This window comes from Jaculus jaculus, chromosome 18 (genome assembly GCF_020740685.1).
Source record: "Jaculus jaculus isolate mJacJac1 chromosome 18, mJacJac1.mat.Y.cur, whole genome shotgun sequence".
Classification (NCBI taxonomy): Eukaryota; Metazoa; Chordata; class Mammalia; order Rodentia; family Dipodidae; genus Jaculus; species Jaculus jaculus.
In genome coordinates, this window is record NC_059119.1 from 49,081,628 (window position 1) to 50,231,333 (window position 1,149,706).

Here is a 1,149,706-nt window from a genome sequence, read left to right on the forward strand (position 1 = left end):
TAGTTGGAAAGAAGGGGTTCACTGGAGGGGGGTCATGGGAATGGAGACAAAGGAGGGTGCTAGGAGGGAATTATGATCAGGATACATTCTTCATCTACATGAGGTTATCAATACAAAGATTTTAAAACTATTTAAGTACAGAAACTTCAAGTACCGGTGTCCAGAGGTGTTTGACAATAGACTAATGTCCTCATTCTAAAATGGATCAAGACCATGGCTCCGTGACAAGACTCTACTGGTTGTCCCTAAAATCTCTGGACAGTTCTTGTCCATCTAGTGTTAAATATGAGAGGTTATTTTGGGTTCCATAACAGGCCTTTTTTTTTTTCATTTCAGGCCAAAAGAACACCTGATAAACATTGAAAAACTGGGGCGGGGGCCCACAAACATCCTTTCCTTTTTCTTTGGAAGACTCAGTCACTTGGGGTCTGTGTTTCCATGGCACTTTACCAAAGTAAGTAGAAACGACTGCCTTTTAAAGAAATATACCTAAGGAGATTATGATTTTGATACATCGTCTGTATTTATGGACATTGTCAATAAAAAGTTTAAAAAAAAAAAGAAGCCGGGCGTGGTGGCGCACACCTTTAATCCCAGCACTCGTGAGGCAGAGGTAGGAGGATTGCCGTGAGTTCGAGGCCACTCTGAGACTACATAGTGAATTCCAGGTCAGCCTGAGCCAGAGTGAGACCCTACCTCGAAAAACCAAAAAAAAAAAAAGAAAAAAAAAAGTTTAAAAAAAAAAGAAAGAAATATACCTTCACCAGTTGACCTAAGTCAAGAGCACAAATTTATGTCATGTTTAGCCAAAAGAAAACTGTCCTGGACAAACAATCTAAATGAACTGAAGAAATCACAAACAGGTGCTTTACAAAAACAGAGCCTCAGAACTAAATGTAAGAGACGCTCTTCTACATCACTAGCAATTCCATAATTATTAGTTGGACAGTGCTAATTAGATGAAGATAAAATTAAGGCCTTAATGTGATATTATCTTCTGTTCACCTGAATAGGAAAAACTAGAAAGCCTGGCCAATATCAAGAACTAATGAAAATATGTGCTTTTTGTAACTGCAGGTGGGGATATAAACTAGCCCAACCACTTCAACAATCAATTTAACATTGCCGTGTAGAACTGCACATAGAGGATGCTGTATAGCACTTTTCCTCCTGTTACTCAACTTAAAGTGCCCCTTTGCTCATGTGTCTCAAAACGGCTTAGTAAGAATGTTTATTGGGCTGTAGAGATGGCTTAGCGGGTAAACGCTTGCCTGGGAAGCCTAAGGACCCTGGTTCGAGGCTCGGTTCCCCAGGACCCACGTTAGCCAGATGCACAAGAGGGCACATGTGTCTGGAGTTTGTTTGCAGTGGCTGGAAGCCCTTGCACACCCATTCTCTCTCTCTCTCTCTCTCCCTTTGCCTCTTTCTCTCTCTGTCTGTCGCTCTCAAATAAGTCAATAAATAAAAATTTTTTAAAAAGAGAATGTTTATGACTTACTGATGACAAAATTAGAAACAGTCCTACTACCTCTTCTCTGCAGAGTAAACCACAGGATATGTACATGATACGACATGTGAGCTAAGGCTAGCCCAAACTACGTGATTAGACTTTTTCAAAAACCGAGATACAGAAGCTTGTTACAGAAGGCTACGTGTAGCATGATGCTTCTCATAACATTCAAAACTAAGGAAACAAAAAAGTGCAATACATACTGCATACGTGGTATGCAGATTTAGAAAACCCCAAAACTCAAGGCTGGGGTTGTCTTTAAGAAGAGGCACAGTGGGGCTGGAGAGATGGCTTAGCGGTTAAGCGCTTGCCTGTGATGCCTAAGGATCCCGGTTCGAGGCTCGATTCCCCAGGTCCCACGTTAGCCAGATGCACAAGGGGGCGCATGCGTCTGGAGTTCGTTTGCAGAGGCTGGAGGCCCTGGCATGCCCATTCTCTCTCTTCTCTCTCTCTGCCTCTTCCTCTCTCTGTCTGTCGCTCTCAAATAAATAAATAAAAATTTTTAAAAAAATTAAAAGAAGAGGCATGGAGAACAGACAGAAAAACACAGTGTTGGTCATGTTCAAGTTCTCAGTGTGTTTGTGTTGGGGGGCAGGGGAGGGCTCATTTATACTCATAATATCGTCTTCTCAGCTTAGATCTATATTTATTTATTTCTTGGTGTTTCAAGCGAGGGTCTTGTTTTAGCTTAGACTGACCTGGAATTCACTATTCAGGCTGGCCTTGGATTCACATTGAACCTCCTACCTTAGCCTCTCAAGTGCTGAGAATAAAGGCATGTGCCATCATGCCCAGCAGATCTATGTTATCCATAGCGATACACAGCTTCAGTCAGTTATAACTGAGCGTAAAAGACTGCACAAATTCAAAGTACATACTTTGATCCGTTTTGACATAGAAACACTTGTGAGACCATAACCACCATCAAACTAGTGGACATATACATCCTCAGCCTTTTATACCCCTTCCCTCATCTTCCTCTGTATCTTCTCTATCTCTAAATAACATTTGATTAGCTCCCTGATGCTATGGGTTAGCTTGCATTATTGAGAATCCCCATGTTGCAGTCCGGTTCTCATTGCTGTTAGAAATTACCCAACCAAGAGCAGCTTCTGGAAAAAAGAGATTTATTTTGGCTTACAGGCTCGAGGGGAAGCTCCACGATGACAGGGGAAAACGATGGCATGAGCAGAGGGTGGACATCACCCCCTGGCCAACAGAAGGTGGACCACAGCAACAGGAGGGTGTGCCAAACACTGGCATGGGGAACCTGGCTATAAAGCCCTTAAGCCCGCCCCCAACAATACACTCCCTCCAGGAGGCATTAATTCCCAAATATCCATCAGCTGGGAACCTAGCATTCACAACACCTAAGTTTATGGGGGACACCTGAATCAAACCACCACACCCCATGTGTTTGGGATGATAATACACCATGTGCTTTCTGTGCCTTTCACTCTGCAGAGCTATTCTGAGATCCATCCGTGTGGTTTGTGTGCTTAGAGCTCACTGCTGAGCAGTACTCCATCATATAAATAATCAATCTGGGCGTGGTGGAGTGTGCCTTTGATCCCAGCACTGGGGAGGCAGAGGTAGGAGGATCACCATGAGTTCAAGGCCAGCGTGAGACTATGTAGTGAATTCCAAGTCAGCCTGGGCTAGAGTGAGACCCTGCCTTGAAAAAAAAAAAAATCACAAAGCTTTTATCCATCTATACGTGTTAACTTTTACATTAGAAAATGCAACCTTGACTACAAGTCACACTGATGGAAGTATGGAAAATGCACCTTCATATAGTCAAGACATGATATGGTTTGAGGTGTGGGTGGCAATGTTGAAAAGCAGACTGCAGGGCTGGAGAGATGGTTTAGTGGTTAAGGCGCTTGCCTGCGAGGCCTAAGGACCCATGTTCAACTCTCCAGATCCCACATAAGCCAGACGCACAAAGGTGAGGCAAGCGCAAGGTCGCACATGCTCACTAGGTGGCACAAGCGTCTGGAGTTTGATTTCAGTGGCTGAGGTCCTGACACACCCATTCTCTCTCTCAAAACACAAAACCACAACAACAACAAAAAACCAGATCGATGCACTGCCTATATCCAGTCCTTAACTGTGCAGCCTCATTGCCTATCTGCAAAGCAGGAATGAAAGCCTAATCCATGGGATTGAAGGGTAGATTAAGTGGATTAATGAGTATGAGACACTTGACAATCTGGCGCACATTGTGTGTTTAGTAAATGTTTGCTACTCACCCTGGCATTTTAGCCAGTGGGCGGGTTGGAGGGGGGAAAAATGCAAGCAGCAAAACTGACTTGCTGTTGACCCCAGGAGGTTGTAAGGAGATCACATGGGGTCCTTGGGTCATTTGAAGTTGGGGTCTAGAAGCCAGCATGTTGACGTGAAAACGCTTACAGAGAAGGTTAGGATGGGAAGAGGAGGGAGTGGAGTGGGGAGGAGCACCCGAGGAAAAGTCCTGGAAGAACGTAGGAAAGGAAGCCCACATGGCCCGAGACAGCCACAGGGCTACCCTTGGGAGCACGGACTGCCAGACAAACCCAGATGTCAGGAGACAGCCCAGGGCGTCCCCCTCCAGTCACTCCTCAGCATCTGTGGGAGACTGGTTCCAGGGTCCCCTCCTATGGCAAAATCAGCAGAGGTCCAGATCTCATACAAAAATGGTGCCATGTTTTCACATGACCCACGTATGTATATACGTGTATACTTCTATCACCTCCAGATTACTTACACAACCTAATGCAATCCAAGCACTAACTAAGTAGTTGTACTGTATTTTCAGGATATAAGAATCAAATCAAAGCTTGTCATTCATTCTGTACGGATTCATTTTTGTCCAAATATTTATTCACAAGTGGTGGAATCTGCAGATACAGAACCCACAGATATGGAACAGATAACTGGGGCCTGTGAAGTAATTTATTTACTAAAAAATTATTGGCCAATTTTCTACTTTTAATTAATTTATTGGTTTTGGTTTCTTGAGGTAGGGTCTCACTCTGGCCCAGGCTGACCTGGAATTCACTAAGTAGTCTCACGGAGATCCTCCTGCCTCTGCCTCCTGAGTGCTGGGATTAAAGACGTATGCCACCAAGCCCGGCCCTTTTTATTTATTTTTATATTTTTAATTTTTTTGGTTTTTCAAGGTAGGGTCTCACTCTAGTCCAGGCTAACCTGGAATTCACTATGTAGTCTCAGAATGGCCTCAAACTTATGGTGATTCACCTACCTCTGCCTCCCTAGTGCTGGCATTAAAGGTGTGCACCACCACGCCTGGCTTTAATTTTCTATTTTTTATTTGTGTGTGTGAGAGAGAATTGGTGCTCTAGGGCCTCGTCCCTTGCAATCAAACTTCAGACACATGCGCCCCCTTGTGCACATGTGCAACCTTGCATGCTTGTATCACTGTGTGTCTGGCTTATGTGGGACCTAGAGAGTCAAACATGAGTTCTTAGGCTCCACAGGAAAGCGCCTTAACCACTAACCAGCCCTGTTTACTATTTTTCTAGATCTGAGATTTAACTGCACACCCTGTATTCTTATGTGCCACATCTGGAAGGACAGGCACAGCCTCTTGTTTCAGAAGTAGCAAACAGAAAGAAGGCAGGTGGGCTGGAGAGATGGCTTAGCGGTTAAGCGCTTGCCTGTGAAGCCTAAGGACCCCGGTTCGAGGCTTGGTTCCCCAGGTCCCACGTTAGCCAGATGCACAAGGGGGTGCACGCGTCTGGAGTTCGTTTACAGTGGCTGGAAGCCCTGGCGTGCCCATTCTCTCTCTCCCTCTATCTGTCTTTCTCTCTGTGTCTGTCACTCTCAAATAAATAAATTAAAAAAAAAAGAAAGAAAGACGGCAGGGATGGGACAGACAGATATGAGAACGTCTCTTCTCTGTGGACTTTGCTACTGAGAACGATAATGCGGCAAAGAGGAAGTCTGAACAGAGGGGCATGTCAATTAGCTAGAGTAGACAGCTTCTCAAGAGGATTTAGTGGCTCAGTTCAGGCAGGAACGGTGATTGTAGGATGGAACTAGAGGCTTAGCCTCCAGGGTTTAGGAAAAGAGAAAGTAGGTGATTGTGTTTGTTTATGGCTAGGATTTTGCCCAGCAAAGGAGTCAAAAGGTCAAAAAAGGGGCTGGAGAGATGGCTTAGTGGTTAAGTGCTTGCCTGTAAGCCTAAAGACCCAGGTTCTAGGCTCAATTCCCCAGGATCCAAGTTAGCCAGATGCACAAGGGGGCACACACATCTGGAGTTCATTTGCAGTGGCTGGAAGCCCTGGCGCGCCCATTCTCTCTCTTGTTCTCTGCTTCTTTCTCTCTCTCTCTCTCTCTTTCTGCCTCCTCTCTGTCGCTCTCAAATAAATAAATAAAAATGGGGCTGGAGAGATGGCTTAGTGGTTAAGCACTTGCCTGTGAAGCCTAAGGACCCCGGTTCGAGGCTCGGTTCCCCAGGTCCCACGTTAGCCAGATGCACAAGGGGGCGCACGCGTCTGGAGTTCGTTTGCAGAGGCTGGAGGCCCTGGCGTGCCCATTCTCTCTTTCTCTCTCTCTCTCTCTGCCTCTTTCTCTGTCTGTTGCTCTCAAATAAATAATTAATAATAAATTTTAAAAAATTAAAAATAAAGGTCAAGAAAGAAAAGGATCTAGATAATAGCAAAAGATACAGTAGGCTGGGAGATGGCTCAGCAGTTAAAGGTGTTTGTTCCCCAAGCCTGGCAGCTGTATGTAAAGCAGAACACATTTGTAATTCCAACATGTCTGCAGCAATGACAGGCAGAGCCAGGAGCATCCCGAAGCTAGGCAGCCAGCTAGACTGGATTCCTCAGCAGCAAACTAACAAGAGAGACCCTGCCTCAAAAAAGATGGAAGGATAGAACACATACCCTGAGGTTGTCCTCTGACCTCCACATGCACACTGTGACACACAGTGCACACTCACGTGTGCATATGTGCACACACACACACACACAAATTTATATATATATATATATATATATATATATATATATATATATATATATATATTTTTTTTTTTTGGTTTTTTGAGTTAGGGTCTCACTCTGGTCCAGGCTGACCTGGAATTAACTCTGTCATCTCAGGGTGGCCTTGAACTCACGGTGATCCTCCTACCTCTGCCTCCCGAGTGCTGGGATTAAAGGCGTGCGCCACCACGCCCGGCAAATTTATATTTTAAGAAAAGCAAACTTAGGGCCCTGGTGTGCCCATTCTCATTCCTTCTCTCTCTTTTCACAATTAAATAAAGATATTTTTACTCAAAACTTATTTTTATTATTTATTTATATATTTGAGAGAAAGAGAAAGAGGCAGATAGAAAGAGAGAGAGAATGGGCTCTCTAGGGCCTCCAGCCACTGCAAACAAACTCCAGATGCATGAGCTACCTTGTACATCTGACATTACGTGGGTACTGGCGGATCAAGCTCAGGTCCTTAGGCTTTGTAGGCAAGTGTCTACAACACTGAGCAATCTCTCCACCCCAAAATATTATTTAAATAAAACTTATTTTCCAGTTCTTTCAGGAGCCATGCAATCCAAACTGAATAGAGTAGGAAGTGAGAGAAGGAGAGACTGATAGTGACCGTAGGTTTTAGTTTACCAGAACAATCAAATCAGAAACCTAAGTGACTTTTGGAAAACTTTATTTTTTAAACGATATCCTATGATTTGTTTTTTCCTTAATAGAGTTTCATAAATCTGCAGTTCAGTCACCGGAGATCTGCCCACTTTCCATTGGCAAGCTAGGCAGGCAGATACTTACCCAGTTGTTGGGAGGTATAGTGATGCCATTTTCTTGAGTGCAATTATGCCAGATGTAATAGTCCGTATATTTCCCAGTCCGCGTTCTACTCAACTGAAACCAAGTATGTTTATCACTTGTGTGATTTGGTATGAAATCGATTATTAATTTTAAACCTGATGAATGAAAACATTTCAAATGTCAGGCAAAGATGATACTAGAACAAGACATGACAGGCAAGGGGAAATGGTTTAAGTGAGCTTGGAAGCATGCTGTTTTAAACCCTCATTCCCATCCCCACGCCTCCCATTCAATATACCTTTATCATGTATGGCTGCAACCAAATCCTCAAAATCTTTCATCGTTCCAAAAATAGGATCAACTTCTTGAAAATCTTCAACAGCATATCTGAAATCTTTTAGGGATGACTTATAAAAGGAAGTAATCCAGACAGTCTTTACATTTAAAGTAGTGATGTAGTCCAGTTTCTCTTGAATACCTGAAGATAAAAGGCCAAGGCCATGGATAAATGCTAGTACTTTTTTATTTGAAAGATTGAAAATAAAAACAAATATATCCAAGATCAAGCTACTTATTGTGAAGACCAAAGTATTTGGAATTTTGTTGAATTTGAGGAAAATTCAAACAGCCAGATCCAGCTCTATGAATGACAGAAAATCAGCCTTCTGGCAATAACTTTTCAAATGTGTTCAAGTTACATATTGGCGTGTGTATATAAATACAAAGTTTGTGCTGGAGAAATGGATTAGTGATTAAGGTGATTGACTGCAAGGCCAAAGGATCCAGGTTTAATTCCCCAGGACCTGTGTGAGCCAGATGTACAAGGTGGAACATGCTTCTGGAGTTTGTTTCCAATGGCTGAAGGCCCTTGGCATGCCCATTCTCTCTCTCTCTCTCCTGCTCAAATAAATAAAACAAATAAAAATAAAAACTTCTATTAAAGACAAGGTTTTAGATAGTCCTAGCTGGCCTCAAACTTACTGCAGCCAAGGATGACCTTGAACTTCTGATTGTTTGCAACCTGCCAAGTGTGAGGATTACGGATCTGTGCCACCACACCTAGTTTATGTGGCAAACACACTGCCAGTTGAGCTACATCCTCAGGCCTCAAATTTAAATTAAAAAAAAATATTTTTACTCATTAATTTGAGAGTGGGAGAGGGGTATGAGTGTGCCCGATGCACAATGTGGCACATGAATCTAGAGTTCGTTTGCAGCAGCAAGAGGGTTTGCAGGTAAAGGAAGGAAAGGTGTGGCCATAGAAGGCTTGTTGAAAACAGGGTGAGGCCTGGGTTTCGGCACAATAAATACATGAACAAATAGTGGGGAAAGTTATGTGGAATAGAGGGACCAGGCAAAGACCATAACGATGAGGTAGAAAATAAGTGTGCACCAATATCTGAAAGGTTTCCCATTTCACTCCTCAGACTTTCTTCACCTCAGCTTAATTTAGATGTGTTTTCTTGATTGGTTACATAGGAAGTCAAGAAGTTATATGGGGCTGGAGAGATGGCTTAGCAGTTAAGATGGCATGCCTGCGAAGCCTAAGGACCCAGGTTCGATTCTCCAGGTCCCACATAAGCCAGATGCACATGGTGGCGCATGTGTCTGGAGTTTGTTTGCAGTGGCTAGAGGCCCTGGCATGTCCATTCTCTCTCTCTCTCTGTCTCTAATAAATAAATAATAAATACCTTTAAAAGATTTTAAAAAGGGCTGGAGAAGCACTCGGGAGGCAGAGGTAGGAGGATTGCCATGAGTTCAAGGCCACCCTGAGATGACAGAGTTAATTCCAGGTCAGCCTGGACCAGAGTGAGACTCTACCTCGAAAAACAAAACAAAACAAAACAAAACAAAACAAAACAAAACAAAAGGGCTGGAGAGATGGCTTAGTGGTTAAGCGCTTGCCTGTGAAGCCTACAGACCCCGGCTCGAGGCTTGATTCCCCAGGACCCACGTTAGCCAGATGCACAAGGGGGCACACGCGTCTGGAGTTCATTTGCAGTTGCTGGAGGCCCTGGTGTGCCCATTCTCTCTCTATCTGCCTCTTTCTCTGTCTGTTGCTCTCCAATAAATCAAAAAAAAAAAAAAGATTTTAAAAAAAAGGAAGTTATACAAAAGAGGATTCCAGTCCAGGTGAGGAGAGCCTAGAAAGAAAAGGTGTGTGTGCATGCATGCGTGTGTGTGTGTGTGTGGGTGTTGGGGGGGAGCCTTGGAGGAGGGTCTGCTTTAAGCTCAGAGTTCTGAATGCAAAGTCAGAGACCTAAGTCTGGGATCCAATTAGCAGTAACTTTTTGCGTTTTCGCTGTAGCTATCTGAAGCCTATTAGAGGCCAGCCACTCCTCAGCAGTTAATGAGACCAAAGCACAAAGTCACCTAACCCCTGGTGTACCATCCTGGCAGGAGCGGAATATCCCAGAGACATTTGTGCCTCTCCCTTTGGCTATTAGATAATTAAAACAATGGTCCCGAGAAATTGGAATTCCCTCCAGGAAGCTCATGCTGGGAAAAGGAAAAAGGCTGAAGCTCGCCTGGTGCTTTCTGGAGGAGGAATTTGTCCCCCAGCTCTATAGCGACTTCACATCAGCTGACTGGTCTGACCACCTTACAGGAGAGACTGGACCAGGGCCAACGAAGGTGGCTGCGTCACATCGTGACCGGGACTGCCAAGCTATGCATACCTCCAGCCCTTGTTTACACCTAAACTTCATGTCAAGACCTCAAAGATGGACACAGTGAGGGCAGGGCTCCAGGGCCTCATCATTTGTTCCATTTCTCAATGTGGCCATATTGTATATATGTCCTTTTTTGTTTTTGTTTTTCGCTTTTTTGTTGTTTGTTTTTGTCTTTTGAGATAGGGTCTCACTGTAGCCCAGGCTGACCTGGAATTCACTATGTAGTCTCGGGGTGGCCTCGAACTCATGGTGATCCTCCTACCTCTGCCTCCTGAGTGCTGGGATTAAAGGTGTGCGCCACCACGCCCGGCTGGTTTTTCTTTAATTCATCTATTGAAGACCATGGCCTGAGCCTGGCTTGTTACGGATACCAGGGCCCAGGCTGTGACCTTAACAATTGGATTTGGGCTGTTTCACCATAACAGGGTGACTGAGAGATGTCAGAGGGTCAGCAGACAAGAAAAAAATCTTTGCTTTTATACAGAAACAATGTATTATAGATTAAACAGTAAGCAGGCTGGGGGCGGTGTTTAGCTCAGTGGTGGAGTGTGCAGAGTGAGCCAGGTCAGCACAATGGGGCGGAGGGACCGAGCGCAAGAAGCCAGCGTAAGGATGGAAATAGAACTGGACAGACACAGAGTAAACAAGAAATTCCAGCCCCGTGCTCCAGGGGACAGAAGACAACCATCACAACACACCTGGAATGGCTTGTCATAATAATAGAACATTCCTGAACCTCAAGGAACCTATGTGATAACTGAAAGCAAACATTCCCTCAAGGAAAAGTTACCAGGGCGGTAACTGGTGAGAAAATGTCGTATCTGTGGGAATGCGGTGGGGGGGGGGGGGCTCTGTCTAGAAGGAGATTAGGAAGGGTCAGCAAGTGGGGAGCGTGATTTCGGTTGTAACTAGTCAAAGTGCCGCTTTTGGTAGGAGACGGTAGCAGATGCTGGGGTCACGAGGTGTGTGAAACTCAGTTATCAAGGGGTTCATAAACACAGTCCAAAGCACTCCAGGAATCTGGGGAGAGGGAGCGTCATACTCTGAGGAGGGAAGTGATACAGACTGCTGGAGAGATTGCTCAGTGGTTAAAGGTTCCTCCTTCCAAGGCCTGTCAGCTTGGGTTCAATGTCCCAGCACCCACATAAAGGCAGAAACACAGAGAGGCACAGGTATCTTCTGGAGTTCTCTCTCAAATTAAGGGGGGGGGGACACTAGTGAAGGCCATGGGTTTCAGACACACCTCAAAAATAGATACACTGTTCTCCACATAGTGATGATACAGGAAGATTCTTTAAAGAGAGAAATGGGCTGGAAATGTAGCTCAGTGGTAGGGTGTGTGCCACTGCCTGTACCAAGCCCTGGGTTCATCCCTGGGCAAAAGGGGAGAGAGGGTGAGGAATGGGAGGAAATGCTATGAGTGTGCATGTTTGATGTGGCTGGGAGCTTCTGAACAAATAAATTTTAAGTAATGTTTTACAAACGAATTAAGTGATGTGTTTAAAAGGGAAAGGGCTGTCTTCAACTTTAAATCCTGAGAAACAAGACTGGGGAGGAAAGATTCTTTCAAACATCTGAGAGCCACTCCAAGCTGCCGCTGAGACAATGGCTATGAAGTGCATATAGAAAGCATCAGGAAACTGGAGAGACGGCTTAGCACCCATGGCGCTTGCCTGCAAAGCCGAAGGACCAACGTTCGATTCCCTAGGACCCACGTTAGCCAGATGCACAAGGGGCCGCACGCATCTGGAGTTTGATTGCAGTGGCTGGAGGCCCTGGCGTGCCCGTTCCTCCCCCCGCCTCTCAAATAAATAAATAAAAATAAAATATTTAAAGAAAGCAAGCAGGAAACCATTAAGGGGGCCAGCCCGTGTTGTAGAAGCGAGGGTTGTTGCGCAAAGAAGCGTACAGACACCGGGTTGGTGGGCAATGAGCAAAACAGGACTTGACTCAAAGTCTTTCAGTTCAGGAAGAAGCCTTCCATGCCCTGGAAGAGCAGTTGGCATTAAAAAATTTTTATTTAATATTATTTTTATTTATTTATTTGAAAATGACAGAGAGAAAGAGGCAGACAGAGATAGAAAGAGGCAGATAGATAGATAGAGAGAGAGAGAGAATGGGCGTGCCAGGGCTTCCAGCCTCTGCAAACGAACTCCAGACGCGTGCGCCCCCTTGTGCATCTGGCTAACGTGGGACCTGGGGAACCGAGCCTCGAACTGGGGTCCTTGGACTTCACAGCAAGTGCTTAACCGCTAAGCCATCTCTCCAGCCCCCACCCCCCCCAAGTTGGCATTTTTAGAGGTGAAACGAGATGCAAGCAGACTGGTCCCTCTACAGCGTGCTTATGGGGGAGGAGGGGAACCCGGGCCCCAAACCCCACGCTACCCCCCTCCCCCCTTGGCCCGCCTGTCCCTGCACTGACCTTTCAGGTCTCCGTTCCCATCCTTGTCGCTGTCCTTGAAAGACCTCGGGTAGATCTGGTACATGGCGCCCGCCTGCCACCAGTCCAGGCACTTGGGGGAGACGGCGATGATGGTCACGGTGGCGGCGACCAGCAGGCACACGGCCACCACGACGAGCCAGAAGAGGAGCTCGCGGGGCACGCGGTAGCGCGCGCGCCCCGAGAAGCGGAACAGCACCTCCTTGGGCATGCCCGCGTAGGGCTCCTGCGCGCCGGGCTCGGGGCTCGCGGTGACGCTCACGGCCGCGGCGGCGTTAGGCTGCGGAGGGTCCCGGGAGCTGCCCGGCTCGCACGGGTCCGGCTCCGCGATGTCCTCATTGAGCACGAAGCCGTTGTTCGTCCGGCATCCCTCCATCCGCATCCCCACCGAGTCCCGCTTGCGTTGCTCTGCAGCCATGTCTCTTCCCCGGCAGGACCCGGGCGCGACTGTAGCTTTTCGCGGAGGGCTTTTGCCTTGACAGTTAAGCTTAGCACGGTTTATAAATAAACCTGGCGGGGCAAAGTCCAGTCCGCGAAGAAAGAGTGAAGGTAAAGGGTGGTGGTGGTGGTGGTGGTGGTGGTGTGTGTGTGTGTGTGTGTGTGTGTGGGTGTGTGTGGCGCGGGGTGGGGGGATGTTTAGAAATTTCTCTTTACACCAGGGAGGCTGCCAGAGCTTCATGGACAGTCCACCCAGAGGCGGGGTTCCTTCCATCACCGCTCACAGCAGCGAGGGTCACCGAAATCACAGTGCACACAGCTCAAATGAACCCTCAGCATAGAGGGACAAAACGTGGAGGAGACAAAAAATAAAATAAAATAAACGTGGAGGAGACATAACAAGGGAATTTTACCCAGCCTGAGTAAAATTCACAAAGTGTGTAAACCTTGCGGGTATTACTCTAAATGAAGGAACACAAATGCTTCATGCTTCCAATTTTCATGGGAAATCTACAGGAGCCTGATCCATGGAGCCAGCAAATAGGACTGGTGATTGTCAGGGGCTGAGGGTGCGGTGGGCTGGGGAAGGGGGAATGATGGAGTTAAGCTTCCCTGGGAACAGAAGCTCGGCTGGGGATGAAGAGGAGAGAAGTTCTGGCCTCCTGACGCTGCCAATGGACCTCATCTCTGAGCTGTGTAAATTTGTAAGCAGCTCAAGTGGCAAATATTAAGTCCGCTTGGCAACACTATTTAAAGACTGTAGTTTCCCTTTTTAGCTAGGTATAAAACGAATCCTCAATTGTGAGAAAGAGGCTGCTCTTCTTCTAGTGGGGAAGGTCTCCTCTCTTCTTACAAGTCCAGATTCTTTCTTTTCATTGTGAAGGTCACTTCTCTTCCAAAAATCCACGTAGAAGATGTGCAGGGACTGGAGAGATGGCTTAGCAGTTAAGCGCTTGCCTGTGAAGCCTAAGGACCCTGGTTCGAGGCTCGTTTCCCCAGGACCCACGTGAGCCAGATGCACAAGGGGGCGCACGCGTCTGGAGTTCGTTTGCAGTGGCTGGAAGCCCTGGCGCGCCCATTCTCTCTCTCTCTCTCTCTCTCTCTATCTCTATCTCTCTCTCCCTCTCTCTCTGTCACTTTCAAATAAATAAATAAATAATGAACAAAACAGACTATTAAAAAAAGAAAAAGATGAGCAGGACGCTCTGGAGCACAGAGCCTCACCACTTTGTCACTGAAGCTAATTTTTTCTCAGTCTGCCTTGATCCTGGACACGCCCACAAGTGTGCTAAGCTCCCTGTCTGAGCTCAGCTCCGTGTCCTGTCCTGTTCTGAACAGGGTGTGGCTGTCCATTCTTGTAAGGACTTCCCAAAGGTGATTTGGGGGGGGGTAGGGAGGGGAGGTCGGAGGAGGAGGAGGATTTCCTATCCAACAAGTTCAAGTGCTTTGCTTGAGGCAAATAAATAGTCCTTAATACTAGCACAAACATCTGCTTAATCATTGACAAGTGAACGATGCGTTTGCAAGGCTGAGGAACTTACTACAAGGCTGAAGAGCTTGCCTAGGAGACTGGGCAAGCCTCAAAAGAATGTGATGACTCATGATTTTCAAGGAATCATGGCACTTAATCCAACTTTGTGAGTCATCCGTGCAGATAGGAGACTGCAACCCCATTCCCACAAAGGGGAGCGAAGACTTGGAAATCATCTCTGATTTCATTAAGAGACTATAGTTCACATAAGAATTGATAGAGCCTGATGTGGTGGTACATGCCTTTAATCCCAGCACTTGGGAGGCAGAGGTAGGAGGATCGCCATGAATTTGGGGCCAGCCAGAGACTACATAGTGAATTCCAGGTCAGCCTTGGTCAGCCTCCAAAAAACAAACAAATAAAAATCGAGCAGATCGGGCTGGAGAGATGGCTTAGTGGTTAAGGCGTTTGCCTGTAAAACCAAAGGATCCCGGTTTGATTCTCCAGGACCCACGTAAGCCAGATACACAAAGGGACACATGCAGACTGGAGTTGGTCTGTAGTAGTTAGAGGTCCTGGCGCGCCCATTCTCTCCCCCCTCCTCTCTCTGCCTCTTTCTCTCTCACAAATAAATAAATAAAACATATTTTAAAAAATAGAACAGATGGTCTGGAGAGATGGCTTAGTGGTTAAGCGCTTGCCTGTGAAACCTAAGGACCCAGGTCCAAGGCTTGATTCTCCAGGACCCACGTTAGCTAGATTTATAAGGGGCGCACGCGTCTGGAGTTCGTTTGCCACCATACCTGTCTTTATTCATATCTTTTATTTCAATAATTCCACTTACAGAACCTGAGGAAATAATCTGACCATGGAACAAAAGAAGTGTCTAGCCGGGCGTGGTGGCGCATGCCTTTAATCCCAGCACTGGGGAGGCAGAGGTAGGAGGATTGCTGTGAGTTCGAGGTCACCCTGAGACTACAGAGTGAATTCCAGGTCAGCCTGGGCTAGATAGAACGAGACCCTGCCTCGAAAAAAAAAAAAAAAAAAAAAAAAAAAAGTGTCTAAAACGACAGTAACTTTGGTGTTATTTATAATAGTAAATATTTAAAACATCCAAATGTTCAATGATACAAGATTAAAGTAATTATTGCATATTCATGTTATAGAATATTGCCATTGAACATATTTTCAGAGCTGTTTGTGTTGAGTGAAAAAATACAATATATAAACACATTGTCTTGATTATGTTAAAAAATCACATTTACCTATAAAATTCTATTGAAAAATAGGCTAAGAGTGGTTATTCCTGGATATTCAGGTTCCAAGAAACATCAGTTTGTTCTTTAATCTTTTGCTACTTTCTAATTTACAAGTAATAATTTATAAATAGTAATGTCTCTTGGGCTAGAGAGAAGGCTTACTGGTTAAGGCGTTTGCCTGCAAAGCCAAAGGACTCAGGTTTGATTCCTCAGGACCTAAGTAGGCCAGATGCACAAGGTGGCACATGTCATCTAGAGTTCATTTACAGTGGCTGGAGGCCCTGGTATGCCCATTCTCTCTCTCTTTCTCTCTGCCTCTCTCTCAAATAAAGAAGCAAAGAAAAAGTTTTAAGAAGTTTTTTTAAAATTTTTGTTTATTTTGATTTATTTATTTGAGAGTGATAGAGAGGAAGAGGCAGAGAGAGAGAGAGAGAGAGAGAGAATGGGCATGCCAGGGCCTCCAGCCACTGCAAACGAACTCCAGATGCGTGCACCCCTTTATGCATCTGGCTAGAGTGAGACCCTACCTTGAAAAACCAAAAAGGGAAAAAAAAAAAAAAAAGAAAGAAAATGTAGATTATAGGCTAGAGAGATTGCTCAGTGGAGAAGGCACTTGCCCTGCCAAGAGTAAGGACTGGTGTTTGGATCCTCAGAACCCAAACAGGGCCACGTGAATCCCAGTGCTCCTTACAACGGGATGAGAGGTCGAGACAGGAGTACCTCCCAGAAATTCGCAGGCCAGAGACCCTGGGGAAGTCAGTGATGAGCATGGAGAGACCCTGCCTCAAACAAGGTCGAAGGGGAGGGCCGAGCTCTCTGATATGCCAGTGTGTGCATGTGTACCCCACCAGCCTGCGCTCACACATGACGCAGGAGAGGATGGACTTCTGACCTCGTGAGTACTTCACATGCCTGAACTCACACATGCACAAAGAAAGAAAATACTGAATACCAGAAAATGGAACACAGTACTACAAAATTTGGAACTTGGATAATCTGAATAATGAATCAGAGCTTTGAAGAGAAACCAGCTCATATGAATTATGCAATCTGTATATATATATTTAAGCAAAAAGATGGATGTGGTGGCACACACCTTTAATCCCAGCACTCGGGAGGCAGAGGTAGGAGGATCACTGTGAGTTTGAGGCCACCCTGAGACTACACAGTGGATTCCAGGTCAGCCTGGGCTACAGTGAAACCCTACCTTGAAAAACCAAAATAATAATAATAGTAATAATAAATAAAAATCAAGCAAGGGATGACATGTCTAGGAAGCAGATGGTTGAATAATAGAGGGTGCCACAGGCACCAGAAATACCTTGTAATTAAACAGAGAAACACACATATAGAAAGCAATGTTCATTAATTTAACATATTTCAAAGTCATTAATCATAAAGAGCTTCACGCAATACAAACCCAGCAAAGTATATGTGGCATATAAAATGTCCGATTTTAGATATTTTAAGTTTAAGGAAAAAAAGTGTTTCCCTACCTGTATTACCTGTTTACCAAACAGGCAGAGACATGAGGGTGGGATACGTTTGCTGTCTAAACATTTTGAAGTCCGCAGCATTTATGTCAATGCCTTGCATGGTATTCAATGAAAGAAATGAAAGAATAATGTGAAAGTACATTCCGTGCAACATGTAGATATGTATCGTTTCTCTCATCTGTGTGCTGTATACATGGTGCCGTTTAAGGAGTGAAAACTTGAGGTGAGAGAGGAAGGGAAGGCAGATCCAGCCCTGCCACGTCACAAAACTGCCAACTTCCCGGAGCGTCTCCTCCGTCAGCTGTCAGGTTTAGTTTGGTCCTAGGTTACTAGGATGAATCAACACAGGACAGAATACAGAGTGTGTATTTGTTTATTTGTTTATTTGAGAGAGGGAAAGAGACAGAGAGAGAGAGAATGGGTGCACCAGGGCCTTCATCCACTGTAAACGAAAAACAAGTGCATATGCCACCCTGTGCATCTGTCTTATGTGGGTCCTGGGGTATCAAACCTGGGTCCTCCAATCAATGTCCTTCTAGAATCCATGCTGTCTGCTTATGACTTCATGGTCCAGTCACACACTGACTGAGATTACCCATGCAATGTGTTTTGGCCAATGGGACACAACCCAAACATGGGATTTTAAAAAAATTGCTCCCATATATCTCCCCTTCTTTTTACATGTCTGCTGTCACTATGATCATATGCCCAGGCCAGCCTGCAGGAGATGTGGGAGGGGAAATTGGAGACCTCCTAGACCAGCCAAAATTCCAGTGACTTTAGATACATGAGTAAGCCCCACCCACATCAGCAAACCTGCCCTAACAGCAACTGTTGTCATGAAAATTAACAAATGGTTGGGTTACTTTTTGTTTTGGTATTCCAGAAATGGTGAAATTAAAGGATAAATGACAAATACTAAATTGTAGCAACTAACATTTCTATCACCCACGAAAAAAATTCCCCTCTGGCCCCTGCACCACATTCCTCCTGAGCCCCAGGCACTAATCTGCTGTTCGTTTCAGTTTTTATTTCAAGAACTTTGTATCAATAGAAGCATACATATGGCATAAGGTCTTCTGCAGCCTGTTTTCTCTTCCTCAGCACAACCATTACACCACTTATCCATCTTAGGGTGTATCGATATTTATTATTTCATTAATTTTTGGAGAAAGGGTCTCTATCTCGTTATGTAACCCTAGCTTGGAATTCTTTCTCTAGATCAGGCTGGTGTCCAAAGTGTGGCAATCTTCTAGCCTCAGCCTCTTGAATGCAAGGGTTACAGATATATGTCGCCATGCTCAGCTAGTAGTTATTTCTTAATTACACTGATGGAGATCAAACCCAGAGCTTCACCAATGCTAGGCAAGTGCTCTACCCCTGAGTACTTAAAAATATATTTAAGAGCCGGGCGTGGTGGTGCACGCCTTTAATCCCAGCACTTGGGAGGCAGAGGTAGGAGGATTGCCAGGAGTTCAAGGCCATCCTGAGACTACAGAGTTAATTCCAGGTCAGCCTGGACCAGAGTGAGACCCTACCTCGAAAAACCAAAAAAAAAAAAAAAAAAAAAAAATTTAAAATAAACTAATAAGATTTTTTTTTTTTTTGAGGCAGGGTCTTGCTCTAGCTCAGGCTGACCTGGAATTCACTATGTAGTCTCAGGGTGGCCTCAAACTCTCAGCAATCCTCTTACCTCTGCCTCCCAAGAGCCAAGTACTGGGATTAAAGGCATGCTCCACCATGCCCGGCTCACTAATAAGCTTTTTAAAAAGCAGTTTTAGGGCTGGAGAGATGGCTTAGCAGTTAAGGTACTTCCCTGGGAAGCCTAAGGGCCAATGTTCTACTCTCCAGATCCCATGTAAGCCAGATGCACAGGCGCAAGGTCGCACATGTCCACTAGGTGGCGCAAGCATCTGGCATTCAATTGCAGTGGCTGAGGCCCTGGTGGTGCCAATTTTCTCTCTCTCTGTTTCTTACTTTCTAAAATTATATATTTAAAAGTAGTTTTAGGGCTACAGAAAAAAAAAATGGGCAGAAAATATCATTCCCAAATACTTGCTGTCTTCAAACACCTACAAGGTCTACCTTATTGTTAGCATGTGCATTTGTGTGGCACATTAGAGGTACAACTGATGAACGGAGACAGACAAAGCACTCTCGACTGAGGCCTATCCTTTGTGCGGCTTCCCTCTTTGTGCTGTGTATTCTGACTTTTTGACAACACACTGTGGTGGGTGACCACCATCACGATCTCACAGATTCCACTACCCCCAAAGTCCTCTTCTTCACTATGGTGATTCGAACTCGGTGTTCCCCCATACACTCATGGGTTTGTTTGGAATACAAGCCAACCGAAGAGTACAAGTGCATTTACTGTTTAATCTACCGACCATGCATCTATCCCCTACCTTCTTGTTCGAATTTCTATATACACCCGACACTCCTGCTACTAGAGGCTCTTGTACAGACTCACTGCGTTGGTGAAGTCAAAAGTCCGAGCTTAAGCCCGAAATAAAAGCTCCTTGCCTTTGCACACGTGTCTGGTTCTCCTTGGTGGTCACTGGGGGTGCTGAGAGCTGGGCAGAACGTGTGTGTGTATGTGTGTATAAAATGTATTTTCCTGAGGTAGGGTCTTGCTCTACCTCAGACTGGCCTGGAATTCACTATGTATTCTCAGGGTGGCTTTGAACTCTCGGCATTCCTCTTACCTCTGCCTCCCAAATGCTTGGGATTAAAGGCGTGTGCCATCACGCCTGGCTTGAATACATAATTTAATTTCTCAGAGGTAATCCCAGCACTCAGGAGGATGAATGGGAGTATCACCATGAGTTCAAGACCAGCCTGGGGCTATAATGTGAGTTCCTGGTTAGACTTGGTTAGAGTGAGACCCTACCTTGAAAAAAAAAAAAAAAAAAGCAAAAACAAAAAAAAAATAGAGAAACTCAGAAACTCAGTATCAGGGGTGGGATAACCTTTCAATGAGATGCTGGCCAGGTCCCTAAATCCCTCCCAAAACATTACAGGCTATTGCCAAGGTTTTTGGTTGCCCACCAGAACGACATGGTAAGACCCTGTTGGTGAAGACTCCACATGCCTGGACGGCAGGTCACTGAGGAATCAAGCTGGAGCTGAGCTGGAAGCCTCCGCCCTATTGACTAGCTGTGAGGATGCTGGAAGGAGCTATACAGCCAGTTGGGGGAGAACAACCATCAACGGTGACTTTTTCAACCAGCAGTGGACCCTGAAAGCTTTATGGCTGGCTGGACAGTCCAAATACATCAACTGGTCCAATGCCCATGGTTTGGGAGGTTGGCAGCTTTAGAGGAGAGATTACACCTGTTGCCTGGACAAATTATGCCTATCAAACTGTCCTCTGTACTTACAGTTATGCCCATATATTAATGCTACTCTCATATTTGCTTACAGAAGCTTCATTTTTTAGATGGTGGTGACCACTGGGTGACTCAGAACTCACTAAAGTGTTGAGAAGCGACAGTGGAGTGCTCAGTACTAAATGAGACATCTCTGTTGCACCTCCCAAGGCTCGGGGACCATGCAAGAAAGGTGGAAGAATGTAAGATCCAAAGAAGTACGGACTGCCTACAACGCTGTCACCCAGACCCAGCGGTCACTGCGCTCACGACCTCACAGTGGGTGGTGCTCCCTACACAAAACTGGCATAATAGGAGGAAAAAGTGGTGACATCAAAATAGGAGAGAAGAATTGGAAAGAAGGGATTTCGTGGAGGGGGGATTTGGGAGGGGAAGTGGGAAGGAGATGAGAGGGAATTATGATCATGTTATATTGTTTATTTGTGGAATATAACATGTTATATGGTTATTTGTGGGAGTTTAAAAGGGGGCTGGAGAGATAGCTCAGTGGTTAAAGGCATGGGCTTGCAAAGCTTGGTGGCCTGGGTTTGATTTACCCATGTAAAGCCAGATGCATCTGGAGGTTGTTTGCAGTGGCAGGAGGCCCTGATGTACCCATTCTCTCTCTCTCTGATAAACAAATAAATACTGTTTATTTGAGAGAGAGGGAATGGGCAAGCCAGAGCCTTCAGCCATTGCAAATGAACTCGACGTATACACCCCCTTGTGTACATGTGTGACATCGCGTGCGTCACTGTGCTTCTTGCTTAAGTGGGTCCTGGAGATTTGAACGCAAGTTTAGGCTTCACAGGTAAGCGCTTAACAACTAAGCCATCTCGCCAGCCGTAAGTGTTTTTAAAGTTAAATAATCTAGTTGGTTAGCTCAGTTGGTTAGAGCATGGTGTCAACCAAAAATTTAAAAAGAAATAAGAGAAACTTCCCAACTTTTCCCATAGTGGTTCCACAATTTACACTGCTACTAGTGATGTTCTTAGTGACTTGTGACACATCTTCACATGATGTTGTCAGCTGTTTTTTGTTTTTGTTTTTCAAGGAAAAATCTTGCTCTAGTGCAGGCTGACCTGGAATTCAGGGTGGACTTGAACTCACGCTCATCCTCCTACCTATGCCTCCTGAGTGCTGGGATTAAAGGCTTGTGCCACCACGTCTGGCTGTCAGCCATTTAAAATCTTCTGGCTTGTGCATGGGGGCATCTTGTTTGTGAAGCTTGTGTTTGAATCATTAGCCTTGTCTGTCCAAAGTGCCTTAATATGTTGCATCTCCCCCAACCAGTGCAACCTGTTTATCCCGCCCTAGAAAATGTTTGCCAGGGCAGGAATGGCCTGTTCTCCTCAAATGTGGCTCCCTGCCTTCTACAGTAATTGAGTGTAGCTGAGCTACTTAGCCAGGAAAAACAATTTGTCAGACTCACAGCTTGCACTTAGATAAATGTAGCGACAAGGCTACAAGGTGCGGGCTGGAGAGATGGCTTAGCGGTTAAGGCACTTGCCTGTGAAGCCAAAGGACCCAGGTTCGATTCCCCAGGACCCACATAAGCCAGATGCACAAGGGGCACATGCATCTGGAGTTCATTTGCAGTGGTTACAGGCCCTGAGGTGCCCACTCTCTCTCTCTGCTTGCAAATAAAGAAAATAAAAATAAATTATTAAAAAAAACAAAACAAAACAGAAGGTGCACCACCATCTGAGGCTTTAAGAAGCAGGGCACCTTTCCTTCCCAGTCTTCCGGTCGGATATGGGCGACCACGCGGGCATAAGAAGGACAAGGCTTAGACTAGAGATACCATGTGGAAGACACACGTCTACTTATTCTCGTAGTTACCGCGGCGTTGCTGGAACAAAGTAACTGACCAAAAGGAGCTGATGGGAGGAAAGGGTTTCTTTTGTTTTTGTTGGTTTGTTTTGGCTTACATTCTCATGGAAACGCTTTGTGGTGGCAGGAGAAAGCATGGCACGAGCAGAGGCTGGACACCTCTGCTGAAGCAGGTGGAAAACAGCAGCAGGAGAGTGAGCGGAGCTCGGAAAAGGGCTGCGTCGCTCCTAAACCCACTCCCGACAGCAAGCGGCCAGGTTCCGCCTCCCAAATTACCATCAGTTGGGGGAGGGATAAGCATTCACAACACATGAGTTTATGGGGGACATCTTATTCAAACCACCACATTCCACCCCTGACCCCCATAAACTGACTATCCATGATATAAAATACAATTCATTCAGTCTAGCTTTTTTTAAAAATTTATTTGAGAGCGACAGACACAGAGAGAAAGACAACTAGAGGGAGAGAGAGAGAATGGGCGCGCCAGGGCCTCCAGCCACTGCAAACGAACTCCAGACGCATGCGCCCCCTTGTGCATCTGGCTAACGTGGGACCTGGGGAACCGAGCCTCGAACCGGGGTCCTTAGGCTTCACAGGCAAGCGCTTAACCGCTAAGCCATCTCTCCAGCCCCAGTCTAGCTTTAAAAAAAATCCCTATATATTTTATCAGTCCCAATGCTGTCCCAACACTCCTATAGCCCAAGGTCTTTAAATTATTTTATTTTTATTTTACCTATTTATTTGCAAGCACAGAAAGAGATAGAGAAGAGAGAGACAGACAGAAGGAGAATAGGCACACCAGGGCCTCCAGCCACAGCAAACAAACTCCAGATGCATGCCCCTTTGTGCATCTGGCTTACATGGGTGCTGGGGAATTGAACCTGGGCCCTTAGGCTTCACAGGCAAGCATCTCTAGTGCTGGAATTAAAGACATGCACCACCATGCCTGGCCTTGAATTTCTTCCTTTTCAAAGAAAACTGTATATATAGCCAACTTTTCAGCATTTGACCATTGGCTTTGTTGATATGACTTAGATTTTTTTTTTTCCCTAGCTATTCTAAAACACAAGGAAAGCAGCTAATTTCAACCAATTCTAATTTTGTCTTAAGATATGTCTGGACTGGGGCTAGGGAAGCACAAGGCCCTGGGATCGGCCTGAAGCACCTAGAAATAAACACACATATCTGGGTACACTAATGCTTCAGAGTTGAAATGTCAACACACGTATTTTTGTTTGAGAAAAACAGAGAAAGAGGCAGAGAGAATGGGTGCACCAGGGCCTCCAGCCACTGCAAATAAACTCCAGACGCATGCGGCCACTTGTCCATCTGGCTTATGTGGGTCCTGGGGAATGGAGCCTCGAACTGGGCTCCTTAGGCTTCACAGGCAAGTGCTTAACCGCTAAGCCATCTCTCCAGCCCTCAACACACGTATTTTAACATTCACACTCAGATGGACTGATTAAGCAGGAAGAATAAGTCTATCCAAGAGTTTGCTATTCCACACAACTTCGAAACATAATTATTCACATGTCCAAAAGAGATGAAACTTTTGTATTGGTTTCCCTGAAAGAGATTTACCTATTATCTTGCAAAATGCTGTCTACATCATTGCCTGGAATAGTTGTATCAATTTTCCTTGGAAAAGCATTAACATTAATTGGTGTATCTTTGTATTTATATACAAAGCATCAAATATGTGGCTTTTTTCTTGCCATACATTCTTGTACTTTTTTTTAACCACTAAATTTATCTCCATTCTTTTCTTTTCCAGTCAATACTAGTACAAAAAAAAAATTATAGTTCACAATGTGGTAATTTATTTTAGAGCCTATTCCGCTGGGGGAAAAATGCAAGCAGGAATTGCTTTAAAGCTTCAATCCATTTTAAAGTGATAGAAATTTTTTTAAAAATGCATAAAGGTGATTACTGTTTCCTTTAAAATGTTTCAAGAAATGCAGAAGAAACCATAGAATTTTAAATGAAAATAAAAGTGCTCTCAGAGGCTCTGAGAAAACAGCACCAAATATATTGTTTTAAAAATCAAATACCCGGGCATGGTGGCACAGCCTTTGATCTCAGTACTTCGGAGGCAGAGGTAGGACTCCTGTGAATTTGAGACCTTCCTGAGACTACATTAGTGAATTCCAGGTCAGCTTGGGTTAGACTGAGACCCTACCTCAAAAAAAAAAAAAAAAAAAGTATTTACAAAAGTATATTTACATTCTTGCACTTTTCAATCTCAGAAAAGGAATACACAGTTATTTCAAGGGCACAGCTGATTATTAATTATAAACTAATTATAAAAGCACAGCAACAAATAGAATTGTAATAAAAATACAAGAGGGTAAAAAGAGAAGTACAAGAGGAATGGAGCTGTGGGTCATTGGTAGAGCACTTTCCCCGGGACCCTGGGTATGACCCCAAATGTGGGGGGGCGGGGAGAGCACAGGAGGGACGGTTGGCCAGGCATGGTGGAGCACGCCTTTAATCCCAGCACTCAGGAGGCAGTAGTAGGAGGATCAGCATGAGTTTGAGGCCATCCTGAAACGACAAAGTGAATTCCAGGTCAGCCTGGGCTAGAGAGACCCTACCTCAGCCGGGGGGTGGGGGGGAAGGAGGGAAAAAGGTTGCCTAGGTGATGCATTATTCCAAAGTAGTATTTTTTGGCTATCTAGAGGAGTACCTATGATAGAACATTTGAGCAAATATCTTGCCTGACCAAGTAAATCACTATTTCTTATATATCCTCAATATAGTTCCTAAAAGTCATCTATGTTAAACTGAAAACAAAGATTCAGTTACCCAGCAGTTGTGGCTCCAACTCCTTTCACATTAAGAATAAACAATGCAGCCTTTCAAGAGACCCAGGAATGATAAAAACCAGTCACAAGATGCTTTTTCAAAAACATTTAGAAGTCGGGAAACTTCTGATTTAAACGATGCTTTGGGGGAAAGGAAACAATGACAGATTAAAGCTGGCCCTTAACCATGAGAGGCCCTGAAATAAAACCACAATTGCTACCAAGAAGCCACAAGTGTTTATTGTATCAACGAGGGAAAACATGTTTTGAGGACACAAGAGGCATCATCAATTCTCTGCCTCCTCCAATAGGGCTGTAAGAGTAAAGGTTGATAGCAATATAAATACTATAATTATGTAATGATGGACTCATTTTTCTTTCAGGTTTACAAAAGACAAAAACTCTTTTTGTCCTTATACTTCTGGGCTCTTGGTAGGTCGACCAGCCACTCAACTGCCTTGTCTCCAGATTTCAGCCAAGTTTACAAATGCACGTGCCCAACACTGCCATCTGGTGGAAACGATAGAAATTGAAATGATTTGTAAGTGAATAAAGCCGTTTGCCTAAACTAGGAATTAAATTGAAGGTTGGGAGACAGTTCATTCATAATAGCACTAATGAATATAAAATAAGGAAATATTTTAATATACCATAAAACTATGAAGCTGTGCTGGGACATTATAAATATTTCCTTAATGAGAAAGATGTAGTACCTTCCTATAATTGAACGTAACCCTGCTGAAGTTATCAACAGCCAGAAAATTAATCTATACACATAATAGCAGAATCAACATTTACCAGGATTTTTATTTGGCAGAGAACTCTTGACCATATTATTCAAAAGTTCATCTTGAGGAACAAGCCTATTTTTTGTTTTATGTAAAAGTTGAATGAGGATGAGGGGCACTTTATCTACCAGATAATCAAGGGAGTAACAAAACTGACAAGATGGAATGGTTTGGATAGAAAATCAAGAGCAATGATGCAAAATACGTAAAATGCAGCCATATGCAATAATATATAGCATTTCCAAAGAATGAGAAAAGATTGGCTGACATAATAGTTGGAGTCATGGGATAATGAAAGAGTTATGGAAAGATGTTATCTAAGATTCTTGATTCATAGGTTTTAGTTATATTAAATATATTTATTAAAGGCTAAAGTCATAAAAGAGAAAAAAATCTATATGTATTTACTTACTCATAATAAGAAAACATTGTCAGTATATGCAACTGAAGGTTGATGAAACTGTTAAAGAAAATGATAAAAATTCTAAAATTCTTCAATGTAAGACTCCTACAATGCATCAAATTTTAACATGTAAATCTTTGCAGTTTGTTAATTTTACTTAAATTTTTTTTAAGTAAAACACAAAGAAACCCCACCATCTTCGATTTAGAATGGTACATGCCATTTGGAAAGGAAGGATTTGATCAAGCACTCGAATCTGAGCATCCCACCCGTCTTCAGTACCTCTCCAATCACAGTTGAGTTGAAAGCCCTTGTTCAGCCCAAGGAAAACCTCAACAGAGGCACATATTATTATGTCAGAAAAAAATCACAGCCACAGCAGCGCGACACAAGAGTTAGGGGTAAAATACTATGAGGTTGAGCTTGTGCTTTCTTAGGATTTTAATCATTCCAGTACGGATTGGTAACTGGTTCTTAGGCTCATCCTCAAGAGCCTTCATTAACAAGCAGCGATTGCAAAGCCTAACTAAAACACAGATTTGGGAGAGCTTGTGAAATCACTTGGGACATACGGGACAGAATAATGGCTAACTGCTTAAATGTAAAGAGCTCTTACAAACCAACAAGAAAAATGGTAAATGTATCAACAGAAAAATAATATACATGAGCAAATTTGATTAAAGGTATATAGTCAGATGAGAATGAAAGTTCACCCACTAATAATCAGATATTTGGGAACTAAGCCAGTGAATTTAGTCAGATATTTAGTCAGATGGACAATATGCAACATTGGTGAGAAAGTTCTTTATATTTTTAATTTTTTAAATTTTTGTTGATTAATTTGAGAGAAACAAAAATAGGCAGGTAGAGAGAATGGGCACACCAGGGCTTCTAGCAACTGCAAACGAACTTCAGATGTGTGTGCCCCCTTGTGCATCTGGCTTACGTGGGTCCTAGGGAGTTGAACCTGGGTCCCTTGCAGGCAAGCACCTTAACTGCTAAGCCATCTCTCCAGTCCCCAGAAAGTTCTTGTAGTAAGACGGATTGTAAGTTATCACCTTCAAGGAAGAAAACTCCTAACTACTGAATTGATTTTTGTTTCTACATTTTTTTTCAATTAAAAAGTTAATTAAAAATATAAACAGAAAATTACAGAAAAGAATGGTATTCACTCTTACTGTCCAATTTCACTGATGTTAACATTTTGGTGTCTGTTTTTCTTTTCTTTTTGCTTTTTGAAGTTAGGTGCTGCTGTAGCCCAGGCTGACCTGGAACTCATTACGTACTCGCAGGCTGGCTTTGAACTCAGAGATCCTCCTACCTCTGCCTCCTGAGTTCTGGGATTAAAGGCCACCATGCCCAGCAACATCTCTATCAGTTTGTGAGAAAAATCCTTCACTTTTCCCAATGCCTCTCAAGGAGTAAGCACTCGTCTAGCCTGAAGTGGTGCCTGCTTATCATCCCAGTACTCAAGTTGAGGCACAAGTTCAAGGTCAGCCTGTCAACAAAACAAAAAACTACTTTTCTAAAGTTACCGTGCTCTATGTTTCATGTTTTATACGTTCACAGGAGTACGACACATCAACCCTAAGATTGCATTCTCTTATGTATCCTAAATGCCTTCAATTTAACTATGAAAACAATGCTCTTATCAAAACAGCGATTGTTTCATAATTACTGTAAGCAAATTGGAAATACTTTCATATGCTAAATCACAGGAGTCAATCTGAATGCACTGTAATCTAGTAGACGTAGTCCTGACACTGTACAGCAGCCAACTGTGAAGGGAAATGTGACGAGGTATGACCAACTTGGCAACTGCTTTGTCAACAGCAGTTGTCCACCACCACCGAGAAAGAAACCTCCGGAACTCAGACATACTAAACAATCACACAACAGACATCCTTCTTTAACTTTTCTCTCAGACAAAAAAAAAAATTAGCATTTTTATTTGAGACAGAGAGGGGAGGGGAGGGGAGGGGAGGGGAGGGGAGGGGAGGGGAGGGGAGGGGAGGGGAGGGGAGGGGAGGGGAGGGGAGGGGAGGGGAGGGGAGGGGAGAGGAGAGGAGAGGGAGGAGGAGGAGGAGGAGGAGGAGGAGGAGGAAAGAATGCTCCAGGACCTCACAAGCACTGCAAACAAGCTCCAGACATATGCACCACCTTGTGCATCTGGCCTACATGGGACCTGGAGAATCGAACCAGGATCCTCAGAGTTCATGGGCAAGCACCTTAACTGCTAAGCCATCTTTCCAACCCTATTTCCCCCCGCCCCCCAGGTAGGTTCTCACTCTAGGCAAGGCTAACCTGAAACTATGTAGCCCCAGGTGGGCTGTAAACTCATAGCACTTCTTCTATCTCTGCCACCGAGTGTTGGGATTAAAGGCATATGCCACCTCGCCTGGCCTTTTTAATTTTTTTTTAAATTTATTTGCAAAGCAGAGAGGGAAACATGGACGTGCCAGGACCTCCTGTCACTGGCAACAAACTCCAGATGCATGAGCCACTTTGTGCATCTGGCTTTGCCTGGGTACTGGGGAACCGAATCCAGGCTGTTGGGCTTTGCAAGCAAATGCCTTTGATCACTGAGCCATCTCTCCAATTCTTATTTTTCAATGCATTGCAAAGTGGCTCACTGCCTAAGAAAGCAAAGCCTCAGGATGGTCTTAGCGCAGCTTTTCCTCTAGTTCATCAGGCGGCCACAGATCCCATAATACAGGATGCTAGCAGACTAGTTATTCTGAGTAACATCTGCTTAAATTAGTAGCCCAGAAAGAGTTACTTCAAAGGCCAAAGAATTCACACACTTATCAGCCTAAGATTAGAGTGAGACACTTGTCCTGAGGACAATTAAGAGGTGACAATTAAAATTAAATATTTTAATGGAACGTTAAAATATGCAGAACCATGTAGGTTTTTGCAAAACCGTGTGGAATATACAAACTTACTTTGGTTTTCTGAGGTAGGGTCTCACTCTAGCTCAGGCTGACCTGGAATTCACTACGTAGTCTCAGGCCGGCCTTGAACTCAGGGTGATTCTCCTACCTCTGCCTCCCGAATGGTGGGATTAAAGGCGTGCACCACCATGCCTGGTGAATATACAAACTTTTAAGTAACTATGAACACTGAGTTTTCCTTTTGCCCAGGCTGAAACACAGCCCGACACAGCTCTGTTACTGATCCTACTTTACTGGGGAACAAAGCTCAGGTAGTAAGTGGGCTCGCCTAGCATGCATCAAGGCTTGGGTCCAATCCCCAGCACCACATAAACCAGGTATGCTGGCACATGCCAGTTATCCATCACTTTGGTAGAGACAGCAGGAAACTAGAGTTTCAGGCCAGTCTGGCTCTATGAATGTTTCAAAACTAAGCAAGATTTGGGCTGGGGAGATGGCTGTGCAGGTAAGAGCATTTGCTAAGTGTGAAGACCCGGGCTTAATTCCCCACACACCCAGGTAAAAAGTTGGGCATGGTTATGCACACCTGTATACACACATGTGCACACTATACATTACCACACACATACCACATACACACCAAAAAACAAAACGGACTTGCCATAGAAATTTAATGGACATTTCAGGTTGTTTTCAATGACAGAAGCTGAAAATACAGAGAACATATATATATATTCTGCATTTTTATGAGACATTTGCTTTCTGTGTAATAGTCTGAAAACAAAATCTAGACTCCTGAGTCAGAACACTCACCCGGTCTCATTCCCACCAGTGCTTTAGGGAGTGTAAGTGGTGAGGTCCTTTCAAATTTCTAGCTCAAATGATGGTTATCACCACAAAACACTTTCCACAAACTTGTTATTAACAAGACACATTTTGAAGTCTGAATAGAAAAACAGCCCGCAAAGGAGCACGACAGCACCATCGTTTCCATGTAGGAATTTTAGGTCATGAAATTGGTCTTGGTGTGAGCACTGCTCCCAAGGAATCTGTACCTTGGACAGTAAGCCTTACTCTGGTACATAAATTATAGTGGAAAAGCTTGGGAGCATTTTCTGCTGTGATTATCCCCCCCCCGTTTCCTTAACACTCCCCCCAAAAATATACAACTGGGTGGTTCTGTATCTACTCCATCAAATACAAGGAGCCGAAATTCAGCCAGATGGCATCTCACTTCCTATTGTTGTTTTAAACCATAAGTGTTTCTTATGACGAAGCTGATCCAGAGAGGCTGACTGTAGTATGAAAAGGAACCAAAACCCAATGAATCTCACCCATCTGAAACTAAAACTGGTAAGACTTAAGGAAAAGCCTGAGTTATCACCACTTTTGCTTTGTGAAAACTCTGGGTGAACAATCTTTTTTTTTTTTTTTGCCTGAGTGAAGTACGGGTGTGTGTGTGTGTAGGTACCCCACTGCACATTCACACAGAGGCCAAAGAACACCGAGTGTCCTCCGTTATTGCTCTTCTGCTGTATTTTCTCGAGATGGAGTCTGGCCAGGTCCTGCCCTGCTTAGCTCCCAAGACAGAGAGATCAGGTACATTCAGGGTGGTATGGCTGTCGACAAGATGGAGTCTCTCACTGAAAGAACAGCCACTGTTTCTGGTCAGAGTCTGACCAGCAAGCCCCAGCAGTTTTCCTGTCTCTGGTCCCCACAGAGTTAAAGGTGGGTATGCTCACACCCGGCTTTTTATGCGGGTGCCGGGGACTGAACTCAGGCCAGCATGTGTGCACAGGTGCTTGTATCCAATGAGCCGTTGCCCCCAGCTCCCAATATGAGAACAATTTTAAGGACAGATTTATCGCGACAAGAGACAACTGTGTGTCACAGAAACTCTGCCATCATTTTTTTTTTTTTTTTTTTTTTTTAGGGGTAGGGTCTCACTCTGGTCCAGGCTGACCTGGGATTCACTCTGTAGTCTCAGGGTGGCCTCGAACTCATGGTGATTCTCCTACCTCTGTCTCCTGAGTGCTGGGGATTAAAGGCATACGCCACCACCCCCCGGCATATGTATCAATTTTTAAAGAATTACATCTCTATGGAAACTTCAACACTGAATTTTCATTATGAAAGTTAAACTACTTAAAAAAATATTTCGGCAAATCTGATCAACTTGACCTGGTCACTTAGGAACAAAAGTCAAAGTCCTGCCGGGCGTGGTGGCGCACGCCTTTAATCCCAGCACTCAGGAGGCACAGGTAGGAGGATCGACTTGAGTTCAAGGCCGGCCTGAGACTCCATAGTGAATTCCAGGTCAGCCTGGGCTAGAAAGAGACCCTACCTTGAGAAAAAAAGTCAAACAAGTCCTGTCTTTAACCAATGTGCTATGACGTCTCAGCCATAGGAAGTGAATAAAGGTTCAATGACTAAAAATCTTCCTAAATAGTAACACACATCTATAGACCATTAATTGGAGAGAACTTAAAACTACTTAAAATGTTCTGAATATATTTGCCATATGAAAATTAGCTGGGCGTGGTGGCGCACACCTTTAATCCCAGCACTCGGGAGGCAGAGGTAGGAGGACCGCCGTGAGTTCGAGGCCACCCTGAGACTACATAGTGAATTCCAGGAGAGCCTGAGCTAGAGTGAAACCCTACCTCGAAAAAAAAAAAAAAAAAAGAAAAGAAAATTAAATTTAAGTTTAATCTTTAATCAGTTTCACAAATTTGAACAATCAAAAAAATTTCTGGAAAAATTTAATCTTTCATATAATAAAAGATTTCATCCTATCTTGTGTTCAAAGTTCAAGTACTACATCATTTTCCAGTTTGTTTATTCCCTTCCCCACCTTCTTTACTGAAGGATTGCTGAACGAGCACTCTGCCGCTGGCTACATCCCCAGTACTTTTGTTTTTCAAGGTAGGGTTTCACTCTAGCCCAGGCTGACTTGTAATTCATTATGTAGTCTCAGGGTGGCCTGGAACTCACAGCGATCCTCCAATCAAAGGTGTGTGCCACTGGGGCTTCCAGTACATTTTTAATCAGACCTGTGTGTGTTAAAGACACACAGACTATCATACTGTGATACCTGATACACTAGCAAGCTGGCCCAAAAAGACTAGAGCAGTTAGTTGTGAAATTCTGGGAGTCACAAAGAATCTTTCAAGGAAATTCATGAAGCCAAAATGACTTTCATTCTGATTCTAACAAGTCATTTCTCAACATAGTAACATTTGCACCGATTTTGCAAAAGAAACAGTGGCGAAAACTTTGGTAATTTACCACAAAGTAACTTGTCATTGTTACACGTAGGGAAAAAAGGCAACTTTCAGTTGACAATGTTCATGAGCGATCAGGTGATTTCATTATACCTCTATCTCAGGCAAGCACAGCAGGGCCTGTAGCCCTGGCCCTCAACAGGGGCAGAACAGGGAGTCGTGGTGACATGTGAGGAGGACCCTCAGTTTGAGGTCAATGTAGGCTTCACAACAAGGCAATACACCACATTTTAAAAATGAATAAAATTAACATCTGTCCTTAGGCTCCCAACTTTTTAAAATTCCCTACACAATGCAATGCTTAATTTTGGTTCTAAAACATACCTAAGTATGCATTATTTGGGCTGCACGCAACTAGCCACTTTTCATGAAAAAAAAAAAAACCTATTGTTAACTTGAAAGAATGACTGACAGACTATGATTATTCAGAAGACATTTCCTCCAAAATAAATGAAGTATGCCTGTCACTTAAGGAAAACAACTGACAAATTTGTAGACAATGATAAAATTTCACTTTTCAAAAGAAAATCAGAATTCTAGATCTCTATCATCATAAGCTTGACAGCTCCCCAATACTTGAAATTATTTTTGAAATCAGTTATATTAGCAAAGTTGTTTTTATTTTTTTAAATTTTCAAGGTAGGGTCTCACTCTAGCCCAGGCTGACCTGGAATTCACTATGTAGTCTCAGGGTGGCCTTGAACTTACAGTGATCCTCCTACCTCTGCCTCCCAAGTGCTGGGATTAAAGGCATGTGCTACCACACCTGGTTAGCAAGAACATTTTAATCACTGCAGAATAATGGGTCAACACTGAAAAGAATTGCAGAATTCCGCAAACCAGTATGTTCAAGATGGCCTACTCATGATTATAACATCATGCATAGGTAAAAAAAAATCCAATCAATATGCAAGCGAGATCTAATGGATGTTCATGTTAACGTGGTATACAAAACCCTTTGACAGATAAGGCTTTGAAGCGAACATTCCAACTAACATTCAAGAAATATTGTTGAGTTCTGATATCTAAAATCACAAGAAGCTATTAAATACGAAATTCTCTTTTCTAACTACGTTTCGGTGTAAGGCAGATTTCTATATATACTTCGACAAACTGACCACACACTCAAACTTCTTACCAGAGCAGACATAAGAACCCAGCACAACTCTGAAAGGGTGTACAAAATTGAGGAGCAGTGCCGCTTTCTACACAGTATCTTTAGATTTGGAAAATTATTTTTTATAAAACAAAGTTACCTATAGCAACATAAAACAGGCTTTAATTTTAATAGAGTGAATACCAACAAACTCCACAGAAGCAAAAAGGTCTTTGGCGTAATTCAACTTCGAAGAGTAGGTCCCGAGGCCAGAATGTCTGCAAATAGCTGGACTACAGGAGTCAGAGGCGTGAACAAGAACCTGGATTTCTCTTTTGCCAAGTCATGGTATTGGTACTTCAAAGGCCACTGGCCCCCTGAAAAACCTTTATTTTTCCCTGGCAGAGAAGAGGTTGACTGCTATTGCCATATATAGCTTGGTCAGTGCCTCTTTGAAGCTCACATTCATCTACATGGCTTTCTATAAAGTCTTCACAAGCAGGCTAACTATATGTATGTTTAAAATCACGACCAAAGCTGCATTTTATTTTTGAAAATCACACCAAAGAGTAATATGTCACACTGCTTTTTAAAATCAAGACTTTATTTAAGTGACAAGTTGGTTACGCTCACTGCATTGTATGAAACATCGCAATATCATATTGGAAAGGGACTATCGGTACAGGGTTGGATTGGAGTGGACAGTTTCAACAATAAACCACTTTGCATTCTTCATTCCCTATCTTTGAACAACACCCAGTAATGGGACAAATAACTTTTAACACCATCATGTGAAGCTCTTTAACTTACGAGCCTAACATCTAAAGAATAAATAAAATGTATGGTGGCAGTAACTACTTTTAGATCAAAAAAATCTGGTGCGCAGTAAACCTAGAGATCAGGAAAGCTGATGTGTTCAAATGTGTGGCTCCCTAGAAACAGCTCCAGAAAATCAATACAGAAAATACCTTGAATTCCATTCCACATAGGACCAGATGAAGACTCACTTGAGCTACACACAAGGGCAATTACAACCTGCTGAAACATAACCGAAACGTATGGGAAATGTATATACAAAGCATTCACAAGTAGGAAACCATGTACAAATGGATACACCCATTACTTCTCCTATTCCAGAAACTTTTCAATAAACACTTGACTCATCATGTTCAGCACTAAATTTTTTAATACATGCAAAATTCAAAAGGATCCAAGAATTCCAAGTTTTTGTAAAAATAGAGTTAAACTAAATAAATTTCAAGTACCTTATGTGACAGCCACTCTGTACCGTGCCCAATGTTATAAAATGAAAGGTTACTGAACCCATGAAAATATCTCTGTAGTATTTCCTTAGATCTAAAATAGATAATTTTAAATGTGTTTATAGTATTTCAATGTGATATTCTGAGCTTTTAAAATAACAGTTAAAAATTCTAACAAATTACATGAAAACCTGTATTTTAAAAGCTGAAAAATTAAAATTATAGACACCCACATGTAAAACAAGAATCACAATTTACATTATAAAGGCAAATCTCAACATTTAAAAGAATTCTAAGCAGTGAGATGACAACGTAAAGTATAAATATCCATAAATTAATCCATTTGGTTTCCAAGATTTTCTAGTAAAAACTGAAGGATGTAGTAGACACATGCGTAAGATTTTTAAGGGTTGATAACATTATTGCCAAACACTGCATCTTGAAGCAAGGCAACAGTACAATATGGACATTACTGAAAAAGCCATGTTGGTAATATAGGTGAAATTGGAAAGAAATTAAATAACAATTATTAATAAATACATATCCTATAGTAAATTGCTCAAATAAAATTCCAAGCCACAGAATAGCAAAAGGCTTCCTTCCAACTTGGCGAACTGAGAGCAGAAACTTCTCACAAGTCTTTATTCCTACATGCTTATATGTTGCGGGTTTTTTTGTTTTTGTTTTCGTTTTCTTAAAAATCATAACGTATCCTCAGAGTATAGCTAACTATATTCCCATGCACCTCGGGCACATTTGTAAAATAACTCCACCAGTTTCTATGGCCAGTAATTGGATACAGATGTAACTAGTATGCTGAAGGCTGGTAAAAATACTGTAGCGTACAGGCAATGCTATGAGTGGCAATTATCAGAAAACACAAGTATGAACAAGTGATGGGAAGTGCTAATGATTTTCTGCTCATATCACAAAACATTGGGAATCCACAAGAGTATTTCCCCTTGTATTGAAGTAAACTGTGATTAAAAGATTTTTCCCCAATTTTCAGAATCAAAAACATTTTAGAAGGTTTATAAGGCTACCATGAGTCTTCTAGATCTCCAGCACCCTACAGGAAGAGAAAAGGAAGAATATTATTATTTACCTATACCACTTCCAGGTTGGACTGAATCTCAAGAGAAAACAAAATCAGATGGACAAATCGCCTCCCTTTAATAGGAGAAGGGACTGTTAATAGAGCGTGTACTGTGTATGAGAGCATGTATCTGTCTAGCAAAAAAGGGATAGCAGAATTAAATTTGAGAAAGCAAGATTTGTGTGTTTTTATATTAAAATATTTTTGCTTTTTGGTTAATGAAAACAAATCTATGACAAAAGTGTGCTAAATTTAATATAAATACGTATGAATGTTGAATGACTAGTTTTCCAGTATCCCAAACTTGATTGTTAAATAAAAAAATTAAAAAATAAGTACAACATGCATTGATTATTCCATATCACATGCTTTATTTGAACTGAAACACTGATAAATTCATTCTAAACACTTGGTTGACATACATTATTACGTGTGTAGTAAGCCATACAGAATATATAAACCAAAGATGTAGAATACACAGGTTGTTTTTTAAAAAAGTATGATTTGTAAAGAATACAGAGAAAGGAAAAATAACCACACATCCATTATCTCACAACTTCTAAAAAATAAAACTACAGAGATGTAAAAATATAAACAAATCAAACAACACACAAATTATTAACTCTGAAAGAAAAATTATAGGCCAGTACCAGCCAATTCTTTGAAGAACTAAAATTATTAAACACAAGTTTATTACAAAGCTAACTACACATATTCTAACATAAAAGAAGCAGCAGTATAATTCTACATTAACAAGTTTTTCCACAATGTACAGTAATCTCTCTAAGCAGTAACCTCTAATCCCATCTATTATGAATTTATGGACTTTAGGAACTAGCAGTTGAATTTCTGGCATACAATGTGAGATGACATATTAAATTCATTAAATCCAAAGTACTATAAATAGTTTATTTAAAACTATTATAATGATGTATGCAAAGGCCTTTTTAAAAAACACGGCTTTACGAATTTAAGAAAAGTAGTTTTCTAAGATTCAAATAACAAAATGGTTATATTAAATGAACACATCATACCTAAGTAAAAACCATCAAATCAAGATCACAAAAATATTACCAAAAGAGGTCATATTTTCTCAGCACTCATTTTTGTCCCTGCATCTTCATTAGAGCTGTCTAAGTCAGCAAGAGCACTTTCTGATTCAGTCTGTCTTTCCTGCATTGCCTCAGGGCTTCCGGCATCGCTGTCCGAGGGCGGAGCGGCGGCAGCTGCGTCAGCCGGGCTTTCTTCTCCCTCTACTTTAGCTAGCCTGTAACTAGTCAGCATCTCCTCCAGAAGTTGTCGGTAGTTGCCCCTATGATTAATTCTCATTTGCCTGAGGGCTTCCACCAATTTTCCCTGTGATCCACCTTCCTCTGCTTCCTCGGAGGCCTTTTTTTAAGATTCAAGACCCCAGTGTCAGTAGACAAACTAGGATATCACACGTATTTCACAACACATCACACAAAACACTGGTTGCTCTACCATATCATTTAAGCATGAGAACATTGTATTAAATACCAGTTCTTACCTGTGCACATTAACAGAAACATCTAATATAACAACAAATTATTTTTATCAAATTGTCATTAACTCGGTTTGGTCTTATTTCAGTTGCCATTGTGAAATTCAATCTGAAATTTACTCTGCCTTTAGGATTTAGCAGGAACAAAAAAGCACGTCCTAAAAGCGACTTAACGTAAAATTACTGTCTAGAATGACTAGGTGCAAAAGGAAATTGGTCTTTAAAGTGAAGAAAAGGACAGAAAAGCAAGCTATCAGAATGCCAGTTTCTTCACTTCTGCTAGATGGTAAATAACAAAGAAGATATAAAATGTAAAACTACAAAAATTTAAACTGAATTTCTGGGAAATTTAAAAGTTTTTGCACATAAAAAAATTAATTTTTGCCTTTAAATGCAGCATCTTAAAATCATTTCTAGATAAAACACACTAATTCTTTTAAACATTGACTACTGAAAACTATAGGTTTTTTAGAATTTTTGCATCTTTCTGCCAAGCTGATCATAGTTAAGGCGATTAAAATCAAGACCACCTTACATTATATTATGTGTGGCACTTTCAAGTACAGTCACATCTTGCATTGCCCAAAAATATTTAATATGAAAAGCTGATTCCTCTTTTTTTTTGGGGGGGGGTGTTTCTGAGGTAGGGTTTTACTCTAGTCCAGGTTGACCAGGCATTCACTATGTAATCTCAGGCTGGCCTTGAACTCTGGGCAATCCTCCTACCTTTGCCTCCCGGGTGCTGGGATTAAAGGCGTGCGCCACCACAGCCAGCCCTGATTCCCTTTTGACAGCAAACACTCAGTTCAAGGACACCTTAACAAAACAGTAATCTAAATCCAGAACTATGCAGCTGGGGAGGTGGGTCAGTGGTCAAAGGCACTTGCTTGCAAAGCCTACCACAGGCCAGGTGCAATTTCCCAATCCCCACATAGAGCCAGATACATGAAGTAGCATGTGCATCTGAAGGCTTTGCAGTGCCCATACTCCCTTCTTCTCTCACAAATAAATTTGAAAATCTGTAAGGTAAGGCATACTGTAGAAAAACTGGCCCAAGCTCAAAGCCACATTAAAGTCATGTTGAATGTGCTTGACTGAAGGCCTAACCTGATCAGAGTATGTTTCATGACTGTAATCACCATTCTAGACTAGAGAAATGAGAACTCAATATTAAATGGCATTATGAAATCTTCTTACTAATCTTTCTACAAATAATAACATCATTCTCATTCTACAGAAGTTACATTCTGAGAATTACTGTGATGTCTATAACTTCCTTTCAAAGGTTCAGCCAAAAACGAAATCTTAAAAAAAATAGGATATATATGCACACACATATAGAGACATAAAACAACAATGAAAAAATGTAAACAACTGTGGAATCTAGGTAGAAGGTAGGCAGGTGTTCAAGAGCACTGCAACATTTCTACCTACTTGGAACTTTTTATCACCAAACTTTGGAGGCTTATTTTATAGTTCTGAAAAAAGGTAAGACTAATAAAAACCACACAGTCAGCTGTAATGGTTAGTAGAAAAATAAAAGCAGCTGAATGCTTTAGAAAATAGTGTTCTCATGACGAAATGCAAAAGCCAATTCTGTGGATGGTTTATATACTTTTACATCTGCCCGCACATCTGTTCATTCTTGTACGTTGAATGTGCCTCAAAAGAAAGGGAACGTCCTAATATAATGACACATAGTGGAGTTACATACGCTTTACTTTCTTTGAATCTTCCTATTTTCTGTAAGAATATTTACTGTCAAATTAACTTTTTTGTCTGCAAAATTATTATGTAGAGTGAATACAATAAAATGGATTTGAGTATGTTCAGAAGAGGTTATGATGGGATAAGACAAGATTCAACTAACAAACATCGTCAGTCTCTTTCATCACATCTTCCAAAAAAGTATTATGTCTCCAAGATCCCAAGGAAGGCCTAAGATAACCCCACAAAAAAAAAAAAAAAAAAAAAGCTTTACTTCTGTTTTATATGTATATAAATAATTACTATGGGCTGGAGAGATGGCTTAGTGGTTAAGTGATTGCCTGTGAAGCCTAAGGACCCTAGTTCGAGGCTCAATTCCCCAGGACCCACATTAGCCAGATGCACAATTCGTTTGCAGTGGCTGGAGGCCCTGGCATGCCCATTCTCTCTCTCTCCCTCACTCTTTCTCTGTCTGTTGCTCTCAAATAAATGAACAAAAAAAATTTTTTTAAATACTATAAGGAGATGGTTCAGTCAGTAAAGTACTCGCCTGAAAAGCATAAGGATCTGAGCTTGAACCCCAGAACCCACGAAGAAAGTCAGTGTAATGTATGCTTGTAATCTCAGCGAGTTCTGGGGAAATGAAGGCAGGAGGATCCCTGGGGTCCACTCGTCTGCCAGCCTAGTCTACTTGGTGACCTTTAGGCCAATAAGAGACTTTGTCTCAAAAAAGTTGGATAAAACCTGATGAACAACTGAGGTTGTCCTTTGGCCTCCATTCACATACACTCATATGTGCAAGTGCATCCAACAGACACGAATATGCACACACATATACATACAAAAATAAAAATAGGGGCTGGAGAGAGAGCTTGGCAGTTAACGTGCTTGCCTGCAAGGCCGAAGGAACCAGGTTTGATTCCCCAGGACCCACGTAAGCTGGATCCACATGCTTCTGGAGTTCATTTATGGTCACTGGAGGCCTTGGCACACAATGTTCTCTCTCTCTCTCTGCCTCTTTCTCTCTCAAATAAATAAATAAATACAAAACAACTGTAGAATGTCACAACATAACCTGCTTCGGATGAGCAGCTGACTTACATGTAGAAGTGCCAGCCCTCATTTCTTACCTGAACTACTTGTAGGGCACTTACAACTGCCTAGGTGCCCAAGCTGCAGCTCACGATCTACAGGTCCAGAGGATGTGGCCTTTCATTACACCACACACACACACACACACACACACACACACACACACACACACACACACACACACACACACACAGAGCCATGACGGAGAATCCATGACATCACATAAACCCTACTTGTAGTAGTAATGCAGTAAGTCTGGACCAAAGGTTGTTTTGGTGGGTCCAAAAGTAAAGCACCTTTCTCATTCTAGAGCTGAGATCTCTACTACAGGAGCTGTATTTCTATGAACTGTTCTGGTTGTGGTTTGGGAAGAGTACTTGTTTTCTTAAAAAATTCTCTAAATCAAACCAGTAAATCAAGAACAGGAGAGTATACACCGGCTGCCTTCAGAATACCACTGAATTGAAATGAGCTTAGCAAATGACCACATTTAAAAATCACTTCACCTTTTGGGAAATTCTATTTTCCTACCACTCTGAACAGATGAAGAACAGCTGAAACGTCTTCCTGAGCAGATACATTTTTTACAACCAGTGCATAGTTCTCTCCTGGGCATCACTGCTACCACGAGCAGCAGCCATGATCTAAGGGTCTCGTGCTTTCTTTACCTGAACTGACAAAGTTCATGTGGCACACCTGTTTTTCTACTAGAGCAACTGACTCCACCTTGCCAATGTTCCAAATCTTCCCAACTAGAATGTAAACTGAGTAAAAGAAAGCTCATTTTCCTGTCTACAGCCTCCTCACCAAGAAAAATCCCCAGCATCAGTGCTTTAGTCCTTTAGATATACACAAAATCTCACCGAATGCTCACAAGTACAGCTGTGAGCTACACACTACCACCGTGACTTTACGAGAAACTCAGGCAGAGAGAGATGGGTCCTGTGTGCACGGGTATGTCTCATCAACACTCACCCAGTGGCTCTTCTATGGGACGCGCTGTGGGGAGCTGAGGTTTTGCGTATGAGGTGCTCCGTATGTCCAGACACTTGTGAGTGTGCGCACGCAACACACGTGTACCACTTCAAGATGTCTGCACTCCACCTTCTTTGAGATGGAGTCTCTGGCTTTGGGTGGGTGCTAGAGAAGTGAACCCAGAGCAGCCAGCTTTGCAGGCAAGTACTTTTAACCACGGAGTCATCTCCTCAGCCCTGTCTACATACTTTCTAAAGAAATATTGTTAAAAATTATTGTACAACTATACCACAGCTTGCTTAATATCAAAGCTTACAACATAGTTCACTGTAATGTACCGGTAAATAAAAATTACAGGAAAAGTAGTTCTGCTCAATTAGAAGGGATGTTTAAAACTGTCCTATAAGATACTTTTAAAATGAACACTGAGATGAGAATTGACTTTCCCTCTACTCTTTTGAAAAATTATTTATGTTTTATTTATTAGGGAAAGGGAGGTAAAGAAAGCAGCAGCCACTGCAAACTCCAAACACATGTGCCACCTTGTGCATGTTGCTTACATGGGTACTGGGGAATCGAACCTGGGTCCTTAGGCTTCACAGGCAAGTGCTGTAACCACTAAGCCATCTCTCCAGCCCACACTTTCTCTCTACTTTTGTGGTTCTAATCTTTTAGCAGTTGGACTAGCACAGCTCAAGAACCCACTCTTAGCCAGGCATGGTGGCACACACCTTTAATCCCAGCACTCAGGAGGCAGAGGTAGGAGGATCACTGTGAGTTCGAGGCCACTCTGAGACTGCATAGTGAATTCCAGGTCAGCCTGAGCCAGAGTGACAGCCTACGTTGAACAACAACAAAAAGAACCCACTCTTATATTACAGAAACATCCTTTTACATCAAGTAAGACCTGAGAATATAGATTAACCCAACAGACAGCAAATGGAGAGAAGGGCGCTTAAGCCTATTAAAACCTAACCAGCGAATACATGTACGCATTACATATGTCTGTGTGCTTGTTAGGGCGCAGGGTCTCGCTGAAGCCCAGGAGAGCCTCAACTCACGCCACTACTCCTACCTCAGCTTCTACAGTGCTGGGATCACAGGCGTGAGCTGCCATGCCCGTCTACTTAGATTTTTTAAACGGATCATATCAACAAAGTTATCTAATGATTAAGCAGTGGAAAAAAATCAGGAGTGCTACTACAAGTGTACTGGTGGAGTACTACACATGGCTTGCCAGATGACAAAAGTATTTTCGGGCTCTGGGAAGACAGTTCAAAGAAAAAGTGCTTACTTACAAAGCCTGTCAGCCCAGGTTTGATTCCCTGGCCACCCATGTAAACTGCAAAGTGCGAAAGCATTTGGTGTGTGTTTGCAATGGTGAGACTCTGACGTGCACGTGCGCACACACACACGCACGCAAATAAAACCAAATTAAAAGATTACAATTTTTTAAACTGTAGAACTAAAACTCTCAAGCAGGTAAAAGCACCTATGTCTGTTTTATGTATGCACTTGAAGTTTAGCAGAGAAGATTCGATATAAAACTAATAATGAGAAGACAGAAGAGAGCTTAAAAGTCTTATCCATACTGTGTCTCTGCCTTCTGAAAGACCCAAAAGCTTTCAAAACTTTTTGTGTTTTGGACTAGCATATATTACAATGTGTGGGTTCTTTTTTTAATTTTTAAAATTATTTATTTATGAGAGAGAGGGAAAGAGAGGAAGAGGCAGAGTGAGAGAATGGGCATGTCAGGGCCACCAGCCAGGGCAAACTAACTCCATCTTGTACATCTGGCTTAGGTTGGTTCTAGGGAATCGAACCTAGGTCCTTAGGCTTCACAGGTAAGCAACTCATCTCTCCCAGCCCTGCTTGTTTGTAGGTAGGGTCTCATGGTATCCCAGGATGGCCTCACACTGGCTATGTAGGCAAAGCTATGTGCTTGCTAGGCAAGCGTTATCATCATCTGAGCTATGCCCCTAGCCCCTTAAAATATGGATCTAAATAATGAATGACTGAGAAGGAACTGGGCTTGAATGGTTAACTTCACAAGTTTATAAAAGAGTCCTGGCTTTCTTGCTGCTCAGATGCATGCAGCACCCCGATTCCTCTCCTTATTCCCTCTTTCCCTAATAGGGCACACACCTCCCTTTCTTTCTCCATCAGTCTTTCTCTTCCTATTTCCCCTCTCTGTTAAAATAAAGCCTTAAAAAACAAAACTTTATAAAATATTCCTCATTAAAAAAGGTATCTCCAGCCAGACATGGTGGTACACCCCTTTAATCCTAGCAACCAGGTGGTGAGGTAGGAGGATCGTTGTGAGTTTGAGGCCAATCTTGGACTACAGAGTAAGTTCTAGGTCAGCCTGGGCTCCAGTGAGACCCTACCATGAAAACAAACAAACAAACAACAAAAAAAAGAAAGAAATGCAAAATCTAAAGACAATCAAAATTTTCTAAAAAAATGAAAAGTTTTTTTTTCATGTACGGCACAAAACTGGGGTTTTCAGGCAGCCATGTTTGTAAACATCTGGAATGAGTAGCAAGGAATATATATATGGATTGAGTTTTCAAGGTAGGGTCTCACTCTGGAATTCACTATGTAGTCTCGGGGTGGCCTCGAACTCATGGTGTTTCTCCTATCTCTGCTGGGATTAGATGCATGCACCACCATGTCCAGCATAGGAATAGATTTTTAGAAACAAGTTCCTTTGTCCTGTGATCCTATCTACAGGGCAGGGAGATGACCTCACACGTGGGTGCGAGCACGCACACACACATACACACACACACACACACACATGCTACTATGAATTGAACAAATTCAAATTGACCCTTTACCCTTGGAAAACCCATGAACTTACAGTTATTTTGACCAGTGGTATAATGATATGCCATCTCTGGAGAATATTTATTTTGCATTGAAAAATACGAAGTTCCACAAAAATATAGACTTTAGGGCTGGCAGATGGCTCAATGGCATGACCTGAGTTCAATCCCTAACACCCACATAAGGAGCCGGACGTGGCTTTTACCTAAGTACTGACGGCAACAGGACTGAAGGATTATTGGGGCTCATGATCAGCTGGTGTAACCAAAAATGGCAAGTTTCAGGTTCAGTGAGAGACTGTCTTAGAAATAAGGCGGAAGAGCCACAGAGGAGAACACGTGACAACTTCCTCTGGCCTGTGCTCATGCACATGGGGCATGCATGCACAAGGGGGCACACGCACACACACACGTGCATACACCATATATGTTACACCCACACCTCTAACATAAAAAAACCGAAGATTTGCATGTTAATTTGCAATCTTGCTATTTTTCAAATTTTTTAAATCTATTAAACTATTGGAAGTGAATAATTAGTTCTGTTCAATAAAGTATTTGTGTTGTTCTTTTTGATTATTTTGCAATGATGGGATTGAACCTAGGACCGAACAAGTATTTATTGGATTCTCATTATACACTCGAATTGTTGCAGGTGATAGGACTACAAGCAAAATAAATCAGATGAGTCCCAGATCTCACTCTTAGAATTTTAGAAAACTCCTTGACTGACAATCCCTGTTAAGATTCTTCCACAAAATTTTACTTTAGAAGTCAGGAACTTAACAGAATTGTGTACATTAATTAAGACTGAATATGAGTAAGACTTTAAAGAGCTGAATTAAAAAATAATGGGGGCAACAACTTAAGATTTCTCAAAGCCTTCCTTTAAGCTTTCTAAACATTTGAAATTATTAAATTTATGGCTTATATTCAACTGGGATTTTCGGAATATACCCTTATTATCCAATAGGTTTTGTTTTAAATGTTTTTAAAACAATGTGTCAGGTATGGTGAGTGCACGCCTGCAGTCTCAGCCCTTGGGAGGCAGGGGTAGGAGAATGAAGAGTTTACGGCTGGCCCTGTGTGACGCCTTAAAAACAAAACAAAACAAGAACCCTAAATATAAAAAAATCAATGGGCTCTTATTTTTAATGTTACTACTTACACATATTTATAGCAGGAACAATATATCAAAAAAGGCAAATTTTTTTTTTTTTTTCGAGGTAGGGTTTGACTCTAGCCCAGGCTGACCTGGCATTCACTATGGAGTCTCAGGGTGGCCTCGAACTCATGGCGATACTCCACCTCTGCCTCCCAAGTGCTAGGATTAAAGGCGTGTGCCATCACGCCTGGCTAGACTAATTTTTTAAAAATATATTTTATGTATTTGAGAGAGAGAAGGGGGGAGAGAATGGGCGCGCCAGGGCCTCTAGCCACTACAAAGGAACTCCAGATGCATGTGCCCCATGTGCATCTGCTCTATGTGGGTCCTGGAGAGTCATTAAGCCATCTCTCCAGCCCTAGACTAATTACTTGATGTGCACAATTATGTAGCAACTACTTGACTTCTAGCATCTCTAATCTACTACTGCAAATGTCGGGAACAGACAAAATCCCACAGATGGACTGGGGATATGCTCAGAGGTCAGAGCACTTGCCTAGCATGGACAAGGACTGGTTCAGTCCCCAGCACCCAAAGCAAAGGAGAAAAAAAAGTCACAGGTATTGACTTTAGATGCAATCTTTTTGCATGTCTGTGGCATGTGTGTGTGGACACGTGTGTGTGTAGACCAGGTGAGTGTCTCCCTTCGCTGCACTCCTCTTTATTTTACTAAGGCAGGGTCTTGCAGTTGAGCCCAGAGGTCACCAATTCAGCTGAGCCTAGCAAGCCAGCTTGCCCGGGGACTTGCTGTCTCCACCTCTTTTTGGGGACCCAAGCTCTAGTCCTCGCGCTCACATGGCAAGCGCCTCACTGCCTGAGCCCTCTCAGCCCATCCTTCTCAGGCAGGGCTCCTTCCTATCAAGCTCACGAGGCCTGCACTCAGCAAAGAGCTCTGTAACCACTTCCACTGCTATTTTTCACCACAACAGTTCTCTGCTCTAGTCAAGAAGATGCCCCCCTTCCTCCCAAGGTAGAGTCTTGCTCTGGCCCAGGCTGACCTGGAAGTCACTCTGTAGTCTCAGGGTGGGCTTGAACTCATGGCGATCCTCCTACCTCTGCCTCCCAAGTGCTGGGATTAAAAGCATGTGCCACCACGGCTGGCTAATAAAATGGCTTTTCTTTCAAAGATACCTTGTGGACTAGAGAGATGGCTCAGCAGTTAAGCCACTTACTTGCAAAGTCTAATGACCCAGGTTCAATTTCCCAGATGCACAAAGTGGTGCATGTATCTGGAATTCTTTTGCGATGGCGGCCCTGGTGTGCTCATTCTCTCTCTCTCCCTCCTTCCCTCCCCCTCTTTCCTTTTCTCTCACCTCCTCCCCCCTTGCAAATAAAGAGATATATGTTTTTTAAAAGATACCTTATAGTTGGCTCTTCCTTTGAGATACCATCATCCTCATCTCATTTCTGCCATTCTTATCCTTTCTCTCCTTAAGCAAACCATCACAGCAAAAGCTGCAGCACTCACATGGCAATTCAACACATCCACACCCCATTTCTCTTCTAGTGCCAGGAACTGAAGCCAGGGTCTCATGCATGCTAGGTAATATCTCCACTACTGGGCTATAGCTCTAGCCATCAAATTCTGTATCATTCCATTCTTTTATTCCTTACTAAACCCCACAAAATGCTTCTCTTATTTAACTGCATGGCAAGTAGCATGAACATATGAACGGGAGCATGCCTCATAGTTTACAGTCGACTCCTTTCATGAGTTCACTCCATAAGAGACTGTGTGTTGAATTTGTTCAAATCAACAGAGCATATACGTAAAGACAATTAAGCATACAATCCTAAGTTTACACAGCCATATATAATTTGATTTGACACAAGTTTTACATCTAAGGCATTTACCCTTAATTTCAAGGGTGTTTTCTAGTCACTGTTGAAGTAGCTATCATGTGTAATTGTTTTCTCTTTAAAAATTCAAAAGTCATCTTTGGGGGCTGGTAAGATAGCTTCTCAACCACTAAGCTAAGGACCCAGGTTCAGCTCCTCTGATCCCACGTAAGCCAGGTGCCCAAGGTGACGCATGCACACAAGGTGGCACACCAAATTTTATTTTCTCTCTCTCTCTCTGTCATAAAAAAGAATTCTGAGTCCCAGCACTCAGGAGGCAGAGGTAGGAGGATCACCATGAGTTCAAGGCCACCCTGAGACTACATAGTTAATTCCAGGTCAGCCTGGGCTAGAGCGAGACCTTGCCTGGAACCCCCCCCCAAAAAAAGAATTCTGTAGGGTATCCTAATTATCTTTAAGATCACTCATAAGAGTTGCATCTTGAAGCAGCTGAGGATGAGGGAGTCCATCCAGGGCTGGTAACCAGCCAGGAACTGCTTTGTGAAAGTTTACTGGCTTTGGTGGTGGTTCCATTCATATGGAATCTACCTTCTAATTGAAAGAGAGGGAGGGCCATCTTTTACTTCTTGGATGTACCACCACCTTATAGCTGTCAACAGTTTATCATGACACAGCTTTATTGTTCAATTAGTGTAGGGCTGGAGAGATGGCTTAGCAGTTAAGGCGCTTGCCTGCAAAGCCAAAGAACCAAGGACCGATTGCCCAGGACCCACATAAGCCAGATACACAAGGTGACAAATGTGTCTGGAGTTTGTTTGCAGTGGCTCAAGGCTCATTCTCTTTCATTCAAATAAGGAAAATAAAATAAACATATAATTCTTAACTCTCTGAGGTAGTAGCCACAAAAGACAAAATCAGAATCATAGCAACACACTAGTAATCTAGGAATAAGTTCTATAAATTTATAAATAATATCTATTTTATTCAGTTCACCAAAACTGTACTAACAGTGAAGCACTTTAATTGGTAAGGAAACGTAATTATATTTATTGTTATGCAATAATGAATCCTGGAAAGCAATGAAGCAACAAATAATTTCTACATGAAATCCACGGTCCTTCTCAAGATCCGTCACAAGAATGGGGAAGGTACACTTTTCTTTTCAAGGAATTTCAAGATTCATCTCAAGAATCTATATTAAAAATTAAGTCATTTCAGCCAGGCATGGTGGCGCACGCCTTTAATCCCAGCAGTCAGAAGGCAGAGGTAGGAGGGTTGCTGTTGAGCTCGAGGCCACCCTGAGACTACAGAGTTAATTCCAGGACAGCCTGGACCAGAGTGAGACCCTACCTCGAAAAACAAACAAAAAAACCCAAAAAACAAAAAAATTAGGCCATTTATTCTTGGATACCCCTAAATGTAAAAATCCTATCAGAAAATATTTATATTTCAATTATTAACTTTGAAATTGAGTCCAACTTAAAATAAAAAGGGCAGATGTTTTATTTTCTGGTGTGAGTTCTGGCTAAGTATTCAAAACTATCGAGCAGCTGCGGCTCGCCTGTCCTTCCAGGGCAGCCCCGTGGGAGGTGGAGGCAGGAGCTCTGCTCTGGTGGGCGCAGCAGAGCTCTCAGCTCACCTGCCTGCAGCCAGGACTGTTCACAGTGGAAACACACGGCACTAAAGGGACTGGAGGTCAAAATTACTTACTAACCTCTGGGCCAGCAGAAGCTTGCTGGAGAATAAGATTATTTTACTCAAAATTAAAGTATAATAAGGGAGAAGGAAAAAGCAGACGTACAGGGTAGAGACAAGAGACAGCTCAAACAGAAACAGACATCTGATACCCAGGTAAAACAACAACAAAGCGATCTACAAAACAGAATTTTATCTCGATTTTCATGTAATACATTTCCTAACACTTTAAATAAATTCTTAAAATGAAAAGCAGTAATAATTTATTAATATAGACCTTACTGTATAAATTCATTTTTATCTAATATTTATATTGTAAAATTACTCCAAATGCTTAGGAAATAAACTAAAACTTACCCCATCACTTTCTCTGTGTGGATTCAATCTACTATAAACAGCTTCAATAACATTGCGCCTGAAAAAATACATTTTTGTTTTATTACACATAATTTAAGCTTGTATTTTAAAAACAATTATCTTGACTACAATATTATCCCACTAAATAAGTTTCTGCATTTCATTTATAATTTGACATTACACAATACATGTCTTCATTTAGCAAAAGACCTTATCAAACACACACACACATATATATGTGTATATGTATATACACATATATATGTATGTGTGTATGTGTGTATGTGTGTGTATGTATGTATATATATTTATGTGGACTGAAGAGATTGCTTACTGGTTAAGGCACCTGTTCGTAAAGCCAAAGGACCCAGGTTCAATACCTCAGCCCCTACATAAAGCCAGATGCACAAGGTGGTGCATGTATCTGAAGTTTGTTTGTAGTGGCTGGAGGGCCTGACACGCCCATTCTCTACCTACCTACCTGCCTCCTCTCTCTCTCTCTCCCCCCAAAAATTAAAAAAAAATATATATGCATTTAAATCCTTTAAAATAACTTTTCGTAGTTCTTCTCTAATATAAAAAAAAAGCACCAAACTGGGGCTGGAGAGATGGCTTGGTAGTAAGGCATTTGCCTGCAAAGCCAAAAGACCCCCACTTAGATTCTCCAGGATCCACGTAAGTCAGATGCACAAGGGATGCATGCACCTGGAGTTCATTTGAAGTAGCTGGAGGCCTTAGCACACCCATTCTCTCTCTCTCTCTAAAATAATAAAATATATTTCAAAAAAATCAAATTATTTCACCTCCAGTTAAATGATACTTCTAAGGTTTTTTTTTATTTAAAATGAATTACTAATTATAAATGAACTCTAAATTAGATTTTCTTGTTCTACTTACTTGCCAGCAAGACCTCCCCCAGGAGGTAAATCTGGGATAGTTTCTGCAGATAAAATGCGCATGACATGGGCAAGATCAGGCATTCCTTCATCACCAGATTTCTCCATAATTTCTGTGTATTAAAAAAAATTCCTTAATTAATATTGACAGATACTTCAGTATGCATGAAGAAGTAAAACAGTAAGAGGCAATATGTGGTAACATTGGGTTTAAACATTTAAAAAACACACACACAAAAAACCCCAAAATCACAAGAAAGCACAATGTAAAATGTTCTTTACTAGGTGCTTGCCAGGGAGTGAGTTCAACTCCCCAACACGCATGTAAAAGCTGGCCATTCCAGCAAGCGTCTGCCATCTCAGCACCAGGGAAGCAAACGGGCAAAGCCATAAGGCTTTTTGGTTAAGTTCCAGCCTCAGTGAGTGACTGTCTCAAAAAAATAAGGTGCACAGCAAATGAGGAAGACACTGACATGGACCTCTGGCCTCCACAGGCTCGTGCACACGTGTGTGCCCACACACATATAAACAGAGGCACACATGCAAAAAGAAAAAAGTCATTTGGATATCTATGTTCATTTCCATATTATCTTCATAAATAACATAAACTAGAAGGAGTAAATGTCCAATCATAAGGGTGGGGGTAAGGAAAACTGTCAGTGGCATGGCCACTGATGAAATGGTTTATAACCACAAAAGAATGACTCCATGAATAAAGTGACAGCACATGAAGAAAACATTTATCTAACTTTATGCAAAATAATGCAAGTTGAGTGTGATAGTCCGCGCTGGTAATCCCAACACCTAAGACATGCAGACAAGAGAATCAAGAGTTTAAGGCTGGCCTGGGTACACAATGAGCTCAAGGCCAGCCTGAGCTACCCCAGGGAGTCCCTAGCTCACAAAAGCTATCAATGCATAATCACAGGAAAATAAAAACAATGGCTAGGTAAGTATCTTAAGTAGAAAGAGAGAAATTAAAAATCATTTTATTAGTTTTTTTTTTGTATCTAACTACTTAGGTTTTGCAACAATTTAAGATAAAACACATGCCAGGTGTGGTGGCGCACACCTTTAATCCCAACACTCGGGAGGCAGAGGTAGGAGGATCACCATGAGTTGCAGGCCATCCTGAGATGACACAGTGAATTCCAGGTCAGCTGGGCTAGTAGAGTGAGACCCTACCTTAAACCAAAAAATAAACAGATAAAACACAGTATGTGTAAATTAAAACAAAAGTTACATCATTCATGTCTATATATGTTATAGAATACATTAAATGCATGATTAACACTGGAAAGAAATTCTCTTGAAAATTAAAAAAATCAAAAAACTGGCAATTTATCTTTTGGGGGAAGACAGTTTGATATGTAGATTCAGGCTAGCCTCAAACCTAAAATCCTCCTATTTCGATCTTCCAAGTGCTGGGATTACAGGTATGTTGCCCACACAAATGTGTGGCAACTCCCCCTCCCGCCTCCCACCCCATCGGGGAGTCCAGCCCAGGGCTATCCAAATGTATAGAAAGCACTCTTATCACTGAGCCACATCCCTAGTTCCAGCAATTCACTTTTGTAAGAGATGCTTTAAGTTTTAAATATTTTTATTTATAAGCAGAGGCAGGGGAAGAGAGAATGAGAGTGAGCACACCAGGGCCTCCAGCTGCTACAAAGCTACAAACGAGCTCCAGACACATGTGCCACTTTGTGCATCTAGCTTTACATGGGTACTGGGGAATCCCCCAGCTGCAATTCACTTTTGTTTTGTTTTATTTTTCAAGGTAGGCTCTTACTTGCTCAGGCTGACCTAGAATTCACTATGTAGTCTCAGGGTGGCCTCAAACTCACAGTGATCCACCTACCTTTGCCTCCAGAATGTTGGGTCAGACACAATTCATTTTTTAAATTAAAATTATTATTATTATTAACATATTTTATATGGATACATCATGTGTTGGTTCCTTCCTTTCCATCATCCCTGCCCCCCACAATTCACTTCTAATATAACAACAACAAAAAAAAAAGCAGGGTCCCAGGCTGGAGAGATGACTTAGCAGTTAAGGCGCTTGCCTGCAAAGCCTAAGGACACATGTTCGACTCTCCAAATCCTACATTAGCCAGACACACAAACGTGAGGCAAGCACAAGGCTGCACGTGCCCACTAGGTGGTGCAAGCACCTAGAGTTCAACTGTAGTGGCTGAGGCCCTGGGGTGCCAATTCTCTCCCACCCCATCAAAAAGAAAACAAAAAAGCAGAGTCCTAGGTAGCCTTTCAAGATAGATACAAGCACAAACTTCTTACTATCCCTCACAACAATCCTAACTTTGACCTTAAAATTCAGCACTCTTTTTAACTCTATCCCTGAGTCTCTTTATTTCCAAAGGTTTTAATCAATGAAGACCAATCTGTAACTAGCTCTTCTTGAGTAAGTGCCCTTCCTTGAGGTTGGAACACTTTTCACACCAAGTCAATTAGCTGCTCATATGGTTAATTCCTATTCATCGTTCAGTGTCAACTTCAATGCTACTGTCTCACATCCCAAACCCCTCTGATTCCAACCTAGAGCAGGTAGGGACTGCTCTATATGCCTATCTATGACAGGTTACCTGTATCATAGACTGTGTTGGAAGCTTGCTCCCAAGCCGGTGGCCCCATTAAAGGTGACTGATCATGAGGATCCACCAGGTTCATAAAGGAGTGGACTGCTGGGAGGTGAGGCCTAATTAGGGGAAGTAGGTCACATGAATGGTGTGTCCAGCCCCGGCTGTGGCCCACCTCTGCTTTCTGGCCACCAAGCAGAAGCAGCCCTCCACTACAGGCTCCAGTGTCCTTGACCTCCTTCCTGCCTTACTTGAGGCCCAAAGAAAAGGAGTCAGCTGATCATGCACCAAACTTTCTGAAACCGTGAGTCAAAATACCTATTTTCTCCTTTAACCTGTTCCTCTAGGTATCTTCAGTGACAAAAACAAACAAACAAAAAACCTAGCAGATGTAGGTTCATGAAATCAAGACTATAATTTTTCTTAGTCTGTGTTCCTACAGCATAAGACTTCCTAACTTTAGCCCTGGGGACATTCTGACCAGGCAATGTTTTTCTTGTGGGGACAGCCCTTACGCTGTAAGAAGCACGGCAGCACCCTGCTCACTACTCACCAGGGACCAGCAAAACTCTTAGCTACAATACCAAAGATACCCCAGTACTGCCACACGCCACTAAACGCCCCACACGAGAACCACTGCCACCTCGCACATTCTCCCCCACTTCTCACTCTCTACCACCCCTGCCAGCTCAGCTCTCCACCACCTGCCAGGGGCACTTATGCATGGTTTGTAATTGGCACGGTAGCTCCCTTTCGTGCCTCTTATCCACAGAGCACGTTAAGACAGATCCTTTGAAACCAGTTAAATCAGTCTTGTGTTCAATATCCAACGCATCTCTGAAAGTTCAAAGTCCTCATTTTATTTTACCAAACCCTTCACGATGATCGCAAGCCAACTCTTAAACCTTCCACATTCCCGTCTTTGTGGCACATTCCCTCCTCAGTCACACTTTCCTAAGCTACACTGCTTGTTTGGTTTCTTCCCTGATGGCACTGGGTAAGGCTGTGGATACATGTACGTTTTTGTTTTGCAGTGGTAAGAATCCAACCCCAGGGCCTCACACATACTAGGCAAGTACTTTACTTTGAATTAGCATTCCCAGCTCTGTGTATATTTATGGGTTTTTTTTTTTTTTGTATATATGGGTGGGAGAAGTATAGTGTTAAACAGGGAATCAAAATTAACCTACATATATTGGGGATGGACTGATAGCTTAGCGGTTAAGTGCTTGCCTATGAAGCCTAAGTACCCCGGTTGGAGGTTCAATTCCCCAGGACCCACGTAAGCCAGATACACAAGGGGGCACACATATCTGGAGTTCGTTTGCAGTGGCTGGAGTACCTGGTGCGCCCATTCTTTCTCTCTGCCTCTTTCTGTCAGTCTGAAATAAATAAATAAAAATAAACAAAAAATCTTAACCTATATTAGATAGGTAGTGAGTGCTTTCTACACATACTTGCTTGTTCAGTGTTTGCTGGCAGTCTTGTAGAGAACAGGACTTAAGGAAGGGGGAGAGAGACTCTTACCTTCAACTCGTGATTCCAAGTACTTATCCAACCGGGAATCCTTTTTCACTGCTTCATCTGAGACCTTGGGGGCATTTGAAAAGCAAACTAGTACAATACTCATGTTATCTCGACTTCCCTGTACATTCAAGAGAAAAAGGAAAAAAAAATTTCTATAGTCTAACAAGTTTCTATTGTTCAGTTCCAAAGTTATTTAAATAATTAAAGATTACCCAAAATTTATACATAAAACTTTCATATTTCAAATAGCTACTTAAAACACAACCTATATAATCAATAATTCTGTCTACTTTTACCCATCATTTCACAGCCTGAGAAATGAAGAGTAGCTTACACCCAAAATGCATTCTTTTAAACATATAGAAAATTTCCCAGCAAATTAACATGTATCACAGCAATGTTACAACTCTATGAAATTTTACTGCTGAAATTATTAGTTAGCAGGATACCCAAAAAGCTACACTGAATAAATAGATGTAAAAAAGAAATCATTTGTCACATTGGCTCAAAACAGGTATTATTTTAAAGCTATTAAACTGCTGTATAGAAAAACTAATAGAAAAACAACAGCAGCAGCAACAGTAACAAAAGAAACACAAATAGTTTCAAGATCTTTAGAGGGCAGCAAAAACAGCTAAGGATAAATTTTACTTCTGCCTTACAGATAAATTCTATTAAAAAGGAAGTACAAAGCTGGGAGATGCTTCAGTTGAAAAGTGCTTGCCATATATGAGGACCTGATTTTGGATTCCCAGCACCCACATGAAAGTCAGACACAGGGAGCCGGGTGGGGTGGCGCACACCTTTAATCCCTGTACTTGGGAGGCAGAGGTAGGAGGATCGCCATGAGCTGGAGGCCACCCTAAGACTCCATAGTGAATTCCAGGTCAGCCTGAGCTAGAGTGAAACCCCACTTCAATTTAAAAAAAAAAAGTCAGAGCCAGGCGTGGTGGCGCACGTCTTTAATCCCAGCACTCGGGAGGCAGAGGTAGGAGGAATGTCATGAGTTCAAGGCCACCCTGAGATCACAGTGTTAATTCCAGGTCAGCCTGGACCAGAGTGAGACCCTACCTCGAAAAACCAAAAAAAAAAAAAAAAAAAAAGTCAGGAACAGGGATGCGCAGGCATAACCCCAGTGCTGGGGAGGAGGACACAGGAGGAGCCCAGGACTGGCCAGCCTAGCCTGCTAGCGAGCTTCAGGTTCAGTGAGAGAGCGTATCTCGACACATCAGAAGCAGAAGAGTGACTGAGGAAGACATTTGATGTCAAGTTTTGGCCTGTCTCTACATACACACCAACACACAAACATGCAAAAATAAAACAAAAAGGAAATGCAGAATACACATGCTCCTTGTACCACAACTGAGCAATAAATGAAACATCTCTTGTTTTTTTTCTACAGGTATATAAAATAAAACATAAGAAACTGTTGCTGGAATATTTTTCCATTGATGACAGAGGTGAGATTGCTTAGGAATGGCCTCGCTACATAGCCCAGGCTGCTCTCAAAACACAACCTCCTGCCCCTGTCCCTCCTTCCCAAGCACTGCGATCACAAGCATTGCTACTGATGCCCCCCCCCTTTCTATTCACCATTCTAAAAGACTAAAACAATGAAAATGATAAGGGATTTTTTGTTGTTGTTTTTGTTTTTTGAGGTAGGGTCTTGCTCTAGCCCAGGCTGACCTGGAACTCACTATGTAGTCTCAGGGTGGCCTTGAACTCACAGCAATCCTCCTACCCCTGCCTCCCAAGTGCTAGGATTAAAGGTGCATGCCACTACGCCCGGCAAGGATAAGCAATTTTTATAGGACACACTGTCCACCCAGGAGATCGTGTCCACTGTACACTCTTCGGTCCTTATGGCCAGAATCAAGCCTCAGTTTACTTGGCTTGGATTTGCCATCTTTCCAGAGTCTACACGACATGGCCAACAAGGACCTTAAGAATTTGTTTCCCTTTCAAACTTCATGGGGACAAAGTTTGAAGGCAGTAAAAGGACTTCAGAAAACTTCAAAAACGTGATTCTCCACAGATCCTTAAGCTTTGTCAGGAAGACCGTTCGGGAGTATAAAACTAGATTGTCAGAATCTGAAAATTGGGATTTCGAAAGTGGCCATCATTCCATCCTTTAATAAACCCAACAAAACACTCATGACGGGCTGGAGAGATGGCTTAGTGGTTAAGCGCTTGCCTGTGAAGCCTAAAGGACCCCGGTTTGAGGCTCGACTCCCCAGGACCCACGTTAGCCAGATGCACAAGGGGGCGCACGCGTCTGGAGTTCGTTTGCAGTGTCTGGAAGCCCTGGCGCGCCCATTCCCTCTCTATCTGTCTCTGTCTCTCCCTCTCTCTGTCACTCTCAAATAAAGAAATAAAAATGAAAAAAAAAAAACATTTAAAAAAAAACACTCATGACAATATCAGAAACACTGCACTTGGTTATAGGAATACACAAATGAATATAGCTATAGCCAACATTTAAAAATCTACAAAATTTTAAACTTTTCAACTACTCAAAGAAAACTGAAATTTGAACTGTCATGATTTTTTAAGCAATTTTAAATGGAGAAAAGAGCAGTTTTAGAAATCTAGCTTCCTCTAACCATTTCCTATAAAGATGTATGTAAAAGTTCCACTTGATTTTTTTTTTTTTTTTTTGAAGGCAAGGTCTCCAGCTAACCTAGAACTAACTCAGGAGCTTAGGGAGCCTCAAACTCACAGCAATCCCATCTCAATTTTCCCCAGTGCTGGTTAAAGGGTGTTAGCTACCACACCTGGCTTGTACTTAAGAATTTTAAATTATAAAATGTAAATCCTATCATTGGAACAATTAATTGAAAGAGTGTTTCAAGATGTTCATGGCCTTCCAAAGATATTTAAGGAATATAATTTACCTCTAGACCTCAGTTGTATGAGAGCTTAATGACTGCTTGTTTTTATGTAAAGATGATTTTCCCCTAAACTCAAAACATAAATACTTCAGTAATTTCTTATGTATTTATATTTACATTATTTGAGAGCGACAGAGAGAGAAAGAGACAGAGAAAGAGAGAGAGAGAATGGGCATGCCAGGGCCATCAGCCACTGCAAATGAATGCCAGATGCATGCGCCCCCTTGTGCATCTGGCTTACATGGGTCCTGGGGAATCGAGCCTCGAACCGGGGTCCTTAGGCTTCTCAGGCAAGCGCTTAACTGCTAAGCCATCTCTCCAGCCCTCAGTAATTTTTTTTACAGCAACTAAAAAAGGAAAATCTTTTCCTTTCAAACTTTTCAGTTTTGAGAGACAAATCATTTTTGCATAATCAATACAAACTTTTCATTAAGCCAAGTTGAAACCCATTTTTAAAGAATTCCAGCTTGGGGCTGGAGAGACGGCTTAGTGGTTAAGCACTTGCCTGAGAAGCCTAAGGACCCCCGTTCGAGGCTCGACTCCCCAGGACCCGTTAGCCAGATGCACAAGGGGGTGGGGGGCCCATGCATCTGGAGTTCGTTTACAGTGACTGATGACCCTGGCATGCCCATTCTCTCTCTTTCTGTCTTTCTCTCTGTCGCTCTCAAATAAATAAAAATAAACAAAAATTAAAATAAATAAATAAATAATTCCAGCTTGACCTATTGCAGTAGTTTTTTTTGTTTTGGTTTTTCAAGGTAGAGTCTCACTCTGGCCAGGCTGACCTAGGCCTTGAACTCAGAGACCCTTCTACCTCTGCCTCCCTAATGCTGGGATTAAAGGCGTATGCCACCACACCCAGCTTGTCGTAGCTATTTTTATTGTCTCAACAGATAATAGTTATACCCTCTGTAATTTTTTGGTGTGTGTGGTCTGTGTGTGCACGTGATGGTGAAGATGTGCTCTCCCTGTGTACCTGCCTATGGAGGGCCAGAAGACATGGGGTCGTCTCACTCACCATGCGCTCTTCCCGCTTTATCTCCCTGTTACGGGTACGGTCTCTCAGTGAATCTGGACCTCACCAGTTCTCAGTGAGACTGGCTGACCATGGAGGCCCACCCTCTCCCCTCGCCCTAGTCGGTGCTGGGGTTACAGGCATGTGCAGCCATGCCTGGCCTCTTACGTGGGTGCTGGGGATGGAGCACAGGTCCTCATGCTTGCTTAGCAAGCACTGTCAGCAACTGAGCCTAAAGAATTTGCGCATTACCAATAAGTCAAGGAAACCAGTGCTTGCCACAAATGACGCTGTCTACATGGACACAACTGACACTTTAAAGACATTTAAGGGAACAGCCAAAGATCTGTACTCTAGACTTTTTGCCATTGTTGCATCAAATTATATTTATAAAATTGTAAGAAATCCATAGGAATTCTTCACAGTAATAAAAACGTATATGAAAACCATTTCGATTATCTTCTATGTAAATAACACACTGCCCAAGTCACATACTGCTTACATAGTCATATGTAAATTCATTTTAGATTTTAATTGATAAGAAAAAGACTCTTTCACTAGACAATGAGAGATCATACAACTTATTCTTTTCAGTTTTTGTCTCAGCTTCTTCGAGACTCAAATTTTACTTGGGCTGAGCTTTTGTTGTGCCTTCCAGTATTTTCTGTTAGCTCTTGAAATGTTAGTGTGTGTAGTACAGAATTCTACTACATACTTATTTATCACACGCTTCAAAGTTAGGTGCAAGATAGCTACTGTGAATATTTAGAATTTGAATCAAATGTCATAGTTCTTCATCAATGCCTCTGAAATAGCAACAAGCCGTAAGTACTCAAATGGTAACCAATGTCTCAAATTTATTAAATTTAATTTTCATATTGGAAATCTACGTGGTTGGGCTAGAGAGATGGCGTAGCAGTTAAGCACCTGTGAAGCCTAAGGACCCCGGTTCAAGGCTCGATTCCCCAGGACCCACGTTAGCCAGATGGACAAGGGGGTGCACACGCCTGGAGTTCGTTTGCAATGGCTGGAGGCCCTGGTGTGTCCATTCTCCCTCTCTTTCTGCCTCTTTCTCTCTCTGTCACTCTCAAATAAGACAAAAACAAACCAAAAAAAAAAAAAAAGAAATCTAGGTGGTCAAAAAAGTTGTTTCATTTTTGGTGAAGAAAGTATTTTATACAGGTCTTCTACAAAGAAAATATTAAAAATGTAAACTTTTAAGTTTGCTTAAGTCTTCTCTAAAGAAAATACTAAATTTTAAAATTTAAGGTTTCTTAAGTTTACTTACCATGTCTTTTCAAAATTGACATAGTATTTTAGTTAGAACAAAAAACGCTTACATACCTTATGTAAACAAGTATCCACTACCCAATTGCACACATTTTCCAGGTCATCAGATACCTCAAGCCTAGACTTTACATATTGACAGAGCTCCTCATTACTCATGACATCCCAGATCCCATCACAAGCCAAGACGATAAATTCATCCTCTTCTGCCCTTAGAACTTCATAGACCTCAGGCTCTGGAGAAACAAGCTGTTCTGTTGGGCCCTTGCCGTCCACACACTTGTAATCATAGTCACCCAGAGCACGAGACACGGCTAAGGAACCATTAACACGCTGGATCATCACGCTCCCTCCTGCATTTTGGATTCGCTCCTTTTCCCCTGGATTACAAGGTTTGTGATCCTGGGTAGAAAAGAAGACATGTCCATTCCTACACAGAACAGCGCGCGAGTCACCACAGTTGATAAAGTAGATGTGTTTGGGTGAGATCAAAACTCCCACTGCCGTTGAACCGCTCCTGTCCATCCCATTTCTGAGGTCTGAAAAGTTACGCATGTATTCATCGATTTTCAAAAAGCCAGTTCGGATACCGGTCTTGACATTTTCCACAGAAGGCTCGGGAGGCGATCCCGACTTGCCAGCTGCCCTGAAGTCTTCATTAGTAGTGATGTGTTCTAATAAATGTGCTGAGCAGTAATTTGCTACTCGGGAACCAGCGTGACCATCATAAACAGCAAAAAAGGACCAGTCTTCTAAGCCGTGGGGGATGCTTACAACAGCCGTGTGTGCATCTTCCATTTCCACTCTCCATCCTTGCATGCTGCTCAGGCCATAGCGTAAACCATTCCCAGCACCATGTGCATTATGTTTTTCAGTTTTGGGTTTATCCAAAAATGCACCCATATTTAGTAATGAATCTGAAAAGGGAAAAAAATTAGAGGTGTTAAGTGTTTTAAATTGATAGAAAATGCATTTACATTACCCCAGTCATTCATAGAGACATGCTACACAAATATGTATTCCCAAAGGTAAGACGTCATTCATAAACAACCTTTTCACCCTGGGCTAGAGTGTGATCCTACCTCAAAAACGAAACAAGACAAGACCAAATTCTGTGGAAGAGCCCTGGGTTTGACCCCTAGCCCTACATAAACCAGCTGTGGTAGAGCACACCTGCCTGTGACCAAGCCAGGTAAAGAGGTGGAGGAAAACAGGGTCAGCAGTTCAAGGTCATTCTGGGCTAATATGTCTTGGTTCAAAAGGAAAAAGTCCTTTTTATTGAAATGTAACTAAGCAAATAATTAGGACGGGCATGTTAGAATTACTTTTCACAATTCCATTTATTTACCTATTTATTTATTTATTTGCAAGCAGAGAGAGATAGAGATGAGACAAGACAGAGAGAATGGGCACACCAGGGCCTCTAGCCACTGCAAACGAACTCCAGATGCGTGCAACACATTTTGTATCTGACTTTACCTGAGTGCTGGGGAATCAAACCTGGGGCGTTAGGCTTTGCAGGCAAGTGCCTTAACCACTTAGCCATCTCCCCAGCCCCGTCTTTCACAATTTTAACCTGTCCAGATACTTATAACTTCTCATCAGTAATGCACCATGCATATTTCAAAAGTGCATTTCAATTTTTTGCCATACAGTCAAGTTCAGTCACTTTGAACAAGGCAGGAAAAACAAGTGTTTCTCCACAGGTATCTTCTATTATTCAAGGAAGAAATGAATTTATACTTGGTAAAGAAGGAAAACGGTTAATTTGCTGCTATACAAAAAAACAAACAAACAAACAAAAACATGAGAAAAATCAGAATCAAAGGATGAAATCCCCCACTGTTCCTGAAAAACATTAATAGCACACCTGGTTAATCATTTATTTTGATGGTGAACTCTCTGACAATGAACAAGAAAAACTACTTGAAAAACTGCTGTTTAAAAAAAAAAAAATTGAATGTAAGGCAAGCACAGTGTTGCTAACCTTTAATCCCTGCATTCAAGAGACTGGCAGGAGGATGGCCATGAGTTCGAAGCCAGTCTGGGGCTACTGAATGACTTCCAGGTCAGTCTAGGGTTGGGAGACTGAATGCAAAGCTGAGGTCCCCGCCTCTGTGGGAAGATTGTGGCTGCTTTGTTCTCCTCAGTCACTGTCACAGGAGCAAATTTCACTGAGGCCCTCAGTTTACAATCAAGCTCAATTATGTTTCATGCTTATACATAAAACTGACAGCGTCCTAGGAAGTACTCAATAGGACATCAAACAAAGACCAGGTGGATTTGAAAAATAAAGAAAAAACTTGTTGTACCAAGCATTTCTGTAGAATCATTAAATCAAAATTAAGAGCATGATTATTTTTGTGTATTTTTTTTTTTTTTTTTTTTTGGCCTTACCCTCTAGCTCTGTAAAGTTCTATCTTCCCCCCGAAAAAAAAAGCCATAATAAAGTCTTCTGGAAATTCTTCCCCCAACATGCTCTACTACACATCATTAAAACTTTACCACAGGGCTGGAGAAATGGCTTAGCAGTTAGGCATTTGCCTGCAAAGCCAAAGGAGTTTGGTTTGATTCCCCAGTATCCACCTACTGCTTTTTTTTTGTTGTTTGTTTGTTTTTTCGAGGTAGGGTCTCACTCTAGCCCAGGCTGACCTGGAAATTCACTCTGTATTCTCAGGGTGGTCTCGAATTCATGGCAATCCTACTACCTCTGCCTCCCGAGTGCTGGGATTAAAAGTGTGCACTACCATGCCTAGCTCTGTTTTTTTTACAGGCGTGAGCCACTATGCCTGGCTTCAAATTCCAGATGAAAGTTAGAGAAGTTCGTAGGCTTATTGGCTAAAGTTTCCAAAATGATGGCAAACCATCATCCTCTTCATCACTTATAAAACTTAAATTTTAAAATTCAAGTATGGGGCTGGAGAGATGGCTTAGTGGTTAAGGCACTTGCCTGCGAAGCCTAGGGACCCAGGTTTGATTCCTCAGGACCCACATACACCAGATGTGCAAGGTACTGCATGCATCTGGAGTTCATTTGCAGTGGCCGGAGACCCTGGTACGCCCACTTTCTCCCTTTCTCCCTGCCTATCTTTCTCCAATAAATAAATAAATAAATAAAAATATTTTTAAAAAGGCACAGATGGGGCTGGAGAGATGGGTTAGCAGACTTGCCTGTGAAGCCTAAGGACCCCGGTTCAAGGGTTGATTCCCCAGGACCCATGTAAGCCAGATGTACAAGGTGGCACATGCATATGGAGTTCATTTGCAGTGGCTGGAGGCCCTGGTGCACCCATTCTCGCTCTATGTACCTGCCTCTTTCAAATAAATAAAATAAAAACAAAAAAAATGTTTAAATCAGGTGTGTCTTCCTATATGAAATCTTACAAGTCATTCCAACGAAAGCTACTTATCTGCCTGTACTCCTGCAGTTAGTTTTTCTCAATTAACTATTTATTGCTTGACAGAACATTAATGTTTATATACTTAATTCATATACTTAAATACAGTATGTGCAAATGTCATATGGAACCAAATTTTAATTTCACTCTTTTATTCAAACCAAAAAGCAATGTTCTTACTGAATCTACTTTTAAGCAGAACTAAATTAGCTCATTATTTTTAATTACTTATCAAACTTGAGGTTTATATTTTTTTGTCTATTTTAAAGGAAGAGTGACCTATTTGACTTTTGAGAAAATGTATTTATTTTCGACTGTTTTCAGACAGGATCTTGCCACATAGCACAGGATGGTCTCAATTTCATGATCCTCCTGCCTCAGCCTCTGAGTGCTGAGAATACAGATGCGTTCCAACACGTCTGACTTTTTACAATATTCTACGAAACTGAATTTTATAGATTCTCTCCATGTTAATAGGTGCCATATGTGAACCTCAAAGAATAATGACAAAACACACGTGTGATCCCAGCACTTGGGGAAGAGGAGGGGAGGGAAGAGGCAGGAGGATCACTCCAAACTCGAGGCCAGCCTGGTTTCCATAGCTAGTTCCAGATCAGCCAAGGCCACAGAGTGAGATACTGCCTCAAACCACATCCCAGCTCACTGCTACAGAGGTGAACATGTGAGCTAGGTACACATGACACAGCTTCTCAAGCTACGACGTCACCTGTGTGTAGGCGACACTGGCGGAGATGGCTTGGGGGATAAGGCGCTCACCACCCACCCTGGAGGCCAGGAGTTTGGTCGCCAGCAAGCAGTAACTGCTGAGGGGGCAGGACAGCTGGCCCGTAATCTTGGACCAGAGGAGGCGGAGCAGGCATTCCGAGGGCAAGCTGGCTAGCTAGATCAGCTCAATCTGCGAGCTCTGGGGTCAGGTGAGAGACCACGTCTCTGTAAAGCAAGGTGGAGAGAAATCTAGGAGGAGGCCTGGCAGCAACCTCTAGTCTCCACATGTGTGTGTATGCGCGCACATACACACACACACGCCAATACATGTTCAAAAATAAAGGTACTATGTTTATATATTTTTTCCTCAGGAAGCTTGAAATGTTCTTCAGATTCTTTTCTTGCTTCACCTTATTATTATGTTCTCCCCCAAAATGTTTCTTTGATGTTATTTTGTCATTTCTTACTAGCACAGAAAGAATTAGATTTCATTATGGCATTTGTCTTCAGATTCTTAAAAACTTTTTTTTTGTTGTTCTTTTTTTCTGGGGTTTTTGTTTTGTCTAAGTAGTCCAAACTGACCTCAAAAGTGCAATCCTTCTGCCTCAGCTTCTGGAGTGCTGGAATTTGAAGAATGTACTACCACACCTGGCTTAAAAAAACCTTTTGACAGCAAAAGCAGATGAAAAGTATAACTGCCCCTCGCCAGGGCTAGAGAGATGGCTTAGCAGTTAAGGTGCTTGCCTGGGAAGCCTAAGGACCCAGGTTTGATTCCCCAGGACCCATGTAAGCCAAAGATGCACAAGTGATGCACGTGCCTGGAGTTTGTTTACAGTGGCTAGAGGCCCTGGTACACCCCTTCCTCTCTCTCCCACCCTCTCTCTCTCAATAAATAATAGCCCCAAATGCTAAGAATTGTTTCACTTGGTCCAAGCTTACCTCTCTGAGTAATCTATAATACTTACAAGACTCAACTAATGGAATTTCAGATTAAAGGAAGTTTCTGATGCCCAAACCTGGGTTAAAGGATCTCTAAACCTACATGATAGTGTCACTGGGAACAGAACTGTCAATGTGAAGCCTAGGAAGAATAGGATGAAATGATCTGGCAGAAGAGCTGGGTCACTATCTCGAGTGAGTTGTGAAGGCAGCAGAAACCACCACAATAGAGGATAGGCTTGAATGATCTCTGGAAGTGGCAGGAGACTCGGACAAAGAGAGGAGGAACCCAAGCACTCGGGAGGCTAGGTGGAGAGGGCCACAGCACTTAGGGCCCACCCTGGGAACACCATGCCCAACAGAAAGGAATCCATACTAAGCAAAATCCCTCAGACAGGCACAGAGCTTCTCATCAGTGCCCACTATCAAATATAAGTACAAAGTCAAAAGCAAACACAAAAGAATTTTCCTGCCTTGTGTGGTGGCGCATGTCTTTCGTCCCAGCACTCGGGAGGCAGAGGTAGGAGTATCACTATGGGTTCAAGGCCACTCTGAGCCTACATAGTAAATTCCAGGCCAGCCTGGTCTAGAGCAAGACCCTACCTCAAAAAACCAACAACAACAACCAAAAAAGAATTTTACTACCCCGAGACCACAACAAGCAGAAAAGAGTATACTTGGAGAGACCTATGCTGGAAAAAGAAAATGAACAGAAGGAAAGCTGGGAAAAAAGAACCAAACAGGCAAACTCCTTCCAGAAAGACAGAACATTTTCAATCCGTGAAGAAAGAGGAGGTTTTAAGTAGAAAAGAACATACAGAAGGACTAAAGAATCCCTGGAAGGTAAAAACAATCTGTAAAAGAGACAATGCTGGTAAGATAAAAGTTAAAGAAAACTCAAACATTAGAGCCTAAGATAGAGAGTGAGGCATCAAGAGCACCACCCTCCCAGAGTAAGAAAACAGCAATCATCGACACTGACATACTAAGTAGGTCAGTACGAACCTGCAGATACATTCTGCTTTTCAAAACTACTGAGAGGGGCTGGAGAGGTGGCTTAGCGGTGAAGGCATTTGCTTGCAAAGCCAAAGGACCCAGGTTGGTTCCTCAGGACCCACATAAGCCAGTTGCACAAGGTGGTGCATGCGTCTGGAGTCCATCTGCTGAGGCTGAAGGCCCTGGCATGCCCAATCTCTCTGCCTCTTTCTCTTTCAAATAAAATAAATAAATATATATATAAACCTCTGAGGGGCTGGGACAGTGACTCAGCGGTTAAAGGGGTTGCCTATAAAGCCTGATGGCCCGAGTTAGATACCCTAGTACCCACGTAAAGCCAGATACACAGAGTGGCACGTGCATCTGGAATTCATTTGAATCAGTATTAGACCTTGACATGCCTATGCTTTCTCTATCTATCTATCTAATAAGTAAATATTTAAATAGGAATACTGTCCTTTCCTTTTTTTTTTTTTTTTTTTGGTTTTTCGAGGTAAGGTTTCACTCTAGCCCAGGCTGACTTGGAATTCACTATGGAGTCTCAGGGTGGCCTCGAACTCATGGCGATCCTCCTACCTCTGCCTCCCAAGTGCTAGGATTAAAGGCGTGCGCCACCACACCCGGCTGTCCTTTCCTTGAAAGAAGTAAATTCGCTGGTGAACAGGATTCTTGGAAAAGATAATTAAGAGGAACAGAGATAGCGGTTACTGCTCAAGCCCGAGTACGCAAGTTTGGATCGCCAGGTCTCATGTAGAAAGCTGGAAGCTCTGTCTGGCTTCTGTGACCTCCTTCAGTGAGAGAAAGACGGGAGGAGACAGGAGCACTCCCAGGAGCTCACGGCGGGCACAGCAAAGAACAGGAGCACAGGGGATCTGGAGTGGGAAACCCCGCCTCCAGTGAGGTGGACAGTGAGGATGGACCTGAAAGTTGTCCTCTGACCTCCACACACACCATGGCATTGCCCACACATGCATTCACCCATGTAACTCACGTACATACAAGAAAAGAAAAAGATAATTCAGTCAGGCCTAGTGGCAGAGCCTGTAATCCCAGCTACTTGGAAACATGAGGCAAGAGGACAGATTACATATTCAAGGCCTGTCTGGGACTACCCTGTGCATTTAAGGCCAGTCTGAGTAACTTATTAACCTGGTTTCAAAATAAGTTTAAGGGTTGGAACTGTAATTCAATGGTACAGTGTTTGCCTAGCATGTGCAAGGACCTGGATTCACTTCCCAGCTCACAAAGAAAAAAAAAAGTGTAATTCTACATTAAATGCAAAGTAAAAATATGGCAGAAATGATCTCTACAAGGCAGCAATAAATTAAACTATAGCACAAAACTATTTAGTATCATTTAATGCTGTCTGGTCACATTAGCCCTCTTTTGGTTTCCCCATTACGCCAAGCTTGGTTCCCCATTTGGACTTTTTGCTGTTTATTCTCCCTAATTACTCTCTTACCCTTCATCCCCAATATCTGCATGGCTGGCTGCTTCTTAATATTAGATCTCAGCTCTAATATCATCGCAGACAAACTTTCTAGTCTTAAGCATTCCCCAGACACCAGGACATCTCATTTTTCTGTTTATTTTACTCATAGCTTGCTGAAAGTGTTTCTCCTTCAATTCTTTATTGTTTGACTCGAATACAAGCTCCGTCTGTCTTATCCACTGCCCAGACGACTCACAGTCGACACTCCGTGAGCATTTGCAGAATGAATGAACGAGCACGTGAACACTACATCAACTAGCTGGTCTCCTATAAAAACATGCATTTGAAAATGCTCACACTAAGATGTACTAGAGGTGAAAATGGGTGGCCCAACACTCCCAACTCAAGCTCAGTAAGGGTGGAAAGTAAATGCAAGAGTGCTAATGCAAGTTCAGTGTCCTGACCTGCCAAACAAATGTCTGAAGCCGGCACTCAGTTCAGAGCGCCACATTTAACGGAGACAGCAATGGAGGTGAGACATACCCCACCCAAGCAGGAGACAGACAGAAGAGGCAAACCAGAGAACACCCTTCATGGGAGGGAGCGGAGAACCCGAGACTGGTAAGAATAGAAGAGGTATTAAGTCCTAACAGAACTGATGGTAAACACTGAAATCTTTTAAAAGAAGAAAAGGCTTATTCATGTGTTCCAGAAAGCAGATCCAGCATCAATGGAATTAAAAAAGAAAAAAATGAGTCTGGCTAAGAGCAAGACTTTTTTTTTTACTGCCCCACCCCCCACCACGTGCTGGGGATCAAACACAAGGCCTCACACAGGCTAGACTATGGCTCTACTACTGCCCCCCAAGATATTCTTTCAAAGATTATTTTATTAGGGATGATGAAGGAAGGAATGCAGTCAAGTTGAAAAGAGAAGTCAAGCAGTCTCTCGCTCACTCAGTTAACATTTAAACCCTTACATGCTGAGTCCTCACCCCTCCCCCACGCACACACAGGGCTGTAGAACAGGAGCACGGAAGCAGCTCGGGGCACAGCAAACGCTCAGCACATGAGACCTTCGTTACGTCCCCTGTATGCAAGAACTGGCAGGACACACTGGAGCGCACGCACTGTTTCAAAGCATCATCTGTTGCCTGTCACTATCCTTTTCAAGCTAAAGCCAAACTAGAATCTGAGAAAGAAAACAACAGACACAGAGAGGTTTGTCTGAAGAGCATGAGTAGAAACTGTGGTGCTCCACTAAGATGAAGTACTAAAAATACTTTAAGAACCCACACGTGATAACGCAAAGACAAACAAAACCAAAAATACACTCAAATACAAGATGTGTACATAGAATACGTGCAAATGGTGAAATGGCTGCGGTGAGACTATGAAGTTGGAGGAGTTTACAGACTCAAAACAACTATGACAGTCATTGTTGGAGTTCGGTGACAGGTTAATGTATGTCTTTATGTACTTTTATGTCTGTCTAAAATTTCCATAAAAAGAACTTAATGTTGTTTTACAACCAATCTGGCAGAAGGAAGATATTCTAAAGAGACACATTCTAAGCTTGCTTTTCGTTATCACTTTTTAAAACATTGGTCCCCACGGAATTGGAATTTCCGTGGAAAAAACAACAGAAGCCTGGTATCGCCAGAAGAAGAGCCTGTCTTCCAGAAAGAGATCTCACACAGTCTGCACAAGACACTGGAGCACAGATGATGGAGGACAGGAACACCTGGACCAGACCTGCTTACTTACGTGTACCTCTTGCCCAATTCTTGAACTTAAACCTCATGCCAGGATCACGAAGACGGATGGGGGGGGGGGTACTGTTTCTCTATATTTGTCCAGGCTGAATAAATCTTTGTTGTTTTTACTATTTCGTATTTTTTGAAAGATTTTATTTTTACTTATTTATTAGAGTCAGAAAGAAAGGGGTGAGGAGAGAGAATGAGAATCAGGGCTTCCAGCCACTGCAAATGAACTCCAGACACATGTGCCACCATGTGCACCTGGTTTCTATGGGACCAGGAGAACGGAACCTGGGTTCTTAGGCTTCACAGGCATGCGCCTTAACTGCTAAGCCATCTCTCCAGCTCCACCATTTCATATTTTTAATTGGCCTACTGGGAAAGGTGGTTGAGCTAAGCTTCTTAGGACTGTCAGGCCCAGACTTTGAGTTAACAACTCAGGCAACAGTGTTTTCAGGTTTAGAGAAAGCAGGACCACCTAATCTTGAATAACCAAACTTGGCTAATGTGAATCACAAGGAAATTTAAATTGCAAGTCATAAAAAAAAGCTGCCTTAACACTTTCAATCTTTATGTACCTAATAATTACCAGTGAGAGCTATTAGTTCCACTTTGACCAGTCAACCCCAAGGTGAGAATCTTCAGCTTTTTTTCCCCCATTTGAGTTTTCAAGGTAGGGTCTCACTCTAGCTCCGGCTGGTCTTGAGAGATCCTCCTACCTCAGCTCCTGAGAGCTGGGATTACAGGCATGAGCCAGCTCATCTAGCGTGGGCCAGAAAGAAGAGAGGTCTGGTTTAAAACCAAGCTTCTGTACAGTAAGCAGAGCACTCCTGTGAAGGGCTAACTGTCCTCCTCCATCCTGATGCTGTGTCAGAGGCTCATTAAAACAAGGTGTCGCCGGGCGTGGTGGCGCACGCCTTTAATCCCTGCACTCGGGAGGCAGAGGTAGGAGGACTGCCATGAGTTTGAGGCCACCCTGAGACTTCATAGTGAATTCCAGGTCAGCCTGGGCTAGAGTGAGACCCTACCTCGAAAAACAAAAAACAAAAACAAACAAACAAAAAAAAACAACAAGGTGTCACACCGTTTTTACCTTATTTGAAGCACCAAGGAATAAACAAACACCTCTATAAAACTTACTGTAGGACAAACACTTTAACCCCTATTCTTTACAATGAAAGGTACGTATATGTGTGTGTGTATACACACACATTAAAAGAAGCAAATAATCCTCATGGTAACCTTAAACTAGAAGTCTTTAGGCCATGTGAATCACAGCGTTTCATCACAGGACATCCAGATACCGCAAAGTTCCCCTCCCTGCAGTTGGCGCGCTTTCAGGCTGAGGGGCACGTGGTCATTAGCAAGGCTTGCTTAAAGAACGACACAATCTGTCAACCCCATCTGTCTCCTGTCAGCGAAAGGACGTGCTGTCAGGGAGGCCTCGGGCTCCTGGAAAAGACTTCTGTAAAGGGTTTATGAAGACTAGCATAATCTGTCCTTTTGACTAGAAAAGTAATATAAATAGCAATAATAATGCTTCTCTTCAATGAATTTTATATGCCAGACATTATTATCAAGTTATTACACTATTCCATTTAATCCTAGTAACAAACCAGTAAGGTTAGCACTTGAAACTCTCATTTTACAATAAAAAACTAAAATTCGAAAGGGATTACTAGGAAAACTAGATCTGGAGTTCAGTTAATCGAGTAATAACGTAGGGTTTTTTGTCTTGACAAATGGACTACAATAACATAAAAGTTAACATTAGCGGAAGCTGGTTAAAAAGGCACAAAGGGATTCTCTGTACTACCTTCCTAACTTCTATAACCCTCAAATCATCTCAACCGTCACTGGGCAGAGCGCTTGCCTGGATGCACAAAACCCTGCACCCAGCCCCCAGCACTACATAAACCAGCTGTGGCAGCCTCTGCTGGTCTGCTCAAGATCATTTTCGACTACATGGCAAGTTCGAGGCTAGCCTGGTCTCCAGGAGACCTTTTCTTAGACAGATGGATTGGGTGGATTGGTGGACAGACGGATGAAACTGGAAAGTAAAAGGCAAACCTCAGTTAAGTCAGTTCAGCCAATGTACTGGGTAAAGGAAGAGCTAAGGTAACTTGGAAAAGCATCTGATTTTGCCAACAACGCTAGGGTTACACATGTATCCTAACATCAAGATTATATATTGATTAGAAATTCTGACCCAGTAATTGTATTTGCAAAGTTATAAGCATTCAGATTTTTTTTAATGGACAAACTGAGAAACAGAAGTAGAGCTGAATTATAACCAAAAGGATAAACAACTATCCATAAATTCATACTAATAAAGTAATAAATGGAAATGGATAACCTCAATACAGAAAAATTCCAAATTTACACACACACACACACCCCAAACTCAAAGAATGGGACATTACTTCCCAACCCTTTAAATATAAGCTGGGCTCAGTGGCTGCCTTTTCAAAGAATACAAATGAAAGTGTGTGTGTGTGTGTGTGTGTGTGTGTGTGTGTGTGTCTTCAAAGTGGAGAAAAGTGACTAGTAATTGCTCAGCCAAGTGGTCAAGGCCAACAAAGTCATAAAACGTGCTTATATCAAGTTCTTTATCAGATGATACTAGTGAAAATGCAACACTGCTTATGATCTTCCTCCCCTCAAGCAAACCCATAATCCCTATCTAATAATAAGATAAATATTACACAAATTCCAACAATGGAATATCTTACAGTGTGTGTGAGTAGTACGCCTCACTGTCAAGGCCATAAAAAAGAAGGAAAAGTTTGAGAAATTATCACTAAGGGTTGTGACAAAACATGATGACTAAGAGGTAATGTGGCACACTTATGTAACTTGGTACATTTACATTACATGATATTTACATATTAAGTTACAGGCTTCAGCTAATAACGTACTAATGTCTGCTCATTAATTTTAAGTGCTTAACTGTGCAGCACTCACTTGAATTTTCTCATCTGACTGCAGCCAGGGAGAAAGTCACCTGAAAGCACATTTACATGACCAGCCCAAAACAGGAACGCTGGGCTAGAACGCACATGGGACTGCCTGCCCGCGGAGCGCCTACACACGGCCTTCCCTGTTGATGACGGCAGAACCACAGTGTGATCGAGGGACCTCTCAGACAGAAGTTACCAGGCCTCCCTGACCCGTCTTCAGAAGTCACAGTGCCATTTGTGCTGCACTCTGTTAGCTACATGTGTCACTAAGCCCAACCAGGTTCAAGGGAAGGGACATAAATCCTATTTCACAAAGAGTAACAGGGCCAGCATTTGGGAAGGCAAAGGCAGAGGATCAGGAGGAGATCATTAAGGTTTAGCTACAGAGCAAGTTTCATGGCTATCCTGGGTTACATGAGACTGTCTCAGAAAATAAACTACAAGTTTCATAAAGAATATTTAACACTCAGACTTGTTTTATAACCCAACTTAAAAAAAAAAAAAATCAAAAGCCTGAGGGAGACAAAGAGTTCTGTTACTCAACTGCTCTCTGAAGGCATTAATAATACCAATTTATCTAGGGAAAGTTTATACAAAGGAACACAAAGATTTTACATCTTCACAATCACCTTACATTGTGGCAAGGCCTACCAAATGACATTCATGCCCATCCACAAAGGGAGAGCAAATGTTCACTTAAATCTGGATAGAAAACCAACGATTACCACATATTATCATGAAAGCATCCAACCTGGAAAAAGAACAAATAAAGAAGCAAAAAGGGTTCAGAAAACAAAACAAAACATCCCATACACTGAGAAGGAAAAACCCTCAGGAGAAATAAAGTATTGTATTTTTGAACCAAGAAAAAGGTATTATTTAAAAATTGGAATAAGGCTGGAGAGATGGCTTAGCGGTTAAGGCGTTTGCCTGCAAGGCTTAAGGATCCAGATCCAATTCCCCAGGACTCATGTAAGCTAGATGCACAAGGTGGCGCATGCATCCAGTTTGTTTGAGGTAGCCAGAGGCCCTGGTGGGCTCATTCATACTCTCTCTCTCTCTCTCTCTTTCTCTCTCTCTCCATCTGCCTTTCTTTCTCTCCCCTGCTCAAATAAAAGTCAACAATCAGTATTAACCATCACAATATATCAAAAATATGTCCAATTATAATATGTCAATTAAAAAAACTTAAGAAAGTTAAAATGACAGAAATTTTCTAAAAGGTAAGAAAAACAAGTTGAAAAAACCATCCCAAAAATATAATTCCCTGTAACCTCTCCCCTGGAGAAAAAAAGAGGGCGAGAGATACTATAAATATGGACAGACTAAAGAAAACTGGAGTATCAGTTCAGGGTACAATATTCAACCACTGCTAAAAGGGCAGCCAAAGGAGAGTTGTTCATTAATGAAACTGTTCGGGCAAGTTGCTCAGAGATAACCAATGCTGAATATAAAAACTGCCGGACATACAATAACAACAAGAAGTAACAGTATTTCAGAACATGGTGCTGAAGATGGAATCTAAAAATTCTCAGAAAAACAGGTCATAGTAGAGAATAAGAAACCAAACGTGCATCCATGACCTACAGACCACTACCTGGCAGAGTAGACATGCACAGCATTTCCCGTGGGTCTGCTGGCTGGAACAGACACTCAGAGGTGTTCCCACGTACACAGGGAAAGCAGACAGGCAGTCACCGCGATGTAATACTCCACAGAAGTTAAAAGTACATGTGACACTCACACGTAGCGCTATAAATCAACCTCAAAAACAAAACTAGCAGGCAAAGAATACAGCGTAGGGCCACTTATTAAAAACTTACAAAATTTCTAATAGATTAGAAACAAGAATATGTAGCAAAAGGCCTTATAGCATGTCTGAATAAAGATTATCTTGATGGTAGTTACTTTTAGAGAGGAAAAGTGATGGAGTGATAATATTTAAATAAAGTTGGTGACATTCTCTTTCCCTTTGGGAGAAGTCTGGAGCACAGAGCAAAATGTTATCTTGTGTTAACTCCTGGGGATGGAAACACACACACATCTTTAAGAAGTCACACTGAGAGCTATTCGAACAGCCTGAAACAGACATAAATGTCTTGGTGCATTTGTGACAATAATTCTATACCAATTTCTTTCACTTACCAAGTGGTCACTAATACCCATATTTTTGACAGATACTGCACCACATCCCTCTCCCTAAAAAAAGGGTACTTATTCTGTTCAATTATGGAGTGTGAAAATGCTCTGTAAACATGAATGTAGAACAGAAAATGTTTGTTGAAAATAAATGTCCCTTCTGTTTTAACAGATGTCTGGTCTAACACAAATAAAAGATCAACTTATTTAAATTTATCTGCTCACTACATTTTCCAAAAGTTCTTTAAAATTCTTTCAAAGGAAATAGGAAGTGCCAGACTGATGACATATGCCTCTAATCCCAGCAAGTAGGAGACTACGGGACAGGGGCTCTGGGCCAGCCTTCTCAAGAGGGCGGGGGCAGTTACTCACAGACTGCGGGGCCTGCCTGCTTTTCTGAGTGCAAACTCGACAGCCTACCTTCTGACTACCCACCCCTCTCTTCCTTGGATGCCAGCCGAAATCCCAAGCGTGTTTGCTGTGACAACTGCGAGGCTTTTCCACCTTTTTCTCAGTAAATCTCTGCCTTACTCACAAAAGGAAAAAAAAAGGGGGGGGGGGAAATGAATACTGTAAAAGTAGGAAAAGCCAGAGATGAAACAAGACATAGTAAACAAGAAACAGCAATTGAAGTTTCAGTGTTTCCCAAAAATGAATTATACTTATCTTACACAAAATGCCTATTGTAGCTTAGTCTATTATTAGTATTTTTGAAATGAAAATAATCATTCACATTGGCATATCCCATGTGATAAGAGGGCTCCTATTTCAAGAAAGATGAAACTCAACTATTTATCCCAATTCCAGTATGTGATGGTTTAAAACAGGGGCTCCCCCACAATGCATGTATCTTGGATGCTTACTCCCCAGGTGATGCCATTGAGGGGCAGCTTTGCTGGAGGTGGACGTTGAGGTTTATTAGTCCCTGGCCTGCCAGTATTAGCAAGACTCACTCTCTTGCTGCCATTTTCCATCTGCGGTGGCAGAGGAGATACCCAGTCCTGCTCATGCCATGCTTTCCCTGCTGCCATGAAGCTTCCTCTTGAGACTGTGAGCCAAAATAAATCCCTTCCTCCCATGAGCGGCTTTTGGGCAGATGTTTTGTTCCAGCAATGTGAAGGTCACTACAACACAACTTCCATCAAGATGTTCATGAAGGAAAGTACAAAGCAAACTGAAACACTTGGAAGAAAGGAAAGGCAAAAAGGATGCAATCAATGAACACAAACATCAAAACTCTTTGGTAAACTGGGCTTGGTGATGCACGCCTTTAATCCCAGCACTCAGGAGGATTGCTGTGAGTTCAAGGCCAGTTTGGGACTACAGAGTTTTTCAGGTCAGCCTGGACTAGAGTGAGATCTTACATGGGTGGGGGGGGGGGGGGTAGAGAACAACAACAACAAAAAAAAAAACACCACTTCTTTGGGTAGATGTAAAAAAGATGGAACAGTATCCAGCTAATAGAAGGAAGTAACTGTTATCACATGCTACAACATATGTAAGTGAAAAAAAACAGTCATAATGATTCCCTTTATAGCTATAATAATCAAACTCACAAAAACAGCCAAAGTAGAACTCTGGTTATGAGTAAATTGGTCAGGAAAAGAGTTGTCTAATGGGCAAAGACCTTTAGTTTTTAAGATGAAAAAGACCTGAAACGTGGTGCACAACAAGGAGAAAATAATACAAGTCAACTAATTCCACTTAAAAACAGCTACCAGGGACTGGGTGGGACAGGGATGGAACGGGGTTGAGTGTGAACTTAGGTAGCATGGCCTGGGTTCCACGCTTAGCATCAACAGAAGAAAATGAGAGGTGATGCTTTCAATCACAATTTAACTTTTTTGAAAGCTGTTGAGGGTAAGAATGGGGCTAGAAAGTTTTCTACCCAGCAGGCAGAATGCACACTGCACGGCGACTCCCAGCTGGTGGGCAGCCACACAGCCCGGGAGATCTGGCGGCGGCGTCTACATGCTGGGCCATCAGCAAATTTACTGGCCTTCCTTGCGCTTAAGTTTCTAGAAGGCAGGGGAAATACTTACGCTTGGGGAGCTGTCATGAGAATCTTAAAGGTTCATACAAACAAAAAGTTCACAACAGTACCTCTTTCTAGTTTTGAAATCTAACTGAGCCCACACACTGTCTGAAGGGTTATCAAGAAACAAGTCTAGGATCCAGCCAGGGTCTCTTTGCTCGCCAGCCTATTGCTAGGCACAGCGCCTGGACGGACAGCTACTGCTACTTACTAAAAGAAATGACAGTAGTGATAAAACTTACCACATCCTACCAAGGAAGGGGCCCAGGCCTGAGGGAACGCACCTGTTCGCGATGCCGGCATCACCCCGAGCTCTAGTGCCGGCGCCAAGCCCCCCCCCCATCCGTGAGCTCAGAGCAACACAACGGTTGTTCCCATCCGTTTTTCTAATTTCTTTTTTGAGATGGGATTTTCATGTCTTAAAGGTTTGCCTCTGACCTCCTGATCCTCTAATGCAAGTGGCTAGGATTCCAGGTGTAACACCGCCACGCCTGCCTTCTAATTCTGAACTTTTCAGCCTTATTAAGTCTTCTTCTAAATTAGCGGTAGCATTAAGTTTTTTGAAATAATATGAAAGTTCAAAAGTATACAGAAATTGTTAAGCAATTGCTAAATTGGTATTGACTGTTCTCAAGACTAACTAGACAGCTGGTTACTGACTACACCTAGCTCTGGTAGCCAAGAGAGGTGGCTATAGACTTGCAAGTTTTAAGAATTCTTCAAAATGCAAATTTGAAAACAAATCAACTCAGTCACAAATTTTGTGAAATTTGTATGTGTAAGATATCAAATGAAAATTATTTAGATTTTTTCCCCTTTTTCTCTTTTGATTTTTTTTCTTGATTCAAAACCAAAACTAGATTCTCTTCCCACCCCCGCCGCCCAAGCTGGGACTTGAACTCATGGCTTCACAAATGCTAAGTAAGTACTAAGCTATACTACCAGCCCATGAATTTCAAATCAGGACAGTGGCATCACTTTCCCAGCGTTTTCAATACAGACAAGCTCAGGTAAGTTATAAAACAAAAGCAAGTTCTGCTGATAGCGGCATGTTGCCTTTGTTGGAAATTCTATCTGTGCTCAATATGAATCATGTTGTTATAAAACCCAGATTTGCAAAGACCATTCAGGCTACAACAAAAACATAAAACTCAGGAGGCAGAGGTAGGAGGATCACCGAGTTTGAGGCCAGCCTGAGACTGCGTCCAGATCAGCCTGGACTACAGTGAGACCCTACCTGGAAAAGCCAAAAAACAAACAACAACCACCTACATACAACTGCCATTTAGTAAACTTTAAATTAGGACTTCTCAACACAGACCAACGAAGTATATAAAAGAAGAATAAAACTAGGATTAAGTTAAATGTGCTGGCTCACGCCTGCAAGTCCAGCACAGGAGGGTGGGAGGGGAGAAAAGGAGGGAGGGGGGAGAAAGGGAGAAAGAGAGCAATTAATTAAACATCACCTGTGGCACTTTTTCAAATTTTATGCCCCTAAGCTCTTTATTATAGGCATTTAATTTTAAAACTACAAGGTCTAACTACAGGCAAGAATACAGATGACTGATTTCACAACATTGAAAGAAAATAGACTTCAAAAGTACATACTGGGGCTGGAGAGATGGCTTAGCGGTTAAGTGCTTGCCTGTGAAGCCTAAGGACCCCGGTTCGAGGCTCGGTTCCCCAGGTCCCACGTTAGCCAGATGCACAAGGGGGCGCACGCGTCTGGAGTTCATTTGCAGTGGCTGGAAGCCCTGGCGCGCCCATTCTCTCTCTCTCCCTCTATCTGTCTTTCTCTCTGTGTCTGTCGCTCTCAAATAAATAAATAATTTTTAAAAAAAGTACATACTGTGTGATTTGACTTGAATGAAACATAAGAACAGGCAAGATTAATACACGGGATTAAAGTTAGGAAACCATAAAAATGCATGTACAGGATTACTTTCAAACCAGACAAACTCATGTGGTCTTCATTAACAGCAACACGATCTAGGGGCAGATATAATGAAAGTGATGATGAATTTGGCAATATCTTGAGATGACACAGAAATGTTTCCTACAGGAGCCAAAAAAAAAAAAAAATCCCTGTACAAGTGTGACAGTACGCCACATTGGTCACTGCAGAAAATATGAAATGTCAGGTAGCTATCAGTAACAAGGAACACTATCCCTCTTTATCTAGGACCCGTGGGAAGGTCTGTAGGCTGCAGTTAACCAAGCCCTGATTCAGTCTTTGACAAGGGCAACCTGAGGGGGGTGGCATCATATGTAGTTTATCAAGTGGTCAGTTCTGAGCATGCTCATTCAAAGGTGCCTCATGCACCCAAGTGGAGAAGCCACAGGCAGCTGGCTTAGACTGTGATGAGCAGGAAAAGCACGGGGCTGGAAGCCATAAGGCTGGAAGCACTCAGAAGATGGTGAAATCTCCGAGACCACGGCGAGCGAGCGTAATTTAAGAGAAGGGACTGAGAAGGCGAGCCCCAGAGCACTGCAGCATTTTAAGGTCAGAGATGAACAGGCTCTGGAGAGTCAGTAATCGGGAGAAGTGAGGGAGCAAAGCCAAGAGGGTGGCACCCCTGAAGGCAGAAGGAAAATGTGTTTACAGACAGGAAGTGACCAACTGTGTCAAATGCTATTGTGCTTGATCCTAGGGAACAGCAACAGACATCTGTGGAGCTTACTACATACTAAAAATTGCTCTAGCATCTAAAGGCAGAACCACTCAATCCTAAGTGGAGGTATCATTACCAACACATCAGACATGAGGAAAGACACACAGAGCAGCTAAGAAACTTACCTAGGATACACAACTGTCAAGTGGTAAAACCTGGATACCAACTCGTACCGTCCAATTTCAAAAAGTCAGATGTCTAAACTATAACCTCTCAGGTTTCTAACTGGGACAAAGCAGCAGCGGTTCGCAACGTGCCAAGCGCAGCACTATGGTGGCCGAAGCAGGAGGACCCCAAGTTGGAGGTCAGCGTGGCTATGTACAGCCAGCCCATCTCACAGGCAAGTGGCAGATTCTGGGACGTCAGTGGGTGGTGAGAAAAACTTATGGCTTCTTTTGGTGCTAGTCATTCAAGTCTATCTAACTGTGTAAAACCCGTTCCCAGCATGTAGTTGCAGCAACGGCTCTGCAGACCAAATCTGTGAGTAATTACTACTATCAGTGTGTGCCCCCTTGTGCATCTGGCTTATGTGGGTCCTGGGGAAATCGAACCTGGGTCCTTCAGCTTTCCGAGCAAGTGCCTTATCCACTAAGCCATCCTCCCTGCCAGAGAATATACATATATTCTTAACATCTAAGGAAGAATGAGGATATTCTTCCCTGCACTGCTACCTTGGAGTACCGTACAGTAGACAAGGCCATGGACAGGAAGCCAGGCCATCCCACCTCTCCGAGGGTTGAAGGGCTCTAGCAGAAAACAGATTTGAATTTAAATATCAGCTTTACCACTTACTATGACTCTCACCAAATTATTTAAATGCTCGAAGACTTGATACGTCACCCTGAAAGACAGGAGTGAAAAAAAGTACCCACAAGCACAGTGACCCAGGCATGTAATTCTGGCACTTGAGCGACTGAGGCAAGAGGATTGCTATGGGCTCCACCTATATCGTAAAGCTGGTATAAGCTGAGAGATGAAGGAGATAACCACTTAGATCAGTACCTTGAATAAAATGCCTTAAAATTCTTAGTTCTCACCGGGCATGGTGGCACATCCCTTTAATCCCAGCACTTGGGAGGCAGAGGCAGGAGGATCGCCAAGAATTCAAGGCCACCCCGAGACTACACAGTGAATTCCATGTCAGCTGAGCTAGGAGACCCTACCTCAAAAAACCAAAATAAGGGCTGGAGAGATGGCTTAGCGGTTAAGCGCTTCCTGTGAAGCCTACGGACCCCGGTTCGAGGCTCGGTTCCCCAGGTCCCACGTTAGCCAGATGCACAAGGGGGCGCACGCGTCTGGAGTTCGTTTGCAGAGGCTAGAAGCCCTGGCGCGCCCATTCTCTATCTCTCCCTCTATCTGTCTTTCTCTCTGTGTCTGTCTCTCTCAAATAAATAAATAAATATTTAAAAAAAACAAAATAAATAAATGAATTTTAAAAATAAAATTAGCTCTCATTACCATTATAACTTATAAATCATAGCTGTCAGTCAAAACCAATGAAGAACTTAAGATCAGACATAAACAGGGGGAAAAAAGAAAATTACAATTTATGTCCCAAATCAACTTTCCACATAAATTGACAAGTAAGAAAATATCCAATGTTTAAAATTATTATTCCGGGCTGGAGAGATGGCTTAGCGGTTAAGCGCTTGCCTGTGAAGCCTAAGGACCCTGGTTTGAGGCTCGATTCCCCAGGACCCACGTTAGCCAGATGCCCAAGGGGGCGCACACATCTGGAATTCGTCTGCAGTGGCTGGAAGCCCTGGCATGCCAATTCTCTCTCTCTCTGTCTGTCACTCTCAAATAAATAAATAAAAATGAACCCAAAAAAATAGAAAAATAAATAAAATAATTATTCCTATGCATAATAACATCTTAAAATCCTTGGGTTTCTCCACAAAGGCTCAACTGTTTTAAATTATTTTATTTCTGAAATCTTTTCAATGACCATTGAAACCATCAAATCTGGAAAAAGAAAACAAAACACTTTTAAAGCAAACTTTATCAGAATATTTTGGTGTTTGTGTATGCATGTAATTGCATTTATCTGACTTACTTTCTCTTAATATTTTACTTTATTTATTTATTTATTTGACAGAGAAAGAGAGAGGGAGGGGGCACACTAAGGCCTCAAGCCACTACAAACCAATTCCAGATGCATCTGGCTAATGTTGTGGGTCCTGGAGAATTGAACCGGGGTCCTTTGCCTTTGCAGGCAAACACCTTAATTGCTAAGCCATCCCTCCAGCCCTGATTTCCTTTCTTTCTCTTACCTATAGCTCACACATAAACGAGTTAATAACATGATACAGGTTTACTGTCAAAAAAGGTTAATTGGGGCTAGGAAGATAGAGCCAGGAGGAGCCCTGGGGCTCACTGGCCAACCAGTCTGGCTAAGTGGTGAACTCCACGCCAAGAGAGAACCTGTCTCAGGGATGGTGGACAGCATATCTGAGGTTATCCTCTGGCTGCCACCAACACACACACACACACACACACACACACACACACACACACAGATTAAAACATACACATATGCATATGAATAAAAAGATTACTTTAAAACTAATAAAAAAGAGGTTAATTTACTATGAAAACCTCCAGTTATTAAATGTGAATCCAATCCATAGAGTTCCATTCTGCTATCTAGCTTATCTCTGTGATATAAAAAAATGCCATATATATATATATATATATATATATACACACACACACACACACACACACACACACACACATACACACACACATACATACATACATACGGGGGGGAGAGGGGGGGAAAGGGAGGGAGGGAAAGAGATAGACAGACTAAGAGCTCTTTAAGCTGTATGCCTTGTGGAACGACCACCAAACCCAGTCTCAGTATTCGCACCGCTCCACAGCGCCTGCCTACCCCTGAAGTCGTGCCCGCGCAGGCGAAGCCGCCCCTGACCTGCTGTCAGCAGCACTCTTGCCTTTGCTAGAATTTCATGTGATGAAATCCCGTTACTCGTTCTCCTCTGTGCCTTCTTTCCTTCACTTCACATCACGTGTCTGAGAGCTATGCATGCTGTGCTATCATGAATTTGTCTGCGTGCTAGTTTCTTTTCTTTTTAATGCTTTCATGGTGCTAGGTTTTTTTTTTTAATTTTTATTTATTTTTATTTGAGACCGAGAGAATAGGCACGCCATTGTAAGCGAACTCCAGACACATGTGCTACCTTGTGCATCTGGCTTAGGTGGGTCCTGGGAAATCGCACCTGGGTCCTTAGGCTTCGCAGGCAAGAGCCGTAACTACTAAGCCATCCCTCCATCCCCTGGTGCTAGGTTTTAAAGAGACTTAAACAAGGCACAAAAACAGGTGAGGCCTACAGAATGGATCAGCTACCTACCTAGACATGAACATGGTAAATATTTTGGTATTTCAAAGCAGAATTTTTTCCCTTGCCAATTTCAACCAGTGCTGCTAAAACTGGACAAAGGTCATGTTTATATCTGTGCCTGACTAAATGAATGGTAGAACAAACAGAGCCACGTTGGACTTTAGCTTCAGTTTATGCTTGGTCATTTTTCTTACAGGATTGATTTCAAACACAACGGCAGAGACTGCATTTTAATTTTAGCAGGAAAAAAAAAGGCCCAGGGATAAATAAATGCTTTTGATTCTCACAATACCCATTTTAGTGCTCTGTTCATAAGCCACTGGTAAAGTGGGACAGAATATGCACTTAATATATAGACACAGTCCTAAAATTAGCCTGCAGTGTGTCCAGACTATCTCATATAGGGGTTTCTCTTGACAGAGTCTAGAGCCATTTCCTCATCCAAATCACCAGTGCTACTAGGAACAGACAACAGTGTCCTGCTTGGTGGAACTAGACCATTGATCAGAAGGCACAGCACTTCACACTAAGGAAAACTCCCTTCTCGACATTTACATGTCTTTCGAAACACTTGTAAATCTTCGTTTATTCATTTGTCTAATCTTAAGAGTGAGATGGACTCCCAAAAATCAATAATTAACCCTTTAGCCCAAAACACAGTACTTGCCTTCTGTACCTCACTGCTTTGGCCATCACTTCTATACTGACCTCAGATGAAGTTTGTTTCAATTTTAAGCGTTACATTCAACTACGCTACATCGCCCCAGATACAAGAGAACCAACAATGTCATCATCTCTACACCCACAGCAGTCACCTGTGCGTATGCATAAGAGCATTCATCTTCCTGTGAGCTGGAGCAGCAATCCTAGCTTTTCTGATACAAGCCCAGCCACATGCCCTGAGTCTGGCTTGCTACTTACTTTAGTCTCGCCATCCGAAGCTTTAGTATCACCCATCAGGCACTCTCCCCCAATTTCCTAAATGATACCCCAAATACCCCAAAGAGAGGCAACGGTTTCCCACACCTCAAAAACACTAACTATCCAGACAGTGTTCATCTGAAGCCTCCGCTCAGCACAGCTTGAGAACACTGCTTCTTCCTACCTCATAGTCAACTTGACCTCCTCAACTTTTATTTAGCTAATCAAATTCTTGGGGGGGGGCTATTAAATAATACACTCTCCTTGATACCACCCCAACCCTTTATCCTACCTTCTCACTGCGTCTATATCATCCATATTCTTTCAAACACTGTGTGTCCTCCTGCTCCAACCTGTGACTTTGCCATCTAGCATATCCCAGGATATCCTTGGTTAACCCAACATTCTCAGGAATAATAAATGGGGAGAGATCTTCTATGTATTGGAACAATGATTAACCTCATCATCTACTGTAACATCTATTAGGTAACAAGCAGGCCTTCATCACCAGCAACTTTATTTTTGGTGATTCACATTGAAGGCACTCAGCCAGTTACACTCACTCACTGCAGACAGAGGGCACAGCAATAAATGCAGGTCACTTGGTGTGATTCCTGATGCACAGAGAGCAGTCCTCCTTCCTAGCTAGCCAGACACCCTGTACTGGAGACCATCTTTGGCTCTAGACCATAATCTATTCAGCCTAGCCCTTATAAAAAGCTTCTTGCATTTGTAAGGCTGAAGAAAGACCAGCACAATTAAGCAGAACAAATTAAGGAACACATCAAAGAAATATACATATGCATATAACTATTTAAGTATAATGCATTCATCTTGGCCCCCACCCAAACACACACCAAATTACCATGTCAACACTACCATTCCAAGCATTCACTTCAAGGTGAATATTTGTAGATTGTTTTAGAAATACCTTTGAAGGTAAAAATCGTTTTAAAATATTTGCGAGAGAGAGCAAGAGCACACAGGTACACACCAAGACCTCCTGCCTCTGCAAATAAACTCCAGATACACGCGACAACCTGCGCATCTAGGTTCATGTGAGGACTGGGGAAGTGAGCCCAGGGGTCAGGCTTTGCAGGCAAGCACTTTCAACAGCTGAGCCATCTCTTCCAAGTCTAGGCTAGAAATCTTTAATTAGCATCATCATAGTATAGACATACCATATAATTAACCCCTAAAATTCACAAACGTTAATATTTTATTTTTAAAAATATATTTTATTTATTTGAGAGAGAAAATGGGCACACGAGGGCCTCTAGCCACTGCAAATAAACACCAGATACATGTGCCACTTTGTACATTTGGATTTAGGTGGGTGCTGGGGAAGCAAACCCAGGTCCTTAGGCTTTGCAGGCCTTAACTGTTTATCCATTTCTCCAGGTCCTTATAACTAACGATAATCAACACCTGCATTCTGCAAAGTAATTCCACATTTATGCCTACATATGTGTGTGTATTTTGCATGTGTATGCACGGGAGGGCCAGTGGGTGACATTAGGTGTCTTTTTGGGCGGATCTCTACCTTACCTCCTGAGGCAGAATCTCACTTGAGCCCAGAGCTCCCTGACTGAGCTGGCCTAGCTAGCCAGCATGGCCAGGATCAAGTCCCTGTCTCCATGGCCCAGCACGGAATCACAGGCAGCCCCACACCTGCCAAGCGTTCATGGGGGTGGTGTCCCGACTCTGGTCTTCATGTTTGCACAGCAAACACTTCATCTCACTGACTCAAACTGTTCAACATCTAATTTCTACAATATTTAGATCTTCTAAATCTATTATTTGATTTTCTGTTCATTTTAGAGTCTTACCACAAATATTCACATTCTTTTATAGCAGTTTTACATTGTATAATAATTCTCACACTTGTTTTCCTTCCTCCCTCTTAACCAGATGACAATGTCAAAATAGTCTTTTTTTCTTTTTTACCAAGTGCCTAATGCTGATAGACAGTATCTACTGAACTTACTGAATAAATAAAATGAACGGGGGGGGGGGGAGGGAAGGGGTAAATTCATGTTCTTATCTTTAGCAAGGAACAAATCCTCAAAAAAGAATGTAACCCTCTTTCTTTCCTATTCCTACCCAGTATTCCTTTCCTCTCCCTAAAAGATATTATTTCTACAGGAAATTTTCTTCAGTAAAAATTTTAATACACTATCTAGGTACATAGATAAATCAGTGTACAAAACAAAGTACTGTGGTAGAAAATGACACTTGGAGCTGGAAAGATGACGAAATGGTTAAGTTGCTTGCCCATAAAGCCTAACGACCCAAGTTCAATTCCCCAGCACCCACATAAAGCCAAGATGTACAAAGTGGTACATGCGTCTGGAGCACATTTGCAGCAGCTAGAGGCCCTAGTATGCCCATTTTCTCTCTCTGCCAGGCATGGTGGTGCATGTCCCAGCCCTCAAGAGGCTGAGCTAGTAGGGTCATTGTGAGTTTGAGACCAGCAAAAGACTACATGGTGAATTTCAAGTCAGCCTGGGCTAGAGTAAGAAGCCCCCTGCCTCGAAAAACCAAACTGAGTGAGTGAGAGACAGACAGAGAGAGAGAGAGAGAGAGAGAGAGAGAGAGAGAGGGAGAGAATGAATGAATGAATGAATGAATGAATGTATCTACAGACAGAACTCTTCTTTTAGACAAAGGAACCTGAAGATATAAACTGCCAGCCCTATGTCTTAACTCAGGTAGGTTAAAGCTTCTAAATTTCGGAAACCAAAAAGAACTATCAAGTCACTGAATCATTAGAAGGTTGAGTGGGAACCTCAAAGAGGTTCTTCTGCTCGGCAGCTAACAATAATACTTATAGTAATAACAGCAATAAAAGTGAGAAATTACTCATCAAACAACTTTATATGGGGTTAGCGCAACCCAACAATAATATGCCATATACTATGACAATCCTCACTTTACAAGTAAGAAAACTACAGTAGAGAAACAGTGTATAACGTGCTTATATGGGATGGGAAAGCAAGGATTCAAATGTGTCAACTCTGGAATCTATCCTCCTTGTCAGCACCCTCCTTAAAAGGATGCTTGCTCGCTCTCGCTCTCGTTTCTGCTTATTATTTATTAAGAGAGAGAGAATTGGCACGCCAGGGCCTCAGCCACTATAATTGAACTCCAGATGCTTGCACCACCTAGAGGGCATGTGCGACCTTGAGCTTGCCTCACTTTTGTGCATCTCCCTCACATGGGATCGAGAGAATGGGACATGAGTTCATAGGCTGTGCAAGCAAGCACCTTAATCTCTAAGCCATCTCTCCAGCCCAAGGATGCTTTTCCTAAAAATATAATCCACTCCAGATACAAGGTCTTTTTACAAAACTGGCGGTGGTGGCTCAGGTCTGTAATCCCAGCTGGAGAGGTGGGAACAGGAGGAGGAGTTCCAGGTAACACTTACAGATTCTGTCAAGCAAAATACAGCATTGCCTGTTAAACAGATGTGCACTCATGACGCAGTACCAACATCACTGGCACTTGGTTGGACAACCCTTCTAACCATCTTTCAAGTATATTCCTAAAACGATTGCTATTTGGAATCTCCCAAACTTTGTTATCAAAATATCTGTTAACCGGGCTGGAGAGATGGCTTAGCGGTTAAGCGCTTGCCTGTGAAGCCTAAGGACTCCGGTTCGAGGCTCGGTTCCCCGGGTCCCACGTTAGCCAGATGCACAAGGGGGCGCACGCATCTGGAGTTCGTTTGCAGAGGCTGGAGGCCCTGGCGCGCCCATTCTCTCTCTCTCCATCTATCTGTCTTTCTCTCTGTGTCTGTCTCTCTCAAATAAATAAATAAATTTAAAAAAAATATATATCTGTTAACCATTTACTTGATCACATTAACTTTTACCTTACGAGATCATTTTTATTCTCCTCAAAAATGCCTGGGGAGAGCTGGAGAGATGGCTTAGTGGTTATGGTGCATCCTGTGAAGCCTAAGAAACCAGTTTCGACTGCCCAGTACCCGTGGAAGCCAGATCACAAGGTGGCACATACATCTTGAATTCATTTGCAGTGGCTAAAGACCCTTGGTGCAACCATTTTATTTGGCTCTTCCTCTCTTTCTATTTTTATTTATTTATTTGACAGAGAGAAAGAGGAAAAGAGAGACAAACACAGAGAGAATGGGCACACCCCCAACCACTGCAAACAAACTCCAGATGCATGTGCCACCTTGTGCATCTGGGTTATATGGGTCCTGGGGAATCAAACCTGGGTCCTTTGGCTTAGCAGGCAAGTGCCTTAACCGCTAAACCATTCCTCCAGCCCATCTCTATCAAATAAACAAATAAATATATACATATATATATTTGCTTTATTATTATTATTTTTTTTGGTTTTTCAAGGTAGGGTCTCAATTAGCCCAGGCTGACCTGCAATTCACTACTCAGTCTCAGTCAGGGTGGCCTCGAACTCCCAGCAATCCTCCTAACTCTGCCTCCTGAGTGCTGGGATTAAAGGCGTGTACCACCACACCTGGCACAAATAAATATTTTTAATTTTAAAAAATGCCTTGGGAGATGGATCAGCAGTTAAAGGTACTTTCTTGCAAAGCCCGCTGACCTGGGTTCAATTCCCCAGCACCCATGTAAAGTCAGATGGAAAGTGGTGGTGCATGCTTCAGTGATTCCAATATGCCTACAACAATGGGAAACCAAACCAAAGCTCACAAACCAGCTAGCCTGATGTTCCTTCTTGACTGGCAGTTTGTTTGAGGAGGAAAGAGACTCTGTCTTATACTTCCAAGTTGTCCTTTGAACTCCACACACATGCCATAGCATGAGTATCCATACATACACATACACACATACACACACACACACACACACACACACACACACACACAGACAAATAAACAAAATTTTAAAATGCAGGGTAAGATTCCAGTCAGTGCTTCATAACTACTCATCTCCAACCCTTTATGTCCAAAATATGCCTTGTATGTGACTCCAGAATTTGTCCATGCAACATAAACCTGGACAAAGATACAAAGATCCAATCATACTAATCTCTCTCTATAGACTGACCACAATGTTTGAAAATACACATATTTTAACATGTTCTGAATAACTCAATAAACTATTGTAGATCCATCTGTATGCCCAAATATGGTAACCATCCTGTGCTTAAAATCAAGTAAGCAAAAGACAGAAGCAGAAAGGCAAGAATATGAAGAAGAGGCGCAAAGAGCTACACGTAAGAAGGAGCCCATTAACGGGGAGATTTAACCACACAAACACTGACCTTCCTTCACCACCCTCCTAACTAGACCTCACCAACAAACAGAAACTAAAAATCATTATCTATCAAGCTAAAGATTATTTCACTGTTTTCAATTTGATTCAAAACACTTGGTAACAGTTGAAAATATATTAAAAACTCCCTTTCTATAAGCTTAAGACCATTAACCATCAAGGCTGAAGTGTTAACTTTTGTTAACCAAGTTAACTGTAAAGGGCTTGGTTTATAGCTCAGTGCTAGAGTGTATGCTAAAGGCTGAGTTAAATAATGAGCAGCCCTACACCCCCCCCCCACCAACAAAAAGTAATCTGAAGGCTTGGATAAAATTAATGTGGTCTCTTAGGCCATGAGTATATTGTAGCATTAAAATAAATACAAATCCATCTGTTTCAAACTTTAAAGTGGAAAAAAGTGAATTGTGATTCACTGTTGCAGTGGAAATCATATTGAAGTATGACTCACAAATGAAAGCAAGAGATCATCAAGAATTCAAGTAAAAACAGAAGGTCAGAGATTTCTTAAGTTCATCAAGGGCAAGGTTGGTATGCCCTGGGGAAGAGAGCTCCAGCTCTGCAAACAGAGCAGACACAGCGCCTGCTTAGCAAGTACATAAACTGGGCTCTTATGCAGAAATCCAGTGTGGGGGACCAAAAAAAAAAAGGCACCTCAGGTAATACGCCACAGTTATGGAATTAAGAAAGCAGTGATAAATATACATTCAATATGACCTCAATAAGCTAAAACACAAATTGTCTTTATCAGCCATCATTTAGCCTAACTGTCAAACAGCCAGAGAACAAAAGTAGCAGTCACAAGTCAGTGACAGTATTGCCAGACACTACTTGCCAGTCATTAATCAGCTATGTTCAAAAAAGAACAGAAACAGAAAGGATCCTTTGACAACACAAATGACAACATATATTATTCATATATATATATATATTTTTTTTAAGCTCATTTTTTGTACTGCTGAGGATTAAGGGCTTGTAAATGCTCTACCACTAAGCTACATCCCTTAGTAACATCCCCAAGTTATTTAAGCCAGACTTAATAATGTCCTGTTCTGCCTCCTTCCTATAATCCTACCTTTTCTCCTGTCCCCTCTTCCAAAAACTCTTTCCCAAACACCCTTTCCATGCCTTCCGACTATTAAGGATGGCTTTTCTCTTAAGCAAAATAATTTCTCCTTTCTTCCTAACATATTTCAGTTTTTTCCCAATTATAGGAAAACTCTCTTCCTTTCTTTTTGTTAAAACTAGTAACATTCAGGGCTGGAGAAATGGCTCAGCAGTTAAGGTGCTTGCCTGCGAAGCCTAAGAACCCATGTTAGACTCTCCAGGTCCCGTGTAAGCCAGATGCACAGGTGATGTAAGTGCGCAAGGTCTCTCAAGTTCAAATACAGTGACTGGAGGCCCTGATGTGCCAATTCTCTCCCTGTCTCTCTCTCGTTTTCTCACATAAAAAAAAGAAACCAGTCTGTTGGGCTTGCCTCAAAAAAACCCATAAAACTAGTAACATTCAGTAAGACATGGTGGTTCATACCTATAGTCCCCGCTACTGGGGAGCCCAAGGCAGAAGAATCACAGGAACTTGGGAGTTCCAAAGTAGCCTAGGCAACACAGTAGAACAACAAACAAAAACAACTAGAAAAGTCATCAGAGTTAAGCTTTTTTAAAGATATATATTATTATTACTTTGGCTTGTTTTTTCAAGGTAGGGTCTTATTCTAGCCCAGGCTAACCTGGAGTTCACTATGGAGTCTCAGGATGGCCTTGAACTTACACGATCCTCCTACCTCTGCCGCCTGGGTGCTGGGGCTAAGATATATGCCATGCCCAGCTTTAATGAGATTTTTAAAGTCAGTTTTATACCCCTTAAACCACAACAAATTAGCATGGAAATTAAATATTTATATGCAAACTTTTATCCAATAGTTAAAACCTTGATGAATAGAAGAACCTAATTTACTCATTTTTGTTTTTTGAGGTAGGGTCTCACTCTAGCCCAGGCTGGCCTGGTTTGTTTATTTTATTTTATTTATTTATTTATTTGAGAGGGAAAGAGGCAGAGAGAGAAGGAGAAAGAGTAGGCACGCCAGAGCATCCAGCCACTGCACATGAACTCCATGTCCATGTGCCACCTTGTGCATCGAGCTTACGTGGGTTCTGGGGAATTGAACCTGAGTCCTTTGGTTTTTCAGGCAAACATCTTAACCACTAAACCATCTCTCCAGCCCTATAGGGTTTTTGTTTTTGTTTTTCAAGGCAGGGTTTCACTCTAGCCCAGGCTGACCTAGAATTCACTATGGATTCTCAGGGTGTCCTCAAACTCACAGCGATCCTCCTACCTCTGCCTCCCGAGTGCTGGGATTAAAGGCATGTGCCACCACACCTGGCTTCAGCCCTAGAGGTTTTTTTTTTTTTTTTTTAATTTTATTTTTTTTTTATTTATTTGAGAGAGACAGACACAGAGAGAAAGACAGAGGGAGAGAGAGAGAATGGGCGCGCCAGGGCTTCCAGCCTCTGCAAACGAACTCCAGACGTGTGCGCCCCCTTGTGCATCTGGCTAACGTGGGACCTGGGGAACCGAGCCTCGAACCGGGGTCCTTAGGCTTCACAGGCAAGCGCTTAACCGCTAAGCCATCTCTCCAGCCCAGCCCTAGAGTTTTTAAGCTTTTATGAAATGCATACATCCCGAATGTTCTTAAGGCAGCTGCTAAAAAGGGAGCACAGGTATAATGTGAAGAGTCCTTGGCTATCAGAATCTAAGGTCTATGAGGGCAGAAATTTTGTCTGTTTTGTTCATATTGCAGCCTAAAATGCTGACTTGCATATAGAAGACATGATGACCCCGAGAGTAATGAATTAATAAAGAATTAAATATTATATTTTACCAGGCTGATAGCCTGGAGTAAATGAAGCTAACAGAAAGCATAAAAAATATGAACTTGATTTCCTATACAGTGAGTTAGATTTCTTTTTCTGTAGGGAACTAAAAAGGGTCAGCTGTGTTCAAGAGATTTAGGGAGGATAACATCTATCTCTTGGGATTATCAGGGCCTTACCTCAGAGTTGAATGTTTTAGTCATAAGTGGGAGGGGGCACTGCCCAGAGAGGCTAGGCACCCACATAAGTAACACAGATGTTCCTATGTTCTCTTACGCATAAGAACATCTACCAACCTCCCCTTTTCAGTGTTTGGAGTGCTCTTAAAACCTACATTAAGATAATAAAATGCAATTAAATTTAAGAGCCGCTGATATTGCTCAAGCTTAAAAGTGGCTTGAGAGCCTCAGACTTTCAATTAGCCCATGTATTTAGTCAAACCTGCCTCTCGTCAGCATGTGCTACCTGCAAACACAACCTCCTGTCTTGTTTCCTTTTTCATTACAGGTTTGACTTTACCTGAGACTCTAACCACATTAATACACTTTTCGTGAAAAAGGATGGTTTTCCACATTTCTATTATATGACGTACTTTTATCTTACAACCTACTCTGAAGTGAAAGACATTCTACAGACAAAAATCACAACGATCCTGGAGAAAGATGTTATCCTTCCTAAATCTTTCTCAGTAATTAGTCTCATCCCTAAGAGTAGGAAAAGCTCCTTTAATAGAAGATAGCCTCCAAGAATCAGACCATATGCGACTAGACTCTGTTTAGTGCACAAAAATACAAGTTTTCCAAGTACTGATGTTTCTAAAATTTAAGAGTTCTAACCTTCAGGAAATAAATTAATGAAAAAAGTCAAAAATATAATCTTGATATTTCAATTTTTGTTGTTTTAAATATTTGAGAGAGAAAGGAGGGGACAGAGAGACAGTATGGGTGTGCCTGGGCCTCCTGTTGAACATGAACTCAACTACCACTTTGTGCATCTGGTTTTATATGGGTGCTAGGGAATCAAATTCTGGCCATCAGGCTGGGCAAGCAAGTGTCTCTAGCAATCTATCCAGCCCCAGTATTCATTTCTTTGAGACAGTGTCTTACTATATAGTCCAGGCTAACCTCGAAATTGCCCACAGAGTGCCTATGACATTTCAAAACCCTCCAAAAAAAAAGTGTTGAATTGCTGTGGTGGCACATGCCTTTGTACCCAGCACTTGGGAGGCCAAGGTAAGAGGACTGCTGAGTTTGAGACCAGCCTGGGACTATACAGTGAATTCCAGGTCAGCCTGGGCTACTGCAAGACCCTACCTCAAAACAAAACAAAACAAAACAAAACAAAACAAAACAAAACAAAACAAAACACAGAAAGAAAGCCCTGAATCCATTTTAATTTTACCAAGTTAAACTATTTAGTAATCAAGCTGAGGGTTTAGCTCAGAGGTAAAATTCACAGACACAAAGCTAAGTCTAAAGTACCACATACACAGAAATAAAAATCTATTTCTTAAGAGGTAAAAGTTTTAAAAGTAATAAGCAATGTTTTTAAATGTCAACAAAGCATGTTAAATTAAGTCTAATAAATGAATTACAAATAATCAAGCTACTGGGTTCTTGAAGTTAAAAACATGTATGTTGCATCAAGCAAAAACAAAATATTATAGAGGAAGCCACATATTAACTAATAAAAATAATAAAAGGAACAATTCTTGAGAATTGCTCTGTGCCATGATTAGAAAGTGTTTCTACCTGCTATTAAATATGAGAAATAAAGCACTCAGAAATATGAAAAGATGGGATGGAGGGATGGCTTAGTGGTTAAGGCATTTGCCTGTAAAGCCAAAGAACCCAGGTTTGATTCCCCAGGACCCAAGTAAGCCAGATGCACAAGGGGTGCCTGCATCTGGAGTTCGTTGACAGTGGCTGGAGGGCCTGACATGCCCATTCTCTCGCTCTATCTCCTCTATCTCTCCCTCTCTGCTTAAAATGAAAAAAAATATTTTAAAAAAATATGAAAACTTGTGCAGCAGGAATACAGCTCAGTGGTAGAGGGCCTGGCTGACAAGCTTGTAAGGCCCTGGGTTTGATCCCTAGCAACACATGTATGTCACTGATCATATTTATGCTTCATGAGACTTACTAACTCTGCAAATCTTTTAACAGTCCGAGAAATAAATACGTATGGCATATAGAGTACATTTCTAGAAAATATAACTGTACCATGAATTTAGGAAAGATTTTTTACCCTAATCCCCTGATTCAACTACCTCACTAAAGTTACTCTAAATGGTGTTCTTTATGGGGAGAAATACAGATGGAATGTTGAAAAGCAACAATCTTCTGCAGAGAGCCATAACACTGCACTGGAGAGGTTTCATGTGCAAAGACACTTGAAGAGAGGCTGGGCTGTAGCTCAGTGGTAGAGCACCACCTGTCTAGCATCCATGAGGGCCTATAAAGAACGGAAAGACTCCAAAATGACTACTGAAAGAATTAACATGACTAGCTAAAAATAGAGCTCAGGGCTGGGGGTGTGGCTCGGTGGGAAGAGCACTTAACTAGCATGCACAAAGCCCTGGGTTTGGTGCCCGGCACCGCATAAATTGAACACTGGTGTATGCCCAGAATCGTGGCACTCAGGAGGTAAAGAAAGGAGGATCAGAAATTCAAAGTCATCCGCGGTGACACAGCAAATTCCAGGCTAGCCTGAGAGATAGACTGTCTCAGAAAAACAAAAAAGGGTTAAAAAACAGATGAAGCCTTAACTTTCTCATCTGTACTCAATAAATTAAGTGCTAAAAGCTGATAAGTCTTTTCAACCCTGTTTTATATTCAAGCATATACAACAAAACTCCAAAATCATCTGCATACAAAACAGCAAGATGGGACACCACTGAGATTACATACCTGGGGTCTGCCCAGCGTTCCAAGACCTTTATCTCATATTCTCAACTAATTAGTTCTCTTAATCAATATAATGATGTTGACATGCTGTCTTAGATACATTCTATAAGAAAACTTTTCTTGGTATGTGTGCACACAGTGTGCATGCACGTGGAGGACAGAGGACAATCTCAGGCATTCTCCTCTGGAATGCCAACCACCTCTTTTTGAGACTGTCTCTCTCATTAGGCTTGTGCTCACCATCAGGCTGGATTGGCTGGTCAGGGCGCCCCAAAGATTCTCCTGTGTCCACCTCCCCAGCACGCCACCACACGCAGTACTTAAAATGGACACTGGGGATTGAACTCTGGTCCTCATGCTATGGTGCAAGCACTTACTCACTAGCTATCTCTCCAGCCCAATGAAACCTTAATAGCAGTGCTCAATGTCATTCCAACCCTACCTAAAATTAGTTCAATGAAGAAAATCTAGTTCAAAGAATCACTGAAAAATTCCGAAGTATCAGATTCTCCTGAATTCTCTTGTCACTGATTGTAACTTAAAACTACCTGAATATTGAACTTTTGGAATTAAAAAAAAAAAAAAAAAAAGACTTGGGCTGGAGAGATGCCTTAGCAATTAAGGCACTTACCTTCAAAGCCAAAGGACCCAGGTTTGATTCCCCAGGATCCACACAAGCCAGATGCACAAGGGGGCGCATGCGCTGGAGTGCATTTGCAGTGGCTGGAGGCCCTGGCACACCCATTTTCTCCCTCTCTCTCAATAAATAAATTTTAAAAATAGTATACTAAAAAATAAATAGTTACACATAACACAAAAATATTCTTAACTTAGGTGTAACTAACATCAGTAAGGGTAAAAACACACTATTCATTCCCAGTATCATATATATTAAAAGTAATTACCAAGCCATGTGCAAGGGCATGGACTGTCCCTATTGGCTGGGCCTGTTTTTTACATGACTGTTATCACTAAGTCATACATGGCAAACTATACCTGTAAGAGTGCCAAGAGACAATCAGCTACAGATGAATTCAAAAGTTTTTTTTTTTTTCTCTTAAAAAAAAGATTCCTATAACTTTTATGGGCAGCTATTTCTCTTTACTATCAACTAGTGAATCCACAGTTCTTGGAAGCATAGTTATTGAGAATGCCATTCCTCAGACGATATAAACTTTGGGATTTAGTGACTGAATGACTGACATAAAACAGTGTTTATGGACATGACCATTACAAAAATGAAAAGCCTATTCCTGGAGTCTTCATAGAAATCAGACACCCAATGTTAGAATACAGCTGTTGGTCGCTCTCCTTGTTACTTTTAAGAGAATAATCTCCACAGTAAGTCCAAAGGATATGTATATGTAAGAGACTGAGAAATACTAACTGAAAGGGCATGAACGTTCAAATACAAATACACTACCCCACGCTAACACAACAAAGTGCCACAGAAAAACTGTTCTAAGACTTTGTAGAGTCAAAATAAATTAAGGGAAAAACACACACACATACTTAAAAATTTTTTTTGAAAAGAAATCATGGTAGCTCAAGCCTATAATGCTAGCACTTGGGAGTGCTGAGGCAGGAGGATTGCTGCAAGCTCAGCCTGTGTTACACAATGAATTCAAGGGCAGCTTGGCATACACTTCAAGACACTATTTCATTAAAAAATAATAATAATAAAGGAAGGTAAGGGAAAAGAAGAGAAGGAGGAAAGGGAATTCCTGAAAAAGAGTGTGCACTAAATAGTAAATTTGAGAAGTTTGTTATCACAACACACTGTCTATTTGGGAGGTCTACCAAAACTTTTTGTAGGGTCTCACTCTGGTCCAGGCTGACCTGGAATTTAACTCTGTAGTCTCAGGGTGGCCTTGAACTCACGACGATCCTACCTCTGCCTCCTGAGTGCTGGGATTAAAGGCGTGCGCCACCACACCCGGCCAAAACTTTTTTTTTTAATTTACCATTTTATTTCAACTATGTATTTTTAGGTCTATTCTTGAAACAGTCTATTATAGTCAGAATAAGTAGCCTCGCTATTCATTTAGAAATGCTGTGTTTAAAAGTAGGCCAACAATGGGAACTTTGCTGTTGCACAACAGAGAAACTAAGTGAAATAATATCTATTAACATTCAGTGTCGATGGCATGTTTCTCCCATCTCCTAGAACATACTGTGACTTACTTGTGTCTTCCTTGAACAATTCGCTATTTCTCCATCCATGCAGTAGCTCAACTAAAGAGTTCCTGTGTTAATCTCACAATAAACCTCAGTAATTCTAGCATCACAGTAGTTGTAAACGTTTGTTAACAGAAAAAGAATGTTTTTCCCAAAATAGCTACACAACACTAAGACAACTCAAATTCCCTAATAATCCTTTTACAAGACTCCAGCCAACTTTATTTTGATACATTAAACATGTGGACACTATTTTAAAAGTTCTTTAACTGTGACCTATCAAAACAGCTTCATACTTGTTCATATGCCTTTTTTTAAAAAGGTTTTCAAGTTGTTTTTATAAGTGCCTGAATACTGATGAATTTTGGGCTACTGTCAAATACGTAAGGGGCAATTTTTTGCCAAATAAGATGGGCAAACTTCCTAGAGCAGCTAAAAATTGACATCAGAGGTCATACTAGCTTTAACAAAAAAAAAAAAAAAAAAAAAGAGAAATCACTCCAACATTCACCAAGCCTATTTGAAATAACATAGTGTGTTGTTTTCCCTCTATGCTTAATGATAGTTGTTTTCTTTTTTTAATTTTGTAATGGATTGTAAACTTAAGAGTATAAACACCTGATCTACCACATAAAGTCGATCTGCTCTTGATTGGGCCGGTAGATGTGAGGTTGGTGAGAGACCCAGAGCAGTCAGCTTCAATTAAGAACTTCGCTGGGTGAGACTTGACATCCGAAACGGTGCCGGGGAAAGGCATCGGAGGGAGTGTGGTTAAGAGAAGAAAAGAAGATTAAAAAGAAGAAGAAGAAGGCGGCACTCCGGAGGAAGGAGATGGTGGGTCGCAGAGGCAGAAAAGCGAGAAAGATAATTTTTTTTTTTTTTCCCCATAAGGAAGTGAAGCAGAAGAGAGGGCAAAAAGTGACGAGCAAACTGCCCGGGAAGGGTGTGTATTTCAAACACTGGGACCACCCGGAGGGCGGGGGGGGAGGAGGAGAGAGGCTCGGGGCCTGGGGTGCTCCCCCCGGGGGTGGGATGAAGGGGTTCTCGAGGCAGAGGGGGAGATGCTTTGCAGACCGTGGCTGACTTCCACCGGCGACGGGAGCAAAGCCGATCGATTCTCTCCCCGCGCTTCCACGGCGGCGCCCGGGGAAGGGGAAGGGAGGGGTGTCAAGACCCGGGAGGCAAGCGTCCCCCGCCCCGTGGGACCGCGGACCACCCCTCCCCGTTGTCCGTAAACGGTCCGGGGGTGATGATGGTGGTGGTTTGGGGGGGGGGAGTACCCGACGGCGCGTCGGGACGGCCTTACCTGAGACGGACCGAGGGACGTTTTGCGATCTCGGGGTGTCGAGCCTCCCGCGGCACTGGGCCCACGCTTCCTCCGGAGGGGCGACCTCCTCGTGGGGTGGGGGGGGGTGGAGGAGGTCCCGACCACCTCCCTGTTTGTTTACACCGCCCGGTCTCTCCCGCCGCCGCCGCCGCCGCCGCCGCCTTCTCTCCACCCGAGCGTCGCTGCCGACTCGGCCGCCGCCGCCGCCGCCACCACCACCTCCGCCGCAGCCTCGTCTCTCTGGAGCATCTTCCAACCACACAACGCTGAGAAACACACAGTCCGGCCGCGCCGGCACGAAACTCCCCCGCAACTGCCCCGGGAGAGTAGGGGGAGCCGGGGGAGCGGGGGTTGGGGGGGGGGGTGTCGGCTCACAGAACCGGGGGCTCTTCCGCCATTGAGCAGCCGCCGCTCGGTTCCTTCTGCCACCCACACCCGTCCCTGTCCGCACCTCAGTCGTCTTTACCCCCGCCCACTCCCACAGCCCCGCCTACTCGCCCCAAGAGCCCTCCCACCTAGGCCTTCTACGGGCTCTGGTTTGCTGACGGACCTGTCGATCCCCGCGCTCTCCCCGCCCACACGGCCCAGCCTCCGAGTCTCTAGTTTCCCATTGGCCGTCGACGGACGCCTTCGATTGGCTAAGTCAACGATCCATCAAACATCGCCCCGCCTTCCCAAGGCAATGCCTTCCAGCCATAAGTAGGACCCGCTGTCAATCAAACCTGCGCTCCGCCCAAGTCCTGGCGCTTTCCTGGTCTCATTGGTCCAAAGGTTGGCCGGAACCTTCCATCATTGGCTCCCGGCGTGTCCGTCACTTATTACCCAATTTCCAAGTCCGTCACACCGGCTTTCTTTTTTTTTTTTTTCCCCCTCCTTTTTAAATAGACGGGGGAAGTGTCGGGAAAGTGATTGGCTAGTCCTAGAAGACAACGGTCCCGCCGTGGTGCCTGCACTCTGTTCTTCCGGTGTCTGACCTCGCGTTAAAAACGAGCCCCGGCAAAAAGGAGTCCCGCCCTCCCGAGGAAGCGCGGTGGCTGATTGGCTAACCCAAGTCTCTTCAGGCTCTCATTGGAGGACGCGGACGCCTCTCTGCGGCGTGAGGCGCGGAGAGATGGTGCCCGGCCGGGAAGCTGGCTGGGGTGAGAGACGGTTTGTTTTGTGCACCGGCCGCGGCTGGGGCGTCCGCGCCAGTAGGAAACTGGGCAGGCAAGGGGGGGGTGCTCCGGAGAGATGTGGGGAGAAAGAAAAGGCCCGGATGTTCCCTAACAATGAACTCATCGCCGACCAATCAGAGCCCCTGCGCTGAGCTGCTAGCTACCTGCCGGACCTGTCTCCCCGCACGAGAGAGAGTGGGCGGGAAATTCGGGGTGTCCCTCCGGAGAGGGTGAACAGCGACTTGAGAGAGTGGGACCAGGTAATCCCTTCAGGAGGATTTTTTTGTGATGTTACGGATAATTTTTATTATTATTATTATTTTCCTCCTTGTCCTCCACTGCCTTGCGTTCAGCCCGTGGCCCTCGTGTGTTTTGTTTCTCAGCACTGACTTTTTGAATGGCCCCAGTGCAGGCCCTTGACATGAATGGGCTCCTGCTGTTTGCCAGGCAGTGTATGTGGAGCTGGAGGGTTAAAGCAAAAAAGTAAACTGGGGTGCGGGAGGGGCGGGAGGCTGGCTTAGTTAAAAGGCGCTTGTCTGCCAAGACGAAGGATCAGCACTCCATTCCCCCCCTTCGCCCCCCCCCCCCGTACCCACATAAAGCCACATGCACAAGGTGGTGCGTGCGTCTGGAGTTCGTTTGCACTGGCTAGATATTGCAATGGATGGTGAGGACTTAAGGGATTCCCTGTTGGAAAGTTTACCAAAGAAGGTCTCACAAAGACACGTGGTGATTCCAGAATAAATTACAGGCGTCCAATCACCAAAAGAAAAAGAAGAAGAAGAAGAAGAGGAGGGGAGAACAAAATAATGAGTAATGTTTAGGTTGAGAAGAATACAACAAACTAAAGACCAAAACACATAGACTCCTTTGTTGTGTGAATTATTTGATTAAAACTCTAAGCCACTAAAGGAGGCTCAACAAGGTTTACACTTGGAGGGCTGGACAGATGGCTTAGCGATTAAGGGGCTTGCCTGCAAAGCCAAAGGACCCAAGTTCGATTCCCCAGGACCCGCGTAGCTGGATGCACAAGGTGGCACATGGCGTCTGGAGTTCATTTGCAGTGGCTGGAGGCCCTGGCGTGCCCATTCTCTGTCTCCCTCACTCACCGTCTCTCTGCCTCTTTCTCTTTCTCAAATAAATAAAAATAAAAAATAAAAAAAAACTTTGACCAGGAAAAAAACATTGCGCACTTACTTTTGCTAAACTCTACCTAGAACTCATCTTTCAACTATGAATGCATCAACAAACCAGACTGTTAATAGCACCTCTGACACTGTCGCCACGAGAAATAACTGATGTTTCCATGTCCCGGTAGAGTTGTTACAGGATTTTAGAATTATTGCTTGCACTCATTACTAATGTTGACATAAGGCACAGCTGTCTCCTCCAAGGGAAGTGGAGATGATTTCTTCTGTGTCAAATGTGAGTGCTGGTGGCCAAGGAACATGGATGGAGTGCGGTTGCCACATATGTTCCAGTGTGGAAGCAGTTAGATGAACAAAAGTCCTAAGGCAGGGCATTTCCCAGATTCCCACGTTGGCGGGGATATGAGGTATTAGGTACGAGGGTTATATATGGCAACGCAGGAAAATGTCTGCCATGGGTCTCAGATTGTATCTGATAACATCCTTTGCCTTTGGGTTATAGAAGCTGCTATCCTGTTAACACATTGCTGATAGTTGACAGGATGTGAGATCAGACACGGGTAGGCAGTGAATGGCTGCTAGGGCGATTTTATCAAGATCACCTGAGATAATTTGGCCCTGGCTCTTCAGCATTCCAACTTTCCATAATCACTAAGTTCTGATCTATCAGCCTTATGGACTTCTTGACCTACGTGTGGGTTTTTATGCTTTTTATATTTCTTTTCTAGGAACTTCACACTGATTTGAAATTATAGGATTTCTTGGGTCCTCCTAGTGTACTTATAAAGAAGAATAGAGCTGGGGTTGTATTTCAGTGATAGAGAATGTCTAAGGCCTTTGGGGTCCCTTCCCAACACTGCAATAAAAAATTTTTTTTAATACTTTAAAGCATATATATTGTGTCATGGGCTTTGTTTAATGTATAGCAATTGGTTTCCCTGGTGATTTTACAACTTTGTTTACAAACATAATGCCAAGGCCAGGTGTGGTGGTGCACGCCTTTTATCCCAGCACGCAGGCAGAGGTAGGAGGATCACCAGGAGTCTGGGCCAACCTGGGCCAGAGTGAGACCCTACCTCAAGGGAAAAAGAAAAAAAAAAAAAAAGTTAGCCAAGTGGTGCATGCCAGCCTGAGGCTACAGAGTGAGTTGGAGGGCAAGTGAGCTAGAGTGAGACCCCCCCACCTTACAAAACAAAAACAGGGTTGGAGAGATGGCTTAGCGGTTAAGGCACTTGCCTGGGAAGCCTAAGGCCTCAGGTTCGCCTCCCCAGAACCCACGCAATCCACATAAAGCACAAGATCATAAATTGCATACAAGTAAGGGGCTCAGCATGAGTTTGACTGTTAATGGCTGGAGGCCCTGGCATGCCAATTCTTTCTCTCTTTCTCTCAATAATAAATAAAGAAAACCCAAACCAACATAATTCTGAGAAGAAATCCACAGGATTTACCCATGGGCCCTTATGCAAAAATAATACAAAAAGTCATGAATGGGGATAGTTCTTTTAGGTACAGTGACCTGAAGAAAGGCAGTTTCTTTCATTGTGCGGTGCATACAGGAGGTGATCGATATATGTCTACTGGACTGCGTCTGGAAGATTTCAAGGAGCTTACTTGCATGGTTTCTCTTTCTTGTATGCCACCAACCGAAGCTGAGTCTTCCCACTCCACAACCCCACTTCCCCCAAAGACAGCAAGTCGATCAGACAACCTCCAACCTGAGTGGAGTCCTCACAGCCGGGGAGGCCAACACTGGTTGCCCCAGAGTCAGACCCTCCCTTGCGTTTTGAAGTGCCCAACTGTAAAAGGCTACAGCCTACAACATGTTTAAATAGGCTTGGCAGTGGAAAATCCCAACAGCAGCCATTTATATAAACGGTGTAGCGCTGGTGCCCAAGTTCACTTACGTTATTCATTCACTTTGCTGTGTTTTGTTTTTCTTTCCCAACAAACGATTCGTTTATGCCAACGCGTCATCCTTTGAGTTATGTGTCATTTGTCAAACCCTTTTCCCATCTGCATCCACCCTGCCTGATGACTTTGAGCTCTTTTTCTCCAGCCGCTGCAGCTGGACTTTAGCGCTGACGGCAAGAATGGAAGCAGCCTGTGAGGACTATGCAGGTGTCAGGAGATGAGCAGAGTGAAGTCACAGGTGGATTATTCTAAGAACAAGCACGCCGGAAAATGGCTTTAACAACACTCGCCAATGAAAAATTCATGGTGAAAGAAATGCAGAACTGAAGTGCTATTAGTTTCAACAGTTTCTTATTTATTTATTTGAGAGGGAGAAAGAGAGAGAGAAAGAGGGGGCATGCCAGACCCTCCAGCCACTATAAACGAACTCCAGATGCAAATGCCCCTTGTGCATCGGGCTTTGCAGGCAAATATCTTAAACGCTAAGCCATCTCTCCAGCAGCCCCCTCAAAGGTTTCTTAATAAGCTCCACATGTCATGTTGTTTAGCCGAAAGCCTAATGTTTCTGGCAAATAGCAGAGACCTAGCAGTTAAATAATAGTCTGGGAGGCAGGTGTCTTACCAGCACCTGGCTACAGTTGACTCTGAGAGGAAGTAGAAATGGTGCAGCCAGGAGAAACCAGAGACTCTCAGCACAAGAACTAGAGAAGATCAGCAGAAGAAATGGCTGGAAAATAAGGCCAATAATAGCTAAAACTTCTGATGGCCTCTCCGCTATGGACCAGAATTTGTCCCCACTTACGGGGTTGGGAAGATGGATTCAAGGGCTGTGTAGGGCTTGGTATCAAACACAGGGAGGCCCTTCTCCATGAGAGTGTCTCAAGGTTCTTTGGTTGGTATGTGTGTGTGCGTGTTTTGTTGTTTGTTTTATTTTTCAAGGTAGGGTTTCACTCTAGGCCAAGACTGACCTGGAATTCACTATGTAATCTCAGGGTGGCCTCAAACTCATAATGATCCTCCTACTTCTGCCTCTCGAGTGCTGGGATTAAAGGCGTGTGCCACCACACCCAGTTCCAGTAAAGTGGTTTTCTTTGTTTCTTTCTTTTTTAAAATTAATTTATTTATTTAAGAGCAACAGACAGAAGAGAGAAAGGCAGAGAGAGAGAATGAGTACACCAGGGCCTCCAGCCACTGCAAATAAACTCCAGATGCACGCGCCCCTTGTGCATCTAGCTAATGTGGGTCCTGAGGAATCAAGTCTCGAACTGAGGTCCTTAGGCTCCACAGGCAAGCGCTTAATTGCTACGCCATCTCTCCAGCCCTAAAGTATTTTTATTTACTTGTTTGACACACAGAGAGAAAGGCAGATAGAGAATGGGCACTCCAGGGCCTTTGACTGCTGCAAACCAACTCCAAAAGCATGCGCCACCTTGTGCATCTGGCTTACGTGAGGCCTGGGGAATCGAACCTGGGTCCTCTGGCTTTGCAGCCAAGTGCCTTAACCACTAAGCCATCCCTTCAGCCCACTTCTCAGCATGTTGGCTACCTTACTCCAACCCTCCTTCCTACCAGTGTTTTCAAAGTTTCATGTCTAGACCTCTGGTTTGCTTGCCATCTTCCTCAGAAATGTGCGCCCATTCTCATGATTCCACCTGCTGCCTCCACGCAGCTGAGCTCATGTGGACACAAGTCCCATCTTCTGTGCGTCCTTAGCTGCCTGTGGGAAGACCACTTCAAGGACACAGGACCCAAGAGTCTGAAGCAGCACCGTGGGCCACCCTACCTCAAGTTTTAATTCTTGCAGTAGAACTGTTAAAGTGAGGCATGGAAGGACGTGCTTGGGTGGAGGCTGATGTGATATCAAATAAAAATGGCCCCGGGGGGGGGGGGGAGAAAGCACTGGGAATTCACAGGATAACAAATGGGGTTCCAGCAATCCTGGGGTACACTTGAGCAAGTCATTTACCTGCTGTGAGGGTATTGTCTGCTATAGAAGTAGACCATACTCAGGAACTATATTGCACAGAAAGAAGAAAATTAATAAATGATTTCTTTACTTGAGGCCCTGATTTGTGTGTGTGTGTCTAAGAAAGGGTACTTTCCAGATTGGTAAAAACCCCAAATTTTATTCCTTCTTTAAATGCTTTGTTGCCAAGTCAATTTTGAAACATTATAGTCAACTTAAAGTTCTAGTTTTATGGGCTGGGGAAATGGCTTAGCAGTTAATGCACTTGCCTGCAAAGCCAAAGGACCTCAGTGCAATTCCCCAGGACCCATGTTAGCCAGATGTACAAGGTGGCACATGCATCTGGAGTTCCTTTGCAGTGGCTGGAAGCCCAATTGCATCCATTCTCTCTCTCCCTCTCTCCCTCTCTCTGCCTCTTTCTCTCTCAAATAAATAAAAAATAAATAATAGTTTTTAAGAGACCTTAAGGAATTCTAGTTTTATGTGACATTTTTACCTTGTGCTTTGAAAGTTCCTTTATGTTTCCATTTTGAATTTATCATGTTAATTTTTCTGTTTGCATTTTTAAAGCTATATTTTATTTTATTTATTTATTTGAAAGAGACTAAGAGGCAGGTAGAAAGAGAAAGAATGGGAGCCGGGTGTGATGGCACATGCCTTTAATCCCAGCATTTGGAAAGCAGAGGTAGGAGGATCACCATGAATTTGAGGCCACCCTGAGACTACATAGTGAATTCTAGGTCAGCCTGAGTTAGAGTGAGACCCAACCTTGAAAAAAGAAGAGCGGGGGGCGGGGGAGAAGGAGGAGGGAATGGGGTGCACCAGGGCCTTCAACCACTACAAACTGCGGTTGCTTGTGCCACCTTGTGCATCTGGCTTACATGGGTTCTGGGGAGTCAAACCTGGGTCCTTTGGCTTTACAGGCAATGTAACCCAGGCTGGCCTCCAAGTGGCAATCTTACCTCAGCTTCCCTGGGTGTTGTGATTATCGTATTGTGCAGCTGAGGACACACAGCAGGAGGGTTGGACTAAGTTAAAAACCATGACCTGTTTTATGTAATTTTTAAAAAAAGTTTTAATATTTGTTTTACACACACATGTGCAGGCACATACACACTATGGGCATACTGAGGCCTCTTGCCACTGCAGATAAACTCCAGATGCATGTGCTGCTTTGTGTGTCTGGTTTTACGTAGGTAGTGGAGCACTGAACCCGGGAAGGCTTTGCAAGCAAGCATCTTTAACCACTGAGCAATGTCTCCACCCACATACCCAGTTTTATAGGGCCAAGGGTTTAGCTCAGTAGTAGAGTGTGTACCCAGCACCTCCCACCAAATCATTAATGAAATTACTAATATTTTAAATTAATGTTTAATTGAAATATTCTGATTTCTCTGGGTTCATATCAGTCAGGTTCTTGTTTGTTTTGTTGGAGCTGAAACTTGAACCTAGGAGCTTGTTCACACTAAGTGCCAGTAGGATTAAGTCCTCAAAATATGACATTTTTAAAAGTAGTGAACAGGGCTGCAGAGATTGCTTAGTGGTTAAGGCAATTGCTTGCAAAGCCAAAGGACCCAGGTTTGATTCCCCAGGATCCACATAAGCCAGATACACAAGGTGGTACATGTGTCTGGAGTTTGCAGTGGCTGGAGGCCGTGGTGTGCCCATTCTCTCCCTCTCTTTCTCAAATTCAGATCACATTAAGATATATGTGCACACAGTTCTAAGAGTTTTATCTACTTGCTTGCTAACTTTTGTGGGGCTGGAATTAAACCCAGGACCTTGCATGTGATAGGCAAGTGCTTTACCACTGAGCTGTACCTCCAGCCTTAATAACCCTCCTTAAAATAAATAAAGATAAAATTCAGGCATGGTGGTGCATGCCCTTAATCCCAGCACTTGGGAGGTTAAGGTATTAGGTGGTGGTGGGTTTGAGGCTAGCCTGGCACTACAAAGTGTACTCTAGGTCAACGTGGGCTACAGTGAAATCTTACCTCAGAAAAAAGAGCTAAAGAGATAAGCAATGAGTGGTATCATATGTTTGTAAACCCAGCACTGGGGAGGCATGATGACTACCATAAGTTCAAAGCCTAGGATACGTAGTGAGACCCTATCTCAAAAATAAATAAGAGCCAGGCATGGTGGCGCACACCTTTAATCCCAACCCTCGGGAGGCAGAGGTAAGATCGCCATGAGTTCAAGGCCACCCTGAGATTACACAGTGAATTCCAGGTCAGCCTGAGCTAAAGTGAGACCCTACCTCAAAAAAAAACCAAAATAAATAAATAAATAAGACAGATAAGTATTAAAGATATGACTTTGCACAGGCTTTATTATCTTGCTTATTCTCTCATAAATGAATGAATGGTAGGCTGTAAGTCTAAAAATAAAGAGATACATAGCACATAACATTCTAATTTTTTGAAAATATAATTAAAAATTATCATTCAAGTGAAAGATCAAAGACACTAAAGATTAAAAGAAAATTATCAATTTCAGAGCACTATTTTAAAAGGCATGCAAAATTGAAGAAGAAAGATTTCTCTTTTCATTTTTTATACCTTAAGGGTAAATTTGGCACAGGAAATAGCTATAGAGTTGGGGGAGAATAGCCAGTTTTAAAATTACTTAGTGCATGCATGCATGTGTGTGTGTGCATGGGTGCACCAGGGCCTCTTGCTGCTGCGAACAAACACCAGATGCTTGTACCACTTTTTGCATCTGACTTATGTGGATGGTTTGGGAATTGAATCTAGACGAGCAGGCTTTGGAAGCAAGTACCTTTGACCAATAAGTCATGTTCCCAGCTCCATGCAGCAGCCATTATGTAAAGTATAATTTTCATTGTACTTTTATTTTTGGAACACAATTGGTTATCACACAGTATCTTGACTGTGTAGTCATCTATCCACCAAGGACAATCTCTTTGGGAATTTTAAGCAAGCCCCTTTAACCTCTGAGCTTTTTTTTAAGCTTTACTTTTTATTTTTTGTTCATTTTTATTTCTTTATTTGAGAGTGACAGACAGAGAGAGAAAGAGGCAGATAGAGAGAGAGAATGGGCGCGCCAGGGCTTCCAGCCACTGCAAACGAACTCCAGACGCGTGCGCCCCCTCGTGCATCTGGCTAACGTGGGACCTGGGGAACCGAGCCTCGAACCGGGGTCCTTAGGCTTCACAGGCAAGCGCTTAACCGCTACGCCATCTCTCCAGCCCACCTCTGAGCTTTTTTTCCAGCCCCACTGTAACATTTTATTTTTTCTTGAGAGAGAGAGAGATACCACATAGGCATTCCATGGCAAATGAAGTCCGGATGTATGAGCCTCTTTGTGTATCTGGCTTGATAAGGATATTAGGGAATTGAACCCAGGCTGGCAGACTTTGCGAACAAGTGCCTTTGACCACTGAACTACCTCCCTCCGCCTCCCCCCATACACTGTAACTTTTAATGTAAGTTCAGGGCTAGAGAGATGGCTTAGCAGCTAAGGCTCTTGTCTGCAAAGCCAAAAGACCCAGGTTCAATTTCCCAGGACCCACATAAGCCAGATGCACAAGGTAGCACACGTGACAGGTGGATTTGCATTGGCTAGAGGCCCTGATATGCCTATTCTCATTCTTTCTCTCTCTGCCTCCTTCTTGCTCTCTCTTTTAAATAAATAAAAATAAAATATAAGTTCATAGCGTCCATCGCAAGGTAACTCCAACTGAAAGCCATTGTTAATAATTACATACGTTAATTCTAGAATCATAATAATTAAATAATAAGTCATAAAAGAGTGCATATTTTGTTGTTTCTTTCTGAATGCATTTTTGTATGTTTTAGAGGATTATGTACAACTACTGTGATAATTTTCTTTTATTGTACTTTTTAAGTTTACTTTTATTTACTGAGTCTAAGGTGATTATATAATAAACTTAAGCACATTTGTGAATTTCAATTGTTAACATGAATAAGCACACACGTTCATACTTAAGTGACTATATTATGGTTTATTTGCTATTATTCACCGTCACACAGGAAACCATAGAATAATCAACATGAGGTATTAGACCTGATTGTTAGTGTTTGTTTCAAAATACTTCTTCAAGTAGGACAAATGGCTCCTTGACCCCAGGACACCCTAATCGCCCAACCTCAGGCTGACACTTGTGAATGTAGACTGTTCTGGAAACACTCTAAGATTATAGGGAAGAGCAGCTTCACTGAAAGCGGCGAGCTTTCATTATTTCTCACCATCACAATAGGACTCAGCCCTAACTAGGAGAGTAATCAGAGATGAAAGAACCAGTTTTAAGCAAATTTCCTACCAATTACCACCTGAATGTCTCCATTCTCCCTGGTTTGCAGGCATGGGGGAACCCCTTCCTCTTCTCTCAGGTGTGGCCACTGCACGCTCAAGGGTCTCTCTCTCTCTTCTGTCAACATGCTTTATTTCTGTGCTGTGACTTAATCTTTACTGTATGTTGTTTAATGCTAGCTTTCAGTTATTTTGGGGATGTATGTTATATATTCTCTTCTCAATTATGTTGTAGTCCCAGAGGCTAGGACTATGTGTTATATACCTGGTATTAACTTCTTTCTTTTTTTGAAGCAAACCCAACAGACTGGCCTTTTCTTTCTTTCTTTCCTTTTTTTTTTTTTTTTTTTTCATAAGAGAGAGAATTGGCCCGCCAGGGCTTCCAGCCACTGTAATTGAACTCCAGACTCATGCACCACCTTGTGTGCATGTGAGACCCTGTGTGTGCATCACTTTGTGCATCTGGCTTACGTGGGATCTGGGGAGTCAGACATGGGTCCTTAGGCTTCACAGGCAAGCTCCTTAACTGCTGAGCCATCTCTCCAGCCCATGGTGTTACTTTTATGCTAAACATGGTGGGCACCATTATGTGTTGTTGGTTATGTATAGGAAAAGCCAAAAGAGCAGTTGATTTTGTACAACTGTGGCCAGAACTCAGAGCCAGTGACTTCCTGTCTGTGTCGGGGGGGACAGGACTCTCACTGTGTTTTCAAGTTCATTCCAATCCTCTGGTCACAGTGAACACAAATCCACTTAAATCGGTTTAGCTAGATAGGCATCTATAATAAGCAGGCAGGAGGATTCTGTGGAACCCAACTGCAGGTTGGTGATTCAGACCACATGGGGCTAAAATTGGGAACCAGAAGGTTAGAAGCCAGCCACTGTCTTTTTCTCTAAAAGCAGGCATGCTCTCTTTTTTTCAGTTTTTCCGTCCAATGCTCCTGCCTTGCCATGTGAGTGCCGGTGAGTTTCCCGCGTCTCTGTGTGCATTCTCATGGCCGTTCCAGCATCAGGCTTCATCAACCTAGGACTCACTCTTTCTGGAAACTCACCCAGCCTTCACCTCCTGCTTCCAAATGTCTGTCTAATAGAAGAATGTTTGCTCCAGGTTAGCCATTGTGGTGGTTTGATCCAGCTGTCCCCCATAAACTTAGGTGTTCTGAATGTTAGGTTCTCAGCTGATAGTGATTTGGGAATTAACGCCTCCTGGAGGCAGTGTATTGTTGGGCGCGGGCTTAGGGGTATTATAGCCAGTGTCCCCTTGCCAGTGTTTGGCACACTCCCCTGTGCCTGTTGTCCACCTGATGTTGGCCAGGAGGTGATGTCCATCCTCTGCTCATGCCATCGTTTTCCCATGTCATCATGGGGCATCCCCTCGAGCCTATAAGCCAAAATAAACCCTCTTTCTTTCCCCTACAAGCTGCTCTTTGTCAGGTGACTTCTGCCAGCAATGCGAATCTGATTGCAACAGCCACGAATCCCTGGCACACTTGGCTATCATGTCAATAGCAAAGGTCATATGTGTTGCCACCATTCTGAGCAAGGTTGTGGAAACAACTCTCAAAAAGACACAGGAGCAAGCAACTTGATTGATGCACTTAAAAGTCTATAATGGGCCTGGAGAGATGGCTTAGCAGTTAAAGTACTTGCCTGTGAAGTCTAAGGACCCATGTTTAACTTCCCAGTTCTTCCGTAAGCCAGATGCACAAGGTGGCACATGCATCTGGAGTTCAATTGCAGGGGCTGGAGGCCCTGGCATGCCATTTCTCTCTTTATCTCTCTTGCTCTCATTCTCTCTTGCTCTCTTTCATTAAAAAAAAAATCTATAATAGTAAGGTAGGTGCACTGGTATATGCCTGTAATTCCAGCTCTGGGAAGCAGGATGATCAATGCAAACTGTAGGCTAGCCTGGTCTACACAGTGAGTAGCAGGCCCAGCCAGGGCTGCAGAGTGAGATTCTGCCTTACCATCAGCACCTGCAAATAAAAATAAAGCAAATAGCAAAAAGACTGTTGTGGTGATAGAACCAGTGACTTAGGAGGCTCACATAGAAAGATCGATTGATTCCAAGAGTTCCGGGCCAGCGCAGCATTCACAGGGAGACCATCTCAGGAAAGGGTGGCAGGGATGGAGAGATTGCTTAGTGGTTAGGGCACTTGCCTACAAAGCTTACGGACCCATGTTGTACTCTCCATGTCCTATGTAAGCCAGACACACAAGGTGATACAAACGCATACAAGATATGCACACATCTGGACTTCAATTGCAGTCATGCACCTGGAGTTTGATTGCAGTGGCTGGAGGCCCTGGCGTGACAATTCTCAATCTCTCGCTCACTCATAAAAAAAGCAAAATAAAAATAAGGATGATGGTGGGGGGGGGGCACAGCTTAATTGATAGTGTTTGCACAGCATGCACAAAGCCCTGGGTAGGATTCCCAGCACACCATACAACCTGTGAGGCAGCACCTGTCTGTAATCCCCTCACTGAAGGGGTAGGAAGAGGAGAATCAATGGTCTAAATCCATCCTTGGCTACATAGCAAGTTCAAGACCAGCTTTGATTATAAGATACATAAAACAGTGACCCATCCCCATCTCAGAAGAAAAGAAAAAGGAAAAAGAAAGGAAAGGATAAAGAAAGAAAACACAGATAAAAAAAAAGGAAGGATGGGGCTGGAGAGATGGCTTAGCGGTAAAGCGCTTGCCTGTGAAGCCTAAGGACACTGGTTCAAGGCTCAATTCTCCAAGACCCATGTTAGCCATGCACAAGGGGGTGCACATGTCTGGAGTTCATTTGCAGTGGCTGGCAGCCCTGGTGCACTCATTCTCTCACTCTCTCTCTCCCTCTCTGCTTCTTTCTATCTCTATGTCACTCTCAAATAAATAAATAAATAAATAAATTAATTAATTAATTAAAATGAACAAAAAAATATTTAAAAAGGAAGGATGGAAGAAGGAAGGGAGGAAGGGAAGAAAATTAAAGATAAAGGGGTAGAGATATAACTCAGTGATAGAGTGCTTAAATAGTATGCATAAGGCCCTGGGTTCGAATCCCAGCACAACCCCAAGAAATCTGAAGTTAAAATGTGTGTGTGTGTGTGTGTGTGTGTGTGTGTGTATGTAACTGAAATAATAGATTTTGTGATTATCTTCCCAGCTTATAACCCACCTATTTACTTACATATTTTTCCCATACTGGGGGATTGAATCTATCATAGCTCACTTTTTTTTTCTTTCTTCCTGAGAAATTCATTCCTTACCTAGTGGAAAACACCTCCAATAAACATGTGACTAAATGATACTATACTCCTGACCACTTGAGTAGGCCAGGGTAGGCACTCTTCCCAAGCTTGGCCAAGCTGTTTCTCTCCTGTGACATTTTAATTGAGACCAAGAAAATACCCATCAGACTAGGCTGGCCTCCAGAGGAAAGCCTGTGACTCAAAATTGTTTCAAGGAGCCGGGTGTGGTGGTGCATGCCTTTAATCCTAGCACTAGGGAGGAAGAGGAAGGAGGATCACCATGAGTTCGAGACTACATAGTGAATTCCGGGTCAGCCTGAGCTAGAGTGAGACCCTAACTTGAAACCTGCCCCTCCCAAAAAATTGTTCCAGGGCCTGGTTCCCCATGTTGTGCCCAGGGAAGAAGAGAACCAATCAGCACAAAGGAAAAGGATGCAGACATCCTGAAAGAAATAGGAAGGGCTGTAGACCTGCTGATAGGATGCTGGAAAAAGCTACACTGCATGCAGCCCCATGGGAGAGAGAAGTCGTCAGTAATTACAACAGTGGACACTGCCAGCATTAAGTCTGGCCAGCCAGGCCAAATGACCCAACGGGTGCAATAGTGGCATGTCTGTTACATAGGAAACCAACTGCTCTCTGATTGGCCTGGAGGCCCATTCCATGGGAGGGAATACATGCCTGGTACTGAAAACCTAGTCAAAATCCTGTGGCGGAGCGAGGTCATGAGTCCTAAGAATATAATGCCTGCTCTTGTCTGACTAAATGCATATATTATGGTCACCAAACTTCCCTGTAAGCACTTTTCTTAACAACCATACCCACATATTAATGCTACTCTCTCTTTTGGTTAGAGAAGTTTCTCTTTTCAGGTGGTGGTAACCACTGACTCAGGAGGCACCATGGTGTTGAGAAGAAGTGACAGAGGAGTGTTCAGCACTGAAACATCTCTATCTCACCTTCCAATGCTCAGTTTCCATTGTGGAAGATGTGGTGGAAAGAATGTAAGAGCCAAAAGAAGGGTAGGACTGCTTACAATGCGCTCATCCAGACACACATTTGCCTCAAGACCCATGATCTCATAGTGCCTAGCACTACCTACACAAGACCGTCATCACAGGAAGAAAAGACTAGGGCTGGGTAAATGGCTTAGCAGTTAAGGCATTTGCCTTTGGAGCTTAAGGACCCCAGTTTGATTCTCCAGGACCCACGTAAGCCAGATGCACCAGGGGCGCATGCATCTGGAGTTAATTTGCAGTGGCTGGAGGCCCTGGCATGCCCATTCTCTTTCTCTGTCTGTCTCTCTCTCTCTCTCTCTTAAATAAATAAATAAATAAAATATTTTAAAAAATTTAAAAAAAATAAAAGACTAATTGAGAAGGGAGGAGATATGGTAGAGTAGATCTCTGAAGGGGAAAGTGAGGGAGGGGAGGAAATTATCATTGTTTATTGTCTGTAATTATGGACGTTGTGAATAAAAATCAAGCTCTAGAATCTTCTATGCTGAGCTGCTTCTGATTCCTGGAACCCAACTACTTGATTGCCTTGAATTCTATGAGACATCTCCAGTCTTTTTTTTGGCTTAAATTAGCTTGTGTTGGTTTCTATTTGCATCCAAAACAGTTGTGACCAAGACATCCAGATTAAAAGAAGAGCTTTCCTCTACTTGTCCATTGAGACATGACAGTTGTATTAAGACACCAGTATTTCATTGCCATGAAAAGCTTCTAAATTTATCTTGTAGACTCATATATCTTTGTGGCTATACTGTGCATCTGTTGGTGACTCACGAGGATTAAATAGTATGAGAGGCTTCTGTTTCCTCATTGTCACTGGAGGGTAGATGGCTGCCTTTTTCTTTTTTCCTAGTACTGGGGATTGAACCCAGGGTATTGCTGCCTTGCCCATGCTAAGTAAGAATTGTACCACTGAGCTGCATCCCCACCTAGATGGTTCTCTTAAAGAGAATAATTTATTAAGTAAAACTGGCCTTGATTTTTTTTTGTCATTTAGTGTATTTATTATTGCAATTTTTTTTTCTTTTTCTAAATTTTATTTATTTATTTATTTGAGAGCGACAGACACAGAGAGAAAGACAGATAGAGGGAGAGAGAGAGAATGGGCGTGCCAGGGCATCCAGCCTCTGCAAACGAACTCCAGATGCGTGCGCCCCCTTGTGCATCTGGCTAATGTGGGACCTGGGGAACCAAGCCTCGAACCGGGGTCCTTAGGCTTCACAGGCAAGCCCTTAACCGCTAAGCCATCTCTCCAGCCCTGCAATTATTTTTTGAAAATATTTAAACAGGTTCACTTGTTTGACTGTAATAATAATCTTCTAAGGAAGTCTTATTGCACATTTTCTATTTCATATATGAAGAAACTGGGACTCAGAAAGACTAAGTGATTTATTCAGTGTCATTTCCTCCCCTTTCCCTTTCTTTAGAAATCACTTCCTTTGTTTGCTTATTTATTTATTTATTCACTTGCAAGCAGAGAGAGGGAGGGAGGGAGAGAGAAGGATGGAGAGAGGGCAAGTATGGGTGTGCCACTGCAAATGAACTCCAGGTATGTGTGTCGTTTTGTGCATATGGCTTCATGTGGGTACTGAGGAATTGAATCCTTGACTAAGCAAGTCCCTTTAATCTCTAAGTCAGCTTCCCAGCCCAGAAATCACTTTTTAACTTAAATTAATTAATTTAAATTTTTTTTGTTTATTTTTATTTATTTATTTATTTATTTGAGAATTACAGACAAAGAGAAAGGGGCAGAGAGAGAGAATGAGAGAGAAAGATTGAGAGAGAGATAATGGGCGCGCCAGGGCCTCCAGCCACTGCAAACGAACTCCAGACATGTGCGCCCCCTTGTGTTTCTGGCTAACGTGAGTCCTGGGGAATCGAGCCTCGAACTGGGGTCCTTAGGCTTCACAGGCAAGCGCTTAACCGCTAAGCCATCTCTCCAGCCTTAATTTCTTTTTGAGGTAAAGTCTTTCTCTAGCCCACACTAGCCCTGAACTCATAGCTATCTTCCCACTTGGGATTAAAGGCCACATGCCACCATGCCCTGGACTTTGTTGACTTATATTACCTACTCTTAACCTTTATGGACATAGAACCATTATTACAGACGTGTCTGTGTTCAGTGTATTTTGCTTCCATGAGAATCACCCATTCCCGTAACACTAGTGTATCCATTCCTCTTTGTGAATTCTGTTGTCTTTCATGCATATACTATACTGTGTGCACTCTATTCCTATCTATGGACATTTGGATTGATTTTGATTTGGTACCACAGTGACTGACGCTGCTGTGAGTGTTCATGGATGTATCATTCGGGTGCAGCACGTGCTCTGCTGAGTAAATATCTAGGAATGGCATTGCTGGGTCAAAAGTTAAGTGCTTGTTTTTCTTTGTTGGTTAGTGTACGTGGGTTGTTTATGTTCTGTTTTTCTTTTCCCCTGATCTTCTTTTCCTTGGCACACAGACATGTCAGAATAGGTGGTCCACAAATGGGGGGGGGGGGACAGTGGGAGGAGAAGAGCAGCTGACATTCCTCCAGGCTTCTGGACCCTAGCAGGGGAATTGTGAAACTGGAGTTTTATGATTAGATCCCTGCACTGAACTCAATTCTTTCCTCAACTCTTTCTGTTCTAATGCTTGATCCATTTATGTATTTATTTATTTACTGTGTTTTTGGTTTTACGAGGTAGGGTCTCACTCTAGCCCAGGTTGACCTGGAATTCACTATGTAGTCTCAGGGTGGCCTCGAACTCACAGCGATCCTCCTACCTCTGCCTCCCGAGTGCTGGGATTAAAGGTGTGCGCCACCACACCTGGCTCTGTATTTTTTTTTTTTAATATTTTTTTTGTTCATTTTTTATTTATTTATTTGAGAGCGACAGACACAGAGAGAAAGACAGATAGAGGGAGAGAGAGAGAATGGGCGCGCCAGGGCTTCCAGCCTCTGCAAACGAACTCCAGACGCGTGCGCCCCCTTGTGCATCTGGCTAACGTGGGACCTGGGGAACCGAGCCTCGAACCGGGGTCCTTAGGCTTCACAGGCAAGCGCTTAACCGCTAAGCCATCTCTCCAGCCCTCTGTATTTTTTTTTAATGGATTCTTTTTATTTTTATTTATTTCTTAGAGTCAGAGAGAAGGAGAGAGAGACAGAGAAAGAGACAGAGAGAATGGGCATGTCAGGGCCTCTAGCCACTGCAAACGAACTCCAGATACATTCACCACCATGTGCATCTGGCTTATGTTGGCCCTGGGGAATCGAACCTGGGTCCTGAGGTTTCGCAGGCAAGGGCCTTAACCACTAAGCTATCCCTCCAGCCCAGGTTGTAGTTTTTTTGAGACAGGGTCCCCTCTGACAAAACTTAGGTAGTTTTTGGTAGATAGAGGATACAGCTATAGGCAGATTTTGTGTGTTTGTGTGTGGTGCTGGGGAGTGAACCATAGCACATTCTAAGCAAATGTTTGACCATGAAGCACAAATTTACAACGAAATTTTTGTTTTGTTTTGGTTTTTTGAGGTAGGGTCTTGCTCTAGCCCAGGCTGACCTAGAACTCACTATGTAATCCCAGGATGGTCTTGAACTCGCAGTGATCCTCCTACCTCTACCTCCCAAGTGCTGGGATTAAAGGCATGCGCCACTACACCCGGCTTTAAAACAAACCGTCTAATTGAGAGAGAGAGAATCACCAAAGGTCCCACGGCTTACAAGTGGCAGAGCTGGGATAAAAACACTCAGGCATACACTACTTTCTTCTGTGGAAAGGGAGAGCAAAACAGCCACAGGCTTACTGTGCTCTGGAATCTAATAACCTACTTCCTGATTTTGCAGAGGGCTGACCTTGACAATCATTTCAATAGAATTCTGAAATGCCAAAGCTAGTCACAGAAAAAAAGGGGGGGAAATATGCTTTAGAAATTGGGTCCTGTGCAGTCAAGTTTGAGAGTATGTTAGGGATCTGTAAGAGGATTTGAGGATTTAATCAAACAGTGATTTAAAAACAAGAGAACAAAGAGACTCATTGATATGGATTTAACAAGAATTTAAGCCAGTTAGGAAAGGCTCGCTTGCAGGTGGCCTAATTAATGGATTTGTGGAGAAAATTAATGGCGGAAGTGTAGAGATATGCTGGAAAATAATATGCGTTTACAAAATTTATACAAGTCTCTATCTTTCAGCCTTTCAAAATTCTGTTCTCTTGCTCACTGCTCTCATCTGCTTCTCTGCCTTCCTTTAACCAATAACTGGGTGCAAGAGTCTCCTGAAATCTTTACGTTCAGCTGAGATCTTTCTGTTGCCAGCCTCCACAAGTGTGGTTTTTGAGACATGGTCTTGCTACACAGCTCAGAATCCAGCTCGGGATCCTCTCTGTTCAGACTACAGATTACAGGCGTGGGTCCCCGCCCACATCTCCAAATACACCTTCACCTACCACGCTGGTCCTGGCCTGAGTTATCATCAGCTGACATCTCAAACTCAGACCTAAGTCAGCACCCGCCCCCACCCTGACTTCTCTGTTCCTTCTTCTGACCCCACTGTGGTGTTTACCGCCACTTTATCCTTTGTGTGCCTGTTTTTATAATCCCCATGTGTTCTACGTCCTCAGTGCTGAGATCCGCCCCCTTTTTTAGTTTTGTTAAATTTTTATTTATTTGAGAGAGAGAGAGAGAGAGAAAGAGAAAGAAAGAGAATGGGTGCGCTAGGGCTCCAGCCACTGCAAATGAACTCCAGACACATGCGTCCCCTTGTGCGGTTGGCTTACGAGGGTCCTGGGGAATCGAACAGGGGTCCTTTGGCTTTGCAGAAAAATGCCTTAATCTCTAAACCAGCTCTCCAGCCCTGACATCTGCCCTTTCTTTCTCTCTCTCTCTCTCTCTCTCTCTCTTTTTTAAAACTTTATCTTATTTTACTTATTTATTTATTTGTATGAGAGAGAGAGAGTGAGAGAATGGACACACCAGGGCCTCCAGCCACTGCAAACGAACTCCTGACGTGTGTGCTGCCTTGTGCATCTGGATTACATGGGTCCTGGAGAGTCGAACCTGGGTCCTTAGGCTTCGCAGGCAAGTGCCTTAACTGCTAAGCCATCTCTCCAGCCCCTCCTCTTTCTCTCTTGTGATCTGCTCTCATTACTTCTAACCCAGGGTTGCTCAGTCAGGGGATGCAGCTAGTTTGCCCAGGATAATTCTTTATGATAATTCTTTGTGCTGACATCTAGCAGAATTTTTAGCTTCTATCCACTATTTAATTGCACCCTGCATTAGTTCTGTTTTTAATATTTTTTTGACTTTTTTTTTTTTTTTTTTTTGGTTTTTCAATGTAGAGTTTCACTCTAGCCTAGGCTGACCTGGAACTCACTTTGTAGTCTCAGGGTGGCCTCAAATGCATGGCGATCCTCCTGCCTCTGCCTCCCAAATGCTGGGATTAAAGGTGTGCACCACTATGCCTGGCTTTTGACATTTTCTTTTTTAAAAAAATATTATTTGCAAGCAGAGAGGCAGAAAGAAAGAGAGAGAGAGAGAGAGAGAGAGAGAGAGAATGGGCATGCCAGGGCCGCTAACCATTGCAGAGGGGCTCCAGAAAGATTGACCACTTTATGCATCAGGCTGGCTTTATGTGGGTAGTGGGGAATCCAACCCCAGATGGTTACGCCTTGCAGGCAGGCACCTTAACCACTGAGCCATTTCTCCAGCCCCAGATTTTTTTTTTTTCCCATCACTGTGACCAAATACCAGATAGAGGCAATGTCAAGGAGGAAGCATTTATTTTTGGCTCGTGGTTTGAGAGGGTTCATGATGGTGAGGAAGGCCAGGCGGAGTTCACAGTGATGGGAGCGTATGGCTAAAACACCTCACATCTTGGAGGACCTGGAAGCAGACAGAGTGGAACCACAAGTGGGGCTGAGCTAAAGCCTCAAGGCCCCCCTTCCTCAGCTAGCCCTAACTTCCTAAAAGTTCAACAACCTCCCAACATGGCATGACCAACTAAGGACCAAGTTCAGACATATGAGCCACAACCCATGAAACTATCACATCCTCAGTTATGAAAATCAAATATGTCCAGAAAGTTCCAAATGTTCCATGGTGGGCAAATCATCTTTAGTTGAGAACATCTGCTTTATCTCTCTCTCTTTCCTTTTCTTTTAAAAAATATTTTATGTTAGCTGGGCGTGGTGGCACACACCTTTAATTCCAGCACTCGGGAGGCAGAGGTAGGAGGATCGCCATGAGTTCAAGGTCGCCCTAAGAATACAGAGTGAATTCCAGGTCAGACTGGGCTAGAGTGAAACCCTACCTCGAAATCCCTCCCCCCCCAAAAAATATATTTATTTATTTTAATTAATTAATTTATTTCACAGAGAAAGGGGGGAGAGAGACAGGGAGAATGGAGCGCCAGGGCTGCCAGCTACTGCCGAAGAACTCCAGACGCATGCAGCCCCTTGTGCATCTGGCTAACGTGGGTCCCCGGGAATTGAACCAGGGTCCTTTGGTTTTGCAGGCAAGCACCTTAACCACTAAGCCATCCCTCCAGCCCTCTTTTTCTTTTCTTTTTCCATAGTAGGGAATAGGGGGGTTCACCCGCGCTAAGTAAGTATTCTACCATTGAGCCATGTCACCAGCTGTGACAAGACCCTGGAATCCCAGCATTCTGACTTTGAGAATGAGAGGAAAGAAAAACAGGATGAGTTTCTTTGAAGCTCAGAAGCTCACAAGCCAGACAGCTGGGTGAGCGCAGCAGGGCACAGCAACCATGAGCACAGCGGCCAACGAGAAAGACCTGTCTCAACCTGAAAGTCGTCCTCTGACCTCCACATACTCATGGCATGCCCATGCACGCGCACACACACACACACACACACACACATACACACGCATACACACATACACACACATGCACACACACGCACGGCTCCTCCTGCTTAAGCCTCCTGATAAGTAATGTTTGAGGGTTACTGTGTGCCAGGCACTATGTTAGACACAAAAATACCTTTGACAACCCATTTTATTTCATATTGCTTTTATTTTTGAGGTCAGGTCTCACTGTAGCCCAGGCTGACATGGAACTCACTCTGTAGTCCCAGGCTGGCCTTGAACTCACAGTGATCCTCCAACCTAAGCCTCCTGAGGGCTGGGACTAAAGATATGTGCCACCATGCCTTGCTATGACAACCCATTTTAGTGATGAGGAAACTGAGGCTCAGGAAAAGGTGTTGAGAATATTTTTTCAGGGAAGTTCACTGTCATTTCCTATTGACTGACACAGGTCACACTGCTGACACGTCATAGCCAGAACTCAGAGGCAGGGATTTTAACTTAGAGCCTACTTGCTTAACCACTCATGGAACATAGCCTGTATTATTACTTTTATAAAGCAGAGGGTTCATGCTGAAGGGATGGCTTAGCAGTTAAGGTGTTTGCCTGCACAGCCTAAGGACCCAGGTTCGATTCCCCAGGACCCACGTACACCAGATGCACAAGGGGGGGCACACATGTCTGGAGTTCGTTTGCTGTGGCTGGAGGCCCTGGCACGCCCATTCTCATTCTCTGTCTATCTGACTGTCTGTCTGTCTGTCTGTCTATCTATCTATCTATCTATCTATCTACCTACCTACCTACCTACCTACCTATCTATCTATCTATCATCTATCTCCCTCTTTCTCTGTCAAATAAATAGAAAAAAAAAAAAGCAATAGAAAAAAATAAAAAGCAGAGGGTTGGCCTTCTTCACTATTGGTGGGAATGAAATCTGGTCCAGCCATTGTGGAAGTCAGTGTGGAGGTTCCTGAGACAGCTAAAAATAGATTTACCATATGACCCAGCTATAGCACTCCTAGGCATATCTCCTAAGGACTCATCTCACTACCTTAGAGATACTTGCTCAACCATGTTCATTGCTGTTCTATTCACAATACCTGGGAAATGGAACCAGTCTAGATGTCCCTCAACCGATGAGTGGAGAATGAAGATGTGGCAATTTATACAATGGAGTTCTACTCAGCAGTAAAAAAAAAAAAAAAATTCAGGAAAATGGATATATCTGGAAAAGATTATACTTAGTGAGGTAACCCAGGTCCACAAAGCCAAACGTTGCATGTTCTCTCTCATATGTGGATCCTAGCTCTACAGATGACTGGACTTCTATGTGAGTAGGAATAAAACTCAGTAGCAGCGGCCAATAAGTTAGAAAGGGCATATAAAGGAAATAGAAAGGGAGGGAGGGGGAACTTAATAGGATGGTATTGTATATATATAAGTAGAACAGATTAATGGCGGTAAAAAGGCCTAAGTGAGGTCAGGTGAAGAGATTGAGTAAAGGAAAGGTGGAGGGAGGGCTAATCAAAATCTGAGAGGACATAAATAACTCATATAGAAGCCTACTTTTTTTGGAAAATGGAACACTCAGAAGCCATACATTATTACTAGAAAATTTTCAGTGCCAGGGATGGGATACCTTCCAGTGAGTTGTTGGCCAGGGAAGTCACTAATACCCCCAAAACATTACAGACCATTGCCAGGGCTCTTGGCTTCCTACCAGGAATAGATGGTAAGACCTTATTGCTGAAGACTCCACATACTTGGGCTGTAAGTTCACTGAGAACTAAAAATGGCCTAGATATCCATGACCTCACCATTCCTGACACTACCTTCACAAGACCATCATAATAGGAGGAAAAGATGGTGACATCAAAATAAAAGAGAGACTAATTGGGAGGGGGAGGGGATATGATGGAGAGTGGAGTTTCAAAGGTGAAAGTGGGGGGTGGAAAGGAATTACCATGGGTTAGTGTCTACAGTTATGGAAGTTGTCAATAAAAAAACTAAATTTAAAAAAAGCAGAGGGTTGGGCTGGGGAGATGGCTTAGTGGTTAAGGCACTTGCCTGCGAACCCTAAGGACCCATGTTCCACTCTCCAGATCTCACTAAGCCAGGTGCACAAAGGTGAGGCAAGCGCAAGGTCGCACCTGCCCACTAGGTGGCACAGGCGTCTGGAGTTTGTTTGCAGTGGCTGAGGCCCTGGTGTGTCAATTTCTCTCTCTCTCCCTCCCTCCCTCTCTCTCTCTCTCTCTCTCTCTCTCTCTCTCTCTCTAAAATAAAATAAATAAAAGAAGAAAAGAAGAAGGTTGATGGCATGATTAGAACATTGCTTGGCATAAATGTCTTAGCTTCCAGAAAAAGCTCAGCTCATAGTGATAATGGGGAAAATATAATTAAAAAAAAAAAAAAAAACCCTCTCAACCGGAAAGTCTCTCCCTGAAGGAGTAAGAGAAAGAAAAGAATTCCACTACTGAATCAAGCTGAGACCAGAATTTATGACAACAAAGGCAACTCGCTAAGAGTTTTAAAGACCGGAATTTAGTGGTTTTTAATAGCTAGGTGAATCCAGCCCAACAACCCATTTTTAAACAGCTTTGCAGGTTAAAGTGGGGTGACAAAGCAGGGAGACCTAGGCTTCCCCCAGGATCAGGAGAGGGGGGTGGTAGGTGAAGAGTAAAGAGTCACCCTCTTTGGTGGCTTCATTTCAGAAAGGGCTTCGAGGTCCTCAAGAAAACATTCCTTAACTGTGAGACTGGCCAAAGGCTTATGTAGCCATTAAAAAGATTTATGTCCTTCTGAAAAGGACAAAAAAGGAAATCCTGAAGGAAAAAAAAAAAAAAATAGCAGCAAAGGGAGATTCTCTTCTCTTATTTGCTTCTGTTAAAAAAAATTATTTATTGCCGGGTGTGGTGGTGCACGCCTTTAATCCCAGCACTCGGGAGGCAGAGGTAGGAGGATCGCCATGAGTTCAAGGCCACCCTGAGACTACAGAGTTAATTTCAGGTCAGCCTGGACCAGAGTGAGACCCTACCTCAAAAAAAAAAAACCAAAAAAAAAATTATTTATTGTGCACGTGTGCATGTGTCCCACAGCCTCTTATTGCAAACGAACTCCAGATGCTTGTGCTACTTTTTATTATTATTATTTATTTGAGAGCGACAGAGAGAGAGAAAGAGGCAGATAGAGAATGGCCACACCAGGGCCTCCAGACACTGCAAACGAACTCCAGATGCGTGTGCCCCCTTGTGCATCTGGCTGACGTGGGTCCTGGGGAATCGAGCCTCAAACCAGGGTCCTCAGGCTTCATAGGCAAGCGCTTAACCGCTAAGCCATCTCTCCAGCCCTTATGCTACTTTAAAAAATATTTTTTTTTTATTTATTTGCAAGCAGAGAGAGAGAGAGAGAGAGATAGAATGGGCATGCCAGAGCCTCTAGCCACTGCAAACAAACTCCAGATGCATCTGTGCATCTGACTTTACGTGAGTCCTGGGGAATCAAACCTGAGTCCTTAGGCTTTACAGGCAAGTGCCTTAACCACTGAGTTTTGTGCTATTTCTTTTTCCTTTCCTTTTTTTTTTTTTTTTCCATCTGGCTTACCTGAGTGGCTTGGGAATTGAACCAGGACCAGCAGTCTGAAAACAAGCACATTTAACCACTGAGCCATCTTCCCAGCTCCATCTTCTCGTATTTTCAACAGATAGAAAATTCATCTTTGCTCTCCCACTACTTTCAGTATTCTTGGATTTACATCATCCATGCCTTTTTCCTCTCCACTCATTTATATTTAATGTTAGAGCTGAGGGTGTAGTTTATTAGTAGAGTGCTTGCTTGGCAAGGGTGAGGCACTGGGCTTAATATCTCTCTTCTACACACGTATATACTGTGTACATCTATTTAATAATCTGTATTTGCATATTATTAATGTTGATACTGTGGGTTTAGGTTTTTTTTTTGTTTATTTTTATTTATTTGAGAGCGACAGACAGACAGAGAAAGAGGCAGGTAGATAGAGAATGGGCGCGCCAGGGCCTCCAGCCACTGCGAATGAACTCCAGATCCATGCGCCCCCTTGTGCATCTGGCTTAGGTGGATCCTGGGGAATCAAGCCTTAAACTGGGGTCCTTAGGCTTCACAGGCAAGCTCTTAGTCACTAAGCCATCTCTCCAGCCCAGATACTGTGGTAATGTGTCCCCCAAAGTTTATTTTGTTGGAAGCTTAGTGCCGATGCAACAGTATTGAAATGAGAGACCCTTCTTTCTTGAGGGAGGATCTCACTACGTAGCCCTTGAACTTGAGATCCTTCTGCACCGGCTCCTCCCCTACAAAGTGCTGCTTTTACAGCTATGCCCACCACAGCCAGCCCAGAGGTTGTACCTTTAAGAGATTACTAGGCCAGGGCTGGAGAGATGGCTTAGCGGTTAAGCACTTGCCTTTGAAGCCTAAGGATCCCCGTTCGAGGCTCGATTCCCCAGGACCCACGTAAGCCAGATGCACAAGGGGACACATGCATATGGAGTTCCTTTGCAGTGGCTGGAGGCCCTGGCGCACCTATTTCCCCCTCCCTCCATCTGACGCTGTCAAGTAAATAAAAATAAACAACAACAAAAAGGAGGTTACTAGGCCATGAGGTCTCTGCACCAGGCTGTACCTCTTAAAGCCCCCCCCCCCACATTCCAACATTGCCACATTGGGGATCAAGCCCCCCGACACAAGAATCCTTGGAAGACAAACTCAAAGCACACCCAGTCCAGAGTAGAGGGCCAAGACAAAGTCTTAAGGTTAAAAAGTATAATTTAATAAGTCGGCTTCACAGGTTGGCTTAAGGTTGCAATCGTACTGGTCTCGCTTGAACAAACGTCCCATGGTTTCATGTCAAAAATACAAGTATTATTAACTGATGAGGTGGGTGGGCTGGATAGGAGAGGAGAGGGGAAAATGAGGCAAACGGTAAGGGACCTAGAGGCTGACACAACTGAAGAATTATATTCTAGCAGGACGTCATGTGACCAAACACTCCAACCACAAGGACAGATAAATGCCCCTTGCTTGTGCAGCATCTTCTCTCATTAGCCTTGCAGGCTTGCCTGGCTCTACCTTGCATCTGACACCATGGTCATCTGGGAATGAAACCAAGTTATGACAGAATGCAGGAATGAGCTCTATTTTAAAGAAATTCCTGACCCATTCCTGGAACTCCCTGCCTTCTGCTCCCCATCCTTCACTCATGAATAGTCCTCCTCTCATTAAAGTTTGCCCACAACATAAGCTACGCAAGGGCTGGAGAGATGTTTTCACTTATTTTTTTATTTAATTTAATTTATTTATTTGAGAGCAACACACACAGAGAGAAAGAGGCAGATAGAGAGAGAGAGAGAAAGAGAGAGAGAGAATGGGCGTGCCAGGGCCTCCAGCCACTGCAAACGAATTCCAGACACATGCGCCCCCTTGTGCATCTGGCTAATGTGGGTTCTGGGGAATCGAGCCTCGAACCGGGGTCCTCAGGCTTCACAGGCAAGCGCTTAACCACTAAGCCATCTCTCCAGCCCCTTAACTTATTATTATTATTTTTTTTTTAGGAGAGAAGGAGAGAGAGAATTGGTGCAACAGGGCCTCCAGCCATTGCCATCGAACTCCAGACATGTGCACCACCTTGTGTGGATGTGTGACCTTGTGCATGTGTCGCCCTGTGTGTCTGGCCTATGTGGGATCTGGAGAGTCAAACGTGGGTTCTTAGGCTTTGCAAGCAAGCGCCTTAACTGCTAAGCCATCTGTCCAGCCTTGTTTTAACTTTTTTATTGACAGCTTCCATACACACAGTAGCTTTTTGCTGTCTACTGATGAGAATTCTCAACATGACAGGCATTGGGGCAGGGGGAGTTGTTGTGACTCCAAAAGCTCTGGAGGGAAAGCAGCCCCCATAAATGAATGCCTGCCAAAGATAACTTTCAACTACTTCTGTGTGGTTGAAGGCTCGGCCTAACAGGCAGTATGTCTGGGCTCACTGTAGGGCAAGTTCTGTGAGGATGGGACGTGTTTTCCACACTTGTCAGAGCCTTGTGTTGATTTCCCCCTCTCCTCAAAGCCTGGGTTTTCCTCCTTCCAGCTGCTGCTTCTTCCAGGCCACCTACCCTGGCTCACTCATGCCGGCTGTCTGCTGCAGATAGTGTAAGAACTGCCTTTTCCCACTTAAAAAAAAAAAAAAATTATTTAGTTGGGCGTGGTGGCGCACTCCTTTAATCCCAGCACTTGGGAGGCAGAGGTAGGAGGATCGCCATGAGTTCGAGGCCACTGTGAGACTACATAGTGAATTTCAGATCAGCCTGGGCTAGAGTGAGACCCTTCCTTGAAAAAACAAACAAACTAACTAACTAACTAACTAACTAACTAACTAACTAACTAACTAACTATATATTTTATTTGTGTGTGTGTATGAGAAAGAGAGAGAGAATGAGCATGCCAGGGCCTCTAGCCACTGCAAACTAACTCCAGATGCATACACCACCTTGTGCATCAGGCTTACGCAGGTACTGGGGAACTGAACCTAGGTCTTTAGGCTTTTCAGTCAAGCGCCTTAACCACTGATCCATCTCTCCATTCCCTTCTCCCACTTTCTGCTTTGCTTTTTCCTTAGATCACAAGTTGTGCCCTGTTGGCTCAGGGATCTGATACGTCAGGGGCAAATGAAACTCTTAGAGGGACAAGAACAAAGTTCACTCATCTTTGGATCTTTAGAACCTAACATGTAGAGGCCATAAGAGGGCGAATGTTAAGTGGATGCTGGTGTGCCAATATATTAATGTGAGGTGGTAGCTTAAAGTTATTTCCCTATCAATAGCCTATAACACGGAGGGACATGCTTTGGAAGAAAAGTGAGCCTTCTGTCTTGGCCTGTTCCATGTCGTTATCATAGACTATCACAGACTGAAGAGTTTAGAAAGAAAAAAAATACACTTTGCTCTCCGTTTGTGACATGAGCCATGTGACTGCATCTGGCCAGGACTTTCTGGATGCAGGAAGGTGGCAAGGCGTGAGGGCGAGACAATGCATGAAAGGACCAAACTTACTCCTGAAACAATCCCACTCTTGCAATGCCAAGGATGCTTTCATGATAACACTAATCGATTTATGAGGGCAGATATTTGTGATGATTATTATTAATTTTACAACCCCCAACACCATTACATGGAGGATTAAGCTTCCAACATAGGACCTTTGGGGCCACACATCCCAACACAGCACCTTATATTTCTCATGTCTCCTTTCAGGAGAATTAAAAATTCCTCCTATGTGTAAGTCTCTGCTAATTGTACTGATGTTTTTCCTTGGCCACTGCCTGAATGTCCATATAGTGGGGAAAAAGCTATTTTTTTTTCCTACAGGCTGACCTGGAATTCACTATGTAGCCTCAGGTGGCCTCGAACTCACGGTGATCCTCCTACCTCTGTCTCCTGAGTGCTGGGGTTAAAGGCGTGCGCCACCATGCACAGCTTCTACACTGTTCTTTTACTTAGGATGTGCAAACTAAATGATGAAAGACAGATCAACAGGAGAAAAAGGCATACAGAGAAAGGGGCTTTATAGGAAAGAAGTCACACTCTAGAGGACTGATTAGACATGGCACTTTATATATCATCTTATCAAAGGGTTATAGGGCTGGAGAGATGGCTTAGTCGTTAAGGCAAAGCCAAAGGACCCAGATTCGATTCCCCATGACCCACGTAAGCCAAATGCACAAGGGGGCGCATGCATTTGGAGTTTGTTTGCAGTGGCTGGAGGCCCTGGTGTGTCCATTCTCTGTCTGTCTCTTTCTCTCTTTGTTTATGAAATAAATAAAATGAAGTTTTTTAAAAAGGTGATAAATTTTGGATAAGTAACTAGATGAAATAGGGCTATAGGGAGGTAAACTGTGGAAAGACAACTAGGAAATGTACAATAGATATGGGTTTTTTATGTTTAAAAAATGTATTTTATTTACTTATTTGCAAGCAGAAAGACATAGAGAGAAGAGAGACAGATAGAGAAAATGGGCATGCCAGGGCCCAGCTACTGCAGATATGCCCCAGATACATGTGCTACTTTGTGTATCTGGCCTTATGTGGGTGCTGGGGAATCAAACCCGGGGTGCTGGGCTTTGCAGTCAAGCACCTTAACCACTGAGCAATTTCTCCGGCCCTTAAGTAGATTTTTTTTTTTTTTTTAAGTAAGGTTTGCTTTGCAGACTCAAGTCTCTGGTGTCATTCTCCTCCCCCTGGTATGGGGGAATGGGACCCTTTTGCAAATAGAAAATGAGCTTTTTCATATAACAAGGGAAGGCTGGGCATGATAGTGCACGCTTTTAATCCCAGCATTAGGGAGGCAGAGGTAGGAGGTGAATTCGAGGCCACCCTGAGAGTACATAGTGAATTCCAGGTTGGCCTGGGCTAGAGCGAAACCCTACCTTGAAAAACAACAAAAAAATAAAATAAAATAAAATAAAACATATAACAAGGGAAGTCAGGAAAAATAACAAAAAAAAAAAAAAAGAGCATTGCTCTAGAAATCTGAGCTTAGTCCAGTATTCTCTGTAACCTGATTCCACTGTCCACTTCCAATATAATCCTATTAGCATTATAAATTTATTAAAAGGAGTAAATTATTATTTTAAATATGGGCTTGCTTACACTTAAACTAAAATTTGACCCAGAATACTCTCAGGGAAAGGAATTTAAATAGGTATGCTGAATACGTGCTTCTGTCTACTTAACTAGAATTTGACCTGCAATAATCTCAGCGACGTTGTCTCTCACAGAATGTCCTAGATATCTGTGATCTTATTTCTAATAGCTAAATAAGCTAATCCCCACAAAGCCACACGAGTAGTCTACTGATGCAGCACATGGAAGAATTAGGATGTTCTTGATAGGCAACTGCAAGAAGCTACCTGCTGAGTCACTGAGCTGATCTATTTTTAATCCAATGAGCAAACCTTCTATTTGATGTGACCTTATCTGAATGATGTCTTCCTCAGAGCTTATAAAATAAACTACACCCCTCCAAAAAAATGGAGGAATCACTCGTTCTGATCACCATAGCAAAATAATTATGCTACTTCTTCAATCAGACATAAATCTTTTCTTTTCACTAGAGAGCAAATAATTACTGACTTAACAAGGACAAACAGGTAACTAAATTGTAAGAACAGTTTAGCAAAACTAAATTTCTATTTTATTTGAGGATTTATCTTTATAGTAGTAATGCTGGAAAACATTACTTATGGTGAGAATTGTATCATCTTACATGTGGTACTTTATTACTGGTGAAAAAAGTGAAGTAGATGAAGGTCACCACGTGGTGCTGCTTAAACTGAATGAACAAGAGGTTTTGCTTTTGCTGGAAAAAGTACCATCAAAGTTGTGACATTTATGCTGATTTAACTAGAAAAGGAGAGCAGTAGCGAGTATAAAACCACCTTATTAAACAACAACAACAAAAAGAAATCTTCTAATTGGGTGCCATGTATTAATGACTTCTTTTAAATTTCCATAAGAAAATAAATAATTTGGTGTTAATTGTTTGAAAAGATTGAGAGAAATGCTGTTGTCTTGGGTTAGCTAATTGTCTGTTGGTAATAAAATCACAAACATAATTCTTTCACATTAGGGACAAAGCCACATTTTAAAGTTCTGTTGGAGCCGAGCACACCTTTAATCCCAGCACTCGGGAGGCAGAGGTTTGAGGATCGCTGTGAGTTCGAGGCCACCTTGAGACTACCTAGTGAATTCTAGGTCAGCCTGACCTAGAGTGCGAGACTACCTCAAAAAACCTCCAAATAAATAAATAAAGTTCTGTTGGATAAGTGGACTTGAGTTTACCAGGTCTGTGAGCTCTTGTTTATGGAAGTGAGAATCACATTAAGTGATATTTTAGATTCATTTTTTTCACAAATTTCAGTAATTTAACGTAGTCATGTATCTTTCGAGTGAGAGACGTCTTCCTGACAAAGACCTTTGCCTTACAGTTCTCGGGACGTCATCTCTACGTTTTAGTTATATCTTCCCCCAAAGTCTTTAGAGTTCCCCATAAGTTTTCCAGAGTCAAGGATGTCTTTAAAACAGTGGGCAATGATATCTCAGGAAGTTAAGTGGCCTTAAGGTAGTTAACACTAAAAATGAAAATTTCTCTCTTTTGGCTTTTTTCCACCTTCCTATTTCCCAGTGCATATTTGTATAGGTAATGAAAACTTCAAGAGGAACTTTAAAAATTACATTTCTTGGGCTGGAGAGGTGGCTTAGCAGTTTAAGGCACTTACCTACAAAGCCAAAGGACCCAAGTTTGATTCCCTAGGACCCATGTAAGCCAGATACACAAGGTGATGCATACATCTGGAGTTCATATGCAGCAGCTAAAGGCCCTAGCATGCCCATTCTCTCTCTCTCTCTCCCTCTCCCTCTTTCTCTGTCTCAAATAAATCAATTTTGATTTAAAAAAAGAAAATTACATTTCCTTTGTTGCAGATGCTATAAATTGCCTGCCTCATGTCTACTTTTCTTCATTCTTTTTTGTAAGAATTTATTTAGAAACCAGGCATGGTGGTGCACGCCTTTAATCCCAGCACTGGGGAGTCAGAGGTAGGAGGATCGCCGTGAGTTCGAGGCCACCCTGAGACTACATAGTGAATTCCATCCAGGTCAAGCCTGAGCTGGAGTGAGATCCTACCTTGAAAAACAAAAACATAATAACAGCAACAACAACAAAAAAGAATTTATTTCAAGAGAGGGAGAGAGAGAAAGAATGGACACACCAGGGCTTCTAGCCACTGCAAACAAACTTCAGATGCATGTGCCACTTTGTGCACCTGGCTTATGTGGGTCCTGGGCAGTTGAATCTGGGTCATTAGGCTTCACAGGTCTTAACTACTAAGCCATCTCCCCTGCCCTACTTTTCTTCATTCTTTTTCAAAAAATATTTTATTTATTTATTTGATGGGCGGGGGGGGGGTGAGAGAGAGAGAGAAGAAGATGAGGCAGATAGAGAGAGAGAATGGGCACTCCAGAGCCTCAAGCCATTGCAAACAAACTCCAAACACATATGCCACTTTGCGCATCTGTCTTATGTGGGTCCTGGGGAATTGAACCTGGGTCCTTAGACTTCGCAGACAAGTGCCTCAATCGCTAATCAATCTCTCCAGCCCCTTTCTCTTTATTCTTTTTTGTTGTTGTTGTTTTTGTTTTGTTTTTGGTTTTTTGAGGTAGGGTCTCACTCTGATCCAGGCTGACTTGGAATTAACTCTGTAGTCTCAGGGTGGCCTTGAACTCATGGCGATCCTTCTACCTCTGCCTCCCAACTTTCTCTTTATTCTTGATGAAAACCCAATTTGTTCAGAATGGCAGAGTACCCAATTAAAAAATTCACTTCCCTGATCTCTGGTCACCTTTGTACATAGGTATGTCAGTACAATTCAGTTGTGACAGGTAAAACATAGTTGGAAACCTGCTGTATGGAATTTCCAGAGGAGCTACTGGGTCAGATGAATCTGGTCTAGGAAGACTGCCCTTCCCATTTTTCTTTCCCACTCATCCCTCCTAAAACATGTGATGTCTAGAGACAGAGTACCCATTCTTCCAACCACGTGGACAAAAGTCATGAAATGCTAGTAGATCAGTCATAAGAAGACGTTCACAAAGATCCTAGAGCAGTTCTATAACCAGGTACTTCTGTGATTGACAGATACAGTGCAGATTGCCCAGTTAACTTTGTGCCTAGAACATACTTAAAATATGATTCATTGCTTATCTCAAGTTGAAATTTAACTGAGTACCTTGAATTTTCGTTTGCCAGATCTGGCCACCCTATATGGTTTCTAGGCTTCTTGATTTTTTAAAAACATTTTATTTATTTATTTGAGACTGAGAGAGAGAGAGAGAGAGAGAGAATGGGTGTGCCAGGGTCTCCAGCCACTGCAGATGAACTCCAGATGCATGTGCCACTTTGGGGATCTGGCTCATTTGGGTCCTGGGGAATTGAACCTAAGTCCTTTGGGTAGGCAAGTGCCTTAATCACTAAGCTATCTCTCCAGCCCTCTTGATTTTTTTTAAAATTTATTTATTTGAGAATGACAGACACAGAGAGAAAGACAGGTAGAGGAACAGAGAGAGAGAATGGGCCTGCCAGGGCTTCCAGCCTCTGCAAACGAACTCCAGACGCGTGCGCCCCCTTGTGCATCTGGCTAACGTGGGTCCTGGGGAACCGAGCCTCGAACCGGGGTCCTTAGGCTTCACAGGCAAGCGCTTAACCGCTAAGCCATCTCTCCAGCCCGCCCTCTTGATTTTTAAGAACATTAAAAAACCTATGTTGAATATAAACATGGTGGCGACACCCGAAATCCCAGCACTCGAGAGGCTGTCAGGAGGGTTATGAGTTCAACACCAACCTGGGCTACGCATTAAGACCCTGTCACAAAAATAAATAAAGAAAGAAATAAATAAAACATCCCCATCTGATTAAACTATTACTGTACTCAAATTTCTATGTATGACACTCTTTCTCAAAATGTTTTATTTATTTATTTATGAAAGAGAAAGTCAGAGGGAGAAAAAGAGAGAGGAGAGAGGATGAGAATGGGTGCGCCAGGCCCTCTAGCCACTGGAAACAACTCCAAACACATGCGCCACCTTGGACATCTGACTTTATGTGGGTACTGGGGAATCAAACCCAGGACCTAAGGTTTTGTAGGTAAGTGCCTTAACTGCTCAGTCATCTCTCCAGCCCTCCCTTCCCACCCAGGACACTCTTTTTTGTTTTTTCCGATGTGGCTCTTTCATTGGAATTTTTTTCAAAAATTTTTTATTAACAACTTCTATGATTATAAAAAATATCCCACAGTAATGTCCTCCCTCCCTCCACTTTCCCCTTTGAAACTCCATTCTCCATCATATTCCCTCTCCCTCTCAATCTCTTATTTTGGTGCCATGACACTCTTTTTAAAAAAAATAGTTGTTTTAAATTTACTTAGATTTTCCCCTAGAGCCCTAACTTTTAGACAATCTATTTATATTGGGCTGGAGAGACAGCTAGCTTAGCAGTTAAGGCGCTTGCCTGCAAAACCAAAGGACCCAGGTTTGATTCTCCAGGACCCACTGAAGACAGATGCCTAAGTGGATGCTCGTGTCTGGAGTTAGTTTGCAGCTGCCACAGGCCCTGTCATACCCATTCTCTCTCTCTCTCTATCTCTCTCTTCACCTGCCTATTTCTCTCTAAAATAAATAAAAATAAAAAATTAAAAAATATCTTTGTAGATTATCTAGTTATAAGCTACACAATACTGTCTGTTTTTGAAACAGCATTCGGATGTATCTTGGTCTGACTTCTCTTAAATTCAGCTCTTAGGGCTGGAGAGATGGCTTAGCAGTTAAGCGCTTGCCTGTGAAGCCTAAGGACCCCGGTTCGAGGCTCGGTTCCCCAGGTCCCACGTTAGCCAGATGCACAAGGGGGCGCACGCGTCTGGAGTTCGTTTGCAGAGGCTGGAAGCCCTGGCGCGCCCATTCTCTCTCTCTCCCTCTATCTGTCTTTCTCTCTGTGTCTGTCGCTCTCAAATAAATAAATAAATAAAATATTTAAAAAAAAAATTCAGCTCTTAAATCTCTATAGCACCAATAAGGATACAAAGGTTTAAGGAAATAATCTGGACTCTAAAACGCTATATATATGAATTATAAATAAATCAGTAAATTCAAAGGAAAATATTTTTTCACAAAATAACAAAAATATTTCTAGATTTACTTATGTTTTTTATACTTCTACTAAATGACTCTGATTGTTGAAAGCAAACTAAAATTGAATTTTAGCTACTGCACTTAATGTTATGCATCAGAAAGTATGAAGTATGAGGTGGGAAAGTACTGTTTCTATTTCTCAAGTTACAATCTTTTCAAGGAGTAAAACATCAAGGGCCAAAACTTGAAGGTGAAAGGGAAGAACAGTATAGAGAGATTAAATTATAAAGCCACGCATGTTGGTACATGCCTGTAATTTCAGCACTTAGGTGGGCTGAGGCAGGGGGATAGCTGCAAGCTCAAGGTCAGCAAGACTGTCTAAAAATAGATTAAATTATAGTTCAATGTAATGTAAACAAATATGAAAATATACGACGCACAGAGAGGGCGAACAGGACGGGCAGAATTGCTGGCTGCGATTGCCGCTTACGTGGAAGAGCTGGAACTTGAGCGAGAGCCCGAGATTTATGTGGTTCCTGGCTGCAGCATCTACGTAGCATCTCTTGATTCAGTGTCAAGACTCTGTCAGCTCCAAGGAACACCTGCCGCTCATGACCAGTGCTACGGGGATGGCGTCACCTCCATGTGAATGGTGTTGCCTGGAGTTGTGCAAGGGACAGCCTTGTCAGTCATCCCCTTAGCATAGCAAGGCTTAGAGGTCCAGTGTTTGATCTGCCTAAAATGTGGCCATAAGCCTGTCATTTCCACGGGCCTTCCTCTCTGCTCTCTTGTTCCCCAGTTTAAACAGGTCCCCAAATCTCACGTCCCATCTACAAGCTTACATTCTCTCCCATGGCTATTTATAGCACGCTGCTTGTTGTAAAATAAGTCTCCTCATTCATAAAATGAGGGTGGGAATGATACCTTGTCCTACTTACCTAAAAATAGTTTCCGATCCGCAAGACGGGGCTAATAATACCCGCCCTATTGATTTCACAGAGCTGTTTTGAACATCCTACATGACACTCTATAAAGTCCGGTTGACACACAAGTATGACGCAAATCAAAGGCGTTACTACAGTCCTGTCTAGCCAACGCTGGAACCAAAGCTTTTGTGAGGAAAATAACACACTGTCCACTACACTATCTTTGACCATGAATAGATGTGGCATTCACTAGCTTTCTAGACCTATGAAGATGTTTGTGCCATATTATGTCTGCTATTTTAAATAAACAGCTATCTTTAAAGGAGTTGGCAAACCCCTATGCGCTGGTGTGATTCACGTTTTATGAGCCTGCCCCGAAATGGTGCCATGGTTAAAGTTAAAAGGTGATCCTATTTCCACTCTGTCATTTCCACCCAGCTTTTTCTTCAGTTTCCCGTTTCTTCCCACAAAGGGTGACATTGTTCAGAGCAGAATTGTAGATAGGAGTCCTTTTCTTCTAGAACCTTTGTTTATACCTCTTAGGCGACTCCAGTTTGAAAACTTCTTAGAAGTGAAAGGGACATTGTGTTGCCCTTCTGAAGGACGGACGTACTCTACGGCAGGACCTAGAGGCCGGGGTAACTTGTCCCCAGCTTGGTGTGGCTTTAAGATAGACCCCTCATATCTCTGGGGCTTCAGCCTCCATAAAATTCAAGCCTTTTTCAGTTGCAATTTGCTGAAGTCAAGAGCTCCATCAAAAAGACGGACATCAGGCTTCCTCCATTCCCGTCACTTCCCACCCCAGTGCTCCTGGGAGAGTCTCTAACTCGTCTATGTCTCACTCTTCCCAGCTGTAAAATGGACATTAATAATGCCCACGTGGTAGTAGGATTACTTTGAGGGTGCAATGAGTTAGCGTGTATAACTCATTTAGGGTTTTATGTGTTAAACCAGTGTAGTTTTTTTTTTTTTTTTTTTGTTTCTTTGTTCGAGGTAGAGTCTCACTCTAGCCCAGACTGACCTGCAATTTACTCTGTCATCTCAGGGGTGGCCTCGAACTCATGGCGATCCTGCTACCTCTGCCTCTCGAGTACAGCATCACACCCAGCCAGCATAGGTTTTTATGCTTAGCTAGCTAGCTAATTAGTTTGCTTGCTTTTTTGTCTGTTATGAGACACGGTCTCTCTATGTAGCTCAGGTTGGTCTTGAACCTGTGGCCCGACCTCAGCCTCCCAAATCTTGGGATTACAGGTGTGCACTACCATGTCTGGTTCTCAGTGTTGTATTTATAGCATTACTTAGCACTAATCAATTTTCCCTATATTCTATAAGATGGAGAAGATTCATTTTATATATATGTATATACAGTAAATCACATAGGATATATGCATATTATATATACAGGATATACATGTACATAATATACACAGATATATATGTGTGTGTTTGTGTGAGTGTGTGTGTGTGTGTGTGTGTGTGTGTGTGTGTTTCATATATATGGTACAAAATTATTCATAGTCTCAATGCCCTGGCCTCACAACAATGGATACTTGGAGGACAGGGAAGCAGATGGAATATTCTACTGTCTGTCACAAAAGTGAACAGCTTTTAGATCTGATTAAAACAAATGCTTGCAGCTCCATACTTATCCACTTTGTCTCCTAATAAGGATAGTAACAGATCAGTTCATTCCTTTGTGGAAAGCAGGGCTTCATTAGTATTTACTTCAAAACAAAAGGGGGCTGGAGTGATGGCTTACCCGTTAAGGCGCTTGCCTGCAAAGCCAAAGAACCCTAGCTCAATTCCCCAGGACCCATGTAGGCCAGATGCACAAGGGGGCTCACGCATCTGGAGTTCATTTGCAGTGGCTGGAGGCGCTGGTGCGCCCATTCTCTCTTTCTCTGCCTCTCTCTCTCTTCCTCTTTCTCTCTCTCAAATAAATAAACAAAATATATTAAAATAAAACAAATGGGAATTTCTTCCATGGTGAAAAAAGTATACAGGCTGCTTCCTTTCCTAGGATTACTTTTTGGTCTCTTGAAATCTCTCTGATGATTGTAATTACAACATTGACCATGTATGACTTCATAGCCTCTTGAAATATAATCTTCAATAGAAACAAACCCTTGACCATCCTGAGGGGAACATTATAACAGGCTGGAAAACTTGTTCCTTGAGTTTATGTGTTTTTCCAGAACACTTCCAACTATTCAGATTACTGCTCAAGATAATTATAATTGTCTTACACACACACCAGACATACAGAGAGAGAGAAATAGAAGAGGGAGGAGGGAGGGAAAAAGAGAGCCATCCAGTCTAGCCTATGATTTTTTTTAGACAGGGTCTTGCTATGTAGCCCTAGCTGACCTTAAACTTGGGATCCTTCTGCCTCCAGTTTGTTATGATCTTACTCCTCTGCAAACCAATATTTTTTATTTCCTCCCACTAGAACTTTTTTTTTTTTTTTTTTTTTTTTTTTACTTAAAGCAACCCACTAAATGTTTATTGGAACACTATCCCATTGTTTGTTTGTTTTTCCTTTTTTTTGTTTTTCAAGGTAGGATTTCACACTAGCCCAGGCTGACCTGGAATTCGCTATGTAATCTCAGGATGGCCTCAAACTCACGGTGATCCTCCTACCTCTGCCTCCCAAGTGCTGGGATTAAAGGCATGCACCACCACGCCCGGCTCCCCTTTTTTTTTTTTCTGAAGTAGGGTCTTGCTCTAGCCCAGGCTGACCTAGCATTGGTTTTTGACTGTTCGTTAATGTTGAGAATGTTTCAGATTTTCTTTTTTTTTTTTTTGTTCATTTTTTATTTATTTATTTGAGAGTGACAGACATAGAGAGAAAGACAGATAGAGGGAGAGAGAGAGAATGGGCACACCAGGGCCTCCAGCCACTGCAAACGAACTCCAGATGCGTGCGCCCCCTTGTGCATCTGGCTAACGTGGGACCTGGGGAACCGAGCCTCGAACCGGGGTCCTTAGGCTTCACAGGCAAGCGCTTAACCACTAAGCCATCTCTCCAGCCCTGTTTCAGATTTTCTGAAACTATCCTGATACTAAGTGCTGGTGTTTCTAATTGTCAGATCACAGGTGATCACTGTTGCGTTTATTTGTGACTCTCCTACTTGGGAGAGCCTTTTCTCTTGGATAACTTTGGCGTCTGTGTCATCTACCAATGGGAAAAGAAGAAGATGAAAACAGCATACATTTCTAGCAGCAAGAGAAAGCTACAAAACACTGACGTTGTGGGGTTAATGAAAATGGCAGCAAGTCAATGCTAACCACACAGCGAAGTAACAGGAACGTTATGCGGTCCTCGCTGACTGCCTATGATGTACACAATACCAAGTGGCTTTCTATGTCTATTATATCACTTAACTCAGAACATAATCCTAAGAAATTAGCAAAATGATCATGGCCAGTTTTCAGATGGAGAGACTAGAGTATAGAGAAGCAAACAGCCAGAAAGCAACAGGGTGGGCTGACTCATTTATCATGCACTGATCTCCTACAGACACAGGAAATAATGTAAAGTTTTCAGAACCGGATAAGAGAAGCTCTAGATTTGGACAGTGGCTACTGCCCTTTGAGCACAAAAGGATGGAAAGGGACTGGGGCTGTGCCTCAGTTGCCAGAGTGCTTGCCCAGCGCTCATGAAGGCCCCAACACCGCATAAAACCATGCCTGTAATCCTAGCGCTCAGGAGGTGGAGGTAGGATCATCAGAGGTTCAAGGTCATCAACATAGCAAGTTCAAGGTCAGTCTGGAATACATGGGATCCTGTCTCAAAATAAATAAATAAATAAACAAGAAACAAACAGGGCTGGGGAGATGACTCAATAGTTAAAGGTGCCTGTTCGCAAAGTCTGCCAGTCCAGGTTCAATTCCCAAGATGGGCAAAGTGGTGCGTGCATCCAGATAGAGCACATTTGCAGGAACAAGAGCCCATGCTCTGGCATGCTCTCTTTTCTCTCTCCTGACAAATAGATAAATAGAATTTTTTTTTTTGGGGGGGGGGGTTTTGAGGTAGGGTTTCCCTCTAACCCAGGCTGACCTGCAATTCACTATGTAGTCTCAGGGTGGCCTTGAACTCACGGCGATCCTCCTACCTCTGCCTTCCCCCCACCCCCCGTGCTGGGAATAAAAGTGTAAGCCACCACACCCAGCTAGAAATATATTTTTGAAAGATTTATAAAGTGCCAAATTTTTCACGAAACTATTGGGAAGAAATAAATAAACCCAAGTGAAAAAATCTCCCAACCTCTCTGACTCTTCCATCCTAAACTAACAAGGTTAATACTTTGGATGTTTCTTTCCTATATATCTTCAGAGTTGTTTTCCACACACAATTTTCATCTCCTGCATTGTTTCCACCTCTTATAACATCTGCCTCCTCTCCATTACAAACTCCAAGATAGGGCTGGAGAGATGGCTTAGCAGTTAGGGCACATGCCTGCAAAGCCTAAGGACCCTGGTTCGATTCTCCAGGTACCACACAAACCAGATGCACAAGATGGTGCATGCGTGTGAAGTTGGTTTGCAGTGGCTAAAGGCTGTGGAGTGCCCACTCTCTTCCTTTCTGTCTGTCTCTAATAATAAATAAATAAAAATAAAAATTTAAAAGAAACCAAACTTGGGCTAGGGAAATGGCTTAGTGGTTAAGGCGCTTGATGGCAAAACCAAAGGACCTAGGTTTGATTCTCCAGGACCCACATAAGCCAGATGCACAAGGGGGCGCATGCGTCTGGAGTTTGTTTGCAGTGGCTGGAGGTCCTGGCACGCCCATTCTCTATCTGCCTCTCTCTCTCTCTCAAATAAATAAATAAAAATATTTTTTTAAAAACCCTTCAAGATAGCTGGGAGTTTTGTAAGGGTGTATTAGTGGTTAGGATTAACTTCAGCTCTGGATGATCGCAAGGCCCCAGCAACAGAAGACTAAAGTTTACTTGTCTCTCAAATAAACATTACTAATTTAGGGTTCCTATGAGGGAGTTGTGGGATCACCAGGGACAATCTCCTTGGATTTTGCTGCTTCAGTATCCTCAGTGTAAGGTTCGGCAGTGACCAAGACCACAGGAACCACTCTGAGGCAAAGATGGAAACTTTTATTGGGGGGGGTGGGGGGGGAAAGGGGAGACGGGGGAACAAAGCTGCCAGGTCAAGAGCAGAGCACAGCCAACTTGAGACTCCACAGATAGCGCGTTTTGCAGAGCTCTTCAGTTGGGGGAAGGTGAGGAAGGGAAAAGTTGGAAAAAAAAAAAAAAGTTTCTTTAGAGGAGATCTCAGATAGCCAGGGTGGGACACCAGGACAGTAGTGACCACATGATTTACTGGAAATCATAACCTGGGGGGTGGGTGTTAGGGGGCATTGTTAGGCAAAGAAGAGATCATGTCTGTGTGGTTCCTGGAAGAATGTGGATAACCTACTTCCTTGTGTCTCTGTCACCACATGGTGACTCCATTTTGGGAGCCTGTCCCAACCTGACACTCAGCACCCAACTTCTAACACGGTGTCACCAAATTCCTTTTCTGACTATAGCAATCAGCGCTACAGTTCAGCAGCAGGAAGAAAAGACTCACGTCAAGGGTGCTCCCTGCAGTTTTCTCCCATCTCTTCACATCCCATTAGAGCTAAAGAGCTTGGCGACATGGACCTGTGAAGGACAGTAAACATTATCTACGTAGCAGTGGAGTTGCCTTAAAATCAGGGCTTCTATTACCAGAGAATAAGGGGAAGTGGCTTCAGGAGGCTAAATAGCAGTTTTCTTTTAATTTTTGTTCTTGTTTTGAAGACAGGGTCTTGCTACGTTGTCAAACTGCTTTCCAACTACTGAGCTGAAGGGATGGATACTCCTGCCTCAGCCTCCCAAATTCTGGGATTCTAGGTATACACCACCTCTGCAATTTTTAAAATTTATTTACTTAAGAGAGAGATATACAGAAATAGGGAGAGAGAGAGAGGGAAAGCGAGAGAGAGAGAATGAGTGTGTCAGGACCTCCATCCACTGGAAATGAACTCCAGACGCACACACCTCCTTGTGCATCTGGCTTACATGGGTCCTGGGGAGTCAAATCTGGGTCCTTTGGCTTTGCAGGCAAGCGCCTTAACCCCTAAGCCATCTCTCTAGCCCTATTTATTTTGAGGCAGACTCTCATATAGCCTAGGCTGACTTCAAATTTGCTATGTAACTGAGAATGACTTTGAATTTCTGACCATTCTGCCTCCACCTCTCCAGTGATGGAATTATAGGCATGCACCCCACCCAGTTTTGTGATCAACCTAGGGCTTTTTGAATGTTAGGCATACATTCTGCCAACTGAGCTACATCTTCAGGCCCATAATGACTTTCCTATTCCATACTACCTGAGGGCTGAGGACATCATTACAAAGGAATGAGACGTAGAAATCTTTATCTATGAAAGTGGAATGAACAGTCATAGCTGTTGGAATCTTTGATGCTGAGTCATCACCAACCATTGTCAGCAAAAGAAAAGCTAAATTCCCTGAATTCAAGATCTCTTGTTTTTAGCCAGGCATGGTGGTGCACACCTTTAATCCCAGCACTTGGGAGGCAGAGGTAGGAGGATCGCCATGAGTTCAAGGCCACCCTGAGACTACATAGTGAATTCCAGGTCAGCCTGAGCTAGAGTGAGACTGTACCTCAAAACAACAAATAATAATAATAATGATAATAATAAAAGGCCTCTTATTTTTAGTTTATTTGTTTGTTTGTTTGTTTATTTATTTATTTATTTATTTATTTATTTATTTATTTAATGTTGCTTGAGAATCATCCAAAACCATGTTAATGATACAGATTAACTCCTGCCCCCATGTTTTTAAAAACTTTGTCTGGACAACTTCTGTAATTACAGACAATACACCGTGATCATAATCCCCTCCCGCCACCCTCTCTTTTCCCCAATCCCAATCCTCCCTTCGCTAAATCCCTTCTTTCCCACTAATCTCTCTTCTATTTTGGTGGACCATTTTTCCCTCCAGGAATGCAGCTCTAGGGTAGGCACAGCCAGCCGCTGGGAGGTCATGGTTATGAAGGCCACTTTGTATCTAGAAGACAGCACTGTAAGCCCTTGTTCCCTTCCTTGGGCTCTTACATTCTTTCTGCCATCTCTTCCACAATGGTCTCCGAGTCTTAGATTGAGCAATAAAGACGCCTCAGTGATGGACACACCACTGTCACTTCTCAGGATTTTGGAGAGTTTTGTCTCACCCCAGCGGACACCGCCATCTGGAAAGAGAAGCTTCTCTAGCTGAAAGGGAAAGTAGCATTACTATGTAGGCAGAAAAATAAGTACTTACGGGGCAGTTTAGTGGGTATAATATATTCATTTAGCCAGATAACAGTGGTAGTTTCCCTTCTGGGCCTTATGACCTTCCCAGCCATAGGCTTTTATTAGGTTTTCAGTATCAGGTAGGAATTCCCACCCCTGAGCAGGCCCAAAGTCCAGTCAGAGAGCAGTTGGTTTCTCCCATAACATACATGATGCCATTGCACCAGTTGGTACATTTGACCTGGCTGGCCGGCCTTAAAGTTTGCAGCGTCCACTGGCTGGTTAAGATGGTTGATGACTTTCTTCCCCGGTAGATTGCATAGGTCTTTCCAACATCCTGACAGCTAGTCAACACTATAAACTGTTCCATAGCCATCCATTTCCCTGTATGCCTCCATATTTTGATCCTTTGAACTTTAAACAGTTCAACAGAATCTGTAACATTAAAAAAAAAATACTACAGAGTGAATTCCATGCCAGCCTGGGCTAGAGTGAGACCTTACCTTGAAAAATGAAAAAAAAGTAAATAAATAAACACACACACACATATATATGTATATATGTTGTTTATGCATTTGAGAGAGAGTGAAAGAGAGAGAGAAGCAGATAGACAGAGAATGGACTTGCCAGGGCCTCTAGCTAGTTAACAAACTAGTAAACAAATTCCAGACAATGTGTCACCTTGTGCATCTGGCTTTACGTGGGTACTGGGGAATCGAAGTTGGGTCCTTAGGTTTTGCAGGCAAGTACCTTAACCACTGAACCATCTCTCCAGCACCATGATCTGTAACCTTAATAAATGGTGATTCTTTTGGGGAAGGTCCAAGAACTACACTTGATAAAAAGCTAAAGAAGTAAGAGAAGGCAGAGGGCAGGTTATAGTAGGAAGGTCCCAGCCAGTCTGTTCAGGAGTTCGAAGTACTGTGTATCTGATGGGCAATGATAGGAAAAGAGAAGTTTCTTTCTTTCTTTTCTTTTTGTTTTTTGTTTTGTTTTTGTTTTCTCGAGGTAGGGTCTCGCTCTAGCCCAGGCTGACCTGGAAAGCACTCTGTAGTCTCAGGGTAGTCTTGAACTCATGGTGATCTTCCTACCTCTGCCTCCCAAGTGCTGGGATTAAAGGTTTGTGCCACCATACCTGGCAGAAGTTTCTTTCTTTCTTTCTTTCTTTCTTTTCCAAAACAGTTTTTCATGTACTTATTAATGAACTAACTTACTATTTACTGCAAAGCATAGAAAGAAAGAGAAAAATAATATTCTCAATAAAACATATCCAACTTTCTAGACAGTGGTGACATTTTTAGCTTGATATGATAAGATGCTAGTGACTAAACCCCTCCTTTTTTTCTTTTTAAAGATGAGGTCCAAGGTTGGTCTTACATGGTCACTGGGTAACTGAAGATAGTCTTAAACTCCTGATCCTCTTTCCTCCACCTTCCGAGAACTGGAATTGCAGGTGTATGCCACCATGTCTAGCTTTCGTGGTCTTGATACTGCATCATATGAGGTTCAGTTCCTTAGAGGTGAGCTTAATTTTTCTCCACTCTCTTCTCTTAGAGTTGTACGTGATTCTGTTACCAGTTTTCATTCAAATCCATTAGGGAAGGGGACAATTTTTTGCTTTTGTGCCTTTGCTAAAAATTGTTAGGTTTGGGCTGGAGAGATGGCTTAGCGGTTAAGCGCTAGCCTGTGAAGCCTAAGGACCCCGGTTCGAGGCTCGGTTCCCCAGGTCCCACGTTAGCCAGATGCACAAGGGGGCACATGTGTCTGGAGTTCGTTTGCAGAGGCTGGAAGCCCTGGTGCGCCCATTCTCTCTCTCTCTCCCTCTATCTGTCTTTCTCTCTGTCTCTGTCGCTCTTAAATAAATAAATAAATAAATAAATTGTTAGGTTCTGTGCAAAGTCACTGAGAAATCCTGTTGGAGCTGAGCTGAAAACCTTCTTCATGTAGACCAGCTGACAGAAAGCTGAAAAAAGCTATGCTGCATGCTGTTCAATGGGGGAGAGAGAAATCACCAGTGGAGATACTCAACAGTGGACACTGCAAGCCTTAAAGTTATCCATTCAGGCCAAATGAGCCAACGGGTGCAGTAGTGGCATGTCTGTTATTGGAGAAACCAACTGCTCTCTAATTGGACTGGAGGCCCACTCCATGGGAGGGAATACATCCTTGATACTGGAAACTTACAACAGGGGTAGTCATGAGCCCTAGAGGTGTAATGTCTGCTGGTATCTGGCTAAATGTATATACTATGCTCACCAAACTGCCCAGTAAGCACTTTTCTTTATGTTCATACCCATATATTAATGCTACTCTCACTTTTGGTTAGAGAAGCTTCTCTTTTCAGATGGCAGTGACCTTGGGATGACTCAGAAGGCACCATGGTGCTGAGAAGAAGTGACAGAGGAGTGCTCAGTACTGCAGTATCTCTATCACACCTTCCAAGGCTCAGGGTCTAATGCAAAAGAGGTGGCGGAAAGAATGTAAGAGCTAAAGGAAGGGTAGGACTCCTTACAACGTGCCCCTGCAGACATAAAATGGCCTGGATATCCATGACCTCACAGTGCCTGACACTACCTACACAAGACCCTCATAAGAGGAGGAAAAGATCATGACATCAAAATAAAAGAGAGACTGATTGAGAGGGGGAGGGGAATGATGGAGAATGGAGTTTCAAAGGGGAAAGTCGGAGCGGGGGGGAGGAGAGAATTACCATGGGTTATTGCCTACGATTAAGAAAGTTATCAAAGCCGGGCGTGGTGGCGCACGCCTTTAATCCCAGCACTTAGGAGGCAGAGGTAGGAGGATCGCTGTGAGTTCGAGGCCACCCTGAGACTCCATAGTGAATTCCAGGTCAGCCTGGGCTAGAGTGAAACCTTACCTCGAAAAACCAATAATAAAAAAAAGAAAGTTATCAATAAAAATAAACAAATAAATAAATAAAAATTGTTACGTTCTGAAAGATTTTAAAGACATGGCAAAAAACAGTCAGGTGCACTCACCATGATGATGGTGAAAGAAGAGAATGGTAGAGAGGGTTTTAAGCCAATCAGTGAAATGAGAGAGTAGGAAGATATTTCAGAAAAATTATTTTAGCCTGAGTTTGCAGTGGAGGAAGGCCGTGAGACAAGAGGACTTCAACCAAGGTAATAAGGATAGAAATGGAGGCATGAGAATGGTTTTGATTCTTTTAAAAATTAACTTATTTAAGCTGGGCGTGGTGGCACACGCCTTTAATCCTAGCACTTGGGAAGCAGAGGTAGGAACTTCGCCGTGAGTTTGAGGCCACCCTGAGACTCCATAGTGAATTCCAGGTCAGCCTGGGCCAGAGTGAGACCCTACCTCGAAAAACCAATAATAAAAAAAATTATTTATTCACTGGGGGGGTGGGGTGGGCAGGGAGAGAATGGGCATACCGGATCTTCTAACCACTGAGAATGAACTCCAGATGTATGCAACACCATGTGCACCTGGCTTATGTGGGCTCTGGGTTGTTGTACCTGGGTCCTTGGGCTTTGCAGGCAAGTGCCTTAATGGCTAAGCGCTCTCTCCAGCCTTGGTTTTGATACTCTGGAGACCCTCTGGAGAGGGCTGGGGATGTAGCTCAGTTGGAAGAGTGCTTTCCCAGCATGCATGAGGCCCTGGCTCCCATCCCCCAGCTCTGTATAAAACCAGGAATGTCTCACCAGATCCCAGAAGGTGGAAAGAGGAAGATCAGAAGTTCAATGTCATCTCCAGCCTCATAATGAGTTTGAGGCTAGCCAGACCTTGTCGTTCCCCTCTCCACCAAAACAAAACAAACAAACAAACAAAAAACCTTGAGAAAGAACCTGTTGGGTCTGTTGTACAGTTTGTACAGTTGAATGTGGTGGTATTAGGTAGACTTGAGCAGAAGGCTCCGAGATACTTCATAAGTTACGGTCTAGCTAAGGAAATGGTGGGTAAAACCGTCTTAAAATGAACGACAGTCAATGAGTCTGAGAAGACCTACTAAAAATACTATTATTAAAATTAAAATTAATTTTTTTTTTTGTTTTTTTGAAATACGGTCTCACTCTAGCTCAGGCTGACCTGGAATTCACTATGGAGTCTCAGGGTAGACTGGAACTCACAGTGATCCTCCTATTTCTGCCTCCCAGGTGCTGGGATGAAAGGTGTGCGCCACCACACCCAGCTTGAAATTAAATTTTTTTTAAATTTTTATTTATTTATTTGAGAGCAACAGACACAGAGAGAAAGACAGATAGAGGGAGAGAGAGAGAGAATGGGCGCGCCAGGGCTTCCAGCCACTGCAAACAAACTCCAGACGCGTGCGCCCCCTTGTGCATCTGGCTAACGTGGGACCTGGGGAACCGAGCCTCAAATCGGGGTCCTTAGGCTTCACAGGCAAGCACTAACCGCTAAGCCATCTCTCCAGCCCGAAATTAAAATTTTTAATTGAAATAAAAATAAAAATACATTTCACTTAGATTCTGAAACTTACCAGGTCAGGTCACTAGGAACGTCAGAATGATGTCCTAAAACCAAGCATTCTAACCTCCTGTTAGACATTGGTTCCCACACAAAACTTCTTTTGTCTCAGGCATTGTCCAATCATTCCTTCAAGCATAGCGAGAGAAAATTCTTCCTTTGCCTCCTGAAAAAGAAGCAATGGCCGGGCGTGGTTTGCAGTGTCCACTGTTGGGTATCTTCACTGGTGATTTCTCTCTCTTCCAATGAACTGCATGCAGAATGGCTTCCTTCAGCTTTCTGTCAGCTGGTCCACATGGAGGCGGTTATCAGCTCAGTTCTAGCAGGATTTCTCAGTGGCCTTGCAGCCCAAGTATGTGGAGACTTCAGCAATAGGGTCTTACCATCTATTCCTGGTGATACCCAATAAATTTTTAACTTTAACTTTCTGTGACTATCCATCTTACCTGTATTTTCTCAGTTTTTGCAATGAAGATGCTAGCTGCTCAGTGAACTCTCGTCCACAGTGACAGCATTGTCACTAGCAGCATTTGCCCAACCTGTAACTAGATTTCACAGCAGACCCTGAAACCATATGGGTTTATGCACCTAAGGAGAGGAAGGCTGTAGAGATGGCTTAGCAGTTAAAGCCAAGGGCCCCAGTTTCGATTCCCTAGTACCCACGTAAAGCCAGATGTGCAAGGTGGCACATGCGTCTGGAGTTCCTTTGCAGTGGCTGGAGGCCCTGGTGTGCCCTGTCCATTCTTTCTTTATCTGCTTCTCTCTCAATCAATTAAATAAATCAAATAAATCTCTCAATCAAATGAATCAAAAATATTTTATTGATTTATTTATTTGAGAACAATAGACAGAGAAAGAGGGAGGGAGGGAGAGAGAGAGAGAGAATGGGCATGCTAGGGCCTCCAGCCACTGCAAATGAACTCCAGACGTGTGCGCTCCCTTGTGCATCTGGCTTACGTGGGTGCTGGGGAATCAAGCCTCAAACCGGGGTCCTTAGGCTTCACAGGCAAGTGCTTAACCACTAAGCCATCTCTCCAGCCCAAATAAAATATTAAAAAGAAACATGAGAGGAAATGGTATGAGCCAGTGCTGAAGGTAGCCTTTTAGGAAAGAGACCACACTGTCTTCACTCTCTTTGCTCTAAAGGAGCACAGAGACATCAAATCTGGGGAGACGTAACCAAAGTTGGAGTAACCTGGCACCCTGGGTTCCCATGTAGGGAAAAAAAAAATACTGTTGACTAGAATATTCACTATGGTTCATGAGCAATAATATTCATTTGGGCTTGAGCCATTGTTCTTTAGAGCCCATTTCTTTAAGCAGTCTAGTTTCCTGTAATGAGGGAATTTAATTTTCATATTCTTTCAAGCATCCAGCAGATACGTAGCGTGGCTAACCATCTACCCTTCCTTAGAGGTCGTCCAAAGGAGGCGAGTTCTAAGTCATCAAGCCGCCACTGAGCTCCAGTTCTGAAGAAGAGCCATTTTCATCTCTGCGAGAAGTAACCTTGAGAAACTATTTATAGTCATTAAAAACAGAACTTCTAGTTAGCAGTGGCCCTGAGGCGATGTGCTTTGGGTTTTAATCAGTTTGTGGCTTATGGACAGGCCATTTTGCTGAATAGGCCATCTCTGCCTCATCCCCCCCAAAAAGTGAAAAGAAAAAGAATGGGGTTACTTGCCTCTGTAACTCTCCCATAGTCTTGAATTCACTCAGGTGTTAATGTCTACCAGGGCTTCCTGACCTTCTGCTACCCCACCAGGGACAGGGTGAGTGAGATGGCCTCTCGCTAAGAACCCAGGACTCTGTAAGTTTCCCTCACTACTCCCTCCATGACACTTTGTGAACCCCCCCTAGGACAGGGGCTTTTTAAATCTTATGTATGTTAGGGTCTCTCTGCCTAGGATAGTGCCAGGCATACCGTAGGTGTCGAGAAAGAATGAATGGGACTTCCAGGATAATGTATCTCTACTTATTCCCATAACAGACAACTTCATCTTATCAGCTTTGCTATCATTTCCAAGCCCCCTCAAAAAGATGGGGCTGGAGAGATGGCTTGGTGGTTAAGGCACTTGCCTGCAAAGCCAGAGGATCCCAGTTCGATCCTTCAGGACCCAAGTAAGCTAGATGCACAAGGGTGGTTCATGTGTCTGGAGTTCATTTACAGTGGCTAGAGGCCCTGGCATGCCCATTCCCTCTCTCTCTCTCTCTCTCTCTCTCTCTGTCTCTCTCTTTGTCTCTCTCTCTCTCTTTCTCTTTCCCTCTCAAATAAACAAATAAGTATTTTTTATATTTTTAATTTATTTATTTACTTGAGAGCGACAGACACAGAGAGAAAGACAGATAGAGGGAGAGAGAGAGAATGGGCACGCCAGGGCTTCCAGCCTCTGCAAACGAACTCCAGATGCGTGCGCCCCCTTGTGCATCTGGCTAACGTGGGTCCTGGGGAACCGAGCCTTGAACCGGGGTCCTTAGGCTTCACAGGCAAGCACTTAACCACTAAGCCATCTCTCCAGCCCACAAATAAGTATTTTTAAAAATAATAATAATAATCTCATTTTCTAGCCAGGCATGGGGTGCATGCCTGTAATCCCAGCACACAGAAGGCAGAGGTAGGAGGATCCTGAGTCTGAAGCTAGCCTGTGTTCTATACTGAATCTTTGTCTCAAGGAACCAAAAAACACAGTCTTTTTTTTTTTTCTTTCTTGTGTATTATTCCTCATTTTCAACTGGCTGAAATGTCTACTGCCTTTGTGTTTTGCCTTCCTAAGATATTTGTTTGAAAGGTCCCTCTTGATTATTGGCATTTAATATTTATCCTTTCTTCCCCCCCTTCTTTATTTATTTTTATTTGAGGGAGGGAGAGGCAGATTGAGAGAGAGAGAGATAGAATGCCTACACCAGGGCCTTTACCCACTGCAAACAAATTGCAGGCACATGCGCCACCTTGTGCATCTGGCTTATGTGGGTCCTGGGGAATCGAAACTAGGTCCTTTGGCGTTGCAGGCTAGTACCTTAACCCCTAAGCCATCTCTTCAGCCCTAATATTTACCCTTTCTTATGTTGGAGAAATCATGCCAAAACATAGGACTAAAGAGAAGTCTAGATCTAAAGTCAGGAGGCCTTGAATTTCTCACTGGAAGCTTCTAAAATGCCACAAAAGCAGAGCCACTATAGGCAAGTAAGGGAATTAGAAAGGACATTCTGCACACAAAATGCTACCTAGAAACAAAAATAAAGGCTAACACAACTTGAAGCAGAGCTTGGTGCGGGGCATTTGAGTTTGAAAGGCTGGGTTGTCTGCAATGCCCCTTTCCCTGTGAACGACTGTGGTTCTGCGTAAACCTGTATAAACCAATTTTCACATGCTTTTTTTTTTTTTTTTTAAATCTGTAAATGGCACAGTCTTTGGTACATTCTGACGTACTGAATAATGGATGGTACAGTGCATTAGCTGTGAGTCTAATGACATCCTCTTCTGTGGACATAGCATTTACAGGACCACTTACAGCAGCTGTAGGATGCTATAAGGACAGCCACCTCCACGAACCGGCTGTGTGACCTGAACAAGGTATGCACCCCTGAGCCCGGTCCCTCACTGTGAATGGGGATGGCACCACCTGCCTTGATGGCTGTGATGGAACCGGGGTATCGTGCAGAAAGCAGGAAGCAGGACGCCTGCATGGGTTGCCCTCTTCATAAAAAGAGCTGTGAGGGCTGGAGGGATGGCTTGGTGGTTAAGGCGCTTGCCTGCAAAGCCAAAGGACCCAGGTTCTATTCCCCAGGACCCACGTTAGCCAGATGCACAAGGGGGCGCACGCATCTGGAGTTCGCTTGCAGAGGCAGGAGGCCCTGGAACACCCATTCTCTCCCTCTCGCTCGCTCCCTCTTTCTCTCTGTCAAATAAATAAATGAATGAATGAATGTATAAGTAACAGAGCTATGAGTTTCACATTTGTTATTTCACTGAGTCCTCACAAGGGTCATTACTATCGTTTCGGGCCACTTGCAGTCTACGGCAGGGAGCCACTGCTGGTTTGCTAGTGTCAGGGTTTACAGAGAAGTGTTAACTGCACATCTGCTTCTCTCTGGATTTTCTCCATGATTTGGAAGGCTTCCCGTCCTTAAAATGACAAGGAATAAAGGACATTGTTTCTTCCTCCCTCAAAACGAGGGGCTGGAGTGATGGCTTAGTGGTTAAGGCGCTTGCCTGCAAAGCTTAAGGACCCAGGTTCGATTCCCCAGGACCCACATAAAACCAGATGATGCACAAGGTGGCGCATGCGCCTCTGCAGTGGCTAGAAGCCCTGGTGCTCCCATTCTCACTCTTTATCTGCCTCTTCTTCTCTCTCTCTCTCTCAAATAAATAAAATATTTTAAAAAAAGTGAGACGGGGCTGGAGAGATGGCTTAGCAGTAAGGCACTTGCCTGTGAAGCCTAAGGACCCCGGTTCGAGGCTCGGTTCCCCAGGACCCACGTTAGCCAGACGCACAAGGGGGCGCACGCGTCTGGAGTTTATTTGCAGTGGCTGGATGTCTTGGCGCGCTCATTCTCCCTCTCTCTCTGCCTCTTTCTCTGTCTGTCGCTCTCAAATAAATAAATGAAAATAAACAAAAAAAAAATGAGACAAAGAATCCTCATATAAAGAAACTGATCGATCCCAGCCTAATTAGGCCACCGTCACAATTTCTACTCGCAGCAAGCTAAAACAGAGTCAGAGGTTCTAGAAGGAAAACAAAGGAATGTCTTCTCCCCTCCCCAACTCCCTGCCCAGCCACTGGCTTCTCCTCCCAGTGGCCTGGGCACTGAGGTTCGGGAGCACACTGTGACTTCCCAGGCCAACATGCCCTTGTTGGTAGAGCAGATTTCAACACGGGGACATAGGTTTGTTGTTGGTTCTGTGGCTGTGCACTTGTCTTGACAGGGCTGGGAGGTTGAATTTAGGGCCTCGTACACCATAGGCAAGCACTTTACCACGGAACCACACACCCATGTCTTTAAATTCAGTAGCTGCTCTCCCTGCCTCCAGCAATGTCCTCCCTGTATTAGGTTGTTATCATTCATAGAAAGCTCCAGAAACAGAAGACCAGCAGGGGCAAACCATCACAAAACAGCCTGTCCTCATTACTTGTGTGAAACCCACACCGTCTCACAGGGATAGTTCGTGAGATCAATCCAGACTCGAACTGTGAATTTCCAAGGAAGAGATGATTGAATTAAAATAGTCACTGGCACTTCTCGGTCCACAGGGAATGGAGACCCGTTCAGTTGTTTCAGGTCTTTTTACAATTAGGTAATTTCCAGGAAGATTGTGAACCGCTTTATAAAATTTTCTAGTGTAGGGGACAGAACGCGCTCTGTTGACATAAAGCTCTCATTTCAGTAAAGAAACGTTTTTATCAGAAGATGGGGGTCGGGCAGAGGGAGACTGGTATGGGTATGTAAAAGGGATACGTAAAGGCCAGGAGCATGTGAACCCTTTTTCTGGCCTTTTGTTAGTTTTTCTTATATAATCTATCAGCCCTCTGCACTGAGAGTTGATGGGCAGAGATATCCTTTATACAGATATCATTTATACTTTTTACTGACTCATGGCCATCCTTTTTTTTCAAAGTCCATTCCTCCTCTGAGGCTAAGAAATGTGATGCATAGATTCAATATCAATAACTTTTCATGATCAAATATCTGCAGGACCCTAGTGGCACCAGGGTGATAGAATGCAGAATAGATTTTTATTAAAAACTGTGTCTTAAAGTCACCTTAAAAAAACTTTATTTTGGGCTGGAGAGATGGCCTAGTGGTTAAGCGCTTGCCTGTGAAGCCTAAGGACCCCGGTTCGAGGCTCGGTTCCCCAGGACCCACGTTAGCCAGATGCACAAGGGGGCGCACGCGTCTGGAGTTCGTTTGCAGAGGCTGGAAGCCCTGGCGCGCCCATTCTCTCTCTCTCCCTCTATCTGTCTTTCTCTCTGTGTCTGTCATTCTCAAATAAATAAATAAATAAAAGTTAAAAAAAAACCTTTATTTTATTATATATTTGTTTGAGAGAAAGAAAGAGACACAGAGAGAGAGAGAGAGAGAGAGAGAAAGGGAGGGAGGGAGAGAATGGGTGTACCAGGGCTTTCAGCCGCTGCAAACGAACTCCAGATGTATGTGCCACCTTGTGCATCTGGCTTAGGTGAGTCCTGGGGAATTGAACCTGGATCCCTTGGCTTTGTAGGCAAGCACCTTAACCACTAGGCAATCTCTCCAGCCCATCTCTCCAGCCTTTAAAGTCACTTCTTGATGGGAACTATTCCATGTAAAATGAACTACCATGGCCTAATTCTGATTACTTGTTTTTGTATGTGTGGTTTTTCGAGATTAGGGTCTCGCTCTAGTTTGACCTGGAATTCACTGTGTAGTCTCAGGCTGGCCTCAAACTCCCAGGCATTCTCCTGCCTCAGCCTCACAAGTGCTGGGTAATGCCTTTAATAAGACATGTGCCACCATGCCCGGCCTGATTACTGTTTTAAAGAAATCCAGAGTAGGTGGAATAGGTACAAGAAAGAGTAGTGGAGGGGGTGAAAATAGTCAAAGTGCATTTAGAAGCATGTATAGAAATGTCATAATAAGACCTCGTCCTACAATAAATATAGACTCATAAAATTCTTTTTTGTTGATGTTGTGTTTTGAGGTAGGGTCTCACTCTAGCCCAGGCTGACCTGCAATTCAGTATGTAGTCTCTGGGTGGCCTTGAACCCATGGAGATCCTCCTATCTCTGCCTCCCAAGGGCTGGGTATGTGCTTTTAAAATTCTTTTAAAAAAAAAAAAGAAATCCTCAGAGTTGTAAAAAACCAGGCATTTTTCAAATTAGTATAAACCGATTCTGTATGCCCTTGACCTTGGGATGGAACCCAAGTTCTCACACATGCTAAGCAAGTGCTCTACCACTGAGGTATATCTGGGGAGAATCGAACCTGGGTCCTCAGGCTTAAGCAGTGAGTAGAGTATTTTATCCACTGAGCCATCTCCCCAGTCCATATGTGTTTTGACTGTGACCTATCATACTAAATCCATTGTAGAATTTCCCATCATTGTATACTAATGTGCAGAAACTTTCAGAATTCAAATTTTTGGATTGGAGATGCTCAACCTGAGGCCTGTGAGGTGTATTTTAAAAATATTGCATTTATTTATTTATTTAAGAAAGAGTAAAAGAGGCAGAGAGAGAGAGAGAGAGAGAGAGAGAATGGGTGCACCAGGGCCTCCAGCCAACAGCAGGTACATGTGCCAACTTGTGCATCTGGCTTACGTGGGTACTGGGGAATCAAACCTGGGTCCTTAGGCTTCACAAGCAAGCACTTTAACCACTAAGCAATCTCTCCAGCCCAGGTGTGATGGTTTTTCCATACCTCAATGTTGAATTGCCTTCAACACTACGTAATGATTCTCAATTCGCACGGTGCTAGAATTCTCTGGAGAGCTTGATGTAACCCTGGGTCTACATCAGAGCACCTGAAACTCAGGCCCTGTAGATGTTTCCACAGCGACAGTGAGAATGTGCTTCCTGGTGGCCAATCCCAGCTTAGAGCACTTGGCAAGCCTGTTCTCTGCCAGGGCATGAACCTTCAGAAGGTCCCGGGTACAGCCAGATGCTGGGCACAGTCACACCAAGATCATGTCCAGTCCCTTGTTTTTGCTCTTCATTAGTCCTGATTGTTGCCTGGTTGCTGCTGAGAAGGAACATTTCTGCTCTAGACCAACAATTTGACCTTGACTCCACCCAGCTCTGCCATCCCTCAGCCAAGGCCACGGTGACCCACGTGGGCCCCTCTCGTGACTGACCTATGAGCCTATAAGCCCACCTGGAGCTCTTCTTCTGGCTTTGTCTTCATCCAACAATATCGTGCATCTGGAAAATGTCAGCTTCAGTGCAAAATGCTTGGCACTGATTTTATAGTTGATGAGACACTCAACCCTAGATGCTGAACTTACCCGGCCGTCTCATCCCGGGTTTGGTTTTCAGACACAGGTTTGATGAATCCAAAGCCTGTGGACGGTCTCCTCATTGTAGGGCTTCGCTTCAGTGAGAGAATGATCTGGTTGCTGTCTGGAGGCATACGTGAGGTCAGAGAGAGACTCAGTGGCCAGAGGAGCAGCTGGGAGGGTTACCTACCTACCCATGAAGGACTCTGAGGGAAGATAACTTTCAAATGAACCTTACAAGATGGGAAATCACTCTGATGCAGCAAGTGAGAACCTTGTGTATGGAGCTGCAGAGTCCAAGGTAAAACAAGGATCTTATTTATTTATTTATTTATTTATTTTGCAGCCTGCAATAAGTTCAACGTGGCTGGAGGCTCTATGAACGTCCACTCTGCTGTCTCTAATTGTGACATCGCTCCCACTCCCTGTAGACCTGTCTCTGCTATAAGCCACCATCCAAAATAGCCTATCTGGTATCACTGGGCCAGGCTTTCTTGTCCCTGAATAGTGTGTCCCAAGTAAGTGGAGCTTACATGTGGGGACAGCCTCTGGAATTGGGTTAGCTCCTTCCAGACCAGCTCCTTCTCCCTCCTGGAGCAGGGTCCTGTCGATTTACCATCGCCCCCTCTTCCCCCCATGGCAGTGGCTGCTAATAGTGCACCTGACTTCACAGCTTCTAGCCCAGGTAGAGGTGAAGGTCCAAGCTGCTACCCGATGGAGCTGTGGGCCCATAGGAGGCGGACGTCCTCTCCGCCTCACCAGCTGCACGGACCAGGGAAGGGAAGAGGAGAAACAGCAGCGACAGACGGAATGGAAAAGTGCAACACCCAGAATTCATTTCCCAGGGAGACTGGCGATGGGATACCTTAAATTAGCAGTCTTAGGAGGGGTGGCAGGGATCCCTACCGTTTGGGGTGTGGTGCCTTACAAGCTGGCCCTGTAATTCCACTTGTGCAGAGGTAGCATTAAGGCTGAAATGTGAGTTCATAAATTGCCTAGTTGGTGAATAATCGAGTTTAAATCTCCTCCAGAATAAAAAAAAAAGTTTAAATATGAAATCACATTAAAATTCATAGCCATCTGCCTAACGACGGTCTAATCTGAAAATTGAGCGCAATTAATTTTTAATCCTAGGCCGGCTTTCCCGGTGCCACCCGGCCGTCCCGTCAGCACACCCCTCCTTAGACGGTCCGCGGACTCGGAGAACCTGAGACCATTTTAAATATTAACATGAGCCACACGTTCCTGGGAACACAGATCCACACCCATACCTTATCTCCGTCCTCCTACGGTTCCCAGGACAGTTGCTCATGTATTTCTGAACGTGCTTCTGGCTCAGACTGAATTGTGTTCACTAAAGAGTGTCGCGTGTGTCTGTTACATGTAACTGATTTGTTCCATCTTGAGATGCCGAAGCCAAAAGCCCAGACTGCACTTAAGGAGATGGCTTGCGGCATCGGTGGGTGCCTCTGTTTATCTGCGAGGAGTAGGAATCAGTGGTTTTGGGGAACGCTCTCTATGCTCCAGGATTTTATAGGGCTGACTGCTTAACTTCCATCCTCAATGCCTCGATTTTGGATGGGAAGAGTTCCTAGAAAAAGAGGTACAGGAGGGCTGGGGAGATGGCTCAGTGGTTAAGGCGGTTGCCTGCAAAGCCTGACGGCCCCGGGTTTGATTTCCCAGTACCCACATAAAGCCAGATGCACAAAGTGGCATATGCATCTGGAGTTAGTTTGCAGTGGCACCATGCCCCTGGCATTCCCATTGTCTCTCTCTCTCTCTGTCTTTCTTTTTCTGTCTCTCTCTGCTTGCAGATAAATAAATATTTTTCTATTTTGATTTTATTTATTTACTTATTGAAGAGAGAGGGAGAAAGAGAGGGGAGAGAATGGGTGCGCCAGGGCCTCCAGCCACTGCAGATGAACTCCAGAACACATGTGCCACCTTGAGCAGCTGGCTTAGGTGGGCCCTGGGAAACTGAACCTGGATCCTTTGGCTTTGCAGGCCAGTGTCTTAACCACTAAGCCATCTCTCCAGCCCTATTTATTTATTTATTTTTATCATGGGTTCTGGAGCTCAAACTCAGTTCCTCATGCTTGCAAGGCAAGCACTTTACTACCTAAGCTATTTTCCCGGCCCTGTATATTTATTTTGGTGTATGTACATGCCATGACCCACATGTAGAGATCAAACGACTTCGGCATGCCTGAGCACCACCTCCTTGGAAATAAGGTCTCTTGTGCTACAATCAAGCTGCTAGACCATGAAAGGCCATTGGACTGCCTGGCCCTAGGGCTTCAAACTCTCCTGGCTCTGCCTCCCACAGGCCTCCACTGGGATTACAGATGCACGCACTGCTTTGTAACTGGCCTGATATGAGTGTCAGGGAAACTGAACCCAAGCCGGTAGGCTTTGCACACAAGCACCTTTAACCACTGGGCAATATCTTCAGGCTCTTGTTTATTTATTTATTATTTTTAGAGACAGTGAGTGAGCAAGAGAGACAGAAACAGAGAGAGAGAGAGAACTTGACAGACAGACACTTGCACCACCTAGTGGGCATGTGCGACCTTGCGCTTATCTCACCTTGTGCACCTGGCTTATGTGGGATCTGGAGAGTCTCCAGCCCCTTGTTTATTTTTTTTTTAAGAGTCAGAGTTTTGCTATGTTGCCCAGGTTGGATCTGACATCCCGGGCTCAAGCAATCCCCCTGCCTCAGCTTCTAAGCAGTTGAGACTTACAAGCGCATGCCATTACATCTGACTCGAGTTGTCTTTCAGTGAGATAAGACCTCTGATGGAAGAGTGACCCAATTTTAGAAAATAAAACTGCTCATGGGAAATGGGCTATGCCTCTAGGCTACAGTCTCTTCATCGAGTAGCAAGGTGGATGGCATTCAGGGGCTCCAATCTCAGAATGTCAGCTAAATTTGGTCTCTGCAAAGAGAAATTGGGTCACAAGTACAGTATTTTTGGCCAAAGGTGACTGCAAAGGAAGAAATTTAAAGCAGCCATTAACGAGAAACAAGGCAGTTATTAATTAGAAGGTAAACGAGAAGTAGCAAGCTTAATCATAGTACATTCCAAATGCTCCACAATTTATCAACACCAAATACCCATTTAAGAAAATATTATAAATTATGCAGAAAGAGTTATAGCGAAAAACAAGAAGTGTGGTTGGACAGAGCTAAGTTCTCACTTACTGTAGTAGGAAAACAATCCACCTGAAATTTTTGGTTTGTTTGTTTTCTGGGACAAAGTCTCATTCTTTAGCTCGGGCTGTCCTAGAATTCACCATGTGCTTCAGTCAGGTCGGAACTCTTGGCAATCCTCCTACCTCAGACTCCCAAGTGCTGGGATAACTAACAGACATGAATCTCAATGCCTGGTTTACATCTAAATTCTTAAACCAAAAGAGCGCAACTCTGGTAGGGAATTTAGCTGAAAGGTAGAGCACTTGCCTAGCATGAGCAAGGTCCTCTGTTTGATCTCTAGTATGAGAGAGAGAGAGAGAGAGAGAGAGAGAGAAAATAACATGTGAATATTATTTAAATTGTAACAATGAGTAAATAACACAAGAAACCAAAGAACTGGGGAGGAAGGTACTAAGAAGGAATAAGACTGTTGAATTTATTTCATTATTCTAAACATAGGGTCTCCCTTTTTTTTTTTTAAGTAAGCCCAACAGGCTGGCCTTTTTATTTTCTTTTATGCAAGACAGTGAGAGCAAGAGAGGGAGAGCAGGAGAGAAGCAGAGAGAGGGAGAGAGAGAATTGGCATGCTGAACCCCAGACACATGCACCCCCTTGTGTGTTCCCTGGTGCACAGGTGCCACATTGCACAAGACAGGGTCTCTCTCTCTCTCTTTCTCTTGTTTTTGGTTTTCCCAGGTAGGGTTTCACTCTAGCTCAGGCTGACCTGGAATTCACTATGTAGTCTCAGGGTGGCCTCAAACTCATGGTGATCCTCCTACCTCTGCCTCCCGAGCATTGGGATTAAAGGAGTGCGCCACCACGCCCGGCAAGACAGGGTCTCTTGATGTGACCCAAATTAACCTCAAACTCGGTCCTCCTGTGTTGGCTTCCCATGCTGATAAATGGAATTTGAGTTTCCATTCACTGCCTCTGGCTTCACTGGTCTTTAAAACAATTTTTAATTAATTATTTATTTATTTACTTATTTGAGAAAGAGGCATAGAGACAGAGAAAGAGAGAGAGGCGGGGAGAGAATGGGGGGGGGGGGAGAATGGGTGCTCCAGGGCCTCCAGCTGCTGAAAACAAACTCCAGATGCATACACCACCTTTTGCATCTGGCTTATGTGGGTCCTAGGGAATTGAACTTGGGTTCTTAGGTTTGCAAGCAAGCACCTTAACCACTAAGCCATCTTTCCAGCCCCTCACTAGTCTTTTAATACTATTACTGTACTTTAAAATTATGTGCATGTATTCAACAAAACATTTTTTTATGCCAGGCGTGGTGGCGCACACCTTTAATCCCAGCACTCAGGAGGCAGAAGTAGGAGGAGCGCCATGAGTTCGAGGCCAACCTAAGACTCCATAGTGAATTCCAGGTCAGCATGAGCTAGAGTGAGATCCTCCCTTGAAACAAACAAACAAAAAAATTATGACAGAGAGGAGGAGAATTGGAGCACCAGGGCCTCCAGGCACTGCAATAGAACTCCAGACATGTGCACCACTTTATGCACATGTGTGACCTTACATTTGTGGGACCCTGTGTGTCTAGCTTATGTGGGATCTGGGGAGTCAAACAAGCATCCTTGGGCTTCCCAGACAAGCCCTTGAACCACTAAGCCATCTCTCCAGCCATATTAAAACATTTTTAAAGGGCAAGATGGAACAGAAAACCTTTACAGTTGAGTCTTGAAAAGACAAAAGTAACTTCAAAGCCCAGATACATCGGATAATATCAAGAGGAGTTAGAACCAAGAATAAAGCCTAAGTAATTTTTTACTTTTCTTTTTATTAATTGATTTGCCAGTGGAGGGGGGAGAGAAGATGAATGAGCATGGGCATGCCAGGGACTAGCCACTGCAAATGAACTCTAGACACATGTGCCACTTTGTGCATCTGGCTTTACTTGGGTACTGGGGAATTGAACCTATACCATCAGGGTTTTGCAACCAAGTGCCTTTAGCTGCTGAGCCATCTCTCCAAGCCAAGACCAAAAGATTTTATAGTTGACTTAAGTACAGTTTGATAAGTTTAATAATAAGAGCACTTAACTTGTATTTAGGTATTCCATGATTTAAGACTTCCTTATTGCTGTATATTAAATGTATAGTAGAAATTAGGGGCTGAGGATGTTGCTCAGCAGTAAAGGACTTGCCTAGCATGTAAAAGGTACTAGGTTCAATACCTAGCACACACACAAAAAAGAATTATTCTAGCTGGTCATGGTGGCACATAACTGTAGTTCTAGCAGTTGGAAGGTACAACAGGAGAGTCAGGAGTTCAAGACACACCTCAACTACAATAGCAAGTTCATACTCATTCTGAACTACAATGAGATTCTGTCTCAAAAACAAAAATGCGGGCCGGAGAGATGGCTTAGTGGTTAAGCTCTTGCCTGTGAAGCCTAAGGACCCCGGTTCGAGGCTCGACTCCCCAGGTCCCACATTAGCCAGATGCACAAGGGGGCACATGCGTCTGGAGTTCGTTTGCAGTGGCTGGAGGCCCTGGCATGCTCATTCTCTCTCCCTCTCTCTATCTGCCTCTTTCTGTCCCTCTGTCTCTCTCAAATAAATAAAAACAAAAATAACAAAAAAAAAATGCGGGTGAAAAAACACAAAAATTAATTAAAATTTATTCAATAAGTCTGGGGAACAAAACCATGTCAAGTCAATTCTGTTCTACATACCCACTTTAATAGTCTGCAGGTACAATGCGTCACCAGTGAGTCCATGTGTCCCTAGTCAGAAGTCATTGTGTTCACTCAGTGCCACGTACCTAAAAAGCAAAACGCAAGCATATTGAGGGGGAAGATTTAACCATCTCCCATAAGACTTGTAACTTGTAACTATGATTTGTCATGTGTTCAATCCATTTCTGCATTTCTATTTGGCTTTCAGAAATGTTGAGTATAGTATACTCATTCTGAACTACAATGAGATTCTGTCTCAAAAACAAAAACGCAGGCTGCAGAGATGGCTTAGTGGTTAAGCACTTGCCTGTGAAGCCTAAGGACCCCAGTTCGAGGCTCGTTTCCCCAGGACCCACGCTTAACCGCTAAGCCATCTCTCCAGCCCAATGAGTGCTTTCTTGAAAGAATGAATGAATGAGTGTTTTCTTGAAAGAGCTGCCTTGTACGTAGAGTTCACCAATCCTAACTCATCTCAGATTTAGGCTTAGTCTATATTACTAACTCTGTAACAAAGAACATCGAAACAGTGATTAAAATTTATTATACCACTCTGCATCTGCTAAGTGAGACATGCTAAGTGAGAAGTTTCCCCCTAAAGTATAATTAGGCTATGTAAATTACCTGAATATTTGAAAATCTGGAACAAAATTGAAAATGAGAAGAATCCCATTCTGACATCCTGACATGCTGGTGGGGTAATTTCCTCAGGGAGGGGGAATCTTGCTGCCGACATCATCATCTTTGCCTCCACAGAGCTTGCCTAAGCCTTCAAGAAACTCAAACGGCGTCCATAAGGAATCTGAGTGGGCAACAGGCACCCCATCAAGGAATCCTGGGCCAGAATGAGGATGAGTGGATCTGGGACATAAATAGCTGCTATATCATCAAAGCCTCCTGCCCAAGAAAAGGCTTTCATGAGAACTCAACCCATTGTGTGAAAATTCAGGCGACTGAACTGTAATTAGCTCGATTAGTCAACGTTTTAATTCACAGGGTGCTGGCTTTGATGTGTTCCTTTCTCACAGAAGCATAGCTAATACTTCTGGAATCGTAACTGGGGGCTCAGTGCCAGCACAAAACATGGGGAGCTCTTCACCCGCTTCTAAGCCTGCTGCTGCTGCCTGACCAATAAATGCTCTAGAACTGGGCCGAGGCACCTTCGACAACTTGCTCCAGAGGGCATTTCCTGGGCATCTTTTCTCTGTGAGTCAAGATCACCAGTGTTTGTGGTTCTAAATGGTTAGTGTCTGCCATTCAACCACGACTACCTCCTAAGCTGGAGCACAGAATAGGTGCTAAACAAGTGTTTTTGTTTTGGTTTGTTTTGCACGTTCTTAACATCGGTCGGAAGCCAATTCAGTACCCATCCTTCCTGATTCAGAAATGAGGCCTGATTGAAACAGCGATTGCCTTTTTATTTATTTATTTATTTATTTGAGAGCGACAGACACAGAGAGAAAGACAGATAGAGGGAGAGGCTTCCCAGGCAAGCACTTAACCGCTAAGCCATCTCTCCAGCCCAGCAGCAATTGCCTTTTTAGTGCTTGTGCGTCTGTTGCTCAAACAGAGGCACGTGAGATAATTCTGGTTAAAGAGGTAAGACAGGAAGGCTGCCGGGGGAATCCTTGGAAAGATTCCTTGCTTACAAAGGCAGACATGGGCTGGAGAGACGGCTAAGAGGGTAAGGCTCTTGCCTGCGAAGCCTAAGGACTCATGTTCTACTCTCCAGGTCCCACGTAAGCCAGACGCACAGTGACACAAAGTCAAACATGCGCACAAGGGGCGCACATGTCTGGAGTTCAGTTGCAGTGGCTGGAGGCCCTGGTGTGCTCTCACATTAAAAAAAAAAAAAGGTCAGTTTGTTGGGCTTGCCTCAAAAAAACAAGGCAGACATAAAAACAGCCTTATGCCACTGGCTGATGTCACGTTTCCCCATGACATTGGAACTGCGCCCAACATCTTGAAATTAGGGCTGTGTAGGGACTCAGCACACAGACTGCAAATGTAGAACAGAAAGCTAAGAGAACGTGTGGCTTACGTGACATCGGTAAGTGTGGATCAGCACTCCCGTAGCTGCTTCCAGATTTCTTGCTAAACAGGTGGTACATGTCCAGGGGCAGGGGCGCAAGGGGTTCACCCATGCCGCACTGGACGCGTGGAAGTCAGAGGGTAACTTTCATACATTGGTCCTTACCCTCTTCCTTGTTTGGAGTAGGGTCTGTTTGTTATCAACCACTGCTATGTTCCCCAGGGTTACCCAGGGTAGATGGCCCACAAGCTTCCAGTTCTCCTCTCTCTGTCTGATCTCATATATCTGGGATTACAGGTACACACTACCACATCCAGCTCTTACATAGATTCTAGGATCCAAATTCTAGTACTTATGGCTACACAGCAAGTGCTTTACCCACTGAGCCATTTCTTTGGCACCAGATGCATACTTCCTATGGCTAAGCCATCCTCAGCTGGATTTTCTTATTTAGTTTAGTTACTTTGAGACATATAGGATCCCACTATCTAGCTCAGGCTGCCCTCGAATTTGTGATTCTCCTACCTCAGCCTCTGGAGTGCTGAGATTACAGGAACATGCTGCCACATCTGGCTGGATTTTCTCTTCTTGTAGTTGAAAGCTTTCTACATGATGAAAGTGATTAATAAGATCTTTTTGTACAGGAGGGATTTGTGTGAAAGCCCTTCCTACTGGGAACTGTATTATAGCAATTACTGATCTTAACTCTCAAAAGAACTTCACAAAGCGATATATTATTTTTAATTTTAGAGAGAGCGAGAATGAGAGAGAGAGAGAGAGAGAATTGGTGCACCAGGGCCTCAGCCACTGAAATCGAATGCCAGACATTTATACCACCTAGTGGGCACATACAATCTTGCATTTGCCTCATCTTTATGTGTCTGGCTTATGTGGGATCTGGAGAGTTGAGCATGGGTCCTTAGGCTTTGCAGGTAAGCACCTTAACTGCTAAGAGCTGTCTCTCCAGTCTGCAAAGTGATATTTTTATTTATATTCATAGAACCAAAAAATAAAAAAGAAAGAAAAGAAGTTGGAACGGAGGTTTTACCAGCTCTGCAAAACCTGTGATCTAAATTCTCCCAAAACCTAAACTTCCCAGAAAAACCCTTAGTTGTTTTACAATCTGATGGAGGAAGTAAGCTAAAATCCACTGGATCTGTTCAGGATTTAAACTGTATTTTTCACCCTCTAATATCATCCCTAGATAAGTAACCTGAGATTGAGCTTTTTCCCTCGAGACCTTGTACCCCTGCGAAGCCAGGAAGTTGAGAAGGGCCTCCGTTTCTCAAGAGACTTCTTTCTCAGAAGCCCCACGAAGCAAAAGATATCTATATACTGTAGCAGGGTGGTCTTAGGAATCTTCTAGACTAAGAGGTCAATTGTTCTGCTCTATGAGTTGCATCTTCAAAGTCAACAGAGACTGACTATCTGGATGTAGAGGGATACAAGGAAAAAAAAAAAAGCAAGCTTCATGTCCAAGACTTAATAATGAGTACTTCCTGAAGGAATCTAGGTTAAGAATGTATAAGGATTGGGTACCACAGGATGAAAGGGGACCCCCATATTGTTAATTAATCGGGGGTCCTGAACTTGCCTCCATGTGCTACGGTCCTTTTGTACTACAAGAACAGGAGAATTATATGAACTACAACACTCATTTAGGAGTCTCCATTTCTCTTCTTTCCCCCCCAAATATGTTTTTATTTATTTATTTATTTGAGAGAGAGAAAGAGAGAGAGGGAATGGGTGCTCCAGAGCCCCCAGCCACTGCAAAAGAACTCCAGATGCATGCGCCCCCTTGGGCATTTGGTTTACGTGGGTCCCGGAGAGTCGAACCCAGCCAGGACCCTTTGGCTTTGCCCGCAGACGCCTTAACTGCTAAACCATCTCTCCAGCCCTGGAGTCTCCTTTTCTTTTTTATTTATTTATTTTTTATTTTTATTTTTTGAGTCGTCTCCTTTTCTTTAAGGCCACAACTGTGGGCCTAAGTCCTTCAATTGTTTATGACTTCAGGGAATACTTTTTTGGTGAGGAAAGTAAGTGGGGTCCTTAAGATGTATTTAGACAGAATTGGGGGTGACAGCAGACCTGTAGTTTCACCCTCTGTCCAAACTGGCAGAGCTACATTTTCCTCTATTGAATGAAGACATAGGTTTTTCTCCTGGACATAAAATCATTTTTACCTGACATTTAAATTTTTTGTTTATTTTTATTTATTTATTTGACAGCAACAGACAGAGAGAGGAAGAGGCAGAGAGAGAAAGAGAGAATGGGTGCGCCAGGGCCTCCAGCCACTGCAAATGAACTCCAGTTATATGAGCCCCTTGTGCATCTGGCTAAGGTGGGTCCTGGAGAATCGAGCCTCGAACCGGGGTCCTTAGGCTTCACAGGCAAGCGCTTAACCACTAAGCCATCTCTCCAGCCCTTACCTGACATTTGGAAAGGAGATCTCTGCCTGGAGAGATGGCTCAGAGGTTAAGGCAGCTGCCCGCAAACCCAAAGGACCCAGGTTCAATTCTCCAGGACCCACATAAGTCAGATGCACAAGGGGACTCATATATCTGGAGTTCATTTGCAGTGGCTGGAGGCCCTGGCAAACCCATTCTCTTTCTCTTTCTCTATCTGCCTCTTTCTCTCTCAAGTAAATAGAAAGGAGATCTCTCCCAGCCAAGGGGTTGGGGTCTCAGGCTATAAGGAAGGAATGAGGGAAGAGATATAGTCTCCCCAGGAACAAGCCAAAGTCTCTGTAAAGAACCTTCTTTGAACTTGACCTGACATGACCCTAAAAGCAGCTGTCTGCTTAGACCGAGCCCCAGGACAAAACTCAAGCACTGAGCGCCTCAGTCAGTGAGGAGGTTTATGGTACATTGGGCAACCTGGGGCTCCTCAAGGTGGACTGGAATTACAGGAGCCTGTGTGGGAAGCCCTGGGGCCCAGCAATAACCCGTTGAGAGTAACGAACCCCTGCGTCTCTTTGACTCCAAGCGCACTGTCCGCTGCACTTAGGACAGGGTCCCAGCAGGGACCTGACACAGAGCTTTCTTAGGGCAGTTTTTTACAAATGTGACCTCTCTGTCCACAGAGAAAGCAGACCCTAGAGGTGCCTCTTTTTTTTATTTTTATTTTTTGTTCATTTTTATTTATTTGACAGTGACAGAGAAAGAGACAGATATATAGAGAGAATGAGTGCACCAGGGCCTCCAGCCACTGCAAAAGAACTCCAGACGCGTGCGCCCCCTTGTGCATCTGGCTAACGTGGGTCCTGTGGAATCAAGCCTCGAACTGGGGTCCTTAGGCTTCACAGGCAAGAGCTTAACTGCTAAATCCTAGAGGTGCCTCTTGAAGGAGCCTTTCTTTGAGCAAACTTCATCACCACTTTGGTCTCTTGGTGGTATTTATCCTTATGGTTTTTCTTTTTATTTCTCTTTCTGTCTCACTTTTTTTCTTTTTCTGCTTCCCTTCTTCTTTCTCTCTAAGCTTCACAATTATAATAAACAGAAGTGGCAGCTGGAGCAACTATTTTAAGCTCTTAACTGGTTCAGTTACCAATTTTTGTAATTTTTTTTTTTTTTTTTACAAATATCAGGTGCTAACTGATTTAAAAATTTCTCTTTAAGAAAGCATTTTCTCCTCCATGGTATCTAGATTACATTAGTAAATTTTCTAATTATCTCTTTAAATCTCTGGAGAAAGGTGCTGGAGGGATGGCTTAGCGGTTAAGGCATAAACCTGCAAAAGCCAAAGGAATCAGGTTCAATTCTCCAGGACCCACGTTAGCCAGATGCACAAAGTGGCGCATGTGTCTGGAGTTTGTTTGCAGTGGCTGGAGGCCCTGGCACGCCCATTCTCTCCCTCCCTCCCCCTCCCTCCCTCCCTCTCTCTCTCTCTCTCTCTCTCTCTGCCAAATAAATAAATAAAAATAAAATATTTTTTAAAAATCTCTGGAGAAAGGCAATGGACAGCTCCTGTTCTCCCTGTGTTAAAGTTAAGAGTAAGTTATAGTTCCGAGGCTTGATTTTGGCTCTACAAATCCCCTGTAATTTACAGTGAACAAAGTGGTAATGGCTGCATGCCCTTGGTTTCTTCTCCTCATCCCATTTGGGATTATGGGTGGGCAACGCCTCTGCCCCTGTGGGAATCCTGGTGTCATCGGAGTCAGGAACTTCAGAATGGGCTTGGACCCTCTGCCTTTCAACAAAAGTTAAGGTCTGATCTAACATTAATGTAACATCTCTCCAAGTCAGTTCATATTGTTTTGTAAATTGTCACACAAGACTTCATGATAGTGGCCAAGGTCCTCAGAGGAACTGCCCTGATTTCTGTTGTATCTGTTTCATCTCATTGACAGAAAAAGGTTGGTAGATGTAAGAGATGCCAAATTCTCACGGGGTTTCTTGTACAGGATGTAGCCCAGGTGTGTGTGTGTGTGGGGGGAGCAGTGGGTATCTTCCTTAGTAACACCTTTGGTCTCTGAAAGTTAGATAATTCTGGATATGGAGGAAAGGGCTCAGGGAGCATTGGTGAGGAAAGGTTTGGATATGGCACCCGAGGAGGCTCAGTGGCCTCCCAGTGAGGAGCCTTAAGATCAATAGTTAATGGGGGAGGGGGCTCTAGGTTTGGTCCCTTAGCAGGCTCGGAAGTCTCTTTAGGAGACTTGGGAGTCTGTGTAGGGGTCTCCCTAAGAGGCTCAGTGGTCACCCTGGGAAGTCTGAGGGTCTCCTTGGGAAACTCTGAAGTCTCTTTCGGAGCTGTGGGGTTAACATCTACTGAGGTGGAAGGTCAAGGGCTATTGGGCTACCAACAGCAGCTGGGGTGACCAGGCCCAGTGGGTGGTCAGTGGCCCACCCAGGATGGTCACAGAGGTGAAGGAATAATTGTACGTATGATGCCTCTGCCCATTTTCCCTTTTTGCTGCAAAAATAATCCAGTTGGAATATCGTACTGTACTTAAAACTGCCCTGTGGTGGCCATTTCTCTCCACTTTCTAGGGGGTTCTTTGGCCATGCCTTTGGACAATAAAAAAAATTAAAGCCTCTTTCCTGAAACTTAGTGGACCTAAGTGAGCCCAGTTCTCAAAGAGGCAGGTTAGTGGAGACTTTGGGGGTATTTTGGAAACCAATTGTCCCATCTGACATAGAATTCCAAATGAAAGCTTGATAAACTTATTGAACAAACTCTTCAAATCCCATGTAAGCCAGATGCACAAGGTTATGCATGTATCTGGAGTTCAATTACAGTGGCCCTGGTGTACCAATTCCCTCTCTCTCTCTCTCTCTCTCTCTCTCTCCCGCTTGCTCTCACCTGCATAAAACAAAAAGCCAGTCTGTTAGGCTTGCCTAAAAAAAAAAAAAGGACTTGAAATTGAAACTCAATAATGACACTGATATGGTGCATAAATGCAACAGAGGCCGGGCGTGGTGGCGCACACCTTTAATCCCAGCACTCAGGAGGCAGATGTAGGAGGATCGCCATGAATTTCAGGCCACCCTGAGGCTGCTTAGTGAATTCCAGGTCAGACTAGACCAGAGTGAGACCCTACCTCAAAAAAAAAAAGCAACAGAAACCAAATAGAGCCATCAAAAGCCTCCCTACAAGCCAGGTGTGGTGGCACACGCCTTTAGTTCCAGCACTCAGGAGGCAGAGATAGGAGGATCGCTGTGAATTCAAGACCATCCTGAGATTACATAGTGAATTCCAGGTAAGCCTGGACTAGAAGAAAAAATAAAAAAAGCTTCCCTAGAAACCGTCACTAACAGAGTAAGTAGATTATGAGAAGGACTGAACCTCAAACTCAAAAACAAGACAGAGGAAACTGACTGGAAGTCCAAACACTATGATACTAATATCGTCAAAAAAATCATATGAACAGAATATAAGAGACTGTAGTATACTCTAAGAAGACCAAATATCCAGATCATGAATATACAAGAAGGGAAAGAAATACAGGACAAAGACATAGGCAACATTCAACAAAATTATTGAAGAAAATTTTCTTACTCTCACAAGAGAGACCCATCCAGACAAAAGAAGCCCATAGGACACACAGCAGATAGGACCAAAGAGGAAACTCTCCACAGCACATCGTAGTTAACACTCTAAACAATGGAGACTAGAGAGTGCTAAAAACAGCAAACAAGAAAACAGTTTATTACATACAAAGGCAAGCCCATCAGAATTACCTCTGGTTTTTCGATGGAAACTCTAAAAGCCAAGAGGGCTTGGACGGTTAACTGGATGGATCAGAAAAATGGATCCATCCGCTGTCCTTAAGAAACCCACCTCGGGCTGGAGAGATGGCTTAGCGGTTAAGCGCTTGCCTGTGAAGCCTAAGGACCCCGGTTCGAGGCTCGGTTCCCCAGGTCCCACGTTAGCCAGATGCACAAAGGGGCGCATGCGTCTGGAGTTCGTTTGCAGAGGCTGGAAGCCCTGGTGCGCCCATTCTCTCTCTCTCCCTCTATCTGTCTTTCTCTCTGTGTCTGTCGCTCTCAAATAAGTAAATAAGTAAATAATTTTTTAGAAAAAAGAAACCCACCTCACCATTAAGGATGTACACATCCTCATGGTGAAAGGTTGGACAATGATTTTCCAAATAAATGGAAAGAAGAAAAAAGTGGGTGTGACTATATTAATATCTGACGAAATAGGCTTCAAATCAAAAACAATCAAAAAAGACAAAGGCTGCCACATGTTACTCATCAAGGGAAATATCCAACAAGAGGACATCACAATTACAATTTTTTTTAAAGACAGGAATGGTGGCTCATGCCTTTATTTTATTTATTTATTTAAGATAAAGGTGGGGAGAGGCAGAGAGAAAGAGAAAATGGGCATACCAGGGCCTCCAGCCACTGCAAGCGAACTCCAGACACATGTGCCTCCTTGTGCATTTGGCTTACGTGGGTCCTGGGGAATCGAACTGGGGTCCTTAGGCTTCACAAATGCCTTAAGCACTAAGCCATTTCCCCAGCCCACAATTACAAATTGTGTGCTAAACACAGATGCACAACATTATATAAAGCAAAACCTACTTGGTAGCAGCGCAGAAATAAATCCCAATACCATCACAGTAGGGGACTTTAATACCTCACTATCATCAATATCAATATAATATATCATCAATATACAGATCACCCAAGCAGAAAGTTAACGGGGACATAATAAAACTTAACAACATCATAGACCAATTAGACCTAACAGACATCTTTAGAACATTCCACCCTAATTCCATAAAATACATACTCTTCTCAGTAGCTCATGGAACCTTGTTTAAAATTGATCATAGGTTAGAGCATAAAGCATGCCTCCACAAGTTCAGGAAAATTGACATGATTCCTTGCATCATATCTGACCACATGCATTGAAGGTAGAAATTAACAAAAAGAAAAAAAGTAGAAAACACATGAGCTCATGAAGACTGAACAACATACTATTAAACAATGAATGGGTCATGAAAAAAAATCAAAAATGAAATTGTAAGCCAGGTGTGGTGGCTCATGCCTTTAATCTTAGCACTCGGGAGGCAAAGGTAGAAGGATCACTGTGAGTTCAAGGCCACCCTGAGACTACATAGTGAATTCCAGGTCAGCCTGGGCTAGAGTGAGACCTTACCTCAGAAAACCAAAAAAAAAAGAAGAAGAAGAAAGAAGTTGTAAGCCAGGCGTGGTGGCGCATGTCTTTAATTCCAGCACTCGGGAGGCAGAGGTAGGAGGATCACCATGAGTTCGAGGCCATCCTGAGACGACATCGTGAATTCCAGGTCAGCCTGAGCTACAGTGAGACCCTACCTCAAAAAATCAAAAAAAATTCTCTCTGTGTCTATCGCTCTCAAATAAATAAATAAAAAATTTAAAAAAAAATCAAAAAACCTGGGCTGGAGAGATGGCTTAGCAGTTAAGCGCTTGCCTGTGAAGCCAAAGAACCCCAATTCAAGGCTCGATTCCCCAGGACCCACGTTAGCCAGATGCACATGGGGCGCACGCGTCTGGAGTTCATTTGCAGTGGCTGGAGGCCCTGGTGCGCCCATTCTCCCTCTCTCTCTCTCTGTTGCTCTCAACTAAATAAATGAAAAAAATGAACAAAAAAAAATTTTTTTTAATAAAAAAAAACTGTAAAATTTCTAGAATTGAATGATGATGAAAACACATTATAAGAGAAGTTATGAGACACAATGAAGGCAGTCCTGAGGGTACAATTTATAGAAGTAAATGACTTCAGAACAAAGACAGAGAGCTCTCAAATTAATAGCTTAACCAACTACCTAAAGGCATTGGAGAAACAACAGTCCAATCATAAGAGCTCCAAATGGAAAGAAATAATTAAGACCAGAGCAGAAAATGAATAAATTGGAAACTAAGAAAATTTAAAAATTGATAAAACAAAGAGCTGGTTCTTTGAAAAATAATAAAAAAGATTGATAAACCCTAGCCAATCTGGTCAAAATAAAAAAAGGTAAGTTTTTTTGTTTGTTTGTTTGTGTTGAGATAATGGAAAGACCCCCTCCACACTCATGGATTGGTAGAATTAATATTGTCAAAATGGCCATTCTAAAAACAAATAAATAAGGCCATTCTACCAAAAGCACAATAAATTCAACACAATACCAATAGAAATCCCAGTTTCATTCTTCACAGTGATAGAAAAAAAATAGTTTCAAAATTCATATGGAGCTACACAGAAGGCCTTTGATATCCAAAACTATTCTCAGGAAAAAAAACACACACACATCTAGAGGTATCACCACACCTGATTTCAAGTTACACTGAAAAGCCACAGTAAGAAACGCAGCGTGGTACTGGCATGAGGTCATATGGAACAGACTAGAAGATCCAGGCCTTTAGTTCAAGCAGCTATTCCTACCTGGTATTTGACAAACGAGTCAACAGTATACACTGGATAAAAGGCAGCATTTTCATCATGTAGTGCTGGAGACATTAAATAACCATATGTAGAGAAATGAATCTAGATCCACTTCTCTCACTCTGCACAAAAATCAACTCCAGGGCTAGAGGGATGGCTTGGTGGTTAAGGCGTTTGCCTGCAAAGCCAAAGGACCCAGGTTCGATTCCCCAGGACCCATGTTAGCCAGATGCACGAGGGGCACACGTGTCTGGAGTTTGTCTTCAGTGGCTGGAGGCCCTGGCACGCCCATCTCTCTCTCTCTTTCTTTCTCTCCCTCTTTCTCAGTCAAATGAATAAATAAAAATGAAATATCTTGGGCTGGAGAGATGGCTTAGTGGTTAAGCGCTTGCCTGTGAAGCCTATGGACCCCGGTTCGAGGCTAGGTTCCCCAGGTCCCACGTTAGCCAGATGCACAAGGGGGCGCACGCGTCTGGAGTTCGTTTGCAGAGGCTGGAAGCCCTGGCGCGCCCATTCTCTCTCTCTCCTTCTACCTGTCTTTCTCTCTGTGTCTGTCTCTCTCAAATAAATAAATAAAAAATGAACAAAAAATATTTAAAAAAAATGAAATATCTTAAAAAACAACTCCAAATGGATTAAGGACCTTACAATAATACTGAAAACTCAAAAACAACTGGGAAAAAAAACAACAGAGAGAACACTCCAAGATACAGGAGTGGGGAAAGACTTCTTAAGTAAGAACCCAATAGCCCAGGAAACTGAACAACCAACCAGCGGGATCTCATGAAACTAAAAAGCTATTGTATAGACAGGCATACCATTATTACAGTCAACAGACAACCCACAGAATGGGAGACAATCTTTCCTGGCTATACTTTGACAGAGACCTAATATCTAGTATCTACAAAGAATTCAAAAACCTAAGCAATAACAACAAACAAACAAATAAAAATCAAGCAATCCACTCTTCTGACTTCCTCTGCCATCGTGGTTTGTTGCCCTTGCCAGACATCTCACTAGGTCTTCTCACAAGACTTTCAGAATCAAGCGATTCCTTGCCAAGAAACAAAAGCAAAACCATCCCAATTGCCCAGTGGATTTAGATGGAAACTGGTGATGAAATCAGGTATAACTCTAAGAGAAGACACTGGGTCTGTAAGGATTTGCAGACTACACAATTGATTCTACCAAAATGTCAGCACTGTAGAGGTTTCTGCATGTTCAATTGAAATCATGTTTTACTTTCTATCGATCTATATGGATGTGTTGGTCCAAAAATAAATGTAAATCCTTTTGAAAAAAAAAAGTGGCGCAGAGAACTGAACAGAGAATTCTCACAGGAAGAAACACAAATGGCCACTGCTCACTTATGAAAATGTTCAGCATCCTTAGCCATCAGGGAAATGCAAATTAAAACAACTTTGATATACTGCTTGACTCCAGCCTGGATGGCAACCATCAAAAAAATCAAATGACAACTGTTGGTGAGGATGTGGGGAAGAGGAACCCTTATTCACCCACCGGTAAGAGTGAAAACTTGTACAATCGCTATGGAAATCAGTATGGAGACTCCTGGAAAAAAGATGAAAACGGATCTACCATCTGACCCAGCCATTCCACAATACTTGCTCAACCATGCTTATTGCCATTCTGTTCACAATAGCTAGGAATTAGAGTCAGCACAGATGCCCGCTGACAGATGAATGGATGATGAAGATGTGGTACATAGATGCAATGGAATTCTACTCAGCAGTAAGGAAAATGGACGAACTTGGAAAATCTCATCCTGAGCGAAGTCACACAGTCTCTAAGGAAGTCAAACGCCCCAGGTTTTCTCTCATATGTGGCACCTAAAATGGAATTTAACGTAAGAGGGCTGGAGAGATGGCTTAGTGGTTACAGCAAAGTTAAGGTGCTTGGCTGCAGAGCCAAAGGACCCAGGTTCCATTCCCCAGTACCCACATAAAGCCACATGCATCTGGGGTTTATTTGCAGTGGCTAGAGGCCCTGATGCACCCATTCTCTCCCTCTCTATCTGTCTCTCTCTCAAATAAATGATTAAAATTTAAAAAGAATTTAACATGAGAGATGCTGAGGGGTTGAGGAGATGCACTGGTTGGCAAAAGCACTTGTACAAGTGAGACAATTGGAGTTCAGATTCCATATGAGCCAGATGCCACAGCTCTATAATCCTAGCTGTCCTACATTGAAATGGGAGGCAAAGACAGGAGAATTCCAGAAGCCCGTGGGACAACCAGCCTTGTATAAACAGCTCTGAGCAATAAAGAAACCCTGTCTCAGGCTGGAGAGGTGGCTTAGTTGTTAAGGCACCTGCCTGCAAAGCCCAAGGACCCAGGTTTGATTCCCCAGGTCCCACATTAGCCAGATGCACACGGGGGTGCACGCATCTGGAGTTCATTTGCAGTGGCTGGAGGCCCTGGCACGCCCATTCTCTCTCTCCCTTCCTTCCTCCCCCTCCCTCTGACTCTTAATAAGTAAAAATAAATAATAGCCGGACATGGTGGCGCATGCCTTTAACCCCAGCCAGAGGTAGGAGGATCACCATGAGTTCGAGGCCACCCTGAGACTCCATAGTGAATTCCAGGTCAGCCTTGGCTCTAGTGAAACCCTACCTTGAAAAAACCAAAAACAAACAAAAAATAAAAATATATAAATAAAAACTTTAAAACCAAGAAGCCCTGTTTCAAACAAAGTGGAAGATAAGGACTGGCACCAAAGATCCCCTTGTGACCTCCACATGCACACCATGACATGCATTCCCCCCTCCATCTCTCTCTCTCTCTCACACACACACACACACACACACACGATGTCAGAACTCATAAGAATATTTCTTAGAGAGGGAGAAATTGACAATGTCAGGGACAGAAACAATTGTCTGTAAAAGGTAAACCTTTAGGAAGGCACGGGGACTTGTTTCGTGTGTGTGCTGGGGAATCACACCCAAGGCCTTGTGCGTGGGAGCCAAAGTGCTCTGTAACTGAACTGCCCCCAGCCCTCGGTGTGAACGCTTTACAATGTTAGTCACCCTGGTCTATCTCATGCGCTACCAGGGGTGCCCCATCCAGGACCTGACCAAGACAAGACAGAGCAGTCCTGGAAAGATTCCTTCCTTCCGTGGTCTGAACGTCCCTCAGCTTTCCATGCAGGTCTCAGGACCCAAAGCTGTGACACGGTGCCCCAGGACGGGTATTCTGACTTCTCAAGGACTCCTTGATGCCCCAAGGTTCCTTTGCCCCTCAGTCAAACAATCAAAACTTTTATGTTGAGGTTTTATGGAGAGATGGCTTAGTGGTTAAGGTGCTTGCCTACAAAGCCAAAGGACCCAGGTTCAATTCCCCAAGACTCACGTAAACCAGATGCACAAGGTGGCACATGTGTCTGGAGTTTGTTTGCAGTGGCTGGAGGCTCTGGTTCACCCATTCTCTCTCTCCCTCTCTCTCATAAATAAATAAAATTTAAATATCTATATATATATGTTGGAGCTCCCTCAGTAATACAGCCATCAATGCTGGCCAGGTATTGTGTCTACTAGCATTGTCCCTCCTGATAAGCCAGAAAACCAAGACATGAAAATGTTAAATGGGGGCCTGGGGAAATGGCTTAGCGGGTAAGGCATTTGCCTGCAAAGACTAAGGACCCGGTTCGATTCCCCAGGACCTACGTAAGCCAGATACACAAGGGGGCACATGTGTCTGGAGTTCGTTTGCAGTGGCTAGAGGCCCTGGCGTGCCCATCTCTCTATCTGCCTCTTTCTCTCTCTCAAATAAATAAATAAGATATATATTTTTTAAATTTTTTAATTTTATTTATTTATTTGAGAGTGACAGAGAGAGAAAGAAGCAGAGAGAAAGAGAGAAAGAGAATAGGCATGCCAGGGCCTCCAGCCACTGCAAATGAACTCCAGACGCATGCGCCCCCTTGTGCATCTGGCTAACGTGGGTCCTGGGGAATCGAGCCTCGAACCGGGGTCCTTAGGCTTCACAGGCAAGCGCTTAACCGCTAAACTATCTCTCTCCCATAGCACATGGAAGTAAGCCTTCCATAAGACTGTGCATGGACTGGGATTTGAATCCAGGCACTGGGACTTTGCAGCAGCCTTCTTTAATTTCCCCCAACTGTTCTTGTTCCTTGCTGCTTGCCTTGTCTTAGAGAAGGCCTGGGATCTTTAACCCAATAGAAGCACTTGGGGTCTATCTTAACTCTGAACACCTGAAGTTCTAGGGGTAACCTCATCCTGCAGACACACACACACACACACACACACACACACACACACACACACACACACACATACATCTTGAAACCCTTCAAACGAAAGGTCATCTTGATCCACCTGTGACTAATTCTGTCCCCACAAGGAATGCTGCCCACACAGGGAGCCAGACCTCTGTGTTCCAGTTTTCCTGACTTCCTATTTATATCAAGCCAGACCTGGGCAGGAAACAGATGGCACACTCAAATTGGGTAATTTGAGGAGAGTTGAATAAAGAGGGCCATTTACAAAGGTGTGGGCAGGATGTGGGGAAACCACAGGAGTAATGCAATCATAAGAGCTACTTGGCCACCCCCAGGCCTGGAGGGGTGAGGGGAAGCGCCGTCAGCAGAACCTAGAGTGTCTCCTGCATGTTTGGGGCCATCTCATAAGAGCTGTGACCATGAGTCACAGAGGCAGCCAGCATAGAGGTGACATCTCGGGTCTCCTTTGAACTGTCTCTTCTGATCTCTTGCCTAGGATTCCCACTACGTAATCAGAAGCCAGGGTTATGGAACCCATTGGTTCAGTCTGTGGCCTACGGCGGGATGGTAAAGAAAAAGGAGAATATTTAGAAGGGCAGGTAAGAAGCAGCCAACAGACCAGCCAATGCCTCAAAGTCATTATATAGGTGAAGGTAACCTAAACTGCTGATCATCCTTCTTGCCTCCACCTCACAAGTGCTGGACTGTAGCATGCTTGTGTGACCACATGAGGCTCAGTTTGCTATATCTGGTATTGGAAAAACCTGGGGATCTCAAGCCAGACTGCCTGGGTTCAAATGCTCTGCCTCTTTAAAAAAAAAAAAAAGTTATTTATTTATTGGTGCTGGAGGGATGGCTTAGCAGTTAAGGCGTTTGCCTGCAAAGCCAAAGGACCCAGGTCCAATTCCCCAGGACCCACGCTAGCCAGATGCACAAGGGGCCGCACATGTCTGGGGTTCGTTTACAGTGGTTGGAGGCCCTGGCACACCCATTCTCTCTTCATCTGTCAAATAAATAAATAAAAATAAAATATTTAAAATATTTATTTATATGCAAGGAGAGAAAGAGAGAGAGAAAATGGGCACACCAAAGCTCTTGCCACTGCAAGCAGATACATGAACCACTTTATGCATCTGGCTTTATGTGGGTTCTGGGGCATTGAACCCAGGGCCATCAGGCTTTGCAAGCTAGCGCCTTTAACCGCTGAGCCACCTCTCCAGGCCTGCTCTGTCTCCTACTTGCCTTGTGACTCTGGGCAACTTACTTGCCCCCCCAATGTATTCATTTTCTCATCTGTAAAGTGGGGATGTGACCCAGTGGTACAGATCTTGCCTAGCCTACACAAAGACCAGGCCTCAATCCTCAGCTCTGCAAAAATAAACAAATGCATAAATAAAAGTGGGGATCGGGCTGGAGAGATGGCTTAGCGGTTAAGGCGCTTGCCTGCAAAGCCTAAGGACCCATGTTCAATCTCTCCAGATCCCACGTAAGCCAGATGCACAAAGGTGAGGCAAGAGCAAGGTCGCACATGCCCACTAGGTGGCACAAGCATCTGGAGTTCGATTGCACTGACGGTGGCCCTGGCACGCCAATTCTCCCACTCTCTTAAAAACAAAAAAATTCGAGGGGACTGGAGAGATAGCTTAGCAGTTAAGGCGTTTGTTTGCCTGCAAAGCCACAGGACCTTGGTTTGATTCCCCAGGACCCAAGTAAGCCAGATGCACAAGGTGGCACATGTGTCTGGAGTTCGTTTGCAGTGGCTGGGGACCCTGGCACACCCATTCTCTCTCTGCCTCTTCCTCTCTCACCCTATTAAATAAATAAATAAATAAAAATTTTAGGGCTGGAGAGATGGCTTAGCAGTTAAGCGCTTGCCTGTGAAGCCCAAGGACCCCGGTTCGAGGCTCGGTTCCCCAGGACCCACGTTAGTCAGATGCACAAGGGGGCGCACGCATCTGGAGTTCGTTTGCAGAGGCTGGAAGCCCTGGCGCACCCATTCTCTCTCTCTCCCTCTATCTGTCTTTCTCTGTGTCTGTCGCTCTCAAATAAATAAAAATTTAAAAAAAAATTTTTTTTTAAATGTGAGTCTAATACTGCCATCCTTGGAGTGGTCATGAGTGTTTATTTTTGTAGATAGCGTAGGGAGCATATAGTAGGAACTCAGTAAATGCTCGATCCTTTCTTGTCCTTGCCTATAGATTTGGGGTAGATGTCTGGAGGTGGGGGTCCTACACTTGTGTGTCTGCGGCACTGTTTACCGCTCAGTGACTAGTGTGTCGCTGGTTGGTGAGGCGCCTTTCCCTCGGGAGCCTCAGGACATCTGTGAAGTGATCCCCAGGCCCTCCTCTCGGGCTGCAGAGGGTGCCAGCTTTTCCAAGAAGTTCTCGCTAAGGCTGCGGGCGTTGGTCGTGTCTGCATGTGAGATCATTAGAGGATTTGCCTCGAGCTTTGTCTTACATTGGTTTCATGTTGTTGCTTGTATCTGTTTGACGTTTAACAATTTTAAAGTTTTTCATTCTTCTTTTCTCATGGCCCCCCGGGGTTCAAATGAAGGGCCTTGCAATAGCTAAGCACACACTAATACCACAAAGTCCCAATGAAACAGGTTTTGGGGTTTTTTTTTTGTTTGTTTGTTTTTTGTTTTTCGAGGTAGGGTCTCACTCTATCCCAGGCTGACCTTGAATTCACTATGGAGTCTCAGGGTGGCCTTGAACTCATGGCGCCCCTCCTACCTCTGCCTCCCGAGTGCTGGGATTAAAGGCGTGTGCCACCATGCCTGGCTTAAATAGGTTTTTAAAAACATTTTTATTTATTTATTTGAGGGGGGAAGGATGGAGGGAGAGAGAGGGAGGGAGAGAGAGGAAAATATCACACTCTCTTACCATTGCAAACAAACTCCAGATACCTGAGCCACCTTGTGTACCTGGACCTTTGTGAATACTGGGTATGTGAAGCTGACCAGCAGGCTTTGCAAGCAAACATCTTTAACAGTTGACCCATCTCCCCGGGCCTAAGCGGGTTTTAACAAAGTTTTGTTTTGTTTTGTTTTGTTTTCCCTGAGGCAGGGTTTCAATTCTAGCCCAGGCTGGCCTGGAACTTATTCTGTTGCCCATGTTGGCTTCAGATTCACAGTGAACCTCATACTTCAGCCTTCCAAATGCTAGAATTAGAGGCGTAAGCCATCACACCCAGCTTAAAAAAAAAAGAATATCTATCTATCTATCTATCTATCTATCTATCTATCTATAATGTAAATAGCCCTAAAAAGTAAAAGCTTTTCATTGTTTGCGTTCTACCCATTTGTCTTTCCTGCACTTTGGATAAATTTGAAAAATTTAAAAAATATTTTATTTTTATTTATTTATTTGAGAGAGAGAAAGAGGAAGAGAGAGAATGGGCACTCCAGGGCCTCCAGCTACTGCAAACAAACTCCAGATGCAGGCGTCCCCTTGTGCAGCTGGCTAACGTGGGTCCTGGGGAATCGAACCTGGGTCCTTTGGTTTTGCAGGCAAACGCCTTAACCGCTAAGTCATCTCTCCAGCCCTAAATCTGAAGTTTTCCCAGTAGGCATGTGGAAAGATGATGTGGATCTGAGGCCCCTTACTCCCATTCAAGTTGAGCCTAAAGGCTTTTCTGAGCGAGCAGCCGGGGCAGTTAAAGGGGACGTGCTGGGTTCCTGCGCTTTCTTTGCAGAATTCTGTGGTTCCTGCTGACGCCTTTCAAACCCGGCCTTTCAGTGGACAGCTGGGCCTCTGAGCGTAAGGCTTCCTCTCTCCCCTCTGGGCCTCCTTCCAGGCCCAAGTGCCTGCAGCCAGAGGCTCTGCCATTGTTTCCAGGGTCTGTCCCCCGACAGCACCCAAGCCGACAGCAAAGAATACCCCAATGCCCCTAATACAATGTCTCTCTCAACCATTCTTTCATTCTGTACATACAAAAGGAATTAAAAAAAAACCAAACTACCCGTGCCTACAAACTCCTCTAGGCTCAAGGTTCCACAGTGCCAGGACTCTTGTCTTCTTGAATTTTGATAAGTTACACAGCCTATCATAAATTGGACTTGCTTTCTCCTCGGCCCGCAGGAAAACCATCCATTTCTTCAGGCCAGTGGAAGCGAGAGGGACTTAGGCCTTCCTGGGAGGTGGCCTTCACATGGCCACCACCGCCCTCACAGAAGCACCAGCTTGTCAGATGATGAGAGGAGTGGAGAGGAAGACAGCGCTTAAAAACTTCATCTTGGGCTGGAGAGATGGCTTAGCGGCTAAGCGCTTGCCTGTGAAGCCCAAGGACCCCGGTTCGAGGCTCGGTTCCCCAGGTCCCACGTTAGCCAGATGCACAAGGGGGCGCACGCGTCTGGAGTTTGTTTGCAGAGGCTGGAAGCCCTGGCAGGCCCATTCTCTCTCTCTCCCTCTATCTGTCTTTCTCTCTGTGTCTGTCACTCTCAAATAAATAAATAAATAAATTTTTTTTAAAAATTAAAAAAAACAAAAAACTTCATCTCATTTATATTTTTAAATTTAATTTGTTTATTTGCAAGCAGAGAGAGAGAGAGAGAGAGAGAGAGAGAAAATGGGTGCACCAGGGCCTCTAGCCACTGCAAACAAACTCCAGACGCATGTGCCCCTTGTGCATCTGGCTTACGTGGGTACTGGGGAATCGAACCTGGATCCTTAACCACTAAACCATCTCTCCAACTCATCTCATTCATTTACTACTTATTATTTATTTATTTGGTTTTTCAAGGTAGGGTTTCACTCTAGCCCAGGCTGACCTGGAATTCACCATGTAGTCTCAGGGTGGCCTCGAACTCACGGCGATCCTCCTACCTCTGCCTCCCGAGTGCTGGGATTAAAGGCGTGCGCCACCACGCCCGGCTCATCTCATTCATTTTTAACACTGAAGCTTTTTCTTTTTAGCCTAGGATGTTTCTACCTTCTTGTAAAGGATTGCACAGCTGAGGAAGGCTTGTTGACTGCGATTACTTCATTTATTTATGTCTTTACTTTGAAAGCATTGATTAATGCTGTGGGAGCCAGGCAAGAGTGCGTGTGTCGACTGCGCACAGGTGAAGGTCAGAGGACAACCTCAGAGCGTTGGCTCCACCTTGTTTGACACAACACTCTGTTGTTGTTTCTGCCACTGGGAAAGCCACACCAGCTGGTCCTTGGACTTTGGCAATTCTCCTGGCTTTGCCTCCCACTGCCGTGGTCATGCTGGGATTACAGACGCGCGCCAGTTTTGCTTGCCAGCTTGACATGGGTGCTGGGGACTCAAACTCCATTGGGCAAGCTTGTGAAACGAGCATCTTTAACCACTGAACCATCTCCCCAGCCCCATATTTATCTTTTTATTTTTATTTTAGAGACACACACACACACACACACACACACACGCACGCACGCACGCACACACACAGAGGAAGAGAGAATTGGCATGCCAGGGCCTCAGCTACTGTAATCTAACTCCAGACATTGGCGCCACCTAGTGGGCATGTGCAACCTTATGCTTGCCTTGCCTTGGTGTGTCTGGCTTATGCAGGCTCTGGAGAGTCAAACATGGGTCCTTAGGCTTCGCAGGCAAGCACCTTAATGGCTAAACCATCTCTCCGGCCCTGTCTATTTACTTTTGAGAAAGGGTTACATATAGCCCAGGCTGGTTTCAAACACATTATGTAGTTGAGGATGACTTTGAACTTCTGTCCCTCCTTGCCTCCACCTCCCAAGGTCTGGGGTTACCGGTCTGGATAAACTTCCAGGCTGGTCTTGAACTCACTCAGTAGCTCAGGCAGACCTTAAATTTACCACCCTCCTACCTTAGCCTCCCGAGTAGCTGGGATTACAGCACCATCAGACCCAGCAGTACAATCAGACAAATTTCCATCCCCCAGTCTCTCTTGCACCAATTGGCACTGAAAGAGGGAGGGGGAAAACAAAAACCTTCTGTTTTCACTGTTTACAGATTTTATTTATTTGTTTGTTTGTGCGAGCGTCTGTGTCTGGCCATGCCAGAGTCTCTCGCCATTGCAAAGGAATGCCAGGCCCTATGTACTACTTTGCATCTGACTTTAGCTGGCTGCTGGGGAGTTATCTTGAGTCACTGAATATCTCCCAGCAAGGGGTTTTGTTTTCCTTCCTTCCTTTGTTTTCACTTTGTTACACCTTCGGAGCTGTGTAAGAGGGAGTCAGGCCAGTTAGCAAATTCTGGCATCTTTCCTCCTCCGCAGCTGAGGAGCTCATAAGTAATAAATAAGGAGGTGCTTGCTGCTGTCAGGGGGCAAGGTTCCAGTGTGCGACACAGGAGGTTCGTGTCTCCTGGGGAAAGGCATGACAGGCAGGGGCCTCCAAGTCCCTAAATTCCAATCTGTCTTCCCCACATAGCTAGACTAAATCAACTCCTGCCCTTCTCTCTCCAACTGCCCAAACTGAATAGAAATAAAGGGGAGGAAGAAACAAACAAACAAAAACCAGGCAAAGTCTTAGCTTTTTCCTCTCTCCCCAATTAGCCCCACCATCCAAAAGTAAAGTCACCCCCAAAACACACACACACACACACACACAGAGCTCCTAAAGATGAGATTCCAAGTGTTTGCAAATAAATACTCCCTTAGAGCAGAATCTCTTTGTCAAGAAGGACATGTCATAGTTGTCCCGGATGCCCATTGGGAGGGCCTTTGGCCAAACGAATGGGAAATCATTGGCCCAATTAACATCCTGTGATCTTAGATCTAAAAGAAAGAAAGAAAGAAAAAGAAAGAAAGAAAGAAAGAAAGAAAGGACCTGGAGCTGGGTAAACAAGGTGACGTCAGCGGGCCGGGCAGGGAGCGGCTCTCTACCGCCACCTGGAGGACGGTGTCCGCGGTGGCGCGCGAGGCTGCAGTGCTGGGGAGAAGTCGGAGGAGCCTGGGAAGCCGGGCTCTGAGTCCTGCAGGCCATCGCACGTGATGGCCTTGTCCCTGCTGGCTGCCTCTGGGGGACATTCCTTGTATAAGCGGAGTCGTGAACTCTTGCTAAGAAAATATTTCCGCCGGGTGTGGTTGGCGCACGCCTGTCAAACCCCAGCACTTGGGAAGCAGAGGTAGGGGGATGGCCATGGCCGTGAGTTCGAGGCCACCTTGAGGATACATGGTGAATTCCAGGTCAGCCTGGGCTAGAGTGAGACCCTACCTAAAGAAAGGAAGGAAGAAAGGGAGGGAGGAGGGAGGGAAGGAAGGAAGGAAGGAAGGAAGAAAAATATTTTGGCTAGAATATGTAAGGATAGGGCTTTGAAGGCTGGATACCCTTGATTTAAAAAAAAAAATTGCTTAGTGGTTAAGGTGTTTGCCTGCAAAGCCTAAGGACCCCGGTTCAATTCCCCAGGACCCACATAAGCTAGATGCACAAGGGGGCACAATGCGCCTGGAGTTCGTTTGCAGTGGCTAAAGGCTGTGGCACACCCATTCTCTCTTTTGTTTCTATCTGCCTCTCTCTCTCTCTCTCAAATAAATGAATAAATAAAATATTTTTTTAAATGTATTTTCAACTGGGTGTGGTGGCGCACACCTTTAATCCCAGTACTGGGAGACAGAGATAGGAGGATCGCTGTGAGTTCAAGGCCACCCTGAGACTCCATAGTGAGTTCCAAGTCATCCTGGGCTAGAGTGAGACCCTACCTCGAACAAACAAAACGAAACAAAAAAAAATTACATTTTCAGATTCTGAAGGGAGAATAGCAGCAGCCTGGATTGTCTCTTGATAAAGGCCATCATATTTTCTCTTTAGCTTTAAGCGTCCCTGGGACTTGGGCGGGGGCGGGGGAGGGAGTGTCAAGGTCCTAATTTACTTTCCCATCAGGCTGATGTGAGAACGAGGCTGCACAGCTTTCTGGATTATACAACCGGCATGCTGGGAGATGCCCCAGAAATGTGCTTGGGGTAGAGGAAGGTCAAGTAAGCATTATTGTCTCCTCTGCCCCAGCCCAGCCACGGAAAGAAAACAAAGAGTGAATTTTAAGTTAGTGGAAACAAAAACAAGACCCACTTTGCTTTTGATTTTAGCCAGTTTTTGAAGCACTATAAACTGCCTCATCATCTGTGACAGGACAGCAAGCAAACATTTTTTCCCCCCTTTTTTTTGCTAGTAGGTCTGCAAGTCAGTCTTGACCTGACCTCGGCAGGGCTCAGCTGGGCTGTGTTAGGCGGAACTGCAGGTTCAAGGTGCCTACACACAGGTCTGCTTGAAGCGCTCCCATCCAGCAAAGGAGCCAGAAAGGCTTTGGGGTTCCTAGGGCAACAGTGCTCTTACCTCAGAGGGTAGAAGGTTGAAGGCCTGAGTCAATCCAGCTAAGCACATTTGAAGCCTATAGAAGTCATGTCACCTGGATCACTGTGGGTTGGGGGGGGACGGATATATATTGCCTACTCAAGAGTCCCGTGGCAGTACAGACTTGTGCGGTTCTGTAGCGGGGGGTGGGGGTGGGGGGAAGCAGGGACCACTTTTACTTGTCAAAATGGTCCTGTACATATGGAATTTGACCTCAGTGGCAGGAGACCCTGGCATACTTGAACTTTCTCAGTCCTCCTCTCTGTGTCTCTCTGTCCTTGTTGATAAATAAATAAAAATTTAAAGTGATGTGCTGATTGAATTTTAGGGTCTTTGGTGTCATCACTGTAAGACGCTGGAGCCCAGGTATAAAGAATTGGGAGAAGGGCCGGAGAGATGGCTTAGCGGTTAAGCGCTTGCCTGGGAAGCCTAAGGACCCCGGTTCGAGGCTCAATTCCCCAGGACCCACGTTAGCTAGATGCACAAGGGGGCACATGCATCTGGAGTTCCTTTGCAGTGGCTGGAGGCCCTGGCTCGCCCATTCTCTGTATCTGCCTGCTCTGTCTCTCTCTGCCTCTGTCTGTCACTCTCAAAAAAAAAATCTTAAAAAAAAAAAAAAAGAATTGGGAGAAAAAAAATGCTGAGCATGGTGGTGCACAACTTTAATCCCAGCACTGGGGAGGCAGAGGTAGAAGGATCTCCATGAGTTCAAGGCCATCCTGAGACTACACAGTAAATTCCAAGTCAGCCTGGACTAGAGTGAAACTGTACCTCAGAAAACAAAAACAAACAAAAAAAATAGGGCTGGAGAGATGGCTTAGCGGTTAAGCACTTGCCTGTGAAGCCTAAGGACCCCAGGTTGGGGCTCGATTCCCCAGGACCCACATTAGCCAGATGCACAAGGGGGCGCACGTGTCTGGAGTTCCTTTGCAGTGGCTGAGGCCCTGGAGCACCCATTCTCTCTCTCTCTCTTTCTCTGTGTCGGTTGCTTTCAAATAAATAAATAAAAATCAAATAAAAGATTACCCTTTTAAAACAAAACTGGGGAGAAAAAGCACAGCTAAGACCAAAACTCTATCATAGCCAAGAGGTGCCTTCAGCATTTGAAGTCGAGGGGTTTCTACCATCCACTCACCAACCAACAAGAAGCTAAGTCCATAGAAGTTTGAAGGCGGCTGTGAACTAAGTGATTTTATTAGCCATCTATCCCTGCCCCGTAATTCGAGAAAACCAAGAAGGAAGAGGAGAGAAGGAAGGATCTCTAAGGCAGCAGCAAAATGTAGCACTTTGTAAAGGTCTCTTATAGCAGAGGTGGGGAAAAACATGGGTGAGATGACAGAATGGATACAATCTGACCCTTGTTAAATTTTCCCTAGACTGTTTCTTAGCTGCACTGTTTAGGGAAATACCAGGAGCAGCTTATGTTTGCAGGTTGGTGGGGACAGGGAATTACTTGATCTGGAGAGACTGTGGTGATGGGTGTTGTGAAGTTGTTTTCTCCTATTTTTTTTTTAAATGTTTATTTATTTATTTGAGAGAGACAGACACAGAGAGAAAGACAGATAGAGGGAGAGAGAGAGAATGGGCGCGCCAGGGCTTCCAGCCTCTGCAAACGAACTCCAGACGCGTGCGCCCCTTGTGCATCTGGCTAACGTGGGTCCTGGGGAACCGAGCCTCGAACCGGGGTCCGTAGGCTTCACAGGCAAGCGCTTAACCACTAAGCCATCTCTCCAGCCCTTCTCCTATTTTTGTACATATGAACATTGATAACAAGTAAAAAAAAAAAAGAAAGTCATGGGCTGGAGAGATGGCTCAGCAATTAAAAGGGCTTACAAAGCCTAGTGGCCTGGATTTGACCCCCCAGTGCTCATATAAAGCCAGATGCACAAACGGGTGCATGCGTCTAGAGTTTGTTGAAAGTGCCAGGAGACTCTGTCAAGCCCCTCCCCCCCCCCCACGTTCTCTTGCTCTCTGTCCTTGCAAATAAATAAGTAAAAAGTTTAAAAAAATAGTCACATATCAATATGGAGCAAGAGCTTTTTTTAAGGTTATGTACACAATATATAAAGTCATGTTGATACCATTGTTAGCCTCCCCCCACCGCAGGAACCCTCCTCAATGGGGAATATGGGCCGTGCATTGTGGGGTCAAGGGCTTTTTAAAAACTATTTTATTTTTATTTATTTATTTATTTAACAGAGAAGGGGGGGGGGAGAGAGAGAGAGAGAGAGAGAGAGAGAGAGAGAGAGAGGGAGAATGGGTGTGCCAGGCCCTCCAGCCACTGAAAACAAACTAGAAGCATGCACCCCCTTGTGCATCTGGCTAACATGGGACCTAGGGAATGAAACCTGGGTCCTTTGACTTTGCAGGCAAACGCCTTAATCACTAAGCCATCCCTCCAGCCCAAGACTTTTTGTTTTAAGATAGAGTCTTACTCTGTAGCAGCTGACCTGGAACTTACTATGTCACCCAGGTTGAGATATATATATATACACACACATATATACATACACACACATATATACACACACACATATATAAATACGTCTGTCACCAAGTGCTGAGATTCAAGGCATAAGCCACCATGAAAACTTGTGTGTTTGCTTTATTTATTTATTTATTTATTTATGTATTTATTTGCTTTTTTTCAAGGTAGGGTCTCACTCTAGCCCAGGCTGACCTAGAATTCATTAGGTAACCTCAGGGTGGTCTTGAACTCATGGCAATCCTCCTACGTCTGCCTCCTGAGTGCTGGTATTAAAGGTGTGCAATCTCAGAACTTAATTTCTTTTTTTTGAGGTAGGGTCTCACTCTAGCTCAAGTTGACCTGGAATTCACTCTGTAGTCTCAGGGTGGCCTCGATCTCTCAGCCGTCCTCCTACCTCTGCTTCCCAAGTGCTGGGAATAAAGGCGTGCGTCACCACGCCCGGCCCAGAAGTTAATTTCCATTCACACTAAAATGTCCCACATGGGGCTTATGCTCTTCTCAGTGACAGGGGCTATGGCAGACAGAGAACGCTCCCTTGTGGGTATCCCGCCAGATCTTATGTATGTATTGCAGCCGGGGAGTGGTTGGTGGGCTGAAGAGCTCAAATGACACGCATGTTGGCCTTTCAGAGCTACTTGGCTGCCAGCAGACTAGCAAAGTTAGGGGAGCAACCGGGGAATTTAGCAGATCTTGCTACTACACCACACTTCCTATGATAGCAGAAAGGGTTGGTAATTGGCAATACGCCTGGGTGTGGTGTTGCAATGCCTGCCATCCTTAGCACTCAGGAGTGTGAAGTAGGACGATTGTGGAGTTGAAGAGCATTAAGGGCTAATGGAAAAACTCTATCTCCAGGCTGGAGAGATGGCTTAGCGGTTAAGGTGCTTGCCTGGGAAGCCTAAGGACCCAGGTTCGATTCCCTATCCCCATGTAAGCCAGATGCACATGGCGGCACATGTGTGTGGAGTCTGTTTGTAGTGTCTAGAGGCCCTGGTGCACCCATTTTATCTCTTTAATCTCTCTTTTTCTCAAATACATAAGTAAATTAAAAAAAAAAAAACAACTATCTCAGGCTAGCAGGATGGCTTGATGGCTAAGGCACTTGCCTGCAAGGCCAAAGGACCCAGGTTCGATTTCCCAGTAACCACATAAGCCAGATAGATGCACAAGGTGGCACATGCATCTGGAGTTCGTTTGCAGCAGCTGAAGGCCCTGATGTGCCCATTCTCTCTGTCTCTATCTGCCTCTTTCTCTCCCCCTCTTTCTCTCAAATAAATTTAAAAAAGACTACCAATTCTTATATTAAAGTAAACAAAACTATCTCTGTAAAGAAAACCAAACAAAAGATAAATGGCAATGCTCTAAAGTGTTTGCCAGATTTTTGCCTTTTTTTCCCCCTACTTCACTGAAAGTCTCAAGGTCATGGGTGGAGGATGGAGGACCTGATGGTCAAGTATGGGCCACAGAAAAGTTCAATTTACAAAGCCCGGGAAAATCTTTTCCTTCTTAAAACTCTTCAGTGACTTCTTATGGTCCTCAAAACACCTCTTTAACACCAACTGCCTCTCTAGCCTATCTCTCAAAGCGCAGATCCTCTACTCAAATAAAGTCAGAATAAGGCTGGGCGTGGTGGCACATGTCTTTAATCCCAGCACTCGGGAGGCAGAGGTAGGTGGATTGCAGAGAGTTGGAGGCCAGCCTGGGACTGCGTAGTGAATTCCAGGTCAGCCTGGGCTAGAGTGAGGCCCTACCTCAAAAACCAAAGCAAAACAAAAAAGCAAATAAATTAATAAATAATAAAGTCAGAATAGATTTAGGATTCTCTCTTGTTCACGCACTTAGCTATTAAAGGGATGGTCCATATGCCAGGTCCTAGGCCAGACGTGGGACAGTGGTGAGAGCAAACCCACATCTTCCCTTACCTCCGGGAGCAGTGTTTGACGAGGAACTCAGATGGGAAGACAGAAGTTAATCAAAAACCCCAAAATACGGGCTGGAGAGATGGCTTAGCAGTTAAGGTACTTTCTTGCAAAGCCTAAGGACCCAGGTTCAATTCCCCAGGTCCCATGTAAGCCGATACACAAGGTGGTGCATGCGTCTGGAGTTTGTTTGCAGTGGCTGGAGGCCCTGGCATGCCATTCTCCCTCCCTCCCTCTCTCTGTCTCTAATAAATAAATAAATAAAAATCTTGAATGTATTATTTATTTATTTTTTCAAATTTTTATTAACAACTTCCATGATTATAAAAAATATCCCATGGTAATAATCCTCCCCCCACCCCACTTTCCCCTTTGAAACTCCACTCTCCATTATATCCCTTCCCCATCTCAATCAGTCTCTCTTTTATTTTGATGTCATGATCTTTTCCTCCTATTATGATGGTCTTGTGTAGGTAGTGTCAAGCACTGTGAGGTCATGGGTATCCAGACCATTTTGTGTCTGGGGGGAGCACATTATAAGGAGTCCTACCCTTCCTTTGGCTCTTACATTCTTTCTGCCACCTCTTCCGCAATAGGCCCTGAGCCTTGGAAGGTGTGATTGAGATATTACACTACTGAGCACTCTGGTCATTCTTTCTAGCACCATGATACTTTCTGAGTCATCCCAAGGTCACTGCCATCTGAAAAGAGAAGATTCTTTACCCAAAATGAGAGTAGCATTAATATAAGGGTATGAACATTAAGAGAAGTCCTTACTGGGCAGTTTGATGAGCATAGTATATACATTTAGCCAGACAGCAGCAGACTTTACACCCCTAGGGCTCATGACTACCCATTTTAAGTTTTCAGTATCAGGGATGTATTCCCTCCCATGGAGCGGACTTATAGTCCAATTAGAGAGCGGTTGGTTTCCACCATGACAGACGTACCACTATTTTACCTGTTGGCTCGCTTGGCTTGGTGGCCAAATTTAAGGCTTGCAGTGTCCACTGTTGAGTATCTTCACTGGTGATTTCTCTCTCTCCCATTGAACTGCATGCAAATGGCTTCTTCCAGCTTTCTGTCAGCTGATCTACATGGAGGGGGTTATCAGCTCAATTCTAGCAGGATTTCTCAGTGGCCTTGCAGCCCAATTTATTGTATTTTTTAAAAACCACCTAAATAAGGTCGGAATGTAGCTGCGTTACTGCCTAGCATGCAGTCAATCCTGAATTTGATCCCCAGCACCACATAGACTGGTTGGGGTGGCAGACTCCTATAATCCCAGCACTTCGGAAAGAAAGGCAGGAGGGTCGGGAGTTTAAAGTCATCCTTGGCCAGGCGACCCTAAACTACGGAGACTCAATCTCAAAAAAGAAACGATTAAAATTATGAAGCAGGCATACATTTTATTCCATACGTTGGAACTTCTAAGACACTTTCTAAAAACTGGGGGGTTTTTTGCTTGTTTTTCTAGAGAGAGAGAATTGGTGCACCAGGGCCTCAGCCACTGAAATGGAACTTCAGATGCTTGCGCCACCTAGTGGGCACATGCAACCTTGAGCTTGCCTCACCTTTGTGTATCTGGCTAACGTGGGATCTGGAGAGTCGAACATGGGTCCTTAGGCTTGGCAGACAACCGCCTTAACCACTAAGCTGTCTCTCCATTCCCCTGAGACACTTTTTTAAAACCACCCCCCTTTCAGTGTCACAAATAAAATCAGTAGCCTTCGTATATGCTAACAACAAACACACAGAGGATGAAATCAGAGAATCACTGCCATTCACAATTGCATTAAAAAAAAAATAAAGTACCTTGGAATAAACCTAACCAAGGAAGTAAAGAATCTCTACAATGAGAACTTTAAAACACTCATGCGAGAAATTGCAGAAGACGCTAGAAAGTGGAGAAACATCCTTTGTTCCTGTATTGGAAGAATCAATATTGTGGAAATGGCAATCTTACCTAAAGCAATCTACACATTTAATGCAATCCCTATCAAAATTCCAAAGGCTTTCTTCATGGAAATAGAGAAAACAATTCAAAAATTCATTTGGAATCACAAAAAACCTCGAATATCTAAAATAATACTGAGCAACAAAAATAAGGCTGGTGGTATCACCATCCCTGATTTTAACCTATACTACAGAGCCATAGTAACAAAAACAGCGTGGTACTGGCACAAAAACAGACATGTAGATCAGTGGAACAGAATAGAGGACCCAGATGTAAGCCCAAGTAGCTATAGCCACCTGATATTCGATAAAAATGCCAAAAATACTCATTGGAGAAAAGACAGCCTCTTCAGCAAATGGTGTTGGGAAAACTGGATATATATCTGCAGAAGGATGAAAATAGATTCTTCTCTCTCGCCATGCACAAGAATTAAGTCCAAATGGATTAAAGACCTTAACATCAGACCGGAAACTCTGAAACTGCTAGAGGAAAAAGTAGGGGAAACCCTTCAACATATTGGTCTTGGCAAAGACTTTCTGAATATAACCCCAATTGCTCAGGCAATAAAACCACAGATTAATCACTGGGACCTCATGAAATTACAAAGATTTTGCACTGCAAAGGACACAGTGAAAAAAGCAAAGAGGCAACCTACAGAATGGGAAAAAAATCTTCGCCAGCTATATATCTGATAGAGGATTAATATCTAGGATATACAAAGAACTCAAAAAGTTAAATAATAAGGAATCAAACACGCCAGTCAAAAAATGGGCTATGGAGCTAAATAGAGCATTCTCAAAGGAAGAAATACGAATGGCATATAAGCATCTAAAAAAATGTTCTACGTCACTAGTCATCAGGGAAATGCAGATTAAAACTACATTGAGATTCCATCTCACTCCTGTCAGATTGGCCACCATCATGAAAACAAATGATCATAAATGTTGGCAGGGATGTGGAAAAAAAGGAACCCTTCTACACTGCTGGTGGGAATGCAATCTGGTCCAGCCATTGTGGAAAACAGTGTGGAGGTTCCTAAAACAGCTAAAGATTGATCTACCATATGACCCAGCTATAGCACTCCTAGGCATATATCCAAAGGACTCATCTCATTTCCTTAGAAGTACATGCTCAACCATGTTTATTGCTGCTCAATTTATAATAGCTGGGAAATGGAACCAGCCTAGATGTCCCTCAACAGATGAGTGGATAATGAAGATGTGGCACATTTATACAATGGAGTTCTACTCAGCGGTAAAGAAAAATGAAGTTATGAAATTTGCAGAAAAATGGATGGACCTGGAAAGTATTATACTAAGTGAGGTAACCCAGACCCAGAAAGCCAAGCGCCACATGTTCTCTCTCATATGTGGATCCTAGCTACAGATGATTGGGCTTCTGCATGAGAATGAAAATACTTAGTAGCAGAGGCCAGTAAGGTAAAAAGGAGACATAAAGGGTAGAGAAAGGAAGGGAGGAGGATACTTAATAGGTTGATATTGTATATATGCAATTACAAGGATTGTAATGGGGAGGTAATATGATGGAGAATGGAATATCAAATGGGAAAGTGTGGGGGTGGGGAGGGAGGGAATTACCATGGGATATATTTTATAATCATGGAAAATGTTAATAAAAATTTTAAAAAAGGGCTGGAGAGATGGCTTAGCAGTTAAGTGCTTGCCTGTGAAGCCTAAGGACCCCGGTTCTAGGCTCGATTCCCCAGGACCCATGTTAGCCAGATGCACAAGGGGGCGCACGCGTCTGGAGTTCGTTTGCAGTGGCTGGAGGCCCTGGTGCGCCCATTCTCCCTCTCTCTCTGTATTTGCCTCTTTCTCTCTCTCTCTGTCTGTTGCTCTCAAATAAATAAAATTAAAAAAAAATTTTTTTTAAATGAGCAAAAAAAATTAAAATAAAGATGAGATCTAGGAAGACCAGAGCAGAGCCATAAGCGTGTGGGAAGTAGGAAACACCCACTCATGTGGAAAACACTGCATAGTTCATAAGGTTCGTTTAATAGAAATTGAAGTTTTATTCCCCCCTCAGGTTTTTTTTTTTTTTTTAGCTTTCTTTATATTTGTTTATTTGCAAGCAGAGAGAGAGAGAGAGAGAAATACAGAGAAGAGAGACAGAGAGAGAGAATGGACATGCCAGGGCCTCTAGCCACTGCACATGAACTCCAGATATGTGTGCCACTTTGTGCATCTCGCTTATGTGGGTCCTGGGGAGTAGAACCTGGGTCCTTAAGCTTCACAGGCAAGAGTCTTAGCTGCTAAGCCATTTCTCCAGCCCACCCTCAGGTATTTTAAATTTTTAAATATTTTATTTTTTAAAATTTATTTGACAGAAAGAAATGGAGAGAGAGAGAGAAGAAGAGAGAGAGACAATGGGCACTCCAGGGCCTCCAGCCACTGCAAACGAACTTCAAATGTGTGTGTCCCTTTGTGCATCTGGCTAACGTGGGTCCTGGGGAATTGAACCTGGGTCCTTTGGTTTTGCAGGCAAATGCCTAAACTGCTAAGCCATCCCTCCAGCCCACCCTCAGGTATTTTTGATTAAGCTTCTTATTTAATCTTCAGTAGGTAGAGCCATGATGGAGGAGGTGTGTCCCTGGTGGGGGGCAGGTCTTGAGTCCAGCCCTAAGGTTTTGGGGTCAGCTGGCTGTTGTCTTTCTGCCATGGATATATGGAAACGTGCCAGCTTCTTCCGCCATGATGGAGCTTCCCCTGGAATCTGTCAGCTTGACATAAACACTTTTCTCCCATCAGCTGGCTGGGTGGTTGTCTCAGAAATAAGAAGGTAACCGTAACAATTAGCAAAAAATCAATCCCAAATCAAACACATAATGAGTCCAAGATGTTTCTGGCAGTGCTCATCCATGTTTCATGGCACATAGCTTTGTTTTTGAACACACAACATAAACCCTTTGCACTGGTAGGTTGTCATGTTATACAGAGACAGTGAACGCTGCTTCAGACATAATTTGAGACTATTGGGTGTTATGAGTTGCAGTGTTTTTACTGCTCAGTCAGAGCTTTCTGCTCTTATAGAAATATAACAGGGCCGGAGAGATGGCTCAGCTGTTAAGGCGCTTGCCTGCAAAACCAAAGGACCCAGGTTCAACTCTCCAGAGCCCACCTAAAAAGCCAGATGTGCAAGGTGGCACATGTGTCCGGAATGTCTATTGCAGTGGCTAGAGGCTCTGGCACGCCCATTCTCTGTCTGTCTCTCTTCTCTCTCTCTCAAATAAATAAATAAAATATTTTAAAAAAGAAATATAATAGATCGATTATAGAAAATATTCTTAATATTTTCCTTCAATCATTCCATGCAAGTATAGTATTATGTGTATTATAACTATTGTAAGCATGTAAGTATTATATTAAAATGCTTGATTTTAAAAAAATTGCTATTTGAGTTGTTAACTTGTATTTCATAAATCATTATATGACATTTGGCCTGAAATTAGGACAGGATTTTCAACAATCCCTGAATTTGCCCTAAACCTGCTTTTGTTTGTTTGTTTGTTTATTTGTTTTTTTGGAGGTAGGGTCTCACTCTAGCTCAGGCTGACCTGGAATTCACTATGGAGTCTCAGGGAGCCATGAATTCATGGCAATCCTCCTTCCTCTGCTTCCTGAGTGCTGGGATTAAAGGCGTGTGTCACCATGCCTGGTATCTTTTCCTTATTTATTTTGTTTATTTGAGAGAGAGAGAGAGGCAGATAGAGAGAGAATGGGTGCACCAGGGCTCCAGCCACTGCAAACAAACTCCAGGTACATGCACCACCTTGTGCATCTGGCATATGTGAGTCCTGTGGAATCAAACCTAGGTCCTTTGGCTTTACAGGTAAGCACCTTAACTGCTAAGCCATTCCTCCAGCCCCCTAAACCTACTTCTATAATTTTATAGTACATATTGATGTGAAGGAACATTTTCAACATTGACAATTACAAAATCAAAATATCAATCAACTCTGAAAAATGTTGAAGATGATTTATGTCCTACATTATCAAATAGTCAGGCAAGATTTAATTCTTTATGTGAAAAAAAATCATATCCATTCTATTAGTAGAAAAATTGCTTTTGTTGTCAATAAAGGGCAAAAGTATATGTGCACCAAAGAACTTTTTAAATAAATTTATTTTTGATTTATTATTAGCAACTGTTTGATTATCTATTTCATAACCCTGGGGTAATGTAAAAATTTCTCAGGTGAAAAAGAACTGTGGCTCATGAACTCATAGCAGCTTTGATTATCTGCACAAAACCTACACAAGATTGGGCCTGACAGACTGTCATTGGTACGGGTGTGTCATGACGTCCCACCCTTCCTTGAGTTTGACAGACAGTTAGAGTGAGCCGAAGCAGGAACGGCTCAAGAGGATTCACCCTTCCCTGAGAACCTACTGGTAGCTAATAGTTGCTTAGGGAAGGAGAGACATTTTCTTTTTTATTAACTTTTAAAAAATTTATTTATTTGAGAGAGCATGAGAGAGAAAGAGGCAGACACACATGCATAGGGAGAGAGAGAGAAAGAGAGAGGGAGAGAATGAGCACGCCAGGGACTCTAGCCACAAAAACGAACTTCAGACACATGTGCCACCTTGTGCATCTGGCTTAAGTGGGTCCTGGGGAATTGAACCAAGGTCCTTTGGCTTTGTAGGCAAACACCTTAGCCGCTAAGCCATCTGTCCAGTGCAGGAGGGACATTTTCTTCAGTGGTTTAGCCAAGCTGTCCAATCTCCTATAAATAACCCCTCACCTATGATCCTATAAGCAACCCTAGTTAAACTCACTGGGAAACGCGTGAGGCGGGGAGGAGGGGGGAAGAGGATAGAAGAGAGACTACTTGCAAAAAGAAAAAAGATCAAGAGCGGATAGGAGGGAAGGGGGACAAGAGGGTAATGAGGGTGAATATGATCAAAATACATTTTTTGTTGTTGTTATTGTTTTTTGAGGTAGGATCTTGTTCTTGCCCAGTATTCACTTGGTAGTCTCAGAGTGGCCTCAAACTCATGACGATCCTCCTACCTCTGCCTCCTGAGTGCTGGGATTAAAGGCGTGTATGCCACCACGCCCGGCTCAATCAAAACATATTCTATACATGTATTAAAATGTCATAAAACTCACTACTGTGTATAATTAATATACGCTGATAAAAAAAAAAGAGAGTGCAGAGTGGTTCTCAAATCCCCTCTTGCTTCTTTGGGCAAGAGCTCTGCATTTCTTTCTTCTCTTAAGTTCTGGGTTCCCCTATTTCTGGGAACCCAGCTTATGTCCCCTTTGGACATGAGCTCTGTCTTCTTTCCTTCTCTTAAAGTTTTTCATTTAATCTAATGAAATCTATAAACTTGGGAAAGAGAGAGAGAGAGAGAGTTAGCAGAAAAGGGGAGGTTGTGAGTGGAAAAACCTTTAAGACGCCCTGCTCTGAAGGAACAGAACCAACAGAATGCATGTGTGGTGATAACAAGATAGGATGTGTTAGATTGGCTTGCATTAACCGGCAGCTGGATAGTCCCCCAGTGGCTGCAGGGAAACCCACAGCTGTTGGCAACTGCTGCCCATGAAGCTTGAAACTTCCAAACAAGAGGGACCAATTGTGCAGCCACGGACCAAGGCTGAGGCCTGGAAGCTTCCTGAGAGTCACTGATGTAAGTCAATGTTCAAAGGCTAAAGAAGCTGCAGTCCGATGTCCACTAAGGGTTAAAAACAAAATTAAAAAATCACATCTACTCAAGAAAAGTAGAATTTCCACCCACAGAAGGACTTCCCCCCTTTTTGTCCCATTCAGGCCTCCAGGCTACTGTGTGCTGCGCCCGCCCCCCAAAAAGATTTACGGCAGATCTTCCCCCTGTTTTTTGACCCACTGTCGGTTATCTCTAGAAACACCCTCACAAACCAACCCAGAAGTGTGCTTTGCTAATTTTCTAGGTGACTCTCAATTCAATCAAGTTTGTAGCCAAGATTAACCATCACGCTACTTTCTTAAGCTCCTTGAAGGCAGTGTACAAATCTTCTTAGCCCCTGTTACCAATACAAAGACATCCTGTTCAGGGATGTGCAAGTTGCAGCTACAGAGCCAAGGTATGTGGACGAACCGACTGAAACATTCAGTCGAAAATTTGCCTCTGAGCTGCTGGCACTGGATCCCTCAGGGAGGATGTTTTCTTTTTCTTCCTCTGCACTGACTCTTGCCTTACCATCCCATGGCATAAAAACAGAGATGGGAGCCAGGCATGGTGGCGCACCCCCTCAATCCCAGCACTCGGAAGGCAGAGGTAGGAGGATCGCCATGAGTTCGAGGCCACCCTGAGACGACGTAGTGAATTCCAGGTCAGCTTGGGCTAGAGTGAGACCCTACCTCAGAAAAAGAGATGGGGCTAGAGAGATGGCTTATCGGTTAAGGTGCTTGCCTGATAAACCTAAGGACCCAGGTTCAACTCCCCAGAACCCATGTAAGCCAGATGCACAAAGTAACGCATGCATCTGGAATTCTCCCCCACTCCTCCTTAAAACAAACAAACAAACAAACAAACAAACAAACAGAGATGAAGCAGGTATTGGCACTGAACTGAATGTTCATTGTGGCCTTTCTTCACTCTGTAATCCTTTCTCACTAAAACAGTGATCACATCGTAACCGTCACCCAGGTGTGCGTGTCTGCCCCTCCCCAGTGGGTGTGAAAACCAGGGACAACAGTATCACATTAGAAAGCACTGAACAACACAAATATACAAAGATGCTAATGAAAGGGATTTTTTTTTTTTTTTAAGGTAGGAGATGGAAGCTAACAGCTAGAGAAATAAAAGGAGCCAAAATGGGTAGCCCCAGCAACAGTAGAGAGACAAAAGGAGACTAAGTAAGGTCTGGGCCCCGGGTGGCTCATGTTTTTCCAGTTCCTATGTGACAGCCCCTGACTAACTTAGCCAGATCTAATGCAACCCCCTAGGAAACAGAACATGTTTCTGCTTTCAATTTTCCTCTTTATAATCTTTGCCCCCAGGAGGCATGACAAAATTCAAGCAAAGCCCACACATCAAGGCACTGTCTTGCGACAGGAAACATCAAACGCCAACCCATTCTTCTGCCCTTTGGACTTTGATCTGCAATCAAACTTTCCACTAGGAACTAATATCGATTTCTTATCCCCTCCAGGTCAACATGCCTTTATAAAATCTAGTTGAGACTTCCTTTTTCTCTGCTCCATTTATTCCACCCTGCCCAGCCACATGTAGGCAAAGGAGTCTGTATTCAGCCCCTTTCTCCTGTTTCATTAGAGTGGTTTCTTCTTAGCCTTTGAGACTCATAGGTAGCGTTCAAATGACAATCTGGGGGCTGTTTCTTACCTGAGGTCTACTTTCGGGAGTCCTAGGGGCATTTGGCAGAAGCTTCTCGGTTGTTTCCGTTGGAGGGACATCATGAACATGTGCTTTGCTATTCTGCTGGGGAACAGAACCTCTGGCCCTGCCGATCACCAGGAAGCCACCAGGTAAATCTACATGTGCTGATCTCACACGCTGAGCTCTTCCCTCCCACGATTCCCAAAGTGGAACAAGCCCGTGTTATCTCATCCTATTCACTCACCCTGACAGGAACTCTTGCAATAATCCCTGTAACTGACAAGACACCCAGACTTGCAGATGTTAAGTAATTTACCCAAACCCGCAGACACTTGTGAAGTGTCACCTTAAACCAGTTCTGCCTGACCCCAGATCATTGCCTGGACGTCTGTAACAGGGGCTGTGTTGTTCATCGTGTTAACTGAGTTTTATTCATCTTAGTTTAAAAAAAAAATTGAGGTAAAGACAGGCATAGTGGCGCACGCCTTTAATCCCGGCGCTCGGGAGCATTGGTAGGAGGATCACTGTGAGTTCAAGGCCAGCCTGAGACTAAATAGTGAATTCCAGGTCAGCCTAGGCTATAAGGAGACCCTACCTTGAAAAAAAATAAAAATAAAAAAGCAGGGCTGGTGAGATGGCTTAGCGGTTAAGGCGCCTGCCTGTAAAGCCTAAGGACCCATGTTCCACTCTCCAAATCCCATGTAAGCCAGATGCACAAAGGTGAGGCAAGCATGAGGTTGCACATGCCCACTACATGGCGCAAGTGTCTGGAGTTCCATTGCAATGGCTGAGGAGCTGGCATGCCAATTCTCTCTCTGTGTCTAAAAAAATAAGAATAAAATTTTTTTAAAAAATAAAATAAAACAAACAAACCTGATGAGAGCTAAAACTCTGAGAAGGTTATTAACTTACCTAGGTTCACCCAACCAATGGAAAGGACAGTAGAATTCAAAGTGTGTTCCAGGGCTGGAGAAATGGCTTAGCAGCTAAGGTGCTTCCCTGCGAAGCCTAAGAATGCATGTTGTATTTGTTTTTCTGCTTCCCCTTTAGCCCAGGATATACCTGAAAGCCAAGGCTTTTTTCATCTTTGTGCGCCCAGAGCTGTTAAATGGCACACAGCATGAACTCAATACATGCATGGTACCAAATAAATGAAGTGAACAAATTAAACAGAACTGAATGTAAAAAGTTCATTTTGGGGAGCAGAAGCAAGCAACTTTCAATTGATTCAGGAAGGGGGGGGAGCCAAAGTGATTTAGAAGAGGAAAAGGAAAGCCATGAGTTTGAGCGTGGCTGGAGGCTGAGGTCTGTGGAAAGCTCTGCTCTGCGCCTCAGCTCCGGAGGGCTGGACGGAACCACCAGCGTGGATGGCTGCTTCCTGGAGGGCTCCTTGTGATGCCATCACCGTGCTGGCAGGAGCAAAGACACTCTAAAGAGAGATACTTATGTCCCTATTGAATCTCTGGTACCCAAGGGTGCAGAATTTCCCCAGGAATCTTGTGCTAAGGGAAGGGTGCCAGAGGGATGGAGGAACTTTTCTCCCAGGAAGAGATTTCAAATGGTTTTGACAATTAATCAGACCACTTTTTTAAAAAAATCAGACCATTTTTTAATTTAATCTATTTTTTTTATTGACCACTTCCATAATTGTAGACAATAACCCATGGTAATTCCCTCCCTTCCCCCTCCCTCCACTTTCCCCTTTGAAACGCCACCATATCCCCTCCCCCTCTCAATCAGTCTCTCTTTTATTTTGGTGTCATCATCTTTTCCTCTTATTATGAGGGCCTTCTGTAGGTAGTGACAGGCACTGTGAGGTCATGGATATCCAGGCCATTTTGTGTCTGGAGGAGCACACTGTAAGGAGTCCTACCCTTCCTTTGGCTCTTACATTCTTTCCACCACCTCTTCCGCAATGGAACCTGAGCCTTAGATATTGCAGTGCTGAGTACCCCTCTGTCACTTCTTAGCACCATGGTGCCTTGTGAGCCATCCCAAGGTCACTGCCAGTGGTTAAGTTCTAATCATTCACTCAGTTTGTAGAATTTTTAACACAAGGATGGCTTACCCTCTCCCCACCCCACCCCAACTTTAGTTTACTACTGAACTACATCCCCAGCCCTGAAATGTAAAAATCCAGACTAAGGGCTGGAGAGATGGTTTAGTGGTTAAGCACTTGCCTGTGGAGCCTAAGGACCCCAGTTTGAGGCCCGATTCCCCCAGGACCCACGTAAGCCAGATGCACAAGGGGGTGCACACGTCTGGAGTTCATTTGCAGTGGCTGGAGGCCCTGGTGCGTCCATTCTCTCTTTCTCTCTCTCTCTCTCTCTCTCTCTCTCTGCCTCTTTCTCTCTCTGTTGCTCTCAAATAAATAAATAAAAATAAACACAAAAATTTTAATACAGGTTAAGACAAAACAAAATGCAAAAGAAAAACCTTAAATACTTGACAAATAAATATTCGTTAAATACATTATGATGTTCCCATTCAATGGTCTAGTTTGCATTCCTGAAAAGTGACACGCAAAGATATCTGAGACATAGTAACTGAAGATATATACGTATAAAAAGTTAGAAACTAGCACAAACATATGTGAAATATGTGAAAGAAACAAGCCTGGGGAGTTGGACATAGCGAAGCTCAGGGTTGGTTATTTCTAAGCCTAATCCTCACAGGCAATTTGATTTCCTCTCTCTTAATTCACATACAATGAGCAATCAACAGTGAGTAATCAACAAGTAATCATGGGAGGTCTGCCCGTTTCAAGTCTCTTGAATGATTTTAAAAGCAAATGGCCTGACCCTGCCGTTTCACCACCTACTCCCCACCTTGAGAACCATCTGACGGGTCCAAAGTTGATCTGCAGCGAGTAATAAGGCCCTTGTGGTCACAGGTGGCTCATTGGAAGGTTGAGGGGCAAGAAGCTGCCAACTGCGGTAAAATTTGCACTTGGTGAGTTTTGAGTCCTGGTTGTTGGCCAGGGAAACCCCTTCCCGCCCTACCCTCGGGACTCTGCGCAGGAGATTAGCCGCTCTGTCTGCAGCTCTCCCAGATGGAGATGGTCCAGTCACTTAATGGTTTGGATCTGAATGTTCCCGAAAAAGCTCCCGTGTTGTAGGCTTGGTCCCCCAGTACAGCGGTCAGAGGCCTTTGGGAGGTGGTTGGGTCATGATGAGTGGGCTCATATATGGCTTCCATTCATAGTTACTGGGTTGGAAGTGGGGGAGGGAGGGGTGGCTCTGTGGTAACCGCCAGGAATCTCTTTCTGCTTTCTGGCTACCGTCTCAGTCCCTGAAGCAATAGAACTTCAGGCTACTCAGCAAGATCAGGGTTCTTGTTTCTGATCTGAGCACCTCTGATAGTCCGAGTGGCTCCCTTGAAGGGCGCAGGCGAGGGGGTGCAGAGGTGGCTTAGCAGTTATGGTGCTTGCCTGCAAAGCCTAAGGACCCAGGTTCGATTCCTCAGGACCCACCTAAGCCAGATGCACAAGTTGGCTCATGCATCTGGACTTCCTTTGCAGTGGCTGGAGGCCCTGGCGTACCCATTCTCTCTCTTTCTCAATCTCGCTCTCTCTTTTTTCTTTTTCTCTCGCTCTCTCAAATAAATAAATGATTTTTTTAAAAGAAAGTCTGTCTCCAAGCACATTGTTTATTTATTTATTTGAGAGAAGATGTAAAGATAGAAAGAAGGAGGGAGGGGGAGAGACAAAGAGAGAGAGGAGAGAGAAAAAATGGGCGCACCAGGGCCTCCAGACACATATACCACCTTATGCATATGGCTTAGTTGGGTCTAACCTGGGTCCTTTGGCTTTGCAAGCAAGTGCCTTAACCACTAAGCCATCTCCCCAACCCAAATAAAAATAATAAAAAAAATTTTAAAAGAAAGGCACAGGGGAGTTCTTCTCCACTCGGCCCTTGCTTTAATCATACATGCCTCCAAGCACACTCATGCACAGAAATGTACGTCACCCACAAAGACATGTGCACAGGCATGGAACTCAGTAGCAGGACCCCACGACACACGCAGACACACATCTGAGGCAGCCACACATCTAAGTAAGTGCATGTGAATAGACAGCATGCACGCACTTAAGTCCATTCCCGCCACGCAGGTATTCACGTATTTCACCACACAGCCATGAGCCCGCACACATCTACTACAGGCAAGAAGACAGCTGACGGGTCATGCGTCCCCCACACCCCGGACACCTCCAGGATGCCTTTGCTCCCTAGGAAGTCAGTGTAGAAAAGTTGCCCGTGTCTTTGACAATGAGTTCATCCCTCTTCTGCTTTCTCTTCCATTCCCCCTGTAGCCCCATTCTTTCACCCATAGCTGCGCCTGCCCAAGGGGAATGCTAATCGCCATGACAGGAACTGTTTCCACCTGTTTACATGCCCACTCACCTCCCCCTAATGCCATTTCAGACTCTGCCAAGCGGGTGGCGGGCGGCGGAGGCCTGCTGTGCGGTGGGGGGGGGGGGTGCCCAGTTGTGCGAGGAGAAAAGGAATGAATGAGAGGACAGTTGGGGTGTGAAAAGGACCCGTCACTAAGTGACTCCCTATTCCAACAGCCACACACAAGATGCACATAATTGCTTTTAGCACAGTGGGATGGATAGAGATACAAAAGGTCAAATCAAGGATTTGTCCCATAATATCTTTGCTAAGCAGCGGCGTCAGACCGTCGCAAAAGCATATTCATGAACCGAGCTGCCAAAGTGCGGGGCAGGCTTTTCAGAGGCGGCCGTGTGTTCCTTCTCGGAGGTGTGCCTGCCGTCGGGGATTGGATTCACACGGAGCCAGTGACTTCTCAATGCTCAACAAAGCTCTGCCTGTGAATTGGACTAAATAGGCTGCTTGGCAGGCAGCTGGGATAACTATGCTAAGTGAATTTCAGACTTGCTCCCACTCTCCCCTCCACCCCACCCACCCCTCTTATGCCCCAGCCTCCTGGAAAAAAAAAAATGCTGGATAAAGACCAGAGAGTCGTGGGTATACCGTATGCACGAGCCTCCACCATCTGACCCTCACCCGGCTTTCCAAGTGGTCTCCGATGGGGAGCTGCCTGCCTCCACTGGATTCCCATCACGAGCCTTGCTGGTTTGGAGACTCTCGGCCTGTGGAATTTCCCCGGGGTGTGGTGCTTTGTCTTGCCCATTCAAATCCTACCTGTTAATCGTGGTTTGGATGGAGGCCTAATTCCACCAGCTCCTTCTTTGGCCCCTGCCCTCATCTAGAGGGGAACATGCCCTTCTTAGAAGGAAGGAGCTGTGCTTAGCAAGAACCTGGTCATTTGCTGGCAGTGGGGAAGAAGGTAGCCAACAGCCTACACAGCAGTGGTGTTTTTGGTGTGCACGTGTGTGGGGGTGCCCATGCTCACGTGTGTGTAGGCGGAAGCCAAAAGCCAATGTCTGGTGCCCTCCTCAGTCACTCTCTACCTTATTATTACCATTATTTATTTTATTTTATTTATTTTATTTTTTTGGTTTTTTTTGAGGTAGGGTCTCACTCTAGCCCAGGGTGACCTGGAATTCACTATGGAGTCTCAGGGTGACCTCAAACTCACGGCGATCCTCCTACCTCTGCCTCCCAAGTGCTGGGATTAAAGGCGTGCGCCACCACGCCCGGCCCATTAATTATTTTAGAGAGAGAGAGAGAACCGGCATATCAGGGCCTCAGCCACTACAATTAAATGCCAGACACTTGCACCACCTAGTGGGCATGTGTGGCCTTACATTTGCCTCACCTTGGTGCCTCTGGTTGACGTGGAGGAGAGTGGTACCTGGGTCCTCTCTCCAGCCCCGTCTTTTTTTTCTTTTTATATTTTAAAAAATATTTTATTATTTATTTATTTGCGAGAGAGACAGGGATACACACACACACACACACACACACACACACACACACACACATATATATATATAGAGAGAGAGAGAGAGAATATGGGCACACCAGGGTCTCCAGCCACTGCAAACAAACTCCAGACGCGTGCGCCCCCTTGTGCATCTGACTTACGTGGGTCCTGGGGAATCGAACCGAGGTCCTTTGGCTTTGCAGGCAACCGTCTTAACCGCTAATCCCATCTCTCCGGCCTGTTATTTTTTGAGACAGGGTCTCTTACTGAGCCTAGAACGCACCAATTTGAATAGATTAGCTGGCCAGCGAACTTTAGGGCTCCACCTGTCTCCACCTCCTCAACACTGGGATTACAGACATGCAGGGCAAGTATTCATGGGAGCTGGAGGGGTCCAAACTAAGGTGCTCAGGCTTGCACAGCATCTACTGTGTGTGCACAGAACCGTCTCCTCCAGCCCCACCCGCCAAGGTTGCTCTGTGACTACGGAAACACACAGCTGGCCCATGGCAGTGGCAGAACGCGCCCAGAGAATGTGGAAGACTGCACAGGAATGGATGAAAGAGCAGGTTTGGAGTCTGAATGACAAAACAGTGGCTTGCATTTCAACCTGCGGCTGCCATCTCTCCTCCACCTACAGGTGCGATGGACCCCATCCCCCTCAGTCCCCAACCCCGGGGTCCTCCTTGCCCTGCTGTGGATGGATGATGTCACCCCACGGGGGAGGCCCTCCCATGATGATCCCAAGATGGGGCCTCCTCCTTCTGGGATAATAACGTCTGCGGGACCTGCTCCTGGAATGAGGCCTCCCATGGACTCCACCGGAGAAATAAGGATCAAGGGCCGGCCTCTTGAAATCAGGATCCTATTTTAATGTTGTGTTTCATTAGTGACTATGGCGCTGTGACCCTGTGTTCTAACAGCATGATAAGGACTTTGCTCCTCTTTCCTATCAAAGAGAATAGTTGTGGAGGGGAGGAGTGCCCCCCTCCCTCGGAAAAGGTGCAGTTTTCATTTGTAGGGTGAAAATGAAATCAGCTCTTTCACTTAGGGGGGAGAAAAAAAGAAGGACCCACAGTTTGGATGCTACGATGTGACTTAACTCGTTAACACACACACACTCTGGCTGGTGAGCAGAGAACAGTCTGGAGCTTAGGGAACAGAGAGGGGGCAGAAGAAGCCTGTTGTAATCATCCATGGCAGGGGTTTGGGTGGTTTCGACTACAGTCATAGCTGAGGAGGTCCTGAGCAAAGATTAAGTTCTGATATTAGATTTTCTTTGGCGGTGTGTGTGGGGGGGTGGTAGGGTTCGAGGTAGGGTCTTGCTCTAGTCCAGGTTGACCTGGAATTCCCTATGTAGTCTCAGGGTGGCCTTGAACTCACGGCGATCCTCCTACCTCTGCCTCCTTCCTGAGTGCAGGGGTTAAAGGCATGCGCCACCACGCCTGGCTAGATTTGTTTTGTTTTGTTTTAAGTAGATCTGAAAAGGATTTGCCTCAGAATCGGTCATGTGTGGGGAAACGTTACAGATGACTGAAAGCTTGGATGCTGAGTGTCGGACTTGGGACAGAGTTAAGTGCCTGGTAGGGTAGCTATGCAAGCTGAGCGCACAGCACCGAGATGAACCAGACACCAGAAGCGTAGGGGAGCTCGGTGCCCTGTGGGAAAATATTCTGGGGACGGCATGACTGTGGGCCCAATAAAGTTGATAGATCTTGGCGTGTGTGCATCTCCACACACAACATACCACATACGACATACCACATCCACTATGCCTACGAAGGCATGCAAAAAAGAAAAACAAAACCAAAACCAAAATTTTTTAAAATGTAATTTTCTCCACAGGAGAAAAATGCATGACTTATCAACTGCAGAGATGTTAAGTGCATTTCCAGTTTTCATTAAACATACTATATAGGGGGCACATAATTTCATTAGCCTGATGTGGTGTGGTGAGCTGTTGTGGGGGTGGGGGGCGCGGGGGGTACTTTCTTGTTGCTGGAACAGAATAGCCGACCATAAACGGTTTAGGGAAGGAAAGGGGTTCAGTTCCTCTTGCACTTGCAGGTTATGGGCCATCATGGCTCAGCCAGCTTTCTCCTTTTTATTTATTTATTTATTTACTCGAGAGAGGGAAGCAGATAGAGAGAATGGCCACACCAGGGCCTCCAGCCACTGCAAACGAACTCCAAACGCGTGCGCCCCCTTGTGCGTCTAGGGGTGGTTACACCCAGTTGGGGTGGATTCTCCCTCAACTAATCTAATCTAGAAAACCCCACAAAGATATGACCAGAGATTTGTTTCCATGGTGACTCTAAATCCTGTCAGGTTGACAACCCGAGATTAACCATCACAGGGGATCTGTCCTGTTTCTATTATTCCCAAGCCCCATTGAGATTTAATCATATTCAGGGCCATTTACAACTATGGTTTCTCATTGCAAATCACATTAGACTAAAATTAGGCTGAGAGCTTATACTTTGGGATGCAAATGCATAGTATTTCCCATCAGCGTATTATACTGGCTAATTTGTTTCTGAGTGATGTAAAGGAAAAATAAAACAAAAAGATCAAGTGTGAGAATTTGAGAACTGAAGCGATCTCCCTGAAAGCCGGGTCCCACTGGAGAAGTAATTTCTTCTCTTCTGTCCGCTGTGCCTTTGGATCCATGCCAATCCCATACCAGTGCTTGGGAAAAGATTACTTGCTCCTCTCAAGGTAACAGGTCCTTTGAGGATTTGGGGTTAGTTCCTGGTTGCCTAGGTTTTCTGCTGTTGCTGGTGGAAGTTGCCCAGCCAAGAGCAACTTGTGGGAGGAAAGGGTTTATTTGGCTTACAGACTCAAAGGGAAGCTCCATGATAGCAGGGGAAAACAATGGCATGAGCAGAGGGTGGACATCACCTCCTGACCAACATCAGGTGGGCAACAGCAGCAGGAGAGGGTGCCAAACACTGGCACAATAGGCCCGCCCCCAGCAATGCACTGCCCCCAGGAGGCTCCAATTCCCAAATTGCCACCAGCTGGGGACTTAGCACTCAGGATACTTAAGTTCATGGAGGGCACCTGAATCAAACCGCCACACCTGCCTTCATGTGGGACTCTTCGTTACAAATGCCTAAGTTGGGGCTTGAAAGATGGCTTTGCGGTTAAGCGCTTGCCTTGGAAGCCTAAGGATCCCGGTTCAAGGCTCGATTCCCCAGAACCCACATCAGCCAGATGCATAAGGGGGCACACACGTCTGGAGTTTGTTTGCAGCGGCTGGAGGCCCAGGAGCGCCCATTCTCTCTCTCTATCTGCCTCTTCCTCTCTCTGTCCGTTACTCTCAAATAAATAAAAATAGCAAAAAAAAAAAAGAAAGAAAGAAATGCCTAAATTGTAAATGATGCCTCTGGAAGTGGTGGCTCACACAACTACATGGCCACATACAGCTGCCCTGCTTCGAGGAATGTCGCCTGAGTAAAGAGAACAGCAGAGAGCTGGAGAGAAGGCTTAGGGATTTAAGGTGTTTGCCTGTGAAGTATGCATCTGGAGTTCATTTGCAGCAGCTGGAGGCCCTGGTGTGCCCAATCTCTCTCTCTCTCTCAAATAAATAAATGAAAATAAAATATTTTAAAAAGAGGGCTGGAGAGATGGCTTAGCGGTTAAGTGCTTGCCTGTGAAGCCTAAGGACCCCGGTTCGAGGCTCGGTTCCCCAGGACCCACGTCAGCCAGATGCACAAGGGGGCGCACGTGTCTGGAGTTCGTTTGCACTGGCTGGAGGCCCTGGCGCGCCCATTCTCTCTCCCTCTCTCTATCTTCCTCTTTCTCACTCTCAAATAAATAAATAGGAATAACAAAAAAACATATTTAAAAATATTTTAAAAAGAGAGAACAGCAGAGTGCAAAGACCTGGTGTTTCTTCACTAAATGTGGCCCTCCCTTTACTGCCAATGACTCCCTCCTCTTTCTCTCTCTACTCTACTTTAAAGGGCTGTAATGACTCGTACCATCACCATCAGCCTGTTCATGGGGGGCTAGGGGAGACCCCAGAGGTAGAGTATTCGTCTAGCATGTGTGAAGCCCTGTGTTCAATCCCCAACTACACACACACACACACACACACACACACACACACATTCTTTATGGTGTTCAAAGCCATCATCTTATGTGTGATAGCCACTGCTGTGTGTACCACTGAAAAGCACACAGGAAACCAGATGACAACCATGGGTCTTCCTCCCATGTACCTGGCAAAATGGTTCCCCCATGCCCGCACAGGAAGCAGTGTGAGTTCTCAGGCACAGAGAACCCACCTCCTGCCCACCACCCGCTGAGGCTGAACAGCCAGCTACGGCTCCGGTCCCGAGGGCTCTCGTCCTTCCCCTGTTCCTCCATCTCCCTCTCTGCCCTATGCAATATGGCCAGCACTCAGCCCAGGAGGGACTCCCCTAGGACACTGCCTCTGATGATTACCAGTCGTTTCTTTTTTTTTTTTTCAAGTTCTATATTTTATTTTTATTTGTTAATTTGAGAGAGAGAGGTATACAGAAATAGGCAGGTAGAAAAAGAGAATGGGCACACCAGGGCCTCCAGCCACTGCAAATGAACTCCAGATGTCTGCACCCCCTTGTGCATCTGGCTTATGTGGGTGCTGGGGAATTAAACCTGGGTCCTTTGCCTTTGCAGGAAAATGCCTTAACCACTAAGCCATCTCTCCAGGCCCAGTTGTTTCTTTATACATTTAAGATTTTTATTTTTATTTACTTATTTATTTAGAGACAGAGAGAGAGGGAGAAAATGGGTGTGCCAGGCCCCCCCATGTGTGTATATATATATATATATATATATATATATATATATATATATATATACACATATATATATATGTACATATATATATACACATACACCATATATATATGGTGTATGTGTGTGTGTGCCTGTTGGTATATGTGTGGGGACACACATACGTGTGTGTGTTCATATGGAGGCCAAAGGTCAACATCAGGTATCTTCCTCAGGCACTCCTCACCTAAAGTTTAAAAAAAACAATTAAGGGCTAGAGAAATGGCTTAGCAGTTAAGACATTTGCCTGCAAAGCCAAAGGACCCTAGTTTGATTCCCCAGGACCCATGTACGCCAGATGCACAAGAGGGTGCACAGGGCTGGAGTTCATTTGCAGTGGCTGGAAGCCTTGGCACACCCATTCTCTCTCCCTCTCTCAATCTCTCTGACTCTTTCTTTCTCTCAAATAAATAAATAAGTAAATAAAAATTTAAAAAAGAAAAATGTACAAATATTTTATTACTTATTTGAGAGAGAGAAAGAGAAAAAGCAGAGAGAGAGAGAGGAGAGAGAATGGGCATGCCAGGACCTCCAGCCACTGCAAATGAACCCCAAACACATGCACCACCCTGTGCATCTGGCTTAAATGGGTCCTGGGTAATTGAACCTGGGTCCTTAGGCTTCACACGCAAACGCCTTAACCGCTAAGCCATCTCTCCAGCCCAATTTGCTCTTATTTCTAACACTAAAGGGAAACCACTTAACTCCATGACCCATAGGAACAGGGTTGGAGCTCATAACCCTTACCTTCTTGTTGCTGGGACAAAATACCTCACCAGACGTAGCTGATAAAAGGAAAGGACTTATTTCAGCTTACAGTTTGGAGCATAAGTTTCATTATGGAGGGCAAAGTATGGCAGAGCAGACAGCTGGGCGTCACATCTTGTCACAGCAACTGGGAGGGAACAGTCGGAATGAGCTGGCTTGGAACACCCAGTGGAAAACTAGTGACCCACCTCCTGCAGCAAGACCCCACCTCTCAAAGGCTCCATGACTCTCTGAAACTGCCACCAGCTGGGGGCCAAATATTCAACACACGTAAGGTTAAAGGGGACATTTTACATTTGAACCACCACAGAGCAACAAGACTATGACCCCTTCCATCTATAACCTGGATGAGGAACTGGGTGAGACTGGGGAAGGGTCTCTGAGTCCAGACTAAGAGACATCAAGAGAGCCAAGACCAGCTGGGCGTGGTGGTATACACCTTTAATCCCAGCACTTGGGAGGCAGAGATAGGAGGATCACCATGAGTTCAAGGTCACCCTAAGACTACATAGTAAAGTCTAGGTCAAAACGGAACCAGACAAAACAAAGAAAGATCCATTCTTAGTTCTCTCACCTGAGCCAAAGTAAAGTTAGAAACAAGGGATGGTACAGAAAGGATTGAGAAAGCAGGGATTGTTAACTGTGTCCTCTTCCCCCGGCTCCTTTGTGTGTGCCTGTGCCAAAGTGGGAGACTTTTTTTTAATTTAAAATTTTTTGTTGCTAATTTCCATAATTATAGATAATAAGCAATGATAATTCCCCTCCTCCACTTTCCCCTTTGCAATTCCACTCTCCGTTGTACCCCCTCCCCCTTTCAAGTCTTTCTTTATTTTGATATCAATCATCTTTTCCTCCTACTATGAGGGTCTTGTGTAGGTAGTGTCAGGCACTGTGAGGTTGTGGATATCCAGGCCATTTTGTGTCTGGAAGAGTGAATTGTAAGGAGTCCTACCCTTCCTTTGGCTCTTACATTCTTTCTGCCACCTCTTCTGCAATGGACCCCGAGCCTTGGAAGGTGTGATAGAGATGTTGCAGTGCTGAGCACTCCTCTGTCACATCTTCTCAGCACTATGGTGCCTTTTGAGCCATCCCAGAGGTCACTGCCATTTGAAAAGAGAAGCTTCTCTAACCAAAAGTGAGACTCATATTAATATATGGGTATGAACATCAAGAGGAGTGCTTACTGGCAGTTTGGTGAGCATAACGTATGCACTGAGCCAGACACCAGCAGGCGTTCCATCCTAGGGCTCGTAATCTCCCACATCACAGGTTGCCAGTACGTGTCCCATGGAATGAGCCTGTAGTCAAACTGGGAGACATTTTTATGGGGGGTGGCCTCCCTACTACATGGACTCCTGTGGGGGGAATTCTTTCCTTCCCCTTAATGGCATCTCTTTACAATGGCATTAGGAGAAATGAGAAAAGTCCACTAGCAGTATGAAGAGGGTCTGAGTTGCCCACAAAAAGGCCCTGCAATCACATGTCCAGGAGATCTAAGTCTCTTTTATTTTCCTCCATCCACTGTGGTTCCTCTATCCCCAGTACGATTCAGACGTAGTAAGCAGACACATTGTCTTGTCACAGCATCTGCTCAACGGTCCCTGGCTCTTTCCTTCAAACTTTCAGCTCCTCCGTCTGCGGCCCCCTCACCCGCCCGACTTTCCCTCAGCGCTGTCCATTCCCAGGTTCCACGGCTCTAACATGCTCATCCTGAGTGGAGTCTCATCTCTAGCAAGCAGTCTCTTCTGCAGCGCCCTCTCTGTGACAAGCCTGATTCATGGTGATGGGCTGACCTTTGCGATTGCTGAGGCCCCCCGCTGACCTCGCTGGGGAGCCTGGCTTTTGTAGCACGCCAAAACCCTGTCCACTGGCGGCTGTTTCAACCTATTCCTCGCATTTGCACTTGTTTTCCTAACAGGGACCTCACGCCAACAACTAAAGCTGTAAACATGTCTCCTTTCTTTCTTGTTTTTTTTTAAGATCTTATTTTTATTTATTTATTAGAGACACAGAAAGGGAGAGAGATAGAGTGAGAATGGGCATGCCAGGGCGTGTCTAGCCACTGCGGACAAACTCCAGATACATATGCCACCATGCGCATCTGGCTTAAGTGGGACCTGGAGAATCCAGCCTGGGTTCTTAGGCTTGGCAGACATGCACTTAACCATTAAGCCATCTCTCCAGCCCAGTATGCCTCCTTTCTATGAGGCCTTTCTTTCTTCTGCCCACTTGGAAGGGCAGGGGGTAGAGGCAGGGTCATGAACCTCTATTACCATCACAGCAGTTAAAGAGTAATCCTTGTTGGACTGGAGAGATGGCTTAGTGGTTACGGTGTATGCCTGCGAAGCCTAAGGACCCCAGTTTGATTCTTTAGGTCCCATGTAAGTCAGATGCACGTAGTGGTGCATGCATCTGGACTTTTATTTATTTATTTATTTCAGAGAGAGAAAGAGGCAGAGAGAAAGAGAGAGAATGGCTGCACCAGGGCCTCCAGTCACTGCAAACAAACTCCAGCTGCATGTGCCCCCTTGTGCATCTGGCTTATGTGGGTCTTGGAGAATCGAACCAGGATCCTTTGGTTTTGCAGGCAAATGCCTTAACTGCTAAGCCATCTCTCCAGCCCCCTCTCTCTGTCTTACATAAATAAATAAAAATTACATCTTTTTATTAAAAAAAAAGAATAGTCCTAGTTAATAAAAAAAAAGCAAACTTAATATAAAACAATAGTCCTAGAGACACTGGACATGCCCATTAAAGGGGCAAAACACTATAATGTATCACAGTTACTGCAAGCATATATCACATATCATTCACAATCATTTGCTAGTTGGGGACGCCACAGACAGAGCAGCTTAAGCGACAGAAATTTGTCAGGCGTGGTAGCACACAGCTGTAATCTCAGCACTCGGGAGGCTGACATAGGAGGAACACTGTGAGTTCCAGGCCAGCCGGAGACTATAGAGTGAATTCCAGGTCAGCCTGGGCTAGAGGGAGACCCTATCTCAAAAAATAAAAACAAACCATAAATTTACTTTCTTACAGTTCTGGAGGCTAGAAGAATGAGATCAAGTTGTCAGCAGATTTGATTTCTTCTGAGTCCTCTCTTCTTTTTTTAAATTTTATTATTTTGATTATTTTTATTTATTTATTTGAGAGCGACAGACAGAGAGAAAGAGGCAGAGAGAGAGAGAGAGAATGGGCACGGGCACACCAACGCCACCAGCCACTGCAAACGAACTACAAATGCATGCGCCCCCTTGTGCATCTAGCTAACGTGGGTCCTGGGGAATCGAGTCTCAAACTGGGGTCCTTAGGTTTCACAGGCAAGCGCTTAACCACTAAGCCATCTCCAGCCCTGAGGCCTCTCTTCTTGATTTGCAGATGGCTGATTGTGGCAGACAGCTCCACATTGCTGGGATGAATATTCAAACCAGGCTTAGTTTAGGGGTGGAAGGGATTTAAAAAAATATTTTATTTATCTCTTTAATTAAAAAAATTTTATTGACAACTTCCATGATTGTAAACAATATCCCATAGTAATTCCCTCCCTCCCCCCACCCCACTTTCCCCTTTGAAACTCCATTCTCCTTCATATCCCCTCCCCTTCTCAATTAGTCTTGCATTTATTTTGATGTCATGATCTTTTCCTCCTATTATGATGGTCTTGTGTAGGTAGTGTCAGGCACTGTGAAGTCATGGATATACAGGCGATTTTGTGTTGTTTATTTATTTGAGAGAGAGGGAGAGGGAGAGAAGGAGAGAGAGAGAGAGAGAGAGAGAGAGAGAGAGAGAGAGAGAGAGGGAGAGAGAATGAGCCCGCAAGAGCCTCCAGTCCAGATGCATGCACCACTTTGTGCATCTGGCTTACATGGGTCCTGGGGAATTGAACCTGGGTTCTTAGGCTTCCCAGGCAAGCACCTTAACCGCTAAGCCATTCCTCCAACCCAGGGATTTGTTTTAAGCTTACCAACCCAGGGGGGAAGTTCCATCAATGGCAAAGGGAGCTGCTTTCTACAGAGAAAACAACCAAATGACCAGTAAAAGCCAAGAGCAGCAAGTGCCAAGGGGCAGCAAGCAGCAGGGATCTCCCAGAGCTCAGCCTGCTCTGCACACCTTTGGGCTGGAAATCAGGTCTATTCCCCAAACACACCATAGGGCTGGACCCCAGGATCTGCCCCCAGCTGACACACTCCTCCAGCTTGGTGGCTGGAAACTCAAGTTGGAAGCTTTAATAAAACACCTAAGTCTATGGGGGGGGGGCGGCGGGGGCGACGTACATTCAAGCTGCCACACCAGCTGCATTCCATGTCACATGATCAGTTTGTGTATCTCCAGTGTCTTTTTGTAAGGGCACATTTGCAGGCACATTGGATTAGGACCACCCTACTGGCCCCTCTTTAATTAAAAGTTCCACCTTCATGGACTGCAGAGATGGCTTAGCAGCCTGCAAAACCAAAGGACATAGGTTCGATTCCCCAGGACAGATGTAAGCCAGATGCACAAGGTGGCGCATGCATCTGGAGTTTGTTTGCAGTGGCTGAAGGCCCTGGTGTGCCCATTCTCATTCTCCCTCTTTCTATCTCTCTCTCTCTCAAATAAATCAAATCAAATTTACAAAGGAAATAGAGGGGCTGGAGAGATGGCTTAGCAGTTAAGATGTTAGCCTGCAAAGCCAAAGGACCTCGGTTTGATTCCCAGGACCCACATAAGCCAGATGCTCAAGGGGGTTCATGCATCTGGAGTTTGTCTGCAGTGGCTGGAGGCCCTGGCACACCCATTCTCTCTCTCTCTCTCTGTCCTCCCTTTCTCAATAAATAAATAAAATATATTTTTTTTAAAAAAAAAGGAAATAGGTAATGCACACAACACATCATGGGGGGGGGAAAAAAGCTCTACCTTCAAATGCAGTCACATTCCAATCATATTTGAGCATCTTGAATTTCCCAGTATGAACTTTGGGGGACAATTTAACAAGATCAGCTCCAACAAGACTAGGTCCTAATCCTACAATGGTCGGGTTGCACTGAGGTCAGAGCAAAGAAGATCTGCCTGTCTCATGCTCTAGTAGCTGGGTGGACAAACAGCTGGATTTCATGAACTCCCAAACTGAGATCCTGATGTGGAACATCACAGGGGGATGGGGAAGAAGGATAAAGATGAAGGCAGGTAACCTCCTGGCCAGGCGTAGTGGCACATACCTTTAATCTCAGCACTTGGGAGGCATAGGTAGGAGGATCGCTGTGAGTTCAAGGGTAGCCTGAGACTACATGGTGAATTCCAGGTCAGCCTAGACTACAGCAAGACCCTACCTCGAAAAACCAAACCAAAATAAACATATATAACTCACATTCACTTGGAACCCTTTCTAGCTACAACAAGAACGCTGAAATGGTATGTCTCAATGTCAATTCATCTGCTCGCACCTTCATTTCCCAAGCATTCACTGAGCTCTAAGTGTGAGCCAGGCACCAGGAATTCCAAGCAAACCTGTTAAAGGTCTAACCTTCGAGAAGAATTTACACAGATTGATAGCTAAATCTGGAGGAGACAGGATGGTAGGAACATAGGAGCTGCCAAAAGAAGGGGTAAGAAAGCCGGGCATGGTGGCGCACTCCTTTAATCCCAGCGCTCAGGAGGCAGAGGTAGGAGGATCGCTGTGAGTTCGAGGCCACTCTGAGACTACATAGTGAATTCCAGGTTAGCCTGAGCTACAGTGAGACCCTACCTTTAAAAATCAAACCAAAACAAAAAAAACAAAAAAAAAAAGGAGGGGGAGGGTAAGAGGGGGAGCCGGGCGTGGTGGCGCACACCTTTAATCCCAGCGCTCAGGAGGCAGAAGTAGGAGGATCGCCATGAGTTCGAGGCCACTCTGAGACTACCGAATTCCAGGTCAGCCTGAGCTAGAGACTCTACCTCGAAAAAAAAAAAAAAAAAGAGTGCTACAGGATTTGAACATGAACTAATCTAATCCACAGATCCTAGCTGGTGGTCAGTATAGGTTTATACTGTTTATATGTTCTTTTTGGCACTCAGCAAGCTCCAACCCCAGGACATAATTTTATAGTCCCACATTAAAAAAAATATTTTTTATTCCATTTATCCATTTTTGAGGTGTGTGTTGGGGTGGGGGGAGACCGAATGGGCATGCCAGGGCATCCAGCCACTACAAATGAACTCCAGACGCATGCGCCTCTTGCGTAGCTGGTTTACATGGGTACTGGGGAATCGAACCTGTGTCCTTAGGCTTCGCAAGCACACGCCTTAACCGCTAAACCATCTCTTCCGCACCCTCCTTTCTATATTTGATAGAAGCCTGCATAAAGTGTCAACTCCCCTGGGCAAGTCGCCCTTAAGATCTTACAACTTGAGCCAACCCAGGAGAAGCTAAAGATATTTCTAAAGGGGCACTGGGACGGGCAGGTGGCAACCGGGTAGCCATGAGGTTTGGGGGGCTGGGGTGGGTCCTAACCTTGATTTCTGCTGTAGCTGCAAACGACGGGGAAGTGTGCGCGAAAAAGACACTTCTGGGCCCCCCCCCCCCACTACCAAGAGTTCATCTCGCGGTAGTTGATCTTGGTACCTGGGACACTGAAAGCCTAGACAGCGATGTTGTGCCAGGGTACTTCTGGCAAAGAAAAGGTACCACACTGCTATCTAGAAGGCAAGCCTGCCATCTAGCGGCCAAGCCTATGTCACACCGACGCGAACAAGCTTTTCATTATGGGCTCCACGCAACCTCCAGCGTGTTCTTTGGTCTGACTAGTCTGACTTCAAGGTAGGTTTTGTTTTTTTTTTTTTTTAATTTGTTTAAACGTATGTTTATTTATTTATTTTCAAGTACACAGACAGAGAGAGAGAGAGAGAGATACAGAGGGAGGGTGCAAGCCAGGGCTTCCAGCTGCTGCAAGCAAACTCCAGAAGCATGAGCCACTTTGTGCATCTGGCTGTACGTGGGTCCTGAGGAATCGAACCTGGGCTGTTCAGCTTTGCAAGCAAGCACCTTAACCGCAGAGCCATGCCTCAAGCCCCTACGTTTGATTTTTAGAAACTCCTAAAGGTCATTGCCAGTCAAATGATTATTGGCAGGAAAGAAAACAAAATCAAGAAATAGCCACAGCTTTTTTGTTGTTGTTGTTGACTTGTTTTGTTTTTCCTTCTGCAGCTCCTAAACCATCTAAAGGCAGATGACTAGTTTGAAGAGGATAAACAGATGATAGACACAGATATAGTGAATCTGCTTTATTGACTTAGGAGGTATTTAAAATCTCCTTTTTTTAAAAAAAAAAGATTTTATTTTTATTTATTTATTTATTAAACAGAGAGAGAAAGAGAGAAATAAAGAAATGGCACACCAGGGCCTCTAGCCACTGCAAATGAACTCCAGACACATGTGCCACCATTTGCATCTGGTTTACGTGGGACCTGGAGAATCACACCTGGGTCCTTAGGCTTCACAGGCAAGTGGCTTAACTGCCAAGTCGTCCCTCCAACCCAAAATCTCATTGTTTTTATTCCAACAGTGAGCACCGGTGGAACCCTGGGAGAGCTGCTGAATGGCTGTGCTTGTCCAAACCAGCAGGCCAGTCCCTGAGAAGCCATTACCTCCCTGTGGTGGTTGGATCCAGGTGTGCCCCATAAACTTAGGTGTTTTGAACGCTAGGTTCCCAGGTGATGGAGATTTGGGAATTAACACCTGTTGGAGGCAGGGTATTGTTGGGGGTGGGTTTATAGGTGTTACAGCCAGTGCCCCTTGCCAGTGTGGCACAACTCTCCTGTTGCTATTGCCCACCTTATGTGGGCCAGGAGGTGATGTCCACCCTCTGCTCATGCCATCCTTTTCCCTGCCATCCTGGAGCTTCCCCTCGGGCCTGTAAGCCAAAATAAACCTCTTTTTCCCCACAAGCTGCTCTTGGTTGGGTGATTTCTAGCAGCAATGCGAACCTGACTGCAACATTCCCTTTCCAGGACGTCTTCTCTGGAGCCAAAGACAAACCCCTTTCCCCACATACTTGCTGCCTTCCACGTTATCGTGGTTAAGTCTGCAAAGCCAAAGGACTCAGGTTCGATTCCTCAGGACCCACGTAAGCCAGATGCACAAGGTGGTGCATGCATCCGGCGTTCACGTGCAGTGGCTGAAGGCCCCGGGGCACCCATTCTCTTTCTCTCTCCCTCTTTCTATCTGCTTCTTTCTCTCTCAGGTAAATATATATACTCCTCTCTCCTTGCAAATAAATAAATCACAAAAAAAAAAAAAACAGGAGAAAGATGCCATTGAGATAATCAGGTCACTTGAATATGGATTGAGGCTAGATGATATTTAGTAATTCCTAGTTTTGTTACATAAACACTGATACTGTGGAATGCAAAAACACCTTACCAGTAAGCGAAAAAACAAAATGAACTATCTCAGGGCTGAGGATGTAGCTCAGCTGGGAGAGTGCTTGCCGAGCATGCGCTCTGGGGTTTGATAACCAGCACCCCATAAAGCAGGCATGCTGATGCATGCCTGTGATGGCAGCACCCTGGAGGTGGAGAAGTTCAGGGTCATCCTCGGCTACATGGCAAGTTCAGGGCCAGCCTGGGATAATGACGCTCTGCCTAAAAAAAAAAAAAAAAAAAAAAAAACTGTTTACAATGAAATTAACTAATGTCAGCTTTAAAATATATGAGCAGGGAAAAAAATAGAGATAGGTAAATTAAACAAGACTGGGAAAATGTTGATAATTCATTAAAGGCAGGTGAGGGATATTCTGATGATGTTTAGAAATTTCCACCATGAACACACTCTCTTCTTTCCTCTCCTCTGCTCTCCTCTCCTCTCTTCTCTTTCTCTCTCCCCCTTCCTCCCTCTCTGTGGTACCCTTGACTGTCAGGAGATCACTGTTCATCTCCTATTATGTAAAATTCCACCTCAAACTACTGACTGGAGAACATAGACTAACCTAGAAGAGACAAGGCAAAACCATAGGGAGTTTGGAGACTATCTTTCTTCAAATATTTTCAATTTGAAAAGATAACTAAAATGGTCTTTTAAAAAAAAATAACAGTCTTCAAAATGAACTGAGATGTCTATGTGAGAGATGTTGAAAAGATTATTTCTTGTCAATGCTGGGGACTAGCTATTAATTAAGATTTTTTTCTGGAGAGATGGCTTAGCGGGTAAGCAGTTGCCTGTGAAGCCTAAGGACCCCGCTTTGAGGCTCGATTCCCCAGGACCCACGTTAGCCAGATGCACAAGGGGGCGCACACACCTGGAGATTGTTTGCGATGACTGGAAGCCCTGGCATGGCCATTCTCTCTCTCTCTCTCTCTCTCTCTTTCTGCCTCTTTCTCTCTGTGTGTCTGTCACTCTCAAATAAGTAAAAATAAAATGAAATAAAATAAAATTGGGCTGGAGAAATGGTTCCGTGGTGAAGGTGCTTGTCCGCAAAGCTTAATGGCCCAAGTTTGATTTCCCAGTACCCATGTAAGGCCAGATGCACAAAGTAATGCATGCATCTGGATTTCATTTGCAGTGGCAAGAGACCCTGGTATGCCCATTCTTGATCTCTCTCTTTATCTTTCTCTCTCTCTGCTTGCAAATAAATAATATAAACTTGCTCTCTCTTTTAAAAAATTAATGTTGTCTACAACACACGTGCAAAGATGCACACCAACAGGGCAGAACCCTGAAAATAGATGCACACGCATGCTGACACACCCACGAAACATACAAAGTCACACATGTATAAAGTGACCCTTAGCATAGCCTGAACCTGTACTGATGTTCAAATACCCCCCCACACACACACAGAGTGACAGAGAGAGAGAGAAAAAAAAATGAGCGCACCAAGGCATCCAGCCACTGCAAATGAACTCCAGACACATGTGCCACCTTGTACATCTGGCTTACGTGGGTCCTAGGGAGTGTGGAACCTGGGTCCTTTGGCTTTGCAGGTGAATGTCTTAACTGCTAAACCATCTCTCCAGTCCCCACTTTGCCCTGTTCTTTTTTTTTTTTTTTTTCGAGGTAGAGTCTCACTGTAGCCCAGGCTGACCTGGAATTCACCATGGAGTCTCAGGGTGGCCTCAAACTCACGGTGATCCTCCTACCTCTGCCTCCCGAGTGCTGGGATTAAAGGCATGAGCCACCACGTCCGGCTATTTGCCCAATTCTTAATGACCTCCCAAGTCTTATGGATTCTTTCTGTTTGTCCCCAGCTCCATTTATACCTTCCCTCTATCTATCTATCTATCTATCTATCTATCTATCTATCTATCTATCACCTACCTACCTACCTACCTACCTATCTATCCGTCCATCCATCCATCTCTCCCTCTGTTTCCCCTCCCCCTCCCCCTCTCCCTCCCCCCCCTCTTTCCTGTAATGGCCTATGTTGACCTATACCCAGCCTTGCCCATTCTAATTCACCCTGCTCATGGCAGACATGCTGGTCTTTCTAAAGAGCAAATCTCACTACATACCTTCTCCCTGCGCAGAATCTTGCCCACCGCTTCCCATGGCTTTTAAGTTAGGTTGTTAAAGCCCTCAGTCATTTGTCTTCTGTCTCTTCCTACTTCTCAAGCCCCAGCTGGCCCCGGCCCTCGGGCATATATACCCCACTCACCTAGTCTATAGCTCTGTGGATGGCATGTCTCTTCCATAGAGTGAGTTTCTCATTGCCACCACTCTGCCCGTTCTCCTTGCCCTGCTCCTCTGCCGGATAAATCCCACACATTCTGAAAATCCAGTTTACATGTCACTTCGGCTGAAAAGCCTCCGTAACTTATCATTTTAAGGACAGCCCTTGGCAGTGTATTGTCAAATGGACTCATCTGCATGTTTTCCCAATTACATTTTAAGTTGCTGCAGGGCAAGGACCATGGCTTCTCTTAATACGCTGAGCCACTGATACAGCAACCGGCACTAGTGAACAGTAAGTGCTTATGGGATGAATGATCGCTGGTTTGGCTAATCATCCTTTGGTCCCGGGCTGGTCCAGCCTGTCTTCACTGAAAGCTACTCTCCATTTCCAGATAGGGACTTTTCTACACTGGTCCTAAGCCTGCTGGATCTTGATCCTTGCTAAAATCCTGGGCTTTGATTCCCGTGTCTCAGCCGCAACGAAAAGCTGCTTGTCTACTCCATTACGTTCCCAAGTAACAAACACTGAAATGAACGACTGACTCCTGACTGATGGAGGACTCAGCCGGCTCCCCTCCCGAGCTGTTTCAGATCATGATGCCAGCCGACATCGGACAGCTGTTAGAAGAGAGGTTCCTGCTTGCTCTTCCAACCCCCAAGATTTGTTCCCAGCCCTCTCTCATCCCCTGTGGGAACAGTAGAACATTTCTCACTCTCTCTCTCTCTCTCTTCTCTCTCTCTTACTCACTATCTGGCCCTCTCTTATTTCCTTTCTCTCTTCCTTCTTTCCTTTCCCCTCCTTCCTCCTTCCCTTCCTCACTTCCTTCCTTCCTTCCCTCCTCTCTTCCAAACAAAAACAAGAGTTTTTGTTTCTCTTTTTATTTATTTATTTTTGTTTCTGGTCCCAACAGTGTCTTGCAGGAGCAACCAGCCATGCTTTGTTGGAGCTGTGATCTAACATCAGCTGACAGGTGGGTTTCGGGGGAGGGGGGTGTCTCTGGGGCCATGGCCTGTTTAGTGGATTTACCACTCTAAACTCAATTACAGAAGACTTTCACGCTCCATGGGCAACTCCCGGCCCTTTTTGATAAAAAAAAAAAATAAAAAAATAAAAAAACTCTGGTGAGTAAATAAGTCATGATGGTGATAGGGGCCTGCCTTTTAATATTCATTGAAGTACACATGTTCTGAAATTGGAAGCAGAATTTAATCCATTTTCATATTTATATCAACATGCAGCTTTAAAAAGGGTCACGCCTTTTCCCCAGCAACCTTGTCAATTTCTCCTTCGGAAAGATAAAGGTAAAATGGACCCGTATATTACTTTTTAAAATTAGAACTATCTAAGGGTATACTTATTAAAACATGAGTTCCAGGTCTCTTTCCTTTTCACTGAAGAACTAATTTTTTTTTTTTTTTTTTCCATTTCAGTTGAACTCATGAGAGGTAAGTAACAGGCAGATCAAAGTCCTCGCTGTTTCTCCTGGGTTGACTTTGAAATGGGAGCTCATGACAGCGGAGCTCAGGGAATGTAGAGACCTTGATCCCAAGCTCTGACAATGGAGGGGAACGTTTCATTGCCATCCAGAGTCATGCGCCCCTCTCCCTTTCTGAATAAAGGCGATCCATAAAATAACAAGGGCTCCTGATTCCCAACAAAAGCCACAGAACTCTTCAGAAAGTAAAACATCACACCCGAAGGGAAAGTTAAAGAGATGGAAGGGTTGGAACGCCGTTCTGTTCTCTCTCCCCAACCTTTCCGCCTTCTTAATTCTTAAATGTAGATGAATGTTTAAGTACAGTGCTGTGGCGGAAAGCAGCCTGTTTAATAATGCAAAGGATGGCTTCCTGAGGGGACAGCAATTGATTTGGAAACTGAATATGGTGCACTCTAAATTCTTGTCCCTGAGGAAGGCTGACTAACTGATGAGTGCCACAAGCTAGCAAGGGGACTCATTCTGTCAAATCAACTTGCTGGAAAGACCCCATGCGGAACCTTCTCCAGTCTCTGGGAGCTAATGTGAGCAGACACTTGTAACATTAGCCAGGGCAACAGGCCGGGCAGGACGGAAAAGTTCGCCATTCACCAACAAGGTAGTCTTTAGATGACAAGGATAAAGAAACCAGTGCAAATTTGTTAATGTAACAACTTGGAAAAGTATGCTTTAAAAAAAAAAAAAAAAAAGTGCCACTCTGCAGGGAGAGAGAGGATCAAAAGGGAAAGCGGGTGACATACTTGAAAGCATTCCCTCAGGCCATTGCTTTTCTTCCTGTCCTCATAGGCTGCTATTATCTGTTATTTTGTTTGTTTGTTTGTTTTGTTTTTCTAAGTAGGGTCTCACTCTAGCCCAACCTGACCTGGAATTCACTATTTTAGGGTGGCCTCGAACTCACGACAATCCTCTTACCTCTGCCTCCCAAGTTCTGGGATTAAAGGCGTGCACCACCACGCCTGGCTTAGATTGCTATCTTAAAAAAAAAAAAAAAAACCTTAAAAATATTTATTTGCTTATTTATTCATTTAAGAGCGACAGAGAAAGAGACAGATAAAGAGAGAGAGAGAGAGAGAATGGGTGCTCCAGGGCCTCCAGCCACTGTAAATGAACCCCAGACGCGTGTGCCCCATTGTGTATCTGGCTAGCGTGGGTCCTGGGGAATTGAGCCTCGAACCAGGGTCCTTAGTCTTCACAGGCAAGCGTTTTAACCGCTAAGCCATCTCTCCAGCCTCAAAAAAGCTTTTTTAAAAATATTTTTATTTATTTATTTGCCAGGAGAGAGAGAGAATGAATATGGGTGTTCCAGAGCCTTCAGCCTCTGCAAAAGAACTCTACTTTGTGCAGCTGGCTTTATGTGGGTACTGGGGAATTGAACCCAGGTCGCTGAGCTCTGCAGGCAAGCACTTGATTTTTGGTTAAATGAATGAGGTCCACGCTTTGGTATCTCACAAACCATGACTCCACCCAAAGCGAAATAGCAGGGAAGAAAGGAAAAGTGATGAAGAGAAAAGTGTCCCACCTTTTGCTTTACCCAAAGAGAGTATCTCTCTCCTCTTTCAGATGGTTCATGACCTGATTCTGGGTGAGATTTTGTAGTTGTTTGTTTGTTTGCTTGTTTTAAGGCAGGGTCTTATTTTAGCCCAGGCTGGCCTTGAACTCATAATTGACTTTGTGCCTCAGCCTGCGAAGCGCTGGGATTCAAGGCAAGAACCATCACACATGCCTCTGAGTGGGAATTCTTGTTTGTCTGAATCTGGTCTATGTAGCCTCAGGGGACAACCAGGTGATTATTTCTCTAGAAGAGGTATGGTGTTCAGAGGTTGTGTTATCTCTGTGTCCATTTTCTGTTGCTATAACAGAATGCTTGGGACTGGGCCGCCTTTGTGTAGGAGGTATTTGAGCTGATGGGTCTAGAGGCTAGTCTGTGGGAATGGCACCAGCGCCTTCTCAGGTTTTGGTAAGGGCCTTATCCTTCTTGAGCTCATGGTGGAAAGTGGAAGGGCAAAGTGGCATCATTCGCAAGAGAGAAAAGGGGGCAGGGGCTGACGTGGAATTCACTATGTAATCTGAGGTTGGCCTCGAACTCACTGTGGTCCTCCTACCTCTGCCTCCTGAATGCTGGGGTTAAAGGTGTGAGCCACCACCACGCCAGGCTCCTGACTAGTTTTTACACTCAGTGGTTCATCTTTAAAATTTTTTTTTTTTTTTTTGGGCTGGAGAGGTGGCTTAGCGGTTAAGCGCTTGCCTGTGAAGCCTAAGGACCCCCGGTTCGAGGCTCGGTTCCCCAGATCCCACGTTAGCCAGATGCACAAGGGGCGCACGCGTCTGGAGTTCGTTTACAGAGGCTAGAAGCCCTGGCGCACCCATTCTCTCTCTTTCTCTGCCTCTTACTCTCTCTCTCTCTCTCTGTCACTCTCAAATAAATAAATAAAAATGAACAAAAAAAAATTAAAATTTTTTTTTTGTTTAGTTTTTATTTATTTGATAGCAACAGATAGAGACAGAAAGACACAGAGAGAGAGGGAGACAGAGAATGGGCGCGCCAGGGCTTCCAGCCTCTGCAAACGAACTCCAGACGCGTGCGCCCCCTTGTGCATCTGGCTAACGTGGGTCCTGGGGAATCGAGCCTCAAACTGGGGCTCTTAGACTTCACAGGCAAGCGTTTCACCACTAAGCCATCTCTCCAGCCCTCAGTGGTTCATTTAAATCCTGACTGTAAGGAGGGTAGTACCTACCTCTTACAGATGAAGAGCTAAAACTCAAGGTTTTAAAACTGCAAGCTCCCCACAGTGTCTCATAGCTAACAAGTGGAAAGGCCAAGAATGGACTCCACATCTGCCTGACCCCTTAGCTCTCTGAACCATTGTGATTTAAATAACAATATTATAGCATGGCTCTTCAAACACCTCTCTGATGCAGACACCCCTTAGCTTGGACAGTTAAAGATTAAAGTATGAAGGTGCAGCCTTATGTGGAAAGAGAATTAAATGAACAACATGGATCCAGACTCTTAGTTGGGTGATTGCTTGTGGACACTGGCTAATTGATTAACTTTCCCTGTGACCCACGTATTTGTGTTATGATTGTTATTGTGACTATGACATGAGTGAGGACACCAATTGTAGAAAGTCCAGTCGCCGGTATTAAGTGCTTTCTACCACCTGGTGTTTCTGGATGGGAAATTGACTACGCAGCAAGAAGCTCCATGGACTGAACTAGAACAAGTTCTGTCAGAAAGAGAGAAAATCCATATTAATGATATGCTATAAAACACTTTTTGTTAGTTACATATATTCCTTTACTTTCATTTCCCAAGAATAGCTCAGCTGTCAAAGCATTTCTAAGATTTCCATGGATTCGGCAAATACTGCGCGATCGAATTATTGCTCTGAGAGAAGCTACAATTAAAACACATTAATCATTGTAACAAAAGATCCTTATTGAGGCTGACAAAGATGGTGAAATCTGATGAATAATTAGTCTGGTTAATCTTTTTTAAAAGTGAATTAAACTGCTAACAAGTTAAATCACTGTGAGTTTTTCAAAATAAGTCTCTTGGGTGAGCAGAGATTGGGGATATTATCATTTTAAATGATATTTTCTCTCGTTCTCATCTCGGATGCGCGGAAGGCCCTGTGGTGAGAACAGCGGACTCCGAGAACGAGTTGGGAGAATGTGGCCAGTCAAGGTGTGCAGAGTTCTTGCCATTCCCCACCATCATTTCTCAGAACGTCGACCAAAATTATACAGGCCCTCAGGAAGGAACTAGCAGTGACTTTTAAATCTGACCTAGAATTAATATAATAACCTCTTGCCAGCCATTTCAATTACCCCAAATTGACCTACCGTGGGGTTCTGATTTCTTCCACAATCAACCGTTAACAATGGGGCCAATCTTGTCTAATTTCCCTTTATTTTTACCCTTCTACCAGTTAGGTGGTGTTCCTATTCCACACCTCTCCCCATTGCCCGTCAACCGCTACGGAAGAGTAAAATGAGATTCACAAGCTGTTGTCGTGGAAGCGGATAGGACAGGGACAGCAGTCACTCACACTGAAGTTTTGACTTCAGCTGGACCCCCACAACTTTTGGAAATTGTAGCCAATGCTGTGATGGGCTCTCCAAGAGTGAAGGGATGGGACCAGGGAGATGGCTCAATCAGTATAGTGCTGGCCATGAGCCTGGCGTGGTGGCACATGCCTTTAGTCCCAGCGCTTGGGAGGCAGAGGTGAGAGGATCCTCAGGGCTTACTGGATAGCTACTCTCACCTGATTTGGTTAGATTTGTGAGCTCAGGGTTCAGTGAGAGACTGCATCAAAAACATGAGATAGAAAGACATTGATGAAGGTACCTGATATGTTTGTGTGTGTGTGTGTGTGTGTGTGTGTGTATACCAGTGAGTTTGTTGGGGTTAGTTTACACAGTGTGGGGGGGGGGTTGCTTATAAGAGCAACAGACAATTCAGCAGCGGCAGCAACTAAAAGTCCATAAATAACAAGCCCACCCTCCACAGTATAAGTGATCATTCATGGAAGCTGCGTCTCTGGATCACAGAGGATGACCCACAGGCAGTTTGTTTGGTCAGGGCCTCTACCTAAGTGGCTGTTTTCCCTTTCTATAGCCTTCAGTAGGGGGTCTTGATACCCTTTCCCCAGAGTTGTTGACTTCCTGCATCTTCTGTGCTTCCTTCTTCTCGCTCTAGCCCAGGCTGTCCTGGAATTCACTGTCGTCTCAGGGTGGCCTCGAACTCACGACGATCCTCCTACCTCTCGAGCACCTCCCGACTGCTGGGATTAACGGAGTGCGCCACCACGCCTGGCCCCCTCAATAATTTTTACCCTTCCTTTAACTTTGGGGGATGGTCATGTTTAAGTTTCAGCTTTTCCAGACGAAGGTACCTGATATTAACATCTGCCTTCTTCCCCACACACCTGTGCTCACACACACATGAGTAACTGCACACACAGATGCGCCCGTGCACATATGAACACATGCACGCATAGGAACATGCAAGCATGTGTGCACACATACCACATACATGCATGAGTGTTAAAAAAAAAGGGGGGGGGAGAATGAAGGGCTTATTCCCTTAACAGTTCAGGGTAGTGTTACTCAGTAAGGGGACTGCCTTGAGTGAAGGAAAACGCCTCCCCTAAGGTCACATGTCCTTCACAGGTGGCTAGCATCCAGTAATGTTACCATGAGACACTCAGGTGGAAACATCCAGCAGACACGAGAAATGGCCAAGACCTCAGAGAGAGTGTACCAACCAGAGGAACATTACTTATTTTTGCATTCATTATATGATAAACCACCCACACGTAGTCTTAATAACAATACCATAGTGAACAAAACCAATTTCTTTGAAAAATATCTTTTAATATTTTTATTTATATTTATTTATTTATTGGAGAGAAAGAGAGAGGCAAATCGAGATAGAAAGAATGAGAGAATGGGCGCGCCAGGGCCTCCAGCCACTGCAAACGAGCTCGAAATACATACGCCGCCTTGTGCATCTGGCTTGCATGGGTCCTGGGGAATCGAACCGTGGTCCTTTGACTTTGCAGGCAGGCGCCTCAACTGCTAAGCCATTTCTCCAGCCCAAAACCAATTTTTTGTTTGTTTGTTTGTTTTCAGAGGTAGGGTTTCACTCTAGTCCAGGCTGACCTGGAATTCACTATGTAGTCTCAGGCTGGCCTCGAACTCATGGTGATCCTCTTATCTCTGCCTCCTGAGTGCTGGGATTAAAAGTGTGCCCCACCACACCTGGCTAAAACCAAAATTTTTATCGCCACTAATAAATAAGCAAATTATGCCAGATAATGACAGGAAAATAAAGCAGATAAGACAGAGGGTGATAGTAGGAGCCAGTTCTGACACAAGTTTAGATTGAGTTGCTTGGCCGCTGGACCTGGGGAGAAATGTAGCATCTTAGGCCCTTTAAAAAATATCAGGGACTCTCTCTCTCTCTCTCTCTCTCCATATATATATATCAGGGTCTCAAGCTGGATGTGGTGGTGCACATCTTTCATGCCAGCACTCGGGAGGCAGAGGTAGGAGGATCGCCGTGAGTTCAAGGCCACCCTGAGACTCCATAATAAATTCCAGGTCAGCCTGGGTTGGAGTGAGACCCTACCTTGGAAAACTAAACTAAACTAAAATAAAATAAAGTAAAATAAAATAAAATAAATCAGGGTCTCTATCACTGAAGACACCACATGCTGCAGACACAAGAACATCAATAGCTCTAGCTGAATCTGGAAGGAAGCCAGTTCCCCAGTGGTTAGCCTGCATAGTGTTGGGAAGCACTACACGTGATTCTGGGAGAAAAATGGCCAACAATGTTGGGAGCAAGCAGGAGACATGGCTATACAAAAGCAACCAGCCTGACAAGATGTACACACCCATGCAATAGTGGCACACAGTCTATCTAGGTGGGTAACCAATGGCTCTCTGATTCGCTAAGGAATCCACTCAGTGGAAAGGAACCCGTAGCTAGAACTGGGAACCAAGTCAGAATCCTGTAGAGACCAAGATTATGGACTCCAGTGAGAAACTCCCACTAGTCTCTGGCCCAAAGTGAGGCTGCACCCATCAAAATATTTCTAAATTAACAATGCTAAGCCCCTTTAACCTGTGCTCTTCTCACTCTTTTTAAAAGATCATTTATTTTTATTTTGTTTTATTTATTTGAGAGAGAGGGAGAGACGGAGGCAGATAGAGAGAGAATGGGCATGCCAGGGCCTCCAGCCACTGCAAACGAACCCCAGACACATGTGCAACCTTGTACATCTGGCTTACATGGGTCCTAGGGAATTGAACCTGGGTCCTTTGACTTTATAGACAAGTGTCTTAACCACTAAGCAAGCCTTCCAACCCTCATTTCACTCTTCCTTCTTTTTTTTTGGCTTTGTTTTAACATTTTATTCATTTATTTATTTATTTTACAGAGAGAGAGAGAATGGGCACACCAGGAGCCTCCAGCCACTGCCAACGAACTCCATATGTGTGTGCCCCCCCCTTGTGCATATGGCTAACGTGGGTCCTGGGGAATCGAACCTGGGTCCTTTGGCTTTGCAGGCAAACGCCTTAACTCCTAAGCCATCCCTCCAGCCCCTCATTTCCCTTTTAATTGGAGAATCTGCTTTTCTTTTTTCAAAAAGCAATGGGACCCAAGAACAACCAAAATCTATCAACAAGGCAAGAACAGAGGGCTGACTCCCTGGCAGGAGATGAACCACCTCTAGCATTGCAGCCAGCGCCCGGGGGAAACAGCAGGGAAATTGGTTAGATGGGCAAGAGCGCTGCTTCCACGGGGAGCCTGACAACCCGCACCAGGGTGATACAGACAGACACTGAGGGGACTCAAAATGCACCAAAGCAGAAGAAATCCAGAAACGGCTGAGAGCACAACACCAAAGTAGACTTACAATGTACCTGTCAAGGCTCAGAGAAGTGTGCCGAAGAGGGGGCGGAAAGGATGCAAGAGCCACAGGGTGGGAGGGAATAGCCAGAGGCATTGCCCCCTCCACAATGACTGACCACTGCTCACACAACTCATAGCCCACAACTCCATGGTGAATAGCAACAATCGCACTAATGAGGACACTCAGTGGTGTGTGGGCGGGGAGGAGGGAAATGATGGTACCAACACATGATGTATCCATACCAAGTTTTTACTTAATTTAAAAGAAAATAAAACAGCCGGTTGTGGTGGCCCACACCTTTAATCCCAGCACTCAGGAGGCAGAGGTCGGAGGACTGCTGTGAGTTCAAGGCCACCCTGAGACTCCATAGTGAGTTCCAGGTCAGCCTGAGCTAGAGTGAGAACCTACCTCAAAAAAAACAAAACAAACAAACAAACAAAAAAACAGGGCTGGGGAGATGGCTTAGCCGTTAGGGCACTTGCCTGTGAAGCCAAAGGACCCAGGTTCAATTCCTCAGGACCCACATAAGCCAGATGCACAAGGGGCACATGCATCTGGAATTTGTTTGCAGTGGATAGACACCCTGGTGCACCCATTTTTTCTCCCTCTCCCTCTTTCTCTGTCATTCATAAATAAATAAATAAAATATAAATAAATAAATGAAATATATATTTTTAAAATCAGGGTCTGGGTTGGGGATAGAACTCTGTTGGTAGACTGTTCACCTAGCAAGCTTCAAGCCCTGGGTTCCATCCCCTGCTCTACATAAAACTGGGTATGGTGGTACATACCTATAGTCCCGGCAACTTGGGACATAGAGGTAGGCATATCAGAAGTTCAAGGTCATCATTTGCTATGGGCTAGCCTGGTGTACATGAGACTCTGTCTCAAAAGCAACCAAACAAAACCCAAGCAAAGAAAAGGGAAATTCCTGGATCCAGCTTCTCGTGGTACGGTTCCACTTCTTATATCCATGTGTCCACTCCACTGCCTGCCAAACTCCCAAACCCTAAGAATCACAGGGGCCTTAAATATATATATATATATTTAATATATATTTAAATATGTATATATATCTATCCTTGGCTCCTCCCTCAGCCCACTAAATCATAGTCTTTGGGGAGGAAGCTGGCCTTTGATTTTAGTATGTGTCTTATGGGATTCTTGTCACTAAGGAAGTTCAAGAAAACACTGATTCCTTTCTTTTCTTTAAAAGGTCAGCTTAAGCCAGGTGTGGTGGCGCATGCCTTTAATCCCAGCACTTGGGAGACAGAGGTAGGAGTATCGTCTTGAGTACGAGGCCACCCTGAGACTACAGAGTGAATTCCAGGTCAGACTGGGCTACAGTGAGACCCTATCTTGAAAAACCACCAAAAATGTAAGAAGAAGGAGGAGGAGGAGGAGAAGGAGAAGAAGCTCAAAGACTGAACAAATACTGAAGGCTTTCTCTTAGAAACTAGTCTTGTCAGAATGGTGTCCATGTCTCTGATGCCGGCAAAGCTGATATTGCCCCCAGCGAAAAACTACCACCATCTGCCATCAAGGACATGTGCCACACCTTTTTCTTACACTTTTGAAATCCAGTAACTCTCCTCTTTCCATCCTTTGCTTTACTCCTTTCAACAAAGGACACTGCTCCACCCTGCTCTGGCCCTAAAATGTTATTTAGCCTGAAACATGAGCTAAACACTTAATTTTTTTTTAAATTTATTTACTTGAGAGAGAAAGAAAGAGTGATAGAGTATGGATATGCCAGGGCTTCCTGCCACTGCAAACAAATTCCAGATGCGTGTGCCACTTTGTGCGCTTTGGTTTTACATGGGCACTGGGGAATCGAACCCAGGCATTAAGGTTTTGAAACGAAGCACGTTTAACTATTAAGCCATCTCTCCAGCCTGAGCCAAACCCCTTTAAAGATGTTTGCAAATGAGAAATAACAAACAAGCAATGGCAGCCCCCCAAGCTCAACAAGACCTCCAAAATACACTCTTAGAAGCTGGCTGTCAAATCTCTGAAGTTTTTGTTCTATCTTTGGCCTCAGCAGTAAACAAGATGAGGGAGAACTGGCAGGCCTTACAATTCCCAACATCATAGTCAACTTGGTTCTTTGTTTTTGTGCCTCCTCATGGAAGCCTGAATCCACAAAGGGGAAAGTGACACCTTAAAACTCCCACGTTTTCTTTCTCCAACATCGTGAAATTCTGCACGTTCCGTGGTTTTCATTTTCTAAAATTTCAGGATTGTTGCTATATACGTACATGTATGTGCATGCATGTAGTTGTACAGTAAGACCCCAGGAGAGGGGCTGGAGAGATGGCTTAGTGGTTAAGCGCTTGCCTGTGAAGCCTAAGGACCCCAGTTCGAGGCTCGATTCCCCAGGACCCACATTTGCCAGATGCACAAGGGGACGCACGTGTCTGGAGTTCGTTTGCAGTGGCTGGAGGCCCTGGCGTGCCCATTCTCTCTCTTTCTCTATCTGCCTCTTTCTCTGTCTGTCGCTCTCAAATAAATAAATAAATAAAAATGAACAAAAAAATTTTTAAAGACCCCAGGAGAACACAGGTGGAGTCTCCTCCAATAGTGGGAGTCCAAAAGAAGGGGGAGCTTGGAAGAAAGATTAGCCTTTAAAATTCACGGAAACATTCCGTTCCTCTGGGTTGGCTGGGCTAACCTACTAGCTGGCCTGGAAACAGAGCAGAGGCAGTGTGAGCTCTGTCCATGGTCCTGAAGAGTCACTGCCCTACAGACCAGCTCTAATTCTCTAACTCTGGGATACCTTGATAGTGGACTGAAAAGACCAGTCCATTACTTATAAGAAAATGGTCACAGTTGCATATAGTATTTTTTAAATTTTTTTGTTCATTTTTATTTATTTATCTGAGAGTGACAGAGAGAGAGAGAGAGAGACAGAGTGAGAGAGAGAGGCAGGCAGATAGACAGAGAGAGAGAGAATGGGTGTGCCAGGGCCTCCAGCCACTGCAAACAAACTCCAGATGCGTGCGCCCCTTGTGCATCTGGCTAATGTGGGTCCTGGGGAATCGAGCCTCGAACCAGGGACCTTAGGCTTCACAGGCAAGCGCTTAACTGCTATGCCATATCTCCAGACAAATAGTTTATTTTTTTATAGTAATACTAACATTACTTTTATTTCAGAACAAAACAAAATTGTGATTTGTGCATTCCAGCATATGTAGAAGGTCCACATATACTGAGAATTCTGTCACATTTCAGATAACATTTCCCCAGGGACAGGCACGCATACCTCATGCATCTAGGTGTCTTGGGATGCTGTAACAATGTACCACAGACTGGATAGTTGATGAATATTGTAATTCGCTATTTTTCTTCCTTTCTTCCCTCCTTTTCTTTCTTTCTTGGACGTCGCTAAGTAACCCAGGCTGGCTTCAAACTTGCCATCTTCCCACCTCAGCCTCCTAAGTGTTGGGATTACAGACATGTGAGTGAGAATGTTCTTTTATCACAGATCTGGATGCCAGAGGGTAGGAAGTCCTTCCTCTGAGTTGTAGGACCCTGAGTCTCTTAATATTCTCACATGGAGGTAAGGAGGGCAAGACAGATCTCTGACCTCTTGTTGTAAGAGTGTTACTCTCATTTATTTGGGCTCTACCTTCAGGACTTAATCATCTCCCTCTACACTCTATCTCCAAATACCATCAAAATGAGACTTAAATGGCAACCCAAGTTGGAGGGCACATTCATTCCATTGTGAACCCTCCACCACACTTCTTTTATTTAAATTTATTTATTTATTTGAGAGAGAGAGAGAGAGAGGCAGAGAAAGAGAGAGAATGGGTGCACCAAGGCCTCCAGTCACTGCAAACAAATTCCAGGTGCATTTGCTACCTTGTGTATCCAGCTACCCCATGGGTCCTAGAGAATTAAACCTGGGTCCCTTGGCTTTGCAAGTAAGTGCCTTAACTGCTAAGCCACATCTTCAGCTCTCCACCACACTTCTTTTTTTTAAATTTTTCATTTTTATTTATTTATTTGAGAGTGACAGACAGAGAGAGAGAGAGAGGCAGAGAGAGAGAGAGAGAGAGAGAGAGAGAGAGAGAGAGAGAGAGAGAGAGGGAGGGAGAGAATGGGCGCGCCAGGGCCTCCAGCCACTGCAAACGAACTCCAGAGGCATGCGCCCCCTCGTGCATCTGGCTAACGTGGATCCTGGGGAATCAGGCCTTGAACTGGGGTCCTTAGGCTTCACAGGGAAGCGCTTAACTGCTACGCCATCTCTCCAGCCCTCCACCACACTTCTTTATAGCTCTGTATGACTGTGACAGTGATAGACCATCTGATCCTAATACCAAATTCCTTCAAAATTCATCAGTCACACTTAACAGATCTGATGTTTCCTTTGATCATGAACATTTGAAATGGAATTTCAACTCTAATTTTGTGCCAAGGAAGGAAAATGGTTTAATATCTAATAGTTCTTGATTTAAATTGTAGCTCTGCTTAGCTTTCCAATGAGTGAATTACCTAAAATTTCAAAGCCTTGTTTACTGTCTATCCATAAAGAACAACATTTACTCTATAGATTATGAGTCATATATATCGTGTAACTTATTTGGCACATGATAGCCTTTCACTAATGTCTTTTTAAAAAAAATATTTTTTATTTATTTATTTGAGAGTGACAGACACAGAGAGAAAGACAGATAGAGGGAGAGAGAGAGAATGGGCGCACCAGGGCTTCCAGCCTCTGCACACAAACTCCAGACATGTGCGCCCCCTTGTGCATCTCGCTAACGTGGGACCTGGGGAACCGAGCCTCGAACCAGGGTTTTTAGGCTTCACAGGCAAGTGCTTAACCGCTAAGCCATCTCTCCATCCCACTAATGTCTTTTTTGTTTTCTTCCTCTTCCCCACTGTAACCTGCATGCCACGTAACACAATGCTGAACACATAGTAAATGTGGCTTTACTGAAATGCATACAAAATTCAGCTTGTCTATTTAAGATTACCCAATAAACCACCTCAAGAGAAACACCTCTGGTCAAATACATCTTGGGAAGTAAAGTATTTAAAAAACCTCAGAGAGAAAACATGAGGAACCAGTTGGAGAAGATGTTGAAAGAATTGACTTTTGTAGTGGTTTTGGATCAAGTGTTGTTACTGCTGTGTATCTCTGCCCGGCCTGGTACTTCCTTTGTAAATTTTTCTTTTTAAAAGAAAATATGTATTTTCAAACAGCATGTGTGTGTGTGTGTGAGAGAGAGAGAGAGAGAGAGAGAGAGAGGGAGGGAGAGAGAGAGAGAGAGAGGGAGAGGGAGAGAGAGAGAGAGAATGGGTACACCAGGGCCTCTAGCCACTGCAAACAAACTCCAGACACATGCACCCCTTTGTGCATCTGACTTTATGTGGTTCCTGGGGAATCAAACGCTGGGTCATTAGGCTTTGCAGGCAAGAACCTTAACCTCTCAGCATCTCTTCAACCCCTAGCCCTTGAATTTGTGCCAATCCTCCTGCCTCAGACTCCTGAGTGCTGGGGATCTAGGTTTGCATCATCATGCCCTACTCCCCAGTGGATAAGTGGGTGCGAAACATCAGGCACCATTGGTGGACATGACACTGACAAAGGACACACGTGGAAGGGGAAACCTGACTCTTGCAGCCCGCGCCGCAAACCTTTTACAGTTCCAAGGGCCGCGCAGGAGGAAATTTCCTCTCTTCACAGCATGCCAAATCTTGACACATCTTCCTTGACGTTCTTTTATTTCCTATTAGAAAGGGCAGAATTTCTTCTCAAAAAGACAAGAAAAAGACGATACACAGAATATCAGTTTTAAGTGTTATTTTTGTTCTTGAAAAGGCTTCTTGTAGTCTTTCAAAGAAAGCTTCCCCCCCACTTCAGAGATTTATTTTGATAGAATTAGCTGAGCCTTGTCAGAGAGAACAAAATTTTTGTGAGCTTACCGTACCAGTAAAATGCCAAATTATATGCTGTAAGTTTTTTGTTTTATTATATCTGGGTCCAGTCAAAGGCAGAAAAGATTTTGAATCCAGAACTATTAACATGTAGAGACAAAAGAGAGCCTTTACCATAGCAGTTTGCCAGGGACTCAGTTTGCTCAGACCCACAGGCCCCATCGCTTGGGTGGAAAGGGGCTGGGATACTCTTCTGAACTGGGGAGTTCCACACAGGATCACCTTCCTCTGCACCAGGGCATTAGCCTGGTATCCTGTCCCTAACCCCCTAACACACAAAGAAGAAAAGTTTTGACTGGAAGCAGTAAGCCAGCACTGGTCACAAAGAGGCAGTACAATGCAATCGAATTTACATTTAAAATCATAAACTCCTGGTATGAATCCAACTTGTACTATCTTCTAGCTCTGCTACTTTGGACAAATTACCTAAACTCCACTAAACTTCAGTGTCCTCATCTGTAAGGAGGAGATAGTTAGCCTGGAGAGATGGCTTAGCGGTTAAGGCGCTTGCCTGCAAAGCCAAAGGACCCGGGCACAATTCCCCAGGACCCACGGGAGCCAGATGCACAAGGGGGCACATGTGTTTGGAGGTCGTTTTGCATCAGCCGGAGGCTCTGACATACCCATTCTCTCTCTCTCTCTCTCTCTCTCTCTCTCTCTCTCTCTCTCTCTCTCCTCTCCATCTGCCTCTCTGTCTCTCTCAAATAAATAATAAATATTTTTTTAAAAGAAGAAGTAGTCGTATCTAGACAGTATCTAGTCTGTCACAAATAAATAAATAAATAGTAATACATATTTAAAAAAAGAAGAGGTAGGAGCCGGGTGTGGTGGCGCACGCCTTTAATCCCAGCACTCGGGAGGCAGAGGTAGGAGGATCGCCATGAGTTCGAGGCCACCCTGAGACTACATACTGAATTCCAGGTCAGCCTGAGCCAGAGTGAGACCCTACCTTGAAAACTCAGAAAAAAAAAAAAAAAAAGGAAAACAGAAGAGGTAGTCATAACTGTGAAGACTAAAAGTTTTCTGTGTCAAGTGCCAAATGTACCGTATCACACATAAGCAAAAGCTAAGTAAATAGTATGCCATTAGTAACTAGAAGGAGCGCATTCAGAGCAGGTTGTTGGGGGTGGCAAGACGCACAAGAACTACATCATCCAACATCTCACATAGCCCAGTAACCAAAGAGTTTTGTTCTAAGTGGACATGCCATTAACAAGTTTATTTATTTTAAGTTTATTTATTTTAAGACAGAGAGTGAGAGAGACTGGAAGAGAGAGAGAGAATGGCATGCCAGGGCCTCCAGCCACTACAAATGAACTCCAGACACAAGTGCCACCTTGTGTATCTGGCTTTGCATGGGTACTGTGGAATCGACCCTGGGACCTTCGGCTTTGCTGGTGAGCACCTTAACGGCTAAGCCACCTCTCCAGTCCTGTAACAAGTTCAGACCAGGGGAAAACCATAGTAAGAGTTACGCTTTGAAAGCATGACTTTGGAAGCCTATAATCCAAGCACGCAGGAAATGGAGGTGGGGGTAAGAGGAATTTAAGGTCATCCTCAGCTGCATGATAACCATGAAACCAGTCTGGGCTCCATGAGACCCTATCTCAACACTCCACCCAAAGTGACTTCAATTTCTGAGCAGAAAACAGACTGCAGGGAAGCAAACAGGAGTCTCTTGCAGTCGTCCAGGTGAGACCTGACTATGGTGAGTGATGATGGGGAGGTGAGAAATGTTTTGCATATAATGTACCCTCATGGCGGAGTTGCAAAGTTGACATACTGGATGCGTTGTGTGTGTGTGTTGGGGGGTGAAGCTTAGACTTCGGATCAGAGCAGTTGGGGGGCTTGAATGAGCCCTAAAAGACAGGGAAGACTACAGGAACAGCGGCTTGCATCAGAAAGGGAGTAGTCTGCTCTAGATCTGTGAGGTGTTCAACAGGTTATTAACCATCCAGGTAATGACTGGGGATTGGATTTCCAGGGAGAAGCAAGGTGGGAATTTCAGTGTCTTCATTACATGGTGCATGTGACCTCAAGACTAGAGGTAATTAGCAAGGGAGGCAGTGTATACACAGCAAAGCAACCCCAAGATGGAAGCCTAGGGGGAACGCAATGCGTAGAGGTTGGAAAAAGTAGAAAATCCAGATACAGGAGTTGTATTCACTCCTGGATTTGGCTACGAGTAAGTAAAATGCTGATTAGAGTAAGTTCAAGAGTGAACCAGAAACTTAGAAAGTTTTTTTTTTTTTTTCAAAAAAACAATTGCACTGTAAAGCTTGGATAAGTGAGTTTACTTGAAGGACAAGTGGAGTCCAGAGAGCCAGCGGTTTTGTTTTTGTTTCTCAAGCTAGAAAACACAATGCATGCTGATGGGCTTGATTAGCAGAGATCAGAAAAGGGAAACTTATGCACGAGAAAGATGAGTGGATTTCCATCCTGGAGCAGACAAGAGAAAGAGGTGAGGTGTGAATATAAATGAAAAGGTTGGCCTTAGACACAATATATTATTAGAAGAAAGAAGGCCAAGCTCAGGGGCACAGGTACAAGACAGTGGGCAAATAATCATTTCGCACCTCCCAGGGCCCTTTGCTGGAGAGTGTTCCATATCAGGAGGGAGACATTCTATGAGCGTGAGATTTCATAACACAGAATAGGGAAGTTGGGTTATTTTTGTTCCGTTCCCGTCCCACCGACTCCTCTAGCCTCTGTGGTTTCTCCGACCAGGATGCTGTATGGGTATTGCATACTAACGAGACTATGCTTGGTCCAATCTCAAGCGCTTGTTTCTGAATAATTAATTTGGCAATTTACCAGTAGTCACGAGCCTCGCTTTTTCTGACGATTAAATTAAAAAAAAAAAAAAAGAAGGCCAAGGCTGCCGGGCGTGGTGGCACACGCCTTTAATCCCAGCACTTGGGAGGCAGAGGTAGATGGATCACCGTGAGTTTGAGGCCACCCTGAGACTACATAGTGAATTCCAGGACAGCCTGGACTAGAGTGACACCCTGCTTCAAAGAACAAAACAAACAAACAAAAGGCCAAGGCTTTTGACAATTGTCCACGAGCTGTTCTGTTTGGTTTGGCTTCATGTCATGGTAACAAATGGGAAAGGGTCGGGAGCCTGCAAAGATCTGATGAAAGAATGCCTCCCCCTCCCACTGTGTGCCCTCCCCACCCTGGAGAGATGGCTTAGTGGTTAAGCACTTGCCTGTGAAGCCTAAGGACCCCGGTTCGAGGCTCGCTTCCCCAGTACCCATGTATGCCACATGCCCAAAGTGGCACATGCATCTGGAGTTCGTTTGCAGTGGCTGGAGGCCCTGGTGCACCCATTTCTCCCTCGATCTCTCTCTTTCTCTCTCTCTCTCTGCCTCTAGGTCTGTCTGTCAAATAAATAAACATAAACAAAAAAAATGAGGGAGGGATAGGTTATTTTGACAATTCCCACTGCTCACAGACACTTATTTAAGACAATTTTTTTTTTTTTTTTTGTAGTACTAGGGTTGAGGCCAGGGCCTTGCACTTGGCAAGTGCTCTACCCCAGACCCCTTACATCCATTTCAAGTGTCACTGGACCCTTCTCTACCCATTGCAACCATCTATATGACGTGTGTGTGTGTGTGTGTAAAGTGCACGTGCAGGCATGCACACGTAGTGAGTGTCCATCTTTGCTTCCTACCTTGTTTGAGGCAAGGTGTCTTGTTTATTACTGCATGTACCAGGCTAGCTGCCCCGCAAGCTTTCGGCTTTATCCCTACCTCCCTTCTCACTGTAGGCATATACTGTGACGATGACACTCGCCCCATGTGGTTCTGGGTATCAGACCTTTGGGTTGTATAGCAAGCTCTTAACTCACGGAGCCATCTCCCTCCATGACTTGGCTTTTGTTTGCTTTCTAGTAATCTCGAACACACTTCTTCTAATGTTTATGCTGCTTAACATGATCACCATCAGTTTAAGTTCCTCATACTATGCTACCCAAGCCTTAAATTCAGGATATGAGAGTTTCCTTTGTAGTAACTAAAAAAAAAAAAAAAAATAGGGCTGGAGAGATGGCTTAGTGGCTAAGCGCTTGCCTGTGAAGCCTAAGGACCCTGGTTCGAGGCTCGGTTCCCCAGGACCCACGTAAGCCAGATGCACAAGGGGGCGCATGCATCTGCAGTTCGTTTGCAGTGGCTGGAGGCCCTAGTGCACCCATTCTCTCTCTCCCTCTCTCTTTCTGCCTCTTTCTCTCTCTGTCTGTCGCTCTCAAATAAATAAATAAAAATGAACAACAACAACTACAAAAAACCAATAGATTTGTCTTAATGCCAATGTGAACATGCCAAACAAAAGCTCCACTTTCAAGCTTCAGGGCTTGGGCTGACTCTGAAAGATGGCACAGGAAGAAGACCCGGGTCTGTCATGCATTTCTGTGACATTCCAGAATTCACAGGGGACATCAGAGGCACTGAGATGACGGAGATTGTTGTGGCAGAAGCAACTGGAAAATGTCCTGAGACTGATACACAGACAGAGAAACATCACCCTGGTGGACACTAATGACTTGCACTTCAAAGTGCCAGAGGCTCAGGCTGCCAGTCAAGACCCGGGAAAACACATTTCTGGTCTCCCAAGACCTTAGATCTTTCCAAGTCTGCGGGCAAGTGCAGCCCGTGGGTTTCTGCAGTGGGGCTGGGCAGCCTCTTCGTGCCGTGAGGGGGGATGCTTGCCAGAGTTGCCAGGGGCAGCCTTGTCAGTGAGGCTGAATAAAACAATCACCGAAAACCTCCCAGAGGTTAAGTTGGTAATGACTCAATTTATAATTCAATGCAATCAAGCCGCCAGCATTTCCAAACACACCTGGCTTATTTTAGCAGTGCCACGGGAATGGCTCTTTCCTCTGAATGCTCGGGAGCTCAACAAATGGGTTTTCAAACAAGTTTCCTGATTTACTGTCAACAGATAATTAGAATGTCGTTTCAATCATTGGCATCGGGATAAAGTCGTTTTGTCCCAGCATGGGCATTTCTAGGAAGCAAACAAAAGTCAAGCAGGAATACAGCTGGGAAGCTGTCTCAGAAGGAAAGCCTTTCAAGACCTGTTCTGCTCTGCAGCCAAGGGCCTTGACCATTCCCATGCCAGTGTGATTAGCAAAATAAATACAGATTTTAGAATCATGCAGCTCCACAGATACCTGTTGTGACTGAAGGATCTGGTGAAACATCCGAAATGCAAACAGGTAGATCACATGTGATGTAAATTCAGTCCTATAGGAATCTGGTCAATAAGGAATGTGGCAATGGTCTAGGTGCTATAACCAAAAGGAGATATAAAATTGGACCTGAGAGCTTGCTAAGTCCTGACTGATAAGCTGAGAAGATGGGATGAATAGAATGAAAAGGGAGATAAGGAGCTGGAGAGATGGCTCAGCAGTTAAGGCGCTTGCCTGCAAAGCCTAAAGACCTGAGTTCAGTTCCTCAGTATTTATATAAAGCCAGATGCACAAAGTGACCCATGCATATGGGGTTTGTTTGCAATGGCTAGAGATTCTGGCACACCCATTTTTTCTCTCTCCTTATAAATAAATAAAATAATTTTTAAAGAAAAGGGAAACAATTGAATGTAAAATTGTGCAATATTGACTTTCAGTGAGTAAAAGGAGTTTGGAACTTAGGGAAATCAGTGCTAGCTAAAAGGGTAAAAAAGACCTCCAAAGATTCAAAGTACTTTGTCTACTGGCCTGCCTGCAATTGTCACCATTATTGCTTTGTTTTTTATAATTATTTATTTGTTAAAGACATAGAGAGGGAGACAGGGAGAGGGAGAAGAAGAGAGAGAGAGAGCGTGCCAGGGCCTCTAGCCACTGCAAATGAACTCCAGACACACACACACACCACCATGTGCATCTGGCTTATGTCAGACCGGGAGACTAGAGCCTGGGTCCTTAAGCTTTGCAGGCAAGTGCCTTAACCACTAAGCCATTTTTCTCCAGCCCCATTGCTGTGTTTTCTGTATGAAGATCACACTTTCCAACCACAGGGAGTAGTGGTTAAATACATTGGCTTTAGAACCAGCTTACGTGGATTTCAAACCCGGCTCAACCACTTACTAGACATATGATCTTCAGTAACCTTTCATTTCTGTGACCCAGGCTCCTTCACACTTATAAAAATGCAGATAACGGGCTGGAGAGATGGCTTAGCGGTTAAGCGCTTGCCTGAGAAGCCTAAGGACCCCGGTTCGAGGCTCAATTCTCCAGGACCCACGTTAGCCAGATGCACAAGTGGGCTCATGTGTCTGGAGTTCGTTTGCAGTGGCTGGAGGCCCTGGCGCGCCCATTCTCTGTCTCTATCTGCGTCTTTCTCTCTCTGTCACTCTCAAATAAACAAAAAAAATAAATAAAGATATAAAAAGTATTTAAAAAATGCAGATAACGAAAGAGTCTATAATGTTCTTACAAAAGCTAAGTAAGTTAACTCGTGTGATGTGCCCAGTAAACTGTTGACTTGGTATGCGACTCTGCCTCCTGGGGAACTGATGCCAACTGCACGTCATGGGTTCTGCACCGGCTGAAGACGGAGAACCCTTGCAACAGGCAATTGCATCTGGAGAGAGGGCAGCGTGCAGTGGGCAGTTTAGATGAGACTTCTTTGAAAGTCTCATTTCTGAGGCACTTGGTCGGCAGGACATAGTATTTTGCCTTCTAGTGTATTTTTTCCCCCTTTTGCACAACTTTGCCATGAGATATTTTTGTTGTATTAATTTCAATTTATTATTTAAAAAAAAATACCATGTACTATCTTTCACTCTTCTGCTGAAACTTTTTTATTTTGAAACAGGCTTCAAACTCATGATGGCTCTGAGCCTAATCTTGAACTTCTGATCTTTCTGCTTCCTAGTCCCAAGTGCTGGGGTTACAGGCATGTGCCACCACACATGGCATTGTTGAAACTTTGGAAGATATCTTGGTTATATTTTAATCCTTTACTGTTTTCAGTGTATCATGTTAAAACATAATGAGATTGTTTTTTAAATGTTTTATTTATTTAAAACAGGGGTAGTCATGAGCGCTAGGGCTGTAACGTCTGCTGCTGCCTGGCTAAATGTATATACTATGCTTATCACACTACCCAGCAAGCACTTCTCTTAATGTTCATACCCTTATATTAATGCTACTCTCGCTTTTGGTAGAGAACCTTCTCTTTTCAGATGGCAGTGATCTTGGGATGACTCAGAAGGCATCATGGTGCTGGAAAGAAGTGACAGGAGTGCTCAACACTGCAATATCTCTATCACACCTTCCAAGGCTCAAGGTCTATTGTGGAAGAGGTGGCAGAAAGAATGTAAGAGCCAAAGAAAGGGTAGGACTCCTTACAACATGCTCCCCCAGACAGAAAATGGTCTGGATATCCATGACCTCACAATGCCTGACACTACCTACACAAGACCATCATAATAGGAGGAAAAGATCATGACATCAAAATAAAAGAGAGACTGATTGAGAGGGGATATGATGGAGAATGGAGTATCAAAGGGGAAAGTGGGGGAGGGAGGGCATTATTACCATGGGATGCTATTTACAATCATGGAAGTTGTTAATAATAAAATATATATAAATTATTTATTTGTGACAGAGAGAAAAAAATGGGTGTGCCAGGACTCTAGCTACTGCAAACGAACTCCAGACACACGTACCACCTTGTGTACCTGGCTTTACGTGAGGACTGGGGAATCAAACCTGGGTCCTTAGGCTTTATAGGAAAGTGCCTCAACCTCAGAGCCATCTCTTCAGCCCCCATAATGAAGTTGTAATCAACAAAGTGATAAAAGATTTAGGAGGGGCTGGAGAGATGACTTAGCAGTTAAGTGCTTGCCTGTGAAGCCTTAGGACCCTGGTTCGAGGCTCAATTCCCCAGGACCCACGTAAGCCAGATGCACAAGGGGGCGCATGCATCTGGAGTTCATTTGCAGTGGCTGGAGACCCTGGAGCACCCATTCTCTCTCTCTCACTCTTTGTCTCTCTCTATCGGCCTCTTTCTCTCTTTGTCTGCCTTTCACTCTCAAATAAATAAATAAAAATAAACAAAAAAATAAAAGAGTTAGGAGAACATAGAGGACTTAATAACACTGAACAAACCCTTATTCATGCTTAGCAGTATACTGTTAAAGGAAGAAACCTAAAACTACAACAAGCAATTGTTCTATCCAAAACTCAACTGGCATTGTGTTAAGTCAGTCTTTTTTTTTCCTAGTACAAACAGCGAGGCATTTAGAAGGCGAGTTCTTATAACTGGGATGACGTCATCTGCTCTGTCCTCATTGGTGGGCTCTGACTCAACTTTTTGAATTTATTCTCCTGACACACAGAGGTTTGAGGGAAGGGAGGGAGGGAGGCAGGGAGAGTGGCCTCTAGCAATTATTGATTTATATTTTCATGCCTTAGGAACCAACGATTAGATATCTTTCCTACCAGCTGTAGGTAGTATAATCAGATGAACTTTTCTAGTCGGCTTGTTTTGGGTTGCCCAAACAATGGCTCTAGGATGAGATTGTCCCATCGACTAGGCCTGTGTCACACAAGCTGATCTCTGGGACCAAGAGTGTGTGTGTGTGTGTGTGTGTGTGTGTGGCAGAGGAGGGATGTGACACTGGAAATCAGACATGTACCTGTAGGGAAATCACTGCAAAGCAGCAACTCCAAAATGCTAGCCCGCTGTTTCTTTGACTTCAAATATGCAGCAAGGGCTATGCCTTTCTTCCATAATGAATTCCAAAAGGGCTTTAATTGAACATAATTCAGTTCAATCACACGCAGTACCACTCCCTGTCTGGGTGGGAGACAGCGTAAAGATACACGCGGCTTCTCCATCTTGCTCTGCACCGCAAGATCTCACTCCCTCCATTCGGGCTTGGCTGCGGCAAGTCACAACTAACCAGTCCATGTCAAATTACAGATTGTCCCAATCCAATGTACTCAAGGCACTGTGGGTAAAGAAAATCAGACAATCACAGTGAAGAATGACAACGAGGGAAAGAAACCAACAGGGTCACAGTCCCAAGCATACACCATTTCCTGTTGGGCAGGGATTATAAAGACGCCTTTCTCTGACGCCTTTCTATGATTTCCTTTTATTTATCTATTTTTCATGAGAGAGAGAGAGAACTGACACCAGGATCTCCAGCCACTTCACTGCACTGCAATCACACTCCAGATGTGTATGCCCCCTTTGCACATGTGTGACCTTGTGGGTCTGGCTTACATGGGATCTGGGGAGTCGAACATGGGTACTTAGGCTTCTCAGGCAAGCGCCTTAACTGCTAAGCCTTCTCTCCAGCCTGATTTGTTTCTTCCTTTTTTTGTTTTTGGATAGTTTCTATTGATAATTTTTTAAGCCTGCTCATAATGTATTTTGACCCTAATGCCCTCCCATTATTTTGTATTGTCCTTCTTCCCCCGTGCCTCTTCCACACCACCCGTTCTTCTTTTCCAACTAGGGCATGACTTTCTTGATCTGCAAACTGGCTGTAACAGTTTTACTTGATAGAATAATTTTCTTGTCCTTCATTCTCCACGGTTGTATCTGAAATTATTAATGGAAAGAATTTTTATTCATGCATCCGGAAGGCCTGAGGATCGTGAGTCTTTGAACAATCCCAAGTCCAGACTTACAAAGGTTATGGCTTCTCTGTGGTACATTTTCCTTAAAACTCTAGCCGACTGGCCATCTGATTTTAGGGTTTATAGAAGGTAGCAACATGCCAAAATCTTCTCAAGTTATACCATCTGAATCTGTGCCCCTGCCTGTATAATTTCTTTTCTTTTTTTTCCTCTCCTTCTTTCTTTCTCCCTCTATTCCTTGTTTCTCTTTCTCTTTTATACCTCTTTTTCTTCCTTGTTTCTTTTCTTTTTGTGAGGCGGGATCTCACTCTAGCCCAAGATGACCTGGAATTCATCTGTAGCCCAGGCCGGTCTCAATCTCACAGTGATCCTCCTGTCTCAGCCTCCTGAGTGCTGGGATTGCAGGAGTACATCACCACCAGGCTTTGACTTTGCAATTTCGATCCCTTTGTCTTGCTAGCTTTCATATAACTTCTCCCGGAGTGAAGTGACACCTTTCAGGACTGAGGTACCCTTTTTCTCCACTGCTGGTCGCGTTGCAAGCTGATGGCTTTCAGCTTACATTCCCTGCTGGAAAACCCCCTCAGCCTTCATAAGCCTGGTCTATGGTCATACTTCTTCCCTGAGGCGTCTTCAGCTAAAAATGCCTCCATGGGGTTATATAAAGGCCCAGGTATTTTAGCTAAGAGCAGGATAACTTGGGTCTTCTCATATCCAAAGCTCTCTGTGGGATGTGAGGCCTCAGTTACCAGTGAATTGTAATTTGATTGCTCCCTTCACCCAGTCACAATTCTAGCAAGCCTTCTGTTTCCCTCAGAAGGCAATCTATGAACCACTAAGAGGTGACAAGCTGGACCTGTCACTTGCTTCCAGACTGATTTATATAACACGGTGCTAGACAGAGGTGGAAGACATCAATACTCTTATCAGGGGGTGGAGCACTGAAAAAGAGGGTTTTGCTGCTGGGACAAAACACCTGAACAGGGCTGGAGAGATGGCTCAGCAGTCAAGGTGCTTGCTTGAAAAGCCTGATGACGTGGGTTTGATTCCCCAGTACCCACATAAAGCCAGATGCACAAAGTGGGGCATGCATCTGGAGTTTATTTACAGTGGCAAGAAGCCCTGACACACCCAGTCTTTCTCACTCTCTCTTTGCAAATAAATATATAAATTTTAAAAAATATTTTATTTTTATTCATTTATTTCAGAGAGGGAGAGAGAGACAGAGAATTGGTATGCTAGGGCTTCCAGTCACTGCAAATAAACTCCAAATTCATGCGCCCCTTTGTGCACGGGGCTTATGTGGGTCCCAGGGAATCTAACCTGGGTCCTTTGGCTTTGCAGGCAAACGCCTTAACCACTAAGCAATCTCTCCAGCCTTATAAAATATTTTTAAAAATTAAACAGACACATGGGCTGGAGAGATGGCTTAGCAGTTAAATGCTTGCTTGTGAAGCCTAAGGACCCCAATTTGAGGCTTGACTCCCCAGGACCCACGTTAGCCAGATGCACAACGGGGCACATGCATCTGGAGTTCATTTGCAGTGGCCGGAGGCTCTGGTGCACCCATTCTCCCTCTCTTTCCCTCTATTTGCCTCTTTCTCTCTCTCTGTGTCACTAGATAAATAAAAATAAACAAAAATTAAAAATTAAAAAAACACTCCACCAGAAGCAGTTTATGGGCGCAAAGGGTTTATTTCAGCTTACAGGGTAGAGGGGAGTTTTCACCATGGCGTGAAAGCATGGCCCAAGCAAGATGGCAGGACATCACATCTTGTTACATCAGCTGGGAGGGAGCAGCCAAAACGAGCTCCTAGCTACCTCTGGCAGGTGGGCTGGGCTACAATGCTTCAAGACCTGGTCCCTGGGACACATCTCCCCAAGGCTCCACCTCCCCAAGGCTCCACCTTAAACCCAAGAGGCTACGGGGGACATTTCACATTCAGTCCATCACATGAGCAATCTGAATCTTAAGGCTTCTCATTTGCATTTCTCTTGGATCCCAGTCAAACCATCTTGTGACATCTGTTTCCCCAACTTTACTCACACCAATTTAAAGCTGAGGCCGAGGACCCACCTTGGCACCTCTTCAAGGCCCTACATCATGTGACTGTCAGTGGTCTGAGATGGAAGGAAAGGAGAGGGAGGGTTTTCAGATGACTCAGCACGGAGATAAGCTTGTTTCTTTTTCTTTTTAATCAACTTTCATAAATATAGGCTATATACCATGATCATAATTGCCCCCACCATCCTCCCTTTTCCCCCTGCCAAATCCTCCCTCCACTGAATCCCTTACTTCTTTCCAACTAGTCTCTCTTCTATTTAGTTATTTATTTTATTTTATTTTGGTTTTGCGAGGTAGGGTCTCACTCTAGCTCAGGCTGACCTGGAGTTCACTATGTAGTCTCAGGGTGGCCTCGAACTCATGGTGATCCTCCTACCTCTGCCTCCAAAGTACTGGGATTAAAGGCGTGCGCCACCTATTTTTTACATCATCATTATTTTTCTCCTATTATACAGGTCTTGCGTAGGTATGGTCACCCACTTGAGGTCATGAATATCAAGTCTACTTTGTGTCTGGAAGACAGTATTATAAGCACACCTCCCCTTCCTTTGGCTCTTACACTTATTTTAAATTTACTTTTATATATTTGAGAGAGTCAGAGAAAGAAAGAGGGAGAGAGAGAGAATGGGCACACCAGGGCCTTCAGCCACTGTAAGCAAATTCCAGATGTGTGTGCCACCTTGTGCACCTGGCTTATGTGGGTCCTGAGGAATCAAACCTGGGTCCTTTGGTTTTGCAGGCAAGTGCCTTAACCGCTAAGCCATCTCTCCAGCTTGGCTCTTATGTTCTTTTCACCACCTCTTCTGCAATGGTCCCTGAGCCTTGGAAGGTGTGATAGAAATGTCTCACTTAGTGCTAAACACTCTAACTATCACTTCTTCTCAGCGCCTTAGTGAGTTTTGAGTTACACCAGAGGTCACCACCCTCTGAAATAGAAGCTTCTCTAACCAAAAGTGAGAGTAGCATTTGTATGTGGTCATAACAGATCCATTTAGCCAGACAACAGTAGTAGTTTCCCCTCTAGGGTTTATGACCTCTCCAGATACAGACTGTTTTTTTTTTTTTTTTTTTTAATGCAGGCTTTTCTTCCTTTTTTTATTTTGTTTATTTTTTTTATTTATTTCAGAGCAACAGAGAGAGAGAGAGAGAGAGAGAGAGAGAGAGAGAGAGAGTGAGAGAGAAAGAGAAAGAATGGGTGCGCAAGGGCCTCCAGCCACTGCAAACAAACTCCAGACACGTGCGCCCCTTTGTGCATCTGGTTAACGTGGGTGCTTAGACTTTGCAGGCTAAGGCCTTAATCACTAAGGCATCTCCCCGGCCCCAACTATGTCATTTTATTGAGACTGAAATAATGAAATTCAGGTAGGGCTGGATTCCGAGAATCAAAACAGGTCATCAGAATCTCCATTTCTCTCTCTCTCTCTCTCTCTCTTTCACTCTCTCTTCTTCTACCTCCCTCCATCCTCCTGCATGTTGATCTTATTACCTCCAGTTGAAAACGGATTCTTTGCATAGTGCACAAGAGGTTGTCTATAGGCAGATCTTTATATCCTTCAAGCACTTAAAAATTAAAACACTGTGCGCTGGAAGATGGCTTAGCGGCTAAGGTGCTTGCCTGTGAAATCCAAGGACTCATGTTTGACTCTCCAGATCCTATGTCAGCCAACTGCAGAAGGTGATGCAAGCAGGTAAGGTCACACATGCGCACAAGGTGGCAATTGCATCTGGAGTTCGATTGCAGTGGCCACAGGCCCCGGCATGCCAATTCTCATTCTCTCTCTCTTTCTCTCATAAACAAGAAATTTAAAAAGAATTAAAACACCCAGTCTGGAGGGGATGGCTTAGCAGTTAAGGCGTTTGCCTGCAAAGCCAAAGGACCCAGGTTCGATTCCCCAGGACCCACATTAGCCAGATGCACAAGGGGGTACACGCGTCTGGAGTTCTTTTGCAGTGGCTGGAGGCGCTGGCTCACCCATTCTCTCCCTCCCTCTCTCTCATAAATAAATAAAATTCAAAAAATTATGTTGGAGTGGGTGCATGCATCTGGAGTTCATTTGCAGGGGCCCTGGCATGCCCATTCTCTCTCTCCCCCCTTTTTCTGTCAAATCAACCAATCAATAAATAAAAATATATAAAAAAAATTAAACACTCTTGCTACTAGCTTGTATAGGAAAACAGTTTTGACTAGGCCAGACCACGCAGAGATCACAGAATCATCACTTTGACCAGAATAATACTCCAGGGCTAGTTACGGTCATGTACCAGTCTCCTGAAACTCAATGCAATGGAGTATTCCTGCTTTATTTTCTTTCTAACAATTTTAACCCAGGGCCCCACACAGGCTAGCTACATACTCTACAACTGAGCTACATCTCCCAGCCTTTCATATCCTCTTGACCATGCCCAAGCACTGTATTTTTATCTTCATTCTCCCAACTGAAGTGAAATGATCAGAAAGCAGTGCATATAAAAACGACCAAGGAAAACCATTTTTAAATCCTTAGAAAGAAAAAGCAGAAATATCACATTATACATGCTTACATAATTAAATATATTTTCTTGCTCCTTAAAAGCACAACAGAGGGCTGGAGAAATGGCTTAGCTCTCTGTTGGCTGGAGAAATGGCTTAGCTGTTAAGGCGCTTGCTTGCAAATCCTAAGGACCCCGGTTCGACTCTCCAAGTCCCACGTAAGTCAGATGCACGTGTGGCACATGCATCTGGAGTTTGTTTGCAGTGGCTAGAGGCCCTGGCGTACCCGTTTTTTCTCTCTCTCTCTAATAAGCAAATAAATAAAATAAAATTATTTTTTTAAAAAGCACAACAGAAAAAAAATCCAGAAGCACCAATTAACCAGATTTAAGAAACTCATGTCACATCTTTTTGTCATTAGCAATGACTGTTTAATAAAGACATCCTAAAGTTTATTTTCCACTGTTATAAGGATTATATCCACTTTCTGTCTCGAAGGGAGTCAGTTGTTTAGTACATTGAAGTGCCAAATATGTTTGGCTACCATTCTATATTGATTTATCTGGACACTCTCTGCCCTATGGGAAACACATCAACTTGCCTTCCTTCACACGTAGTAACACTGGAAAAATATCAGCAACAACACTTGGTTGCCAGCATGGGTTATTTTCTTATAGTAAATGACCCTACATCTGTCTTCCTGGTTGTTGGGCTTAGGAAAGTGTCGCTGTTTGACAGAAGCCTTGCTGAGGGGCAGAATGACGCACATCAGGCTCCCACTTACGACGAGAATCTCGGGGCTGTATACAAACAAGAATCCGAGCCGAATAGTTTTTTGAATAATTTGGAATTACATACATGAATAAATTTGGACATGAAAAATGTAGTCACAGATGGGAGAAGCCTTAAGAGAAAACACAGTCAGAGAAAAACATTAAATCTGCTGCTTAAAATATGTTAAGGCTTTGACGCAAAATAGGCTTTTAAGCTCCAGGCAACCACTTGGTGCTTGGCTCACAGTATTTTGAATGTGTTTGTGCGAACACTAAAAGACATTCCAAAAGGGCCAACAAAGAGTTATAAATGATCGCTTTTACTTTTTGATTCTTTTTTAAAAATAAATTTATTTATTTATTTACTTGCAAAGAGAGACAGACAGAGAGAATGGGTGCACATCCAGATGCATGTGTCTCCTTGTGCATCTGGCTTATGTGGGTCCTGGGGAATCAAACCTGGGTCCTTAGGCTTCACAGGCAAGCGCCTTAACCACTAAGCCATCTTTCCAGCCCCTATTTTGTGATTCTTGCAAGCTATTATAAATCAATGCCTGCCCCCGCCCCGCCCAAGTTTATTGGAGTGGAAATGTAGCTCCTTAGTACAGAGCTTGCCTAGAATGCCCAAAACTCTGGCTGTAATTCCACAGCCCCCCACAAACCAGGGGAGGAATCACATGCCTGTAATCCCAGCACTCTGGAAGTGGAGGCAGGAGGATTTAGAAGTTAAAAGTCATCCTTTGCTACACAGTGGGTTTGTGGCCATCCTGAGCTCTATGAGCACCTGTCTCAAAAGAAAAAAAAAGTTTATTGACCAAAACAAAATAAGATTAATAGCCACTGCTCTGTAAACTTCCAATAGAGTATCTGAGCACCATCATTTGAGCTCAGAATTTTAAAAAAATAATTTATTTATTTGAGAGGGAGAGAGAGAGTGTGTGTGTGTGTGTGTGTGTGTGAGCCAGGACCTCTAGCAACTGCAAACAGACTCCATATGCATGGGTCACCTTGTGCATCTGACTTACATGATTACCAGGGAATCAAACCTGGGTCCTTAGGCTTCACAGGCAAGGGCCTTAACCACTAAGCCATCTCTCCAGCCCAAATATTTTTATTTATTTACAAGGAGAGAGAGAGAATGGGCATACCAGGACCTCCAGCCTCTGAAAATAAGCTTCAGATGCATGTGCCATTGTGTATCTGGTTTTACGTGGGTACTGGGGAATCGAACCCAGATCATTAGACATTGCAGGCAAGGGCCTTAACTGCTGAGCCATCTCTCCAGCCTGTGCTCAGAAGTTTAAAGGTGTTTTTGGTCTTTAGTGCACCATAAAAAGTTTGTACCAGGGGCTGGAGGGCTGGCTTAGTCAGTAAGGAATTTGCCTGTGGAGCCTAAGCACCCAGGTTTGATTCTCCAGTACCCACATAAGCCAGATGCACAAGGTGGCTCATGTGTCTGGAGTTTATTTGCAGTGACTTGAGGCCCTAGTGTGCCCATTCTCTCCCTCCCTCCTTTCATTCCTCTCTCTGTCTCTCTTTCTCTGTCTCATAACTAACTAACTATTTAACAAAAAGAAGGTTTGTCCCAGAAAATTGAATTTGTGGCTGTGACCACCTGACAGTACTGTTTGGAAGACCATTGAATGGGTTTGTGGGAGGAATTTGTAGACGTTTGGAGGAGTGGGCCAGGAAGAGCTTAGAACGCCTTAATCCTTGGCCTCATCTCTTGTCTATGCAAGTTTTCTTCTTGGATGTTTTCATGCACTTCTGCAGCTGTCAATCATAGACAGGCTGTAGATTCCCAAAGGTATCCATGGCTCCAACTTGCCCCCTGATCTCCACACTTGATGTCATATCAACACTTCCTACTCAAACTTGACATTTGGACGTCCTAGAGGCACAAGCTTAATGTTCTTGAAGGTCATTTTTAAAAAATATTTTTATTTATTTATTTGAGAGAGTAAGTAGAGAGAGGGAGGGGGAGGGGAAGAATGGCCTCCAGCCACTGCAAACAAACTCCAGATGCATGCATCACCTTGTGCAGCTGGCTTACATGGGTCCTGGGGAGTCAAATCGCGGTCCTTTGGCTTTGCAGGCAAGCCCCTTAACTACTGAGCCATCTTTCCAGTGTTGAAGGTCATTTTTTAAATTTCCCCTTTAAAAACTTATTTATTTATTTATTTGCAAGCAAAGAGACAGAAAGGAGACAGAAAGAGAGATGGGGGCAGGAAGTGTGTGTGTGTGTGCATGCGCGCATTAACATGCTCCACTTTGTGCATCTGGCTTTACGTGGGTACGGGAGAATCAAACCCGGGTCTTTAGGCTTTGCAGGCAAGTGCCTTAACTGCTGAGCCATCTCTCCAGCCCTGTTTTGCCTTTTAAGTATGATTCTCCCACCATCTTTGCCATGTAGTGGTTCAGGCCCAAAACTTTGGATCACTTTTGACTTATACCAACAGCCAAACTTTGAGTAAATTATTTGGGCTTTACTACTTTAAACCGGTGAGAAGCACACCCTTTCTATCATCTCACACTGCCTACTTCATATCACTGCCGTCACTATTCTAGATCCGTGCAAGAGCCTTTTCTCTCATCTTCCTACTTGTTAGTTTTATTTTTTTTTAATTTTTATTTATTTATTTGAGAGGGACAGACACAGAGAGAAAGACAGATAGAGGCAGAGAGAGAGAAAGGGCGCGCCAGGGCTTCCAGCCTCTGCCAACGAACTCCAGACGCGTGCGCCCCCTTGTGCATCTGGCTAACGTGGGACCTGGGGAACCGAGCCTCGAACCAGGGTCCTTAGGCTTCACAGGCAAGCACTTAACCGCTAAGCCATCTCTCCAGCCCCCTTGTTAGTTTTATTTAGTGTGTATGTGCATGTGTACACGCATGCTCGCCATGGCATATGTGTGGTGATCAGAGGACACATGGTTTCAGGTCAATTCCCATGTTCTACCTTTTTTTTTTTTAAGGTAGGGTCTCTTGTTGCTGGTTTGAGAGCATCCAGAAAATTCTCTGCCTCCTCCTTGCCATAGGCACACTATGATTATTAAAGCCCACAACAGCTACAGCTTCTGGCTTTTATGTGAGGCCTGGGGGTCTGAACTCAGCCAGGCAGAGTTGTGTGCCAGCTCCATGGTCTTACCACTTTTATTTGCTCCTTGCCCTACAACTTACGTCCAAACAGTAGCTAGAGTGACCCTTTAACAATTCAAGTAAGGGGGCTGGAGAGATGGCTTAGCGGTTAAGCGATTGCCCGTGAAGCCTAAGGACCCCGGTTCGAGGCTCGATTCCCCAGGTCCCACGTGAGCCAGATGCACAAGGGGGCGCACGCGTCTGGAGTTCGTTTGCAGTGGCTGGAGGCCCTGGACCGCCCATTCCCTCTCTCTGTCGCTCTCACTCTCTCTGTTGCTCTCAATTAAATAAATTAAAAAAAAAATTCAAGTAAGGGGCTGGAGATGGCTTAGTAATTAAAGCGCTTGCCTGAGAACATTAAGCACCCAGGTTCGATTCCCCAGAACCTACCCAAGACAGAGGCACAGGGTGGCGCACACATCTGGAGTTCATTTGCAATGGCTTGAGGCCCTGGTGCGCCCCTCCACCCCTCCCTTTTCTCTTAAAGAACACACGAGCTAGGTAATTTCCACATACACAATAAATGTTGATGCAATTTAGTGCGTGTCTGCACTTTGGTTACAAAAAGAGGTCACAGTTCTTGCTCTCAGAAGTTCCTTGTCTAGCAGGGTAAAGACACATGAAAAATCGCCATAGGATAGCTTCCAGAGGGAGAGTATGGGAGTTCCCTTGGTGAATAGCTAGATGAAGAAAGAGTGGGAGCCCTTGTAGGTGCACAGGGAGCCTTTTCCAGTCAGCAAACCCTTCAAAGGCAGGATTGTGTTTCTCTTTCTTCAGACTTGAGGGTAGACGGGTAATTTCAACATTATCTTGCTTTTTAAAAAATTTTTATTAGTATTTTCCATGATTATAAAAATATATCCCATGTTAATTCCCCCCCCACTTTCTCCTTTGAAATTCCATTCTCCATCATATTACCTCCCCATCACAATCATTGTACTTACATATATACAATATCAACCTATTAAGTACCCTCCTCCCTTCCTTTCCCTTGCTTCTTTTATAGGTGCATTTACCAAGGAAAGGGCGGGATAGAGCTCGAGAGGGCGGCAAAGTCCAAGTCCAGCTTTTAAAAGTCTACGATCTTAGGAGGTTGAAGAGTTGCTTTAACGGTTAAAGCACTTGCCTGCAAAGCCAAACGACCCAGGTTTGAATCCCCAGTAACCACATAAGCCAGATGCACAAGTTAGTGCATGCATCTGGAGTCCATCTGCAGTGTCTGGTGCACCCATTTTTCTCTCTCTCTTTCTGTCAAATAAATAAAAACTTTTAAAAAAAAAACTATGATTTTAGAACTTATCTATGGCAAAAAGTGCGGTACTGCGCATGCACACAGGGTTAGATCTACGCATTCATTTACACCGTCCCTAGCCCGAATCATACAAATCACATTATTTTTTTAACCTTGGCACAGGCCAAAGTTCGTCAACGTTTCCCGCGATCCGGCGTTTCTGAAAGCCACGGCCAGCTCCGGCAGGGTTGAGCAAGAACTGGGAAAGAGACCGCTGCAAACGCAGGGTCTGGTCATAGTCGGCCTTCCCGGGCGTCCTCGGGGCTGCTATTGGTCGGCCCCTGGCGGAGTCGACCTCTTGAGACTCTACCAACTGAGAACTGCAGGGGTGAACAGACTGAACGTGCCGATGATTCACGGGTTAAAAAAAAACTTTTCAGAGAATCAATAAAGAAACAATTACGAATGAGACAAAGGATGAAGGTTCAGCTGGGATTTTTCTCCCCCTAGCAGTTCGGTTTTGTTCCACTTTTCACATAGACATGTCTTGGATCCCCCTACGGTGCACGCACTTTTGGACTTGCCCTCGCCGGGTGACCCCGGCGTCACGTGCTCCTCCTGTCCTTCTGCAGGAACGTGCATCCCACGGTCGCGGGGGGAACACACGGCCGAGCCATGGCAGCCCTCCTGAGACCTGCCCGCTGGTTCCTCGGGGCCGGGGCCACCCTGCGCCTCCCGCTCTCCCTGCGCCTCCCCTCGGGCGGCCCGGGACGGACGGCCGCTCGCTCCCGGCCCGTGGCGGGGTGAGTGCCCGGCTCCTTCCTCCTGCCGGGCCCGGCGCTCGCCAGCTATGTCTCCGCGCTGCAGGGCCGAGTTCTCCCCCCTCACCCGGGCCTTTGCACCGTGCACTGGTGCCAGGGCCTTTGCACCGTGCAATGGTGCCAGGGGCTTTGCGGGTGACAGGGTTGCGCATCTGCAGAAGGTCATGGCCGCGGGCATGGCCTGCTTCCGGCCTGATAACTAACTGCCCTCCTCCTCACCTCTTAACCCCACGCTTCACCCCGGGACTGGGGTCTTCCTGCCCTTGGGGTTTGTGGAGGACCTGAGACGCTGAGGTTGAGCTGGGGTGGGGAGGAGGGATGTGTCGCCTTTCCTAAGAGTGGGCTGCTCTGTGTGCTTGTCCCACGTGGGATCTTGCCATTGATAGTTCTTCACGCTTCCAAACAGGGAGGTTGTCGTGTAGAGCTGGTCCGGTCATTCGATGATGACCAGTTTGGGATTTTTTTATTTTATTTTATTTTTTGCCTGCGTGATTGGAATCTTCCATTGGTATTTACAAAGGTGCTGTACGACTTGGACATGGTTTCGGTAGGAAGTGTCTTTTGGATGAGTAAGCGGACATCTGGGTATGTAAAGGCAGGATAAACTCGCAGAGGGGGTCAGATATTTAGGAATAACCGTCATCGTGAATGGAGGGTGTAGGGAAATAAGGTCTGTTGCCGACTATTGGGAGAAATAAGGAAGGTTGATGAGTTTATTTTGAACAGTGGTCTAAGTCACCAGAAAAGGGAAGGTTGGTTTTAGCACCAGGGAGAACCTGATATTGAGCTGCTCAGAGTGTTACTGTCTATGGGCTGTAGCATGAAGGCTTACGAGCTAATAATGATTTGGAATGAGGGCACAGATGGACAGTAAGTGTCTCACTTTATGTGCATTATACCATTGGACAAATCACTGGGAGATCTCTACATAAAGCATTTATATAAGGCTTCATAGGCACAAGGTGCTTTTTTTTTTTCCCCCTTTTTTGAGGTAGGGTCTCACTCTAGCCCAGGCTGATCTGGAATTCACAATGTAGTGTCACTGTGATCCTCCTACCTCTGCCTCCCAAGTGCTGGGATTAAAGGCGTGGGCCACCACGCCTGGCTCAGCCTTATCATTTCTTAACAGTTATAAATCTTTGGAATGTAACTTACTTGTAATTTAGGGTTTGGGGCTGTGTTTCAGGGTTAGGCCTGAACAGTCAACTTTAAGAAATCATGTACTTTTATAGAACCACTGCTTCTGTCCCTTAACTTTTCTTTTGAGAAAATTGTGCCTGTCACTCTTAACTTTAATGTATTCCTTACCACGAGGGCTGAGGCCAACATTGCTATGTTGCATTTGGGGAAAACTGAGCAGGGAAAAGTTTGGGTGTCCATCAGACCTGACTTCCATGCCCTTGTTGCCTAATCTGAGACCTCTTACCAAGGCCTTTCTTTGTGAACTGGTCTCTTTTCATTCAAGAGTTAGTTGTCTCTAGTGAAGCCTTATCTCACTTCTCAGTCTGAAAAGGAACCTTCCCCTATTGAAATCTTATGGATGGCACAACTCTCTTGTCTGATGACTGCCTCAGATTGCAAACCTTTCCCAGAACTTCCTCTAGATTCAGCTTCCTAGTCTCTTCCTGTCTGTCCCTGTCCTCCTGTCCCCTTTGCTTCCTCACTTTTCTTCCACGTTCCTCCCCACTGCAATCACATCCCTTGCTGAGGCTATCATTATTTTACTAATTTTTGTTATGTACTTAAAAAATTATTTTTGTTTTATTTGTATTTATTTACTTGAAAGTGACACAGAGAGAAAGGCAGATAGAGAGACAGAATGGGCACACCAGGGCCTCCAGCCACTGCAGACGAACTCCAGACGCATGCGCCCCCTTGTGCATCTGGCTAACGTGAGTCCTGGGGAATCGAGCCTCGAATTAGGGTCCTTCACAGGCAAGCGCTTAACTGCGAAGCCATCTTTCCAGCCCTATATTTTTTTCTAAATCATAAAACTTATGTCCCTCGAGAAATAATTGCAAAGTATAGAGTGGGGGAAAAACCCAAAACTATTCCTTAACTATCACCCAGAGGGAGTCATTCATACATCCTTTCAGTTGCTTATGAATAGGTGAGCTATAGATTGGCTTCTTTTCTTTTTGCAAAGGGTGTCTTTGGTTTTTCAAAGAAGGGTCTTGCTCTACAGGCTGACCTGGAATTCACTATGTAGTCTCTGGTTGCCCTTAAACTCATAGCAGTCCTCCTCCAGTCTCCCGAGTGCTGGGATTAAAGGCATGTGCCATCATGGCCAGCTCTGATGTCTTTTTTTTTCCCCCTAATAAATACAGGGTCTTATGTTTGATCTTGATTTGCTGTGTATCTGGATGACTTTAAACTCCTAGTCCTGCAGCCTTTGCCGGAATTACAGACACATCACTGTTCCTGGTTTATGTATTGCTGGAGAATCGAGATCAGGGGTTCCTGTATGTTAGGCAGGCAGGCTACCAAGTGAGCTACATCCCCAGCCCTCCCCCATGCAAAGGATGTTTCATCCCACCTGTGTTTTTATGGAGTATTGCCTCCTGATTTCCTCTTTGTGATCATCTTTTTCTGGTGCTGCTGATGATACTGTTGATTCTTTATTTGTTTACTTATTTTCATTTATTAGAGACAGAGAGAGGGAGAGAGAATGGGCATTTCAGGACCTCCAGCCACTGCAAATGAACTCCAGATGCAAGCGTCACCATGTGCATCTGGCTTACGTGGGACCTGGAGAATTGAACCTGGGTCTTTGGGCTTCACAGGCATGCGCCTTAACCGCTAAGTCATCTCTCCAGCTTGATACTGTTGATTCTTTTACACTTTCTGAGAGTGTCTATGGTGCGTGTGTGCATGCACACATTTGGGTGTTGTGTGCGCCTGTGCATTGTCAAGAGGACAACCTCAGGTGTTGGTCCTCACCTTACACCTTGTTTGAGGCAGGGTATCTCTGTCTTTAAAATTTAATGTATAAATATTTTTATTTATTTGCAAGCAGAGAGAGATAGAAGAGAGACAGAGAAAATGGGAGCACCAGGGCCTCCAGCCACTGCAAACGAACTCCCGATGCATGTGCCACCTTGTGCATCTGGCTAGTGTGGGTCCTGAGGAATCGAACCTGGGTCCTTTGGCTTTGTAGGCCAACGCCTTAACCGCTAAGCCATCCCTCCAGCCCTGTGCTCACTTCCTTGCTGCTCTCTTCCCATGTCTGTATGAAATACTCATGTACCGGGGGGTTCTGCTGTTGGTCATTTATGGTTTTTGACTTTTCTCATTCTCCTTGGGTGACCTTTTTCATTTTTCAGTGCCTCAATGCATATTCAATGCATATTCAGCATTGTCAACTGGGTGCATTCACCTGGCTGAACATACAGGAACGTCAAACCCAGCACATCTCAAATGGCCCTGAGCTTTTCTCACGAGCGTTACTCAGGAGGAGCCCGGACGCCCTCATGCTTGGTTATTTTCATTCCCGTCTCACTGGCCCCTTCACTGGTAAATGCAGTTGTGTGAGGTCTGCTTCCACAGACCGGACCTCTCCCTCCTCCTGCCCCCACTGCCATCACCTGCGCAGCCTCCCTTGCAGTCTCTGAATGTAGGGGCCTGGGTTCTGGTCACACCACACTACCACCCCGAGGACGTCTAAAGCAGGGCTTCGCAAGCCCATGAGCGTGTGCGCTGGGAATCTTGTGAAGATACGCATTCTGATTTTGAAAGTCTAGTGTGGGCGGGGGGGGGGGGGGCTGATATGCAACATGTCCTAAGCTCTCAGAGGCAAAGGTGCTGGTAATGTGAAGTAAGGAAGACCCTACTGGGCCGCAACACCTAGCTCTGCCTTTGCATGTGACGCTTGCTCTTTCCCATGTCACGTGTCTGCTTTCCCCGGGAGCCTTCTCTTGACTACTTCCACTTGACCAGTCACTCCATTCTTAGACTGCCTCCTTTTAGGTAGCACGGGTACCGCCCCATTCACCCTGTTACATGTATAGACCAGCAGACGCTGTGACTTGTGACTCCAGACCCGGCTCTCAGGATTTTGTCTTCCTCTTTGTGCCTCCATTGATGCCTCACTTTGTGGCATGGGGTAGGGATCAAGTGTTTGTTGAAGTAGTCAGTGATCATCTTAGGCATATTATGAGAAATAAAGATGATTAAAGAGCACTGAGTCCATTTAGGTGCTGAAATGTGACTTTGTACATCTTCCTTATTTCAAGGTGTGTTTTGCCTATGACCTAAAGTAAGTGAAATTACTAGAATTTGTTAATCTGTTTTCAAAATCAAAGCACCAAAAAATGTGCACTTCTGAATCCTTGGCTTTCACTCTTCATTTCCCTATCTTTGTACTTTTCTCTGTTTTTGAACAAAGGCTTTCTCCCGGCTCTTACTCTTCCTTGGGGAGGGTGGTGGGGCTTTCTCATGGTTTTTCAGAAGCTGCTTACATATTTCTTGAGAGACTTCAGAATAATCCTCGTGAACTTCGGAGGTGAAATAAGTTCTGAGGTACAGTTGAGTGCTCCGAGGTTAGAGAAGAGTTGGAGTCCATATTTGTGTCTCATGCTTCGGTGGAAACCGATGCTGCAGAGGCGAGTGGATTCCTTGAAGCTCTCATGGTTGACGGGGAGGCTGGGTGCTGGGAGCCTGTGAGCAGATTGTGAGATGTCTCGACAACTTCTGTTGACCATGGAAGAGATAGTGACAGCAAATCTGTCATGCCCCTTTGTGTACATCGCATGGGTCTTGCGTCTCCTGTTGATTGACGGCAGAAGCTAGGAAACGGAGGCTTGGAAGGATCAGGAGGCCAGGCTTTGATGGTGGGGTTCAGCTGCAGGTGCTGTAGTTTCCAGTTCTGAGGCATTTAGAATAGGTTTTGTGTTAGACGTTGAAGGAATTGCAGCGCCATAAAATCTTCCTTAAGCAACAGTACATGATACATTATGAATTTAGGAATTAAAGACTGTCACAAGTAACTCAGAATGTAAAGTCTGGCTGAAGTCTTTAGAATGTAGTCCATGCTATTCTCACAGTGTAGGTTCTAAAAAAAAAACGCCTAGCTTCAAATCACACCATGGTCCAAACTGAGTTAACTCGTTTTCTAGCACTTCTGTCATAGACAAGAGGAAGGAGACCACTGGAGCCTGCGCAGAGCAGCATCTGGATAGGTGGAATGGGTTACTGTTTCAAGCCACATGGTTGCTACCAAGTGTCCTAGGACTGCTAGTGGCTTTTCTAGTCATAACTGCATGGCTTATCATAGGACATAAACCGTGTTTGAGAAGAGCTTAACTTGGTAAAGCCTTTTGGGGAATCAAGGTGTTAGAATTCTTAAGGAGAAGGCTCATTGCAGACTTAATTTTACAGAAGATTGTAAAAATGCCAAACAAATTGACTGAGCACCTGCTCAGAGCTTCTCTTTTTTTGTTGAACTTTTTTTTTTAAATTTCCATGTAATTTTCCCAAGGTAGCCCCACCCCACACATGCTGTGTGTGTGTGTGTGTGTGTGTGTGTGAGAGAGAGAGAGAGAGAGAGAGAGAGAGAGATTCTGGGGAGCAAATCCAGAGCTTTTGCATGTTTGTATGCTAGGCCAGCACTCTCCCCTTGAGCTGCACTCCCAGGACACCCCCTTTTTGTTCAGATGAATCTAATGCTCAGACTCATTACTGTTCTTCCCCTGAGCAACATTGCTGTTATAAAAAGCACAGCTTAGATTTGAAAACGTGAAGATTTGGCCTTGTGACTTCTGCTGAGAGAAGAACGGGTGTTAGCAAAGGCTTAGTTAATATTTAAGCTTGCTTTGCCAGGTCCCTTAGGTACCCTTCTTCACTATCGCCTAAACTTTGGGCGCTTGTTTACGGTGTGCAGGTTTTTATTGTTATTTAGTTTTGAGGTTTTGGGGGATTCTCCCGTTTCTGCCCCCCACCCCCTTGCCATAGACATGCTGGAGTTACAGACACCAGCCGCAGCATCTGCCTTTTACATGGCTCTGGGCAATTTGAATGAGTGCTCAGGCCTGCCCAGCAGCAATTTGTCTCCCAAACTTATGAGAGTTAATTTTATTTTTATAAAAAAATCTCCTGACATGGAAACATCTTTGTTTAAATGCAATCTTAAAAGAAAAAATCAGGCTAGGGCTGGGCGATGCCTCAGTAGTTAAAGGTGTTTGCTTGCACAGCCTGCCAGCTTGGGTTCAGTTCCTCAGAACCCATGAAAAGCCAGATGCACAATGAGGTGCGTGCAGCCCCGGAGTTCATTTGCAGTACAAAGTGGCTCTGGTGCGCCCATGATCATATTCATTCCCTCTCTCTGCTTGCATATAAAAACTATTTTTTGTTAATGTGACTGGGGAAATGGTTCCATTTCTCCAAAACAGGGACATGTAAGCATGAGGATTGGAGTTCAGCCATCCACCAGAATGCTGGGTGTTCATGGCAGCTGCCTGTCATCCCAGGCTGCAGAGGCAGAGCTACTATTGCTGACAGCCTTTTTTTTTTTTTTTTAATAGAGTCACTCATACTTTAGTTACATGTTACCTTATAAGGTTGTAATAGTTTGGGTTTTTAAAAAATTATTTGCTTTTATTTATTTGATAGTGACAGACAGAGAAAGAGGCAGAGAGAGAGAGAGAGAATGGGTGCACTAGGGCCTCTAGCCACTGCAAACAAACTCCAGACATGTGCACCCCTTTGTTCATTTGGCTAACATGGGTCCTGGGGAATTGAGCCTTGAATCAGGGTCCTTAGGTTTCACAGGCAAGTGCTTAACTGCTAAGCCACCTCTCCAGCCCTGACAGCCCTTTTTAAAACAAAATTAATTTTTTCCAAATTTTTATTAACAACTTCCACGATTATAAAAAATACCCCATGGTAATACCCTCCCTCTCCCCAGTTTCCCCTTTGAAACTCCATTCTCCATCACATCCGCTCCCCATCTCCATCAGTCTCTCTTTTAATTTTGATGTCACGATCTTTTCCTCCTCTTATGATGGTCTTGTGCAGGTAGTGCCTGACAGCCTTTTCAAAAGACTTTAAAGTCACCCAGAAATCTTGGGGTTGAGGGCAGTGTGCAGTGTGCAGCAGTGGGGAAATGCAAAGGGCGTACCCGTGACTTTTGGGAGATAATGTTATGTCTGCAAAGTTTTGACATGTTCAATAAAATGAACGTAGACCCAGCGATGTATAGAATTACACATTGGGAGCAAGAGGTCAAGAATGCAGACTGGCCCAACATTTGAAAATTGGTCTGTAATTCACCATACTAGCAGTCTAATGGAAACGCAAGTGAAATAGTTCAATTAAGGATTGTAGGGGATATAAGAGAAGTATTAGAGTTCTCATTGTCTGTAAAATAATGCAACAAGATGAGCTGAGAGGGCAGCTCAACGGCAATGACTTACATTTCCATCAAGAAAACTTACTATGTATTTACTGTTGGAGACGCCCATATGTAATTCTACCCTCTATCTAGGCTTAATTTTTTTTTGTTGTTGTTGTTTTTTGGAGCAGAGAACCCTTTAAACAGCATTCTCTCTCTCTCTCTCTCTCTCTCTCTCTCTCTCTCTCTCTGTGTGTGTGTGTGTGTGTGTGTGTGAGAGAGAGAGAGAGAGAGAGAGAGTGTGAGAGCGAGAGAGGGAGGGAGAGAATTGGCACACCAGGGCCTTCAGCCACCGCAGTCAAACTCCAGACACATGCACTGCCTTGTGTGCATGTACAACTTTGCACTGGGGAATTGAACATGGGTCTTTAGGCTTTGCAGGCAAGTGCCTTAGCACTGAGCCATCTCTCCAGCCCAGTTTAGACTTAATTTTGACGATTCTCCTCTCCATTGCAGCCACATGGTATCCTTGTGCTACAGTGGGCTCATTTTATGTGAAACTACCCAAGTATAGATATTGACCCTGTCACCCTCTCATTAACTAGCTTTTACTGTGGTTTTGGGCAAGTTTCTCATCTGTAAAGTGGGGGCTGCAGTCACAGTTTTCTAGTACCTGGAATGTTTTAACATTTAGCTAATAATGCCTCCTCTGTCCTGTAGTCCTGCCTCTCTTAAACAGCAGTAGCTCCAGAGTGACTTTACCCTGGGTCACAACACCCGTGAGATGAGAAAAACAAAGCAAACGGAGGCCTAAGAATGTGTGTGGTTAGCTTGGTATACATTCAAAGTTAAAAGGAATAAATGACACATTTAAAAGTCATTCTTAATGGGCTGGAGAGATGGCTTAGTGGTTAAGTGCTTGCCTGTGAAGCCTAAGGACCTGGGTTCAAGGTCCGATTCCCCAGGACCCACGTTAGCCAGATGCACATGGGGGCGCACGTGTCTGGAGTTCATTTGCAGTGGCTGGAAGTCCTGCCGTGCCCTTTCTCTCTCTCTCTGCTTCTTTCTCTGTCTTTTGCTCTTAAATAAAAAAAAAATTAAAAAAATTTTTTAAAAGTCATTCTTAGGCTGGAGAGATGGCTTTAGTGGTTAAGGTGTTTGCCTGGGAAGGCAAAGGACCTAGGTTCAATTCCCCAGGACCACGTAAACCAGATGCACAAGGGGCACATGTGTGTGGAGTTTGTTTGCAGTAGCTGGAGGCCCTGGCGTGCTCATTCATTCTCTCTCTCTGTCTCAAATAAATAAATAACAAACTTTTTTTTTTAAACGTCATTCTTTTCATGCTTATCAATTTTTAAGTTAAATGGTTCAGATATATATGTATGAAATTTGCACGCTGCCACGTCATCATTTTAAGGTCCTTTAAAATGCCAGGTTTTATCAGGGGAATCTTATGGGGTAACTTGATTATTAGTACTGAGTACCAGTCTCAGGAGGTAATCTAAGGTGTTGATCTCAGAATCATTGAAGGAGCCTTTCCCAGTGATCGCTGGGTGGCGTGAGGTTTCTTTATGGGATGGCATCAATTTGGTCACGAGAGTTGGGAGGCAGTGTGCTTTTGCTTGGGCAAGCCTGATACGTAGATGCCTTCCTTGCATGGACCCACCTTGATTAACCACCGAGCTTGTCCCTTTCCTTTCTGTCATAACTTGCCCATTGCCTGTGATTGAAGTTCTTGTTCCCCTCAAAACATAGCAGGGTGGGTATAAAAATAAAATCTGCCTGGCTGCTTAACACAGTGGCCCAGCACTTAGTTTGCACGTGTGAGGCCCTAGGTCCAGTCTCTGGTGCTGCGGAAGTAAATACAGGGACAAAAAACGAGCTCGGGACTGTGTGGTATGTAGTATGGTACGCTGGAGCTCCCTTTGTGGGAATATATAGCTGTCTAGACCACTTTGTTTTCAGTGCCTTCACGCCTGTACTTAAGCCAAGCACGCCTGCGCGGGGGCGGGGGGGGGGGGGGGGGGGGGGCTTGGCGGCGCGCAGCACTGATTAGCCTGGGAACGCTCAGCCTGCTAGGCTGCTCTGGTCTTGCCATGATTTTGTGCGTCTCTGTAGAACTATCTTCTAGCAAGCCTCACGTTCCTGCTCTTTTAGCCGTTGTCGGGTTCCGGTTGTGTAAAAAGTTGGCAGGTTTGTTTCCACCAGTTTGAAGTACCCGTACTGACCAGCTTCTGTGGAGTAGTGTTCTTGCACACTTCTGAGCGGCACACGTTGTTCCGAGTTACTAAACACTGCTGCTCTCTGTCTGCCTGGCTCGAACAAGGGCCGGGTTCCTGACAGCTGACACCGTTACAAGTAAATGACTGGGCAGACCTTTCAGGAATAGGAATAACTGCGCATCCCCTGAGGTTTGTGCACGATGACCCAGCACCTGATCAATTCAGCTCACCTAATAAGCTCGTCAGCTACCTGCACTGTGCTGAAGATTAGGTTCATGAAGATAGCGACTTCGTGGGTTCTCTCCCCAGCACACACACAGCCCGCACAGGAGAGGCTTATTTGAAAATGTCCCAGTTTTCCCCAGTGTTTCCAGTTCACTTATATAGGTGGATCCGTTGACGGTCCAAGGGGTTGTGATCTGTCTCTGGTTACTGTGGATTTGTAGTCTAGTATCAGTTACAGACTCTGGTTTACATTACCTTGTGGTAAAGCCTTTAACATCATTTCACATGTGTCATTAATCAGTTTGTGACTGATTTTCCAGGCAGGTGGTTTCTTTGGGGGAGCTGAAATCAACTCTGGGGACTTCTAAGCCCATGTTCTACCATTGAGCTGTTGCCTCAGTCCTTATAGTTTTGTTTCTAAACTAGCCATTGGCTGTGGGAAAATGTGCACATCCATGTTGAGCCCATGAGCGTTTTGACCCAGAGGACAGGAGGACAAGAATGAGTCATCAAAGCAGGAGGGCTGCTTGGAAGGAGAAAGGCGCTTGGTGGAACAGGGGTCAGGAGGGGAGACCAAAATGGGGGTGGGGCCAAGTCACAGAATGCTCATATCTTCAAATTCACAAAAGACGTACACATGCTGAAAAATCTGGTTATCATCCTGAAGTTTACTTGGTTGTTATACACTTAGTATACAATATTTAGTAAGTAATACTTAGTCACTGCTAAAATTAAGATATATGGGGTAAATCTCCAAGAATTAGAAATGCTTAAAGTGATAAATATTTGAATTCATTGAAAGCCTTTAAAATTCAGTTCAGAGATTGATAGCAGTGTTTTCTTTATACATAAGGGTTAGCTTTTAGTTCTATCTTTTATACATCAGGTACTTTTTTTATAGTTTCAGTACCTCTGTACACATTTTCGAGAATTTGATAATCTGTTCGCTTGTGTCATTAAAATACTCTTGTAATGATTGCTTGTTCTGTAGCTCAGTGTGTAGAGTGATTGCCCAGCATGCATGAAGGCCTTTTTTGATGCCCAGCACCGCCTGAACCGGGTGTGGTCATGTACAAATGTAGTCCCAGAGCTAGGGAGGTGTAGGCAGGCAGGGTCAGAAGCACGAGGTTATGCTTGGATGCAAGTTCAAGGCCACTATGGATACATAAACTTTAATCCCAGCACTTGGGAGGCAGAAGTAGGAGGATCACTGGGAGTTTGAGGCCACCCTGCAAGTACAGAGTGAATTCCAGGTCAGCCTGAACTAAAGTGAAACCCTACCTCAAAACAAACAAACAAACAAACAAAAAAAGCAAAAACAAAAAGTTTGTCTCAGAAAAAGAGCTATTCTTTAGAAACAGGAATGTAGTATTTTGTCCTTGTCTAATGTCCATAGTGACTTCTTTAAAGGTAATAATGGTTAAAACCAGGAATGTGGTTTTATTTTTTATGGTTACAGTTAAACAATAAGGGAAGTATTCAAATAGCATGTGACAGATGCAAAGGAGATAAGAATTCAGATGCTTCAAATTTATTTAGGTTGGGAATTATTTTGGCTGGAATGATCCTATAAAGTAAATGGTTTTAACTGGTAGTGAAACTTATTATTTTAAGTAGCACTTAAAATTTAAATTCCTAACATGCTTATACTTAGAAAAAAATTGAAGGTAGTTTTCAGAACTTTGAACATACTTTAAGCCTCTGGCCTCATAGAAATGAGAAGAGCCTTATAGCATAAACTGCTTTGTTTTCCTTTGTTAGCCTGGCTGTGGCTAAGGGTGATGTAAACCATCATTTTAACTTGGCTTGAAATGATTCCATAGTAAAGATTGTTAAGATACTCTCAGTTATACAGAGATTTGTCTGTGTATGTGTTTAAAGCAGAAGTCAAAATTTACTTTGTTGTCAGTTTATTCTTCTGAATAATTTTGGTTTTGCATTGTGATTTTAGATATTTGATAACTAATAAAAATATAGATTTTGCCCAAAGGCTGCCCTGTGGAGATAGTAGCCACTTAATTTATTACTAAATGTGTTTCATTTTATAGAGAGCTCCTAAGCCAAGCCAGGCTGTACGCCATTGCTGCTGAGAGAAAGAAGGATCTTCAGGAGGAGCTTGTGTCTCCTAGAAGGAGCAGCAGTCAGTTTGATTGGGCTCTGATGAGACTGGAGAACTCTGTCCGCAGAACCGGCCGCATTACAAAGGGGCTCCTGCAAAAAGTCTTTGAGAGCACGTGTCACTCAGGTATTTAAATTCTGTTTAGAAAGTTGAACTTTTAAATGACATTTGAGGACAAAGCTCATTATAGAAAACATTATTTCATACTTTAAATTTTGTTAAGTATGATTATGATCTTTCCAACTGATTTGGGAAAAGTTTGGAGTAACAAAACAGTTTAGATGAAAGCCAGGTGTGGTGGCGCACACCTTTAATCTGAGCCCTTGGGAGGCAGAGGTAGCAGGATCACCGTGAGTTCGAGGCCACCCTGAATTCACTATGGTGAAGTCCAGGTCAACATGGGCTGAAGTGAGACCCTACCTAGGGGGGAAAAAAAAAGTTTAGATGATTATTCAGAATTAGTAAGTCATTTGCTTTCCATAGTTTATAGAAAGAGTTGCTTTCAGTTTTAGGGAAGATAATAATTTTTCTTCTGTTATATAATATCAGTTTTCTCTATGGTGATTGCTTACAAATAGACTTCCAGAGAGACTGATACTCATTTTCAGTAGGCTGCTAGAATTGGTTTGGATCACTTATATTTTTGATAATCTTTTTTAATTAAAAAACTTTATTTAAGAGAGAATATGCATGACAGGGACTCTTGCCACTGCATATGAACTCTAGACATATGTGCCATTTTGTGTGTCTGGCTGTATGTAGGTACTGGGGAATTGAACTTAGGTTCTTAGGCTTTGTGGGCAAGCATCTTAACCACTAAGCCTCCAGCCCTCATATTATGATTTTAATATGCATATGTGCCCTGTTTTTGATAATCTTGATAGAAAGCGATATGTCTTCACACCTTAGCCTCCTTTCCCACAAAAGGCAAACACATAATTTTGCATGCAGCTGAAGAGTATTCACCAAGATTATTGAAGTCCATTTATAAATATATAAGTAGAGCTATATAAATTGGATAGTGATGTATACCAAAGAAATATCTATAACAGTCATAATCTTGTTCATTTAGGGACTCATTCTTATAACTTTCTCTCTGATTTGTTCAATTTGTAATTTTTAGTAATATGGATTAAAGTGATTTATGGATAGTCTCCTGTTGTGTACGGTGAGCCAGAAGACTTATGGGTAATTTAATAGTTTTATTTTTTTCCTGACCTCTTTAGAAAGCTATAAAGTTTTCAGATATTTACAGATTTTTAGATTCACTTTTGAAATTTGTCTATGTGCCATCAGTTCTGTCCATAGAAGCCATCAGTCTTTGTTTTCTTTGTTTCCATAGGAAGCCCGAGTGGCAGTCAGGCCTTGCTTCTCTTGCGTAGCTGTGGTTCTCTGTTGCCTGAGCTGAGCCTTGCAGAGAGAACAGAATTCGCTCACAAGATCTGGGACAAACTTCAGAAGTTAGGTATGATTGTTTCAGCATGTGATGTATCTAGAAGGTGTATTTCTGTACCTACAAGTGCTTCTTTACATAAATACTATATTCAGTTTTATGAAACGACTATTAGATTCATAAATTTTTGGTAATATGGTGAGTTAGAGTGACATCTAGGGGCATCAAAGAAGTTTTTTTTTTTTTTTTTTTTTTTTTTTAATAACAAGTATTAGAACTTTGATAAGAGGAGAAAAACAAACAACAAAGTAGACCAAGCAGTTCCACTTTAAGAATTTGGGAGCCGGGCGTGGTGGCGCACGCCTTTAATCCCAGCACTCGGGAGGCAGAGGTAGGAGGATTGCCAAGAGTTCGAGGCCACCCTGAGATTACATAGTAAATTCCAGGTCAGCCTGAGCCAGAGTGAGACCCTACCTCGAAAAACCAAAAAAAAAAAAAAAAGAATTTGGATGTGGATATTCTCACATGTAAAAGAATGTTCTTCCTTGTAACTTGTGCGTAGTAACATTAAATTGGGATTAACCGCAGCATCCTTCTTAGGGTTAGGATTAGGTAAATAAATTGTGGAGATTCTACACAATTCTTTTTTGTTTGTTTGTTTGTTTATTTATTTGAGAGAAAGAGGCAGAGAGAGAGAGAGAGAGAAAGAGAATGGGTACACTAGGGCCTCCAGCCACTGCAAATGAACTCCAGATGCATGCACCTCCTTGTGCATCTGGCTAACGTGGTCCTGGGGAATCAAGCCTGAACGGGGGTCCTTAGGCTTCACAAGCAAGCGCTTAACCACTAAGCCCCCAGTCTAGCCCTTACACAAATCTTAAGAGCGGAATAATTTCTTCACGTACTGATAGAGGAGGTATTCCCTAAAATACAAATAAAAATTAAAGTGGTGAACAGTGTGTATTGTATACTCCCATTTTGAAACTGTTTTATTATTATATGCATGTAATGATAACATATTTCTGAATACAGTTAGATAATATGCTCAGTAGAGTTTTTACTCTGTACCTTTCTATATCTTAATTTTTAAAAACTTTTTAACTGACTTCCATAAATGTAGACAATAAAACCATGATAATTTACTTCCATTCCCATTCCCCCCCTCATTTCTACTCTTGATCAAATCCCCTCCCCCTTGCAACTAGTCTCTTTCATTTTGTTTATTTATTTGAGATAGAGACAGAGAAATAAAGAAGCAGATACAGAACCTGGGTCCTTTGGCTTTGCAAGCAAGCACCTCAACTGCTAAGCCAGCTCTCCAGCTTCGTCTCTATATTTTGATGTCATGTATTCCTCTTATTATGAACGTCTGGTGTGGGTAGTGTCAGGCACTGTGGGGTCATGGATATCGAGGCCATTTTGTGTCTGGAAGATTGCATTGAAAGGGGTCCTACCCTTCCTTTGGCTCTTACTTTATTCCCGCCACCTCTTCCACAATGGACCCTGAGCCTTGGAGGGTGTGATAGAGATGTTTCAGTGCTGAGCACTCCACTGTCACTTCTCAGCACGATGGTGACTTTTGAGTCACCCCAGTTGTCAGTGCCATTTGAAAAGAAGCTTCTCTAACCAAAAGTGAGAGTAGCATTAATGTATACAGACATTTCAAAAAGTGCTTACAGGGCAATTTGGTGGGCATAATATATATATTCATTTAGCTAGACAACAGCAAGAGTTATTTCCCTAGGGCTCACGACCTCCCCAGCCATAGGCTTTTGACCTGGCATGTATTCTCTCCTGTGGAGCGATACCTTAAATTTTGAATTATGTAATGCTGTACCTATTTTTTTAAGTAAACTTAAAAGAGCATTTGAAAGCCAGGCATGGTGGCACACACGTTTAACCCCAGTACTCGGGAAGCAGAGGCAGGAGGATCACCGTGAGTTTGAGGCTACCCTGAGACTACATAGTGAATTCCAGTTAGCCTGGGCCAGAGTGAGACCCTACCTTGAAAAACCAAAAAAAAAAAAAAGACCATTTGATAAAACTAAATATTCCTGTTTTACAAGAGCCTTAACGAGTAGATGGCTGCTGTTTTAGCATAACTATAGAAAAAAACTTTGAATCTTTGCATTGATAGAAAGGTGTAAGTGGATGTCATTGGGAGCAAACACACACTGGCACAGGGGAGAGGATGAATATCTGAATTGTGCAGTGAGCGGATAAGCTCTGAAACCTGGCTCTTATCCACAGAAAGAATAGTTTAGAACCTTACTCCATGTCTAACCAAAATTAGTCTTGCAAAATAAGTGTCAGTGGAGGATAGTTTAGAAGATAAGCATATATAGAAGTTACAGAGTACAGGGGACATTAACAGTGTTGACAGCAGGACCGGAGTGACGACGTAGTCAGCTGTAACAACACCAGAAGTAAGACCAGAGAGGTACATAGAAAGACCCTGTTTCAAACCAGTGAGCAAACCAGTCCCCAACCACACCAGAAGTAAGACCAGAGAGGTACATAGAACGACCCTGTTTCAAACAGTGAGCAAACCAGTCCCCAACAACACCAGAAGTAAGACCAGAGAGGTACATAGAAAGACCCTGTTTCAAACCAGTGAGCAAACCGGTCCCCAACCACACCAGAAGTAAGACCAGAGAGGTACATAGAAAGACCCTGTTTCAAACCAGTGAGCAAACCAGTCCCCAACCACACCAGAAGTAAGACCAGAGAGGTACATAGAACGACCCTGTTTCAAACAGTGAGCAAACCAGTCCCCAACAACACCAGAAGTAAGACCAGAGAGGTACATAGAAAGACCCTGTTTCAAACCAGTGAGCAAACCGGTCCCCAACCACACCAGAAGTAAGACCAGAGAGGTACATAGAAAGACCCTGTTTCAAACCAGTGAGCAAACCAGTCCCCAACCACACCAGAAGTAAGACCAGAGAGGTACATAGAACGACCCTGTTTCAAACAGTGAGCAAACCAGTCCCCAACCACACCAGAAGTAAGACCAGAGAGGTACATAGAAAGACCCTGTTTCAAACCAGTGAACAAACCAGTCCCCAACAACACCAGAAGTAAGACCAGAGAGGTACATAGAAAGACCCTGTTTCAAACCAGTGAGCAAACCAGTCCCCAACAACACCAGAAGTAAGACCAGAGAGGTACATAGAAAGACCCTGTTTCAAACCAGTGAGCAAACCAGTCCCCAACAACACCAGAAGTAAGACCAGAGAGGTACATAGGAAGACCCTGTTTCAAACCAGTGAGCAAACCAGTCCCCAACAACACCAGAAGTAAGACCAGAGAGGTACATAGGAAGAACCTGTTTCAAACCAGTGAGCAAACCAGTCCCCAACAACACCAGAAGTAAGACCAGAGAGGTACATAGGAAGACCCTGTTTCAAACCAGTGAGCAAACCTGACCCCAACAACAACAGAAGTAAGCCCCTGAGGTTCACATCTCTCCTCACTTCTTTTTGTGGCCTTTGACAATTGTAAGGTGCAGTTTTCCTCATCTAAATGTGGATAATGTCACCTGCCTGACAACTGGAGAATAACAGCCTTTGTGAACCACTTGGTCCAGTGTCTGAAATATGGTCACTGTTTTGTATATTTGTTGAGATGAAAAGAAGGGCAAATTTAATAGAATAGGCCTGGTTGTCTAGCTAGAATCCCAATTGACAGCAGATGAAGCTACATGGCCACATATAATTGATAAGGATATGAAATTCAGTTCATGAGACGTTAGTGGAACATGTTTTTCTAGATGATAGGATGACCGTGATATCATGAGTGCGTAGACCAAGGCTGAGTGAGAGTCCTTGCTGGTGGGCCCAGTAGTATGCAAGCAGGAAGAAGACAGATGTTGGTGGAATATGAGTAAATAATGGTAGCAGACCAGAAATGGTGCTAGTAACCAAACGGGTCCTTCAGGCAAAGGCTGTGATGGTATGGTAAGTAAGGGTAAGCAAAAATTACCACACTGTCCTGTTTCATAAAAGAACCGTGGGCTGGAGAGATGGCTTAGCGGTTAAGCGCTTGCCTATGAAGCTTAAGGACCCCGGTTCGAGGCTCGGTTCCCCAGGTCCCACGTTAGCCAGATGCACAAGGGGGCGCACGCATCTGGAGTTCGTTTGCAGAGGCTGGAAGCCCTGGCGCACCCATTCTCTCTCTCTCCCTCTATCTGTCTTTCTGTGTCTGTCACTCTCAAATAAATAAATAAATAATTAAAAGTGAAAAAAAAAAGAATCGTAATCACAGCCCATCTGTAACATTGTGAAGACTGTTTTACATGGGGAAATTATCACTTTTTTTAAAATATTTTTTTTTGTTCATTTTTTTAAATTTATTTATTTGAGAGCGACAGACAGAGAGAAAGACAGAGGGAGAGAGAGAGAATGGGCGAGCCAGGGCTTCCAGCCACTGCAAACGAACTCCAGACGCGTACACCCCCTTGTGCATCTGGCTAACGTGGGACCTGGGGAACCGAGCCTCGAACCGGGGTTCTTAGGCTTCACAGGCAAGCGCTTAACCGCTAAGCCATCTCTCCAGCCCAAATTATCACTTTTAAATGTAGAGATAGAGCTGGAGAGATGGCTTAGCAGTTAAGGTACTTGCCTGAGAAGCCTAAGGATCTAGGTTCAATTCCCCAGGACCCACGTTAGCCAGATGCACAAGGGGGCGCATGCGTCTGGAGTTCATTTGCAGTGGCTGAAGGCCCTGGCACACCTGTTCTGTTTCTGCCTCTTTCTCTCTGTCTGTCCCTTTCTCTCTCAAATAATCAAAAATATTTTTAGAATATTTACATACAGAAAGATTGGCTTTTTCTCTAACAGGATAATACTGTGTTTCATAAATAAGGGATCTTTTAATATTTGTACATAATTCCATTGTGATGAAGGATACGATTTTTAAATGTTCCAATTACATTTGTAGGTGCTGTGTATGATGTCAGTCACTATAATGCTTTACTTAAAGTCTACCTTCAAAATGAACATAAATTCTCACCTACTGATTTCCTGGCAAAAATGGAGGAAGCAAACATTCAACCAAATCGAGTAGGTATTCACTGTTGTGATTATTCATCAACAATGCCCACTTTGTTTTGTTACACCAGCAAAAATGTTTGTATAGAATAAAAAAATGAACGAGCTCATTTCATTGCCAGGTGACATACCAGAGGCTGATTGCTGCTTATTGTGACTCAGGAGACATCGAAGGTGCCAGGTATGCATTTCTGAGAATGTGCATTTATGAAAACACGTTTGCAGATCTTGTCATCGGAAAACACATTTAACCCTGTCCTGAATGCTCTTCATAAGGGAAATCATTTCACATGTATTTTAATGTAGCACCTTTGGTAATATGATTTAGAGTAAAATATAAAATTATATAAGAAGGGAAGAAAAGTAAAAGCTGCCATCTTAATTTAAATGTTTTATCAGAATAGAGGTATACAGTGGTGGAGATGTAAAGCCGGGCTTCCATTCTCAAAACTGCTTCCTAGTGGACATGTTCTTAGCTGCTAAACTGTGTATTTATAAAGCCGGGAGTGTCTCCCTTACCCTGCTGATTCATGTGAAATTGTGTGCACCATTTACGTTCACATAAAAGTCATTGCCACTTTTGGACATAAGGCTTGGGAAACCAGAGACAAAGTTGAAATATGAAATTGTATTTTAAAGTTAATGTCTTATTAAACCTTACACTTTATCAAGGTTAATAATGTAGAATAATCAGATGTTTAAAAACTACTTAGTATTTTTAACAAGAGTAATTCAAGATCATTAGTACTTCAGGCATTAAGATTTTATGAGAATTGGTTTTTACTTTGCAGTTTTTAAAACAAGCATGTGTCACTGTTAAGCCAGTGACTCGAGGCCTAATTCATACATGTAGAGAGCGTCTTTACTTCTAGTGACTGTCTTCACTTCTTGTTTATTGCAGCAAAATTCTTGGCTTTATGAAAGCCAAAGACCTTCCAGTCACAGAGGCGGTGTTCAGTGCTCTTGTCACAGGGCATGCCAGAGCTGGGTAATATTACACCTAAGGTTTTGGTTCTTTTTTTATATATAACTTTTATTGGGAACTTTAATATATATTTTGCAGATTGGTCATTCACATCAGCTTATCCTCCTTAGTTCCCTTTTCCCTGCCTCCATTCCTTTGAGGGCCCTCCTCAGTGGGGTTATTGGTAATCCCTGTGGGCTCATGAGTGCACCAGTCAGTTCCTGTGGAGGGGACGAGGCCTCAGACTACACCTTCCCACCCCATGGCTCTTACATTCTTTCTTCCCCCTCTTCTGCTTGTGTGTGTGCGTGTGTGTGTGTGTATGTGTTTAATATTTTATGTATTTATTTATTTGAGAGAGAGAGAATGGGTGCACACCAGGGCCTCTACTGCAAATAAATTCCACATACATGCATGACCTTGTGCATCTGGCTTACTTGTTCCTGGGGATTGAAGCTGGTTCCTTTGCCTTTGCAGGCAAGTGCCTTAACTAAGCCATCTCTCCAGCCCTCATAGATTATTTTTTTATTTGAAATTATTCAATTTAAAAAATAGGGCTTTATCTGAAGTAATTAAATTTCTAAGTTTATGGCCTTAGTAAATATTTTCCTCATGAAATTTTACCTGCTGTTTTTTAAATAAACCTATCATAGAATACTTACTGTGAGGAGATATTATTTATGAAGAGATGTTACCTATATACATTTTAGATATTTACGATTTTTAGTATTTTAGAAATGATATCACCAGTTTTAGGCCTAGGGATATGGCTCAGTGGGTAAAGGCGCTTGTTTGCAAAGCCTGTTAGTTTGGGTTTGATTCCCCAGTACCAGTGTCAAGCCAGATGCACAAAGTGCCGCATGTGTCTGGAGTATATTTGCAGTGGCAAGAGGTGTTGGAATATCCATTCTCTCTCACACTCTCTCTCTGCTTGGAAATAAATTGAATAAAAATATTTTTTAAAAAAGAAATATATCACCAGTTTTATAGGTAATTGTCCTTTTGGACATAATTTCAAGTAGTTTAAATTGTTGATTTTAATAAGCATAGGTAATGTATTTTATGTATTTAATGTATTTTATGTTACATTGGCAACATTATAGTTGTGTTTTATTTTCTTTGAATTGATTTTAGAGATATGGAGAATGCAGAAAATATTCTCACAGTGATGAAAGAGGCTGGAATTGACCCTGGCTCAGACACATACTTAGCATTATTGAAGGCATATGCTGAGAAGGGTGACATTGACCATGTTAAGCAGGTATGACTTACACTGTAAATAAGCATTAAAATCACTTTTATAGTTGTGTTATGTGTTACCTGATGCATAGAAGTGTACCTTATATCAATTTTATTGATGTCTCCTTGCAGGAGGCAGTATTTAAGGACAATTCTTAGTTTTGTACCTTGGCATTGAAATGAAACAGTTACTGTTAGAGTAGAATATATTTCCTGTTCTCTAAACAGTTTCTAAATACTCATGTGGTATTTGTTCCTAATTTTTTGAATCTTGATATTTTAACTTTGATGTATCTAATTTCTTGTTCTAATTTCTGGAACTGTCTGTAGACTTTGGAGAAGGTGGAGAAGTCTGATCATTACCTTATGGACCGTGATTTATTACAAATTATTGTCAGCTTTAGTAAAGCTGGATATCCTCAGTATGTCTCTGAAATTTTGGAAAAGATTACCTATGAGAGAAGATATATTCCAGGTAGTTTTAAAATTTGTATCTTCATGACTTTCAGGAAAAGTTGAGTCACCCTTTCTTTTTTTTTTTTTAATATTTTTTGTTCATTTTTTATTTATTTATTTGAGAGTGACAGACACAGAGAGAAAGACAGATAGAGGGAGAGAGAGAGAATGGGCGCGCCAGGGCTTCCAGCCTCTGCAAACAAACTCCAGACGCGTGCGCCCCCTTGTGCATCAGGCTAACGTGGGACCTGGGGAACCGAGCCTCGAACCGGGGTCCTTGGGCTTCACAGGCAAGCGCTTAACCGCCAAGCCATCTCTCCAGCCCGAGTCACCCTTTCTTACAAGGGAAAAGGCATTCCCTTAATAAGAGGAGACTGTGGAAGAAGAACCATAGGACTTAAAGTCAGTGTGATAAGATAAAATATGCTGAGTTCCTTTGTACGTGGGAATGATGGTATTTGGAAGTGTACTGTTGTTCTATAGGCAGACATAACTTTTATTTTATTATATTTTTATTTATTTATTAGAGAGAGGGAGAAGGACAGAGAGAGAATGGGTGTGCCAGGGCCTCTAGCCACTGCAAACATACTCCAGACGCATGTGCCGCCTTGTGCATCTGGCTTACATGGGTCCTGGGGAATTGAACCTAGGTCCTTTGGCTTTGCAGGCAAGTGCCTTAACCACTAAGCCATCTCTCCAGCCCATAACTTTTTTAACGAGAGAGAGGTAATTGGTGTGACATCTTGTGCACTCATGCCACCTTACGCGCTCGCGACCCCTTGTGCATCTGGTTTACATGGGACTTGGAGGGTCGAACATGGGTCTTTGGGGTTTGTAGGCAAGCGCTTTAACCACTAAGCCATCTCTCCAGCCCGGACATGACATTTTGGTGTTTGTATTTCTTAATATTTTCTTTAGTATCAGTTGTGATATAAAAAAGATGCTCAGTTTACTAACAAAAAGTTTTTTGTTTTCTTCCCAGATGCAATGAACCTCATTTTGCTTTTAGTTACTGAGAAACTGGAAGACATAGCATTGCAGATTTTATTAGCATGTCCTGTGTCAAAGGAAGAGAATGAGAACAACTTTGGCGGCTTCTTTTTACAGCACTGCATCTCCATGGGCACGGTATTCTGTCCACTTTTATTTTGTAGATACAAGATTTGTGAGATGAGACCAATTATAAATAATATAAAAACTTAGTTTAAAATTTTTTTTAATTAATTAATTTATTTGAGAGAAAGGCAGAATGAGAATGAGAATGGGCACACCAGGGCCTCTAGCCTCTGCAGATGAACTCCATATGCATGTGCCACCTTGTGCAGCTGGCTTATGTGGGTCCTGGGGAATTGAACCTGTGGCCTTGCAGGCACGCGCCTTAATCGTTAAGACATCACTCTAGCCCCAAAATCTTGTTTTGTTTTGTTTTTTGTTTTTTCAAGGTAGGGTCTCACTCTAGTGCAGGCTGACCTGGAATTCACTGTGTCGTCCCAGGGTGGCCTTGAACTCATGAACTCACAGCGATCCTCCTTTCTCTGCTACCCGAGTGCTGGGATTAAAAGCATGTGCCACCACACCCAGCTCAAAATCTTGTTTTAAATGTTGAAGATTTTCAGGCGAAACAAGGATGAGAAAGCCACATTTTCCATTTCCAGAGTGGCTGACCATGTGCAGATCAGGTGGTAGAGCGTTTGCGCAAGTGGCTAACACTGCGTCTTTCCCCAGCCCGCGGACAAGCTGATTGGCTAACACTGCATCTCTCTCCAGCCCGCGGACAAGCTGATTGGCTAACACTGCGTCTCTCCGCAGCCCGCGGACAAGCTGATTGGCTACTGTAAGCAGCTGAAGGAGGTGAAGATGCACTGCGCTCCCCTGCAGTCGGCGCTCCACTCTGCTTTGCTGGCCCACAGAACCGGTACCACCGCTTTGCTTTAACTGCCCTCGGCATTTGCAGGTTTTGCAGAGGTAGCGTGGTGATATTTTGTGGTGTCTCTTTCAGATTTGGCGAAAGCTCTAATGGAGGCTTTAAAAGAAGAAGGTTTTCCTGTCAGAACTCACTATTTCTGGCCATTGTTAGTCCAACATCAGAAGGAGAAAAATGTTCAAGGTTAGGTTTTGTCTTTTTACCAACTTCCTAATTGGTTAGTCAATGTGAGTGGACACTGTTTAGATTCTTTGGAAAAGCATATTTCTAGGTGTTAGATCTTGTGAGAGAGTGAAGCTGCATTATTATGATACTGAAAGCATCATTTATGTAAGCATTTTTGAAAGAAAAGATTTCCTTCATCATAATTTCATTTCTTAGTTCATCTCTAAATCTTGATATTCAGGCTTGTGAGAAATATAAATAGTTCAGAAAACCCCTTGAGCATTTGTCATGAGCTTACCTTGGGCTACGGAGGTGGCTCCACCAAGAAAGTGCCTGCCTGGTATGAACAAAGTCCTGGGTTGGATGTCCATTGCCTCCTAAACCAGGAATGGGGGTGCAGGCCTGAGATCCTAGCACCTGGAAGGTAAAGGCGGGGTGATTAGAAGTTTAAGGTCATCCTTGGCTGTATAGCAAATTCCAGGCCGGTCTAGAATTTGAGAGAGACAAAGAGAGAAGAAAAGGAAAATTAGTTTGTCTAGCCTTAGTAAAGTTAAAGTCAAGTTCATGAATACAAAGGTGTGGCCATTTCTTTTGAGGACCAGTCTTACCTGAGCTTAGTTACAACAATAGGAAAGACAAAATTTTCATTGCAGAACGAGTGTTCCTGACCTGACAGCCTGCTGATTGAAGGACAGAAATGTTCAATCTTCCAGCTTCTTAAGTACATTTACGCATTTAGCATACTTTTCCCCTGTACACATGGGATGTCTATAGGATATGAATAAGAATTGAAGAAATATCAAATTTTAGAGTACAGTATCTAATTCTTTGGTTTGCATTATTGGTAATTCAGAAAGAGTAGTCTCATCAAAAGATGCTTTTAAGAGAACTACTTTCCCCTTGGGGAAACAAAAAATGGTCTTTTTCATTTTATCTCACAGTATAATGTGCTTAGGAATGAGATGCAGAGTTGTTAGTGTGACATTGGGTGACAAACAAAATGCACAAACAACAAAAAAAGTGCTTTTAGCAGACTTTCATATTGCAATTTTATTTTAAATATACAGCAGTCTTATGGTTTAAAGGAAATAGTGAAACAAGTATTCCCTAATTGTTTCTGGCTATAAAAGTCTAAATCCTTTTTAGAAAAGTCTTTGTGAAAACAATATGCTAGTTGATTAACTCTTTGTGTATCCTCACATTGTGAAAGCAAGCGGTCCCCTCTAATCCACTATTGAATCACAGAAAGTTTATATCATCTTATCACACCGTATCATATGCTAGTAGTATTTACATTTACACGGGTAGAAAATGCTTCGGGTATCCTTGGAAATGTTTGTGTGTCAGCTGAATTTGGTTTTCTGAGCCATATCTTTGCATCTATAGATGAATTGGTTGCTACATTATTGCTGCTTGGTAAACATAAAATAATGTGGCAGTTTCTCTTCTGTTATAGTGAGTTGAGCTCGAAAAAAATGGCTTTTTGTTGAATCTATCTTCTCTTGGAACCTCAGAGTTTAGATGGCGGAACTGCCACTTTGAAAGCTGTCCTTAAGTTCATGAAAGACCTGAGAGCCCCAAGGGACTCTCTGACTGACCTCCGGTTCCACCTGGAGCAGCCCCAGGTGTTGGGGTGACCGTGGGATAGTTTCTGTCCTCATATTCATACCATAACTCCCCCACATCAGAAGTATGCAGCGGTTACACTACAGTTGTTTTATGAATGTTATTCTTTAGACATCAAGTTCTATATGAAGGACATTTTAAAAGGAGGCCCCACTTTTTCTTTTTTATTTCTTTTAGTCAATGAAGGTTTTATCTGGAAAAAATAGAGAAGTTTACGGTTTATTGATAAATACTGACCTGAGAGTACAGGAGAGTGTCAGTTGTTTTTTGGTTTTTAAAAACCACATGTTCTCCTTTGGACCTCCACCTTTGGAGGCCCTCAAAGATCATACAGTATATAGTGTACAGTCTTCTCTCATGTTTGCATGTAACAGGGAAATAGCTCAAAGTATTGTGTATAGCTGCTGCCAGTGTAAGGTTGGAAAGTAACATTTTCTTTAAAAATATTTATACTTGCAAGCAGAGAGAGAGAGAGAGAGAGAGGTAGAAGAGAGACAGACAGAGGAAGTGGGTGCTAAGGCCTCCAGTCTCTGCAAATGAACTCCAGATGTATGTGCCACTTTGTACATCTGGCTTTACTTGGGTACTGAGGAAATCAAACTTGTCTTTTGGCTCTTTAGGCAGGCACCTTGACCACTGAGCCATCTCTCCAGCTTTAAGGTACTGTTCTTGGGCTGGACAGATGGCTCAGCACTTGAGGCGCTTGTCTGCGAAGCCTACGGACCCACATAAGCCAGGTGCACAAGGTGGTGCGTTTGTCTGGAGGCCCGGGTGTGCCCATTCTGTCCCTCTCTTTCTCTCACCATCTGCCTGCCTCTTTCTTCTCTCTCTCTCTCTCAAATAAAAAGTGCTATTCCTACTAATGAAATGAACTTGTTCTTTGTCTAGTGTCTTATCTAAGCTGGTAGAAATATTAGAAGGCAAAGCCTGCTGTGGTGGATAATATGCAGGAGTGTTTAATAATAATAATAATAATAAAAGAACCTTTTAGGATATTATAAAAACAGATTTGGAGGTCAGATAAAACTGAACCTTGGCACTTTGAATGATGGGTCATCATATTTCTGTGGAATTTTTATGGCAGTAATTTAGCCATCACCAGCTTTGAAACAGAATCCTCAGGAATCATCTTACTTCCATTTTTTTCTCATGCACATGTAGAAAAGTCCACCTTTTAGAATATAACATTTGCAGCAAGCTGGTCTCAGTTAGGGGGAGCTCAGAATGAGTAGAGATCTGTCTATCCTCTGGTATGGTATCATTAGAAAACACACCTGGCTATCATAAGTTAACTTTTAAAAATAGGAATATAAGCCTGTAATCCCAGTTACTGAAGAAGCTAAGACAAGCGGATCATGGATTATAAGTTTGAGGCCAGCTTGGGCATTTTAGCAAGACTTTGTCTCAAAATTAAAAAAAAAAAGTGGTGAAAATGTAGCTCAGTGGTAAAATAATTGCTTTGCATGTGCCTTGGTTTAGTCAGTAGTATGACCCCCCCAAAAAAGTTTTTTTTTTTTTTTTTGTCAGAAAATTTATATAGTCCTACCAGGTCATTTACCTCTGCCCTTCTTCCTAACAAGTTGCTTCTCTCTTGTCTGGTGCTGCTTACTAAAGGGTGTCTGGTGGAATGAATGACCTCATCAAGCAGAGGTTGGGATCCCAGGCTTTCTTGAGCCTGTTGTAAGTTTCAGGGGGAAATTTATATACTAAAAATGCCCCCCACAAAAAAAAATTAATTAAAGGCTGGTAGCATGCATCATCTGAATAGATAGGCACACTTGCTTTCGTAAGCCTTATTGGGAAAAGAAGGAATTAAGAGAACACGGTATATTTGAGGCATAGAGAGCAGGGTCAAGTGTTTGGTATAGTAATACCTGCAATCAGTGTGGCCTGCTTCCAAATATTAGGAAGCCTGTCACCCAAGGGACTTGGTAACATTTCACAAATGCAGTCCAGTGACACCTGTTGGCACTATGCTGCACGCTAAGTCTATAGCAGTTATTCTTCATGTAACTGAAAGCTGTTCTTTAACTGGAGTCTCTTTTCTCCCCTAGCACGCAGTCCCTAGTAACTACCATTCCCTTCCTTCCAACGGAGCTCCTCTGACTAGGACTTCAACTTCTTTCTTTTTACTATTCTTAGTTATTTAGTTGAGAGATAAAGACACAGATACAGAGAGAGAATGAGGATGGGCATGCCAGGGCTTCTTGCCACTGCAATCAACCTGGACAAAAGCACCACTTTGTGCATCTTGCTGTACATGGTACTAGGGACTCAAACCCGGGCTGTCAGACATTATAAGCAAGTGCCTTAGACCATTGAGCCATCTCTCCAGCACCTGCATTTATTTCCACACTATTTTATTTATTTGAGAGGGAGGGACACACACCGGTACACAGGTACATGCAGAGCTCAGCTGCTTGTTAGAGTCTACATGTAAGTTAGACATTAGTAACATAAGACTTTATTTTATTTTTACTTATTTACTTGAGGTGGGGGGAGAGGGAGAGAGAGAGGGAGAGAATGGGTGTGCCAGGGCCTCCAGTCTCTGCAAACGAAGTCCAGATGCATGTGCCACCTTTTGCATCTGGCTTACATGGGCACTGGGGAATCAAACCTGGGTCCTTTGGCTTTGCAAGCAAGCACCTTAACTACTAAGCCATCTCTCCAGCCCCATAAAACTTTTTCTTACTCACATGCGTAATGTAAACTTCTTTGTGAGACTGGTCTCATCTTGGCTAGATGTTGTATTCTACTCCCACAGTGCCCTCCGTTGCAGCAGTTATTCTTGCGAGGTTTCATTGTGAAGTTTACCTTTGCAGTTTACCTCCGTAGAACTCACAAGTGCAGAAGTAGAGCGAAACGGAAGAATTAATGGGTTTTTAAATAATTTGTTATTAGAGAGAGGGAGGGAGGGAGGATGGGTGCACCAGGGCCTTCAGCCACTGTAGACGAACTCCAGATGCATGTGCCACCATATGCATCTGGCTTATGTGGGTCCTGAGGAACCGAATCTGGGTTCTTTGACTTCACAGGCAAATGCCTTAATCACTAAGTCATTTCTCCAGCCCAAATATGGTTTTTATCTGTCATTGTCACCCAGTCCTCTTGCTAACTAAATGTCCTATCTGATGATTCAGAAAGTAATTGAACTCAACTTTCTGACCAATTTATCCCAAGTTCTTATCTCTACTTCTGTGTTGTATTGTATAGGCATAATTGACCTTCTCAAAGTAATGCATGAAATGGGAGTGGATCCTGATCAGGAGACGTATGTAAATTATGTGTTTCCATGCTTTGATAACGTGAAGTCAGTACGTGGCATTTTGCAGGTAAGTGCAAGTGTGGTTTGATTGCATGAATGAAAACAGTATCTTCTCTCCCTAATGTTTGATAGCTTTCAAAAAAAAGGAAAGGAATTATTACACTAAGGACTCAAAATGTATGTACAGCTTTCTAAAGTTGTATAAGATTTTGGGTAGTATAACATATATAATAGTTTAACTTAACAAAAAACGGCAAGACAACATTTTTCTTGTGTGTTGAAAAGACCATATGGCAGTATCAGAAAATTTCTAACAATATTTTCTCTTTAATCCTTGAAATAACTTCATAATTACAACCATCTTAATGTTACAGTTGAAGGTCTTTACTACTTTTCCTAAGTCATACATATTTTATTGGTAGAAATTATAATTTTTTGTTTTGTTTCTCGAGGTAGGGTTTCGCTCCAGCCTGGGCTGACCTGGAATTCACTATGTAGCCTCAGGGTGGCCTCGAACTCAGCGATTCTCCCAGCTGTACCACCTGAGTACTGGGATTAGAGGCATGCACCACTATGGCTGGCACAAATTATTTCCATTATCATCGTTGTTATTATTATTATTAATTATTTATGAACATATTTGTGTGGCTATATCATGTGTTGGTACCATCTTTTCCCTGCCTCCACTCCTCAGGGGCCCTCTTTAGTGGGGTTGCTGGTATTCCCAATGGGGTTGTAAGTTATGCATTGTAGGAACAGCAGTCGGTTATTGGGGGGAGTCAGTGCCTCTGGGCATGGCATCCTAACCTGTGACTCTTTGTGCCCCCTCTTCTGCAAAATATCCTGAGCCATGGTGAGCGTGAAGTCTATTCAGTGATGAGCTCTCAGGAGCCTCTGGCTTTGTGCTTTGGAAGGTGTAAAGTGTCCGGCGTCTGTCTCCGCCCTGGCACTGCTCGTCAGGCTCGGCCCGGAAGCAGCGCTCTTGCTCGTCTCCCCATTCCCCTGAGGTTTCTCCTGGGCCTTGACTGAGATGCAAGGGTGGTTTATCTTCTCAGATCCCGCTACCTTTCTGCCCGCACACTTACTTTTTTTGGTTTGTCAAGGTAAGGTCTCACTCTAGCTCAGGCTGACCTGGTATTCAGTATGTAGTCTCGGCTGGCTTTGAACACAGTGATTCTCCTACCTCTGCCTCCAGAGTGTTGGGCTTAAAGGCGTGCGCCAGCACACCCAGCTCCAAAATTGTTTTTTAAATACTTTGGGGCTGGAGAGATGGCTCAGAGATTAAAGGTATTTGCTTGCAAAACCTGATGGCCTGGGACTCAAATAAGCCAGATGTCCAAAGTGGCACATGCACCTGGAGTTCGTTTGCAGTGGCTAGAGGCCTTAGCCTATCCATTCCATCTCTCTCTCTGTCTACTTCTCTCTTTCTCTCTGTGTTTGCATTTAAACTAATAAATAAAAAATACTTTAAAAAGTTACCTTCTTGCATACTTTTTATTTTTTAAAGATATTTTTATTTATTTGCAAGCAGAAAGAGAGATGGGTATGCCACGGCATGGTGCCACTGCAAACGAACTCCAGGTGCATGTACCACTTTGTGCATCTGGCCTTACGTGGGGGCTGAATGATCAAACCTGGGTCATTGGGCTTTGTAGGCAAGTACCTTAACCGCTGAGCCATCTCCCCATCTCTGCTTTCTTACAGATCCTTATTAGCCCACGTTTTCTTTCTTTGCAGAAATATAGTGAAGGATGCCAATGTTGTCTTGTTATTACTTTTGCTTCTCTTAGAAAGAACCAGACCTAATTTGTAAATGTCCTAAATTTGATTGTACTCATTCTCATTTCAATTATCTTTTTTCTACATTATTAATTATTGTTGACTTAGAAATAACCATACCATTAAATGGCCAGTAGAGCTGGTAGTGTTGCTATACTTCATAATCTTTAGCTATGTATTAACTCGTTTTCATCACTTAAAAATTATATATTGTGCTGGGCGTGGTGGCACACGCCTTTGGTCAGCCTGGGCTAGAGTGAGACCCTACCTCGAGCCCCCCCCAAAGGTATGTATTTATTGATAAATTCATGAAAATGATGGTTTTAAGTGATAAGAGTATAAGATTTGTCAATAATTCTTTGAGATACTCTACTATTTATTAAATTTTTTCGGATACAAGTATGTTTAAGAAAAGTTGTTTATATTATTCAGCAACATACTGCCTTCATTTGTTAGTCTTTTTTATTTATTTTTTTAAATCTTTTTAAAAAATGTTATTTATTCATTTATTTAAGAGAGAGTGAGAGAAAGAGGCAGAGAGATCTCCTGCCACTGCATACAAATTCCAGATGCATATGCTATGTTGTTCATTTTTCTTGACGTGGGTCCTGGGGAATTGATCCCCGGCAGACAGGTTTTGCAAGGAAGCTCCTTTAACCGCTGAGTCATCTCTCCAGCCCCACTTACTATCTTTCTGTAGTTGTATGTAGTATCACTATATCGTAATATAGTAATATGTCATATCACTTGTTTGTTGGTGTATGGATATCATAGTTATTTTTATTCATCACCTTTTCTTTATTATCTGGGTGATTTTAAATATCATGCTATTATGAAAAGATATAAACATTTGACCCAAATTCTGGCTCATATACTTAAATGATTTACTGCTGGGACAAGTGAAGAATCATTTGTAGTTGACTAAGTTTAATGCTTATCTTGCCACATGTCTGTAGGTACCTACCATGTTAAGTCTATGCTAAGAAGTTTTATGGGTAACAGGTTATTATTTTGAAGATAGCATTTAATTTGGAATGTTTGCAAATTATCTTATATGAAGATTTTGCCATTAAAATTAACTTACTCAGTTACGTAAAGTTTTAGAAGATAAATTTTTTTGCTATTTACTTATTTATTTAAAGAGAGAAAAAGAATATGGGTGTATCAGGGCCTCTTGCCATTGCAAACAAACTGGAAACCCATGTGCTATTTAGTGCATCTGGCTGGCTTTACATGGATACTGGGAAATCAAACCCAGGCTGTCAGGCTTTGCAGGTCAGTGCCTTGAACCACAGAGCCATTTCTCCAGCCCCTGGATGTGGTTTTTTATTTTTATTTTTATTTTTATTTTTATTTTTATTTATTTATTTGAAAGTGACAGACAGAGAGAAAGAGAGAGAGAGAATGGGTGTGCCAGGGCCTCCAGCCACTGCAAACAAACTCCAGACACGTGCTTCCCCTTGTGCATCTGGCTAACGTGGGTCCTCTGGGATTGAGCCTCAAACTGGGTTCCTTAGGCTTCACAGACAAGCGCTTAACTGCTAAGCCATCTCTCCAGCCCTAGATGTTTTTTAAATGGTAGGTTATCATGGAATATGGTGACAAAAATATTTAGAAGGTATGAAATCGAACGCATATAAAAATCCTGTTATTTGAGGTATATTATTGCCATATGCTTTATCCTTAGGAAAATGGGTGTCTACCCGAGAGTAATACATTTTCTCAAGCGGAAGTGAGAATTGAGGCTCTTAATGGGAACTTGGACTCCATTTTGTCATTCTGTAAGTCTTTAGTACTAGACATCAACTTGATAAGTGTTCATTTCAGCTTCTGCTGTGGGTAAACAGGGCAGTTCACGAAGTCCGCGTTAGGAAGGTTTTAGGCTTTGTTTAGGTCAGACTTGAAACCCAGGTCATGAGCCATGGTTGGGCTCCTTTGGAAGTAGTTTCAAAGTTGGAAGGTGTTGAGTGGGCTTGGACTAGGCAGGCGTTCTGAACACTGAGCGTCTAGTTGTAATTCAGCTACTGCAAGGTGGCTAACTTCTCTTCGCTTCAGTTTGCTTAAGTTGAAATGCTACTCCCTATATCATGGGGTTATTGTGGAAATCAGGTGAGACGTTTTTGAATGTTCTCTAAAGGTGCATCTGTTTTCACATAAGTTATGTGAAGCTGTCTCCTAGACTTTGCTAACAAAACTACAGTAAACATAGAACTAAACATTTAAGATGCCAGGGTGCTTTGCAGTGCCATCACGTGTGCATAAACTCATGTCCATGGACGGACAAGGAGAGCACAGTGAGGTTAAATGATTTACTCATGGCACCCTTTGAGCCCTAGCAATAAGACCTTCCGACCGTCAATAAACGAGATGTTCCTTAAAGTCTTCACTGTTTTTTAAAGACCTTCATGATGTTACTTGATAGATTTTCAGATTTTGTGGAAAATATATCATTGAAAACCAAAACACCCAGCATTTTTTAATTTCCTAAAATGTTTTTTAAAAAAGTTAACGCCAGGCGTGGTGGCACACGCCTTTTATCCCAGCACTCGGGAGGCAGAGGTAGGAGGATCGCTGTGAGATCGAGGCCACCCTGAGACTACATAGTGAATTCCAGATCTGCCTGGGCTAGAGTGAGAACCTACCTCAAGAAATAAACAAAAAACAAAAGTGAAGTTTTGATTTATTATCAATTTGTAAAAACCAGATAATTTATTATATACTCCCTATATCATTTAAGCTAGTTCATTTAGTAAAAGTAGCTACTACTGTAGTAGAAAGACAGAGTGCCCACGGTGAGTGTTGATGTGAGCGGTGTAGTCATTTGTCTGCTGATGCTGGCTGCGGGCTGAGTAGGTTGATTTTACCGTGCACGCTAGGCTTTTCCATACTGACAAGATGAAACCAGAAACATTAGTCAGGGAGTCCGGGCTCATAAGCTGCGTGTACACTTGCTGCCTCTTCCTCTTAGCATACCATCTATTCTTCTTGATTCTCCTCTTTATTTATTTATTTTTTTCAGACTTGTTTGTTGCTAAGGAAACTAGATGCTATTTGTTCTCAGCCTTCTGGCTTGTTTCTCGCTACCATTTTAATGGGGGAAAAAAGATTGGCAATATTCTGTAAAATACTATTTTGAGAAGTATGAAGATACATTTTTAAGAGGTCGTTCATTAGTTTTTAGAGGAAAAATGCTGGGGACTGTAAGACTAAAGAACATGAGCTCCTTGTCAGCTCCCCTCCCTTTGGATGTGCAGGTTTGGAAGGGTTGCTAGTGTTCTAGACGGCTCTCAGGCACGCAGAGGTGTTCGCTATGCCAAAGAAAATGGCAGGGGTGGGCAGGGGTAGATTATCTTTTTTTAATTTTGGGGGGCTTATTTTTATTTATTTATTTGAGAGTGACAGAGATAGAAAGAGGCAGAGAGGGAGAAAGAGGGAATGGGCATGCCAGGGCCTCCAGCCACTGCAGACGAACTCCAGACGCGTGCGCCCCCTTGTGCATCTGGCTAACGTGGGTCCTGGGGAATCGAGCCTCGAACTGGGGTCCTTAGGCTTCACAGGCAAGTGCTTAACCACTAAGCCATCTCTCCAGCCCCAGATAAACTATCGTTTTTGTGAGGTACTAGGATACAATCTTTCATGATTAAACAAAACTCAAGGTTGCTGAGAAGCATGTGGTTGTATCTACTTTCAAATTCCTTGAGTGACTCTCAGGTTAATTTATAATTTTATATTTCTAAATACTGAGAACTTTAAGCCCCTTGTATAAGGGTCTCAGTAATCTAAAACATTTAATACATATTTAAGTAAGCCAAAAAGTCTTTACGATAACTTTCACAATGTGCTCTTTAAAAATTTGGTCAGATATCTTAAGCTCAATTTAGTGTCTTTGTAATTTCATTCTACTATGAATTCCTTTCATTTCATTTGTGTCATCAGAAGCCATATTGCATATAATAAATAGATTAATGCTAACAACGTTATATTATAGTGGTAGGGAAAGATTAATTCAGGAAGTGCCTTCAGCAGCTCTGCTCGTCCCTTACTAATTTTGGCAAGGGGTACATGAAAAATCAACAGTAAATATGATATTACTTGATAAAATGCCTTAATGATATATTGCAAATATTTATTACCTCATTACTTAATTTTGTATGAATTGTCTTGTGGTTTTTAAATTTTAAAAAGTACTAGTAAAATGTGTTAGCAAGTAAATTAGTGACCCAGTGTTTTTTGTTTTGTTTGAATTTTTTGGTCAATAATTTTTCTTTTGCAGTGGAATCGAATACAGTTCCTTTCTCATTTAATTCCCTAAGAGGCAGCCTAATTTTAGGCTTCAAGAGGTAAGGTGATCAATCTTAATGTTCTTTGCCAATTACTGATTTCTCCTATCCTTGGGCTCTATTGAATAATGAAAGGCAGTTGTTTTTTGTTTGTTTGTTTTGTTTTAAATTTGGGAGAGAGAAAGAGGCAGAGAGAGAGAATGGGCACGCCAAGGTCTCTACCCATTGCACATGAACTCCAGATGCATGCACCCCCTTTGTGCATCTGGCTCATGTGGGTCCTGACAAAGTGAACCAGGGTCCTTATGCTTTGCAGGCAAACGCCTTCACCTTAACTGCTAAGCCATTTTCCCCAGGTTTGTTTTTGTTCTTTTGTAATGTAACCCTGGCTGGCCTCAAATTCCTGGACATCTTCCTGCCTCATCTTTCCATGTGCTGGAGTTGCAGGAATGAGCCACCATGCTCAGCAGATAGGTACTGTCACCTTCCAGCATACTGATAACTGAGATAACCTTATCTGTTTCTTCTTTTTATATGGTTGAATGGCCTGAGCATTGCATATCATCCTCCCAGTATCTGGCCGATGAAATAATTATGTGTTCTATATATAAGTTCATTATGATCTCCATTGAGCTTTCAGAACACGTTCATAGGTGAACTGCCATTCCCAGTATAGGGCATGAAGCAGGAATGAAATATTTTACCAGTACTTGGTGAAAAAGCCAAATAACCTAACATTGATACCCTAGATTTAAAAAATAGCTAAGAGTGGGCTGGAGGGATGGGTCAGCGGTTAAGGCGTTTGCTTGTAAAGCCAAAGGACCCAGGTTTGATTCCCCAGGACCTATGTTAACTAGATGTACAAAAGGACACACTCATTTGAAGTTCGTTTGCAGTGGCTGGAGGTCCTGGCATGCCCATTCTCTCTTCCTCTTTCTCTGTCAAATAAATAAATAAAATTAAAATATATATTAAAAAAATAGCTAAGAGGCACACGGGTGATGGTTGGTCACAGTCCCAGTGGTTGGCTGCTGTACCCTAAGTTACCTGTTTCTTCTCCTGGCCCCCTTCATTTTCATCCACAAGGTTCTCTTTGTTCTTCTAGTCCAAGGTCAATGTCTATTCTTTGGTATTTGTATTTTCTGGTTTTGTTTCTTCCTGCATAGTGGAGAACAGCTTTGGTTCTTGAGATAAGCATGGATATAGTAAATTTTTTGAACTTTAATGCCTATATTGTACCCTTAGGCCTGATTGATAATTTGCCTGAGTTTAAAATTTTAGGTTTGAACTAATTTGTATTTAGAATTTTAAAGGCATCGTTCCACTATGTTAATCCTTTACAGCGTTGCTGTAAGGATTAAACCATTCTGAGTTTTGAACTTTTATGCGACTTGTTTTTGTATAACTTTTTTTTTCTAGAAGTTTATAGAGTGTACCTTTTAGTTGTAGTTTTTCATTTGACAGTGAATCAACTTACATATGATTTTTCTTAAATCTCTGGATATTTAAGGAATATTTGTTTTCTTTTTAGTTATCTAGAAGTTTCTAGGAGCTTATGGAATTTAGGAAGGCTTTCTTTTCTAATACCATTATTGTTCTGATATTTTTCCCTTTGGAACAAAAGAGTTCCTCCCTCCCTCCTCTCTCTTTTTTCTTTTGCTTATTACAGTGCTGTGTGCCCAGTGGTTTCTTTTAATCTGGCCATTTATGTTAGGAAATTAAATAGCTTCCCTTTCTCATCTTGGACTAGTGTTGTTTTGTTTTTATGATCTATATACTATGGTATTCTTTCAAGTTTATCATGATTATTATTGAACCTTTCATTTCTGTCACTTTTTTGTTTTTGATTTGAAACAGGGTCTTGGTATGTAGCTGATGCTGGCTTGGGGCTCAGTATGTAGCCGAGGCTGGCTTGGGGCTCAGTATGTAGCTGAGGCTGGCTTGGGGCTCAGTATGTAACTCAGGCTGGCTTGGGGCTCAGTATGTAGCTGAGGCTGGCTTGGGGCTCAGTATGTAGCTGATGCTGGCTTGGGGCTCAGTATGTAGCTGAGGCTGGCTTGGGGCTCAGTATGTAACTCAGGCTGGCTTGGGGCTCAGTATGTAGATGAGGCTTGAACTTAACATCTTCTGGGGGCGGAGCTTGTAGCCCACCGCTAAGGCGTGTTCAGAGCAGGTTGAGCTGTGGCTCTTTGTGTTTGCTGGCTGCTTGATGGTCTGATCTGTGGAGGTGAGCCAGCTTCTTCTGCCATAGATGTTGTTTCCCTTGGATTATGTAAGACTGAAAGAAACCCTTTGCTCCCATAAGCTGCTTCTGGTCAGTGGTTTATCTGGCAATAGTCAAATTGGTACCAGGAAGTGGGACTGTTGCTGTGATGGATCTGACCATACGGCTTTGGTCTTCTGGAACGTGTTTGTGAGAGGAATGTGGAAAGATTTGGTACTTTGGGTTGGAAAAGTCTTGCTGTGCCGTGAACAGAGCTTGATGTCCTAATCTGGTGAGATTGAAAATTCTAAGTGCAGAGAGAATTGTGGACTATGCAGGCTTTCATGAACTTTGAAAGGGTAATTAGGAAATTTTTATTAGAGCTGGGCTACTGATGTAAAGGCTGGCTGCATTCTTCTGCCTGTGCCCAGAGTTTGATCAAGGTTTAATTTAAAAATAATGGACTGGTATGCTTGCCTGAAGGTATAGAGCAGAAAGATTTGAGAAATGTATGGTTCATCATAGGAAAAATCCAAGCAGGTTTAAAGTTCCTGGCACATAGACTGGTTTGAGGTTACTGAAGCTGCAGTTAAGCAGATTACCACTTTTTAAGGGTGTGCCAATTGCTTTTCATTGAAACAATGCAAATGATGCCCTAAAGGTGAAATCCTCACATTGATGCCTCAATTGAGTCAGAATACACACTCTTTTGGAAGGAGTTGGTTTGGAGGAAGACTGATGACCGAGTAATTTGCTTTTCACAGTCAAGATTTATATTGGCTATATCACTTATCTGATATTAGAAACACTAAAAAATGCAGGGAGGGGCCTTTAATCGCAGCACTTGGGAGGCAGAGGTAGGAGGATTGCTGAGAGTTTGAGGCCACCCTGAGACTACATAGTGAATTCCAGGTCAGCCTGAACCAGAGTGGGACCCTACTTTGAAAAAAAAAAAAAAATGCAGGGAGAAGGATCCTGGATATACAACACTGTTTTGGAAATGGCCTCTGAGCAGTATATAGCAGGGTTGAAATCCCCATGGGTAGACCCAATAAAGCCATTATAGGAGATTGAACCAATTCCAGTTACATCTGTGGCATGGGAAATAATTGAAATCCCTGTGTGGTGCCCAAACAAGGCTACCGTATGAAGTTATGAAGATGAATTGTGGTGTGTGGTGTCGACCTGAAGATTCTTGGCTATACCAGGATTCTAGAACAGCTACCGTGGAGAGCTGTTGGCTCAGGCAGAACTCTCCCCAGGCTGCTGACCCCAGCTGGAGGGGCAGAATTGGAATCCAGAGATGTTCATTACTGTTGTATTGGATTTGTACTGCAGATGTTTGATGTTTACCTGCAGTCTCTCCTAATGATGCCTTTTTACAGTGGAAATGGTTACTGTCTGCCATTTTGTTTTGGAAGTGTGTAACCTTGTTTTGATCTTGTGGGGCCCACAGTTGGGACAGTCATTTCAATCTCAGATGAGACCTTTGAAACTGGTCTGATTGCAGTGACTGGGGTGAAATCTGGTGGTTTGAATGTGTGTCCTTCGTAGTCTGAGGTATTTGTGATTAAGCTTACAACTTGAGTCTCCAGCACAGCGGAGGAGGGTTACTGGGGGATAGATCGTGTATTCCGGCCTTAAAGGTGGGTTCAGAGCCCTTTGAGTTCTGCCAGTTAATGCTTGCTGTGGTTTGATGGCACACCTCTGTTGCGATCTATGAGCAAACTTCTATCGCTGATGGTGTTCCCCTGTGTTCTGTGAGCCTGGAATAATCTCTTCCCTTCCATAAGCTGTTTCTGGGTGAGGGCTTGTCCAGGAGGCAGAGGTGGCTGCAAGAGTACGTATGGGGTGCGCGTGCCGTAGTGCACGGGTGGCAATCTGAGGACAACCAAAGGTCCTCATCCTCTCCCTCTGCCCCGCCTGAGACAGGGTCTCCCTTGTTATTATTATTATTATTATTATTTTATTTGAGAGCAACAGACACAGAGAGAAAGACAGATAGAGGGAGAGAGAGAGAGAATGGGCGCGCCAGGGCTTTCAGCCTCTGCAAACGAACTCCAGACGCGTGCGCCCCCTTGTGCATCTGGCTAACGTGGGTCCTGGGGAATTGAGCCTCGAACCGGGGTCCTTAGGCTTCACAGGCAAGCGCTTAACCGCTAAGCCATCTCTCCAGCCCTTATTTTTTTTATATGTATGTAAGTTTTTGTTTTTAATTTGTCATTTTTTGCAGGTTGAGAGAGAGAGAGAGAGCAAAGAGAGACAGACAGAGAATGGGCGCTCCAGGGCCTCTAGTCATTGCAGACAAACTCTAGATGCAACGGCCACTTTGTGCATCTGGCTTTTTGTGGGTACTAGGGAATCGAACCCAGGTCATTAGGCTTTGCAGGCAAGTGCCTTAACTGCTGAGCCAGGTCTCCACCCCGTAGTCTTGGTTTTGCTGTTTCGCTTCCCGAGTGTAGTTTACTGGCCTGCGAGCTCCCTGGCTCTCCTTGCCGTGCCTCTCATTGCCGTAGGTGCGCGGCCACTTTGTGTGAGCGCTGGGCGTGAGGGATTGAGCTCGAGCTGAGCCATCTCCCCTGTTGCTAGGATGTTTTCAACAGCATAGTTCACATTCTGATTTTGTCACTGAAGTCCTTTCTAGTATTTCCTCCCCTTCTATTTAGAATCCACTTCAAGGATGGGCGTTAATTATCATTTGTCATAAAGTTCTCTAATCTAGAATAATCTTACCTCACTGAGGTTATACATCTCTAGCTGGAATATCTCTTTCCAGGGAATGGAATGTCAAGGCAGCGTGTCCATCAGCGTCTCAGTGACGTAGCTCTTGAGCGGGCACTGCCATCGTTCCGTTTCTCCATTATAAGTGCTGCTTTTCTCTTTACAAACGACAGTTTGTGAGCAGATCTTTTCAGACCATGTAAACGATGCTGCTTTTTCAGACTTGGGCCTCAGCACGTAGGGATAATGGCTCTTCAGTGATTCCCACCCAAACCAATCTTTATTTTGAAGTTTCCATGTGGTTTTCTAAATTACTTTGTCCGGATGATTCAACTTGACTTTGTAAATATTTATTTACTTTTAATTTAGAGGCTTGGACTATGCAGATTATGTAATGTAATTGCTGGTACATTTTAACTTCGATTTTTTTTATTAACTGGTCTTATTTTTAATCCTTTGCTGCCCTCTGCAGGTCTATGAATATAGATCTTTGGAGCAAAGTAAGTTATTCCTAGTAATGCATATCATAATATGATATATCTTAAAGGTCATTAAGAGCAAAGATTTTAATAGCTTCTCACATTTATGATGTATTCTATGATAACTTGATGGATTTAGAATCTTGAAATGATAGTTTTAAGCAGCAGGAAAATTGTAATGCAGATAGTCTTTGATTTAGTTCTAAGTTCTTATTAAAAGTTTTAACTTTTCTAAAAGAACACTGACATGACCTTATAGGTTTCATATTTTATTTTTGTGCCTGTGTTGGGATTCAAACCTAGGGCTTCAGACATGTTAGGCATGCATGTTACCACTAAATACCCCAGCCCAATTTTCCTGCTATATACATGTAAATATGTTTGAGTTCTTACATGTGGATGATATGCAAACCAACCTAATACTGTTAATCTTTAAAAAGTTAACTGATTTTATCAGAAAGAGCAATTAGAATGATTGCATAAAACTTTTAACTTAGTAAAATCAGGGTGCATACAGTTTTGTTTTTAAGATTCTTAATGTATTTATTTATTTATTTATTTATTTGAGAGAGTGACAGAGTGAAAGGCAGATAGAGGGAAGCAGAATGGGCACACCAGGGCTTCCAGTTGCTGCAAATGAACTCTAGGCACATGCACCATCTTGTTGTGCATCTGGCTTACGTGGGTCCTAGGGAATTAAATCAGGGTCCTTTGGCTTTGCAGGCATGCAGCTTAACTGTTATGCCATCTCTACACCACATTTTTATTTATTTATTTATTTTGAGATAGATAGGGTCTAACTCTACTCCAAGCTGACCTGGAATTCCCTATGTAGTCTCAGACTGGCCTTGAGCCCAGCAATCCTCTTACATCTGTTGCCTGAGTGCTAGGATTAAAGGCACGCACCACCACACCAAGCATCACAATTTAAACTTCGTATGTTTTGCGATGCTGGATATTGAACACAGGGGATTGAATGTGTGCTAGACACGTGCTGTACCGATGAGCATCCTGGGCTAGAGCGAGGCCCTACCTTAAAAAAAAAAAAACAAAAAGAAAAGAAAAGGAAGATTCCATGAATCTAAACAAATTTGAAATTTTATTGTTTTTCTTTTAGTGACATTTTAATGAGTGGGAAAATGCCATTAACATGAAAAATTATTTACTGGTCTAGCACATTTTACTTCATTATTTCTATAGATCTTCATATATAAAAGATGGCACTAATTCAGTGTCAGTAAAACCAAAAATTATATGATAAGAAATATTGGTTCATAACTCAATAAGCTATTTCCTGTTCATATGAATTAATGTTGAATGATAAACCAATCACTAGATCTTTTCTTCTGATATTCCATAAAGTACTACAGTTTTCCTTCAGCATGGGCTTGTTTTTATTTAGAGAAGACAAACCTATTATTTAAAAAACAAACAATTTCTTTGGTGGGTGGGGGTGGTGCTGGATTACTGTGATGTAGAATGATACCTTACTAGGGGGAGGTTTTATTATTGCAAGAATTCAATTTCAGGTTGCATTTGTCCTGTCTGGTTCTCTTGCTGTAATGCATGAATCTTATGTCTCACCAGATAACAGAGTTGTTGTACAAGGATGGACGTTATTGCCAGGAGCCTCCAGGACCAACGGGTAGTGTTTCAATTTCGATGATTGTAACTTATCCACAAATCCATTCTTCTGTGTAATGATGGGCTACAAGGATTACAGCAGTAAACACTTTCTTTTTGAAAGTGAAATTTGAAAACATTTGGTTATAAATCTTTATATTGATAGCAATATTTTGAGATCTGAAAGGTGTTGGGTTTTACTAGTTTTTGTGGTTGTTCAGACCGTAGTAGGAGACATTTTCTTTTCAAGTATTGAGACAGTGTATCTGATAGCATCTGTGGAAATAGGCTTAAATGTCAGTGACTCTTAGTGTTCACACAACTTTAATATTTTTTTGCAGGTATGGTTAATTTTAAGCATAAAAAGCAGGAAAGGGGGTCTTAATAAATGTTCCCACTTCCACTTTCCAAATGAACATAATTTGTTACCTAAAAGCCCATTTAGTGGTTTTGATTTCTTATATAATGAAGACCGGGCTACACTGTTTTGTTTTTTCTACGAAGGCACCTTTCTTGTAAGCTCAGCTCTCCTAGCTAGTCAGCAACACTTGGCCCTCCGCATTTTACGCTTGAACGCATGAGAAAATTACTGTTGTTACAAAACATCTTTGCTAATCTTGGTGTTTCATTGGCTAATAGGCAGCTCTCCATGGGATTACTAGATCTGCTTATTAAAATTATTTTAACTTTCTATACTCAGTATTTAACAATCTTTTCTGATTTTTTTTTTTTTTGTTGTTGTTGTTTCCCTGAGTATGCCCACAGAAGAATTAGTGCAGAAATACATAAAGACATTTATTTATTCTCACTACTTGTGCTTTGGACAGGAGACGAGTAAGGCCTTGGGCAGGACCATTTCTGTCACAGAGTGGTAGAAAAAAAATAGATTGAAGTAAGATTCAGTACTGAAAAGCTGTCACTTGGTCTGAAAATAATTAATATTCCTTTCACTCACCAGTTAGATATGTGCTCCCAAACCACATAATCTCTATGCCTCAGTGATCATTGTTGCCATTTCAGAGCCTCTCATCAGGGTGACATCTCACACCAAAATGATTTCTTATAAATTAATCTTGATAACATGACAGTCTCAGTAATTTTAGTGGAATGCTTTCTTGTGTGTGTGTGTGTGTGTGTGTGTGTGTGTGTGTGTGTGTGTATGTTTTTTTCTTCCCCCCTACAGAAGCTGTTGGCTATTTTCTTTATAACTTGATTGACAGCATGAGTGACTCAGAGGTACAGGCCAAGGAAGAGCATTTGAGACAATACTTCCATCAGCTGAAGGAGATGGTACCGTTTCATTTTTTGCTATATAATGCTTGTCCTGCCTGACATGTATCTATTAGATTTGAAATTGCTGCTTTTAAGTACAACCAGACCACTTCTCAATGACATGCAAGAGTTGGAGACTTAAATTATGTCCCAGATAATTTCTGATAGACAAATTTCAGTTTAGTTGTCTAAAACTCGGGGCTTTCTTCTCTCCCTCCCTTTTGCTTCGTGCAGAATGTTAAAATTCCTGAAAACATCTACAGAGGCATTCGTAATCTGCTGGATAGCTACCAAGTTCCTGAATTGATTAAGGTGTGTGGAATGTAATCAACTTTTGGAAACGCTAAATTCATATATAAGAGCTTTTTAAATTTTTGCTAAAATTGATGCTCTGGGGCCCCAATTCCTTATTTCAATGATAGCCATTAAAACGAAATTTTCATTGATTGATCAGAAAACCGTTTGCATATTAAAGGATCCATTTGCAGCTAATTGCAGTGGTTAAGGCACTGTGAACAGAATGTCTGCAAACTTTAGAAAGGTGGCAGTACATTGAGATGGGCTTCTCATGTTTCCTTTTGGCATTTTCTAATGGATTTGCCTTGTGTTTTCTAATTGTGTGCTAATTTAAATCCCGATTTTAGGATGTTAATGTACTGGTTGAAAGAGGGAAGATAGACTCTCGAAAAGTAAGTGGCTTTTTTCAGCGGATCCTGCATGTTATAATATTTGCATTTCATGGAAATTCTAGTGGTTCCTAGCATTTCAGTTACCTTTTATACCTCTGCTTTAACAAAACCTGTTCCCTATCAGGAAATCCAACAGATCTAGGAAATTTACTGATAATCTTGGGATAGTCATTTATCTCTGGAGTTCCATCCATGGGTCCCAACACTAATATCCCAAGTAGCATTCACGAGAGGAAAGTCATTTTAAAGGTGAGAGTGACTAGGGCTTTATTTTCTTTATGTAGTAATTTTTTTTTTTCCATTTCTGTAGACTTCGCAACTTATGTCATCTGATTTGGAATCTACACTTGAAAACCTAAAAGCTGAAAATCAACCTGTAGGAGATACCCTGAAGCAACTCATTCTAGTGCTTTGTTCAGAAGAGGTAACATTAAAACAATTTCATATATGCTATTAGTATGTTCTTCTATATAGATCCCAGTAAGCAAAACCAGCTATACTATATGATTTTTTTTCAATTAATTGTTTATGTCATGCTTGGGAACAATGCAATTAAATGAAAGGTTAACTAATTTCAGCTACACCTTGAATGGCATGTTTTCGGGTTGCTGTAGTTTGTTTACAATCATCTGGGAAGTGAATGATAGTCACAGCCGTGATAGGTTTATCATACATGCCAAATGTCCTTTCAAGCCATGGCTCCGGTCTCTTATATCTAGATTGTCAAGCAACTGATACATGCAGTAGTCATTTGCAAGTCAAATATAACTAGGTTGTTAATGCAGGGATTGAAATTCCATTTTCCTGCTAGGAAAAAAACCTCTTTCCGAGATAAAGGGTCTCTTGCCTTTTTTTTTCCCCAGCAGGCGTCCAGCTGTACTTGGTGTTCGTTTTAGTGTGTGTCCACAATTTGTAGGGTGTCACTGGACTTTTGTCAGTTTCTGGTTCAATATAATTTAGCCAGAGCCTGTGATTTTAGGAAAAGAAAATGCTGTAGCTAACGTTGAAATTGTAACATGATACAATTATATTCTAAAACAGATTTCTTCATATTACGTACATGCTACACTAGACCAGGATCTTTTCACTCATTTCAATTTCTGTGTGAGGAAATTATACTGTATGTCAGAGTACACATAGGAAATAATTAAATCTCATGATACATAGAACTAAAGCCTCAAATTTGATATAAATAGACTTTCACATTACAAAAAAGAAACCTTTTAAATCACACACACACACATATGGCTAGTCAGCTTTTTAGAAGTATCAAGGTGATAATATAAACTATTGATTTTTTAAAATTACTATTATCTTTTCCTAAACTCTGAGCAGTAAAATCCATGACATTTTTATCTTTATGTTAATTTCATCTTCCTTTTCCATTATAACCTTTTCATTTTAGAATATGCAAAAGGCCCTTGAAGTGAAAGCAAAATATGAATCAGACATGGTTATTGGAGGCTATGCAGCTTTGATAAATTTGTGCTGTCGACATGATAATGCAGAAGATGCACTGAACTTGAAACAGGAATTGTAAGTGCCCCGGCATGGAAACAGGTCATTGGTACTCTGCTCTTGATGCGTTGTCTAGATTATTACTGTCATCTAATGCTTAGTAATTTTTTTGTTGTCAATAGTATTTAAATTTTATCATATAAGGTTCTCCATTGGTTATAGAACTGCATATCAAAGCAGCAATGATGGTTATTATTTTATAAGCTTTGATAATGTTTTTCTTTTTAAAATATTTTTTATTTTCTATTTATTTATTTGAGGGAGGAAGAGCGTGAGATAGGGAGAAAAAGAATGGGTGCACAAGGGCCTCCAGCTACTGCAGACTCCAGACTCCAGACGCGTGCGCCCCCTTGTGCATCTGCCTTACGTGGGTCCTGGGGAATTAAACCTGGGTCCTTTGGCTTTGCAGGCAAGCGCCTTAACTGCTAAGCCATCACTCCAGTCTGTGTTTCTCTTATAATATAATGCAAGCATAATTATGACCAGTTCCTGGGCATTTTTGTTTCCCATTATCAGATTTGTAAGATAAAAAAATGGGATGTTCTGTATGTTTCAGTGTTTATGAAGAAAGCACTGGAAAGCCAAAGCCTTTCTTGCTGTCTGTAAGTGCAGTGACGTAGCATGTGCGCGACATTGTATTTTTACTTTTGCAACCACTGAATATAATTGCATAAGAATTGATAGGAGGTTTCAAATATATTAACGTAGAGTCTGGTATTAATTGTTCATATCTTCTGATAAGGTTTTGACAAGTAATAAAATGAATATTGGCACCTTTGCTATAGTTAGTGGATTTCATGTAACTATGGTGTTATGTTACAGTGACCGTTTGGATCCATCTGCTGTCCTTGACACGAACAAGTACTTGGGCCTTGTGAAAGTGTTGGGGAAGCATGGCAAGCTCCCAGGTAAGGCGCAGGGCATAAAGGAAGCGAGCCACGCAAGCGCCTGCCGCCGGCCCCACACGTGAATCAGTAGTAATGGTGTATCATGTCCTGCAAAGTGCTTGAACACTTTGCATACAAATTTGCATGTGAATCCAACCAGAGCTGCATGGACAGTGTAGGCCATTAGTTTTAATGGATTGGCAAGCTTGTCATCTACATTTGCACAGCTCAGTGCCTTTTGCATTTCTGCAGCTAGTTTTTATTAGCATTGCTGTTTGGATTGAGTTTGAAGATCATGACTTATGGCACAATTTGCTTATATGCCTGCACTAATGGCTTTGTTTTTGCTTAAGAAGATCTGAAGGCAGAACATTAAACCTATAAACATAACCTGATATAAATAAAAGCCTCTGAATTTCTAGTCTCCGCTCATAGTAACATTAACAAACTACATATTTTAGTTCAGGTTTTTCATTAGCCATTCATGAGAAAAGCACAGGTGATTGTTTAGCTGACTTGTATATTTATAAATTTTCTCATTGTTGATAACATTAACCCTGATGTAGTTAATTGCTTGATAGTTTCTTACAGTTGCTTATTTCTTACACTGTAGGACTTGGCTGCATTCAACACTCCTCTTTAGTCCTGCTCTCGTCTTCCTTCCCTTTCTAGGAGAGACTGCTACAGGGAAAAATGTATGGGGATAATATTTGATTTGAATATTTTAATTTTTCTTAGGAAGCTTTTCTAGTACAGAAAATGCTTTATAAAAGATTAGCCTGTGGTTTTAAAAATCACTTTTTGTAAAGTGGTCAAAACATTTTGCCTGTGTGATAATTGAGAACAGCATTATAAGCGCACTTAGTCCATATCCTAACATGTTTGTTTCTGCCTTCCTAATGAAGCTTAATGAATCTAATGTATTAACATGCAGTCTTTTGGAAAGCTTTCATTGGCTCTGCTTGGCTAATTAGTATCGACATAGCAAACAGGCCCTATCGGTATCAGACCATTAGTCTGGCTCTATATACAGTGTAAACACATCTTTATTATCTGGCCTCCTGACAAGCCATCTGCTAAAGAAACAATGGTGTGATTTAGCAGATGTTAGCTCTGAACGATAAAAGCATCCATTTAGGAGGATCTCACAGCTATAGGGCAGATCGCACAGGGTTATGCGGTGCAGAGTGGGCACACAGTCCCTATCTATAATTTGTAGTCAAAGTTGCAGGGAAATGATAAAACCATGCTATTGTGGATTTATAATTGTAGTCTCGTTTAGAAATGCAAGTAGTAATTAACTTGAAATCGGCATTATACACTAGAATTTACATTCCTGCTGGGCTTGAAATGCTGTTTTAATAGCAGTTTGTTTTCCCTACATGAAATTACCTAAGGGTCTTTTGTGTTACTTCATTGTAGATGCTATTAACATTCTAAAGGAGATGAAAGAGAAGGATGTTCTTATCAAAGATACAACAGTCTTGTCCTTTTTCCACATCCTAAATGGTGCTGCTTTAAGAGGTGACACTGAAGCTGTCAAACAGCTGCACGAAGCCATCGTCAACCTGGGGTTAGCAAAGCCATCCATCCACATAAGCGTCCCACTGGTCACCGTGCACCTGGAAAAGTAAGTGAAATGAATTTTGAATGTCAGACATTGGGCTCAAAAAGCGAGCCTAATCTTTTTGGAGTTACGCTCTGTGAATGTCCTGCTATGGTGGAAGGTTTCGGGGTTGCTCACCAAAGAAGATGCCGGGGCCAGCTGCTTTTGAACCACCAGCAGCGCCGTGGTGTCTCGTTACTTCTCAGTGCAGTGGTCTCTGCAGGTCATTTTTGTAGGGCACGTGATATGACATGAAATTACATTTAGGGCTGGATGTGGTGGCTCAGGCCTGTAACCTAAGCGTTTAGGAGGTTGAGACCTGAGGATTACAGTGAGTTCTAGGCCCGCCTGAAATACATTGAGATCCTGTCTCAAAACAAAACAGAAATTGCATCTTACTTTTGAGCCTAATAAGTACTCATTATTAGTCAATACAAGAAATAAAGATCCTATAGTGCTGTTTATTCATTGTGGTTATTGTTCAGGTGATAAATGAACAGTCATATTTCTCTGATGTTTCTTATCTACAATTTGGTATTTCGGTCACATATCCTGATACAGTTACGCTAGGTTTGAGTGATGTTGGTAGTGTCTTTCCCTTATGAAAAGATAAATTTTATTAACAAGGTAAGATTTACTGAGTTTGGAAATTCTTTGGTTAAAATGTTCTTGTTGGTACTGCATGTAAGATATTATTGAAAATTAAGGCAAATCATAAAATCAGTATATTCTTTTGTAATGAGTAAACCATTATTCTAAGATGATTAATCACCCTTTGTCATCTTTGTCATGGCTTAATACAGCTTTTATTTTGTGATGAGGGGTTTTGGATTTTAGTGTGGGTGTCATTCTATCAATTCCAGGAAAAAAACTCAAAAGTTTATGCTTTAATAGTTCTTATTTCCTCCTTAAACTTTTGGTATTTTTCATTATACAGTTTGGAGCATAATGACTATACATGATGAATAATTTAGTTTTGAATTTAAAATATAAAATTAAAGCCATCTCTTTTTAAAATTTTTTTATAATTAACAACTTCTATGATTGTAAACAATATCCCATGGTACTTCCCTAAAGCCATCTCTTACTTTAATTAGTTTTCTGTTATGGAATTTGTAAAATCAGATATTCCAATGTGCAACCCCCCCCCCCAAATAAAAAAGGTCCTTTGCCATCCAATCAGAAATAGTTACCAGTTAGCCAGGTGTGGTGGCGCACTTGATCCCAGCACTTGGGAGGCAAAGGTAGGAGGACCGCCACCCTGAGACTCCATAGTGAATTCCAGGTCAGCCTGGACTAGAGTGAAACCCTGCCTTGGAAAACCAAAAAAAAAAAAAAAAAAAAAAAGTTACCAAGTTAGATGGCTGGCCAAATCTTATCTCCCCACCCCAAATCTCAGCATTACATTCTTTTAAAGAAATAATGATTCAGACAATTACTGTGTTATTGAGTTCTCATATTCACAGGCAACTTTATATAGAAATCCTATAATTAATATGCTTCCTACTAGAATTTTTTTTTTGATTGTTTAAAAGACCCATTTCTGCAAATTGCATGTGGAACTGTGCACAGGGATTTGAAAGAAATGGGCGCAGTGCCCAGAAGAATTAGGCCCTCCTACACTACTGGGCAAAACCAAAATAATTAACAAAGAAAATGAGGCCATGGCAGAAAAGTATCTTACAAACAGAAATACTTTGAAGACAGAGGAGACGTGAAAGTTTTCCGAAGGAGGTCTGCAGATGGGGCTTATGACCCAAGCAGAGTTTAACTGAAAGGAAGATGAAAACAAGGTCAATTGAAGTGCCAGTGTGGAGCATGCTCGATGCTTCTGACTTTGAGAACAGTCACATGTGTGCGTGTCTCAGATGTGGCTGTGTTTGTCAATTGTGGTAAAGAAATCTAAATTACTGTCTTTTCTTTATGGTGTCTTACTGCTTCAGATACTTACGGAAATTTTTCCCTTTTATTTTTATTTGTGTGAAGTTTTTCTTTGTTTTTATGTTATTTTACATTTTTATCCCCAGCTATTTTACTTGGCAGAGACAGTCTCCATGACAGTCTTTCTATTCCTTTATCCATCATCATCATCATCATCATCATCATCATCATCATCATCAAAGTAATTAACTTTGAGTCATGAGAATAATAAAAATGGAGTAAAGAAAACTTCATTTTTACCAAGCTATAGAAAACTGGTAGCAGTTAATCAGGAAAAATTGAAGTAACATGCTGACTGAAACTTGCATTTAGTTTTGTTTTGTTAGCTGATAGTTAGCTAATTAATTTAACATCATGGCAAGCACTTGGACTAACTACAGCAGCCTCCCTAAAGCCCATGTGTGTTTGGTTTTGATTTAATATGTCCAGTCTTCAATAATGAGTGTTGGCTCCAACAGGTATAAGCTTATTTGTGGAATGAGCCTTAGTTGCTCAATTGGGATAAATTTATGAATAACATTTAAAAATGTTATAAAAGAATCTTCAATGTTTCATTTAACAGCAAGCATCATTTTGACATGTCATTGTAAAAGTATATCATTTTCATATTATAATTCTGAAGAAAATCTATGAGGTTGAATTCCTTAAAAAATAATCTTGAGGGCCGGAGAGATGGCTTAGTGGTTAAGCGCTTGCCTGTGAAGCCTAAGGACCCCAGTTTGAAGCTTCACTTCCTAGTACCCACGTAAACCAGATGCACAAGGTGGCGCATGCGTCTGGAGTTCGTTTGCACTGGAGGCCCTGGTGTGCCTATTCCCTCCCTCCCTCTCTCTCTCTCTCTCTCTCTCTCTCTCTCTCTCTCTCTCTCTCTGTCTCTGTCTCTCTCTCTCTCTCTCTGCCTCTTTCTCTGTCTGTTGCTGTCAAATAAATAAATAAGAACAAGCAATTAAAATAATAACCTTGAGAGTGTGTGTGTGTGCGTGCGTGCGTGCGTGCGTGCATGTGTGGTGTGGCTTATGTGCCATGGGGTGCGTGTGGAGGTCAGAGCACTGCTTGGCAGCGCGGGGTTCTACCTTCTTCAAGACAGTCCTTGCGTCTGCAGACCAGCCGCCACCCTGCCAGGGCGCCTCCAGCCAGCTGGCCCTTCAGCTTCGGATTCTCCCGGCTCTGCTTCCCATCGTCATAAGCATGCTGGGATCCCAGACGCATGCCGCACTTTGCATTTGTTCGTACATGGGTGCTAGGGAAATAAGCCCAGGCCAGCAGGCTTTGTAAGCATGTGCTTTTTAAATTAGTGAACCATCACCCCAGCCCTTGGACCTTAATTTTGAAATTACTTTTCCAGTATTGGGTAAAACACAAGAAAGTATACTGTGTCAGTTTGTGTTACTTGGATAATATTAAAAATGCTTTGTGGTTTTGAAATAACACATTTTTTTTAATTTAAAAAAAATTTTTTTGTTGTTCATTTTTATTTATTGAGAGTGACAGAGAGAGAGAGGGAGAGAGGTAGAGAGAGAGAGAATGGGCACGCCAGGGCTTCTAGCCACTGCAAACGAACTCCAGATGCGTGCGCCCCCTTGTGCATCTGGCTAACGTGGGTCCTGGGGAATCGAGCCTTGAACCGGGGTCCTTAGGCTTCACAGGCAAGCGCTTAACCGCTAAGCCATCTCTCCAGCCCTGAAATAACACATTTTTAAATCTTCATTTGCCAAGGGAAATCTAAGACACCAAAAGGCTTAAAACATTATAAATAAATTGGTAACCTAGCCTGTTTGTATATTATGAAAATGATAATACTTGCATTGAACAGGAAGGAAATGTGCAGAATTAAGTTTTTGTTTACATTATATCACAATCTTTAGCCCATTTATCTGCATGAAGTTCAAATGAATATTCTGTTAAACATTTTACAACTTATTTTAAAATTTATTTTATTAAAATCATACCTGAGTCAGGGAGATGATGAAGATCTTTATTAAGGAAGAAAGAAATGCTTTAACATGGGTTAAAAGAGATTTTGATTAGCCTTCATGTTATAGTAAAGGAAATCAAATTAATGAAATCTGAGCCATTAGATTGGAAATCATAAATATTTGTATGATGAAGTTTTAGACTTCTTTGATAGCTGGTCCATTTGGCTTCATTGCATTTGAACAATATCTGATGCTACTTATCTGGGTTATATTGTACAAATGATCAAGCAGCATTAATTTCGGCTTTCTATTAAGGATTTGTTTCATGCTGATTTGTGCTGTGGTCTGTATGTGCACATATGCATTTTATTTAAGTGCATCATGGACTTTGTAATCTTCCCAGAACCCTTGCAATATTAATCTTCAGTATTTCATAAATAATCCAAATTTCTCTGAGATGAACTTATACCAGTATAAGTTTTGAAACTCAGTATAGTACTGTAAATATGTTGCATACGTGATAAGCACACTGTCCGTACAAACAAAAATAAAATTAAAAGGGATTTTTGTTTGTGCCAGATAACTTTTATTATTTATGGGAATGCCTAGTTTCTATAATAAAATTCCTTATATGCTAGAAGGAAATTAAGGAGGTTTGGCTCCTTTACTCCATTATTGCAATTAAGAATTTAGCATCATCAGTGCCAAAGGACAAAAAGTGTTTGATTTGCCCTAGGGGGACAGGACAGTGATAAGATGATTTTTCGTCAAGGATCATTGGGTCGTAATTAAGTTACATTCATGGCTATTGCTTTTTGAAGGATGATTGGTAAATGACAGGCTTCATGTGCTTACTACGGACAGTGTGCAGTAAGGTTTTTTTCTCCCTCTGTCAGAAAATCCTGTTGAGCCTGATAATGTAAATGTGGCATTTTATTCTGAACAAAAGGGTAGGGAAATGAGCTATCTTGTCTAATCATTCAGTTGTTTAACACCGACTTCTAGTTTAGACTCAATTGGCTGGAAAGCACTTGACATGTGAAGTTAGTGCCGTTCCGAACGCGTGTTTGAGTAAATTTTAAAGTAAGTGACAGCTAAATTGTACCTAGGGAAATTACAAAGCCTTCAACACAGTTAATTTTTTGGGGAGGATTAGTTGTAATTGCAACACCAGTCTCCTTGAAGATTCCTCATTTATAGATGATGAACAAAAAAAAAAAAAAAATGTACACACACACATAAAAACATTTGGCTTTTCAAGGGCTGGTTCTCTTAACAGAATAATTTCTGTGATGATGGATTCTCCTGAATTACTTTCTCCCCATACTAAACATACAGTTGGTTTTTAAGGTGTTGAGTTTGGGGTTTTTTGTGTGACTTTTTAGCCTCCCTCCTGCCTCCTGCCATACATAGATGTACTATACCTTGCTCTAGTAATTTCAAACTTGAGAGCTTTTCAATCAGTAAGTTCTTTAGGTAAATTTATCACTTTGCTAACACTATAAGCACTTCATTCTAATCAAAACCTGATATTTGTCATCTTTTTCTGTTTAAATTAAGAAGCTGCCCTGGATTGGAAAGTTATTTCCTACAAATGTGTAAGACCTAAGTTGAAAGAAAGCTACAGATAGCTTAATAGACCATTGTAACTGGTCGCTCTCATTTAGTAATTAAAGACTGTATGGAACACATTTATGACATTCCCAGCTACTTATATTAAGGGATTTGCATTAGGACTGCTTCATTTTTAATATCTTCAGGGAGGTATTTTTGTAATGGGTGGATATTTCTTTTTATGTGCATATCCAGTGAGCTTGCACCTAGCTGAGTGTTTTTGTTTCTTTCATTGATCTTATAGCTCATTTAATTTCATATTAATGACTAAAGTAGTAGGCCACATCACATTTGCCATGTGAGAACTTTTTTGATGTTCTTCTAAATAATAATGAAAAATTGCATTCTGTAAGTATTTATTATATAATACTCATATTTCCTTAAAAGTGAATTGTAGGTTCTAAAGTGAATTTTGGCAGGGGCCAAGTGAATCCACTCCAGTTAATAACTATAACTCTTATCTGGGTTTTCAGATTATCTAATGGATTCACCTAGTAAATATATATGTGCATATATGTGTGCGCTTAACCACAATCACTTTTCCCAGTTTTATTTTTATTTCATAGAACTTATGTGACACTTATTGTAAATTTATATATTTTTTTAAATTGTTGCTTTTTAAGATGATAGTTTTTAATTAGTGTGGGATTTTTTTCATGAAAATTACTTCATATAGTCCATCAGAATTTTTCACGGGGTTCTTCTGGTCTTTAAAGATAGCACAATGAATTTTGTTTTAAAGATAATAGTATGTTGTTGATTTGTGAAAGCAGTGGCTAGGTTTTTTTCAGGAATGGATTTGAAAATTAAAATTGTGCACAAAGCTTTAGGGATTATACAGATATATATATTGAAATAACAGCTTGAAAGTTGAATACAGTATTAATGTATTAAAAGACTTTTTCAAAGGATTATTGTTATTTTCAAATATGTTTCAATCACTTTGGCAGACAAAGCACACAAGGGAAATTGTGGAGCACTTGAGGTCACAGAGCTGCAAGTGTTCTGATGGGCAGTGTGTTGTCCCACATTGTGCCTGAAAGGAAAGCATTTTCTTTCTTTTTCCTCGTGATATTTGCTGCTCTTGGTGATTTCATCCTGCCTCCTCTCAGCAGGGCTTTTATCTGCTGCTGTGACGTGTGTGGGTAGACGCACCTACTCCGCAGTCTTAGAGTGGGGAAGGAACCCAAAGGACCAAGTGCAGCCGTTTCTGGGAGTCTGAGTTGGGTGTAGTACTCAGCAGTCAGGCCCGAAACCCAGAGTCCTGTGTGTCTGTTAGCTGTTTTGTATTTCTGTCACATAGGTTTTGAAGCTTTAACAGGAATGATTAAGCATAACATGCATTTTGTGAAGAATGTAAATGTTCATATTTCAAAGTGACACCATCTACCCACAAGACTAAATGTAGAAATTCAATAGAGCCTTCGAAGAACTGAGCAGGCATTTGCTTCTGTTCTGTTTTCACTACACTCATAGGAAGCGTTTCATTGTAGATTTTATTCATTCTTATAGCAACTGTAAGAGCAGGAACATTGGTATTTAAAATTACTAGCAAACATATGAATTAATTCCATCTTTCTGTTCTTGTCTTTTCTGTTGTTGTTCTAAGCATGTATAATCTTCAAAAGCATATATTTGGAGCCCAAGGACTATTAACATGTCGCTTTGATTGACACAGCAATTATTCATTCATTTATTGATAGCTTTGACCTAATGTAGGGGAAAGACAATTGAGACAGTCCTATTCCAATTTGGGAATTGATCTGAAAAAGTAGGTCTTGCCAGTTTAGGAAAAAAAACAGCAAGTGTTAGTTTTACTCTTAAAAATGCTCCATAGTTTTCCATTAAGTGGAATTGTGGAAAGGGAATACTGAATCTTTGTCTAAAGCAAGGCAAAATACTGATTATATAAAGCTTTATATCGTATGTGGTAGCTCCTATAGCATTTCTCTTCTATGACAGTAATCTAGCCTGCAACATCTACTTGCGGTTTTGAAATTAACCTGTAATTTACTCTTCACCCCAAATGACAAAAATTCAAATGACTCTGTGGGGTGCCAGAAGAGGCACTGTAAACAGGACTTAGTAAGGGGGCGAGGTAGAGCTCTGCTGGTAGAGGACCCCTTTTCAGTGTGTCAGTGTTACTGCAATGAAATTCATACTCCTGTGTGTTGTCCTTGCTTCGTACAGCTTAAAATCTTAATCCAGATAAAATAGTCATCTACTCTAGAGCAACAAAACATTTATACAATGAACAAAAATGTAAGACTTTAACAGGAAGTTTTAAACAGGCTTTCTTTCTTCCTTTGAAAACCGTTGGTATATATACGAGAAGTTTATGTTCTCCAGAAAGATTATCTGTAATTGTCACTAATTGTACTTTGGATCTGTCTTAATCATTGCCTCTTTTTTTTTCCAGCATATTTCATATTGTCTTCAAAAGTCTGGTTTCTTATAGCAAATTATACCACTTAGTAGGTTATACAAATAGTGATTTTCATAAAATATAATATATGGTGAGATGCTCTGAAACTGGGAGGTCCTGGGGTCCCCTGCCAGAGCCGCCCTCTGTGTGCTTAGTAACATGAGGCAAAGGAACAATTCTCTGGGTTCCGCATCTCCCCTTCTCTACCAACAAAGGGAAGTAGCAAGGAGAATCGGATTGCATAACCTCATGCTTCCATGGTCATATATTTCTCACATTTTTCCTTTCAAAGGAAAAAAAGTAATTTTGAGACCCACGAAAATATTTTTTTTTAATTATTTGTTTATTTTAGAGCAACAGGCAGAGAGAGAGAAAATGGGTGCGCCAGGGTCTCCAGCCACTGCAAACGAACTCCAGACGCGTGCACCCCCTTCTGCATCTGGTTAACGTGGGTCCTGGAGAATCGAGCCTCCAACCGGGGTCCTTAGGCTTCACAGGCAAGCGCTTAACCGCTAAGCCATCTCTCCAGCCCTCCACAAAAATATCTTTTCATACTCTTATTTAGGAAACTTAAGTTAATGAAAGTGTCATTTTCTTTTACCCCCCACTTAAACAATATCCTTACTCTGGGGCTGGAGAGATGGCTTAGTGGTTAAGGCACTTGTCTGCAAAGCCAAAGGACCTCGGCTTGATTCCCTAGTACCCACTTTAGCCAGATGCACAAGGGGGCGCACACGTCTGGAGTTCATTTGCAGTGGCTGGAAGCCCTGGCATGCCCATTCTCTCTCTTTCCCTCCTTCCCTCTCTCAAATAAATAAATAAAAATTAAATATTAAAAGATAGCCATAATTCCTCTAATGAAAAAAATGCTTAGAATTGTCCTGAAGTTCATTGACCCACAAGAATGCTATTGGTGGGTATTTAATTTAGTTCTCCGGGTCTGAAATTGTGGGTTGTCAAAGAAGTACTTATGCAGTTGTGGGGGGAAATTGTTGTTAGAAATTGTAACCTTATGCCAACTTTGTAACAACCTTATGACTTACACAAAGTCAGATTTTATGTTTAGTACAGTTAGAGAAAAACTTTGATGTATTTTGACTTCTTTTCCCCTGAGTACTATATAGAGAGGAAAATTATGAAAGATGAAGCAAGAAAAATGTAAACGGCAAGGATTTGTATATTCTGACATATATATATAAAAGGATTGTTTATTTTTCCACTTTCATTTTGGCTTTGTGGTTTTTCTAGGTTAAGTAAAACTCAGTTGTTCAATTTAAAGTTTCTCTGATCACTATGTATCAATTCTTTCTGGTAGCCAAAACTGAATTTAAATATATTTTATTCATTGTTGTTGTTTTTCCCCAAGGGACGATTTACCTGCTGCTCTTGAAGCCAGTCTTGACTGCTATAAAAAGTATAAAGTACTACCTAGGATGCATGATGTCTTATGTAAGCTGATAGAGAAAGGCGAGACTGACCTAATCCAGAAAGGTTAGTAACTGTCAGGTATCTTAGTGTACCTGGGGTTTTTCCCTTCTGCATGTTTAATCTGAATGTGTGAAGGTGAACAGAAAATTTAACAGAAGGCATATCCATATCCAGAGAAACTTTGCTATGCTATTGTAAATGTCTGAGTTTTAATAACTCTTCCTTTGGAAAAATTACCCTTCTTATTTTTTGTGTTCTACTTGACTTTATGAGGATCTTTGTAAACCTTATCCTCAGTAGTTCTTTTTAAAGCTAGTTTTCAATACTTAATGTTATCTACGTATGCTGTCAGATGAAGAATATGACAAAAATGTAGCTAAATCTATAATTTAAGTTATTTGTTCTTCAGATGATTTTTTTTTGGTTTATCCAGATGTTATATACTTTCTTTTTTTTTTCTTCTAATACATTATTTTTCTTTCTCTCCTTTCTAGCAATGGACTTTGTGAGCCAAGAACAAGGTGAAATGACAATGCTATACGATCTCTTCTTTGCTTTCCTACAAACAGGAAATTACAAAGAGGCTAGGAAGATCATTGAGGTATGATTTTTAACTATAGTGTTCTAATTGTGCTGCTGTTTAGACTCTTAATTAGAATACGTTTAAAAATTTCACCCTTTAATTATACTTGTTCTGATTCATGTTAATAGAACTCAGTCCCAGTCATAAGGGGGCGGGGGGCTTGGCCACTTTCTTTATTGTGTGTAATTACAGTTCAGAAAAGGCAGTCTAGTTGTATATTGAATTTGTTTCCTCACTTTGTTAAATTCACTATTAAATATCAAAATGATATTTGCATATTAAATCTTGGATTGTAGAACAATTAAATTAAACTGGCGTTCCTGGGTGTAAAGTTGCTAATCCTCTTTGCCAACGAATTCTTTGTTCTTAAAAGCAAAAGAATTTAATTTGCTGCAAACCATGCTCAGATTTATTTGTAATGCTTGTCTACAAGTTAATCAGCCAAACAAGTGCTATCTGCAACTGTTTGGCATTTAATTTAAATTTTCGTTCCCTTTTTGGGGGGGCACGCTATGGTAAGCAGCTTATGGGGAATGGTAGGTGACAAACCTGGCCTGTTTAGGATTAGTGTATTTTATCTAGTCTCTACTGAAATTTTTCTTGTTAGAATTGATAAGGCAAAGGGCACCTATGAAGTCTGTCCAGCTTGTGATTAATTTCATTATTAAACTGTTCTTGGCCCATAAGGAAATAGACCCAGTGACTTTAGAACAATTACCTCATGTTACTAAAACTGCTCGTCTTTAAGTACATAAGTAACCATGCTTCCCTCAGATCATTCTTTGCTTTTACTCCATGTCTTTTTCTAGAAATGTCCATCATGCCCTGGTGGTTGTTGGCCTTCTCATTTTTCATATAGGTGACTCCAAATGATAAAACTGAAAATGTAGACTTATAACCCAGAAAATTATTAACTATACTTTGTAGTATTTTTAAGGATGAGAAAAAAAAACCTAGTATAGAAAAAGAAGACTGTGAAGTTAGTTCAGAACTTTCTTCAATTTTTCTGTCTTGTGACTCAGTCTGCCCACTTGTCAATGTCTTAGACTGGTGCTTCCGTAGTTTCAGGAGTCAATTTGTATTTTCTAGAAAATGGTGTGTATTCTGCCATTGAGAGTACACATTGACTCCGAAAATAAGAAGAGCTGCCTGCCTGATGGCTCCTCTGCCTTGAACACATGGTATCAGTGTAGTCAGGTTACTGATCAGAATAGCAAAAGCCAGAGGCAGAAGATGAGCTTCCTTTTGCAAGCTACTTGCCTGTGTGATAATGCACAAGTTGCTAACCCTTTCCTATGCTGGTGCTTCTCTAAGAGGGAATGTAATATGTCTTTAAGATTCAATCATGTAATGTATGTAAAGCAGCTTGCACTTTTTCCTGGATTAAGGTAAACGGTCAATAATATTAATTCTCTTTGCCCCTTAAAGGTAGGGATTGTATTTTTTTTATCCCACACAATTTTCTGTATGATGCTTAGTATAAGGTACAAGCTTGTCACATGAATAAGCAAGAGAAGACTAGCTCTTACTATGTTAGAGCCTTGCCACTATTGGGCACATCTGCTGATGACAATATTTTCAAAATTGATGTTTGCACAATTGCTTAGAGAATAAAGAACAGCTGCACAGAGCCGTTGCAGCAACCAAGGACAGGAGGGGACGGCAGGCTGTGTGACACCTGAGACCAGTCTGAAGAGCATTTCATTTGTAGGAGTTTGATTTTGGTTTTTTAATTGTTTTATGGCTAATTGAGGATTAATCAAGACGGGAACTTTTTGCCATTAAACTTCAAGGATTATTGGGGCTGGAGCGATGGCTTAGCAGTTAAGGCATTTGCCTGCGAAGCCTAAAGACCCAGGTTTGATTTCCCAGGACCCTTGTAAGCCAAATGCACAAGGTGGCGCATGTGTCTGGAGGTCGTTTGCAGTGACGGGAGGCTCTGGCACGCCCATTCTCTCTGGCTCACTAGCTCTCCCTGCCTCTTTCTCGCAAATAAATAAACATTTTTAATTCAAGGGCTATTAATAACATAAAAGGGATGAAAATTAATGTTAGATATGTGTCAAAGAACTGTGCAAGTATCAAGCATCATTTTTATTCCTCCAATAAACAGTCTTGGCATTGGGTAGACTCATTCTAGTCAAATTTCCAAAGTTGCTATGTATTTGAAGCCCTGAAGAGCTAAGATAAATTGATCATAATAGTGCATTAACATGACCTGTTTTGTTTTTAAAATGATTATCACATAATACATTTAGCATAGACTTTATTTTTTATGCATATTGTTACAGGAAATTATAGCTAGTTTTTAAAATATTTTATTTTATTAATTTGAGAGTGAAAGAGAGAGAGAGAATGGGCACACCAACGCCTCTAGCTACTGCAAACAAACTCCAGACGCATGGGCCACCTTGGGCATCTGACTTTATGTGGGTCCTCAGGAACTGAACCTGGGTCTTTTGGCTTTGCAGGCAAGTGCCTTAAAACCGCTAAGCCCTCTCCCCAGTCATATATAGCTAGTTTAAAATATCTTTCGGAGGGCTGGGGAAATTTTAAATTTTAAATATCTTCTGGAGCCCGATGAGATGGCTCAGTAGTTAAGGGCACTTGCTTGCAAAGCCTACCAGTCCAGGTTCTGTTTCCTAGCCACCCACGGAAAGCCAGGCCGGCATTCAGTTGTAGATACTCCTCATGTGCACATCAGTAACTTTTTTAAATGTTCTGTACTTTTTGAGTTTTCTGCAGTGGACACATAATAGTGTTATACTTAGAAAAAGTATTGTTTTCTTCCAAAGGAAAGAGTAAGAAAAAAATAAATCAAATTAGATTGGATCACCCTTTAAGAAGCTTATGATACAAGATTCCTTGAACGTGAGATTAGTATGTAAGGGTAATTGCTATCTACAAGTGAAAAAGGTTGGCTGCTTACGAAACATTTTTAAAGAGTTCTGAGCATTTAGGAGAGGATCCTGACTCGCGTGTAGAAACAAGGGAAGATTTTCTGGAGACCACTGGTGTGATGGGCATGGTCGCACTTTAATGTCACAGAGTTTGTGGAGCTGGGCAGTACATTAGAGGGACACAAAAGAAGTAGAGAGGTGAGATGTCTGGTTCGTTCATTCTTAAAATGAGACTCAAATTCATTGTAAAGAGTAGTTTTTTTTTTTTTCCTAGACGTTAAGACACTCAGAATATGGAAGTTGAAGTTAATTCACAGAAAAACAGACTGAATACAAGCCAAAGGATGCAGGGTGGTGGATTGAGGAAGTTGGGTGGGTCTTGAGACAGTAAAATTAACGCGGATCTCAATTACTGTAGACATGGGAACCTTAAAGGGCCTTGAGTCAGTTGCCTGAAGTGATAAATAGTGATTGCAGGAAAGTGACTGTAGTTAACCGAAGGTCAAGTAGATTAAACTAAAGTCTGACTTGTGTCTCAAACACAGCCCCTCCTCATGAACCTCAGACATGACATAGATTTCATCTGAAACCTCATCTGAGGCTTTTTACTAAGGTGGCTAATGGCATTTGAGTGGCTTCCCAGTTTGACCAATGTTTCCCTCCTTCCTTTTTCTTCTTCCTCCCTTCCTTACCAAATATTGATCATGTCTTATAGTCTAGTCAAAGAGAGAGATCTTGTAAGCCATTATTAAATGAAATAATTGCTATAAGAGAAAATTTCATAGAGCAAGGAACCTACTTGAGGTTAGGTATTTGTATGGTAGTAGTGTTTGTGAAAAGAAGTTCAGGATAAATTGGGAGCTGACCTTGGCAAAGCGTGGGGACAAAAGCATTCCAGACCAAGGAAGCAGATTGGGTGCAAGGGTACTGAGGAGGAAGAGTTTTCTTTCCTGTTTCACCTTAGGGGCTGAGGAGGCGCACTGGCAGCGGCCATCGGGCGCCTGGTGCGCTGCTGACCACGCTGTTAGCTTGCTGCCCGCCTTCCACCGTGGCGTTCTTTGAAGGCAGCCCGAGCTCTTTTCTGCTGACGTATCTCTGTAGACTGCCTCTCCTTCTTTCCAATATTCCGATGGCATGTTGTGGAATATACTGTGCCATTGAGAAAATATTCACAAACTTTTACAAATTTATTTGATTATATCTGGGAGATAAAATTTAGTAAATAAAGGCTATATCTTGCCAGTAATGATGATTAGTCTTGATTTTCCACCCCTTCTTATAGAACCAAGTAAAGTACACATGTTTACTTAAAATATGTTAAATTTTAAAGACTCACTAACCTCTAAGGCATGTGCCATCACCTGGGTTCTGAGACTCAAACTCAGGTCTTGAGACTTGAGAGGCAAGTAATGACTACTGAGCCATCTCCCCAGCTCCCATAGTTCAGATATTTATACATAAATAGCCATATTTGGTTTTCATACTCTTTCCTAGTTCTTGGCAGTGGTGAGTCAAGATTGAAAAATGTCTTATCTTTATAGTGGAGACTTCCTTTTTTGTTGATCATGGCAGAGTTGGCTAAAATCCTTCTGAGTTTTAATTCAACATTTTTTTTTCAAGGTAGGGTCTCACTCTGGCCCAGGCTGACCTGGAATTCACTGTGTAATCTCAGGCTGGCCTCGTACTCACGGCGATCCTCCTACCTCTGCCTCCCGAGTGCTGGGATTAACGGCATGTGCCACCATGCCCGGCTTTAATCCAACACTTTTTGGTAGAAATGGTGGTAAAGTAAAATGGAGTTTCTCTGTGAAGAAACAAACAAAATTACTTCACTCATTTAGCTACTTGTATGCTAAGGTGCTTTAGTCACCTCCCGGGAATAGCAAGCTGCAGATTATAAAATGAAGTAACACTTTTTGAATAATTTGTTCTATTTCAAGAATCAATATTGATGTACGTGAAACAAAGCAGATGTGAGTGCAATCTGTAACTCTTTGCTTTGTTATTTACTAGATGAACTTCAGGATAAAATCCTGATTTTCCTTCCTTAATAGGGTCAGGATGACTTCTGCATATGACAACATGGATTTTAGAACTGCTATCCTCACCAGTGTCCAAATAGTATTTATTTACTATTTATCTTTACTAGTGTGCATGGTGTATTACGCAGACCACAGATTTACATGAGGGTAATAAAATACAATGAGAGTAATGACAGGTTTTTTTTGGTTTTGTTGGCTTTTTACTTCTTATTGCCTGTACAGTTGAACCCAGTATTGACTTGTAAATGTAGAAAGGTTGTTTTGAAGCACAGTAATTCAGGTAGAAACAAACATGCTACTTTCTCTATTACACTACTCATTTGGTCTCATTATCTATTAAATAAATGGTATGTTGCAAGAGTCAAAACTAGAAGTGAGTTTTTTTTTTTTTTTTAGTATTAAGTAGTTTTTTTTATGTTATAGTTAACATTCCAATTAGAATTCAGTTCTTCTCCATGTTTTTATTAAAATTCAGTAAGATGTTAAGAGATAAGCCAGGAACATGGACTGTTCCGGCGGCCGAGGGGATTTAGTTAATCTGACCTAGATGTTCTTTTGATGATTTGAGATTTACATGTGCAAACAGTTCTCAGTTTCAAAGTGAAACATAGGAAGATGTACAGAATAAGTCAGCCGTCCTGTCGGCGACGGGCCGATTAATCAGCCACAAACACGAAGCGTTTGCCTTCAGAGTTGTGCTCTTTGGATCTTTTGGGATTTGGATCAGCAGCAATATTGAAAGTTGTAAGTGAATGTAGCCCTTGCATTTCGCTGTGTTCTAAAGAGGATTATTTGCTCTTTTTTTCAAGGGCTTTTCATATACATTGATTCTAATTTCATTTTCAGTGTGGTGTATTTGAAAACAAAGCAGATGTGAATGAATTCTTGAAATTATATCTGAATATAGGTGTTAATATTTGAAAATATGTTTTAACATTTAATGTGTTCACCATCTAGTTCTCATCCCCAAATTGAGGATGTATGTGCACAGTTAAAATGAGAGCATTCATAAAATCTGTGGTGTACAATTTTTCTCCCGCTACCCACGCTGCAAGCTTGCTTCTGCTTCAGTCCATTTTGTTTAAATTTAATGAATTTATTTGCATGGGGGAGGTGGCAGCAGAGACGGCGTGCTGCGGGGCGATGCTGAGACGTACGTACTACTGTATGTCCAACTTTGTTGGTGCTGGGGAATTGAACCTGGGTTGGCAGGCTTTGTGAGCAAGCAGCCACTGAGCCATCTCCGCAGCCCTGCTGCGATTCCTTCTCTTTCTTAATTAGAAATCATGGGGCAGCCAGGTGTGGAGGTATTCTCTTGTAGTCTTAGCTATTTGGGAGTCTTGCAGTCTTAGCTACTTGAGACTGGGAGTTGGAGGCCAAACAAGGCAACATGATTACATTAAAGGTCAGGTCTAGGGGAAACTCGATTTTGTCAACAGAGCAGAGTGGAAAAAGCGGAAAAGTTACATTTTGCACCCTGAAACACAGCCAGTGTGGATGAGTATGTGGCTGTCTTATCACAGTGTTGTGATTGGAATGTAGTGTTCAGTGGTGAAACCCCCCGACAGGTGATGCAAATGCTATCATTGGAAGGACAAATCCTTGGAATTATGTTGAAATGGTTTGTCTTTTATTCCAGCGTCCAACATTGTGAAACAGGTGCTTGAAGCCAGAGCTACTGACTAAACCTTGGGAATTTCTAACTGAGGATATAACTAACATATGCCTCAATTGTTAAAATTAAGTGAGATTGAATTAATTTTAAGTACTTGGCTTGTTTTACTCGGAAAACACAGTTCTAGGTGCAAGGCAGCATGCCTAATAATTGTTAGCATTCTCTTTTTTATTATGAAGTTTTGTAAAGCATATTCCTTCTAAAAATGAAAAACACTGGTTTATTAAGTTGTTGATAGTTCTGTATCACAAGCTAATAGGTTTTTGTCTCCTAAATCTGTTGGGATCTCTGTAGTGTTGGGGGTGGTGGAGGGAACATAAGGGACATGGGCTTGTGTGGGTAAGCAAGACACGGATATGCTATGTTTAATTGGATGCATTTGGAATTGGTTTGTTACTTCTTTTTGAGCTAATAGAAATATAATTCATTAAAGTCGCATTGAATGGGATTGTAGAGATGGCTCAGAGGTTATAGGTCCTTGCTTGCAAAGCCTAACAGCCTGTGTTAAGTTCCCCAGTACTCACGTAAAGTCTGGGGTTTGTTCAGTGGCAGGAAGCCCTGGCGTATCCATCCTTACTGTTTAATCTGTTTGTATGTCTTTTTTTTTTTCCTCTCAAATAAAATAAATAGAATTATTTAAATTTAAATTTTAAAAAGATTTCTTAAAAGGTGACAAGGCCCTAGGTCCAGTCCCCCCCCACCCCAACCCCTCGCAAATAAAATTAGGCAAGAGAGAAAAGAAAATAAAAAAACTTTATGGAATGTACATTGACCTGCAAAGCAATAGCCTTTTCAGTTAAATATGGCTTGCTTTTTTTTTTTTTTGAAGTAGGGTCTCACGCTAGCCCAGGTTGGCCTGGAATTCACTCCGTAGTCTCAGGATGGCCTCAAACTCACAGATCCTCCTACCTCTGCTTCTGGAGTGCTGGGATTAAAGACATGAGCCACCATGCCTGGCATAAATACGGCTTTTATTTTGTGTTTGGTGTTAATTCAAATGTCAAAGTCTGAACTGGGAGAGTAAGTTACAGGTTTCTTTTAATATATATTTGGGGCTGGAGAGATGGCTCAGTGGTTAAGGTGCTTACCTACAAAGCTTAATGACCTGAATTTGATAACCCAGATGCACATGTGTCTGGAGTTCATTTGCAATTGTCTCTCTGGTGGGTGTGGTGACACATACCTTTAATCCTAGCACTCAAGAGGCAGAAGTTGGAGGATCACGGTGAGTTTGAGGCCAGTCTGAGACTACGTAGTAAATTCCAGATCAGCCTGGGCTAGATCAAAACCCTAACTCAAAGAAAAAATGTGTGTGTCTTTGAGGAATAATGAAGCCAGTGCCTTACATGTATGCCACGTGATTCTTCCACAGACCCCAGGCATAAGAGCTCGACCTACAAGACTTCAGTGGTTTTGTGACAGGTGTATCACCAGTAATCAGGTTTGTATCTTATGTCTGGTGTCACTCAAAACTAAATAGAAAGCATGTCCTGTGACCACTTGAGTATATTTTTTAAAATATATTTTTATTTATTTATTTAAGAGAAAGAGGCAGAGAGAGAATGGGTGTGCCAGGGCCTCCAGCTACTGCAAATGAACTCCTGATGCATGTGCCCCCTATGCATTTGGCTTACGTGGGTCCTGGAGAGTCGAACCGGGGTCCTCTCACTTTGCAGGCAAGCGCCTTAACTGCTAAGCCGTCTCTCCAGCCCCACTGGAGTGTATTTCAAGAGATACAGAACTTTGTGGAAGTAGTGATATCTTGGTTCTCCAAATAAATGACAGTATATGTCTTACTCTGCTGTGCAGCAGAAGTCCTAAAAATGCTGATGTGGGCCCAGAAGACTTCTTGTTGGTCAGAGCAAGCCATCTTTGTGGAGAACCAAAAAAGACTGATAGAGCCCAGTGAGGTACTGCCTTCCCTTTCCCAGCTCAGCCTCCATCTGTTGTGCCAAGGAGGAGCTGGGGAATGAGGGGCCTACATTAGGTGGAGGGGTGTAAGCGCCCCTCTAGCTCTCCCCACCATGTTCTCCGCCTCCGGCTCTTAGGACGCTCCTTTCTTGTGGTCAAGTGCACACGGCGTCAAAGTGCGCATTTTGACCATTTCCAAGTGCGTGGCTCCGTGATGTTTAAGTGTGCGTATTCACGTTGCTGTGCCTGACCTTACGTCTTCTGGTGAAGGTCATCTGCCCTGTGGATGACCCTCATTTGAAGGGTTATTCACCTGCTATGTGTAGCTATGAAATAGGGGTGTTTGTTCCCCCCCACACACGCACACAGAGTACAAATCTGTTCATCTTATTTTTAAGGTTGAAACTCTTGAAAAATTAGTGGAACTAACACAGAAGCTATTTGAGTGTGACAGAGACCAGATGTACTACAGCCTGCTCAGACTGCACAGTAAGTGAGGGGACTGTTCGCGTGCTCGTTACTTAGTCTTTCAAAGGCTGGGTCGCAGGGTAGTATTGAATATCGCAGAGATTGTCAAATGTGGAGTCTTCTGCAGAAGCCACAGTGGGCGCCTACAGTGAACTTTTGGCTTTTTCGAAGTAGAGTCTCACTCTAGTCCGCGCTGAGCTAGAACTCTATAGTCCCAGGCTCCCTCGAACTCACAGCTCTCCCACCTCTGCCTCCTGGGTGCTGGGATTAAGTGTGCGCCACCACGCCCAGCTAGATTGAACTCTATCAAGGAAGGTTCTACTGTGTCACGGGCACTGGGTGATGGCCAGAATTCCTGGCTTTCTTGCTATAGCAGGAAGGAGCTGAGATCACCCCCATGCTCAGTGGCCTCCTCCAGTGCTCCTGGAGCCCAGAGAGCTACAGGTGGCACATCGACGTGACCTAAGACCTCTGTGCTCCCCACATCCAGTGCTGCCTGTATGGAAAGAGGGAGGGGATGGCGTAAAAAGAAAGAGGGTTTCTTTTTGATGTTTGTCATAGTTGAACATGAGAGTGTCCTGAAAATCAGAGAGGACCCAGGGCCTGTGATACTGGCACGACAGCGTCCAGGAGTGTGGGAAGGTGCTTCGTGCACAGAGTGGAGTGGCAGCTTGATTGTGAATGCACTCCACTTGCACACTTGCTGTGCCGTCTCTTCGGTGTCCCTCCCCGGTGGGCGGCCACTTGCTTGCACCGAGCTTCGGTATAGACCAGCCGACCAGCCAACTGCAGTCTTGCGCTGATGGGCTGTGCTGCCATGCCAAAGCGGAATTCCTTTAGTGTGTGTGTGTGTGTGTGTGTGTGTGTGTGTGTGTGTGTGTGTGTGTTTTATTTTACTTACTTATTTGAAAGCAGAGAGAGAGAGAGGAAAAAGAGAAAGAGAGAATGGGCAAGGCAGGGCTTCCAGCCACTTCAGGTGAACTTCAGATGCAGGTACCATTTTGTGCATCTGACTTTACATGGGTACTAAGCCATCAAACCCAAGTTGTTGGGCTTTGCAGGCAAGTGCCTTCACTGCTGAGCCATCTCCCCAGCCCCCAAAGTTGAATTATTTAGCTAACCTTTCAAGCAAACAGAAAGGCTAGAGAGATGGCTTATCAGTGAAGGCACTTGCCAGCAAAGCCAAAGGACCGAGGTTGAATTCCCCAGGACCCACATAAGCCAGATGCACAAAAATGGTACATGCGTCTGGAGTTCCTTTGCAGTGGCCGAAGGCCCTGGTGTGCGCATTCTCTCTGTCTCTCTCTCTCTGATCTGCCTCTTTCTCTCAAATAAGTAAATACAGGTAAAATATTTTTTAAAAGAAATGAGAAAGGAGAAAGAGGAAGAGAAAGAAAAAAAAAATGTGGATTTGAAGCCAGCCTGGGAGTACAGGGTGAGTTCCAGGTTAGCCCAAGTTAGAGTGAGAGCCTACCTTGACGAGAAAGAAAAAAAAAAAAGCTTAGTTTTTACATCCAAGAGTGCCTTGGTATTGAAAGTGGTCTTCCTAGAGGGCTATGTCAACTTTGGGGAACACAAACTTTGAAGCCGTTGGGGTGCTTGGTATTGCAGCAGGCACTGCAGATCTCAGGTGATAACTGCAGATCCAGGTTACGAATGTACTGAGCACATGAGATACGGCGTGGTGGTAGACAGGTGACCAACCATAGATACTTCCCCACTTAGAAGAGCTTCTTACTAATTCTTTTTTGTTTCATTGTTTATGAAGCAAAGAGAAAACTTGCATTTCATCACAGTTTCTTCATGGACATGCACACAAAGAACCTCTGACAAATAAAACAGTTTTTTCTCCTTCCCCTCGATTCGCTCTGTGGAGGTCATGCCACCAATGCTGTCTTTCTCTGTGTTTGAGGAACTCAGAGGATTTGTGTCCGTTTAGGACTGTGGAGGCCCGCGTGGTCCATAAGGAAAGGTATTCTTCTTGACCCCAGTTGTACCTCTGCTTGTAGTGCTATGAAAGAAGATCTGCCTCTTCACCGCCCCACTCACTTTCTTTGTGAAGGAGAAGCCAGGTGTCCCTGTCGGCAGCCCCTTTCCACCGCGCCTTCCGACTTAAACCGCTATTTAAACATTGTCACACGGGCACACGTTATTTGAGAAGCTTCATAATGTGTGCGATGTATGAAATATAGTCCTGTTAATACTTGAAAAAATATACACATTTTAGGGGCTGGAGGGAGAGTTGAGCAGTGAAGTTACTTGCTTGCTAAGCCTGCCTGGGTTCCATTCCCCAGTACCCACAAAAACCCAGATGCACAAAGTGGTGCATTCGTCTGTAGTTAGTTCGCAGAGGCAGGAGGCCATGGCATGCCTATCTGATCTCTCTGGCTCACTTACCCATTTCCTCTCTTTCTCTCATAAATCAATAAATAATTTTTTAAAAAAGAACTACATCTATAATTGGAAAGTAGAAAATTTCAAGAGCTGTTCTTATCGTAGTGGTATAATAGCCCTTGAAAGGGTCGAATTTTTTTTTTTTTTTTTTTTTTTTTTAGGTAGGGTTTCTCTCCAGCCCTGGCTGACCTGGTATTTAATATATAGTCTCAGGCTGGCCTTGAATTTACATCGATCCTCCCACCCACGCCTCCCAAGTGCTGCAATGAAGGGAGTGCACCACTGTGCCAGCATGGAGTAGTTATTGTCAGATTATCTGTTGAAAAGCATCTGGCCTTGGCTTATTTTAAAGTAGAGCCCTTCAATAGGCCTTAGGGTGCACGCATCTGAGGCCAGCCTCAGCCTACACAGTTAGCTCCAGGTCAGCCTGGGCTAAAGTTAGATCTTCCTCAAAAAAAGGAGAAGGAAAGAAAAAACATACCATAAAATAGTGCCTCTTTTTTTTAAATTATTTTTTATTTGAGAGAGAGAGAGAGAGAATGGGCGTGCCAGGGCATCTAGCCACTGCAAACAAACTCCAGACGCATGTACCCCCTTCTGCATCTGGCTAACGTGGGTCCTGGAGAATCGAGCCTTGAACCGGGATCCTTAGGCTTCACAGGCAAGCGCTTAACCGCTAAGCCATCTCTCCAGCCCAAATAGTGCCTCTTGTAAACTAAAATACCTTGTTTTGTGGTAAAGTACAGCATATAGCAAAAACATTCACAAAACAAAGATGCATAGCTCAAAAACTTGGAGGCATGCATGTGCCCAGCAGAGCAGATAGAGGGCACTGAAGAGAAGAAAAATGGTTTTATTTCTCGGTGATAAACAGCTGTGGTCACAGCCAACAATCTGCATAGCGACATCATACGTCTCAAGCAGCTTTCTCTGTCATTGGCTATGAATTCAGTATGGTAGATTCACACATGACCGCTAAAAGGATCTGTTGGAATTCAAACTTTAGTTCTGTTCTTTCCAATGTATTTGACCTTTCCTGTCTTGCAAAATTACCTCTTTGAAGCCACAACAAGCATGACATGAATGGAATTACTCGCTTATATAAGGAATGTCCTGTTATTATTTCTCAATGTTAATATTGTCACTTCCTTAATCAAACATCTTACTTTCAGTGCTTTTCAGTTTCTTTTTAACCCATATAAAAAGTAAATGTCTATCATTTGTGTACTTAGAGTACTATGTCCAAAAATAGATCTGTCTTACATTTGTAATTTTGCATTAAAAATACTTGGATTGGTTTGTAAAATTTCATATCCTCGGCATTTTATTTCGTCAGTACATATAACCATTGCTTTTGTTTTCACACTATGTAGTGTTTTTTTTTTAACTTGTCCATTATTACACTACTAAAACAAGCATATTCTAAACACTGATGAATCAAATAATGTAATAGTTTGTTATCTAAATGAGAAAGTGGCATTGTGTCCACTCCTGCCTCCACACTCCCAACCTTCTGATTCTTTCTCCACATTTATATCCATATGTTATTTTGGCAATTTTGTGTGCACATGTGCACATTCCACAGCCTACCTGTGGGTCATGGGTTCTGGTGCTCTCCTCCTACCTTGTTTGAGATAAGGTCTCTTGCTGTTTTGCCACTGGGAAAGCCAGGTATGCTGGGTATCGAAGCTCTGTAGTCAGCAGCTTTGCAAGGCAACTGCCTTTAACCGCTGCTCTTGTTTTCTCGGTCCCTGTATTCTATGTGAATTATTTTATGCTCTGCATGTTTTGTTTCCTACTTGGTGTTCTGTGCCTTTAAAAAAAAAAACTTGACTAATGAAAGCTGGGCATAGTGGCACATGCCTTTAATGCCAGCACAAGGAAGACAGAGGCAGGAGGATGGCTGTGAGTTCAAGGTCACCCCAAGACTATATAGCAAATTCCAGGTCAGCCTGGGCTAGAGTGAGACCCTACCTCAGGGGGAAAAAAAAAAAAATAAACACTGTATTTTTATATTGTTTTGTTTCAGTCATTTTTTTTTTTATATTCAAATTATCTCCTCCTTTTGGCTCCCATATCGTCTGACATATCCCGCTAGTCTGACAGCTCCTTGTTTTTAGTCCAGGCTTATATTATGTAATATCTGGATTCCTTACCTTGTGGGGGAATGATGCATATGTAGATACCATGTCGGGTGTTTGACAAATAGGGAATTTGGAACCCACACCGTCCTGTCAGTAATATTAACCATCAGCCTTATAATGCAAACGCTCTACTAGAAATCTTCATCTCTTAGTTCCGTAGAGAACATGCGATGTGCCAACTGTTGCACCCTCATTAGATAGCCAGAAATGTAGCCCCACACTTGGTGTGTCTCATGAACTTCACTAATGATGTCAAAAATCTTTGTATATTGGTGAGCTGTCAGAGATCATTTAGCGCCATCCGCCTTGTTCTTTAAACAAGAACCTGTGAGATCTAAGAACAAGGAGTGCTTTCCGAGGCCGGAGTTCTTCCCTGGTCCCAGCCAAGTGTGAGAGGCTTGCTTCTTTAAATAACAGATACCACTGCTGTCTCAGCAGAAGGATTTTTTTGCTTGTTTATTTTTATTTATTTGAGAGCAACAGACAGAGAAAGAGGCAGAGAGAGAGAGAGAATGGGTGCGCCAGGGCCTCCAGCCACTGCAGACGACCTCCAGAAGTGTGCGCCCCCTTGTGCATCTGGCTTTACATGGGTCGTGTGGAATTGAACCTGGGTCCTTAGGCTTCACAAGCAAGCACTTAACCGTTAAGCCATCTCTCCAGCCCTCAGCAGAAGGATTTTTAATACCACATGGGATATTATGCAAGAAAGGCCTGGCCCTTCTGCACTTTCCTAAAGTTTTATAGTGGTAGGTTTGATTGCCTAACATTTTTGTTTTATATTTCATGATCTAGATGCATTGCCAGTTTTTTTTCCCCCCTTTAAAAAATATTTACAGAGTTGTTCTGAGCTATATAATAACAATTTTGAAATAGTTCCTTTTATATGTCAAGTCCTAACAGGTTCATATATAATGTCTATTTTCCCAGAGTGGAGGCTTTTTGTGTCCTTTTGTGCTTTTTTTTAAAAAAAGAAAGAAAGATGATCTTGTCAGAGCTTAGACCTGGGTGGCATAGAAGGGACAGCCTACCTTCCTCCTCTTTGCGACCTGGCACAGTGTGGCTTAGAAATGGGTCCAGGTCTCCGAGCAGCACTGCTACCGGCTTTTGGAACCCTCCTTTGTCTGTCACACTGTCCACAGGTACTCTTTCCATTGCCTGCCTTCTCAGGAAAAAAGATGCTTGGGCTTAGAAACTTCTTAATCAAGCAAAAGTAAATACTTTTACATATTTATAACATTTGGGTTTTTACACTGAGTGAAAACATTTTAATGAAGGAAGAGCCTAACTAATTTGGATCTGAAAATTAGTTTTTAATGTAAGAATTATTTTACTTGGGCTTATTATCAAGAATGTATAAAATTACTCTGAACTTTGGGCTAAATTCCACTATTTAGAAGCGGAGATCTCATTTTTTGATCTCTTTTTTTCCTTTTTTCTTCCAAACCACGGTCTCACTCTATCTAGCCTAGGCTGACCTGGACTTACTATGTAGTCCCAGACTGGCCTCGAATTCAACAGCAATCCTTCCCTCTGCCTCCCAAGAGCTGGGATTAAAGGCGTGTGCCACCACACCTGGCTTCTCTTTTTCTTTATTGCTGATTTCTGGTGGAGTATATGTTCACTTTTTGTTGTATAATGCTTTTACTTCTAAAAGTCATTAGTTATCCAAAAGAATTTTTTTTGGTGTTTCTTTGTTTTTGTTTTTGGGTTTGGTTTGTGGGCAAGATCTGGGGCAGGCCTACTTGTTTTATTTAGTATTGATCTTTGCTCCAAATGTGGAGCGGCAGATGCGTTTTCGTGTGTTCTGTAATGCTTCTGTTTTAAGGCAGGCCCCTGCAATGCTCCTGATGTCCATTGTCTCAAATTTAAAACAGAATGTCTAAAGTGGAGGGGGTTTTGTCTTTTTTTTTTAGTTTTGTGATTTGTGAAAAACTGTTACAATATAGAAAGAACTGGGTTTTTCAATATGAAGAAATCTTCCTGTTTCCTTTGCAACAGACTTCTTGCCTCTGTTAATACTTACAGCATTATCTGTTGCCTTAAGAAATCTGAGAAACATTTTATCCCACAGATTCTCCAAGCCAGCAGAGGGCATACAAACAATGATCTCTTCTCAGCTACGTTAAAGTGTTTGGATTTGTTGCTGTTTTTCTTAAAGTCAGAGAATGAGACAGAGAGGACCGGTGCCCTAGGGCTCCTTCCACCACAGCTGAACTCTGGATATGGGCGCCATCTCGTGTGCATGTGTAACCTTGTGCATCCGGCTTATATGGGTTCTAGGGAGCCAAATGTGGGTCCTTAGGCTTCACAGGCAAGTGCCTTAACCACTGAGATGTCTCTCCAGCCCGATCTGATGCTTTTAAAGAAAAACATTGATTACAACATCTTCAGTCATTTAAAACCCACTGATGTGCAGTGGGCAGTGCACATGTATTCATTATGCAAACATGTTCCTGTTTCTTATTTTGATTTTGGTATTGGACAGTTTCTCAGTTACTATAAAAACAAAGCTTTTTACAATTTATATTAAATGCCTCGCCTCTGAGTTACAAGCAAAGTTTGAAATAAAGCTTCATTCAGCATTGAATAGTTCTAAACATCTTCCAAATTCTGCGTGTGTGTTCAGTACCTTCTGCTTATTCAAATCCTACAGAATTGAACAATGACTGGCAAAGAGCTGATGCTGTCTGGAATAAGATGCAAGAAGAAAATATTATTCCTCGTGAGAAGACATTAAGGTTGTTAGCAGAAATCCTTAGAAACGGCAATCAGGAAGTACCATTTGATGTTCCTGAGGTAATTTGTTTTTAGCATAAGCCTGCAGGTTTTTCTTGTCATATTTTTAGTCCTAGATTCACTCAGTTTTATACCCCAAAAGATGCTATGCTTACCAATGTTGTTGAACTGAAAAATTTTGTTTTGAAGTTGTGGTATGAAGATGAGAAACTTTCCCTGAGCCCCGCCCCCTCAGCAGAAGAGACTGATATGGAGAAGAGCGTGCTGAAGGCCTGCAGACTGAGGAGGAGCAAAGGTAGCCCGCAGCCTGGTTTCTAACCCGAGCCAGCCTGAGGCCAGCAGGCTGCGGGTAGGGGAGCACACACTCACGTTACACGTCTACACGGATGCACACTGTGTGTGCAAAGCTGCAGGCAGGGGAGCACACACTCGTGCACGTCTACACGGGAGCACACACTCGCGTTGCACGTCTACACGGATGCACACTGTGTGTGCAAAGCTGCAGGCGGGGGAACACACACTCACGTTGCACGTCTACACGGAGGCACACTGAATAAAGGCCGGTTGGCACAACTGGGAGGGTTTAAGTTTTAGCTAAATACTAGGTAAATAAAAGAATTATTCTTATTTTTATTACTTAATGACAATGGCATTATGGTTTATAGAACGTTACCCTTAAATTTTTAGAGCTATATAAAATATTTAGGAAAGAAAAATGTCAGGATTTCTATAATTCATCTTTCAATCCTTAAGCAATAAGAACAAAAACAGCAAAGCTGGCCCCGAGTTAGTAACACTTGTGAGATGTAGGTAGTGCTGGGTGGGGTGTACGCTGCCCCCGTGTGCTTGTTTCTCTGAGGCAAGGGCGCCCTGTGAAGCCCGGCCAAGACTCACGATGCTCCCCCCTCCACCAGGGGCAGGACCAGGATGTCAGGCGTGCGCCTCTGCATCCAGCTCTTACTCCTGTTTCAAAATTGTCTTTATGTCAGCCACAACTTTTAAGTAATTAAATATAGTATGATTGTCTATCATGTTAACTCAAGGTTCTTATTTGCTGTTTTTATATTTAAATATTCATATGTTGTAAAAATTAAATGCTTGTGTTAATATCTTTTCTGATGGTTATTAGAGGTCTTGTGATCTTCATATCAGAAAAAAAAAAACAAACCCTGTGGTCAGTGGTTCTGCACTGCTGACTTAAAAAAAAACAGAGCCAGGTATGGTGGCGCATGCGTTTAATCCCAGCACTTGGGAGGCAGAGGTAGGAGGATTGCCATGAGTTCGAGGCCACCCTGAGACTACATAGTGAATTCCAGGCCAGCCTGAGCTAGAGTGAAAACCTACCTCGAAAATCAAGGAAAAAAAAAAAAAAAAAAAAGTTGGAGAATAATGAACACAGCTACCAAAATTTGAGAAAACAGCAAAGAAGATTTTCTAGATTTATGACCTTAATTTTACTTATTCACATAATACATGTCCTCATTCACCAACAAATGGGCTATTATCATATGTGGTTATTAGAAAATGGACAATAATAATATAGTATCTTAGCCTCCCTTGGAAAAGAAAATAATTGCATTGTATGCTAAATAGCAGGTTCTTTGGCAGTCTTGTTCTTGTCCCATGGTACTTTAAATTGTACCATGATTTTAAAGTAGCTGGCTAAAAACTTAATAAAGCTTTGTTTTTAAGTTTCTGACAGGTTGATTCTGGCAGTAGAAAGATCAAGATCACTTCACTCTTTAGAAAGTAAAACATATGATAAAATAATCATTAAATAATATAATATGTATGATGGTGGTGGCAGCAGTGTTTTTTCAAGGTAGGGGTCTCAAGGCTGACCTGGATTTCAGGGTGGTCTCAAGTTCACAGCGATCCTTCTACCTCTGCCTTCCCAGTGCTGGATTCAATGCATGTGCCAGCATGCCCTGCTCTCATGTGTTTTTATATTTGACTTTTCCCCAGTGCTGGGAACATGCAGGAACAAGCAAAAACCTAGGGCAAGGCTGGTTTTGTGAATTAAGTTTGGATATTACCGCTTCAATTTTGTTGAGGGTAGAATACAACTCCTCTATCTTATATATAATGATAACAATTTTTGTTTGTTCAGAAACCTCTAGAATCTTCTGGATAGTAACACCATATCCATTCCTATCTAAATATACTGCTCTTCTTTGAGCATTATGTTTATAGGGGGCTGTACGTGATGGTTCAGTTTGGCTTGATCTCTGTTTTGACGTGTTTATATACACAGAAGAGGGGATTGTAGTCTCAGTTGGCTGTTTATAGCCAGGCAATTTTATTTCAGAAAAGTAAGTGACTGAAAAGTATAGTTACTTCTCTTTTGGTAACATCTTTTCATTCACTGACAGTTATTGTGAACAAGTGAAATAAAACTGTTAATCAGTCAAACAAATGTTGCCTAGTTTACTTGTTAGGTATCTGTATATTTGAAAATTGTATGTTTTTGTATAAGTCTTGTCGTAGCCAAATAATTTGATCTCCTAATTTTAGAATTATAGGCTATATTCGCTTTAATGCTATTGTGTTGAAATGTTAACCATTGTAACCACCCACTTATAGATTAAAGATAGCTTTAAAGGGAATCTTTTGCTCCCCTCAATCTAAATTATACCTCTGGTTTATTTGGACTTTAACACTCATTCTGCAATTTATCTTGGTATCATCTTTTGATGAATTCAGAAAGGCTGTTTCTCATTTCTATTACCATGAACATAATTTATTGATTTAAAGCTAGTATGAAAAATAATTTCAAAGGCAAGCTGTTCAGGTACCGTCCATTTTGATGGAATAGTAGTTTCCACAACTATAATTTTTCTTTAAATGGTTTGAAGAATGTGTTTGCTTGGCCAGTGCCTTTCTCTTCAGAGTGGTAATAGTGAGTGGGTATTTGTAAAAGTCAGAAATACGTGCCTTATGGTATTGGGGTTGTGTTTCTGTTTTACTGCTTCTGAATAATGTCTTGTTTTTTATTGTCTCCCCCCCCCCACCCTCTCATAGATGCATATAATAGCTTCCTGAATGCAAAAAGGCAAAACATTGTATTTAATAGTGAGACTTACAGCACCCTTATAAAATTACTGTTGGCAAAGGACGATCTTACACAAGCAATGCAAGTGAAGGATTTGTAAGTATTCTTTCATTTGTTCAAAGCATCCGCCTTTTAAAGACATTGGCTACTGCTAGGGTTCTTTTAACATGTGTCGTCAGAGTGGCACTTGTCTCTGCTACTCACAGAAATAACAAAAGATTTCATTTGTGACTTGTTGGATACAGAGACTCACTGCGAAGCCCAGCTGGCTTCATTTCGCAGCACTGCTTTAGCCTCCCAAGTGATGGGATTATAGACATGCCCCTGGGCCCAGCTTGATTTGGGATATTTCAAAAATTCTCCCTTTTGGAGTTGGTAGTGGTGGTTTTGTCTCTTAGGCTATTTCTATAGATTAAAATACTTTGCTAATCAAAATAAAGTTTTTTTTTTTTCTTTTTAAAAAACATTATTAGAGAGACAGACATAGAGAGAGTGACTCTGGGTGTGCCATGGACTCCTGCCATGACAAACGAACTCCAGATGCATGAACCACTTATTGCGATGGGCTTTACATGGGTTCTGGGGAATTGAACTTGTATCTTCAGGCTTTGCAAGCAAACACCTTTAACCATTGAGCCATCTCTCCAGCCCCTTTACTTGAAAACCTCCATACATAGCACACCATGATTATAATCTCCCACCATTCTCTAAAGGTATCGGGTTGATGTTTCAGTTCCCTTCAGTTGTTGTCTTGAAACTTCAATAATGGATCAAAGAGTCTAGAAAGGAAGGGTGTAAGTCACCTAAGCTGATTTTCAATGGAAATAGTCACCCTTTCCCTAATAAGCTGTCAACTCTGAAATAACCTCTCCCAGCTAATTTTTAGCCTAATAGACTAATTACAGCATATTGGGAAAATAAAAATACTGAATAAAAAATAGATGCTTGTTACCTTTTCAAGTTAGTACACAACCTGGCATTGATAGTTAAAGTTATGTGCTATAGAGCTATATTTACTGTTTGCAAACCCTATTTATACTGACCTTAGTATCCTTTCAAAATGTCATGAAAAGCCAGATGTGGTGGTGTGTACCTTTAATTTCAGCACTCAGGAGGCAGAGGTAGGTGCTAGGTCACCACAAGACTAAAATAGTGAATTCCAGGTCAGCCAGGATTAAAGTCAGTCAGTCTCTACCTTACAAACCTAAAACCAAAAAAACAAACATAAAAATGTCATGAGGAAACAGGAGATGATTATAATCAAAATACACTACATATATGTATGAAAATTGTCAATAAAAAGATTTCTAGAGTTTGGGGGAAACATAGTTTTCTGGGTTTTTGTTTGTTTGTTTGTTTGGTTTTTTGAGGTAGGGTCTCTCCAGCCCAGGTTGACCTGGAATTCACTATGGAGTCTCAGGGTGGCCTCAAACTCCTGGCAATCCTGCTACCTCTGCCTCCTGAGTGCTGGGGTTAAAGGCGTGTGCCACCACGCCCGGCTTAAAGATACATCTTATATATTTATTTGAGAGAGAAAGAGGCAGAAAGGGAAAGTACTAGGGCCTCCTTCAACTGCAGACAAACCCCAGATGCATGTACCAACACACCCTGCTGCTTTGATTTTTAGCTTCCTTACATTAAAGTAAAATGTTACTTGTAGTAAATTATTCAAAGGATACAAAGTGCTTTGTCAAAAAATAGGAAGGGCTGGGCGTGGTGGCGCACGCCTTTAATCCCAGCACGGGGGAGGCAGAGGAAGGAGGATTACCATGAGTTCGAGAGTCCTGAGACTCCATAGTGAATTCCAGGTCAGCCTGGACCAGAGTGAGACCCTACCTCGAAAAAAAAAAAAAATAGGAAGGGGGCTGGAGAGACGGCTTAGCACTTGCCTGTGAAGTCTGGGGACCCAGGTTCAATTCTCCAGGACCAGTGTCAGCCAGATGCACAGGGCGGCTCACGCATCGAGTTTGTTTGCAATGGCTGGAGGCCTGGCACATTCTCTCTCTCTCATAGAGTGTGTGTGTGTGTGTGTGTGTGTGTGTATCTCAAATAAATTAATAAAATAAAATATAAAAAAGAATAAGGGAGCCAGGTGTGATGGCACACACCTTTAATCCCAGAACTCGGGAGGCAAAGGTAGGAGGATCGCCATGAGTTCGAGGCCACCCTGAGACTCCATAGTGAATTCCAGGTCAGCCCAGGGCCAGAGTGAGATCTTACCTCGAAGAAAAAAAAAAAAGAATAAGGGAGGTACATTACTATTTTAAGTCTCTGATAGTATTCTTGGGAAACTTAAGAATTGTGTATGTAACAACAACCCTGCTTTTTTTGCTGAGAGGAGCACTCACTTTTCCTTGTCCTGGCTAAGCTTCCTGTTTCATTCTGTCTAAAAATTATGCTAAGTCCATCGCTGATCATGTTTCCTAGATTGGCCAGTTTTTGTTATTCAAAGCATTACAAGTTACAATGACTAATATTTTATTTATTTGTTATCTTAGTACAGCTATGTAATTTTGGGACTTCCTATGTAGTGCGGTCTTATTTAGTTAAAAAAGATTAATTTTTATAGTTATGGTAAGTAGAAAGATTGGTACCCTTCCCACCCCCCTAATTTTTTTATTTTTATTTTGGCAGTTTGTTATAAAGTCTGAAATTGTGGGCCATCAATTTTGTGACTGTTTTTAACTGTTTACAATTAAATGGAGTTAGATTATTTTATGTGGCACAGATAAAGAATATTCCCTTTATCAGAGAAAGTTGGGTTTGATAAATTAAAAAAAAAAAAACTAACTAAAATTAGGCCTAGTTCAATTCCCCAGCACTAAATTAAATAGGTGGGTTGGCTCTTGCCCATAGTCCCTTTCTGGATGTAGAGGAAGGAGGATCAGAAGTTCAAGGTCATGTTTTGCTGCATAGCAAGTTCAAAGCCAGCCTGGGATATATGAGACCTTATCAATCTGTCAGCCACCATACAAAAACTAGGAGTCGAAAGTAAATTTCTTTTATTGTGTTGTATGAATGATTTCGGTGCAAAGATTTTTCACAGTCTTTTTTAAAAAAATTTTTTCTTCTCTACTTTGGGCTATATCTTTATTGTAATTGATCATTTTCTACATGCACAATAAAGGAATTTTTGTTTCTGACGTGGATGTTGACCTCCACTTTCATATTTGTGAGGAATAGGCAGTTTTTTTGAAGAGATCATTCAAAAATAATGTCACATGTTTCAAGGTTTTCAAAAGGTTTGTTGGTTACACTTGTCAGTTAAGAGACAGGATTTGTTACCTTGTGGTTTCAATTTTTAGGCAGTAATTGTAAATGAATATTGTATACAACCTTTAGTAATAGTGGCATGAGACGTGAGCTGCTAATAGCATCTAATTTTATTTGATCATACTACATATTGGGAAGCAAATGTTTTATGTAACTTATGGTCTCATTGTTTGATACGTGGGACTGAGCAGGGGTACTCTGGCGGGATTAAAGAGGGCTGGTCAGAGTAAAAAAGACGAACTGAGACTGGGGTGAGCCGTAGAGGCTGAAAAGACTGAGGATGGGCAGGTGTGGTGTCTTGGGAGGATTGTCTCGGGGTTGAAGGAAATGATTCAGGAGTGGCCCTGCTTCTCCTGGAGTCTGCTCAGTTCGTAGGCTCATGTCAGTAGGTCATGAAGGTTGACAGCAAGGTCACTGCTGAAATCCATGTGGCAAGTGGAGCAGTTGCTTGTGCTCCTATGACCTGTCAAGATTTCCTAATTTGTAGGAAAGCACTGGGCATTTTGGCTGCTAAAATGTCATCACTGGACATGTATAAATACTGTAGCAAACAAACCATTTTGGGTTAGATTTTAAGGGCTTTGGTTGTTATTATTATTATTATTATTGCTCCTGAGTTTTTGAAAGTTGGAAGTTTTTTTTTTTTTCCAATTTAAGTCTGGGACCCGATTGTTACGTGAAATTTTAAATTTTTAATGTAACAGCAGTTTTAGTTCTGTACTGTGTTTAAAATGTATCTAGATGACAGAAATTTGAAAATTAATCAACCAAATGATATGGTGCTGGTTAGTAATAGGCTTTAGTTTATATTTAAAGTATACAGTGCTGAAAATAAATGTTCATTTTTGTTGCTGGAAGAATAGTTTTACGTTTTATAATTATGGTGAATGTAGAAAAAAGAGGAAAAAGTATCCAGCTTAGGATACAGGCGAACAATGCGGGGCATGCAGTTATTTTAGTCATCTAATATGTCAGCATCGAAGAAGCCGAACCGATTGTTTAAAAAAAAATCTTGTACTTTGTTTCTTTTGTTGCTCATTTCCAACTTTGTCATCTGTCAGAATGCAAAAAAAAAATTATCCTTCTATAACCATTGACAGGATAACACAAAAGCTGTCTCCAGGTCGATATTTTGCAGCAATATTTTTAACATACGAACAGTAGTTTTTATAATTTCACCTTGGTGCTCAACCATTTATTATCGTATCAGAAGCATGTCAGTAATTCCTTTCTAAATGTCTGCTTCTTTTAGTGCTGAGACCCACATCAAGGGCTTCACACTGAACGATGCTGCCAACAGCCTCCTCATCATCACGCAAGTTAGGCGGGATTATTTGAAAGGTATGTCACAATGCTTGACCTTTACGTCACATTAATGCCTCTGCAGATTTTTCTTGTAACGCCCTTCGAATACTTGGATAAAGGAGTCCATTTAGCAAATTACCTGCTTATCAAGAGCCTTTTGTGGTAGCTGAGAGACGTAAATTACTGTACATGCATTTATAATACGGCTTGAATATGAATGTACTTGTCATTTGACCACTTAGTCCAGTTTCCATTCCATTTAACACAAGATGGGTTTTCTTAAGATGAATCACAGCTCTTCAGACATGCAAAATTTGTGTGCCAGAATGAGAGAAAGTACAGGCTTTCAAGTGCGTTAAAATGCACAGCACAAGTCACTCTGCTCTGGAAATTAACACACTTTGGAGCATCTGACACAATTCCCAGCAGTTGTTTCTTGCATATTGTGTTGGTTGTGTGTGAGATAGCAAATGAGTTAAATTGAGTGTTAAATGTGTGGGATTATGCACCAAATGATTATTATATTGATTTTTAAAACTTAATCTAATACTTTCTTAATAGTTCATAATACTAACAGCAGTGAAGCCCAGTGTTTGAAGTTCAGTTTTAGATGGATGTCAGGGTGACAGATGTAGAAGTGACTTTGCACAGGACTGGGGAGTGGGGACCAGTGGTTTCCTGGCGGCGATGGGTTCATGTGAATTTGGAGGTTTTAGGAGTGAACTAGCTCTCAAGGACGATGATGACTGTCAAATTTAGCTAACTAGTTTTTCCCACTGGGTTTCACATATGAATTTTGGTTATCACAATACCAGCTTTTGCTAATTCAACAGAACTCAGGTCTTTAAAGTTAGAAACCTAGCTCTTTGACTGACTGTTAGCTGTGATACTCAGTTTCTTCCCCATCTGCAACCATAGTGTTACTCGTCACCTACGTATTTATCAAAAACTTTCCCATGTCTTGAGAGAAGGTTGCTATAATTGGTTGGTGTTGCTTATGAAACGTGCTGGTCGCTGATGGTGTCCTTTGATTGGGATTGACTATGTGAGTGGTAACTTCTCCCTGGGCAGCTTCCACGTGTCCTCTACAGGCAGGGCCTGCCCATGCACTCCTTTTAGAGCGCCTTGAGCTGTAATTGAGTGGTGTAGCGGGCTTGTTTTTAAGACTTTATTTCCAGTAGGAAATACTTTCTATTTTTCATGTAGCAGTGATAAATGCTTTTAAGCCTTTGAAAGTTCAAAGCAGACGTGGTAGTGCACACCTGTAATCCCAGCACGTGGGAGGCTGAGGAAGTGGGATTGCTGCAAGTTTGAGGCCAGTCTGGCTACCTAGTGAGTTCAGGACAGCCTGGGTGCATGGTAAGACCCTGTCTCAAAGAAGGGAGGGAGAATAAAACTTGCTGTTTCTAAAAATGTTAAGTTCGTTGTCAGTAGCTTGCATTACTGTAGACGGGAAGAATAAAGCTGGTGTTTTAATGTGGGGGGGTCATTTTTGTTCCGAATCTGACCTACTTCTGTTTACTTACTGCTAGCCTTTGCTTGTATGTTGGGTGACCCATGAAGACTACGAGGAAGTACGTGTCATCATTTCTCATTCACTGTCAGCCGTTCCGCAGAAACGTAGCTTCCATGAGGCTTGTTTGTTCCATGGCCAAAGAGGGCACCTAGTTTTTCTTAAATCTTCTGCCTTCTCTTTTTTTTTTTTTTTTTCCTTTGGTTTTTTGAGGTAGGGTCTCACTCTGGTCCAGGCTGACCTGGAATTAGCTCTGTAGTCTCAGGGTGGCCTTGAACTCACGGCGATCCTCCTACCTCTGCCTCCCAAGTGCTGGGATTAAAGGCGTGCGCCACCACGCCCGGCTGCCTTCTCTTTTTAATCAACTACCTTTCATGTGGCAAATAATACCTCTTTAGAAGCATATTAAAGCTCAGAGTAGGGCTGGAGTGATCAGTGGTTAAGATGGTTGCCTGCAAAGCCTAAAAATCCAGGCTCAGTTCCCCAGTACCCATGTAAGACAGATGCACAGGGTGGCATATGCATCTAGAGTGTGTTTGCAGTGGCTAAAGGCCCTGGCATGCCCATTTTCTCTTTCTTTATTTGCCTGTTTCTCTTTCTCAAATAAATAACTAATTTTTAAAGCTTAGAATAATTTTATAACCCAGTACTGTTGCGGAACATTATAGCTGATACATGGCAGGAAACACAGTCTCACTAGGGAGAAACTGAGGAAAATGTTGGACGTGAGTAGCGGTAGGAAAAGACTTAAGGAGACATATTGATATGAATACCACCCCTAGCGTCCTTGAAGTCATTAACTGCGAAGATGGCAGGCTCCGTTTGAGAATATGAAGCATAGAATCTCATAATCCCTTTTGAGGGACACGCAATAACCTATTCTGCCTTCCCCTACGCTCTCATTAAACCCCTCTATGTAACCCTGGAATAAATAGACCCAGGTTGGTAGCTAGCACTACAGCGTTGGTCCTGGGAAAGCAGTCTCAGTCGCTCATCTCTACAGTGGGCTCTCCTGTTCAGATTCTTATTCTGTGCCTTGTGTGTGCATGTTCAGCAAGCAGAGTAAATGCTTAGGAAATTCAGGTTATTACCATTCATCTTATTTTTATTATTGTAATCCACTAGTGGGAAGAACTTCAGTAACAAAATTCTTAGATACTATTCGAGCTTAATTATCCATTACTGACCACCATCTGTCATATAGATTTGTAAAATTCTATTGAGTATGCTTCTCAACTATTTTCTATTTTCTATAATTGATAATCAGTGGTCTGGATTGTATAGATTTGAAATTATAATAATTTATTCAGTAATGAAGACTAAATTGATCGTGTCTTACTGTATTGTTTTTTAATAGGCTGCTTAATTATTACCCTTTTCCATTCTTCTGTGAAAGATAAGCTGTTCTTCCTGAGAGCCGCTGTGAGAGTCTTAGTTTTGTCTAGCTTACATGGCTGTAATTACTATTAAACCATAGAGTTTTCTTCACTAGTGTTAATAGTGATTGTTATGCTAAGTATTATTGCACCCCCTCCTAGCTACCACTTTGTTAAATATCAAGATTTCACTCCACTTCCACAGGAGTCATTGCCATCGAAGGGCATTCCACGTTTCTTCATTATCAAGTATTTAGAATTGTGAGCCTTTAAGCAAACAAAACACCCTTGACCATAGCCATAGAAATTGAATAAAAGTGAATGCCAGGAAATAGCTTCAAGGAACATGTGTGTAATCATGTCAATCTTCTAGTGTGAAAGGCTAGGCTGCTCCTATGTTTGGCATTCTGTTTGAACCATTTTCAAGAAAGAATCTTTACAGTGTTTATGATATAAAAAGTGTTTTGATAATCATGTGGTCTTTGAGTTAGTAAGTTCTAGGAAACTGTGAATGTGAAGGGAAGTTACACATTTTTGTAAGTTGTTTAAAAAAATACGTAAAAACTACCTTATTTGTAACTCTCTGAACTTAAACTTCCTTGAAAATAATCAAGTAATATTACCCTGAATGGAATTCATGTTGTCAGTAACATTTGTTACTCTCTGACATGCAGGAATTTTGTGCCGGGCATGGTGGCACACGTCTTTAATCCCAGCATTTGGGAGGCAGAGGTAGGAGGATTGCCATGAGTTGGAGGCCACCCTAAGACTGCATACTGAATACTAGGTCAGCCTGAGCTAGAGTGAGACCCTACCTCAGGAAAAGAAAAAAAGAGAAAAGAAAAGAAGGCAATGAAGGGAGGGAAGGAAGGAATTTTGCTGTTTTCCAATACCTGACAGTCAAATAAGTCATTTTTAGGTTTCTTGTGGAGTATTAATATTTTCTGTAATCTACAATCAATTACTCACAGCTTTTCCCATATAGCTATTCAATGCTTATATTTAAAAGCTGGTTTCAAGATGCATTAAAGTCAATATGAGTCAATAAGAGAAGCTCTACCCTTTGCTCTTCTATTTCAGTGGCTTTAACAACTCTGAAAAGAGTTTTGGATCTAGAGCAGATCCCTTCAAGACTATCTGTGACGCGCCTCATCCAGGCATTTGCCATGAAGGGCGACGTGCAAAGCATAGAAGCCATTCAGAAGATGGTGAATGGACTGGACTCCATCGGGCTCTCCCATATGGTGTTCATCAACAACCTCGCTTTGGCACAAATGAAGAAGTGAGTGTTTGCAAGTCCTCTTGACTGCGCACTATCTCAGATATCACCCTGAAAATTCTTTTTTGTCTCTGGAAATGATGTCAACTACAGGGAAATTTTCAGTACTGGTAATTGGTGATTACTCATTAACAGAAAGAATTACATAATAAAATGGATTTTATCTTTAAGTTTTGATCGTTCATAAAACTGATCGCACAGTTAGTAGCTCTCCCTGTTTATGTGTATACTGTATGTTATGCACAAGTGCACATGTACAGACTTAGTGTGAAATATACACGCATGTGTACATGTTACCCTTACTGCCCAAATGTTTCTGCACATAATACTTGAGAGTCTTAACACTGTCCCAGCATATCTTGAAACAAAGGGCCTAGCTAGCTTGTTAAAAATCTGCATTTCTAGGGTTGTAGCATATAGCTCATTGGTACAAGACCTGCTCAGCATGCCCTGGATTATATTCTTAGCATTAAAAAATAAAAAGGCTGGGGAAATGGCTTAGCAGTTAAGGAAGGCATTTGCCGGTGAAGCCTAATGACCCTAGTTTGATTCCCCAGAACCCACATAAGCTAGATGCACAAGGGGGCTCATGCATCTGGAGTTCGTTTGTAGTGGCTGGAGGCCCTGGCATGCCCATTCTCTCTCTATCTGCCTCTCTTTCTATCTGCCTCTCTCTTTCTCAAATAAATAATTTTTTTTTTTTTTTTTTGAGAGAGACACAGACACAGAGAGAAAGACAGATAGAGGGTGAGAGAGAGAATGGGCACGCCAGGGCTTCCAGCCTCTGCAAACAAACTCCAGACACATGCGCCCCCTTGTGCATCTGGCTAACATGGGACCTGGGGAACCGAGCCTCGAACTGGGGTCCTTTGGCTTCACAGGCAAGCACTTAACTGCTAAGCCATCTCTCCAGCCCAAATATTTTTTTTAAAAAAAGCATTTCCTATTCCTCAGCCAATCATAGCCAGAAGAATAGAAGGTATTCAGTCTTGATTTTTTTCCCCCACCACCTCTGGGGTCTTTGTCGCCATTCACTACTCTAGAAGAATGTGCAGACTTCACTTCTTTTTTTTTCTTTTTTTTTTATTTGAGAGCGACAGACACAGAGAGAAAGACAGATAGAGGGAGAGAGAGAGAGAATGGGCGCGCCAGGGCTTCCAGCCTCTGCAAACGAACTCCAGACGTGTGCGCCCTCTTGTGCATCTGGTTAACGTGGGACCTGGGGAACCGAGCCTCGAACCGGGGTCCTTAGGCTTCACAGGCAAGCGCTTAACCACTAAGCCATCTCTCCAGCCCGAGACTTCTTACTAACCTCACTAGCAAAGTACTTTGCTCAGGTTAAAGATTCATGGACTTGATGTCAGCACTCGCAGGCTGATCACAAGTTTAAGGCTGAGCTGTCCTTCATAGTGAGCCTTTGCCTCCATAAAAGGATCATAGGGATAATTATGGAGTTGGTCTTCTTGATGCCTTTGGAGGAGCAAGTTCTGTAGTAGTTACCCTAACTACATTGAGTGTGACCTGATATTAAAAGACTTTTGCAGGGACCTGGGAAGATGGCTCAGTGGTTAAAGGCAATCGCTTATAAAGCCTGACAGCAGACTTTTAAACTATTTCTTCAAAATAGAACTTCAGATTTTCCCTTTAGTAACAAAATGTGATTGCCTTGTTAGAACCAAGTAAGAACTAGATGAATTTTTAATTACAAAATAAATAGTTGTATATGATGAAGAAAGCGTGGTTTTATTCACTATTAAGTAATTTTAACTGACACCTATAATAATGGACTATAACAGTTTTATTTATTTTTATTTATTCATTTGAGAGAGAGAGATAGAAATAGGCAGGTAGAGAGAATGGGCGTGCCAGGGCCTCCAGCCATTGCAAACAAGCTCCAGATGCATGTACCCACTTGTACATCTGGCTTACAAGGGTCCTGGGGAATCAAACCTGGGTCCTTTGGTTTTGCAGGCAAACGTCTTAAATGCTAAGCCACCTCTCCAGCCCAAGAGCTCTTATTTTTAATATAATTATTTCAACATAAAATTGACTTTTGGATTTGAAGTATATCATAACTGCAAAGTATCATTTATAGATTAGCTTAATCAAAAATATAGTCATGGGAGCCAGGTGGGGTCATGCATGCATTTAATGCCATCACTCAAGAGGCTGAGGTAAGAGGGTCGCACAGTCGGAGGCCAGCCTGGGGCTACAGAATGAGCTCCAGGTCAGATCAGGTTAGACCCTGCCTCAAAGAAAAAAGTCATTGAAATAAGTTCATTTCACATGTAAGGAGCTGACAAATCAAATATTCAAGTTACTGCAATTAATTTTTATCAATGTGGTTTGATCGTGTCTCTAAAACTTAAAGTACCCACTTTCAACCATTATGAAGCAAAATGAGCAACTGCTGTGACAACTAAATGTGACTGGATCTATTTTACTTGGCCATTTTTAAAATCTGGTTAATCATAAATGCATTTCCTTTTTCTCCTCAAATATTTACATGAATATTTGCACAAGTGGGTCTCAAAGTATTTAACTAAAACTGGCTTCAATGTCATAAAAGCAAATACTTCCTTATGGTTTATTTCACTTTCTTTTACAGCAATAACATTGATGCTGCCATAGAAAATATTGAAAGTATGCTTACTTCAGAGACTCAACCCGTAGAATCTCAGTACTTTGGCTTGACTTACCTATTCAGAAAAGTAATAGAAGAGCAGATAGAACCAGCACTTGAAAAGTGTAAGTTGGTAGTTTCTGTTAAGGAACATGGAACTCTTTTTTTTTTTTTTCTTTGCTTTTTATGAACTGGCCCAGATTTCTTCAGCAGGTGAGTCATACCCCAGTGTTAATGAGCGGTGTCCCTTATGCTTTGTTTTGGCAGTAAGCATCATGGCAGAGAGATTGGCCAATCAGTTTGCCGTTTACAAACCTGTCACGGATCTCTTCCTTCAGCTTTTGGACTCAGGCAGGGCAGGTGATGCCAGGGCTCTCCTACAGGTAAGCGCCCGGGAGCGGGGGCTTGCGAGACGCAGACTGAGAGTCCGGGAACAGGACGCTGGAGTTCAGTGGGCACCACGGGTGCCCGAGGAGCTCGTCTGCAGGCCACAGGGTTTTAAAGGTACCAAATAGGACTTCAAATACCCTTGTAATTAATGAGGGCTTAGGGGGAAACAAGTTGTCAGAGGTGATTTAAAGACAAATGTTTCTTGCAGATAGGTAATGCAGAACCACCATTCCTTTGATTTCATTTTAATTTCTTTAATGCTCTAAAGACTGTGCGTCACCATGGCAACACAGTTTGCAAACAAAAAGTAGGAAATGTTTGCTTTTCAAGTACAGCTTCTCACTTGAATACTCAAACAGTCTTAGCACTTTATTCAAGGTTTATTAAGAGTTGAATTTGCTTTCTATTCGCTTATGTATCTCAGACACATTAAATGACAAATACAGGTCTCTGTGGCCCACACTCTCAGTTAAATTAGCAATCTTCGGGGAAGGAGACAACTGCATTCATGCCATTTTTAACGGCACTAAATAGAAGGCCTTGCCAAGTGCCACAGAGCGGAGCTGATGGAGCCGCCGCTGGCAGCGTACACAAACAGGCGCCGCCGGGAGCCCCTTCCCAGCAGGCGGCAGTCAAACAGTCCCCGGGATCCCGCGCACGGCTGTGTTTGTGTAGACTCCCTGTGTCAGGTTGAGGGCTGGGGCCAATTTCTGGCAGTAAATACTATTAAACTCACTTAAATTCCTACCAGCAGTGCCTTATCTGAAGTAGGAGATAGGAAAGTGACGATATACCTCTTCACCAGAGCTCCGACACGGATCCTTCAAGTCTGTCTAGCTGGATTGCAAATTCCAAGGCACTCTTTCTTAAAAGGAATTCCTGAACATTTTTCTTTGGGTTAACAGATAATATATGTTTGTATATATGATGGAAATTGAGTCTGCTGCTAAGGCTTTTACTGTTGGGCTCATTTACTCTCTGCCTCATATAAAAAGGCCTCTTTATTTTTTTTTATTTAAAAAAATTTTTTTAATTTATTTATTTGAGAGCGACAGACACAGAGAGAAAGACAGATAGAGGGAGAGAGAGAGAATGGGCGCGCCAGGGCTTCCACCCTCTGCAGACGAACTCCAGACACGTGCACCCCCTCCCTTATGCATCTGGCTAACGTGGGACCTGGGGAACTGAGCCTCGAACCAGGGTCCTTAGGCTTCACAGGCAAGCGCTTAACCGCTAAGCCATCTCTCCAGCCCAAAAAGGCCTCTTTATGTTGGGAATTCCAGGAATGTTTTTATTGTTTTACATTGTTTCCTGTGGTATTAAAAGTTTCGTCTTGAAAGGACCGGACTCTGGCATGTTCTTCACATGTACATACCTGGGCACCTGCAGGGATGCAGGCACACAATTGCCTAGTTGCTCACTTGACCACACTCTTCTCTTTTTTTTTTAAATTTTTTGTTACTTTTTATTTATTTATTTGAGAGCGAGAGAGAGAGAGAGAGAATGTGCGCGCCAGGGCCTCCAGCCACTGCAAAGGAACTCCAGACACGTACGCTCCCTTGTGCATCTGGCTAACATGAGTCCTGGGGAATCGAGCCTCGAACCGGGGTCCTTAGGCTTCACAGGCAAGAGCTTAACCACCAAGCCATCTCCCCAGCCCTTGACCACACTCTTGATAGTTAGTTCCCTAAAAAGGGGCGCTTGGTTCTTCCTGTGCCAGCTTGTCCTGGGACACAGTCTTCATGGTCCCATATAGAAAGCAAGTTCACCAGTACTTGGGCAGGAGACAGGCCGGCCCGCTGCCTCCACTGCTGCCGTGTTGACCGACAACATCCCATATGCCAAACCTTTACCGTCCGTCCTTCACCTGCCTGTCAGAGAGTCAGGGATGCTTCTTGCCTTCATGAAGAGCACTTTCTGCCCAGATGTCGAAAACAGTGGTTTGTAATGCAAATGTTCTGTAAGTCACCAGAAGTTCTGTACTACCCGTTTTAACATTGACAGTGTTTTAAAGCTTTGAAAGAACAATGTGCTTTTAGGAACTTGCGAGAGTGACATCTATGATGAGCGTAAACTAAAATATTGTCTTGCCATATTTGATTTGACTAAAGCATCTGAGGTTGGATAGACACTTGATTTATCTGGTCTGTCATATAAACTTTTCTTTTTACTTTAACTTTTGTCTCTTTCTCAAGCACTGGCTGTCTGTTGCAATGAAAGCCTTTTATAAAATAGAGAGATTGAAATCAGTCCTTTTGTATGCATAAGTGTAGGTAATTATACTTTAAAGAGAACTTGCTTTGTACATTTTAATTTTTATAAAGAAACGAGCAGTTATCTCCCTGACACCTTATTAAATGTATAATTAACCTTATGATCCCTAGCTCACTTGTGAATGCTTGGCAGTATAATTGGAGAGGAATCGTGTTTCTTTTTTTCCTCTTTCTGTGCAGTCCTAAACCTTGTTCTGTGGTTGTGGAAGCATTAGTTTAATTTTCTCTGTTCTTTTTAAACAAACTTCATACCTGCAATGCCAAGGCCACACTCACCAGCCCTTGGCATAGCTTGCACTTGTTTTCCTTTGCGCGCCCTAAAAAAAATAGTCGACTCTTGGGCCCTCCTGGTGGTAATGATACACTCGTGTGTTATTGTGAACTTTCTTAATTGGAAATGCTCACCTTGATCTGCGTGTTTACCAGAAACCCTCATTGACTGAATAATGTTTTAATTTTTAGCGATGTGGTGCCATTGCCGAGCAAACCTCCATTTTGTTGGTGTTCTGTCTGAGGACTTCACAGCAGCCAAACAAGGTACTTCGCTTTGCTTGCTAGCAGGTTCTAGAAGGCTTCGGCAGTAGGGTTTAGCAAGAGCTTCTCACCTAAGAACACCGGAGACTGAAGTCCGGGCCCGCCCGTGCCGGCTGCTTTGTCGGGCTGGCGCGGTTCTCTGGCTGAGAGCCTCCAGCGGGGCGGTGGGACTGGAGGGTGAATTCTGTCGCTGAAGTCACCGCAGCGCACTAAGCAGCGCAGAGGCACCACCAAGGGAGGCTAGCCCTGCCCTGGCTCCGGCCTGCTGCCTGCTCCTGAGCCAGAGCAGAGGAGCGCCAGGTGGACGAGCTCTGGCTCTAAACTTGGAGTGTTCTCCCGAATTAATGTCCTCATTCATACACTTGCCTTAAGTGTTAAAGGAGGGGGAGTGAGAGCATATGAATATGTGTATAAAACACAACCAAGTCCTATTCTTTAAAATGTTTTAGTTATTATTTGTAAGAGAAAGAGAAAGAATGGGTGTGCCAGGGCCTCTAGCCTTAACTGCTAAACCATCTCTCCAGCCCCCAAGTCCTGCTTTTTTATTTATTTGAGAAAGAGAGAGGGAGAGAACGGGCACGCCAGGGCCTCCAGCCACCACAAACAAGCTCTAGATGCTTGTGCTCCCTTGTGCATCTATCTAACATGGGTCCTGGGGAATTGAACCTGGGTCCTTTGACTTTGCAGGCAAATGCCTTAAATGCTAAGCCATCCCTCCAGCCCCAGTCCCTATTTTTGAGGTTTAATGAAAAGAATAAAAGCTTAGTCCAAATTTTTGTTCAGCTCTGGTTTTTATTTATTTGTTTGGGGGGGGGGGGGCAGACAGAGTAGTCACTCCACGGCCTCTAGCCACTACAAACGAACTGAGGACACATACACCACCTTGTGCATCTGGCTTACGTGGGTCCTGGGTCCTTTGGCTTTGCAGGCCAACGCCTCTCTCCAGCCCTAGCTCTGACTTTATCTGGTGAGTACCAGGAACTCAATGAAACTTCGGACAGCGCCAGTTGTGATGCTTGTTCTAGACAAAACCACAGGAGGTCTCATCTTCACACTGTTCCCTACCTGAATACTTAACTTTTTCCTAACCTATGTAACTGTGCTTTGTAATGAGTCAATACATGTGCGCACGACAAACAACTTTTAGAAATTAGTTTGTCTTTCCCTTTCAAATATATTCCTGTCGAGTGCTTTATAAACTGTGATCATTAATCCCAGCACTTGGCACAGGTAAGGATTTGGGCTGTGTAATCCCAGTGCTGGGAAGGGAGAAACAGAATTGTTGGGATTCAGTGGCCAGCCTAGCCTAGTTGCTGAGCTCCTCTCCCGTGAGAGACCCTGTCTCAAAGAGGTAGAGCAGTTTCCTTTAGGAACGACATCCACTGCCGTCTGCCGGCCTGCATACATGTGCACACAAAGGAGTGCACGTACTAAGAAGAATCTGGGCTGGAAGTCTAACATGTGCTTAGTGTACATCTTGGGTTCAGTCCCCAGTCCTTTGGGAAAGATGGAAAGAATTTTAAAAGTACTTGTCAGTCTACATATGCCAGATTCCTCCTGCTTTGCTTAGAGAGTGGGATAAGAAGTGTACACTAACTACCTGCTTAGAGCATTTCTCCCAGAAGACTTTCAACATGCACGTTCAGGAAGGTGTAGTTTGACTAAATAAATATGCTAAAAAAAAAAAAAAAAAAGAAAGAAAGAAAAGTAGCCAGGATTTTTAAAGTGTCAGCTACAATGCCCTTTTAGTTGACAGTAGAATAGTTCGTTAAACCAGTTTTTGCTTCTGGTGACATGAGAACAGACATAAATAATTAAAAATGAATCGCCGCTTTATTTGGTATTGTTGGGGGGGGGTTGTTCCTAGAATATTCCTTGGGTATTCATCAGGGTAGCTTCTCAATTCTCTATAAGGAAATAAGACCATAACTGCATGTACAATGATCCTCCAAGCAATTAAGTGAAAAATCCATTGACATCTTGGGAATACTGTCTTTATGTGACAAACAGAAAAATTTTTTTTTTTTTTTTGAGAAAATTTTTTAGAACGTTTGAATTCTTCACATTTTGTTAAAATGATGTGTTTTAGGGCTGGAGAGATGGCTTAGCAGTTAAGGCACTTGCCTGTAAAGCCTAAGGACCCAGGTTTGATTCCCCAGTACCCATGTAAGCCAGATGCACAAAGTGGTGTATGTGTCTGGAGTTCATTTGCAGTGGGCACCTATCCTAGCTGCCTCTTCTCCCCTGCCTCTCTCTCTCTCTCAAATAAATAAATTAAATATTTTTAGAGTATTATACTAAGACATATTTAGATATTTTAGAAAATCCTCATAGAAATGTAAAAGGAATGTCATTAATTTCTGAAAAGTACTGGTTTGTCTTGGCTGTAATTTATTGAATCCGTATGAAGTGATGAGATACACAGGACATGAAAATTAAATTGAATGGGCGGTTTTGGCATAACTATTGTGATATGGTCTAGGTCATTGTTCCTTTGACTTGATAGCAATGTTACCTGTATTTAATTCTCCAGGCCCCAGTTCTGAAGTCTCTGTTAGAACTGATTCCCGAGTTAAAGGAACAGGAACAAGCATATGGTTGTGCCATGAAGAGCTACGGTAATGAACATGCTGTATCGTTCAAGGGACTTAAATGTGTTTGCCATAGTCAACTGTGTTTTCAACTCTCATTCTAAATCTCAGATAGAAATCAGTCAGCTCTAATGTGTTTTCAGACTATAAGAAAAATGTAAAATTACTCAGAACTTTAACACCGGAAAATAACATCAGGTGCCTTCTGAGCAGTCCAGGTATTCGAGGTAGAATCCCACGCTCCTAGAAAGACGTCACATTCACTTGGGCCCATATCAGATCCCCAGTGAGTCTCCCCAGGGCCCTGCACCCGAAAGGCAACATGAAGTAGGCACCTGCTTGCATCTCTGCCTCCTTTCTTTTCCTTCCCCTGCCTTAACTAGACAGTGTCCAAGAATTACCTCAGATCCAGCTGAAATTACAGTCTTTGAACCATTTGGTCCCCTCATTGCCGGACAGTCACTTATGAAAGAGAGGCAGTCTGAAAATTCCTTCATCAAGACAAATCTTAGTGGTCACTTTTCTAACTGCTACCCACTGATTTGCTTGCAATAAATGTGGAATAAATAGCTACTTTGTTGATTTCTTAAATATTTTATTTATTTATTTACTTGAGAGAGAAAGAGACAGGTAGAGAGAGTGAGCAGTAGAGAGAATGGGCGCATCAGGGCCTCCAGCCACACTACAAACGAACCCTAGACACATGCACCACTTTGTGCATCTGGCTTTACCTGGGTACTGGGGAATCAAACCTGGGTCCTTTGGCTTTGCAGGCAAACGCCTTAACTGCCAGCCCATCTCTCCAGCCCCTGCTCTTCTGATTTTATTTTTGGCAGAGCAAATGACTAGGCAGTCAGAGTGAACTGGTTCTTTGTGTTTCCACTCTCATGAGGGCGTCGCTGCATTATAAACACAGCTGTGATCACAGACCTCCTAAGTAACCAACATAAGACCTTATTAGGTGGAAAAAACACCTCAGCAGAAAAAGAGACAATGGTAGAGTTTTCCAGCAGCTTTCTAGAAGGTAGACTGAGGCCTTGATAGGAGTAGACAAAGGATTTGGGAGAAGAGCAGAAGGTTTTCACAGGGGAAACTGACTTTGGGCAAACTTTGCCAGTTGGCCAACTCCACTAAACATCACTCTCGCTGTCTTTCGAGGGTACCATGGTCTGATCCCTGATCATCTCATAGTTTATTCCCTTATCATTGAGAACGCATAGTCTTTTTAACTACCATGTATAACCTGAAAATCCTGTAAGTGGCTGTCACGTTTGTCGTCTTCCTTCCCCCTTGGGGAGTGGTGCTGAACAAGGAGGGGCAGGGTGGGCAGGTGGGGCTCTGGGCGGCCTCTTGCTGGAGGAATCAGGAGCCCTGAGCAGCAGGTTGTGGCGGCGAGCTGGTTGTCTTGTATGCAGCTAATACGTTTCTTCTCTCACTTGCTCAGTCCTAGACAAAGATGTCACATCTGCTAAAGCACTGTTTGAACATTTGTCATCAAAGAACAGGAAACTGGATGACCTGTTTCTAAAGCGCTATGCAGTTTTGCTCAAGAGTGCCGGAGAGCCTGTGCCTTTCACTGAGCCCCCTGTGAGTGTGTCTTTAATAAGGGGAGAAGATACCTCCTCGGATTTGGGTCTGCCTCGTGAGCACGTCACCCGTGGGGGCTGAGTACTTAATTACACGGGGTTAGAGCTCTGCAAAGAAGGCCTCAGTCCTGAGCAGTAGAGTGGCCTTCTTGTGACTGAAGAACAGAGCCTTCCGGGCCCTGGGTTTCAGTGCAGGGTGCCCAATGACCTGGGGCATTTCCCTGGTTACTTCCACTTGAGGTAGGATTTAATGGCCCAATATTTTAACATTATCAGTTAGTTACGTGTTCGTTTAAAATAAGTTGGGTTTTATTTCTTTATCTAGGAAATGTGGTTGTCTTTTTTGGTGTTTTGAGGAAGAGTCTCGCTCTAGCCCAAGCTATATAGTCTCAGGGTGGCCTTGAACTCAGAGTAATCTTTTACCTCTGCCTCCCAAGCTGGGATTAAAGGTGTGTGCTGCCATACCTGACTAAATATTTTTATTTATAAGCAGAAAGAGGGAGAGAGAATATGGGAGTGGGTGTGCCAGGGCCTCTGGCTGCTGCACACAAACTCCAGATGCTGTCCCCACTTTGTTTTTGTTTTTGTTTTTTGTTTTTTTTGTTTGTTTTTTGGTTTTTTGGTTTTTCGAGGTAGGGTCTCACTCTAGCCCAGGCTGACCTGGAATTCACTATGGAGTCTCAGGGTGGCCTCGAACTCACGGCGATCCTCCTACCTCTGCCTCCTGAGTGCTGGGATCAAAGGCGTGCGCCACCACGCCCGGCCTGGCACCACTTTGTGCGCCTGGTTTTATGTGGGTACTGAGGAATCAAACCCGGGCTGTTAGGCATTGTAGGCAAGTGTTTTAACCACAGAGCCATTTGAAACATCCGATGCCTTCCATACCCAGCTGAGAATGCTGTACCAACATGGCCCTGCACACAGAGTTCCTCGGTGCTAACTGCAGCTCCACACTGGGGCTTTAGAGCTCACCGCTGGACAAAACTGGAGGGAATGTCGCGCGTTGGGGCCGTATCAGTCTTGGTGCTCACTTTGTGCTGCTTTGTGATCTTCAAGTTTAGTACTTCTTCCTGGTAACGTTCCCTTTTTTTCTCCTGAACAGGAAAGCTTTGAATTTTATGCAAAGCAGTTGAAGGAAGCAAAGGAGAGCTCTTCGTGAAATGAGCGAGCGCTGCTGTGTTCTTTGTGCATTTGTGGACCTGTGTCTAAATGTTTCTAAGGTGTATTTGAGAAGAAAAAATAAACACATAAAAATTACCCTGTTTATATATTTGGCATTTGTAAAATACACTGTTCAACACCTTCATGATGTCTACGCTGTGACCTGTGTCACCTTCTTTCAGGCCCACGGCGTGTGAGCTTCAGGCGCTCCTCCTTTATATCAGTCTGGGGTTTTTGCATCATCTTTAAATGGTTAGAGATAATAAATGGGTGTGGCAGTCCCTCGTATAGGGCAGCCCCTCTTTCTAGTTTTGGAATGTGCTGCACCCACCAAGAGCCATCAGACACAGCACTCTTCATTTGCCAGTGAGAAGCTCACCACCCGCCCTCAGCCTGGGCACGCTTCCCTCCGCCCTCCTGCCGCCATGGTCTCCGTGAGGTTCCGTGCAGAGAAGCCTCTCGAACTGAGTCTTCGATTTTCCATGACTTTGGTTATGGTTTTAGGACTTTGTTTGCACAAGTTACACCCTATACCAGGCCCGTAACTCTAACTCAAGTCGGAAGTCCGTGAGTTCTCACAGGAACAAGTCAAATACACTTTGTAATCAAATTACAAACTGGAAGGTAGCCCATGTTGGTTCCCGTGTTGTTAGAACCTATATATTATATTTTACAAAAATACTTTTTTAAGGAGCCTGGGGATGTAGTGTTGGATAGAACTCATTGGTCGATGGCTTGCATGAAACACTGGCAAGGCCTAGGCAGTTCCAGTGTCACCCTCAGCCACCTAATGATTTCAAGGCCAGCTTGGGATAGTCGAGACCTCGCCTCAAAAAACAATTTCTTAATAGTTGAGACAGTTGATCATTGCTAGGTTGTCTTTTTTTTTTTTTTTAATTTTTTTTGTTGTTCATTTTTTATTTATTTATTTGAGAGCGACAGACATAGAGAGAAAGAGAGAGAGAATGGGCGCGCCAGGGCTTCCAGCCACTGCAAACGAACTCCAGACGCATGCACCCCCTTGTGCATCTGGCTAACGTGGGACCTGGGGAACCGAGCCTCGAACCGGGGTCCTTAGGCTTCACAGGCAAGCGCTTAACCAACCGCTAAGCCATCTCTCCAGCCCTAGGTTGTCTTAATATGGAATGTTTCCCTATTTGAGGATGAGGTGATGAATTTCCAAACAAAATTGAGGCTTTTATTTGAGAATTATCCCCACTTTGTGTTCCTGGTCCATTTGAACTTGGTGACTAACGGCTGCTGCTCAGTTGCCGTGCTGACTCGGTCCCCGTGGGGCAGGATTCGCTGTGTTTCCTGGAACCCATCCAGCGCCCAGGGGCCTGCCTGCCAAAGGCATGAGAGACAAGGTTGGTGGAGGGAACCAAGAAGTGTGGCACGTCTGGGGTGAGGCGTTACTAAAAAGGCCCTGGCTAGCGTTCTAAATATGAGAACTGTGCAGTCCAATATCCTTACTTACCGTCGTCATACTTGTCACCTGTTGGATGTTAACATTTAAATTGTAATAATTGCATATACGAGATGGGCTTACAAATGCTTTCTAAATCAACTATGAACACATTGCACTCAAATGATAAGCAAACCGGGAATTCTAAAGCATGTACTTGCGACCTTTAGGAAACCACATTAGGATTACATACGTACTGAAATCCAACATAATTTTGATGTGAGTTTCTCAGAATAAAGTAAACTTCATATATCTCAGCTGCTGCCTTTTATTTTATTTTATTTATTTTATTTTTTTGAGTTGGGGTCTCACTCTAGCCCAGGCTGACCTGGAATTCACTATGGAGTCTCAGGGTGGCCTCGAACTCACTGTGATCCTCCTACCTCTGCCTCCCGAGTGCTGGGATTTAAAGGCGTGCACCACCACACCCGGATTCATTTTTATGTTACAAATATTTGCATGGTGACTTCAAACCATCTCCAAGAAAGTCAGTCTTAAATGTGTTGTGTGGCAACTTCCATCAGAGCCGATGTTTCCTTGTTAAATATCTTTTTAATTGTGGAGGACCAGGGAAGCCATTTGAGGTCTCTGAAGGGACAAGGATGGTAAATACCAGAAAATAGAGCTTGGATGTATGGTCAGATGCCACTGAATATGAATGGGAGTTTACCCTCTGCTAAGGGCCACAGGGGGCCATGGTAGAACCCCACAGATAACCAGGAATTCACACACATTAGCATTTGTGCCCTCTTCAGGAATACTCACCAACCCCACCATCATCACAATTAGTCACTGGACCCAGAGCTCCCTGTTTTCCAGACTGGCTGGCCAGTGAGCCCCAGTTAAGGACTGGGGTTACCTGCCTCTGGGTGGATGCTTACAAAGCTAGTGCCCTTACCTGCTGAGCCGTGTCCCCAGCCCCAGGCCTGGCTCTTGGCTTCAGTTTGTATCCCCCGACCTGTAAAAGGCCAGCAACGCACTTACCTTAGGTTGGATTGACTATAGTGAGTTCCATCTCTTCATGTCGTCAGCACCAAGGCCTGGGAACCCAAGATTACAACAGTCACCCGTCCTGCCTGATTGTTACGATAAGAAAACCTGGAAGTGAGTTGCTCCAGGTTCACAGCAGTAAGTCACATCTAGGACTAAGAATACGAAAAATGAGGGCTGCAGAGGTGGCCCAGTGGTTAAGACACTTGCCTACAAAGCCTAAGGACCCCGGTTCGATTCCCAAGTACCCATGTAAAGCCAGATGCACAAGGTGGTGCATGTTTTCTGGAGTTGGCTTGCAGTAGCTGGAGCCCATGGCATGCCCATTCATTCATATTCTCTCTCTGTCTCTCTCTTTCTCTCTCTCAAGTGTTTTTTTTTTCCAGAAAAATACAAAAATGAGTTAATTTGCTTAAAGTCAGTTAAAAGTCAAGTTGTGCCGGGTGTGGTGACGCACGCCTTTAATCCCAGCACTCGGGAGGCAGAGGTAGGAGGATCTCCGTGAGTTCCAGACCACCCTGAGACTCCATAGTGAATTCCAGATTAGCCTGGGCTAGAGTGAGACCTTACCTCAAAACAACAACAACAAAAACACAACCAAAAACAAAAAAAAAGTCAAATTGTACTCTTAAATTGTTCCAGAAATGAAACACATTAATACAAGTGTTCTCAGTTTCTGGACATTTACACTGTAAGAATATTTTCTTCCATTTAATCCAGTACCAACTGCTTGGGATAATCACGGAGCATATGAGTTTCTGTAAATTATAAGTGAGCTTTATGTTGCGAATTACTCTTAGCGGTATAATTTTATTTCTCAAGTTTGCGTTGTGTGTATTCTGCGTGCGTTTCTCATGTCTTTGTGCACAATTCTCAGTTAATATTTGCCTTTCTGAAAAACCAATGTTTGTCGAATTTCTAAGTGCAAGCAGCATTCCTCAAGTGTGGTGGCGCTGATAACAGCAGGCGGTACAAAATCACGGTAATTTGTCGCTTTGCTATTGTACAGTCTTGCGTGGGAGTGTTTCCATTAGAAATGTATCCTGCTTTCAGGCCTGCGGACTTTACAAAGCCCACATTATGCAGCCTTAATACAAATAAAGAAAATGGCTGCATTAGCAAGTCCAAAACAGGCACTTTTCTTTTTCTTTTTTTTTTTTTTTTTTTTTTTGCACGAAGGAAGGAAACACATCCAGGTAAAGGCATTTCACCAACTATAGACTTTCTGCTGCCACTGGACTGTTGTGTGGGCGAAGGCTGGGGGCCGAGACCCATCCATCTCTCGCGTCTTCACCAGGCCAGCCCCGGGCTTTTCAATTTTTCATTTGTTTCTGCCCTCTCCAAGGACAGTACTCTGCAGACCTATCAGGTGGGCACTTACAAGCCTTATCGAATAAGTCAGTGGGTTCAGGCCATGTGTTCCTCTTGCCAGTCATGTTATGTCGGAGTTATTTGTGTGCATGGAGGGTTTCAGAAACGACATCGTCCTGCTCTATAGTCCTGAGTGGCTCAGCCCCCATCAGTGTGCTTACTTTGCCCATGCCCACTGGCGCTGCCTTGGGTGACAGGATCACAGATGTCGCTTTATACCATGGCCATAATTTTTTTTGAGGTAGGGTATTGCTCCAGCCCAGGCTGACCTATATATATAGTCACTATGTAGTCTCAGGTTGGCCTTGAACTCATAGCGACTCTCCTACTTTAGCCACTATGCCTAGCATGGACATAGTTGTTGTTTAGTTTGTTTATTTATTTATTGTGAGGTATGGTTTCACTCTAGCCCAAACTGACCTAGAATTCACTATATAGCCTCAGGGTGGCCTTGAACTCACGCAATCCTCCTACCTCTGCCTCCTGAGTGCTGGCATTAAAGGCATGCACCACCACCACATCCAGCATATTTTTTTTTTATTTATTTGTAAGAGAGAAAGAATGGATATGCCAGGGCCTCTAGCCACTGCAGAGGAACTCTAGATGCATGTACCACCATGTACCTCTGACTTACATGGATTCTGGGAAGTCAAACTAGGTCCTTGGGCTTCACAGGCAAGTGCCTTAACCACTAAGCCAACTCTCTAGTCCCATGGGTTTTTTTTTGTTTGTTTGTTTTGTTTGTTTTGGAGTGTTTTTGTTGTTGTTGTTTTTGTGGTAGGGTCTCACTCTAGCCCAGGCTGACCTGGAATTCACCCTGGCCTTGAATTCACAGCAATCCTCCTACCTCTGATTCCCGAGTGCTGGGATTAAAGTTAGGCACTACAATGCCTGGCCCACAGATTTTATTATTATTATTTACTTTGGCTTTTGTTTTCTATTGTTGTTGTTGTTGGGTCTTGAAACAAACCTCTAACTTGCTGAGCATTTGTTCTGCCACTAATTAACACAGCCAGCCATACCCAGGCCACTATAGGTGGAAAACCAATCAGTTTATCAAACACACATTGTAGGTAAATTGAGATTAGTTCAGACTACTTACAAATATGGATAGGCATGAGAACTGGATAATATTGGCACAGGTCAACAAGCAAAATGCCCGTGGTTTGCTACACCTCACTCACTGGCTCAGAGGCTGGCTTCTGCCCTAGGCCTCATGGTGAATCCACCCAAAGGTAGCTAGTTCCCCATGGTGTGCTAAGCTACTCTGTTGGTGACAGACCAATTTGAGTTTGGGAGAACCCCTGGACCTAAGTCTATTAACAGTTGGATTCGACATAGATTTCAATATTTTGCTGTGAACTGTTTAATCCGAGATCAAGAGGTTTGAAAGAAAAAAATGTAAGAAAAAGCAAAAGCAAATACAAGATCTGTAGGCTGGCTCAATGGACAGCAAGATTATGCCTTAAATAATCCTTACAGGAACAAGAGTAGCTTCCTGTTTTGTTTTTATGAGAGAGAATGAGAACTGGCACGCCAGGGCTTCCAGCCACTGCAATCGAATTCCAGGCGTGTGTGTGCCACCTGGTGCTCATAGGTGCGTGCTTTTGTCACCTAGTGCATGTGGCTTACATGGGATCCAGAGAATTGAACATGGGTCTAAGTGCTAAGCCATCTCTCCAGCCCAAGAGCACATTTTAGAAATAAAAAATTAATTTCATAGGTTTTGGGGAAAAAAAAAAACAAACAAACACTAGACCCGGGGCTGGAGAGATGGCTTAGAGGTTAAGGCATTTGTCTGCCAAAGCTAAAGGATCATGGTTTGATTCTCCAGCACCCATGTAAGCCAGATGCACAAGGGGGTGCATGCATCTGGAGTTTGTTTGCAGTGACTGGTATGCCCATTCTCTCCCTCTCCTTCTCTGTCTGCCTCTTTCTCTCAAACCATATGTGTGTGTGTACGTATGTATGTATGTATGTATGTATATATATATATACTGGACCCACTGAATCAGAGTCTTGGGATGTGATTGTGTGTGTGGTCTTTGTATGGGCAGCCAGTATACAGAGCCTCTGCTCCAGAAATAGTACCCACTTCCCATGCCAAGGCTCAGGCCTGGCCTTTCTGCTGTCTAGCTCGTAAAAAAAAAAAAAAAAAAAGTGAAAAGAAAAGAAAGTAGGGGCTGGAGAGATGGCTTTGTGGTTAGGGTGCTTGCCTGCAAAGCCAAAGGATCCCAGTTTGATTCCCCAGGACCCACGTAAGCCAGATGCACAAGGTGGCGCATGTTTCTAGAGTTCATTTGCAGTGGCTGGAGTCCCTGACATGCCAATTCTCTCTCCCACTATCTGCCTTTTCTTCCTCTCTCTCTCTCTCAAATAAATAGTAAATTTCCTTTAAAAATGAATGTAGGATCCTAGCTACAGATGATTGGGCTTCTGCGTGAGAATGAAAATACTTAGTAGCAGAGGCCAGTAAGTTAAAAAGGAGACATAAAGGGAAGAGAAAATGAAAGTAGGGGCTGGAGAGATGGCTTAGCGGTTAAACGCTCGCCTATGAAGCCTAAGGACCCCAGTTCGAGGCTCAACTCCCCAGGACCCACGTTAGCCAGATGCACAAAGGGGCGCATGCATCTGGAGTTCCTGTGCAGTGGCTGGAGGCCCTGGTGCGCCCATTCTTTCTCTCTATCTGCCTCTTTCTCTCTCTGTCTGTCGCTCTTAAATAAATAAAAATAACAAAAGAAAATTTAAAAAAAATGAAAGTAGGGGAGCTGGAGAGATGGCTTAGCCATTAAGGCATTTGCCTGCAAAGCCAAAGCATCCCAGTTTGATTCCCCAGGACCCACATAAGCCAGGTGCACCGGGGGGGGGGGGGGCGCATGAATCTAGAGTTCATTTACAGTGTCTGGAAACCCTGGTGGGCCCATTCTCTCTCTCTCTCTCTCTCTTTCTCTCTCTCAAATAAGTAAATAAATAGAATATATTTTTAAAAAATGAAAGTAGTATTCTACCAGTGTGTATTAATGGCAGTAACAAAATGAATAAATGCAAAATTTGGTGAGAGATGGGCTATTCACAGTTTCCAAGTACCTGCCTCCAAAAGTTTACTCTTGGAGAGAGGAGGAGAGAAAAGAGTGCCTGACGGTGGAGAAGTCTGGCCGACAGCCCTTCAACCAAGGAGACAAAGTGGATGTCATCAGCGTGGGAGGAGTAGAAAGCATGAGCTACTTCATGAGAAGAAGACGCACTGGGGAAACCAGCGTGTGCTTTCTCGATATTCCTGCCGAAGACGCCTGGCCTGCATTTAATCATGGAAATACATCAGACAAACCCAAACTTGGAGGCAGCCTGCAGAGTCGGGAGAGTTGCGGAAACTTGAACAGCTGCTCCAAACTGAAGGACTCCGAAGAGACGTGACAGACAGATGTCACAATCAAGTCCCCTCTGGCTGAAGGACCCTGTCAGAACACTGCGTCTCAAACTGGCTCTGCGTATTGGATGTAAATCTCTGAGTGCGGGGTTGGGAAGGTTGCCCAGTGGTTAAAGGTACTTGCTTGCAAAGTCTGCCCGACCTGGGTTCAAATCCCCAGTGCCCACGCAGGGCCAGATGCACATAGTGGTACATGCATATGGAGTTGGCTGGCAAGGCCCCAGTATACCCATTCTCTCCTTGCAAATAAGAAAAAAAAAGAAAAAAATATATATAAATTCTCTGATATTTTATATATATAAATTCTCTGAGTGTGGGCTTGAGGAATGGTTTAGTGGTTAAGGTGCTAGCCTGCAAAGCCAAAGGACCCAGGTTCAATTACCCAGGACCTACATAAACCAGATGCACAAGGTAGTGCATGATTCTGGAGTTCATTTGTAACGGCTGAAGGTCCTGGCAAGCCAATTCTCTCTCTCTCTCTCTCTCTCTCTCTCTCTCTCTCTCTCTCTCTTTCTCTCTCTCTCTCTCAAATAAATAAAATCCTCTGAGTGTGATGGGGGTGTTGTGAAAGGACAGTGTACTAGAAATTGATTCTCCCATGGGGACTTGCAGCCAGATCCCCAGGAGAATCTTCTGGAAGTGCAGGTTGTTTAAGTTTGGTGAGTCTGTGGGGTTGGGGCTGCTATTCTGCCCATCAAACTCCCCACTGATGTTATTCTTCTGGCCCCTGCTGGATGCAGCAAGGGCCTGGGGAACAGGAACTCTTGGCCTCTAAACACCCATCTCCTTGCTTCTTTGGGTCCCACACCCTTATTTTCCTTTGGCAATGATCCCCTCCGGTCGCAGTGTACCTGTTTTGGGTCAGGTGGCTCTCAACACAAGCAGGAAGCATGCAACTCCCACACCAACGCAACCCCTGGCCACTGTGAACAGTTCAAGGAAGGGGCTGAGACCCAGTCAGGACCAGCGTGTTCAACTCTGAGGCCTGGCTGAGCGGACGATCCCTGGAGGCTTTCTGGACTTGGAAGCCTTACACGTGGCTCAGGCCTGGCCTTTTTGCTGTCTAGCTCGTAAAGGCTTCAGTGTCTCTTCTGACCCCACTGCAATGCTGCTATGTCACTAGAGAATTTGGGACTGGAGAGATGGCTTAGTGGTTAAGGCATTTGCCTGCGAGGCCAAAGGATCCGGGTTCAATTCCCCAGGACCCGCATAAGCCAGATGCACAAGGGGGTGCATGCATCTGGAGTTTGTTTGCAGTGACCGAAAGCCCTGGCAGCCCATCCTCTCTCAAATAAATAATTAAATATATATATATATATATATATATTTTTTTTTTTTTAAAAAAGAGAGAAAATGGAATTTGGGACTGGAGAGATGGCTTAGCAGTTAAGGCGTTTGCCTGCGAGGCCAAAGGATCCAGGTTCGATTCTCCAGGACCCACGTAAGCCAGCTGCACAAGGGGGCGCATGCATCTAGAGTTCGTTTACAGTGGCTGGAGGCCCTGGCATGTCCATTCTCTCCCTCCCTCCTCTCTCTCTCTCTCTCTCTCTCTTTTCCTTTGTCTCTCTCTCAAATAAATAAATAAAATATATTTAAAAAAAAAAGAAAATGGAATTTGTCTGGGCCTCAATGTTCTCACCTATAAAACAGGCTGCTGTTCACCTCAATGGGTTGTTCTGAGAACAAATGCGACAGCCCACACGTACAATATTTCACACCACGTCTACGTAGAGCAGACGCTCATTGAATTTGAATTTTTAATTGTTCACTTCGACTTTTGGACTCCGTGACTACACACAGAAAGAGGAGATAACTGCGCACCCAGTATGTTTTTGGCCACTTTTCATGTTGAGAGAGGAGAACACTGGAAGTTAAACATTTCTGAGTCCCAGGAACTCCCGCCTAAGTCCACCTACCTATATTGTTTCCATTCCTAGGCTGGGTTGACTACGTAAAGGCGTAGCCAAGGAAATAAGTTAGCAACGCGGTAGGTGCCACCAAGCAAGGGTTTCCTTCCAACTGATCACAAGCCCCCCAGCCAGCGAGCAGAAATCCCTTTTAACTGTCTTTATATTCTACTGCCATCCTGTGGCTGACCCGTGCCACTGCAGCACCCTGGGGCGGCTGTCGAGCAATCACCGTCCTCGAGAAGGCAGGGCCAGGCAAAGGGGTCTGCCGAGGCCCCGCAGCGGGCAGAGCCTGGGCTTGCATCACCAGTCTTGACTTGACTTCTGTTTGATGAACCTTAAGAACAGATAGTCCAGGAACAGGAAACCACAGCTGATGCCGATGACAATGAGGTAGACTGCGTAGAGCGGGTAGGAATTCAGGTGCATGGAGTCGAGGATCTGAAGACACAGGCCCGCGGGGAAGCTCAGTGAGGGACGCTGGCCCCACTTGGTCGTTCTCCCTTAGAATCCGGGCTCTCCACTACTTACTTCATCTGCCGAGACGGAGATGGTGATGTTGCCCAGCTGCACGATGTAAGGACGCCCGCTGAACTGGATCTGCATGAGCCCCGAGAAACACCACCGGAGGAAGGACAGCTTGGCAATCCACGCAGGCACTGGGGGGTGACGGGGGGACAGCAAGAGCCTCGTGATCCACCGGCATCGTGACCACTGCCCTTTTTTTTTTTTTGGTTTTTCAAGGTAGGGTTTCACTCTGGTCCAGGCTGACCTGGAATTCACTATATAGTCTCAGGGTGGCCTCGAACTCACGGCGATCCTCCTACCTCTGCCTCCTGAGTGCTGGGATTAAAGGTGTGTGCCACCATGCCCGGCATGACCACTGCCTTTTCTATGTCCGAGTCCTGCACCCCGGGTGCTCCCTTAGAGGGAAGGGCCGTGGTGGCTCTGGCTCAGGGAAGGTGACTTCTCTGAGGAGCAAGAAAGGGAGAAAGGACCAAGGGGCAAGGGTGGCAGCTGAACATGGGGACTGAGACTGAGGGAGGGCTGAAGGGCTGCGGGGTTGGCAGCCTGAGCAGCTCTCGAATGTCACCTCACTAGGTTTTCTGCCCACCTGTGCTGGGTCTCACTGAACCGTCAGCAGCGCCCGCCACCTGCTAGGGATTCTTGGCCCTGCAGGACACTGAACTGGGAGGCAATGAGCCTGCCCAGATGTGGGGCAAGGCCAACCCCGGGGGGATGGCATGGAGCGTGGGCAATGGTGTGCCCAGAGACAGGGTCTGGGTGAAAGGATGGAGTGTGCTGGAAAGTTTACGGCCAATCAGGAGGCGGCGGCAGCCGAGACAGGCTCTGAGCAGAGCTGGGGTGGGAACTTGGCCCTTCAAGACTCAACCCTCATTGGTGAACACTGGGAAAGGCTCACATTACAGAGACTAGACTATTGTGATGGGGGTCAGCGCTGCCCGGAGGACGGTGTGGGGGGTGGACATTTCAGAAACACTTTAGGAGACAGGATTGGTTTGGCTCACTGGTGAATGTGTTGAGGGAGGAAGTCTGTGTGACTTCTGGGTACGCGAGAGAGGAAGTGTCAAAAATAGCCCGCAAGGGCTGGAGAGATGGCTTAGCGGTTAAGGTGCATGCCCACGAAGCCTCAGGACCCAGATTTGATTCCCCAGGTCCCACGTAAGCCAGATGCACATGGCAGTGCACACATCTGGAGATCGTTTCAGTGGCTAGAGGCTCTGGTGCGCCCATTTCTCTCTCTCTCTCTCTCTCTCTCTCTCTCTCTCTTCCTCTCTGACTCTAATAAATAAATATAAATCTTTTTTAAAAATGCTAGCCTGCAGCTAGGCGTGGTGGTGCACTCCTTTAATCCCAGCACTCGGGAGGCAGAGGTAAGAGGATCACCGTGAGTTCGAGGCCAGCCTGAGACTACTCCATAGTGAGTTTCAGGTCAGCTCTGAGCTAGAGTAAGACCCTACCTCCAAAAAAACAAAAAAAATAAAAAACTAGCCTGCAAGACAGCTGGCAAAGGCATCTGCTTGCCAGCCTTGGAACCTGCTCGTTTTGCACATCGGGACCTAACTGGCCCGCCCCAGACCCTCCAGATGAATGACCAGGTCAGGTGGAACAGGCCTCACCGATCCAGAGGTTGTTGAGATTGATCATGAAGCCCCCAGTGAGGTAGAAGGAGTTGTAGAGAGCGTTGCAGAAGAAGGAGGACATGTGGAAGGTGGGCAGCAAGGCAGCAGCGGCCAGGGCCATTGTCCTGCAGCAAAAGACCACCAGCCACAGGAGCGTGAAGTGCAACAGGAAGGGATCCAGGCCCGGCTGCAGGTTGGTCAGCCAGTAGATGGGCATCCCATAGATGGCGACGTAGGCACAGTGCTCAGGGAGCTCCCCTAGGATCTGCAAAGCACAGCCCTCGCTGGGACACAGAGCCAACGCTTTCGTTTGCCATTGTCTGAAAACGTTTAAATGGTTTGCGACCCCACAAGACCACTATTTCTCCCCTGCCCCCCCACCACACCCCCCCGACCCCGCCACCCCAAGTGGGCCTTTCTTCCGCTGCCCCTGTGGGGACAGTTAAGAATCGTTGCCCTGGTGAGGCAGCCAGCAAGCTCCTGCTCTCTGAGGACATACCTCAAGTCCCCCTGCCTAGGCTTATAACCTCTCTGAGCTCCCTGTTTTCTAGAAACACCTGGCTGGCCTGCTCTAGGCCTCTGGACAAGAGGTACTGTTGGCTTTTGCTATCGCCCGCTTCTTCCTCGTTAGGTTGCTGCCGTCCGCCAGGAAAGTGTCACTCTTGACTGTGATTCACAGTCCTGGCCTTCTGGTGACTATTAAATAAATACCAAGTCTCTGAAACTTTTGAGACCGTGGTGGCTACAGTCTGCGACTATGCAGCCTGAGTCCACGCTTCTTCTGCAGCGTCCTTCCGCTCTCTTCACACTACAGAAGGTCCTCGGCCCCGAATAGTCACCTTGGCAAAGAAATACGGACCAGAGGTGTACAGCCCGTCTTCCAGCTCATAGTACAGCATTGCCCTCTCCGAGTGACCTAAAAGTGGGAGGAGAAAGGAACGGATGAATGAAAATTCTCTACAGTGTTGTATCTCTTTTTTGTTGTTGTTGTTTTTGTTTGTTTTGCAAGGTAGGGTCTCACTCTAGCTCAGGCTGACCTGGAATTCACTATGGAGTCTCAGGGTGGCCTCGAACTCATGGCGATCCTCCTACCTCTGCCTCCCGAGTGCTGGGATTAAAGGTGTGTGCCACCACACCCGGCAAAATATATATATATATATTTACCTTTTTTTGTTTGTTTTTTTAAAACTTTTTTTGTTTCGTTTTTTTTTTTTTTTTTTTTTGAGGTAGGGTCTCATTCTACCACAGGCTGACCTGGAATTCACTAAGTAGTCTCAGGGTGGCCTTGAACTCATGGCGATCCTCCTACCTCTGCCTCCTGAGTGCTGGGATTAAAGGCGTACGCCACCATGCCTGGCTTTTTTTTTTTTTTTTGTGAAGTAGGGTCTCACTCTAGCTCAGGCTGACCTGGAATTCACTCTGTAGTCTCGGCGTGGCCTTGAACTCGCGGTGATCCTCCTACCTCTGCCTCCCGCGTGCTAGGATTAAAGGCGTGTCCCACCATACCCAGCTGCATCTCTTAATAAATTGATATTACACTAAACAGTCATATGAGGTTGCCCACAAAGCACAGGCCATAGGTTCAATCCCGAGCACAGGCAGGGGTAGGGAGTGAAGGAGAAGTGGTTCTATTTTTACTTTATAAACAGACCCAGAGAAACCATCAAAACTGAGTATTTGGGGAGTTCTCCAGGTGTTGCAGTTCATCGCTTTAAAAGTACAAATCCTGCTCAGGCAGAAACAGCTAAGAGGCTATAATTTGCTTCTATCTGCCTACTAATGTTCACGTGCAGACTTTGAAAACCAGTATCCTTTATCTCCCAGCCATGGTGCAATTATCTGCAAAGCCCTGGTCCCGGGGGCTCAGAGGAGGACTGAAGCCGGCCTCGCAAGGGGAAGCGGGAACTCACATTTGGAGACCACGTCTAGAATCACGTTGAAAGGGATCAGGGCTCCGATCATGAACAACAGGGCGGCCGTGTCCACAAACGAGTGGCTCTTGGAATCGTGGCCGTAGAAGAGGAAGCCAATGATGAGGGACATCAGGAAGGCCTCTGCCCCATGGATGAGCAGGGTTGGCAGGTCCCGAAAGTCATTGGAAATGTGGCGACTTAAAAAAAAAAGAGAGAGAGAGAGAGAGCAAAAGAAAGCATAGCATAGCCAGTACTATGACCTTAGGAATGTCATGTCATCCCTAGGAGCCTCATTTTTTCTCATCTGTAAAATGGGGACAAGTAACACCCAACTAAACAGTATAATGATGAAACACTAAAACTGGCAAAATTATCTCTCCTGCAGCAGGTACCGAATGCCTCATTATTAATTTTTTTTTGACTTTTTGTTTTGTTTTGTTTTTGTTTTTGTTTTTTTCAAGGTAGGATCTCGGTCTAGCACAGACTGGCCTGGAACTCACTCTGTAGTCCCAGGCTGTCCTTGAACAGTGGTCCTCCTACCTCTGCCCTCCCAAGTGCTGGATTTAAGCTACGAGCTGCCACACCCAGCCTTTTGATTTTTGCCTTGAGTCAGGGTCTGGCTGTGTAACCTTGGCTAGCCTTGAACCTGCCTCACTTTCCTCCCCAGTGCTGAGACGCCAGGCACGCACCGCCCCATCCAGCAATGATTTATTATCATTATCTTCATTTTTTTTTTTTTGGTTTTTCGAGGTAGGGTCTCACTCTGGTCCAGGCTGACCTGGAATTAACTCTGTCATCTCAGGGTGGCCTTGAACTCATGGCGATCCTCCTACCTCTGCCTCCCAAGTGCTGGGATTAAAGGCGTGCGCCACCACGCCCGGCCCTATTATCGTTATCTTCAAAAGCACTTTCACTTACAGAAATTATACTAATGGAAAAATCAATCCGACTGTAAAGCTGTGCGGGGCGACGGTGTTCGTCACAGCGAGGCTTATAATAGCAACAGCCCACAGGTAAGGCGGCTATTCAGATGGACTGGACTCAATGAAGTATTTTGCTACACTGAGTGTAGAGAGGGTGGCGGGGCATGACTCTAAATCGCCGAAGCTGGCTACTAAGCAGCATGACCCCGCTTGGCTACTGGAATGACCCTGCCTACCACTAGAGGGGGCATCGCAGATCAGGGTCCCCGCTCTCTTTAGCCTGGTGCAACAGACTGTCCCCATTTCCAGTTTACATTCTCTTACGTTGTTGGAGTCCCTCACAAAGAACCCTATGCCATTTCCTCGATCAGCGCCAGTTAGCCAAGTTCATGTTTTATTTATTTACTTATTTGACAGACAAAGATGGGGGGTGGTGAGAGAGAGAGAGAGAGAGAGAGAGAGAGAGAGAGAGAGAGAGAGAGAGAATGGGCGCGCCAGGGCCTCCAGCCACTGCAAACGAACTCCAGACGCGTGCGCCCCCTTGTGCATCTGGCTAACGTGGGTCCTGGGGAATCGAACCTGGGTCCTTTGACTTTGCAGGCAAAGGCCTTAACCACTAAGCCATCTCTCTAACCCTCGTGGGTTTTTTTTTTTTTTTTTTGACACTGAGAGTAGTGGGATGCTCTGTGTCACGCAAGGGCTATGCTAGTTTGGAGGATGCTGGTTTTCAAACAATTATACCTCCACGCCCTCTTCAAATTCACTTTGGAGAGGAGTGGCTTAATACCATTGAGGCTTCAGGGAGTTAGGCGTGAACGAGAGCTAATTACCGGATCAGAGTGGCAAACTGCTGCGTGGCCCCGGGCAGCTCAGCCGACGTCCCGTAGTCAGTGTCCTTTGGGAGGGTCGGGCTGTTGGAAGGCGGTATGCAGTCAGGTTGGTGGGGTACCTGCTATGGGGGCTTCCCACCCTCCAGCCAGGGCCCCACTGTACCTGGTTGCACAGCCACCCACATCGGGGGTCTTCTCCTCTGTTTTCCACAGGTGGTCATCAAAATCCCGCACTTTTTCTAGAAACAGGGCCGCAAGTGACCGTGCCTTCTCCATAGTGGCCGCTTCCTGTTCTTTGGTGCGCCTGTCGATGCTGGTCAGGTCCACTGTAAGCAGAGGGGACGGGGCCGTAGGTGATCTGGTACCTGTCAGCTTTCGGGGACTCTGAGACACTGATGCCTCAGAGGAGGCCCATGGGTCAGGAAGTGGTCAATAACAGAGGCCATGGTCCCAGTCACCACCCCCCCTGCCAATCTCAGTTTCAGGGGCGTCCCAACACAGAGCACAAGTGTTTGAAGCCTGAGGCCTCATCACAGTTCCGCCATGGGCTCTGACTCCAGCTACACGGATGGATATGCCTGTCACAGGGAATTCATCACGTGGTCTCAGAAGCAGCCAGCCGGGGGGGGGGGGGGACAAGGGATCCTCCCCGCCCTTGCTCACAAACACTACCCCAGGGGAAGTGTGTAGGCAGTCCAGCTTGCCAGAGAGCCAAGGCTACTGGGCGAACCACCTCCTGAATCTCAGGGGATGCCACTCTGCAGCAGGGCAGCCCCCCTCCCCATGGTCCTCCTCTTCCTGGGCTCTGCCCGCCCTCGAGGGTCTTTGTAATGTCTGCAAAGGCCAACCCCACCCCCTTCCTAAACGCAGCTGGCTCCAGGTCCCTGCATGGCCGAGGGTCTCTTTCCCTTCTTCCATTTTCATTGCATAGTTCAAGACAGGATCGTGTGTGAGAAGGACATTAAAAAGCCACGGGTGTTCCCTCTGTGCAAGGCTATAGCTGTAATGCCACATTTTTTCTGGCCACCTCCAGGACCTGTACGAAGAGAAGTAGTCCTTATCCGTGGTTGGTGAGGGTCAAGGCCGGTAGGCAAGACCCCTACTACTACTTCTCCTGACTAATAATACAAAGAAAGAAAGAAAGAAAGAAAGAAAGAAAGAAAGAAAGAAAGAAAGAAGGAAGGAAGGAAGGAAGGAAGGAAGGAAGGAAGGAAGGAAGGAAGGAAGGAAGGAAAGAAAGAAAGAAAGAAAGAAAGAAAGAAAGAAAGGAAAAAGAAAAAGAAAGAAAGAAAGTTCATGTCTGTCATGGTCATTTAGCTTTGAGCTCCAGCTTTACTTCAATTATTCCCCGCTGGCCAGGTTGGAAGGTGTCCTCTGGCCCCTGATCTGAGGACATTGGCCAGCGCATGACATACCCGGCAGGAAGCCAGGAGACCGGGGAGGAAGAGAGTGACCTTCTCGTGAGTTCACTGAGGGTGTGTGTGAGTGCACGGGGCAGGGCGGAGGCCGTCCTCCTGCGGGGAGCTGAGGATTCCCGGAGGACAACCTGAGCAGCATGGGCAGCAGTCAAGGCCAGCGGCTGCGCCCAGACGCGGGGAATCCCGGTTCTGTTGTCCCGCAGCTGTGGCTCTACCACAGAAGGCCAAGTGTTTAACCTTCCTAGCTCCGTCGTCCCTCTGTGAAAAGATGGAGAGCGAGCGAGCGAGCGAGCCGGGCACGGTGGCGCACGCCTTTAATCCCAGCACTCAGGAGGCAGAGGTAGGAGGATCGCCGTGAGTTCGAGGCCACCCTGAGACTCCATAGTGAATTCCAGGTCAGCCTGGGCTCGAGTGAAACCTTACCTTGAAAAACCAAAAATAAATAAGTAAATAAATAATAATAATAATTAGCCAAGCCAACATAAGCCTGGAGCTGTGGTCCGCTCCTCTGGACCCCTCTACCCCACGCCTATGCATGCTCCCTGCCACTGTGGGGCACCAGGGCACAGTCTTAAGACCCGCTGGTGGCTTGCTGACTCTAGAAATCCACTTTCCCATCGTCTGGGGAAAGACCACGGCTGCAGAAATGGATCGAGGCCCCCTGGCTTAGGGCCCCGCCTCCTGCAGAGCGCCCACCGTTCCTAACTTGTCCGGCCCGGAAGCACAACACTGATGGAAACTGCTTCATTTGGGTCCTCATCTCCAGCACTGCGCCTGTGTAGATGGACCAGTTCAGATCTCCCCCCTGCTGGGCTGCCTCTCCTGGTTCCTCACAATAGGCCAGACAGTTTCTCTCCTGAATTTTTTTTGTTTGTTCATTTATTTGACATTTATTTATTATTTATTTATTTGACAGCTACAGACACAGAGAGAAAGACAGATAGAGGGAGAGAGAGAGAATGGGCGCGCCAGGGCTTCCAGCCACTGCAAACGAACTCCAGACGCGTGCGCCCCCTTGTGCATCTGGCTAACGTGGGACCTGGGGAACTGAGCCTCGAACCGGGGTCCTTAGGCTTCACAGGCAAGTGCTTAACCGCTAAGCCATCTCTCCAGCCCTATTTGACATTTATTGTGTTTATTATTTATTTATGCTTATTTATTATGTTTATTATTTATTTGACAGAGAAAGAGGCAGAGAGAGAGAGAATGGGCGTGCCAGGGCCTCCAGCCACTGCAAACGAACTCGATGCGTGCGCCCCCTTGTGCATCTGGCTAACGTGGGTCCTGGGGAACCGAACCTGGGTCCTTTGGCTTTGCAGGCAAATGCCTTAACTGTTAAGCCATCTCTCCAGCCCTGTTTTTTTTTTTTTTTGTTTTGTTTTTTTTGGGTAGGGTCTCACTCTAGCCCAGGCTGACCTGGAATTCACTATGGAGTCTCAGAGTGGCCTCGGACTCAAGGCGATCCTCCTACCTCTGCCTCCCCAGTGCCGGGATTAGAGGCGTGCGCCACCACACCTGGCTGTCTCCTGGACCTTTCCAACAAGTGGTTTTGTTTTGTTTTGTTCTATTTTTGTCTGGCGGGTGCTTTGGTTTGCTCTTGTGGGGACTGCGCACCAGTCGCTGGCCCCGCTCGCTCACCGTAGAAGTCGGCTGGGTTGCTGTATCGGGGACACGGGTGGCCGATCTCGGTGAAGTACTGGACCATGTGCTGCGCGGGCCCCAGGTAGACGGTGGTGCCAGATGTCATCAGGAGGACCAGGTCAAACAGCCTAAAGATGTCCGAGCGAGGTTGGTGGAGGGAGATGAGAACCAGCCTGTTGCCTTTAGCGAGCCGGGATAAGGTTCTCACCAGATTGTGGGCCGTGAAGCTGTCCAGGCCGGAGGTGGGTTCATCCAGAATGAGGATCCCTGCCAGGATGGCCCAAAGAACCCGATGACCACTAGCCAGCCAGGCGGAGAGCTGCCCTGGGCCCCTTGGGCTCCCCGACCTCACCTGGGTTCCATAGCAGCTGCACCCCGATGCTGACCCTCCGGCGTTCACCTCCAGACACCCCACGCACATACGTATTGCCCACGCGGGTGTCGGCACACGGTCGCAGCCGCAGCTCGGCGATCACGTCCTCCACCTGGGGACAGCAAGTCCAGGCGTGAGGGCCCCACCAGCTGCATAGGTTGGGACCACATTATACAGAGTCTTTGGCCCCCTGCTGGGGGGGTGTCTTCAAACAAAAGACTAGCCAGGGGCTGGAGAGATGGCTTAGCGGTTAAGCGCTTGCCTGTGAAGCCTAAGGACCCCGGTTCGAGGCTCGATTCCCCTCAATTCTCTCTGTCTGTCGCTCTCAAATAAAGAAGAGTAAACAAAAAATATATTAAAAAAAAAAAAAAAAAAGGCTAGCCAGGCATGGTGGTGCATGCCTTTAATCTCAGAGGTAGAGGATTGCCCTGAGTTCGAGGCCACCCTGAGACTACATAGTGAATTCCAGGTCAGCCTGGGCTAGAGTGAGACCCTACCTTGAAAAAACAAAAAAATGAAAAAAAGCTGCCTAGGCTCTTTTTTTAAAAAAAAAAAAAATTATGTATTTGAAAGCAACAGAGAGAGAGAGAGATAGAGAGAGGCTGAGAGCAAGAATGGGCTTGCCAGGGCTTCCAGCCACTGCAAACGAACTCCAGACGCGTGCACCCCCTTGTGCATCTGGCTGACGTGGGTCCTGGGGAACCGAGCCTCGAACTGGGGTCCTTAGGCTTCACAGGCAAGCGCTTAACCGCTAAGCCACCTATCTCTCCAGCCCTGGCTTGGCTCTTCATCTATTGCCCCTAGGGGTTCCTGTCCCACCTTCTGCACAAATTCACCTTGCACATCCCAGGCCATGGATGGGGAACAGGGCCCAGTGCTAAGGACCAGACGATTGGCTCTTGCCCACGTGTAATACCAGAAAATACGTAAGACAACTATAAACTCAGACTCATCACATGCCTGGCAACTGCCCTGCAGGCAAACGGTGAGAGCTGGGGTGCTACAATTCCCACTGGGCTGTCTGTGTCTTGAACCCCCGAGGAGGGAAAGACTAAGAGAGGAAGGTACTGGCTTCTCAGACCCCAGGAGCCGGTGACCTAGCCAGTTAATTACCCTTTTGTCACGCTGGGCCTGAGAGAAGGTTTTAGGCAGGCGCAACTGAGCCACAAAGGCCAGGGTCTCCCGGACAGTCAGGTTGGGTAGTAGCTGCTCCTGCTGGCGCACGTGGGCCACGCATTTCCTCACCAGCTGAGGCGTGCTGGGTTGCCCGTTGATCCAGATCTGACCGGACTTCATCTTGCCACCGTGGTCCCTACCGGTGATCACATCTAGCAATGAGTCTCTCCCACAGCCTGCAAAAGCCACCGGAGATGTCGCTGAGGACGCAGCCTTGGCAGGACCAACCGCCTGCCCACACACACACACACTCGCCAGCACCCACGGTGCTCTGTCCTTGCCCACGTGACCAAGGTTCAGGGAATGTGGCACCGCTCCTAGATCTGGAAGGGGCAACCCAACACTCCACTCTCAGGACTTCTCTTCTGTAGCCAATTTGTGAGTGATCGGGAGAGGGGAAATACACGGATTGTGGGGAATCTCAGGTCATGGCCACATGACAAGAAAAGACTGGAGTCCCCACTGCCGCATGTCTGGAGCATTTTTTCCCCCTCCCACTGCTAACCCCAAGCAAGGCTTGGGTTAATAGCATTGTGAAGTATAGCTTTTCTTTTTTTGTGTGTGTGTGTGGGGGGGGGGTGGCAAACAAGCCATCATCATGTTTGGCTCAGAAGCTGGCTTTGTGGGAACAACTGAGTTGGAATATTTATTCATAGGTTACCTTTAAAAAAATACAACCAATTCTGAGAAACAAGAGAGAAAAAAGAAAACAGGAACTGATTCTAAAGATTGTGTATACCTAGGTTTTGTATTGACATTCTTCTCTCATTGTTCAACAATCGTTTCCCCACCCTCTTTAAAAAAAAATCAAAAGGGGGCCGGAGAGATGGCTTAGCAGTTAAGGCATTTGCCTGCGAAGCGTAAGGACCCTGGTTCGATTCTCCAGGTCCCACGTAAGCCAGATGCACAAGGGGGCGCACGTGTCTGGAGTTCCTTTGCAGTGTCTAGAGGCCCTGGTGCGCCCATTCTCACTCTCTCTCTCTGTCTCTAATAAATAAATTTTTTAAAAAAAATCAAAAGGAAGGGCCAGGTGTGGCAGCACATGACTTTAATCCTAGCACTTTGGAAGCAGAGGTAGGAGGACTGCCATGAGTTTAAGGCCACCCTGACCTGAATTCCAGGTCAGCCTGGGCTAGAGTGAGACCCTACCTTGAAAACCCACAAAAGAAAGAAAGAAAAGTGCCAATAGACAGTATAAAGACTGGGTATGCTGCCAGGCGTGGTGGCGCACACCTTTAATCCCAGCACTCGGGAGGCAGAGGTAGGAGGATCGCCGTGAGTTCAAGGCCACCCTGAGACTCCATAGTGAATTCCAGATCAACTTGAGCTTGAGTGAGACCCTACCTCGAAAAACTAAAAAAGAAAAAAAGAAAAAGACTGGATATGCCAAAACCTCCTTGCCACATGTCACATGCTGTGTGTAGGCAGTCCCATAGCACCCCGTGCAAAATCCAAAAGGCTTTTTGCATGTGGTCTTCTTGCACACCACCCATAGGCTCCGAATAAAAGCAGCTTGCAAGCTGCTTGCTGAATATGTCTCACCTAGGAGTGAGAAGCTGGGCTGGCATCCTTGAGCGAAATCAAAGGGCAGGATGCTCAGCCCTGATCCCTGCTCAGTCTCAGACACTGGCGTACAGGCAACTTTGCCAACGTTCACACGGACCAGGAGACTGCCCAGTCAGTGGCCGAGAAGACACATTCCCAAAGCAGAACTTTGTGGCAAAAAAAAAAAAAAAAAAAGTGGGCAGTTTTTCCAATGGAGTGTGTCTCCTACATTTGGGGAGACTATCTCTAAACTAGAGGGGAAAATATATGGGAACTCAAGACCTTTGTAAAGAGGGTGCTATCTGCCCACCAGGAACTTCATGAATTGGAGATTTTTTTTTTTTTTTTTGACATCATTGACTCTATAGAGGAAGTTCACTGCTTGACGCTGGTTTTATCTGCCATCAGTGTGTATATGTGTGTGTAACATCTCAGGAAAATAACAATAACCATTTAAAAAAAAATCATGTCGGGCTGGAGAGATGGCTTAGCGGGTAAGCGCTTGCCTATGAAACCTAAGGACCCCAGTTCGAGGCTCGATTCCCCAGGACCCACATACACTAGATGCACAAGGGGGCATGTGCAGTGGCTGGAGGCCCTGGCGCACCCATTCTCTCTGTCTCTCTGCCTCCTTCTCTCTGTCTGTCACTCTCAAATAAATAAATAAAAATAAACAAACAAAATTTTTAAAAAATCATGTTAATAATTTCAGCTGAGCAAAACTGAAGCCAAGCATCACTGAATCTGGATAATATTCAACACTTGCTTCTCCACCTCTGAACTTCACCTATCAGCAATGCTGTCAGCTAGAGGATCACAATGGACAAAAATCTTCCCCATGATGACTCTAAGTCATGGCCCATCTGCCCTGTAGATGCCCAATTCAGGAGGAAGAGCTAGCAGATATTATAAATCAAAACAGATTTTTGTTTTTCTCTCCGGGCACATGCCTTCAGTCCCAGAGCTCAGGAGGCTAAGACAGAATGATCATCGTGAGTTCAGGGCCAGCCTGGTGCTAGAATGAGACCTTGCCTCAAAAAAAAAAAAAAAAAAAAAAATCAAAAACAAAATACTTTTCTTACTTAGGCCAGAATGGGAGGACCAGGGTCAAAGTAGGAGGGACTGAATGAGTGTGCATGTTGTTTCAGTTACGAAGTGTGTTTACACACCATAGCTCATTTGATCTTTGGTTAGACAATAAACAATTTCCCTATCAGGAGAGTGTAAAAAGTTTGGAACAAATGTTCAAAACGTTGAGCAATCTCTTCCTCTGGAAATGATTAATTGAAAGGAATCAAGTGCTCTGGTTAACACTGTCCCAGGGAGACATAGCAAGTTGAAGATCTAGTTCTACTTTAAATGCGTGTCCTCAGGAGATTCTCTCAGCTTTTCTAGATTGGAATCTTTGTGTATCAAATAAAAGTGGGTAGGCGGGTGTGTGTGTGTTCTGTGTGTGTGTGTGTGTGTGTGTGTGTGTGTGTGCACATGCACAAAAGGACACTTTAGAAGAATGAGAATTTGAAAATCTCCCTCTACAAATGCTTTCCATCCTGGTAGGGAGTAAGGCGAGCACAAAAAAAAAAAAAAAAAAAAAGAAGCGAAAAAACTATATTCTCCAAGCTCAGCTGCGATGAATGTGTCCCACAGAAGTGACTGACTGCCTGAGATACTCCAAGAATCTGGCTCTCAGACGGGCGTGGTGGCGCACGCCTTTAATCCCCGCACTCGGGAGGCAGAGGTAGGAGGATCGCCGTGAGTTCGAGGCCACCCTGAGACTCCATAGTGAATTCCAGGTCAGCCTGGGCTAGGGTGAGACCCTACCTCGAAAAACAAACAACAAAAAAAGAATGTGGCTCTTTGCAGGGGCTGAAGGTTGCCCTAGGACTGCGGAGGGGGAGAAGGGGCAGAGGGCTGTGCGGAGTCATTGTTTGGCCATGACCCGAATTTCACTGTGGAGGGAGCGACCTGAGCAAGAACCCTGTGGTTGGAAGAACCCCTGAAAAAAAAAAAGAACATTATGTTCTGAAGCCACCTGGGATCCTGCAGCTCAAGTGTCAACTAAAGGCAGGAGTGCTGCACGTTCACGGTTCCCAGCAGTGACAGCCACCGGCTAGTGAGTGGAGGGGGCTGTCACGCGAGGCCAGGGCTGTCTGACCTGGGACCTGTCCTCTCGGCCGCTGGGCCGCGTCGCTGTCCCGGTCAGCAGAGTTCCGCGGGCAGCACCCACGGCTCAAGGAAATCCTGCATCCCAGGGAGAGAGGCCAGCGGCCCGTGGCTCTACCTGAGCTCCCAATGATGGCCAGCATCTGCCCGCTCCTCACTTTGAAGCTCAGGTTCTGGATGCCCAGCTCACTGGAGTCCTTGGTGTCGCGGGACAACCAAGGTATCTTGAACTGAGCCAGCTGCTCAAACCAAGGCACCTGCGAGGCCAAGTCCACCTGGGGGAAGATGGCGGGAGAGCTGAATGCTTTGAGAAGGCCTCCGCTGCTTCTGTTTCAGAGCTCCTGTTTCCTAAGGGACACACCCTTGCTGAAAACACTCAAGGCACCCCGTGGGCCCCCATGGGTCCTGCCAAACATAGAAGGGGGCCCCCACCATCTTGCTGGAGTTTACAGATAAGGCGATTGGAAAGTGTGTGCTAGGGCTGGAGAGATGGCTTAGCTCTTAAGGCGCATGCCTGTGAAGCCTCAGGACCCAGGTCCCACGTAAGCCAGATGCACATGGTGGCGCATGCATCTGGAGATCGTTTATAGTGGCTAGAGGCCCTGGTGTGCCCATTCTCACTCCCCCTCTCTGTCTCTGTCTCTAGTAAGTGAATAAATAAAAAATAAAATCACCCTGAGACTCCATAGTGAATTACAGGTCAGCCTGGGCTAGAGTGAGACCCTACCTTGAAAAACAAAAAAATAAAAAAATAAAAAATAAAATCTTTAAAAAAAAAGAGGGCTGGAGGGATAGCTTAGTGGTTAAAGCAATTGCCTACAAAGGTAAAGGGACCCAGGTTTGATTCCCTATGACCCCGTTAGCCAGATGCACAAGGGGGAGCACGTTTCTGGAATTTGTTTGCAGTGGCTGGAGGCCCTGGTATACCCATTTCTCTCTCTCTCTCCCTCTTTTTCTGTCAAATAAATAAATAAATAAATAAAAACAAGATATTACAAAAAAAGAGGATCAAACTCAAGTTAAAAAAACATGTGTGCAATAGCAGAAGAGAAACTAGTTATTGATGCTTACCATATACACGCATTATGTTAATCACTTTATACCATTAATCTTTATTCCATTCAATCTTCATTATAAATATAGTATGGGTGTTACTATAATCTTTAAAAAATATTTATTTATTTTATTTTGGTTTTGCAAAGTAGGGTGTCAGCCCAGGCTGACCTGAAATTCACTATGTAGTCTCAGGCTGGCCTCGAACGCACACAATCCTCTTACCTCTGGCTCCCAAGCGCTGGGATTAAAGGCATGCACCACCACACCCAGCAATATTTATCTATTCATTCATTTATTTGAGAAAGACTCAGCTCGAGGGAATGGGCATGCCAGGGCCTTTAGGAACCACAAATGAACTCCAGATGCATGCGCCCCCTTGTGCATCTGGCTTTATGTAGGCACTGGGGGATTCAATCCGGGTCCTCTGGCTTTGCTGGCAAGGGCCTTACTGCTAAGCCATCTCTCCAGGCCCTATACTCTGTTTTATGGGTGAGGTTCAGAACGGTTAAGTAACTTATTCAACGTCACCTGGCTACTAAGCGGCAGAGCAGAGAAAGTTCAGGGTGGGGCTCATGACTTGGTTCTAGCGCACACCCACGGGAAGTCAGACTTGGGCCTCTGAAGTTCACCATTCCAGGCCCTATCATGCTGCACTTGGGTCTCCCCCGCCCCACCCTGGGAAGATGAGGCACAGGGGTTCTTGAGAAGGGCTTTCCTGAGAATCTCTGCCTTATATTCTGGATGTTTTGTTTTGTTTTGTTGTTTTGAGGAAGGGCCTTACTCTAACATAGGCTGACCTGGAATGCACTCTGTAGCCCAAGCTGGCCTTGAAGGTCTGATTTTCCTACTACCTCAGCCTCCCAAGTGCTAGGATTATAGATGTGAGCCACCACATCTGGTTTCTTGCATTCTTTTTTTAAAAATTAAAAAAAATTTTTTGTTTATTTTTATTTATTTGAGAGCAACAGAGAGAGAGAGAAAGAGGCAGAGAGCGAGAGAGAGAATGGGCACACCAGGGCCTCCAGCCACTGCAAACAAACTACAGACGTGTGCGCCCCCTTGTGCATCTGGCTAACGTGGGTCCTGGGGAATCGAGCCTTGAACCGGAGTCCTTAGGCTTCACAGGCAAGTGCTTAACCGCTAAGCCATCTCTCCAGCCCATGGACTTTTTTTTTTAAGCAACGGGGACAATACATTTTACAAAGATGATAGGTAGGTAGGTAGATAGATGGATGAAATCTCAAGGAAGTCTATAACTTCATTAATAACCTTGTTAATTTCTTGGTTTTGATGATTATACTATGGTTTAAAATATATTAACCTTAGGGGAAATTGAACAAAGGATATGTGAAACACCGTATTCTGTTACTTTTTAAAAAATAATATATATATTTATTTATTTGAGAGAGAGAGAGAGATAGAAACAGAGAGGGAGAGAATGGGCACACCAGGGCCTCCAGCCACTGCAAACAAACACCAGATGCGTGCGCCCCCTTGTGCATCTGTCTTATGTGGATCCTGGGGAATTGAACCTGGGTCCTTTAGCTTTGCAGATAAGCACCTAACCACTAAGCAATCTCTCCAGCCCTCTGTTACTTTTTTTGCATGTGTATGTGTATTCATGTGCATGTGGGTACACGTGTGTGGGTGTGTGCACTTGTGTGCATAGATAGGCCTTAGGTCAACACTGGGTGGTTTCCTCAATCCTCTTCACCTTGTTTTTTTTTAAGGGGGGGTTCAAGGTAGGGTCTCACTCTAGCCCAGGCTGACCTGGAATTCACTATATAATATAGTCTTGGCGGGGGAGGGGGCTCAAACTAACAGTGATCCTCCTACCCCTGCCTCCTGAGTGCTGGCATTAAAGGCAGGTGCCACCACACTGGGCTCCACCTTATGTATATATTTTATTTGTTTATTTATTTATTTATTTGAGAGAGCAAGAGAGGGAAAGAGGGAGAGAGAGAGAGAGAGAGAGAGAGGGAGAGGGAGGGAGGGAGGGAGGGAGAGAGAGAGAGAGAATGGGCATGCCAGGGCCTCCAGCCATTGCAAACGAACTCCAGACGCATGTGTCAACTTGTGCATCTGGCTTACATGGGTCATGGGGAATCGAATCAAGGTCCTTTGGCTTTGCAGGCAAATGCCTTAACTGCTAATCCCTCTTTCCAACCCTCCACCTTATTTTTATTTTTTTTTTATTTATTTTTTGTTTATTTATTTATTTATTTGTTTTGGTTTTTCTAGGTAGTGTCTCACTGTAGCCCAGACTGACCTGGAATTCACTATGTGGTCTCAGGCTGGTCTCAAACTCATGGTGATCCTCCTACCTCTGCCTCCCAAGTACTGGGATTAAAGGCGTTCGCCACCACGCCCAGCTTCCACCTTATTTTTTAAACAAGGTCTCTCACTGAACCCAGAGCTCACTGCTCATCTAGACTGCCTAGCCAGCAAACCCCAAGATCCCTGTCTCTGTCTCCCCTAATACTGGGATTATAGATATATAATATAATATAATATAATATAATATAATATAATATAATATAATATATAATATAGATATATAGCACCATGTCCAGCTCTTTTTTTACATGAGTGTTGGGGCTCTGAATTCAGGTCCTGGCACAGCTCAAGATACCTCGAGGCAGGAGAGATGGTTTAGTGGTTAAGGTGCTTGCCTGCAAAGCCAAAGGACCCCAGGTTGATTCCCCAGGACCCATGTAAGACAGATGCACAAGGGGGCACATGCATATGGAGTTTGTTTTCACTGGCTGGAGGTCTTGGTGAACCCATTCCCTCTCTCTCTTTCTCTCACTCAAATAAGTAAATAATACCTTGGGTATCAGCAAGGACTCCATGCAAGAACTTTACCTACTGAACCACCTTCCCAGCCTCCTAGTTACTTTTTAGATTATATGTAATAATTATATTAATATATTTTATAACAAATATATACATATACATTTATAACAAACATATATATGTAATAGATGTATATGTATATACATATATATGTATATATATTTTTGGGTCTTTTTTTTGAGATAGGGTCACCACACCATTCCAGGCAGCTTCTGACAGAAGAAGAAGAGATTGAGTAAAGGAAAGGTGGAGGGAGGGCTAATCAAAATCTAAGAGGATATAAATAAATCATACAGAAACCTACTTTTTTGGACAATGGAACACTCAGGAGCCATAGATTGTTGCTAGAAAATTTTCAGTGCCAGGGATGGGATACCTTCCAGTGAGTTATTGGCCAAGGAGGTCCCTGATGCCCCCAAAACATTACAGGCCATTGCCAAGACCTTTGTTTTCCTACCAGAAATAGATGGTAAGACCCTATTGCTGAAGACTCCACATACTTGGGCTGCAAGGCCACTGAGAAATCCTGCTGGAACTGAGCTGATAACCTCCTCCCTGTAGACCAGCTGACAGAAAGCTGGAAGAAGCCATTCTGTATGCAGTTGAATGGGAGAGAGAAAAATCACCAGTGAAGATACTCAACAGTGGACACTGCAAGCCTTATACCAGGCCAAATGAGCCAATAGGTGCAATAGTGGCACGTCTGTCATGGTGGAAACCAATTGCCCTCTAATTGGACTGGAGGCCACTCCATGGGAGGGAATATATCCCTGATACTGAAAACCTACAACAAGGGTAGTCATGAGCCCTAGGGGTGTAACGTCTGCTGCTGTCTGGCTAAATGTATATACTATGCTCATCAAACTGCCCGGTAAGAACTTCTCTTAATGTTCATACCTATATATTAATGCTACTTCATTTTTGGTAGAGAACCTTCTCTTTTAAGATGGCAGTGACCTTGGGATGACTCAGAAGACATCATAGTGCTGGGGAGAAGTGACAGAGGAGTGCTCAGCACTACAATATCTCTATCACACCTTCGAAAGGTTCAGGGTCTATTGCGGAAGAGGTGGCAGAAAGAATGTAAGAGGCAAAGGAAGGGCAGGACTCCTTACAATGTGCTCCCCCCAGACAAAAAAAGGCCTGGATATCCATGATCTCATAGTGCCTGACACTACCTACACAAGACCATCATAATAGTAGGAAAAGATCATGACATGAAAATAAAAGAGATGGCCGGGCATGGTGGCGCACACCTTTAATCCCAGCACTCGGGTGGCAGAGGTAGGAGGATTGCCAAGAGTTTGAGGCCACCCTGAAACTACATAGTGAATTCCAGGTCAGCCTGGACCAATGTGAGACCCTATCATCTTGAAAAACCAAATAAATAAATAAATAAATAAATGAGAGACTGATTGAGAGGGGGAGGGGATGTGATGGAGAATGGAGTTTCAAAGGGGAAAGTGGGGGGAGGGAGGGCATTACCATGGAATATTGTTTACAATCATGGAAGTTGTTAATAAAAAAATAAATTAAAAAATATTATTTGTTTATTTGCAAGCAGATAGAGACAGAGAGAGAATGGGCATGCCAGGGCCTCCAGCCACTGCAAACGAACCTCAGACACATGGGCTCCTTGTGCATCTGGCTTATGTGGGTCCTTTGGAACTGAACCTGGGTCCTTGGGCTTCACAGGCAAATGGCTTAACTGCTAAGCCATCTCTCCAGCCCTATATGCATGTGTCACTGTACATGTGGCTTTACGTGGGTACTGGGGAATTGAACCTGGGCCAGTAGGCTTTGCAAGCAAGTGCCTTTCACCACTGAACCATCTTCCAACCTCCGTTACTTTTTTTAAACTTTATTTTTATTTATTTATTTGAGAGAGAGAGAGAGAGAGAAAGAGGCAGAGAGAGGAAGAGAGAGAGAGAGAGAGAGAGAATGGGTGCACCAGGACCTCCAGTCACTGCAAATGAACTCCAGACACATACACCCCCTTATGCATCTGGCTTATGTGGGTCCTGGGGAATCCAGCCTCAAACCGGAATCCTTAAGCTTCACAGGCAAGCGCTTAACCGCTAAGCCATCTCTCCAGCCCTGATTTTTTATTTTTGTTTGTAATTTATTCATGAGACAGAGAGAGAGAGAAATATATAGAATACCAGGGCCTCCAACCACTGCAAATGAACTCCAGATGCATGCGCCCTATTGCACATCTGGCTTACGTGGGTCCTGGAGAATTGCACAGGGATCCTTCGGCTGTGCAGGCCAACACCTTAACTGCTAAGCCATCTTTCCAGCCCTCCCCGCTACTTTCTTAAAGGTCTAAAATTATTTTATCACTTAAAGTTAAGAATCCCAGAGACTTTTCTCAGGAGCTCTCGCATCCTCAGAGGAGCGCCAGCCCTCCCCATGCCTCTCACGTCCAGCTGCCCAACGGGGTTCATACCCAGAGTGACAGGGCTCCATCCACGGGGCCGGGGGGTAGTGGTGGAGGCAGAAGGCCTATAGAATGACCCATCTTCCCACTGGACTCTATTGTCTGCCTGTCCCCTGCCCCTTCCACTCCTTGAGTCACCGGCTCCTACCTGGTAGGTGAGGTCTCTGACCTCCAGCGTGTTCGACTGGCCGCTGTAGGTGAAATACAGGCTGTTGTCACTTTCAGAGGAGAATAAGCTGTCCTGGAGGCCCTGCTGGGGGACATGACAGGTTGAGGGGCTTCCTCAGAGGATGTAGGGACCCAAGAGGCGGGGACAGCTGCTGACAGTGAGCCCGAGACCCCACATCTGCGGGAGGTGGGCTTATGCAGGCGGTGCCCCAGGGCTTGGAGAACACGGGATCGTGGAGGAGGGCACAGCTCTTCCGTCTCTCAGCCTCAGACTGGCGGGCCTGAGCCCGAGCCAAGTCGGGCGTGGTGGTGCAAGCCTTTAATCCCAGCACTCGGCAGGCAGAGGTAGGAGGATCGCCGTGAGTTCGAGGCCACCCTGAGACTCCATAGTGAATTCCAGGTCAGCCTGAGCTAGAGTGAGACCCTACCTCAAAAAAGTAAAAAAAAAAAAGAATCCAGACTGAGTGCCATTTGACCTTCCCTGGCCTGTATCTGGCTTCATAGTGCCTGTGACACTTTACACAGAGAATTGTGAGGGAACCAGCCAGCAGCAAGAGAACGTTTGGGGGCCTGGAGAGGTGGCTTAGTGGTTAAGGCATTTGCCTACAAAGCCAAAGGACCCAGGTTTGATTCCCCAGGACCCATGCTAGCCAGATACACAAGGGGGCATCTGGAGTTCATTGGCAGTGGCTGAAGACCCTGGTGTGCCCATTCTGTCCCTCATTCCCTATCTGCTTCTCTCTCTCTTTCTCTCAAATAAAATAAATAAATATAATTTTTTTTTAAAAAAAAAAGAGGGCTGGAGGGAAGGCGTAATGGTTAAGGCCCTGCAAAGCCAAAGGACCCAGGTTCAATTCCCCAGGACCCACGTTAGCCAGATGCGCAAGGGGACGGACACGTCTGGAGTTCATTTGCAGTGGCTAGAGGCCCTGGCGCGCCCATTCTCTCTCTGCCTCTCTCTCTCTCTGTCTGTTGCTCTCAAATAAATGAATAAACCATAAAAAACCAAAACAAACAAACAAACAAACAAACCCTTTAGAGAGCAATATGCCATCTCTAGAGGTGAAAAAGGGTACAGCAAGTGGGCCTGGGGGAAGGCCAGCTACTGAGCACCAAAACACAGGTGGGACAAGTAAGTTATAGAATTCTCCAGCACAGTACAATAAACACAGTTCATAATCACTGATTGTACAGTTATGAGGGCCTGGAGAGATGGCTTTGCGGTTCATGCGCTTGCCTGCGAAGCCCAAGGATCCAGGTTCGATTCTCCACATCCCACGTAAGCCAGAGGCACATGACGGTGCATGAATCTGGAGTTCATTTGCAGTGGCCAGAGGCCTTGGCGTGCCCATTCTCTCTCCCTCTTTCCTTCTTTCTCCAATAACTTAATAAAAATAAAATAATTTTTTTAAAAATGGGAGGAGAAAACCTCCAATTCAGGTGAGGGGCTAGATCTAGGAAACAGGTGAGAAATAGGGGAGACGCTTTTGCAGAGTGGGGTGAGCGGATTACAGAGCTATTGGGATTGGATGTTAGGTGCGTACTCCCTGTGTAAATGGACTGTGTTGGGAATATTTCACAGTATGTTTTCAAATTGAGAGCGCAAGCCCATGAATAGCATTCCTGAATCCGCTCCCACCTTGACCCCTCCCCCCCCCCCAAGCTGCTGAGTTTCCAAGCAGGAGGGAGAGGTGAGGGCAGAAGAGGAGAGAGGTCCTTGCCCTGGAGAGCTCCCGGGGAGATCAAGGCTTGGGCAGCTGCTGGGCTCCCGCTTACCCTTGCCCGACGCTCCCTTTATCAACCACCACCTGCTGGACCTAGATTTTCCATTTCCTTGTTCAATCAGGAATTTCTATTGGTTGCTCAGGGACTCAGGCCAATGCGTGGACGCCCTGTTGTATCGTTTCTCAAGCAAATATCTATAGGAGGGAACTATTAGCCAGTTGCTTTCAGATATCAATTACCCCAGGGAGGCTGGAGAGATGGCTCAAAGGTTATGGCACCTGCCTGAAAAACCTAAGGACCTGGATTCAGTCCCCCAAATACACACAGAAAGCCAGATGCTCAAGGTGGTACATGTGCCTAGAGTTCCTTTGCAGTGGCTAGAAACCCTGGCTCTCCCATTCTCTTTCTCTCTCTCTCTCTTTTTAACATATTTTTTGATCATTTTTATTTATTTATTTGAGACCGACACACAGACAGAGAGAGAAAGAGGCAGAGAGACAGAGAGAGGAGAGGATGGGTGCCCCAGGGTCTCCAGCCACTGCAAATGAACTCCAAGTGCATGCGCCACCTTGTGCATCTGGCTTATGTGGGTCCTGGGGAATCGAGCCTCGAACCGGGCTCCTTAGGCTTCACAGGCAAGCACTTAACCGCTAAGCCATCTCTCCAGCCCTCTCTCTCTCTCTTATAAATAAAAAATAAAATGAATATTATCCCAGAAACAGCTTCTGCTGGCCCACAGATGCCCACATTTGATTTAGGGCTGGGGATGGAAGGACAGATACTCAGACTCTGGAAACAATGTGGGGAGGTGTCTCAAGGCACTGTACTGTGATTGAGAGGGGCGGGGGCTCTGGTGCTCAGGGGGACAGAGGGGACAAAGCGGAAGACAGGTTGAGCACTGCCTGGTTCTTTGCTCTGAGTCCCATTGACCTCAACCTCTATGAACAGGCCGACCTTCCAAGAGCTACACGGAATGGCCCAGTTCTCGGGAGAAGAAATTTCACGTCTGGGTTGGGGAACGACTTCTGTTCCATTTTAAAATATTTTCCTCGGCACCCAGGAAGGATCGGATCGAATCTTCCCGAGGTTGTGACAAATTCTCTGTATTTTTCCAACACTTAAACATCTATTCGGCTGACATTTTAATCAGCGTGACTGTCAGAACATCATTTGAATTTCTGACAGCTGACACCCCAAAAAAGCACAAGCAGGTTTATTTGTAGGTATCCAGCTCAGCTCCTGCTGCGCCACAGTGTAATTTCTCCTTGCGTTAGCTTCTGATTAAATTCAGGAGACAAGAAGGAAAACTCGAGAGCACAGAGAATAGATAGGTGGGCTTCTTGGAGGAAGTGACTGAGGACGGTGGCTCACAGGATGCAAAGGATTTGCCCCCAGTCTCGGAAGCACTCCTGAAGATCACACCTCACCCAGCTCTGTTGCGGCCCAGCCTTTTTTTGGGGGGGGGTGGTTCTGCTTTTGTCTGCAATGTGAAGAATGTATAGACCGCACACACAGACATTTCTGCCACTCAAAGCCAGAATACCCTGTGCAGCTCGTTCCAATCCCATCCTTCCTCCCAGGCTATCCTCTGGAATGCGGATAGTACCACTCAAGTGGGCACCCTCCCCCCAATGCCATGGGCGGCATCTGTCTGTGGGAGGTATGTCTGCAATGTGCACTGGGCACAATGAGTGACCACTGTCTGAGCTCCTTGTAGAGCGAGACAGAGCTGAGTGGGTAGAGAAGGAGCCAGGTTATGGCATGGACTAAATCCAGCTCCTTCATGTCACCACAGTCGCCTGCCACTCCAAGAGGCCCTAGAACCTCCTAGAAAAGCCCTCGCTTTTCTGAATGTACGCCTCACCCTCCCGGGGTTGCAAGGAAGGCATGCCAAGGTGAGAAGACAGGAGAGATTTTCTTTAAGCAGTTCTTAGCTTGATTGACAGGCTTTTGAATATCCAGACATAAGGCACATGACTCCCATTGTTATCTTCCAAGCCCCACAGACAGATCTAGGGGCAGATCATCCTGAGGCAACCCAGAGTGATGAAAATGAAGAAAAGGAATGTGTAAGTTGCCAGGCCTGTGTGCAGTTTTGGATGTTAGGGTCTGAAAGCTCATTGCCTCTCATGTTGCGGTGGTGACCTGCAGGACAAAAAAAAAAAAAAGCCCCCAAGGTCACCACTGACTTTATAAGCCTGTGAGCATTGCAGTTGCAGATGGCACCGGTCACTTCCCCAGAGGAGTCAGCCGCGTCAAGTAGCAGAGCTGTTCATTGCTGCGGGGGGCAGAATTAACCAGAAGTGGTGGATTCCCAGGCATGGCTAAATCAATCCCAAAGAGCTCTATCTGGGCCAGAGTTGGGGGGGGGGGGGAGCTGTGGCTTCCCTATTAGAAGTGCGAATCTCATTCTTGTCTCTCTTTCCTTCTCCATCTCCCCAACAGGCAGAAAGAAAGTTGGTTGGGTTGAAGGGGATGGAGATGGGCTTGCCTTCTGGTTCAAGCCCCAGCCACACTCCCCCCGGTCAAAGGCCATTTATCACGGAAACATTTCTCTGGTTAAATGAAGGAGAAAAACCTCCCACCCCCTCCTCCTGGACACCTGGTTTCTGCCTGTTCCTTCCAGCTGTCCCGCACGGCTGCTCCATGCCCCGCGTTCTTTCAAAAGCCATCTGCTACCCTGTCACACCTCTCACGTTACCGCCACAGAGATTCTTGGCCTGGCAGCCACATGGGCAGAGGAGGCACCGGAAGAGACCCTGTGATGTGTGAGCAGGCCTCGGTGAAGGAATCTCAACCGGAAAACTCTAAATCAGGACTGGAGAGATGGCCCGGCAGTTAAGTCGCTTTCCTGCAATGCCTAAGGACTGGGGTTCCATTTCCCCAGCACCCATGGGAAAAAGCCAGGTGCGCAAGGGGGCGCACACATCTGGAGTTCATCTGTAGCAGGTGGAGGCCCTGGAGTGCCCATTCTCTCTCTCTCTCTCTGCTTGCAAATAAATAAAAAATATTTTAAAGAAAACTCAAAATTAGTTGACATCATACACAAGAACATGATCTCCCTTTAAGAGCAAACTATATGGCAGGAAGTGATACCAGAGGCCTCCTGGGCCCTGTGGCCAATTCTTGCTCTTGCTTGTGGGCCAGGTAATAAATTAGGACCATCGCTTCCAAGGGAGGAAAGAAAAGACCAGTTTGCACGCCTCGGGACCAAAGAACTAGGGGTTACTTACTGAGTCATCCTGGGGTGCAGTTTCTTTCCACAGCTGGGTCTCCTCTGGAGCCTTCTCAGCCATGGGGCCTCTGAGGTCTGCACCCCACTGTGAGGTTCCTGGTAAGACCTTGGCTGCTGCCTGCCAGGCCAGCGTTCGGTCTCTGTCTCCTAAAGCTAAGCCACCTGGGCCTCCCTTCTCTGCGCCAGCCTCTCTCCCAGCATTCCAATCTGGCAAACCCTTCTACCAATACACTGTGTGTTCTGCCCACTGTCAAGATAAGGACACACTGGTTAAAGGTACATCAGATAATGTCATCAGCGTCCAAATCATTATCCTGCTGCTTCACGAGGCACTCCAGGGCTGGGCAAGAGCAGGCAGGGAACTGCTGCTCCAAGGAGTCCCCTCGATTTTCTGAATTTCCCCCTTCCAGGTTGTAACTCCGCCACTGGCTCCCCCAGCCGAAGCCATTCTGGAGAGGGGCAGACCACTCCAAGTCTACCTGCCTTCGCTGCCCGCCAGCCATGAGCGAGCTTCCCTTTCTGACCCCAGACGGGGCTGGAAGTTTACAACCGAACAGAAGTTCCCACAGTTCCTTCGAGGAGGCTTCTGCTGCTGCCTTGGAGCCCCGGCACAGCCTGGGGGTCCTCCACGTCTCCTATAGCGTCAGGTAAGTCGCTGCCCCCCCCCCCGCCCCCGCTGGAAGCTGAGGTTCCCATCCCCCTTCCTGCTGTCTTTAAGTGGGTGGGTGCCCTGGGGACATCTTTAGCAGATGTGGGGGGGCAGGACTGTTGGTGAGAGATGAGAAGCAACAGCCCCCCTTCCTGGCCATCTACCACCTCCCTGTGTACAAGGGGAGGGAATGGAAAGTGAGGGTGCTGGGCTACAAGGTGGGTTGAAGCCTGTTGAAGGAGAGCTGTGTCCATCTAGAAAAGTGTTTTTATCTATCTATTTATTTATTTATTTACTTTGAGCTAGGGTCTTGCTCTAGCCCAGGCTTACCTGGAATTCACTATGTAGTCCCAGGGTGGCCTCGAACTCACAGCGATCCTCCTTACCTCTGCCTCCCGAGTGCTGGGATTACAGGCGTGTGCCACCATGCCCGGCACAAACAACGTTTTAGTTACCATCCCACTGTCCGGCTGAGAGACCTGGCATGCAGATAAGCTGCTGGGTGACACTTTCCATAGTAGGTGGCCAACCTGTAATCATTACTCTACCAGGGACTTCAGAGCAGGTCACAGAGACTGAAAGACAGTTGAGAGCCTGTCCAGTGGTGTGGGGAGATTACTGGGTTCTGGGCTGGGGAACAAGGGTTTGTCTGGTCCCTTCCAGGACCCCACATTGCCTTAGCCTTTGTGGGGTTTCCTTTAAAGCAATCGTGTCGGGCCCTGGTGGGACATCAAGTCTTGGCGGCAGCGATGGAACAGGCAGATCCTCAAAGATGTCTCCTTGTACATGGAGAGCGGGCAGGTGATGTGCATCTTAGGGAGTTCAGGTAAGCGTCAGGTGGACTTCCGGCTTCCCTTCCAGTAAGGTTCTGGAGAAGTTTTTTTTGGCTTTATTTAAGCATGACCTTGAAGAAATAAATTTAAGTTGTAGTAAGAAGGCCGCAGGTTTCGATTTCAAAGTTGTAATTTTAATTAATTAATTTGCGTGTGTATGGCCATGCTGGGGTGTCTTTGCTGCTGCAAATGAACACCTCCCAGCTTTCTGTGGGTGGCTGAGGTATTGAATGTGGGCTGGTGGGCTTTGCAAGAAAGCACCTTTAACCACCGAGCTGCCCCCCTCAGCCCCAGCAAGTTTGATTTTAGAATGAAATCTAACGGCATGTCTGATTGTGAGGTGTTGAGACAGACCCTTGTAAAAGTGGGAAAGCCTACCTACATGTAAGTGAACGTTTGTTTGCTTGTTTCTGGTCTTGAGGATCAATCCCCAGAGCCTTGGATATGCCGGGTAAGCACTCTACCACTGAGCACTTGCTGCTGCCTTGTATATGAGTCCATATTTCTAAGTATAGAAAATCCCGGGCTGGAGAGATGGCTTAGCGGTTAAGCGCTTGCCTGTGAAGCCTAAGGACCCCGCTTCGAGGCTCGGTTCCCCAGGTCCCATGTTAGCCAGATGCACAAGGGGGCGCACGTGTCTGGAGTTCGTTTGCAGAGGCTGGAGGCCCTGGCGCGCCCATTCCCTCTCTCTCCCTCTATCTGTCTTTCTCTCTGTGTCTGTCACTCTCAAATAAATAAATAAATAAAATTAAAAAAAAAAAAAAGAAAATCACTGATGGTATAACTAACATCTAAAGGTATTCAGCAAAAACTTCCTCTATCTGTACCCTGCCTAGAGATAAGTAAAGGAATTAAATAAGCACAAAATGTCCATTTAACCCCAATATTTGATCCCACAGATACTTTTTTTTTTCATGATGATGCATTTCAGACATGCAGTTGAGAATGAAGAATAATACTGAAGAGGTCATGTATTAATATCAAGCCTTATTAGCATGCTATATTTGCTTGAGGTTCCTTCCTTAAGGAATGGAGCATTTCAGATTAAGTTGAGGACGTCTATGTGTTTATTCCCATTCTCGTCCTCTTTGCAGAGGTAACTCCGACATTTGAGTCTGACTTCCTTGCTTGTCACCCTCAAATCAGCTAGTCGTGGTCCTGGAAGGACTTGCCTTGTGCCCAGGAGCTGACAGCTGTCCATCCTCAAACCCGAGCCAACATTTGCAGCAGCTCGGGGGATGGGTGTCCTGGCCCGGAGGGACTCTATGTGGCACGCCCCCGTGTCTACCACACCGAGTTATCCTGCATATCTTCATTTAAGGATTCTGGGAAATCGGCTCCATAGAAGCCTCATGATTACTTCCACTGTCCACGTGTACTCCCCTCTCTCCTGGAGACAGGCAATGCAGAGTTAGGCATGGCACGCATTTGGACACAGTCTGATGGTTTCTCCCAAGACTGGGCTGGAAGCTTATTTCACATTGTGGAAATGTCGAGAGACACTGAGATTCCTTTTCTTTTCTTTCTCTGTCTCTTTTATTTATTTATTTATTTGTTTTGTTTTGTTTTGTTTTTTGAGGTAGGGTCTTGCTCTAGCTCACGCTGACCTGGAATTCACTATGTGGTCTCAGGGTGGCCCCGAACTCACGGCAATCCTCCTACCTCTGCCTCCCGAGTGCTGGGATTAAAGGCGTGCGCTGCCATGCCCAGCTTGACAGTGGGATTTCTAAAAGGTGGGGCCTAGTGGAAGATCGTTTTAAGTTTGCCATGTTAGCATACAGCCAGAAGGCTGTCCTCAGAGCTGAGCAGATGGGGACACTCAATGTTGAACTTCAAGTCTCCAGAACGGAGCTAAAAAAAAAAAAAAACTTTTTCTTGGGCTGGAGGGATGGCTTAGTGGTTAAGGCATTTGCCTGCAAAGCCAAAGGACCTCGGTTTGATTCCCCAGGACCCACGTAAGCCAGATGCACAAGGGGGCACATGCGTCTGGAGTTCATTTGCAGTGGCTGGAGGCTCTGGCACACCTGTTCTCTATCTCTCTCTCTCAAATAAATAAAAAAATGATTTTTAAAAATACTTTTTCTTGGGGCTGGGGAGGTAGCTTGGTCTTTAGAAGCAGTTGTCACGGCAGCATGAGGACCTGAGTTTCCCCAGCACCCATGTAGTTGCTGGGTGCGCTGCCTTGTGCCTGTCATCCCAGAGCTCAGGAATCAGAGACCCGCTGGGTCCCCGGGACAAGACGGCTACTTGGGTTACCTGAACCAGTGAGCTCTAGGTTCAGTGAATGATGGTGCCTCAGTAAAGAGGCAGAGAGCAATTGAAGAAGACACCCACTGTCAACCTCGGGCCTTCACACACACACACACACACACACATATACACATGCGACGTGCACACATACTTGAACATGCACACACATACACACGTACACACAGAGATGCATACAATGCTCATGCAAAACATGTTTTTCCTCCTGGACATGACACGGCTGTTACATTCATGAACTCACGACAGCTGCAGTTACCAACACCAGAGTGAGCCTGTCAATACTTCACTCTTGGTGGGGGAAGGCTACATGAGACCCCCAGACCTTCCAGAGCAGCTGACAGTTGCTGGGAGAGGGACAGTCACTTTCAACAGTGGAATAGCCAATGCTAAGTTGCCCAGTCCAGGGTAAATAACCTTCCACTCATGATCATGCAAGCAACCATAATTTAACTCAATTGTGGGTGTTTTATTTTTGTTTATTTTTATTTATTTGAGAGTGACAGACACAGAGAGAGAAAGAGACAGATAGAGAGGGAGAGAGAGAGAGAAAGAGAGAACGGGTGCCCCAGGGCCTCCAGCCACTGCAAACGAACTCCAGATGCGTGCGCCCCCTTGTGCATCTGGCTAACGTGGGTCCTGGAGAATCAAGCCTCAAACCAAGGTCCTTATGCTTCACAGGCAAGCGCTTAACCTCTAAGCCATCTCTCCAGCCCCTCAATTTTTTAAAAGTTTTATTTATTTATTTTGAGAAAGAGAGAGAGAAAATGGGCATACCAGGGCCTCTAGCCACTGCAAATGAACTCCAGACACATGCACCACAGCTTACACGGGTACTGGGGAATCAAATGTGGGTTCTTTGGCTTTGCCAGCAACCATTTCTCCAGCTCCCCAGTGGTTTCTTTAAATATATATTTTATTTTTATTTACTTATGAGGTGGGGGGAGAGAGAATGGGCATGCCAGGGCCTCCAACACTGCAAATGAACTCCAGATGCGTGCGCCCCCCTGTGCATCTGGCTAACGTGGGTCCTGGGGAATCGAACCAAAGTCCTTTGGCTTTGCAGGCAAATGCCTTAACCGCTAAGCCATCCCTCCAGCCTGCAAGTGCTTTTATTGTTGAGTCATCTTCCCCATGTCCCCATTGGATTTTTTAAAAATTTATTTGAGAGAGAAAGGGAAAAAGAGGGAGGGAGAGAGAGAGAATGGGTGCATCCAGCCACTGCAAACGAACCCCAGACAGATGCACTCCCTTGTGCATGTGGCTTACGTGGGTCCTGCAGAATCGAACCTGGATCCTTTGGTTTTGCAGGCAAACGCCTTAACCGCTAAGCCATCTTCCAGCCCCTGGATTCTTATCCTAAAAGTCTCACTTAAAGTCTAGCCTTGGGAAACCCCAAACGGAAACCAGGGGAGCTGTGCTAGTTCAGTCACCTCAAGCATGATGCAGTCACTTCTTTAGCACAATGCTGCAGGAATGGTGTGCGTGCGTGCATGTGTGTGTGTGTGTGAGTGTGCGTGCACACATGTGTTCATGTGTGTGAGTGGATGTGTGTCAGGGCACATGTGTGGAGGTCAGTGGGCAATTTGGGGTATCAAAACTAGTCTTTTGGGTTGAGACAGCTCAGCCATTAAGGTTTTTTCCTGCAAAGCCTAACAACTTGGGTTAGATTCCTCAGTACCCTCCTAAAGCCAGATGCACAAAGGAGATGCATCTGGAGTTGATGTGCACCAGCCAGAGGTCCTGGTGTGCCCATTCTCTCTCTCTCTCTCTCCCCTTGCAAATAAATAAATAATATTTTAAGGCGTGATGGTGCATACCTTTAATTCCAGGGCCTGGAAGGCAGAGGTAGGAGGATCATTGTGAGTTTGAGGCCAGCCTGGGACCACTGAGTGAGTGTCAGGTCATCCTGGGCTAGAGTGAGATCCTATCTTGGAAAAAAAAAAAAACAACAATTTTTTTTTTTTTTAAATAGCCATTTAGCTGGGCGTGGTGGCGCACGCCTTTAATCCCAGCACTCGGGAGGCAGAGGTAGGAGGATCACCGTGAGTTCGAGGCCACCCTGAGACTACATAGTGAATCCCAGGTCGGCCTGAACTAGAGTGAGGCCCTACCTGGAAAAACCAAAACTAAAAATAAAAAAATAAACTTGCCTTTTGTCTCATTTTGAGACAGGATCTCTTGTTATTAGTATCCACTGCTACACTAGCCTGGCTAGCTGGTCTGTGAGTTTCTGGGAATTCCTCCTGTCTCCTCCTTCCATCTTGCCATCCACATGCTGGGATTGCAGAAGTCCACCATAGCTTCAGGTCTATGTGGGATCTGAAGTCTGGCCCTCAAGCTTGAGCGACAAGTGGATGCTCTTAGAGACAGCTAACTAGGCACCAGCTTCTTTCCCCCCGAGGACTAAGCTAGTAATACCTGCGGGAAGCCTCCAGGCATTTTACTGAGCGCCCAGCCCAGTAGTCTACGCTTCCAACAAGCTCTTCCAGGGATGGCCATGCGCCTGGCTGTCAGAACACGTGGTCAGAAGGCTTTCTCCGCAATACAACCGGACAGTCCCCCCTGGTACCACAAAATGAAATGCAGATGTCCTGGGAAAGGGGGGGAGAGAGTAGTGAGTGGGTAGTCAAATATTTTCCAAGAGTCCCGGCTTTCCCCTTTTCACCCCGAAGCAATTGTGAGCGCCAAGTACGCACACCTGGATTCCAGCTCCACCGCTGTACCAAGGGCATCGGGGCCAACTTTCTTGTGGCCATTACTCGGTGGACACTTCTGGGGAGGGTGTGTGTCTGTCCCCCTTAGCAGTCCACTCCAGGGCCCTCTCTTGTCGCCCTCCCCAGGCTCCGGGAAAACCACGCTGCTGGATGCCATATCCGGGAGGCTGAGACGCACGGGGACTCTGGTCGGGGAGGTGTGCGTGAACGGATGCGCGCTGCGCGGGGAACATTTCCGGGACTGCATCTCCTACGTCCTGCAGGTGGGTGCACGCCACCCCACCATCACCCTGCCTCGCTGAACCCCCTCCCCCCGCGGAGGAGACCCTTCACGTCCCCTTTGTCCGTCCCGGCAGAGCGACGTCTTTCTGAGCAGCCTCACGGTGCGGGAGACACTGCGCTACACGGCGATGCTGGCCATCAGGCACGGCTCTGCTGACTTCTTCAACAAGAAGGTGGGTGATATACTTTCCTTTTTTCTTTTTTTTTTTTTTTAATTTATTTATTTGAGAGCGACAGACACAGAGAGAAAGACAGATAGAGGGAGAGAGAGAGAATGGGCGCGCCAGGGCTTCCAGCCTCTGCAAACGAACTCCAGACGCGTGCGCCCCCTTGTGCATCTGGCTAACGTGGGACCTGGGGAACCGAGCCTCGAACTGGGGTCTTTAGGCTTCACAGGCAAGCGCTTAACCGCTAAGCCATCTCTCCAGCCCTTCTTTTTTCTATTTTAAGGAGGGGATGGGGAGGCTGGAGAGATGGCTGAGCCCTTAAGGCGCTTGCCTGCAAAGCCAAAGGACCAGGGTTCGATTCCCCAGGACCCACATAAAGCCAGATGCACAAGGTGGCCCGGGCTTCTGGAGTTCATTTGCAGTGGTTAAGGGCCCTGCTGCGCACATTCTCCCTCTCTGTGTGTCTCTGCCTCTTTTTCTCTCTCAAGTACATAAATGATTTTTTAAAAATATCTTATTTTTATTTGTTTACTTGAGAGAGGGAAAGAGGCAGAATGAGAGAGAGAGAGAGAATGGGTACATCAGGGCTTCCAGCCACTGCAAATGAACTCTGGACACATGCGCCACCTTGTGCATCTGGCAGATGTGGGTCCTGGGGAATAGAACCTGGGTCATTTGGCTTTGCAGGCCAGCCCCTTAACCGCTAAGCCATCTCTCCAGCCCTGATTTTATTTTATTTTTTTTTAATTATTTTTGTTTATTTTTAATTTATTTATTTATTTGAGGGCGACAGACAGAAAGAGAAAGAGGCAGAGAGAGAGAGAGAGAGAGAATGGGGGCAAACGAACTCCAGATGCGTGCGCACCCTTGTGCTCTTGTGCTTCTGGCTAAAGTGGGTCCTGGGGAATTGAGCCTCGAACTGGGGTCTGCAGTTGTCCCAGGCAAGCGTTTAAGGGCTAAGCCATCTCTCCAGCCCTTATTTTATTTTTTAAAAGAAGGTGGATGACCTGAGGTTGGGCAGCAGTGTGGGGGACCACATCTTCCATCACCCCTGTCTCGCCCGTTCTCTTTGCTTTCACCCCTTCACTTTGCTCAGTCACACGTACCTGTTGGTCACAAAATGTGCTCTAAGTTTTAAGATACATGACTGGACTTCAGGTACTCAGTGTAAAAACAAAACAACAAAAAAAGTGAAGTAAAAGTTAAAAACATTAATGACAGGTTGGAAGGATATTTTGTCTACTAATAATATTAAAATTCATTATTTCACTTGTTTCTTTTTACTTACTAAAATTTTGGGTGCCAGAGTAGTCCATTTCTCTGTGTGACTTGCATGGTCTTTCATTTGGACCTTGCTGTTCTGCAAAAAAAAAAAAAAAAAAAGGCTTTTGAAGGTTATGACATCATCTCTTCTTATCCTTGAATAGGCTTCAGCCAAACTGGTTGAAGTTCCCAAAGGAAGAGTCTATGGAGTTGTCAACTCCCTCTAGATTCCAGTCTGTATTATTATTATTATCATTTATTTATTTGACACACACACACAGAGCTGAGTGCAGGTAGAGAGAGAATAAGCATGCCTCCAGCCGTTGCAAATGAACTCCAGGTAAATGTGCCACCTTATGCATCTGGCTTTACATGGGTCCTAGGGGAATTGAACCTGGGTCCTTTGGCTTTGCAGGCAAGCGCCTTAAACTGGTAAGCCATCTCTCCAGCCCTGGAGTCTGCTTTTTTTTTTTTTTTTTTTTTTAATGTTCCCAGTTTTGGAAGTAGTGCCAGGTAAACCCTCTGTGTCCTTTTCTGGAAACTGCTCAGAACCAACCTGGACTGTGATGCCCCAGGAGACCCCAGGGAATAAGGGCAGGTTGAGCTGCCATCTGTGGAAAGGCACGGTGCCTAGGATAGGGAGAGGGCGCAGCTGGTCAAGAGCTTGCCCCACAAGCATTGAAGACCCAAGTTTGATCTTTAGCACCCTTGTCAAAGCTAGGTGTGGTGCCAGGCCTATAATCCCAGTGAGCTGGAGAGGAGATGGCGGAGGGGGTGGGGTTGCTGACCAGCTAGTTAGCTAGTTAAGTTTTGTGAAAGACCCTGCTACAAAAAAAAACAAAGGTGGAGAGTGATCAGGAAGACCTCTGGCCTCCACCCACACATGGGCACACCAAAAACAAAAACAAAACCAAAACCGCACAGCTTCCTGGGAAACCTATTTGTTATTATGCCTTAGCTTATAATAAAGCCTTCTGTTTGAGAATTCTGGGGGACAGATTTCCGCGCAGGGCTGCCTTTGCAGGGTAGCTGCTCCTCACACAGAGATCACTCGCCCTTTCTTCTCTGGAGGTCGCCTCCAGTGCTCAGAGGTACTGCGGGGTTCCTGTCGCCCCACGCGACGCTCTGCCCTCGCTGGCACGGCAGGGAGGATTCGCTCGCAGTATCACTTCTCCTTCTGACATCAGCCCTAAAAGGGGACATTACGTTCATCTTGCAGGACAAGAAGCAGACCCTGGGGTGGGAGCCCAAGTTCTCTCTCTGTCTTGCTCATGGGAGTTCAGTCCATGGTGGGGTTGTGGAGGGGGGGGTCTTAGTATTCACAGGCTTGGTGTTCTCTGCTTGCTTGAACATTTCTCTCTCTACAATGGGTAGGGTGGGAACAAACAACCTTACATTAAGAATAATCTTGGGGGGCTGGAGAGATGGCTTAGTGGTTAAGGCGCTTGCCTGCAAAGCCAAGGGATTCAGGTTCAATTCCCCAGGAAGAACATAAGCCAGATGCACATGGTGGCTCATGCATCTGGAGTTTGTTTGAAGGTCCTGACACACCCCCCCTCAAATAAAATAAAATAAAATAATTTAAAAGAATATATATTTTTTTTGTAGTACTGGTGATTGAGCCTATGTTTTTGCACATCATGGCCAAATACTCTACCAATGAGCTTACCCCCAGTCTCCTGAATTAGTAGTTAGATAGCAGAAAAACAAAAAAGTCATGAACAGACTCTTCAGTCCTAGGGTGCTATCGCGAGCATCTGAAAAGGCCGCATGTGTAAATATTCAGCCATAGGTGTGCTGGAATTGGCTGATGGGAAATTTGCCCTCCAGTGGACAGTTCTGCCTGGCACAGGGAAGCTCTAACTGTCCTGTGAAGGTTGGTACAACACACTCGACCCTGCTTGGGGTTTTTTCCTAAACAAATCCAGTCCAGCACGTCTGGAATCTTTTATTTTTTTATATTTTTGCTTATTTTATTTATTTATTTGAGAGTGACAGAGAGAGAAAGAGGTAGATAGAGAGAGAATGGGTGCCCCAGGGCCTCCAGCCACTGCAAACGAACTTCAGACGCGTGTGCCCCCTTATGCATCTGGCTAACGTGGGTCCTGGGGAACCGAGCCTCGAACCGGGGTCCTTAGGCTTCACAGGCAAGCGCTTAACCGCTAAGCCATCTCTCCAGCCCACATCTGAAATCTTGATGAGGCAATGTAAAAAAGAGTGGCGCACTGGTTGCAAATGGAGACAGCTCTGTCCTCAGAGGACCTGAGAATACAGTGAGGCTTGATGTGAACGGGCCGCAGGCTGGTAGCTGCTTTCAGACTCAGCTCTGCTAAGGGCAGGACCTGGGCCAAATTAGGAAGCTTTCTGAAAGTCCGTCGTTTCCTCACTAATAAGTATAATAATGCATCTCTCCTAAGGTTGACGGGAGGAAGAAATCAGATTATGTGAGAGCAAGTGCATAGCTAGGCTGCAGAATTCCCTCTCCAATAATAGACGCGAAGGCAAGCAAGTTTTGGGCTGGAATATGAAACAAGGGAGAGACTTCAGCTGGTGTCTCCTGGGCACCCAGGAGGGGAGATCACTGTTTTTTTTGTTTGTTTTTTTTTTCTGGTGTCACAAAGATTAAAGGAGGCTCAGGAATCTGCCCTGGCTTGTGAGCACCCAAACCCAGTCATATCAGGGAAACCTCAGTTCTAGGGTCCTCGTAGCAAGAGGAGACCCTTTCTCTCTTTCAGGTCATATTAGACTAGCTTACTTGTGCATTTTACCTTCTCATCGCCCCTTTGCATCTGTTGCAGAAATGCCCTTATTGTGGCCAAAGCTTCATTTATGCCCCCTAGCCCATCCCTTCTCTGGAATTTTGCTCCATAAATATTCTCCTCTTTTCTTATCACCTAGTGTGCTGTGCTTAGCTTTTGATACAATGCATTGGTTTTTTTCTTTCTTCTTTTTTTTTTTTTCCCGTTTATAACAGAGGCATGATCTCATTAGAGGTGATGGGAACAGATTCTTTGCCATGCACGTATTTTTGCCTCCTTCTGTCTGTGTCCTCCAGGGCTTCCTACAGATGGAGGGAGCCAGGAAGAGAGGAGTAGAGGTAGAGATTTTTCCAACAGGTCTCTGGGGATGAGATGATCCAAGAAAGGGAAGAGGGAGAGGGAGGGAAAGGCAAGTCTTTTTGAAAGGAAAGCCAGAAAAAAAAACAAAAAACCAAAAACTTTTGGTTGTTATGGGTATGGGAGCTGCAAAAAAGGAGAGGGGCTACAGTGAGCTGCAGGATATATGTACAGTGAAGAGGATTGGAGAGGAAATTTGAAAAAGTATGGTTGTGTATTATACACTGAGTCCCCTTTGAAGTCCTTGAAGAGATTCAAGTAAAGATTGGAATTGTTTTTAATTGCTTTTGGTGGCAGGATTATATTCCTTTGAAGCAAAACCATACTCAAATCAGACCACACGAGGCTCCAGGACTTACCTGAGTAATAAAGGCGAAAATGGGTTCACTTCAAACCAAATTGGATTTTTTTTAAAAAACACATGAAACATTTATGATAATAAAGTTTCAAAACCAAAGAGCACTTAACAACAACAACAAAAAGCTGTATTATAATTATGTTTGGGTTGGAATGAAAATAAGACACTTCCTGGTGAATTTCCTTGAAGCAAGTCTAAGCATTTTTAGACACTCCAGGGATTTTAAAACATATTTATTTAAATTTGACCCATGTATTATACATTAAGCCAAGTTGTTTTTTTTGGCTTTTTAAGGTTTATTTATTTTTAAAATTCTTTTTTATTTATTTGCTAGCATAGAGAGACAGAGGAAAGAGAAACAAAGAGAGGAGAAAGAGAGAGGGAGGGAGAGGGAGATGAGGGAGAGACATTGGGCATGCTGGGCCTCTAGCCACTACAAGTGAACTCCAGATGCATGTGCCACTTTGTGCATCTGGCTTTATGTGGGTACTGGGGAATTGAACCTGGGTCATTAGGCTTTGCAGGAAAATGCCTTAACCACTAAACCATGTCTCCAGACCTTTTTTTTTTGAAGTAGGGTCTCACTCTAGCCCAGGCTAACCTGGAATTCACTCTGTAGTCCCAGGCTGGACTCAAACTCAGGTGATCCTCTTACCTCTGTCTCCCAAAGGCTGAGATTAAAAGTGTGCACCTGCCGGGCGTGATGGTGCATGTCTTTAATCCTAGCACTCGGGAGGCAGGGGTAGGAGGATCACCATGAGTTCGAGGCCACCCTGAGAATTCAGAGTGAATTCCAGGTTCGCCTAGACTAGAGTGAAATCCTACCTTGAAACCCCCACCTGCCCCCAAAAAAGTGTGCACCACCATGCCCGGCTTAAGTTAAATTGTTTAAAAAAATATATATTATTTATTTATTTGCAAGGAGAGAATCCCGGGAGTACTGGGGATAGGACCTGGGCCAACAGGCTTTGTGATCAAGTACTGCTAACCGCTGAGCAATCTCTCCAGTCCCCACTTCAAATTTTACTCTGATAGGCTTGATCTCTCCAGAGTGTGGCAAGCCTAAAGGTGGTCCCTGAACTCAAGGGAGGCCCTGCCTCTCACCAATCACCTATAGCCGTGGACTAAAAATAGCCTCCACAACAACAGGCAGCCGTCCAGGGCTTTGTGTCTCCTGCAGGTGGATGCAGTCATGGCAGAGCTGAGCCTGAGCCACGTGGCTGACCAGCTGATTGGCAATTCTAAGTTTGGAGGCATTTCCAGTGGTGAGCGGCGCCGGGTCTCCATCGCAGCCCAGCTTCTCCAGGACCCCAGTAAGTGGGATGCCATACCTGTGACAAGCTGGGGTACACACCGTGTGTCTTCAGATACTTGATGCCCTTTCTTCACAGCCTCCATGTGTGGAGAGCTGAAATCACAGAGACAGTCATTTATTTTACTTTTCATCCTTTTGGTTGATAATTTTTATGCATATACAAAATGTATTTTGATCATAATCCCCTTTCATTATTTTCTTTTTTAAAATTAAATTTATTTTATTTTTATTTATTTATTAGACAGAGAAACAGAGAGAGAGAGAGACAGAGAGACAGAGAGAGAATGAATGGGTGCACCAGGGCTTTCAGCTACTGCACGGCTAAAAAAAGATTTTTATTTATTTATTTGTGGAGAGAGAGAGAGAGGAGAGAGAGAATAAAGCCCTCATTCATTTCCTGATGTTCCCTTATTTAGCAATCACCAGTTCTTAACTTAATGACTCAAGCTAATGATGAAGGGAAAATAGAAGCACATTCCAGGGTACTTCGATTTTTTTTTTTTTTTTTTGGTGAGGTAAGGTCTTGCTCTAGGCCAGGCTGACCTGGAGTTCACTATGGAGTCTCAGGGTGGCCTCAAACTCATGGAGATCTTCCTGCTTCTGCCTCCCAAGTGCTGGGATTAAAGGCGTGCGCTACCACGCCCAGCGGTACTTTGAATTTTGAAGCTTTAAAAATATTTTTTAAATTTTTATTTATTTATTTGAGAGAGAGAAAGAGGGAGACAGAGAGAATGGGCGCGCCAGGGCCTCCAGCCACTGTAAGCGAACTCCAGACGCATGTGCCGCCTTTTGCGTCTGGCTAACGTAGGTTCCTGGGGAATCGAACCTGGGTCCTTTGGCTTTTCAGGCAAATGCCTTAACCACTAAGCCATCCCTCCAGCCTTGGTTTTTGAATTTAGACCTTTTCCTGGCCTAGCAATAAGTGGTGCTACATTCTCTCATGATGCTGGGTAGCAGCAGCAAAGCCTCACTCCTGGTTGGCTCCCTGGTCACGGGAGGAGACCGCTGACACTGCAGAGTGCTGTGTTGCCACGCTGTGATATCCTGCAGGCGAAGGGTATGCAGTGCTTCTTCATTTCACAGGAGCTTTTCACTTCACCACGGGGCCATCAGTGCAGAGACCCAGGACAAGTCAGGGATCATTTGCATAAAACATGAATGCGGAAGCCTACCCTACCCATCCTTACTTTTTAAAAACTTTATTTTATTTTATTTATTTGGGTGCGTGTGTGTGTGTGTGTGTGTGAGAGAGAGAGAGAGAGAGAGAGAGAGAGAGAATGGGCATGACAGGGCCTTCAACCACTATAAACGAACTCCAGATGCATGCGCCACCTTGTGCATCTGGCTTACATGGGTCTTGGGGAATTGAACCAGGGTCCTTTGGCTTTGCAGGCAAGCACCTCAACAGCTAAGCCATCTCTTTAGTCCTATCCTTAATATATATATATATATATATATTATATATATATATATATATTATATATATATACATATATTATATATATAATATATATTATATATATATGTAATCTATTTATTTTATATATATATATATATGTATATATATATATGTAATCTATTTATCTGGGAGAGAGCGAAAAAAAGGTGGGGGAAGAGAATGGGCACATCAGGACCTTCAGCCACTGCAAACTCCAGATATATGCACCACCTATGTATCTGGCTTTTGTGGGTACTGGGGAATTGAACCTGGATCCTTAGGCTTCACAGGCAAGTACACTAACCACTAAGCCATCTCTCCAGCCCCATCCTTACTTTTTACTAGAGCAATGCCACTATGCGTGTCCTCTGGGGAAAGCCAATGACTTGCAGGTGTAACTAGAAGTGTTTATGAAATGGCAGGAATTAAAGCAACAATTTAAGTGATGTGCTAAAAAAAGTGGATATGCCATGGGGAAAGGGCACGAGGTGGTGCATACATCTGGAGTTTGTTTGCAGTGGCTAGAGGGCCCAGAGCCCCCATTCTCTATCTGCCTCTCTCTCAAATAAATCGACAACATTTAAAAAAAAACATGAAAGTGGGGCGTGGTGGCGCACACCTTTAATCCCAGCACTCGGGAGGCAGAGGTGGGAGGATCGCCATGAGTTCGAGGCCACCCTGAGACTACATAGTGAATTCCAGGTCAGCCTGAGCTAGAGTGAGACCGAACTTCAAAAAAAAAAAAAAAAAGAGGTAGCTAGCTTCCTGCCTCCTCCAGGCTGGTCTGGCCATTCTGTCCATCTGTCCCTGGATCCTGGATAGAGCCCCAACAATCATAGTACAAACAGGCCTGATCCAAGGTCAGGTTTTCTCTCCTGGGCTCAGGCTGGAAGCCAGTTTCCCTGCAGCTACTGCTCGGCACTACTTGGGTGGGCTATAAGAGCTCCTGAAGGCCTGGTCAGAATCCTGCTGGAAGCACGGAGCACTATACAGTGACTCAGACGCCCGACCCTTCTTTGCCGGCAGAGGTCATGATGTTTGATGAGCCAACCACGGGCCTGGACTGCATGACTGCGAACCAGATTGTCGTCCTCCTGGAAGAGCTGGCCCGCAGAGACCGCATCGTGATCCTCACCATCCACCAGCCTCGCTCCGAGCTCTTCCAAGTAAGGGGCACAACGCTGGTTCTCGGCGCTGTGCGGTGTTGAGCTGGGGGCGGTGAGGCACGGGGAAGACGCGTACTTAACTCCAGCAGAGGATGCGACTCATCCGCCAGTGCCTACTACTGCCAAGTGCATTTACTCATTCAGCCCACATGGCAATCATGAGGCTGGCATCAGCATACCCACTTGGCAGATGAAAAGAATAAAACTGAGAAATGGATCAAAAAAAAAAAAAAAACAAAACACCAATATCACAGGAAGAAGCAAGCAATGACGTTAATGGTCCAGTTGGATGCAAGTGATGTTTTTCCCACAAAAATAACAGATTTCCTTTAAAAATTTTTTTGTTTATTTTTATTTATTTATTTGAGAGTCACAGATAAAGAGGCAGATAGAGAGGGAGAGAGAATGAGTGCACCAGGGCCTCCAGCCGCTGCAAACGAACTCCAGACGTGTGCGCCCCCTTGTGCATCTGGCTAACGTGGGTCCTGGGGAATGGAGCCTTGAACCAGGGTCCTTAGGCTTCACAGGCAAGCACTTAACCACTAAGCCATCTCTCCAGCCCACAGATTTCCTTTAAAAACAAAAACAAAAACAAAAAACCCATGTCATTTGATCTTCTCAAATTCCTTTTAGTTATCTATTATTTGCTTTTGAAAATTAAAATTATTTATTTATTTATTTGAGAGAGTCAGGGTGCAGGAGAGAGAGAATGGGTATGCCAGGGCTTCTAGCCACTGCAAATAAACTCCAGATGCATGCATCACCTTGTTCATCTGGCTTTAGGTGGGTACTGGGAAATCGAACCTGGGTCATTTGGCTTTGCAGGCAAGTGCCTTAATCATGAAGCAATCTTTCCAGCCCGATTATTTACTTTTTAAAAATTAAAATATTTATTTATTTGTGTATGTGTGAGAGAGAGAGGAAGAGAGAGAGAAAATGTGCACACCAGGGCCTCTAGGCACTGCAAATAAACTCCAGATGCATGCACCACCTTGTACATCTGGCTTACCTGGTTACTGGAGAATCAAACCTGGGTCCTTAGACTTTGCAGGGAAGTGCTGTAACTGCTAAGCCATCTTTCTAGCCCTTCTTTGCTTTTTATAGTTGATAATCTGAGATTTAAAACACATCGGATTGGTCAAGGTCATTTCCTCAGTGATATGGCTGAAACTTAAACCCATGCTTAGTAGCTTTTCTCTCCCCCAGATATGTTGTTGGGATTCAGGATAGGATACAGCATGATGCACCCAGGTCATTCAGGCTGCTAAGTACAGGGATGCACTCCAGGGTCTCCAGCGGACCCACAAGAAAATCCTGATCCATGGCTGAGGCCACCCAGGATGGAATGACTGCTTGAACGTGTGTCTTCTACAAGGACATGGTGACCTGACCTCACACTAACACCTGTCTGTTGTCTGACCAGCACTTTGACAAAATTGCCATCATGACCTACGGGGAGTTGGTCTTCTGCGGCACGCCCGTGGAAATGCTTGAATTCTTCAATAGCTGTGGTTACCCGTGTCCTGAACATTCCAACCCTTTTGACTTCTATAGTAAGTGTTCTCTTCCACAGTCTTTGTCACTGCTTATTCCTCTCTCCTCTCTGATTTCTGCCTGGGTGGTACTACCACTTGTAGGTTGCAGGTGAAAACTTTTCCTTGCTTTTCAAGGAATTAATTTTGCCGGCTAACTAACTCACCATTGATGAGCTACCGGAATGAGATGGGAGTTCTTTCAGATTGGCACACTTTGACTTTCTTAGAGACAAATGAGCTGAGCTTCTGAATTCTCCCAGACAATTCCAGTGGGATTCTCATGGTCCTATTTGGTAGCTTGAATACATTCTGATTTATTCCTTTTTAAAAAATATTTATTTATTTATTTATTTATTTATTTATTTGAGAAAGAGTGTGCAAGTAAGCACACCAGGACCTCCAGCCACTGCAAAAGAACTCCAGACGCATGCACCACCTTGTGCATCTGGCTAACGTGGGTCCTGGGAAATTGAACCTGGGTCCTTTGGCTTTGCAGGCAAACGCCTTAACCGCTAAGCCATCCCTTCAGCCCATGATTTATTCTTTTTAAAAAATATTTATTTTTATTTGTTTATTAGAGACAGAGAGAAGGGGAGAGAGAGAGAGAACGGGCAGGTCAGGGCCTCTAGCCACTGCAAACGAACTCCAGACACCTGTGCCACTCTGTGCATCTGGTTTATGTGGGACCTGGAGAATCAAACGTGGGTCTTTAGACTTCGCAGGCATGTTCCTTAACCACTAAGTCATCTCTCCAGCCCCCATTCTGATTTATTCCATGGTCGCTTAATAACAGGCATTTCTCTGATGGGATGAGGTGTTATGGGTGCTACTCCTGAATCAATAATGAATCAATGTTGTCATCCATCATATATGTACCTATATGCATATGTGTGAATATGTGGGGGTGCATTTAAAAACACATGAGTTACATCTTTTGGGGGGGGGAATTTTAGTGGACTTAACATCAGTGGATACTCAAAGCAAAGAACGAGAACTAGAAACCTACAAGCGAGTCCAGATGCTCGAATCTGCCTTCAAAAAATCAGCAATCTATCACAAAACCTTGGAGAATATTGAGAGAAGAAAACACCTGAAAAGCTTACCCATGTTTCCTTTCAAGACCAAAGACCCTCCGGGAACTCTCTGTAAACTGGGTGTTCTCTTGAGGTAAGAATCTCAGAGGTGCCAGGCAAGGCCCATTTGAGGTCTGTAAACACCTATGAGGTATCGAACGAGAAAGAGATTAAAGCGGGCTTGTTTGGTTTTTCCAGGAGGGTGACCAGAAACTTGTTGAGAAACAAGCAGGCAGTGACCATGCGTCTAGCCCAGAACCTGATCATGGGTTTGTTTGTCATCTTCTACCTTCTCCGTGTCCAGAACGACATTCTAAAGGGTGCTATGCAGGACCGTGTGGGAATGCTGTACCAGTTTGTGGGCGCCACCCCGTACACAGGCATGCTCAACGCTGTGAATCTGTGTAAGTGCTGTGTGTGGCACACTTATCTCTCTCTCTCTCTGTCTGTCTCCATTTGCAGTCTTGCAGAAGTCCACCAGCTTACAGGCTCTGTCTGAGCTAAACTTGGCAGAGTGGTCATTGAGTTAGGAACACCTTGATGGGAACGAACAGCTTGCCAACGTGATGCCATTGACACAGGAAGAGGGATGTTGGAGGGATTCCCAAAATGGTACCAGTAACTTCAAGGTCAAGTTGGACTTAGGTGAACATGAGGGTCACCAGTGTCTGCACCAACCAGGCTTTTCTTTTTTTTTTTTTAAATTTTTTTATTTTATTTTAAAATTATTTATTTATTTATTTGAGAGCGACAGACACAGAGAGAAAGACAGATAGAGGGAGAGAGAGAGAATGGGCACGCCAGGGCCTCCAGCCTCTGCAAACGAACTCCAGACGCGTGCGCCCCCTTGTGCATCTGGCTAACGTGGGACCTGGGGAACCGAGCCTCGAACCGGGGTCCTTAGGCTTCACAGGCAAGCGCTTAACCGCTAAGCCATCTCTCCAGTCCCAACCAGGCTTTTCTGCCCCCCCCCCCCCCCCCGCCGAGCAAATATCAAGTGCAGGCTGCTGTCCTCCAAAAGAGGACAAAAGCCTCAAGTCACTCATTCACCCCTGCTTTAGCGGACGGCCTCCCAAGTTAGAGAAAAAGAGACAAGAGTTGTTGGATCTTTTGCAACCTCTTTGCAGCCCAGGTAGAGTGCAGGTTTCTGGGGTAGGGGGAATTGGCGATCCTTTCATGGCTGGAGAGCCGATCCAGCTGGCCCTCCCCATGCAGCCCAGGCCGATGTGAAGCCCAGCAGTCCTGCCTTCCTCAGCTGTATGGTAACCAACTGCTCTGGGTCTTGGCTTCCATGCAGTTCCCGTGCTGCGTGCTGTCAGTGACCGCGAGAGTCAGGACGGCCTGTACCAGAGGTGGCACATGCTGCTGGCCTACGCGCTCCACGTGCTTCCCTTCAGCGTCATCGCCACGGTGATCTTCAGCAGTGTGTGCTACTGGTAAGAGGCTGTGGCGGTCAGCCAACCTGGCCCCGGGTGGGAAGATTGCTCCTGGGCGACAGATCCCATGTCCTCTGCCCCGGGGGATCTGCAGTGTGCCCAGTCATGTCTCTGCAATGGACATAAGGTCTTATTCCAAGTCAAACCACCCAGCCATGGGTTGCATGGGATCCGAGAGTGAACCAGCAAGACTACCTGTGCCAGAGAATAGTCCGCCATTCCCCAAGGCCCTAGAGAAGAGAAGAGAGTTCGCAAGGAACCGGGGGAGGTGTAAGGACCCAGGCAGCCCCCGCCCCCCAAGCTGTTGCAAGCTGGAGCAGAGCAGCCCGTTGCCCTGAGATTTCACTGATGGATCCGCACATCATGGTTTGGGTGGGTTGAAGGAAGCTTGAGGTATCAGAGTAACTATAGAAAGCCCGCATCCAATGATTGATGGGATTTTCTTTTTCATTATAAGACTATAAACCCAAGAATGTGCAAAGTTAATGTAGTTGCATGCTTCGTTGTAATGGAGAAATCAGATCTCTTTTTTAAAAATTTTTTTTTTTAAATTTATTTGAGAGCGACAGACACAGAGAGAAAGACAGATAGAGGGAGAGAGAGAATGGGCGCGCCAGGGCTTCCAGCCTCTGCAAACGAACTCCAGATGCGTGCGCCCGCTTGTGCATCTGGCTAACGTGGGACCTGGGGAACCGAGCCTCGAACCGGGGTCCTTAGGCTTCACAGGCAAGCGCTTAACCGCTAAGCCATCTCTCCAGCCCAGATCTCTTAATCACTGTGGCCGTGCCTTAGGCAAGATGGAGGGAATGAGGCATCTTTCTCCCTGACTCCACTGGTTTTAGTAAGCTGCTCAGCTCACTCACTGTTCCGAGAGAACCTCAGGCAGTTCTAGGGATATCATCCCTCTTAGCTGCCTGAATTGCTGTGCAGTGCTCCTAACCATGAGCATCACAGAATCCCATGACACAACCAGTTATAAACTATATGACATGGAAGCATGAGGTGAATGAGGGCCTGTTAGTGTATGCTCCAAGATTAAGGGTTTGAAGGTCTTGGTGCAGGCTCTAAGATGATTCACGTGGAGAATGGCAGAGGTGAGGCCGCTACTTTCAACCGAGGGCGGTGGCAGGGGCCACCCGGCCTTTCTTGCTGGTCCTGATGAAGCCCCCTCATTCTCTGACTCTCGGGATCATGCTGAAACTCTGACCACTGGCAGGAACCACAGGCCTGTCTGGAGAAGCCTGAGTGAAGTTAGGGAAGAGCATTTCCCACAGGCTTTAGGGGAATTTTAGAAACGTCAGTATTAATGAGCAAAATAAAGCTGTTGAAAAAGTGAGGATTTGGAGCCCGGCGTGGTGGCGCACGCCTTTAGTCCCAGCACTCAGGAGGCAGAGGTAGGAGGATCACTGTGAGTTCGAGGCCACCCTGAGACTACATAGTGAATTCCAGGTCAGCGTGGGCTAGAGTGAGACCCTACCTCGAAAAACAAAACAAAACAAAAAAAGACAGCTCAGAAAGCTGAGTGTTAGGGCAACGTTCTCTCTCTCTCTCTCTTTTTCTTTTTTAATGAGAAAGACAGAGAGAGAGAATTGGCACTCCAGGGCCCTTAGCTAGTACAACTGAACTCCAGGTGCGTGTGGCATCCTGTGTGCATGTGCGACCTTGCAAGCTTGTGTCACCTTGTGCGCCAGGCTTATGTGGGATCTGGAGAGTAGCATGTGGCTCGTTAGGTTCCACAGGCAAGTGCCTTAACCACCAAGCTGCCTCTCCAGCCCAGGGCAACCAAGGCGAGGCTTTTCATGCTTGCCCCACACGAGCATTCCGTCTGCTGGGGATATTTACTGTGTTTGACTGAGAGTCACAGTTCCCACTCTAATGAGTATGGGCTACCTTTCCCAAACTGATGTTTCCACATTCAAAATTTCATCTGATCCTAAAACATTTTGGACACTAGATTGTGGCCACGAACCAACCTCAGGTGACTTTACTCCAAGGAACACCAGGAGGAGGGCTGGGCGGCAGCTCACACACAAGGACCGCTTGTGGGATTCGCTGCCTCAGTCTCTGTGACCCCTGCCACATTCTATGAAATGCTATGAAATCATCCTCCTTTTTTTAAATTTATTTATTTATTTATTTGAGAGCGACAGACATAGAGAGAAAGACAGATGGAGGGAGAGAGTGAGAGAATGGGCGCGCCAGGGCTTCCAGCCTCTGCAAACGAACTCCAGATGCGTGCGCCCCCTTGTGCATCTGGCTAACGTGGGACCTGGGGAACCGAGCCTCGAACCGGGGTCCTTCGGCTTCACAGGCAAGCGCTTAACCGCTAAGCCATCTCTCCAGCCCCATCCTCCTTTTTTTAAAAGAAAAACATTTTTAGGATTTTTATTTATTTATTAGACAGAGAGAGAGACTGAGTGAGAATGGGCACTCCAGGGCCTCTAGCCACTGCAAGCAAACTCCAGACACATGCGCCACCATGTGCATCTGGGTTATGTGGGACCTGGAGAATCGAACCTGGGTCCTTAGGCTTTGCAGGCAAGCGCCTTAACGGCTAAGCCTTCTCTCCAGCCCGAAATCATCCTCCTTTATAGACGAGGAAACTGAGGCACAGGTGGGTGTGCCTCACAGTCATTCATTCAGCTGGTTATAGAGGAGGTCATCCAGCTGAGTGGAGAGAGCCTTTCGAGGAGGGCACTCTTGGAGATGGGGAGTAGTTCAACAGAGGAAAGGGGTCCAGGGGCAAGCAGGAAAGACACCAAGGACACAGGTTCGGATCTCTGCAGAGGAAATGTCCGGTTTATGCTGAGGGTAATGAGGGACTGGGCGGCGGAGCAGAAACTGGTGGGAAGCCTTGGAGTCTGGTCAGGGAGACACTGACTGCCAGACTGCAGAGCTGAGCGGATGTCCTAATACGACACAGAGTGTTTTGAACCAAGCCGCGTCTCCTCTGTGTTGGGTACTGGAGAGTGAGCCTCGCCTCTCCTTGGCAGCAGACTGGGCTTAGGGTTGAGATATTAGACGGCCCAGGGAAGAGCCTCGGCAGCTGTCTGTGGAAGAGGCAGAGGACCCGAGATGAAGAGAGGATGTGGTGTCAACAGAAAGGGGGGCTGGAGAGATGGCTTAGCGGTTAAGCGCTTGCCTGTGAAGCCTAAGGACCCCAGTTCGAGGCTCGATTCCCCAGGACCCACGTTAGCCAGATGCACAAGGGGGCGCACGCGTCTGGAGTTTGTTTGCAGTGGCTGGAAGCCCTGGCGTGCCCATTCTTTCTCTTTCTCTGCCTCCTTCCGTCTCTCTCTATTGCTCTCAAATAAATAAAAATTAAATTAATTAAAAAAGCTAAAGACGCAAGGAAGAGCGAGAAAGCAGTATGAGTATAAATCCTTAAGATGGGCTGTGGTCAGAGCTGTGGTGGGAAGCTGACCCAGGAGCAGAGGAGTGGCCATGGGGGAGGGGAAGGGGAACAGCATGCGAGTTTCCAGTTGCTTTGTTCAGATCAGTACAGGTTAGAGGAGGTGAGGCGTACAGCCAGGTCATGGCAGAGGGAAACCTTCCAGAAAAGAGCTTCATAAGAGTGGTGGGGTGTGAGCTGGGTTTACAGGGGGGCGGTGGAGGGAGCAGACGCTATTCTGGATGAAGAGGGTACGTGCTTAAGTGATTATCAGGCTCAAAGAACGGTAGTCTTAGGATGTTGTAAAGATCACCAAAGACTGTGTCGGTAGTTGGGGCGCAGCTCGGTGACACATGCTTTTCTTGTGTGTCTAAGACAGAGTTACATTCCCAGCACTGAAAAAAAGAAAAAAAAAAAAAAAAACCAACAACCCAAACACAACAATTCTGACACCACCACCCCAAACTGACTGGTTTCATAGTAAACTAAGAGACAGGGACTCTGATAACACGGCACCATGTGTACCAGAGGATAAAGTCACACCTGGAAAAGATGGGGAGGAGAGAGAGGGGAACTATAGGCAGAGATAGGAGGATAACCAGAAACTCCTAAAATGGGACTCGAATTCACTTTCTGAGCATTGGGAAAGAGTGAAATTGGGAAGAACTTATAATTAAAAAAAAAATACTTTATTTGAGAGAGATGGGGGGGGGGAGAGAATGGGTGTGCCAGGGCTTCTAGCCACTGCAGAGAAACTCCAGATGCGTGTACCACCTTGTGCATCTGGCTTACGTGGGTCCTGGGGAGTCGAGCCTGGGTCCTTAGGCTTTGCAGGCAAGCGCCTTAACCGCTAAGCCCTCTCTCCAGCCCGAGAACAGGTAATTTAAAGTACAGGTTTATATCAGCCATGATGAGACCTGACATCGGAACCCCGGATGTCAAGTGGAAACTTGAGGGGACCCTAGGGTCTGCTGAGGCAAACTGGCAAAGCGGGTGGATCCAATTAGTTTTAGCGACAGTGAACCTCCAGTGGGTGAAGGGAGCTGGATGCGCAAAAGGTTGGTGGGGGTCCAAGAAAATGGGAGGCAAAGGGGCATGCGTGCAGAGGGTGATTTCAGAAGTGAGGTACTTGGAAGTAAGGTAGCTCCGAGTACTGCATTCAGTGTGTAAGGCACACTGAATGATCAAGATTCGGGAGGGCCAGCTGAATGGAGACCAGCCACTTAGGCGACATTGATGTTGATGGCCCCGGAAAGGTTAAAGGCCTTAAGGAGAATGCTATGAATCTGAATAGAAAGAATAGTCCTTGTTTCTGTGCTGAAACACCGTCGAAGGCGAGAGACCATTAGGCAAAAGGGAATAGTTTAGACAAATGTTATGATTTGGGCAAGAGGGTAAGGAAGCCTGAGAGTGGCGGAGAGCGTGGGTTTGAGACAGGTCCATTTATTTTCCTTACTCTTCCAAGTGGACTGAAGGGCAGCCAAGCCTAATGCGTATTAAGTCATTCTATCCCTAGAGGACCCAGTGTGATGAAAGGAACCCTCAAGGGAGGTACTCGGAGGATCAGGGAAGGGTGGCAGGTGAGCCCTTAGGGTGGAGGCGGGAAGGCAGGACAACCATGGCTCTTTATGGAGGCTCTGGAGAGTTCCACAGCCCTACTTCAACGTGGGCCACCATTGGCCAAGTAATTTAATATTTAGCTGTGAGAGCTTAAGGAGTTATAACAGGCATTTGCACTGAGTTAAAGCCAATGGAAACAATGTGGTAAGAGGTAGTCTCAAATGTAGACCTTGGTCCAAACAGGCCTCACAAAGGGGGATCTGGCTGGTACCGCTGACTCTCCCCACCCCTAGTTACCAAGGATTGATTCACAGAAGGCAAGCGTGGCGTTTTTCCTCAGTGACAGCTCCTGGAGAGGAAACTGAAGGCCTTGTGTTTTTCTAGGACTCTGGGCTTATACCCCGAGGTTGCCAGATTTGGGTACTTCTCTGCTGCTCTCTTGGCCCCCCACTTAATCGGTGAATTTCTAACTCTCGTGCTGCTCAGTATGGTCCAAAACCCAAACATCGTCAACAGTATAGTGGCTCTGCTGAGCATTGCTGGCCTGCTTGTGGGATCCGGGTTTATCAGGTAAGATCAAACGAGCCAAAGGACTCGGGCTGATGTGACTTGTGGCCAACGTTCACCTGATGATGGTTGTTATAAAGCAGATCCAGACGGAGCTGGGTGACGCTGGCTCACATTATCACCTTACCGTCTGAAGTGTTTCTAGTGCTTGCTAATCTTTATCACCTTAGACCTTGAACTGTTCACCATTTGCCTATGTCTTGTGACTGGGGATCAGGGTATGACAAGGTAAGCGTATTATTGATATGATTCACATATATTAAGCCATTAAAAGAGAACTAATCTTAAACCGGGTGTGGTGGCGCACTCCCTTAATCCCAGCACTCAGGAGGCAGAGGTAGGAGGATGGCCGTGAGTTTGAGACCACCTGAGACTACATAGTGAATTCCAGGTCAGCCTGGGCTAGAGTGAGACCCTACCTCAAAAGACAGAGAGAGAGAGAGAGAGAGAGAGAGAGAGAGAGAGAGAGAGAGAGAGAGAGAGAGAAAGAGAGAGACAAAGAGAGAAGAGAGAGAGGAGAGAGAGAACTAACCTTAATCCAGATGCTATAGAAAAACCTGCATTATGGTCAAACAGTCTGCATATTAGTTCGTGCCTAACTGGTACAATGAAGTCTGTATTCCCATTCTCCACTCTCAGTTCAATTTTGGAATTAAAACTAGCCAAAATAAGGAAAGAACCTGCAGAATAAGGTTCTGCTCAAGACAGAATTAGGGATTAAGGGGCATGTGCCAAACATTAACACTAATTGAGTAACATTTTTATGCAGATTTTATTTTATTTTTTAAAATTATTTGAGCAGGGCATGGTGGCGTATGCCTTTAATCCCAGTACTCAGGAGGCAGAGGTAGGAGGATCACCAAGAGTTCGAGGCCACTCTGAGACTACATAGTGAATTCCAGGTCAGCCTGAGCTAGAGTGAGACCCTACCTTAAAAAAACAACAACAAAAAAATTATTTGAGAGAGAGAGAGAGGGAGAAAGGGAGAAAGAGGCAGGCACAGGGAGTGCCCACGACCTCTAGGTGCATGTTCCACTTAGTATCTCTGGCTTAACATGGACACTGAAGAATCAAACCTGAGCTGTCAGACTTTACAAGCCAGTGTCTTCAACTGCTGAGCCAGCTCTCTAGCCCAGAAAGGGTCAGAACTTTTACAAGGAGCACTGGAGAAATGGCTCAGCAGTTCAGTGTGCTTTCTGCCCATGCATGAGGGCCTCAGGGGGCCTGAAACTACTCAAGTTCAAGTCTCCAGAACCCATGTAAACATTTGGGTATGGCCACACATTACATTGCCCGTAACCCAGGTCCTGCAAAGGGTGGTAGACCAGCCTGGGCTTGTGAAAGATAGCAAGTTCAGCTCTCAGTAAGAGACTCCAGCTCAAATAAGAATGGGTGGAAGTGGGCTGGAGAGATGGCTTAGCAGTTAGGGCGCTTGCCTGCAAAGCCAAAGGACCCAGGTTCGATTCCCCAGGACCCATGTAAGCCGGATGCACAAGGTGGTGCGTGTGTCTGGAGTTAGTTTGCAGTGGCTGGAGGCCCTTGCATGCTCTCTCTCTGTCTCACTCTCTCTCTCAAATAAATAAATAATTTTTTAAAAAAAGAATTGGTGGAAAAGCAATACAGCAGGACACCTGACATTCTGCCCTGGCTCTCATGGGCAAGTGAGTGCCCCTGCCTTGTGGCTTCAAGGGCATAATATCCACACCACACACACACACACACACATCACACATAAACACAGGCAAACAAAAAAGCTAAAAAATATTTAAAGGGTAAACATGACTGCAGGTAGATAACATATGTGTAGGCTCCTGTAAATAAACTATAGATCCCTAAGAGAATCTGAAGAAAGCTGTTTCCTTCATTTCAAAATCAAGTAGGACACAAAACGTATAGTTGACGTGCACTTTGACGTAATTATATTTAGGAATCAGAGCAAGTCATTTGCAGGTAAGAAAACTAGGCTGAGACTCGGCTGTGCTTAAGACCCATCCATGCGGGTACTCACGATGCATACGCTTCCTGGATGGAGCGCTGACCTTGGAGCTGTCACATGACCATGAGCAAGCCACTCTTCTATCTGAATTAGTTTCCTCGCTTATAAAATGGAGGCTTTTCTCTTTGGATAAGAATTTACCTGATGGAAAAATTCAATCCCAGGCTGGAGAGATGGCTTAAAGGTTATGGCGCTTGCCTACAAAGCCTAAGGACCCATGTTCGACTCTCCAGGTCTCACATAAACCTGACGCACAGTGATGAGAGTGTGCAAAGTCACACATGTACACAGGGAGCGGGGGCATGCGTCTGGAGTTTGGCTGTAGTGGCTGGAGGCTTTGGCATGCCAGCTCTCTCTCTTAAATAATAATAATAATAATAATAATAATAATAATAATAATGGGCCAGTCTGTTGGGCTTGCCTCAAAAAAACAAAAGCTTGATCTTAACAGGAGTAAATGAGAGAATCAATATGGAAACACATTATGAACTAGATATACTGGAACATATAAAGGTGATCTGTTACAGAGGAAAATGAGGGCTACCTTTCTTTTCATTTAGTAAAATGACTGACCAGAGCCTACTGAATTTTATCTTTTTTTTTTCTTTTTAAGAAAAATAGAAGAAATGCCTATTCCTTTTAAAATCTTCAGTTATTTTACATTCCAAAAATATTGTTGTGAGATTCTTATAGTCAATGAGTTCTATGGGCTGAATTTCACTTGTGGTAAGTATTTTACTTTGCAATATTTTTACATATTACTCTGAGCAAGCAATTTCCTAAGGGAAATGTACTTTTTAGAAGAAATGCTATATATATATATACACACACATACATACATATATATGTATATATATACATATATATATAATTTTTAAATTATATATATATATATATATATATAATTTTTAAAATAAAACTTAGCTTTGAAATAAAGCCCAACATTTCTCCAATTTTTAAAACAAAATATCCAGTGGCTGTTACGACTCTGGTCAAAGGTCAACAGCTTAAGGTCACTTTGATGTAATCAAGAAAATGATGGACCTAGGTACACTGAGGTAAATACCAGTATATTCTAGAAAGACTATGTTCCTGTACCTACTGAACAAAGCAAGGGTACTATCGTGGGCTCGTATTCCTCAAAGTGTGTATAGACATAGCTGAGTGGCTGTGTCCTGTGTCCCTGACTCCACCCTCGGTTTTTCCCTGTGTGAGTGAGGTCAGAGGACAGCCTTGGGTGTGACACCCAGGAACACATTCCACTTCTTGTTTTTTGAGGCAGGGTATCTCACTGTCTAGGAGCTCACCAATTAGGCTAGATTGGCCAGTGAGCTCCAGGGAGCCTACCTCCCCCCAACACTGGAGATACAGGTAGGCTCTGCCACACACAAAACTTTACATAGGTTCTGGGATAGAACTCAGGTCCTCATGTTTCTGAAGCAAACACTTTACCAACGGAACCATCTCCCCAGCCCACGATATCCCACGTTTGATGGCAGGTCTATCCCCAGCCCCATAATAGGGTAGTCAGAACATGAAAAGGGCACCCACAGAAAATTCCAGAACAATTATGTACTCTGAAGACAACTAAAGAGCATGGTAGAATTTAGTGGCTGTTTTACATAACTTTGGGATATTTGGTGAGAAGGGAGGATTGGGAATATGGCAGTGACTCTATTCTCGACACAGAAACAAGCCCTTTTCCATCTCCAAAGGAAGTCAAGGCCCCAAGTTCACTCTTGCTTCATCTAAATAGAACTCGGGGTTCTCCACAATATCATGTATCAAGAAGTATGTTTGGTAGAACAATAAATACCTTGGGGGTATTTGGTAAATACTTATTAAATACCCAGCAGGGCCGGGCGAGGTGGCACACGCCTTTAATCCCAGCACTCGGGAAGCAGAGGTAGGAGGATCGCCATGAGTTCGAGGCCACCTTGAGACTACATAGTGAGTTCCAGGTCAGCCTGGACTAGTGTGAGACCCTATCTCAAAAAAAAAAAACAAAACAAAACTCAATAAATAAACAAATAAAAAATAAATACCCAGCAGGTACCATAACTGACAATGTCAATCTTTTTCTTGGCAGGTAGCTCAAACAACTCTATACCCAAACATCCACTGTGTTCCATCACTCAAGGCATTCAGTATATCGAGTCAACCTGCCCTGGTGCAACATCCAGATTCACAGCAAACTTTCTGATTTTATATGCGTTCATTCCAGTTCTTGTTGTTCTGGGAATAGTTGTTTTTAAAATACGGGATCATCTCATTAGCAGATAGTTAAAGGGCACTGCTGGGAAAAGGGAACTTCAGCTGTAAAGACATGTGTGGCTGCTGCAGATGTCTGACCTAAGAGTGGCCCGCATTTCTTTTCTGCTGGGGCATTTTAAGTCTTTCAACCTTAAGATTCCATTCGGGACCCACGGATCTACTCAGGCCTTGAGCGCAGTGGAAACAGTTTGTGATCCCTTGCTGGCCCCGCTCGTGGGGACACATGGTGTTTGGAAATCGTGACTGTGCTGGCCCAAGAAGGTAAATAATAGTCCATAGACCTACGGAAGATAGCTGTGACATCTTGTTTTCCTTATTCTACACTTGCTCTCAGCCAAAGGACAGAAGTGATGTTTCCCTTGTTCTAGATACAAAAAAAAAAACCCAAACACATACTAAACTTAATAAATTATGTTTATATTCAATAAAGAATTTGGTACAAAGAAAACATTTGAGTGATTACTGACTGAAAGTGGCATCAGGAAGGTTTTGGGCTTGACAGAAGCAAAGCACCATGCAGACTTGGGGGAGAACCTTTAAGCTGGCATTCCACGCTCACGGCTCTGTGTGCTCACGGGGACCTTTAGCTGCCGTTCCACACGCAACGGCTCCGAGTGTTCAAGGTGGGTGGGGGGAGCTTTCACAGCTCCGTGTGCTCACAGGGACAAGCTGGATTGCATCAGGCGGATGCGGGGCAGATACTGGATGGTGAACGCCTGAAACATGGAAACTGAAGATTTAGCTGAGGGTTAAAATGAAAGACTGCAGGAAGGGTCTGGGGAGATGACTCTGGATAAAGTGCTTGCCATGCAACTCTGACTTCCTGAGTTAGGTATCCAGCCTGCATGTAAAAGCCAGCTGTGGCCAGCCTCTGCAATCCCAGTGTGTTCACCAAGGGGACACAGGAGCTGTAGCTGGCCTCTGCAACCCCAGCGCATTCACCAAGGGGACACAGGAGCTGTGGCCAGCCTCTGCAACCCCAGCGCATTCACCAAGGGGACACAGGAGCTGTAGCCGGCCTCTGCAACCCCAGCGCATTCACCAAGGGGACACAGGAGCTGTGGCCGGCCTCTGCAATCCCAGCGCATTTACTGTGAGAAGGAAGATGAGGACAGATCTGCCTGAAAGTTGACCTCTGACCTCCACATGAGTATCATGGTCCCCACACAGACACACGTGCACGTACACGCATACACTAAAATAAATGGATTTTCTTTTTTTTTTGGTTTTTCGAGGTAGGGTCTCACTCTGGTCCAGGCTGACCTGGAATTAACTCTGTAGTCTCAGGGTGGCCTTGAACTCACGGCGATCCTCCTACCTCTGCCTCCCGAGTGCTGGGATTAAAGGCATGCACCACCACGCCCGGCAATAAATGGATTTTTAAAAACAACTGCATGAAGTGTGTATGTTAATGTTAGGTAATTTTTTCACTTTTAGATTAGTTCACTTATAAAATTTAAAATAAATGTTACTAGACCACACGTATGCTCTTGAGAAATGACCTCTGTAAGTTTGGAGAACAGCTGCTATTTGAAATCTATATAGAAAAAATACTCTGCCGACACAACATTTCCCGCATGAAGAACAGGGTTACACCCTGGAAGCTCACTCTCTTGAACTGTGAAGAGAAAGCGTGTTATCAGTGCAAATGCAGATGTGGACAGTACTTGTTTCTAGGGATGCAATGATATGGGCTATTAAAAACAGATTCTCTGCCAAATGGCTGATTATCTTTCTAATTGATCTTCAAATAACAAACAAGTCTGGAATGAATTTCTCTCAATGTTGCCATGGTAACTTCGAGTAAGAAGATCACAGACAGCACATGAACTTGTTCGGTTACTGTGACCTAAGTTGTAAAGACTGACAAATTACAGCACTTGAAATGTCTCCTGTTATAGTAGGGAAGATCATTTCATTAACGAAGCCACAGTGAGGCGGTTGCTTAGAAGAGTATTTAAGGATCTGGAGACACTGGTAAATTCCTAGAATAGTGCTGTCAATTTTCAGAACAGGGCTATGACACTGATATTACGGTATCATAGTCACATAATGCCTTACAGATTATATATGTCACATCAGTTATAGACAGTTCCAGAGGTGGTAATCTATTAAGGCAGTTCAAAGGGAGTCTCACAGGAACCTCCTTTGAAATCACTAATTTCACCTTACTAAAAGATTTGGGTTATAAGGTAAGTGCAAACATCTAGTGCCATTCACAGGCAGATGAATTTCACTTTACCACAGAAGCATTTGGGAAATGTATACAACCCGTGTGACTTCAAAGGACTAAACGCTAGGGACGGCATCTTAGGAAAACACCATGGCTTTTAACCCGTGACAGTTTGTATCTCAAGTCAAAAGTGGACGGTGATGCGAAGATCAAATCGAAGAATAAAAATTCCTTTGACTACTGTGGGATAGGCTCTTCCTACCAAGTGTCTTCACTAGCGGGAGCCCACTCTCCGCAGCACAGAGTCAGGGGCGCTGTTCTCAGGACTGGGCTTGCTCACCGACATGCTGCGGTCAGTGTGGAGCGCAGGCAAAGCGAACCGCGGGCGGGGTCCCTTTCCTCACCGCCGTCACTGGACGGCTTGCTCTCCACTCACACGCCACTCACCAGTTGTGGCATTCTTGGTGTACTTGAAGCTGTGTGCCTGACGGGTTAAGAGTCAATGTCGGGCTGGAGAGATGGCTTAGCGGTTAAGCGCTTGCCTGTGAAGCCTAAGGACCCCGGTTCGAGGCTCAGTTCCCCAGGTCCCACGTTAGCCAGATGCACAAGGGGGCGCACGCGTCTGGAGTTCGTTTGCAGAGGCTGGAAGCCCTGGCGCGCCCATTCTCTCTCTCTCCCTCTATGTCTTTCTCTCTGTGTCTGTCGCTCTCAAATAAATAAATAAAAATTAAAAACATATATATATATGTATATAAAAAAAAGAGTCAATGTCTTCTATGCGAGGGATGGAGGAAAAGCTTTTGTGATGAATAAAAGCAGTCACTTAGTCAGAATTGAATTTGGTTGGCGGCACACAAATCCTCAGTGTACGGAAGGCTCCTTACAGGTTAGAAAAGGTCTTGATTATCTCCAACTCATGACGTTTTGGCCAGCTTATTTCTTTTTAAATATTTTATTTTTATTTATTTATTTGAGAGAGAGAAGGAGAGAAAGAGAGAATGGGCACACCAGTGCCTCTAGCCACTGCAAACAAACTCCATACCTTGTGCATCTGGCTTACATAGGTCCTGGGGAATTGAACCAAGGTCCTTTGGCTTTGCAGGCAAGTACCTTAACCACTAAGCCATCTCTCCAGCCCCTTGGCCAGCTTATTAACAGGCTCTCTTCTTAGACTTGCCTGTTCTTGAGAACAGGCATGTAAGACAAATGTATCTCTTATGAGGAGTGAGTGGGAGAAGGTGCTGCTTAAAGACATTCCACTCTAGACACCAATTCGGAATATGTGGAGCGAGGATCAGAAGTGTTCATTTTGTACCCAGGTTCTGTCTCTGTTGAGAAAGAGATTGTGACACTTGTGACCTCAGACCTGGTTTCTCACCAGCTACAACTGAGCACACCTTCTAGAAGGAATGTGTCCAATATAGGCACTTCACATCATAAAGTTGCTCAAGTACTCCTGCTTTAATATTCCTAAAAAATAAAAGCAAAAACACACATGCTGAACTGAAGTTACACTACTTAAATGTTAGGGGAAAGTGAGACACTTGTTTTATTTTAAAAATATTACATGTAGTTACATATTTTTCCTTCTAAAAGACTTCAGAATGTTCATAGAGTTATACCAGAATAAGAAATTACTCTTCTAACAAGTTACAAGTCTTAACTATCTTCATATAGTGCCACTATAGTTAATAAAATAACCCTACTTGGATTTAGGAAAGAAGAAATAAATAGACAATAATCAAGCTAGGTTCAGGTGTCCAGTTCAATTTGTTTCCAGGTCTTAGAAGAACTTCTCTTGTACTGCTCCAGTTCCTAAAACAAAAATATACATTAGTGTAAGAAAAAAATATTACAAATTCAAGTAGCCATCTTAAAGCTACCAGAACATTGGTTATAAATAGGAATGCACCCTTTATAGCCTTGTCATTTTTAAAACTTCTTGAAAATTATTTGGAGTGATTATACTACCAACTTATTTTCTAGAAAGTCTCCAAAGAGTCTAAGCAAGACTTAAGAGATGAATTTATTAAAGTTTTAGACAAAATTATTATATGTAGAGCCAGGCGTGGTGGTGCACACCTTTAATCCCAGCACTTTGGAGGCAGAGGTAGGTGGATCACTGAAAGTTCGAGGCCAGCCTGAGACAACATAGTAAATTCCAGGCCAGTCTGGGCAAGAGTGAGACCCTACCTTGAAAAACAAAAACAAACTAAAAAATATTGTATGTGGAGCATTCAAATTCTCTTTTAATTAATAAAACAGCATTTTCATACATCAAATATATATTTAAAATTATTTTTATTTTATTTATTCATCTGGGAGATAGAGAAAGAGGCAGATAGAGAGGGAGAGAATGGGTGTGCCAGGGCCTCCAGCCACTGCAAACAAACTCTAGACACATGTGCCAACTTGTGCATGTGGCTTACGTGGGTCCTGGGGAGTCAAACCTGAGTCCTTAGGCTTTGCAGGGAAGCGCCACCTCTGCAGCCCTCACATATTTTTAAGTGACATTTTAAATTTTATCTGCAAGCAGAGAGATGGAGGAGAGGCAGACAGACCGGGTGCACCAGGGTTGCCAGACACGTGCCACTTTGTGCATCTGGCCTGACATGGGCGCTGCGGGATCAAGCCCACGTCATCAGGCTTTGCACGTCAGCGCCTTAACTGCTGAGCCATCTCTCCAGCCTCTAAATGATCATGTTTTATTTGTCATAAGGGAGATTGATCAGTGGTTAACGACACTTGTTTGCACAGCCTGTGGCCTGGGTTTGCTTTCCTAGGACTCATGCTAAAGCCAAATGCACAGAGTGGCACATGCATCTGGAGTTCATCTGCAGCAGCAGGAGGCCCTTGGATTCCAATTCATTCTCATTCTCCCCCTGTATCTCTCAAATAAATAAATAAATATATACATATATTTTAAATTGGCTGGTCTTAAAAAATATCAATATTGAAGATGTGTATGCCTTTAGTACCAAGGTTCTGCTTTCAGAAATGTATTATACTGAGCCAGCCATGGTGGTGCAGGCCTGCAATTCCAGCACTGGGGAGACAGGCAGGAGGGTCACGAGACTGAGGCTGGCCTGCGCTGCACAGGGAGAGCTGAGGGCTAGGATGGGGCTCAGGAGTAGAGCGCTTGCCCGCAGTGTGCAAGGCCCTGACCTTGGTCTCCAGCACTACAAAGCAACGTCACAGCAAGTACAGGGGTGGAAACGAAGACACTCTCGCACTGCACATCTCACTAACAACCAGAAACTTGGTTGTCCACAGACAGGAAAGATTAAGTACGTCAGTGTCCATCCACATCTGTCCTCCTGGGCTGCCAAGCAAGAACTGACGGTGGACTTACGTGCCACTTGAGAACAGCAACTAGCTAAGGAGCAGGCAGGGGAGCGTCCATTTTCTCCATACACATGTCCACACCGTCCCTCTTCCCCTCCCTCCCTCCCTTCTTTCCTTCCTTCTTTCTTTCTTCTTTCTCTCTTTCTTTCTTTCAGTTTTTTGAGGTAGGGTTTCATCTTTTCAATTTTTTCACAATGTGTATGTATGTTAGTTATAATGCTATAATTACAATTAAAAAAATAAGTTTTAGTGGTTGTGGAAGTCTTTGTTTCAGTGTTTGTGTGAATGCGGGCACATCTTTGCCATGGTGGGCACGTGGAGGTCAGAGGACAACACCAGGTGTTGGTCCTCGCCTGTCACCTTGTTTGAGGCCAGGTCTCTTGCTTACTGCTGCGCCCACTAGGGTGGCTGGCCCCTGGGCTTCCGGTACTCGCCTGTCTCTGCGTCGCTTCTTGCGGTAGGCACGTCGCGATAACAGATGCTTACTCTACGGCATCTGCCTGGACGTGGATTCTGATCCAAACTCCAGTATCCATGCCTCTGAGGCAAGTGCTCTAGCCACCTCCCCAGCCCAGAAATCTTGTGTGAGACAACTGGCACTCAGAATGAATTGATTGCCTCCTGGCTCCTCTTATGTTGTTTAATGGCTAGGAAACTGTGCCGAGCATATTACCACTTTAGATAAACAAAAAGGAACTCCTCGGCAGGACGTCATCACTGCCCTTTGGTTAAGGTAACTGAAGTTCACAGCTGCTGGAAAAGAATCCCATTCTTAGCCTCAGAAAAATTACTGATGATTTTTCATGCCTATACTGTGATTAAAATTAAACTATTAAAAGTTTTAAAACTGTCCACATACTTTAAAAACACCTATTTCAGTTAAAGTATACAGGCACATAGTATACAATCTAAACTTCTTTAAGTATCTATGTGCAGGTCACTTTTAAGCAAGGACATACTTTTCTCTAAGTACTGAAAACTCTGAGTGAAAACTGAAAGTGTAGAAGCAGCCAAAATCTTCTTTAAAATGAATGTTATTATTGTCCCAATGTCAAGTGAACTCTAAAGATTATAATGCTACTTTACTGAACAATACTACATAGCAATCAATAATCATATTAAAAGATAAAGACAGACAATATGAAAGATAGACAGGCAAAGGGTTAGACTTTCACCCAATACAGATGAGTTTTTCTCTCTCTCTCTTCCTATTTATGTATCTATCTAGCTATGTATCTATCATCCGTATAGCTAGCTTTTGAGACTGAATCTTATTAGGTGGCCCTAGCTGGCCTTAAATTCACAACCCTGAGCTTCCAGAGTAAATATTTCTTGTTTTAATTGTTTGAGGTAGGGTCTTATCCTACTCCAGGCTGACCTGGAATTCACTATGTAGTTTCAAGCTGCCCTCAAACTCACAGCAATCCTCCTACCATTGCCTCCAAAGTGCTGGGATTAAAGGCGTGTGCCACCATACCCAGCTAGAATAAATTATTTTTTATGGACTGTGTCAATAAAAACTGGCAGTTACTGTCTTGCTCATATACAGTGAAAGTATATATTTAAGTTTTTAGAGGAAAATTGTTAAGAACCCTCAAAAGTAATTTAGAGAAAATTTCCTCATATCTAAGTTAACTGTGTATATTGGCACATAACTGGAAATAACTTTAAGTCCTGAATACCTTTGAGGAAGTGTGAAACACTATTAAAATTAAAATTGTTTTATAATATAATGTCAAATTTTGAAATCAGATACCAACAAGATAATTAAAAATCACATATAATCATTACGGCATCTTCAAAGCAAAGTATAAATTTATGTTAAGATTTTATGCATACAGTCTGAAATCAACCCAATTTATCTATCAGAACATTAAAAATAAAAGCAAAATTAGGACAAGTAAGTAAGTAAAAACAAAATCTGTCAGCTAAGAGATGACAACCTTTCATGATCAGCTAACCGTGGATACACAAGTGGGGTGAAGAGTGGTTCAGACACTGTGGGGGTCATCTTTCAATTCCACTCAAAGGTAAGCACAGGAGATAGAGAACACTTCACAGTAAAACCAGTGCTCAGATTACCTTAGACCTGTAATAATTCCTGTGCATGTAGGCTTAATCACATGATCACTATGTAATATAAAAAGATATTCTTATCAATAATGGCAGTTAATCATTGACTCCTAAATATTAATCCAGGATGACTTCCCATAACCTCTACAGCCAAGGTTCAAATATAATAAAGGTTACATGAGGTCATTTCACTGTCTCTACAACATGCTTTTTATTTTGTTATAAAAGAACTTTCTAACTATTCGTGGCATAGTTTTCAAAAGTCTTATGTTGAAGGATACCATTTTGCTTACTTATGCTAGACCTTCTTCATGTGAAAGGTGAGTGCTACTGTCAATGTTTCCAGAAGACAGCTGTCTCCAAGTAACCTTTCAACAACACAACTGCCCAAGTTCCACAACTCTGCAAATCCCATCGCACAGGTTGTCAGGACATTCAGTTTATATTGTTTGCTACTTACTAGTGTCCTCATACAAGGACAGACTGCAATGTCTCATTTTATCACAGTAAAAGGAGATCCGAGAAATCTATGTGCGGTATTTGAGTCACAGTGAATTTACCAACAATTACATTTCTGCCAAATTTGTATATTGAAAGGAGGGCATCTTGGCATATGTGGAGTGGCTATCCACACTTCTAATTGCTTTCATGAGAGAGCCTAGATTCTGTCATGTGTCTATGTGCTTTCCTTTGAAAGGGAAGTTCTCATTTGGACATAAAATATTTTTCTTACAAGAAAAGCCAATAAAAAGTGAAACCTTCCTCGGTGTCTCCTGAACAGGAGTATAATAATGGTGCCTCTCTAGCAGCAAGGTCAGAACCTTGACTCATCCTTAACATTAGATGGAAAAGGGAAAAATGGGCTTGTGACTATTGAGTTACCTCTGGGTGATGGAATGGCAGGTAATATTTTAAATTCCTTCTTTGTGTACATCAGAATATTTTCTATACAGAAGATGTAATATTTGATTAATTTCAAAGTAAAAGAAACACACAGCCAGGCGTGGTGGCGCACGCCTTTAATCCCAGCACTTGGGAGGCAGAGGTAGGAGGATTGCCATGAGTTCGAGGCCACCCTGAGACTCCATAGTGAATTCCAGGTCAGCCTGAGCTAGAGTGAAACCCTATCTCAAAAAGCCAGAAAAACAAAAAACAAACAAAAAAAACCACTGGGCAATGATTCAAGGAAAAATGTAAAACTGTATGGAATTCACAAGGCGCTCCAGATTTTGTAATAAACTCAAGGTGAACGAAGTGCGTGTTTTGGACAATACCTGATCTTTCTGAGCCCGCATCTCATCCACTTCACTTTCAGCATGCTGAGGATCGCGGGCAGGGTCCTGGGTGGCTTTCAGTGGATTGATACTCTGAAATTACAATTCCCCAAGTCATTTCATGCCCATAATCCCCAACTTTCAGTGGTTACCATCTACCTAACAAACACTGTTATCTGCCTGGAATCCAATGCTTTCTGAAGTTGACCCAGCTTTCATCAGACTCTTGAGGCCTGTCTGGGGCTCTCCCAGGTCCTCTTGCCTCCTTCCCTTGTCATGTGCTCTCTCTCTTCTCCAATAGTCTGTCAGCACAGGATTAGAAACAACTTAAGCTTCTGAAATCCCACTGAGAAAGCAGGAAACACTCCTTGTATGAAAAGGGTACAGGACCTGTACCTTACTCATCTTTGTTTTCTTTTAAAAAATATTTTATTTGTTTGAGAAAGAGAGAGAGAGAAAGGCAAATAGAAAGAGAATGGGCATGGCAGGAACTCTAGCCACTGCAAAACGAACAGATGCATGCACCACCTTGTGCATCTGGCTTTACATGGGTACTGGGGAATCGAACTTGGATCCTTAGCCTTCATAGGCAAGCATCTTAACTGCTGAGTCATCTTTCCAGCCCCTTACCCATCCTTTAACCTCCATACCACTTTGTCTAAAATAGAGTCTCGGCAACTGTTTAGTTGATTTTTGGAGCCTGATAGGTAAAAATGAAGTTATCACTTATCCTTCCTGTAAGTGTTGAACAGTGCTTTTATAAAGCTTATATTAGGGAACTGGAGAGATGGCTCAGCTGTTAAAGGTTCTTGCTTCAAAGCCTGCTGGCCCAGGTTCAATTCTCCAGCCATACACATACAGCCATAAAGGCATTTGCAGCAGTAAGAGATCCTGGCACATGTGGTACACACACGTGCAAATAAAAGTTTTTAATCACCTTAGGGAGAATGTTGTACAAGAATCAGAAACACTTACCTTTGGTGGAAATAGCTTTTCATACACTTTTTTCCACAACTCCATTGGTGAATGGGCTTGAAGCTTTCCAATGTCATTGTCAGGAACAGGAGGAGACCCTAAAATTGGAAGTTTTAGTCCAAATGACTACATCAATTAAAACATTACAAATTACCATTAAGTAAGTAACATTTATAAAAGTACAAATCTTAGGTCATGCATTTTCCATCTCCTTAGAAGTGACATCATTAAAATTTCCCCTATCCAACACAGCAAGGCACTCAAAAGACTGTAGAAAGAGGAGGAGGAGGTAAGGAGTCATGAATGGGTAAGCTATAATTCCTACTTTCCATTGCCTATTCCTATGTTCTATTAACAGTTTTTCCAGATTTTGGTATTTACCCTAGAAATGTGTGTGTATATATAGATAAACATACACACACACACACACACACACACACACACACACACACACATACACACACACACACACATACATATATATGGAATTTACTATGTAGTCTCAGGATGGCCTTGAACTCATGGTGATCCTCCTACCTCTGCCTCCCGAGTGCTGAGATTAAAGGCTTGCACCACCACATCTGGCTAAAAAGTCCATTTTGATAAGGACTAAGTGCCGTGATTTTTAAATTTAGTAATTAGCAATCTTTTTTTGATGTCAATCAGGTAAGAATTCACCTGCACTATCTATCGGTACACACAGTGACTCCAGTGCTACTGATGTTACGCTGGCACTAATGACAAGTCAGTCCTCATGACTGCCCACTAGGCAGAACCACTCCTAAGCCTTCTATTACAGCCCAACCCTAATCTCATTACTGAGGCCTCTGAAGTCAAGTCACCTTTAGCGACTCAGAGTAACAGAGGATGGGAAATACAAAAGAAAACAAGCCCCAGTTACCAGGTTATAATCAAATCATACCAAGGTCCAAGACTGTCCACAAAGAAAGCCATTTTGGTAGAAAGATAAGGGGCTTGATAAATAAACCAAGACAATGGAAGCTGTGAGCCCAGGAAATAGACTCCATTAGATAAGGCAAACTATCTTTCCTTTCCTTCCCTTTCCCTTCCCCTTTCCCTTTTCTTCTTTTTAAAAATTGAGGTAGGGCTAGGTGTGGTGGCACACGCCTTTAATCCCAGCACTCCGGAGGCAGAGGTAGGAGGATTGCCATGAGTTCAAGGCCACCCTGAGATGACGGTGTTAATTCCAGGTCAGCCTGGCCCAGAGTGAGACCCTACCTCGACAAAAAAAAAAATTGAGGTAGGGTCTTGCTATGTAGCAAAGCCTGGTCTGAAGATCATGGCAATTCTTGCCTTGGCCTCCTGAATGCCAGGATTATAGGAATGTGCCACCATGCTACCTGGGGACCTGGTCTTTAGAATGAAAATCTAAAGCATACCATTTGTTTTTTAACCCTATCACTTTAACTCCCTATATTTGGTCATTACTCCTAACATGTAGCTTTGAAGTTCTACTTGTGATTTCTTCTAAAACCAAGAAACCAAAATTTAAATGTGCATTTTTTAAGGACACAGAGATCAGAAATTAGTCTGTTGTGCACTGACATCCCTTCTACACAAACATGTCAATGTGTTGCATGCTATGTCAATACTGGGCATACAGTTGAATACACATAAAAATAATCACCTGATAATGAAACCAGAAATGGTGGCACACTGGAGATGAGGTAAACATGGAGTAGGACACAATCAATAAGTAATTTAAAAAGATGGAGCAATCTTAATAAGTCCACCCACCTATGTGACATAAAGAATCCAATCCTGCTGTGATAAACAGTGGCTTATTCTGATCCACACATATTGATTTGCTACACAGTGAGGAAGAAAAGATTCTAATTTAGTTCAGCAATCGAATATGCTGCCACACTCTACTGCACACATAAGGGCCAAGTTTTACATCTAACCCACAGAGAGCACTGCCTCAAATGAACCAGTAAATATCAATTTGGATGATTTCAAAAACTAAAACACAGGAGAAAACAGTGGTAGACGATAGGAGCTTAAATCCAAACCAAGAGAAACAATAAACTTAAGAATGACGCATACTGAAATTTCCAATTCCACCTAAAATTAATATCAGAAACAATAATAACAAAAGGAAAGCTGCTAAAATGGAAGGGAAGAGAAATAAATCAACAAGTACAATAGCATTGTTTTATCCTGTTCTCATACTAGTATTACATGGTCTTCGAGTTGTACAATTTAAGAAATTTTAAATAATGTAAGAAGCAAGAGTTTTGTGTCCCCCACTCTCCTTCACCACAGCCCCCCCTTCCCCCTGCATCCTGTCCCTCCTCTCACCCCTCCCTGCTTCTCCTCTTCCTAGCCTCATTTTAGTTTCTTTGCTAATACTACTGAGGCTTACTACAAGTTAAACACAATCACACTGTTCCCTGTTAGGAGCTGCACATGAGGAAGAACATGCAGCGTTTTGTCTTTCTCAGCTGTGTGACCTCACTTAGTAGTTATGTTTTCCAAGTCCATCCATTTTCCTGCAATTTTCATTACTTCATTTTCCTTATAACTGAGTAGAGCTCCATTGTGTATATGTACCACATCTTCATTATCCATTCAATAGAAACCTTCTTCTTGGAAAACTAATTAAAAGATACCACTCAATACAGGAAGTGGATGGGGGCATATTCCGGGCAGAAGAACCCTGTACGGGTGAAGGAAAAGCAAGCTGGCTGCCTAGTCATCTCTGTCACATCTTCCGGGGCCCAGGAGACATTACCGGGACGTGGCAGGTGACACATGAGTGCTGCTCTCCCTGCTAGCCTGAGATGACGGCAGACACCAACAGAGGCTGACTGGAGCACGCAGGATCTCACACAAATACCAATGACCCCACTGTGGTGCTTTGATCCAGGCGTCCCCCATACACGGTGTTCTGAATGCCAGCTTCCAGCTGGAGGTTTGGGAACTAACACCTGCTGGAGGAGTGTATTGCTGGGGACAGACGTATTGGTGTGATAGCCAGCTTCCCGTTGCCAGTGTTTGGCACACTCTCCTGTTGCTGTTGTCCACCTGATGTTGGCCAAGAGGTGATGTCCACCCTCTGCTCGTGCCGTCGTTTTCCCCTGCCATCATGGAACTTCCCATTGAGTCTACGCGCCAAAATAAACCTTTTTGTTCCACAAGCTCCTCTTGATTGGGTGATTTCTGCCAGCAATGCGAACCTGACAGCGATACCCACTAAGGAGGGCCCTGAGTGGAATGGGGGCGTGGGGAGCGGGAACGTAAGAATATGACCAATATACAATATGTTCATACAGTAGAGTCCACAATTAGCAATTTGAAAAAAATAAGCAGGAAGTTGGCATGGTGTCTCACATTTATAATCCCAGCTCCCAGGAAGCTGAGGTAGGAGGATTCCTAAGGTAGGAGGATTGCTGAGTTTGAGGCCAGCCTGGGCTGAATAAATTCTAGGTCAGCCCCTCTAAACATCCCAAAAATGTAGGAGATGGCCTGGGGCACTTTCAGTCAAGCAGCAAGACACACGAAAAAAGTTCACATAAGCCACAATGGCAAAGAAAATTCATAAATATAAAATATCTAATCATACCTTTTGTCAATGCCAAAGGCCAACTGGTTGATAACACCACGGATTTTTAGCAAAAGAGCTTCTGATTTACTGGCAAACTTTATATAAAAACAAACAAACATGAGATTAAATTACGTTCTGGTTTCCAATCGCAGAAACAGGCACAGAGACTATGGTTTTGAACAAGTACATATGGCAGAGAGAATTGTAATTTATCTGCCTAACAAATGCATCAAACAGACTAACCAAACAGGGATAAAGAAATCTTGATAAGCCTAACTCATTCTCCAAAGTTCATGCATGCATGAAATAGAAAGGACTTGTGTTGATATGTTAACATATCATTTCTGCTATTGAAAAATTATTAAAGTTATCATAAATTTTTAAAAAATTGGCATAATTATGTATGTTGCTATTGTTTGAAGTGAGTGTATGTGTGGACTCATTCTTATTATGGTCTAAAAAACTCCTCAAATACAATTGGGTTCATTAAATAATAAAGAGGCACATATCACAATAACTTGTATAACCAAGGCAAACAGTGTGGCAGCTGTACACCAGAAAAATGGTGCTGACACTCACTCACTGAAGTGACTTTTGACTTTTCTTTTGAATCGCCTACAGGATGTGAGAAGCAAGTGACTGGGTGTTCTCACTGTGGGACACAACAAGGGAATCCAAGCCGGATGCTTTTGGAAAAGGAGAAGAAATGGTTGCTACTGGTAAGTAAGCTCTGACACCGGGCGACAACCAGGACCCGTGGTTACGCTACAAGTTACCTTAAGTCAAGATTTGTTTTCTTTTTTGAAAAAAATTTTTGTTTAGTTATTTGCAAGCAGAGAGAGAGAGGAGGGAGGAGAGAGGCAGACAGAATGGGCATGCCAGGGCCTCCAGATGCATGGGCCACTTTGTGCATCTGCTTTTACCTGGGTACTAGGGAACTGACCTGGGGTGCCAGGCTTTGCAGGCACTTAACCACTGAGGCATCTCCCCAGCCCATGAAAAGGAATAATTTTGTTTTTGTTTTTGAGGTAGGGTCTCACTCTAGCCCAGGCTAACAAGGAATTCACTATGTAGTCTCAGGGTGGCCTCAAACTCATGGTGATCCTCCTACCTCTGACTCCGGAGTATTGGGATTAAAGGTGTGTGCTACCACGCCTGGCTAAGAGGAATAATTTTAAGAAATACATAACAAAATATAGTTGGGGTGCTCTAAAAAGTATACAACTTGAAAATGTGGTATATGGAGCACTTCAGTTCTAATATTCTAGCCATGCTAACCAAGGGCCAGGCCACAATGTCTCTCAGTGTCTCTGAGTGCTCTGATTTGGAGGGAAAAGACTGTTGAATAATTAGTCAAATGTTAAGGTAGTATTTTTCACAGAATGCTTTTATAGTTTATCTTTTATGTAAAGGACAGCAGCAATGTGGACATCTATTGATAATGGAATTATAATTATCAGCAATTTGTGTCTTGAGACAGGGTCTCACTGCAAAGCCCACACTGGCCACGTATTCGAGATCCTCCTGCTTCAGACTCCCGAGTGTGCCCGGCTATAACGGCTTCCATCTACTGACTCATTCTTTGTTCTTGGCCCTCTGCTAAGCATCTCAAATGCACCCTCTATTACTCTTCACAAGAAGCCTGGAAAGAGAGCGAGGCTTCAGTGACCTGCCTAAATCACATGTCTGGTAAGTGCTCACCCTGACGTGTGAACTCAGTATGACTTCAAAGTTCATCTTTGCTGACCTGGAATTCACTCTGGAGTCTCAGGGTGGCCTCGAACTTACAGTGGTCCTCCTACCCCTGCCAACTGAGTGCTGGGATGAAAGGCGTGCACCACCACACCTGGCTAAAGATTCTAAGTTTTAAAAACTATTTTATTTATTTATTTGAGAGAGAGGCAGATAAAGAGAGAATGGGTATACCAGGGCCTTTAGCTACTGCAAATGAACTCCACATGCAAGCGCCCCCTTGTGCATCTGGCTTACATGTGTCCTGGGGAATTGAACCAGGGCTCTTAGGCTCCGCAGGCAAATGCCTTAATCACTAAGCCATCTCACCAGCCCAAGATTCTAGTTTTTAAGAGAAAAATGAAGATGAAGGAGCACAGATTTATCTCCGTACGCTTGTCAAGGGCTACGGATACAAGCAGTTTCAAGAGGGAGGCCATCTGGCAGCGTGTGTTCCACTGATACAGCACCTAACAGGATCTACGAGGTCTCAGGCAGTAGAGGAGGACAGGAGGGGACAAAACGCATTATTTAAAGCATTTACTAAACACAGCTGGGGCTCAATTTGCTCATTTTTTTTTCCCCAAATTTTCCACTTTCCATTCCAGCCCAAGGAGAGGAAATCAACAAACCATCAAGGAGGCCCCATAGTAGTGAGCGACGAACCGCAGAGTCTTGCATATCACCTTTCTCTTCTCAGGGTCGAAGTCCTGGGGAAGGCCATGTAAAGAAAAAATGCCGAACTTGTGGCAGGAAGAAGCACATCACTTCTTACTTTCACCCACCCACCCTGAGGACGGAACAGGAGTCTATCACCTCAATATTTGTTTCTATCAGACTGAATAAGCTGCAGCCTCCTGGAGCCACAGCTATCAGATCTTTTCTCGTTTAAACACTCAGCTTAAGAGAATTCAGATATAAGAACACATTCTGCAGTGTAGAAAACCCTAAGGATTCTTTGACAAGCAAAGATAAGAAGAAACTAATTTTCTACCTTCTTCAATTTAAAGTTGAGAATTAAGTCTTATCCCTCAGTGAGTAAAGATTTGTTTTCTAATCTGGTTCACTCCCACTCTAAGTGCTTTTTTGTCCCTATCTTATCTTTTTTTCAAACATTTTTTTTTTCCTGAGGTAGGGTCTCACCCTAGCCTAGGCTGATCTGGAATTCACTCTGTAGTCCCAGGCTGGCATCAAACTCACAGTGATCCTCCTACATCTGCCTCTTGAGTGCTGGGATTAAAAGTGTGTGTCACTACACCTGGCTTCCAACATTTTTTGCATAATATGTGTGTGTGTTGTGTATGCATGAGTCATGTGTATGTGCATGTAGAGGCCAGAGGCTAATGTGAATGTCTTCCTCAGTCACTCTCCACTTTATTTACTGAAGCTGGGTATTATCTATTTGGGCACAGAGCTCCCTGATCGGGCTAGTCTAGCTTCCTGGCGTGCCCCCGGGATCCTCTGTCTCTGCCTCTGGAGTGCTGGGATTACAGGCACCTGCCATGCCCACCCAGCATCCTGTGAGTACTGGTGGTCTGAAGTTGGCTCTTTATGCTTGTGTGGCAAGCCTTTACCCAGCGAGCCATCTCCCCAGCCCCTTTCCCAACACTGTTAATAGAGACAACGCTTTAATCTGTTCCTCCCAGAGCTATTTTGTGTGGGAGATTGCATGAGTGAACGAAGGTACATGCGTGCCACAGTAAGTGGGCAGTCAAAGGACAACCTCAGGCGCCAGTCCTCACCTTCTACCTTGTCTGAGGCAGGGCTCTTGGAGGTCAGTGCTATATTAGCCGGGTTAGCTGGGCTGTAAGCTTCCAGGAGGGTCTGTCCTAGCTACAGGTGCACTGGAGTTACAGAAGCCACTACGCCGGGGCTGTGGAGATCCAAACTGAGTTCCTCACACGTGCATGGCAAGTTTCTTCCACTGAGCCATCTCCCAACCCCAGCACTACCATCCTTAGACCTCCGTGTATGTCCAACGTATAACAGACGTAGAAGAGCTTACCTGAAAAATATCATATTTACTTCCAATTATGACCAGAGGTATTGGAAAGGGATCAATTAATTCACGATCCTGTTAACAGATGGATTGGATGGATTTATTATAATTGCTTATTGCTGTTCTCAGTAATTCCTATTTCCTCCCCAAAATATATTACTTTTAGTCTCTTCATAGATGTTGAGCCTTTGGCTTATCACAGAATTTGTTCCAATATTTTCATTTATTATGCTACATTCCTTAAGCATAAAACTAGAAATGGCCTCTCCCTAAACAACTATGGGATTTATTTTTTCCTGTTCTGCTATTCTATTTTCTTACACTGAACTTATGCTTCTGGGGTTTGGCTCTACTTTGTGTTGACTGCTTGTTGTAACAGCATCGACATCACTTTGATTAGTCTTGCTGTGACACTGTCAATGTAAAGTGCATGCATGTACACTTTGGGCGTTATCAAACACTGTACTTAGTTTTGTAGATGAGGATATTCATGACTATATTCCATCATAGCAACTTTATAATTGAAAGGTACTGAATGAGTGGCAGACAGTAAATGAGTCAAACGTACATGCTGAGAAACTTGACTCCTTGCCTAAGTTTGTGGCTTCATCTACTCTTTGCCAGGTAACTTCTGTATAACCTGGATTTTTATTTCAATTTTATGGATATTATAAAATCAGTATTCAATTTCTATTCTAAACTATGTTTGAGTGATGTAATATGCCACAGCAATGACAGTAGATTCTAACAGGAAGACATAGAAATTTTCCTCCTTGTTTTGCTCTTTCTGAGGTTTTAGTAATTGTTATAATTTTCCAGTGAACAGGTAGATGTACATCACACGAATTTGAAGTCAAGCATAATAATGTCAGAGTCTTCGTGATGTCCTCTCCCCCAGCGTGGGCTAAGGATTCCAGGAATAAACCAACGGCTACTCACCGGATGGTCCTTTGGCATAGTACTCCACATCTTCTGTCTCATTTCAGAAGCTGCTTTAGAATTCGTCTTTCCTAGTTTCATTATCACTTTATCTACATGGTTCTTTGTGGCTTGCAACAGATTTTCCATGGTGGGCCAAAGGTCATTAGGTTTTGAAAGATCCAAAACAAGAACAATAGAGAAAGTCCTACAGAAATGAAAGCATCTTTCAGGAAAATTCTCCAAGCATTTTGAAACTCTAGTGGGAAGTTTATCTAACAGCACCAGTTTAATAAAAACAACATATTAATTTCAGAGAGAGAGAGAGAGAGAGAGAGAGAGAGAGAGAGAGAGCGAGAGCGCACACACATATAGCTCTATATACTCCAGTGCTTTTCCCTGGTGATATTTCATTGTCATAATGGGAAACAGCCCAGCTCAACTGAGAGGCGGTGAGCAGCTGGGCCCAGCACTGTGCCTAGACTTCCTCCCTCCTCCCACTGTGTGCTCCCAAGAAAGGATGCAGATACGGTGAGAAGCAGTGACGCTTCACAATCACTGAAGGAGAAGGAAAAAGAGTCGCTGACGGGCCTGACTAGGGAACCAAATAGTCTAACTTTCCAACCCATCCAAGAAGATACTGATATCCATGTTATCCTTGACGTCTGAAGCACAGCTTTAGATCCTTAGTAAACTGCAAAGCTGGTATCTAGGCCAAAGTCACATGTCATCCTGCTAGGCCATTCTGCCTCTTTGAAAGCAATCCTTTCAGTTGGGCGTGGTGGTGCACACCTTTAATTCCAGCACTTGGGAGGCAGAGGTAGGAGGATCACTGAATTCGAGGCCACCCTGAGACTACATAGTAGTGCACTCCAGAAAATTCCAGGAATATGAACCTTGAAGAAATTATGCTAATGAACTCCAGGTGCATGTGCCACTTTATGTAACTGGCTTTACATGTGTATTGGGGAACCGAAACTGGGATGGCAGGCTTTGCAAACAAACACTTTTAACTGTTGAGCCATCTCCTCAGCCCTTTATAGCCATATACACACACACACACACACACACACACACACACACACATATATATATGTATGTATGTATGTATGTATGTATGTAAATAGCTATAGTTTACTTTTTATTGTGGTAACATATATATATCTATAATTATTAATGAAAAATAAGCTAAAGATAAATGGATTAGTCAATTTTTTAAGATTAAATTTTTGTTTCCAGCATTTTTTGCCTATTTCATAGTAAATGTTAGCTATAAAATAAAAAAAATACTCTTAAAATGGGATCAGATCACAGTAAATGATTTATTACAAATTATCTAAAGTCTGTGGAAATAGTCAATGCATTTATAATTATATGAACAATTATTTCAAAGGTAAGCAGTATCTAATAATATTTGGCAATATATTATTTTCTCAGCTTGCTAGGCAACTATGTGTGGAACGAACTGTAGTGCTCTCAGAAGCAGGGCATGGTGGCGCACGCCTCTAGTGCCAGCACTGGGGAGGCAGGGGTGGATCACTGTGAGTGTAAGGCCAGCCTGGGACTACACAGCAAATACAAAATAAGCCTGGGCTACAGTAAGACCCTACCTAGAAACAAAACAAAACAAATATTCTCGGATGAGTAACTACATTAAGAGTGAAATCTTTTCCAGCAATTCTTTGACCGCTCAGCAATGGACTGGACCCAGATCCAGCCCTATGGCTCCCTTTCCCCACATTCATCCTAACTCTGACCCTTCCTCTCTCCCAAACTAGGTTTCAAATGCCATGGTGTCCAGGGATAGGAATCCCAGACCTAACCCAATGGGGTATTAAAGAAAGTGGGAAGATTTCATTTCCCATCTTCCTGCAGCGCCCAAAATGTCCACCGGCCCATAAAGTCAAGTCTAAGATCAGGTGAAGAGCAATCTTTGAGGCCAGGGCCAGAACAGACAGAGCTAACTCACGATAATGGTAAGTGCAGGCTTTGTCCTTCCTGCCTGTGGAGGTCCTTTTGTTCCTCCATATCTTCTAGAATGCTTTGTTTGTCTCTAGTGAAGAGAGTCCAATGAAAAACTATGCACCTATGAAGTTCCATTTTTTTCTGAAAAGTGATGTCACGGGGAAAAGGCAATAGGAGGTTAAAAAAAAAAAAAAAAGGCCTAAATGTACAGGGAAACCATACTGAATCTGAAACACTGAGAAGCCCAGAGGACACATCAACATGACTGTGGGAGTTAGTTTATATGTGATTTGGGGAACTCTTATTTTCTTTGTATCTTTCACCATTTTTCCACGTTTTCTACATCAGCATACATTACTTTTATAATAAGTAAGAGAAAGTAAATGACATTTCACTAAAAGAAAGACCTACTGGATAAGAAAGCCACAGTGATCTGTATCTAGCCAGCTCTGGAAAAACATTTGTCCTCTGAACCAAAAAGAATCCCATACTCTAAGGTCTTCATGCCTGAAATGTCACCAATAACTGCCAAGCCTTTTGTATTGGATCCAGGCAACAGCAATGGTTTGTGTTAATCTCAGACAAGAATAAGATATATCAGATTTAAATTTTTTTTTTTTTGTGGTTGTTTTTCTTGGCTAAGATTGGTTACCAGCAACACTGTAAGAAATGTCACAATTTTCCACATCTGGTTTGGCCAACATGTGGGACTCATTGTCAGAAAAATACCACCAAGCGTTTTGAGGTTTTCCCCTTGGTGGCAGTTCTTTAATGTCAGCAGGGACACTTTCCTCTCCTCTAACACAACCTTCCTTTGGATGCAGCTCAGTAATACCAACCTACCACACCAGCGAGCTGAGGAAAATCTGAGCCGAGTTCACTCATACACAGTGGACAATAGAAAGAATTAATCTTTTCAGATTTATTTTTGCAAATGAATTCATCACCCAAATATTATTTGGCCTTTTTTTCATATTAACAGGCTTGCAAAATATGGTACTAGTAGGAAATGCCAGATTTCTCACTTCAGTGTAAGGCCAGAACCCTGGCTCTTTGAGGACCTCTTCAGAAGCGTATTACTGTTAGGTTAGAGAAAGGAAGTGGCTGCAAGCCTTCAGGCTATATAAAACTGTCCCCTAAAATTATGAATCACATCATCTTGTGGACGCTCATGAGTAGTCACAGCTCCTCCTGAGGTTGGCTCACTTACTGTAAGTCACAGCTCCTCCTGAGGCTCGCTCGCTTACCGTAAGGTATCACTGGTAATTGGTACGCTGATTAAATCCAACAAAGATGTTCCTCCACCCAGTTCCCAAAAATGAGCAATGTCTTTTGGCTGAAAAAAAAAAGTATTTTAAAAATATATACAGTTTAAGTTTAAATTTTTATTTTAAGTTCTTCTTGTACTTCATTAACACGTGCCAGTAATAATTATAGATTAAAAATTATAGCTTGTTATAAAAAAAAATCCAGCATCAGAAGTTGGAATACCTGTACTGGGTTATTGATCAAGAAGGCCCCTGTGGGGCTGGGGGGATGGCTTAGCAGGTAAGGTGTTTGTCTGCAAAGCCAGAGGACCCAGGTTCAATTCTCCAGGATCCACATTAGCAAGGTGCACAAGGGGATGCATGCATCTGGAGTTTGTTTGCAGTGACTAGAGGCCCTGGCACACCCATTCTCTCTCTTCCTCCCTCTTTCTCTGTCAAATAAGTAAATAAATAAAAAAAAGAAGGCCCTGGTGGTACCCAAACCAGTACAGGCTATTGCCCATGCTCTTAGTTTCCCACCAGAAGTATATGGTAAGACCCTATTGCTAAGGACACCACATGACTGGGTTGCGGGACACTGAGAAACCAAGCAGACACTGAGGTGGAGATCTCCTCCGAGCTAGCTGTCATAGTGCTGGAAAGCGCTATGAACCCTACTGGGAGAGAAAAGTCGTCAACAGTCCTAACCAGCACTGGACCCTGCGAACTACATGACTGACAAGCTAGGCAAGATATGCTCACTAGTGCAATAGTGGCATGTCTGCTACGGAGGTAACAACTGCTCTCTGGCAGGAACCGAGGACCACTGCATGAGAGGGAATTCATGCCTGACATGGAAACCCTAGTCAAAAGCCTGTGGCTGAGAAGGCCACAAGGCCCAGTGGAGAAGGTACTACTGTTACTTGGCTAAATGAATATATTATGCTCACCAAAATGCCCTCTGAACATTTATGTTTATGCCCATATACTGATGCTACTCTCAGTTTTGGTTAGAGAAGCTTCTTTTTTCAGATGGCAGTGATCACTGGGGAGACTCAAAACTTATCAAAGTGCTGAGAAGTGACAATGAAGTGCTCAGCAGTAAATGAGCCATCTCTATCGCACCACCAGGGGTCACTGCAGAAGTGGCAGAAAGAGTGTCAAGGATGGGAGGAGTGCCGTGGAACAGTCCATGACCTCACAGCAGCTATCAGTACCTGCCTAATATGGGGCCCATCAACATGTTGTCATGGAGGGTGGGACAGGGTAAAAAAGAAGGTGTCAATGTAGAGGAGGGACTAGTTGGGAAGAAGGGAGGTTCAGTGGAGGGGTGTGGAAAAGGGGGACAAAGGAGGGTAGTAAGAGGGGGTATACGGTATATATGTACAGAGGTGGGCCGATAAAAGGAATAGGGCTGCAGAGATGGTTCACCGGTTGACACTTGCCTGCAAAACCAAAGGATCCCGCTTTGACTCTCCAGGACCCACATAAGCCAGATGCACAAGGGGGCGCACGCATCTGGAGTTCGTTTGCAGTGGCTGGAGGCCCTGGTGTGCCCATTCTCTGTCCCTCTGCCTCTTTCTACCAAATAAATAAATAAATTTTTAAAAAAGGAAAAAATAAGAAGGGGTAGGATGGATTTAAATTTGCTCCTTTAATGCCTACATGGAGGACAGACTCTATTTGGTAAAATTAAAAAAAAAGTAAGATGTGTGAGTGTTTCCATCAACACCATGACTTCCATGAAAGACAGACAGACAGACAGACGTGGTTAGAAGAAAGAATGGCGATCAGCAGGGCCACGGATGAAGCTACTTGCTGATGGTGGAAACAGGTCTACGATGGCCATGGAAAGCGATGGATCACATGAAGGGAGGAGGATGCTGGTTAGAATACCCCCAGACTGTCTACGCTCCTGTCCTAAGTAACCTTCACAGGAAAGCGGCTCTAGAGCAAGCCACCACAGGGCCACTATGTGAGCAGGCAGGAGGTCGGAGGAACTGAGTAAAGGGGAGAAAGTAGCTGTGATGGGGTGGGGCTGGAAGAGGCAAAATGGAGTGGCGAAAGAGCAAAGGGGCTTCCCTGGGAGTGATGGATCTGAATTACACGCGGAAACCAGCAACTCGGGAAAACGGAATCGGGTCTAAGGAGGTCGATGGGGGCCTCAGACAGGGGAGGCCTGTGCACGCCGAACATCCTGGACACCGAGGCACTTGTAGGTCTCAGTGGTCGGCTCCCCATGGAAATGCTGATGGAAGTGCTTTTTGGGTGTGGAGTCTTGGAGTCTGGGCACATGTGAGTGGACGTGCATGTGTGGCGACTGACTACCTGCCAGTATCACTTACGTATCACATCAGCACTAATAAAGACACGTCTCTCTTTTTTTTTTTGATGAGGTTTTTTAAATCTTTTTTTTTAATATTTTTTTTGTTCTTTCTTTCTTTCTTTATTTGAGAGTGACAGACACAGAGAGAAAGACAGATAGAGGCAGAAAGAGAGAGAGAATGGGCACACCAGGGTTTCTAGCCACTGCAAACGAACTCCAGACGCATGTGCCCCCTTGAAGACATGTCTCTTTTATGGACAGTGGAGTTGTCTAGCTACTGGTATCATTTATGTATCACATCAGTACTAATAAAGACACGTCTCTTTTACGGAGAGTGGGGTTGTGAAGGGGAGAGTGAGGGAGGGGAGGGAATTATTGTGGTTTGTTGTAAGTATAGATGTTGTCAATAAAAATTTTTTGAAAAAAGAATATTTACTTTCACCCCTTCTACAACACTGAAAGTTATATCTAGTAAGTAAGCTGAAAAATAAAAGGCAACCAGATTGGAAAGAATTATATATATATATAGTTATAATCTTTTAAAAATATAACAGTCCTCAGTCAACCCTTTCTTGGCAGTTGAAACTTTCTCTTCCCTCCACTCCATCCCTCAAAGCATTTATTCCAAGAACAAAGCGAGCCACTGGGGCTCCATTGTCCCTGTCAGTAAATAAATACCAATTCTGGTCACTCCCTCATAAAGACAAACAGAGCGCCTTTAATTTTATAATACCACATTTAAACAATCTATAAATACCATTAACTGGACTAACACATTTGGGGTTCTAGATAGAAGTAAAACCACTGGATAGGGCAGCCTCCTGATTTAGAAAGAAAGCAGCTCACATTGTGAGTCTGGTGTTCAGATAAGGCCTGAGCAAAGAGGGCAAAACAGGGCGCAGCCTTAGCACGTTCATGACCATCTGAGCAGAAGTGTTCCGCTCAGGAACTTGATGGGCTACTCCCCAAGATCACAAGTATGGGGCGGGGGCTAACACAAGGCTAACCCACTGCTTTTCTGTTAACAGGACTGTCCAGCTACCCTGACTGACAGAGCAAGGCGGCCCTGTAACTAGGAAGCAGGACCTGGCATCCCCTGAGCATCTTCCTGGACTTTACCCCAGGGCATCTCGGCTTCTGCCCTGATATTGAGAAGTCTTCTGCTGACAAGGTGTATCCATCTAGAATTTTAATGGAACGCTAAATCTAAGATGCAAAGCTTCCAAAACAAACACAGAAAAGCCCCACTTTATGATATGAAGCTTAGAGAAAAAAAAAAAAAAAACAGGTGAAAGAGAGTCATGTGGGTCTTTATCTGTTTGCTTTCATGAACTGGAAAGGATGAATGGCCATTCAAGCAAGTTTTAAATGAATATATATTGTTTTCCATTTTTGACAAATTCTCATTTCATAATCTCTAAGACTGTTTCACTATTATTGCTACTTGAATCATTAATGTTTGTGAGATGAATCATTTTTCACTGGAAAATCACCCTCAATGCACAATTTGATTAAGGAAGCTTTTATAGACCTTCTCAAAAGTTAACCTATGACTTTCTCACAGTTTCCAGTGAAAGGCATAATTTTACATGTCCAGTCTTGTCACTCATGTTGAAACTCATGTGAGTCACAAAAACAAAATTTCCTGCATCCCAATGCTACCTTTTTCTTTTTAAATTTCACACTTTTAATAATCAAATTTCGTTGGAGGATCCAGGAAGCAACAACAACTTTAATTTTTTAAGACAATTTATATATTTTTTCATTTCCAATGCAATTATGTTATAATTCTGCCATACACTGTTTAACGAGCAAACATTTAGATTAGATTAATCTATTCAAATTTACCTTTGCTATGGTAGTAGGACCATTTGATATAAGCTACGCTTACATTGGCCTCACTTTAAGAAATTTAAGAAATGACTCAAAGCTGGAGAGAGAGCTTAGCAGTTAAGAGGCTTGCCAGCGAAGCCTAAGGATTCAGGTTCGATTCCACAGTACCCACATAAGACAAATGCACTAGGTGGCACATTTGCAGTGACTAGAGACCCTGGAGTGCCCATTCTCCCTCTCGCTTTTTCTCTTTCTTCCTCTTTCTCTCAAATAAATTTAAAAAAGAGAAAATGACTCCTGTGAATGCGACTTCAAAGGGAATTCTACTTGGGAATTTCTGCACTGCTACCACATACTATCATAAGCCCTTCCTCTATAATGAGCAGTTTCTAACATCCTCTGAAGAAACACTGAAACAGGTGGAAAAAAATCTTTATAATCAGTTATGGACTGAGCTCTCAACTTTAACATACAGCCCACCGAGTGTCAAGGATCACCGAACCTAGGGACTTAAGCATGCTGTTCTAGGAATACTTTAACACTGAGCTGGCTCCACTTCCGTAGTTTTAAAAATACTACTAATTTATATTTTAAGCAGTGTATTTTAACAAGGTCTTTACAGGTGGACAACCCATATTCTCAGGAGATTTTTTTTTAGAGAAGCAGGACGTAACTCATAACATGGGTGTGGTGACACCCCGCAGTCCCAGCATTCAGGATGACACGTTAAGACCGGGAGTTTAGGCTGGCCTGGAATACATAGAGACAACGTAACAGTACTCTTCTTATTAAAAACAGGAAGAGTTGGCTTAGCAGTTAAGGTACATGCCTGTGAAGCCTAAGGACCCAGGTTTGATTCTCCAGGTCCCATGCAAGCCAGATGCACAAGGTGGCACATGCATCTGGGCTTCATTTGCAGTGGCTGGAGGCCTTGGCCCACCCATTCTCACTTTCTCTTTCTTTCTCTCTCTGTCGCAAATAAATAAAGAAAATGAAGAAATAAAATGTTTAAAAAAATAGGAAAAGTCACATTTATCCAAGTTGGCCAAAGAACTGTACAATACATTCACAAAGACTTTTTTGTCACTTTAACACTTAATAAAGAGAAGGCTGACAGATTTTCACAGTTTGAATGGACTTTATATCTGCTGAATTGCATTTAAAGATGAACAATACATTTCATGTACTGTAATGTATGAAATGTACCATTGGTAATGATTACTGTTTGTAGATAAGGCAGAAAAAAACAATGCCAACATCATGGCTTCCTTAGCCATGGCATGTGATATCACTTAAAAAGACACTCATACCAGGCATGGTGGTGCACACCTTTAATCCCAGCACTTGGGAGGCAGAGGCAGGAGGATTGCTCTGAGTCTGAGACTACATAGTGAATTCCGGGTCAGTCTGGGCTAGAGGGAGACCCTACCTCAAAAAGTCCAGAAAAAAAGACACTCACTGTGTTATGTCCTTTTGCTCTCCTTCCGTACGTGTATTCCAGAGCTAACGTTGGTTTCGCTGGCTCGTCCCTGTACAAGGAAGGCAGACAGTGTCACCACAGTGATGGCGCTGGTTTCTTAGATCCAACGCAACGGACTTGTGTGGGCTTCTTCTTAAATGCATTATTAGTACAGAAGCCTGGGCGATGCTCAGACGGTAAAGTGCTTGCTGTGCAGTGTGAGGCCCCCACTTAGGATTCCCAGCACCCACCTGAAATCTGAGCATGGTGTTACACACCTTTAATCCCAGCGCGGGGGAAGGGAAAGATGGAGCTCTAGGGCTCACTGACTAGCTATTGTGCCTAATCAGGGAGCTCCTGGTTCAGTGAGAGACTTTGCTTCCAAGAATAAGGTCGGAGTGACTGAAGACACCCAAGTCAACCACTGACTGGCCTTGACACACTTGTGCACATACACGTACGTACCTGCTCACACACGTATGCCCACACACACTTAGACGTGCATATGCAGCATGCACACATTCCACACACATATGCCAAAAGAACACGCTTCCTTGAGTACTAGTATTGAGGTAGAATCTATGGAGCTTTTTATTGTGGTAAGAAACACGTAAGATAAGACACACTATGGGAACCGCTCTGAGTGTGCACTGTGCGTGCGTGCAGCGCCACTTCCTCGGGAGCTCTACCTCGCACACTGAAATGCCATGCAGTGACCCAGTTCCCGTTTTCCCTCTGCAGCCCTGCCAACCACCGCCGTGCTTCCTATGACGTTGGCTGCCCACATACGGGGAATCAGACGATGCTTGGCGTTCTGCTACAGGTTTCTATCACTTGTACAATGTTCTCGAGGCTCGTTGGCACCGCAGCACGGGCCAGGACGACTTTCCCTTTTGAAGCCAAATGCTACCTTATATATTTGTTTTTAAATTGGAGACTAAAACCCATAATTTTTCAATTTGTGATATATATACATATATACATATACATACATACATTTATATTTTAAATGTATACAGTTGCTAAATATTTTAATATATATGTTAAATGTATACAGTTGTTAAATATTTCAAATTTAAAAATTGCCTTGACAGTTATCTTTCTTGATACATATACCAAGACCTGTCTGACTAAATGTCTTTATAAAATCCAGTATTTAACCTAGAATTGGAAAACTTCCTATTTCTTTTTTTCTTTTTCTTTCTTTTTTTTTTCGAGGTACGGTCTCACTCTAGCCCAGGCTGACCTGGAATTCATTATGGAGTCTCCGGGTGGCCTTGAACTCACGGCAATCCTCCTACCTCTGCTTCCCGAGTGCTGAGATTAAAGGTGTGTGCCACCACGCACAGACTTAAACTTCCTATTTCTGAGTGTACAACTGAAGAACTAAAATTACTAATTTTAACTCAATGTAGCAACTTATAGCATTTCATCTTAATCTAATGTTGCATCAGATCATTTATTGTAGGAAACATCTACATGTAGCCTCAAAGAACCATGATTCTTAGAGATGGAGATGTGAAAAAGGTGTAACTTTAAAGTATACTTTTATAAATTTTAATATTTCTGGAGAAGTTACAAAAATATACATTAAGATAAACAGAATACGGATATGTCTTCTGAAACTGACTGAAGGCTTTCCTTATCAACTTCTGTAGCATCTATCAATCATAACCCAAATTATACTTTGGTGGGATGTCTCTTATAGTATGAAAGGCTAGACGTATTTAAAACGAATGGTAGGATGTTCAGTTGGAGGACCAGCATTGTGTTTCAAAAAATGTACCCCCTGGGACTAGGTAATGGTGGAGTCAGTAACACGCTTGCTGCACAAACACAAGGACCAGAGTTGAGACCCCAGTACCCACAGACAGGCTGCATAGGTGTGCTTGTGATTCTAGCACTGAGGAAGTGGAGACAAGATCCCCAGGGCAGGCTGCCTGTCTAGACAAGCCAGAACACAGGGCTCTGGCTTCAACTGAGAGACTCCATCTCAGTAAGTAAAGTGGAGACTGATAGAGGAAGATATCCAATACACATTCACACATGTGCACACGCATCCACACACATGCAGTCACATACATAGGGACATGCATCTCCATACACATGCATATATACCACATACCACACATACATATATCCGCCAAAAAAAAAAAAAGAAGAAGAGGGATGGAGAGATGGCTCAGCAGTTAAGGTGCTTGCCTTCTGAGCCTAATGACCAGAATTCAATTCTCAGTACTCACGTAAAGCCAGATGCACCCAGTGATGCATGCATCTGGAGTCTGCAGTGGCTGGAGGCTCTGACATACCCATTCTCTCTGTCTACCTTCTATCTCTTTCTCTGCTTGCAAATCAATAAATAAAACTTCAGGAATAAGTAATCCTGAAAGCCTGGTGTTACAGGGCTGTAATTCCCAGTTACTTAGCAGGCTGACATAGGAGGATGTTAAATTCAAGGTCTACCTTGGATACTGAGTGAGTTCCAGGCTAATGTGGATAACTCAGAGAGACTCTCTTGACATAAGAAGTAGAAATAGAGCCGAGGCTGTATAACACTAGCATGTGCAGGCCTGTGGGTTTAACCCTTAGTTAAAAAAAGCACTTCCGAGTAATTTAGAGATCACAGTTATTGTTCTAATAATCATATATGAGGTAGAATAAAAATGTAAATACCAGCCAGGTGTGGTGGCACATACCTTTAATCCCAGCACTTGGGAGGTAGAGGTAGGAGGATCGCTGTGAGTTCGAGGCCAGCTGGAAACTACACAGTGAATTCCAGGTCAGCCTGGGCTAGAGCGAGACCCTATCCTGAAAAACAAACACACACAAAAGATGTAAATACCAAAGTAACATGGCCAAAAAGAATGGAAAAATGTAAGTTAGGTAATTATGGTGACTTTTCTCCTTCAAATAGGAAAATCAAGCATCAACTCATATTTTTTGGCTTTTCCTCACTCTTATCTTTAAAGTAGCTCTTAATGGTTATACTAAAGATTCATTGGGAATTAAATATTTTGAGTGTGAAAATTATTTTCTTCCCATCTGTCTTTTAGAATTGAGCTTGCCCTGTATAAGTAGAACAAGCCCAAGTGTATCTCATAGTTGACACAATACTTACCTATCAAGGCATCTTAGAATAATAGTAGTCTTCCCCTAGAAATAAAAAAAATACTGATAATGCCATCCATATGTAAAATTTTATTAGTGTTCATAATTGTGGCCCAAAATAGCTTTTTAAGTCATTTGAATGATAAATAACCTGGAAACTGAAAACTAGAAACTTTCAGAACCATTCTCAAGTTTGATAAGTGGAAAAAGTTACCCGTCAACTTTCCATCACAATGTAACTACACCGCTATTATTATAATTATAAAGTACCATACATGACAAATATTAGCAAATCATACCTTACTTTAGTGGTCAACTTGGCAGCTGTCTTAAAGTTTCTCTTTACTCAACAACCCTAATTACTGGTTAAGCTGATGATTGGTGTCTTCTAAAATGTTTTCATCACAATTATTGAAGTGGAAAGAAAGAAAAAAGATAATATACAAATAAAGGACATGTTGTAAATATGCTCAAAGTAGGCAACTCAGACACCAGGCTAGAAAACTTCATTTTAATTCCAGAGAATGCATCGAATCCAAGTTTCTTTTTAGAAGTCAAGACATATAGGTTCTGGTTCTGGCCCTATCTCAGTCACTAACCATGAAACTTAACCAACATCCTACCACAAGACTAGCTCAGTGAGTGAATAGTTGGTTTTTTGTTTGTTTGTTTTGTTTTGTTTTGGAGTAGGGTCTCACTCTAGTTCAGGCTGACCTAGGAATTCACTATGTAGTCTCAGGGTGGCCTCAAACTCACAGCAATCCTCCTACCTCTGCTTCCCGAGTGCTGGGATTAAAGGCGTGCGCCACCATGCCTGGCTGAACAGTAGTGGTTTTAAAAAATGTTAATGGGGCTGGAGAGATGGCTTAGTGGTTGAGGCGCATGCCTGCAAAGCTAAAGGACTGGGTGCTGCAAACAAACTCCAGATGTGCACACCACCTTGTGCATCTGGCTAACGTGGGTCTTGGGGAATTGAACCTGGGTCCTTTGGCTTTGCGAGGCAAGTGCCTTAACCACTAAGCCATCTCTCCAGGCCCCAGGCAGGAATTTTGAATGTCAAAATGAAGCATTTGTTCATGCCCTGTGTAGCCACTTCCCAAAATTTTCAATTATTTTTTGGCTAAGACAGAACCATAGAGAGTGTGGAGTGCTGCCTTATTTTCCCCGTATTTTTCAAAACAACTACAAATGATAAATGCCATTGACATGATTCAGCTATTCCTTCACAGAGGTTCCTATAAGTGAAGCCGCTGCGTCTGAAACGTGCAGAGTGTAGATACTGACTTGTGATTTAGATATGGACTTCTGTTAAATGGACGCTGGCTTTTATCTCGACCACAGAAATGCATGTGGAACTATGAAACTAAAACAACAGCTACAGCTTTTTCAAGGATTCTATCTACTGTTACAGCTTTTCTTAGATCAACGGTAAGTCCTTCTTAACTCATGATGAATCAGATTGGCCACCTGGTTAAAGAGCTGAAAATACATACCTTTTTTGTTTAAGTTTAGAGAGACTTTTGTGCATTTAAGAGAATCAGGAGATTGTATGAAGAGCTCCTGTCTATGAGAAGGCAAGAGTGGGTAAAGCTCACAGATATATAAATTTTTATCAGAGTATTACAATAAAATTTGCCATTGATTGCTAAACCATCTCAACAATTAAAAACAATTTTTTTGAAGCCGGGTGTGGTGGTGCATGCCTTTAATCCCAGCACTCGGGAGGCAGAGGTAGGAGCATCGCCGTGAGTTTGAGACCACCCTGAGACTAGAGTTAATTCCAGGTCAGCCTGGACCAGAGTGAGACCCTACCTCGAAAAACAAAAAAACAAAAAAAAATTTTTTTTTTTTTGAAGCATTACCCCATTTTTACTGCCAATGAAGAAAACGGATTTTTCTGCAATTTCAATTCCATTGCCTTCATTTCCATGACTTCTTTTTTTGTCCACTTCAACTTTTGCAATTTCCCAGAGAGTTTCACTAGAGGAAAAGTAGAAAAATAAAATCAAGAGAAATAAAATACTTCCAGCAGATAATTTTTTTAAATATTATTTTAGGGTTGGAGAGATGACTTAGCACTTAAGGTGCTTGCCTGCAAAGCCAAAGGACCCAGATTCAATTCCCCAGGACCCATATAAGCCAGATGCACAAGATGGCACATGCATCTGGAGTTCATTTGCAGTGGCTGAAAGCCCAATCTCATTCTCCTCTCTCTCTTTCTCTCTCTCAAGTAAATAAATAAATATTTAAAAAATATTATTTTATTTATTTATTTATTTTAGAGAGAGGAAGACAGAGATAATGGGGGTGCAGGGCCTCTAAATGCATGGACCATATGCATCTGGCTTATGTGGGCTCTGGGGAATCAAACCTGGGTCCTTAGGCTTCGCAAGCAAGCAACTTAACCACTCAGCAAGCTCTCCAGTCCCAGCAGATAAATTTTATTTATAAATGAAACATTATTATCTGGAGTTCAATAGGCTAGTAAAGAATCAAGAGGTTAGTCATTTTATAATTTCTTTCTTAAAATTTTTGTTTATTTATTTGAGAGAGAGAGGCAGAAGGAGAATGGGTGCACCAGGGCATTTAGCCATTGCAAACAAAAATGTGCCACCTTGTGCTTCTGGCTTACATGAGTATTGGGGAATAGAGCCTGGGTAGGCAAGCACCTTTACTGCTAAGCCATGTCTCCAAACCCCCTCCCACGTACATTTTTTGTTGTTGTTGTTTTTGAGGTAGTCTTGGTTTAGCCCAGAATGACCTGGATTTCACTATTTAGTCTCAGGCTGGCCTTGAACTCACTGCAATACTCTTACCTCTGTCCCCAATGCTGGGATTAAACGTGTGCGCCACCATGCCCAACAAAATTTTTTTAAATAATTTTTTTCTGGTTTATCTATTTTTTATTTACTAGAGACAGAGAGAAGGAGAGAGAATGGACATGCCAGGGCCTTTAGCCATTGCAAACAAACTCCAGATGCATGTGCTACCATGTGCATGTGGTTTACATGGCTTCTGGGGAACTGAACCCCCATCATTAGGCTTTGGACTAGTTCATACAGGGTCTCTATCCCCAGGGCTGCTGTTGTATTTTGGGGCTTCTTCTTAAGGTTCAAAACTCTATGTTAAGTGTTTCAGACATACATGAAAGTATGGGAACTTTTTGAAATATACAACATGGTAGGACCTAACATTTAAATCAGCTAGCAAGATGGGAAACACAAAAAATACAGTTTAGTGAATTATGTTTGCCACATGAAGCGCTTCTAGCTGGCTCCGTGGTGGGGAAACCCCTACCTCGGGGGCCCTTTCTGGATGTCTTTGAAGCCTGAGGTTTCAGTATTGTCCTGAATGTCTGTTGTTTAAGTGGACCTTACCCAGATGAAGAGCTCGGATGTATTTTACAGGCCATCACCCACCCATCCCCCAATCGTGATATACTTCCCACCGAACATTCCCATTGCTTCTGATGCGGTCGGTGTGAGCCAAGGAAAACACCGGACTGGATCTCGACAGACAGAGACTGTTTATTGAAGCACAGAGCTAGGCTGGGGTTCAAGCTTATAAGGAGGATCCTAAGGGGGGGGGGTTCCCAGACTGGGCCAGGTGCAGGTCCATGTAGATAAGGAGCTACAGCCACGTGTGTCCTTGCTCAGAATAAGCTTTTTTTTCAGCAAGATTGTCTAGGGAGGATGCCCCAGACGGCTTCTGATCCTTCCAGGCCTTCTGAGTTAAGGGGAGTTGATCAGCCAGGGGGGGAAGGTGTCAGGCTTGTCTGGGACTGAATGCCCCTGGTGTTTCTTCAAGGCCTTAGAGTCTGGGGGACAGTCATTAACCCTTCGGCCCTCTCTGGTTTTCTGGGAGAGTCGTTATTAACCCGAGTTGGGACCACCCGCAGCAGGAGCAGGCTTCCCCGGACAGCACGCATCCCCGGGCCTGGACCAGTAAACCTGCACTTCGGGGAAACTTTTATGCAATCACAGACTGGATGGCTGGACTTGAAGGTCTTTGCAAATCTCTTCCTTTATCTTACGCGTGAGCCGCACAAGCTTCAGGCTCCCGAGGGGGACGGGGCGGGGGGCGGGGGTTGGGGCTGGCCTGCAAGTGCCCGGATGCTAGCAGGCCAGACCCACGCCCTCTCCTTCCCCCACCCCGACCCCAACCCACTTCCACGCGGTCCCCTGCTTCTTCCAGGTCCGGGTGGGGAGGAGGGAAAGTTCCCGAGCTGCGGGAATACCTGAGCATGGTGGCTGGGCCGCCGCGCACGCCGTGGACTCCGCGCGAGTACGTGCGTGCAGATCCCCCCCTGGGCCGCCAGCGCCCCGCCGAGCCTGGGAACGCAAGCTCCGGGGTTGCCATGGCAGTGACGTCGCGGGCCCAATGGCGTGCGGAAGAAGTGCATTATGGGAAGTGTAGTTCTCGGGGTTGTTTTTTTTTTTTTTCCTGGTCTCTTTCAGCATCACTCCCCTGGTTGCTGGGCAAGGAGGTGGACACCATCACTTTTTACAAATCTGATATCTAGCTCGGAGTGGTGGCGCACGCCTTTAGTCCCAGCACTCGGGAGGCAGAGGTAGGAGGATCGCCGTGAGTTCGAAGCCACTTTGAGACTGCATAGTGAATTCCGGGTCAGCCTAGACTACAGTGAGACCCTACCTTGAATAAACAAAAAAAAAGGACATATCTAGGATCTAAAGGCAACTGCTTCCGGGACTGAAACTTTTTTGGGGCGGTGGGGGTGGGGGAGTGGTTTCGAGGTAGGGTCTCACTCTAGCTCAGGCTGACCTGGAATTCACTATGTAGTCCCAGGATGGTCTTGAACTCACGGTGATCTTCCTACCTCTTCCTCTCGAGTGCTGGGATTAAAGGCGTGTGCCACCACGCCTGGCTGTGAAGTCTTAATTTATTTAAAGGGAAAAAAAAAAAACCAAACTGCTGAGTGCAGACTATTTCAAAGGTCTCAGTTCTTCCACATTTTATTGGGATTACAAGTACTCGGCCCACCATTATTTTATGTGCGCCAAGGGGGTCGAACTCAAATCCTCCTGTTTGCAAGTCAAACACTTTACCTACTGAGTTATCTTTTCAGCCACCAAGTTAATGTGATAACTGCATTTAAATGTATGTTTTTAAAATTATTTAATTATTTATTTATTTGCAAGCAGAGAGAGATAGAAGAGAAAGAGAGAAAGTGAGAGAGACAGATTGAGAGAGAGTGAGAGAGAATCGGTGCGCCAGAGTATCCAGCTGCTGCAAATGAACTCCAGATGTGTGCAGCACCTGGTGTATTTGGCTTTATGTGGGTCCTGGGGAATCAAACTCCGGTGGTTAGAATTTCCACACAAGCGTCTTAACTGCAGAGCAGCCACTGCTCCATCCCTACATGTATGTTTTAAATGAGATAAATGTATGTAAAACGCAACATACATGTGTGACACTTAAAAGGTGATTTGTTCTGATTATTCACAGTGGTAAGCTGCTGGCTGGAAACTTTCTTTCAGTGCAGAAAACTGAACCCAGGGTCTTTGCAAGCTAGGCAGGTGCTCTATCTTGTCAGTTATATTCTCAGCCCCAGTGGCAACTTCTTCTTTCCTTGCCTTCTTTCCTTCCCGTCCGCCCTCCCTCCCTTCTTTCTTCTCTTCTTTCCTAATTAGAGGTAGAGTCTCTCTCTTGCCCAGGCTGACCAGACACTTCCTCTGTAGTCCCAAACCGACCTTGAACTCACAGTGAGCCTCCTACCTCTGCCTGCTTAGTGCTGGGATTAAAGGTGTGCACCACCACATCAGGTAATTTATAGAGAACAAAAGCCTCCCAACATCTTGGTGAATTTTGTTAACAAAAAAAAAAACCCTGCATTTTGCACAGAGAAAGTGAGGTAATGAGAGTGGAGTTCAGGAGAGTGAACTTGCTTTCCAGGAGGGATCATACATCACGCACTGATTCCGGATCTGTCGTCTGGTAGTGCCAGTCTATGAGCTCATGAACTAGGGAGCAGATTGTAATGACCTGGGTTCTAAGCTTCAGAACGCTGTGTTGTGTGAGTCAGGAAGTCCTGTAGACGTTGTTAACAATAATGACTGCTGACACTTTTTTTTTTTTTTTTTGAGGTAGGGTCTCACTCTAGCCCAGGCTGACCTGGAATTCACTATGCAGTCTCAGGTGGCCTCGAACCCATGTACTTGGCTCAGTGCTAGCACTTTAAGAGTGTAATTGTTTGTTGGGGGCTGAAGCACTTAAAGCGTTTGCCTGCAAAGCCAAAGTACCCAGGTTCAATTCTCTGGGACCCACGTTAGCCAGATGCACGAGAGGCGCACGGGTCTGGAGTTCCTTTGTAGTGGCTGGAGGCCCTGGCATGCCCCCTCCCCCTTCTCTCTCTCCCTCCCTCCCTCCGTCTTTCTCTGCCAAATAAGTAAATGAGTGTAATTGTTTGTTAGTTGAAGGGAGGAGCCTGGTAACTGGAAAAGTATGGGTGATCCACCTGGATCCTGAGGACCACATTGACTCAAGGCAGATTCAATTAATCTAATTGGGCACATGAGTTCTCCTTCCTGTCTTCCTCCTGAGGCTTGGTACTTGCATGAAGAACGTGCCCTTCCTGCACAGGTGAAAATTGTTCCAAAGAGTATATAAGGGGGAGCTGGGAAGATTGCTCAGCTGCTACAAGTGCCTCCTTTGTAAATACTGTTGACTTAAGTTTGAGCCTTCCCAGCGCCCAAGTAAAGATGGAAACAAAATGGTACAAAAGTCTGTGATCAGGCTGGAGAGATGGCTTGGCGGTTAAGCGCTTGCCTGTGAAGCCTAAGGACCCCGGTTCGAGGCTCGGTTCCCCAGGTCCCACATTAGCCAGATGCACAAAGGGGCGCACGCGTCTGGAGTTCGTTTGCAGAGGCTGGGAGCCCTGGCGCGCCCATTCTCTCTCTCTCCCTCTATCTGTCTTTCTCTCTGTCTGTCGCTCTCAAATAAATAAATTAATTAATTAAAAATAAAAAGTCTATGATCCCAACTCCCCTTACACAATGGGAGGCAGAGTTAGGAGAATCCAAAGGTGGCAAGGCCAGCTAGTCTGGCATCCGTTTGCAGTAGTAAGTGAGCCTGTCTCAAGGCATGTGGAAGAAGAGCAGAGACATCTGGAGATTGTCCCTTGACCGCCACATGTGTGCCATGGCACTTGTGGGCAGACGCACACACAAATTAAAAAGAGCGTAAGGAAGACCTGAGGTCTCTGACCAGGTCATCCCAAGAAGCCTCCAGGGTTTCAAAGCCAGTAATGGAAGAGGACAGAATTTCATGCTGTTTGCTGCAGGGCATAAGCAACAGTGCGGGAAATATTTGGAGAGCTGTGAATGGTTTGGGAGAATAGAAAGTGTCTGAGGGACCTGAGATGGGACAGCAAACTGGGCAGGCAGATTGGGCTACCAAAAAGGATTTGAAGTCTGGATCTTGCTTTGTTGTTTGTGAGGAGCCAAACAACATTTTAAAATGGGAGTGTTCCTTGACTGGCTCAAAGTTTCAGAGAGATAATTTTTTGCAGCTGCATGAAAGATGTTTTTGTTTTCTAGAACCTAGAAGGCCATATGGAAGCTATTAACAATAGCCAGGAAAGTAACAGTCAAAGCTTTTATATTTTCCTCTTTGTTTTAAGTTATATAAGCTTCTTGTAGTTAAAAAAAAATAGTATGGAGAAAAAAAATGAGGGGAGAGATGGCTTAGTGGTTAAGGTGTTTGCCTATAAAGCCAAAGGAGCCAGATTCAATTCCCCAGGACCCACATTAGCCAGATGCACAAGGGGGTGCATGCGTTTGAAGTTTGTTTGTAGTGGCTGGAGGCCCTGGCGCGCCCATTCTCTCTCTCTCTGTCTGTCAAATAAATAAAAATAAAATATTTTTAAAATGAGGGGAGAGAATGTGGTTTAGTGGTACAGTACTTGCCTGCTATGTGCAAGACCATGGGTTCAAGCCCTGGAACTAGAAAAAAAAAAAAAAAAGACAATAGTGAAATGCTTATCTAGAAGTGATAAATATTAAGCACTGTGTGTACGTGTGTGTATGTGTGTACGCTCGTGTATGCAGCTGCCTGCATGCCATAGCTTGTGTGTGGAGGTCAGAGGACAACTTTGGGTGTCAATCCTCACTTCCACCTTGTCTGAGGCAGGCTCTCTCATTGTTCACTGCGGCCTTCACCAAGCTCGCTGGCCCACCAGCTTCCAGAGGACTCTCCTGTCTCCGCCCATGTAGCTGGAGCTACGCTGAGATTAGCCGCTCACACTGTGGAGTCCAGCTTTTACGTGGGTTCTTGGAATCCAACCTCAGATACTCACATTTGCATGGCAAGCACTCTATCCACAGAGCCATTTCCCCAGCCCAGATATTCTCCCCCTTTTTTTTTTAATTTTAGGGGTAGTTTTTACAAGGTAGGGTCTTGCTCTAGCCCATGCTAGACCTGGAATTCACTCTGTAGTCTCAGGGTGGCCTCAAACTCACACTGATCCTCTTATCTCTGCCTCTCTCAAGTGCTGGGATCAAAAACATGTGCCACCACCCATGACCTTTTAATTTAAAATAGTTGTTTAATTATTTATCTATTTTGTGTGTGTGTGTGTGTGTGTGTGTGTGTGTGTGCGCGCGCGCGTGGTGTGGCGAAGCACCGCATACATATTTGCCGGTGTGTGGAGTCACCTATGGTGGCCCAAGCTTCATGAAGGCCATGTATCTCACACCATTGCTGTTCTGCCAGTCTTTTTTTGAGCCTGAGTCTCTCTAGTCCAGTTTATGAAGCCCTGCCGGGCTGGAGTTATGGGGGGTGTGGTCAAGTTCACCTGTTTAGGTGGGGTCCTGGACTATTTCAGGCTCCCCTCAGGCCTTCTTGCTTGCACAAGAAACACAATCATTGAGCCATCTCTCTCCACCCCATATTAAACATTTTGATGTGCTTCATCTAATTGTTTTTCTTAGGATTAAGACTATAGTTAATATTCACTCTAGCCCGGGCTGATCTGGAACTCAATAGCCCTAGGCTGGCCTCAAACTCACAGTACTCCTTCAAACTCAGCGTCCCAAGGGCTGGGATTAAAGGCATGCAATCACTATCCTGTTTTCTTTCTTTTTTTTAAAAATTTTTTTTTTAATTTTATTTATTTATTTGAGAGCGACAGACACAGAGAGAAAGACAGGTAGAGGGAGAGAGAGAGAATGGGCGCGCCAGGGCTTCCAGCCTCTGCAAACGAACTCCAGATGCATGCGCCCCCTTGTGCATCTGGCTAACGTGGGACCTGGGGAACCGAGCCTCGAACCGGGGTCCTTAGGCTTCACAGGCAAGCGCTTAACCGCTACGCCATCTCTCCAGCCCCTGTTTTCTTTTTACAAGTATTTTCTCATATTGATTAAAAGTGCATAATAAACAGAACTTTGATGTGTATTATTCTACTGTGTAGATTTTTTTCATCATTTATTCAGGAGTTCTTCCAATGTTGAGTGTTTGAGTCGGAGTAAACATTAAATATGAATTCAGGGTTCACCAGAATTCTGAGACTTTCAATTTGGGATTGGAAAAAGCAAGTCATCCCTCTTAGGAATAAATTAGGATATGTTCCTCTAAATGTGGAGACCATAAGTAGACACATCATTTATAAGAAAGTCTTGGTGTATGTCTTATGGCTCTGGTTATCCCTCAGGCTTATCTATGTCCTCATCTTTTTTATAATTTCATCCTATTATTTCAGAAATCCTAGTTATTCTTATAATAAAAATAAAAACAAGTTGTCCCATTTGTTTTTAAGTTAGTTCAAATTGAATTTGGGAATTTACCTAAAAAAAAATTAGGGGGGGGCTGGAGAGATGGCTTAGCGGTTAAGCGCTTGCCTGTGAAGCCTAAGGACCCCGGTTCGAGGCTCGGTTCCCCAGGTCCCACGTTAGCCAGATGCACAAGGGGGCGCACGCGTCTGGAGTTCGTTTGCAGAGGCTGGAAGCCCTGGCGCGCCCATTCTCTCTCTCTCCCTCTATCTGTCTTTCTCTCTGTGTCTGTCGTTCTCAAATAAATAAATAAATAATTAAAAAAAAAATTAGGGGGCTGGAGAGATGGCTTAGCAGTAAAGCGCTTGCCTGTGAAGCCTAAGGACCCCGGTTCAAGGCTCGATTCCCCAGGACCCACATTAGCCAGATGCACAAGGGGGCACACATGTCTGGAGTTCGTTTGCAGTGGCTGGAAGCCCTGGCACGCCCATTCTCTCTGTCTCTCCCTCTGTCTGTCGGTCTCTAATAAATAAATAAAAATAAACAAATTTTAAAAAATTAGGAACCAGGTGTGGTGGCACATGCCTTTAATCTCAGCCCTTGGGAGGCAGAGGTAGGAGGATTGCTGTGAGTTCAATGCCACCTTGAAACTATATAGTGAATTCCTGGTCAGCCTGGGCAAGAGCAAGACCCTACCTCGAAAGAAAAAAAAAAGGAACAAGGAAAAAATAAAAACCTTATGTATAGGGCTGGAGAGATGGCTTAGCGGTTAAGGCACTTGCCTGCAAAGCCAAAGGACCTCAGTTCAATTCCCCAGGACCCACATAAGACAGATGTACAAGGTAGCACATGTGTCTGGAGTTTATTTGTAATGGCTGGATACTCTGGCATGCCCTCTCTCTCTCTCCCCCTCTTTCTCTTTCAAATAAATAAATAAACAAAAATAAAAAGTTTTACAAAACCTTGGTGTAGTTACTAGACAGTCAAAAGTCAAGTCTTGGGAAAGGGGAGAAATGTTGGTGCTTCTCTCTTGGCAACAAGTAAGTGGGTGATTCTGTTAACCAGCTGTAGGAGGCACAAGGAGGAGAAAGGTTAAGAGGACATTGTGACTTTGGGATGGCATCCAGAACACAGCTGGACCATCAGAGCCCATTGGACGTGTGGCTATCAGGTCAGTAGTAACCCTGCAGTGATGTTTCTGTCCAGCCGTGACGTACAGCAGTGAGGACGTCAGTATTGCCACGCACCCCTCCTTGGAAGTGGGCTAAAGGAATGTATTAGCTACTTCTCCTCTTGCTGCGACAAAATACCTGACGAGAAATCACTTGCGGAAGGAAAGGTTTATTTTGGCTCACAGTTTCAGGGTACAGTACATCATGTCCCAGAAGGCATGTAGCCACAGGAGCAGGAAGCAGCTGGTCACACTGTGATCAGTTAGTAAGCAGAAAGGGATGAATAGCTGGTGCTCACCTCACCTTCTCCTTTTTATCCAAGTCCAGGACTCCAAGCCTGTGGAATGGTGTTACCTACAGTTCGGGAGGGTCTTCCCGCTTCAATTAACCTAGCTAGAAATTCCCTCACTTACCTTCCCTGAGGGGCATCTGACCTATGTAGGTACTGGGGAATCAAACCTCGGTCCATAGGCCTCACAGACCAGTACCTTAACCACTAAGTCATCTCTCCAGCCTGATTACACTTTTGATCACTGTGACTATTCAATTTGGGTAGAATTACAATCAGCACACAAGTCACAGTTAAGCAGTTAAGAGCAGGTGTGAATCTCATTTCCTTAACCCCATCCTCCTTGTCTGGGCCCATCATTGTAGTCCTGGCCCTTTTCAGATAAAAGACCAAGGACTGCCTGCTTCTTGTGCCTACTGAATATTGCACAAATTTCACATCATCTAGGTGTGGACTTACTTTCAGTTAAAAGAAGCAAAGAAAAAAAGAGTTATTGTGGCAGAGAGTGGAAGAGAATGTGAGAAGATCTGATTTCTGCTCCAAGCTGTAACAGAGCAGACCTTCACAGCTCCCTCCGGGCCTCATGCCTCCCCCAGACCCCAGGCCGCAGCCCCTTTCCCCCCAGAGACCAGCCCGATGTTTGTTTGGGGCTGATGCTGCCAGGGCAGAGGCCAAGCGGGAGGCAGGCACTTGGGGAAACATGCTCATGGCATCCAAGGGACACAAAAAGCCTTCACTGGGACGGTGTGGGGAGTCATGATGGCTCTTTCTTCAGAATTACACTTTAACTCGCTTGGGAGGTAAAGCGTATGGGTCTAAGAACCTGGTCACCATATTTATTTATTTTTCCAATGGGGAAAAAAAATTAAACAGCCAACTAACAGACACATTTTTAGAACAAAAACTACAAATTGTGGTTAACTGCTCTTGTAAGTTGAGAGCAATGGCAGTATTTGTCTTTAAGGGATCTCTCTTTCTCTCTCCTCTCTCTCTCAAAATCCAGAACATTGGGCTGGAGAGATGGCTTAGCGGTTAAGTGCTTGCCTGTGAAGCCTAAGGACCCCGGTTCAAGGCTCCGTTCCCCAGGTCCCACGTTAGCCAGATGCACAAGGGGGCGCACGCGTCTGGAGTTCGTTTGCAGTGGCTGGAGGCCCTGGCGCGCCCATTCTCTCTCTCTCCCTCTATCTGTCTTTCTCTCTGTCTCTGTCGCTCTCAAATAAAAAAAATAAAAAAATCCAGAACATTTAAAATGAATATTTAGGGCAAAATCTATTAAACTCATCTAAGTGGAATTAGCTCCTTTAAGGAATTTACTAGGAATTACTATAAAATTGTGGGGAAATCCAAGTTCTATTTACCTTATAGCATATTTATCAATATGCACACATATTTATTAACATTTGCCTAAATAGCTTCTGTTTCTATGAACACAACAAAGCACCACTGAGGACAGAAACCCTGACTGCACGGGAGCTGACAACCTTCCATTTCACCACACCACAGCGCACCTCAGCCTTGACAACGAAAACATCAAGTATTTCTGGAATAATATTCAAAAGATGTTGTTCAAAATGGGTTTTGTAAATCATTTATTGTGACTGAAATGGAGGAAAAGGATGGGAAACAAATATAACCATTCAACAGGAATCATTATTCTCTTTTAACAAATTGTAAAAAACATACTTTGAATTATTCAAATGGCTATATATGTCATTTCTTACAAAATAAGGTTTTCACATCACAAGAAAATTGACTTCTCGGAGCCGGGCATGGGGGCACATGCCTTTAATCCCAGCATTCGGGAGGCAGAGGTAGGAGGATCGCCGTGAGTTCGAGGCCACCCTGAGACTACATAGTGAATTCCAGGTCAGCCTGGGCCAGGGTGAGACCCTACCTCAGGGGGAAAAATAGTTGACTTCTTTCCATCAAAATATTTTATGTCTGCTCTATCAAAAAATAACCGCCAAATGGAAGGCACTGCAGTTTTAAGATATTCTTTCATGACTTAGTTTTAAATTAGAAGAGCTGGAAGGATGTGACCATTTACTAGACAATGAACCAGTGCCTGAGGAAAAAGCTCTCACACACACGTAACCGCTCTGCAAAACCTCTGGCTCACCAACTAATGATTAGTGAGTGGTTTTTCTGGGATAAAGATCCCAGCCAAAAGACGCCTGAGAGTCACCCCAAATTGGTAATGAGTTTCTTTTCAAAAATGAAGTTGTTTACTCAGTGAGTGGTTGTGGTTCAAAAGATGTAGGGTAAATAGGCAATGGAAACCCACTTCTATGGGGTTTAAACAATTTCTGTCATTACCAGTGAAGAACAGGATAACTTGAGCAATGTGTTCGTGACTGTACTCCTTTCTAGGTGGGACATTTATTTCTAAGAGGCTTAGTGTGAGAACAGTACATTGCCACAGTAAGAAAGCAGCAAAGATGGAAAAGCAAAGGCTCTGCCAACAAATTCATTCAGCAGCTAACGTCTTTCTCAAATTGATTTAAAAAAAATATGATATACAAAGTGATAAATACATGTCAAAAATAAATACAAATATTCTACACATAAATAAAATTAAGTATACTCATGGGTACCATTACAGTTAAACATCTTATAATAATTTTCATATCTTATCACAGTTTCATTTTTATCATGAATATTAATTATATTGTGTTGACACGTGCTGGAAAGTATTGATCACTTAAGTAACTGTTATGCTTTGAAGTTCCATATAGGCTCATGTGTTGAATTTTGGCTTCCAGATGGTGGTGCTGAGTTTGAGAGGTGGAGGGAATTTAGGGAGTTTGGGGGTCTAGCTGGAGGGAGTAAGTCACTGAGGGCATGCCTTTGAAGTTGTGCTTGACCTCCAGCCCCTTCCTTTCTGTCTGCTTCCTGTCCACCGAGCGATGAAGACATCTCTGGCATCACTCACTCCTGCCGCCATGATGTTCTGCCCAAAGTGTATGTGGGCCAAGCAACCATGGACTCTGAAATGGTTACCAAACTAAATCCTTTCCCCCTCAGGTTGTTTCTGTCAAGTACTTTGTCACAACAATGAGAAAGGTACTGCAATGACTGCGTAAGATAACACACTTCAAGACTCTTTCAAACTAAAATTGTACCTCCTTTGACCTAAGTATTCTCTAAAAGTATTATTATTATTTTTTTGGAATTTATTTTAAACTATCATTACAAAGGACTTATGGGGACGAAACTTTTAAGGATTGCCTTTGTTTCTAATGGTAATAATAAGGCAGGGTCCTTATTATTACCATTAAGAGCAGGTGTGAATCAGGTCAGTAGTAACCCCGCAGTGATGTTTCTGCCCAGCCGTGACGTTCAGCAAATGTAACAGTGACATGTGGGACAGCATACATTCCTGCGAACTTGCTGGGCCAAGAGCCAAGGAACGCCAGGGTGATCGCCGTCTCATTTTAAACACCACACTCCAGTGATCTGCAAAGGTGGCGGGACATCCACGTTCTGTTTAGTGCCCAGAGGAGGTCTGGTTAGTTGCCTCCCATTTTCCCAGGTAATCATTCATAGGTCCAGATGAGTGCTTGCTTTCGATGTTTACCCCACAGGGTTTCTCACACTGTACCACCCCCCCCCATTCCTTTCTAAATACCGCCTTACTTAAAGGCACATTTAATTACAGTACTTATATATTTGCCAGTCAGCTTTTCCAAAAAGTCAACTGGTTTACCAAAGAGAGTTTGGAATTTCCCTTTTTAAAGATTGCCAGGATATTTAAAAGCAAAAATTAAAAAAGAAAAAAAAAAAAAGCCCACAAAGCTGTATTCCATGGTGCCTTTCGGCCATGAAGAAGGAAGATGAACATGGCAAGCGTTAGCCTATTGTAGCTAAGAGAAAATGAGCATGTTGGTAAATTGCATGTTCATGTTTTATTGTCATTTGAATTTTTAAGTCAGATAGGAGAGGTAAGCTCATTACTGCTAAAGCCTGGAGCGCTGGGCGAGGGGGAGCGAGAGCCGCGGGGGACGATCTTGTCCCCAGTGCGCAGTGTTTGGCCCTTGGAGCGTTCAGAGCAGGGTGGGCCCCTTGGTGGGCCTGCTGTTGGACAGAAGGGGCTGGCTTCCCGACGGCCTGGCGTGGGGTCCCTGGGTCTGGGTTGAGAGCAGAGCTGGAGCAGAGAGATGGTGAAATGCTGCCTTTTGCTGATGGAAGTTGTTGATGTAGCTGGCGATCAGAAGAGTGATTTCAAGAATCTGAGCAAGAGAAACAACGGGCAAGCTTCAGAGAAGTTCTCACCGATTCCGAGCCAGGGGTTGGCCGTAGTACCCCGGCCCACCAGAATTCCCTTCTCCCTAGTTCAGACAGCGAGGTTCTCACATGGGCCGTCATCATGAAGACACCCCCACATTTCCCTCTGACTTTAATCAGCACAAAGAACAGATCTTGTGCTGGAGAGATGGCTTAGCGGTTAAGCGCTTGCCTGTGAAGCCTAAGGACCCCGGTTCGAGGCTCGGTTCCCCAGGTCCCACGTTAGCCAGATGCACAAAGGGGCGCACGTGTCTGGAGTTCGTTTGCAGAGGCTGGAAGCCCTGGCGCGCCCATTCTCTCTCTCTCCCTCTATCTGTCTTTCTCTCTGTGTCTGTCGCTCTCAAATAAATAAATTTAAAAAAAAAGCAGTTGATTTTATACCAGACATTTATGGAAAAAAAAAAAAAAGAATCAGAGGCAGGCATGGTGGCACATGCCTTTAATCCCAGCACTCGGGAGGCAGAGGTAGGAGGATCACCATGAGTTTGAGGCCATCTTGAGACTCCATAGTGAATTCCAGGTCAGCCTGGGCTAGAGCAAGATCCTACCTCGAAAAACCAGAAAGAAAAAAAAAAAATCAGGAAGTATCATACCATTTTTGAAAGAAAAAAAAAAACATAAAGTAACTCAAGATATGAACTCATGACTACCAAATTTTAGTATCATGTTTTCCTATTTGGAAGGTTACTCAATAAATACTTTCTCATGAAAAATCTAGTTTCAAAATGCTGGCAGAAAGGATTCCACTCACCTTGGGTTTTGCCATGGCAAAAAGCAGTCTCTCTGTGGGGTTGTCTTTTGCGTGTGTATTGATGACCACCATGAAATCGTCTTGATGACCCCCAAAGGTCACCAGACTTCTGTACACATAGCTGACCACCAGCCTCTTCAAAGACAAGAAAAGTCAGTGGGACACATGTGACTCACAGTGAAAGGTGAGGAATGATTCCTTACATTGCAATGCTGATAGGAATTATGGCACAGTGTAAAAATTATTTTCTAAAATCGAATCCATCTTCTCATGTAAATGGTAATGGTATTAACTTTATTTAGGTATCATGTACCTTTACACTTAAAATATAATTTGACCCTGAAAGAAACTCAGTGAAAATTAGAAATTATAAGAAAATAAAAACCTCTATTCTAACATCCACTAGAAAATCACTGTTAACATATTATTATATGTTCTCTCAGATCTCTCTCTCTCTCTCTACACACACACACACACACACACACACACACACACACACGCACACATAGTTAAGTTGAAACTGACACTTTTTGTGGTCGGAATAGTCCAATACTATACTGGCAAGTTTTATATGGTTCACCCTGATTGGTCGATTTTGATACACACGCATACACGCACATAAACAGTATCGTGGGTATTATTCAGTATTGTGCTTTTTAAAACTCAGAACACACTATGAATATTTTCCTTTGGCAATGAATGTATAACATAATTAAATAACTTTATAGACAATATTTCTTTTACTCAGGGGGCGCACGTGTCTGGAGTTCGTTTGCAGTGTCTGGAGGCCCTGGCGCACCCATTCTCTCTCTCTAACTGCCTCTTTCTCTCTCTGTCATTCTCAAATAAATAAAAATGAACAAAATTTAAATAAAGAGATTAGATTGTAATAATAATAATTGCATTTGTCAAATGACTCCATTAAGTAATACTAGGAAGAATGTTTTCTGAATCTTTGAGAAAAATCAGATTACGGTATCATTGTCTTCAGAAGAATCAGAGCAAAACTTTAAGGTCTAATCTTACCATGGAGCTGTATTCTAGGATGCTCAAGCCATTCTCATGTATAGCCAGCCACATGAAAGTGTTCCCAAGTGATGATGGAGTGACAGGCTATGAGGAAGAGAAAATATACTGTATTGCAAACACTAAGCAAAAGTCACAGAGGTAGTTTTCAGGCCGTGTAACAAACGCCATCAATACCGATAAAAACATATGATCATCAAAACCCTCTCTTAGTGTGAGTCAATGGAAACAGCTGGTATTAGGATACCAGACTTGGAGACTTAAGTCTATAGTCAGTCATGTGTGCATTTGGACAAGCAACTTAATCCCTTTGAAGCCCCATTCACTCATCTTTAACATAGAGACACTCAAGTTTCCATCTCAGTTCTGTTCCAGGAGTGTAACAGTTAACAAAGATGTACTGTACAAGGCATGTGGTGCAGTTAGAAAGTAAAGGGTTACAGTGGTAATCACACACTTTTTCTGAATGTTTATTAAATCTGACTCAATGTATAGCAAAAATAGAATAAAAACCTATGAAACTGTCTGATTAGTTGTAATGAGAAGGACTGGAATTTCTACCAAATCTGTTTATTGCAAAAGTACTGAAATCATATTGAGAAAAATAATTTTCTGCCAATCAAACCCCTTGAATGCCCACGAATCTGTTTGAACATTTTAAAAAAATATTTATTTATTTATTTGACATAAAGAAAGAGAGAATGGGCGTGCCAGGGTCTCCAGCCACTGCAAATGAACTCCAGACACATGCACCCCCTTGTGCATCTGGCTAATGTGGGTCCTCGGGAGTCAAACTTGGGTCCTTTGGCTTTGCAGGCAAATGCCTTAACTGCTAAGCCATCCCTCCAGCCCTTGAACATTTTTACAATGATTGTTTTGTTCAGTTGAAATTCTTACATAAACTTTACTCCTCTCAAATATTATGGGAGACTGTCAAGATTATAGGTAAGGAACGAGGATGACTCATTTACATAATGTAAAACTTACCATATTTTCATGTATTACAAAAAAGCTGACTTGCTGGGCGTGGCGGTGCATGCCTTTAATCCCAGCATTCGGGAGGCAGAGGTAGGAGGATCTCCGTGAGTTCAAGGCCACCCTGAGACTACATAGTGAATTCCAGGTCAGCCTGAGCTGAAGTGAAACCCTACCTCAAAAAGCCCAAAAAACAACAACAAACATCAAAAACTGACTTATCATACCATCTACGACTGAGGGTTGGTGTTCAAAAGATCAAGAAGGATGGAAACGTTTACCATTTGGACAGGGGAGGGGAGAGCTCAGTAGTAGAGAGCTCACCTTGCTTGCCCAGGCCTTGGGTTCAATCCCAAGCACCACAAACAACAAAGCATTGATGGAAAATTTTACAGGTGGAAACCTAGTTAGCCTGAGCTATGTAGGGAGAGTGTCTCAAAAAAGTGGGGATGCTGGAGAGATGGCTCAGTGGTTAAGGTGCTTGACTGCAAAGTCCGATGACTTGGGTTTGATTTCCCGGTACCCACATAAAGCCAGGTTCACAAAGCATGTGGAGTTCATTTGCAGTGGCTGGAGGCCCTGGTGTGCCCATTCTCTCTTTTTCTGTCTCTCTCTGCCTGCAAATAAATAAATATTTTTTTAAACATTTTATTTTATTTACAATAGAGAGAAGCAGACAGAGAGAGAGAAAGTGTCAATGGGCACACCAGGGTCTCTTATCCTGCAAACAAATTCCAGATGCATGCGCCCTTTTGTACATCTGGCTTATGTGGGTCCTGGGGAATCAAACCTTGGTCCTTTGGCTTTGCAGGCAAGCACTTTAACCACTAGGCAATCTCTCCAGCCCAAATAAAATATTTTTTTAAATATTTTTTTAAAATTTTATTTGTTTATTTGAGAGCAACAGACACAGAGAGAAAGACAGGTAGAGGGAGAGAGAGAGAATGGGCGCGCCAGGGCTTCCAGCCTCTGCAAACGAACTCCAGACACGTGCGCCCCCTTGTGCATCTGGCTAACGTGGGACCTGGGGAACCGAGCCTCGAAGCGGGGTCCTTAGGCTTCACAGGCAAGCGCTTAACCGCTACGCCATCTCTCCAGCCCTAAAATATTTTTTTAAAGAGGGGGCGCTTGATTCAAAAATGAATGGATATGCAAAATGTAGTTGCTTTCTCTCCCTCTCTTGCTCTCCTTCCTGCCCTCTTCTCCATCTCTAATGAGGAAGGGGAGGAGAGAGTGGAATATTATTTATTTAGCCTTAAAAAAGAAGGAAATTTTGGCAAGTGTTAAATCATAGATGAAGCTTGAAGACACTGGCCTATGTGAAACAAATAAAGGTGTAGGGTTCTCCATACATGTGATGGTTTGAATGCAGCGCCCCACAGATCCAGGCTTGCCACTTGGATCTCCAGTGGGTGAAACCGTACTGTGGAAGAGGTGTGCCACTGGGCACCGATCTGGTAGTGTAGCATTGGCTGCTTTTGTTTGCTGGTGTTGGTGTTTGCTGGCTGTTTGGTGGTGTCTCTCCGCTTGGATATTTGGAAAGGAGCCAACTCCTCCTAACGTTGCTGGTGGGTCCCTGGAACTTGTGAGCCTGAAATAAACCCTTTCCTCCAGGAAGGTGCTTCTGGCTGGGTGTTTGTCAAACCACGCAAAGCTGACGGCAGCACTATAGTAGACAAATTCACAGAAACTGAGGGAGTTCCCGGGGCCTGGGAGGAGGGGGAAAATGGGCAGTTAGTATTTAGAGGGTCTGGAGTTTCAGGATGGGAAGATGAAAACATTTTGGAGATGAGCAGCAGTGATGGCTGCCCCACAGTGCGAATATTCTCACTGCCACTTAGAGATGGTTATGCTGGTAGATTTTATGTTATGTGTATTTTTCTACAACTACCAAAAAAGGGGTGTCATGAAACAAACAACGGAAGTGTCTTCCTATTACAAAGAAACACAAATGCTCATCACATGCCTTTCCATGATTTAAACAGAGAGTCATTATTTAATAATAATACTTTGTGTCAGCAGACACGGAAGATGTTATCAGAAAATAGGAGGATATTTAATAGCCTTTTGGATCCTGAGATTAGAAACAAAATTCCTTGCAACATGATCCTTATTTCAGATAAATGTATTTTTACACAGGATCCCATTATGTTACTAGGTTGGTCTCAAACTACTTAGGCTTAAGAAATCCTCCTGCCTCAGGCTCCTGAGGAGCTGAGAATATGAGTGGGCACCACCATGCCAAGCTTATCCTTATATTAAACAGAAGCAAGAGCAAGACACTATGCTCAATTCCTTGCAATTATACTAATTTTACATATGTTTAAGAATACCAGCAGCACTGTGTTCCTGCGTGTCGTTTAGTGTATCGCTTCTATTTCCAGAAGCAAAACTAATTTCTTAACAAAAAGATAGTCATAGGAAAAAAAGCAGAAATGAAGCCATAGGATCAGAGATAGCAGACACCTTAGATCTGACTTTTCTTGTGGTTTATTTTATTTTGTTTATTTTTATTTATTTATTTGAGAGCAACAGACAGAGAGAGAAAGAGGCAGATAGAGAGAGAGAGAGAGAGAGAGAGAGAATGGGCACGCCAGGGCCTCCAGTCACTGCAAACGAACTCCAGACACATGCGCCCCATTGTGCATCTGGACAACGTGGGTCCTGGGGAACAGAGCCTTGAACCGGGGTCCTGAGGCTTCACAGGCAAGCGCTTAACTGGTAAGCCATCTCTCCAGCCCTTTTGTGGTTTATTAATGAGATAGGAAAGCAGGCCCCAGAGGGTTTAACCAACTTGCCCAAAGTCGCACAGCTATTCATTCAGCGAGTATTTATTAACTGACAATTATGTTCACGTCAATATGGCAGGGACCAGAGGAGATTGTGGCATCACTCTCAAGGAACATGTAATTTACTAGTGATGATAAAAGAAATACACAGAAAAAGATAATACAAGACAGGATACATCTTGACCACCAAAGAGAGTCCGAAGTGGCATGGTTTCATAGATACTGGAACTAAAAGAGTGCTTGGCAAGCCGAAGGCCCTGGGTTCAATGCCCAGCACCAAAAACAAGAACAAAAACACCGTCGGGGCTGGAGAGATGGCTTAGCGGTGAAGCGCTTGCCTGTGAAGCCTAAGGACCCCGGTTCGAGGCTCAGTTCCCCAGGTCCCACGTTAGCCAGATGCACAAGGGGGCGCACGCATCTGGAGTTCGTTTGCAGAGGCTGGAAGCCCTGGCGCGCCCATTCTCTCTCTCTCCCTCTATCTGTCTTTCTCTCTGTGTCTGTCGCTCTCAAATAAATAAATAAAAAATTTTAAAAAAAAAACAAAACACCGTCGGAACAAATGACTCAGTTTTTCCCTTGGGGCGAGGGCTGGGCACTCGATACAGGGTACTTACCGCCCAGTGCTTGGTTCGCAGGCCCTGTTGCAACACCCCAAAAACTTGGTACAAGTCCTCGGAAACCATGGGTCTATGTGTCCCTAGAGCTTAGCTCAACCCTTGCCAAGCAGAACTTGGGAAATACTCCTTTAATAAGCTGACCAGCGAGAGAGCTGAGGAGTGGACAGAGGGGTGAAGGAAGAGAGGACAGAGGAATCCAGCTGTTGTTTACCGTTTCCTGACTGGCCCGGGGTATCTGGGGAATGATGCAGGGGGAGACATGTTGAGCAGAGGAAAGGGAGGGAGGGACTTTCCTGCTGCTGGGTGTTTCTTGGCTTTTTATAATGGCAACTATACCACACAGGGATGCATCTGGTTTGCTACATACACAAAGGTTTTTCATATGTGTCTCCCCCCCCCACACAACCCCATTCTTTCTTACTTTTGCAAAAAACAACTTGGCACCAAAGAAAGGCCACTTCCTGGCCACTGTCAAGTAAATGCGCACGCAGTCAGCAGCGCTGTGTCCCCGGAGGGCCATCCACCTGGTGGAAAGTCGCTGGGAGAGCTGCCTAAGAAGAAGAAGAAGAAAAAGCAAAAACACAAACACAAAAACAAGACTGTAAGCAGCGTCCCACGCTCCCGAGATGAAGCTCTGCCTGAGCCCAGGCCAGCTACCCCCACCACCCATCCCTTGGACTTGCTGGCATTTTTCCACTCAATTCTCTCACCCCCAAGTGCTGGGATTGCCATGGGCCACCACACATAAATTTTTAAAAATAGACATTTCAGGGCTGGAGAGATGGCTTAGCGGTTAAGCGCTTGCCTGTGAAGCCAAAGGACCCTGGATCGAGGCTCAATTCCCCAGGACCCACGTTAGCCAGATGCACAAGGGGCGCATGCGTCTGGAGTTCGTTTGCAGAGGCTGGAGGCCCTGGTGTGCCCATTCTCTCTCTCTCTCTCTCTCTCTCTCTCTCTGCCTCCTTCTCTCTCTGTCACTCTCCGATAAATAAATAAAAATGAACAAATAAAATAAAAATAGACATTTCATTTATTTGAGAGAGAGAGAGGGAGAGAAAGAGGCAGATAGAGAATGAGCGTTTAGAGTGTGCCACGAGACAGCCACCCCAGCAGGGACCTCTCTGTCACGCACACGGCTAAGCACACAGCTTTGGTGTAAACTACTTCACCAGGTAATTTCTCCTGGGCAAATTTCTGATGGAAACTACAAGAAACAGAGCCCAGCTGATGGAATCTTAGGAAATACCACTCCCGACCAGCAATAAACTTCCCGAGCCCTACCGCAGAGGCAGTTGCTTATATTACACACACAAAACATTGACTTTAAATGACTTTAATTTAGAAGACTCATGGAACGTTGGATTTGCCTCTATTTTTAAATTTTTTTTTCATTTATTCATTTGAGAGGGCAGACAGAGAGAGAAAGAGGCTGAGAGAGAGAGAGAGAGAGAGAGAGAGAGAGGGAGAGAATGGGCGCGCCAGGGCCTCAAGCCACTGCTAACGCACTCCAGACGCATGCGCCCCCTTGTGCATCTGGCTAACGTGGGTCCTAGAGAAATCAAGCCTTGAACTGTGGTCCTTAGGCTTCACAGGCAAGCGCTTAACCGCTAAGCCATCTCTCCAGCCCCACTTGCCTCTATTTTTATTTCAATTTGTAATAGAATATCTTATGAGATTAAAACAGATTTTTAAATAAACACTTCATAAAATCAAACATCTTCTTTTAGTGTGTATGAATTATATGTGGCGTGTGTATGCATGTGTGGGGCATGCACGTGTGTATGTAGACACCTACGCCACATGCACATCTGTGTAAAGACGGGAGGCGGACATTAGATTCTTCGACCATTCTTTCAACTTATTTCTCCAAGACACTTTTGCACTGAATGTCGAACTCTGTGCCTTTCGGGTAGATTAGCTGAGCAGCAGGCCGCAACGACCCCCATCTCTGCCCCCCTTCAGCAACTGGGTCCCAAGCATGCGCGGTCACATGATGTGAGTGTCAAGACAGATCGCAGGTCCCCTGGCTTGAGTGACGAGAGGTGTTTCCTTACCTTAACTGTTCCTCAGTGCAGCCGTCTCTGTACCTTTTAGGGTAAAATTTCTCTATGACTTGTCTGAGAGTCTGACTTGCTTTGCCCTGGTTGGTGGCCTGCCCTGCTGGAGTAGAGAAAGGTCTTTCAAAATCTCCAATCTCCACCTGATTGGAAATCCCAGAAAAGAGAAAACACGGGACGGTGAGAAGAGCTTTACAGTTCGGTTGTACATTTTCTAGAACACGTAAAATACAAAATGGCGTTTCTGTGAAATTTATAATCGTACGTATGAACTGTTATTTTTAATCTAAATTTTACTTGGAATTCTAATTTTGAAAACAAAAATCTCTAACTTAAACACTTCAGTTTCATTTCTATACTGACCTCTCCCTAATTACTGTTACCATTGAGCAATGTTTATTTGAAAGGAAATGACTCTATTGTTGACTATAATGCAGGATATTTTCTTTCTTTCTTTCTTTCTTTTCTTTTCTTTTCTTTTCTTTTTTCTTTTTTTTTTGAGGCAGGATCTCACTCTAGTTCAGGCTGACCTGGAATTCACTATGGAGTCTCAGGGTGGCCTCGAACTCACAGCGATCCTCCTACCTCCGCCTCCCGAGTGCTGGGACTAAAGGCGTGCGCCACCACGCCCGGCTAACGCAGGACATTTTCATTGTAAGGTACTACTAAATAATAAATGGAAGTTAAACGTAAAAGAAGTAAAAAGTTGTAAGAAGTCTTTGAAGCAATACTAGTTGGATTTTTAGAGGGTTTCTTCTGTAAGGAATGGGAGCAAGGACTATATTCTCATGATTTTATTCCTAAATTTTCTCTGTAATGTTATTGAAGTCAGGCCCTCGTTCTATTAGTTCATTGCGTCTAGGAATACAGCCCTTCATTCCTCTTCTCTCTTGATGAAAGAAAGAACGTTCACTAAGGGCCACACAAAGTCCATCTTCTATTACCACTCACCTACCCAGCCATCTCCTGATCCGTTTAATTCAACTCCAGCTCAGGTGCTACACTAAATGATGGGGGAGCCAAGTGGTGTCCCCACCTTCAGTGAATAAACCAACACCTCGATAAGCCCGTAAGTGCCTTGTATAGGCGACAAGTGCCAAAGAGTGTTCAGAGAGGAAGGTGGTAGGGGAGACATTTGCATGAACATCCCACTAAAAATCTACATCAGCCGGGCGTGGTGGTGCACGCCTTTAATCCCAGCACTGGGGAGGCGGAGGTAGGAGGATCGCCGTGAGTTCGAGGCCACCCTGAGACTCCATAGTGAATTCCAGGTCAGCCTGGGCTAGAGTGAGACCCTATCTCAAAAAAAAAAAAATCTACATCATTACCTACAGCACTCCCCCCTCCACTCCCAAGCAGCTGGAGGGCATCAACCCAAGTGGGCTTACAGGAAGCTTCAAGCCTCCTTCTCAAAGGCCCTGCCTCCAAGTAAGCCTTAAGGTTCTGAGCCCTGCCTGCAGCTGTGAAGCTCTTTGCCTGGGCAATCCATGCTTCCAGCTGGCCGCATGCTGCATGCTTTCTCTCCATTTCTTTTTTATTTTTATTTTTTTTTCTTGAAAACAGACCATCATGTTTTATTTTATTTATTTCCCTCTCCATTTCTAACTTGTTGGTGGGTCGCCATGTGTGGTGGTTTGAGTCGGATGGCCCCCATGAACACATGTGCTCTGAATGCTTGCTCCTCCCCTGGTGCCAACTTGGAGAGTGGAGCCTGCGGGAGGCGGTGGGCTGCTGGGGGTGGCCTCAGGGCTATTACAGCCAGCTGTCCCTTGCTGGAGTTCAGCACGCTCTCCTGATGTTGGCTGGCAGGGGATATTCAGCCTCTGCTCGCTACCGTCTCTTCCCTGCCCTCATGAAGCTTCCCCCGTGAGACTTTCCTCCTATAAGCTGCTTTTGGTCAAGTGCTTTGTCTCAGCAACACGAAGGTATGGCTTTGTTTTTCAGATCTTTTTCCTGGTTTCGATCCCCCATCTTATTCATAGTTGAGCATCCTTCCTAATGTCTTCATGTCAAACCAAAGCTGTTCACTCAACCACACCGAAATGCTTCCCTCAGAGCAATCTATGCATCGTCCACACCTCTACCCCGCTCCCCACAGCGGGCTGTGAATCCTACCCAAGGCTCCAACCTCGAAGATGGAAACCAATACCTACTAAAACAGCAGATCATTCAAGGCAGCCCTGCCCCTTCCCTGAGAAAGGGAAGTCTAATGCTCCCACGTCTCCCCTACCTGCTGCCTGACATAGCACGTGGTATAGAATAAACACAGTATTTTGAGAGTATCTGAAAGTCATTGCAGGCAATTCGCAAGCTATTCCACACGGACACAATACCTGACGAGACGCTTCTACAACAATTAGGGATTGTCTCCCAGGATTTTCTTGTTAAGACATGGAGCAACAATAAGCACCTATTGATGTCCAAATGTGCAGTGGAAATCACTCACAGGCCCTAGTTTAGTGGGTTGGGGATTTAGCTCAGCGATTGAGCACTTGCCCAGCCAATGCAATGCCCTAGATTCAGTTCACGAGACAAGAAGAGAAAAAAAAATAACTGTGCTTTGTTTCTTTAGCGTACTTGGTCTTCATAAAAGCTGCTGTGGCCGGCGTGGTGGCACACGTCTTTAATCCCAGCACCAGTGAGGCAGAAGTATGAGGATTTCTGTGAGTTTGAGGCCACCCTGAGACTACATAGTGAATTTCAGGTCAGCCTGGATGAGAACAAGACCCTACCTCGAAATCCTCCCCCCTCCAAAAAAAAGATGTTGTTGAGGGGCACTCTGCTGATGGGGTTGCTGGGCCCCTTTACCATGCAGGTGTATCCTCTGATCCCGGACACCAGGGCCAAGGACGGCACATCAGAAAGCATCATCTGATGGCTGGGGAGACGGCTCAGTGATTAAAGGCACTTGTGTGCAAAGCCTGCTGGGCCAGGTTCGATTCCCTAGTACCCACATAAAGTTGGACACAAGGTAAAGAAAAAGTGGGGACTGGAGAGATGGCTTAGCGGTTAAGCGCTTGTCTGTGAAGCCTAAGGACCCCGGTTCGAGGCTCGATTCCCCAGGACCCATGTTAGCCATATGCACAAGGGGGCGCACGCATCTGGGGTTTGTTTGCAGTGGCTGGAGGCCCTGGCACACCCATTCCCTCTCTTTCTATCTGCCTCTTTCTATCTCTCTGTCTGTTGCTCCCAAATAAATAAATAAAAATAAACAAAAATAATTTAAAAAAAAAGATGTCGTGGGGCAGCTGCAGGCAGTATTATTGTTACGGTCAAGCCTGCTTCCTCTTGCAGCATTCTCAATACCCAACAACATGCTCCAAGTGCAGGCAAACAGAACCATCACTTCACTTTCCTTTTATACATGAAGTATGTGCTTATTATGCTATTAATGTTATTCATATGCTTAGAATTTCCTTGGTGTTTGGTCTTTACCTCTCTGACTGTTCCTCAAATTCATCTAAAAATGTTAGAAGAACATATTCCTAATGTAGATTGTTTCCCTCCCACCTTAGAGAAGCCTTTGGGGCAACATTAAAAGTTAAAAGTTAGAGGTAGGAGTATCTCCTGGAGTTCGAGGCCACCCTGAGACTATAGAGTGAATTCCAGGTCAGCCTGGACTAGAGTGAGACCCTGCCTTAATAAAAAAGAACCCAAACAACAGTAACCACAACAAATCAAGAGGGGGCTGGAGAGGTTGCTCAGTAGTTACGGGCACTTGCTTGCAAAGTCTGATGGTGATAGTCCAGTAACCACATACAGCCAGATGCACAAAGTGGCGCATGTGTCTGGAGTCCATTTGTAGTGGTAAGAGGCCCTGGCATGCCTATACTTATTCTCTTTCTGCCTGCCTCTTTCTCTGTCACTCTCTCAAATAAATAAAAATATTTAAATGTCTCCCCCCCCCCATTTTAGAGAGAGAGAGAATTGGTGTGCCAGGGCCTCAGCCACTGAAATCGAACTCCAGACATCAGCACCACCTAGGGGGCATGTGCGACATTGCACCTGCCTCACCGTTGTGCCTCTGGCTTACATGGGATCTGGAGAGTCAAACATGGGTCCTTAGGTTTCGCAGGCAAGTGCCCTTAATTGCTAAGCCATCTCTCCTGTCCAATAAAAATATTTAAAAGTATGATTTTCATCTGGGCGTGGTGGTGCATGCCTTTAATCCCAGCACTCGGGAGGCAGAGGTAGGAAGATCGCTGTGAGTTCGAGGCCACCCTGAGACTACATTGTGAATCCCAGGTCAGCCTGAGCTAGAGTGAGACCCTACCTCGAAAAGGCTGCAGTGAGGGGTGCAAAGCAGACACCTGAGTTAGTCATTGTAAACCACCGAGATCAGGCAAGACATACATGTGCCACAGTACAGAAACCCTCAGAGGGCCAGGGAACCTATCCAGAGAGGATCCCCAAAGGTCTCTTTTTATAAGTGGCACTGACAAGAAACACTGAAGGATTAGGTGAAGTCAGCTAGCAGGTTAGCAAGCGGGCAGGGTAGAGATGTCTCAGACATATCAAACAGGTGAGTGAAACTAAGAAAAAAAATCAAAAAGGTGCCACAGGCAAGGAGAGATTTGTTCCTGGGTTCATACTTTACAGGTACTGGAACCTAAAGTTCAAGGCGTACAGGCTGGAGAGGCAGTCATGGTTCAGATCATAAATGACCTTATACGTAAACAAGGACATGGCTGCATGTCAGGCACTCATGCCGTATGAATGAATCCCCGTGGAGCGACACCATGTCGATTTCCAGATGCGGGCCTGGAGAACACGGCGGGTCTGGACCTCGGCTATGGTACTCAGCCTAGGGGAGGGTGGGCAGCGGGGAAGGATCCACGGTTAAGCTTGGCAGGACAGGGTGGCCCGTGGGAAAGGAAGACAGAGACCAGGCAGAGGGGACTGCTGGACGTGAAGCCGACCTGGACAACAAAGTGAGAGCAGAAGCAACAGAGACGTAGGCTGGCCTTGAACCCACAGTCATTCTGCCTCAGCCTCCCAAGTGCTGCGGCTCCAGGCACGGTACCACCACACGCAGCATAAAGCATATTTCTACCTAAGGCTCTGTTCATTTGTATGTGTGTTTAACAGGAGGGCCAGACGAGCCCAATTGATACGGTAAGTCAATAAAAGTGCTCCAGGCTGCCAAACCCTCATTCCTGTTGGATGACTGAATGATTTCCACACACTGTCCTCAGCCCCACAGCGTGGTACTCACACGCCTTAATTAAATGCAAAGCCTAGAGCCACACTCTCCAGAAAATTGAGAAATGAGATTCTGTTATGGAATGCGGTCTCATTCTGTGTCCCTGCCATTATCAACAGAGCCAAACTAATTACAATGCCTACAATTTTCTAGCTCTCAGTCATAGCAAATGAAGTTAAAGACGCTAAGGTTACGTGGTCATGCTGACTTAATTGAGTGAAGACATTTCTTACATTATTATTCCGCAGACTATATTATGCAACGTGGAAGTTACCTGAGCTATAAGAGCTGCCATTTCTAATGCCAGCTCCTTGTTCAGAGGGAAAAGGCCATTTATTATTTGATCATTTGTCTGATACATTAGCAGCAACTTTTCTCTATCAGTTTCTCCATGAGCTTGCATTGAGAAATAAAGTCTGTTAAAAAAAAAAAAAGAGGCAGTTTTTATTAAATTATACACATGTATATTCCCCACGATATCTGGGATGAATCCCAGAGCCTTTTATATGCTAGGCCAGTTATATTCTTACAAAGTAGACAGTAAAGATCAATCGAGAGTACTGAGATAAAGGTTTTTATTTATTTTATTTGGCAGAGAAGGAGGGAGAGAGAGAAAGAGAGAATGGGCACACCAGGGCCTGTAGCCATTGCAAACTAAGTCCAGACGCATGCGCCACCTGTGCATCTGGCTAACGTGGGTCCTGGGGAATTGAATCTGGGTCCTTTGGCTTTGCAGGCAAACGCCTTAAATGCTAAGACATCTCTCCAGCCCTGTTTTTTATTTTTCACAGGCTACAGACTTAGAATTTTTTATATCTGTTCCTGTTCTAAACAACCCTTCTTTGCAATTAGTTTCTGTGTCCTGAAGTACTAAATTCTTAAGTGTTACTGAGAAAGGATCTAAGACACTAAGTGAAATTAAATCTTTACCTGTGTGAGGAGCTTTCAAATCCCAATCCTTCCTGAACATGTCATAAACAAACACTAATGAATAGGAAATCAAAGTTTCAATTTGAAAATCACCCCCAAATCAGCATCTAATAAAGAAGGGAGGAGGGTTTTCTCTGGGCATCCTGAATGATTTTATTTGCACAGTTAAATGTGTTTTGACATTTTAAAATATTGTATTTATTTGAGAGAGACAGAGAGAGAGAAAGAGAGAGCGAGAATGGGAACACCAGAGCCTTAGCCGCAGCAAACAAGCTCCTTGTGCATCTTGCTTATGTGGGTCCTGGGGATTTGGACCTGGGTCCTTAGGCTTTGCAGGCAAGTGCCTTAACTATTGAGCCATCTCTCCCAGTTCTCTAATGACTTTTTGGCCACATGCTGATAAGCACCTTTGGGAGCTTAAACATAGTTTACATGATCTCATTATTGCTTGTTGAAACATGTGGCTTTTCTTTTGTTTTGAGATGGTGGGGGGGTCTCACCCTTGTGAGTTGCTGGGAGCATAGGTGTGCATCACTGTGCCTGGTCACAGCATGCTTGTGTTTACTCGGGAGTTTTCCAGCAAATCAGTAGTCTTGTGCTTACTGTGCTGTTTATTTGGATGTGAGACTTGGGCGCTCTAGCCTCTGATCAGGAACACCCTGACACCCAAATACTGCTATGACAGAATACTGGTGGAAGACAGGTGTGGATGCAGTAGTTGTCAGGCATGTGCCCAACTGGCTCTTGCTATGGACTTCCAGCCCTTTCCTCCCTCCACACTTGAGAGAGAAGACACACTCCCTGGTTACAGTCCCTCTCTCTCTCTATGATGGGCAGGTTGGAATCTGAGGAAGCAAGGGTTCTCTGCAAAGCTCCTCCTACTTCCCAAATCTGACAAATCAACAGCTGTTTCCTGAAAAAGTCAAGTATGAGCTGGAGAGATGGCTTAGCGGTTAAGGTGCTTGCCTGCGAAGCCTAAGGACCCATGTTCGACTCTCCATATAAGCACAAAGGCGAGGCGAGTGCAAGGTCGCGCATGACCAATAGGTGGCGCAAGTATCTGGAGTTCAATTGCAGTGGCTGAGGCCCTGGCACATCAATTCTCTCTAAATCAAAAAAAAAATTAAATCAACTATAACTCCCATGTTTTACTGACAGCCATATGTATACACACACACACACACACATATATGAAGACAAAATTGCATAATTGGGGCTGGAGAGATGGCTTAGTGGTAAAGCGCTTGCCTGTGAAGCCTAAGGACCCCGGTTCAAGGCTCAATTCCCCAGTACCCACGTTAGCCAGATGCACAAGGGGGTGCATGCATCTGGAGTTCATTTGCAGTAGCTGGAGACCCTGGCGCGCCCATTCTTTCCCTCCATCTCTCCCTCCCTCCCTCTCTTTCTCTCTCTGCCTCCTTCTCTCTGTTGCTCTCAAATAAATAAAAATAAACAAAAAAAATTTTTAAATGCAGAATTGTTAAGGTGGTAGGAGAATGTAGCTGGACAACAGAAATAGATCCTAAATTCAAAATGATATATTTGCAAGGTGATATAAAACAAAGAAAATTAGGTCGAAAATGAAACCCCACCCTTTCTGGCAGGCTTGGATTTTTGCACCTAAACTGGTTTTCCTCACTGGTTGGGGTATGAATTTGAATCCTTGCATCTCCAGCTGGTGGCACAGACCGTTTGAGGAGGAAATGGGTCACTGGGGTGGGCCCTGAGGTTTGATATCCCCGCCCCACTTCCTGTTTGCTCTCCGCTTCCTGTTGCAGTCTGACCAGCCGGGTTCTTGCTGCTGCGCCTTCCTCAACCATGCACCAAAAGCCAAAATCAGCCCTTTTCTCCCTTACGCTGTTTCCCATTAGATATTTAGTCACAGTGATTAGTAACTAACACCGGAACTGTGTGACTGTGTGCCATTTATTCCCATGATCCACTAGGATTGAGTAAAGTGTTAGCACTGGAAGGATTTTTTTTTTTTTGGTTTTTCAGGGTAGGGTTTTACACTAATCCAGGCTGACCTGAAATTCACTATGTAGTTTCGGGGTGACCTCCAACTCACAGTGATCCTCCAACTTCTGCCTCCTGAGTGCTAGGATTAAACGTGTGTGTCACCACATTTGGCTCTCTTTTAAATTTATTTTTAATTTTTTTAAATATTTTTATTTCATTTATTTTTAATTTATTATTTATTTATTAGAGAAAGAGAGAGAGAGAGAGAATGGGTGCGCTAGGGCCTCCAGCCACTGCAAATGAACTCCAGATACATGTGCCACCTTGTGCATCTTTGGCTCTTTTTTATTTAAAAAGAAATTATTTTTATTTATTTATTTGAGAGAGAGGGAAAGAGGCAGGGAGAGAGAGAGAGAGAAAGAGAATGGGCATGAAAGGGCATCTAGCCACTGCAAACAAACTCCAGATGCATGTGCCATTTTGTACATCTGGCTTACATGGGTCCTGGGGAATCAAATCTGGGTCCTTTGGCTTTGCAGGCAAGTGCCTTAATCACTAAGTCATCTCTCCAGCCCTGGCTCTTTTTTTTTTTTTTTAAATTTTTATTTATCTATTCGAGAGAGAGAGCATGCTGGGTCCTCCAGCCACTGCAAACGAACTCCAAACACATGTGCCACCTTGTACATCTGGCTTATGTGGGTCCTGGAGAATTGAACCTGGGTCCTTTGACTTTGCAGTCAAGTGCCTTAACTGCTAAGCCACCTCTCCAGCTCTGGAAGGCTCTGATTATAAGCTTGAATGTAATACATCTAGAAAAAGAAGCAAGTATTCAGACGGTTATAGGAAAGAAAACTGAAACGGGGTTTCTATCATTCCCAGCGTAGCAGTGAGAGGGAACTTGAGAAGGAGAAGACGTGCCCCTTAAGCACAGCAAGGAAAACAATGCTAGGCATGTGCAGGGCAGGGATATGGTGTTGTAGGAAGCGCTGGCTAGAACCCCCGGGGAAGCAGCCTGGGCTGCAACAGCTAGGCAAGGCTTCAGGAGTGATGAAGACATCAGTCACGAAGATGACCAAGAAGTCTGACAAACCAAACCATGGAGCCTATGATCCTGATGCTTGGGATGTCAAGGCAGGAGGAAAGCACGTTTGAGGCCAGTCTGGGCTGCAGAAGACCCTGTCCAGAAAAGAGAGAAGGGAGAGAGGGAAGGGAGGGAGAAAGAGGGGCTGATTCTAACTTGCTTCTGGAATCTTTGAGGTGTGAGAAGTGAGGGGAAGACATGGGTCGGGCCTGACAGCCTGTCCGGATCCTTCTGACTCGTGTGCCAATGGATGCAGGTGTTCATGGTTGGCTAAAAACGACTGGGATGGGGATCTTAAACTGTGTGCCAGAAAATAACAACTACAAAGCACTTCTGAAAATAATCTTGGATTTCCAAGGAGGGGAGGAAAGAGTTGTTCCCTGCAAGGAAAGCCCTTCTGCCAGATTTGTTTTGTTAAAAACATCACTTGACTTTTGCAATTTCAAGTATGCAGTAAGAAAACCACATGAAGCTTTAATATGAGCAGAATTCAAACACTAGTATCCAAATCGCTGAGTGTGAGAGGGAGCTCAAAGCCTATTAATTAGATCTTTAATCCCTTAATCTCAATAATTAAAATTCTATAACTTGCTAAATATAAGTGCAAAATTCCATGATGAAGGAGAACTGGTATTTTAGTTGTGTTTATTACAGTTCTATTTGGCCGAGTAAGACTCAAATCCTTGGCTGAGAGACAGGTCACAGACAGTTTCCCTCCTGACTGAGTGACTGGAAATATCAGGGCTCATTGTCTAAGATATATATGTGTGTGTGTGTGTGTGTGTGTAAAGCACAGTCACATTTAGAAAAAATGCCCTTTCTCATAGCTGTACCTTTCCAGCCGTTTCAGACTTCTGGAGAGATGGCTTAGTGGTTAAGCACTTGCCTGTGAAGCCTAAGGACCCCGGTTTGAGGCTCGGTTCCCCAGGTCCCACGTTAGCCAGATGCACAAGGGGGTGCACGCGTCTGGAGTTCGTTTGCAGTGGCTGGAAGCCCTGGCGCGCCCATTCTCTCTCTCTCCCTCTATCTGTCTTTCTCTCTGTCGCTCTCAAATAAATAAATAAAAATTAAAAAAAAAATTAAACCTCTGGGGTTGTAGAGATGGCTTAGTGGTTAAGGCACTTGCCTGCAAAGCCTTACGAACTCATGTTTGAATCTCCAGGTTCCAAGTAGCCAGAGGCAAAGGGACGCAAACGCGCAATGTCACACATGCGCACGAGGGGGCGCACATGTCTGGAGTTCATTTGCAGCAGCTGAAAGCCCTGGTGTGCCCATTTGTTCACTCTCAGAATAAGTAATAATAATAATCAAACAATTAAACATCTGGCCTGGGCAGATGGATTAGCGGTTAAGGCCATTGCCAGCAAAGCTAAAGGACCCAGGTTTGATTCCCCAGTACCCACGTGAAGCCAGATGCACAAAGTGACTCATGTGTCTGGAGTTTGTTTTCAGTGGCTGGAGGTGGTGGCGTCCCATTCTCTCTATCTGCCTCTCTCTCAAATAAGTAAATAAAATATTTTAAAAAATGAAACCTCTCAGTTGAGGTGGATTTTTTCTTTTCTTTCTTGGTTAGACAAGGTAGTCACTCGTGTTAATTTGCCTCTCTCTCAGTCCTTTCTAGTGGTATGCAGACTTAGAACATTATTCTTATCTATAGAGCTTCCAGACCACCTTCATCCATCTCACTGAAATTTTTTTCATTCCAGATATAGCCACCATAACCAGAATTAGTGTACATTCAACATTCACAAGGCAAAATACTAGATATTAGGAATAGTGTTAGAAATGGAGGTCTTGGGCTGGAGAGATGGCTTAGCGGTTAAGCGCTTGCCTGTGAAGCCTAAGGACCCTGTTTCGAGGCTTGATTTCCCATCACCCACGTTAGCCAGATGCACAAGGGGGCGCACGCATCTGGAATTCGTCTGCAGTGGCTGGAGGCCCTGGTGCGCCCATTCTCTCTCTCTCTCTGCCTCATTCTCTGTTGCTCTCAAATAAATAAATAAAAATAAACCAAAAAAAAAAATTAAAAAAAATAGAAATGGAGGTCTTTCCACTTGGTTCTAAAGCCAAATGGAATTTCCTGAAATTCTCCCTAAGCACACGTGACTGGTGTGTTCTAGGAGCTAAGGTCTTCCACGAAGAGAACAACAATGGGGAAGCTTCACCACGAAGCTTCAGATGGATCCTTCTCCAAACTTAGGTGTGGAACAATTAATTATCTGGAGAACTTTCGAAATACAGACTCCTGGGGATTTGACTCCAGAAAGTCCAATGCAGCAAATCTGAACTAGGGGCCTATTCATTACACAATTGTCAATCTTAACATATTTCCATGAGATCTGAGGCTATTGGTCCTGGGCCCACACTTAAAGAACTACTGCTCCAGTACTAAACAGAACTAAAACCATCACCTGGACGGTCCACTCTGGTGCTCTTGCTGATCACTAAAGGGCCACAGATGAAGGTTGCCATCAGTGGAAGCAGGTTTCCCTGGGAGCAGTGCCCGTTCCCCTTCCACTATCTACACAATGTTGCCGAAATCCAGGAATCTATGCCTTGGGTGCATGTTGCTAGAGATCCAATCCAGAGTCTCATGCATTCAATGAAAATGCTCTACCAACTGAACTGTATCCACAGCTACTCTAGAAGATACAACCTAAAACCCTGGATACGCACACTTGAGAGTCACCTTGCTTTCAGAAGCCTGGGCAGATCATACAGTTCATGAGCTCCTGCTTAAAGAGGCTCTAATGGTTCTTAACCAACACTGATTCACACTGTAGAATCAGCTCAGGCAGAGATTTTTCTTAGTGGCTGAGGAGGTGAGAAGAGCGATCCAAACTATGAGTACATTTTAATTCGGCCATTTTCCTATTGATGAATATGTAAGTCCTCCCCTAATTTTTCACTAGTATAAAAAATATGAGGGCTGGAAAGATGGGTTAGTGGTTACGGCGTTTGCCTACAAAGCCAAGGGACCTCGGTTTGATTCCCCAGGACCCACGTAAGCCAGATGCACAAGGTGGTGCATGTGTCTGAAGTTTGTTTGCAGCAGCTGGAGGCCCTGGTATATCCATTCTTTCCCTCTCACTGTGTGTCTGTCTCTTTCTTGCTCATGCTTTTTCAAATAAATTAAAAAAATATGAGAAGAAGATCCTGGGCCATATTGCAATACTCTTTCCACTTATGTGGGTATTTCTGAAGAATAAATTATTAGGAAAAGAAATACCAAACCACGTTAAAGGCTGTCATGTTATACAACACCTTAACTTCTGACATTCCAAGTCTCTGAACATCTTCCAAAAGCAGTCTTCTAAAAGAATTCAACACAATGCCAATAATTCCAGCAGGCTCTTGGCCTGATATTTTATAGATTAATTTATGAGCTATAAGGTTCAAATAAAACCAGACAAATATCTTTATTCCTGGTAGTTAATGTGAGCTAGTCGGCTAAGTACCACTTTCTGCTAATACATGGCAGAAAAGAAAATGTTTTTAAAAAGAGAGAAAAGGGCTGGAGAGATGGCTTAGCGGTTAAGCGCTTGCCTGTGAAGCCTAAGGACCCCGGTTCAAGGCTCGGTTCCCCAGGTCCCATGTTAGCCAGATGCACAAGGGGGCGCATGCGTCTGGAGTTCGTTTGCAGAGGCTGGAAGCCCTGGCGCGCCCATTCTCTCTCTCTCCCTCTATCTGTCTTTCTCTCTGTGTCTGTCACTCTCAAATAAATAAATTAAAAAAGATTTTAAAAAAAGAGAGAAAAATTGTGACCACATGCCAAAAATGTGCAATAATTCATCTGTTGTGAAGATGTGTGCTCTATTGGCGTTTTCTCAATTCCTAAAAGAGGCTGTGCAGCCTCCCTCCACAGACCCTCTGACCATCTTTTCAGCAACATTTTGAAGTTCCAAATCCCAATCCACCCTTCTCTAATGTTAGCATGAGCACCACGTTCTCAGAGAAGCCTCTGGACATCTCATGTTCGGGTCAGGGTGCACACTAGATGTTTTCATGGTACCTCAGTCTTCCCTCTGAACTCTATATCCGTGAGGGTGAATATACATTTAACCATCCTCCGCCTCACTACTCTGGAAGTTATAAAAGATCAACAAGTAGGTCTGTATCTCATTTTAAAATATATTTTAGGGCTGGAGAGATGGCGTAGTGGTTAAGCGCTTGCCTGTGAAGCCTAAGGACCCTGGTTCGAGGCTCGGTTCCCCAGGACCCACATTAGCTAGATGCACAAGGGGGCATACATGTCTGGAGTTTGTTTGCAGTGGCTGGAAGCCCTGGCGCGCCCATTCCCTCTCTCTCTATCTGCCTCTTTCTCTGTCTGTCACTCTCAAATAAATAAATAAAAATAAACCAAAAAAATTTAAAATATATTTTATTTATTTATTTGAGAGAGAAAGAGGTAGACAGAGAGAGACAATGGGCATGCCAGGGCCTCCACCCACTGCAAATAAATTTTAGATGCATGTGTCCCCTTGTGCATCTGGCTTACGTGGGTCCTGGAGACTCCATCTGGGATCCTTTGGCTTTGCAGGCAAGCACCTTAACCACTAAGGCATCTCTCCAGCCCCTATATCTCTTTTTAAAAAATATATTTATTTAGTTTGAGAGAGAGAAAAGAATGCATGTGCCAGAGCCTCTAGCCACTGATAATAAACTCCAGATGCATGTGCTACATTGTGCATCTGGTTTATGTGGGTTTTGGGGAATCAAACCTGGTTCCTTAGGGTTTGCAGGCAAGCGCTTTAGCCACTAAGCCATATGTCCAGCCCTATATCTCTTTTAATTAATGTTTTACCAGAGCCTATAGCTAAATGTCTGGCTTGTAGCTGAAATGCAGTAAACACACACACACACACAGAGAGAGAGAGAGAGAGAGAGAGAGAGAGAGATAAACTATGAAACAATGAGATTAGAAACAATTTTTTTTAGTTCATTCTTCCTACAAAACAGAGTTATCATTTATAGAAAAACACACAAGTAAATATGACAACTTTCAAGGCTAGTTAGCATGAAACTACAAATTGTAGGGGCATGATTGGAACACAATTGTATTTCCATGCTCTGGCATTTGGATTCAGTACTCCGTACCTGTTTTTGTAAGTTAAACGAACAGTCCTTGTGCCCTCACATTTCCCAGGTTGCTGTTCTTTGGAAGCTTGTTCCCATTTAGAAATAATGTCACAAATCTAGAAAGGAAGCAAAGAGCTGAGATTCACAGGACTTTTAAAGATGAACTTTTTTTTTTTACAAACAGGCATACCTATAGATTGAAACTTTTCAATTAATATGAGCAAACCAAAGGCATGAAGAATTTCATTTGTTTCTGTGTAGCTCTGAGCTTAGGATTTAATTATGCATTGTTCTTTGGTTCACTTGCCTTTTGGACACACATTAACTCTGGACTGTGTCCATGAATGTTGTTTTTTTTTTCTCAGAAAGGAATGCAAGATGGCACAAGACTAGAAACAAGAAGATTCCAGAGATTTTTTTTTGTTCATGATGTGGTCACTGAAGGGGCAATTTTTTTTCACCTTCTAAATTTACAAAGGTTGTAATAGCAAATTATACCTAGGAAATCTAAATCACAAGCCAAGGAAAGTTCTAGACCTAGTTCTAGATGTTCAGTTTAGGGGAAATCTTTTGCCCCCTGTAGACTGCTGGTTCCTCATTTGCAAAATAAGTAGACTGTTTCTCTAAGGTCTCTTGTGGTTTAATGATTTTTTTGTTTTTTAATTTCTAATTGTTGCACTCACTCTACGGAAAACTTCATTGGAGTCATTTTATGACAAAGTGCAAAAGATTGTGTAAAATATCTTAAAGTTTGGGCTGGAGAGATGGCTTAGCGGTTAAGCGCTTGCCTGTGAAGCCTAAGGACCCCGGTTCGAGGCTTGGTTCCCCAGGTCCCACGTTAGCCAGATGCACAAGGGGGCGCACGCGTCTGGAGTTCGTTTGCAGAGGCTGGAGGCCCTGGCGCGCCCATTCTCTCTCTCTCCCTCTCTCTGTCTTTCTCTCTGTGTCTGTTGCTCTCAAATAAATAAATTTAAAAAAATGAAAAAAAAATATCTTAAAGTTTTTTCCATAGGTCTATTTTCTACCCATCCTTTAGATGTAGTTCAGACACTCCCTAGCTCTTAATGCTGAGATTTAGCCCTGTGCGAAGGTCACAGCCTTCTCAAAGCATTGCCACTTCAGTGTTAGCCAAGGTCACTGGAGTACACCTTTGTTCTTCCCTAAGAAGACTACAAGCTCACTGCAGAAGAAGTCACGGCTGGTCTCCCTGTATTCTACATGGGACCAGTCCAACACTTGGAACTCTGAAAACAGTTGCACAATATTGATGGAAGAATGGGAAAAACAGAGAGTAAAGCCAAGCTTTTCAAAGCTTCCACACATCCTCATTCTTACTCCCCTAGTATTTAGAGCATTATTACCATTATATTTCTTTTTCATCTTTCAACAAAGAGCAGATAGGTGCACAGATTGGATATTAAAAATTCTACAGCTTTGCCAAAATCCTGAAACTTAGTTTCTAAAAATATTTTTTAAAAACATTCTATTTATTTATTTATTTAAGAGAGAAAGAGAGTGAGAAAGAGAGAGAGAGAGAGGAAGAGACAGATAGGAATAGAATGGGTGTGCCAGGGCCTCCAGCTGCTATAAATGAACTTCAGATGCGTGCGCTACCTGGCTTATGTGGGTCCTGGGGACTTAAATGGGGGTCCTTTGGATTTGAAGGCAAGTACCTTAACCACTAAGCCATTACAGACCCAACTTTTTTTTCCAACTTTTTTTTTTAATTGTGAAGATCAGATTGCTTAAATATTTGGAAAATTCCTGAACTAAACTTGCAAGTAGCTAGTTTTGGTATTTGTCACCTTGATGTTGCCTTGGAGACAATGCTCGAGGTCTCTGCCAGAAGGATCATCGGTGAACAACGCAAATCCAGACTGGGCTGGCTTCCTCATCCCGGTGTCCTGGTTCAGAGTATTCAAAAACTCTTCCACTGTGGTGGATGCATCAAACCCAACTACCTAGACAGAAACAGCAAAACATTCTCAATAAAAAAAGTGTACTCAGGGCTGGAGATATGGCTTAGCAGTTAAGGCGCTTGCCTGCCTTTGAAGCCCAAAGACTCAGGTTTGATTCCCAGGACCCACAGAAGCCAGACGCACAAGGTAGCACATGCATCTGGAGTTTGTTTGCAGTGACTAGATATCCTGGCCTGCCCATCCTCTCTCTCTCTTTATCTATCTGCCTCTTTCTTTCTCTTCAAATAAATAAATAAAAAGCATATACTTTTTTTATTTTTTTGAGGTAGGGTCTCACTGTGGCCCAGGCTGACCTAGAATTCACTATGTAGTCTCAGGGTGGCCTTGAACTCATGGCGATCCTCCTACCTCTGCCTCCCGAGTGCTGGGATTAAAGGTGTGCACCACCATGCCCGGCCCTTAAAAAGCATGTGCTTTTCAAATAGATTTTAGGGGAAACACATTTCTCTGGGTTCTTTAGCTATTTCTCTTAAAACTCTGATAGACAGAATTAACCAGGCTGGGCTGGAAAGATATCTTAGTGGTTAAGATGCTTGCCTGCAAAGCCTAAGAACTAATGCACACATCTCCAGGTCCCACATAGCCAGACACAGTGGCTCAAGCATGCAATGTCGCCCATCTGCCAAAAGGGGGTGCATGTGTCTGGTTTGTTGGCAGCAGCTAAAGGTCCAGGTGTGCCCATTCTCTCCCTCCCTCCCTTCCTCCCTCCCTCCCTCCCTCCCTCTCTCTCTCTCTCTCTCTCTCTCTCTCTATCGGCTACTTCAGCAGTCAGTTTGCTATAAGAATTTATCAATACTAGCTTTAGCCAACAGACATGAATTTAAAACCTCAAGACCACTCCACAGCTGCAAATACCTGAGATATTATGTTTACCCACTAGAAGTAAACCAAGAGCCAGGTGTGGTGGTGCGCACCTTGAATCCCAGCACCCAGGAGGCAGAGGTAGGACGATCATTACCCGATTGAGGCCAACCTAAGACCACATAGTGAATTCCAGATTGGCTTGGGCTAGAGTGAGAGCCCACCCCAGAAAAACAAACAAACACAAGTAATCCAAGAAGTATAGCCCAATGTGTAATCGTTATGCAAATGAAAGAGAATAAATGGGAGTTGTGTCTAAGTAAATGAGCATCTTTGTGTGTGTAATGTTTATTTCTTTACTAGGAAGAGCCTGCGTTCTGTGGGTGAAAAGCTTTGGCTACCTGGTGGTAACAAGTCATGTTACTTCAGGAAAAACAAAAACAAAACAAATAATAAAATAATGAGCATCCAAGTTGGAGCAGTGGGAAGCCTGGGGGCGTGTGCCCAGGTAATTCCTGAGCTCTGAAGTTTCTAAAAGAGACGGGCAGGGCTATATACTCAGTGTTAGTCATCACTGCCTTACCTAGCAGGACCAAAGGGTTTTTGATTTGTTCAGTACGAATTTGTTTTAGTATCTGTCTCTCTCTCTCTCTTGGCAAAATGGTTGCAAAACTCGGCTGTTTTGGTAGATGTGATCTTGCAGTTTTCTCACTGGCTGCTGCTGACTAAGTCAGGCAGGTCTCTTCAACTTCCCTGAGGCCACCCATGGCTCAGCATGCCTTCCCTAGGGTGACAGGCAGACTCACCTGATATATCCCATTCATGAAGTGCACAGGTATGCTGAAAGGCAAGGAATGGTGGTAAGGGTTCCGCAGGAGGGTTGAAAGAATTTCCATCCTCGAGGGTCTTGCCTCCCGATCCCCGTTTTGTTGGGTTCTTTCTACACATCGCTGGCAGTAAATGGCATATTTTCCAAATTCTGTCCTGTGACACAAAAGGTAAGATAAAAGGCTAATAATGAATTTAATGAAGATAATCTAATGCATCTAACCACTAAGAAAACTCCCCTTCTTTATTGCTGGAACCTAGGACGCTAACTTTCACAGTAATTCTTCTTTCCAAGTGACACTATTCAACTGTTGTATTTTTTCCCCCACAATCCAGTTTCTTTTCTTTGACAACTAACATCCCAACAAAGTTTTTTTCCATCTTTCTCTATTCTACAAACTGAATTTTAAATTAACAGTTATAATAGTCCATATATAGTTATATTAAAAAGTCTAGAGAAAATAATCGTATAAAGAATACTCCAGGGGGGCTGAAGAGATGGCTTAGCAGTTAAGTGCTTGCCTGTGAAGCCTGAGGACCCTGGTTAGAGGCTGGATTTCCCAGGACCCACATTAGCCAGATGCACAAGGGATGCACGCGCCTGGAGTTTGTTTGCAGTGGCTGGAGGCCCTGGCATACCCATTCTCTCTATATATCTGCTTCTTTCTCTCTCAATCTGTCACTCTCAAATAAATAAATAAAAATAAAGTTAAAAGTTTAAAAAAAGAATACTCCAGGGCTGGAGAGATGGCTTAGCGGTTAAGGCACTTGCCTGTGAAGCCTAAGGACCCAGGTTCAATTCTCCACGTCCCACGTAAGCCAGATGCACATGTGATACATGTGTCTGGAGTTCATTTGCAGTGGCTAGAGGCCCTGGTGCATCCATTCTCACTTTCTCTCTCTCTCTCTGTCTCTAATAAATCAATAAAATAAATCTTTAAAAAAAAGAATACTCCAGTGTAAGAAAAAAATATGATGCAACAGGGTTCTTGTTTTTTGTTTCTGTTTTATGTTGTAATGTTGGGCATTGAACTCAAGGCCTCCTGCATGCTAAGCCTGAACTCCATCTCTAAGCTACCACCCCAACTGCTCAGAATCCAGAATTCTCTTTTTGAAGAGCATGTAGGTTAATATTTCACTGTTAAGCAAGGTAAGAAAAAAAAAAGAAAGCCTCTTTGCACAAAAATAAAAGTACATTCCTTCTTTATCCTGTAAGATATGCACTTGTTAAAAATGCATTAAGCAAAACCATTAAGGTGGATTTTTCTCTGACCTCATTTGGATATTACATAAAAATTGTATGTAGGGCTAGAGAGGTGGCTTAGCAGTTAAGCGCTTGCCTGTGAAGCCTAAGGACCCCGGTTCGAGGCTCAATTCCCCAGGACCCACGTTAGCCAGATGCACAAGGGTGTGCATGCGTGGCTGGAGGCCCTGGTGTGCCCATTCTCTCTCTCTCTCTCTCTCTCCCTTCCTCTTTCTCTCTCTGTCTGTTGCTCTCAAATAAATAAAATAAAAATTGCATGTAATTTTTGTTTATAAAAAGCAGATTGATAACATATCTAAGTATATTTACATTAAACTACTTTCTAAATAGACCGAATAGTGTCACTCTTTTCAGGGGTCTCCTTAGTGACTGCAATTGTAGTCACAAGACCTTGGTCACAGGCACCCTAGAATATATTATTAACTGCAGGGAATTTTCCAGTTGTTACGAGTTGCTCTTGGTTCTGCTGTGCACATTTGTGCTAGTCACAAAGTCTATTCTAGGTGCCTAACATGAAGCTCTTGGGATGGGGGATATAATTTAATTGCTTGCCTAGCATGCAGAAGTTTCTGGGGTTGATCCCTAGTGCCAGAGAGACAAGCAAATAAAATAACACCCAACATTGGTGGATAAAAATGAACCTGAGTAAACTGGGCTAACTGCCCTTCGTCCCTTTCTAGAAAAAGCCTTTTGGGAGTTGGATTTTTAGTATGTTTTACAAAGGAGTAAAAATTCTGAAGTAATTCAAATACAGTTATAAAAGGAAGACAGGCTATAGGGAAGTCTTTCACATGAACGAACTCCACGTGGATAAACACAGTAGTAGAACAAATTAAGAAAGCAAAACAGCTGCTTTTGTGGAAGGAGCAGCTGTTTGTGCCAAGATGCTGGAATACAGGCAGGCTTATAAGCGTTCTTCGTAGGTTCGGAGCTCTGAGCTGCCGGCCTGAAGGGGTCACTTATCATCACCAAGGCAATACTTCCCAAGCTCTATGTCAGTGATCATGAAGACTGCCTGCCCCGGTATCTGGTTCACACGTCCTTCTGAAAATGTACCTGGCAAGTTATTCAATACTTATGGTTTCCTGTCTGCCTTCGAGGCCACGCAGACAGTGCCCCTGGCTAGTGATCTGCACACCTGGGATCTGCGTTCCTCTTTAGATGAAGCCGGAGGAGCCACAGGAAGGGATGATGGGGAAGGAAGAGCCCGACACAGAGCGCCAAGAGCTGCCAGCCCTGGGCAGAGAGAAGAGTATTAGAGACCGTGCCAGTCACATGGGAGCAGTGTGCCTTAAGCGGGGAGGGGCAGAGAGCAACGGGCTGATGTCAATTCTCTCCACCCCAAAATGGTTTGCTTTATTTCACGTTTTCTTGGAGCATTTACACAATAATGAAAGCATTAAACAAGTTCTATACGGGGTCCAGTGCAGGATCTACTGGTTGTTTCTACTGCCTACAATGAGGTATCAATAGATTTGGCAGTGCTTTCGATAACACGCATGCCATCACCACAGACTTCACTCTTTTTGGTTCATCTGCGTAATCAGTTATTCACTGAAACTTAGACTCGGAGAAAGTGGAATGCAAAACAGTTAAAAATCATATATACAAAAACCCACTTGGGCTGGAGAGATGGCTTAGCGGTTAAGCGCTTGCCTGTGAAGCCTAAGGACCCCGGTTCAAGGCTCGGTTCCCCAGGTCCCACGTTAGCCAGATGCACAAGGGGGCGCACGCGTCTGGAGTTCGTTTGCAGAGGCTGGAAGCCCTGGCGCGCCCATTCTCTCTCTCTCCCTCTATCTGTCTTTCTCTCTGTGTCTGTCGCTCTCAAATAAATAAATAAAAAATTTAAAAAAAAACCCACTTAAACACAGACACACATTTATACATACTCAAAGCAAAGTATAGCTGGGAATGGTGGTGAATGCCTTTGATCCACGCATTTGGAAGGCTGAGGTAGGAGGATCGCTGTGAGTTTCTGGCCAGCCTGAGACTACACAGTGAATTTCATCCAGGTCAGCCTGGGCTAGAGCAAGATTCTACCTCAAAAAAAAAAAAACAACAAAAATTCAGGGGCTGGTTAAGCGCTTGCCTGTGAAGCCTAAGGACCCCATTTCGAGGCTTGGTTCCCCAGGACCCATGTTAGCCAGATGCACAAGGGGGCACATGCATCTGGAGTTCGTTTGCAGTGGCTGGAAGCCTTGGCGCGCCCATTCTCTCTCTCTCTCTTTCTACCTGCCTCTTTCTCTCTCTGTCTGTTGCTCTCAAATAAATAAATAAAAATGAACAAAAATATTTTTAAAAATTCAAAGTATGAAAATACTAACAAAGGTTATCTTTAGTGTTGCATGGCATTTTTCCCTCTCAGCATAACGTGATGTCATCTTAGAGTAGAGAATGCCTTGAATGACAGCTAGATCTGTGGCAGGAGTGATAGAGCTAATGATATTCCCTAGTAGATGGACCAGGGGACAGGACGGTCACAAGACCCTCACTTGGGATTCCTGCCATTTTTCCTTCCTGCCCTCCCTTCAGCTGCAAGTGATCTTGGGAGATCTTTTAATATTTTCCTACATCATTCCTCAGCATACAAGAATCAAAAAATATCTTTGCAGGCTAGAGAGATGGCTTAGCGGTTAAGCGCTTGCCTGTGAAGCCTAAGGACCCTGGTTCAAGGCTTGATTCCCCAGGACCCAATTTAGCCAGATGCACAAGGGGGCGCACGCGTCTGGAGTTCGTTTGCAGTGGCTGGAGGCCCTGGCGCGCCCATTCTCTCTCTCTCTGCCTCTTTCTCTCTCGGTCGCTCTCAAATATAAAAATAAACAAAAAATAATCTTTGGTAGTACTGTGTTTGCTCTTAAAAATTACTTATGTGTGGGCTGGAGAGATGGTTTAGCAGTTAAGGCACTTGCCTGCACAGCCTAAGGACCCAGGTTTGATTCCCCAGGGCCCATTGTAAGACAATGCACAAGGTGGCACACGTATCTGGAGTTCGTATGCCATGGCTAAAAGGCCCTGGTGTGCCCACTTTCTGTCTTTCTCTATCTGTTTCTCTTTCTTTCCCTCTCTCTCTCTCAAATAAATAAATAGTAAATGACATATATATATATTTTAAGTACCATCCGTTACTGCCTGGAATTCCATTAAAAAAAATCATTTAATGAATCTTGGGTTTGAGATGAGGTCAGGATTTTCAACAATTTCCTAAATGACCCTAAAAATATTTCTGCTATCTTACACTACATGCTTATGTGAAGCAGTGTTATCAGGACTGACCATCAGAACATAAAAATGTTAACCAACTCTGAAAAGATTGAGCTTTTTCTCAACATGTGCTGTGTATGGGTGCCGGCACACATGTGTGGGTGTACGTGTGCATGTTTGTGGAGGCCAGAGGGTGACATCGGGCATCTTCCTCAATTGTGCTCCTCTTGATTTTAGAGGGCAGATCTCTCACTGGAGCCGGGAGCTGGCCCACTCGGCCAGTCTAGCTGGCCAGCTTGCCCTGGAGAGGCCCAGCCTCCACCTCCTATGCGCTGGCATCATAGGTGTGAACCGTGTGTGGATGCTGGGGAATGTGAACTCTGGTTCTCAGGAGTGTGAGACAAGCCCATGATCTACCAACTTCCCAGCCCCAAGACTTAATTCTTTATGTAAAATAAATAAGCACAGCTGCTTCACTAGTATGAAAATTTGCTTTCATCTTTAGTAAATGGCAAAAGTATATGATAGCAAATAGTTGTTTAAGAATAAATTTTAGGATGCTTTACTATCATATCAGCAAATGTTTGATTTACATACTTGTTTTATAGACCTATATACCCAGAATGGTGTAAATTTTCTCTGGTGAGAAAGGTTATGAGTGAAAAAATTTTAATGAGTCCTGCAACCAGGATAAGAAATACCTGTTTTGAACTGAGGTTAACAGGGAGTGAACAGAATAATCAAAGATAAAAAGCAGGCACTCATTAAACACAAATGATTACAAAACACCTGTAAAAAATTAACTATGCCAGCAGTTAAAGAAATGCAGGGCTGAAGAGATGGTTTAGTGATTAAGGTGCTTGCCCGTGAACCCTAAGGACTCAGGTTCAATTCCTCATTACCCTCATAAGCCAGATGCACAAGTTGGCACATGCATCTGGAGTTTGTTTGCAGTGGCCAGATGCCCTGGTGTGCCTATTTTTTCTCTCTCAAATAAATAAATTAAATTAAAAAAGAAATGTATCCCACATTAATAGTGAAATGCTACTCTTATACATAATTATGAAAGGATTACACTGCATACTGCTGAATATACAAGGGTAATTAGAGAAATAGGATGGAAGGAATTCACTATGTGTGCTGGGTTTCACTTAAAAAGCACAATGTGGGGCTGGAGAGATGGCTTAGTGGTTAAGTGCTTGCCTGTGAAGCCTAACGACCCTGGTTCAAGGCTCAATTCCTCACGACCCACATTAGCCAGATGCACAAGGGGGTGCATGTGTCTGGAGTTCATTTGCAGTGGTTGAAGCCCTGGTGTGCCCATTCTCTCTCTCTCTCTCTTTCTGCCTCTTTCTCTCTCTGTGTGTAGCTCTCAAATAAATAAATTAAATAAACAAAAAAATTAAAAAAATAAAAGGCACAATGTGGAAGTATTTATTATAGGAAAACTTGAATTCACTGTAACTGATATTAATGTGACCAAGTAATAGGGCTGGAGAGATGGCTTAGTGGTAAAGGTGCTTGCCAGCAAAGTCAAAGGACTTAGGTTCAATTCCCCACTATCCATGTAAAGCCAGATGCAAAGGTCGCCCATGCATCTGGAGTTTGTTTGCAGTGGCTAGAGGCCCTTGCACACCCATTCTCTCTATCTGCCTCTTTTTCTCTCTTTCAAATAAATAAAACATACAGAAAAAAAAAGTAATAAACACACTGCAACTCAGGTAGTATGAAAACTTACATGTGTATAAATGTAAACACACATATACAAGATACAAACATATATATATATATAAAGAAATGAGAATGTTATACATCAAAATATTAATAGAGTCGGGTGTGGTGGCGCACGCCTTTAATCCCAGCACTTGGGAGGCAGAGGTAGGAGGATTGCTGTGAGTTCGAGGCCACCCTGAGACTCCATAGTGACTACCAGGTCAGCCTGGGCTAGAGTGAGACCCTACCTCAAAAACAAAAACAAAAACAAAAACAAAAAACAAACAAAAAAAAATATATACATACATATATATATATATATATATACACACACACACACATAAACATACATACATATATGATAGATATTTTCCTTCACACTTTCTGTATTTTCCAGATGCCTATGGTGAGGGCGCGTCACTCCTACAGTGGGGAAGACAGCGTTTAAACTGTGTGCACATCTCTCAATATGTACCTGCAACGGTCCTGCCTGGTTCTGGGCCTGTCTTCGCCTCGTCTGCTTAATAAGCTGGCAGCAAATTTCATTCTGTAGCTCAGGATGCGTCAGGCAGATCTGCAGAGCGCTCTGTGCTAGAGATATGTGGTAATCAATCGCAGGGGAGTCAACGGCTGCATTAATGAAAAGCTGGCAGGTCTAAATTAAACAAAGAAGATAGTCTCAAGGTGAGAAATGATGCGACTCTCCGTGAATTGTACCGATTCTATTTTCAGCAGTAGATTTTGTTTGAAATGATGAAAAAGATATATGATCAGAATTCTAATCAAAAGAAATCTGCAGAGGGTACAATAATAGTAGACAAAGTAGATTTGAGAGCAAAGAGTTTTGTCAGAAATAAAGAGGGCCAGTTTATAGTGGTCAGGGGTCAGTGCATCTGGAAAACACAACACTCATAAACACTTGTGTACTTAATAACAGAGCTTCAAAATGCCAGTCAGTGCCACCCGTTCTTTTCTTCATTTTAGCCACTACACTTTCATTTCTAAAAGTGCCATTTGTATCTTTTAAATACCTTTTCACCATCTTCCTCAAAAAAACTGTTCCTAAGCTGAAGAGATGGCTTAGCGGTTAAGGCACTTGCCAGTGAAGCCTAAGGACTCATGTTCTACTCTCTAGGTCCCACATAAGCCAGATGACACAGTGACAGAAGCGCACAAGGTCTCCCATGTACACAAGGGGGCGCCTGCAGCTGGAGTTAGATTGCAGTGGCTGAAGGCCCTGGTGCACCAATGGTCTCTCTCTCTCTCTCTTTCTCAATGTCTCACGTAAAAAAAAGGCCAGCTTGGGCTGGAGAGATGGCTTAGCAGTTAAGCGCTTGTCTGTGAAGCCTAAGGATCCCGGTTCGAGGCTCGATTCCCCAGAACCCACGTTAGCCAGATGCACAAAGGGGCGCACGCATCTGGAGTTCATTTGCAGAGGCTGGAGGCCCTGGCGCGCCCATTCTCTCTCTCTTCCTCTATCTGTCTTTCTCTCTGTGTCTGTCGCTCTCAAATAAACAAATAAATAATTTTTTTTAATTAAAAAAAAAAGGCCAGTTTGTTGAGCTTGCTGCAAAATTAAAGAAAGAAAAAGGCAAGAAAATGTTCCTGTTTCTCTCTACTTTCCTGAGGCACAGGAGCTTCCTGGTGAAGACCAGTCCTCATGTTCTTCAAGAGAGAACTCTGAGTGGCCAAGGAGTGGCTCCAGGGGGCAGAGCTCTTGCATCCACCAATTTGCTTAATAACACTCATTGTCACAGTTTGAGTTTTCTCACTGGCAGTGAAATTTTAGAATCAAATTATTATTATTTTTTTCAATTCGATTCAGGTACTTACCAGCATATAGCGGACGTACCTTGAATAACTTAATTGCTTCTGTCTGCAGGGCTTCAGAAGGGAGTGTGGTCAGAGGGGACAGGATCCCCTCTTTGCTGTGACACAAGGTGGGGTGTCTCCATATCTGGGAAGCTAAGCACAGAAAGACATGTGAACAGAATGCAGTGACTCACTCCTTGTGGTGGTTTGGACAGATGGCCCCAATATATCCAGTGTTTTATTAGTTTGTAGTTTGCATCTGCAGCCACCTGGCTGGAGGCAGTGTCACTGGGCGGATCTTAAGGTGTGGTGGTGGGTTTCCAATTTCAATCTAAAGATATGCAAAGTGTGCCTAGCTGGAGTTCCTGAAGTGTGCTGTGCTGTGTGGCTTTTGGCTTTTGGCTTGTGCTTCTCTGTCTGTGTTTGGTCCTGTGAAGGCAGGCCAGCTTCTTCTGCCATTATGGAACTTCCTCTGGATCCGTAAGCTTCAATAAATCCCTTCCTCCATAACTGTGCCTGGTCTGGAAGTTCATCTTAGCGAACCTGAAGCTGTCTGCTACACTTCCTTTGTCCTACCGTCAGACTGACCCTTTAGAAATGAGGTCAGGGCTGGAGAGATGGCTTAGCGGTTAAGTGCTTGCCTGTGAAGCCTAAGGACCCCGGTTCGAGGCTTGATTCCCCAGGACCCATGTTAGCCAGATGCACAAGGTGGCGCACACGTCTGGAGTTCATTTTCTCTCTCTCTCTCTCTCTATCTACCTCTTTCTCTGTCACTCTCAAATAAATAAATAAAATGAACAAAAAAATTAAAAAAATAATATTACAAAGAAATGAGGTCATTAAGGCTCACAAGTTTTGTCACCAGGGACAAGAAAAACTCTCAGCAACGCTACTTTATTTTAGTTATCAGGCAATTATCATGTTTCTGCCCTGGATAAAGTAAACATAGACGAATTTGGCCCCAAGTCAGTGGGCTCCAGGAAGTCTACTGGAGCACCACCACGGTGCTTAACTGTGACGTCAGCAGGGAGATGATTTTGCATTAGAAGAAGCAGGGGAATGATCTAGAGAAAAGCTGAATAGGTGGAGATGTGAAAACAAAAGAGGCCCATGGAGACACTCCTGATATCCAACACTGATTAAATTACTGCTCAGAGGCCCGGGAGACAGCTCAGTGGTCCAGCCCTCTCTCTAGCACATGCCCAAGGCCGTGGCTTCCACTCCCGCTACTGCTTAAATCCTGTGCGCTGGGCGCTGTGAGTTCCATGTGGTCGCTGTACGTTTGTAAAACAGAGAAGAGCATCTAGAATTTTAATGGGAAAACCTTATGCTTCTGCGATGGTAATTCTTGATTGTCATTATCCCATGGGTTGGGGGTCCTGGACCAAAGAAAAAGGAAAAGTGCCTAACTTGATGGTTATTTTGGTCCCAGCAATAAGAAAAGCAACTGATACACCTCAGCTGTAAAGATTAATCCTAGCCGGCGTGGTGGCGCATGCCTTTAATCCCAGAACGCAGGGGGAGGCAGAGGTAGGAGGATCGCCATATGTTCGAGGCCACCCTGAGACTACAAAGTGAATTCCAGGTCAGCCTGGGCCAGAGTGAGATTCTACCTCGAAAAAAAAAAAAAAAAAATCCAAGGCAAAGTCACAAATGTGATGTAAGTTAGATGGGGCAGTGAATCGGGACTTAATTTTCACTGCTTTAGTGTCTTTTCGGAGCCAGATGCTGTCCTGGGCACGGTCCTGAGGCCACCAGGACTTCACCCCCTTGGCGAGGGCTGCAGGGGAGGTGTCCCAGCAGGGGAGCAACATGAGCAAGGGCAGAAGCGGGCAACAGAGCATGCTGCGATGGAGAATGGTGGTGTTTCTGGGACCTGAGAACCCCAAAGAGTTCTAGCCCACAACCAGCAAAGCCAAGGACGGCAAGGGCACTATGCAGAGAAACAAGGTGATTAACGCCATTAGACTGAGGGGTTGGGGCCACTTCATGAGCTCTACACCCCCCTTTACGCTATGAACTTACAAGGTTCCCCTTCTATATTTAGCAGCTTGCAAACAAGTTGTTCAAATTCAGATCCAACACTGACATTGTTACTTCCGGCTGCAACAGTCAGGTGATACAGCCAAGTGTCCTTCAAAGCAGAAGATATTAATAAAAATGTCAGTCAAGATACATTTTTGATATTAAGAAAAAAAAAACCTTGCAAAAATAATAGTGGAGGGTTGAAGAGATGGCTTAGCAGTTAAGCGCTTGCCTGTGAAGCTTAAGGACCCCGGTTCGAGGCTCGATTTCCCAGGACCCATGTTAGCCAGATGCACAAGGGGTGCACGCATCTGGAGTTCGTTTCCAGTGGCTGGAGGCCCTGGTGTGCCTATTCTCTCTCTCTCTCTCTCTGCTTTTTTCTCTTTCTGTCATTCTCAAATAAATAAATAAAAATGAGTAAAATATTTAAAAAAGTAGTAGAAGACTCCTAAAAGAGCCATCTTATTTAATTTGTAAGTAATAAACAGGAGGCCCCACACATGAACACACACACACACACACACACACACACACACACACACACACGTCACTTGAGGCGGGGGGGGGGGGGTCTCTGTTAATCTCACTCTGCTCTTGTCTTTTCTGTGGTCACTGCGAGGTTCTAGAAAACTCCCCTGTCTCTGCCTTTTAGTTATTTAAAACCAGAAGCCAGACACCCGAGGAGAGCTGCTGTTTTTCACACTTCCATTGTTTTCTACGCATGTTTAGAAAAGCACAATAAAATAAAGGCGGAATCCATGTTGAGAGCCTAGAACAAAGGGCTGGAGAGAGGGCTCAATGGGGGTGGAGTGCCTGCTGCAGACGTAAGCACATCTGTAACCCCAGTCCCATGGGGAGCAGAGGTCACAGAATCATTGGGGCGCCTGGAAACTTCACCTCCATCTGAAGAATATACGCGGATGAGTGATATGAAAAAGAGACACCTAATTCTCCTCTCACCTCCTCTCTGTATGTGCACAAGTGTGAACATTTGCACATAAACATGTATACACCACACACACGCACACACCATACACACACACCACCACCACCACAACACACCACACCACACCACAGCACTACATACACAAAAATGTCAGGAATAAGTACAACTACTTAAAATTCTTTTAAGAAATACAATAAGTTAAATGCAATTTAAAATCTTATCCCTGAAATAAAATGTAGTACTGATTACTGAGGAAATTTAAAAACTAAAAGAGAAAAAATAATTCACACATTTTTTTTTTCACTCTCTAAAGATAAATACTGGTCTTTTATATCCTTGGTAAAGACAAATGTGCAGACTAAATTTTATACTGACATGCTAAATCACATAATTATAATCTCTGAATTTTACTAATATAGTCAGTACAAGCATACCTTTATTACTAGAAATTCTTATTAAAAAGTTGATTGCAGTGGCTGTTCGACTATATAGGCAAATCATTTATTTAATCAATTTGTACATTTAGAATGCTATTCATTTCTTAGATTAAAAAAAAATATTGTAACAGGGCTGGAGAGACAGCTGAACAGTTAAAGCACTTGCCTGTGAAACCTGACGACCCAGGTTCAATTCCCTGGGACCCATGTAAGCCACATGCACAAGGTGGCGCATGTGTCTGGTGTTTGTTTGCCGTGGCTAGAGGCCCTAGTACACCCATTCTCTCTGTGTCTGTCTGTCTCTCAAATTTCTCTCTCAAATAAATAAACAAATAATTTTTAAGAAATACTATAACAGGGCTGGAGAGATGCTTAAGCAGTTAAAGGTGCTTCCTTGCAAAGCCTGATGGCCCAAGTTCAATTCCCCATTACCCATGCAAAGGCAGATGCACTAAGTAGTCCATGCGTCTGGAGTTCATTTGCAGTGGCAGAAAGCCCTGGTGTGGTCATAATCACTCTCCCTATCTGCCTCCTTTCTCTCTCGTAAACAAATAAATCAAATCAAATTAAAAATACTATAACATCTAACACTTGTTAATTAAAAAGGGTATGTGTTACATTTTGTTTCAAATATTTCTGAGATTAAATCATTTTTAAAGAGTATGATGGCCAACTAATTTATGTATAAATCTTGCAGTGTATAAAATTTCCTCATTCTTTATTTCTTTTAATACCCAGTGATAAGGATTGAACCCAAGGACTTGAACATGCTTTGGCAAGCACTCAAGTGAACTACAACTCCAAACTCCTTAGTATATACCCCTCCTTTTAAAAACATTTTTATTACTTATTTTTTAAATATTATTTATTTTTATTTATTTATTTGACAGAAAGAGGGAGAGAGAAAGAGAGAGAGAGAGAATGGGAGCACCAGGGCCTCAAGCCACTGCAAACAAATTCCAGACGCATGCGCCCCCTTGTGCATCTGGCTAACGGCGGTCCTGGGGAATCGAACCTGGGTCCTTTGGCTTTGCAGGCAAGCACCTTAACCGCTAGGCCCTTACTACTTATTTTTATATGTGTTTTTATCTGTGCGTGTGGGCGCAGACATGCTGCGGCACACATGTGGAAGGTCGGAGGACAGCTTTCTGGTCCATCTTGCTGCTCCACCTCATTTGAGGCGAGGTGTCTATCTTGCTCAGCTGTTGTTCCTCTGTGTCTACTATGAGCTTCCAGAAAATTCTATCAGTGCCTCCATCTCACCACCAGAGCATTGGGATCATAGAAGCTAACGTGGCCTCTGGCTTCTTAAGCAGTGTCCGAGGAATGAACTTGGATGCTCAGGCCTGAGTGGCAGGTGCCCTGAGCCACCTCCCAGCCCTTCTTGGTGCGTATTCTTTTTTTTTTTTTTTTTTAATTTTTTGTTGTTTATTTATTTATTTGAGAGCAACAGACAGAGAGAGAAAGAGGCAAACAGAGAGAGAGAGAGAGAGAATGGGCACGCCAGGGCCTCCAGCCACTGCAGACGAACTCCAGACGTATTTGCCCCCTTGGGCATCTGGCTAATGTGGGACCTGGGGAACCGAGCCTCGAACCGGGGTCCTTAGGCTTCACAGGCAAGCGCTTAACCGCTAAGCCATCTCTCCAGCCCATTGGTGCATATTCTTGAAAGAATCATGAGCCATGTCCGGAGCGGGAATGTTTGCAGGACTCTTGAAATGCCCACAGTACTTCCTAGAGTAAACGGGCAGTTCAGACCTCTGCCAGTGACGTGTGAATTCATCATAGTTGCGCTAACATCATTTTTTAAATCTCTGCTAACCTGAGAGATAGTGAAAGCCTTATCACTTTTCATGTTCCATTTCTTTGATTATAGGAGAATTTAAACATTACTTAACCATTAACCTCTCTCCCATATCTCATCTCTGTTCTTCCTCTCCCTCTTCCTTCCCCTTCTCCCTCCCTTCTTCTTTCTTCCTTCCCTTCTCTCTCCCTTTCCTTTCCTTCTTCCTCCTCTTTCTCCCTCCTCCTCCTCCTCTGCTTCTCTCTCCCTCCCCGTCCTCTCTCTCTCTCTGCTGCTGTTCACTGCTACACTTGCCAGGCTAGCTGGTCTGTCTCATCCTCAGCATGCTGGGGCTACAGAAGCTTTTACACGGGGTGGGGTTCTGGACTCAGGTACCCATGCTTTACACAGCAAGACTTTATCCCCTGAGCCAGCTCTCCAGCTGTCCAGCCCCGAGATCCACATTTCTTTTTTAGCATCAAGTCTTTCTGCCCATACTGCTACGTATTGATTTCAATGTTGACATGACTTCGATCAACCGATTTGAAAACTGATACAACTGGATAAGGCTTAATTTTCCGGTGTGGTTAAAAAAAAAAAAATCTGTGAAAACAATGCCTTTGGCAAAATTCTCTTCCTTCGTTCCGTACACTTGATTTAAAAGTATTATCAATACGTGAGTCCGTAGTTTGAACCACTGTAAATCGGCCAGCAAATCCTGGAATACCTTTTCATGCTTGGACCCGATCAGGAGGTAAGTGGGTCCCTGGTCTTTGGGATGGATCACGATGGTGTGGTGAGTAGATAACAAACTGCGTCCACTGGCTTCGTAATCTTCATCCGAGTCACAGGACCTGTCCACCTCCTCAACCTTAGCCTCCCAGAGCTTGATCTGACCTAAAGGAAACTAAAGGAAAGATTAGCAATGGCAGGGAGGGCATTTTCTAAATCTTTTCCGACTAGGAATTTTATGATCCTTTTCATTTCTACCATGAAAAAGTGTACTTTATAAAAAATGAATAGGAGAGAGGGCTTAGTAGTTAAGTGCTTGCCTGTGAAGCCAAAGGAAGCCAGTTCAAAGCTTGATTCCCCAAGACCCATGTAAACCAGATGCACAAGGGGGCGCATGCATCTGGAGTTCGTTTGCAGTGGCTGGAGGGGCCATGATGTGCCCATTCTCTCTCTCTCTCTGCCTCTTTCTCTCTCAGATAAATAAGCAAAAGAATTTTAAAAATTATTAAAAAATGAATACTGGGGCTGGAGAGGTAGCTCAGCAGTTAAAGGTGCTGGCTTGCAAAGCCTGAGAGCCCGGGTTCAAGCCCCCAGGACCCACATAAAGCCAGAAGCTCAAAAGTGGGGCATGCATCTGGAATTCATCTCCAGTGGCAGGAGGCCCTGGTGCCCCCAATTTACCCTCCCCATCTCAAGTAAATAAAAATATCATTTAAGGGCTGGAGAGATGGCTTAGCAGTTAAGCGCTTGCCTGTGAAGCCTAAGGACCTGGGTTCGAGGCTCGATTCTCCAGGACCCACATTAGCCAGATGCACAAGGGGGCGCACACATCTGGAGTTCGTTTGCAGTGGCTGGAAGCCCTGGCGCGCCCATTCTCTCTCCATCTATCTGCCTTTTTCTCTCTCTGTCACTCTCAAATAAATAAAAATGAACAAAAGAATTAAACTTTTTTAAAAAATATATCATTTAAAAAGTGACTCCTGAGAGGCAGTTTGATTATCCACATGGCTACAAATGCAGTAGCAATAAGCATAAAGCCCAACTGTAACATATCAAAACAATATAACAACCGGGTTTTTGACTTTTAAGAATAAAACAAGAAACACTGGTTCAGATTTTTCAGTTGGACCAAAATGACTCATTATGTAGTTAAGTAACAGTAATAGTTCAGCCAAGATACTCAGTGTGTTTGTTTTTCCCACAGAATTAATCAGTAATTTGATTCAGCTATGGGATCAAAGAGAAAAGAGTGGACACAGAGAAATATCTAGAAAAATCAACTCCTGCCCCAGACGGTTACAGACAGGGAGTGTTCTGAGACTGCTTATCAGACCAGGCAGTGCGTTCCAAACAAGAGACAGCCTCTTCATCCTCCAAGCGTAAGAAAACCTTCCTTAGGTTGACCTCATGAAATTTTCATCTACGCTTTACTGACCGAAAGACATTTGCCATCTTAGATATAGACGTTTGCTTTAATTTGGGAAATTTACCCCAGGAAAAAAACTCACAGCATACTTGAGATTGATGGCTTCTAAAACAGTTAGCCAAGTTTGCAATTGGAGTTTGTGTGCGTGCGTGCGTGCATGCGTGCGAGTGTGTGTGTGAGTGAAAGTTCTTTGAAAAAAAAGTCTGCTCTAACCACAGACATTCACCATCACCCATTTTCATGCTGAGCTCCCTGTTGGGTCCACCTATACACACTCGGGGTGACCTCATCCAAGCTCGTGGCTTTAATCCCCGCAGATGTCAGCTGCTTCCAAATGCCTGGCTCCAGACTCGTGATCTGGCCTTAGATGCGTGGCAGCATCTCAAACGTCCTTTGACAAGTCTACCTCAAGAACCTGTTACCCAGCCATCCCCAGTGCACTCGGCGGTGACTTTATTTTTCTGGCTGTTCTTGTCTTTCATGTCAGACCTCTCTGATCAATGACTCTTGTCAAGAGACTCTCAGAATTCATATAGGATTTGGTCTCTTCCCATAACTCCACTGCCATTACTAAGCCACAGTGACCTCTCACCTGGATTTCTGTATCAGCTTCCTGACTAGTCTCTTCCTAGTTCCTTTCCATCTATTCTTTAAAAAAAAAATTTTTATTGTTGGGCATGGTGGTGCACACCTTTAATCCCAGCACTTGGTAGACAGAGGTAGGAGGATTGCCGTGAGTTCGAGGCCACCCTTAGACTCCATAGTGAATTCCAGGTCAGTCTGGGCTAGAATGAGACCCTGCCTCAAAAAAAAATTTTTTTTTTCATTTCTTTAGACAGACAGACAGAGAGAGAGACAGAGAGAGAGAGAGAGAGAGAGAGAGAGAGAGAATGAATATGGGCACTCTAGGACTCCAGCCTCTGGAAATGAACTCCAGATGCATGCACCACCTTATGCATCTGGATTATGTGGGTCCTGGGGAATCAAACCTGAGTGCTTTGGCTTTGCAGGTAAATGCCTTAACTACTAAACTATCTCTCCAGTCCTCCATCGATTCTTTTATTATATTATATTAATTTATTTATTTTGATTTTTTGAGGTAGGGTCTCACTCTACCTCAGGCTGACCTGGAAATCACTCTGTAGTCTCAGGGTGGCCTCGAACTCACGGCAATCCTCCTACCTCTGCCTCCCGAGTGCTGGGATTGAAGGCGTGCACCACCACGCCCGGCTCCATCTATTCTTAAATGGAAGCAGAGTGGTCCTGATGGACATGGGTCAGGTCTGAGTCTGCTCTGCTCGTGGCTTCTTATCTCACCCAGTAAGAGCTGGAGGGTAGTAGAGGAGGCCACCCCAAAAGACACAGCAGAAAGATTATTTTGAACTAAATGCGTCAAAAAAAAACCCCACAAGATGCAGGACTGGAAAAGTTCTTGTCTGCAAGGTTTAAGGTCCCTAGTTTGATTCCCAAGTACCCTTGTAAAGCCAGATCCACAAAGTGGTTTATGCATCTGGAATTTGCAGTGGCTAGAGCCCTGGCATGACCATTTTCTCTCTCTCTATCTCTCCCTCTCTCTCTCTCCCTCTCTCTCTCTCTCTCCCTTGCCATGTGTTCCCAAGTTACTACCCAGTTCAACAAAACAGTGTCCTTGGGTCTTTACTTCCTAATGACATCTCCTGTGTCCTATAAAAATTGTAGTAAATGAACTTGTATACTTTTCTTCTATAACCTGTCTTATGTCAGTTTAATTCTTACATCTGCTGAAAACCCTGTCAAGACAGGTAAAATTCTACCTCTTCTGCAAAGTCAAAAGTTTTACTTTGACTTACAAGTCCCCATTATTTTCAGCCCACCACACATCTAATGTCATGTATTATTCTCTTCCTAATGAATTCCAGCCCTGACTCCCTGACCTCACTCTCTCCTAATCACGCCAGGATGCTCTCTCTGCCTGGGATGCTGTCACCACAAATGTTCCCGTGGCTCCGCCTTTGCCTCCCTTAGAGCGTGATTAAAATGTCAGCATCTCAGGGCTGGAGAGATGGCTTAGCGGTTAAGCGCTTGCCTGTGAAGCCTAAGGACCCCGGTTCGAGGCTCGGCTCCCCAGGTCCCACGTTAGCCAGATGCACAAGGGGGCGCACGCGTCTGGAGTTTGCTTGCAGTGGCTGGAGGCCCTGGCGCGCCCATTCTCTCTCTCTCCCTCTATCTGTCTTTCTCTCTGTGTCTGTCGCTCTCAAATAAATAAAAAGAAACAACAACAACAAAAAAGTTTTAAAAAAATGTCAGCGTCTCGGGGCTGGGGATAGCTCAGTGGGTAAGGTGCCTGCCATGCACGTGAGTTCACCCAAGTTCAGATGTACAGAACCCACACGAAGCTGGATGTGGTAATGCTCCTCTGGCTGCGGTGAGAAGGGGGTGGGGGGAACGAGAATCACCAAAAGCTCATGGGCCAGCTAGCCTGGCACATGCAGTGGCAAACAACCAAAGACCCTATCTCAAACAAGATGGTAAGCAAGACCAACACCCAACTTTGCCCTCTGACCTCCACATGCATGCTGTGGCACATGCCTATACTCACACACATATCACACACAGGACACACACATGAATAAGGCCAGTCAACATGCCTTAAGAAGTCAGGATTAGCCAGCGGTACAAAGTGGTGCATGTGTCTGGAGTTCATCTGTAGGGGCAGGAGGCCCTGATGTGTGTACACGCACACGCACATACGTGCACCAAAAAGACATTTAAAAACCATGACAAAGGGGCTTGAGAGATAAGGCTTAGCAGTTAAGGTGCTTGCCTGCAAAACCTAAGGACTCATGTTCAACTCTCTAGGTCCCACGTAAGCCAGACACAGTGATGCAAGTGTGCAATGATGCACAAGGGGGTACAAGTGTCTGGCGTTTGATTGCAGTGGCTGAGGCCCTGGCACATCAATCCTCTCTCACTCTCTTACATAAAAAAAAAGTCTTGCTGGGCATGGTGGCACATACCTTTAATTCCAGCACTTGGGAGACAGAGGTAGGAAGATTGCTGTGAGTTCAAGGCCACCCTGAGACTCCATAGTGAATTCCAGGTCAACCTGAGCTAGATTGAAACCCTACCTCAAAAAAAAAAAAAAAAAAAAAAAAAAAAAAGGCCAGTCTGTAGGGCTTGCCTCAAAAAAAATTTTTTTTTAAAAACGTGACGAAGCACTGGCTGGATATAGGGTAAAGGAAGGCTTTTCTTTTCTAGGTCTTAGAAAACACATTAATTAAAAGTTACTGAGGCTAGAAATTTAAAATCAAGACCTTAGTAGGTGATTACCTCAGGAATAAAATTAACACCAGATCCCATCCTTACCAAAAGTTTCACCAAGTGACTAGAAAGTGAAAAGAAAGCTTTAAATGATCACAGCAAACAGTGTTCTCAAATTAGCATACTAAAACACATACATACCTTATCTTCTTGACTACGGAAATAATACAGTATCTTCCCAACAAGCGTACACCACACTCTCTTGGAGTAGCCATGTTTTACCTGAAATCACATTGCAACAAATTAAAAAATGTAGCTCAGGGGCTGGAGAGATGGCTTAGTGGTTAAGGTGTGCTTGCCTGCAAAGATTAAAGACCCATGTTTGACTCTCCAGGTCCCATGTAAGCCAGACACCTGGTGTGCCAATTCTCTCTCTCTCCTCTCCCTCACATAAAAAAGTCAGACTGTTGGGCTTGCCTCAAAAAAAAAAAAAATGTAGCTCAGAGCTGGAGAGATGACTTAGCAGTTAAGTGCTTGCCTGTGAAGCCTAAGGACCCTGGTTCAAGGCTCGATTTCCCAGGACCCACGTTAGCCAGATACACAAGGGGGCACATGCATCTGGAGTTTGTTGGCAGTGACTGGAAGCCCTGGCACGCCCATTCTCTCTCTCTTTCCCTCCCTCTCTCTCTGTCACTCTCAAGTAAATAAACAAGAAGGAACACAAACAATTAAAATATGTAGTTCAGGAGTCTGGAAACTTGCAATATAGCTTATCCTTTCCATGTGGAGCTGCATAAATGTCCAGTTTGCCCAAAACATGAGTGATAGCCAAACTGGACTGTCCAAACACCATGTAAGGTTCACCTGTGGTCGCAGCTCTTAGCAATAACATGGTGGGTTTGCTCTGGAGCTCAAGAGTCAGCAGTTAATGAAGGTCTGCTGTGTGTTCAATGTTAAGCCTATGGCTAGAAATCAAACCTGGGATAACAAAAGGTGCCAATTTCACAATTAAGTGTATTTCACAGTTTTCATACTTCACTGATTTCCAATAACCCTGTGGCATTCTAAAGTTAGAACTGAAAAGACTAAAACCTGAAGAATTCTAGTATTTTCAAAATGTAAATGATTCACTTATTCAAAACATTTGACACCTTCTTTAAAAGGAATTAAACAAAAATAATACAATAATGGACAGAAATTATGGTAGCGTGCTGAGCATAGCTGCCTCATAAAATAATACAATACCATTAAAATCTATTACTCCGGGCTGGAGAGATGGCTTAGCAGTTACGCGCTTGCCTGTGAAGCCTAAGGACCCCAGTTCAAGGCTCGGTTCCCCAGGACCCACGTTAGCCAGATGCACAAGGGGGCGCACGCATCTGGAGTTCGTTTGCAGAGGCTGGAAGCCCTGGCGCGCCCATTCTCTCTTTCTCCCTCTATCTGTCTTTCTCTCTGTGTCTGTCGCTCTCAAATAAATAAACATTTTTTAAAAAAAAATTAAAAAAAAATCTATTACTCCTCCATGCCCAGCACACGTTAAGTGACTGGGATACAGTTTCAACGTAGCTGTTAGCTCTGACTGGCACAGGCCACTCCAGGCCCTGGGGAAGACACGAAGGGGACAGCCTTCTGCTGGAGTTCACAGTGTGAGGAAGACAGACAAACAGCATTATATCCATAGCTTCATCAAGAATGCAAAGCTTGGGCTGGAGAGATGGCTTAGCAGTTAAGGTGCTTGCCTGCAAAGCCAAAGGACCCAGGTTCTATTCCCCAGGACCCACATAAGCCAAATGCGCAAAGTGTTGTATGCGTCTGGAGTTTCTTTGCAGCAGCTAGAGGCCCTGTCATGCCCATTCTCTCTCTCTCTTTCTCTCTCCCTCTCTCTCTCTCTCTTCTGCTTCTCTGTCTCTCTCAAATAAATAAATAAATTAATTAATTAAATACAATTTAAAAAGCTTCCATTTATACATTCTTTTCTGGAATATATTGCACCAAAATTGAAGTCATTACAGGCTTATGATTTGGTGTCTTTACGAAGATCTTTGCCAGACTGATCCTGCCCAGGTGTTGGCACTGGAGATCTATAGAAGACATCCTTCATCCTACAACACGCAGAACTTCCCTCCCACCATGGCAAAGTCCTGTCACCCCATCCCAGGAAATATTGTACCCGATTGAGCTTGTCCCGTAACCTCACTCCCCTGACTCTGGTCCTGCCAAGCATGCCACGCCAACTTCTACCTCAAGGCTAACCACCCTACTGCAATGTCGGAGCGATTCAGTCTACGGGGGCCCAGGACCTGGAAACCAAGAAACTGGCCAGTGCATCAGAGCCTCTGATTCTGCTGTTAGACTTCCCGGTTTGATAAGAACTCCGAGGGAAAAAAGTGAAGCAGGAGAGAACTTCTTAGGGGAGTTGGAGAAGGTGTTACAGTTTAAACTAGGGGGGTCTAGGAGGGCCTCATTAGCTACTTGAGCAAGGTCTCGAGGGAGGCAAAGAAGCTGACCAGTGGGTGCCAGGAAGAGCAGATGTGTCTGGGGAGCTGGGATGGCAAGAGCAGGGGTGACTAGTGCCCAGGATCCTGTAGATCTTTGTGATGACACTCAAACAAAGGACTCAGAACCACACGGGGAGAATGCACGTTACTGCCGCAGTACACTCTGCAGTAGGGAAGTCATTAGAGGAAAAAGGCAAGGACTTGAAGTCTAACGGGCCAGGGCTTAAGTGAGTTCTGGTACACAGAGCAAGGATGTCCTCCGGCAAGCAACTTAACTGTGTACCTCACCCGGCTGCTGTGTGGTCAAACCTGACGATGCAAAGAAAAGATAGCAGTGATTACACAATAAATTCTTCCTTCCTCACTAGGAATAAGTCAAACTCATGGGCTTCTTTTAAACCCACAAACCCAGGCAGCCTTGGGGCTTTCAAAGCTATGGTTTAAGCAAACAAATAACTTCAACACTTAACAATTTGATGGATTTAGAATGCCCCTGGGTAGGGGGGGGGATTTGAAAATGTTTCATTTGGAAAGACCTGTTTCAGTTTAATTAAATTCTGAAACGTATATTTAGAGACAAATATCCTGACTCTTTCCTGTAGTGTTATGCAGGAATTCCCGCTGCTTCACACAATTCCAGAAACAAGTTGTTTTCAATAATAATCCATGTACTTTTAAAATGATTTGGCTTTAAAATAGAGCAATGTGGGCTGGAGAGATGGCTTAGCGGTTAGGCACTTGCCCGTGAAGCCTAAGGACCCCAGTTCGAGGCTCGATTCCCCAGGACCCATGTCAGCCAGATGCATTAGATGGCACATGCATCTGGAGGTCGTTTGCAGTGGCTGGAGGCCCTGGCATGCCCATTCTCTCTCTCTGCCTCTTTCTCTGTCTGTCGCTGTCAAATAAATAAATAAAAATAAACAAAAAAGTCTGTATTTAAATTAGAGCAATGGCTACCTTTGAAGTGTAAATAAATGAAGACCTGTGCCAATTCACTATAAAAGCTGTTTTAAACAATAGTATGTAGGGGTTGAAGAGATGGCTCAATAGTAAGGTGCTTGCCTCCAAAGCCTAATGACCTGAGTTCAATTCCCCAGTACCCACGTAAAGCCAGATGCAGAAAGTGGTGCATACATCTGCAATTTGTTTGCAGCATATAAAGGTCCTCTCTCTCTTCTATCTCTCTTTGCTTGCAAATAAATAAATAAAATATTTGGGGGAAAAAAAAAAGCTTGGCTGGAGAGATAGCTGAGCAGTTGAGGCACTTGTTCATAAATCCTAACAGACACAGTCGACTCTCCTGTATCCACATAAAGCCAGATGCACTAGGTAGCAAGTGTGTCTGAAGTTTGTTTACAACAGCCGGAGGCACTGGTGCGCCCATTCTCTCTCTTTCTCTCTGTCTTTCTGTCCCTCTCTCTTTCTGCAGGGCGTAGTGACACATGCCTTTAATTCTAGCACTCAGGAGGCTGAGGTAGGAGGATTGCTGTAAGTTCCAGGCCAGCCTGCGACTACATAGTGAATTCCAGGTCATCCTGGGCTAGAGGGAAGCCCTATCTCAAAACAAAACAAAAACAAACAATGACAAGGGCTGGAGAGATGGCTTAGTGGTTAAGCGCTTGCCTGTGGGGCCTAAGAATCCCGGTTTGAGGCTCGGTTCCCCAGGACCCACGTTAGCCAGATGCACAGGGGGCGCATGCGCCTGTAGTTCATTTGCAGTGGCTGGAGGCCCTGCCGCGCCCATTCATTCTCTCTCTGTCTGTCGCTCTCAAATAAATAAATTAAAATGATTTTTAAAAAATGACAATGACAAAAAAGAAAAAAAGTCGCAGGGTGTCCTCAAACTCATGGCGATCCTCCTACCTCTGCCTCCTGAGGACTGGGATTAAAGGTGTGCGCCACCGCGCCTGGCCGGATATATTAGGATTTCTTTTTTTTTTTTTTTAATAAACAACTTTTTTTAAAATTCATTTTTTTATTTATTTGAGAGCAACAGAGAGAGAGAGAATGGGCATGCCAGGGCCTCCAGCCACTGCATACAAACTCCAGATGTGTGCGTCCCCTTAAGCATCTGGCTAACGTGGGTCCTGGGGAATCGAGCCTCAAACCGGGGTCCTTAGGCTTCACAGGCAAGCGCTTAACCGCTAAGCCATCTCTCCAGCCCACATTAGGATTTCTTAAAGCTCGGACTTAAACCCCTTCTGGAGAAGGCACTGACAGCTAGTGGCTCCAGGGGAGCGGAGTAACGCTCTGCAATGAGGCAGCCACTGCTAAATTGCCTGTGTTTCATTAGATAACTTCCCACCCATGTTCCTATCAGCACCCTAAATATATCCAGTGGGCCACACACCTATGAAAGCAAGAGGGAGAATTGTTGGGAAGAAGGGGTTCAGTGGAGAGAGAGTAAAGGAGGTGTATGCGATCAACATACATTATACACCTGTATGAAACTGTAAAAAATAAAAAAAAAATTGTCTGAGAACATTATAATCATGCTAGACAAATCTGTACAGAGAATTCAGACAATCTCAGGATTTGGCAAACTAAATAACAGACATCACTTTGCGTTCATAGTGAAGTTAAGTCATACCAGCACTGTTTAAACTTTGAGGACAAACAGTAAAGCATACCCCAGCGTGAGCCTTGTCCGCGTACCGGACACAAGCTCGCCTGGGCTCTCCTCTTCCTCTGTCTCTTACCCCTATAGTGTCTCCACCAAAAATCCTGCCATCAGCCTTGCTGACTTCGGCCAAGTGAAACGCTTGTGATAACACTTAGCATTTCTCAGTGATTTTCATGTGCAAAGTGCCTTATGAGCACAGCTTACTTGCTCTCTTCATTTCCAGTACGTTCCGCCACCCTTCCATTTCTTGCTCTCCATTCCCCGTGCACACACTATTTCTTTTTCTTGGTGCAGTGGGAGCTGATGCCTTTCTGCAACTTGCTCACTGCTCACACCTCCTCCCACATCCTCCGTGCTGAGTTACTCACACCATTCCTATTCTTTGACCTCATTCATCGCTTCCAAGTGCTCCATCTCTTCCTGGCAGCATTTCCTTCTTCATCAACCTGGGATCCCATGTCTGATCACAAACAATTCTTGCTGCGGGGGGCCCATGACGAAATTGCATTCCTATGCTTATAAAAAAATCCACTAAACAAAATTTCATCTCCATTTGCCTTTTAAGAATCCTGTGGAAGGCTTAAGAAGATGGGTAAGACAGGGATACTATGAAATATTTCTTAGTAAGTGTTGAAACTGGATGCTGAACCTAGGAGGGGGGGGGTCACACATTGTAAAATTCTTAAAATAAAATGCTGATTTCAAATCATCACCTTGATGGGTGTGAGATAAAGCAAACCAAAGGTTAATTGTAGAAACCAGGTAGCAGAAATATGACTGTTTATGTAAAAAATTTCTTCCAGGGGCTGGAGAGATGGCTTAGTAGTTAAAGCACTTGTCTGCAAAGCCAAAGGTCCTTGGTTCGATTCCCCAGGACCCACGTAAGCCAGATGCACAAGGGGGCACAGGCATCTGGAATTTGTTTGCAGTGGCTGGAGCCCTGACATACCCATTCTCCCTCTCCCTCACTCTCTGCCTCTTTCTCTCACAAATAAATGAAGCTTTATTAAAAAAAAAAAAAAAAAAAAAACAAAGAAAAAAACATAAGAATCCTAAGCTGTTCTTGAATTCCAGGTCAGCCTGGGCTAAAATGAGACCCTACCTTGAAAATTTGCAAATTTCATAGCTTCTTTTTTCCTTACATCGGAGTAGAACTCCACGGTGTCTATGCACCACATTTTCATTATCCAGTCGTCAGCTGATGGTCTTTTAGGCTGATTGTGTCTCTTAGATGCTGTGACTAGGGTAGCACTGGACACGGCTCTGCAAGCATCTCTGTGGCAGGGTAGAGTCCTCTGGCCATGAGTGGTCTGTAGTTAGGTTGTATGGTAGTCCAATTTTTAGGTTTTGGGGAAAGCACCACATTGATTTCCACAGTGGCTGCCCAGGTTGCACTCCCCCAGCAGTGAGTGAGAATTCCCCGCTGCCCAGAACCTCCCCAGTATTTGTGGTCATTAGTTTTCCAGATAATAGCCATTCTGACAGGGGTACGATGAGGAAATCTCAAAGTGGTTTTATTTGTTTGTTTGTCTGTTCTGTTTTTCAAACCCTAGTCCTGGAATTCAGGGTGGCCTCAAACTCAAGTCAATCCTCCTACCTCTGCCTCCCGACTGCTGGGATTACAGGCATGCTGCGCCAAAGTGATGTTAATTTGCATTTTCCTGATGGCTAAGGATAACAAATACTTTCTTTTATTTATTTATTTGAGAGAAAGAGAGAGATTGAGTGCACCAAGGCCTCCAGCCACTGCAAACAAACTCCAGATGGATGCGCCACCTTGTGCATCTGGCTAATGTGGGTCCTGGGGAATTGAACCTGGGCCTTTTGGCTTTGCAGGCAAACGCCTTAACTGCTAAGCCATCCCTCCAGCCCTCGAGTATTTTTTTTTAAGTTTATTTATTTATTTATTTGAGAGCGACAGACACAGAGAAAGACAGATAGAGGGAGAGAGAGAGAGAGAGAATGGGCGCGCCAGGGCTTCCAGCCTCTGCAACGAACTGAGCCTCAAACCGGGGTCCCCCTCGAGTATTTTTTAATAATATCTTTTGGCCATTTGTGTTTCTTCCTTTGACAACTGTATATTCATTTCATTAGCCCGTTTACGGATTGGCAGTGGTGTTTTTTGGTGTTTAATTCTTGCAATTCTTTATAGATCCTAGATATAAGCCCCAACCAGGGAAGAGCTGGCTGTAATCTGCTCCCATTCTGTCCGTTTTTCTCTTCACTCTTCCGATAATTTCCTCTGCTGTGAAGAAAGGTTTCAATTTCAGGTATTCCCATTTGTTGATTGATGGAAGTATTTCCCGAGCTACTGGAGTCCTGTTCAGAAAGGCCTCACCAACACCTGTGACTTCCAGTGTATTGTCTGTGGTTTCCTCCGGTATTTTTAGCGCTTCTGGCTTGATCCATTTTCAAATTAGTTTGCTCAGGTAAGAGATGTGCATCTAATTTCACTCTTCTGCGGGTGGATGCCCAGTTTGGTCGCCACCATTTGTTGAATAGGCTCTTCCCCCACCCCCACTGCCCGTTTTTGATGTCTTTGCCAAAAATCAGGTGTCCATAGCTGTGTGGGATTATTTTGGGGTCCACCTTAATATTCGTTTGGTCGATGTGTCTGTTTTGTGCTGGTGCCGTGCTGTGTTTGCCACTGTGGCTCTAAGTTTTGATCTGATTAGATCAGGAATTGTAACTCCAGCAGTGTTCTTTCGACTCAGGTTTGCTTTGGCTGGGCAGGATCTTTTGTGCTTCCATACGAATTGTTGGATTGTTTTTTTTTTTTTTTCTAGTTCTGAGAAGAATGCCCACTTCTCAATGTCGGGAATGGCGCTGCATCTTTTTTTTTTCACGACACCGATTCTGCCACTCCAGGAGCTGAGGTCCTGGAGGTCTGTGTGTCGGGGGCCGCAGGCTCAGCTGCATGTTTCTACTGGGTCCCAGAGGTCTGTGTGGCCCGCGGCCCACGGGCATGGCTGGGTGCTTCCAGTGCACTGTGGTCCCTGACGCCTATGTGATGTGTTTTCTCCTCTGAGCACTCCACACAGGGACCTGGGCGCCCTCTTCCTGGTCAAGCGTTCCACTCCCAGGCTCGGTAAGGGTACTCTCAGGAGTCTACATACATCCCTCTGTGTGTCATTAAATTTTGTGACCTCAAGTGTTTTATTTACAGTCCCCCTGCTCTGTACGCTGCACACATTATTTTCTGGGTGAGTTCTCTCACTTTCACGGTTCCAACAACCACGTAAATACTGCTGAGTCCCCCAGTCCCCCTTTGCAACTCAGCCCTCTCTGGTGTAGACTGGGGTCCTCTTTGCCTGCCGGGCTTTAGAAGACATTCTTTTTTTTAAATTTTTTATTTATTTATTTGAGAGTAACAGACACAGAGAGAAAGACAGATAGAGGGAGAGAGAGAGAATGGGCGTGCCAGGGCTTCCAGCCTCTGCAAACGAACTCCAGATGCATGCGCCCCCTTGTGCATCTGGCTAATGTGGGACCTGGGGAACCGAGCCTCAAACCGGGGTCCTTAGGCTTCACAGGCAAGTGCTTAACTGCTAAGCCATCTCTCCAGCCCTAACTAAGACATTCTTATAAGCTCTAAGCATTCACATGTCCCAAGATCTTTCTATCTGCCTAAAACTGCTCCTCTCTCCGGAGCTCTCTTACCTGGCCCCATCTTTGGTCTGGCATCTTTATCTTTTCTACATCCCAAATCCCACTTCAAACAAACTGATGTTACCTCCTGCTATTATTTCAGTCTATCCCTCCTCCTCTTGCCCTATAACCGGATCAGAGCCTCACATTCATGTGAGCCACTCCCTCGAGTCTTTCTTAGAACCTTCACTATGCCACCAACAAATGTATAGACCTCTCAGCAGAGTAACCTGTGAACAACATGCACGTGCATGATCCTACTGCAAAGCCTGAAGGGCTCTACTTCATCCTGTAAGTTAAAGTTCAAAGCACCTATTTTAATGAGACCAAAAAAAAAAAAAAGACAAAAGCTGCCGCCACCACCGTGAACTCTCCAGCCTCTTCTCCAAAGGAGCTGTGCTCGTTTACGGGGCTCTGCTTCAAGATTATGTCTGACCCACGCTGTCTCCTAGCCTGGCCTATCTTCCCTGCCCATTGCCATTCAATACAGCTAGCTCCTATTTTTCCAACGCTCATCACACATAAATCTCTGAGAAGTCACTGTTGATCCAACAGGCTGAATTATTTCTCCATATCATTGCTATGCATTTCAATAATTGTACTTTTCACATGCCTTTATAAATAATCCCATACCCACCTTTCTCAATGGATTACGAAGTTACCTGAAGATGGGAGTGGGCTACTATTCTTTTCAATATCCCTCAGCCCACTGTGTTGCTTGTGACAGCTGCTTGGTCATATACATTTTGCCTCTGCCTGCACGCCAGCCTAGCTGTCCCACAAGCTTCTAGATTCTTCTGGCTCTGCCTCTCATTGCAACAGGCACAGTGGGATTACAGACACATGTACCACTTTGTGTATGGCTTTACATTGGGGCTAGGTAATTAGCACTGAGGCCTATAGACTTGTAAGCAAGTGACTTTATTTAACAGCTAAGCTACCTCCCCACAACAACTTTTTGTTTTAAAAGAAATGAATTAAATAGAGGGACTGCTGTTCCTAACCACTAATTAAAAAATTATGGGCTGGAGAGATGGCTTAGCGGTTAAGCGCTTGCCTGTGAAGCCTAAGGACCCCAGTTCGAGGCTTGGTTCCCCAGGTCCCACGTTAGCCAGATGCACAAGGGGGCGCACGCATCTGGAGTTCGTTTGCAGAGGCTGGAAGCCCTGGCACGCCCATTCTCTCTCTCTCCCTCTATCTGTCTTTCTGTGTCTGTCGCTCTCAAATAAATAAATAAATAAAAAATTAAAAAAAAATTACAAGGAGCCGGGCATGGTGGTGCACGCCTTTAATCCCAGCACTTGGGAGGCAGAGGTAGAAGGATCGCTGAGAGTTTGAAGCCACCCTGAGAATACATAGTGAATTCCAGGTCAGCCTGACCTAGAGTGAGACCCTACCTTAGAAAACCAAAAAAAGAAAAAAAGAAAAAAAAAAAGAAAGAAAAAGCTGGGCATGGTGGTGCACGCCTTTAATCCCAGCACTCGGGAGGCAAAGGTAGGAGGATCACCATGAGTTTTAGGACACCCTGAGACTACATAGTGAATTCCAGGTCAGCCTGGGCTAGAGTGAGACCCTAACTTGAAAAACCACACAAAAAAATTTAAAAAACAAGCAAAAAAATACAAACATAAAAAAACAAGTCTGTAAATGTTTGAGAAATAATAACAAAATTAAGGTAAGTCAATATTTACTTACTGTCAATAGGTTAGAAGACAGAAATAACAGACATATAATAACATCATATAGAAGTAACTAATCTACCTTAGTATAGTTTCCATTTAGACATTTTTCTGTGAATACAAATAAATGCAAATAATGTAATTCTATACTGTATTTACTACCTAACAATATACATTATAGCATTTCCCATAGCATGAGATATTCTTTTACAGCATTTAAAGGGCTTCAAAATTATGTGACTACATAAACATGCATTTAAGGTACTGCCTAGCTTATATCCAAGCTGATTCCAATATTTTTATTATAAATCATGTTGTGTAGGGATTCTTTCTAGAGTAATAAAATGTTCCATAACTTTTGTTAGCTTGTTTTTATTTTTATTTATTCGAGAGAGATAAGACAAAGACAGAGAGAATGGGTGTGCCAGGGCTTCCAGCCACTGCAAATGAACTCCAGATGTGTGTGCTCCCTTGTGCATCTGGCTGATGTGGGTCCTGGGGAATTGAACCTGGGTCCTTTGGCTTTGCAGGCAAATGCCTTAATTGCTAATCCATCCCTCCATCCTATCCCTTATTTTAAAAGAGTGAGAAAGGGGACTGGAGAGATGGCTTAGTGGTTAAGGCACTTGCCTGCGATGCCTAAGGACCCAGGTTCAATTGTCCAATACCCACGTAAACCAGATGCAAAAGGTCGCACATGCATCTGGAGTTCGTTTGCAGTGGCTGGAGGCCCTAGTGTGCCCATTCTCTCTCTTCCCTCTCAAATAAATAAGTTAAATTTAAATTTAAAAATATTTAAAAATAAAAGTGAGAAAGGGCTGGAGAGATGGCTTAGCAGTTAAGGCATTTGCCTATGAAGCTTACAGACCCATGTTTGACTCTTCAGATCCCACATAAGCCAGACACACAGTGTACACGCAAGTGTACAAGGCTGCACATGTGCACAAGGAGTTGCATGCATCTGGAGTTCCACTGCAGTGGCTAGAGGCCCTGGCACACCAATTCTCTCCCTCTCTCTCTCTCACTTTCTCGCATAACAGAAAAAGGCTAGTCTGTTGGGCTTGCCTCAAAAAAAAACGTGAGAAAAATAAAACATGCTGTGACATTTTTATATTCAAATCTTTTGAAAATTAAAACTACTTCCAAAGGACAAATTTCTTGAACCAAGATGACTGGATTAAATGGTATGATTTAAAAATATTTGATATTGGGCTGGAGAGATGGCTTAGCGGTTAAGCGCTTGCCTGTGAAGCCTAAGGACCCCGGTTCAAGGCTTGATTCCCCAGGTCCCACGTTAGCCAGATGCACAAGGGGGTGCACACGTCTGGAGTTCGTTTGCAGTGGCTGGAGGCCCTGGTGTGCCCATTCTCTCTCTCTCACTCTGCCTCTTTCTCTGTCTGTTGTTCTCAAATAAATAAATAAATAAAATATTTATAAAAAAATATTTGATATTTATCTATCTGCTCATTCAAACATATTTACAGATTTAACCCTTGGGCCAAGGCATTGCCTAACTCTTCCAGAATGCCACTTAAACAAGCAGATTTCTTAGTGTCAATACTGGGTTTCAAAAAAATGTTTTTGTTGTTGTTGTTGTTTTTGTTTTTTGAGGTAGGGTTTCACTTTAGCCCGGGCTGACCTGGAATTTACTATGTAGTCTCAGGGTGGCCTTGAACTCATGGTGATCCTCCTACCTCTGCCTCCCAAGTGCTGGGATTAAAGGTGTGTGCCACCATGCCAGGCTGTTTAAAAATTTTTTTTTAATATCTTCTATCAAATTTGAATAATGATACCCATTATATAAATTTTTTCATCAAAATTATTAGTAACAGCAAAATGTTTTCTCCTCTGCTCATTCATCTTTTATATTTCTTGAAATTTCTACTATATCTACTTTGTCTTCCATTGTATATTTTGGCCTTTATCTACCTTTGTCACTCATCCTTTACTTACTATCCCGAGAAATTTTGTTAACTACAAATGATCTTAACTGTGTTTCATACATTTAAAAGGCCTTTTCAAAATGCTTCATTTACATCTTTATTGATGTAGTCAACTTAGTTCTTTTCTATTTTTGCGGGTTTTGTCTTTGACGTTATACTTAAAAATACCCTTCCCTAATATGATGGAGAATGGAATTTCAAATGGGAAAGTGTGGGGAGGGAGGGAATTACCATGGGATATATTTTATAATCATGGAAAATGTTAATAAAAATTAAAAAAAAAAACACCCTTCCCTACCATGAAACACGATATTCAGTGAATGCGTTCTCTGACACCCACTTTTCATGGTCCATAAAGCTTATTGATGTAGCTGCACTGGACGTGTCTGGGTATGGAGTCCTACCTTCGTGAGCAATCCCTTCACTGTGGGCTTGCCCTCAGGCTGCAGGCAGACGGGGTTGGCAGCTTGTACTCGAAGAACATTCTGTAACACTTTTATCCACTCTTCCAATATATTGGGAGAATCTGCAGTCAGGTAGTAGGTGTGCTTTTCAGTGGTCAACTAGAATGGATGAGGAAGCAACAGGGAAGGCGGTTGTGAAGGTTTGGCCGTTTTTCAAACGGCATTATTCAACATGAAGACAATCATGCTAGCTCTTGAATTGAGGGTCACCCAACTCCATCATAATTTAGGACACCTTAATGCTTCATAAGAATTACAATCATTAAATTAAAGCTGTTAACAACAGTTTCATAATATTAAATTCTGGGGTCATGATTTTATATCTCTACTCTAACATTTTCTTTTTCTCCCTTTGCTATGATACAAGCTCCTGGTTGTTGAAATGAGGAGAATGGCTGGAGATAGCAATAAATAACACAATTTTAGCAATAAAAGAGATCTTCTCTAGTGAGACATGAGAAAATGAGCTACACAAAAAGGGAAGCTCTTGGCACAAACACGTAGTTAGTTATTGAGAACTCATAATTTTCCAATCTCAAATTGACTATGTTGCAAAAATTTCAACCATTTCACAAACTTAGAAATGATTCATACTCCAAGTGAAAGACTTCTCTCATTTACCGTTTTAAGCCTTTAAGTCATTCTCAATTTACTGAAAGTATAAATCACCTTTTGGGAAAGTGTTGTCTTCTGTCCTCCAAAGGAGCAAGATTAAATAATAATAATAATAAGATTAAGCCAGGCGTGGTGGCGTGCGCCTTTAATCCCAGCCTTTAGGAGGTAGGAGGATCGCCATGAGTTCAAGGCCACCCTGAGACTACATAGTGAATTCCAGTTCAGCCTGGACCAGAGTGAGACCCTACTTAAAAAAAAAAAAAAAAAAAAAAAAAAAAAGATTATTGAAGATGTTTAAAATACCAAGTGTCTAAAGCCAGCCGTAGTAGCAGAAACCTTTAATCCCAGCTCTTGGGAAGCAGGGGTAGGAGGATTGTTGTGAGTTCGAAGTCAGACTGGGCTAGAGCGAAACCCTACCTTGGAAAAACAGAAAGACAGAAAAGAACAGCAAGAGAGAGAAGGGAGGGAGGGAAGGAGGGTCTGAATCTGTATCTCATTAGCCAGTTTTAAATGCAGCTGGCCTTGTGTGTGGGTAAAAAGAGAGGCCGCCACATCTCTGGTGAGAGTTAGCCGCCTATAGCTTTCCTCCCTTGAAGTTCATGGGAGAGCTGTCATTGTTGGATTCCAGATCAAAACTCTCTTCCAAACATTCTTCAAATGTCTATTGTGACTAACATCTTCTTGGGGATTTCGTTAGCAGGTAACGCTTTCCCCTGAAATATCTTGATATTCTGAGAGCTGAAAATACTGGGAAGATGAAATATGGAAGAGCAAAAAGGAAGAAATGGTAAAGAACAGTGGGAACGACTCACTTAGTTTAGCTTATATTACAGGTTAAAAACAAAAATTTTTTTTAAGCTGGGCATGGTGGCACACGCCTTATAATCCCAGCACTCGGGAGGCAGAGGTAGGAGGATTGCCATGAGTTCGAGGCCATCCTGAGATTCCATAGTGAATTCCAGGTCAGCCTGGGCTAGAGTGAGACCCTACCTCGAAAAACCAAAAAAAAAAAAAAAAAAAAACAAAAAACTTTTGTTGTTGTTGTTTATTTGCAAGGGGGAGAGAGAAAGAGAGAGAGAATATCTGAGGGCCTTCAGCCCAGCAAACAAACTCTAGATGTATGCACCACTCTGCACATCTGGCTTTATGCGGGTACTGGGGAACTGAACCTGGGTCATCAGGTTTTGTGGGCAAGTACTCACCCACTGAGTCATCTCTCTAGCCCTTATATATTACAGTTTTAACTAAGGATCAAACTAATTCCAAAGCAGGTAAAGAATCAGCCAGTCATCCAATCTCCTTCCCGCTAGCTTGGATGCTAAGAATTGAGTTTCATATGCTACCAAACGCATGATGAGAATGTACCCAGAACTATGTACCTGAACTGTCTGTTTGTTATCGCCTCTTAAAATACTGCAGGATGCACTGAGTTCAATATGGCCCTGGGGTTTTCTGATCACATCACTCTGTGGAAAGGAAGAAAAGCAAATGTCAAGAAATCAATGACGATGGCAATAAGAAATGCCTCATCTCATTAAATGTGTAAATAAACTTTTCATCGCAGAGAAGCAGATCAGGCAGGAGTTGGATGTGCGGTTTGAGGAACTTGGGATAAGCAGGCAGCACTTTCCACTCACCGGAGACTTGTAGTAAAGTAATTCTCCACCTTTAAGGACAAACCACCTCCGCTTCCAAGTCTTGACTTTCCCACTCATTTTCAGTAGATATCCAGATTTCTCCAATGGCTCCTAATTTAAAAAAAAAAAAAAGTATATTTTAAGCTGCTGTTGATTGGGACATCAAACTAGAAGAGTTGTTAACATTTAAGAGTGAGATCCAACGTTTACATTTTTCCCATTATCGCTGGAAGACGAGCAGATCTTCAGCAGCTTCTGCTCGGGCTGCGCGTACTCTGCGTCCGTAAGGTACGCGTCAGGAGGAATGGCGTAATCGCTTTCGGAAGTCACAGAGGAGACAGACACACCTAGAAAAACCAAGACGTGGGACTGTAGCAATGGTGTAGTGGTAAAGGCGTTTGCCTGCAAAGCCAAAGGACCCAGGTTCGACTCCCCAGGACCCATGTTAGCCAGCTGAACCAGGGGGCGCACGTGTCTGGAGTTTGTGTGCAGTGGATGGAGGCCCTGACGTGCCCATTCTCAATCTCTCTTTCTCTCTCTCTGCCTTTTTCCCTCTCTCAAATAAATAAATAAAATATTAAAAAAAAAACAAAAAACAAGATGTGAACCAGGTCAATGTTGAGTGCTGGGGTGGTCCAGATGCCAATTGTGAGTTCTCCTACAACATGTTACTGGTTCCTAAATCATAAACCACCCAAGCTGGATTTATTTTATTCCTATTCCTTTGGCCATGAAGAACTTTTGTTTGTTTGTTTTTGTGTTTTTGAGGTTGGGTCTCACTCTAGCTCAGGCTGACCTGGAATTCACTTATGTACTCTCAGGGTGGCCTTGAACTCACAGCAATCCTCCTACCTCTGCCTCTTGAGTGCTGGGATTAAAGGCGTGCACCACCACACCCGGTTTATGAAGAACTTTGAATGCAGAAAACAGAACTAAGGGCTTGGGACACAAATCTCCAAGGGAGCCAGAGGACTCTAAATCATATTTTGGTAACACTACAGTCATAGCTGTTCTTATACACAGTATGCAGCCTACTAATGCACATTTATTTACTAATTTTAAATAAGTATATTTTTTTGTTTGTTTGCTTTTGTTTTTTGTTTTTCAAGGTAGGATTTTACTCTGGCTCAGGCTGATCTGGAATTCACTATGTAGTCTCAGGGTGGCCTCGAACTCTATGATCCTCCTACCTCTGCCTCCCAAGTGCTGGGATTAAAGGCATGCGCCACCACGCCTGGCTTAAATAAGTATATTTTTGTGTTAACATATAGGCAAATAAAAATTGAACCTTAATTTACCCAGATTGTCAGAATAACATTTTAAACTACTTAATTTCTGTTATAACTTCTAAAGTAATTTCATATAATAATGATTTCAGGGCTGGAGAGATGGCTTAGCAGTTAAAGCGCTTGCTTGTGAAGCCTAAGGACCCTGGTTTGAGGCTCGATTCCCCAGGACCCACGTTAGCCAGATGCACAAGGGGACACACGCGTCTGGAGTTCGTTTGCAGTGGCTGGAAGCCCTGGTACGCCCATTCTCTCTCTTCTCTCCCTATCTGCCTCTTTCTCTCTCTGTCACTATCAAATAAATAAATAAAAATAAATTTAAAAAATTATTTAAAAAAAAAGATTTAGAAATAGTGCTGGGGTGATGGCTCAACAGTCAAGGAGTTTTCCTGCAAAGCCTAATGACGCAGGTTCAATCCCCTAGTGCCCACATAAAGCCAGATGTACAAAGTGACAAAATGTATCTGAAGTTCGTTTGCAGTGGCTAGAGGTCTTGATGGGCCCATTCTCACACACACTCTCTCTCTCTCTCTCTCTCTCTCTCTCTCTCTCTCTACTTGCAAATAAATAAATACAAATATAAAATATTTTAAAAAGATTTTAAAATATTATAGTCAAGGGCTTAGAACCGTATTCATTATAGTACACATCATCTAAAATTTCTTTACTAATTTAAAGGAATGTTGGATAATGCTAGCCTTGTAATTCTACTTTTCACTTACTTGACTTGGGCAAAAACAGTTGTGATAATGTTTTTATTTTTCCAAAGGATACCAAAAATTAGGAACCCCAGTGGTCAACGTGACTAAGCAGTCTAAGGTCCAGACATGACAGCCCAGTACCAGCGTGCCAGACACTGCCCCTGGGTTACAGCATACAACCAACCAACACTGCAGCCTTCATGGGCACGGGACACAGATCCCATCCTGATGGAGGGAGACAGATGAAGTAGGTGCTACAAAACCTACGACGGGGGCCTGGAGAGATGGCTTAGCAGTTAAGGCGCTTGTCTACAAAGCCAAAGGATCCCGGTTCGATTCCCCAGGATCCACGTAAGCTAGATGCACAAAGGGGAGCACACATCTGGAGTTTGTTTGCAGTGGCCGGCAAGCCCATTCTTTTTCTCTCTCTCTGCCTATTTCTGTATTTCTCTCTCTCTCAAAAAAAAAAAAGGAAGAAAGAGAAAAAAAAGCTATGATAGGAGCTGACAAAAGTCAAATACAGAGGTATGGCAACAGAAGAGGGACAAGTACTGCAATTTAAACAGCGTGGATCTCACTGAGGAGGTGATGCTTGTGCAAAGGGAGGGGAGCCAGGCAGGGCAACACACACCCAGCATTGGGGAGACAGAAGCAGGAAGAACGAAGGCTAACCTGGCCTCAGAGCAAGTTCACATCTAGCCTGGGCTACATAAGACTCTTTCTCAAAAATAAATAAATAGATGAGAGAGAGAGTGAGAGAATACCATGTGAAGAACTCACTAATGCAGAAGTCCTAAAGTAAACTCATGACCAGCAGGATTGAGGAATGAGTGCCAGTGAAGCCAGAGCAGAGTAGGAGAAAAGAAAGGAGAGGATGTGAGCCTCAAAGACATAGAAGAGTAAGAAACATTTAGAGACCCTCAATGGGGAACCCTTGCCGTATTCTGAGCCCCCCGTTCCAACCTCGGTGAGCAACATGAGAACAGGGAAACTGGGGGTGGGGGGGAGCCCAGTTACTACTGAAGTGGAGGCGTTGGAAACGTCCAGGGGTTCCATGCAACGTGGCTTGAGTATCAATAGACACTGATGCCACAAAGACTATCATAAAATACACAAAACTTCTTTAAAATCTACTGAACATTATAGATCTGCACAAAATAAAGTCACAGTTGTTTTCCATTTCAATATCAAATTAACCAACAACAACAAAAAAATCCACAAATCTTTTTTTAGATTTGGCAAAAGAAGTCTACCCCAGAAATTAGCCCAAATGTCACAAGGTAGCTATAAAAACATTTTGCCAATTATCTCCCTTTATTTCCACAATAAAGTTTTTGTTTTGTTTTGTTTTGTTGTTTTTTTTTTTGTTGTTGTTGTTGTTGTTTGAGGTAGGCTCTCACTTCGGTCCAGGCTGACCTGGAATTCACTATGTAGTCTCAGGGTGGCCTCGAACTCACAGCAATCCTCCTACCTCTGCCTCCCGAGTGCTGGGATTAAAGGCATGCACCACCACGCCCGGCTAAAGTGATTTTTAATAGCAAGAAAAGGCAGAAGTAAGCAGAAACTAAAATACAAATATCTCGGTCCTGAGCCAATGATCTTGGATCCAAACAAGTACTTTGATTCTTTTTAGAAACCCTATTGTGGACAGAGTTCTGACGCCTTTAATCCCAGCACTTGGGGAGGCAGAGGTAAGGAGGATTACTGAGTTCGAGGCCACCCTGAGACTACATAGTGAATTCCAGGTCAGCCTGGGCTACAGTAAGATCCTATCTCAAAAAAAAAAAAAAAAAAAGAAAAAAGAAAAAGAAAAGAAAGAAAGAAAGAAAGCAAAGAAAAACAATAGGAATGCAATGGACTTGAATGGCATTGTCCCACCCATGGGCGCTTTCCCCTTACCTCGCTTCATGGCTCGGGGGCTGCCTGGCCCACTGCGGCTGCGTGTGTCTGACTCGGATGTCCGCGAGCTGGACCTGGAGCTGTCATCTGTCTCGGAGCCTGACGACTCATCCAGGAAAGGGCTGCTGCTTATTTGTGTCGCCTTCTAAAGTAGAAGAGCGGGACAGACTGCCTGTACCCACCTCTAAGGTGACCTCACGCTTTATGCACAGAGTGCCTTATAGAAAAAAGTCATCACAGAATACAATTTGTTGGAGAAATACAGAAACATATTTGGCCGTTGGGAAAGCCATGTCATCAAACTTCATTTTCTCATTAACTAGGAATTTGCCAATTTATAAATGATTTCTGAAAACATAAATAAGGCTGTCGATGTTTGAGAGGCCTTGCTTTAATTAGGTACTTCTGGCTAGGAAGGAGAGCCTGGCGTGGACATAAGGTTTCCATTACATCATTAATAATGTTTCTTTTATATAATAACAACCTAGGGCGGGGGTGGGGTGGGGGGAGGGCAGGTAGGGGTGGGTGGGGTGTGAGGAGGAACCACATGGAAATGGAGGCATCCCCTTAATTATCTTCTCCAGACTTTTCCATTTCTTTCTTTTCATTACATATTACTGTGAACTCTTAGAACTGTCGACAAAGAGGAAACCTTTGTAAAATGCTAAGAATGGAATCTGGCACGTGAAGAAACGGTTTTGCTGATGCGCCATGAACAGAACCATATGTCTGACAGTAACCGTGTTGCATTTTACCCCCTTCAACGTTGCATACACTGGGGTTGTCATATTCTCGTATATCAGAGCTGTGTAAAGGCCCGAAGCGCTATAGGACAGCATGGTGGCCGAATCTGAAATGGAAAACAACAGTAAGAAAAACACCCATACGTAGCTGGACATGGTGGTGCACACGCGGGAGGCAGGGGTAGGAGGATCGCTGTGAGTTCGAGGCCAGCCTGAGACTCCATAGTGAATTCCAGGTCAGCCTGGGCTAGAGAGAGAGAGAGACCCTGCCTCAGAAAAAGAAAACACTCAAAAATATGACATATGCTTCCTATTAAAGAAGACACCTGTGGTTATTGCTATTAAAGAGTGCACATGTGGGCTGGAGAGATGGCTTAGCGGTTAAACGCTTGCCTGTGAAGCCTAAGGACCCCGGTTCGAGGCTCGGTTCCCCAGGTCCCACGTTAGCCAGATGCACAAGGGGGCGCACGCATCTGGAGTTCATTTGCAGAGGCTGGAAGCCCTGGCGCGCCCATTCTCTCTCTCTCTCCCTCTATCTGTCCTTCTCTCTGTGTCTGTCACTCTCAAATAAATAAATAAAAAAAAAAATTTAAAGAGCGCACATTTGATTACTAACCGTAGTGTTCTTCAGGAATTGTGTCGCGTGTAGGCTTATATGTGTACTTTTTGCTTTTCGAGATTGATTGGTTTTGTGACACTACCTTGCTACGTCCCCGTGTGCATCTGGCTAACGTGGGACCTGGGGAACCGAGCCTCGAACCGGGGTCCTTAGGCTTCCATCTCTCCAGCCCAAGCTAGTGTTTATTATGTAACCCAGCCTCGCTTCAAACTCGCAGCAGTCCTCCTGCCTTGACCTGAGTGTGGACCCCACAGGCATGCATCACTCACTCCACACACTTCTCCTGCATGTATTCTAGCTGTCTGAGTAGACTGTAAGCCCCTGGCGAGCTAGAAACATGGCTTTTATTTCGTTGGCATGTCACCCGTGCTCAGCTCGGGCTTTTCATAAGCTTAAGTAACTACGGACTGATTCAGTAAGTGGGCCCTTTAAGAGATGTTCACGGGCTATTCAGAGCCCTGTTTCTGACAAACTATTAGAACGCCATCATTTTTAAGATGACTCTGATGTTAGAATATAATTTTCTGAGCCCGGCGTGGTGGCGCACGCCTTTAATCCCAGCACTCGGGAGGCAGAGGTAGGAGGATCGCTGTGGGTTCGAGGCCACCCTGAGACTCCATAGTGAATTCCAGAGCAGCCTGAGCTAGAGTGAGACCCTACCTCGGAAAAAAAAAAAATATATATATATATATATATATGTAATTTCCTGAATGTTAAGAACACAAGACAGCTGGAAAGGAAAAGTTTTCTCTGCAGTATTAACTAGTTGTAGAATAGATAGTGGACTGGTAGAAAGGGCTTTGTTCCAGACTTTTCTGTGAGGTTCTTTGGGTTTTATTTTGTTTTTGAGACAGGGTGTCATGTAGCCCAGGCTGGCCTCAAACATGAAGGCTAGCCTTGAACTCTTCATCCTCCTGGCCTCCACCTCCCACGTGTTAGGGTTTTTTGTTTTTTTTTTTAATAATGGACATGCACAGTTTCTGCAATAAGTTTCTTTAAAGGAAAGGAGAGAAACAAGTACAAATCAGTATTTTTGTGACTTTAAGCAGATAAAATGCCCTAAATCCTCCACTTCATGCTCCCTCTTTTCAGGTAAACATTGTGAAGTGCTTTCAACACCAGATTGGAAAGTACTGGTGCCTTTATGCTTAGACGAAGTTCAACTTTAAGACAAGTTAGAAACCATTCCTGAATGCTTTTATAATTTATTACAAAATTTTATCGACATTTAGAAAAGCCTTACTTAGTGAGACAGCAATACAAAAAGGACATGCTTTTTAAATACTTTTGAAAAGACTAACGTAAAAAAAAAAAAAAAGGGCTGGAGAGATGGCTTAGCGGTTAAACGCTTGCCTGTGAAGCCTAAGGACCCCGGTTCGAGGCTCGGTTCCCCAGGTCCCACGTTAGCCAGATGCACAAGGGGGCGCACGCATCTGGAGTTCGTTTGCAGAGGCTGGAAGCCCTGGCGCGCCCATTCTCTCTCTCTCCCTCTATCTGTCTTTCTCTCTGTGTCTGTCGCTCTCAAATTAAAAAATTTAAAAAAAAAAAAGATGCACGATAAATTTTATCATCTCGACTATGACTTAAGTGCAAAATTCAGTAAGGCTGAGTTTATCCTCAGTGGGGTAAAACAGGCCTGTGGGAGTTTTTCATCTGAACAGTAAACTCGCTAAATAGTAACTCCTCTTTTTTTCCCTCCTCTTCAGACCCTGGGAACTAAAATCCATATTCCGTCTCTATGAACCTGATCGCTCTGAAGGTCTCACTGAAGAGAGCACATGCCTTTGCCTCTTGTGGCTGCCTTATAGTACGCTGCCACTTGGCACCCATCTTTAAGGCTCACCCACATCAGAGAGCGCAAAAACACTTACTTTTATTAACATTCTCCATACTGAAGGCTTCAGACATTCGGATGCCTGATTTGGCTACAGCATAAATTCTGCTTTCCTAACGTAAAAGAAAGGTTGAACAGGGTGTTTAGGACAAAGAAATTACTGGTTTCAATACATATGTTTTCCATTTGCTCTTCAGATAATATTCAGTAGACTACGGCAATGCCAATAAAGTCGGATCATGATTTATATTTTTGTTCCCAAGTTTTTTCTTGGTATCTCAAACGTATTTTTATTTATTTGAGGGGGTGCAGGGCCTCGTGCAACTAGACATGAACTACAGAGGTACATACTCACCACCTGGTGTATCTGGCTTTATGTGGGTACTGGGGAATCGAACCTGGGCCAGCAGGCTTTGCAAGCAAGCAACCTTAACTGCTGAGCCATCTCTTTAGCCGCTTGCTTGGTATCTTAAATTCTTTGGAAGATATAGGGACAAAGTATGAGACATCTTATTCATAGTCCTTGACTAAGATCAACACTGCCTTTAATATGCTACCATTCTAGATGTGGTTAGTTTTTTCTTTTTCTTTCTTCCTTTGTTTCTTTGTTTCTTTCTTTTTTCTTTTTAAGGAAAACAGGGCTGGAAAGATGGTTTAGCACTTAAAGGTGCTTGGCTACAAAGCCAAAGGACCCAAGTTCAATTCACCAGTATCGACGTAAGCCATATACACAGGTGGTGCATGCATACATTCTCTTTCTCTCTCTCTCACATAAATAAAAATAAAAATATATCTAAGAAAAGGAAAACATCACTGTAACACAAAGCCAGAAACTATTCACAGTCACTGATGACATAGAAATATCTTCTTTACTAATCTACCATTCTGGAAAATGATTCAAGGAAAACCTTGATGTCACATATCATAGAATAGCAATAAATGCTATCACTTTCTTATTTCAGTGTGCATTGCAATAATGTTTAAATAATGCTCGGGATAAAAGAATTAAATAAATTTAATATTGCATTAGGATTGTAACATTTTGGGCTGGAGAGATGGCTCAGCAGTTAAGGTGCTTGCCTGCAAAGCCTAATGGCCTGCGTTCCATTCCCCAGTACCCACATTAAAGCCAGATGCCCAAAGTGGTGCGGGCACCTGGAGTTCATGTGTGCAGTTGGAGGCCATGGTGTGCCCGTCTCTTTCTGTCTGTCTGTCTCCTCTCTCTCTGCTCACAAATAAATAAATAAATAAATAAAATATTTTAAAAGAATTATAGGGGCTGGAGAGATGGCTTAGCGGATAAGCGCTTGCCTGTGAAGCCTAAGGACTCCAGTTCGAGGCTCGGTTCCCCAAGTCCCACGTTAGCCAGATGCACAAGGGGGCGCACGCATCTGGAGTTCGTTTGCAGAGGCTGGAAGCCCTGGCACGCCCATTCTCTCTCTCTCTCTCTATCTGTCTTTCTCTCTGTGTCTGTCGCTCTCAAATAAATAAATAAATAATTAAAAATTATTAAAAAAAAGAATTATAATATCTTTTCCCAAAAGTAGGTTATTTTGCTTTCTTATTCTCCAAGTGAAATCTTTGAAATGGGTAGTAGAGGTATGGACGCACTGAGAAAACCAGGTGATTTCCAGTGCACAGATGTTTGTAACAGTCCTAACCTGGACTCAGTTGGCTGGACCAGAGAACAGGAGGCCAGTGATGCCTCTGGGGCCCTTCAGTAGCATAACATTGCTAATGATGGGGGCGGGGCGGGACCTAAGACTGGAGGGTGCCTGACCGGGTGCCATGTTGTTTCTTTGACGTGCAAGTGTGCCATACACACAGAGACTAAGGCAGATGGAAGGTGTGAGGCAGCCCGATGCCATGTGGGCATGAGAGGAAGAAGCAGTAGTAAAGAAACAGCAGAAGAACTGTACGTGAGCCATTGGAGCATGGGCAGTGATGTCCCTTCCACAAAGGCGACCACCAGAGGTATTCAGGAACCTCAGCTTGTCCTATGACAGTGTTATATTTTATGACAATCTGACTCAGTAAGGATAGGCTGTGCCTTGAAAGAGCACCTTACCCACACACCTACAACATATCTTTTCCTTGAAACCTGAAAATGCCTAAGAAACCCCAAAATGAGACCTGAAACTTGGCCGGTATACTGGGAGGCTTTCAAATGCAATACTACTTAATCAGGACCAAAGAGTTTCCGGAGGAGAAAGGTTAAAATGCCAAAGAACACCATGTGAAATAAAATTAACTAAAGCCTAAGCTGAATCTCTGAAAATCTCAACATATTAAGAGACAAAATCTCAACATTTTACTGCCTGAAGGGTAACATAACTGAAATTCCAAAGATTCACGTGCCAGTCACTTCCATTTATCTTGGGCCATCCAGAATTTAGTAACAAAATCTTATGTGGACACGGATCCTCTCTTCAAAGTAAATGAATGCAGACACATCTCGAGGCATGGGCTTTTATTAGGAAAGCCGTGGCTGTCCTAATCTGTTTACAGTTAGGGCAGTTACTAAATAAAAGAATAATAATAAAAGAAAGTGATTCTAAAATTATCCTGCAAACCAGATGTGGAGGCCAAAGATTCAATCACACCAATATGTGAAGGAAAACTTAAATATATAAAACACAATTCACCTTATTTTAAATGCAAAACTTTAAAAAAAAAAATCTAACAAGATCAACATCCCTAAGAAGTATTCCACTACTTATAGGTTAGTTATTCTAGTGACGGACCACACATCCAAGGAAGATTCTATCTCTCTCTATCTCTATCTCTCTCTATCTCTGTAGGGAGATGCTTTATTTGAACTAACTGGTTTATAGGCTCATGAACAGCAAAACGACTGCATTAACAAAAAGCCCACCCCAGCATGGGCAGCAATTCCCCAAACCACGTCGTTGGATCTCTCTGAGCAACCTGCAGGCTGTACACAACTCAGAGTCTCTTCTCCCCAGTAACTGCTTACTGCGCCCGCAGCCTCTGGGACGGACCTTGTAGATGGTGTGACTTTCTGCGCTTCCTAAATCTCACCAGCTCCAGTGACCTGTAAGTTTCATTATCTTCTTCTGTCTTATAAGCCTCCCTTGTCCCTCCCTTCCTCTCTCTAGGAGGGAATGTTTCAATTTGGGGGAGGAAATAATAACACATTATATTGTCTTTGTGACAGTTGCTCTTCCCTCCCTCCCTTCCTTCCTCCCCTCCCCCCACTCTTCTTTCTCCTTGTACCAACAATCAACAATGCTACACTGAATATCTGTGTGCATTCAGGAATACCCCCCCAAGAAAAAAAAATAGAATTGCTTGTTGAAGAATATGTGTGTTTGGGGGCTGGAGAGATGGCTTAGCAGTCAAGGCGTTTGCCTGAAAAGCCAAAGGACCTCGGTTCGATTCTCCAGGACCCACGTAAGCAAGATGCATAAGGGGGCATATGCATCTGGAGTTCGTTTGCAGTGGCTGGAGGCCCTGGCTGTGTCCATTCTCTCTCTCTCTTTCTCAAATAAATAAAAATAAAGTTAAAAAAATGTGCATTTTAAATGTTTAGCTACTCACAGATAGTTAGATTCCTTTCAAATTGTGATACCAAGAAATGATTTCAACCACTAATAAGCTAACTGTTTTCACAACCCTGAAAAAAACTTTCTGTAAAACAAGACTTCTCCAAGGCTATCTAACTAAACCACGAAGTTCACAACCTGGTGACCCATATAAGCAGTGCTGGCTCAGAAGCCACCCAAGGGTGTCGTAGCTGGAAGGAGCTCTTTTTCCCAGCCCTATGATGTTTCCTTCCACGTGCTACGATCTCCAGCCTTTGAACACTGCTGACCTCTCTCCCCACCCTCTCCCTTCCTCCGACATGGCCCAGCACCTTCCTGTCTGTGGAGAAGCAGCTCTGTCAGGAAGCAAGCATCTGTACTGTGTGTCCAGGCTGTGTGACTTAGATCCTCGGGGAGGAAGCCTGGACCAGTTCAGCACCAAGCTTGGGCCTGGGTGAGCAGAGCGAATTCCAAAGGCCAACATTGGAGAGCCCACTAAGACTCTGACCAGTAAATAAAATCACACATTGAGGGCTGGAGAGATGGCTTAGCGGTTAAGCGCTTGCCTGTGAAGCCTAAGGACCCCAGTTCGAGGCTCGATTCCCCAGGACCCACGTTAGCCAGATGCACAAAGGGGCGCAAGCGTCTGGAGTTCGTTTGCAGTGGCCTGGCACGCCCATTCTCTCTCTCTCTCTTTCGCTTTCCGCCACTTTCAAATAAATAAAGAAATAAAAATAAAACAAAAAAAAAGAAAATGAGTTTATTTATAAAAAAAATAATAATAAAATAAAATCACATATTGAACTCCCATCTGGCCTGATGCTCAATGAATCAGAATTTGGCCAGGGAAATGAAGGGGAAAATTACATTATAAAAAAAAATGATAATTGTCCTAACTAAGCTGAATTGGAAACGACATAGGAAAAAAATAATAATAAGTAAAACCTGAGAGTCAGTGTTGAGAAAAGAGCCCTGTGTGTCTGCCACACACGAGGAGATAATTACCCAAGAGGGAAAGCGGTGCAGGGGGGGCGTGGGAGGCTTGGGACACGCTGCCTTCTTGGCCGAGTCACGGGCTTCTTGGTCATCTAGACACGGAGGTTCCAGGGAGTCACAGGAAAACAGCCCCTCGTCGTGGCCCGTGTCCATCTCTACGACCTCGGCGTCGACAAGGTCGAGGTCTGTTTCCTGGGGCTTCAGCGGTCGTATCATGCTGATGGCGTTTCTGTTCGTGCCGAACGTCCTGTCGGAGGATAACTGAGGCTGGCTTAGGTGCTTTTTGGTGAGCGCCACGCTTATGCTGAAGACATTGGGGATCCTTAACTTGGGGGGCGGCAGGTGCGACGAAGGCACTGGTTGGGATCCTTTGCCAGGGAGGGAGCTGGGATGTTTTGGAGTTAGAGCCGGGGTCAAAATGGGGCTCGGGGTGTTGGCCTCACTTGATGAGGATGAGTAATCCAGTCTCTGAGACTGAAACTTTTTATTCAGTTCGTCCGAGGAGCTATCTTGCTCCTTTTTGCTTGACTCAGAATTGCCCTTCCCCAGACTATTCTGCGCTTTCCACTGAGCCTCCTGCTGCCAGGAATACAGCATCCTGGGCTCTGGCCGCCGGACGTCGAAGGTCTCTTCTTCAAACATAGAGCTGCTGTCATCGGACGCCGTGAGATACGCCTCGCTGCCCAGCCGGCCACAGCGGCCCCCCTCCTCGGACGTGTGGCTCGAGAGGGTGGACGTGCACCTGGACTTGGCTCGGCCTTTGCTCCCCTCTTCCTCGTCAGAACTCCAGTCGCTCCCCGGAGCCCCCGAGTTCTGGGACGTGCCGCCGTCCGTTGCCACGCTGGCTCTCGGCTGCCGGTTCTGCTCCGAGCCGCACGGCGCTTCGTGCGGCGTTCTCTGGCTTCTGTTGCTTTCGTGAGCTTGGCCGTCAGACTTCTCTGCGCTTGTCACTTCTGGAGAGAGACACATCACATGGGCATGGGGCTCTTAATAACGAAACCTCTACGTAGCTAGGCTGTACGGACGTATTGCTCATACTGCCTGAACCACGCTGTAGAAGCTGGGAATTTCATAGGAATAAGGTCAACTTGCATTATCATGTTAGTTTTTAAAAATATTTTCTTTTTATTTATTTATGAGAAGGAGAGAATGAGCATGCCAGAGCCTCTAGCCACTGTAAACAGACTCCAGATGCATGGGCCATCTTGTACAGCTGGCTGCTTATGTGGGACCTGGGGAACTGAACCTGGGTCTTTAGGCTTTGTAAGCAAGTGCCTTAACTGCTAAGCCAACTCTTCAGCCCTCTCTGTTAGCTTTATGTCTTTTAAAGCACAAGTTTGAAAGAACCCCTACATTTCAATATCACTGTATCAAAATTAAAGTGCTTTTATTATTATTATTATTATTATTATTATTATTATTATTGTTAGTTTATCAGAAAGGAGACTGGGAGAGAGAGAGAGAATTTGCACACCAGGGCCTCCAGCCACTAAAATCAAACCCTTACACGGGACCTGGAGAATCAAACATAGGTTCTTAGGCTTTGCAGGCTAAGCCATCACTGTAGCCCTAAGGTATTTTTTTTTTTACAAACAAATATATTAGGGAACAAAACTGACAGTAGTCCAAAAAGAGATAATAAAAGAAACCAAGTGTGAAATAAGGCATCTTTCACCACCAAAGAAAGCAGATACCACAAAATGAACACCATTAATTCCGTTTTAAAAACAAAGACTTTATCTCTCTATCTCTCAAAGTTTGTTTGTTTGTTTTTTAAAGGAAAAGGGTTGGGAAGATGGCTCAGCAATTGTTTGCTTACAAACCCTGCTGGCTTGGGTTCAATTCTCCAGTACCTACATAAGCCAGATGCATAATGTGGCACATGTGTCTGGAGTTCATTTGCAGTAGCAGGAGGCTGTGGTATACCCATTCTCTCATTCTTTCTCTCAAATAAAAAAAAAAATTAAAAAGTAAACACAGAGGCTGGAGAGACGGTTTAGTGGTTAATAGGCTTGCTTGTGAACTCTAAAGACCCAGGTTCGACGTAAGCCAGATGCACAAGGTAGCACATGCATCTGGAGTTCATTTGCAGTGGCTGGAGGCCCTGGCATGCTCATTCTGTCTTTCTTTCTCTCCCTCTTTCTCTGTTTCTCACCCTTTCTCAAATAAATAAATAAAATGTATTTTTTAAAAATGTAAGAACAGGGCTGGAGAGATGGCTTCGCGGTTAAGCGCTTGCCTGTGAAGCCTACGGACCCTGGTTCAAGGCTCGATTCCCCAGGACCTTTGTTAGCCAGATTCACAAGGTGGCGCACATATCTGGAGTTGGTTTGCAGTGGCTAGAGGCCCTGGTGCACCCATTCTCTCTCTCACTCTCTCTGCCTCTTTCTCTCTGTCTGTTGCTCTCAAATAAATAAAAAATAAATAAAAATAAATTTAGAAAAAGTAAACACAAAGAAAATGACAATCCTTTTGCCACTAGCTTTCAAAATTACCATAATGCAAGTCTGACCATAATAAACATGAAGCTGTAGTGTAAGAATCATACTTTTAAACGTATTTATTTATTTATTTATGTTTATTTATTTATTTATTTGAAAGTGACAGACAGAGAAAGAGGCAGAGAGAGAGAGAGAGAATGGGCACGCCAGGGCCTCCAGCCACTGCAAACAAACTCCAGACACATGTGCCCCCTTGTGCATCTGGCTAACGTGGGTCCTGGGGAATCGAGCCTCGAACCGGGGTCCTTAGGCTTCACAGGCAAGCGCTTAACTGCTAAGCCATCTCTCCAGCCCTATTTATTTATTTATTAGAGACACACAGAATGGGCACACCAGGGCCTCCAGTCACTGCAAACAATCTCCAGATGCATACACCACCTTGTGCATCTGGCTTATATGGGACCTAGAGAATCAAACCTTGGTCCTTAGGCTTTGCAGGCAAGTGCCTTAACTGCTAAGCCATCTCTCAAGCCCAAGAATCATACTTTGTACCTAACGAGAAATAAGCAGAAGCCTGAACATGACACATGGACAGAACAAAAGCTTTCTTTGTTCTACTTTTGCTCACTCAAAACTACAAAGTAGGCTGGAGAGATGGCTTAACGGTTAAGTCCTTGCCTGTGAAGCCTAAGGACCCCGGTTCGAGGCTCCATTCCCCAGGACCCACGTTAGCCAGATGCACAAGGGGACACACGTGTCTGGAGTTCGTTTGCAGTGGCTGGAGGCCCTGGCGTGCCCATTCTCTCTCTCTCTATCTGCCTCTTTCTCTCTCTGTCTGTCACTCTCAAATAAATAAATAAAAATAAACAAAAAAAAATTATAAAAAAAAAACCTACAAAGTGTATTTCTGTTTTTCAAAGTAGGGTCTAGCTCCGGCTGACCTGGAATTCACTATGTAGTCTCAGGCTGGCCTCAAACTCATGGCGATCCTCCTACCTCTGCCTCCCGAGTGCTGCAAAGTATATTTTTATAACTCTTTAAAAATGCCTTTAGAAGTGGGCATTTGTTTAAATTAGAATATAGCAATAGATTCATAAACAGTGAATGAAAATTTTAGATTGAAGAGTAGAAAAGGAACTCTGGAAACACGACTGTGGTCTACGGCCATACCACCCTGAACGCGCCCGATCTCGTAACCGGTCACTTGTTAAACGTGCCGGTGAGCCGAGCTTTGACACAGGCGACCTCAGTGGCACTCAGCTGGCTGTGAGGCAGTGGGAAGGAGATGAAAAGGGCTTCATGAAGCCGGGCGTGGTGGCGCACGCCTTTAATCCCAGCACTCGGGAGGCAGAGGTAGGAGGACTGCCATGAGTTTGAGGCCACCCTGAGATGACAGAGTTAATTCCAGGTCAGCCTGGACCAGAGTGAGACCCTACCTTGAAAAACCAAAAAAAAAAAAAGGACTTCATGAAATAGCAGGAAAAAAAAATGCAAGTAAGTACCAAGGCAGGCTGGACCAACACTACGTAGTTTTCAGGATGAAAGCACAGAGACGGCTTTTATGGCTTTGATTTTCCCTCCTACGGAATGTAGGCAAACTTCAAACCTTCGGGGAAAGTCAACAGGAGTCTGCACTGGCGAGGTCAAAGCCAAGGGCGGTGAGACACAGCAGAGCTGGGGAACTGCAGGAGCATGGGTCCCCCCTCAGGACCAGGGTTTAGTCAACCAGCATGTCGATAAGACAATTGGCCTGTTTGAGGCCTCAGAGGGAAAAATCAAATCAGGTATTATTCTTTAATAATCATTGCTTCAGGGCTGGAGAGATGGCTTAGCGGTTAAGCGCTTGCCCGTGAAGCCTAAGGACCCCGGTTCGAGGCTCGGTTCCCCAGGTCCCGCGTTAGCCAGATGCACAAGGGGGCGCACGCGTCTGGAGTTTGTTTGCAGAGGCTGGAAGCCCTGGCGCGCCCATTCTCTCTCTCTCTCTGTCTTTCTCTCTGTGTCTGTCGCTCTCAAATAAATAAATAAATAAAAATTAAAAAAAAATAAATAATCATTTCTTCATGATTTTGGTAGGCCGGAATTCACTGCATGCTAAATATTAGGTAGTTTTTATATTACCTATAAAAACAAATGCCAGGGCTGGAGGGACGGCTTAGTGGTTAAGGCGTTTGCCTACAAAGCCAAAGGACCCAGGTTCCATTCCCTAGGACCCATGTTAGCCAGATACACAGTGGGGGGGCGCACGCGTCTGGAGCTCGTTTGCAGTGGCTGGAGGCCCTGGTGCACCCATTCTTTCTCCCTCTGTCTCTCTCTCTCTGCCTCTGTCAAATAAATAAATAAACAAAAAATATTTTAAAAAAACAACAAATACCAGTGCACAGTTCTAATCTGAAACTGTGTTAGAGTATGCACCTTGAAGGTAGGTTATGAACTTAGAATGTTTAAATATCACTTCCACATGTTGTGGGAAAAAGGTATTCAGATGGGAAAGTCAGTTTCTCCTCTGTCCCATGGGCACTCTCAGAAGACACAAAATAACCGGCTATACAAAGTTCAGTACTGTGTTGATCTTTAAAGTCTCATAAAGCATCAGGCTGTTGGGGGAAACAAGGCTACATTCAGATTAACCTTTGTGAGTAATTTCCTTCTTTAAGAAACACCAGGGTGTGGTGGCGCACGCCTTTAATCCGAGCACTCAGGAGGCAGAGGTAGGAGGATCGCTGAGAGTTCGAGGCCAGCCTGAGACTCCATAGTGAATTCCAGGTCAGCCTGGACCAGAGTGAGACCCTACCTCAAAAAACCAAAACAGAAAAACTAAACAAACAAACAAAACCACCAAAGAAAATTGCTACACTCCACAGATACCATAAAGAAAACTGCTACAGTCCAGAAATACCTTCCGTGCGTTTTCCTTCAGCGAACTCGGGGTCTTTGCTCGCTTCCTCGGGTTTCACTGCATGAGTGGGGCTCTTTGCTCGGGACGAAAAGCACCCGAACGTCAAGCTGCTCAGGCGCTGACCTTCCAAAAGCTTTGGAACTGAGACGGTGGACGCCTTCTTTCCTGGAACTTCTGCAGAGACGGCAGGTGCCTTCTTCCCTTGTTCTGGAAGTCATCCGTCAGAATTGAGTTTAATATTTTTTGAGCACAATTTTTGTAACACCTTGTTAAACACAGAACTAAAGCATGTGAATAAATCACTTTTCAGGCTAAAGAAAGACTGGAGTTTATCCTTACTTCTATATAACCTAAGAACCCTAATGCTGAGCATCACAGTTCTCCACTTAAAATCTGCAAAAAAAAAAAAAAAAAAAAAAAATATATATATATATATATATATATATATATATATATGTGGCTCTGGCTATCTTTCGTGATTACTCTCCACTTTATTGTCTCTTCTGAACTCAGAGCTTGTCATTTCTAGCTAGACAGCTAGATCGCTGTGAGTTTGAGGCCAACCTGAGACTACATAGTGAATTCCAGGTCAGTCTGGGTTACAGCAAGACCCTACCTCGGAAAACCAAAAATAAATAAGTAACTATAAAATAAAATACTACATAATATCCAGTAAAGATATTAAATTGATTCTCAGTCTAAGCCTAGTTTCCAAGGATTGATATCTCTTAGCCTATAAAACCCAAGAGGCATGTCAATGAAGGCTAGAATTGCAAACCAAGGAAACCATTTGAAAGTAGGCTCAATTACATCCAATCTATTTCAATAAGCGTGAATGTCACAAAAGACCTGAAAGCTTATTTCTAAATATGGAGCTGCTGATCAACTACGGGAGCATCTGCTTTCATCGCAAAAGTGAACAAAGTAACAGCAAGCCGCATCAGCACATGGTGAACGTGAGGACCCAGCCCGTGTGCTGGCTCATGCCTGGAATCCCAGCACTCAGGACGTTGGGACAAGAGGACTGTCATGTGTTCAGGGCCAGCCTAGGCTACAGAGTGAGACTCTGTCTAAAAAAAAAAAAATGTCCTGAGCTTGGGCTGGAGAGATGGCTTAGCAGTTAAGGCATTTGCCTGAAAAGCCAAAGGATCCAGGTTCAATTCCCCAGGACCCACATAAGCCAGATGCACAAGGGGGCGCATGCGTCTGGAGTTTGTTTGCAGTGGCTGAAGGCCCTGGTGAGCTCTCTCTCTCTCAAATAAGTAAATTTTAAAAAATGTCCTGTAGCTAGCATAGGCCCTTTAACAAGAGTTCTCTATATTCTTATAGGTAACTAAGACAGCACTGTCTTAATCACAATTTTACTAATGCAGAAAATGCTCTGGAGATACAGCAGTGATTTTAAGTAGGAGGGCATTAAAGTGGACTTTAATATCCATGTTCTTTTAACCATACTGCTGCTTTTTTTTTTTTTCAATGCATTTTGTGAGACTTTGGAGTTTTATGGGAAATGCCTGAGAGAACAAAAAAAAAAAAAAAAAAAGAGTATGCCTCAGTCTACAGAATTTTGGATCCAATCCTATTTTTCCTCATAATACCTATCTAGAATCTGCAGACAATCTTTTTCTTTCTTTTTTTTTTTAATTTTTATTTATTTGAGAGCAACAGACAGAGGGAGAAAGAGGAAGAGAGAGGAAGAGAGAGAATGGGCACGCCAGGGCTTCCAGCCACTGCAAACAAACTCCAGACGCCTGCACCCCTTTGTGCATCTGGCTAACGTGGGTCCTGGGGAATCGAGCCTCGAACCAAGGTCCTTAGGCTTCACAGGCAAGTGTTTAACCGCTAAGCCATCTCTCCAGCCCAACAGACAATCTTTTTCTTAAAGGGTTCTGCTGCTAAGTGTAGGTCTGACAGCATCTACGTGAGTATCGAGGGAGCACCTGTCATCTATACAAATGGCAAAGCCCAAGCTGAAAACAGCAGAACTGATTTTATTTGTTGAAGTAGATAGAGTGAAAATTAACTATCAAAATTAGCAATGCCCTCCTCAGGTTATTCGCTAATGTCTAGCTGTACTATCCAACATGGTCGCCTCCTGCATGGGGTAGAGCTGCTTTAAATTTAGGTCAACTGTATCATTTAAAATCCAGTTCGTCTATTGCACCGGTTATTTCAAGTGCTCTTGCTAATAGCCATCAGACTGGACAGTTCAAGTACGAAACATGTCTCTCAATGCAGAAGGTATGAAAATGTATAAAGGATTCTGGAGGAAAATGTCTTTGTGTGTGTGGGTTTGTGGTACTGGGGATTAAGAAGAGGATTTCACAGATGGCAGGCAAGCACTCCCAGAACCCCTGCCTTTTTGAATTAAACCCCTGCTAATATTCTGCAGTTATCAGGGGATTATCAGTGGATACTCTCATTTTGCAAGACTCCCCCCACCCCCTTATCTGGAAGATAGAGTCCTGTGGAAGGCTAAGAATACTGGTGACTCTTGAGAGAACCGAGTGGTGACATTGGCATACAGCCAAGAGCCAGCGGAGTCATCTGAGAAGCGCCCCACGACCACCTTCAAAGAGCACCAAGTTCAGCCAGGCGTGGTGGCGCACGCCTTTAATCCCAGCACTCGGGAGGCAGAGGTAGGAGGATCGCCGTGAGTTCGAGGCCACCCTGAGACTCCATAGTGAATTCCAGGTCAGCCTGGGCTAGAGTGAGACAACTACCTCGAAAAACCAAAAAAAGAGCACCAAGTTCAGCGACATGTTCAGAACGTGTGAAGGCTCCTGGCCTTCTCAGTTCAGCTCCAGCGGTCCCATGTTCCCGCCTCCCTGGTTCCTCCTAAAAAGGTCTATTCTCTTTCTAAAGCCAAAGTTCAAGTTTCCGGGGACTTTTGAAACGCATATCTCTAATATAAACATTTCTTCTATTTGGCTTCGTCAGACTGTCTTAGATTTTTTTAAGACAAGAGAGGAAATTAACACTACACTGCTTGAAAGAACCAAATGGCACAAGCATTTTAGAGAGCGGTGCTGACTTGCTGACTGCCGTGACCTCTGACCTCCTGGACTAGCATCAATATACAGTATTTTCAGCAAGTTAGATTCTGTGAGACTTAGTATGCTAATTCTGAAAACAGAAAAAAAAAAAAACAAACAGAAGGCCTTTTAGAAAAGAGAGACAAAATTAATATCTGGTCATACTCTTCTGATCTATGTAGTGATCACTTTGGTAAACTAATACATCTCTTTTTGTCTTTCACTCCAAGGTCCAACATTCCTTTCAGTACAAGGGCTCTGGTTTGCTTAGAAATTCTCTGTCATTTACTGACAATAGCTTCTCATATGATATTCATAATCAGGTCTTTAAAACACACACACACACAAAAAAAAAAAAACAATAACAAGCTCTTAGCTCGTGTAAATACTTGTACCTTGTACTTTTGACTGCATTGTTCTTAGCTCTTCAGTTTGGTTTTGGTTGATTAAACGAAGATTCTGATTTTCTAATTCCAGCTGAAAGAGCACAGTGATATTCTTTAATATCGAGAGAGCACTTCCAAAAAGTATTCAAATTTAGGACACTTAGAAAGTGTTAATTGCTCTATTTGAAAGTAAAATAAAAAGAAAATAACATGCAAATCGACAAGTTCATTAGCATAGGTAATCAACCTAGACAACCATGACACCAACATCTATTTTTCCAGAATTAAGAGTTTTAAATCCCCTATGCTTTTTCCACTATAAAATTATCTTAAACCAAACTATTTCAGCATTTGCTCTGTGCTTCTCTGATACCAAACTTATCAATTTTATGTAATATACATCTCAATAATTATTTGACATTAACTGATTAGAATTTGGTTATTTACAATGATCACCAGGAGTCTATCAATGTTTTTAACTTGAAAGATACAATGTACATTAATATGAAAATTATCTCAAATTTACCAAAATAAAAAACATGCCATGATCAATTGATCAGAATTTCTTTTTCAGTCAGAACAACCCTATTTGCTATAATGGTTTATATTGATTGTCAACTTGACAGGCTCTAGAATCACTTGGGAAACAGGTCTCTGGATGTATGTGCCTGTGGATTATCTATGTGGGGTTCACTGAGGTCAGGAAGAAGGGAGAGAGAAAATGCTGCAATATGACTGGTTTCATAGGGATCCTGCTGCCACGCCTCCCTTGCCATGGTGGGCTTGCAAGCCAGATGAGCCCCTCCCTCCTTTAACCTGAGTTTTGTTAGGTGTTGTACCCCAGTAATGTTTACTGATGACCTGCTTGAAAAGAAGTATATGATAAAGAAAACGGAGAACGGAGCAGTAGATACCTCGTTTAACTTAACTGTTACCCACTCTTTGATCCTGGCTGCTTTTTCTTCTATTATCTTAGCTTCTCGTATCCTTACTTGTTTCTGAAATAACATTAGCACTTGGTTAGTGGTTAGTTAAAACATAAACTCAGTAGTCTGCAACTGTGACATCATAAATATAAAAAGTAATTCCACTTAAAGCCGATTTCCAAGCAACACTTCCTCTTTAAAAAAAAAAATATATATATATATATATATATATATGTTTATTTATTTCTTTATTTGATACAGAGAAAGAGGCAGTGAGAGAGAGAGAGAGAGAGGGAGAGAATGGGTGTGCCAGGGCCTTCAGCCACTTTAAACGAACTCCAGATGCATGCGCCACATGGTGCACCTGGCTTACATGGGTCCTGGAGAATCGAACTAGGATCCTTCGGTTTTGCAGGCAAATGCCTTAACCGCTAAGCCATCTCTCCAGCTCCACTTCCTCTTTTTTTTTTAACCAAACATATTAAAAATAATTGTCAGGCATGGTGTTTCATGTATGTTTAAAAATATTGAGGCAGGAGGATTATAGGTTCAAAGTCAGCCTGAGCCATCTCTCCAGCCCAAGAAAAAGAGGGGTTGAAGTGATACCTCGGTTGCCTTGCAAGCATGAGGACCTGAGTTGATCCGCAGTACCTGTATAAAAATGCCAGATGTGGTGGCAAATGCTTGTATTCTTACAACTGGGGAGGTGGAGACAGGAAGACCCCTAGAAACCCTGACCAGCCAGTCTAGCATAATTGGTTAGCTCCAAGCCAATGAAAGTCCCTGTGTCAAATAAATAAATACACAAATAAAGGTGGACGATTTTCCTAAGGATAACACACACACACACACACACACACACACACACACGTTCATGCATTAAAAAAGAGAAACTGTTCAGCAGATATACTAAATAATAAAAGCATGTACAAGCATTGCTAATTTTTTGTGGTGGCGCACGCCTTTAATCCCAGCACTTGGGAGTCAGAGGTAGGAGGATCGCCATGAGTTCGAGACCATTCTGAGACTACATAGTGAATTCCAGGTCAGCCTGAGCTAGAGTGAGACCCTACCTCGAAACCCTCCAAAAAAAAAAAACACTATTTACTTTCTCTCAAAAAAAAAAAAAAAAAAAAAAAAAACCACTGAAATAAATCCCCTGACTATATCAACAAATAAACAGTTCTGGAATTGCAGAATTGGGTCAGCCAGGTTGGTGAAGGAGAACATAATTCTCAGGGTCATTTCCCCCTCAGTGCCAGTTCTACAGAGCCAGGAAAAACAAACATTGAGAAACTATAGCTCACACTTACTCACTTTACAAATCTGGTTATGGGGTTGGAGAGATGGCTTAGCAGTTAAGGCACTTGTCTCCAAACCCAAAGGACCAAGGTTCAATTCCCCAGGACCCACATAAGCCAGACTCATAAGGATTCCATATGCCCGGACTTCTTTACACCGGCTGGAGGGCCTGGCGTGCCCATTTGCACACTCTCTCCCTCTCTCTCAAATAAATAAATTTAAATTAAATCCAGTTATGGTCACAAAAGTACTGAGAATGTGATTTCTATGCTAATTACAAGGGGTGGGGGTCAGGGTGGTAGAAAGCTGAAAAAAACTACTGACCTAAACAAACCTGGTTCCTACAGAAATGGGGGAGGGGAAGTGCTGAAAATACTCAACAATTTAATGTATTTAACAAAACAATCTCAGAGTGGTCACGTCTAAATTATATCAAGGGTGGCAAGATGGCTCAGTGGATAAGCACATGCCACCCCAGCACGAACACCTGAATTTGGATCCCCAGAATGCAAGAAAAAGCCGGGCTTGGTATTAAGGGAGGTGGAGACGGGAGAAGCATCAGGATGTTCCTGGCCAGCCTGAAGAATGTAGGGAGAACAAGGCGAGAACGTGCCTCAAACGAGGGAGAAGGTCAGGACCGCGACTCAAAAGTGTCCTTACGTTGCCACACACGTATGTCCACACTCACACACACCACGCCACACAAGCGTGAAATCAAACAAAAAAGGGAAAATAAGTGACACTGAATGGCTAATCCTAATACCTTGTTTTGTCTTTTTTGTGATAAGGTCGTGGGCTGAAGAGAATGGCTTAGTGGCTAAGGCGTTTGCCTACATAGCCTAAGGATCCAGGTTCAATTCCACAGTATCCACATAAAGCCAGATGCGCAGGATGGTGTATGTATCTGGAGTTTGTTTGCAGTGGCTAGAGGCCCTGGTGTGCCCATTCTCTCCCTCTCTCAAATAAATAAATACAACAAATTAATATTTTAAAAAGAGAGAAGGTCTCGCTTGGTAGTATAAGCTAGCCAGGAAATAACTATGTAGCCCAAGCTGGCCTTGAATTCATAGTAATCCTCCTGCTGCAACCCTCAAGTGCTGGGATTACACGCATAAACTACCACTCCTGACTCTTCATGAAATTGTTTTTGGTAATAAACTTAAAAGTACTCTAGTCAGGGCTGGAGAGATGGCTTAGCAGTTAAGCGCTTGCCTGTGAAGCCTAAGGACCCCGGTTCGAGGCTCAGTTCCCCAGGTCCCACGTTAGCCAGATGCACAAGGGGGCGCACGCGTCTGGAGTTCGTTTGCAGAGGCTGGAAGCCCTGGCGCGCCCATTCTCTCTCTCTCCCTCTATCTGTCTTTCTCTCTGTGTCTGTCGCTCTCAAATAAATAAATAAATAAATAAATAAATAAATAAATAAATTTTAAAAAAAAGTACTCTAGTCGATCTCAACAAAGTGGTTTAAAACTAAATATTTCTAAACAAATGGAAGATTGGTGTCAAACAGATATTTATAATGCCCCACAAACCTTAACAATTTCAAGCAAAGACTAGTTGCAAACTGTTTTGCTTGTTTGTGACAGTCTTGTTACGTGATTTAGGCTGGCCACAAGCACGTGATCCTCTTGCTTCAGCCTCCTGAGCAAGAGGATTATGGGCAAGCACCACCACACCACACGTTGGCAAATATTATACAGAAATACGTATCTATTGTTGGCTAAGTATTCCCGATGAACAATAAGTACACTTAAACTCTAAAGTTTGAGTATTAAGGAGCACTGACATCTCTAAGTATCTAGCACCTTAAAAGGTACTAGATTTAGCCTGGAGTCACCCATGACTTCAAGTGAACTCCATTTCATTAGTACTTTTCACCAACACACGTGACACAATCCCATGAATGGAATAAGTTTACTCAGACAAATTTACAAGCTTAAACTGTCCCTTTAGTTTTCAGGACTAGGTACAAATGACTGGGCACATTCTGAAGGCTCTGATGATTAAATTTTTCCTAACCTGCTCTTCAAGTTGCAGCTCCAAGTTCTGGATGATGTCATCTTTTTCCTGTAGTTGAGACTCCAGATCTTGACACTTTTTATACAGCCTTGTCTCTGATTCACTAGTTTGAATATTGGCTGCCTTTAATTTTTCTTCCATAACTTGCACCTAAATTCAGAGGACAAAATATTAACATTATGTCCATACTTAATTTATCATAATATTAAATGTGCAATTATCTTTAACATTACATAGGTTCTTAAGAGATAATGAGTGGATTAAACAATAAAGTATTGTGTCTTTAATAATTATAAAGTCTGGGGCTGGAGAGATGGCTTAGCAGTTAAGGCGATTGCCTGTAAAGCCAAAGGACCCAGATTCAATTTCCCCAAGACCCACGTAAGCCAGATGCACAAGGTGGCACATGCATCTGGAGTTCGTATGCAGCGGCTGGAGGCCCTGACATGCCTATTCTCTCTCCCTTTCTCTCTCTCTGGTTCTTTCTCTCAAATAAATAATTAAAAATAAAAATAAAGGGCTGGAGAGATGGTTTAGCGGTTAAGCACTTAAGGCCTGTGAAGCCTAAAGACCCCGGTTCGAGGCTCAATTCCCCAGGACCCACATTAGCCAGATACAAAAGGGGACACACGTGTCTGGAGTTTGTTTGCAGTGGCTGGAGGCCCCAGCACGCCCATTCTCTCTCTCTCACTTTCTCCCTCTTTCTCTCTGTGTCTGTTGTTCTCAAATAAATAAATAAAAATAAACAAAAAAAATTTTAAAAATAAAGTCTGAAGAACTATGCTGTTTGAGGAAAAGCACTTAAAGGTACATTAAGTATTGTAAGAATATAATAATGATATGCTATAAGGTAATGTACATGTTGCTACAACACTGAAGCAGAAAGTTTCTAGCTCCCATTTTACATACCTAGACAAGGCAGGGATATAAAGCAAACAAGATAAATGGTGAAGTGAGACTCAAATCAGATGATTCATATAGTTGTACTTTTTAAAAGATTTTGTTGTTTTTAAAAGTAAATGCTTGTTTAAAATGAACTGTTACTTTTCCAAGATACAGAATTGGATCCCAATAAAACAACTTACTAAAATAAGACACAATGTTTAATAAGGCAAAATTCACAGGTTACATAAGGTTAATATAAGAATATATTTTTTTAATGTCCTTGAGGGAGGGGAACGAAAGTTCTAGAACTAAAATACCATAAACACTCTTTTTAGATCATTTGCCAGCATAATACAATATGTAACTTTGATGGAATAAGCTATATCTTTTCCAGAGAACAAACTTAGTTATAGAATCATATTTCAGAATTACATTTTTACCATTTTTAATTATTCATGTATCTGTATAGATAGTACCAATTCTAAGACTGAAAATACAGATTAAGAAATTGGATCACAAATAATTTGACCAAAGTAAAAGTAATATATATTTCCAGCATCCTTTGTTGCTACTTTTGAAGTCCTCAACATTAGAAAATTAAAATATTGGTTATTTTAGAAGTTTTACCCATGTTTTTGTTTTTCATGAATACAATATGTGCTCAGAACGTAACACACCTTAACCCGTCTCAACATGACTTGTACAGTGACTGTTTAGGTTAACACTGTCTCAAAAATCAGTATGGACCATTTAAAACAGTAAAAAGTGCTTTTACATAAACATCAGTTATATTATAGACAGAATTAATCATTATGTTTTTCAATACTAGTTCTTTCTCCTAGCTGGAATTGTGAATGAGATAGTTTTACCCCATTTATTTTCAGCCAAAAGAACAAAGTAAGTTCCTGTGGATGTATATGGGTTTCCTCCATGGTTTTCTGGTATAGCAGTTATGCAAACAATCTTCATCTTTTTAAAAAATTTTTTTCATTTTTATTTATTTATTTGAGAGTAACAGAGAGAGAAAGAGGCAGAAAGAGAGAGAATGGGCGCGCCAGGGCCTCCAGCCACTGCAAATGAACTCCAGACACATGCGCCCCCTTGTGCATCTGGCTAACGTGGGTCCTGGGAAATGGAGCCTCGAACTGGGGTCCTTAGGCTTCACAGGCTAGTGCTTAACCACTAAGCCATCTCTCCAGCCCACAATCTTCATCTTAAGCCAGTAGGTTTTATTATTTATTCTTGTAGACTTTAGTTATGTACTGGACTGAACCCTTTCTCTTACACCAGTTGTTGAGTCTGACTAATATTAGGTAAAATTTTAGCACCACCCAAATCATGATTACCTTGTACTGACAGATTTGTTAGTGAAATTTTAAAATTTTATTTCTTAGTAAACATGTACCAAAAATATAAAGAGAATGGAGGCATCTGCACATAATGATACTGGAGCCTCTCCTTTCTTTTTTTTAAATTTTATGTTATTTTTATATTATTTATTTGAGAGAGGGACAAATAGAGAGAATGGGCACGCCAGGGCATTCAGCCACTGCAAATGAACTCCAGAAGAAAGTGCCGCCTTGTGCATCTGGTTTATATGGGTCCTGGGGAATCGAACCTGGGACCTTTGACTCCACAGGCAAGTGCCCTATCTGTTAAGCCATCCCTCTAGCCCCTCTCCTTTCAACCTGCACTATAAAGACCAGTGACGAGACATACTAGGCTTCAAAGTGATAGTATCTTCATATGATGCTATAAATAGGAAATTGGTTAGGAACTGCTGTTATCCTTTTTTTTTTAAATTTTATTTATTTATTTATTTATTTGAGAGCGACAGACACAGAGAGAAAGACAGATAGAGGGAGAGAGAGGGAATGTGCGCGCCAGGGCTTCCAGCCTCTGTAAACGAACTCCAGACGCGTGCGCCCTCTTGTGCATCTGGCTAACGTGGGACCTGGGGAACCGAGCCTCGAACCGGGGTCCTTAGGCTTCAAAGGTTAGCGCTTAACCGCTAAGCCATCTCTCCAGCCCTGCTGTTATCCTTTGATGGAAAATACACATTGTAAAGATACATGTTTTAAGAAAATATGCCTTTTCACTGATTTATTTCAAGGACCTTTGGTTCCGATGGCTTTGACCCCCTGTGTATCAGTACGAATGATTAAGGTTTCCTCCTCAGAGGCCCTACACTCATTCAACAGGCCTTGGGTAGGCAAAGGAATCTCTCAGGATCAGTCTTTCTCTTTCATGTCCAATGAAAGGGGTCACAAGGCCATCACAATCAACTCACTGAATGATACAGTTCTCCAAGTTGTGGATCTAGAGTGGAAGACTTAAAGCACTTACTTTCTGACCACAAATGACTTGGCTAACTATAAAACGATCAAGTTGTACATTTTTGGGGGAAAAAACTTAGCTTAAAAAGAAATACAGTGTGGGGCTGGAGAGATGGCTTAGCAGTTAAGCGCTTGCCTGTGAAGCCTAAGGACCCCGGTTCGAGGCTCGATTCCCCAGGACCCACGTTAGCCAGATGCACAAGGGGGCGCATGCGTCTGGAGTTCGTTTTTAGTGGCTGGAGGCCCTGGCGTGCCCATTCTCTCTCTCTCTCTCTCTCTGCCTCTTTCTCTGTCTGCCTATTGCTCTCAAGTAAATAAATAAATAAATGAACAAAAAAATTAAAAAAAAATACAGTGTGGGGCTGGAGAGATGGCTTGGCAGTTAAGCGCTTGCCTGTGAAGTCTGCAGTTCGTTTGCAGTGGCTGGAAGCCCTGGTGCACCCATTCTCTCTCTCACTCTATCTGCCTCTCTCTCTCTCTCTCTGTCACTCTCAAATAAATTAATACAAATGAACAAAAAATTAAAAAAAAAAAAGAAATACAGTGTAAAAGAGAAAGAGAAAAGAAACCTGTAGTTCAAATGACAGAATCATAAAACAATAAAAAATGAATCTAGATACATGTGATGGTTAGCCTTGCTTGTCAACGTGACTGGATTTGGGATCACCATGGAGAACACGTACTTCTAGGTATGTCTATGAAGGTGCTTCAAGAAAGGCTTCACTGAAGAAGGAAGAATTCCCTCCACTGCCCAAATGTAGGTGGCACCTTTCCATGAGCTAGAGTCCTGGATGAATAAAAGAAGAGAGAGAGAGAGAGAGAGTGGAGGACCCAAGTCGTCTCTCTCTGCTTCCCGACTGTGCCTGCAATGTGGCTTGTTCCTTCCACTCTGACTGCTGTGCCACGATGCAGTGAACCCTCAAAACCATGAGTCAAAACAAGGGCTGGAGAGATGGCTTAGAAGTTAAGGCACATGGGCTGGAGAGATGGCTTAGCGGTTAAGCGCTTGCCTGTGAAGCCTAAGGACCCTGGTTCGAGGCTCGGTTCCCCAGGTCCCACGTTAGCCAGATGCACAAGGGGGCGCACGCGTCTGGAGTTCGTTTGCAGAGGCTGGAAGCCCTGGCGCGCCCATTCTCTCTCTGTCCCTCTACCTGTCTTTCTCTCTGTGTCTGTCTCTCTCAAATAAATAAATAAAATAAAAATAAAATATTTAAAAAAAAGAAGTTAAGGCGCATGCCTGTGAAGCCTAAGGACGCAGGTTCAAATTCTCCAGGTCCCACATAAGCCAGATGCACATAGTGGTGCATCCGTCTGATGTTCGTTTGCAGTGGCTGGAGGCCCTGGTACACCTATTCTCCATCTCCCTCTCCCATCTCTAATAAATAATAATATATATTAATGCATATAATAATATATATTAAATATAATATAAATATATTTTTTAAAAACCCTTCCAGTATAAAAAAAAAAAAGCAGTATCTGCTTTTGTCAGGCAGCTTGTCACAGCAATGAGACAGATAATGAAACTGTTCAGGGAGCAGCAGAACAGAGTCCGTGGGGGATCAATGACTCATTCACTTACGTGTTTGCTGTACACCTGTTAGGTGTGAAGCCTTATTCCAGGCCAGGAAGGTATCAATGCATAAAACAGAACCTACTTTTGTGTCTCCACAGAAATTACATTCTGTTAGGAAAGAAATGTAACAAAGGTATGTGTGATAACCGCACAGTACGTTACACGGCTGGTAAGTGTAAGGGGTTTGTGGCTTAGGTGAGGGGTGAGAGCCACTGAAGCTCTTGTCCCCTGTCCCTCCTTGCCTGTCTCTCTGCTTCCCGGCTGCCGTGAGGTGAGCAGCTCCGCTCCATTGCATGCTCTCAGCCATGATAGCCTGCCCCACCCCAGAATCACAGCAATGAGGCCAGCTGACCACAGACTCAAACCTCCAAAACCATGAGCCCAAAAATCGGTCTTTTCTCTTGGGTATTTGTCACAGAGGACGAAAAGTCTGAGAACCACATAACTAAGTAGGAATAGAAATGAATACTCCCGGCCTTCACCTGCAGTCTCCTCTCATTAAGTCAGACCAAGCCATCCTATAAATGTTTGCTGCACACAAGGATTCTATTATTTAGAAAAGGTCTACAGCCCAGGATGACTAGACTTGGAACCATTCTTCTACCTCAAAAAAAAAAAAAAAATGGGCTGGAGAGATGGCTTAGTGGTTAAGCGCTTGCCTGTGAAGCCTAAGGACCCCAGTTCAAGGCTCGATTCCCCAGGACCCACGTTAGCCAGATGCACAAGGGGGCGCACACATCTTGACTTCGTTTGCAGTGGCTGGAGGCCCTGGCGCACCCATTCTCTCTTTCTCTCTCTTCTGTCTGCCTCTTTCTCTCTGTCGCTCTCAAAAAAAAAAAAAAAAAATGTGTTGGGGGCTGAACATATGGCTTAGAGGTTAAGGTGCTTGCTGGCAAAGCCAAAGGACCCTGGGTTCAGTTTCCCAGGACCCACATAATCCAGATGCACAAGGTGGCACATGAGTGTGGAGTTCATTTGCAGTGGCTGGAGGCCCTGGCATGCCCATTCTCAATCTCTCTCTCTCTGTCTCTCTCTCTCCCCCACCCCTTGCAAATAAATAAATAAAACTATTTTTTAAATGTTGAAAGCTATTCTCATTTTATAAATGGATGCCACAGAATCTTCTTTGTCATCTGAAACTTTTTAAAAATAAGCCTATCACTTTTGAATATATAACCTTCTAAAACAAGAAAAATACTGGCAAATGTGCAAAATCCCTTAGGAAAAGAGATCATAAAATAGTTACAGATGTCCTACTTGTCACGTTGTCCTGTTATGACCAAGTTCCTCAGGATTCGCCAGTCATCCTTGGTAACTGTTATACAGAAAAGCTAAGGGGCTTACACAAGAAACAAGCAATCTCCCAAAATATCCTGCCACCGCACATGGAAACCTGCCCAGTTCTTTTTCCATTCATTTAACCTAAACATACAAGAATGTAACTACTCAGAGACTGACCAGTAACAAACACCTATGAATACAAATGGGTTTAAATGGAGTCTTGCAGTCATCTACACATGGATGCCCCTCCAGTGTGTAATGCTTCACACTTTCATACTGCCTTCGTTCCAAAGCCAGCCTCTGGTTGCACTCATGCAGAGCACGTCTCCACCATATCCTCCTGGCCTTTCTTGATCCTCAAATCATTGAGGGACTCTTCAACAAAGGATTAAGCCAGCAGACTTTGGATGCCCAGATTAGCACATTCCAAAGGACCGGCCCCCAACTGGTTTGGGGGGAGTCGACCTGTGAGCCCCTTGGAATATCCTGATAGATAAGACTGCCTTTTGAGCACCCAGCATCTTAGAGGACCATCAGAAAGTGAACACTAACAATACAATTCATGGTGACTACCCAGTTTTGTTTCCCTGAGCTCTGGGGACATCCTATACCAGCTTGGCCTCAGGCCATACAGTAACTAAAATCAGCCACATCGGTACTCCAGGCGTACGGGACTGAATCTCCCACCACCAAAATCCTATGCAGCTGGTCTCTGGGGAGCTTGCAGGTTGGCAACACTTCGTAAATCTCAGTGCTGATGGTGGGTGAACTTCGGCACCTTCCTGTGGAACTCCACTACAAGACTAAGTGCATTTCAGGGCAACTCCACTGCAACAAAGCATTACTATGATATACCTTTCCTGGGTCCTGCTAGCCCTTCTAGCAAATCACGAGAACTCCAGTACAAATTCCACTGCTATATCTCATTATCCTACCCCCGGCTGAAAAAGCAAGAGCTGGGCTGGAGAGATGGCTTAGCGGTAAAGGCATTTGTCTGCAAAGCCAAAGGACCCAGATTCAATTCCACAGGACCCACATAAGCCAGATGCACAAGGGGGCGCACACGTCTGGAGTTTGTCTGAAGTGGCTGGAGGCCCTGGCTCGCCTATTCTCTCTCTCTCTCTCTTTCTGTCAAATAAAAAAAAAAAAAAGAATGAAAGAAAGAAAAAGCAAGAGCTGTAAATATGACCCTCATAATTATCTGTGTTATTTCCATTTCTTAACAGATGCCTCTTTCCCTGCTATAAGCAATCAAGATATGACATATGCATGTACATACATTTTTGTCAGTGTGTTCTGGGGATCAACCAGAACATTCTACTACTATATACTATGTTTTTAAGTTGGAGTTGACAGTTTCTATTTCTAAGTGACAAGAAAGATTCACAATTGTTCCCAAAAAGAATGAAGAAGGAATTTAGAGTATTTGCACCCCAGACTATTTTCTAGTTATTTAAGATGCATTGAAAATAAATTAATCATTCGGATCACATCTTGAACATAATTTTGTTGCAAAACTGAAAAATATGTGAAGATCTTTCTTGCTGAAGGTGAAAAGAAAATTGCTAAGTAAAATTTCTTTCTATGTGACTAAGTGTAGCAAAGCATTATGAAGCACTGGATAGGAGATGATGGAATGACAAATGTTTAAGAACCAAAATTTGCTTCTACAGTAAGAGAAAATGTTATTGAAAGGCAGGTTAACCCACAAAGCAGAATGGTTACAGGGAACTTTCTAGCTAGCACCTACCAAGCCTGAGTCAAACATAGACAAAGGCCCAGGCCCTGAAGGGTAAAATGAGAATACACATTTCTCTGTGGTCAGCATAAATTAGTGGAATACCTAACACTGGGAAAGAAGACACACAGATATAGGGCCATATCCGTAATCAAGTACTTTTCCAAAGGTACTGCTTTTCTGCCTCACAAAGAAGATTCTAAAATAGTACTAAGTTGATTTTTTTTTTTAATTTTTGGAGGTAGGGTCTCACTCTAGCCCAGGATGACCTGGAATTCACTGTGTAGTCTCAGGGTGGCCTCGAACTCATGGTGATCCTCTTACCTCTGCCTCCCAAGTGCTGGGATTAAAGGCGTGCGCCATTATGCCCGGCTGATTTTTACATACTGTTTTCAAAAGGACCTTAGTTCAGATCTCCAGAACCGTGTGAGCTGGACACAGCAACACAAGCATCTGTAATCCCAGTGCTCTGAGAGCAAGATGGGGAGGGGGGAACGGAGACAAGAGAATGCCTGAGAGCCCGTGGGCCAGCTAGCCTGATGAGCACAGCAGTGAATGAGCTGAGGACTGACCCCCAAAAGCTGTCCTCTGACGTCTACATGCGCTCTGTGCCATACGTGGACTCCATTAACACACACGCACACAAATACACACACAGTATACATACACAGAAAACCGAAAAAACAGCAAAACAAATATACTACAATATTATATATAAACATCATTGCTATTTGTATGAAAAATGTATATTTTCTTTCTGTAGACAACTTAGTAAATGGTTATGAAAGGGATGTCACTAAAATGGGACTGGGAGATGGCTTAGCGGCTAAGGTGCCTGCCTGAGAAGCCTAAGGACCCAGGTTCAACTCCGCAGTACCCATGTAAGCCACATGGACAAAGTGGTACATGTGTCTGGAGTTCGTTTGTAGTAGCTAGAGGTCCTGGTGCATCCATTCTCTCTCTCTCTCTGAAGTAAATAAATAAAGTATTTTTTCTAAAAGGAAGAGAAAAATGCATTTGAGCTCAAGTCTCAAGTTGAGCTGGCTTACTGCTTTTAGTGGTGAGACTGATTTTTTTGGCTGGTACAAATGCAGCTGTTTAAGTCTTAGGATAGAGTCAATGGTAGAAGATAAGCTAAATATAAGCAACACAAATGTCAAACAGGCCACGGCCCCATGAAAACCATTAAACACAGCAAAGGACTCGGTAGTTCTAAGTTAACACAAAGGCCAAAAAACAGCGGCACAATCAGAACACAGAAGCCCATTTGCTCTGCTTATATTGCCTAAAAACTTTTAGACTCATCAATTGCCTTTGATGCATAACAAAACAGGCACTCGGGCTGGAGAGATGGCTCAGTGGTTAAAAGCCTGCCTGTGAAGCCTAAGGACCCTGGTTTGAGGCTGGTTTCCCCAGGACCCACGTTAGCCAGAAGCACAAGGGGGCGCAGGCGTCTGGAGTTTACAGTGGCTAGAGGCCTGTCCATTCTCTCTATTTCTGTCTATCTGCCTCTTTCTCTGTCTGTTGCTGACAGATAAATAAATAAAAATAAAAACAAAAAAATTATTTAAAAAAAAGGCCCTCATTGAGTAAATTTAAACTACTGTGACAAAAGGAAGTACCTGCAGATTTTTTGCCACTGTACAGAAATTGAGAAGATTACAGTTCTTTATTTTTAAAAATATTATTATTTTTATTTATTTATTTGTAAGCGAGAGAGAAGAAGAGAGAGAGGGAGAATGAGCACACCAGGGCCTCCCAGCCACTGCAAACGAACTCCAGACGCGTGCACCACACTGTGCATCTGGCTTATGTGGGTCCCGGGGAATCTAACCTGGGTCCCTTGGCTTTGCAGGCAAGCTCCTTAACCACTAAGCCATCTCGCCAGCCCTATACTTCTCTATGTTAAATTAACTGAAATAGCCAATTATGGTGTGTTTTCACTTCAGTCCCTGGAAGGACTGTATACCTGAAACCCCCAAAGGCCAAGTTCAGTGAGCAGCTCCTCCTGCTGATCAAGACCAGGGGCGGAGCCGTGACAGGGACAGGCTGTCTGCCATGGCTGAGTCTGGCCCCGGGAATGAGGGTTCTTCCTGTTTAGGGTCCTCACTGGATCTCGTCAGATGCAATGTACCCAAGGCGAAATTTATTTCAAAATCACAATTACTTAATTCCCAGGAACAAGTTTTCCACACATTTTTGTTGTTGTTGTTGTTGTTTTTCGAGGTAGGGTCTCACTCTAGCCCAGGCTGACCTGGAATTCACTATGGAGTCTCAGGGTGGCCTTGAACTTACAGGCGATCCTCCTACCTCTGCCTCCCGAGTGCTGGGATTAAAGGAGTGCACCACCATGCCCGGATAAGATTTTTGGTTTGCTTTTATTTATTTATTTATTTGAAAGTGACAGACAGAGAAACAGGCAGATAAAGAGAGAGAACAGGCACGCCAGGGCCTCCAGCCACTGCAAACGAACTCCAGACGCGTGTATCCCCTTGTGCATCTGGCTAACATGGGTCCTGGGGAATTGAGCCTTGAACAGGGATCCTTAGGCTTCACAGGCAAGTGCTTAACCACTAAGCCATCTCTCCAGCCCACTCTTCCTTTATTTTAATTTATTTTTATTTTATTTAATTGAGAGAGGGAGACAGGAAGAGGCATATAGGTAGATAAAGAGAGAGAATGGGCATACCAGAGCCTCTAGCCACTCCAGATGAACTCCAGAAGCAAGTGCCCCCTTGTGCATCTGGTTCTGGGGAGATGGCTCAGTGGTTAAGGCACTTGCCTCCAAAGCCTAACAACCTGAGTTTGATTCTCCAGTGGCACATGCATCCAGAGTTCGTTTGCAGCGGCTAGAAGCCCTGACAGCCCATACTCTCTCTCTCTCTTCTCTCTGTCTGTTTCTGCTTGCAAATAAATAAATAAAGTTTTAAAATAAAGTTCGGAGTGGCTGAGGAAGACACCTAATGTAGACCTCTGGGCTTCACAGACATGTGCACCCACATGCATACACACACACCTAAGCCTACAGACATACAGACATGCACACACATGCAAAAAAAAAAAAAAGGCAAATTAAATCATTTTTATTTTTTCCTCTGTAATATAAGCAACCAGAGGATGAAAGGAAGGGGAAAGAGAAAGGCTGGAACAGACAAAGCGACATGCCAAGGTACAGTGGACCAGATGCCACTAGGAAAGGCCAAAGGCAGAAAGGAAGAGACAGAGGGGAGACAGAAATCCTCACAAACACGTGCTACAAAGGGTGGGCTCAACAAAAACTCATCGCTCACGCCATCACTACTTAAAATATATATATAGAATGACAAGGAACGGCGTGTCTTTCATAAATTTTGAATAACTGCTCATTATTACCCACTATGCGTTATAGTACAAGCAGGTGTCACCGTTTTGTACATCAGATAAAGAACATGAAAACGCAAGCACAAGCCGGGCGTGGTGGCGCACGCCTTTAATCCCAGCACTCGGGAGGCAGAGGTAGGAGGATCGCTGAGAGTTCGAGGCCACCCTGAGACTACAGAGTGAATTCCAGGTCAGGCTGGATCAGAGTGAGACCCTATCTCGAAAAACCAGAAAGAAAGAAAAAACAAACAAACAAACAAACAAAAATGAACAAACAAACAAACAAAAAAAAAACCCACCGGCACAGCCCAGATCCTTCTCATGATCAACAGCACATCTACCACCATCTCCATCTACTGAGAGCTGACAACGTGCCAGGCACTTTGCTTAAGTTTGCACTGCCTAAATCAGCACTGCTAGGTGCCAGGAAAATTTCCAAGCACTTTACTCCTAGTAACCTGTACAATTTCCATGAAATCCTAGATCGTGCCCCGTTTCACAGATAGCAAGCTGAGGCCCAAGCGGTAAGACATGAAAGCTGACGGAACCTGGCGGTGTGGCCCCGAGGTCGGCTCCTAATGGCTGTGCCGCAGCCCTCTGCAAAGCACACAGGCCAGCTCTGCCACCGGTAGTGACAAAACGGAGACCCGATCCGAGAAAGTTCTCTCATCAAGTAAGTGGTAACACCTGGGACTTAAACTCAGCCAGAAATTTAAGCCTGTGCCCAAGGCCGGGAAGCATGGATCCATCGTTGTTACTTCTCTGTGACTTCCTTACAAAGCTCTCGCCTCATATCCCCTTTATTCCTCTTGCTGAGAAGGAAGAACAGCAAGGGGAAACATTTCCTAATTGCAGAAAATTTCTTTTTAAAATTTGGGGATGCTTCCTCTCAGCATCTTTATCTAAACACATAGCTTTTAGCCGGGCGTGGTGGCGCACGCCTTTAATCCCAGCACTCGGGAGGCAGAGGTAGGAGGATCGCCATGAGTTCGAGGCCACCCTGAGACTCCATAGTGAATTCCAGGTCAGCCTGGGGCCAGAGTGAGACCCTACCACGAAAAACTAAAATAAAATAAACACATAGCTTTTGCTTTCCTTACCAACAAACATTAATATACAAAACGTAGAAATGTGGGAAACTGAACCCAGATCGTCAGACTTCATAAACAGTACCTTTACCCATTGACTCAGCTCTCTAGCCCAGTCACAATTATTTTTAATGACTGCTTCATAGTTTAGACATTTATTATATAATTCACATGCTCACTCCTCTTAAATATGATGTTCATGTTCATTCCAATTTTTGTTGTTTTTTTGAGGTAGGGTCTCACTCTAGCCCATGCTGACCTGGAATTCACTATGTAGTCCCCAACTGGCCTTGAACTCATGGCCATCTTCCCACCTCTGCCTCCCAACTGCTCGGGCTATGGGCATGCACCAACATGCCTGGCTCCAATTATTTATTACTATGAGCTTCTATATACATATCTACATATAAAGCTTAATTATGATTAAGGTCACCATAAAAGCCATATTTGATTTTCTAAAAATTTGCTACTCAATGTCTTTTTTCCTCTTTGTCTTTAAATTCTTTTTTGAGGCAAGCCCAACAAGCTGGCCTTTTTTTTTTTTTAAATGCAAAACAGCAAGAATGAGAGAGAGAATTGGCACCCCAGGGCCTCCAGCCACTGCAACCAAACTCTGGATGAATGCGCCACCATTAACGTATGTATGACCTTGCACATTTGGGTCACCGTAGGTCTGGTTTACATGGGACCTGGAAAGTCAAACATGAGTCCTTATGCTTTGCAGGCAAGCACCTTAACCTTAGCTCAGCTATCTCTCCATCCCTCTTTTTTCCTGTTTTAAAATTTGCTAATGGGGGGCTGGAGAGCTGGCTTAGCAGTTAAGGCACTTGCTTACAAAGCCAAAGGACCCAAGTTCAATTTCCCAGGACCCACGTAAGCCAGATGCACATCGCACATGCATCTGGAGTTCATTTCCAGTGGCTGGAGGCCTTGGCACAGCCATCCTTAAAAAAAATGAAAATAATATTTACTAATGGGCAAAATAGCAAGTTGGATTTTTCCACTCATGGGTCAAATTCAAGAACAGTAAAAATGAGAGAATGTTCAAGAGGGTTGAAAACTATCCTTTTATTCTTGGCTAAACAATATTTATTTACATAAAACATAAAAAGTTAATTATACTCTACCTGCTGAAAAGCCTTTTCTGCTTGACGTTCAGCATAAATAACTTGTCTCTCAAGCTGTTGCATCTGTGAACGAAAATAGAAAACACACAAAGTTTTGTATTTTCCTTTTGGAGAAAAGACTTTAAATCTCAAATGCCATCCAATTTTCTTTAATGAAGTGATTTATTGGATATGAGATATACACAACACATTAAATGTTCTTCATATTTAAAAACCGATCAAATGAAAATGTCAGGTTTTTGATATTTTCAATTTAATGTAATATTCACCACATGAATATAGATCAGAAATATCAATAAAGTAAATTTAATTGGACAGATAAGTAAGACTTTAAATGTCACATTTGGTGTTTTCAAAACCAAATCCAGAAGTCACAGTGACTTTAGGGAAGTAGTGTGTTCTCTGGAATTCTGAAGCTGTGCTTGAGTCAAGGCTGCGATGGCTTTGCATTCTTACAGGTCGGGGAAGGAACATATTAAGACTGATTAAACACACATAGACAAATACCAAAACATATACTGTAAATGAAAATGTTCTCGCCTAGTGCAAATTCACCTAAGGGATGTGTCCCAGGACTCAAATAGCATCAGAGCCAGCTATGACTGGATTTGTGCTCACCTTCCCTCTTCTTTTTAAAACATTTTTTATTGAGGGAGCTGGAGAGATGGCTTAGCGGTTAAGCCTGTGAAGCCTAAGGACCCCAGTTCGGGGCTCGATTCCCCAGGACCCACGTTAGCCAGATGCACAAGGGGGCGCACGCGTCTGGAGTTTGTTTGCAGTGGCTGGAGGCCCTGGCGCACCCATTCTCTCTCTTTCTGTCTCTCTCTGTCTCTCTCTCTCTGCCTCTTTCTCTCACTGTCTGTTGCTCTCAAGTAAGTAAATAAAAATAAACAAAAATATTATTTAAAAAAATTCTATTGACAACTCCCATAATTATAGACAATAAACCATGATAATTCACTCTCTTCCCACTTTCCCCTTCGCCACTCCACTCTCCGTCATATCCCCTCCCCCTCTCCATCGGTGTCTCTTCACTTTTAAAAAAAAATCTATTTATTTATTCATTATAAGTTTTGATAGTTAAAAAAAGGAACACTTTCTTAAGAGACTTTAAATATATTATCTGATTTCTTCTGAAATATTTCTAGTGATAACAAAAAAGGCAAAAGTTGGTCTTCATTATTCTATACCTAATTCAAGTCTACATACACAGTAGGCATTTAATATAAATTACTGATGAAATGACAAAGCTCGCTGTCACCTGTACGTACATACTTCAAGGATAGTTGTGATGGTTAAGTTTGATTATCAATTTGATTGGATTAAGAAGTCCCTAGAAGGGCTGGAGAGATTCCTTAGTGGTTAAGGCTCTTGCCTGCAAAGCTAAAGGACCCAGGTTCTATTCCCCAGTACTCACGTAAAGTCAGGGCACAAGAAGTCCCTGGGAGATTAGTAAAGCACACCACTGGGCATGATGGCATTTTTAGAGGAGGTTGGAGGAGGGCTCTGACCTAATGAATGGATTGATACCTTGATGGATTCATAAATCAATGGTGAAAGGTAGGTGGACCCTAGCTGCAGGAAGTAGGTCACATGGGGAGGCAGGTAACCTTGGGGATTGTATCCCCCCCAGGTTCTTTCTTGTATTCTCTTTTCTCTGTTTCCTGGTGACCATGATATTAGCTTGCTACTGCTCCACATCGTCCACCACAAAAACCACAAGCCAAAATCAATCATTCATGTTCTTGTCTCAGGTATTTTTCACAATGACAAAAGTGACCAGTGGTATAATTTTAACCACTGCCAAATAAGCTTATATCTGTTACTATGGCACTGTCCTGTAAGTGCTAGAAGAAAGAACTCATGCATGATGCCTTTAAATTCTTCAAGACACTACACCTTGCAGTACACAATAAAATTCCAACAGTTCCAGGGCTGGAGAGATGGCTTAGTGGTTAAGCGCTTGCCTGTGAAGCCTAAGTACCGCGGTTCGAGGCTCGATTCCCCAGGACCCACATTAACCAGATGCACAAGGGGGCGCACTCATCTGGAGTTCATTTGCAGTGGGTGGAGGCCCTGGCACACCCTTTCTCTCTCTATATATATATCTGCCTTTCTCTCTGTGTCGGTTGCTCTCAAATAAATAAATAATGAACAAAAAAATTAAAAAAAAATTCTAACACTTACAAACAGTAACCTTACAAAAAATATTTGTTATAGAAAATCTATTGTACACATGCATGCACCTCCTAAGACATACACAAACACACAAAAAGAGACAAATGTGAATAATATATAGAATGCCATGTAAATGATATAGTGGTGGGAAAAGCAGAAACAAACGTTTTAATTTCAGTTTTATAAGAAATCTATGCATGTATTTGTTTCTATGAGATGATATATGCCAAAGACTTGTATAACAGAATTATGGGTAGTTTATATCATACATGATGAGGAATTAGCCCAGTTTAATTCCACTTAAGAAAAAGTACAACGAAGTGACAGAGGAGTGTTCATCACTGAAACATCTCTATCACACCTTCCAAGGCTCAGGGTCTATTGTGGAAGAGGTGGAAGAAAGAATGTAAGAGCCAAAGGAAGGGTAGAACTCCTTACAACGTGCTCCCCCAAGACACAAAATGGCCTGAATATCCATGATCTCACAGTGCCTGACACTACCTACACAAGACCATCATAATAGGAGGAAAAGATCATGACATCAAAATAAAAGAGAGACTGAGAGGGGGAGGGGATATGATGGAGATTGGAGTTTCAAAGGGGAAAGTGAGGGGAGGCATTACCATGGGTTATTTTTTATAATCATGAAGTTGTTAATGAAAAAAATTGAAAAGAAAAAAGAAAGAAAGAGTACAATGGTGGTGAATGATAAAGTGCTTCCCTTGCAAGTCTGAGGATCCAAGTTCGGATCCCTAGGTCCCAGGATGGTGGTGAACACCTGTTATCCCAGTATTGGAGACAGAGACAGGAAATCCCTGGAGCTCACTGGCCAGTGTGAGCCGGATAGGTGGGCTCTGGGTTCAGCGAGAGACCCTGTCTGAAGAAACAAGGTGGAGAGACATAAAGGATGGCGGCTTAGGAGCAACTTCTGGCTTCCACATTCATGAGCACACACGTGCATTGCACTCACACACATAGGAACGTGCACATACACACACACACACAGACACACAGACACACACACATGCAAACAATGACAAAAGCAATCATAATGGAAGAAAAAGATAAAGGTGTCAGAACTTTGCAGTAGCCAATGTCATCAAAAGGTAATTCTCACTGGGAACAAGTTCTTAGAAAATGAAGAGGGAAATTCTAAAATACCGTGTGGTATTAGAGTGTAAATGGATGTACTTTGGAAAAAAGACTGAAATAGGGAAGTAGTGTCTCACTACATGTCAACAGGAGAGATGGCTCAGCAGTTAAATGAGCTTGCCTGCAAAGCTCGATGGCCCGAGTTCAATTCCCCGTTACCCTTGTAAAGCCAGATACACAACGTAACACATGCATCTGGAGTTCATCTGCAGTGGCAAGAGGTGCTGGTGTGCCCATTCCCTCTCTTTCATTCTCTTTCTCCCTGGGTGCCTCTTTGTGCATCTGGCTTTACATAAGTACTGGGGAATCCAATCCAGGCAGTCAGGTTTTGCAAGCAAGTACCTTTAACTGCTGAGCCATCTCTCCAGCCCCAATAAATATTTCTTTTAAAAGATGAATATTGGACGGGCATGGTGGTGCATTCCTTTAATTCCAGCACTCGGGGGGCAGAGGTAGGAGGACTGCTATGAGTTCAAGGCCACCCTGAGAAAGTGAATTCCAGGTCAGCCTGGGCCAGCGTGAGACTGTACCTCAAAAAAATAAAAATAAAAATAAGATGAATATTTCCCCCACAAGTATGTTCTCTTACAACTTCTACTAAGCATTTTATTGATACACCTAGTAAGCTTAATGGCCAATCATACAAAAGGAAGAAAGGGGGATGTAGACTAGAAAGGAAGAAATAAAGCAAAATTCATTCACAAATGACAAGATTGCCTACATTCCAAATAAGGGACTAGGGAGATAATTCAGTACAGCCCTTGCCTTGCAAACAGGAGATTCTGAATTGGATCCCTTGTACCCAGGTCACAAGTCCGGGAATGGTAGTGTGCATTGTGACCCTGGTGCCAGGAAGGCAAAGACAAAGAGACCAATGGGGCTAGCTGGCCAGCTAGTCCAGCCCAGTTGGTGAGCCTCAGGCAATGAGAGCCTGTATCTCAAAAAATATGGGTGGCGTACCTGAGAAAATACACCCAAGCTTGTCCTCTGACTTCTCTATGCACATATACCCACCCGTATATGAGCATGCATACATGTACGTATATCACACACACGTAATAAATTAATTAAAAAGAAAATATCAAGTCCCGCAATAGCTACTAAAACCAACAAATGAGTTTATTAAAGCAGAATGCAAGGTCAACGCAGAAAAGTCTTCCATAGTTCTACACAGGAGAATTGGCCAACTGAAGGTGCGTGTCAGCAGAGCTACCTTCACAGTGGCCTCTGTTATGGTTTGAGTGTGAAAAATTCCCCACAGGCTCACGTACAGCATGAGCTCTGGTCATGCTGTTTTGGGAGACTGTGGAACTTTCTGGAGGTGGGGCCTAGCTGGAAGAAGTGGGTGGCTGGGCGTTAGGGTGTTAGGCATTATGACTTGGCTCCACTTTCAGCTGGATCCCCACCCCCTGCCGTGATCCACGGTGATGTAAGCGAGCAGCTTTGTGTTCCCCACATTCTCCACCACGAGCCAAAATAAACCCTTCCTCAAGTTGTTTCGCTTTTAGCTATTTGGGCCACAGCAACAAGAAAAGTACCTAATACAGTCTTGGTGCTGTAAAACACTTAGAGATAAATCTAGCAAACAACATACGGCACCTGTATGCTGAAGCCTATAAAATGCTGATAAGGAAAATTAAAAAACGAAATAAATGCAAAGTTTGAAACAAAAAATGCCAAATTATTGAGATGTCAGCTCTCCCCCAATATGATTCTCTAGATGCTACCTGGTCCTAATGAAAATCCCAGCAGGATTTTGTTTTTTTGCACAAATTAACAGCAGATTCCTAAGTTTATGTAGGAATAACCAAAATGGCTTAAAGAACAAAACTGGAAGCTTATTCTATTTGATTATCAATATGCACCATACAGCAATAGCAATTAAGACTATGAATTTGGGGCTGTAGAGATGGCTTAGTGGTTAAGGTGCTTGCCTGCAAGGCCAAAGGACCTCAGTTCAATTCCCCAGGACCCACATAAGACAGATGTACAAGGTAGCACATGTGTCTGGAGTTTACTTGTAAGGGCTGGATACTCTGGCATGCCCTCTCTCTCTCTCTCTCTCTCTCTGTCTCTCTCTCTCTCTCTCACTCTCGCTCTCTCTTGAATTATAAGTGAAAATTTTTTTTTTACAAAAGACTGTATGTTTGTATAAAAGGTGACATAATATATTAATGGACAAAAGAGTTCAAAAATAAAATCTTAGAGGATGGAGAGATTGCTCAGTGGTTAAGTCACTTTCCTGTAAAGCCTAATGATCCAGATTCGATTCCCCAGTACCCATTTAAAGCCAGATGAACAAAGTGGCACATGCATCTGGAGTTTGTTTACAATGGCTCAGAGGCCCTGGCATGTGCTCTCTCTCTCTCCCTCTCTCTCTCTCTTTTCTCTCTGTCGCTCTCTCTGCTTACAAATAAATTTAAATTTTTTAAAAAATAAAAAAAAAATATTTTTAAAAAGACAATAAATATAGCCAGGCATGGTGACCCATAACTGTAACCTAAGCCACTCAGAAACCTGAGGCAAGAGCATCACTTGAGCTCAAAAGCCGAAAATCAGTCAGAAGAGCAGAGAGAAGCATCTCAACTACCTCCGTGCAGATATCATAAAATAATATTCTGCAGCAGCAGAGACTGAACCTTACAACCTGCTAAGCAAACACTTCACTACTCGACATTTACCCAAGAGAAATGAAAACAACAACAAAAAATCCACACAAAGTCCTATCTGAATCCTTATAGCAGTTTTATTTATCACTGCCAGGACAGAAAATGACTCACATGATCAACAAAATGCTAAGCAAGTAAACAGACTATAATGTAGCCAAATAATGGAGCATAAACTAGGGCTGGAGAGATGGCTCAGTGGTTAAGGCGCTGTTGGCAAAGTCAAAGGACCCAGGTTCAATTCTCCAGTGCCCACAAGACGCCAGATGCACAAGGCGGTGCATGGATTGAGTTCATTTGCCGTGCTAGAGGCCCTGATGTGCCCATTCTCTCCCATTATATCTCTCTCTCTCTAATAAGTTAATTAATTAAATATTTTTTAAATTTTGTTTATTTTTATTTATTTATTTGAGAGTGACAGAGAGAGAAAGAGACAGATAGAGAGACAGAACGGGCATGCCAGGGCCTCCAGCCACTGCAAACAAACTCCAGATGCGTGCGGCCCCTTGTGCATCTGGCTAACGTGGGTCCTGGGGGATCAAGCCTCGAACCGGGGTCCTTAGGCTTCACAGTCAGGCACTTAATCACTAAGCCATCTCTCCAGCCCTAATGAAATATTTTTTAAAAGAGCAAATTTCAGATTCAGGTAACATGGTTGAATTCAAAAGCATTTTGTGCCGGGCGTGGTGGGGCACGCCTTTAATACCAGCACTTGGGAGGCAGAGGTAGGTGGATCGCCATGAGTTCAAGGCCACCCTGAGACTACACAGTGAGTTCCAGGTCAGCCTGGACTAGAATGAGACCCTACCTCGAAAAAACAACAACAACAAAAAAAAAGCGTTTGATAACTGACAGAAACCAATCACAAACTATTATATAACTTATGTCATGCTATCCTTCTGAAGGAAAAAAAGGCACAAAAAAAGAACAAACACTAAAAACAAGGAAAAGGGGGCAGGCGAGATGGCTCAGCGGTTAAGGTACTTGCCTGCAAAACCCAAGGACCCGACTTCGATTCCCCAGGACCCACATAAATCCAGATGCGCAAGATGGCCCATGCATGTGGACTTCGTTTGCAGTGGCTAGAGGCCCCGGCACACCCACATTCATTCTTTCTCCCCCCCACAACATGCTCAAGTAAATAAAATATTTTTTTTTTACAGAAAGAAAGAAAAGGGCTGGAGAGATGGTTTAGTAGCTAAGGCACTTGCTTTCAAAGCCAAAGAACCCAGGTTCAATTCCCCAGGACCCACATAAACCAGATGCACAAGGTGGCGCATGCGTCTAGAGTTCATATGCAGTGGCTGAAGGCCCTGGTGCACCCATTCTCTCCCTCTCCCTCTCTCTCTCTCTCTCTCTCTCCCTGCCTCCTTCTCAAATAAATAAATAAATAAAAATTTAAAAAAAAAAAAAAAGAAAACTAGGATAAAATGAAGGAGAGTTGTTTAAATAAGAACAAAGTAAGCCAGGCATGGTGATGCATACATTTAATCCCAGCACTCAGGAGGCAGGGGTAGGAGGATCTCCGTGAGTTCAAGGCCACCCTGAGACTCCATAGTGAATTCCAGGTCAGCCTGGGCTAGAACGAGACCCTACCTCGGAAATCAGAAAAAATAAATTTTAACCATAAAGTAAAGTACTTAGAGCAATACCCGTGCCATTATCAAAGTTAAAAGCCCCCTCCTGCCTTCACATGGGCAGGAGCTCTTCATACTCTCTCCTCTTTCCTTCTCTTAATCTAATAAAGTCTCTCTAAACTTAAAAAAAAAAAAAATGAAAGAACAGAGCACATGCCTTTAATCCTAACACTTGGGAGGCAGAGGTAGGAGTTCAGTCTAGGTAGAAAGACCTTACCTCAGAAACCATCCCCCCAAAAAAGAAGAACAAATGGGTATAAAAATAATTCATATTTATATGTGCAAATGTATGTATGTATGCATCATCCACATATGTAGTATAAAAGAAAAACTGGGGAACAAAAAAGAATAAGTAGATGGTTCAGTAGACTGCTCCCATATATCCCTCAAAGATCCTCACCTTCTGGTATCTAAACCCTTATACACTCCCCCCCTCCGCCATGTAGGTGACGTCCACCCTCTGCTCATGTCATTTTCCCCTGCCATCACATAGCTTCCCCTCAAGACTGTAAGCCAAAATTAACTTTTTTCCTCCCACAAGCTGCTCTTGGTATGGTTTCTGCCTGTGAACCTGACTCCACTACACTACACTCCTTTTTTTTTCTTTTTCTTCCTTTCTTTCTTTCTTTCTTTCTTTTTTTTTTTTTTTGGTTTTTTTTTTTTTTTGAGGTAGGGTCTCACTCTAGCCCAGGCTGACCTGGAATTCACTATGGAGTCTAAGGGTGGCCTCGAACTCACGGCAATCCTCCCACCTCTGCCTCCCAAGTGCTGGGATTAAAGGCGTGCACCACCACACCCGGCTTACATATGTTTTTTTCTATGCAGCCTCCCCTGTTTGGAGGTGGAAAATATTTCCAGTTCTCTTAACATTGAGTGCTGAGTGACTGGCTCTATTGGGAGGGGGGCCATGTATCTTCTCAGACTGGACATGAGGAGATCGGGAGCCTTTGCCTATTCTTCGAGTCACTATGGGAAAAGATCTGGCTACTTCGTCCGCAGTGGCCAAGGAGAGATGGGCGAGCCTTGGACCACCTCCACTGATTCTTCTTGTCTCGGGTGAGATGCCAGTGTGTGGACGAGACCATCCTAAGGATGTTGGCCCCAGTTGCCTCAGCACCCGTGGTGAAACCAGCTTGCCCTGAACACAGTCACACGTGTGGCCCCATTAAATGTCAGAGCCAACAGCACAGCGGTGAATAAATGGTTGTTCTTTTAAAGCCACTAAGATTTTCCTTACTTGATAAAAATTAACACATAGAACATGTGGTTTTTTTTAAGATTTTTTAAAAAATAATTTATTTATTTGAGAGTGACAGACAGAGAAAGAGAGAGAGAATGGGCGCACCAGGGTCTCCAGCCACTGCAAATGAACTCCAGATACATGCACTACCTTGTGCATCTGGCTAACGTGGGTCCTGGGGAATTGAGCCTCGAACCTGGGTCCTTAGGCTTCACAGACAAGTGCTTAACCACTAAGCCATCTCTCCAGCCTTAAAACATGAGTTTTGAAATATATCCACTATAGAATGGCTAGACCAATCTTGTCATTAAGTTTTGAAATAGGCTTTTTGCATTTCAGAAAGCCATATTTAAAATGAACTTCAGACACGTGCGCCCCCTTATGCATCTGGCTAACGTGGGTCCTGGGGGGATTGAGCCTTGAACTGGGGTCCTTAGGCTTTGCAGGCAAGTGTTTAACCACTAGGCCATCTCTCCAGCCCAGAAAACAATATTTAATTAAAACCGACAGCGATCCTGCTGGTGTGTGTCTGTAAAGACAACACTTGGGTGTTTCTCTCTGTCTTCCTCTTTCCCTCTCTCTCTGTCTCTCTCTAGAAGAACTTAATAAAAAAATATGAATGGAATTCCTGAGGAACACCTAAAGTTGTCTTCTGACCTCCATGCACGTGCACACTCACCTCCACACACATGAAAAGGCACACATGTATACATACACCCCAAAAAAAAAAAAAAAAAAAAAAAGCCTGCTGTTACAAAGCCATGGCAGCCCAAGGAGCTGTTGAGGGCCGCATTATTCCCCAGAATGGCAGATCTGCTTCAGTTATATTTCTCATCCTACCCAAAATGTAATTCTACCAAACTGTCTTTCAACTCATTCCCACACTACCACAGGCTTACAGAGACTGCGGTTTTGTGGTAACGCTGAAAAGAAACCACTAGTTCTCTCTAGAACAAGTCACGATAAGTCTTTCTTGTTGCCTGGCATTTTTCCATCCTATGGTTTCTAATGGATTTAAATAACATTTAACATCTTCCAATACACATCAAAGCCATAGGCTTACATATAGAGAAAAAGAGGCAGAGAGAGAGAGAAAGAGAGAGATTGAGAGAGAATAGGCGCACCAGGGCCTCCAGCCACTACAAATGAACTCCAGATGCATGCACCCCCTTATGTATCTAGCTTATGTGGGTCCTAGAGAGTCGAAGTACAATCCTTTGGCTTTGCAGGCAAATGCCTTAACTACTAAGCCATCTCTCCAGCCCATGTTCAGTTGCTTTTTTTTAAATTTTATTTATTTATTTGAGATAATAGATACAGACAGAAAGAGGCAGATAAGAGAGAGAATGGGCACACCAGGGCCTCCAGCCACTGCAAACAAACTCCAGATGCATGTGCCACCTTGTGCATCTGTCTTACGTGGGTCCTGGGGAAGCGAACCTGGGTCCTGAGGCTTCACAGGCATGCAACTTAACCACTAAGCCTTCTCTCCAGCCCCATGTTCAGTTTTTTGAAGGCTTTCTCCTTGCTGTCTAGCTATCATAGTGCTGCAAGGTATTTATGCAGGTTGCTGGAGGAGAAAAGTCATCAGTAATCTTACCCAGCAAGCTACATAAGTGATCAGCCAGGTATAATGTGCCCACTCAAGAAAGGTGGCATGATTCTTTTTTTATAAGATTTTATTTTTTATTTGTTTACATTATTTTTATTATTATTATTTTTATTAACAACTTCCATGATTGTAAACAATATCCCATGGTAATGCCCTCCCTCCCCCCACTTTCCCCTTTGAAACTCCACTCTCCATCATATCCCCTCCCCCGCTCAATCAGTCTCCCTTTTATTTTGATGTCATGATCTTTTCCTCCTATTACGGGGGTCTTGTGTAGGTAGTGTCAGGTGCTGTGAGGTCATGGATATCCAGGGTGGCAGGATTCTTAACGGGGGGAACCCAACCACTTTCGGTATGGACTTGAGGCCCACTCCATGGGAGGGACTCCGTGCCTGACACTGAAAACATCGTCCAAAGCCTACAATGGCTACAGAGGTCACAGGCCCTAGAGGGGAAGCTACTGTTATTTGGCTAAATGGACATGTTGCACTCATCAAATGCCCTCTAAATATTTATATTCATGACCATAGGTTAGCGGGGCTTTCATTTTTGGTTAGAGAAGCTTCTTTCTGCAGCCAGTGGTGAGTACTGGGGAAGACCCCAGACTTATCAAAGTGCTGAGGACAAGTGGCTATGAGTATTCAGCACCAACATCACCCTTCCATGGCTCAGGGGACATCGCGAGGATAGAAAGGGTGTAAGGGCCAGAGGGTGCGGAGGACGGCTATGGTACATGTCTTCGGACATCAAACAGCCTTTGCATTCATAAACTCAGAGTGGCGGTTGTTATCTGCACAAGACTTGCACAACGTTAACATTCCGTCGTGCATGACAGAGAAACGCATGACCCCTCCATCCCTCCCTGAATGTTCACTGACAGCTATGGTTGCTGAGGGAACAGGAGACATTTTGGGCAGTAGGGTAAGCCATTGGTAAGATGCCAGTGCTTTGGCATGCATGTACACACACACACACACACACACACACACACACACACCAGGTAACAAAGAAAAATGAGGGCTGGGGAGATGGCTTAGTGGTTAAAGCATTTGCCTGCGAAGCCTAAGGACCCAGGTTCGATTCCCCAGAGCCCACATTAGCCAGATGCACAGGGTAGTGCATGTGTCTGGAATTTGTTTGCAGTGGCTGGAGGCCCTGGTACACCCATTCTCTCTCTCTCTTTCTCTCTCTCTCTCTGCTTCTTTCTCAAATAAATAAAAATAAAATCATTTTTAAAAAGAAAAAAGAGAGCCGGGCATGGTGGCGCATGCCTTTAATCCCAGCACTTGGGAGGCAGAGATAGGAGGATCACCGTGAGTTCAAGGCTACCCTGAGACTACATAGAGAATTCCAGGTCAGCCTGAGCTAAAGTGAGACCCTACCTCATACACCAAAAACAAAAACCGAAAAGAAGAAAAAAGATTATACAACCAATATGCAGTATGTTTAAACAGTAAAGTTCATAATTAATTTTAAAAAATTGCCAGGCGTGGTGCAGCATGCCTTTAATCCCAGCACTTGGGAAGCAGAGGTAGGAGGATTGCCATGAGTTCCAGGCCACCCTGAGACTACATAGTGAATTCCAGGTAAGCCCAAGCTAGAGTGAGACCCTACCTCAGAAACCAAAAATAATAATAATAATAATTAAGTAAAAAGGATATAAAATATAACAAATATTAAATAAAAGCAACATATAAGGAAAAGAACAAAATTGCCCATGTTTTATTAGTAATAGATAATGTCAGTTGTAAGTGGAGCAATTTGTCAAGAAGATTTAACGATCAGGATCCTGGATTCGCCTAACATCACAACGTAAATAGCAGGCCTAGGTTTTATTTTTGTTTCCACATTCTGAAAAGTCAAAACAAATTATTTTGTTTGGATAGTAATTTCCATGGGACTATCTTATTCAGAGTTCCTCTCAAACGCCTCAGCAAGTCCATTTGCTTTACAACTTGGCTCTTTCTGTTCACTTTTATATTTATCACAGCTCTAAGTAGACAAAAAGTAACAACTAACTCCAAAAGATTTATTAATAAATCCAGTGTGTTCTTCTAGCTAATTCTTTTCATATTTGCCTCCATGTTCTAACTTCTTTTTTCCCCTTAGAATTAAGAGTCCTGTTTCTTTATTTAGTTTCCTATTAAACTTTCCAATAATTCCACTCCAACTGTCCACGACTGTATAAATGATCTCTCAAGATGTTTGTTCACATCTGCTGTCTACCAATTTCTCTCAAAGCCACTCCATGCCATCTCACATGGTCACTCTTCTCCTGGGCCCAGCTGCCTGTTTGTGTAGACTTCAACCTCCTTTCCCACTGTATCTCTTGCTTTCCATATCCTGTCTTCACCCGGCTCGGCAGGCCACCTCTTTATTTTTTTATTTTCTCATTTTTTGAGGTAGTGTCTTGCTCGAGCCCAGGATGACCTGGAATTCACTATGTAGTCTCAGGCTGGCCTCAAATTCACGCCAGTCCTCCTGCCTCTGCCTCCTGCGTGCTGGGATTAAGAGCATACCACCATGTCTGGCTACATCCTCTTTTTAATAGAACAATTTTGCTGGAAATTCCCCCCAAAGTGACACAGGACCTTGCATGTTTTAGAAATATCTTCATTTTACCCTCAAATAAAATTTGTAATTGAGGGCTGGAAAGATGGCTTAATGGCTAAGGCACTTGACTGCAAAGTCAAAGGACTCAGGTTCAATTCCCCAGGACCCATGTAAGCCAGATACACAAGGTGGCACATGCACCTGGAGTTCATTTGCAGTGGCTGAAGGCTCTGGCATGCACCCATTCTCTCTCTGTCTGCCTCTCTCTCTAACAAATAAAATAAAATCAAGTTTAAAAAAATTCATAATTGGCTGGAGAGATGGCTCAGCGGTTAAGGTGTTTGCCTACAAAGCCAAAGGATCCCGGTTCGGCTCTCCAGGACCCACATAAGCCAGATGCACAAAGGGGTGCATGCATCTGGAGTTCATTTGCAGTGGCTGGAGGCCCTGGTGTACCCATTCTCTCTCTCTCTTTCTCTCTCCCTCTCTCTCTCTCTCTCTCCTCCTCGTTCTCTCTCCAATAAATAAATAAAATATATTTTTAAAAAATTCATAATTGATCTTAGAACAGAATTCTGAGTGTGATATAAATTTGAAGACCCTATCTCATTACATGCTAATGTTGCTTTCAGAGGATGAAACTATCTCAGTTCTGCTCCTTTGTAAGTAACCACCTGTTACAGTCACCTTTGCGTTGCTGGCCCAAAGCACTCAACCAAGCAGCTGGTGGGAGGAAAGGGTGTATTTTGAATTACAGAATCAAGGGGAAGCCCCATGATGGCAAGGAACAATGTGGCATGTGCAGAGGCTGGACATCACCCCCTGGCCAAGACCAGCAGAAGAGTGTGCTGACCATTGTCAAGGAGAAACTGGCTATAATGTCTGTGAATCCACCAGCACCAACACACTTCCTCCAGCAAGGATCCAGTTCCCAGACTGTCATCAGCTGGGGAATCAAGCATTCAGAACACATGAGTTTATGGAAGACACCTATTTCGAACCGCTACCTTCCACCCCCGGCCCCCATAAACTGATAACCACCCGTAATGTAAAAGGGCATGCATTCAGTTCAACTTTTAAAGTCCCCATAGTTTTATTAATCAATCTCAGTGCTGTCCAAACTGCCCCATAATTGAAGGTCTTAACTGAGCTGTGAAACCAAAACCAAAATGAAAACAAAATCATAATGGCACGGAAAAGCAAAAGACAGGTTGAGCTAAAACAAGATCTAAAACAAACAGGGCAAATAATCAAGTTCCATAGCTTCAAGTCTGACGTCTCTAACCAGTCTCTGGAGTTCCAGTGCCACCCCTCCAGTTGGGCTGCTCACAAATCTGAAGAAAAACTCCATCTGAGCTGGCAGCTCTTCTGGGCAGCTGGCCCCCAGCCCTGTCATCCCCAGTGGGCCACCACTACAACCCGTGGTCCATCCTCAGGTCTCCAGGCAGGGACTTCCAACAACCCTGCTTCACACTGCCCATGGCCCTTTCCAAAAATCCAAATAGCATTGCAAATCCAATAACCCTCTCTCTCTCCTGCATTTATTATACCCCTATAGTACCAGGCGGGCTACCAAATTTGTTATATCAGGGGGAATAAAGCCAACTTTGAGGAGCACACACTCCTTCAGCATTCAAGCCCCTTACTTTTCAGAGTCTGCATTCTTCCTACTTTCCCAATACTGAACAACTGGTCCAGTATCAACAGTTGTGACCTCTCAAACAACTGCGGCTTTGGCCCAAAGATTTCATTACATTCTGTGCCATATCCCTCTGCTCAGACCAGTCCAGTTTTATGCAATATAACCCTGCGCAAGTTCTCAGGACACAGGCAGGCAGGATGCAGCAAGCTTCTCACACAAACTGCTTCTAGACCCGTCCCAACAAAGTCCTTTCTTCTCCTCATAAACCAGACCTCACAGTCCATAGTTCTTACTGCATGCAAGTCTTCCAACTCTGACCAGAATGGTCTATTAAACTCTTGCCTTCAGTATTGCTATGTGTCTCTTAGACCAAGATTTCAAATCCTTCTACATCCTTCCTATAAATCAGTTCCAAAAGGCCAAAATGCCACACAGTCAGGTTTCTAGCAGCAATGAGCCTACTTCTCTGGTACTAATTTTAGTGTTATTGTTAACTCCATGTTGCTGGAGCATAGCAATTGAAAGCAATTTATGAGAGGAAAGGATTTATTTTGCTTAACTTTGTAAATATTTATTTATTTGGGAGAAAGAGGCAGTGAGAGAGAGTGGGCATGGCAGGGCCTCTAGTCACTGCAAACGAACTCCAGACACATGTGTTGCCTTCTGCATCTGGCTTTACATGGATACTGTAGAATCGAACTTGGGTCCTTATCCTTTGCAGGCGAGTGCCTTAACAGCTGAACCATCTCTTTAGCCTGGAGAGGGTTTATTTTGACTTACAGATTTGAGGGGAAACTCCATGATGGCAAGGGGGAAAGTGGCATGAGCAGAGGCTGGACATCACCTCCTGGCCAACATCAGGTGGACAACAGCAGAGGGGAGTGTGCCAAACACTGGCGAGGGGAAGCTGGCTGTAACCCCCACAAACCCACCCTCAGGAACACACACCAATTACCGAACTGCCATCAGCTGTGGAGCAAGAATTCAGAATGCATGAGTTTATGGGGGACACCTAATTCAAACTAACACCTCTCTCTCTCTCTCTCTCTCTCTCTCTCTCTCCACTTCTCCCTCTCCCCCTTTCTCTCTCTCAAATAAATCAATAATAAAAACGCTACACTGCATGCAGTCCTATGGGAGAGAGAAGTCATCAACAGTGATAATCAACAGCGGGCACTGCAAGCCTTGAGTATGGCCAACCAGGCCAAATGAGCCACCTGGTGCAACAGTACATGTCTATTAGGAGGGAAACCAACCACTCTCTAATTGGACTGGAGGCCCGCTTCATGGGAGGGAATACATACCTGGTACCAAAAACCTACTTAAAAGCCTATGGCTGGGCTGGAGAGATGGCTTAGCGGTTAAGCGCTTGCCTGTGAAGCCTAAGGACTCCGGTTCGAGGCTCGATTCCCCAGGACCCACGTTAGCCAGATGCACAAGGGGGCGCACGCGTCTGGAGTTTGTCTGCAGTGGCTGGAGGCCCTGGTGCGCCCATTCTCTCTCTCTCTCTCTGCCTCTTTCTCTGTCTGTCGCTCTCAAATAAATAAATAAAAATAAACCAAAAAAATTTTTTTTAAAAAAAAAGCCTATGGCAAGGGAGTCATGACTCCTAGGGGAGTAATATCTGCCGTTGTCTGGCTAAATGCATATATTATGCTCACCAAACTGCCCTATAAGCACTTCTCTTAATGTTCATTCCCATATATTAATGCTCCCCTCACTTTTGGTTAGAGAAGCTCTCTTTTCAGATGGCGGTTCCTCTGGGATGACTCAAAAGGCACCACAGTGCTGAGAAGTGACAGAGGAGTGTTTAGCACTGCGACATCTCCATCACATCTTCCAAGGTTCAGGGTCCATTGCAGGGGAGGTGGTGGAAAGAATGTAAGAGTCAAAGGAAGAGTAAGACTAAACTGTTTACAGTGCAATCTTCCAGACACGAAATGGCCTGGATATCCATGACCTCACAGTGCCTGACACTCCCTACACAAGACCGTCATAATAGGAGGAAAAGATCATGACATCAAAATAAAAGAGAGACTGATTAAGAGGGGGAGGGGATATGATGGAGGGTGGATTTGTGAAGGCGAAAGTAGGTGGGGAGGAAATTATCATGGTTTATTATCTATAGTTAGGGAAGTTGTCAATAAAAAATGTTTAAAAAAAAACAGACAATTTCAGAAGAAAGAAAGAAAAGGCAAGCTAAGTGTGGTGGTGCATGCCATTAGCCCCATTGTATAAGAGGATTACTATGAAGTCAAGGCCAGCCTGGAGCTATAGAATATGTTCCAGGTTAACCTGGACTAAAATGAGATCCTGTCTCAAGTTAAAATAATAATAATAATAAGGAAGAGGAGGTGGAGGAGAAAAAGAAAGATAAGGAAATAGAAGAAAAGGTTTTAGAAATTTTAGTGTTTAAGGAAACAGCAAGGCCTGATGTGGAAATGGTTGATATCTTATAAAGATAGGCCATTTTTTGGAAAGATTATAAGAGCCACAGGTTGAGACATCACGCCCAGAGGCATGCCCCTCCCACAAAAATAACTGACTCCTAGCCGGGCGTGGTGGTGCACGCCTTTAATCCCAGCACTCGGGAGGCAGAGGTAGAAGGATCGCTGTGAGTTCGAGGCCACTCTGAGACTCCATAGTGAATTCCAGGTCAGCCTGGGCTAGAGTGAGACCCTACCTCGAAAAACCAAAAATAAAATTAAATTAAATAGCTGACTCCTGCTCCCACAATACTTGATCCACAACCCCATGGGGAATACCTGCAAGCCCACTGAGGAGGGTCCCCAGTGGAATGGGGGCAGGATGAGGGAAAAGAGGGTACCAACACATGATGAATCCGTACAAAATATGTTGTTAATAATAATAATAAAAAAATTTTAAATCAAAAAAAAATTTCAAGGGGATTAAAACACATATGCACCAACAAAAAAAAAAAAGTGATAGGGCACTGGACTCAAAACCAGTGTGCCTTGTACAAATTTAAGATCCCATCCAGTCACAGTGCTGGGATTCAGCCTTCATAGCCTGCTTGTCTAGTCTATTTGCCTTGAGCTATGGCTACTCAATAGGAACTACATGCAGCGTCTGGTCACCAGAACCATATGAAAGCCAGCCCAAACACACACAACCATGAACTCTTATCATTAGCCTTTGCAGGTAAGCACCTTAACTGCTAAGCCGTCTCTCCAGCCCAAGGATAGACGTTGATAAAAGGAAATCACTACTATTCACAATCTATAGATCTCACACTTTACACTGTATGAACGTGAATATACAGTAAATCTACTCAGTAATAAGGCTTAAGATACTTTAAACCCAGTTCAAACATTACTGATACTATAAAAGCCAGTATTTGGATTTTAAGTAATTATTTTCATAATCAGTTGCACAATAACTTTGCAGCCAGGTGTGTTGGTACATGCCTTCAATCTCAGCACTTGGGAGGCAGAGGTAGGAAGATTGCCATTAGTTCGAGGCCACCCTGACACTACATAGTAAGTTCCGGGCTACAGTGAGACCCTACCTTGAAAAACCAAAAAAAAAAAAAAAAAAAAAAGAAGGAAGGAAGGAATAACTTTGCAAAAAAAAATTCTTTTAAGTAGGACTTGCCAGGCGTGTTGGCACATCCTTCAATCCCAGCACTTGGGAGGCAGAGGTAGGAGGATCTCCATGGGTTTGAGGCTACCCTGAGGCTACATAATGAATTCCAGGCCAGCCTGAGCTAGGGTCAAACCCTATCTCAAAAAAAAAAAAAAAAAGTAGGACATATTCATTAAGCTTCTACTTTCATGATATAAACTCTAATGTAAACTTTAGGTCAAGTCCATAACCAATGTATATGCTAAGCCTGTAAAAGAAACTTGAAATGATCAACTGCCCCATATAAAGATTTAGTAATAGGACGGGTGAGATAACTTAGCAGTTAAGGCACTTGCCTGTGAAGCCTAAGGACCCAGGTTCATTTCTCCAGGTCCCACGTAAGCCAGATGCACATGATGGCACATGCATCTGGAGTTTATTTGCAGTGGCTATAGGCCCTGGCATGCCCATTCTCTCTCTCTCTCTCTCTCTCTTCCTGTCTCTAATAAATAAGTAAATAATAAAATAAAATATTTTTTAAGAGATTTAGTAATGAATACTGTTAAGTATTTTATGAATATGCCACTTATATAACAATGAAATGAAGCAGCAAATTCTAAATTCTGTGCTGGGTTTATTCCTATAAATGTCCCCTGTAGTCAAACTGAACCTGTCAGATGAGAATTTGCCACTGAGCTTGTATCATACCCCCCCCCCCCCACGTAATGCTCAGTGATCCCTCACTGGTCTAGACATTATGTGCAGCCAAAGTTGTTGCACAGATTTGGTCAATTTAGGTAGAATAGTTTAGGTCTTTCTCACTCACTGATGTAAACATAATTCCATACCAAGGATTTCTCTTGGCTTTACCTATAGACCCTACCATCAAATATTTTTAGATTTTTTTCTCTTACAAGAAATAATATCTTCAGTTGATAAGCTCAAAAGTGACAGCTACGTGAACCTGTAAGGTCTCATTCTTAGTATACATGGAATTTCCACTGAGCAGTATTATGTGAGCCAAAAGAGTAGTCGGGTTGTCTAATTTAAACAGGTGACTTGTATGAAAGCACATGCCCAGAGATTCCTTAATCCGCCGAGTTAGTCCAAAACTGCCTCAAGGAAGCCACGTTAGTAAAAGAAAGGCCAAGTGGCAGGAATGGCCGACAGGGCATCTGTAAAGGCAGCATTAGGTCACAAGAGCCCAGGTAATGCCCTAAAAGAAAGTCTTCATGGTTTTCGCTTTCCTTGTTACTGATATTTTATAGGAAATAAAATTTCACTTCAACTTAAAAAAAAAAAAAAACTTTCCCTTTTTTTCCCCCTCCCTGACTCAGAAAACTAACTAGTAATACTGTAAAGTAGGAAAACTACTTACATCTCAGCTTCTCTGAAGAGTTTATATTTGGCATACGAAGGACATTTCCAACACCATTCCTTAAATTCCTTTAAAGACCTCTCCCATTTCCAGCAGCATTTGCCCAAGACTTCAATAAGGCCTTTTTATTCACAGGTTTCAATATTCTAACTTACTTGGAAATTGTGATGGAAAAAAAATAGGTGCAATAATAGTTTTTTTTTTCTTTTTAAAAATGCCATGTATTTTACTTCTACATTGGTGTGTACATGTATTTTTTTAGAGACAGAGACAGAACTTCTGTAAACGGGGGATGATAATAATTACTTTGGGGGCTGGGAAGACAGCTCACTGATAAAGTGCTTGTCAGAGAAGCATAGGAGCCTGAGTTTGATCCCCAAGACTCATGGGAAAAGCCAGGCACAGCAGCAGCCTTGTAATCTCAGCCTTGGAAAGTGGAGACAGGAGGATCCAGGGCTTACAGGCCAGCTAGTTTAGCTGAAGTGGTGAGCTCAAAGACCAGTGAGAGATTCTGTCTCAAAAATATGGTGGATGGTTGGGCTGGAGAGATGGCTTAGCGGTTAAGTGCTTGCCTGTGAAGCCTAAGGACCCCAGTTCAAGGCTCGGTTCCCCAGGTCCCACGTTAGCCAGATGCACAAGGGGGCGCACGCGTCTGGAGTTCGTTTGCAGAGGCTGGAAGCCCTGGCGCGCCCATTCTCTCTCTCTCCCTCTATCTGTCTTTCTCTATGTGTCTGTCGCTCTCATATAAATAAATTAATTAATTAAATTAAAAAAAATTACGGTGGATGGGTCGGGGCGTGGTGGCGCACGCCTTCATCCCAGCACTCAGGAGGCAGAGGTAGGAGGATCACTGTGAGTTCGAGGCCACCCTGAGACTACATAGCGAATTCCTGGTCAGCTTGGGCTAGAGTGAGACCGTACCTCGAAAGACCAAACAAAAATATGGTGGATGGTTGATGTTTTGGGGCTGCAGAGATGGCTCAACAAAGGCACTTTGCATGCAACCCTGCCAACCTGAGTTTAATCTTCCTCAGCATCCGCGAGAAGCTGGACGCAAACTGAGCATAGTGACACACGCATCTGTAGTCCCAAGGCGCCTATGGCAGTGGGACACAGAGCCCAGAGAATTCAGACACTTGCAAGCAGCAGCTGCAGGAAAAACGCTGTCTCAGGGGGGTGGAGAAACACCCAAGTTGTCCTCTGACCGCCACATGGGCACAGTGACAAGCTCATGCCCATATAAACACACACATATATATACATACATGCATATACATGCACACACAAATAATAATAATAAAAAGAAAATGGAGGGCTGGAGAGATGGCTTAGCGGTTAAGCGCTTGCCTGCGAAGCCTAAGGACCCCGGTTCGAGGCTCGGTTCCCCCCAGGTCCCACGTTAGCCAGATACACAAGGGGGTGCACGCGTCTGGAGTTCGTTTGCAGTGGCTGGAAGCCCTGGCACGCCCATTCTCTCTCTCTCCCTCTATCTGTCTTTCTCTATCTGTCACTCTCAAATATATAAAAAATGAACAAAAAATATTTAAAAAAAAAAAAAGAAAATGGAAAAAAACATGATGGAGAGTAACAGAAGATACCTGCTCTCGGTCTCTCATAATCACACAGACACGCATGCACACATTGTGAGTGCACAAATAATAATTACCTCATCTAGTTGCTATGGGGTTTAAACTAACTAACGGCCACACCACAGGTAACACCTAGAATTTGCTGCCTGTAAGCCAGCACCAATCAAAGAGCTGAGAAGGAGAAATGTTGCAGGAAAGAAAGGTTCTGTCCAGACGAAGATCAAAAGAATCAAATTAGTATTCTCAGCCTCGGGGGCTACGCCCATGTAGGGAAAAAGTCCTCACAACCCCTAAGTGGGGGCTTGCAGCCAAGTGGTCTTGCCACAAATCCAAAGGTGTGAATGGACCTCATTAGTCTTAAGGCAATATTTGACTCCAGTTTGTACTCAGTAATAATGCAATAGGGATTGTTTTAGAATACATATGTATTGTGGGGCTAAAGGGATGGTTTAGCAAAGCCAAAGGACCCAGGTTCAATTTCCCAGGACCCACATTAGCCAGATACACAAGGGGGTGCAGAGTTCGTTTGCAGTGGCTGGAGGCCCTGGCGTGCCCATTCTCTTCTCTGTCTCTCTCTCTTTCTCTCTCTCTCTCTCTTTCTCTCTCTCTCTCTCTCCTCTTTCTCTGTCAAATAAATAAATAAAAATGAGATATTTAAAAAATACATACATATATATATATATGTATATAATGTTACATTACTACCATATACACAACACATACAGATCTTGTCCCTCCCCCCACCACAGCAGAGATGGATTTACATGTTGCATGGTTTTATATAAGACAGAGCAAAACCATAGAGAAAAATCGTAGGGGATGGTAATAAAACTAGGTCAGACAGGCCATATGGGTGACAGGTATTCATTTAGACTTCAAAGATGGAATAGTTGGGTTAAGCCTTGGCTCCATCCACTTAATTTTTGGTATGAACTCAAACAAGTTAAATAACTCTTTGTGGCTAATTTTCCTCCTGTGTAAACATGTACTATGTTAGTATCTACCTCCTAAGATAGCTGGAAGGATTAAGCAGGTGCATACATTATATATCTATTAAATATCACATGGATGTCCTGGCACACACTAAACACCAGTTTCCTAACCTGTAAAATGAGGACAATAAAATCTATGAGTATTAGATGAATTAAATATATTATACCACTGAAGTGCTTAGCACATAATAAATTGATATATTTGAGGTGTTTTCATTAAAACTTGGGTGAATATCAAAAAGAACTCTTAAACCGAAGAAAAACATTTCATGGTGGAATATAACAGAAAATCCATATGTGGTACTGAGTTTATTTACCAAGAAACCATGAGTAATTTGCCACTTTGCCATTTTCCAGTGTATAAAATAACATCGGAATATTCCACCTTTTAGATATGCAAAGACTTTAAGTCACCGAATTAAAATATGAATTCTTGCCAGGTGTGGTGGCACATGCCTTTAACCCCAGCACTTGGGAGGCAGAGATAGGAGGATCGCTGTGAGTTCAAGACCACCCTGAGACTCCATAGTGAATTCCAGGTCAGCCTGGGCTAGAGTGAAACCCTACCTTGAAAGACCAAAAAAATAAAAAGAAAATAGCATAGACAAGTGCCCTGGGAATGGTCTAAGGCGCCAGAGCCATTCTGATGCTCTCTCTCTCTCCCTCCCTCTGCCCCCTCTCTTTTCCTTCCACCTTCCATCCTCAGTATAAATAAATAAACATCATTCTTTTTTTTAATAATTTTTTTATTTATTTGAGAGTGACAGACACAGAGAGAAAGAAAGATAGAGGGAGAGAGAGAGAATGGGTGCGCCAGGGCTTCCAGCCTCTGCAAACGAACTCCAGATGCGTGTGCCCCCTTGTGCATCTGGCTAACGTGGGACCTGGGGAACCGAGCCTTGAACCGGGGTCCTTAGGCTTCACAGGCAAGCGCTTAACCGCTAAGCCATCTCTCCAGCCCTAAACATCATTCTTTAAGAAAGGTAAAAGCCGGGCGTGGTGGCGCACGCCTTTAATCCCAGCACTCAGGAGGCAGAGGTAGGAGGATCGCTGTGAGTTCAAGGCCACCCTGAGACTACAGAGTTAATTCCAGGTCAGCCTGGACCACAGTGAGACCCTACCTCGAAAAACCAAAAAAATAAAAAATAAAAATAAAAAAGGTAATACTACAGTAAATTACGAGAAATTATCTTTATATTGAAAGGAACAAAAAAAAAAGCATGAGCTATTAACTTTGAATTAAGATATGCTTCCCTCAGCTATAGTTATTCACACTGTTGTGGGTTTTTTTTTCCTCCAAATTATAATTATTAACAAACAGAGCACACTAATATTGGGGATTCCTTGTGTTACTGAGTCATCTGTGGTGCAAACTGAGCAGGATAACATTCCCACTGAAAAGATGTTAAAGATGGTAGGTAAGAGGGTTTTAAAAAAATGACATTTCACTGGGTTTTGTTAGAACATTTCTAAGGGATTCTTTTTTTTTTTTTTTTTTCGAGTTAGGGTCTCACTCTGGCTCAGGCTGACCTGGAATTCACTATGTAGTCTCAGGGTGGCCTCGAACTCTCAGCGATCCTCCTACCTCTGCCTCCCGAGTGCTGGGATTAAAGGCGTGCGCCACCACGCCCGGCTTCATTTCTAAGGGATTCTTGACTAACAAGAGAAAAATGACTTAAGACCTTTTATCGGAGAAGCGATACATGTACCTGTCTCCATCCCAAAGGAATTGTGTAAACTACAGTTTTGTTTTGTTTTGTTTTTTTAAAAAAAAACCTGCAAACTCTTCTGGTCATTCTGAATGACCATATGTATATTGCCCATCCATCCCATCTATTCCCATCACATTGCCTCAAATATGTGAGCCACTTGTTAATTTCAGATTCTCTAGAACATGTATTTCCTGTAGTAATTTCAAATAAACCATAGTCTTTCTCTCTGGAATGAATGAGCCCTGTATTCATCAAAAACCATTTTCACATATTCCGCTCACATGTACAAAATAAACACTTTTTGTGTGTCTAATCCACCCTAATGCTGAAAAAAGAATGAGCCAACTATAGCTTCAAGTACTTCACAAAAAGTTCAACAATATTCATATTATAAAAATGGCTGGGGGCTGGAGAGACGGATCCGTGGTTAATGCGCTTGCCTATAAAGCCTAACGACCTGGGTTCAAGTCCCTAGAACCCATGTAAAGCAAATGTACACGATGGTGCACACTTCCAGAGTTCGTGAGCAATGTGGCTAGAGGCTCTGGCATGCCTATACTTACTCTCTCTGCAAATAAATAAGTAAATAAATAAAATATTTTTTTAAGAATGGTTAATTCCCAAAATAATGAGATTATTTAATATATAGGAAATAGCCCCCAAGTAGCTGATGAAATCGAACCAAGGTTAGGGAGAATAGCTTACTTTCTCTGCTAAGAGCTCTCTTATCTTGCTTGCTTGAACTCTAAATTTCATGAGCTGAGACTCCAGAGCTACGCATCGTTCTTTCCAATCTACTGGAACTTCAGGCTCAGAAAGCTCCGCCATATTGAATCTACAACACAAAGAAAGAAAACATTCAAACAATGCAACATATTAGCACTGAAGATACTGGATTAAATAATTCAATATACACTTGGTAGTCACATCAATTTCATATATATATTTACATATGCATATTTTTATATTTATATTTATTATATATATATATGAACACATATTTTATTTTGGAGGGAGAGAATTGGTGCACCAGGGCTTCAACCACTGAAATCAAACTCCAGATGCTTGTGCCACCTAGTGGGCATGTGCGACCTTGCGCTTGCCTCACCTTTGTGCGTCTGGCTTACCTGGGATCAAGAGAGTTGAACATGGGTCCTTAGGTTTCACAGGCAAGTGCCTTAACCACTAAGCCATCTCTCCAGCCTCAATTTCATAAATTTGAGCATTGGTTATAGCTTGTAGAAGGAACTCAATGAGAGACAAGAGGCCAGAAACTAAACTGAGCCATATATGTAACCTTTGTATAACTCAGTTTACCCAGACCAAAACGAGAAGGATGCTAGCCATCATAAGCCTAGAGGACATGTTTGGGGGACACATGAGCAGGATGGACACAGTGCCATTATTTTATCTTTGTGTTGTGTGTGTGTGTGCACATGTGAGTGCACACGTGTGGAGATCCAAGGGCAAAGTTGTTGCGCATCATTGCACAGGCATGGGCTCGCTGGCCCGTGGGCTTCTGGGAGTTCTCCTATATCTGCCTCCCGTCTCACCTAGGCATGCTGATATCATACATACACGTTGCTGCATCCAGCATTACATGGGTTCTGGGGATCTGGACTCAGATTACTGTGCTTTTACAACGCATGCACTTTGACCCACTGAGACATCTCCTTAGGCCAAAACCACAGAGTATGATTATTTTAACACTTCCTAACAAAACTTTAAAAAATCTGTCAGCTCCTAGTTTCATCCCACTCTTGAATTATAGAGGTAATGCAATCTGAATCAACTGGCAATATGATAAAAATAACCTCAAGAAACACCGTGTCTCAGGAGAGCAGTAAAGAAGAGAAGGGGCTGAGGAGAGAACTCACCAAGACTAAAGGCTTTATGAAAGGGCCACATAGGAAACTCATTTCATTGTTAATAATTAAAAATATATAACTTTTGGGCTGGAGAGATGACTTAGCAGTTAAGTGCTTGCCTGTGAAGCCTAAGGACCCCGGTTCGAGGCTCCATTCCCTAGGACCCACGTTAGCCATATGCGCAAGGGGGTGCACGCGTCTGGAGTTCGTTTGCAGCGGCTGGAGGCCCTGGCGCACCCATTCTCTCTCTCTCTCAAATAAATAAATAAATAAAATAAACAAAAAGTTAAAAATATATATAACTTTAAAAAAAAAAGAGTTTGGGCAGAAATACCCCATAGGGGTGGATAACGTTGCACCCAGAAGCCGTGGTTTTTTTTAAATTTTATTTATTTATTTATTTATTTATTTATTTATTTGAGAGCGACAGACACAGAGAGAAAGGCAGATAGAGGGAGAGAGAGAGAATGGGCGCGCCAGGGCTTCCAGCCTCTGCAAACGAACTCCAGACGCGTGCGCCCCCTTGTGCATCTGGCTAACGTGGGACCTGGGGAACCGAGCCTCGAACCGGGGTCCTTAGGCTTCACAGGCAAGCGCTTGACCGCTAAGCCATCTCTCCAGCCCAGCCGTGGTTTTTTATAGGAAAACCCCAGTGCCAGGGTGGAATACCTCCCAGTGAGTAGTTGGCCAGGGAACTCCCTGAGCACCCCCCACACACACACAACACAGGCTATCGCCAATGCACCTGACTGTCCACCAGAACCAGGTGGTAAGGCCTGACCACTGAAGACAACCCATTCTGGCGGCAGAACACAGAGAAATCAAGCCGGAACTGGACTGGAAGCTTCCTCTCTGCTGGTTTACCTTTCATAGTGCTGGGAAGTGCTATGCAGGCTGTTGGGGAGGGGGGTCGGGGGAAGAAAAGGGTTAACCAGCAGTGGATTCTGCAAGCTGCACAACTGGCCTGCCAGGAAAGATGTGTCTGCTGGCGCAATAGTGGCAAAGCTGTCATAGGGGAACCCAGTGACCCCAATTGGATATTGGGCCTGCTCCACAGGAGGGAATTCACGCCTGGTACTGAAACCCTCGCCAAAAGCCTAAGGCTGGGAATGCCATGGGCCAGGCTGACCTGGAATTCCCTATGGAGTCTCAGGGTGGCCTTAAACTCTTGACAATCCTCCTGCCTCTGCCTCTTCAGTGCTGGGATTAAAACCATGCTCGGCCTGTTTTGTTTTTGAATTTTTTTAATTTTTATTTGTTTATTTTGACAGTGACAGACAGAGAGAGAAAGAGGCAGAGAGAGAGAGAGAGAGAATGGGCGCGCCAGGGCCTCCAGCCGCTGCAAATGAACTCCAGATGCGTGCACCCTCTTGTGCATCTGGCTAACATGGGTCCTGGGGAGTCGAACCAGGGTCCTTGGGCTTCACAGGCAGGCGCTTAACCACTAAGCCATCTCTCCAGCCCCTGTTTTGTTTTTTAAATATTTATTTAAATATATATATTATTCAAATATTTATTTGAGAGAGGCAGAGAGAGAGAGAGATGGGCAGGGTCTCTAGCAACCGCAAATGAGTACCAGACACATGTACCACCTTGCGCATCTGGTTTATGTAGGTCCTGGGGAACTGAACCTGGGTCCTTAAGCTTCGCAAGCAAGTGCCTTCACCACTAAGCCATCTCTCCAGCCCTAAATGAATGCCTGGTCCCGTCAACTTTCCCTCTTACGTATTTACGTGTATGGCCACAGAGTAGCACTGCTCTCACCTTTAATCAGAAAAGCTTTTTCTTACAGACGGTGTCGACTACTGGGAAAGCCTCAAAGCTAAGAATACATGACCTTTGACTGCTCATCTGTACATGCAACATTATGCATCACCCCATCCAAGGCTCGGGCAAAGGGGGGACAGAGAGAATGTAAGAGCCCCGGGAGGGAAAGGAGTGCTGTGGAACGCTATCTTCTTGAGATGACATGGTCATTGCATTCATGACCTCACAGCAGTTGTCATTGGCTGCACAAGACCTGCACAGTATTGGGCCTGTCAACATTCCAAGGAAGGCAAAAAAAAAAACACCAAAATCTAAGCAAGGCTAATTGGAAAGAAGAAAGGGTTCAGCGGAAGGAGATGGAGGGTGTGGACACAGGAAGCCAGGCATGGTGGCGCATGCCTTTAATCCCAGCACTCGGGAGGCAGAGGTAGGAGGATCGCCCTAAATTCAAGGCCACCCTGAGACGACATAGTGAATTCCAGGTCAGCCTGGGCTAGAGTGAGACCCTACCTCGAAAAAACAAAAAAAAAAAAAAAATAAATAAATAAATAAAAGAAGAAGAAGATAATAGGAGAGAATTATGATCAATATACATTATGTACATGTATGAAAATTATCAATAAAAAGTTTTTTAAAAAAAACAAAGAAACACCATACTTATGCTAAAACTATGATTTATATCACACTAAAGCAACTACTTAGTGCCAATCTAAATTAGTTCCAGTTCAGGCTAAGTCCCACTAAGTCCCTTGGCATATTTAACTAGGTAGGTTATTATGAGCCTGACACCTATGCCTAAAGTTTTATTTGTAAAAAAAAAATAAATAAAAAATAAAATAAAAATAAAACAGATTTGGAGAGATGGCTTAACAGTTAAGATGCTTGCCTGCAAAGGCAAAGGACCCAGGTTCAATTCCCCAGGACCACGTGAGCCAGATGCACAAGGAGGCACATGTGTCTGGAGTTCATTTGCAGTGGCTAGAGGCCCTGGCAAACCCACTCTCTCTATCTGCCCCCCCCCCTCTCTCTCTCTCAAATAAATAAATAAAAATATTTTTTTAAAATAACAAAAAAGCTGGGTGTGGTGGCGCACACCTTTAATCCCAGCACTCGGTGGCAGAGGTAGGAGGATCGTCATGAGTTCAAGGCCACCCTGAGACTATATAGTTAATTTCAGGTCAGCCTGGGCCAGAATGAGACCTTATAAAAAAAAAAAAAAAAAACTAAGAGAAAACATAAGTCCTGGAAGCATTTACATTTAGAAATCTGGGCACAGTATTTCCTGTGATCCCAGCTTCCTTTTTTTTAATTTTATTTATTTTATTTTATTTTAATTGAGAGCGACACACACACAGAGAGAGAGAGAGAGAGAGAGGCAGAGAGAGAGAGAGAGAATGGGCGCGCCAGGGCCTCCAGCCACTGCAAACGAACTCCAGACGCATGCGCCCCCCTGTGCATCTGGCTAATGTGGGTCCTGGGGAATCGAGCCTCGAACCGGGGTCCTTAGGCTTCACAGGCAAGCTTTTAACCGCTAAGCCATCTCTCCAGCCCCCAGCTTCCTTTTGAAGGAGATTAATCCAGGGAAGCAGTACTAAAGGGAAGGGAAGACAAGAGGCCAGGGAGGCGGTTTCGAAATTCTGTCTCAAGCGTTATTTGATTTTGGACGAATAGTTGCTTTGGGCTCTGGGATTCACAAACACAGTCTTAAGTGTTCGTTAATGTGTTGTTAACCTAATGATCTATTTCTGGATTGTCTTCTACTGTGAACTGAAGACATCTGTATTAGGAACGGACCTCCCAAAGAAGCCAGCCCCTACTCATGAAGTATGCATGGCCACAAAACGCTCAGGATCCTGAAGGCTCTGCATTTGAGTGAATTCCTATATCCTTTCCTCGTATAAAACATAACCAAAGCCAGGCGTGGTGGCGCACGCCTTTAATCCCAGCATTCGGGAGGCAGTGGTAGGAGGACTGCCATGAGTTCAAGGCCACCCTGAGATGACAGAGTTAATTCCAGGTCAGCCTGGACCAGAGTGAGATCCTACCTCAAAAAACCAAAAAAAAAAACCACAAATTTACCTTTCCTGTGTTTAATGTAATATATCTCCCTCCCTAAACCTATGACAATTTTAAAAACTGCATTCTACCCACTGGCCATAGTGGCTCATACCTGTGATGCCCTTACTCAGGAAGTTAAGGCAGGGGAATTGCCATAAGTCTGAGGCCAGTGTGGGCTACAAAGTTAGACACAGTTAGACACTGTGTCGAAAGAATAAAATAAAACAACAAAAACTTTTTATGTGCTACTGAAAACTAACAATTTTTTTTTATTTTTAGAAATATTTTTATTTGAGATATATATATATATATGAATGTACACACACACACACACATATGTAGAGAGAGAGAGAGAATAGGCACACCAGGACCTCTTGCCACTGCAAATGAACTCGAGATGCATGCTCCACTTTATGTATGTGGCTTTACATGGGTACTGGGGAATCGAACATGGTCTGGGCAAGCTTTGCAAGCAAGCACCTTTCAGCACTGAGCCATATCTCCAGTCCCAAGAAAAGTTTTTTTTTCTAGCATAGTTTTTTTTTTGAGGTAGGGTCTCACTGTAATCCAGGCTGACCCAGAACTCACTCTGTATGTAGCCCTAGGCTGGCCTTACACTCACTGTGATTCTCCTACCTCTGCCTCACGAGTGCCAGGATTGAACGCGCATGCTACCATGCCTGGCTTGCTGGCATAACTCTTTTAGGTTGGAGATAGTTTTCTCGTTGAGACTGAAATTACCACTCAGTAGTTTACAGTAAGTAAAGGTGAACGAATTGCTCTGGGGGCTGGAGAGAGAAGCGGGTAAGAACAGTTGCTGGGCAAGCACGTGGACCCAAGTGGGAGCCCCAGCACCCGTGGGCAGAATCCAGGCCTGGCCACGGAGACAGAACTGCTGGGGCAGGCTGGCCAGCCAGTCCTCACCTCAAAACAGCAGCGTGAGGCTCAACGAGAGACTGTCTCAAGAAAGTAAGGTTGGGCTGGAGAGATGGCTTAGCGGTTAAGCGCTTGCCTGTGAAGCCTAAGGACCCTGGTTCAAGGCTCGATTCCCCAGGACCCGCGTTAGCCAGATGCACAAGGGGGTGCACACGTCTGGAGTTCACTTACAGTGGCTGGAGACCCTGGCGCGCCCATTTTCTCTCTCTCTCTCTCTCTCTCTCTCTCTCTCTGCCTCTTTGCCTGTCATTCTCAAATAAATAAAAATAAACAAAAAAGTTAAAAAAAAAAAAAAAGAAAGAAAGGTGGAAAACAGCAGAGAGCACCTGGAGTTCTCCTTGGGGTTTCTCATATGTTTGCCCAGGGCACACACATATGCATATGCCATACAGACATTATACACACTTCACACACACACGCTCTTGCTTTTCTTAAAGTCACCCCAACCGCTTTAAGGGCTGTGAATAAAAGGCGATGGGAAAAAAAATTTAAAAACAAAAAAGGCAATGGAGGGCTGGAGAGATGGCTTAGCGGTTAAGGCACTTGCCTCTAAAGCCTAAGGACCCAGGTTCAGTTCTCCAGGTCCCATGTGGCACATGCATCTGGAGTTCGTCTGCTGTGGCTAGAGACCCTGACGTGCCCATTCTCTCTCTCTCTCTCTCTAATAAATAAATAAACTTTTAAAAAAATTAAAAGAGGGCTGGAGAGATGGCTTGGTGGTTAAGCGCTTGCCTGTGAAGCCTAAGGACCACAGTTCGAGGCTCAATCCTCCAGGACCCACATTAGCCAGATGCACAAGGGGGCGCACGCGTCTGGAGTTCGTTTGCAGAGGCTGGAGGCCCTGGCGCGCCCATTCTCTCTATATAGCTGCCTCTTTCTCTCCCTGTTGCTCTCAAATAAACAAACAAAAAAATTTAAAAATTAAAAATTTAAAGGAAGGCAATGGGGAATGACTATCAATAGAGTTTCTTTTAAGAGTGATGAAAATATCCTAGAATTTGATAGTGGGGAAAACTTCACAACCTTGAAAATATGCTAAAATCCCATGAACTATACACTTTAAATGAGTAAAATTTTATGCCTCATGAACTGTGTATCAACAAAAAGGAACACATACCAAAGTAATGAGTTTTAAAAGTCACAAAAGTTAAATGGATGCATACAAGTCCCACACTTCCACATGTAATGATTCATTCTATGTTCCTATCCCTGCCAAGAATGTCACCATTAGCTCAACAATTGAGAAGTAACAGTTAGCCTCAACTATGGAAAGTATGGCCCATATAGCTTACCTAGAGTCCTTTGCTATGAACGTGACGCAAGAAGTAAGTTCAAAGTTAGACACGCCTATTTCTCTGGTTCTGGAAACCGTACACTTTCTACTGACCTTAGGAATTATTATTAAATTGGCATTAACATCCACATTCCCTATTCACTGGGTCGTCCCAAAAGGAATTCAAGAGAGCAGGTTGGTTTCATGACAGTCCACAGTAAGATCTAGACACTTAATTTGTCCCATGCTGTAGAGAGCAAGGGAAAGCAAGTGTTTTGTGAATGGCCCATGGTAAGAGGTTAAGAATGCCATCTTGAGCCAGGCGTGGTGGCACACGCCTTTAATCCCAGCACTCGGGAGGCAGAGGTAGGAGGATCGCCATGAGTTCAAGGCCACCCTGAGACTACCTAGTGAATTCCAGGTCAGCCTAGGCTAGAGTGAGACCCTACCTCGAAAAAACAAACAAACAAAAAAAAAAAAAGAATGCCATCTTGGAACAACGTCTACCATAGACAATAAAAGAACCACACAACTTGGGGAGCCACAACCAAGTTCTAAATAACCGTCAAATCTAGATTTTAATTTTTGAATGCAATCTACGTTCTCTGTAGTGGAGTTAGAAAAAAAACAAAAGACTTGGTTTTCCAAATCCAAGCCCCCCACCACCACGACACACACACACTCCAATGACTTTTGGAAATATTTACTGACACAAAATAAACTGTTTACAATTGTGGAGTGAGTGCTTTTTCTCTGAATCTCGGACTTCCTGCTTCTCTTCCAAATCTCACCCCCCCCCAAAAAAAAAGAAAAAAAGACAAGAAATAATGAAATGAAATGAAATAACAAAAGAATTCATCCCCTTGGGCATCAGCTACGAAGTTCAGGATCAACTTCTCATAGCCTTCAGCTCTCTTTAGTAACAGCTTAAGCGGGCTAGGTAAAAATTTTTTAAACCACCCCCCCCCAAAGCAGAAAAGCTGTTTCTCTTAAGCAGACTGAGGCTTGCCTTGTTTTAAGGAACCACCCCGCCTAGCCCCACTGCAGACACGCCTGCCCTTCGGTGGGCACACTGGGGGACACTCGGGAGCCCCGTGGTCAGGTCCTACCGGGGGACGATCACAAAGGCACCAGTGAGTGGCCAGCGGCTGGGAAGGAGTTCTTGCAGCATCTGAGGCTCAGCTCTTCCCACCTCCAGCTGTTTTGCACGCAGGGAAAACTCCAGCCCAGATGCCTCAGTTTTGTTTGTTTGGGTTTCCCCCCCCCCCAAAAAAAAATGCTTTTTTCCAAATTCAGGGACAGCTTAATATTGCAGCATAGTTCACCTGAGGGCACTTGGATGTTCCGGCAAGTTGAGGTGTTAAAAAGAAAAAAAGAGAGAGAGAGAAGTGTGGCACTTTTGCTCACTCACAGAGGGGCTCCCCAGAAACCCGAGGCCGCTGCATCTCCGAGCCCCCCGGCCCACCCACCCACCCCATCTCCACGAGGGTTCCCCGGCGCACGGGAGGCGGGGACGCCCCGCTGCGCCCCCGGGACACCCCGCGATCCCGCCGCCAGCCAGGGAGGGGGGCACTTTTCTCTCTCTCTCTCTCTCTCTCTCTTCTCCCTCTTTCTCCAACCAAACGTCACAGGAGCTCGGAGTGGGTGGGGGGGGGACACGTAGGGCCACCGCCCCTCGCTCGTCCACCGGTGCCGGCCACACGCAGACCGGCAGAGGCCCCGGCTGGGGAGGGAGGGAAGAGGGGGGTCACCCCCACCAGGTTCCATCCCCCGGGGGGGGGGTCCTGCCTTCGGCTGGCGCCCCCCACCCACCCACCCACATACATACACACCGGGCGCGCGCTCTCGAGGTGGGCGGGACCCCAGCGGGGACGTGGGATGGGGCACGGGCGTGCGGGAGGTGGGGTGGCTCTGGGTCCTTCCCTGCCCACCTTGCCTACCTCTGCTGGCCTCCCAGCCGCTCCTGGGCGCCCCCACGTCCTGGCCTTGCCTGGTCCCGGGGCTCCCCCCCACCAACCCCATCCCCGATCCCGCCCCCCGATCCCACCCCACCCCCTTGTAGGGGAGGGGGTCATCTCCGAACGGGGCACCGCCTCTTTCCCCGGGACGGACGGCCAGGGGAACCAATCGGAGGCCGTGGCCGACCCCCCTGGCGTCACTGGAGGGGTGTGCCGGTTAACTTGGGTTCTCCGGGTGCCCTGGCCGGAGAAGGAGCTCTGCCCAGGGGGTGCGGGGGTCGGGGGCCGGGAAGGGGTGGGGGGGTTGCACGGTCAGCTTCTCCCACGCCTAGACCTTCTTACCGCCTCCATTGCACCGTTGGCTGTGCCATCCTCTGGCTCTGCGCTTTGGCCTGAATTCGCTCTGTCTGCCAAATCCGCCCTTCGTCTTGCTGGGTTTAATGAATTGTCCTTAGGAATGGCTTAGGTGCGGGATTTTATTGATTTATTATTTATTTGAGAGAGAGAGAGAGAGAGACGAGAGAATGGGCGCGCCGGGGCCCACCGGCCACTGCAAACGAACTCCAGACGCGTGCGCCCCCCTTGTGCACCTGGCTTAACGTGGGTCCTGGGGAAATCGAACCTGGGTCCTTGGGCTTTGCAGGCAAGTGCCTTAACTGCTAAGCCATCTCTCCAGCCCTAGGTGTATGATTTTCGCCAAAGACCTCCACTGTCTTCCTGATGCTCAAACTGCCCAGGATAATGGATTCCCTTGTCTGGTGTTCGCCGCTGCCCTTCGCACACCTCGAACTACTGCGGTACACCTCCAAAGATCAAGGAACCCCCCCCCCCCGGGAACGTATATGCAAACTATTTCCTGGCCCCACTTTTTAAACGTTCTAACTAGCCTCTAAACATATATATATATATATAACTCTACACGTAGCCAGGCCTGTATCCACATAGCACAAATCTCCACTCCCTGGACGTCTAGATTTTTGACGGTTCTTGGTACTTTCACGTTCCTTTTCATCCCAACTCTCTTCAGTACCGAACACTTGAAAGCAAAGATGTGTGTTCTGTCTCCTGTGCGCCTTCCCCAGCAGACGGCACAGCCCATACTGCACAGGTAGATGGATGACAAATCTGCTTGGATTTTCACATCTCAAGCTATGGTGCAGAAAGACCAGACATGGGTGGTGTGGGGGGGACATAGAGCCCAGGGGAGGGAGGGGGGGGTTAAGAGTGGATGGGAGGACAGAACGGGACAAATCTTGGGTGGCAGAGGTAATCTTTCCCTCTTCACAAAACTAGGTCAGACAAATTGCCCTCTGATTCACTATTAGTTAATGAAGGGTACCAAAAAGCTTTTTTCCACTATAGCCTTTTTTCATATATAAGAAAAGTTTTATACATGTATGCATATATATATATACACATATATATACACATATATATACACATATATATACATACATATATATATGTGTGTATATATATATGGTACACACAGGATACAGATTTACAGAGTTCCTTAGTCAGAAAGCAATAAGTGAGAACAGCTAAAAGGCCAGCGAGCAACCATCAGGCTTCCGTATTTCTTCCAGATGAGCACTAACTTTGGACTAGATCCCAGACTACCCCCACACATCAAATTCCTTTTGCCTTCTGTGGGAGCTGATGATGCATGTCATATGAAAAATTGTCTCCAAACAACCTTGGCAAACACACAGGCTGGACTGGGTTTCTTTTTACAGAGCACGCAGGAGTTAAATAAACAGAGTTTAAGTAACTTGCATAATTTAACACAGCAAGCAAGTCAGTGGAGACGAAGCAGGAAAGAGAGAATGCCAAAATAGAATCACTTCCTTTTTTTTTTTTTTTTTTCATCAGAAATACTAACTAGACTAGGAGAACTGAGTGAAAAAATCAGCCATGGCTGGCTGTGGTGGCGCACGCCTTTAATCCCAACACTTGGGAGGGAGGCAGAAGTAGGAGGATCGCCATGAGTTCGAGGCCCCCCTGAGACTACATAGTGAATTCTAGGTCAGTCTGAGCTAGAGTGAGACCCTACCTCAAAGTAAATAAATAAAGAAATAAATAAAAACCAAAAAAGTCAGCCATGAAAATCAGCATTCTAAACACGCCTGCCATCCTTGTAAGAGTCAGCCAACATTTACTTATGGTCACCTTTTTTTTTTCTCTCAAAACATGGCAAGCTGAATTTGTTTGACTGTGGAGAAAATAGGACAACATCCTTTTTCTGGCTGTGTGAAAAAAAAAATACACAGGGGTACAATGGAATATTATTCATTAATAAAAAGAAATAAAAGCTGTGTGTGGTAGAAGATGCCTAGCGCTTCAGAGGTAAAGGCAGGGAGATTGGTAGTTCAAGATTACCCTCAGCAACTCATTGGTTTTGAAGCCAGGCAGGGCTGCAAGAGGCACTGTCTCAAGTAGGGGGGAAAAAAGGCCAGGCATGGTGGCACATGCCTTTAATCCCAGCACTCAGGAGGCCAAGATAAGAGGATCTCTGTGATTGAGGGTACATAGTGAATTCCAGGTCAGCCTGGGCCAGAGTGAGACCCTACCTTGAAAAAAAAAAAAATAGCCGGGCGTGGTGGCGCACGCCTTCAATCTCAGCACTCGGGAGGCAGAGGTAGGAGGATCGCCGTGAGTTCGAGGCCACCCTGAGACTACATAGTGAATTCCAGGTCAGCCTGGGCTAGAGCAAGACACTACCTCGAAAAGTCAAAGGAGAAAAAAAAAAAAAAAGGAGGAGGAGGAGGAGGAAGAGCTGCACAATTCAAAGTTATCTGCATAGAGGGGCGATGACCACACACTGTTAAACATTTACTGGCCACTTGAGCAGGGACAGAGGAATTGAAGGGACCGGAGAAGAGTGGCGGTTGGATATGTACCAGGAAAGAAGGGGCTTCTTCTCTAATCCACTGTTTTAGTTGGGAACTACTGCTGGGAAAAACACCTCAGCAAAAGGAGCTGATGTGAAGGGAGAGTTTATTTTACAGTCTTGAGAGGAAGCTTATGATGCTTCCATCATGGTAGAGCAGAGGCCGGGAATCACATCTGGCCACAGCGGCCGGCAGAAAGCAGCAAGAATTTTACTGAGCTTCCACTGGCTATCAAAGCCCAAAAGCCCACCCCCAGCAACACATCTCCTCCAGAAAGGCCCCACCTCCTAAACTGCTACCAGCTGAGGACCAAAAACACATGAGTTTGTGGGGGATTTCTGATTCCAACCACCATATTTCTTTCACCCCTGGCCTCCATAGACTCATGACCATCTCATGATGTAAAATGAACGCACTCCAACTTAAAAGTTCCCATAGCTTTTATCCACTAAATTAAAAACAATCCAAATTCAGGGCTGAAGAGATGGCTTTGTCATTGAGGAGCTTGCCTGCGAAGCCTAAAGACACAGGTTTGAGTCCCCAGTACCCACGTGAGTCAGATGCATAAGGCAGCACATGCTTCCGGAGGTTGTTTGTAGTTCTAGAGGCCCCAGCATGCCCATTCTCTTTCACTCTGTCTGTCTGTCCCTTTCTTTCTTTCAAATAAATAAATAAAACATTTTTGTAAAGTCCAAAGTCTCTTAACTGTGAGCCTATAAAATGAAAACACAAGTTAAATACTTTCAGCGCATAATGACAATAGGGTAAACATTCCCACTGAAAAACAAATCATAGCAGGGAGAGATTGGACGATGCAAGAGAGAAAACAAGCAGGGCAAATATCACACCCTACAGCTCCATGTCTAACATCTGGAACCTGTGACAAAAATCTCTGGGCTCCAAATCCCAGCCTTCCCTTCCCTCCAGCCTTAGCCTCTTGTTTTCCAGACAGATCCACTTCAGCCAGACCAAGCAGCTGTCCTCGGTGGATATCCCGTGATCCTAGCATCTCCGAGATTCCGAAGACTCCAATACGACCCATGGCTCATCCTCATGACTCCATGCCATGGCCTGTAATGGCCTCTATTCAGGGACTACGTTCCTGTTCTGCTTCACCTAGGGGCCATCTCCAGAAAACCTGGTTGCAAATCCAATGACCCACTCTTTCCTGCACTGACTTCCAAAACCAGTACCAGGTGGGCCACCAAATTTGTTAAACCAGGAGTGGGGGGATTGAAGCCGACTTTGAAGATCAAGAAGACCCCTCCAGCGTTCTTTCTTCAGTCCCCCTTCCTTTGCAAAGGGCATTTTTCCCACTGCACCAAAACGGATCAGTTTGCCCAATTCTCAGTGGTGACAATCTCGCAAATAATTTTAGCTGAACCTGGCTGCTGTCTCTGACCCCTAGTTTTCATCTCTTTCAGCGCCAACTTTTATTTTTCATATCTTTCTGCTCTATGTTCCGCAAAACACGCCGGTCCGTTACATTTAAATTTAATCTTTGCTTAAATTCTCAGCACACAGAAAGAGCGCAGCCAGTCTTCCGCACAAACTGCCTCTAGCTCAGCCCAGACAAATCTCTTCTTCCCCTCAAAAACTGCTCCTTCACAGTCCACAGTTCCTTCTGCGTTGATTTAGGTCCTTCTCTCCAGAATGTCCTACCAAGCTCTGCTTACAGTTCTGCAGGGCATTTTGTTTTGTTTTATTTTTCAAGGTAGTGTCTCACTCTGGTCCAAGCTGTCCTGGAATTCACTATGTAGTCTCAGGGTGGCCTCAAACTCACAGTGATCCTCCTACCTCTGCCTCCTGAGTGCAGGGATTAAAGGTGTGCACCACCATGTCTGGCTCTGCAAGGCATTTTTTAATCTGGGCTAGAGCAGATTCTTCCTGCAAATCAGTTCCCCCAAAAAAAACCCCAAAATCCACAAAGCCATATTTCTAGCAGCCCCAAGTCCCCTTCTCTGTTACCAGTTTTCTGTGTTAGTCAGAGTTCTTTAGGGGAATAAAACTGATGGAATGAAATTGTATTACCAAGGGGATTTAGTGGATTGCTCAGGATACGAACTGGGCAGTCCAGCAAGTCTGCAGGCTTGAGCTTCAAGGCACCCAATATTTGCTCAGTTCACAAAGCTGGGGGCCTCAGCAGTCTCAACCTGGTACAGATGACCTGGGGGATTCCTGAAGGGCCACTGGTCTTCAGTCCGCATTGGAAGGCTGATGAATCTCAGTTCCAGTATTGATAAAAGATAGTCTAAAGAGAATGGGTGAGCAAATGAATAGCAAGGGCAGCCCAGTAAAACGGACTCGCTGTCAAGTAGCACAGGCATCCAGGTGGAAAGGAGAAACCTTATGAGGTAGGCTTGCCATAGCAGCTGGCAGAGAGCAGCAAGAGTGAGCTGAGCTCCTACTTGCCAGGGAGAACTGGCCACACCCACCCCGGAGCCCTCCTTCAGCAACGTGACTCCTCCAGCAAGGTTTCAAACGCCTCCCACATCGCCACCATCTGGGGACTAAAAGCCCTGAGAACACATGAGTTTATGGGGGATACCTGTTTCAAATCACCACATCCAACCACACAGCAAATCCTAAAGGAAGCAAGAAAAGAAAAGGCACAGTGTTGTACAGCTACTTCCTGTGAATTCAAACATCTCCTGCTAGAGAGAGGAGGGGAACTCACATGGCTGGGAAAGTCACAGGATTCACAAGGCCCCAGTGGGTATATGAGCAATCATGATCACTGGGGAGAGGAGAAACTATGATTACTACCCCGTCTGGGGTGAACAGACATTTTCTCATGTCCCCCCAAAAAAAGCCACACAGCACACTGGCCCCACTAGACTGAGAATTTGGCTTCACTGAGTATGGAAACCCCAGCATCAAAGACAAGGGGAAGATTATTGGGAAAAGGAAACAAGGCTGGAAGGAACAAACTGTCACCACACGACTGAGCTACAAGACTGAGGTGTAGGCTGGAGGACGCAAGGCTCTCGACCTGAACATCATGAGGTCAGCAAAACCTAGGAACCAAGAAGTCATTGGAAATAAGGGGGCAGGCAAGCAAATTGGTCTGCCAGTTGGATGGGCCAGGAAGACAGTTGGCTTAGTGTGTGTTTTGTAACAATTTGTATTTGTGTAGCAAAATATAGGCATGGGGCTACATAAATAGCTTAACAGTTAAGGTGCTTGCCTGTGAAGCCTAAGAACCCGTGTTTGACTCTCTAGGCCCCATGTAAGCCGGAGGCACAAAGATATAAAGCAAGCACAAGGTCGTACATGCACACTGGGTGGCACAAGCATCTGGAGTTTGATTTCAGTGGCTGAGGTCCTGGTGTGCTAATTCTCATTCTCTCTCTCTCTCTCTAAAATTAAAAAAAAAAAATTAAAGAATATCAGCAGAATGTAAAAATACCTGATGCTAATAAAGAAAAGAGGTTACTTTAGTACACAGTTTGGAACATTAAAAGTCCATGATTTTCCAATGTACAGCTTCATTGCTTTGGCCGCTGGTGAAAGCCTTGTGACAATATCACAATATGGCAGAGGACATCATTGTGGGAGTATGCATAAGAGGAAGAAAGAAGTTACATGGTGAGACAGGCAGCATGAGAAAGTTCAGGCTCTCTCTTTTTATAACCACTCATCTTCAAGGAAACCAATCCACTTCTAGCAAACCTGACTCCTCCATGAGACATCCTGAATCCATTCATAACAGAAGAAACTCCACGGCCTAATTACCTTTCACTATACCCCATCTCTTAAAGACTATACCACACCTATACCACCATACTGGGGACCAAGCTTCTAGCACATGAAGTCCGGGTAATAAGCCATTCCCAAACTACAGCAGTGTATCCCCAGGGTCCAGGGCATGATCTCTTGCTCAATGCTTTGGGTCTTCAATAAAGACAGAATTCTCTCCAACTTCAACTCACCAGCTGAGCTAGTCCTTCACTACCACAGATGGATTGTGGGCAGCATCCACATTCCAGGCTAAGGGCAAAACTTTCACAGCTCATGAGAGTTTAATGAACATTTGGTGAAAGCACACAGGGAGATCAAGTCTGTACAGAGGGAAAGAAAAGAGTTGTGGTGAAACTTTCAACATCACTCATTTCCAGGAAACTGAAGATGGAAGAATTGCTAAATCAAAAGGAGGAATAGTCAGCAATGGTTTGCTGAATTATTAAAAACAAACAAGCAAACAAACACAATACTACATATAAAAGCCACACAAGAAAAGGGTGGACCATCAGTGTGAAAGGGTTAAATGTGAACAAATGATTTATCATGTTGGCTGTCAGAGGCAGCCATTTTAGTGCAGAATTTTATTATCTTAGCTGACAACTGAAAGTCTTCCCTCTTGTTTTTGGATTGCATAACTATTTAACAACTGAAGCCAGAAGGACAAGAAGGAAAAAAAAAAGCACAGCAAAACTGACCACAACATCTCCTCACCCTAGCAATTAGAAGCCAAAACAGCATAAGAACATTATTATGCTAGGCATGGTGGCGCATGCCTTTAATCCCAGCACTTGGGAGGCAGAGGTAGGAGGATGGCCGAGAGTTCAAGGCCACCCTGAGACTACATAGTGAATTCCAGGACAGCCTGAGCTAGTGTGAGACCCTCCCTACCTCAGAAACCAACACCCCCCAAAAAAGAACATTATTGCATTCTGTGTGTCAAGTATGAAATGAACAGCATTTTTAAAAAAATTTAAATTTTTATTTATTTATTAGAGGCAGAAGGGTGGAGAGAGACACACACACAGAGAAAGAGAGAGAATGGGCATGCCAGGGCCTCTAGCCACTGAAAACAAACTCCAGACACATGTGCCACCTTGTGCATCTGGCTTACATGGGACCTGGAGAATTTAACCTGGGCCCTTAGGCTTCACAGGCAAGCTCCTTAACCACTAAGCCATCTCTCTAGCCCATGAACAAAATCTTTAAGAGCATGGATGAATGCTGAAGTTCCCTCCACTGTAACAAGTGAGGATGTAAGACCTGAACTAGAGCTGAATTGTTGGGCTGGTGTCTGTATGGGAGATTGAACCATCCTTGCCAGCAGTAAATTCTGAGTTGTGGCATAATTTGAGGCTCCAAATCTAACACCTGGGTATTGAGGATAAAGATTCAACACAGCATAACTGGAAATGTCTGTCCCAGGTTTCTTCATAATTGCTTATGGAATATATTATAGAGGTTCTAGTAACTTGGCAAAGTTGTTAAAATGGCATTTGTTTCCACCAAACTGTGTGGAGTACTTAGAGTATTGGACTTTAGAAACTTACAAGGACCAAATTTACCTGAATAGTATCAGATATACAGCAAGAAAATCCCAAAAGTAAGGTTAGAAGGAAAGCAGATGAAGCAAGTGGAATATAACAATAAGAAAAGGACCATGTACAGAGGGATATGGGAAAGCCAATGCCTTGAACTCAAAAGGTTGGATTATTTCTGAGACTATATGAAAGTAACTTAAGATGTTTTGGCAAGAACATTTTGAACTAACAATTGAAAATAAAAAAGTAATTATTTAAATCTTTGTTTAAATGGCTTCTTTTATTAACCAAATTTATAAAGTCACCTTATATTTTGAACCTCATTGCTATAATTCTGTTATACATTAAATAAAAAACAATTTTTCAGTATTTTTGTTTTTTGATTATAAAAGTGATATAAATTGTTTTCACTGAAAAATATAGAAGGATAAAAAGCAAAGAAAAAAGCTAAAATTATCTACAAACCCTCGTTTGTAAAGATTTTGACATTGTATGACTTTCAGTCTTTTTCTACACATGCACTGTTTTCCTTTAATATATAGAATCATACTGAATTCATATTTTGTCTTACATTTTCATATTATTGCAAGTGTTTTCCTTTTCTTTAAGTTATACTTCAGAACATTTAAAATTACTTATTAATAGTATATCATAAAGCTGGATGTGGTGGCACACACCTTTAATCCCAGCACTCAGGAGGCGGAGGTAGGAGTATTGCTGTGAGTTCGATGCCACCCTGAGACTCCATAGTGAATTCCAGGTCAGCCTGGGCTAGAGTGAGACCCTACCTCGAAAAACCAAAAAAAAAAAAAAAAAAAAGTATATCATAGACTCTACATTAGTGTATTTAAGCATTCTCTTGTTGGATAGTTAAGTTATTAAAGAAGTCTTTCTTAGCACACCTTTAATCCTAGTACCTGGGAGACAGAGGTAGGAGGATCACCATGAGTTCGAGGCCAGCCTGAGAGTACAGAGTGAATTCCAGGTCAGCCGGGCCAGAGTGAAACCCTACCTCGAAAAACAAAAAAAACAAAAAACAAAAATAAAAAGTGTTTCTTTATCTTTTAAGTCAGTGTCATTGAAAAACAGTTGCAACTTTTAAATTGAAGATCCTTACTTTTATTTCTAAGTCTAACTGGATTTAAAACTCTGCAGGGACAAATCCTGCCTTATACAACCTCCAGCCACGTAATTAAAATCTAGTGGACCATTTTCAGTACTTGCCTTAGTGTGAATAGTGGTATTTGACATAGTTGATCACCCCCAAATGAGAATTTAAAAAAGTGCAAAATCTGAGGATGAGGGATGGAGAAATGGCTTAGTGGTTAAAGCACTTGCCTGCAAAGCCTAAGGACTAAGGCTCAATTCCCCAGTACCCACGTAAGCCAGATGCACAAGGTGGCACATGCATTTGCAGTGGCTAGAGGCCCTGGCACGCCCATTGTCTCTCTGTCAATAAATAAAAACTAAAATACGTTTAAAAAAAAAATCTGAGGATTAACCCCTTGTACAACAACTAGGGCCCAGGTGAAGCCACAGAGGAATTGGCGAGATGAGCAAAAATGCTGCTTGCATGGTGATCCTGACAACCTGGGTCAGGGTGATGGAGACAGACACTGAGGAGACTCAGAACTCAGCAAAGAAGAAACCCAGAAGCTTCTGAGAGTTCAACACTGAGGTAGGCTTAGAGCACACCCACTAAGTCTCAGGGAATCTTGTGGAAGAGAGGGCAGAAAGACTGTAAGAGCCACAGGGTGAGAGGGAATATCAAGACGCACTGCCCAGCTTTTACAATGACTGACTGCCAATCTCACAACCCACACCCCACAAGCCCATGGTGAACACCAGCAATCCCACTAAGGAGGCCCCACAGTGGAACGGAGGCAGGAAGGAGGGAAAAGATGGTACCAACACATGATGTGTCCATACAAAGTTTCTACATAATAAAATAATGTTAATAGGCTTTTTAAACAGTCTGAGGATGGGTTTAACTCTACAGTTCCAGGTCAGGGTGACGAGGAGGGGCACCAGGTGTCGTAGGGAGGACAACATAGTCTGCTGGACATTAGCAATCCCATGAAACATCAACACCAGCTAAGGTCTCTCTGTTACGATGAGGAAAGGAGAGGAAAAACAAAACAACAGCAAAACAAACAAAAACACTACTTCACAATTTTGACAGGCATAGGCAAAATCAAGATAACAACCCAAATGGCAGCCTGTCCTCGCTTCTCAGAGTGACCACTTGATCAATTGAAACTTCATCCTTACTCCCTCAGGTAAGCATCCCTACAGCTCCTAATCATAGAATGTCTTCACTTTTTTTTCTTTTCTTTTCTTTTTGAGACATTATGTACCAGGATGGCCTTGAACTCCTGGCTCAAGTGATCCTTCTGCCTCAGACCTTCTTAGCATCTGGTGTTACAGGCACATGCCATGGTGCCTGTCTTGACTTCTTTCTAAAAGATTTTTTGTAATAAAATAATTTATTTTTATTTATTTATGTCTTTGACAGAGAAAGAGGGAGAGAGGTTGAGAAAGAGAATGGGCGTGTCAGGGCCTCCAGCCACTGCAAACAAACTATAGACATGTGCACCCCCTTGTGCATCTGGCTAATGTGGGTCCTGGGGAATCAAACCAGGGTCCTTTGGCTTGGCAGGCAAATGCCTTAACCACTAAACCAGCCCTCAAGCCCTCTTTTTTTTTTTTAAAAAAAAAATTTATGTTATTTATTTGAGAGAGAGAGAATGGGCATGCCAGGGCCTTTAGCTGCTGCATATGAACTCCAGACACACGCACCACGTGGTGGGTCCTGGGGAACCAAACGTGGGTCCTTTGGCTTTGCAGGCAAGTGCCTTAACCACTAATCCATCTCTCCAGCCCTGGCTTGACCTCTTAATGACATCTCATCCAGAGCAAAACCTCACTTCATTGACAATCCTCAGACTGCCACCAAGACTATGTTAACTTTCGATGTATATACGATTTACGCTTACTAGATTTACTGTTTTCTCATTTTATTTGTAAATAATTAAAAAGGTAAGGGAAAGTTGCATGAGTAAGAATTATATATAAGAATATGTATCTTTACCAAGCATGCTGGCACATGACTTTAATCCCAACACTTGGGAGGCAGAGTTAGAGGACTGCTTTGAGTTCAGGACCAGCCTGAGACTACATAGTCAATTCCAGGTCAGCCTTGTCTAGAATGAGACCCTACCTTGAAAACAAAACAAACAAAAAAAAATTTTTTTAAGTGTATCTTTACCTGTATTCACTTGTTAACTTTTTGTCTTATTTGTTTGGTAACACTCACAGTGAATAGAAAGTTCTTTTCACGCCCTCCTGAGATGCCTCGGCTCCTCATTGTGTGTCTCTCTTAGCTTCAATGAGCAAAACACTTCTACCACAAGTGTGCTCCTGGTAGCCTTCACCTAGAGGGAATTGTGCAGTGAGGTCCACTGGGGCCTTCATGGCCTTGAAGCAGGACTTTTAACTCAGTAATTGGGTGCACATCTGAAACCTGTGGTGTTTCCTATGCACATGCTAAATTGAATTCTGATATTTCATTAAAGCCCTTCAGAGTTGAGGTTAATCATCCTCCCCCCGCCAAACACACACAGGAATATGGTTCCTTGGATTTCTTTGAGAAGCGGGAGGGGTCTTGCTGTGTTGCCTAGGCTTGTTTTTTTTTTTTTTTTTTTTGTTGTTTGTTTGTTTTGTTTTGTTTTTTTGTTTTCACTTTAGAGGAGAGAGATTGAGAATTGGCTCTCAGCCACTCCAATCAAACTCCAGATGCCCACACCTGGGTATGTGTGACCTTGTGCTTGCCTCACCATTGTGAGTCTGGCTTACATGGGATCTGGAAAGTCAAACATGGGTCCTTAGGCTTTGCAGACAAGCGCCTTAACCACTAAGCCATCTCTCCAGCCCCCTTATCCTGATTTTAGTTTTTCTCAGGCAAAAAGCTAACATAGGGGCTGGAGAGATGGCTTAGCGGTTAAGCGCTTGCCTGTGAAGCCTAAGGACCCCGGTTTGAGGCTCGGTTCCCCAGGTCCCACGTTAGCCAGATGCACAAGGGGGCGCACGCGTCTGGAGTTCGTTTGCAGTGACTGGAAGCCCTGGCGCGCCCATTCTTTCTCTCTCCCTCTATCTGTCTTTCTCTCTGTGTCTATCTCTCTCAAATAAATAAATTAATTAATTAATTTTTAAAAAAAAAAGCTAACATAGCATTGTTTTTCAGTCAAATTATTTTCTAGTTCTCTAACTAACATTTTGAGTGTCTTTAAGTGAAAAGTTTTACAGCCGGGTGTGGTGATGCACGCCTTTAATCCCAGCACTCAGGAAGCAGAAGTAGGAGGATCGCTGTGAGTTCAAGGCCACCCTGAGACCACATAGTGAATTCCAGGTCAGCCTGGGCTAGAGCGAGACCCTACCTCAAAAAAATTAAAAAAAGAAAAGAAAAGAAAGAGGGTTGGAGAGATGGCTTAGCGGTTAAGTGCTTGCCTGTGAAGCCTAAGGACCCCGGCTCAAGGATCGATTCCCCAGGTCCCACGTTAGCCAGATGCACAAGGGGACGTACGCATCTGGAGTTCGTTTGCAGTGGCTGGAGACCCTGGCGTGCCCATTCTCTCTCTATCTGCCTCTTTCTCTCTTTGTCTGTCACTCTCAAATAAATAAATAAAATAAACAAAAAAGAAAGAAAGAAAGAAGGAAGGAAGGAAGGAAAGAAAAAGAAAAAGGAGAGAGAGAAGTTTTGTAGGGAAAGAATGGCATCACTAGTAAATGCGTCTTGGAATCAGCCTCAAAAGCTGATTCCAAGCTGATCTTCACAGATTAGCTTGAAAAGTTTGAATAAACTTCTCCTTGGTGACTTTTACAAACCTTATAAGGATTCATCCCGAGCCATCGTCTTTGTTTCCCTGAGAACTGCTCTATTTCATTTAGCTGTAGGGAACTGGGAGATCTTATCCAGCTCTGGATTCTCAACGTTGGCCTTTGGCCAACCTTCAGAGACACACGCCAAACACAGGCCTCCTCACAGGCCATTCTGTTCTCATGGAGTTTTCCCCAACAAAGCTATGCTCCTTCCAAGCCAGCATCTGCCTCCTTCAGGATTTTCCCCCCATTTATATAACTTATACTGTGTGTGTGTGTGTGTGTGTGTGTGTGTGTGTGTGTGTGTGTGTGTTGCATAATGTGTATGTGGTACAGGCATGTTTATGCTAATACATGTACCAGTACACATGTGTGATTACCACTTTATTTCCTTGAGACAAGCTCTCTCACTGAACCTGGAGCTTACCTTTCTTTCTTTCTTTCTTTCTTTCTTTCTTTCTTTCTTTCTTTCTTTCTTTCTTTCTTTCTTTCTCTTTTTTTTTTTTTTTTTTGCCTAGACTGGCTGACCAGGGAACCCCAGTGATCCTCTTGGTTCTGCCCCACTCAGTACTGGGGTTTGCAGGCATGTTTGGCCTCCCCTGGTTTTTATTAAAAAATATATTTATTTACTTATTTGGACATGTGTGGGTGAGAGAGAAAAGAGAAAGGGAAAGAAAGAGCCAGAGCCTCTTGCCACTGCAAATGAATACCAAACACTTAACACCACTTCTTGAATCTGTCTTTGTGTGAGTGGCTGTGGAGCTGAACCAGGGGCTGGAAGACATTGCAAGTGCGCGCCTTTAATTGCTGAACCATCTCCCCAGCCCTCACCCTGCATTTTTTTTTTTTTTTTGTTGTTGTTGTTTTGTTTTTGTTTTTCGAGGTAGGGTCTCACTCTAGCCCAGGCTGACCTGGAATTCACTATGGAGTCTCAGGGTGGCCTCAAACTCACGGCGATCCTCCTACCTCTGCCTCCCGAGTGCTGGGATTAAAGGCGTGCGCCACCACGCCCGGCTTTCTAACCCTGCCTTTTTAAAAAAAGAAAAATTTTATTTTTATTTGTAAGTAGAGACATAAGAGATAGATAGATAGATAGATAGATAGATAGATAGATAGATAGATAGATAGGAGGTGCCACTTTATGCATCTTTCCATGGGTCCTGGGGAATTGAACCCAGGTTGTTAGGCTTTGTAGGCAAGCACCTTAACCACTGAGCCATCTCTGCAGCCCCAACCCTGCTTTGAAACGTGGATCTTGAGGGCTGAACACAGCAAGCACTCTGACCCACTGAGCCATTTCCTAGATACTTAATTTAAAAAAAAAAAAAAAAGACTCAATTTTACTAGGGAGAGTTTGAAATGCCACAGCCAGATTTGGGGAAATTTTAACATAGACAAGATTGCTCACTAGAGAAGTATACCAGAACAAAAGAATGAAAACATCTTCATGGGGGCATTATTTGTCTTGCTTGTCTAAATGAGCAGAAATTTTGTTCCACCTAGGAAATAACCTCCCCTCCATTTTTGTACTTTTGGATGAATAAGACCTGACATTTTAATTGTATGGCTGATTAAAATTGTCAAGGACTCACATTATGTCGAAACTAACCGCATGTCTCGTTCTTTTGTGTGTATATATGTGGAATTTATTTTTTTTTCTATTTCTAAACTTCTTTCTTCTTGCAGAGAGAACATAATTAGCCTTTTACAAAAACAACTTGGTATTTTATAAACCTGACTACTTCACATTTTTGTCTGTTCTCTTTCTTCTTGTTTTCCTTCTCTTGGGTAACTTTAAAGATTAATTGATTTTTTAAAAAGTACTTAGTTGCTTACTCCCTCTAGGAATATAGTCCAAATAAGCAGTCAAAACCACCTAAAAGGAAGAAAATAATTATCAAATCATGTTTCTTCTTGTTGACACTAAAAAGTATATTTACATAATAACCCACATAACAGTTAGGAGATAAGAGGAAAAAGGCTTTAATTCTAAGATAAAAGAAGACTTTTGTCATGACTGAACATCTGTAAAAACTAGTTTACTATGTAATAATCATGTCAGCATAATAGTTTCGTTTGTTCAAGGTCAGGGTCAAATTTCTTAGTCTTCAAACTTAAATTCCCTACATTGGTTTCATAAGTTACATAAATCACTACTTCCATAGCTTGTTTTAAGTCAATAATGATACATATAAAACTGTATTCTTGGCTGGGGAGATAGCTCAGCTGTTAAAGGCACTTGCTTGCAAAGCCTGATGGTCCAGGTTCGATTCCCCTCACAAAGCCAGAAGCACAAGGTGGTACATGTGTCTGGAGTTTCATTTGCAGTGGCAGAAGACCGTGGTTTGCTTATACTCACTCTGTTTACCTTTCTCACTGTTTGTCTCAAATAAGTAAATAAATAAAATATTTTTTTAAATTATATCTAAAAGAAGTGATAGTGAATGTCTGTTTAAATGGTTTACTTTATGAACTTTTGTACTGGCTAAATTGTAAATTTTCAGAAATGTAACTAGCCTTAAAATGTTAGGTCAGGGCTGGAGAGATGGCTTAGCAGCTAAGGCACCTGCTGGCAAAGCCAAAGGACCCAGGTTCCATTCCCCAGTACACGTGTAAAGCCAGATGCACACGGTGGTACATGTGTCTAAAGTTTCATTTGCAGTGGGTAAAAGCCCTGGCATGCCCATTCTGTATCTGGCCCCACCTTAAATAAATAAATAAATAAAATATTTTTTAAAAGAAAAGCTTATATTAAGAAAATTAGGTTTTTTTTGGGGGGGGTTTCATACATCAATTTATTTTTATTTTTATTTTTTTTAAATTTTTATTAACATTTTTCATGATTATAAAATATATCCCATGGTAATTCCCTCCCTCCCCACTCCCACACTTTCCCGTTTGAAATTCCATTCTCCATCATATTACCTCCCCATTACAATCAGAAAATTAGGTTTTTTATATTTTATTTATTTATTTGACAGATAAAGAGGGGAGACAGAGAGAGGGGGTGCGCCAGGGTCTCCACCCACTGCAAACAAACTCCAGAAGCATGCACCCTCTTGTGCATCTGGCTAACATGGGTCCTGGGTAATCGAAACTGGGTCATTTGGTTTTGCAGGCAAATGCCTTAACTGCTAAACCATCCCTCCAACCCTAAGAAAATTGTTCTTTTTAATATTTAAAAAAAGTATATTTATTTATTTGACAGAGAAAGAGGGAGAGAGAGAAAGAGAGAATGGATGTGCCAGGGCAAGACGATTATTATTTTTTATTATTATTATTTATTATTTTTTTTTTTTTTGGTTTTTCGAGGTAGGGTCTCACTCTGGTCCAGGCTGACCTGGAATTAACTCTGTAGTCTCAGGGTAGCCTTGAACTCACAGCAATCCTCCTACCTCTGCATCCTGAGTGCTTGGATTAAAGGCGTGTGCCACCATGCCCGGCTAAGAAGATTAATTTTAAAAAAGAAAAAAAACAATCTTAGACAAATGGTTAAGTTACTTAAGTAATGTTTGCATGTATAGACAGTTTCTAAGAAAGAAAAACTGTAGAACGCTGATATTGAGCATAAGTTTATATTATGTTTATTGCTTAAATTGATAATAGATTAACAAAATGTGCAAATGTATTTGAAAACTTTACCTATTTTTGTTTGCTTGTTTGGTTGGTTGGTTGGTTGGCTTTTTGAGGTAATTTCTCTCTCGAACACAGGCTGGCCTTGAACTCAGGAAGTCCTCCTGCCTCTGCCTCCCAAGTGCTGGGATTAAAGGCTTATGCCACCACATCCAGCTAAACTTTACCTATCTATAATTGTTAGATATTTTTGCCCGCTCAAGTTTGTTAGACTTATACGAAGTAATTGTCAATAAGGAAAAGATAGCTGAATAGATTTTGATCTTCAATTCTCTAAATTTTCTTTGGCTGGGGATGTAGCTCAGCGGATAGAGTGCCTGCTTAGCATGCGCAAAAGCCCGAGTTCTAACCTCTGCACTGCACAAAGCGGGGGTTGTGGCATATGCGTTGCAATCCCACACTCTGGAGGTGGAGGCACAAGTTCAAGGCCAGCATGAGTTACCTGAGACCCTGTCTCAGCCTGTTTCTGGAATAAAGAAGGGTTGGCTCCCTTTGTTAACTATGACATAGCTCAGGACCAGAGTGCACGTTTAGCATGCACGAGACCCTTGCTTTACACAATAGCCCCTATAAGAGGAGGGAAACTGCAGAGAGGAACACAATGAAAAGAAAGAAAGAAAGAAAGAAAGAAAGAAAGAAAGAAAGAAAGAAAGAAAGAAAGAAAGAAAGAAAGAAGGAGGGAGGGAGGGAGGGAGGGAGGGAGGGAGGGAGGGAGGGAGGGAGGGAGGGAGGGAGGGAGGGAGGGAGGGAGGGAGGGAGGGAAAGAAAGAAAGAAAGAAAGAAAGAAAGAAAGAAAGAAAGAAAGAAAGAAAGAAAGAAAGAAAGAGAAGAAAAGAAATCACTTAGGTTTGTCTAAACTCTTCGAACATTTAACTCAAATTTGGCATGAGTTCCTTTTGTTTCCCCAAATTAAAATACAAAAATAAGACTGGAAATAAAAGAGAGAGAGAGAGAGAGAGAGAGCATATCTTCTTAGGCAAATTATACTGAAATGAAATCTGTTAAATATAAATCGATTTCTATGATTATATACTTTTCAAGTTCAAAAAAACATAATGCACATTTATATGCATGAAAATGGGCACATCAATTATCTAACAAAATACTTTTCCAGGAGTCTATTTTTGTTGTTGTTGTTGCTGTTTTTGGTTTTTTGAGCTAGGGTCTCGCTCTATCCCAGGCTGACCTGGAATTCACTATGTATTCTCATTTTATCCTTTCAAAACAATTGACTGCTTCTGTGATTCTTTGTGATTTTTTTAAATTTCCATTTCATTAATTCCTGCTCTGATCTTAATTATCTGGGGTTTAGTTTGCTATTTTTACAAGGCTCTGAGATTGTCATTAAGTTATTTATGTGAAATATCTCTGATTTCTTTTTTTTTCGAGGTATGGTCTCACTCTGGTCCAGGCTGATCTGGAATTCACTATGTAGTCTCAGGGTAGCCTCAAACTCACATGATCCTCCTACCTCTGCCTCCCAAGTGCTGGGATTAAAGGCACGTGCCACCATACCTGGCATCTCTGATTTCTTAATGTAGGCACTTAAAGCTCTAAACTCCTTTCTTAGAATTGCTTTCATTATATCCCATAGATATTGATATGTTGTATTTTCATTATCACTCAATTCCAGGAAATTCTTTTGTTTTCCTTCTTGACTTCTTCAATTATCTATTCATCCTCGAATATTATGTTGTTTAATATCCATGAGTCTGTTTATGGTCTACAGTCTCTTTTGCTATTATTACCAGTTTTATTCCCTTGTGACCAGAGCAAATAGAAGGAGTTATTTCAATTTTTCTATATTTGCTAAGATTTGTTTTGTGTCCTAACATTAGACCTATTTTAGAGAAAGTTTCATGGGCTGCATGCAGTATTTATATGAAGTATATTCCACAGTGTTTGGATGAAATGGTTTTTGTTTTTTTTTTTTCCGAGGTAGGGTCTTACTCTGGCCCAGACTGACCTGGAATTCACTATATAATCTCAGGGTGGCCTCGAACTCTCAGCGATCCTCCTACCTCTGCCTCCCGAGTCCTAGGACTAAAGGCATGTGCCACTACACCCGGCTTTGGATGGAATGTTTTGTAGATGTCTGTTCGGTCCATTTGATCTACGATGTCATTTAATCCAGATGTTTTTCAGTTTTGTTTTTTTTTTTAATTGTTGATGGGATGACCTGTTCATTTGTGTAAGTGAGGGTAATGAAATCACCCACTACTACTATCATGCTGGGATTAACCTGTGAAATTGGGTGCATATATATTTACAATTATAATGTGCTCTTGATGGATTTGCCCTTACTCGGTACAAAGTGACCTTGTTTATCTCTTCTAACTAGTTTTGGTTCAAAATACATTTTGTATGATATTAGAACAGCGATGCCTCCTGCTTGTGGTTACCTCCTCGTTGCTGGGATACCAACCAGAAGCAGCTAATGGGAGGAAAATTTTTTATTTTGGCTTGTGGCCTTGAAGGGAAGCTTCCTGATGGTAGGGGAAAGACGGCACAAACAAAAGCTGAACATCACCTCGGCCACAACAGGTGGAAAATAAGTGGCAGGAGAGTGATCTGAGCTCTGGTAAAGTGAAGCCTCAAAGCATGCCTCCCACAAACACACCTCTTCCAGCATGGCTCCACCAAATTGCCACCAGCTGGAGATCAAGCATTCAGAGCACATGAGTTTATAGGGGACACCTGGTCCAAACCACCACACACAAGCTTATTTCTTAGCTCCATGTTTTCATTTTTGATATCTTTTTCCATCCTTTCACTCTAACGTAACATCTGTCTTTGATGGTGAGGTACGTTTTGGGAGGCAACAAATATGACACCATCTTTTAATCCATTCTGCTGGCACATGTCTTTGAATTGAAGACTTGAAACCATTTATAGTCAGTGTTATTTTTGAAGGGTATATGTTAATTCCTGTCATTTTTGTTGATTTTGTAGTACATGGTGTTTTCATATTCCTCTCTTGCTTAATTTTAAAAAGTTTTATTTATTTATTTATTTATTTGTAAGCAGAGAGAGAGAGATAGAGACAGAGAGGAGATAGACAGAGAGAGAATGGACATGCCAGAGCCTCTAGCCACTACAAATGAACTCCAGACACATGTGCTCCCTTGTGCATCTGGCCTATGTGGGTCCTGGAGAGTCAAATCAGGATCCTCTGGCTTTGTAGGCAAATGCCTTAACAGCTAAGCCATCTCTCCAGTCCTTGCTTAATTATTATTCAAATGTAGTTTATTCTTTCCTATGGACTCATGGATGTGTTTGTCTTTCTCTTTAGTCTGAAGGATTCCTTTAAGTGTCTTCCATTGGTTTGCTGACCATGACTTCCTTGAGTCTATTTTCATCATGAAAAGTTTTTCTTTTACATTCTGTTATGACAGATTGCTTGCTAGGTATAGTGGTCTGAGTTGGAAGTTGGGTTTCAGAATTTGAAAGTATCATCCCAAGCTCTCCAAGTTCTTAAAGTTTCATTGGTAAATCTACTGTTATTCATCTGGTTCTGCCTTTTATGTGACTTGGTGCTTCTTTATGGCTACTTTCAATTTACTTTCTTTGTTCTGCATATTTACTGGTTTAATTATGATGGGGTGGGAGCTGTTTCCTAGGCTTATCTGTTTGGTATCCTAAATACTGCTGTATCTAGATTGGCATCTCTTTCCTTAATTTGGGGAAACTTTCTTAATCTGATTTTGTTGAAACTGTTTTCTATGCCTTTAGAAAGAAATTGCTCTCTTCTATACCCATGATTCTTAAATTTTTTTTTTTTTGGTCTTTTCATAATGTCCCAAACATCTTGAAAAATCTAAGCTCATACCCTCCTTTGGCCTTATCTTTGTCCTTGTTGGAATATTCTGGTTCTGCCTTTTCAAATCTTCTGCCCTCTCCTTGATCCAGTCTATTGGAGAGGATTTCCATGGGGATTTTTATTTCAATCACTGTGTTTTCTGTTTGCAGTATTTCGGTTTGGCTCTTCTTCATCACCTCTATCTCTTTACTGAGTTTCTCTCTCAAATCTTATGTTGACTTCCTTACTTCATTCACCTGTATTTTTTTTTTTAAAATCTCTGTGTTCTCCCAGGATTAATTCAGAATTCTGTTTTCTGTTTTGATTTCTTTTAATATACCGATAATCATTCTGTGAGTTCTGCCTGGGATTTTTTTTTTTTTTTTCCTAAATCACTTACTGGATAATTCCTCGCTGCATCACTAGTAATTTTTGGAGAAGTTTTGTTGTCTTGGCTTTTTACATTTCTTATAATACTGCCTTGGGATTTATGCATGTGGGTTATTTTGTTGCTTGTTTTTTTTTTTTTTTAATTAGCTGCATTCTTTCAGTTGAAATGTTCATAGAGTCTGTGAGGCCACATTGTTCTAGGGTTGAGGTGAGTAGTTCAGAAGTTTAATCCTCAGTCCAGGACCTCAAGCTGCCTGGTGCAGCCTTTATGTTACTCCCAGAGGAACTATAAGAGCTACCAAGGCTGCTGTACATCCCCACTATGCAAACATCATAACAGCTGACTAACAACAGTGGTTCTTTTGTTTTAATTTCAGCAACTTTTGGAGTGAGTCTCTCTCTGGCACACCTGCACTCAGTTGAGCACTCAGTTTCATCTTTGGTGGTCTCCTGGCTTAGTTTGTCTTGGCTCTCTGTGATAAAAGGTGATTCTTAAAGCCTATTTGCTCTCTCTCTGTGTGTATAACATATGTGTGAGTGTACATGTGGTGTATTCACATGTGTGCAGATGCATACACCCCAGGTGCATGCCCGTGAAGGTCAGAGGAGGACATTGGATATTCTCCTCTGTTGCTCTCCCACCATATTTCCCTAAGACAGAATCTCTCACTGAACCTAGAAACTCCCTGTTGGGTTAGACTGTCTGACCTGTGAGCCTCAGCAATCTTTCTGTCTCTTATTTCCCTGAACACTGAAGTCACAGCATGTGTGACCATGCCTGACTTTTTACATGGGTGCCTGGGATCAAACTCCTGTTCACATAGCAAGTGTCATCACCCACCAGGCCATATCTCATCCCCTTCACATCTACTTATAGACTAACAAAGCTAACTGAAACTTTTTCAATATAGTAGACATTATTGGGTTAGGGAGATAATTCACTGGTGGCACATGTCTGTAGCTCCAGCTACTTGGGAAAACTGAGCAGGAAGAGCATTTAAGCCTTAAGTGTTTAAGTTTGAGGTCTGCCTGAGTAATAGAGCAAGAGTCTGTCTCTAAAAGAAGAAAGAATTATACTCACAAATTGACTTTAAAACATACCCACTTTCCCTCTGGATCTAATAGCTTTCTCCCTTTCCTATGTCATCCTAGATCATTGTATCCTACCATTTGCAAATGCTACCACAGAAGTATGCCCCATGTGACATGGGAGGACAAAAAACAAAAAATAGGCACCTGGTCCAACCTAGGGGTTCAAGAAAGGTTATGAGGGCTGGAGAGATGGGTCAGCAGTTAAAAGCACTTGCTTGCAAAAACCTGAAAGCCCGGGTTTGATTCCTCAGTACCCAGATAAAGCTTGATGCACAAGGTGTTGTATGTGTCTGAAGTTTTATTTGCAGGAGCAGGAGGCCACATTCTCTCTTTCTCTCTGTCTCTCTCTCTCTCTGCCTCTTTCTCTCTGCTTTTTGCTTTCTCAAATAAAAATATTAAAAAATAAAGAAAGGGGGATGGAGAGATGACTTAGTGGTTAAGGTGCCTGTCTGTGATGCCTAAGGACTCATATTTGACTCTCCGTGTCCCAAGTAAGCCAGGTGTACAAGCCAACACAAGTGCTGAAGGTCGCATAGGCACAGGCATCTGGAGTTTGATTGCAGGACCTAGAGGCCCTGGCATGCCAATTCTCCCCCCCACCTTCATTAAAATAAAGTGTGTCTGTTGGGCTTCCTATAAAAAAAAAATGAAGAAAATCTGCAAATCTGCTTATTCAAGTCTTACAGTGTGTGTGAATCAGTTAGTCCCAAATGACTAGCAGGTTATAAATGTACCATAGGGAAGGCTAGAAAGTGACCTGAGGAGATAATGTATATCTGTCATGGCAAAGAGAAGAGAGTCTACTATATGATTTAGGGCACGATGACCCATTAAAGCATTCTGAACAAGAACATGCCTCATATTAAAAAAAAAACAAAAACAACTAGGCCTGGAGAGATGGCTTAGCAGTTAAGGCACTTGCCTTTAAAGCCAAAGGATCTAGGTTTTACTCCCCAGGACCCATGTAAGCCAGATGCACAAGGGGACACACACGTCTGGAGTTAGTTTACAGTGGCTAGACCCTGGTGCACCCATTTTCTCTCTCTCTCTCTCTCTCTCTACTTGCCTATTTCTCTTTCTTTCTTGCAAATACATAAATAAAAACAAAATATATTTAAAAAAAAAACTACACTAGCATGACATGAACAGTTATAAGGTTGTGGTTCTCCCTTAGGAACTTGCCAGGACAGGGAGGATGGCTCACTGGGTAAGGCACTAATCTGGGCAAGTGTTAGTACCTGAGAAAATTTATGTAAACCGGATGCCAAAACATGAGTGCCTGGAATCCCAGTGCACCCACGGCAAGAAGGGAGGCCAAAATAAGAGTTGCCCAGAAGCTTGTAGGCCAGCTAGCCTGGTGCACGTAGCAGTGGTGAGCAGTGAGACCCTGTGTATCAAGACAAGGTGAAGGGCAAGGACTGACCCTCAGATTTGTCCTCTGTCCTTCACCCACGCACTGCGGCATGTGCGGGCTCACAATCACCTGCATTACGTGCAACCAGGTAGAGAGGGAGAGAGAGGCACAATCTCAGGCTGGGAGCATAGCTCAGTAGCACACAGCACTTTCTAGCATGCAAAAGAACCTGAGTTTGATCCCCTTATCACAAGAAAACAAAACAAACAACAAAATACAGCTTCTTGGGCTCCACCCAGATGGATGGAATCAGAACCTGGATGTAGAGTTCAGCAGTTATTTATTTATTTATTATTTATTTATTTGACAGAGAAAGGAGGGAAGGAAGAATGGGCATGCCAGAGCCTCTAGCCACTGCAAACAAACTCCAGACACGTGCGCCCCCTTATGCATCTGGCTAACATGGGGCCTGGGGAATCGAACCTGGGTCCTATGGCTTTGCAGACAAGCACCTTAAACTCTAAGCCATCCCTCCAAGTCTACCCCTGAGGATCAAGGTGCCTAGGCCCTCGCTTAGCTGTTTTGGCCACCGTAGCTCCTGGCTAGCTCAACCCAGTGACTGGTGGACGCAGAAGTGTGGAAGCCCCGTTGGCTTGCTTAGCCAGCCCCACAGCTGCGTTGGCTCTGGCCTCCGTTACAGGGTCACCCCAGTTCAGCTCTTTCCAGCCGGTTCTTTTTCCCTCCAGCCCTTCCAAGCTGTCCTCAAGCATACTTCTAGGACACTCTTTCTTGTGCACATCTCTGTCTGTAGTCTGTTTCTTGAGAAATCAACTAAGACCGTGTGTAATAATAAATGTTTGTTGCATAAGTGGATGAATGGGGCTCTTCTGCTGTAAAGTACACCATTTCACTCTGAGCAGAAAACATGTGACCTTTATTTGTATATCTAACATTTTGTTTTGCCATCTCAGACCCTAGAAGTCAGAGAGTCCAGACTGAAATACTCACCAGACACACACCCCCCCTCACCCCAGGGTCAAACGCGAGTTCCATGATGACACTATCAATACCCAGGTCACCGTAGTTATATTGTAATTTGACCACCAGATGGCAGAGGTGACTCTTGGAAAGCTGCTTTTTCTGGCCCTGGGTCATCTGTACCAGCATTTACTATTAAACCCAAATTATCCATTTAGTACCATTCATTCCCAAGACCTTGTAATGATGGCATCGTATGGTCTTATAGGAAAGTATCCCAGCTGAAGTTGGCTTCATCAGCCAGGAGAGTTTGGAGAGAGATCTGAATCGCTGCACACCAGCCACTTTGCTGCGTTTGAACAGATTTCTTCATCAGCAAAACAGATTAAGAATTCCAGCTGGGCGTGGTGGCGCACGCCTTTAATCCCAGCACTTGGGAGGCAGAGGTAGGAGGATCACTATGAGTTCAAGGCCACCCTGTGACTACATAGTGAATTCCAGGTCAGCCTGGGCTAGAGTGAGACCCTACCTCAAACAGCAGTAACAAATATATATATATATATATATATATATATATATATATAGTGTGCAGGGCTGGAGAGATGGCTTAGCGGTTAAAGCATTTGCCTATGAAGCCAAAGGACACAGGTTCAATTCCCCAGGATCCACATAAGCCAGATGCACAAGGGGCACGTACAACTGGAGTTTTGTCTGCAGTGGCTAGAGGCCCTGGTGTACCCATTCTGTCTGTCTGTCTCCCTTCTCTGTATCTCTCTCTGCTTATAAATAAATAAATAAATAAATAAATATTTTAAAAAACGGTGTGCATTGATTGTTTTGGCAGTCAGAAGCTCAAAATGGATCTTAAAAATCAAGGTGACAGGGACTCGGGACATACATTGATTGGTAGAGTGCTTGTTTGCCATGTACAAAGTCCCGAATTGGATCCCCAGCACTGCATAAACTGGGTGTGGAGTTGCCTGTAATTCCAGCACTTGGGAGGTGGAAAGAAAAAGCATCGGGGCTCCGCAGTGGGTTTGAGGCCACCTTGGAAGACATTAGACCCCGTCTTGAAATAAAATAAAATAAAAAGCAAGATGGCATTTGGACTATAGTCCTTCTGGAGGCTTCAAGAAGAATTCTTTGCTTGCCCTTCCAGTTTCCAGAAGCTGCCTGCTTCCTTTGGCTTGATTGTGTCTTCTTCCCCCTTCAGAGCACATCGCCCTAAGTTCCGCGTTGGTCATTGTGCCTTGCGTTGCACTTCTGCTCCTGGATTGTAAAGACCCTTAAGATTACATCAGGTCCACCTGGACGGTGCAGGCTAGTCTCCTCATTTCAAACTCTTTACCTTACGCACGTCTGCAGGGTTTTATTTTTTTTCTTTTCTTTCTCTTAATTTCTTTTTGGTTTTTCGAGGTAGGGTCTCACTCTAGCACAGGCAGACCTGGAATTCACTGTGGAGTCTCAGGGTGGCCTCGAACTCACGGCGATCCTCCTACCTCTGCCTCCCGAGTGCTGAGATTAAAGGTGTGTGTCACCACGCCTGGAAGGTTTTTTTTAAAACCATGTTAGATACCATATTCTTAGGGATCCTGGAATTTTATGACAAACCACTCAGTCTATTAAGATAGTGTGTGGGTCAAAGTTGGAGAGAAAAGATGAAGTTAGGGCTAGGGTCCTTTGGGTTTGCAGGCAAGCACACATGCTAAGTCATCTCTCCAGCCCCTCATATCTTTTTTTTTTTTCCTTTATTTTTGTTTTTTTTGAGGTAGGGTCTCACTCTGGCTCAGGCTGACCTGGAATTCACTCTGTAGTCTCAGGGTGGCCTCGAACTCATGGCGATCCTCATACCCCTGCCTCCCAAGTGCTGGGATTAAAGGCGTGCACCACCATTCCTGGCTTTCTTTTATATACTTTCCGTATCAATGTTGTATTTCACATAGAACTATCATTCAAACAATAGCATGAGCAGTGAGCGCCCCCCACCCCCCGTAATTTCATTCCCAGACAAACCAGTTGTGTACAGTTAGATGAATACTAGGGTTCTCCCAGCGCCTCACCCAAGTGGTAATAGTTCTGTAGTCTGCTGCCACACAGTGGACAGCAGACAGTGAGCAACAATGCTGGAAGAAACTTGCTGGCCCGGTTACTTCGCTCGATAAACATTTACTGAGCTACTCAAAGATGCACCCTATGTCAGCTACTAGGGATTTAAAAATGCTTCTGTCTTGGAAAAGTTCGCAACGTAGCAGGAGGCCCAGGCAGCATGCATCAAAGAACTAGCGCACACTGACCAAGGGACAGCGTGCTGAGGTCACAGTCTGAGGAGGAAGAAGAGAGACTTCTTGCCAGGTTTTCCTGACGAGGTAGTATTACAGGTATGTTCTCATGTGTGAGGAGGGTTATCACACAGCACTTAGGGGGACACTGACGTCACGTGTGTTTGGAGACTGGTGTACGGGGAAGGAAGGCAGGAGTGTCGCATATACAGTGACTGTGTTCTCCAGTAGGGGTGAGAATCATCCAGGAAGTCTGAAGGAGGGCTGGAGCGATGGCTTAGTGGTTAAGCACTTGCCTGTGAAGCCTAAGGATCCCGGTTCAAGGCTCGATTCCCCAGGACCCACGTTAGCCAGATGCACAAGGGGGCGCACGCGTCTGGAGTTCGTTTGCAGTGGCTGGAGGCCCTGGCGCGCCCATTCTCTATCTATCTATCTGTCTCTGTCACTCTCAAATAAACAAATAAAATTAAAAAAAAAAAAAAGAGTGAGCCACCCATTGTTAGTTAACTTTCCAGAGTTGTGCTTGGAATGGTGGAGTATTGTGGCTCAGGCTCCTCTTGTTTACCAAGTGTCTTCTGAGCTTCAGTCAGTGACAGCCTGGATCACTGGTGACCCATCGCTCCATGGCGATGTCTGGTCGTGGCTGGAATTCTTCCTCGCCTCCGTTTTCAGTGCTCTCCCAGTCTGTGCTTAGCAAAGTTGTGAATGCCCTTTGGTTTCAAGGCATGGCTGACCTGCCATTTGAGCTATGAGGAAGGAAGCCTCATCCATTCCCCAGTGTCAGCAAAATAATCGCCAGCATGCTCCTCAACCTTCTGCTGCAGGCGCTTGTCCTTACCCAGGGGATGTCTGTGGGTCTCTCCCCCGTCCATCTTGATGGTCAGCTGCATATGTCCCTTCTTTACTCACTGTACTGCTTTGAGTATCGTTGGTTCAATAAAGACACTGAAACGCACCAGCGATGGTCAAACACAGGGAGTGGTGGCCCACACCTTTAATCCCAGCACTTGGGAGGCAGAGGTAAAAGACTGCTGTGAGTTCGAGACCACCCTGAGACTACAGAGTGAATTCCAGGTCAGCCTGGGCTAGAGTGAGACTTTACCTAGAAAAATCAAACAAAAACAAAAAACAGATAAACAAAAAACATAGAAAGGACGGGGCCTTACTGCTTTGGATTGGGCTTGCCCTTGGCTTTCCTCACAGCAGTGCAGTCCTCCTCCATCACCAGGGGTTGCCTCTTCTCTGACCTGCTTCCTTCATTCCTCATCAGCGCCCATGAAGCAAAGACTCCTGGGAAAGCATACCTTTTCCAGGTGCACCTCTTCTCCTTGGTGGTCTTGTTTTATTTTTATTTTTATTAGATATGGACATACTTAGTGTGTAAACAACAACACATATTGGTTCCATCCTTTCCCTCCTCCCTGCCCCTTTTCTGAAGAGGCCTTCCTCACTGGGGATGCGGGTCAACCCCATGGGGATTGTGGGTCATGCATTATGGGTGCAGCAGTCAGTTATGGGGGAGAGGCAATGTCTCTGTGCAAAATATCCAACTTGTGGCTCTAACAATCTTTCCACCCCTCTTCTGCAAAGTTCCCTGAGCCATGTCGGGTGCATTTTAAGTCTACTTCAGTGATGGGCACTTAGGAGCCTCTGGATCTCTGCTTTGGTAGGTGTTGAGCATCCTCAGTGTCTCTCTCCCTCCCCCTTGTGCTGATATTAGATTCACTAAGAAAGCAGCTCTCTTGCTCATGTCCACAATTCCTCTGTGGATTCAGCTGGAACCGGGGTGGAATGCACTGGATCATTGATCTCCTCAGGTCCAGCTCCGTCTGAAAAAGAGAAGCAGAATCTCCGATGGAGAGTGAAGTCAGCACTGGTTAAATAGGATAACCATTATTAATTTACAGAGAATTTCAAGGGTGGAGACCCTCTTATAGCCCAAGCTTGGTGGGAGCTTGACAACGGAAAGCAGAGCCATTATCTTGATATGATTCTGCCTTATTTCCCAGCTCCACATATGGTTTCCTTTCCACTGAGCGGATCTGCTAGCAAATCCAAGAGCAGGTGGTTAATAACAGACTATTCCACAAGACAGTCTCCCCGCAGTCAGCCCCCGGGGCCGCTCAGCCTCTGCAGAGAAGTTCCTCTTACTGCATCCATCTCCTTTCAAACCGGAGGCTGCTGCAGGCCACTGAGTTCTCTGCTGTCCAAAGGAGATGGTGGGATTGGACGGAGGCTGTGGCAGCTCTTTTCCCTGTTCTCCTCTCCCTGCCAGGGAAGGCAGGACCCACTGCTAAGGGCCCTCTGCAGATTCCCTTCTCTTCATGGCATTGGAATCTCTGTCTCTGGTGCATGTAAGGCGAGGTCTTCCGGACACCGCTACATGGAGCGTTACCACCACAGCGAGTCTGAAAGGACCACAGACAGGTTTCCCAGCTCTTTTCTAGCATCTACCAGCCCCTGTGCCTGGACTGATTTGAATGCTTGGTTTTTCTCCCTGTGCCACGACCCTCCCACCTCTCTTTGCTGCCTTCCAGCACCCCCGGATGGATGGGTTTTGTAACCCTAACTGTTGAATGTTGTGACTCTGTTGTTATTGTTTGTTGAAGGTGTGTCCCAGTTACTCCCGCTGTGACTGCCTTTCTGGCCATCACTGTCTTGTTTCTTGTAACTCAGGTTAGGCTTTGGTCTCTCTTGCTGTATTGAAAAATAAATAACTAAATAAATAGCCTGAAGAGATGAGACAAGATGGACCTCACAGCCAGATTGGCTGGCTTCTGAGGAATAATTTTCTTTCTTCCCCTTGAGAGGTGAAAAAGCTTTTTTTTTTTTTTCCAACTGGTACATTTAAAATTCCCCAGCTAGGGGATATAATCCTGGACAAGTGCCACTGAATACAGAATGCTTGGAGAAGCTGAACCTTTCAGCTCTGGAAGATGAAAATCTACCGCTGGCCACTGCCAGGTCTGATTGGTATTTCAAAGGTATATTGGATGCTGCAAATAGGAACTGTAGGGGTAAGCTTATTAAAGCCATTTAGCTGGCAATAATAATATAAAATGAATTTTTTTTGAGGTAGGGTCTTACTCTAGTCCAGGTTGACCGGGAATTCACTATGGAGTCTCAGGGTGGCCTCGAACTCACCACGATCCTCCTACCTCTGCCTCCCGAGAGCTGGGATTAAAGGTGTGCACCACCACGCCTGGCTTAAAATGAAAGTTTGTTTTTTTTTTTTTAAATAAGAGCACTGATGTTTTCTTAGGAAATATTGGAAATTACATTCACATACTCCTAGACAAAGCATCTCTTAGTTGTGATCCATTTAGTGCAATTTATGTGCCAAGGGAAGTCTGTAGATGCTTCATGGTACTGTGGCAGCTAGCTTCTTAAATTGTCCTTTTTTGATGTTTTGTGTAGATCCTCCTGCACTGCATATGATTTTTCGTCTGCCTCTGTGTGTGGTGTGTGTGTGTGTGTGTGTGTGTGTGTGTAGGTCAGAGATCAATGTCATCCTCACTTGCTCTTTACTTTATTCTTTGAGGGAGAGCCCACAAACCTAGAGCTCCCAGATTCCGATGGTCTAGCTAAGTGACCGTGCCTTGAGGATCTGCCTAATTCTGCCTCCTGAGTGTTGGGATTATGGACACATGCCACCACACCCAGATTTTAAGTGGGTGCTAGGAACACGACCTCAAGTCCTCATGTTTGACTGACCGAGCCATCTCCCTGACCCCTGACTGTGCATGATCTTTATAACCAACAGAATATGTTCACAATGATGGGGTGTGCAAATGTCACTGAAACTTCCCCATTATTGTCTCTTGTTCATTCAGGGGAAGACCAGCCACCATGGTCTAAGATTGCTTAAGCACCCTGCGGACAGGCGCATGGAGAGAGGAGCTGAGGTCTCCAGCCAGCAGCTAGCACTGATGAGTAAGTCATCTCTGAAGTACAGTGTGTGGCCCTGGCAAGCCTGCAGGTGACTGTCATTCCAGCCAACCCCTTAACTGCAACCTCATATGACCCCCTAAGCCCAAAGTCCCTGGCCATGTCACGCCTGCATTTCTGACCCACAAAGAGACACTTCAATGTCACTTTAAGCCAGGCAGATGTATTGATAGTAGAAATATCTTGTTTTCTTTCACTGACTTTGGAACAAAATTTATATTAAAAAAAATCAGATGTATAGCTCTCTCTATATAACTTTGGACCTCATTTTAGATGTAAAACTATTCAATAAGGTGCTTGTGGGGACCATTAAAAATATCATTCACGGAGTGGAGAGATGGCTTAGCAGTTGAGGTGCTTGCCTGCATAGCCAAAGGATCTCGGTTTGATTCTCCAGGACCCACATAAGCCAGATGCACAAGGGGGCGTACGCATGTGGAGTTCGTTTGCAGTGGCTGAAGGCCCTAGCGTGCCTATTCTCAATCTCTCGCTCTTTCAAATAAATAAATAAATAAAATTAAAAATATCAATCATTTTGCATAGCTGGCAGGTTTCTATATGATTTAATATTGCGGACTGGAATGGTGATTAAGAAACTGGGAGACTTCATTTTGCTATTTGTATGGAAAACAATATATGTAAGAGGAGCTTATCTTTGGTTGGCCAGTTTGGTGTTTGGTGTTCTACACAAACACTAAATGTATGGGCAATTATCTTTTGGTTTAAAAAGGCTGAAATTTTCATTGTTCAAATGTCCCTATGAATGTAAAAATAAAGTTATATATGAAGCTATCACAGCAAAAATTCCCTTCTCTAAATAAAGAAAAATATTATTAGCGTTATTGTTAGTTTTTTGAAGTAAAGTTTCATTCTAGCCTACGCTGACCTGGAATTCACTATGTAGTCTCAGGGTGCCCTCAAATTTATGGTGCTCCTCCTAACTCTGCCTCCTGAGTGCTGGGATTAAAGTCGTGCACCACCATGCTCGGAGAAAGTACTATTTTAACTAATTAGTTTATTTGTTGCGGTATTAGGGATGGAACCCAAGGCCTCAAGCATTCCAGGTAGGTGCTACACACTGAAGTACAACCCCCAGGCCCTCTACTTTAACAATTTTTATTTTTTAAGTCTTACTGTGTAGCCCTCACTGGCCTGAAACTCCCTATGTAGACCAGTTTGGCCTCAAAACTGCAATGATCCTTTTGTCTCTGCCTGCTGAATGCTGGGATTACATGCATGTACCAGTCTACCTTTACTGCATCATTGAAGTGTATTTTCTTTCTTTTTTAAAAATTTATTTATTTGAGAGGGACAGAGAGAGAGAGAGAAAGAGGCAGATAAATAGATAAGAGAATGGGCGTGCCAGGGCCTCCAGCCACTGCAAAGGAACTCCAGACGTGTGCACCCCTTGTGCATCTGGCTAACGTGGGTCCTGGGGAATTGAGCCTTGAACCAGGGTCCTTAGGTTTGACAGGCAAGCGCTTAGCCACTAAGCCATCTCTCCAGCCCTATTTTCTTTCTTTTATTTATTATTTAGCTTTTTGAGGTAGGGTTTTACTCTAGCTAAGGCTGACCTAAAACTCACTATGTAGTCTCAGGGTGGCCTCAAACTCCTGGAGATTCTCCTACCTCTGCCTCCTGGGTGCTTGGATTAAAGGTGTGTGTCATTGTGCCTAGCCTTTGAAGCATGTTTTCATTTATACTATGTGATGGTTTGAATTTGATGTCCCCCATAAACTCATGGGTTTTGAATGTTTGGTCCCCAGCTGATGGCAATTTGGGAGGTGTGTTGCTAGGGCCAGGCTTAAGAGTGTTATAGCTCAGTTTCTCCCTTGTCAGAGCTCAGCTGACTCTGGCTGCTTTCGGCCAGTTTCTGTGGCAGGAAGTGATGTCCAGCTTCTTCTTGCCACGCTGAAACTCTTCCTTAAGCTAAAATCAGCCCTATGCTTCAGCCACTTTTTGGTTGGATGTTCTGTCCTAGCAACAAGAATTTAACTAAGCACACTTTAATATGCTAATTCATACTAATCTTGGTTGATGTTGTTTTGAGGAAGGGTTTTGCTGTAGCCCAGGCAGACCTGGAATTCACCATGTAGTTCCAGGCTGGCCTTGAATTCACAGAAGTCTTCCTACCACTGCCTCCCAAGTGCTGAGATTAAAGTCATGTTTAACCAGCCCTGGGAGAGAGAGACCAGGAAAGGGGGGTGGAGGGATGGGCACATCAGGGCCTCTAGCCACTGCAAACAAACTCCAGACACATGCGCTACCACGTGCATCTGGCTTTATGTAGGGTACTGGGGAATCAAATATGGTTTAAAAAAAAAATGACTTTTTTTTTTTAAAGTGTGTGTGGGCACCTGTGTGTGTGTGTAGGGGGAGCTAGAGGTTGATATCTGGTGCCTTCCTCGATTGCTCTCCACATTATTTACTGAGACAGAGTTTCTCTCTTGAACCCAGGGCTTGCCGATTTGGCTAGTCTAGTGTGCCAGACTGTGTGGTCTCTGCCTCCTGAATGTGACAAGGGGAGGGGGGAGGGAGAGGAGCTGTGAACAGCAGGGGTGGTGCTACCAAAGCCCTTGGGAGCCTGGGTGATTCCATCATGAGACCCGGATGCTGGACATGGAACTGTAAGATTTTGAGCTTGCTTTGCTGGGTTTTGGACTTGTTGGTCCAATCTTGCCTTGCAGTGCCTCCATTCCTCCTTTTTGGATACCAGAATGTTTTACTTTGTGCCATTGTTTGTTGAAAGTATTCAATTTTGTTTTTGAAATCTAAGTTCAATTCTTTCTTTGAGAGTGACAGACAGAGAAAGAGGGAGGGAGGGAGGGAGGGAGGGAGAGAGAGAGAGAGAGAGAAAGGGAGAGAATGGGCACACCAGGGCCTCCAGCCACTGCAAACAAACTCCAGACGCATGTGCCCCCTGTGCATCTGGCTTACATAGGTACTGGGGAACCGAGCCTTGAACTGGGGTCCTTAGGCTTCACAGGCAAGTGCTTAACCGCTAAGCCATCTCTCTAGCCCTGTAATTTGTTTTTTGATACTATAGGAGCTCATAGTAAATTTCCCTGAGTCTCTGAAGAGAGACTGCATATAATTTCTTTTTGGGGGGGGGAGTATGGTTTTGAAGTAGGATCTTGTTCTAGGCCAGGATGATCTAGAATTCACTATGTAGTCTCAGGTTGGCTTTGAATTCACAGTGATCCTCTAATTTCTGCCTCTAGAGTGCTAGGATTAAAGGTGAGCACCACATTGCCCAGCCATTTATGCTTTTGAACAGAATCTGAACTGTTGAAGACCATGGAGATCTTTGAAGTTGGGAAGAAGGTTATGGCTTAAAAGCAGTATGTTTGAGTGTCAAGTTGCCCAGGGTAGAGCTTATGATGGTTTATCTCAGGCGACAATTTAACAGGATTTATAAATCACCATGGAAACAAATCTCTGAGCGTGTCTGCAAGGGATTTTCTACATTAGGTTAATTCGTGAGGGGAGACCAAATGGTGTCCTAAATTGCACAAAAAGGAGAAAGTGAGATGAGCAGACCATTCCTAACTGTTTCCCGTGGATGTAGTGACCAGCTGCTCCTGCCACCAACCCTTTCTTGCCATGATGGGGTGTATCCCCTTGAACTGTTAAGTCCAAAATAAATCTGTGCCTCATCTTCCTCCTCTTCCCCGCTTTTTATTGAGGTAGGGTTCTCACTCTAGCTCAGGCTGACCTGGAATTCATTCTGTAGTCTCAGGGTGGCCTCGCTTGAACTCTGGGCGATCCTCCTGCCTCTGCCTCCCGAGTGCTAGGATTAAGGCGTACGCCACCATGCCCGGCCGTGTGACCATTTGCATGGGCTGCGTACAACACATGTTCTTTGGGGTGACTTTTGAAGGGACGCTCACGGTGCAGCCTGCGAACCCCCTGCCTAACGAGCAACAAATGCAAATGCATTCTGGGGTGTCAGTCAGCACGTCTCCCGCTAGTCCAGATTCCTTCCATGGCTTCCCCCCCGGTCGCAGGGCTCCTCCGCCCCGCGGGCCCCGCAGGTTAAGTTTTCGCTCCCTCTCCGCGCCGGGGGAGAGCGTATCCAGAGTGCATCGGGACCGCCAGGAGTGCGGGCGACCCGCAAGGTGACACGAAGACCCCGGGACTGTGCTCAGCTCCGCTTGCAAAGGGCGCCCACGGCGGCGGCCGGCGACACGTCCCAACCAACGCACCGCCCCCCGCTCGCGCCCTCCTGATGACGTCACGGGCGCCCGCGCTCCTGATTGGAGGATCCGCCTTCGGCTCTTCTCGCGGTGTTTCCTCCAGGTCCCGGAGCCCGGCCTCCCTTCCGGTAGCGGAGAGCGCACACGGCGCGCGTGTTGACCCGCGGGGACACCGTAGATTGCATCGGCTTCCGGGACTCGTCCGAGAGAGCCCACGACTCCGTGCAGACGCCCCGGCCACGAGGTTTGGCTCCCAGACGCCAGGGTCTGCCAGGGACTCTCCGCCGCTCGGCCCGGCCGCTTTGCTCGGGGCGCCCCCTGGAGAGTGACAGCCATTCAAGTCTTAGGATCCATCCTCCCCTCCAGTGAAACGTTCTTCCGGTCTCCTGGGTCTCCATGGAGACGGCCCTTTAACTACCCCCCCCCCCTTCTTCCACCTGTCACTCCTTGCCCTCCACGTGGCTCGGAGATCGCGGGAGGCTGCCGGGAAGGTGGAGATGTGGGGGAAGACAGCCAGGCGGGAAGGTGAGGCAGGACAGGGCATGTGTGCGCGTGGACAAGGCCCAGCTCACCAGGACGACACGCTTATGCAGCCAACGTGCAGAATCACCAGTGTAGTTGTGGGGGCTCCAGGATCGAGAACTGCTACAGACGTGTTCATCATTCACTAGGATTTCCTCCAAAGTTACTTTTCTCGGGAACTTACAGGCTACTTGCACAGGAAAGGCGCCTCGCTTGCTTAAAAAAAAAATCTTGGGCTGGAGAGATGGCTTAGCGGATAAGCGCTTGCCTGTAAAGCCTAAGGACCCCGGTTCAAGGCTCGGTTCCCCAGGACCCACGTTAGCCAGATGCACAAGGGGGCACATGCGTCTGGAGTTCCTTTGCAGTGGCTGGAAGCCCTGGCGCGCCCATTCTCATTCTCTCTCTGTCTCCTTCTGTCTGTCATTCTCAAATAAATAAATTAAGATGAACAAAAAAAATTTAAAAAATAATCTTAATCTAGAACTTCATATTACTCCCTTTGCCAATGTTTTGCTAGCTGTATTCATTTAAAAAATGTTTTATTTATTTGAGAGGGAGAAAGAGACAGACAGAGGGAGAGAATGGGCACGCCAGGGCATCCAGCCACTGCAAATGAACTCCAGGTGCATGTGCCCCCTTGTGCATCTGGCTTATGTGGGTCCTGGAGAATCAAACCGAGATCCTTTAGCTTTGCAGGCAAACACCTTAAGTGTCAAGCATCTCTCCAGACTCTCATTAAAAAAAAAAAAATAGACCAGGGAGCAAAGATTCCTCATTTATTTATTAGAGAGAGAATGGGTGCGCCAGGAACTCCAACCACTGCAAAAGAACTCCAGCCCATGTGCCATCCTGTGCATCTGGCTTACCTGGGCACTAGATAGTCAAACTTGGTTCTGTAGGCTTCACAGGCAAGTGCCTTAATCGCTAAGCCATCTCTCCTGCCTTGTATTCATTTTTCTTAGCATTTTTGGTTAAATGACTTTGGTCATGACTTTACTGACTTTTTACTTCTCAAGTGGACAAGTATGTTCTTCACTGTGGGAGTAGCCTGCCGCTTAACTGTAGGGTGCACTTTAGTTACCAGGTAGTCCGCCTTTCTGCTATTAAAAGTATATGTTCTGGGCTAGAGAGATGGCTTAGTGGTTAAGGTGCTTGCCTGAAAAGCCAAAGGACCTTGGTTTGATTCCCCAGGACCCACGTAAGGCAGGTGCTGAAGGTGGTGCATGCATCTGGAGTTCATTTGCAGTGGCTGGATGCTCTGGTGTGCCCATTCTCTCTCTGCCTGTTTCTCTCTCTCAAGTAAATAGAAATATTTAAAAGTCTATATCCTTTCTAAAATATCCCTGGCAAATGTTTGTTAATTTGATTGTTTATTCAATAAGTGTTTATAAATCATCATCTATTTGCCAGGCACTACTAAGGAATTCAGAACTGGAACACCACAAACTCATTAAAATTGCCACCTTCCTGGAGTATAAATGTACAAGTTAATGTAATTTTAGGTTGTAATAATAAATGTGATGAAGAAAATAAAAGTAATATACTGTGCTGTCTGTCAGACTGATATTGTTTTATCTCAAGCACAGAAACTGCTAAAAATGCTAACAGCCCAGAAAAGAACCTTGAGGCATTCCCCTAGTGACTTCATTGTGGGTGGCATGAGATTGTTAGTCTTTGATTGGAGATCCTTTTTTTAATTAAAGATATTTATTTGCTTATTCCCAAGGTGGGGGAGAGGAGGGAAAAAAAGAATGAGAACATGGGTGCAGCAAGGCCCCCAGCTACTGCAAATAGACTCCAGATACATGCGCCATTGTGCATCTGGCTTTACGTGGGTGGGAATTGAATCCAGGTAGTTAGGCTTTGCAGGCAAGCACCTTAACCACTGAACCATTTCTACAGCCCCGATTCGGGTTCGTTAGCCCTTTGTGAATCCACTGATACGACAACTAAAAGCAAAATCACAAGGCTAGTATATAGCACATCCTGTGTGTCAGTCTAACAAGTTACTTTGGTTATTCTATTCCTGGGGTAATTTTGCCCTCCAGTGGCTATTTGGCAATGTTAGGAGACATCTTTGGGTGGTTGTAACTTGCCGGGGGGAAGGTTCTTCTGCCGTCTACTAGGTTGTAGACAGAGAGGCACTAAACGTACCCAGGAAAACCCTCCTCAAAGTGTCAGTATGTTGTGGTTGAGGAACCTCCAGTGCACATGCCTTATCCTCGCCTACTCTCTCTCTCTCTTGCAGTGGCTACTGTGAATTCTGTGTAAATGGGTGTGAAGAAAAAGAAAGACATCCAAGTAGCTGCAGTGACTCTGTCTTACCAGGATCTTGAAACTCTGAGATGTACGTGGATTTTGATTTTACTTCCTTCATGTATGCTTTTTTTTCCTTCCTATTTTCAAGTAAAGTATTTTAATATATATAGAATATAGGTATATGTACTATACATATATACATACACATATATGTATAAAATATAACATCCAAACTCTTCATAGTTAATTTTCCCCATTTTTTTTTTTTTTTGGTTTTTCAAGGTAGGGTCTTGCTCTGGCCCCCCCTGACCTGGAATTAGACTCAGGCTGGCCTTGAACTAACAGATATCCTCCTACCTCAGCCTCCCAACTAGAGAGGATTAAAGGCTAGCATTAAAGGCGTGAGCCACCACACCTGGCCCGTATTACTTTTACATTCAGTTTGGGATAGAAAATGGTTTTGTTATGGCTGGTGAGATGGCTCAAGGTGAAGGTGCTTGCATGTAAAGTCTAACGGCCAGAGTTCAATACCCCTGAATCCGCATAAAGCCAGATGCACAGTGGCACATGTGTCTGGAGTTTGCTTGCCATGGCTGGAAGCCCTGGTGTGCCCATTACCTCTCTCCCTCTGTAGAGTGTGGTGGTGCACTCCTTTAATTTCAGCACTTGGGAGGCTGAGGTAGGAGTCTTGCTGTTCTAGGCCAGCTTGAGACTAACTGCAGGTCAGCCTGGGCTACCGCAAGACCCTACCTTAAAAACCAAAAAAAAGAAGATGGTTTTGTAAACATGTCTTCACATTGAGTTCTATTTGCCGCTTGGATTTATAACTTGACAAGTTTTGTACAATGCATGATAAAGGTCATTTTGTGTTTCCATTTTGTTAAATTATTGGATTTTTGTCTATGTTCCTTACTTAGCTCTTGCTGATGTGGAAGGGGAAAATTTGGCCTCTTTGTTGTTACAGTGTGTACAGCTCACGGATGGAGTGTCACAAATCCACTATATTAAACAGGTAATGATCAGTTGTCATTAGTGTATCTTGAAGATTATCATGCTGTTATGGATTTTTAAAAATTAATTGACAGCTTTTTTTTCTTAGTGTATTCTTTGTATAATTTCCTTTTATTCAGATCAGTAAAAGAAACCAAATCCAGGTTTACACTTTAATTGGAGTGCTAAAGAAATAGGAGAGGGCTTGCAGTCACTGCAAATAAACCCCAGACGCACGTACTACTTTGTGCATATCTGGCTTACATACGATTCCTGGGGAATTGAACCTGGGTTCTTAGGCATTGCAGGCAAATGCCTTAACCACTAAGCCACATCTCCAGCCCTGGAGATAATTTTTTAACACTTATTTCTGTTAATTTGACTTCTCAAAACTTTTTAGCAGGTACATTTAGAAGTTAAAATGCAAGAGTGTATTTGTATTGCAGCATTGGAATTTCCATTTGAGCTTACATGTTTTTTTTTTTTTTTTTGAGGGAGCAAAGGAGTTAAGTATACTAAGTATTACTAGTTTTTAAAGAGTGCTGTAGGGCTGGGAGATGGCTTATTGGTTAAGGCACTTGCCTACGAAGCCTAAGGACCCAGATTCAATTTCCCAGGACACATATAAGCCAGATGCACAAGGTGTCACATGTGTCTGGAGTTTGTTTGCAGTGGCTAGTGTGCCCATTCTCTCTCTCTTTCCCTCCCTATGCCTCTTTCTCTCAAATACGTAAATTAAACATTTTAAAGAGTGCTATAGGTTTTCTGTACTGTCAGCCATTATCTGTGAGTCTCAGTAGAGGTGGTCAGGAAAGTAAAGAGGGAGATAGGGACATAGGTTAAAAAGATTAAGAGGGCTGGAGAGATGGCTTAGCGGTTAAGCGCTTGTCTGTGAAGCCTAAGGACCCCGGTTCGAGGCTCGGTTCCCCAGGTCCCACGTTAGCCAGATGCACAAGGGGGTGCACCCGTCTGGAGTTTGTTGGCAGAGGCTGGAAGCCCTGGCGCGCCCATTCTCTCTCTCTCCCTCTATCTGTCTTTCTCTCTGTGTCTGTCGCTCTCAAATAAATAAATAAATAATAAAAAAATTAAAAAAAAAAGATTAAGAAATGCAGGATTGGTGGCTACAGATGTAACTCATTTGGTAGAGTATTTGCCCAGCATACACATGGCTCTGGGTTTGATACCAAACACTGTATAAGCAAGGCATGGTAGTGCATGCCTATGGTCCTAGCATTTGGGAGGTGGAGGTAGGAGGATCAGAAGTTCAAGGTCATCCTCTGCTACATAGCAAGTTTGAGGCCAGCCAGGGATGCATAAAAGGCAAAAAAAAAAAAAAAAAAGACTGAAATGACCATTTAAATCCCATGCCAGACTTTAGCCTTGCATTATGTGAAAACGTGTCACCATAGAATTAAAACTTGAAGAGTATTTGTAACTGCTGCTTTGCTGTAGTTGGTGGTAGAAACAATTTCTTTGGGTTTGTTTTGGACTTGTAGATTGTGCCTCTCCTGGAGAAGGTGGAGAAAAATGGCCTGTGTGACCCTACTGTCCAGAGTTGTTTGGAGATCTTAGCAGCCATTTATTTTTCTTTGAGCCTGAAGAACCCACTGAAGAAAGTATTGGCGAGGTAAGGGGAGAATGGTAGGGAAGTTGAGTGTTACAGAAAGCAACCAGGGCCTGGGGTGCAGCTCAGTGGAAAAGCTTAGAATGGGGAGAGCTGTGGCTTCTGTCCTTAGAAGCTTAAAAACATAAGCAAAAGCAAAAAAAAAAAAAAAAAAAAAAAAGATTCTCTATGGGTTTTAGAAATTTATTGAAATTATATCACTTCCGATTTCACTCAAGTCATCTGTCTGTGTGTCAATCTCCAGTCTTTCGAAATGTAAAGATCTTTCTTAGGTCGTAGGCCCCAAAACTGAGGCTTTGTTCTGTGGGCTACAGTTTGCTACCCCTGGCTCAGTCTTCCTTTGTTTAGCCTATTTTCTTACTCCTTTTTATGTGTTTGTGCTGTGTGTTCTGACACCAACACTATAGCGAGTATGTGCTTGATACAAAATTTTTATATAATAGAGATGTACATGGTATTCAGTGAGGCTTGTATTGCACCATTTCTGGCCCATTTATTTTATCTCCCTTAGTAAGTGTTGCCACCTAACAGTTTGGTATCTCTCTTTTCAGACTTTTTTTTGGGGGGTGGATTTAACATATGTGTATTTTAGGTTTTTATTTTATTTTTTCATGTAAATAGGATTATACTCTATAATGTTTTATAGCTTATTTATTAAGTAAAAGTATTTTATAGATGCCCATTTTAGGATAATCCTTTTTTAACAAAAACTGGTTAGAAAACATAACTTAAAGTTATGTTTCTTAACCTTATTTTTGCATATGTGGTTGTGGTGTCCATGTGTGAATGCCTATTTTCGTGTGTGTGGGTGCGTGTATGTGTAGTGTGGAGGTCACAGGATGAGTCAGCTGTCTTTCCTCAATGGCTCGCCACTTCACTTACTTGAATCCAAGCTAGCCAGCTTGTCCCAGGTGTCCCTTTGCTCTGCCTCCTGAGTGGCTGGGATTACAGGCCCACCTGGCTTCCATGTGGATGCTGTGGATGTGAGAACTCTGGTCTCCACGCCTGCACAGCCAGCACTTGATCTTCTGAGCCTCTTCCCAGTCCTTCTTCAGAATTTTACCTGCGCCGTTCAGTGGTGTTAGGTATATTCATGTTGATGTACGTTGATCCTCAGGACTTTTTCATCTTGTAAAACTGCAACTACCCTCATTAAACAGCTCCTCATTTCCTTCTCAGTGCTTTGCTGCTCTCACATTTTACTTTCTGTTTCTAAGAAGGTATGCTTGACATACCTTCTACCAGCGGGACATTTGCCTTCTTGAGACTGATTTCACTACAGATAACGTCCTTAAAGTTTATCCATGTGGTGGAATCAGACATAAGTCTTCCTTTATGAAGCTAAATAGTCCATTGTATGTCCAACCACATTCTGCTCATCCACTCGTCTGTTAGTGAAGGTCTGGGCTGCTTCCACACTTTGGCTATTGCGATCATGCTGCTTTGAACATTAGTGTGCAAATGTCTCTGTGAGAACCCACTTTCAGTGCTTTGCGATACACACTCTAATGTGGGATTGCTGTGTAGTATAGTCAATCTATTTTTAATTTTTTTTTCCAGGAGCAAATAATAAAAACTAATGTTACAATTTATTTCATTTTCATGATTACAGATATTATATAGGGCACAGTAGACAGATAAAAGCAAGCACCTTTCCCACATCTGCATCTGACCAGAGGCAGCATTTTTCCTTTTGAATGAGGTGCAGATTAGCTTGGGTTGAAAACTGGCAGCAGCAGGTCTTTGTAATGAAGGTGCTTCTTCATTGGCAGCCAAGCATGGTAAGTGTGAGCCATGCTGTGAACTCTTGAGTTGGTCATCCAACTCGGGTTAAGGCAGGCACTGTTAAAAGCTTCCTCCCCTTCACTAACACAGGCCACCAGCAACCAACTATTACCACATAAAAATAAAACTGTGCTCTCCATTGATTGGAACCGTAGTGCCTGGGCCCCTTTTAAGAGCATTAGCTCCCTGAGAGGAAAAAGAGGTCCTAACCAACTGCTTTCATGGGCAGTGACCCCCGTAGAGTGTACCTAAGGTCCTTTGCAGTAAAAATCAAGATCACCTTGGCCAGTTCATCATTACTTACATACAAGGCGTGTTTAAAGCTGATTACAGACCATGTATTGCAACCATAATCCCAAGAAATTGTTCAGTTTTAGCACATTTCTGCAAGTGAGAAATCATCTCAAAGCAAGAGTGACAGTTCATCATCTTTTAGAAGAAGGAAAATCCAGAAGGCAGAAACAAAAATCCCAAACTCATCAAATTCCATGTCTATCTTCATAGCCTTTGTTGACAAAATCTAGACTCCTTTCTCTTCCTAATGTGAGGAATCCATCTTTAGGGTCAAGAAGAGTTTTCAGGCTTATCTTTGCCATGGCCCATGAGCCCCAGTCCTTCAATAGGCATCTCTTTCTCCTTATTGCTTTCTGAACACACTGCCGGTAGCACTTGAAGAGGTCGGGGCACGGGTCCCCAGAGCCATCCCCCTTCAGGAGCTTCTCGGCAAACCAGCGATGGAAACACTGGTCGTGCTCCCGCTCCAAGTCCGTGCAAGCCTCCCCGACGCTGTTCATGGCGAGGGCCTATTTTTAATTTTTTGAGGAACTGCTATACATCTATGTTGCCATGCCTTGTGTTCCTGCCAACAGTCTTACTATAAAAGCTCTGTGGTTGCACCACAGTATGTGTACACCAAAAGCATGTATCTGGACACACTTTGCTTGCTTTATGTGGTCACTTCCTCATTAATGAATATCCAGTTGCTTTCCAAAGCTGCTGTGATATTCTTCGTTATATATGTTTGGATATATGTATCATTTGAGAAAATTCCTAAATTAGAATTTCTGTACTAAAAATCAGGCCTGTAATTTTTTTTTTTTTTTTTTAGTTTTTGAAGTAGGGTCCCACTCTGGCTCAGGCTGACCTGGAATTCACACTGTATTCTCCAGGTGGCCTCAAACTCATGGTGAACCTCCTACCTCTGCCTACTGAGTACTGGGGTTAAAGGCGTGCACCACCACACGCAGCTCTAGGCCTGTGAAGTTTTTATAGATACGTTCAATTGTACTCCCCCATTGCTGTCTCCTCTTACACTGCTGCCACTAGTGACAGAGACTGCTCGTTTCTTTGCCGCTGTCTAGTACTAGATAGTACTAATCTATAAAGGAGTGCTATCTTATTATCATTTGTAGCTCCCAGAGTATTAGTATGATTTGCATTAATCTTTTTTCATGGTGCAGATCATTAAACCCACAGCCTCATACATGCCAAATAGGTGCTCTTCACTGAACCATGTTCCCAGCCTGTGGCTGAACATTTTGTCATGTTTTCAGACTGACTGCTTTCTTAAACCTCTATGTATCTTTTGTTCATTATCTTGTTAGAATGTTTTCTTAGTTTATAAGAGCTCTATATACATTATATGCCAGATACATTCCTTTTCTTACTTTAAACTTTTTAGTAGCTTGTCTTTATAAAAAATTTACGAAGGGCTGGAGAGATGGCTCAGCATTAAAGGCACTTGCTTGGAAAGCCTGACCGCCTGGATTTGATTACTCAGTACCCACGTAAAGGCACATACACTAAATAGTGCATGCATCTGGAGCTGTTTTTCAGTGGCAAGAGGCCCTGACATGCCCATGTGGTCTTTCTCTCTACTTGTCAAACAAACAAAAACACAATCCACCTTCCCACCAAACCTTTCCACTTTCAGACTGCGTAATTCATTTCTTTCCCCTCCACTTTCTCACTTGCTTTAGCACTTCCAGGGCAGGCCTGTGTTTCTGGCTTTCTATAAGTAGGCCCTGTTAACCTTTTGGGATGGCTTCCTGTCTCACCACTGCTGAGTGCCCACCTGTGCCAGGCAGCTGGGTGTGAAGGAGTTCTCTGGACGTTCACATACGGTTGGGGAATGGGAAACTTTGCAGGGAGCCAGAGTCATATCAGCTCTGCTCAGCTGGTCCCAATGTGTTCTTCAGCAGCTACTCAGCGGGTCTCTGCTGTCTTCCCCCTCAGGTTTCTTGCCTTTGCGAGGAGGCTGACGGGAGTGGAAAAAGCCCTCACCTTGCTTCTGCTCCTGAAGCTCTGGGCGGCCCCTGGGTGGGCTCACTGATCAGGCCTGCTGGCGCCTCGGTGGGATTCTAGCCTGTTTCCTCCTTCCTGGAAGAACTTGGTCTCTCCTGCTTCTCTGCTGTAGTTGATAATAACTTACACACCTCCACTTTTCAGTAGAAGAGTGTATTTTGCTGTGTTTCTGTTTATTTCCCTCCCTAGGCTGCTTTGGTGTGGATAGCATGCTGCCATCTGACCTGGAAGTCCCCTCAAGTTTTGAGTATACTGTGAGGTGTAGGGATTCAGTTTTATTTTCTTTTCCAAGTAGGATTCATTTATCCTTAAACTGTCAAATAGACCATCTTTCTGCACATACTTGGAATACCGCCTGGTTGGGTTATGTGTCCCTGTACAAGCATGGTTCCCTTGACCTTGGACTTGGGTATTTGTTGGTGTACTACTTTCACACGCTTAGTTTCTAGTTTGATAATATGATTCAATTATATAATAGAGTAAGTTACCTCTACTGATTCTTGGTTTTAAGAATATTTTTTAGAATAGTCATCTTTTAAGTTTATTTCTTCCAGAAAGGTAGTAAACCGTGTTTTAAGAAATGGATATTTGTTTTGATTTAACTGAACTAAAATTGACATAGCTTTAACCTCACTCAGTAATTTTTGTTCAATGCCTATTATGTTTCAGGCACATTCCTAAGAATTGGAGTTATAATGATAAAGCATCTAGGATGGGGGAACCTTCCAAGGGGAAAATAGACAAAGTAGCATCATATTTGTACAAGATAGTAGATGGCATGAGAGCTGTGAAGAAAAATGAAGTAAAGATTGGAGACAGAGAATCAGGATGGGTGAGAGTTAGTGTTAAATATGGTAGTCACCTCAGATAATATGAGGCAGTGGTATTTGCTATTTTAGGAAAGAGTCGTCTGGATGAAAGAAAGAACAAGAGGAAAGATTTTGGCATGCATACCCTTAGAACAAAAGTGGTCATGTAGCCAGAGGTAAGGATTGAGATGCAGGTTGTAAAGGCCTTCCAGGTCCCTGTGAGCTGTGCGTCCGTGTGCTGCTATGCGGAGGTCACTAGGGGCTGTCAGGCATTGTCAGCCCTTTGCATTTGGGGGTTCCACAGGCAGCCAACCATGCATCACAAATACTTGAAAAGCTGCATGTCTGCTGAACATGTAGACTTGTTTTCCTTGCTTACTGGTCCCTACATGTTGTTTAACAATATGTAGTATAGCTATGTATATAGCATTTGCATCGTGTTAGGTACTTTTAACAATCTAGAAAGAATTTAAAGTATGTGGGAAGCTGGGCGTGGTGGCACACACCTTTAATCCCAGCACTAGGGTGGCAGAGGTAGTAGGATCACTGTGTGTTCAAGGCCAGTCTGAGAGTACATAGTGAATTCCAGGTCAGCCTGGACTAGATTGAGACCCTACCTCAGAAAAAAAAAAAAGAGTAAAGTATATGGGAGCATCTAGACACGGCATACAGCAAATACCACATCATTTTGTGTCAGATACTTAAACATTCCCCAATTTTGGTAGGAGCCCATCCTTGCAGGTAGTGAGGGATGACTCCACATGGTCATTTAGTAGTGTTGTTCTGGCCGCTGTTGAGGATAGCCTTTGGGGATCAGAGAGAAGCAAGATGGAGCCAAGGAGATACATGAGACTTGTCAGGCCAGGGAATTCCAGTGGTGGTGTGAAGTTGTAATTGCATTTGTTGTGTACTTTATGAGTCTTCTTGTAACATAACTTGAAGTACAAGGCTTACAGATTTTTATTTTTTTTCCTCTAGCTCCCTAAATGGCCTACCTGAACTTTTTCTAACTGAGGCTATACACAGTTTTACTTCTCATCTTCAAGAAGAATTGAATACTACTGACCTGTATGCCTACAGGAAAGTAATTGAGAACATATCTTCCTGTATGGAGAATTTCAGCCTGGGTAAGCCAGTACTCTTCCAGTACTTTTTCTGGCTAACAGTTAACATTACATCGTTGTTTTTAAATGTTCATTTTGGTACAACTCCTTATCAGTGTTAATTCCTTCCACTATAGGTAGAGCCAGTGTTAATAATCTGCTCAGAAATGGTAAGTCCTATTATTTTCTTTTGTTTTGGGGGCTGGCAGGCTGGAGTCATTTTGGCACACACTCCTGTGGTTCCCTAGGCAATAGTTGGAGGACTACCAATAACTGACGTGTACCGTGTCCCTCCTTACATTGCTGAGTCTCTGTTAGATCCTTGTCAGTAAGGGGCTTTGACTCTTTTCTGGTCCTGAGGTGGGAGCCGGCGGTGGTGCTCTAGTTTGTCACCGTACTCTTTCTGTTTCAGTGCTTCACTTTCTGCAGAGGAGCCTCACTGAGATCCTGGAAGACAACAGGCAAGTGCCGCGTGTCTGCACACTCGTGCGTGCGTCTGTGTGCCACTTGGGATTTTGAATTTTCCTTTTATGAAGAACTTCCAAAATGGCCTCAGGATGTGCTGGTTCTGTCCTTCTGCATCAATCTTTAATTATTTAAACTTACTTTTAGAGGTTTGATATTTAATATTTGGTTGCTTTTTTTAAGTTTCAGTTTCGCGTGTGTGTATGTGTGTGTATAAATTTGGACGTGTATGTGCCATGGTACACATGTGGAGATCAGAGGACTGTAGGGTCTTTTTTTTTTATTATTATTACTGCTGTTTGTGTAACTTCCTAGGAATTCTGTTTCTTCCTTCTTGCTGTAGGTGCACTGGTATTACGGAAGCTAACTCCACCCTCTGGCTTTTATGTGAGGTCTGGGGGTCTGAACTCAGGCCCTCAAGAGTTGTGAGGCAAGCACGTATCCACTGAGCCACCTCCCCAGCTCCTGCCATTGATTTTTTTTAAAAAAAATATTTATTTGCAGGCAGAGAATGAGAATAGGTATACCATATCCTCTTGCTTTTGCGAACAAACGCTAGGTGCATGTGCCACTATGTGCATCTGGCTGTATGTGGGTACTGGAGCATCAAACGTAGGCTGACAGGCTTTGTAAGCAAATGCCTCTAGCCACTGAGTCATCTCCGCCTCTCAGCTCCCTTGATATGCTTTGTGACAGGGTCTCACTATGTAACCCAGGCTGGCCTTCAACCTGTGATCCTCTAGACTCAGCCTCTCAAGTGCTTGGGTACACCGCCATGCTGGCCGATATTTTTCAAAGGCTAAGCAAATTATGAGAATAAATGAGTAAAGGAACAGTTCTTTCCCCTGTCTCTGAGTGTTACTACTTTATGGGTGATGTTGCAGTCAGGTTCGCATTGCTAGTAGAAATCACCCAACAAGAGCAGCTTGTGGGAAAAAGAGGTTTATTTTCACTTGTAGCTTAAGGGGAAGCTCCACGATGGCAGGGAAAACGATGGCATGAGCAGAGGGTGGACATCACTCCCTGGCCCACGTAAGGTGGACAACAGGAACAGGAGCGTGTGCCAAACACTGTCATGGGGAAGCTGGCTCTAACACCCATAAGCCCACCCCCAATAATACACTGCCTCCAGGAGAATTTAATTTCCAATTGCTATCAGCTAGGGAGACTAGCATTCAGAATACCTAAGTTTATGGGGACACCTGAATCAAACCACCACAGGTGGTACTTCTTCTTTTTATTTTTTTAATTTAAAAAAAAATTTTTTTTTTTTGTTTTTGTTTTTGTTTTCTGAGGTAGGGTCTCACTCTAGCCCAGGTTGACCTGGAATTCACTATGGAATTCACTCAGGCTGGCCTTGAACTCATGGTGATCCTCCTACCTTTGCCTTCTGAGTGCTGGGATTAAAGGTGTATGCCAACACGCCCAGCCTTTATTTATTTAAAAAGTCCTGAGCTGGAGAGGTAGCTCAGTGGCTAAAGGTGCTTATTTGCAAAGCCTGCTAACCTGGGTTCAGTTCCTCAGTACCCTAGTAAAGCCAGATGCACAAAGTGGTGCATGTGTCTGGAATTCGTTTACAGTGGCATGAGGCCCTGGCATATCCATTCTCTCTCTCACTCTTTTTCTGCCTGCAAATAAATAAAAGATAGATTATATTTTTAAAAATGTCTTCTGAGGGCTAGAGAGATGGCTTAGTGGTTAAAGCACTTACCTGCAAAGACTAAAACCTCATGTTCGACTCTCCAATTCCCACGTAGCCAGATGCACACGTGTACAAGGGGCACATGTCTGGAGTGCGTTCTAAGTGGCTGAAGGTCCCGGTGTGCCCATTCTCTTTCTGTCTCTCTCTCAAACAAACAAACAACAACAACAACAACAACAAAAAAAAAAACCTAAAAGATTGTGTTCTGAGATCACTTCTTGGCCTTTTGGCTAAGTTCAAGTATAAAGTCTTCTAACCGTTTATTTTTTATTTTTTAATTTTTTGTTATTTTGTCTTTTTGTTTTTCAAGATAGGGTTTCACTCTAGCTCAGGTTGACTTGGAATTCAGTATATAGTCTCAGGGTGACCTTGAACTCATGGTGATCCTCCTACCTCTGCCTCCTGAGTGCTGGGATTAAAGGCGTGCACCACCATGCTGGCTCACATCTTCTGACCTTTATACATGTTCTGTATTTTCTTTTTGCAGAGTTGCTTTTTTCCTGGTTGCTAGGTTTGCTTGCAGTGTTCCTGTGAGAAATGTTTCCTCAGAGGTCTAGTGTTCCTTGTTTGGGTTTCCTGTCTAAGTCTTGATCACTTAGAATTGATTTGAAGCTCTGTGTATATGATATAGGATGACTGCAGGCTTGGTTCCATCTCTGCTGGCTTAGAGGTTTGGATTAGTGTTATTATTAAGTAGATTTGTTGCCAATCTTCCGATTTTCAGGCCTGCATCTGCCCCTACATTAAGGAACACTAAAGGGTCAACCGTTTCCCAGCCTATTGGATTTACAAATGAGGTCACCTCTGGGTTTGCTGTCTGGTTTATATCCTTATTTTGTTAAGTCTGTTCTCTGTCATCCATTTGCTTTGCACATTCTGTAATATTACTGGGTGGGGAGATGCTCAGTCAGTAACCTGATTGCCTTGTAAACATGAGGGTCTGATTTGATACCTAGGACCCATGTAAAAATGCCAGGCATGGCGTCACGTGCCTGTAACCCCAGTGCTGGGGAGGCAGAGACAGGAAGAACCCTAGGGCTTGCTGGCTGGCCGGTTCAGCTTTTTATTGGTGAGCTCTAGGCCAATGTATACTCTTGTCTCAAAATAAACAAACAAACAATAAAAGAAAAACTTAAAAAAGAGCTGAGTAGCGTTCCTGAGGGTTACAGCTGAGGGTGTCTCCTGCCTCCACACACGTGCATTAAAAAATTACTGATGTCATCTTGTTGCTTCTTTTCCGCTCTTGTGTATTTATGTCTTTACATTTTGAATCCCGTGGCTGTTGGTCTAGGAAGACCCTGGGAGGCAGGAGGAGTAATACCTGTATGCCTTCCTTGACTCCCAGAGAGCTCCTCTGTCTCCTCCCGGCTCCTGCTGCTTCAGCCTGTCCCATGCACACTGCCCAGCCTCTGCTGTTCTTCGTTCCTGCTGCTTAGTACTAAATGCCGGAGTCCCTCTGCCTGAGGCCTTTCCTCTTCTGTAGACTCAGTCAGCTGTTTCCTAGCCATCTCAACCTGGCTCTTTTAAAGGCATCTCAAATTCATTGTGTTCAGAAGAAAAGTCAATGTCTTTTGTATCCTCTATGGTACCTGGTGGCTTCTACTTTCTGTCACTGAATTTGTTCTTTTAAAGTAATTCATACAAATAGAATCCATAATAGATAGTTAGATTTTTTTGTGTGTGTTTTTTTTTTCTTTTTAATTTTTTGAGACAGGATCTTGCTACCTAGTCCAGACTATCCCTGTCAGGCTTATTTTACGTATAATAATCTCAGGCTCCATATATGTGGTGTATATATATATATTTATATATATATATATATACACACACACACACACACATAATACATATACATGTATATATGTTATATATATATATATATATTATATATATGTGTAATCTTTTTTTAAAAAATATTTTTGTTTACTTGCAAGAAGGGAAAGAGAGGGAAAATGGATATGTGAGAGGAAATAGGTATTCCAGGGCCTCCTGCCTTCAGATGCATGTACCACTTTGTGCATCTGGCTTTATGTGGTTACTGGGGAATTGAACCCAGTCTGTGTGGCTTTGCAAGCAAGCACCTTTTAACTGATGGACCATCACTACAGGCCTTTTAAAAAATACTTATTTGAGAGATAGGATGGAGAGAGAGAAAGAAATATGAATGAGAATGAATATGGGTATATAAGCCCCCCCCTCCCCCCGTCACTGCAAATGAACTTCAGACACATGTGCCACTTTGTGCATCTGGTTTACGTGAGTACTGGGGACTCAAACCTATGCCATTTGGCTTTACAAGCAAGTGCTTTCAATTACTGAGTTACATCTGTAGCTTCTATCCACCTAATTTTGAGATAGGGTCTCTTTTTGGCCTAGAGCTCATTGATAAGGATTCTCCCTGTCTTCTGCCTCCCCATGGGATTATAGGCATCTTCCTGCATTCCACATTATCAGAACAAGCCAGCTGTGGGAGAGCTTCCACTCTGGTTCCACCCTAATTTCCTCATGCCTGAGACCACAGCATGGGACACCTTTGGCTGTGGGGTTTTAGCATCTAGTTCTGCTGGGCATCCAAGAGATGTGGCATATACCTGTATTGTTTTGGTGGCCTCTGAGATCTCTCTCACCAACCATTCATAGGAAGGTGGCTCAGTCATGACACTGAGATTTTCATTCAGTATCCGATAGGTTCTGGGAGCAGCTTTATCCATATAGGGCACTCCCACTTAAACTCGTCTCTTTCATTTTATTTTATTATTTTTATGAAATATTGTATTTATTTATCAGGGAGAGGGAGAGGGTGAGAGGGAGAGAGAACGAACATGCCAGGGCCTCCAGCCACAGCAAACAAACTCCAGATGCGTGCATCACCTTGTACATCAGGCTTTTGTGGGTCCTGGGGAATCAGACCTGGGTCCTTAGGCTTCACATGCAGATGAATTAACCACTAAGCCATCTCTTCAGCCCTCATTTTATTTTTTTAATTAGCTTATGTATCATCAGAATTATTCATAGGTTTTTTTAAAAGTGTTTTCAAGGTAGGGTCTCCCTGTATCCCAGGCTGACCTGGAACTCACTGTGTAGGCCCAGGCTAGCTTTGAACACACAGCCATCCTCTGTCCTCTGCCTCCCGAGTGCTGGGGTTCAAGGTGTGCGTCATCATGCCCAACTCCTTTTGTGCCTTCTTGAGTTCTTATTTTTACTCTGCAATAGGAAGGAGGGCTGATCTTCAGCTGAGGAAGAGGGCTTCTGATGAAATAAGAGTGTTAGAAGTTTTCAGTGAATGTCTACACAACTGGAATGTTCGTGCAAATGGAAAAGATACATCTGTGTCTACTGTAAAATTGATTTTGGCTCTGTTTGAGGAATGTGTTGGTTTTTGTGAGAGGTAGAAATGGTCACACTTGTATTTGAATTCTTTTTGTAATCATATCTTTTCTTCTTTGTAGAAAATTTGCTGGAAATCATATTGTTCAAACCCAGTTGATGAATGACTTGTTGGTAGGCATTAGAGTTTCAATGACATTAGTGCAGAAAGTACAAAGTTTCCAGGGTGATCTTTGGAAGGCTTCCAGTTCTCCTATATGGCAAAGTATGTGTCGCTTGCTGAGTATTTTCACCAAGTTTTTATGTGATGGTAAGTGTGACAGCCTACAGATGGTGGTTATGATTGAGTCAGTCCTTCCTCGCCATGGTTTGAAGTGTATTTTATTGAGGTATGCAATTTCTCTCCCAGCCTCACAAAGTGGGGAATTACATGATTTTAATGCTGTTGTCTTTCCAAAGTGTGAATTTAGCAAAGGTAATGTTGAAGGGCTTTTCTAAGTTTGTGTGTGTGTGTGTTGTATACAAAGAAGAAAAGTGGAATGTTCTCACCTTTGAAAAAACACAAACTTGCAAAAGAAAATTCTTTAGAAGAGATTTCCAAATTTAGAGGGAGGATGTTGGGATGAGTTCAGGCCTTAGCGAGTATTGTCTTCAGATAATGACAGCAGCTCCTGACTGCGGGCCTGACCCTTGCTTTTCGTGTATTGCGTGTGTTCGGTTCATACGACCACTGCTGTAGGAAGCCGCATAGGAGACAAGCAGGCGTTCCTCGTAAGAGTATTCAAAATAACCAACTAAGTGAGAGAGTACCATCATTTTCAAACATCCAGTGATTTGATGTAGACAGCATTAAGCACCAATACTTTGCTAATATCACAGAAACAGAAAACCAGGCAAAAATGTGACTCTTAGTCTCTTGTTGCTATTATGTGTCATCTTCCCAAAGGGACTGAGGTCTAGAACAATCGTATCACCGGATTAGCTGCCAGTTTGCTGGAATTAGAGGACCGAGGAACACATTGAAGTTTATCAGGAATAAGTAAACACAGCATTTAAATTGAGGGACACTCTGCACGTCAGAAGGGCCAGATTCCTCATCAGAATTGTAACAGAGAAGGGGACAGAGTGTACTAATAGAGTTAAAAGACATTACTTTTTTTTTCTGAGGTAGGGTCTCCCTCTAGCCCAGGCTGACCTGGAATTTACTATGTAGTCTCAGGATAGCCTGTAACTTAATGGCGATCCTCCTGTGTCTGCCTCGTGAGTGCTGGGATTAAAGGCATGCGCCACCATGCCCAACTTACATGTTTCTTTTTACCTCGGATCTTGCATAGGTGTTAAAAAGGGAAATTAATTAATTATTTTTATAAAATCAGAGTAGAGGGGATATTTATTTATTATTCTGAGAGAGAGAGAGAGAGAATAGGTGTGCCAGGCCCTTTAGCCACTGCAAACAAACTCCAGATGTGTGCACCACCTTGTTGCTTATGTGTAACATTGCACGCTTGAGTCACAGTGCGTCTGGCTTCATGGGACCTGGAGATTCGAACCTGAGTTCTTAGGCTTCGAACGCAAAGCACCTTAATCACTAAACCATTTCTCTAGCCTGGATGTTTACTTTTTAAAAGAGGAATTTGTTAATCTGAAAATAAAAGACTTGTGAAACACAGAGAAGACTGAATTTTAATATGACAGCCTCTTTTGAAAAGCTGGTGGCGCTTAATCAACATTGTTTTTTAGGAGCTTAATGCTTTGGGTAACAGTAAAGTGTTTAGCTGCAAGGAGCAGATGACTGAACCTCAGGACACAAGCATATGTGCCTCCTTCTCACGTAACATGAAGTTCAGAGGCAGGTGGTGTGCCACCCAAACATGTTCTAGCTTTTTGCCGTGGCATTTTAAAAATCATGTTTGCTTCTACTCGTGTGTTTTCTCCTGTTTGCCCTGTGTCTGCTGTAACTGTAGACATCAGGTGCCTATTCAAAGAAGGGAGACGAGGGTCTGTTGCATCCTTAGCTTTCACCAGATAAATAATGATGTCTAGGAACTCTGCTTACAGCCCATCCTCTTGAACTCTCTCATCTTGCCACCTTTCATTGCAAAATCATCGAGGAAGCAAGTATCCTGCCTTTCGCTAGGCACATGGCTGCCCCAAGGCTATAGTCCTGTTACCAAGGTTGGAGGGCAGGATGGGTCACTCGTATTTAATTCACCATGTCTGTAATACTTCTTACTGGGTTGAATAGATCCTATTATCAGAGGCAAATAGAGATAAACAAAAAGAAGACAGCAGTCAGCATTGTTTGGTGGCTTTGAGTCCAGTGCCCGGGGGTACCGACACGTGTAGCTCACGTGGGTGTTGATCCTGTGCCCAGGTCTTGCGTGGGGCTGGGATGCAGAGGCGCTTGTGCAGGGGACGGGACGGACGGTGGGGCTACTTCGTGTGCTGCACACGGTGGGTGGCCGTAGATGGTGGAGGAGAGAGGAAGGCATCTCACCTCATGAGTATTGCTGGGCTTTTTTGTCAGACAAGTTGTTTTCCCATTTTAATCATGTGCAAACTGAGTTTCCAGAAAGTTAAGTAACTTGTCCAGGCCCTGTCCTCCTAGGAAGTGGTCAGATGGGAAACTGTGTAACCCTGAAGCACGGCTCCTTCCGCGGCACCACAGGAGGGCGCGCTCCTTTAATGCCTGCTCTCCAGTTTCTGTTGTTTCTCTTTTGCCAAATAGATGACCTCTTACAGACCATTCAGAGCACATCTGGATTAGCTGTCATCCTTTTTATTAAGACTATGTTTCATCCACCTGAAAAGATTCCTGAGTTGGTAAGTGTATCTCCTTTTTAGAATTTTACTTCATTGAGACATAGCTACATGTTAAATTTTTTAAAAAGTGAATTTCTGTTTGCACAGTGTGGATTTTTTCCAATTCCCGAAAGTTTAGATGAAGACAAAAAAAAAAAAAAAGTAATAATTACTTGTAAACTCATTTAACAAAGTTAATTATCAACATTTTGGGTGAATATTCCTAGTATGCCTTAGTTATTATAAAAGATATTTGTAACATTAAAAATTATATAGAGGGCTGGAGAGATGGCTTAGCGGTTAAGCGCTTGCCTGTGAAGCCTAAGAACCCCGGTTCAAGGCTCGGTTCCCCAGGTCCCACGTTAGCCAGATGCACAAGGGTGCGCACGCGTCTGGAGTTCGTTTGCAGAGGCTGGAAGCCCTGGCGCGCCCATTCTCTCTCTCTCCCTCTATCTGTCTTTCTCTCTGTGTCTGTCACTCTCAAATAAATAAATAAAACATTAAAAAAAAAAAAAGAATGTAAGAGCTGGAAAGAAGGGTGGAGTATTTAAAAAAAAATTATATAGAGATTAATCTATAGCTATATTCCCAGTATTAATTTTCAATTGACTATGTTCCTTTTTTAAAATAAATTTTATTTTATTTTATTTTTTTTGGTTTTTCGAGGTAGGGTCTCACTCTGGTCCAGGCTGACCTGGAATTAACTCTGTAGTCTCAGGGTGGCCTTGAACTCATGGCGATCCTCCTACCTCTGCCTCCCGAGTGCTGGGATTAAAGGCGTGCGCCACCACGCCCGGCTAAAATAAATTTTATTAACAGCTTCCATGATTGTTGACAATACCCCATGGTATATTTTATTTCTTTTTTTGTTTATTATTATTTATTTATCTGAGAGCAACAGAGAGAGAAAGAGGCAGAGAGAGAGAGAGAGAGAGAGAGGAAGAGAGAATGGATGCGCCAGAGCCTCCAGCCACTGCAAACGAACTCCAGATGCATGCGCCCCCTTGTGCATCTGGCTAACATGGGTCCTGGGGAATTGAGCCTTGAACCAAGGTACTTAGGCTTCACAGGCAAGCACTTAACCACTAAGCCATCTCTCCAGCCCAGCTATGTTCTTTTTATGAAGAAGAACCCAAATCATTTATGTTAGACAGAATCATGAATGAGTCAAGTTTTTATTGAATTTGTCCATGTGGAAAGTACAATTTGGTAATTTCAACCAAAGCCTTTATATTTCTTGCTAGCATAATTTCAGTAATTCTGAAATTATACAAAGTAATTATCCTTCAATAAGATTGAATTTTTTTTTCCAGGTAGAGTCTCACTCTAGCCCAGGCTGACCTGGCACGCACTCTGGTCCCAAATTGGCCTCCAGCTCTCAGAGATCCTCCTACCTCTGCCTCCTGAGTGCTGGGGTTAAAGGTGTGCGCTGCCATACCTGGCTTACATTTTTTTCTCAAATCATCTGAAAAGTGTTTAGCTGGTCACTTGTAAGTGGCAGCCTGTTGTCCCCTACCAGTGCTTTCCTGCCCATGATAGGATTTATATACTTAGATTTCATTGTATTCCCTTTTAATTTAATGCCTGTGGCTGTTTCATTACTAGTTTTCCTAGAATGTTCTAGGAGAAAGAAGTTTTTGGGATTGTATCTGAACTATTTATTGGAAAGTTGTAAAGGTTTTCTTATTTTTCACTGTTATTGTTTCCAGATCAGCAGTCTGCTTCTCCGCTCAGGGGACTGCAGCGGCTTCCCTGACTGGCTTGTGAGCAGTTGTCCAAGGCTTTGCTGTGCTCATGTCCCTGGGTCAGCGCTCTTATTCCTGTGTCAGGGGACGCTCGCCATGTTGGACTGGCAGGATGGGGTCATGGGCCTGAGTGGAGAGGCCCTGCTCTTGGATACTGCGCAGGTTTTGTTCACCTTGAGTTCACAGTGAGTTTTGACGTAGCTATCTCATCTCGTATGTTTTTCCCCTGCAAGGCACATTCCTTTGGTTTTTACTTTTCAAAGTTCACCTTTTAAAAATCATTTATTTATTTATATGTAGAGAGGAGGGAGGGGGAGGAAAAGAGAAGGAAAGAAAATTGGCATAACAGAGCCTTTTATCACTGCAGACAAACTGCAGATGTGTACACCACTTTGTGTATCTGGCTTTATGTGAGTATTGGGGAATTGAACCTGGGCCGACTGGCTTTGCAAGCAAGTGCCTTTAACTTCTGAGCTGTCAGCTCCCTAAAAGAATTTGAAAGAGAAATCTGAATGAATACACACACACACACACACACACACACACACACACTTGTTATGTTGTTTGTTTTGTGTTTTGTTTTTGTTTTTTTCTTGATGTAGGGTTGCACTCCAGCACAAAGAGCACACTCTGTAGTCCCCGTCTGGTCTTGAACTCACAGTGATCCTCCAACTTCTGCCTCCTTAGTGCTAGAATTAAAAGCACGCATCACCATGCTCAGCTAGCATATATAATTTAATGAAATATGGTTAGGGTAAATCCTAAATTAAGAGTGACTTACATGTAGCAATACAGTAGCATAAAGAGAAGATAAAAGTTATAGAAATTACTGGTACAGGTTAGCATGTAATGAACATCTCTTTTGTGTGTATGTGGGGGGTGGGCGTGTGGATATGGAAGCCATGTGGGGGGTGTGGGCATGTGGGTGTGGAAGCCATGTGGGGGTGTGTGCGTGTGGATATGGAATCCAGAAGACAACCTCAGGAGTACTTCCTCAGGTGCTGCTCACCTTTAGATCCTTTAAAAAAATATTTATTTACTTATGAGTGTGCGAGAGAATGGGTGCACCAGGGCCTCTAGCCATTGCAAATGAACTCCAGACACATGTGCCACCTTGTACATTTGGTCTTATGTGGGGACTAAGGAGTAGAGCCCAGGTCTTTAGTCTTTGTAGGCAAATGTCTTAACTGCTGAGCCATTTTTCCAGTCCATGTCTGACTTTTTTCAGTCTGTGGATTCTGGGGATCAAACTCAGCTCTTCATATTTCTAAGACACTTTAGCAATTGAACTTTCTCTCTAGGTCTATATAATAAACATCTTTAAAACTAATTAATTCCAACATTAAATCTTATACTTTTTGGTTTGGTTGTCTTTTTTTTTTCAAAAAAAATTTTTTTTATTAATAATTTCCATGATTGTAAACATGATGGTAATGCCCTCCCTCCCCCCACTTTTCCCTTTGAAACTCATTCTCCATTATATCTGCTCCCCCTCTCAATCAGTCTCTCTTTTTTTTTGATGTCATGATCTTTTTCTCCTATTGTGATGGTCTTGTGTAGGTAGTGTCAGGCACGGTGAGGCCATGGATATCAGGTGGCTATAGCTACCTGAACTTATCTGGGTCCTCTGTTCTGTTCCATTGATCTACATGTCTGCTTTTGTGTCAGTACCATGCTGTTTTTGTTACTAGGGCTCTGTAGAATAGGTTAAAATCAGGTATGGTGATACCACCAGCCTTATTTTTGTTGCTCAGTATTATTTTAGATATTTGAGGTTTTTTTATGATTCCGAATGAATTTTTGAATTGTTTTTTCTATTTCCGTGAAAATGCCATTGGAATTTTGATGAGGATTGCATTAAATGTGTAGATTGCTTTTGGTAAGATAACCATTTTCACAATATTGATTCTTGTGATCCAAGAACAAGGGATGTTTTCCCATTTCCTAGTGTCTTCTGCAATTTCTCGCTTGAGTGTTTTAAACTTTTCATTGTAGAGATCCTTCACTTCCTTGTTAGGCTTATTACAAGGTACTTTTTTTATGCAATTGTGAATGGGAGTGATTCTCTGATTTCATCCTCTGTGGTTTTGTTGCTAGCATATAGGAAAGCTACTGATTTCTGTGTATTTATTTTGTATCCTGCTACATGGCTGTAGGTGTTTATCAACTCTAACAGTTTGCTGGTAGTCTTTGGAGTCCTTTATGTATAGAATCATGTCATCTGCTAATAATGATAACTTGATCTCTTCCTTTCCAATTTGTATCCCTTTCATGTGCATCTCTTGCCTTATTGCTATGGCTAAGACTTCCAGTATTATATTGAATAGAAGTGGGGACAGTGGACACCCTTGTCTTGTTCTTGATTTTAGTGGAAAAGCTTCCAGCTTTTCCCCATTTAGTAATATGTTGGCTGTAGGCTTGTCATAAATAGCCTTTATTATGTTGAGATATGTTCCTTCTATTCCCAGTCTCTGTAAGACTTTTATCATGAATGGATGTTGGATTTTTATCAAATGCTTTTTCTGCATGTAATGAGATGATCGTGTGAATTTTGTCCTTCAGTCCATTTATATAATGCATTATGTTTATCGATTTGCATACATTGAACCATCACTGAATCTCTGGGATAAAGCCTACTTGGTCAGGGTGAATGATCTTTCTGATATATTCTAGTGTTCTGTTTGCCAATATTTTCTTGAGAATTTTTGCATCTATGTTCATGAGGGAGATTGGTCTGTAATTTTCTTTTTCTTTTTCTTTTTTTTTTTTGTTTTCTTTGCCTGATTTTGGTATCAGGGTGATGCTGGCTTCATAGGAGTTTGGTAGGATTCCTTCTCTTTCTATTTTATGGAAAAGCTTTAGAAGTAATGGTGTTAGTTCTTCTGTGAAGGTCTGGTTAAATTCACCAGTGAATCCATGTGGCTCTGGACTTTTTTTAGTTGGGAGATTTTTTTTTAATTAAATAATTTTTATTATGAAACTCAAGTCAGCAATTCAAACAGCAATTTTAAAAATTAAACATTTTAACACAATCCAATCCAAAGACAGACTAATTTAATAATCATATGCTGAAGAATGATGGCAGGAAAATATTAAAAGATTTGCTTTCTGTAATTAAACCATTCTGTTTCTTTTTTTTTTCTTCCAAATTTTTGTTAACAGCTTCCATGATTATAAAAAATATCCCATGGTAATACCTTCTCTCCCCCCACTTTCCCCTTTGCAACTTCTCTCTCCATCATATCCCCTCCCCTTCTCAATCAGTCTCTTAATTTTGATGTCATGATCTTCTTCTCCTCTTATGATGGTCTTGTGTAGATAGTGTCAGGCACTGTGAGGCCATGGGTATCCAGGCCATTTTGTGTCTGGAGGGAGCACGTTGTAAGGAGTCCAACCCTTCCTTTGGCTCTTACATTCTTTCCGCCACCTCTTCCACAATAGACCCTGAGCCTTGGAAGGTGTTATAGAGATATTTCAGTACTGAGCACTGCAGTCACTTCTTTCCAGCACCATGATGCCTTCTGAGTCGTCCCAAGCTCACTGCCCTCTGAAAAGAGAAGCTTCTCTACCAAAAGTGAGAGTAGCATAGGGTGTGAACATTAACAGACGTGCTTACTGGGCAGTTTGATGAGCATAAAAAATATGGAACGCTTCATGAATTTGTGTGTCGTCCTTGCACGGGGGCCATGTTAACTTCTCTGTATCGTTCCAATTTTTAGTGTACGTGCTGCCAAAGTGAGCACTAGTTGGGAGATTTTTGATAACTGCTTGGCTCTCCATATTTGTTGTAGGTCTATTTAAGTGATTAATCTCATCTTGATTTAATTTAGGTAGGTCATATTAATCAAGGAAACCATCCATTTCTTTTAGATTTGCATACTTAGTGGATAGTGTGTCCCTATGATTTTTTGAAGTTCTCTGCTATCTGTTATAATTCTGCCTTTAATCCCATGAGTTCGAGGCCACCCTGAGATTACATAGTGAATTCCAGGTCAGCCTGGGCTAGAGTGAAACCCTACCTTGGAAAACCAAAAAAAATTGAAAAAATTCAATTTCTTCTTATTTAAGAGAAAGAGGGTAAGAAAGAGGCAAGTAGAGAGAGAATAAGATATACCAGGGCCTCCAGCTACTGCAAACAAACTCCAGTCACATGTACCACCTTTTGCATCATGGTTACGTGGGTCCTGGGGCATTGAACCTGGGTCCTTAGGCTTTGCAGGTAAGCACTTTAACTCCTAAGTCGTCTCTCCAGCCCAGGATTTTATTTTTCAAAGTAGGGTCTCACTCTGGTCCAGGCTGACCTGGAATTAACTCTTTAGTCTCAGGGTGGCCTTGAACTCATGGCAATCCTCCTACCTCTGCCTCCCAAGTGCTGGGATTAAAGGCATGCACCACCACGCCCGGCGGATTTTTTTTTTTATGCGAATGATTCATATATGAATTTGAGATCTGTCTTGGCTAGTTTATAAATTTTGTGTTGTGAATTTAACTCAATTTTCTCCTAATTGTTTGTAATGTCAGTTGATTATAAAATGAAGTTCTTAGCCGGGCGTGGTGGCGCACGCCTTTAATCCCAGCTGAGATAGGAGGATCACCATGAGTTCGAGGCCACCCTGAGACTACATAGTGATTTCCAGGTCAGCCTGGACTAGAGCGAAACTCTACCTTGTAAAACCAAAAAATAAAAATAAAAAATAAAATGAAGTTCTTTTACTAATCAGTTTATAGTAATGCTGGTCATGCTTTGTGGTTTTTTTTTTTTTTTTTTCCAGGATTAAGGAGTCAACATTGGGAATGTTCCTGGCTAGAATCTTGGCTTCTTGGACTAATTCTGCACTGCATATCCTTGGATCAAGCTCCCTAAGCCTAAAGCACAGTCTGAGTGGGAACTCAAGAATAGCTGGGAGACTTTTAGAATACGTGTACACCCACTGGGAACATCCACTGGATGCTCTAAGACACCAAACCAAAATCATATTTAGAAATCTTCTCCAAATACACCGGCTCACTATAGAAGGGGACGATGTGATCACTGATCCTTTCTTTCTGGACTTGACTAAGAGTGTTCTACGATTGGAATGGCATATTAAAGGAAAGTACGCATGCCTTGGGTGTTTGGTAGAGTGCATAGGGATCGAACATATTTTGACAGTAGATAAAACTATCCCATCTCAAATCTTAGAAGTGATGGGGGACCAGTCATTGGTACCATATGCTAGTGACCTCTTGGAAACAATGTTTAAGAATCACAAGATTCATTTGAAATCCAAAACCATCAGCGATACTTGGATTGAGCAGTGGCATGAGACTTGGGTTTCTCCTCTCCTGTGTGTACTGTGTGAAGGAAATCTGGATCAGAAATCTTACGTAATCGATTATTACTTGCCAAAATTGTTGAATGACAGCCCTGAAAGCTTACGGTACATGGTAAAGATTCTTCAGACATCTATTGATGCTAAAACTGGTAAGAAAAATGATTTCTTTCTTTTAGTAACTTCTAGTTATGATGCTTAGATGTAGGGTCCTAGCCAGTTTAAATAGACTCATTTTCTTTTGTTTGTCCCATTTCTTTCCTTTTTAAAAAAATATTTATTTATTTATTTATTTGACAGAATGAGGCAGTGAGAGAGAGAGGAAGGGAGAGAATGGCCATGCCAGGGCCTCCAGCTGTTGCAAACAAACTCCTGACATATATCTGGCTTTTGTGGGTGCTGAGGAATTGAACCTGGGTCCTTTGGCTTTGCAGGCAGGTGCCTTAATTGCTAAGCCATCCTTTCAGCCAAACTGTTTGTTCCATTTCTGTAAGTAGTAAAGGAAGATAGTACTTCAGATTGAATGGACATTTCTGTCCAAAACTAGATGAAGTTTTTTTTTTTTTTTTTTTTTTTTTTTGGTTGAAGTAATTTCTTCAAGCCAAACTAGAGTAAAAGTGTGGTGGTGTGATGTTTTATATAACTTGCTTATTCAAGAAATTGAGATGATTTGTAAATAGTTTAGGTGCTTTTAAAGACAGGTACTTTTTTGTTTCTTGGAGAAAGAAAACTGGAGGTACAACCTAAAGATGAACTCCCTGTAGTCATTTAGAGCGGGATGTGCATCCATTGAAACTCAGTAGCACTAAAGGAATCAGGACATGAAAGCGCAGTTCAGCAATGATCGTGTGGCTGGGTGCGGTGGTGCATGTCTCTCTCTGATCTCTGTACTCTGGAGGCAGAACATGAGGATCATTTCCAAGTCCAGGGCTAGCCTGGTCTATATAGCATACTGCATAGTTAGTTTCAGGCCAGCCAGTACTACATGGAAAGACCCTGTCTTAAAACATAATAACGAGGGGCTGGAGAGATGGCTCAGTGGATAAGGCATTTGCCTTTGAAGCCAAAGAACCCAGGTTCAGTTCCCCAAGACCCATGTAAGCCAGATGCACAAGGTGGCACATGTGCCTGGAGTTCGTTTGCAGTGGCTGACGGCCCTGGTGTGCTCATTCTCTCTCTCTCTCTGCCTCTTTCTCCCTCTCTCTCAAATAAAAATGATTAAAAATAATAAAAATAAATAAAAAAGTAAAAGTGAATGTGGTCAATGATCCTGACTCATCATGTTTACTCCAAGACTATTCTACTTAAAGCATAACTGTGGTGTCCTTCCACATAATTTAAGAAACACTTAAAAACCTTCAATATTTCAGAGGTTATCATAACAAGAAAATTTGATTTTTGTACACAATGCTATTATTTAAGTAATCATTAGCATTTGTTCTTGCCTTTTTTTAAAAAAATTTTTTTGGTTCATTATTTATTTATTTATTGGAGAATGACAGACACAGAGAGAAAGAGAGAGGGAGAGAGAATGGGTGCACCAGGGCCTCCAGCCACTACAAACGAACTCCAGACACGTGCACCCCCATGTGCGTCTGGCTAATGTGAGTCCTGGGGAATCGAGCCTCGAAACGGGGTTCTTAGGCTTCACAGGCAAGCGCTTAACTGCTAAGGTATTTTCTCCAGCCCTGTTCTTGCCTTTTTGAGAGACCATCTAAACCTCAGGTTTCACAAATCTGTTCTGAAGCAAGGTGGTCCTTATTTTTGTGTCAGAGTACTTTGATACAAATATACCTCACTGTTCCTTTATTAATGGCTGAGGTCCAACACCCTGAAACCAGTAGGTCTTTGTGATCTACCTTTAATGTTCTTCTTGTGTGTTTGTGTGTGTGTGTGTGCGTGCGCGTGTGTGCACGCCAGTGCACGTGGAGGCCAGAGGCCGATACAGGCAGCTGTCTTCCTCCCCCATGTTTCTCTCTGTACCCAAGTACACTGACGTGCCCAGTCTCGGCAGACAGTTTGCCCCTAGGATCCTGTCTCTGCTGGCTGAGTTCTGGGATTACAGGTGAGCTGCCATGTGCACCCAGTATTTTTGTGGGTGCTGAAGGGATGAGCTCTGCTCCTCATGCTCAAAGGGCAACTGCTTTATCCACTGTGCCATCTTCCCCAGAGCCATAACTCCTAAATAGGAAGAGCAGTTCAAAATTTATTTTCAGGGGTATTAGGCTCTTTGTTTTACTGAAGGATTTTTACTATTGGCAGAAAATTATCCCAGTTTTTATATAATGGTTTGTACTTTTTTTCCACTTGAATTTTGTTTTGATTCACTTATTCATTTTCTGTCAAGGAAAAATATTAGTAAATAATTTATGATTTCTTTTATATTAATATGCTTATTTGAAATTATTTACATGAACAATTTTCAAAAATTATTAAAAGTTCAGTTGTATAGGAACTTTAATTTGTGTTAGAATTTAGTTTAAATGTGATTTCTATTTCTTGGAATATATTAGAGAAATAAAACTTGTCAGTCATTTCATAGCACAGTAATAGTCTTTGATATTATAATGCTTTTTTGACAAGAGCAGTGTTTTCTATGTTTAGGGTCTTATAGTAGCAGAGGAGCTCTGGGAGCTTTGATGGCATGTCTACGAACAGCCAGAGCTCATGGACATCTTCAATCTGCAACTGATACTTGGGAAACTGTCGTATCCAGTGCAAGAATAAAGCAAGGCTTAATTCACCAGCACTGCCAAGTAAGGAAACAATACAACTGGGGCTTTTCTGTGTGCAGAAGTTCCTTGATTCCTTTAGAAGTCTAGTCTAGAGGTCCTCGATGTGCCTGGACTCTTAAGGAGTCCAAAAAGAGGATGAGTAGAAAGTGAAAGGTTAGGGGCCAGAGAGATGGCTCAGTGGTTAAGATGCTTGCTTGCAAAGCCTAAAGGCTGGGATTTGATGCCCCAGTACCCACATAAAGCCAGATGTGTAGAGTGACACTCTTACTTTATGCATTTAATAGATAATTTTATAGGAAATAACAAAGTTGTTTTGAATTAGAAACTTCTGAGGTATGTATAGGCAAAGTGAAGTTTACCTTTTTTCCTTGGTAGCCTGTGTAAATAGTCAAACATTTGAAGTAGTTTAGGCTCTGCTTATTTCCATGGAAAATTAACATAATTGCTTGGTGTATTTTTAGGTACGGATAGATACATTAGGCTTGCTTTGTGAAAGTAATCGGAGCACAGAAATTGTTTCCGCGGAAGAAATGCAGTGGGTTCAGTTCTTTGTCACGTACAATCTGAACAGCCAGTCCCCAGGAGTGCGGCAGCAGATTTGTTCTCTTCTGAAAAAGGTAGCTTTTGTGTCTGAAAGTGTTGGAAAATGATGAACTTGGCTCTGGAAATTATTTTTTAAAAGAGCGCATACATTGACAGAGTGTGGACTGCTTGTGGAATTGACCTCGCACATGTTGCCATGGCCTTTCTGTGATCTCTGCCTTCATGATGCCCACATGTGAGATTACACTGCAGAACGAGGAGTTCTTTCATTTGGGTGTAGCAAATCAATCTTGAGCTCCTCATTTGAAGGAAAAAATCTAGCATTATAAAGTGGTTTTAAGAAAACCTTTGTAAGAGGAGTGAGAATGTTCTTTCATTTTTATAATTTTTCCTTGAGAGCCTCACAAAAATGCTGTTTTTGAGTAATAGAACTCGAATTAGTCACACAGCCCATCTGTGGGGCAGGGAATTGGTGGACTGTAGAGGTGAATGTCTCATCTTCAGGTTCATGTCAACCCGAAGGAAATGTGAGTGCTGTGGTTTAATTGTGGTTGCAGTAAAACCTTGTTTCTGGTTTTAAAGATATAAATGTTAATTTTCTATAAAAAGAAACACTGCAGATTTTGAGATTTTTAAAGCCCAGTTAAAACTCCTTCCTTGCCTTAAAATTTCCCTTTGAAGCTAACATTTAAGTTTAATGAGTGGCTCTCATGTGCCTTGTTTTTCTTTGTCTCAAAAGTTGTTTTGTAGGATACAAGAAAGTTCTCAGGTACTTTATAAATTGGAGAAAAGTAAATCCAAACTGGAGCCAGAGAATGAGTTAGCCAAAGATCAGCCCTCTGCTTCTTTGCAGCAGTACAAGGTAGGTTGTGTATTTCTAGATATGTGGGGTTTTAAGAGACCTAAAAGGCTTGCGAGTATGCCTTAGCGGGAAACAGTTCTTGTGGTGCATGGTGTTTCTGTGCTTTCCCCTTCAGGCTGGGTGTTACATCATCTTGGTGCCCCCCCCCCCCCAGGTGGCTTGAGTTGTAGAAGAGGTGCTGCACTTGAGAGCCAGCCCAGAATGACATAACTGGACTCACCTCAGCAGCTTACGTTACACTTACTCCACCTTACACTGGGTGCCGTGGAGCTTAGTGCTCTCATGGGCGATTGCTGGCTCTGAAACCCACCTTTCCACGGGTAGAAGAATACTACATCTGTGCTGCTTTTCCGTCACACTGACATGACGAACAGCTGCTTCATGCTCATGGCCGGGTATGCCCAAAGCATCTTAGGTCTCCACTGAAAACCACAGTCCATCTCCAGTGGCTTCACCGGCCTCTTCATCAGGGTCATCACGCCCTGCCTCATGCCATATCTCAGCAGTGCATCCCCAAACTGTGTGCACTCCGTGACCCACTCCACACATTTTTCATGTTTCCCAAATCAGTGCCAGGTGTGCAGGACATAGCCGTATTCTGAAGTCAGAGACAGAATCAATTGTGACCTTGAAGGGCAGGCTACTTCCCTCTCAAGTGTTTGCATTCCTACCCTTCACTCTTTCTTAAGGCATACTTTTTTCATTGTTTCAATGTAAAGTAATTGGCCCATCTTCCTTCCAGATGCTAATGTATTTGACAATAGCAGCTTCAGCAACCAGTCTTAGTGCCCACAAGTTTAAACTTGCTTGAGTTTTCCCAACTTTAAATCTTAAATTTCTTATTTCCAGATCTTTAGCCAAGCATATCACTCCATTATAAATTTAACCTTGACCAAATGAGCATGAGCAGAACTCAGCCAGCCCTATGCCAGTAGCCCAGTTCCAACAAAGTTTTCTGTAGCCTTCCTTCCCCTTAGAAAGTTCGTAAGTAAAGCCTCCAAATACAATTTTTTTTAAAAATTTTTTAGTTATTTATTTGAGAGCGACAGACACAGAGAGAAAGACAGATAGAGGAAGAGAGAGAGAATGGGTGCGCCAGGGCTTCCAGCCTCTGCAAACGAACTCCAGACGCATGCGCCCCCTTGTGCATCTGGCTAACGTGGGACCTGGGGAGCCGAGCCTCGAACCGGGGTCCTTAGGCTTCACAGGCAAGTGCTTAACTGCTAAGCCATCTCTCCAGCCCTCCAAATACAATTTTGACGGAGCTTAGCATTTTCAAACTTTCGCCAGAGTAGCCCATACAACTTGGATTACTGCTCTGGAAGGCATTTTCAGTTGCAAGTACCAAGTCCATGCCCATTCCTCCAAAACAAATGTTCCAAAAGTGGCTGGAAGGATGGCTTAGTGGTTAAGGCGCTTGCCTGCGAAGCCAAAGGACCTTGGTTCGATTCCCCACAACCCACATAAGCCAGATGCACAAGGTGGCATATGCATCTGGAGTTCGTTTGCAGTGGCTGGAGGCCCTGGTGCGCCCATTCTCTCTCTCTCTCTTCCTCTGCCTTGTTCCCCTTCTCTCAAATAAAAATAAATTTAAGAAAGAAATGTTCCAAAAGACCAAAATCCACATGCTGAGATTCATCACACAGCAACAACCCACTCTCTGGTACCAATTCTGTCATAGTTAGCTTCATGTTGCTGTTGCTGGTATGAACTTCCAAATAAGACACAGTTTATAGGAGGTAAGGTTTAGTTGAAGCTTGTCAATCCAGGGGATGTTCCATAGCAGTTCAGTAATGGCTCCCTCTCACAGGTCCATGCAGAGAGAAATACCACCACCAGCACCACAAGCCAGCACACTCCCAGAACCCCAGGCAGAGCTCAGGTATTCTACATGCCTTTAGACTGGAATTCCAGATCTGCCCCCACACCTTAGGGCTGCACCCGAGGATCCACCCAACTGTGACACCAAGTTATAAGCTTGAGTAACACTCCTGAACTATTTGGGGTCATCCATACAAGCTACCACAGATACACATCTCTTATTTATTGCTGGATTGAAGGATACACATCTCTTCATTGCTGGGTTGAAGGATATACCTTCTTTTGTTGGTTGAAGCATACTCTTCTCATTTCATGGCTGATTGGAGGATACACATCTCTTTTTGTATGGCACAGTGACTTATGAAATGTCAATTAAGCACTTTAGAAACACAAAAATCTATTCTGTGTTTTGATATTCTAAGTTTTCATGAATGCATGGTTTCTTGGTTTGTACCTATGGATGTACATTTCCCCCCTGAGATAAGATTTCACTACATAGCCCAAACTGGCCTCCAACTTGTGGTCTTGCCCCAGCCTCCCAAAAGCTGGGAGTTATAGGCATGTGTCACTATATCTGTCTGGGTATACCTTTTTTGATTATTCATATATAGAGACTTAGTCTGAGTCAATATGGTTATGATCATTTCTTCTAGCTGCTCATAATGTGTGACTTTTGGTAGTTGTGACCTTCACCATGCATCATTATCATCCTCCTATAAGTAGGTGTAATGCACGTGTGTGGTAGGGCTAATCAACTGACCCCGATCCTGGGGAAGAAAAAAAGGTTATTAATTGCAAAGATGTCTTCTAGCTTAGTGGAGATGATTTCTTACCTAAAAACAATAATTATAATTGGGGTATTTTTAAAGTTATAAAAAGCTACATACCCATGTTCTCATTTCGTCTTTAATAACAAGGCTGTGGAGTAAGCCTCTTATCCCCACCTAGCGAGTGAGAAAACTAATGCTGAGTAGATAAAACTTGGTGATCTGTTCAAGGCTCTCAACTAGTAGGCATAAAACATCTCAGTAGTGTTTTCTATGGGACTCACTTATAGTTCAGGGGAATTTGAGGAGCTGAATTCACTGGTGGGAATAACATTAAAATACTCGGAATGGAGTGGTGAGAATTGCATGCAGAGAGTCAAGTGGAGAATGAGTAGGAGAGAGTTCCTGTGATTGGCCAAAGTATTTGGAAGAGCGTGTTTGCAAGTGGAGGAAGAAGAGCCGTCTGAGGAAAGTTGAACTTCAGTGTTAGTGCCGCATTCTCATAGGAGTTTCACACTGCTCCCGAGAGAGCGTTAGTTCACTCCTGAGCCGGAGACCGTGGGACCTAGTTACCTGCCCCTCGGCCTTCCCTTTTGAAGACCTACCGCTGAAGCCTACCACATCGGTACTGCTGCCACACTGGGGACCAAGCTAGCCCCTCAACCCTCGGGGGCAGCAGTCCCAGCTATAGCAGGTGCCACGCTATCAAGTGAGCAAGTATTGTTGAAAAAGTTTGTACTCTCTTATTTAAGAAGTATCAAAATCCACACTCTTGAAGATAATAGCTGACTTTAAGTTAACTTGATTACGCCTTTTTTTTTTTCCTTTTCTAGAATTTCATGTCATCCATTTGCAGCATTCTTTTTGAAGCATTGTGTCCTGGATCTTCCTATTCAACTAGATTTTCAGCTTTAACCATTTTGGGGTCAATAGCTGATGTTTTTCCTGTTTTAGAAGGTAAGCTTTTGCTGGGTCTACTGGTGCATGCCTTTAATCTCAGCACTTGGGAGGCAAAGGTAGAAGGATCATGGTGAATTTAAGGCCAGCCTGAGACTACTTAGTGAATTCCAGGTTAGCCTGGGCTAGAGTGGGACCCTACCTCAAAAAACAAACAAACAAACAAAAAAAAACCCCAAACCAAAAAACCTTTGACTGCATGTGGTGGTACACACCTTTAATTCCAGCCCGTGGGAGGCAGAGGTAGGAGGATCTTGGTGAGTGCAAGGCCACCCTGAGACTACTTAGTGAATTCCAGGTCAGCCTGGGCTAGAGCGAGACCCTACTTGGAGGAAAAAAAAAAAAAAAGTAAGCTTTGAGTAATACTTGGAGAAATTATGTAGTTTTTTATAAATTGTATACTTTACTTATGAGCATCTTACCTTATGTGAAGTTTCAGTTTTATTGTCTTCAGATTCCTTCTTACTATACCATCCTTAAGTGTACATAATTAAGTTTGCCAGTAAAGGTCAGAAGGGAAAGAAATTTTCTCCCCTCTCCAATGATCACTGTTTGCCAAACACACACTTAGAGGCCCATGGTCTGTGCTTTGTGTATGGCTGGCATTCCTCCTCCTGCTGCCCTAATTTGTTCATGCTTTTCTTCAAGCTTTGAAGTTAAAATCATAATGTTTTCTCGTACATTTAATATTCCTTAGTGAGCCTTTGTGTGGTTCAAATGTGGTTTAATTTGTATGCTATTTCATGAACCTTAGTCTGGTTTCTCAAAAACATTACAGAGATGTCATTTCCAGGCATTCTGTTAATGACGACCTTGGCTTTTCCTTCTGTGAGGTACTTACAAGAATTTTTTTTGTTACAAGAAGTGATACTTTGCTGGGCGTGGTGGCGCACACCATTAATCTTAGCACTCAGGAGGCAGAGGTAGGAGGATATATATGAGTTCGAGGCCACCCTGAGACTCCATACTGAATTCCAGTTCAGTCTTGACTAGAGTGAGACCCTACCTTGAAAAACAAAAACAAACAAACCAAAAGAACTGATACTTTATATCCCTATATATGACATATATACAATTTAATATGGATTTCTGGCTTATACACAATTTTCTTTGACATATAGATATGTCATGTGTGTGTGTGTTATGTATATCGATTTTTGAGGTAGGGTTTTGCTCTAGCCCAGGCTGACATGGCATTCACTTTGTAGTCTCAGGGTGGCCTTGAACTCATGGCACTCCTCTTACCTCTGCCTCCTGAGTGCTCAGACTAAAGGCATGCACCACCATGTCTAGCTTAAGGATTTTGAGCTAAGAGAATCTTCATTTTGTAGGTGGGCCACAAGTGACATCAGAAGTAACCTCACAGGAAGGAAGCCGAGGTTTGTCGTGTAAGAGGAGGCGGTGCGCAGTTGAGGGAGGGACGGAGTCCGCATTCTGTGCTGCGCTGCCCTTGCAGCCTCCACAGGCTGGAAGAGGCTCTTTAAAGCCTGAGTGGACATGGCTCCATGACATACTGGCTTTGGGCTTCTGGCTTCCAGAATGTAGGAGAACAAATTTTGTGGTTTTCATCCCCTGAACTTGTGGAAACTTGTTACAGCATATACACAGGCCCATCAGATCAGGAAATTTTAGTGGTAGTTTTTATCTGACAGTGACTGACTACCCAAGTAAGGACCTTTCTTTTGCACATTTAAGGCGTAGAGCTGTACCTAGCTGCATGTGTGAGTACCGCTTCAGAAACCCTGAAGAAAACACTGCAGACAACACCGCCAGTGTGCGCCCATCATTGTACACCGCGGCCAAGTGCAGTTTATCGCAGGAACGCAGCTCGGCAGATGAGATTGCAGGGCTGGAGCCGTGCTCCTGATTTGGGTCAGTTCACGCTATGATGCCGAGTCCTTGGTCTGGACGCTTTACGGACATTTGTTTAGAAGATATATTCCTAAATGTATTTCCTTTTGTTAATTTACTTATTGTTTAGATATTTTTTAAACATATTTTTTCCTTTCTTCCTCTTGAAGTAGGGTCTCACTCTAGCCCAGGCCAACTTGGAATTCATTGTGTATTCTCAGGGCGGCCTCGAACTCACAGAGATCCTCCTACCTCTGCCTCCTGAGTGCTGGGCTTAAAGGCATGCATTACCATGCCTGGCTTCCGTGTGTGTGTGTGTGTGTGTGTGTGTGTGTGTGTGTGTGTGTGTGTATCACACACATACACACACACACACATACATACATATATATATATATGTATGTTTTAATAATATCTTTTAGAAGGGAATAAAATGGGTTAACTTTTTTTTTCCCTCACTATAGCCCAGGCTGATCTGGAATTCACTGTGTAGTCTTAGGGTGGCCTCAAACTCATGAAAGTCCTTCTACCTCTGCCTCTGAGTACTGAGTACTGGGATTAAAGGTGTGCACCACCACACTCATCTGGCTTTTTTTTTTGTTTTTTTTGTTTTTTCAAGGTAGGGTCTTGCTCTAGCCCAGGCTGACCTGGGATTCACTATGTAATCTCAGGGTGGCCTTGAGCTCATGATGATGCTCCTACCTCTTGCCTCCTGAGTGCTGAAATTAAAGGTATGCGCCACCATGCCCGGCTTTTTTTTTTTTAATGCGAGAGTATGAGAGGAAGAGAGAGAGCTGGCACGCTAGGGCCTCTGGCTGCTGTACTCACTTGTGCCACCTTGTGTCTGGCTTATGTGGGACCTGGAGAGTTAAACATGTGTCCTTAGGCTTTGCAGGCAAGTGCCTTAGCCAGTAAGCCATCTCTCCAGCCCGGGTTAAAAAGTGTCTCGTGTTTGTAAAATGGTGTGCCTGTTATTTTATTATTTGAAGAAATGCTGCTTTGTTTAAAGAGTGATGTGTAGGTGAAGGATGAAGTGAAATCTCATTGTAGGTAAACATGAAGTATGACTTTTTTTTTAACTACTTTTGTATAAATTTGGTCAGTTAACTATCGAAGGCTGATTTCCTTTTCCTTTAATTGATTTTTAAATTAAAAATTATTTTATTTTAGGTAATACCTACACAGTGTACCAGCTGAGTCATGATATTGATGCTGGTCGTTTCCAAATACTGATGGAATGTTTTACCAGCACTTTTGAAGAAGTGAAAATGTTGGCATTTGATCTTCTGATGAAGTTGTCAGCCACAGTTGTACAGTTTCAGGTATTAGGACTTGTGCTGTGTGGATGCGAATGTGATAGTACCCAACATAAAGCCATCAGGGTTGTCCCAGCTCTTTGTGCCTCTGTGTTCTTATGTCTTTTGAGTAATTCTTTTAGTTACTATTATATCTCTACTCTTTCCGGGTGGTGAGAATGGAGGAAACAATAAATTTGGGGTTTTGGTAAAAGCCCAAATCATTTAGTCACACTTTTTTCCCCCTTTCTTTCATGTGAAGGGAGATGTGGGAGGTGGTAGGTTTTATCGTTTACACGATTATTGGCAGATTTCAGTTATGTGGCCTCTCCAGTTCTTTCGGCTTGTGATCTTCTATTTAAACACTTCACTTACAGTAATTTTGAGATAATCTTCCATATTAGGAGACTGAGAAGCTGAGTGTCAATGAGGTGGAGAACAGGCTTCTGTTCTTCCAATAAGCAGTAGCTAAACTGAGAGTGAATCCAAGAGTATTGGGGTTAACAGCAGTCCTCTCCTTACGTGCTCTGCCCCAGCCCCAGCGCCTTGGGTGGGATCCAGAAACGGACTCGGGAGTGGGTAGTTCTGCAGGCCCTCACTAACTAGGCTCTGAGCCCTGTCCTTGAGGCTTGTTTCAGGGCTGTGGGATTACCAACAGAGAGCGCAGCAGCTTGCTCTCTTTGCTGTAGCTTTCTGTTAGTGCTCCTGAGAGGCCCTGGTACCTTCAGGGTGTAGCTTAGTATGACGCATAACTGACATGTGAGCTTCTGGGTATAGGACTCAAGGAGCACATGCCACTCAGTGCTAGAAAGGCAGCGAGAGAAGATGAGTGTGCCAGGGTGTGTAGCCACTGCACACCAACTCCAGATGCATGTGCCACCTTGTGCATCTGGCTTAACGTGGGTCCTGTGTAATCGAACCTGGTCCTTAGGCTTTGTAGGCTCTAAGGCGTCTGTCTAGTCTCCCCCTCCCGTTTTTTATTGTTATTATTTTTTTTGGTTTTTCAAGGTAGGGTCTCACTCTAGCTCTGGCTGACCTGGAATTAACTCTGTATTCTCAGGGTGGCCTTGAACTCACGGCATTCCTCCTACCTCTGCCTCCCGAGTGCTGGGATTAAAGGTGTGTGCTACAATGCCCGGCTCTCCTTCCCAGTTTTTTATTTTTTTATTTTATTTTTTTATTTTATTTTTTTATTTTCTTTTTCGAGGTAGGGTCTCACTCTGGCTCAGGCTGACCTGGAATTCGCCATGGAGTCTCAGGGTGGCCTTGAACTCTCGGTGATCCTCCTACCTCTGCCTCCCGAGTGCTGGGATTAAAGGCGTGCGCCACCATGCCCGGCCTTCCCAGTTTTTTAAAGTAGCTTTATCAGCACTGAATTTTCCAATTGAAATTCTTTTCAAGGCCTACATCTCTGAACTGATTATTACTCATCAACTGCTATACTAAAAACTAGTCTGTGTTCAGGGAGAAAAGAAATTGAGGTTCATCAGTGCACATACTGGGTCGCAGCTCTAGGGCAGACAGTGAATTGAAATATGTGTCATGCTTTCCAATTATAGAACCTGCTGGTGGTGGTCACTGAGCCTGTGCTTCGTTCTAGGATCCCGAGAAACAGCACAGCGTGTTCCAGGCAGCTCTGGAGCTCAGCACTAGCACGAGGCCGTATGACTGCGTTACGGCCTCCTACCTGCTGAACTTCTTAATATGGCAGGACGCTGTGCCGCCATGCCTGTCTGCCTCCCCAGCCCAGCAGGTCACGTGTGGAAATGGAGATAAGTCTGCTGCCGTGGTGGAAAGGAACACGCTAATGGGTTTGTATTGAGGAAATAACCTTTTGCTGTTATTTATCACAGGCCCTATCTTACTCCCTATTTGGTTAGAGTATCTAATGGTTCCACATTTACTTTGTGGTTTTTAATATAAGATATTATCAGCATAAAAAAGAACCATAAGTTCCTCTTATACAAGTAAACAATTTACTCAGCTCTGACATTTATTTCTAAGCACCCGATTGGGGTAAATTAGATACCCAAATGTACATTAATAAAAAGAAAAGAAGGCCCCCTCTTTCTTTACAAGAAGTGTACTTACTTTCTGCAGAAACTGTGTTATGAACAGAAAGATCCTCTTCATTGTTTGTGTTCTGACCGTCGCACTGTCTGCTGGAATTGTGTTCTGAATGACTCTGAGGCCTCTTCCATACACTTGTATGCAGCCTCTTCCACAACCTCGTGTCTAAGCGGGCTTACATCTCACGATTCTCTGCAAATGTTTATTTTTGATTCATTTACTTAATTCTATGCTAGTGAATCTTCTTCTTCTTTTTTTTTTTTTTGAAAGTATCTTGTAAATGTGGACAAGTCTGTTGTGTTATTTTATCAAACTCAGTCGTCAAGCTTGCAAGGCAAATACTTTGCTGCCTGAACTGTCTCCGCTGGCCCTGAGCTTCTGCCAGTTTTCCTGTCTCAACCTTTGGAGTGTTGAGATTGCAGGTGTGAGCCATCAAACCTGACTTTATTTTACATTTTTTTTATGTTTACTAATGTATCTATCCTTTCATATTTTAAAATCACTTTTCTCCTTTGGCAAAATGCTTGTTGGTATCCCAGTTATGTTTCCTGTGAGATTATTTTTCTCTTTTTCTTATTGGTTTTGAGGAATTTTATATATTCTATGTTTTTGATTACTTGCTGGTTATGCACAGTTTTAAAATTTAACCTTCTCTTCCTTGTGGGGAGACATTCACTATGTTGGACTAACTGTAAGAATGAAGTTGGATCCCTTACCTCATTGTCTGAACAAAATCACCTCACTGTGGACTAGTTATGTACATGTAAGAGCCAATACTAGATGTCTCCTAGATGAAAACATGACTTCTTTGTAATGCCAAGTTAAAGTGGCTATGACTCACAAAGCACAAGCAACATAACAAAACAAAATAGATCAGACTTCATAAAAATTTGAAACTTTGGCTGGAGAGATGGTTTAGTGGTTAAGGCACTTGCCTGCGAAGCCTAAGGACCCAGGTTCCATTCCCCAGAATGCATGTAAACCAGGTGCACAAGGTGGCATAAGCATCTGGAGTTCATTTGCAGTGACTGGAGGCCTGAGTGTACACATATTCATGCATTCATTCTCTCTCTCTCTCTCTCTGTCACACACACATAAATAAATAAAATCCTGATGCTTCTGCCTCTACCTCCCAAGTGCTGGGATTACAGGCATCTACTATCATATTTAGCTCAGAATAGGCAAATATGTAGGAACAAAAACAGATCTGTAGTTACCTATGATAGAGGAAAGATAGAATCACATGGGGGGAAATGATTGCTGATGAGTGAAAGTTTTTTTTTTTTTTTTTATGTAGAGGGTATTGAAAATTTCCTAGAATTGTACTGATGTTTGTACATATCTTTGACTGTACCAAAAGTCATTGAATTATACCCTTTTAAGTATGAATTATATACTCTCTTAATGATATCTTTTTAAAAAAGAATTTATTTTATTTTATTTATTTACTTGCAAGCAGAGAGAGAGAGAGAGAGAGAGAGAGAGAGAGAGAGAGAGACAGAAAGAAGAGAGAGAGAAAATGTGTACACCAGGACATGTGGCCACTGCAGACAAGCTCTAGATGCATGTACCACTTTTATGCATCTGCCTTTACATGGATTGGTGCTGGGGAATCAAACTCATGTTACTAGGTTGTGCAGGCAAGTGCTGTAACCACTAAGCCATGTCTCCAGCTCTTAATTATATCTTTTAACTGCTGCCAAAAGTTATTTTCTGGTCATGTATCCCATGCCGCATGGTCTGGTATTTTAATACTTACTTGGTAGATGTCTAGAAGAACTGTTCAGAGTGAATCCAAAACATTCTGTTCCTTAACTAGAAGTAGGTAACAGGTGAGGCGACCCTAAAAAATCTTTATTCAAACACTCTAGTGTAAAACTCAGTTGAGTTGGGTGTGCTCATGAGAACATTTTACCATCTACCATTGTATAAATGATGTTATTCCAGTTTCCTGCTTCCTTTTTCTAGTTATCAAGTGCTTGATAGAAAACCTTGAGGACGAAATATCTCAGGCCGAGAACTCTCTCCTGCAGGCAGCAGCGTCCTTTCCAATGTATGGGCGAGTCCACTGCGTGACGGAAGCTTTTCGAAAGTTGCCTCTGAAGTAAGAACCTCCGTGGTTGCCTCTAGTCTACAGAGCGCTCTCACGTCTGAGCTGTAGCCTCTTGCTGGCATGTGTCTTAGGAAGGAAGCATTGTCCATATCGCTCAAGAGATTTGAAAATTAGATTGAAAAACCTACCTCCATATTTCATGTGCTGCATGCATAATCTTGAGATGCACATTCTTTTCAGCTTTTTATTTTTTATGTTTTTATTTTTCGAGGTAGGGTCTCACTGTGGTCCAGGCTTGCCTGGAATTCACTATGCAGTCTCAGGGTGGCCTCGAACTCACAGCAATCTTGCGACCTCTGCCTCCCAAGTGCTGGGACTAAAGGTGTGTGCCACCACGCCTGGCTCTCAGTCTCACTTTTAAAAACTAATTTTTGCTTTTCGTATAAGTGTCCCTAATGTCTTTGTTGCAGCCACTTGCAGCTGGTGAGTGAGTGGAGAGCTGTGGTGGAGAAACTCCTGTTGCTGTCATACAGGCTGTCTGCGGTGGTGTCGCCGGTCATTCAGAGCTCCTCCCCGGAGGGCCTCATCCCTATGGACACTGATTCAGGTCAGCAGACAAAGAAGGGCACATGGCCTTTGTTTGGTTACTGTAGTTCTCTCTTTCTGCTACTTTCTTTGGAAAGATTTAAATGATAAATTCAGGAAAAATAAGTAATTTTCCTATTATTAATTTTTTAATAATAATTTTAACTACTAAAAAAATAATTCCCTAAAGCTGGGCGTGGTGGTGCACACCTTTAATCTCAGCACTTTGGAGGCAGCGGTAGGTGGATTGCTGTGAGTTTGGGGCCATCCTGAGACTCCATAGTGGATTCCAGGTCAGCTTGAGCTAAAGAGCGAAACCCTACCTAGAAAAGAAAAAAAAATCCCTAAACTCTAGAAAACCTGGTAATGAACAAGGTAAAGTGGAGTAAATTGTTTTTTTTAATTTTTGTTTGTTTGTTTGTTTGTTTTCGAGGTAGGGTCTCACTGTAGCCCAGGTTGACCTGCTGCTCACTATAGAGTCTCATGGTGGCCTTGAACTCATGTAGATCCTCCTACCTCTACCTCCCAAGTGCTGGGATTAAAGGCATGTGCCCTCACACCTAGATTTTTTTTTTAAGTTTTATTTTTATTTTATTTATTATTATAAACAGAGAGAGGGAGAGGAAGAGAATGGGCATGCCAGGGCCTCTAGCCACTGTAAATCAACTCCAGATGCATGTGCCCCTTGTACATCTGTCTCGCATGGGTCCTGGAGAGTCGAACTGGGATCCTTTGGCTTTGCAGGCAAATGCCTTAAACGCTAAGCCATCTCTCCAGCCCACATAATGTGACTCATTGTGTCTTATCACACTCCACTGCCTAATGTCCTCTCCCAGTCTCTAACTGCTCTGTTCTTCCCAAGGAGCATTCCTTGTGGAATTGTGACTTAACAAAGAGGTTGTCTGCTTTCCCACCTTGTCTTAGCACAGTGTCTGTGAGAAACAGATGTGCACTAGATAGTGTCAAGGAAGGGGCATTTCTGACAGGATAGGAGCCACGTTCAGTGCCCACAGAATCCTATCATGCCTGTGCCGCATAGACCTGTGCGGTTCAAGTACGCAAGCATGGGATATACTATTGAGTATACACAAAAGGTAAGCAAATTTACATTTGGTGTGAAATAAAGTTCTTAATACATTTGGGATTATAAATGAAAGCCTGTGTTGTGAACACTGACTAAATCATGGACATGCACTGACATACCTTGGGCTAATAACTTAGAAGCTGGAGCAATGTTTTTTGCTCAGAAAATGATAGATTTGTTCCTTGCTACAAATAATCTGGAAGATAAGCAATGGTTCATGATTCTAAGGCAGAATTATTTCTTTGGACTCATGTTAGTGTCAATATCGAATTTTAAGCATTAGTTTTCCTTAGGCAATTCCTTCTTAAGAATAAGGAACTCAAAAAAAATAAAAGAAAAGAATAAGGAACTCATATGAAGTCTTACAGCTAATATTGGAATCAGGCAAATACTGGTATATTCTGGATGAGTGATCCAGCATATTTCAGTTACCTGCTGCAGGTGGAGTATGCTGAAATTCTGTTATCAAAGAACTTTAGGCCCTGGCTCCCAGTTCTCCTGCCGCTGGTATGGGGCAGCTGGGGCCCTGTGCACTTGCCACAAGGTAGTGAGAGCTGAGGAGGTAAACCAGCCCTCGCACGTCAGCTAGGGCCCAGGTGAAACCACAGAAGAGCTGGTGAGGTGATCAAGAGCGCTGCTTCCATGTAGAGCCTGGCAACCTGCGCCAGGGTGATGGAGACAGACACTGGATCAAAGCAGAATCCAGAAGCTGCTGCAAGCTCAGCACTAAAGCAGACTTAAAACACACCCCCACATTTCAGGGACTTCTGCGGGAGGGGGCCAGAAGGATTGAAAGAGCCACAGAGTGGTAGGGAGTGTCCAGAGACATCTCCCCCACTCCCTATAGTGACTGACTGCTGCTCTCACATCGCATAACCCACACCCCACGGTGAATGCCAGCAATCCCACTGAGGAGGGCCCCCAGTGAAAAGGGGGCAGGGAGGAGGGAAATGATGGTACCAACACATGAGGTGTCCATACCAACTTTCTACTGAATTAAATATACAATTACAATAGTGTTGGGTCTAACAAGCTGTCTCTAGCTCAGAGACTTAATTTTTACGACCTTCTCTTTTTTCCTTTGGCTGCCTTCAGTTTCTCTGGCTCCTTTCCCATGCTGCATGCATGCATTCTGAATTCCTTAAAAGGTCTACCCTGAGAGATATAAATAAATGGATAGCACTTTTAAAATTTTGTTCTGATAGTCCCCTCCCCTTTTCTTGTCATTGCATGGCTGTTTGGGCTAGGTTTTTTGTTTATTTGTTTGTTTTTCGAGGTAGGGTTTCACTCTAGCTCCAGCTGACATGGAATTCACTGTGTAGTTTCAGAGTGGCCTCAATTTCATGGTGATCCTCCTACCTCTGCCTTCTGAGTGCTGGGATTAAAGGCATGTGCCACCATACCTGGCTGGGTTAGTTTTTAAAAAATCTTATACATTTTTGTCTTTTAGCCTTGATAACTTATAATATAGATAGCAAAACAGCCTACTAAAGTAAAATGCATTATACTTTTTTCATATGACAACATTAAAAAACAGCATAAATGAAATGGCACACTTCATTTTTACAGTGTTGTGTTTTTTCTCCTTGTCATATTTTAAAGCACACTTAAACATCATGAAGACTAACCATCCCAGGGGTTAGAACTGATTAAAACTCTTATAAACACTGGGTTTGAGAGTTGGAAAGATAGCCGAGCAGTTAAAGGCAAGTACTTGCTGGCAAACAGTGCTGGTCAGGATTGGGTTCAACTCTCAGCACTGTGCAAAACTTCATCCAAAGTGGCGCACACATATCTGGCAGACATTCGTGGTCCAAATGGACCCTGGCATGCCCACTCTCACACAGGTGTGTACACAAATGGCTGAGAAACAGAAATTACAGGACTTGTGAGGGAAACTCTGCATGGGATGTGGAACTGGAATTTTGTGAACTCCCATCTCTTCCTCAGAGTCAGCAAGCCGCTTGCAAGTGATTCTCAGTGAGATCCAGCCACGAGACACTAATGATTACTTCAACCAGGCCAAAACAGTGAAAGAATGTGATGTCTTTGATTTGGAGGACTTGAGTGCCAGTGTGTCAAGTATTGAAACTTCTGCAGAAACCAAAAGTGAGTTTGGAATTGACGTTGTCACCCGCGGTACATGTTTGGTGGGGGCTGCTGGGGAATGGACAAGGCACACACTGTTACAATGTGCTATATACACAACTGTTAGTATTTCAGTAACAGTAAAATATACAGGTTGCCATTTTTATTTACTTATTTATTTATTTCTCAATTTTTATAAACATTTTCCATGATTATAAAAAAAATTCCATGGTAATACTCTCCTTCCTCCCCCCCCCCACTTTCCCCTTTGAAATTCTACTCTCCATCATATCCCCTCCCCATCTCAATCAGTCTTTCTTTTGTTTTGATGTCATGATCTTTTCCTCCTCTTATGATGGTCTTGTGTAGGTAGTGCCAGGCACGGTGAAGTCATGGATATGTAGGCCATTTTGTGTCTGGAGGAGCACATTGTAAGGAGTTCTACCCTTCCTTTGGCTCTTATATTCTTTCCGCCACCTCTTCTGCATTAGACCCTGAGCCTTGGAAGGTGTGATCGAGATGTTACTCAGTACTCCAGTCACTTCTTTCTAGCACCATAATACCTACTGAGTCATCCTGAGGTCACTGCCATCTGAAAAAGAAGATTCTCTACCCAGAGTGAGCATAGCATTAACATAAGGGTATAAATATTAACAGAAGTGCTTACTAGGCAGTTTGATGAGCATAGTATATACACTTATCCAGACATCAGCAGATGTCACACCCCTAGGGCTCATGACTACCCCTGTTTTAAGTTTTCAGTATCAGGGATGTGTCCCCCCCCCTCCATGGAGCGAGCCTCCAGTCCAATTGGAGGGCAGTTGGTTTCCACCATGGCAGACATGCCAGTATTGCACCCATTGGCTCATTTGACCTGGCTGGCCAATTATAAGGCTTGCAGTGTCCACTGTTGAGTATCTTCACTGGTGGTATCTCTTTCTCCCATTGAACTACACATAGAATGGCTTCTTTCAGCTTTCTGTCAGCTGGTCTACATGGAGGAGGTTATCAGCTCAGTTCCAGTAGGATTTTTCAGTGGCCTTGTAGCCCAAGTATATGGAGTCTTCAGCAATAGGGTCTTACCATCAATTCCTAGTGGGAAACCAAGGGCCTCGGCAATGGCCTATAATGTTTTGGGGGCATCAGGGACCTCCCTGGCCAACAACTCACTGGAGGTATCCCATCCCTCAGATTGCCATGTTTAGATAATAAAAGAAAAAGTGCAGATTAGCAAAAGTGTTTGTAGAAAAATGAAGACTTTTTTTTTTTTTTTTTTTAAATAGAAGGCATTTGGGTTTAGAATGGTTTGGTTTCAGGAATGAATTCATTTATAAGACCTTTACCAGAAAGCGGTATACTTCATTTCAGCATACACGGTGTACAACAATGTTGTTTGGAGCTTCTCAGGCCCATTCTAGCTTGAGCAGATGAGAGCAGCAGTGCGTGGTGAGCCTGGGCTGGGTAAGCCGCCTCCCGGCAGCGTGCTCCGTGTCTGCCGTGGGAGTCCTGAGGCCAACTAGGCCTTTCAGAGGGGATCCCAGGGGAAGAAAGGTCAGCGAAAGAAACCTCATTATGCACCAGGGGAGGCTGTTATCAAGCTTTCAGAATTTAAGTGGTTTTAAAAATTTTGTGGTTTGTTTGATCAGCTGTTAAATTTTAGATAATGATGTAAAAAGTCATCTGAAGTAGTAATTTCTTAGTCATTTATTCTATATTCCCACTAGATGGGGTTATTGTCTTGGAAAAAAATCTTTTTGCCCTTATAGTTTTTAAATTAAAAAAATAAATTTTATAAATATATATTCACTATAATTGTTTTAGACAACAATGAGATAAATAACTTAGAGATAAGTATATGTTAAAAATAAAATCATGTCTCACTTCCTCTCCAGTTCTACTTTTTTTCTCTTTAATATGTGTCTTTTTTTTTTTTTTTTTTTTTGAGGTAGGGATTCGCTCTAGCTCAGGCTGACCTGGAATTCACTGTGTGCTCTCAGGGTGGCCTCGAATTTATGGTGATCCTCCTACCGCTGCCTCTCGAGTGCTGGGATTAAAGGTGTGCGCCACCATGCCTGGCTTAATATGTGTCCTTTTTTATACCTACATTTTTATATTTATGTTTATACACATTGGTCCTTTGGGTTTGGTGATCTTTTTTTTGGACAAGCAAGTGGGATACAGAATATTATTTTGTTAACATTTTTAAACTTAGTACTTTAAACATATTATAGATTTGCATGTGTGTGTGTATTTATGGGTGCATCAAGTCCTTTTGCCACTGCAAATGAACACCAGACACTTGCACCACTTTTATATCCGGGTTATGTGGTGAACTCAGGCTGGCAGACTTTGTAAGGAAGCACCTTTATACCACTGAACCATTTTCCTAGGCCCAACAGGATTTTTTGTTAGTACTAAAATATACCTAAAACTATAGAAATAATTTTTAGTTTATTTACCCTGTGACCCAAACATTTTGAAAGCAAATTGCTATTTTCCTTAGATTTTAAAATTATATCCTACCTGAGTATGCTGACCCATACTTGGGGTAACAGTCCTTGGAGGCATAGACAGGAAAGTTGAGTTTGAGGCAGCTGGGCCATATAAGGATTAAAAACCATTTTTATCGTACTCCTTAACTGATATAACAGCCTTCCTCACCAACATGAACAATCAGTACATCATTTTTATAATATGTAGTCATTTATGGATGACAGAGAGGTTGTTTCATCAACTTTCAAAGACTGGGCTTAAGTTTGAAGCAGTACACTGTGCTTTACTTTTAAATTTATTCTGAAAATAACAACTTTAAAAACTAGCATGCTTCCTCCTCGTAGCACATGCTCTACAAATGTTGGCTTCTATCCATCCGTGTGAGTAAAGAGGACACGTGACACATTGATTTGTTCCAGCAGATAATTCTTGAGGAAATTCTGAAGAAGACTGCTTTCAGAAACCCAGGCTGTGAGCCATTGAGTGCCTGATGTCGCAATAGCCTTTGTTTGATTTTTTATTTTTATTTTTTTTTAAGGTAAAGGAGGGAAAACATGTGATGTAACTGCTCAGATGGTCCTGGTATGTTGTTGGCGAAGTATGAAGGAAGTCGCCTTACTTCTAGGCACAGTATGCCAACTTCTACCCATGCGGTCTGTGCCAGAGTGTTCTGATGGACTGTTGACGGTGGGGCAGGTAAGGTAGATGTTTATTCCACCAAGGGTAATTTTTGATCAAGACGTGGATCACAAACTTTTAATAGTAGGCCAAGTTACAGAATTTTTCTTACCTGGAATAAAATCTTATCACTGTCAACTGATTAGAATTTCATGATATTTTGGGACATTAGACCTTGTAATATATTTTAAGATATTGACATTTTGAGAAATACTTTATGTAAATAGCTATAGATTTTGCCTCATTTTAAACTAAAATATTATTTAAATTTTTATTTCTCACTTTAGCATGCATAAACTTAAATCTTAGCAGAAATTGTCGAGTTAGCCAGACTCCACAAATCTCTTAACTGTTTGAAAGGAATGAAAAATAACATATTGGTTGATTATAGATCTCCTGTTTCCCACTACTTCAATAATAAAGTTGTAGTCACTAGTGTTTTTGGCTGGCTTTCATTTTAAGACCACAAAGTTAGTTCACCATCTGGGACTGTTCAAGAGACTTGAGTGCAGTGTTTACAAGAAATTAGCTTACCACAAGCATTTCATTTGGAAATATTTTAGATTTATTAGATTTCTGTTTTAATTGATTCCTTCTTCTTTTCCATGTGGTTTCAACAAATTCATTTCCCACAGTTTTCCAGTAAAGAGATATAACGTGTACTTTCATTTTCAACCTTTTTCAAGTAAAGATAATTTTTTCCGCAGGGTATTACAACATGCAGGAGCAAAACAAATAGTGTTGTATGCTAATGCTGGTTACTATCTCCAGTCACCATGTGACGGGTGCCGTGGAACTAACGCTAATATTTTCATCCTCACACTCTGGTTCATGTGCTTCCATCTGGGTCACAGCTAGGCTTGGGGTGTCGCAGGGCCCCAGCAAGGAGAAAGGCAAGGCAGATAGCGCATTGTGGGCACCAGAGTGCTCCTCCCTCTCTTCCAAAGCAAACAGGCCAGAGTGTCCCGGAGGGACTTGGAATCCTCGCTGGTGGCGATGGGTGACTGCAGTGCCAGTGCCAACGTCACTGCCGAGCAGCCCCGTCGATTGGTTACCTCACTGATGTTCACCATCGTGTTAGGAACTCCCCTCGCTTCTCAGCTTCTTTTTCCTAGGACAAATTAAGGGAAATAGATGTTGCTTTTACTGTAACTGAGGAAGACCTTGTGCTTTGACAACATTTACATAGTACCCCAAATTTGTTTTTAATAAATTTAGTTCATGTGGGATAACTGTGTTAAAACTGGGAATTAACATATGATGAAAGAAATATTTGTGAAAAACAAAACAGAACCAAACACATAGGTGGGCGTGGTGGCGCACACCGTTAGTCCCAGCACCTGGGAGGCAGAGCTAGGAGGATCACTGTGAACTTTAGGCCACCCTGAGGCTCCAGAGTGAATTCCAGCTCAGCCTGGGTCAGAGCGAGACCCATCCTTGGGAAGCCACAAAAATAGAATAAATAAATAAAGTATTCATTATAAAAAATGAAAAGAAAAATAATAACAATTCCTTATAACCAGAAACATTCTTCCATTGACCAGTCACTTGAGTAAAGTAGAACCCTGACCTTTTCCTTCCGTTTTATTCGTTGACACCCTCTACACGTATCCACCCTCTGCCCTGATCAGAGCGCCCTCCTGCCACCCTCCTTCGCCCCTCCACCCCTGCGCGCCACTGACTCGCCTTTTCTGTGTAACTAGTCCATCCTCTATCGTGATGTCTTTCTTTTTTCCCTCCTCCATCATCCATGACGACATGTGCATGGAGCCAATAATGACCATTAAAAAACGAGAACAACAGAAGCCATTACTTTCCATTCTAAAGATCTTCTAATGTGCTGTTCATGTGTTAGCTCCTCATACTGAGGTATGAGAGGATATTGTGCTGGGCGTGGGGTCAGGAGGTATATGCAGTTGCTGAACTCTCACATTGAAACCCTGCTCTCTGTGGAAGGCTTTATTCTTGATTTTGCTGACTTTAAAGAAATGGTACAGAAAACCTTGAGTCATCCATTAATTGATGCTACTTATTTTAGTACAGGATTTCTTCTTCTTCTTCTTCTTCTTCTTCTTTTTTTTTTTTTTTTTTTTTGAGGTAGGGTCTCGCTGTAGTCAAAGCTGACCTGGAATTCACTATGTAGTCTCAGGGTGGCCTTGAATTCACGGCGATCCACCTACCCCTGCCTCCCGAGTGCTGGGATTAAAGATGTGCGCCACCACACCCGGCTGGATTTCTTCTTTTAAACATAAAATTTTGCTCCATTAGACAAAGTTATGTACTGAGCTGGAGAGATGGCTCAGTGGTTAAAGGCACTTGCTTGCAGAGCCTGATGGCCTGATTCCCCAGTACCCATTAGGGAGTCAGATGCCTAGAGTGGCACATGTGTCTGGAGTTCGTTTGTAGTGGCAGGGGGCTCTGGCATGCCCATATTCACTCTCTCTCTGCCTCTTTTACTCTATTTTTGCTCTGGCAAAACTCAATCTTCTGTGCCTGGCAGCAAGGCTTCCAATTGAAGAGGTAGCCTATTTGGTGAGTGTGACTTGTTTCTGTTCATCCAAAATACTGACAGATAGCTGGCGTCTTCTCCCCACACTGTTCACTATTGACAAAGTAATATAATTTGATTATAATTCAAAATTTGGCGACTTGAATCGGTAAAGTAGGGAAGGTTTCTTTTGTAGCGCAGTTCTTATAAGACTATCCTGATTTTATAGGCCTTTGTTAGAGGGGTGGCCACTTCAGTCTCGCACACATGTATGTAATTTATAACAGGCGGACAGGAAGCAGGATTACAACTTGGGGATTTTTGTTGCTCTGGGAGAGAAGAGCTGGTGCTTGTTTATAATTCTGAGTGTTCAGTGCTTTGTTCAGCCACTGTGCATGCCGGAGGGATCACCTCTGGTCCTGTCCAGCGTCCGCAGACACAGGGAGCCTGAGGCCCCCGTGCTGTCGATGGCCGGGTGTGCTCAGGTTCACAAGGAGGGTTTGTGGCGGCTCCCGCCCAGGAACACTTGGCTCCTCCCCAGCTTGACTTCACTGGCACAGTGCTGCCTTTGTTCTGAGCTGCTCATTTGACTTTCAGTGAGGTAAACTTTCTATGTTTCCAATGCTACAGCAAACTTGTAAGCAGCAAAAAGTAGTGAAGGTTTGAGCAAATGATCTTTTCCTTAGATCACTTGTGAAGCAGTGTGCTCTCCCTGGCTTCTCCAGGAGGAAACTTCATTTAGTGCCATGTCTGACTTTGCTCCTGCTCGGTAATCACGTAACGAAAGGATCTTTCATAACGTCCCTATACCAGAGGCTGAGATAAAGGCAGCTTTGAGGGGTGTAAGTGGAGACCTCTCACGAGTGAGTAGCGCACACAGGCTTATCGTGGTGCTTCCTGACTTGTGGCTGTGTGTCTAGGTTTCTAGCTTGATATTTTGATGATAGGCTTTTGCCGGAAACATTTTGCTGGACCTATTTTCAATGGGATGTCTGATACCCAATGTCCACTGATTTTTAAAAACAAGTTCTATGTGGAGTATTAATTTATTTATGTATTTCCTCTAGTAGTTCCAAAAAGAAGCTTCTAGGTGGTATTTTCATACTTGTTTTCTCCCTCCTTGTAATTATTGCCACAGAAGTCATGTGTATAAATATCACTGCCACCTGTTAGGAAAACTACTTTGGATTCTGTTGTAACTTGCATATTTCCTGAATTTTTTTTTCATTTTTTGCTTTTATGTAATGGATTACAAATGTAATATATATATATTTTTGAGGTAGGGTTTCACTCTAGCCCAGGCTGACCTAGAATTCACTATGGAGTCTCAGCGTGGCCTCGAACTCACGGCGATCCTCCTACCTCTGCCTCCCGAGTGCTGGGATTGAAGGCGTGCACCACCACACCCGGCGTAATATTTTTTTATTAGCATTAAGTCATCAAGAAATTACCTTTTTCATTTAATTTGCTGAAGTTTAGTTTGAACTGTGCTGAGTGGAAGTTGCTATCTTCCAGCTTTGCAGTGAAGTTGAACATGAGGTGCCATCATTTAGTCCCTTATTTAATGACTACCTCATGCACAGGTATTGGGGGACCATAAAGATTAATAATATGTAGTTCTCCTGTCCTCTAAAAGCTTTAGAAGTGTAACAGCAGTACAAACCAAAAAAATTACCTTAAAAACTCAACAATAAAGGGTAGTAAATAATAATAAATATGTAATAATAAACATAATAATATATAATATAAATATATAATAATAAATAAATGGCTCATGGTTAAGAATTGGCTATAAGGCAAAAAATTAAAATCCTGGTAAAATCACTTCTGTATACCAGAAAACTATTATTGTTATTATCTACTAGAACAGTATTTGAGCTTTGAAGAAATCCCAAGTGTTAGTAAGAAATCACTATAGTGGGAAATGTATAAACACTTATCTTACTGGACAGTAAACCTTCACAGCTTGTTTCACTTAGCTGAAGTAGAATTGTAGTTTCCTAACTGTTAATATACCCAAGTTTATAAGATGTGGCTCTGTCTTAAAGCCAGAATTTAAATTAAGGATTAGAGATTAATTTTTACTATTTTACAATACAAAGTAAAACTGAAAATAGACTTTTTGTTATTGTTCTTTTTTTCTTTTTGAGGCAAACCCAACCAGACTGGCTTTAAAATTTTTTTTTTTTGTTTTGTTTTATGAGTGAGAGCAAGAGGGAGCTTGAACTGAGAACTGGTGCACCAGGGCTTCCAGCCACTGTAATTGAACTCCAGACTGGTGCATTACCTTAGGAATGCATCACCTATGCATCTGGCTTACATAGGATCTGAGGAGTTGAACTTGAGTCCTTAGGCTTCTTAGGCAAGTGCCTTAACTTCTAAGCCTTCTCTCCAGCCTGTTGTTGTTGTTTTTTGTTTTGTTAAGACAGGGCCTCTTTGTAGCCCAGGCTAACCTCAAACTCATGGTGGCCCTCCTACCTCAGCCTCTTTAGTGTAGGACTATAGGCATGAGATACCATGCTCGGCTGACATTTGCTGATTGTTGTCTTGTGTCAGGCATTCTGGTACATGTTCATATGTCTCATCTCATTTCTTTGTTACAGCGGTCTATGAGAATGGGGTCTCCTGTTCTTCCCCTTCATCATCTCATTTCTTTCTCACAGCAGTCCTATGAGACTTAGTAAAAAGAGAGAAATGATAATGTCACATTACAGTGTCAACAGTTTGAATGTGCCTGATAGTCCTTATGTGTGGGAGGGGCAGTTGTAGTATAGTAGTGACAGATGGCAGATTTTGGAGCCACATTTCTTAGTTTCATGACCTGTCTCCACTGCTTTCTTGCTGGCTGACCTTGGACAAGTTACTTAGCTTTTCTGTGTCCAGTTTACCATTGTGGAATAGAGATAGTTATAGTCTCTTCCTCTTATTTATTTATTTGCAAGCAGAAATAGAGATAGAAGAGAGAGAGAGAGAGAGAGAGAGAGAGAGAGAGAGAGAGAGAGAGAGAGAATGGGCATACCAGGGCCTCCAGCCACTGCAAATGAACTTCATATGCATGTGCCCTTTGTGCATCTGGCTTATGTAGGTCCTGGGGAGTCAAACCTGGGTACTTTGGCTTTGCAGGCAAACGCCATAACTGCTAAGCCATCTTTCCAGCCCAATAGTAGTAGTCTATGAGATTCATTGTGAAGATTTAATGCCATATTGGAAAAGTGCTTAAGCTGAACCTAGTGGTGCACATCTGTAATCCCAACTGGACGCAGGAGGATTAGGTGTTCAAGGTCCTTCTTGACTATATGGTGATTTCAAGGACAGCCTGAGCTACACGAGACCCTATCTCAAGAACAAACAACAATAAAAGCACTTAAAACATAGTCGTACGGTAAGTGAAAGTTAGATGGACATCCATACGTGGGTTCTAAATTAGACTACTAATAAAATGTACCTGTAAAGATAAGCATAAACTGACGGGTTTTTTTGTTGTTTTGTTTTTTTAGGTAAAAGAAATAGGAGATTACTTTAAACAGCACCTTTTACAGTCCAGGCACAGAGGAGCATTTGAACTGGCTTACACTGGTTTTGTGAAGCTCACTGAAATACTAAACAGGTAAAACAAACATTCTTTTGTATAGGTTTTTAAAAAAGTGAATGTATAAGCCATATGCTTGGAGTAGAATTCAGTTGTGTCTTTTGATGTGGCGAAGAATGAAGACTGGGTTGGCTGCAGATGCTTGGAAGGAACGGTTTTCTCATGTCTTCTGCAGGTCACTGAGTGAAGGGTCCAAACCCAGTTCTCTCATTGCAAGGTGCTTGGAAGTGAATTCAAAGATTTTGCTAAAAATAAGTTTGAAATTACTACTTCTGTTCATTGAGTGAAATGAATGTTTTGTCTGTTTGAAAATTACTTGACATTTGGCATAAATAAACCTAGAGTTTGGATTTGTAGGTATTACAGACAGAAAAACACTTAAGGATTTTGTCTTTCTTTGTAGTTTTTACTTTATAGAAAAATATCAAAATAATAGTATGTAGACAAAACTTTTGAAGATTTTCTTTGAACTTGCCTGGAAAAATACTTATATAGATTTCATATACTTGGCCAAATGTATAGTTGTGACTTTTTCAGCACTTATCATTCATTCATTCTTGTAGCAGATTTCCTCCATAGAAACCACACTATTATTTAATGACTAAGTATTTGTGGCAAGTGTTCTCTAAATGAAAGGTAGTATTTTCCAGGAAAACATTTCTATTGCCTGGAAACATTTTGCAATGCAGCAGATTTTTGCCAGCCTTGTAGCCTTAGCAAACATTTTATTTCAGAATGTTAAGAAGACATCTATGTCTTGAATATTTGTGAAACTTCTTTTCCTACGACTGGTAAAAACACTTAGACAACATCTTGGCAGTTATGGTTTGCACAGCATATCCTTAAATGATATTTTAAAAACAGGCCTGTCATTAAACTGATGATCTTGAAAATATTTTGTATTCTCTTTGTTTCCATTGTAGACATGATTTATGAATTTTTTCTTACAATACCACACTTTTCATTCAGATCAATTAATGAATAAGTATAGAATGTAACCTTTGTGCTTGGTACTATGCTTGAGTTGAGGAATATCATACTTCTTTATAAGACATGACTTCAGTTATTAAATAACTTAAGGCTTCATCTGGTAAATAAGCAAGGTTGAAGTTCAGAATATTTAACACAAGGTATGCCATAGTCCCTGGCCAATTTGAACAGACATTGGTTAAAAGCACCCGGTGTCACTGGGGATATGTGTGGGCTGGATATCTCTCTGGAAAGTAAGACCAAATAAGACAAAATTGCCAAATTTGGGGTAAAGTTGCTAGATCCTCTGAGAACACCCGAGAGAGAAAGCAACAAGGATGAAGGAATTGAATTTCTGTTCATTCATGAGTCAGGCTTAAGTACATAGGAGAAAAAAGGAAACATAAGTAAATGCTTAGAGACTAGAATCACCAGGGCGTATTGTTGGGTGAATAATAAACCTTCCTGTAGGGCTGCTGGTGGTAGAGGTAGAGTTAGGAATTACCGTACTACTAGATACAATGGGGTCAAAGTATGCAGTGCTATTCAAGTAGATTTGCGGTAGTAGGGAAGGAGAGAGGCATCAAGCTTCTGATCTGTAGTAGAACAGGGGCCGTATCGTAGAATAGAGAAACAAGAGTGATCTGTGATTGCATACGTCACTCTGCTTACTGGCAGCGAGACTGTACTAAAATTTCCCTTCCTAGAAGCCTCTGATAGCTTCATCTCCAGAGGAAAGAGCACTCGCCATACTGACATCTCTCTGGCATGTGTTATATAGGTGAAATAGAATGGATACTTGGAAAGCGTCTCTGCATAGAATGGGATTTCCAAGTGTAGAATATGATCAGATTGGTGTTGGCTTGGGGATGGGTGTGTAGTACTAACTGTGGCTGGAAGTCTTATGGTCAAACTTTGGTGAAGAAAGCCTGGTTTGAACTACAGTGATCTAAGACTGAGGTAATAAGGACTTCCTCTAGGCTGATGGCTCTGCGATCAACACAAAGATGGGACATTTCAGTTAGTATTCGACTTTTTGTAACATGGTATGCATGGTATGATGAGTGATCAGAAGGAATGCTATTGACACATAATCTTTCATGATTTTTATGAACTTGGAACTAGGGCTGGGCTCAGCTGGGTGATTTTCCTCCAGATATTTACTGAGTTCAATTGGTAGCATTTAGCTGGCAGATGAACTAATGAAGATGGTTTAAAGTCCGCTGTGTGCATATTTCTGGCACCATGGTTGGGGGATGGATAGAGGACTGAGCTGGACTGGGACTACATGTGGCCTTTTAGTCAGCATGGCAGTGTTGAGGTAAATTAGCCTCTTCTATGGCATGAGCTTCTCCCAGGGGTTAATCCAAGAGACCCAGGCAGAAGCTTTATGACCTCTTCTGATAGCCTGGGAAGTCTCATAGCAGTGCTTCAGTCATTTGTCTTTTTAAAAAGTAAGTGAATCTTTAGGCCAAAGGATTCAGTCTATCTTTAAAGGTAAAATGGCATGACATCTTGTGGAAATGTACGTGTTGGGAGATATTGTAGTGGCAAACTTTGAATTATTAACCTACTAAGTGACAGAGGTTACCAGGGAGTTTATGGGTTGCTCGTCTGGTTTTAGGACCTACTGACCAGAAAAATGGGATTGGTATTATCAAAGCCAAGAAAAAAGGTGATTGGTTGATAAAGATGAATGACTTTGTTGTGCAGTTGGTGGAAGGGATTAGTTTAGGTAGTGTGACAGAAGCAGAAACAGATTTGTGGGTGGTGTCTAAAGCCCCAAACTGCAGGATCGAAGTCTTTAGGGGAGAACAGAAAGGAGAGCAGAGGACCGCTGTGTCAAGGTGCACTTGGAAGCGGTCCTCATCAGTGGGCGGGGAGGGTAGTGGTGGCCTGTGTCTGTGCCCAGCTGCTTCGACTCTGCTCTGCAGATCTCCTCATGCCTGTCACTTTGGCTTGTGACCAGCCTGTTAGGAGTTCTCAGCCAAGTGGTTCTTGATACCCCTGGAGACATTTCAGATCTGCTAAACAGAATATTTCGATGATTTTTATAAACATCTTTACAGTGTTGTGTGGCTTTCTTTTGTTGGATTTCTATTTTGAACAGAAAATTTGTTTCTTTTGGATTATTTTTGAAAAATTTTAATAATAAGCTCTTACATTATGGAAAGTTTGTTTAGGCATACAACTTTTAGTAAATGTGCAAAAAAAAATCTGGGTGTTCACAAAACACGGAAATCAAGGCCAACTGTTGGTCACGTGGCCCCTTCCACTGCAGCTGTGTGAAGGAAGGAAAGAAGATCTTCACGAGACTGGTAGACACGTAGCTGAAGAGTTAGACACGAGCCATGTCATTAATAGGGTTATTCAAGGTGCCTTCGAATGTAAGCTTACCTCACTGTTAAACAACAGGAGAGAGAGAGAGAGACACTGTTCTTTTTCGCTGGCAAAATTTTTGAAAGCAACATTTACATACACAACACAAATAATAGATTGAATTAATTTTCTATTTAAAAATATTTTGTTTTTATTTATTTAAGAGAGGGAAAGAGGCAGAGAGAGAGAGAGGGAGAGAATGGGTGTACCAGCTCCAGTTGCCACAAGTGAACTCCAGATACATGTGCCACCTTGTGCATCTGGCTTACTTGGGTCCTGGGGAATTGAACCTGGGTCCTTTGGCTTTGCAGGCAAGTGCCTTAATAGCGAAGCTGTCTGTCCCAACTGAATTAGAGATTATTTTAAAAATATTTATTGGAAATAATTATAACCATTTTTACTTAATGCTCCCTCCTCTCCCTCCATTTAATGAACTACTGGTATTTAAAGTACTTTTTTAAAAATACTAATGCTGACTCATGGTCATCACCAATTATGGTGGGCAAAAGTAATTTAAATATTTAAACTTTTTTCCTGCAGGGTCTCATGTAGCCCAGGTGGCCTCAAAGTTGCTATGTAGAAAAGGATGGCCTTGAACTTCTGACCCTTCTGTCTCTGCTTCCTGTGGCTGGTGTCAGTGCTTGAGCCCCTACTGATTTTTTTTAGGGAGAAGAATCTTTTTAATTTCCCACTTCTCTAATGGCTTGTAAGGATTTGGGGAGGACTAGAATGTTGTAATGTTTGTTTTCTAAGTCATTTTGGATTTGGTGTGTGATTTGTTAGTGACCTTTGAATTTTCAGTTTTAAATCTATTCCTTTTGACTCAGAAAATACCTTCTTTATGGATTTTTTTAAAAAAGTTTTGTTTTTATTTATTTATGTGTGTGTGTGAGAGAGAGAGAGGCAAAGAGAGGGAGAAAGGGAATGGGTGTGCCAGGGCCTCCAGCCACTGCAAATGAACTCCAGATGCGTGTGCCACCTTTTGTGTCTGGTTTATGTGGGTCCTTTGGCTTTGCGGGCAAATGCCTTAAATGCTAAGCCATCTCTCTAGCCCCTTCTTTATGGAAATTTGAACACTAGTTTTCCAAGTCTGCATAGTAATATGTTGTCATTTAGACACAGGAGCAGAGAAACCTTATTCTGAATGAGTAACCTCAATCTTATCATTTTAGTAAACTGTTAGATATTTTAATATTAAATCTTTTTTTTTCTCCTTTTGATCTACTTTTGATCTACCGTATCTTGCTCCTCTTCCCTTAGCCCTTTGGTAATTCAATTTAGACTTGCAAGTAGGGCTTTAGAACAGCCCCTGATGCGCAGCCTGCAGTCAGCCTCGGCAGTGTGTAGCGGTGCTGAGAGAGGCTAACCTGGCTCTGGTGATAATGTCGCTTTCCACTGGCTCCTGCTTGTGCACACCCTTTGTTGGGTTTAAAATTTCCCCATACTTCAGAGCTGTGTTCTCTGTTTAAAACACAGCCTTCCGGCACATACCTGTTAGTGTTTAGCTTAATTGAAATAATAAACACGAACCTTTAAATAACTAGCAATACTTGAAAGAATGAATGGGGCGGAGAATTTCACATGTAAAATAATTGGCTATAGGAAAGTCTCTTAAGTGAGGAAAAATACAGTAATGAAAGAGCTTGAGGTGATGCAGATAAGTAGTTCAATTTACAGCCACTAGCAAGTAATATAACTAATGCAACCTGAACAAAAAATAACCATTTTACCACATAGATGGATGGATGAGGCCATTGAAAACTGCTTTGTACTCAGAGAATCTGATTTATTGGTACAAAGTAGTCTAATGACCAATTAGTGAGGTATACAGGATACGTAATTTGATTTCATTTTGTGGGTTTTATGCTTATCTTAAAAACTTATCCACTAGGAATGAGATAGCTCTGGGATAGAAGTTGGACTAATCTGTTTATGGAACAATAATTTGTTTTAGTGATCTGCTCAGGTCAACACAACGGCCTGAATACCAGCTATAACCTGCTTTTTATTTATTTTATTTTATTTCTGTTGCAGTGCTATGGGTTGAAACCAGAGCCTTGTGCCTGGTAGGCAGTTGCTCTACCATTGAGCTATAGCCCTTGCTCTCTACTACCTTTCCTATGGTTCAGGTCATACCATTCCACTTAGCAGAAGAAAATAACAGGAAACTCTCTTCTGGCCCCTTGATTATGAGGAAGAGAAATATCAAAGTGTTTTTTATTTTTACACCTTTTGTCAAATTTCAGAGGAAAGAATATCAAGATAGAAATTTGAGTGAGTTCTGCCTACCTGCTTGTTGTCCGACAAGAAAGCCATTTAACCATCTGGGTTTATTGAGGAAATACAGGAGAGAGTCCAACTCTCATTTGTGATTGGGAAATCTGGGGTTTCAGGTGTGACAGATTGTGGGAAAGTGAATGCATTTTACTAAGCTTCCTTGAGATCTGGTAGACTATTATATTGAGTGATAATGAGTTGTTTATGATGAACCTTGGGCCCTTACTAAGGAACTTAAAAATGTGTCCTGTTCTCAGAGGCTGAAGACACTGTGTGCTAGTTTTACAGGATAGCCGAGGCAGAAGTACCTCCAGAGAAAGGATGTCTACTCCTTATGGGGGGAGCGGGGGGGGGGGTTGGTCACGAACAGAAGCAGGATATTGGAATTCCCCATGTCTGTGGTTGGTGACTGCATAGTGTTGGCACAAAGAACCAAGGGCTACTTCTTCATCGAGGGACTTTTCCCTTTTCCTTACTGACCCTGGGACCGTGTGATGAGGAACCAAGACAAACAACAAGGGTTTGTTGCACTGTCCTTGGGAGTCTTTTAAGGCTCCTTTCTTACTTCTCAGTTCCTTCATTCCCAGAGACATCGACAACTCTGGTGTTGTGCAGTCACTTCCTTACAGAGTTGTCTCTTTCTGGGGAGTAGACAGAAGATTTGTTGACTAGCTACACCTCTGGGTGCTGAGTTTGTTTGTATAGGCACAGGGACCTCTATTGAGAAGTGTTACGGTGACAGCCCCTTTCCTTACCTGCCTTTTCAGCCCTGTGCCCATGAGAGGACACAGCTGCCGAGCTTTAGCCACCACCAGCATGGGTTGGTTTTACTTAATAATTCAACAAAAGGTGTCTTTGAATATCTCCTGTGCATGAGATGCTATGCTAGACAGCCTCCCTGGGCCCCTGGAAATAGGGTATCCTTTGGTAGGGTTCCTGTGAGCATAGAGAACATTAGCAGGCCTGGCCTAAGGGCGGAGGTCTCTGCATGGTGTCTGCTCAGGATCTGTGGGTCCCTCAGGGTCGGTGGGGATGGCAGCCGATGGGAGGATCCCGCTCTTTCCCAACATCAGTGACTACAGTGACTGTGTCTTCTAAGTGACTTGCTCATGGCCACACAACTAGGTGACAGAGCAGCAGGAAAGTGCATATGTTTTTCTGGAATTTCATAGAAGTTAACAATTCAGCAGCGGTTTATCGATCGCTGTATGTAAGGCTTGTGTTGGTGTTGCAGATTTTCATACTGGCATTCTCTGTCTTGCACCCATGGAAAAAGTTAGGCTCCTAGATCATAAGGAGCAAAGCCAGGAGATTTATTGAGAAAAAGGCAAAAAAGTTCTAAAGTGTTGAGGCAAACATGCCTAGTATTTTGGCTGGCATTCAAAGAAGAGGAAAGTAAAGAAAAAGTATGCCCTCTGAGGTAGAGCTCAGAGAAGCGGTCTGGCTCACCAGTAGAGATCCGCAAGCAGCTGCACTGAGGGAAGGCTTAATTACATTGCCTCATCAAGGGGAAGGCCATTCTTACTGCCTCCTTAGTATGGCTTTTGGTGAGGGGTGGTCTCTTGACCCAGTGAGTGAGTGACATAGTTGGGACATAAATCATGAGATTAGGCAAAGGCTCTGAGTTGGAGATAGGGGCAGAACTCCTCCAGTTGTTTGGTACTAGAAGTCCACATTCTGGGCAAATCTTCAGTCCTAGGTAAGGAGGCGCAGTTGGTTAATCTGTCTGGAAGTATGCAATTGAAAGCCAAACAGGAAACAGTTGAAGCCATGGGCTTGGAGAGATTCTCCAGAAGAACTTTAAAAGAGGAGGAAAAAGATTAAATTCTGGGATTAAAATACCTGTTGTTGAAAAGTTAGAAATATTGGTTTTGTTCTTGAATGCCAGAGAAAAATGATCTCTGGGGGTAGTATTTAGGCTAAAAGAATTGATTTTGCTAGGCTATTTGAAGATCTCAGGGGGAAAATGTCTTCATGTGAGTGATGTTACATGAGATATATGTTGATACCTGACTCAGGAAGCTAAGGAGCCATGTGACCTACTGGCAGGCTCTGGTGGTGGGGCCTTGTCACTGGAAAACACTTGTCTGCACCTTCTTTTCTAGTCACTCTCTCGTTGTCAGCCTGGCTTATTTGAACGATACCCTTAGCAGATTAGAGATTATTCATTTAGCCAACAAGTATTCCATGAGCTCTTTATTGAGTGCCAGCCCTGATCTGGGTGCTAAGAGTGGAAAATGGACAGGATAGAGTATGTCTCTGGTATCATGGAGCTTTTATTTTAAAGCACACCTAGACAATCACAAGCTATCAGATAGCCACGTGTATACATTTTGTATTTTTGAGCTAGGAACTCACACGGCCTACTTTCACTGTGGACCTGAGAATGACTTTAAATTTTGGATCCTCTCTTTGCTTCCAAGTGCTGGGATTCTGATGTGCACCACCATGCCTGGCTTAGCAATGCATATTTTGATTAATAAAATTTGGTGGTAGAGGCTGGAGAAATGGCTCAGCAGTTAAAGGTACTTGTGTACAAAATCTGACAGCAGATTCATTTCCCCAGTACCCATGTGAAGCCAGATGCACGGAGTGGCGGGTGCATCTGGAGCTCGTTTGCAGTGGCAGAAGGTCCTGGTGCACCCATACTTACTCTTCCACTCCCTTTCTGCTGACAAATGGATAAATGAAAGTGTAAAAAAAATTGGTGGTAAAGAAGGTCCTCTCTCCTTAAAGTGGCATTCATGGCAGGCTTGAAAGGCTGGAGCAGCTGCTTTCGGGTGATGTGCTTTCCAAACAGTGGGAAAAGCTAAGGCAGATGTCACTGGGAATTCAAGAACAAACAGGATAAGATGAAGTTGAATGAGATGAACCAAACATGTAAGACGTACTCAGCCCAGATAATGAGTTTAGCTAGCGTGCTCCTTGGAATTTTTTTATAGTTTCCAAACACGTGGGTATAAATCTAAAGATATCTGTGGGGTTGTACAAACATGAATAGATGTGTAGTTACCCATATGTTTTTCAGTTCTGGGAGATTTCATCTGTAGAGGAGACTGCAGATCTGTGCATCATGTCTCAGGTTGGTGCCAGTTGCCCTTCTAATCACCTGCATGAGCTTACTGTGATTTGTTACAAGGTGTTTTCGGGACACCCTGCTGAGTGAGTGTTTCTTCTTGGAGTCGTCGGTTCAGTGCTCTTTTCGTTCAGGTCTGTGGGGTGGCCATGAGGCTGAGCTTGAACTAACACATCTTCTTTGCTTCACATCAAGTTCTGGTTTTGTCCTTAAACTTCTGTTGACTTTATTTAGGATTATTAGAATGACTGCCAAATAAAAAACAAGGGGGAGAAAAAGTAAGAGTCCATTGTAACAAATGTTTATTAACAGCATATCAGCATATATATATATTACATGTGCATGTATACACATATGCACATGTGTGTAGCATAATTTTTATTGATACTGATTTCTTGACACCATAACTTAATTGATTAAATTGTTATGTGGAGTTGCTTTTAAACCTGATAGTTTTTACCTTATCCTGTGCTTATGTGGAAGGAAAAGAACTTCCTGTACTAAAAGCCCTTAGTGATAACAGCTTTGTAAGTAAATTATTACTTGGCAAACAGAGCTATAGGTGGAAGTCTTGGTCTTACTTAGATGAGGTTATACATCATTAATTTCTTGGTAGTTAAATCTTGATACATTTCTGGGAATTTTACTTCATACATCAGCTTTAAATGTACTTTATATTTAAATGTGAAATTAGTTGCTTTGTATTTGCAGCTGAAATCGTTTCTTAAGGCCACAATGAATCATTCAGTTATGTAAGAAAACAACTTATTAACAGGAATACCTGTCCCCTGTTCCCCAGGGGAATTGGAGTACCTCCAAAATGAATGAGACACAGTTCATTCTATGCCAGGCCCAAGTGAATTCTCTACCCATGGGTTTTCTATAGGGTGTTCTGGTTGTCAGGTAGCTTTTCATTTGTCTCACCTAGTTCCTTTGGGACTACTTAACACTATTCTGATGGAACTCTAAGAGACTGAGACAGTCCGAAGATACCACATATAAAACATGATTAAGAAGATAGCTTTCTTCTTTGTTATTTTAAGGAAGAAAGGAGGAAAATTTCTTTAAAATAATGCATTCCAAAGACATGTGACAGTGCTTTCTGAATTAAATGCTACGTGGAGTTCTGGTTTGATTGCACTGTTTCTAGGGCACAGCAGCGTGCAAGGCAGCTACTCTCTGCTTCAAGAGAAAGAGAGAGAGAGAGACTCACAAAGAGGAAGATAAAGAGCGAAAATATGATGAAATCTACTGAAGCAAATAAGGTCGTTTTAATATATATATATTATTTATTTCTTTGAGAGAGAGAAAGAGGTGGAGAGAGAGGGAAAGAGAGAGGGGGAGAATGGGCTTACCAGAGCCTCCAGCCACTGCAAACAAACTCCAAATGCATGCACCACCTTGTGCATCTGGATTATGTGGGTCCCGGGGAATCAAACCGGGATCCTTTGGCTTTGCTGGCAAACACCTTAACTGCTAAGCCATCTCTCCAGCCCCATAAATACTATCTTTATTACCAGCCAGATTAAGCCAAATGGCTAACTGAGCATTTAGCACAGACACTTTAAAGTAAAGCCTTTTCATTAAGCAAGAGTTTGATGTCAATCCACACTTTCTCTTTCTACTTACCATATAACTGGTCAAATACTTTACCTTTCTGCTCTCTGTCTTTCCCCACTGTACAAAAGTCAGGTGTTTGCTATTGTAGGAACATTGGGTAAAAAACCATATGTAACTGGAGTGATGTGCGCATAGGGAAAAGCTGTAGAAGACGAGAGCCTCTGAGGAAAGTGAGGATTGACCGGCGGCCTGGGTTCGATTCACCAGGACCGCTGTTAATCCAGATGCACAAAGTGGCACATGCATCTGAATTCATTTACAGTGGCAGGAAGCCCTGATGTGCCCATACCCATTCTCTATTTGCCTCTTTCTCTCTGTCTCAAAGAAATAAAAATATTTTCTAAAAAATAATTTGGATGTCATTTGAAAGTAACACACAAGGTATGTTTGGACAAATTAGACTTGATAATTGCTACAAAGGACAACTCCAACATTTTTGGCTGAAATCTCTGCTGAGAGAAATTTGTTATTCCTTTATGAGAATGGGGAAGACCAGGTAGGATTGGTTACCCAGGGGCTTAGTTTAGGCCATGTCTAGTTTTATTTGTCTGGTAGACACCCCACTGAGACTACTAGGGTTCACTTAGATTTTCTTCTTTTGGTGAGAGTCGGGGGGGGGGGGGCGTGTTTCAGTTCTGTTTTTTGTGAATCTCAACTATCCTTGATCTTACTGCCACTTCTGAATATAGTTAATGGGCTGGAGAATTCTGGATGACAGTCACTCTCCTTCAGTGTTTTAAAGATACTATGTCATTTGTTATTGCCAATGAGAAACATCTTTAGTATTTATTACTGATGTTTCTTTATAAATTCTGCTTTTTATCCCCTTTAAGTCTTCTGGGACTTTTAAAGTTTCTTTCTTAATCATGACTTCACCATGTGATATATAGCTATGGATTTATCTACTAGGAATAAGAATTTGGAATGTATTTCGAATCAACCCATCTTACTCCTCTTCCTTCCCTCCTTCCTTCCTTTCCTCCCTTCCTCCCTCTTTCCTTCTTTATTTCTATCTCATGTAACCTAGGCTGGCCTTAAACTCACTATGTTGCCAAGGGTGACCTTGAACTCAAATTCCTCTGCCTCCACCTCCTGAGGGTTAGGATTACATGCATATGCAGCACCATGCCCAGCAAAGTATCTTTCTGCTTTTTGGTACTTTGTTTGTGGTAGGCAACACTCTACCACCGAGGGCTACTCAGTACTTTGTGCTCAGTACTTCATCTCTCTGGAGCAATGGAAACCCAGCTACTCTAAGATACTTGTCACTTTCCTCTGTAAAATTAGTTCCATATGAACTGGATTTATATTCTAATCATTGACTTTTTTAGATTGTCAAAGTATAACCTTTCTTCCTGTGTTAAATAAACTTCGGTTTTCTGGCTATGATTGGGAGCCTGTGACAGACTTGTTTACTTATTTCTCTATCTGAACTCATTCTTCTGTGTGAGGAGCCAGATCAGATAGTGTTATTTCGGCTCATTTCTCCCCAGTCTCAGTGCTGGGCTATCATGAATCTAGCCACGGTGTTAGTCACTGTGGCCTGGTCCAGCGTCCCTGTGCCCGTGACTTTCTCTGTGCCGTAGCCCCAGACCACTCTGACAGCAGATGGTTTTCAGCCTCCTCTCCTGAGAGAAGAAGCCACTGAAATTTCCTTTCTCTGAGTGGAAGTCTTGTACCTCACAGGAAACGGACTTCATAGCCACCGCTGCAGCTTCTCGATCCAACCCAGCGAGTCGGCCATCCGCAGACCCAGAGTCGTAACTTCATCTGCTCGGCGTTAGCACCATCGGAATCTGTCTTTTCGGCTCAGCTGGGTTTAGGGCTTCTGTCTTTATGTTTTGCGTTAGTGGGGGGGGCGTGTGAGTGTGGAGGATGTCTTCTCCGGTTGTAAGCCAGGTCGCTGTCCCTTCTGTGTCAGAAGTTCCGCTGAAACCCTTTAAACCACGTTCCTCATGACCAGGTAGCACGTTTAGAAAACAACCAGTATGAACTTGCCAAGCATGCTCCAAGAGTAAACTCACTTAATCCTCCCCACAACCTTCAGGTGGCAGCAGAGGAAGTGAGGGTGCGGCTGCGCCTTAGCTTTCCCTGGATCCCAGCTGTTGCACGACAGAGAGACTCGAAACGGGGAAGCGTGGCTCTGAAGTCCGTATTCCTAAGCACTGTGACAGCTCGTTCACTTACAGCTGGGCACGATAATGGTCTCTCATACATTGTCTCCTGCAAGGATGTGTACTTGAAACGTGCAACGCGTGGGGCCAATGTCTAATGAGCACGCAGCAAATGTTCTTCTGTGAGGCGGCAATACATTTCCAGTGTGCTTTAAGTGAAACCTGTAAGGTTTGTGTAAAATGCAGTATGCTTTATGTGAGTAAAATCCCAGCACTGTGGACCCAGATAGGATTGTGATGAGTTCAAGGCCAGCCTGGAACTACAGCGTGAGTTCCAGGTCAGCCTGGGCTAGGGTGAGGACCCTACCTCAAGCAAACAAGCGTAACATTTCTGTGACTGAACTCAGCTTTCCCATGTCACTTTGGTCTAGGAGGACTGGCCTGAAGCTGAAGTAGAGCTAGGCAGCAAGGGAATGAGAACTAGGGTCAGGTGGCAGAGTCCAGATTAGAAACTAGACAGTTGAGGAGGTCTTCAGAAAAACTGGCTTGATCTTGGGCAGTTCCAGAGCAGAGCAAGGTCTGAACTGAATGGCAGGCGCGAGTGCCTTGAGCATGCCCCAGAGCTCCTTCCTGAGGTTGCTAGATTTTCAGCACTGGGCACCCTGGGCCTTTTTGAGGGCACTGTGCCAGCGTTGACCTTGTGTAACATTCTTCTAGTCTTTGAAATTCCCTCAAACTAATAAGAAGCCTTTGGTCCTTAGTTGCAATACTCAAGGAAATAAACAGACCTGGCTCAATGTTTGCAGTTAAAATAGCCAAGCACCAGGCTGGGGAGATGCCTCAGTGGCTAAAAGCACTTGCTTACAAAGCCTGCTGGCCTGGGTTTGATGCTCCAGTACCTACATAAAGTCAGCTGCGCAAGGCGGCACATGCGTCTAGAGTTTTGCAGTGGCAAGAGGCTTTGATGTACCCTTTCATTTTTTTTTTTAAATTTTTATTAGCATTTTCCATGATTATAAAAAATATCCCATGGTAATTCCCTCCCTCCCCCCCACACTTTCCCCTTTGAAATTCCATTCTCCATCATATTACCTCCCCATCACAATCATTGTACTTACATATATACAATATCAACCTATTAAGTACCCTCCTCCCTTCCTTTCTCTTCCCTTTATGTCTCCTTTTTAACTTACTGGCCTCTGCTACTAAGTATTTTCATTCTCACGCAGAAGCCCTTTCATTTTTATAAATAAATAAATATTTAGTCAGAAACTGAAGTTAATTATTTTATATCAGGATAAAGAATAAGAAATTCCAAATATGTTTTTAAAAGATTTAATTCTTTTTTAAAAATATTTATTTATTTATTTGAGAGAGAGAGAGAGAGAGAGAGAGAGAGAGAGAGTGTGTGTGTGTGTGTGTGTGTGTGTGTGTGTGAATGGGGGCACCAGGGCCTCCAGCGACTGCAAATAAACTGCAGATACATACGTTCTCTTGTGTATCATGTGCAGTACATGGGTACTGAGGAATCAAACCTGGGTCCTTAGGCTTCACAGGCAAGCACCTTAACCACGAAGCCATCGTTTCAGCCCTCTAAAGATCTAATACTTGATACAAATTGGAAATCTACACTGTCTTTCTCCACTTAAAAAGGAAGTATTATTTTTCTTTCAGACTTTATCTGTTTATTTTCATATTTTAATTTCAGTTAAACCAGACCTCATGGCATAGACCTATAATCCCAGCTATTTAGGAGGCTGAGACAGGAGGATTGTCAATTTCAGAGCCTGCCTTGACTATAGACTGAGTTCAAGGTTTGTCTAAGCAGCTGAGATACTTTCTCAAAATAAAACATAAAAAAGGAGCTGGGGATATAGCTCCCCTTGCATATGTGATGCCCAAGTTCCAGTCCTCAGGACCATTTCCCCCAAAAGAAATTAATTCAGTTAAATCCAGGTCTTACCTTTCTGTGATAATTGTGCTTTTCTTGCCACTAACTATGTTGTTTCTTCTGATAATATTAGTCTAATAGTCTGTAAGGTTGAAACTTAAAAAATTAAATGTTTTTAAACACTCTAAGATAACATAATAGAGTAAAAGTTCACTGATACAGTATTCAAAACTTCAAAATGTTTTTGCCTCTTAGATAAATTGCTTTTTTTGCTTTGTTTTGTCTTTTTTCTAGGTAAGGTCTTACTCTAGCCTAGGCTGACCTTGAACTCACAGTGACTCTCCTACCTCTGCCCCTCCAGTGCTAGGATTAATGATGTGGGCCAACACACCCACCTACAAATTACAGTCTTAATAGTCCATAGAATTTTTTTAAGGTTCTATTTGTGGTAGGCCACATTTTGAGTAAGATGAAAATAATTTCTAAAATAGTTTTAAATGTGTCTACTTTGGATATGTATAATCTCTCCAAATCACATAAGTTACAGTTAACTATACAGTTAAAATGTTTATGTTGGAAACCTTGAGTCGTACAGTATGAGACATCTATAAGAGCTCAGTAAACCTCTGTTAGAACATTCTGAGCACGGAGACAAGCATGCATCATAGAGTTTATTTGCATATAGGTCACAAGCTGACACACAGCAGTTGTAAGAAGTAGAGTCTTCAAGAGCTTCAAATCCTAAGGCACATAGTGAAAAGATCATAGGTTAACAAGTACAAGTAAGACCGTTTTAGGCTCCATCCCTCCACTCCAGATATAAAGATTTGACTCTCTCCAAATGTAAAGATGTGGCTGTCTCTGACAGTGTCAGCGCGTCCCTAGTTTGCACTCGTACCTCCTGGTGCTCACTGAGTAACTCCAAATGTTTGCTCCCCTGCGCCTTTAGGTGCCCTGACGTGAGTCTGCAAACGCTGCCAGAGCAGTGGCTGCGGAGTGTTTTGGAGGAAGTGAAGTGCAGTGATCCTTCATCCAAGCTCTGTGCTACAAGGCGCAGCGCTGGAATCCCTTTCTACATACAGGTGCGTGTCGGTGTGTGGCGCTTGTCTGTCTGTGCTTTGGTAGTGTACTAACCTCTCGGTGGTCATTGAGCTTACTATATTGCTATCTTTCTTTGGGTGATAACATGTATGACTCTGTTTTAATGTGTTAATAGTATGTTCTCTGATGAACTGGTTCTTGAAACAAGAGGTCAGTCTTGTAATATGAGCAGCAGTTAGCATAGGACATCAGGAGGACATCACTATGGCACATCCATTGCTCACTTCCAGAAGTATTGCTCCTGGCCCCTAAATCACATGAAGTAGGCTTCCTCTTATCTCAACACCCTCAAGATTCTCCTGGGCAACTAATGTTAACATTTTATTTTGAGTATTTCTATAAAATATTAATTTATATAAAAACATAATCTTAACAATGGCTAACATTTATTAGTGCTTGCTTCATGTATGTTAGCTCATTTAAGCCCTGCCCAAAGTCTATGAGATATAGTTAATATGTATATATGTTCCAGGCAAAGAAACTGGGTTCTATAGATGAAGTCAAGTGATTTGCCAAAGGCCACATGGCTAGAAAGAACTGGGTAAAGCCTTGGCTGCAGACCCATCTTTACATGAGATAGCATGTGAGTGTCAATTCCTGAACCCAGGTGAAAACATACCAGAGAACATTCAGATTGTGCTATTGATTGGTAAATACTTCTTTTACACCATGTAGAAAATAAGTTCACCTTAATGATACCAAAGAATAAAAGCCAGGGTCTTCACAATGCTGAATGAGACCCCAGCCTTGTTTAATGTTCAGGAAGATGAAATCTGGAAATGGGGTAATATAAGCAATAGATCTACATAAAGAACTCTCTTTGTTAGTGTCCCTGTGGTTTTTCTTTTTCTCTTTATTTCTCTAATTGCCAGTCTCAAGACCTTTTTTTTGGGGGGGGGGGGTTCTCACTCTAGCCCAGGCTGACCTGGAATTCAGTATGTAGTCTCAAGGTGGTCTTGAACTCATGGCGATCCTCCTACCTCTGCCTCCTGAGTGCTGGGATTAAAGGCATGGGCCATCCTACCTGGCTTCTTTGTGACCTTTTGATGCCCCTTGGGCACCAGAGGCAAAGCTGATTGACTAGAGATCGTTGGATTAGTGCAGGAGGCCTCCATCCTCAGCTTCTAACTGATCTGAAACATTCAGGATCGTGTCTTCTAGTCCCCTACTTGTCATTCTTTCTGACCTGGTGTGTTTACGTGCTGCTGTCTCTCAGGTCCGTTGTTAGGGAACTGCAAGTCCCTGCTGCTGATTTGTGCTGTGTCTTCTTCTCCCTGGCATCTCAACTCTCTTAAGAATTGGTTGTTCTGGGCTATGGAGATGCTTAGTGGTTAAGGTGCTTGCTTGCAAAGCCAAAGGACTCAGGTTTGATTCCCTAGGACACACGTAAGCCAGACGCACAAGGTGGCACATGTGTTTGGAGTTAGTTTGCAGTGGCTGGAGGCCCTGGGCACCCATACTCTCTCTTTCAGAAAAGTATGTTTTAAAAGGACTTGGTTGTTGTGATGGAGTGATGAGAAGCTTGCTTGTTTAGCCCACCCCACTGGACAGCAGTGCTGTAACTTTGCCCCGTTCTTTGGTAGGAGAAAAGCCAGGTCTGGGGGAAGAAGGCCTTCTGGTAATTGAGTATAGCTTTCTTAATAGTTCTTAATGACTAGAAAAATCTGCTCAAAGAGTCCCATTTCTCTTAGCATGTAATACCAATAATGTTATATTCTTTGTTCTGGTGATAGCTTTTTTAGTTTAACATGTTTAGTGTTCACTGTGGATAAAATGCTTTCTTAGTTTGAGTTGACTTTTTCTACAGAATGTAGACACATAAATTTTTTTTTTTTGAATAACCATAGAGCATGCTTTCTGAGCATAAATATACTGTGAGAAATTTAGTTTAAGCCACTTTTGGATATGTCTGTTTTCTTCTTTTATAGCTTATGAATGTTCAGGAGATGCTGAGTAGCTGCAAGGTTTGGTTTTGAGGAGCCAGCAGCTGCATACTTACAGGAAGATGTAGAGGAAGGGAGCAGTGATGTGACTAAAGCTAGTTTTCTTTAGCAGCTTTGCTGAGATGGAATTCATTTGTGATACGAAGTGTGCAAGTCAGTGTTTTTCAGTATGTTGACAGGGCCGCACAACTATTAGCACAATCTAATTTTAGAGCACCCTCCCCAAGCCCATGAGTAGTCCCCCCCACGCTCTCCACCTCTGCTTCTCCCAGCCCTAGGCAACCCACTTATCTACCTTCTGTCTTTATGCATTTGCCTGTTCTGGACATTGCATGTAAATGGAATCATGCTACGTTCAATCATTTGTATCTGGCTTCTTTCACTTAGCATTATGTTTTCATGTTGTCGCATGTATCAGTACTTCATTTTTATTGCCTCAAGTGGGTTGCTTTCCCATTAGTGTGTTAATTGCATATTGGCAAAGTGTTAGTTGCAAAGTAAATATGAACCTCCTTAGAAATTCAAGTGTAGGATCCCTTTGGAGCTTATAGTGTTTCTTCCTAAATGCTACGATGTTAGGGTTAGTCTTACAGGAAGAGACTCTTCTCCAAAGAGTTAAGTCGATGATCAACCTTTAAGGAGCCTCAAAGCTCTTGAAAGAAATTGAATCCCAAGGGTTTTTGTTGTTTAAGTAAACAGAATTGTCTTAGTAGATAAGTTTATTACCAGAAATCTCTTGCTTATTGTATTTTGATGGTTGAACCTAATTAAGGTCCTTCAGAAAATGGTCAGAGCCATTTATTTATCAGCTTCTTAGGGTTATATAATTAACAAGCAACAGAAGGGGCTGGAGAGCTGACATGATTTCATTTTCACCTAATTTTATGGATGAAGACTGAGGGCTGGAGAAGGTGAGCTACCTTGCTAAAGCAGCCTGGATCAATTAACTTACCTCGAGAACCATGTTTTTAGAAGGAAGAGTTTGAATTTTGGAATTGATTTCAGAAGCAACAAATACATATATGTAAAGTAAAAGCACATTAATTTTGGCATTGTTTTTCCGTAGGCATTGTTGGCATCCGAGCCAAAGAAAGGCAAAATGGATTTGTTGAAATTCACAATGAAGGAGCTGCTCGCTTTGGCTGCGCCCTCAGATGACCCCCCAAGTGCAGTCCCTCAGGTAGTACGGGCGTAGGCAGAACGGCTGGGAGGGCGCTGGTCAGCAAGGCTCTGCCATGCACGTGCTTTTTAAAAGCATCTGCTGAAGACATTGTACTGTTGAAGATAGTTACAAGTGAAGTTTATATAATTTTTCCCCTTTTTTGATCTTTCCTGTACATAAAACAAATTGTTTTATTGGCTGATATGTACTGGTCAAAGCGAACTTTTTAAAATTCTGGTGAAAATAAGCAGTTGATGTAAGATATTTTATAATGTTACTGTTACATCTAAAATTAGGAAATGAGTGTATACTCATCCTGACTTTCATGTGAGCTTCATTTGTAACTTACCACTGGAATATATTTCTCTAAAATGTGCCTAACTTTCGGTATGTTCACTTTATTTATTTGTTTATTTGCAAGCAGAGAGAATGAGCACACCAGGGTCTCTAGACAACAAAACTATGTCATGCATCTGGCTTTATGTGGGTACTGGGGAATCAAATCCGGGTCCTTATGCTTTTTAGGCAAGCGCCTTAACTGCTGAGCTGTCTCTCCAGGCAACCACCATGTTCACATTTTAGGCGCATGTGTGTGTGTGTGTATAGTATGCATTGTGTGTACAGATGTGTACACCCCATGGGCATATGTGTAGAGGTGAAAGGAAGACATTTCCTTGGGAAAGAGCCTGTCTCTGAACCTGGCACTTGCCATTTTCAGTTGGACTGGCTGGCCAGGGAGCCCAGCAGTCCTCCTGCTTCCTTCCTCTCAGTGCGGGAGTTCCGGTAGGCATGGCCATGCCTGATTTCTTATGTGAGTGCTGAGGATCTAATTCAGGCCTCATGTTTGCACAACAAGCTCTTACCCACTGGGCCATCTCCTCAGCAACTTACGCTTTAATTTTAACTAATGTTACCCGTCCTTGACTGATAATAGTCTGCGGGTAACAGATCTCATGTGTGCCTTGTCATCTGTCTTCCTTGCTCAGTGCTTCCTAGTAAGATGCTTCCACCCACCTGTGGAAGGACAAAGAGTTTACATTCACATGGTTTTCTTTCAAAGTGTTAAAGGGGAACTAAGAAAAAATATGGTATTTATTAATGTGCACATACTGGCCAATGACTACAAGAGATTTCTTTAGAAAATTCAACTAGTATGTTATTGTCTCTCAGAAATGATTGTATCACAACATTTTTCATTGAAATGAAAAACATAATTGGCTATATTTCTCTAGACTATTTTTCTTTTTTTTAAAAAAAGACCTAGTCATATTAACAGTGGCAAAAAAAAAAATGGTATGTTACCTTTTCAAAGTGCGAGGTAGTTGTGCTATGCTTCTAGGTGATCAGTGGTGATCAGATAGCAATCATATTTCTGCAGTGGCTAAAAGTTTAAAATTTTGTCTCTGATTAGTGTTCTAGGCTTTAACTTATTGTTTGTTTCCTTTCTCCTTCCTGTGGTTCATTGATTTTTAACTTTTTAATTTTATTTTATTTGAGAGAGAGAAAGAGAATGGTTGTGCCAGGGCCTTCAGTAGCTGCAAACAAACTCCAATCACATGTGCCATCTTGTGCATCTGGCTTATGTGGATCTTGGGGAATCGAACCTAGGTCCTTTGGCTTCCCAGGCAAGCACCTTAACTGCTAAGCCATCTCTCCAGCCCAGCTCATTGATCTTTTAATTGCATATCTTAGAAAAATATCATTTAAAAATGTACAATGAGTAACAAACATCTCCCCAAACATATGGAGCTTAAGAAATTAAACATTACAAAGAGAATTACGTCAGTTGTGGATTTCCCTCCATCTCATTCCCATTTCTTCTATCTTAGCTCTGATCATAAACCCAAATTAGTATTTACCACTCATGCATTTTTCCAAAAACATTATTTTTTAATTTTTATTTATTTATTTATTTGAGAGTGACAGACAGAGAGAGAAAGAGGCAGATAGATAGAGAATGGGTGCACCAGGGCCTGTAGACACTGCAAACGAACTCCCGATGCATGCATCCCCTGTGCATCTGGCTTATGTGGGTCCTGAGGAATCAAGCCTCGAACCAATGTCCTTAGGCTTCACAGGCAAGTGCTTAACTGCCAAGCCATCTCTCCAGCCTCATTTTACCAACTTTTTATGTGTTGTTTTATACTATTAGTGACACATAAACCTCTTTTTATAGTTTGGACGTTTCCAGTGTCCTGTTTTCTTGCATGTATGAGCAGTCTGTGCCGTGTGGTGTATGTGGTGTCTTTGGGCATGGGATGTTCACATCCCCAACCGGCGCACACAGAGCTCAGCCACAGGAGAGCAGGGAGCACATGGCGTGTGTTCTTGAGACAGTGTCTGAACCCGGAGCTGCCATAGCTAGCCCTGACCTGAGTCTCTGCTCCGCACCCCGCACAGCTGGAGTTACAGGCATGCTTGGCTGTGCCCAGCTGTTTAAGTGAGTGCTGAAGAATCAAATTCTAGCCAAATTAGGCCCTTTCAGGGCCTCATGCTAGTATGGAAAGCACTCTTACTCTCTGAGCTGTCTCCTCAGCCCACAGCCAACATTATTATTATTATTATCATCATCATCATCATCATCATCATTATTATTTTACTAGTAAGTTCCAAGCCCACTGATGGTTGAATTGTTGACTTCTTTTTTTTTTTTTTTAATTTTTTTTGTCCATTATTTATTTATTTATTTGAGAGTGACAGACACAGAGAGAAAGACAGATAGAGGGAGAGAGAGAGAGAATGGGCGTGCCAGGGCTTCCAGCCTCTGCAAACGAACTCCAGACGCGTGCGCCCCCTTGTGCATCTGGCTAACGTGGGACCTGGGGAACCGAGCCTTGAACCGGGATCCTTAGGCTTCACAGGCAAGCGCTTAACCGCTAAGCTATCTCTCCAGCCCTTAATTTTTATTTATTTATTTATTTCTTCATTAATTTTTCTGAGTTCTTTGTATGTTCCAGATATTAATCCTCTGTCAGATGTATAGCTAGCAAATATATTTTTCCATTCTTAAGGCTGTCTCTTCAGTAATTAACTCTTTCCTTTGCTGTGCATAAGCTTTTTAATTTCTTGAGGTTCCATTTGTTGATGGTTGGCAGTATTTCCTGAGCATCTGGAGTCCTATTCAGAAAGTCTACCTATGTCTATATCTTGAAGTATTTTGCTTACTATTTACTTTAACAGTTTCTGTTTCAGATCTACTTTGAAGTGTTTGATCCATCTGGAGTTGATTTTTGTTCAGGGTGAAGGATAAGGGTCTAGCTTCAATCTTCTGCATGTGCCTTTTTTATCAATGTATATATTTTAGTGTCTGTGAAAAAATCAGGTGCATGTAGCTGTATGGGTTTATAAACCAGCGGGACAAGGTTTAGGGTGGGGAGATATCAGGCATATATGTTGTTGTATGTTATTTTCTAGAATTTTCAGTTAGAAATTGTGTTAATTTTAAAAATATTTTATTGATTTATTTATTTGAGAGAGACACAGAGAAGGAGGGAGGGAGAGGGAGAGAATGGGTGTGTCAGGGCCTTCTGCCACTGCACCTGAACTCCAGATACATGCATCACCATGTGCATCTGGTTTATGTGGATTCTGGGGAATCGAACCTGGGTCCTTAGGCTTTGCAGGCAAGTCATCTCTCCATCTGAAAATTGTGTTAATTTTTAAATCCCAGGATATAGTTGGTATTTTAAAATATCTTGGTATTTATTTGAGAGAGAGAGAAATAAGCAGATAGAGAATGGGCACACTAGACCCTCTAACCACTGCAAATAAATGACAAATGCATGTGCCACCTTGTGCATCTGTCTTTACATGTGTACTGGGGAATCAAACCTGGATTCGTTTGCTTTGCCAGCAAGCCCCTTAACCACTGAGCCATCTCTCCAGCCATGATATGATTTTTAGACAAATACATTAGCCCAGTGTGGTGGCACATTCCTTTAATCCCAGCCTTTGGGAGATGGAGGTAGAAAGATCACTGTGAGTTTGAGGCCAGCCTGAGACTACATAGTGAATTCCAGGTCAGCCTGGGCTAGAGTGAGAGCCTACCTCAAAAAACCAAAAACTTAAAAAAAACCCAAATGTTTTTTCACATGCTTTCATTAGGTTCATTAGTTTAGCTCATGGTTTTCCTTTCTCATGTTGTCTCTGTCCTAATTTTAATGCTCTTTCAATATTTAAGCATGACACAGAAATGAAAACGCATACAAGCTATCTGTGCATGCCAGTATAGTTTCACAATGACACACGTAAGCAACTCAAAGGAAGTAGCATTTCTGACACCTGCATGCCCCCCTTTTTTGCTCTTCCTATTGGCACCATTTTCCAAAAAACTGACTTAACTTCTAATACCTTAGTTTTAGTTTTACCTGTTATTCAGTTAATTAAAATGAAATTATATATTATAAACCATACTTTGATATGGTTTCTTTTGGTTATGATTGTGTTTATGATACCATTTGAATTGAAATCCACTTGTTCTCATTTCTATATGACAGGACTCAATTTATGTGTTCATTCTTTCTTTAAATACTTTATTCAGAGCCAGGTGTGGTAGTGCATGCTTTTAATCCCAGCACTCAGGAGGCAGGGTAGGTGAGTCAATGTGAATTCGGAACCACCCTGAGACGACACGGTGAATTCTAGGCTAGCCTGGGCTAGAGAGTGAGACCCTACCTTGAAAAAGTTAAAAAAAAATTTTTAATTCATTTCCAAATACACACACACACACACACACACACACACACACACAGAGAGAGAGAGAGAGAGAGAGAGGGAGGGAGAGGGAGGGAGAGGGAGGGAGAGAATATGAGAATGGGCACCACAAGGCCTCATGCCACTGCACATGGAGTCTAGAGAATCAAACCTGGACCTCAGGCTTTGCAAGCAAGCACCTTTTGTTGCGGAGCTATCTTCCTAGCCCCTGTGTTCTTTCTTTTTGAGGCAGTCTTGCTATGTAGATGAAGCGGACCTCAAATTCTTAATCCTCTGCTGTCTTTTTCCCAAATGTTGGTCTTGTAGGTGTGTACCACCCACTTGACTCTGTCCTAGTCTTGATGGAAATTTTGATATTTTAGATGTTTTGGTTCATTGAGAAAAGCACATTTATGGACTGGAGAGATGGCTTAGTGGTTAAGTGCTTGCCTGTGAAGCCTAAGGATCCTGGTTGGAGGCTCACTTCCCCAGAACCCATGTAAACCAGATGCACAAGGGGGCACGTGCATCTGGAGTATGTTTGCAGTGGCTGGAGGCCCTGGCATGCCCATTCTCTCTCTATCTATCTGCCTCTTTCTCTTTCTGTCTGTTGCTCTCAAATAAATAAATAAAAATTAAAATATTTTTTTAAAAAGAATTGTACATTTAACTGGGCATGGTGGCTTACGCCTTTAATCCCAGTACAGGGGGTGGGGGGGGGCCAGAAGTAGGAGGACTGCTGTGAGTTCAAGGTCAGCTTGAGACTACATAGTGAATTCCATAACAGCCTTGGCTAGTGTGAGACCTGACCTCAAAAAACCAGAAAAACAAATAAACAAGAATAGAACATTCTCAATGGTGAACATATATTATATGTATGTTTTGTTGACTATACACTTAGCAGTGATTATTGGACATATTTATACTCAACTTTAGGAAACATTTCCATTTCCCATGGTAGCTTTCAGACTTTGTTTTAATTACCAGGGTATACTAGACTCGTGGAATACATTTGGGAGTCTTAATAGCACACACCCACATGCATGCACAGCAATTTTTTGAGTATACAAGTCACTTGTGAAATCATGTGAGCCTATTTATTTTTTTGTAGTTAATTGATTTTTATGTGTTGGGTATGGGAAGATTTTTCCTGATTTTATTCAGTGGTAGTATCTGGGTTTGAATTTTTTCTTTTTTTTGGTAAATTGCATTTTTAGCAGATTATTTATCTGTGTCCTCTATTTTTCTTCTGAGTAGTCTTGTAAGAGTAGGCTTTTGTGCTGGGGAGGTAGCTCCGTGGTGAGTACATGACCTGACTTGGCAAGGCTCTGGGTCTGATCCAGCATTGCAATAAAGAAAAAAAAAAAAAAAATCAGCTTTTGATTGTATTAATGCCCTTAACTGTGTGATTGTAGTTTAAAATACTGACCACAGTTTTAAAAAGCTTTTCATTTTCTTTCTCTGTTCTGACTATTGATGTTATACAGTCATCTTAAATGCCACTTAGTGTATTCATTTTTAGTATGTTTAAAACTTAGTTTTTGTTCGTGTCTGTGTGTGTATGAATTGAGGGGCAGGGAGTATGCATGTGTCATGGCCCGTGTGTGGCAGTCAGAGGCCAGCTGGGAGGTGTCCGCTCTGCCTCCACCTTCTTTGAGACAGGGTCTTGCCACTGCACGTAATGCCAGTCTAGCTGATCTGCGCATGTCTAGATTCTCCTGACTCTACCTGTTGCAGGTATGTTGGGAATTCAGACACATGTGCCACTTAGAGCCCAGCTCTCTCCGTAGGTGCTCAGAGGATAGAACCTGGACCTGCAGAATTTGCAAGCAAGCACCGTTTTAACCTCTAAGCCATCTCCCAGCCCCATTTTTAGTATCTTTATTTATTTATTTTCAAGGCAGGGTCTTGCTCTAGCTCAGGCTGACCTGGAATTCACTATGTAGTCTCAGGATGGCCTCAAACTCATGGCGATCCTCCTACCTCTGCCTCCCAAGTGCGGGGATTAAAGGTGTGCGCCACCATGCCTGGCCATTTTGTAGTATTTTTTAAATAGGAGTATTTAAGGTGTATATTTAGAGTATATATTTATTTTCTTATGATCTACTTAAAGTACATTATACAGTGCTGGAGAGATAGCTCAATAGACAAGGATACTTGCTTGCAAAGTTTGATAGGTCAGGATTCGATTCCCCACTACCCATATAAAGTCAGATGCATAAAGGGACACATGCGTTTGGAGTTCATTCGCAGTGGCAAGAGGTCCTGGTGCTCCCATTCTCTCCTTGCAAACAATAAATAAATAAGTAATTTAAAGTAAATATCCCATGTATTCTTGGGAAATATGTGTTGTTTCATTTGCTTGATGCAAAAGTCTACATATATATATATGTGTGTGTGTGTATGTATGTATGTATGTGTGTGTATATATATATATATATATATATATATATATATCTCACATTGTTCATTTTTATAAACCTAATTTACTAATTCTTGAGTGTATTTCCTTAAGTTTTAATTGTGAATTACCTATTTCTTCTTGTATGTACAAATTTAGAATTACTGTAGTTTTAAACTCACCACTAATTTAGTACTTTTTGCCCTAGGTTCATGCCTTAAATATCCTCAGAGCCTTGTTTAGAGACACACGTCTGGGAGAGAATATTATCCCCTATGTTGCTGATGGAGCTAAAGCTGCAATTCTGGGCTTCACATCACCCGTCTGGGCAGTGAGTGATCTTGCTGTGTATTTTCATTGAGTTAATTAAGTTGCTGGGTATGTTTTAATAAACTGACCTTTCACTTGGTGATAAAATGTATACTGCATTTTATCAAGGAGTTTCTCTTGGATCAGGCTATATTTTGTTTCATATTTTATGGTTCCTTTTTATCTCATTTGTTGGTTTATTGCCTTTAACTCTTTCTTTTCACATTAGTGACTGCGTTGGGGTTTATATTATGTATCTATAACTTATTCCAGTCTACCCTCAAGTGACATTACACCAAATCAGTTAAAATTTAGGAACTTAGTGACAGTTACGTTGACAACAGTGCTTCTGTTTTACTCCTCAGTCTTTCTGCTATTATTGCTCTCCTGATGTATATACAGTGAACACACACTACATTGCTACTACTTTGTTCTTTTTTTATTGACAACTTCCATAATTGTAAACAACATCTCATGGAAATTCCCTCCCTCACCCCATTTTCCCCTTTGAAACTCCACTCTTCATCATATCCCCTCCCCACTGAATCAGCCTCTCTTTTATTTTGATGTCATGATCTTTTCCTCCTATTATAATGGTCATGTGTAGGTAGTGTCAGGCACTGTGAGGTCACGGATATCATGGCATGTATTCCCTCCCATTGAGCAGGCCTCCAGTCCACCCATAACAGACGTGCCATGATCGCACCCGTTGGCTCATTTGGCCTGGTTGGTCAAATGTAAGGCTTGCAGTGTCCACATTAGATAGATGCACAAGGGGGCGCATGCATCTGGAGTTCTTTTGCAGTGGCTGGAGGCCCTGGTGTGCCCATTCTTTCTCTTTCTTGCTCCTTTTTTCTGTCTGTGAAATAAATAAGTAAATAGATAAATGCTATTTTTTAAAAAGTTTTTCAGGCTGGAGGGATGGCTTAGCAGTTAAGGTATTTGCTTGCAAAGCCAAAGGACCCAGGTTTGATTGATTCCCCAGGACCCATGTTAGCCAGATGCATAAAGTAGTGCATGCGTCTGGAGTTCTTTGCAGTGGCTGGAGGCCCTGGCGCACCCATTCTCTCTCTGTCTCTGTCTGTCTGTCTGTCTGTCTGTCTCTCTCCCTCTTTCTCTCTATCAAATAAATAAATAATAAAATATTTAAAAAATAGTTTTTCAGTCTGTAAGTATTAATACAGAGGCTTGATAGAATACCACCGTCTTGTTACCCTTACCAGAATAGATCATGAACAGAGTAGGCTGCTGATGAGGGGTGCATCTGTAATAGATGTCTTCTTTGTCCATTTGGGAACGTGTGATAACAGACATTTATTTCTCAGTGTTCTGAAGTTGGGTTCAGCAGATTCAGTGTCTGGGTTTTACAAGGTGAAGTCTTACTTCTGCTCACATGCACAGGGGTGATAGGTCCCAGTGTCTGGCTGCTATTGTTTGTATTTGGGCACTAATACCCCTTCGTGAGGGTGGAGCACCCCTCACCTCATCACATCCCAAGTGCCCCTCCCACTTCCTCATGCCCCCTTGATGGTGAGCACATGAGTACTCACTTCCTGGCATGATGGACCACAGTGATAGCTCCATCTTAACATCGCTAAAGGACATTGTTTAACTCAGTCACAAGATTTTTGTTTCTGTGGGTGCCTGTTCACTTTGTACAACACTCCTCCGTAGATTTGCTTAAAGTTTGCTGGAAACGAACAGGAATTTGTGTTTCTGTTTTTCTTTTAGGAGAGAGAGTGTGTGTGTTGTGTATGTGTACAGGGGGTCGTTTAGCTGGGAATTGAACCCAAGGCTTCATACATGCTAGGCAAGTGCTTTACTACTGAGCCATACCCCTTCCCCAGCCCTTTTTGTGTCTTGTGTGATTTCTTTTTTTTTTTAAATTTTTATGGTTTATTTTTATTTATTTATTTGAGAGCGACAGACAGAGAAAGAGGGAGAGAGAGAGAGAGAGAGAGAGAGAGAGAGAGAGAGAGAGAATGGGCACACCAGGGCCTCCAGCCACTGCAAACAAACTCCAGACGCATGCGCCCCCTTGTGCACCTGGCTAACGTGGGTCCTGGGGAATCGAGCCTTGAACCGGGGTCCTTAGGCTTCACAGGCTAGCACTTAGCCAGTAAGACACCTCTCTAGCCCTCTTGTGTGATTTCTGATGGAAGATTTGCATCCCAGATGTCTTCCCAAGTCATTGCAGACTTAGGAGTCTGGGAACTGCTTGAGTGGATGGAGCTGTTGTGGTGGAGCAGACGCACACTGGTTATGACACACAGTGGGCGCCCTTGTTGTTGAGGGGTTAGGTAGGGCCTCTGCTAGTGTTTGCTGACCCTTTAGTCAGCGTGAATAGATGTGTACACTTTTAGACTCTTACCACAATGTGTTCCTGAAGGGTGCTCGTGTGTCCATGGAGACCACTTGCAGGGTTCTTGTGCATCAGCAGATGTGGGTTTCTAGAGCAGAGGTTGCAGCTAGTGGCTAGTAGAGCAAACGTAGTCCACCGCTGTGTTTTATTTGGCCTCTGTAGAGGTTTTTCCCCTTTAATTTGTTGCCAGCATTTCAAAATAGTGAGATTTCAAATAAAAACCAGGGTTTTGGCTTCTGTTGAAAAAGCAGAAGATCTGGCAACATTGGCTTTTAGTCCCTTCTGGCAGTGGATCAGGCAGCCTAGCTGGTGACTGCAGCAGACGCGTCCACTGTGGCCTCGCTCGCTCGCTCGCTCTCCTGTCCTGGGAGGTGGAGTCTGTGACCCTTGCTGCAGGGGCTTGAGGAAGCCATTCTCTACATCCCCATTACTACGCTTGGTGCCCTTTCAGCCTGTTTTGCTGGTTAACATAGCTTACGATGCTGCCCATTGAGAAAGTAGGCTCTGTGCTGGCCTTGCTTCCTCCTACGTGGGGGGGTCTGCTCCTGATGCTGGGACAGTGTCTTTCACATTGGTCTGGACTGGCCACTGGAGAAGGCGGGTAGTGTTGGGATATTCATGGACTCTCAAAACATCCAACATGTTGGTCTAGAATAGAGAGCCTTTCTTGATGTTGTGGAGAAATAATTCACTGATTAACGAAAAATTTTGCTGTTTGTTTTCTCTTTATTGTTTGAGACAGAGTCCCACTACATAGCACTGGCTGGTTTAGAGCTCATGATCCCCACGCCTCAGCCTTCCAAGTGCTGTCCTTGTAGGCTTGTTCTACTATGCCTGATGGTTCTGGTTTTTTGTTTTGTTTTTGTTTTTGTTTTTCGAGGTAGGGTCTCTTTCTGGCTCAGGCTGATATGGAATTAACTATGGAGTCTTAGAGTGTTCTCGAACTCAGGGCAATCCTCCTACCTCTGCCTCCCGAGTGTTGGGATTAAAGGCGTGCACCACCATGCCCAGCTGCTTTGTTTTTATTAATCAGTTTTCTCAGATAACTTCAGAGTTAGGAATACTTGACTAGGTGACTGATATTGTAAGGTTAATAAAAAAACATCTTGTATATTAACTGGGCTGGAGAAATGGCTTAGCGGTTAAGCGCTTGCCTCTGAAGCCTAAGGACCTCAGTTCAAGGCTCGATTCCCCAGGACCCATGTAAGCCAGATGCACAAGGGGGCGCACGGTCTGGAGTTCGTTTGCAGTGGCTGGAGGCCCTGGCGCACCTATTTTCTCTTTTTCTCTGCCTCTTTCTCTCTCTCTCTGTTACTTTCAAATAAATAAATAAAAATAAACAAAAAAATTAAAAAATAGCATCTTGTATATTAACTATTTTCTTGACTATTACTTACATGAATTCTTTGAAGTTATGCCATAAAAGTATTTTTTTTTCCACGGGTAAATAATTACAGAAAATAAATGGAAAGAGTTGAGATCTTTCCTGGAATATTCATTTTTAGGAAGGACATGGAAAAATAATTTGTTAAATGTAACAAACTTTTTTGACCATACAGTTACAAAGATAAAATGATAATAGTTGATAATATTTGAAGTATAGGAAAAAGCTTTGGGGTGTGTATATGACTGGATTGATTGTATGGTTCAATTTGAGAAGTTCATTGAATTACCATAAGATTTCTATTTTTCAAATTTTTCATTTTATGAGCAGCAGAAATCTTATTTGTAAAATATGTTAATTTCATGCCACATATATTTTAACTTTCCTTTATTATTTGTTTTTACATTAGGTGAGAAATTCATCTACACTTCTCTTTAGTTCCTTGATCACAAGAACTTTTGGAGTTAAAAGGGGAAAGGATGAACTTTCCAAAACAAACAGGTATGCTCTAATGCTAACTTTGCATTTTTAAAATATTTATATTTATTTACTTTGCAAGCAGAGAGACAGGGAGAGTGACAATGGGTGTACCGGGACTCCAGACACATGTGTCACTTTGTGCATCTGCCTTTATGTGGGTAATGGGGAATAGAACCCAGTTTATTAGGCTTTGCAGACCAAGTGCCTTAATTACTGAGCAACCTCTCTAGCCTCCTAACTTTACCTGTTAGACAACATTGTCCTGGAAAAAAAAAAATTGTCAAACTTCTGCTTACTTTTACAGATTCATGTAAAAATACTATCACGAATTAAATTATGCTCCCAAACCATAAATAACACAAATATATTAAGGTATCAAAGGGCCAAAGTAGGCTTGTTACTTAATTGTTGCCTTTCTGTCTTCTTCCAGTATTCCTAAAATGTCTTAATCTCCTTTTTTCTTGGTTGAGTTACTGGCTTGTGAGGTGTCTTTGTATAGTTAGAAATATAACCATATAACTGTCTGATACTCTCATCAGAGCAGTTAAATTCTATAGAGGAAGCGGTTAGAGATTTGGGCCTCATGGAATAGTAGTCCTGTTTTGTTTGTTTAATTTATTCCCTAAGATGTTTTTTTTTTTTCCTTCTAATAAGTTTTCTTTATAGCTGGAAGGAGACTTGTAAACTATTATGTTTATGGATAAATTTTTGATATAATGCACAAGTTCTCATATTTTCTTTTTATTGTTTCTCTCTGTCACATTAGAGTGTCACTGTAGCACAGGCTGGCCTAGAATGCGCTCTGTAGTCCCAGGCTGGCTCAAACTAACAGCAGTCCTACTTCTTCGTCCCAGGGCTGGGTTTAAAAGCCTGTGTGCCACCTTGCCCACCAGGCTTCTGATGGTTTTATTTATTTATTTATTTATTTGAGAGCGACAGACACAGAGAGAAAGACAGGTAGAGGGAGAGAGAGAGAATGGGCGCGCCAGGGCTTCCAGCCTCTGCAAACGAACTCCAGATGCGTGTGGCCCCTTGTGCATCTGGCTAACGTGGGACCTGGGGAACCGAGCCTCGAACCAGGGTCCTTAGGCTTCACAGGCGAGCGCTTAACCGCTAAGCCATCTCTCCAGCCCTCTGATGGTTTTTCAAGACTGAAAAGCTCTAAGTAGCTGTTGCCAAGCCTTTAAGAGCTAATGTTAGTCTCGTGCGCTTGCAGCTGCTAACACTAGATGTCACTGTCGTAGCAGGTCTACTTGCTTTCTGAGCTTGATTCGGGGTACAAGTTGACCAAGCGGTCTTACTCTACAGTACCTTCATGAAAATTGAGGTCCAGTTCCTCTCCTGCTTGAAAAAGTTACCGTATGCTTCAAATTTAAGTTTTCAGTCATTGCTTCTTAGAATATATTTTCTTGTGATGACTGGAGAGATGACTTAGCAGTTAAGGCACGTGCCTGCAAAGATGAAGACCGGGGTTTCAAGTCCCCAGCACCCACCTGAAGCCAGGTGCACAGTGGCCTATGTTTGCAATGGCTAGACCCCTAGTGCGCCTGTGCTCTCTGTCTCTCTGTATTTGTCTCTCTCGCCTCATAAATAAATCAAAACGAAAAAGTTAAAAATTATGTCTTGAGATATTTATTTATGAGAGGAGAAAAAGACAGAGCGAGAGAGTGAGAGGGAGAGTGCACGCGTGAGCGCGCCAGGGCCTTCAGCCACTGCCAGACGCATGCGCCCCCTTGAGCATCTGGCTTACGTGGGTCCTGGGGAATCAAACCTGGGTCCTTTGGCTTTGCAGTCAAGTGCCTTAACTGCTTAGCCATCTCTCCAGCCCTGTGCTGGGAATTTCAAAGTGTTTTTCTGGAAATTTAGCACTCCTCTGTAATCTTAACACTTGTAATTGGAGGCAGGAGGATCAGGAGTTCAGGAGTACAAGGCCATCCTCAGCCACATAGTGATTTGATGTCAGGCTGGACTATATGAGACCCTGTCTAAAAAAAAAAAAAGAAAGAAAGAAAGAAAGGGGAGGGGGAGGAAGGTTGAGCAACAAACTAGGGAGCTGGCTCAATGAATAAAGTTCATAATGCTCAAGCATGAGTACCTCAGTTTGGATGCCCGGGACCCACATAAAGCTTTGTGCTGCACTTAGGGTCTGTAATCCCAGCATGCCTGTGGAGGGCAGGGAGGATGACTGGGAGAATCTGCTGGCAGCTAGCCTGACACATGGCAAGGTGAACAAGACAGAGACTCTGCCCCCAAACAAGTTGGAAGGTGAGGACGTGTGACACAACCACACTCACACACTCAAAAAAAGAGCAATATAAGTAAAATGTGATATTGTGATTCTCAAAATCACTTGAAATGTAGACACACTTATCACTTAGTTTTTAGGAACTGATTCCTGCACTGTGTACAGAGAAAACGAGATTTATTTCATTTTCGGTTGCATCTGAAGGAAGGAAATAATACTGCACAGTGTTCATCTTCTTATCTTCATCACATGGATACAAGTGACCCGTGTACATTCATTCTCTTTGGATAGGAAAGTTTAGAAAATTATAACTTTCCTAGAAAGAAGGAAATTCAATATTTGCATAATTGAGTCAAGTTGAAAAGTAAAATGAAATAATTAGGAAGGTAATGCTTTATGTAAGTGTGATGAACATTTTTGGTGAGCGTATTTTAGTAATCTGAACACTTACATGTTTCATCACCTATGTGGGCTTCTGTTCTCATTTTAGGCCTAGAAAAGTCTATTTCTTGGCAGCTTCCATTAGATTTGCTGTGTAAAAACGTGCTCATCTCACAGTTGTTTATGATGGGTCTTCTGCTTCTGTGGTTTATTTAATCATGTCACTTTGTTGAAATGTTTACATGCTTGTTCCTACATTATTAACTCCTCAAAGGCAGGCCCTTTTCCATTACTTCCTTGTATACATAGTGGGTACATTAAGAATGCTGGAAGTGATGACTCATAGGTTGGTTCCTTAGCTGTCAAATAACTCACCTCAGCTAATGACACCTCACAGGCTTGCTTTCCAACTGCAGATCATCCTGCACAGTCTTACAAACACATGCTCTTGGTCAGAAAGGAACTGGACCTAAAAGGAACACTTGCCTTTTCCATCAAGTTTTGCAAACGTCTCTTCTGGAGCAAACAGACTTGGTTTCTAAGCATTTTGTTGCCACTGGAGATGACCTTCATAGACTCCCGTATCTACTCTGCTCTAAGGCTCCTCTATCTACATAATGAAAGTAATAAGATATAGGCTGTGTCCTCATGGTGTTATTGTGAGCCTGAAACAAACTCCAGGCTTGTCTTTTCTTTGAAAGCTTACACAATTTGAGATAAGATCTGCTATTTCATTTTGTTACTGCTGCTGTTATAGTTCCCATCCCATGGTCTTTCTGTTGGACGGTGGCTTTTAAGAACAGTGTCAAGGTCAAGGTCTTAACCTTCTGTGCACTTGGTACCTCGCATAGCATCTTGCAGTAAGAGGCGCACAAGCCTACTTGCTTAACAAATTAGGCAAACTTTAGTGCTGCAGAGACAATAAGAAAACTGGTTTTTGCTCTTGCCTTTATTCCCAAATGGCTGAGGCAAGTTCGTTGTTAACCTCTCTGTGTTTTAAGTTCTCTTCTGTAAAGTGGGACATCTGCTCTAGTCCTGTGGTCTACTCGCTCTGAAATACTAAACTCAGGCTTTGCATAAAGGCACTAGAATTAACAAGTTTGGTCAAATGTCTCTCCAGTGCCTGCAAGAGTACTTGCCACACAGTAGAGTAAGAGGTCCCTGCCTCACGTGTAAAGAAGTGTGGGAAGTATACTCTTGAGCCCATTGGTTATATTTCAGATGTGCATTCTGGATTATGAAGAAAGAAAAAAAAAGATTTTATGTGTGTTTTTAAATAATAATACTTTCTTTTTTTTTTTTGCCACCTAACTGGCTTGGCCTGACAGAATAAATAATGGATGTGTCCAAACCAGCACAGCTCTGAGATCTCAGAAATTTGCTGTGCTTTCTAGAACAGCCCCATCGACAAGTGAGGCTCCTTATTTCTTGCCAGCACGAGCAAAACCAATGTGGTCTCTTGACTGTAGGACTTTCCCTTAACCTGTGTGTAAATTAGCTTTCAATTTGACTAGTTCCAGCTAAATGACAAATGTTGGTGCATAGCCGTCTAAAACGTTATCTGTGTGTCTGTCTTACTGCCAAGATAGCATATGTGTGCTCAGTGTACGGAGTAGCAGAGGGGATTTGATTTTGCGGGTCCCGTGTCAGCATGGGGCTCATGGGAAAGGAGCCCATGAAACCGAGCCCTTGCTGAAGGAGCTTAAAGTGCAGCTGGATGGACAAAACCCATTCTTGTGAATCAGATAAAAATTGGAAACACCCGCCACATCATAATCACCTGCAGAACATGGTATGGGTAATGATTACCATAGAAAGTCATGTATGGGAGGGTGCAGTGGTATAGTTGAAGGAAAATGTGGTTTCTTAAAGGCTTGGATGGGTAGATTTGGGGTCCATGGAAATGGATAGGTTATCTTGTTAATTATAGACAACTCATATTCAAAGTAATAGTTTATGATGGTGTAGCACAGTTTTAGAAGAAAATGTGTTTGTAAAAGCATTATTAGACTGTGTGACTATGTTAGGAGATGTTAAAATTATTTTATTTTCCAGGCTGGAGAGATAGCTTAGTGGTTAAGGTGCTTGCCTGTGAAGCCTAAGGACCCATGTTCAACTCCACGTAAGCCAGGTGCACAGCGTGACACAAGCGTACAAGGTCACACTTGTGCACAGCGTGACACAAGCGTACAAGGTCACACTTGTGCACAACGTGACACAAGCGTACAAGGTCACACTTGTGCACAACGTGACACAAGCGTACAAGGTCACACTTGTGCACAAGGTGGCGCAGGCGTCTGGAGTTCGATGCAGTGGCTGAAGGCCCTGACATGCCAATTCATTTCTCTCTCTCTCTCTCTCTCTTTTGCTGGCTCTGTCTTTCACATAAAAAAGAAAACCCAGTCTGTTGGGCTTGCCTCAAAAGAAATTTATTTGATTTTCCTCAGTATAAGTGACAGAATTACTTTAGTTATTTTTGTTAACATTTTGGTGACACAGGTCTTTCCGCATCTTATAAGGGACATCTAACTTAGTCCAGTGTTCTATTTACAGGAATATTTTCAAGCAATTTTCAGACAGAGGGCTTTTCTCCTATTCTTCATGTTTTCTAGGAAAGCAGATTCCACAAGTTTCTGTGGTTACCCTCACCATTGTTTAGGAAACAATTGGATTCTCCAAACTAAAATTGAGAGCTGTAGGGCAACTGGGCTTTTGTATTTTAGAGAATGTAATTATTAGAATTCAGAATAGTTTATTTGCTTTGAACTGCATAGTAACTTGTTGCAAGTAGGCCAAACTGAAAGCCAGAATCTTCTTTAACTGTGGTCAGAATGATATTAACATCCTCAGGCCCAAAGAGTTCTCATTTTCTCCATTAAATAAGCAATCGTTATGTTTTCATGCTGGGCCCGGCTCTGCTAGGGATTAGGGGACAGGGACGAGTCAGGATTCCCATGCCCTTGGGCTGTCAAGATGGTGACTAGTGTGGAAGTCGGTGGGCATCTCCTGTGCCGTGGACGAGGTTCTGTCTAAGGGAGGGAGAGATTCCCAGAGAAGGTGGTGCTTTGTGTTGGCCACGAGCCACACCCTTCCTATGTGCCTGACGCAGCATTAGTGACAGTCCTGTGAGATAGGTCATGCCATCCTCACCTCAGAGGAGCAAACCAAGATTGGTGCAGGGTCATTTGCTTGTCTGCTGTCGTACGTCCGGAACGTGGCAGAACTAGAACACAAACCACATTCCATCTGTGCTCCACTAGCACGTGGAGCCCCTCATGGACGAGAAGTCACTTTTTTGGAGTGTGGTTTCAGATTACATTGTCAAAATGTGTGGAATGAGCTACTTTACAATGTCTGATAGTGGCCAGTAATCTACCATATGGTAGTATGCTTTTAGGCCAGAGGAAACTACTCCTTTGAGGTGACTAACAAAAGATCTTTTCTGTGGAAGGTGAAAATCGTGAATCACTCTCGCTTTTGCTCCGTGGATGTTATTTTTCTCACCTTGTCCTCGACTGTTTTTATGTAAATCAAGACAGAGGAAGAGCGGGCCTCAGGATCCTAGCATCACGCTGTAGAACCCAGGAAGGCAGAGATCCCGGTGTCCTGGTTGCAAAGTAGGAGAGGAGCTGCATGACCCCATAAACGGTCTCAGTCTTATTAGTAATACAGTTGCCACTTTTGCAGCTGCCTTAAACCTCTCATTTTTAATAATTGTTCGATGCTGTGGGGAGAGGATTTGGGGCATACAAAAATTTCTGCCTATGAAATGGTTTCTTTTGATTTAATGTTTTTCAGATATTTTCCATTCAAATCTTTAATTCAATTGAGACTAATAATCATAATATTATTACTTGGTTTTGTTCTTGAAAGAACCCAAGAAATCATTTCCTCTCCTCATTTTGCAGATGACAAAATTGAGGTGCTGAATGTTAAGTGATTTGTTAAGATCACAAAACTGGCATTGGTGATACAACTTTGTACCTATTTTTGTCTCTCATAGTAAGCTGAACTAGAACTTTTAAAATATTTGCTGATTACCTAGAAATGAAGTTTTTGTTAAATTTTTGTTAAATTGGATTCAGTAATTCTAAGTTCATTCTCCCAAAAGACACTTATTTATCATGGGATTTCAAGTATTAGTGATTTAAAATGGAACCCCAGTGTTTGGATACAGTCCATAGGTATTATTCATTTGTTCATTCTCAACAGATAGTTAGAGAATATTCAATTTAGTTCTTTTTTGTTGTTGTTTTTGGTTTTTGGTTTTTCAAGGTAGGGTCTCACTCTAGCCTAGGCTGACCTGGAATTCACTATGGAGTCTCAGGGTGGCTTTGAACTCACAGAGTTCCTCCCACCTGTGCCTCCAGAGTGCTGGGATTAAAGGCATGCACCACTGTGCCCGGCTTTCAATCTAGTAGATAAATGAGTATTTTTTTTTTTAAGAGACTGAGAAGTAAAGTACAAGTCTTAAAAAATTCTTAAGATCATAGTTAAGTCTGAACTGACCCTTTGGTCCACTAGAGAGTTTCATGTTTCAGGTTCTTAGCCTCATGGATTATAGGTAGGAAAACCACAAATAAATTTTTTCACCAAAAAGAAGTTCTTATATGTTCATGAATTTGAAGTGAGACTTAGTCATTGTATTCTTAAATATTGACTCTTGCATGGCCCAAGTAATCTTTGTTCTTAAGAACTGCTTCAGGCCACTGCTTTCTTTAATAACTGCGGCATTGTTGCTTTCGTTTGAGCATGTTCTATGGAATTTTGGCAATGCATGCATCCTCTTTCTGCATCTTAGTAAAAGTATGAGTAAATATTTTTTCTTAGCTTTGGTATTTTTGTAGCTCACATTTTATATGAGCCAGACTAATATAATGTAATACCAGGATTACATAATTTAAGACGTCAGGATTGCTTCCAGCTCTGTGAGATAAAGTCTTCACTTATCAGGAGGTTTACAAGCAGTATTTGTTGCTCATTCACTAGCGATGGAGAAATACCATAGAACTGTTTTCCAAATGAGAAGATAGAGTCACAGAGGTTAAAGACCAAGAGAACAATTAATTTAGAACTTGAACAGTATTCCTTATTAAATTCAAAATTAGTCATAGTATTTTAGTCATGTATAGTTTTTAAATTTCAAGGACTTTCAATTACTGTTATATGCTGAACTTTTAAAATAAAATAAATAAAAATTTCATTGAATACTCATTATGTACCTTGGCACTGTAGTGTGTACAAAAGTAGTTCATAGCATGGTCTTGGATTTCAAGGAGTTTGTTGTTTAGGAATAGATAAGACCAACTTGTTAAACAGTTCAGGAAATACGATTATCAAACTCTGTAGTGCTGACTGTCAGAGGACAAGGGGTCTAAGAAGGATAAAGTCAGGACCAGGTAGCAGTCGAGATTTAAGATAGACTTGAAAGAATTTGGATTTCTAGAGAGGAGGGTGTTGTATATGGGATTATATGGTATGCATAAAGTATGGAGGCTGGAACAAACTTTATACAGCTTGTGAGAACATTACATGACAAGTAAACTGGGACAGACAGGACATGATGGAAGTGTTCACTGTTCACGGCTAGAGCAAGAGTTCATTAGCCACCCACTTGGTGTGAGCACATGTCATGGAGATTAGTTTGAATTTTAGACATTAGGCATTGCTTAGAAGTCTGTATCAGAGTACTCCATGATGGGCTCACTGTTCCAAGAATCATTGAGAAGTGATTACATTTTCTGTCACTGGCTAGTCAGATTGGAAAACAGGATGCAAGGCCCAGGAAGAGAGTTGTTCACAGTTGTTAGTTGTTTCTATAGATTATTGAAGCTGAGTCCAGCTTGGTGTGATCCTTGTAATCTTTATTCTTCTCATCACTCCTAAATTAGCTGGTAGCTGTGCCAATGGGAAATAGGCCTTATGTTTTTATTTTTATTTTTATTTTTTAGAGAGAGTGAAAGAGACAGAGAGAAAGAATCGGCAGGCCAGGGCCTCAGCCACTGAAATTGAACTCCAGGTGCTTGCGCCACCTAGTGGGCATGTGTGACCTTGCGCTTGTCTCACCTTTGTGCGTCTGGCTTACGTGGGATCTGTAGAGTTGAACATGAGTAGACTGCACAGGCAAGCCCCTTAACTGCTAAGCCATCTCTCTCACCCCAGGCCTTATATTTTAATGAATAGTAGCTTTCCCAATAATTTAAAAGATACATAATGAAAAATTGATATATTTTTTTCTTAAATAAAAATTCTGAGTTAACTATAGGTTTATGATAGGATTTCTTAGAACATTTAATATGCTATATTTTGTGACTTTTCAGTAGTGTCTGCCATATAGTATGTTCCTAAATTACTTATTTGACCTTGGATTTCTTTCTCTGTCTCAAAGAATATCCATTATCATTTATCTTCCAGCAAACATGACTTGAGTTATACTGAGAGAACCTGGTTAAGGCAGTGAAAAGCATGCTCTGATTTTAAGTTTATCACCACATATGAAAAAGAATCATGCTGCGTTTAGATCATGGCAATAGCAACAAAATGTAGTTTAATCTTTCATAAATTACTCCTTGTTATCTGATAAATTTTTTATCATAGCATACTCTCCAGGGTACAATGAATTGTCTCTATACATGTGAATCTGAGTATTTCGTATGTGTAGAATTTTTAAAATCTTATAGTAATTAAAATGCCTTTCTGGGAGAACAAGCTTCATGCTTGACATTAGGCTTTTTTTTTTTTTTAATCATTTTACAACCACATCTCCTCCAGTATATATTCTTTTGGGCCCATCTTCACTTTTCATTTTTCCAAAGTCTTGATATTTTTGATTTGTGGGAAGCAGAGCTTATAGCATGGTTGGTGAGCTGAGCTGAGTCTTAGTCTTATCAGACTGTGATATATTCCTATGTATTTGTGTGTCTGTGAGAAGAGAGGCTGGGCAGATTAAGAACAGGGGTTAGAGTATAACTAGCTTTGAAATAAATAGGCTTTCGATCCACTAAGAGGACAGAGTTCTGTACCTTTTGACTGCATGTCTTAAACAATACGCTCTGTTGTTCTCATCCTCAAAGTTATAGCCTTACTTGTTAATAATTAAACACAAGCTTGTGATAATTCAGACTTAGGGCAGTTGGAATGCTTTTAGAGGGCAGTATCATAAAAACCCAAATCAGAATTTAAACAATGAGAAGTTACTGTCCTGTGCAGGATGAGAAAGTTTTAAGGGGAGTTGTTTCAGGTTGGTAATACATCAAAGGCCCCATGTTTGTACTGTGACATCCCAGATGTGATAGCATGGACCCTGAAGCACTGCCCAGCGGCCTGATGCGTCTCTGGCTGGTGTTTATTCTTGTGGCCCCATCTGCATACCTTACAGACTTTTTCCCACATCTTGTTGGCAAAAATTAACATCTTAGCATGCCCCAACTTAACCTGGTAAGAGATGTAGACCTACCATGAATCAGGTTCTCCAGTTGAATCTGGGAGTGGTGCCTATAAGAAGATTTTATATATGTGTGTGTGTGTGTGTGTGTGTGTGTGTGTGTGTGTGTGTGTGTGTATACACACACACACACACATATATGGAGAGAGAGAACACACGAGAGTGAGATTTATTTTAGCCTGATAGGAAAGTGTATTTTCCCCTTTATGTTGTTCCCACAAATAATGGTAAAAAGATAAGAAGTGGTGCTGCTGTCTGTTCTAGTGGTATAGTATGGTTTTGTATAAATCATTTCTGCAATCAATTTGCATTTAAAAATTTTCAACTATTAGTCCATTTTATGTTGCTGTATCAGACTACCTGGTGCTAAGTAATATATAAAGAACAGCTGTTTTGTTTGGCTTACAATTCTGGTGGCTAGAGGTGATCCAAACAATATGATGCTGTTGTCTGATGCTTTTAGACTTTGACCCACATATTACAATATTGATTCTTCTTCAAGGTAGGGTTACATTCTAGCCCAGGCTGACCTGGAATTCACTACAGAGTCTCAGGGTGGCCTCGAACTCATAGCAGTCCTCCTACCTCTGTCTCTGTAGTGCTGGGATTAAAGGTGTGTGCAACTATGCCTGGTTGATTCTTCTATTTTAAAGCCAAACTATGTAAAATCAAGGAATCTTTCCAAATTTGTTGGAATTGATACTTATTCATTTCTGGGCTCTAAATCCCGATCATATTTAAAATAAATGTGTTTTTTTTAATTGATTTGTTTCATTAGACAAAGAGAGAAAGGTAGAGAGAAAAAGAGAGAGTGGGCATGCCAGGGCCTCCAGCCACTGCAGATGAACTCCAGATGCATGTGCCCCCTTGTGCATCTGGCTTATGTGGGTCCTGGGGAATTGAACCTGAGTCCTCTGGCTTTGCAGGCAAGCGCCTTAACTGCTAAGTCATCTCTCTAGCCTGAAATGTGGTATGTTGATATGACATTTTTGACCTCTGAAGTTAAATTAAGCCAATTGCCCTGAATAATCTTTTACTTTCTGCCACGTGATTTTATTTTCAGTCCTGTAAATAAATTTTCACTGTTTTTTTCTGTGCAAACTGTCTCTATAGAAGAACAAGAAGCTGTTTGCGTCAGGACGAACCAGCAGCACATGACAGAAGGTGCGGTCAGGTTAGCTTCATTGGACAGGCCAGCCTCGTCCACTCAGCTCTGTAACAAGCCCCGTCATGGTGTTCGTGTCCTCACGGCAGCTTCTCCTTTGCGGTATTTACTTCTAGGATGTTGCAGACTCTGCCCCTGCTTAGCTTGTGCCCCTTTACTTACCTCTCCCTGCTCTGGGTTCCCATGCTCTAACCCTCTTATGATTCCATGTCTGCAGAGGACGTGTCCAGAATACAGCATTCTATTTCTTTAGGTAAGGTGTCACTAGCCCAGGCTGACCTGGATTTCACTATGTGCTTCTTGAACTCGCGGTGACCCTCCTACCACTGCCTGCTGAGTTCTGGGATTGAAGGCATGCACCACCACGTCCAGCCACTGCAACATTTTTTTCTTCCTCATTCGGCAAATACGTTTATTAGGTTCAAGGCTTTGAGCCCAGAAGGACATTCAGACATTTATAGCTTGTGAGTGATCTGACTCTAAATGACAGTGGGGAGGAGAGACACAGCCTGCACTCGGCCGTCACGCTGTGAGAGCACGCGGAAGGTGTGAGTGCTCGGAAGGTGTGAGAGCACGCGGAAGGTGTGAGAGCACGCGGAAGGTGTGAGTGCTCGGAAGGTGTGAGAGCACGCGGAAGGTGTGAGTGCTCGGTGGTCGTGCTCGCCCGCCCCGGAAGAGTGTGCGCCCGGCTCCCCACGGCTCCTCCAGTGCGGCCTGTGGAGCGCGCTTGGCCCTTCCGCCTCCCCTCTTCTCGTGCTTCTGCCAACGCAGGAGACACTGTACCTGGCCATTTTCCTATCCTGTTGGTAGGAGATGTAAATGTGGCGCATGGAGACACGCCCTCTCTGCCTGTGTTTGGAAATGAAATGGTATGTGCTGTAAATACAGTGCTCCTGACCTCCACAGGTGGCAGGTGCCTCGTTTCCCCCAGAAACCCGGTGCAGGATATCATCTGTATCTCTTTCATGCTTTACTCAGGCTAGCTTTTCCTTAAGCTTCAACATTATAGGGAAATAAAAGAAGTTCTTTTAATGGTGCGCTCTCATTTTGATTACTTATCAAGATTATGTGTTTTGGATTTCCTTCTCACATATGCATTCATGATGTCTGTAACTTCTGTATGTATGTGCGTATATGTGCAGATATGTGTACCTGTACATATTCTTGTGTGTATGGAAACCAGAACTTGACTTTAGATGCCTTCCGGTCTCTCTCTCTCTATCTCACTTATTGAGACAAGGTCTCACTGAATGCAGAGCTCACCCATCTGGCTAGTTTGGCTAGCCTGCTTTCCCTGAGGGTCTCTTGTCTCCACCTCCTGAGTGCCAAGATTACAGACAAGCCTTCATACCTGCTTAGCATTTACATGGATTCTGGGTGTGTGAACTCATGTCCTTTTGCTTCTGGCAAGAGTTTTACCACCTGAGCCATCTATCCAAGCAGTTTGAATCGTTGAAATCATTATTCAAAGTATTGTGGTGTTGTGGTGAGATAATCTCTAAGCCACCTACAGTGCGATCATTTGTAATATTCATACCTTTGAGAAAAATATTTCATTTACTATAAGACCATAAGTTGTAGCCTTCCCCAGAGAGATGTACTAGTTTAAAAAAAATACTTGTTTTTATCCTTCCTGTTTTTAGCCTTGGCTGCCTTCAAAACTGTGTCCTTATGTACTGCTAAGGTGGTTGTCTTGCCCATTGAAAGTGAATTCCGTAGAATTAATGGCATTTCTATGGACAGTTCATTCTCTTCCTATCCTGGTTTTCATTAAATTGAAATGTAATGATTTTCCAGAGCCTTGTAATAGCAATCTTTACAGAATTTTAAGAATCACAGTAGCAGGAGGACTCATATTTCTAGAGTGACTTAGTGCACGTAGTCCGTTATCTATCAGTAAATACGTATTAAACATCAGCTGTGGGTTGAGTGGTGGCTCAATGGTTACAGATGCTTGCTTGCAAAGCCTGCCAGTTCAGGTTGGTTCTCCAGTATCCACGTAAAGCCTGATGCACAAAGTGGCACATGCATCTGAAGGTAGTTTGCAGTGTAAGTGTGTGCCCATTCTCTCTCAAACAAACGAACCATCAGCTCTATGCTAAACTTAGTTCCAGTCACCAGGAAGATGCAAAGACAGCTTACCCTAAGGAAACATCATATGCTTACAATGAAATAAACCAATACAAACTCAACACAGAGTATTCAAGGAAGAGAGAAATCTTATTGTAAAGTGACAGTTCATGATACGAAAGAAGAAAGGATGATCACTAATTAGGGATCAAATGATATATTGTGCTAGAATGACCCAAGAGGCTAGCATCTGATGATTCTTATGTATTAGTTTTTCTCTGTGCCATATGCTGTGTAGCCTGTGTGTGAGAGAAGCACTTGCTCTTCAGCCCACTGTTTCTTAGAAGTTTCTTGACTTCGAAGGCCTCCACGATGTTTGATGTGTAGGCTTTTGAGGGGAGGGAGGCTGGGGATGGGACTCAGAGCCTAGTACACGTCACGTAGGTGCTCTGTGACTGAGCTACTTTCCTAGCCCCCGAAGTGTGTGCTTGACTTTCAAGTTTAGAAATGGTGTGTGCTGTGTTTATAGCTGGTGCACACGTGTGAGCAGATATGCACGCATGAGGAGGCCGGAGTAGGACATCAAGACACCCTTCTCTCTTATTCTTGGTTTGTTCCTTTAAAAAAATTTTTTTTTATTGACAACTTCCATAATTGTAGATAAGAACCTATGGTAATTCCCTCCCTCCCCCAGCTTTCCCCTTTGAAACGCCATCATATCCCCTCCCCTTCTCAGTCTCTCTTTTATTTTGATGTCATGATCTTTTCCTCCTCTTATGATGGTCTTGAGTAGGTAGTGTCAGGCACTGTGAGGTCATGAATATCCAGGCCATTTTGTGTCTGGAGGAGCATGTTGTAAGCAGGCCTATCCTTCCTTTGGCTCTTACATTCTTTCCGCCTCCTCTTCCGCAATAGACCCTGAGCCTTGGAAGGTGTGATAAAGATATTTCATTGCTGAGCACTCCTCTGTCACTTCTTCTCAGCACCATGGTGCCTTCTGAGTCATCCCAGAGTCACTGCTGTCTGAAAAGAGAAGATTCTGTAACCAAAAGTGAGAGCAGCACTAATATGTGGGTATGAACATTAGGAGAAGTGCTTACTGGGCAGTTTGATGAGAATAGTATGTACATTCAGCCAGACACCAGCAGAAGTTACACCCCTAGGGCTCATGACTATCCTTGTTGTAGGCATGTATTCCCTCCCATGGAGCGTGTCTCCATTCCAAGTAGAGAGCAGTTGGTTTCCCCCATAACAGATATGCCACTTTTTCACCCATTGGCTCATTTGGCTTTGCTGGCCGAATTTGAGGCTTGCAGTGTCCACTGTTGATTATCTTCACTGGTGGTATCTCTCTCTCCCATTGAACTGCATGCAGTGTAGCTTTTTCCAGTTTTCTGTCAGCTGGTCTACATGGAGGAGGTTTTCAGCTCAGCTCCAGGAGGCTTTCTCAATGACCTTGCAGCCCAACTATGTGGAGTCTTCAGCAGTAGGGTCTTATTCCTGGTGGGACACCAAGAGCCTTGGCAATGGCCTATAATGTTTTGGGTCATCAGGGGTCTCCCTGGCCAACAACTCAGTGGAAGGTATCCCATCGTTGGCATTGGTTTGTTTTCTTGACATGAAGTCTCTCGCTGGAGCTGGTGCTGTGGTGGTTGGTGAGACTATCAGACCAGCCGTCCTCCTGTCTCCATTTGTCCTTTCCCTGAGATTACAGGCCTGTGTGGCTGCTCCAACCATATGTGCAGATGCGGGGCATCTCACTCAGGTCCTCCTCCTGCTTGCATGGCAAGTACTCTCGCCCTCTGAGCCATCTCCTCGTCTCCAGCGTGGATCCTTTATTAACAACACGACACGCTGTGATCTGATTGTCAGTGTCTTTATTTTATTGGGGCACAATCAATGATGTTAATAGTATTCCCTGTTTCCTGCAAATCTGTAGCTTTTGATGTGTTTGTTAGGAGAGCCTGGAGTGCCTTGTTAATTGAAGAAAACGCCCATCCATGTTGACTACAGTGTGGACTGTCCTGTTTCTACCCTTACTTCTTCATACCATTCTTAGTGTAAGCGCCTAGAGATGAGCTGCTTTTCTATATATTCCAAGCAAGTGTTTCATGTGGACTTGTCTCCTCTTGGCTCCCAGTACACTGCTGGGTTTGCAGAGTTTGAGACTGTTGGAACCACTGAATCTTGCTACTCTTCTTCATGCTTGTTCCTACTTTTCATGTTTAAAGTAAGATGTGCTTATTAAGATGACTATGGGAAAATTAAAGTCTTTCTCTTCACTTGAAAACAATATTGCATTGGGTATGGTGGTACACATCTATAATCCTAGCACTCAAGAGGCTGATGCAGGAGGCACGTGGATTCCAGGCCAGGCTGGGCTACACAGTGAAGTTTTTTTTTTGTTTTTTTTTTTGTTTGTTTGTTTTGAGGTAGGGTCCCACTCTAGTCAAAGCTGACTATGTAGTCTCAGGGTGGCCTTGAACTCACGGCGATCCACCTACCTCTGCCTCCCGAGTGCTAGGATTAAAGGCGTGCGCCACCAAGCCCAGCCACAGTGAAGTTTTGTCTCATTGCTTATCATTTTGGTGTAGTGTCTTGGAACTCCTTTCATCTGTGAGTGCTTAGGCTTTACAAAATAATTTTATTTATTCTAAGTAGTTTTCACTTACAGAAAGCATTTTTATGCGTGTAACATGTACTTTTTCTTTCCATAAGCGCTTAAGTAACATTTATGATGAACTATATTATTTATGATGAATTATAGCTTTTTTGATAATTCTATCACTATTTTTGTTTTACCTTTTTTGAGGAAGGGTCTCATGTAGCCCAGGCTGGCCTCTCTAGCTCAGTATGTAGCCAAGCCAAGAATGACTTTGATCTCTTGAACCTCTGCCTCCTCCTCTGAGGTGCTGGGATGACAGGAGTGCACTATCATACCTGGCGGATGATTGACTTAGTACTTTCCTACGGTCACCTTGATCTGTGGGCAATTTCTAGGAGCCTGGGTGCTGCTTGTCTTTGGATTTTGTGGATAATTGTCAGATTTCTTAACAACTGACTCTTGAGAAACTGTTCTCCATGTGATCTTTCTTCAGTAATTGTCATTTCCTCTGTTTTCTGTTGCCAGCAGGTTAAAATCCATAACCCTCTAATTGACCTTTTTAAATCTTTTTAAAAAGCTGCTTTCTTTTCATTTGAACTAGCTACCAGTCATTCATTGAGCATTTACATTCCATCTTATTTTTATGCATTATAAAATGGTGTAAGGAATATTCTCTCATGCATTTTATCTTTACCTGTGTTTTGTGATTATTTCTTTGTAATAAATGACTAAAAGTGGGCACATAGTTTAAAGAATATAAACATTGCATGACTCTAACATCCAAGCATCTTTTAAATAATTTGATATCAATACATAAACTCAGTAGTACATATAAACTTCCTAGCAGTGGGTATAATTATTTTTAATGCAAGGCTAAGGGGATGTGTGAGGCAAATGACCATGTTGTTTCAATTTGCATTGTTTTTATTAGTAGTGAGGTTGGACATTTGCCCACATTATTTGTTCATTAATTGCATTTTATTCAGCTTTGCTTTCAAGGCCTTTCCCACCTCACCTCTTATTATTCATAGCCGTAAATGTCAGGCTCCCGCCTCCTTCCATCCGACCAGGCCCTCGCACTGTAATCAGGCCGATCTCCCTCTTGTTCCTCTGACTCTGCTATGCTTTTACTTTGAGTTTTGTGGGTCATGCTTTGTCTAGCCTTAAAACGCCTGTCCTGGGTTTGCTTCTTAAGGTCTGTCATGTTTCCGTCCTTTATGTTGAGCCCAAGACTTCCTGTGGGAAGCCCTCCTTGGCCTGGCTGTATCTTGCATGTTTGACGCTCGTTGCTCCTTGAACCTCACCGTCTTGCTCAGAATCTGCAGTTTGAAGCAGGCACAGATCCATGTTGAGATGGCATACCTGCTTTTAACTTGGAGTGCAAGTTTTGTAGTGTCCTTAGCCCCACTTTCTTCAGCTCAGCGCCATCAGAGAATGAGGGTGACGATAGTATGTGCCCCTGCACCTCTTGAGAGGAGGAATGGGACGGTGCCTATAGAGGGTCTTCTTGGGAGTTGTCGCCTGTTGTTCAAGTGAACGAGCAAACTCATGTCAGGGCTCATGATCCCTTCAAGCTTCTGCCTGCTGGACCCAGATGTGGTGCTCCACCTTTCCTGTGAAGTGGTTTTGTCCCAAAGGACAGCGAGCGACACATGGTATGCGTGCGCATGTCCCAGCAGCTGTGTGGACGCCACTTGTTGGCTTGGGTACCAGTGCAATGCCAGTCCTGCGAGAATGAAGACCTCGCTTTCAGTCTTTCAGAGAATGATCACTGCATGTTCCTAGCCCGCCTTTCTCCCAGGGCCTTTTGAAAATGTTCAACTTTGCTGCTTATTTAGCCAAGTGGAATTAGTTACTTAGTCGAAACACCAAATCCTACCATGGAATTTCACTTTTCCGCACAGTCCTGCAAAGTGTTGTATTCATTAGTATTTGTGAGAAACCTGTGCTTGATGCCACAAGAACTCATAAACTAAACCAGACTTTTTCCTCTTTTAACTTTCACGTGATTTGGATTAACAACTCTGTTACTCCCTCATTTATACCTGGGATTTCCCAGCATTCTCGAAAAGCTGCAACAGTGACTCATGTTTAGTCACCATGTGACTTGCTCTTTTCATTTATTTAAAATACAAACAACAAAAATATCCTGGATAAAGATCTCCACATATTTTAACCAGTGACAGATGCTATGATCAGTATTCCTACTAAAGTCAGGCAGTTTTTACATACACCTCAAGCCTTGCAATTAAGCTTTATGCCTTTCCAAGCATAACAGTTAACCAATAAACCAAAATATCAGCCTGGTCTGGCTTAGCTCAGCGGTCTTTTGATTTCTTCCAGTCTGTTTGATGTGGAGGCTTACTGAGATTTATCTACTGAGCTGTTCATAGTTTGCAGGGCTGGGAGCACCGGCTGCATTATATAAGATTGCTGTAGTGATAGAGAGGACTGTAGACAGGCTCTGCAGTGTAGACAGTTTAGTTAGTTGAACTGGCCATTGTTTTGTTGACATATTTGAGACTGTTCTCAAACTTTTATTAATATCTTATCAGTACTTTTTTTAAGTTTCCCAGCTTATACTAGGAGCCTTAAAATAGATATTTGATCAATTTATTTGATGTTTTCTCACCTTTCAGTACAAATAGCTGTAAAAATTGGAAAACTTTTCCAATTATTTGGACCAGCTTATCTATAATGGAAATGAAAATAGAAATAATAATCAGTCATAAATAGTTGCTATGTGAAGAGGCCATCATCATCCCATTATGTCATATATGGAGTAATAACATAAGTATGCTCAACTTTCTAACAGAGCCTGCCTGGAGCTTCTTAGAGTTACCTCATGGATTCCCAGGCAGGGCATGCTCAGTAAAAGAAGTCCTCCATCCCGATTCTAGATGACACGTGTGGAGTTTAGATAATTGTTTTGCTACATGCTTCATATTTACTGGGAAGCAGAGCTGTGGTTCACATTCAAGCACGACCCCTAACCTGGTTATCTTTCCATTTTATCAAAGCCTTTTTGTCCAATAATATACACTATTTCTAAAAATCACAGTATTTTGCCTAACAGTTTTCCAGTGGTTTAATCACAACCTCTTCCTGAGAAGTAGAGTAAAATTACTCATGCCTACCCTGCTGGAGATAAGAAAAGCAGGTTATATTGGAGAACTAATGAAATACATTCGTTCTTTCTGCTTCAGTTGCCTCATGCATTGAGTGAGGAACATACCTCACTGGTCTTTGTGTGATTGGGTTAGTGCCATCCCTACAAGGAGATTGCAGAGTTTTTGGCGCAGAGCAGATGCTGCTTGTTAGGTACATTTGCTCAGTGGGCTTCGTGGACCTGGTGCTCTGTGCCAGGCACTGTAAGGTAAACGAGGTGAAGCATTTTTGCCCTCCTGGATCTCAGAATCAGGTACAGTGGTATGCTCCCGACTCCGTGCCCATGGCATGCGTATTCTGTTTCAGAGCTGTACAAGGAGGAGTGATGATCTGTCAGGGGAGGCTTCCTCTGAAGGAAATAGAAAGCTCTGGCCTTGGAAATAGGAAGTTCCTACAATGAAGGAAAAGTATGGGGGAGCACATGGGTGGCAAGAAGGCAGGTAATGCAGGTTGGTGTTAATATATTGTAGTTGAAAATTTCTTGCAAACTCTGCTTTTTTTTCATTTTTTTTTGTTCATTTTTTATTTACTTATTTGAGAGTGACAGAGAGAGAGAGAGAGAGAGAGAGAGAAAGAGACGGAGAGAGAGACATTAAGAATGGGTGTGCCAGGGCTTCCAGCCACTGCAAACAAACTCCAGATGTGTGCACCCTCTTGTGCATCTGGCTTACGTGGGTCCTGGGGAACCGAGCCTCGAACCGGGGTCCTTAGGTTTCACAGGCAAGTGCTTAACCACTAAGCCATCTCTCCAGCCCTGCTTATTTTTTTTTTAAGTTTGTTTGTTTTTTTTTTTAATTTACTTGCAAGCAAAGATAGTGAGATAGAGAATATGAACGGGGGTGCCAGAGCATCTTGCCACCGCAGACAACTCCCAGATGCACATGCCAGTTTGTGCATCTAGCTTTATGTGGGTACTGATATGGGAATTGAGCCCTGGCCCACCCAGGCCAGAAAGCTGTGCAGGCAAGCACCTTTAACCGCGGAGCCCCTGTTTCTTACAAACGTTAATACAATGTTGGGTCCTAAAATTCCTTTGCGAAGAATTGTGTTTTAAAGATCACAATTTAGAAACTGGATATGGTGAGAAGAGAGGATAGGGAGGGAGCTATATTGATTGGAGGTATTATGGCAGTAGATTTGATAAGACTTGATGGAAATGAGGGCATTAAGAAAGAGGATAATGGAAGGAGGGCAGGTTTTTCTTACACAGTTTCTGAGTCTAATGGCACCATCTTCCAAGCTAAGTATTGGGGAAAAGGAACAGATGGATGGGAGAAGATACCAAGTTCATCATGTTTTGACATGCTTGAGGGACATCGAGTGGGACGCCGCTGTTTAACCATTGCAAACCTGGGGTCTAGAGCCTAGAAGTGAGACCTGGTCTAGACAAAGGAGTCTTTCATGTATAGATGACATTTTATGCCCCAGTGAGTGGGGATTACCAGAGAGTGAGAACAGACTCCAGAGGCATCAGTGGTTAGTAAGATGTAGAAAGACTTCTCAGCAAAGATTATTTCAGTAACCTGATTTTCTTTGGGATATGCTTGTTCGTTTCAAGATCCATGAGCATTTTGCTTGGTTTGTTTTTCTGCAAAGTACTTGGGTTCGCCCATGTAGGAGCTCTGTTCTGTGGGCACCCCTCTCTGGCTTGGGTAGTCAAGAGGAGCAGCTTCACCTGCCCCTTGGCTCCCTAAGGGGTCTACTGATTCTTGGCCCAACCTTTAGGAACGTAGGGGGGAAGGTGGAGCCATCTTGCATAGTTAAGTTTTTGAGTGTTAGGTCCTTAAATGTAACAGGAGAAATAATGAAAGAGAAGTATTCCACTGGATTAAGCAAGTTCAGTGGATTTTAATTTTTCTGGTAAACTATTATTAAGAAATTGTTTGAGAGATTTACTCTCTGAGTAGGATTAGCTAACGTACATTTTTCATTCGGATAAGTAGTTCTTTAATTAGCAAGCAAGATTGGAGGAATGGTTCCCCACCCCGCCCCACTGGTTTATGTCGTGCGGAGAAGGGGAGTGAGACTTTCAGATCAAAGTTCTCGTCGTGATGGCTGGGAGCAGGGAAAACAGAGGAAGTCACAATTTGCTAGGAAAAGGATTTTCTTCATGCAGTGTACCTGCTTCTTTATCTTCAATTCTGGAAGACTGGTGGCAGGGTTTTTTCCCCTCTATTCTTGTCCTGCCAAGAGCTGCATATTTTTGGCAAAATGTTCATTACTGGCTAGGAGTGTACAAGACATCCTTTGCCAGAGAATTAAGCAAGCAGAAGTCTGTCAAAACAAATATTCTAGTTTGAAAATATAGTCCTGCGGGGGAGGGGAGGGTGGATCATGGAGGAGGCCAGGGCATGTTCTGAGGCTGAGTATTTATTTCATAAGAATTCTGGGTTCTGAGAGACTCTTGTTTGTAAATGCCAGGGAAGCAGGATTGTGGCACATAAAGCGTACTGATGAGCAAGGATGGATTTTCTGGGGATTTTGGGTTTGCTCTTGTGTTTGGTATGCAGCTCCTATGATGACAGCCTCGACTAAGAGTGAAACATTTCGATAACAAATAGCTTTTTAAATTTAATTTAAGAGACATTTAACAAAACTTATGTTTACATGGAAAAACTCTGAGGCCTGAGGATATTAAACAAGCACAAACAAATATGCACATAAACACCAGTCCATTTCATAAGCATTTATTTGGTGTAGAAATTCCAACTTTATAGAACTCTAATCTTAAAAGTATTCATGATTGATTTTAAAAGGGAAAAGTTGTTTTCTCTGTCACTTTTTCTGTAATCTTTCTTTGTTACTTTAAAAACATTCTTCTATAAATGAGTAAGAGTTTAGATTGGGTAAGTGTGAGCTTCTTAGATTTCTTCACGGAGTGCCCAGTTACTCCTGCAGTTGGAGAAACGTTTTTGTTAGTGAGCTGACATTTTTGTTAGTGCCACTGGCATGGGTGTGGGCTTTCACCATGTTACACTTTAAGGTAAAGCCACTATTGCTAAAGTTCTTCTGGATTTCCTGGCCAAACATATACATGCAGCTGATATTGCCTAAGAGAAATTTTAAAATATACCACCTTGTAATATTTCCATAGATGATCATGTATGATAGTTTATAAATAATAAAAATTCTCAAAATAATGTAAATAAAATACAAATCAATTTATTATTTCCTTCTGGCAAATCTTAGACCTGCTGCCTTAAGCAGTTCAAGGAATGACTGTATGCCGAACAGTGGGAGGAAGCCTTTTTACCCTGTGATTCCCTGACTTGATAAACTTTAGTTACTGTAAGAAAGATTAATTAATGTAAGATTTCTTCAGTTATAGTAATTCAAAAGAATAAAAATTTAAGTGCCTGAAAAGATCATGGTGCACTGTTGGAATTTGCCTTTAGTAAATGTAACATTTGTTTTCTAAAGCATTATAACAACATACTTAAATTCCAGAACAGTAAGCAAAATAGCTTAAGTTCACTGACTTGAAAAAACATTCTTTTATACTGCACGGGTCTAAAATAAATACTTAAAAGAAACAGAGGGCCAGCCATTCTATCTTGGATTTCATTTTCCTCCACATAGAACAGCTAGAGCAAACATTCTTGCTAGTTAACATTGCCTGTGTTTTTATGAAGTTAATAACCGACCTGTCAATCACGCCCTATGTAAATACGGTAGTTGAATGCTTTCTGCTTTAGAAGCACTTTTATTTACAAGAGCTGCCAGCCAAGATTTCCAAAGGACTCCACGGGCTGTTTGCTTTGATCTGTTTTGAGGGCTGGTCTCTTTATACCTGTTGGTTTGCTCTTTATGATACCTTTGTGTAATCAGGTATGGGGAGAGCAGATGTGCAGAATAAACATGTCTTAAGGAAACCAAGGCTCAAGAGAAATCTTGTAATTATGAACTAACAGCTCTAGAAAATAGAATATTTTCTTAAATCAACTTGGTTGCTGTTATGACAAGAGAACAGATGTCATGGTATTCGCCCCAGAAAAGCTAGAGCTTTTTTCTAACCCCAGTTCATAATGGATGGAGGTGGTGTTCTTTCCCGGCAGACTTGCTTGCCTTAAATTTGTAACTTAGCTGAGATGTCGCAGCCCTTCGCAGTTGACTTTTGCCTTTGACCTTTTTCCTTTGCTCTTCCCTAGGAAATGTTTACCACATGTCTGTATCCAAATAATCTTCTCTCTGTGGGAAGAGTTACCTCTGCATTTTGAACTGGAAATGCTTTTTAATGTTTAAGGCAGGTTTCAAAACAGGATAGCTTTTTGTTGGTGGTTTTATGACTTTGACTTGGAGTTTCCCCAGTACTGAGGGGACTGAATACTAAATTCTTCTTTTTCTTCTTTGTAGTCCACAGGATACAAGAGTGCTCAGTGAATGAAAAAAATCGCAAAAATGAAGACAAACCCCAGCTCGTGCCCTTAAAATGACCTATTCTGAGTTTATAGAGTTTTTTTCTCCTTAGTTGAATATTGCCCTAATAATTCCCACATTATTATATTTACATATCACTTCTCTCTAGGGATCTGAATATTTAAACATATTAGGAAGGTTGTTTGAAACCAAAATCCCACCCCACCCCCAGGCTTGCTTACACTAGAAATTTGTCATCACTTTCCAGTGCTATAGGAGGAGACAGGATTTCCAGGCACTTGCAGTGGTTTTTTGGAAGTTTAGAAAGTTCTTTACACTTTTCTTGCTTATTTCACTGGCCACTAATGAATCTAGGTTTTCTGTGGAAAGGTACCTGAATGTGTCTTAAGGGCTAGAAAGGGTTAAAAAGCAGATCTTTTACTAATCAGAGTTTTCTCCTTGCTTTTTGCTTAGAAAATTGTCAAAATCTACCATCTTTAGGTTACTGTTGCAGCTTAGTTGGTTTCTGGTTGATAGTTTTAGGCGGCCACATCTCCATGGTAATCAAGGTACAAACGACCTTCTGCAGTCACTTACTAGACTAGAGGTGCTTGGTAAATGTTAAGGTGTATTAAAGCCAGGGTTCACTCTCTGAGGTGGTCAAAAGCACAGACAGACTGGCTCAGTTGTAGTCCTGTGGTCTGTGTGGAGGCAAAAGAGGCTGGAAAAGGCCAAAATCACCTGTGAGCATCTTTGGGCCTTTGTTGAAGTGCTGGTGAGGGCCATCCAGGATGGAAATTTGTAATTAGATTTTCTCAACAAAAGACCTATTAACCTGCACCATCCACGTTGAAAACTAGCAACTAGCTCTTCCTTTGAGGTCCATAAGGAAACCTGTAGTGCTTAAAGCAAAATAAAGACCCTAGTCAGGTTTGAGGGGCAGGTGTCGTGAGGGATTAGGTGTTGTAGGATTGAGTTTGCCTTTCAGAAATCATTTTTCAGTGTTGCTTAAAATGGGTCTTTCAGTGGTTCGTACTCAGGTACATGTGATTTACTACCTGACCTAACGTGTAATCACAGCGATAAGATTTTGTTTAAATACTCTTGGAAAATATGTTGGTTTCTGACCTAACAGCATAATGTTTGTATTTTAAAACTTCTCTCTCTGCATCTTTTTGTTGTTCTTGTTGTTTTAGTTTTTTTGAGGGAGGATCTTGCTCTAGCCTAGGCTGACCTGGAATAATTCACTATATGGTCTCAGGCTGGCCTTAAGCTCACAATGATCCTCCTACCTCAGCCTCCTGAATGCTGGAACTAAAGGGGTGTGCCTCTGTGCAGGGGGAGGAGAGTTATGGATGCACCAAAGCCTACAGCCACTGTGGACATTAAACCTTTTAAGACAGACCTAACCATAATTCATCATGTTACTGCTAGGCTTACATTTCAGGTGGCTTTCCTGAATTTGAGAAATCGAAATTGAATTGAATTGAATTCATTAGCTTGGCATCTAAGGTCTCCTAGAGCCTTTTTTCCCCAACCTTTCCCTCTGTCCTAGACAGGCATTAATGCATCTGTGCCTTAGCAGTTAGCAGTGTCCTCAGGCCATCCCTTTCTATGCAGAGTTTAAGAAGTGGCAGATACCACCAGACCATGCTTAAAGAGAGAGAGAGAGAGAGAGAGAGAGAGAATGGGCGCGCCAGGGCCTCCAGCCACTGCAAACGAACTCCAGATGCATGCATGCACCACCTTGTGCATCTGGCTTATGTGGGTTCTAGCTAATCGAATCTGGGTCCTTTGGCTTTGCTTTTCTAACCCTGTTAACACCCTGGTTTGTCTCGGTCTGGAGCGTTCCTCTTGGTGACCCTCCCCAGTTGCCCATATGTCCAGAGTATTAGTATTCTACTGCCTTTCCATCATGGTGTGCATATGTATTTTGACAACTTCTATACTTGCAGACAACAAACCATGGTATTTCCCTCCCCTCCCCCACTTTCTCCTTCATAACTGTGCTCTCTGTTATATCCCTTCCCTCTCTCCATTAGTCTCTCTTTTAATTTGATGTCATCATCTTTTTCTCCTATTATGAGGGTCTTGTGTGGGTAATGCTAGGCACTGCAAGGTCTTGGATATTGAGGCCAAATTCTGTCTGGACAGCTGTATGTATATGTAAGCAGAACAGATTACAGGGAGGGGAAAGGCCTAAGCAAGCTGTGCTTGTTATCTTGATTTTGCCATTGATATCTATCTTGTTTTGTAAGTCAGGTTTAACATTCCTTGGGTCCTAGAATTCTCTTATATATGTAAATGCCCTCCAGAGCACTTTATAATGCTGGATTCTTGTGTGTCAGTTGGTTGGTTGGTCATGTCTCTAGCCCAGGCTTGACATGTTTGCAGTCTGTAAAGACGGTGAGCTATTTTCAGAACCACTGGGTACCTTTGTACCAGGTTTAGTTTATGGCCTGTCACCTAACTAATGGAGATATTCAGCCTAGTTCTTCCCAGAAAATCTATTTTCCAAATTTTTGTATAAGAGTGGTGGTGTAGACACACACTGGAGCACTTTCAGCTGAGGACTGCCAAGTCTTTCTCATGTTGCCTGGCCGACCTGTGATGAGTGTTCCTTAGATCTTATTTCAAGTTTCTGGTTATTTTTATTTTTAATTATTGTAGGTCTTATTTTTAAGACTTTTCTTGGAGTAGATGCTCTTGAATATTCATTAAATGTTTACTCTCTTGACTTTAGCTTACTTAACAGGTGATAACTTAGATGGCATTATGCCTTGACATGACCTGACAAGGTCCTTGTTCATGGTAGTTGTTGGCTTTTCCAGTACTAACCTTGTATGTATTGCATAAAGCTAGCTTTCTAGTACCTAAACCATACAAAGAACTGGGCTTCTTTAATTTTGCACTTGGAGTTTGAGGAAGACGTGTATTTTACCTGGCTGGGACTTTTGAGGCTTGGGTGATAAACCCATCAGATCTGAACATTACTGGCAAAAGCACTATTATTGCCAACTGTAAAATCATGTTTAAATAGTGAATGGCCTAGTATGACTGACAGCATGCTGTTGGCTTCTGAAAGTTTAGTTAAGCCAGAGAGGAGGACTTTAATAAGCGGTTATGGACCTAGGAACACAGTCAGTGATCTTTCATATGCAAACAGCATCTCTCGCATAGCAACTGTGTGGTATTTATTCATTCATTCACTGTTCTGTTGTTTTGTTTTTAGTACTGGCTAGGAACCAGGCTTTGTACTAAACAAGATATTTGACTCTTCTATTTGTTTGTATGAGATAGGGACTCATCCAGCTGCAGGTGGCTTTGAACTTGGTATATAGCCAAGGATAACTCTTAACTTTCTGTGCTTCCTGCAGCTACCTCCCAAGTGCTAGGTTGACAGGTGTGTACCCCCAGTCCTGGCCTTACTATTTCCAGCCTATTTCCTCTCACTGGACCATCCGTTCCTTGGGGTGAATCTGCAGACTTAGTCTTACTCACTGTTGCATCTGGAACACCCGGGGCACCCATTGCCTGCACCTAGCCAAAGCTCTGGAGCTGGCAGTTGTGTGCGGATCTCTGGGGAAGGATGTGTTACTATAGGAGCCGGTGTGAAAGGCATGTAATCTGGGCTTGGGGAGATCCAGGAAAATGAGAGCAAGAATGATGTGCCCGATGCAAGCAGAGGGGTGGCTGGCAGCCTGGAGCAAACTAGGGACTTTGTCAGTCAACTTGAAGACATGGGAGCAAAGCACGATTTCAAGTACAAGTCCACAAGGACTAGGTTTGATTTAGGGTGATCATTTTGGCTGCTGAGTGGAAGATAGACTGCCGCTGGATTAGAACTACAGGCTAGAGGCTGGGAAGATGGCTCATCAGGTACAGTGCTTGTCGGGGAAGCATGAGGACCTACGTTCAGATCCCTAACACCCACATAAAATGCTGGCTGTGGTGACACGTGCCTGTAATGCCTGTTGCTGGCAAGGCAGAGAGAGACAGGAGAGTCCCAGGGGCTTTCTGGCCACCTTTTCTAGCCCAGTCTGTGAGCTCTGGGTTTCTGGAAAGATCCTGTCTTAAAAAATAAGATGGAGAGCGATAGAGCAACATACCAACATTGCCTCTGTCCGCCCTACACATGATCACATGTGTACATGCAAAAAGAGAAAAAAACAAACAGAACTAAAGCCAAAGACTAGGAGATCACTATGGTTACTTGAGTAGTTTTGTTTGTTACAACAGCATAGACAATTGGAACTCAGGCTTGGATTTCATCAGCCTTTTTTTTTTAATTTTGAGAATTAGCATAAAAAGATTATGCTTTTTATTTTCCTAAATAAAGACACCGAGAAACGACCTGGCCAGGATAATTTCTTTTTTTATGATTAATTATATGATTATATTGTTTAATGTTAAAAAAAAATAGCAGCTCCTTCTGAGTAGCCTAGTGAGTAATTTGCATTTAGTTTTATTTAACATTTAGTTTTATTTAAAAATGAAGGTTGGGCTGGAGGACATGGCTCAGCACTTAGAGGCACTTGCTTGTAAAGCCTGATGGCCTGGGTTCAATTCCCCATTACCCATGTAAAGCCAGATGATCAAATTGGTACATATATCTGAGTTCATTTGTAGTGGCTAGAGTCCTTTGTGAACCCATTCTCTTTCTCTCTCTCATTACAAATAAATAAATGAAACTTAAAAACATAAAGGTTAACCTACATTATGAACTAGAAAGGAGTAACTTTGTCAGTAAGAATATACATTTAATATAGAACCTGGTCAATAAACCATTTTGGTCAAAAGAGTCCACTTCTTTCTCCTCCCCACCTTCTCTCTCTCTCCCTCTCTCTCTATTTTTCTTTTCTTTATTTTTATTTTTTGAGGTGTAGTCTCACTCTAGCCAAGCTGACCTGGAATTCACTACACAGTCTTAAGCTAGTCTCAAACTCACAGCAATCTCTTCCTCAGTCTCTAAAGTGCTGGGATTAAAGGTGTGTGCCACCATGACTGGCAAGTCCATTTCTTTCCCATTATTAACCTACTATTAAAAAATAAAAAGTGAGGGGCTGGAGAGATGACTTAGCAGTTAAGGCGATTTCCTGTGAAAACTAAGGACATATGTTTGGCTCTCCAGGTTCCACATAAGCCAGACACACAAAGGTGAGGCAAGCACAAGGTCGCACATGCCCACTAGGTGGTGCAAGCATCTGGAGTTTAATTGCAGTGGCCCTGGCATGCCAATTCTCTCTCTCTCTCTCAAAAAAAAAACCCAGGATAATTTCTTAAAGTGAAGGATATTTTATTATACATTCCCTTTCACCCCTTGTTTCATGATTCTCAAGCCAATGTCAATGTTAGCTATTTAATGGAATCCTTGGCCTGTGGAGATGGCTCAACATTCGGAGGTACTTGCTTGTGGACCGACCAGTCTACTGACCTGGATTCAGTTTCCCAGCACCCATGTAAAGCCAGGCACAAAAACATGGTGCAAGCATCTGGAATTCACTTACAGTAACAGGAGACACACACACAAGATAAATAGAATCCTTTAGCTTTATGTAAAATTTACTAGTTTTCTCCTTTCCCTAGTGAATGAGAACCAGTGCATGTGTGGCATGTGCATGCTGGTGACCTATAGTGGTGTAGGCGTGTTGGTGACTGGATTTAGGCAGTGAGAATGGGAGTTGGACGTGGAAGACAGGAGGTAGAACCTCAGAACTTGAAGACTTCAGAGGCCCTCCTGATGTTGCACTGTACTTGATGCTGGTGGTAAGAAGAAGGGTAGCTCTGTTAGCACAGTCACCCACACCACAGTACGATGAATGGAAATGAAACCACAGGTCAAGTGATGCTGGACTCTGTGGGCTCCTTCACATTGTCCTGGTTTTGCTCTCACTGCACAGTCAGAAGGAAAGGGAATCCTGGGTCCCTGTGAGTCATGTCTTTTAGGTCCAAGCACATGGTTTGGTTTGTTCTTAGACTAAAACAATATTTTAATGATGACTCTTTGACTCATCTTTATCTTGCAACATTATGTATCCCCAAACCATGAACTTTAGTAACCTTATTAGATATTAGATAGGCCAGAGAATGCTAAGTAACCATTTTTAGCCGTACCATATATGTATGTATGTATGTATGTATGTGTGTGCATATATATATATATATATATATATATATATGTGTGTGTATATATATATATATATATATATGTGTGTGTGTATATATATATATATATATATATATATATATATATATATATATATATATATATATATGTTCCCCCCCCCATGTTACCCTTGTCCCTCTGTAAAGAAATCTATCATCCCCTTTCTGGGTTTTGTCCAGTGAAGGGTGTTGAGCAGTAAGGCTTTGTGTGTACGTAAGGATGTTTATGTCCTATTACCACTAAATTTTTAAATTTTTCTTTTTTAGAATACTTGCAGGATCAAATAATTTGGTTTACAGACAATTCCACAAAGAAGGGAATAGATTTTAAAACAGTTTACTCCTTATGGAAATGATAAAAAAGGAAATTAGTAAAAAGAACAAAATTGGACTTAAAGCAGGAAAAAATGAAGCAATAACAATTTGGACAAAAGGAAAAAATGTGTTAGAAAATGTTTGTGGGCAGTTCCCTGTAAATAGCTTTATAAACAACATTTTTGGTGTGCAGTCATAAAAATCTCCTGACCTATGAAACACCAATTTAGTGGAACTAATTTAAAATGAGGTAGGTGCCAAAATTTGCATATGAAAACTATTAGTAACTGTTTCTTCAATTAGTTATTTTTGTTTAGTCTTTGTATCAATCATTTTTGTAGGCTTCTTGTTTTCTGGCAAATTTAAAGACATTTTTAGAAAAATATTGAGTGACAAACTATTTCAACACAAAGTCAACCACTCATAAGTCCATTGTAATCATTTAAAAATTTGGAAAAATAGTTTTCTTTTCCAAGGATGAAATAACTACTTGTTACTGAAATGTCTTACCTGTTTGTAAGTGTGAGTGTCTGTTTTTACTACTGTGATAAGCACATCAAAAACATATTACAGTACATGAGCAAAAGATTGTGAAAACAGTGTTATATGTACATGTTACCATTTTTATCTTTCTTAATCACCTCATATGTGTTTGTATATATGTATGTATGTGAATGTTTATGTGTGTGTATGTATCTAGACACACTAATAATATTCCATTTTGAGGTTTCTTTTTGGCTTTTGGCTCATAGGTACACACATAACTTAGTATTTGAGTCTCTTATAAATTGTAGGTGTTAATTTATTCAGAATATTATGTAAGTTTTTATGCCAAGCTTGAATTTTAATTGTTATTTATTTTTAGATTTTATTTTCATTTATTTATTTATTAGAGATGGTGAGAGGGAGGCAGAAAGAGAGAGAATGGACATACCACTGCAAACAAACTCCAGATGCATGTGCCACCATGTGCATCTGGCTTATGTGGGACTTGGAGTATCGAACCTGGGTCCTTAGGCTTCACAAGCAAGCACCTTAACCACTAAGCCATCTCTCCAGCCCTTAATTGTTATTTTTAATGCATGCATTTTATGTATTTAGAAAAGCTATTTGTACTACAGGAACAAAAGTGATTTATGAACTACGGTACTGTTGGACCTTAGCATCTTAGAGTATGTTGACCTTCATGATAATTTTTACTAATCTCTACTATCTCCCTTTCATCTCCTGTTTAAAGTAGGAAGGGATGAACTGGAGAGATGGCTTAGCGGTTAAGCGCTTGCCTGTGAAGCATGAGGACCCTGGTTTGAGGCTTGATTCCTCAGGACCCACGTTAGCCAGATGCACAAGGGGGCACACGCATCTGGAGTTCGTTTGCAGTGGCTGGAGGCCCTGGTGCCCCCATTTTCTCTCTCCTTCTGCCTCTCTCTCTCTCTCTCTCTCTCTCTGTAGCTCTCAAATAAATAAGAATAAACAAAAAAAATTGAAAAAAATAAAAATAAAACAAAATAAAGTAGGGAGGGAAGGAAGAGAACTGGGTGGCAAGAGTTAAGTCCAAGAGCAGTGGTTTGTGATCTGTGGAGAAACAGCAGTGTCAGCTTTGTGGGTGTCATTTCCATTCTCGCAGTTACTCCACAGAGCAAGCTCAGCTGCGCCCGTTGTGTAGAGCACGCGGTGCAACGGCGCTCAGCTGGGGTGAACAGACCCCGAGGTCTCGCCTGCCTGTGCCGGCTGATTCCAAGGCACTGCTCATTCTGCACTCGGGGGTCCTCGTTTCTGCCCCACCACAGAATAAGCAATCTAGGGAGTGGTTCAGATATTATTTTGCTTTATAGTAGCATCCTTTCAACAAATGAAATAATATACATATTATTCATAAAACTCACCATTGAAAATAGGCTTAGTATAGACATGCAGTATTTGACCATCCTTAGTTTTGCAGCATATTGAAACCGTAGTATTGTTTGAAACATGATTATATCATTAAGATGAGTATTTTGCTTAACACTTTTGAGTTTTTCAAGGTTTTAAGACTACTTGGAGATATTTATATACTTCAAATATTTACTGGGAAGTACCTTTGCAAAGTTAGGTGAAATGTTTCACCAAACCCCGAGTTTCAGTGCCTCTGTGTTGGGAAAGGTGAAATAGCACCGTAGATGCTCCTTTGCGTTTTAACCAGCTCCTCTGCTCAAGTAACAGTGAATATAATCAGTGGTGTCAGTAATTCAGGTCATAAAGCCAAAAAGACTTAACCACGGTGTGGTCAACATTTTGACCATAGGTACAGTATGTAAAAAGTTGGTTAGCTGGAAGGATTTCTTGCTTCCTTAGTAACTATTGTGTCTTCATTTCTTTGGAGTCATGGCTAAGTTGGTCAAAAAGGAGGAGGAGGAGAGTCTTTTAATTTTATGATTAGAATTGGTATTCTTGAGAGTCACACAGTGGGACACTTGTGTGGATGAACATGACCAGAACTTAGCCTTTGAATAAACGCCTTTATGCCGTATTGCTTACTCAGGTGGTCTTCATTTAGGTCCTCCTTGATGGCCTGGCTTTTAACCTTTGTTTGACACATTATAGTACTTAATGTTTCTGATTTTAAGTAGCAGAATTATTCTTTGCATGGGAGCAAGGGAAAATGACTGTCTCTGTGTGTATTTTGAGTGAAGAAATAACTGTCACTTAAAGTTTATATAGTCAGTAGTAGAAGAAAAATATGGATTTAAAAAGAATGAATTCACTAGAAACAGATAATAGGGACCAGAATATACCCCACCAAAAAAAAAAAAATATATCAATATTCTCAGATATGGGACTGGGGAATTGGCTCAGTGGGTAAACTTCTTCCTCTATAACTCTGAGTACCTGAGTTTGGATCCCCAGGCCTCACATAGAAGCCAGAAGCTGCAGTGGGCTTCTGGAATCTAGTAGGCCTCGAGTGAAAACGGAGGTGAAAACAGGAGATCTTGATGGGAGCTTGCAAGCAGAGCAGTGAACGGGAGATGTTGCTTTAACGAGGCAGAGCTAGCAGCAAGACACGCGTGCGTGCATGCTCGAGCGCGTGTCCACACACACGAGAAGGACGGACGGAGGACTTGCTAGGTGGATAGATAACGAAGTCTGAGATAGCTTACTGAAGGTTAGTACATGAAAAAGAACAAGATTGTCTCTTTCTTCTCCTCTCCTGTTCTTTCCTTTTCTTATTTTCCAGCCCAGATAGACCTTGATTTTGTGTTCCTCCTGCCTCTGCCTCCTGAGTCTTAGGACTGTGCGTGAGAGCCACCATGCCTTGCTCCAGATGATACTTTTAGAACAGTCTGAGACTGAGAAAGAGCCATGGAAGCTTTTAAAATACAGCTGCTCAAGTGGAAATTTAAATACATGATGGGAGGTAGAGCGAAACACCTCTTGGAGAGACTAATCTGGAGAGAGAGCGAGCGAGCGAGCAAGAAAGAAAGGAGCTGGAAAGGAAACTAAGAAAACCACATAATTATTTCAGGTGATTCAACATCTAGGTTGTAGGAAGTCAGGAAGAAGAGCAAAGCGAGGGCAGAAAGGTCTCAGAGCAGCACAAGAACGCTCCTAGAGCTAAAGCGACCGAGTCTCAGCAGTGAATGAAAGACAGTTCACCTAAGATCAAGGCCGTTCTAAAGAGCAGCACAAGAACGCTCCTAGAGCTAAAGCGACCGAGTCTCAGCAGTGAATGAAAGACAGTTCACCTAAGATCAAGGCCGTTCTAAAGAGCAGCACAAGAACGCTCCTAGAGCTAAAGCGACTGAGTCTCAGCAGTGAATGAAAGACAGTTCACCTAAGATCATGGCCTTTCTAAAGAGCAGCACAAGAACGCTCCTAGAGCTAAAGCGACTGGGTCTCAGCAGTGAATGAAAGACAGTTCACCTAAGATCAAGGCCGTTCTAAAGAGCAGCACAAGAACGCTCCTAGAGCTAAAGCGACCGAGTCTCAGCAGTGAATGAAAGACAGTTCACCTAAGATCAAGGCCGTTCTAAAGAGCAGCACAAGAACGCTCCTAGAGCTAAAGCGACTGAGTCTCAGCAGTGAATGAAAGACAGTTCACCTAAGATCAAGGCCGTTCTAAAGAGCAGCACAAGAACGCTCCTAGAGCTAAAGCGACCGAGTCTCAGCAGTGAATGAAAGACAGTTCACCTAAGATCAAGGCCGTTCTAAAGAGCAGCACAAGAACGCTCCTAGAGCTAAAGCGACTGAGTCTCAGCAGTGAATGAAAGACAGTTCACCTAAGATCAAGGCCGTTCTAAAGAGCAGCACAAGAACGCTCCTAGAGCTAAAGCGACTGGGTCTCAGCAGTGAATGAAAGACAGTTCACCTAAGATCAAGGCCGTTCTAAAGAGCAGCACAAGAACGCTCCTAGAGCTAAAGCGACTGAGTCTCAGCAGTGAATGAAAGACAGTTCACCTAAGATCATGGCCGTTCTAAAAGTTTCGAGTCGGGGGACGTAGGGCACTACGCCAGTTTAGAGGGGTGTATGGCATCACAACAGTTTATCGGCATAGAGTTAAGGCTCCCATGGCAGCAGACGTAATGCAGGGGAACATCTCCTTTAATGTGCTGACATTGAACTTCCTTCTCGTTATCTGTGTTTAGCTAAAATTCGTAACCAAACTTGAAGATAATATAAAAGAATATATTTATTTGCAAAGTTTTCTTTTAAATCGAAGACAAGAAAAATAATACATTTCTTTTATGACTTCTGATTCAAAAGTGAGTATGGAGCCTAAATGTTAATGGAAATAATTTTTTAATTATTTATTTTTTGTTAATTAGTTTTGTACTCAGTGAATAATGGGAATAATTTTCCGGACAACATTGCTAATTCAGCTGGCCTACATTTGCCTCTCCTTAAAAAATGAACAGGCTATGTCATGTATACAATTTGGCATTTTTGTATGTGTGTATAGAAATCTGTAGTGTATCCACTATGTGATGTGTTTTACAGTTCATTTGTATATGGCCTGTTCTTATATTTTTTGAGGTGCACATAGCATGTGTAGTGTGATGTGAGCATGTTTAGTGTGTGTCCATGCACCACGGACATGTGTGCAGAGGCCACTCTTCTGCACGTAGCATGTGTGGTGTGATGTGAGCATGTCTAGTGTGTGCCCATGCACCACGGGCATGTGTGCAGAGGCCAATCCTGTGCACGTAGCATGTGTGGTGTGATGTGAGCATGTCTAGTGTATGCCCATGCACCACGGGCATGTGTGCAGAGGCCACTCTTCTGCACGTAGCATGTGTGGTGTGATGTGAGCATGTCCAGTGTGTGCCCATGCACCACGGGCATGTGTGCAGAGGCCAATCCTGTGCACGTAGCATGTGTGGTGTGATGTGTGCATGTCTAGTGTGTGCCCATGCACCACGGGCATGTGTGCAGAGGCCACTCCTCTGTTGCTCTTCCGTATTGTTTCCTTGACATGGACTCTCTCTGTGAACCTGGCACTGCTGTTTCCAAGACTGGCTGGCCAGCCCGCTCTGGTGATTCTCCTGTCTTTGTCTCCCACAGCGATGGAGCTATAGGCACAGAGGGGCTATTCCCAGCTTTCTAGGTGGGCACTGAGGATTTGACTGAAGCCCCATCAGGTCCCCTTGCTTGTGTGGCAGGCACTTCTACCCACTGGACAGTTTTCCCCGGCCCTGCTGTGCACTTCTCAGTGAGCACATAGTAATTGTAATTGTAATTCGTAGAAAATAACTTAAAAACAGGGAGAGAAAACAGACTAAATTTAATTTTTATTAACAACAAAACTGTCGGAAGCATGTGGTGTGTCTGCATCATGGTCTGGTGCTATAGAAGGCGCAGCGGAAGGAGCGCATGCAGCCTTGCCTTGACCCTTGAGGGGAAAACACGTGTGGATGGTGGTCGCAGTGCCCAAGTCTCCCTCTGTGTGATCTCAAGGTACCGGCCACTCTGGGGACACACAGATGGTTTTCTAGGATCTGCAGAGATGGCATCCACTCACTTCAGAGTTCTTTTTAAAACCCAGTGTTTGTGAGAACACCAAACATAGACACTGATCTTGAAATGTATAATTGAATAAATTGTATTTTCATTTAAACAGAAACCAACATGCTCCCTGTTGCTAGCTCCAGGAGCCAGGCTTTTGAGTTTTTAACAACAACAACAACAATGAGTTATTCTTATTCCATATTTGTTTTTTGGCTCTTCACAAAACAAATGGCTAAGATGTCCAAAATGGTCCTTTCACAACTCTGCCAAATACTGGCCTTTTCCCTCTGACTGGAGATCCAGCCAATCTGTTGAAAATTATCCCGTCTTTTGAGTACTTCCAGGCAGTTTTTTAGTGAGAAGACTGAGTCCTCCAGCCTGAGATAGAAGCCCACTAAATGGGGCGTTCTTAATTCTTCTGTAGCAGGGGAAAAAGCCACTTTTTATCCTGAGTCTTGCTTCACTTGTTGTCTGGGAAATACATGTGTCTGGAACCTCACAGCATGCCTGGTTCTGGGTGGTTTCGTGTACTGATTGGAAGTGTAACATTTGCCTGGTGGCTGCTTGGCTTTGGATTTTCCTCATAAACAAGTCTTGACTGAGTACCCCAGACTAAAAACTTAAAAAGAAAAAACCCATCATACCCACTGGGGAAAGTGGAGCAGTTAGTCTGAATAAGATTAAGTACACTCCCACCTCCCTTTTCTGATGTGATTTGCGTGGACATTAGATTGGGAAGAGGCAGAGAGAGAGGTTAAGGGTGTCTTAGTAAGATTCTCTTAATTTGAATACAGGAGAGACAGGAGACTTATTGAACCAAATGGAATTATCTGTGGTCCAGTGATCTCTGAAAATGCTTTGTAAGAGCAGATGAAGCTTTTTACAGATTAGTTTGGCTGGCAGTTTGCCTGCACATCGAGCCCTTCAGATGCAGTGGGTGGTCCTGGCTCGGTGTGTGGGAGTAGGCGCTCAGGTGAGGAGCCTTCCTCTGACTGGGCCAGGCTGACTGGCAGCACTGGAGAGATCGCTGTCCCACCAAATCACAGGGCTGTGAACTCCTTTGGAAAGTGGCCTGTCTGGGTCATAGTGTGCCCTCTGCTTGTTTGGTATCTGCCTGGCATGGGGATGGTTGGATTACCTATGCACCAGAGGGGGAGCGCCCGGTGACAGATGGAAAGACAAGAGAGTTGGGTCCTAGGCTTGCACTTGTTTTCTAGTGATTAATAATTGAAGTAGTAGATCCTACTAGAACGTTAGTTCTGGTTCTAGTTTGTCCCTGAAGTCTGGGATTGTAGAGCTCCCTTACCCTCTCCTGAATGAATTTGAATTGGCAAATTAATATTAAACTTAGTGAAAAAGTCTCTTTATGGCTTAAGGTGGACTCCTAAAAGAGGTAACTGAAAAATATTTGAAAGATAGAAATTCAAAAACTTACTTTGGGGGGGGGGAGTCAGCGGTTAAGGCGCTTGCCCGCAAAGCCTAACGACTTGGGTTCAGTTCCCCAGTACCCACATAAAGCCAGGTGAACAAAGGGATGTGTGCGTCTAGAGTTTGTTTGCAGGGGCCGTAGGCCCTGGAGTGCCCATTTTTCTGTCTTTAGTCTCTATCTCTCTTTGCTTGCACATAAATAAAAATATCCTTTTTTCAAAGACTTTCTTTGGGATATTAGACCTTATACTAGTCTCTTGGCTTTCAGTGAAGAACAGGAGAATTTGCCTGGTGCTTACTTAACAGTGTGTGAGCTGAAACAGTCAGCAGCAGGTGAAACTCTGCATATTTAGTGCAGCGTATGTAGTTGGCTGGGGTATGAATGCCCGTGTGATGCTGCCTAGAATGACCAAGTGCGCAGCCTCGTATGTGTCTAGTCAGCATGGTGAGGTTAGCCGTCTGGTTGAGAAGACAGCTCACCCGTAATTAGGGCGGGATTTGTGGCGTGCACTTGTCAGGCAGCAATAGGTCCCAGGTACCTCCTCTGTCCTGGATACCATTCTGGATGCAAGGGTTAGAGCAGACACAAGGCAGTCTGGGGTCTCAAGTAGCCTCGGAAGAGTAACTAAGCTTTAAACACGGTTCCGTAAACCAATAGTAGCTGGTAAAGTTAGGCAACAACTAACCCTCATGTGGTAGGGAATGGGGGCAGCGGTGGATAGAGTGTGCTACTCCAACTAGGGACGATGAGAACACTAGGAAGTGGGGAGATAGACTGTAGCCAGCCCTTCCTGGCCTCCTTTTGCCTGTGCTTCAGGTGGAACGGAGCTTCTGAAACTCATGATAGCGTTTCGAGGCCTGTTCTTGCAGAATAAACGGGAGGTCAGACCCGAGGGTCATCTATTCCAACCCTGCTGTGACACAAAGAGCTTCGATTTGTTTTCACGTAATGACACATTGGATTGTGATAGCATACATGCAGCTTAAAGTTTACCGTTTCCAGGTGGACACTTCAGTGGTATTAAGTGTATTTGTATTGTTGTACAACTATTACTACCCCCAGAAATCTATTTTTTAAAAATTTTTTATTTATTTATTTGAGAGCGACAGACACAGAGAGAAAGACAGAGGGAGAGAGAGAATGGGCGCGCCAGGGCTTCCAGCCTCTGCAAACGAACTCCAGACGCGTGCGCCCCCTTGTGCATCTGGCTAACGTGGGACCTGGGGAACCGAGCCTCGAACCGGGGTCCTTAGGCTTCACAGGCAAGCGCTTAACCACTAAGCCATCTCTCCAGCCCGAGAAATCTATTTTTAAATTTAATTTTATATATATTATAACAGGTTATTTTCTTCTGTCCCATCACCTGGGCTCTCGTTACCCTGGGGGCCCTCCTCAGTGGGATTATGGTGTTCTCTGTGGGGTCATGAAGACCTTAGTCTGTTCCTGCGGGGTAGCAAGGGAGTAGGGAAACATGCCTCAGAGTATTTCTATCTACTCTGGCTCTTAAAATCTTCCCACCCCTCTTCTGCAATGACCCCTGAGCCATGGCTGGCCTGTTGGCAGTCTGATTTACTGTTGCGTTCTCTGTAGCTTCTGGATTTCTGCTTTGATAGGTTGTTCTTGATGACTGTGTCTGCCGCCATCACCCTGGAGCTGGTTGTCAGGCTAGCAGTGAGTTCCTGACATTGCTTCCCTGCAATCTCTCCTTCAGTCCCAGCCCTCAGGAGGCAGAGGTAGGAGGATTGCTGTGAGTTCAAGGCCAGCAGAGACTACAGAGTGAATTCCAGATCAGCTTGGGCTAGAGCAAGACCCTATCTCAAGGGTGGGGGGGGAGGAAAAGAAAGAGAGGGAGGGAGGAGGGGCGTGTGTATACCAGGGACAGAGCAAGAGGGCTCGTGTGCACGACTGGGGAAGGAAAGGAGAACACACAGGGTTAGAGGGTGCCCGCATCAGGGAGCAGAGCAGCTTTTACAAGTGCCTCCATATTTACCTCTGGTGAGTCCTTTATTTCTTCATTTGCACGACTGGGGAAGGAAAGGAGAACACACAGGGTTAGAGGGGTGCCCGCATCAGGGAGCAGAGCAGCTTTTACAAGTGCCTCCATATTTACCTCTGGTGAGTCCTTTATTTCTTCACCTAAGTTCAAAGTCTTGGCTTCTCATGTCCTTAAATACCAACCCTCAGGATTCCTTTAAATAATTCTTGTAGTACAGGTCCAATGATTATGAGCTTACTTAGTTTTGTTTATCTAAGATGTCTTAATTTCTCCCTCATTTCTTGTTTTGTTTGTTGGTTTTTGTTTTCATGCCCAGGATGACCTGGAATTCACTATATGGTCTCAGGCTAGCCTCAAACTCACAGCAGTCCTCCTACCTCAGCCTCCTGATGCTGGGATTGAAAGTGTGATATTTTTGTTGTTTGAGATGTCTACCCCAGGTTGGCCTTGAACTCATGACCTTGCCTCCGTCTCCCAAGAGTAGAGCATAAGTAGAAGCGTGTGTCACCACACCCACATCTCCTGGACTTTTGAAACATATTTCACCAAAAATTGTGACTCCTAATGGAGTTTTGTTTGTTTCACCATTTAAAAAAGTGTATTTATTTGTAAGGAGGGAGAAGGAGGGGAGAGGGAAGGAGGGAAGGAAGGGGGAGAGAGAGAGAGAATGGGTATGCCACAGCCTCTTGCCACTGTAAACAATCTTTAGATGCACATACCACTTTGTATGCCTGGCTTTACATGGGTACCAGGGAATCGAGCCCAGGCTGTCGGACGTTGCGAGCAAACACCTTAACTACTGGGCTATCTCTTCAGCTGTTTCACCACCTCTGGCTTCCAGAGCTTACGGTGGGGAATCTGCTCGTAATTGAAGGATACCTTGTGATGAGAGGACTGTCTTCTCCCAGTGCTTTCAATTATTTCTCTTTGGTGTTGGACAGTTTGAGACGGTATCTTCCTTAGTTCTCTACCTAGAGTTTGTTGAGCTGCTTTATGTTGATGTTCATGTCTTTTATCAAAATTGAGAAACTTGGGCTGGAGTGATAGCTTAATGGTTAAAGTGCTTGCCTGTGATGCTTAAGGACCCAAGTCAGATTTCCCGAGAACCATGTAAGCCAGACACAGAAGGTGGGCATGCATCTAGAGTTTGCCATGGCTGAAGGCTCTTGTGTATCCATTCTCTCTATGTGTCCATTCCTTCTTTCCTTCCTTCCTTCCTTCCTTCCTTCCTTCCTTCCTTCCTTCCTTCCTTCCTTCCTTCCTTCCTTCCCTCTCTCCAATGAATAAATTCTTTTTAATTGAGAATTTTGAGCCATTTTTTCCTTACATATTATCCCAGGCCCTTTCTCTCTTTTCCTATTGAAAATCTCAAAGTACACATGCTGGTCTTTTTGACTGTGACCCTCAAGTCCCTTAGCCTCAACGGACGTTGTAATATTGCTTTTTGATTTCTGTTGCTCAGGCTTAATAGTTTCAACTACCATATGTTCAAGGTGATCATTTCTTCTTCCTGTTCAGATCAGCCTCTAAGTCACTTTAGTGAATTTTTCACTTCAGTTATTCTACTTTCCAGTCTGGGTTAAAAAAAAAAAAAGTGTGTGTGTGTTATGTGTATTTGTATGTGTACATGTGCATGTGTGTGTGGAAGCCAGAGGTGGACATTGGGTTTCTCCCTCAGTCACTTTGTTTTGAGATAGGGTCTCTCACTGAACCCAGAGCTCAGTGATTCAGCTGGACTGTCTAACTAGCAAACCCCAAGGATCCTCCTGTCTCCCACTCCCAAGCACTGGTACATGCTTCTGCACCTGGAATTTGTATTGGTGCTGTGGATGTGCAGTCTTTATGTTTGTGCAGCAAACACTTTACCAACTGAGCCATCTCTCCACTCCTCTAGAATTTACTTATTTGTTTACGTTTTCCTCTTTTTGGTGATCTTTCTATGTTGTTAATTAATCATTTTCTTGATTTTTTCCACATCTTCCTTTAATTCATTGAATATTTTCAAGACTATTGTTATAAATTTTTTGTCGAGCAAGTCCACCAGCTGGTCTTTCTCAGGGATAGTTTCTATTGTATATTTTGGTCTTCTTTCTATGCGAATGGGCCATAACCTTTAATTCTTTGTGTGCCCTTGTGATTTTTGTTTTTGTTGAAAACTTGATATTTGAATCGTGTAATGTAAACCTAGCAGTCAGATTTTCCTTCTTCCCTAGGGGTGTTGGTTTTGGCTTGTATCTTGAAGGTTGTAGTCTGTGCCTGTGCTGGGGATCACTTGAGCTATGTATGTAAGTTCTTTTTCGCTGTTTTTAAGCCTAAGCATTTCATTGGATGTGTTACTGTCTAAATTCCTTAGAATGGCTACTTTTTACATATATAGCTTTCAAAAGGAGAAACTAGAACCAGGAGAGACTAAACTGTAAGCATACCAGAGCAGGTGAGATCTGGGTGGGGCTGATGGAACCTTACAAGCAAGGGAGCGACATTTAAGAGTCGAAGGTGAGGAGACATTGACCTCAGAAGCAGACATAGGACGAGCACAGCAACAGGCAGAAAATGGCCTCCGGACGCTGGAAGAGGCGACATGGCTTCTCTCCCAGGGCCTCCAGCCGTGCCTGCTGACACGTCAATACTGACTTCAGACTTCTTCTCTCTAAACGGTGAGGAGTTCCGCAAAGTTCAGACCCTTGTTACCAGCTTTTGCCCAGTCTGACTCAGTGTCTTCAGTACTATTAGAGCCACATCCAATTCACCTGGATGCATACATAACAAGGCACCCCAAAGTTTAGTGGATTAAAATAAAAGCTGTTTATAATTGCTCAAAATTTCATGGCTGGCTTAGTTCAGCTGACTGTTTCTTTTATACCCCTTGATGTCATCTGGGATCTCTTAGATGGCTGTATTCATCTGAGACCCCAACTGGAGCTAAACAGGCCAGGTTGTTCTCACGGTCACATGCCTGGTACTGGGATTGGGGGCACAGATGACTAGCGGCTGGCGGGGCACTTCCAGCGGAGCACACAGAGCATCAGGAAGGTGAGGCACGTTAGGAGGCACCCTGCCGTAGAGGCAGTGGAAGAAGACAGGAGTCTGCTGCTCATCTTTGGAAGCAGTCTATTGTAGACTGCTTAGAAAATGATTGCTGAATTAACTCTTGGAGATTACTTGATTCTGAGAATTTTGAATTGACAGACTTCAACAAGAAATACTTTCTAAGAAATGATTCCTGATGAGAAAAAAGTCCATATAAGCTGCTCAAATGGAAACTTGTACACATGAGGAGTTTAAAAGATGTAGGTTTACTCACCAGCTGGCTTTGAAAGGCATGGAAATGTGTCTGTTTTCAGACCTTCTTCTGGGCCAGTCACTCCCCAGGGGATAAGTAGCAGGGCACTTCCAGAACTTTCTCGTCTCTTCCCAAAGAGAGTACTACAGTGGCCAGTTTCGGGAGCAGCTCCTCACAGGGGAAGGGCTAGAAAAGCATTCAGCAAGTCCCAGAGTCTCTCAGCTGTCTCCAGAGGAAGCAAGGAAAGGAGCCCGGTGACCTGATAGGGTTAGTACTCAGAGGTCCTGGGCCCATCCCTTTCCTCAGCCTCACTCAGCCTTGGCTTGAAGATTAGAACCATTGTTAAGATTACAAAGGCTTGGGGTTTGTTTTGTTTTAGTGGTGTCAGGGGTCAGACTCAGGGCCTTGCACTTGCTAGACAGCACTCTACCACTGAGCAACATCCCTGGCCCCAGGGCTTCTTGAGTGCTAGATTCCCACTGTGGGACTCCAAACATCTTTCCTTTCTTTTTTTGTTTGGCTTTGATTGATTTTTAGATAGGATCTGTGTAGCCCAGGCTGCCCTCAAACTTGATCCTCCTGCCTCAGCCTTTCAAGTACTGGGATTATAAGCTTACATCAGCCACCACTGGCTTTTCTTTCCTCCTTTTTAGTTACAGCATAAATCGTACCTACCCATTCACTAATTTACTTACCAAAGCTTTTGAGATATGGGCTGGTGTCAGCCAGGTCAGGGATGGGGAGAGGATTCCAAGAAGAGAGTTAGAGATGGTCCTGGTGGGATTCCAAATCCAGGTTTCTTTTCAGTGAGTTGTTTCTATTTCATTAGTTTGCATTTGATCATATCCTTTGAAATTTGTTTTGTAGGGTAGCTTGCTGTTTTATCAGCAGTCACTCAGTCACTGCAGCGGGAGACCAGCCCTTAGCTGAATCTCTCCTGGGGGTGGCTGGTATTGGCCAGATTCTAGGGAGCAACTGTTTTAATAGTTCATGGGGTGCCCATTTGAGACACCACGTGAAAACGTCCAGGTTTTTGCCTTTGCGGTTTGTTTCCATCTGACAGTGGAGTCTACAGTGCTTGCTCCGCGGCCGGTCAGTACGCTGTGTCTCGTCAAAGCTGAGTCCAGCCTCTGCCTGCCCTTGCTGCTGCCCACTGTGCACTTGCTCCTCGTGCCATCTGCTCTCCTCGCCCTGGCAAGCTTCTTGCCGTAGTCTTGTGCATACTTCTCGTGCTCCCTGTTCCTGAGGGTTTGAGAATAATGAGGTGCATGCCCAAGAACTGTTTGTGAGGATGCCCGTCATCTTCCTGCATACGTGTCTCAGCGAACCCCTTCTTTCACCAGTTAGCTGAACCAGGATGCTTTTGTTAAGCTCTGAAGCATACACTTCTGCCTTTTTCTTTTTTCTTGTGTGGCACATCATAAGGGCAGGGTTTCCACGAGAGTTGGTTTTTTCTGGTTGTTAGATGGCAGCCTGGACCAAGGGGTCAAAACTTAGATGCTTTCACAAAATGCAAGGCTATTATCTATCAAGTGTTGTCAGTATTATCAATATTAAATGTGGAATGTGCAGGCACAGGGCCTTCACGGCATGGCTTGAGTAAGGACCTCCTGCACAATTTAGCCCAGGTTAAGTCCTTCTAGACTAGCGTCTGGGTTAGTGCTCTGACAGGACCTGTGAGCTCTGGGAAAACCTGGAGTGGACCAGACAGAGCTGAACATGAAACTTGGTGGATTTGTTTTGTGTGAAACAGAGTCTCACAGTGCAGATTAGGTTGATCTCTAACTTATTATGGAGTCCACTCATGATCTTCTTGTCACCAGCTCCCCAATGCTGGTGCCTCCATGCCCAGCTTAGCTGTTCTTGACATATTCCTGAGTGTAAAAAACCAATCATATAATAAATAATACATAAATGAGAGAGAGGCATGATAGACATCAGATCATCAAAGCTAAACTCGGAGGGGGTAGTGACTGGGGTGATGTTTAGATTTTTCTACGCCACACTTTATTATCTGAGTTTTCTTCTATAAACAACTAAGGCTAGAATAACTTTATAAACCTTTTAATTTAAAACAAAACGATGCTGGGCAGATAGTTCAGTCGATTACGTGAACTCTTGTTGTGCACGTGCTCTGTCCCAGACCGCGGCCAAGTCCCGTGGAGTCGGCACTTAGCGGGTCACCGCCGCCTCCCGAGCACCTTAAAGTGATGCGAAACAAACAGCTCTGCGTGCTGCCCGTTACTCCTTGGGCTTACAGATGGGGTAATGGATGCCTCATTCTTCTATGCTCTCTTGCTAAGTTATGAATTGAATTGATATAAGACTGTTTACTGGGAGAAAACCCATTTTTATTATGTGCATATTCACAAGAACCCCATCAGATTTGAGACTTTGAGAACCAGATGAGAAAAGCTTGCAGCGGCGTTGCTTCCCAGCTGCAGACAGGAATGGGGCTGTGGCTGTAGAGATGGGACAAGGTGTGGGAGAAGGAGAGGAGGAGTTAGTCGTGCGGCCAGTGGAGGCGTCCTTGTCCTGCAGACCCGCCAGGTTTCAGGTAAAGAGCTTCTCTGAGCAGTCCTCCTCCCTCTGTCCTTGCACAATTGCTCTGCAGGTGTAAATACTGTCTCCAGAGCTGTTCAGAGCGCTTCCTGAGGCTGCAGTTTCTAAGCATAACCAGGTCAACAGGGGCCAGTGAAGTCTATCTGTGCTCTTGTACAGTTGTACTTTGGGGTGGTATGTCCTGAGCCCCAACAGGCATCTCCTTGGTTCTACTGGCATGTCCTCACATGGTGGGACCTGGGTTAACACACCTCTTGCAGAGTCTGACAGTTCTGGGTTTAAACCTGCTTTGGGCTCGTCCTTTATCCTGGCTGGCCTGTCTTCACCAGTGTCTGCCTGTTTCATCCCATTCACAAAGTTTAATTGTCTTTCCTCTTCCTCCGGGTTTGGTTTTCCTTTTTGGTTATCCCTTCTATTGTTCCCTAAAGTTGCTGGGCTAGTTTTGACTGCACAGATAAGCAGGTTTGAAATGGCTTGTCACTGAAGAATTTACCCTCAGGGCTTCTTATATCTTTGGAGGCAACATCAGCCTATTTGCTTGTTTGGGTGAACTAAAATTGAACTGTTTGTAAACCAGTGAGATAAGCCTTATCTGTTTGTGTTTAAGAAATGTCAAGTCCTGACAGGCTGTGTATTACTCATTGAAGAGTCTGAATACCATTTATGGATAACTAATGATGAACTTTGTGAAATTGTTGTTTTGTTACCATGTTAGTCATAATAATTCCTCTTTTCCTTTTCTATCCATTCCTTTGCTTTTTTCACTCAGCAGCTATTTCTTAGGGGTTGTTGTTTTAAACTGATCTACTCTTTTTTTCTGACTTTTGTTTTTTTTGGTTTTTTTTTTTTATCTTGAGGGTGGAACCCAGGACCTAACGTAGGCTAGGCAAGTACTCTACCGCTGAGCTTTTTCACCATCCCCGTTTTGGGCTTATTTGGGGTGATTGTTTACTGGGTACTAAGCTGTGAGCTGGCATCATACTTAGATGAAGCTCGTGGTAGTCTGTATTCTGATGGGGGAGTGAGCAGGAAGCGCCGCGCATGACGTGCACGCAGTGCTGTGGCTGGGACAGCGCAGGCTGGGGTGTAGGGTAAGCACAGGTGCCTCGGTCAGATGCAGAGAGGGGTCGAGGGCGTCCCTCAAGGGTGCGTGTGTGGCACTGCTGAGGGTGAAGTCTGAAGAGGGGCGCCTCTTGAAGGTCATCTTTGAGGGAAGAAGCAGTTCTTGTGGAACCCTGAGTGAGTTGGTTGGTTCTCACAAGAATATATTGTAACAGGAGTGGTCTTGATCCAAGAATTGCTCTCTTGTGTCCCATTTGGTGATGTAATCTCTTTCTTCCAGAAATCCTCTCAGCTGGTTTTGTTGTCTTTATCAGAGCCAAGCTGATGCTGGAATCATACCTGTACCTCTCCAGAATTATGGACAAATATTAACTGCTTTATACACACATACACACTACCTTTAGACATTTTGTAACTGATAAACTATCATTAGACTTAAGATATCAGGACCCACAATGTCCTGGAAGATAAGCCTGCCCCAGCCAGAAATGGAAGTATTATTTAGAATCAGGCTTGTAAGAAGGGTGGGAGTGTAGGGGAGAAATATTCTCAGAAGAGGGTACATTTGCCCAGGTTGACCTGGAATTCACTATGTAGTCACAGGTTGGCCTCAAACTCATGGCAGTCCTCCTACCTCAGCCTCCCAAGTGCTGGGGTTAAAGGCATGTGCCATCATGCCTGGCAATTTGGGCCTTTTAAAGTAAGTTTATATGACAGAGCTGTACAGGCAGCCTGGTATCTCTGAACACAGCATGAGCACCTCATGAGCAGTATTCTGCATGCAGTATGCCCACAGACTCTCGTGTCATCATGGCTAGCACTAGGGTACTGCCGTCCAAGTGAGGGGGCTGTAGACCTTTGGTGTGCTGACGTGGGGGTGAGGGAAGCTCGGGTGAGCTGCTTACGTGATTGCTGTGTCTCTCCCGCCGTCACCGCTGGCGCTTGGTCCCCGGCTCGGCCCCGTCGCTGTCGCGTAGCTCTCGGGTGAGCGCGGGGAGCTCAGCCTCGTCTCGCTGGTGGGTGCAGAGCCGGGCTGACGCTCGCAGACGAGCTTGCAGAGCGCGCTTCGTTTCTGTCTTCTAGACTTGGAACCTGGCCCTTTGGGTAAGCTAAAGGAGAAAGCCAACGTTTCCTAAAGCATTGAATGCCTTATTTAAGCATTGCAGGCTAGAAAGACAGCTGTTTGCTCCAGAAAGCAGCACAGAAAGGCTCGCGAGACGGCTGTACTGTTGAAGTGCTTGCCCGCAAATCCCAAGGACCCCAGTTCTGTTCCCACGGACTCACACAAAGCCAGATGCACAGGGGGGCACATCACTCTGCAGCTTATTTGCAGGGGCTGGAAGCCCTGGTGCGCCCATTCTGACCCCTCCGGTATAGGTCACTTTCTCGGTCTCTCTCTGTTTCTGCCTCACGCTGTCTCTCAAAGACATGCATAAAATACTTTTTAAAAAGAAAAGACCACTTAAGCAAAGTCAGAATTCTCTTTGGAAAAATAATTGTAGCTTTCCTAAAAACCTTGTACTTTAAGATTATCTTTATTACTCTTGATTTACCCCTTGGCATGTCTATATACCTTTTATAATCTTTTCATCTCAATACATAGTTTTTCCTGGAATTATACTGCATTTGTAATGAATTCAGGGAGAATTTCATCTTTAAAATGAATATTTTAACCGTAGATATTTCATGGACCTTGGTGTGAAAGCTCAAACCATAGTAGAAGAAACCATAGAAAAACCTGTGGTTCTTTGAAGTAGGCAGTGTATGTGATGCTGAGTCTTCATTCAGCAGAGCGTCTGGAGTTGATGGAAGTGACAGGCTAGGGAGTGTTTGTGCCACACTTTCTGAGTAATTCTTGAATAGTTACAGGGACTGACTACCCTAAATGTTATATTTAGCTTGAGATTTTTAAATTTATTTATTTGAGAGTAACAGACAGGGAGAGAAAGAGGCAGAGACAGAGAGAATGGGCATACCACGGCCTCCAGCCACTGCAAATGAACTCCAGACGCGTGTGCACCCCCTTGTGCATCTGGCTAACGTGGGTCCTGGGGAATCAAGCCTCGAACCGGGGTCCTTAGGCTTCACAGGCAAGCACTTAACCGCTAAGGCATCTCTCCAGCCCTAGCTTGGGATTTTTGGCTTGCTGTGTAGTCTTAGGAACTATTTTTAGGACCTTGACTGAGTTCAAGAATTGTTTTTATAAAGATGGAAAAGGTAATCCTTGTAGGTGTCGCCTGGAATTAGCAAGAACCTTACATGCCAACTCTGTACTTCTGGTCACCATGCTCCAGAGCAGTGGTACTCACTCGGGCCATTTTCTTCTGAGCAAGTGCTTGGTCATATCTGGAGATCATTGACTGTTATGATTAGAGAGAGGGTTGCTGGCCTAGTCACACCTAGCTAATAGATATCTTAGCATCTCCTGACCATCCTGCAACACAGCAGACAGACCGTGCAGGTCCCAGGTTGAGAAGCCTGGTCCGGACCCACCCTTATCACCGCAGAGGGCAGAGCCAGGCGGGGATGACTGTGCTTGTAGTTCAGGTCACTTGTGCAAACTTGGCATGCTTATCTTGCATATCTCTTCCCTGACAGAATTCAACATCAAGTATTTGTAGACATACATAATCTTAAGTGTGGGGATAGAAGTCCAGGCACCAAGAGCACTTCCAAAAACATAATTATATGCACTACTTCTCTTAATTGTTAAATTGAAATTGAAGATGCAGTGGGCTTTCTTCACTTTATCTCATTAAATATACGACAGATGACCTTCACTATCTTCCTTTGAAGGGGGAGGCAAAGGCATTGTTATCAGATCAGAAAAAATGAATGATCATTTCTTTCTTATTTCTCCCGCCACAGAATGACAGGCAGAGAGTTCTTCTCTCGTTTCCCAGAACTGTATCCCTTTCTTCTCAGACAGTTGGAAGCTGCGGCCAGTACAGTGGACAGGTAAGAAGGCAGGCTGGCCAAGTGAGGACCTGGCGGGGAGCATTTTATGTGAAAGAAAGATTTTTGTTTAGTCAGCATTTTGTTTTGTTTTGTTTTGTTTTTTGAGGTAGGGTTTCACCCTGGTCCAGGCTGACCTGGAATTCACGATGTCGTCTCAGGGTGGCCTCAAACTCTCGGTGATCCTCCTACCTCTGCCTCCCAAGTGCTGGGATTAAAGGCGTGCACCACCACGCCCAGCTCTAGTCAGCAATTTTTAATCAACTTCTTTGTAACATCTATGGCTTTAAGAAAAAACAACGAACATATAATTATATCATTGAGTTGTGAATGTAACTTAGTTGTTAAAGTGCTTATATGTCTGGGAGTAGCCATGAGTTTGGTCCCTGTACTGTCCAAAACAAGAGCCTTTAATACTATCATGTTGCTTGGCTAGATTTATACCTGAAAAGTTGTGTTTTTGTTAGATTTTTAGATTTAATTTTGTCTAGTTTAATCTTGTTTTCAGTACCAGTTAAGGACTAGCTTCTTAGACACGTGATGATTTCTCCTGTTTCTATTTTCATGTGGAGTTTGCTTATTTGAGTATCAGTTTTTATTACTGTCCTGTTGCAGCTCACTGTTGTGAAACTAGAGCTGTTAGCTAACTAACCTGGTTACTTGTGATCAGGCATGGGTCTGCCTAAGCAAAAATGACTAATAACTTTGAAAGCTAAGCAGCATCAATAAAAGGCTGCCAGTCTCATCAGGGCAGAGAGAAACATTCGCGTTGCCCTTGCAGTCACACTCTGCAGCTGGTGATCACACGTTCAGTGTGGCTTTCTTGCAACATGTGCTTTTTGTACTCCTCCGGCATTGTTTATATGAATTGTCTGTCATGGGAAAATAAAATTACATTGATAACTTTTACTTTTGTTTATTCTTTCCTTGCATTACTGGTTTGTGCAGACAGGGCTTTCTGGCCTGGTAAGTAATGGTCTGCTCATGGTTTCTTAAATACATTTGGACCTGGAAGGCGTCACATCTCATACTCTGAAACAGCACATTCTGCTTAAGCAAATGATTAACTTTGAAAAGATGCTTGTGTGCAAAAGCCCAATTCCTGTCCCTGCAGGGACTTTTCCTCCTGATTCACACTAGGAAGACGGGGCGTGAATGGAGAAAAGTGACCAAAGGAAAGCTAGCCCTTTGTGCTGTATTCTCACGTCATATTCATAAGTACTTAATGACAGTGTTTGAAAGTGGTGTCTGACTTCTTCCATCTTCAATCTTCTGTACAATGACTTTTTTTTTTTTTTTCAGTGAGATGGAAGGGCCAGATCGTCACCCAAGCATGTTCCTCTTGCTTTTGATATTGGAGAGACTCTACCCATCCCCGATGGATGGCACATCTTCTGCGCTCAGCCTGGCACCTTTTGTTCCTTTCATTATCAGGTAGCGTTGTGCTCAAGGGAAGTGATTTTATATTTTGGGAAGCATCTAGAAAGGCAGAAGCCTGACCCTCTCTGCCATGGCGCCTTACTGGCCCCCAGTGCTCTGGAGGAAGAGGCTTATATTGTGGGTGTGGACATTCATTAGCACCTACTATGGAAGTAGTCTTTGCCTTAGTGTTGACCAGAGATAAACCATTTTCAAAAACATGCCTATCACTTGTATTATGCCTGTGTTGTACCTGGACAGCCTGGGAAGGAATTGGTCCTGGGACGTATTCCCTGTCCAGTGGAGTAAGAGCACATCAGGACATCTGTCTCTGCACTCTGGAGGAGTCAGAGCCTTCCGAGGTGGCAGTCCTGGGCAGTGCCACATAGCACATGTTCCCACTCACCTTCTCTTTCAGACTTGGAGGGTCTTGAAGCACCTTAACCCTGCAGTACCCGGGGGATTCGCCCATAGCCCGCTTTCCTGCCTGCAGGACTGTTGCCGCAGACCTGTTTCAGGTTCGGGCCCCGTCAACTCCTAGCCACGTTTTTTACTTTGAACACAAAATGTTGCACTCACCCTAACGTGTTGGGCCTCCAAAAAGTGTTCACCTTTTCCTGTGAAACATGTCAGAATCCTATCACATTAGTTAGCTTTTATCCTTCTTAACAAATCAACACCTGAAATGTGTCTACTGAAAATCAAAATGGATTTAGAAGTATAAGCACACCAAGCTCAAGGAAACGTGTTCATTTGTGTAGTTCTCTGGGTTCCACTTGCATTTCAATGTGAGAAACCATTAAACACAAGATTTGGACATGTGATTGCTATTTGTCACCAAACCCTGTCTGTGGCTATGTTATCTTTGATCACACAGATGACTCACTCGTACTGCTTTTGTTTCCTGCTATACCAATTTACCATTTGCCTCATCCAACACTTGGTGATTCATTTTAGGAATATGAGTTGTAAATTTTACTTTCAAGAGCCTCAAAAATGTTCTCTTTCCTGAATACTTGGGGGGGTGCACAGAGGGAATCTTAAATGCTTTCACACAGTTGGTAGGGTAAATACACAAGCAGAACCACAGTGCATTTTAGAGATTAAGATGTGCCAGGTTGGGAAGAGGGTTCAGCGGTTAGGTGTCCTGGTTAACCAGTCCCCATGAAAAGTGACGCATGTGTCTGGAGTTCGTTGGCATTTAAAAATTTGAGAAACACTGTTCTCTGACACACACATACACTCAGTGACTGAGAGTAAGAGGCCCTGGTACGCCCACTTTCTTTCTCGCTGGGTTTTTTTTTTTTTTTTTAAATCTCTCTCCTTTTCTCTGCTTGCAAATAAATAATAATGTTTTTTAAAAATTTGAAAAAAGGAATGCCCTAGAATGCTATCATCTGTATGAGGACATTCAGTTGGCAGCTTTTTACTGGTCAGTCTATTATCTTGTTATCTGTTGTATCTTAGAAGACAGAAATTGCTACAGTGAAAATATCTATCCAAACATACTTGTTTACATATAATCAGAAGGTACACTTATCAGATTTCATGTACATATTTGCTATAATAGACAAGGATTACATTCATATGGAAGATTTAAATATTACTCTAAAGCCAGTGTCCTTAGTATATTGTTGGTTGTTTACATGATGCTAGGAATCAAACCCAGAGCCTTATATATGCTCAGCAAGCACTCTCCAGGGAGCTATATTCCAGCTTGATACATTGTTTTTCTAAACTCAAAAAGGTTTTTTTTTGTTGTTTTGTTTTGTTTTTCAAGGTAGGGTCTCACTCTGGCCCAGGTGGACCTGGAATTCACTATAGTCTCCAGGTGGCCTTGAACTCATGGCGATCCTCCTACCTCTGCTTCCCGAGTGCTGGGATTAAGAGGTGTGTGTCACCTTGCCTGGCTCAGGTTTTGTTTTTTGTTTTTTTTTTTTAACTCAACAAAGCAAGAAACTTGCTACTTACCTTGTCCTGCCAGTAAAAATGCCATGGCTGACAGTTCCTATCTGTCAGAATATAGAATTTCAGAATGCCACCAACAATAGAAGTTCCACAGGTTATTAATCCTTAGAGAGGCAGTGAACTCTCAGTCACTGAGTGTATGTGTGTGTCATAGAACAGTGTTTCTCAAATTTTTAAATGTAAACCTACCACTTGAGAATCTTGTAAATTCAGATTCGGGAGATTCTGGGGTGAGTCTGAAAGTCTGCCTTTCAAATAAGCTCCAATCTCCAGGTAATGTGATGCTGCTGGTCCCTGGACCACACTTTGAGTAGCAAGATTAAGTTTGAGCTATTGAATGTAAACACCATCAGAGCCACACACAGAGACACCACTAATAAACCAGGCAGCAGTGGAGTCACGCTCAGGTCAGGCCATGTAAGGGGTTCTTAAGAAGTGGATTTTGACCCAGGAGTGCAGAGAATGAACAAGATACTATTCTGCGTGGAGTGGTCAGTGGAAAATAGATCAACCTTTGTTGGAACCTACCTTTTTATTCGGTGCTGACCATTTTGCTTACAACGACTCTGAGAGAACATGCTGTCACCTCCATTTTCCATTGGGAAGCAGGTTCAGCAAATGCTCCAGTTACGGGTAAACTCTGAACATGAGTGAAGGCTTTGTTCAGAGTGGAAAATGTATTCTTTCTTTCCTTTCTCTCAGGTTTTTTTTTTTTAAGATAGTGCCTTGATAGATAGCTGAGGGTGGCCTTGAACTAGCAATTCTCCCATCTCTCAGGAGCTGGCATAACAGATTTTTGCTACCATACTTGGAATCACATATTCGTTCTGTTGTACCAAAGCAATTAGCTTCCTTTGTGTGGCCAAGTACTTCAACCACACTGAATGCTCCAGAAGGCCCAGTTGTGTGCAGCTGGGAGGTGAGGAGCTCATGCCCACCGTTGCTCCATGTGCGTATAGGATGTGTCCTGGCTGTGGGAGTGACGTCCCCTCCAGTGGCAGAAGGTACTCACCTCACTCTCCTGGGAGTTTGCTGGTGGGGCTGCTCAGCCACGCGTGCTCAGGGCACCCCGGTGAGACGGTGGCGTGGGATGAGGAGCGTGTCCTGGAACACACAGAGGAAGGCTGCCTCCTCTTTCTTGGTCATCTGTTGTAAAGGAGAAGCAGCTTAGATTTAGGAAGCCCAGCTTGGAGTTTCCTTAGTGTACTAGAAGGACACCATATACTATCTACAGTATTAACTGGGGAAAAGAACCATAAGCTGATGTTTTAAAATAGTGAAAATGACTTAAGAAACAACTGCTGGGTGTGTGGTGCAACCTTTAACCCCAGCACTACTGATGCAGAGGTGGGAGGACTGCTGTGAGTTCAAGGCCAACCTGGGACCACAGGGTGAGTTCCAGTCAGCCTGGGCTAGAATAAGACCCTACCCTGAAAAAACCAAAAATCAAAAACAAAACAAACAACAACAAACGCCCCACCACCTGTATACGTTAGGTTTCATGACTAAAGGGAGAGAGAGACTGACCATTGAGCCTATAACCGCAAGCAAGGCTTGTGCTGCTGCCTGCGGTCAGGACTGCACGGGTGAGACTTGGCGTACCAGCAGAAAAGTGGGTGGGGATCATCTGTTATTCACGGTAGCATTCACACTTGGGAGAATTCTGTTCCGGCTCCAGGGTACACGTTCACCTGCAGCAAATAAACTGGTAGGAGTGCACCGAGGCTGCTCTGGCCCTGCCAACGTGATCGCACCAGGCAGGCAAGAAGGAACGCCTGTCAGCGCGTTTTATGCGCCTTTGATTTGGTGTGCTTACCTCCTGCTCACTTCCTCTCTGCACTACTAAGTGTATTTGTAGGTTCAGCTCTTTATTTCACATTTCAAAACTACCCAAGCTTAGTTCCCTCTTGGTTTTCTTTGTCACCTTGAATCTTAAAAGTTACTGATTCAGATTTTCCAAAGTATCATGTTAGGATGGCTGTATCATCTTGGAATTCAGATGGTAATATTAGTCCCAGACTATATTCTTAACAATTTTTTAAAATCTGGTGTATTTCATGTGCTTAATTCTGTGCTTAATCCAGAGACCCAGACCTGTACTTTATCAATCAACATGATGTCTTCAGTTTAAGACCTTTCCCTCTTCCATTGAAAGTTCACAAAGCAGAGTAATTCATATTTTAAAAGGAATCCCAACTAGCTCCCCGAATACAGCTTACTAGTGCCCGCTTGCCCAGGACTTTCTGGAGACTTAGGCTCTTTTCTGACACTGAAAAGGCTCTGGACATGAACCTTGGAATTCGTTCCCGCTCACGGGCAAATTTCACGTGGGAGGCCGCCCGGGACTGTGACCAGGGCGTCCTGAGCAGGCCCAGGCCCAGCAAGAGGCTGCTGGTTCTCCGTGCACTCCGCCACTCGCTTGTCGTGACCCTCGCGCAAAGCCCGATGCCTGCTCTGGACCGGTGTGCTGGCTTGCATGCGTGTGAGAAGGCCTTCTCCTGCTGATGGCCTGAGACCTCAGCATCTGTTTAACCCCTGAGGGAGAAATCCCTTCAATGCCTGTCACTTGTTTGAGTTTTTTTTTGGGGGGGGGGCAGATGAGGGGTGGGGACCGAGCTTGTAAAAGGTTTTCCTTCCCTTTCGCTGCCCGACTTACGCTGTTTTTCCCCTAGTCCATTTTAGTCACTGTTTTCGGTAAAATCTGTCCTCCTTTCCCTGACATACAATGCAGCACGCACAGCAGCGCAGTCTTGACTAAACGCACAGCCGTTAGGAACTGCCACAGGGACCTGTGCAGAGGAAACCTTTAGTGGAAATATGAACATCTAGTTAACAATCTAGGAACGGAAAAGTGTATGTTTCACATTTTTATACATTTTATTTATTTATTTGAGAGAGACACAGAAGAGAGAGCGAGAGAATAGACCTGCCAGGGGCTATGGCCACTACAAAGGAGCTCCAGACACTTCTGCTACTGTTGTAGGCAGGTTTGCATTCTGGGTAGAAATCACCCAACCAAGAGCAGCTTCCGGGAAAAAGAGATGTATTTTTGTTTACAGGCTCGAGGGGAAGCTCCAAAATGGCAGGAGAAAACAGTGACATGAGCAGAGGGTGGACATCACCCCCTGGCCAACATAAAGTGGACCATAGCATCAGGAGAGTGTGCCAAACACTGGCAAGGGGACACTGGCTATGACACCCATAAGCCCGCCCCCAACAATGCATTGCCTCCAGAGGCGTAAATTGCCAAATCTCCATTAGCTGGGAACCTAGCATTCAGAACGCCTAAACTTATGGGTGACACCTGAATCAAACCACCACATTCCGCCCCTGGCCCCCATAAACTGATATCCATACATGATGTAAAATACAATGCATTCAGTCTGACTTTAAAAGTCCCCATAGTTTTAATCAATCCCAATGATGTTCAAACATCCCCATAATCCAAGGTCTTTTAACTGAGCCATAATAACAAAAAATAACTTCAAAAAACCTATAATGGGACAGAATAAACATTCACACTGCAAAAGATGGCATTGGGCATAGCAAAGAAACATTCAACCAATACAAGATTTAAAACAACCAGGCTAACACCAAACTGTAGCTCTAAGTCCAGCAACTCTAGCCAGTGACAAATCTCCAAGTCCGATAATTCTAACCAGCAACAAGTCTCTGGAGTTCCAATTCCATTCCTCCAGTGAGGCTACTCACAGTCCTGGAAAACTTCATCCCGGGTGGGCAGCTTTCCTTAACAGCCATCTCGTGGTCCTGGCATTTCCACTGGGTCTTCACTGTAAGCCACGGTTCATCCTCATGGCCCCATGGGGTCTCCATGCAGGCATCCAGCAAACCTGTTTCACACTACCCATGGCCATTTCCAAAACACAAGACCATGTTGCAAACTCAATGACCCTCTCTTTCCTGCATTTCTTATACTCCACAATACCAGGTAGGGTGCCAGTTTGTTAATCCAGGGGGGGAATAAAGAAGACTTTGAAGAACAAGACACTCCTTGAGCACTCAGGCCCCTTCCAAAGAGTCTACATTCTTCATGTTGCCCCAGTACAGGTCAGCTGGCCCAATCTCAATGTTTGTAATCTCTCAAACAATTTGCAGGTGAATGGGCAGCCACTTCAGCCCAAAGATTTCTTTTTTTTTTTTTTTTCTGTGCCACATCCCTCTGCTCACACCAGTTCATTTCTACACAATGCAACCCTGCACAACTTCTCAAGACACAGGCATCACAGCAAGCTTCTCACATACACTGCTAGCTTAGTCCAAGCAAAGCTCTTTTTCACCCTTGTAAGCCAAACCTCACAGTCCATAGTTCTTACTGCATTCAAGTCTTTCAACTCTGACCAGAATGGTCCATCAAGCTGTACTTACAGCACTGCAAGACATCTCTTAGGCTAAGGTTTCAAATCCTTCCACATTCCTCTTAAAAATCAGCTCCAAAAGGCCAGAGCCACACAGTCAGGTGTCTAGCAGCAATCCCACTCCTCAGTACCACTTTACTGTTGCAGTCAGGTTCACATTGCTGGTAGAAATCACCCAGCCAAGAGCAGCTTCTGGGAAAAAGAGATGTATTTTTGCTTACAGATTCGAGGGGAAGCTCCACAATGGCAAGGGGAAACGATGGCATGAGCAGAGGATGGACATCACCCCCTGGCCAACATAAGGTGGACCATAGCAACAGGAGAATGTGCCAAACACTGGCGTGGGGAAGCTGTCTATAACACGCATGAGCCCACCCCCAACAATGCACTGCCTCCAGGAGGCGTAAATTCCCAAATCTCCATCAGCTGGGAGCCCAGCATTCAGAACTCCTGAGTTTATGGGGACACCTGAACCAAACCACCACAACTACCTTGTGCATCTGGTTTATGTGGGTACTGGGGAATTGGACCTGGGTCCTTAGGCTTTACAGGCAAGCACCTTAACTGCCAAGCCATCTCTCTAGCCCATGTTTCACATATTTTTAAAGATACATTCATTATTTGCAAGAAGAAAGAAGGTAGGGAGGAGAGAATAGTTACACTCCCAGGCCACTGCAAAGAACTACAGACACTTCGTGCATCTGTCTTTACATGAGTACTTAAGAATTGAACCCAGGCCATCAGGCTTTGCAAACAAGCGACTTCAACTGTTGAGCCATTTCCCTAGTCCTGTTTTATGTATTGGAAAAATATTTCACAGACCTTTTTATCAAGGAAGTAGTCAGCTTCTCTTCTTTTATATAGCACTGATAGACCCTTTGTATTGAACTAGTCTTACCAAAGAAGGGGGTGGGAATACAAAAACTAAGTGTTGGAAGCTGGGCATGGTGGCACACACCTTTAATCCCAGCACTTGGGAGGCTGATGTAGGAAGCTTGCCATGAGTTCAAGGCCACCCTAAGACTACATAGTGAATTCCAGGTCAGCCTAAGCTCGAGTGAAATCCTACCTCAAAAAAATAAAATAAATAAAAATTCCCACTAAGTGTTGTTTGTTTGCTTTGTTTCTTGAGGTAGAGTGTTGTCCTAGACAGGCTGACCTGAAATTCACTATGCAGGTTGCCTTCAACTCACATGGATCCTCCTACCTCTGCCTCCTGAGTGCTAGGTTTAAGGTGTACACCACCACACTGGCCCACTTTTGTTCTGTTTCTTAAGCCAAGCAGTGGCATTGGGAAATAATACTGACTCTGGCTTTGTTTTCTTTTAAAGTTACATAATTGCTCCTGACCAAGGTGATAAAGCGAAACAGCTTGTCCTCCATGATGGAGGCTTTGCAGGAAACTGTGATTGGTTTCTGCTTTCATTTGAGTCCTAACACCAGGAACTCTCCTTCCAGGATGTGTCACATTTCCGTAACACGCGTGTGCATGTGTGCGTGCATGCGTTTTGAGCAGGGTCACAGGTAACCCAAGGCTGACTGTGACATCACTGTAGCCAAAGGTGACCTTGAAACTTCCGATCCTCCTGCCTGCACCCTCCAGGCGAGCACTGCCATGCCAAACAGATGGTGAGCAGGGCCGTTAGTGTGCTAAGGGTGCACTCTAGTGATGGAGCTTCCTCCCTTTTCTACCTGCCCTGCCTTCCCAGAGCCCTGTCCATAATGAGAGAGAAAGGAAACAGGCAGAGTGCTTTCAGCCTCGCCAATGTGGATGGATGTCTTGCCCTTCGCCCCTCTGCCCCTTCGCTCCTGTCTGCCCCCTTCCTGTGAAGTCTGAAGCATTTCTTTGAACTTCCTGCCTTGCCAGTCATTAGCACTGTCTCATACTATAATGCTCAAGCATGTCTTCTCTTTTTTTTTATTGTTTTATTTATTTATTTATCTGAAAGAGAGAGGCAGAGGAAGAGGCAGGTAGAGAGAATGGGTACATCAGGGCCTCCAGCCACTGCAAACTCCAGACACATGAACCACCTCGTCCATCTGGTTTACATGGGTCCTGGGGAATCAAACCTGGGAATCAAACACAGGCAGGTTCCTCAACCACTAGGCCATCTCTCTAGTCCAAGCATGTTTTCTTTAACTCAATCTTAATCGCTTTCCATGCAAAGCCAGCTATGGCTTTTGTTGTTTTGTAGTATTTTTCTCTACTTAGTCCAGACTTGGGCCCAGAGTTAGACCGAGTATCGTGAAACTGAAACTAGCATGTAACTGAGACTGTATCGGAGCCGACCTGTCTATCTCTGAAGTGCTCAAGAGTCCTGTAGTTCTGCAGCGTTGGAGCCACGTTTTGTATCCCGCCAGCCACTGGTCTTGTAGAGAGGAGACCCAGCTGGGCTCATGGTTTACCCAGCCTTTAAGGAGTCAAGACATTTGCTTATGTTGTGAGTCACCTCTGTGACTTTTGGCTTCCTTTTTAAACAAGTTTCAGTAAATTAAGGTCTTGGACTGGATGTTATCGAAGTCCCCTCTGGTCTCATTATTCTACCTAGACTGCACTCTTCTCTGGCTGTGCTCCAGGGAGGGCTGTGGAGGCCACCATGTAGTGCTCTGCTCCAGGCTTTAGAGAGGCCTGACTGATAGGAGAGAAGAGACACAGTTATATAACTAAGCCAAAACATTAATAGAGCGTGAATAGAGGAGCCTATAGAAGAGCCTCAACGTGTTTCAAGCTATAGATCAATATAATAAGGGCAGATCTCCTACTTTAAAATAGCACTCCTAGGATTGCTTATTCATAAAAATTCTACAGAAAAGGATTAATAGTATATAATGGGGAGAGGAGAAAGGAAGGGGAACACTTAAAAATGGCTTTTGGGCAGGAGAGATGGCTTAGCGATTAAGGCACTTGCCTGCAAAGCCTACGGACCTGGGTTCTATTCCCCAGCACACCTATCAAGCCAGATGCACTAGATGGCGTATGCATTTGGAGTTTGTTTACAGTGGCTACAGGCCCTGGCATGCCAATTCTTTCTATCTGCCCCTCTCTGTCTGTCTCTCTTGAATCAATCAATAAATAAGTGAAATTATTTTTTTTTAAATGGTTCTAAAGTTGGGGTTGGGGAGACAGGTCAGTGGATAAAGCACGTGCCATGCAAGCAAGAGGGCATGAGCTCGGTCCGGAGGGCACATGCAGGGCTGACACCGCGGGGGTGCCCTTCGCCTCAGCAGACTGCTGCCGGGAGGGAGGCGGGGACAGGCGACTGCCGCAGACAAGGTGGAAGGTGAGGACTCGCACCCAGAAGTTGTTCCTTTACCTCCACACGTGTGTAGGGAACATTCGTGAACATGCGCACGCATGTGCGCGCACACACACACACACACACACACAATTGTTTGAAAATTTATACAGAGTGGTTGTATATATAACTGTACCTTTTCAGTATATTTATACTGTGTGTGGTCAGTCAGTCAGGGTAAGCGGTAAGTCCATCACCTCGTACGTTTGTCATTTCTTTGTGTTGAGAACACTCAATTCTGAGAGTGCAGCCTTTGTTAGCATCCCCTGTGTCATGGCTCCACCAGTGAGTGGGCAGGAAGCATTTAAACCAGCTGCAGGTGAGGTGCTGAACATCCCTGGACCCAGAGAAGTGGACCCAGAACCATGTCAGCAATACTTGGGAAATGTGGGATGAGAATGTTGTGCTAGGAGCCCACAGAAAGATTTTCAAGGGAAAGTGCGTATTTGTTAGTGTCCAAATAGTTGAATTAACATTGGTCATTTTCAGCCAGATCATTAAATGGATTTCTTACAAGTGCTTAAAGTGTACTTTATTTGCTAAGAACCAGAAAGGATTCTCTAAGAATAAGTCATGCCTGAGTCATCTCATTGTTTTGATAGTGTTGCTAGGCTGTGGATGTAGACAGTACAATTGTAGTTAACATCTGAATTACATAAGTGAAAATAGACCTGATTGTGTGCTTATCAAATATGTATATGACATAGGCAAGAGAATCAAAATCCAGAAAAGTTCAAGGCAAACGCAAAGTCAGCACATGGCCCTCACCTCCATGTGGTTGCAGAAAATGGAAAAAAATTGGGAAACCATACTCGGATGTTTCAGTTCATCTGCGATGTGTTCCCATGCTGGGTGCTGGGCAAATGGTTGAAGGTGCACTGTTTTGTTTGTCTGATATAGTCAGTAATTGAAAAATAGGGTTCAAAATTGCCTTATAAAAGCAGAGGCTGAGACTACCAAGATAATATTTAATTTGGTTTTTGTTGTTTGGTTTTGCATTTTGATTTTTCTAGGTAAGGTCTCCCTCCAGCCCAGGCTGACCTGGAATTCACTATGTAGTCTCTGGGTGGCCTCAAACTCACAGTGATCCTCCTACCTCTGCCTCCCGAGCACTGGGACTAAAGGTTTTTCAGGGCTTGTTTCTACTTTTTTGAGGTAAGTTCTCATTCCATATTCTGATTTTGTTGTTTTTGGTTTGTGACTCTTTAAGGTAGAGAGACCATTTCATATTCTAATTTTTTAAAGTCAAAATTATATATGTATGAAGTGAAGAATGTCTGTTTTCATAGCAGCTTTTTTAGAAAAGGTCTTGGGTAATGACGTGTTCTGAGAGTCATGAGAAAGCAGTGTGACATGCAGCGAGTCTTCCCGAACTCCGCTGCTTAAGCTAGACCCACAGCATTCTGTTTATTATTCTGTTCTGGGATTCCCATTTTAGGAGGGTCATTGATAAACTAATATTTGTGCAGGAGCGGTGACCATAATGAGTAGGAAGCTAGGCATCTGGAAGTAGTTACCCTGGGAAGACTTGGTTGGCGACAACATGCTAATGGTCTTCACATACTGACGGGTCTGCCATATGGCAGGAGGCACATCATTTGTCTTGTTTGCTCCAAATGGGAAAGGAGAAGAATCAGCTTTCAATACAAAAGAGAGTTGTGAAAGTCAGTGGTCTCCATCCAGGAAATGAGGTTCCCTAGTACTGTGCTGCCCACCAGTGACCAGGTCTAAGGGAAACTGGTCATGTGGTGGCATATTTTCTAAAGGGTTTCTGGAATGCACCTGAGGTTTGGCTAGGTGACCGTCAGGGTGTCTGTGTGGGGTATCTAATTTCAGAATGGGGATGTCTCAGCTATAGATCCCACATGGGCAGGAAGTGCCATGGCGGGCCTTCTTCTAAGCCCACGAGACATGTTTGCATATTTTATGGGTTCCCAGTCTTGCAAATAGAAGAATTTGGCGTGCCATTCTTCAATGGCCCACAAGGTAGTGGTGGTCTACTCCCAAATGGTGCCCTCCAGGAACTAAACCCCTTAAATTTAGCTTCTAAGTAACCTCTGCAGCTTTGTTCTGGATAGTTCTGAAAATATTCTTTGGCCTATGTGATATTATGTCTGAAAAGCATCCCTTATTAATTTAATTATCTTTTTGTGGTTGCTGTATTTTTCTTCATTCCAGATGTTGGCTTAAGCCACATTTGTGTTCTGACAAGCATAAGGAACATCTGAGTCTGGAGAAGTCAGCGATGCTGTTCTGAAGTGACTGAAACAGATAACTCTTTGTTGTCCAAACTTCTCAAAGCTTCTTATTTGAACAGAGGCACCTGGAGAGAAATCACTGAAATTCCAAAGTCTTGTCCACTGCATGTGGAAACACCTGAGGCTTGGGCGTTGTCACTGCTGTGAAGGCGGAGTTTCCTCTCCTGGCTAGCCTCGAGACCCCAAACTCCAGCGCCCAATCCGTGAGGCTCAGGGAATGAGTCTTCCCACCATCCAGATCTGCTGACAGTTGTCGGGTTAAGGAAGGATCGAACTTACTGCCCTGTCATGGCCCCAGGTTCCATTGGCATGACTGACTCTGGGGACGCCTGATCAGACTTGGGCACCTTGGCAAGGTGCACAAATTCACCTGTGCTCAGGATGTTTGCAGCAGCTCATTGTTCCTCGCCTGTAAGCCAGACTGGCACCCAAGCCTGTCTTTAACAGGTATGCCAGTGAGCCCAGTGTTGTCCTCCTTATGCTAAGTGTTGTAACAGAGAGATGTTCCTTTGAACTAAGCCCTGAGACGGGTGGTGGCCTTTTAGGCCATGCCTAGGGGGGAGCTTGGAGCAGAGGGCCCAAGTTCTTTCCCCTGCTGTGAACCCTTGCTGCTGTTTCCTGTGGCTTTGCACTGGGAACTGTGCTGTGGCCTCCTGGCTTCCCAAATTCTGTCCAGGGATAGTTCAGGCATGGCAAGTGGAATTTCACGTTTTCTGTTTTGTGTAGGTTTTTATTTATTTCTCTTTTTGCAGAGAGTTCTGGCATTAAAGGTTTCTCTGTCACTGATTTTTCTCTCAGTTCCTAGAGAGGGGCCTAACCACCTTCATCTGGGGTGCCAGATCTCTTTAAGACTTTTTCTAAATGTGTTTTTGAGCAACAGGAATGAGGAGTTCACCTCTTATGGAATGCATTGAAAGCAAGCTAGAAAAACAAAACCTGGAGGGACCGGATTTTCTTCAGTGCTGTCTGTTACTTCAGCAGGCCGGTTCAGGTCTTGTCAGAACAAGTGATTTGATCTGCAAACACTCTCATTCTTGGGCGAAATTTCTGACAATGATGGTAATCCATGGCCTATTGCTGCCATGTACTCGGAAAGTTAGAATGCTGTCAGTTGACTGATTAATGAAGTATTTGCTAAATATTTGTTGTGTACCTAGCTAGTGTCAGGCTTTGAGTAAGTTGGGAAGAAAAGAAGAAAGGGTCATCATCCTTCCAGAACTTGCTCTGTAGCTAGTGAGGTAAAGTGCAGACATGTAAAGCTGACAGTGCGTAGATTAACCACTTTGTTACGTGATAGGTCCCCTTGGGACCCAGGCTGCTGGGTGTCAGAAATCCAGCAGGCTTCCCAGTCGCAGGGCATTGGGGCTGAGGTGGTGAGGACTTGTAGAGACCACCCACGGTGATCTCCTGTGCCTAAGAGCACATTGGGGCTGCCCCACTCTGTGGACAGTGGGGAGGAGAGGCATAGTTTTATGATTTATGACTTGGAAGTCATTATAGACTGTTACTTCCATTTGAACCAAGGAAGACCCAGAAAATTCACAAAACAACTGGTCTGCCTTTTTTTTTTTTTTTTTAACAGGAGAAACCACTGATGGTGAATCTTTGGTAACTTCAATAAAGAACAGTATTTGCCCCAAAGATTGTGCTCAAGTTTTGTGAAAAGAATGACTAGGAGTAGAGAAAATTTGAAGTCAGTGATATTTTACATTTGAAAAATAGTAAGCTTTTGCCAAAAGAAGGTTTATTTCCTTGGTCTTAAATATTTTTCATAAAAATTTTGCCACTTTTGGAGAGATGGCTTAGCTGATAAGGTGCTTGTCTGCGAAGCATAACCCATGTAAAGTCCAATGCACAAGGTGGTGTATGCATCTGGAGTTTGTTTGCAGGGGCTGAAAGCCCTGGCCATTCTTTCTCTCTCTCAAATAAATAAATAAATATTTTTTAATTAGCTATTTTTCAGGAGCCATTTTTGGTGCTATAAGCCCCAAAAGCTTATGAATTTGCAGTTACATAATAGAGAGCATTTAAAAAATATATTTTGGGGCTGGAGAGATGGCTTAGCGGTTAAGCGCTTGCCTGTGAAGCCTAAGGACCCCGGTTTGAGGCTCGGTTCCCCAGGTCCCACGTTAGCCAGATGCACAAGGGGGCGCACGCGTCTGGAGTTCGTTTGCAGAGGCTGGAAGCCCTGGCGCGCCCATTCTCTCTCTCTTCCTCTATCTGTCTTTCTTTCTGTGTCTGTCGCTCTCAAATAAATAAATAAATAAATAAAAATTTAAAAAAATATATATATATTTTGTTTATTTATTTGAGAAAGAGAGCTAGAGGGAGAAAATTGGCATGCCAGGGCCTCCAGCCACTGAAAATGAACTCCAGACGCATGTGCCCCCTTGGGCGTCTGGCTAACATGGGTCCTGGAGAATTGAACCAGGATCCTTTGGCTTTGCAGGCAAACACCTTAACTGCTCGCTAAGCTCTCTCTCCAGCCCTCCCCCCGTTTTGTTTTTAAATAGAGAACATTTTAAAGTCAACATGTATTTTTCACTTTCTAGGCAGAAAATCAAGGTTATGGAGTAGAGTAGGCAGATGAAAATAATCATAATATAGTCACGGTGTATTTTTGTATCTTTTCTTTATTGGCATAATTTTTTTTTTTCCTTTTTCCCTCTGAGCTTACTTTAGAATAGTCTCCCCTGGTTTTAGGGAATATGTTCCAAGATCCACTGTGATTTCCTCGTATCACAAGTTGTACTGCACGCACTACTGTGTTTCTTCCTTTACATATAGTTCCACACACATGTCATGACATTTCCGTCTTAACTAAACACTTCTTCCACACTGTCGGTGTAAATGTCAATTTGATATACAACCTCAAAACTTGTACAGATTTCTTTTGGGGGGATTTTTTTTCTCTATATATAAACTTTGCAGATAGAAGATACATTCTTACCATAAATCTTAGGAACTTGTTTTTTCTATTTTTATTTTATTTTTCTTTTTTTATTTGACAAAGAGAAATAAGCAGGGAGAGAGAGAGAATGGGTGCACCAGGGCCTCCAGTCACTGCAAACAAACTCTAGATGCATGCACCCCCTTGTGCATCTGGCTTATGTGGGTCCTGAGGAATCAAACGTGGGTCCTTTGGCTTTGCAGGCAAGCGTCTTAAACACTAAGCCATTTCTCCAGTCCTCTCTTTTCTATATTGATGACTTTCTTCTTTTCACGTAAAGGAAGCACATTATAACCTTTCTTTGGCATCTGAGTGACCTTTGAGGCCACTGGGAACTGCGTTTCAAGACCCACAGTGGGGTATGGTGAAGTAAACTGTGAATTGAACGCAACCACTGCTTTACTGTAGCGGTCAGTCTGGCAAGTGAGATGGCTATGGAGCGACTCCTGGCAGTTAGCACGCAGAGTGGGGTGTGCCGGCTAAAGAGGGACTCACGTCCTGGGCAGGCAGGGTAGTGTAGGACAGCCTGAGATTTCACCACCGTACTCAGAATGGCTATGATTTCAAACTTAGGAATTGCTTATTCCTAGAATTTTCCAAGTAGTACTTCTGGGCCACAGGTATAACTGAAACTGTAAAAACAAACAAACCTCAGAGCTGGGCGTGGTGGCGCATACCTTTAATCCTGGCACTCGGGAGGCAGAGGTAAGAGCATCACGGTGAGTTCAAGGCCACCCTGAGACTACAGAATGAATTCCAGGTCAGCTTGGGACAGAGTGAGACCCTGCCTCGAAAAACCAAACCAAACAAATGAATGAAACAGAGCTTCAGAGGGGGACCAGAGTCTCCATGCAAAGCGAGCTGCACAGCGAGCTCGAGGCTTGCAGGCTTGGGCTCAGCCCCCTCCCCCACCGCCCGGTCTGCACACCTTGATCTTTGAGGCTCTCGGCTGCTCACCGTCCCCGCTTCACCACACGTGCTTGGCCCTCTCTGATTTGGTGAACATTCTTTGTCACTGGTCCTTCCCGTCTGTGAAACATCTTTACCAAGTGTCTACTTTGTGCTGTGTTTGACACAGTAGCCCAGCTTTCCTCATGTCCATGAGGGTGCCCACCCTCCCCCCAAAGCTGTTTCTCTTCATATCAGAGGTACAGTTAATGCATCGTATAATATGCCCATTTAAATGTAGTTCTAAATTACATTGTATTTGTTTTGTTTACTTGCGATTTTTTAAAATTTTATTTGTTTATTTGCAAGCAGAGAGAGAAAAGAGAGACACAGAGAGAATGGGTGCACCAGGACCTCTAGCCATTACGAAAGAACTTCAGATGCACGCGCCCCCTTGTGCATCTGGCTTACATGGGTCCTGGGGAACCGAACCTGGGTCCTTGGGCTTCACAGGCAAATGCCTTAATGGCTAAGCCATCTCTCCAGCCCTGATTTTATTTTTTAAAGCAGGGTCTCACTATAGCCCAGGCTGACATGGAACTCAGGCTGGCCTGAAACTCAGTGTGATCCTCCTACCTCAGCTTCCCAGTGCTGAAGTTAAAGGCGTCTGCCACCGCGCCTGACCATAAGTTAACATTTTAAATGTGGAATGTAAATTCATTATATTTACGGGATTGTGTAACCATCACCCCCATCAACTTTAGACCATTTTCACCACTTCAGAAGAAACTGTACGTCCATTTCCGTTCCATTCTTCAGCCCCTAATCAGCAGTCTACTAATTTCTTTCTCTATGGATTGCCTACTTGAGACATTTCAAAGAAATGTAATAATAAAATTGTGGCCTTTGTGGCTGAATTTGTTAACTTAGTTTAATGTTTTCAAGATGCAGCTACATTATAGCATGTATCAATATATCACTGAGTTCCATTGAGATGATTTTTCGTTTTATGTCATACTTTATTTTATTGTTTTTGAGGCAGGGTTTTGTTGTTCTTTTATTTTTAATAATTTCATATGTGTATGTAATATGTTTTGATCATGCTCACCCTCAGTTGTCTTCTCTTATTCTCCTTCCACTCCCGCTGAACCCCTTTTCCCTACTACTCCTCTTCCGGCTGTCATTTTTGTTTGTTTGTTTGCTTATTTTGTTTTTGGTGACCCACTGGGTTTAATTAGGGCTCCAGCCTCCTCCAGGATGGGTTATTTTACTGGATGCTGAGGAGCTTCCCAGTGGCCTCATTACCCCCTCTCCCATTCATGGTGGGATGGGTAGGAAGTCACAGCTGATGAGAGTTCATGAGGTTGACAGACAGCCTTGTGTCCAGGAGACAGTGTTCCACAGCACTCCTTCCGTCCTCTGGCTTACGTTCTTTCTGCCCTCTCCTCCGTGACGTTCCCTGAGCCTTGGAGAGGGCGATACAGAAGTCCCGTTGAAAGTGAGCAGACGATATTCGCTCAGCACTTTGAATAGATAGGTGCCTCTGCATTAACCACTGCCACTCGGCATGCAGCGGCTGGAGCAGGACTGGGCAGCACCACTAGGGCGAGGGTAGGGATGTAAATGCCTAGAAGGAAGCTGGATAGCTTGTCCGTTTGGCACACCTTGGTAGAAGGTTTATCCTTGGGCCTACGAGCACCTCAGCCACGGGCTTTTAGCAGGTCACAGCGCCAGGTATGAATTCCCTCCTGTGAAGCGGCCTCAAATTCAGTCTGAAAGCAGCTAGTTACCCCCATAACCACCATGCCACAGTTGCACCAGTGAGCATGTTTTCCCTAGTAAATCAGGTATGTGGTACGCAGGGTCCACAGCCAGATAATTCTGTTGATGGCATTTTCCTCCATGCAGCCTACACAGTGCCTTCCGACACTGTGAAAGACAGACAGAGAGAGGCAGCTCCCTGCTCAGCTCCAGACAAGGGTCTCCTTGGTTCTGTGGCTGACCCTGGGGAAAGGTTGTGTTCTTGGTCCTTACTTTCCTCCTGTTCATTCCTTAAAGCGCTGCAGCCTGCCTTTCTCCCATCATTTAACTGAACTGTGCCTGGTTTTCAAAGCCATTAGGTGTTTTGCAGTCATATTTTCTCCTTTTATCTACAGCTGACACTATTGCAGATCTTCTTCATATCACTTTCACCAGGGGCCTCTAACCATCATTTTTTCTCTTGTCTAAGTCCCACCCTCCTCCTGTTGCCTTTCAAACACTGGCGCCCCTCCTTGCCCACCGCAGCCCGCTTCATCTCCCCTCCCCTGCGCCCTTCTGGCCTTGTCTCACACCTGCGCTATGAATCCTTCCAGCTCTTGGACTCGATGGAGTCAGAGACTTTTTAAAAAATTTTTTCTTTAATTTTCTTTGTTTATTTATTTGAGAGCAACAGACGCAGAGAGAAAGAAGCAGTAGAGAGAGAGAGAGAATGGGCCCGCCAGGGCCTCCAGCCACTGCAAACGAACTCCAGACGCGTGCACCCCCTTGTGCATCTGGCTAACGTGGGTCCTGGGGAACCGAGCCTCGAACCGGGGTCCTCAGGCTTCACAGGCAAGCGCTTAACTGCTAAGCCATCTCTCCAGCCCATTCAGAGACTTTTTACTGGGCAATCCACTAACTGTCCCACAGCCATCCAAAAGCCAGAACTTTCAATTACCTCTGCATCCCTAGGGCCGAGCAGCCAGCCCCTAGGAAGCAGTGTACTGTCTGCTGCTGTACTCCGCTTCTCCACGGGGAGCGTGGCGCAGGGAGGCCTCGTTGCAGAGGCGCCCTCGGCTGCCCTTGGGCATTGGTCTGAAAAGATCCCTGGCTTCTGAGAGCCCTCCAGGATTTAAAATGATTTCTTTTTTTTGTTTTGTTTTGTTTTCCTTAGATTGATTATTATCAGTTTAAGGTAGCTAGTCACAGGAGTTGCTAACAGGCCCAGGAGGACTAAGCCTAATTTGTCAATAGTAGAAATGTGACTAAGGAGTCAGGGGTGTTGGTTCATTCATTCATTTATTCACTAAACAGGTGTTTATTGGGAACATGTTCAGTCACTAAAATAAGAGGGTGAGTCAGACAAGGCTTTGTCATGTAAAGTGTTTGGTGCTCCGATGTCATATGAAGTGTCCTATGCAATGATGCTTCTTGTCTCTCTTTTGCTTTTTTTTTTTTTTTTCTATCTGATTTGTGATTGGTGATAATAATTAGCAAGGTTTTAGTATGGGCCAACCACTGTTTAGGACTTTCCCCCTCGTTTAATCATCAAGGCAACACTATTGAGCTAATTGCTATGATTATCTGCAGCTAGGTCACACTGCCCATGCGTGGAAGGCCTGGGACTGAGCCCAGGTGGCCCGGCTCCGGAACCCAGTGCCTGGGGAACGTGGCTCTTCACCCGGCAGCAGACCCTCCCTCCCACCTGCCTGTTTCTCGTGCCGCGTGAGACCCGGCCAGCTGTCCTTCAGCCCGCCAAAGTGGACCTGCAGTTGTAACCAGCAAGCATTCGGACTGGCTTGGAGATATTCGCCCCCTTGGGCGTTGCATTGGCAGTAGTCTCATTTTCCCATCTGAAATTAGCAGAAAAGGAGGAGAAACTTGCCATTAAGTCCAAGTGCTGTGACAGGTTGCTAAATAAAACTGGCCCAACTGAAGTTCTGTTCTTGAGAAATACTGGGAATTTCTTACGAGAGAAGTTTTCCTTGTTATAGGAAATCATGGGTCATTGCACAGTGACAAGTGTCTCAATAAAGGGCGCGTGTGGCTTGAGGCTGAGAACCGTGAAAGCTTAATGCCGTTGTTTCTGAGCTGCCGTTTATGCATACCTCTCAACTGTCACCAAGTGTTTCCCATCTCATTTTAGTATGTCAGCTTGTTCCACTCTTAATAATTTGAAAATACTCAGGGTTGCTGAAAGAGAACAAAAGAACAGTGACAGACATTTACAAAGTACTTTTACACATACGACGAGTCGCATGGGTAGCGATATACATTGCAGTTTTTTAATTACCAATACTTTTTTTTTACATGATAATTCTAAACTGATTTGAAAAGGGGTAAATATGAATTAGTGGATTCTTTAAATTAGTGAATATTAGGAACAAAAGTTGCATTTATTCCAGGATGTATCTAGCAATTTCAGAGTACTGTAGCCATGGCACCTTGTTAATGTGAGATGTGTAAAGTTGGTTAAAAATCTCCTTTTTTCTTAATTTTGTGTCTTATATGTGCTCAGTCCTACTTCCCTCCATCACTAGCCCTGGGTTTCTAGCTGAAACCTGCTTGGCGGCACACTGAGAGGAAGGAGTGCGCCCCTGAGGGTCCGGCTGGCCAGCAGGGCTCCCGGGCCGGGACAGTTGTGCCAGGACCACTGTTCTACCCTCCAAAAACACCACATTGCTCCAAAACACGTGAAATCTCTTACCCCAGAAGCAAACTTTAGGCCAGGCAAGTCTAAATAATCACAAAAGCAACACAGTGTGTGCCCACATTTGTAAGAGTTCCCTGTGAGTGTGCACGTCTAGTGTGTTTGCCGACCCGTCACTGGGAGGATTCCCCATGAGTGTGCACGTCTAGAGTGTTTGCGGACCCATTACTGGGAGGATTCCCCGTGAGTGTGCACTTCTAGAGAGTTTGCAGACCCGTCACTGGGAGGATTCCCTGTGAGTGTGCACGTCTAGAGCGTTTGTGGACCCATTACTGGGAGGATTCCCCGTGAGTTTGCACGTCTAGAGCATTTGCAGTCCCGTCACTGGGAGGATTCCCCGTGAGTGTGCACGTCTAGAGCGTTTGCAGACCCGTCACTGGGAGGATTCCCCGTGAGTGTGCACGTCTAGAGTGTTTGCAGACCCGTCACTGGGAGGATTCCCCGTGAGTTTGCACGTCTAGAGCATTTGCAGTCCCGTCACTGGGAGGATTCCCCGTGAGTGTGCACGTCTAGAGCGTTTGCAGTCCCGTCACTGGGGGGATTCCCCGTGAGTGTGCACGTCTAGAGCGTTTGTAGACCCGTCACTGGGAGGATTCCCCGTGAGTGTGCACGTCTAGAGCATTTGCAGTCCCGTCACTGGGAGGATTCCCCGTGAGTTTGCACGTCTAGAGCGTTTGCAGACCCATCACTGGGAGGATTCCCCGTGAGTGTGCATGTCTAGAGCGTTTGCAGACCCGTCACTGGGGGGATTCCCCGTGAGTGTGCATGTCTAGAGCGTTTGCAGTCCTGTCACTGGGAGGATTCCCCGTGAGTGTGCACGTCTAGAGCGTTTGCAGACCCGTCACTGGGAGGATTCCCCGTGAGTGTGCACTTCTAGAGAGTTTGCAGACCCGTCACTGGGAGGATTCCCCGTGAGTGTGCACGTCTAGAGCGTTTGTGGACCCATTACTGGGAGGATTCCCCGTGAGTGTGCACGTCTAGAGTGTTTGCACACCTGTCACTCAGAGGAAATTGCTGCTGTGTAAGTCAACACACTCCCTTTTGATCACTTAACTGCTCAGGAAAATGTCATCTGGTCTGTTACAAATTATGGAAATTCATCTAGGTAGCCAAGGAAAAGCTGAATTGTTACTGAAGGATGTGTCACACAGACAAGAAAAGAACTTACAAAGCAGTAGGCAGAGAATATTGTTAATACTCCTAAGTGAGTCCCTGGGACGATCATGTGATGGCGGGTGAGTGTGCCAGATTGTTTCCTATTGCACTGCTTACTCGTTTTGTTGTTTACTCGTTTTTGTCCAGAAGAATCACTTTTTCCAATTAAAAAAAAAGTTTAAGGTATAGCTTCATTTTAGTGTTGATAAAACAAAAGGTAAAATTCATTTTATACTAGTTATAATCCATATATATTTAGTAGAAAAGCCTAAAAATGGAATTCTTGTGAGCTTCAGTATCATAATAAACGCAATTCAGTCGCTTTAGAACATGTTTCTTTTATTTTGAGGTGAGGGGGTCTCATGTAGTTCAGGCTGGCCTTGACCTCCTGGGCAGTTTTCCTGTATCACCCCAGAGCTGGCAGTACAGGCGCAGTCTCCACACCCTGCATTTCCTTGTTGTTTATCCATTTTTCTGCATGATTCAAGGCACCAAGATTTAAATTTATGACCACATGAAAACTGGGCTTAGAAGATCTTGGAAAGACTAAGTGAGCGATTTGCATTCTGCTTGCCTGGATGAGCGTGTCCCTAAAGTATCAGCCTTAGAACGCCATGTCCTGATAGAATTCCCCATTGAAGACACGCAGAGAGCAGCTTGCCTGAGCACTGGGCGTGGTCACAGGCCCTGGGTGTGAATGCAGGGAGCAGCCCAGGATTGGTAGCAGCGATCTCCTGTCGCTGGGTGATCCACGCTCTGATTTAGAAGCCTCAGGCTCTGGGTTTTAGAATTAGTGAGCTACTCTTACTCCACCTTAGATAAATATTCCCAAATTCTAAGTAACAGGGGAGATTCAAAGGCCTATTTTTCTAGAATTTGCCCCCTCTACCCCTCACAACTGGCCCCTGGCTTAAGAGATCTGAGTGGAACAGCTATGTTCAGGGGGAGTCAGGGGGCACTGCTGCTACTACTCCCCCAGTGGTCCTTTTCTTTCAGGAATGAAACCTCTAGCTGGGCCAGTAGACCACTCCCTGTGTAACCTAACCAGGCCAGACTTCGCTCTCGTGGTAGTAGAAACCTATGTGAAATCACTTCAGTGCGCTAAAGGCAGTGCCGTCTGCATATCCAGTATTCTCAGATGCCACCTTCATCTTGAGCTGAGTCTTGAAAAGTCACAGGGAGATTTTCTTGCTTCTAGTATGCAGTTTTGATCCCCTCTAAAATAGGTATCTCGGGATGAGGAGAATGCTCAGTGGTTACTTGCAAAGCCTGTGTTCAGTTCCTCAATACCTACATACAGTCAGACACAGGGGAGTGGGCGAGCTTCTGGAGTTGCTTGGAGTGGCAAGGGGCCCTTGAGTGCCCTTTCTCTCCCTCTCTCCCTCTCTCCCTCTCTCCCCTTCTTCCCTCCTTCACAAATAAACACATAAATCAGGATTTTTTTTTTTATTTGGGTGGGGGGCTTGAGGTAGTGTCTCGCTCTAGCCTGGACTGTCCTGGAATTCACTATGTAGTTTCAGGGTGGCCTTGAACTCACAGAGGTTTTCCAACCTCTGCCTCCCAAGTGCTGGGATTAAAGGAGTGTGCCATCATGGCTGGCTTTAAATAATTCATTAAAAATAAATAAAATATGGGGGCCGGAGGGATGCCTTAGTGGTTGGTGTGCTTGCCTGCAAAACCAAAGGACCTAGGTTCAATTCCCCAGGACTCACATAAGCCAGATGCACAAGGGGCCACATGCACCTGGAGTTCCTTTACAGTGGCTAGAGGCCCTGGAGCACCCATTCTCTCTCCCTCTCTCTCCCTGTTTCTCTCTGTCAAATTAATAAAAATAAAATAAACAATCAAATAGGCATCTCAGTGGATGGAAAGTTTCCTTTATTAGTAGTCACCTGTGGCACAGTGTGACTTAGACTTGTGCTGTTTTGACGGGAAGCTGACTAGAAGACGGCAGGAAGCGCATTGTCTCCCTCCCCTGTATGGCCTGGTTAGAGAGCTGCAGCAGCTCCTTCCCCACCAGCACTGGCTAGCAGGCTTCCCATGAAGCAGGGCACCTTATTCTCCATGTACCTCTCCCTCCTGGCAAAGCCTCCAAGGTCTTTTTACAGCTTTGACTCCTCCTTAACCCTTCTAGATGTGATTCTATTTCCTCTCGGAGAAGAAAGCATCTTTGTCCCCTCCTCAGATGGTTCCAGGCAGGGGAACACAGTGAATCCCTCCAGATAAAAGACCCAGCTGATAAAATGCCAGATTGTTATCAGAGAAGTGAGCGAGGGGAGTCAAGTCCCGACCATTAATTACTTCATTATAGCTTTGTTTATATCCTGTTCACCTGGGGTGTGTTTTTCTTGGACAGTTTCTTGTCTGTTCAGAACTGCAGTCTGAGGTTTGTAAAGCTCCCAAAGGTCAGGGGAATAGTGGGTTCCTTCTTGTTTGAAAGGCTTAATGGCCAGGGAGAGAAGATCAAAGTTTCTGTCTTCCATCTGGAAGGAAATGAACAGATGCTTGTTCAGGGTGGTTAGTGCCTCGCCGCAAGCAGCCGCGCGTGTTGAACGAGCTCCAGCTTTGAATGTTGCCGGAAAGTAGAGTGGCATTATCGCTGAAGCCATGACTGTCAACCGGTGGTTGACTGAGTGCTGAGATATCGAGACCGGAGTCCAGTTGCATCTAAATAAAACGTCCTGGGCTGGAGAGATGGCTCAGCGGTTAAGGCACTTGCCTGCAAAGCCAAAGGACCCAGGTTGATTCCCCAGGATCCACGTAAGCCAGATGCACAAGGGGCGCGTGCGTCTGTAGTTCATTTACAGTGGCTGAAGGCCCTGGCATACCCATTCGCTAGCTGTCTCTCTTCTCTCTCTTTCTGCTTGCACATAAATAAAATAAAGAATTAAAATAAAATGTCCTGGTAAATGCACCTGACACCACAGATCCATGTACTTAAAAATGGCCACAATGTTAAAATACATGTTATGTGTATTTCATCACAACAAAAAATAGGTAATACCTACCTTCTGAGTTCTACTACCTGGATCACAGTGGGTTGGACTTCATGGCCTGCCTTATTTTGAATGGGATTGTTGTTGCATCTATGAAACTGTTAATCTTTTAAGATAGAACCACAGCTATAAAATGCCTTAAGGAGGACTGGAGAAATGGCTTAGCAATTAAGGCACTTACCTGCGAAGCCTAGCCTAAGGACCCAGGTTCAATTCCCCAGAACCCACATAGGCCAAATGCATAAGGTGGCACATGTGTTTGGAGTTCCCCACCCCCACAGTGGCTAGAGGCCCTGGCATGCACATTCATTCTTTCTCTCTCTCTCAAATAAATAAATAAAATACATATTTTTTAATAAATACCTTAAGAAACCCAACAAAGTGAGACCATTTTGCCTCCACTACATAGGTACAGTTTGGGATTGGAAGAGACTTTTCTGTCTTGAAAATGACTATCTATCTCTAAACCATGATAGCCACTCTCCTGCAAATGAACCAGAGATGAGAAAAATAGGTACTCTGTCATACATGTGTATATTCTCTCTCTCTTTCCTCCCTTCCTCCCTCCTTTTCCCTCTCACCTATCTCTGTAGAGATAGTGTCTGTTGCTCTGATCATGAAATAGTGGCAGTGATGCACTCCATGACTTGAGCAGTATTAGATAGTTAACGTCATCTGTGGAGCCTTTCAGCCATTGAATAACCAAACACCATAGTCATCTTGCTAGGTTCTGCCTGTCACCCAAGCCAGTTGTGGTGGTAAGACTGCTATCATGATTCAAGCCGCCCACTCAGCTTCACTGGGGATGGGGCTTCTGAAGACTAGACGCTGCAAGCAGAGCCACAGTAGGGACTTTAGACAAGAGAAACAGAAACACTGGGTTGAGCCCTGTTTCCAATCCTGAAGCTTCTGTTCTTACTAACCTCGAAAGCCTCGCGCCGCAAGCGCCGGCTGAAAGATGTCTCTTCTTTCCATGGCTGTCTCTGCATGTGTCCTTGCCATCATTTCAAGATAGCTATAAAACCTTCACCGGGATTTTAGCAATGATTCTTTTACACTTAAATTCAGTACTTTTCTTAGAGAAGGCTTGAAAAAATATATGGACTTAAAAGAAGTTAAATATAAAGTACGTAAGTGCTTTAGATGAAAACCAGTATTAAAAAAATAGCCTGATCTTCTCGCAGGTAAGAAAAAAGGAAGTTGAGGTTAAATATATTTATTCTGTATTGCCCAGGCTGACCTGGGACTTACTATGTAAACCAAGCAGCCTCAGACCCACAGCCTCGCTGCCTCCCCTTCCTAAGTGCCAGGATTATAGGCATATGCCACCGCACCAGGCTCAAAAACTGCACTCTTTAGAAAACAAAGACTTTGCCAGAAATAAAATGGGTTGTTAAGACGGTCTGGTATGAAAGGTGCTTCCATGTAAAAAATGAGATTTCTTTGCTTTCTTGGTGACTAATGGTTTTGTCAGAATAACTATTTGGATAATAAATGAAGTACTTTGAAGTACATAAGGGAGTAGAGAAATTTCTGTGCCTTGTACGAACTGGTGATACTGATTATAAACTAAACGAAGCCAAATTCCACCAGTTTTCTTAGGATCCAAACACTAGCAAATGTAGCCAAAGCCATAGAATCTATTGATGAAGTCATGAAAATTAGTGGAAGTGATCCAGATTGTTTAATTTTTTTTTTTTGAAATGTAGTATTTATTAGGCCTCAGCACCCAACAGTTAAGCAGCATTGAATTTCACACATAGCACTTTATTTTTAATCTTAGCTTGAAGGTTATGTCCTTGGCATGATAGAAGAATGACTCATGTATTCTGCACTGACTTATTTATTTTTGATAGGCAAAGAGGGAAACTAGCAAGTAAGATGATACTGAATTGAGACTACATTTATTAGTTGATTGAACTCAAATGGAAATGATATTTTTATTTCTGTTTACATTCATGTATACATGTTCTGTGAAGATTTCTTGAATGCTCCTTGTGCTTACAATAGTATAAAATAACCCCAGATTGTGAAAATGAGCAGTGGGGTCAGCGGGAGCCAAGATATTTTTCTCGAGTGCCTCATGGGCATTTTGGAGGTTACAACCAGTCTTCTTTATGGTCATGTTCCCCCATCTTAGAACACAGTAATCAGGTAGTCAGCGTGTTAAGCCAGTCACCATCCAGGAAAGACTTGCTGGTAATGTGATTCTTCTGATAATTAGCAACCTAAAACAATGATAGTGCGCCTCAGCTCTGTAGGAATGTAGCTCCCGAACGAACACGACGCCACCACAGAACTTGTCCTCATGACCCGAGTGCAGTTTTAATTAGTGCCAGGGCGTGCGCATGGACAATCAGTGTGGCTTCTTGAGATGTGGCACAGCAGTCTCCATTGTGCATTCGTTTAGTCTCTGTTAGGGAATAAAGCACTGCTCTGGCTTCTGTTTTTATAGAATTTATATTGATTCAAATTGCGATTAATTGAACCTTTCTACTATTGTACAAGTCAAGTTTTTGGATGTTCAGGATATTAGAAAGAAGGCTTAACGTACCCAAAGTAGGGATAAAAATCTGCTTTCCCTTAATAATTCCATGGACAACTGTACTGCTAAATGCAGGTGAGTTGATTAAAGGTATCCCAACAAATTGACATCACATGGTCAGATAGTTTGAGTTCTCATGCATGCTTGAAAGGATCAGAATTTAGGTTCTTTTAATATGTGCCCTTCTTGTTCATTTCTGTGCTTATACATGAACTTTAGGCTGGGTAGGATGTCAATTACCTATAATAGCCTAGCCCTGGGAGGCTGAGGCAGGAGGATGTACTAGGTCAGCCTAGGCTACATAGTGAGACACCATTTCAAAAACAAGCAAGGAATAAACAAACAAAAAACCAACGACAACAAAGCAAACAAATTCGTACTTTAGAGCTGAGGTGTGCTGGCTTTGACAATTAGCACAGGTTTTGGCTTTAGACGCATCTGACCTTGAATTTCAGCTTATCCATTCACTTCCTGTGTGAATTTGAGCAAGCTAACCCTCTCAGCTTGTCTAGAATGTGTTGAAGATTCAGAACATGATTATTATAGGAGTTAAGTATTGATTGATTTGCTTTTATGAACTCCAGACACATGTGTCACCATGTGCATCTGGCTTACGTGTATACTGGGGAATCAAACCTGGATCCTTGGGTTGCACAGACAAATGCTGCCTTTACCATTAAGCCATCTCTCCAGCCCTGATTTGATTTTAAGAGAATACAAGGGAAAGTTAATTATGGTCATTAAAGTTTAAACAAGTTTCTAGGCATGTTAAACCTGAAGGAACACTTAGGATGATCTAAAAATGAGAGGATAGGAAGGGAAAGCAAGACAAGATTATAATGTAACCTGGAATGTATGTGAGTTGTTTTTTAAAAAAACAACCTAAGATCTGGCTGACAAGCTGTCCAGATGTGCAGTTCAGTAATTTTGTATGCCCATATAACCATCACCAACATGACCAAGACAGTGAACATATTGTTTTACCCTGCCCTCGCCCACCTGCCTGGCAGTGGCTGCTCCATGCGCTGTCACTGTAGATTAACTTGCTTAGACCTTTTTTTTTTTTTTTTTTTTTTTTTTTTTTGCCTATGTGTATGGGCATTGTGTGTGTAATGTGTGGTGTACACATGTGTGTGTGCAGATGTATGTGCCCCCCCCCATGCATGTGTGCAGAGATCAGGGGAGGATGGCAGGAAGGGTGTCCTTCTCTCATCACTGCTCATCCAAGTATTTTCTTGAGGGGTTTCTTCCTAACTAGGGGCGTTGGTCCATCAGTGAGCCCCAGCCTGGTGTGGCTCTGCTGCCCCGCCTCCGGCCTACTGTTACCTGTGGCCACACTCAACCTCTTACTGGGATTTGGTATTGTTGGGTGAGAGGCCCTTACTCTTAAGCAACAACTCAGATTCCATGCCCTTTGCATGGAAAAGAGAATGGGGGGGGGCCTGGAGAGATGGCTCAGTGGTTAAGGACCTTGCCTGCAAAGCCGAAGGACCCAGGTTCGATTCCCGAGGACTCATGTACAACCAGATGCACAAGGTGGCGCATGCATGTGGAGTTTGTTTACAGTGGCCCTGGTGCCCCCATTTTCTGTTTCTCTATTAGCCTTTCTTTCTCTCATAAATAAACAAATGGCTTTAAAAAGAATTGTACAGCACGCATTATGTTTTGTCTCGCATTTTCCCCTCAGCATATTCTGAGATTCCGTCATGCTGTTGTGTATCATTAGTCTGCTCCCTTTTATCACAACATATTATTTCACTATACTGATCTACCACAGTTCTTTTTCTCTCTCTCTCTCTCTTTTTTTTTTTTTTTTTTAGCCTGTCTAGTGATTGTGTAGTGGTCTCTCATTGGGTATCTCTGTGCATACATAAATGTATTAATTTCATTAGTGAATATTCATTCTACATGGCACTGGGCTATACATGAAAACATTTTCAAAAACATATAATGTACTTTGAACTTCCCAAATGACTCGATGTTAAACATCTTTACATGTGGTTTTTTCCCATCTATTTATCTTCTTTGCTGAAGGGTGTGTTCAGAGCTTTGACCTATTTTTTTTTAATTGAGTTGTTTGTTTTCTTCTTATTCTAAATATATTCTGGACGCAAGTCTTTTAAGCAGAAAAATCATTGACTTCCCTGGCATGTAGAACCAGAAAAATGAAATTAAACTGAAGCAAGAGCATAATTATTGTGAAGGAAGAACTTTTAGACTGGCTGTGGGGCAGCCAAGGGAGGGTGAACGCTTTCTCTGCAAGAACTGAAAAACAGCTGGCTGGCAGTAGTCTATTTGGGATGCTGTAGGTGTGCTGGAATATAACTCAGTTTACCTAATTGCAAAGAAGACCTCTGGCGTGGGTCTGTTGCTAACATCTCAATATCTCTTCCTGTTTGGTATTATTTTTGCAAGCCCAAAAAAGTGGAACTTCTTGGAATTTTTCAAGACTTTCCATGCACTTTATGGTTTTTAAAGATTCGTGCTCCATGATTTTAGTTTGGAGTGTTGCTAGGAAACATGAGGAAGGTCATTCAGGGGCATTAATTAGCTGCAGCAGAAACAAATTGCAATCTCTGCAGGGCAATAATCATTAACAGAAGAGCCCCGCTCTCTTGTGTCCAGCAGCAGCCGTAGCCACTGTGTCCGCTGATGTTACTAGGTAGATTCACTTGCTCTGAAAAGGCAAAATAATTAATCCAAATGATTAAAGGAGTTGGGCTTGTTGTGACCTCAGAAGGAAAGAGTGAGGGGTGCTCTAATAATAGGATTCCAATAGTTAATGAAGGGCTTTCCTGTGTGGAGAAAACACTGGTCATTTGTCTCCTATCCATAGAGGCTCAAGCTAGAGAAAACTGGCTTTGGCTGTAGAGCATCAAGCATGGTTAGTGTTAGGCATAAAACTTTTATTATCAGTATCAATATTGTTTTGAGGTTAAGCAATGGAACAAGTCAAGAAAGATCATAAAGATAGGTTAAAATAAAAAAAAAGATAGTTATCTACCTTGAGTGTTTAAATGCCCCTTGATTTATAGGATTTTATTATTGAGGGGACTTTAGAGATTCCTTCTAATTGCTTTTACAGATGAGGATGTGAAAGGACGTTATGTAACCTGTCTGTGGCCACATTATTAGTAAAGAAACGCATGTTTTAATTGCTGTCTTACGTAAGGCACAGAAGAAACCGTGTGTTCCTTTTGCACTGGTAGACTCCACTTCACCAAACCAGTCACTGGAAGCTGATGGCAGTGTGTGTGATTTTACTTCTGCATCTCTGAAGGGTCTGCCAGTGGGTGGACCTGTGTATGTCTCTACTTGTCAACGAAATCTTAGATTCTTATTCTTGGCATTCTGAAAATATTTCCACATAAATACAATATTGTGTTTTATTTTGAAATTTTTTGTTTTGTTTTGAATTTTTAGAGGTAGGGTCTTACTCTAGCCCAGGCTAAACTGGAATTCACTATGTAGTCTCAAGGTGGCCTTGGACTCAGGGTGATCCTCTTTACCTCTGCCTCCCAAGTGCTGGGACTGAAGGCGTGCGCCACCACAAATACAATATTAATATTTTGAATGGTGGGTTTACCTGTGGTTACCAATAGTCATACACGGGCCAAAGGAGCTGGCTCAGTGGATAAAGGGCTTGCTAAGCAAGTATGAGTACCTGAGTTTTGAACCCCAAAACCCACTTAAAGCCAATGCTATATCACAAGTGTCTGTCACCCCAGCACTTCTACAGTGAGAAGAGAGGCAGAGGCAGAAGACCTTCCAGAAGTTTGTGGGCCAGGTAGCCTGGCAAATGTAGCAGTGAATATTAAAAAATCCCTTTTTCCTCAAATGAGGTGGAAGGAGAGCATTGACACCCAAAGTTATTATCTGACTTCTACATACCTGTGCTAACACATAGGAACACTCCCACACGTCATACATGCACACACGTGCACACACACACACACCCCAAAACTAAAAATAATAGTAATGATAGAGGACATCTCAACTTCCTTTGTGGAACGTGCCTTGATCTTATGGCTCTCCATAAACTGCTGGTTGACATGTAGACAAGTCTACGGTTTGGTAGACGGTTTGAAGTTGAAGCCTTCTAACTAATATGCTTCCCTGAAGAGTAACATAAGAGTTTAGGCTTTGATAAATGCTAGTTAGAGTAGCAGAAAATATAAGCTGCCAGCTTAATGTGAATGAGTCCTGCAAACATGAGTTCTAACCATTGGAATTAGGTGGATAAATTGCTTCAGAAGGAACTTGGCACAAGGCGTTTTATTTGGTTGTGGTTACATTTTATTTGGTAACTGATTCTGTACATGTTCCCACCAGACCTTCTAGAACAATGAAAACTGTGTGTGTGTGTGTGTGTGTGTGTGTGTGCGCGCGCGCACGTGCACAATATTGTATATACACTGCAAAGGGCTTATCCTGCTACAAAAAATAACCGGGATGAAATATTCGCAAGTACCTAGGGTGATGAGACCTGCCTCCAGCAGACACTCAGGAGCTATTCCTGCCTTCCTTTCATAGAAAGTATCAGCAGTGTTGGGCCGGGCATGGTGGCGCACGCCTTCAATCCCAGCACTTGGGAGGCAGAGGTAGGAGGATTACTGTGAGTACAAGCATGTTTGGTCCTTCACCACTGCCGGAAATGATGCTCTCAGCGCCTCTCCGTGTGGGCTCCTCCCAGTCTGCCAGCCCCCAGGGTAGATCCGGAAATGCTTTTCCTGCTGCTTCCGCTGCAGACCCTAGACCAAGCTTTATTAGTTCCTTGCTCTGGAGCTAGGGAGAAACCTCCAGATGGTGCCAGGTTTCAGTCTCACACCACTGGCTGCTTTTTTTGTTTTCGCATTACTACACTCCATTTTACTTTCAGTGAGAACCACAATTAATGAATTTTCTTTAATCCCTAAGGTTCCCAGTATCTTTGCATGTATGTGGCTACAAAGCCTTTCTCATGTTTCCCTAGAGTTCGGAAAGAATTCTTGCTAAGGTAGTCCAGATTTCAGAGATCCAGAGGGGGAAAAAAATTTTCCTTTCCAGCTGTCTAAAATGCTTAGCTGGTATCTCAAAAATTAGTTTCAGATCTTATTTGTTGTCTAGACAAAATTTTTTACAATTGAAATATATTTAAATGAAAAATATTTAAATGAAATTTCTGATGAAATAAAATTTATTTCATTTATTAAAGAAATATTTATAATTCTGAATAACTGAAGCATGCTGTCCCAAGAGCTTTTATAACGTAACTGCCATGCTGTATAGCTCCCTTGCTGGGGAATTCTTTTGCCTTATTTTCTAGTACTAAAATGAATGCATGTAGCCACCCTTGTCTCTGCGACCCTGTGTCCTTGCCGCATGATGCGCTGAGTGTTGTGCCGTCATTGCAGGACAGGTGCAGAAGTAACCGCCAGAGAGCGGCGAGCCTGGCAGCTGGAGGCAGAGTGGAGGGAACCTCAAAAGCACGCGTCTCCCAGAGCCCACACTCTGGTTGGCTTTGCTCCCAAGTGGTCACACTGCAGTTTTCCAGTATCCTCTTAGAGTGTGTTGGCAGCATGTCTTCATAAAAATATTTTACAGGTTTTTTTTAAAATTATTTATTTATTTATTTATTTGAGAGAGACAGACAGAGGCAGAGAGAGAGAGAGAGAGAGAGAGAATGGGCACGCCAGGGTCTCCAGCCACTGCAAACGAACTCCAGGTGCGTGTGCCCCCTTGTGCATCTGGCTAACGTGGGTCCTGGGGAATCGAGCCTCCAACCAGGGTCCTTAGGCTCCACAGCCAAGCGCTTACCCGCTAAGCCATCTCTCCAGCCCATTTTACAGGTTTTAATCTGTTAACTAGAGTTAATTTGCAAAGAATAATTACTGCTTTGAGCTGCCCAGTATATGTGTATATTGTGTGTGTGTGTGTATGTATGTATATTTAAACTGAACACTCAAACTGCAGATGCGTAATACTTTTTGTTTGTTTTGTTTTGCCCATAGAAATGTACAGTTTTTTAGCTTAGCCACTGTCTACTGCTCTTATTTCCTCCTCACTTACCCAAATAGAGGATTTTTTTTTAAAAAAAACAAACTTCAAAAGTCCTGAACCCATAACTCTTCCAAGAAATATATTTGAATAAAGACATTCATGAGCTGTGCAGAGGGCACAGTCACTGTGAATGTACCTTTTAATACTGGCAGTTTGAGTTGCAGGAAAAGTGCCAGGAATTCAGGTGGTGGTAGGTCCCTTGAATTAAAAATGGATCTAAGAGCGACAAGGAGGGAACCTGGCAACCTCGACCATCTCTGAACTCACTGAGAATGTGAAGAAAGGCTTCAGGAATGCCACATTTTTAACAAAAACATGCTTAATAGTCATGAAACACTGAAATGCCCGCTTTTTCAAATTCACTGGGTACAAGCTTATTTTCTTAGTGTTTCTCTCTTTTATGCATGCACACATACCAACACATGTAATTGTTTTTCTGAAGGCAACATTTGAAACCACACAGCAAAAAAGAACAAGAAATCCTTGGTGTAATAGCGGTAGAGTCAGTAGAAAATCGACCAGAGCCCTGAGCCTGGAGACTGAAGGAATGAGAGCGGGGAGTCGGTCGGCAGCCCCAGAGAAGCTCACCAGAGTAGGGGAGCGGGGCCTCGGCAAGCCCCTGAGCCAGGTGTTTCGGCAGAAGAGACTGGGCCACTTTTCTGGACCAGTCACCTCTGCCTGATAGGCTCTGTGTTTATGCGTATTGCCTCATGTAACTTTCACAATTGTCCTATAAGCTGAGCAAACATGAGGAATTAGTGACTTGTCCTAGGTCCCACACTGATACTTGGCAATGCACTTAGGTCTGCTGGATTGTTGAACATGTTCTTAACTCCTGTCAGATGTGCTGTGTGGTGCGGTTTCTGCTCAAGATCATTTCCATCCATTCAGCACGGTGGTGGCCAAGAGCTGCTGTGAGGAGGGTGAGTGAGATGTCCCCTGCTCTGACAGCTCAGCTCCCAGCATGCTTTCTTTGGTCAAGTGGAGCCATCTCAAGCGCATGGCTGGCCCAGTTCCTCATTAGTAGGTGGGAAAGCTTGACCAAAAATCCAGGATCAGGACTAGAGCACAGGGACTGTGATGAGGAGGCACTGCGGAACATCAACAGCTGAGCTAGTGCGGAAACGGGCACGCGGGTACAGGCTGATCCCCAAGGCATCAGACACGGGTTCCTGGGAAAGCATGGGACTCACTCAAGGCTGTGCCTTTGAATTCCTCAGTTTAAGAATGCCTCCGCACATTATAAATGTCTTCTCTCAGCTATGCTAGCAGGTGTGTGGTGAACGCTGCAGTCTCAGTGCTCCGGGGAAGAGGCAGGAAGGTCCTAAATGAGAAGCCAGCCTGGGTTGCGTAATGAGAACAAAAACACAGCAGCCAAGACTGGAATTGTAGCTCAGTGGTGGAGTGCTGTCCTAGCATATGTGAGGTCAGTGCTTAGTCCCAAGCACTTCAAGCAGCAAGGGTCAAAGAGCTTTAAAGGAAGAGAAAGAATGGGGGGCAGGTGGGAGAAGAGAAGCCTTTAATACTGTCAGGTTTGTAAGTCATCAGAAGCATTAGCAGTTACAGGTTTCATCATATTAACAGCTCTGTTTCCTTCCACCATGACCCTGGTCAGTTCTAGAAGTCACTCTGCCTACGTGTGCCTGGGTTACACAGGCTGATTCCTTCCTCCGTGAGCCTGATCAGTTCTAAAAGTCACTGCCTATGTGTGCCTGGGTTACACAGGCTGATTCCTTCCACCGTGAGCCTGGTCAGTTCTAGAAGTCACTGCCTACGTGTGCCTGGGTTACACAGGCTGTTTCCTTCCACCGTGAGCCTGGTCAGTTCTAGAAGTCACTCTGCCTATGTGTGTTGGGTCACACAGGCTGATTCCTTCCACCGTGAGCCTGGTCAGTTCTAGAAGTCACTGCCTATGTGTGCCTGGGTTACACAGGCTGATTCCTTCCTCCGTGAGCCTGGTCAGTTCTAGAAGTCACTGCCTACGTGTGCCTGGGTTACACAGGCTGATTCCTTCCTCCGTGAGCCTGGTCAGTTCTAGAAGTCACTGCCTACGTGTGCCTGGGTTACACAGGCTGCCTTGGAAACATCTGGCTTTTCTATGCTCTGGAAAATCTGAGGCTATGTCATTGTAGTCTGAGAGAGACATAACTTTTGCAGGTAAAAAACCCTAATTCGAATGTAGGATTTGCTGCTTGCTCATTGTATGAACCCAAGAAAAGTTAGAAACCTTGCTTCTCTCATCCTGAAATGGGGGTAACAGTGACAGTGACCTTAAAGATGAGTGAAGTAAATGGAACAGTCTCTCTCAAGCACATGGCCAGTTCTCTACGCAGTAATCTAATGACCCTCACTTCTTTTTGTTTGGGATACTGAGGGACAGTTAGGAAAAGATGCAGGCCTGAGGAAGTACTTCTCTCTTAAGAACCAGGTCACCTCACTGAGGCATAGCTGGGCACACTGTCCCGGACCCCCGCTTTGTTTGTCCTACCTACAGCTGTTTCGCATCCACTTCTCGTGCTGAGAATCGCTGGCTGATTCCCCTGCTTCCCACCCTGCACCCTAGTGGCTCGGCTGGAACCTCTCCTCTGATGCTCTGGCGCCCAGCCCGCGTGTGCTGTGCGGACTGGGTGCTCGGGAGATATCCCGGCAGGTGGGAGTGGGCAAAGACAGTTTTGGTAATACCCAGCCACTTAACCTCTGATGCCTTCCATGCAAACCAACACATTCTGAGTACAAACACGTGAGAAGATGGTCTAGAAGGTGGTCAGCACCACCTGGGACAAGAGGTGAGGGCAGAGTGGTCTGGCACAGTGATTGTGCCTAGCTCTGTGGACCGCACTCTACACTCTCTTGGTTTCTGAAGCATCAGGGCCAAAGGTGTATGTTGCTCTTATTGGAAGGTCTTTGATCTCCTCCAGAAGGCCGTTCTAATTCTCCCTTCACATTCCTTTCTGGAATCATTCCACAGCAGTGAGCCTGAAGGTCCCACTGTCGTATGGTTCACGTACATTCTTCTAAGCTGGTGGCTGTGAGCAGTGTGCTGCTTCTCCATCGGGGTGGCACGTGAAGACAGCAATATTTGATCGTCACACCATGTGGTCTTCTAGTATGTGCAAGGGGACAATGGGAGGTTCTTGACCTGGAACCAGGAAGCAGGCCAGGGGTTTGGGCATGTGCCATATCCCTCCTGAAACTGTATGGGAAATTGTGTGTGTATGTTCATAAGTCTCTTGTGGCTAAGTCCACAGTTTATATCAGATTCCGATATTGTCATTATCCAAAATATGTTAATAAAAACCACAGCAGAGGGCAGGCACGGTGGCACATACCTTTAGTCTCAGCACCCAGGAGGCAGAAGTAGGATCGCCGTGAGTTTGAGGCCCGCCTGAGACTACATAGTGAAATCCAGGGCCACCTGGGCTAGAGCGAGAACCCCACAAAAATGAACCAAACTTTAAAATGTAGAGACTTTCCATACTCTGGGGAGTGAGTGTTTCCTGCATGCTCACTCGGTCCCCAGGGGTGAGCGGAGTGGAGTGGCAGCTGGAGAAGCCAGAGCGGCCCGTGACAAGTCCGCAGCCCACGCTGCTCTTCACACACGCTGCAGGGGCCCGGCCTTCCGGCGCCCCTCCGTGCGTCTCACCCGGTCATGGAGACGCGCAGTGCCCTTGTCCTGCAGGGATGTTGCGCGGTGAAGAGATCACAGGCATGTGGGTAACTCATAAACAGAGAGCTCAACAATTGCAGGATGCAAGAATTGCTGTTACAAATGTGTCTTTTTTTTTTTTTCTTTTTATGGTTGGGTCACACTGTAACCCAGGAACTCCCTTTATAGCCCAGGCTGTCCTCTAATGCATCACTATCACCCTACCATCCCTGCCTCCCAAATACTGGAATTAAAGGCGAGCACCTCCACTTCTGACTAAATATGTCATTTTCTTATGTTGCACAATGCCAAGGACATAATAGACCATCAATACATGTGTGATTAAAATTAACATGGAGCCGGACATGATGGTACACACCTGTGATCCCAGCTCTCAGGAGGCTCAGGTGGGAGGAATGCTGTCAGTTCGAGGCCAACATGGACTACATAGTGAGTTTGATAACATAACAAAAACTTGTCCAAAAATAGTAACACAAAGAAGTCCCCAACAAGTAGCACCTGCATCTAGGGTCTGAGGAGGCCTAGAACAGGCCCAGAGCATGGATAGGACTGCTGAGAAAATGATTTGTAAAGGGTATGAAAAGCAGAAGCGTCTGCCAGGGCCCTGATTCGTCTGCAGCATTGACAGAAGAAACAGAAACGTCAGGAAATTGTCCCACGCCTTTCAGGAGCCCTGGAGACCCTTCCTCATTGCTGCAAGCCAAAAGAGCCTGGCTGTCTGTTCACAGTAGGTGCAGAATGTGCCTCCAGGTCCTAGCTCTCTCATGAGGAGGCCTGTAGTCCTGGACTGCCCTGGTATGAAGCGAGACACAGACCAGTGCCAGGGAACAGCTTCCTAGTTGCAGTGCGCCTTCTTCAGGAGTGCTCTCAGCAAGAGTACAGGGCGTAAGCTCCTAACACCACTCTTGACCGGGCTGAGACTCGGAGCGGTTTCTGCAGCCTGCCCGCGCCATGCAAAGGAAGCAGCCAGGTGCTCTGGTCCTCTGCCCCGTAGCCGCTGGGTTCAGCGCACTCACTCCTTACCTGTGCCCCAGCAACCATCAAAACAATAACCTGAAAGTGTTATTTTGCATTCTTGTGTATGTGTGGACACTGTGTGTGTGCATGTTACGGGCTACGTGTGTATGTGTGGATGTGCATGCGTATATGTGTGTTCGTACACGTGGAGTCCAGAGATTGACATTGGATGTCTTTCTCAATCACTCTTCGCCTTAGTTTTTTTTTTTTTTTTTAATTTAATTTATTAGTTTTCTTTTCAGTAAATACAGGCAGTTTGGTACCATTATTTAGGCTCATCTGTGATCTACCCCCTCCCATTGGGCCCTCCTTGTTGATGAAAATGGGTCATGCATTGTGGAGTTAGCCCCCAGTTATTAGTATGATAAATGTCTCTGCAAATCATGACCCAACATGTAACTCTGACATTCTTTCCGCCCCCTCTTCCACAAGATTTCCCTGAGCCATGTTGAGTTCATTTTTGGTCTGCTTCAGTGCTGAGGTGTTGGGGGCCTCTGAGGCTCTGGCTCTCTGATTTGGTAGGAGTTGATTTTTCTCTCCGTTGATCTCCTTCCCCTTTGTGCTGGTATCCAGTTCACAGGAAAACATCACCCTTGCTTATTTCGCCAGTTGTCCCTAGTTTCAGTTGGGCCCCTTTTGAGGTATGTTGGGGCAGCTCTCTTCTTAGGATCTGCATCTATCTTTTTTTCCCTCGTTGTTTGTAGTGCAGCTAGGCGGCCGCCATCTTGACCGGAAGCCGCTCGCCTTAGTTTTTGAAACAAGGTCTCTCACCAAGCCTGGAGCTCACTGATTCACTAAGACTAGCTAGCTTACAAGTCCGGGGCTCCCCGTGTCTCTCTATCCCTGGCACTGGGATTGTGGGCATGCACCACCACACTCCTCTGTTACATGGGTGCTGGGGATCCAAACTCAGGTCCTTATGCTCACATAGTAAGCATTTCACGGACTGAGCCATCTCCACCACCCCTGGACATGTGTTACTAGTGCTTATATAGAGTTGTATATACCTATGTAAAATGTGCAAATTCAACTGTAACCTTTTGTTTAAACAGTTCACACTAAAAAAGGAGTTTTAAATTACGTTTAATCATTGTTTTATAATGAATGTTACTTAGTTTGATATTACTTCACAAATTGGCCTCTCTCTCCTTTTGCAATTGTATTTTCTTTTTTTGAGGAGAAATTTGGTTTTGCCTTTTAACCTGGTTGTGTAGTTTTAGTAAGTACCCTAAAGCAGAATACCCAAAGCAGAACATCCTGGCACTTTCCCCATGTTTCCTTCTTTCTCCTGTGTGGCTGCCAGATTTGGGGGGAATCATCATTTGCAAAAGGTCAGAAGCAAAGGAGGAAAGTTCTTTAGTTAGTTAGGGTCACTGCTGATTGAAAACTAAACATCTGTAACCATGTCAGATTTATTTGTATTTGAAAGGAAACATTTATACACAAGAGCCCTTTTGGTAACATAAAACACACTATAACGCAGTGTGGGGTGGGGGCGGGGAAGGGGAGCGTGGAGGACAGCCTGGGAATCTTCTGGAAGATGAACGAACGTGCTTTGCTGAGTGAGGTCCTTTGCTAATGAAATCTCATAGCATTTGTCAAAGTGCTTTCTTTGTCCAGCGCACTCTCTCCCTCTCCCCGTTTCCCAAAACAAACCTTTTACTGTGTTTGCCAATTACAGATTAAACATTTGGTCATTTTGAAGGAAAAGCGAGAGACTGGGTGAGCTGTCCGAACCTAGTTGAAGCCCTGCGGGCACTCCCTAGCGTCTTCCCAGCAGGACGCGCAGCGCGCACTCTTGCGCCCGCGGCCCACGCTAACGCGCCTTCTCGCCCTGCGCTTCCTTCCTCTGTCTTGCACCCTACTGTCCCCATGGCGACATTCTGCGAAGCTCATTCCATGTGTATGGAACTTGTACGTACTTTTATTGTCCTATTAAATACGTTTCAGTGGTACCTTGGAAGGAATTAGGAACATTCCATCCCGGAGCTCTGCCCCCCTCCGTCTTTGGCCTGCGTGGTCATGCTCACAGCCAACCACGTCGGCATGTACTTCCTTCTCCAAGCACCGACTCTGAGAAGAGTTGAGACGCCGTCGCTTTTCTGTTCAGAGCTTTCTATCTTCTGGTCTTTAGTCTGGGCATCTCTGTGAGTTCGGTTGCCTTTTTACGCGGATGAAAGATGATCAAGTCTAGAAATAAGAGTGGAGGACTTAGTGAAGCCGAGGCCGTCACGTTGGCTTTCTCCCTCCGGTCAGTGTCGCGTCGCAGGACACTCTCAGCTGCACGGCGTCTCCCACACGGCTGTGTCCTTTCAGGACCCAAGTGCTCACCCAGTGAAGGGGCCTTCAGATGCCCTTTCCAGTGCCCGCTATAGAATCTCAACATACCACTTGTCCATGGCTGGCCCTTCTCAGACTTTTTTTTTTAAATATTTTTTGTTCATTATTTATTTATTTATTTGAGAGCGACAGACACAGGGAGAAAGACAGATAGAGGGAGAGAGAGAGAATGGGCGCGCCAGGGCCTCCAACCACTGCAAACGAACTCCAGACGCATGCGCCCCTTGTGCATCTGGCTAACATGGGACCTGGGGAACCGAGCCTCGAACCGGGGTCCTTAGGCTTCACAGGCAAGCGCTTAACCGCTAAGCCATCTCTCCAGCCCTCAGACAACTTTTATTTCAGCTTTTTGAGTGTGAGTCAGCCTCCCTCCCCCAAGGCAAGGACTTGGGAGACTCAGGGTTCATCCCACATCTTCAGAGCATGTAGCCAGCCACATGTCACACTCCTTAGTGTGCCCTGCTCCACCTCTCAGCCCTGCTAGACCCACACGTTCCTGGCTCACATCTTTTTTACCTCTCTTATAGCCATGATGTCAATATCAGTTATCATTTTCCCCATGCTAGCTTGTCAGCTTGGCGAATGTGCGTTTCATCTTGGCAAAGCAGAGTGTGGGCTCCACAGAAACAGCAGTGCCCGTCTTCTCACCACTGCACTGGTACCGTGCTTCTTGTGCATTGTAGGTGTCCCATCAATTCTTCTCTCATTGTTGAAGAATAAACCACTTTTTGTTACTGCCTGCTTGAAGTCTTTTCTCCAAAGCCTACCTGTTTAATCCCTGTGATATAATTATAGATGTTAGTGCTATTTTGGGGAGTCAGCTATACTCACCACTATTCCACTGATTCCATACCTAGTATGCTATTTTTGAACATTTTATTTATTCATTATTTATTTTGTTTTAGGGGTGGGGGAGAGAGAGGGAAGATGAATATGGGTGTGCCAGGGCCTGGTACCACTACAGACAAACTCCACACAGATTCACCGCTTTGTGCATGTGGCTTTATGTGGGTCCTGGGGAGTCAAACGTGGTAGTCAAGCTTTGTAAGCAAGTGCCTTTAACCGCTGAGCCATCTCGCCAGCTCCCTCCTCCCCAGTGTTTCAAGGTAGGGTCTCACTCTAGCCCAGGCTGACCTGAAATTCGCTCTGTATTCTCAGGGTGGCCTCTGCCTCCCAAGTACTGGGATTAAAGGCGTGTGCCACCACACCCAACCAGTATGCTGTTTTTACAAAAGAAAAGTCACCTCTGAAAACATGCAAGCACAAAAGAAAGCATCATTAGGCACAAGGGAAGAATAAAATCTTCATTTGGAATGAAGAGCTGAGCCTGTACCTCCCCCTGATGCGCCAGCCGAGCGAGGTGGGATGTCCGCACGTATGGCCGGGGCTGCAGGCATGGAGACAAGCGCTGAATGGTCTTGCTTTGTCTCCCAGGTGTGGCCGCTCACCTATCTACCGCTCTCGCGAAATGGCAGCTCGCACCTTGGTCCCTTTCCTTATGAGAGACCAGATTCCCAGCACCATCCGAGCTCTGCTGGCCACGCTCCCCAGTAGCACTGACCAGTGTTTCCGGCAGAACCATATTCATGGGACGCTTCTTCAGGTAAGTAAAGTGACTCTGCGTACTTCATTAGAGCAGCATGAGATGAACCTTGGGTTCTCGTGTGCTGTTACAGGCGAAGACTTGATATACAGTCTCTTAAGATTATGTGCAGAACTTATTCTCTTTGAACGGACCAAGCACCTCTCAAGTGTGCTTTTACTCATTGCCAGTGTGAATGTTCTGTTACACAAGGATCCTGGCTGATTATCCTTTGCATTAAACCCTGTATTATACAATATACTTTTTAAAAAAAAAATTTCGAGGTAGGGTCTCACTCTAGTCCAGGCTGACCTGGGACGCATTCTGTAGTCTCAGGGTGGCCTTGAACTCACGGTGATCCTCCTACCTCTATGTCCCGAGTGCTGGGATTAAAGGTGTGTGCCACCACGCCCGGCTGCAACACACTTTCCCATCGAGTGTGCCTGTGGGATATTCTGAGCATTGCAGTCTCCATTTCGGGTGAAGCTGTCAACATTGTGAGAGGTGCTGTAAGTGGTGTGGTGGAGAGCAGAGTGGAATTCCCATCGCCCACAGCCACAGGGGGATGGAAAGAACACGCGCCTTTCTTTCCCGTCTCCTCAGGGCTGTAGAATGTTCCCAGTGTGCGTGAATACAGAAGCACAACAGACAGACGAGAATAGACTTCTTACTGAAACTGTCCTACTTAAACGCCAACCTGGGGACAAGTGGTGACGGTGAAATCTTCTGTTCACATGACTGCTGTGGTCCTCACACAAGGACAAGGCTGAGGGTGGGATTTTAAACGCCAGGTCATATTCCTGGTTTCTGAATAGAATGAGAGTTAGCCATGTAAAACATTTTATAAGGCTGAGGTGGACACTGCTGGCTGTGTGAACTGGTTCACAGCATAGGACTTTGGAGATAGACTGCCTGAGGCTGAATAAAATATCCACCCTTCACTAGCCATACATCTATCTGTCTCTCCAGTTTGGACACCAAGTTAATAGTACCATATATTTCTTACGATTTTGTAAAGACTAACTGGTGCATATAAAGCACTTACATACCTGGTCTGTAATAAGGTATTTAGTTATGATCATAAACTTAATGACCCTGTCCTACAATGGAAGCTCATTTCCTAGGTGGGAATGTAGGACACATCTGTCTTCCTGCCTGCCTTGTTTAGCTGTTGGGCAGAACATAGCGGGTGTCCCATGCAGAGAAAAGGCTGGAGAGCAAGGCTGTGGGTGAGGAGTCAGCACAGCCAACTGCAAGGTTGGGTTGAATCGAAGCTCTGGGTTGGTGGCGGTCACTTGTTCTCAGTCCGTCTTTACACATTTGAAAGCTATCCAGACCTCGCACTGCCTTTGCCTCTCGATATTTAATTAGAAAATAAAACTGAGGAAATAGTAAGACACAGGAACCCACAGCACACACACCATTACTCATTACTCATAGTGAGAACATTTTCCCATCCCTGTAGCCTCTGGCAAATTCTGCCACACATCCCCAGGGAGTCAGAGTGAAGGAAGAAACTGTGTGGTCTTCATGACCTCTTGAATGTAGTTGGATCTTGTGAATCTCCGAAAAATTTTCACAGACCCCCCCCCCCCATGCTATATGCACTACGGGCCTTGCGTGGTTTCTTTTTTAAATATTAATTTACTTGTGTGTGTGCATGGTGGGCAGGGATGAGTGCATGCCACAGCTTGCACGTGGAGGACAGAGGACAACCTCCAGGTGTCTGTTCCGTGCCCCCCGGGTCCTGACCCAGGGTCTGCTGCCGCGCAGAGGAGCGCACCAGTGCAGCTGGCCTGCGAGCTTCAGCCTCGCGAGGTGCTTCCCGTCATAGGCTCCTTGGACTCACAGACACTTGCCCCATTTTGCATCAGCTTTATGTGGGTGCTGGGGAATGAGACGTGACCGGTTTGTAAGCCAGCGCTGTTCACCTGAGCCTTCTCCCCAGCGCCCTCTATGCTTTCTCCTCACAAACTCTAAATCCTCCCCCCCGCCCCCCGCCCTTGGCTCTCCCATGTCCTTTTGGCAAAGAGAAGGGCTGTTATCTCAGTTGTAGAGGGAGGCTACAGACCCAAAGATTCTCCTTGGCTCCTTGGAGCAAGTTAGACCCCTTGAGCCTGGCACCCGCTGGTGGGCACTGGGGAGCAAAGCAGGCTTTCAAAGCCTGCACAGAAGGCCTTCAGCGGCGGCCGGCCTGCCCCACCCGCGGGTGCTGCTCGGGCGTGCTCACACTTCCTTCTGCGCTCCGTTCTGGTCTTGTCGGTGGGCCTCCCCATCTAGATCCCTGCCTCCGCCAACCCACTGGCATTCTGGGTGTTTCTCCAGTTGGCGTAGCAACCAGACAGGTCTTCGACCCTTTGATATTCTCTTTGATATTTACTTTGTTGGCTGTCATGTGAAATTCTACAGAGAGGTAAAAACACTGAAACTCCGGAGCTGTGTGGCGATCACTTGGTTCCTGTTGATAGGATGAAGGGCTTGTTGGGGGAGGGAGCCAAAGTTTAGATGCTGGGGGGTGTCTGTGTTTGTTAAGCCTTGTCTTTCTTAAGGCTGCTTCACCCTGGTTGAAAAAGGAAGTAAGAGGTATGCAAAACCCTTCAGGGTACCATGACTGTGTTGTGCTGGCTCCTCGTGGGCAAAGTCTAAGGGGTTAAGATGGAGAGGAACTTTCGACTTACGGTTCTTCTCAGCAAAAAGCTACCTTTGAAAGCAACAAGAAATGTGAGGAACTGAGAGGAGTGGTAATCTCCATGGGACCTTCAGAGCCAGCTAAGTAAATACAAAATTGTTAGTTTTTCAAGAGCAGGAAACTATTTTGTAATCAGAAAACAAATTCTTTCACAGAACATTTTCTTGAATTATACATTTGACTTCTGCGAAAATGTTTACATAAATATATCAAACCTCGGAGTATTACTTTAGTATACCTTAAAAACAGAAATGTGCTGACCTCTGAGTTTTCTGAGACTATGGAAGAAAGACTCAAGTTATAGGACAGGCAGAAAAAGAACATATGGGATTCATTTCTTAATCATGACAAAACCAGAGGCTCCTAATGGCAACGCCAAAATGTATGGAAGTAGTGCACGTTAGCAAAGGGGCGAAGGTGCAGGGCGCTGAACCCCAGGGAAGGCAGGAGCAGAGCCACGGGCTGCGTAACTCTTCGTTACTTCCTCACTGGAAGCAACACTGCTGGGCCTCCCTGCACCTCTTTATTGCCAGTTCTTAGTGTTGGGAAATTAGCATTAGTAGGTACTTACCACTCCCTAAGGAGTCACATTAGAGTTCAGAAAATTCTCGTGTTGAGGAAGAGTTTAGCCAACAACTCTGAGAAAATATTTATTCTGATTCTATATACTTAACTAACACTTTGGTGTTTCATAAAGAACCACATACTGTTGGAATTTTGGGCTTGTTCATTTTATGTCTCTTTTTGGTCTTTTGTTTTTTTTCTTTTGATGGCATAGAAAAATAAATTGTAGGGCTGGAGGGATGGCTCAGCAGTTAAGGTGCTTGCCCGCAAAGCCTAAGGACCTAGGTTCAATTCCCCAGAACTCACCTAAGCCAGATGCACAAGGTGGCACATGCGTTGTGTCTGGAGTTCATTTGCAGTGTCTAGAGGTCCTAATGGATCTGTTCTGTCTGTCTCATTCTCTAATAAGTAAATAATTTTTTAATAAAAGAAAGAAAAGAAATATAAAATGTAGACCAGGAACAGTGGCTAATGCCTAGAATCCCAGCATTCTAGAGGCTGAAGTAGGAGGATTGCTGTGAGTTCAAGGGCATTCTGGGATTACAGACAGACTGATTTTAGGTCAGGGTGGGTTAGAGTGAGACCGTGCCTCAGAAATAAAAATCAAGGGGACTGGAGAGATGGCTTAGCAGTTAAGCACTTGCCTGTGAAGCCTAAGGACCCCGGTTCAAGGCTTGATTCCCCAGGACCCATGTAAGCCAGATGCACAGAGGGGCGCACATGTCTGGAGTTTGTTTGCAGTGGCTAGAAGCCCTGGCATGCCCATTTTCTCCCTCCCTCTCTCTCTCTCTCTCTCTTTCTCTCCCTCCCTCCCTCCCTCTTTTTCTCTCTGTCTGTCACTCTCAAATAAATAAATAAAAATAAACAAAAAATATTTAAAAGATAAATAAAAATCAAAAGCTGGGTGTGGTGGCACATGCCTTTAATCCCAGCACTCGGGAGGCAGAGGTAGGAGAATCACCATGAGTTCGAGGCCACCCTGAGACTACATAGTGAATTCCAGGTCAGCCTGAGCCAGAGTGAGACCCTACCTCTAAAACCAAAAAAAAAAAAAAAAATCAAATGTAATTCCTGCTCTTTGTGTAAGGAAGCTTTGATAAAAGTAAGCAGTTGAAATGATTTAACTTGTTGAAAATTTGTTGGAAAACCCCTTTTGCATTTATCTGGATATTCTAGGCAGGAGGGTCCTTTTTTTTCTTCAGTTAATCCAAATATTCGCCCCAGTGGCATATGTGGTGATACCAGCACAAGTAAGCTGTGCTTCCCTCCCGATGCCATCATCACATTTCTCAGTTTTATCAACAGAACATGTCCAGCACCTCTTATTTTTCTCCCAATTTGGAGGCTGTATTTTTGTATTTGGTTAATTCTGAGTAAGAACATTCCTGTTTCGGAGCAGTGGCGTTAAGGAGCACTCTTGCCTGCTTGGCTGGCATGGATTTTAGCAGGAGATGGGCTTCAGGCCTCCAGGCCCACTCTGGCAAGTCTACCATGAGAGAAGTAAGATGACTTGGCATCTGTGTCAGGCCTCCCTCCCTCCCTCCTTTCCTCCCTCCCTCCTTTCCTCCCTCCCTCCTTTCCTCCCTCCCTTCTTTCCTCCCTCCCTCCCTTCTCAGTTGAAGCAAGCCCAAGGAGGCTTACTTGCATAAAATCAGAGTCAGTAGAGATGAGGTACCCACTCTGCAGCCTGGGTTGTTTTCTCTGTAAAACGTGCTGCTTCCTTGATGGTTGGTGGGAGGAATGACTTTTTTATGGCTAGGGGAATTAAGCCAAGAATCTATCTCTTTTCAGGTTTTATCTTTTATCATTTGATTTGTGTCCTTAATCCAGTATGAAACGATACCATCAACACTGTGTTCGACGAGGTTGTAGGAGGAAGTCGCAAACCCCAGTGGAGACCCCCACCCTCTGCACACCTCTTCCCTCTGTCTCTGTGGTCTTGCATGTAAGACTCCCAGCTGGAGAAACAGGAGCCTCCCATGGAGCCCAGACTATAGCCGAGTCTCAGTTCCCACATTCTCTGTCGTCCCCGAGGGCTTGGCTAAACTTCTCAAACTTGGGTAGCCATAGCAATTTTGGATTCAGAGTCTGGGAGCTGATGGGATGTGGTCAAAGGTGAGTTAAATCAGCAGACAGCATCCATACTCCATTGTAGGTGCTGTTGGAACAACAGGAGTTTGCCCCCAAGGCCCTCTGAAGCCAAGCATCCCCCTGAGACCTGAGCGTCTCAGAGTCACAGAAGCGGAGCTGAGGGGAAAGGCAGCGCAGCCCGCCGGGCTCCGCAGGCTCTTTCTGGCTCTTTCCACCGTGCTCCGCAACAAGCTCAGGTGCTCCGTGCATGGGAGGCTGGAGCAGGGCCTCCGCACATGGGACGGGGCTCTAGCAGAGCCGACTGGCGAAGACCGCATGAGGCTGGAAATAGAGACACTCTTGACACTGCTTTTGTGGAAAGAAAAGAAGTAAAGGTAGACCAATAAGGTCGAGGAATTATGTAAAGTAGGCACTGTCCAGGAGGTGGGGACTGGACACCTATTGTCCACCGTCGGCCATCCGCCCATGGGCTGGAAGCAAGTCGAAAAGCAGCGACAGAGGATACAGCCACAGGGAGTTCTCTAAACAAGTGCTTGTTTATTAAAAATACGTTCTTAGTAATATTGTTGCATCAGTATGTGTAATTAAATATAATTTAAAAGAATCATTTCCATCCTTAAAAAGTGTAACCGTAGAAGACACCATGCACTTTAAGAATTTCAGTATCTTTCCCATATTTCCTAATAGTACAAAATTGTGAAATATAAAGTAAAACATTGAAATTGTCCAGAAATGAAACATTTCTTGATGCGTTCCATTCGGTGACATAAGATGTTGGCCCGCATCCATTGTTGTTGATTTTATGGCCCAATAATATAATTTGAGACTAGAAAAATCAAAATCAAAAGCATGCAGTTACGTTGGTGTCGTACGTTACAAAAGGACGGCTTGTCAGAACGCTCTTTCAGGAGTGAGTCATACTTTAATGTTAGACAGCGCTCATTCTTGTCACAGGTCAGATTCGTTCTTTCTTTTTGAGGACCACATTCGTCTGAAACGTGTGTGTTGCCAGGAAGGTCCCCAGTCCAAGGAGGGCTAAGGCGAGCTTCTGCTGGGCTGTGACTGTAGATGTGCCAGGGTGTTTAGTGCCCCTGCTGTTCCCAGAGAACCTGAGTGTGGCCTGGAAGGCGGGAGGTGCTGGGCGTTCCCCTGCAGCTACAAGCAGCTACGCCACGTCACCCAGAGAGCCAAACAAAGATTATGTCCTCTTGTCCTGATGCGAAAAGACTGGAAAGCACTGGGCTGTTTTTTAAAAAATTGATGAACTAAATCTTACCTGTTGGCAGTGGATTCCTTTCTGGATATAAGCCCAGAAAAGTCATTTTTAATTAAAATGCCACTTCTGAAGATAAATTAATCCCTTCCTTATAAACATCCAGGAACTTTCATTTGGTGTGTTATTGGGGAGCTTTCTCTAGGTGTTGGAGGCAGCTCCTAGCTGCCAGCTTCCCAGGTCCTGGCTGTCACGAGGGCCACTGTTCACAGGCAGCGCTCTTAGGTTTGTAATGCTTCACGCGGCAGAGTGGCAGCCAAGGGTATGGCGAAGCTAGACAGTAGCCAGCGCATGTTTCCCCAGTGTTTGTTACTGTTCAGGATGAAAGTAGAAGTAATGGTCGATATTTACTTATGTGATAAATAGTATGTCTTACATATAACATATATAATCCATACATAAAACTATTATGTGCATATATTTCCATAGATTGTATAATATATATGCTGGATGGAAAACCAATTATTGAGTACCTATAGAGGTCCTTCTGGAAGGTGATTGTCACTCTCACCCTACTAATAAGAAAAATGAGGGTGGGCTGGAGACAGGGCTTAGTGGTTAAGGCACTTGCTTGCAAAGCCTAAGGACCTAGATTTGATTCCCTAGTACCCATGTAAGCCAGATGCACAAGGTGGAGCACGCGTCGGGAGTTTGTTTACAGTGGCTGGAGGCCCTCGTGCACCCATTCTATGCCTCTCCCCCACCCCTCCCCCCAAAAATAACTAAATAAATTAAAATAAAATCTTTTTTAATGTAAAGACAAAACTGAGGGTGACAGAAGTTGTAGGATGTCACCAAAGTTAAAAAGCATAAACATGGCAACCATTAGAGGTGAGAGTCAGTCCTAGGACTGTTGGAAGCTTAGTGCTGTGCTATGCTACATTGCTTTTCTTTGTGAGGATAGGAATATTTTCCGGGAAAAATGACTTCCCCTGGGGCCTTCAAGGTCCCAACATGGGTATAATGGAAGTTGATATCATCTGTTTGGTGTTCACCAGCTATTGTTTGATAGGCCCTTTGTGCCAAGTATTGTTCTAGGTGTGTGCAATAGCTACACGCAGAGACAGGTCCTCCTGGACAGAGACCACTGCTCTTATGGGGCTGACACACCCTGGGGGACAGGCAGGTGATCACTGCAGCAGACAGCTGCGCAGTTGCTTAGCGCTAATAATTGCTGCAGGCCACAGTGACAGGGGGAACAGGGCAGAGGAGTCAGGAGTGAGTGGGAGGAGAGGAGAGACATTTGGCAGCACTGAGTGAAGAATCACAACAGTTACTGTTAAAAGAAAACGTGTAAACTCATAAGTCAGATGCACAAGGTGGCACATGCATCTGGAGTTTGTTTGTGGTGGCTAGAGGCCCTGGTGTGCCCATTCTCTCTCTCCCTCGCTTTCTCTCTGTCTCAAATAAAAATAAAATAAAAATTCAAAGGCTAAAAAAAAAAATGTGTAAACAGATGGATGCCACCAGAAGACATGGAAGGACTGGAGGGAGGCACTAGAAAGTAGATGTATCTTTTCTCTTCTTGCTGAAATTACTTTGGTTAAATATATTGTAAGCAGGCTTGGCGAGTTTATGTTCCAGACCACTTTCACCTCACAGAGAAGGGTCAACCAAATGGGAGTAGTGGATGAATGAGGTCCCCATGCTCTGGGGACCAGAATCCCTGGGGCCTCTCTGAAGCCCTGTCCCTCTAGGATTGCAGAGCATTGAGTCGGCCTGCCATATTCCGATAAGTCCAAACAAAGAGCCTCACATCCCCCTATGCCTCCTCCTATATGACCTGTACTTACACTGTCTGTGCCTGGGCCTCCGACATAGATGTAGAGTGAAGTTGGGACTGGTACGTTGTATGTGATTTATTTATTTATTGGTTTTTACGAAGTAGGGTCTTGTTCTAGCCCAGGCTGACCTGGAATTCACTGCATAGTCTCAGGGTGGCCTGAACTCACAGCTATCTTCCTACCTCTGCCTCCCGAGTACTGGGATTAAAGGCATGCACCACCATGCCCAGCTGAGACTGGTATGTTTTTAATTAGCATATATTTACTGGGTAGTTTTTAAATGCATAAAGCTGCTGGGTACCATGGGAGACACCGCAAGCAGCTACATAGTGGCAATACATGATGTGTGCTAAACTCATGGCCACGGTCACACATCTGAGGCAAGGCCAGGATGGGCTAGAGTAAGCAGGGAAGGCTTCATGGGGACATTGGGTCTTGGGGTAAACCAACGTCAGAAAGTATTTGCCAATGTGTTGGCTTTGGGAGGTGACTGGGGGCATGCACATGAGAGACCAGACACACAGGCCACACTGTCCAATTCCTCCAACATCTAGCCTTCAGAGTAGGGTGTGCCTGATGGATGTGTGTATAAAAGACTATGGTAGTGTGCTATTTCTTATTTTATACTAAGAACTGATACTTCCCATGTAGCACATTTGTACCTGTTGATAGTATCTTGTTTCCAAGATAAACAGTGGGCAGATGTGCTCAAAGTGGTCATTTATTTTGTTCTTTTTGTTGCTTTGGGTTTGATGTTTTTGGAACAGAGTCTGGATAATGTAGCCCAGGCTAGCCTTGAGTTCTCTACATAGCCCAGGCAAGCACTGAACCTGCCTCTGTCTTATTCCTTTGAGTGCTGCAGTTCGAAGACTGTGCTACCACAGCTGGCTTGAAGAAGTCATTTCTTGAAATGAGTATGGGCAGATGCTGCAGTCAGTTTATCTTGTCTAGACCCAGGCTCTACTACATGCTAGTTCTCTTTCTGGTTGGTTACTGAAGGTTTTTGCCTCTTCCTCTTCCTCTGTTAACTGGAAAATGAAATTTAATGTTGAGTCCTTGAGAGCATTAGGTCAGTCAGCACACGGGAGGTGCTTAGCAGAACAAGATTCCAGTGCCGCCACTTCTGCTGCTGCCGCCTCTGCCGCTGATGTGAAGGGTTTATAATGAAAACACGCAGAGATCCCTGATGCAGAAAGAGATTTTGAGCTAAAGAAGCTGCGCTTTAGGAAAGTGAATACGTATTGAAACAATACTGCATATGTCAAGGCTCCTATTATAGCTAGGGTGATGTGAACATGAGAGAAAGGTCAGCTTTGGCTCTGTGTCCAGCGATGCAAACAGAGCTTCCTCGGGCCAGCCACGGGTCCCCGCCTCCCTTCCTCTACCTTCAAGACCTCATGCTGACGTTCGCCGAGATCTGTAATTGTAGAGTCCCTGCCTAGCAGGCTGGTTTTCTGTGCCCCTGTTTTCTTTGGAATTGCGTGCTTCCCTCAGCCCCATCAGAAACTTGATGAATGAGGGCTGGGGCACCGGCGGCCCGCCCCAAGTTCTAAGGGGAAGGTTGAAGTTCAGAAAGTGAAAGGAGATACAGGGCCCACCCTGAGAGAATAACCCAGCACTTTCTCTGCGTTCGTGTTCACCCTCAGAAGGCATGCTTCTCATCCCCGCCTGCCCTTCCATTCTTGTTCCTTGAGACTGGTTATGACTCAAGATAACTCCAAGTATACTGGTAAAAAGCCCCAAGAACAAAGCATGGCACTGTGTGTACACCGTCAGGCTTCTGTTTCCTAGAATTCTTAGCTCATGTCTGATGGTGGATGGTTCCTTCATGTGGTGGAAGTTGTTTTGATGTTTCCCCATCCAATGAAAATAGTATTGTTTGTTGTTTGTTTTTACCAGATGCCAGTCTCGTAGGCAGAAAGTCATCCCTCATTGTTTGGGTTGGCACATTATTTTGGGGATTACAGAACATACATAGTTATTCCACAGACCTTGGATTCATTTGGGACACCCAATTTATTTCAGTTACCAAGGAATTAATTGGCATTTTAAAAGTAATATGATTGAAAATGCCCAGATAATTAGTCAGCCTGGAGGCCTAAAAAGTAAATGAGCCGATGGACACAAAGAAATATTTATAAAAGAAATAAAACTCATTTCCCATTTGAAAACCGATGGTTGTCCAGCCCCTCCATCTTGTCATTTGCCTCTCATTTAGAATTTTTGTTCCATGGCACCTTGGCTTTTCTCCATCTTACTATAGGATGAGATGAGATAGAGAAATAGATTTCTTTCAAATACTCATGAAAAGCTGGGTGTGGTGGCTCAAGACTATAATCCCACCCTTGGGAAGCTGAAGGAGGAGGATTGCTGAGTTTGAGATCAGCCTGGGCTAGACTGAAAGCCATCCTTAAAAAAAAAAACACCTTAAGCTAGACTACGTTAGCTCAGCAGACTACAATGAGCTGTGTATGGAAATAAATAAACAAAATGGGGATGCAGAACTCACCCAGAAATCCCAGCAGGAGCTTCCTCTTTCCCTCTTTCCCTCCTTCCCCCCTCCTCCTCTCCTCACCCCACCCTGAAAAGTGCTGTGAACATGGAAGCCAGCCCACTTTTAAAATCCTGGCTGCTTAATATTTGCTTCTTGTGCTGTCCCAGCCTGCCCCGGATCCACTTGCACAATGTATAGCTGAAACTTAAATCTGCTTCCTCAGACTCAGGGACCAGAGTCCAATCCTAAGTTCTGTTTACTCAGGAGAGCTTTGGAAAATAATACATGATTACAGTTTTCTCACAGATTGTGCTCAAAGCACCAGTGCATCTAGATACAATTACCGTCTGTTTCATTGAGCCTCTCCTAGATGGGAGATAGGAGGCTGTCTGAATAAATCTCTAAGAACTGAGGTTCTACACACAGCCCAGGATATCAAAATTTTAACTTTGAGTTAAACATAAAGCCTTCTTAGCCGGGCATGGTGGTGCACGCCTTTAATCCCAGCACTCGGGAGGCAGAGGTAAGAGGATCACCTGGGTTAGGGGCCACCCTGAGAATACATAGTGAATTCCAGGTCAGCCTGGGCTAGAGTGAAACCCTACCTCGAAAAACCAATAAATAAATAAATAAATAAATAAACAAACAAACAAAGTCTTCTCCAGATTCCCAGACATAGACTTCAAAAACATTAGTGGATAATTGCTCAATATTATATGAGCTTTATGTGTATAAAAGGACACTGTCAAGTTAATACCTTCTCAAAAATTATATATTTTTTGTGTTTGTTTGTATTTTTTATTGACAACTTCCATGATTATAAACAATATCCCATGGTAATACCCTCCCTCTCCCCACTTTCCCCTTTGAAACTCCATTCTCCATCATATCCCCTCCCCCTCTCAGTCAGTCTCTCTTTTATTTTGGTGTCATGATCTTTTATTATGATGGTCTTGTGTAGGTAGTATCAGGCACTGTGAAGTATCCAGGCCATTTTGTATCTGAAGGAGCATGTTGTAAGGAGTCCTACTCTTTCTTTGGCTCTTACATTCTTTCTACCACCTCTTTCACAATGGACCCAGAGCCTTGGAAAGTGTGTTAAGAGATATTGCAGTGCTAAGCACTCCTGTCACTTCTTTCCAGCACCCTGATGCCTTCTGAGTCATCCCAAGGTCACTGCCATTTGAAAAGCAAAGGTTCTCTACTAAAAGTGAGAGTAGCATTAATATAAGGGTATGAAGTGCTTACTGGGAAGTTTCATGAGCATAGTATATACATTTAGCTTGACAGCAGCAGATGTTACACCCCTAGGGTTCATGACCACCCCTGTTTGAAGTTTTCAGTATCAGGGATGTGTTCCCTCCCATTGAGCGGGCCTCCAGTCCAATTAGAGGGCAGTTGGTTTCCACCATGACAGACGTGCCACTATTGCACCTTTTGGCTCATTTGCCCTGGCTGGCCAAATATAAGGCTTGCAGTGACCACTGTTGAGTATCTTCACCGGTGATTTCTCTCTCTCCCATTGAACTGCATGCAGAATGGCTTCTTCCAGCTTTCTGTCAGCTGGTCTACATGGAGGAGGTTATCATCTCAGTTCCAGCAGGATTTCTCTGTGGCCTTGCAGCCCAAGTATGTGGAGTCTTCAGCAATAGGGTCTTACCATCAATTCCTGGTGGGAAACCAAGGGCCTCGGCAATGGCCTGTAATGTTTTTGGGGGCATCAGGAACCTCCTTGGCCAACAACCCACTGGACAGTATCCCATCCCTGGCACTGAAAATTTTCTAGTAAAAATCTACAGCTCCTGAGTATTCCATTGTCCAAAAAAGTAGGTTTCCATATGATTTATTTATATCCTCTTAGATTTTGATTAGCCCTCCCTCCACCTTTCCTTTACTCAATCTCTTCCACTGACCTCACTTGGGCCTTGTCATCCCCATTAATCTGTTCTTAGACTTACATATATACAATAGCATCCTATTAAGTGCCCTCCTCCCTTCCTTTCTCTTTACTTTATGTCTCTGTACCAGCTTATTGGCCTTTACTCCTGAGTTTTCTTCCTACCCACACAGAAGTCCAAGCACATCCTTAATACCTCTTTTAGAAATCATCAAGTAATTCTTGTGCATGGTTTTTTTTTTTTATTTTATTTTGGTCTGTTTTAAAGAGTTGGATGAGGCTGGCCATGTGGCTCAGTGGTACAACATCTGCTAGCATGTATGTGGCCCTTGATTCTATACCCAGCAGTATGAGTATTGGAGAGGGGGGCAACAGGGCTACGTCATAGAGTGGAAGGCAGAGAACTATGTGTATTACAATGAAATCCTTTTGTTTTAAATAAACTCATATTTTGGGAAACATAAGTGAACTAAATGTTACTTGCTACGAATGGGGTTGATAACTGTGCTTAGAATTTGTACTTGTGAAGATTTGTGGGTTTTGCCAAATGGTGGTTGCCTTCCTGCTTCACCCCCACCTCTTGTTCTTGTTGATGATGATGTCTGTTACTGTCACCGGGGAGCGAGTGTGTGGTACACGTTTGCTCGGTGGTGCTCGGAGGCCGCTGGCGGGGGTGGGGCTCTCTGACGTTGCGTTACTTGAACACATAAATGTTGAATTGCTAATCTTTATTGTTTTTGCACTAGGATCTTGGTCTTATCCGTATTTGGGCTGCCTTTTAAGTCTCTGTGAAATTTCTATTTAGATGGGACATTCTTTATTAACTTCCTAAGAATCACATTTGTAAAAATAACTAAAATTATTTGATTGGAGTTACTTTTATATTAAATGGATTTAAAGGGGTTTTTATTGTGACTTTGAAGAGTTTACAAGTGCCAGAATATCCCATTCCCTTTGTTAATCTTCAAAGAAATCAACTTAATTAACATCTTACATGTGCTGTTTGATTCCCCCCCCTCCAAATTCTCTATTCGAGCCTATAAAAAGCCTGTACTTCTTATAGACCATAAGACAGGTTTTACATCTACATTCATGTTCATTTATGGCAAACTTTATACTTCTCCTTTCTTCTTTGGTTGCAGGAAATATAGCACTTAAATATCAAATCATGTTTCTGAAATGTAGTATCAGTTTCTTACTTTAAATTTTATTATATTCGAATATGTGAGATAGGTTCAATTACCAAATTATGGTTCTCATCCTGGAAAACAGTATTCATTCATCAGTTTAAGTTATTTTAAGAGTCGTGAGATTCCCAGATGAACTTGTTTGTTAGAGTTTAAGAAAGGCCCTGGCGTGCCTTTTCCATGATGTTATTCTGGAGGTCAAGTTCGCTGCTACCTGCTTACTTACCTAACTGAGCCCATGTGGGGTGACCATGCCTTTGTCTCTGTGGCCATCAGCTGGGTATGTTACAGATGGTCTTCTGTTAGCTTCAAATGCCAGGAAGGTCTTGAGGCTAGTAATATCAGTCATACGTTGTCACAGCCTAGCAACCACCTAAGTTCTTGATTTCACCAAGAAAAATTTGAGTTTATAGAGGGCCAGAGTTGTGCTTGTTTTTCTAAACAAACATGTAGTCATTTGATTTGTCACTTTTCTAAGGCTAATTTTGGTATTATTGATCATACCTGTGTGGTCTAGCATTTCCCAAGTCATTGAGTCCCAAGGATTTGTTTGTTTTTGCCTTCCCAGCACAAACCACCACACCTGGGTGGGGTTTTTGTATGTGTTCGTGGTGTGCCGGTGTTGGGGTGTGTGTGTACGCACGCGCGCATTGTGGAGGCCAGAGGTCAACTTTGCGGGAGGTTCTTCCTTACTCGCTCTCTAGCCTATTCTTTAGGCAGGTCCCTCACTGAACCTGGAGCTCATCTGTTCGGCTACACGAGCCAACCAGTGAGGTCCAGGGATTCCCTGTCTCTCTCTCCCCAACCCTGAGATTATGAGCACGTTCCATTATGCCTGGCTTTTTTTTTTACTTGTGTTCAGGGGTCTAAACTCAGGCCTTCATTTTCATAGGGCAAGCACTTTCCCAACTGAGGTATATCTCCCCAGGGGGAGTATCTGGCTTGCATGGCTTCTGGGGAATTCAACCTGGGTCCTTAAGGCTTCTCAGGCAAGTGCCTTAACCACTAAGCAATTTCTCCAGCCCTGAATTGTGTCTTTAAAAACCATGTTGTATTCTTTAAATATTATATATTCTTGATAATTTTTTCATCTGTTCAACCTGTGAGTTTATAAGCAGTATGTTAGCAACTGCTATCCATGAATTTGTGTATTCTTTTATTTTTTTCTTTATTTTTTATTTATTTGAAAGTGACAGACAGAGAAAGAGGCAAATAGGTAGAGAATGGGCACACCAGGGCCTCCAGCCACTGCAAACGAACTCCAGACACATGTGCCACCTTGTGCATCTGACTTACATGGGTCCTGGGGAATTGAGCCTCAAACCGAGGTCCTTAGGCTTCACAGGCAAGTACTTAACCACTAAGCCATCTCTCCAGCCCCAAATTTGTGTATTCTTTAATTGTATAATTTTTAGTGTAGTATTTTTTTTTAATTTATTTGAGAGCGACAGACACAGAGAGAAAGACAGAGGGAGAGAGAGAGAATGGGCGCGCCAGGGCTTCCAGCCTCTGCAAACGAACTCCAGACGCGTGCCCCCCTTGTGCATCTGGCTAACGTGGGACCTGGGGAACCGAGCCTCGAACCGGGGTCCTTAGGCTTCACAGGCAAGCTCTTAACCGCTAAGCCATCTCTCCAGCCCTAGTGTAGTATCTTGAAGTTCTTAAAGTGCTGAAATTTTCATGATTATTATCTCTTTTAGGGAATTGTTCTTTTATCACTAAATAACTTCCTTCTTTATCCCTGTTAATGCCTTTTAGCTTAAATTCTATTTTTTGTCTATAGTGGCCATTGCTAAACCAACTCTTTTGCCCAATACTTTTTCATCTGTATTTTGGCCTTTTTACATTCATTCTATTCCATCTCATTAAGTTATAGTTTTAGTTGTCTCTTATGAACAGTATATATCTGATTTTATTTTTATATAGAGTCTGATCATCACTATTTCTTTTTAAATGATTTTTTCTCATAGGATAGTGTTGGGTATACCAAAAAGTTGTGAAGGTTTCCATACACCCTACCCAGTTTTCGCTGCTATTCCCATCTTACATTACTGTGGCATTTGCCGCAACGGAGGAGGCAGTTGGCACTTTACTATTAACTGCATCCAACAGCTTCCTCTGCTTTTCACCTGATGTCCGATTTGTGGTCAAGAATCCTGGCCAGGTTGCCACATTGTACTTAGTTGTCATAGTCCCCTTAGACTCCTCTGGTCTGTCAGTTTCTCATGTATTTTTCTTGTTTTTTATTAGATAAATAGCATTAAAGACTACTAGCCAGATATTCTGTAAAGATTCCCTCAGTTTGAGTTTCTCTGATTTTTTTTTTTTTTTTTTTTTTTTTGGTTTTTCGAGGTAGGGTCTCACTCTGGTCCAGGCTGACCTGGAATTCACTCTGTCATCTCAGGGTGGCCTTGAACTCACGGCGATCCTCCTACCTCTGCCTCCCGAGTGCTGGGATTAAAGGCGTGCGCCACCACGCCCGGCATTGATTTTTTTTTTTTTAAATGGCGAAACTAGAATTTGGTAGCTTAGAGAAGAATGCAGAGGTGCCGTCGTCGTCATGTCAGTGGTGCGGGCTGTCACTTGCTGTCGGCGTAGACAGTGCTTTAACCTTGAGCACATGGTTCGCGTCGCTGGTAGAAATCACCCAACCAAGAGCAGCTTCTGGGAAAAAGAGGTTGATTTCGGCTTATAGGCTCGAGGGGAAGCTCCACAATGGCAGGGGAAAACGTGTCATGAGCGGAGAGTGGACATCACCCCCTGACCAACATCAGATGAACCATAGCAACAGGAGAGTGTGCCAAGTACTGGCATGGGGAAACTGGCTATAACACCCACAAGCCCGCCCCCAACAATACACTCCCTCCGGGATGTGTTAATTTCCAATCGCCATCATGTGGGAACCCAGCATTCAAAACACCTGAGTTTATGGGGGACACCTGGCTCAAACCCTCTTTACCAGGTTTGTCCACTGCTACTCGCTTTCCTTCCCACCCCTCCCTGCATTGCACACAGTGGCAGTTTGATGCAGGTGTCCCTCTAAACTCAGGTGTTCTGAATGCTAGGTTCCCCGCTGATGGAGATTTGGGAATTAGCGCCTCCTGGAGGCGGTGTATGGTTGGGGCGGGATATGAGTGCTGTAGCCAGTGTCCCCTTGTCAGTATTTGTCACCTTCTCCTGTTGCTATTTCTACCTTATCATGGCCAGGGGATGATGTCCACTCTCTGCTCATGCTGTCGTTTACCTGCCATCATGGAGCGTCCCCTTGAGCCTGGAACCCAAGATAAACCTCTTTTTCCCACAAGCTGCTCTCGGTTGGGTGATTTCTACCAGCAGTGCGAACCTGATTGCAACACACACTCTGCTCTTTAGAGGGAAGTTACTAAATGCAGAAGATACTGAAGAGGTAGAGGGCGAGAAGTTAAGTTTCACCTCCAAAACGGAGGGAGTATCTTCCTAAATTTGAAACTCTGGGTGGAAGATCTATTTCTTCTCCATTGATGTACATTTTCAGGCATTGATGTAAAATATTTCATTTATTTACTTATTTATTTGAAAGAGGCAGATGGAGAGATTGAGAGTGGGCGGGGCACCAGGTCCTCTAGCCACTACAAAGGCACTCGACACGCATGCGCCACCTTGTGCATCTGATTTTACATGGATACTGGAAAACCTGGGTCTTTTGGCTTTGGAGGCAAGCACCTTAACCGTTAAGCCATCTCTCCAGTCCAGACATTGATTTGGTTATGTCAGTATAGACTTCAAAGCTTAAATCTTTTACTTTGGGCTATAATCCAGTAGTCCATCCTTTGAGCTCAGCCACTGGCAGGGAGCTCTTTCAGGTTGGCTCCTGTGTCCCTTAGACATGACTCTATCCTTTTAGTATGGTTGGTTGTTTTCTTCCTTTCTGGTATTACAGAATGTTTTAAGCTCACCCAGATCTACACCGTCATTTCCCCAAGGAGCCCCTGGTTCCTTTCATTGGTAGTGAAACTAGAAACCAGCATTGGAACAGCGTGCACTCATTGCTGCTGGAGTGTCGTTGCGTCTGCGACTTAGTGAGCACAGTCAGGAGATGCACACACATATACTAGCCTATTTGTACACACGTAAACATAATTTCTGTCTGCATCTCTCTGATGGGTATTAAGCTAGACATGAGTTCGTGATGATATCTGTGATTCTAGCCCAGTGCTGCCCAGACCCTTCTACTTCACTTCCTTGCTTTTCTGCAACTTCTCAACCCAACAATGACAAACCTAACTCTCATCACCTACTACCCATGTATTTCTAGTTATTTCTTCAACATTGGTGTGCTTGTATAGACATTTCCAAGCTATACTGCAAGACATGCATGGGCCGGTACTTGCCACACAAGCATGAGGAACTGTGTTCCCATCTCCACATAAAAACCCAGGTGTGAGATCTGGAGTAAAAGTGCTTCCTTTGCAGACGTGAAGGCCTGAAGTAGGCCCAAGTTTGATTCCCCAGTGCCCACATAAACAGCTGGGTGTGTTCACACATCTGTCATCCCTAGTCCTTGGGGAATGGTGACCAAAAAGTTGTTGAGGCTCACAAAAACAGCAAGCTCCAGCCGGGTGGGGTGGTGCACGCCTTTAATCCCAGCACTCAGGAGGCAGAGGTAGGAGGATCGCCATGAGTTCAAGACCACCCTGAGACTAGAGTGAATTCCAGGTCAGCCTGGGCTAGAGTGAGACCCTACCTCGAAAAAAAAAAAAAAAAAAAAAAACCACACAGCAAGCCCCAGAATCAGTGAGAAACTCTATCTCAGGGAAACACACAGATGAACAATGGAAGGAGACACCTGACATGTGCACAGACGTGTGCATCTGCACACACATGTGCATGCACCACATATACTGCACACCAACACAAGAATAAAAAGCTGGTGTGGTGGCATGTACCCTGGGTCAGAGTTGGGTAGTCTAACCACATTGATCAACTCCAGGTTTAGTGAGAAACCTTGTCTCAAATAACAAGGTGGAGAACAGTTGAGGACGATACCTGATATCCCTCTGTAGCCCTCACACGCGTGTGCACACATATTCTCATGCACTTGTATGCATGTAAACACGCATGAACATATGCACACCACACACTATAATAATTAATAAAATAAAACACATGCCACTCTTTTGTTTTTTAATCCTACAAATTTCCAGTCCAAACGCTCTTCACATTTTTTCTATAGCAGGATTCTTTTGTCACCTGATTTGCGATTTGATTTTTTGTAACTGGTATAATAAAGCTCGTTCTTTGTTCTCACAGTGAACGAATGGCATTGTGCATTTTGAAAACTGCGTCATGTGTCCTCTATACAGTATCAGGCAGATTCGTTCTCCTTAAAATCTCTCAAACACTGCCCTCCCCTCAACCCTCTGGCAACCTCTTGTCTGTTTTCGCCCCTTTCTGAATGTCGTGTGAGTGGAATCTCGTGCAGTATGTGCAGCCTTTGCAGCGTGGCTTCTTTTACGTAGCAATGACATTCAGTATTTGTCTGTACTTAATGAATAGCATGTTTCTTTGCATTGTTGAGTACTGTTTCTTGGGCCGCTGTACCACAGTTCACCTATGAAAGATGTCTTAGTTGCCTCCACTTTGGGGGCACCAAAGAGTAAGAGTGGTAGAAATATTTGGGTGTAGGATTCTGTGTGGACATAAGCTTTTAAAGCAGTTGGAATAACTATGTAGCATATCTCTGGGTCATAAGGTAAGTCTGCATTGATTTTTATAAGAAATGGGCCAGCTGTCTTCCAAAAAGATGACACCATTTTGCATTTCCACTGGTAGTGTGTGAGATTCCCTATTGCTCTGAGTCAACCTTCTGGCTGTTAGCTGTTCTGGTATGGTGGTATTTTGGTTTTTTATATAAAGGTTAATGCTGGGCTGGAGAGATGGCTTAGCAGTTATGGTGCTTGCCTGGGAAGCCTAAGGACCCAGGTTCCATTCCCCAGTGCCTCTGTAAGCTGGACGCACATGGTGGCGCATGTGTCTGGAGTTCATTTGCAGTAGCTAGAGGCCCTGGTGCACCCATTCTCTCTCTCTCCCTCCCTCACTTCCTCTCTGTTTCTTCCTCTCACTCCCTCTATCCTTCTCTCTCTCTCTCTTTCTCTCTTTCTGCCTCCTTCTTTCTCAAATCAATAAATAAAATGTTCTTTTTTAAAATGTTCTTTTTTAGTAGATGATGTAAATCTTTACATTAGTTATGATTCCTGATATGACTTTTAATGACTTTTAAAAGTCATTATTTCATTTTTTTTCTGTTTCTGGACAAAAGATAACATGTTCTCTTTGGTTTTGTTTGTTTGTTTTTCTCCTAAAAACAAAAGTTAAAGAAAAATTACCTCCTCCATTTTTTTTTTCATTCTTTTGAAAGTTACATATTTTATATTTATCTTTTCTAGAAAGTGGTCTGAAATTTTTTACAATATTATCTGTAGCTCTGAATTTCCTTTCCCTGTCTTGTATATTATTGTTATTTTGGGGCCCATATTTTCAAAAATAACTCAGACTTTTCTTGTTTTGTTTTGTTTTGTATTTAGAGGTAAGGTTTCACTGTAGCCCAGGTTGACCTGCAATTCACTATGTAGTCTCAGGGTGGCCTCGAACTCACAGTGATCCTCCTACTTCTGCCTCTCTAGTGCTGGGATTAAAGGTGTGCACCACCATGCCCACCTCTTCAGACATTTATTTTATATTGTACTCACTATTTATGACAGCCAATATAAGAGTTTGCCAGATTCTTTTTTTGTTTGTTTTTCAAGGTAGGGTCTCGCTCTAGTACAGGTTGACCTGGAATTCACCCATGTAGGCTCAAGATGGCCTCAAACTCACAGCGATCCTCCTACCTCTCCCTCCGAAGTGCTAGGACTAAAGGCATGTGCCACCGTGCCCAGCTTAGTTTGCTATTTTCTATACCTCCTTCTTCCTTCTAATTTTAATTTTCATCTCATGCAAATAAATCGTCTATTAAAATTTAGGCAAACATAAATTTTTAGTCTTTGTAATTCTGAAAATATTTTACCCTTACTTTTGAATAATAAACTCAAGGTGTAGCATTTTTGTTTGATGCGCAATTTCCCTTAACATTTTGAAGCTACTGTGTTGTCTGTGACATAGTGTTGTGTGACAGCTCTCGTGAACTTGCCGTTCCTTTGTGAGTTACCTACTTTTGGTGGCTTTTCAGGTGTTTCTTGTCAATGATTCGCAATTTTATTAGATCTTAGGTGTTCATTAGTTCTACTTATTATTTTCAGGATTTGGTGAGCCCTTTCATTCCATTTTTTTCAATGTTTTATTTATTTACTTGAGAGAAAGGGGGAAAGAGAATGAATGAATGTGGGTGTGCCAGGGCTTCATTTCACTGCAGACGCCAGTCACATGCACCACTTTGTGCAGCTGGCCTTGTGTGAGTGCTGGAGAACTGACCCTGGACTATCGAGCTTTGCCTGCAAGTGCCTTTAACCCCTGCAGCCATCTCCCCAGCCTTGGTGAGCTTTTTTCATATGAACTCAAGCCTTTCTTTAACTGCAGGGACGTATCCATCTCTGTGTCTTTGAGACCGTTACGCTATTCTGCTTTCAGGGACTGAGACTTTTTTTTAACTTCATGAAATTTATTCACATTTATTTTTTAAATCAATTTATTGAGATGTAATATCTGTCATCTTTGTGTTGTACTTTGTAATTTGATACATTCGTTAATAAATCATGAGAATAAGCATTTCTATCTCTACAAATACGAACCATTTGTGGGTTGGGATTTTGTGCTCTTTTATAGTCATTTGGATATATATCATAGATTATTTTAACTGGTACTTTACCCAGTGTGCTATAGAAAACCATATCTTCTTTCTGTTCTCTTAATGGTGTTTGGTGCCCCTTACTGAGTTTCTCCCTGCCTCCTCTTCCTCCTGCCCTTCCTACCCTCTAGGTTTGTCTGTTTTTAATCTATCCATGCCTCTGGAATGTTCTTTCATACAGCTTTTTTGTTATTGTTTCTTTCCTCACATGTATTATCCACTTCACTTACTGTTTGCACCTATCTATGTAGTGACCTGGTAAAATGTCTCACTTTACCATGGACTTTTCTACCCTAAGGAAGGGATTTTTTTCTTTCCAGGCATAGATTTTACTCCCTCCCTTCCCCACCCCCACAATGTGATGGCTTGCATTCCTTCTGCAATCCTTTGACTGGTCCTAGCACACTTATTTTAGCCTTTTCCACTGGTTGGTTTTCTGTGAATTCTGCTTGTTGCTGGGCCTGCCGCCTCCCCAGGGTAATGGTCTTTAGCTCATCTCCAGGGCCGTTTGTCCAGGCAGTCTCTTAGGCACTCCATGGTAGCTGTTCTCTCTGCCAGTGTTGGGTTCAACCTTTAGGATCCTGTCTTTGGGTTCGAGAGGCCATGGCCCTTTGTTAGGCTAGTTTATTGTTCTAGACTGTGTTCTGCCCTCTCGAACTTAGCATCCTGGTTGTTCGTGAGAAACTAATTTTCCGTTTCCAGCCCATGGGTAACTGGACTCCTTGCCATACCCCCTGGTCAGTTGATGGTGTTTTCTACTGAAAGGGGCAATATTTCATGGCTTCAGTTTGAGTGGATCTAACACCCCCACAGGGCTTTCTAACAACATCAATCAATCACTATTCTGGCTACCAAGTGTCTTTGTATCTGGAATTTCAAGATTTCCTTTCTCAAAGCCAGGTATGGTGGTGCATACCTTTAATCCCAGCACCCAGGAGGCAGAGGTAGGTGGATTGCTGTGAGTTCAAGAGCACCCTGAGACTATATAGTTAATTCCAGGTCAGCCTGGGCTAAGTGAAATCCTACCTCAAAAAAAAAATAAAAATATTTCCTTAATCATCTTTGAACTGCATAAATTTAAAATGTTCTTGCCTCGTTAAAAAAAAAAGCTATAATCAATTCATATTTAAAGCAGTAGAAGGAAATTTCATCTGTTACCCTAGTTTGGCATTACTGACTGATTTTCATATCCTTCCATATGAGTGAGGTCATTAGGTTGTTTCCTGCCTCAGGCCTGTGGTAATGGAATATTGAACACATATGGAATATTTAGGTGGCAATGGGCCATTTCACAAACCCTAACCCGGTTCTAAGCAAATCACAGTTTTGCCAGAGACACTTTACGTTCCTCCTCCAGCCTTCTCAGAGGAGTATCTATGCTAACTGAACAATGCCAACTTCTTCATCCACCACGCTGTATCTCTCCAGAAGTTATGTTCTGCTCAAGAAAAGATGGTGTTCAATGGAATTTCAAAGGGGAAAGTGTGGGGGGAGTAGGAAGGGTATTACCATGGTATATTTTTTATGATCATGGAAAATGTTAATAAAAATTGTGAAAAGAAAAAAAAAAGAAGCTTGTCTGCAAAAAAAAAAAAAATGAGAGAAAGAGAATATGAATATAAAAAAATAAATAAAAAGAAAAAGAAAAAACAAACAAAAAAAAAGAAAGAAAGAAAAGAAAAGATGGTGTTCAGTAATAGGAAAGACCTTGTAAGTGACCTTTCTGCTGTGGACTCCACAATTGAGAAAATGGGCCTGCAGAGGAGACCCGACATCCTTGAGGCCTTACACTTTGCCTCATTCATTTAAATTACAGCTTCTGGTACATAGTAGGGGCTCCCACAGGGCTTGCTGTGACCTCAGGTAGCCCTTTAAATCTCAATCAAGCTCTTTCTAGGCCGCCCTGCGTACTGTTCCTTGCACTTAGAGGAACAGGTTTTCTTTCTCAATGAAGGCTTGTGTTCAGACTGCCATAACCTCAGCAAAGGTCTTTCTGATGCCCACAGCTTCCGCTGTCTGACTTCATTCTAGTGTGGTACTCGGGCTTCCATCAGAAAAGTAACAGCAGAGTTGACTTCAAACCAGTGTCATGCTTTTTGTTTCAAAGTGGGACAGAATCGGGCTGTCACTTACCATGTGGTCTTCAGAAATGAAAGCTGAGCATCTAAAATACTGAGCTTTATTCTAGTATGAGGGCAACCTAGTATATCTCTAGTACCAAAATTTGTTTGGGAAAGGGGTATTATTTTGTATGTTTTAAATACAGAATCAGAGAATTGAGCTAACTGGAGACCAGTTTTGAAGAGCAGGTGATACAGTTTTTGAATGATAGTCACTTGTGTCAGGTGCTGGGTGAGAAGCTTAGTTCAGAAGGATATGCAAGAGAGTGTGTGCACCCCGGCAGCTTAAACACAGCAGGGCAGAGAAAGACTCGTGCTTTGTGAACTCTATGTCTTCACACAGCAAACAAAGAGGGTCTTCTGGTTTTGTTCACAGTCACTGGAGAGGTAGAGAAGGGCTGTTCTGTTTTCTACATGTGCAACCTTAGCCATGTTGTAAATATTGGCTCTGAGGGCTTCACAGCATAGGTCCGGCCTCAGGGGCCTGTGGTAGTCCAAAGTAGCTTGCACTTGGGTGTCGTTTCTTCTGTTGGGTTGTGAACACTGACAACAGTCTCACAAAATTCTCTTGCAAAATGACTTGCTGGCTTCTGCATGGTTTTATTCCATTTCTCAGAGACCTTGCTGGTACAGGCTCTCTGCCACTTTTTCCTTTGCTGTCTTAGTACTGTCAGCATTTCTGAAACAGGATTAAAGGGCTCTCTGAGTTTCCAAAAATAGAAGTTCAAGAGGTTTACTGCCCAGCAGTGGGAAGGCAGAGTAACCAGCATTATATTCTTTTGGCATACAGATTTTAGTGTCCCACACTGGGACCTTGTATATAGGAAAATGAAAATAGTCACAGATTTTTCCTTCATATAAAATTCTGTTGGAATTTATGCAAGCATCACATGAATGGTCTTCTGGAAAGAATTTCATATGAGGTAGATTCATCTGGAATGTCGTTCAATAACTGAAGTGCTGAGAAGCTCCTGGGACAAAGTATAAATCAAACAGGCCCCTCACTGTGCTAGTTTCAAGTGGCAAAGCATAGAAAGAAAACGCTGTGCTTTCTTGTAGCCTGTTCACCAGTGTGCAGTTTGTCATTGAGATGCAGCACTGTTCTTATTGCTCCATTGTAGAGCTACATTCACAAACTGGTTTGCTTTGTGGATAGATGATGGTATAATGGAAGGAATGTCCAAGCAAGCCTGGTCCTGATGCCGTCTCCCTCCTCTTTCTAGATGTTTGACTTAGAACAAGTCACTCAAACCCTAAACTATAGCTTACCCTTTGTGAAATAAAGACAATGTAGCATTTACAAAGTTGTATGTACAAATTCCCACCTTTGTGGCTATCTTAGCACAGTTCCTTGGTATTATCACTTGTAATTATGACGGTGATAATGTTTGGTTTAAAACTTCATTATGAAAAATTGCTTAATACAGAGATATATCAGTTACTTTCTCATTGCTAGGACAGAATGCCTCTCCAGCAACAGCTCCAGGAAGAAAAAGGTCTCTTCTCAGCTTGCAGTTTGAAGGAAGTCAAGCGTGGCAGGAACAGGAAGCTCGTTCACACTGTTACATCAGCAGAAAGGAGCAGAGCTGTAAATGCTAGTGTTTTGCCAGCTTTCTCATTTTTAAAATACTTTTTTTATTTATTTTCCAGGGGACAGGGGGGAGAGAATGGACACATCAGGTCCTCTTGCCACTGCAAATCAACTCCAGCTGCATATGCCACTTTGTGCATCTGGCTTGATGTGGGCACTGGGAAACTGAACCTGGGAAGTTAGGCTTTGCAAGCAAGTGCCTTAAATCACTGAGCCATCCCTCCAGCCTGCTTTCTCCTTTTTATATAGTTCAGAACCCCATGCCCATGGAGTAATGCTGCCCACAGATGGAAGGGGTCTTCCCATCTCAATCAGTTGTATCTAAAAATTCCCCTAAAGACATAACAAGAAATTTGTTCCCATTGTGATTCTAAATCCTATAAAGTTAACAGCCAGAGATTAACCATCACAAGTCTATCTTTGATCAACTTGGCACTCAAACTTAATACTTTTAAGCCATAACTTTTCACCCCTTATCCTCCTAGGATCATGACAGTCTCATAATGCGAAATGCATACAGTCAAACTTTTAAAAATATTTTATTTATTCATTCATTCATTCATTCATTCACAAGGAGGAGTAGAGGCAGATAGAGAGAGCCTCTAGCCACTGCAAAGGATCTCCAGCTGCATATGCCACCTTGTGCATCTGGCTTTACAAGAGTACTGGGAAATTGAACATAGGTCCTTTGGCTTTGTTGGAAAGTGCCTTAACCACTAAGCCATCTCCAGCCCCCCAGCCCAATTTTTAAGTTCCCATAGTCTTTATCAGTCCTTACTATGTTCAAAAGTCCAAAGTCTCATCTGAGAATTGAAACAGTCTCTCAAGTGTGAGCCCTATAAAATTAAAATACAAGATACATGCAACATATAATGACACAGAATGAATATTCCCATTCCAAACAGTAGAAATGGAGGCATAGCAAAGAAAGATGGAAACAGGCCGGGCGTGGTGGCGCACGCCTTTAATCCCAGCACTCGGGAGGCAGAGGTAGGAGAATCGCCGTGAGTTCAAGGCCACCCTGAGACTACAGAGTTAATTCCAGATCAGCCTGGACCAGAGTGAGACCCTACCTCAAAAAAGCAAAAAAAAAAAGAAAGATGGAAACAAAGCAAAACCAAAACCAGCAGAGTAAGCAGCAAGTCCTGCAGCTCTGTGTCCAGTGTCTTGGACTTGTGATGAATTGTTTGCGCTCTGAAAGGCGTGGGTGGCTCCACCCTGCAGCTTTGCTGCCCGTCGCCTCTGTCCTGGGCAGATCCACCCAGATGCCACCGCTTTCCCTGGTGGCTGTTCGTAGTACTGGCATCTCCAAAGTCCTTGGGTCTCTATTGCAGCTTACAGTTCACCTGCACAGCTGAACAGTGCTCTCAGAGGGCCTCTCCTAGAACGCTGACTGCCTCACGTTGCTGAGCCTCAGTGTTGCTCTGGAACCATCTTGAAATGCCCTACACCTCTGTCCTGCATCTTTCATCTTCCCAGAACCAGTACCAGGCCGACGGTGCTGCCAAGCTTTGCTATCAGATCAGGATGAAGGGTAGCCTTGGGTGTCCGTTGTAGCAGTCTCTCTCTGTGGACCTTGGGAAGCAGAGACCTCTGTTCTTCCCTCGGGCTGTTTCCTTTCAAGAATATTTATATTCATACTAGAACTTTGCTTACATTTCTTCCTGTGCCAAACTTTTCATTTTTCTTTTCTTTTTTTTTTTTTTTTTTTTTTGCTTTGTGTCCTGTATTTTTCTTTTTTTTTTTTTTTAATTTTTATTTATTTATTTGAGAGCAACAGACACAGAGAGAAAGACAGATGGGGGGGAGAGAGAGAATGGGCGCGCCAGGGCTTCCATCCTCTGCAAACGAACTCCAGACGCGTGCGCCCCCTTGTGCATCTGGCTAACGTGGGACCTGGGGAACCGAGCCTCGAACCGGGGTCCTTAGGCTTCACAGGCAAGCGCTTAACCGCTAAGCCATCTCTCCAGCCCTGTGTCCTGTATTTTTCTATCTTTTGTAGAGCTGAATCAGATAGCAGAAAGAACCCATACCACCTATTCAGTGTCATTCTGCCTTGAAATTTCCTCTGCCACACATGATGGTTCTTTACTTTTTAACTCAACTATGCTTAAATTCTCAGGTTCTGGGCAGAATGCAGCCAGATTCTCCATCAGGATATCACATGAAGGGCCTCTAGCCCAGTTACTGGTACTCTTTGTTCCCCTCAGGAGCCTTCTAACCTGAGCTTCCAAGTTCACATTCTCTCAGCCCTCTGGTCTTTAAAACTTCCACCACAATGTCCCATTAAGCTCAGCTACAATATTGAAGGTTTCGCTAGCCCAAAGTTCCAAATCCTCCCACCTTCCTCCCACAAACCTGTTCCAAAACTGGTCAGGTTTATCAGAGAGACAGCCCCACTTGTTTGGTGCCAGTTTTCTGTATCAGTTACTTTTTCATTGCTGAGATAAAACAGATGCCCCATCAGATGTAGCTTAAGCCAGGAAAGCATTTATTTTCAGCTATAGTTTCAAGGGTTAGCCTGCCATGGATGAAGAGGCATGGCAGGAGCAGGACGCTGGCACCCCATCTTCACATCAGCAGCAGGGCTGGGCTGTAACCCCCAGTGACGTGTTTCCCGCAGCAGGGCTCTACCTCCTAAAGGCTCCACAGCCTTTCTGAAAAGAGCCACCAAGTGGGGACTAAGTATTCAAGCACTTGGGTCTGTGGGGGACGTTTTACATTCAAACCACTACAAAAGGGGGATTAAAAAATAAAAACAAGCCTGGCATGGTGGCACATACCTTTAATCCCAGCACTCAGAAGGTAGAGGTAGGGGGATTGCCATGAGTTCAAGGCCACCCTGAAATGACATAGTGAATTCCAGGTCAGCCAGGGCTATACTGAAACCCTACCTTAAAAAAAAAAATTATACACCCCCCCACACACACACATACACCAGGCATGGCGGCACAGGCTTTTAATCCCAGCACTGGGGAGGCAAAGGTAGGAAGACCGCCGTGAGTTCAAGGCCACTGTGAGACTACTACATGGTGAGTTGCAGGTCAGCCTGGGCCAGAGTGAGACCCTACATCAAAAAACCAAAAAATAAATAAATAAAAATATGGATACTAAAATCATCACTCAGAAAAATACAAAATGGCCATATGTACAAGGCTTTGTTTAATTCATTAGTTAATAATGGAACCAGAAAGATACTATGATCAGTTCAAAGAAGATCTGAGAAAGGCATCTAAAGGCAGTTTAATAGAATTGTCAGCATGAGCTTGATGAGTTAGATATAAAACCATCTATTGTTCCACAGATCATAACTCTCTAGAGTCATTTGTCACACTGGGTAGAAATTCCATCTCTACCTCACAAAAGTCTGTAAGTTCGTAAGTAACTCCACTAGGTCTAGTGGTTTCAGTCAGTAATAAACAATAAGTGCATTTCTCTGCAGCAGGATGGCAAACTGTGGCCTACAAGACAAACCCAGCTTGTCTCTTATTTTTGAGTTTTATTTTTTAAGTTTTATTCAAACATAGCTGTGCCTGTTTCTTTGCATATTTTCTGTGGCTGCTTATAGTCTATGATGGAAGTGTTGGGTACTTGTACAAGACCATGTGACCACGGTTCATTTTGTATTTATACTCTAGCCCGTTACACAAAGCACTTGCTGATTGCTGGCTGAGAGACTCCTTGTATGAGGTGCCTTATACATACTTAACTTTGTTGTAATTTTCTCATGCTAATTTATGTTTTTTAAGTAGTAGTGGAAAGATGCTGTTTTTAAATTTTAAATCCCAAGTGATCATGGCTTACATAAAGGGAATATGGCTGATTTTCATGTATAGACCTTGTATTGTGACCAGCTAACTTATTGGTTCCAGCGTTGTTCTAAAGTAGGTTCTTTGAAGTGTTACCACATAATAATATCATCTGTGAATAAAAGGATTTTTTTAATGATTGACATGCCTTTTATTTCCTGTTCTTACCTTATTACCATGTTCTGGACTTCGGTGTAATGTTGAATAGCAGTAGTTAGTAGTAATGAGCAGGCTTTGTTTTGTCAGTCATGAGAGAGAGCTCCGTCTTTCATGACTATATCTAATACTAGCTGTGTGTTCTCCCTGGATGCATTTCTCAACATGAAGAATGTTCATTTTACTTTATAGTTCATTGTGAATTTTCATTATGAATAGACGTTGAACATTATCAAAAGCTTTTGATTTTTCATTGTATTTGGTTTTGGTGTGTGGGTAGTGTGCATGTAGTCTATGCGCATGTGTGTGTTAAGAGATGAGTGTGCGCCATGCGCACGTTTGCAGAGGCCAGAAGCAGACACGGCTTGTCCTCCCAGTTTACTCCCTTGCCTTATTTTCCTGAGACAGAGCTTCTCGCTGAACCTGGAGCTCTTTTTTCAGGGAGGCGGACAGACCAGGGAGCCCAGCCCTCCTCCCGTCTTTGCGGCTGCGGGGGTGAGTGGCCGTTTGCGGCTTTGTGACGTGGGTGCTGGGCCGGAGCTCAGGCCCTCGTGCTTGTGCTTTGACCGCCGCGCCGTCCCTGCCGGCTCGGGAGCGCGGCCGCGTGAGCAGATGCGTGCCGTGCGCTGCCTCGCTGGCCCCACGTTAGTCTTTTCTCTTTCCTGGTTTTGGTTTTTCGAGGTAAGAGGTCTCACTCTAGCCCAGACTGACCTGGAATTCACTACGGAGTCTCAGGGTGGCCTCGAACTCATGGTGGCCCTCCCACCTCTGCCTCCCCAGTGCTGGGATGAAAGGCGTGCACCACCACTGTGGCATTCTTTTCTCTTACTGCAGTGGTCTGCATTATCTTTGGATGCTGAATCAACCTTGGTTGCATCTTACTTGGTTCCCTTACTAGTGAATTAAATAAAATCTTTTACACCTGTTCATTTTATATTTGTCTAAGAGCAATGTTTTTACTTTTATGAAAATCAGACCTTAAAAGTATCGACTATTTCCAAATGACTCTGTATGTTCAATATAACAAGGCCAGTCAAAAATGGACTTACCATATCTTTTAATACAGTATCTTCTTTACTAATTAGTGAATTAAGTTTGCTAATGTTTTAATGAGTGTTTTATGTCTAGGAAAGAAAACATCTTGAAAAGAAAAAGCTGGTAGTTAGTCTAGGGATCACACCCAGGGCCATGGGCACGCTGGGGGCCGCTCTACACCGAGCTAGGCTCCCAAACTCCTTTAGTGTGCTTATTCTTGCTATTGTTGTTTTTTCAACGTACAGCCTCGCTCTAGCTCAGGCTGACCTGGAACGCACTCTGTAATCCCAGGCTGTCCTCAAACTCAGTGCCGTCCTCCTCCCTCTGCCTCCCAGGTGGTGGGATTAAGGGCGTGCGCCACCTCACCCAGCCTCCTTTAGTCTTTTTAAAGCTTAACAGTTTTCATAGGGATTCTGAAGCCATTGGCATTTTGTTTGAATTCTTGAGTCATTATTTATGATTTAAACTATGTTATATATTGCATTTTAAGTAATATGAGTTTTAATTATTTTGTGCACTCCAGTAACATTTAACTATAAACACTCAATACTGGGCTAGCGAATGAGTGAATTAGATTAATATGGTTTTTAAGTAATTCAAGGCTGTGATATGCTCCCGTGTGTTTGGAAGATTTGGAAATAACTGTTTCTAAGGTAATGAGTAGGGGCTTAAGTGCTGCTACGACTTATGTTCTTCCATTAGTACACTGATGGCTGGTCTCTCTGCTGCATTGAATACAGTTTACATGCCCGTCTCCTTCTCGACGGCATGACAACAACAGAGTAAGAAAACTCAGGCTGGAGAGATTGTCCCGTGTTAACTTTGGATGGATGGAGTACAGTCTTGGAGACCTTTACTCTCTGCCGTTGAACATATTCAACTGGTAGAGACTTCTGACCTAGAACTTCGTCTCTAATGATCACTTCAACTGTTACATCATCTAAAAGACTTTAAGAGGGCTGGAGGGGTTCTGGAGAGATGGCGTAGTAGTTAAGCGCTTGCCTGTGAAGCCTAAGGACCCCGGTTTGAGGCTCGGTTCCCCAGGACCCACGTTAGCCAGATGCACAAAGGGGCGCACGCATCTGGAGTTCGTTTGCAGAGGCTGGAAGCCCTGGCGCGCCCATTCTCTCTCTCTCTCCCTCTATCTGTCTTTCTCTCTGTGTCTGTCGCTCTCAAATAAATAAATAAATAAAATTAAAAAAAAAAAGAGGGCTGGAGGGATGGCTTAGCGGTTAAGGCGTTTGCCTGCAAAGCCAAAGGACCCAGGCTCCATTCCCCGGGATCCATGTTAGCCAGGTGCACAAGGGGGCGTACACGTCTGGAGTTTGCAGTGGCTGGAGACTCTGGTGCCCCAATTCTCAGTCTCTCTATCTCTCTCTGTCCCCCTCTTTCTCTGTCAAATAAATAAATAAACTAAAATAGTTTTTTTTAAGACTTAAGATAAAAAAATAAAAACTGAAAAAAAGTAAAAGAGGAAAACTAAAAACCAAAAAATAAAATAAAATAAAAAATAAAGACTTAAGATTGTTCTAGATGGAAGAAGAAATCTTCATGTAAATGTTACCACTTTCGGAATTTATTTTGTGATTCTGACACTGGAACTGCATTAAAATGTACCTTCCCAGTGGCCTCCATTACTGATGAATCGTCTGAATGTCTTCAGGTTCAAGAAAGAGAGACTCATTTGAGGTTTTTCAGCTTGGGTTTGTTGTGTGGTGCTAGGATTGAGCCTCACTTGTACTGAGTAGTGTTGCCCCCCCCCCAGCTACACCTCCAGCCCCACAGTTTGTTTTAGTGTGTGTTGCCTATGATATCTAAGTAGTAAACTAGCAGCTCTTTAACACTTTCCTGTTTTGTTGAGATAGATTTCTTACACACCCAGGTTGCCTTTGCCCATTATCTTGTTGGGTCCAGGAGGTGTTGCTATTTCTTCGGTATTGGCCACGGAGGTGGCCTTCCAGGGACATTCGCGAGTTTGTGAGACAGTGACAGCCCGCACCCAGAGGATGGGAGGCTGTGTTTGGATGAGGGGTGACAAAAACTCAACACTCGGGTCAGGTTATCTCAAGCATCAGAAAGGCAGAGGATGAGTTATATATGCTGGGCCTGGCTTTTATAATCCTTCCCTGGCCTGGGGGAGACAGTTAAGCAACAGGAAAAATTAGCACCTAGGCAGCTGCAAGAGGACAAGCGATTGCTTAGAACTCTAGAAAGGGGAAACAGCAAACTCTCCGGCAGTTAAGTGACCAAATTGTGTATGGAGGTCTGGCAAACAGACGGAAGTAATTCAGTCAATGGACAGTAAAACAGTTCTAGAATTAGAGAAACTGTGAAGGTCTAATTTATTTTGTTTGTTGAGGAGTTGATATGTTGAAGGGTCAGTTAACAGAACAATCAAAGAGTTTGATGACAGAGTTAATAACCTACCCCTTCATATCAAAAGAGTTACATTTTGGTTTTTATTCCTTGTTCATTTAAAAATATATATTATTTATTTATTTATTTATTTATTTATTTGAGAGAGAGAGAGAGAGAATGGGCGTACCAGGACCTTCAGCATTTGGGAGATTGTATATACTGTAATACTATTAAGATGTTCTTTATCTTACAGTTTTCTTAAGGAATGAAGCTAATGGTGAATTAAAACAAAGAGAATATTCTTAAATCTGCCTTCACATTACCATGTTAAAATATTTGGCACAAGATGGGTGTGGAGGTGCACGCCTTTAACCCTAGCACTTGGGAGACAGAGGAAGGAGGGTCACTGAGTTAGAGGCCAGCCTGGAGCTTCAGAGTTCATGTCAGACTGGGCTAGAGTGAGAGACTACCTCATACACACACACACACACAATCACAATTGTCACAATTAGAAGTGCGGCAGCAGCCGAAAAGGAAGATGCTGTGGGCACGCTTTCAGCACGCACTTCAAAGCAAAGCGTAGTGCTCCTTCGTCTTGTTCTTTGAGGCCGATGCAGCTCTTTGTTGCTGCGGCGTTTGCCTTGGCCCGAGTGCTGGCAATTAAATCGCACAGTGAAGATGACTGGAAAACATCAACTTGTTATTGTTAGTTGACATTGTGCTAAGGTTGATGGGAAGTAGAGTTTATAAATTGCCTTGTCTATGCATTGATTTTGCAGTCTGCTGAATTTCAGGGTTGAATCTCTTATTACAAACTATTCATTATTTACATTTGAAGCTTTTCATTTTTTTCATCCTTTTAAAAAATACAGTATTGGCCAGGCGTGGTGGCGCACGCCTTTAATCCCAGCACTTGGGAGGCAGAGGTAGGAGGATCACTGTGGGTTCGAGGCCACCCTGAGACTACATAGTGAATTCCAGGTCAGCCTGGGCTAGAGTGAGACCCTACCTCAAAAAAAAAAAAAAAAATATATATATATACACACACACACACACACACACACACACACACACACACACACAGAGTATTGAACATAACTGTGATACACCCCATTAGAACTCTGTTTTCAGTATTCTACTGTCATTTTCTTAACTTTATATTTTGGATATTATAGGAAGATGATCATTCACTTCTTAAGAAAGGGGCTAGTTTTTTCTATTTAATGAAATTCATTTGTAATCTAGAATGATCTTCATGTTTTCAATAAATATACTTTCAAATAAGCATCCTTGAACATTTGCAGCACTCAACATGAAACTTCTGTTCATTTCTTGTTTTTTTTTTTTAATTTTATTTATTTATTTATTTGAGAGCGACAGACACAGAGAGAAAGACAGATAGAGGGACAGAGAGAATGGGCGCGCCAGGGCTTCCAGCCTCTGCAAACGAACTCCAGACGCGTGCGCCCCCTTGTGTATCTGGCTAACGTGGGATCTGGGGAACTGAGCCTCGAACCGGGATCCTTAGGCTTCACAGGCAAGCACTTAACCGCTAAGCCATCTCTCCAGCCCCCTTCTGTTCATTTCTAAGAAGAGTATCCTTGCCTGAAAGCAAGCCTGCTGCTTGAATGTTTTTGTTTTTATTTTTCAAGGTAGGGTCTCACTTTAGCTCAGGCTGGCCTGGAATTCACTCTGTAGTCTCAGTGTGGCCTCAAACTCATAGTGATCCTCCTACCTCTGTCTCCCGAGTGCTGGGAATAAAGGCGTGCGCCACCACGCCCAGCTTCTGCCCCTTGGATTTTGAGAGTGTGCTGTTGTCTGGTATAGATCATTAACTCTGAACTTTCCTCTCTCAGCATGATGATAGAGAAAGAATATCATCAAAGCAGCAATCCATGAGGGATGCAAAAAGTTGATTCTATTATGAGATGCATAGGCAGTTGAAACAGTAGAGGTTTCTAGAAATCTAGCCAGACCACTAAATAATTGCTTTCTTCTTTCAGGCCAGGGCACAAGCCCCAAGTTTTTATTCTCATAAACTGATGGTATGGGTTGGATTCAGTTGTGTTCAGGTGGGCTTTTAGGTTCAGAGTCAAGGGCAGGTGGTATAGGTAGAGTTCTTACCTAGCATTCTAGAGGCATCAGATCTCCAGCAGTACACACACGAAGTCATGGAGTTGTTAGGGTTTTGCATGTGTTGTGGTTCAACTCTCCAGGATCCATGTAAGCCAGATGCACAAAGGGGCACATGCATCTAGAGAGTTCTTTTGCAGTGGCTGGAGGTCCTGGCATGTCCATTCTCTCTCTCTCTCTCTCCCCTTCTTTCTCTCTCAAATAAATAAATAAAATATACCTTAAAAATCAAAAATGTAAAAATAATATAAGTATAATAATTTTAAGTCCTAATTACTTGTAATTCCACACTTAGCATGGCCAAAGTAGGTAAACTCTTTATGACATAAATAATTGAGGCCATATTTGTTAAGATGTCTTCAGACCTCCAAAATGTTAGGACACAGACAAGAACTGAAAGAGCCATAGGCTGTCAGTGTTTCCCAAGCATCACTAACGCATGGTTACCTGGGACTTTGTTTAAGGTACAAATTCCAAGTCATTGTCCTAGCAGTTTTTTGTTTGTTTGTTTGTTTGTTTTTATTTATTTGAGGGAGGCAGAGAGAGAGAATGAAAGAGAGAGGAAGAGAATGGGCGTGCCAGAGCTTCCAGCCACTGCAAACGAACTACAAACGCGTGCACCCCCTTGTGCATCTGGCTAATGTGGGTCCTGGGGAATGGAGCCTCGAACTGGAGTCCTTAGGCTTCACAGGCAAGCGCTTAACCACTAAGCTATCTCTCCAGCTCTGTCCTAGTGGTTTTGATCATGCCAGTCTGTGGGAAAACCCCAAGGCTTCTCTTTGAATGAGAAACTTAGTTGATGCTTGTACCTTCCAGGTTTGAAAATCAGTGAGTTATGTTAATGTTAAAGAGAGGGACTCTGTAAATCTGAGTTAATGTAAGAGACAAATGATTCTTATATTGAGTCCATTCTCCCAAGTTACAGATACTGCTTGTCAGTAGGTAATTTCTCTTTGATTTTAAAGTCACAAAGAGGGCTGGAGAGATGGCTTGGCAGTTAAGGCATTTGTCAGCAAAGCCAAAGGACCCAGGTTTGATTCCCCAGTACCCATGTAAAGCTGGATGCACAAGGTGGTGCAAGTGTCTAGAGTTTGTTTACAGTGGCTGGAGGCCTTGGTACACCCAATCTCTCTTCCTGTCTCCTCTCACTTTCTCTCTCATAACTAAATAAATAACATTTTTAAAGTCACAAAGAGCAATAAGAAAATCCTCAAATTTCTAAGCTCAAACAATTGTGCAGACAAGAAATTTTTCCAGATTCTATTTCATCACATATTTTCTACCCCAGACCTGTTCCACTGAAGGGAGGGTGTTCCTGGTCATTCATGTGGAAAGCAGGCAGGGAGACATGAGTCAGGAGCAGGCTTTTGAAATCGCTCCTGGTATTAACTTGGCAGATGCAAGGGAAGACTCTTCCAAGTTTAAAGGGCAGCTGGCAGGAGTGGAGGAAGCAGGAGACTGAGCCGTTTAGTAACACACTGTTTGATGGTCAAGATCAAGGGGCATGAAGTAAGAGTTGTGGGAAATGAGGGCAGCGATAGCATTGATAATTATAACCGCGTGGAACACATCTTCTAAGGATGGAGGAGTGTAAAGTCCCATGAGCTCCTCATCCTGAGAGCTTGAGCAGCATTGGTGGGATCATTTCACTTTCAGAGCCAGAGTCCCCAAGGGTCACGTGCTGTAGAAGGCTTTCTGAGCTGTGGTGTGAGGTTGGATGAGTGTCGGGAAGAATAGAGGAGGACTAGCAAGTGTGGGTGGAGACCTCGGGCACATACCAGCACAAGTAAAGTGGGGGAGAAAAGACGACCAGCCAGCGTGGGGAGCATTGTGGAGTGAGGATGACGGAGGTAAGGAAGGGCTTTTTCTTGTTAGCAAAGAGAAGGCGCACTAGCATATGCCAAGTCAAATCGATGGCTCAGCACAGAATAAGCAGGAGCTGCCGTACCTCTCAAAGATGGCTTATAGGTCACACACTGATCATGATAGTTTGAACCACAACTTCTGTGATAAGCGTAATACTTAAAAAAAAAACAAACAAAACTTTATTTAAGAGATAGAGAGAAAGCAGCAGAGAGAGGGAGAGAGAGAATGGGCGCACCAGGGTCTCCAGTCACTGCAGATGCATGCACCCCCTTGTGCATCTGGCTTACATGGGTCCTGGGGAATCCAACCTGGGTCCGTTGGCTTTGCAGGTAAGCACCTTAACCGCTAAGCCATCTTTCCAGTCCAAGCATAATACTTTTTAAAAGTCTACACTGGGGAAGGGGGAGGCATGCAATCAAGAATGCGCACACGTATACACGTGTGTGTGTTGAATGCACATGTGTGGGCAGATGCATACCTCCCATGCGCATGCATGCAGAGGCCAGAGGAAATGTCAGGTGGCCTTCTCTTCTCACTAGTCAGTGTATTTGGGATGTGGTCTCTCTCCCTCATCCCAGAGCTGCTGTTGGTCAGCAGTCATCAAGTCCCAGCAGTTCTCCAGATTCCACCCCCTTTAAACTGGGGTCTCAGACTGTGTGGCCATGCCTAGCTTTGCACGAGGGCACTCAGGAGTCAAACTTCACAGTCTCCAGCCTGAGAGACATTCGTGCTAAGTGGCAAGGGCTCTTCACCACTGAGACGTCTCCCCAGCCTTTTAGAACGTTTTTTTAAAAATTAAACCTTTCCTAAGATGTTGACCTGTAGGTTTTGTCCTCAAGATTATAGTAGAGAAAGTATTATAAGTCAAGAAAAGCAGCATCCACTCAGACATTCCAGTATCCCAGTGTCCCTTCAGACTTGTTCCTCCCAAAAGTTACTACTGTCTGATAGCTTGTCTTTCAAGATACACTTTATTTTTATAATTAGCATATGATGCTAGGTGTTACCCACACACACATATACACACACACTTTTGGTAAAGAATTAAGCCAAAATGATGTTCTAAGAACATTTAATTAGCACAGGCTCACAGTGCCACTTGATCACCTGAAATAAATGTTGTTTACTCATAGGCTTTTTAATACATGAGGACTTCTATAATTAGAATTCAAAACATGTCCCAGAAATAATACTGGAGAAAATATTATAGTATTGAATATTACTGACTTGAATGTAGGAAATAATTTTGAAATTTAAAAAGTTACACCCATAACAAAATGTGCCATCATATAATGTTTATTTTTTTGCAAGTAGAGGGAGAATGGGTGCACCAGAGTCTCTTGCCACTGCAAACAAACTCCAGATGCATGCACCACTTTGTGTGCATCTAGCATTAGATGGGCACTGGGGAGTCACACCCAGGCCATCAGACTTTGTAAGCAAGTGCCTTTAACTGCTGAGTCATCTCTCCAGCCCATAATACCTATTTTTTTAAAAATATATTTTTATTTACTTATTTGCAAACAAAAGAGAAAGAGAATGAGTGGGTGTTCCAGGGCCTCCAACCAATGCAAATAAACCCCAGACACTTGTACCACTATGTATCTGGCATCTGTCTTTACATGGGTACTGGGGAATTGAGCTGGAATCATCAGGCTTTGCAGGTGCCTAAACCACTGAGCCATCTCTCCAGCCCACATGACACCTATTTTTAAGAGCATAGTATTTAAGAGCATTGTGTTAAATATACCCATACTGTTGTGCATCCATTCTTCTATAAGTTTTTTTTTCTTTTGTGCAGTACTGAAACTCTGTATCCATTAAACAACTCCCACTTTCTTTTTCCTCTCAACTTCTCGTACCCTCCATTCTACTTCCTACGTGTATGACTTTGACGACTTTTAAATATTTCATATAGATGACATCATACAGCATTTGTCTTTCTGTGACTGGCTTACTTCACTTTTGGTAATATTGAAGTTTAAATATATTGTTTCATATGTCAAATTTTCCTCCCTTTCAGATGGGCATGGTGGCGTGCGCCTTTAATCCCAGCACTGTGGAGGCGGAGGTAGGAGGATCACCATGAGCTTTAGGCCAGCCTGAGACTCCATAGTGAATTCCACGTCAGCCTGGGCTAGAGTGAGACCTACATTAAGGGGGATGGAGAGATGGCCCATGGTTAAGGCACTTGCCTGTGACACCTAAGGACTCCTGTTTGACTCTCCATGTCCCATGTTAGCCAGATGTACATAACACAAGCATGCAAGATCATACATGTGCATAAGAGGGCAAGTTTGATTGCAGTGGCTGGAGGCCCTGGCGTGCCAGTTCTCTCTCACACTCTCACATAAAAAGGGGGGGCAGATTGTTGGGCTTGCCTCAAAAAAAAAAAAAAAAGATTTGGGCTGGAGAGATGACTCAGTGGTTAAGGTGCTTGTCTGCAAAGCCTAACTATTGGGGTTCTGTTCCCCAGTACCAATGTAAAGCCAGATGCACAAAGTGGTGCATGCATTTGGAGTTCCTTTGTAGTGGCTAGTGTTCCTGGCATGTCCATTCTGTCTGTCTGTCTCTCTTTTATCTCTTTCTGCTTGCAAATAAATATTTTTTTAAGAAACAAAAGAAAAATATTGGCAGCTTAAAATTTGCCTTCCCCTTTGGCATGCCAGGGCCCTGGGGTGAGTAAGGAGGTGAGAGTTGAGAGTGTACTGTCCTATGATTCAGTAGTGATGTTTAGCACATGCAATATTGACCTTACCCACTGGCTTTAGACCCTAATCCCATGGGGTGTGACTGTCCCCTTAGATAAATCATAAAGTTACTGGCCTGAACATTTTCTTTCTTGTGCCCCTGTTTAGTCAGAAAACAGCGTTTTCCCATGTGAGCAAATGCAAGCTAGTTTAATTTTCCTCCTGGCTTACTTTGAATCCTGGTCCTTCACTAACCTTCCTGTTCTCCATAAAGAGCACCACCATCCACCCAGTTTTCAAGAGGAAATGTGGAGGACACGTTTTCATCCCTACCTTCTCTCTGGCTTGGTTTCTAACCAGTCCACCAGCATCCTCTGTTCCGTGCTCCTGACCTCTACGCTTCCATTCCTGTCTCAGCCATCCTCGTGTTTTTTGTTTTTTTTTTTTTAATTTTATTTATTTATTTATTTGAGAGCGACAGACACAGAGAGAAAGACAGATAGAGGGACAGAGAGAATGGGCGCGCCAGGGCTTCCAGCCTCTGCAAACGAACTCCAGACGCGTGTGCCCCCTTGTGCATCTGGCTAACGTGGGATCTGGGGAACTGAGCCTCGAACCGGGGTCCTTAGGCTTCATAGGCAAGCGCTTAACCGCTAAGCCATCTCTCCAGCCCCATCCTCGTGTTTTTCTTGGAAGACTGCATTTGTCTCACGTCTGGTCTCTGCTTAGTCTCTTGCACTTCAGTCATTTTGCTGTATAGGGCAGAAGGGTCTTTGTAAAACAGATGAGATAAACTTAATTTACTGCTTTAAACCTTTGGTCATTTATCATCACACATAAAATAATCTAACTTTCTCAACACGGTTTGTAAACCCGAGGCCTGAGCCAGCCTGCGGCTCCAGCTTCGCGGTATGCACGCAGCTGTCGTTTGGCTACTCAGCCCTAACCCGCGTGCCTCCGCTGTGTCTGGGCCTCTCCACCCCAGGCCCTTAATACCTGTAGTTCCTTCTGCTTCCGTAGCCGGGAGCTGAGACGGGCATGAACCCTACTAAGTGTCATCTCCTGAAAGTAGAGAAAAGGACTGCAGTACTTAGAGCGGAGGTTCTCACCCAGAGGCCATTTCCCCACTGGCAGCATCCGGAGATCATTGGTGGTCACAGTCGGTGGTGTGTTGCCGGTACCTCCCTGTTGCTGGACCAACAGCCAACCAGAAGCAGCTTGTGAAAGGAAAGGGCTATTCCAGGCTGACAGGTCCTGGGGGAAGCTTCACCGCGGCAGAGAGAGAAGGCTCACCTCGTCACACACCCACAGCAGAGAGACAACAGCTGGCACCCGCAAGCGGGAGCTGACTGGACACACATCTTAGAGCTGGACTCATGGTCCACCACCCGCCCCACGCACACCTCCTCCAGCAGGCTCCTCCACGGAGGACTAAGTAGGAAACTTAGTCAAAAACACCTGAGGCTATGGGGCCATGGACATTCCAGCCAGCACAGGTATGTGTCAGCGTGCAGTCCATAGAGGCCCCGGCTGGTGGGCATGCTGTAATGCACGAGGCATCCCCACAACAGGGAATTATCTGCCCTTGAATGTGAGTGCGGCTGAGGCTGGGAAGAGTTGAGGTGGGTAGGGGGAGTCAGTCTTAACAGCTCTGCTGGGCCCTCAACTCTGGCGCATTGCCTGCAAAGCTCACTTACCTACGAGGAAAATGAGTCCTCAGAAGATGACTTTCGCATCCTAAGAGACTGCATTAGCCCATCAGAGGCCCTGTCACACATGTATGAACCAAGGTTCCCCTAAGAGGAAGCCTCTTGCTCGCTTCCTCATAGTATCAGCTGAGCTCAGTCAGTGCGCTTGTCATTCCAGTGATAAGTGACTGACTCACTGGTTGCCACAGTCTAAGGGCATCCCTTTGAGTCAGGCCAGAAATCCCTTCCTTGCTCTTCTTGCCCCTTCAGTGTGTCTGAGTAAACAAGTGTTTCAAGATTCTTCCTCTAGGGCTGGAGAAATGGCTCAGAAGTTAAGGTGCTTACCTGCAAAACCAAAGGACCATGGTTCAATTCCCTAGGACCCACGTAAGCCAAATGCAGAAAGTGGTCCATGCATCTGGAGTTTGTTTGCAGTGGTTGGAGGCCCTGGCATACCCATTCTCTCATTCCCTTCCTCTCTCTCAAATAAATTAATAACTAATTTTTAAAAATAAAAATAAATATTTTTCTTCTAGGGCTGGAAAGATGGATCAGTGGTTAAAGGGGCTTGCTTGCAAGACCTGCTTTCCTGGGTTCAATTTCTAATATACATGTAAAGCAAGCTTTACAAAGTACACATGCATCTGGAGGTCATTTGCAGTGGCAGGAGGCCCTGGCATTCCAGTCTCTCTTCTCCTCTCCTCCTTCCCTCCCTCCACCCCTTTCCTTTTCCCTCTTTGTCCTCTCGCAAATAAATTTTAAAAAATATTTAAAGATTCTTTCTCTTAGAAAGATAATGGATGCATGCACACATATTGGTAACCTAAAAATAGACTATGATATAAGAACATAAGCCTGTACAATATAAATATATACATAGGGAAGACATTGCTTCCTTTGTATAAAATAAATGCAAACTGGTCACATTCACCCAGGAAATGATCCAAGTAGAACCTAAAAGTATTTGTTAAAGTGATATCTGATTTGGGTTATTTGGGAAACACTTAAAATGTGAGTGCACTTACTAACCCTATTTTAAAGTTTGCCTCTTTGCTGCAGAGCGTGAGGTGCCATAAATTGCCTGGCAAAATTAAAACCACACCTGGGAACATCATCCATTGATAAGAAAGACTAATTTTTTTTTTTTTAAAGAGTAATCACCAAACACTTTTCACATCAACTACTTTTTAGACTACATGGTACCCTTTGGGCATTGTCTTACTAGCTTCACATAAAGATAAGGAAAGTAAGGCTCAAAAAAGCTAAATAACTTCTGAAGGTCATCAACCTAGTCTGGGACCTGACAGCTGTCCAGGGCATCTCACATCAGTATTCCTTCCATTTTAGGCTGGTTGATGCTATGTTGTGAAGGATTGTACCATGCATAACCTAACAACACCTACTAGATACTGGTAGTGCCTACTTTTAGGTTGTGACAACCAGAAATGTTCTAGATGTTGTCAGATGGCCCATGGGTAAAGTCTTCCTGGCTTTAGGGCCACTGATTGAATGCCAGAAGTTTCTCAATAATGAATGGTGGCAACCAAGAGGAATGTCCTCTTGCCCTGTGCATTCTGTCCCAGTAATGGGCTGGGTGGCTCATTTGTAGTCAGAAACCCATAGTAACTCTGAACCTTCCCAAACATAACCCTCAGTGCCTTCCAGCAATATAGTAGAAGAGGCTTACATTTGGTGAGTGGGTGGTAACTAAGTGTCTTTGTTTCATTCATCTGTCCATTCAACAAATAACTAGCTCGAAGAAGAATAGCTTCAGAGCTTGACACTGCCTTAGAAGAGTATGAGCTTCCTCGTGTTGCATGAAACTTTTCCTCTGGGAGATGCGAGCTCAGGTCTGTTCACCCCAGATAGGGCACAGGCGGCAGACCAAAGTATGATCATCCCAAAACCAGTTTTGGTGAACCGTCGAGTTTGCTAGGGTTACTTACAGAGCATGGAGGCCCCAAAGCAGCCATGTCACCAAGAACCCCAGCATGGTTGAGGACCTTCCCACAGCGACTTACACGGAGCTCCCAGTCCCCGGATCGTTTCCCCTCTATATATTCCATCTCCCCTTGAGGCCACGAGACCGCGTGCATCATTGCATACTGCTAGCACTGGGGCACCCTGATGGCCTTCCCACACCCTTCCTTCTCTGGGAGAACGTAGGCAGGCCCAGTCTCAGTGGTCACTCATGAGTGGTCCCAACTCCTCAAAAAGGGTGTGAGGTCATGAATTCTTGTAAATAACTTGGCCCGTCACACAAGCATATTCCAGTGCTGAGGTCTCGGTCATCTTGCCTTATCACACCTGAACATTTGTAGGGTAGGGCATTTTTGTTGTTGATGCTTTTAGTTGTGGTTTTTTTTTTTCTATTTGCGTATGTGTATATAAATAGCATTTTGATCTTTTTCTTCCCTCAATTGTTCTCTCTTCTCCCCCTCCCATTAGCACCTTTCTTTTTCCCCATCAGTAGTCATCTTACTTTATGCCTTTTTTTTTTTTTTGGTTGCATTCGTTTTGGTTTTTTTTTGTTGTTGTTGTTATGAGAGAGAGGGAATTGGCATGCCTGGGCCTCCATCCACTGCAATCAAACTCCAGATGCATGTTCCACTTTGTGCACATGCATCACCTTGTGTGTCTGGCTTACATGGGATCTGGGGAGTCACATATGGGTCTTTAGGCTTCATGGGCAAGCACCTTAACTGCTAAGCCATCTCTCCTCCCCCACCTTTTTCTAAACCCACAGCATTAAATTAGGGCTTTTTGCATGGTCATGGGTGGAAGGTTATTCACTCTGTAGTGGGCAACTTACCAGTGGCTACACCACAGATGCACCTGGTTCCCGTCTACCAGAAACCACTGGCTTACTCTGGAAGGTCTGGGGTCTCCTGTATCCTTCCCCCATCAATGTTGAAGTATTGATAGGCTTAGTTTTGTGCAGGAAACCACAGCTTCTGTAAGTTCATGAGTATAACAGCCGTGTCGTAGCCACAAAAGTACATTTCTTTTTTTTTTTATTTTTATTTATTTATTTATTTGAGAGAGTGAGAGAGAGAGAGAATGGGTGTACTAGGTCCTCCAGCCACTGCAAAAGAACTCCAGATGCATGTGCCCCCTGTGCATCTGGCTTACGTGGGCCCTGGGGAATCAAACCGACGTCCTTTGGCTTTGCTGGCAGATGCCTTAACCACTAAGCCATCTCTTCAGCCCAAGACACATTCGTTTTGAAAAAGAGAAGCAATCAGGGTTCATGGTAGAAGGGTAGTGAAATCAAGCAGTGAATTGGGAAAAAATGTCAACTCATGTCTTTCTTTCCAACTAGACAGGGTTAAATCAAAAACAACCACATGTGGTAAGGGCGGTGTGAATACACAGATAAGCAAAGAGTTCACATTGCACCAGGAAACAATATCCACTGACACTGGGCTTCCTAACTCATTCTCTGCTTGTCCATCTATGCACCCACACCGTCCTTTCCCCATTAGTTTTTTTTTTCACAATTTTTATTAACATTTTCCATGATTATAAAAAATATCCCATGGTAATAACAAAAGCACATTTTTCTGTCCACCTTCCCAGCCTTCAGCTCTGACATTCTCTCCCCTGCCCCCTCCCCACACACAAGGTTCCCTGTGCTTTGGAGAGGCTGCTTTTCATGTTCTGTGTGAAGCTGAGCACATAGTTGTCACTCTTAGCAGTTCAGCCAGCTATGCATCTCTGTATTGACTATTGCCCAGTGTAGAAAGAAACCTCTGTGATCCAGGCCTCAAGCAGTAGTAATCTACAGAAATAAATATAAGTATTTAGAAGGCACTTTGACCTGCTATCTATTTAGCATTGCCACCGTAGTAAGTTCCCTGTTTTATTTTATTTTATGTTTTGAGGTAGGGTCTCACTCTAGCTCAGGCTGACCTGGAATTCACTCTGTAGTCCCAGGGTGGCCTTGAACTCACGGCGATCCTCCTACCTCTGCCTCCCAAGTGCTGGGATTAAAAGTGTGCACCACCACGCCCGGCTCCCTGTTGTTTCTTGAGGCAGGGTCTCAATATGTAGCCCAGGCAGGCCTCGATCTCTTGAGTCCTTCCGCCTCCCAAATGCAGGCAGTCTTGCTATTTACTTTCACAGTTCACCGTTTCCTTGGGAATACCAGTTATCTCGGCCCACATGGTAATTGCCTCAAATTTAAATGAAATCAACAAACTTTTGCACTCTGGGAACACTATGAGAGATAAAACCGTATAGTTTACATAAAAAGATAAAAAGCAACCAAGGCAACATTTGTTAGGTGCCAAAGGAGTGGTTCAGATAGTAAATGGTGTGGGATGAGAGAATGGGGAGAAACGGCCATGACCTGGAGTTGTCGGGGAGAAATTCACAGAGCAAGTTAATAAGCTGAGCCCTAATGGAAAAAGTAAAATAATAGGAAGTCTTTAAAATAGAGAATTACATTTTAATGAATTCATGCAGCATGCCCTATAAAAAGTGCCTTTTAGATAGATGGTTACTGTAATATTGTCTGGGTCTTGTCATGGGATATGCCTAGTAACAGATACGAAATCTAGTTTGAGGCCCATGTGTGCTGATGGTCCAGAGTTCATTGTCAGCTCAGCCACGAAAACTCATGAATGAAAGGGTTTTGATCTCTTGGAGATCAGAGGAGAGTCGTAGGGATTAATTTCACTGGCCCTTCATTTCGTTGAGACCTCATGGAATTACAGTTCCCTGAACAAAGGTGACCTCTGAGGAGGGAGGCTGCGCTCAGGGTCTGGAGCCGCCGACGTGGACGGCTTTGGGCAGACCCGTGGGAGGTACGGTTATCAGTAAAAGGGTTCTCGAGGCCTTCACCTGAGACATTGCCTGCTTTATTCCACAAGCCCCAGCCAGCCAAGAGACTCACAATTCCGCACAGATGAATGCAGCAGATGTTTCTGGTCATCGCTGCTGGAGGTGCTGAGTGGCAAATGAACAAACAAACTGGGAGTGGAGGAGGGGAAGCCACCCAAATCTCCATTCCTAGGGCCTTAGAGAAATCTTATTTTCCCTTCCTCCATGTGAAAATATAAACAGTCACTTTATAAACAGTTGTCACTTTTTGACTTTTAAAGAGTCACAGTCTTTTCCTTTTGTTTACTTTGATGGCCTTTGAAATAAGCTGTAACTGAGAGTGAAAAACATGCCATATTCATTTTTCAAAAAGAGAAACGGGTCTGTTAGCACCGTGCGTGGGAAGCCAGCAGACTCCCGAGGCTGACTCCCGCAGGCGCCGGCGGGCGGGGCTGCAGGGCAGTGCCCACTCCGTGTGCCTCGACCCCCTCTTCGAGTAGCCTAGGTAACGCGCCTGGCCAGCCTGAAAGACCAGAGACTGGGTGCCACTGTTTTCTGAGATTCAAAGTTTTTTTTGTTTTGAGGTAGGGTCTCACCGTAGCCCAGGCTGACCTGGAATTCACTATGTAGTCTCAGGATAGCCTCGAACTCACGGCGACCCTCCTACCTCTGCCTCCTGAGTGCTGGGATTAAATAGGTGTGTGCCACCATGCCCAGCTCCAACTTTTTTTTTACAAGAATATATACATAGCTTATTTAAAACAAGTAAGGTGTAAATTAACACAGCATCTTTACATTTCTTTTGGCCTTGCTTGCTAGAGATATTGGGGTGCCACTGTAAGCCTCAGAAACACTGCTGTCTCTCCCTCAGTGACTCAGGAAATGGTCTGCTCCTTTCAGCCCCACTGGTCAGAGGATGCGAACACAAGTCCATTGTGGTGGCACACAGCGAACCGTAACACTCGGGAGGCTGAACTGACTGTTGACTGCCGTGGGAGGGTGCATGGAAGAGCCTTGGGAATATCTCAGGATGCTCTCAGTTCTGATGATTTGAAAAGTTCCTTTTGATTTTCATTGTGATTCCAAAAGTAAGGTGCTCTTCCTTTATGGTGATAGGCCCATACTATATCTTGGTTGTGGAGACAGTTACACAAATCCACACATGGGATTAAAGTTGGCCTCCATATATTCAATTGCATATAAAAGATTAAAATTGATTAAGGCACGTGGTTAAGAATAATATGAATTTTCTGGCTTTTATTTTGATTAAGACAGGGTTTTATGTAGCTGGAGCTGGGCCTGAACATGCTAGGTATCTAAGGGTGGCCCAGGACTCCTGATTCTTCAGCCTCCACCTCCCAAGTGCTGGGGTTGGACATACACACTGCTGTGCCCAGCTTACTCGACCGTCTGAGAGGAGTCTGCGGTTACATCGTTGCTGGGGGGGGAAGCTGAGCAAAAGGTACATGAACCACTATTTTGAAAAGTAAAATGAATTGGTAATTATTTCAAAAGACAAAGCTTAAAAACAGTAGCTCATTCTTATTCTTAGGCTTTATGAATTGAACAAATTTACTACATTCAATATAAAAATCCAACCCCTATTCTTAGTATTTTATTCAAGTGAAAATACGATCACAGTATGTTTATAGCTTCCTTCTTCACTTAACAATGTGACTTAGAGATGTTTTTAGTTAAGTCCATATAAACCCACAATTCTTTTTAATTACCATACAGTTTGGTTGTACTTAAAGGAATACCCCATCATTTTTTCAACCACCCTGGATTGGTCATTTCTACATTTTCCTGTTGGTCTGTGGCCACAGCACCTTGGGCGTGCCTGATCTCATCTGTTTTTACTGTCAGGAACAACACTGGTAAACATCAGCCCCGAACATCTGTATCTTTGCCCACACCTGGAAGTGTGGCTGCAAGTTAAACTCCTAGAAGTGAGCATTGTGAGACTGAAGAAAGTACATGGCTTCCATTTTGATACCAACTGCTAAACTGGCAGAACTGTTTTCCTAGCTCCATGGGTCACCATTGTAATGGGAAATACATTGTGTGTATAACAGTATCGTCTGCTGGTTGCCATCCAAAAATGCTATGACAATTTATAATTCAGTGATGAAGTAGAATGCTTATTTTCTTAGCCAACTATTAACTGAGTCTTAACCTCTTCAAAAAAAATTATATGCCAAATTCTTGTTGTTGCAAATACTTTGGGAAGTAAGGTGAATTGGGAAGGGCAGCAGAGAAGTAAAATTACATGCATACATATCACATATACATACACACATATGTGTGTGACATTACTTTGAATGCTAACTAAAAAATACAATTTAAAAGGAAAAATTAAATTGCTACATTGTAATTCTTGCTGGGCATGGTGGGGGCACGCCTTTAATCCCAGCACTCAGGGAGGCAGAGGTAGGAGGATCACCGTGAGTTTGAGGTCAGCCTAAGATTACATAGTGAGTTCCAGGTCAGTCTTGGCTAGAGCAAGACCTTACCTGTGGGGGGGGGGGGAATATATATATATATATATATATATATATATATATATATATATATATACATACATACATACACACACACATACATACATACATATATAAGCATGCATATATATGCATATATATATGCATATATATATATGTTCTTGAAGCCACAATGAAATGAAATAATTTCTTATATGTTTATTGACTATTTGCATTTCATCTGTGAGTTGTTTGTTTATAGTCCTTGCTAAATATTTGCAATTCTCAAGGTGCGTGCCAAAGAAAGCATATTTAAAAATTTCAGGGGATACACAGTGATATTTGCCATCAGACAGACTTCATGTGAAATAATAGCTCAATGTAGCTTATATTAGTTTATAGCATATTTCATTTGATGATGTTATATCTTTGTAAAATTGAGTCCTTGATAGTTGCTGTGAAAGAGAGTAAGTGCCACAAGAAATACACTTAGAACAGAAATAAGAGTGGTAGAGTCCAGTGACTCCAAGACTTGGGAAGTTATGGGAACATACATTCCATTAGTGAGTATTGTGGTTAAGAATGAAGTAATGCACAGACATTCTTTAAACTTAGCTGTATGATTTTGCAAACAGCCATGGTATTTATGTTAGGGCATAAATACTAATTGGATTGTTTTAACCTACCCACTTAATACCTTAGAACTATTAGGAATTTCCTTTGGTCTAGAGGGCACCATGGAAACATGATTGAGGTACTGAAGATGCTGTGACTTAAGCTAGTTTGAGAATCCATGCCATTTTTAATTCAACTGCTGTCAGTTGTGTTGTTAAGAGAGGACCTGGAAAATATTTTGCTCTGGTTTAGCCTACTTTTTTTTTGTTTTTCAAGGTAGGGTTTTGCTCTAGCCCAGCCCAACCTAGAATTCACTCTGTAGTCTCAGGCTGACCTGAATTCATAGTGATCCTCCTAAGTCTGCCTCCCAAATGCTGAGTTAAAGGCACTTGCTTAAAAATCCTGCTGGCCTGGGGTTTGATTCCTCAGTACCCACATGAAGCCAGACGTACCCATACTCACTCACTTTCTGACTCTTAAGTAAACATACATGTATATAAAGGATTAAAAGAGAGAGGCTTAAACAGAAATTTATTTTACAAACATGCTATGTATAATTAAAATTTTTTATACATGACTTTACAGAAATGAAAGTTGGTGGGCCTGGAGAGATGCTTTAGCATTTATGGGACTTGCCTGCAAGGCCAAAGGACTCATGTTCAACTCTCCAGGTCCCACATAAGCCAGACTCACAATGTAACACAAGGTCACACATGCATGCAAAATGGCACATCCGTTGGAGTTCAGCTATAGTGGCTGAAGGCCTGGTGCACCAATTCTCGCTCTCTCTTTGATAAAAAAGAATTTTTTTAAATGAAAATTGGGAAAAAAAAGAAGTGATAGAACTTCTTTAGTTATAACAGGTATTTTGTCAGTGTTTAGCAAACTTTACATTTTTGTGTGCAAACCATTTTTTCTCTGTTGGATCAAGATTGATTATACATCACTTTTAATATTACATTTTTTTTTTATTTGAGAGAGGAAAAAAGAGGCAGAGAGAGACAGAGAGAATGAGCACTCCAGGGCTACCAGTCACTGCAAATAAACTCCAGATGCATGTACTACCTTGTGCATCTGGCTTAGGTGGGTCCTAGGTAATTGAACCTAGGTCCTTTGGCTTTGCTGGCAAGTGCCTTAAACCACTAAACCATTTCTCCAGCTGATACATCACTTAAAAAAAAAAAAAAAACCTTCTTTTAAATTTATTTATTTGAGAGAGGAAAAGGAGGAGAGAGTGAGAGGAAAATGGGCATACCAGGGCCTCAAGACAATACAAATGAACTCCAGGTGCATGCGCCACCTTGTGCAACTTGCTCACATCAGTACTGGAGAATTGAACCTGGGTCCTTAGGCTTTGCAGGCAAAGGCCTTAACCACTAAGCAATCTCTCCAGCCCAGTTTACATATTCCTTATTTTTATTTTTATTTATTTATGTTTTTTCGAGGTAGGATCTCACTGTAGCTCAGACTGACCTGAAATTCAGTTTGTCTCAGGGTGGCCCCGAACTCATTGTGATCCTCCTTCCTCTGCCTCCCGAGTGCTGGGACTAAAGGCATGTGCCACCATACCCAACTTATACAATACTTTTTGTTGTTGTTGTTCATTTTTTATTAATTTATTTGAGAGTGATAGAGAGAGAGAAAGAGACAGAGAGAGAGATTGAGAATGGGCGCGCCAGGGCTTCCAGCCACTGCAAACGAACTCCAGACGCATGCACCCCCATGTGCATCTGGCTAACGTGGGACCTGGGGAACCGAGCCTTGAACTGGGGTCCTTAGGCTTCACAGGCAAGCGCTTAACCGCTAAGCCATCTCTCCAGCCCATTTTATATACAATACTTTTTAAACCTTACCTTTTCCTAAAAGCTCAGGGCCCTTGGAGACTCCTGATTGCAATGTAAAATTTGGAGTGCTGTACCAAGGTGGTTTCAAAAGGAATGTCTGGTCACTGTCATTTCCCCACCTTCGCTGAGTGGGAAGAGACTGGAGAGGTGGCTTTTAGTATCCCAGCTGTTGTTGCAAACTGAAGTTCTCCTGCCACCTGTCATAAAGGATCGGGTGATAGAATTCCAAATCAGTACTGAATATTCTCCTCTCCAGAAGAAACTCCATGTCCTTAGAGTCCCAGGGAACTCTGAAGAACAAAACACAGTGCTTTGCTTCAAAGAGTTCTATTCTTCTAAGGGTACTGTCATGAAAAGGGTCTGGGTTCAACCCCCAGCCCCACCCACAACGTTAAAGCGTTCACAACTATGATGAAATGAGCCACCAGAGCACGAAGGAGGAAATGAGAGTCTCGGGCAGGTGGGTCACAGTGGATGCAACTCAGAAGGCTTGGTAAGTGAGGTTGGAGCAGGGAGGGCACCATGGAGCTCTGGGGGTTAGGTTCGAGACGAGAGGAAGAAATCTGAGGACCATCCTGGACAGTTGTCAAGAACGGGAACCCATCCTTAGAGTAGAGGAGGGCAGGGGAGGGAAGAAGGCCTGGGAGCAGTCATTCGTGAGCTGGGGCAGTAGGAGTTCAAACGGGAAAGCCACATTGAGCTGTCTGTGTCCAGCATGTTCTTGAAGAAGCTGAAAGTCTTTGATGGATTTTGAATATAAGAGTGATTCCCTCAGAGCTTGGATTTTAAAAGCTTTCTGACTGCTAGATGTAACATTAGGTATTGGAGGGAGAGTATTACAGTTGGGTTATTTTCATCATCTAGGTACGGTCTTTAGGCTTCTGACCAGGACAGTGGAATGTTCCAGAAAAGAAGGAAAGGTGCAACACAAAGTGGATTTTTACGCATCACACAGACCTGGTGTGTCTTCTTATGTTTTAGTCCTTCAGTCTATCTGTGGTCCGCTTCCCATGACTCTCCCCAAGTGAGTCAGGTAGGAGGTCATTGTGCTGTAATTAGTGCTCCGTCCTGGTGGCAGCAGCACCCTTCAAGAACTTTCCAAGAGCCTCCCGGGGCTGTGTTCTCATCTCAGACACAAGGAGAGAGTTGAGGACACGGCCACTTTAAATGCTCCTAGCCTGCAGTCTGTGGGGTGATTGTGGGCACATGGCCACTGAGCCCTTGATGTAGTAGATGACCTGTCTCAGGAGCCCAGGTGTCCTTTAGTCTCTGCCTCTAGAACACACTGACTCCCAGCCCAGGACAGTTGTACTGTCGACAAGACAGTTCATGGAGCTGTCTGTACCCAGGACATAAGCAGGTTCAGCGTGTGCCCAACAAGCTCAAACAACAAGAGGGGTGCTCCTGAGAATCCTGTGGTCTACCTCGGGTTCCGGTTAATATGCCTCAAGCAGAAAAGAGATCCCGCAACCCTCACTGCAATGTTCGGAGCTGACATAGAAGTTGGAGAGCTTTTCTTCCTTGCTTTCCCATCGCCTCTCCTACACACATGTAAACCCAACCTGCCTGTTAAATGTTTGCTGTACCCGCTTCCCAGCAGTTGTGATGAGGCATGTTTCTGTGAATCAGAAAGTTTAGATTCTTCCCTTAGCCATCCCCCTCCCCACCCCCCTTTTCAGTCTGACTTAAAGCCATAAAATACTTCTGCCTGCCTGCCTGCCTTTAGTTCTGTTTGTCTGAATCAAGTCGACAGGATAAATATTCACATTCCCAGCTACAGGCTGAAACAATGTTTGCCTGTTCTGCCCAGTGAGTCGAGAAGAGAAGGGAGCCTGACATCACCCTATACTGTACATTCCCGGCATAGGTCATTTATTTAAGTCCCTGAAAAAATACAGATGTTTTACCAGCCGAAAGAAAATCCTGTGTAAACATGGAGCTTGGAAAAAGGCAGCACTGGCTTAGCTTTGGTGGGGGGAGGGGTGGAGCTGGACTGAGGGAAGCCGGCAGAATAGCAGAGAGAAAAGTCTTATTCTGGCCTGAATGTGATAGAACCATGAGTATTCTCCCAGTCTGCATGTGGCAAAAAGGGAAAAGATAGGACTCATCTTTAAGAAAATCCACTGGCAAAAGGTTATGGGCTGGAGAGATGGATGAGCAGTTAAGGTGCTTGCCTGCAAAGCCAAAGGACCCAGGTTCCATTCTCCAGGTCCCATGTAAGCCAGATGCACAATATGGCATATGCGTCCAGAGTTTGTTTGCAGTGGCCTGGAGGCATGCCTGTTTTCATATGCGTGCTTTCTCTCTCTCTCTTTCTCTCTCTCTCTCTCTCTCTCTTTCTCTCTTTCTCTCTCTCTCTCACTCTCTTAAAAAAAAAAAAAAACAAGGCATAGGTTAGTTGATTCTCAGCATTTAGGATGGCTAATGGCTACAATATATTCACCCCTGTTACGTCTGGACTTTGAAGCGAGCATCTCTTTTCTTACTGGACTTGGCCTTTTTCATGGCCTGCCTAACCTTGGCCTGTTATTGCTGGATCCTGCTGGCTTCTAGAGCTCAGCTGTTGTTGACTTTAAAAGGGGAAACTTGCCTGGAAGCCATGCTTGGTGAAGAGGAAAACCCATCTCAGCATTGCATTCCCAAACAACCATCTATCATCCTGATCTTGTCTAACACAAGTCACTATTTTAGGCCAGCAGCATAAACCAGACATATTTTACTGCTGCAGTGCGAGTTTTTTTCAGGAAACTACTTCATGGCTTTTTTAGGCCCATGGCATTTATTCAGAGAGCATTGCATTTGTGCTATGGAGTTGCTTTTAAGATTTTGAGCTTCCCAAATGGACCCCATGCTTTGTACAGATGCCTGAGCCCCCTCCCACCCACCAGTGTCTTTATGTTTGACATGGGGATGGGTGGGCCAGCAGCTGCTGCCAGGTTCCTGGTATGGAGTTTCATTAAGGCTTGGGTCTTCAGGGCAAGAAATGCAACGCTTCCCAGCCCCTTCTGCAGTACAGTCCCTTAAGGGACCGTCCCTTCCCAGTGTGAGACGGATGGGCCCAAGCCCGAGGTGGTCACGGCTGCTGCTGCTGCGTGAGCTTTCTCCCGTCTTCGGCTGTTAATGGCATCTCTGAATGCGCTCCAAGGGACTTACTAAACCTAGGAGTAATTATCTGTACTCTCTGCGTCCCATTGTGATTAAGAGATTAATAAAGTTCCCTTGTGTCTCAAAAGAACTGCTGGTTTACATAATATATTACCCGGAGTAGAGAAACTATCACATACATGTTCCCATCACACATCTCAGTAAATGAGATGTTAAATTCAGGTGCATTAAGTCCTCTTTCTCAAATCCGCTGCGGATGGGTTCCCTTGTGACCCTGGTCTTGAAATGCGGCCTCACTCGCCAGCTGCACAAGTTAGAAGTGTTCCTGGGGCTCAGCTCCCCGTGTACAGCGGTCGCCACACCCTGCCCCTGCAGCCCCACAAGGCTCTCAACTGTGAGCTTTCCTCTCCCTTCCACTCTGGAGTTCAGGTGGGATGGCCTGGAGGGTGCCACAGAATCAGACTCCTGTCCTTGCCAGGCACGTAAGTGAGCCTGGGGCATAGTATAAACTTGGGCCCTCTTCGTCTGTCCTTTGCTTTCAGAGCTTTGATCCACTTGGACTTAGTAAATATCTCGATTTCTTCTTGATTTTTTTCAAGAGTTTAAAAGGGGGGGGGAGTACATGAGCAATGGTGAATGATATTAACACTCCCTGAGCAACCAGATTGGCAGTGAGTGGAAATGCTCGTGGACCAGAGCTCAGGCCTGTCAGCTTGGGAGCCAGCTGCTACCACTCCGCTGTAGCCAGTGACTTGTTGCCCTCTGGGTCCACTACAGCTAAATCTTCTGATTTTCCAGAAGTTGGAAATGAGGATGATTTTGACATGATAGCTCCAAGTGCATAAGTGTTCGTTCATCAGTACTGTGCGGGCCAAGCCTCCGCAGCCCCTCTTGACCCGTGGACTGTTGGCCTTGAACCCGACACCCCTCCAGATTGTGGTCTTCTCCCACTGAAGCCTCCCCTCTGCCTGTTTCTGCTGGCCACTGGGCAGACCCGTTCCCTCAAGTTGCCTATAAGGTAGTTCTCAGTCTGAGTCCACCTCCCTGGCCATGCTGGCTAAGCTCTTCTCACACACACTACTTCTTATTTCCGGGTGAGTACCAGCTTACTTTTGAAAATTAATACTGTTAAGCCAGACGTGGTGGCACACGCCTTTAATCCCAGCACTCAGGGGGCAGAGGTAGGAGGATCGCCATGAGCCCAAGGCCACCCTGAGAATACAAAGGGAATTCCAGGTCAGCCTGGTCTAGAGTGAGACCCTACCTCGGAAAAAAAAATTAAATTAAATTAATATTGCTTTTAAGAACCGTTTTAGATTTACAGAAATACTGAGTCAGGGCAGGCATGTTGCTTAGCACTCAGGAGGTTAAGATAGGAGGATTCTTATAGGTTTGAGGCCAGCCTCAGACTACACAATGAATTCCAGGTCAACCTGGGCTAGAGCAAGACCCTACTTCAAAAAAAGCAAAAAAGAAATACTGAGTCAGCAGTGCAGGAAATTTCTATATATTCCTCTCTTCTAACCCCAATTTTCTTCTAGCACTAGTATCTTTACTAGTGATATACTGTGTTACAGTTAATTACCCAATATTGACCAGCCGTTGTTAACTAAGGTCTATAATTTATATTGAGCTTGCTCTTTGTTGGCAATACCAGTAGTTTAATACCCTTTCAAGTCTTTTTCAGTTCAGTTTCCCCTGTTTGCACACTCTCCCTTGACTCTGATGAGTTTCTTTTCAAGGCCAAATAGGAATATCAGTCTTTCTGCGGAGCCTCCCCTGACTCCCCTGGAATGGGACTGAAAAGGAGGTACAGACAACACAGAGGGGGGCCCTACATTTTATCAGGTGCCTAGTGTGTGCCAAGCACCGTGTGTGTGCACGCACAGTGTTCAATTCTCTGTAGCCACACAAGGAAGGTACTGTTCCTGGCACCCTCCATTCATGGCACTCTGCTGTTTTAGTTAGCTAAAACCAGCTGCAGTCTAATGATACAGAGTAGAAGGTTCCAGAAATAAAACAATTCATAAGTTTTAAATAACTTATTTATCTTATTTTATTATTAGTTCTCTATAACTGACTGATTTATAAGGCAAGCTTGATCATAGCTTTGTATGTGTAGGAAAAGCATGCTATATTTAGGGTTTAGTATTATCTGAGGTTTCAGGCACTCACGTCCCCACCACTGGGGGGTTAAGTAAAGGCCGTAGCTAGCAGTGGGTTTATACCCTCGTCTGCCCTGCTCTGAAGTGTGTGCCCTCCATTCTCTGCCATGCGTCTAGCCTTGCTGCGTCCTCGTTGGATCAGCACGCTGGAGTGAGGGCGCAGTGTCTGCCCGTCCTGTGTCTCCTCTGTGAGCAGAGGTCGGTACCTACGCCGAACACCAAACGCATGGGACTGTGTCCTGGACACAGGAGTGCAGGGAAACGCTCGTTGAGTCCCTGCTGTACACCCGGCTCCGGTGGGCGAGGTCAAGCGTGACGGGCAGTGGTGACGATGCACCTGTGCAGGTGACCCGCCCCGGCAGGCAGTGGCAGGGAAGCCGGTGACGTTCCGTCTATCTGTGACCAGAGCATAAGCTGCCGGAGAGTAGGGCTGTTTGCTCTCTGCTGGAGTGCTTGAGCCGTCTGGTAAGAATAGTAGTTTAATAAATATTTATGGACTGGATGCTTGAATTCTGTTATAAACGTGGGGCTCCTGAAATGCCACCTCTCGGAATCCTCATGTGTGTTCAGTTAGTCCTGGATTCTCTGACACTTGTCTGGCTCAGCACTACAAGCAAGGGGAAGAGAGCGCCGTCATCTTGCTTCTCCTAGCATTAGGGGCTGAGAAACTGCTGGCCCTTCTCAGGGGCTCCTAGCTTTCTGCATGAACATCACGCCAAAAGATGGTTTCACCCTTGAGGCTAACACCCCACGTATCGTGAGAAAACCGTCACCTCAAAAACGTTAATCCATGTCATCAACTGGCTTACCTCCCTCTTTCCTCTCCTGCTCACCTCTGGCCTCCCTGCTCTTTCCCGGCCTGTTTTCCTGCACTCTCTGAGCCTGTGCTTTATTTGTATTGCTCCCTCCCTTCCGTTTGCTTTCTTCTCCAGGCTCCTCTAAGTGCACTTCTCTTTCCATTTGTCTCATGTAAACAGATCGCCCTCTGTCCACGGTGAATAACCAGGGTCTCAATTGTTGTCTGGTTTGTACCCACGGTGACAGAATTGATGGACCCTTACGAAGGCTGATGTTCATAAACCAGAGCCACCAAGCGTTTCAAAAACAGTCTTGTTTTTGCCAAGCAAGGTGAGCAAATATAGGACTGGGTTTTAAACATCCATCAGGAATTATTTTTGAAGTGATTGCTTCTAAATGAGAAGTATTTGAAAATCTCACAGCCTTCTTTACAAGTAAATTCCAGAGTCATGTATTTTGCTGGTGTCTGCTGATTAATTACAGTCCTGTGACACCATGAAAGCCCTGGTGGTTGGTTTTGTGCAGCTGTGGAGAAAAGAAAGCAAGGCCCAGCAACTTTGCCAGCTCTTTTGGGACAGTGGGGATTGAGGTCGAGGGAGGTATTTTTCCCTCTGGCAGTCACCACACAAGAACAGAAGCCCTAGCCAGACCCAGTTCTCCAGACTCCAAACTGGGTGGTTTGGGTCCTTGCAGGGTGTGAGGAGGGAGCAGCACCGGATCTGGTGCTCCTGAAATAACAGATCCTCTATTAGAGCAAGCAGTTTAGCATCCACGTGGGAATTGTGTGCGCTGCTGTAGTCACTGCTGCTTAAGAAAAAGTAATGACACTGGGTGCTGTGGTACATGCCTGTATTCTGACACTCAGAAGGTGGAATCAGGCTCCTCTTCAAGAGCAACCTCTGCCACTCATGTAGAGGAGATCCTGATTTCAAAAAAAGAAGGGGCTGGAGAGATGGATTAGCAGTTAAGGCACTTGTGTGCAAAACCTAAGGACCCATGTTCACTTCTCCAGTATCCATGTAAAACCAGATGCACAAAGTGGTGCATGCATCTGGAGTCTGTTTGCTACAACTGGAGTCCCCGACACACCCATTCTCTTTGTCTCCCTTCTATCTCTCTGTTTGCAAATAGACTTTTTTTTTGGGGGGGGGAGGTTCTCACTCTGGCCCAGGCTGACCTCGAGCTCAGAGCGATCCTCCTACCTCTGCCTCCCAAGTGCTGGGATTAAAGGCGTGAGCCACCATGCCTGACTAGAAATATTTTTTTTAGAAGGAAGAGAGGAAGCTGGGTGTGGTACCACACAGCTTTAATCCCAGTACTTGAGAGACTGAGGCAGGAGGATTGCTGTAAGCTCAAGGTCAGCCCGAGCTACAGTATGAGACACTGTCAAAAAGAATCAAGTAACAGTCAGGGCTGGAGAGAGGGCTTGATGTGTGAAGCACAAACGTGTGCCCGAGTTCCGGTCCCTGGAGTTCATGTAACACACAGACCCGGCGGTGGGCGTTTGTAGTCCCGGTGCACCGGTGCGCTAGGAGGCGCGCGCAGGAAAGTCTCCCAGATAATTGCAGGCCAAGTAGCCTGGGGACACGCAGTGAACAAGAGAGCCTACCCCAAACAAGGTGGAAGGGAAGGACCGTGTAACACCTGTGGTGGTCCTCTGACCTCTGTGTGCAAACCTAGACCCTTACATACAAGTTACATATGGCAAATAATCAGGTTTATGATTCTGTAAACAGAAGGTGCTCTGCATGGACTCATTAACAGTGATTGCAGATGTGTGGCTCAGGAAACCCTGTCAGCTCACCCATTCAGAGCCTGGTGACTCAGCCTCTTGACTCTTCCTTTCCCTCACCATGTCCGTCTGTGGCTAACTCAGCTACTGTAAGACAAGCTCCTCCTAGGCAGGTGAGAAAGGAGAAATACTGAAAATCGGGTTGCTTGGGAAGACCCTGCAGCTGTGGAGGATACAATGGAAATAAAATAACATGAAAATAGAATTTAAAGTTCTTGGTGTGTTTATACTTACTTTCATTCGTTCACTCCTCCCCTCTTAATATAGATGAGGGAAGACCAAAGGATTTCTCCAACGTGTACCTTTGTCCTTGATGGAAGCTCGGGTCACAGGTTCTCATCGACCCCTCATTGTTTCATTCTCCACATAGAGGTGGTGTGAGTGCCATTACTGAGTGTGAACTGGAATGCACGCTTGCAGCGTGGCTTGTGTTGCTTGTCTATTAGAACTGTGGCATCATTCTATATAGAGGCTTTAGAATGATGACATATCTGGGCTGCAAAGCTGGCTTGGTGTGGTTAAGGCTCTTGCCTGTGAAGCTTAAGGACCAAGATCCAGTTCCCCAGGACCCATGTAAGCCAGATGCACAAAGTGGTGCATGCATCTAGAGTTCATTTACAGTGGCTGGAGGCCCTGGTGTGCCCATTCTCATCCATTCTTATTCTCTCTCTCTCCCTACCTCTTTCTCTTTCTCTCAAGTAAATAAATAAAAAAATTACAAAAAGAACAGACCTACCTTTCTGTGTTTAATTCTGGCATGTGCTGCCCTTCAGCTAAGTATGAGGTGCCGTGTGTGCGCATGCCGCCACTCCCCTGATTCCCGAGTCTGTTTCGAGCACCACCTCCCGCTGTCTGCAGAGGCAGCCTTGGTGTGCCTGCCTCCTTAGCCCACGTCATTCTAGCCAACTCAGATATGCAAACCACTGCAGACTCACACCTCATGTTTCCTGTACAAAGATTTGATTTAAGAGGCACATTGTAGAGCTGGAGAGATGATTTAGCAGTTAAGGTGCTTGCCAGCAAAGCCAAAGGACCCAGGGCCTACATAAAACCAGATGCACAAGATGGTGCATGCATCTGGAGTTCATTTCCAGTGGCTAGAGGTCCTGGTGCGCCCATTCTTCCTCACTCACTCTCTCTCTCAAATAAATCAATAATGTTTTAAAAGGCACATTTTAGCTGGGCATGGTAGTGCACATCTTTTAGTCCCAGCACTCAGGATGCTGTGCTAGGAGGAGCCCCATGAATTCAAGGCCATCCTAGGGCTACCAAGTGAGTTTCTGGTCAGCCTGGGCTACAGTGAGACCCTGCCTCCAAAATTTTTTTTTATTTATTTATTGGAGAGAGAGAGAGAGGCAGATAGAATGGGTGTACCCGGGCCTCCAGCGACTACAAACGAACTCCAAACACATGCGCCACCTTGTGCATCTGGCTTATGTATGTCCTGGGGAATCACACCTGGGTCCTTAGGCTTTGCAGGCAAATGCCTTAACTGCTAAGCAAAAATCTTTGTTAAGGCTGAAGAGATGGCTTAACAGTTGAGGCACTTGCCTGCAAAGCCAAAGGACCCAGGCTCGATTCCCCAGGAGCCACATAAGACAGATGCACAAAGTGGCGCATGTGTGTGGAGTTCATTTGCAGTGGCCCTGGCACACCCATTCTTTCTCTCTATATGTTTCTCTCTCTCTTTTCTGTGCCTCAAATAAATAAATAAAATTTCAAAAACAGTTGTTAAAAATGTTTTAAAATAAGGGCACTAATTTTATTTTTGAGTAAGATTCCTGCCATAAAGATAATCACACCGGGCATGGTGGCACACACCCTTAATCCCAGCACTCAGGAGACAGAAATAAGAGGATTGCTGTGAGTTTAAGGCCAAACTGGGAGTACAGAGTGAGTTCCAGGTCAGCCTGGGCTAGAGCGAGACTCTACCTCCGGGGGGGGGGGGGATCGAAACTCTTTGCTGGAATCAGTCCACAGACTTCCTGAGTGACAGCTAAGTGATAAGCACACTTGTAGCAGGTGAATGTTTGGTCATCAAGCAGTTCCCAATCAGAGGAATTGTCCAAGGACCCGGGGACACAAGTGTGGTGTCAGGCCGTGGGTTTCTCAACAGTACTCCGTCCCCCCAAGCCAGCATACTTTCCTGCAGAGACCAGGGCCTTCGTCTGCAGGGGGCTGTTCCACTGGGGGCGGGGGTGGAAAGATTGGGAAGAAATCTAAAAGGGAAGAACTGAGCGTTTATGAAAAGCGTGTTTTCACAGCAGAGTCTTGCTTTTTCTCTATTTTTGGCTTAGGTTTTTCATTTGTTACAAGCCTATACAGACTCCAAGCACAGAATGAATTCAGACTTTCAGCAGGAACTGACTGACATCACTGTTTGTACCAAAGCCAAACTCTGGCTGGCCAAGAGGTATGTTAAAGCCCACCCCATGTGAGCAAGGAGTTATCAGGGGTTGCAGTACGTCTAGGGATGTCCAGTTGTGGGGGGTGTTAAAAGTCATTTGCATGAGTTTTCCAAACTTAATGGAGTATTTATCCTCTTATAAGATTGTGTTGTAAAGAAAAAAAATATTTCTTAACAAGTTCTCTAAATATCTGCACTACTAAGGGGCATCTGGCCACTAATAGTTTTTTAATTATTTAGTTATTTGAGAGAGAGAGAAAGAGAAAGGCAGATAGAGAATGGCACACCGGGCCACCAGCCTCTGCAAACAAACTCCAGATGCATGCACCACCTTGTGCATCTGGCTTATGTGGACTCTGGGGAATCGAACCTGGGTCCTTTGGCTTCACAGTCAAACACCTTAACCGCTAAACCATCTCTCCAGCCCTCAACTAATCTTTAATACCCACCAAGTATCGAGTCCTATACAGACATTGTAACACTGAACGACAACTGACTGGATCATGTCATGGCAGCTAAAAGATTAGAGATTGGTGGGGATGTGAACAGGCATGGATGCAAAGGGAAAGGTGGGATTTGAACAGGAATAGGGACTGGAAGTTGCTGCTTGTTAGGTGGGCAACGGCATAGTGGGAAAATACAAGGCAAAGAGGAGTGGGCACAGATTTTTTTTTTTTCCTAATGTTTATTTTGGAACTTAGAATACAGAGGATGAAGGAATAAAGTAATTTTCTATTTAAATATATGTCGAGTGTCCTTTGTAACACTGCATGCAAAATTTGTGCTAGAGGCTCCAAATCCTGGTAGGACAGGTTAGAGGTCGAACTCAAGCTTTCAGACTTAGCAAGTACTCTAACCCGCTGAGCATTTCCCAGCCCACGAGCCCCTCATTGTTCATCTAGCTTTGTTTCCTCCATATTTAGACTAAGGTAGGAGCTGCTTGGCTCTAAATGATTCTCCGAGTCTGGTGCCATTTGCCTTCTGTGAGGTTTGCGGGCTCCCCAGCACATTTCCTGGGAGAACAGAGCCTCTACTCATTTACACCTCAGCTGTTTACCAGTTAATTCGGGTTAGGTCTTCTAGTTATTTTCTTCTGAGCATCAGGAAGTGAAGATTCCAGAAATCACTGTGTGGAAATGCTGCTTGCCGCCACAGCCGCCCTGGGAGCCCTTGGCCCCGAGCTGCTCAGGGCAGAAGCTTGGCCCTTCAGCGCTTTCTTGCCAGGTGGACGGAGGAGATGGAGCCGCAGGCCAGCGCTTGGTGGACGGGGCTTGTGCAGCGCCTGAGGGGGCCGGCCAGGCACGGCTGCTCGGCGCGGCCATGCTGGAAAGTCCTTCTGGCCTCTCTCCTCGCCTGTGCTCCCCATTGCCGCTGACGACTCGGGCTTTCCTTTCTCATCATCCGCGGCCCATTCTCTGCTTCTTCTCAGCTTAGAAAATAGAGGCACGAGCCACTGCAATCCATGGCTCCCTATCCTTCCTTCCCAGAGTCCAGGAAAGCCACTTTCTCTTTCCAATACAGTCAACTCTCTATCATCCAAGTGCGAACTTTCCGCTTGCTGGGTGGCCTATGGGTGGTTCCCTGACCCCAGGCTTCCTCCTGCTCCCTAACACACTTTTATAAGTATTAATCCGGATGTGTTCAGAGCCTAGACTAGGGTTTGGAAGGAAGACCTGTCGCCAAGGCATACTGCATTCCAGTGCTCGTAAGCAGCCCTTCCACAGTATTTGCACCGTGACAGGAGAGCCCACAGGTCCCGCGTGGGACGCCGCAGCCCGCGTGGAGGTGGCGGAGCAGCAGTGTGCCCCGGAGCCCTGAAGGCTCCCTTTGTGCTCTGGGAGGCGTTGTCTGCACCAGTCAGCTCCACGCTCACGTGAACCCACTGGGGATGCTGATGGTCCTTTCTCAAAACCAACCCATCTTCACGTTCTCCCTTGCTTTTTCCCATGAAGATGTTACAGTGCAGAATATTCCAGATTCTACTGAAGAGACCCCTTTGTGTCCCTGGTCATTTACACATGAAAGACGAATGTGCTATTGAGCTCACTAAAGAATCCTCTGTATCTTTTTAGTGTAAACTATGAAAAATTATTGTTTTTCCAAAAAAAGTTTTAAATTTTAGCACCGACACCCTTTTTGTTTTCTATAATTTATTTGTTCATTAGCCTGAATTCCTTGGTCCAGTAAGAACAAAACTTCAGAGGAGGTGTAGTTATTTGTCCTTTTGTTCCCAAAGATTTTTTTTAAGATGCACTGGAACCATGGGATAACTAAATCATTTAAAAAATTTGGGCTCTGAAATTGAGGGCACATAAAGACCTGTGTTACATATTCGTGTTTTGGTTTTGCAAGATTAATAAGGGTTGCTGTGAGGTGGCTGAGCAATAGCCTTGGAGTTGACAGGGAAGTTCAGGCGATGGCCAGCTGGCAGCCCGGCATGAATAAAGGACTGAGCTTCTGCTCTTACAGGCTGCTTTTCATTCCAAGATGTCAGAGCCTTTATGGAAATCAGCTCATTAATCCTTCAAGTCCCTTCCTTCTCCATTTTCCCTCTTCAACCCAGTTTACTGTCTCTCTCTTGGGGGCTGAGGCAGCTGACCAACTCCTGAGGAAAACTTAGCTGGCCCAGGCCGAGAGTGGGGAGTAGAAGGAGAGAGCCACCAGCCTGGGAAAGCTGGCCGGGGGCTTCCATGAAAGAGGACCCGGGCCAGACCCAAAGGATGGCTCAGTCGACGCCCCTTCCTATCTGCAAGGTCCAGCTCTCTTGTCCCAGCTGGATCACAGACCCTGCCCGGACCAGATGGGCTTTAAAAGCCCCATCAAGTAGGACTAAGAGAAACAAAATGTTTATTTAGTTAAGAGTTGGAATAGGCTGGAGAGATGGCTTAATGGTTAAGGCGCTTGCCTGCAAAGCCATAGGATCCCGGTTTGACTCTCTAGGCCCCACATAAGCCAGATGCACAAGGGAGTGCACACATCTGGAGTTCGTTTGCAGAGGCTGGAGGCCCTGGCGTGCCCATTCTCTCTCTGTCTCTCCTCCCCCCCCCCTTTCTCTCTCTCAAATAGAGTTGGAATACACTGGGCTTAAATTTTTTCAGAAGTGAATATATTATCAAGTATCTCCTTTGCTTGTAAAAGAGTGAAAGTACATTGTGTGTTCCTTTTCAAAAACTTACTGGACTAAGCCAGATGTGGTGGCACAGACCTATAATCCTAGCACTTGGGAGGCTAAGGCAGGAGTATTGCCAAGATCAAGTCAACCTGGACTATATAACAAGACCTGACTCAAAGAAGAGAAGAGGGGAGGAGAGAGAAACGGAAAAGAGGAAAGGGGAAGGGGAGGGAGGGAAGAATGAAGAAAAGAGTAAAAACATAGGGCCTCTAGCTACTGCAGACAAGCTCCAGACGCATGCGCCACCTTGTGCATCAGACTTTATGTGGGTCCTGGGGAATTGAACCTGGGTCCTTTGGCTTTGCAGGCAAGCACCTTAATGGCTAAGCCATCTCTCCAGCCTAAGATAACATATTTTCTGTGACCTGAATGATCAGTCCTTAAGTTTACTTTATCTGTGCTCCATTTCATACTATTATAAATAATGTTCCAATAAAAGTATTTGTATGCGTGATGGTATGCATGTATGTGTGAGATTTGGGATTGTGGCCTAAATTTTTATTTCAAGCAGTAAAATATATTTACTGGGAGATATGAAAATGTTTTTACAGGCCTTTATGAAGTTGCCAGATTGTCTTCCATAAGAGAAATTTCATTACCTCTTTCTATCAACAGTTCATGGGAAACCTCTACAAAAATTTTAGCTAAGTTTTTTTTTTTAGATTGGAGTTAGGAAACTTACCTTGGGAGGGTTCACTTTGTGTTAAGCTATGGGTAAAGCTATTGGCATACCATCAATGAACTTGTCTCAGATTTGCTTAGGGTAAGAAATTTCAGGCCTGGTATGGTGGCATATGCCTTTCTTTAATCCCACACTCAGGAGGCTGAGGCAGGAGGATCCCTATGAGTTTGAGGCTAGCCTGGTGCTGCAGAGTTCCAGATCAGCCTGGGCTAGAGTACGATCTTCCCTCAAAACCAGGAAGTCAACTTTCCTGTGGAGACAAGCTGTATATATGAGACCAGTTTCACTTGGGAGTTGTAGGTGTGCTTTCAACGTCCCAGTCCGACAGCACAGCCAGCACCAAACTTCCTTTCACCTGTCACTGCGTCTGCTCAGTAGGGCATCTTTCCCCCCACGCTCTAGGGTGCCAGCCAGGCCTAGGCACAGTTGTCCACTCTTAGCCACAGGGCAGCCCGTGCAGACCCCATCGGTCTCTGAGTGGCCATCGGTCTCTGAGTGGCTTGTTGTCTTTTTTTTTGGCTTGGATGGGATTTACATTTATCTTGTTTTAATTGCTTGACTGCATTTATGGATGAGGAAATTTTGCATTAAATCAGTATTTACAGCTCTCTAAAAAGACTAGAAAATTTGGCAGTGGCAGACCCATAACCCTGCCTGCTTGCAGTGAGCCACAGGCTAAGTACTGGCCTTTGTGGGGGTTTTTTTTTTTTTTTGTTTTGGTCTTGTTTTGGTGGGGCAGGGGGCAGGGGGAGGCATGTTGTTAGTTTTTGTTTCATATTGAGAGGCAGGGTCTCACTTTGTAGCCCAGGCTGGTCTCAAACTCACAGCAGTCTGCCTGCAGCCTCACTGCTGGCATTACAGGTATGAGCTAGCGTCCCTGGCTCTGACCCTTTCTTCTTCTTCCTTTTCTTTCTTCTTCCTCCCCACCCCCCACCCCCCAAGGTAGGGTCTCGCTCTAGCCTAGTCTGATACTGGTCTCGAACTCACAGCGATCCTCCTACCTTGGCCTCTTGAGTGCTGGGATTATAGGCGTGTGTTACCACACCTGGCAGAGAGAAAGAGAGAATGGGTACACCGGGGCCTCCAGCCACTGCAAACTCCAGATGCATGTGCTACTTTGTGCATCTGGCTTTATGTGAGTACTGGGGAATCAAACTACGATCGTTAGGCTTTGAAGACAAGCACCTTAACCACTGAGCCATCTCTGCAGCTTTTATTCACTTATTTATTTATTGGTGGAGGGAAGCATTCATTCTGAGACAATATTTGGCTGTGTAGGTCTGGGTGGCCTCAAACTTGTGTCAGTCCTCCAGCCTCAGCCCCCTGACTACGGGATTACAGGCATACAGCACCGTGCTGGCTGGCTCCTGGCCATTTCTCTGTACTGCACCGCTGACTCTGCCGAGTCACTTCTCTATTAGCATTCCTGCTCCGCTCCGTGGACACCTAAGTCTGTGCCTGTTGTATTGGCCGATGATAAGTTCCTAACTCCAAGCAGTAGTTAGTGATGTTCATGGCTATAATTAGAATCAACTAGAGAGATCTTAAAGCTTACCAATGTCTATCCTATCTCTAGAGTCTCCCTGCCCTCATAAGGGCCATTTAAACCTGGTACTCTATTTTTCAAGTTATTTTAAATTTTTTTGTGTGTCTGTGCGCATGCGCACACTTGTGCATGTGTGCCCGCACCAGGGTGACCTCTTGTTGGTGCAAACGAAAGCCCAGCTGGCTTTATGAGGGCAGTTGGAGAATTGAACCTGGGGCAGCCTTTAACCACTGAGCCACAGTCCAGTATGGTTGATTGCCCCAGAAGCTCATGGAACATTTTCAATTTTTTTTTAACTTTTTATTTTATTTTGTTTGCTTTGAGAGAGAGAGGCAGATAGAGAGAATGGACACACCAGGGCTTCAGCCGTTGCAAACGAACTCCAGACGCATGCACCACCTTGTGCATCTGGCTTACATGGGTCCTAGGGAATCAAACCTGAGTCCTTTGGTTTCACAGGCAAGCACCTTAACTGCTAAGCCACGTCTCCAGCCCCATTTTCACTTTTGTTTTGTCTTTAGTTTTTCAAGGTAAGGTCTCACTCTAGCCCGGGCTGACCTGGAATTTACTCTGGGGTCTCAGCGTGGCCTTGAACTCACCGTGATCCTCCTACCTCTGCCTCCTGAGTGCTAGGATTAAAGGCGTGCGCCACCACGCCCAGCCATTTTCAGTTTTTGAGGTGAGGCTTAAGTGTACCTGGATCACTTCATTTAGCAACCATCTTTGAACCCTGATATATGCCAGTTGATATCAAACACTGAAGCTGTTTATTCAAAGCAGAGTTTCGCTGTCAAGAGGACAACAGGCTCTGGAGGAAACCTGTGGGCCTGCCATTTTAGATGCAGACAGGCCCCGAGAACTTTATTTTATTATGGTTCATTCCCCGGCCTTACGCACATGGGACACTATAGCCCACAGAAGTCCATTTTCACACAGCTGGACCCCACGGACACCTGCTAACATTTGTTTAAGACTCAGCTCTCAACTTTTTGTCAGGCTCCTTCTCCTGGGCCACTGCCTTTGTCTGTCGAGACACTGCTTTTGTGCCAAGCTTTGAGTGGCAGTAACTCAAGCATGGTAGAGAACAGTGATTCCCAGAAGGAAACGTGCACAAGAATCACCTGGGGTTACTAGGGCTGCCATAGGACCTGAGGCCCAGAACGTGTAACCAGCTCCCAGTCCAGCACTGTTGGACCTGGGACACAGTACACACCCTACGGAGCAGAGGTCAGAACGACGCCCACTGCGATTGTCGAACCGCCAGTTAGCAATGCTCACATCGTCCTCGAAGCACGAGGGCTTAGAGCCGCAGGGGCGCGCTGCAGTTACTACCGGCACCGTCCCAGCTTCCCCACCCTCTGGGTGACCTGCACGGAGGGGCTGCGTGGCTCCAAGACCCCATGGTCTGGGCAGTCAGCCCTGTGGCCTCAGTGCTGGAGGGGGCGGAAGGGCCAGTGCTTCATTGGCAATCAGTAGTACTTATCATTTTGGAAAATAACATTCTGATAATCTGGTGAGAAGAACAGACTCTCAGAAATACAAGAATACTTGGAAAGGAACCTTGAGGTCAAATTTTTGAATGAAACAATTCCAGTGAGTGGGAGAGGTCTTCGGGAGGGGGCTCTTGTGTGCTGACGATCTGCACTAGGGAACAAACCTATTGGCTTGTACCCCGAGCTAATTCTAACCTGCAGACTGACTGTGTCGTTTGTCCCTTCGCTGTACAGCTTCCCTCCGTCACTACGGCATACTCCTCTGACCGCTTCCCTTGCACCTTTCCAGCCTCCCAACCCCCCCACCCCCGCCTTATCCATAGTCCCCTCTCTTCCCCTTGTCTTCCTAGCTCCCACAGAGCTGAGTGGCATGTCCCTTGAGGGCCTGCGGAGTGAAGGGTGTGAGGCAAGTGCGCCTGCAGAGACGGAGCTGGGCTTGCTTTTGTGCGGCGATCCCGGCTCTTCCCCACGGGGCCTGTGGCCAGCTGCAGAAGCTCTGGGTGAGGGTCTGCCGTGCTTTACAGCTGCTAAACGCGGCATTTATTTTCTAGACGCTAGATTTATTCACACAAGAGGCCACACTTCCCAGGCAGAAAGGCTTGGGCTTGGGTCTGGGTCCACTCTTCCCACTGCCCCCTGACCCTGTGAATCCCCCCCCCCGCCCCGTCCTGGACTGCCCCTCTCCCAGGACAGAGAGGCCGTCCTGAGCGGCTGCTTGAGGAAGGGGCGCCTCAGCGCTCTGCCGAGCTGCGGTGGCTGTCTCGCATCCGCGCCGCTGAAACGAGTCCCGTTCAGGAGCGTTGTTAAACTATTCAAGTGGCCATGTGGCATCTTAAGGCCATCGTTTGTGGTCTCTGCCAAAACTGTAAGTCTTAACAGGGATGGCCAGTCACATGGCAAGTGTACAGGCCATGCTGGTGGTTGTTTTGTTTTGGGGGCGTTTTTGTCTTTGCTTGTTTATTGCCTGTTCTTTGCCCTTTCTCTCCCCCCCACCCCATCCTTTCTCTCCTCTCCTTTTCTTCTTTCGACAAAAAGTTTTCCCCCAAATTCCCTCTTTTCTTACTTTAAGAGGAAAAAAGTAGAGTATGATCCCCTCAGATTTTCTGGGGAAGGGAGGCTTTCATTAGGACCCTCTGTAATCTTCTGGCTCAGCCTATTTGAGGTCACCTTCAGCCTAGAGAAGAACTGAAAGGTGGAAGACATGGCGTTGGTATGTTTGAGACCAGTGTGTTTCCTTCCCTTTCCACATCTTGAAAGTGCTTGAGATCATGGTATCTTGGGATGAGATCCTGCTGGTGTTCAAAACACTTAAGTCATCACATTTTAACCAAGCCAGGCAATTTACAAAATATTTCCTCCATTAAATATTCTTTTGAAGCTGGGCTTGGTGGTGTACGCCTTTAATCCCAGCACTCGGGAGGCAGAGGTAAGAGGATCACTGTGAGTTCGAAGCCACCCTGAGACCCCATAGTAAATTCCAGGTCAACCTGAGCTAGAGTGAGACCCTACCTGGAAAAAAAAAAACAAAAAGCAAAAAATATATATATTCTTTTGAAAACACAGCCTCGAGTTTTGAAGGAATAACCACTTTGAGAACTGGAATTGAAAAGATAAGAGCATTTCTGATTGACAGGTTGGCCTTAGGCAAATTGGCAAAAGCCAACAGAGCGATCCGTGTGTTAAACTGAGCCTCGAACACAGGTTGCTCAGCATCAAAGCTCCTTCCCACTGCAGTGGAAAGTGAAAAACAGCTCTTTCACACCGAGAATTTAACCCCAACTGCTGATGCTTTCTACTTTTTAAATATAGAAGTCTACAACTCTGGCTTGGAGATGGCAGTTAGTTCAATGGAAGGCTCAGAAACATGTCTTCCTATACTTGTAGCTGTTGGCTTGTTAGACTGTTGCTATTGGAAGAGCTGAGCAGTGCTGTCATTGCCTAACTTGCAGAGGACTGCAGACTAAGTGTCCTCAGCACATTCTCATAATATTATGAAGGGCCCTTGTACAGCAGGCTGTTTTTCCCTTTAGAATGGAGCATGCTCCATATTTTGGCTAAATCAGCGCCTTCATCCAGCCACTCCCAGTGAGCGAGCACCCATTCTGATTCACAGACAGTGCAAGATAATGTATGGCAGGGGATATAAAGATGAACGATATTAGCCAGGAGCAGTGATATACCGTTGTAATCCCAGTACTTTGGAGGCTGCAAGTTTGAGGCCAGCCAGGACTACATAGTGAGACCTTGTCTCAAAAAAAGATGAATGAGGGCTGGAGAGATGGCTTAGCGGTTAAGCGCTTGCCTGTGAAGCCTAAGGACTCTGGTTCGAGGCTTGATTCCCCAGGACCCACATTAGTCAGATGCACAAGGGGGCGCACACATCTGGAGTTCGTTTGCAGTAGCTGGAGGCCCTGGTGTGCCCATTCTCTCCCTCCCTCCCTCCCTCCCTCCCTCCCTCCCTCCCTCCCTCTCTCTCTCTCTCTCTCTCTCTCTCTCTCTCTCCCTCTCTTTCTCTCTCTGTCACTCTCAAATAAATAAATAAATAAAAATAAAAATAATTTTAAAAAGATAAACAATGAAGAAGTATAAAACAAAATAATGAATAAAATCAATAGAATAAAAAAAAAAAAGATGAGTGATATTGTCCCTGGTTCAAAAGCTACACAAGCAAGACAAGCACATGTTAAACTAACTACAAACCAGAAAGAATTCAGAAAGTGCAGGAATGAATTAAAGTATATTATAGGAGCTGGGAAGGGAGAAATAAATGCTAGCTTGTGGTGGTAGAGGGATCAAGAAAGTCTTCTAGGGGAGGGAGAAGTCTTTATAGGTGAGACTTAATTATTAGATAAGGTGATGCATGTTTTCTTTGGCTGGAGAACGAGGGTGGTTATGACAGTATAGAGTAGCCTCTGTTGCTAAGTAAATGGTGAAGATCTCATTGCCCGTGTGCTGAGAAGGAATCTTAGTGCAGAGCTCGGCCTTGTGGGATGCACGTTAAGGCACGTGCAGGTGACCCTCAGCAGGAATGCAGTTGTCAGTCTAGTTGAGGCTCAGTCTAACAGAAGAGAGGTTTCCCTTAGGAGAGAGGCGGTCCTCAGCGAAGCAGAAATAGAAGTTCAGATTCAGAAGAGAAGATTAGTTCAGATTCAGGGACGGCTCTCTAAAGGTGGCAGGAATTTGAGCGGCGTGATTTGAAAAGGCCAGAGCTGACGGAGAAGCCACGTGTCAAGGTGGTGGGTGTCCTGAGCGGTGGCCTTCTGTCGGCAGCAAGTGTGGCATCTCGTAGGCGCTGGAGGGGCAGGGCCGAAGGTGAGCACTTGTGCTTAGGCGAGCGATGTAACCCTGGATAAAGGTCCAGGGGTGGCGGTCCTCGGAGCTCAACCAGAGAGGAAGGTGGGCTTGAAGAGCTCAGATGGACACTGGTGAGAGGCTGCTGTCTGTCCACACCTGACGGTCTTAGCTTCCAGCCTTGTGCACCACTCAGTAAAATTCCCATTCTCTCCTAGAGCAGTCTACCTGTCTCTTGGGCCAGTCATAATGGGAATAGAGAATCTTAGATGCTCTTAAGACAGGACTTTTACTTTTGACTTCTGCCAAGATTGTGGAACCCTAGAGTTCATCTGGAAAAGGCAATTTAGAGATTATCTAATCCAGTGAAAATCTTTCTTTTTTTAATTATTTATTTACTTGAGAGAGGAGGATGAGAGAGAGGGAGGGAATGGGTGCTCCAGGGCTTCCAGCCACTGCAAACAAACTCCAGATGTGTGCGCCCCCTTGTGCATCTGGCTTACTTGGGTCCTGGGGAATCGAACCGGGATCCTTTGGCTTTGCAGGCAAACGCCTTAACCGCTAAGCCATCTCTACAGCCCCTGAAATTCTTTCTTCAAACAACTTACATGGAAACAAAGATGTCAAAGCTAGCTTAGTAGAAATGGTAAATACAGTTTGGGCTGGGATTGGAGCCTGGAGACCCACCCGCCTGACTTCCCTTCCATTGAAAGTCCTAGAAGGACCCTGACTCCCTGTGTCAAGACAGTGACCTAATAAACGAAGAATTGCAGAAGGGATAAGAAACAAGTGGCCAAACAGCCTTCCTGGTTGACAGCTGTGGCTGACCTGGAGGTAGGGTGTAGGTTCTGAGTTTCTGCTTTGGTCCTTGACTTGCATCCTTACTCTGCTACCCAGTCTTCTTGGTAGAAGTCCTTTCTGAAGTCCTGTGCCCTGGTGCTTCTAGGACAGGACCCAGCCTCAAACCTTGCCATCAAACTGAGCTGTCGTAGATCCTCTTTCCCGATGGCCTGGCTGCCATTTACTCTGATCAGCAAGTTGTAGCATGTAATACATACGTAAGTTAATTCTCCCGCATGCAGAACATGGCTGTGTTGCAGTAGTGGTCATCTGGAAATTGCGCCTTTAGGCTCTCTGATAGGCACTTGCCTGCCTCAGTACTGCGCGGATGCGATCCCAGCACATTTGTCCTGTGGCCAGGCTTTACCCCCGCCCTCCAGGGCTGTGAGCAGACTAGGCTGGGTTCTGTGAGTGGGCCGAAGAGGCACTCCGTCCCCCACTCCCTGTCCTTTCCCTCCCCTCAGCTTCCCATGGTGCCCAGGCTTCATCAGTGAACTGGGCTGGCCTGGAGGCCTTTGGGAACAGTTCCTTCCCAAGGGAGCTCGGGGTCTCATTCCAGGACTTTTTGAGTCAGAGGGTCACTTCTCAGGTCCCTTGGAGAGAGGGAATCCTCAAGCCGGAAAACAAGCATGGTGCACTGAGTCAGGAGAGGTAGAGTGTCATGAGGTCAGCGGTTGGGTTCGGCTTCGGTGTAGCTGCAATGTCTTTGTAAGAGAGAATGGGCTCACCAGGGCCTCCAGCTGCTGTAAACAACCTCCAGGCGCGTGTGCCCCTTTGCGCACCTGGCTTTATGTGCGAACTGAAGAATCAAACCCCAGGCCATCTGGGGTTACTCGCAAGAGCTTTAACCACTGAGCCATCGCTCCAGACCTAGGGTCCATTTTTATCTGCACAGTGAAAGCCCTAGAATTAGGAGGTGAAGCAGAAGAGAATAGAGAGGAGGTGGTGAGTAGTGTCTGGGAAGTATGACAGAGCGCAGCAGAGGGGGAATCGTCTGTTGTCACACGACTGAGGCGCGTGAGCATAGTGGCCCTGCCGGACATACGTCTGTGTCACCCTCTCCAGAATACCTAGGCTTGTGGTCTTGTCTTGCTTCCCATACTGGCTGCCAGGCCCAACACCCAAGCGAGCGGTGCCCTCCCACACGCCTTGATTTGGCACAGTCCCTGTTCTTACACGAATGTGTTTAGGACACAGAGCTACCATTTATTTCTCTAGGAAACCTTGATTCTATTCTTGGTTCTGTCCTGAACTTGGGTAGGTCACTAGAACTATAAGCAACTTTGTTGACTTTTTAAAAATGGAAAATTTTTGTCTATCTCTCTTCCCTCCTAAGATTTTTATGAAGACAAAATGCAATAATATGTTAAGATAAAGGAGTAAAATGCAATTTGTCATTCTTAGTCACTATCACTATTGTTCTTGGGGCTGAGGTCCAAGCATATCCCTTACTGAGTTCACATTCCCACAGCTCGTTGCATGTGATACAAGAACACTCTTACCTTGCTATATCCGGACGCCTCGTGCAACACCCCAAAGTTCCAGGCTTCCCTCTGGTTTCTCCTTTTCATGCTCCTAGAAAGTAAGTGTGAAGAGAAAGGACCTCTGCTAGCATTCTGCACAATAGTCAGCGCTGTGTGTCCTCCCCGCCCAAGCTGAACAGGAAAGGTTTTCTTGGATACTGTTTTTCTCCCATAATTCTTAGCACATAGCTTATTAAGTTATTAACCAGCAATTTCTCTGGCAGCATATTAAACTTTACTTTTAAACAAGTCACAGAGGGAGGGAAACATGCATCTCTCATAAAAGGAATAAAAAACATACCCTCTAAAACTGTTTCCCCAGGCTTTGAACAAGTCCCAAGCCCCACACAAGGTCTCTTTTTCATCATTCTCTGCATATAGCTTGAGTGTTAGTGCATTAATGAGAAAAAGATGCCTAATAGAAAGACGGAAAATCATGAGCGCCCCGGCGAGTGTGGGAGGCTCCCTAGGGTTCCACTGAAAAGGCAGGTGAGCCTTCGTGGAGGGAAAAGGCAAGACCATAGCCTGAGGTTGCAGGCTTCCCCTCAAGCAGCAGGGGAAGCAGAAGAGGCTGCGGCTTTTGTCCCGCACTTCCCGCAGACTGTGAGCTGGGTGCAAGGCCTTCCTCCCCAGAACCCTGGGGAGAGGGTGCAGGCCTCACGGGTGCCACTCTCTGAGAGCAAAGCTGCGTCCGCACTGACCCCACTGAGCTCTGCTTTTGGTCCTGTTGTGGACACACAGCTCATGGTCTCTCTCTGTGAGGTTTCCTTGGAAATGAGTGCCCCCCTCAACACCACCACCAGAGAGAACATGGCAGCGAAGCGTCCCTTAGAAAAAGTCCAAAGAGCGGGCCTTCTGTATGGGGCCTGAGTGCATCTCCTCCCCAGGTCGCAGACCAGAAAGGCCACGGTAACTGCGCGGGCCGCGTTGCCTGCCAGACCTGCCCGCTGCTGCCAGCTGGCCTGCTTGCAGATCTGAGTCCTCATTGGTGCCGTGGATAGTAATAGCTTGTTTAAAATATATATATTATGCAATTCATGACCATTTGGCATCTTGGTTTAAACAAATCTCCTGTTGTTTCTCCAAGAATGGCGGTTAGTTGTCTGGGGGCTGCAGTACAGATGGAATCAGAAGGGGAGAGAGGCTCCCTTAACTCACACCGCCACACTGCCTGCCGCCAGGGAGCACCTCCTGACATCCCACCACAGCAGCTCTTCCCGTGACAGCCAAACTGCCCAGGTTACGAGGACAGCCCAGGGCCCCTCTGGAGACCACAGGACTGTCCATAAAGCACCTTGAATCGAGCCAGTTTGTCCTCAGAGGCTGGTTCTTCTGGCCAGTCAGGGAAGGTTCGTGGAGGGCAGGCTTTGAACAGGGTTGTAAATACTCGGCATGGCACCGCTGGGCATGTATCAGGAAGGGTCTGAACGGTGTGTGGAAGATGGCATGGACTGTCTCCTTGTTCCTTCTCTAGCCTTTCTCTTTCCTGCCCCCCTGATGCCCACAGGCATCGTCCTGTGTCCTGGATCCCGTCCTGTGTCCCTGCTGGAAGCTGTGGGTAGTACTCCTTGTGGCCTGTTAGGAAGCCCCATTCTGAGCCCAGGTGCTGTGAATAGTCCGTGCTGAGAGTCATTCCAGCCATCAGCTGTGTGTCTTTGATGTCTAGAAATTCCTTCTTTTCCTTCCACTGGCCTCTCCATATCCCTGGCATATCCTCTTAGTTGCTTTATATATATTTTGTTTTTCTCTACCCTCCCCCTCCCCCCAGCCACGAGCTCTGTAAGGCCAGAACACTGTCCTTTCCTTCCCCTGCCCACCTGGGGATGGACACCTGGACAGTGCTCAGGAAAGTGTAACCAGGGGTCCAAATAGGATTTGGGGGAGAGTTCCTTTGAGGACTGGCGTGGCCTGGACCCTGCATCTGTGCGAGTCCACACCAGCCTTCCTGACTCCAAGGCCTGAGCAACAGCAGCAGCCTCAAGCAGTGGTGGTTTCCGCCCTCTGAAGAGGGCGGGGAGTGAGTTGCTGGGGAAGAGCTGTGCTGTATGGCGGGAGCCGTCTCCTCGGGAGTGCAGCTGAGTGCTGAGCCGGGGGCTCATGGCTTCTTCAGCCCTTCAGAACTGTGGAGCCCTCAAAGATGACAGCTGAAGTGCTCCAAGCAGCCCGGGTTCGCCCATCCTGAAGCATTTCCTGTGTCCCTCTCCTCCACGTGGCTTTAGCACTGCTTGGTATTGTCCAAACCTGTCCTGTGGCCAGGGTTTAGAACCTGCTGCTTCTCTCCTGAGGTCATTGCCCATGGCCTGCACCCCAGCTCCTTCCTAGCCTCCAGCTCTCCGGGATCACCGGGCAGACAGTGGTCCCTTCTCCCACCATCTTTAATCCTTAGTCTCTTGACCTCTCCTTCAAGGCACCATAATACTCCGTCACCATCATTATGTCTGACTGTATGTTTCGTATGTTTCACAAAACTACTGGCTTCAAGATTTTTTTCAGAGCCCCTTTCAACAAAAAATCATAACAAAAATACTTTTTAATAGGATCTAATATATATGTGTGAATATACATGCCCATGATACACTAGACATACACCATCCTATGAAATCTAGCATGACTTATGATTTTAAATCATATCCACTTCAGATAAGAATAATCTGCCTTCTCCTCCCCACCGAAAAGTGCAGCCAGACACGCAGGAGGCAGAGGCCAAAGGATCACAGCAAGTTCAAGGCTGGCCAAGGCTACACAGGGAGACCCTGTCTCAAGTAAACAAATGTAGCCAAGAAGGAAGTTACTCAAGACTTTGCATATTTTATTTCAGGAATGTTAGCTTTCAACATGCCCACCATCCTTTTGGATGAATATGACTGACTACTCAACATAATGCGAGGTGAATTATTATCTTGAAAAAAAATTAAAGTCAATAATTTTACTTAATGATGTGGGTTTTGAATCTCAGCAGGGGCTCTTCACAATGTGGCTCCCGAGCAGGCCACAGGAAACAAAGCAGCAAGGCTTCCTGCATTTCCTGTTGCATTTCATTATTTATATCTCATTTAAAGATATGTAACATCAAAAGTTCATTCTGGGCAATAGCTTTGTAGAAGCCTGGTATATAACAAACAAGTTACTGAAACTACCTTGATAGACTCTTTTACTTTCCTCGTCCCTCCCCCCCCCACCTCCATACCTCTTTCCCTCCTTTTCTATCTCCCTTCCTGTCTCTTTCTCTGGTCACCCATTCGTTGATTTCATAACTTCTGAAATTGACCCTAGCCTGCAGTCTGAAAAACCCTATTCAGGACTCTAAGTTCCTTGAGGGCAATGACTGTGTGCTGAATCATGTCATCTTTCCAAACCCTGGCACTATTCCTGGCTCTTAGGAGCTTCTGAATAAATGCTTTCTCAATGAATAGGCCTCAGTTTAAAAGATCTTCAGACACTGGGATTCCGGAAGGGCGAGAAGAAGTGAATAATTTCTCACAGACTTCCCAGAGCTCCTGCTGTCCCATAGACAGTGGGGCCATTGTGGACGTGTCTGGGGAGCCCTGCTCTCTCAGTCTCCCTCTCTGCTCTGCCTTCTGCTTCCCCCCAACTTCCAGGACAGAGGGCAGGAGGTTTAATGCAGTTCAGAGATTTCCCAGGGCAAAACCATTAGTCAGGTCCTCGGGTAGACATTTGTCAGGGGACAAGTGATAAAAAGCAGTGGAAGAACGCGGAGCTCTTAAAGATGATCTTCATGTCGTCTATGTAAACTTAGTCCACGTGCTTGATTTTCTCTGCTCCTTCTGAAGCCACTGGCCGGCTGTTTTTCAGCCCATTTCTTAGACCCTGAGCAGTTCTGCTTTTCTTTCAAACACTATAAATCTTCATTAGACCATGCCCCATGCCAGGATTTTTCCATTTGGGGGTAGAAAAAAAATCCCCAAGCCCACCAAAACCCTGTGGCTTGGTTTCCTGTCCAGCTGGCTTGCTGTTCTTGGGATTTTATTCCCATCATCACAGTGGTTTGACAGACTGAACAAACCTCTGGCTCACCCTGAACTCACAGTGTACCATTTCCAAGTCAGAGCAAACACCAAGTAAGAGCAAGGGGAAAAGAAAGAAAGAAAGAAAATATTTTCTTCAGTTAGAAGCCAGTTCAGAGAAAGCCCAACTCTGTGGCTCCAGACGAGCTGTTTTGTGGCTGTCTTGGAGGGTGGAGCCATGAATGGCTCGGAATTACTCTGACTGACCTCGAGGTCAGGATGGACTCCATTATGACGCTGAGCCTCTGTCCTGCAATCTGAAGTGGCAGCGCATGGAGGAGCCCCCATGATGTTGATTGCCGCAAATTAGCCCTGAGCCTTGGCGTCCTGGAGGGGCCAGAGTGGTTCCTGCAGCATCCCAAGAGGCCAGCGTGGTCACCAGCCTGACCTGTGCCAGTCAGATTTACATTGCTGTCAGAAAACACCCAACCAAGAGCAGCTTCTGGGGGGGCGGGGAAAGGTTTAGTTTGTCTTATATACTCGAGGGTGGCAGGGAAAACGATGGCATGAGCAGAGGGTGGACATCATCTCTTGGGCAACATCTGATGAACAACAGCAACAGGAGAGTGTGCCAAACACTGGCAAGGGGACACTGGCTATAACACCTATAAGTCCACCCCCAGCAACACACTGCCTCCAGGAGGCGCTAATTCCCTGATCTCCATTCAGAACACCTACGTTTATGGGGGACACCTGAATCAAACCACCACACTGGCCCTTATAACAAACATGTAAGGGCCTCTAAAGATTGTCAACTTTCCCTCAATTCATTTAGAAATGTTTAAAAATGCATTAACTGCAAGACATACCTGTAATCCTAGCACTTGGGAGGCAAAGGCAGGAATAAGTTCTAGACAAGCCCGGTTGGTCTAGAACTTAAAAAAAAAAATAAAAATCCAAGTATGGTGGCACATCTGTAATACCAGTATTCAGGATCATGTTTTCAAGCCTGGGGTACATGAAATCATCTCAGAATAAATAAATAAGTAACACTAGCTTAACTGAAAATCTTGTTTAAAAAAAAAAAACAAAAAAACTACCCCTCACTGGTGTTTTTGTTTTGTTTTGTTTTGTTGTTTCTGGTTTTCCAAGATAGAGTCTCTCTCTAGCCCAAGCTGACCTGAAATTCACTACATAGTTTCAGGGTGGCCTTGAACTTAGGGCAATCCTCCTACCTCTGTCTCCCGAATGCTGGGGTTAAAGGCATGTGCCACCACACCCAGCCCCCCTCCCTGGATTTTAAAAGAAAACCAGTTTCCCAAAGACTCCTTTATGATGCTATATAGCCTCGCAGAAAAGCACGCAAAGTCAAAAGCTGTGACTGTGGAAGGGCCCCATGGTAGCAGGCAGTGAGTTATTATAGCCAGTTGAGATAGCACATCTCGTGTGAAAGCCCAGCCTGCCTTGCTCTTGTTCCTGTCCCCTCTGTGCGTCCCAGGTCCTATCTATGCATGCATGCACATGTATATGTAATATACATATATGTTAGTTTTTAAATATTACTTACTTATTTATTTATGAGACAGAGAGAACAGGCGCACTAGGGCCTCTAGCTACTGCAGTCGAACTCCAGACACATGCGCTACCATATGCATCTTATCTGGCTTATGTGGGTTCCGGAGAATGGAACTGGGTCCTTAGGCTTCACAGGCAAGCACCTTAACCACTAAATCATCTCTGCAGTCCTTAAAGTTCTTTTTTTTTAAATTTTTTTTGTTGACAAATTCCATAATTATAGACATGAAACCTTGATAATTCCCTCCCCCCCTCACTTTCTCCTTCACAACTCCACTCTCCATCACATCTCCTCCCCCTCTCAATCATCACTCTTTTATTTTGATGTCATGATCTTTTCCTACTCTTATGACGGTCTTGTGTAGGTAGTGTCAGGCACTGTGAGGTCATGGATAACCAGGCCATTTTGTGTCTGGAAGAGCACATTGTAAGGAGTCCTACCCTTCCTTTGGCTCTTACATTCTTTCCGCCACCTCTTCCACAATGGACCCTGAGCCTTGGAAGGTGTAGTAGACAAGTTTCAGTGCTGAACACTCCACTCTCACTTCTTCTCAGCATTATGGTGCCTTTTGAGTCATCCCAAAAGTCACTGCCATCTGAAAAAGAGAAGCTTCTCTAACCAAAAGTGAGAGTAGCATTAATATATGGGTATGAACATTTAGAGAAGTGCTTACTGGACACTTTCATAATTCCATAGAGCTGCATGCAGCATAGCTTTTTCCAGCTTTCTGTCAACTGGTCTACAGGGAGGAGGTTTTCAGCTCAGCTCCAGCAAGATTTCTCAGTGACCTTGCATCCCTGGTGAGAACTAAGAGCCTTGGCAATAGCCTGCAAAGTTTTGGGGGCATCAAGAACCTCACTGATCAACAACTCACTGGAAGGTATCCCACCCCTGGCACTGAAATTTTTGTAGTAACAATCTATAAGCCCGTAAACTTCTTTTTTAATTTTTTTTGTTTATTTTTATTTATTTATTTGAGAATGACAGAGAGAGAGAGAAGGAGGCAGAGAGCGAGAGAGAGAATGGGCGCGCCAGGGCTTCCAGCCACTACAAACTCCAGATGCGTGCACCCCCTTGTGCATCTGGCTAATCTGGGGAATCGAGCCTCGAACCGGGGTCCTTAGGCTTCACAGGCAAGCGCTTAACCACTAAGCCAACTCTCCAGCCTATAAACTTCTTTTTTAAAAAATTTTATTAAATAACTTTATTGTCAATTTACCACAGACACACCAAAATAAATTAAAACAAAAAAGCAGCTGGCCAGCCCATGAGACACTACCTTTCAGGAAAACAAAAAAACCAAACCCAATCACCTCTCGGTAGTGATTTCAAGGCTATGGTTAAATGAGATGGTCTCAGATTAAAAGGCAAAACAAAACAACAAAGATAACTGTGTGTAACCGCCCCTGGGGATGTAGCTGCAGTTTGCCCTCCAATTCAGAAGGATCCCAGGGGCCCAGACTCGTCCTCCCTGACCATAGCATGTCCGTCCTCCTGCTCAGCAGATGCAGAGAGCCTCTGGTAGAGAACCCTCTGGAAGGCTTCCAGCATGAGCGGAGGGGGCAGCTCAGTGCTGGCCGCTGGCCCTCGTGTATGGCTGGCTCTCCGGGAACTCCCACTGGGTACAGCTGTGATCCCTGGGCCTCAACTCGCGGCCTCTCCCCCAATGCGCCTGGCAGTGGTACATCGCGACCGAGAGGCAGGAGTTGTGCGACCCGAGCCTGGGCTGCATCCGAGGATGCCACGGGGACCCCTGGATTAGAGGCGACAGCAGTCCCTGCACGGCTCTGCACTCATCAAAGCAGGTCATGACTAGGTTCGTACTCAGGCTCGCTCTGGTTCCCAGCGATGCGCAAGTGTTCCGATCAGGGTAGGCGTCCGTGTTCTCCGTCTCCAGGTGCTGCTCCCGCCCCGCCTGTCGGCCTGGACGTGGGGCCCAGGGTGTACTTTTCACAGACACACCCCAGAGACTCCACCTTGCTGCGGCTCCACTCGAGGTTGGACGCCCGTAAACTACTTTTTAAAAAAGTGAACTGTAAAATTTTGGAAGAAAGTATGGGAAATTCAAAATACATGCAGGCATATATATAATCTTAGAGAACAGTTGGACTTTGTATACTACCATAAAACTCAGAAAATGTAACTATTAATGTGTTTGACAATAAAACTAAATGTTTTTGATTGGGAAAAACCTATATAAAGTTAAAGACATGACAAACTATGAAAACTGGTGACAAATAGCAGGTTTCTTTCACATACAAAGAATTCCTCCTGGGTGTGGTGGTGCACGCTTTTAATCCCAGCACTCAGGAGGCAAAGGTAGGAGGATCACCTTGAGTTCAAGGTCACCCTGAGACTACATAGTGAATTACAGGTCAGCCTGGGCTAGAGCAAGACCCTGTCTTGAGGGAAAAAGAGAGAGAGAGAGAGAGAAGAATGCCTACAAATCATTCCATGAAAACCAGGAACAGGATTTGAACACAGGTCACAGAAGGAAACATGAACTGTCTGTTAAAGTCCATGGGGCAGTCTCATTCCTAATAGGATCACAATTTAAAGCAGAGATTATGATTTTGACTTAACATCTTGGCAGAGGGCAGAGGGGTTCATAATGGACCGAGGTGGCCAGATTGTCGGCAAGCTGTGATTCTTAGACACGCTTGATAAGCTCTTAAGAGAGCATCTTACCAAAACAACAGTGAACAATTTAATGTGCAAATAACTTGATCCAGCAACTCAGCTTCTGGGAATTTTGTCTCTAATTAAACATCCATATGCATAAAACTATGATATAATTATGTTTTTATGGCATTGGTTTTCTGAATTCTGTCAGAAAGGAACGGTAGATCCATGACATGAGCAGTTCACTGCCATTAAGAAAGTGAGCTGTGGGTGGTGGCTTGCATCTATAATCTTTTAAATATTTTATTTTTAACTTATTTGTTGAGAGAGAGAGAGAATGGGCACACCAGGGCCTTCAGCCACGGCATATGAACTGCAGACACATGCACCACCATGTGCATCTAGCCTACATGGATTCTGGGGAGTAGAACATGGATCCTTAGACTTTGCAGGCAAGCACCTTAAGCCATCTCTCCAACCCTGTAATTTTTTAAAAATATTCATTTATTTGAGAGAGAGAATAAAAGTATGTGGGCAACCCAGGGCCTCCTGCCACTGCAAACAAACTCCAGATTCATGTGCCATCCCATGCATCTGCCTTACATAGGTACTGGAGAATTGAACCTGGGCTTTTAGGCTCTGTAAACAAGCACCTTTAGCCACTGAATCATCTCCCCAGGCCACGTCTGTAGTTTAAGACTCGAGACTGGGACAGGGGGATTGCTGTGGGTTTGAGGCCAGCCTGGGTGCTTACAGTTCTCTAGACTGTCTCAACCAACCTCCTCTCCCTCCCCCACAAGAAACAAAATCAGACAAATCTTTATGACTCAAATTGAATGGTATCCAAAGTAGATGACTGGAAGATAGCACCATTTATATAAAGATCGACAGGAAGGTTATAAACGAATACACGGTATCTGGGAAGATGGACTAGTGGTGTCCTCAGGAAAGTAGCCCGTGGGTAGAGGATGGCATTGTAGAACTGGGCTTCATTGTCATTTCATACCCTGTAGTTATTGTTTTTGAATCGTTTTTATAGCATGTGTATGTGATGTTCATTTCATTAACTAAATGTTAAAAATACTTAAGCCTAGTGATAAAATTAGGCCAGACACCTGATGTGTAATCTGTTTTGAGGCTTTGGTAGGTAGGAATCAGACAGCAACTGTCTGATGTAGGGAAGCAGGTAGGTGGGGCAAAGTGAGGTAGGTCAGCAACAAAGGAGACCAGGAAGTGCCACATGGTGGCGCACGCCTTTAATCCCAGCACTCGGGAGGCAGAGGTAGGAGGATCACCATGAGTTCGAGGCCACCCTGAGACAACATAGTGAATTCTAGGTCAGCCAGGGCTAGAGTGAGATCCTACCTCAAAAAGCAAACATAAAAGAGGAGACCATGTTACAAGACAGTTTTGCTTCAAGTAAAGGTATCTAATAGACTGTGTTAAGATAAGGACTTACACAAACTTGTGACCCTCCTGCCTGCCTCCTGAGTGCCACAGTGCGTCTTCTCCTGGTCATGACGCGATTTCCATGTTAGAGTACATGCCAGGATAGAGGGTAGGGATAGACCTTAGGGAAATGTTAAAACCATACATATAAAGGGAATAAGACAATTGGGCTAAGGAAATCCAGCCACAACACTGGAGCCCATTTCAGTGTCATCCCTATTCTGAGGTTAAGGCAGAAGACAAACCTTCTGGAGCCCTTGCCTCTACCTACCTCTGGGGTGGGCATTTCCAGTGCCCTCCATCACCTGGGTGCTCTCAGTGACTCACGGTAACCATTCTCACATTACAGACAAGGAGTCTGTTCCCATCTCAGAGACAATGAGTGGCAAAGCCAGCACTCAGACCCGTCACCGGCACACCAGTTGGGTCTGGCCCCATACATGGTCAGTATGAACTGAGACTCAGAACCAGGGCCCTTGTTTTTTTCCCGAGGTAGGGTTTCACTGTAGCCCAGGTTGGCCTGGAACTCACTATATAAAGTCCCAGGCTGGCCTCACACAGCAGTTCTCCTACCTCTTCCTCCCAAGTGCTGGGATTAAAGGCATGTGCCACCAAGACTGACACCAGGACCCTTTAAGTACAATTCACAGAAGAAAGTCTGAGCCTACTTGCTGAATCTGCCTTGTGGTTCAGAGAATAAAATGAACCAGTTATTGAATGTAGAAGAAAATGCCCCGTGTATTAGGAAAAGGAACTCGGCTCCTGGGTTGGTAGGCGTTGAGTGGGCGGGGGGAGGGGGGAATTCAGTTGGCTGTTTTAAGTCTGTGGATGTGATTTTTCATGTGCTAAATCCCTGGTTTTCGTAACCAGTGACTTTCCCTCCCATTTTTTCCACTTAAGGGAAGACTAGAATATTCTCTAGCCTACGCCTTCCTCATTTTCAACTAACTAAAATAAGACCTTGGGTTTTGCTTTTCTGGCTTATTTTACTTGGAGTGCAACATAGACTTTTATCTATTTGGCCCACACGTAGCCTCTGCCTCTGCCACATGTTCTTGGAACCATTTTCTCACAAGTTGCTGATGTTCTTCTCCCCTACAGTCTTTGTCCGTGTTTTAGCATCTGCAGCAAGTGCCTAAGTCTCACGACACAACTAATAGAAAGCATGCCATCATCCCACCTCAGAGAGAAAGCGGTAATCTAGTCTGTGCTTTTCATCTTTCTAGGCAAAATCCATGTTTGGTGACCAGAGCTGTATACATTGATATCCTCACCCTGTTGACTTCCTGCCTGGACAGACCCACAAAGAGCAAGCCACCAGGTACGACCCAGAGTCCTCTCCCGCCGGGAAGCAGTTGCATGTCTTTGAAATACAGGTGTGGGTTTGATCAGCTCAAGCACACACTCCTCCACCAGCTGTTTTTTTAAAAAACATTATTTTTAGTTATTTGAGAGCAACAGACAGATAGAGAAAGAAGCAGATAGAGAGAGAGAGAGAGAATGGGCGCGCCAGGGTCTCCAGCCACTGCAAGCAAACTCCAGACGCGTGCGCCCCCTTGTGCATCTGGCTAATGTGGGTCCTGGGGAACCGAGCCTCGAACCGGGATCCTTAGGCTTCACAGGCAAGAGCTAAACCACTAAGCCATCTCTCCAGCCTGACCAGCTGCTTTTTTTAAAGACTAAACACATCAGAATCCAACAGAGTGTCATAGGGCTCCTCCTAGTAGCTTCTCAAGGAAACCTGTCTTTGTTGGTTTGAAAGTTTACAGTGAAGTACTTTGTTTGCTGATTCAGGGAAGAGTGTAAACTCAACCCAGTTGCCCTCTGTGTTTTGAAGACCTTGGCCTTTTGCTATTTTATGCATTTTCTTTGAAAATATGTCACTGTTTCCAGTAACTTCACTGTTTTCCATCCTGTGGAGATAAGCAAGCTGGCACACTTGGTGCTGGGCATGAGTCCTTGTTCTCTGTCCATCCTCATACCAGCGCATGTAGGAGTTGATCCCTCAGGCTCTGCCTTCATACATGATTCTGTCATGTATGTTTCTGGTTATATGCCCTAGATTCAGATACAACTGTTCTATTTTTAATCATGATTCACTGTATTTTTTTTATTATAAAGAGGAGGGCAACCCAAATAAAAAAAATTTTTTGATATGTTTATATAAGAGGCCACAGGAAGTGCTGTACATGAGTTCCAGGCCACAGACTGAAACTGATTTTCATCGACCCAAACTGCAAGGCGAGGGCCCTGAGCCTGCAGCTGGTTAGAATGAGCCTCCCCTAATTGATCCAGCCTGCCTAAAGGAGGCTATGCTCACAAAGTCGCATCCTCTCCTCTGGCTCTTCAGTCTGTCAGTGATGCATTGTCTTCAGTACCTGCGTTCAGGCTGTCACAGCCCAGCTCTGCCCATATGGAACCCCATTTCCATATCCAAACCAATGGAGAATGCTTTTTTGGGGGGTGGACTAGAGCAAGGCGTGTGAAAGTCTCTCTCGAGGTTGGTGTGCGTCAGCCCTCGAAGCCCTTGTGACTGTACAGAGGGGATCAGAACACACGAGAGACAAAACTTCCTCCACCCCGCAGCCCTGCACAGGGGACATTATCATTATTAGTTGACTGATAGCTGTCACATCTCGGTCCAGCCGGGCATCAAGGTACATGCCTATGACCCCAGCACTCAGGAAGTGGAGACGGGAGGATCCAGACTAGCCTTGGCTGCATGGTGAGTTCGAGGCCAGCTTGGGCAACATGAAACCCTATCTCGGAAAGGAAACAGACGTCAAGTCCCACTTTGTGCCTCTCACCCTAGCATGATTACGAGTGCCGCCCCTTTTGTTCTTGAGACTGTCCAGGTTCACAGTAAGAGTCGCCCTGGCCACAGAAAAGCTCAGTATTACGTCCACATTAGCTTACACTTGAGTTAACTGGTGTCCAGAGATTATAAAAAGATTATAAATATTAACAAATAGATTGTCTTGGATTCCTCCCATCTCTCCCAGGTTCATCTCTCCCAGAGCCCACATGCTTTACCTGCTCATGTATCTCAAGAGCCTTGCACAGGTCTGTCCCTTGGGACCCTGGCAAACAGGTGTGATTGACTGTGAGCACTGCTGCTTCTGAACTGTGGGGGGGCTGGGGGAGCAAGGGGTGCTCATTTAGGCCGGTGTAAAAGAGTTAATCCAAGCGAGTTGTAAAATGCTTTCCCTTCCCAACTTCTCATTCTTTACTGATAAGATGGGCTCTGTGCGGATGGCTCGCCTTTGGGGAATTACTTAGTGCAAACTCTTAACATTAGTTGAAGCTTATACCTCAATGAAAAGTGAATCACAAGCTGTCTGATTCCAGCAGTATTTTACTTGTACACACACACTGCACCCCTCAGTACCTTTGCCTTGGACTGAGATGTGACAGGAATAGGGCACTTTTGCTGTAGTGCGGCAGCCACCGCTCTGAACGCGGTGCTGAGGTCGTCCACTAAAGCAGCCGCAGCCGCCTGTGGGGTTGAAGCACGTGAGGTGGGGTTGGTCCAACCCAAGATCTGCAAGTATCAAGTGCATACCAAATCTCAAATTTGTGTATACATTTGGGCAATGAGTGTATTCAAAGACTACATCCACACGACAGTAGAATAAATTTTCTTTGTTTGAAAATGGAACAGATCTTTAGACCTAACCACATCTCAGATGTAATGGTGTGTAAGATGGATAGCACTCCTTGGAATAAAAGTAAACTGACCTTAAAGTAGTAAAATCTATTACTATATGTTTCATAGATTATTTCCAAAGGCAATTTGAGCAATAGATAAGTAAGCCAGATGCACAAGGTTTCACATGCATCTGGAGTTCATTTGCAGGGCTAGAGGCCCTGGTGTGTCCATTTTCTTTCTCTCTCTCCCTCTCTCTCTCTCTCTCTAAAATATACAAATTTTTTAAATTTTTATTTACTTGAGAGAGCAAGAGAAAGAGGCAGAGAAAGAGAGAATGGGCACACCAGGGCGTCCAGCCACTGCAAACGAACTCCAGATGTGTGTGCCCCCTTGTGCATCTGGCTTATGTGGGTCCTAGAGAATTGAACCTGGGTCCTTTGGCTTTGCAGACAAACACCTTAACCACTAAGCCATCCAGCCTTAAATAGATATTTTTTTAAAAAATCTTGTAAGAAGTAAACCAGGGCCTGGCTTGGGGGTACTTGCCTTTAAACCCAGCACTTAGGAGGCAGAGGCAGGTGGATTGCTGAGTTCGAGGCCACCCTGAGACTACATAGTGAATTCCAGGTCAGCCTGGGCTAAAGCAAGACCCTACCTCGAAAAACCAAAAAAGAAAAGGAAGTAGTAGTAAACCAGGGCTGGAGAGATGTCTTCACAGTTAAGGCGCTTGCCTGCAAAGCCTAATGACCTGGGTTCCATTCTCCAGAACTCACATAAAGCCAGATGCACAAAGTGGCACATGCGTTTGGATTTGTTTGCAATGGCTGGAGGCCTTGGTGCGCCTGTTCTCTCTGTTTGTCCCTATTCTATCTCTCTCTACTTGCAAAAAGATAAAAAGAAATAAACCACAGAATTTCTGAAGCCAGATCCCTGGCTTGCTTTCCAGATCCCTGGCTTGCATTCCAGATCTGCCATATATTTTGAGACCTCAAACAAGTTATTTAATTTCTTGAAAACATGTTTTCTTAATTATAAATCAGAAGAAAAGAATTTATATCTTAGATGGTGGACAACTAGCATGTGTAAAAAACCCCATATGAAGAATGTGCTTTGTATGACAGAGTAAGCGCACAAGAATGTTGTCATAACTGGAAAGCAGCACGTGACCCCGTCCCCGCAAGCTGTCGTGACCGTCCGCGCTCAGTCCTCACACGTGACCCCGTCCCCGCAAGCTGTCGTGACCGTCCGCGCTCAGTCCTCACACGTGACCCCGTCCCCGCAAGCTGTCGTGACCGTGCTCAGTCCTCACTTTTACAGTTTTCTTCCCAGTTTGAAACATCTTCAGGAAGGAAGAAATGCTTCTGCCCTTAGCAAAGGTTGTTAGGAATCCTCTTGATTATGACTGTCCCTAATGGAAAAGGCCTTCTGCTCTTGTTCGTTTTCTTCATGAGGTACTAGCATCAGACATAAGTGGTCTTCTCTACCTGAACGTGGATGAATGTCTTGTGCTCATAAGTAAATGCAGCAAGGGGGGCGGGTGCCGTACGCGAGGCCCGTATGGGATACGTTCACGCTCGTGACGCTGAAGGAAAACATGGCTTCTAAGTGGGAGGATCAGAAAGAAGAGCTTGCTTAAGTAGATTTTGATGAAGTGCAGGGGTGCGCCAGCTGGGCAGGGAAGAGGTGGGTATTGCCAGCAGTCAGGGCAGCACAGATAACGCTACTGGCATGAGCACAGCCTTACAGAACCAGCACGAAGGTCTGCAGTGTGGATTCAAGGCCAGGCAAGTGTGTTTAGAGGTGACCCTCGGGAGGATAAAACCCAATCAGGGAAGGCCCTATAAGACCAGAGTCTAAAGAGTTGGACTTGACCTCGTAGACTGAGGAGATTATTGGAGGATATAAAATAGAATGGGATCTTGAAGGTTTAAAAAATACATATTTTTATTTACCTGAGAAAGAGCTAAAAAGAGGCAGACAGAAAGAGAGTGAGTATGGTCATGCTAGGGTCTCCTGCCACTGCAGATGAACTTCAGACACATGTGCCACTTTGTGCATCTGTTTTTACGTTTTATGTGAGTACTGGGGAACCCAGGCCATTAGGCTTTCAGGTTTTACTATGAAGCACCTTTAACTGCTGAGCCATCTCTCCAGCCCAGGATCTTGAAGTTTTTGATACGGCATTTCCTTTCCTGACCCATCCTCCTGAATTACTAGGACTGTTCTGAACCTAAGTTCTTCATGTCAGTCGTAGGAAGTTCGATTGGGGGTGGGGCATGCGGCTCAGTGGTAGAGTGCCCGCTCAGCACACACAGAGTCACGGGTTTGATCCCAGCACCTCATAAACCAGTCGCGGTGGCGCAGGCCTGTAACCCCAGCACTCACGAGATGGGGACACGAGAACCAGAAGCTCAGGGTCATCCTCAGCTCATAGGAGAAAGAAGAAGAGCACCACTGAACATTGATGCCCTGAATCAAAACCAGAGCGGCTCACCTTGTCATTGTGGTCACCAGCATTTGGGGTGCGTACAGTGAAGCATGGGGAACTAGATTGGAACACAAGTGCTAAAAGTGGTGTTTGAATGGAAACACTACAGGGGACTTCCTCTTCTGATTGTCCTCTTTACTAATTTCATGCACCATACATGTGTGTGTGTGTGCATTTAAACATTAAATGTATTTTTATATGTGGCTCTTGAAGGGACTGATTACTAAAACAAATGAAACAATAATTTCAGAGAGTTTTTGTTCACTTGTTTTTGTCTTTTTGCATAGAAAAAGCTCTGCCCACCCCTCCTAATCCCCGTTCTGTAAGTGCTGTTGAAAGGCCATTTCCACTTCTAAAATGTCTTACAACCACATTGAAGGGCTGAGGACATAAACAATGAGAAAACAGCAGAGGAGAAAGGCAGAGAAGATAATTAGAAAAGCTTAAGATAATAATGTGTTTTGTGTAATTCAAACTTTTATCTTAGTACTTCCCAATCATTTGAGGTTTCCTCAGCCATTAACTGAGTTTTAAAAGTCCAAATATGGGGGTTGTGTTTAGAGTTTTAAAGTGATTTAAACCCACAAGGACTCTCTGTCCCCTGTATTTTTTTTCCTATTCTGAATCCAGCTGTCATCAGTATATATCAGTTTCCTGCAGGAAAGGAAATTATAGTCTCCGTTGGAGCTGGGAGAATGTGAAAGAAAAAGTTCAACAGCCACAGGGACCCTGCCGCTGGGTGACAGGCCTAAGCGGGGACGTGGAAACAGAGCTGAATTCTAATTTTAAACCCATCTTAAAGCATTTGCTCTCAAAAATGGCAATTTTCCACTGAAATATCTGTTAATGAAAATGCCCTCTGAGACTTAGTATTTCCCTTCTTTTCTCTGAGAGAGAGACTTTCTGTTTTCTGCATGCCCACCCCCTTACATTTGGATTTTCACAGCTATTGAGTTGAACATTTGCCATGTATTTAAACAAATGTCATACCTACTTGTACATTCACACTTTATTTTTAAGCTTGTTTGCTGGGTTAAAAAGGGGTGTTTTTTTTTTCCTTCACTGCGTTCCATTTTACTAATTTTATGCAGCCTGTGTCTTTTATTCTTCTTTGTATTTATATGGTTTCAGTATATTGAAATGTGACTCCTGAGGATTGGCTAATAAAGAATGGACATCAATTTCTTTTCCCTGCATGTGTACATGCCTGTAGAGACCAGGTGACAGACAGCCTCAGATATCAACCTCAGGAACACAGTCCACCAGTTTTGAGACATGATCTCCCACTGGCCTAGAGCTCACCAATTAGGTTAGGCTAGTAGCCAGCAAGCCATGGGGATCCTCCTTTCTCCACCTCCCAGCGCTGAGATATGGGCACGTGCTACCACACCCAGCATTTTATGCGGGGCTGGGGATCAAACTCTGATCCTTGTGCTTAAAAATACTAACTAAAGCAACTTAAGGAAGGAAAGGCTTATGTGGGCATCAAGGCAGGGACGTGAGGACATAGGAGGATGAGGCAGCTGGTCACATGGAGTCTGGAGACGGGAACAAGAGGGGGCAGAGAGGTGAGAGCTGTGCTCAGCCCGCTTTCTCCTTCTTGTTCAGCCCGGGACCAGCCCGTGGAATGGCATCGCCCACAGTTAGGGTGGGGCTGCCTGCCTCAAGTAAGCACACCTAGAAACTCCCTCATGACATACCCAGATGTCTCCATGGTGACTCTCGGTTCCTCAAGTTGACAGTCAAGATTAGCTATCACCCCAAGTGAGCTAGCCATTCCCCCAACTCCTAACCTCACTGTTACATAGGTGTTTTAGATAGAAAAGGACTTACTCATCCCATGTCTTTTTGTGATGATGAGAATGGAACCTCAGACCTTCCACATGCTAGGCAAGCACTACATTCTACAGTGTTTGCTTTTCCTTCTGAGACAAAGCCTCACTGTCATGCCCTGGCCGGCCTTGTGATACTCACTCTACAGTCCAGGGAGGCCTTGAATGTTCAGTTTCCCTGTGTCAGTTCCTGAGTAGCTGGGGTTGCGGGCTGCCCTCCATGGCCCTTTGTGTAAGTGTGCTCTGAAGACTGCTTGTCTACCCTGGGGTGTACGTAGAGTGCACATTCCCCAAGGCAGGCTCTCACTCGAGCCCAAGCTAATCTGGACCTCACTCTGTAGTCCCAAATTGGCCTCAAACTCAGCCTCAGCCAGCCTCTACTTTAATTTTTAAGAAGTATTATTAACCAAAAATGGAAAAAAATAAGTTAGCTGGATGTGGTGTACATGCCTTTAATTCTAGCACTCTAGAGGCGGAGGTAGGAGGATCACCAAGGCCACCCTGAGACTACGTAATGGATTCCAGGTCAGCCTGGGTTAGAGTAAGACCTTACCTTGAAAAAACAAATAACCAAAAAAAGAAAGACAAAGAAGCAGCAGCATTATTAATCTTGGCTGGGCGTGGTGGTGCATGCCTTTAATCCCAGCACTTGGGAGGCAGAGGTAGGAGGTTCACCATGAGTTCAAGGCCACCCTGAGACTACATAGTAAATTCCAGGTCAGCCTGGGTTAGAACAAGACCCTATCTTGAAAAGCCAAAAAAAAAAAAAAAAATGTTATATGTTTGGGCTAGAGAGACGGCTCAACCATTAAAGCGCTTGCCTGCAAAGCCTAACAACTTGGGTTCAATTCCCCATACCCATGTAAAACCAGACACACAGAGTGGTGCGTGCATCTGGAGTTTGTTTGCAATGGCTTGAGGTCCCAGCACACCCATTCTCTATCTCTACTTACAAATCCATAAAGATAGTTTTAAAAAAGAAGCATTAGCCGGGCATGGTGGAGCATGCCTTTAATCCCAGCACTCAGGAGGCAGAGGCAGGAGGATCTCCATGAGTTTGAGGCTGCCCTGAGACTCCATAGTGAATTCCAGGTCAGCCTGGGCTACAGTGAGACCCTACCTCGAAAAACCAAAAAAAAAAGAAGAAGAAGAAGAAGCATTACTTAGCCTGGCATGGTGGCACATGCCTTTAATCCCAGCACTCAGGAGCCTGAGTTCAAGAGCAATCTGAGACCACATACTGAGTTTCAAGTCAACCTGTGCTATGAGACCCTACCTCCAAAAAGAAAAAAGCAAAGGCATTATTCCACCCTCTTTCTTGTTGGACGGAGTTAATAGTCATGGCCCACATTCACTGAACCTCTGTGCCAGACCCTGTGCCCAGCATTTCACTGTACACATGGAGACACCGAGGCAGAAAGAAGGGCCTGAGGTCACAGCTCTGCAGTGCCCACGCGGTGACGGCAGCACCACAAGGGCCGAGTCAAGAAAGACGGGGGATTCCGTCAGGCTGGAAGACCCGAACCCTCGTTCTGGGTCCACCCCAGGCCTCCGAGAGGGCCTCCCTGCGCGGGAGCTTTACGTGAGCTTTTTCTGCCCGCATTTCCTTTTCCTGGGAATGTGAAATAATCCCAGAGCAAAGCCTAGGCTGGAGTGTTACTAGAAAGAGAAGGCTCACCACCATGGCTACGTAGGCACCTGCCCTTTCGCCTTTGGAAGCCGACCTACGGCCGCTACACCAGTGCCTCCCAGTACCTGACTTCTGGAGGCTGTGTGTTATGGTTTTCTTTTGTTTTGTTTCCAGTTGTTTCCCCTCCTCCCCCATTGGGATATATAGTTCAGATCTCTCACTGTGCCAAGTATAATAAACATTTTGTTGTAACTGGAATCTTACTTTTATTATTGTTATTATTTTCCTTCTGAATGCCTTAAAAGTGACCGGCCTGGGAGAGTGAAGTCAGAATTCCTAACTAATCTAACTGCCAAGTCAACGTGCTTTGTAGATCAGCGTGAGATTAGAAGACAGGCCCTCTTGATTACCGCTTGTATTTATGTAATGGGAGTTAGGTAACGTAAGCCCTCTCACAGGCCAGGCCGGCCTAGATGCTGGTGGTGGCTAAGGGCTAAAGTCTGTGAGTCGTATTCAGCAGTGCCTTGTGATTGCACTGCTTAGCGCCTGAAGAGTACATGTGTGACATGAACAAATGTAAGGTCAGTGATTGTCATGACACATTAACTTCCTTTTCTTACATTCTTCGGAAATAGAGCTGAACGATCACAGAGAACGAAAACGTGGGCAGCTTCTAAACACCTGCTTTGGCTATTGGGCCTAATTAGGTTAAATTTAATCAATTCCGTCTGAACAAATTGAAAACAATTCTTAGCTGTTCCTCAGTCATCCACATTTATTGACGTTGGATGCACATGTGCTTCATATGACACAATTGGTGTCGTTCTCAACTCTGGGTGGGAAATAAAAGGAGATTGAGAACACATTTAGAGTTCTGGGGCTAGATTTCTGAGCCTGCAACTAGGAAATTGCAAGGAAAAAAAAATTTTTAAGAAAAAAAGATTTGGGGGCTGGAGAGATGACTTAGTGGTTAAGGCTCTTGCCTGAGAAGCTTAAGGGCCTAGGTTCGATTCCCTGATACCAACATAAGCCAGATGTACAAGGTGGCTCATGCATCTGCAGTTTGCAGTGGCTAGAAGCCCTGGTGCGCCCATTTACTCTCTCTGTGTGTTTGTCTGTCTGTCTTTGCTTGCAAATAAAATAAAGTATCTTTTAAAAAAATAAGAAAGGGTGCTCGCTTCGGCAGCACATATACTAAAATTGGAACGATACAGAGAAGATTAGCATGGCCCCTGCGCAAGGATGACACGCAAATTCGTGAAGCGTTCCATATTTGAGAAAAAAAAAAATAAGAAAGGTAAGCCAGGTGTGGTGGCACACGCCTTTAATCCCAGCACTTGGGAGGCAGGGGTAGGAAGATTGCCGTCAGTTTGAGGCCACCCTGAGACTACAGAGCAAATTCCAGGTCAGCCTGGGCTACAGTGAGACCCTACCTCAAAAAACCAAAAAATAAAATAAAATAAAAATAATAATTTAGTAATTTAGTTTTCTCCAAAACACTGGGACTCAAATCAGGACTGTTACTTTTGCCAAAAGTTTTTCCCAGGGAACAAAGAGCTCTGAAATAAGCAGATGACTCCTGGCTGTGTTTCGGAAGTCAGAACAATGCAGGCTGTTATTAGATTGCTAAGTTAATGCCGTGTTTACTCCTTGTTAATGCTAAGCTGGTACTGAGTACATAGGCCCCCATTCTTAGAATTTCAGAGCTTAGAGGTCATTTAATCAGTAGGTAGAGTGGAAACTGTAGCAATTAAGTGACTTGCCCAAGGTCATACAGGTGGTTAGTGAAAAAGTAGTGCTTTTCTGGCTTTTGGTCCAACTACCACTTCAGTGACTCAAGTTAATGGACCTGTCCCAGCGAGCACCAGACTGTGTGTCTGTAGCCACACGACAGACCATGTCCTGACACCTTCTGACCCGCATCCCGCTCTGGACTGAAACCTTGCTCAAAGGATCAAGCATGACCTCAGAACTGTGATTTCATGAGTCTCCCCACGCCAGCCCCTCACCACAGATCATCGGAAACTAGCTGCCCCTGGCAATGAAAAAATGTCAGGCACAGCGTTTTGAAAGTCTCCAGGAGGCATTTTGCGTGAATGGATGCAGACCGTCTGGGCCTTACATGGCTCCGTTCTTTTGCTTCACTCATGTTCTCGAGCTTCGTTCATGAGTCAGCACTTTCTCCTTTGTTATTGGCATGTTGGTTGTACGTAAAGTAGGTTCAGTCACATCTTCACACGTGTACATGACGCACTTTCATCATACTCACCCCCTCTTGGCTGATCTTCCCAACTCCCTTTGCTCTTGGTGACCCAGTGAGCTTAGTGAGGCTTGTTTACAAGAGCATGGGGGAGGGGCTGTTACAGGAGCGTGGGCGACTCACCAGGGGCTCCGTGTCTAAAGAAAATGTCTCTTCCTGTCCCTGTGTGTAAGTCCTTGGGGACAGGTGGGTCATCATGAGCCCCGCCCCATCTATAATGGGGTGCGGAGGGGCCCAGTCGTGTGCAGGTGTGCTGTGGGCTCATGATTGCAGTGGCCGCGCCCTGTCCCGAAGGCAGCCTCTACACCATTCCTCCCCTTCCTCCCGCTCTTACGTTCTTTGTGACCCGTCTTCTGCGGTGTTCCTGAGCCTTGTGGGGGGGCCTGAGATAGATGTCCCATTTAGGGAGGAGCATTCACCAGCGCTTGCTCTCAGCATGTTGACCAGTTAGGCACATTAACTACCGCCCACTAATGTATGGGTATGAGCCTAAGTCTCTAGAAAGCAGCTTGACAGGCATAGCATGTCTCTCCTCAGTGGGGCGCCGGCAGTCACTGTGGGCTCATGGATGCACCAGTCAGGTCCTGTGGGAGGACCACCGCGCCACACAGTACTCCTTCCCACCCTGTGGCTCTATTCCTCATGGCCCCTCTTCTGCAGTGTTAGAAGCCTCCTTTAGAGTTGAGCTCTCGACATCCTCTTGGTTTCTGTTTTGGTGACTTTTGACTTTCCTCAGTGTCTACCACCATCTCCCTGGAGAAGGTTCTCAGGCTGGCGGTGAGAGCAGCCCTCATATGTCATCCACCACTTACTCTGTGGTGTGTCCTCAGCCCTGGCCGGTGTGCTAGAGATCACGAGTCCAGTGCTAGACACTTGGCTTTCTCTCCTTGTTTTTCCCATGGCTTGCGGATCTCCCTGGTATTCATCACTGCTCCCTCCCTCCCTCCCTCCCTCCCTCCCTCTTTCTCTGTCAAATAAATTTAAAAAAAATTTTAATTTGTGCCTATCTCAAGGTCACAAAGATGTTCTTTCATGTTTTCTTCTAAAGATGTCTAGGGTTTAGTTTTTGTTTGCCTGTGGTTTGGTTGGTAGGCTTGGTCTACTTAGTGGTGCTTGGATATGCTAGGCAGACACATCCAGCTATCTGGCACTCTCCCTTACCCTAAAGTGTTCTGCGTTTCGATTGCACGTTTAGATCTCACGATCTACTTCTCTGTAATGTCCATGTATATCTTGAGATAAGGTTGAAGTTCTGGGTGTTTTCATTTTTCCATGTAGTCATCAGCTGTTCTGGCACCATTATTTCCTTTGTCCCTTCCCCTCTTTCTTCTCTTTCAGAGGCTCTGTTCCCGTGAGTTAGGTCACTTGAAGTTGTTCCATAGATCACTGAGCTCTGGGTTTCTTTCTCTGTATTCTTTCTTGGTAACGTTTCGTTTTGATAGCTTCTCTCTCTGTCTCTAGATTCATTACTCTTTTTCTTGTGTGCTGTCTAATCTGCTGCTGTTCCATCCAGTGTTGTTTGTTGTTTTTTTTTAAAGACAGATAGAGGAAGAGAGAGAATGGGCGCAAACAAACTCCAGACGCGTGCGCCCCCTTGTGCATCTGGCTAACGTGGGACCTGGGGAACCGAGCCTCGAACCGGGGTCCTTAGGCTTCACAGGCAAGCGCTTAACCGCTAAGCCATCTCTCCAGCCCTCCATCCAGTGTTTTTTATTTCAGGTGTCATGGTGTTTATGTCCAGAACTTTATTTGTGGCCTTTCACGGCCTACCTATTTCTCTTTATCATTTAGTTTCATGTCTTTGTTTCTAACTCAGTTATTGTTATTTCTGGGTATGTTTTCTTTTTACTAATTTTTCTTCTAGATATAGGTAATATTTTCTACTTTGTTTTTTGCATGCTGGTACCTGTTACACGCCAGAACATGTTGATTTGATGTTAATGGATATTGAATTTTTTGTTAATCATTTAATATTGGGTTTTATTTTGACACAAAGTTAAGTTACTTATGATCAGTTGGATTCTTCCGGAACTTGGTTTTAAACTTGTCATAGTGGGTTTAGTGTAGGGGAGCCTTTGGGGACCATTGTGGGATAAGTTGTGGAAATAACGTAAGACCCAAGGGAAGGGGAGGAGTGCTTAAAATACTGCCCCCTCAGCACAGAGGGGCCATGATGTCCATGACCTCACAGCGGCTAATGCTACCTGTGCATTACCTGTATAATAGGAGGGGGAAAATGATGACATCAAAATAGAAGGGAGACTAGTTAGAAAGGAGGAGGGATTGCGTAGAAGGGGGTTGGGGAGGAAGAAGAGGAAGGGTGACAGGAGATTGTGATCGTGGTATATTGACTAGATGTATGGACATTGTTATTAAGAGGTTAAAAAGAAAGAGGTGTCTCAAGAGATGGCTCAGTGTTAGAGGGTGCTTGCTTACAAAGCCTGATGGCCCATATTTAATCCCCTAGTACACATGTAAAGCCAGATTCACATTGTTGCACATCTGTAGGAAGTCTGCTTCTATGGCAGAAGACCCTGGCATGCCCATTTCTCCTCTCTTTTTCTCTTCCCCTCCCCTCCCCTCCCCTTCTCTCCTCTTTTTTTTAAGAAAAATTTTATTTATTAATGTGAGAAAGAGGGAGGGAGAAAGAGGTAGATAGAAAATGAGCACGCCAGAGCCTCTAGCCACTGCAAACAAACTCCAGATGCACACCCCACCTTGTGCATCTGGCTTACGTGGGTACTGGGGAATCAAACCGGGGTCCTTTGGCTTCGCAGGCAAGTGCCTTAACCACTAAGCCATCTCTCCAGCCCTTTCCTCTTTTCTTCTTTTTCTTTTCTTCGCTTTCCCTCCCTCCTCCTTCTCTTTCCCTGTGCTTATGAATATAAATAAATAAATATAATATAATATAATATAATATAATATAATATAAATATAATATAAATAAATAAAAAATAAAGAGGAGCCCTTAGAGAAAGCATAATTCCCCTACAAGGTACCTTTTAAGTACCTTTTAAGGTCTCTGCACAATATTACCAGGTTCCTACTCTAAGTGAGAGAGGGCAGGCCAAATGTGGGCTAAAGAGAGTCAAGACTTGTTCAGTATGCTGCTTCCTTGGCCTTTCTCCCACCTCCTGGCACTTCTCTGTCACCGAGAGATCTGTGTGCCACCAGGCTGTGCAGGTGCGCAGATCTGCAGGGCCCTCTCACTGTGCAGAACGCTCCTGTCCACTAGTGAACCCACCAGAGCAGCTTCCCCCACCTTTTCTACCTCTAGACTCCTCCTCTCTGAGCGAGGGCTTGGAAATTGCCTCTCAGCAGCACCCTGGGCCTGTCTAAGCCTTATCTAGTTTTTTTTCTTCAAGGCTATTCAGCCCTGTTCTGCCCATATCCAATGTCTAAAAACCACAATTTCATACACTTTTGTTCCGTTTTCTAGATGTTTATGGCTGCAAGGTATTTTCCAAAATGGTTAATTCCTTAGGAACAGCTGTGAAATCACTTCCATCACCTTATTTTGACACCTGTTGGTTCTTAAACTATAAATTAAAGATAGAGGGCTGGAGAGATGGCTTAGCAGTTAAGGTGCTTGCCTGCAAAGCCTAAGGACCCAGGATCGATTCCCCAGGACCCACATAAGACAGCTACACAAGGAGGCACATGCATCTGGAGTTTGTTTGCAGTGACTAGAGGTCCTAATGTGCCCATTCTCTTGATATATATCTGCCTATACCTCCCTCTCTCTCCCTCTCTCTCTAAATAAATAAATAAATAAATAAATAAATAAATAAATAAATAAATAAATAAAAATAATACCTTAGAAGATTGGAAGAAAGACATAAAACAAATGGTAAAAACACATTGAAAAATCACATTATGAGAAAGGAAGAAACCCAACATTGGGAAAAATAGGTGTCTGGAGGCTAAGTTGATAACATAAAAAGCAACAGCTATCACGTGAAGTGCTGGATGGATGCGTGATGACTTCTTCTGTTGCCACAGATCTAGTCGTTTATAAAAGAGAGGCTGACTTAGCTCACGGATCTGGCAGTCCAAGAGCTTGGTGACTGGCAACGGTTTTCCTTCCTGCAGTATCAAGAGCAGAGACCTCACGTGTTGAGACATAGCGTCCTGGTGCAGGTGTCCTCCCTATAGAGCTGCTGGCCCCCTGGGTTCGGGCCTCCATGTTGTGGCCTCCAAATACCACCCCTATTCATACCTCACAGTGGGGATTAAGTCTCAAGGCAGTTTGCTTTAGCTTTTCAAGATAGGGTTTCATTCTAGCTGACTTGGAGTTCACTGTGTAGTCTCAGGGTGGCCTCGAACTCACGTGGATCCTCCTACCTCTGCCTCCCAAGCCACCAGGCAGTTTTTTGTTTTGTTTTTCTTTTGGTTTTTCGATGTAGGGCCTCACTTTAGCCCAGGCTGACCTGGAATTCACTATGTAGTCCCAGGTCAAGGCAGTTTTGACAGGGATATTCAGAGCACAGCACCAGGTAAACTTCCTCCCCAGCTCACCTCATTACTCACCTGTCAGAACGGCCTTAACCCCTCCCTCCGTGTTGGGGCTGGACTTCACACCCAGATTCTGCTGGGTTTTGCCAGCTACAAACTACAGCCTTGCAGCGCCCATCACTCCTGCCGTTTTCTACAATCCAGTGGTGCCAGAAACCTCTTCAGTCTTAGATTCTGTTTTTTTAGGTACAGACCCTGGGGCCCAGGCACATTTCCAGAACTGTCAGTTGTCACACTGGCAAGGGACTGAGGTGGGTGCTGCTAGGCTCACTGGCAGGGGAGGCAGAAGAGGTGGGCCTCCACGTTTAAAGGAATCTTCTGAGACAGCCTGAGCCCGAAGATTGGTTTCTGATTGCACCATGCTGCTAAGGGTGTTGGAGAAGCCTGAGGGTCTCTGTGAGGAGGAGGAGGTGTCATGGGGGAGTTCTTCCAGCCCCGCCCTCTAGAACAGTTCTTGGAAAGAAACGGAAGCTGTGCTTGTTGGGAAATTACTGTATGTCTGTGTCTGTGGGTTATCATGAGTTTATCCACAGTATTTCCTGATTTCCTCCCTGTGCCGCGTGAAGGCCGGGTAGGGTGTTGGGTGGGGGAAGAAGTTAAATGTTGGTCCCTCCCAGGGCCACCGGAGCGCGTCCTTTCTGTGTTTGACTCCTAAGGCGGAAAGGCCGAGCTCCCAGTTTGTGGGTTCACTAGGGGCTCTCGGAAGCCCATTCTTTCTCCCCCGCAGCAGGCGACTGTGCTTGAACATAGGCCTGCGCCTGGGCGTGCGGCACCCGCCTGCTATCCCAGCATTAGGAAGTGGAGCTATCCTCAACGCACAGAGCTTGAGGGCAGTCTGGACTCCATGAGACCCTGTCTCAAATACGAAGAAAAGAGAGAGAAAGAAGAGATGCCTCTGGGAGCATGCTGGTGGCCAGGTGAAGGGACCGTTTTCAGAGGGCCACGTGTGATAGGGCCATATATCCGCATGCATCCTCGAAGGGCTCCTGAACTAGAAAGGACACTGGGCAAAAGAGAAGAGAACCAGGACCCGGCCAGGAGAGAGAAAGCGGGCCGCATGTCCTCTGCCAGTCAGTCTCCAGGTTGTGCCACTCTGAGGGGCTCCTGGGGTCAGGATTTAGGTGTGCTGGGAGGGGCTGAAGATTCATTAGGAGAATGGAATTTCCCTATGATAAGGAGAAGCCAGGAATTATTAAATCTGTTGATTTGTTGTTGTAGTTCCTATGGTTTCCTGTTCTGTACACATAGCAGTTTTACTGAGTAGTTGCATAAGGAGATATTAGCATTCATGGAATACAAATTATCAGTTGATTACTTTCAGACCCAGTTTATCATCCATTTCAGATAAGAACTTTTGTTTGTTTGTTTTTCGAGGCAGAGTCTCTCCCAGGATGACCTGGCATTCACTGTACTCTCAGAGTGGCCTTGAACTCACAGCACATCCTCCTCTCTCCGCCTCCCGAGTGCTGGGATCAAAGGCACGCCACCATTCCGGCTCAGATAGGAACTTTTGTTGGACCTGATTACAGATCTTGGACCACAGAGTACTACCATCTACCATTTAAAACAGAAAAAATAGGCCATTCCACTATGCACGCAGATACTCTCATCCCCTCCTGTTTAAAAACATTTTTTTATTAATTTGCAAACAGAAAGAGAATAGGTGTGCCAGGGCCTCTTGCCTCTGCAAACAAAGTCCAGCTGAATGTGCCAGTTTGTGCACCTGGCTTTAATGAGTACTGGGGAATTTAACACGGACTGTCAGGCTTTGCTTGCAAGCACCTTTAACCCCTGAGCCATCTCTCCAGCCCTCTCTCCCCCTCTTTGAAGGAGGTTGGAGGTGCTGCTTGGAGAGAGGACAGTTACATCTGCACATGTTGTGTGTGTGTGTGTGTGTGTGTGTGTGTGTGTGTGTGTGTGTGTGTGCATGTGCGCACGTGTGTGTGATGTGATACAGCGTATCTGTGTGGTGTAAGTACATGACATATAAAGAAAGAAATACACTAAGAGACTTGCTTCCTAGTAGTGAGGCCACGGCTCTATTTAGTTGCCTGTTCTATCCAGAGGAGGGGCCCTGTCCCCATCTGTGACCGTAGATTGCTGCTTGTAAGTAGCCGGCTTGTTAGGACCTCTGCAGCCATCCCGCGGCCAGCACCTTTAACGCGAGCCATCTCCCCAGCCTCAAGACCATCTCTGCCCAGACCAGGAAAATGCCACTCTGGGCCTGCACAGGCTTTCCTTCTTGCCCTCTTTGTTTTGGACAGTTCGGCACAGAACTATTGGGCTATCTCGATGAGTGACATCAGTGAAACCAGGAACGATATAATGTTCAGGAACTCTGTGGTTGAGCACTAGATGAAGGGTTGGCTTATGATTAGGGGTCACAGTGAGCAAAAACAAACACCATTAGACACTAGAATTACACACTCAGCAAGGCCTAGGGTTTATACCAAGAAGGGCAGATGAACTCAGATGGTCTGAGGTAGTGTGTGTGGTCCCTGCCCCAGCAGCATGAGCATTACCTGGGAACTTGCTAGAAACTGTGATGGCATGGGGTGGGGGTGGGGGGAACTACCCCAGACTTACTGGATCAGAAAATTGGGGTGAGCAGCTAAAACTTAAAACCTTTGGTCTTTTGAGGACATTACTAAGGGAGGCTACACTCTTTCTTTTAGTTATACATTTTCATTCTCTTTCTCTCCATCTAAATTAGATATCCTTATATTGTAACCTCACCGTATCCATAATTATGTACTAATAATATCACCCACATATTTTCAGAATGGTCCTATTAAAATTTTAGACTAGGGCTGGAGAGATGTCTTAGTGGTTAAGCACTTGCCTGTGAAGCCTAAGGACCCCGGTTTGAGGCTTGATTCCCCAGGACCCATGTTAGCCAGATGCACAAGGGGGCGCACACATCTGGAGTTCGTTTGCAGTGGCTGGAGGCACTGGCGCGCCCATTCCCTCCCTCTCTCTCTCTCTCTCTCTCTCTCTCTCTCTCTCTCTCTCTCTCCTCTCTCTGCCTCTTCTCTCTTTGTCTGTCACTCTCAAATAAATAAAGTAACAAAAAAATTTTCAATTTTAGATTAATATACATCTTTTGTTTGATTTGGTGTGTGAGTATGCGTGTGGGGAGCTAGGAACCAAACCCAAGACCTCATGCATGTTAGGCAAGTACTCTACAATAGAGACTGGGCTACATCTCCAGCCAACATGCATGTTGGTGTGTATGTTGCGTTGCATGTGTATATGTATATTTATGTGTGTGTGTATGTATGTATGTATGTGTGTGTGTGTGTGTGTGTGCACCACATGTGCACACGGCACCTGTGTGGAGCTCAGAGGATGACCATGTTGTATATCTATTTTCATGTGTGTATGTACGTATGCATGTGCAGGCACATGTGTACACAGCACCCGTGTGGAGGTCAGATGATGACCATGGCTGTAGTGTCCCTTTGCACTTTGTTTGAGCAGGAGCTCTTGGTGTTTCCCACTACACCACACACACTAGGTGGCTGGCCCACAGGCTTTACAATTCTCTCTCTGTCTCTTATCTTACAGTAGGGGTACTGGGATTTCAGATATTCATTCATGCTATTGCATCAGCTTTTATGTACTTTCTAGGGATCTGAATTCAGTTCCTCACACTTGCACAGCAAGCATTTGACTCATTGAGTTATCTCCCCATGCTAGTTTGAACCTTTTAAAAAGTATATTACAGGGCTGGAGAGATGGCTTAGCAGTTGAGGTGCTTGCCTGGGAGTCCTAAGGACCCATGTTTGACTCTCCAGATTCCACATAAGCCAGACACACAAAGGTGAGGCAAGTGCAAGGTCGCACATGCCCACTAGGTGGTGCAAGTGTCTGGAGCTCGATTTCAGTGGCTGAGGCCCTGGCGTGCCAAATCTCTGTCTCTCTCTCTCTTTTTCTCTAAAATAAAAAACAGCTTGTCTCACAAGCATGATGACCTGAGTTTGAGACCCAGAATCCATATAACATGTGCTTGCCTGTGAAGCCTAAGAACTCATGTTCGAATCCATAGGTCCCACATAAGCCAGATGCACAATGACGCAACGTGCAATGTTGCCCATGTCTATGAGGGTGGGGCACATGCATCTGGAGTTTGTTCACAGCAGCTAAAGATCCTGGCACACCCATTCTCTCTCTCTCTCTCTCTCTCTCAAATCTTTAAACAATGTCACGTGGGCTGGAGAGATGGCTTAGCAGTTGAGGCACTTGCCTGCGAAGCTTACGGACCCATGTTTGACTTTTCAGATCCCACATAAGCCAGACACAAAAGGTTGCACATGTGCACAAGGGGGCGCACGTGTCTGGAGTCGAGTTGCAGTGGCTGGAGGCCCTGGCGCACCAATTCTGTCTCTCTGTCTCTCGCTCACTCTTATTAAAAAATAAAAATAAATTTTAAAAGTCAGGCATAGTGCTGGGTATGGTGGTGCATGCCTTTAATCCCAGCACTTGGGGGGGGGGGGCGGGTTAGGAGTATTGCCATGAGTTTGAGGCCACCCTGAGACTCCATAGTGAATTCCTGGTCAACCTGGGCTAAAGTGAGACCCTACCTCAGGGTCAAAAAAAAAGGTCACCACATTCCACCTCTGGCCCCCATAAACTAATATCTATACGTGATGTAAAATACAATGCATTCAGTCCAACTTTAAAAGTCCCCATAGTTTTTATCAACTCCAATGATGTTCATACATCCCAGTAATCCAAGATCTTTTAACTGAGCCATAATACCAAAAAATATCCTCAAAAAACCCATAATGGTACAGAATAAACATTCACACTGCAAAAGATGGCATTGGGCGTAACAAAGAAATACTCAAGCAATACATGATTTAAACAGGGCATACATCAAACTGTGTAGCTCCAAGTCCAACAACTCTAGCCAGTGACAAGTCTCCAAGTCTGATAATTCTAACCAGCAACAAGTCTGTGGAGTTCCAATTTCGCCCCTCCAGCTAGGCTACTCGCCGTCCTGGAAGACTTCATCAGGCCGGCAGCTGTCCTTGGCAGCCGTCTCGTGGTTCCCCATCTCTACCAGCTCTCCACTGCAGCCCACGTTCCATCCTCACGGCCCCACGGGGTCTCCATGCAGGCATCCAGCAAACCTGCTTCACACTGCCCATGGCCGCTTCCAGAACACAAGACCGTGTTGCAAAGCAAATGACCCTCTCTTTCCTGCATTTCTTACACTCCACAATACCAGCTGGGGTGCCAATTTGTTGATCTAGGGGGGAATAAAGCAGACTTTGAAGAACAGGACACTCCTTGAGCACTCAGGCCCCTTCAAAAGAGTCTACATTCTTCCTGTTGCCCCAGTGCAGTTCAGCTGGCCCAATCTCTCAAAGGTTGTCATCTCTCAATTGCAGCTGAAGGGGCAGCAGTTCACCCAAAGGTTTTTTGTTGTTGTTGTTGTTGTTGTTTTCTGTGCCATATTCCTCTGCTCACACCAGTTCATTTCTACACAAAGCAACCCTGGATAACTTCTCAGGACACGGGCATAACAGCAAGCTTCCCACACACAACTGCCAGCCCAGTTCAAGCAAAACTCTTTCTCACCCTCATAAGCCAAACCTCTCAGTCCATAGTTCTTACTGCATTCAGGTCTTTCAGCTCTGACCAGAATAGTCCATCAAGCTGTGCTCACAGCACTGCAAGGCGTCTCTTAGGCCAGGGTTTCAAATCCTTCCTCATTCCTCTTGAAAATTAGCCAAAGCCACACAGTCAGGTTTCTAGCAGCAATCCCACTCCTCGGTACCACTTTACTGTTGCAGTCAGGTTTGCTTTGCTGGTAAAAATCACCCAACCAAGAGCAGCTTGTGGGAAAAAGAGGTTTATTTTGGCTTACAGGCTCAAGGGGAAGGTCCACAATGGCAGGAAAAACGATGGCATGAGCAGAGGGTGGACATCACCCCCTAGCCCACATAAGGTGGGCAACAGGAACAGGAGAGTGTGCCAAACACCAAGCTTTATGTTGATTTTTTTTTTTTTTTTGGTGTGTGTATGTATGGGCATGCATGTGCCATGACACCCGTTTTTATTTTTATTTATGTGAGAGAGAATACAAAGAGGAAGATAAAGAAAATAAATGAGTGCACCAGGGTCTCCAGCCCACTCACTGCAAATCAATTCCAGATGCATGTGCCACCTTGTACATCTGGTTTTCATGGGTACTGGGGAATTGAACCTGGGTCCTTAGGCTTCCCAGGCCTGAGCCATCTCTCCAGCCCACTTTTACCTTTTCTTTCAAACAGTTCAGCACTCTTGCTACTGTGAAGGCTACACAAGCTGGCTGGCAAACTTTGGGATTTGCCTGGGCCCACCTCCCATTGCCGTAGATGCCCTGGGATAACAGACAAGCGTAGCTTGCACCCAGCTTCACATGGCTCCTGGAGAACCTGACTCTGGAGGTGAGGCTTGCATCGCAAGCCCTTGAGACCACTGAGACACCTCCTCAGCCCCCACACTGACTGTGGTGGTTTGATTCAGGGCTCGTTCATAAACATGAGTGTTCTGAACGCCAGGTTCCCAGCTGATGGAGATTTATTTTATCTTATCTGAGGCAAGCCTAACAGACTGGCCTTTTTTTTTATGAGAGAGAGAATGAGAATTGGCATGCCAGGGCCTCCAGCTACTGCATTCAAACTCCAGATTGGTGTGCCATCTTGTGCACATGTGCGACTTGTGTGCTTGCATGACTTTGTGTGTCTGGTTTATGTGGAACCTGGAGAGTCGAACATGGCTCCTCAGTCTTTGCAGGCAAGTGCCTTAACCACTAAGCCATTTCTTCAGCCCTATATTGACCTTTCAAAAGAAATTTTGAGCCAAGTACAGTGTTGCATGCCTGTAATCCCAGCTACATGGGAGGCTGAGGCAGGACCTTGAATTGAGACGAGCCTAGACAACCTAAAGAGATTTGTGTCAGGTCTCCCTGTGTAGCCCAAGCCGGCATTTGACAGAGTGTGAGTGGTTCAGAAGTTCTCGGGTACATGGCCCCGAGCCTGCCGCTCAGGTCCTGCTCCCTCTCCAGACCTGCTGAGCATGACGCCATCCTGCCCAAGGCCTCTGCCAGCATCTGGTCAGTGCCAGTCTCCTCGCCTTGTAGTTAGGAAATGCAGCGCTTGAGGTCCAGGGTCAACCGTGGCCACCTCTCTTCCTGGTGCAAGTGTAATACTGGGCTCTCCAACCTGCCTGGAAAATTACTGGGATGGCACACTTAAGGTCACCACAGGACACAGGGGTGAGTGGCTACTGGGCTCCTTTTTAAAATTTTTTTGAAATATTTGTATTTATTTGCAAGGAGAAAAGAGAATGAAAGAGAGGAAGTACGCACGACGGGGCCTCTTGCCACTGCAAACGAAGTCCAGATGCGTGCGCCACCTTGCGCATTCAGTACTGGGGAGTTGAACCCAGGCCATGAGGCTTTGCTAGCGAGTGCCCTTAACTGCTGAGCCATGCACCTCTCCAGCCCCTGCTAGGCTTCATTACATAGGTGTGGCTGGATGGGAGCCACCTGCGGCTCCTTCCTAGGAAATCCCAACCTCAGGAAGGTTCTGACCACCCTTCTCAATGAAGACGCTGTCTAGTGTCATGTTCACTTGGTCTTAGCCAAACGGCTATGAAGTGATCTTTCGTTTATTTTCTTTGTTTTTTTAGAGGTAGGGTCTCACTTTAACCCAGGCTGACATGGAACTCATCTGTAGCCCCAGGCTGGCCTTGAACTTACGGCAATCCTCCTACCTCAGCTAGGATTAAAGGCGTGTTCCGTCGTGCCCAGCTTACTAGCCAACAACAGCTTTTTTCTAAAAGCTGAATGGCTTTAACAGAATTATCCTTGAGAGTGAGGATATAGCTCGCTGATAGTATACCTGTCTAGTATGTGCAAGACCCTGGGTTTAATCCCGAGCAATGCAAAAGAAAGGGCCTATCATTTCACTTCCTCTGTCTTTGGTGACAAGACAGCCTGGCACTTATTAAATGATGATAACGGGGCGGGGGGGGACGTGCGCTACATTTTGATTTTAGACTTTCGGGACAAGACAGGGTCTTACCTTGTAGCTCAGGTTGGCCTAGAACTCACTCTGTATAGGTTGAACCTCCACTTGTGTCGATCCTTCTGTCTTAACCTCCCAAGTGCTAAGATTACAGGCATGAGCCGCCAGGCCTGGTGACATTCTATTGGGAATTACTTGCCCATGGAGCCAGAGCACAGCACAGTAGAGTGGTACTGTCCTTCCACGTGAATCTAGCCACTAAGCCACTTCCTGAAGGCCAGACATATGCTTGCTCTGAAAGGGGAGAAAGTCCTCCAAAGATGAATTCAGATGGGATGTTCTGAACCAGTCACGCATACTTGGGTGGCCGAGACGGCTGCCCTGGAGGGAAAACGTGAAGCCTTTTCGACGAGGAAGACCAGAGAAAGCTCCAGACAGAACGGATCGGCAAGTCATCCGAATTTAGGGGAAAACACAGTGGGACCTTTAAACAGAGATTTGATTCTTTCGGTGGACCTCTTGGTTTCCCAAAGAAGAAGAAAGCTGAGGCAATCAGAACCATAACAGTAAACACGGAAGTTCCATTTCAAACCATGCCACCTGCGAGAGAAGGCCGCCAACCTTCTCTCCGAGGAGCCAGTGCCAAGCCCTGGGTGTGCTGCACACAGAGGCCTGCGTGGGAACAACAGCAAGCGTCGCCTGTTGGTGTCGATTTTGCGCCTCACTTGGAATGGCAGGACGGTCCTGCTCTGCCAGGGAGGAATCCTGGTCAAAGCCACCTGGGCTTCCTGCAGGGAGCGTAGACTCAATAAACAGTAACAGATGCCGTGAGTCCTGAAAGCGCACTAGAATAACTGTGTCACTTTAAAATCAGACTGCTGAGACTCACTGCAGAGATGTGAGCAAGTGTCCCCAAACATAAGTGTTGGCCTAAAGCCCCCAGACGAACGTCACATGCTCCCTGGACGGAAAGCCACCGATCTTACAAGAGGCAAGCAACGCTGCTCTGTTAGTCAACACAGGTGCATGTGTCAAATGCTGGGCGCTCTTATCTCCAGTCTTCCACTTCTATCTAGAGATCCTCTCACTTGGTGCTGAGGTACAGTGCAGTTGATTTCGGGGGTTACCACCCAAGGGTCCTCTGCGTGAGTAAGAGCCTGGTCTTTCTAATTCACTACCACATCTGAAACCTAAAAGAAATCCAGAACAGGGCTCGAGAGATGGCTTAGTGGTTAAGGGGCTTGCCTACAAAGCCAAAGGACCCAGGTTCAATTTCCCTGGAACCCACATGAACCAGATACACAAGGTGGCACATGTGTCTTGAGTTTTTTTGCAGTAGCTAGAGGCCTTGGTGCACCCATTCTCTCCTCTCTTTCTCTGTCTGACTCTCAAATAAATAAATAAAAATATTTTGAGCCAGGCATGGTGGCACACGCCTTTAAACCTAGCACTCGGGAGGCAGAGGTAGGAGGATCGCAGTGATTTTGAGGCCACGCTGAGACTACATAGTGAATTCTAGGTTAGCCTGGACTAGAGTGAGACCCTACCTCAAAAAACCCAAAAAGAGAAAGAAAAGAAAAAAGGATGGGGAGGGGAGGGAACCTTTAGAGTATCTTATTAGTATTACTGTGTATTGGCCTTTATGTGCCTAATCTTGCTGTCCCCCACAGTTCCTAATACATGCTCAGTTTGACATAGGGAGCCCCAACTCTGCACTGGCAATGTAGGTCCAGGTGCCCATGCTCCAGAGACCTTTCTGAGCAAGTTCCCCACCTTTCTCTTATTTGGGGTGGTGTCTTCATGCCCCCATTCTTAGTGATGTTGTTCCTCTCTGAGTTCCCAGAGGAAACTTCTGGGTCTTGGTGTCCAGCACCGGGGTCTACCTGACCGTACATACTGCCTGGATCATCTCTTTTAAATAATAAATTCCCCTAAATTATACAGAATAGTCCAGACAGTTCTTTCTGGTTTTGATGAGACTTGGGTTTTGCTCATTTGTTGGGGGCTCTGTGTGGTTCCGTGCTTTGAGCTTGGATGCTCCCGTGTGGCCAAGCTGGCTTGAAACTCACCGTTCTCCTGCTCTGTGGTGCTGGGACGATCGATGTGTGCCACCAGCCGGACTCTGAATCACGTTCTTAGGTGCATTATTTTCTTTTTTTTATTTAATTTTAATTATTTATTTATAGGGGGAGAGGAAGAGAATGGGCGCGCCAGGGCTTGTAGCCACTATAAACGAACTCCAGATGTGTGTGCTACCTTGTAAATCTCAGTCTACATAGGTACTAGAGAATCAAACCTGGGTCCTTTGGCTTTGCAGGCAAGGGCCTAAACCACTATGCCATCTCTCCAGCCTCTATTTTCTTTTATTTTAGTGTTTGTTTGTTTGTTTATTCACAAGCAGAGAGACCTAGAAGAGAGAGACACAGAGGGAATGGGTTTCCCTGGGCCTCCAGCCACTGTACACAGACTCTAGATGCATGTGCCAGTTTGTTCATCTGGCTGTACGTGGGTACAGGGGAATTGAACTCGGGTCATTAGGCTCTGAAGGCAAGTGCCTTAACTGCTGAGCCAGCTCAGCAGCCCCTGAATCACATTTTGAAGAGAATATCTTTGAACCTTGTTCAGATTCCTTACCACACAAATATATTCATTTAGCCACATACCAACAGGTGTTACACCCCTAAGGCTCATGACCTCCCCCACTATAGGTTCAGTACCAGGCATGTATTCCCTCCCGTAGAGTGGGCCTCCAGTCCAGTTAGAGAGCAGTTTGTTTCCCCCATAACAGACATGCCACTATTGCACCTGTTGGCTTATTTGGCCTGACTGGCTAAATTTAAGGCTTGTGGTATCCACTATTGTTTATCTCCAGTGGTGATTTCTTTCCCATGGAGCTAAATGCAACATAGTTTTTTTCCAGCTTTCTGTCAGCTGGTCTACTTAGAGGAGGTTTTCAGCTCAGCTCCAGCAGGACTTCTCAGTGACCTTGCAGCCCAAGCACGTGGAGCCTTCAGCAATATATTTCTTTCTTTTTTTTTTTTTTTTTTTTTTTATAAAAGCGCCCACCCACATGCAGGGAAGCCTTGTTTTGTTTTTTGAGGTAGGTTCTCACTGTAGCCCAGCCTGACCTGGAATTCACTATGTAGTCTCAGGGTGGCCTTGAACTCACAGCTATCCTTCTACCTCTGCCTCCCAAGTGCCGGGATTATTTCCTATTTTTAATTTCCACATTATTACAAGTCTGTGGGCTCTTTTAATTTTAAAGAAGTTTTCTGAATGTTAGCTTATTATTTTTTGACATGTTTGTTTATGTATTTGCAAGCCAAGGAAGAGAAGAAAAGTATATAGGTGCACAGGATCCTCTTGCCACTGTAAACAAATTCCATATACCTGTGCCACTTTGCGTATCTGGCTTTGCATACATATTGGTGAATAGAACCCAGGTCAGCAGGCAGGCTTTGCACGCAAGTGCTTTTAACCATTGAACCATCTTCCCAGGGCCTAAGTTACTCTTTTCTAAACATATGTGTGCATAGTATGTGTGGTATGATGTGCATGGGATGCATTCACATGTGTGCGAATGCCAGAGGAGAGTGTCAGGTGTCTTCCTCTGTTGTCCATCCATGTATTTCCTTGAGACAGGATATTCTCTGGTCTCCACTGTCCACATAACTGGGGATGTGGGGGCCCGTGGCCACGTCCAGACGTTTGCTGGGCGCTAGGGATTGAACTCAGGGCAGATCAGGCTCCCTCCAGCCCCGGCGCTTAGACAGCAAGCGTTCTTCGATGTTGAGGGTCTCCCAGCCCCGGACCCACTCGCTTGCATTTCTGTCATGTTTATGACAGTTCTCTAGAAGTCAGCAGAGTTGAAATGAAGAGTGTGAGTAGGGCCTCGTATCTTAAAGTGCCATGTCCAGATCAGATCAGCTTGTCATGTCCAGATCAGCTTGCCATGTCCAGATCAGCTTGCCATGTCCAGATCAGCTTGTCATGTCCAGATCAGCTTGCCATGTCCAGATCAGCTTGCCATGTCCAGATCAGCTTGTCATGTCCAGATCAGCTTGTCATGTCCAGATCAGCTTGTCAGCTTTTCGGGACTGCTATGGGGATACCCGAGTATAAGCAAGCACGTGGTAAAGCGCCCCAGGTTCTTGCTGATGAATCTCTGTGGACAGAGCAGTATAGTTAGAAATGTTCATAACTGAGGAATGAATGACTAGACTCAAACAACACTGGTTAATGAATAGCTCAGAACTTGAGCGGGACAGGAAACAAGCCCCAGCCTGGCTCTGACGCTTGCCGAAGGTCTCTGTCTTCTACCTGTCCCCATGAGCATCATTAGTAATTATGTGATTGTAATATTTAGGACATCTCTATGAAGTTGAGGCCACACAGCCTTGTTTGGTAATAAATACGTTATGCGACAAATCGGGTTCTGGGAGGTACCCAGGACTCTTCCCCTGAGACAGCCACCCCCAGATCCTTCCAGCGTTATCACCTCAGTCTTTTCTTTTTCTTTTTTTATTTTTGAGGTAGGGTTTTGCTCTAGTCCAGCCTGTTCTGGATTTCACTAAGTAGTCCCAGGGTGGCCTTGGACTCAAGGCAATCCTCCTACCTCTGCCTCCCAGGTGCTGGGATGAAAGGCGTGCGCCACCACATCATGTTTGTTTAGTAACAAGAGTGCTGCAATCCAAGTAAATTTAAAACAATTGAAACTTACTTAGCTCATAGTTGTGGCTCAGCAGTCAAAAGTGAGTTGCTGTGACCTTGTAGGAGGACCAGAGACATGCAGAAAATCAAGGAGAGCAACAGCCAGGCGCGGTGGCGCACGCCTTTAGGCCCAGCACACGGGAGGCAGAGGTGGGAGGATCGCCATGAGTTCAAGGACACCCTGAAACTCCATAGTGAACTCCAGGTCAGCCTGGCCTAGAGTGAGACCCTACCTCGAAAAAGAAAAATTAAAAAAAAAAAAATGAGCAGGAGAAGGTTGAACTTTTCACTAACCCACTCCTGAAATCACCACATTCATTCATTCAGAACAGAGCCTTCGTGGTCCAGTCACCTCTGAAAGTCCACTTCTTAAGCTACCTCAAAAACCAAAATTTTTTTAAAAAAATCTCAACTAAAAGGCAGACCATAAAACTTAATAGGTAGATAAAATTTAAAAGAGACGAAAACAAACAAGAAAAACTAGTCTTAACCTAAGTACTGAATGTAAAGTGGGAGAAAGGTGGCTCGTCCTCCTTAGTAGGCTGTGTGAAGAGAGATGGGCTTTGGACCCCTCCATGAAGCAACAGTATCTCCAGCCACCTCGTGTCCAGAACAGGGAAAGTTCATAACCCTGCCGGACGGATCACGACCATTCTTCAGGCCGTGCCATAAGAGAGGGTGGCACCCCTAAGACTGTAGCTGGAACATGAGGGGAGGGGAATACCATCACGGAGGAAAGGACGTAGGGTGTCGCTTCTCTGAAGTCAGTCAGCACAGTGTGGGTAATCAGATGGCTACAGGGCCAGAGGGCAGAATTAGGCCAGTGAGTGAAAACTCCAAAAAGAGCTTTGTAACATAGGTAAAAACAGTGGCATAAGCTGTCTCGGAGGCTTTATGTCACTTTAGGGTACAAACCAGAGCTTCTAGGGAGCACTGAGGGAAGTTTGAAGTTTGTTTTTTTTTTTTTTTTTGGTTTTTCGAGGTAGGGTCTCACTGTGGTCCAGGCTGACCTGGAATTAACTCTGTCATCTCAGGGTGACCTTGAACTCATGGCAGTCCTCCTACCTCTGCCTCCCGAGTGCTCAGATTAAAAGCATGCGCCACCACGCCTGGCTAAAGTTTGAACTTTTTACTGGCTCAGGAGGTCACTGGATTTGTATTTATTGAATTGTTAGGAGAGGCTCCTGGAGCAGATTTTCCGAGATGGCCCTGTCTGTTTGGAGCTTCTGATGCTCCTGCATCCTTTCTTGGGAAGTTGGATACGTTAGTTACCTCTTTCTTTCCCTCTGCATTTTCTCTTTCTAGTCCTGGAGCATCTTGACTTTTGGGAAGATGTAAGAGAGCTCATCACAGAGTCAGAGCTGATCACAGGGTTCCCCTGGACCTTCAAGGTGCCAGGCCTACCCCAGTACCTGCAGAGTCTCACCAAACTAGCCATCCCCGAAGTGTGGGCCATGCTGACCGAGGCCGAGGGTCCCGCGAGCAGCATTCCAGTCTCCTTCTCCCGGCTTCTGCAGTCTGCCTTTCCGGAGGTGCGCTTGCTAACCCTGGACACCCTGCTGGAAAGGGCAGCAGCCCCTGCGTTGGGCGAGAAGGGGCTGCCTTCCCTGCTGGGAAGTATGCGAGAGGAGCTCTTGCTGCTGGCAATGAAGGAGAGCCACCCAGGATGCTTCTGCAAGGTAAAATCTCTGAGGAGCCAGCAGTGCCCTGCCGGACCCCCAGTCACTGGTGAGCCGCCAGGAGGGTAAAATGAAGAAGGCAAGGTCAGGTCTGGGCTTCCTGGAAGCAGGAGGCAGTCGATTAGTGTTCCAGGGCTAGGGACCCTGTGGTACTTGGTGTGGCTTCATGCACAGAAAAGCACCACAGAAGCTATTGGCGCTGGCGGTGCTGCAGCGAAAGGCATTCAGCACTAAGGCGGCGTTCGGCCCTGTGCTCTGCCAGCTGAGCTGCCCATCGAAGGACACACCTCAGCAGATGTGAACGCCAAGGAGGACTCCGCAGCAGGGTGATGCTCGTGGCAGGGATAGGGAAGAAGACCCAGCAGCAGGGCAAGGGTGTGGGATGTCTAGGAAACAGATGATTGAACGTCATCGCTAAAACGTCATTTTTGACCCATGCTCATTTAGGGCAGATGGTGATGTGGGACACCTAACGCAGGGACAAGGTTCGCTGGGCCTGGTGGCTCAGATCCGTCATCCCGGCTCCTTCCAGGCCTGGGCGGTAGAGTCACAGGTGCGAGGCCTCGCTGGCCACAGAGTGAGCTCAAGGCCGTCCTGGGCAGCTTCGACCCTGTCTGAAAATAAAAAGCGAAAAACGGGAGTGTTGGTAGAGTACCTGCCCAGCATGCATGAGATCTGAGGTTCTGTCCCCAAAAACTGAAAAAGAAAACTGCACTGGCCTTAGAACCTAGCCATCTGGCTCTGATTGCAGGCTCCTAAGGGCCACAGGTTTGTCGTTGCTGTGCCCTGCCGCGGTGCTTCCAAGGTGATAACCGGGGAAGAGGTCAGTAGGAGATGTGGGCCTTTTGAAGATAGAGCCCCCCCCCCCCCGCTTGTCCTCATTAATACAAATAACTGTCATTTAGTATCTTGGGAATTTTTCCTGAGTCTTTCTTTCTTGTTCATCAATTTGACTCACAGGTCTTGAAGATTCTCCATTGTATGGACCCCAGTGAGTGGCTTCCCCATACAGAACGCTGTGTCCACTTGACTCCAAAGCAGTTCCTGATCTGGACTATGGATATTGCTTCCAGTGACAGGTTTGTCCCAGTGCAAGCTTGGTGGCTGCGTGACCCCATCAGTCATCCAGCGGGGGAGCCTGCTCTGAGTCCTGCCCGTCTTTCCTTCTCAGCCTTGGGTTAGGATCTGTGTCCTGAACGCTAGCAAGATGATGATGCCAGGGTTCCATGTCAATAAGCTAGAGTTATTATCTGGAGGCAGTTGCATAGCCAAGATGTAGAGATGTCACATCCTCTTGGCTACAGACCGTCTGCATAAACAGCTGTGCATAAACTGATTGCGTTTATATGTGGTGGTGTTTAGGTTTTGCCTTTTCAGAATTTTTCTTTTTTTTTCCAGATCGGAAATCCAAAGTGTGGCTCTAAGACTTGCCTCCAAAGTGATTGCCTACCTCGTGCAGACATGTCAGGAGGTGAGGCTCATCTGCGCCTGTCCTGTGGTGTGGGTTTCCATCCTCTGATTTGCTGGCTGGTTAAGTTGTAAAAACTGAGTGAGTTCTAAGCCAGTACTCACTGGACACCCTGACAAGTCTACCTAAGACACCATTCTTATCTGAAAGTGTTCTTCTCCCATTGCTTTTATATCTCAAATATGCTACTTAAGTGAAGCATAAGTGAAAATGGTAGGGAGAGAAAACTCACAAAGCAATAGAGAAATACATAAAAGGGAAAACTTAAGTTTCCTTGTGCATTGGGGGTTAGCAGTGCCCTCAAAGTCTGAAGACCTTCAGTTTAGTTCCATAGTCTTCATAGTGATCAAAGGAACAATTCCATTGGTTGTCAGTGTCTCTTGGTGCATGGTTTTCTGATACTATAACAGAATATCTAAGACTTAAAGACTGTATTTCATTTAAAAAATGAAATTTATTCCTCATAGTTTTCAAAGCTTTGGGGAGTTGGCTTTCTGGCAAGAGCCTTCTCACTGTCTCATAATAGGACAGAGGGTCTCGCACCTCGCGTGACAACTGAGCACGGGAGGGGGAAGGAGAGGCGAGAGAACGCGGAAGGGCAGCGTTCGCTCTTACATCAGAGCCACTCCGATGATGGCTGACTGGTTCTAGAAGTCCACCCATCTCTGCCACGAAGGCTCCACCCTCAACACTTTACCACATCTCCGAGAGCCATCCACATGGTGACACTGTCACAAGCAGCAGTTTGGTTTCAGCATGCTGACTTTTGGAGGAAACCTTTCAACCACGGCAGTAAAGCATGGTGGAGCGCTAAGCATCTTTCTAGAGAAAGTGAAAAGGAAAAAGTAAGCAAATAATGAACCAAATGTCAATCAGAATAGGTTATTATTTGGCCATAAAGAGGAATGGAATGGAATGGAATAGACTAGAGAGATGTCTCAGTGGATACGAGCACTTCCTGTACAAGGATGAGGGCCTGAGGAGGCTGGAGAGAACCCTCCCAAATAAACAGCGGAGCCTGGCCAGGCATGGCTATAACCAGAGACATGGTGGCTCTCAAAAAATATATATATATATATATCTGACAGGCTCCAGAATCAGTAAGAGACTCTGGCTCAAGGAAAAATGGACAGAAGAGTGATGGAAGGGGACACCCCATGTTCCCTTCCAGCCACTGAAGACAAGCGCACCTTCCTGCACGCAAGCTCGTGGCGCTCTGCAAGGGCGCGGACGCGTGCTTACAGCGCCCACCACGCCACAGTGTCCTCTTATCCTCAAGGGACAGCGCCCTGCTCCGTCCCGCAGTGTGGGTGAAGCTGGAAGATTAGTCTGCCTGGAGTGGTGGCATATGCCTGTCATCACAGGCACGTGGGAGGTAGAGGCAGAAGTCGATCAGGCGTTCAAGGCCATCCTCTCTACATGTCAAGTTTGAGGCCAGCCTGGGCTACATGAGACCCTGTCTGTCTGGAAGAGGAAAAAAAAAAAGAAATGGAAGGAAGGGAAGGAGAGAAGAAAAGAAAGTATTAATCTAAGAGAAAGAAGCCACTTATATATTGCAGGATGCTACTAACATGTAATACCCAGGGTTAGGCAAATGCTCAGAGAGAGGAAGTAGGCTGGCGGTACTTCCGGGAGAGCCAGAGGCCACGGGGTTTCTCCTTGTGGTGAAGAAAGTGCTCGAACTCCACCGAATCCAAACACAGTGCCCATGCTTACCAAGCTCCATCTGGCATGCCATACACAGGTACAATCAGATGTGTCAGGTGACATTTTTAAAAGCTAAAGCAAGGTACCAAAACATCACAGTGGTGGTGGCTGCACATATCTGCGAACCTGCAAATCCCATTGACTTGTCCACTTTCAGTGGGCGAATGGTATGGTATGTAGATTTAGATCAGGAAGAGCCATTGCTGTTGAAAACTACACGGCTCGATTTAAACAGAATACCAGTTAGGATGTTTTGTTTTGTTTTGAGACAGGGTCTTGCCAGGTAGCTTAGGCTGGCCTTAAACTCCTCATGGCAATCCTCCTTCCTCACCCTCCAAAGTGCTGGGATTACATGTGTGTACCAGCACACTCAGCCTAAAATGCTGTTTCAAATATTATAATAAAGCTGGTCATGGTGCCTCCTGACTGTTAATCCAGCCACTCAGGAGGCTAAAGTGGGAGGCTTACCTTGAGTTCGAGGCCAGCCTGGGCTCCAGTGAGACCCTGCCTCAGCAGCCAGGGGACACTAGGAGCCCTGAGCTTGTGTCACACAGAAGCGGTCCTCCACAGATCCAGTAGTAGCTGGCGGCCTTGGCCCCAGGCCCTTCCGCCTCGTGGATCTGGCATCTCCAGTGTGGCTTCTGTCCTGTAGTTTCTAGTGGTCGCTGTGGCTCCCACCACTGCATGCCCAGATCACAGGAGGAAGAGACCCCGTCAGTGACGGTCGGGACGTTTGCGCAGGCACAGCCTGGAAGTACACGGATGCCACTTGCAGTGATGGCCTTTAGAAGGGGCCTCGTGTTTCTCCCAGTCAGGGGAGGCGAGGAAATGAAGTCTCTGCCGGGTGCCCCTACACCTAGCCAAAAATCTTGCTCTTATAAAAACAGGAAAAATATCTAGTCACTGGGGACCAGTTTATTACTTACTGCCGCAGTCACGTCCACAACTTTGGTCTTGTGTATATCAGTGTTGTGATAATTGATATGCATCAGACACCACTCAAGAAACTTGCTCTCTACTATAGTGACTCCATAGCCCCAAAAGACAAGGCAGATTTACTTCCTTGCGCTTCTTTAATTCCCCCTTGTTGGGGTAAGAAAGTGGGAAAAAGAGAAAAAGAAAAGTTTGGTCCTGCTCAATTTAAGCGCTGACAGCTGGGTATATCTCTGTCCATCTCAGCCCGTGGCAGCACGGTCAGAATCGCTGATGGGCATCTTCTGTGTTCACAGAGCCAGGACTCCATAGTCCCCGAGCTGAAGCAGTGGGTCCAGCTGGTCATCTGGTCCTGTGCAGACCACCTTCCCTCCGAGTCCAGGCTGGCTGTCGCTGAAGTCCTCACCAGTACCACACCACTGTTCCTCACCAAGCCCCGCCCGGTGCTGGGTAAGTGTCCGTACTAAGAGCACAGAGAGGGCTGGAGGGATGCCATGGTGGTGAAGGCACTTGCCTGCAAAGCCAAAAGACCCAGGCTTGAGTCCCTAGGACCCACGTAAGCCAGATGCACAAAGTGGCACATGCTTCTGGAGTTCCTTTCCAGTAGTAGAGGCCCTGGCATGCCCATTCTCATTGTCTCTTTCTCCTTCTCCCTCTTTCAAGTAAATAAATATAAATAAAAAATATTATCAGCAAAAAGAGATAATTTTTCCAGGCTTAGAAAAGAAAAAATGAGAAGCAGCTGCATATATCATGCTTTGACATCTTTCTAGGGTATTCTGCTCGACCACTGAGAACTAACTCTTACTGGTCATTTCTCACCAAGACTCCTGCCTCTACTCTTTCAGTGTTACCCAAGCCATTCTTGACACTTTCCAGAGAGCCTCTGAGCCTTTAGTCTTTCTACACTACACATCTGATCACTTCAGTCATCCACTGTAACAACCTTTTTTCCTCCTTTTGGTGGTACTGGGGTAGAATGAGAGGTATTGCTGTGTAGCCAGACTGGCCTCGAAAGCCAGCTCATCCTCCTGCCTTAGCTTCTCCAGTACTGGGATCAGGGCAGGGCCCTCTGCACTTGGTTGCTATAACATTTGAGTGGGTCTCATAGTTCAGCTTAACCTGGAAGTCCTTTACCCTGGCTCCCTGGCCCCCCTCTTCCACCCCAGACCCTCCTCATCGCTTCACCGTCACCACTCCCCGCTCTGACCCATTTCCATCTGTAGGGAACAGTTCTCCATAATCAGAGCCCTGCTGACTGACCTTTATTTGCCTCTCAAGACTCAGCCCAGCCGACCTTCTTTCAAGGAGGCAGAAAGGACAGCCTTAAAGACACTGAGGCAGTCCACGCCCCAGGACTTCCTAGTGCTAAGGTTAAGAAAGGGTCAGGGATGAATGCCAGACTTGTGTCTGAAATCACTGGATAGGCTACTGGTTCTTTTTATTGAAATTACTTGAAGTTCACTGTTCTAGGAACATTGAAGAGACATTTTGAAGACCAGTGCTATGCAGCTCTGAGCCAGTCTCCTCACTTCTTTGTCTCTTGCCTCACTGCTGCTCCCTGTGCCTCAAGCCCATGATGTTGAGGAAAACCAACCTTGAGGAAATCCTCAGAAATTGAAAAACAATAGGATTTTATATATTTGTTTTTTAAATTGTGTTGCTTTGGGTTTTGTTTTGATTTTAAACATAGTTTTGGTTTTTTGTCGGGAGTTGGTTTTGTGAGGTAGGGTCTCGCTGCAGCTCAGGCTGACCTGGAATTCACTATGGAGTCTCAGGGTGGCCTTGAGCTCACGGCGATCCTCCTGCCTCTGCCTCCCGAGTGCTGGGATTAAAGGTGTGCGCCACCTGGACCAGGGACATAAAGACATGCTTTAGGCCTGCCCTCTTTCTCTATGTTTAAACCCATATTATCATGCTCTGTCCCAAGGAGCTTCCAGTACAGTTGTAGAGACAGATCTAAGGTATGATGGTTTATATTGATTGTCAAGTTAACAGGATCTAAAGTCACCTAGGAAACTAGCCTCTGGACAGGCCTGTGAGGGATCATGTAGATTAGGTTAGCCTCTGGCTTGCCTGTGAGGGATTATCCTGACTAGGTCAGTTGAGACAGAAGACCACCTTAACTGTGGGCAGGGTCCTGGGCTGTGTACAAAGGAGCAAGCTGGCTGGGCGGCAACATGGCCTCCTTGCTGCTCACTGTGAGCTGAGTGGGGGCAGCTGCCTTGAGCTTCTGCTGGCATCCTTCCCTGCCATGCTGCAGGTGGCCTGGAACTGTAAACCGAAACACACCCTCCCGACAAGTTGCTCTTGTCAGTTATTTTGCTCACAGCAACCAGAAAGCAATAATACACGAGGTAAATGAAAGAATTGTCTCTCAGGTGGTGAGATTCAGATGTAAGTGTTGGGGACTGAATTGGGACCTGTGCAGTGCTCCATCGATGAATCTGTCTGAGAAACTAACACTTCCTTGCTGTCATTTCACTTCTTTTCAGTGACTTCCCTAGGTACCCTCCTGTGATTGTGACTGCTCCCTTAGGATGCTCAGCTAGCTTTCTCCTTTCTCTTCAGTCAGGACCCCAGCCTGTGGTGTGATAGCACCCGCAGTTAGGGATGGATCCTCCCACCTCAGTTAACCTAGTCTAGAAAGAACCTCACAGACATGCCCAGAGATTTGTCACCAAATGACTCTAGATTCAATCAAGTTGACAGTTAAGATTAACCATCGGAACCACATTACTGAGAAAACTTAAGAAAGGGGAAAATCCAGGTGTGGCGCACCCCTTTAATCCCAGCACTCAGGAGGCAGAGGTAGGAGGATCGCCATGAGTTCAAGGCCCCCCTGAGACTGCATAGTGAATTCCAGGTCAGCCTGGGCTACAGCGAGACCTTATCTTGAAAAACCAAAAAATATATATATATATATATATATCGGGAGGGCAAACAAGATGGATTCTCTGGTCCAAACGGAGCTGTTGACAAAGAGTGGGAGGTTCTTACGACAGGACAGGGCCCCGCTGAAAGAGCAGGGTGGTAGCGTGCCACGGCCCCAGTGAGGCCCTCCACGGGTCTCTGCCCACCCTGTATGCAAGGAAGCCAGTGTGAGGTCTGCTCCTTGTCCCTGTCCTCCGGCCCACTGAGGTCTTTCCCCGTGGAAGCCTCAGCCTCCCTCTCTCGGTTTTCTCCACTACCCGCTGCCTGTGTTCTGGGTTCCTTGCGAGTTCTCAGAGAAGACACTGCCTTTCTGTTTGTCCGCAGCAGTATCTAGCACGGGCTGGCATGCAGAATCAGTGCCTGGGCTAATGGCACCAAAACGTACATCCTAGAGGCCTGTGACACAGACTGGTCCCTTTCTCATAGGCCTGCCTCTATTTTGATTCTTGCCTTCAAAGCATATACTGATTGATGCTTAGCTTCCAGAATTGATAAGATCTCCCAGTCACTCAAACATACCCAGGTCTAGTTTCTACAAAACACTTTTTGAGTTTTATTGAAGAGGGAGCTCACCATATTGCCCAGGTTGGCCTTGAACTCCCTGTGTAGCCCAGGCTGGCCTCATACATAAAGTTTCATCCTTAAAAATCATCCCATTGGTGGGTGTGGTGCCGCACACTTTTAATCCCAGCTCTTGGGAGACAGAGGTGGGAGGATCACTGTGGGTTCAAGGCCACCCTGAGACTACATAGTGAATTCCAGGTCAGCCTGGGCCAGAGTGAGACCCTACCTCAGAAAAAAAAAGAAAAAAAAAACAATCATCCCATTGGCCAGGCATGGTGGTGCACGCCTTTCATACCAGCATTCCAGAGGAGGTAGGATCACTATGCATACAAGGAGGCCAGTCTGAGACTTGTATATAGTGAATTCCAGATAAACCTGGTGAGAGCAAGACCCACCTGAAAAAACAAACAAACAAACAAACAAAAAAAAACAACTCACCTCATTAGAGAGAGCTGGGCCAGGCCCTTTGTCAGCCCGGCAGCACCTTGCCTCCAGAAAGCCTGCTCCCAGCCCTAAAAAAGACATTTCCAAGCCACCCCTTGAAGCCCTGTCTGCTTCAGTGTTGGTCTGACACCCCACTGTCTCTCAGTGCCCAGGAGGAAAGGAGTGGCTATTTCCTATTCAAGGGTGCCCTCCTCCACCGTGGGGTTGAAGCAGTATTGCCGTCTGCCTGTCACTGTCCTTGGAGATGACATGAATTCCTTCTGTCTTCCTCACAGAGTTGCAGGACACACTTGCTCTCTGGAAGTGTGTCCTCACCCTCCTGCAGAGTGAGGAGCAAGCTGTCAGAGATGCAGCCACGGAGACTGTGACAACAGCCATGTCACAAGCAAATACTTGCCAGTCAACAGGTACGTGGTGCTTGTTCTTCTGAAATGCCTTAGTGCTCCAAGACTAGAGGTGGCAATTTTCTAAAAGAAACCAAACAGGGAATATTTTAGGTTTTGCTGACCATTCAGCCTCTTTCTTAGCTCTTCCATTTAATGGGAAAGCAAATAGACACACTAGATCACTAAATGGCATAACAGTGTTCCAATAAAACTTTATTTACCGAACAAGCCGCTTCCTAGGTATGATCTGCTAGCCATATTCTGCTGGTCTCTGCTTAGAGAATCATAGATAAAAATTGTTTTCAAGAGTAGAAATTTAATAAGCAGTGCCTTTTGATAGTTACATTGTCGTCTGTTTTAAATAAGGCCAAGACTTGATTGTGTGGTTACATAAGCCAGTAATCACAGACCCGTCATTTTGTTCCTACGTGAGTTTTCACATGTGTAAGTTGGATTTTACCTCTCTATGCCTTTGTTCCTTATTTGATAACCACATTAGCCTAAGAGGCAGGAGTGAGGCAGAAAACAGAAGACCTAGATGGATAGATGTGGGGTTCATACTCACAGTGGTAGTTTAAGGCCAGTCTGGGCTACAGAATGAATTCCAGGTGAGACTGGGCTAGAGTCTCACCTGGAACTCACATGCCTCAAAAAAACAAAAACAACAACAAAAATCCTCCATGTGTTCTTGGTTCTATAAAAAGGATTTGAAAGGCAGGTAGGAGTGGCTCATGCCTCTAACCTTAGCACCTGGGAGGCAGAGGCAGGAAAATTCCTGAGAGTTTAAAGCCAGCCTGGGCTCCAAGATAGCCAAAGGTACAGAATGAGACCCTGCCTCAGAAAACAAAAAAGCAAAAGAGGTTAGAGGAGGAGTGGGAAAACATTCTAAAATAACTAAGCACAATCTTATTGCACCAGACTCCACCTAGGTGGGAATAAATGCCTGGCAAGAAGTTAGACCACATCAGAATATTGGGGTTACATTGAAATTGGCACTGTAGTTCCCAAATTGGATAACTGTTCAGTGGTTTGGGGGGTTTTTGTTTTGTTTTGATGTTTTATGTATTTATCTGCAAACAGAGAGACAGCAAGAATGGGCATGCCAGGGCCTGTAGCCATTGCAGACGACCTCCAGGTGCTTGTGCCACTTTGTGTGTCTGGCTGTATGTGGGTCCTGGGGAGTTGAACCCGGGTTACTAGGCATTGCAGGCAAGCGCCTTAACCACTTGGCCATCTCCCCAGCCCTGCTCAGTGGTGTTGTAAGGGTGTTTTGTTCTTGGGACATTGATGCTGAAATATTAAGGCGTGGGGAGCTAGCACTTGGAACTGAACTTACTTTCAAGGGGTTCAGAAAAGCACACCTGCGTGCTTAGAACTGCTACCCAGAGTCAGCATATTGCATCCTTTTCTGTGTGCCTGAAATTACTTCAAAATAAAATGTTTAGAGATTCCTTATTACAAAACTAGAAAGGACTAACCCAGTAAATATAGATAGACCATCTGATTGGTTTATCAAGAAATTACTTAGGGCCGGAGACATGGCTCAGCAGTTAAGGCACTTGCTTGCAAAGTCTAATAACTGAGGTTCAATGCTTCAGCACCCACGTAAAGCCAGATGCACAAAGTGGCACATGCATCTGGAGTTTGTTTACAACAGCTAAAGGCCCTGGTGCACCCATTCATACTCATTCTGTCTGTATACATCTCTCTTTCTCGCTGCACATAAAGAGGGCTGGAGAGATGGCTTAGCAGTTAAGACGCTTGCCTGTAAACCTAAGGACCAAGGCAGGTTCAATTCCCCAGTATCGGCGTAAAGCCAGCCAGGTGCACAAGGTAGTGCGTGTGTCTGGAGTTCTTTTTCAGTGGCCGGAGACCCTGATGAACCCATTCTCTCTGTCTGCCTCTCTCTGTCTCTCTAAAAATAAGTAGTTTTAAAAGTCTTTTTAAAGAAAGGGAAAGGAAGAAAGATTAAAAAAAAAAACAACTCAGTCCAAGGGGGACTTCTTTACTTCTTTCCTTAAATTTTACTAAAATACCTTGCCTTCTCTCTCTCTTTTTTTTTTTTTTGTTTTGTTTTGTTTTGTTTTGATGTAGGGTTTTACTCTAGCCCAGGCTAACCTGGAATTCACTGTATAGTCCCAGGGTGGCCTCGAACTCACGGCGATCCTCCTACCTCTGCCTCCCAAGTGCTGGAATTAAAGACGTGCGCCACCATGCCCGGCTTCTCATCTTTTTTTTTTTAACTCACCTTGAGCTGGGTGTGGTAGCTCACTTGGGAGGCTGAAATTGGAGAATCCTGTTAGTTCAAGGCCAGCCTGGGCTATAAGACCCTTTCTCAAACAAAACAACTTATTTTGAGTGGTTATTTGTATTTTGTATCCAAAACATCAAATTCATCACCGAGTCCTGTAATTCAGAGAGCTTGGCGTGGTGATGGCCCTCCTGCGGACTAGGTGACGTCCCCTGCGTGCTCTCTGTTCTGCTTCGTGACGCTGGAGCCGTCATCATGGAGGTTGGCTTTCTGTTTGTTTTTTAGAGTTTTTTGTTTGTTTTTTGAAACAGGGTTCCATTTCTTGTAACACATTGGCCTCCAATTCAACATGTAACTGGGAATGACCTTGAACTCCTGGTCCTCCTGCTTCACGACCCAAATACCGAAACCGTTGTACAACACTGTGCCGCTCAGCGTAATTTTCTTCAGCATAAAGCACAGCTCTTTCTCCTTTTTTTTTTTTTGGTTTCTTGAACAAATGGCGATCCTCCTACCTCTGCCTCCCAAGTGCTGGGATTAAAGGCATGCGCCATCACGCCCCGCTCTCTCTCTCCTTTAGAATCAAGCTTGCTGCGCACTGAGAGTTATCTCCTGCTTTTTGGCTTTAGTTGGTGAAGACAACTGATTCACCACAACATTGCTGCTTTTTTTTAATATCTCTAAAGGATACAAAACCCATTCGTTTAGCATACAAGGATTTTGTGGAATCCACTGCTCAGTTTCCTTTTTTTTTCTATAGTTTTTTTAATTTTTATTTTACTTTTTATTTATTTTTATTTGAGACAGAGAGAAAGAGAGAGCCTCTAGCCTCTGCAAAGGAACTCCAGGCGCCTATGCCACCTTGTGCATCTGGCTTATGTGGGACCTGGGGAATTGAACCTGGGTCCTTTGGCTTCTCAGGCACATGCCTTAACCACTGAGCCACCTCTCCAGCCCTCAGTTTCCTCTTTGTTCTCCCCAGTAAATTGTCATCTCTTGGGTATCATAAAATACACATCATTTATTCTGCTCCCTAAAATTAGTGGCTCAGTAAAGGCTACAGTAAACTAATATGATTAAACGGAGTAAATATTAAAAGGTGTTCTCTGAGAAGATGAAACTGTAATGAAGAACAGGGTGTGGTGGTGGATGCCCATAATCCCAGCACATGGAAGGTAGAGGCAGGAGGATTAGGAGTTCAAAATCAGTTTCATCTGTGTAGTGAGTTCAGCCTGGGCTACAAGAAGTGGCTATCAAAAAAAAAAAAAAAAAAAAAAGCACACAACAGCAAAAGTTAAAGTGGAAAAATAAAATTGATTCTCACTTTTTAAAACAATTTTAACATTTATTTATTAAGAGAGAAAGGCAAGCTGGGCGTGGTGGCGTACTCCTTTAATCCCAGCACTCAGAAGGCAGAAGTAGGAGGATCGCCATGAGTTCAAGGCCACCCTGAGATGACAGAGTTAATTCCAGGTCAGCCTGGACCAGAGTGAGACCCTACCTCAAAAACCCAAAAAAAAAAAAGAGAGAGAGAGAGAGAAAAGCAGATACAGAGAAAGAGAGAATGGATGCACCAGGGCCTTTAGGCGCTGCAAATGAATTCTAGATGCACGGACCACCTTGCACATCTGGCGAATGTGGGTCCTGGGGAATTGAACCAGGGTCCTTAGGCTTCGCAGGCAAACACCTTAACCACTAAGCCATTTCACCAGCCCTGATTCTCACTTTTTCTTCAAGGAAAGACAGACTAGGAGCCACCCAGGCCTGTTACGGGGTTCAGTGCCAGGCGCAGACAGAGGGCCCGTCGGGTGCGTGGGGAGATGAGGCTGCACTCTCACTGTGGGGTCTAGGAAGAGTGGGGAGAGGGGAGCGCCAACGAACGAAAGGTTAATGGACACAAATGACAGCAGAACTTTTGACTCAAAGAAAAACTGGAACTGAAACCTGGAGTTGAGAGGATCTTGGGAAAGCTGATGAGCTCAGTGCCAGTGGACATGCGTGGTCAGGGCCAGGCAAAGAGGGAGCCGGAGAGCAGCCATGACCGGCGAGAGTGAGCTTAAATGCCAGCAGGGTGCTGCCGCAGGAAAATGCCCGAGAGGAGAGCGTGCCCACTAGGCACACGCCGGAGGCGCGCCCTGGGGAACTGTGTGTGATGGATCAGGTCTGCGGATGAGTGAGGAGTCGGGGCAGGGAGCCCCTCCGATGGGGCTGCTGGTAACTGTCCTCATGAGCCGCCATAGGCTGGAGAGGAGGGGTGTGCAAGAAATCCAGGGAAGAGTCCACGGAACTCGGGGACTGCCACTTGTGGGAGATGGGACGGAAGGAAAGCTTGAGATGACCTGAGAGGCATCCGAGGAGAGTGCCAGGCCCCGGTAGTGAGGTGGAGTGGCTGTGGCATTCGGGGACGTGGAACCACAAGAACCGGGGAAAGGCGCTCAGAGGCCTTCAAGGCAGGGAAATGCAGAGGGCAAGTGGGGACCTTTATCTGCAGTGGGAAGCGAGCCAAGTGCCCAGGCTCCGTCCTGCCTGCTCTAGTCCAGCTGCATGGTAGCCCCATCCATCGTTGGCCCATCAAGCACTGACTGGCGCTTAGAGAAGGGGCGAGTGTTAAATCTACTCACACTACAGCATCCACGCGTGTCTTTTGCACACATGTGTGTTATATGTAAATTTGTGGTATAGAATTGGTTCATGATTCTAGAAAGCTTAGGGAAAATATCTTAACGTTCACACAGCCCTCCCGGGAGCAAATACGGTGTTCACCTTTTTGGTCTGCTGGGTTCTGCTGATGTGTGTGTGCCTCGCTCTGTGAGGGCCACTTGGAAGCACGAAATGCACAGCCCACAAGCAGGCTTTTCAAGTGTGGATAAGGAAGCCCCTCAGCAAGCGCTCGCCTCCTGCCTCTCCCTGCTCTGTGCCCACCACAGACTGCAAAGGGGGCATAAGAGCCGGGCGTGGTGGCGCACGCCTTTAATCCCAGCACATGGGGTGCAGAGGCAGGAGGACCACTGTGAGTTCCAGGCCACACTGAGACTCCATAGTGAATTCCAGGTCAGCCTGGGCTAGAGCGAGACCTTACCTCAAAAAACCAAAAAAAAGGGGGGGGCATAAGAAAAGGCTTGCCTGGAACTTGAGAGTAAGGGGGTGAAATGTGTAGCTAGAAGAGGTATCTAGCAGGATCCCCAGTGAGTCCCTACTCTTCCCCGCTGCTGACTTAATTTCAGTCTTAAAATGTGCAGGAAAGGGCTGGAGAGATGGCTTAGCAGTTAAGCGCTTGCCTGTGAAGCCTAAGGATCCCTGTTCGAGGCTCGGTTCCCCAGGCCCCACATTAGCCAGATGCACAAAGGGGCGCACGTGTCTGGAGTTCGTTTGCAGTGGCTGGAGGCTCTGGCGCCCCCATTCTCTCTCTCTCTCTCTCTCTCTCTCTCTCTCTCTCTCTCTCCTCTTTCTCATTCTGTCTGTTGCTCTCAGATAAATAAATAAATAACAAAAAAACACGCAGGAAAGGGCTCAAGTCCAAGGGCAGGAAATGTGCAAGGCTTGCTCTGCATCTCCAACCCAAGCAGTCTGCTCACTTGTTTTATCTGCAATACTGGGCTTTTGAGCAAGGGATTTCCTATGGAGAGTAAACATGTGGGCAGTACCATTAAACTTGGGAGCTTCTCCAATTAGGAAACAGCTCTGGGTGCGCACAGGGTCTCTGGAAGCTGGAGGGGCCGTGGGCGACAGGACAGGCAGGGGCTGGTTTCCTGAATCACTTTTCTCACTCAGTTTCATCCAGGCTCTGTCCCTGATCCAAATGGGTCTCCGCCGTGCCGTTTCCATTTCTGAGATTTTTTTGTTGTTTTTTTTTTTTTTTTTTTTTTTTTTTGAGGTAGGGTCTCACTGTAGCCCAGGATGACCTGGAATTCACTAAGGAGTCTCAGGGTGGCCTCGAACTCACGGCGATCCTCCTACCTCTGCCTCCCAAGTGCTGGGATTAAAGGCGTGCGCCACCACTCCCGGCTTGAGATTTTGAATGAGAACCCTTCTGATGACCAGCAGTCTGCTTTCCTTAGTGCAAGACAAGAAAGTGGGGCCGTTTGACAAGGGAGCTGGTGTCCAGGGAGCTGCTGACTTCTCAGTAGAAGCTCTCTTGTGAAAAAAGTGGTGAAAGACTTAGGAAAGAGAGAGACAACAGAGAAATACAATATTCCTGTGGCTCTAGGTAATTCTAACCTAGTCTTGTAGGCGCCAACCCACAAAGAGTCATGGGAAACTGTTTCTCAGATATGTTCGGGGCTGGTGCATGAATCCCCTCCACCTGTGCCCTGCAGGGCCCCCTTCCTCTGAAGAACAGAACACCTGGTCGCTGGATCATCCCAAATTGCCCTTGCTTTCCTAGTCATCATGTTTTCTCTTGCATATGCTGTGGTTTTCTCTCCTCAGTAAGCCCTCGGCTTGGAGATGAGAGACTGTCTTCTTGTTGCTGTTGTTGTTCATTCCCTTGGGTTTTTGTTTTGGGGGCGCCTGTAGCCCAAGCTGGCCTTGAGCCCCTGACCCTCCTGCCTTCAGTTCCCGAGTGCTGGGATCTCAGGCCTGGGATGGCTCTGGAGACGGTGTTCTAGGCGCACAGTGATTTGCCCTGCCAGCTTCACCTCCTCCCGTGGTCGCAAGTCACGCAGGAGCCGGAGGGTGCTGCTCGGAAACCGGCCAGCCGGCGCCCTCCCAAGCCTAAGGACAGGACGCTGTTCTGCACTGGCGAACAGGAAGAAGGCCTGCCTGTGGTTTGCCAGCTCTGCGGGTGCAGCCCGGTGTGCTCCTCACTCCCTGGCACTCAGGTCTAGCCCTCAGATGGCAGAATCAGGGAGCCAGCCCGGGGCAGTAGGCACTGTGGCCCCAGGTCGACCAGGAAATGTGGAAGGAGCCTGCAGGGCTTGGCATCGCGATCCATAGACACTCGGGCATGATAGTGAAGCTTGGCAGAGAGGCCAAAGAATGAGTGGCAGCGTGAGTGAGATGTAGAAAATAAGAGTCAGAGGCTAGAGGATGGAGCAAAGGCAGGGAGCCCTGTAGGGCAAGCCAGACCCTGCGTAGCAAGGCAGCAGAGGGGAAACCCGCTCGTGCCCAGCTCTTTCCCTCCCCAGATACACTTCCACCAGCGCCCCAGCACACATTCATGTGGGCACCACTGTCACCCACAGAGTCCGTGAGCCAGCGTGAAAGGATGAACATGTCTCACATGTTCCAGCCCTTGAGCAGTCAGGGAGCAAGGCCTGAGAGGAGAGAGAGTGTCCTGGGTCGCTGTGCAATTTGCAGGGAGACAGCTCAGTAGCAGACCTGTGGAGAGCTGCACTGAGTCACAGATGGCGTCACCCCGGAATCCCGAAGCTGGGCTCCAGCCTGGGACCCAGTGGGCCACCTGTGTGTTGCGCCCTTTCTCCTAGTTTGCAGGCACCTCACTGGCTCAGGCTCAGAAGGGCTCTCAGGATCTCCTCCCTAGCCAAAATTCGCCCTTCCTGTGCCTTCTTTCCTAATCAGCTCAGCTGCATTGTCCTCAAAGTGGCCCTTCTGGGCTATAATACCAGAGCCTGCTCCAGACTTAGCTGTGTGTATATACCATGTCCCTTTTTCTAAGGAATGGGAACCAAACAAGTTAGGAACCCTCCTGCCTGTCTCCTGGGCAAACCTAAATTCCTGTTCCAGCAGTTGAAACTTTTTTGTGCCTACTTTGTAAATTCTGAATTTCCTGTCTTCTTTCACTCATACCTAGATGGCCCCCGCATTGTGCCTCTTTCTGCATGAGTCTAAAGCAAGAAGTGAGCAGGTCAACAAGTGTCCACTAAGTGCTGTCCATCAGGCTGGTGTTGCACAGCCAGAGCTTCCGGCCTCCACCCTTGTTTGCCTGCAGGCAAAGTCCAGGCACTCTGACCTGAGGGCTCCTGAGGGCACTTCACGGCTCGCTTCTCTGCCCTGGCCATGCTGCGTGTCTCCCCCCCCCCCCCCCCCCCCGCTCCAGCCACGGCACCCTTCGGGCCGTCCGTCTACTCCCCAGGCTCACGCCGGCCTCAGAGCCTCTGTGTCTGTGCAGGCCGGTCCCTCTGCATAGAACCTTCTCCCCAGCCCCATCCGGCTTCCACTCAGCTCACACCACTGCCATCCAACCGCAGTGTTGGCTCCAGACAGGGCTGCCCCAGACGACTTCAGCTGTGGGCACCAGCCAGCCGGTCGCCTGCCACCTTCATTCCCCTCGTGGGTCTTAGCTGTCGCCTGGCTTACCGGAGAGCAGAGCGTGTGTGCACGTGTCCGCGTGTGTGAGTGCAGACACGGTGCGTGCGTGCCAGGGCGCGTGCGTGGAGGACAGAGAACAAGTTGGGGTGTCAGCCCTCACCTTCTACCTTACTTGAGAAGTGGTCTCTCATGTTCACTCCTGCGTTCACCAGGCCAACTGGGCCCATTTCCACCTCGCTTTGGCAAGAAAGGAAGAGAATGGGTACACCAGGGCCTCTAACCACTGCAAACGCACACCAGACACACGCACCCCTTTGTGCATCTGGCTTATGTGGGTACTGGGGAATTGAACCTGGGTCCTTAGGCTTTCCAGGCAAATGCCTTATCTGCTCAGCCATCTCTCCAGCCCTCCACCTCCCTTCTTGCTGGAAGTACACGGGAATTACAGAAGCTAGCATTAGGGCACCCAGCTTTCCATAGGTCTTGGGGCTCCAAACTCAATGTACTCACACTTGTGCGGTAAACCATTATCCACTGAGCCGTTTTCCCAGAGCTTCTTTGGCTGTCTCACTCTGTAGCCAGGAACTTGCTACGTAGCCCAAGCTAGCCTTGAACTCTTGACATTCCTCCTGCCTCAGACTGTCAGGTGCTATAGAGAGTAGGATTTTTTTTTTTTTTTTTTTTTTTGGTTTTTCGAGGTAGGGTCTCACTCTAGCCCAGGCTGACCTGGAATTCACTATGGAGTCTCAGGGTGGTCTCGAACTTATGGCAATCCTCCTGCCTCTGCCTCCCGAGTGCTGGGATTAAAGGCGTGCGCCACCACACACAGCGAGAGTAGGATTTTTGTCTGTTTTGTCCACTGCTGTGCTTCTCAGAACCTGGCATCTGATATACACTTAATGAAGATCACTGTTGGATGATCGGATGAGTGCACGAATGATGGAATGTACAGAGTAGTTTAACACAATAAGGACTTGGCATTTTCCAAACTGACCTGCTGGGGGATCAGGGTGAAGCTGTGTGGATTCTTGTAAGGTGGTTTGAAATTGCCCTCTCCACAGTCCGAGTCATGGCAGATTGTGTCAACCACACTAGGCCCCGCCTCTTCCTGGAAACCATAACTCAACAAGGAGCTGATGGAGCATCTGTGAACACTGGGCCCTGTGCAGATCCTGGATCTGTTCCCTCCGCCATCCCTCCTGGCTCAGGCAGGATGGAATTTCTTGAGCAAGAGTTTCATTCATGCAGGCCCACGCACTGAACATGGGGCTGGCCCTGGAAGGCCCAGCAAGGGAGACTGAGTCCAGTGCAGACCCATTAACTGGAGGGGCTGGAGGCCGAGCTGAGACTCGGGGACCCTTCCTTCCCAGGCCTCTGTGTCTGAGCAGGCTGGAGGATAGAGCACGTATCTCTGGCCCTCAAATGCTGCTCCTTCACTGACGTCATGTGGCCGTCGCGACATGGGGGACTCTTCACACTGCTCTCCGTTCGTAAGTGGGATGAGGCAAGTTGCAGGAGTTGCGGAGGTCCTATAGAAGGTGAGTGCCAGAGCCGGCCTGGGAGCCAGGACCCATGACGAGAAAGCCTTCCTCCTTCAGCCCTCTGCTAAGACAGGAGAGGCGTGCAGACCCGCCTCCAGATCACAACACAAGACGCTGAGAGCTCAGGAGAGCCGGGACGTGTCTTCCCCGCTGTCATGTTTATTATTATCTCCTTTTTAGTTTTGGTTTTTCAAGGGAAGGTTGCATTCTAGCCCAGGCTGACCTGGAATTTACTCTGTTGTCTCAGGGTGCCTTCAAATTCATGGTAGTCCTCCTACCTCTGCCTCCCAAGTGCTGGGATTAAAGGCATGCGCCACCACACCAGGCCCCACTGTCATTTTTTTAAAAAATATTTTATTTGTTTATTGGAGGGAGGGGTCAGAGAGAATGGGCACACCAGGCAGGACCTCCAACTGCTGCAAACAATTTCCAGACACCTGTGCCACCTTGTGCATCTGACTTATGTGGGTCCTGGGAAATTGAACCTGTGTCCTTAGGCTTCACAGGCAAGCACCTTAACCACTAAGCCATCTCTTCAGCCCACCCCCGTCACTTTTGAAAGAAGATTTTCAAGTCATATGCCAGGAAATTGGCTAGGGACCTTTCCTCCGGAGACAGGGGAGGGGTGTGGTCGGGGGGTATCACACATGAGGTAGCAGGTGGACCTGCTCACAGTCTGCTGCGTCCCTGTCCTCCATATCCATTCCCAGAGGGAGGGGACCACATAGAGCTCACGGACTCAGACTCAGGTGTAAATGTGTAGGACCTGAAGGTAAATGATCCTGTGGGTCACATCATTAGTGGAAAATAAAACCTAGACAAGATCCCACGAGCAAGTTACTGTGCCTCCCTCCACAGCTTGATGCTTATAGAGGAGACGACAGAAATGTAGGGGTGCCCACCCAGACGCGTGCAGACTGCTGGGAGCCATGAGCCGAGGCAGTTGCGGGGGGTGGGGGAGAGAGAGCTTGGCAGAAGAGCAGCCCTGGAGCAGGAAAGAGGCCAGCACCTCCCCCCATCAAACCGCACCCCAAGGCTGCTCTCGAGGGTCCTGCTCCTTTGCCACCTGGCGGGTTCTAGTGAAGACCAGGAAGTTAGGACTTGCGCTCCTCACTTCCCGGCGAGCCCTGGCTCTGCTCACTGGGGTGAGGACCTGGAACATCCTCTGCCTCCTCACTCACTCCTGCAGGTCCAAGACACACCTTCGGTCAAGGTGGTCTGAAGGCGCCACCTATCCCCAGGTCACCATCAGCTGCAGTGGCCTGTCAAGAGTGCCACTTAGGTTGCCATATGCCGCATCACTTTTCCCTCAGTCACGGTTCCCAAGGAGCCAGGGCTCCTGACGTTCACCTGCGTGTGGCAAGTGCGTCACCACCAGCTGGCTCCGGTGCTGTGCAAAAGCAGATGCAAACTAATGCCCCCATCTTAAGTCTGGGAGCAGGCTGCAGGTGCCAGTGAGTACCCTGCCTGGGCCTCGTTGCCAGGGTGATGGGACTGTTTCCATGGCCTGCCAGTGACTAAGCCTCGGAGAGACAACAACCTGCTCCTTTCGAGGAAATAAGGGCCGTTTTTTGCATCATTTTGCTTCCACTCCTGCTGCTCCTGAGAGCCCAGCTCCCCAGCCCTGAGGTGACTGACCTCAATAAGCCCGCAGTCCAGGGCTTAGGCCATCTGGTGCTGATGCGGCTCACAGGGTCTTGTCGTCCTGTGCCTGGCGGTCCCTTCTGTGGTGCACAGCTCACCCTCCTTCCCTCAGCAGGGCCACCTCAGGACACACAGCTTCTCTTGAACCCAAGCCAGGCTGGGGACTTAGGGGCACCACTCTGTCACAGACACAGAGAGGGGCCCCGGCCTCGTTTTCCCCGGATTGAGTTACATGACTTGAGGAACCTGCTGGCAAACAATCCCCCCCAGCTTCAGCTCGATGCCCAACGCCTAGGAGAGCATCCTTCCTGAACTTTCCAGTGGCACGTGCCCACCCGAGCTCATTCACCCCTGCGTGTCTTCTGCCAGTCCCAGCAGCTGCGCGACACGGTTCTCAGAGCCAGACCGTTGCGGCATAATTCAGCCCGAGGGAGGGCGCAAGGCGGGCCAGGCTCGAGGGCAGGCTCTGCGTAGGCCATCGTGAAAGCCCCTCAGTCCTCCTGCTGCCTTACAGGGAGGGAAAGGGTGCCATGCATCCTGCCCACGACACCTCCCAAGTCCTGTTCCCAAAGCTTGGACTTCCTGGTTAGAATGGGGTAACCAGGGCTTCTTTATTCATCCTGTTCTTTTTGACAAAGAGCCCATGAGGGCCGGGGAGATGGGACAGTGGGTAAGATGGGAGTTCAGATCCCCAGAGCCCACGTACAGGTCCCAGGGCAAGCTGGCTAGCTACACTCGCCAGATTAGTAGGCTGTGGGTCTAAATGAGAGATGCTGCCTCAGTAAATAAAGTGGGGAGTGATCAAGAAAGATGCCCAGCATCAAGCCGTGGTCTCGGCACACACGCATGAACATGCGCCCACGCACACATGCACCCATACTCGTGAGCAGTCATACACATACGTTCCCCACATGTGGAAAATACACTTAAAAATGAGTGCACATGTCGGGCGTGGTGGCACACGCCTTTAATCCCAGCACAAGGGAGGCAGAGGTAGGAGGATCACCGTGAGTTCGAGGCCACCCAGAGACTTCATAGTGAATTCCAGGTTAGCCTGGGCTACAGTGAGACCCTACCTTGAAAACCCCCCCCCCAAAAAAAAGAGAAAAATGGATGCACATGACAGGAAAGTGGCTGTGACGCACAGAGGACCTTTCAGGGGCTGGTGACAGAGTCCCTGTATGTGGGTGTTTAGTTAGACTGCTCTACTGTAATGTCAGCCTTGCGGCGTGTCAGCACAGGACCCCGGTGGGGTGTGGCTGAATGTGTGAGCGCTCTGAGAACAGGATCCAGGGGCTGGGCTGTGGCAGCTCCCAGGTGTCTGAAAGAGCAGGAAGACCTTGCTGTAGTGCACAGCGGAGCTCGTCAAAAGTGAATTCCTGGGCTGCAGAGATGGCTTGGCGGTTAAGCGCTTGCCTCTCAAGCCTAAGGACCCCGGTTCGAGGTTCGATTCCCCAGGACCGACGTTAGCCAGATGAACAAGGGGCGCACAAGTCTGGAGTTCCTCTGCAGTGGCTGAAGGCCCTGGCGCGCCCGTTCTCTATCTTGCCTCTTTCTCTCTCTGTCTCTCTCAAATAAATTTTTTTTTTTAATTTTTTAAGTGAATTCCCGCACTAGGAGGATGGCCCAGTGGACGAAAGCACCTGTGGCCATACGCGCCTTCCTTCCCAGGGACCACCCTGCCCGCGGTCCCCTCACTCCCCCAGCCTCTTGCCTTCCTGCCCTTGCTCCTTCTCCCTACCTCCAAACCCAGAATCGAACTGAACTGCCCGGCATTGCCACCTTGGCTCCAAGCAGTGCTGAGCCTCTTGAACAGGCCCGTCCATAAATCTTGCATTGTTTTTCATCTTCGGAGAAGCCGCTCTTACCAGCAAGTCATTTTTCACATGTGAGGAGGGTAGGGGAGAGTTCACCACATTTCACACTTGGAGTTCTTTTTTACTCCATTTCACAACATTCACTCCCCAGAGGCCACAGGATTTTTTTTTTTAATGAGTCTCCAGTAGGCAAGGTGCCCAGTGACAGCCTGCTAGACCCAGGGCCAGCCGCCTGGAGAGGGAGAGGGAGAGGGGAGGGCGGGGCAGGGCTGCCTGGACTGGAGCTGGCTCTTCCCGCGAGGGAAAACAGGAAACTAAAAGTGGACCGGTCACGTTTGAAAGTGGCGGACCTCAGGAATTGGAGACTGGAAGAGAGAAGAATGCTTGAGGCAGGGTCTCTCATAACTTGGGCTGGTGTCGAACTCACTCTGTAGCCAAGAATGATGTTGGGGCTGGAGAGATGGCTTAGCGGTTAAGCACTTGCCTGTGAAGCCTAAGGACCCCGGTTCGAGGCTCAGTTCCCCAGGTCCCACGTTAGCCAGATGCACAAGGGGGCGCACGCGTCTGGAGTTCGTTTGCAGAGGCTGGAAGCCCTGGCGTGCCCATTGTCTCTCTCTGCCTCTATCTGTCTTTCTCTCTGTGTCTGTCTCTCTCAAAAAAAAAAGAATGATGTTGAACTCGTGACCCTCCTCCTGCCTCTACCTCCTGAGAGATGGATTTGCAGGGGTGCACCGCATCACCCTGCTAAGAATAATATCTATAATAAAAGACCTAACTTAGCTCTTCACTAGAAACTAAAACAGAATACAGCATAAGATAGCTGGTGAGTTAGAACTTAATCTCGGCTCCATGTTAGACCGACTAAAGGAGAGAGGAGGAGAGAGTGAACTTGGAGCAGAGAAGAGGAGCAGGAATAGAGACAGACTCAGCTAAACATTTAGCTCTGTTTCTCGCCCTCCATTTGCTGGCTTTTCTCTCTCTCTCTCCCTCCCTCCCCACCCCTCTCTCTCAAGGCAGGGTCTTGCTCTAGCTCAAGCTGACCTGGAATTCACTATGCAGTGTCAGGGTGGCCTTGAACTCACAGCGATCCCCCTACCTCTGCCTCCCAAGTGCTGGGATGAAAGGCGTGCGCCACCCCGCCCGGCTGTGCTGGCTTCTTGACCTGACGCTTACAGGGTGGCTGTTGACCCTCAGATACCACCCCAGTGTTCTAGACAGGAAGGAAGGCGCAAGAACGTAAAGATTGCTTTTCTCCATAAGAAAGAATGAACCCAGGCCCCAGCATCCATCTCCTTGTGCTTCATAGCCAGCCCGAGTATGTGGCCCTCTGAGCGATGGAAGTGGACTGAGGGAGAGAGTGTGTGCAGAGAGAATCAGCCAAGGCCTAGACACTTCACCTGGAGCTGGAGTCATTGCCAGGCAAAAACAAAACGGGGCAAGGAAGAAGAGGGCTGGCTGCAGGGGCAAGGCTGAGTGCACACCACCAGTGCCAAGGAGAGGGTGAAAACTAGAGAGCTGTGAAGGCCACATTGTCAGAAGCCAAACCTGCCCCGCCGATGGCATGACTCCCTGGGCAGCTTCACGGGCTGTGAACGGGGACCTACACAAGTCAGGAGAGGCACCGGGGCTCTCCACAGTCCATTGCGCACAATGTCGCCCAAAGATTTGCCAGAAACAAGATGAGAAGCTGGGTGCATGTCTGTGTCTTAGCACTCTGAAGGCTGAGGCAAGAAGGTTGAAAGTTCAAGGCCAGCCTAAGCTACACAGTGAGACGAGACCTTGTCTTAAAACAAAAACTGGGGGCTGGAGAGATGGCTTAGCGGTTAAGGTGCTTGCCTGCAAAGCCAAAGGACATCAGTTCGATTCCCCGGGACCCATGTAAGCCAGATGCTGAAGGAGGTGCATGCATCTGGAGTTTGTTTACAGTGGCTGGAAGCCCTGGCATGCCCATTTTCTTTCTCTTCCCCCACTTGCCCTCTGTCAAGTAAATAAATAAAAATAAAATTTAAAAAACTGGGAGGGGCAGATATGACAGTGTAAATCTAATAGGATCTGTTCTGTACTTCTTATAAACACCCAGGTAAAGCTCTGATACGATAGCTGTCAGGGAACCGTACTCAGGACGGCAGGACGCTAAAGGACACTTTGTGTCCTTCTGTCAGTGACCAGTTAGTAACACAGCCATACTAGACATGCAGAGAGACGTGCTCCTTTAGGCTTCTCACGTTACCTAGACTTCTCCAGCCGAAGGAGAAGAGCACATCCAACTTCTGGCACTTTGACAGAAGAGATACTCTTTGAATAACATGGACTTGAGGCTAGAGAGATGGCTCAGCAGTCACGGCTCTTGCCCGCAATGCCTGACAACCCAGATTTGATTCCCCGGGACCCACGTAAAGCCAGATGCACAAAGTGATGCATGCGTCTCGAGTTTGTTTGCAGTGGCAAGAGGTCCTGGTGCGCCCATTCTCTGTCTCTCCTCTCCATAGCACTCTGTTTGCAAATAAACAAAAATTAGTCAAGTAACATGGACTCACTGGAAATAAATGAAGAGCTGCATGAAGCTATTCCAGGGAGAGGGCAACAAAAAGGAAAAAGAGGTCGTGCATCATAAGGTGGAAATAAGAAAATGATCATAATCTGATTTCACAGGTTACATTATGATGGACTGACATGCAAGAGAATTGTTTGTGGATTCACAGTGCTTACAAAATGAGCTTGGGGGTATCTCAGGAATAGAGCACCTACCTATTTTGAGTTCTGTCCTCCACACTGGAGAGAGAGAGACAGAGAATATGAATGTGTAATAGGAATAGACCTCAGAAGGAATACACTCTTGATAGATGAGGTCCATTGACCACACAGTGAATCATGTAAGTTGCTCAGTTAAGATGGAAGCTGGCCCCCTGAAAGCAAAGTCTAATTGAAGTATGAAGTGTTCCTTTTTTATTTTTATATACAATATAACAGGTTATTCTCTGCTATCCCCCCACCCAAGCTCCCATTACCTGTATTCACTATAGGGCATAAAGGGCCTCAGTCATTCCCCATAGTGTAGCGGGGGACCATGTCTCAGACTATTTCTACCCACTCTGTGGCTCTTACAATCTTGCCACCCCCTCTTCCGCAATGTTCCCTGAACCATGACAGGCCTACGAGCAGTCTGAATTAGTATTGGGATCTCTGTAGCCTCTGGAATTTTACTTTGATAGGTTTTGATTGATCACTGCGTCAGTCAGCATCACCTTGGAGCTGGTTGTCAGACTAGCAGTGAGCACAGTGTTCATGTCACCACTTCCTCTGCAATTTCTGCTGGGCCCTGGCAGATGTGGTAGAGGTGGCAAATGGCATAGTGAGCAGTTGGCTATCTTCTTATCAATGGATCTTGGCTCTCCGTCATTTTCTCTGCCTTCTGTAAGACAAAACAGATTCTCCAACCAAAAGTGAAAGCAGCTTGGGTTAAAGGGGGTGTGCAAAGGTATTTGAGAGATTGTTAGTGTGCAAGCCCACTCTTCTCCAGAGAGCAGAGGGGGCTTCTCTCTGAAGTTTGTGTTTCCTGACCGTGGGATTCCGTCTTGGTTTCCAGTACCAGGTATGAATTCTCTCCCGCTGAGCAGGCCTCACAGCCAGTCAGAGAGCAAACGGTCGGTTACCACAGGCCGTGTGCCACTACTGCACTAGCGTGCACTTCCTGTCTGCCTGGTCGAAGCGTCCTTTTACGTGAGTGGTTCTCCAGAGAAACTGGGTTGACTGTCACAGTGGATACCATTTGAGCACATTAGGTTCTCCGTGCTAATAGATGGTAGGTGGGCTGGAGAGATGGCTTAGTGGTTAAGCGCTCGCCTGTGAAGCCTAAGGACCCCGGTTCGAGGCTCGGTTCCCCAGGTCCCACGTTAGCCAGATGCACAAGGGGGCGCACGCGTCTGGAGTTCGTTTGCAGAGGCTGGAAGCCCTGGGGGGCCAATTCTCTCTCTCTCCCTCTATCTGTCTTTCTCTCTGTGTCTGTCGCTCTCAAATAAATTAAAAAAAAAATTTTTTTTAAATAGATGGTAGGTATCTCCTGACTCATCCTGGACAGCATAGTACAAACAATGATAAAAGATTTAAGTAGGGCTGGAGGGATAGCTTAGCAGTCAGGGCACTGGCCTCTGAAGCCTAAGGACCCCGGTTTGATTCTCCAGGTCCCATGTAAGCCAGATGCACATGGTGACACATGTGTCTGGAGTTCATTTGCGGTGGCTAGAGGCCCTGGTGCACCTATTCTCTCTGTGTCTCTCTCCCTCTTTCTGTGTCTAATAAATAAATAAATAAATAAATAAATAAGCTAGGCATGGTGGCACACGCCTTTAATCCTAGCACTCAGGAGGCAGAGGTAGGATCGCCGTGAGTTCGAGTCCACCCTGAGACTCCATAGTGAATTCCAGGTCAGCCTGGGCTAGAGTGAGACCCTACCTCAAAAAACCAAATAAATAAATATAAAAAATATTTTTTAAAAAAAAAAAAGTAAGTAAATGCAGCTCTCCTTAGAGGAAATGCTTGTGATACATCAGGCAATTGCCATACATAATATGCAGAGAAGTCGTTTAAAATCAGTAAACATGCCAGGCATGGCGCACACCTTTAATCCCAGCACTTGGGAGGCAGAGGTAGGAGGATCGCTGTGAGTTCAAGTTCAGCCTGGAACTACATAGTGATTCCAGGTCAGCTTGGGCTAGAGTGAGAACCTACCTCAAAAAAAAAATAGTAAGTGATAGAGCGGGGGAAATGGTTCAGTGGTTAAAAGTGCTTGCAAAGATGGCTGGACCAGGTTCAGTTCCACGGTATCCACATAAAACCAAACACAAAGTGGCATATGCATTTGGCATTGTTTGCACCAGCAAGAGACCCTGACATACCCATACACACAACATGTGTAAAAAAAAATTTTTTGTTGTTGTTTTTTTTTTTTTGGTTTTTCGAGGTAGGGTCTCACTCTGGCCCAGGCTGAACTGGAATTTACTATGTAGTCTCAGAGTGGCCTCGAACTCACTGCAGTCCTCCTACCTCTGCCTCCCGAGTACTGGGATTAAAGGTATGCACCACCATGCCCAGCTCTAAAAACTGTTTTTTAATTTCTTTTAATCAATAAAAGAACTGGGCTTGGTGACACGTGCCTTTATTCCCAGCACTCGGGAGGCAGAGGTAGACTAAACCAAATAATAATAATAATAAAAGAAGATGGTAGGAAAAGAGATAGGCAAAACCAAACCTCTTTTAGAAGAAAAAAAAGGAACCAAAAGTTCATCCTCACTGATAAGAAGGGCCAACTGGAACAGCTGCGCTCTGTCGTTTCCCTGAACGTTACTAGCACAAAATGAAAAGACTGCACTCACAGGCTGACTGCTGCAGCTGTGAAGGAACAGGCGCACTCAGACCCAGGTGGACTGTAAATTGGCACATTGTTAGAGGCAGTTTAATGACATTTATGGAAATTTACAGTGTATATACCAACTGAGCCAGGAATCCCATGTCTAGGAATTTAGCCTATAGAAATATTTGCACACATGTGTAAAGACCTAACTGTGTGTTTATTCCTTTCAGCACTGTATAGAAAGCAAAAAGAAGCAACCCAAGTGTCTGCCAAAGAATTAAATAAGCTTGCATATCTGCATACAGCTTGCAGCAAGTGAAAATAACAAGATAAATCAATATGATTGACATGTTAAAAAAAAGTATTCATGGGCTGGAGAAATGGCTTAGCGGTTAAGTGCCTGCTTGTGAAGCCTAAGGACCCCAGTTCTAGGCTTGATTCCCCAGGACCCATGTTAGCCAGATGCATAAGGGGGCGCGTGCATCTGGAGTTCATTTGCAGTGGCTGGAAGCCCTGGCACGCCCATTCTCTCCCTCTCTCTATCTGCCTCTTTCTCTCTCTGTCACTCTCAAATAAATAAACTTTAAAATAATGTAAAAAGTATTCATGAGGGCTGGAGAGATGGCTTAGCAGTTAAGCGCTTGCCTTTGAGGCCTAAGGACCCCGGTTCGAGGCTCGATTCCCCAGGACCCATGTTAGCCAGATGCACAAGGGGCACACGCGTCTGGAGTTCGTTTGCAGTGGCTAGAAGCCCTGGCAAGCTCATTCTCTCTCTCTCTCTCTCTCTCTCTCTCTCTCTCTCTCTCTGGCTCTATCTGCCTCTTTCTCTGTCGCTAAGTAAATAAATAAATAAATAAATAAATAATTTTAAGTATTCATGATATATATTGTTACTTGAAATAAAATGGCAGAGCATGCTGGGTGAGGCAGAGGCACAAGGATCCCCGCACGTTGAAGGCTAGGCTGGGCTAGTGTATTCCAGACCAGCCAGGACTATATAACAAGACCTGTCTCAAGAGCAGAAAGGGGCGGGCGAGATGGGTCAGTGGTTAAAGGAGTGTACTTGCAAAGCCCGATGGCCAGAGTTTAATTCCCTAGTACCCACATGAAGTCAAATGCATAATCTGGCGCATGTGTCTGGAGTAGTTGCAGTGGCAAGAGGCCCTGGTGCACCCACACACGTCTCTTTCTTTCTGCCTCTTTCTCTCTCTCAAATGAATAAAAATAAAAATAAATTGAAAAAGAGAAAGAAATGGGAGAGCAGGACAGAGGACAATGTCTGGAATGATTTCCACTTTCTAATAATAGTTATACTGCCCATAAATATATGCTTGCATACATCTAGAACGCTACATTCCACACTCTGACCTCTGCTGCCTACAGAGCAGGGCAATGGACCAAACTGAGTGACCATCAATAGTAGGCAGCAGCTTAAGCGACAGTAATAATGCGATCTCACTTGTAGCCAGCACTGGGCACCGTCACCAGGTTTCCCAGCCTAGCAGCAATGAATGAGGATTCCTTGACTCATGGGCTCATCTTGTCTCAGCCACAAGCTGGCCTCTTTTGGCCCCTCAGCAGGTTGCAGTGGCGTCCTGTTCCTCAGCAAGTGTTGTGTGAACTTGCATCTTGGAGTGAAGCCAGCGTGATCTTCTTTCCCCGTGGGTACTGAAGTCCGGTGCCATGCCGCTCAGGGGCTGAGGTGGTGGTGAAGTGCGTATAAAATCCTTTTCTGCTGGCGTGGTGACACACACCTTTCATCCCAGCACTTGGGAGGCAGAGGTAGGAGGATCGCTGTGAGTTCAAGGCCACCCTGAGACTGCATAGTGAATTCCAGGTCAGTCTGGGCTAGAGCGAGACCCATCTTGAAACACCAAAATAAATTTATTTATTTATTTATTTATTTATTTATTTATTTGAGAGCGACAGACACAGAGAGAAAGACAGATAGAGGGAGAGAGAGGGAATGGGCGCGCCAGGGCTTCCAGCCTCTGCAAACGAACTCCAGATGCATGCGCCCCCTTGTGCATCTGGCTAACGTGGAACCTGGGGAATCGAGCCTCGAACCGGGGTCCTTAGGCTTCACAGGCAAGCACTTAGCAGCAAAAGGTGTTTTCTTATAGCTGGATGTGGTGGCGCATGCCTTTAATCCCAGGACCCTAGCACCTGAGGTAGAAGGATCACCGTGAGTTCCAGGTCAGCCTGGGTTAGAATGAGACACTACCTCAAAATAATAATAAAAATAATCAAATCCTTGTCTGAACACCCTTGGCGTTAGGGTCTATGTTTTGTTTTGGTGTTGAGAGTTTCTTCTTGCTCCCACACGCTCATGCCCTACCTCCAAAGCCTTCTGGAAGCCCCACACAGTCCATGGTCTCCATAGCCCAGTGGAAGCTCTGGAGACCCTTAGCAGAGAGAGGGTGCCAAAGCAGCCTTTGTGTTGCGGAGACTCCTTAAAGAGAAAAAGCTCACTTTAGGAGAATGCTGGAGGTTTGTAATCCTCCAGCCACTAATTTCTACAACTCAGCAAAATCGCTGCTCCTCCAACTCATCTTTGAAAGTGACCTTGACTTGATTTGCAGTAGTCCTCAGTGTCAGTAACCCTGGTCATTGAGACTGCAGTCCAAAACATGGTATGGTCTTCAATGTAAGGTTGTCAGATTTAGTGAATAAAAATGCAAGGCACAGGCTGGAGAGATGGCTTTGCAGTTAAGCGCTTGCCTGTGAAGCCTAAGGACCCCGGTTCGAGGCTCGATTCCCCAGGACCCACATTAGCCAGATGCACAAGGGGGCACATGCATCTGGAGTTCGTTTACAGTGGCTGGAGGCCCTGGCGCGCCCATTCATTCATTCTCTCTCTCTAGCTAGCTATGTATCTGTCTGTCTATTTATCTGCCTCTTTCTCTGTCTGTCACTTTCAAATAAATAAATAAAAATTTAAAAAATGCAAGGCGCCCATTTAAATTTGAAATTCAAATATGCAATGAATGTTTGTTTGGTAAAAGATGCCTCAGGCAGTATTTGGAAATGCTTACACTAAAAAATCATTGCTTATCTAAAATTCAAATGAAGATCCGTATCCTGCACTTAACCTCGCAGCCCTTCTGCAGGGTGTGGGGGCCCTGGACGCTTCAGGAGATGGCCAGTACAGCTGGAAGCAGTGACAGGGCTCCAGTAAGCACTGTCTGTCCCTCAGCCCAGGAACCTCCAGGCCCTGACTCTGCCTCTGGGCTTCTCTCTCTTCTCTGTTGACGGTTGGTTGGCTGGTTGCTTTTTGGGGACAGGGTCTGACTCTAGCCCAGGCCGACTTAGAACTCACTCTGTAGCCCCAGACTGGCTTCAAACCCTTGGCTCTCTTTCTACCTCACTCAGCTTTCCAAGGTGCTTGGATTAAAGACAAGTACCCCCATGCCTAACTTCTCTCTCTTACTCTGTAGCTTTCCCTCACCCTCTCCTCTCTCCCTTTCATTTATTTTAAATATTGAGATCTATTTTTTTAAATTTTGTTTTATTTATTTATTTGAGAGTGACAGACAGAGAAGGAGGCAGATAGAGAGAGAGAGAATGGACGCACCAGGGCCTCCAGCCACTGCAAACAAACTCCAGACGCATGCGCCCCCTTGTGCATCTGGCTAACATGGGTCCTGGGGAATTGAGCCTCGAACCGGGCTCCTTAGGCTTCACAGGCAAGCGCTTAACCACTAAGCCATTTCTCCATCCCCTTTATATCTATTTTTTTTAAGAAAAAGAATATGGGTGTGTCAGGGCCTCTTGCTGCTCCAGATGATCTCCAGAGGCATGTGCCACTTTGCATCTGGCTTTATGTGGGTACTGGGGAAATGAGCCCAGGCTGCTAGGCTTTGCAAGCCAGTGCCTTTAACCTGGGCCTTCTCCCAGCCCCCTTTTGCTGTCACTGGTTATAACATGCAATTAAAATTTATTGCCAGTTCTAATTACTAAGTAAGGTTTTGTATCCCTTGCTATTGCTTAAATCACAAGAGTATTTCATGTGTGTGTGTGTGTGTGTGTGTGTGTGTGTGTGTAGCTTTTAAAAATATTTTCATTTATTTTGAAGCAGAAAGAGAGAGAGAGAGAATGGGCATGCCAGGACCTCCTGCCACTGCAAACAAACTCCAGATGCATGTGCCACTGTACATCTGGCTTTACATGGGTACTGGGGATTCAAACCTGGATTGTTAGGCTTTGCAGGCAAGTGCCGTAATCACCAAGCCACCTCTCCAGCTCGTGTGTTGCTGTTTTTGATATGTGGCCCTAAGTTCATTTTTAGCCTTGTGAACTATTGGCCTTCACCTTGAACAGAAAGTTTCTCACATCCAACTGAGCTCATGTGCCTAGGACATTTGGCACTGGGGACAGAGGAGGACGGGACAGACTGCAGTGGGTGGGTAAGTGAGGGTCTCCAATCAGAGAAGAAGGCTCAGAGCCCTCCTTTGCTGCTCTCCAGTTGGGGCCTGCTGACCCACAGAGTCCTCTGTCCTGGACTCCTCCGCAGCCCGATGCAGCCCGAACAGGGAGGAACATGGCTTGGGCCCCTGTGGCCTTGGGCTTTCATTCTCTGCCTGTCCCAGTGGGAGCTGATACTTAAGCCCCATGAAACTGGCTCCTGGCTCCCTTCCCAAAGAGACTAGACAATTCTCTGACCTCCCCCGCATTAGAACTTTCTCATTTCCTTGAGGGACTCTGCTGTCTGTCTGCCCTCCCATCCGCTCCCTGGCTCTGTCCGTCCACTCCTACGCTCACACCCCACAGGGGGACTTCTCCCCACACTAAGAAGCGGTGTCATCCTAGAGCGTACTGACCTGAAGCCAGGAGCCGTCACTCTCCTGAACTGGCTGGTTCCACTCTGTGGCTGTTGATTTCATGGTGTGATCACATATATCACAGAATGCCTATACTTATTTATCTTTAAATGTATTTTATTTATTTGAGAGAGATAGAAAGAGAATGGGCACGCCAAGGCCTTCAGCCACTGTAAACAAACTCCAGATTCATGCACCCCCTTGTGCATCTGGCTTACATGGGTCCTGGAGAGTCGAACCAGGATCCTTTGGCTTTGCAGGCAAACACACCTTAACTGCCAAGCCATCTCTCCAGCCAGAATGCCTGTATTTAAATATAAAAGACAAATAAGCATTAAAAAATGAAGAAGGCATGGTGGCACATACCTTTAATCCCAGCACTTGGGAGGCAGAGATGGGAGGATTGCCATGAGTTCGAGGCCACCCTGACACTACCTAGTGAATTCTAGGTCAGCCGGGGCTACAGTGAGACCCTACCTAAAAAAAAAAATAAAAAATAAAAAAAAAACAGATGAACAAGGGTGCATCCCTTCATCCAATTCTTTTTTTAATCAGAACTTCCTATTTGTTGTAAAATCCTTTCCATTCACCAGATTAGGGAACCTTATCACATTACTTTTGAAGGTATCTCTTTTTCTGTCATGGATTGAGGAACTTGTGGGTGTTCACTCCTGTTTCTTTTTCCAGGCAGGGGGTTTCAAAAACTTAAAGAACAGGTATGTCCCCTTCCACATGTTTTTCCTGTGTTCCCATAGAAACTTGATGGTTTGTGACCAAGGCAAGATATCTCTTTGACCCTCTAAAGCATGCAATGAGGGGAGTTTAAGGGCTGCAGATGCCTCATTGCCATGTTACTTAGCAAATCTTGGAATAAAATTAGCCTCTGCCTACCCAGAGTTGGTGGCCTTATGCTGAGCAACATTCTGTCAGCTGGTCGACACAGAAGCTATGCCCACTGCCATCAAAGGTGCCCAGAGTGTGTGGGAAACCTGTCCACTTCCATGCTTAGGGAGAGTCTGCACATTCCCTTGAAGACAGCCACTGGGGCTCGGGGTGACAGGGCAGATGGCTCTCGGGGGTGAGGGGTCAAGCCCCATCCATTCCCCGCAGCTCCTCAAGGCAGCCCCCACACACACCGCAGTGCACACACGGAGCAGCAGGCACGCCCTGCAAGCTTAGGGCTGGAAGAAGGCAGGACAGGATCAAAGCCTTCTGTAACCCAGGAATTCCTCAGCACCTCTAGCCCCTTCATAATTATGGTCTGGAGATCTGCCAGCAAGCAGGTCTACTTTGCATACCCTGTTTAACAATGACCACCCTTCAGTGTTCATTATGGTCCCTGTGCAGAGCAGATAGGCACCTTGAACAAAAGGTAGGATACTTATGTGTATGTAAAATAACCTACACCCTACGTTCAAACCTCAGCCTGCTTTCAGGGAGGATGTGGCACTGCCCTCTGCTCAGTACCTGTCTTATGAGTAACTGGAGAAAAGCCACATTCCTTGCTTCCTTCTCCTTGGTGCATGCCTTTAATCCCAGCACTCAGCAGGCAGAGGTAGGAGGATCGCCATGAGTTCAAGGCCACCCTGAGACTACCTAGTGAATTCCAGGTCAGCCTGAGCTAGAGTGAGACCCTACCTCCAAATTAAAAAAAAAAGGTGATTTTATAAAACCTCAAAATTTAATAGCCAAAGAGACTTCCCCTTTTGGTTAATTTTTGGATTTGAACCTTTTCATTTTTAAAAAATATTTATTTGATAGCGACAGAGAGAGAGAGAGAATGGGTACACCAGGGCCTCCAGCTACTGCAAACGAACTCCAGATGCATGCGCCACATTGTGCATCTGGCTTACGTGGGTCCTGGGGAATCGAGCCTCGAACCGGGGTCTTTAGGCTTCATAGGCAAGCGCTTAACCGCTAAGCCATCTCTTCAGTCCCCGAACCTTTCCATTTTGTCTTACATATCTGCCATTATTCTAAACAGCCAGTGTTGCAAGGAACACCATTTGGGAAATGATGCTACTGGTGGGAAGAAGAGCAAGTGGGAAGACAGTGAAAACAAGGTCCAAGTCCCAAGGGATGAGCGTGTGCGGGAGCTCCTGGCCTCGGCATCACGTGAGACCTGGGATCCTGGTTCTCCGGTCAATGTGGGTTTAGTTTGCAGGACAAACCTTTGTCAAGGAGGTAGTCAAAGAATAGCTGTTCGTGGTAAAGTTCATTAGACCTAAAAGGAGGAAGAACATCGAAGGGGGCAGCAATGGGAAAGACAGGACATGCCAGAAAGACAGGGGCGGGAAAGTGGGAGACATTCAGGAAAGAAAGAAGGTAGCGCTGGCCAGCCTGGGTGGGGGCGCCGCTGAGGCTGGGGTCAGATGGAGGGAGACCTTTGAGCTGAGGGTGATTCTGTCCAGGAAATGAAAGAAAGGCACGGCACGGAGGGGAAGCAGGGTCAGAGGTAATGTCAACTTAAGTCATGGCAAGGGTCCCGCAAGAGTCCAAGGATCTGGTTTCTTGCCACTTCTCCCCTCAGCTCCTGGGTTGCTTTGTCAGAGAAGTTCCCTTAGTGTCCACATGGCTGCCGCAGCACGGCCCTTCCATCCTCATCGAGACAAGCCTCGTGTCAGGAAGGCGCCATCTCATGTCCTTAGTTCTAGTTGAGTTCCAAGCTCGTGCCTTGAACTAATCTGAGACGGGAGATGGCAATGCCCCGATTGGCACAGACCTGCAGTGTGGGATAGGGTTAACCTCACCCAAAATAAGCTCTACCTCTCTAGGGTGTGAAAATGGGGGTCCCTCCATCCAAAGAAAGGCCGAGGGAAGCTGAGCAGTAAAGCCACAGATGTCCACTAAGAACTGGAATGCCACGCCAGCGTCTGAATAATGTGTGCATTACAGAAAGCGTAAAGATTTTTAAACAAATGAGTAACCTGATCAGAGCTGTGCCTTAACATTAATTCAACCACAGTTTAATAGCTACCATATGTTTGGTGCATGGTAGAGACTTTAATAATATACTGAATAAGCGAGTGAATTAAGAGACGTGAATGGACTGGGGGAGGGAAAGAGATGGAGACACACTTGGGAGGCCAGTGGAGTAGTTAAAATGGGGAGCTAGCAAGACCGGTCAAGAAAACCAGATCCAAGCCAGGCATGGTGGCGCACGCCTTTAATCCCCGCATTCAGGAGGCAGAGGCAGAGGCAGGATCACCGTGAGCTCAAGGCAACTCTAAGACTACACAGTGAATTCCAGGTCAGCCTGGGCTAGAGCCAGACCCTACCTTGAATAACCAAAAAAAAAAAAAGAAAGAAAGAAAGAAAAGAAAACCAGATCCTGCTGTTCTGAAACCCGCAGAAGAAAAACTAGTCGGCCACTGCTGTGGGAAGGCCGGGTGGCAGAGAATGGAGATGAGAAAGAGTGAATGGAGAGGGAAGGCTGAGGAGAGGCAGCGTGGAGGCCAACTTAAGCAAATCGACGTCTGCCCGTGAGCTGCACCAGCCGCCGGTGGCCTCGTCCTCCCCACTTCACGCTCAGCGGAAGAGACGCCCGTTGGCCTGCGCAAACCCTCGCGCCAGCCAGCCTCCCCTTGCCTTTGTTCAGCCACAGGTGCCTTTCTCTCCCGCGCTTCTCTCTCCCCCAGTTCGCACTGCCCCAATCCACGCGCTCTGGGGCGCGCTCTGCCTCCAAGCTACTGCCTCCAAAAGTCAGTGCACAGAGGTGAAGCCAGGGAGCACCGCGGGCTGAGCTCACGCCGGATGTCCTCGGTAGGCGCCCCGATGATACCTAAGAAAAGTGACTAGGGACGACGAGGGAGAGGCAGGGGGACAGGGAACCACTTGTGTGGAGGTTTGCTGAGGAGACCCCGGAGCAGGGGAGCAGCCTGCTGCGACAGTGAGAGTGCAGGCCGGCGCAGCACACTGCCTCCATTCCGCCCGAACGTGCGGCTCAAAGCGGAGCAGCTGGGGCCAGAGGGATGGCTTAGCGGTTAAGGCGTTTGCCTGCCAGGCCAAAGGACCCAGGTTCAATTCCCCAGGACCCACGTTAGCCAGATGCACAAGGGGGCGCATGCGTCTGGAGTTCGTTTGCAGTGGCTGGAGGCCCTGGTGCGCCCATTCTCTCTATCTCTCCCTCTTTCTCTGTGAAATAAATAAATAAATAAAAAGATTTAAAAAGGTGTGCACCACCAGGGGTGGTGGTGCATGCCTTAACAAAAGAAGTAGAGCAGTTGATTAGGCTGGAGAGAGGTAAGGACAGAGCACTGTTGAGCCTGGAAGTGCACTGGGCTGCCCAGGGACTGGGGACTGGAGAAGTAAGGCAGGGATGGGGTTGAGGTCAGGGTGTGGGGCAGAAGGTTAAGCAGTCCGATTGGGAATGCTAGACATTCCGTATGGTTAGGGAGCCATGGTGGATATACTGTGTGGCTTAAATCCCCAGTCCCGCCCATGTGTCTCTTATAAGTCAAGGCCCAGGAAGTCTCCATTGCAAGGTCACTGTAGCTACTCTCCACAAAGCCCTGAGCAGTGCTTCGCACGTGGACGCCCAGGAGACGTTACAGTCATGCTGAGGATGTTCATTTCAAAGTGATGACAAAATCGAGACTTTCAGATTTCGAGTTCAGGCAGTTCTAAGTAATGACACATTCTCAAATATCACATTGGTTGTCGGGGGCAGAGTGAAGTGGAGTGTGATCCCTGAGAAGGTAGAAAGATGGTGGAGCCAAATGCAATGTTTATGGGTGTTGAGGTCACTGGTGGGGGTCACAGGAAGGGCTAGTACGTAAGATGGACTTCAGAAGTGCGGGGAGCAGGGAGCGGGTCTAGAGACATCCAGAGAAAGAGTGCTGGCCTTCCAAAGCAGAGGCCCAGGGATTGAACCTGGGTCCTTTGGCTTTGCAGACAAGTGCCTTTAACTACTAAGCCATCCATCCCTCCAGCCCAAGAAGGAACTATTTTTACAATAGCTTTTTCCCACCTAGGGCTCAGACCCAGGGCCTCATGCTTGCTAAGGAAGTGCTGTGGTCCTGACCCTCATCCTAACGCTCCAACAGTAATTTTTGAGAAACGCTCTTCCCTGAGCCTGGGAACTTGACTGAAGAAGGCATGAGGGAGAGGAAGGACGTGGAAAGGCAATTTCAGGAGGGTTCCTGAGAAAGCCGATGGAGGGAGGCTGCATTCCCCTCACTGGAGGGAAGCTGGCTCAGGACTGTGGGCGGATCCAGTACACACACCTCCCCATATGGCCACCACATCTCCCTCTCTGGGGAGCACAGAGTTCTGCAGGATTTCCCAGATGAGGGCCACTTGGCAGCTAACGGAGAGGGACCTGGAGGGCTGGGATCAAGAGCAACAAATGTCTCTACAGGAGAGAAAACAGTACACCAGCCTGTTTGAGGCTGCCTGCTCTTCCAAGAGCTCTGCTCTGTAATGTGATTGTATTTGGACATTTTTTTTGCATGATGTCAGGGAACAGTCTCTCTTAAAAGCTCGGACAAAAAAAAGGCACAACTATAAAACAGACTCAAGCAATGAAATGGAAACCAGAAAACTGGGTCTGTGTAACAGGGGTAAAGAGATTTCTCTGTGCGATTTGTGACCTGATCTTTGCTCTGCACTCAACTCCACTTCACCGGTCCACTCACATCTGTTTTGCCACGCAGGTGGTTTTAGATGTAAAACGTCTTGTTTATGACTGAGGGAGATGAAGTGCCAGAAAGCAGCAATTCCTCCCTGGGGCTGCACCGAACACCCTCCCAGGCTGCAGGTTCTAATCCTCCTTCCCCCACTTTGTCCTTTTGTAAGCCATGGTGCTGGCTAGCTTGGAGGAGGGTTAGCTCCTCTTTACCCATGTCTTTTTTTTTTTTCTTTTTGGTATTTTGGAGGATGGATCTCGGGATACCTTGGCATCTACACTCTACCACCGAGTTCCACTATCTGCCCTCACTCTTTTTTGGCCCCTCCATATTTCCTCTATGCTCTGTCTTGGGGTCATGCTTTAAGAGACTATGTCTCGAGGGACAGCAGCCATTGAAGACGCACCTACACGTGTGTGCACACGCACACGGGAGTGCACGCCTAGACATGTTTTCTTATGTGTATGGGCACACACATATGCATCCATGTAGAGTGGACATCAGGTATCTTCCTGTATCGCTCTCCACCTGACTTTGAGACAGGGTCCCTCGCTGAACCTAGGACTCACCCTGTGGGTCCTGCCTCGTCCTCCCCAGTGCTGGGATTCCAGGCACGCACGGCAACACCTGGCGTTTATGTGGGTCCTGGGGAGCCATACTCAGGTCCCGTGTTGAGCAGCAAGCATTTTACCAACTGAGCCATCTCCCCAGCCCCAACAAAGCTTTTTATTTATTTATTACAGTCAGAGAGAGAGAGATCGGGCCCACCAGGGTTTCCAGCCACTGCAGACGGACTCCAGACGCATGCACCACTATGAGCCTCTGGCTGACGTAGGATCTGGAGGAGAAACCTGGGTCCTTAGGCTTCCCAGGCATGCGCCTTAACCGTTAAGCCATCTCTCCAGCCCTCGACTCTTTTCAATTGAGGTGAAATTAACGTAACATTAAGCACTCTACAGTGTACAGCTCGTTGGCATTTACTACACTGTCAACGTGACCATCGCCGCTGTCTAGTTCCAAAACATCTTCTTTACCTCTCTAGAAACAAGTCCTCACTCTGACTCCTCAGCCACCGACCCCGCTGTCTGCTCTCTGTCTCCGGGAACTTCCTTCTCCCGGCACTGCAGGTTAAGTCATATAAGGTCTGCCGTGGTGCCTGGCGTCTTCATGATGGTGACGGGATAAACCAGCCCTGCCTTTTATGTCATAGATATACCCGCTGCATAGACATGTCATGTTTGCTGATCTTTTCGTCTGCCGATGGTTGGACATTGGGTGTTTCACCTTGCCAGTAAGCACTGTGGAGTGTGGCTATGAACGTTCATGTACAGATTATTGCTGGTGTTCCAATTCTTTGGAGTGTGTACCTGGGAGTAGAGCTGTAAGTCACGTGGTGGTTGTATGCCTGGCTCTGGAAGAACTGGAGGGTCTTTCTTCCTGGATATTCTCCCCAGGTCTACTCCAACAAGGAACAACAGGCATGGACCCAGCCCCGCCCCCCAGACCCTGAGCTTGGCACACTGCCCTCATTCTGCTACATCTGGGGAGAAGCTGAAGGGATGAGGCAGAGGTGCCATGAGTCTCTGTCCAGAGAGATGACAGCAGCCTGGATGGACTTCGGAGAGGCTGGGATGTGTAGAGTTTTCACGGTCCCTAGAGATTTGATGAGCAAGGGAGGAACGTGGTGACAGAGAGGCTCAGCAAGCCAGAGTAAAGGTGGCGCACGCCTTTAACTACAGCACTCGGGAGGCAGAGGCAGGAGGGTCGCCATGAGTTCAAGGCCACCCTGAGACTCCATAGTGAATTCCAGGTCAGCCTGGCCTAGAGTGAGACCCTACCTCGGAAAAACAAAAAATTAAATAAACAAATAAATAAGTAAACACCTGTGTTGGTATAGCCAATCCAGTAGTGATGGGGGAGGGATGCCAGAGAACTGTACCTGTACTTAACTTCCCTAACAAAAAGACTAAAAAACTAAGCCGGAAGAAAATTTGCCTGCCAAAGAGGCTGAAAATTTAGACTTTGTGGAGGACTTTCCGTCAGATCAGGATTGCTTTGTTTGGGGAATTGTTTTGGTTTGGTTTGAGGGTTTTTGTTTGTTTGGTTTTATTTGGCTTTTTGTTTGTTTGTTTGGTTGGTTGGTTGGTTGGTTGGTTGGTTTATCTAGGTAGGGTCTCACTCTAGCCCAGGCTGACCTGGAATTCACTCTGTAGTCTCAGGGTGGCCTCGAACTCACGGTGATCCTCCTACCTCTGCCTCCCGAGTGCTGAGATTAAAGGCGTGCGCCACCATGACTGGCAACACAGATCCTTATTACCATTCAGATGAGAAAACCAAGGCTTAGAGCTTGAGTTTGAATAGCCACCTCGCACGTAGCTGGACTCCAGTGACACGGGGTGTGGCTCCACCTGACCACCACCCCATCCTGCCTCCTTCGTTTCTCACACTCTCTTATTTTCTTTTTTGTTGTTGTTGTTTTTTGTTTTTGTTGTTTTTGTTTTTGGAGGTAGGGTCTCACTCTAGCCCAGGCTGACCTGGAATTCATTATGTAGTCTCAGGATGGCCTCGAACTCACGGTGATCCTCCTACCTCTGCCTCCCGAGTGCTGGGATTAAAGGTGTGCGCCACTACGCCTGGCTACACTCTTATTTTCCTAAGTAGCAATTCGTTCATGTGTAAATTCATTATGTACTCTTCGGTCGTACTTCAGGACCATCCACGCCTACCCCCTTCCTTACCCCACCGTTGCGTTTGGGAGGCGTCCCCCACCCCTGAGCCCTGCGCTCTCTGTGGTCTGGGACCAGCCGGACCAGCCGCTGGCACAGAGCCTGGTGCTCGTGACAGCGTTGTTGCAGAGAGCCAGTCATCAGGTCTCTTCTGAACCCTAAACAAGCTCAAGTGTTAAGGGTAGAAGTCAGGGCCAGGCAGTGACACTGGCGACTAGAGAAGCTTCACAAAGAATTCACAAGAGACGGTCAGTCTTAAGAGTTCAGGCTGAGAAGAAATTCCTTGTGAGAGAAAGAATTCCAGCTGCGAACCCAGCTAAGGGAAACTGAAATGACTTGTGGAAAGGGAAAAGAGACTTCTCAAGGCTTCTGGTCAGTGAGGAATGTGTCTACAGAGCCACTGAACTCCACTCTGCCACCCCACCCCACCCCCAGGGAAAAGGAGGCCAGTGGGAGAGGTGCCCCAGGAGAGCTTCCCAGCCTGCAGGCCTCAGCTTGCAGGGCACATGTCAGGAGTAGAGTTGTTCTTTCCAGGAAGATCGCTCTGGGTCATGCACCATCCCAAGGACTGCAGGGGTGAGATTCCCCAGGGGAACCCTCAGCCACCACGGGACAGGTGGAAGAAGGGGATGGCGTGGCTCCCCTTGAGGAGAGGTGTCTGACTTGGCTTAAGCCAGAGGAAACTGCCCCTTTCGGAACACCAAGCTCGAGGCACCTCGCAACAAGCAAGGTAGATGTACAGCGACCCTCTCCACGGCCAGAGGGAGAGCGCTGGGGCTGGGGAGGACCGCTGGAGCTGAGCCACGGCCACAACTTGACGGTGTGCACGGAAGAAGCAGGAGGAAATACCTCTAACTTCTCTTTCTCCGTCTCCTCCAGCATTCCCAGTGGATGAATCTAACTAGGGTTCCATGGGCAGGGAAACCTAGTAATGTGGTCATAGAGATGGGGATCCTGGAACATCAGGCCGGGTGCAGAAGGACAGACTGTGGGTCTGGGGGCAAAAAGAAATAACTGATATAATCACACCTTCATCCAGTGCGCAGAGGCAGGCTCTGGAATCCGACAAGCCTGCTGGCTCTGGCCTGACCAAGTTCCTTATGTGGACTTGACCCGTTTGCTTCTCTCAACCTCAGCAACCCTTAACGTAAAATGGAAATGACAGTTCTTTTCGTTGTTGTTTTGTTCTCTTTTTCTCAAGGTAGGGTCTCACTCTAACCCAGGCTGATCTGCAGCTCACTCCGTAGAACCAGGCTGGCCTCAGACTCACGGTGACCCTCCTGCTTCTGCCTCCCGAGGGCTGGCTTAAAGGTGTGCACCAACATACCCGGCCTGGTAACAACAGTTCTATCTCTGTTAGCTTGTTCTTGCAATCTGGGATTTCTCCCATTAGAGAGACACACACAGAGCAAGCAAAGTGTCAGTAGTGTAAGATGTGCCCCCCCCCTTTCTCTCTCTCTTTCTTTCTCAACAAATAAAATAAAATTGTAATCAAAAGCCAAAAACAAAACAAAATTTTGTTGAAAGCAGGAGGAACAGTAATCCACCCGGGCCGTCCAGGCTTCATAGCATGGCCAGGTGTGGGGCGGGTCACAGGCTAGGGTCGCCGGTGGCCGCTGTCCCAGGGCAGCGCTTGCATGCTAGGACTGGGACTGCCCTCAAGAGCTCCGCCTGACGTACTTGGTTCTTCTTGGATGACATCGTTTAAATAGTCCCATAAGAACAGACACTCAGGCTGTGGAGACTGGTTAGTGCTTAGTGCTTGCCAGCAAAGCAAAGGACCCAGGTTCAATTCCCCAGTGCCCACATGAAGCCGGATGTACAAGGTGGTACATGTATCTGGGGTTGGTTTGCAGTAGCTAGGAGGCCCTGGCAGATTCACTCTCTGTCTCTAATAAACAAAATTTAAAAAGAGAGCCTGAACAAAGGTGCAGGGCAAGGTAAGGCAGGGCCAGAGAGGCTCCCAGCATCCCTCAGAAGAGTTCAGCAGGCGAACCAGGCTTAGTCCCACGCACGCTTCTCATGACTCATGAAAATACCTGTCCTCTACCTGCTGGGTGAGGTGAACAAGTCTGTGAGACAGACAGGATCCAAAATGGCCTGCTGAAACCTGAAAATACCCTGCTGGGTTGGGGGCAGCCTTTTCCTCTTCCAGGGATAGTGTTTAGAGGCATTTGAAATGGTTTGACATTGGACATATTGCCATAGGCTCTAGCAAAACTAGGCTGTCCTATCATAAGAGGAGGAAAAGATCATGACATCAAATTAAAAGAGAGACTGGGGCTGGAGAGATGGCTTAGCGGTTAAGCGCTTGCCTGTGAAGCCTAAGGACCCCGGTTCAAGGCTCGGTTCCCCAGGACCCACGTTAGCCAGATGCACAAGGGGGCACACGCGTCTGGAGTTCGTTTGCAGAGGCTGGAAGCCCTGGCGCGCCCATTCTCTCTCTCCCTCTATCTGTCTTTCTCTCTGTGTCTGTCACTCTCAAATAAATAAATAAATAATTTAAAAAAAAAACAATAAAAGAGAGACTGATTGGGATGGATAGGGGATATGATGGAGAATGGAGTTTCAAAGGGGAAAGTGGAGGGAGGGAGGGTATTACCATGGGATAATTTTTATAATTATGGAATATGTTAATAAAAATTGAGGGAAAAAAAAAGCTAGGCTGTCCTGAACCCCTTGTAATGGAATTGCTTTTCTGTACACCAAGAAGGTCAGGACAACACCAAAATCAGTATGCAGTGTGTGCCTGGGCAGACTTGGGTGGGTTCGTGCCGTGAGACCCAGAATCCCTGTGAGATTATCCAAAACAGAAAACACGTCAGCAGGGCCTACGGTGGTTCCATGTGTGCCGAATGTGTCTGTGACAGGATCAAGTGTGCTTTCTTTTACCGAGAGCATAAAATCGTCATGAAGGTGTGGAAGGCACAAGCAGAGTCAAAAAGCTAAGTGAGTATGAAGCTCTGCCAGCCCGTCTGCCGTTGGCCTCCCAGATGCTCCTCGTGACAGGCCGGCCCGGCCCCTTGCTGCTCAGAGCCTCGCGCCTCACTCTGGCCCCGGCTGTCCTGAGCCGCTGTCACCCCTGCGGACAAACTTCCTTCCAAGGACCTCCCTCCTTCCACTCCCCGCGTGCTTTCCTCCATCCCGTCCTTCCATTGCCGCAAGTGCTGCTGTGATCCGTCCCTGCCTGACTGAACTGCTCGCTGTGATCCCTCCCAGCAAGTGGTCAGCGAGCATCCCCGGGAAGAAGCCGACCAGGACTGCTGGGTAGAAAGGGGGCGAGTGCATGAATGCAGAGTTGTCTGGCTGCCGCGCCCCCCAACACCCTGGAGGTGAGAGATTCTCCCACAGATGCCGAAAACAGGGCTGTCCAGACTTAGAGAGGGAACCCAGCTCATGGCCCCTCGCTCAGCACGTGCCCCCACTTGACCTCTCAGGAAGGCCAGCCTGACCAGAAGGCATCTCCCCCGTGCGTCTTCAGAACCCGAATCTGCCACCTGAAAGTGTTTTCAGATGAGGGGGAAATGTGAACATAACCGTATCTCATCAGTTGGCAGACAATGTGGAAAAAATCCACAGTGACTCATTTCAATCAGTATGTTTTAAAGAGAACTCAGAGCTGTGTGGAAACAATCTACCTGCCTACAAATTAACCGTCATCTCCCTCAGTGTGAGGTACATGGAATGGGACCAGCCCTGATGTGGGCTTCTTGGTGCAAATGGGAAGGACGCCATGCCAGAGCATTGGCAAGGCCCGCTGTCTGACAGCGAGGGGACCCTGAGGGATCTGCTCTGCAGCGGCCCTGAACTTGCACCGTGCCTTCCTCCTTGGCAGCCCATTGACAGCAATGGAAGGCACTGGGTTAGCTAAATGGGTTTTTGGTTTTTTGTTCCTTTGTTTTGTTTTTTTTGAAGTAGGGACTCACTCCCGGAATTCACTCTGTAGTCTCAGGGTGACCTCGAACTCACAGCGACCCTCCTACCTCTTCCTCCCAAGTGCCAGAATTAAAGGCATGTGCCACCACGCCCCGCTGGGTTAACTAATTCTAAATGTTAATTTATTGTGTGCCCAACCTGATTTCATATGAGTGGATGTTAATCCCCCCCCGTGTAGAACCGCCTCAGACAAGAACAGACCATCCACCTGGAGCATTCTGGGGGGCTCCAAGGCTTTTCTCTTCACTCAGAAGATGGTTTCGTCCACTGCTGGCCTCTTCCCTCCCCAGCAACTCTGGCCGCTGGGATCTGAACCACTCCACTGAGTTCCTTGTGCCAGCTTCCTCCTTTCTGGTTGTGCTTTACTGGTGGACACTGTGTGGACACACCACCTTTGTTTACCCACTGACCAACTGGGCCACTTCTTCACATACAAGAGTTTTTTGCATGTGTGTGTGCATGTGTATATGCATACATGTGGCCGTACTCTGGAGAAATATGTATTCAGGACACATATGTGTGTGAGAGACAGAGAGAGAGAGAAACAGGCCTCATATAACCTACACTGGCCTCAAACTCTGTGAGCTGAGACTGACCTTTAATTTTTTTTTTTTTTTTTACTGTTTTCAAGGTAGGGTTTTGCTCTTGCCCAGGATGACCTGGAATTCACTGTAGTCCCAGGCTGGTCTAGAACTCACAGAGATCCTCCTTCCTCTGCCTCCCCAGTGCTTGTATTAAAGGCATGCGCCACCACTTCCGGCCTCTGACCTTGAATTTTTAATCTTCCTGATTCTACCTCCTAAATTCTGAGTTGTGTGCTACCATGCCCGGTTCATGCAGTGCTGGGGTTTGAACCCAGGGCTTCATGCACGCTGGGCAAGCACTCTACCAACTGATTCCCGTCCCTAGCCCCACGGTTTCTGCTCTTCGTTGCCTCGCTCCATACACATGCCTGTCTTCTTGTCGGCAGCACGCTGCCTTGCTGGAGAGGTAGTTCAGTGCACTGAGGGCTTAAGGTGTGCGAAGGCTGGGTTCACTCCCCAGCAGCAGCACATGCCGCCGCCGCCGCCGCACCGCACTCCCTTGGGTCCCATTGTTTTGAAAGGTGAATCTGCCTATTGTGTGTTTGGTGAGATATTTTTTAAGTTTTTATTTATTTATTTATTAGAGACAGGGATAGGTAGTGAGAATGGGCATGCCAGAGCCTCTAGCCATGGCAAACAAACTCCAGATGCATGCGCCACCATGTACATCTGGCTTTACATGGGACCTGGAGAATCGAACCTGGGTCCTGAGGCTTTGCAAGCATGTGCCTTAACCTCTAAGCCATCTCTCCAGCTTACTGTTGTAGTCCAGTTCGCATTGCTGGTAGAAATCACCCAACCAAGAGCAGCTTGTGGGAAAAAGGTTTATTTTGGTTTACAGGCTCGAGGGGAAGCTCCACGATGGCAGGGGGAAATGATGACATGAGCAGAGGGTGGACATCACCCCCTGGCTAACATCAGGTGGACCACAGCAACAGGAGAGTGTGCCAAACACTGGCAAGGGGACACTGGCTATAACACCCATAAGCCCGCCCCCAACAATATACTCCCTCCAGGGCTGGAGAGATGGCTTAGCGGTTAAGCACTTGCTTGTGAAGCCTAAGGACCCTGGTTCGAGGCTCGGTTCCCCAGGTCCCACGTTAGCCAGATGCACAAGGGGGCGCACACGTCTGGAGTTCGTTTGCAGAGGCTGGAAACCCTGGCGCACCCATTCTCTCTCTCTCCCTCTATCTGTCTTTCTCTCTGTGTCTGTCGCTCTCAAATAAATAAATAAATAAATAAATTTAAAATATATATATACTCCCTCCAGGAGGCATTAGTTCCCAAATCTCCATCAGCTGGGAACCTAGCATTCAGGACACCTGTTTATGGGGAACACCTGAATCAAACCAGCACATCGGGACTTTTTTTTTTTTTTTTTCCTCAAGACTGGACTGGAGATTCTGTCTACACAGCAGATTCCTAACCACAATTGTTGCTTGGTTGCATTCTCGTGTCCTTGATGGACTGTTTAGCCTGTATGCTAAGTGAAAATGCCCTTGCCCGCCTTTCATTCTCCCTTTGAAGGCAGTGACCACTAGAGATCCAGGCTGTTCTGGCTGAGCTCAGTCCAGGGCCCCGTGGCCAGCTGGGATCATGTGGGCTGCACCCGGCCCTTCAAGCAGGAGACGCAAATCCATCTAATCCCTGCGTCGAGCCTCCCCTCCCCCTTCCTCATCCTGCAGGGTTGATCCTCTCCAGATCCATTTCTGGCCTCCTCACACCAGCTCTTTTTGTGCCTGTCACCCCAGCATTTGCTGCCCCTTCCTAAGCATGACTCGGGACAATGGCACAAGGGGAGGCTGGCTATCCTGTCGGGTGGTGCCAGTGCAGCTGCCTGGCCTGGCTGATAGCATGGCTGGTCAGCGCCATGTGTTCTTTATGGACCCAGCAAGAGTGCCTCCTGAGCTGTAGACACACTGGTTCTACTGGTAGGCAAGATCTTCTTTCCTGAGGGCTTTCAGTCTTCAATTTGAGAGACAAGGAACATGGGAGAAAGGATAAGCGAGACGATAGATTTTTCTGGAAGGTTTCAAAATCAGCTGAGCTCTTGCTGGTTCCACAATGCTGAGTACTTACAGCTGGGTCCCTGTTTTCAGAACACAGCCTTCAGATGGAAGTTTGGTTTAAAAAAAAAAACAACAAGACTGAAAGTGGTAGAGTTCAGTGTGCGTTCTTCATGTCCGTGGGTTAAGCACCGCACACTGCCACCAGCACGGAGCTGAGCTGCAGCGCCCGGCTGCACAGGGAGCCACGTGAAGCACAGGTCACTGCAGGCTCTGCAGGTGGAGGGCATGTCTCATGCTCCTGCGCACACCTCGGCCCTGCCGTGTTGCCTCCGAGGAGCGCCACCAACCTCCTTATCTCCGTCAGAAGCTGTGTCTCTGAACTGTTGGTGCTGATCTCCTGGTCTGTGGCTCCTGTTTCCAGGCCAGAGAGATAGCTCAGAGGTCAGAGGGGCTTGCTTGCAAAGCCTGGCAGCCCAGGTTGGATTCCCCAGGTCCCACGTAAAGCCGGATGCACAAACTCTAGATGCCTGCACCACCTTGTGCATCTGGCTTATGTAGGACCTGGAGAATCAGATTTGGGTCCTTAGGCTTTGCAGGCAAGCACCTTAACCGCTAAATCATCTCTCCTGCCACTCTCTTTGAGAAGCCTACTCTCCTGCTCTCCAGTGTGCTATCTTCCCTCCTCAATGACTTTTTCTCTCTTAATTCTACTGGTTAATATATCTTCATTAGCCCCCAGCTCTGCTTCATTTGAAAAAGAAAAGGTGGACTGGAGAAATGGCTTAGTGGCTAAAGATACTTGCCTGCAAAGCCAAAGGATTCCCCAGGACCCATGTAAGCCAGATGCACAACGTGGTGCATGCACCTGGAATCCATTTGCAATGGCTGGAGGCCCTGGTGCACCCATGCTGTTGGGAGGCTGGCAATCAGCACTTGACTGGCACATCATGGAACTCCATGGTGCCACCCTCGTAAACCTGGTTGCTAATCCGTACTTTTGGAGTCAGACAGTCCAGAGACATTCAGTGAGCTAAAGCTGAAGGTGTAGATTTGCAAGAACTGAGCACTCAACAGAAGTGTGGCATTCAATGGTGCATGCTGGGGCAGCAAAATTCAGAGGCCCACTGAGTGGAGGGATTTCAGGACACCCACCGGTTGACGTGGGAAGGGCACAGTTTGTGAAAGTGCCCATACCCTGAGCTTGCTTGCAACCCAGTATTATTTAGGACTAAGGCCAAAGAATGAAGCAAATAAGCAGTGGTTCCCCTAAGGTACCTACTTCTTCCTCTTTTTATTTCTTTTTTCTTTTTTGTTTTTGTTTTTGTTTTTTCCAGGTAGGGTCTCGCTGTAGCCCAGGCTGACCTGGAATTCACTAGGTAGTCTCAGGGTGGACTCAAACTCACAGCCATCCTCCTACCTATGCCTCCCGAGTGCTGGGACTAAAGGCGTGCACCACCACACCAGGCCCTGCTTCCTTTTCTATTTCCCTTTCACAGTTTCAGCACCCTACCCGCAGCCAGCCAGGAAATCAAGGGTCTGTAATGGGAATTCACTCTCAAGGCCGCAAAAGGCCAATGAAATCCTGGGGTAGGGTGGAGCTCAGTGATGGAGCACGTAGCTATCGTGCCAAAAAGGTGAGTGAAAACCAGCCCACCCACTGCTCTTGACTCTGAGCCCCGTGCTCCTCCACCTGTGAGTGGCCGAGGCTGGCGATGTAACCCAGCTGGTGCTGGAGTGTCCACCTAGCCCAAAACCCCGGGTTCAGTCCTCAGCACCACATAAGCCGGACGTGGTGGCACACGCCTTTCATCCCAGCACTCGGGAGGCAGAGGTAGGAGGATCGCCGTGACTTCCAGGCCACCCTGAGTCTCCATAGTGAATTCCAGGTCAGCCTGAGCTAAAGTGACACCCAAGCTTGGGAAAAACAAACAAAAAACATTCAGGCTACATTGTGAAATGGAGGCTAGCCTGAGCTATATATAAGACCTTGTCTCAATTAAGAGGAGGGGGTCTTGGATAGACGGTTCAATGGTTAAGGCACTTAGCCGTAAAACCTAACAACCCGAGCTTCATTTCCCAGTACCCATGTAAAGCCAGATGCACAAAGTACCACATGTGTCTAGTAGTGACTAGAAGCCCTGGTGCACCCATATTCATATTCTCTGTCTATCTCTTTCTTTCGCCCCTCTCTGGTGGCTGTGGTGTTGCACGCCTTTAATCCCAGCACTCAGGAGTCAGAGGTAGGGGATCACTGTGAGTTTGAGGCCAGCCTCAGACTATATAGTGAATTCCAGGTCAGCCTGGGCCATAGCAAGACCCTACCTCAAAACAAACAACAAAAAAAAAAATGGTTGGAAGAATCAAACAAATAATACTTTATGACACATGAAATTCAGATGACAGCATGCATGAAGAAAGTTTTATTGGCACACAGCCACAACCATCTCTACACGTGGTCTATGACTGCCTAGACAGAGCAGCTGCAGCTGACCTTCGAGTCTGCAGTGTGAACCAGGCGCTCTCTGTCCATGAGGAAGTGTGCTGCCACCTGCTCTGAGGTGACAGTTTCCTGATCCCGCTGTTTGCCCCAGAGGGCCTGAGGGAAGAAGTGTGCTTAGTCCTGCAGGTGGGACTCTCCTGCCATGCTGGGGTAGGGCACGGACAGGTGGTAAATGACACACTGACCGCTCACCTCGCCCGTCTCTCTGCAGAGTTCGCCTTCTGCCAGGTGGATGCCTCCATTGCTCTGGTCCTGGCCTTGGATGTCCTGTGTGATTTGCTCCAGCAGTGGGACCAGCTGACGCCAGCACTGCCCATCCTCCTGGGATGGCTGCTGAGGGAGGATGACGGCCTTGAGGACTTGCTCCACAGCACACATCAGGTAACCTGGGACCCAGCCACAGTGTCACCTCTGGATGTACCACTGACGGTCCCGAGAGGCTGGAAGTGGGCCTCTGGGTGAGGGAATGCAGAGCAGGGACTTGCATGCCTCTGGGGCCCACTTTGGGGGTCTCCGTGGCAAGGCTTCAGATAGTAGAAGAGGGACCATTGCAAGCAGCACTTGCATACCGAGAGTGTGATTATGAAGAACGATTATGAGTCGGTCAGCCTTGCTATTAGGGTGAGTGTCGTGAAGCACTTCCAGAGAACAAGGGTCTGCTGCGTGGCACCTCCTCAGTGGGGCAGGCGACAGGAGCCCCTGGCCACCTCCCTCTGCCTCTACCGGCCGTCCCGGCATCCCCAACAGACCAGGAGTTCAAAGCCAGTGTGTTTACAGGAAATGTGGAGACATGGTAACGAGTCTATGATAAAATAACCTTGAAACTCCATCGTAGTGTAGAAGTTTGAGTCTTGTGCTGGGTTAAGCCTCGCTCTGATACTGAAATGCCCTGACTCCTCCTCTGGCTTCTTTCTCAAGAAATACTCCTTAAAACCTAGGGCCCACTCCCTTGTTGCAGTTCCGTTTTTGGCATCAGGTCCCCAAAATATGTTGACTTTGAACTATACATACATTTTTATAACAAGTAACTATTAAGTTGGGGGAAGAGGATTTCTCTCTGTAAGGGAAGCACAAGGAGTAAGATAGACGGTGACCTTCACGCTGCAAGCGGTGTGGTTGAGTGTTGACAGGCAAGAGTGGGCCCTCTGTCAGCTGGGGGAGGGACCCGCGCCTCCCATCTAGCGGGGCCCTTCATGGGGTGTCTGGGACTTGTCAGCACCCCGTTGACTTCGGGTCTCCTTTGATGTAGGGGGAAGACGACTATGTATTTGAAAAATCAGAAGTCAATTTCTGGGCTGAAACCCTGACCTTTGTGAAGCACCTCTCCAGGCACCTCTTCCAGCTCTTCGGAGAGAGCGGCTGGCGGCCCTCTCACCCCGGGGCGCTCAGCCCCCTGCAGAGGACCGCATCCGAGCAGCGCCGGCTCCTCTCGCAGCTCTCCAGCGAGCTCCCGCTCTCCGCAGAGTTTGTGAAAACGGCCGAGTACACGCGACTGCGCATTCAGGAGCAAAGGACCGAGGCCGGCCTGCGGCTGCTCGCCCTGCTGGATGCAAAGGCCAGCGCCCAGGACCCAGTCTCCTAACCGCCCCAAGAATCCAAGCGGCCTGTTGACCAGAGAAGGCTGCAGCAGTTCCCCACCAAACAAACACGTTGGACATGCATGGAAACCTCACACTTGTTGGGAGTGTAGGCCTCTATCACTCCCTGCGGAGGGCCTTTTCTTCATTCATTCATTCAAGGCAGGCGGGCTTGGGGCTTACTGCAGCTACTGTAGGAAGTGAGGCCAGCCGCGGTGAATATTTACTCTGTCCCCAGGTGCAGGCCACCTGCAGGCTTGAGTTAGCCTTGGCAGCCCCAGAGCCCGGTTCTGGAGTGCCCTCGTGCTCTGGTGATCTGGGGGCCGCACATAGGAGCCAGAGTTGGCAGACAGCCCATTTGTTCAGATTTCTAAATTTCATTCCATTTAGCAAAGCAGAAATATGTCCCAAAAGTTGGATTGTTGGAGAACTAAATAAGAATCAACCTCATGCAAATATTTCGGTTTAATTCATGTGTCCGTAACTTCAGAGTAGAGTACATCCTACCAGCCCAGCGTGGTGGTGCACGCTTTTAATCCCAGCACTTGGGAGGCAGAGGTAGGAGGATCGCAGTGAGTTCAAGGCCACCCTGAGACCACACAGTTAACTCCAGATCAGTGTGGGCTAGAGAGAGAGAGAGAGAGACCTCAGAAAAACCAAAACAAAACAAGAGTACCTCCTGTCTCTCTAAGAAACACTTTGTAAGTCTAGGAAACCTGATTTTGCCACCCAGCATATACCCTGGCTACTGGAAGGAGCCTGGAGAAAGCAAGCCAGAAAAAAAACGCCTGATTCATTTGATATCTACACCATTTGCCATCCTGTGCTTGGCAGAAGTAACAAGCAGATTCACATTTAATGTGCCAGTAAACACATTTATTCATTTCAGTGACTGATACCATCTAAAACCCTAAGTGCTGATTCTCCCAACCGAGCCGGACTGTTGCTCAAATATCCAGCAGGTGGCGCTCTTGCACACAGTTTGCATTTGAATTTAATTAGTTTACCATTGTGCATGTATACTTTTCAGAGTTAAGTGTCGCCCATAGATAGTTACATGAACATTCATAGCTTGGATGGGTCATAGCTTTGTCCACAGTCATATTTCATCCAGCTTATCTGAAAGGTCTGTATCAGGCGAAGCAGTGCAAACTTGCAGGGCCTGTAAATGTTTAAATTCTACTCAGGTGAGGACGTGGTCACTTAGAATTACTGGTTGGGGGGGGGCGGAGACAGGTTAGAGATGAGAGTTCAACATGATAGTTCCTTCCACAGAGAAGCTTAAGATTTCAAATGTAGCTGGTCTTTGAGAGAAGAACCACCCGACGCTGTAAAGACGGGGCCGTAAGGGAAATATACAGAAGGCACCGCAGGAAGAGGAGGAAAGAAATCAACTTGGTGTCCAAAGCGACATCTGAAAGAGAACGGGAAAGTCCCTGGGTAGTTTTTGCAGCAATTCAGCCCCAAATGTGGTTTGTGTGATCTTGAATCAACTATCTAGTTAGGCATCTTAGTAGCCCACACCTGATAGGAAAGTGCCACCCTAACACTTTTTTGGTTTGTTTTGGTTTTGTTGAGACAAAGCTTAACTATGTAGATTTGGCTAGTCGGAAACCAGACTGCTCTCCAGCGATCCCCCCTTCTGCTCCTGAGGCATCTGCCTTCCTGTAGTAAACCAGCACAGCCAGAGTGCCTGCTCTAGCCCAGGCCGCCCTCCGACTCACAGCAGTCCTACTTCGCCCCCCAAGTGCTGGGATTAAAGGTGTGCACCACTATAGCTGGCTTTTTCTTTTTTTCTTGTTGTTTTTGAGACACCAACCCAAGCTGACTTCAAACTTTCAGTGATCCTCCTGCCTGGCATCGCCATGCCTGGCATAACACTTCTCTTTTGTTTTACGACTTAGCCAGCGAGAAGTTGGGAATTGATGGTATAATGTGATAATAACCATAGGAGACTAATTCTGAACCGGGCCCAGCAAAGCACAGCTCAGTGAAAAGACCAGCACTTCCCCACCCCCTTTAAAATGAAATCACAACACTTCTGCAACAGTGAAAATTTTTACACTAGCAGGCACCCTACACCAAAGCATGTACCAGAAGGTGTTTACATGTTATCTTCAGAATCCTACCAAGTGGGTGTTCTCAATGCTGTTGACTGGGAATTACCCCAGGGAGGGCAGGAGGGACCCATGTTTCTACAGGTTGGTATCTGAAGTCTTGTTACTAACCTGATAGCAGTGAGGAGAGAAATGGCAGTTTCATGGTCTCCTGATGCATCCAAGACCTTACTCTTGGGGGCTTCAGCCCCTGTCTGGGATCATTCCAACAAAGAAACCGTCAGCCAGTTTGTGCGGCCCTGTCTAGGGGCCAGGGCAGGATGGCGGGAAGAGTGAAGCGGTCACCTTTGCTGAAGTTAATACTTTTGGCTCCAAGCTTCAGGGTCCCCTGGCTCCGTGCCTTCCACCCCTGTCCCAAGCCCCGAGCCTGACTACTTCTTGCTTGTCCTGCACTGTCAATGTCTTAGGACGTCTGTACTCGTTTCCTTTTTGAACACCTTCATGGATATCTCTTTTACACCTAGATAAAGGTGAGGAAAAGAGTAAAGCAAGAATTTTATCTTTGTTATCTTTGCTTTACAAGAATACCCAAGTCCTACACAAGATTATGTGCTTTGTCCCAGACCACGTGACTTCCCAGGGCAAAGCCTGAACTCCAGCCTTGTATTTCTTTTGGTTTTTCATTTGAGACAGGGGTCTCACTCTTTAGCCCAGGCTGGCCTCAAACTCACACCAGTCCTCCTGCCTCAGCCTCCTGAGCATTGGGATTATAGGCATGAGCCACCAGACCAACTCAACCCCACACTTCTCATGTTAAAGCCCCTCCTGACCTGCCCTGAGCTCTACCCTGGGCAGTATGGCATTGGGAAACGCACCCTGGACTCAGGAGCCTGTCCTGTGAATGACAGGCGACCGCCTTCCCTACCAGGCTAACTGACAGCTGAGCCAGGAACGACTGAGTGCAGACAGACAGGAAGAGCAACGTGGGAAGGGGCGTGGGTCAAGCGTCCTTCCCCAGCAGTTCCCGGGCCTTCCACCTTGTGCGGCCAGGGCTGCCAGCTGGTGAAATCATGGGCGCAGCTCCAGCTTTCCAGCAGCCTAGTATGGACTCCGCAGAGACCTGACTCCCGATCCGCCCGAGTAAGGCTATCAGCGGCTTTAAGCCTCTCCGGGCGCTAGGTGGGGGTATCCGCCCCGTCTCGGCGACGGAGCGGGGCGCCTTCGGGGAGCGCGCGCTTCCCAGCGGAAGTTGGTGGAGAGTGCGGCCGAAAAGTAACTGAAAGGGAACCCCCCCCCACAATCAGGGCGGCGGCCGGGCCTCGGCCTGATCCTGCAGCCCGGCGCCCCCCCCCCACACACACACACCCCCGAGCCACGGCGCACGGCGGCGCGCCCCACGGCCGGAGGAGGGAAGAGCTGCCGGAACGCTGCGCCTCCGCCAGGCGGGAAACCTTGGCGGGCAGCTGCACCCCAGCCCCCCGCCCCCCGGGAGGGTCGACCAGCAGGCGGAAGAGGTGGAGGAAGTCGCCTCCACGCCTGCACGGCTCTAGCCGGCTTCCCTCCAGTCCTCCCAGTCGGCTCGCTCGCTCTCTCTCTCTCTCTCCCCCGCCCCGGACGCCCCGCGCCTTTGGCCCAGGCTCAAGGTCTTGTGATGTGATTAGCAAAGCCAGCGCCTTGTCCTCAGACACTCAGCCCTGCCCGGCAGGCCCCGGCGCTCAAGTCCTGTTTACCGAGCTGGGGCGGGGAGAGGAGAGGGGCGGGGAAACGGGCCCCAGCTCCTCGGGGCCAGACCTCGACCGCCGCCCGCGTGGCCACCCCCCACTCCACCCCCCACCGCCTCACCACGTGCTGCACCCGGGGCTGGAACTGCCACTTAGGGGGACAGATCAGGAGCCCCGGCCGCCACCACCACTCCTCCCACACCCCTGGCGCACACACACACACACACACACACTCTACGGCCCCCTTTGCCACGCGGGCGGTTGCAAAGTTGCTGCATTTTGCAATTCCCGCGCCCAGTACAGAACGGAGGGTGGGACATGAAAGCTGCGCCCGTCGACCTAGCAGGATCGGGGCGGAGAGGGACAGACAGACACGTCCAGGGGTGCAGAACCCACCCCCGCTGACACTGAACGTGCCGGGGCTTTTCCAACGCCACCAGCACCGGACACGGAGGAGAACGCGATCTTCCCGCCGCCGCCACCACCACCACCACCCAACAGCACCCGACTGGGCCGAGCTCTCCACGCCGCCAGGGCGCCCCGCCCCACCCCGCCCCCTTCCCCCGAAGGAGGAAAAAAAAAAATTTGGCGGCGACCAATAGGAGCCCGGGAAGGCGCCTGACGTCCGCGAGCCGGCGGGCGACGTTGCCTGGAGACCCCGGCGGGGTCAACGTTCTGTCCCCTCCCCCCGGCGCGCCCGGCCCGTCGCGGCCGCGCTCCGGGGCTCTATATAGAGCGCGCGCTCGGCCGCCTCTGAGTTCCAGCAGTCCGCGAGCTGCCGTCGGCTCCGCGCGGCGGCGGGGGGCGGGCGGGCGGGCGGGGGGCGCGGCGGGCCGGGCACCCCGGAGCGCCGTGCCGCGCTCTTCGCTTCTCCTCTTTTCCCCTCCACGCCGCCCCCTCTTTCTCCTTCTCGCAGTCCTTCCCCCCCACTATCCTCTCCCTCTCCTTTCCCTTCCCCACCCCACCCCCCGAAAGAAAAAAAGAAACCACAAAAACTTTTCGGTCCTTCCCCCGCCCCTCGCCCGTTATTCGTCGTGGCTCGAGCCCGGCCGCGCCGCCCCGAGGGCGCCTCCCCACCACCCGGCTTGGGCTTGCTACTGCTGCTGCTGCTGCTGCTCTTGCAACTCCGACCATCGCGGGACCCAGAAAAATGTCGACCACACTTCTGTCGGCCTTCTACGACATCGACTTCTTGTGCAAGGTAAGCCAGCAGCAACAGCAGCAGCGGCGCGGTTTGGAAACCGGAGGACGGCGGGCAGGCCTCTTCTCGGTGCGCCCCCCCCACACACTCCTTTGCCTTGGGATCCCGGCTCTCGTGGGGCGGGGGGGAAGGGGGGGAACCCCCCTTTTGGTTGGACTTTTTCGGGACCGGGACAGTCCTGGAGTTCCGCCGGAGTGTGTGTGTGCGTGTGCGCTCGCGCCTTGTGGGCGGGGAAGGAGGGAGCGGCTGGGGCTTGTTTGGTTTCTCCCGGAGGCCGAGCGCGGCCACGCTGCCCCGGGACTTCCCGGACAGGGTTTGCGCCCGCCCATCCTGCTGCCCACGGGCCGTGGAATCACATGGCTAAAAACGCAGCGCGGTCCGGGTGGAGACTTAAGAGTTGAAATCTGCAAAAAGTGCAAAGACGGGAGTTGGAGGAGGAGCTGGAGGGGAGGGAGGGAGGGGGCAGTGGTGGTGGTGGTAATGGGCTTGTGAGTTGGCTGCAGGTCACCCCAACTTTCTTCCCCTTACGGTTCTCAAACCTTCTCCGCTCCCCTCCCTCCCTCCCTCCCTCCCTCCCTTCCTCCGGGCAGACGGAGAAATCCCTGGCCAATCTCAATCTGAACAACATGCTAGACAAGAAGGCCGTGGGGACGCCCGTGGCCGCCGCCCCCAGCTCCAGCTTCACTCCGGGCTTCCTCCGACGGCACTCGGCCAGCAACCTGCACGCGCTCGCCCACCCTGCCCCCAGCCCCGGCAGCTGTTCGCCCAAGTTCCCGGGCTCCGCTAACGTGGGCGGCGGCGGCGGCGGGGGCTGCAGCAGCAGCAGCAGCGTGGGCGTGGGCGGCCCGGCTTCTTACGGACCCCTGAAGGAGCCGTCGGGGGCCATGGGCACGGCGCTGCTCAACAAGGAGAACAAATTCCGGGACCGCTCGTTCAGCGAGAACGGCGAGCGCAGCCAGCAACTCCTGCACCTGCAGCAGCAGCAGAAGGGCGGCGGCGGCGGCGGCGGCTCGCAGATCAACTCCACGCGCTACAAGACGGAGCTGTGCCGCCCGTTCGAGGAGAGCGGCACGTGCAAGTACGGCGAGAAGTGCCAGTTCGCGCACGGCTTCCACGAGCTGCGCAGCCTCACGCGGCACCCCAAGTACAAGACGGAGCTGTGCCGCACCTTCCACACCATCGGCTTCTGCCCGTACGGGCCCCGCTGCCACTTCATCCACAACGCGGACGAGCGGAGGCCGGCGCCGCCGCCCTCGTCCTCGTCGTCGGGGGCCGCCGCCGTGGCCGGGGACCTGCGCGCCTTCGCCGCCGGCGGCGCCCGCGACGCGCTGCACCTGGGCTTCGCCCGGGAGCCCCGACCCAAGCTGCATCACAGCCTCAGCTTCTCGGGCTTCCCGTCGGGTCATCACCACGCACCGCCACCCCCGGGCGCCCTCGAGTCGTCGTCGTCGCCGCTGCTGCTCGCCAGCCCCACGTCGCGCACGCCGCCCCCGCCGCCGCCGCCGCCTCCTCCTCCTTCCTCCTGCTCGTCGGCCTCCTCCTGCTCGTCGTCCTCCACGTCGTCCTGCTCGGCGGCCTCCGCGCCCTCGGGAGGAGCCCCGACGTGCTGCGCCTCGACGGCGGCGGCGGCTGCAGCGGCGGCGGCCGCCCTGCTCTACGGCACCGGGGGCGGCGGCGCGGAAGACCTGCTGCCTCCCGGGGCGCCGTGCACCGCCTGCTCCGCCGCCGCCGCCTCGTCCCCGGGCGCCAACAACGCCTTCGCCTTCGGTCCCGAGCTGAGCAGCCTCATCACGCCGCTGGCCATCCAGACGCACAGCTTCGCCGCGGCCGCCGCCGCCGCCGCCTACTACCGCAGCCAGCAGCAGCCGCCGCCGCCGCCGGTCCCCGCGCAGCCGCCCTCGCCGCCCTTCGGCTTCCAGCTGCCGCCCCGACGCCTGTCCGAGTCGCCCGTGTTCGACGCGCCCCCCAGCCCCCCGGACTCGCTGTCCGATCGCGACAGCTACCTGAGCTCCGGCAGCCTCAGTGGCTCCGAATCGCCCAGCCTCGACCCTGGCCGCCGCCTGCCCATCTTCAGCCGCCTGTCCATCTCCGACGATTGAGGCAAGAGGGCGCCAGTGAGATGGAGGAGGAGGAGGGAAAGGCCGCCCTGGGTTGTTTGCAGGGAGCCCCCCCCCCCCCTTCTTAACCCCCATCTGCTAGCTCGCCCTTGCAAGAAGGCATGGGGAAGGGAGAGAGGATGGGGGGGTGTAAGTGGGGTGACAAAGCCACAGGAGGACTTTGGCAGCTCCCACCCACCACCACCACCCCCATCCCCACCGAGCACTTGGACTCGAACTCTGTGCCAGGAGGAGCGCCCCACCACTCCTCCACTTCTTTCGGTTTTTTTCTCGTTTGGGTTTTTTTTTTTTTTTCTATTATTATTTTTATTACAAAGTTTCATTCTTGAGAGAGAGAGAGAAAAAAAAAAAGCCAACGAACTCTTTGTATTGATGAACAAAATATTCACAACAGGGCAGTTGTGATGCGAATAGAACAAAAGGAAGAAAAAAAAAAGAGACAAAAACCAAACACTTTAAGGTGTCAAGATTTCCTGAGTTTTGAGACTCTAGGGGAAAAAGAAAAGTCATCCCAGCACCAGCAGCTACCAACCACCATTCCATCTCTTCACTTGAAAAGCCTTAGTTACAGTCCAGATGTGGGGACTCTTACCTTGAAAGAGGTTCCTACTGTTTGTCTCAGACCATTGTAAGCAAACTTAGCAGGCCACCACCTTGCTGAACTGTAAGCTTTTAGAATCCCATGTTCTGCCAAGAATATGCCTTGATAGTAAACCCCCCCCCAATTTCCGGTCCCGCCGGTTTTTATTTCTTTTGCCTTTTTTTTTTTTTTTTTTTTAAAGCATACTTCTATGTCTGGGGAGGGGAAAACCCTTGCATTCCAAAGTTTGATACTGGTTTCATTGCCACCACTTAGTGGGTGTTTGGCTTAGAACCATTTCGTCTGCTCTCTGGAAGCTTTGGGCAGAGCTTAGTTCATAATTGTTGGGGAAATAACTGCTGAATTTTTAGCTGTTTTGAGTTGATTCGCACCACTGCACCACAACTCAATATGAAAAAAAAAAACTATTTAACTTATTTATTATCTTGTGAAAAAGTATACATTGAGAATTTTGTTCATACTGTATTTATCGAGTATGATGAAAAGCAATAGATATATATTCTTTTATTATGTTAAATTATGATTGCCATTATTAATCGGCAAAATGTGGAGTGTATGTTCTTTTCACAGTAATATATGCCTTTTGTAACTACACTTGGTTATTTTATTGTAAATGAGTAAAAAAAATCTTAATTTAAGAGATTGTATGTAATATTTATTTCATTAATTTCTTTCCTTGTTTACGTAAATTTCAAAAGATTGCATGGTTTCTTTACAGAAATCTATCTTGATGCTGTGGAAGTAGTTTGAGGAATATTTTATAAGTTAGAATGTATCATGGTTGTAGCCCATCAGCTTTAAAGAGGAAAAAGAGAACCAACCGCCACGTACTTTGCAATCAGGCTCACATGTGGCATGCTTTCTTAGAACTCCACCTTTATAAACTAGCAGAAGCGAGTGTTTCTGATTCACCACTTCTACTGTGACGTTGACTCTACAGACATGTAGCAATAATGGGGCGGTAGTCTCACAGTGCCTTCAGAAGGGCCCGAACTTGCCTTAAATCTTCCTTAACCAAATAAGTATTTTATTAGTGCTTGAAAGAATCTGAATGTAGGATGGGTTCAACTGCACAAAAGGAAAAAGATTTTCTTACCACTTTTTTTATATAGCTATAAAGTGAAGAGACCACCTCTTAGAGCTGAAATGGTAATGTAGTACACGAATATACCTTGTTTAATGACAGAAAATTCCAAAACTTGTACTATTATTATTTTTTTTTTTTCCATGTAAAAAGGCAGGAAAAAGTCCAGTGTTCCTGGGCAGCGGCTGGATGAGCAGTAGCTTACTTGGAGCACTATGTGTATACTCTGGACTACTTTGACAGAAGTAGGTTTTGAATGTAACAAGATAAGTCAACTTGAGTTGTAATATATTTTGGGGAATCAGCTCACTACAAATTGTGACTGTAAACATTGTACTGTAAATGTTTTGTAGTTTTTTTCCCCCCAATAAAATTTTTGGGAAAAAAAAAAAGATACTGAGTTTTAAGTGTTTTAAGTAGCTTTCTTTTCTATTAAGAAAAAAAAAAGTCCAGCTTCCTGACTTCCCATGGCCGAGGCAGGTCTGGCAAGGGCAGGGCGGAGATGTGGGGAGAGCTGGCAGAGTTCAGCCTGCATCCACTTGCACCTGTATTTATTTTATAGCAAGTTCTTTTAGCTGAAAGAAAGTAATTATTTGGCTGTCAAGGGCATTTGTTAGCTCTCCCCTTGGGTAATAAGATGCATCCCTGTGTTGGCTGGCGGGAGACCTCGAGGGGTGTGGCCCGTCTGTGAGTCACCCACTGGGTCACGTGGCTGCTGTGGCCGCTGAAAGTCTTGGTTCTGGAGGCCTGTGGGGCCCTTGAGTGGAGGGCTGGAGATGGACTGCACGCTTGGTCCAGAGAGGGGTTTTGCCCATGTGGTGGCGCGCACCTTTAATGCTAGCCCTTGAGAGGCAGAGAGAAGATAGCCATGAGTTCGAAGCCAGCCTGAGACTAGAATGAATTCCAGGTCAGCCTGGGCTAGGGCAAGACTTCACCCCCCCCCCCAAAAAAAAAAATGTTTAAAGAAAATGGGGTTTTGCCTGGTCTTTGTAAAGCCCTGCTATGTCCTTGTTCAGAAAGGGAGGAAGGCAGACTAAGCCGGTTAAACTTCTGTCTGGGTGATACTTGTTTACTCATAGAACTTCCTCTGGGAATGAGCACATACAAGCTATTTATGCAAAAGGAATTAACTGTCTGGGCATTAGAAGACTGTAGAGGCCTGGAAACAAATTCAACCCAGGCCTCTAGAAAAAAGGAAAGAAAAAAAACTTGATTTACCTGTTATGGAGCAAACTTAACTATAGTCATTGGAGTTCCTTTTTTTTTTCTGCTAACTACAATCACTTCAGAAAACAAAATCAAGTTCATAAGTCAATGTGTTTTCTTCACCTGAGGCTCATACATACACACATAGCTCAGGCACTGTTTAATATTTTCACTTGCTTAAAACAGAACGGGTGCGCCACTGCAAATGAACTCCAGGTACAAGTGCTGCTTGGTGCATTTGACTTTACGTGGGTAACGGGGACTCGAACCTGGGCTTCGAGGCTTTGCAAGCAAGCACCTTTAACTGCTGAGTCATCTCTCTAGCCCTCGGACACCTTTTCTAAAGTAGGTAAAAAAGCTTAGCTTTCTTAACAGCTGGACTCTATCAACAAATACTACTTTCACCAGGGTCTCCTGTGACTCACAGCTGAGCCAGAGAGATTGGGGGCCAGGGGGGGGGCGGGAGATGTTAGTGGAATACAACAGGCCTGGGCAGCTGTTTCCAGTTAAAAAGGATGGTATTCACTGGAGATTTTATTTTTTATTTTAATTTTTAATTTATTTTTTTTTTTGTACTTGGCACATGCTGCCAAACTGGGAAGGAGTTTCAGAGTTCCAGATGTTGGGCCCCAGGGAGTGGAGGGGAAGCCAGGAGGCCTGGGGCTAGGCGAAGCCATGCAGTCTCTTCACCATAAAGAATGTACAATGGGGAGGAAACAGGCTCAACCGTGGAGCTATTTAGGCCAAGTTGCATTTCAAAGGCCTTGTTTCCACTTCACTCCCAAAACTTATTTTTCTAAACAAGTACTTTTGCTCCTTTGGAATGCTGAACATCTTTAATGGGGTAAGCCGTATTCTTTTTTTTCTTTTTTTTTTTTTTTTTTGTTGTTGTTGTTTTAAACTGGTCTGTTTGAAAGCCCAACTGCTAGGCTCTGAGGTTTGCTGTTTGGGATGCAGCAAGGCGCAGAGAGCTCCAGAGATCATTCAGAAGTTTCCTCTCGCCGCGCATCCAGGGAGTCTCTGGCCGACTGTCCCTCTGCAGCCGCTGGAGTGGACAGCAGACACACAGCCAGTACTTGACGGCCCTCGGGCCAGATTTCTTGTCAATTCAGGAAGCAGAAGTAAAACTGGCAAGAAAGGACAAAGTTTAGCCACCACCCTGGGCTTCGATATGGAACTAAAACTGCCTGTGGCTCCACGGCTGAGTCAAGATCGGATTTTTTCGTGGTCAGACGTGACGGTCCCTGAGTGCTGTGTTCCACGGGCTGCTTGGGGTTTTGTAGTGTGCTCAACTGGAGTGCATCGCCCTCTGAATTCCTTCCAGAAAGCGTGTGCCCCAAGGTAACCCGAGGACCGCTCCACGGGGGGAGTTCATGCTTGGTACTGAAAACCTAGTCCAAAGCCTATGACTGTGAAGGGCATAGGCCCCTGGGGGGTGGGGGATACTCCTGCTTTTTGGCTGAATGGGCATATTGTGCCCCATCAAATTGCCCTCTAGAGATTTGGGTTTTTTTCGAGGTAGGGTCTCACTTCAGCCCAGGCTGACCTGGAACTCACCATCCCTCACGCTGTCCAATCTACTGCTAGGTATGTGTTGGTGCATGCCTTTAATCCCAGCACGGGGCAGAGGTAGGATCGCGGTCATGAGTTCGAGGCCACCCTGAGACTACATGGTGAATTCCAGGTCAGCCTGGGCTAGAGTGAGACCTTACTTTGAAAAACCAAACAAAAAAAGAAAGAAAAGCACAAATACACACACACACAAAACTGACTGACAAGGAAGTTCTAGAACAAAGATCTGTGAGCTCAGATCTGGTGCCCCCCCCCACCCTCAGGAAAGAGCACAGGTCTGGCTCTGGGCTGTCAGGTTTCACCCTGCAGGAAGATGCTTGGATTTTGTTTGCTTGTTTGTGGGGGGAGGATTGTTTTGTTTTTCAGTGTAGGGTCTCACTCTAGCCCAGGCTGACATGGAACAGACTCTAGTCCTAGGCTGGCCTTGAACGCACAGTGATCCTACCTCTGCCTCCCGAGTGCTGGGATTAAAGGCGTGTGCCACCACACCTGACCAACTGAATGCTTGGCTTTAAAACCTGCCTGGCCAGGCATGATGGCACATGCCTTGAGTTCGAGGCCACCCTGAGATGACTCACTACATAGTGAATTCTAGGTCAGCCTGGGCTAGAGTGAGACCATAGCTCAAAAAAAAAAAAGAAAAGAAAAGAAAAGAAAAGAAAAGAAAATTAAAAATAAAGTTTTAAGAATAAAATGTCTTAAAAAAAAAAAAAAAAAAACAAGCTGGGCGCCTTTAATCCCAGCACTCGGGAGGCAGAGGTAGAAGGATCGCCATGAGTTCGAGGCCACCCTGAGACTACATAGTGAATTCCAGGTCAGCCTGGGCTAGAGTCAGACCCTACCTCAAAAAACCAAAACCAAAGTGAACAGATGAGGAAACCTGAAAACAGACCCTCAAAGTCCCGTGTTGTCCTCCAGCTTGGTTTGTGATAATAGGTGAAGGAATATGAGGCTGCCACCCAGTTTTCCTGAACCCATCTCCCAGTTAGAGACTGGCCCACTGTTGGAAAGAGGCCGGTCAGTGTAGCCATCCCGCATCCTGTCACCTGGTTGGTTGGTTTGTGAGACAGGAGCTGGGCACCCTGGGCTGGCCTAGAACTGCAGATCCTCCTTCCTCAGCCTCCTTAAGTGCTGTGAGTGACCATGCCCAACTGCAGCCTCGTTATAGTACGTGGATTATTTAGTGTCTCCTCTCTCTCTCTCCCTCTCCCTCTCTCTTTCTCTCTCTGTCTCTCCCTCCTTCCCTCCCTCCCTCTCCCTCTCTCTCTCTCTCTGGACAAAGATCACTGTAGACCTCTGGGGCAGTTCCAGAGAGGGAGGGAAGGAGGGGACAGCAAGACCAGACAGACCTTTACCAGGCAGAAGTAGGAGACAGCCCCTACACCCCTGTTCCAACGCTCCTGACTGAAGGCTGGGATTGGTGGGTTGATTTTTTTTTTTTTAATATTTATTTATTTACTGGTTTTTAAAGTAGGTTCTAACACTAGCTCAAGCTGACCCGAAATTCACTATGTGGTCTCAGGGTGGCCTCGAACTCACAGTGATCCTCCTACCTCTGCCTCACGAGTGCTGGGATTAAAGGCGTGCGCCACCACACCCGACTGGTTTTTATTTTATTTTATTTTTATCTATTTGTTAGAGACAGAGAAAGAGAGAGGAGAGGGAGAGAATGGGCACACCAGGGCCTCTAGCCACTGTAAACGAACTCCAAAAACATGCGCCACCGTGTGCGTCTGGCTTACGTGGGATCTAGAGAATCAAACCTGGGTCCTTAGGCTTTGCAGGCCAGCACCTTAACCTCCAAGCCATCCCTTCAAGCCCTTGTTTTGATTTTTATTTATTTATTTATTTGAGACAGAGAGAGAGAATGGGCAGGGCCTCCAGCCACTGCAAACTCCAGACACATGCGCCCCCTTGTGCATCTGGCTTACAGAGATCCTGGGGAGTCAAACCTGGGTCCTTTGGCTTTGCAGGCAAGCACCTTAGCCACTAAGCCATCTCTCCAGCCCTTTTTGGTTTTTCAAGGTAGGATCTTACCCTAGCCAAGGCTGACCTAGAATTCACCACGTAGTCTCCAAGTGGCCTCGAACTCACGGCTGTCCTCCTACCTCGGCCTCCCGAGTGCTGGGATTTTAGGGGAGATGGGTTTTTATACGTAAGGCCTTCGTGTCTGGGTGTACAAGTAAATGTTCGCGGGTGTTCTGTGTGAAGGTGTTCACGGATCCGTCTGTCACGCCCAGTGGACGCAGGACAAGGTAGCTGGATTTACTTATGTTGACATGGGGGTTAGGGATATTTGCGGAGTATGGGGTGTGAGGGTGTATGGGTGCCCCTGAGTATGTGAGTGTCTTGTGACATAGAGGTTGTGTCTATGTGAGGGTGTGTAAATTCCACACGTGAACGTGCGTCCTTTGCTGTGGAGATAGGAGCTCAACAGAATGGCGATGGGAGGTCTGTGGGTGTTCCTGGGTATTTTGAGGGCTGGATGTGGGTGTATCTGGATGTCATGTGAGGATTGAGTGAGTGTGTGTGCGTGTGCGCTGCGGTGATGGGTGTGTCCATGTGCACTCTGGGGGTGCCTGTTGCAGTGGGGCCAGGCAGTGTGCGCCTGTGTGCAAGGGGTGAGGAGCTCTTTAGGTGCGAGTGTGTGTGTTTGGGTGTGCAAGTGGGGGTGTGTCTGCACAGGAGGGTTAAGCAACAGCTTCAGAGGAAAAAGCAGCCCTTCTTAGCAGGCCTCTTTCAAGTTTAAAAACTGCTTTCAAAACCCGGAAACGACTGCCAGGCTGCCCTCCGCTTCCTGCTGGGCGGGGACAGGACAGGCAGGGACTGTTGTGGGTGACTTTCAGTCCCCAGCCCTGTGGGGACCCCCAGAGCCGCCACCTTCACGCCTAGACACACCTGCCAAGGATAGCCTCCCCCCGCCCATGGGCCCTTACTATCAACAGGGACATTTTTAGAAGCAATTCATTCTCTGATGGCGGGGCAAGGGGCCCTTTTATTTTCATCTGGGCATAAATAGCTGTGCCAGAGAGAGGGTTCTTGTGCCAGGAGAGACAACTCCAAAACAGAAAGAAAGATATTAAGGACAGACAAGAAAACCCCTGAGCTCACTGAAACCAAGTTCAAAATATTTTTCTAAAAATAAGCTTTGTTTTCCTTGTGGGTTCCTCCTGTCCCGGGTACTTAGCTGGCCTGGGAAGCTGAGCAAAAGGAAAAAAAAAAAAAAAAAAATTAAGCGAGTGTTTCCCAGCTGTAGCCTTGGAAAGGTCCCTGTTTCCTATTTACTAAACTCTCAGTTTCCGGCTAATTAAAATTATTTTCAAGGGCTGAAGAGATGGCTCAGCGGTTAAGGTGTTTGTCTGCAATGCCAAGGACCCAGGTTTGATTCCCCAATACCCATGTAAAGCCAGATGCACAAGATGGCACATGCATCTGGAGTTCATTTACAGTGTCTAGAGGCCCTGGCATACCCATTCTCTATCTCTCTCTCAAATTTAAAAAAAAAAAAAAAAATTGTTTTGTTTTGTTTTTTGAGGTAGGGTCTCACTCTAGCCCCAGCTGGCCTGAATTCATTAGGTAGTCTCCGGGTGGCCTTGAACTCAAGGTGATCCTCCCACCTCTGCCTCCCAAGTGGTGGGATTAAAGGTGTGTACCACCATGCCCAGCTGAATTTTAAAAAAAATTTTTTTTTTAATTTGTTTTTTGTTTTTTCAAAGTAGGGTCTCACCCTGGCCCAGGCTGACCTGGAATTCACTATGGAGTCTCAGGGTGGCCTCGAACTCACAGTGATCCTCCTACCTCTGCCTCCGGAGTACTGGAATTAAAGGCGTAAGCCACCACACCCGGCTCAAAAAAAGAAATTTTTTTTAAAAATTATTTTCAAATAAAACTCTGTGGCCCAGCAATATTTGATGAAACACAGAATTCCCAGTGACAGGCATCCAGAGCAGCTGTGGGGTAGATTCTATCCCCTTCACTGGGGCTCAACACTGGTTTTATGGGGAAAAGAACTGGGCTTTGGAAAGGCAGGCCCAAGGCCTTGTCTGACTGAACCCCAGCAGCCATTGTGGGGTGAGCATCCTGTAAGGCCCAAAACAGGAGTTCAAAGTAATGGACAGCTCCACCCCTCCCAGTATGGGGGAGGTCAAACCCTGGGCCTGGCGAATATTAATCAAGAGCTCACCTCTGAGGCAACCATTAAGGCTCTGTAGAGTAACTGGAAACCTGCTGATTCCCCCCTCTACCCTCTCCCCACATACACACACACGATATTCTAGGCAGACTCCACCATGTCAGGGGAGATGCTTGGCTAGCTGGTATCCCTCTCCTGGGTTAGAAACTTCCAGCTCAGCGAGGCCAATGTGCCAAGACTTTCTTGAGGACCTACCTGCAGGATGCCCAGACCTGCATCCAGTCCCAGAGGTGGGGGAGACGTGGCAGACATCCAAATCCACGTGACGTGCAGATAGCATCAGAGACACTTGGCTGAGGCCAGGGCAAACGGGATTCTGACTTGCTGGCAGATGCCCCCATTGGGCCTACTGCGGAGGGACAGGCCCATTCCCTTATCCCACAAGACAGTTCTCATTGTCCAGTAAGAGAATACAAGCCCTACTTTCAAGGACGAGTGTACAAATGAGGTTTTCAAGGCCTGTTCTTGGAATAACTGGAATTTATTTATTTATTTATTTATTTATTTATTTATTTATTTATTTATTTTTGGTTTTCCGAGGTAGGGTCTCAGCGGGGCCTCGAACTCCCTGCAGTTCTCCTGCCTCTGCCTCCCAGTGCTGGGATTAAAGGCGTGCACCACCACTCCCAGTGGAATCTTCACTTTTGATAGTTGATGGCTGAAGTGTTCCCTCCATTGTATGGACATACCACAATCTCTTAATCTGGTCAGGACTTCAAGGACACTAGGCTGTTTCCACCCTTTAGCTATTTATTGTTGAATAGCAAGCTCTGCTATGAATATCCAGGTACAAGTTTGTTGGTCCCTTTCTTTCTTTCTTTAATTTTTTTTTTTTTTTTTTTTTTTTTTAAGTATTTTGAGGTAGGGTCTCACTCTAGCTCAAGCTGGCCTGGAATGCACTATGTAGTCTCAGGGTGGCCTTGAACTCAAGGCGATCCTCCTACTTCTGCCTCCCGAGTGCTGGGATTAAAGGCGTGCGCCACCACACCCAGCCAGGTACAAGTTTTTTTTTTTTTTTTTTTTGTTTTGGTTTATTTTTATTTATTTATTTGAAAGCAACAGACAGAGAAAGAGGTAGAGTGAGAGGGAGAGAATGGGCGCGCCAGGGCTTCCAGCCACTGCAGATGAATTTCAGATGCGTGCGCCCCCTTGTGCATCTGGCTAATGTGGGTCCTGGGGGGTGGAGCCTTGAACCGGGGTCCTTAGGCTTCACAGGCAAGCGCTTAACCGCTAAGCCATCTCTCCAGCCCCAGGTACAAGTTTTTGTGTGAACATATGCTTTCAGTTCTTTGAGAGTTCATCTACTGTGAAGTAGAATTGGTGGGTCACATGGTAACTTTGTGGGGTTTGATTTGTTTGCTGTTTCTTTCTGTTCAATATTTTTTTTTATTTTTGTCCAGACAGAATCTCATGTAATATAGACTGGCCTCACACTTGATATGTAGCCAAAACTAATCTTGAACATTTTTTAAATTTATTTTTAAAAATATTTTATATTTATTTATTTCACAGAGAGAGATTGAGAGAGAGAGAGAGAGAGAGAGAGAGAGAGAGAGAGCGCAAATGAGCATGCCAGGGCCTCCAGCTGCTACAAACTCCAGATGTGTGTGCCTGTGTATCTGGTTTACGTGGGTCCCGGGGAATCAGACCGTGGTCCTCTGGCTTTGCAGGAAAGTGTCTTAACTGCCAAGCCATTTTTCCAGCCTTTAATTTATTTTTTTATGGCCTTGAACTCAACAGTGCACCTACCTCTGCCTCCTAAGTGCTGGGATTAAAGGCATGAGCCAACACACGTGCTTTTCAATACTTTTTTTTTTTTTTTTTTTTCCGGGGTAGGGTCTTGCTCTAGCCCACGCAAACCTGGAATAATTCACTATGTAGTGTAGGGGGGCCTTGAACTCACAGCAGTCCTCCTACCTTTGCTTCCCAAGTGCTGAGATTAAAGGCATGCACCACCATGCCCAGCTGTAATTCCATTTTTTTAATGGGAGAGAGAGAGAGAGAGAATTGGTGCACCAGGGCCTCTAGCCACTGCAGTTGACTCCGGATGCATGTGCCACCTTGTACTTATGTATGCATTTCCTTGTATGTCTGGCTTTCATGGGCTCTGGGAGTCAAACTTGGGTCCTTGGGTTTCAAAGGCAAGTGCCTTAATTGCTAAGCCATCTATCTCTCCAGCTCTAATTTCATTTGTTTATTACTATTACTATCATGTTATTATTTCAGTTTTTTTATGAGGCAGGGTCTCACTCTAGCCCTGGCTGAACTTGAACTTACTCTGTAGCCCTAGACTGTCTTCGAACTCACAGTGGTGTTCCTAACACATCCTCCTAAGAGGTAGGACTAAAGATGTGTGCCACCACACTCAGCGATAATTCCATTCATATGAAATGTGCAGAATAGACAAATCCCAAGAGAGAGAGACAGAGAGAAATAGATTATTAGCACAGCCAGGTCTATAGGACATGAAGAACGTTAGCCAGGCATGTTGGCACACATCTTTAGTCCCAGCACTTGGGAGCAAGAGGTAGGAGGATCGCTGTGAATTCAAGGCCAGCCTGGAGCCACAGAGCTGTAGCTCAGCCTACACTAGAGTGAGACCCTACCTCAAAAATAAATAAATAAAATAGAGTGAATAATGGGAAATGACTGCTGAGAAAAGCAGGGTTTTTTTTTTGTTTTTTTGGTTTTTTTTTGTTTTGTTTTGTTTTTCGAGGTAGGGTCTCACTCTAGGCCAGGCTGACCTGGAATTCACTATGGAGTCTCAGGGTGGCCTCGAACTCACAGCAATCCTCCTACCTCTGCCTCCCAAGTGCTGGGATTAAAGGCGTGCGCCACTACGCCTGGCTCAAGCAGATTTTTTTTTTCTTTTCTTTTTATTTTTTGTTTTAGAAAGACAGAGAGAACTGACATGCCAGGGCCTCAGCCACTGCAATCAGACTCCAGAGACTCCCTCCGCCTAGTGGGCATGTGTGACCTTGCGCTTGCCTCACCTTTGTACATCTGGCTTACATGGGATCTGGAGAGTCAAAAATGGGTCCTTAGGCTTCGCAGGCAAGTTCCTCAGCCATTAAGCTATCTCTCCAGCCCCAGAATTTCTTTTTAAATTGATGAAAACACTTTGCTTTGGAATTAGATAGTAGTAATAGTTGTCTGACTATACTATTTTGTTGTTGTTGTTCTACATGCTTAAATTTGACAAAATTGATACACAGGGTAGCACATATGTCCGGAGTTTGTTTGTTTGCAGCAGCTGAAGGCCCTGGCATGCCCATTTTCTCTATCTACCTATTTTTCTCTCCTCTCTCTCAAATAAATAAAATAACATAAAAAGTTTGGGGGGAATATAAAACAGAGCCAAATATGGTGGCTCATGCCTTTTAATCCCAGCACTCAGGAGGCAGAGGAAGGAGGATCATGGTGAGTTCAAGTCCACCCTGAGACCATAAAGTGAATTTTAGGTCAGCCTGGGCTAGACTGAGACCCTACCTCAAGAAAAAAAAAAAAAAGTTTCAAAAACTTGAACTTTCCAGATGAGAAGTGCATCCAGGTGAAAGGTGCAGCTGGTACAAAGACCCTGGTATAGTGGTGAATGCATGGTTGGTAGGAAAGAAGGGTGGAAACTTCCAGGGGCAGAGAGCAGAGATGCCCTGGGCCCTGGGCACAGCCCCTAAGAGGTCATTGCATACCCCTTCCCAACACCTCCCTCAAGACTCCTATGTATTAGGGTTGAGAATTTCTACATTATTGTCTTCCTATATCATCCTTTGAACTACATATTTGAATTTCTATGTATTTTATTATTTTTCAAGGTTTTTTTTTTTTTTTTTAGTAATGGGTTAGATCCAGTGTCATGCGATCTTTATGTATATATAAAACTTTTGTTTTTTATTTTTATTTAAATATGAGAGAGACAGATAGAGAATGGGCGTGCCAGGGCCTTCAGTCACTGCAAACAAACTCCAGACGCATGTGCCACCTTGTGCATCTGGCTTATGTGGGTCCTGGGGAATTGAACCTAGATCCTTTGTCTTTATAAGCAAGTGCCTTAACCATTAAGCCATCTTTCCAGCCCTTATTTATTTGTTTTATTTTGAGACAGTGTTTCATATAGCCCAGTCAGGCCAGAGTTTGCCACCCAACTGCCTCCTCCTCCCAAGTGCTGGGGTTACAAGTGTGCTTCATTATGTCAGGATTAATTAAATGGTTTCAATTAATATTTTCGATTTAATTCATTCTTTTTTTTTTCGGAGGGTTAGGGTCTTACTCTAGCCTAGGCTGACCTGGAACTCTGTAGTTCCAGGCTGGCCTTGAACTTGATCCTCCTACCACACCCAGGCTTCATTCATTTTCCTTTTTTTTTTTGTTTGTTTTTTGAGGTAGGGTCTTGCTCTAGTGCAGGCTGATCTGGAATTCACTATGTAATCTCAGAGTGACCTTGAATTTATAGCGATCCTCCTATATCTGCCTCCCAATGCTGGAATTAAAGGTATGCGCCACCACGCCCGGCTCTTTTTTTTTTTTTTAATATTTATTTTTCTTTATTTATTAGAGACAGAGAGAAGGAAAGAAAGAGAGTGAGAACGGGCACTCCAGGGCCTCTAGCCATTGCAAACAAACTCCAGACACATGCACCACCATGTGCATCTGGCTTATGTGGGACCTGGAGAATTGAACCTGGGTTCTTAGTTAGGCTTTGCAGGCAAGTGCCTTAACTGCTAAGCTATTTCTCCAGTCCCTTTTTTTTAATTTAATTTTTTTTATTGACAACTTCCATAATTATAGACAATAAACCATGGTAATTCCCTTCATTACCCCCCACCTAATTTTCTTTTTAAGGCAGGGTCTCACTCTACTCCAGGCTGGTCTCAAATTCACTGTGATCTACCTGCCTCAACTTCTTGAGAGCTGGGACTAAACGTATGTACCACCACACTAATGGTTTCAATTTAAAAAATTGCTCAGTCTGGTGTGGTGGTACATACCTGTAGTCACGGCTATTTGAAAGGCTGAGGCAGGAGGATCACTGTAACCTAGGAAATCAAGACTAGCCCAGACTACATAGCAAACGCCCATTACAAAAATAAGTCAGGGCTGGAGAGCTGGCTTAGCGGTTAAGACGCTTGCTTACAAAGCCAAATAACCCCGGTTCGATTCCCCAGGACTCATGTAAACCAGATGCACAGGGTGGCACAAGCATCTGGAGTTCATTTGCAGTGGCTGGAGGCCCTGGCTTGCCCATTCTCTCTCCCTTTCTCAAATAATTAAAATATTTTTTAAAAGAAATAAAAATAAGTCAAGGGGCTGGAGAGATAGCTTAGGAGCTAAGGCATTTACCTGCAAAACCTACCCCGGTTCGATTCCCCGGTACCTACATAAAGCCAGATGCATAAAGTGGAGCAAGTGTCAGTGGCTAGAGGCCCTGGCATGCCCATTCTCTCTCTCTCCCTCTCTCTTTCTGTCAGGCATGGAGGCACATACCTTTAAAATCTCAGCACTTGGGAAGCAGAGGTAGGAGAATTGCTGTGAGTTCTAGGCTAACCTGAGACTACATAGTGAATTCCAGTTCAGCCTGGGCTAGAGTGAGACTGTACCCACCTCCAAAAAATTAAAACATTTTTTTAAAAAATCAATTATTGATCTGGGTGTGACAGTGCAAGCCTTTAGTCCCAGCATTCTGGAGGCAGAGGTAGGAGAATCAATCACCATGAGTTTGAGATAGAGATCTTGCCTCAAATTTAAAAAATAAAATAAAGATCAGGTGTAGTGGTGTAGGCCTATAATCCCAGAATTTGGGGAGGTGGAGGCAGGAGGGTCAAAGAAGTCGAGGCCAGCCTCGGCTACATAGCAAATTTGAGGCCAGCCTGGGCTCCGTCCGACTTGGTCTCAAACACAACAAAGCTGGGCGTGGTGGCGCACCCCTTTAATCCCAGCACTCGGGAGGCAGAGGTAGGAGGATCGCCGTGAGTTCGAGACTACAGAGCGAATTCCAGGTCAGCCTGGGCCAGAGTGAGACCCTACCTTGAAAAACCAAAATAAAGGAGAAAAAAAAAAAAAAAGCACAATAACACACACACAGTTGTCTTCAAACTGGCCCCCATCCAAATGCAAACACCCTTTTTTTTGGGGGGGGGACCTACTCCTTTACACCTTTTACTTTAGAGCCCAGGGGTCATCCATCACCAGTGGACTCATGGGAAGGGAAGGGCCCACAGATGTTGCTAGTGATTCGCAAGGTGACCTTGAGCAGTGTCTGCGGCCTGTTTAAACTTCAGCTTCTCCATTTGAAAAGGGGGCTAGTCCAATGTTGCTGTGAGGATTAAGTAAAACGGTAGGAGTTGGGAGAACTCTCGCCCGCTGCTCTCAGCCGGTAGCCTAAGCTTTCTCCCCACACCTCAAGCCCACAGGTCTACTGGAAAGACTTAAAAACTCTAACTCTATTTATAGAGCTCCTATTATGCATAAAAGCTTTGCATATGTTAATGACCCTAAACCTTAACACCCAAGCATGGGGCTTGATTACTATTCTCATTTCAAAGGTGAGAGGAAACAGATCTGGGAGAGGGCCCCTGGCTATGCAGCTGGGGAGGGGGGGCATTATACCACCATCCCTCCGAATTCCGTTTTCTCCTTCAAATCTTCCCACCTGCCACTTCTCTGTAAGGACTCCAAGAAGCCCTCCTGGGTGTCATTCAAGTACCATCGGCTGAGGATGTGGCTCCGTGGGTAGTGTTTTGCCCCGCATGCACACAGCCCTGGGCGCCCGGGCGTGGTGGCGCACGCCTTTAATCCCACCACTAGGGAGGCAGAGGTAGGAGCATCGCCATGAGTTCGAGGCCACCCTGAGACTACATAGTGAATTCCAGGTCAGCCTGGGTTAGAGTTAGACCCTACCTTGAAAAACCAAGAAAAAAAATTGGTGACACATGCTGGTAATCCCAGCACTCTGGAAACGGGGACAAAAGGACCAGAAATTATTCAAGGGAGCTGGAGAGATGGTTCAGTGGTTAAAGTGCTTGCCCACAAAACCAAAGGACGCAGGTCAGCTTCCTTAGTACCTATACAAAGCCAGATGCACAAAATGCACAAGGTGGCACATGTGTCTGGACTTCATTTACAGTGGCTAGAGGTTCTGGTGTGCCCATTCTCTCTCTCTTTCATAATAAATGAATGCAAAAAAAAATTTTTTTAATAAATTATTAAAGCGCATCCCTTTTTTGGGGGGGGGTGAGGCGGCAAGTTTCAAGGTAGGGTCTCACTCTATCCCAAGCTGACCTGGAACTCCACTATGTAATCTTAGGCTCGCCTTGGACTCACAGCGATCCTCCTACCTCTGCTTCCCAAACGCTGGGATCAAAGGAGTGTGCCACCACGCCCCCGCTAACGGCATCCTTGATTACATATCGAATCGGAGGCCAGCCTGGCCCAGGTCTCAAAACCAAACAAAATGTACTCAAGGAAGCCGGCACGTAGCTTGGAGCCGAGCACTGAATACCAGCGTCTCAAACCGAGGAATCAACGTAAACATCTGCAAGGCTCAGTCAATCCCACCCTTGAAGAATCATGCCAGCTTGCACCTTGGGACACAGCCACAAAGTCTCTGATAATTCTCTCACGGTCCAGGAGTTTAGAGAACTCAAAATATCCCCAGACCACTAATTCCTTTGGAAGGCTGTGCTTGCCAGTGGAGAAGGGACCAGACTACTCCACAGGTCGGTCCCCCAACCATATATGGGGCATGCAGCCCTGCCCAGCAGCCTGGGACCCCCCCCTCCCCTTCACCAGCCCCTCCAGTCACCCAGTCTCCAAAGGTATAATGCCCCATCTACCTAATCACCCTTGCCAACACCCCAAATTCTCCTCCAGCCTTTCTTCTCAGTTGCCTCCAGCCTCTTCGTCCCAAGCAGCCCAAACTGGACTTTTGTCATCACCTCCTCCTCTGTCCCTGGAAGGCAGCTTTCCCAAGGGTAGGACGAGGAATCACAGGCTTCCCCTCCTCTGGGCCAGTTTCTCTGGAGTAAGCTAAAATGACCGTCCGACCAGCTCTGAAGACTCCCCTCACCCACAATTCAAACCCAAGTCCTCAAGCCGGGCGTGGTGGCGCACGCCTTTAATCCCCGCACTTGGGAGGGCAGAGGTAGGAGGATCGCTGTGAGTTCGAGGCCAGCCTGAGTCTACACAGTGAATTCCAACCTACCTCGAAAAACAAAACAAAACATATAAATGCAAGGCCTCAATTCACTCCTGAAAGCAAGCCTTCCGCCCACCCACACGCCCCTCTCCTTCCCTGCCCTGCCGGTGAGTACCAGACCTCAGGGCCTCTCGTGGGGTACATCCCAGAGATGTGGTGATAAGGCCATCACTAAATGTTTATGCGCACACACGTGTACTTTAGTCCACAAGGTGAGTTCATCTGGTACCTGTCTACCAGATCTCTTCCCTTGTCATTGTCCAGTAATGGCTACACCAGGTTTCCTAGGGTCCAGTGACGGACACAAACACACACGTACACACTTTTGCTTTTGCTTATTTTTCTTTTTCTTTTTCTTTCTTTTTGTTTTTTTTTTTTTATCAAGGTAGGGTCTTGCTCTAACCCAGGCTGACCTGGAATTCACTATGTAGTCTCAAGTTGGCCTCTAACTCATGGCGATCCTCCTGCCTGCCTTTGTCTCCCAAGTGCTGGGATTAAAGGTGTGCCTTATTTATTTACTTATTTGAGAGAGAGATACAAATAGAGGGGGGGAGGGGAGGAAGAAAACAGGCATTCCAGGGCCTCCAGCTGCTGCAAACGAGCTCCAGACACATGCCACCTTGTGCATCTGACTTACATGGGTCCTGGGGAATCGAACCTGGGTCCTTTGACTTTGCACATATACCCCTTAACTGCTAAGTCATCTCTCCAGCCCTGTTTTGCTTTTTTAGGGCTGGAGAGATGGCTTAGCAGTTAAGGGGCTTGCCTGCAAAGCCTGAGGACCCGTGTTTGACTCTCCAGGTCCCACATAAGCCAGGCACACAAGGGTATGCAAGCATGCAAGGTCACACGTGCACATAAGGTGGCACATGCATCTAGAGTTCAACTGCAGCGGCTAGAGGCCCTGGGGTGTCAATTCTCTCTCTTTTGCATAAAAAAAAAAATTACAAAAGAGCCAGGTGTCTTTAATCTCAGTACTTGGGAGGCAAAGGTAGGAGGATTGCTATGAGTTCAAGGCCACTCTGAGACTACATAGTGAATTCCAAGTTAACCTATCTTGAAAAACCAAAAATTTAAAATATATATACTTTATTTATTTATTTGTTTGAAGGAGAGAATGGCACACCAGCTACTGCAAGTGAACTCTAGACAGCTGCACCATCTTGTGCATCTGGCTTTATATGGGTACTAGGGAATCAAACCTGGGTCATTAGGTTTTGCAGGCAAGCGCCTTAACCACTGAGCTATCTCTCTAGCCCTTATTTCGCTTTTTGCAAGCAGTTGTGGCATGAACAGCTGTCTACTCAGGCCCTTTTATTAGCACTTATATCACTTGAATCCCTGGAAGTATATTGCTGAGTCTCAGGGTGGTCTTATGGGTTATTTTATTCTTTTTATTTATCTGTTAGTTTAGTTTAGTCTAGATTAGTTCTAGAACTCACGGCATAATCTTAGGGTGGCCTCAAACTCACAATGATCCTCCTACCTCTGTCTCCCGAGTGATGGTATTAAAGGTCTGTGCCACCATGCCCGGCCTGGTGGTCTTATATTTTCTGTGGGGTAAAACATGAATGAGGGCTGGAGAGATGGCTTAGCGGTTAAGCGCTTGCCTGTGAAGCCTAAGGACCCCGGTTCGAGGCTCGATTCCCCAGGTCCCACGTTAGCCAGATGCACAAGGGGCGCACGCGTCTGGAGTTCGTTTGCAGAGGCTGGAAGCCCTGGCGCGCTCGTTCTCTCTCTCTCCCTCTATCTATCTGTCTTTCTCTCTGTGTCTGTCGCTCTCAAATAAATAAATAAATAAATAAAATTAAAAAAAAAAAACATGAATGAAAAGGCCTAGAATCTGGGCTGGAGAGATGGCTTAGCGGTTAAGGCACTTGCCTGCAAAGTCTAATGGCCCAGGTTCCATTCCCCAGGACCCACGTAAGCCAGATGGACATGGTGGCACATGCATCTGGAGTTTGTTTTCAGTGGCTAAAGACCCTGGTGAGTCCATTCTCTCTCCCTCTATCTGCCTTTCTCTCTCTCAAACAAATATAATAAAGTGTAAAAAAATATTTTAGCCAGGCGTAGTAGTGCACGCCTTTAATCCCAGCACTCGGGAGGCAGAGGTAGGAGGATCGCCGTGAGTTCAAGACCACCCTGAGGTGACAGAGTTAATTCCAGGTCAGCCTGGACCAGAGTGAGACCCTACCTCAAAAAACCAAAACAAAACAAAACTTTTTTTTTAAAGGCCTAGAATCTGTCATGATAGCAGCCTGCTAAAAAGGCGACATCAAATCCCTCCCACATGTATGCCTCAGAAGCAGTGTCCACTCATTTGTCCCTCTGCTGGCCGTGACAGGGGCTCTCTGCCCCCATTCTCCCCCATTTTGTTCTCACAGCCTCCTGTAGCTGCCTTCCCCCACCCCCCAACCTCCGTAGCTCTTTATTACTGCTGTACAACATCTGAGGCTGTCACTCAGGTCCTCAGGACAGGACTGGCTCAGTCCCACTGGGCTCAGGGCTCCCGGAGTTTGAGGAGCAAGCGTAGGAAGACACCTCACTGACCCACCCATTTGACCCAGAGACACAGTGCTGGTGGAGAGAGTGCATGGACGTGTGTGTGTGTGTGTGTGTGTGTGTGTGTGTGTGTGTGTGTGTGGTCATTTGTGGGTGTGAGTGTGGGACTAAGCCAGTCATCTGCCGTGGTGAGAATGCGCTTCTGTCTTAAGGTCAGGTGTGACAATCGTTATGTAATCAGACACTCCCTGGGGCCAAGAAACCACAGTGGTGTAACTGCCAGGACTCTGGGCCACAGGGAGGAAAAGGAGGGAAAAAAAAGTAAATAAATGCCTTTCTTCCCCTGTTGCAGGCGCTCCTGCAGGCTCTAGACCACCAGACTCTGCCCTTCCTTCATTCCTACAGCCTGAGGGTCTGTAGGTTGGCCTGGGCACTCAGGGCCAGGCCAAGGGTCACAGGAACTCTGTACAGAGTGATCCACTGACCACTGCTCTTGATCCTGGCCCAAGGGTTAAGCCCAAGGGAAAGGGCCAGCCAGAGTCCCTCTGGGCTTCTCTTGGTCTGCTGTGGCCTCCGTACCAGCCCCCCTCCAACTCCGTCCACATACAGGTGTTGCCTTCTTCACCCCAAAGTGGTCTTCTCTAAATGCCTCCGGGGCTCTGGTGCCCCAGAGGCCATTTCCCAGCCTCGGATGGCCGCCACCATCACCGTGCTGAACCAACACCTCACAGCTCACCTGTTTGCACCTGTGCAGTGGCCTCAGGGCCAGCTCTTCCTGTCTCTCTCACACCTAACTCACAGGTGGACTTCTCCCCTGACCCCTACTGTCCCCAGCCTGGCGCCGTCCTTCCAGCTAGCTCTAAACATCTGTACCCTACAGCTGTGGATCCCAGGCTCCCTCTCTCAGGAACCCTCCCTATTGGATCCAGTGGGGCGGGGGGTGGCCCCCTGCTCTGCACTGAGGTGTCTCTGCGTGCCCAGCTACACGTGTGGCCATGCGCCATTGCCCCTTGCCCTCCCGGCTGCGCGTCGTAGTAATGGTGGCCACAGTTTCCAGAGGGTACTCTGCTATCTCCAACCGCCTGAGCTGCCCTCGTTAGGTCATCACCAACCCTCATAATGTGCTGCTGAGTATTAGGTGTCAGAACCCCCAGAGGGGGTTTGAAGTGAATACCCCTGCTCATAGAGCGGGGCTGTACAAGTGACTGGCTTGTGTTCTCTGCGCCTCGCTTCTCCCCACCTCCATACTTAGGAGACAGGAACCGCTCCCGGATCCACTGGCCTATCTTCTCCAACACAGAGCCAATGGACAGCCTCTAGATGCCCAGAGACTGGCTGACTGGGTGGCTGTCTGGTAGCTAGGGCCTTAACAGAATTGGCTGGAATTATAAGTATATGTATATATATGTATATATACATATATATGTAATATATGTAAAAATATATATATTGTTTTGTTTTTGTTTTTTCGAAGTAGGGTCTCTCTCCAGCCCAGCCTGACCTGGAATTCACTATGTAGTCTCAGGGTGGCCTGGAACTCATGGCGATCCTCCTACCTCTGCCTCCCCAGTGCTGGGATTAAAGGCATGTGCCACCACACCCTGCTTTTAAAAAAATATTTTTATTTATTTGCAAGAAGAAGGAGAAAGAAAAGAGAGAGAATGAGCACACCAGGGCTTCTAGACCCTGCAAACAAACTCCAGATGCATGTGCCATATTGTGGCTTTATGGGTACTGGGGAATTGAACCAGGGTCGTTAGGCCTTGCAGGCAAGCACATTAACTTTAACAGCTGAGCCATCTCTCCAGCCCTTGACTGGAATCTTTTTTTTTTTTTTTTTTTTTTTTCCGGTTTTTTGAGGTAGGGTTTTACTCTAGCCCAAACTGACCTGGAACTCACTATATAGTCTCAGGGTGGCCTCGAACTCACGGTGATCCTCCTACCTCTGCCTTCCAAGTGCTGGGATTAAAGGTGAGCACCACCACGCCTGGCTGGAATATTTATTCACAACAACAAAGAGGAAGCTGGGGATGGGCTGGATAATGGCTTAGCAGTTAAGACGCTTGCCTGCGCAGCCTAAGGACCCATATTCAATTCTCCAGGTCCCACATAAGCCAGACGCACAAGGTCGCACATGTGCACAAGATGGCGCATGCGCCTGGAGTTCAACTGCAATAGCTGGAGGACCTGGTGTGCCAGTTCTCCCTCCCTCCCTCTGTCATAAAATTTAAAGGAAGAAGAAGAAGAAAGCTGCAAATGTAGTTGTGATACAGTGTTTGCCTACCATGTGCAGGGTGCTGACTTTGAGGCTTGGTACCCGAGCTGGGGGGACCAGAGCAATATGTAAAGAACACGGTCTGGAGTCACATAGCTGTCTGACGTTGAGGTAACTCATGGGCCTGCCCGAGCCTGTTTGCTCATGTGCCATAGGAGACTAGCCACCAGGTCTTCCTCCTAAAGTTTCTGAGGATCACACGCATCTCCTGTATGTGATAAGCTTGGTTCAGGGCCTGGCACCCACTTAGTGGTCAACAAATGCCAGCTGCAGTGCTGGAAAGTTCTATACAGCCTGCTGGGGGAGAAAAGTCATCAACAGTCTTAACCAGCAGTGGACCCTGCAAGCTGTGGAACTGGCCAGCCAGGTACTGGTATGTTATGAGAGTAACCAACTGCTCTCTGATTTGATTTGAGGCCCATCCCACACAAAGGAATTCATGCCTGGGACTGAAAAAAATGTAGACTGAAGTCTATAGTTGCTGGGCATGGTGGTGCACACCTTTAATCCCAGCACTTGGGAGGCAGAGGTGGGAAGATTGCTTGAGTTCCAGGTCACCCTGAATTGCATAGTGAATGATGGCGCATGCATCTGGAGTTCCTTTGCAGTGGCTAGAGGCCCTGGTGTGCCCATTCTCTCTCCTTCTCTGTCTCTCTCTAATAAATAAATAAATATTTAAAAAATAAAAATAAATGCTGGCTGCTGCTATACCCCTTTCAGAGCCTGGCCAGAGCTAACATTTCTCCCCATTTTATAGACGAGGAAACTGAGTCTGGTGGTTTCTTCAAGGTCTTCCCGAGACTGCACTACCATTGCAGTTTGCTGATTCTTAGGCCACGGCTCTTACCCAACAGGCCGGCATAATTCACCCAGGTCAGTGTGGGTGGAGGCTGTGAAATCAGTTGAAGTAGAAAAATCTTTCTAGACTAAGAAAAACTTTCTGAGCTGGGCGTGGTAACCCATAGCATTTGGGAAGTTGAGAGGGTCATTAGTTTGAGGTGAGCCTGATGTACACGGTGAGACTCTGACACAAATGTAAACCAAAAAAAAAAAAAAAAAAGCCAAACTTGGGCTACCCCACCTCAGAAAAACCAAACAACAGCAAAAAAAAAAAAGCAAATTTGGGCTGGGCGTGATGGTGCATGCCTTTAATTCCAGCAGCAGAGGTAGGAGGATCGCTGTGAGTTCAAGGCTACCCTGAGACTACAGCGTGAATCCAGGTCAGCCTGAGACCCTACCTCAAAAAAAAAAAAAAAAAAAAAAAAAAGTACAAGCAAACCAAAAACTTCCACTAGGGCTGGAGAGATGGCTTAGCTGTTAAGGTGCTTTTGCCTGTCAAGCCTAAGGACCCAGGTTTGATTCCCCAGTACCCAGGTAAGCCAGATGCACAAAGGGGCACATGTGCCTGGACTTCAATTCGCAGTGGCTAGAGGCTCTGGTGTGCCCATTCTCTCTCTCTCTCTTTCTCTCATCTGCCTCTTTCTCTCTCAAATAAAATAGAACAGACTTTCTGGGAAGCTCTAGGGTGGTGTCCTTTCAGAAAGATGGGCACCCTCATCTTCCCCACTCCAGTGAGGGAAAGGGGTTAACTGGGAAGGCTTCCAGTCTGCATCAGGACAGCACTGTGGGCCAGGTCCAAAGCACTTGGTGGCAGGTGTAGCTTGAGCCCTCACGTTCCCTCTAAACTGGCTTTCGCTGTCACCAGAGACAGAGCCACAGGCCCAACTCTCACAGGGTGAGGGGGCCACTGGGGAGCAGACCTCCCCTCCTATCCTGACCCTGCTGGGACGCTGAGTCTACCCAGTTAGAGTGACCTGCCTGGCCATCAGCCTACCCTGGACAGGACCAGGGCTTGTAGGATGCTCCTAACCCCACTTTTTTTTTTTTAATTTTTTTTATTATTATTTATTTATTTGAGAGTAACAGAGACAGAGAGAAAGACAGATAGAGGGAGAGAGAGAGAATGGGCGAGCCAGGGCTTCCAGCCTCTGCAAACGAACTCCAGAAGCGTGCACCCCCTTGTGCATCTGGCTAACGTGGGACCTGGGGAACCGAGCCTCGAACCAAGGTCCTTAGGCTTCACAGGCAAGCGCTTAACCGCTAAGCCATCTCTCCAGCCCCTAACCCCACTTTTTATTTTTCGAAGTAGGGTCTCACTCTAGCCCAGGCTGGCCTGGAGTTCATTATGAGCCATCTCTCCAGCCCTTGACTGGAATCTTTTTTTTTTTCAGTTTTTTGAGGTAAGGTTTTTCTCTAGCCCAGGCTGACCTGGAACTCACTATATACTCTCAGGGTGGCCTTGAACTCACAGCGATCCTCCTATCTCTACCTCCTGAGTACTGGGATTAAAGGTGTGTGCCACCACACCTGGCCCAAGTGCTTTTTAATATTTTTATTTATTTATTTAACAGAGAGAAAGGCAATGGGGGCACCAGGGCCTCCGGCCACTATAAACAAACTGCAGACACATGCGCCACCTTATGCAGCTGGCTTACGCGGGTCCCTGGGAATCAAACCTTGGTCCTTTGGCTTTGCAGGCAAGTGCCTTAAACGCTAAGTCATCCCCCAAGTGCTTTTATTTTTATTTTATTTTATTTTATTTTATTTTATTTTATTTTATTTTATTTTATTTTATTTTATTTTATTTTATTTTATTTATTTTTGCTCTGTCTTGCCATGCTGGTGGTAGAACCCAGGACCCTGCTCATGCCAGGCAAGCTCTCTACCACATAGCCCTCACCCCCAGCCCTCAAGTACATTTAACAGCCTGGCACAGAGCACATACTTCACAAGCACTTGAAAGAAGGATCGTATTTTCTCTGCCCACTGCATTCACACCACTTGTCTCCACTCTTGCCCCCCTTTTTTGTTTTGTTTTATGTTGTTTTTTCAAGGTAAGGTCTCGCTGTAGCCCAGGCTGACCTGGAATTCACTCTGTGGTCTCCGGGTGGCCTCGAACTCACGGCAATCCTCCTACCTCTGCTTCCTGAGTGCTGGGATTAAAGGCGTGCGCCACCACGCCCGGCTTGCCTGGCTTTTCCATAACAGCAGTGCCTTGTCAACCTTTTGAATCATGATGCTTCTTGCTGAAAGACTTCTGGGATTTTACCTGCCATGCCACAGCGTCTCGTTTCTGAGCTTCTCACGAGGCAGATGATACCCAGTCCTATCCCTCCCTTTTCAAGGCTTGGGCCAATTCCAGAGGAAGAGAAGGGTGCGGCGTGCCAGCTTTCAGGGCTGGGCAGGGACCAAACATAGACAATCTACCACTGGGTTAGCCAAGGATTCTCTTTTCCACCAGCTTGACCTAAGAGCAGGAGAAAAGATCTATGCTTTCCTATTTTATTTTTAAATTTTATTTGCAAGGAGAGAGAGAGAGAGAGGTGGGGGTGGATAAGTGCCGCCAGGGCCTGTAGCCACTGTAAACAAACTCCAGACACACGCACCACTTTGTACATCTGGCTTACTTGGTGTGGTGATTTCATTCACTTGGAAGAATGCATTGCATTTTACATCACGTATGGTTATCAGTTTATGGGGGGCCAGGGGCGGAATGTGGTGGTTTAATTCAGGTGTGCCCCATAAATTTAGGTGTTATGACTGCTAGGTTCCCAGTTGATGGCAATTTGGGAATTGAAGCCTCCTGGAGGCAGTGTATGGTTAGGGGCAGACTTACAGGTGTTATAGCCATGGCTTCTCCATGCCAGTGTTTGGCACACTCTCCCGTTGCTGTGGTCTGCCTGATGTTGGCCAGGAGGTGATGTCCACCCTCTGCTCATGCCATCATTTTCTCCTGCCATCATGGAGCTTCCCCTCAAGTCTGTGGGCCAAAATAAACCTCTTTTCCCACAGCCTGTTCTCAGTTGGGCATTTTTCTTTTTATAAAATTTTTATTTATTTATTTATTTGACAGCAAGAGAGAGAGAGAATGGGCGTGCCAGGGCCTCCTGCCACTGGAAACGAACTCCAGACGCATGCGCTCCCTTGTGCATCTGGCTAACGTGGGTCCTGGGGAATTAAGCCTCCAACAGGGGTCCTTAGGCTTCACAGGCAAGCATTTAACTGCTAAGCCATCTGTCCAGCCCTTAGTTGGGCATTTTTCTACCTGCAATGCAAACCTGACTGCAACACATAGGTACTAGGGAATTGAACCTGGGTCCTTAGGCATTGCAGGCTAGCACCTTAACCACTAAGCTATCTCTCCCTCCCTGCTTTCCTCTTTTGACTACAAGGGCTTTCTGTTGTGAGCTCAACCCCAGCCGAGCCAGTGGCGTGGAGTTAAAGTGGGTGTTGGCATCTGTAACCCGCGTGGGCTTCTCAGCCCTAGGAAAGCCAGGCTCTGACCTGGGGCTTCAAATGGACTGGAGGTTCCCGGGACCCTTGACCTTGGGCTCCTTCCAGAAGAGGGCTTTGTTCAAGTTGTCACCAAGCAGGCTGTGGTGTCCTGTGCATGGGAGAAAAGGAGAAAGAACCCAAGCCTTGAGTGAAAACCAGAAATCTGGAAAATGACAATGAGTCAGGAGACAACTGTAGTCCCAGGGGACAGTGCAACGGGAAAGGGGAGTCTGGGGAATGGAGCCTCGGATTGACTGTGAGGTCCCAGGTCAAAGAAACATTCTCATGGAGTCTTTTATTTATATTTATTTATTTATTTATTTGAGAGAGAGAAAGAGGTCGATAGAGAGAATGGGTGCGTCAGAGTCTCCAGCCATTGCAAACGAGCTCCAGACGCATGGGCCATCTTGTGCATCCCGCTTATGTGGGTCGTGGGGGAGTCAAACCGGGGTCCTTAGGCTTCACAGGCAAGCGCCTTAACCGCTAAGCCATCTCTCCAGCCCTGCACAGATCTTCTTAGGGTCACTTATCACATGCACATGGAGCCCACAGAGATGCTCTTGGCCCTGAAATCCATGGACGGGGAAGGATGCAGACAGCCATGACCCCTACATCCTGCCCGGGTTCCAAGGGGGCTCACGTGTCTCGTACCAGTTGGAAGAGCCCTTGGCTCCTACTTACTTCCTCTCCTTTCTCACCCAACTTCCTCTGGACACTCCTACTGGTTCCTGCCTTCCCTGTTCCACCGTCCACCCAACATTCCAGAACGTCGCCTTGGAGCCTGCCTGCCTGACTCCCTTCCATCCTGGGTTTCCCAACTGTCAGCGGTGTGACCTTGGGTAAATTCCTTCATCTCAGGGGACCCCTGCTTCCTCATTTAGCATCCCCCTGCCTTTGAGGTTCCCAGGTGAGCAAATATGATCTCATCAAATGGCCAGTGAGTTCCAGAAAACTCTAGCCAGCCCATTCATGAAACCATTCTGTTTGAAATCGCCACCTCCACCTTGGGAGAGCAAGCTCCCCTCAAGCTAAAGAGGTGGAAACTGAGGTTCCAAGAAAGCAAAAGCCTTGCCCAGGGCCACCAGGCCTCTCTGCCTTGGGGCCTCTGCGCGCCTGTCTCCCTTTAATTACACTCAGATTTCTGGGCTCTGAGGAAAGCTAACAGGATTCTGGCCCTCGGGGTTCCCAGGGGGTGATTAGGAAAGAGGAAGCAAGCATTTCAAATATTCTCTTAGCTAGGTCACCACCAAGCAGAGGCCTGTTGGTAAGGGCCCTGCCCTGTGAAATGGGCTCGTTGGCTGGAGCGTAGAGTGTGTTGCGTAAAGGGTGTCTAAGCCTCGAGACAGAGTTGAGAGAAAGGAGTCACCCACTCTAGCATGGTTCTGCTGCTGTGTCCTCTGAGCAGACACACATGTCACATACACAGGGTTGGACATGTATGTTCATCTGGTAGGTGACATCACAGCTTGAGGATGTAGAGGGAAAGTTTCCCTTGATCCTTTTTTTTTTTTTTTTTTTTTAAGAGTCTCACGCTAGTCCAGGCTGACCTAGCATTCACTCTGTATTCTCCGGGTGGCCTCAAACTCATGGCAATCCTTCTACCTTTCCCACTCCAGTGCTGGGATTAAAGGCATGTGCCACCATGCCTGGCTTCTCTTTTTCTTTTCTTTTCTTTTTTATATTTATTTACTTGCAAGCAGAGAGAGAAGAGAGACAGAGATACAGAGAGAGAATAGACATGCCAGGGTCTCTAGCCACTGTGGACGAATACCACACGCATGTGCCCCTTGTGCATCTGGTTTACATGGGTCCTGGGGACTTGAACCTGGGACCATAGGCAAGTGCTTTAACTGCTAAGCCACCTCTCTAGCCCTATCCATTTCTCTTGTTTAACTGTTTTACCATTTGTGTATATTATTACTGTTTTTAAACAGATGTTACAAAATATTTCATTTTAGGGCTGGAGAGTTGGCTTAGCAGTTAAGGCACTTGCCTCTGAAGCCTAAGGACCCAGGTTCAATTCCTCAGGACCTACATAAGCCAGATGAACAAGATGGCACATGCATCAGAAGTTTGTTTGCAGTGGCTAGAGGCCCTGGTGCACCCATTCTCTCTCTCTCTGTCTCCCTATTTATCTGCCTCCTTCTCAAATAAATAAATAAAACATTTAAAAATATTTTATAGAGTGAGACTACCTTGAAAAACAAAAATTAAAATAAAATACTTTTATTTATTTATTTATTTGGTTTTTCAAGGTAGGGTTTTATTTTAGGCCAGGCTGACCTGGAATTCACTATGTAGTCTCAGGGTGGCCTTGAACTCACAGCAATCCTCCTACCTCTGCTTCCTGAGTGCTGGGTAAATATTTTATTTATTTTACTTTTTGGGTTTTTGAGATAGGGTCTTGCTGTAGCCCAGGCTGACCTGTAATTCACTATGTAGTCTCAGAGTGGCCTTGAACTCATGGCAATCCTCCTAACTGTGCCTCCCGAGTGCTCAGATTAAAGGCATGCACCACCATGTCTGGCTAATATTTTATTCTTATTTATTTATTAGAGAGAGAGATTGAGAATGAAGCAGAGAGAAAGAGAGAGAGAGAGAGAGAATGGGCATGCCAGGGCCTCCAGCCTCTGCAAACAAACTCAAGATACATGCACCACCTTGTGCATCTGGCTTACGTGGGTCCTGGGGAATCAAACCTGGGTCCTTTGGCTTTGCAGGCAAGTGCCTTAATCACTGATGCATCTGTCCAGCTCCTTTTTTTTTTTTTAAAAAAATATTTTTACTAGAGAGACTAGAGACCTGTACAGAAATGATTATAGCAGCGTTACCCACAACTCCCCCAGCTTAGAAGCTATGAAGAACCTGCGGTACATCCCTCCAATGGAATATTATTAAGCAGTGATGGAAATGAGCTATCAAGTTATGAAAGGCCGTCGGGAATGACAGTGCATATTAGCAAGTGAAGGGCGTTGGTTTGAATGTTAATTAATGGTTGCCAGAGTTCATGGGCACAGGGGAGCAGATAGAACGAAGAGGGCTTTTTTAAGGGCAGGGAAGGTCGCCTATATGCTATTATAATGGTGGTACCGTCATGTCACGCGCGCAATGACTCCAGGCTCACAGAACGCACTGCACCACGTGTGTCCTGGTGTAAATAAACCTAAAACCTTGTCTATTTAATAATAACAACAATGACTCGTGAGTTCCAAGACTGCTTCTGGAATCCCCCCCCACCGCCACACACACACACACCCACCCACACTTCCACCCTACTGGACCCTTTTCTGGTTTCTGCCCACAGGGAGATGGGTTGGGGCCGCTAGGACGGATGGCTATGTCCTTCAAAGAGTGACAAAGTTCGGCTGGAGAGATGGCTTAGCGGTTAAACGCTTGCCCTTGAAGCCCAAGGACCCCAGTTTGAGGCTCGATTGCGCAGGACCCACGTTAGCCAGATGCACAAGGGGGTGCACGCCTCTGGAGTTCATTTGCAATGGCTGGAAGCCCTGGCGCACCCATTCTCTATCTATCTCTCCCTCCCTCTCTCCCGCCCTCCTTCTCCCTGTCTGTAGCTCTCAAATAAATAAATAAAAATTTTTTTAAAAAAAGAGTGACACAGTACAAAAGGTCTGGTGGGCTCCCAGCACGGAGACAACGGAGCGGCTGTCTTTGTCCCTCCCGTCTCCCACAGTTTCTTGGAGGAGGCTCAAAGATCCCCAACCGTTGACCCCCCCACTTCTCCCCAGCTTCCTGTTTGGTTCCAGAGAGACGTTGGGCCGTTTGTGCAGCTGAACAGAGAGCCTGGCTGGCTGGTGGCAGCGAGTGGACCAGGGGACTGCTGTGTTGGGACTTAGGCTTAGCTCACGCCCGGCCCTCCGTGCACACAGTGTCTTGGCCCTGTTACTGACGCTGGTCGGGGACAACATCTTGGCCATTGTAGTCTGTGTGTACGTGGGCTGAATTTGCTGCAGGCCTATGTGACTTGAACATACAAGGTCACTTAATGTAGCGTAGCCCCAGTTTCTCAGGCACCAGGTTCATAAGGAACAGTAGGTAAATCACACACTTCAGCCATGGCCCCCGCTCTTGCCTCTGCTCCAGCCTCAATGCCCCTTCCCTACCCACAGCTCCAGATATGCCAGGGGTACCAGTACCAGCCCCCGGGGAAGCCCAGAGTGGATGAGGCTAGAGGCAGAAGCTCTGAGCTACATACCCCCTGCAGGAGCGCTGAGTGTCCAGGAAGATTCCTAAAAGAGTTCCTAGGGTCAGCTTCTCAAAGGTGGGTGGAGCTAGCCTGGCAAAGAAATGGTGGCAGGGTGTTCCAATAGCAGAGGCCCAGGGGCAAGAGGCACCATATGTGGCCAGGGGTGTGGTTAAAAGAAGGTGCTAGATGGGCTGGAGAGATGGCTTAGTGGTTAAGCACTTGCCTATGAAACCTAAGGACCATGGTTTGAGGCTCATCTCCCCAGGACCCACGTTAGCCAGATGCACAAGGGGGCGCATGCGTCTGGAGTTCATTTGCAGTGGCTGAAGGCCCTGGCGTGCCCAATATCTCCCCCCACCTTCTCTCGCAAATAAATAAAATTAAATTAAGAGAAAAGAAGCTGAGCCTGGTGGCACATGTCCAGCAGTTGGGAGGCAGACGTAGGAGGATCGCCATGAGTTCGAGGCCATCCTGAGACTACATAGTGAATTCCAGGTCAGCCTGGGCTAGAGTGAGACCCTAACTCGAAAAACAAAAAGAACAAACAAACAAAACATAAAATCCTTTTTATAAAACTCATATGTACAAAACTATAAAATTCAGCGGAAGGTTTAGGGGGCAGAAAGTGCATGATAGGAAGAGTTAGAGGCTGTGCTCAAAAGTTTTAAAGTTCAGGGTTGAAGAGATGGCTTAGCGGTTAAGGCACTTACCTGTGAAGCCTAAGAACCCAGGTTCAACTCCCCAGAACCCATGTAAGCCAGATGCACATGGTGGGACATACATTTAGAGTTCATTTGCAGTGGCTAGAGGCCCTGTGGCATGCCTGTTCTCTCTCAATAAATAAAATGAAAAAAAAAATTTTTTTAAAGTTTTAAAGTTCAGAGGCCTGGGGAGATAGCTAAGCGGTTAAAGGACCTTGCTTGCAAAGCCTGCCAATCAGGGTTCAGTTTCCCAGCATTCAGATGCAAAAAGTGGCCACAAGCATTTGGTTCATTGACAGTGGCAAGAAACCCTGGTGCACGCCCCCCACCCTGTCCACACATGTGAAAAAAAAAATTTTTCTTTTTCAAGGTAGGGTCTTACTCTGGCCCAGGCTGACCTGGAACTCACTATGTAGTCTCAGGGTGGCCTCGAACTCACGGTGATCCTCCTACCTCTGCTTCCCGAGTGCTGGGATTAAAGGCGTGCGCCACCACAGCAGGTGCCTCATGTCTTTTGGGTCCCTTTCTCCAAGAGTCCGTCTGCTCTCACTGTACCTGCTTTCCATACGGAACCCCTAAGAGCTGGACCTCACCTTGCCATAGGCTTTTGAAAAATGTACGTTTCCTACCACCAACCTGGCTGGCTGGTGACCCTCTAGAGGAGGGGGTGCAGAGCAGGAGCCCAGGTAACAGGAAGGCAGACCAGGCTCCTGACCCCAGGCTAGGCATGCGCCTTCCTCCTTCCCCTCACCGGTCCCAGCTCCACTCCACGGTCTGTCCCCTTTCTGCTTCCGCTGCATGCTAGACCCAGCCAAGGCCTTGATGTCCTCCGGGCACCCACAAATCCGTTACTTCCCAGTGCACTTTGGGAAATGAAGAACGGGCACTTCCACAGCTGCTCATGCAAACGTATGCAAAAATAAAATCAAACCTCCCCAGTAAAATCCAACACAGCCAGGTCAGGTCGTGGTGGCTAATTGCTTTAATCCCAGCACTTGGGAGGCAGAGGAAGGAGGGTGGCTGTGAGTTCGAGGCCAGCATGGGCTAGAGTGGGACCCTGCCTTGAAAACAAACAAACAAATAAAACCCATCGCGTTGGGTATGGCATCCTGCTCGGCTCTGCCTGACTCGCCGCCTGAATTTGTGAGTTGATTTGATGTAGAGTGAGTGAATGAGTGAGGGAAGCCAGAACAGGATGACAGCCCTTCCTCCCATGTGCGATGGACATGGGAGATGGGAACACTGTTTACGGCAGAGAAACTGTAACCCCTGGCAAACCTTGGGGGTCACTGTCAAGGACGAGGGGGATGCAGTGCTGGGGAGCAGTGTCCAGGAGTCCCAGGACAGAGAGATGCAAACTGTGGTATAAGGATGAGCTGGCAAGTTTCCCCCCTCCAAAAAAAAAAAAAAAAAAAAAAAGACCTGGCATGGTGGCACATGCCTTTAATCCCAGCACTCGGAAGGCAGAGGTAGGAGGAACGCCATGAGTTCGAGGCCACCCTGAGACTACATAATTAATTCCAGGTTAGCCTAGAGTAGAGTAAGACCCTATCTAGAAAAAAAGAAAAGAAAAAGAAAAAGGCAAGATCCTCTATGCTGACTTGTCAGTGCCTACCAGAAGCCATCCTTTCTCACTCAGTTGCCACCACCGCCTGGCGGAACTTACGAATAAGCTAGACAGTTAGACCCTTGACCAACCAGTGGCTCCGTTTGCTCATCTGTAAACACTGGCCATGGGGCGAAAAGAGCGCTGTGCAGTATTGATTCTGGCCAGTCCTGTTCTGCCCGGCTGATTTACAATCTGCAGAGAGAAGAACAACAGGTCCTTCTAGATAGTCTCTTTTTGAGGCTTAACAAGGGCTGGAGAGATGGCTCAGTGGTTAAGGTACTTTGCTGCAAAAGCCTAATGACCAGGGTTCGAGTCCCCACGTAGGGCCAGATGCAGAAAGTGACGCATACATCTGGAGTTTAGTTTATTTGCAGTAGATAGATGCTCTGGTGCACCCATTCTCTCTCTCTCTCTCTCTGCTTGAAAATAAATAAATAAAATATATATGTGTGTGTGTGTGTGTGTGTGTGTGTGTGTGTATTTTAACAAAAGAAGCTTGCCGGCATGGTGGCGCACGCCTTTAATCCCAGTACTCAGGAGGCAGGGGTAGGAGGATCCCCAGAGTTCAAGGCCAGCCTGAGACTATTTCATAGTGAATTCCAGGTCAGCCTGGTCTAGAGTGAGACCTTACCATGAAAAAACAATAAATAAATAAACAAATAAAATAAAACGAAGCTTAACAGCTTTAAAAACAATCTGCCCCCAGTCAGGAAAGTCAAAGCCCCTGTCTACAGTCCTTGGTTCTCCTCACTGTCTCCTTGGGCCACCACGCACTTGATACTGAGATCATGCTGGGGTCATCGCCCCACCCCCAAGGGGGACTACTACCTGTTGAGGCATCCGTACAGGTCAAGAGTAGGAAGGTAGGCTGGAGAGATAGATGGCTTAGCGGTTAAGGCGTTTGCCTGCAAAGCCAAAGGGTCCTGGTTCGATTCTCCAGGACCCACGTGAGCCAGATGCACAAGGGGGTGCATGCATCTGGAGTTCACTTGCAGTGGCTAGAGGCCCTGGCGTGCCCATTCTTCCTCTCTGTCTTTCTCTCTCTCCCCTCTTTCTCTCTCTTAAGTAAATTATATATATAAAGTGTGGAAAGATAAAACAACTTGGAAACAAGAGCAAGGCCTAAGCCTGCGGTGGGTTTCTGTAAATTTTGTTTGGTGTTCTGGTCACATCAGCCAGCCTCTCCTACTTCCTAGCTCTGTTTTTTTATTTTATTTTATTTTATTTTATTTTATTTTATTTTATTTTATTTTATTTTATTTTATTTTATTTTATTTTTTTGAGGTAGGGTGTCTCTCTAGCCCAGGAATTCACTATGTAGTCTCAGGCTGGTCTTGAACTCACAGCAATCCTCTTACCTCTGCCCCCCAAGTGCTGGGATTATAAAGGCATGTGCCACCACACGTGGCTTACATTACTTCCTGGCTCTTTGAAACTGGCTAAATGTTGCAACTCAGCCAGCCTCTGTTCCCCTCGTCAGCAAAAGGGGGTTCTATCCACTGTTAGGAAGCTTCCGGGGCAGGGCAGTTCAGTGGGACAGTGGTCAGACCTGTGCTGGGCTCAGCTCTCTCGGGGCTTCCCTGGGAGCAGAAACGAGAGCAGATCCGTAGAGCTGTGATTTGAGTTAGGACTCAGTTCATCCAGAAAGAAACCATACACACCTTGTGTCACACCGCCTGTAGTTCCTGCTGCTGTGGGAGGCTGACCAATGCTCACAGACAGATAGGCCTCATGCATTTGGGATATCCCTGTCCCCAGGCTGTGGAGGGCTCTGGGGGGTTAGGTGGGGGGACACTGCACAGATGAACTTCAAAGGACCCTTCTAACATGCAGTTCCTTGCAGCTGCACGGCCCCTGAATCTTCAGGTTTAAGAGATTATGGAGATCTACAGAGGGTTCACGCTAAACTGATCTGAGAGGCTTCCTGGAGGGGTGGCCCCCCAGGTCCTGAATGCCAGAAGAAAGTCATGAACGGCTCCTCTGTGACTCCCAGTGCTCCCGAGTAGCTGGAAAGGTACAGGGAGAGTCCATTGGGTGTGTGCTGCGGGGGCCTTGGGAAGGGCATGGAATGGCCAGGGCCTTAGGTGGGTACTTAGGGAGGAGGCAGCCAGGAGCAGGGGCTTAGAGGCCCTGCTTGGAGCAGATATTTTTAGCTAGGGTCAGGTGCAGACAGAGACATTACGCCACAGCCCGACAGCTGGTTAATATTTAATCCCCTCCTTAATCATTAACTCTCTGGCTGACTGGGGAGGACAGGGCTGTTGTCAAATCAGTAACCACAGGATCAGGAACAATGTCCACAGATCTTTTGCTTCCTTGGGCTGGGCATGGGGTACTGGGCTGGGTGGGGTCACCCATGCCCCTTGGTGAGGGGGGGTGCGACTCTGGTGGAGTTCTTTCCCATGGTGATCTTAGGACATGGAGATAGTAGGAGATGCAGTTAGAATCTGCTTCTAATCCAGAGGAGTTTGTGGGTGGTCAGTGGCTGGGACTGGTATCCATCCAGATCGGGGGTCCCGATCCCTGCTCCCCGCTTCCAGGCCATACAGCCTTGGGCCAGTCATGAACCCTCCTTGAGCCTCAGTTTCCTCATCTGCCCAACGAGGACATTATTCGAGGGTTCGAAGGAGATGTGAGCGCACGAGGCAGTACTTTCGAGACTGGAGGCTGAGAGAGAGCAAGCTATTCAGAGACAGTGCCCAGAATAGAAATAAGCCTGGCGTGGTGGCGCGCGCCTTTAATCCCAGCACTCGGGAGGTAGAGGTGGGAGGATCACCGTGTGTTCGAGGCCACCCTGAGACTACACAGTGAATTCCAGGTCAGCCTGGGCTAGAGTGAGACTCTACCTTGGGAAAAGAACAAAAAAAAAACCCAGAAATACGCAGTCGCTGTAAAAGTGAACAGGAGGAGAAAGCCAGGGAAGTCTTGAAAGGTGCAAGCTCAAAGAAGAAAGCTAGCCCTCTTGGGCTTTCTTAGCGGTTAAGGCATTTCCCTGCAAGGCCAAAGGACCCAGGTTCAATTCCCCAGGACCCACGTAAGCCAGATGCACAAGGGGGCGCACGCATCTGGAGTTTGTCTGCAGTGGCTGGAGGCCCTGACGCGTCCATTCTCTCTCTCTCTGCCTATTTCTGTAACTCTCTCTCAAATAAATAAATAAAAATAATTTTTTTTTTTTTAAAGAAGAAAGCTAGCACTCTTGTCTACACTCACCGAGATGCCTTCTTTTGGGGCGGAGGTTTTTTTTTTTTTTTTTTTTTTTTTATTGTTTTTTTGTTTTTTTTTTTACGAGTTAGGGTGGTTTTGCTCTAGCCCAGGCTGACCTGGAATTCACTACGTAGTCTCAGGGTGGCCTCGAACTCACGGCAATCCTCCTACCTCTGCCTCCCCAAGTACTAGGATTAAAGGTGTTCACCACCACAGTGGGCTGGAGTTAGTTTGAATTCAGGCAATCCAGTGGTTATTAGTGAGCCTACTATCAGCCCATGTCCCAAACTGGGCTATGGGGCTAATGTGAAAAGAAGTCACCTTGCCCTCTGGGAGCAAGGGTGATCAGGCTCCAGGGCTGAGTCAGAACAAGAGAGGCAGTGTTTGAGAGAGAGGTCACCAGGTTAGGGCCACAGGGTCAGTGAGGTGGGGGTGGGGAGGAAGGACAGTGTGAAGTTGAGGATCAGAGCAGGCTTCAAGGAGAAGGTTCTGAGAGCTGCCAAGGAGTCAGTGAGGATGTGTGTGCCATGCAAGCATGCAAGCTAGTATATGCCATGGCGTTTGTACATACGAGAGAGGCGTGGGGGCGCACTTTAATCCCAGCATTCTGTGAGACTGTGAGTTCAAGGCTAGCCTGGCAGTTCAGAGTGAGAGCCAGGTCAGCCTGGGCCTGAGTGAAACCCTACCTCAAAAAAGGGGGGGGGGGGCCTGGAGAGATGGCTTAGTGGTTAAGGCACTTCTTGCAAAGCCAAAGGACCCAGGTTTGATTCCCAGGACCCACGTAAGCCAGATACACAAGGTGGCACATGTGTCTGAAGTTCATTTGCACTGGCTGGAGGCCCTAGCACGCCCAATCTCTCTCTCTCTCTCAAATAAACAAATAATTTTTTAAAATTTAGGGCTGGAGGAATGGCTTAGCCATTAAGGCATTTGCCTGAAAAGCCAAAGGGACCAGGTTTGATTCCCCAGGAACCCATGTTAGCCAGATGCACAAGGTGGCACATGTGTCTGGAGTTCATTTGCAGTGGCTGGAGGCCCTAGCGTGCCCATATTCTCTCTCTCTCCCTCTCCCTCTTCTTCTCCCTCCCTCCCTCCCTCCCTCCTCTTTCTCTCTGTCAAATAAATAAATAAATAAATATATATAATAATAAATAAATATATTTATTATTATAAAAATAAATATTTATTTTAATTTTTAATTATTTATTTGAGAGAGACAGACAGAGAGAGAAAGAGGCAGATAGCGAGAGAGAACGGGTATGCCAGGGTCTCCAGCCACTGCCAACGAACTCCAGACGCGTGCGCCCCTTGTGCATCTGGCTAACGTGGGTCCTGGGGAATTAAGCCTCGAACCAGGGTCCTAAGGTTTCACAGGCAAGCGCTTAACCGCTAAGCCATCTCTCCAGCCCAAAATAAAATATTTTTAAAAAAAATTAAAAAACTTAGTAAGCCGGGCGTGGTGGCGCACGCCTTTAATCCCAGCACTCGGGAGGCAGAGGTAGGAGGATCGCCGTGAGTTCGAGGCCACCCTGAGACCCCATAGTGAATTCCAGGTCAGCCTGGGCTAGAGCGAGACCCTACCTCATAAAACCAAAAAAAAAAAAAAAAAAATTAAAAAACTTAAAAAGTGAGGCACATCAACAAACTGTCCAGATGCAGAACCTGTGGCAGGGGCCCACATGACTCCCACTCACACACACTTCGACTACTCAACCGCGTTCTCACACGTGGGCACACCAGCATCCATTGGACACCTACGTCGCCTCTGTCAGCCCGGCCCTGGGACAACGCAGGATTCCTGTAGCATAAACTGTATCTTTCTAATCCAGTGCAGCGAAGACAGGGAACAAAAGACCCAGTGTGAGGGGCCCTAAACCAATTAAAGCACTTTCTCGGCATACTGTTGGTGGCTCAGAATTCCAACTCTGGTTTTCTTTTCTTTGTTTGGGTTTGGTTTTGTTGAGTCTCTTCTTTCTCTAGCCCAGGCTGACCTGGAACTCACTCTGTAGTCCCAGGCTGGTCTCAAACTTAATACGGTCCTCCGGCCTCTGCGTACCAAGTGCTGGGATCAGAGGTGGCTCAGAATTCCAGCTCTGGATCTTAAGTGCAGAGACCAAGTCTTGTTTTCGTACTTTTCTAACTGTGTGACTTGGAGCCCGCTACCTGACCTCTCTAAGCCTTGGTTTCTTTTTTATTTTTTAAGATTTTATTTTTATTTATTTATTTGACACGGCGGGGGGGGGGAGTGAGAATGGGCACTCCAGAGCCTCTAGCCACTGCAAACAAACTCCAGACACGTGCGCCACCATGTGCATCTGGCTTACGTGGGACCTGGAGAATCGAACCGGGGTCCTTAGGCTTTGCGGGCAAGTGCCTTAACCGCTAAGCCGTCTCTCTCCAGCCCATAAGCCTTCTTCCTTGTGTAAGGAGAGCAGAAGTGACAACAGTAAAACGTTAGCTTCCTGTCGTTGTTGTGAGGTTTAATGAAGCCCAGGACGCCAGCAGAAACCGTGGCACACGTTAAGTGCTGTGGTCCATTGCAGAACACATTCCTCAATTGCAGATTCCAAAGAAGCTTATTGGAAGAGTAACCCGATGGCCCTTAAAGGCCCAACAGTGTCACCACAGACTCTGGGGAAAGGAAGGCACCCCATCCTTAAAGAAGGGCAAGCAGAGCTGGAGAGATGGCTTAGCGGTTAAGGCGTTTGCCTGCAAAGCCAAAGGATCCCCGGTTCGACTCTCCAGGACCCGCGTTAGCCGGATGCACAAGGGGGCGCACGCGTCTGGAGTTCGTTTGCGGTCGCTGGAGACCCTGGCGCGCCCATTCTCCCCTCCCCCACCACCTCTTTCTCTCTCTCAAATAAATAAAATATATATTAAAAAGGAAAAGAAGGGCTGGAGAGATGGCTTAGCGGTTAAGCGCTTGCCTGTGAAGCCTAAGGACCCCGGTTCGAGGCTCGCTTCCCCAGGTCCCACGTTAGCCAGATGCACAAGGGGGCGCACGTGTCTGGAGTTCGTTGGCAGAGGCTGGAGGCCCTGGCGCGCCCATTCTCTCTCTCCCCCTCTATCTGTCTTTCTCTCTGTGTCTGTCGCTCTCAAATAAATAAATAAATAATTTAAAAAAATAAATAAATAAAATAAAAAGGAAAAGAAGGGCAAGCAGAGGACAATGACGTTGAGTGCTGTGTGATGGGAAGGGTAGTCCAACAACACTGAGAAGAGCAGACCTCGTGGGGGGGGGCACCCCAGATACAGTCTTCTGAGGGAGGAAGAGAAGGCCGGGAAGTGGGCTGAGGCCCAGCAGGGCTTACTTCTGTGGCTCTTCAAACTGGCGTCGAAAGTTTACCTTCCATGAAACTCCTCTGGACATGCCCTGTGAGGCCCTTTTCCACTGCCTCTTTCTTTCTTTCTTTCCTTCTTTCTTTCTTTCTTTCTTTCTTTCTTTCTTTCTTTCTTTCTTTCTTTCTTTCTTTCTTTCTTTCTTTCTTTTTCCGAGGTAGGGTCTCACTCTAGCCCAGGCTGACCCTGGAGTTCACTATGGGGTCTCAGGGTGGCCTCGAACTCACGGCGATCCTCCCACCTCTGCCTCCCGAGCGCTGGGATTAAAGGCGTGCGCCACCACGCCCGGCACCACTGCCCACTTTCTATGTCCTTGGGCCACTAATCTCTTGCTCACTGCCCTCTCATGTGCCATGTGGGCATAGGAATACCTGCCCACCATCTTTGCCCATGGTAGTGGGCAGTGGGCAGTGGTCAGAGACACCTTGCTGGTCCAGGATCAGGTGGCAGGGGCGGGCGGGACCCTGCCACAATGCTGCCTTTTTCTTCCACGTGCGTGCATGTGTGCGTGCGGACGTTGGTTTGATGCAGGTGTCCCCCATAAACTTAGAGGTGTTGGGAATGCTAGGCTCCCAGCTGATGGCAATTTGGGAATTGAAGCCTCCTGGAGGCAGTGTGTTGCTGGGGGCGGGCTTATGGGTGTTATAGCCAGCTTCTCCATGCCCGTGTTTGGCACACTCCCCTGTTGCTGTTGGCCAGGAGGTGATGTCCACCCTCTGCTCATACCATCATTTTCCCCTGCCATCACTCGAGTCTATAAGCCAGAATAAATCTTTTTATTTTTTTAACCCCGTAAGCTGCTCTTGATCAGGTGTTTTCTGCCAGCAATGCGAACCTGACTGCAACAATGTGTGTGTGTGTGTGTGTGTGTGAGAGAGAGAGAGAGAGAGAGAGAGAGAGAGAGAGAGAGAGAGAGAGAGAGAGAGACAGAGGGGCGGCAAACACTTGGCTTATCTGAGGCTAGACAGAGCTGGGGTGGGTAATGAGGGGAGTTGCTTCTCCAGCGACCAGATAGCAGGAAGGATGATAAAGGCTCAGTAACCGGCTTGGGAAGGGGGGACAGGGATGACAGGACAAGCGAGACGGGCCGGGGCTGGGTTTGCCCACACGGTTATTTTTTTGGCCATTTCCTACCCCCATCCCACTCCTCCGGGGCTGTTGGTCCATCCTTCGGCGCCGCCTCCCATAGGGCCAGAGGAAGCAGCAATGCCCGTTTCAGGGCGGCTAGCGGTGGCCTCTGGCCATGGCTTCAAGGAACCGAGAGGGCTGGAGGCCAGTCTGTGCGGTAATAGCAGGGTAACCAACTGGCCCTGCCTTGCCCGGGGCGTTCCCAGGTTTTTGTACTGAAAGTGATCCTGGGAAACCCCCACAGGCCTGAACAGGGGAGGATGGCTTGCCGGGGACTGGCCAGGTTTTAGAACTGAAAACCCCTCGTGTAGGGAATTCCCTTTGTCCTGGGCAACAGAGGAAAGGTGGTCGTTTGGGGGAAGTCAATGTAAGGTGGGCAAGCGAGGAAGCCGATGAGCAGGTTGGGCTATAAACAGGGCAGAGGAGCAGACAGCTCCTTCCTCTGACTCTCGGCCCTTCTATCTGGCCTAGTAGGCACCTTGCACCTGCAGGTGAGCAGCCTGCTCATATATTTATTTGCAGTAATCTTTAAAATTTATTTATTTGAAAGAGAGAGAGGCAGATGTGTGTGTATGTGGTGTGAGAGAGAGAGAGAGAGAATGGGCGCGCCAGAGCCTCCAGCCACTGCAAACGAACTCCAGACGCGTGTGCCCCCTTGTGCATCTGGCTAATGTGGGTCCTGGGGAATCGAGCCTCGAACCTGGGTCCTCAGGCTTCACAGGCAAGCGCTTAACCGCTAAGCCATCTCTCCAGCCTCTCTTAGTGCTTTCTGAGAGACGCTTGTGAGCAACCACATACCACAGAGCTATGAGATAAACAACTGCTCAAAATCAAAAGTCTGGGGACCCCCCCCCCCACACACACACACACCATACACTTTACAAACAGGTTGGCCCTCAGTGAGGAAGTCTGAGACCCTGCCTGGTTCCCAAAGCTCACGAGGAGACAATCGCAAGGCTCGCAGGGAGAAGTGTTGGATGCAGAGCAGCTGTTCAGACATGGAAAGTGCCAGTCCACAGAGAGACGCTCTAGACAAGGTGAAGATTCTTCATGTTTTTCCTCTCAGGGGTCCTGGGTAGATTGGGTGAGTCAAGTCTGTTCCCAAAGCTGTCATCTTTTTTTTTTTTACTTCGAGGCAGTGTCTTGTTCTAGCCCAGGCTCCAAAGCTGTAATCTTTTTTTTTTTTCCTTTGAGGCAGGGTCTTGTTCAAGCCCAGGCTCCAAAGCTGTAATCTTGCTCTTAGCATTAGCGTTGTCCTGTGGGCTAAGCAGAACAGGCCACATCCTAACACCACCAAGGTCTTTGTGTCTCCAGACTCATTCTCAGCCTCTCTGCTCAGACATTTTTATTTTTAAGAAAGCAATGTTTTCTCTCTCTCTCTTTTTTTTTTTGTTAATTAATTAATTATTTATTTGAAAGCAGCAGACACAGAGAGAAAGAGGCAGATAGAGAGAGAGAGAGAGAGGGAGAATGGGTGCATCAGGGCCTCCAGCCACTGCAAACGAACTCCAGACACGTGCGCCCCCTTGTGCATCAGGCTAACGTGGGTCCTGGGGAATCGAGCCTTGAACCTGGGTCCTTAGGCTTCACAGGCAAGCGCTTAACCACTAAGCCATATTTCCAGCCCTCTTACATTTTTTTAAATATTTTATTTATTTATTTGAGAGCGACAGAGACAGAAAGACAGATAGAGGGAGAGAGAGAGAGAATGGGCACGCCAGGGCTTCCAACCTCTGCAAACGAACTCCAGACGCGTGCGCCCCCTTGTGCATCTGGCTAACGTGGGTCCTGGGGAATCGAGCCTCGAACCTGGGTCCTCAGGCTTCACAGGCAAGCGCTTAACCACTAAGCCATCTCTCCAGCCCTCTTTACATATTTTGTTGTTATTGTTTTGTTTTGTTTTTTTGAGGTGGGGCCTCACTCTAGCCCAGGCTGACCTGGAATTCACTATGGAGTCTCAGGGTGGCCTCGAACTCACGGTGATCCTCCTACCTCTGCCTCCTGAGTGCTGGGATTAAAGGCGTGCACCGCCACGCCGGGCTTGCCTCTTTCATATTTCTTATCTCTCTTCTCACAGGCCTGTTCCCTGTTTTGTCACTTCTGAGTCACCAATGCCTCCCAGGTAGTGTGTGCTCCGGCAGATGTCTGGAAGGTGTCATTGTCGTTGGAGATGCAATACCCCCCCCACCAAAGCCCAGCGGTGACCATGAAGTCCCAGACAGGGGGGTGCTAAGGGCCAGAAACAGGAACAGAGAGGGGCCCCGGGGCCAGTCTGGGTGTCCCGAGGAGGGCTGGGGGAATGATAGCCACAGTGTTTTGAGGGGGGTGGGAAGACTTCTGTGTGAGTCTAGCTTGACCTTCCCCACGTCTGTCCTGGATTCAGTCACTGGGCCAAACTGTGAACAAATGGTACTGATGGTCCAGGGCCCAGGGGGGACAGAATCCCCCCCCAAACAGGCTGGCCAAAGGGCCTGTCCACCAACTTGCTAGGATGCCTTGGGGGGAGGGCCAGGCTAGGACAGGTCCAGCTCTAGGGGAGCGGGGGGCCTGAGGCAGAGGATCCAAGCCTGCCTGGCTTTTGAAGGGCTGGCCTTGCTGAGGAGGACACTTTAATCACCCCCCAATTAAACCATCCCCGGAAGCTTTAACAGCCCTATGGGCCTTTTAAGGACTGCCCTTTTGTTAGGCAGCCAAGCTGTTATGCAAAAAGAGAGTTGGCCAGGGCCTCTCACCACTTTCCCTAGGTCCCTAGGGCGGCCTCCAGCTCCACAAGCACCTTTCAATCCTGCTTGTTTGGGAATCAAAGGCCGGGGAGCCTGCTTTGATCTGGGCCAAGCCAGTCATTCCCTAACGCCTCAGTTCTAGCCCCACGCTCGTCCCAAGAGTCCTTAGAGACATCTTCTCCCCCTCTTTCCAGCGTGAACCTCTGTGGTCCAGGGAGGTGGTCCCTGCCTGTATTTCCAGAAGCAACCCTGGGATGGTCAGGGAAGGAGCTTCCACTGCTGTTCTTCTTGCCCCCTTGGGGCCAGCAGGACCAGCTTCCACCACACCAGCCTGTTCTAGGGTCTTCGAGGAGGCACTGTGACCCAGTTGTAATCCTCAGCTGGGCTTCATTTGGAAGTCCGCTGGAAACTCTCGGGCTCCAAGCCTCCCTTAGGAGCAAAACTTGCTTTCTGACATCTCCTAGGTAAGGCCTGGGTGATTCTGACTTTCCTTTTCCAAACCCTACCTCGCATCAAAGCAAAAGGACTCGTGATATGATTCTAGCTGAGACGAATTGTGGGTAGTACTCCCCTCTGTTTTCTTTTACTAAAAAAATTAATATTTTATTTATTTATGAGAGACAGAGAGGCAGAGAAAAGGGGAGAGAGAATGGGTGTGCCAGAGCCTCTAGCCACTGCAAAGGAACTCTAGATGCGTGCGCCACCTCTTGCATCTGGCTTATGTGGGAACTGGGGAATCGAACCTGGGTTCTTTGGCTTTGCAGGCAAGCACCTTAACTGCCAAACCATGTCCCCACGCCTCCCTTGTGCTTTCTGAGGCTTCTCCACCACTCACGTTATTTTAGAACGACGGCAGAGGACCTCTGTAAGTGGCAGCTCCTGGAAGACCCCCAAACGGTAGGCTTCCATTTGGTCACTTGGTTGACACCAAAACCCTTTCCATCCATTTTGTCCCAGGACAGCCTAAGGGACACTAATCAAGGCTCTCCACTGCACAGAGAAAATGGAAGCCCAGGAAGCCTCGCTGGACTGGTCTGCAGGTCACTGAGCACCTACTATGCACTGGTTTCGGGCTTGGTGCTACCCTAACTGGGTCCCCACAGAAACTCTCTCACTCCTCTTCTAGCTGAGATCTTTGCTTTCTGCTAAGTTCCTTGAAAAACCAAACAACTGGCTGTTGAGACAGAGGTCTCCAATGACACCTCCAGGACAGACCGACTGGCCAAAGGGAAGCCAAAAGGGGATGATTTGGGAGTAAATTCTGGATATTTTTGTGTCCACCTGGCTGCTCTGTAGCAACCCCTGGAGGCGTGTGTGTGCGTGTGTACTGGGGGGGGTAGGTTATAGACCCCAAGGGGCAGTGGCCTGGTCACATGGAAGGCGAGCTTGGTGGTAGGGCTTTGTAAAACATAACTGACAAGGTTGTTTTGTGAAGGGAACCTTCGAGATCATAGGTTCTGGGGGTGTTTACGGTCTCCAGTCCCTATCACAACTACCCAGCCTCACCATATTCAACGACTGGGATGGCTTATGTTCCAAGAAAGCTCCATTGCTGGCGTTGGGGCTGTAGCTCAGTTGGTAGGACACTCACTTATCAAGCATGCATGAAGCCCTGAGTTTGGCCCCCAACACTGGATAAAACTCAGCATGCTGGGACACACTTTTTTTTTTTTTTTTTTGAGGTATGGTCTCACTCTATTTTTTGAGGTAGGGTCTTGCTCTAGCCCAGGCTGACCTGGAATTCACTATGTAGTTTCAGGCTGGCCTCGAACTCACAGAGACCCACCTACCTCCACCTCCTGAGAACCAGGACTGAAGACATGCACCACCTTACCTGGCATCCTTTTTTGTCTTTTGAGACAAGGTCTCTTGTAGTCCAGTCTGGCCTTGAACTCTTGATCTTCCTGCCTCCGCCTTACCTTCCACAAATGCTGGGATTATAAGTGAGTGCCACCACACTCAGACATATGTTTTAATTTTTATTTGGGCTGGAGAGATGGCTCTGTATTTAAGGCACTTGCCTGCAAACCCTAAAGGACTTGGGTTCGATTGGCCAGTACCCACGTAAAGCCAGCTGCTCAGAGTAGCACATGTGTCTGGAGTTCATTTGCAGTGACTAGAGGCCCTGATGTACCTAGTCTCTCTTTCTGTCTCTCAAATAATAAATAAATAAAATTAAAAAAAAATATTTTGTTTTATTTTTATTTATTTATTTGAGAGCAACAGACAGAGAGAGAAAGAGGGAGAGAGAGAGAGAATGGACATGCCAGGACCTCCAGGCACTGCAGATGAACTCCAGAGGCGTGCGCCCCCTTGTGCATCTGGCTAATGTGGGTCCTGGGGAATCGAGCCTTGAACAAGGGTCCTTCGGCTTCACAGGCAAGCACTTAACCGCTAAGCCATTTCTCCAGCCCTAAATAAATAAATTTTATTTATTACTTATTTGCAAGCAGAGAGACAGAGAGAGGGAGAGAATGGGCATTGCAGGACCTCTTGCCGCTTGAAAGCGAACTCCAGAAGCACGTGCCGCTTTATGCACCTGGCTTTATATGAGTCCTGGGGAACGAATCCCGGGCTGTCAGGCGTTATAAGCAAGTGCCTTCACCCGCTGAGTCATCTCTCCAGCCCCGCCCCCCCCATTCTAACCCCCCAACCGCACGAAAAGCTTGTTAGTTTTTGCTGCGCAGAGGCAGCTGGTTGGCAACTCTTTGGCTGCAGTTTTCTGGCCCTGGAATGCAGCAGCAGGTTAGAGGTTGGCCATCAGTGTTGGAGTCGAGGCTGGTTATTTCACGAAGCAGCGGTGTGGTTTGGAGCATGCCAGTGAAACCTCTCCGGGCCTCCATGTCGACTCCGTTACACCGAGATGGTGGCGCCTGTGGCCCAGGGATCACGGCCCCTCCTGTGAAGCTAACGCCTCAGTGAATCGCGGTCATGGCCGCAGGCGTTGGGAGCTCAGCAGAGGAGACTCGGAGCCTGCAGAGGTCACGGGGCTCTTCCTGGAGGAGGTCGGGTGAGTCCACATGAGACGTACCAAGATGGAGGGACGATCGGGAAAGGTCAGACCAAGGACACTGGCTTCCGTCCTGGGATCTGGCCACTGAAGGTCCCCCCAGTGCATCAGGGCCGAGGGGAAGGGAGTTGGGAAAATGCCATGGCCTAGACACTTGGAGGGGTTATTGGTGAGGTGGGGCTGGTGTGTGTGTGTGGGGGGGGGCGGCACTGTAGGGTCCCAGGGGAATGACAGGAACAACAGAGAAAAGCAGAGCCAGGTGTTTCGCTTTCCTTGCACGCAGAGACCACTTAAGACCTTCCCCGTTCTGGGTACTGCACTTTAATAATTTGGGAGGATAGCCTATTTTTTTAAAAAAAATATTTATTTATTTAATTTATTTGAGAGCGAGACTTAAGAGGCAGATAGAGGGAGAGAGAGGGAGAGAGAATGGGTGCGCCGGGGCCTTCAGCCACTGTAAACAAACTCCAGACGCGAGCGCCCCCTTGTGCAGCTGGCTTATGTGGGTCCTGGGGAATCGAACCTGGGTCCTTCAGCTTCTCAGGCAAATGCCTTAACCGGTAAACCGTCTCTCCAGCTGTAGCCTATTGTTAGAATGACCTCCAAGCTGTCCTTCTGCCCCATGCTCATGCCCTTGTTGACATGTCCTTTCTTGTTCCTCCACACTGACTAGCCAATCAGAGACCATCCTTGAGAGACCGGGCTCCAGGGATCAGAGGCAGTGTGAGTGAGTCCTTCTCTGATAAGGAAGCATCACTGTGAAATGCTGGCATGGCCACATAGCTGTGTCCGTTGTCATTCATGAAAGAATGAAATTAGCTGAGGCCTTTAATCCCAACTCCAGCAATCGTGGAGGCCGAGGTAGGAGGATCGCTGTGAGTTTGAGGCCACACTGAGAGGACAGAGTGAATTCCAGGTCAGCCTGGGCTAGAGTGAGTCCCTACCTTGAAAAAAATTAAAAAGCCGGTTGCAGGCTAGGCATGGTGGTGGCGCACACCTTACATCCCCAGCCCTCGGGCCACCCGGAGACTACATAATGAATTCCAGGTCAGCCTGAACTACAGTGAGACCCTACCTCGAAAACAAAAAAAAAAAAAAAAAAAAAAAAAAAAGTTCCCAAAGGAAAGCAGAAAAGACTGTTAGTGAGGGTCTCAGAGGATTGTGTTCATGGCTCTCATGTTTTTTATTTTTAATTTTTTTTTCCTCTAATGTTTTATGTTCTGTGGCTTTGATGACTGGGTTCTTCCTCGGATGCAGGGAGCTGTAATACAAACTTTTTCCCTGAAACCAGTTTGAGTTTTCATCATTCGGTGTTGACCAAATGCCTTGTCACTGTTTCCTGCCCATTGCTCTGACAGTAACTGTTGGCCTTCCAGCTGTCATTTATTTACTGTAGCCCTTAGGAACGTCATGAGCTACAGGCTTCATGGTCTCCATTATATCAGTGACAAAACCGAGGCTGGTATTGTGCCTGAATCCACTTCGCCTGCATTGATTGATCTCTTTCCCAACCTTCCCATTTCCATGTTTTAAATTCCACCTGTATATTTCTAATTTTTTTAAAAGATTTTATTTTTATTTATTTATTACAGACAAGAGAGAGGGAGAGAGAATGGGCGCATCAGAGCCTCTAGCCACTGCAAACGAACTCCAGGCACATGTGCCACCATGTACATCTGGCTTATGTGGGACCTGGAGAATCGAACCTGGGTCCTTAAGCTTCACAGCCATGTGCCTTAACTGCTAAGCCATCTCTCCAGCCCAAATTTCTAATTTTCAATGTACGCCTCTCGGTTACATTCAAGACTGATGAATCTAGTTTCCTAATGCTTGACATAGTTATTTCAAACAGATCTGTAAAGCTAACTTTCTACTCCCCCAGTAACTCCCCACCATCTGTCGCTCCCCTGAGGTCTCCTCTCCTGGTAAGTGGCCCTCTGTCCCCATGGCAAGTTATATTTGGCACCTTTTCCGTGACTTCCATAACCGCCCTGCCACCATTTCCCATTGGACTTCCTCTGTAAGTATGTCTTGGTTTTGCCCCACTTAAAATGTTTTTTTTCTTTTCACAATTTTTATTAACATTTTCCATGATTATAAAAAATATCCCATGGTACTACCCCCCCCAACACTTTCCCCTTTGAAATTCCATTCTCCATCATATTACCTCCCCATCTCAATCATTGTACTTACATATATACAATACCAACCTATTAAGTACCCTCCTCCCTTACTTTCTCTCCCCTTTATGTCTCCTTTTTTTACTTACTGGCCTCTGCTACTAAGTATTTTCCTTCTCACACAGAAGCCCAATCATCTGTAGCTAGGATCCACATATGAGGGAGAACATGTGGCGCTTGGCTTTCTGGGCCTGTGTTACCTCACTTAGTATAATCCTTTCCAGGTCCATCCATTTTTCTGCAAATTTCATAACTTCATTAAAATTTTTTTAAAATTTATTTATTTATTTTGGTTTTTCGAGGTACGGTCTCACTCTAGCCGAGCTGACCTGGAATTCACTGTGGTGTCTCAGGCTGGCCTCGAACTCACAGCAATCCTCCTACCTCTCCCTCCCGAGTGCTGGAATTAAAGGCGTGTGCCACCACGCCTGGCTATTCTATTTTAATTAATTAATTTATTTCAGAGAGAGACAGAGAGAGGAAGAGGCAGAGAGAGAGAGGAAAGAGAGAGAGGGGGAGAGAATGGGCGCGCCAGGGCCTCCAGCCACTATAAACGAACTCCAGATGCATGTGCCATCTAATGCATCTGGCTGACGTGGGTCCTGGGGAATTGAACCTGGGTCCTTTGGCTTTGCAGGCAAGCACCTTAACCGCTAAGCCATCTCTCCAGCCCTTTGCTCCACTTCTTGTAGCTTCCATCCCCCTCTCCTGGAATGAACGTTACCAAACTCTTCTGACCTCGCTGCTTTTGTTAGTACTGTTTTCTGCTCTCCGGACAATATTTCTCTCCCACCTACTTCATTCCTAGAAAGCCTGGGGGTTCTGGCATCCCCTTCTGGGGTACTTCATCTTGAGCCCCACAGGAAATAGTCCCAGATCACTCTTCTTTCTCTGTAGCATCCAGGCTTTCTGAGTTTGGTATGGATTTAAGATGCGTCTCGTGACCATCTCTGTCCCTGTTCATGTCAATAACACCTAAGTACTCGGTATGGGCTAAGGTACAGAGCAGGTGCTTAGGAGCGTTTGTTGAATGAATGTGTGAGCGACAGAGGCTTGGGAATTACCTCGGACTTGTCTAGGGTCACACTTCTAGTGAATGGAGAGAGCTCCACACCACCCATTTCAGGTCCTCAAGTGGGCAGTTAACTTCTTTTTGTTTTGTTTTTTTGAGGTAGGGTCTTGCGCTAGCCCAGGCTGACCTGGAACTCACTCTGCAGTCTCAGGCAGGCCTCGAACTCTTGGTGATCCTCTTACCTCTGTCTCCCAAGTGCTAGGATTAAAGGTGTGTACCACCATGCCCAGCTTTATTTATATATATACACATTTTTGTTTATTTATTTGAAAGAGCTAGAGCAAGAAAGAGGCAGAGAGAGAAAGAAAGAGAATGGGTGTGCCAGGGCCTCCAGCCACTGCAAATGAACGCCAGATGCATGTGCCCCCTTGTGCATCTGACTTATGTGGGTTCTGGGTAATCAAACCTGAGTCTTCTGGCTTTGCAAGCAAGCACCTCACCTGCTAAGCTATCTCTCCAGCCCAGCGTTGTTAATTTTTGTCTAGTATGGCCACCTGTAAAGGGACTGAGGTTTAAAAAAAAGAAAAAAAGGCTGGGCTGGAGAGATGGCTTAGTGGTTCAGGCACATGCCTGCAAAGCCAAAGGACCCAGGTCTGATACCCAATACCCATGTGAGCCAGGTGCACAAGGGGACACGCGTCTGGCGTTCATTTGCAGCGGCTGGAGGCCCTGGTGCACCCATTCTCTATCTGCCTCTCTCTCCACAAACAAAATAAAACAATAATCTTCTTTAAAAAAGGCTGAGAAGCCAGGCCTCGGGCCCGAAACTCAGCAGACAGGACGTGGTAAGCCGGGCAAAGAGAGCGGGACTACATGGAGTCAGGCTAGAGATCCAGGGGTCCCCGGGTCATGGTTGGTTGGGGATGAACCGAGAGAAAGAGAGAGAGAGAGAGAGAGAGAGAGGGAGGGAGGGAGGGAGGGAGGGAGGGAGGGAGGGAGGGAGGGGAGCAATGGGCCTCCTAATGGAGTTTGGGCTTAAACATCCAGGCTTGGCCCCCAGTTTTGTCTGGGTTGCCCTGCTGCCCTGTGCTATGCAAGGCAGGAACCATCTCTTTTTACTGACCAGGAACTAGCCAATAGGGAGGTGACTTGTCAGAACCCTAAAAACCTGTAGTGGCAAAGGCCCACAGATTTTATAACTCAGATTCAAGAAATTCTCTCACCACTCTGGTGAAAATATAAACTAGGCCCCCCTGGGGGATGGGGTAGGGAGGTCGAGGTTTGCAACCCAGGCCCCCTTCTCACCTCCCCCACTCACACCCAAAGGGCCCATCTTTTTGAAATGTCGAAAGCTCTCAGCTGGCAGTCTGAAAGCGTCTCAGGCAATGGGCTCGGCCGGCTGGGGCAGACCCTCTGGGCTGGGGACTGGCGCCTACCTCCCTGGAGGACTGGCAGCAGCCGCTTCCATGAGAAAAGGGGCTCAGGGCCCTGCTGCTGATCCTGCTGGGGCCCGTCAATGCCCTCACCCAGGGGTGCCTAGGCTGAGCCCGTCTGGGACCTGGGGGAGGGGACCACTGGGTCGATATCTTCTGCAGCCTCGCCTCGGGTGGCACTTCTCCCACTTTTTATTTTATTTTATTTTTGAGGTAGGATTTCACTCTAGTCCAGGCTGACCTGGAACTCACCATGGAGTTTCAGGGTAGCCTTGAACTCATGGCGATCCTCCTACCTCTGCCTCCCGAGTGCTGGGATTAAAGGCGTGCGCCACCACGCCTGGCTCCACTTTTTTTTTTCCACATTAACAACACTGAGAGATGATTCTTTTAAGAATGAACATCACTGAGCCAGAGACAGCAGCAACACACACACACACACACACACACACACACACACACACATACACACACAATTTCAAGGTTTATAAAGATGAAGTTATGGATTCATAGATAGCCATGCAAGTTCTAATGTTTTTTAAAAAGTTTTTATTTATTTATTTATTTATTTATTAGAGAGAGGGAGGGAGAGAGAATGGGCATAGCAGGACTTGTAGCTACCTCAAACGAACTCCAGACACATGCTCCACCTTGTGCATCTGGATTATGTGGGTCCTGGGGAATTGAACCTGGGTCCTTTGGCTTTGCAGGCAAACACCTTAATCACTAAGCCAGCTCTCCATCCCACGGCACAAGTTCTATTATTCCAACATTTTACAGCTAGGGAGGCCGGGTCTTGCCCCACACTAGCGGCAGTAAGGACCAGAGCCTGAGGGTCTTCATGAGGGTGGTCCTGAGACCACACACCATTAGGAAAAGCCTTAGAGGGGGGGGGGGTCTCAGAAAGTGTCCCCACTCTCTTTGTCGGGAGAACGTCTTGCTCACACCTCTTTTCTTATACTTGCCCAGAGCTTGTGCCCTCCAGAGAGCAAGTGACAGCTCCTCACCAGGGGGATGTGGGCTGAGATAATGGAGCCTAGCCCTGCCATTGGATTGAATCCAGCCTGCTCTGGGGCTGAGCTTGAAGTAGGAACTGTGGCCAGTGGACTGTTGTTTGCAGCAAAACAATGAGTCAGCCCTTGGAGGGGGTGGTCTGGGTGGGGTGCAGCTCCCCCTGGGGCTCTTGCTTCAGGCTTTTCCCAAACTGGCTCTGCCCACCTCCCAGCTAATCACTCCCCCCTGCGCCCTGCCCCCCACCCCTCCCACATCCTCCCGGCCCCGGTCTTTTGGACACTCAACCAATTTCCTTTTTCTGTTGTTTGGCTGAGATAGGAAAAGTATTGAAAAATAGAAAGTGCCCTAGACAGGAAAACACTTTGAAAGCTGAAACCTGAAACCCAGCGGCCTGGGCCAACACCCCAGTTGGAGGTAGCTGGCCAAGCCAGGATTCCTCCTGGGCACAGCTCAGGGTGACATCTGAAACCTTGTCAGTGGAGGTGAGAACTTGAAGGGTCAGGGGAATGGCGGGACCCTCAAGGTCACATAGCTGGGAACATGGTAGGTAAGACAGATCCTGTGGGAAGGTCCCTGGCTCTAGGCCCCCTAAGGAAGAAGAGGCTGGACACACAGACTTCCTTTGCTATTTTATTTATTAGTTATTTTTCTGGTGCTGGGGATGGAGCTCATGGTTTCATGCATGCCAGGGAAGTGAGTGCTCTATCACAGAACTATCCAACCAACCTAGACTTTTCCTTCTTTTCTTTTCTTTTCTTTTCTTTTCTTTTCTTTTCTTTTCTTTTCTTTTCTTTTCTCTCTTTCCTTCTTTCTTTTTAATACATTTTATTTATTTGTTTGTTTATTTGAGAGAGAAAAAGAGGCAGAGAGAAAGGGGGGGGGGAAGCGAGAATGGGCACACCAGGGCCTCCAGCCACTGCAAAGGAACTCCATATGCATGCACCACCTTGTCCATCCAGCTTACCTGGGCCCTGGAGAGTTGAGCCAGTATCCTTTGGCTTTGCAGGCAAACGCCTTAACTGCTAAGCCATCTATCTCAACAGCCCCTCTTTAAAAAAATATTTTATTTTTATTTATATATTTATTTGGCAGAGAAATAGGGAGAGAAAAAGAGAAAGAGAGAATGAATGGGTGCACCAGGGCCTCCAGCCACTGCAAAGGAACTCCAGACACGTGTGCCCCATTGTGCATCTGGCTAATGTGGGCCCTGGGGAATCGCACCTGGGTCCTTCGGCTTTGCAGGCAAGAGCCTTAACTGCGAAGCCATCCCTCCAGCCCTGTTTTTTTTGTTTTGTTTTGTTTTGTTTTGTTTTTCAAGGTAGGGTCTCACTGTAGCTCAGGCTGACCTGGAATTCACTATGAAGTCTCAGGGTGGCCTCGAACTCACGGCGATTCTCGTACCTCTGCCTCCTGAGTGCTGGGATTAAAGGTGTGCACCACCATGCCCAGCTAAGATGGCATTATTAAAATGCCATCCATTTGCATTTCCTGGGTCCTCACCAGAGCTACATCAGGGTGGGGACCAGTTCTCACTAATTAACCAATGTGGCTGCTACTCCCGCTAGATCCCATTGGACCACATTGGGTTGTCAGAGCTGGTTCATTCAGTCCTTTGCCCTCTCTGCTTTAAGCCACTTTGCAGTTACCTTGCTAAGAAAAAGGCAGAGGAACTTTGATAGAAGTCACAGAGTGAATTCATTCATTCATCTGTCAAGGCCTTACTCCAGAGAGAATGAGGAGGGGAGAGCCCAGGCTTTTGAGGAGCCAGCTGCATGAACAGATAACTGGGCGACCATAGTCCACTGACGAGGGTTTATCTGTCTTGTGTCTGGGGGTGGTGGCGGGGGGGGGGGAGTCCTGGGGAACCTGGGCCAACTTGAGTTGGAGCTGGAGGTTTCTTAGAGGAGGCAGAAAGAGCTGGGTGTGTTAGCCATTCATGTGCTATCCAGGAGGTGGGGGCAGAGGTTTGTAAGGTGCAAGCCTGGGTAATTTAGTGAGACCCTGACTCAAAATAAGGAACGAGGGCTGGAGAGATGGCTTAGCAGTTAAGCGCTTGCCTGTGAAGCCTAAGGATCCCTGTTCGAGGCTCGGTTCCCCAGGTCCCACATTAGCCAGATGCACAAGGGGGCGCACGCGTCTGGAGTTCGTTTGCAGAGGCTGGAGGCCCTGGCGCGCCCATTCTCTCTCTCTCCCTCTATCTGTCTTTCTCTCTGTGTCTGTCGCTCTCAAATAAATTAAAAAAATAATAATAATAAGGAACGAGAGGGCTGAGAATAGGGCCCCAGCGGTGGGGTGCTCGCCCAGCATGCTTAATGCTCTGCGTTCACGTAAAGCTGAGTAGGGTGCAGCAGGGTCCAGGGTGGCAGCCTGGGTATTGGGTGCCCTGTCAGAACCTTCGGGGCCCACGGTGTTGCTAGTCCGGGTCTACAGAACAACTTAGCATTTCTGAGCTCTTCCATTGGCTCCACACCCTGCAGCAGGGCAAAACAACCCTTCCAGAGCCATCAGTACTAAGAAGCTTCCTGAGTTAGCGGGGAAGACCAAAAGAACAAGGATCCAAACTGGGTGTTGGTGGCACATGACTTCAATTCCAGCACTTGGCATGCAGAACTAAGAGGATCACCATGAGTTCAAGTCAACCTGGGCTAGAGCAAGACCCTACCTTGAACATCCAAAAGCCACCTCCACCACCACCAACAAAACAACCCCATCTCTATGGGGCTAGAGAGATGGCTTAGCAGTTAAGGTGTTTGCCTGCAAAGCCAAAGGATCCAGGTTCGATTCTCCAGGATGCACGGTTGCCAGCTGCCCAAGGGGGTGCACGCATCTGGAGTGCGTTTGCAGTGGCTAGAGGCTCCGGCGCGCCTGTTCTCTCTCTGCCTCTCTTTCTTAAAGAGGTGGCACTAGGGCTGGAGAGATGGTTTAGTGGTTAAGCGCTTGCCTGCGAAGCCTAAGGACCCCGGTTCGAGGCTCGGTTCCCCAGGTCCCACGTTAGCCAGATGCCCAAGGGGGCGAATACGTCTGGAGTTCGTTTGCAGAGGCTGGAAGCCCTGGCACGCCCATTCTCTCTCTCTCTCTCTCTCTATCTGCCTCTTTCTCTGTCACTCTCAAATAAATAAAATAAACAAAAAATATTAAAAAAAAAAAAAAGAGGTGGCACTAAGGATGCAGGAGCTCACAAGTGTCAGTCACTTGTCCTTGTCCCCCTGTCTCAGTTAAGGGGTGGTACCCCAATCTAAACCCCAGGACTTGGCTTGAAGCCTGAGCCTATTTTCTTTTGCATGTGTATGTTTGGGGTGACGTGTGGTGTATGAACAGGTCTGCACCCCCATGCACAGGCATGTGGAAACTAGAGAACTTCACGTCCCCTTCTCTATTGCTCAACTACGTATTTCCTTGAGATGGGGTTTCTTCTTCCTCCACCCCAAACTGCGGTAGGTCAGCGCGCCCCGGAATTGTCTAGTTTCTCCTCCCTGTTGCCCTCTATACTGGCGTTACAGACAGGCACGCTTGGGCAGCCATGCCCAGCTTTTTGGTTGCTTGTTTGTTTTTCTTTTTGGTTTTTCGAGGTGTAGGATCTCAGTCTGGCCCAGGCTGGCCTGGAATTCACCATGTAGTCACAGGGTGGCCTGGAACTCACGGCGATCCTCCTACCTCTGCCTCCCAAGTGCTGGGATTAAAGGTGTGTGCCATCATGCCTGGCTTAATGCCCAACTTTTTTTGTGAGGTAAGCCCAACAGACTGGCCCTTTAATTAATTAATTAATTAATTTGAGAGAGAAAGAGGCAGAGAGAGAGAGGAAAATGGTGTGCTGGGGCCTCTAGCCACTGCAAATGAACTCCAGACGCGTGTGCCCCCTTGTGCATCTGACTTACATGGATCCTGGAGAATCGAACTGGGATCCTTTGGCTTTGCAGGCAAACCGCTAAGGCCTTAACTGCTAAGCCATCCCTCCAGCCCTGGCCTTTTGTTTGTTTGTTTTGTTTTTAAGTGAGAGAGGGAGAATTGGCCCACCAGGACCTTCAGGCATCGCAAGTAAACTCCAGACACGTGTGTCACCTTGTCCATCTGGCTTATGTGGATCCTGGGAATTGAACCTGGGTCCTTTGGCTTTGCAGGCAAGTGTCTTAACCACTAAGCCATCTCTCCAGCCCATTGTCCAGCTTTTTATGTTTTTTATTCTTTGGTTTTTCAAGGTAGGGTCTCTCTCCAGCCCAGGCTGATCTGGAATTCCCTATGTAGTCTCAGGGTGGGGTGGAGCTCACAGAGATCCTCCAACCTCTGCCTCCCAAGCGCTGGGATTAAAGGTGTGCGCCACCATGTCTGGCTTTATGTTGGTTTTGGGGAGTTGAGCGTGGTGATCTGTGGCCTGAGAGGCCCTCATGCTTAAATGGTTAAATGCTCTTAACTGCTGAGCCCTTTTGGAGCCTGAGCCTGTAAAACCACTATACTAACTTCAGGACTGGGCTTGGGACCCAGGAAGGTTAGAAGTTACAGCCTTAATGTCTGGGTCATGGAGCCAAGATTTTATTCAGCGGGCAACGGAGAGCCAGCAAAGGCTTTGGAGGCACCACGCAACCTGTATTGTGGGTTCAGTGACCCCGTCACAAAAGAGGGTGACAGCCTGGCTGTTCAGATGAGAAAAGGTGACAGATGAGTGGACAACCAGGGTGCTGAGGAAAAGGGCGATGCAGAGGGGTACAGAGAAAACCCAGCCTCAGTGCCCTCGCCTCTTCTTCAGAGTCCTTTGGCTTTGCAGGCAAACACCTTAAACGCTAAGCCATCTCTACAGCCCAACTTTTTTTTTTCCTTTAATTTATTTATTTGCAAGGAAAGAGAGAGAGAGAAGAGAATGGGCACACCAGGGCCTCTAGCCACTGCAAACAAAACTCCAGACGCATGCGCCACCTTGTGCGTCTGGCTTTTATGTGGGTACTGGGGAATCGAACCCGGGTCCTTAGACTACAGACTTAACTGCTAAGCCACCTCTCCAGCCCCAGAGAGCAACTCTTGCTTGACTTCTAATGATTGGTGACCAGAAAAGCCCAGCCAGTCACCATCTATTCGTGTAGCTCATGCCAACCAAGACACCACTAAGGACCTGTGATAAAATCAAGATTGTTGGTCCCGGTCTCAGCAAGCTAGCTGGTATCAGCAGTCTTCCAGCAACAGCAACATACATGCTGCTCGCCCTCCAGCATCTGAGGAGGTTCTTTTCGTATTCTTTTAAATATTTAGGCACCATCCTCTCCCTTACAGCCTGCGCTGCCAGGCCCTGGGAGGTGGCTTACATGCCCACAGAAGCAGAACTGATGCCAGGGACATAACTAAGCATTTACTTGGCATTTGCTAAGACTAATTAATCTTTTTCTTTTTTTCTTTTTTATGAGGTAGGGTGTCACTCTAGCTCAGGCTGACCTGGAATTCACTCTGTATTCTCAGGGTGGCCTCGAACTCATGGCAATCCTCCTGCTTCTGCCTCTTGAGTGCTGGGATTAAAGATGTGTGCCACCATACCTGGTGACTATTTTATTATTTATTTGAGAGAGGGAAAGAAGCAAAGTAACAGAGAGAGAGAGATTGAGAGAGAGAGCGAGAGAGAGAGAATCCAGGGCTTCTAGCCACTGCAAATGAACTCCAGATGCATGTGCCCCCTTGGGCAGCTGGCTTACGTGGGTCCTGGGGAATTGAACCGAGGTCCTTTGGCTTTGCAGGCAAGCACCTTGACAGCTAAGCCATCCCTCCAGCCCAGCACCAGCTTTTAAAATATGTGGAGTCTGGGGATCTGAATTCAGGTACTCCCTCTTTATCCCCTAAGTCATCTCCCAAGCCCTCAGACAAATTTATATATATATATAAAATTTACGTGTGTGTGCGTGCCAGGATCTTGCCACTGCAAGCAAATGCAAGATGCTTGTGCCACCTTTTGCATCTGGCTTTATGTGGGTGCCAAGGAATCAAATATGAGCTGGCAAGCTTTGCAAACAAGTGCCTTTAAACCATTTAAGCCATATCCCCAGCCCTGTGAGCTGGGTAGATTTTTTTTTTTTTATTTATTTAGAGATGGAGAGAGAGAGAGAGAGAGAGGAAATGAGTTGGTGTACCAGGGTCTCCAGCCACTGTAAACAAACTCCAGATGCATTTACCACCTTGTGTATCTGGCTTACATGGGTCCTGGGGAGTTGAACCTAGGTCCTTAGGCTTCACAGGCAAGTGCCTTAACCATTAAGCCATCTCTTTAGCCCTTTAAAATATTTTGATTTAGTTTTATTTAATTTTAGAAAGAGAGAGCTGGGTAGATTTTAAAGGTTGCACATGGCCCTAGAATCTCATTAAAGCAGAGAATGACCCAACAGGTCTATACCAGAATGCATGGTCCTGTCACTATAGACTTAGTAATGATGACATTGTTGAGCCTTTAAGGCCACATCCCTGTGTCCCAGGGGCAGAGATGCCTGTTTTCAGTCACTCCAGATGAGCCTATCACCTCAAGCTACCTAAAAGCTAGGAATGGGAGGGCTGTTGGAAAGGTGGGGAAGCATGCTGCATTCCCAGGAGCCCATGGGTGCTTTAGATTGTCTGCTGAGGCCACCGAGGTAAGAGTCAAGCCCCCAGTCCAGGGTGGGGAGGAAGGTGAGCCTGTGAGGCTATCCCTGACTTGTGGGGAGTTCTGTGAGGGTAGTTCAGGTGCGAGGAAATGGGCAGCCGCCCTGACTGAGAACTGGCATGCATTTTGGGGGTTGGTTTTACCTCTTGGACTTGCACCCTGTCCTTCCCCACTGGTATTTCCTAAGGGCTTACAAAGCTCTCTGGGAAGTTGCAGCTGTCCCTTCATCTTGGGGTGTGAGCTCAGACCAGGACACAGGATATGGTGGGGGTGGCTCTGAAGCCCCTGCAGGGGAGGGGAGAAAGGGGTGTTTAGTCAGCAGCCCCTGTCCCAGCAGTGGCTGGTGAGAGGGTAGCGCAGGTCATGACTAGGACAATTTCTTCTTCCTTTTTTTTTTTTTCCCCTCTGGCAAGAGCTGCGGGAGGGGAGTTCCCCTTCTCTGTTTGTTTTGATTCTGTTGTTTTCTTAAAGACAGGAAGGAAAGCCATCATCACTTTTTCAGTTCTGTGAACAATAAAGGCAGGCTAAGAGGATGTTTCCTGGGCCAGGCCCACACCTCCTCCTCCACCTCCTCTCCCTTACACCCCCCCCTCCCAGCCTTCCTCCCAGCAGCTCTGTGGCTGGGGAGTAGCCCCCTCCAATCCCCCCATCCCCACACCACAGGGATCCATTCCCAGGTATAGGGTGGGTGTTGGGGGCTGGCAGCTCTGCCTTCTATTTGGAGTGTGTGTATGGCAGGGGGTTAGATGTAAAAGGTCCCCTTGCATTACCCCAGGCTGACCTGGAATTCACTATGGAGTCTCAGGCTGACCTTAAACTCATAGAGATCATCCTACCTCTGTCTCCTGAGTGCTGGGATTAAAGGCGTGCGCCACCACGCCTGGCAAATGAACTCCACATCCATGCACCATTTTGTGCATTTGGTTTGCGTGAGAACTGACCATAGAACCCCGGGTCCTTAGGCTTTACAGGAGCGTGCCTTAACCTCTGAGCCATCTCTCCAGCCCTGGCTCAGCTTTTTAAATTGCTTGTCTGTGGCCTGTCTGTCTATAAAAGTGAGAGTCATCAGATTCAGGGGGTTGTTGAGGTTAAAATCAAAACACACGAATGAAGTACAAGATAGTGCTGGACATGGAGTAGATGTTCCAGAAAGGTCCTTTGCCTCCTTCCCCTGGGGGCATACGTGCCTTCTGTGTAGAAGCACAGTCAGGGGACACCCTCCTTTCTTCTTGACCACGTAAAGCTGGTAGACTGCAAGTGCTGACCATGCTAGGCTTCTGAAGATAGGAAAGTGAAGCTAGGGGCTGCTTGGTTCCTGGAATTGTCCCTGTTCTGCCAGGAGACAGGCTAAGCCTGTCCTTGAATGTCTTCTGGGCCCTTTGTCCCTCAAGCTTTAAGCATTTCCAGGTTGTACCCTTCCCCCACAGGCCTGTTCAACCATTAAAATACATACATACATGTGTGTGTGTGTGTGTGTGTGTGTGTGTGTGTGTGTGTATATATATATATATATATATTTTTTTTTTTTTTTTTTTCTTCTTTTGGTTTTTTTGAGGTAGGGTCTCACTATGGTCCAGGCTGACCTGGAATTCACTATGGATTCTCAGGGTGGCCTCAAACTCATGGCAATCCTACCTCTGCCTCCCGAGTGCTGGGATTAAAGGCGTGTGCCACCATGCCTGACATCCTGAACTCTTGAAATAACACATTTTGGTCCCTGAGATATGAACTGGACTTACATGCAAGTGACTAGGCAGGTAGGTATACATTCAGTAATTTATTTATTTATTTAAAATTTTTTTAAATTTTTTTATTTTAGTTTTTATTAACATTTTCCATGATTATAAAATATATCCCATGCTAAATTTTTTATTTATTTGACAGCAACAATCAGAGAGAGGAAGAGGAAGTGGGGGGGGGAATGGGCCCGCCAGGGCTTCCAGCCACTGCAAATGAACTCCAGAAGCATGCACCCCCTTGTGCATCTGGCTAACGTGGGTCCTGGGGAATGGAGCCTCAAACCAGGGTCCTCAGGCTTCACAGGCAAGCGCTTAACCGCTAAGCCATCTCTCCAGCCCTATTTATTTATTTATTTTGAAACAGGGTCTCCAGCTCTCAGTGTAGCTGAGAAAGACCTTAAATTTTCCATCTTCTCATTTCCACCTCGGGAGTTCTAGGATCACCGGACCTGTGTCATTACACACCGTGCGTTTTCTCTGAGGCGAATCCAGGGCTTTATTAACAACCTCTGCATGCGTTGCACACTAGCCACCCTATGTGGGACACATCAGCTTGTGGAAGATGCTGATAATGCGTGGGCTGTTGGCTCCTGAGGACCCTGGAGTGTCTTAAGGGCACAGGTAGGTCCAGAATAGGATAAGGGTTCCTTTACCTTCCTGAGGGGCTGACCCAGGGACTCGGGAACACTGAGTGGTCAGTCTGAACCCCAGATACAAAAGCCCCATAGTGACTGCGAAGAATGCAAAACAGTGCCTTCCCCCCCCACACCCCCAACACTGTCCACTGTCTCTGGCTGCATGCCCAGGCTTGGGTGCTGGCTCTGCCACCAGCCAGCTCTGCTGTGGGCATGCCCTTTGGCTTCTCGGGACCCCAGTGTTATCATCTGTAAAACGGGGCTGATCATACTTGCAAAGTCTTTGTGTGAATTAACAGCATAAAGGAATTCACGGGACTTGGCACAGGACGCGGTGGGCAGAGACACCCCACAGATTCCTTTCTTACAGTTGTTCCCCAGTGTCACATGGGACCTGTGCTGTCTGCCCCCTTTCGGGGTGATTCCCTGTGTCTTCTCCATTCTTCGAGCTCAGTCCCTCCTGGTAACCCCCCCACCCCAACACACACACTCCTGGATTTCACAACCTGTCCCCGCGGGCCCCCTTAGGGCTCACCTAGCTCAGCCCTCCTGTATCAACCCCCCCCCCCCCCCGTGGTTGCTGGCTGGGCCCCCATCCCCAACCCAGCTTCCTGCACCCCCAGCCAGGACCACACCACCGGTTTCCAACCACATAAAGGCAAACACACGGAAAAGCCATAAAGCCCACGGCTGAGTGGGATGTTTGTCAAAGCAGGACAGATCTGCAGCCAGGGACGTGGACGGAGTGCGCTTCGAGGTTTGGGGGGGGGGGGTTTGCGGAAGGAGCGTTTCTGGGGGGCTGGGATGAGCACGGTGGAGCTGGCCCAGGCAGAGCAGGAAGCCCGTTAACACTTCGGCCCCAGCCCAGCTTCCTGCGGCACCTCGGCCAGGCGCACACAGGCGCATTTGTCCCCTTTGCTCACTGCTCACTGCGCCTACTGTGTTCACAGCAGACCCAGGTGGGCGGGTGTTGCCCCGGGCACAAATGCCCTTTATGGATGGGCAGCGCTGGGGGAAAAGCGGGCCTCTGCTGGGCTGGGACCACCCCCAGAATTCAAAATTCACGTCTAACCCTGGAGCTGCCTCCTCGCTTGCTCTAGTGGCAGATCTGGGATGTCAGTAGAGGGTGATGGTAGGTGGTTTTGTCCTAGGGAACCTCTCAACACGGGTGTATTCCCAGGAGAAGGCAGGCTTTTTTTTTTTTTTTTTTTTTTTTTGGAAGATTAGAATGCCCCAGTGAGCCAGCTGGTCATGGTGGCACACGCCTTTAATCCCAGCACTCGGGAGGCTGAGGCAGGAGGATCGCCATGAGTTTGCGGCCACCCTGAGACTCCATAGTGGATTCCAGGCCAGCCTGGGCTAGAGTGAGACCCTACCTCGAAAAACCCAGGAAAAAAAAAAAAAATCTTCCAAATTACCAGGTGTGGTGGCACATGCCTTTAATCCCAGCACTTAGGAGGCAGAGGTAGGAGGATTGCCATGAGTTTGAGGCCACCCTGAGACTCCATAGTGGATTCCAGGCCAGCCTGGGCTAGAGCGAGGCTCTGTCTCAAACCCCGCCCCCCTCCAAAAAAAAAAAAAAAAAAAAAGAATGCCCCAGTGAGTGCTGTCTTAGGGCTCATGCTAATGATTGGCCCATCATTTGCCAGACACCAGGCTCTGGGGCAGAGGTGGAAGATTGTCATCAGCCAGAATTTAGGGCTCTTGGTGAGGCCTACAAGATGACGGAAGGAAGGCCGGCTCAACTCTTCCTTACTGCGACTGAGTGGACTCTCCTGTTATAAACTGACCCTCTGGTTCATAGATTCCCCTGTTAGCCTGGGCTTTTATCTCCAGAGGGCCTCCGGTGCCCCTCCTAACGCCAGTGGGGTGACAGAAGACGCATATCCCACAGACAGACCCCACGAAACTTCCCCACTCACGTAGAATTTAAGAGACCCGCTCTGCTGCACCCGAGCCTGCCTTGATTTTTATTTTTATTTTTTCCGAGGTAGGGTCTCACTCTAGCCTCGGTTGACCTGGAATCCACTCTGTAGCCTCAGGGTGACCTTGAACTCATGGCGATCCTCCTACCTCTGCCTCTGCTGGGATTAAAGACGTGTACCATCACGCCTGGCCTGCCTTAGTTTTTTTTTTTTTTTTAAGTCCTCTCCTTCCCATCTGTAGAGATCACAAACACTGTCAGTGCCCCCCTGGAGATGGCCCAAGGACCTGCACCTCTTATCTCAGAGTGGTCCCAACTCAGCTGGTTGTTTGGGGGTGAAGTGAGAGTGGGTATATGCAGAGCTTGGCTGCTGCCAGTCACTACTCGGGGCTCACCGGAGTGCGGGTACACTCTCTCTGGGGAGACTGAGGCAGGGAGGAGAAAGTCCTGCCTGGTGTCATGAGACAGGGCTGGGTGGAGGTTGCCAGACCCTCAGAAAGTTATATGAGGGCTGGAGAGATGGCTTAGCGGTTAAGCGCTTGCCTGTGAAGCCTAAGGACCCTGGTTCGAGGCTCGACTCCCCAGGACCCACGTTAGCCAGATGCACGGGGGTGGGGGGGCACATGCATCTGGAGCTCGTCTGCAGTGGCTGGAGGCCCTGGTGCGCCCATTCTCTCTCTTTCTCTCTCTCTGTCACTCTCAAATAAATAAATAAATAAATATTTTTTTAAAAACCTGATTTTAAAAAAAAGTTAGATGAACTTCTCTACCCTCTGGAGTCCACCCCCTCTCTCCTCATACCCAATGTGACAGGGGCCCTGACCACAGCCACTAATGCTCATTTGAGTTTATCTTTGGCACTCTGGCCCGACTAAGCGAACTGGATCAGAGGTGTGTGACACTGACCTTTTTCCCAGTCCAGTCATCGCACGTCCTGCAACAGCCAGAGGCCAAGGCTGACAGTCCAGCCACAGACGCACCGTTGGCCCTCCGTACCCTCCACCCACGGGCAGAAGCCCCTCTTCTGTAGTCTCACTTCCTGCCACACTCACTGCTCCGAGGGGCACGGGACGCATGCCCTCTCGCCGCTCATGCTGGGCCCCCCCTCAGCAGCGCAAGAAACAGCACTTCTGCGGGCCCCCCAAATGCCCTCCGAACTAGTCCCTTACTATGATCTAGCAGACACAGAGATGTCATTGACACTTCTTTTGGCCTCTGCAAACTTATAGGTTCAGATTGCACGCCTAGGTACAGAGGCACAAAGGACATGCCCAGAATCCTCACCAAGCCCCTCGGGAACCGCAGCCCTGACCCAGGTGTTTATGGTCTCTCTATCTGTTTAATTTCATGGATTTAAAACTTTTTAAGGTGTGTGCCACCATGCCTGGCCTATTTATATTTATTTATTTATTTGAGAGAAAGAGGCAGAGAGAGAGAGAGAGAGAATGGGCACTCCAGCCAGTCTAGCTACTGCAAACAAATTCCAGACACGCGCGCTACCTTGTGCACGTGGTTTACGTGGGTACTGGGGATTCGAACCCAGGTCCTTAGGCTTCGCAGGCAAGCGCCTTAATCGCTAAGCCATATCTCCATCCTCCCCCCACCCCGGCTTTTTTTTTTTTTTTTTTTTTGAGACAGAATCTCATGTAGTCCAGGTTGTCCTAGAACTTGACACATAGCTACAAATGACTTGATCTCCTGATGTGCCTGTTTCTACGTGATAAATCTTGGGGTTCTAGGAGTATGCCACCATGTCCAGCTGGATCATGGAGTTTGAAAAGTTTGTGTGTGTGCATGTCAGAGAGAAAGAAAACGAGAGAGAGAGAAAGAGGAAAGAGGTCTGTCAGCAAAGCGGAGAGGAAGAGAAGGAAGGAAGCGCTTTGTGACTCACTTCCAGTTTAACAATGCCACGTCTCGGTCCCCGGTCAGAAGGAAGGACTCACTTGTCAACACAGTTGGGGCCTGCCTGTGGGGACGGCCAAGTGAGGTCCTTAGTCCCCAGGCTATTGGATAGGAGAGCTGGGAAGCTATCTAGAGACTGTTGCCTGTGTGCCTTGGAGGGGGCCGGGTCGTTAGCGCCAATGCCTGCCATTTCTCCTACCCACGTGCATGGCTGCTGCGGGTTGATGGCCCGTTGCTGGTCTGCCCCGATATTGCTCAACCCAGCTTGCCTGCTGCTCCTTTCTCTAGGAGCCTGTGTCACCCCCCGCCTCCCCTCCCTTCCAGCTGTGTTCTGCCTGCAGTGTCCCCGTTCCCCCCCAGGATCCTCTCCAGCCTCCACCTCCTTCCTGTCCTGACCTGAGCTCTCTCTTCGGGCTGCAAACCCACTCTTTTCCTTGCTTTCTGGGTGGTGAGCTAGTTAGCGCATGTGCTCCTAGGGGGCTCCTTCTGCCTTTAGATGTTTTTTATATTTATTTATTTGACAGAGAGAGAGAGAGAAAGAGAGTGAGAATGGGTGTATCAGGGCCTTCAGCCACTGTAAACGAACTCCAGACGCGTGCGCCCCTTGTGCATCTGGCTTACGTGGGTCCTGGGGAGTTGAACCTGGGCCCTTTGGTTTTGCAGGCAACCGTCTTAAAGGCTAAGCCATCTCTCCAGCCCTCTTCCTAGTTTTTTTTAAAAAAACACATTTTATTTTTATTTATTTATTAGACAGAGAGAGAGAGAAAGGAGAGAGCATGCCAGGGCCTCCAGCCACTGCAAACGAACTCCAGATGCGTGCGCCCCCTTGTACATCTGGCTAATGTGGGTCCTGGGGAATTGAACCTGGGTCCTTTGGCTTTGCAGGCAAACGCCTTAACCACTAAGCCATCCCTCCAGCCCTCTTCCTACATTTTTGCCAGCTAGATAGGAGCTCCACCCCACCCCAACCCCTGGCTCCATTTCCCCCCGGCTAGCCCAGCATTACCAGTAGCTCTCAACGTAAGACAGCAAGGACTGCTCCCTGGACCCCTCTACACCTCAGGCCCAGGGGCAGCTCAACCACTGGCTCAGAGGACGGGGCAGGGCTCTGCGTCCTGCACACCTCCTTAGGGCCAGGCTCACTGATGCTCATAGGACTGTCATGACTTGGGGACTCCCGTTTGCCTCTTTGCAGCTGGGAAACTGAGGCTGTCACCACTCACGGCTCCTCCCACTGCTCAGTCTCCCCTTCCGTCTACTCTGCCCTCTGCGTCTCACCGTCCGCTTCCGTTCTGTTTTGTCGGCTGCAACCCTTCCTGCTTCTTGCCTGCTCCCTGTCCCCAACCCATGGCGACTCACATCCCTTTTCCTCGCTCTGTATAAACGATGCAGATGACGGGGAGAGAGCGAGCCGCGCCTGACACACTTAGGAACTTGGAGTCCCAAGCTACATACACACTTGTGCTTCCTTCTGCTCTGTGTCAGCAGGTACTGTGTTCCCAGGGAGCACTCTCTCCTGTGTGTGCATGTTATGCATGTGTACGTGTATGTGTGTGCTCATAAGCGTGCGGGTACACATGTGTACCAGTGGGCATGCATACATGTGTGCATGCATGTGGAGGCCAGAGGTTGGCATCTGGTGTGCTATTTGTTTTTTATTGCGCCGGAAGGAGAGAGAATGGGCACGTGAGGGCCTCCTGCCTCCGCAAAGGAACTCTGGACACCTGCACCAATTTGTGCATCCGGTTTTCCGCAGGTGCTGAGGAATCGAACCCAGCTTGTCAGGCTTTGCAAACAAGTGTCTTTAACTGCTGAGCCATCTCTCTAGCCCCCTGGTATCCTTCTTAATCAAGCTCTGCCTTATTTATTTGTTTATTTTTATTTTTATTTATTTATTTATTTTTGCGGCAAGCCCAACAGACTAGCCTTTTTGTTTGTCTGTTTTCGAGGTAGGGTCTCACTCTAGCCCAGGCTGACCTGGAATTCACTATGGAGTCTCAGGGTGGCCTCGAGCTCACCGCCATCCTCCTACCTCTGCCTTCCCCTTCCAAGTGCTGGGCTTCAAGGTGTGTGCCACCACGTCTGGCTGGCCTTTTTTTTTTTTTTTTTTTGAGAGACAGCAAGAGAGAGAATGGGAGCACCAGCGCCTCCAGCCACTGTAGTTGAACCTCAGATGTGTGTGCCACCTTGTGCATATGTGTGACCTTGTATGTCTGGCTTACATGGGATCTGGGGAGTCGAACATGGGTCCTTAGGCTTTTCAGGCAAGCGCCTTAACTGCTAATCCATCTTTCCAATCCCTTTACCTAATTTTGTTTTGAGTCAGAGTCTCTCACCGAACCTGGAGTTTACCAGTTTGGTTAGTGTAGCTAGTCAGCAAGTCCCAGGGATCCTTCTGTCTCTGCCTCTTCCGTGTTGGGATTACAGGTGTACACCCAGCTTTATGTGGGTGCTGGAGATTAAAACTCACCTCCTCAAGCCGGGTGTGGTGGTACATGCCTTTCATCCCAGCACTCAGGAAGCAGAGATAGGAGGATCGTCATGAGTTTGAGGCCACCCTGAGACTACATAGTGAATCCCAGGTCAGGCTGGCCTAGAATAAGACCCTGCCTCGAAAAACCAAACACCAAACAAACAAACAAAAAAGCTCATGTCCTCATGCTTGCATGGCAATCATCTTACCCACTGAGCCATCTCCACAGCATGTTCTCTCTCTCTCTCTCTCTCTCTCTCTCTCTCTCTCTCTCTCTTTCTCTTCTTCCTCCTCCTCCCTCTCTCCTTTCCTGCTTGCCTCCACACACACATATTACAGCACCCGGTTCTTCTTTAGAGCCTGCAAAAATCCCCATTAAAAATGATGGAAAAAGCAGGTAATGGTGTCTGGGAAATGCATGCATGTGGCAGACTCTCCGTGTGGCACAAACTCAAGAGTGTGATCCTAGTCCACAGATATCATGTAATTATTTGCTAATAAATCACATTCCAACCTCAAGCCAGCTGTCCCTGTTTCTTTTTCTTTCTCTCTTTCTTCTTCTCCCTCTTTCCCTTGTGCTGGCCAGACCCACAAAGTCTAGATATCTGACTTGAAATATGGTTGTGATTTTCTGCCTAACCAAATTCAAAGCCGGATTTCTGCATGAGTTTGGTTTTGCTGAGAGATAAGGGACTCTGGAGTGTGGATACCTGTGAGGAGTGTTTCTAGAGGCAGAAGATGGGTGGCCTGGGACTGGAGAGATGGCTTAGCGGTTAAGGCACTTGCCTGCGAAGCCAAAGGACCAACGTTCGATTCTCCAGGTCCCACGTTAGCCAGATGCATATCATGGCGCATGCATCTGGCATTCATTTGCAGTAGCTAGAGGCCCTGGCACACCCATCCTCTGTCCCTCTGTCTCTAATAAATAAATAAGTGAATAAAATGATTAAAAAAATTTAAAGAGATGGTGGCCCTTGGAGGGGTGTGGGGGGGTCAACACTTTGTCACATGGGAAGTTTTGAGGGGTCCTGTAGGAGGGGCCATTAGAGCAGCTGGGGTTGGTGGTCTTCACTCACAGAGTTGGGGCATGAGGCTGGCAGGGTTGTACTTGACTCTGCCCATGAAGTGAGACCACACAGCTACCCTCAGCCAGCGTAAGGGAGTGGAATGGACGCATGCTCCATGGGGGGGGGGGGACAGTGGCGGTAAAGGCTGAGGTGGGCGTTTGTGAACAAAGCCAATTAGAGACACTGGAGCTAAAAGGACAACCAGGGGCTGGAGAGATGGCTCAGCAGTTAAGCGCTTGCCTGTGAAGCCTAAGGACTCCAGTTCGAGGCTCGATTCCCCAGGACCCACGTTAGCCAGATGCACAAGGGGGCGCACGCGTCTGGAGTTCGTTTGCAGTGGCTGGAGGCCCTGGCGCGCCCATTCTCTCTGTGTGTCTCTCTCTCTTTGCTTCTCTGTCTGTTGCTCTCAAATAAATAAATAAAAATAAACAAAAGTTAAAAGGACAACCAATACTTTTTTTTTCTTGCTCCTAGGTCAAAAAGGCCACTGGACACCCCCAGATTGCCCTACAATTCTGGCAAGTCACTAGTCTTTCTTTTTTAAAAAGCTTTAAAAATATTTTATTTATTATTTATTTATTTGAGAGAGAGAGAGAGGAGAGAGAGAAAGGTGGATAAAGAGAAAAGAATGGGCATTCCAGGGCCTCCAGCTACTCCAGATGCATCAAGCCAGGCGTGGTGGCGCACACCTTTAATCCCAGCACTTAGGAGGCAGAGGTAGGAGGATCGCTGTGAGTTCGAGGCCACCCTGAGACTCCATAGTGATTCCAGGTCAGCCTGGGCTAGAGTGAGACCCTACCTTGAAAAACAAACAAACCAACCAACAAGCAAACAACAACAACAATGAAAACAACTCCAGATGCATGCACCACCTGGTGCATCTGTCTTACATGGGTCCTGGGGAACGGAACCTGAGTCCTTTGGCTTTGCAGGCAGGCACCTTAACCACTAAACCGTCTCTCCAGCCCTTAAAATTTATTTATTTATTGTTGTTTTTCGAGGTAGGGTCTCACTGTAGCCCAGGCTGACCTGGAATTCACTATGGAGTCTCGGGGGGGCCTCGAATGCACGGCGATCCTCCTACCTCCCAAGTGCTGGGATTAAAGGCATGTGCCACCATGCCTGGCTTTAAGTTGATTTTTATTTATTTGAAAGAGAGAGAGAAAAAAAAATATATATGGACACAGCAGGGCCTCCTGTCACTGCAGACAAACTCTAGATGTATGTGCCACTTTGTGCATCTGGCTTTACCTGGGTTCTGGGGAATCGAATCCAGGCTTTCAGGCTTTGCAAACGCCTGCCTTTAACTGTTGACCTGTATCCGCAGCCCCACCTAGTCTCTTGTTCACAGAGATAATGGAGGCCTAGAGGTTGGACTCCAAACAGTACACAGTCTAGAACAGGAGAGCCAAAACGGAGAGGAAAGGATCTCCATGCAGGGAAGCTGCTGGGCCAGCATGGCCTTGACTCATCCTGGGGGACGGCACAAACACTGATGGAAGCCGGGCGTGGTGGTGCACGCCTTTAATCCTTGCGCTTGGGAGGCAGAGGTAGGAGGATCGCCGTGAGTTCGAGGCCACCCTGAGAATACAGAGTGAATTCCAGGTCAGCCTAGACTAGAGTGAAACCCTACCTGGAAAAAACAAGAAAAAAAAAAAAATACTGCCAGAGCCATAAAGCTCCTCCCACGTCCCGAGAGTATCTCCTAAAGATCCACAACTGGGCTTCAAAAGCGCCTATTTGATTAAATATTAGTTATCTTCTTGGTCTTAAGCACTCAGAGAGAAAAGTATAACAAACATATATGTAACGTGTGTGTGTGTTTCAAATATTATATGCACAACCCTTTTCCACTAACAAGTTTCTTCCTGATTAAAAAGAAAAAAAAAAGGGGGGAGGGTGAGATAGCTGGAGAGGTGGCTTACCGGTTAAGGCATTTGCCTGCAAAGCCAAAGAACCTCGGTTCGATTCTCCAGGACCCACGTAAGCCAGATGCACAAGGGGGCGCACGCATCTGGAGTTTGTTTGCAGTGGCTGGAGGCCCTGGCACACCCATTCTTTCTCTCTCTCTCTGCCTCTCACTCTCTCAAATAAATAAATAAATAAAAATTAAAAAGGGGAGTGCCTGGAAAGACAGCTTAGCAATTAAGGTGCTTGCCTGCAGTCAAAGGACCCAGGTTTGTTTCCCCAGGACCCACATGACCCAAATTCACAAGGTTTGGCATGTGCCTGGGTTTGTTTGCAGTGGCTGGAGACCCTGGTACACCCATTCTCTGTCTGTCTGTCTCTTTCTGCCTCTTTCTCTCAAATAAATAAGTGAATAAAAATAAAATATTAAAGAACAGAAAAACAACCACTAGGCTCCTAGGTCTCCCTCACACCCAGCCATAAGGTAGGTGAAGGGATCTAAGTCAACGTCACACCTTCATGGCAGGCGCTTAATCCGCTGAGCCTCCCCCCCACCCCCCCACCCCCAGGCCTGGGCACTTTCCCTTTTCTTCTCCGTGTGTGTTGGTGGCCTGCGTTTGCGTTTGTGTGCGGTGCGGTTGGTTCGGGGAGGGGAAGGCAGGAGCCACAGTGTCAATGTGGCGGTCCGAGGACAACTTCAGTCTCTCCTCTGCCTCTTCTGAGACAGGTCTCGTGTCCTTCACAGCTTTTGCCAGGTTTCCTGGCCCCAGAGCTTCCAGCACATTCTCCTGCCTCTGCCTCCCTTCGTGCCCAGAGGCACGCATGACTGGGATTATAGATGCCCGTTACATCATCCAGCTTATTATGAGTGTGTGTGTGGACTCTGAACTCGGGTTCTCAGACTTGTGCGAGAAACACTTTATCCACGAAGTTATCTCCCCAGCCCTATTTTTCTTTTTCTTTTCTTTTAAAAAAAAAAATTTTGTTTTTATTTATTTATGAGAGGAGAGAAAGAGAATGGACATGCAAATGAACTCCAGATGCATACCACCACTGTGGACATCTGGCTTATGTGGGGTCTGGGGAATTGAACCTGGGTCCTTAGGCTTCGCAGGCAAACACCCTAATTGCGAAACCATCTCTCCAGCCCCTTCTTTTTTTTAAAAAAATATATTATATTTTATTTAGTTAGTTGAGAAAGAATGGGTGCATCAGAGCCTCCAGCCACTGCAGATGAACTCCAGATGCGTGCGCCTCCTTGTGCATCTGGCTTATGTGGATCCTGGGGAATCGAACCGGGATCCTTTGTCATTGTAGGCAAGCACCTTAACTGCTAAGCCGTCTTCTCCAGCTCTCCAACCCTATCTTTCCATGGGTTTGTTTTGTGGGGCTGGGGATGGAACCCATAGCCTTTAGCACCAAGCTACATCACCAACCCTCTGATGTTTGTAACTGCACCATAAACTACCCATTCCGGCCACTGCTGTCTTACATGTGTGATGAAAGCATTTGCTAACTTATGCTCATGACAAGCTTAGCAAGGTGATCCCTGAATATGTGGCTTCCTCTTCCTCCTGATGCTATTTCACTTCTTATTTTTAATTTTGTTCTTGTTTCAGTTTTTCTTCTTTTTTTTTTAAGGTTTTTTTTTTATTTATGAGAGAGAGAGAGAGAGAGAGAGAGAGAGAGAGAGAGAGAGAGAGAATGGGTACCCTAGGGCCTCCAGCCACTGCAAACGAACTCCAGACACATGCGCCCCCTTGTGCATCTGGCTAATGTGGGTCCTGGGGAACCGAGCCTCGAACCGGGGTCCTTAGGCTTCACAGGCAAGCGCTGCTAAGCCATCTCTCCAGCCATCTCTCTCTCTCTCTCTTAAATAAATAAAAATATTTTTTTGTAAATTAAAAAAAACGTGAAGTCTTAATTAGTTATTGAAAGGATAGTTTTCTTTTTCTTTTCAAATTTTTAAAATAAATTAACTAATTAATTTGAGCTTTTCAAGGTAAGGTCTCACTCTGGCCCAGGCTGACCTGGAATTTAACTACACAGTCTCAGGGTGGCCTCAAACTCACGGTGATCCTCCTACCTCTGCCTCCCAGGTGCTGGGATTCAATCACGCCCGGCTAGTTTGAGTTCTTCAAGGTGAGCAAAGACTGGAGCATTTTTCCATCGAGGGAAGCTATCGCTTTTGGAGCACCTGCTGTGGGCCGGGTCCTGGAGCTCTGGGCTGCGTACGGTTGTTACTTCCATTACAGATGGGGAGACCAAGCCCACGGAGGGCACAGAACCCGCCCAAGGTTGGGCAGCTAGCAAGCACAGGCGGGTACACAGACACAAAGGCGTGGCAGCTTCTCCTGGCCCTTCTGCCTCGTAGTCCCCGAAAGGACCGCCTTACCCAGCTCTGGGGACATCAGCGGGAGACTGCAATGGGCTTGTCTCCGCTGGTGGTCAAGCCTGGGCCTGGGAACCCTCTGTGGCTCGCTGCACACCGCTGGACATGGTCTGGCAGCTTCAGCCAAAAGTCTCCGGCTATACCAGTCACGTCCGAGGGTTCTTGTCTGTGCCAGACATTCCCTGTCACTTTCTGTCGCTTGGACTTCTTGGACTAGAATGTGTTGCCTGTCTGAGACCCATCGTTCCTCCAGAGTTCAGCCCGGAAGGCCTGGGGATGGTGTTGAGTTGGGTCTGACCTGGTTTGAATCATGGGATGTGAATAGCTAGCTAGCTCCATCGGACATGCAGTACACAAACCAGTCTGAAGGCCACATGACGACTTATATAGGAGTTGCTGTTTCCTGGCTGTGTGATTGGGACGAATCACCTGGCCTCTGTTTTCCTGTCTGCGAAATGGGAATTATCTTGGTGCCCATTTCATCGGCAAGTATTCGGTCGGCGGGGGGGGGGGGAGCTTGTAACACGAGGGACACCTTCTAGATCTGTTCAAGTTCCAGTTTGAACAGGGCCCTTGCGGAGCACATCTCGCTATTGGTTCGTCCTGACAGGGGAGGCAGGGGGAGGAGGGGCAGAAGGAAGCCCTTGCTAACTGGCTCTGTGGCTAAGCAGGCTGGGCTGAGACAAGCCCAGTATTTGGAGGAGGGGAGGAGGAGGAAAAAGTGCAAACTCTTTTCTCTGGTCAAGCAAATATAAGAAAAGGCTATCTCCGGGGAACCACTCTCTACCTCCCCCACCCCACCTTGAGGGACCAAAGTCCCTAGGGGCCAGTCTGGAGGCTCCTTTTATGTGACTGTAAAGTAATCCAGGGCTTGGCAGGGTCGAGGTTGGGTGGCTTTGACGCGCAGGGCGGCATCGATGTGGTCAATGATTATCTTTTATTCCTGGCCATAAAGGCAACAGCCCAGCCTGTGGACAGTGTCCCTCTAGACAATGCCTAAGGAGGGTGGGCACGCCTACGCTCATGCACATGTACACACACACACACACACACACGCACACACACACACGCACACACTCCTGTCTAGCGCTGACCTGTATCCCCTGGGGTCTCTAGGACATCATTGCAAGGCTTCCCTGTCTCCTCCAGGTGGCCTCCGAGCCAGAAGCTGAGCTTTGTGGGGGGCCCATGTGTGAGTCCCTTTGAGACTTCCTCCACGGGCCTGGATCTTGTCCTGAGTAGAAGTGTACAGAGAAAGTGCAAAAAAAAAAAAAAATAGTGTTCAAAGGCTGAGCCTCAGGGGAAGATGAAGCGTCAGACAGGTGAAAAGTCCGCCCCACCTTTGGGTGGTTCTGCTGAGATCTGGGGGTACAGAGCCTTGCCCTGGTACTAAGAGACCGTGGTTGAACCAGGAAGACCTAGGCCCCTCTGAGTGTAGGCAGACTGTAGCCCGGGTCCCCGAGGGGTCCCAAGCAGGAATCCAGGGGGACAGGAAGATGCTGCTGCAGAGCCATTTCCTTCCCACCTCGCCAGTCCCGATGTGCGCGCACACACACCTCTTCCCCACCCCAAGTGTGCCTTGGCCATAGGGGGGTCAGGGCTAGGGCAGAGATGGCCAGATTAATATTCTACCTTTCCGCTGATAAGGCCCCGAACCTTTGTTCCAGTGAGAGGCTTAGGAGAAACCGCTGAGGATGGACCTGGAGGGCTTGTGCCAGCAGTTGCTTGGCCTGGGGTAGTGGCTGTGGGATGCTTTGGGGGTGGCTGTCAGGAGGATGAGTTTCAGCCAGTATAGCCTGGGCCTGGGTCTCCCTGTTCTCCTGCCTCCGGAGGAGAGGAAAAGGCATAAAGCTCCGCCCAGCTGGCCTGCGGCTGGGGAGAGGGTCACCGTGCGTCCACTGTGGCCAAGAACGCTCTGGAGAATTGGAGTGGAGCTTCTTTGAGTCGTGGCTGGAGCCTCCAATCAACCTTTGGCTCTGATAACACTAGGCAAGCGGGCCCAAGGTGATAACACACAAACCAGAAACTGTCACCACGAGCTAATTAGGGCACTGGGTACTGAGCTGGCCACACCCGTCACACCTGACCCAACATTGGTGGGTGGGTGGGTGGGGGGCGGCGGGGGCTCAGGCTGCCTCTGCCTTTGCCTCAAGTCTTATTGCTTTTTTGTCACCTCCTTCTTCCAGCCGCTTTCTGCCCCTGATTCCTAGCCACCCTCCTCCCCCGCCCCCGTGGCTGACATAACAGCATGAAATAAAATCTATTCCAGACTGCAATCTGACCCCACCGGGGTGACGTAACGCGGTAGGAGGAGTCTGAAAGTGGGTGCCAGGAGGCCCTAGTCCAGCCTCCGTCCACATGACCTTGAGCCAGTCACGTCTTCCGGTCTCCCAGTCTCCCTCCTTCTAGACATTGGGGTGGGGGGGACGACAATAGTGAGGCGATTCTGTCACTCAGAGCTGGGGTCTTTTCTGGGTCTAAAGTCCATGCTTGTCTGCTACAAAACACCACAGTCTATGATGTGCAGAAAACGTATTTCTGGAGCCACCCAGGAACACTTGGGGGGAGTGGGGGGGGGGGACGGTGGGAGGTGTGTGTATGACATTTGACAGAATCCCAAAATCATCTCTCAGGCAGAGAGAGTTCACGTGGAGAGCTCCAAGGCACAGCCCGTCCCCAGTCCCCAGGGTTGCTGGAATGCTCCCTTCCGTCTGACGCTCGATCTTGGCCACTATTTTTAACTCGGTGCCCATTAAATAAACTCAGCGCTGCAGCTGGGGCCGGAGGGCTCGTCTCCTGTCCAGCCCCCCTCTGCCCCCCGTGTTGCTCCTCTGGCCCTTGCACCCGTACATACGCTAAAGAGACGGTCTGTGCCTGACCCGGGTGGGGGGGGGTTGAACCAGGATTTGTGGCATCCCCTGGCACGCTGGGCCCAGCTGGAGTTGAGATGGTGCTTGCAAGGCTGGGCTCAGGATGGGTTCCCCTGTCCACCCACAGGGTTCAAACCGAGAGCAAGGCAAGTGTCGGCCCCAGGGAATGTGGCGGGCTTGGCAGGGACTGATGCCAAGGTGGAGAGGAAGATGGGTGAGTGAGTAAGAGAGGCTAGCAGGGAGGACGACGGGCCTGCCATTCTTCCTGACGTCCACTTCGCCGAGCAACTCAGACTTACCTGTGAGGCCAGTTTGTCCAGCCTAGTGCTGGGCACAAGGTCATTGTGACTCAAGCCAGACCCAGTTTCCCTGCTCTAACAGCCTGCCACAAGGAGAAAGGTAAAAGTCACTCCCTGAAGCTGGTGTCCCAGGCCCTCAAAGAAGTCACCAGAGGGCAGAACAATGGGAAGAGAAGGAAGGGTCTGGAATGCCCAAAATGATCCAGCGGCGGATGGTGTGTGTGTGTGTGGGGGGGGTGTCAGAAATCCATCAGCCTTGCATCTGGCTCAGTTTCCTCATGTGAACAAAGAGAATAATTAGTGAACTTTCTTCACAAGCCTCGTGAGGAGCCAATGAATCAGTGATGTGTAAGGCTCCGGGCATGGGGCCGGCCTGGTGGTTAGTGCTAGGTGGACAGCTGATGTTACTGGGCGGTGTGGGTGTGGGTGTTTTCTGGCAGAGCAAACAGTGTCAACCTGAAAACCAGGAAACCCAATGCCTGACCCGTGGAGTCCGCTGCCCTGGGAGTGGTGAGGTGTCCCTGCTGTACATGTGGGCTTCGGGGTGCTTGGGTAGGGCTGCTCAAGGTGGACCCATCCTGTGGGCAGCCCGTTGCCACAAAGCTGACTGGAAGGCCAAGACCCCTGAGACCACCAGGGACTGAGGGAGGCCCAAAATGTGTGGGGCCTTGATGCTCTGTTTTTAATTTTTCTTTTTTTTTAATTTGTTTTTCAGTTTTTCTCGCTCCATCCCAGGCTGACCTGGAATTCGCTCTATAGTCCCAGGTCGGCCTCGAACTCACAACGATCCTCCTACCTTTGCTTCCTCAATGCTGAGATTAAAGGCTTGCGCCACCATGCCCAACAACCTTATTTCTATTATTATTATTATTTTTTTTTTTCAAGGTAGGGTCTCACTCTGGCCCAGGCTGACCTGGAATTCACTATGGAGTCTCAGGGTGGCCTCGAACTCACGGCGATCCTCCTCCCTCTGCCTCCCGAGTGCTGGGATTAAAGGCGCGCGCCACCACGCCCGGCCCTTGATACTCTTTTTATAGGCCTTGGATAGGTGGGAAATCGAGGACGTCACAGAGAAAGAGAGAGAGAAAGGGACAGAGACAGAATTGAAGGGCTGGAGCCTATGTGGAGCTCCTACCCATGCCAGTAAAGGGTTTACAGCTCAGCGTCTCAGGCTCTGCTCCCCAGCGCCTGGAGGTGCAGTGTTCTCTGTAGGAGAGGCCAGGAGGCTGTACCCTCCACACCCTGTTCTTTCTCAGCCCACAGTCTGTCTCCCTGGCTGCCACGGCCCCACGTCTGGATGTTTCATCTACTCACAGCGTGGCTGGGTGTGATCTTACAATAGTGCCTCTCTCCCTCCCTCCCTCCTTCACTCTCTCTCTCTCTCTCTCTTTCTCTCTGTAAGTACACACATGCACAAGCATGCCCGTGTGGCATTTCTAGATCACAGAGTGCTCAAAAGCCAGTCCAAGGCTGGAGAGATGGCTTAGTGGTTAAGACGCTTGCCTGCAAAGCCAGAGGACCCAGGTTCAGTTCCTCAGTACCCACATAAGGCTAGATGCACAAGATGGCGACTTGACTGGAGTTTGTTTACAGTGGTTAGAGGTCCTGGGGTGCCCTTTCTGTATCTGCCCCCCTCTCTCAGACATATATATACATGCCTGTTAATGGGCTGGAGAGATACCTTAGTGGTTAAAGCTCTTGCTTGCGAAGGCTAAGGACCCAGGACTGATTCCCCAGTACCCACATAAGCCAGATTCACAAGGTGGCACATGTGTCTGGAGTTCATTTGCAGTGGCTGAAGGCCCTGGCATACCCATTCTCTCCTCTCTCTCTGTCTCAAATAAATAAATACATAATAATAATAAAAAAAAATAGTTCAGGGCTAGAGGGGTGGCTTAGCGGTTAAAGCGTTTGCCTGCAAAGCCAAAGGACCCAGGTTCAATTCCTCAGGACCCACGTTAGCCAGATGCACAAGGGGGCGCACGCGTCTGGAGTTCGTTTGCAGTGGCTGGAGGCCCTGGAACACCCATTCTCTCTCTCCCTCCTTCTCTGTCAAATAAATCAATTAATTAAAAAAAAAAAGCTGGGCTGGAGAGATGGCTTAGCGGTTAAGCGCTTGCCTGTGAAGCCTAAGGACCCTGGTTCGAGGCTCGGTTCCCCAGGTCCCACATTAGCCAGATGCACAAGGGGGCGCATGCGTCTGGAGTTTGTTTGTAGAGGCTGGAAGCCCTGGCGTGCCCATTCTCTCTCTCTCTCTCCCTCTATCTGTCTTTCTCTCTGTGTCTGTCGCTCTCAAATAAATAAATAAATAAATAAATAAAATTAAAAAAAAAAAAAAGCCAGTTCCGTCCCCTGCCTCAGGCCCTGGCACTCACAATGCTCCTTCTCATATGAATCTGCCAAGCCTTGTGGGGGAGCAGCAGCTGATGGACCTCTGAGCGAAGCTGAGTGAGGAGGAAGGGGTTAGTGGGGCCTGGCCAAAGAAGAGCCCAGAAAGCTATCTGTTGGTCCCTCCTTCCTAATGGTGCTTTAAAACAGTAGGCAAAGCCAGGCGTGGTGGCGCACGCCTTTAATCCCAGCACTCGGGAGGCAGAGGTAGGAGGATCACCACGAGTTCGAGGCCACCCTGAGACTCCATAGTGAGTTCCAGGTCAGCCTGAGCTAGAGCAAGACACTCCCTGAGGTTGTGTGTGTGTGTGTGGGGGGGAACACCCTGGGCTGGAGAGATGGCTTAGCAGTTAAGACACTTGCCTGCGAAGCCTAAGGACCCAAGTTCAATTCCCCAGTACCCACATAAGCCAGATGCACAGGGTGGTATATGCATCTGGAATTCATTTGCAGTGGCTGGAAGCCCTGGCATGCCTCAATCTCTCTCTCTGCCTCTCTTTCTCACTCTCAAATAAGTAAATATATGTAAATATAAAGGCCTGAAGGGCTAGGAATGTAGGTCAGTTGGTAGCATGCTTACTTACCATGCATAAAACTGTGGGTTCAATTTCCAGCCACATCAATTGGGTGTGGCGGCACATACCTGTGATCCTAACACTGGGTGACAGGTGGAAGCCAAGACCAACTTGAACTTAGCAAATTGGAGGCCAGCTTGGACTACATGGGACCCTGTCTCAAAAAAAACAAAACAGGGCTGGAGAGATGGCTTAGCGGTTAAGCGCTTGCCTGTGAAGCCTAAGGACCCCGGTTCGAGGCTCGGTTCCCCAGGTCCCACGTTAGCCAGATGCACAAGGGGGGCGCATGCGTCTGGAGTTCCTTTGCAGAGGCTGGAAGCCCTGGCGCGCCCATTCTCTCTCTCTCCCTCTATCTGTCTTTCTCTCTGTGTCTGTCGCTCTCAAATAAATAAATAAATTAAAAAAAAAAACAAAAAACAAGTCAGCCAGGCATGGTGGCGCACACCTTTAATCCCACAGCACTCGGGAGGCAGAGGTAGGAGGAGCGCTGTGAGTTTGAGGCGACCCTGAGACTACATAGTGAATTCCAGGTCAGCCTGAGCCAGAGTGAGACCCTACTTCGAAAAAAACAAACAAACAAACAAAAAAAAAACAAAAAACTAAACAAACAAACAAATCATGCTAGAACTTGGGTATGATGGTTACAATCCCAGAACTCAGGATGCTGAGGTAAGAAGATCACCATGAGTTCAAGGCCAGCCTGTGCTGCAGAGTTAGTTCCAGAACAGCCTGGGCTATAGTGAGACTCTGCATGAAAAAAAGTTTTCAAAAAATAAGCTGGGCTAACAGAAAGCTAGAAGAAGCCATTCTACATGTAGTTCAATGGGAGAAAGAGATACCACCAGTGAAGATACTCAACAGTGGACACTGCAGCCCAAATGAGCCAATGGGTGCAATAGTGGCACGTCTATCATGGTGGAAACCAACTGCCCTCCAACTGGACTGGAGGCCCGCTCCATGGGAGGGAATACATCCCTGATACTGAAAATTTAAAACAGGGGTAGTCATGAGCCCTAGGGGTGTAACATCTGCTGATGACTGCATATGTGTATATACTATGCTTACCAACCTGCCCAGTAAGCACTTCTCTCAATAGTTATACCCTTATATTAATGCTACTCTCACTTTGGGTAGAGAATCTTCTCTTTTCAGATGGCAGTGACCTTGGGATGACTCTGAAGGTATCATAGTGCTGGCAAGACGTGACTGGAGTACTGAGTAACATCTCGATCACACCTTCCAAGGCTCAGGGTCTAATGAGGAAGAGGTGGCGGAAAGAATGTAAGAGCCAAAGGAAGGGTAGGACTCCTTACAACGTGCTCCCCCAGACACAAAATGGCCTGGATATCCATGACCTCACAGTGCCTGACACTACCTACACAAGACCATCATAAGAGGAGGAAAAGATCATGACATCAAAATAAAAAAGAGACGGATTGAGATGGCGAGGGGATATGATGGAGCATGGAATTTCAAAGGGGAAATTGGGGGGGGGGGGAGGAAGGGTATTATCATGGGATTTTTTTTTATAATTATGGAAAATGTTAATAAAAATTGAGAAAAAAAATAAGCTGCCATTGCTGGGCGTGGTGGCGCATGCCTTTTGTCCCAGCGCTCGGGAGGGAGAAGCAGGAGGATCACCATGAGTTCAAGGCCACCTGGAGACTACATAGTGAATTCCAGGTCAGCCTGGGTTAGAGTGAGGCCCTACCTGGAAAAACAAAAAGCTAACAAACGAAATGCTGGCATGGTGGCACGTGGCTATAACTCCACCACGTGAAAAGCAGAGATAAGAGATCAGTAGTTCAAAGCCAGCTTTGGCTATAGAGTTTGAGGCCAGTCTGGACTACATAAGACCCTGTCTCAAAAAAAGGGGAGGGTGGCTGGAGAGATGGCTTGGCGGTTAAGCGCTTGCCTGTGAAGCCTAAGGACCCTGGTTCGAGGCTCCATTCCCCAGGACCCACGTTAGCCAGATGCACAAGGGGGCGCATGCATCTGGAGTTCGTTTGCAGTGGCTGGAGGCCCTGGCGCATCCATTCTCTCTCTCTCTCTCTACCTCTTTCTCTATCTGTTGCTCTCAAATAAATAAATAAAAATTAAATTAAATTAAAAAAAAGAAAGAAAGTTAAATCTGGGCATTGTGATATGTATCTAGAATCCTAACCCTTAGGAGGTAGGAATAGGAAACCTTGTCTCAAGAAACCAACCAGCCTGCCAGGCTGGGGACCTGGCTTAGCAGCTCGCAAAGTCTGATGGCTCAGTATCCACGTGAAGCCAGATGTGCAAAGTGGCACGTGCATCTAGAGTTCATTTGCAGTGGCAGAAGGCCCTGGCATGCCCATATTATTTTTTCTCTCTGTCTCTCTCAGATCAATAAATTAAATAAACCCAACAAACCTAGCGAACAAATAATAAATACACAAAATAAAAAAGAAGAGATGGGCTGGAGAGATGGCTTAGCGGTTAAGGCATTTGCCTGCAAAGCCAAAGGACCTCAGTTCGATTCCCCAGGACCCATGTAAGCCAGATGCACAAGGGGGCACATGCGTCTGGAGTTCATTTGCAGTGGCTGGGGGCCCCGGCGTGCCCATTTTTTTTTCTCTCTCCTCTCTGTCTACCTCTCTCTCTCAAATAAATAAAAATTCAACTAAAAAAAGAAGAGATTATGGTAGCTGGATGTAGTGATATATATATAGTACTTATACTTGGAAAACTGAGGCAGGAGGTTACAAGGTGAATTTCAGACCAGCCTAGCTCCACAGGGAAACTTTATGTCAAAAAGAGAGAGAAAAGCTGGGTGTGGTGTAGGAGGATCGCCGTGAGTTCGAGGCTGCCCTGAGACTACATGGTGAATTCCAGGTCAACCTGGGCTACAGTGAGACCCTACCTCGAAGAACCAAAAATAAATAAAGAAAAAAAAGACAAAGAAAAGACATGGTATAGGGCTGGGGTTGGACGTGCAGATGCAGCCTGGAGCCTGAATTGAAGCCTGGCTGCCCACCCACTCCTGGCAGCTGTGATTTCAAGAAGTTAATTCACCTGACCCTGGTTTTCAGTAGACCCAGGAATGATGTCTCCTTTCACAGGATCTTTACGATGAGCGGATATAAAACAGATTGTTTAGGAACAGGCCTAATCCCAGGTAAACCTTCTCCCTGTGTTTGGGTCCCCGCTGAGTGCATGAAGTCCCCTTCAGCCCGTCGGGTGCTGCCCAGCTCAGCCTGGCAAACGGAGGGAGTGGCAGGGTGACCAGGAAGCTCACACACCCAAAGTCCCCTGACCTGAGGAGTTGGCAGAGGGCCTGTCCTGGCACGTCCAAGCCCCAAAGAACTCCCCAGAAAAGTTCTGGGCTCCCTGAAGCATCATTGGGTTCGGGAGCAGGGGACTAGGCACCCACGGCCTATGACCCCCACAGACCTTGCTATTGGGTCCCAGTTGTTTGTCTCTCTCTCTATAGCATGTTGCAGGGATTCAGGTACAGGACTCACTTCAAGGGGTGTACTCACACAGGCATGCTTGTGGGGGACCGGCCCCCCCCCCCGCTTTGACTAGAACCAGAATAGGTAATACATGCCAATTTTTTTTCCTTTTTCTGGCTAGTTCTTAGCCATCTTGCAGTTCTCACATGATTCCTGACCCAGAATTCACCCTGCAGTCTCAGGCTGGCCTCAAATTCAGAACTCACAGCGATCCTTCTGCCTCGGCCTCCCGAGGACTGGGATTGAAGGCATGTGCCACCACGCCCGGCTCTAATGTGACTTCATCCAACTCATTAGCCAAGAAGCGTTTTTTTTTGGAGGCCCTGTGGCGTGTCACACAGTTAATTGAAGCGCATTATCCTGGCCTGCGTCAGTCAGCTTTTCCCTTGCTATGACAAATAGCTGAGAAATACAATTTAAGGGAGGAGGGAGTTATCTTGCCTGACTGTCTCAGAGAGTTCAGACTGTCACGGAGGGTGCATGCAGTAGAACAGAGCTGCTTTCCTTATGATAGCAAGAAAAGAGGGAGGGAGAGAGGGAAAGAGAGACAGAGAGAGAGAGAGAGAGAGAGAGAGTGCACATGTGTGTGTGTGTGTGTGTGTGTGTGTGTGTGCGCGCGCGCATGTGCGTGTGTCGGAGATGAAGAGATGGATGGATAGAGAAAAAAGAATATGGGTGGATGTCTATGTTAGTGGGCTCCCTCCTTTTAAAAGGTACTTATATATTTTTTAAATTATTTATTTATTTATTTATCTGAGAGCGACAGACACAGAGAGAAGGACAGATAGAGGGAGAGAGAGAGAATGGGCGCACCAGGGCTTCCAGCCTCTGCAAACGAACTCCAGACGCGTGCGCCCCCTTGTGCATCTGGCTAACGTGGGACCTGGGGAACCAAGCCTCGAACCGGGGTCCTTAGGCTTCACAGGCAAGCGCTTAACCGCTAAGCCATCTCTCCAGCCCAAAATGTACTTATTTTTAAAAGTAATTTATTATTGTTATTTACAAAAGTTGTAAATGGAAGTTAGTGTGGAAACAATACATGTTGGTACCATCCCTTCCCTCATGCCTGACCCCCTTCCAAAGGGGCTCTCCTCACTGGGGACGTAAGTTATCCCCATGGGGATCATGGGGGCAGCAGTCAGTTATTGGGGGGAGGCAATGCCTCCGGGCATAATGTCCCAACTTGTAGCTCTAACTGTCTTTCGGCCCCCCTCTTCCACAAAAATTCCCTGAGCCGTGGTGGGCGAGTTTTAAGTAAGTCAACTTCAGTGATGAGCTCTTAGGAACCTCTGGATCTCTGCTTTGGTAGGCGTTGAGTGTCCCTGGCATCTGTCTCCTTCACCCAAGGTTGTATGTAGTCTGATCTCCCTTCTCCCACTTTCCCTCTTTTATTCCACCCAGGGCCCCCAGCCACCCACATTCAAAGCTCCTTTCATCCTCTGTGGAGACCCCGGCACCCAGAGAGGCGCGGTATGTGTCTTCAAGGCGCTTGTCCAGCCAATCAAGCTGGCGGATTGGCCATCAGCGCTGTCTTCTGTTCATGTCGTGCTGGGGACCGAACTCAGGGCTTTGCCCACGCTGGGTAAGCATAGTGCCACCGAGTTACGTACCCGGCCCAAGGTCTCTGTATTGAACAATAGGATCATTAACTATAAATATATATGTGTGTGTATATATATATGTATATGTATATGTATATGTATATGTATATGTATATGTATATGTATATGTATATGTATATATATGTATGTATGTGTGTGTATATATATGTGTGTGTATATATATATGTATATATACTCAGTGTATATACGAGTGTGTTCATATGTGTGAGTGCAGGTGTGCACGAGCTACCGATTACGAGTGTGGAGGTCCTCGCCTTGCATCTTCGTTGAGGCAGGGTCTCTTTGCGTGCGTCACCGCGCACACGAGGCTGCCTGCTCTGAGAGGTTCTGGGAATGTTCTGCCTTCCCATCCCCCCTCCTCCTAGCCGATACGCACGATCGTGTCACTCTTTGTGTCAAACTCTGCCCATCAAATTGCACAGCTCCGATTGGACCTTTTTTTTTTTTTCTTTTTTGGCATCTGGCTTACGTGGGTCCTGGGGAATCAGACCTGGGTCCTTTGGCTTTGCAGGCCAATGCCTTAACCGCGAAGCCATCTCTCCAGCCCTCGATCGGGGACGATCGCATTTTGATGATGAAAGGGCTCTTGGCTGGGTCACCGCGTGAGTGACGCGTTGCAGAAGGTGGGCTGGGGGGGTGCAGAGGCAGGCTGGGGGGGGTATGATCAGGAAGGGGCCCGCCTTCCTCTGGAAGGAGCTATTTAAGGTAAGACGCCTTTCCTCAACTTCTCCGAGGCTGGGGGTGGGTCCCACCGTGCCATGAGATTGAGTCACTCCAGGAGCCTTGCTGACTAATGACTTCATGGGCATCCGGGTGCTGAAGGCGCACTAGGTGACCCCCACCCGCTATGGGCCCCAGTATCGCCTCTTTCTGGAGTTCTGTGCTAGGAAGCCCTACAGTCCTGGTGTCGGGGACCGTGTGCCCCCTGTGTGCGTCACGGAGCACCCGTGGGGCTGTGTCTCAACCAATAGGTGTGTGGGTGCGCGCGCGCATGTCTGGGTGCGCACCCACACACGTGCATATCTGCATGATTCAGGAGGCTGGAGGGCTGTTTTTATAGGTGGTTAACCATAGACCCAGCCTCTACCCCCCTTCCCCCCCCCTCCCATTCTGTGCACACCTGCTCAGATGTAAACACCGGGAGTGGGGGGGGGAGGGGGGCCCCGAATCTGGGCTTGTAGCAGAAACAGCAGCAGGGCCCTACCTAGTTGGGGTGTACATGTGCTGTCTGGCACCTGGCCTAGCAGGTGTTGCCTTCCTTGGACCCTGGCCAGGGGAGCTGCAGGATGAAGCAGGAGTGGGAGAGGGCCTGAGGCAGAAGCAGCTCGGTGGGTTTCCCAAAGCTCTCATGGGAGTGGTCCAGTGGCCCTTGTCAACAGGGCTTCCAGCATTTCCACCCTCAAATACCCAACTTCTGGCCAGGCGTGGTGGCGCACGCCTTTAATCCCAGCCCTCGGGACAATAATCATGAGTTCGAGGCCACCCTGAGTCTACCTAGTGAATTCCAGGTCAGCCTGGGCCAGAGTGAGACCCTACCTTGAAAAACCAAGGGGAAAAATAAAAAACCAACCCCCCACCCCAGTTCTGCCTGTCCATTTGTCCATCCATCCTCCCTGTCTTCTGGTCGCCACTCATCTATCGACTTGTCCGTTTTGTTGGCCACCTGCCTGCCTGCTTCTCTCCCCTCTGTTCCCTCTGCTCCCCTTAGGTACGTCCTTTTCCAGTCCTCCGATTCAAGCTGAGATCACTCTCTGGGTCACAGCACTCAGGTCTGCCCCCTTGGCTTTCACTTTACCCTGGTGGGTGTCGTGAAGGTCTAGCACAAATGTGGCTTCCTTGCCCGCCCTGACATCAAAACTGGCCCCATCAATGCCCCCAGCCTCTCTCCAGATGTCTCACCACTGCAAGTTCCTCTCCTCCTGGGTGTCTTCCTGGCTACCGCCTGGATGCCGTGACACACTCTCAGCTCCGGTAACCTAAGGTCTCTGTCCCTTGTGGCTGTGCACAGGTTTTGGGAAAGCTCACTTCTCTCAAGGGGTGACCTGTGACCTAGGCCCAGTCTGACTGCCTATCTTCTAGAACCTGAACATAGTGCCTTGTCAACAATGGGGGTCCCTTAAAGCCGGGCATAGTGGCGCACGCCTTTAATCCCAGCACTTGGGAGGCAGAGGTAGGAGGATCGCCATGAGTTTGAGGTCACCCTGAGACTCGATAGTGAATTCCAGGTCAGCCTGGGCTAGAGTGAGACCCTACCTTGAAAAACCAAAAACCAAAACCAAAAACAAAAACAAAAAAAAAATGGGGGTCCCTTGGCGCTGGAGGAATGTTTAGTGGTTAAGGCACTTGCTTGCAAAACCTAGGGACCCAGGTTCAATTCTCCAGTGCTCATGCAAGCCAGATGCACAAAGTGGCACATACATCTGGAGTTCGTTTGCAGTGGCTAGAGGCCTTAGGATGCCTATTCTCTCTTTCTCTGTCTCTCGTAAATAAATATAAAAATTGGGAGTCTTGGCTGAGCGTGGTGGCCCATGCCTTTAATCCCAGCACTTGGGAGGCAGAGGTAGGAGGATCGCCATGAGTTAGAGGCCACCCTGAGACTACAGAGTGAATTCCAGGTCAGCCTGGGCTAGAGTGAGAACCTACCTTGAAAAAAAAAAAAATTGGGAGTCTTCACTCATCTCCTACACAAAGGCTCAAACCTGCTGGTCCCCAAAGCCTGTGCTTCTCAGGGACAGCTCTCCTCCCTGAACCTCCTGGGTGAGAGAGGCTCCCCAGAACTGAAGACGGGCCTTCTGAACTGCCCTGGCCAGGATTTTGGAACCCTCAGAGCACCAAGTAGGGTGAAGACACATATAATGTATGTGAGAGGGTGTGGCATTTCTTTTATCCTTTTCTTTTTCTTTTTTTTTTTTTTTGTCAAGGTAAGATCTCACTCTAGCCCAGGCTGACCTGTAATTCACTATGGAGTCTCAGGGTGGCCTCGAACTCATGATAATCCTCCTACCTTTACCTCCATGTGCTGGGATTCAAGGCCAGCGCCAGCTTGCCTGGCTTTAAAAAAATTATTATTTTTTATTGACAACTTTCATAATTATAAACAATAACCCATAGTAATTCCCTCCCTTCCTTCCTTGTCCCTCCCCCTCTCAATAAGTCTCTATTATTTGATGTCATCATCTTTTCCTCCTATTATGAGGGTCTTGTGTAGGTAGTGTCAGGCACTTTGAGGTCATGGATATCCAGGCCATTTTGTGTCTGGGGGGGCACGTTGTAAGGAGTCCTACCCTTCCTTTGGCTCTTACATTCTTTCCACCACCTCTTCTGCAATGTACCGTGAGCTTTGGAAGGTGTGATAGAGATATTTCAGTGCTGAACACTCCTCTGTCACTTCTCAGCACTATGATACCTTCTGAGTCATCCCAAAGTCACTGCCATCTGAAAAGAGAAGCTTCACTACCAAAAGTGAGAGTAGCATTAATACAAGGGTATGAACATTAAGAGAAGTGCTTACTGGGCAGTTTGATGAGCATAGAATATACATGTAGCCAGACAGCAACAGATGTTACACTCCTAGGGCTCATGACTACCCCTGTTGTAGGTTTTCAGTATCAGGGATGTATTCCCTCCCATGGAGCGGACTTATAGTCCAATTAGAGAGCAGTTGGTTTCCACCATGACAGACGTGCCACTATTTTACCTGTTGGCTTGCTTGGCCTGGTGGCCAAATTTAAGGCTTGCAGTGTCCACTGTTGAGTATCTCCACTGGTGATTTCTCTCTCTCCCATTGAGCTGCATGCAGCATGGCTTTTTCCAGCTTTCTGTCAGCTGGTCTACATGGAGGAGGTTATCAGCTCAGTTCCAGCAGGATTTCTCTGTGGCCTTGCAGCCCAAGTATGTGGAGTCTTCAGCAATAGGGTCTTACCATCAATTCCTGGTGGGAAACCAAGGGCCTCGGCAATGGCCTATAATGTTTTGGGGGCATCAGGGACCTCCCTGGCCAACAATTCACTGGAGGTATCCCATCCCTGGCACTGAAAAATTTCTAACAATGATCTATAGCTCCTGAGTGTTCCATTGTCCGAAACCGGAGGATTCCATATGATTTATTTGCATCCTCTTAGATTTTGATTAGCCCTCCCTCCACCTTTCCTTTACTCAATCTCTTCCCCTGACCTCACTTTGGGCCTTTTCACCCCATTAATCTATTCTTCTACTTACATATATACAATACCAACCTATTAAGTACCCTCCTGATATTGAGACTTTTATTGCTGACAATTCCTTTCAAAGTATGACTGGGGCTGGAGGGATGGCTTAGAAGTCAAGGCGCTTACCTGCAAAGCCAAAAGACATAGGTTTGATTCCCCACGACCCACGTATGCCACATGCACAGGTGGCGCATGTGTATGGAGTTGGTTTTCAGCAACAGGAGGCCCTATCTGCCTCTTTTTCTTCTCCTCCTCCTCTTCCTTCTTCTCTCTCTCTCTCAAATAAATAAATAAAATAAAAAGACATTTCTTTTTTGATTTTTCGAGGTAGGGTGTCACACTAGCCCAGGCTGAACTGGAATTCATTATGGAGCCTTAGGGTGGCCTCGAACTCATGGCAATCCTCCTACCTCTGCCTCCCAAGTGCTGGGACTAAAGGCGTGCACCACCATACCCGGCAAAAGACATTTTTTTTTAAAGTGTAGCTGTACTTTTCTTGCCTGCTAAGTCAGGATGATTAGTTTTGATCTCATACTCCAGCTTGAATTGAATGTAATCTAAATCAAGAGTCTGCTTTCTGAAACATTGATTCCATCTTATTGTTCTCCCCATTCCTATTGAATAGTTCACTCATGTTTTAATTATCTAACTTTAAAATTAGTTATATTTATTTATTTGAGAAAGAGACGGGGGGGATGAAGAGGATGGGTGGTCCAGGGCCTCTAGCTGCTGCAAACGAACTATAGACTCATGCATTACCTTCTGCATTTGTCTTACGTGGGTCCTGGAAAACTGAACCTGGGTCCTTTTGCTTTGCAGGCAAATGCCTTAATGGTTAACCCATCTCTCCAGCTCTAATTACTTTTTTTTTTTTTCCTGAGCTTCTTCACTCCGTATCTTGTTTCTTGAACTCCAAGTGTTAATATAGCACTATAATTATCAGGGTTAGACCGCTACTATACTGCAGGTATGGAAATCTTTGGGAACCTTTGTTGTTTTTGTTTCTTTTGAAACAGGGTCTTGTATTGGCCAGGCTGGCTTCAAACTCTGCGTAGCTGAGGATGACCTTGAATTCCTGATCCTCTTCCCTCCTCCTCCAGAGCGTTGGGGTCACAGGCATGTGCCACCACACTCCTGTGACTCAGGAGATGCTCCCTGAGGAACAACAGGTACGTTTAGGGTCCAGGGAATCACCGTGGAGGTCAGTGGTAGCCATGGACACATTTTTGTCTACGGACATTTTTGGGAGAATTAACATTTTGCGAAATGCAGCATTTTCAGAAGTATGGGAGATAACTCTGAATCCATGCACACAACTCCTGTTGGTTAAATATATTTATTTAGGTTTTTGGTTTGATGTCTATAACATGTGTGGCATAGGCGCATGCATGTGCAGATCTATGTGTCCTGTGAGCACGTGCGTGGCGGCATCTAGTATCCTTCTGTGTCGCGTGTCCACCTCATTTCCCAAGACAGAATCTCTCCCTGAACCTGGTTAGACTGGCTAGTCCTAAGGGATCCTCTTATCTCCACCTCCCTCCCCAGTGCTAGATTATAGACATGCTGGGATTTTCAAAAAATGTGTTTATTAGAGACAGAGGGAAAGGGAGGGAGAGAGAGAGAGAGAATGGGTACGCCAGGGCCTCTACTGCAAATGAACTCCAGACGCAAGTGCCACCATGTGTGTCTGGCTTACATGGGACCTGGAGAATCGCACCTGGCTCCTTAGGCTTCACAGGCATGTGCCTTAACTGCTAAGCCATCTCTCTCCAGCCTGGGTTTTTTTTTATATGGGTCTTGGGGATCGAACTCAGGTTCTCATGTTTGCACAGCAAGCACTCTTAACCACTTGAGCCATCTTTCTAGCCTCCATATAACTCAGGCTGACCTGGAATTCACTATGTAGTCTCAGGGTGGCCTCGAACTCTCAGAGATCCTCCTACCTCTGCCTCCCAAGTGCTGGGATTAAAGGCATGCACCACCACTGTTTGGCTGAGCTCATATTTTCTCTTCTTTTAAAAGATATGTGGTGGGCTGGAGAAATGGCTTAGGAGTTAAGTGCTTGCCTTGATGCCCAAGGAACCCCATTCAAGGCTCCATTCCCCAGGACCCCCATTAGTGAGATGTACAAGGGGGCACACGTGTCTGGAGTTCATTTGCAGTGGCTGGAGGCCCTGGTGTGTCCATTCTCTGTCTCTCTCTCTCTCTCTTCCCCTTTCTCTGTCTGTCACTCTTGAATAAATAAATAAAATTAAAACAAAAAATTTAAAAAAGATATTTTGTTAATTATTTGAGAGAGAGAGAGAGAGAAGAGGCAGATGTATAGAGAAAAATAGGCAAACCAGGGCCTCTAACCACTGCAAAGGAACTCCAGATGCATGTGCCATCTTGTGCATCCGGCTTATGTGGGTACTGGGTAATTGAACCTGGGTCCTTTGGCTTCACAGGCAAGTGCCTTAACCACTGGGCCATCTCTCCAGACAGAGCTCGCATCTTCTGAGCAATGTGTGCACCGCAACCCTGCCCTCTGGTAGCTGATGCTTCAGCCAGGAGGCCCCGGCCCTGAGGATGTCAGCATCAGGGTGTTGATGAAAGTATGAATCCTAGGGCCTATTCATCAGAGGATCAGACCCAAGTCAGTGTGTATGTGTGTGTGTGTGTGTCTGCTGGGGGTCTGTGCTGGGGGCTCCTGTGTCTACACTGAACTTGCGTGTACATGTCAGCCTGCTCAGGAGGCTGCGTGGCCGCTACACCTGACTGACTCTCAGGACGCAGAGCTCTATTTTTAGAAGTAACAGCCCTTGGCTCCCCACTCCCATCCGAACACCTGCTCAGGTGCCCCGGCACTGTGGAGGACCTAGCCAGACTGCTGGCACAGAGGACAGGCACGGGCAAGCCCACCCTTCAAAATGGAGGGGCCTCTAGGCTTCGTTTAGTAAGGTGGGCTGGGCCCGTGGTGGGTGGGGGGCCCTGCTGATCCATGGGGAATCCCAGCTCCCTGCTTCACACCTGCAGCTCCATCTCCCGTCTTCCAGGTGTGGTCCCTTGCGGAAAGCCCAGCTCTGGACTCCTCTGGGGAGGGCTGTTTTGCCTAGTGTAGTGGTGGCTTCTTCAATGTTCACAGCGGCTCCCAAGGTGAGCACCTCATTTCCAAGGCTTGGGCCACATCCAAATCCTCCAGCAGGAGCAGCCTAGCACGGGGAGGGGGGGGCGGTCCAGGCAGCCCAAGAGTCCCTCAGCCACACTCCATCCTTGGCCCCTGCTGCTTTGGCTCTGGATCCCCTCCAGATACCGTTAAGGTCCAGGCAGTGACTTATCAAAGGTCACACGGTTAGAAACAGGCACCAGTGGGATTCAAGACCAGGCCTACCTGGCTATGATTTAATGTAGTGGAATAGGCCTTGACTTTAGGGAACTCGGGGGCGAGGCTCTATACCAAGGACCAGGGCAGAGACAGGCTCAGGGGAGGGGGTTAACACACACCGCAGCGATTCTGATGTCATGCTCTGCAAGAACCGGGACACTGTGGTCCCTCTAGGTTTCAGGGGCTGAGAGAAACAGATGGAAAAGGAGGCGTCAAATACCTCACCACCCAGTCCTAAGCCCCTTAGCACTGGTGTTTCAATCCAGGATGGCCCCTTTCAATAAATGGGCTTTGACACAGGGAGAGTGGGAAAGAGAAAATGGCCGTTTTGTTCTTTATTCTTATCATGTCATTTGGGACAATTTGGCCCTTTCCCCTGTCTGGCTCCTCCTCCCCAGCCACAACCACAGCTGGTGCCAAGACCAGAGATAGCATTCCTTGCTCTCCATGCATCCCTGCACTGGGTCCCCCAAATCCCCGTGGCCAGGGCTAAGCCAATGGGATGGATGTTGGGGCGAGGAGAGAAGAGTCAGGGGTCCTTGACCCACCTCCAAGCTGGCCCCTGTCATCGCCTCCTGTCTTTTCCAGAAGGACAGCTTGGTGGCTGGAAGCTGCAGGAGAATGCAGACGCTGTCGGCATGGCTCCCCGGACTGCAGGCTTTGCGATAAGTCCACCACAGGCCTGGCTTTCCTGGGCCCTGTTCGATTATATCAAACGCACTGAAATGCACTTGACCGCTCATTGAATGGAACTTTTATTTTTTTCTTTCTTTTCTTCCCTCCTCCCCGACACTTTGGGTTTTTCAAGGCAGGGTCTCGCTCTAGCCCAGGCTGGAATTCACTATACAGTCTCAGGCTGGCCTCGAACTCTCAGCAATCCTCCTTACCTCTACCTCCCAAGGGCTAGGATTAAAGGCATGTGCCACCACATCCTGCTTCATTTTATTTTTTAAAAATATATTATTTATTTATTTATATATTTATTTAACAGAGAGAGAGAGAGAGAGAGAGGGAGGGAGGGAGGGAATGGGTGCACCAGGGCTCCAGCCACTGCAAACGAACTCCAGACGTGTGTGCCCCCTTGTGAATCTGGCTTATGTGGGTCCTGGGGTATCAAACCTGGCTATATGAAACTTTGTATCAAAAAAAGCGGGGGTATGCCAGGCGTGGTGGCGCACGCCTTTAATCCCAGCACTCAGGAGGCAGAGGTAGGAGGATCGCCGTTAGTTCGAGGCCACCCTGAGACTCCATAGTGAATTCCAGGTCAGCCTGGGCTAGTGTGAGACCCTACCTCAAACAAACAAACAAACAAACAAACAAACAAACAAACAAACAAACAAACAAACAAAAAGCAGGTGTGGGGGGCTGGAGAAATACCTTAGTGGTTAAGGCGCTTGCCTGCGAAGCCAAAGGACCACGGTTCGATACCCCAGAACCCATGTAAGCCTTATGCACAAGGGGGCACATGAATCTGGAGTTTGTTTGCAGTGGCTGGAGTCCCTGGCGTGCCCACTCTTTCTCTCTATCTGGCCCCTCTTCTCTCAAATAAATAAATAAGTAAAAAAAAAAAAAAAAAAAAAAAGCCAGGCGTGGTGGTGCACACCTTTAATCCCAGCACTCCGGAGGCAGAGGTAGGAGGATCACTGTGAGTTCGAGGCTACCCTGAGACTACATAGTGAATTCCATTCAGAGTGAGACCCTACCTTAAAAAAACCAAAACAGAAAAAAGATTGACTCTCAGGCAAAGTGGTGATAGAGTGCTTGCCTGACATTTTAATCCTGACATTTCCTACCATCACCTGAAAAAGATTGACTCTAATTCCCTAATGTCTTGAAAAGTCCCATGCGTATTTGGGATTTTCTTTTAAATCGGGTCTCACTACATTGCCTAGTATACATCATTATGCGCGACTTGAGAATTCTTGGAAACCAGGACATCTAAGTGGCTTTCAATTGTAATGAGATGTTCACGATTCCCAGGTCTGTCAGTTACTAGAGGATAGATAAAAATTATGACTTCTGGACCTTAAGCAGCACAATTTTACTTTCAGTTTTCTGATCTTTCTTTGAAAATATTTCTTTTTGGCTGGATTTGGTGGGACGAGCGCGTAAGCCCAGTACTTAGGAAGATGAGGCAGGCGAGGTAGAAACAAGAGGATCCCTAGAAATTATTGGCAATCCTACCTTTGTGCCACCACACTCAGCAGGATACAAAATTCAGGCAACAATATGAATATGAATGACACTTCTAGTTTCTATTTTTATTTTTACTTTCAAAGTAGGGTTTTGCTCTAGCCCAGGCTGACCTGGATTTTACTATGTAGTCTCAGGGTGGCCTTGAACTCATGCTGATCCTCCTACCTCTGCCTCCCGAGTGCTGGGATTAAAGGTGTGTGCTACCATACCTGGCCAAAGTTTTTTTTTTTTTCTTTTAATTATTTATTTATTTGACAGAGAAAGAGGAAGAGAGAGAGAGAGAAAAAAAAAATGGGCGCACCAGGGCCTCTAACCACTGCTAAACGAGCTCCAGACACGTGAGGCCCCTTATGCATCTGGCAAACGTGGGTCCTGGGGAGTTTGAACCTGGGTCCTTTGGCTTTATAGGCAAACATCTTAGTCTCCAGCCCCCCAAATTTTGATATAATGTAGTAACTTTCTTTCTTGGGGACTGCCATTTGTCCGACGTGAAATGCTTGTCTCCAGCCCTACTGATGTCACTTCAAGGTGTGTAGACTCCAGGTATGCACGTACAGGTGTGCAGGCGAGCTTGGGGAAGGCTCATTTTGCCACCTACACTGGGGAGAGACTAGATGTTGATAGACTGAGAACTTAGGATAGACTATGGCTATAGGTTGATAACCAGGGGGAAAAATCCTTAACAGTCTTAAATGGAAGAAAATCAAGGGGTAGAGAATCGTGGAATATCCGATGTCTTTTGTGTAAAAAGAAAGTAGCTCATGCACACACGGATGTCTGTGCTTCACGTTGGTGTTTGCACACCAGGGAAAGCCTACGGAGACTTGGGAGAAGTCTCAGAGATGGGAGAGAATGGCTGCCTCTGAGAGGGAGCTGGAAGGATGGAGAGTTTACTTTTTCTTTTGCTGTTTGAATAGTTTATTTATTTATTTTGGTTTTTCGAGGTAGGGTCTCACTCTAGCCCAGGCTGACCTGGAATTCACTCTGTAGTCTCAGGATGGCCTCGAACTAATGGCAATCCTCCTACCTCTGCCTCCTGAGTGCTGGGATTTTAAAGGCGTGAGTCACCACGTCCGGCTTGAATAGTTTTTATTTTAATTAAATGATTGGTGGAGGGCTGGAGAGATGGCTTAGCGGTTAAGCGCTTGCCTGTGAAGCCTAAGGACCCCGGTTCGAGGCTCGGTTCCCCAGGTCCCACGTTAGCCAGGTGCACAAGGGGGCACACGCGTCTGGAGTTCGTTTGCAGTGGCTGGAAGCCCTGGCGCGCCCATTCTCTCTCTCTCCCTCTATCTGTCTTTCTTCCTGTATCTGTCGCTCTCAAATAAATAAATAAATAAAATGAACAAAAAAAATATTAAAAAAAAAGATTGGTGGATGGATGAATTGATGGTTCTGGGGATGGAACCAAGACCATGCACATGGCTCCACCAACCAGCTAGCTCCTCCCTCCCTCTCTCTCCCTTTCTCTCTTGAATCAGGTCACCCCCCATGAAGCCCACATGCTGGAGAACTGATCATCTTTCTTTTTTTTAAAATTTTGTTTGTTTGTTTATTTATTTGAGAGCGACAGACAGAGAGAGAAAGAGGCAGAGAGAGAGAGAGAGAGAGAATGGGTGCGCCAGGGCCTCCAGCCACTGCAAACGAACTCCAGACGCATGTGCCCCCTTGTGCATCTGGCTAATGTGGGTCCTGGGGAATCGAACCTCAAATCAGGGTCCTTAGGCTTCACAGGCAAGCGCTTAACTGCTAAGCCATCTTCTCCAGCCCTGACCGTCTTTCTGTCTTGGCCTACCAAGTGCTGGATCACAGGTCTGTTCAACACCAATTGAGTCTATTTCTTTCTTTCTTTCTTTTTTTTTTTTTTTGAGGTAGGGTTTTTCTCTAGCTCAGGCTGACCTGGAATTCACTATGTGGTCTCAGGCTGACCTCTGACTCATAGTGATCCTCCTACCTCTGCCTCCTGAGTGCTGGGACTAAAGGCCACCGTGCCTAGGAGGGGGCTGGAGGAGAATGAACACTCCAGAGCCCCTAACCCCTGCAGACGAACTCCAGATGCATATGCCACTTAGTACATCTGGATTTACATGGGTACTGGGAATCAAACTTGAATCATTAGGTTTTGTACGCAAGTGCCTTAACCACTGAGCTATCTCTTCAGCTCCTGTATTTATGGTTTTAAAATAGGCTGAATGGGCTGGAGAGATGGCTTAACCGTTAAGGTGCTTGCCCACAAAGCCTAATGATCCGAGTTTGATTTCCCAGTACCCACGTAAATCCAGGTGCACAAAGTGGCACATGCATCTGGAGTTTGTCTTCAGGGGCTAGAGTCCCTGGTGTATCCTTTCTCTCTCTCTCTTTCAACGTGTGTGTGTGTGTGTGTGTGTGTGTGTGTGTGTGTGTGTGTGCATGCGTGCGTGCCAGGCGTGGTGGCACACGTCTTTGAACCCAGCACTCTGGAGTCAGAGGTAGGAGGATCGCTGTGTGTTTGAGGCCAGCCTGAGACTACATCATGGATTCCACTTCAGTCTGGGCTAGAGTGAGACACTTCCTTAAGAAAAAAACACCAAAATAAAGCATAAATACATATTTAGTCATAAATGCATGTTTTCATTAAAAAAATCTAGTGAAAAACAAATTAACCAATTTCCATAGAATAATAGAAAAATGAAGCTCGCAGAAGAAAGACTGAAAACTGGGTGGATGGATAAATTGCAAGTGCCTGCTCAGGGACGGACAGCAGAGAGTCATGCCACAGAAGAGAAAGCCGGGTGAACTGCATGGGGGGATTTGAGAGGCTCCTGGGGGGAGAGGGGCTGGCGCACGGAGAAGACCCAGCCAAAGGGGGGACGCACAGTGGGGTGCTATCCTGGGAGGGTTGCCTCTCCATTCCTTACCTCAGTTCCCTCCCTAGAGGGTATTTCAAGCCTGGAAACTCCCAGCTGCTAGAGTGGTACCTGGCACATATGACCTGTGGTGAAAAAGCCACTCACTGAGTGTGTGGACATAGTCCCCAGCTGATCCGGACCACGTGTTAGATGCTCCTGTGTCCTTCCCAAGCACCTCCCTCCAATCGAACAGTAACACATAACTCTTTAAGGCTGCCATGGACAGTGGGACAAGCTGTATACAGCATGATCCCAGGAGGGGCCAGAGCCATACACAACCATGCTCATGACCCCCATTTATTTATCTATTTGTTTGATTTATTTCTGGCCCAGGCTGACCTGGAATTCAAGAGGTAGTTTCTGGGTGGCCTCGAACTTGCAGCGATCTTCTCACCTCTTGTCCCCTGAGTGCTGGGATCAAAGGCGTGCCCTACTACGCCCGGCAAAATCAAGGGCTGATGACCTTGGGTGAACACAAAGGGCCCCTCTTTTAAGTTAAGGGATATGGTGTGCTTACGAAACATGGTTTCTTCCTCTTCTCAGCTCAGGAGAACTGAACTGGGCTAATGAAAGGGAAGCCGGGCCTGGTGGCGCCACGCCTTTAAACCCAGCACTTGGGAGGCAGAGGTAGGAGGATCGCCGAGAGTTCGAGGCCACCGGGAGACTACATCGTGAATTCCAGGTCAGCCTGGGCTAAAGCAAAGCCCTACCTTGAAAAACCAAAAGAGTAAAAAAGAAAAGAAAATTAGTAAAAGTAGTAAGAGGAGGGTAACCCTCTCAAGGTCAACACCGTAAACTTTCCCCACTTTTCTCTCCAGTTTCTAAAGCCTCTTCCTTCCTTCCGTTCTAACTCAGGCTTAACTTAGACAAAGTGGCCACATACTCTGTCCCCAGACTTGAGCCCTGGAGCTTGCAGTGTGATTTTGGGCCTCAGTTTCCCAATATGAGAGATGAGTAGATGGGGGCTGGAGAGATGGCTTAGCAGTTAAGGCGCTTGCCAGTAAAGCCCAAGGACCCAGGTTCGATTCCCCCAGTACCCACATAAGCCAGCTGCATGAGGTGGCATGTGCGTCTGGAGTTCGTTTGCAGTGGTTGGAGGCTCTAGTGTGCCCATTCTCTTTCTATCTCTCTCTGCCTGTTTCTCTCTCTCTCTCTCTCTTTCAAATAAAGAATAAACTATTTTAAAAAATTATAAAAAAGCAAATAATAAAACATTTTTTAAAAGAGAAATCAAGGGCTAGGAATATAGCTCAGTTGGCAGGGTGCTTGGCAGGTTTCAATTTTCAGCACCAAATAAACCCAGTGTGGTCACACACACCCCTGTAATCCCACACTGGGGATGTGGAGGTAGGAGGATCAATTCAAGGCCAGCCTAGGCTACATGAGACCCCGTTGTAGTTACCTTCTCATTGCTAGGACAGGACACCTGACCAAAAGCAGCATCCAGATTTTACGTGAGGGCTGGGGATTCAAACTCAGGTCCTCATGCTTGCCAAGCAAGTGCTTTATCCATTGAACCAGCTCTTACTTTGTTGTTGTTGTGATGTGGAGACTGGCCTGGACCCATGGCAGTCCTCTTGCCTGGACTTCGCAACTGCTGGAAAGATAGGCGGGAGCCACCATGCCTGGCTTTTGGGAAGTCTGCATTGTGACCTAATTTCTCAAGTTCACAGCAACATTGCATGAACAGTCTAGAGAGGCCGCTGTACCTTTTGTTCATTCTTTCTATCTCGTTCCTTTGCTTTTCCGGCCTCTCTGTGGATCTATGAATCATTGTCCCAAGCGCAACTCTCCCCACTGAGAGCGGGTTGCTGGGTTGGGCCGCCTTCCCAAACAATACTTCAAGGTGTGGTTCCCCAGCACAAGGCTTTCTCTCATAATGAAAGACTTGTACAACCCCCACCGCCTGACAACATCAGGAAGCCGAGCGTTGATACCATTCTGTTCCCTAACCCTCCACTCGCGCCTACCCAGGCAGGTCAGAGCCTTCTCACAGGGTTCTAGCAAAAGTTAGGAGCACTGGATTGAGTTTTCCTTTCTTTCTTTCTTTCTTTTTCTTGTTTTTGGTTTTTCGAGGTAGGGTCTCACTCTAGCCCAGGCTGACCTGGAATTCACTCTGCAGTCTCAGGGTGGCCTCGAACTCACGGCGATCCTCCTACCTCTGCCTCCCCAGTGCTGGGATTAAAGGCGTGCGACACCATGCCGGGCCTGGTTAAGTTTTTCTTGAAGCAGACATGAATTGAGCTTGAAGGCTTACGCTTTCTAACTATCTAACTAAAACCAGTCTCCTCTTTTCTATTTATTTATTTATTTTTCAAGGTAGGGTCTCACTTTAGCCCAGGCTATGTAGTCTCAGGCTGGCTTCGAACTCACGATGATCCTCCTACCTCTGTCTCCCGAGGGCTGGGATTAAAGGGGTGGGCCACCATGCCCCGGCCCTTCTATTGTTATTAGTGGTTAAGATGTTCTTAGTGGCTGAGCGTGGCTGAGTGACACACGCCTATAATTCTAGCTCTTGGGAGATAGAAACAGCATAAAGAGTTCACAGGGCTAGGCTCACCTCAGACACAGTGAATTCAGTCACCCTGAACTACATGAGACATTGTCTTAAAAAAGAAACTAAACTAAAAGAAAGAGAGAAGTTCTTTTTTTTTTTTTTGCTATGTAATGACGGAATGTGAGAGGGGGAAAAATGCGGGAGGTATTTGGTTTAAGTCTTTCTTGACAGAATAAAATGTGGGTGACCTTACATCAGGTCTGGGGTCCTTTGAGAGTGCAGGGCTATGATGGGGGACTACGGGTTACCCACAGTGTATGTCCCCAGATGATCTGCCAGAGGCGACCTTCACGCCTTCCACACGCTACCTGGGAGAGAAGCCCTTTCCCAGGTTAGAAAGCTGACCTCATTTTCCCAACCTCCTTTGTAGCTACAGAGCATGAATTTTTGCTGGCTCAGCCAATCACATGCACTCACCCATGACCTTCGAGGTTTTCTTAGCTCACTTCAATTATTATTTCTTAAAATTTATGTATTTATTTCTGTGTGTGTGTGTGTGTATGTGTGTGTGTGTGTGACAGAGAGAGAGAGATTGAGAATGGGCATGCTAGGGCCTCTAGCCACTGTAAACAGACTCCAGATGCATATGCCACCTGTGCATCTGGCTTATGTGGGTACAGGGGAACCAAACCTGGGTCCTTAGGCTTTGCAGGAAAGTGCCTTAAGGGCTAAGCCATCTCTCCAGCCCTATTTTTTTTTTAACTTTTTTTTTTTTTTTTTTTGGTTTTTCGAGGTAGGATCTTACTCTGGTCCAGGCTGACCTGGAATTAACTCTGTCATCTCAGGGTGGCCTTGAACTCATGGCAATCCTCCTACCTCTGCCTCCCAAGTGCTGGGATTAAAGGCGTGCGCCACCACGCCCGGCTCTTTTAACTTTTTTTTTTATTGACAATTTCCCTAATTATAGACAGTAAACCATGATAATTCCCTCCCCTCCCCCATTTCCCCTTCACAAATGCACTCTCCCTCATATCCCCCTCCCTCTCAATTAGTCTCTTTTATTTTGATGACATCGTCTTTTCCTTCTATTATGAGGGTCTTGTGTAGGTAGTGCCAGACATTGCGAGGTCATGAATGTCCAGGCCATTTTGTATCTCTAAGACTGCATTGGCTTCATTTGGCTCTTACATTCTTTCTGCCGCCTCTTCCGCCATGGATCCTGAGCCTTGGAAGGCGTGATAGAGAGGTTTCAGTGCTGAGCACTCCTCTGTCACTTCTTCTCAGCACTGTGGTGCCTTTTGAGTCATGTCAGAGGTCACCACCATCTGAAAAGAGAAGCTTCTCTAACCAAAAGTGAGAGTAGCATCAACATATGAGTATGAACATTAAGAGAAGTGCTTACGGGGAAGTTTGGTGAGCAGAATACATGCATTTAGCCAGACAGGAGCAGGTGTTAACATTCCTAAGGCTCATGCTCTCCCCTGCCATAGGCTTTTGATTTAGGTTTTCAGTACCAGGCATGTTTTCCCTCCTATAGAGTGGGCCTCCAATTAGAGAGCAGTTGGTTTCCCCCATAACAAACATACCACTATTGCACCCATTTGGTCATTTGGCCTGGCTGGTTTGCAGTGCCCACTGTTTTCATCTCTGATGACTTCTGTCTCCCATAGGGCTGTGTGCAGCGTAGCTTTTTCCAGCTGGTCTACAGAGAGAAGGTTTTCAGCTCGGCCCCAGCTTGATTTCTCAGTAACCTTGCAGCCCAGGCGGGTGAGGTCTTCTGCAATATCCATACTTATTATTATTATTTTTTTTTGATTTTTTGAGGTAGGGTCTCACTCTAGCTCAGGCTGACCTGGAATTCACTATGTAGTCTTAGAGTGGCCTTGAACTCGTGGTAATCCTCCTGCCTCTGCCTCCCCAGTGCTGGGATTAAAGGTTTGTGCCACCACGCCCAGCTTATTATTATTATTATTTTAAGCCTTTGTATGTATTGTGCTGAGCATGTGGAGGCCAGAGAACCTTCTCAGATGACGATCTTTGCTTGAGGCAGAGTCTCTTGTTGGCTGCAGTATTGCCCAGGTGGGTTGGCTCCTGAGCTTCAGGGAATTCTCTCTACCTCCCACCTGGCAGTGGGAGCGCTGAGATTAAAGGCCCCGCACTACTTTGTCTGGCTTCACTTGGGTTCTGAGAGCCCCAGTTCAAGTCCCCATGCTTGCATGCCAAATGCTCTAACCACTGAACCATCTCTCCAGCCAGTACTTGAATCAGTTAACATCATGGTGCATATTGCTCAATTAAATAGATTAGCATCTGGGCTGGAGAGATGGCTTAGCAGTTGGGCGCCTGCCTGTGAAGCTTAAAGACCCTGGTTTGAGGCTCGATTCCCCAGGACCCATGTTAGCCAGATGCACAAGGGGGGGGGGTGCACGCGTCTGGAGTTTGTTTGCAGTAGCTGGAGGCCCTGGCATGCCCATTCCCTCCCTCTCTCTCTCTATCTGCCTCTTTCTCTCTGTCTGTCACTCTCATATAAGTAAATAAAAATAAAACAAAAATTATAAAAATAAATAAATAGATTAGCATAAACATTTTCATATACCTAGTTTTTTTTTTTTGAGGTAGGGTCTCACTCTAGCCAAGGCTGGCCTGGAATTCACTATGTAGTCTCAGGCTGGCCTTGAACTCATGGCCATCCTCCTTCTTCTGCCTCCCGAATGCTGGGATTAAAGGCTTGCATCACCATGCCCAGTTTATGTATATAGTTTTTTTTTTAATTTTTAATTTTTTTTTTAATTTGAGAGCGACAGACACAGAGAGAAAGACAGATAGAGGGAGAGAGAGAAAATGGGCGTTCCAGGGCTTCCAGCCTCTGCAAACGAACTCCAGACGCGTGCGCCCCCTTGTGCATCTGGCTAACGTGGGACCTGGGGAACCGAGCCTCGAACCGGGTCCTTAGGCTTCACAGGCAAGCGCTTAACCACTAAGCCATCTCTCCAGCCCGTATCTAGTTTTTTTATACTATGAAAGGAATTCATACTCCCAGTAGGATTTCTGGATGCTCAAGTAGAGGAGGGGGCATTGTTTTTCTTTGTTGTTGTTGGTTCTGGTGCTGGGGACGGCAAACAGGGTTACTATGTGTCGTGGTTTGATTCAGGTGTCCCCCATAAACTTAGGTATTCTGAATGCTAGGTGCCCAGCTGATGGATATTTGGGAAGTAACGCCTCCTGGAGGGAGTGTATTGTTGGGGGTGGGCTTATGGGCTTTATAGCCAGTTTCCCCATGCCAATGTTTGGCACACCCTCCTGTTGCTGTGGTCCACCTTATATTGGCCAGGGGGTGATGTCCATCCTCTGCTCATGCCATCAATTTCCCCTGCCATCGTGGAGCTTCCCCTCGAGCCTGTAAGCCAAAATAAATCTTTTTCCAAGAAGCTGCTCTTGGTTGGGTGATTTCTACCAGCAATGCGAACCTGACTGCAACAGTAAAGTGGTACCGAGGAGTGGGGTTGCTGCTAGACACCTGACTGTGTGGCTTTGGCCTTTTGGAGCTGATTTTCAAGAGGAATGTGGAAGGAGTTGAAACCTTGGCCTAACAGATGCCTTGCAGTGCTGTAAGTACAGCTTGGTGGACTATTCTGGTCTGAGCTCCAAGACCTGAATGCAGTAAGAACTATGGACTATGCGGTTTGGCTTATGAGGGTGAGAAAGAGCTTTGCTTGGACTGGACTAGCAGTTTGTGTGAGAAGTTTGCTCTTATGCTCATGTCTTGAGAAGTTGTGCAGGGTTGCTTTGTGTAGAAATGAACTGGTGTGAGCAGAGGAATATGGCACAGAAAGAAAAATCTTTGGGTGAACTGTTGCCCATTCAGCTGCAACTGAGAGATTGCAACTTTGAGACTGGGCTAGCTGACCTGCGCTGGGGCAACAAGAAGAATGTAGACTCTTTTGAATGGGCCTGAGTGCTCAAGGAGTGTCCTGTTCTTCAAAGTCTGCTTTATTACCCCCTGGATTAACAAATTGGCACCCTACCTGGTATTGTGGAGTATAAGAAATGCTGGAAAGAGGGTCATTGAGTTTGCAACATGGTCTTGTGTTTTGGAAATGGCCATGGGCAGTGTGAAGCGGGTTTGCTGGTTGCCTGCATAGAGACCCCATGGGGCCATGAGGATGAACCGTGGCTTGCAGTGGAGACCCAGTGGAGATGCCGGGACCATGAGATGGCTGCCGAGGAGCTGCCAGCGCCGATGAAGTTTCCCAGGACTGTGAGTAGCCTAGCTGGAGGGGTGGAATTGGAATGCCAGAGACTTGTTGCTGGTTAGAATTATCGGACTTGAAGATTTGTCACTGGTTAGAGTTGCTGGACTTGAAGCTACAGATTTTGTTATTTGCCCTGGTTGTTTTAAATCTGGTATTGGTTGAATGTTTCTTTGCTATGCCCAGTGCCATCTTTTGCAGTGTGAATATTTATTTTGTGCCATTATGGGTTTTTTTTGAGGTTATCTGTTTTGGTATTATGGCTCAGTTAAAAGATCTTGAACTATGGGGATGTATGAACATCATTGAGATTGATAAAAACTATGGGGACTTTAAAGTCAGACTGAATGCATTGCATTTTACATCATGTATGATTATCAGTTTATGGGGGCCAGGGGCGGAATGTGGTGGTTTGATTCAGGTGTCCCCCATAAACTTAGGTGTTCTGAATGCTAGGTTCCCAGCTGATAGATATTTGGGAAGTAATGCCTCCTAGAGGGAATGTATTGTTGGGGTGGGCTTATGGGCTTTATAGCCAGTTTCCCCATGCCAGTGTTTGGCACACCCTCCTGTTGCTGTGGTCCACCTTATGTTGGCCAGGGGGTGATGTCCACCCTCTGCTCATGCCATCGTTTTCCCCTGCCATCGTGGAGCTTCCCCTCGAGCCTGTAAGCCAAAATAAATCTCTTTGTCCCAGAAGCTGCTCTTGGTTGGGTGATTTCCACCAGTAACACGAACCGGACTGCGACACTATGTCAGGCAAGGCGCTCCACCACTGGGTACACCCCCAGCCCGGGGCGTATACTTGAAATGTTCTCTTGGTGGCAGACGTGATCTCAGGTGTTTGTGCGCTCAGGCACTGTGCGCCCAACAGCAGGCGATAGAAACAGCCTGTACAAAACGCATCAGATCTGAGCGCAGCTGGAAGGGAGTCTTCCAGGCAAGCAGGGTCTCAGGGTCCATCGCACGGTCACCTTCCCTGACCCCTGAATCTGGCGTCCCTGAGGTTGGGACATGAGCTGAGATCCTGGCTGCAGTTTGGTCCTGTCTGCCTCTGGAGCTTGGAGCTCTAGCTATCCCGGGACGTGTGTGGGCTCTCTGTGGCGTGTGCAACCAAGAACTGTGGCCATATAATGCCACCAAGTCAGTAGTCCTGTGGATGGAGACGGGCCAAACATGGGACAGGGATCAAGGGCGTCCTGTGGAGATATGGGTGCTTGGTGGGGCATCCCAGGCAGCAGGTGCCAGGGTAGAGGGCAAGGAAGGAGGGTGGTAAGAGGGAGAGAAATTTGGGAGGGGCAGAGGTGGCCCTTCAGGACATCACCATGCTGGGCTAAATGACTGTCCCCAAAACTTTGTATCTCTTTCCATATATCTGGCATCATTTGCATTTATTTATTTTATTTATTTGAGAGAGAGAGAGAGTGAGAGAGAATGGGTACGCCAGGGCCTCCAGCTGCTGCAAACAAACTCCAGACGCACGTGCCACCTTGTGCATCTGGCTTACGTGGGTCCTGGGGAATTGAACCAGAGTCCCTTGGCTTTGCAGGCAAATGCCTTAACTGCTAAGCCATCTCTTCAGCCCTACCTGACAGCATTTGGATAATAAAACAGCCAGGTGTGTTGGCACACACATCCCAGCGCTTAAGAGGCCGAGGCAGGAGGTGCCAACCTGGGCTACATAGAGAAACCTCTGTTTAAAAAGAAAGAGCAGAGCTGGGCGTGGTGGCGCACACCTTTAATCCCAGCACTTGGGAGGCAGAGGTAGGAGGATCACCGTGAGTTCGAGGCCACCCTGAGACTACATAGTGAATTCCAGGTCAGCCTGGACCAGAGTGAGACCCTACCTCGGAAAACCAAAAACCAAACAAACAACAAAACAAAAAGGAGGAGCAGAACGGGACAGAATCTGAATTCACATCTCAGTCTAACCAGGTGCTCTTGCTTCCAGCCCCAGCCACTCAGAAAGCTGAGGCAGGAGGATTATTGCAAGTTCAAGGGTAGGTTAAAAAACAAAACAAAACAAAGCCGGGCGTGGTTGCGCATGTCTTTAATCCCAGCACTCGGGAGGTAAGGATAGGAGGATCGCCATGAGTTCGAGGCCACCTTGAGACTACAGAGTGAATTCCAGCTCAGCCTGGGCTAGAGTGAGAGGGACAATGACAGTGGAGTGTGTGGAACTGAGTGAGACATCTCTATCCCACTGTGGAGAGGTGATGGAAAGAAAGTAAGAGCCAAAGGAAGGGGAGGTGTGCTTATAATACTGTCTTCCAGACACAAAGTGACCTTGATATTCTTGACCTCACAGTGGCTGATGCTACCTACACAAAACCTACATAATAGGAGGAAAACAATGTTGACATCAAAATCGAAAAAGAGACTGAATTGTAAAGAAGGGATCCAGTGGAGGGGGTAAAGGTGGTGGTGGGAGGGGATTATGACCACGGTATATTGATTATATTTATGGAAGTTGTCAATAACATAAAAGTTAGGCTGGGCGTGGTGGCGCACACCTTTAATCCCAGCACTCGGGAGGCAGAGGTAGGAGGATCGCCGTGAGTTCAAGGCCACCCTGAGACTACTTAGTGAATTCCTGGTCAGCCTGGGCCGGAGTGAAACCCTACCTCGAAAAACTAAAAACCATAAAAAAAAAAAAAAAAAGTTAGAAAAAGATTTTTTTTGTGTGTGGTTTTTTGAGGTAGGGTCTCAGTCTAGCCCAAGCTGACCTGGAATTCACTCTGTAGTCTCAGGGTGACCTTGAACTCAAGGTGATCCTCCTACCTCTGCTTCCCAAGTGTTGGGATTAAAGGCATGCACCTCCACATCCAGCAAAGAAAAAAATGATTTGACTGAGAAAAACCAACTGTTTCCATAAATTTTCCAAGTTATCTTCCTTTAGGTGTTAAATTTGATACAGAACTTTACATCTTAATTACCTTTAGCAGTTGTTTAGATATTTGTTGCAAAATGTTATTGAAAAGACAGAGTTAATATATTAGTTTAGTACACATTGTGATTTTAAGATTAAAATACAGCTGAGTGTGGTGGCGCATGCCTTTTAATCCCAGCATTTGGGAGGCAGAGGTAGGAGGATCTCTGAGTTTGAGGCCTACCTGAGACTACATACTGAATTCTAGGTCAGCCTGGGCTAGAGTGAGATCCTCCTTTGGAAAACAAAACAAACAAACAAACAAAAAAAGACATTAAACTGTCAGGACTTATAAACTAAAATTGTTTTAAAATTGCTAGACAAGGGTTCACATTAATGAGTTTTGTGTGGAGATTTTTTAGGATTAAAAATACCCTTTTTCATATGGGTGGGAGAAGCAAAAATAGAAACAAAATCTGTGTTTAAAAAGCCAGGCATGGACTGGAGGGACAGCTTAGCAGTTACAGCGTTTGCCTGCAAAGCCAAAGGACCCAGGTTCGATTCCCCAGGATCCACATTAGCCAGATGTACAAGGGGGAGCAAGCATCTGGAGTTTGTTTATAGTGGCTAGAAGCCCTGGTGCACCCATTCTCTCTCTCTCTGTCTCTCTCTCCCTCTTTCAAATAAATAAATAAATAGAAACAAAATATTTTAAAAAACCAGGCATGGTGGTGGACATCTTTAATCCCAGCACTTGGGAGGCGGAGGTAAGCGGATTTCTGTGAGTTCGAGGCCACCCCTGAAGAATACATAGTGAATTCCGGGTCAGCCTGGGCTAGAAGGAGACCCTACCTCAAAACAAAGAAATAAACAAACAAAAATAAGTCTATGTGTAAGGTCAATACTGACGCTCTTAAGAACCAAGCCCATGTCAGAGGAGGGAGCTGTATCCGTCCCATGAGTGGGGGGGGGGTGTTCATAGTTTTCTAGATGTGCCTCCTCTGTGCCCCTCTTGACCACTGACCTCTCCAGGGCACCCGCTGAGCCCAGGTTTGCTCCGGGTATATGTCCCTTTCCTTGGTTTCAAGGTCAATGGCGAAGCATTCACTGTGACAAGATCCTTGCATCGGATGCATTCGGGCATGCGATGTGGCACCATTCTAGCCAATGATTATCAGGGTCAGTCCCTTGAGTGCTACTGGGAAAAGTTTTCTTAATCTTAAAAGTGGGACAGAGGGTGCAAAGCTTCCTGCTGCTTGTTTGTTTCGCTGCTTGGGGACATTGTTGTGTGATGATGTGATGTCTGGGGTGGCTGGCGGTAGCCATCTTGCAGCCATGAAGTGTGCCAGCCAAGGCTGGGGACAGTACAGGGAAGGGAAAGAGGAAATAACCTTGATCCTTGATGAGCTCAAGGTTTAACCTGTCCCGAAACGGCCCTTCTCTGAACTCCTTGTTCTGTGAGAAAACACACTTTCCTTATTGTCTAAGGCCGTTGAATGGAGGTCTTGTGTCTCTCGCCACCTTTGCCAGTAAAAAAAGACAGGAATCACAATAACCAGCAATAAGCGACTGCTTTAATATCTAATAGTTGGCCGCAGGAAGCGGCCTAGGGAGGCCTTGACAACCCTCCCAGCTGGTTCAGAGAGAAAACACCCTAGCTAGCAAGGTTCCTGCTCCCTACATTTCCCGTCCCCCCACCAGAGGGTACTGCTCACTGAACATTTTTTTTAGCTTTATTTTTTTAAAAGTTTTTAAAAAATTTATTTGATTAAAAAAAGGGAGAGAGAGAGAGAGAGAGAGAGAGAGAGAGAGAGGAGAGAGAGAGAATGGGTGCGCCATGGCCTCCAGCCACTGCAGACAAACTCCAGACACATGCACCCCCTTGTGCATCTGGCTAACGTGGGTCCTGGGGAATCGAACCTGGGTCCTCGGGCGTCACAAGCAAATGCCTTAACTGCTAAGCCATCTCTCCAGCCCCTTAATGCTTGGGACATAATGATGGCTCACTCAGGGTTGGTCTGGTCTTGTCTCACTGTCCTCTAACCTGGCTTTATAAGTGTTTACATGTCTGCTTTCTCATTCATGGATCTTTATTTTGTCCTGTGACCTAGGCACTGTTTCAGGAGCCAGGGATGATCACAGCCACTGTTCTGAAGTTCATTTTTTTTTTTTTTTTTGAGGCAAGCCCAACAGATTGGCCTTTTAATTAATTAACTAATTTAATGTGACAGAGCCACAGAGAAGATAATTGGCACACCAGGGCCTTTAGCACTCCAGACGCTTGCGCCACCTAGTGGGCATGTGCAACCTTGTATGCTTGCCTCACCTTGGCGCGTCTGGCTCACGTGGGATCTGGAGAGTCGAACATGGGTCCTTAGGCTTCACAGGCAAGTGCCTTAACCGCTGAGCCCTCTCTCCAGCCCTGATGAGGTTCATTTCGATGAGAGGAACAGGCAATAGGCGAGGCATGTTACGCACATTACATGCTAAGCTGGTGTGAGGGATGCTAAATGTGGGGAGACTTGTGGCCAGGAGGCCTTCGTGAGAGGGCTGCCACTTGAGTTAATCCTGGAGGAGGGACCAGAAGGATGGTGTTGGTGGACCAGAGAGAGGCTGCAGGAAGGAGGGCAGAAGGAGGCTCAGAACTCCGCCGTGGAGGGACATTCTCCTTAGACGTGCCTGGCTCCTTCCTCCCCAAGGGTATTATTGAAATGTCACCTTCAGCCAGGGGTAGTGGCTCCGGTGTGCTTGTAATCCCAGCACTTGGGAGGCTGAAGTAGGAGAATGGTCATGGGTTCAAGGCCAGCCTGGGCAACAGAGTGAGTTCCTAGTTGGCCTGATTCAAAAAAAAAAGGAAAAAAATAAAAGCCCCACAACCCAAACAACACCCTCCCTGCAAAAAGAAAGAAAGAAATATTTTTTTTTTTCACACGTGGCTACCTGGGACCATCAAGCTTCACGCTATGACCTCTGTGTCACCTCCCCTCTTCCCCTGCACCCATTCCTCTCCCAGCACTTCCGACTGCTCATCTCCACGGTCCCATGGGCTCCTTATATGTTAGAGGCCACACCTATTGCGTCTCCCTGACATAAATGGGGCGCAATCGGGCTCTATTCCCTGCTACCCCCAGTGGCTTCAAACCCGGTTTGATCTTCGCTGGGACATTTTGTTTCTGCTTTCTGTCGGGACAAGGGCTGAGAAGGGAGAGCATCCGGCCGTGGAAATGGAGGCCTCCTTCGCTCAAGCCCTGGCTGGGCCTCAGAGGGGAGGGAAAGGACCAGACCACGTGCTCCTGTCCCTCCGCACGTGGCTGCTGACGTGGCTCTGGGTTTGAGGTCCAAGTGCAGATCAGAGTCAGAACGTCCTGTCCTCCTCTGTGACTGTTGTGAGAGGAGGGGACTGTACCTAAACATGCACGCACGCACGCACGTGCGCACACACACATGCACACACACACACAGGGGCCCCAGCACATACGTGTGTGCGGGGGGGGGAGGGAGACAGGTGCACAGACAGCTGCCCCGGGGTCAGCGGGTTGCTTGCAGACCTCGGGCACAGAAGCCGTGTGCCATTCTGCAAGGGCTCCTTCAGGGGGCCCCGAGGGGCAGAGGAAGCGGCTGTGGGTACCCTCCTGACGTCTCCACTTCCACCCTTGGCCCAGGGTGCCTCACGGAGGGTACTGGGTTGTTTATCAATTCTTGCTGTGTGTGTGTGTGTGTGTGTGTGTGTGTGTGTCCGGGGGGAGGGGAGCACGGCTCTCTTTTGCCTTCTCATGTCAAAACCACTTCCCTGTGGGTCAGCTGCCCTGCTCAGCCTTCAAATGCCACCCAGCTAGTCTGCTCTGTGTTTGCAGAACGCGTTCAGAAGCCTGCCCGGCTCTCCCCAGACTGCCCGCTCCAGCTCACTCCCTCCACCCACTCCCTGGGTAGGTGGAGGGGAAGACTGGGGGCTTTGGATCCAGGCTCAGTACCAGCTCCGAAAGGACCCCAGTCACAGGGTCTCCCTGAGCCACTTCTGCTGGTGGGAGGGGGCAGAGCTGCTTGTGTGTGTGTGTGTGTGTGTGTGTGTGCGGTGCTGGGCAAAGTGGTCAGCAAGGCAGTGCACAGGGTTTCCTGCCTCCGGAGGGTCTAGCTGTGACCTGTCACACCCAACCAGCAGCTTCCAGGTCACCTTGGGATCTCATGGGGGGCTCTAAGTCTGGCCCCGCCCGGCGCACCCAGGAGTCTGGATGCCAAGGAGGTGGGCAGGGAATGGTCTCTCACCGTTCAATCACTCCATGAACCCTTAAAATTCTCTCTGCCCAGCTTCAGTCTGGCCCAGCCTTGTACCCTGCTTTAAGCTCCTACTCCCCCTGTGAGGATCCTCTTTGGCCCCAAGGAACCCTGGGGCCCCTCTCGCCCCTACCCCACAGAGCCTTCAATTCCTCGAGTGTGAAAGGATGGAAAAATCTCTCCAAAACAGAATGCATACTGGCCTCCTGGCACGACCCCAGACCACCTCCTTTACCAGAGCCCTAGCTCTGAGGCTAGACTGGAGGGTGAGTGGCTTTCACTGAAACAGGACAATGAAGGAGGAAGGAAGAGATACCAGGCTGAGCCCAAGGGGGCCACCACACCCAGAGGAAGTCGGGGCTGGGCGGCAGGGCGATGGGTTCCGGGGTCATGTGAAGCTCGAGGGCCCCCACCTGTAGATGTCACGGGGGAGCGTCTGCCCCTCTCTGCTGCCCTTGGGGACAAGGCAGAGCATCCTAGGGGCACTATTTATAGGACCAAAAGTTAGCTTTGCTCTCCCCAAAGGTCCCTTTCATGTCAGGCAGCCTCTTTGGGCCTGTAACCCACCTTCCCCTAGGGAATATCTGTTCCGTATCCATGATGTGTCAGGTAATTTCATAGCCACACCCTCATTTGATCCTCCACACTAGCCTGCCCTTTTATTATTATTTTCTTTTAATATTTTACTTATTTATTTTGAGAGAGAGAAAGAGGCAGATAGAGAGAGAGAGAATGGGCACATCAGGGCCTCCAGACACTGCTCTCGAACTCCAGATGCATACGCCACCTTGCACATCTGGTCTACGTGGGTCTTGAACCTGAGAAATTGAACCTGGGTCCTTTGGCTTTGCAGGCAGACGCCTTAACTGCTAAGCCATCTCTCCAGCCCTACTTTGCCTTTCAATAGATGAGGAAACCGGTTCCAAGGGGTTAAGGAATTTGCCAGAGCTGACACAACTGCCTTCTAATCCAGGCTCCTGACCTGGAGGTCCTCCTTGCCAGCCTAGGGGTGGGGGTTGATTCCCGCCGGGGCGGGGGTGGGGGGGGGGGAAGCCCTCAGAGGCCAGAGCGACCTGGCCTCTTGTTTACATCAAGGAGGAAGCAAGCGCCACAGGCCATGCCCCTGGCTGCTGGCAGAATCCTGGCAGTTACAGAACTTGCCTTGGCAGAGGACCTGATGGGAGGGGGCTTCCTGGGACGGCTCCTGGGTTTAGAAGCTTCCAGGTCTCTCTTCAGAAAGGACATCCCCCCCCCACAACAGGTCCCTGCACCTTCTGCCCTCAGCCTGTCTTTATTTTCCTTTGTGCTTTTTACTAACATTTATAGTTTTTGGGTTGTTTTGTTTTTGTTTTTCTCCCGGTGCTGAGGATTGATCCTAGGGCCTCTCAAATGCTTGGCAAGCACTCAACCCCTGAGCTATATGTCCCCTCCCCACCCCAATTTTTTTTTTTTTTTTTTGTAATAAGTTGTGTAGGCTCACCTGGAGCTCCTTGACAGCCTGGTATTTGTCATTCTTCTGCCTTGGCCTCCTGAGTAGCTGGATCACCGTACAACTAGGCTTGGCCACTTATACTCTTAGTTTATTTATTTGAGACAGAGAGAGGGAGGGGGAGACAATGGTGCACCATGGTCTTCAGCCACTGCAAATGGAACTCCAGATGCGTGCGCCGCCTTGTGCATCTAGCTTATGTGGGTCCTGGGGAATTGAACTTGGCTTTGCAGGCAAGTGCCTTAACTGCTAAGCCATCTCTCCAGCCCCCACTTGCACTTTTTTTTTTTTAAATTTGAGAATGACAGACAGAGAAAGAGGCAGAGAGAGAGAGAGAGAATGGGCGTGCCAGGGCCTCCAGCCACTGCAAACGAACTCCAGATGCGTGCGCCCCCTTGCGCATCTGGCTCACATGGATTCTGGGGAATCGAGCCTTGAACGGGGGTCCTTAGGCTTCACAGGCAAGCGCTTAACCTCTAAGCCACCTCTCCAGCTCCCCCCACTTACACTTTTATAAAGCAAGTTATGCTTTTCTTGTTTGCTTACCCCCCCCACCAACTAGAATGTGAACCTCAGAAGTCAAGGGAGGGTCAGCCTTGTCCCTTGTCTAGAATGGCAATAGGCACAAACTCAATAATTTCTGTGGTGGGAAGGATGAATGAACGAAGGAAGGGTGGAGATCAGGTAGCAGAGGAAGAGGCATGAGTGGAAGAGACTTTGACAGGAGGATGCGTTTGTTAAGAGCAAGCCAAATAGATCATTCTAGGTGGAGAAGGAGGAGTACTTAGAAACTAAGGAACAGAGGCTGCAAAATGAATGTTGTCGCCTCCAGTTGTCCAGTTCCCAAAACGGGACAGCAGTTCATGGTGCCCCCGGGGGTAGGGAAGGACAAAAATAGTTATGGCCCCCCACCCCCACCCCACCCAAGGGTGCGAGAGCGTATGGAGTCAGGGCAGGGCTCCAGGTGCCTGTCGCAGGAGGAACAGACTGTACCGACCACTAGAACACCATGTGGTCGTGGTTAGAAGTTCGCCATCCGGTGTTGTCTCCACAGACAGTTGTCCAACAAGTGGGGAGCAACCGCTGTGCTGTTAGCAATCTCTAGTACCTGGCGAACCTAGCGGGTTGGGGGGTGGGTGGGTGGGTAGGGAAATCACCCAGTGCACCCTACAAACACACACCAAACGTTGGGGCCCTAAGATTATGGCAACCGCGGGAGGGAGGACTGCTTCCTGAGCTGGTGGGTGCTGAAGGCGGAGGACGCTGTGTTCTGAGGTCTCATGGGGGATGTGGGTGTGTGTGTGTGTGTGTAGGGGGGGCCCTGTCCCAGCTGTGGTCGCTGCCCCTTCCCAACCCTCCCGCCCGGGCACAACAACAATAACCCCGGGGGTTGTGGCCCCCCAGATGAGTCACCTTGCCCGCGGTGAGCCTGGCTGTCGATGTTATCGGCAGCTTGTTTCATTCCTGGGTGACATCACCCACCTCCGTCTTCTCAGCCCTGCCGCCTGTAGCCTGGCACATCCTGGAAAGGCTGGCCTGCAGGGCTCTTGCCAAACAAGAGCCACCAGGGGCAGGCACGCGGGCGGGCGGGTCTTCTAGAAGCTCAGCTCAGTCCACCAGTGACTGGCCTGGTTTCCTGGCTTTGCCACACGGGTGCTCCGTTTCCCTCACAGGGAATACGACCTGGAGTCGAGTTCAGAGGAGCCCCCTTCCCACCCTGGCCAGACAGTGTGTGGTGGGCGAAGTGTCCGACCACATCCTCACATTGAAGCCCCAAGTCCCACTTTCTGCGGCCCAGGACTCTGCTCCAAATTCTAGAGTGGGGGCCCCGTGACTTCAGAGCCTCTGGGACTGGCCTTTGGGCTCCCCGATTTGCCCAGGCCATCCTGCTGGCCTGTGCCCACCTCTGCCCAATCACTTTGCCCAAGACCTTCAGCTTCTTCTGCCCCCCCCCCCCCCCACACACCATGTACCTGGCAGCTTCCTTGGGCAGATCCAGCTTCTGGGCTCCTGAGCAAATCTTGTCTTCCTCCCCAAATCACACTTTCAGTGCTGACCTATGATCAGTGGCTCATAGAAGGTGCCAGAGGGTCAGTAAAGGAGGGACCATGATGACTAGAGACACGTGCTACTCCGTAGCAGGTAAGACAGAAAGACAAGCTCCCCTGTGCACTCTCCCCATCGGTTGATTTGAACAAGTGGTAGGCAAGAGGCTGGCCCTCAGTCTAGGTCTGGAAGCTGCCCAAGCTTCATAGGCCGGAGAGGAAGAGGGTGCCGTGGGCAGCACAGAAGTTGGGGAGCAGCACCAGCCCTCTCAGCTGCCCCCAGGCCTCCCTGTGACCCCAGGAGGTAGCTCAGGTTTCCAAACAGTACTCACCTTTGGTCTAGTTATTTGACCAAAAGGAGCTGTTCCAGGAGGCAGAGGTAGGAGGATGGCTGTGAGTTCGAGGCCACCCTGAGACTACTCAGCCCAGGCTAGAGCGAGACCCTACCTCAAAAAAGCATGCAAGCAAACAAACAAAAAACTAAGCAAGGGGGCTGGAGAGATGGCTTAGCGGTTAAGCGCTTGCCTGTGAAGCCTAAGGACCCTGGTTCGAGGCTCGGTTCCCCAGGTCCCACGTTAGCCAGATGCACAAGGGGGCGCACGCGTCTGGAGTTCGTTTGCAGAGGCTGGAAGCCCTGGCGCGCCCATTCTCTCTCTCTCCTTCTATCTGTCTTTCTCTCTGTGTCTGTCGCTCTCAAATAAATAAATAAAAAAAAAAAAAACAAAAAAAGTAAACAAGGGCTGGTTGTGGTGGCGCATGCCTTGAATCCCAGCGCTCGGGAGGCAGAGGTAGGAGGATCGCCGTGAGTTCGAGGCCAGCCTGAGACTCCATAGTGAATTCCAGGTCAGCCTGGGCTACAGAAAGATCCTACTTGGCAAAAAAAAAAAAAAAAAAAAAAAAAAAAGAAAGAAGGAAGACAGAAAAGAAAAAGGACCCCAAGGTAACTTATTTATCATCAAGTGAAGAACAGACCTCCAAAACATTCACAGCACACCAGGCCCTTGGAAAGGTGGAAAGCCTTGGGGGGCCTCTCTGGTATTCACCCTGCCTCTCCTTGCAGCCCACAGCACTGGCCAGCTTCCCTCAACCTCCCTCAAGGATTGCCGCAGTAAATAGAGAGGGTTAGTCCCGGACACAGGACCATCAGGGAAGGTTTCCGAGAAGAGACTGTGCCTCAGTGGCCCGCTGACCATGTCTGGTCTCAAAGCTCCTCTTTAATACTCTAGAGTGGCATACCCCTTTAAGACTGTCACCCCTGGTCAGCTGTGCTTGTGAACTGTTTAGACCACCCGGATCCTTTCCCAGTCCTAGAACACAGCCTAGCCAAGGTCTCCTGTTGTACCTACCTTCCTTCCCTTTGCTGACGAAACTCAAATTCTGCTAACTATGGGCTGACTTCGGCTGTTTTGTTTTGGTTTTTTTGAGGTAGGGTCTCACTCTAATCCAGGCTGACTTGGTATTCACTATGTAGTCTCAGGGTGGCCTCAAACTCACAGGGATCCTCCCATCTCTGCCTCCCAAGTGTTGGGATTAGAGGCGTGTGCCACCATGCCTGGCAAATATTTTATTTATTTACTTATTTATTTGAAAGAGAGAGAGAGAGAGGCAGATAGACCTCCAGCCACTGCAAACAAACTCCAGAAACTCTCCAGATGCATGTGCCACCTTGTGCATCTGGCTTACTAGGGAATCAAAACTGGGTCCTTAGCCGGGCGTGGTGGTGCACGCCTTTAATCCCAGCACTCGGGAGGCAGAGGTAGGAGGATTGCCAAGAGTTCGAGGCCACCCTGAGACTACATAGTGAATTCCAGGTCAGCCTGAGCCAGAGTGAGACCCTACCTCGAAAAACCAAAAAAAAAAACAAAAAAAAAAAAACAAAAAACTGGGTCCTTAGGCTTCATAGGCAAGTGCCTTAACCTCTAAACCGTCTCTCCAGCCCCAATGTCTGTATTTAAAAAAAAAGATTTTTATTTATTTAATTATTAAAGAGAGAATGGGCATGCCAAGGCATCCAGCTACTGCAAAGGAACTCCAGATGAATGTGCCACCATATGCATCTGGCTTATATGGGCACTGGGGAATTGAACCTGGGTCCTTAGATTTCACAGGCAAGCATCTTCACTGGTAAACCATATCTCCAGCCCTAAAAAACACTTTTTTTTTTGGTTTTTCGAGTGTCGGGGGCTCTCGCTCTAGCCCAGGCTGATTTGGAATTCACTCAGTAATCTCAGGCTGGCCTTAAACTCACGGTGATCCTCCTACCTCTGCCTCCCAGATTTTGGGATTAAAGGCATGCGCCACCACGCCCAGATCAAAAACTTTTTTATTCACAATTGTTATACATATAACATAATGTATTTTGATCATAATTCCCTCCCATTACCTACTCTTATCCTCCCTCTCTCATCCCCAGAACCCTTTCCTCTTTCCAACTAATCCCTCTTCCTATTTATTCACCGTGTGTGTGTGTGTGTGTGTGTGTGTGTGTGTGGTGGGTGTGGTATATGGTGTGTAGGTGGTTCATATGCTCACCTGAAGAGTCCAGAGCGAAACATCAGGTCTGCCACTGCGTTGCTCTTCTGCCCCTGTTCTGATTTGGGTTGGAATCTCTTACTGATCCCAGAGCCTGCCTTTTATTTTTATGAGTCCCAGTGATTCCTGCATCTCTGCTCCCCTGTAAGACTGGGGATGCATCTGACCTAGCTGTTTATGTGGGTCCTGGGGCTTGAACTGGAGCAATCTCTTAGGCTTCCTCAGGCCTCTTGCTTAAACAGGAAGTGGTCTTAACTGCGGAGCCATCTCTCTAGCCCCTATTTTGATGTCCTTTTTTTTTTTTTCCCCTCTTCTTTTATCCATGACAACCTGTTACCTTCATATCTGGAAAACAGAATCTAAAATACTATTCCCCATCCTTTGGCTCTTATGTTCCCTTTTATTTTCAATTTATTTTTGTTTTGTCCAGGCTGACCTGGAATTCACTATGTAGTCTCAGGGTGGCCTCGAACTCACAGGATCCTCCTACCTCTGCCTCCCAAGTGCTGGAATTAAAAGTGCGAGTCACCATGCCTGGCTCGAACGGGAGTGCACCAGGGCCTCTAGCCACGGCAAACCAACTCCAGACGCATGCGCCCCCTTGTGTATCTGGCTTACGTGGGTCCTGGAGAATCGAACCGGGGTCCTTGGGCTTTGTAGGCAAATGCCTTAACTGCTAAGCCACTTCACCAGCCCTCAATTTTATAAAAAAAAAAAAACAAAACAAAACAGTTTACTGACAACTTCTGTACATATAAACAATATGCCATGATCAGAATCCCTTTGCATCATCTTCCCCTTTCTCCTTTCTTGCGCCTCCTCCACCACATCCCTTCTTTTGAAGTAGTCTGTCTTCTATTTTGAGATCATTAAGATTTCCCTCCTATCCTGTGGGGGTCTTGTGGAGATGGCATCAGCCACGGTGAGGTCATGAATGCCGCAGCTACTCTGTGTCTGGAAAACAGTATTGCAAAGCACTCCTTCCCTTTCTTTGGCTCTTACATTCTTTCCGCCACGTCCTTCCACCTTGGCGGGTGTGATACAGATGCCTCGCCTCGTGCTGAGCACGCCGCTGTCACTTCTCAGCACTTTTTGGTGAGTTTTGAGTCACCCCAGAGGTCACCGCCATCTGAAAAGAGAAGCTTCTCTAACAAAAGTGAGTGCGACACTAATATATGGACATAAGCACACACATTTAGAGGACAGGATTTAAAAAAAAATTTGGGGGCTGGAGAGATGGCCTAGCGGTTAAGCGCTTGCCTGTGAAGCCTAAGGACCCCAGTTCGAGGCTCGGTTCCCCAGGTCCCACGTTAGCCAGATGCACAAGGGGGCGCACGCGTCTGGAGTTCATTTGCAGAGGCTGGAAGCCCTGGCGCGCCCATTCTCTCTCTCTCCCTCTATCTGTCTTTCTCTCTGTGTCTGTCGCTCTCAAATAAATAAATAAAAAATTTAAAAAAATTTTGTTATTTAAAAAATGTCTTAAGTTATTTTATTTGAGGGGGGGAGGGAAAGAAAGAGGCAGATAGAGAATGGGCACATCAGGGCCTCCAGCTGCTGCAAACGAACTGCAGACACACGCGCCACCTTGTGCATCTGGCTTATGTGGGTTCTGGGGAGTTAAACCTGGGTCCTTTGGCTTTAGCAGACAAGTGCCTCAAACTGCTAAGCCATCTCTCCAGCCCTAGAGGGCATTTTGATGGAAATAATATATCAATTTAGCCAGACAACAGTAGTAGTTGACCCCCCCCCAGGACTTGTGACCTTCCCAGCTATAGGCTTTTGATTAGGCTTTCAGTACCAGGCACAAATTCCCTCTTGGGGAGCAGGTCTCAAATTCAATCAGAGAGCAGTTGGTTTTTCCAATAACAGACATGCCATCATTGCATCCACTGGTTATCATATTTGGCGTGGCTGACCAGCTATAACGCTTTCAGGGCCTATTGCTTGTGAATACTGTTCATGACTTTTATCTCCCAATGGGCTGCACAGCTTCTCACAGCATCCTGGCAGCTAGTGCACAGGGAAGAGGCTTCCAGCTTGATTTCTCAGTGAGCTGCAGCCCAAGCACAGGGTCTGTGGTGCTTCGAATCAGATGCGCCTCATGAACTCTGTATTTTTTACTTATGTGACAGAGAGAGAGAGAGAGGGAGAGAGAGAGAGAGGGAGAGAGAGCGCATGCCAGGACCTCTAGCTGCTGCAGAAAAACAAAAACAAAAACAAAAAACAAAAACTCCAGATGCATGCACCAACTTGTGTATCTGGTTTATGTGGGTGTTGGGGAATCGAACTTAGGTCCTTGGGCTTCACAGGCAAGCACCTTAACTGCTAAGCCATCTCTCCAGCCCTGGTTAGCTATCCTTTTGTTTGTTTTTCTGGCACAGGGGTCTCACTGTGTAGCCCTGGCTGGCCTTGGAATTTCCAATCTTCCTGCCTCAGCCTCTCCAGTGCTGGGATTACAGGTCTGACTAGCCAGCTCTTCTGGTAGATTGTAACAATTCAGTAGTGACATCATCCCTCTTTACTATTCCAATATTTCATCCCTTTCCGCCCCCCCCCACCCCAACATACTGGGGATTAGATATTGTGTTTTTTCTAATATTTTATTTTATTTATTTGTTTATTTGAGAGAGAGAGAGACAATGGACATGCTAGGGTCTCCAGCCACTGCAGAAAACTCCAGAGCATGTGCCACCTTGTGCATCTGGCTTATATGGGTTCTGGGGAATTGAACCTGGGTCCTTAGGCTTCACAGGCAAGCATCTTAACCACTAAGCCATCTCTCCAGCACCTCTACATACATATTTTGAGACAAAGTCTTATGTAGTCTAGGCTGACCTGAAACTGTGCTCTCTTGCCTGCACCTCCTAAATTTGTGTGTCATTATGCCTAGCTTTTTTTTTTTTTTTTTTTTGGTCTGTCTCCTGAGTGTTAAAATTATAGGCATGTGCTGCTATACTCAGCATCCTTAGCTCCTTAAAAACTTATCTGATTTGGGGCTGGAGAGATGGCTTAGAGGTTAAGGCGCTTGCCTTTGAAACCTAAGGACCCAGGTTTGATTGCCCAGGTCCCATGTAAGCCAGATGCACAAAGATGCATCTGGAGTTCCTTTGCAGAGGCCAAAGGCCCTGTGGTGCCCATTCTCTCATTCTCTCTCTCTCTGTCTGCCTCTCTCTCTCTCTCTCTCTCTCTCTCTCTCTCTAACATATAAATAAAATAAAAATTTTAAAGTTATATAATTTCATTTTCATTTGAAAAATATTTATTTGAGAAAGAGGCAGATAGAGAGAAGAGAGAGAATGAGCATGCCAGGGCCTCTAGCCACTACCAGGAATGAGCTCTAGGTGCATATGTCACCGTGTGCATCTGGCTTTATGTGGGTCCTGGGGAATAGAAAAAGGGTTCTTAGACTTCTGCAGGCAAGCACCTTAACCACTGAGCCATCTCTCCAGTCCTTAATTAATTAATTTATTTTTGGCTTTTCAAGGTAGGGTCTCACTCTGGCTCAGGCTGACCTGGAATTCACTATGGAGTCTCAGGGTGGCCTCGAACTCACAGCGCTTCTCCTACCTCTGCCTCCCAAATGCTGGGATTAAAGGCGTGCGCCACCATACCTGGCTTCTTATTTTCATTTTTTAAAAATATGTTTGTTTACTTATTTATTTATTTGCAAGCAGAGATAGAAGAGAGAAAGAGAGAGAGAGAGAGTGAGAATGGGTACATCAGGGCCTCCAGCTACAAACAAACTCCAGATGTGTGTGCCCCTGTGCATCTGGCTTTATGTGGGTACTGGGGAATCAAACTCGGGTAGTTAGACTTTGCAGGCAAACGCCTTAACCACTGAGCTTTCTTCCCAGCCCTTATTTTCATTTTTAGACAGGGTCTCCCTAGGGTGCTCAGGCTCATGACCCAGCCCCAGCCCCTTGAGCAAGTGGGATGATGCACTTTTGCTGACACTCTAGGCATCCCCTAAGAACGGCTGGTGGAATAGAGAGTGAGCAGCATGTCTGTTATGGGGGAAATCAACTGCTCTCTAGTTGGAATCGAGGCCTGTTCCACAGGAGGGAATTCATGCCTATACTGAAAAATCTGGTCAAACGCCTCTGGCTGAAGAGGTCATAAGCCTGAGGGGAAAGTTACTATTGTTGTTTGGCTAAATGGATATATTATGCCCACCCAATTTTTCCTCTAAATACATATGTTGGGCTGGAGAGATGGCTTAGCAGTTAAGGCATTTGCCTGTAAAACCAAAGGATCCAGGTTCGATTCTCCAGGACCCACGTTAGCCAGATGCGCAAGGGGGCGCATGTGTCTGGAGTACATTTGCAGTGGCTGGAGGACATGGCACACCCATTGTCTCCCTCTCTCTCTCTCTGCCTCTTTCTCTCTCTCAAATCAATCAATAAAATATATTTTTAAAAATACATTTATGCCTATATATTAGTGCTGCTTACGCTTTTTAAAAAATATTTGAAATAGGGCGTGGTGGCGCGTGCCTTTAATCCCAGCAATCGGGAGGCAGAGATAGGAGGATCGCCGTGAGTGCTGGGGAATCGAACCCAGACCATCAGGCTTTGCAAGTATGTGCATCTAACCACTGAGAAATCTCTCCAGCTTCCCGCTTCCACTTTTACTTAGAGAAATTTCTCTTTTCAGATGGTGGTGACTACTGGGGAGACTCAAAGCTTGTCAAAGGGCTGAGAAGAAGTGACGGTTGAGTGTTTAGCACCAAGTGAGACATTTCTGTCACACCTTCCAGTGGCTCAGGGAACATTGCAAGGACGTGGGAGGGGGGAGGCCGGAGGGATGTAAGAGCCAAAGGATGCGAAGGAACACTTTGGAAAGCGATCTTGCAGACACCCAGGGGTCACTGTATTCATGACCTCACAGTGGCTGCACAAACCTGTATAATACAGGGTCCATCAGCTGGTTGTCATGGATGATGAAGGAGGTTAAATAAAAAAAAAAAAGATAAAAAAAAGGCCACCAATATACAAGACAGAATAGTAGGACTCAGTGTAAACTGTGGCAAAGGGGAGATAGAGTGGTAGGATTGTGTCTTTTTATTTTATTTTCAAGAGAGGGTCTCGCTCTAGCCCAGGCTGACCTGGCATTCACTATGGAGTCTCAAGGTGGCCTCGAACTCTCAGCAATTCTCCTTCCTCTGCCTCCCAAGTGCTGGGATTAAAGGTGTGCGCCACCATGCTCAAATTTTTAAATAATTTTTTTTGTTTTAATGTAACAATAATTTAAAAAATGATACAACGTGCTCCTCCAGACACAAAATGGCCTGGATATCCATGACCTCACAGTGCCTGACACTACCTACACAAGACCATCATAATAGGAGGAAAAAGATCACGATCATGACATCAAAATAATAAAGAGAGCCAGGCATGGTGGCGCATGCCTTTAATCGCAGCACTCGGGAGGTGGAGGTAGGAGGATTGCCGTGAGTTCGAGGCCACCCTGAGACTTCATAGTGAATTCCAGGTCAGCCTGGGCTACCCTACCTTGAAAAACCAGTAAATAAATAAATAAATAAATAAAGAGACTGATTGAAAGGGGGAAAGGATATGACGGAGAGTAGATTTCAAAGGGGAAAGTGGGGGGAGGGAGGGCATTACCATGGGATATAGTTTACAATTATGGAAGTTATTAATAAAAAATAAATTAATTATAAAAAATAATAAATGAAACAAGGGTTGTGGAGATGGCTCAGTGGGTGAAGGTGTCTGCTTGCAAAGCCTGATAGCCAGAGTTCAATTCCCCAGCCATACATATAAAGCCTAGGGGGTATTTATTTGCAGTGGCAAGAGATTCTGGTGTGCACCCCCCATGCGCAAACAAATTATTTATTTATTTAAGAGAGACTCAGAGGGGCTGGGGAGATGGCTTAGTGGTTAAGCGCTTGCCTGTGAAGCCTAAGAACCCTGGTTCGAGGCTGGGTTCCCCAGGACCCACATTAGCCAGATGCACAAGGGGGCACACGCGTCTGGAGTGTTCAGTGGCTGGAGGCTCTGGCGTGTCCATTCTCTCTCTCTATCTGCCTCTTTCTCTCTCTGTCGCTCTCAAATAAATAAATAAAAGTAAACAAAAAAAAATTTTTTTAAAAAAAGAGAGAGTCAGAGAGAAATAGACAGAGGCAGACACAGAGAGAGAATGGGCACGCCAGGGTCTGCAGCCACAGCCAACGAACCCCTAGATGCATGTGCCATCTTGTGCATCTGGCTTACGTGGGTCCTGAGGAATTGAACCGGGATTCGCAGGCTTCGCAAGCAAGCGCCTTAACCAGTAAGCCGTCTCTCCAGCCCACAAATTAATTTTTTAAAAATGGCCAGGTATAGTGGTACATGCCTTTTGTTTCAGCCCTTGGGAGGCTGGAGTGGAAGTTCAGGCTAGCCTTGAACAAACAGACAAGCAAACAGACCAATAAAAAGGCTGCTGGAAGTCACATCCTGGCTGCCACCACCAGCTATGGGGCTCTTTTTGGATGCCATGGGGTCCTGTTGCCTTGGCAGCTCCCTGCCTGCCTCTCTTTAGCTTAAGGTTCTCATGCCACTGGGTACTGGCAGGCCAGGCTCATGCTGAAAACAGTTGCATTCCCCAAAACCTTCCTTCCTTCACTCGGGCTGTTCCAGGGGTCTCTGAGCAGTCACAGCTGTCTTCCCCTGCCTCCGTCTTCACCGTCCTCTCCCCCCCCTTCCCTGGGGTCCTTCCCCGCTACAGACTCAGACCTGACCTTGACCACAGACAGGCCTGCACACTCTCTCTCCATCTGGAACCCATCCCTACCAAGCAACTTTTGCCCTGCAAATGCCAGGCAGACCAGAGGTTTATAGTTCCCTTGCTGCGACCCTCAGAGCCAGTCCCCAAGGCCACTTTCTCTGAACCTGCATTTCCTCACCTATCAAATGGGGTGATAACATCACCTGCCTTCCAGGTGGGCACTGAGCCTACGCAGTGCATGGTGTGCCTTGGTATACCATGAGGGTGTGGCCAACAACGCTGTGGCATCCACTGCTATCATTCATGCTGGGAGCCAGGAGGAAGGGTAGATGGGACACGGTTCGGGTCTGTCAATCCCTCCCAGGCTCTAGCATGGCCTGCTGGGTTTCATATCCCTGCCCCCCACTCTTTCTGCTGTCTCCAAAGACTCCCGCCTGGGCAAATTCCTTTTGGCCAACACTTCCTTCTTAGGACCCAGGGCTGTCCATCCTGGTCTGTAGTGTCCAGTGTAAGCCTGGGGACAGGGAAAGCTGCCGCTATAGTGGCTTGCCAACAAGGTCCAAAGGCTGTTCCCACCACATGGGGCTGACATATTGAATTGGCAACGTGGTCAGCCTTGCATTGTCCCCTGCTGCCGCGTCCGGTCTTCCTCCCTCCGTGTAACCTTGCTCTCCTCATTTGCAGAATGGGCATCGTAACTGTCCATGCCCAGAGGAGGAGAGAAGGCTGGGTAAGGCTGGGAAGCAGAGAGGAGGTCAGGCCTGCAAACCCAGCTTGGGTGAAGCTAAGAGATTAAAAAAAAAAAGTCCCCACGTGGCCAGCCCTCCTTCCAGCTGCCCTGGGCCCTGTGCCTGAGACCACAGCGCCCCCTGCTGGCACTAGTTCTTCTAAGAAGCTCCCTGTGGGCAGCCAGCTCCACAACACGATTTTCCTTACTGGACCTCCCTTAGGTGGGTTTGCCCTGGCCCTTATTAAGGAGCCCATTCTGAGCCAGGTGTCGGGATGTCCAGGCCCGGGGGTGGGGGTGGGGAGCTGGGGGTGGTGCTCATGCTTCTGGATCTTTGAAATCTCTGCAGAGAAAGGGTCACAGCTTGGTAGGAGGCAGATGGCTGAGTTGGGGGCTGGTTCGATTTTGATCCTGGACCCCAAGTTGGGCAGCCACAGGGGATTCAGAAAGCAAGTCTCTCGCTGCCCCTTACCCAGGACTCAGACCTGCCACGATTCCCTCTCCATCAACTCCTTGTCTCTCCACCATCCTCAGTGCCTTAAGCCTGGGCTCTGGGCAGCATGGCTGACTGTATTTATACCACTTTCTTTCATCGCTACCCTGGCACAGTTAACTGCCCCTCAACTACCTTGTTTTTTATACCACTCCAGGTCAAATTCTCTCCCCCACTTCAGAAATGCATGACCTCATTCTCTGTGATTTTTCTCTGGCGCTAAGACCTCTCCTCTACACTGCTTTGTCCTGGGAATTTGTACTTTATCCTGTCACACCCTTGGGAGCTCCAGGTCTCTGGAGGGACCCTTGAAAAGATCCAGGGGAGAGGCCATGCCTGCTCCTTTAAGACATTAAAAAAATTATTTTTTTTCGAGGTAGGGCCTCACTCTAACTCAGGCTGACCTGGAATTCACTATGTAGTCTCAGGCTGGCCTTGAACTCATGGCGATCCTCCTACCTCTGCCTCCCAAGTGCTGGGACTAAAAGTGTGTGCCACCATGCCCGGCTTAAAAAAATTTTTTTTTTTAAATTTTGGTTTATTTATTTGAGAGCAACAGACAGAGAGAAAGAAGGAGAGAGAGAAAGAGAGAATGGGTATGCCAGGGCTTCCAGCCACTACAAAGGAATTCCAGATGTGTGTGCCCCCTTGTGCATATGGCTAACATGGATCCTGGGGAATTGAGCCTTGAACCAGGGTCCTTAGGCTTCACAGGCAAGCACTTAACTGTTAAGCCATCTCTCCAGGCCTAAAAAAATCTTCTTAAAAAATACTTTATTTATTTATTTGAGAGAGAGAGAGAGAGGGAGGAAGGGAGAGAATGGGCATGCCAGGGCCTCTAGTTACTGTAAATGAGCTCCAGATGCATGTGCCACCCTGTGCATCCCACTTTACATGGGTACTGGAGAATCGAACCTGGGTCCTTTGGGCTTTGCCGGCAAACACCTTTAAGACTCTCCTTTAAGACCTTTTCGCTGTTTTGTTTTCAAGGCAGAGTCTCATGTAGCCCAGTCTGGCCTCACACTCACTGCATAGCCCAGGCGGGCCCTGAGCTCACAATCCTTTTGCCTTGGGCTCAGGAGTAAGTGTTGGGGTTACTGATTTACACTATCACCTCACCCAGCTTCAAGTCTTTTATTTTTTAAAATATTTTATTTATTGAGAGGGGAGAGAGAGAGAGAATGGGCACGCCATAGCCTCTAGCCACTGCAAATGAACACATACCACTTTGTGCATCTGGCTTTATGTGGGTACTGGGGAATTGAACCTGGGTTGTTGATAAGCTTTGCAGGCAAGCACCTTAATCCCCTGAACCATCTCTCTAGCCCCAAGTCTTTTGGGGGTGGGGAGGGAGAAGGATTCGAGGCAGGGTCTCACTCTAGCCTAGGCTGACCCAGAGCTAATTCTCTAGCTCAGGATGGCCTTGAACCCATGGTGATATGTCAGTCTCCTGAGTTTGGGGCCATTATAGCCAGTTTACAATTCTTTGGAAATCAGCTCTTCCCTACTGAGCGTGGTTTTGCCTTTGCAGCAAGCACATTGGCAATGTCTGTTGATAATTTGGGGAGGGGTTAGGTGCTGCTGACATGTAATGGATAGATGTCAAAGGTGTTTTTTTTTTGTTTTTTTTTTTTCAAGGTAGATTGGGTTTCATTCTAGCCCAGGGTCACCCGGAATTCACTCTGTAGTCCCAGGCTGGCCTTGAACTCTCAGTGATCCTCCTACCTCTTCCTCTCGAGTACAGGGATTAAAGGCGTGCACCACTAGGCCCAGCTTTGGATGTCAAAGATATTATAACCATCCAATGAGACATAAAGCAACTACCCCCCCCCCACCTCCACAAGAATCAGACTTAGGATATCAATAGTGTACAGGCTATGAAAACTGATCAAAATGAATCTCTCCAGGAGGGACTAGAGAGATGGCTTAGTGGTTAAGGCGTTTGCCTGTGAAGCCAAAGGACCCAGGTTCAATTTCCCAGGACCCACGTAAGCCAGATGCACAAGGTACACATGTGTCTGGAGTTCACTTGCAGTGGTTGGAGACCCTGACATACCCATTCTCTCTCTTTTCTCTCTCTGCTTACAAGTAAAACTAAAAAGTAATGAATCCAAGAGTTTGGTATTAATTAAGATGTAATTATTTAATTAATAAAATGGCTGAGAAAGAGCAATGATTACTGTGGGAAAGTTGATTATCCCACTGAGGGTAGACACCAGCTACCTCTCCTCTGGCCTTTCGGGTCCCAGATACTTCCCATGGCCTCTAAGGGGCCAATCAGTCCTGTGCAAGGGGAGGACAGGCCTGGGCCACGGAGGAGAAGCCTGTCTAAAGAGTGGATGGAGCCGGGCAGGTGTGGTGGCGCACGCCTTTAATCCCAGCACTCAGGAGGCAGAGGTAGGAGGATCGCCGTGAGTTCAAGGCCACCCTGAGACTACAGAGCGAATTCCAGGTCAGCCTGAGCTAGAGTGAAACCCTACCTCAGAAAACCAAAATTAAAAAAAAAAAAAAAAGGAGTGGATAGGACAGCGTGACGACCCTTTGGGAGCAGAGGGTGGCCGGCCTCATCTGTGAACCGAATTGGAGTGACCCTTCTTCAGTCCCGACGGGATGGCAGAAGTCCTCAACGCTCGCTCAACCATGCAGTCGGCATTTCTCCACCCCTGACGGGGTAGTGTCTCTGCAGCAGCGCTGGCAGGGTGCCAACTGCTGCCAGTCCCTCAGCCAGATGTGGGAGGTGGTTATGGCTGCAGTTGCCCTCCCGGGAAACAGCTGGAAGAGAACAAGAATGCTTTGACAGGCTCCATCAGAGCTGCTCGCCTGTCCCCTGGGGCCTGAGTGGGTGGGTGATGCAGAAAGAACTTTCAGCCGGGAACAGCTGCTGGCCAGGCCCCAGTGCAGAGGTGGAGCCCCAGAGAGTGTCCCCTTTAGCCTGGGTTAGGAATGTCCCCAGAGGCTGATCACCCTGACACAACCCTCTGGGGAGGCCTTCAGAGGCTCTCCTCTGCACCCTCCCTGGGTGGGCTCGAGCAACTGAGGGTTCTCACTGTCTGAATGGGTTCCAGTGAAAGCCTCTTCCTCTGTGGGCCTCCATCCTTCTCAACCCTCAGGAAGCCTGAACGCCTTGCAGACCTACCTACCTCTCCTCTCAGAGCCTAGCCTTTACCTAGAACCCAAACCTGAATGGACAAAGAAGGGGACTTTGAGGACAGCCAGCAGGAAGCTGAACTTAACCTTGAAGGCTTCTCCCAGCCCCTATCCCTGCGCTTCCCCCAGAGGAACCCCGTAGCATCTCCTGTAGGCCAAAGGAGCGTGCGTGCAAATGTTCACACGAGGCACGCGGATGGAGCTGCCCCAAAATCCCTGGGTCTCTTTCCCACGGCGTTGTGGGTCAGGACATGCTTTGGAGTTAGCCTAGGGGACAGATGCTGTAACCTGCCTGGAGACCTTCTCTGATTTCGGCCGAGCCAGTGTCCTCATGGGTAAATGGGCTCAATATGGTTTCCTCCATATTGGTTGGGAAGGTTGGAAGGAAGATCCTGGGTGCTTTTAGCATAGTCTCTGGGGAGTAGATGGTTGGTGCTCAGTGAATGCTGGCAAGTGAGGGTTTGCTGCTGCTGTCGTCATAGCCACGTGTCTAGGTCAACATTTGGTTTCTAGAATGTACCTTTAAGGTGCTTAAGGTATTCCTTTAGCCTAATGTAAAAAGCAAAGGTCCCTTTAATCCCAGCACTCAGGAGGCAGAGGTAGGAGGATCACCCTGAGTTTGAGGCCACCCTGAGACTCCATAGTGAATTCCAGGTCAGCTTGGGCTACAGTGAGACCCTACTTTGATTTTTTTCTTTTTTTTGGTTTTTGGTTTTTTTTGAGAGGCCCTACTTTGAAAAGCCAAAAATGATACAAAAACAAAGCAAAAGTCTTTCTTGGGGAGCCCTGACAGTTTTGTTTATCTCTTCAGCTTATATTTGGGTAAAAAACTTGAGTCCCGGGAACACTTTGGCATTTGGGGGAGAGGGGGGGAGGGCTCAGGATGAAAACCAAGATGTGGGGGGGCCCAGAAGATGCAGCTGGAATGGGGCTGGGCTTCAGTCACCTCCAGGGATCGCGCATGCGCGTCAGCGTGCGAGGGTGCGTGGCCGCAGTTTGAGATCTGCTTGAACGTGTGTGTGCGCACACGTGTGTAATTGGGCAGGGGTTCTGGGTGGCTCTGTGCGTAAGCTTGCATGGGCCAGGTGGGCACCGTGCTTGCCCTGGGTGGGAAGGGTTTGCACCTGGGTTTCTTTTTTTTTTTTCTTAAATTTTTTTTTGTTCATTTTTATTTATTTATTTGAGAGTGACAGAGAGAGAAAGAGGCAGATAGAGAGAGAGAGAGAGAGAATGGGCGCGCCAGGGCTGCCAGCCACTGCAAATGAACTCCAGATGCATGCGCCCCCTTGTTCATCTGGCTAGCATGGATCCTGGGGAATCGAGCCTCAAACTGGGGTCCTTAGGCTTCACAGGCAAGTGCTTAACCACTCAACCATCTCTCCAGCCCAGCTCTGGGTTTCTTTACCTCACTCTTCTCTGGCTGAGTGTCCTTTGGGCCGTGTGTGTGTGTGTGTGTGTGTGTGTGTGTGTGTGTGTGTGTGTGTGTGTGCTGGGCGGGGGTGGGCTTCTATGGGGGGAGACCCTGGGCGGAGTAAGAGCCTATTGCAGTCAGGTTCTCATTGCTGGTAGAAATCACCCAACCAAGAGCAGCTTGTGGAAAAAAAACCAGAAAGGTTTATTTTGGCTTATAGACTCGAGGGGAAGCTCCATGATGACCGGGGAAACAATGGCATGAGCAGAGGGTGGACATCGCCCCCTGGCCAATATAAGGTGGACCATTGCAACAGGAGTGTGCCAAACACTGGCAAGGGGACAGTGGCTATAACACCCATAAGCCCGCCCCCAACAACACACAGCCTCCAGAAAGGGTTAATTCCTAAATCTCCCTCAGCTGGGAACCTGGCATTCCAAACAACTAAGTTTATGGGGGACACCTGAATCAAACCACCACAGAACCCCACAGAGAATGTGGACTTGAGTGAGCCTTTTGCTGGCCCGGAGGCCCCCCAGCTCCATGAACCCCGGTAGCAGGCAGAGCTCTGAGAGGCCCCCAGAAGCAGACTGGCCAGTCTGTGATAGCTTTCCCCTCTGTGGCTGCTGGTTTGCAAATATGAAAAGATACTATTGGGATAAATCAAATGCATGTCTGTTCCAAGCTGAGCATATCATAATAGCTGTTGGCTATCAAAATTGTCCTCGATCAAGAGAACTCAGAATGGCCATGTTAACAGAGACGGACGCTTCGTGGGGAGCATGGCTGTCCATGCTGAGAGTGTGAGAACTCTGTCTTGACCGCCCACATACCTCATGTGTTCAAATGTGTAGACCCAAGCCAGGCGTCGTGGGGCACACCTTTAATCCCAGCAAACCGGGGAGGCAGAGGTAGGAGGATCGTCATGAGTTCGAGGCCACCCTGAGACTACAGAGTGAATTTCAGGTCAGCCTGGGCCAGAGTGAGACCCTACCTTGAAACCGCCCTCCACCCCCCCTGCACAAAAGTCTCTCTGCACCCAGATCTGCAATTTTCCTAAGGCCCAGAGATTCCTTGGTCTCTGTGGCTTGCATGACTGGTGTTACAGGCATGCACAGCCATGCCTTGCTGTTTATGTGGGTGCTATGGTCTTCTCAGGCCTTAATGCTTGTCCCTAGTCCCCAGAGATACTTCCTTATGGATATTTTAATGGCGAACATTTTATAGTGGTAACGTGTATAAATGATATTTTCGAGGATCCACAACAATTCTGAAGTGATCCAAGAGGTTACTTTATTTTTATTTTTTTATTTTATTATTATTATTTTGGTTTTTCAAGGTAGGGTCTCCCTCTGGCCCAGGCTGACCTGGAATTCACTATGTAGTCTCAGGGTGGCCTCGAACTTACGGCAATCCTCCTACCTCTGCCTCCCCAGTGCTGGGACTAAAGGCATGCGCTGCCACGCCCGGATATTTTTATTTTTTTAATGTATTTTATTTATTTGCTTATTTGAGAGACAGAGGGAGAAAGAGAGAATGGGCACTCCAGGGCCTCCAGCCACTGCAAATGAACTCCAGAAGCATGTGCCACCTTGTGCATCTGGTTTATGTGAGTCCTGGGAAATCGAATTTGGGTCTTTTGATTTTGCAGGCAAACACCTTCACTGCAAAAAGGCATCTCTCCAGCTTAGGGCCCTCTTTTCTTTCTTCTTTTAAGTTTTTATTTATTTATTTGGGAGTGACAGACAAAGAGAGAAAGAGGCAGAGAGAGAGAGAGAATGGCACTCCAGGGCCTCCAGCCACTGTAAACGAACTCCAGATGCGTGCGCCCCCTTGTGCATCTGGCTAACGTGGGTCCTGGGGAACCGAGAGCCTCGAACCGGGGTCCTTAGGCTTCACAGGCAAGTACTTAACTGCTTGGCCATCTCTCCAGCCCCTCAGGGCCATCTTTCTTAAAGTGAGGGGCTGGAGGGCAAGGAAAGAGGAAATGCTGGGTGCAGGGAAGAGCTGGGTTTTTGTCCTGAAGTGTAGGAGTCCAAAGGATGACATACATGGGAGAGGAAGCTAAAAGGAATTTTCTGGAAATTTTGTGCTTTTTTCCTGAACGTCCTCTCTCTCCACCCCTCCTCCCACTAGAACCGGGGTCCAATTTCTTACTTTCTTTTCTTTTTTCAAAATACAACTCAAAATATTCTCAGAAGAGAACTTGTGAGGAGGAAAGGAAACAAAAAACAAACATCTGAGGTTTAAGAGAAAGCTTGCACGTATAAAGATTATGAAAAATAAAAAGTTCACTGGCATGTGAAGTGGTGTCTCTCTGCAGTGGACATCAGCTAGGGCCACTTCAACGATAGGTGTCCCTCATTGTTCAGCTTGCCCCAAAGTGGGCCCACGTTATGGAAACGTTTCAGATGTAACCACGTGGAGAACCTACGTTTGGAGAGAGATTCACACGCTGTGACCTCTGGAGGCAGGTCACCCTGGCAGGGGGACAGGCACACAGGCTTCTGTCCTGCGTAATGAACTAGAATCTTCTATAACAGCTGCTCTAACAGATGGTCTGAGAAATGTACTCTGAGCAGTCCCCTTCCCAGGCTGGTGGCCCGCTTACTCAGAGAGCTCCTAGAGGTGGCTGGTATTTGGGACTTCCCGGCTCTTACAAGCTGCCTTCCAAGGAGAACCTCATTGTCTCTGGTTCATGGAGGGCCACTTGTATTTATTGGTAGTCCTAGAAACCCAAAGGTCTCCACCAAGTGTTCAATTCCTATTAAGAATCACCAGAAAAACTACCAAAAAAAAAAAAAAAATCACCAGAAAAGCCGGGCGTGGTGGCACACGCCTTTAATCCCAGCACTCAGGAGGCAGAGGTAGGAGGATCACCATGAGTTCGAGTCTACCCTGAGACTACATAGTGAATTCCAGGTCAGCCTGGGTTAGAGTGAGACACTGCCTCAAAAAAAAAAAAAAAAAAAAAAAATCACCAGACCAAATTTTTCAAAACTATTTTCTGGCTGGAGGGATGGCTTAGTGTTAAGGCATTTGCTTGCAAAGCCAAAGGACCCAGGTTTGATTCCCCAGGACCCATGTTAGCCAGGTGGCACATGCTTCCGGAGTTCGTTTGCAGTGGCTGGAGGCCCTGGCGTGCCCATTCTCTCTCTCTGTCTCTCTCTCTCTCTCCCTCTTCTCTGTCAAATTTTAAAAAACAAATGTAAGAGTTCATGATTTAAAAAACAACAAAAAGCTTATCTTCTGAGCAGGATATGCCACAGAATATAATATATCCTCCAAAAATATGCAAAAGTAGCAACATTTTTCTTCTAAAATACACTTTGTGGTTTGGAGAGATTGCTTAGTGGTTAAGGTGCTTGCCTGCAAAGCCAAAGGACCCAGGTTGGACTCCCCAGGACCCACGTAAGCCAGATGCACAAGGTGGAGCATGCATCTAGAATTTGTTTGCAGTGGCTACAGGCCCTAGTGTGTCCATTCTCTCTCTCTCTCTCTCTCTCTCTCTCTCTCTCTCTCTCTCTATCTGCCTCTTTCTCTCTCTCTCAAATAAATAAAAATTATTTTGATAAAATGTTCATGAAAACCAGGCTGACCTAGAACTCACTCTGTAGACCCAGCCTGGCCTTGAACTCAGGGATGTCCTCCTACCTCTGCCTCCCAGGTGCTGGGATCAAAGGCATGGTGCCACCACACCCAGCATATGACAATAATTTTACACACATGGAGCACCCTATGAGGTGATACCAGGAATTCATATTGGGACTTGTCAATGCATGCATGATGTTCAGATTCTGTGGTCTATTATGTCTGTACTGGGCTATGAGGTCCAGGGGAAGAGAGTCAGATCTGAGGTCCCTTCATATGCTGGGGTGGATTGTCATATCGGTGGCTTTCAGAGAGCCACACCTTCTGGTACTCTTGTCTTGGTTCCTTTTCCCCCCATGAGCTTGGGCATGTGACTTGTTTTTGATAACATGACATGACCAAGTATGACCAAGTCCGGATCTGATAGCAACGGCTTCTTCTCTCGGGGCTTGTCCTCGTGGAAGCTTCTCAGGGAAGGCAGTCACTGACCGATCTGAAAGGAGGTTGAAGTAGGTTCGTGAGTGACGGCAGCATGTGGGGAGAGGCCATGTGGAAGAGCTGGGGAATCAGCTGTGGCCTTCTTGAACTTTACCAGCTAGTGTGACCGACTGAAGGACTCTACCAGAAACTACCTGGAACAGAGGCTCCAAGCTGAGCCCTGCCCAAATGCTTTTTAAAAATTTTTATTATTTTAAAATTTTACTTATTTATTTGATAGATAGAAAGAGAGAGGGAGGAGGAGAGAGAGAGAGAGAATGGGCACGCCAGGGCCTCCAGCCACTGCAAACAAACTCCAGACATATGCACCACCTTGTGCATCTGGCTACTATGGGTCCTGAGGCATCAAACCTGGGTCCTTTGGCTTTGCAGGCAAAGGCCTTAACTGCTAAGCCATTCCTCCAGCTCCCTGCCCAAATCCTTAAACCATAAAATCATAAGCAAAAATAAATCCTTGCTGTTTTTAAATTATATTTTTATTTAGTTATTTATAAGCAGAGAGAGAGAAAGAGAGAGAGAGAGAAATGGGAGTGCCAGGGCCTTTTGCAAATGAACTCCAGATGCATGTGCCACTAGGTATATCTGGCTTTATATGGGTACTGGGGAATTGAACCTGGTTGGCAGGCTTTGCAAGCAAGCTCCTTTAGTCACTGAGCCATCTCCCCAGTTCAGTCCTTGCTGTTTTCAGTCACTGGGTTTAAGAGTGGCTTGTTAGCTGGGCAAGGAGGTGCACACCTTTAATCCCAGTACTCAGGAGGCAGAGGTAGGAGGATCGCCATGAGTTCGAGGCCACCCTGAGACTACATAGTGAATTCCAGGTCAGCCTGGGATAGAGTGAGACCCTACCTTGGGGCAAAACAAAACAAAACAAAACACCAACCAGCTTGGGTGTCCAATGCAAGGTGCGGAGTCAAGGATGACTCAAGGTTTCTGGGTTGGGCACCCAGCTGGGTGGTGGCACCATTCATTTTGGCACAGATGATGGGGAGGACCAAGTCCGAGATAGGAACAACTAATATTTGGGTGAACTTGGGCAGATTCATTTTAAACTTCTGGATGCCTATTTCTCCGAATGAGATAGTGATATGCGTGAAATGATGTGTGTTCAGGATCCTACCCAGAGGTGCTGCTCCCACACTTCAGGGACCCCTGCCTCTCCGCAGGTGAGGTGGTGCAGGTAGGTTCTAGTGTTCCCATTTAACGAATGTGGACGCTGGGCTGGAGAGGTGGCTTAGCGGTTAAGGCGCTTGCCTGCGAAGCCTAAGGATCCTGGTTCAGTTCCCCAGGACCCACGTAAGCCAGAGGTACAAGGGGGCGCACACATCTGGAGTTCGTTTGCACTTGGCTGGACACCCTGGTGCACCCATTCTCTCTCTCTCTCTCTCAAATGCAAGTTAAAAAAATTATTAAAAAAAGCAAAGCACGTGGATGCTGAGGTGGTGGAGCCCTCAGTTTCCCTGTCAGACCCAGGCTCACAGAGGGGCACTGGGGAGAGACAGCCTGCCTCTGACATCATCTCTCAGTTGGCACGAGTTACGTTTCCATTCACCAGCTGCTCAGTCATCGTCAGAGGTGTGGCACGGGAGGGGAGGAGCTCCAGCGCTCCGGTGGGAGCGAACAGAGTTGACTTGTGCCAGTTGGGTGTCTGTTACTGTGTTGGCATACCTGAGGAAATCAGCCAGAAGGAGGAAAGACGTGTTTGGTTCATGGATTCAGAAGGTCCAGTGCACAGCTGCTTGGTTCAAGGCGGAAGCGTGGCTGAGAGGGGGAGGAAAGATGCTCCCATCAGGACAGGCTGGATGCAGAGGAAGAGAGATGAGAGCGGGAAAGCTTCCGCAGTTCCCCCCAACCTTCCACTGTGAGGTCTCAGGGTGGCCTTGAACTCATGGTGATCCTCCTACCTCTGCCTCCCAATTGCTGGGATTAAAGGCGTGCGCCACCATACCTGGCTAATACTTATTTTTTTAAAAACTTTTTATTAACATCTACAAGTATAGACAATAAAACCATAATTCCCTCCTCCTACCACTCCCATTGACCCCTCTAAAATCCACCTTTCATTGCATCCCTCTGCTTTTTTTGTTTTTTCAAGGTAGGGTTTCACTCTAGCCCAGGCTGACCTGGAATTCACTATGGAGTCTCAGGGTGGCCTCGAACTCATGACGATCCTCCTACCTCTGCCTCCTGAGCGCTGGGATTAAAGGTGTGCGCCACCACACACAGCTTAATCTCTTTTTATTTTGATGTCATCATCTTTTCCACCTATTATGAGGGTCTTGTGTAGGTAGTGCCAGGCAGTGTGAGATCATGGATATCCAGGCCATTTTGTGTCTAGATGATTGCATTATAAGCAGTCCTACCTTTCCTTTGGCTCTTACATTATTTCCATCACCTCTTCCCCAATGGACCCTGAGTCTGGGAGGGCATACCAGAGATGTCTCAGTGCTGAAAACTCCTCTGTCACTTCTCCTCAGCACCATGGCGCCTTTTGAGACATCCCAGAGGTCACCGCCAATCTGAAAAGAGAAGATTCTCTAACCAAAAGTGAGAGTAGCATTAATATATGGACATAAGCATTTAACAAAAAAGTATGCACAGGGGAGTTTGGTGGCCGTAATATATGCATTGAGCCAGACAACAGCAGACATTTCTTCCCTATGGCTCATGACCTCCCCAGCCATAGACTTTTTTGTTTGTTTTTTGTTTTTTGAGGTAGGGTCTCACTTTGACCTGGCTGACCTGGAATTAACTATGTAGTCTCAGGGTGGCCTTGAACTCTCTCATTCATCCTCCTACCTCTGCCTCCCATGGAGTGGACCTCTCTACTCTAACTAGAGTGGTTGGTTTTCCCCATGACAGACATGCTACTATTGCACCAGTTGACACTTTTGGCCTGGCTGGCCAGTCGTAGGGCTTTCAGGGTCCATTGCTGTCTAACACTGCTGATGCCTTCTGTCTCCCAAAGCGCTACATGCAGCCTAGGTCTTTCGACTCCAGCTTTCTGAGCGCCATGCGGGCCAGGCAGGTAGAGTCTCCAACCTTAGGGTCTTACCACCTACTTCTGGTGGGCAATCAAGAGCCTTGGCAATGGCTTATACACAGCGCTTGTATTTTGCTCTCAGAAAGACCAGGATGCGCTTTGATTGACAGGTGGCTTTCCCCCAAGCAGCGTTCAGGCATGCAGGTTCCTCCTCTTCTCTTTTCAGTGCTAGTGGTTGAAACCAGGGCCTTGCACATGTTAGGCAAATGACTACAGCTTCAGCCTGCTACTTTGACTTAAATTTTTTTTTTTTTTACTTTATTTATTTGAGAGAGAAAGAGAGAGAATGGGTGCGCCAGGGCCTCCAGCCACTGCAAATGAACTTCAGACTCATGAGCCACCTTGTGTATCTGGCTTACGTGGGTCCTGGGGACTCGAACCTGGGTCCTTTGGCTTTGCAGACAAATGCTTTAATTGCTAAACCATCTCTCCAACCCCACTTCGAGTTTTAACATGCTTGCTCATAAGCGAGCCCCATGGCTTCTGCTTACACTCACGGGCCAGCCTTGACGCAGCAGAGCAAGGAAGGCAGCCTACATGGGTGCCCAGGAAATGAGGAAGGGAATTTTGATGACTAGCAGCTTAGCCCGGTGTTGCAGTCAGGTCCACATTGCTGGTAGAAATCGCCCAACCAAGAGCAGCTTGTGGGAAAAAGAGGTTTATCTTGGCTTACAGGCTCGAGGGAAAGCTCCACGATGGCAGGGGAAAACGACGGCATGAGCAGAGGGTGGACATCACGCCCTGCCTATGATTCTGTGCCATCAGATTCCATGGGGTTGGTCCTGAGTTCTGTCATTGGCATGGGAATCTTTCATGGGATCTAGACAGTTCTGTGTGTTACTCAAGACAACTTGGCCTGCCTAGGTCACAGGGGATGGAATTTTTGTGGCGTGAGTTACAAGAGTCACAGAGGCACCTGGCCCTGGTGTGAAGAGCTCAGGTGCTCAAGGAAGGACAGCTCCCAGCTGTCCGTTTTGTCTGGGGCACACCCCAGGAAGTGACCCCTGTGCCCTGCCCTCCCCACCCCCACCCAGGGCTCTGGTACGGAGTCTCAGATTCTGCTTTGCACACTGGCTGAGGTGCGGAAGAGCCTTGTAACTCCTGGCAAGCGTCCTGAGATTGGGCTTTGTGGTTGCTTGTTTTTCGAGGTAGGGTCTTGCTCCAGCCCACGCTGACCTAGAATTCACTATGGAGTCTCAGGGTGGCCCCGAACTTACGGCGATCTTCCTACCTCTGCCTCCCGAGTGCTGGGATTAAAGGCGTGCGCCACCAAGCCCTGCCTAATCACACTTTCTTGAGAGTTCTGAGGTTCTGGCGTCAGGCCACACAGGAACTGCCTTCTCACTTTCTGCACAGGTTTTTAGCTCTCCTGCTCGGTGGCAAGGTCTCACTGGATGGTGGCTAAAAGCAGCTGAATTGGAACCAGCCTTAAGCAGGCAGCACAGCGTCTGCCCCTCCCAGCTGTGCTACGTGGGGTAGTTGTCTCTGGGGCTCAGTTTACTGCTCTGCAAAATGAACACAATCGTAATATCAGATTAATAGCTCCACTGTGACAATTCATGGAGGCAGTGACACAATGCCTGTAGCCCCCCCCCCCAAAAAAAAAGGACAGTGATTTTTGTTGTTGTTTTGAGGTAGGGTCTCGCTCTAGGTCAGGCTGACCTGGAATTCACTATGTAGTCTCAGGGTGGCCTCGAACTTACAGCGATCCTCCTACTTCTGCCTCCCAAGCGCTGGGAGCAAAGGCATGCGCCACCACGCCCAGCCCTATTTTTTTTAAATATATTTTTATTTATTTATTTGAGGGAGGGAGGGAGAGAAGGAAAGAGGCAGAGAGAGAGAGATAGAGAGAGTGAATGGGTGCACCAGGGCCTCCAGCCACTGCAAACAAACTCCAGATGTTTGCGCCTCCGTGCGCATCTAGCTTTTGTGGGTCCTGGGGGATAGAACCTGGGACCTTAGGTTTTGCAGGCAAGCGCCCTAACCGCTAAGCCATCGCTACAGCCCTGATAGTGATTAATTAGCCTCACAAGTATCCAAAGTGAGGCAGGGTTCTCCCGGCTACCATGGGCCGCTGTCCCCTGCCAGCTCCTGCTTCCTCCAGCCACCCCAGGCCAGATGCAAACACGCAGGCTTTGTTTGTTCCAGGCCTCCCGGAGGGTCCCCCGTGACTAGCCGAATCCGTGAGTGGCGCCTCTGCAGGTGCCAAGGTTCCACCCTTGCCTCGTGCCAGGGTGCTAATGCCAGACCCTTGTCAGCGTTTACAACCTCCTGCTGCCTGACTTTTATCAAAAGCCTGGTTGAGAGCAATAAAGTTCATGGTGGGGGGGAAGGGGGTTACTTAAAGGCCACGCATTCCATCCATTCTTACAGAGGAGACGTATCCCTGAAAGATGGACTCTCACGAAACTGAGTCGTTCTCGGTTGGACCACATGGTTCAGTTACCTAAAAATTTACCAACTGTGCCCTGCGCCTCTCCCTCATGACGGGGCATTTTAGTGGAAGAGTGGGAGAGGGGTCCTCAGTGGAATGTACTTTGGGATGCTCACATCTTGTTGGCCCCCACCCTAGGCTAATATCCTTTTTTTTTTTTTCCTTCTTTTTTTCTGAGGTAGGGTCTCACTCTAGTTCAGGCTGACCTGGAATTCACTATGTAGTCTCAGGGTGGCCTCGAACTCACGGTGATCCTCCTACCTCTGCCTCCCCGAGTGCTGGGATTAAAGGGGTGTGCCACCACGCCCGGCTACTAGTATCCTTTAAGAGACCAGGAGCAGAAGACATTTTAGGCCGGGTGTGGTGGCTAATGCCTTTAATCCCAGCACTCGGGAGGCAGAGGTAGGAGGATCGCCGTGAGTTCGAGGCCACCCTGAGACTCCATAGTGAATTCCAGGTCAGCCTGGGCTAAAGTAAGACCATACCTTGTGGGGGGGAGGGGAAGACATTTTAGGCTCTGGTTTTCTTGTAAAGTGCTGCGTCTGCAGATGAATTGGTGGGGGTTCTGATGTATGGGACCCCCGACTCGAGAGACTGACTCCAACTCCCACATCATGTGGAGCGGCAAATCTACAGGCAAACGTGGGGGCTTAGCTTTACCATTCTTGGAGAATCTTTTGGGCTGTCATGTAAGGGAGGTGACTTCTTTTTGGAGACTTTCAGCACATGGGACTCTAGTTATGACTTGGTGTGCATCCTGTCCCTTACCCCGGGGCCTTGATGAAGCCAGGTCAGAGGCCAGTAAATAAAACAGAACACCTCCTGGGCAACACAGTGGTCAGAATGGGAGAGCAGTGATGGGCAGAGAGGCGACGCACGGCGTGGTGTCTGTGGGACAAATGTCCCCCTTTTGGCCACTTTGATGGTATCAAAGAATCTGGCTTCACTGGACCAGGGGTGAAAAGCGAATTTTTCCATGCATTTGAAAAGAGAAGCACGGCGCTTGCTCAACTTGAACTTCTCCCCGTGGCCCCCAGGCTTTTCTGTGTATTTTTGTCACATTGTGGAACACTGAAGCTTGCAGCATATCCCCCTTTTCTCTTCCTCTTCCCGTCCACCCTGGTCACTCTCACCCACCCTTTTTCTCTTTCTGAACACGTCTTCTGTGACCCCTGGCATCTATCTGGCTGTAGGGGTGTGTGTGCTGGGCCTCATGCCAGGACGGTCCCTCCCTCTCTGGGGGGGGGATGGGGGTCCTCTCCTGGAGCAAGCAGAAGAAGCCCCGCGGGTTGAGATCACTTGGGGCTGCCACGGAACAATGGCATCAGCTGGGCACTGTGTGGGGTGCCATTCTAGAGCCATCACTTTTGCTGTTTTATTTCATTTATTTTTAAATTCAAAAATATATTTATTTATTCATTTGACAGAGAAAGAGAAAAAGAGAGAGAATGGGCACACCAGGGCCTCCAGCTGCTGCAAACAAACTCCAGACGCGTGTGCCCCCTTGTGCATCTGGCTAATGTGGGTCGTGGGGAATTGAACCTGGATCCTTTGGCTTGGCAGGCAAGTGCCTTAACCACTAAGCCATCCCTCCAGCCCTTTATTTTTAAATTAACAACAAAAAAAATGATTCTTATTTATTTGGGAGAGAGTGAGAGAGAATGGGCACACCAGGGCCTCCAGCCACTGAAAACCAACTCCAGATGCATGCGCTGCCTTGTGCGTCTGGCTTACGTGGGTACTGGGGAATCGAACCTGGGTCCTTAGGCTTCAAAGGTGAGTACTTTAACTGCTAAGCCATCTCTCCAGCCCTCATTTTATTATTTTAGTCAATCTCATGCCTCAGAACATGGTGAAAGTCTTCATCATGGTCTAGGTAAGGATCCTGCTTTTTTTGTTTTTTTCGAAGTAGGGTCTCTCTCTGTAGCCCAGGCTGACCTGGAATTCACTATGTAGTCAGAGGCTGGCCTCCAACTCAGAGCAATCCTCCTACCTCCCAAGTGCCACCACACCTGGCCCTATAAATAAAAGGCAAAACAGGGCTGGAGAGACGGCTTGGTGGTTAAGGCACTTGCCTGCAAAGCCAAAGGACCTCGGTTCAATTCCTCAGTACCCACATAAGCCAGGCGATGCACAAGGTGTCTCATGCCTCTGGAGTTCATTTGCAGTGGCCAAAGGCCCTGGCATGCCTATTCGTGTGCATTCTCTCTCTCTCTGCCACTTTCCCTCTCTCAAATAAATAAATAAAAATAAAAATAAACCCTTAACATTAAAAAAAAAGGAAATGGAAGGCAAAACAAAACATTTCTTATACCTGGTCAAGCTCATGCATGCTCATAATCCCAGCACTGGGGAGGCTGAGAATGGAGGATCTGAATTGGAAGCCAGTCTGGTCTATATAGTGAATTTCAGGCTAGCCTGAGCCAATAGCAAGACTGTACCTTAAAAGTATAAATTGGGCTGGAGAGATGGCTTAGTGGTTAAGCGCTTGCCTGTGAAGTCAAAGGACCCCGGATCGAGGTTCCATGCCCCAGGTCCCACGTTAGCCAGATGCACAAGGGGGCGCATGCATCTGGAGATCGTTTGCAGTGGCTGGCGGCCCTGGCATGCCCATTCTCTATCTATCTGCCTCTTTCTGTCTGTCTGTTGCTCTCAAATAAATAAATAAAGATAAAACAAAAAAAATTTTTAAAAAGTATAAATAAGACGGGCATGGTGGCGCACATCTTTAATCCCAGCACTTTAGAGGCAGAGGCAGGAGGATCACCATGAGTCTGAGGCCACCCTGAGACTACATAGTGAATTCCAGGTCAGTCTCGGCTAAAGCAAGGCCCTACCTGGAAAACCCAAAATAAATAGGTAAATAAATGTATAAATATATAACAAAACAACCCAAACTAAATCAAATGCCATATGTTCTTGTCAGCTCCATACTGCTGGGATGAACCTCCAAACCAGACACAGTTTGTGGGAGGAATGGGGTTTGTTTCAGGCTTAAAGATCCAGGGGAAGTTCCAGAATGGCCCAAGAAGAAGCTGGCCCAAGCCACACACCCAAGCAGAGGAAAACAAAACAAAAACAATAAAAACAAAAACAAAAACTTAGCACCAGCACCACCCAAAGGAATCACCAAACCGACAGCAAAACAACAGGGAAGCCGGGCGTGGTGGCGCACGCCTTTAATCCCAGCGCTCGGGAGGCAGAGGTAGGAAGATCGCCGTGAGTTCGAGGCCACCCTGAGACTACATAGTGAATTCCAGGTCAGCCTGAGCTAGAGTGAGACCCTTGAGTCTGGAGGTCATTTGCAGTGGCTGGAGGCCCTGACATGCCCATTCTCTCTCTAGCTGCCAATTTCTTGCTCCGTCTCTCAATTAATAAATAAAAATAAAGTATTTTTAACACCCCCCCCCAAAAAAAAAACCCAACAGGGACCCCAGCAGAGCTCACTCTGCATATGTTAGGCTTGAATTCAGATCTGCCTCCAAACACACCTTTAGTCTGGACACCAGGATCTGCCCTTAGTGACACCTCTTCCAGCCAGGCAGCTGGAAGTCCAAGTTACAAGTTTTAATAAAACTCCTGAGTCTATTGGGGGACATACATTCATACTACACTGTATATTTCTTTTCTTTAAAAAAACATTCAAAAAAACTTTATTTATTTATTTGAGAGATAAAGAGAGAGAGATATTGAGAGAGAGAGAAAGAATGGGCACTTCAGGGTCTCCAGCCACTGCAAATGAACTCCAGAGGCGTGCGTCCCCTTGTGCATCTGGCTTATGTAGGTCCTGGAGAGTTGAACCAGGATTCTTTGGCTTTGCAGGCAAACACCTTAAACTGCTAAGCCATCTCTCCAGCCCTACACTATATATTTCTTTTTTCTTAAATGAACACATACTAACTATTCTTTTAAAATTCATGTTGCACTGAAGCTGTGTGAATGAACTTCTTTTAAAAATTAGTTAATTAATTACTTTTATTTATTTGACAGAGAGAAAGAGAGAGAGAGAGAGAGGGGAGAGAGAAGAGGCAGAGAGAGAGAGAGTAAACAGGTGTATCAGGGCTTCTGGCTGCTGCACAAGGGTACTGGGGAATTGAACTTGGGACCTTTGGCTTTGCAGGCAAATGCCTTAACACCACTCAGCCATCTCTCTAGGCCTGAGTTAGCTATTCTGTCTGTCTGTTTATATCTCTGTATAGGCCAACATTTTTCAGCGTGTATGATTGGCACTTCAAGAAGATAGTTTTCTGGGAGGCTGTCTTGCATATTGTAAGACACCATGTAGCACTGTTGGTCTGTCCCACCCTGGGAGTAACCCCAGTCTCCTTGGACACTACCAGAAACATTGCCAAATGTTCTCTGAGAGCAAAAGGGTCCCAGACTGGGCATTGGCATCCTTCCTGTCCGCATTCCTCAATGTGCTCCCATCCTGATGGCGACCTCTTGGATGATGTGAACTCCATCCTTTCTGCCAGACAGACACAGTGACATGAGCTAGCTACTCAGGAGGCTGGGGCAGGAGGATTGCTTGAGTCCAGGGGTTCTGGGCTGCAGTGAGCTATGCCGATTGGGTGTCCGCACTAAGTTTGGCATCAATACGGTGACCTCCCTGGAGCGGGGGACCACCACGTTGCCTAAGGAGGGGTGAACTGGCCCAGGCCGGACGGTGCAGGGCATCCTTTCTATATCTCTGTTAATTGCCTGTTCAGACCCTTCCATCCATATTTCCCTCCCCCTCTTTCCCCCTCCCTTTCTGTGGTGCTGAGGGTGGAATCCAGGGCCTCATGCATGCTTAGCTCTGTCACTGAGACACACCCCAAGAGCCTGCCTTCTATTGGGGGGAGCGTTGCATCTTCTTCTTGGTGTGCAGAGGGCAGCTCTGTGCCATCTGGATGGGTGCCACCTATGGGAAGGCTTCTGTGGTCTTCTTCCTTCCCGTTATCAGTGTGTTAACTTTCATCTTTTTTTGGCTCTTACATTTTTTTTTAAAATTTATTTATTTGAGAGCGACAGACACAGAGAGAAAGACAGATAGAGGGAGAGAGAGAGAATGGGCGCGCCAGGGCTTCCAGCCTCTGCCAACGAACTCCAGACGCGTGCGCCCCCTTGTGCATCTGGCTAACATGGGACCTGGGGAACCGAGCCTCGAACCGGGGTCCTTAGGCCTCACAGGCAAGCGCTTAACCGCTAAGCCATCTCTCCAGCCCTCTTACATTTTTTAAAATTGACAACATCCATAATTATAAATGATATTCCATAGTAACTCCCTCCCTCCCCCACTTTACCCTTTGAAACTCCACTCTCCATCATACCCCCTCCCCCTCTCAATCAGTGTGGCTTTTATTTTGATTTCCATGATTTTGTGTATACTCTATAGCCTTTCTTCCTATTGATTTGTAGTTTGATTCCATTGTGGTCAGATAGAATGCAAGGAATTATTTCAATTTTCCTGTATTGGTTAAGATTTGCTTTGTGTCCTAATATATGGTCTGTTTTAGAGAATGTTCCATGTGCTGCTGAAAAGAATGTATATTCTGAAGCATTTGGATGAAATGTCCTATATGTATCTGTTAGGTCCATTCCTTCTATGACCTCATTTAGTCCAGATGCCTCTCTGTTTATTTTTTCCTTATTTTGATGATCTTTTCCTCCTATTATGATGGTCTTGTGTAGGTAGTATCAGGCACTGTGAGGTCATGGATATCCAGGCTATTTTGTGTCTGGAAGAGCACATTGTAAGGAATCCTATCCTTCCTTTGGCTCTTACATTCTTTCTGCCACCTCTTCTGCAATGTACTGTGAGCTTTGGAAGGTATGATAGAGATATTTCAGTGCTGAGCACTCCTCTGTCACTTCTTCTCAGCACTATGGTGCCTTCTGAGTCATCCCATGGTCACTGCCATCTGAAAAGAGAAGCTTCTCTAACCAGAAGTGAGAGTAGCATTAATATACGGGTATGAACATTAAGAGAAGTGCTTACTGGGCACTTTGGTGAGCATAATATATACATTTAACCAGACAGCAGCAGTCGTTACACCCCTAGGGCTCATGATTGCCCCTGCTGTAGGTTTTCAGTATCAGGGATGTATTCCCTCCCATGGAGTCGGCCTCCAGTCCAATTAGAGGGCAGTTGGTTTCCCCATAACACACGTGCCACTATTGCATCTATTGGCTCATTTGGCCTGGCTGGCCAAACATAAGGCTTGCAGTGTCCACTGTTGAGTATCTTCACTAGTGATTTCTCTCCCTCCACTGAACTGTATGTAGTGTGGCTTTTTCCAGCTCTTTGTCAGCTGGTCTGTAGGGACGAGGTTTTCAGCTCAGCTTCAGCAGGATTTCTCAGTGGCCTTGCAGCCCAAGTATGTGGAGCCTTCAGCAATAGGGTCTTACCATCCATTCCCAGCGGGAAACCATCTCCTCTTAAGGGCGAGGAAGCAGGCAGAGCTATCGCTGGCAGCAAAGCCGTTGAGCTCTGCTCTGCAGAGGAGCTCCCTTCCCCACCAGTACGACTTTGCAGAGGAGACTGGGCCTTGAAGCCAGGAAGGGAGGTGGTGCTCTCTCAGGGTCCCAGGGCTCATGAGCAGCAGGGGCAGCGTCTGACGGGATGCACAGCGTCTTGGAAACTGGAGCAAACATTTCCTTTGACCTGGGAACGGTCAGTGCAGGAGATTTTAGGTCTGGTATGAAGAGGAGCCGGAGTCTGAGAGCATCTATGTATGTGTGGAATGTGGGGATGCTTAGCTGGCTGTTTACTTCAGCTTTTTCTTTGAGGTAGGGTCTCACTCTGACCTGGAATTCACTATGGAGTCTCAGCGTGGCCTTGAACTCTTCACGATCCTCTTACCTCTGCCTCCCGAGTGCTGGGATTAAAGGCGTGCGCCACCACGCCCGGCTGCTAGCTGTTTCAGAGGGGAACTCACGGGCTCACAGGCTCCAAGGGGGCGAATCATGCCCTCCACGTTCTGGGTTCTGATAGCAGAGTGCTTCTTTCATGATGGATGGAGAGGGAGTCAAGGGGACAGGGTGGAGGCAGCTTTGTTGGGCCATTCACATGACTCTCTGACCTCGGCCCTCCCTCTTTCTCTTGTCTTTCTCTCCTTCACTGTATTCTGCCCTGCTTTCACTTCCCTTCTCCATTTCCCTTTTTCTCTGTCTGCACAAAAAACCCTCTGCGTTGATGCCAAACAGGGCCCGTAGTTTCTGGACTCAGCTAGGCCGGACTCCAGGCGCTGGCTCCGTGGTCTGCCTGCTCCCTTATAGCAGGGCCTCCTTACCTCCTCAGCTAAATGACAACTGTGTGGCGTGGGCCCAGCCACCCCATTTCCCCCTGACATGCAGGTTCAATCCAATCATCTTCCCACAGCCTCAAGATCCCGCTCAGCAGAGAATGTGAGGTAGCTTATCACGTCCATTTCAGCTTCGAGGAGCCTATCCACAGTGGCTGTCACTTCTCAGGGTCAGCTGGTCCGGAGCGTACCTGGGCATGGAGATGTTATAAAGTCCCTCTGAGTGTCTCTGCTCTGTGGGCTGTGATAAAGAGTGACTGGTTTCCTGAAGGCAGAGTGTCACAGAAAGAGCCCAAGGAGACCCAGGCTCTGGTCTGGACCACTCTCCGGCAGCATCATCATCACCGGGCAGGAGCACCTCTGAGTAGAAATGACTGAGTTGGGAAAGTTGAGACTTGGAAAAGGGCCAGACAAACCGACCAAGGTGCGCTTCTCATAGCCAGGCAGACCAACCAAGCTCACTGGAGTCTCATTCCAGAAGCGAGAGAACTTTGTCTGGAAAGCCCATGGCGTCAAGTGGAAGCTAAGCTATCCTTTTGGTCTCTCTCCTTCCCCAGCCCTGCCCCTCAATGAGCTGTCCGGAGAATCCATAGATCTCTGGACGGTGGGAGCAATGTGTCCCTCTGCTCCTGGCTGAATGAACCAGCCTCCCCAATCAAGGACTGAGCTCTGGGTTGGGGGGGGGGGAGGTCAGGGGATCTCAGCCAGACTTTTGCAAGGAAACTTGCAGAGCGGCTGATCTACTGCAGCTGTTTTATAGGCTCTGTAGACCAAGAGGGGAAGTGTGGCTGTATTTAGAAAGCTGTGTTCACCAAGAGGGAGAGGGTGAGGAGGACGGAGGGGTGGAGGACCTAGGGGAGAAAGGCAGGGCAATCCAAATGGGATGCCAGCCAGAGCCCGAGGACAAGGGTTTGACATGGGATCCCCTGTTGTCACTTTGGAAGCTCTTGGGGCTGGGGGTGAGGGTGGGGCAGAATGAGGGGGGAAGGGAGAATGAAAAGAGGCCCAAGTCTATCTTTGCACAAATGCCGAATGTGCTGGGCACATACCCAGCCACTCCAGAGGCCCAGTGGGTGGTTGCCTCTAGAGGAGACAAGAAGAAGGGAAGGGAGACGTTTTGAATGGTGGGGCCAAAGGAAATCCTCTTGTCTCTTCCTCTAGAGTTAGTCCAGTTTTCTCTGCTGTCTTCGTCCACTTGAATCACCCTTATAAAATACCCCAAATGAGAGTGGTATATATACATCAGATACTTACTGCTCAAGTTCTGGAGGCTGAAAGTGATGGGGGGGGCGGAGGATGGAGGGAGTTGAGGGTACCATGACTCCAACCAAGAAGGTTCTGCCCTGCTCCAGAAACGTGCTTGAGCAAATCTGCTCTTTCAAAGGGGGGGGGGTCCCACTCTGAGCAGACAAGGAGAGGACCCTATCCCCAGTCCCAGTCACATCATATTGGTTACAGAGGCCACAATCTTCCTCTGGGATGTGGCAGAATCATCAGTCAGAGGGGTCCTTCCCTGAGGGTGGGAGTTAAAGGGGAAGGGCCCTGGTTGGTGCTGATGCCATTGCTGAGCCTGCTCAGTTCGTCCTGGTGAGGAAGGCCACTTGCCTCGGCGAGGAGGGCCTGAGTGCCAGCCTTGTGTCCAAACTGTTCCGGTAAGTGCCAGGGGGTAGAAGACGTGATGGAGCTCAGGGTCTGGTGAGCGTTCACCCCCAGTCTCTGTCTCTCCTGAGCTCATGAGAGGGTAACAGGAAGTCAGACTCTCATCTCTGTGAGCTGGCTGGGGAGCAAAGATGTACCCCTGTACCATAGGCAGAACACGAGGCACTGGTGAGTGTGTGTGTAGCTGTCTATGCCAAGAGCCCGCTGAAATGGGCATGGCCCTGTGTGGGCCTGTAAGTGCTCTGAGTGGAGCCAGGGAGGCGGCCCAGTGGCTCTGAACACCTGTGCCCAAGCTTCACTGAAGGGCAAGGAGGGTCTACTTGACTTTGACTATTCACTCCGACAGATCAGACATGAACGTGTTGAACCAGAAAATTGACATGGGTTCTCCCATCTTTCTGTGAGTTTTTAAAAAAAATATATTTGGTTTGTAAAAAATATTTATTTTTTTTTTTATTTGAGAGAGAGAGAGAGAGAGAGATCAGGGCCTCCAGCTGCTGCAAACCAACTCCACAGACACATGTACCACCCTTGTGCATCTGGCTTACGTGAGTGCTGGGGAATTGAACCTGGGTCCTTTGGCTTTTTCAGGCAAGTGCCTTAAGCACTAAGCAATCTCTCCAGGCCCCCCTCCCCCTTTTTAATCTTTTGGTTTTTAAAAAATATTTATTTATTTATTTGATACAGAGAAAGAGAGAGGGAGAGAATGGGCGCGCCAGGGCCTCCAGCCACTGCAAATGAACTCCAGACGTGTGGGCCCCCTTGTGCATCTGGCTTATGTGGGTCCTGGAGAATTGAACCAGGATCCTTTGGCTTTGTAGGCAAATGCCTTAACTGCTATGCCATATCTCAAGCCCAATCTTTTGTTTTTTTTTTTTCAAGGCGGGGACTTGCTCTAACCCAGGCTAACCTGGACAGTGTATTCTCAGACTGGCCTTGAATTCACAACAATCCTCCTACCTCTGCATACCAAGGTATGTACCACTATGCCAGGACCCATGTAAACAAGATGCACAAGGGGTCTTAGGCATCTGGAGTTCGTTTGCAGTGGCTGGAGGCCCTGGCACTCCCGTTCTCTGTCTCTACCTGCCTATTTCTCTATTTCTCTCTCTCTCTCTCTCAAATAAATTAAAAAAAAATATTACGGGCTGGAGGGATGGCTTAGCAGTGTAGCTGCTTGTCTGCAAACCTAAAGGACCCCTGGTTCCATTCCCCAGGACCCACGTTAGCCAAATGCACAAGGGGGCGCCTGCATCTGGAGTTTGTTTGCAGTGGCCGGAGGCCCTGGTGCACCCATTCTCTCTCCCTCTCCTTCTCTCTTTTTTTATCAAAAAAAAATTAAATAAATATTAAAAATGGCGTTATACCCATGGTTACCCGGAGTTTGAGAAGTTACACAGGTAACAGTCCTAGAGTTAGAGAAAGAACCCATGTGGTAGGTCTGGACTGTACGGGTGCATTCAGAGACCAGAGGAAAATCACACACACACACACACACACACACACACACACACACACATATAAATATAAATATAAATATAAATATAAATATAAATATAAATATAAATATAAATATAAATATATATATATACACACACATATAAATATAAATAAATAAATACACACACACACACACACACACACACACACACACACATATATATATAATGAAAATGAGAAGTTACCCCAAAGTATGAAGCAGAGGAGAACAGAGGATTACTTAGTCCGAGAAGCAACATTCTGTTGTCCTCCTACCCAGCCTAGCTTGGGTACTGGGGGAAGCCAGACTCACATATGTCCAAGAAGCACAGGGTAAGGTGAGGAGGAGCACAGAGGGAGAAGGTCAAGCCGGGAGTGGTGGAGCACGCCTTTAATCCCAGCACTTGGGAGGCAGAGGTAGGAGGATTGCCGTGAGTTCGAGGTCACCCTGAGACTACATAGTGAATTCCAAGTCAGCCTGGACTACAGCAAAATCCTACCTTGAAAAATAAAAATAAGAATAAATAAAATCCCCCAGCTGGAGAGGTGGCTCAATGGTCAAGGTGCTTGCCTGCAAAACCTAAGGACCAGAGTTCCATTCCCCAGTACCCACATAGGGACCAAGATGCACAAAGTGGTGTATGCATCTGGAGTTCATTTGCAATGACTAGAGGCAATAATGCACCCATTCTCTCTATCTGCATCTTTCTTACACTCTCAAATATATATATATATATATATATATATATATATATATTTTTTTTTTTTTTTGTTGTTGTTGTTTGTTTGTTTTTCGAGGTAGGGTCTCACTCTAGCCCAGGCTAACCTGGAATTCACTATGGAGTCTCAGGCTGGCCTCGAACTCACGGTGATCCTCCTACCTCTGCCTCCCGAGTGCTGGGATTAAAGGAGTGCGCCACCATGCCCGGCAGATAAATATATATATATATATGTATATTTAAATTTTTTATTTATTTATTTGAGAGCGACAGACATAGAGAGAAAGACAGATAGAGGGAGAGAGAGAATGGGCGCACCAGGGCTTCCAGCCTCTGCAAACGAACTCCAGACGCATGCGCCCCCTTGTGCATCTGGCTAACGTGGGACCTGGGGAACCGAGCCTCGAACCGGGGTCCTTAGGCTTCACAGGCAAGCGCTTAACCGCTAAGACATCTCTCCAGCCCAGATAAATATATTTTTAAAAATACCCAAACGAGCAAACAAACACCCTGAGACTACAGAGTGAATTATAGGTCAGCATGGACTAGAGTGAGACCCTGCCTTGAAAAGCCAACAAAGAAAATATATTCTTGCATCACATTCAGGTATGTAAAGGAAGAGAGGCTGGCTTCAGGGCCACCCCACCTGGGTAGTGAAGCTCACCGAATCTTCTAGACTGTGGGCAGTATGGGGGGAGGGGGCACTGTGGTGGGTGTATCTGAATCTCCGCCAGCCCTGAGTTCCATTTATGCCAGGGAGAGCTGGCATTGGTTCTCTCCGGGCTTCAGTTTCTAGGTGAAACTGCCTAAAAGAAGCTAGCTTTCTCCTCTCTCTCCTTCATGGTGATGTGTGCGTGTGCGCGCGTGTGCGCATGCTCACGTAGTATTTCAGACTTCTAAGAATATCACGAGGGATTACTGCATATCCTTTTCCCCAGATTCACCAATTATTTCCACTTTTGAAACCATTTAAGAAAAAGCCAAACATCCTGCCCTTTCACCCTTACTTCAGTGTGTTTTCAAGGACTCTCTTTCACATAGCTTGGTTTCCTTTTAGCTAAGCCTTATTCCTCTCACTTCCAGACAACAGTGAATTATTCTAGAACCCAAGGAAATCTTATTTAGTGATAGTCAGATAGACTGTCCTTTTCAAGAAAAAAAAAAAAAAAAGCTGGGCATGGTGGCGCACGCCTTTAATCCCAGCACTCGGGAGGCAGAGGTAGGAGGATCGCCATGAGTTCAAGGCCACCCTAAGATGACAGAGTTAATTCCAGGTCAGCCTGGACCAGAGTGAGACCCTACCTCGAAAAACAAAAAAAATAAAAAAATAAAAAAATAAAAGAAAGAGGGCTGGAGAGATGGCTTAGCAGTTAAGCACTTGCCTGTGAAGCCTAAGGACTCTGGTTCGAGGCTTGGTTCCCCAGGACCCACGTAAGCCAGATGCACAAGGTGGCGCATGCATCTGGAGTTCATTTGCAGTGGCTGGAGGCCATGATGCGTCCCTTCTCTCTCTCTCTTTCTCTCAAATAAATAAATTAATTAATAAGTTTAAAAAATTAATTTATTTATTTTGGGGGAGGGGAGGGAGGGAGCGAATGGGCATGCCAGGGCCTTCAACTGCTGCAAACGAATTCCAAATGCATGTGCCACCTTGTACATCTGGTTTACATGGGTCTTGAGGAATCAAACCTGGGTCCTTTCGCTTTGCAGGCAAGCACCTTAACTGCTAGGGCATTTCTCCAACCCTAGACTGTCCTTTTTGATGCCGTGCTGGAGTCCTGAACACTGGGGGTGGGAAGGAGGGGGAGCCCTAGGCCTTAGGGCCCCCTAGAAACTCTGTTGGTCTTGTTACTGGACAGCCAGTCTGCTCCCTTAGACGCCTGACTGAGCAGGCCTTGGCTGAACTCTGCCTTGTTTTGTTTTTCTTTGTTCTAGAGTTTTCTGTGCATTTTCCCACCCACAAATGTGAATGAATGCTACATGCTGTTGGTTTCCCAGCGCCCAGTGTGAAGTGCTGGAAGTTGAAGCGAGCTTGGTTGGGAACCCTCTGGGCTTTGGAGGCCAGCCTGGGCTCCTCCGGAAGCACCAGAGGTTTCCTGTCCCCAACTTGCCAGGAGGAGCTAAGCTTTATGGTGGCCTGGCTCCCTGACCTGCGGGCCTGCTTAGGACTGGACGTCTTAGGCCTAGGGAACATTTTCCAGATCTCAGCTGAAGGACAGAATGTCTCAGTGAGGTGGGCTGGGCTGGGCGGGCAGGCAGGGTTTTGGAAAAGCCCCTGCTTATTCTGGGAGGTGTTCAAGATGCTGAGGTTTTGGAAATCCACAGCAGCTCTTCATAGCTGCTGCAGTTTTAGGGATGAATGGATGGGTGCCCGATACATTGGCTTCCGTGGTAAAGGCAAAGCCCATCCGTAGCCAACCCTGGGATCTGGCTTCTACTGGACCCGGCGAGGACACTAGACTTTCAAGAGGAGCGCGGCTTCCAGGTCTCCAGAGTCATGAGATGCTACCTGCCAGCCTTGGCTGGGGCTTCATGGGCATTGGCCCTGACACAAAGCCAGGGAACCTTCAGACTTGCTCTCAAGGTCACCTCTTCATGAAGATCCAGTGTACCCACGGACAGAACATGCCAGGGGCATTTAACCAGCCAGAGCAATTTCAGTGCGAGGAAAAGCCAGCGATGGAGGAGCTTACCACCGACCAGGTTAAAGCAGTCAGGGAAGGCTTTGGCCTCAGGGAGCAAGACCCCGACCAGGGAGCCTCTTTCCTCCTTTCCTGCAAGGCTTTTAAGGGCAATCACAAAACCCAGGGCCCAATTCCAGCCTCTGGTTCCTTAACCCTGGGGAGTCAGTTTATCTGCGTGGGTCTGTCCTCTCATGGGTGAACTCAGAGATGGAGCTCATGAGCCACTTGCTAGGGCCGCTTGGAGTGGTTATCTATCCCTGGAGGGTTTCAGAGGACTTAGCAAGAAAATACAGATACCTGAGTCACTGCTTTAGGGATCTGGTGGGTGGGTGGGGGGTTATTTTGAGTAAACACCCTGGCAAACCTAACTGTGCAGTCTCTTTATCCAGAACCCCAGAGTTTTTTTTTTTTTTTTTTCTTTTCTGGTTTTTCGAGGTAGGGTCTCACTTTAGCTAGGGCTGACCTGGAATTCACTATGTACTCTCAGGTTGGCCTCGAACTCCCCGTGATCCTCCTACCTCTGCCTCCCGAGTGCTGGGTCTAGAACCCCAGACTTTTAGCTGCAATTTTCACAGACCAATCCACCCCCCCCCCCCCCCCCCCCGTGTTGAGGAGAGCCTGGCACAGATGGGCCTGTGGCATGGCTTGGGTCACCCAGGCATCTTTCCTTTTGCACTTCTCACTTTGCAACCTTGATTGGGGGGGTGGGGATGGCGGTCTGGATGCCCCCTTTCCCCCCCATGGAAATCACTAAGGAGGAGTGGTCTTGATGGCAGAAAACACCCTCTGGGTCTTGCCCACCCCGGGGGGCGGGCTGCCCTAATCCTGAGCTGGGCTCCAGCGAGCGAGCGAGCAATGGACAAGATCTCCCCATTCTCCCACCGAGCTGAGGCTGCCCCGCGGCCCAGCTGGTTGCAGTTTTTTTTTTTTTTTTTAAAGAAATAACAATATCCCTGGGGGAGGAGCGGCGGGGTGAATGGGCGTCTTTGTCCCCGGCTTCTGTGAAGCCCGATTAATTATGCACCGCGGAGCGCGGGAGCGCGGCCCGCCCGGGCCCCCTGCGCGCCTGAAAGACCCCGGGCCTGGGAGCGTGGGCGCGCCCGCATTGGAAGCCCACCCTCCACCGCGCCCCCCCCGCCCCCCGCAATTACCCTGCATTTTGCATTTGCCCTGCATTTTGCATTTGCCCTTGTCTCGCTGACACCGCACCGTCCCCTCCCCGCCCTCCCCGCGGCTGCACTTTTAAGGATTTTCAAACCCTTTCTCGGTTGCCGGGGACAACTGGGCAGAAAGGGGATGGAGAGCTTGGGGAGAGAGAGGTGGGTGGATGTGTGGGGCGCAGGGGGCGGGGTGGGGGGGGAGGGGAGGGGAGGGGATGTCGCCCCCTGTGGACGTGGGACCCCAACGCTAATGCTCTCTCCATTAGCTGGTCAGAGGGATTCCTGGACTCCCTGACTTAGTGTGGGTCTGGGGTGTCCCAGAATGTGCCCTTAAAGTGGAATGGTGAATGAAGTGAATGCAGTTACCTCCATGTCACCCTCATGCCATCAAGATGCCAACAGTTCCATCACTCCGGAAAGTTCCTCCGAATGCTCAGTTGCACCCGCCACGCGCCCAGGCTCTTCCTGATTGTTGTCCCATGTCTTAGGCTGGCTTTGGAATGGAGTCATATACACTGTTTTGTTTCTGACTTTCCTCATTTGGCGCAGTGTTTTTGAAATACTTTGTCTCTCTCTCTCTCTCTCTCTCTCTCTCTCTCTCTCTCTCTCTATTTTAAAGTATTTTATTTGAGTGAGAAAGAGAATGACACGGCGCACCAGGGCCTCTAGCCACTGCAAACGAACCCCAGACTCTTAACGGCCTCCTGTGCATCTGGCTTATGTGGGTTCTGGGGAATAGAACCTGGGTCCTTAGGCTTTGCAGGGCAGGCGCCTTAACCGTGAAGCCAGCTTCCCAGCCCTAATTCGTCCCTTTTTAATAGTTTATCTGTTCATTTATTTATTTACTTATTAAATATTTATTTATTTGAGAAAGAGAGAGAGAGAGAGAGAGAGAGAGAAAGGCAGATAGAGAGAATGGGCGCACCAGGGCCTCCAGCCACTGCAAAGGAGCTCCAGACGTGTGGGCCCCCTTGTGCATCTGGCTTTACGTAGGTACTGGAGAATCGAACCTGGGTTGCTCAACTTCGCAGGCAAGAGCCTTAACTGTTTTTATTTATTTGAGAGAGGCAGAGAAGAGGCAGGCACAGAGAGAGAGAGACAGAGAGAGAGAGAGAGAGAGAGAGGAGAGAATGGATCCACCAGGGCCTCCTGCCAGTGTAAATGAACTCCAGATGAATGCACCACGTTGTGCATCTGGCATTACGTGGGCACTGGGGAATTGAACCCAGGTTATCAGGCTTTTGTAAGCAAGTGCCTTTAACTGCTAAGTCATCTCCCCAGCCTGTTCACGTCTTTAAAAAATTTTTTAATCAATAGTTTATTTATTTGACAGAGAAAGAGGGAAAGAGAGAGAGAGACAGAGAGAGAATGGGCGCACCAGGGCCTCTAGCCACTGTAAACGAACTCCAGATGCATATGCTGCCCACGTAAGTCAGATGCACAAGGGGGCACATGCGTCTAGAGTTGGGTTGCAGTGGCTGGAGACCCTGGTGCGCCCATTCTCTCTCTCGCTATCTCTCTCTCTCTCACTCTCTCCCTCTTTCTCTGTCAAATAAACAAAGATAAATAAATATTTTTTAAAAAGAAATTGGGCTTAGTCAAGGCTGTGAATGTATTCACATGCACAGGAACGGAGTGGGGAATCAGAGGGTTAGTTATCCTTGATTCCTACTCCAAGGACGAGCCAATTTTGAAAGACCCTCTGTTTCAGCTACCCATAGAGGAGACCCCTGAAGGTTTTCTGATCAAACACAGAGGGGATGCTGGGGGATGAGGTGGAAATCTGAGGCTTCAAAACCTTCCCTTGTTATTGGGCTGGATGTAATTCTAGCACTTGGGTGGCTGAGGCAGGAGGATTGAGGGTTTGAGAAAAGCACACACACACACACACACACACACACACACACACACACAATTTATTTGAGAGAGAGAAAGAGAGAATGGGTGCATGCACCAAGGTCTCCAGCTGCTGTAAACAAACTCCAGATGCATGCACCACCTTGTGCATCTGACTTACAGGGGTCCTGGGGAATCAAACTGGGGCCTTTTGGCTTTACAGGCGAACGCCTTAACCACTTAGCCATCTTCTCCAGCCCCAAGTAGCTCTTAAGTATGGTTTATAAGACCCCCAGTACCTGGACTGATCTACCCCGACAGTCTCGAGTTTAGCTGCCTTCATTTTGCGCATGGTACTCCAGCCATAATGGACTCTGGTCTGACCATCTTTGTCATTGTTCTAAGGTGGCTGCTCCAACATGTGTCTTTGCTCATGTTCTTCTAGGCAAGGGTTTGTGACAATTCTGACCAGTGGACCAAGTGACTTATTTTCATGCTGGATCTTGCTATGCAGCCTAGCTGGCCTTGAACTCTTGATTCTCCTCAGTGCTAGAATTATAGGTATGTACCACTATACTTGGCACAGAAGTGATTTTTTTTTTCTTAGCAAAGCCCAATAGACAGGCATTTTTCTCCTCCTCCTCCTCTTTCTCCTCCTCCTTCTTCTTCTTCTATGAGAGAAAGTGAGTGAGCGAGCGAGAGAGAATTGGCATGCCAGGTCCTCAGCCACTGTAATCGAACTCCAGAAGTGTACACCACCTTGTTTGCATGTGCAACCTTGTGCATGCATCACCTTGTGCATCTGGATTATGTGGGATCTGGGGAGCTGAACGTGGGTCCTTAGGCTTCGCAGGCAAGTGCCTTAGCCACTAAGCCATCTCTCCAACTTGAAGTGATAGTTTTTGATGCTAAGTTATATAAAGGATGTAACCTCCACCAGGCTCTGGCTTTCGAGATGCTTACCTTAGGCAACATGCCACGGAGAAGCCCAAATTAACCTCTGTGGACAGATAGATACAAGCGGAGGGGAGCAGAGCCACATCTGGTCATCAGGTCCATGGATGAATGCAGCTTCAGATGATCCAAACTCCAGGCCTTCAATACTTCCAGCTGGGGACCCAGACCCCGGAGAGCATAGAGAGGCACTTCCTGTGTTCCTTGTCCTGATTCTAGTCATAATAAGTGGATGCTGGGCCCAAGAAATGGCTTAGTGGTTAAGGCACATGCCAGCGAAGCCAAAGGACCCCCAGGTTCAATTCTCCAGGCCCCACATAAGCCAGATACACATGGTGGCGTTTGCAGTGGCTAGAGGCCCTGGGGCGCCTGTTCTCTCTCTCTCTCTCTCTCTCCCCCTCCCTCTTTGTCTCTAATAAGTAAATTAAAAAAAAAAATAAATCTAAAAAAAAAATAAGTGGTTGCCTATGTAGCTATTAGAATAGTATCTAACAACACTATAATAGCAAGGATTCCGTGTTAATTCATATTCCCCTTGTTCGAGTTCTAGGCCTAACTCTTCTCTTTAGGTCCAGCTTGGACATCAGTTCTGCTAGGATTCCTCCTTTGACTCTCTCTCTCTCTCCAGGAGCTGGAAGTTTCTTCCCTATGTCCCAGGTACCCACTAGGATATTTGTACCTGCCACCTTGTCTCTAAGGAACAAGGTCGTGTTTGGCTGTTTGCATTCCCCTGTGGCAAGGGCTCCCCAAGAGCTGGCACAGTGCATGTTTCTTCTCTGGACCCCTAAGATCCTGGCGCATTCAGCGTTTGTTGAAAGATGACATGTCACTAAAGAAGATGGCCCAGAACCTGTTCCCCTTTCCTCAGGGATAGCTCTTGAGCAAGAGTGATGGCAAGAACCCGAGATGGTTTTCTCCTCACTGGGATTTCAGTATGATTAAGGAGAGTAACAAAGACTAGGCTTAGACTAGTCTATGATTAGACAGAGAGAGAGGTTGAGAATGGGCACATCAGGGCTTCTGGCCACTGCAAACAAACTCCAGATGCTTGAGCCCCCTTGTGCATCTGGCTTACGTGGGTCCTGGGGAATCAAACCTGAGTCCTTAGGCTTCGCAGGCAAGTGCCTTAACTGGTAAGCCATTTCTCCAGCCCGATTAAATGAGATTTGTAGTCCCCAGAAAGGAGAGACATCTGCAAGGCGTGAGGTATTAAGAGAAGGCTTCCTGGAGGAGGCCCACTGCTTCAATCAAAGGGATGTGCTGTTTGTGGGGACTGCATATCTCTTGAGATAACGTCTCAAGGATAAGCCCAACCCTAACCATCTCTTTGTTTTGCCCCTCTCTCTTCCACCTCACTTAGGGAATGGAACAGGAGTGAGCAGGTGATCTGGGGAGATGGCTCAGGGGTTGAAGGAACTTGCTTGTAAAACCTGCTGGTCCAGAATCAATTTGCCAGTGCTCATGTAGGGCCAGATGCACCAAGTGATATGAGCATCTGGAGTTTGTTTGCAGTTGCAAAAGGTCCTGGATCATCCATGTTCTCTCTCTCTCTCTCTCTGCTCACATATAGATAAATAAATAAAAATTTAAAGCTTGGCATGGTGGCGCACGCCTTTAATCCCAGAACTTGGGAGGCAGAGGTAGGAGGATCACTGTGAGTTCAAGGCCACCCTGAGACTGCATAGTTTTAGGTCAGGTCAGCCTGGGCTAGAGAGAGGCCCTACCTCAAAAAAGCAAAAAAAAAAAAAAAAAAAAAAAAAAAAAAGAAAGAAAGAAAGGTTGGAGAGAGAGTGTAGTGGTTAAGGCACTTGCCTGCAAAGCCAAAAGACCTTGGTTCGATTCTCCAGGACCCACGTAAGCCATATGCACAAGGTGGCAGATGCATTTGGAGTTTGTCTGCAGTGGCTGGAGGCCCTGGCGTGCTCATTCTCTCTCTCCGTCTTTCTCTCTCTTTCATTCATAAATAAAATGTTTAAAAAAATGGGCTGGAGAGATTGCACAGTGGTTAAGGCGCTTGCCTGTGTAGCCTAAGGACCCATGTTTAATCTCAAGATCCCACATAAGACGCAGAGAGGTGACACGGGCTCATGGTTGTACAAGCTCACTTGGTGACGTAAGCATCTGGAGTTTGATTGCAGTGGCTGAGGCCCTGGCATACCAATTCTCTCTTTCTCTAAAATAAAGACCCCCCCAAATTTAATGATGATTAAAAAAAAAAATCACTGGGCATGGTGGTACATGCCTTTAATCCCAGCACTCGGGAAGCTGAAGTAGGAGGATTGCCATGAGTTGAAGGCCACCCTGAGAATTCAGAGTGAATTCCAGGTCAGCCTGGGCTAGAGTGAGACCCTACCTAGAATCACCCCCCCCGCCCAAATATATATACATATACTGATTAGGTAAGTAAAACAGGGTGGATGCACAATTCAAAGAATGCTGCAACAGACTACTTGGCAAAGGCGACATAGGAAGGAGGGGTTAATCTCGGCTGTCAGTGTGAGGGTGACTAGCCACCGTGAAGGCAGTCTGACGCAGCTGATCACATCGCGTCCACAGCCAAGAAGCAGAAAGCGATGAACGCTCGTGCTTAGCTCACGATCTTCCTTTTCATTCCCAGCCCACGACACGACACCCCTCACAGTGAGGATGGGCCTTCCCAACTCTACTAACCTAATCTAAAAACCCCCTCACAGACACGCCTAGAGAGTTGTCTCCTAGGTGATTCTAGATCCTGTCAAGTTGACAATCAGTGTTAACACATGGTTGGACCCCAACAACACAGTGCTTACTACAAAAAAAAAAAAGAAAGGCAAGAATCACAAACACAATGACCTCTCGAGTCTCATATGGTTTATGGAAACTTAAACTCCATCTACACAGAAAGGCAGTCTAAATGTTTTAGAGAAGTACGCCCCCCCCAAAATGTGATGTCACGCGTGTTCCCGTGGTGGCTTTGGCTTAGGGCCTGCGTCCTGGGGTAGTGAGTGAGGAGAAATGAAGGATATTTAAAGGAATAAGCAAAATAAGGTAAGCAAGCATCCTTTGGGGAATGGCTAGGTGCCATTAAGGTGAATGATGAGCTCAACATGGGCACCTGAGGACCGATCAAAATGGAAGGTCAAAACCAAAATCCCTCCTGGAGGTCTAGGAGTCTATTACAATGGACGCGTGCCTGGCCCTGGGTTTACACACACACACACACACACACACACACACACAAATAAAATAAAATAAAAATTACAATAACAAAACTAAAGATGACAGTTGGAAGTGTCACCGCTGACATCAGGATAGCAATATGTCTGTGACGGAAGTAGGGCAAAGGATGTGGGGGCAGGCATTGCCTGTAGTGGTAATATCTTTATTCTTTTTTTTTCTTTCTTTATTCTTTTAAAAGAGGTAAAATATCTGAAACTATCTGAAGCAAAATGGTGAAATGTTGACTCTGGGGAGCAGCTCTGCAGGTTTCTGTTAGTTTATTTTGTGCATATTTTAAAATAGGTCATAATGGATAGAGCATATTTTAAAAAGTTGCCAAACAAGATACTGCCAACTGATTTTGTGACTTTTGCCCCAGTTCACCTCTGATCATCAGCTGGCCTCTGACCAAGTACATGACTGTTCTTGTCTTCAGTGGCAGTCCCAGTAGCAATGTGAAGAATTTCGGGCTGGAGAGATGGCTTAGCAGTCAAGGCGCTTGCCTGCGAAGCCTAAGGACCCATGTTTGACTCTCCAGATCCCCCACTAAGCCAGGTACACAAAGGTGAGGCAAGTGCAAGGTCACACATGCCCACTAGGTGGCTCAAGCGTCTGGAGTTTGATTGTAGTGGCTGAGGCCCTGGGGTGCCAATTTTCTCTCTCTAAAATAAAATGAGTTAAAAACAAATGAATATGAAGAATTTCTGTGAATGCTGAAAGCATTGATAACACAAAATCTTCATTGAGAGACAAAAGTCATTGCCTGCTGTGTAATGAGATAGTCAGACCTCCACAGGGGTCTTCTTTGTGGCTGGGGATCAGACCAGCCTCTCAGGAATTTGGGGGTGGGGGGCTTGTGGAAATCATAGATGAGCTGCTGGCTTTCCTGTAGATACAAATTGTGGACTGACTTTCAGTAGCTCTTGGAGGCCCGCACAGCTCACAAATGGACCTTCCTCTCAGGATCACTTTGACATCTATAGGGAAGAGATAGCAGCTGCAATTGCTCACTGGTTCAGACTATTCTAGAGTGCTGGCTACAGCTGATTGGTTGCATCTGAATCCTGGCTACAGCTGATTTATTGTGAGGAAGCACCCCAACCAATTTGAGCCAATTAGATTCTCTCTAACTGGGTGTGGGGGGGGAGTTTGGAATGTTGAATTGAATCAGATATTAGAAGCTCTTGGGCTGGCTGCTTTCATGGGAAAGTTGTAAGAGGAGCATCCTGGAGTTTGCCATAGCCCTGGCCTTCCCAGAGGCTCCACTGCTGAACTTTTTTTCTGGGAATTTAATGTATTTGTTATTACTGTTTTGTCAGAGTTGATTTCTCCGAGTTGTCCTGTGGAGCAGGTTAAGATATTATTTTGTTATCTTTTAGCCCTTGCTGCTCCTGATGTGGTATCCCTGTTGAGTCAGAAAAAGAGAGCTTCCCACCCCACCCCCCTTTCTGTGTGGACAAGTTAGAAAAAAGCTGCTCTTTCCTCTTGGCAGACACACAGACCCTTGCCTGGGTGAACGGCTTGGACAGTGGAATGTGGAATTGGGGTGCTGGGTTCCAGGCCTTCCTCCCTTCCTTTCTGTGGCCAGGGACCCTCGGTGCAATCCACAGGATACAAAACCATTCATGGCCGTCCTGTCTGCCTACCACTCATTCCCCTGGGAATTCCTCCTGTGACAAGTTGTCATTCAATATGAAGTATTGCTCCACACAAGATGCATCAGCATTGTCTCATGCAAATCCTGTTTAGGAGCTTTTAACACTCATGACCAAGATGCCATTTTTAATTTCTGTGGGTGGAAATATGTCCAAAAGTCAAGTCTTAATGGTCAGATAAAAATCTACAAAGCAGAATATTCTTCTTTTCTTTTCTTTTTTTAAGTTTTCTTTTTAAATTTTTATTTATTTATTTGAGAGTGACAGAGAGAAGGAGGCAGAGAGAGAGAGAGAGAGAGAGAGAGAGAGAGAGAGAGAGAGAATGGGTGTGCCAGGGCTTCCAGCCACTGCAAATGAACTCCAGACGCATGCACATCTGGCTAACGTGGGTCCTGGGGAATCGAACCTTGAACCAGGGTCCTTAGGCTTCACAGGCAAGCGCTTAACCACTAAGCCATCTCTCCAGCCCCTCTTCTTTTCTTTCTTGTTTTTGATTTCGTTTTTGTTTTTGTTTACACATTCCCCTACAGAGGCTGGGCTGGAACTCGCTAGGTAGCCAAGGCTGGCCTTGAACTTTTCATCCTCCTGCCTCCGCTTGTCAAGTGCTGGGATCACAGACGTGCACCACTGCGCCCAGTTCGACGTCTTCTTCTGAGGAACAACCTTCCGGCTTTAGAAGAGATTTCTCTCCTGTTTCCACCCCCCTTCCCACCAGTGCTGTGAGCGAACTCAGAGCCTCACGTGTGCCCAGCAAACCTTCCGCTACTGAGCTCCACTCTTCCTCCCAGGCCTGGAAGACATTCTTGTAAAGTCCCGAGGGCTCTTTTCCTCCACTGATGGAAAGGCGCAAGTCAGATCCCAGGGAGGGGACTGCAGGTCATAGTGGCAGTGACCCTGACAAGGTCCTGGCGACCTGCCTTTCCCATCATTTCGCAGCCAGGCAACAAGGCCATGCCCGAGGGGGCCTTGCCGTCCGTGGAAGTCACACTGCTTTTCGAAGAGAAAACTGGGCAGAGTAAAGTCAGTAGGAACTGTACCACGGATCATGTCAGGCACGTGATACACAGACCATCTGCATTCACCACTGTGGGAGGCAGTACAGGGTTGGGGTACGGCTCAGTGGGGGAGCGTAGGCTCAGCTTGGATGAAGCTCTGGGTTCCATCCCAGCGCCAAGAAAGAAGAAAACAGCTGGGTCACAACTGGATTCAAATTCATCTTTGCCACCTCCCAGCTTTGTGACCTCAGACAGATTACTTTACTTCCTATTGGTTTTGAAACATATATGTTATACTTTAACGTATATATATATATGTTTTATACATATATATATGTTATATATATATATATATATCTACACACACACACACACACATATATACATGTATACATACACTCATACGCATACATACATATATAAGTTCCTACTATTAAAAAGTGAGGTCAGGCTGGAGAGATGGCTTAGGGGTTAAGGCGTTTGCCTGCAAAGCTTAAAGACCCAGTTCGGTTCCTTGGGACCCACATAAGCCAGTTGCACATGGTGGCGCATATGTCTGAAGTTCATTTGCAGTGGCAGGAGGCCCTGGCGCACCCATTCTCTCTTCCTCTTCTCTCTCTAAATAAATAAACTCCTAAATAAATAACCATAAAGAAAACGTGAGGTACCAGGTGTGGTGGCACACCCTTTTATTCCAGCACACGGGAGGCAGAGGTAGGAGAATCGCTGTGAGTTCGAGGCCACCCTGAGAATACAGAGTAAATTCCAGGTCAGCCTGGACTAGAATGAAACCCTACCTTGAAAAACAAAAACAAAAACAAAAACCAAAGTGAGGCCTATGGCTCTCCTCCTGGGTGGAAATTTGGACGTGCCAAAAATTCTCCCCAAAAGTAGCAAAAGTGACATCGTCACTTTCAAAACTGGGTTGGAAAAGCTCATACAGCTTCAGATGGCTCCTTTGGGACAACCATGCCACCGTAAAAGGAAGCCAGCTACCCTGAATTGTGCAGAAACCACATCCAAAGTGAGCGTCATCGGAGGAACCCCAGCTGCCCAGCCCGAGCCACCTGTATCTTCCTCACCCCATGCGTGTACATGAAACAGGGCCTCAGCTGACGTCAGCCCCTACCCCTGGTAGACTCTAAACTACAGGGACCCAGGTGAGAACTGCTGGCTTCCTCCCAGCCAACCAAATTCATGGGCAGGATGTGATTGTTTTTTGTCTTAAGATCACAGTCTGGGGATGATCTATTATGACATAATAGATGTCTGACATAAACGTTTTTGTTATCTGGACACATGCTACTGACATAACAAAATCTAATTATAACTTTAGGGCTGGGATATGGGCAGAAATTCTCAATGCTTTGAAGGTTATTATTATTATATTATTATTGTTGTTGGAAACATGATGGTTTTCAAGAAGGCTGTTGTCAAGGGCTTGAAGAAAAATGTTATTAGGGACAGGAAAAAAAAAAGAGGGCCTTTATTATATAAGTAGGAGAAAGTTCCCCATTCCCTTTCTCTCTTTCTCAAATAAAATAAATAATTTTTTTTTTTTAGGGCTGGAGAGATGGCTTAGCAGCTAAGGCACATGCCTGTGAAGCCTAATGTCCAGGATTTGATTCTCCAGGTCCCACGTAAGCCTGATGCACATGGTGGCACATGCATCTGGAGTTTGTTTGAAGTGGCTAGAGGCCCTTGTGTGCCCATTCTCTCTCTCTGTCTCAAATAAATAAATAAAAATAAAATTAAAAATATTTATTTTAGGACTGATGAGATGGCTTAGCGGTTAAGGCATTATTATGCAATGCAAAGCTAAAGGACCCAGGTTCAATTCCCCAGGACCCAAATAAGCCAGATGCACAAGGCAGCATATGCATCTGGAGTTCATTTACAGTGGGTGAAGGCCCTGGTGTACCTCTTCTCTCTCTCTTTCACAATCCCCCTCTTTCTATCTCTCTCTCTCTCAAATAAATGAAATAAAATAAAATAATTTTAAAAAATAGGCTGAAGAAATGGCTTAGCAGTTAAGGAGCTTGCCTGCAAAGCCAAAGGACCCAGGTTTGATTCCCCAGGTCCCACATAAGCCAGATGCACAAGGTGGCGCATGCACCTGGAGTTTGGGTGCAGCAGCTGAAAGCCCTGGCATGCCCATTTTCTCTCCATTTCTCTCTCCTCTTTCTCTCTCTCTCAAATAAAATAAAAAAAATTTAAAGCCAGGAAGTTTAATAACACTGTCACTTAAAGTGGTGTGAACAATAGAAAATATACCTAAGGAATCAAATGATTAGGGATGAAAAGATTTTGTTAAGTTTTATTTTGTTTGTTTGTTGGTTGTTTTTTTTGGTTTTTCGAGGTAGGGTCTCACTCTAGCCAGGCTGACCTGGAATTCATGCTGTAGTGTGAGGTTAGGGTTAGGGTTAGGAACTCATGGCAATCCTCCTACCTCTGCCTCCCAAGTGCTGGGATTAAAGGTGTGCGCCACCACGCCCGGCTTTATTTCTTGTTTCCACAAGGTTTTGTTATGTAATCCAGGCCAGCTATGAGTTCTCAATTCTCCTGCCTCAGCCTCCTAAATAGAGGGCTTAGAAGTGTGTACCATGCTCAATTGGGCTAAGGAGATTTAAATGTAGACTTCTGGAAGCGACAATTGGGTTATTTTAATTGCATAGGTTAGGTGCATGTTTACTTGCCAGGATGGAGGTCATTTAAAAAGGAAACTAGGGCTGGAGAGATGGCTCAGCAGTTAAGGCGCTTGCCTGTGAAGCCTAAGGACCCAGGTTCGATTCTTCAGGTCCCACATAAGCCAGATGCACATGGTGGCGCATGCATCTGGAGTTTGTTTGCAGTGGCCGGAGGCCCTGGCGTGTCCATTCTCTTTCTCTGTCTCTAATAAATAAATGAAAATAAAGTAGGATTGTTGAAAAAAAATAGAAAGGAAACTCACTTTCAAGCAAAGTTTTATAGAAAATCTACAAGAGCCAAAGACTTGTGGCATTCGAAGAGGAAGCTGTTTCTCATTGACAAGTCTCCACAAATGGAAAAACATTCTCAAAGTATGGAGAGGCTTCAGGATAAAAATAAAGCATAAAAAAATAAAGCAAAAATAAAAATAAAGAGATGATAAGACTCTTCATCAAAACATCAGACAGAGGTCAGCTTGGGTTAGAGCAAGACCCTACCTCAAAAAAAAAAAAACAAAAAAAAACAGGGTGGGGGGCTGGAGGGATGGCTTAGCAATTAAGGCACTAGCCTGCAAAGCTAAAGGACCCAGGTTCAATTTTCCAGGACCCACATAAACCAGATGCACAAGGTGGCGCATGCTTCTGGAGTTCGTTTGCAACGGCTGAAGGCCCCATTCTCTGTGTGTCTATCTGCCTCTTTCTCTCTCAAATATAAGCAAAAATAAAATAATTTTTTTTTAAAAAGGAGGGGAATTCTCATCTACTATGGCATCAGGTGAAGCCCAATGGTCTGGGACCCCATCACCTAAAGCAACCAGTGTGGAGGAGATTACTCGGCACAACTCTGACGTCATTACTTATGTAAAGTATCGTGAGCTAAAGGGACAAGTCACCTGGTCCTTCCTCACACCCACACGAGGACGGGACAGGAACAGGACAGCCATCGTAAACATTGCTGTCCAAAAAGGAGACAAGAAAAGCACATGGAAGTCCCTGGACTGTAGCAATTTGAGATGGCTCTGGCTTTTGGATTAGGGCTCACATCTGCTATCTGACTCTTGGCTCCACCTTCCGAATCCTTATTCCTTTCCTATAAAACACGACTGCTTTTCATAAGTGACTCGTTTCCTCTGCTTGCTTCCTTCCCACAGATATTTTGAGGGTACAAAGGCCTCTTTTCATTTCACATGGGCCCTTCTGAGATGGTGTTTCAGACCCCTGACATTGCACTTTTCCTATAGGTCCCATTGAGGTTCATTTCCTTAGCCAAATGTCACACCCACACATTTCATAAAAATGAGCTCTGGGGCTGGAGAGATGGCTCAGCGGTTAAGGTGTTTGCCTGCAAAGCCTAAGGACCCATGTTCAACTCCCAGATCCCACGTAAGCCAGACACACAAGGTCACACATGCACACAAGGTGTCACACGCATCCGGAGTTCAATTGCAGTGGATGGAGGCCCTGGTGTGCCAATTCTCTCCCTCCCTCTCTCTGGAATGCTGGCTGGGGAGATGGCTCAGTTGTTAAAGGTGCTTGTATACAAAGCTTGCCATCCAGGGTTCTATTCCCCAGCACCACATAAAGCCAGATGCACCAAGTGGCACATGCATCTGGAGTTTGTTTGCAATAGCAAGAACCCTGGTGTACCCATCCTCTCTATCTCTACCTCTCAAAAATAAGGTAAAAGAAGGCTGGAGGGATGGCTTTGTGGTTAAGATGTTTGCCTGTAAAGCCAAAGGACCTAGGTTCGATTCCCCAGGACCTACGTTAGCCAGATGCACAAGGGGGCGCACACGTCTGGAGTTCGTTTGCGGTAGCTGGAGGCCCTGGCACGCCCATTCTCTCTCTCCCTCTATCTCTCTTCTTTCTCTGTCAAATAAATAAATATTATATATATATATATATATATATATATATATATATATATAATTTATTTATTTATTTGAGAGCGATAGACACAGAGAGAAAGACAGATAGAGGGAGAGAGAGAGAATGGGCGCGCCAGGGCTTCCAGCCTCTGCAAACGAACTCCAGACGCGTGCACCCCCTTGTGCATCTGGCTAACGTGGGACCTGGGGAACCGAGCCTCGAACCGGGGTCCTTAAGCTTCATAGGCAAGCGCTTAACCGCTAAGCCATCTCTCCAGCCCACATAAAATATTTTTTAAAATAAGGTGAAAGAAAAAGAGAAGTTCTTCATCAACGAATAGAGCTAGCCACTGGACTACCTCAGAGGGTACCGTGACCAAGAGTCAGTGAGTTCAAGTTCATGGAGTACTAAGCCGAGCATCTGGGATGTAGCAAACACTCAATGAATATTTCTTATTTCTGGCAGGGCTCACTGCCTGCTATCCTGAATGGCAACTGTCAAGCAAAAGTGACAGTTCGAGCAAACTCTATTTAAGAAAGAACCTACTAGCTGGATATGGTGGTAAATACCTATAATCCCAGCTGTGGGGTAACCAGGACTTCCCTGCTTTGCCTGAACTCTTGTAGCTGGGGGCTGAGTCCCAGCACGGGGTCGTGCAGAGTGGCTGGGTTGTGGGGGGTCTGAGAAGACCTCAGGGGAGTAAGCACCTGGGAGGGGGTGTCTTCCTTTCCCCCTTCCTTCCACCCGGAGGGCCAGGCTGTTGGGGGCTGAGGAGTACTTGGGAGAAGTATGTTTAGCGAGTCCTCCTGGAGGGAGAGGCACGGAGGGCATCATCTTTGGGCAAAAGGTAAGAGCTTGTGTGCGCTGGTCACGGCGGCCCTGCCGGGGGTCCAGCGGCTCCCCCGGCCAGGTCTGTGCCCGCTGGCTGCAGCTGTGGGCTACATGGCATTACGTAGGCATCACATTGTGCTTCATTCACAATGCTTTCTCAGGAAGCGGCGGGCTCTGCATTCCAGGGCCTTTAGTCATTTTTCTCTCTCAGAACTTTAGGGCCAGGATTAGAACGTTCTTCAAACCACACTGTCCTGGGCCAGGCTCCCAAGAGGAAGTGGGTGGGTGGGTGAGGAGGGTGGGGAGAGAACACAGGTCTAAATTCAGGGACAGAGAAAGAAGCGTTCAAGGCCAGGAGGGTAAACCCCGGGAGGTAGCCGTGGGGATCCCAGATATGTGGAAGGATGGAAGCTGTAGCATCTCCCAGCCATGGGTCCAGGGGAGCACGGGGTCTCTGTGTGTGACATGGGGGCACAAGAGGTAAATGGCGTTATTTCGGTGCCCCTGGATATCTCGGCCATCACCATAGGTCCTGGTACACGTGGCCTGGCAGGTGTCCAGTGCGGTAAGGGAGAGGGCAATTCTGGGACATTAGGTGGCCAAAAGGATCCCAGAGGCATAGCCAAGGCTTCACAGGGGGAACTGTGAGCTCGCGAAAAGTCACTGCATGAATCCCACCAGCCCTGAAGAAACAGAGGGTCGCTGGCTGGCCGCAGGCCCAGGAGCTGCTGATTTCCAGCAGAGGCCAGATCCCAATGTACCTTTGGTGACTAAAGACCTGAGAGAGGACAGATTTTTAAGAGCCAGAAGTCAGCAGGGACGCAGTGACCTTAGCCCTACAGCGGCAGGAGCCAAATTCTGCCACATCCTAACATGCTGGGGCACGGATTCTTTCTCAGAGCTTCTAGAAACCAGCTCAGCTAGCTGGATCCTTGAGTTATTTATTTATTTTGTCCTTCTCAGCAAATCACCCAGCTGAGCCCACCTGGACCTCTGATCTGCCGAGCCGTGAAACAACCGAACAGGTGGATTGTTTAAGGGGCTAACTTGGAAGGGATTTGTTATGGAGCGTTAGAAATGGCACATATGCCCACTTTCTCCTTGTACCGCCCCCCCCCCCCCCCGCCCAGAAGGTCTGTTGGAGGAGAGTCTGCACCCTAACTGGGACCCAGCTAGTTCTGACATTGCATCACAAATGCTTCCTCTACCAGAACAGCCAGCAGCTGTGAGCCCTGGGCTTGGGGCTTTGGGTCAGGGTTGCCTTGCCCTCTCTGATCACCCCCCCTCCAGGGTGGGGGTGGAGCTGGCATCTCACATTCCTCCTTTTTAAGAACCACCCGCAGCTGCTCCCATGCCACAGCCCTGTGGGGTGCGAGGCTGCCCCAACCCTGTCACCTCCCAGGGGAAAAGCAGTGCTTTGAGTAGAAACAAGAGAAGGGCAGTGACCTCAGTCTCCCTGTTCCTCTCAGATGACAAGTCTGGTCTCTGTTAAGGCAAGAGACAGGAACTGGGATCCAAGGCATAGGAAAGTTCACCCCTCACCCACCCTGGCCGAAAGCATTCTCTGATTGGTCAGGGATGGAGGGGGGACTGCTGTTCAAAATTGTACACTTTGCCTCCTTAACAGATCGCTTGGGCACGTGGTCAGGTATGGCCTGGGATGCCAGGGCTGTTTATCAGGAGGAGTTTTGCTTTTCCTGATTAAGCCTAATGAAGCTTTTTCTCATTCCCCCATCACAAAATATCTTAACTCTTCCCAGATGGTGTGAACTGTTCTCTCCCCAGCACTGAGCTGGGCAGGGCTTCAGAAAGACAAGGGTTTCTGTAAACCAGAACTGGGATCTCACTGTGCTGTATGCTGGGCAGCCATTCTGAGCCTCAGTTTCTTCAGATAGACTTTTCCTTTCCTTTCTCTTTCTCTTTCTTTCTTTTTTGAGGTGGGGTTTCACTCTAGCTCAGGCTGACCTGGAATTCACTATGTAGTCTCAGAGTGGCCTTGAACTCATGGTGTTCCTCCTACCTCTGCCTCCCGAGGGGTGAGATTAAAGATGGGTGCCACCACGCTTGGCTCAGATAGACTGTTTTGAAAATGCACCTGCCAGTGAGCATACAGAAAGTACCTGGTAGGCAAGAAGGAGGCAGTTTTGCTTTTCTGGTCTCTTGCTAGCCTTCCTACCACACAGGACTTTATTTATTTTTGGAGATAGGGTCTTGCTAAATTGGCTAGCTAGACCCCAAACTCTCAATCCTCCTGCCTCAGCCTCTTCAGTGGGATTACAGTCCTGTCCACTACACCTAAGGGAAATTAAAAAAATATATATTTTATTGATTGATTTATTAGAGTCAGAGAAAGGGAGAGAGAATATGGGCACACTAGGGCCTCTAGCCACTGCAAATGAACTCCAGACACATGTACCACCATGTGCATCTGGCTTACGTGGATACTGGGGAATCTAACCTGGGTCCTTAGTTTTGCAGGCAAGTGCCTTAACAGCTAAGCCATCTCTCCAGCCCCAAGGGATTTTCAAAAAATTATTAATTTTGTTTATTTATTTAAAAGGAGAGAGAGAGAGAAAAAAAAATGGGCACGCCAGGGCTTCTAGCCACTGCAGACGAACTCCAGGTGCATGGGCCACCTTGTGCATCTGGCTTTGTGTGGGTCCTGAGGAATCGAACCTGGGTCCTTCGGCTTTGCTGGCAAGTACCTTAACAGTTAAGGCATCTCTCCAGCTGAGGAAAAATAAATTAAAAAATACTTTATTTATTTATTTGTTTGAGAGAGAGAAAGAGGCAGAGAGAGAAAGAGAGAGAGAGGGAGAGAATGGGCACACCAGGGCCTCCAGCCATTGCAAACAAATTCCAGATGTATGTGCTCCTTTGTGCATCTGGCTTACGTGGGTCCTGGGGAATCAAACCTGGGTCCTTTGGCTTTGGAGGCAAGTGCCTTGACTGCTAAGCCATCCCTCCAGCCAATTTTTTTTTTTTTGACAAGTAGAAAATTATTTTCATCCTTGTGAGAGACAGACCTGGTCAGCCAGCAAGCAGCAAAAATCTTCAGTTAGCCCTGTCTACCTCTGTGCTCCTCCTTCCAAGAAAAGTCTATTCCCTCTATCTGTAACCAGTTCCATCTTTCAGGCTCTCCATGGCTAGATCCCAGGGTTGGGGGTGGACTCTCTGGGAGAAGTGTCTGGGAGAAGGCTTTGGAAGAATTTTGCAGCTCGGTGTGTGTGTGTGTGCGTGCGTGCGTACATGCGTGCGTGAAAGAGAGAGAGAGAGAGAGAGAGAGAGAACCACTCTGGGCTGACGGTGGCATATTCCAGGCACCGTGGCAGGGTAGGCTGGTCAGTGAGACATTCCCACACTCAGGAATGGAAGGTGGGACTCTAGAGATCCCCAGGTGTCTGTCTGCAGGGCCCTCCTCACTCCTGCCTGGATTTCTGTTGACTGTCTGTTTGCAGTTTTGGGGGGCGGGGGGGGGGGAGCGGCATGTAAATACTCTCAGATGTTGCTTTTTGCTGCCAAGGTCTCTCTGCGGGGAAATCTGCTTTACTTAAACTTTCCAGAAGTCTCCAGATGAAGTCTAGGCTGGGTAGGTCCTGGGGATGGAGTTTGGCCTTGTGTGTAGACTGTGGGAGTTATGTGTTTGGGGACAGCTTTTGGCCTTGTGTGTAGACCGTGGGAGTTATGTGTTTTGGGGGTTGGGAATTGAGAGAAGGCTTTGGGGTCTGGCCCTATAGGAGAAAGATGAGGGGCTTGGGGGTGTGTGTGGCCGTTTTCTCCTCTCTTACCTGTGGAGGAGGGGACACCCTTGGAAGGGGGGCATGTGAGGGCAGCTCCAGGTCCCTGGGGGTTGGAAGCAATGCTGGCTCCTCCCAGGGCTCCTCTGAGGGCAGAGGTTGTAGGAGGTGCTGGTGGGCGTCCGTGCAATGGGGGCAACGGTTGCCCTCAGCTGCCTTTCCCCCTCCCTCCTCCTCCCCAGTTATGGGCTCAGAGCTGAGCCAAGCAGGAAACAGACAACCTCTCTCTGCCTCTCTGTTCCCAGCCCCGTCCTGCCTTGAGTCTGGTTTTCATAACCCATTAATCACTGATGCTTCCCACAGCCTGTGTCTGTCTCTCCACACTCAACAACCCCTGGGCCCTGGGCTGGGGAGGATGGATAGACAGACAGACAGGCGGACGGGCTCTGACTTGGGGAGACACTGGGTCACATCAGGGCCCGCTTCCCACTCCAAGGCAGGAAGAGGCATGATTCCTGGGCTTATTGGAGATCACCCCCACCCCCAATCCAGCCTAAAACTACCAGCCTCACCCACCTCACCCTGGCAGCAGGCGACTGGGGCCATTAGCTGTCTTGTGTGCCAGGAAGGAAATGGGTTGGAGGGCTGAGGAATTCTAATTAAGTTTTCCCAGCTGGCAGGCCGGCTGGCGGGTGAGAGTTGGCATCTCCACTGCTGCTGGAGTTGGTGCCAGCCCTATCCGGCCTGGCCTGCTTGGTGCCCACCTGCCGCTGTGGGAACCCAGTTCGTGGGCTGCCTTGTAAAGCTTCCTTAAAATTCTCGGGCATCTGGAGTTTCCTCTCGGCTCCTGTCCCCGCTTTTCCTTCCTACTTACCATGGCTTCTCTGAAGGAGATGTGGCTTCCATTTGGAACGGATTTAAAAAATTTTTTTGTTGTTTTATTTATTTATTTGAGAGCAACAGACAGAGAATGAGGCCGATAGCGACAGAGACCAATATATATATAGAGAGAGAATGGGCGCGACAGGGTCTCTAGCCGCTGCAAACAAACTCCAGATGCATGCGCCCCCTTGCGCATCTGGCTAACGTGGGTCCTGGGGAATCGAGCCTCGAACTGGGGTCCTTAGGCTTCACAGGCAAGCGCTTAACTGCTAAGCCATCTCTCCAGACCTTGGAATGTATTTTTAAAAAAATATATTTTATTTATTTATTTGAGAGAAAGAGGAGAGAGAGAAACAGAATGGGCACACCAGGGCCTCTAGCCATTGCAAACAAACTCCAGATGCATGCGCACCCATGTGCATCTGGCTTATGTGGGTCCTGGAGAATCGAATCGGGATCCTTTGGCTTTGTAGGCAAACACCTTAACTGCTAAGCCATCTCTCTAGCCTTCCCCACTACACACATACACACACACACACACACATCTATATATTTTTTTCGAGATAGGGTCTCGCTCTAGCCCAGGCTGACCTGGAATTCACTCTGCAGTCTCAGGGTGGTCTCCAACTCACAGCCATCCTCCTACCTCTGCCTCCCAAGTGCTGGGATTAAAGGCATGCGCCACCACACCCGACTCCTCTTATTATTATTTCTGTTTGGTTTTTGAGTCAACTCTACAGCCCCAGGCTAGTTTAGAAAGGGTTATTTTCTCCATCAGGGCCATCCTTCTGCCTCAGCCTCTGGAGTGCTGGGATTACAAATGCAAGCCAGCACACCTGTTCTGATTTGGCTTTGAACCCCAGCTATACCATTTGCAGGTTGAGTGACCTTGACCTCTGACCTTTGTCTCATCAAAATACTGCCTACCTGGTCTAGCTGTGGAGGAGGAGGAAGCGTATAGTATAATATGGCGAAAATGCTTGCCAGATAAGGTGCCCCATGGTGGTTAGCAATGGTTGGGGGACCCGCTGCCCATTCAGGTCTTCAGTTGCAATGGCTCGCTGCCCCATTTGGGGGTCAGTCTAAGACTGGTGGAACAGTACATGCTGTCACACAGGACAGAGCTGGGACAGTCTGAACACAGAGAAACAGGACCAGGGGCGGTCTCTGCGTTGCCACGAAAATGTGCCCGCAAAGCCCAGGAGTCCCCGGCCCTCGCTCAGTGCGGACCTCAGTTATCACACGCTTGCATCCACCGCTCTGCCTTGGTGGCGAGAGAACAGCTTCTTAAGAGAACCAGGAGACAACGTTGATCCCCGTGGTTCCCACTGGCGCCAGGATGCCCTGCGGAGCCGGCTTGCAGACAGTGCCACGCAAGACTGTGAGATCTCCAGCGGGCCCCCTCAAAGGGCAGGGCCCGCCAGAACCGGGATTCTGAAATCACAGGATTCCTTCCCACAGAGCCCGGGATGCACATCTGCATGTCATTGCGTAGTGGTTTGCATACATTTGCCTCTCCAAGTCCACAGGCACTCCCCTCCCGCTACGGAAACAAAAACGTTGCATTTGTAGTATTGAAGTCCCCAAACCCAGTTCTGCTTATTTCAAGGGTGCCTGATGCAGGAACATTCGGGGAGATGGAGGATGTGGTCAGCAGAGTCCTTCGCTCCTAGGGCCCTCATAGATGGGAAAAGAGAATTCACGGCTGAGATCTAGGGAAGTTGATGCTCAGTGGGGGTCTAGAAGCATGTGGTCAGGGGGGCGGGTGTTGGGACTGAAAGGGTCTGTGAGCTCTCTGGGTCCTCTACATAGAGCTTGCTTGTGCTGGCCACTGTGTTGGAGTGGGGGTGACCGTGACATCAGCATCCTAGGTCCTGGGGTCCTCTTCCTCTTGCTCTTCAGATCGGGCCAAGTATGGGGCCTTTGGAAACCTGGGTGGCCGGATGAACCTTAGTGGTCCCCCAATGATGCCCCATCCAGAGAACATAGAGGCCCAGAGGAGCTGGTAGCAGTCTCAAGAGTTCCCTCAGGAAGTGGGGGTGAGGGGGGTGCTGCTGGTGGTAAGAGCCCACCTAGCCGGGCTCCTCAGCGTGTGTCCTTGAGTGTCACGCTGATAATGGCCATGCTGTGGTGTGGGGGACAAGTTCACGGTCAGTTGGAGCCGGTGGGGCTGGCAGCCCGTGGATCCGAGTCCACCGATGGCCAGGTGCGTGACCTCAGCGGAGACAGGAGGTTCGTCAACCACGATTTCCTCGTGTGGGGGGTGAGCAAGGAAGGGTAGCTGCTAGCTTGGGGAAACTAACTCGCCTGGCCCCAGGGTGATGCGCAACACAGGTCTGTGCTGGGTGGGGCCCAGGGGAGGAGGCAGGGGAACAAATAAATGGCTTTGCTTTGTGAGGAGACTAGTTTGGCTAAAACAGAGTCTGCTGGGGAAGGAGAGGGGGGCGAGGCTGGATCTGGGGCTGGAACTCTCTGTGCTCTGCCACTGGTCCCAATGTCCTTCGTTGTTCCACAGGTGACGATGTGGGAGATGGGCCCCGAGCCCACCAAGCTTGGCAAACTCTCTTCACCAAACTTGTTTTGTCACTAGAAAGAGCCGGGGAGCCGGTGATTGAGCCCCCAAAGGAGCCTCTGGGGTAGAGATGTGCTCTTTCCACTTGTCAGCCCTAATACCACCATTAGCCATGACCAGACTTCAGGAGTTTTTTTCTGTGGGGGGGGGGGGGTTTCCATGACACCTGAAAGCAATGCTTTAACGTTTAACTTTCTCCTCTGTGTTCCTTTAATGGGAGGAGGGCTGGAGAGATGGCGTAGTGGTTAAGCGCTTGCCTGTGAAGCCTAAGGACCCCGGTTCGAGGCTCGGTTCCCCAGGACCCACGTTAGCCAGATGCACAAGGGGGCGCACGCGTCTGGAGTTCGTTTGCAGAGGCTGGAAGCCCTGGCGCGCCCATTCTCTCTCTCTCCCTCTATCTGCCTTTCTCTCTGCGTCTGTCGCTCTCAAATAAATAAATAAATAAAATTAAAAAAAAAATGGGAGGAATCCGGAGAGATGGCTTTAGTGGTCAATGCATTGCCTGCAAAGCCTAAGAACCCAGGTTCAGTTCCCCAGTATGCACATGAGCCAGATGCAGAAGGTGGCACATGCATCTGGAGTTCATTTGCAGGGGCTAGAGGCCCTGGCATACCCTCTCTCTCTCTCTCTCTCTCTCTCTCTTTTCCTCTCTTTCTCCTTGCAAATAAATAAATAATATATATATATTTTTAAAACACAAAAAGTCCGAGAAGAATGGGGACTTGGTCTCTCCATATTGTGGACAAGGTAATTAGACCCGCTGTCAAAGTAGGAGGGGCCAAACTTAGCGGGGAGACTAGAGAGCCCAGCGGTCAGGGATGCTGAAAAAGCAGAGCAGGATGAGGTTTATGAAGATAATTCGAGAGCCCTAACATTAAAA

The 1,149,706-nt window shown here is 45.1% G+C and overlaps 9 protein-coding genes, 1 long non-coding RNA gene, 2 other non-coding genes and 2 pseudogenes across 23 annotated transcripts in view; 6 read left to right on the forward strand and 8 right to left on the reverse strand.

The window, feature by feature from the left end:
- The window catches only part of Slc3a1 (solute carrier family 3 member 1), a 48,135-nt gene extending 35,253 nt beyond the window's left edge, over positions 1 to 12,882 (reverse strand). The window contains exons 1-3 of the mRNA XM_004660193.2: positions 12,391 to 12,882; positions 7,595 to 7,774; positions 7,297 to 7,451 (exon numbers count right to left, since the gene is read on the reverse strand). Of these exons, the coding sequence (XP_004660250.2) occupies positions 7,297 to 7,451; positions 7,595 to 7,774; positions 12,391 to 12,826 (771 nt within the window). The 5' untranslated portion in view covers positions 12,827 to 12,882. The remainder of the gene's footprint in view (positions 1 to 7,296; positions 7,452 to 7,594; positions 7,775 to 12,390) is intronic.
- Positions 12,883 to 25,301: 12,419 nt separating this feature from the next.
- Positions 25,302 to 97,570, reverse strand: Ppm1b (protein phosphatase, Mg2+/Mn2+ dependent 1B). 3 transcript variants are annotated; one of them, XM_045137506.1, is made up of 7 exons: positions 97,146 to 97,569; positions 59,321 to 60,180; positions 54,071 to 54,188; positions 49,945 to 50,056; positions 49,048 to 49,105; positions 26,284 to 26,331; positions 25,302 to 25,593 (listed from the first exon to the last, which is right to left on the reverse strand). In XM_045137506.1, the coding sequence occupies exons 2-6, from the start codon at positions 60,164 to 60,166 to the stop codon at positions 26,284 to 26,286; spliced, it is 1,182 nt and encodes a 393-aa protein (XP_044993441.1). In that variant the 5' UTR covers positions 60,167 to 60,180; positions 97,146 to 97,569; the 3' UTR covers positions 25,302 to 25,593. The 3 variants fall into 3 exon arrangements, with proteins under 3 accessions (XP_044993441.1, XP_044993442.1, XP_044993440.1); XM_045137507.1 differs by lacking the exons at positions 25,302 to 25,593; positions 26,284 to 26,331 and adding an exon at positions 34,132 to 35,879 and having other exon boundaries at positions 97,146 to 97,568; XM_045137505.1 differs by lacking the exons at positions 25,302 to 25,593; positions 26,284 to 26,331 and adding an exon at positions 36,254 to 37,295 and having other exon boundaries at positions 97,146 to 97,570.
- A 155,388-nt stretch (positions 97,571 to 252,958) lies between these two features.
- On the forward strand, positions 252,959 to 349,384 carry Lrpprc (leucine rich pentatricopeptide repeat containing). 2 transcript variants are annotated; one of them, XM_045137369.1, is made up of 39 exons: positions 252,959 to 253,104; positions 264,945 to 265,141; positions 266,358 to 266,480; positions 271,350 to 271,471; positions 271,582 to 271,640; positions 272,361 to 272,447; positions 273,558 to 273,684; positions 273,993 to 274,137; positions 275,101 to 275,246; positions 275,844 to 275,861; positions 275,946 to 276,033; positions 276,118 to 276,225; positions 281,047 to 281,165; positions 284,565 to 284,658; positions 287,151 to 287,217; positions 292,554 to 292,581; positions 294,148 to 294,205; positions 295,367 to 295,473; positions 295,690 to 295,767; positions 296,100 to 296,144; positions 296,455 to 296,568; positions 297,550 to 297,680; positions 298,485 to 298,570; positions 299,972 to 300,179; positions 309,418 to 309,542; positions 309,974 to 310,080; positions 318,052 to 318,120; positions 318,989 to 319,079; positions 326,250 to 326,392; positions 326,522 to 326,627; positions 329,354 to 329,480; positions 333,910 to 333,998; positions 337,932 to 338,133; positions 340,739 to 340,878; positions 341,021 to 341,136; positions 343,879 to 343,953; positions 346,484 to 346,568; positions 347,986 to 348,128; positions 349,230 to 349,384. In XM_045137369.1, exons 1-39 carry the CDS (start codon positions 252,977 to 252,979, stop codon positions 349,284 to 349,286), a joined length of 4,158 nt encoding a protein of 1,385 aa, XP_044993304.1. In that variant the 5' UTR covers positions 252,959 to 252,976; the 3' UTR covers positions 349,287 to 349,384. The 2 variants fall into 2 exon arrangements, with proteins under 2 accessions (XP_044993304.1, XP_004660187.2); XM_004660130.2 differs by lacking the exon at positions 275,844 to 275,861 and having other exon boundaries at positions 275,928 to 276,033.
- A 9,367-nt stretch (positions 349,385 to 358,751) lies between these two features.
- On the reverse strand, positions 358,752 to 384,115 carry Abcg8 (ATP binding cassette subfamily G member 8). Of its 3 annotated transcripts, XM_045137680.1 has the most exons (14): positions 384,053 to 384,115; positions 379,053 to 379,176; positions 378,497 to 378,521; positions 372,693 to 372,871; positions 368,804 to 369,042; positions 367,670 to 367,802; positions 367,315 to 367,584; positions 364,422 to 364,584; positions 364,259 to 364,339; positions 362,503 to 362,702; positions 361,432 to 361,508; positions 360,590 to 360,857; positions 358,980 to 359,107; positions 358,752 to 358,889 (listed from the first exon to the last, which is right to left on the reverse strand). In XM_045137680.1, exons 1-14 carry the CDS (start codon positions 384,113 to 384,115, stop codon positions 358,752 to 358,754), a joined length of 2,088 nt encoding a protein of 695 aa, XP_044993615.1. The 3 variants fall into 3 exon arrangements, with proteins under 3 accessions (XP_044993615.1, XP_044993618.1, XP_044993617.1); XM_045137683.1 differs by lacking the exon at positions 378,497 to 378,521 and having other exon boundaries at positions 372,693 to 372,849; positions 379,075 to 379,176; XM_045137682.1 differs by lacking the exon at positions 378,497 to 378,521 and having other exon boundaries at positions 372,693 to 372,849; positions 379,075 to 379,179.
- A 440-nt stretch (positions 384,116 to 384,555) lies between these two features.
- Positions 384,556 to 413,464, forward strand: Abcg5 (ATP binding cassette subfamily G member 5). The gene is made up of 13 exons (XM_045137812.1): positions 384,556 to 384,701; positions 385,408 to 385,529; positions 390,645 to 390,781; positions 390,875 to 390,973; positions 396,885 to 397,017; positions 399,484 to 399,623; positions 401,047 to 401,176; positions 402,112 to 402,325; positions 402,430 to 402,635; positions 403,529 to 403,667; positions 409,003 to 409,188; positions 411,795 to 411,907; positions 413,271 to 413,464. The coding sequence occupies exons 1-13, from the start codon at positions 384,556 to 384,558 to the stop codon at positions 413,462 to 413,464; spliced, it is 1,959 nt and encodes a 652-aa protein (XP_044993747.1).
- Positions 413,465 to 417,153: 3,689 nt separating this feature from the next.
- On the reverse strand, positions 417,154 to 447,792 carry Dync2li1 (dynein cytoplasmic 2 light intermediate chain 1). Its single transcript, XM_045137485.1, has 13 exons — positions 447,687 to 447,792; positions 445,312 to 445,429; positions 443,460 to 443,494; positions 440,342 to 440,411; positions 434,724 to 434,812; positions 431,533 to 431,719; positions 430,600 to 430,668; positions 429,227 to 429,304; positions 426,882 to 426,958; positions 425,054 to 425,124; positions 423,296 to 423,393; positions 422,321 to 422,413; positions 417,154 to 417,443 (listed from the first exon to the last, which is right to left on the reverse strand). The coding sequence occupies exons 1-13, from the start codon at positions 447,692 to 447,694 to the stop codon at positions 417,381 to 417,383; spliced, it is 1,056 nt and encodes a 351-aa protein (XP_044993420.1). The 5' UTR covers positions 447,695 to 447,792; the 3' UTR covers positions 417,154 to 417,380.
- A 10,729-nt stretch (positions 447,793 to 458,521) lies between these two features.
- On the reverse strand, positions 458,522 to 590,529 carry Plekhh2 (pleckstrin homology, MyTH4 and FERM domain containing H2). 4 transcript variants are annotated; one of them, XM_045137439.1, is made up of 30 exons: positions 590,475 to 590,529; positions 581,338 to 581,467; positions 556,697 to 556,759; positions 543,306 to 543,455; positions 539,976 to 540,059; positions 539,071 to 539,152; positions 535,641 to 535,847; positions 530,313 to 531,256; positions 525,800 to 525,875; positions 523,322 to 523,416; positions 522,567 to 522,711; positions 518,891 to 519,027; positions 518,681 to 518,791; positions 518,423 to 518,509; positions 516,369 to 516,527; positions 503,775 to 503,855; positions 498,903 to 499,082; positions 495,010 to 495,118; positions 493,025 to 493,137; positions 491,648 to 491,827; positions 487,397 to 487,494; positions 484,973 to 485,150; positions 483,192 to 483,347; positions 481,405 to 481,502; positions 472,612 to 472,753; positions 467,132 to 467,277; positions 465,499 to 465,628; positions 460,697 to 460,783; positions 459,671 to 459,805; positions 458,522 to 458,864 (listed from the first exon to the last, which is right to left on the reverse strand). In XM_045137439.1, the coding sequence occupies exons 2-30, from the start codon at positions 581,458 to 581,460 to the stop codon at positions 458,679 to 458,681; spliced, it is 4,482 nt and encodes a 1,493-aa protein (XP_044993374.1). In that variant the 5' UTR covers positions 581,461 to 581,467; positions 590,475 to 590,529; the 3' UTR covers positions 458,522 to 458,678. The 4 variants fall into 4 exon arrangements, 3 of the variants coding, with proteins under 3 accessions (XP_044993374.1, XP_044993375.1, XP_044993373.1); XM_045137440.1 differs by lacking the exon at positions 590,475 to 590,529 and adding an exon at positions 589,860 to 589,891; XM_045137438.1 differs by lacking the exon at positions 590,475 to 590,529 and adding an exon at positions 589,644 to 589,710.
- LOC101613059 lies at positions 590,413 to 619,263 on the forward strand (annotated as a pseudogene).
- A 6,062-nt stretch (positions 619,264 to 625,325) lies between these two features.
- On the forward strand, positions 625,326 to 969,233 carry Thada (THADA armadillo repeat containing). Of its 4 annotated transcripts, none has more exons than XM_045137566.1 (39): positions 625,326 to 625,456; positions 627,983 to 628,081; positions 628,911 to 629,005; positions 630,480 to 630,610; positions 636,484 to 636,632; positions 636,746 to 636,778; positions 637,021 to 637,069; positions 642,225 to 642,412; positions 644,831 to 644,925; positions 646,614 to 646,834; positions 651,422 to 652,113; positions 654,566 to 654,717; positions 655,158 to 655,313; positions 655,979 to 656,101; positions 659,523 to 659,646; positions 661,342 to 661,518; positions 662,668 to 662,819; positions 664,393 to 664,603; positions 666,831 to 666,966; positions 667,386 to 667,522; positions 670,535 to 670,693; positions 673,704 to 673,861; positions 679,829 to 679,938; positions 695,196 to 695,328; positions 698,357 to 698,470; positions 705,754 to 705,876; positions 710,010 to 710,101; positions 759,178 to 759,267; positions 760,567 to 760,698; positions 802,063 to 802,231; positions 863,378 to 863,493; positions 886,873 to 886,967; positions 916,057 to 916,430; positions 917,391 to 917,509; positions 917,829 to 917,901; positions 920,835 to 920,988; positions 924,756 to 924,887; positions 966,093 to 966,262; positions 967,131 to 969,233. In XM_045137566.1, exons 2-39 carry the CDS (start codon positions 628,006 to 628,008, stop codon positions 967,461 to 967,463), a joined length of 5,943 nt encoding a protein of 1,980 aa, XP_044993501.1. In that variant the 5' UTR covers positions 625,326 to 625,456; positions 627,983 to 628,005; the 3' UTR covers positions 967,464 to 969,233. The 4 variants fall into 4 exon arrangements, with proteins under 4 accessions (XP_044993501.1, XP_044993503.1, XP_044993502.1 ...); XM_045137567.1 differs by lacking the exon at positions 625,326 to 625,456 and adding an exon at positions 625,470 to 625,737; XM_045137568.1 differs by lacking the exon at positions 661,342 to 661,518.
- Positions 632,957 to 633,186, reverse strand: LOC101617226 (annotated as a pseudogene).
- On the reverse strand, positions 650,286 to 650,392 carry LOC123455855. Its single transcript, XR_006634170.1, has one exon. It is a non-coding gene; the product is annotated as a U6 spliceosomal RNA (small nuclear RNA).
- On the forward strand, positions 896,416 to 896,522 carry LOC123455922. The gene has a single exon (XR_006634219.1). It is a non-coding gene; the product is annotated as a U6 spliceosomal RNA (small nuclear RNA).
- On the reverse strand, positions 968,320 to 970,679 carry LOC123455787. The gene is made up of 2 exons (XR_006634140.1): positions 969,687 to 970,679; positions 968,320 to 968,872 (listed from the first exon to the last, which is right to left on the reverse strand). It is a non-coding gene; the product is annotated as an uncharacterized LOC123455787 (long non-coding RNA).
- Positions 970,680 to 972,061: 1,382 nt separating this feature from the next.
- Zfp36l2 (ZFP36 ring finger protein like 2) lies at positions 972,062 to 974,842 on the forward strand. Its single transcript, XM_045137693.1, has 2 exons — positions 972,062 to 972,437; positions 973,028 to 974,842. Exons 1-2 carry the CDS (start codon positions 972,387 to 972,389, stop codon positions 974,534 to 974,536), a joined length of 1,560 nt encoding a protein of 519 aa, XP_044993628.1. The 5' UTR covers positions 972,062 to 972,386; the 3' UTR covers positions 974,537 to 974,842.
- Positions 974,843 to 1,149,706: the final 174,864 nt, after the last annotated feature.

What these genes read in the sequence shown, in the direction of transcription:
- Thada (XM_045137566.1), top strand. Translation starts at nt 628,006, where the DNA reads ATGGGTGTGAAGAAAAAGAAAGACATCCAAGTAGCTGCAGTGACTCTG. An exon ending in CTGAAAAGATTCCTGAGTTG is followed by an intron (nt 644,926 to 646,613) that starts GTAAGTGTATCT and finishes TATTGTTTCCAG; the next exon opens with ATCAGCAGTCTGCTTCTCCG. An exon ending in GAACTTTCCAAAACAAACAG is followed by an intron (nt 710,102 to 759,177) that starts GTATGCTCTAAT and finishes CTCCCGCCACAG; the next exon opens with AATGACAGGCAGAGAGTTCT.
- Abcg5 (XM_045137812.1), top strand. Translation starts at nt 384,556, where the DNA reads ATGAGCGAGCTTCCCTTTCTGACCCCAGACGGGGCTGGAAGTTTACAA. An exon ending in GTGCATCTTAGGGAGTTCAG is followed by an intron (nt 385,530 to 390,644) that starts GTAAGCGTCAGG and finishes CGCCCTCCCCAG; the next exon opens with GCTCCGGGAAAACCACGCTG. An exon ending in GTGGGATCCGGGTTTATCAG is followed by an intron (nt 409,189 to 411,794) that starts GTAAGATCAAAC and finishes TTTCTTTTTAAG; the next exon opens with AAAAATAGAAGAAATGCCTA.
- Dync2li1 (XM_045137485.1), bottom strand. An exon ending in AAAAGCTATTTCCACCAAAG is followed by an intron (nt 422,414 to 423,295) that starts GTAAGTGTTTCT and finishes TTGTAATTTCAG; the next exon opens with AGTATCAATCCACTGAAAGC. An exon ending in TGCGGGCTCAGAAAGATCAG is followed by an intron (nt 417,444 to 422,320) that starts GTATTGTCCAAA and finishes TTTTTGTTTTAG; the next exon opens with GAACTGGAGCAGTACAAGAG.
- Abcg8 (XM_045137680.1), bottom strand. Translation starts at nt 384,115, where the DNA reads ATGGCTGAGAAGGCTCCAGAGGAGACCCAGCTGTGGAAAGAAACTGCA. An exon ending in AGGAGCCGGTGACTCAAGGA is followed by an intron (nt 378,522 to 379,052) that starts GTGGAAGGGGCA and finishes TTCCGGTTTGAG; the next exon opens with GCTGGATTCCCCAGGACCCA. An exon ending in AGGCCCAGCGTGACAAAAGG is followed by an intron (nt 367,803 to 368,803) that starts GTAATTAACTGG and finishes TGCTGTCCCCAG; the next exon opens with GTGGAGGACGTGATCGCCGA.
- Zfp36l2 (XM_045137693.1), top strand. Translation starts at nt 972,387, where the DNA reads ATGTCGACCACACTTCTGTCGGCCTTCTACGACATCGACTTCTTGTGC. An exon ending in ACATCGACTTCTTGTGCAAG is followed by an intron (nt 972,438 to 973,027) that starts GTAAGCCAGCAG and finishes TCCTCCGGGCAG; the next exon opens with ACGGAGAAATCCCTGGCCAA.
- Plekhh2 (XM_045137438.1), bottom strand. Translation starts at nt 589,705, where the DNA reads ATGCTGCAAGAACTCCTTCCCAGCCGCTGGCCACTCACTGGTGCCTTT. An exon ending in TAACAGTTAAGTTAAACGAG is followed by an intron (nt 539,153 to 539,975) that starts GTATCTACTGCT and finishes GTGCTCTTTCAG; the next exon opens with CTGGAATTAGAAAATCAGAA. An exon ending in TATGGAGAATGTTAATAAAA is followed by an intron (nt 523,417 to 525,799) that starts GTAAGTGTTTTT and finishes TTTCCATTTCAG; the next exon opens with ATTCGGCCACCATGCTGTCC.
- Lrpprc (XM_045137369.1), top strand. Translation starts at nt 252,977, where the DNA reads ATGGCAGCCCTCCTGAGACCTGCCCGCTGGTTCCTCGGGGCCGGGGCC. An exon ending in GAAGGAGAAAAATGTTCAAG is followed by an intron (nt 276,226 to 281,046) that starts GTTAGGTTTTGT and finishes TGTATTGTATAG; the next exon opens with GCATAATTGACCTTCTCAAA. An exon ending in ATATAGATCTTTGGAGCAAA is followed by an intron (nt 292,582 to 294,147) that starts GTAAGTTATTCC and finishes ATGTCTCACCAG; the next exon opens with ATAACAGAGTTGTTGTACAA.
- Ppm1b (XM_045137505.1), bottom strand. Translation starts at nt 60,166, where the DNA reads ATGGGTGCATTTTTGGATAAACCCAAAACTGAAAAACATAATGCACAT. An exon ending in CTTGGAATCACGAGTTGAAG is followed by an intron (nt 50,057 to 54,070) that starts GTAAGAGTCTCT and finishes TTTAATACACAG; the next exon opens with AAATTATGGAGAAATCTGGT. An exon ending in CACACAGAGAAAGTGATGGG is followed by an intron (nt 37,296 to 49,047) that starts GTAAGTTTTAGT and finishes TCTTAAAAAAAG; the next exon opens with GCCTCCGAGGAAGCAGAGGA.